Here is a 1,055,713-nt window from a genome sequence, read left to right as displayed (position 1 = left end):
CTGGCATGGGACTGGCCAAGAAACTGTTGAACATCGGCCTAACCCTTTCATTCGTTAAGACCCTTTCATATGTCTCTCATCGTCTAATCACGGTAAAGGAGCGGGGTTACTTCTCTGATTCTTTTACTTCTACAGCAGGAGTACCACAAGGTTCTGGGTTGGCTCCCATATTATACATTCTACAACAGTGACTTCCCCAACCTTCAATACACTATTAAAACTAAAGTTATAAACTAAATATTAAATAAATATGTTATGTTGTATTTTGTTTAATATTAATAGAATAAAAATCAAAATATTCGTTACGAATTTTTATTAGACCCTGTACATATGGTAATAAAATAATATGTGTTAGTTGGCATTACGAAATAGAGCCTCCGCAACCTCATTTCTACGTTGTGTGCCTCGATTTCGAATTTGTGCTTGATTCCCTTCAGGTATCTCTTCATTTGCATCTTGAACTACAATTTGAACTGGATCAAAATCATGGTACGGATCCTGCAGATGTTTAGATATGTTGTGAAGTACAAATGCACTTACAATATGTTTTGGAATGTTTTCAGTTTTTAGGCGAAAAGTATACTGTAACATTGGAAAACGCCTTTTCAACTGACCTAAATATATATACCTACATATGCAGTGCGCTGAAATAAGTCTTACCCCCCCTACTTTCCTACTTTCCCATTTAAATAATCAAAATGACTGTCACCTGAAGAAGGATTGCTTAAGTTCGAAACATTGATACTATAATATACTACGATTATTTTAAAAATCGATATCTCCGAGCGTTTTGCTTATATACTAAAAATAAATGAGTTAATATGGGGGTAACACTTATTCTAGAGCACTGTATGAATAAAACTGCACGATTCATGATAATTACCTGAATATTTTACGATAAATATCGTCATTGTATATTCTCCATGGTTTGTAGATTTTTCTACGACGAACATTCATAAATGCTGCCATTTTTTAACAAAAAACACCTACGCCGAAGTCGCTCATCCACCAACTTCATCTAAACTGAAGCAAATTCTACTAAACTAGCAAATTAATACTTCAAAAGCGTAGTACATCCTTCTATGTATCTGGTAAATAGTAGCAAATACTACGGAGGACAGCAAAATGCTTTGTAAGTGTAGCAAGTACATACTACAAAAATGTAGAATTACTTGAAGCATTAGCAGGTACTACGTTTTATGCATTCCACCCATTGTTTATATCATTTTTAGATTATGATTAAATCTTCGGAATAACTAGTCACATTTTTATAGTAGTTTTAATATTATTGAGTCCGGCCATGATCTCACCGCCATATTAGTATCACCGTTAGCCACGCCTACCTACGCCGTTTTTAATACACACGTTAATATGCTCATAGCTTCTCCATAGATTCTAACTCGATGAGTCGGCTGTAGACGTTGATGTAGACGTTTATAAAATGATGTTTAAATGTTGGTAAATTAGTTTTAATTTATAATGATAATATTATAGGATATTAAAGTTTTAAGAAGAATTCACTTCATATCATTTCGATATTTAGACCAGTTAGGGATAAAAAAAGAGTGGGAGTATTGGCCGAAGAGTGCCACGCGAAAATGGTACTTAATTGACAAGTCCGGTGTGGCCTTTTATTTTCTATAACCTCTTGCTTTCTCTCGACAGAAAAGATTATTTCATACAAAACCAACATCTCAGCTTTTCTTAGAAAGTATGCTGGGTTGTTCGACAATAGAAACTAACTTCTTTGTTAAGAGGAAGAGTTTCTATTTAACTAGCGAAAGATAATAAGAGCAAGGACAACCTACTGTGAGCTATTTGGTTGTTGTGAACAGGCATGACAAATCGCTCGTTGCTTATGGATTATTTTTAAGGCATCTAGCAACGTATATAGATATAGGTGGCGTGAAAGTAATTTTCTAAGAGGAATAATTAAGGAAATTTTAAACATGCTTCAACGTAAAACTCCCAAAAAGGCGTTGCTGGTCCTGCAACGTAGTCTCTATAATAGTCCATTCTTTCATGGTTTCTGCTCGCCGTTTTAAAGAACTGCATCCATTGACATGAAATTTGAAATGCGCTTAGGAATCATGTTAAAGAAAAAACTTATATAGTGCAGATGTGCGCTTTTTCCCCAGAGGTGAGTACTACGCCTTCTTGGGGGTGAAAATATTTAACCTTTAAAAAACCCCGAAATCAATAGAGAATTCAATTTACAGCAAAAAATGTTATACAGATTTTTCTCGATAAGTTAATATTTTCCAAGTTATTCACGCTTGAGCTTGTTGATTTCCTATCTAAAAAATGCATGTTTTTGGCTGTTTTTTTTTAATACCTCGAAGGCAGTACAGCAGGCACCCAAAGGCAAAACCATATCGTCACTATATAACTTTTTTTCTTTGGCATGTTTCCTATGCCCATTTCAAATTCCATGTCAATCGGAGCTGTTCTTAAGAATTCTGAGGTTTTATAATATTTTACCGTGAAAGAATGGACTATAATGACCTTTAAGAAGCAACAAAATTAGCAAGAAGCGATGATTTTAATTTATTTTGTCTTATTCTATCCTGTTTAATATTATTTCGATTCGATTCGATAATCGATTCTATTCGATAATAGATTCTCGATGCGATAATCAATTTGATTCAATTTGATTCGATTCGATTCCATAATCGATTTGATTCGATACTCGATTGGATTTGATAATTGATTTGATTCGATAAACGATTCAATAATCGATTAGATTCGATTCGATAATTGATTCGATTCGATTCCTTTTGATTATTTTAATTGTTTTAACTATTTTTATTGCAAAAATTGATTGATTTCCTCTCAATTATACTCCTGATATAAATTTTACCTATAAATTTTATCTCACTCACCCCAGGTGAGGTAAAAATGTTTATGGAACTGAATAGTACCTAGAATCCGAATCTAGTTGCCCACTTACTATTTAACATTGTATTGTACCTACTTGAGTCCATACTACCAAAGATAAACTCTAATAGAGGAATTTACTGGGGATTAACCATCGAGCAAGAAAACAGTCTTGTCTTTTTACTCGATAGGATTAACAGAGTGGAAGATCTAGATTACGCTGATGATATAATATTCCTCTTAGCACATACATAAGAGGACATGCACCTGCAAGTATAAAATTATTACGAGAAGAATAAAAAAGGTTGTTCTAGTAATAAGAATTTACAAAACCAAAGAAATGTGATTGGACACCAAAAACAATCCGTCTGTTGTGATTATCAACCATATATAAAGGAAATTACTATCCAAGTCATTATAATTAAGAATTTTGTAGAGTTTTTTTTGTTGTTGACACGTAATAAATGTATTTGGTAGGAGAAGGAGATCGCAGGAAAAGCTATATGACATAACGATAGATAAACTTGAAATAAATCCTATATAGCAAGAGGTAAAAGCATTTTCTGAAAGAGTTTAAATACAATAAATTAAGCCTAAATAAATTTTAAAAAACTATGATTACATACTTTAGGCATAATCACAAAATAAGAAACAACTGTTTCTTACTGTATGGCAATACTTATTTTTTAATTTTAATAAAATATTACATATTACAGGGATTAGCACTATCTATTGACTGATAAGTCAATTATGATTTTTTTCATATTTCAATTAAAAAATTTTAATTTCATCAAAATACGTTACCGAACTTTCCGAACATACTTAAAAAATCGGAACGCGATGCATAAACCGGAAGTGGTGGTAACGTCAAATTCGTCAACGAGTTAAAACGATTGATCTAGAGGAAAGAACATCCTTTTTAATGGCGGACACATCGTTCGCTTGATGTGTGTGTGAGCTACTGTAAATAATTTATAGAATAAGAAAAAATGGTAAGTCTTCAAAGCTTATTTAAAGTGTACAGTAAATTGTTATTAAGTATTTAAAAATAAAAGATACTATAAATGCAATGTGGAAAAGTGTAAGAAGTTAGTATAACATCAAGTTAGAAAGTACCACGTGTAGGTATATTTCCAATGTATGTGTAATCTAGCATATAGACGTTCATTATTCTTAATAATCAGTCATATTTGAAGTGAAAGTCAAATGCAGTTACTAGTACCGATGCATAATTATATTTGTTGCTGATTTGTTGAATTTTGACTTCCAATTTTTTAGTCGTTATCCACCGCTCGCCCATTAGTGAGCGTATACAATGAGAAGTCGGAGGAAGTAAAGGGCTCAAACATTTCACTTCCAGCAGTGTTTAAGGCCCCAATCAGACCCGATGTAGTAAACTTCGTTCACCAACAGGTTTCTATGAACCATCGTCAACCCTACAGCGTTAGTGACAAAGCTGGTAAGTTTCAGAACAAAAAGAATGTCTCGTTCAGAATTAAATTATTGGGGAAAAGTTTTTAGTAATAATTGTTTTATATGAAACATGATTATAGGATGTTACCATGTGACAATTTGTATTTTAAGCTCATTGGGGTTGATAATATCCACATGTTTGTATCAAAATGTCTTAGGTCACATTTACTCAATTTAGAGTCTCGTTTGTCTGGTGGTAGCTTGGATTATATTTAAACAATATTTTTCTCGAATGTGTATTTGATTATCATACTTAGAGTAGACCGATAATCTGACTTTAGAGAAAAATGACTGTTACTTTGCCAAAGGAACAATTATTTTGAACATATTACATGTTCAGATGTTTATTTATTTTCAATGGGCTGCTGTCCAATAAAATCAACAATGTATACAATGAAACAAAAAAAATCGAAAGATGATTACCTATTCCAGCCACTCAAACACATGTCAGACCAGAAATGAATTCAGCCTTCAGTGCAAAAAAATCTAGGGTACTAGTTTAATAAACCGGAACCGTGTTTACGGAGATGAAATTTATATCAATGAATTTTGGTTCTATGAAGAGGGACATAAGTTTGGTTTAATTGTGCTCTACTTAGAGGTACATGCAGACCAACCTGCTTAAGTAGCTGAGGACACAACACTGTAGAATTAATTATGCCATAAAGCATCTTAGCATCTTTAATTAATCATCATTTGTACAAATGAGAGAATACCAAGTTGGGTTTCAATTTGATCATAAATTACTTGACTTAATTCAAAAGGTACATATATCCTGTTTATATGCTACATAGTTCAAGAAATTGTGTTGAATTTGAATGTAACTATTCTACTGTTAGATTACCAGAAGTAGGTGACAGGTAGTGAATTATTACATCAAATCTATCAAGGATGGACAAAAGTTAACACAGGGGAACAGGCACACGAGGAAAGACATCTAATAACCCAAGACAGTTACCTTTAAGGAAAGTACAAGCTGAATCTAGCTACAACTCTCAACAATGGAACAAAATATTTCCATTTGGCAGTATTGGGATGTTTTTATAATGCATATGTTGTATGTTTCAAATATAAAGAGAGAAAGCTTTTAAAAAGTACATTTAAAATATATTATTTTATGAATTCTGCAATTTTTAATTTATATAAAACAAAATTAATTAGATTAATTGCAATCTGGCAACTGGTGCTTTGCAGGCAAATCTTAGAGTAGGCCAGGATCCACAGAGAATTATCGAGCCAAAGATGATCTCTTAAGCTTTACCTTACACAGAAGATATTCCATTATAAGTATATACCTATGGATGTGGACATGTTAGTTGGTTTCAGTGGAGAATTGTTTTTATGTGAAGATCCTGCCTATTTCCCCATGTTGTTTTCCTGATCTTTCTTTTTTGAGTTACTTTTGCTTCATTAGTATACTTATTTTTGCTTTTCAATTGAGTTATATATTGCATAGTTAATGTGCTGATCAGATAGGATGTTTCAGAACATCAGATTTTTCATGATACAGTGTTTCTGCCAGTTTTCTTCTGTCTATGGTTATAATGATTGTTGAAGTGGCTCAAAATGCTTGAGATTTCCCACCTGATTGTGATATGTATTCTTTGGTTCTTATTTTCTAAAATATTCTAAATATTTTTAAAACAACTGTTTTGGTCGAAAGGCTTTGAGTTTTATAGACAAGCTGTTTACTCCACATAAGTATAGCGTAAACCAACTAAATTTTTTTGTATTTTTTCCACACCAAACCTTTTTTATTCAAATTTATATAAATATAAGTTCAAATGTATTTTTTTATTTTTCCAAGTGGGCTGGAAATTGTTATTTACAGTTAACTTTACAAAAAAACAATTTCCTGAATCGCTTTTGAGTAAATTTTTATGGTTGTATCTCATCGAAATAAATACTTTTTCTATCTAGGTAATTTTTCGAAAAATGCTTATTTTTTGAGTTATTTGCAATTTTTTGTTGAAAAATGCCAAAGTGAGTGATTTTTGGGATTTTTTTTTTCTAAAAAACCATGAAATGAATTGATATGATCTGAAATGAATTGCAATTCTATAAAAAGTTATAATCTTTATACCTTCAATTTCAAGTAAGAATATTTTGACAAGGATAAATGGATTCTATCGTGCCCAGAACAAATATTTAAGATATAAGTGTGTGCTGTTGTGGCGATACAGGCCTACAGCACTTTGAAATCTTTGTTTGAATTTAAAACTGTTTTTAGCAAGATAGAAATTACTTTTCCTTGTTGAAATATTGTTACTTATATATGAAGGTTTAAAGATTATTAAGCTTTTTGTAGAATTGTCATTCATTTAGTAGTTTTTTAGAAAAAATATCCCAAATATCACTAAGGAATTTTTTCAATAAAAAAATACAAATAACTCAGAAAGAAAGCATTTTTCAAAAATTACCAAGAGAGAAAAAGTATTTACTTCGATGAGATTCAGGAAAGTGTGTTATTGTGTATTAAGTTATTTGTTAATAAAAATTTCCAGCCTACTTGGATAAAAAAAAATATACATTTGAACTTGAAAAATATAGGGTTGAATAAAAAATGTTTGGTGTGGTAGAAATGCAAAAAATGAGTATATATTCTGTTTTTAAGCATTTTTTTAGGGGTAAACTGCTCACCTATTAGGTACACCAATTACCATTTTTGGCATTGTAGATATTTTGGGAGTTAAATTGACTTATATTATTAAGTACTTATTTCTAGATTAACTTAGTTGAATTAAACATATTGCACATAATAATGTCCACATTCTTACATCATATACTTTGTATTGAATGTCCCATAAATGTGCTAGAGCAATTGATAATTATAGGCGTTCCTTTCTTAACTTTGTATAAGAAAAGGGCAATATTTATCATACAGTAAACCTATGAATATTAACTTGCATGCAAGTAACAGCATGTAATTATAATGTAGTAAAATTGTTTTATTCACACTTAATTTTACAAGTACATTGACATATTCAAGAATTTAGTAATTTCTCTTTAAAAGTCTTATATGTATGAATGTTCTGTTTTCTGTATGAATGTCCTGTTTTTGTGTGTTTAACTCACCTGAAACCAGAGTCCACCATATACAACCTTATCACTTATACTTGTCTGAACGTTGTACAATTTCAAACTAATAGGTCTGTGTAATCAGGTATTTCTTCTACCATGTCTTTCTTCCCCTATCATCAAATGTTTCGTTTTCTGTTCATTTATCTTCAGTATTAATCTTTTGACTTCTTTATCTAATTTTTTATTGCCTTTATAAGTTCCATCTGTTTATTTGCTTTGTTTTGCTTTGTCAGATGATGTGGAAATTGTTCCCTAGAATCTTTCAAGTTGCTGTTTTTCTTGAGGTTTACTGGTAATATTTTCATTAGTTTTGTTGTGATTCCTAACTGCTCTAGTTGTTCTATCATTCTACTGTATTAGTTGTGTTGGTGTTCTTGACACTCACTGTTATCATTTTCCTTAGTTTTGTTAGGCCAGCTGCTCAGTTTGTTTTATCATTTGACTTTATCAGAAACACTTTTGGAAACAATGACTTTTGCATGCATTTCTCAATTATCTTACTTTGTTGATGTGAGTACAATTGAATCCATCATTTCGAAAAGGACACAAGTTCATTAATTAAAACTTCTATTCTGTTTAATTAGAAAGGGGCATAAGTCCAGGCTATTTTTCAAACATACTTAAATTTTTGTTTGGCTTTGATGTTGACTTGCACATGAAGATGTACCGTTTTCACAGAAAGCATGTAAAAAGCTCCAAGAAATAAAATGGCAACAAAAAGTGACATTTAAAAAAGTGTGACTTATGCACTTTTCAAATTGACGGTTTTGGTTATCTTAGTGTTTAGAACTGACATTTTTCTCTAATTTTTTTATTCCCCTTGGATTCTTTGGTTTTAAGTTGACACTATAATTTCTGTGTGACCATATTTTATTAATTCTACTTCTGCCATCTTCTTCTTCTTCTTCTAATGGCGCTACAACCCTTTGTGAGTCTTGGCCTGCTTAACAATGTTCTTCCATTCTGCCCTGTCGGATACTTTCCTTCGCCACTGCCTGATGTTCATGGTTTTAAGATCCCTCTCTATGTCTTCTATCCATCTTTTACGGGGCCTTCCTCTTGTTCTGTTTCCTTGGGGCTTCCATCTCTAGACTACTTTTACAGCTCGATTATCTGGCATTCTTTCTAGGTGACCAAGCCAGTTTAGTCTTTGTGATTTTACAAATCTGGCAATATCTGCGCTCTGCATTAGTTCATCCAGCTCGTGGTTCATTTTAATTCTCCACGAACTATCGCTGCATTGGGTTGGTCCAAATATCTTCCTTAGTATTTGCCATCTCCCACTACCTTTTAATTTCAGAGTCTTAATCTCCTTTTGAACTTCTTCCTTTTTGTCTTTTAGCATTTTTATGTTAGATATGTTGTTATGACCAAGAATTGATTTGTATTCATGTTTGCCTGTATTTATCTTTGTAAGATCTGATTATTTTTTTGGGAATTCTTTCCTAGCCACACTTGCTCTAAGACTGATATTTATTTTAATTCTTTACTTAAAAGCTCAATTCATACTGGCAAAAGCTATTACATAAACAACTTTTATGAAATAATGTAATATATAAAATCAATATTGAGTTAATAAATTCAGGTACTACACAAAAGCATCTGTTTTGAAAATTATTTGAATTTTCTTGATATATCAATATTACTATGATGAAAACACCTAAATATAGACATTCACAGAGCATTGGGTTCTGAAAGTCCATGATTGGTAAAATAATCTGAGTAATACCTTACATCAAGAAAAAAACATTTTTAAAATCATTTTTTAATACGATTTAACCATGTATTCTTTTTTCATTGCCAGAAAGAAAGTTTTATGTCATGTATATAGTCTCAATCCCTTGACCAATGCCAAGGCTGTGCTTAAATTGAATCCATATGCTGCTGTACTCAAACGTGAAGCCATTTTGGAACTTTGAGGAATCCTCTTTCCTTATCGAGATTTGATCTATTATTGTATCTGTTATAAGGGTTCTTCCTTTGTGTCTTGTAGCATTTTTATGTTGGATATGTTGTTGGGACCAAGAAGTGATTTGCATTTATGTTTGCCTGTATTTATCTTTGTAAGATCTCCTGATTATTTTTTTTTGAATTCTTTCCAAGTTACACTGTTGATTTAATTTTTACTCCAGGTCGATGGCATTGATGCTACATACAATGTCCTCTTTTGAAATTTTTCTTGCTCTTTTATCTTATTACCTCTATTGCTGCAATGTCAATTTTATATTTTTAGCTTTCTATGACATCCATTGTTAAGTTTTAATATCCATGTCAGTATGTCTTTTTTTATTCTCTTTCCATCACTTTTTTGATTAATAATTTGTGATAATATTTTAATTTCAGTTGTACCCTACCTGTACACTTGAATGTTAGAAGGAACTATTTCAAATTTATTGTTTTGCATGTTTTCTATTGTCCATTGATCTTTGTTCATATCTTTAATAATTTCCATCATTTACTTACGATCAATTATAATTCTGCAAAATCAACTAGATCTATCTAGCTCATCATTCGCAAATCATTTATAGACAAAAACAATTGAGAAAGCTTGTAGATTGTTAAAAAGTTAAAAATGATTGAGAAAGCTTATTTTCTACTTAAATTTGAATTTTACAGTACAAATTCGCTACGGTACATAGTTTTCTCACAATATCTCAACCAACAAATATTGATTATTTTTTCAATTAGCTGCTAACTAAAAAAGCAATGACACCACATTTTTTTCATGACTCAAGATGGGACACCTCTGGTTGAGCCTAATTAAGACTTACAACAATAAAATCCACTAATTAGTAATTTTCATCTATATTTATTTTTCTTCAGGACATCAAACATCTGCCGAATCATGGGGTACCGGACGTGCTGTTGCTCGTATCCCCCGTGTAAGAGGAGGTGGTACCCACCGTTCTGGTCAGGGAGCTTTCGGTAACATGTGTCGCGGTGGACGCATGTTTGCCCCAACCAAGCCATGGCGTCGCTGGCACAGACGCGTGAACATCAATCAACGCCGTTACGCTTTGGCGTCTGCTGTAGCTGCTAGTGGCGTACCAGCCTTAGTTATGAGCAAAGGACATGTCATTGACCAAATCCCTGAATTGCCATTGGTTGTCAGTGACAAGGTACAAGAAATGAGCAAAACTAAACAGGCCGTTCAGTTCTTGAGAAGAATCAAAGCATGGGCTGACATTCAAAAGGTTTGTTGCTATTTTTGGCAATTTACTTTATTTATTTATGTTAATAATATAAAATTTTCAATATTTTAAAAGATCTTGATACAGTAATAATACATTTGAGTTACATATTTGTTTTTTGGCTTGTCTTCAATAATCTTATTTCATTAGTTTCATTTTTTATCTGATTTTTTATGTTTCTCTTATAGTTTATTTTAATGAAATTAATATACCATGATGATTTGCTTTTGGTCCGTGTTTATGAGAATTTATGATTTTTACTTTCAAAAGCGCTGATGTATACTTTCAATCAGAAATATATTAGAAATAGAAAAACTTTTGATTTTAGAGTAGTTATTTTTCTGATTAGGTTTACAAGAGTCAACGTTTCCGTGCTGGTAAGGGAAAAATGCGTAATAGGAGACGCATCCAACGTAAAGGACCATTGGTTGTTTACTACAAAGATCAAGGTATGTTATTAAAGAATGTTCATGGGGTAGTTTTTGATAAAAAATATTGCACATAAATGTCCACATCTTAGTAAAAAATAAAACGTGATTAAGGTGTTCTTAGAATGTGCTAGAGTAAATGACAGCTATAGGCGTTCCTTTCTTATTTTTATATCAGAAAAGGGCAAGGTTAGTCATACAATCTTACATGTATTTATATCCTATAGTATTCATTTCACAACTTATTTACATCTAGTTTATGTAGAAAAGTGTTAGGTTAGGGATGTGGGAGAAAATTTATTTTCAATTTTTTTATTTTATATAGTATATCTCAAAATGTTGACAAATATCTAGAAATTTGAATTCTTTCTCTCAGGCCTTCGTCGTGCTTTCCGTAACATCCCCGGCATTGACCTCATTAGCGTACAGAAGTTAAACTTGTTGAAACTTGCTCCTGGTGGTCATGTAGGTCGCTTCGTTATTTGGACCGAATCTGCTTTCCAACGGTTAGATAAATTGTTCGGCACATGGAAAACACCATCATTAGAAAAGAAGGGTTACAATCTACCCCAACCTAAAATGGCAAATACTGATCTATCTAGATTGTTGAAGGCTGATGAAATCAAAGCTGTATTACGTGCTCCTCAGTAAGTATAATATTCGATGATATAAATCAAGGTTAATATTTTTAAAACGAGGCTTTATGTGAAGAGCAGGAAGTTTTTGAAATCAGTAAAAAAAAAAATTTATTTTTACATTTTATGTTTTATTTTTGTATTATGGCGTAGGGATGTGGCGACCCCATCGCCCAGAATATAACTTTTTTGTCATACAAATAAAACAATTATATATTGTTTTATTTCATGCCAAGAAAAGTTTTAATTCTGCAATCAGCCATTCAGTAATGACTAACCCTCTTAGATAGTAGGTTACCTACATTCTAATTAGGTTATTCTTTACTGCTAACATGTATACAAACAATAAAAAAATATTACAAAATTCAGATGTGAGAATCTAGTTTGTACTGTTTACAATTGGCATTATTTTGTGTAAAGCCTATTTCTGTCTTCATGAATGTGAGTTGGAATCATCAAGGATATCTGTTTGGTAACGACATCAAACTTCCAGTGGAATAAATTCTGTTCAATACAGCAAGAGAAATTCAACATAATGGTGCCTTGATACCTTACAAATTTATTGGCCTGTTTGTTGGTAGTTTTCCGTGCAGTTATTTTTTTATTTTAATCATATTATGTTAGTAATCACGATATGGTTCAGTAAAATAATTACTGATTATGCAGACTTAAACAAAATGGTTCTGATAAATTTTGAGTTTCAAGGAATCAACAAATAATTTTTGAACATCTTCGAGTTACTTTAAAAATCTAATGATTTTGTTTAGAGTTCCGTGAGGGCTCTAGATGTTTTCATTAGTAATGATTTTTTACCAGTGTAGAAGTTATTACCAATAACCATGATGCAAATAAATGCTATTGCATGTATGTTGAAAAAAGGATTTGGCTGGACAACAAAAAAGCAGCTACTGTGATCAGGCAATGTAGGCTTTCACTGTCTAGGTTTTTGTAATATTACATTGGTTTTCAGGTGTATGGGCTGCTGTTTGAAATTATTTCTTCTGATGTTTCAACTGTGGCATAAATCAGAGATAATTTCAGACCATAGCTTATAAGCCCAGAAACAGTATACATACACCTTTGTCAGGTCCCCAGTCTGCTGGAAAAGGTTTCCCTCTCCAGCAGCAGTGGTGGCTCAGTAGGCATCTCAGATCTGAAACAGTTCTGAATAGGCTAACTGAAAAAATAGCAAGTGTGGGCCTATAAAGTGCAGGGCCTGGGCGGTGGCTCGCGGGTGCTGACCTATGTCTGGGTCTTGTGCTTTTGCCTCACTTTCATTTGATTTTGGGACCTATAGGCTGCCGTTTGAAATTATTTATTTCCATGTTTTAACAGTGGCTGCTCCATAAATCAGAAAGAAATAATTTCAGACCATGGCTAATAGCCCAGAAACAGGCCCTCGGCCTGCTGGAAAAGGTCTCTATCCCTCCAGCAGCCGTGATGACTCAGAAGGCATCTCAGATCTGAAACAGTTCTGAATAGGCTAACTGAAAAAATAGCAAGTGTGGGCCTATAAAGTGCAGGGCCTGGGCGGTGGCTCGCGGGTGCTGGCCTATGTCTGGGTCTTGTGCTTTTGCCTCACTTTCATTTGATTTTGGGACCTATAGGCTGCCGTTTGAAATTATTTATTTCCATGTTTTAACAGTGGCTGTTCCATAAATCAGAAAGAAATAATTTCAGACCATGGCTAATAGCCCAGAAACAGGCCCTCAGCCTGCTGGAAAAGGTCTCTATCCCTCCAGCAGCCGTGATGACTCAGAAGGCATCTCAGATCTGAAACAGTTCTGAATAGGCTAACTGAAAAAATAGCAAGTGTGGGCCTATAAAGTGCAGGGCCTGGGCGGTGGCTCGCGGGTGCTGGCCTATGTCTGGGTCTTGTGCTTTTGCCTCACTTTCATTTGATTTTGGGACCTATAGGCTGCCGTTTGAAATTATTTATTTCCATGTTTTAACAGTGGCTGCTCCATAAATCAGAAAGAAATAATTTCAGACCATGGCTAATAGCCCAGAAACAGGCCCTCGGCCTGCTGGAAAAGGTCTCTATCCCTCCAGCAGCCGTGATGACTCAGAAGGCATCTCAGATCTGAAACAGTTCTGAATAGGCTAAATGAAAAAATAGCAAGTGTGGGTCTATAAAGTGCAGAGCCTGGACGGTGGCTCGCGGAGGCGGGCCTATGTCTGGGTCTTGCACTTCTACCTCACTTTCATCTTAGGGGCGGTGTTTTCCTGCCTAAAATCAGTGAGTTGTCGCTGGTTCCGAATGGAACACTTTTGGGCCCCAATATGAGACTCATAGTGTACCAAAGGATCTAGTATGTAGGGGCTCGGGGTCTGGTCAGTTTTGTTGGCTTGGCTAAACCTCTATGACTGATCACCCTGACACTACAAACTACTCTTAGGGGTGGTGTTTTCATCCCTAAAATCAGTGAGTTGTCGCTGGTTCCGAATGGAACACTTTTGGGCCCCAATAGGAGGCCCATAGTGTACCAAAGGATCTAGTATGTAGGGGCTCGGGGTTTGGTCAGTTTTGTTGGCTTGGCTAAACCTCTATGACTGATCACCCCGACACTACAAACTACCACTGATAATTTCACTACAAAAATGAGAACATTGCCTAAATTTTTGGTTAATATTGTTTTTTTTGTACTAAATTACACACATTTCTTCCTACCTGGTATTGGAGTGTTAGTTATCACAGAATGCCTTAGTAGTCAGAAATTGTATTTACACTTTGGTGCATGAATAATACCAATATTAGCCAGTAGGTAGGGCATTTTCTCGTTCCATTTAATATTCATCCACACGTAAGATGTTAAAATGTGAGTATATGCTTGCAAATATTTTGCTAATCTTGTGTCACACTGTTTATATCATTTTTCATTTCGTCTTTACTGTGTTAGTCATCATGGAAGGATTAGATGAACGGTGGTGTTTTGTACAGGAAATAAGGGAGGCGAAATTTTTGCAAAGAGGTATAATTAATGGTTACCAATGGTAAAGTATAAACGGACGTTCGGCGCAGCTAGGTTCCTCAGATGTGCCAAAGACTGGCCTTTCGCTGCTGGTCATAGGCAAATTAACGAGGACTAGGCTGTGCTGCGTACCCCTATGTTCATAAGACTGGATTGTCAATATTGTCTAGTCTGCACTTCGGATTGATACATGACCTACTAAGTATCATAGCTAAATTTAAAAACCTATTTTGTGTACTATATTATCTGGGAATAAACCATAATTATAATCAAAACCATTTTATTTTTGATGTTTCGACTTCTAGCTTAGAAATCACTAAACAAATTTGTTTGAAAAAGATTTCTGAGTTGGAATTTAAAATATAAAAACAAAAATTTCTGATATAATTTCGATTTATTCCCAAAAAATATACTTCTTAAACCTTTTGTTCAAGGAAAGGATTGAAGAGTGGTTTAGCCTGCTCCTCAATCTAATCAAACAGTAAATATTATAGTATTGCTCTAAGACTGATATTTATTTTAATTCTTTACTTAAAAGCTCAATTCATACTGGCAAAAGCTATTACTTAAACAACTTTTATGAAATAATATAATATATAAATTTAATATTGAGCTGATAAATTCAGGTACTACACAAAAGCCTCTGTTTTGAAAATTATTTGAATTTTCTTGATATATCAATATTACTATGATGAAAACACCCAAATATAGACATTCACAGAGCATTGGGTTCTGAAAGACCATGATTGGTAAAATAATCTGAGTAATACCTTACATCAAGAAAAAAAATTTTAAAATCGTTTTTTAATAAGATTTAACCATGTATTCTTTTTTTCATTGCCAGAAAGAAGGTTGTACGTCGTGTACGTCGTCTCAATCCGTTGACCAACGCCAAGGCTATGCTTAAATTGAATCCATATGCTGCTGTACTCAAACGTGAAGCCATTTTGAAGAATCAAAAGAGACAGTTAAACAGAGAAGAACTTTTGGCCAAGAAACGTGGTGTAAGTACAATTTTTACCATTTCCATTAATCATTGATTTTACCATTTCAAATGGCTCATTAATACTACTAATATATAAATAATACAAGAAAAAATAATTTTATTATTTTACATTTATTTTTATTACTTTCAACCTCAATGATTGTTTTTCCAATTATTTTGAATTTATGGTTACTACTTATTTTATTATTGATCTATTTCTAACTTAGATTTCCCATAATTTAAGAGGATCTATCCATTATTTTTACACTTCAACTTCAATGTAAAAAGCCCTTTTAAATAGTTACTATTAATATTTTTTTATCTTAACTGTGACAGTAGGTTTTTCCAGCAACCAATTGTGATCTACTGGTTTCATGTACTTATTAGGATTCACAGTAAGTACTTTTTGAGACACAGGAACTTTTCCCTCTCCATTTTTTACACTTAAAAAATGACTTACTGTTCAATCACATGATCAAAATATTTTCTTTATCCTTGAAACAATAATTATCTGAAGCAATTTTTCAGCTTTTTAATGTTAACTGAAGAGAAAAGTGACCCTTCTATTTTAACGATACTTCCTCTATGTATAGTCTAAAAATAGACATGATATCCCGACCCCTCTTGGCTTAAAAACACCATAATGAAACTGTCCTCAAAAGTGGACACTAGGGGCTAATAGGTTAACATAAGTTCTTTAATTTCGTAATTTAGTTTAAGAAAAATAAGGTTTTCAAGGAATTTCGTTTAGTTGAACATTTATTCTTGGAATTGTAATTTACAAAAGGTATAACCTAAATTTATTGCTATGATGATATTTTTTGGTCCGTGTTTATGAAGTCTTATGATTTTACCATAACCACCTCTGATGTAATTATATATAATATAAATTTATCATAAAATTGACAACTGTCGATAAAAATTGGTTTTTTTATATTCTAGATTACCTTGAGTGCCGACAACGTCGTGATTAGATCCAGAAAATTGCAAGAAAGGAGAAGGGCACAAATCTTGAAGGACAAGAAATCAAAGCCTAAGAAGGTCAAGAAGGCTCCAGCCAAGGCTGCAGGAAAGAAATAAGCGGACTGCTACGGTTTTTTGCGTATTGTTAAGTTTTATGCATTTTGACTGTGGTAATCCGAGTTATATATAAAATAAAAATATAAAAATTGATATACTGTGCTAGTTTTTTTTATCTGTGTGAAAAAATAAAAATATTTTACTTTTTTATTGTGTTTGGATCGCCACTGAAGATGAGGTTTTAGCTAATCTAACAGTTTCAGATATACTGAGCCATGGATGAAATTACCCATGACTAGCTTTTCCTGATTTGTTAGGAAAGGGGTCCATTTGAAATGCGTGACTTACGGTGGATGCTGTGGATATGTAAATCGAAGCACAAATTTCTCTGGAAATCATTTTTTAAAACAACATTCTCCCTTAACATTATATTTTTTTAGTGGTTTCTTTACTACTATTTGATTTTATCAGAATTTGTGATTGTGATGGTAGATACAGATCTTTCTACACAAAGATGATTTAAGTATTGGAAAATGACTAATGCCATTCAAAATAAAAAATAACCGATATCAAATACCCGAGGACAAACGACTAAATCATTTACTTAAACAAATGGGTGAGCACTAGAGGTAATAGATTTTGACGAGCTACGAGTCGTGCCGATGCAGTACACAAATTTACCTGTTATTTACAAGGTCATAGCTCTTGTCAATATCCATTACCTATACCATTCTTATGTTGAAGAAATGCAATAAGAAAATACCCTCAAATTGCATAGATATAAACTTACTGAACACAAAATAATTGGCAATTCTGTCTGCAGGCATATTAAAATTTCCATTTCTTAAATGTTGATAAAGCGTACTTTCGGAAAATATCCTACCGTGAGATTCTTTACCATATGTACCAACTTCTATTAAAATAAATTTTGTATTGTGCATCAGCAAGTGCTTGAAGAACGATTTAATAGTACCCTTTATAATTACTTCCTGAATTAGCAGGGTATTTTACACGAATATGTTTCCCGTCTATAGCCCCCACGCAGTTAGAGAAATTCCATTTTGCATGTAAAGAGTAGATGATCCCAGAAGCAAACTAGTTGTAAGTTCCGGCATGTGGATCGGTGCTAACGTGTTCCAAATTGCTGTGCAGACTTCTGCAATACTGTAAATGAACCGTTGAGGTTTCAATTTTGAATGCATCACTGAGGGCTCCGTAGGATAATCCTGTCGACAGACACCTGAAAACAATTTATATTAAAACAAATGAACCACTCTACAATAATTATGTAAAACAACATTATTAACTTATCATTTGTTGCAGATATTATAGCAAAGAAAAACTAGAAACATTTAAGGGACAGTTTTCGGAGTGAATTAAAAGAATGCAAACCGAAATCTGGGGACACGGGACACCCAAAGCGACTCATCATGCAAAACCCAATGGAAATGGTTCCAAAACTTGGAATTTTTAAGAGGAACCCTATCTTCAAGAGGTATGGAAGGAAACTTGAAAAGTGATTGCTCGTGTTTCACTCACTGTGAAACAGAGTCTATTGGTGGAGGGGGATGAGTTGTCCACAATGGTTAATTGATGTTTTCTATAGCTTCTGCAGCTTCAACTTCTTTAAGTTCAAGTGTAGGTAGAAAACGCAAAGGGATTGCAGCAGAAGAAGGAAAAAGTTCCATATCGAAACTGATACCCCTATATCTTCTGCAGCTTCAATTTCTTTAAGTTTAAGTGTAGGTAGAAACGTAAAGGCACTGCAGCAGAAGAAGGATAAAGGTTGCATATCGAAAAACAAAGACTGGATATCATGAAATCAGTGGCAAGAGAGGAAGACGAGAAAGAAAACTTATCATTTTCTGATGATCCCTAAAGACCCCATTTACAGCCTTCATATAAATTCATAAATGTTTCTGAGATATAAAATTATGGAAATTATAATGAAGGAAATTGAAAAAAAAACAAACTCAATAATGCCAGTCTGCAAACTTTCAATTACACTGACTACGTTTCGTTGCTCACTTCTACACTGACCAGTTCAGGAGACGATTCAATTTTAATTTTAACTTTCACCGATGACAGCATATAGGTTAAATATATATGTACAATATCTAAATGAGCCTCTATTTGTAAATACCATTTAAGCCAGTTCATTTTTTCTTATTTTTGTTTACCGATTTTTATCAGTACAATTTTTCAAAACATATTAGTACGTTGTTTTTTTTTACACTCCTTTACACTTGTAGATAAAGAAAAATACAAGTTTAAAAGTAATCATCAATTTATTTACAATCTTAGTTACTTAGTTAGTCATCATCAGCCTTTCTTCAAATGGAATACCTCTTTTGTAGTTCGTGTTTCTTTTGTGGATTTGTGGACAAATGGATTCCAGTTTATAATCAAATGTAGGGGTACTCCTTCTAAAATATCTCCAAAATCTTTCTTCTTCTCTGAGTTTCTCGTATAGAGTTATGAACTGTTCACTAGTCTCGTGATCTTTATTGATATTGTAAGTCCAGGATCGCCTTCGTTCTCCGGATTCTCCCACATATTTGTCATCAAGTGAGGAACTATTTAGTAATATAATCATCAAATAAGATGACATTATTATTGTACTGTCAATGAGACTGATTTAACTTAAACTGAGAGGAAGCACCTCTCACTACAAGACTAGAAAATCAACTGATATTAAAGCTCTCTTCCATCCATTCAAAAAAGAAAAATGATCTTCATATACCTTGTACTAATTATGCATATTTGATATAACATTATAAATGAATTGTTGATATAAATGATACTTGTAAATCAACAGTTTTTTGGAGCAATGGCTAATAACATCCTTCGAAGTTGATTCTCAAGTATGGCTTAATGATAATAATATCCATGAGAGGCAGAATATAAAGAGAAAAGTTAAAAGACCAAGACATGAGTGTATTCTTCATAATGAAAGTCATTTGTGCAACTAAAATTAATATACCTTATGTAATACTAATTATTTCAATTTGTGCATTAGGAAAGTATGAAAAGATCGTATTAAAAAGTAAGTATATATTTTTTTAAATAAATATTTAACTAGCCTTTAAATAAATAAAGCCGTTTAGATTTTCTCTGGTTATAGCAACATTGTTAAGACTTGATTAACGAATTTAAAATTATTCAAATTAAACTGTTAGCTGCCAAAAAAATATTTGTGGATAAAATAATTTCCACAAACTGTTAAAAAACTTTCATAATTTGTTATTTTATTATTATAAATTTTTAACGCCCCAGTAGCATGTTACTAACATAACTGTTGCGTTAGTATGGTTGCCTATAGTAACAATTCTGTTCACCAATAAAAACTCCTAATTTGAATAGTTTCGTTATCCGATCCAGCAACCTTCGCCGGCGAAGTTTCTAAAATATTACTATTTTTTTTTATAGAGAGCCACAATTGTTTTATATATAAGTGAACTGTGTAGATAGAAATTGGTGAGTATTTTTATTTACAAAGTAATTTCTTTTGTTAAGGTAAGAAAAATTGGCAAAAGAATACGTATAAATAGATTTTGATTTATTAAAATCGGCAGGAGCGTACAACCGTGCCATCATTTGTTTTCTCTAAACTTTATAACAATTTATGTTCACACTTAGTAAACATTTAGTCCACTGCATTTTAATATTTTTTTATCTAACACATTAAAGTTTTTTAATTGTTTCTATAAATCCTGATTAACTACATACCTATTACTTTTTCATCAAAACCGGTGCATCTCTGTTACCTCCGATTCACTCTTTTGCGATAAAACTAGCAAGTGTTTGAAATCGAACAAAACATGTCTTACGAGGTGCTATTCCGGACTAATTATGTTAATGTTATGGTTAACTAATTAATTTTTTTGGAAAAAAGTGGAACTAAAGTTGAATATAAAAACACGAATTTGTTTTTGAAATGTCTTTAGGACATAACTCGTTTGTCTTGTCGATGAAGACTTTGTGCAGATACAGACTTAAATTTATATTCGAGTGTAGACAATAAGTTTTGCTAGGAAAGTATTTTCAAAATATGAAACAATCCGCTGCTTTACCAAAAAAAGCTGTTTATACAAAGGTATGGGCAGAATATAGAGCAAAACGTTAATAGATAAAAGCGTACTCTTTAAAGTGAAAGTCATGTGTGTTATTAAATAGCAATATGTATTATTAAATAGCAATTTTATTATAAATTTTCAATATCCCAGTCAGCATATCTGTGACGTTATTGCGGTTGCCTATAGTAACAATTCTTCGCACCAATCAAAATTCCTAATTTGAATAGTTTCGTTACGCGAACCCAGCAACCTTAGCCGGCTAAGTTTCTAAAATATTATAAAATTACAATTGTTTTATATCCATATTTGATGTATATAGCCACAAATTGGTGAGTATATTTATTTAAAAACTACTTTTTTAATATTAAAATGTTACAAAATTGGCAAAAGAAGAGATATAAATATATTTGAATTTATTAATATTAGCCAGCGCATACAAAACAATCATTTATTGTTTTCTCTAAACTTTTAGATCTAGAAGATTCTATTTTTATCTAAGATAAGACTGTTTTAATGTATCTTCTTCTAAAAGCTTTTTCTCGTATCAGAGGTTGGAAATCATCATAGCGATTCTTTTTTCACAACTGTTCTGGATAAATGTGTATAACTTAAATTAAACTGCTTGTTTACATTTTTAAATCAAGAAATTCGTTTAATATTAGTCGTAGAATTGTTATTCGTAATATTTTAAGGTAAAACAACTTTTTTAACATAATGTAGGCCTGATTTTTTACTTTTCTGTTTCAACGCCATACAGTAAATTTAAAAAAATTTAGCATCGTAATAGCCTTATACTTAATTCTAATGTTTTATCTCTATGCGTTACTAACTTTTTTATTTTCAAAAAGATGGCTCGTGCTATTCTTGTATCGCTTTTTATTGCTTGCTTGATCTTCGACTTTTATTAACCATGTGCCAAGGTATTTATACTGTCTTACTTTTCTATTATTGTATTAGACTTTTAATGATTTTCATAATTGTTGTTTTCTTTAAATTCATCTTTGAATCAAGATTTCTGACAGTAGGATTTTGATTGACGGGTGGAGCGGACGGTATTTTTTTATGAAAGGTCTCCAAGTCGAAGGTAACCGTGTGCCGTCATCTCTTTTATTGAGACAATTTGGCTTTTTTCAATTTCTATGACTTTTCGGATAATTCTTGGGTTATCGAAGCGAATCGGCGCCATGGCGCTGGAGTTTTCAAAATCAATTTTGTGACCTGTGTGAAGATAGTGTTAACCTAGAGCTGAAATTAAGTCGGAATTGCGAACAGAAATGGAATGTTTATAAATCCTATTTTGAATTCTACGATTTGTTTGGCCTATATAGTATCGGGGGCAGTCTGCACAAGGAATTATTATTATTAACAATATTCATAAACCCCATGTTGTTTATTTGGAATGTTGTCTTTGATTGATCGGACAAGAGATAAAAGTTTTTGTTGGGGGGTAAATATTGTCTTTATATATATATATATATATATATATATATATATATATATATATATATATATTTTAATTTTTAATTTTCTAGCAAAAATGGACGCAGGCGGAAATAAAATAAGTGGTAGTTCGGTAGTAGGCTCTGGCAGTCAAGATTCAAGAAAAACTAGTACCCCACAGCGGTTTACTTCACCAAGCCGGATTTTGAGATCCCCTAGTCTTTCGACAATATCGTCTCCTGCACTGTCGACTAGATCTAATCAAAATCGGAGCATTGAAGAAATTTTCAAGAGTTTGTCAATTGAAGAAATTCGTTCAACACCAAGTATTAGCGACCAAGGTGATATTTCGATTGATGGTAAGACTTTTTAAATATTTCGTACAATAATGTTGAAATTTTCTATACTGGATATTTCATATAGACGGTATATTAGATTTATCTTTGAAAATAACTGAATCTGGTATTCTATGCCTGATCTATAAATATAAAATATTTACAGTTCTTTATTACGTAATATTACTTATATTATAGTTTTTTGAAGCCAAACTTCTATACTGGCGTTGTATTACTTTTTCTCTATAGTAAAATGCTGAGGGGAGCGAAATATCGGTTTTCATATCGATTCCAATTCTCTCCATTCATCTCTGTTGTTGGTAAGACGTTTCCACATTGGCCCCGCAGTTCGCAGTTATTTTAATATCGTCGCTCCAGCGCATTTACGGTCTTCCTCGTGGACTTTTGGCTTCATATGCCGCCAATTTCCAATTTCTTTATTCCATCGGCCATCCTTAAGACGTTCGTTATATCTAGCACATTTCCATTTCAGTTTAGTTGCCTGTTCGACAGCATCTTTTACTTTTGTTCTAAATGTCTTCATTGGTTTTATGGTCTTTGAGTGAGATACCCAGCATCTGTCGTTCCATAGCTCTATGAGATTTTCTAATCTCCATGTTTATTTTAGTGAATGTCCAGGTTTGAGCTCCATATGTAAGTACAGGTAGGATACAGGAATTAAACACTTTGGTTCGCAGTCTTTGAGGTATATTTTTATTTTTAAGTACGTATGAGAATCTTCCGAATGCTGCCCATCCCATTTTTACACGTCTGCTTATTTCGGTCTGATTTTCTTTGCTTATCTTGACATTTTGACCCAGATATGTATATTTATCTACATGTTCTATCTCTGTCCCTTGGATATATATTATAGATGTCATCTTTGTTTGACATTATTTTAGTTTTGCTGAAATTCATTTTCAGTCCTTTGCTTAGGGATTCTGTGTGTAGCTCGTATTCAGGGCATTCCACGTGTTGGCTATTAGTACTACATCATCTGCGTATCTAAAATGGTTTTAGTATCTTCCGTTAATAGGAATTCCCTTATTTTCCCAGTCTATTGACTTAAAGATATCTTCTAGGGCAGCTGTAAATAATTTTGGAGATATTGTGTCTCCTTGTCTTACGCCTCGGTTGATTTTTACTGGTCTTGTTTCGATTCCATTACTCAATGTCACTGTCATTTCAGCTTATTATCGATTCACTACATTCACTACTATATATATATATATATATATATATATATATATATATATATATATATATATATATATATATATATATATACTTCTTTGGTAGATAACTTTCGGGAAAACGCCAGGTAAAGGATTGGCTATAGATGGTATAAGCCAGTTTGGTGAAGAACTTTATTCTAAATGTGAAATTTTCGGTGATAGGCTGTCACCTTCATCAGCACCTAAAGCGAAAATTTATTTAGTACAAGTGGTGAGAGTTAGCATGTAAAACTTACATTGAAAATGTTCAGTTAGTCCTTGTAGTGAACATTGTCATAAAATGTGTTAAAAATCATTAAAACTTTGAATAAAAACATTACAACATAAAAGGGTATTTTTACAAATACAACACAAAAACATCTAAAAAACAACAAAAATTACAACTTTAAGTCAAAGGGACCTCAAAGGGAAAAAGTAGAATAGAAGAATTCTTCCCTTTTGTTGAAAATTTGCTATGTTCTGTCAATATCTCGATGTCATATGTAACAAGGTTATATTTATATTTACACCTCATGCAATAACATGGAACCACCAGTTTCTGGTGGCCTTTCTCAGGTCCACAAATGTCAAATATATATATATATATATATATCTCTATTTTTTGCTTTTTTCTTTTCCGACAGTTGTTCCAGTGTGTTTATTATGTGGTCTATGCATGATCTTTCTGCCGTGAAGCCTGCCTGATCCTTCCCGATTTTTTCTTTTATCGCTTGCTCTATCTTTTCTCGCAGTATTTTCCCATATAATCTTCCTATTGATGATATTACGCTTATTCCTCTGTAGATTCATCATATCCATTTTATTATCCGGTATAATCTTTTTGGGCCGTATTTTATAAGCTTAGGTGAGATGCCTCCAGATCATGGTCAGTTCCACATTCTGCTCCTCTTCTGACTCTCACATCTTTTATCTTTATTGTGGTATCTTGTTTGACTATTACGTAGTCTATTATTGGTTTCAACTTTCGTGTCTCTTGCGTTCATGTATATTTATGAATATTGTTATATCTGAAGAATCCGTTGATGATTTTTAAGTTATTTAGTTCGCATAATTCAATCAGAGGTTCTCCATTATCTCTCGGGGAATCGTCTGTTGGTGCATATACTCCGAGTATCACTGTCTGTTTACCGTATATGTCTATATGCTATTGAATTATAAAAATAATAATAAATAATAAAATTACTTTATTCAGTTTTAAAAATATATAAATTTTAAAAATACAGAAAACAGTATGAAGCTTAGAGCTAATCTACAGTCCCGCCTGCTGTAGCACTTTTTTAAAACCTTATGACACGCACTCATTTTAAAAAACACTACTTAGTTAAAATAAAAAAAAGTAAAATATTTCAAAATACCGAAACCGATATCAAAGATTAAAATATTTTTAAATATATTCTTCATCTTTCAGATAAAGTACATATATAGAAAGATTTTGGCTGTTTTAATAATTTTAAAAGTTCATATTTTTATTGTAATTCTTTAATTATTGAAAATAAGGTATACTATGCCATGTCAGTTTGTTTATTTTTTAAATTCTGCTCGGAATTATGGACGTATTTTGTATCAGATATCGCGTGTAGTAGGCGATATCTGATAGAAGACAGGATGACCACATAAGAATTTTTCATTGCAGCATTTTTGAAGATAGGGAAAAGGTTTATAAACCAGTATACATATAATATATATATATATATATATATATATATATATATATATATATATATATATATATATATATATATATATATATATATATATATATATATATATATATATATATATATATCTGTATATGTGCAGCTAGGTGAGTTGGATGGTGAGGAAGCCACCTCGGAATTTTTAATTCTGTCTGATTTCTTCTTCTGTAGAAGTTTACCATCTCTTGGTAGATAATAGCTATATAAGAAAAAATATCACATTCTCTTGTATATCGCAATAAATACTTTTGTTTTTAAATAAGACCATTTATTTGTATATTCTTCTAGTTTAATAAATAATTATTAATTTTTGTTTTCTAGAATATACCGAAGAAAACTATGACCAATATTTTAACAAAATAAGGCGTCAACCAATCAATAAAAATCAATGCAAAATATATAAACCCAGTACAAAAGACACTCTGTATGCCAAAATCTTCGATGAACCATCTGATACAAAGGTAATAGCAATCTATTAGTTTTACAATTTTTTCTGACGTAGCAGTAGTGTTTTAAAAAGTTTGTTGCCATAATATTTGTATCTTAAAGAATACATATCTTTTTATGAGTGATTCTGAAATGATTTACTTGAGGCATGTTTCACACAGATATTTTTTAAATGAGATTAAAACACAAATAGCTGTAATGGAAATTACTTTCTAAACTACATTCATTTTACAAATTTCCAACTGTCAACAAACGCACGTGAAAGCCAAACAGGCTCATACTGAGGTGTATCATATGATTTTTAAAAATATTTACTTTTGAAACTATTAGTGTAAGAACTTCTTGAAATTTAATCATTGTGAGCAAAATTTAATGTTCCATTGAAAACAATGTGGTAAAATTAAATATTCATTAACTGAGAGATACATAACAAAGTGAACATTTTGAATAAAGTAGCATTGTTATAAGTTTATCAAAGCATAAAAACATACCATTTAAATTACTCTAAATTATATTGTCCAACTTCCAAATTTTTGACTCCACTTTTTGTTGAACGTGTTGCACACATTTCTGTCACGTAGTTGAACTAATATTATTTATTGCATCATAAAAAAATATTTTTCACATCTGAAAATTTAAAAGTAGTGTTTTTGGCTGCTACATACATACTTTTTACTTCTGCACAGATGAGCTCAATCGGATTGAGGTCACAATGGTATGGAGGCTGCCTTAACGCTACTTTGTTTTTGCTTTTTGTCATCTCATCAATGATATATTTATTATATTGTCCCTTATGTTCCTTAAAACAATAGCCACCAGTTGCACTTTTAACATGGAGTCCTCAAACCCTATATTTTTTGATTTCAGCCACGCTTGGATGCCAGCTTTTCTAGAAGCAGTAGTTGGAATTTTTTCCAATTTTCTGGAGTGATAAGACGCGTTGTCCAATACGATGATGGAGTTGCCTTCTAATCGGGACAGTATATTTTTGAACCAATTTTCGAAAGATTTCTCGTCCATCTCTTCATGGTAGCCCCCACTTTTTTTTTTATTCAAACACCCACAGTCCTTCTGGAACAAATCCATTTTCACTGTCAATGTGACAGATTATTAGTCTTTTCCCTTTTCCTGAAAATATTATTTTAAAATTTACTTGAAGTGAAAAAGCACATAAACATTTACCTGCAAGATAATTTAGCTATGTATATGCCAAATTTCATTTCAATCCAAGCGGTTCTTTAATATTTACAGCAAAAACTGTGAATAAATGGCCTAAAAAGGAAATAAAACTTTTCGAAACATCAATAAATTAAAATATTGGTTTCTCTTACCTTTATTAAAGTGATTGCCGCAAGCTATTTTTACTTTTAATTAACAAATACTTTGTTTTTGGATAGTAAAAGTTCATTACACACTATAAAACTTAATACTAAATACTTAAACTTAACTCTAAAAAATAACACGACCAGTAAATAACTTAACAATAACTATAACATATAACAAAATATATTAACTTAAAAACCAACACGCTAAAAATACAATTTGAATTTAAACAGAATGGCAAGTTTGGACCTGTAAAATGAGAATCCGTCTGGCTTAAGGCAATAAGTTATATTTAATAGCCTCTTGACGAATGAGAGGGCTAATATCCACACGTGCGTTTTTTTACAGTTGGGAATTTGCTGAACGAATGTACTATACTCGTCAAATAATAGCTTGGCAATTTTGCGATCTACGTAGAAAACTAAGTGAAAACGCAAGCGGAAGAAAAGAGATACATAATGCGCTATTAGGTTAATCAAGTTATTTTTTTACTCGACATGTATAAAACAACAACTTTATCAGATTATTTACAAACCTAGCGCAAAAAATAAATTAAAAGATATTAGAAATAATTTTCCAAAAGTGCTTGATGCTGCACAACACTTTGTTGAAGCAATAATTGAAATGCTTAAAACAAATTAGCGAAATACCATAAAAATGTTTAAAAAGTAGCGAAATGCCATAAAACACATGTTTAAAAAGCTTAGGAGGGGGTCTGGTGCCTTCCGTTTAGAGTTACGATGCTTTTTTTTAAGGCAGTCGGGCCCTGATGGCAGTTATTGCTTGTAGGATCCCACAATTCTGGTTTATTTCTGTATGCTTCAATAAATTTTTTAACTTCTTCATAATTCCACTTGAAACTCATGACATTAGGACAAAACACAATAATCAGTAAAAATAGTGTTTAATCACTAACACCCAACGGATAATATTCTCTCGTATTCGAACTTAACGACGCAGCGCAAGTTCTTCCCACTATAACCGCTTAAACAAACAAAACAAAACAAACAAACAGAGCAGCGCAGTTTGACTTCGGCTAATAGCAAAAAGACCAAGTCTCAAGCTATATTTGACATATTTTGAGTAATACATGTTTTATTTTGTTTCATGTTTTCATTTCTTATCCGGAAATTGAAACTGATATATGAATTTTTTATCATTTTAGGCAATAACGTTAGAATTCTTTCGTTTATATCAACAAGAACCAGATGCTGCTATCAAACAACTGATTAAATTCTGTATTGATGTGGCAGGATTCCACAAGTTCGATCCAGAACCTCATTTCTTGATTAACGAATACGACAAATCTTCAAAACAAATAATTGAAATGTTAGTTTCGGATGAGAATGTACTCAAATATTCAACAATAAGGGTAACAATTTGTTTTATGATAATTAATGTAGCTTTTTTTTTTAATTTTTCAGGAGATGCTAGGTATTCCCAGAGATAACGCAGACGAAATTGTCGAAAACCCGCAGAATATGGACTTGCATATTTCTTGCGAGGCCCCTTCCAAAACGGAGATAATAGCAGCTATCAAATCTCTGAGAAACAACAAGTCACCGGGAATCGATAACATTGCTGCTGAAATACTTAAAGCTGATCCACATCTAACTGCTGAACATCATACTGAAAAGAATAACAAACAAGGTTGAGTTTAGAGCTAATCAAGCAGGCTTTAGACCAGAATCCTCCTGCATATACCACATTAATACTGTGTGGGTAATAATGGAACAATCGATTGAATGGAACACACCCCTATACATGGTTTTTATTGATTTTGAACGTGCCTTTGATAGCTTGTCTCAATGGAAAATTTTAGAGCTAAGAAACATCCCGCAAAAAATAATTTCTATTATAAAGTCACTATATACTGATACGAAATGCAGCGTGACACACAATGGGATCAACAGTGACGAATTCGACGTACTTACTGGAGTTAGACAGGGATGCGTGCTTTCTCCGTTTCTTTTTAACATAGCTATAGACTATGTTCTCTCCAAACTAGACTCCGACATAACAGGGATACAATGGACGTTAACCACACGCCTAAGCGATCTAGAATACGCTGACGATATCTGCCTATTAGGTCAAAAGTTCCAAGATCTGGCTTACCAATTGGAAACACTTTTCACGGAAGCCAATAAAATAGGTTTGAAAATCAATATTAGTAAAACCAAGTCCATGAGAATAAATGCAAGGAACAACACGCTATTTACTATCGACAATATGCAGATTGAAAATGTGGAAAACTTTACGTATCTTGGAAGTGTCATAACAGAAAATGGAGGTACAGAAGACGATATTCGTATGAGGATACGAAAAGCCCAACAAGCTTTCAGCACGATCAACCCTGTTTGGAGATCTGGCGAGTATACTACAAGGACAAAGATCCGAATATTCCGATCAAATGTCATGTCTGTTCTACTCTACGGATGTGAAACCTGGAAAGTGACAAACACCCTCACAGACAAACTGCAGGTCTTTGTTAACAAATGTCTACGAAGAATTGTTCGTATATTCTGGCCTAACACCATTAGAAACGACGATCTGCTACATCTGACCGAACAAAACGGGGTACAAAATGAAATTAAGTCCAGAAAGTGGGGTTGGATCGGTCACACACTCCGAAAAAATAGTTGTAGTATCGCAAAGACTGCCTTAGAGTGAAATCCCCAAGGAAAAAGAAAAAGAGGTCGCCCAGTACAAACTTGGAGAAGATCCATCAAGGACGAGATAAGAGGCCAAGGAAAGTCTTGGAATGAGGTGAAGGCCTTAGCGCAAAATAGAACCCGATGGCGCGTTTTCACTGAAGCTCTATGCTCCACTTAGGAGTTCAAGAACCTTATATATAATGTAGCTTTTGAATTTTTTATGCGTTTGTATTATGTGTATTATGTGCTTCTCGATTTAGTCTCCGGTACCTACACATAGTGTGGTTATTCTAATAATTAAAAAAAACTTATCCTTTACTTTTACCCTATCCAATATACACTGCTCAACAATTCATAAGGATCATAACTATTATTTGAAATATTTTAACAGTATGTTGACGTCTTAGTATTTTTATAATAATAAAAATAAAATATTTTAACAAGAAAAACAATTTATTGAAATAAAGTAACATAAAATTGTGTTCTATAAAATCCACAATAACGAGATAATTGGCCTACAAAAATTCTAATATTTTGTTAGACATATATATATATATATATATATATATATATATATATATATATATATATATACATATATATATATATATATATATATATATATATATATATATATATATATATATATATATATATATAACATATTTATTTATATTAACCTGCACTACCTCAAAAACATATATCTTCGACAGAATCGGGATATACGTCACGTACATCACTTTCGCAAAGCAAACTTTTGTAGAAGTCATGAAAAATTTCAGAGATATAAGGTAGTAATTCTATAAAGTTTTGTTTTTTCTTATCAGAAATAGCTACCGGGCCTTCACGACAAAGGTTTGGAGTCAAAGACACTGTATTGCGGAGTCTTCGCTGAAAGTTAACTTTCTTAAAAGGTTCCAAAGGATTTAATGAAGTTTTATAATAAATAATAAGTTTATAAACTAAAAAATTAAAATAAGAATTAAAAATTAAACTAAAAGAGAAAACCCTTCATATCGTATTTTTTTTTTCATTTTAGGAAGGTAAATACCTTCTGAGGGAACGACTCACAAATTTTATCAAATACATAAAAATGGGCATTTATAATTTTATACAGAAATTAATACAACAAGCTCATTTTAATAACGTCCTTTATGACGAGATTTTTATTCAGTGTTTGATCAGTTTCTTAAAGTGTATGGCAAGAAGCAGATGTAGATGTCTAAAACATGCTGGTGTAATAATGGGTAAGTGAATTTTTGTATTGTCTTTTATATGATTAGTCTTTAGAAAGTAATACCTTGTATAAAAAACTAAATTATGCACAAAATGTTAAAGTTTTATCAAAATAGACGGTACTAAAAAAATAGTACCAAAAAAAAATTTGTTTTGCAATCTTAGTATTTATAAATATATAGAGTGTAACATCAGACACTGTTTCAAAATAAAATTGGTCATATCTCGTAAAAAACACGGTGTAAGATAGCATAACCTTACATAAAGAAAATTCTCAAGAACCATTCTATCGAAATATGTAATAATACGAGGGTGGATTGATATAAAATTAGCCTTTGATAGAAAAAACAAGTTTTTTGGAATTAAATCGATTTATTTCTCAACATAGTCCCCTTTTAGCTCGATACACTTAGTAAGACGATGTTCCAATTTTTTTATCCTATTCGAATAGTACTTTTGCTCGAGATCTTCAAAATAGGCCGAAGTTTTAGCGATGACTTCATCATTTGTTGCGAAACGGCGTCCCCTGAGCCATTTTTTTAGGTTTGGAAACAGGAAAAAATCGCTGGCGGCAAGATCTGGGGAATACGGTGGGTGTTCAACCAATTCATAGCACAATTCGTGTAATTTTGCCATGGCGACGGTGATCGGTGAGCCGGTGCATTGTCTTGGTGAAAGAGCAGTTTTTTGCGTTCCAAACCGGGGCATTTTCGACGCAATTCGGCATCAAATCGATCCAATAATGCTGCCTAGTACTCACCATTGATTGTTTTTCCTTTTTTCAAGTAGTCGATGTGAGTGATGCCCTTCGCATCCCAGAAAACAGTCGCCATCACTTTGCAGATATAATGTGCACTCTTTGCCTTCTTCGGCGGCCCTTCGCTGCGTTTGCGCCACTATTTCGACTGTTCTTTGGTCTCCGGTGTGTAATAATGCACCCAGGTTTCATCAACGGTGATAAATCGGCGAAAAAAATCCTTCGGATCGCGCCATATCATCGCCAAAAGCGTCTCCGAATTGGTCACACGTTTTTGCATTTGATCGATTGCCAGCAAACGCGGCACCCATCGCGCGGATAGCTTTTTCATGTCCGAATGATGGTGAATGATGTTGTGTACGAGTTCCTAGGAAATTTTTAGGACCTCTATTAACTCGCGGAGTATAATTCGACGATCTGTCATAATCATGTCATGGACTTTATTGATCATTTCCGGCGTGGTGACTTCATTTGGCCTCCCGGGACGCTCATCATCAAAAACACTCGTACGACCACGAACAAATTCAGCTTTCCAAAATTTTACTGTTGGTAACGAAGGTTACCGTTGGTAACTTTTTGTGGAGGAACTTAATCACCGAATGATACTCGACTTTTTCCATTTCTCCGAAAACACAAAATTTGCTTGCTTTTGACGGCTGTAAAAACCAAACTAAGTATTTTTAAAACTTTAAATTTTGACAGACGTCATGTCATGAATGGAAAAAATTTAACACCGAAACCAATTCGATATCAAGTAGCGCCATCTATCAAAGGCTAGTTTAATATCAATATATCCTCGTATATAAGGCATTATATTTAAAATAAGGAAGTTCCAGTCAACTTCCGGTATATACGGAAGTGGTCCTCTTCTTACTGCGCCGTCTACTTTCGAAGATTGGCGATCCAAATAGCAATTGTAGCTTTGAAAACTGCTGCACGAAAGATTTCTGTGAATAAGCGGCCAAACCATCTCCTTAGGTCTTTCAGCCACGAGTTCTGGCGTCTTCCAACTGATCTTTTGTCCTGCACTTTACCGTCCAATATGATTTTGAGTAATTCATATCTTTTACCCCTCAACACATGACCCAAGTATTGTATTTTTCTCTCTTTGATTATGCTGAGTAATTTTTTTGTTTACTCATGCGTTGAAGTACCTCATCATTGGTAACTTTTTGTGTCCATGGAATTCTCAGCATCCGTCTGTATATATACATTTCGAAGGCATCTATTCTTTTTTCTTTGTTTCAGAGTCCATTGCTGTGAAAGTTGGACTTTGACAGCCATACAGCAAAACAGAGAAAACGTAACATTTGATCATTGGAATTCTGAGCTCTAGACTAAGGTCTGATTTTGTAAAAAATGTTTTCATGTTCATGAGTGTTTCTCGTGTTTCCAATCCATTTCGAAATCCGAATTGAGTGTCACTCATATGAAACTCACACTTCTTGTAAATTCGTATATGAATGATTTTGAGAAAAGTTTTAAGAATATGAAACATCATGCTTAATATTCGATACATCTCAGTGTGAGGCACGGAAGTGGTAGGAGGCTCTAAATATTTTACATTAAATGGGTATATCTAAAAAGCCCATATCCTAAATTTTCAGATATTAGTTATGTCAATTTCTCTAATTGGAACTTCCAACGAACCATTCTGTATATTCCTCACCCAAAAATCTTTTTAATAACATTCATAACTTTTAATTTAGGCTGTTGCTATACAGAAAACATTAATTTGGCGTATCACGAGTTCTTGTGAGAACCTTTTAATAGTGTCAGACTTTAGGGCAGTATTGCAGGCTATTTATGGCCATCCATTATAATATTTCCAAAACTCCATTATCGATAAAAAATTATTATATATTATAAAATACACTAAGAAAACACTTTACTCTGGGTTCAAGGGCATGTAGAGTAATCGGAAATGAAATAGTGTATAAAAAGGTAAAAAGAATATTTGGGATATCAGAAATTACAACATTTTTAACATTTGCAAAGAGATATTTCCCATTATCAGGAGTATTAGCAGGGAAACATGGAGGCCAAAATATGAAGAGACCCAGAAAACATCCAGAAACCATTACTTTACTATTCATCCATGCTTACCAAAAAGTATTCCCCATTGCAACTATAATAAAGTTCATTTCTCTTTCATAACTCGCTTAAAATTTAACCATGGTCTCTTCCAGGAGCATCTTCATAGGAATGAAGTATATGAGATTTGTAACGGATAGCTCTATTAGACACCAGACTCAGTAAAATACAAATTGAATTAAAATAAAAATGTATTCAAATAAAATAACAAACAAAATAATATTTACTTCTATACAATACAGAAAACAAAAAGACAAATTCTCTTAAGTAAATCAAACGGACTGCTGTCCTCGAGCCTGATGCCTATGAACAAAATAAACGTCATCGGCGTTCGAATTATGGGTAGGATGAAGAAAGATTCTTAGTCAATACCCAAAGACAGAGGAGCGGCCGATCAATACTCGCCCAAAGTAAGTTGCAGTAGGGAAGAAATCAATCAATACTCGATCGCAGGAACGGGAAAGACCGGTAGGATCTGATCAGTAACCTGCGCGGTGTTCCATTTCCAGCGCGCATCGATGGTAGTGGTAGGTTGTTGGTGGGAGTGCGGGCACAGAGAGCTAGCTGTTGGGCATTTGGCGGCGTTATTGTTACTAACTCTCTTCTATTCGAGTAATAGTGAAAGTATTGGAGACTTAAATTATGCATTTTTTGAAATCTCTTAATCATAGACATCAGACAAGGAACCCATATCTCGAATTAATTCATCTCCAAATTAATCTAACAATTTAACAGAAACCTGTTACCTATCATATTCTATATATGATATTTTAATGATTGAGTTCATAAACTAATGTTAGATAAAAAATTGACGTTGTAAAATTCATTAAGGTAGCACGCCTCAGACGGATAGGTCATGTAATCAGACGAGAGGAAGATGCCATTGTCAGAAAAGTTTTTGATCGAAGAGGGCCGATCGGACAACGAAGAAGAGGAAGACCGAGACTTAGGTACCAAGACAACCTAGAAAATGATTTGAAGTCTATCGGAATTAGAGAATGAAGAAGAGTTGCCAGAGACAGGGGCGAATGGAGGATTATTCTGAAGAAGGCTTTGGCTCATAAAGAGCTGTAACGCCACTGATGATTATGATGATGATGAGATAAAAAATTGATAATTTTGAGTTTTTGTGGCAAAAAGATTATTTGTCTAGTCTGAGGCAGCGCTTATTACTACTCGAAAACAGGTGAAAACCATAACGCTGAACATTGGAGAACGTGAAATCACATCTCAACCATTCCCTCGAAACTTGGAGTGATTATTGATGCCCGACTCAGTTTCAGACTCAGAAGCAGGTGGAGCATGTCAGTGCTAAAACATCAATAGTAAGTTTTATCACGACTAATGCCGAATATAGGTGACCCAAAACAAAGCAGGAAGATGTGACTGTTGTTAGTAGATACGTCGGTATTAACCTGTCAATTATATAATATATTATTATATTATTATTGAACCCAACAATCACTGGGCGCCTTAAGAGTTACCAGCGCATTCCCCAGAGTATCTGAGGACGCGATATAAGTTATAGCCAGGATGCTACTTATTGGGGTACTAGCTAAAAGTAAGGAAGGACCCTTTATCGGCAAAGAGGGTCAACTACAACTACATTGTGCTTTGATGAACTGATGAAGAGACCGGCAAAACAGCATGCGTTGATGGCAAGTGCAGATTCTGCAACAACGAGCAGGTGGAGGTATTGTCTTATATCACAGGTGAATGTTTGGTTGAACCACAAAACATGGCGAGATCAACTACTATCTTAAGCAGATACTCTCAGGACATGGTTGATTTTGACCATATTTTTATCGCTTCAAACGTGACGATAGTTCTTAGTGTATCCTCGTTTTAACTTGCTACGTAATACTCAACTAAATAGAAAATTTGACCAGAGACCTTGGTAAGAGAAATGCTTTCATCTAAGGCAGCTTGTGATGCAATTAGCACATTTGCGATGGAAGTCCTCCAGGATCTTCGTCGTATTGGAAGGAGGCGAGGAGAGAAATTGAATAGCGACGGTTAATGGGAGAGAACCAATGGCTTCGAAAGCCTAAAGAAAGAGCAATAGCTGGATCCTCCACCCGTGAAGTAATGTCTTACGGCAGGCGAGGTAGGAGGGGCAGCGGCAGAAGAAGGGGAGGGGTTGTTAGTCGGTACCGTCGGAGTCCGGCATACCAGGCAGTACATCTAATCCTGATGATACGTAAAAATTTGTTTCTACCTCCATAAAACACATGTCCACACAAGAAAAACTTATGAAAACCTGAAGAGTAACGAGAAAATTTGATGACGAAATCTAGGGATTTGTACTAGAGAGAGTCGGCAAATTGTGTCAGCAAATGGATATTTTTTATAGCTTATATTATAGTAATATCTAATTCGTTTCAATATACATACTATGATTGTTCAAAAACTAATTATCACAATACATTATAACCTAACAATATCTTTTTGTTCAGAATTGTACGAAAATCATTATTTTTGATATATTAAATTAATCAGATTTCTACACTTAAATTAATTTTAGTTTCTAAAATGCTGACTGCAGTAGTCCTAGTCTTGAATGATGTGTCTCAAAATTCTACATCAGAAAATCACAATAATTCTACAGAAGAAAAAAAACCGCATCCTCATCAGTCTCATTGAGGGTCTCTATATGATATTTTACAAATACTGGTAAGTTGAATTTTAAAATCTTCCCTTTAGATTTGTTTACTTCATTAGCTGAGGGATGAGGACTATAAATTTAAACTTATTATTTATAATCATTATCATCATCATCTAGTCTCCAACGTTTACTACTGCGCATAGGCTTCTCACTTGCTTTTACAGTTCGATTTTGCCCTATCTTAATACCAAAGAATATTCGCTCAGTGCGTGACTGACGCGACACATACCACCTTCATCTGACAGTTTTGGACCTACCAATCTTCAGGTTAAACATATGACATATGTTTGACATTGTTAAATACAGGCAAAATTGACAATTATTAATAATTAACTTTTTAATTATATTTTTTCAGTTTATGTACAAAATAAATGTAGTATTAAAAACTGGGTTTCTCAAAATTCATCATAATATATCTTTGTAACCCCAAACGGAAAAGAAAGGGAAAAATCTAGTACTGGCAAATCAAGTTTTTCACGTGAAAGGGCATATAATTAAAAACAGTAATAGTAAAAGTTATGATATAAAAGCTAAAGTCATCAGGCACTCTGCAATTAGCTTGAAGCCTTATAAAATATCATTTAAGGTAAATTATTTAAATATTTCCTATTTCAATTGCATAAAAATGAGGTTATGTGATATTTACTTTTTTATATTATTAGCACGGATCCATCTTTTTCTTTTCTCTAATTTATATGTAATCTTTGGGAACCTATAAAAACTACACTTACTATTTTTGCTTTTATTAGCACAATTAAATACGCAACATGTATTTGCACACATTTTTAATAAAATGTATGCGTAAAAGATTCCAATTTTGTCATATTTCGCCGCTACGCACGCTGGCATCGTTTCAAGGTACCCCTACCATGGTCACGCACGGAGCGAACAGACGCATATAGAAGGATCTTTCACTGTCATTTTTCAGCGTTGGCCAAGGTTATACACACAACAATAGAAGTTGATCAAGATTTTAGTTCTTTATTTGTACCACTAGGGGGCGGTCATGTCAGCGCTATTACTGCTTCTAAAATAAGAAAGAGTGGGGCAACAAACGCAACTTTAGATATTTTTATATGTAGATGCCGCATGGTCGTATTAAATCGCATTAAATTTTTGTTTTTTATAAAATTTTTTGAAGAAAATAAAATTTTTTAAACTTTTAATAAATGAATCTTTTTAGAAAAAATATGATTCAAATATGCGTCTATATTCTTTGTTAATACAGTCACTTTTTATGTTATCGATCAACATTTATTTTTTATTTTAATTAGTACATCTAATATATTAGTCAAGTTTAGAAATACCTATGAAATTATCGTACTTACTTAATGTTATAGCCGAAATCGAGATGATATGATAAAGAACATGAGAGTTGAGTGTATACATGAAACAAAAATATGGATAAAATATTTTCCGAAACTGTTCATAAGTGATTTTGAAATATTTGAAATTGTTATGAAACTGATGATAGATCCCGTAAGTATTTTTAATTCTTTATGATATGTCGCATGCTCCAATAGTATATGATTCTTTATAATTTTATGCTTAAATAAAGCTATTTATCCAGAAATTAGAGGTGTCCCATGATGTACTTTTCCATTTCAAAAAATCAAAGGTATGACTCACCTGAAGAGGGATCGCGTAAAGTTCGAAATATTGATGCTATAATATACTATGATTATTTTAAAAATCGATCTGTCCGACCGTTTTGCTTATGTGCTAAAAATAAATAACTTATATAATATTCACTTATTCCAGCGCATGGTATAAAGTAGCATAAAGTTTCAAATTATTTTGCTTGATTAGTATTATTAATATTATGAAATACGAGTTGTAGTTAAGATTTCTTTCCTAGGTGGCGCTAGGAGTTATTGTCCCATACGAACTGCTTTTCCGTGTGATTACGAAACACACGAATGTTTTGAATAATTTCTGGTTTGTTCTGATACTGTTTCTGGTTTACAATTATTTGCAAGCTTTGACCTTTTAGTGTGCTGTCAACCATTAAGAAATAAAGAATATTAATAAAATTTATATAAAAAACAAAAAATTATAATCAACTAAAAATACAAGAAACAATAATTTGTTTTTATTATTTCTTTTAGTTTATTTATAGTTCTCTCTATTTATGATTTCTTCTTTTTAGTCTAAAGAAGTTAGAATGGCAGCATTGAAAGTATGCGAAGAGCTGCTGCAAATCGCTTCAGTACGAGAATCAATCAAACCTAACCAGGACTTATTGTTGACAGCAATAGCAGGAAGATTTTGTGATGTGGACATTCCATTGTCCGTCAAAGCCGTAGACATATTTACGCTGATATTAAAATTGTAATTATTATATTCCTTTTCTGAAATGATACGCGCATATTTTCAAAAAGTAAAAATAGAATTTTACTGCATGGGTGGTCGTTTGCATGAGCAAGACTGAAAATGGAAAAAATTCATTCTGCGATCTGGATTGTCTTCATTCAGTTCCTGTATCAATTAAGCTTGATTGTAATGCCATTTTTATTTATTAATATTTACGAACAACTGTTTGACTGATTTGATTTTCGGCTGCAATTATTATAGTAGCTTTATGAGGATCTTCAACCACCGACAAAAAAATGTCAGTTTCTGTTTCCTCTGTAATATTAGAGCGACCAATTTTTTTAAATTCTCGTACATGTCTACTTTCCTCAAATTTATGAATAATTTTAGATACGGTCCAACTGCTGTAGGCGTTTTTGTCTTCATACTACTTATTAGCTATTTCACATTCCTCTTCGTGATTTCGTGTTCTATAAATAGGGCCGCAGGTAAAACATATTCAAATTTAATAATTTTTTGGTATTATTACCTGTCACCGCATCCAAGTATTAAAATTTCAATTATTTGACATTCTGTACCATTGTATTTTAGTCTGATTTTTCTGGCCAGTTGGTTGTCAAAACCAGTGCCAATAAAACACACACACACACACACACACACACACACACACACACACACACACACACACACACACACACACACACACACACACACACACACACACAGTCTGATTTTTATTGCTGTTAAGCCTACTTTAAAAAACTATCACAACGTATCTACTGATAAAACATACTTAATATAATGAAATGAAACCGATATTCATACAAAAACAGAAAGGACTTTTTTAAACTTAAACAAATACCAAGTGACCCAATTTATTTTCTCTTTATGTTAATATCAACGTTTTTAATTAAAATGGTTTTACTAATTTCTGCATATTATGGTCAATATTAGCAATTTACGGCATATATGCTGCATCGACAATAAAAAACTGTAACAAGGTTGTAAAATATGTATATGGTCCTATTTAAAAATATGTAAATTACCTGTATATCTCAGAAACTGTATCGGGTGGTCCAATCAGCCGATTTCTCGGCTATATATCAGAAACTATTCATGTTATAACTTAAGGAGAAAAAATTCCTTAGTAAAAGTGGCCAGGAGAAATCGCTGGAAATAACTTTCAAGTTTCTGGGTTAACCGCTAGGAGGCGTAACCTATGAAGAAAAATTTGAAAACCAGTTTTTTGTGAAATATGCCCAATTATACCAAGTGTTAAATAAGTAAACTAGAAGGAGGATTAAATTCCACACAAAGTTGTTCAAGAACTTTTTTATTTTTTCAAATAAAGGATGGGGGAGAGTGGGAAAGTATTTGTGGATAAATACCTATAATTTTGGTTTGGATCAACCGATTTTAACGAAATTAGTGTCATTAGAAAGAGTGTGGATGATTTAATTTACATCTGCTATAAAACAATTACATTTAGTTTTAATTGTCATGGGTAGAGGGTACTTTCGAATAGAAAAAATTAAAATTTGTTTTTCTTCAAAATGTTTAATGGAAATACCTATTTATTGTAAATTATAATGGAACTGGATTAAATTCGTAACAAAATGGCGCAAACCGCATGTTGATAGCTTTGTCGAACTCGAGATATGAATAAAAACGCATAAACATAAGTAAGTATAGTATTGACTCACCCTTTATTATAACTTAAAATTAAATATGTGAAAGATCATACAAATACCTCGAACATTAAAACTTAATGTCCAATTAAATGTTCAAATTGTTTTTCATCGTTGTCCACACAAAGATGTAATCTTTCGCGCGTAGTTTACTATTTATTGCGTTTATATTGCTCTGTTTCATGTCGTCTCACGTGGTTGGTCGAGTTTGGTACACTAAGTCCTTCAATCTTCCCCACAGATAAAAGTCCAGACATGTTAAGTCTGGAGATCTAGCTGGCTATGAAAATATACTTCCCCTTCCAATCCATTTATTTGGATAACTTGCATACAAATAATCTCGAACTCGTCTGGAAAAGTGCGCAGGATACCCGTCATGTTGTAATATCATATCTCTTCTTGTTTGTAACTAAATATCTTCCAATAAAACAGGCAACTGATTTTCCAGAAAATCCAAATATGTTTCGCCATTTAAAGTTCTATCAAAGAAATATGGATCTTTCCATCAACTATACCATACCAAACATTAAGACTCCATCTACCTTGAACCTGCACCTCATGTATCCAGTGCGGATTTTCTTCAGCACAATAATGCATTTTATGCAGATTAACACCACCCGCACTATTAAACGTAGCCTCGTCTGTCCACAAAATCTTTGACATGATATGCGGTTGTTCTTCTAGCAGACCTAACATCCAATTGCAATAATCCAGCCTTGCATCAAAATCTGTCTCATGTAAAGCTTGGTGGAGAACTACATGATACAGATGCAATCTAAAAAACAGAAAAACTAATATTGGTGAAAAAGAAACCACTATATTTACTAAAACTCAAAAAATCTTGAAAAATCCACAATTGTTTCACAAGATAAATCGTGCATAAGTATTTTTAAGAAACGGATAAAAGGATAAAAGCGCCGTGTTGCCGTTTTTATCGGAATATTAAAATAACAGTTGAATCTAAAGTTTAACACCCATCCAAGTTTCTGACCTAAACGTTCACTTTATAATGATGAAAAACCAACCTGTGATGTTTTAAAATCCTTAGAACAGTAGTTTTGGGTATGTTTAATTCTATAGAAATTAACTTTATTTATTATAAAATATTCTAATACTTAGTTTATTTAAAGTCTTTATTTGTACATAGTCTTTATTTATTTACGTTTATTACAATACGCGTTACAATTCGAAACTCGGCGCGATATTATTTTTTTAGACTGCCCTCAACAATGCCCGAATTCGCTGAATGGTTTTCTTTACACCGAAATGCCCTCCTGATGGACTGTCGTGTAACTGACGAAGCACTTCGGCTATTTTGCTCTTTGGAATCACCAACTGTCTTCTCTTCTCTGAACCGTCATCATTTTCCAGTAGTCATTTGGGCAAGCTATCTTCCATGATAAATGAGTCCCACTGGGTCCAATATGTCTTAACTACTGCGCATAGGTTTGATATTTCTTGCCAATGTGGTCGACGGTTTTCCTCTTTCCATTTTCGAATTTTTTGTATAACTGTATCTCTCTCTTGTTCTTCCCTTATCTTAGTAGGCGTCCAATCGTTGTTGACCATCGTTGTTCTTAGCACTGCTGCTTCCTTGGATTCCGTTTTGTTGCAGTGGGAACACTCTGCTGGGCATGGCTTTCTGGAAAGAGAATCAGCGTTTCTGTGACTAACTCCGGCCCGGTGCTCAATCTTGAAATCTTATTCCTGGAGTCGTTCGATCCATCTGGCTATCTGACCCTCTGGATTCTTAAACTGCATCAACCACTTAAAGGCGGCATGGTCGGTTAGGATTAAAAACTTCCTTCCATAGAGGTATTGATAGAAGTGCTCTACTGATTTCACTACTGCTAGAAGTTCTCTTCTCGTGACGCAACAATTCCGCTCAGGTTTTGAAAGAACTTTACTAAAATATTCAAGGACTCGTTCCTGTCCTCCTTGAATCTGAGATAGCACTGCTCCTATTCCCACATTACCTGCATCTGTATCTAAGATGAACTCTCCTGGAGTCTGTATCCCAGCGGTAATCTCTTGCTTCCTCTGTAAGTTGCGTTAATGGCTTAGCGATATCTGCAAACTTCTTAATAAACCTCCGGTAGTAACTACATAGTCCAAGAAAACTTCTCACTTGATGTTTGTCCGTTGGTTCTGGTTATTCCTTAATGGAATCGATTTTTCCCTTATCCACGGCCACTCCTTTACTGACTATATGACCCAGATAATTGACTTTACCTTGAAATAGCTGGCACTTCTTGGGGTTTAACATCAATTGGGCAGCTTTAAGTCGATTAAAAACGTTTTCTAAATTCTTCAGATGTTCTTCAAATGTCTCCCCCAAGACGATTATGTCATCTCGATAAACCAGGCTTGTTTTCCAAGATAACCCTCTCAACACATTTTTCATAAGCCTCTCAAATGTCGCAGGAGCATTACAGAGTCCAAATGGCATAACGTTGAATTGCCACAATTCAGATCCTGTGATGAAGGCTGTCTTCTCTTTATCTACTGGGTCCATTTCTACCTGCCACTGTCCAGACTTCAAATCTAAAGTAGAAAACAATTTACTTCCAGCCAATGTGTCCAATGTGTCGTCGATTTGAGGCAGAGGATAAATATCTTTCTTGGTAACGTTTTTCAGCAAACGGTAATCCACACAGAACCTCGTCGTTCCGTCTTTCTTCTTAACCAGGACCACCGGAGAGACCCATGGGCTCGTAGAAGATTCTATCAACCCGTCTTTCTTCATTTCCTGAACAATCGTTTCAGCTTCCTCTCTTTTCGCCTGTGGTAATCGTCGAGCTGTTTGACGAATTGGCTTAGCATTACCAGTATTAATTTTATGTTTAACAGCGGTAGTTCTTCCCGTCTTTCCTCCTTTCGGTACGAAAATATCACGGTACTGCCGAATAAATTCCCTTAATTTCCTTTTCTCCATCTGATTTAGAGACTGTCCAGCAACTGCAACCATTTGGTCGAATTTGTCGTTGGAATTATCGGATGTTGTCGTCTGACTGATTATGGATGTCACATGTACAAGTTCCTACTTTTGTCTCTTTCTTAAAGGTCACTGGGTAGTCATTGACATTGATAAGTCTCACAGGTATTTCTTTAGCCGAAGTCACCAATTCCTTTCCAATTATTATAATTCCTCGGCCAACCTCGTCGTCATGGTTCCAAGGCTCCATCATAACAGGTGTCTCTTCGTCTACAATTCCCTGTAACCGCGCTACTATGATCGTTTCACTTCTCGCAGGCACAACTGTATCGTCTTTAACGGCTGCTTGCACAGTGTTCATCATGTGGATGAAGAAATACCTCCTCGTTGCCAACTTTGATTACCTTATCCTTAAAATCCAATTGGAATCTATGCATATTCATGACGTCCATTCCTAATATAACATCCTCTTCGATGTCAGCAACTATAACAGCATGGACGAACTTTTCTGCTCCAATTCCTAATTGTACCTGGATTTCTCCATGAATGTTGGCAATTTCACTTCTAGTTTTAAAACTAACAGGTACAAATAAATAAATCCATATTTTGGAATACTTTTCTTTTACCTGACAATATGTAAACAGAGAAACTTCGAAACATTTATACTTGGGCCAGGGGCGTCTTAGAAAATTTTATACTAAGAAATTTATTATGCTACAGTGCAACTCGTGTTCGACACTTTTATTCGAACAGCGCAATTTGTGGGCCGCTTAAGGGACAGTGATATAATAGGGATTCATTTTTATATAATGGACAAGAAACCTTTTAAATAAAAACTCTTATAGGCATTTAAAACATTTGCTTTTTTCAGCGATCTTAAATTTATTAACGACGAAATATGTACTAAAGTGGTAGATATAATATTCAACAAGTACGCGCCATTAGGTAAAGCGGCCTGCCGGTTTTTCTCCTTATGGTTAGATTTGGCACAGAAATGCCCTGATGAAATAATCGTTTACATCGCTAGGATTTTTACTTCCAGGGTAAGTTTTTGTTTGCAAATAAATCTGAAATTCATAAAAAATTAAATACTTACGTTACTATATTTAAAATATTGGTTATTGTAAAATATTTCTTTGCAATTTTTTTATAAAAATATCTGACAAAAATGAATAAAATATTTCCTGTCCTCATATGGACCAATTGGGAAATATGTCTCTTTCGTTTAAGTCTTTTGGCCAGCTTTCGCGTAATGATAAAAGTCTTGCGAGCAGACATCTTTGCTTCTTGAATAAACTTCCAAAATAAATAAAATAATTTGTAAATAAAATTGTAATAACATAGATTTCAAATATTTTTGAAATACAATAGTTTTTATGTTTTCCAGAATCATAAATACAGAAAGGAAATTCTAGTGGATGGATTTTTGGATTCATGCACGCATATGGACAACTGGAAACTATTCTGTAAGTTAATTGTGACAGGAGTCGAAGATAACGAACTAAAGGAGGCCTTAGCGCAGATGTTTTCAGAAGCTGTAAAACAACGAGTATCCGGAACGGTCGGCATACCTAGGCTTATGTCAAAACCAGGTAAATTCATGTGAATACTTACATAATTAGGGTTAACTGTGAAATTCCTTGTTATAAGGCTGAGTGGTACTGTAGTAACCGCCAATTTTCGAAGATTTACATTACATTAATTATGATCTGAAATTGTTAATATAAATTTGGATTATAAACTTATATTGATAACTTTTCTTGACAAAATTACATAAAAATGGTATTAAAATTGTATGGAAAATTAAATAAAATTAAGTAAAATTAACTAAAATTAAATACAATTAAATAAAATGAAATAAAATGAAATAAAATTAGATAAAATTAAATACAATTAATTAAAATAAACAAAAGTTTATTATAGAAATTTACAAATGTTAATTTAATTAATAAAAATTAATTCATATACACTCCCATTATTCATGATTCATTTTAGAATATAATGATAATCAAAATAAAATAATTAAGCATAAATACAAGATAATATTGAAAATGTATATGATAATTATATTATCGTCAACAGAAGATATAGAGATTCTATAATATCATCTAAAACTTATCCAGGAGCGGACATATCCTCCAATCACGACCCGGTTGTTTTGTCGATGAGAGTGAAACTAAAGAAAGTCAACAGCCTTAGCACCAAGAAAATCATGCAAGACGTATCAAACAAGACAACACACATGCGGAAACGAAATTTAAAATAAACGAGAACTTAAGGAAAGTCAAAGAAGATAATGCGGAAACTCTAACTATTGACCAAAAATGAGGAAAAATTCAACATACCCTTGTGTCAGTTGGAAAAGAAACCCTCAAACCACTTGGAGAAAAAACAAAACCTTCGATGACAGAAGAATTTCTTGAACTTATGGAAGAACGAAGAAAACATAAAGCAAAAGACCTAAATAAATACAAAGAAATTCAGAGAAACATCAGAAAGAAAATTCGAGAGGCAAAAGAGAGGTGGCTCTCCGACAGATGCAAGGAAATAGAAGATCTGGATAAAAAGTATGATAGCTTTAATTTACACAAAAAAATCAAAGAAATGACAGGTTATAGAAAACGTACAAGAACGAATATCCTTAAAAATTATAAAGGGGATATTATTACTGTTATGAAGGAAAGATTATGTCACTGGACCAATTACATCCAACAACTATTTAATGATGAAAGAGAAGAGCTGTCATTAGAAATCACCGAGGATACCGGACCACCAATATTAAGAGAAGAAGTCATCTATGCCATCAAAAACACAAAAGAGGGTAAAGCTACTGGACCAGATGATGTGCCAATCGAATTATTAAAACTCATCGATGAAGATGTTATTGATGTGATGGTTGAACTTTTTGATCTAATATATCAGACTGCCACAATCCCCAGACAATGGCTGCAATCGACCTTTGTAGCAATTCCCAAAAAGCCAAGTGCAACAACTTGCTCAGATCACAGAACAATAGCTTTAATGAGTCTCACACTTAAAACATTTTTGAAAATAATTTACAGCAGAATTGTTAAAACTCTTGAATATGAAATTAGTGACATACAATTTGGCTTTAGAAATGGTATGAGTACAAGAGATGCTTTGTTCGGCTTGAATGTGCTGGCTTATAGATGCATGGACATAAATCAGGACATGTACTTATGTTTTGTAGACTTTGAAAAGGCATTTGATAAGGTTCAACATAAAAATCTTGTAGATATATTAAAAAGCAAATGGAATCAAACTGCCAAGGTAAGAATTGACAACCAGTACACCCAAAATATCAAAATACAGAGAGGAGTCCGCCAGGGTTGCGTGCTGTCCCCACTACTTTTCAATGTCTACAGTGAAGCGGTATTTCAAAAAGCGCTCTCAGACTCAATAGAAGTTATATCTATCAATGGAGAAGTTTTGAATAACTTACGTTTTGCAGACGATACAGTAATAATGACGGATAACAACAATAATTTACAGAACGTAATGCAACGCCTTAATTAACGCTGTCATGAGTATGGACTGAAAATAAATTTAAAGAAAACTAAATGCATGATCATGACTAAATCTGCACATGCAAATATACAACTGACTATTGAAGATACTGCAATTGAGAGTGTTAATAACTATAAATACTTAGGAACATGGATAACATCAGATGTAGACCAAACCAAAGAAATTAGGACACGCATTGAAATAGCACGTGCATCATTCATTAAACTTAAAAAGTTTCTTTGTTGTCGGGATATAAGGTTAGAACTACGCCTGAGAATGCTTCGATGTTACGTGTTCTCTACTCTTCTTTATGGCTTAGAAGCGTGGACACTAAAACAAGTCCATCTGAATAAGTTGGCCGCCTTTGAATTTTGGTGTTACAGAAGAATCCTACTAATATCATGGATTCAAACGTGGAAGTAACTAGAAGAGTAGGAAATGAGGCGGAAATAATATTAACTATCAAAAGACGAAAACTTGAGTACTTAGGACATGTGATGAGAGGGCAAAAATACGCATTACTACAACTTATTATGCAAGGCAAAATCCGAGGAAAGCGAAATGTGGGAAGACGAAGAATATCCTGGTTTAAGAACTTAAGGGAATGGTTTAAGTGCAGTAGTGCAGAACTTTTTAGAGCGGCAGTCAACAGAGTCCGCATAGCCATGATGATTTCCAACCTTCGATAGAAGATGGAACTTAAAGAAGAAGAATATGATGAATAAATTTGTAGGTATTATATTTAACAAAATTTGAATATTACTAAAATCAATTAACAAAATTTTGAAAGAAACGAATTAAGATTTTTAAAATTTTAAAGAACTTTAATATTTAGTGTTATTATAAAAAATATTAACAATTCAGTAATAAGCAGACATAAAATTTCATTAACCTACATATAGTAATAACGTGGTATAAGAAGTATTCACTTATGTCGGCACTCCCCAAGTGCCACGCTCTTTTTTTTTTTGAAGCTGTGAGCTGACAGAAATTTGGTGGATACAAAATAAGAGGCAGTAAACGAGTAAAGAGAAATTTTCCCATTGCAAATATCTAATAGTTCCTTTAAACAAACTTTTGTCGATATATTATTTTGTAATGCCACTTGCATGTTCGTTATTAACTTGAGATTACAGTTGGATTCGGTTCGTCAAAGCGAATAGACGTGCGATACTTAAAATCTAATTAACGAAATCGGTGTTATCACCTTGTAATTAAAAAAAACTAGTGTATTCATATAAAAATTACACATATCGATTTAAAAAAAAGTAAAATTTAAGTGGTTTAAAGATCATGAGTGTTAGTAGCGGGGGTAGAAAACCCCCCGAAAAAGATGAGTTGGAAGGTGATATGGATGTGTCCCATCCGGATCTTCCACCTTCTCCAGTGGAGGAATTTAGAGGATTTCAAAATATCAACCCTATTTCACAGATAAGTACTGATCATGTTTCTGAAATTGTTTCCGGAAAAAATTTAAACGTAAACACGGTCATTAACACAATAAATCAATATTCTTCAAAAGATAATGGGCCATTTTTTGTTTATATTCAAAGTAAAACAGGTAAAATAGGCAATTTACATAAAATAGCTACGGCTAGACTAATAATTAATGCGATACCAGAAATTAAACATGATATAGTTAACATATCGGTAATAGGAGCTAATAAAATAAAGAGACAATATAACAGAACCTGTTTTCAATAAATTTAAAAATATACCAAATTATAATAATAGTTGTGATGATAATAGCACTTTAAGTAAACAGATAAAAACTCGCGAATCAATATTAAATCTTATCAAAGATGTTTTAACTTTTTCAAATATAGAAATTAAAAAATTAAAATAGTACACTTATTGAAAATATAAAAGACAGTATAACGCAAATTCTATCAGACTATGAGTAACTTAAATATACTGCAATGGAATGCTAGATCAGTTCTGTGTAATAAAGGTCATTTTGAAAAATACATTTTCGATAATAAGATTAATGTAGTGTTGCTTTCGGAAACCTGGTTAAAGGAATCTTCACATTTTTTTATTAATAATTTTAATATATTTAGACACGACCGTAATGACGGTTATGGAGGAGTTGCAATCTTATTAAAAAAATTCCTTACATTTTTTCCTAAGCCAAAATTTGCTCCAATAAAGTTCGTAGAATGTGTGTCGGTATCAGTGTCAATAAATAAAAATATCAAAATCCACCTATACTCTATATACGCCAAACCAAAACTAAACATTAGAGAAACAGATTGGGTTGCCTTTTTTGATAGCCTAGAAAAGCCATTTTTGGTAGGAGGCGATTTCAATTGTCATCATACTGCATGGGGAAATAGTTATTCAGATATATCGGGTTCAAGGCTTCTCGGTGCTATAGAGGAGTGTAACTTAAATTATTTAAATACAGGAAGCGAAACATTAATACCTAGATTTGGAAGTAATAATAAATCTGCTGTAGATATAACAATATGTTCTAGAGATATAACTTTAAATTGTGATTGGAAAACTGATATTATACCATTAGGTACTTCCAATCATTTTCCTGTTCTAATTAAAACATATTTTAATACTACTCAAGTATCCTTTAAGTGTAAAAACAAAGTTAATTTAAATAAAGCTGACTGGTCCCTTTTCTCTCAGATAGTAGATGAACAATTAGATGAAAGTAATAACGAAAGATCTTATAAAAGTTTTATAGAGTCACTAAATCATGCTACAAAACTAGCAATCCCACAGAAGAGAACAGAGATCAAATCAGAATTTAGCAAAGTTTGGTGGAATCAGAGATGTGCAAATGCCATTAAATGTCAACAAGAAGCTTTTTTGCTTTACAAAAGGCAGTCAAATTTAACTAACTATTTAAAATATAAAAATTCAGTAGCAGTCGCAAAAAAAATAATATTACAAAGCAAAAAAGATTCTTGGCAAAATTTTTGTAAACAACTTAACAGAAACACACCTATAAAAGATATATGGAAATATATAAAGAAAATAAAAAATACATTTAATCCTCCAAAAAATAGGACCCAGGAAGGGGAGTGGGTAGAAATGTTCTTCAATAAAATTGCTCCAAGTTGGGTGGAAACAAATATTCGGCCGATTAGTTTACTGAGCACGGATGATATAGATAGGGAATTCTCAAGTATGGAAATAAAACAAAGCCTCAAAACTAACAATAATACAGCACCCGGAGTTGATAACATTTATTATAAAATGCTCGCTAGTTTGTCAGAATCAAGTATAGAAATTTTTCGCAAAATAATAAATACTACATGGAATCGGGCAGAATTTCCAACAAGCTGGAAGGAATATTCAGCAATCCCAATTCTAAAGCCAAATCGAGATGCGGAAGATCCAGATTCATATAGAGCAATTTCTCTAGCTTCGTGTGTCTTAAAAACTTTAGAAAGAATGATCAAAGTCAGACTAGTTCATTGGCTTGAAAACAATAAAAAATTACCTAAATTACAGTTTGTCTTCAGAAGAGGATGTTCAACCATTGAAAATGTAGGTAACCTAGTAAGTGATATAAATATCGCTTTTACTAACAACAAATCACTTACAGCAATTTTTGTAGATATAGAATCAGCATATGATAATGTGATATTAGACATTCTCTATGAAAAAATGGAAAAAATGGGAATTTCTCAAGCTTTGACCTCACGTATCAGATTACTATATTCCGATAGAACAGTTTCAATAAATATAAATGATGAAATATTGGGCCCTAAAACGACCAATATTGGGTTACCACAAGGAAGTATACTAAGCCCTGTACTATACTTAATATACACAGCAGATCTGGAATGTAAAATTAAATCTGAGAACATTTCTATACTTCAATTTGCCGATGATATTTGTATATATTCACCATGTCAATATATTGAAGAAGGGTGCAAAAAATTAAATATAGCTTATAAGAACCTCAATAAATGGTGTAATGAAAATGGACTAAAAATTTCCAGGAAAAAAACAGAAGTTTGCATTTTCACGAGAAAAAGAAAAAACATTCCAACCGAATTAACATTGGATACAACAAAGTATAGCGTACGTGCATCAGTAAAATACCTAGGAATGCATTTAGATAAAAAAATGACATGGAAAAATCACATAGATTATCTAATCAAGAAAACAGAAAAAGGAATTAACATCTTACGGTCAGTATGTGGAACAAAATGGGGATCAGATCCAAATGTAGCAATCCTTCTGTACAAATCCTACATTAGGTCAATACTGGATTATGGTTGTTTCTTCTACGACCAAGCTTCAAAAAGTCAACTAGAAAAAATAGACCACGTAGTAAATAAGTGTCTAAGGCTATGCCTAGGGGCTTTAAAAAGTACACCAATTGATTGTTTATTTGCAGAAGTAGCGGAAACTCCACTAAAATATCGCCGAAAGATTTTAGCTTCCAATTTTATAGCTAAATTAAGCTCCAAAAAAAGCGACTTAGTCCAAAAAATTAATATACAGTTGACATCGGATCTTACCCACAGTTATTGGAAGTCGAAAAAAAGTTTAACTATTACAGAGTCATATTATGTAATACATAACGTAATAGAAGAAATACACTCTTCAGATATAGATCCATTATATAGTATAAATATTTACAACATCCATCCAATTAACTGTGTTTTTCTCCAAGATTATTCAAAATTTCACCCAAGAATTAGACAATACATATTTAAGCAAGATTTAGAAAAGTATCTTCCCAGGCGTCGCTATATATTCACCGATGCATCAAAGAGTAACAATAAAGTAGGTTGCGCTATATTTGATTCACATAATAACATTAAAAAATCTTATAAATTAAATGAAAAACTAACAATATATACGGCAGAATTAATCGCTATATTAGAAGCTCTTCTATATATAAGTAATATGAAAGTTACAGAAGAATCATTTGCAATTTGTTCAGATAGTAAAAGTGCTGTTATCAAAATAAAAAATATCCACCAGGTCAATAGTAATTATATTTTTACCAAAATAATTACTAAACTTCATGAACTACAAGCTCAAAAGGTTAATGTATCACTTGTTTGGATTAAAGGGCATTGTGGAATAAAAGAAAATGAAGAAGTAGACGAAGAAGCTAAAATAGGAAGTAGAACAGGAGAATATTTAAAGTATAAATGTCCTCACAATGAAATTGCTTGCCACGTAAAGCCCATATTACTAACAGAATGGAGAGAAATGTATAGAAGCAGTCCAAAAGGAAAATTTTATAAAAACATAGTTACCGAGCCTCCTAGCCAATCTTGGTTCTCAAGACTGTCGGGAAGTAAGCGGTTTTTCTCTGTATTGTGCAGATTAAGGTTCAACCATGTTTTAACTTCGCAGTATAAATATAAAATAAAATTAAGTGATTCTCCTAATTGTACATGCGGAGAAGAAGGTACAACAGAGCACATGATATTAGGCTGTTCTAAAATAAGTAATGAAGTAAAAGTATTAAATGAAGAAATAACCAAAATACCCAAAATCACCAAACCATATAACCTAACCCAATTATTAAGTTTAGAAGATTGTAATATTTATCAAATTTTGTATAAACATATTTTATGTATTAGATTAAGTTTATAGCCTATGTTTTTTTCCCTTTGTGCAAAGCCCTAAGTCTATCCGAGGTCCACCTGTCTCGTCTAAATGCTCTGATCGACCCCTGAGCGTCAAATTGTATCCTAGTCTAATATCCCAAATTATATAAGATAAAAAGATAGGAAAAAAAAAACAAATAAATAAATATATGTGTGTATATATATGTATATATAAAAAAAGAAAAAAAATAAAAAAAAAAAATAAAATAAAAAAAAACACAATAAAAGGAAATAATTCAAAACAAGCTGAATATGTTATAAGAGAAATAAAAATCTAAGGTATAATTGTAAAATTAGATATATAGGAAATATTTCTTTGTAAAATTAGAGCAGGACTATGATTGTATAGCAAACGAGAAGAAAGCAAGGGTCACTCCTTTATAGCTTCCGAATAAAAAATACAAAATAATCCCATAAAGGTAAGATGGCGAATGGACAGAGACTCCGAAGCCAATAATGCACAATCACACACACACACACACACAACTTGAGATTATTCACATATCCCCATAAATTTGATACCTTCAAGCAAGCATTCGTTTAATCAGCAGCTGTTGATCTTGGATTAACTGGCAGAAAAGGATCTCCAATGCTCGTTTCTGTGTCATCATCGTACACTCATCCTAAATTGCTATTTTACAATTTTGTAGCACTGTCAAAAATTTGCTGTTTTCGTTATATTAAATGCCAGTTTCTCTATACTTTGCGAATTACATGACAGTTTGGACTCAAAATGAGCAGTACGTCCGCGTTCTAACGTCTAAAATTAATGAAGTTAATAATGTTCTACCATTTTCGCCGGATTCATCGATCAAAAATATTTATCCATTACCGTCATTGGCTTTTATTATCGTATCGTAAGCTGCTTTTTACTGACAAGTTAAAAGTGGCACCTTACTGTGTATGGATTGACTCAAAGCATTTCTATCATATTACCGTTTTCATTCTACATCCCTAGTGAATGCATCGTGTATGTTTTACATTCAATTAAAAATATACAGCTGTATTGTCGATACCATTCATCATCATCATCCAGCCTTCTGTGTCCATCTTGAACATAAGCCTCCCCTAATTTTTTTCAGTACTGTCGGTATTGAGCTTCCTGCAGCCAATTCCTTGCGATTCTTTTGACTATCTATTTATTAAATATATTATACACTGTTTGCCGTAGCATATATTTCCTTGTCGATAACAGTTTGTAGATAACATGAATCATGTTTGATAGGTGTGGACTTTAAAAATTATAACAACACGTTATGTAATATATTCTAATGTGGGAGAAGCTTTATTTAACAGCCAACCCTAACTACTATTTTCTCGATGGTTCAATACTAAAAGCAATGTATCAATGGTTATAAACATTGCTTTTATTACACACTCTATTAGTACTCTTGCTTACACCTAGTGTAGATATAATCTTCAAAAAACTCGCAATATAGTACTCTCTATTCATAATCTTGATTTTTTTAGTTAAGCCAGACACCCATAAACTTCATAACGATCTAGCTAAGATGCTACCCTGTTTAGATTCAATACTGGTGGAAGAAACCAACATTAGTATTCTGAAGAACGTTATGGAAATTATTCTGAAACTGGACGTAACTGTATTAGATGAGGATTATTGCAAGGTATGTATGTAAACACAATTTTAATATTTTAAACATTTTTTCAGTTTATCATCTTTTCTTAACTGTGCCCATTATAATTTTATTTATTACATTTTTGATAAGTAAATCATTGGTGTTCAACCAATAAATTAGTTAAATCCAAAATCTTAAAATTATTCCGAAAATTAAAAAAAAAATAGTGTCGTTTAGAGAAAAAAATACCTTTCAGATGATGTGCCACTCGACCCTTGCTATAAAAAAAACGGTGTTTTTTTTTAAATTTTGAAGTAACTCTGTCTGAGTTTCTGGTGGGGGGGGGGGGGTCAAATTTTCGGATCACAGGTTTTTTGTTAGTAAATATAATCTTTTTTTTAAGGAATTTGGCGATATATCAAGCTCAGCCAGAAACTTATTTAATACTTACTACGATTTAAAACTGTTGGACTTGTCGGCACAAGTTTTGTACCATTTTACACAGGTTGATGTTTACGCCGAAAGAGGAAGCAAACATGCGAAAATTGTCTGTCAAGAGAATGTAGACACGTTTCTTCAGTTGCTGAACACACAAGTAAGCCAACATTTACTTTTTGTATTTTTTTGTATTTATGTTACGGTAATATAAACAAACCCAGAGCAAGTAATAAATAGTTATTTGTACTATACTTGAAGAAGCCCATTTCTTGTAATTGGCAACGCGCTATAACTGTTCGGTAAATTATTTTGATCTACCGACACTGCAAACTGTTATCAAAACATATTTTTTGCTTAAAATTAATTTTTGTTATATTTTTACACTTGGGAAACATTGATGTTAGATTTTTCTTCTAGTTATGTACCCTATTTAATTAATGGGGGTAAAAGGGGGCGAACCAACACCGATAACACCCTGTCCCAAATGTCAACCTCATCTGCTCGAGCGGTGACAATTGGTTACACGGTGCACCCAGCTAGTTACGAAGCTCTGACGACTGAGTATAGGCGGTATAATCTTAGTACCATAAACATGAAGGAAATGTCATGTTCCCAATCCAGAAATTTTTGAGGCCAGTCTGAGGACTTTAGCCTCGGCATCAGAATCAGGAGCGAGAGGCCAATCACATATCTGCCTTAAATTACTTTATTTTCGAAACTTTTACAGAAAATAACTGGACGGATCCTTTGATACCGACCTTTGGCTTAGGCACATGGACAAGAATCAGATATTGGGATATAAAAACTATAATGCAAGCATCACGATCGCATAAATTTGCATAAAGAATATAAAATTGATATACTAGATTTCAGTAAAGCATGGTGGAATGGAACTGGAGAACAGGTCAACATAGCGACCTGATGATATACTCTGGTAAAACAAAAGGAGGAAGACATGTAAATGCAGTAGGATTCCTGTTTAGTAAAGTCACAAAAACTCTTTCATAGAATGGAGACCAGTTTCAGAGTGGAAAATCGCTGCAAGGATTAGGACCAAATTAAGACAGGTAACACGGATTCAGTGCTCTGCACCAACAGAACAAGATACTGAACAAGAAAAAGAGACTTTTTACGAATGCCATGAAGCCATATTAGAACAAATTAAAAGGTCCGATATAAAAGTAGTGATAGGATACTTCAATGCCAAGGTTGGCACTGACAACATCAACCTAGAACACAATAACGGGAAAGCATGACACTTATCAAGGAAATAATAACGGCGAACACTTTATTGAACTGTGTGGTAAGCATGATCTAATGATTGGAAGAACTCTGTTTCCATATTTATTATGTTCCAATAGGTGACAACACACAGCCCTGTCGGAGACCTCTATTAATAAGTATTTGTTTTGACAGGTTGTTATCAGTTTTGATTTTTGTTGTATAACCCCATAATATTTAGTACATAGTTGTATAAGTTTGTTGTGGTTGACAGTATCAAAGGTCTTGACCAGATCAACAAACATAAATAAATATCTTTGTGTTGTCGGACGCGATCATATACTGACCAATCAGCGTATCGACAGCACCTCTCACAGCGGCAAAAATTGCCAATTGGCTCTCTGGCTGGAAAGCCCGAAAATCTACGTCACAATACCTGAGAACAAAGGAATCTCAGTGATAAAAGAATGCACATTTTCAGTCAGAAGCCAGTTCGAGTTTCACCGCATAATCGAAGACTCCTAGGTTCGGTGTTTATACATCCACCTGGAACCTGCCTTATATTTCTCTTGATATATATTTTTGCTATTTGATCGTTTTTGTGCATTTGATTTTGTTACATTTCTACCTCATAGATCGCACACTTAATCGGTGCGCCCATTTAATTGTGCTATTTTGAAATTATTTTTAAATTGTATTATTTCTGGCGAAATCTCTACTCCGTAGACCATACACTAGAGTAATACCCATTTTATTTTTGCTATTTTATTATTGCTTTTTTGACTTTTATCGATTCTCGTGATATTTCCAACTCGTGGATCATACACTTGAATTTAATTAATATTTTACTGCTATTTTATTATTGCATATTGTAACAAACCAACCCCTGACGCTACGCCTCTGAAGGGCGAGCCGTAATAATATTTTCAAACCCCAACATGTGGCATTTCGAGAGTCCTGTAAGATGGACCAGTGACCTGTGGGGTCTGACCGTCTTGTATACATTTTAGTTTTACAGATGTGAATAGAACACAAAAAGACAGTATTCGAATTATATTTAGTGAGTTAATTAGCTTTTGTAAAGAAACACGATTATACAGCTTTATTAAATCATCGTAATTTTCATTAAAAAATAAACTATAAAAACCCTAAGATTAATTATTATTAGTATAACATCGTATTATATGTTCGGCTATTCCACGTATTAATATGTTTAATATTATTTTTGACTTTATTCTAGCTATATTCTAGCGAAATGTCTACTCCGTAGACCATACTCTACATTTACACTGTATTTTGGACTTGTGATATTTCTCTCATCGAGATCATACGCTTGGTCCTATTTTATGTGCCCATGTAAGGTTGCACGTTAATTATTACAAATCTCGTGACGGAATCTAGAGACAGATTCCCATTTACGAGTGGAAATACCATAAAAAACCTAAAGTACCTAAATCAAAGGACAAAGAAGCATTGACACTAGATCCTTCTGACGGTCGAAATCCGAAGACCGTAAGAAGTCCGTGGGGTTCTGTGGGACCGAAGAAATCTCAGCCTCAGACCCTCGGCAACATTTGTTAAAATAAAACTATGTATTTTATTGAAAATTTATCTTACTTTAAACTACTTGTATCTACCACTATACAATTCTTGACTTAATATTATATCTATTTTAGAGCGATCACCTACCAATAGTGGCAAATAGAGTTGCAATTTTATTTCAGTACTTTGATCTGAGTGAGGAATTAAACTTCATGGATCCTGCTGGCATGAATGAAACGGTAAGTATATTTTTAGAATATTTTCTAAGTAAAAGAACTGAACTATGATCTACTTAAAAATCAGAAAGACATTTTTAAAAGATTGATAAACATCCAAAAATTTACTAAAAATCCCACTAGATTCTTCTTTGGTCCAGAACTTTTCCTGAGGCAAATATCATTGCCTCAGGCCTCCACATCCATGAGGGATCACATCTTGTTTAACGCTATTAGATACATAGAAACGTAATTGCTAAACCTATTTGATGCATTGGGCTAATCAGTCCCTATGCATTTGAAAACCAACAGACTTCTTCATTCAAAACAGTATCACGTGTCACAAACAATTTTGAAAGGCAAGGATACGTCAACCCCTTCAGTTATCGCAGCTTATTTTTGATGAAAACTGGGAACAGAAACAAGTGCTAAAACAAAAAACTTATAAGATATCTTCTGAAGTCAATATTTGATACATGGAGTTTTACAAAGCAGTAGTGTAACCATAACGACAATTTTCTCAAAAATATTGTCTTTATTACTGGTGCAGATTTGATGACATCATTATAACAACGTTTTGGTATGGGACTATTCAGATATTACCTTATTTTGTTAGTACCAGACAAGGAACTATCTCGTGGCCAATTACATCACCGGATCTGTCAATCAATGATTTTTTCTCAAATCGTCAACACGACAAATCATCCAGAAGGTCTATTAAAAAAGTGAATGCTTTCTAAAATATTAGCCCTAACATGATTGCCATTGTGTTAACATCATCATTATATCTAGCGGAACGCAAGAGATGATAGAAATATATTCACAATTCACAAACCGACCGGACTAAAAATGAATAATTAAAAGACAAAAATGCTTACACAGACAAGAGCTAGAGGAAACAGACGCACAGTTGAATCAGAATACGATATTGAAACAGTAGAAAGTTTTACATATTTTGGAGTTAAATTAAGCATGGATGGAACAAAAGAACTAGCAATTCAAGGAAAACTAGTAAAGGGAAACAAAGCTTATTTTCACTCGCCCATTTGTTCCGCTCCAAAAACTACACACTGAAGATAAAAAACCAGGGTCTATAAAATTATTATCTGACCAATGGTATGTTATGGATGCGAGATACCTATGGGTGATGTCAGAAAATAAAAAAGAAAGCTGGAAGGCTTTGAAAGAAAAATCCTAAGGAATGAAGTATGAAGATCCTGGTACAACCATGAACTCTACTACTGAAAGAGCAACCGATCTCAGAATTCGTTGAACTTGCCGAAAAGAGCCCTAGTAATAGAAGTAAAATACAGGGCCCAACGCCAAAAGGAATGGAACGGAAAACGTGAGAGAATGACTTGCAACCGACGCGCAAATTCAGTTATACATATACTTACCAGTAATAATGAAATTATTATTTTAATGGGAATAAGCCACAATTTAAGGTTAAAATAGGATTATTGACGTTTCAATCTCCACTTCGGAAATCGTTCTCAAAATACAAAACGTTTGTATTTTGAGAACGATTTCCGAAGTGGAGATTGAAATGTCATTAAAATTATTTTAACCTTCAATTGTGGCTTATTCCCATTAAAATAGGAATTACTTTAAAATGCCACAAGAAAATAGCTTCAGAACAAGAATACTAATGAAGATAATATTATTATTAATAGAAGCACATCAAAATAGAATCAGTGATACATATTCGAATAATAGTGACATCAGTAAAAGTTCGTCGACATGATAAAGTTAATACTTGGTAAACTAACGCTGTAGCATTTCTATTTCCTCTCGTACATGTGAAAACACCGAAAAATATTTTCAATCTTTTTGCATCACTGAGATTGATAATATAAACATTTTAAGTTTGTTTATATAACACAGATGGTTATTTCTTTGGTATTTCTTTGATGTTGATTCCGTTTAATATTGCGCGTTAAATAAATATCCACTTAGATTTGTGAGAAAGTTATGCGGGGAGGCGAACGATTTTTAAGAGTGATGTCACTCTGCAATAGACCACGATACGAATCAGGTCATTGTTTAGTCCGAATTTTTCTTTTTTAAATTCGTAATGGTTTTTCGTTATTCGTTTTTTGTCATCGGAAATTGGCTAGTAAGCAGTGAAGTGTAGTTAAGTGGAGGATTTTGAATTGGAAAGAGATAGCTTTCGGGTGTAGTCTTCAAAGCCGGCAAATTTTTTTAATTTGAAAGGTGAATTTGTACTCAAAATGCGATATGGCAGTTTTTGTTGAGTTAATCACCGATTTTTTTGTGCTGTGCTTTATCTGAGAGATTTTAAAGACGGCGTTTCCAACCATTTGAGCGGTTCACATGGTTTTAAGACGAAATTGTGTGGCCGAGTTTTGAAGATTGCAGTTTGTTGTCATCTAGGATAATCCGAAGCCTGAACCAGTTGTCCAACTTCCAAAGACTTGCCCATTTTGTTTGTGTTCCATGGTCGTCCCAGACCATTTAGAGTTTGTGTGGGACAGTGTTTTTGATCTAATTCTAATCCCAAAAATTTCTTAAAGGAAATACCAGCCAGAATGATATAAACTACTTTTTGTTAAAATTTTTCCAAGTAAAAATAGACATTTTTCATTAATAAAAAAAATTGCTTTCATAAAAAAATAAAAAATTGTAAATAAATGAAATTATAAGTTGTATGGATTAGCTAATTGTCATATTAGTTAAATGCAATTAATTTTAAAATTTAATTAATATTTCAAAAAGGTTTGATATTTCATTTCGATATATGACAGTCAGTATTATCCTTTTTTTTTTGACAATTGGTACATATTGTTTTGTTTAAAGGTTAACCTCCAAGTAAGCTCCGTTGAAAAATTTAGATATTTTCATTTTAATAATAATTTAAATTCCTACAAGTATCGCCCAAAGTCTGGAGCTTGTTGTAAATCGTTACAATTTTCGTTTGTTGATAAATTTTGTTAATATTATTTGTAATAACTGTTGATGTGAAATAATAATAAATATGTAATGTTTCTCTCTAAACCAGGAATTGTAGAATTATTTCCTTTAAAAAGATTTTTACCCGTTAATATTTTTTAGAAAAGGAAAGCCTTCCTTTTTATCCAGTAAGAGGATTCTTTTAAACGGCGTCCTTTTCAAATAGTTTAGAAACCTTCTTGTGTGTGTTGTCCAGATAATCTAAGTTTTTTTTACTTCTCTCTTTGTAGTTACCCCTTCCAGTCCCTCCTTTATTCACTTACTTACGACCCAGCTCTCCAACCAAAACAAGAGTGGCCGTTCGCAGACGTTTCGATTTGTTTGTTTACTCTATCTCCAGCCCAGTAATTGCTCAGTCCCCACTTTCAACCCCCTATAAGTGATACCCAATGTGGTAGGCAAATTATATTCGTTACAACGCAACATTACTAACTCGATTAAAATGTTCAAAAAACGCGATACAATATGAAAAATAAATCGGCAACAAACAACTGTAAACTTTCAACGAATAATTGTATAATAATGATACAACTTTACACAAGTAAAAAAAATTGCATATCAGCAGCCATATAATGTATATAACTTTGTACTTTATCAAGTGGGGCGGCTTTTAGCTGCAAGAAACTGCAAACACCTATTTGGGCTTGCTTCAGGAACAATATGATTAGTTGCGATTGCGGGTAGTTTATCTTCGGGTTACTGCATACCGGAAATCTAAGTATGGGCGACTATTATCGTCAATATCGCTTAATTCTTGCAGTTGGTGGTGTTTCCTTCATTCGTACCTCCTGCATTTACACGAGGATATCAGTACGACGTAGGGATAATTCCCATTTAATATTTAATTTAGTAGTTTATGAAAAGTTGTGAAACTGCAACAGGAGTTATTAGGCAAACTGAACTATCCCTTTGATTTTATACTTTGGCTAAATTGCAACCCCTTCTTCGTTATGTTATATACTAACTATTATTTTGCATGCAGATGATGGTGCCCATTTTAAAATGCTGTTCTTGGTACTTACTATGGAATTTAAGAAAACTTAAAGATCAAGCTCAGTTAAGAAGAACTGAAAATTTAAACCTGAAGATCAAAAACCTCGGTGTTGGAATCCGAGACTTTGTAACAGTTTCCATCAGCATGTTGCTAAAGGTTCAGGCTTATAGAAACAACGAAGATTTTATACAAGTAAGTTCTTTTAATTTTTATTTTATTTTATTTTACTATTTTTTCAAAAATATCGATTAAATTGTCTCGCGAGAAAACTTGATAGAATTATACACCGGGTAGGAATTTGTAGAACTGAAAATATAAGATTTAACATGACATGGATCACTACATTTTCAAAAGAGGCAGAAAGAGAGCACCTTTTCACCTTTAAATACTTATTAATTCAACTCATATTTTTCTCTTAGTCAATAAATATAACACTCTCGTGTAAAAGTGGTATTATCTAATTGTCCCCCTTTATTCTATAATAGAGGATACTATTGACTCCAAAAACGTCCCACTTTAAAAAACATTCAAAGAAAAACTAAATTTATTGTACACCAAACACTGCCTCGCATATGTGGCAGAAACAAACTCTAATTCAGAACGATTAAAAACTTTTGAGAATATTCGAGCGTAAATTACTTCGCAAAATATTTGAAGCTATAAACGACCAAGAGGTGACAGCAGCCTACAATATTCTTAAATTTTATTAGTAAAATGCTACTCAGATTAATATCATTTTCATATTTCACCCATTTCGGCTAACTAAAACAGGTTTATTAAAATAAATATCGAAGGTAATAAATTTAATTTACATACAGTGTGTAAATAATAACTTATAAACATTATAAATACAAATAACTAAATGCCAAAACTAAGGTAGATTAATTATGGATATATGTAAATACATACTTTCCTCACACTTTGAAGAAATCTTTGATTGCCTTTTGCTTATTCTTGTTTAGACAGTCTATCATTACTTGTTCTTGTATCTCCTTCTCCTAACGTCAAAATTTTTTCAAAGTCATGCTCTCTCCTCGCACCAACGCATCAAAGTGGTTGCAGCCAATATAGCACCATCAAAGTTGACGGTGAAAGTACTTCCTGGGTGACGTGTTCATCAGATTCTGTCATTTGCTTAATTATTTCTTTATCTGCTAAGTCAGTATTGAAATTGTCATCTAAAATCCACTATTGTGAAGCTTCTCTTGATTCTGATGAATTAGTCATATCGTTGCAAATTTGAAGTGCAGCATCTAGTACAACTTGCACATTGGTCATTGGATTCTTTGTTTACTTCTATTGGAAGGAGTAGGTTTTTGGGTCAAATATTCTTTCACCATTTAATCAGTGTAGTAGGCTTGACTTATTGCCAGGCAAACGCAGCATGGATAATCGCATCTTTGATGTTAAAGTCTTTCAAAATTGAAGTGATGTCAGCATTAGGTTGACTTACAATATCCACAAGAAATTGTCCCTTGTAGTGTGCCTTGAGCGTTTTAATAAGGTTTTGATTCATGGCCTTAATCAATTCAGTAGTATTTTTAGGTAAGTACATTGCCTTGATATATCCATTGGCAGTTTCGATTTTTAATTCCTCCTTATCAGGATATCCTGGAGCATTGTCTAATAAGAGAAGGGCTTTCACTCATCTTTAACTTGTGGAAAAAAGCTGTTCTTGTACCAATCTAGATAATCTTCTTTTGTTACCCAGGCACGGCTTTGCTATATGTACGTAATTGGTTGCTTCTCAATTTTAACATTTTTGAAGGCATCCAGGACTTACCCTAAATTAACAATTTCAATTTGTGGGATCCTGTAGCATTCGCGTATACCATGAGAGTGAGACGTTCTTTCTGAAGTTTTCCACCAAAAACTTTTTTTCGTCTGAAGTGACAAATGTTTTTATTGGAAGTTGCCGCCAGTTTAGACCGATTTCATCAGCATTATAAAGTTGCTCAGTAATTAGGTTTGATTCGGTGATATTTTTGGTTAAACTCTGAATACATTCATATATCTCAGATTCATCTGCTCTCAACTTCTGTCAACTTCTATTCCTTACCGTTTTTGAAGTTTTCGAACCAACCTTGAATAGCACGAAAATCAGTTTTCTTTGTTAATTCCTAATAAAAAAACTGAGCGTTATTTTTTAAAATGTCACCTGAAATAGGAGCTTGTCTGCTTCGTTGTTACTTAAACCAGATGTGCAGAGCTTCTTCAATATCTCAGGAAATTCACTCATTTTAATAGTTTTTCCTCCTTATAATAATTCTCTACAGATTTCATAAATGTTTTGATTTTGTCTTTGTTTATCGTAATGTTGTACACTGTAGCTCGTGCAATATCGTAGAATCTAGATATCGCAGTCGGAGTTTCACCACACTGGCATCTCTTAATAATATCCCATTTATCTTTTAGAGTCAGCGTTTTGTGCTTTCGTTTTGAACTTGTACTCGTCATTGAATTGAACTTTCTAAAGAAATTAAATAAGAGTTTGGCACTACGTCACAGTATATTGATTTATAAAGCAATTATTAAGCAATATACCTACTGTGACTACGTATTACTGTATCTAAAAACCCTATCGAACCGAACTGCTCACGGAAAACACACGAAATGAAGCATCCGGTAAGAATGAAACTAACCTAACCTAACCCTCTTATCTATGGAATGAAATTCATGTCGCGACAGGTTTCAGTACAATCAGACACCGCGGTGACATTGACGGGAGGTGCGTCGGACTACCGAGCGTGTCGGATTGCAAAATGTCGGAGTATCAAGGGTGTACTGTATATAGCTTCGAATTATACAAACTCGTAAATGATCCAGACGTCATAACTTTCATTAAAATACAGAGACTCAAATAAGCTGGACACATAATACAAATGCTAAAAAGCTAATCAAAACAGAATGGAAAAGAATCTTGGAACATACCAAGGTACACAAAGGATTGTCGAGCCAAAGATGATAATGATGACTCAATCCAAACCAGCTAATGAAATATTTCTTCAATAAATAATAATTTTTATTTCAAAGTAATAAATTCCTTAAATTTAATAGAATTATTTGTAAATTACTCTATGGCTTTTATTTTATCCAGAACAGCGATTAACAGTTAATATCAAAAGAAACATTAGGTAAATTAAAGGGATGTAATAATTTGTTGTTGTAATTGTAAAGTTATTACCAAAAATACGCTCATTATTCGCTCCGTGCGTGACTGACGCGACACCTACCGCCTTCATCTGACAGTTTTGGACCTACCAATTTTCAGGTTAAACATATGACATATGTTTGATATTGTTAAATACATGCGAAATTGACAATTATTAATAATTAACTTTTTAATTATATTTTTTCAGTTTATGTACAAAATAAATGTAGTATTAAAAACTGGGTTTCTCAAAATTCATCATAATATATCTTTTCAACCACAAACGGAAAAGAAAGGAAAAATCTAGTACTGGCAAATCAAGTTTTTCACGTGAAAGAGCATATATTTAAAAACAGTAATAGTAAAAGTTATGATATAAAAGCTAAAGTCATCAGGCAATTAGTTTCTAACCTTATAAAATATCATTTAAGGTAAATTATTTAAATTTTTCCTATTTCAATTGCATAAAAATGAGGTTATGTGATATTTACTTTTTCACATTAATAGCACGGATCCATCTTTTTCTTTTCTCTAATTTATATGTAATCTTTGGGAACCTATAAAAACTACACTTACTATTTTTGCTATTATTAGCACAATTAAATACGCAATATGTATTTGCACACATTTTTGATAAAATTTATGCGTAAAAAGGTAGGTCCAATTTTGTCATATTTCGCCGCTACGCACGCTGGCATCGTTTCAAAGTACCCCTACTATGGTCACGCATGGAGCGAATACTATCTTAATTAACATTAACCTCATTAGACAGCGTCGCATTGTCTTTTTGCAATGCTACGAGTAGTGATAAAGCCATTTGTGGGCATTGTGAGATCTATCGGTTATATATTCAGTTCTTGGCGTTCAAACCCTGTAAATATTTTACGAAAGCATAGTTAGGATAACAACATAATTTTCGTTGTAGATGTTTCATATCTTTTGTCAAACAAGTATAACGTTCACTCAAGAATGTGAAGTTGCAAAAAAGATTAATGTAAGCTTCAAGGAATTGAAGCTGAATGTTCAAGAACCTGCAGAACGACAATTTTTGCAGAAACTAGTCGATGCTAAAATTATTTGTAATAATGCAAGTAAGTATCAGAATATATTATACATTTTTATGTAGGTTTTTCTTGCTTTAATGTTTATATAGTGCAGGTTTTTTTTAGAATTGCCGCATCCACCCGCTAATAAAGGTTATTAGCGGGTTTTACAGATTTTACAGTTATTAAATACACAATTCTAGATTACAAAATAATATATAACTATTAAATTTTATGTAGTATTTGATACATTACAGTTTAAAATATGTTTAAGTTTATTTCGTTCTTCTGGTATGTTGTTGATGGCTCTTTCGTAGGAATAAAGGGGACATTCGATCAATATATGTTGGGCAGTTATTGGTCATTCACAGTAGGAACAATCAGGTGGTAACTCTTTTGTTATGAGATGCTGGTGAGGTGGTGAGTTAACGCTTTATGTCCAATTCTTAATCGGTTTATAATCACCTGTTGCCTTTATAATCACCTGTTGCTGTTTAGCCTTATTATATTCCACATTTTTTGCCAATTTTTTTGACAGTGCTGTTTAATATTGAGCTGAATATCAGTGAATGGAGTTGTTGTCATCAGTTCAGTTTGCTTGTCAGTAGCAGCTTTCTTTGGTAATTTATCCACGTTTTCATAACCGGCGATGCTTGTGTGCAACGGTACCCAAAGAAATTTAACGTTTGCGCATCCGTCTTGCAGGTAGTAAAGTGCAGGTTGTATTTGTTGGAAGATAGGATGTGCTGGATATATTTGCCTTGAACTCTGAAGAACAGATAAAGAGTCAGTAATGAGAAGAAAGATGGAAGAAGAAGAAAATGGAGTGTAGAGAAGACGATACAACTTCGAACTTTATAGAATATACCAGGAACCAGATATCGTAAAACATATTCAGATAAGACGTCTGATGTGGATAGAGCATGTAATGCGGATGGAACAAAATGACCCAGCTAGAAAAACGCTCCTTGATAGACCCATTGGTCAGAGAAAAAGAGGAAGAACCAGAACAAGGTTCCTTTAACATCGATTAAGACATAAGAAATATGGGAATATGTTCTTGGCGAAGGAAGGCGATGGATAGAAGAGAGAGATAGAGAAATTCTTGAGGAGGCTAGGACCCACGCAAGGTTGTAAAGCCAGAATGATGATGAATAAGAAGAAAGTTTGAGCTTGTATGACTCTTATATACAACTAATGCCTTTAAAACAGCGATTGCTTCTCCCGTAAAAATGCTGCAGAATTGAGGGATTCGAATTACATATTCAGTATTTCCGAGTATAAAGACCGCTGCTTGTCCGATTTCAGTTCTTGATGCATCAGTAAAAAATTTGTTATAGTCAGTGTATTAGAGCAGGTTATGTTAGTTTCTAATTTCTATTTAAAGACTGTGAACTGTTTCATAAAAGTAACTTTACATATTAAATATTTAATATTATAATATTTACTTAACCTAACAACATGCAAATAACTTTACGTAGTTAGGGTTATTAAAAAATTTAAAAAAGTGTAATATTTCCGTGCCTATTTGTGTATTTGCTAACTCCTGTTTCATTTAAATCACCCTTTAAATAACCAAATATCTTTTTAGTGCCACTAGATGAACGAAGACGATTGTTGGAAGCTTACGTTAGAGCCATACATCTGGGCATTCTTCCTATACAATCGTTGCACAAGGTGTACAAATATTTCCATTCAGTAAGTAGACCATTTCTATCAAAGATTTCCATTAACTTCCCTTTTACATCTTCCATAAAATGAAATTTTTCTGCTATTAAAATTACACAATTTTATTTTGAAGTGCTCTATATCTCTTACCAATACAAAGTGTAAAGTTTTAGAGCAATTTTACACAAAAGAGTGTTGTTGACTGTATATACATAAGTTCAGCTTAGAACAACACTGTTTTTCTCCTTAAGTCGTTAATATAATATACTCTATATATTCCTGCTTTTATACTCTCAGTATGAAGACCATGGTGTCTACGAGATATCTTGTTCCAACTGTCCACGTACATACATAGGATAGACAAGCCGACGAATCCCTAACCGTATCTACGAACATTCTATATCTCTAAAACATTGCGATAATTCTTCATCCCTAGACCAACATCATATTCAGACAGGCCATAAAATGGATTTCGAAAAAGCAAAACCATCGCTCCCATTCGCTCCTTAAAATCGAGAATAATCCGTGAAACCATCGAAATTGAAAAACGGGCAAACAGCTTAAACACACACGATGATAATAAAAGACTGCTGGCAACATGGCGACCGCTGCTTCAACGACTCCCGCCCCAATCCATCCCACTCAGACCGTTTCCGCGCATACTGAGAGTATAAAAACAGCTACACAAGGTAAGACCGGTCCCGGACAGTGGGAGATTGTTTTTTTGCGATTTCCTAATCTCACTACTCAACGATACCTGTCCGTCCCTGAGAAAATAGCCGCAACTATTTTCTTACCTGAGCCGGCAAGTGCTGGAACCGTCTATCGAACTCCGACGAGGCGTGACCGTTAGCGAAAGCGACCAATAACAAGAATTATAGTGCAATACACTAGTTCTGAAGTTGGTCGCAATCGCAAAAACAGCTTGCAGTAAAAATGGTTACTAGAGAACATGGTTTTTGCCTTTGCCGACTCATGACTCGCACACATCCAACACTCAAACATATTCACACAAATCACACCCACGCTAACCCAACAGTGAAAGGGGTCCTCTTTCTGGCTACCAAAGCATCCTTATCACCGGGACCCCTGACCGACTGCAGCCCCCGTTCCTTAATACGGGGCCTGTGGTCGGACGGGGAAAATCTGATTGACGGAGCCAAGTAACATCGAAATGGTAGCGTCCATCACTGTTGGGTTAAACACACATTCACACTGGGCAAAATGCGCCAAGTTAACTCTCCAAAGCTGAGCGCCTGACCGTTGGCGAGCACTCTCGGCCACAAAATTACAGTCCAATACACTGGTTTTGGGGTCAAGTATAGGTTCAAAAACGACTCAGGAACAATAGTAACTAGAGACTCGACTCTGTCGCATCTAGCTCAAAAAACACACACATTCTTTCTGGAAAGAACACCTCATCCAGACAAGGATTCGCCTCTGATTCGAATAGAGACTCCATCTCAACAGCCTCCAAGATGTTACACTAGAAGAAGATTGCCACTGCCCCAGCGGGTTTTCGGACTGTTTTGCTTTACGGGCCACCTAAACATATTCAACTCAAGCCTGAAGAGGATGAAGTGATCCTAAACGGGTACTTATGTTCATTCCTCACTACCTAACCCTATCCCACAAATAAACATTTGAAGAAGAAGTAAGACCGGTCGTCACTCGACACTGAGGAGTAGGCAGATTGAGACCTCAGTGCCGTTTGCCGGATTTATATGTATATATAGACGATTGCGTTTTCTTTTTGACTCTCTCACCATTCTTCTACACGTGTCTCAAGAACTACCTTTCCCCAGGGAAACTTGTGAAGACTAAACTAAGCATTTTTTTGTTTAAATCAAAGTACATAACACCTTTATTACCTCATGTCTTCAATCATGGCAACAATAAATCACCAATTGCTTTCGCTTTCAGTTCAACGAAGATTATGGTGAATTGATAGAAGCTTCCCTAAAAACTCTTCACACGATGGATGCTCTCGTTACACCCTATCCTATTTATCATACATTAAAAGAAGTTTTTGAGGACATTCTCGAAAGATATAATGGCGTTGTAGATATTAGGTCCGAAGAAGGAACACAACTAATGGTAAATGTCACCCTTATTCACAGAGTGCATATGTTTAATTTGAAACATTAAATTCTTTGCTTATTTTCAGAAACTTGCCAATCAATTTGCCACCTCTAAGATTTTACATGAGCCTGGTAACCTGTTCAGAATATTGATACTTCTTTTTGATTATGCCTTCAAAGATGAGCAAAAGCTTGTCTTCCTACACATTGCAAAACATTTCTTTAACGCTATCGACAACAACGATACTAAGAGAAAAACGTAAGTATAAACAATTTAAAACAAAAACGAATGGAACCCTACATATAGTATAATTAATATTACTTACCTTAAAAAACAAAAAAAAACGAGCTAAAAAATTATTAAAAGTCTGTATTGATAAGACTACCAAAGAGAATTGAAATACTATTACAGAAATAGTACCCCAATCAACCATGGGACTTATCGTCTATGCTTAGCCTAGCTCAGTTTCTCAAGTGTGAATTCGTCTTGTCTTAAACTATGAATTAAACCATGAACCCTTAGCTGATTACAGAAATAGTACCCCAATCAACCATGGGACTTATCGTCTATGCTTAGCCTAGCTCAGTTTCTCAAGTGTGAATTCGTCTTGTCTTAAACTATGAATTAAACCATGAACCCTTAGCTGATAGCAAATAAAACAATTACTTAACTAGACATATTTATTTAAAATAAAAAATAATATTTAAGTAGCAAAAAACAACCCTGCCAATGCTTTACAGGAAATAAAATTTGGACGATACTTATATGGTATTATGGCATCAATGGGCTGCTTGCTACCAATTATCTGTGGCCTCCCAATTAGGTAATTAGATCCTCCTGACAGCTGCATTTAGGTCCTCCAGAGCATGTTATTCCATATATTTTCCAGTAAATATCCCATAAAACCAATAAAGCCAATAAACTTCTAGAAATATCCCATAAAGCCAATAAAGTGGTAATACAGCCAATAAAACTTAATAATACAGCCAATAAACTAGAATATGAAACATCCTGTATTAGAGAAACATTAAAGGGGGTTTAATTTCCTTGCCATTTTACAAAATTACAATTAAACAAATAGCAGATGGCAAGGATAAAATGAAATATAATTATTATTAAACTTAGCTAAATTTTGTTACGATTCCTACTGCACAAAATTGAAAAAACGTGGCTTTACAAGAAGTGAGCTTACGAATATTGAAAATGCTGTCAAAATTATAGAATATAGATTACAATGAAAGTACTCACCTCAAGAGAATTGTGCAGACCATAAAATGAAGCTTATTACAATTTTTGCCTTCTCTTATAAATTTCAAAAACAGGCAAACAATTATATTCACACTACGTTAGAAAAGTTGATTAACAGAAAGTAGGGAGACTAAAATGAAGTTTGCACAGATGACATAGGACGTATGCCTATGACGGAATTAGCTCTTCTCTCAACATAGAACAGAATATTTAGTCTACCGGACAGAAAGAGAGAGGGCGAATATTAATTCTAGGGGACAGAAAGAGAAAGAAAAGAAAGACAGAGGGCGCCAACTACTTTTTGATGAAAAAATAGTAAAAAAGAAACTGAAGGTTAAGGAATTAATAAATTAATAAAGAAATTAAAATAAAATAATTATTTAAATATAAATTAATAAAGATGTGATATTTATAACATTACAAGTCCTCAAAGGTAAATGCATAGATAAATAAATATGTTCCGTGACTCATTACTAATCTATTGATAATTTTTAGGCAATCAGTGTTCAAGCGAAAAATTAAGCCGGAATTTGAAAAGAACGATTCTGTGTTATTTTTTGTATCCTTAATGAAGTTATTGTTGAAAGAAAGCAATACGGGACCGACTAAACAGAGAAGAAGCTCTACGATTGAAAATGTATCTCCCAATCAAAGCAAAACCCAAGATTTATCCAGACAGACTGATGTAACAACAACAGAAAATTATTCACCTAGAAAGAGATCTAGACGTGTTTAAAAGATACTTTCTCGTACTACTGACTTAATTTATGTGCAATTTTTATTTATTTATTTATTTATTTATTATTAGATTTAAGTCTTATTGATGAGAATAGAATAGATCTCTTAAGTAAATATGTATTTAATTGTTTTCTTATAAAACTTATATGTACATAAATGAAATGTATATATCAGAAGTTCCAACCTTTTTCAGTTATCTGCGCACTTAGTTTATTAGTTGTCGGCAGAAAAGTTTTTTATAGATACTCTCTCCAAACTTTGAGGATCGCTTCATTAGGCACGGTTTCCCTCTGTGACTTTTTTTAGTTCTGGGGCATTTTTCTCTTAATTTTCTCGAAACATGTCGATCTTACGACATACCGAAAGTTTATAGATACCTACTGATATTTTTTTAATTAAATAACTTAAAAATTATAAGAAAAACACGAAAATAAAATTGTCTGATTGTCTGAACATGTCGGAAAACAGACTGTGCCGAAATTCGTAGATAACGAGTTAATTTTTTCAGGCTACTTTCATAAACAGCAGCAAAAACAAATTTTCATATTGTCTGATAGAACTTGTTTTCCGATTTTGGTGTCTAACTAGTGAAAGTGATCGATTTTATGACTGTCAAAAAACGATTTTTTGTCTACATTGGTGCAGTCGGTGTGAGCCCACTTAAACCACTTTGAGCACTGAATCCATTGTTCGCCCGAGGTATCTTCAGAGAAGAGTTCAGTACAAAACATACATTCTGCTTCCTCTTCCCAAATGTCACACTCCATATCAGAATCATCATCATCTTCTTCTTCAGATGAACTAAAAGCTTCCTCTTTCTTAGCACTTTTCTTTTTAAACTTTGTTGTCATTGTCTTCTTAGCAATAGATTTTTCTTTATTTTTATTTGTTTTCTTAAAAGGCTCACATTTGCCTATTTTTAATTTCGGAATTCCCTTTGAAATACTTTTATTTCTCTTCTGTTCTGACACACTACTTTCTAAGGCATCTTTGTATGGTGTACCTGTAATCAAGGCAGCAGATCCTTTTCTGGACTTTCTTTAATACTAGACATGTAAATAAAGTGGTGGGTAAATTGCTAATATCTTGTGGCCGCACTGTTGAATCTCTATTATTAGAAATGTTCTTACATGATAAATCTTTCACATATTTGGTCGCATCACTACTTCTTGGAGGAGTTACATGCTTCGGAGGAGTTACTTGGTTTTCTTGTTCAACCTCTGGTAGATTTTTAACTGGAACTCGGTCACCTTCAGCTTGATGGTGAATGGCAAAGTCGTGTTCTCGAAAAATGTGTTTATTCAATGGGCAGATACTGCTCTTTCGAGAACCATTTATAGCGATTTCAGCTGTAGCACATCTTACATAAGCTCTTCCAAGCAAATCACAAACTTGATAGCAGGTGACTACTCTTCCAGGGTTGTTCCTTAGCCAATTTTCAATTTCCTGCTAGTAGTAGGTTTTAAGAGGCCCCATGAAAGCAAGGTCCAGCGGCTGCATTTTGTGAGTAGAATGCGGCGACAGACTAAGAATAACCACATGGTTTTGGCGCGCCAAATTTATCGAGTAAATGTTCTACGTGTGGGAGTATTAACTATCCAATATTAATACAACTGGATCAGCTTCACTTGGTTTAACGTGGCTAATAAAATGTTGTAACCAAATGGTGAAAATGTGACTCTGAATCTAGCCAGACACATGACAGGCAGCTATTGTCCCTGGTGGAGCGCCGTTGAGCAATTCTGCTTTCCTATTTTTTCGAGGAAATATGACCATAAGAGGCACAAAACCACCAGCCGCATTCATACAGGTAACCACAGTCACTAGTGGTCCTCTTTCTGCAGAAGTAACGGCCCATACCTGCTTTTTACCTTTTAAGTTGATTATTTTGGTATGCTTTGATTGTACAGACGTTATACCTGTCTCATCTACATTATAGATTCGACAGGGATTAAATTTCACCTTCTCCATCGCAGGTTCCAAAATTTCAAAAAAACTATTTTACGTTTTCTTCTGTGAATCCAATTCCATTTTTGCCAAACTTTCGGTCATAACTTTTTAACTGGAGGTGATATAAAAATTGGAACTAAATATTCGAGCTCGAATTTTTAATACGCTTCCATTAATATATCACATGTAGTATTTCGGTGACTTAAAATAGTACTTCCTGTTGCAAATCTGAAACCGAAAGTCCAAGGTCAAATTTTTCACCTTTAGATAATACCATCTTTGGGTTTACCATCTCTTATTGGACATCTTATTTGTCATTTTATCTATTTTAATAACGAAGGAGTTGTGTTTACAGGCAGACGGATGGACATACAGACGTGGATAATTCAGAGGTTTCACCACTTCACAATAAATTTTTTTTTTCAATTCTATGAAAACGATCCTGTCTCACTATCAGACAATTATTATATCATATTCTATATTTTATTTAAAAACAAAAAATGTTTGGAAAAACGGTAATTCATAAAATCGATCACTTTCCCCCACCAGACAGGAAAATCGGAAAACCACAAGTTCGGTCAGACAATACGAAAAGTATCAGACAATTTTATTTTTGTATTTTTATAATTTTTAAAAAGAATAGCAGTATCTATCAATTTTCGATACAGGAGGAAATATTGTCGCAGAGGAGAACCGTGACTCTGCCTAATGAAGAGGTACACAAAGTTTGAAGAGAGTATCTATCATAAATTTTTTACTGATAGGCACTGTTATATGTTTAAGGAGAGCTTAACAAATAACTTGCAAATATGTAACTATACTATTGACAATCAATAATACATTATTTTATAAGTTAGACAGTTATGTTCTTCAAAATGAAAAGAAAGTTATCCACTTACAGAAGCGTCTTAAACATTTATTGAAGAGGTAATAACCATTTGTTTCCTAATTGTTTAGTGATAAATTCTTCACCAATGGATAATTCACTGATTATTTTTCTATAGCTTTACTAATACTAATTTATCTGTAGTAAGTAAGTATCCATTTGATGGCAGGTGTTTTGTAATGATACATTGTTTTCTATGTTCATAGTCATTGTATGAAATTATTTGTGTAATATATTGAAGACTTATCAATGTTTATATAATTTATTTCTATTTCCCAAAAGTTCAACATACATTATTTTACAAATATTGGTTATGTCCAGTCCAATTACAAACATTGGTTATATTCCAAAGAAATAATTTCAGAAAGTCACCAATAAACCCGGAAACACTATCATTATTATAGGTTGATTCATAAAGAATTAGCAGGTGTGCAAAAAAAATTTCTTGAAAAGCTGTATAGATAATTCTCCTGTGTGAATATTACATACATGATATGGACAAAAGTCTTGGTTTCAAATAGTAAGAGAAGTGGTAAATAAGGGAAAGTGTTTACCTTTTTCCCTTTAAATTGTCCATATTAATAACCACAAAGCAGTTACTTGATTCACATAATAAGGAAAATACTTAGACTGAACAATACGCAGATGATAAAAAAAGAAAGAAACCAGGGACGCCCCAGTTGCCATACCTAAAGTTTTATAAAGGACTTTAAAATATTAAAAAACCAAATATTTTCTTCATAATTATCAACAATAACTAATTAATTTTATTAAATATTAAAATACAACAGTTTCAGTTATAAATAAAATATAAAATTCTATAAAAAGTGTAATAGAAATTAATTTACCAATGTTAAATATTTTTGATCACTTCAGTTCTACTTTTGATCTCTTCCACATTGTCACTAACTTCTTTTGAGGTTTTCTCTACATCTTCAATTAACCGCCTTAACGTTTCATAAACAGCTTCTAGATTATTAGTCCCTGTTAAAAACTCTTCCATTTTAGCAAGTTTGTTTTCTTGTGGAGGTTTTTCATCTAGGGAATAAAACAACATATTTCGTTGGTCTTCGCAGGTACATGCTGCTTCAATATCTTCTTTGATTTCTGAAGACGTTAGAGAAAATGGTCTTTTTTGTGGAGTAGTTGCAGTATTTCTTCTAAACATTTTTTATTTTCGACTTTTCCAGTTTTCTGACACTCATTAATGTTGGTATCACAAAATAAATAATATAATCTTATAACAACTACAACTATGTAATTATGTATCCACCGTCTTCTTTTTTCATTCGTTACTTCGAACTACTTGTGTTCGTAGTTCTCTATATGAGGGACCTTGGAAAGCAAAAAGAGACATAGGCAAAAATTTCGTTTAAATCTCGGTACATTAATACATCTCAGTATTCTCAGTAATATACTATTAATTATTATTATTAGTACACCTCTGGTTCTGGCGAATCGCCTCACAGCGAAGTCATAAAAAACACAACAAGGAAATTAGTACACTCTGGATGAATCTATCGTAGGTAAAATGATGTGCTTTAGTGTCTCTATAAAAAAGAAGAATCGTATAAATGTTTAGTTACACGTCAAAAGGTCACATACGTCAACATCACAGATTTAGGTTAGTTTGTTATTTAAAAACCTTTAAAATAAAATTATGGAAAATGTACGCAACAGAAAAAACAAAAATGATTCCAAATTAGCTAGAAAATATGTAGAAGTAATTAAAGACAGCTCGAATAATGAACTCGAAAAGACCTGTGATAAAGAAGATTTTAATGATGACTATTCAGGAAGAAATTCTCCAAACATAACGGAACCAACCGCAGAAAAAGTTGATGTTAAATGGAAAGAAAAGCCAAAATTGTTTAGGATCAACTGTGAAATAGATGTTCTTTCATTAGTTTTATTTTTATTTGGAATTTTGACTCGAATGTATAATTTAGAAGAACCTAAAAATATTGTGTAAGTTATTTTTTTATTTTAACATTTGTGCTAAAATTAATACTTTTATTTTGCTGAACCAGTTTTTAAATGATTTACATCAAAACAATTCAGTAGTTAATAATATGGGTAGAAAGATATGTATCCTCCCATCTATTGATTGATGCTTTTTGTACTTTTTCTGTATTTGTTTTTGTATCCTCAGATCACTGGGTTTGGGAATATTTTGAGTCTTTGTTGGAAACATATAGCACAAAAATTTTTATCTCTTACTAAAAATAGCTAGAATAAACTTACTCATACACACTTCTCTAATTGAAAAAGGTTGAATAATTGTGAATAATGAAAGTGTATTAAAAACTTTTTATTTGTAGAAACTAATCTATAAACGACTATTAAATTTCAAAAATAAACATTTAACTTTTTTAATTCACACAGTTTTACTTTTTTAATAAACTGTATATAAATCTGTTTTTACCTGTTACAATTCATATTGTATATGAGTATGTTTCTATATTGACTTGAAGTCAAATTTTGACCAACATAGCAAAAAGTTAATTACCAAATTTACTAGACAATTAGGACCATCTATTCTCCTTGCTTTACCTTGATGATCCAGCCTAAAGTCATCATCATCATCATTGGTGCTACAGCCCTATAAAAGAGCCTCAAGCTTCCCAAGTCTATTATGCCAGTCAGTTCGATCCATTGCCAACTGTTGCCAGTTTGCTGCGCCTATTTGTCTAAGCCTAAAGTTACTAGGAGCAATAAATATTAAATATCAATATTATATAAGTAATATTGAATAAGCAATAAAAAAATATAAAAAAAGTCGATCGGATAGCCAAGCGGGCTGGGCGGCTGGCTTCTCCTTCGCTTCACTGCGAGAGATGTCAGTTCGATCCCCAGCTCGGTGACAGAAAACAAAAAGGCTAACGCAGCAGTTTAAAATTCTAAAATGAATCTGCGGCTTAGTCTAGAATATGCTGGTATCTGATGGGTCTATGGTGGAGCAGTACGGCAAGAGATAAGGGCTTGCGGCTCGGTGATACTCCTCCATAGATCCCTACCGGAAGGGCGTGTGTCGCCTAAATACCGGGTATATATATATATATATATATATATATATATATATATATATATATATATATATATATATATATATATATAAAAATATCAGTTATACACCTATCCAGATATTGTGAAATTCATTAAAGTGCAGAGACTTAAATGGGCTGGACACATTGCTAGGATGTCAGATCACGAATACACGAAGAGATTAACATTTTCAAAACCAGAGGGCACAAGAAGCAGAGGACGACCACGAATGAGATGGATTGATGATGTGGAAGAAGACCTACAGATTCTAAAGGTTAGAAGATGGAGGGAAGTTGTCAGGAATCGACAGGAATGGTGACTTCTTTGTGAGCAGGCTAAGATCCACAACGGATTGTTGAGCCACTTATGATGATGAATAAAAAAAAAACAACAAAAAATTGCTGCAAGCTACAAAGCTTTAAAAAGCTACTTAGACAAGGAATAGGCATGCTACTTCACAAATTATAAACAACAAATGCATAGATTTATCTCAAGTTCATTAAAATACAAACAAAATATGAATACATAAAATATCACCAAACTATTAAAAAATATATCAATATGGGACTATCTAGTTTTTGGTCACTTGTAAAATCCAGAATTAGTTCTGTGGGTTTACCATTAGTAATTAAGTTAGAGATTTAGAGTTGAGTGCTGAGAAATTCTGCAGAAGCTATTAGAACCAGACTAAAGAGATTAAAACCTAAGAAATGTACTGGTAAATATAATCTATTCTATAGGTAATGCTCTTATATAGCTCTTGTCAAAATTCATTACCTCTACCTACATAATTCTGAAAGGGGTTAAGTTAATGCAAGTATCTTTGGTAGAAGCAAACTTATTTATGATTTTGTCGTAAAATTGTTCATTTTTAGACAAAATGGAAAGAAAATTCTTCTCAATTGAAAGTAAAGGCAAAGTCAAAAGTAGTTTTTAATTCTTTTTAAACAAGAAAATTTACGTTCAATGGAAAGTTGCGGGTATAAAGTACATTCGTTTACCAAATTCCCATCAGTAAACATGAGCACATGTTGATATTCGCCGTCTCATTCGTCAAGAGGCTATTAAATATAATTTATTACCTTAAGTCAGACAGATTCTCATGTTACAGATCCAAACTAGCCAGCATTTTAAATTCAAATTGTGTCATGTTGATTTTTAAGTTAATATATTGTGTTATATTTATGTTATAGTTATTGTTAAGTTATTTACTAGTCGTGTTATTTTTTAGAGTTTAGTTTAATTGTGATATAATGATTAAATTTCAAGAAATTCTTACTCTAACAGTTTCAAAAGTAAATATTTTTAAAAATCATATGATACATAGGTTGTACATCAGTACGACCCTGTTTGGCTTACACGTGGTTCTATTGACGATTGGGAATTTGTAAAATGAATACTGTTTAGTAGCAATTAAAACAAATAATTTGTATGCTTCAGAAAATATTTCAATTAATTAATTCTCATTAAAATATTGCAAAATTTTAATAACATTTAAAGTATAAAATTGTTCATCTTCATAAATGAATTAATTAAATTCTGATACCCTTATTTCAGCCACAGAAAATAAATTATTAAAAGAATGATCGTTACAAAGTTGTCTTATTCTTCCCAAAGCTATATCTATTTCTTTTTGACACAGATTTATATCTAAACATTTCACTTGTAAAAATTTGAACAATATGTCAGTTATATTAAATATTTTGTTATAAATCAAAGATAAAAAGCAAACTCAAAATTTTTAAAATTTTGTAAATATTCTTGAGCATCATTTATAGATTCGGCTCCCGAATTTTCGTCTTTAATAGTTTGATTGAAAACTGAAATTAACTCATTCCATTTTGAATTAATAACGCTCACAATTTTTTACTTTGAAGTTCATCTAGTTTCACAGTTTTTTGGGATATTTCAATTTAGATTTGAATCGAGAATAAACATTCTTTTCAACAAATGATTAAATAAAATCAGGAATTGATGTAACATTTGCAAAAAAATATCCTACAATTTCTAATACATTTTGAGCGGTCTTGACAAGCTAAATTTAATCAATGAGCGCAACAATGTGTAAAAAAGCTTTTGGAGCATCTACTTTATTGTTTGATTGCAATTTATTTAAAGAGCCGGCCATTACACTTGCACCATTGTAACATTGAGCAAACAATTTATTTTTGTAATCATATGGTTCAAGAACGTTTGTAATTAATAATTGAATTATATAGAGCTTCTACAGATCTATTCTCGCTAATATCAAAAAACCCCAAACTTCACAAAGATATTTAAATTTAAATATATTTCTTTTCAGATTTGATGAGCTGCATTATGGAAAATATGTTTCACTATATATGAAAAACACATTTTTCTTCGATTCCCACCCGCCTTTAGGCAAACAACTCATAGCTGTAATGGCATACCTAGCAGGATATGATGGTAAATTTAAGTTTGATAAAATAGGAAGCCCATACACTTCTACAATGCCTTTATTGGCGCTAAGATTTGTTCCTGCTTTCTTTGGCAGTCTGATAGTACCAACTGTGTATCATCTTATGTTAGAAATGGGGTTATCTCAGTGGAGTTCCCTTTTGGCAGCATTGTTGTTTTTGTTTGATAATGCATTTTTGACACAAAGTAGATTTATTCTGATGGAGTCCATGCTCATATTCTTTTCTTTGTTTGGTCTTCTAGCTTTGTTAAAGTTTAGAAAATATACAGAGAGACCATATTCAGTCTTTTGGTTTTTTTGGATAGTAATCTCTTGCTTTTCTTTAACTTGTGCCCTTAGTATTAAGTATGTTGGCTTTTACACATGTTGTCTAGGAGCTATTATTGTTTTACAAGATTTCTGGAGACTATTGTCTTCAAACAAACTATCAGATCAATCTCTTTGTCTAAGATTTTTGATTCAATCTATAACAGCTTTATTTATAGCAGGGTTAGTTTATATTAGTGTTTTCTATGTCCATCTTAACACTTTATATAAAGCTGGACCTCACGACAGTATTATGACCAGTGCATTCCAGGCTTCTTTGGAAGGTGGCTTGGCTAGTATTACCAAAGGTCAGCCGTTGTTGGTTGCTCATGGATCACAAATTACACTACGGTAAGTATTTATATTCGTTTTAAGAACAATTTATAACATGTTCAATAAGATAATGACATTATAATTAAAATATTAGTATGGAGCGATCTAGGAAATTCCTAGTTAGATTAAGTTGTGAAAATTAAATGTCTAAGTCTTAAACAGTAGCCACATCCCCATCTTCATATGGTACTTCCAGGGAAGGTTGGCAACAATCTTAGCGAAGTAATGCCTATCTTGTGCAGTTTAAAAACAGTGAATGTGAATCCAAACCAGTCTGATCTTTAGATTTTTCAACCAAGAATATTGGCGTCTTCCCAGTCCTCTCAGGCCTTCTATTTTCCATTTGATTAACTTTTTCGTATCTAACAATTTTTTCATATTTATTTCATTTATTTAACTCTGCTGACTAGGCTTTCATGATCGAATTTTTCCATGAAAAAGCTTGCCATAATCGAGCTTAACGGACTTCCCATCGCTACTTTATCGGTCTATTTGTAAAATCGGTAAAATAAAATGTTTGGTGAAAAATTTGGATCATAATCCGAGCTCTTCTTGTTTTTACAAAACACAACACGTCATTCTTGTTTTTGTTTTGTAGATTATTAAATAAAAAATCGCAATATCCCGTTCTAAACGTCACTCAGGTACCCTTTTTATAGGACTATCACAACCAAAATTTTCAAATTCTTTTATTATTTGTAATGTAAGTATGTAAACTTTGTTAACTGAATAACAAAACGTATTGAAATTGATAAGAAGGTTTTTGTCGTGGTTGCTATTACTTGGCATAACATAGCACTCGTGTCGTCAAGATAAAAAATGTACTTTACACTTCGACTTCTCTTACTTGTTACACTGTATCTAATCTTTTTCAGCCATTCTCATGGACGAACATGTTGGCTACATTCACACAACGCAGTTTACCCCATTAGATATCCAGACAAACGTGGTTCAAGCCATCAACAGCAAGTTACTTGTTATTCTTTTAAGGATGTAAACAATTGGTGGATTGTTAAGAGGCCGGAGAAGAACGATCTGATCGTAGAACAACCCGTAGATGCTATCAAACATGGAGATGTCATTCAACTAGTTCATGGTATGTAACAGCTACACATAAAGTATATATATATATATATATATATATATATATATATATATATATATATATATATATATATATATATATATATATATAATATATATTGATTATAGGTATAAGTAGTCGTGCTCTCAACAGTCACGATGTAGCGGCGCCAATGTCACCCCAATGTCAGGAAGTTTCCTGCTATATTGACTACAACATTTCCATGCCTGCCCAAAATCTTTGGAAAGTTGAAGTAGTCAATAAAGAACAAAATGGAGATGCCTGGCATACTATTCAGTCATTAGTGAGGCTGATACATGTTGATAGTAATACTGCCTTGAAATATACGGGAAGACAGTTGCCAGACTGGGGTTTTCACCAACATGAAGTTGCAGCCGATAGGGTAATCATACAAGATGACACAGTGTGGAATGTTGAAGAACATAGATATACAAAATGTGAGTTTATTTTTAACGTTTAAAGTAATAATTTTAGATATTTCAGCCACAGTGGAGGTTTGTCCATTATATCAAAGTTGTATTTGACAGAGGAATCATGTTTTATTTGCAACGCATCTTCTTGAAGTGATTCAGGCAGGGAGTCTATGTTGACATGGTGTGGGTCAATTGACATTCTGAAATTACTATCGTTGTAAAGTGTTTGGGAAGTATTTCTGGAACTCTTCAATTAGGCTCTCCAAATGGTTTGATTTGGATTTTCAAACTTGATCCTTCATAAATATCCTTGAAGCGTGTTTCTTCTGAGATTGACTCTAATTTACGGAAACTCGAATAATTGTAGGAGTTTGCTGATATTTTAAGCCTCCAAAGTTGCAATTTCTCAATATACATCCTGATCGCATCACGATGAGTAACTATATTTGAGTCTCCATCTTGCAGTTTTAGGTTAAGGCTGTTCAACGAGTCAAAGATGTCTGACAAATAAGCCAATATTACTTGGATACAATGTTTTTTGAAGGTCACGCTTAGTTCATTTTGTTTTTGCTGTTCCAAGAAGGTGATGATTACTTCATCTCGAAGGTCAAATAATCTTTCCAACATGTTTCCTTTTGAGAGCCATCGTACTTCCGCATGAAATAGTAGTGTTTTGTGATCACTCCCTAAATCTTCACAGAGTTTTAAACCGTCGAGTATTCAACGCACTGTTTTTTTTATGTAATTCGCTACTTTAATACACAACTTTAAGACAGCATTCAGTTCATTTGAAAGAGTTTTTGCTGCCAAGACTTGTCGATGTATAACACAATGTATCCCAGTCACATCAGCATTTTTCTCTCTTACTAACTGTACAAATCCTGAAAGAGAACCAAGCATTGAAGGTGTGCCATCCGTACATACACCGATCAGTTTTTGCCAAGAGAGTTCATGTTTGTCAAAAAAGTCTGACACTGCTTTCATAACATCAATAGCTTTTGTCGTGGTCTTCAACTCTGTAGAAAAGAGTAGTTCGTCTTTCTTTCTTTCGTTTTCAATATACCGAACATAAACAATTAACTGAAAACATTGTGCTATGTCTGTACTTTCGTCTAGCTGAATAACAAATAATGGCGATTGTTTTACTGCATTAACTACCTGGTTTTGTATGTCTTCGGTCATATTGTCAATGCGACGTTTCTCAGTATTGTCAGAAAAAGGTATTTGAGATTACTTTTGCTTATTCTGCGTTTCAAGAACAATATCAGCTGCCTTTAACAAACAAGGTTTAACAAGTGTCTCCAATAATATGACTCGTCTTTTCTTTAGCAATTAGAAGTGATAGCTCATATACTTGCGTTTCTTTGCTGAGGTCATCTTGACTACAATAACTTCTCTCACTCAAATCAACGAAATCAATGAAAGTCAACTACGACAATTAAAATTTCACAACACGTAAGCTTTTATAATGCAAAAAATACGTGCAGGCTAGGCAGAGGTATTCAAACACTGAGTCACAATTGATTAGCTGCGGTTAGCTGGCCAGCGTCTGGTGGAGGGAGGGAAGGAGAGAGGCAGTGCTTGGAAACGCTCGGTTGTCAAATGCGCGCTATTGTCACATTGAACGGCTCACATTCCATTCTTTCAAGCATTCGATTGCAAATCTACAATGAGTCAGATGCTACAGCGGTTTGTTTTAATTTTCTAAACATGGTTAATTTAGAATTTTAGAAAGACTACCTAAATTTAATTTAATGTTCGACTTGTCTCACGCCCCCTGGCATGTCTTCACGCCCCCAGGGGGGGGAGGGGCAGTTTGGTAACCCCTGTTCTAAGGTCTTCAGTTTTCCGTTGAATTAACATATACATATAATACAGTATTACAACGTTTTTGACGTGTATGCCATAATAATATATTAAATAAATTAATTTTTCTTAACATTTTTATTTTTCTTTAAATACATCGAAACTTTTCATAAGGTGATCAGAGAACTATTTAAAGTTAAATTTTACAGTTTAATTTTTAATTTTCACAGCCGGGGACCAAAAAGAACGTGAAAGAGAAATGGTAACAGCAGAAATGATACCTACAACACCTACGAGATTGAGTTTCTGGCAGAAGTTTTTTGAACTTCACTACAAAATGATGTTTGCTAATACTGAAAATGTTCAAAATCATATGTACAGTTCTGAACCTCACGAATGGCCTTTTTTGTCCAGAGGAATAGCCTATTGGATATCTTCTACAAGTAATGTAAGTAGAACCGCTTTAATGTTTCTTTCATATTGTTACTACGAGGATGTCTAATTAGCCTAGGCGAATTCCGCGGAACTACTTTGGACATGTAATGAGAGGTCGCAAATATAGGTTGCATCATTTACATTTTTATGATTATCTTTTATTTATGTTTAATTACTTCATTTTCATTATATTTTACTATAATGGATTAAAAAAAAACAAAAAATTTCTCCTCTGGGGAATCGATCGAGTGAAAAGTAAATAGACGTGAAGATAGCCACAATTCATAGATAAATAATATAATAGAGAGATATTGCAGACTCAATTTTGCACTTGCTGTATTACAGCACGCGTTATTTTGACAGTAGAGCATGCGCAGATGTGATATTTGGCTTACGCTGCGTTATTGAAAATACGGCCTGCCGTTATTAGGGGAGCCGTTACGCTTTGCGGTATTGGTTGCGCTATTTTCTTTCTTAGGTTATGTTTGTTGTTTGTGTCATTTAAACCAAGTTTGTTTGTAAATTTTTTTTCAAAATGATTAGGTACATCAGACAGTAGCAAACGGATCAGATTTACGTCTGATGACGATTTGTGTTTGTTAAAACAAGTTTTAGGTCAAAATCCATTGACCTATCCAGAAAATTGGAGGATAGTTCAGGAGAACATGAGGAGTACAACAGGAAAATTCTTTACTATAAGAACTCTTAAGGATCATTTGTTTCTCTTGCTCGATATTTGGAAGAAAAAAACTGAAGCAGACCAGAAAAGGTTTGTTGCGTTATTAATAAATTTTTTAACAAATAAGACTGATGACAATAAATATATGTCTGATCAGAAAAAACACATTTTGAAAGAGTAGTATACATATTGTATGATATCTAGACTATTTTGTATTCAACAAAATATAACAATTTAAGTTTTGTTTTAGATCAGGAGTAGAAGAAATGTATAGTGAAAGGGACAAATGTTTGCAGGAAATAGCAGATATGTGTGCCGATTTAACTTTGGCACCTCATCCGAAAAAGAGGAGAGCTATTTCTAAGGAAAAGCAAATTATGTATTGAATTGGGTCTTAAAATGAGGGATAATCATTCCTCAGCATATATAGAAAGTGAGACTAGAGACGCAACACAATTAGTTGAGGTTGATCATAGTTATGGTAAATATTATGCCTTTCTTCTTCATAATAATATTGTTTAACATAACTATTTTTCAGTTATTTTACCGGAACATCAAGCTGAAGAGGTAGTTGTATAAAATGTGGTGGCTGAAGAAGTAGAGTCGATGCAAAATACACCATGTTAGTATTTATTTATATTAAAACATATATCTTGTCAAACAAATGTAATGTATGAAAGATGCAAAAAAATGATATTCAGAAAATTTGCTTATTTCACAAACTTCTTTCATTATTTTAGATATTCCAAGAACTTTAGGTAAGGCAGAAGAGAATAAAAAACAAATAATGGGTATGTTTGTTATGTGTAATAAAAGAAAGATAAGTATTTACACTTTAAATTTTTAGGACCATTAAAAAGGAGGCAAAATAAAAGTGTGTTGTTGCGTACAAATGCGATTGGACTATTTAAACAGAAAGAATGAAAAAGACTTTAATATAAGAGCCAGGGAATTGGCAACAGAAGAAAATAAAAATGGATTAGAAGAACAAAGGTTAAAGTTAGAAGAGGAAAAACTCAGATTTCAGGAAAAAAATGGGAGAATGAACATAATGAGACGAAGTTACACAGGGAATTTGAAAGACAAAAGATGAAAGCAGACCTGGTCGAAAAAAAGAGTACTATAGCTCTTATTGAATCACAAACAAAAATTATAGAGTCATTATTAAAAAGATTACAGAAATATGAAGACTGATGTGTTTCCTAGTTATAGATGTGTAAATTTTATAAATAAAAAGTTAAAATATTATTACATTTTTATTATTCCCCTATATGTAGATGGTTCTCATGTTTTGGGGTTGTTTTTCTTCTCCTTTTAGTTATAATTTCTCTGTTTCCAACATAATACATAACTTTAGGTATTTATAATTAAAACACAAATTAAGAATGAACTAATTATATTATATAAGTAACAAACAACTGAAAAGAACATATTGGCCAAGCAAAAAATTTAATTCTTCATTTTGTGGAAGTAATATATGTTCACCTACAATGTTATTTAAAATGATGAATTCTATTCGCTCCGTGCGTGACTGACGCGACACCTACCGCCTTCATCTGACTGTTTTGGGCCTACCAATTTTCAGGTTAAACATATGACATATGTTTGACATTGTTAAATACAGGCGAAATTGACAATTATTAATAATTAACTTTTTAATTATATTTTTTCAGTTTATGTACAATATAAATGTAGTATTAAAAACTGGGTTTCTCAAAATTCATCATAATATATATTTTTAACCCCAAACGGAAAAGAAAGGGAAAAATCTAGTACTGGCAAAAGTTTTTCACGTGAAAGAGCGTGTAATTAAAAAAAGTAATAGTAAAAGGTATGATATAAAAGCTAAAGTCATCAGGCCCTCTGCAGTTAGCTTGAAGTCTTATAAAATATCATTTAAGGTAAATTATTTAAATATTTCCTATTTCAATTGCATAAAAATGAGGTTATGTGATATATTTTCATATTAATAGCACGGATCCATCTTTTTCTTTTTTCTAATTTATATGTAATCTTTGGGAACCTATAAAAACTACACTTACTATTTTTGCTATTATTAGCACAATTAAATACGCAACATGTATTTGTACACATTTTTGATAAAAGTTATGCGTAAAAAGATTCCATGATTCCAATTTTGTCAGATTTCGCCGCTACGCACGCTGGCATCGTTTCAAGGTACCCCTACCATGGTCACGCACGGAGCGAATATGAGCATTTGCTAAAATAAGTGCTTCTAAATCATAATCCATTTTCAATCATTTGCGAACAAATGACAAGAAAACAAACAACGTAAATAACGCAACAAAGTGTGCATAAGTTTAAGCAATATCTCTCTTTGCGATGTGTCAGCCGTATGTCAAAACTATCAAAATAGCGCGGCGTAAATAGTGCAGCGCAGGCACTTATCAACTTTGCAATAACTCTCTAATATTAGAAACAGATAGGCAACTCAATGTATAAATTTCGTTCGTTAGGACCCCTTGCGGCTGGGGTCATTACTAATAATCTTTTGGCGGCAAATTCAAATGGACACCCCTTACATACATACCCTTTAGCGCCTCTTGCGGGCTATTTCGTTACTAATTAAAATTTACTGGAAAATATCTTATTATTTTCCGATGAAATAATCTCACATATATATTATTAAAAAATAAAAGGATATATAAAAAATGCACAATTTTTCTAGATATACGTATAATTATTTGTTGTTTAAGATAAAACAATTATAAACTAATTACATAAATATTTATTACACTGATATTTTCAGAAAAAAATTAAATAAATTAAAAACAAGTTAAATATTATTGTTTGCTTCCTGACAACTTACTATTATCATCCTTTTTGTAATTTTTCCATGATTTGTACACAACGGAACAATACAATAATTCACCATGTTTAGTTTTTTTACTAGCACAACACAAAAATTCTTTGCTACAATAGTTAACTAAAACTAAACTTTAAAAACTAAGTAACCAACTTAAATTAAAATTACTAAGAATAAATGCAAACGAAAGTTAAAGATAATAAAATACAATTGAAAGCTTGTAAACGAACGGAAGATCTGTCATTACTTTTGACAGAATTCATATTTCGGAATTAAGCTTCATTTGATTATTTTATTTGTGACACCCCGAGATTGTGTTAAAATAAATGATTGGTTAAAGTCTTCGTGAGAGAGATAGGCTGTCATTTCTCTTTATTAACTCGCTGGGGTTAAAATGATGGGGGAATGATCCAAGGTCATTCATATGTTTCCGGGGCATGGCCACAGTTTTAGTAACGTCAATCCAAAGGAGTATATGTAACTGTTTGTATTTGAAAATAAAATTGTTGTTTTTACTATTCTCTTTACAATTTTATCATATTTTCTCACCTTTTAAACTTCTACAATATTTCAAAATCAAAATTAGCCAAATCGATCCAGTCATTCTCCAGTTATACAAAATTTGACAAAAAAAATAACATGACGTTTGTTAAGCCTCATTTTATTTTTACAGTAAGTGTATATGTATGTATATTACTCTATACAGCAAGGTTATTACACGCGGCTCGATATTTCGGGTCCATGCAAAAACATCATACCGAGCGAAGAATTATTCACTTCAAAAATCTTAATCTGAAAATTCATATGTGCATTTACGCCCGTTTTTTTTAGAATGTATCCAATATTATGCGCTAAAGTAATGATTTTCCAGTAAATACAACTTTTTGCTAATAAGCAAAAAAGGAATCTTTATTAGCTCCGTGCGTGACCATGGTAGGGGTACTTTGAAACGATGCCAGCGTGCGCAGCGGCGAAATATGACAAAATTGGCCCTACCTTTTTACGCATAAATTTTATCAAAAATGTGTGCAAATACATATTGCGTATTTAATTGTGCTAATAATAGCAAAAATAGTAAGTGTAGTTTTTATAGGTTCCCAAAGATTACATATAAATTAGAGAAAAGAAAAAGATAGATCCGTGCTATTAATATGAAAAAGTAAATACCACATAACTTCATTTTTATGCAATTGAAATAGAAAAAATTTAAATAATTTACCTTAAATGATATTTTATAAGGCTTCAAGCTAACTGCAGAGTGCCTGATGACTTTAGCTTTTATATTATAACTTTTACTATTACTGTTTTTAAATATATGTTCTTTCACGTGAAAAACTTGATCTGCCAGTACTAGATTTTTCCCTTTCTTTTATGTTTGTGGTTGAAAAGATATATTTTGATGAATTTTGAGAAACCCAGTTTTTAATACTACATTTATTTTGTACATAAACTAAAAAAATATAATTAAAAAGTTAATTATTAATAATTGTCAATTTCGCATGTATTTAACAATGTCAAACATATGTCATATGTTTAACCTGAAAATTGGTAGGTCCAAAACTGTCAGATGAAGGCGGTAGGTGTCGCGTCAGTCACGCACGGAGCGAATTACGCGGTTTAAGAAGAAATTACTTGTTTTATTAATGCTTTGTTTTTTTAGGCTCAAGTTCACCTTTTAGGTAATATAGCGATATGGTATTCAGCTACGTTCGGTCTATTTACATATTTTTCTCTGCTAGTAATATACCTTCTTCGGCGTAGAAGACAATGCTACGACTTACATCCACATATTTGGACACAGTTTCAGAAAACAGGAGAAATCTTCTTTACTGGCTACCTCTTCCACTACTTACCGTACTTTTTCGTAGATAGAACGTTGTTTTTACACAATTACCTACCGGCTTACGCTTTTAAAACATTACTGCTAGTTGCTACTATAGAACACGTATATGTGGTTCTTCACGACGTGTTCAGAGTTAAGTTTTTAAAGATGTTGTTCCTTGTAGTTTTAGTGATCTGGTTGGGGTGGGTTGTTTATGTTTTTAAGAAGTTTTCTGTACTCAGTTACGGAACAACTGATCTTACTACTGAAGATATTCTTAAGTTAAGGTGGAAAGATACGTGGGATTTTATTGTGCATAAGAATTAAGAGAATTTTACAGTTTTTTTATCTAAACTTGATTAATGGGTGTCTATATACTGTCCTCTTAAAAGAAAACTGCAACATTTAGAGGTGATTTTCTCTTGAATTAATGGACATATCTTTAAGGTACTAATACAGATTAAAAAGCTAAAAAAATGCATATTTTCAAATAATCATTTCTTAGCGCATTTATTAGATACGAACAGAAAATATTAGAATCGAACATGAGTTTTAAATATTTTATGAACTAAAAGAGGGCGCCTCAGTTAACCTCAAAAAAGGTGTCCGATGACGGACAGCAATTCTCAGGACTGGCACATCTTAAACAAAAAATTCCAATAGGATTACTTAAATAAAGCGCCCTTACAAGTGCATTAACCACTTAAATCGACTTTTCGAAAAAAGTCGAAAAATTACTTTTGACATGCAAAAATTGGTAAAAAAATCGATTTTTCAATTTTTTGTTCAAATGTCTACCATTTTGTTTTTGATTTTAATTTTCGATTAACAATACTTGATTATCTTGTAAGAGCGCTTTTTTTTAAGTAATCCCGTTGGAAATTTTTGTTTGAGATGTACCAATCCTGAGAAGTAGTGTCCGCCATGGGACACCTTTTTTTGAGATGTTAACTTCGGCGCCCTCTAGAAAACGAATTTTTCATGGAATCTAAAAACAATTTTTTTTTGTTTAACTCAAAGATAAAATAATATTAAAAAAATTCATGTTCATATCTAATAAAGGAGCTGAGGAGATTTTTTTCAAAATATTCATTTTTTTAGCCTTCTAATCTGTACTCGTACCTTAAAAGAGTCGGTCAGTAGATAGAAAACAAACTTCAGGGCGCAGTTAGACCCGTTTTAAAGATTAGCGAAACAAATACAGATATACAGGGTATAGTCCAAAAATTATATAGGGCATGCGGCATAACTTAGGATAGGATTTAACGACGTGATATAGCGACGTGAAATAAAGGCCTTAAACTTGTAGCGCCTAAACAGCTTAACGTATAGAATGGAATACAATTATATAGGAAAATTAAACCGCCATCAAATAAATTATACTAAATAATTAATAGCACGGTTTCACCAAAATAGAATTTCCCCGGATCTACTGAAATTGTGACGTCAGCTCCTTTCCTTGTATGCAATTGACATCACAATTTCTCTAGACTGCACGACGGATCTTGTTGTCCGTGTCCGAATGATCTAGTGGTCGATGGTTCAAATCCTGGCTTAAAACAAAAAGACTAAAGTAGTAAAATTTAAATGAATCTGCTACTTAAACTAGAATAGGCTGGTGTATCGGATCGACCTATAGATGAGCAGTACGGCAAGAGATGGGAGCTTGCATCTCGGTGTTACTCACTCTATAGAATCATACCAGAAGAGCGATTATGCTTAAAAAAACCGGAATATAGATCTTTAAAAGGATGTCTGCTATAGAATTTTTTTTAGTGTAGTTTTAGTATTTATATTAAACACTGCCGGAACGTTTACGAACATTATTCGATAACTACGTTGCTTACAACACAAATGACGAGAATTTTAAAGTTTTCGTAGCTAGATATTTCTAATACCAGATGTCGAATTTCGAGACTTATTTCGTCGTAAATTAACTACTATATAAAATGTTTTCTTAAATATAATTTGTGTTTTCTGGTCATCACTAAAGATTTCGTCTTGTCATATTAAAAACAAATCATGTTTGTATCTAAAAAAGAAGCTGACAATTTTTTTTGAAAATATGCATTTTTTTAGTCTTCTCATCTGTACTATAGTAGAAACCACAGTCAGAATGCAGTGTTGATCTTACGGCGCTCATGTCGGCACATTGGTAGGTCTGTGGTAGTTTGGCGATAGACTGTGAAATCAGGACCGTACGCGCTTCGTTTCAAAAATCTATACTCATTAATTTAAATAAGAGAATAAACAAAAAAAAAAAAACAAATTAATTCTATCAAAAATTAATACCTCGTAAATACTTATATACACATGTAGAAAAAAAAATGCAAGTAGTTTGCGACACGATAAATATGTACACATAGAATACACAAGATCATAACTGAAATGTATTTTATGTACAGTACTAAAAAATCAAATGAGCATTAAATCTGAGATATTTCTCATTAATTAATATTAATTACAATCCAAATCTAAATCGTCTTCATCCTCTGAATCATCTCATATATTAATTGTCACCGGTTCAATGTCTTCCTGCAAATTGTCCACTGCAAACATTTTTCTTCTACTTTCTTTACGTGGTTCACATAATTATGCAACTGCTGTTTAGATACGCTTTGGTAAGCTTCTTGTATCAACCGTTCTTTCTTTAAAATCGACGTTGTTTGAAGCCACGTACCTTTTCACTTGGACTCGACACCATCTCAATCGGGTTCAGCTCGCAATGGTAAGGGGGCAGTCTCAAAATCATAACGCCATATTTTTCCGCAATTGTTTCAATTTTGTAGTTGTCGTACTCGGCTCTAAATGCGGCCGCAGTATCCAGTAATTCACTTTTTTGGTAATCTTCCTCTAAGAAAATGTTCTTTTCGATTAGCCAATCCTTGGTTTGCCTTTTGTTCCACAATTTTTTCGGGAAATCAAATTTGCGGGAGTGTTAACCGTCCATTTCCTCGTGGTCATCAGCGGTTCCCTTCTTGGCCAAGAAAGTTAATTCGGCCCATGCCACAAAACCAGTTTCGCCTCCAGCATGAAGAAGAACAAACCGAGGACCTCTTTGGGTTGGAGCTTTCAGTCCAGTAGAGAGCACTTTTATGAAGGCATCTCGTAGATTCTTGATCGTTGTGTCCCTCAATTCCTTTTTGACTGAAGCACCGACGCTAGTCCAAGACTCATCGGTATAAACAAGGTTTACATCATCCTTATTCTTCAATGTTTTTATTTGTCTGAGGTACTTGTGTCTCCAGGATATATCTTTTCTTTCCATCGTCATCGAATCTCGACCTCTTTTACCATATTCAAAACCCATATCATTTAGTAGCCTATGAAAAGTTGGTTATTAAAAAGCTGGTAAGTCCTCATCATTCTTCACTCTCTTCATTATACTATCGACGGTTGGTGATATCAGCTTATAACGAGGTAATTAGTCTGCCATTTCAGTTCTGGTTATAGTGGGAGTCTACTGTAGTAGTATTTTATTGTAACGTAGAAAAAACAAGTCTATAACTGTATTTATATATTATTCGCGCACCATATAAAAGCAAATCATCGAATAACCTCAAAATTTTGTACTTTTCTTTTTTTGAAGACAGTATCTTGATATCCTGTATATTATTTTTTATACGTAATGAAGGAAATACTCTGTTTATTCATAGAAAACTTTATAAGTGTTATTTAAAATATTAGTATATTTTTAAAGTGATAAAATGAGATCTAATATTCGCTTTATTACTTTGTATCATTTGTTTAGGATGAAATTTATGAGATTCTATATATTTAAGATTTTTTAGGAACACTTATCTGTGTCAACCTAGTTTTATAATTTCTTATGGAAATACAGATCACAACAAGCCAAAAAACAATTTTAAGTGATTTTTGTATTCCATTATTCGTTGCTTCTTATTCAACTGCATGTTTTATTATATGTTTTGTATATACATAATACACACATATAATAGATAATTTTTTTATCTTCTTACTGCCCTCATTCTTGTAAAAGGTTGATCAATCTTTTGTTGCAATCTATAGTCATGCATTTATTGTTTTACATCATAAACATTAAATATAGTTTTTATTTTTATATCCTTTATAAATTTTATTGTATAATCTCCGTACTAAAGATATTGTAAAATGGTATATAAGTTTAAACGACAAAATGTGAGTTTTTTTTTGGTTTTGTTTGCTTTAAATTGGTGAATCTCTATACATCATATAACGTTTGTAAAATAATATTTTTTACAAACATTATACATATATATATATATATATATATATATATATATATATATATATATATATATATATATACATATATATATATATATATATATATATATATATATATATATATATATATATATAATATATCTTAGCCAATATAGCAAACTTAGAAATTTGATAGATCTTATTTTGACTGTTTATTGTAATTGATTGTTTTATTTATTCAACTGCAAATTATTTTAAGGTGTATAATTCGAATATTTTCTTTAAGTAATCTGCATTTTCCAAAATTATTGTTATTGTCTCTTATTTCTTGAATATTAAAAAAATTCTGTTACTCCGGGATGTAATGTTGAACTATTGGGAATTTGAACTTGGTGTGAGCTGTAAGTTTTGAGTAATTAAAAGAAAATACAGACAGGTAATGTTCAGAAAGAGATCTATATCAGTTTTTGCAATAGTGGAAATTCTGTTTTTCATACCAACTCAATGTTTCAATTTCCAATGCAAAAATAATATAATCCAACAAATACTACTGTCATATGGCGTTGCTAAGCTTAACTTTTGGGTAAAACATTTTAGTATTATATAGATTGTATGAAACTAACCTATTATAATAAAGGGCAGCTATCAAACCCAAAATAATGATCAAAATGAATGTGTTCTTTAGTTTTATAAACTGACTGATCCTATTAACTGAACATCCTAGAGTAACAAATCCATTTAGATGTAGGTGTTGTAACTGTTAAGACAAAATATTTTTTTAAATTAAAATTTACTATATTATCGAATATTGAAACCCTGTTATATTTATTTTTTATTTTTATATTAAAGTAAATACCAAAAAGAATATAATGACTTTTATTTAACTGTAATATTTAAGCAATATCCATTTACTCAGCCTCGATTGAAAATCCTTTTAGTAACTAAAATAATTATGGTGCCAAAACCTGGCAAAGACCCAAATGAGGTTTCATCATACTGATAAGTCTTCTAACAACTCTCGCAAAGCTTTTTGAAAAGACCCTTATGATTAGAATCAAACCTATTATCTTGCAAAATAACAATACCAAACTACCAATTTGGCTTTAGACAAAAACATGATACCATCGAGCAAATACATAGAGTAGTCCGAACAGATAGAGGTGCCTTTGAAAATAAGTCCTACAGTCAAGTCACAGCTACCTCATTCCATAGCCAAATTTCTTAGTCATTATAAAACAGATAGATCCTTTTTAATTATTCACAGTGAATATCACATTCACACTAAAATGAAATGGAACTACCCTATATCTATAAACTGAAAATTACTACCTACTAGGAACTATGTCAACCATCTGGGTATCAACATAAATAATCACCCAAATTAGGAAAAACATACACTATTAAATATTATTAAGAGGCGTAAACTAGAATATCTTGGACATATAATCAGAGGACCAAGATATGAGTTCCTTCGGCTAATTCTCAACAGTAAAATCGAAGGAAAGAAATGGATAGGACGGAAGAAACTCTCTTGGTTGAGGAATTTGCGGCAGTGGACAGGTTTGACAGCGGACCAATTGCTACACGTAGCGCAAGACCGAGATCAGTATTACAATATTATAAGCATGGTAGTCGCTGACGTTCCGTAGGGATATGGCACTCTAAGAAGAAGAAGGAAAAACATATATGGTCCAAACAACTACAACTAGGCATGCTTTACAAGAAAATGTACTGGTTTATAAATCAAGTCAGGTTTAACTATCCAAAACAAACCTCTCTATAAGGCAATACAAAGTCCTTCTTGATGTCTGTAATCCCTGGTATGTGCCAAGCAAGGTTATTCATCATAACCTGAATAATGAAACTGTTAAAGAATCAACTATCACTTAGTATACTTTAAGAGACTATCATCTGATCGAAATAGAAACTAGATAGAAGTTACTCATTTGTATAAAAATCAGAAATTTGGTAATATAAACTAAATATAGGTAAAAGGTGCTCACCATTTCGTGTAGCTCCAACTGTGTCATTTTTTCTCTCTTTCATACATATTGTTTACTGTTATATTGATAACAGATTGCAATAAATAAAGGAAGTTAAAACAAAATTAAAATTTACTATATTATCAAATATTTAAACCTGTTATTTTTATTTTTATATTAAAGTAAATACCAAAAAGAATACAATGACATTTATTTAACTGTAATATTTAAGCAACATCCATTTGCTCAGCCTCGATAGGAATCACTGAGACTTCTTCAACATCCACCACCTGAGTACTAAGCACTGCAGTTGTTCCTCTTTGATATCTATAAGATCCCTGTTTAACTCCCTTTTTATTGGCCTCATCATAGGTTCGTTTGTAGTCTACTGAACCCTTTCTTATTACACAGATATCTACATTGGAGCCTGAACCTAGATCATTGAATATACCAGCTGCAATAGCATCTCTTACTAATTGGACACCTTCTTCCTCTTCCATTTGGGGCTTCCAGCGGGATTCAAAGACAGATATGGCTGCTAAGGAACCAGAACCCATTGTGCCTAAAAAAGTAGATGATTCAAACAATTATTCAAAAACATTAGTAAGTACATTAAGATAGTCATTTTCAAATTCTCTATTGCTCTGTTTTTACCAACATCAGGCATTTTAAATCTTAATTTGTCACAATCCACTTGATTTTTCTTGAATTATTTATTTCTAGTTTATTTTACATAATCAGTTCATATTATTTTGGTATTGAGATACTGCAGTCAAGCTGGGATTCTATCTTTTCTAACTTTTAGCAACAGCTATGTGCCATAAATCACCTTATTCTATTCAAAATTAATGTTAAGTACATAAATGACTGATAAAGAAATATAATATTTAACTTACCATAAGGAAGATCAACACTTGATCCATGTGGATGAATCATATATAGATGTGGTCCTTCAATATCAACACCCCCAAGAATTAAAGCAGCTCCAATATATCCTTGGTAGCGGAATAAATATTGTTTTAATAATTGATTTGCTGTACACACTCTAGTAACTCGGTTTGTGTATAATCTGTGGAGTTCTAATTTAGCAGCTACCATCTGAGTGGTCATTTCTGTATCTGCTGCAGTACCAGCACCACAACAACTAAAAATCAATTAAGTGTTTTATGCAACATTCTTCAATTATAGCGTTACAAATATATAAACAACAGTATCAATATTGCAAACAATAATCCTATACTTACTACATATTGGGTGCAAGGAAGTGAATCTTTTCACAGTTCTTGTCTGCAACTGTGGTGTCTTCTGTAGCTCTAGTATCAGCTCCAAGAATAACCCCATCTTTATAGATTATTCCTACGATGGTAGTGCCTGTTTTAGTGGCTTTTGGAAGAGCAAGGCCCTTATTTTCCAGAATTGCATTTCTGAAAGAGTTGTATTTTGAGGTTAGGTGACAGTGCAATTTTTCGACTTTTAAAATTCTATAAAGAAAAATAAAATATTTACCTTTTACAATTTTCGAATGAAAAACCAGACGCTGGTATTTCTGGACACAAAACTGTAGCCATTTTCAGTTAATTTTATCTAAAACTCAAATTAAATTAACAGTTTACACAACTTGCAAAATTGTTGACAATCCAACCCGACCACAAACCGCTATCGCTATGTCACTGTCACTTTTATGTTAAAATTGACAGTTTGGTATATTCGTTCTGTCTATAGTCCATAGACCGAGCAAGCGGTAACGAATAGTGACCACAACAATTTTGCTATTGCTTGATATGTCTCTCTCTAGAGCATTGAAACTCCCCACTCGCTCTCTCCCGACCAAAAAGAGACGCTGCTATACCTACTTGATGTAAGATAGAGACACAATATCGAATCATGTCGTCACTCCTCTCTACCACAGAATAATAAACAATTGTTATTTATTCTGTGGCTCTACAGAATGCTTGTCTTGTGTTATACCACCGTTATACATCTATGGTTTTGTCACACACATCACAGAAAATAATTTAGGACGTCTTTCACAATTGGTCCCACCCACAGATCACCTAACCTCTAGTGGTCTGTGGTACCACCCATGGTTCGTAGACTTACTACGGTTGCCTCTTCCGACTGGGGTGGGGATGCTTGAGTTACGTCACCAGAGTACACAAGAATACAAAACCCATTTATTATCACAGTTTGTTCGTTGTAATTATCTTTCAGTTTATTATTTGCATTATTATTTATCGTTTCTTAAATATTTCAGTTTACTTTATATTTTTGTATTTGAAAGTTTGGTGTTGTTTTCTATAAAAACTTATTTTGAATTATCGAAGAAACGTTATTTATTGTAGTTGTACATCGTACCTATTGTCTTCGTATCTTTTTATAAGGTAGGTTAAAACTTTAAAATCTCATTGTGTATTAACGTAATAATAATATTGATGAAATTTTAGAATGCCATTAGACATTAATGATCAATCAAGGAAAGATATTAAAAAAAATGGAAAAAATAGTTATTTAATTCGGTAATTCATTCAATATTTAATCCAGTATTGATGAAAATTCAGTATACGCGACAAATTTTCAGTGTAAAATGGAGATTGAAGTCCTAGATTTACATAAAACCTGCATTAACATTGGATAAACGTTAACAACCGGTTCTGATTAATTTTAAGTACCAAACTGCCTAGATATCAACAGTTTTCCATAATTAGGTATTATAATCAACTAGACATCTTTATTTCATAATTATCTTTACTATTTTCCACACATCAAAGACATAAAAACGACGATTAACCAGAAAACTACGAACACACACTGTGTTCGTGGTTCTCTGGATTAACAATGTTACGACACAGTTTAATCACAAATCACAGTTTCTTTTTATACTATGGTTACGATTCAAATTACTGTACTCTCGTGACGTAATTTCGGGCTTAATGTTCATTGGTTAGTCGGAAGAGGCAACCGTAGTAAGTCTACGAACCGTGGGTCCCACGGTTACGAGCCCTAAATTACGTCACGAGTGTACAGTAATTTGAATCGTAACATTGTTAATCGTAAATAATTTTAATAAACTATTTTAGTGGTTCAACATTTTTTTCTGTTTTTTTGGTTCCGAACTTGACATTTTTGTATATTGTATCTGTATGTTTGCGTTTTGCGTGACATCAACAAATATTTTATTGGTCTGTCGTCTTTCTGGTTATTGGTCTGGTTCGACTGACGTTTACACATGTCACTATTGCATTGGGCATGTCAAGTGTGTCCAGGACGTACGTGTCAAGAAGTTATGAGCCGGTGAAATTTGTTGTAAAATAATAACTAAACATGAGGATTTCCACTTATTCTATCCTAGGTTAGTATTCTCAACGTTTATTTAGTAATTCCGAATATAATTTAAAAAATTTTATTTTAGTATTTTCAATAATTTTGGCATTATTCTGTGCCACAACATATGCAAGTATAGGAGGTTACATTAGCCAAGCAGATAAGAACAAATTTATTCAGATTTTGGAAAAAACACTGAAAGTTGATGGGGATGATATTATTTCTTCATACTATGGAGCAAGAGGATATCAAATTCTTACAGTTCCTCTCGATAAAAAGCAAACAGCAGACAACTGTGCTCACTTGAAGAAAAACTTTAAGCATCAAAGTATTGAAAGTACATTTTATGTATACAGTACGTGGAATATATTAGGATGTCAAGGAGCTCTTCATTCCCCAGAAATCATAAAGGTAGAGTACTGAGATATATAGGCCTCTGACATTAAGCTTTTCCAAGTTGTCTGTTATTGTATAGTTAATTTTAATCATTTAAAGCGATAATTTACCAATGTATGCATTTTTAAATAGGTCCTTTATAAATGATTCAATTCAACTATTTTTAGTAGATTTTTGTGGATTTTATAATGTAAATATGAGCCTGCCACATAGAGCTTTAGTTAGTAACACTTTTAGCTAACTATATGCCGAAAATAAAACCTGCAATAGTAGTTGTTTGTTTACTTATCAATAAAATCAAAACCAACTAACCATAAAATTTTTTTTTATCCAAATACCAAGTTTCTGTATAAAAGTCAAATGTAATCTTACAATCACCTATATAGTGGCACATCTTAGAGAAAATATTTTATACAACAGCTATAATAACCACCATGTGTGTTTTCCAGTTTTCGATCTTCTCTCTATTTTCTTTTAATTGTATAACTTCTAGTAAATAATTGTTAACTATATGTAATTTGTGTTTTGTTATTTCTAACCATCTTTTATTTTTTTAGACAATTCAAGCAGCTCTGGAAGATAATAAGTCTACTTTAGCAGATATTCGTTATGCTTTAGAAATTCTAACTCTCCTAAAACAACAAATACCTGGACCTGCTAAAGTATCCCAAGCAATTCAAGCAAAACTGAAAGAAGATGATAGCCTTCAAAATTTAGGACAAGCTGTACATGCAGCTTCTCTTTTAGGAGACAATGGAAAATTTGCATTGGACAGGGTAGAAGATATTGTTGTGCAAGCTGATGAAGTGGATGGAAAGTTATTGCAATGGGAAGGTGGGCTTACTACCACATCCTTACTTCTTACAGGTTTATTTAGATTGCCAGGTAATTCTCCTTTAACAGCAGTACAAGCTGACAAATTTGCAAATTATTTGTTGACAAGAAAAACTGTACAAGCTGCCAAAGGAGTACTGTCTTTCTTAGATGCTTCCCTAGCATTATCTAGCAGTAGTGTGTCTCCTGTCAGTATCTCAATTATAGGAACACCTCAAGTCTCAGCAGATAAACCAGATTTGAAAGTACAAGTTAGCAATCTGTTTGGAGTGCCTCATAAAACACCCCCTTCTCCTGTAGTAGCTGAAAAAATCACAAAATTGGCAGATGACAGTGTTGTATTATCTAAACAAACTTTAAAAGCTGGAGCTCCCTCGGCTGAATTCGTATTACCTTTGAAACTAGATCCTGGTCTATATAAAGTAGTAATTAATGCAGGTAGCCATTCAGCAGACTTTGTAGTAAGAGCTTTGGGTTCTCTTACTGTTAAATCTGTGGAAATTGGTCTCAGTGACTCTGACGGAGGGGCTGCTGTGAAACTAACCAAGTTGACATACAAAAATAAACTTCCTAAGGCTTTACAAGCTGATTCCAGTCAAAGTTTGTTGATTAAATTTTCATTGTCCAGAACAGTTCACCAAGCTTTCCTTAGGTTGTATTCTGGAAAGAAAGAAATAATATTTGTAGCTGAACAAGACAGCAGTAAGTTATATTTAGTTGAAGTTAACTTAGAAAAGGAACTTTCTCAGTCAGGTAACTTCGAAATGGAACTCATCTTAGGAGATGCTTTGATCACCAATCCTATTCGCTGGGGTTTGGGTACTATTGAGGTTAATTTAGGTCCAAATGCTAAAGAAGATGTTAAAGCAGCCAGAGGACCTAAACCTGAGATCCAGCATTTATTCCGCCCTGCAGAAAAAAGACCACCAGAAGCAGTATCCCTATTCTTCACTGCCCTAACTGCAGCTCCATTTTTGATCCTTCTAATTTGCTGGGGTAGAATTGGAATAAATTTAGGAAACTTTACAGTACTAGCTTTACCTTTCCACTTGGGTTTTGGATCTATATTAGCACTATTCACTCTATTCTGGTTGAAATTAGATATGTTCGTCACATGCGCCTGGTTAGTTCCCATAGGAGGTTTTACTTTCCTCTCTGGGCACAAGCTATTAAGTCATTTAGCTGCCAGTAGAAAGCAAGATAAGGCTGATAAGTAAAATAAGTACTGTTCATTATTTGCTGATGAAGCGGGTATTTTGTTCACATACAGAGAACTTTTTGTACAAAAACTTTTGCTAACATTTAAATTCCATTCATTTATTTATATTGAGATTTTTAAGGTAAGATTATGTTAAGATAATCTATATTTGAATATATGGCTATCGTTTTTTGTTTGAGTTATTATTATTTATTTTGTAAAAGTTATGGTATAAAAATTTGAGTGGGCATTTTAGTAACAGCTTGTTTTGTTATCCACTTACTATTTTATCAAGAATTAAGTTGTACATAAAGGATTTTGTATGATTACATCGTAATTGTGGTAATTGTTTTTGAATTTGTCACAGAAATTTTGTAATAAAACCCAAAGTATGAATAAAAAATAAAAAAAAAACTATTTGATGTGTTTTTATTTGTGGATTCTTTAACATAGAAACAATTATTTTTTCCTTATTCTCTTTCTGGGACAGTATCCCATATTATGTATGTGCCTCCTAGTGGCAGTATATATGCAACAATACATTGGCTTTCTAGGACAGTCCTTACAGAGGGATCATGGCCTACACAGAAAAATGAAAGTGGGTGTGAGGTAATACTGCAATTTTGTTGTATTGGTAAAATGTTCTATGAATGTTATGAGTGTGTATTGAAGGCTCCTTCAACTGGTCTAGGTGAGAACGGTAGAAAATGTGGACCAATCCAAGAGAGGATACTTTGGAACTAAAAATGAAGCTGGAGATGATATGCTGGAATTAGCAATAGCATTAGATATGGCGGTTTTTAATACATACTTTCAATAGAGAAGTTAACTTATTAAATACAAAAGTGGACAAAATCGCTTCCAAACGGATTATTTCATGATAAAAAAAGAATATATACATAAATGTGAGGACTGCAGGGTAATAGCACAGTTTAATGCTAAAAGAATATACTATTCTTTAGAAATATACTTTGGTAATAGTAATACTGAGCCAGTGGCGGACTAAGGCTAAAGTGGGCCCTAGGCAACATTATAATTCCTTGCATATTTTTCAGTCACGACATGTACTTCGCATTTGGCAGTTTGGTTTCAATCAGTGACGCACCGAGGGGTGGGGGTTAAAACCCCCCCAGGACCCTATTCTGACCCTGTTACTTACACATTTGAAGGACTCAAAATGGAGGTAAGATCATAAAAAAAATTTGGTGACCAACTAAAACCCCCCCCCCCCAAAGGCAAATTCTAGGTGCGCTACTGGTTTCAATGCATATAGTAGATTGTATGTAGGCCTTTTTGGTTACCAGATTTAAAAAAAATAATATACATGTACAAAAATTGAATAAACATAATTTATTTAAATAAACAATAATATTGAACAAATATACCCAGATTGATTGCAGTTATATTGCCTTTTTTCTCACTTTTAATTCCGCAACCTCGTCAATTAGTTGGTCATAATTAATAGAGTTACTTAATAACACATACTATATAAAGTAATGATAAACTATTTAATTTTTGTTGGACTAATGTGGATCTTAAATTTTTTATGCTGGCCATTACTGAGAATGATCTTTCACCGCTTTCATTGCTCATTGGTAGAGTTAAATAAATTCTCAGAATTGTCTTTAAATTTGGGAATATTGCAATATAATTTTCCTGAATAAATGACCACATAGATGCATGCGAAATAATATTTTCTTTCCTTATAAACGTCTTAAATTGTAATAGGTACTTCATTTTTAAATTCTGTTAGGTTTAAATCTTGTTCATAACATTTTAATTCCTCCATGAAAAGTTCCTAACATCATCATCATCATTTTGGCTTTACAACCCTGTGTGGGTCCTAGCCTCTCCAAGAATTTTTCTCCAGTCGTCCCTATCCATCGCCTTCCTCCGCCAAGCACGTATTTCCATATTTCTCATGTCTTCATCGATGTTATCTAGGAATCTTGTTCTGGGTCTTCCTCTTCTTCTTTGACCAATAGGTCTATCAAGGAGCGTTTTTCTAGCTGGGTCGGTTTGCTCCATCCGCATTACATGGCCTACCCACCTCAGACGTCCTATCTTTATGTGTTTTACGATATCTGGTTCCTGGTATATCCTATAGAGTTCGAAGTTGTATCGTCTTCTCCAGACACCGTTTTCATTTACCGCTCCATAGATGCGCCTTAGTATTTTTCTTTCGAAACATCCTAACATACTTTCATTGCTTTTTGTTAAAGTCCAGGTTTCTGAACCATATGTTAGGACTGGGCGTATTATTGTTTTGTAGAGTTTTACTTTTGTATTTCTTGATCATCTTGAAGTTCCTAACATCACTATCCCTATTTTTATATCCCTCAGATCTTTTTTTAATGATTTTTTAAAATATTCATGCACTGAATCCTGTTTCATGTTCTGGAATTTCATTTTCTGCCGTTTTTTTATAATAAAATTCTAAAATAACTTTCTCTAAGTTTTAATCAGTACCTACCTATGAGATTAATTAGGTAGAAATCTCGGAAATTAGGTAGAAATTTCGTTCACTATTGTGAGTTCTCTATATCTTTCGATATAAGAGAGACATTCATCACATAGGTCGACCTAATGTACGCGACAAATAGTGCCGGTGCCGCAGTTTGCTTATTTTTTCATGTTGTGTTCCCGCAAACATTCCAAAGGACCTATATAATTCCCATTATTTTCACTAAGAAACACTTCATTTTTATCACGAAACTAAGAAGAAGTTAATGAAGAAATAAATTTAACTGTCGCTACCACACGTCTAAGTACTTCCCTCCAATATTTTTTTCATTTATTATTTGTTGTTCCAGTTCAGTATCAATGCGTCTGGTAATTTTAGATATTGTTATAAAAATTAAAATGGAGTAAATGTGGTCATTGGAGTTTTCAGACTCTGACAATTTTTTATGTACAATTTTTAAATTATTCGTCTCTTTTGCCATTAGCGTTGTTTGCTTGAAAAATAATTTACAATGAGTTGTTAGTTTCAGTACATATAAGCCAACCAATATCTTTTAACTTTTTCCCCGCTATTACTTGTTCTAAAGAAGAAGACAACAGTTAATTCTCTTGTGATTTGTTTTTATCCTTGAATAGAAGATGTTTCCAAAAAAATCCATTTATGGATTTTGGTGAATTTTTTATATAATTCTCTCGCATGGCGTCTGTCAAGTATTCTGGCCATAGTGTACCTAATATCGTTTACAAAACTCTTAGTTTCATAATTACTTCGAGATGATTTTAAATTTATATTTTCTCCTTTTGTTTTATCTTCACAATCGGAATTGTTTGGTTTTTCTACTGGCCTTTTTGCATATATGGATATCGCCCACATGACTAATACACCGTATTGGCACGTTTGTAATATAATCCAGAACATGATTATATTACGTACTATAAAAACAAACTATTTTACAAACTATTTGAATTATCGATTCATGTCTCAGCAGTCGTTGTCGAGGTCAATTTCCACTTCAAATTATGTCGTATGATGTGTGTTTATAATAAGCATTAAGTTTTCTTTCCTATCTTTATTTCGTTTATGGCAATCAACGAATGGGTATAATTTCTATACGTTTTAGCAATAATTATGAATATTAAATACCTAAACAAAACCAGTTAACTAAAAATTAATTATAAAAATTAAAAAATTGAGAACCTCTAACAACATAAGTTGCTTGTGCTGAACATCGAAATAAAAAGCAAAACTAAGAGTAAAATCTAATAAAAGTAGAGACATACGTAATCAGCAAAATTTATACGCTATAAAAGATAAGATATGGTTGGTTATACAGAAAAATAGAGGCAACACATTCACAGGATGAAAAACGGAAGGCTACAACAAAAAAAAATTCTATTACAATCCCAAAGACAACAGAGACAGGAAGATGGTTTTATATAATAATACTGCATTGGAACAGTAGACACTTCTGAAAAATTAGACAGGCTTGAGTGACGTCACAGAATAAATAACAATCAGAATGCCAACTCTGCTTGTCAAGATAAGTACGCGCATATCATTCGCGCAGACGGAATCAGCCATGTTTTAAACGGAATCAGTACTGTTCAGTGAACAGTGAAATTTTATCTGGTGTGCATAGAAAAATTAACCCGGTTTAATTGATTTACGGCAACCATAGACATAATATGCAATATTTTATGTCGTATTTGTAGAAGAATAGATTAAATTATTTCAAATTTACTAAATTATTAATCTCTAAAAATCTAAATTATGGTTCTGTCTTAGCTTGTCACAAATTTCTCATTCGGATGCCATTGCGAATGTGTACGCTGCTATGATTGATTGAATTATATGTAACAGTAACCGTTTTATAGGTAAACTAGACACCAGAAGATGGCAAGAAACTGAACAGAATGGCGACTAATCTTAGAGCAGGCCAGGATTCACAGAGGATTGTCGAACCAAAGATGATGATGATGAGTAAAATTTCCGAGTAAGGATATTTGAATAATTAATTTGTTGAGTGAATTAGCAATAAATCAAACGTATCGTTTCAAGAACAAAATATGATTAAAACGTCAGATTTCGGTAGTTCAGATTTCTTTTCTAGATGGCGTAGTTACTCTACCGGACAAACAGTGTGACTTGTCCTAACCTTATACATATATAGATAGATAAAAAATAGTTATGTTCTGTTAGCCTGTGCTTCATTAACACTTTAAGTCCTGGGCTTATTAATCCGCATAAGTTGTGACAGCTTGGCGACTTTTTTGTTCATGTTTTTTAATAAAATGCTCTATATGTATGTGTGAATTCATATAATGACATTTTTTTTTATTTAAAAAGGGCTTTGTAGGGTGTGTTTATTTTTGATACACGCAGTTCACCTAGACGACTTTTCATAATGTCATTACCCATAGCCTATATGTATTGAAATTGATACACATTATTTATGAAACTTTATTAAGAAAAAACATAAGCAAACATCTAAATGTGTTTTAAAAAAACAAATCTCTACATTCAGTACCAGTACACCTAGTGTTGCACTGTTTGAAATTCTTAGGATTCAAAGGATTTTGTCAGTGGGCTGTAAAATACAACACATCGTCCTATTTTGTCATATTCTTCCAGCCTATGGTGTGTTTGTTGAGGTTTTGTAACATTATTGTCTTTGCAAATGGCAGTCACTAATTCTTCGCGAAATTGTGTTACATCTATTTTTTTGTTCAAAGCTTTGTGGTACAGAATTAAAGCATTCACTACGGCTGTATTTGTCAATAACTCTACTCCCTCTTTCCGATACCATTTTATAGAACGTCTGATGGGATTACTGTAGGAAGCTTTTTGATCAGAGACGTCAACGTAAGATTTAACAGAATTATAGACGGTTTTCTTTTTATTCCTGATTTTGTATGAGCGTCGACTATTTCTGGACAATATTTTGTAGTCAAAAATGTTCCTGACCTTTCTTTTGTCGAACCATTTTCCTGTAATAACTTTTGTGTTGCTCTGTAGCGCCATCATATCTCTTTTATTTAGCTTTGCTTCAAACACCGACTTAAGATTGAAAATTAGATACCACAGCCTAAAGGAATGATAATACACGTATAAATACACTACAACTGCGTTCGGACCACATACACCGTCGCTTGAATGCGTTCTACTTTCTTGTATCAAATTCATACACATATATTCAGGGAGAGTACCTGTTGTGTATTATGTATGATGCACATAGGAGTCAAAGTGTTAAATACACAACAGATGGAACAGGAAAATACTAATTTTTGTAGTGAAGGAAAAGGAGATAATCCAATTTTTTATTTTAATACGTAGTTCTTCATTGATCTCTACTTCACATCGTTGTAATTTATCTTCTTCATTGATCTCTACTTCACATCGTTGTAGTTTATCCTACAACGGTTGTCTACCTAAAAGTAAAATTGAATAAAACACTGTTGGGGACATAAGGTAAAATATTTTATTAGGAATTATCTCAGTAATTATAACAATGACAAAATTTTGGTAAGTTGTAAATTGAATATTGGGATTTCAGCTAGAGAATATAAACAGCGCTTTTTCTCGATAACTCGCGGTTTCAATTTAAATGTTATGATATGAGTCTGGAAAAAGGATTCATAAAAACTCTTTGACTTGAAACATTCCAAATTAAAGACAAAAACTTACATTCATTAATTATAATATACAGCTGAGCGTTGGTATGTTATTAGACAGTAATCTTTTTACGATTTTGCATACTCATCTTTAGTTGTACATCAATCGTTGTTAATTTTATTAAATCTACTATACTAAGAACAAAACACTTCTTATAATTTTCCTATAATTTTACCAATAGCAACTACCTATTTATTTCATTGGTACTTTTATATCTGCTCTTGAATAAAGGCCTAGACATGTTCCTTCCATTTTAAATTCCCTTTCCAAACATAAATTTTATACCTGTTTTAGTATTACCATATCAGAATTACATCGTCAATATATTGTAAATGATTTAATTATTTTAGTACTTTCTTTCTTATAGTGTTCTTAAATATATCCTCTAATAATTGATTGAACATATTTGAAGATATTGTATCTGCAAATTTAACTCCACAAGATAATTTAATTCGTTCCATTTTCCCCACACTAGTTAAAGTTCATCTATATATTGTGTGTCATATACCCCTAATTGTGGCCCTGTTCATTAGGATAGTCCAGCCAGAAGCCTCTCCGTCGTCGGATTCCGAACTTTTCCGAGGATTCGAGTACCGCCAAATCATATGTTTTTGAAACAGTTCTCATATAATCCAGCAGGGGCGGGCTCGGAGATTAGTATTGACGATTCTACGCATCAGTGTGAAATCTTGATATACATATATGATGATGAAATCTTATAAGTGATAATTATTAATTTAATTAGTTATTGTGACATTTGAAATTAAGTGCGTTTTTCATCATATTTTTAGTAATAATTGAATATTCTTTCGTATTTTATAATTCTTAATAATTACTTTTTCCTATTATTATGTGCAACGTTATTAAATAAATTACAAGGTTTATTACTTCTTCGATTTCAGCTTTATCTTTAAATTGATATAAACCAATTTTTATTTTATTTTAATTTTTATTTAATACCCTTTTATTTGGTCGTTAATATTTTTGCGAGCTACAGTTTTTCAAATCCAATCTACTACAATTTTCTTTAAATCTTCTTTTTTTACAATACCTATTTGATTTATGAGAGTTTAAGTGTACTAATAACGATTCTCAGGCATACCTATATGCTACCGTTCAGATTTGGTTCAGACGCTTTATTATTTCTTTCAACGCTTTCTTTGCTTCGATAAAAAATTGCTGGTCGAATCTCAAAAATTCATGTTTTTTACTTTAATCTGTATCTATGTTATAATAACGTTTGTTGTTAATTTTCTTGTCACATGCCAGTTGTCAAACTCGTAATTACTTATGCATCGCTGGTTTGGTGGAGCAAAATGATGAACAAAACAGAAAAATCAATATTAGAATAATTACTAAAAGTGCAGAGTCTGGTTTATGTATGTTATGTTATATTCCTAAGTATTTGCAGTTATCCACACTCTCAATTAGGTACAGTATCTTCAATAATCAATTAGATGTGTGCATCTGTTGATTTAGTCATGATTATGCATTTAGTTTTCTTCAAATTCATCTTCAGCTCGTATTCATGCTATTATCCATCATTATTACTCTATCGTCTGCAAAACGTAAGTCATTCAAAATTTCTCCACTGATAGATATTTCTCTATTAAATCTAAGAGCGCTTTTCTAAATACCGCTTCACTGTAGACATTTAAGAGTAGTGGGGACAGCACGGAACCCTGGCGGACTCCTCTCTGTATTTTGATGTTTCGGGTGTTCTGGGTGTTAACTCTTACCTTGGCAGTTTGAATCCAATATAGATTAGATTTAATTTTTATATCACGACTGTCAATATTTTAGCTTTTTAATATATCTACAAGCTTTTTATGTTGAACGTTATCAAATGCCTTTTCAAAGTCTACAAAACATAAGTACATGTCCATGCATCTGTGCGTCAGCACATTCAAGCCAAACAAAGCATCTCTTGTACCCATACCATTTCTACAGCCAAATTGTATGTCACTAATTTCATATTCAAGAGTTTTAACATTTCTGTTGTGTATTATTTTCAAAAAAATGTGTGGCTCATTAAAGCTATTGTTCTGTGATCTGAGCAGGTTTTTGTACCTGACTTTTTGGGAATTGCTACAAAAGTCGATTGCAGTCATTGTCTGGGGATTGTGACAGTCTGATATATTAGATTAAAGAGTTCAACCATTACATCAATAACATCTTCATCAATGAGTTTTATTAAATCAATAGTCATCTGGTTATTCAAGTCATCTGGTCCAGTAGATTTGTTTCTTTTGTGTTTTTGATAGCATAGACGACCTCTTCTCGTAATATTGGTGGTCCGGTATCCACTGTGGTTTCTAATGACAGTTCTTGTCTGTCGCCATTAAATAGTGTTGACTGTAATTGGTCCAGTGACGCAATCTCTCGTCCACATTAGTAATCATATCCCTTTTATCATTTTTATCTTGTTTCTTCTTACATCTGTCAGAGAGCTACCTCTCTTTTGTTTCTCGAATTTAGATAAGCAATAAGCACAGGGTAAATCATCTCAAACGTAGCGAACTGACTAGATTTTAAGAATGGAAATTACACAATATAATATATGAAGATATCTTCAGAGACGCTATGCTCAAAACAAGATTTTAGACAAGCTTATGAGTTAATACTTCTTTAGTCATTTTTTATAGTTGTGGGTTAAAAGCATCTGAAAGGGTAGGAATAGGATACAGTCGTCTTAATAATAGAAATAAATAGCCCTAGAAAATTACAGTCACTTAAACAACTGGTAAAGAATAGCACAATAACTTTGTGCACTAGAAGGAGAAATTTAAATGTATTTGGTCTTCTAGGCCCAAATGGTACAAATCTAAATCTGGCAATTAAAGTAAAGTATTTTGGAGTAATATTAAACTCAAGGCTTACTTTGAATCAGCAGATAAATTGAGTAACCAAGAGGGCGGTAGATACGTTAATCTTAGGCAGACGTACTCATGGGAAAATGTGGGATTTAAAACCAGAAGTGTTATATTGGAATTATAAGATTATGGTATCACCAGTGGTATGGTGGCCAAAGGTGCAGCTAAAAAGTGCCATTCCCAAACTAAGCAAGGTGCAAAAACTCACTTGCTTTGGAATCACAGAGGCCATGAAGGGCACACCAACAACAGGGGAATTCATGGAGTTCCTACTAGATCTTCCTTCTTCCTTCGCAGATCGTTATAAGTGGGGAGGCGAGGAGGAGAATACAGCCGGTGAGAAAATTTGAGCAATGTAATGGTTAGACTAGAACATAGTAACATCATAAATGAAATCAGGAATACCGAATGGATAATGATTTCTGACTATAAGTTACCGAGATATTGGCCTAAAGTACTCTTCTAAATGGACATTTGCCTACGCGAGCTATACCTGCAAACTGCAGAGAGATTTATACCTATCTCACAGACGGGTCTAATACTGCAGAAAGGTCGGATGCAAGAATATTATGTAGTGGTGGAAATTTTAACATATCTATTCCACTAGGAGAATATACCTGTGTATGATAGGTAGATATTTATGCAGTCTTGTACTGTGCAAGAAAAATAAACATGAGAACTTTTGGACTGAAGCGGATCGACATATAAACAGACAGACCCGCGTCCATGGGAGCTCTTAGAAGCCCTAAGGTAGACTCTAGGTTAGTATCAGCATACCAAGAGGAGCTCCTCGACAAAATGGTGAAATATAATAGTATCAAACGGGTATGGGTTTCAGGTCAGCGGCAAATACATGATAATGAAAGTGCCGATAAACTTATCAAAATAATATCAGCTACAAACTCCTCTGGCCCAAAACTGGCCGTGGGGTGCCAAAAAGCATCGTCTACTAGCGTAAAAAAGCCTGAGTTCAAACACAGCATAACTTTTTAGTGTGATAATTTACCCGGTCAAGCACATGTCAAAATGTGAATTGGATAGACATGTTCTAATAGAACTGAAGAACTATGGCAAACAAGCAAAGAATAATAACAGGCATCCTTACTGTAGCAACAGACCTGAAACAGTCAACTATATCTTGCATGGCTGTAAGGTGTTAGATCGCAGGCACCAAATACTTTTTTGAGACTATTAAGTGACTCCAACAACGTATCGTACCCATCCTATAGACCTGTATAAGCTGGTACACGGTTCCAGAACTCTATAATAGATATTATTTAAATGAATGGAAGATCCAAATAATATAATTTGGCAAAGCCAAAATGTCTCATAGTGAAGAATGTTCGAAAATAGGAAAAGGGCAACAGGATAATATTTTAGGACAAAGGCAATACAAAAAATATAATACAACCGTTTGAGCCTTACCCAAAAATACTTTTAGAGCTTTAGAAATTTAAACTCACAAGTTTTCTCAGTGAACATTACTCACTTAGATATTATCTATGTAAAATGGGCAAAACTAACAGAGCAAGTGCAAAGATTATGCGAAAATGCGGAGGAAATGGTCAAACATATTGTCTGCAGGACATTTTTTCGCCAATTGCAGGCAATTTTAAAATCTGACAAGGTAAACAATGTCTCTTTCTTAAACGCACAATAGGTTTTCTCGGACGTAGGAATTCCACAGGTCTTTCAGGTCGTAGTGTGGAAAGGTTTATGAAGTCAATCGACCCCTTTGAAATCTACAATACATTCTATTGTCTAGTATAATTTTGTGCATTTTATTCGTACGATCTATTTTTTATCAAGTACCTATTTCAATTTTATCATCAGTTTTAGATTTATTTATTTCAAATTTATTTCAATTATTTTGCTACTTCTGTCTTAGATAATTATCAATATAATCAACTAGGTGTTTATGGTACAGTAGCATAATTTCTTCAGATTTATATTAACTAACGTGTAAAATAACTTATCTTTTTGTCGTACTCGCCGTGTTACATATAAGTATTTTATCTTTTCTTTATGTTATTGTTCGTTAAGTTTAACACAAATGGTATATAATATATAACAAACGTTTTTCACACGATAAGACATATTTTCTCATTGACTTACCGAACTGCTACGACCGACGAAACAATCGGAAGCTCAGCATTCATTCAGTAGTCTATTTCGAATGGTAGTTATCGCCAAATGTTAGTATTTTCTGACAAACTTGCGCACATTACTGTTTCATTGACCTTTGTAACGTCACATGTTTGATATTTTTCTTCAAATAATTATTTTATTTATTTTTTTTTTAATTTTATTAATTTATTTCATTCAACTTTCTCTTTTGTGTTACTCTTCTCCTTCTAAAAATAGTTGGCGCTCAATTCCTCATTTCCTCAATTCATACCCCATATCTACTCCAGTCTATTCTATGCCATAGACATATATAAAATGTAAATGCCCCACTTTAAGCGACACAATCTATTTGTCAATTGGCAACTCCGTTTTATTATGTCAGTTTTCACGTCAGTTAATTACAAAGACGAAATTATTTTTATAATATATTTCATCTATTTAAGATGATGTCTTTGCCTGCAAATTCATTTATATATTTAAATCTTTTTATGGGTTTCTTTTGGCTTAATTAAAGTTTTCTTGTCGGACATACCTTATTCACATGGGTGGAATTTCCTGAAGTCTCGTGATACACTATACATGTGATGACAACTGCGGCACCGTAGCAGATATTATGCAGAACTCTATAGCTGCTTGAAACTACAACGTATTCAATCCTCGGCATCTCCATTAACTTGAAATCTACTCATTCAGCTAAAATCCTTCCAACCAGCATCTGAAGCCATCAACACGTATTCTATCAATTTCATGAAGCCAAAAGTACAAAAAAGGAAGAAAATAGAATAAAAAAGATTAAAATTAACTAAAACAAAATGAAATAAAATAGAATTCTATAAAACAAAATAAAATCAAATAAAATATATTAAAATAAAATCTTAAATTTGATTAGAAAGCGGACAAATGGGACACTGAATTTTCTTTCTTTCTTTGAAAGATATTGGTGACAATCAAAAACATTCTTGATGGAGCCATGATTCTATTGTCAGACTGTTCCTTATTTGATAATTATTCCCCAATTAACTGCTGCGTTGCAACGCATGCCTAACATCATCTTATTTGTGGCGGCACGTAAAGACGCCCCAACTGACGTCCCAAGTGTATTTGCAACAAGATCAAAGTGCAGTTGTGTTTTCAAGGCAGTTATCGAAAGAGGAGCTTATTGAACTTTGATACACTATCAGTTTTAAGGTGGAACGAAGTTCAGCAGGTCAGCTAATGTACAATAAATACGATTAGTTGCTATCCTGTTTAACTTGTCCTAGCCACACTCATTTTTCAGATTTGCAGATTAAGATAAGACGTTCTCACATCTGAGAGACTGAGCTAGACGGAAAAGAAAGTTTTATATTTTAGTTACACACTCATGTAGATAAATCTACATCCTTTTAAAATCTGCATGACTAAACTTAATTATAATTGACGTTGTATTTCTGTGATATGGATGTTTGTTTCATAATGTACTTCAACATATCGTAGTTTATTGCAACCAATGATATAGGTCGATAAATAGATAGATGCTATGTATATAGAGCATGATAAAAGAATTATTTAAAAATACAAACAAGACGTACCGTATAAAAAATCTACCATAAACAAAAGTAAGACAAAATCATACCTTATAAATGAAAATATTTTCTTAATTTGTCCCTACAGATATGAACAATATCAAAAAAACTTTTCTTTGTGACGAGATTCAACTAGATCACTGTCCAATATTTACCTATTTACAGATTAAATATATACTTTTGTATTAATATAGCAACAAATAATGTTCAACACATCTTTCAATATTTTGTATCATGTCTAAATTCTAAAAAATTTAACTTCGTGTGTAACAGAAAATATGGCGGGGAGAAAGTATTTAGAGGCGCAAAAATAGTCCAAGAAATATTAACATTGGCACAAAAACATCCTGTGGATTATATAAAATGACTAAATAGTACAAATATAGCAAGAAAATATAAATAGGAAAGATGATATGAATCAATTTGATTTTGTCTCCTTTTAATATCCAATAAGAATTAATATTTAGCCAAAGTGGAACAAAAATTTAGTAAAGATGTTAAATAAAGTATGTAAAATATTCTAAATCAGATATGAAGATAGAACATTAGCAAATAAAGGAAAACATTGATATAAATAACTAATTTAAAGCTTACTAAGCAGAAGTAGGCTGCTCAGCTGTTCGGTTTATTTGAGTTTGGGATCGACAGTGGCGATCAGCAAAATATTGACGTTGATTTTGATTGATAAGACGTATAGTGTCTCGTGTATCACATACCGATGGCGTAGAGTGAAATCCTCGTATCTCAATAAAAAAAAATATTATGTTATTCCAATGAATACCTCGTAAGTCATTAGTGGGCTAAAAATGGCTGCTCTATCTTGAGAGTGGTGACATCTAGTGACATGAATGTAAACCATGTATCCATTTTGTACAATTTAAATAAAACGAAACCTTTGTATGTAATGACTTGTTAATTGACAGTTTTAGTATTAATGCATTGTGAACTTATTTTTTTTTAAATTGATAATAAAAGTTTGTGTTGTGTAACTTAAAAAAGTATTGCCTTTAAAACTGTCCTTTTTACTGTTTAATAAAATATTTAAATTTTTCGATACTCTAAACTAAAAAACAGTTTCAACTGTTTCCTGTAAAATTTAAAATTTTTGACATACAAGGGTTTCACTCTGCGCCATAGATATTTGTACCTATATATAGCAGAAGTAAAAAAAGTCAGTAGATGGCTGCTGAATGTTCAACTGGTGGATGAAGATCCATCCAACGGTTTTGAAGATGATGTTGATTGGTCAGCCTAGTGGATGAAGACTGCAAGGAAGTTTAAAGCTGAAATAATTCCACGGCGATGAGAATACTTTACGTCAACTTGAAGAGTAAATATGAAGGACAATTGTTTTACAATTAGTTTGTGCAAATAATATTAAGTTTATTTCAAATTATCTTAAGCATCCTTATAAAAAAGTCATTTTTTAGTTAAAGTCTGTAAAAACAAAGTCTTTACTGTGTTGGTTTAGTGGAATTATTGAAGTTTATCGTTATTTGTGAAAAAAAGTTTTTTAGTGTTACAGCATTGAGAAATTTATCCCTGGTTGTGCATTACCTAGAGCAAGACGAGCATAACCTTACATGCACTGAATAAATGATTATATCGAACCCAAAAAAAAAACGAAGAAGATGAGGATAATTGCTGATAATCTCAGGTTAATCCTCAAGTAGACACATGAATAAAACAGTGTATTAACCGTTTATTTTTGTTGTCTTTAATATTTCTTGTTTGGTTGCAATACTTTTTCCCGACCACATAGAAAACATACGTTATTTCTCCCTGTTCTTCAAAATGACAAGCAATTTACAATAAGTAAAATATTTATAAAAATCGGTATTGGTCTCACTGTTTGATGATTATATTATATTTATATCTAGATAAAGATTTTTGAAGGCTTTCGTCAAGGTTTAATCATCCCAGATAAGAATGATCATTAATCGATACCAAAAGAATAAAAAAATAGTGTTGTTAATGTTATTTAAATATTTCTGCATATAATTCATTTTTATCTAACTCCCAGTTTTGCTATATAACTATAAACCGATTATTTTTAATTGCCAACTTTTAAATACTAGAAGAAGATAAAGACTTGACTAGAGGTAAGATTAAATATCAGTACATTCTTAAGCTTCATATAAATAAATGCAGTAAATATCATTTATAGTGAGATACGCGAAATGACGTATTTTTGTCTACGTCTGTTGGACTCCTTCGACCAACAAAACGATTGGAAGCATTCATTCAGTGGCATATCTGGGAGGTGTTATTGCTGCTTAGTTTTAGTTACTGTTACTGCTTAGTTTTAGTTAATATTAACTGCTATTTAGGAGCACTGGTCTCACTACTGTTACGATTTACTTAACGAATACCGCTAAAATTGTTCGTTGTAACATCCGTACGACAAAACTTCCCATAATTTCTTCGGGTTAAGAAATTTTGTTCAGAAATTGCTGGTGAATATAAAAATGTTAACAACTTGGCTTAATACATGGTAAGCAAACTTGAAGAAGAATATCTCAAATGGGGCCTTGAAATAAATTTCCCTAAAACGGAGTATTTAGTATTAGGGGGAAATAGTAGTGATTTGATAATGGAAAACCAATCATTAGTAAAAGATAGCCACAACTTTAAATATCTTGGCTCATTAATTTCTGAATGGAGAGAAGAAGGCATTAGCAATAGGATAGTACTAGGAAAATTTGCAATTAGACAGCTGTACTCGGTCTTCTTTCTTCTAAATGTGCCTATCTACTAGAGATGTTGGCGACCACATTGACCAATCTTATTCTATTCACAGCAGCTCCAAATAGATCAGTTGACGTTAGACGAGTCCATTTCCTAAGATTGGCCAGCCAGGATATACGTCTACGTCCAGGGCCTCTTTTACCCTCAATCTTGCCCTGTAGAATCAACTGTAAAGTCTGTATTTATCATTATGCATGATGTGGCCGAAGTAAGCCAATTCTCTGTTTTTTATGGTGTTAATAATTTCTTTGTCTTTTCTTAGCCTCTGGAAAATAGTTTTGTTACTTGTGTGGTGTATATATGAGATCCTCAACATATGTCGGTAGCACCACATTTCAAATGCCTCTAATCGTTTTATGGCATCTTCTGTGAGGCTCCAGCTTTCTACTCCATAGAGGAAGACACTAAAAACGTAACATATAAGAATATATTGATGCTTAAAGATAAGTTGCAGAGAACCTTCCTAAGGCTGTTAAAAGAGCTTCTGGATTTTTCAATATGAGTTTTGTACTCGATAATTATTTGAAATTAAAAGAACAAAATTGGAGTTGAAAAATGACTTTACAAGAGTATTGCAGAGAGCATTGCGATATACGGATCAGAAGGTTGGGAGATTTTAAAAAAGAAAACGAAATAATATTAACAGCACTCCTCATAAATAATTTTTGGCGTAGAATTTGGGGATTAACCAAGTTGGACAGAGTCACTAATGAAGAAGTAAGAGCGAAATCTGAGTTGATATAGATATAATAGATACCATAGAAACAAAAAGAGTAAAGAAGTACGGCCACGTAAAGAGAATGCCGGAAGATAGATTAGTCCATTGAAAAGATACATTAGCTTAAGTTTGGGTGGTCGCCACCCTTGTCCCATGGCCGCCATCTTGGAAAGAGTTTTCGCGCTTTATATCGTAAACTAGCAATCCTACAGAACATTGTATGAAACATTATTTGTAATAAATTAAATTGTCTTCAACTTTATTTTTATTACTTTTAATCGTTAAATGGAAAATAAAAAAGTTATAAACAAAAATATCTAAAAATTTTTGAACTAATTTGCTTTTGGGTCTTATAATTTTTTTTCTACTCATTTTACAATAAAAGGACATCAGAGCATTATTATAGGGGGGTTTTTATTACTAACTTGTTTAGTTTTATTAATTTTTCTGGATTTTAGAACGCTCCGAAGTTGATCGGCTTCTTGAATACTCGCCATCTTGGAATAAGAGACGCAAAGGGTTTTTGCGTTGTATCTCGTAAACCCTACAGAAAATTTTATGTCTTTTTTTGTAAAAAATTAAATCGTCTACAACTTCATCTCTACTATTTTTCATCTTAAAATGTAAAATAAAAAAGTTATTTACAAAAATCGCTAAAACATTTTTGAACAAATTTTCTTTTGGGTCTTTTAACTTTTTTTCTGGTTATTTTACAATAAAAAACATCAAAGCCATATTATAGAGAGTTTTTCAAGGTATGAGTTTCACTAAAAATTCGGTTAATTTCATTAATTTCTCTGGGTTTTACAGCATCTCGACTTTAAGCATTTAGCTTAGTTTTCTATTGTACAGTATACTCCCTCTATAACGAAGACGGTTATTACGAGGTTTCGCTTATAACGAGGTACATAAAATGGTACAGGTACCAGGTACATAGATGTCCCGTGAAATTTCTATTGAACTATAACCCTCTATAGCGAGGCAAATTTGGTTATAACGAGAGAAAATAAGATCGAAAAACGTGTTTTTTTTACGTTTTTAGCCCGGCCGCTATAAATAAATACCCTTTTTAACGAGGTAATTAGTCTGCAATTTCAATTCTCGTTATAGAGGGAGTCTACTGTATATTTTTTTATTCATATAATTTATCACTTTCTTAACATTCCTATTATTATTAGTTTATTATCGACCTTTTTCCCGACCATCTATGAAAGTCAGGAGGAGCATTTTTTAAAGTGGTATCCTCATTAGGCCTAATCCACGGACAATTTCCAGTTGAGATAATATTAAATATAATTATATATTTAAAAAGTTCATTTCCAGCTATTGTTTGCCCATTTTCTTTGATGGTCCAGACATCGGTTAAGGATCTAAATCAGTATCGAAGGTGAATGATTGCGAAAGAACGGGAGTTATATAGAATTAGCGTTATTGTGGGTAATTAATCTTAGAATTTTTTGGTGCAGCAGAATGTTACTGCGGGATTCACCAGAACAATTAAGATATACTACAGAGCATTTGAGGCCTGCTTTTCGGCAACCACACATACTTCCGCAGTTTCCCTTTCATCTGCAGAAAATTAATTTCAGAAGTTCCGGGGTGCTGGAGTTTTGAAAGCTTTGATTGGTATCCAAATTTTTCCATGCTTTTCGGCCCCAATCTTCAAGATCGCAGTGTTTTTAAATTCTTTATAAGGTGATGATAAACTCTAAGACTGTGGAAACGAGCAGCGTCTTGTGTTGGCGGAATCGATGATAAGTTAAATGTCTTGGTGAATTGTTTGTATTTCTTGCTGTCAAAGCAAAGATGACTCGGCTTTCTCACTGAGAAATAATGCTGTTCCGCTAACTAACTCAGGATGTTTCTGTAAAATTTTGATGAATTTAAGGTTGCCGATATTTTAAGCTGCTGATATTGTGTCGCAACCAAAAAAGCATGGAGAAACTACAAATTCCCAGCAATAACGTCGTTATAGATAAAACTTAAAGGACAGTATAATTGATGCAACTTATACCCTTTTCATATCAATGTCTTCACATCATAGGATTGGAATGCAGCAAGTACAGAAAGCACGATGACTGTATTTTTAATTCAGCCTAGTCGATACTAAAACCCACATAGATAGAGCTTCTGATAGAGCAGTTTTAAAAAGGTCTTTTAAGTTTGTTTTGTTCTTTTCATTACCTGGTACGGTGCTATTATTATACTTTGGTGCTTTTTCGTGAAAAATTAATAAAATTAAACAAATTTGTCGTAAAAATTATTCTTTAACAAACCCTCTATAATATTGCTCTGATGTTATTTTATTGTAAAATTACCAGATAAAAAGTTATGTCCCAAAGGAAATTTGTTCGAACATTTTTAGTTATTTTTGTTCATAACTTTTTTATTTTCCATATTACGATTAAAAGTAATAAAAATAAAGTTGTAAACAATTTAATTTGCTACAAATATTATTTAATATAGTTTTTTGCAGGGCTGCTAGTTTACGAGATACAGGGTGAAAACTCTTTGCACTCCTTTTTCCAAGATGTAACATTTTACCAAAAGTAACATTTTTTTAGTCTATAACATGGACTCGATAGGCTTTGAAAAGATGTCATCTTCTTCTTCTCATTGCGCCGTCTCCTTTCGAAGGTTAGCGATCCAAATGGCAATTGTAGTTTTGGAAACTGCTGCGCAAAAAATCTCTGCGGATGAGCGGACGAACCATTTCTTCAGGTCTTTCAGCCACGAGTTCTGGCGTCTTCCTACTGATCTTTTGCCCTGTACTTTTCCTTCCAGTATAACTTGAAGTAATTTATATCTTTCGCCTCTCAACACATGACCCAAGTATTGCATTTTCCTCTCTTTGATTATTCTTAGTAATTCTTTTTGTTTACACATGCGACGAAGTACCTCAACATTAGTAACTCTTTGTACCCATGGAATCCTCAACTTTCGTCTTTATATATACATCTCAAAGGCATCTATTCTTTTTTCTATTTCAGAGTCCATTGTCCAACTTTCACAGCCATACAGTAAGACAGAAAAAACGTAACATCTGATCATTCGGATTCTAAGCTGTAGACTAAGGTTTGATCTTGTAAAAAATGTTTTCATGCTCATGAATGTTTTCCTTGCTTGTTCGATTCTTGATAGGAGTTCAATTTCTTTTGAAGATGTCATGAGGAATGATAATTGGAGAAAACCGAAAAGGTGGAGGCTAGTAAACGAACAACATATTTCTACGCTGAAGGCATAAAAACAGTTTAAATAAGTCTGTTGAGCCACCTTCAAAATATATGTAGAATATAGTATATTGTTTTATTAGGTGTAAAAATGATACTTTTTGTGACGACTCTGTATGTTTGACGGATGAGCGTAGCGAGTCCAAAATTAAGACGACGCACAAGAAGTCATTTTTAGTCCGAATAGAACATACTATGTTTTTTCAAACGTCCCATATAATTTTTATGCTACTATGGTTACTTCTATTGATTGTCGCTTTGACAAATGAGAAAAAACACCGATTTTTGCGCTACTCGTTATTTTTTGTGAACGTTTGTGCTTATTGTCGCCCAAAATTACGAGTACTATGTCCAATTCCAAAGATCCCACGTTATCGCGTATTCCTTCAGATATTTTGTGTACTGCAAAGACTGTAACCTAATCATTGTTCAAGTCCACTGCGCTTTACGAAGATTTTGAGCTTTTGACTTTTACACTTTTTTGCCGAGTCGTAAAAGTGCTTTACTTTTATGTCTAGGCGTAAAAGTAATATTTTTATATTGTCAATCACGTCACAAAATTAATACTTTTATGACGTTTGAAAAAACCTTTTTTGGTAAAAAAGTCAAATTGTTTGAATTAATTTTTTATTGGTTACTTATAATATACTATTATTTTTTTAGTCTTTTGGTTCAATTTATTGTTGTGAGAACGTTTTAGATCTGAGATTTACATTGAAATAAGGCGGGGGTATGTTTTTTCTGACGAAAATTTTCAAAAACTTATTACAAATAATCGCCTACAAAACCTGTCCAAGCAGAAATGAAACATTATCATTTGGAATATATTTTGTGGTCTGATTCTAGAGTAAAATTCTAAAATTTACTGCTAACCTTTTTTAACAAAATCGTGTTTGAATATAATATGGCAGTTTTTAACTTCAAATACACCATTTTGGATTTTCTACCAAGGAATTCTCACATTTTCGATTATTATGATATATATGAAACTAATAAAAATCGTCTTTTGTATATGATAGAAGAAGAAGAATGCATTTATTACAAAATGATATTTATATCAGTAAGTATCTGTTTTGGAATTATTTTTTCCCATAAGCAGAGAAACAAACTTCTATATTGGTTGATTATAGTCTAGGAGCCAGGGGGAGGGGCTGAGTATTCAGTTTTGTGTCCGCTCGGTACCTTGACGTTTTTTTTTTATGTTTTTTGGTGCGTAGATTCGATTTTTCGAGGACACAAAACTGAAAACCCGTCAGATAATGCCATTCATAATTTTTTTAAAAGGAACAATTTTCATTCTGGTAAAATGAAATATCTCTAATAGTTTAAGAGACACAATCATTTAAACAATTGAATTGTTAATAAATTATCTCACATGTTTTCATCCTAGTACCCTCGAAAAATCGAATCTAGGCACCAAAAACATAAAAAAACGTCAAGGTACCAAGGGTTCATAAAAGTACATACTCAACCCGTCCTGGCTCTTAGACTATTATAAACGACATCACTTAATAAATCTTTGTCGAGGCAAGGTCTAGTTCGATGTTGAAGTTAGAGTAGAATTTAGGAATTTATTTTATTTGAGCACTGTTGATTTTACACAGTTTTTATTTTAACAATGTATACAATGTATACAAAATAACTCAGTATTAAAACTACTTTGCTATATAAAACGAGTATGTATGCTTAATACGTACCTAGCGTGGTGCGTTAACGTCGTAGACCACTATAAAGGCCCGTTTTCACACTACGTCTTATTGTACGTTTTGTGGGTCATATAAAACGTACGACAAAATGTACGTTTTGTCCAGCGTATACGCACTACGTTTTTCCTTCCGTTTTCTACCTCATTTCTAATTCAGAGTCTTGAGTTGTGTGAAGTTTGTTTAGTGTTTTTTTTTATTATGGAGGAAACATGGCTGCTTTCTTTTATTTTTTCAACTATAAAGATACTACGACTGAGGAAAAAGGGTATGAAGAGGGAAAAGACAAGATGGTCAAGAGAGTGGGCTTCTAAAAAGAAGCCAGTATTCCCATGTCTCGTTACTAAAAGAGGTGAACCAGATGACTGGCGCAATTATTTGCGAATGGACACCTCAGCCTATTGTCAATTGCTAGAGTTGGTAACACCACACATATTGAAATAAGACACCTCATGAGAAAAGCCATTACACCCCATGAAAGACTCACAGAAACTCTCAGATATCTTACAACAGGACGCAGCGTCAAGGACTTGGAGTTCACAATCATAATATCCAAACCAGCGTTAAGCCAAATAATTCCTGAAACCTGTAATGCAATCTACTTAATTTTTTGGGAAAAATGAAACGAACTGCAGTGGAACTAGTCGTCAAATAAGTCAAGATCGGACGACTTGTCTGAACATGTATTTTCACATAACGTTTTATCCTATCAGTTCTCGCAAAACTATGCTTCTTCCATTATTTCTATGATCTGACCTTGGATTTCATTTCGATTCGACAAGACGTACGTTTTGCTGTTTACATGCCACGTTTTATTGTATAGGATTTGTCCTATCCAACAAAACGTACAATAAGACGTAGCGTGAAAACCGGCCTTAAGGTCATGTCTTGTTATATACAGTTTTTATAACGAATTTCAAGCGAGGGGAGATTTTACGATTTTTTTACGACTTTCTAGTTTTTTAGAATCGAAAAACAATAAAATGTTTTACAGCTGACTGTTACAAACTTTCTTTTAGTGAGAATTTCTTTTAGTGAGAATTCGTAAAATAAAACAATTAAAAATGCAGGCTTGTAGAAAGGTTTGGTTCAAATTGTTCTTTGGTTGTGTTTTAGAATCTCTAACCTAGTTTTAGTGGCTCTCAGATATTATGTAAATAATATTTCTTAGGATATAAACAAAAGGGGCTTATTAATGAGGTAATAAAGTTTTTTTAAATATTTACCAAAACTGGATTTATTTATGATGAAATAAATATGTTACAGAACTGTAACTTATTCTTCTTCAAGTGCCATCTCCGCCACGGAGGTCGGCAATCATCATAGCTATTCGGACTTTTGAGACGGCTGCTCTGAAAAGTTCATTTGATGTACATCCGTACCACTCTCTCAGGTTGCGCAGCCATGACATTCTACGCCTCCCTATGCTTCTCTTTCCTACGCCTGCATAATCAGTTGGAGCAAGGTGTATTTCTCTCGACGTGTAATATGTCCGAGATATTCTAATTTTCTTGTTTTTATTGTATTTAAAATTTCCATTTCTTTGTTCATCCTTCCCAGAACCTTTTTGTTTGTGACGTGTTCTGTCCATGATATTTTCAGAATTCTTTTGTACACCCACAGCTCGAATGATTTCAGTTTTTTCATTGATATCGCATTCAAGGTCCAAGATTCCATTCCATAAAATAAAGTCGAAAAAACATAGCACCTCGCCAACCTAACTCTTAGTTCCAGTTTTAAATCCCTGGTACATAGCACTCTTCTCATTTTGTTGAAATTTGCTCCAGCCTTTTCTATTCTTAATTTGATCTATTGATTGTAATCATTTGTGGAGTTAATCATTGTTCCCAGGTATGCATATTTATCCACTTGTTCGACGTTGGTTACGTTTATTAGAAGATTCTCGTTATTTCTTTGAGTTTTCGATATTCTCATAAATTTCGTCTTCTTGACATTCATTGTTAGACCATACTCCTTTCCATACTCTGCTATTCTGGTCTAACTCAGCTTTCTAACTTCTGGTCAACTAATGTTGTTAATGAGAACTCCATTTACCTTTATTCCAGCTGTTTCACTCTCAAGAGCTTTTTTCAGGACCTCTTCGGAGTAGGCATTAAAAATAATTGCTGACAATACGCATCCCTGTCTCACTCCACATCTAATTTTAGTCTTTTCTGACAGCTGTTCGTTAACACGTACTTTTGCTCGCTGTTTATAGTATAAATTTGATATGATCCTGAGGTCGTTGTAGCGAGAGAACTGTAACAGGAGCTGTAAAAATAGCAAGGAATACATTCAGTTACTGCTAACATGCTTTAGGTCATTATTCCATCTAGTTGGTGGGCGTCCTCTGCTCCGTAGTGCTTCTTGTCTTGGCTTTCACTCGATCCGTTTATCGTCCATTAATGCGTTTTTTCCATTGGTTGTTTGATAATCTGGTGATGTGTTCTGCTCAATTCCATTTGAGTGACGTGATTTTTTTGGTAGCACTTGTTGTTTTTGTTATACGCCGTATTTCTTCGTTTGTCATTCGATGTTTCGATCTCTCAGAGAGATACCCAATATCTGGTGCTCCATAGCCCTCTGCGTCACGCGAATTTTTCAAGTGTAAATGTTTCCGCTTTATACATGAGTAGGTCCGATTTAAATACATAGTTTAATTTACTGAACGCTGTCCAGGCTAATCCTATGCGACATGGGAGCTCACATGTCTGGTTATCTCTGCCCAACCGAATTTCATGTCCTAAGTACTTATACGTAAGTGTAGAACCTTTGATAATAAATAAAAAAACAATAAATTAGATTAATAATAATACAACAATACCATGCTCATTCAGATCTGCCTTCTTACGAGTATATTCTAAAAACTGATAAAACTTTTTTAGATCTGCTATGTCTAATTTCTTGTGTAATAAAACAATAACTGCATTGTTCCATCGAAAAGAAGTTATTCCCTGGTAGATGCATTCAGTGAAAAGTTTGGCCAAAGCCTGGATCGCCAGGAGATTTGTGCAGTTTTGACTTCGTGTGGTGTTTTTGGCATTCATTATGATCCCTGGTTTGTGATTTTGGATAAGGGCTGATCTTCCCTTTCGTCGGTGTTCTCATAAGGATTCGACAACTTCGAGGATTTCGGTTTTATCCCTAGTAATGTTTCTATCTTTTGTTTATTACTCTGTACATATTTATGTTGCCTATGTTATTCGTATCTTGCCTCAAAATTTTAAAACTTTTGTTTTCTTGAATATTTTAGTTATTTCTCTTTATTTAATTTCTTTGTTTTGTGTAGTTGGAGCCGTATTTTTCCGTCAATTGTCTTCTTTCACCTATTAGCTCTGTCGTATTTTGGCTTGGTTTTTCTTTATGGATCACGACGTTCGGGCAGCACTCCCTTTACCGTTTTTTTTAGTACCTTCGTTATGCCATCATTTGCTTGTTCTACCTCTTCTATCTCGTCTTGTATATGTCTGGTTAGTGTATCTTCATATAGTAATAGTTAATTGTAGCTAAATATCGTATCTGTATGGAATTAGGAATTAAAGACGTTTTGATTTCCAATCCGGAAATTGTTTTCAAAGTTTTTTTATATATTAACAAATTAGGTTAATCTGTAATGTTAAGCACATAGACATATATAATATTAACATAGACCGAGAATTTTTTACAGCTAATTGACGATGCCATCTCTGTTTTCGTTGTTAGTTTTGTCTCTATCTTCGTCTACATGAAGTAAGTATACGTCTCTACATCAAGTAAGTATAGCAGCGTCTCTTTTTGGTTGAGAGAGAGAGAGAGAGAGAGAGAGAGAGAGCGAGAGGGAAGTTTTCAATGCGCTAAAGAGAAACCAATCGAATAACTAATAACTGCAAAAGATGTCGTCACTACTCGTTGCTGGCATGCTCAGTCTTTGTAATATATACGTCTATGATTAAACAATTGGTGCTATGTGGCAGCCGATTTGACAGTTGACTTACTTGGCCTCAAACTTGTAGGCAAAAAGCCATGTTTTAAGTTGAATATTTTGAGGGTTTTGTTGTACCCTCGGATTGATATCACATTCTGGTCTTTATGTGGGTGTAGTTAATGTTTTATGTTTATGTTGTAGATGGTGTGTCTCTGATCTTTTAATAATCCGTTTTTGTTGATATATCAGAATTCCATATATTATAATAATAATAATATAATTTGATATCAATGCGGAGATTCAACAAAACCATCTGAATTTTCAACTCAAAACATGGCTATTGGTCTACAAAATCGAGTCCAAGCAAGTCAACTGTTGAGAAACTTTAACAAAAAAATTTAAAAAACGGTTTCCGTTTTAGAAATTGGAACGTCAAAAACAAATGTAAAATGTAATTTTCATTAGAATCAATTGTAGTTTAATTCCATATAAATAAAATATTTAACTTAACATGCCACAAGAAAATAGTCTCAGAACTTAATTATAATTATTCATTTTTTCATTACATCAGTTCGCGAGATTTATTAAAAAAAATCAATAATCATCAAGCTCAATTAATAATTTTATAATTTACAAATAATTAATGACTAAAATAGGACGGTAAAAAATCCAAAATGGCCGTTTGAAATCTGGAAAAGTTTGGTTCTTGTATGTGTGTTGTTTTCAAAAACAACTCATATTAAAATTTGAAATTTTCGATTTAAAATTTGGCATTTTAAATAGCACCCTCTCTTTGCGTGTCTTTAAAAACGATTGTTTAGGTTTAAAATTTGGTAATGTCATCATTTTAAGGAGAAATAAAAAATAATAAAGAAAATACAGTTTGGCTCAATAATAGTCTAAATAATTGCATGTAAACATTTTGGCTATCAAATTTTTTTTTGTTGGAAGTCAACAATTTTGAAAAAGTACCAAAAAATGCAAATAATCTTCTCAAGCTTTATACCAAGGGTATATCTCTTTTTTAGGATGCTTTTTACCGTTAAATATATAATTTTTTATCGTATTCTCTATTATCTCTCATTCTCTTACATAGAACCAATCAGTAATAATTTAGATAGAGAAGAATCAATCAAAAAAACTAAATAAATAACTGATGAAGTAAAAAAGAATACTTAAACAAAAAACTAAATAAAAAACCTTTCCAGGAACCCAATATTTGATCTTGATCTTCTTCGTCTTACTGCTCCGCCTCCCTTCAAAGGTTAATGATCCAATTGCCTACAGATACCCACAGATCTGCAGATCTCGATAGATGTTTTGCGGAGCCATCGTCGCAAGGAAAATAGTTGTTAACCACAATAAAAACAGCTAAAATCGAGTACCTCAGTCACATCATGAGGAACAGCGAAAGATATGGGTTGATGCAATTAATTCTGCAAGGAAAAGTAGAAGGAAAACGAGTACCAGGAAGGAGAAGGATTTCCTGGCTGAAAAAATCTACGGACGTCGTTCAACACAACAAGCAGAAATCTTTTCAGAGCAGCAGTTTGCAAAATACAGATTGCCATGATGGTCGCCAATATCCGAAACGGATAGGCACTACACGAAGAAGAATCGTCACAATTCCTTGATCAGAGAATTTTGTGTTCTTCCTATTGACCTTTCCCTGAATTTTTCCTTCAATGATCAACCGAATTATTTCATATCTGTCTCCCCTCATTACATGCACTATGTACGTTAGTTTACGCTCTGATCATTGGCAACAGTTTCTTGTTCTTCTGCATTCTATTAAGAACTTGGCTGCTTTGTTTTTTTTGTTTAGGAAATACGTAGTATTCTAAAAGTATATATGTAGTGGTATGAAAGTTAATTTCAGCCAATCTGAAGGATTTATGCTCTATTTTCCCATTTTTGTAGATGGTGTTGAACAAATCTATCAAAAGGCTTTACCCCAAAACAGTTTTCGTGTAAGAGGAGCTTTAAAGCTTTGGCATATATATCATCAGATCCTACAGCTTTACCATATTCCTGTAATTAGACGGCAAGGTTGCACCTCTTCTTTAATGATGACAGGACTCCTTTCATTGATCTCATTGGCATGTGGAGTCGCTGTGGTTGTTCATAGTTAAACATGTTCATAACTTATTCTCTTCATCACAGTTTTTACTCAGTTTCTAGAAGGATCTAATTGTTAATATTTTTTAATAATTCGCTCCTTTTTGTGTAATTTTTCACTATTATTTCCTTGATTTTTTTATGAATGTTATGTAAGTCGTGTTTTTGCTGTAGATTAATCAGCATTTTGTTCCTTCCATTCTGTCATTAAATTTAAAATTTCATCGGTCATTCGGTTTCAATATGACAAAAGTAAAGTATAAAAACTAAAAACAGAAATTAAAAAGTTATGCATGACGATTAAAGTTGAAAAAATCTAATACGAAATTAGTAGAAACAACAGAAAATAGAAAGATATCAGATAAAACTAACATCAAAGAATTATGCAAAACAACTTTTCTCTGAGTTGTGAAAGAGCAGAATAACAACACACTAGGATATACGATTTGGGTTCCTGTTTAGAGAGTCATCCATAAAAGGTAAAAAAGGCCCTGACCCAGATGGCAATGGATCAGATATATTAGTTTTCGTAGATCTTATTGCATTAATAAACCCTGTTTTAGTATTCTTGGATCTTACGACTTCACCTATACTATTCATATAGATATTTCTTTGTCCCTGGTTTTGAAATATATCTTCTATGTATGCCTTTCATCTGCGATTCTACAATTATATTTCCCCTTTTTGTTCAGCAGTATATTTAAGTTATTTCGTTTTTATACTGCAGATAATGCTTTGACTGTTTTTTTATGCAAATTGAAGTTGTCATATTCGTTTTGCACGTTGACTATTTCGTTACATTTTTCTAAGTAGTACGATTCATTCACCTCTCTTATTTTCTTCTAATTTTTCTTTATTTTCTTCTTCCTATTTCTAAGCAATTCTACTTGTTCATTAGCCGAGTAATACCTCTATGGAAGGTTGTCACTCTATCTTTTGCGCGGTCTTCCGATACTTCTTCTTCCGATTGGTGACTTATCTCTTGTTAATTTGACGACACTTGTCTCCTCCATTCTGCTTATGTGGTTATTCTCTTCTTTGTTTTCTATTTTGTGTCCATTCATTTATACACTGTACGTTTTATTTTCTTCTAATGTCTTCCCTTCTCTTTCGATCTCTCAGGGTATTTCCTGTAATTCTTCTCAGTACTCTTATCTCTGCCGTTTCCAGTAGCCTTTACGTTGTGGCTGTGTTGGATCTTGTTTCTGAGGCATATCTCTTTATTGGTCTTACACTGATTTTACAAATTCTTGACTTCATCTTAGTGTTAATTTGTCTGTTTCGCCATATAGTGTTAATAAGGCATCCTGCTAGTCTATTTGCTTTTTGTACTTGATCTCTCACTTCTTTGTCTAGGTCTCCATATCTGGACAGTGTAATTCCCAGGTATTTTATTTTCATTCTTTGTTCATTACTGATGCCGTCAATTTCTATTTTACATCTGGTTGTTTCTTTGCTGACTACTATTGTTTTAGTTTTTTGAGATGAGATTGTCATATTAAATTCTTTTGCTCTTATATTAAATCTGTAGACGAGTCGTTGCAGACTATCTTCATTTTGGGCTATCAATATTGTGTCGTCTGCGTAACGGAGTATTTTTATTTCTTTGTTCCATATTCTGTATCTTCTTCCTTTGTTAACGATTTTAATGATTTCATTATCATCATCATCATGCAACCTCTTCTGTCCACTGCTGGACATAGGTCTCTCCCATTTTTCGCCACTCTTCACGATTCTGTGCTTCTTGTTGCCATTTCTTGGATATTCGTCCTCTGCTGCGTTTGTCTTCTCTTGGGCGCCAGTCCAAGTTTTCTGGTCCATCTGATTTCATCCATGATTAAATTGAAGAGCATGGGGCTCAATAAGTCGCCTTGTCTTATTCCGCTGCCTGTTTCTATAGGTCCTCTAAGTTGTCGATCTATTCTGACTTCCATTTTGTTGTTTTGGTAAATGTTTTCAAAAGTTTTTATAATATTCAAGAGAGCTTCTCTATTATACAGTAGATGGATTACATCTTAATAACTTTTTCTTTACAACTGATGCTATTAGATTTTGTGCTTCTTTAATCTTCTTTTTTATTTATTATCTCTAAAATTTCATCTGTCATCAAGTTTCGTTCCTTGTATTTTGTTGTAATCACTCTTTTACGTGGCTCTATAACAGCTATTTTAAAAATCTTTTACTGATTTTCTACGTTATTATCTTTCTAGGTTGTTATTGTCATTTTTTATGGCAACACTATCCAAATTCTTACCATATATGGACTCTGATCATTTTTCCCGTCACCGTTCAAATTGAATGATTTATTTTACCAACTGCTTTATCCTTATCCGTTAATGTCCGAGTCTACCTCGGACAGAAATGATGGAATTAAAAAAATATAGATATATATTTTGGAAAGCATAAATTCATTCAAACCGTCAAAAATCATAACCCAACAAAAAATCATAGGAAAGCGATTTAAGGGAAAACCAAAAATAAAATATATGGACAAAGTATGGGAAGATCTGAAAATACAAGAAACTTAAAACTGACGAGCGAAAACGACAAATAGCAGCTCTTGTATGTACGGAAAGGCATTTAAACATATTTGATTATGGTGTTATCTATAAAAATCTCTAACTTTCTTAGAAAACCTTTTTAACGTAAAATAATCAACCAAAAATTTTTTGACACCGTTTCTACATTTTATAAGTATATTAAAACTCGATCTGTTATTGAGCCACTCTGTATATTTGCACACATACAGCCGTACTAATCCATAAGCGAAACTCGCTTGATAAAAAACCAAAAGTACATTCATCAAATTCTCAATGAATAAGGACAATAGTACCATGTAAGTGTTTAGGTACGTCTAGGAGGAAATCTTCTCTATATACGGGGTATTTCATCTGCATTTGTGAATAATTTAACTTGAGAATACTTAGTCTATAAAATATAAACAAATATTACAATTATTTATAAAAAATTCAAAAGAACTTTCTTACAGTACTAAAAAGCCCTTGCAAAGGACTAAGCAGAGTATGGGTCGCTTGGGCATATGATCATTTTATATCTCAATAGCATTGCAAGCTTCTCCCACCCTGACGTCACTGTCTTGTTTTTCTGATTTATCGTTGACGAAAATTGTAACCTTATTACTCTATTTTTCGGGTGCTAAAAATTGGGACTGTATTTTTCCCAACATTAATTTCCGTGGATTCAAAATGGCGTCACCTGTCAAATGTCGTCTGTCATTTTTTAAGGAAAGATTTCAAAATTAAAATTACGATCAGATGTGACAACTGTCTACTATGCGCTTATGGTGATAATAAGAAGCCTTTGAGTATGTCAAAGTACGTAAGTACAAAGTTCTACAGAATATGATAAAAACATGTCACGGTATAAAAGTAAAGGAAAAATATTGTTTAATTTATTAAATAAAATACCATTTACTTAATAATTTGCCTCATTTTGATCAAGTTCAATCTCCAGTTAAATTATCGACAGACACTAATATATCACCCTGTATTTACATATTTTTTCTTTATGAAATGGGCAATATAATGTCTAACAAGTACAAGCTATGCTATTTATTTAAGTATAAAATTTAGAATTTTAGTTGTTAGAACTATGTTGTCCATTTCTATTGGTAAATTCTTGCAGCACAGTGTATTGTAGATTTTTAATTGTTTTTATTTATGAATAATATATTGTTATTTATAAATAAAGTGGTTTTAATGAAGTATGTCATTATGTCATTTAACAGTAAATAAAATACTTATCACTTACATTTTTAAGTGACTGCAGCATAAGTAGCGGTACTAATAAGTGCCTTGGGACACTTAAAATTAAGACAAGCTTGAAGAAAATAAACAAATATTAAAATTAATATAAAGGAGAGTACTGTTGTGGACCTTTTTGCAAGACAAACGGGAAAACTTCTCTATTTACTAGGTATTTACTAAAATGGTCAGAACTTTCCGGATGTCTATACCACATTAAACGAAATAATAAATTAAGTTTAAACCATTAGCGAAAATGAAATAATAGAATCTCTAAAACAATCAAAAATAATAAAGCTTCTGGTTCTAAAGGGTTACCTCGAAAAGCAATTTTTTAAATAAATGTTTACAACGAGCAAATGTATCGAAAAGGACTGGAAATTCCCACATCCACATTCAACCCAAGGATGCAGTTATGGTATGCAGTGAAGAGCAAATAAGGGGTCACCCAAAATTTCCGCAAGATTTGAATTGAATAGAAAACACTGTTTTTTCCTTAGATTGTATTTTTTTATTTAATCATAAAGTACATAAGATATGGTTTTGTATGGAATAGCAGCTCAGGTAAATGGCCTCCACGACCTTGCTGGCACATACGCATGCTTTTGTCGAAATTTTCCATGATTTCTTTGCAAAAATGTTGCTGAATTTCGTTGATGCAGCGTTAAATTTCCTCCTTCAATGCACAGGTGTTTGTAAGTTTATTGGAATAGACCTTTGACTTCAACGAACTTCATAAAAAGAAGTCCAATGGCGTTATATCACAGGATATAGGAGGCCAATTCTGATCGTTGAAACGAAAGAGTACATAACCAGAAAATGTTTCATACAATAATTCAAGAGTCAGACACAGGCTAAGGATTCTTTTTTTTTTTCGAAAAGTCACATATGGGTTCTTAAAACAGCAGAAATGGCAATTTGGAAGATTATCCTTATTACCATTATTCACCTTAATAAAAAAGTCATCAAAGTGAAAATGTGCTTCATCGCGTACGATGATTTTGCTCGAAAAATCAGCACCTCATTGCTGATGTTCAATAATCCATTATTCAGTTAATGTCAATTAAACTTAAGCATGGTAAGCATGGCGATGAGATCTTCAGTGGGTATACGCTGTAGAGAGGTTTTTAAAATTTGTCATTCTTGTGCATTTCGCTGACTTTCACCAACACTCTCACGCCCTGCTTTGATATTGACATTTGGGAGGTTTCTTTTTAGACGATAAGTGTGTTTAGCATCACCAATTAATTCAGTCTCTCTTCTTCTTCATGCACCATGTCCTTTCAGAACGTTGGTTTCCATCACAGCTATCTTAATTTTATTTACTGCCACCCGAAATAGCACGCTTGTATCAATACTATACCAATCTCGCAAGATTTTCAACCATGAAGTCCTTCTTCGTCCTGGATTGCGTATGCCTACTACTTTCCCTTGCATAATATTTTGTAGCTTTCTATTTTTGATGCTTTTTATAATCTCAGTAGTCTTGCTGAGATGTTTTAGTTGAGTTTAGAATCCTCTCCACCTATGAAACTTAAAATCCTTCTATATCACCATATTTTGAAAGCCTCAAGATGATTTAGATAATTTTTATTCGCAGTTCAAGACTCGACTCCATAAAGTAAGATGAGAACACAATGCCAGATCCGTAATGCCAATTTAAGGTCTGTGTTACATAATACCTTGGACATCCTTCTAAAAGCGGCTCTGGCCTGCTCAATTCTGGATCTAATTTTACGGTGAACCTTTGCGTTACAGTTTAACTGATATCCAAGGTAAACAGTTTGATCAAGTTTGGTACTATTTACATATTATAGGCGGTCTTGTATTCTGTTGTTTACTTATTACGAGTATTTTGGTTTTCCGTACGTTCAGATCTAGACCTGCTTCCTTACATCTCTAAACGATACTGTCAAGCAATGTTTGCAGATCTTCTTGAGTAGATGCTGAGAGTATTGTGTCGTCCGCATATCGCAAATTGTTGATGAATTCACCCTTCACAATTATTCCTTCGAAAATTCTTTTAGAGTAAATGTTAAAAGTAGGGGCCACAAGAGGCATCCTAGCCGTACTCCTCTTTGAATATTAAGAGCCTGTAATTCCAAACCGTCTACTAAAACTGATATTGTTTGATTCCAATACGAATTTGCAATTATGCGAACGTCACTACCATCCAAACCAATGTCTCTTAGAACTTCGATCAATATATAGTGCTTAAGACAATCAAATGCCTTTTTGAAGTCAATAAAACAACAGTAAATATCTATAAATATATCACGACATCTTTGAGCAAGTAAGTTCATCCCAAACAATGCCTCTCTCGTTCCAAACCCATTGCGGAAACCAAACGCTCTGTCAAGTCGCTCTGAATTTTTCAATTTTATTATTTTTAAAATATACCATTTTGAACCTCTTCTTTCTATTCTGTCAATGACCGTTTCTGTAGCATTCATGTTATTTCTTATAGATTCGTTAGTCTTCTTTTCCTGCCTTGATACTCTAGCACTTCTTCTCAAATAATCCATTTCAACTGTCAACAATCTTCTCTTCAGGTCTGCATTAATTGTCCATACTTCAGAGCCATAGAACACAGAACTGATTCAACCATGGTTTGCCCTATTCTTTTTTTGTTCCTTTTGGAAATGTGGTGATCCCACCATAAGGAGTTCAGACATCCTACAATTTTACGTCCCTGATTACTTTGTGTTTAATTTCGGTTTCTCCCAAGCCGTTCTTAGCAATGAGTGGATCTAAATATTTAAATTTTTTCACTTGTTTGATTTCCACGTCCTCGTCTATCAACACTTCAAACCTTGCATCTGAGCTGATAATTAAGTAAATATTCTGTTTTCTTCATGCTGACTTGTAACCCCCATTTTAAATATTCTCTCTATAGACACTTTATCATAAATTCTAGATCATAAGAATCTTGAGCTAGGATGACTTGGTCATCCGCAAAGTTTAGGGAGAACAGTACGTCATTTCCTATGGGGATTCCCATTCCCTGGCAGTGGTTTTTCCAATTTTGGAGGGCTGCCTCAATATATAAATTTAACAGTAAGGGTGACCTACTGCATCCTTGTTTTAGTCCTTTAGTTTCTTTTATTAGCTCTGATAGTCTATATCCGATTTTTAGGTAAGTAGTGTTATCCCTGTATATTTCTGTGATTATTCCTAAAAGGTATGGACTAGTGTCGAGTTGTTGTTAAGCTTGCCACAATTTAAGTCTTGGAACTGTATTATACGCCTTTTCTAGGTCGATGAAGGCTAGATGTACTTCTGTACCAACCGCTATTCTTTTTTATATTAATTGTTGGAGTATAAACAAGTTATCAGTGCAAGATAAAAGATCAAAAATTCAAACGTCAATAAACTTATTTTAACCTTCAATTGCGACTTATTCCCATTAAAATAGTAATTAGATCTTATCTCTGTCATTAGCCCGGTTGGTATTTCTCTTCTTCTTCTTTCTTTTTACTGACTGCTTGGATGTAATTGTGAATACTATTCCATCCCTCCGTATTTCCCGTCATCTTTACGATCATCTCTTACAGTCACAGGGTTCATACCTATTTCTTTATACATTCTGTTTCTCTCCACTGTATATCTATTACACTCCAGCATTGTGTGAGTAACAGTGTCGGAATATTCGCAGTATAGGCATTTATCTGCATCTGTCTTTCTGAACCTATGAAGATACGCCCTAAAACAGACAATCTACCCAGTCCCTTAGGCTCGGCATCTTTGTCCACTGAGCAACATCTTCCTTGTTATTCCACTCTTCTTGCCATTTTTCCATTGATCTTTCCCTTTCTTTTTTTATAGCTGTTGTCAAATGCTTTCTTCTTCCATAGAGATGTCTCTTTTCTTTTCTACTGCTCTAACACATGCAGAGGAACACAACCCGTGATAGTCCACAAGGCCGCCGCAGATACAGTCCTGTAGGCGCATGCTACTCGCAACAGACTCGTTCTGTCTAATTTTTTATAAGCCTAATATTAGGTATCTATATCTAAATATAATGAAAAATATTATTAATTATTGCGTATTTGTACAATAATTATTGTGTTCTACATATTTAAAGTGGTAATTTAATTATTCAATCAGCGTTTTGGATTTTTTGTATTGTGTGTGAAAGACAAGTTACATTTTTCTACTATTCTTTATATATTGTTTACTTTATATGCCCTGGGGGGGGGGTTTAACCCCCAAAACCCCCCGCTGGGTGCGCCACAGGAGAGATCATGTGGTAAGCAAACAATTACTGGTTCTATTTTTTGTTTTTTTTTTCTTTTTTATCTTTAAACAAAAGACACAAAGGACTGTACACTGGACTCCACAAAAAACACATTAGGTGGAGTCCAGTGTACAGTCCTTTGTGTTTAGTTATTTACATCATGGCTCTTGTAATAGGGCTACGAAGATGGCTGTGTAAGCCAAAAGCGCTCAGCTTGGAATTAAAATCTTTTACACACTTCAACATCTTTTGATTAGTAAATAATGAGTACAGAGAGAAATGGAAAAAACGACAAAATAGGGGAACGGCTGGATTTGGCAAAGAAGAAAGTGTTTTTCCTTTAGGTTACTGCAGCTATCCACAAGATAGCCGGTTTCATTAAAAAGATTCAATAATTCTGTACGAAGTAGTACAATTGATCCGAGCGCCCTGTTTACATATTTATCCACGCCGTCAGTAGCGTAGCGGTATCTATTCGGTGCCGTTAATTATATAAAAAGAATTATCGCACCACTGTTCACCTCTTCGGGTATAGTCAGCACACGCCACATGCGCGAGGTAGGATCTTATTATGTGGCGTTTACAATATCATATTTTCATTTTTTAAAATTCGTTTCCATTATATTATTATCTATTTCAAACTTGGCGGAATATTAATATCTATCAAACTTGGAAAATATCTCGGCGAATAACAACTTGTTTTCTCTCACTACGACGAAACGGCTGATATATCACAAAAAGAAGAACAATATCATTGAAATAAGTATCCTTAGCGAGCAAAAGACTATATTGAAAAATAAAATGTTTTTTGGTCTAAAAACATGCAATGTCTCAGTTAGGACAAGTAAATTATCCAACTCTCTTGTATAAAATCTTAAATTAAAACACTAAACATCTTTTCAAAGGGTAATTTTTTGTGTACCTAAGTGTAATATAGGTATTAAAAAAATAAAAGACATAACTAAATTTTAGTTACAAACTGTGTATACATATATTATTTAAATCTCCATTCACTGTGTGTCAAATTTACCTATTTACAAAAAACTCTTTAAAATACAAGAGAAGATTTTCGCAGGTTTACCTCGGTTATATTTATATCTATGTACAGACAGCACTTGGTTTATCCATTGTGGGATATTTCAAAGCACCAATCAATAACAAATATAAAACAAATTTCAACATATATTTTTCACTCACTGGGCAGTGTGTTTTGTTCGACACACTTTCCTAAAAAATCATTTGTCCTAAGGATAAAAATTGTTTATGGTTTATTCTATGTACAAGTACTTACACACATACTGTATATTATATATTTTTAGGCCAAATGGGTACTTCAAGGCTTCTTAGGTGAGAGTAATAATAATTATAGTATTCGGATTGTTGCTAGAGTATTATTTGCTTTCTAAATTATGCAAAAAGTTTTGAATAATAAAAAATAAAAATAAATTTATTTTCTTATCTTCATCCTGATAACAGGATTCTAATAAACGATAGCCTGGAGGATCTATTAAAAAAATAACAGAGGGGAAAAAGCAGCGAAGGATATGGACTAACCTTGAACGATTTCGTTAACAAGGTCAAGCCAGTTGTTTCATGAGATTAGAGCTTAGACATTAAAAAAGACCTTATAAATAATTTTAGGAGTTCAAATTGAGTAGCGATGCGCATCATAAGGTGTTGCTTCCAGATAGCACCTCTAGCCTCTCCTACCCAATTGCTATCCTCACCTCCAAGAAGTAAGAACATGATCACACGGGTGAACCCTGGTAACCTAACTACTGGAAATTAGGTAACCAACTCTAATGGAAGGTAGAGTCGGGGCTGATGAGAAAGGGAACTTACTGTTCAACAGATTCGGGCGGATCAGCTGGTAAGTGGAAATGCACTCTTTTGTCCTCATCTCTGACGGATGAACCTTGAATGGTCAACGGCATAAGGATGCAGAAGGCAAGAAGAAAGCACAGCACTAAAGATCTCTAAGGATATCCTAAGAAAAATCACTAATGAAAAGTCAAAACAAAACGGCTTCGAGTGCCTGGCATCTCTTAAATGAAAATAAATCTAAATCCAATAGCCTTGTCGCCAAAAAAGACGTAAAATTGCCTAACAAAGGAACTGATCACTTCTTTTCGACCACTGCTGGGTTAATGAATTATGAGAAATGCAGGTGTATGTTTTGTGAAGTTCAACATGACAGTACAAATTGTTTCAAAGGACAAAAATTTACTATGAAAGAAAAACGACGAACATTGTTAGAAAAGAAAGCCTGTTTTCGATGTCTGAAAGTAAGACATTCTTCTAAAAAATGTAGAGAACGTTTGAACTCTATTAAATGTTGTAAATTTCATGCTGTGGTGATGTGTCTTGATTTGCCTATTAATAAAATTAATACATCGACCTCAGGTATTAGCCGCTCGGAAGAAAAAAGAACTGAGGATCAGACGCTTGCTAATTTGAACACTACACAGGTATTTTTAGAACTTCTGCAAATAAACATAAGAAGTGCACATTGGTAATTAATAACTATGGGCACCAATTGACACTGGATTGGAGAGAACCAGAGAGTACAAATTAAAATTTTGTTTGGGGTTGATATTGTAGACAAATTGTATACAGGGAGGAAATATCAGTTACAGTGTGGTTTTGTAGCAGTGAAAACATTCTTGGACTCTTATGGGCAAGGCCGGTAGTTGCTTCTAATTTCAGTAAAACTATGATTTCACTTTCGTTTTGTTGATAATTTTTCTGTAGCCAATCCTGAGCGATGGAAGTATGTACCTGGTTCTCTCAACCCTCTCCATTTTTCATCAAAAAGTTGTAATAATCAGTAATTGTTCGAATCTCGATGGTGAGAGGACCCGAAATGGTTGTTCAGAAACGAAACTGGGCCTCAACAAAAAGTAGAGGTTAATGAAGAAGAATGTTGATGTATCGAGAAAAAGAAAAAAACCAGTTCATCACCATTGAATACCACGTCCGACGATTGGCATCTGCATTACTTTTCTCAGTACACAAAACTTTGAAGAATGATAGTTTTGCTAAATTTTGTTAGATTACAAAAAATTCAAACGAAAAACGTACAGGTGAATTAATCGCTGAGGAAATCAATAAAGTCAAAATGTTTGTATTGAAACTAGTGCAGAAGGAAGCGTTCGGTTAAGATACGAAACGAATTTCCTTGCTAAACACGTTTGTCGATGAATTTGGACTTACAGGTTTAAGAACTCGTTACTGAGAAGATTTTCATCTGCCTATCTTACTTCCGGGTGAACATTTTATAGTGCGTAAGTTAATTTTAAGCTTACACAACAGCTCTTGTCATGTAGGCACACAAGGACTACTTAGTTTTCTCAAAACTAAGTAGTCAAAAAAATATTGGACTTTAGAGGGTAGACGGATTATGCGATCAATTTTAAAAGAATATGGTGTGTGCAAGAGACAAGAAGCAAAATTTTGTTCGAAGAACAAACAACTTCGTTGCCGACCGATAGAGTTAGGGATGCTACAGTCTTTAAAATTTTCGGAGTGGACTTAGCTGGACCTCTTTACTTAAAATTGGACGAGAAGGCATGGGTTTCTTTGTTCACGTGTACCGTTTATCATGCATTTCATCTGGAACTCGTTACATCGTTGTCAACTAATGCATTTATTCAAGATTTTCGTCACTTTGTTGCAAGGCGAGGATGCTTGAGAACGGTTTATAGTGACAATGGAACACATTTGACGGGATTCGAGAAAGCACTTAAGAAATTGGACTAGAATACTATCCAGGAATATAGTTCTACACAACGTATTATTAAATGGCGTTTCAAGCCCTCTACAGCTGATGGTGGAGTGAATTTTGGGACCGATTAGTAGGTGTTCTTAAAGGACTTTTGCGAAAAGAAAGTTTTGGGTGGAGAGTCTCTCAATTATAAAGACTTATTAATATTGTTGTGTGACTGTTAGAGCATAGTCAACTGGCGCCCGTTGACGTATCTTTCAGATGATCCTATTGAGTTAACCACGTTAAAGCTTCCTGAAAAGCAGCCATCAACATTAATTTGTGTCACCATCACCTAACTTTTGTAGACCAAAATTTTAGGCCAACTTATGTAAGCAGTCTTTCACAGAAGGTAGTCAAAGCCTATACTATTGTATATGTAAGGTAAATAAAAGTAATTTTAGATATTAAAAATTTATACGAACTGTGGAGAAAAAATTAAATTACAAATAACACAGAAGAAATAATCGGAATGAGGAAAAAATAAGGAGGTTAAATAAAAGAAAGGAGTCTCATATAAAGTCGGGGCATAAAAAAAATAGGCAGATGAGATAGACAAGTCTATGGGAAATAAATATTTTTTAATCTAGTTATTGGCAATGTAGAACAATATGCTGGCTTCTTATAGTAAACTCGAATAATAAATTATTCAATTTTTGCACCATTTAGAACTCTAGCAAACGACCTTCCTCAATGACTCAAACAAATTTTGGTTTTCTAGGTTGATATTACAAATATCTTTATATACACCTCCGACAGGCCTTAAGGAAAATGTTAACCTTTTAAATGCCATTTCTACTTAACAATCTTGAACAAAATTTATTTTTCTGTTTGATAATAGAATCGAAGGCACTGATCTTTGAGTAGTTCCACAATTTTAATATTTAATAAAAACTTCTGATACTGCCATAGAAAAATGTGCAATATTTTTAATTTCTTTGGACTTACTATCATAAACGGAGACTTGCAGATATGGTAACCAGTTAATAAAAATTAAGGCAGCAGTCCTGTAATCAGGCACGCATCTGAAGTAAAAAAAGCTCTTCTATATTATTACCTTGAGCATTTTTGTGGTGAAGCTGCATAATATATAAATACGTGAAGGATAGTGGAATATCCAGGAAATTTGGGGGTTACTACGTAAATTATGCAATCACGTAAATTTACTGTTATAATTTATACTACTATTCATGCGGTTAAAATTTAACAAATTTTATTGTTTTCTTCATATCTAATTTTATAACACAATTAATGTCTGGCATCACTGCTACTAGATGACGTAATTTGTATGACCGGATGTTGTCAATTGATATTCAGCCATTAGATTGCAAGCTACGGACATAACGTTTTGTTGTAACCTATTTTTAAGAAGTCATTGTTCTTTTCGGTAATTATACCGCTCACAGTAATGGAATTTTATTTTTTCCAACCTATAGTCGCTACTTATTGTATTTACAGTGTAGTTAAAGTACCGGATACGATGATACGAAGAAACACGAAAATAATCTTATTCTTGTCGTGTATCTTACACCCTATAACCTACCACCTCTTATAGTTGGCGCCCAACGTGGGGCGTATCATACTAGATATTAATAATTGTATTACAATTTATATTTTATGACAACATATACCAGTGGTATAGTATCCTTTTGTAAACCTGTTAAATTTTATTTGATCATACAGTATTTGATCGTATAGTAGAGACCAGACCTCCGGCCTAACTAACCGAAGTTATTAAAATAAGACTGTTTTAGGCACGGTGAACATACTTTCGCTTACCATAAACGGCAAATTAAAGCTTACTGTCAGCAGTTGTTGTAGTTGTGAAATATTGACACTATCTGTATTTGACACAAAGATATTTTTAATTAAAAAATAAAACAATACTGAAATAAAATACATAAAGAAATAAAAACCTTCTTCTTTTTATGTATATATAAATCTGTCTGTTTTTCAATGTGCCTCCAGTAAGTTGTCGTTCTATAGTTTTCGTGGTCTTCCTACTGATCGTCTTTCTATTGGAGAACCGTCTCTTGCTATCTTTACTACTCTATTTTTGTTGTAATTTGTAAACAGAAAGTTTTAAACTCAACAAATGACTTTTTACTTTAGGCACGAATTCACAAACAAACCCCTCTTTAAAGAAATAAGAGTCCATCATAGCCGATTTCTGCGACAGGTAGTACACTGGAAGTTTTCACAGTCCAACTTTTTGAATTCTTTAGGTTTTGCTGACTGTACAACTTTTTTCCAATTTGTTCGGTCTTTCATCAACCTAGGGTCAAATGGAATGTTCATTTTCCGGAGATCTGTTTGGATGTTATCTCTCCATCGCATTCTGGGATGTCCGAGTGGTCTTTTGCCTGTGGGAATCTCCTCCCATACCAGTTTTACAAGTCTCTCGTTATGCAGTCTGTGCACGTGGCCTGTCCATCTTAGTCGCTGTGATTTAATTTCTTGGACAATATCGGCGTCATTGAAGAGTGCCTTTAATTCGATATTGGTTCTGATCTTATACTGGTTTGTGTCATGGTGAGGTCCGAAAATTTTTCTAAGTATTTTTTGTTCAAAGCGTCTGAGCTTTTCTTCGTTTGCTTTGGTTATGGTCCACGTGTCGCATCCGTATGTTATTACAGGTATGACGATGGATTTATAGATTTTGATAACAAAAAGTGGTAATTTATATGTACCTGAAGCATTGGAACAGAAAGCCACTGTGATCCTTTCCTTGTTTACCATAAAACTAGGAGGAAACTTTTATTGTTAGCAATAAAATAAACTACTAAGTTATTGTCAGAAATAATTTGCTCTAGTTTGTAGGTTCAAGTTTAAGGTTTGGAGTAGCCTTAAGTTTAGTGTGTAGGATAACCGACTTTTCTTGTAAAATTAGGCCACTAATTGGTGTTCCTCTTCAACGCAAAAACGCTTCTTGCAAAAACCAAACCCATGATGCAAAAAGCATCATTTACTAACTTATTTTTAGGTTTTTTTAAAGTGTATCAAAATGCAAGAACTTTATCCGCTTCTACCTGCTTCCAAAGTCTCTTTATGGCTTCCAAGATCTATACAACTACTTTGAATCGATTCACCTTTGTCTAGGCGCTCTAGTGCACTGTATGACAAGCTAGATGAGGACCTCTTTGGTCAGGGATATGGGATCTCAATGAAAAAGTTCCATGGGTACCCCTCATACGAAATACCACTAGACAAAAAGCTTGAGGTAACACGAGGGCTTTTTCCGTCCGTCACATGGCATGGAGTATGGAGGAACGAGGGAGCTAAAAGGGCCGTATCCATTACCATATATGAATTGGTCGATATATTGGATGCATTCAAGACACGTAGGTTCCCGGACTAGACCAGATACCGCCCGAAGCGGTGAAGGGTCCAGGACGCGCGGAATCTGTTGTGCGAGAGGATGCGAGGATGGATCGACGACACCATTGAGAGATCAGAAGGCCTATCCCCAAGACAATTCGCATTCTGCAAAGGAAAGAACACAAGTGACGCAATTTTCAGTGTAATCGAGGCATTGCACAACATTGGGGACGAACAGCGCTGGGAGGCTCTGCTGCTTTTCGATGTTAGAAATGCATTTAACACTCTGCAGTGGAAAGAGGCGATGCAGAAATTAGAAGAGAGGAGTGTCCGTACTTTCTGCTGAATGTGATGGCGGAATATCTTTCCAAGAGAAAGATCATCTTCAGTAACAGAACCCTGTTACTGTGAGAGAGATGATCTTAAGCACGACGGGAAGTAAGGAGGGATGAAACATTGTACATAATTACATTCGAACAGTAATTAAAAAGAAAGAAGAAGAAGAAAAACACCAGACGGACCAAAGATAGAGATAAGATATAGACAAGAGAAGAGAGTGCTCCGAAGTGTCGTCAGCCTTACAGCGGGCATCCCGCTTTTAGAGTACGGTACGTTCGACAGTCAACTGCGCACAAGTAAAAGAGTGCTTTAAGTCGTTCTTCCATTGTCACAAAAGTACGCTTACGTTTAGCACTCATAATGAAAGTACTGTACACACACAACACAGTAACAGCACAGTATGCAACAACTCAATATGTACAAAAACGTTTTCACTCACGTAATGGATCACAACGTACGATGTGTCTGCACTCAATCTAGCACCGAAAGCAACTACGAGTTAACGTTTCCGTGGCTAGATAAACATGTTACGACCTGTCCGTTCGCTTACAATGTAATCATACTCAGGTGTCCAACCGAACCATCCGGCGGCCAAGCCAAAACAAGCCGAACGGGAGGAAGTCTACTGTTATTCTTATTTTGAAATATGTAATTCTATATACTAGATAAAAATAAGATTGATTTTATTTGTTTTAACCACACAATATTGACGAGTTTTACCACCGAATTCGTTCATTCGAATTAGAATTAGATTCAAGATAAGTTGTATATATATATATAAAAAAAAAATACAATTACAAAAACTATTAAAATTTGTTAAAATCGAAGAATTACTCAACATTACCATACAGTCGACACTTTCCTTAACCTGCTGTTTTATTCTTTATAGAAAAATCTAGTCGATTTTAAATTTCAATTTTTATCCTTAGCTCTTTCTTCTCTATTTCTATCTAAAGGTATAGTACATAAAATTTGGCAGTCATTTAGTTGTGAACAATTTCACAAGAGGTGTGTAACGTCCATTTTTTTCAGTTCGAAAAATTTACAAATTCCAGAAATTCGTGAAATCATGGTTTACAATCGATGATTAAACAAAAAAAGCTGTTGGATTTGTATTTTTACAATAAAACAGAAATAACTATTGAGTATTTGAGTACCTTAAGAGTATTTTGACCATACTTAAAAAAATATGAACTAAAACTGATAATTAAAAGAAAGAACGAAAAAAGAAATGAACACAGTTCGGACCATCGGTGCATTTCCTAACCAAAGAATCCTCTCAACGGTATGAAGTAGTCTACGAGTACGAGATTTTTTTTATAAAACAGAAGACGAGCATGTTTAGATGAGTACGGGTTTAAAGAAGAAGAAGATAGTTAAACACTTTAGATATGTTATTGATATCTTCCTGAAAATAACCGAAAAATAAAAAACTAGTTCATACTTTTTACCATTGTTGCCTTTAACTTTTTGTTTGTATAAAATGTATGTCAAATATCACCGGGCATAAAGGAAGAAGCTACGTTGATATAAAAACTACTAATCACATAGTAATATTTTAAAAAATAATAAAACCCAAGGGCATCTAATACTGACGCGAAAGTTGGAATTTACTAATTAGCTCAAACATTTTACTAAAATAAATATATTGTAGTAAAAATACAAATCCAACTAGCCGCATAAATTTCTCACACTTATAATCATCTGGTTCTGTTTTGATAATAATCACTGCGTTCCCATTTAATAAAATATCAGTAAAAAATTGAATAGTTTTTATATATCGACTGGTAAACCATTTTACCCTCAAAACACACAATATGCACCAACTTGGGACACTCAACAATGTTTTTCTTCCAATTTAAAATTCACTAAAATCGTTTTTAAATGTTTATACAAGAGTTATTTAGCCGCCTTTACACAATGTACTGCACAAGAGCTTGCACGATTTGGTAAGGCAGCCTGTTTTGTTGTTAAATAATACTCTCTCTATTCCTTTCATTTTCTTCTTCTGCTAGACTGCTTGACGACCTAAAACAAAAATTAAATTAATAAATTAGAAGACGTAAAGTTATAATTATTATAATACAAAGTTAAAATTGGTACAAAACAGAAAAAAAAAACAGAAAATCAGAATAAGAAACTATAAAAAAATCAATAAAAAATAAACATGTAGCACAGGTGAAGAACTAACAACAAAAAAAGCTAGAATCAAATGGCTAACATAACATACAGACGAAGACAAAGAAAATTATGAAAAATTAAAAGAAAACCCGATAAGAATATTAATAGATATATTTAACCCGATAAAGTAAAGAAAATGGTAGATGTTTAGATTCAAGAAATAGAACCGGAAAAAACAAAATCAAGGATTGCATAATCAATTCTTACCTTGAACCACATATCTGCATTTCAATTTCTGCTAACCTATTCTCAAGTTCCCATTGTTGCTGATTCAACTTAATGCTCATCGCGGCGTTTTCTGACTCTACGGTTTGTAAACGCTCTCTCAAGCGTTTTATTTCAGTTTCGAGCGCTTCGTGTGATCCGAGCGCAGGACTGGTTGCACCTGAAGCTGAAACTAAATGAGTCATGCTGTCGCATTGTAGAGTTGTACCTGAAATAGACAAATCTATTAATTCAGGAAGATAGCTTGAAGTTTGATCTTAAAGAGATTAAATTAACGTTCTTTTTTTTTTAATTCTATTAGTTAAAGTCATTATAAAAGTCTGTTAGAAAAATACTCGTTAGATTGCCAGCAATGTTTGTCATTTGAAGTAGGTTATCAGCTGACTGAGAATCTTTGTCATTTTCGTTGGGACACTTTACTTTATATGAATATATGCATAAATATACTTATATATATATATATATATATATATATATATATATATATATATATATACATAAAATATAGTATACGAAAGGATATAGTCATAACATTCCACGATTTAGAAAAAGCGTTTGACACCGTAAAACATGACGCAGTGATAAAAATGCTACACAACGCTAACATTGACGAGAAAGATATAAGAGTTATCCAGAATCTCTACTGGAATCAAAAAGCACGAGTGAGACTGAACAAATCAACCAACACAGAAGAATTTGAAATTTTAAGAGGGGTGCGACAGGGCTAATCTCTATGTAGAGAACATTTTTGCAGAGGCACTGGAAGGCTCTGAGTGTGGAATAAAGGTAAACGGGTTCCCGATAAATAACATTCGTTACGCCGACGACACCGCGATAATAACAGACAACGAACATGATATACTTCTTCTTCAGGTTCTTTCTCCTATCGGAGGCTGGAAATCATCATCGCTATTTTAATTTTACATGATATACAGTTGATGTTAAATTAAATAAACACCGTAGGAAAAATATATGACTTGAAGATAAATATATGACTGCAAGTAGATAATGCTCCAATCGATCAAGTGAAAACATTTAAATCCTTGGGAATGATGATCAATGTCCAATGGGATCCTCAACAAGAAATAAAATGCCGTACCGAACAAGTAAGATAAGCTTTTATCAAATTTAAACCGCTACTATGTAACCGCAATCTTTCCTTCAATCTCCGCTACAGGATAGTTAAATGCTACATATGGTCCATATTGTTATACGGCATGGAAACATGGACGTTAAGAGTACCTTCCATTAATAAGTTGGAGGCCTTCGAAATGTGGAAGTTGCTAAGTATTTTCCGCATACCATGGACAGATAGGGTGAAAAACGAAGAAATCTTAAGAAAGGCAAATACTGAGAGAGAGAGAGCTACTCAATTTGATCAAGGATCAAATTGGATACTTCGGCCATATTCTGAGAGGAAATACGCAATCCCTCAACTAATAATCCAGGAAAAGATTGAAGGCAAGAGAGGAGCAGGTCGCAAATAAATGTCGTGGCTACGAAACATAAAGAACTAGACAGGCATAAATAACACTAGCGATCTTTTGCATGCCACAAAAGACAGATATCTGGTCTTAAGATAATTTGCCAACGCACTATAGGTGCACGGCAGTATAAGAAGAAGAAGATAATATATATACATTTCGTATATGTATGTATATAAATTGTTTTAATTGGGACCGGAAGATGTACTCAAGCTCTTCAATGTCTTGTTCTTTCTCGTGCATTTCTATAAGGTTATCTATTATTAGCTTCTGATTGTGGGAATTCAACAGTTCTTTAACGTCATCACTATCAACTTCTAAATTTATTTGCTGGGCGATATCAAGAACTTCTTTAATAACATTAATAACTTCATCATGCTCTGGCATCAATTCCATTTCAGTGCCAGTGAAGAAAAAAAGGACACATTTTTTTTTCAGACGCCATTCAACGTTTTTTGTGAAACTTCGTTCCAAGATTGTCCAATGATTGTCACTGCATCTAACACGTTGAATTGTTTCCAAAAGTCTTTAACAGAGAGATTTTCGTTTTTTCTTATAACTTCATACATATGTGCAAATGATCGTCTGGTATAATAAGCCTTGAATGCTTTAATGATTCCCTGATTCATCGGCTGAAGTAAACTGGTTGTATTAGGTAGCAAAAATTCAACTTTCACACGTGGGTCAAAACTAGTTAAAGTTGCAGGAGGATGACCTGGAGCGTTGTCGATAATTAGCATCACTTTAAATGGAATTTGTTTAGATTGACAATAACAATTGTTTAGATTGATTCGATTCAGGTAGGAAATGATGACCAAACCAATCCTCAAAAAGGGAAGCTGTCGCCCAAGCTTTACAATTAGACGTCCAAATTACAGGCAAGCTAGATTTAGATTTATTTTTTAGTGCTCTTGGATTTTCTAAGCGATAAAATAAGAGTGTTTTTAACTTGCAATCACCAGCTACATTTGACCCCACTATCACTGTCAATCGATCTTTGGCAGCCTTAAAATCTGGAAAATTTTTCTATGCACGTACGATGAAAGTTCTCTTAGGCATCTTCTTCCAAAACAGGCCAGTCTCATCTACATTGAATATGGTTTGTTTGGTGTAGCCACATTCATATATTATGGCTTTTAATTTCTGTGGATAACAATAAGCAGCCTCTTTATTAGCATTTGTCGCTTCTCCGCTTTCTGCAATGCTATGCCAATTACAGCGACTTTTGGCCACAGCCAATTACATCAACCATAATTTTAACACTGTCTTCATTTGGATAATACCATGACGTTTACATACGATGGTGGAATTTAAAGATTGTGCAGTTTTCACAGCTTCGAGAATTTTTTCCTTGCCCTTTATAATTGTTCTGATCGTTGATTCCGATAGATCAAACTTCTTCGATAGTTCACAAAATTTCATTTTTGATTCAAAATCTGTAATTACGTTAAATATACATTCCAAAGATAACGTACAAAACAAAACTGTAAATAAGAAATACCTAATACAAAATAAATGTACTGATTTCGTGCGAAAAGTCGAAACATGTACTTTGTATGAGCAATAATGTGTGGGCGGTAATTCTATCTACCTACTCGATAATCGAACGATTGTGTGGCACTCAGAGGACGAATCGACAAGATTTAAAAATCGTGTAACTCTGGATTCGCGTAAGTCGGGGTAGCGTAAGTCGAGGTATTACTGTATATATAAACGGGAAGATCACGAATATCACAAAAAATACGGCTATAATACACTTGTAAGGAAGAACCAGCAAGGCCTAATTCCCTTAGTGAAGCAGAATTTTGAAAGTGAAACTGAACTATAGTGTTCATAGATTTTAGAAATACATACATATACATTTTCCAAATCAAAACCAAACAGAGCAATTCCAATCCTGTTTGCTGAGCTACTTAACTCGGTATAGAAACAAACAGCGACCAAACGGATTGACGTTTGCATATTTTATTCCCGTGTCCCGCCGCTTACACAATTTCAAAATCCTTTTGCTGTTTTAGTGAAAAATTCAGGAAGCCCACTGCGGCGGTCAGCTCTGGCACGTTTTTCTATGAATAACAGAAAACCTTACGATTTATTTCATTTGTTATAGTGAGATTATGTGTATGTGGGTTAGAGCTTTTCGATTATTGATGAAAGTGGGAAAAGGCTCAGGATTTTTTGGGCTATCTTTTAGTATATCTCTAGTACAGTTAATTCTTGTTTTAAAAATTAACAATGTCATCTATAAATATATGATAGTAATCATCAATATCTCTCTTTGCTTTTATCCTTAGGCAGGGTCGGCATGCATAAACAGACATGTCCTACCTAAATCTCTGGCGCCAAGTTTTCTTCGGTTTTCCGCACCTACTGATTCCAGAAACTTGTAACTCCTTTTAAAGCTTTAGTGATACTTCTTTCTATTAAATATTGACAGCTGTCACCCTCATTTTGAGCATGGCCGACATTTAAATAGCGATGAGTTATAGAAGAAATTTTGAAATGGTTTATAGCGTACTGATACCTTCAAATTAGGTACTTGGTTTTTCCTGGGCTACCACAATTGTACCAAATGAGTAAAATATGAATTTTAAATAATTAGAATCGGATTTTATAGATGTTTGTTCCAAATACATCAGCAGGCACGAACCAATTTCTATGACACCTTTACTGCCTTCTCCTTCGTGCCAAACATAGCAGTGCACATTTCCCACTCTCTTTTTCTGAAGTTCATATATAGAGAAATGATATGTTGATAGCTTAGATTTATAATAGAAAGCGGAAACGTTTCCTTTTGGTGGCGCTAGAGCAGCTTGTAGGTCAAAACAAGATCTTTTTGTTTTGAAAATTCCCTTTGTCAAGTGTTTTTAGCTCCCGGCTTAAGTTTTTTTTCTTATGATGGTTAATATAGGCATCTTCTAGGGCTATTTTTTCTTCACTGCTCGAATTTTTGTATTGTTCACAATACTGACGTTGATCTTTTTTGGGAGAAAAGAATGCATATATAATTAAAAAGTTTACTATATAAACCAATTTTTACAAATTCATCATTGTCTCTTTGGCAATCAGCTTTATAATCATTATACAGATCTGTCCATGTTTTGCTTCCTTTTATATATTTTTATGAGGTACTACTACGACAATAGTGGCTCTTCATTGTCGGAATTAAAGAAAGGTGTGTACGAACCCTGTTCATAGTTTCGTTTCAAAATGTTTTATGCATGGTATGTTTACCTCTTTGATCGATGCTTATAAAGCCACTTTCCGCCTTCCCAATAAAAGTTCGAATACATATACATCTATTAGTAACTCCAACGGTGGATATAAAAAATCTTTTACACATTATTTTTTTCTGATCAGGGTTTTTTAAATAGAATACATGATTATAATGGCTTGATGTGTCACCTTTATCTGCATATCAATCATCATCATCATAACTGCCTCGATAACCCTTTTTGGGTCTTGGCCTGTTCCAGGATTCTTCTCCATTCTGATCTGTGTCGTGCTTTTTTTCTCCAGTTTTTATTTTTAAGGTTGTTATATCATTTTCTATTTGTTCTAAGTATCTCAATTTTGGTCTTCCTCTTGTTCTTTTTCCTACTGGCATCTGTTTGAATATTTTGTTTGGTATTTTGCCTTCTTCCATTCTTTCTACATGTCCTATCCAACGCAGCCGTCCTATTTTAATGAATGTTATAATATCCGGATCAGGGTATATTTTGTATATTTCAGAGTTGTATCTTCTTCGCCATATTCCGTTTTCTTTTGTGCCCTTATATATGTGTCGCAAGATTTTTCTTTCGAAGGTGGCTAACAACGTTTCTTCTCTTTTAGTGAGTGTCAAGGTTTCTGAGACATATGTGAGTACCGGTCTTATTAGGGTTTTATATATTTGGCATTTTGTTTTTCTTGCGACGTTATCTGATCTGAGTTGCCTAATTAAGCCATGGTAACATTTATTTGCAATAAATCTCACCTCTTCACTTCCTCCGTAACGTTATTATCAGACGTGACTAGGGATCCCAAGTATATAAAGTTTTTTACCCCCTCTATGTTGTATTCTCCTATTGTTATATTTTGTGGCTGCCTTATTTCTGCGTTTTTACTTACCTGTATAAATTTTGTTTTGGTCTGATTGATTTTAAGACCACTATTTTGTGCAGCTCGTTCTATTTGGTTGTATGCCTCTATCATTTCTCTTCTTGATCTTGCGATTATGTCAGCATCATCTGCAAATGCTAGTATTTGCACGCTTTTATTAATAGTTGTTCCTCGTGTATTGATTGTTGTGTCCCTCAGTATTTTCTCGAGTACGATGTTGAACAAGATGCATGATAGAGCGTCTCCCTGGCGTAGTCCCTTTTTCACATCTATTGTTTCCGTTAATTCATTTTGTATCCGGATTCTACTTTTTACTTTTGGAGATTCTTTTATCAGTTCTATTAGTTGTGTTGGTATATTAAATTCTTTCATTGCTTTTATTAAGAATTTCGGTTTATATTGTCATATGCGCTTTCAAAGTCTATGAAGAGATGATGTGTGTCTATGTTATATTCACTTGTTTTTTCGAGGATCTGTCGCAGAACAAATATCTGGTCTATTGTTGACTTCTGTCTGCATATCAATATGTTTGTTTAATTATAGACACGGATCTCAGAATATAACTTCGTTGTTCATTTATATTTCCCATTGACCAATATTTTTCAAAGATCTGTGTTCTTTCTTGTAACGTGAATGTTTCATCACATTTCAGTCTACATAGATTGCAAGATGGACCTAAACTGCGAGCCTGTACAACCGTTACCGTTAACATTGGTGTGTTTTTGGAAGGGAATTTCCAAGAAACTTTCTGACATTTCTTTTCCATTAGGCCGGCCAAGCCTTCCTTTTCCTACTTTTAGGTTTATTAATCGTCACATCTTCTGGTACTTTCACTCTCCACATTTTAATCAGAGACTTCTGTAAATATAGAAGATACATCATTATCATTCACGTAATGAGGGTCTGCATCAGAACTAAAATGGGTTTATTTTTTGTTTAAACAGGTAGATGTAATCAAAAAATCGTCCAAAGTTTTCTACTAAATCGATTATTTGGAATTACACATTAAAATAATATTGATATTATTACTTAAGTTACTCCTGCTCGAGATAGGATTAATTCACTTCTTTTCTGACAACCCTTTGAATCTGACATTTTTAAAACAATAAATTTATTTCTATTATTTAATGTGACGCAACTCCAACATTCTTACTGATACAGTTTGAAAATATCCAAAATTGTCCGCTATAGTGGCACAACTTAAAAGTGCCGGTGCTCAAAAAGGAAATTGTATTTTCTCCACAACAAATAAGTTCGATTCAAAAACAATTCAATCTGAATAACAATAACTTTTTGATTTTTAACTAAATCTTTTTGATTAATATTTTCTGATCAAAGTCTGTTACGCGGTTAGAATGAAAATTCGATCTGCTCATGTTTTCTCGAGTTCGTTGAGGCTCGCGTTCATAATCTCCCACTCGTCTCGAATTTTCATTCTGTCATACTTCAGTTTTCAGAGACGAAAACGCCACTGAACCTCTACAAATCAAAAGAACAAACATAATTTTGCTGAGAATGTCAATTTTGGCACATTTGGTACTTTTCTTGTTTAAACTATTTTTTTCTACGGAGTACAGATTTTTGGTAAATCGATGTTTTTCGTTCTTCCTCCTATGTGGTGGGTTTTAGGAGGAAGCCCGTGGGTAGGAGTGGCAAACTTTTTTGCATCTCTTTTGAGGTATCAAGATTGACATTCTCAGCAAAATTCAGCTTGCTCGTCTCTCTTTTAGAGATCAAATCTCTGATGAATGCACTAATGTACTAATATTAATATCACCTGATCTTTGATGGGATCCCGTCACGTGATGGCTCCTAGCACTTCTTCCACTACTTGTCGAAATAGCTCCTGGAGAATCCGGAGTGTGCTGCCTGGAAGGTGAGCTTATAAGGGATCTGGGATAAGCTGGGGTCAAGCTTGATAATACGGGAGGTATCCACATATCTTCTAGTGCCACTTTGCCGCGAGATTCCACCAATCCTGGCGTTGATTGACTTCTACCCATAGCAGCTAGAAAAATATTTATATTTGAACATTATTTTGAAAAAATAAAGGCAAATATTGAGCACAATTGTAATAATCAAATCTTGCCCAAGTATTTTCGCTTTCTACAGCATCATCAGGGGCATTTCGTCAAATTTGGGCTATCCAGAAAGCGCAGAATGTAATAAACATGAAATTAAACCTAAATTGTACATAACACTACACTAGAACAAGGACAAACAGTTTAAAATTATTTAAAAAGATTCTAAGCTACATTCTTGTCGGCAACAGGAGAGAGAATGGTCACCATTATTTTGGAAATGCTTTTCGTCACTTCATACTCCTTGACTGAGATTAGTCCTCCATTTAGCATTTTGTGATGTTGTAATCGGAGAGATTGTTGCATTTCAACATCCTGTAATCCACCTATGATTGCCTGTATACCAATTTGTTCCAGAAAATCTTTAGGTACCTAAGAGTACGCCAAATACAATAATCTCTTAATATTATCATTAAATTCATGCAAGCTTTTGTTACGTATTTGATATCGAACATTCAGCTGACTTCGGAAAACCTGCTTTAGATACTACTGGCTATATCTTGTATCTACAGCTTTAACGAGAGTGCTATAACCGGGTGCATCTTGGGGAAGAAATCAAAAGACGGTTGCGTCTTCGGTGCCTGTCCTCGAAGTGACACTACCAAGAAAACTGCCGTTTCTATCTAAGTCCAGACATGATAATCACGCATTATGTTGTTTAGTTGTACTTAAATCTTGTTTATTTAAGCATTGTTTGAATAAACGAAAGCAACATATTTAGCTGCTGAAAAGAGCAGACTAACTGCTTGCATTTGGTTGCATTCTTGAAAATAGCTTTCACGAATTTCGAGCTCAGGTATAAGAGTTTGTTTTGTTTTTTTACAGTTTTGGTGTTGGATGGGTATTATATAGTCGTATGCATATCTGGACCTCTTAAATTGCATGACTGGAATATCTTCAATATACAAGTCAAATAAAATCGGTGCTTTTGTTTAGGAAATCAGAGAAAAATAGATCTAGCCATGTTTATGCATATTTTCCACAGTGTATCATAAATTGTGGAAGAATGCCATCAACACTAAATATTTTTGTGTTTTAGGTCTCCGATTGCGATTTATATTACTTTATTTGTAAATGGTAACGAGTATTCCATCACTTGGTCCAGCAGGAACTGTTTTAAGAGACTACTTAATTTATTTCTTGATGAGGTGTTATTTTCTTGTTGAGGTCTTGGGGTTTCTTTGTTGATTAGACGTTTAAGTCATTTATGAAAATTTTGAGTTTATTCTGATAGTCGTCGTTTGTGTTCAGGTCTATTGGTTGATGCCTACTAGCTTGTGGAGAAGGGTCGACGCTTTTCGACGATGTTTTGAAATCCAGGGATTCAACAATATCATATCATTTTTTACAACATGCATTGTCAGTAAGTCAATTAGTTCATCAGGAATCTCCTGACTTCTCTTTTCGAGCAATTCCTGCATCACTCTTCCCAGAGTTACATTCATTTTGATACCCTCTGGCTGTATGCTTCTTGGATCTGCTTATAAAAGCTCCAATAAATCTAAGTTTTTTAAATTGCCCAGTTAGTTTTTTTGCAGGTTTCATCTTGGATGAAGAAGTGTGGATACTATTATCATAGTGGTGCCACTTTCAATAAAATTGGGGCGGTGTTGACTTCCGAGAAAGTTTGAGAGAACTTTTCGTGATGCTGACAGTTCTCTACTTTTTTTTCGTTAATGACAACTATCAATAGATCTACCTACTCATATTCTTGTTTCCAAGTAGACAACCTGAAGGAGTCCCGTTCCTTAGAATCAAATATAATATATAAGTTATGCTCATCGTACACCTAACCAGGTTAAGTACTTAGTATAGCTTTGTGTATTTTCAGTCACAATATCTAATTTATCTTGAGTTAGGGTAGTGGGACAGACGTTTCTTTTCAGCTTCTTTTTTTTATCTTTGACGTTTTTTTTTCTTCTTGTTGTTTTTCGTCAGCCTTCTTTTTTTTTGGACATTTCTCTTTAGCTCCTTTTTCTTCTCTTCGACGTTATTCTATTACGGCAATCATATCTCTATCTTAGTCTCGCTCCTTGTTTGGATCATACAAATTCTCAAAAATAATTTCTTTCACTCAATCGCACTTCTGACAGCAATTGTTACGTTTTTCTGTGGGTTCAGAGAATAAGTGAAGAAAACGTGATTTAACTAACTTTATTTTAACTCCAAAAAACTTACTTAATCAAACATAACATAAATCATAATTGCACTAATAGTTATCAAGTACAAGTAGACGAAATAGCCAGCGGAGGGAGGGCAGCAGTATCTATGCGATAATACGAAATTCCAGAAGATGACCGATAAAGAGATGAATTCGGCTTCTCAAATTACTCTACACCAGGACCACAATTAGAGATGACACAACAATATTTAAAGTCTTTGGTTACTTTTAGAACATATATAGATTTATGTGGATATAATGTAAAAAAATTCATAAAGGTTATTTAAGGTCAAAACATAATTTTCACGTCATTCCGCATGATGACTAGGTTATAACCGAGTTATAATACGATTTTTTTCTCGATGGTTCTATATAATGATTGAAGATTGAAGTCTGAGATCAATGTGCTGTAATGAAGGGCAAGGTTTAATAATGAAAATGCACCAAGAAGTATTGTTCTATAAGTAATCGTATTGTTTTATTTCAAAACGATATTTACTCTATAAACATGTAGAAAATGTACACTAGTGAGTAAAAAGCGTATTCAAACGTTTTTAAGTCATGTTATTTAATACAGTTTTAGTAGAACCTTACCTTATCTGTGCTTTTACCTTCACATACATATATTATACATTGGACATATAAAATTACCAATCTCCTTACCTTTCTCTAATGGCGCTCTCTTGTATTTCTCCAGCCTCTTCACAGCTATCGCTTCCAGACGGACCCTAGCAGCGGGATACTCTTTAAGGACGTCCCACATATCCTTTTTACTAAGGACGAAAAGGTCGCTGTATCCCACCGACCTGACACTCGCCGTCCTCCTATTACCTACAACATTAATCAGACAAAATGTATTCAGATCCCTTCGGCGGTTGTTGGTAGGTCCAAAGATCGAAAGAATCAAAAAGGGGCAGTTTGGATGCACAAGCATTTATGTTTTTGTAAGATTAAAAAGGGTTTTACTTGAAGCACTAACAAGTTTTCTACATTTTAGGGTAAACATAATATTTAAAGGCGCAGATACAGGTAGTTATAAGTGAGGCTTTTTTGTAAATTTGTTGTTATAGGGAACGTTTAACAGATATTAAGACGATAATATCAGTAGTTGTACCAAATCAGTTTATTATATTACTAATTAAAAAAAAATTCAAAATTTTATTCAACATAATTTTTATTTATTACAAATACGAGTATGATAACTCTTTAATAAGTAATTTTACGAAAAAAAGTCATTCTTCATAAAAAGTTCTGCATCGTCTATAACCTAAGATGCAATTATCAGATAGTACATTTTTTCAATATTCTAAGAGGTACGTCAAAAAACATGAATCTTGTAAACGAATAAAAAATTAATTTGGAAGGATGTCTTCGTCTTCTTCTTTTGGTGCTTATTTTTATCTTCTTTCTCTCTTTTGGTGCTTATTCGTTTCGAATATGGACGATCATTATGGCTCTAATTATTTATAACTGATGCTTTAAATAAATTAGTTGTTGTTGTCAAGAACCATTTCCTCAGGTTTTTTACCCATGATAGTCTTCTTCTCTCAATTACATCACTTCTATTTCTTTCCCCATTCTTTGTAGTACAGTCTCGTTGGTTATCTTGTCTGTCCATGATATCTTTAGGATTCTTCTATATAGCTACATCTCGAAGGCTTCAAGTTTTTTCTCCATCGCTTCATTGAGTGTCCAGGATTCAATTCCGTAGTATAATATCGAGAATATATAACATCGTAGAAGCCTTACTTTTATCTTCAGATTGAGGTTGTGGCTTTTAAAGAGTTTGGCCATGTTGTTGAATGCACTCCTAGCCTTTTCTATTCTACATTTTACTTCTTATGAGTGATCCCATTGTTCGTTTACTATTGTTCCAAGATAGGTAAACTGTTTTACTCGGTCCACTGGTGTATTCTTGATAAGCAGTTGGACGTCCCTAATTTTATTTTTGCCGATGACCATAAATTTAGTTTTTGATATGTTTACTTGTAGTCCAAATCTTTCACTTACTTCATTTACTTTATTTATTAGTTGCTGTAAACTGTTTAAAGTATCTGCAAAAATAACGGTATCATCTGCATAGGGGATGTTGTTTAGGCGTTCTCCATTTAAAAGGATTTTATGTTGGCAATTTTCCAAAGCTTCACTAAATATTTCCTGTGAATATAGGTTGAATAATATATGTGAAAGTATACATCCTTGTCTAACACCTCCCAGAATCTGGATCGCTTGCGTCGGTTTATCTTCAAAATTTGTTCTTATTGTGGCTGAATGGTTCTTTTAGTGCGTGTAGGATCTCATTAGACTTATTAGTCTATATTCTCCGCACTTTTTCGCTCCATATTTCTTTGGTAACATAATAAATTCTGATTGCCTATGTCATAAGTATTGTTGAAGATTTTACATAGTATTTTTAAAGATTCATCATCAAGAAGTTTAAGAAATTCAGACTGTACTCCGTCTGGTCCTGAAGTTCTCCCTTCTTTTAATGATATGGCTGTTCTTATTTCTGCCACTAGTATAGGTGCTTTTGTTTCCGTAGGAATTGGGCATTATCTTCTCATCAAAAAATAAATTTTATATGTAATTTACCCAGCTATAATCAATACTCTCTTTGTCTACGATTACCTCTCCGTTGTCATTAACAAGTTTACTTATATTGAAATCGTCGTGTTTACTTTGTACAATTTCAATTTCTTGGCTTTCTCCAGTTCTTTCTGTTTGGCTTCTCTTATCTTTTTTCTGTATATCTCGTTGTAATGTTTTATACATAGAGTCATTGTTCTTGTTTTCCTTCTTTCTTCCACCAGCTGCAGAATCTCTGTCGTCATCCATGTCTTATTTTTACCTTCTTAGTTCTTCATAAAATTGTCGTCTATCGTTTTATTAAGGGATTCTATCTTCTCTTCTGTGCTTTCCGTTGTGTTATCAATTTCTTTGAATTTTCTATTTGTTTCTATTGTTTTGCTAACTATTTCTTTTACTTCACTACATTTTAGCTTTCTCAAGTCTTGTTTTTTTACAGTTTTTCCGCGTGTTTCCTTCAACTTGGTTCTATACACGCCCACTAAAGGATTGTGGTCAGATTAAATATCAGGTTTTAACACTGTTGAAACTATTTCGATATCTTTTGTTAACAAGTATACAGTCTATTTGGTTTCCTATAACAACGTCTTCTCCGTTGTCTCTAGGTGATTTCCATGTATATCGGCGTCTAGGTGGTAGTTTGTAGAAGGATGTAATAGAGCTTTTTATGAAGAATACCATGTCGTAAAATTAAGAATTAAAGAGTTATCGTATTTGTAATCAATATAAATGATGTTTGTTATCGGTAATTTGAGATTTGCAAACATTTTTTTCAATTAGTAGGATGTAATTGCATATTAAAACGTAGTTTTTAATACCAAACAACTTTTAATAATGATAATTTTCGATATTGTGAAATATAAAAGTATACTTTACTCCTGAGTGAAATTTATATTTTTTGACAAACGTCGTATACGGTTTAAAAACATTAATATCTAATGGCTGTATTTTCAGTTTCAGATCATGCAGAACTTTTTATAAAGAATAACTTATTAATATATATATATATATATATATATTTATATATATATATATATATATATATTTATATATATATATATTTATATATATGTATATATATTTATATGTATGTTTATATATATATATATATATATATATATATATATATATATATATATATACAAACAACACAGTTTATTAGGGTTGCAGTCAGAAAATTGGCCGGGATGTTAATGAAACACTCTTATGACTTTTCGTCTAGCTTTCGGAATCGTTTTGTTCCTTTTTCAAGACTCTATAATAAGAAAAAAGTGTCATAAGAGTGTTTCATTAACATCCCGGCCAATTTTCTGACTGCAACCCTAATAAACTGTGTTGTTTGTTTATATTGACAGTCACTAATATCCAGTAATTCTTGTATATATATATATATATATATATATATATATATATATATATATATATAATGAAAGAGAAGGTAGATATTTCCATGATTTACCAAAAATAAAATTTTATTGTCTCGTTTTTTGATATACCATATAAAATATTTTAAATATTCATTTATAAGTAATATTTTGGTAGATTAATCAAAAACAACATCGAATCAGAAATTTCAAACCTAAAAAATAAGTGTACTCCGGAGTCAGAGTAACCAAAGAAATAAAAGAAACATAAAACAGCGCAGAGACCACGAATATGCCGCATCGTCGAAAAACATTTCTAGAATTAGGAATATGTAACCAGATAATAACAATCTCGGGAAGGGAAAAATTGCCAGAAAAGAAAAATACAGCTACACTTTACTTTGAGAGAAAAACTCGAACAACTCGGAGTTTTCGAGATACATTACAACGTGCATGGGATGATACAATAATACAAGGATTGAATATACATTATTAAATGGGGGTGTATGTGAAATAATTATTTTTTATGTGAAGCCACTATTATAGTGAATTATTTTCGCTTGATAGTCCGGCCAATATAAACATTCTAAACATTAATGAAGTAAACAAATTTGGTTTTTGATATTTTGTAAAAAAATTCTTGTAATAATTTAATTTCATTTGACTAATTAACATTGACAATTCAGACATATAATAAATATTTTAAAGTTCTGGGTCGGCTTTATTGAAAGATAGTTCATTCAATCCCGAAGTGGATACAAACTGCCTACAATGGAGAGACGTGGAAGAAGGAAGAGGAGGTCTATGTCCAAAATTGGACGGCAAGGGCTGTATAGATAGATAGATAGTTCATTCAATACTTGTTAATTATACTTGAAATTAAACTTAGTGTTCGGTTAATTTTTCGGGGAAGTTTATGTCTAGTTGGTTCCTAAAAAACCTGATACGACTGTTAAAGCGTATTTTGTAGAAAATTGAGCAGTGTATTTTGAAGGATTGTAGCATTTGTAAATTTCTTCAAATCCCCTAGTATATGTAATATATTGAAATCCCCTTATATATGTTTAAAAATCGAAGAATATTTTTAATGTTTCTCAATTCCTATCTTACAAGTTAAAATACGCAAAAAGTATTTTCAATTCCTGCTTATGTCGGCTAGAATTAATATAAACCATTTTAAAGTTGTTTATTTATTTAGCAGCTGCGCATTTTGCTCGATATTCTTTGATTTAAGCCGCCCGATGTACTACGTTTTCAAATTAATAATCTACGTCTTAATTTTCGTTGTGTTTTGTTTATTATAGCGTTTTGTTTATTCTAGCTTATGCGATCGATTTTTGGAGATAATTTCGTAACTCTCGCAGGAGCCACTGTCAAAGACAGTTGGTGTCCGTGTTAGTCCGAATTTTCTTCAGATTCGTAAATGTGTTTTTATTGTTTCTTTTATTATGGAAAATAAGTAGTTTTGTGGCAGTTTTACAGTTAAAAGGAGGTTTGAAATGTAGGCGATAATGAGCAGATGTATTTGGTTAGTCGGAGCTACGATAATTCCAGTTTTTTAAGAAGCCGAGTCAAAGGTGTGTTCCAGTACCCCAACTTTCAACCTTAGATTTGTATTCGTCCTAATTAAGAAGTCCAGTTTACAACTTAATGAGTGATTGTGACATCCAGGTAACTTTTATTGTTTGTTTAATTTTCAAGTAAAGACAGACATTTTTTTAGAACAATAATTGCTTTCGTAACAATTTAAATTTTTGTTTTTAAAAAAAAATTGTAAATTTAAGGTTTTAACTTTAGCTGTCATTTTAATTGTTATTTTAAAATAATGTTAATTTATGACAGCTCGTTTTAGTATTTTTGATATTGATTTGTTTTGTTTTTTTTTTAAAAGGTAAACCTCCATGCAATTTTGTAAGTTTATGTAGTATCTCCAACTCCTGGAGTTTGTAAACAGATAGGACACATATAAGTGTTTCTCTGTATTTTTGTAATTTGTAACTATTAATATAGTGTTTTATATTGTCTATTTTGTGTAACTGTTTGTGACAAGACACAATAAATGTTAAATTTTGTTTTCTTAACATTTTGTTTATTCTTTTTTAACTAACCCTTTTTTGAGTTTCCATTTGAAAAAGATATGTTTTGCATTTTAAATAATTATTTTGATAGTTACAACTAACTGTTGTAATGGTTATAATTAGGCACCTCGAAGTGGCGCTCTTTATAAATTACTAGAGGTGTTTCCTGTTTCTTTTTGTTTTATTTGTCCCAAGAGATTTATGACTCTTTGTTTTATTTTTCTGTAGTTACCCCAATCCAAACCCCTTGATGATATTTACTTATCCACGACCCCAGCTCTCCTAACAAACCCTGATTGCCGTTCGCACAAGTAGCGTTTATTTTGCTTACCCTATCTTTGCCCCCAGTAATTTCTATCCCCAATCTTCTACCCCTTACAATAATACCCCATGTGGTAGGCAAAATATCTACGTTACAGGATAAATACTTATTATATACATACAGTCACTGTCACTGCCAAATCTTAAAATTTGTCAGATAACTTATTCTGGTCCCTCTCAAAAAATGGCCCCACATGCTAGGAAAGAACGAAAAGCAGGAATTGTAACGAAATTTGAAGATGGTTGGTCACTATCTGCCGTAGCGAACCATTTTAACGTAAGCAGAACACTAGTTTTTAATAACAATAAAAGATAGTGAGAACAAGAAACTCTCGCAAGAAAGCAAGGTTCTGGAACACCAAAAATATCTACCGCTCATGAAGATCGTACGCCTTTGGATAGATTAGAACAGAATCCTTTTCAAAATCAAGATTTTTGGGACAGGTTAATATTCACAGATGAGAAAATTTTTCAATCTTCTAAAAAGAGCAAAATTGGGGTGTATAGACCATATAATAATATATTTTATCTTCTATATGTTGATAGATATCAAGCAGCTGGTCATTTTAGCGCCAATGTATGGAAAGGATTTCATTTAGAGGAATGGGGATAGTATAGCGTATTGATGACAGATGATGGCAGACTTATCTGAATATTCTAGAAAACATCATGTTTCCCAGTATAGAACAGTTGTATCCAGAAAATAATATTATCCTCCAACAAGATAGCTGTCGTGTTCTCACTGCAAATATAATAAACCAGTGGCTTCAGAATAACAACATCGAAACCTTACCATGGCCTAGTCCAGACCAGTCCAGATTTAAACCCAATCGAGAATGTGTGGGAGGTTATTATAAAACGGTTGTATCGGCATAATTTTATACCTCAAAACGCTGAAGAGCTGTGGCGTGGTATACAACAGGTTTGGGAAGAGCTCTCTGAAGAAGACAGTTTCATAGTTACTTTCACGGAGATGGACTGAAGACTACAAGCTGTTATTAATGCTAATGCTTTTTACATACCTAATTGTAACGAATATTTTTGCATACCACGTAGGGTATTATTATGTGGGTTGAAAATTGGGGACAGAAATTACGGGGCTAGAGATAGGGCAAGTAAAATACACGAAACTGTTGCGAACGGCGCTCAGGGTTTATTTGGAGAAACTGGGTCGTGGATAAGTGAATGAAACAATGGGATTGGATTGGGCAACTACAAAAATGAAACAAAGGGGTACTTACAAGAATCTCCTGGACAAATTGGTAAACAAAACACAAGAAGGTCCTCTGGCTATTTGAAACAGGGACGCCGCTTCGAGGAACTTCCTGCTGGATGAAAGAAAAGGTTCTTACGTCCTAAAAAACACAAGAACAAGAGTTAGAATTTTTTTAAAAATAAATAGACAAAATGGTTTAGGGAAAAAAATTAAACATTTATTGTTATCTCACCACAAACAGTTACAAATATAGATAATACAAAAATATCAAAAACAGACTTACTATGTCCTATTTCTCATATATTAATAGTTACAAAAAATAAATACAATAACAAAGAGAAACACTTTGTCCTATCTGTTTACAAACTCTAGTAGTTAAAGATACTACAAAAAAACTGGGCTATAATTTGTAGCAGAAATAAATCATTACAATTAAAAAATTATCCTTTTAAATAAAACTATGCGTAGTGGTTAACCTTTTTCTAAAAAAAAAACAAAACAAAAATCTCAAATATGATTAGATATTTACCAGATGTCAAAAATAATAAAGCTAACTGTCATAGGTCAAAACTAAATCTTAAATCGAGAACAAATAAAATTACAGCTAAGCCACGCCCTATGATCTACAATTTTAATTATTACTATGTTTTAAATTTTTATAAAAGCAAATTATTATTAAAAATGTTTATTCTTCCTTTAAAAATCAAACACAAAAGTAACCTTGACTTCACTAAAATTACTTTAAATTTTCTGGGGTTAGAAACTGGAACTCAAACTCTCTGTCACTCGAACAAATTCATCTCCATACTATGAAAAGTATTTTGAAACGGCTTCTTAATATTAGGACAAATACCTACAAATTTGAGGTTGAAATTGGCGGCACTGGATACAAACCTCAGACTCGGCTTCTTAAAAAACAGGAAAATGGAACATGTGGATATCTTAAGTTGTTGTAGGGGACACAAATCTCTTAGATACTTAAAAATATAGAAACAGTGATTACTCTTCCAAAACTGCTACATTACATAGAGTATCATCCACTATTTTTTAACAAATTTGCCGGTCTTTTCCTACTAAATTAAACAAGTCTGCTCATTATAGCCACCCTTTCAAACCTCCTCTGTAACTACACATACTGCACAATTAACTGCCACTACACACTAGATTTCCACGAAAAGAAACGAATAACGAAAAAACATTACAAATTCGACGTAATATTTGAACTAACCTGAAGCCATCGTCTTTGATAACGGCCTCAGCGAAAGTGTCGTAATTATCTTTTCCGCAAAACCTTCTCAGCGATCTAAAAAGATGTTTATTTAAAACGCAATATCGAACGGCTTTCGACCAAAGAAAATATCAAAGAAATACGCGTTTGTATATAAACAAACTGTAAAATGGTTTATATCAACTCGGCGACGCAAAGAGGAATTGAAAGAATATTTTTCGGTATTTTAACATATACGAGGGGATTTCAATATATACCAAGGAATTTTAAAATGCTACAAAATTTAGTACTGGTCTTCCAGACCCTTGCTTCCTTTCGAGATTTTCTTGTTTGCTTTATTTTTTATTAGAAAGATTGTGGTTCTGCTTATGTTAAAATGTTTTGCTGCCTCTGATAGTGCCTAGTTATCTTTTAATTTAGTTACAATTATTGCTTTAATATATTATATAAAGCCGTTTGTTTTATTCGTTAATAATAATAAAAATAATAACAACAACCTTATTTTATGTAAAAACTATCATTTATATACTCTTTATAAAATACAGGATTTCAAAATATTATCAAAATTTAGACCTTAATAATTATTACAATTTATGAAATAACATATATGTACTTAATCAATTGTGTGTTGTTTGTTTGTTTATTTTATTATTTGTCTGTCATAATAAATATAATATATTATCAGACCAATCAAATACACTGCTCAAAATGATCAAATTTTATTAACAGTCGTATCAGTTTTTTTAGAAACCAGCTGTACGTATATTAAATACTTGTATACAGTGATGAGTGTCTTACCACCCGGCTTTTTAACGTAAGAGATAGAAAGCACAGTTACCTTGTGAAATAAAAAGAGATGTAACTAGTAAAGGTAAGAAATAATCGATAGAAACCTATAATTTACATTACATTATATTACCACTATCGATAGTCTCACACCTTTAGACGTTAGATTCGAGCTAAATCACATTGGTCATAATTATTATGAGTAACGTCGAATGTGTGACGTATTTCCACGCATAAAGTAAAAACTGATTGACAACAATAAAGCAAAAATGTGAATAAAATAATTTAATTAATAGTGATTATTTAATCTAAAGTTTTAAATTATTAACCAAGAATAATTTCTACTATGATTTGAAGAGTTTCATACACTCTTGTCACGGAATAATTATAAATCCTTCGTGGATTAGTGGTAAGAATTCGACATTGCGGTACAGACATCGCAGAAGATTAGAGTTCAAAATCCACATGTGGTTTTCTTTTTTTTTTTTTAATAATTTGAAATTATGCAAAGATCGTTTTGCTTTGAATCACTAAACAAAACTAAACAAAAACTAAAGTTAAAACAAAAAATCTTATTGACAAAACAGTATCGTCGTACTTTCGAAAATAAAGTAAAAACTTTTAAAGAATGTTTAAATAAGTAAAAATTCTACAAAAATAAAAAAATATCCGTGGCCACTAATCAATCGATTAGGAAAAGTCGCACTGAGATATTCACTGACGATGCGAGAATTACGTGCAGGACAACCATCGTGTTGAAACCATATGGAATCGAAAGGTATTGGTAAATTACAAAAGGGCTGGGACAATTTCATTTTGCAGAAGTTCCAAGTATTTCCGCCCAGTCAACATACCGTCTATAAAAAATGGACCAATGACATAATTCCCTATTATGCCTCCCCAAACATTTACTTTTCGAAAACGCTGGGTACGAGCGACATAAATCTGACGAGGATTTCCTCGAGATCAATACCTAGCATTGATTGAATTGTGACTCCATTGAGTGAGTGACAAACTGTGTTTCCATTGCAGTTTGACAAAATTCTAAACGTCTATATTGATCCCCAGGGAATTGTTCGTTGGATTTATGAAGTTTATAGGGACGGTATCGATGTCTTTACAAAATTTCACCTACTCTAAATCTTGGAATTCCACATTGTTCTCCGAGACGAAGGTGTTAATTGGGTAGGATTTTGCTCAATACTTGTACAAATCAAAATGTCCCTTAGTTCCAAATCTGGATTTACCTCCCTTCGTCTGCGAACTCCTCTTGGGTCGAACACGGATCCATAAGTAAAAAAATTACGTATAATAGACTGAATTGTTGATCGTGCTGGAACCGGCCTATTTGGAAACATATTTACAAATTGTTGTCTAATCATGTTGTCTGATAATCCATTCACATGCCAGACAACAATTTGCACTTTTTCCTCGACTGTTAAAATCCTTTTCACGAATTGTTTTTTCAATAAAAAGTTTGTGTTTACCGTAAAAAACACTTCTCGATGTGTTATTATTTGATAACTTGAAGGCTTGATGATTTGGTTAGCTATAAAGCAGGTAGCTGTTTGCGCGCATCCATTCCAATGTCGTCAGTTATTTTGAAAATCATTACCTGTACAGAGGAATTGATATTAACACTGAGAATTTAGTGATGGATTTGACATTAAACAGTCTTCAATGGATTATTTTCCATTCACAACTGAAGACTGTAAAACTGGAATTGAATGTGAAATATTTTGTATTTCTATTTTATAAAATTGGAATAAGAATAAATTGTAAATAATGAGTTTTTCGAAAACTTGTTACCTAATATGTATCATATTTTCTATTATTTTTGATTGAGTAAAACAAAAATTTTACCCTTGGTGTGAATTGAATCCCAGTCTTCTTATCAATAGACAACGTCTCTAACTATTACGCCAACTCGACATACAACAATTGTTTTCGGACTGAACATACCTATTTAGTTTAGTCAAATATTTCAGTTGAGTTATTTTTATTATTAAATAAACTTAAAGATTTATAATTTAAAATCGCTACTAATTAATGTTTTTTACTATAATATATCTTAATATATTTAATCATTTATTCTAACATCAGAAATTATTAAAATAAAATATTTTCGAGGTCATCCGTATAATTATGACTGAAGTCAAATAGATACGTCTAATAACTAGCCTTATCTCGTACTATCTCACAACTTAATCTGTCTTCTATCCTTTCCGCTATTTTGCCGGGTGGTAAGACACTCATCACTGTATAGTATATAATTGGTGAAAAATATAATATATAACAGTAATGAGCTTTAGATCGTCATAACCTTTGGATATAAAATATAAAATACAATATGAATTTAAAAACGTAGTTATTTTATTTGACGAGTTATAAGAATTTTTCTTGCGGATTAACACATCCCTTAACATTTTCTAGAACGTACGTTCTCGTACGTTCTTACAACGTTTAGAGTCCGTGTTTTCATTTAATCATCGAAGCAATCTTTATTCCCTTTGCTGTTCGCCTCATTAGGCACATTATATAATGTGCCCACATTATAAATATACCAACCATACATCGATATATTATAGGCTCTCCCTTTTTCCGCGATCTTGGCACATGTTCAATACGTTTATCTTTTCTTTATTCGCCGCCAAAATTAATTTAATGAAAAATAGGTCAGTCGGTGAAATCCTGGTGCCAATAAATTTTTTATATAAAAAAATGTAATTAAACATAAATATTGTTCTTCAAGATACTCAAGATACACAAATATAAAAATATACATTACTTCTGATAAAAAATCGTTCTGATAAAAAAAGAAAAACTAGAACATAATAAATACTTCTCTAAAATTTGTCTTATAGAGAAAATCGGGTAGATCATAAATTAATGGACTTGAAACCACACTGACTCTCTCCCAAGATAGCTTTAGCAATAGAATTCCATCTTTCGCTCAATCCCCTTTCGCAAATTTTTTTTCAAATTTTCAGCGAAATTGTTCTATATTTAGCAAATCCCAAAGTATTTTCCGCATAATTTTTTTTTTGAAGCAGATAAAATGCAGTAGCCGTGTGTCTTACTATTTTTCTAGCATTTTTTATTTATTTCGGATATCTATAACTAAGTTTGTGCATTTTTTCCACTAGAATATGATCTGATTTACACATTCCTCTTGTGAGATGAATTTTTTATCAGTAATGATTGCTTTATATTCACAGTCGTAAGATAGAGATACCTTCCAAATATTATAAACACTTTTACACCATTACAGATTAGACTGTACATAGATATCAGAGATAATGGTTGTCAAAGCGTCTGGCATTTTGACCAAGTGACAAACGAGTAATCGTCTGTTTAAGAACATTTTTGGCATTGTATTCCTATTCGTCCGACCAGTTTAAACCCTTTTTCCTCTATACATTTCTTTTAAAAGTTTGCTTTCCTACCACCCTAATGTGACTTTCCACGAGTGGGACAATGAGCACATAGTACAATAGAAAGATGCATCAATAGTTATGAAAGAAACAGAGATCAAAACGAGAAAAATCAAAACATCAGCCCTCATCTTAGTTAATGAAGAAACATATATAGCAAACCCCTTTCTTTAATCCAAAGTCGCTCGATATTGCGTTTCAAATAAACATCCATTTGGATCGCTGAGAAGGTTTTGCGGGAAAGATAATTGCGACACTTTCGCTGAGGCCGTTGTCAAGGCGATGACTTCAGGTTAGTTCAAATTTTACGTCAAATTTGTAACGTTTTTTCGTAAAAAATGATCTACGTCTATAAAAAAGTTAATTACTTAAAGTATAAATTCTTTGAACATATCATCTAGTCATCAGATCTGGTTCTGTCCATCTATTTTCCAATCCCAAAATATTTCCATACAGAAAGCGATTTTTATCAAACGAAAAAGTAGTTGAAATTTTAGCTATTTTATATAACTTCCGGAGAATAACTTCAAAGGGAACATATAAATTGGGTAGTCGCTGGATAAAGTTTATTGAACTTAAGTAGAAAATTTACTAAAGAATAGTCATTTTTTTAAAAATAAATAAAATTTTTTTTTTATTCACGCTTGTCAAGTTTTTAATTAGCCCTAGTATATAATATTTGATCATTGGTTTCTATCTCTCTGAGGTACCACAAAACAATTTTTGTAGCACAACCAATATTCATAATTATGTTTTTTTTAATTAAACGATCTATAAAACAAAATATAGTCAACAATAATTATCGTAGATGGCTCTCTAGTCATTTATAATTATTCTAATTAATTATTAGTCTTAATTTCGAAAATGTATAAAATTATTATTGGGGCATGTAATATTCATTTCAATTAGACCAACATAATTTGGTTTTTGTGTTTAATTAACTAAATGTATAATTATTAGTTTCACGCTCAGTTTATATAGTAAAGGTATGAATTACATTCAAAGCTGCATATAGTGATACTGTATTATATACTAGTAGAGTACAACTATTATTGTACACTGCTTCATTTTGACTTTATATAGATCACCAGTTGGTGATATTAATTAACTAATTATAGTAAGTGATATTAGTTTTTTCGTGTCCGTTCTAAAGTTGATATTTACTTTGACATTTAAAGCGTCCTTTTTGAAGATAAGATACTCAAAATGATTATTTCTCCAGGGTTGTAACAGAACATCATCATCATAGTTATTAATATTTTGGTAGATATGTTGTGGTTCATCATTGAGCTTTAGCAGTTCGGACAGTTTGATTAATGCTGTTCAGCTATTATAAGTCAAAATCAAAATGTCTACAAGAAACTTAAAATGTAAATTTTATTACAATTATTTGAGCTTTAGTCGCATACAAATACACTATAAACTAAACAAGACAGAACCACGAACTGGATGTATAAAATAGCTTGTGAATGCGACAAGTTTTATTTGTCACAGGACCACTAAATGTTAACCACAGAATATTATTACTAAACATTATATACTTAGTTTTCTTGACATTAATCTTCATCCCGTAATAATTGCATGTTCCGTTGATATCTTCTAGTTAAAGCTAAAAATCTTTCCATGTTCTTGCCAATACAGTATCCTCTATATCAAATGTTATTTATTACTTTTCCATTGCCGATTTTGTCTTAATTTGTGATTGATGGAACTTCCTCGTAAACATATAATATAACGATAGTATATACCCCTGTCTCCCCTGCCCCCGTCTTATATTTATTTAGTCTGATATCTGACTTATTTTTATATTTACTTCCTGATTTTAATATAAATTCAGAATTGTTCATAGATCTTTATCATCAATATAATTATTCTAAAGGATGTCTTTGAGTAAATCGTGGCGTATTCTGTCTTTCTAGCAAACAGATCACCTCTAGCGCCTAATTATTTTGTGAATTCCAACTGTGTACTACCAATATCAAGTTTCAGCTTTTGGTAGACACAGTTATAAATGGTTTAAGCCATATCGCGAGCAAATGACCTATTGCCTAGTAGTCCAAGTTGTAAAAACAAAAATAAATGATTTTGAACATTAATTAGTGAATGATAAATAATGTATAAAGATAATGCATTGATATTAAAAAAAGAATAGTAAAAACAAAAGTATTTTTAGTAATCAATATATTTTTCAGAACCAGTGTCATGGCCCCGTTGTCATTTAGGACTAGCTGCCACTAGTGTCAACCTAATTCTTCTTCTCTGAAATGAGATCGAGTCCAAAAATAGGCCAAGGAAACTTTAGCATCAGGTTTTTGGGAAGGGAAAGGAAATTTGTTTCTTGATTACTAGCAAATTGGTAAAACAATAAATTTTAAATATTATTGGAACCCTTTAGATAAGCTGAAGGAAAAAAATTGTAAAAAAAGACTAGGTTTGCAGAAGAAAACTTCCTCCTTTATCAGAACATTAGCAGATTTGACTACTAGCGACTTCCGTTTGTTCAATATCTAACAAAATTTATGCGTGGAAAGCAATTTTTATCAAATGAGAAGGTCGTAACAGCTGTGGAAAAAAATTTTGCAGCTTTTCCAGATTCTCACTTCAGGAAAGAAATTGAAATCTCGTAGAAAAAAGTGTATTTATGTTCAGGGAGACTATACTGAATAAAAAAGTGTATTTTAAACCATAGAACAGTCTGATTCTTATCGAAACGCAAAACTTATTAAACAGCCTATTATACATTCATTTCAGCCTTTTAATTTGTGTTTTGGGTCTATGATTATTTGCTCATATGTCTTTAAATACATCGTTCTGATTTCTTTTCTGGATTCCTAATATATCTTTTAATTTTTTCTATGTATTAGGGCTGTCATATTTATTTTCCATAGTTTTCCATTTCTTTATATTGTTTTTTTAATCTATGCATCTTGTGTTATCCACACATTGTTTCTCTTTTTAGTTTTTGTTAGATATTTATTGTCTACTGATTTTATCGTTGTATTTATACCACTTAACTTAAATGGTAATTAGCCCGTATGAACATTCATACGTCTTCGAACTGTTGATATCCTTCGATAATATCCTTTTACATATAAAATGGAAATCTTAAACTTGTCAGCGTGGTCCTTTCAATCTACCTCTTAATATTCTTTGATGAACTGTCGTTCACGAGCGAAATGTATTTCCGATTCTCATTAACTTATACTGATATGTCATTTTAACAAGGAATACCGATTCTTTTTTAAATAATTTCGATAAAGCGTTTTTGAAAAATAATATAATTTTTGGCAAATATTCTTATTAAAAGTTACTTTAATTATAAATAAGGTTGTAGACAATATATACTCAAACTGTTTTACTAATGCAAAAACTAGTTTGACTCTGTCTTGCTATGAAAACGCACTGCAGACAGTTAAATGTTTTTAGTAATGTCCGATTTCATAGTTTCGTTTGTAGATTGACGTCCTTAAATGAGTGAGTCAGTGTCATGAAATTTGGAAGACCAATACCATTTCCTCTAGTTACGCAGCCATGAAATTCTTTTTCTTTCTATAAGTCTCGTGTCCTGGAACTTTCCTTATATAATCAATTATGTACTTCGTATCTCCAACCACGCATGACATTCCCCAGGTATTACAGCTTTCATGTTTTGATTAATTCTATTCTTTTGTTAACTTTCCTCATGACTTCGTTACTTGTTACATGCTCGGTCCATGATATCTTCAGGATCCTTCTATACATCCATTGTTCAAATGCTTCTAACTTCTTAGTAGTCACCGAGTTAAGGGTTCACGCTTCTTTCTTTCTTCCTTTGCAATTTCTTTTCTTGTGTCTTTTTATTTTAACGATATGTCTTCTAGGTTTCCTTTTTTGTCTTCGAATAGCTCTTTAAAATATTCTTTTCATCGTTTAAATTTTTTATCAGTCATTACCATGGTGTTTTCGTTTTTATCTACAAGAGTTGTGTTGTGGTTTCTTTTATGAAATTCTGCCATTTCTTTAACCATATTATATAGGTCGAATAGATCGTATTTGTTCTGAAGATCTTCTATCTTTTTACATTTTTTTCTCAAATTAACTTAGTTTTGTTTCTATTAATTTTTTATTGACTTTACTGTTAATCATTTTGTATTTATGACTGTCCTTGTTTTTGAATTGTCTTTGTTGGTCCATCATGTCCAGTATCTCGTTGGTTATACAATTATCTTTATTTCTTATCAGGTTTTTTAGTATTTCTTTGTATGGAAAGGGTAGACAGTGTTTTCCATTATAGGCGGTTGTGTCTACTTTATCAAGGTTTTGAGATAACTTCTGTTGTCTCTTTTACACCATTTTCCTTTAATTTTCAAACTTCTAATTTTGCAGTTCTTTGGAGTTTTCTGATATATTTAAGCTTAAACGTGACTTCACCGATTAGTGGGTTATGGTCTGATGTGATATATGTTACTGGTTACGTTTTCAATGATTTAAAGGTATTACCTACGATAATTTTCTTTAATTATTAATACCTTACCACTTCTACTGCTTAGCGTCACGTATATAATCATATTATGTAAAGTTTAAATACGGTCTTTGTAATTATTAGACTCTGTTCTTGACATAATTGTATTAGCCGACCTACTCTTTCTTAGCGGCCTCCTAGTCTTTGACCTTCCATTATTCTTCCAGCTGTTCTTTTGCCGGCTATTGCATTGAAGTTTTGGGTGTGCAGTGGCAAAACTCAAAAAAGGAGTGACAATTTGCCGGTTATGTCTATGCAGTATTGTAACCTTGTAATATTAATATTAATATCGAAAATGTGCGAAAATGACAAGTTCTAAATCGTCAAACGAAAGAATTTAATATATATAACTTTTTAATATTTACAAAAAATAAAGCAGAAAATGGACAATTTTGAATAGATTTAAGGAAAGTACGGGAACGTGTTACTGCATTGATAGGTATTTATGTAGAAATCACAGAATAATTCCTATTTTCTCTCTCAACTATAAAAATAATTGCAGGTAAAAGGCGTAAAGTTGATGGTGAAGAAAAAGTGTTGGCTCCTCCGCCAAAACGAATGAGGACACCAAAAATTAAAATTGCATTTGACTTAATTTCGTTAATTTCGTGGTCGTTAATTTCCACACATCGAAGACAATAGCATCAACAGTGGATCGCTTACATAAAAAAATTACTGAACAATGTGGTGATTTGGGAAGTATTGAAGAGTTAACAAAAAAAATCGTAATTTACGTTTTCGTTTAACAAAAAAAAACCAGAACCTATCATCTCATTTTAATGGAAAAGCACGATATACAAAAGTTGCGACTAGATTATACCCTGCGGTCCATATGTATGGAATAAATTCATTTTTAGCGTTATTATGTACTATGTGAAAAAAACCTGAAACAGGTCGATTTTTATTTTTAAATGGATAATTTACAGTATAAAAATATTGTCCCCCTCCAACACCCCCTTTGAATTATAAGCACCCCCTCGAAAATTTTAAATAACAAAAGGGGTCGTGCGACACCTTGTTAGAAAGGAATTTTAGTATTCTGTTCAGCAATATAAACCTTTTTGAGGTTGTGCAATCATACCTGAGAAAATTGATTTTTACAATAATTAAATTAAATGTTCAACTTGACCACCATTATTCACTTATTGACAATAACCGAGGCGATTTCTAAATTTCCTATCTGCTCTGCTAAACATTAGGGAAAAAACTTTAAAGATAATAAAATATTAGTCAAAAAGCCAAATAAACAATTGACATGAATCTAGTCGGCTACTGTCATTTAGGTATTTAAAGTTACTTAAAGTTAAGTTAAAAGACTCACAGAATAGACATTTTAATTATGATTGGTTGTAGTAATAAAAGAAGAGCTCAAAAGGAGGTTTGTGAAATGTTTAATAATAAACACACTGGTGAACAAGTTTCGATATACTGGACATGTAAAAAATATTGAAAAATCAGGTAGAAATGATAAATTTACTGATAAAAAAAAGTTAGATGTACTTCTAGAGATTGAGGAAAATCCGCGTAAGACAACTCGAGAACTTGCCGCCGTCAATGATGTAAGTAAATCGTATATTTTGAGAATTTTGCATAAAGAAAAATACCACCCTTACAAAGTTCAGTTGGTTCAGGAGTTAAATGAAGATCATCTTAATAGGAGTCCAGAATTCTGTGAAATAATGGAGGACAGAATGAACGCAGATTTGCAGTTCATTTTGCAGTTCAAAATAGTTTTTTCTGATGAAGCCATGTTTCATTTAAACGGAACGGTCAACAAACAGAGCTGTAGATATTGGAGTAGAGAAAATCCTCATTGGGTGTGTGAGACTCACACGTAATATCCTAAAAAAGTTAACGTTTGGGCTGGTAGTATTAACAATAAAATTATTGGTCCTTATTTTTTTGAGGTCACAGTTGAAGGTGAGGTTTATCTAGATTTTTTTATTATCTTTTTAGTGCCTACATTACGAAGATTTTTTCCTGATATTAATCATCCAAATGACACAGATCGATCTATTTGCTATAAAAAGACGAAGCTCCACCGCATTTTGCACATATATTTAGAAATTATGTAAACGAGGTTTTTCTCAATAGGTGGATTGGAAGACGTGGAAAGATCGAATGGTCGGCTAGATCCCCGATGTGACTTCTCTCGATATATATATATTTAGGGATTCTACAGTATTCACTGCCTTCCCTCGCTCAACCGTTTCCATCTCTCTCTGTTGTTCCATTCTCCATCGTTTAGTCCTCTCTTATTCATGGCGTCGTCTACTTCGTTCCTCCAGGATTTTCGGGGTCGTCCTCTTTTCCTCCTTCCTATGGGGCTCCATTCGGTTATTCTCTTTATCCATCTGCTGTCGCTAGTTCTTCTTACATGTCCATACCACTTTAGTCTTTTTTGTTCTATATATGTTAGTATGTCTGTTTCTATTGATGTTCTTTGCTTTATTTCGTCATTACTTCTCCTATCCATTCTTGTTACTCTGCAGCATCTTCGCAGGCATTCCATCTCTGTTGCTACTATCTTACTGCTGTTTTTCTTGTTTATGATCCAATTTTCAGCCCCATATGTCATAATACTTCGCACTAATGTTTTATAAATCTGCGTTTTTGTCTTCATATTTAGGTGTCTATCCCACCATACTGAGTTAAGTTGTCGGATTGCTGTTCTTGTTTGTCCTAATCTTTGTGTAATTTCTTCCTCTGTTGTTGCCTTTTTCGTGATTATAAACCCCAGGTATTTGAATTTATCCTTTCCTTTGATTGTTACGTTGTCATCAATCTGTAGATCTTCTATGTCTTCTTCACTTGTAGATAGGTACTCTGTGAGTGATGAATTTTAAAACGATCAATATATTATGGCATTTTAAGTTGAGATTCTAAATATCAAGTTTTGGTATTCAGCTGTTTTTGTCATTTGTTTACATTCGAGTCCCCTAATATAATATTGCAAGTCAGGTATACGGTTTTTCTAAGACGTATTAACTGAGAATATTTTTTTTTCTTTGTTTACATTAATATTCCCCTATTCTCTGTATATATTGTGAGGTAAAAGATTTCCAGTTAACCAATTTAAAAGTAAATAATCAAGAAGTTTTTTTGTCGGTTCGTTGCTAAGAACGAGGTCAAAAAAAGGTAGATTGTTTGTTTTAAGTTTGTAGGCAAAAACTAGCTTTAAGGCGCGAGGGGAATTTATTTTGCGTTGAAATTTGTAAAATATAAGGCATCGAGGAGTGAAGCAAGAGAAGTCAGAGTAGAAAGATGTTTCGGTAATTAGGAATCGCGAGTCGATTCAATTTTTTTGTGTTATGTCTTATGACCGGTTAAGGTGATAATACTCTTTGCATAATGGCAGATTAGAACAGAGTAATCACCATAAGATTTGTGCACCGGAACTGAAGAAATTTTGTAAAATGTTTATATAGGATGTCCCCGTTGTCAGCTTTCTTCCTCCACAGAACATAATTCTACATCTCTTGATTGTTCGTCCCCAAGTATGGTCAGTATGGAAATGGTTGTTTTGGCCCTGTTGGAGAATATGTCCAGATAGGTGTTCCATAGATGTTAACAATTTTTTTTTGAAAGTTAAGTGCGAAACAAGTGAAATTAAGGTAACAATTAACATTTTAAATTTTAAAGTAAAGACAGACTCTTTTTTTTGATAATTATTAATAATTGCTTTCATTAAAATTTAAAAGGATTTGTAATAAATAATAAATTGTAAATTTTATGGTTTAACTTGGCTGTCATTTTAATTGTTTTTTTAGATTTAATGTTGACATATGGCAGCTAGCTTTATTTGTTTCGATATTAATTTGTTTTGTTTGTTTTAAACAAAGGTTAATTTCTGTGCGGTAACATTTGTAAGTTTTTGTAGTATCTCCAACTCCTTTGTAAACGGAGTTTGTAAACGGACACATGTAAGTTTTTTTTTATTCTGTATTTGACAACTATTTATATAGTATATTTTTTATGCCATATATGTGTTGATAACTGTTTGTATGAAACAAAAATAAACGTTTTGATTTGTTTCTCTGATCCATTTTTCTTTTTATTTTAGAAAATCTCCTAACCTTTTTGTATGTTTACTTTTTAGGAAGGAAGAAACTTTCTATCCTCCAGCAGGAAGTTTTCTCGAAGCGGCGTCTCTTTTAAATAGCTAGAGGTATTTCGTCTTGTCCTTTTTTGCCCATTTGTCTAGGAGATTTATGCAAGTAAGCCCTTGTTTTCATATTTTGGTAGTTACCCCAATCTCAACCCCTTGTCGTTTACTTATCCACGACCCCAGTTCTCCAACAACCAACTGAGTGTCGTACGCACTACTAGCGTTTATTTTGCTTGCCTTATCTTCGCCCCCATAGTTTCTGTCCCCTATTTCTACCCCATGTTCTTACCCTGAGGTAGGCAATATATTCGTTACAACTTCTTATGGGGTTATTTAAAATCTAAAGTATATTTTAATAGACCAAACAGTATTGCTGATTTAAAAGTTAGGATAACGAAAGAAATTAACAAAATAACCCCGAGGTCATACAAAATGTTGTAGGAGAATTACAAAATCGCCTCGATTATTGTCAAGAAGTGAATGGTGGTTATTTTGAACATTTAATTTAATTGTAAAGTACATTAAAAAGTACATTATAAATATGTGGCATTATTATCTTCATTTAACTTAAAGTTTTGTGAAGTTACATCTTAAAAATCAATTTTCCCAGTTATGATTGTACCAAACTTAAAAACCTTTATATTGCTGAACAGAGGACTAAAATCTCTTTCTAAAAAGGTACCATACGACCCCCTTTAATATTTAAAATTTTCGAGAGGATACTTACAATTCAAAGGGGGTGATTTAGGGCTATAATATTTTTATACTGTAAATTGTCAATTTAAAAATAAAAATCGACCTGTTTCAGGCTTTTTTCACATAGTACATAATATCGCTAAAAATGAATTTATTCCATATATATGGACGGCATGGTATATGTAGAAATTAAAGATACCGAGCCAAAAATAGGACAATCGTGGTCACCGATAAAACCTTTTACCATTTTAGTTACACTAAAGAATAGACACATGATTCGACCTGACCTTTACGATTTGGTCAAAATTAATAAGCTCAGATTTGTAAGATATGTAATTGATTCTATCGCAAGACAGTATAGCCATGAATTATTAGAACTGCCACCTTAACATCTTGATTTCAATCCAATTGTTTTAAAATTTCCGACAAATGTTTTAAAAAATTTTTATCTGAATATTAAACGCCCTTCCTTTTCTATCATCATCGTACATCGTTCTTCACTATCTTGGACCAGTGTACAAAATAGTAAAAGTAAAGGTAAAAATAATCCCAAAAAATATTTAAGATGTATGGTGTTGTGTTTATTGCTTTATATATTTTTTTTCAATTTTGTTACATTTTAGTTATACTCGTCGGTGCTATTTAGCAGATATTTCTGGTTTAAACTTATTCCACAATGCGTTGTTTATATAACTACCTTACATAAACATTCACAGTTCAAGCCGAACGAAAGAAAGGGGAAAAGCCAACCTATAAGATATTAAAAAGAGGTGTCTTAAAACATGCTTGGCTGGCAAAAGTAATATACAGAATGGATATACATATATTACTACAGATATTAAATATACATCACTTAGAGATAAAATACGGGTTTATTTTGGGGTGGAATAGAGTTATAATGAATGTTATTACTAATGATGGTGCACCTACTCAGGATTACTTAACTAAATGTATGTATTTTTGTGCAAATTAGAGAAGTGACCAAAATTTACGTTTTTTTAAACGCTATGATTTATACTTCCGAGCTTGTACTAACTAGAGACAGTCTTTCAATGACTTAAATACTCTGAGCGGTAGACGTATGCCGACAGAGAGAGCGAATAAAATACATGCTATCTCTCTTGCAACTTGTATCCAGCGGTTTAACTTTTGTACAGGAATTTAAGACCGATTAATCAGCATATGGTGCAAGAGAGATAACGCGTAGTTGTATTTGCTTCAACACCTGCGTTAATCGTTTTGCCCTCAAAGTATGAATGCTGCCTCTAATTATTAGATGCTTGGACGATTTGTCCAAAATTATCTAAAAGTTCATAAATTTTCCCTAAATTAAGAATTTTGTCATATATAAATTACTAAATGGCGTTAGACAAGCTGACATATTCTACCGTAGTCTGTTTAATATAGTTCTGACAAAAGTAGTAAAAACTTCTGGAATTAACACCAACGGCACAATATTTAATAAGAGCATTCAGCCTCTTGCTTATAAAGATGATATAGATATTAAAAGCAGATGCAAATCTGCAGTTAAAATAGGATTTTCAAATATAGGAAGGTTAGGTTAGGTACTTCTTGGGCTATAGACAGATCAACAAGTAAATTATGCGGTAATGCAAACAGAACAAACATATTGTCTAAAAGTGCAGGGCAGATGACCACCAACACCATATGTACCTGGAATAGGCACTTGTGGATTTGGTGATCTTGTGTGCGTTGTATCTGACCTGCGTTTTAACAGGTACAGGTTTTAGAGCTTGACCAAGTGAAAAATATATCTCTTAAATGGATAGTAGGAGTCGTTCATCCTCCTGTGTTAGAGTAAATGTTTCCGCCCCATATATGAGGACCGGCCTTAGCAGTGTTTTGAATATGTTAATTTTAGTTTTTTTTTGGATATTTTTTAAATGGAATTGTTTTTAAAGTATTTATAGTATTCCCTATTTGTAAGGTTTATTCGTCTTTTAATTTCTTCGCTTGTTTTATTGGTAGTAGTCACTAGCGAGCCAATGTATGTGAAGCTGTCAACACGTTCAAAGATATGATTTCGAAATGCTGTTTTCCGTTCCTTATTTGCTATAGAATCCTTAGTAACCAACATGTATTTATTTTTGTCTTTGTTGATGACTAGACCGACCTGTTTCACTGCCGTTTCAAATTTTAGGAAATATTGCTCAACATCTCGCTTGCTACGCCCTATTTTGTCAATGTCATCCGCGTATGCTAAGATTTGTATCGATCTATTGTAAATAGTACCGCCGTCTTTAATTCGTGTGTCCCGGAGTGCATTTTCCAAGACAATGTTAAAAAGGAGACAAGCCAGCGTCTCTCCTTGTCTGAGTCCATCCTTTTCTCAAATAATCGAGAATTTTCTTCCTGTATCCTAACACTGGCATTTAGATTAGACATTGGCATTTTCGTTAATCAGATATTTACTGCTTTTTATAAGTTTCTATGATATACCAAACTCACGCATTTATTGGTATAGTACTGTTCTCTTCAATGTTAAATTCTAATATTTTCTCGAGGATCTGTCTTATTGAATAAATCTGGTTAATTTTTGATTTTTCAGGAGTAAATTCGACCTGCTTTTTTTTAACTATGCCAACTGTATACATTTGTAGTCTTTTGTAAAGAATATTTGCTAGTATATTGTAAGCAGTTGTTAACAGGGTTACATCTTTGTAGCTGTCACAATGGAGCTGATCGTCTTTTTTATGTAACGGGCATATCACGCCTTGAGACCATTCACACGGCATAGTCTCATGTTATAGGACAAGAATTAAAAGTTTATGCAGTGCTTGTAGTAGGGCGTCGCTGTCATTCTTGTAGAGCTTACTACAAACTTGATCAGTTCCTGGCGCCTTATTATTTTAAAGCCTTTTTAATGGCTTATATAACCTCTTTAGTGCTAGGTAGTCTTTCGTTTGGATTAAATGGATTTCAATCATTTTGATCTGCTACGGTGTTTTGTGCTTATCTGTGCTGTGTACGGTGTTATCTGCTTCTACGATATCTATACGATACCCAAGCCAACCGTATCCTTCTCTTTATTTCTCCGGTCTGATTTTCTTTATTTAATTTAACTAGTTGTCCCAAATATACACATTCTTTTACTTGTTCCATAGTTGTTTGTGCAATTGTAATTATTAATTCTTCTGGTAGGTTCTTCTGATTAATTCTTCGATATAATGGCCGTTAAATTTTGCGTCGAAAAATTCAAACTATCGGTTCAAGATTGAGACTGTATCCCTCTTTATGTTTCCTTCTCCATCTTTACAGCTTCCTATTCTTAGCTTAAACTCTTTACTCATTTTGTTTACATTTCTGTAGAACTTTCGAGTTTCGTTTTGATTTCTTAGCCAATCTATGTTTTCTAACTGCTTTCTTCAAATTGCCTTTTTTTTTCTTCTATATAATCTTTTTTCTAGTTAGGCACCGATATTCCTCCTTTGCTTTTCTTGTGCATCTAGCTTGATTTGTCCACCCAGTGTGGCCGGCGATCACACTGGGTAAATAAATATCTAGACGTTACCTAGAAGGCCCAGAAGCACTAAGTATAGACCATCAACTTTCATGCCATGGTCTTTTAGCTATCAGTGATAGTTATTAACTTTTCAAATAATCTTCCAAAGTAAAAAATCTTTAATTTAGGAAAAAGTATCTAACTTTCTAATAATTTTAACAAAATTAGAGCACTTGATCGTATTTTTATTTGATTTTTTGCATATTTTACGCAATTGATCTAAAAATTTTCCCAAAACTTGGGAAATTACATTACGAATTTTAGTTAGTGATCCCAAATTGATGCACCACCAATGCTGTTATTTTTAATCATTTTTTGAAAGCAGAGAATAATATTAATATTTATCTTTTTAGAAAAATATTTTAAAGAAATAAGTACGAGCGAATAATATTAAAATCGTTTTTAATGACATTTTTAACAAGAATTCACAAATTAAATATATATTAGTTTTAGATCAATAACTTATGTATAATTGTTGCTTTTAAACTGAATCAATAAACAAGAAAACACAAACTGGGATCTACACAATCTTAATATAATAAATATGAAATATTTAATACATATTACTAATGTACGCAAAAAGTACATAAAAATTAAAAAAAAAGACATCATAGAAATCCATAAACAAGAATAGCTCCTTCCCTCTCCAACGCTCCCGCGAGTTACAAAGCCGGCCGATTTGATGACCACATTTCCCCGCTTCGTGAAAGATTCCGTTAATGACAGTCTTTTTCATTTTTGATACATTAAAACTTTAGAGTTTCTTCTTTCAAATACCCCTAACTAGATCTCTTAATTGTTATAAACAAAGTTGCCGTGAATAAAAAAAAGTTTAAAACATCGACTGAAGCAAACATATAAGTGTATGTCATAGAAGTCCATACTACTCAAAACAACTGTCGATTACCTAGAGGGGCCAGTGTAACGAGAAAAAATTTATTTCCCTGGCATATAGGTTAATGCAGAACAAATAAAAATAATAACTGAAATATTTAGTGAAATATACAAGACAGGAAAAATATCAGTAGAGTGGCTCAAATCGGAGTTCGTACCATTGCCCAAAAAAACAGGAGCGAAAGTTTGTAAAGATTATATGACAATAAGCCTAATGAGCCATCAGCTGAAGCTGTAAAAGTCATCCACAAAAGTATTTATCGGAAATGCGGGGATCAAATTGCGCCCAATCAGTTTGGATTTATGAACACCGTTGGTACGAGGGAAGCTTTATTCAGCGTGCAGGTATTGTTTCAGAAATGTAGAGATGTCAGTTGTGATGCTTTTGCATGCCTGATTGACTACAATAAGGCTTTGATAGAATCAGACATGAACAAATGATGGAAGTGCTGAAGAGGACAGAGATTGACGGAAAAGACTTAAAAATAATAGCTAACCTGTATTGGAATCAATCAGCGGTACTCCGAATAGATAGAGAATATACAGATCAGGTCAAAATCTTAAGGGGAGTGAGACAGGGGTGCACAATTTCAACACTGCACATTTTTGAAGAGGCTCTAAAAGATTTAGATGAAGGGATCTCAATAAATGGAGTCAAGGTCAATAGCCTGCGGTATGCAGATAATACAATAGTGTTTTCCAATACCATAGAAGGGCTGCAAAACTTAATGAACAAAATAACGGAAACAAGTAGAAAATATGGACTGGATATAAACACCAGCAAAACAAAGCTAATAATCTTCAGCAAGGAAAACATAACTGAACCAAATGAGAATTGAACGTGTCTCACAATACAACTACTTCGGAACTATAATCAATGAGTTGTGGGACAATACCCAAAAGATTAAATGTCGCATCGGAGAGACAAAAGGGTATTCTTGACTATGAGTTCTGTGTTCAAGAGCCATGACCTTACCCTAGAAACAAAAATAAGGCTCCTTAAATGTTATGTGTACTCAGCGCTTCTGTACGGAGTAGAAACGTGGGCATTGAAGGCGGAAACTCTATCAAAACTCTATCATACAAAAGGACCCTAAAAATACCATGGACAGACAGAGTCACCAATGAGGAAGTACTGCGGAGGATGAACACAACTGCGGATTTGGTCAACATCGTGAAGAGCCGTAAGCTGCCGTACTTGGAACATATAATGAGAAATCAAGGAAGATACAAGCTACTTCAATGCATTTTGCAAGGTAAAATTGAAGGAAAAAGGGCACCAGGACGAAGAAGAATATCCCGGCTTGCTAACCTAAGAGGATGGTATAGAAAGACCTCAACACAGCTATTTCGTATAGCAACGAACAAAGTCATCATAGCCAGAATGATCGCCAATTCGGAACGGACAGATCCCTAAGAAGATAGGTTGATAGATAATAACGGGTAAATTATATCAAAACAGCAACAAAATTAGCTCAATTTATTACCGAAATGTATGTAAAGTAAACTAAAATTAATTTTCTACTAAAAAAATCACGAACTCATAGTAAAGCTCCAATTTCTTAGTTTAATGATGAACTAATAGTAATATGAGAAAATCTTTCCACAGTCAAGATAATTGCTGACGTTACAAAGAAATATAGTGAGTATAGAAAGTTTAAGAATCACTGTGAATCAACAATATCATTAAAGAAAAAACAGCTCGTAACAGTTGGAAAGTTATAAATTATCACAGAAATAAATTTCAAAATAAAAAAGTCCTAGCTCAATCATTATTTTCGACAAAATATCAAAATGTTCCTTTGATAGAATATCTAGAAAACAAAATACTTCACCGTAATCAATATGGCTTTAGAAAAAAGTGTAGCACTACACTAGCTATACAGATAATTGTGAGAGCTATAATTGATAGGCTCAAAGGAAGGTCATTTTGTGTCTTTAACCTTGTGTGACTTATCCAAAGCTTTTGACTGTGTTTCGCATGAATTACTGTTGGAAAAAATGCATAAATACGGTATCGGGGGAAACACTCTTATTTTATTTAAATCATACTTAACAAATAGAAAACATGCAGTTTTTTTAATAACAGCTATTCTGAGTTTAACACTCTCGAATATGGCGTTTCTCAAGGTTCGATATTAGGACCCACTTTGTTTCTTATTTATATAAACGATTTATTTCACTATACTTTTCCTATAAAATGTATTTGCTTCGCAGGTGATACAACTCTCATTATTACTGATATTAATCAGCATAATTTAAAAATTAAAATAGATAGTGATAGCCAGAAAGCAAAAAACTGGTTTTTACATAATGAGTTGGAGCTAAATGAAGAGAAAAATCAGAATTTGATTTTTAGTTCCGATTGGAAGTATATCTCAAAAAGTAGTTTTAAACTATTAGAAATCTTCCTAGATGATAATTTGGCTTGGAGTGCTCATCTTCTTCTTCTTTAGATGCAAATCCACTAATGGATATTAGCGATCACATTTTCCATTAATTCTCTATTTCTTGCAATATGTATCAGAGATTGTATGTCGTTAATCCCTGTCCATTGCCTTATGTTTCGGAGCCAGGACATTTTCTTGCGTCCCATTCCTCTCTTGCCTTCAATTTTACCCTCGATTATAAGTTGGAGGAACTGGTATTTTTCATTTCGCATGATGTGACCTAGATACGCCGTTTTCCTTTTCTTGATGGTTTCGAAAAGTTGGCGTTCTTGGTTTATTCTTTTAAGGACATCTATATTTGTGATTTTCGCTGTCCATGGTATTTTTAGGAGTGCTCATACAGATTATTTAAGTTCTAGACTTGCTACAAGTATATTTTTAACACGCAACTTAGTTTATATAATTCCTCAAAATACCCTTAGAATGTGCTACTTTGCACTATTTCATAGCCATTTACAGTACGGAATAACTGTTTGAGGTAATTTTTCTTACTCAGATCGAATTTTTAAGTTACAAAAAAGAGTAGTGAGGATACTTGCAAGAGCAGAGTATAGGGAACACTGTAAACCTTTATTTCTGGATTTAGGTATTATGCCACTACCTTCACTCATTATATATGAGACGCTGATTGAAATTCATGCCAACAAAGGTAAGTTTAACATAAACTCTAACGTCTATGATCACGATACAAGATCTAGAGATGCTATTAGAGCACAACGTTTTAGGTTGACAAAGAGCATAAAAAATTCGACTGATGTTAGTTTGTATAACTTTTTGCCAGATGAAGTAAAAAGTCTTCACTTGTTATCGTTTAAGCTTAAAATCAAATCATCACACTTTTTGAAACATTGTTTCCATTCAAAAATAGAGTACCTAAGTACAGCTAATAGTACTAGATTGGTCAGAGTATTTGCTTATCATAACGATATTTCATATTTTTATATTATTATTTGGTGTGTTTGTCGTTTCTTAAATTAAATTAAATATCTGTTTGTAATGTTTAAATTCGCAAAAATTTTATAGGATGTATGTACAAATTGTCTATTCCTTTGACTTATCAAAAACAAAACTATCTTTGTATATTAACTATATAAAATCTATTCTATATCATAAATAGTAATAATTAATAGTTTTCTTGTACAGTTTCTTGGCGCATATACTTCAGTTCAGCTTTTTTTAGAAGCTCGTTTTCTTAAATGACATCTGATTGACATTATAATTTTTTTAATAAATATTTAATTTGTGAATTTCTTAAAGAATTATTATTAAATCGTTATTAAAATAGCAAAAGGTTGGACAAATACAAGCCAGGCAGGATGTTTCCATAACACGTGGGTTGTAACATGCAGAGGTAAAAGAAGTGAGAAATATTAAAATATAAAATATGAATAGTAAATATATATGTAGATATTAATAACACCCAAAATCTCGTTTTGGCCTGCCTGCTGATATTTACCAAGGTGTTTACCTGCCGTGCCCATATTCAATATCGAAATTTCTCCAAAATAACTACCAGCTTTTAAAGTGGCTAATACGGTTCTGCCGTTATCGGCTACTACCTGTAATCGGCCTCTATTTACTATATACATTTCTTTGCCGACTTCACCTGAAATGAAAACAAAAACCATTAAAAGTTGCTTTAATTAGAAAATAATTAATTAAATATTTTATGGTCGCAACAAAGCAAATTAATCCAGTATTACTAACATAACATAATCTGTTTTCTGCTCGATTGGTAAGTACATTTCAAAAAACAAATCAAATTAACTATTTTACTTTTGAATAAAAACCTACTTATCCAAATTGAATTTTCAGTTTCGAAACACATAAGATATTTTTACAATCCTAACCCCACTGGGGGGTGGTAGGTGTGTGGTAGTTTGGCAACAGACTGAGAAATCAGGTCCGTACGAGCTTCGTTTCAAAAATTTTTATTCATTAATTTAACTTAAATAAGAGAATAAACAAAAAATACAAATTAGTTCCATAAAAAAATGCCTGTATACATAAAATATCTAATAGCTCGTAAATACTTATATATATATAATAAAAAAACATGCAAGTAGTTTACCCTATACGACACGATAAATATATACGGGTGGTCCTTAAGTAATTGTACAAAAAGAAACCGTAGATTCTGCACTTTAAAATATTACGATTTAAGTCAACTTGCTTTAATAAAATGTTGATATTAAGAAAGATACAAAGTGCAAATTTAAAATTTTATTTTTCGCTTTAACTTTAACGTTTGTAAATGTTTATGGATAAAAATTTACCATTGGATTGTACAGAGTAGGAGAAATTATAATTTTATACATACTTTGATCAAGCTGATAGAGGGCGCCACATATGCCACATACGTGGTATAAATTTGCGCTTAACTTTTTTGCTCATTAAGTAAGCTCTATTTGTGTTAAAAAATATTAAAGATACCTTATTTTTACATAGAAAAGGTATACTTGTTAGTAACCTCAAAATTCAACCGTTTTCGAGATAATCGCATTTTATAAGTCAGCTGCAAAGTAATTCTTAGTTGTAATATTTGTGGGGTAAAGCACTGAATACGTGTAGATAAGCATAATTCATAGTTTATTCTTATTAAAACAACTCAAAGATGATAATGTAACATCACAAAATGCTTTGTTATGGCTGCTAAATATCTTATTGAAGGGAAGCTTCTATCTTCTTCTTTAGGTGCCGCGTCCGTATGCAGAAGTTGGCTGTCATGATGTTTACAATTTCCTTTCTATTTGTTGTATTACTTTTTCTCTATTGTAAAATCCTGAGGCGAGCGTCACGGAAGAAGCGCTACGAGACGACGTCACGAGCAGCTTTACGAAATAATGGTCTTCACATCGATGTACTTAACTATAATCAAATTTTATTTTTAAACATCTTATTTATTTTATATAATAATTAAACTATCCAATGAATGATTGAATATCAAATTTATATTTTATTAATAACTTAATATTTAGTCTCACTTTCACGGGCCTGTATTTTGTTGATACGTTAGCAGGTGGCGCTACTAGCAAACACAGAATTATTTTAATATAATATAATTTGTTTAAAAATATATATAATGAAATTACTTTATTAAATGTTAATAAAAACATTTAAAAATTAAGAAAAGTTGCCTGCATTACGGAAAATTTTAACATAATAGGCTGATATCACGAATGCTTTTGATGACTAAAAATAAGTCTTGTTTCGATTAATCAGTGATTTTTGTAATATCTAGTTTATTTTGATTTATTAAAGAAAAGCAGAAAATGCCGAGGCATAATAATGTTTCTAATATGGATATGAGAAGGAATATTTAAAAAGATACCCAAACAGGCTACAACCTAATCACCGAAGCTTTAAGGCATTAAAGTTCATTTTGTCCTAAACGTGACAACTTAGGCCGACCGAAAATCATTACGCCTGATCAGGAAGATGAAGTAATGGTTCGCGTTGACGATGCGTAAGCATTTTCATCCTTCCCATTTTACACGTGTGCAAAATCTATTGTCAGCAGATTTACCTTTTACATGTAGATTTGCAAATGATATCCGAAACAGGTAAAATCTTGACCATCCCTTCGTCGATAGAATGTCTTTACGAACAAAACTACATTTGCGCACCACGGTCTTTTTAATTTAAAGAAAAATCATTTCTGAAATACTGAAGATCCTCTTGTTGAGAAAAAAATGCATTTTCAACCTGAATTTTAAATAGACGTATGGTTTGAAATAATTGGTAACAATTTTTAACAGACATGCAAATTACCTTGTAATTTGAATGGTGAGATTTATTTAAATTAAAAAAAAAATGATTTTATTGATTTATTGGAAGAATTGTCATCAAACTTAAGGAGAAATATGTAGTTTATGCAAGATGGTACACCAGCACATTATAGAGAGAGGGCAGTGAGAATATATTTAAATACCAACTTTCCTTAACGTTGGATTATTCGTGATAGTCATGTTTCTTGATCATGTGTAGAGAAGAGTACTTATTATTACACTTACAATACTTATAATAAATACTGCAGCAGTTTCTTTAGAATCAATGATGCTATTTAATATGAGACGATCTTTTATGGAATGTATTGACCAATGAATTAAAGAAAATGGTGGACATATCGAACACTTACTATCACAAATAGTTTAATATTATTTAGTTTAACTAAGTATTTCTTAATTTGGTTTGTAAATAAAATGTTTTGATTATGACTTTGATTTAATATAAAACGTAAAATGTTTGATGTAAAATCCAATTATTTTGTTATTTTGTCAAATCCTAGTGCAAATTATCCTGCTGATATATTTATTTTATTTAATATTTCCTTAACTATTAACTTTATTAAAGGTTTTTTATACCAAAATTCAGAAGTATTGATGTTTTTGTCTATTTTTCTTTCGTTGTCTGGAGTATTGCGTTAAATCAGAATTATGCAGTTGATTTGTAAAATCCGATTATCTCGAAAACTGTTGAATATATTTATTTTTTTTGTCATACATACCGGTAACTTGAGAAGCAAAAAAGTTAAGTGAAAATTGATGCAACATATGTGGCATATGTGGCGCCCTCTATCAGATACATCAAACTGTGCATCAAATTATAATTCCCCATATTCAATAGTATCCAGTTGTAAATTTTTATATATAAATGTTCACAAACATGAAAGTTATAGCGAGAAATAAAATTTTAAATTTCCACTTTAACACCCGGTATCTTTCTTAATATCAACATTTCATTAAGGCAATGTGGCTTAAATCGTAATATTTTAAAGTGTAAAATCTACGGTTTTTTTTGTACAATTACTTAAGGACCACCCTGTATACATAAAATATACAAGATCATAACTGAAATGCACAGTACTAAAAAAACTGAGCATCAAATCTTGATATTTCTCGTTAATTAGTACTAATCGCAATCCATATCTAAATCGTCCTCATCCTCTAAATTATCTCTGATGTTAATTATCACCGGTTCAATATCTTCCTGCAAATTGTCCACCGCAAACATTTTTTTCTTCTGCTTTCTTGACGTGTTTCACATAATTATGCCACTGCGTAGTTAGGCTCTTTTAGTAACCGTTCTACAGTTTTTTCTTTAAAATTGACGTTGTTTGAAGCCACATACCTTCTCACTTGACTCCACACCATCCCCACTGGGTTCAGCTTGCAATGGTAAGGCGGCAGTCTCATAATCTTACGCCATATTTTTCCCCAATTGTTTCAATTTTGTATTTGTCGTACTAGTCTCTAAATGCGACCACATTATCCAGTAATTCACTTTTTAGGTAATCTTGCTCGAATACAATGTTCTTTGCGATTAGCCAACCTTGATTTGACTTTTGTTTCACAATTTTTTCGGGAAATCAATTTGCGGAAGTGGTATGACGCGTTATCCAAAACGAGAACGTTTTCTTCGTCTTTCGGCAAGTCTTCTTAAACCATTCTTCATATATGTAGATCCTCGTCCATTTCGTCGTGGTAATCAGCGGTTCCCTTCTTGGCCAAGAAAGTCAATTTGGTCTATGCCACAAAACCAGTTTCACTTCATCCCACATCGGTATAAACAAGGTTTACATTATTATTTTTTCTCAATGTTTTTATTTGTCTGAAGAACTTGTGTCTCCAGATATAATATCTTTTCTTTTCATCATTATGGAATCTCGACCTCTTTTACCATATTCAAAACTCATGTCTTTAGTAGCCTACGAAATGTGGTTTTTAAAAAGCTGTTAGGTCCTCATTATTCCTCTGTTTATTATGCTGTCAACGGTTTTTGGTATGTTTTCAAAAAAAAAGTCATGGACAATTTTCCTTATTCGAGATTTCACTTCCTCATCGTATTCTCACGTGAATTAAACTGTAAACTATTTTTCTTCCTTTTTGTACCGATAAAATGTTAATAATACATTTTAACATCGAGGAATTACCGTCGTTTAAATTTGTGCGAAATTTTCAAATATTTTCACTATTTGACCCGATCGGTCAAATAGTTTAAAAGTTATTTAATTTATTTATCCCTGAGGCCAAATATTTAAACTATTGAACTTGCTCTGTTTATGATGCTAGACACATTTAGCAATATTGTTCTGAAGCTATTTTCTTGTGACATTTTAAATTAATTACTATTTAACTGGGAATACGCCACAATTAAAGGTTAAAATACGTTTATTGACGTTTCAATTTCCACTTCGGAAATCGTTCTCAAAATACAAACATTAGTAAATTAAACAAATTTCGTTTTTGTTACTTAGTGAAAAATTCTTCTATTAATTTAATTTTATCTGACTCATCTATATTGACAATTCAGACATACATTATACATTTTAAAGTAGACGACTTTAAAATGATATTGCCAATATTGTTGAGTTGCGTTCCTGGGACGACTTTACTTATAAGATAGTTCATTCGATTACATGAAATCAACTTTAACTTGAGAATATCCGTCAGAAAAGATCATAACATGTAATTCGTCTTTAAAAAGACAAATACATGCCATGATGACAGTAAAATGGTTTTTCCCTCATAATTTACTATGGAATCACTAACAGGAGAATTTTACTGTCATCATGGCATGTATTTGTCTTTTTAAAGACGAATTACATGTTATGATCTTTTCTGACGGATATTCTCAAGTTAAAGTTGATTTCATGTAATCGAATGAACTATCTTATAAGTGAAGTCGTCCCAGGAACGCAACTCAACAATATTGGCAATATCATTTTAAAGTCGTCTACTTTAAAATGTATAATGTATGTCTGAATTGTCAATATAGATGAGTCAGATAAAATTAAATTAATAGAAGAATTTTTCACTAAGTAACAAAAACAAAATTTGTTTAATTTACTAATGTTTGTATTTTGAGAACGATTTCCGAAGTGGAAATTGAAACGTCAATAAACGTATTTTAACCTTTAATTGTGGCGTATTCCCAGTTAAATAGTAACATTTAGCAAATTTCATAGGATTCTTTAAGACTTAAACTATCTCAGAAGTTAAATGCATATTGCGCTTTTATCGAAATTATTTACAAAATAAACGTTTGAAAAAAGTGTATGTTTTTACTTATAAACAATTGTAATAACTTCTGTTTCGAAATGTGGTGCTATCGTCGAATGCTGAAAATACGTTGGAATGAAAGAGTCACAAACTTTGAAGTAATGCAAAGGATAGGAAAATACCCAGAAATAGAAGGAAAACGGAATCCAGGCCGTAGAAGAATGTTATGGTTGCGTAATTTGAGAGAGTGGTTTGGCTGTACCACTAATAAACTCTTCAGGTCAGCTGTAAACAAGGTAGCCTTGATGATTTCCAATCTTCAATAGGAGTGGCACAAGAAGAAGAATAACTTCTATATTTTTTAAGCTACAGACTTGTACATACAACCATTGGATAGCTGGCAAAAAAACTCACATTTAAAAAAAAACTTCTATGACCAATAGGAACGAAGTTAGGGACTATTTTGACGAAATTTTGGAGCGTGACAGCTGCTACTCATCCCGCCTTTTTTACGCATAATAAGATATTATTACCGGTTTTCTATTATATATATATATATATATATATATATATATATATATATATATATATATATATATATATATATATATATATGACCTTTCTATTATTCACATGAATACATAGTATGATCCTTGGAGATATTTAGATCTAAAAACATAAATAAATGTGTTTACCGTCCTCGTACTGTACATATACCTGTACACATATATAAACATATAGATCGTCAGAGTAGATCGTCAAAGTAATAATTATAATTAATATAAGAAATAAGTATAATAATATAATGTTTAAAAAATTACCTGAAATTCAATTTATAAAGTAATAAGTATTATTACATCATCGATATAAAATAAAAAAAATATATGTTGATTTTCCGGAATTTTCCGAGATTTTCGGGGGAGGGGGGGAGAGGTGAAAATTGTGTTATTAATACTGCGACAAGACAAACTATTCCAGCCAAATTAAAAAAAAGTAAGTTTTTACGGTGAATTTTAAATGGACTCAATTTTTCCGAAGTTTCCCATATTTCCGTAGTTATTCATACTTCGACGAGCTACCCCAGTCTGTAACTTGAAAAGTAAAAAAACATACCCCTTTTTCAAACGTTTATTTTGTAAATAATTTCGATGAAAAGGCAATATGCATTTAACTTCTGAGTTAGTTTAAGTCTTAAAGAATCCTATGAAATTTAGCATCCAGCATCATTAATAGAGCAAGTTCAATAGTTTAAATATTTAGCCTCAGGGATAAATAAATTAAATAACTTTTAAACTATTTGACCGATCGGGGGAAAATTTCACACAAATTTAAAAAACGGGAAAATAAAGATATTGTTGATATAAATAATGATATAAATATTGTTTATGTAAAATATAAGGGAAAAAACTTATAGACAAAAAATCAAATTGTGACCATAAATTATTGTTTAAAAAAAATGCAAGGCAAAAATACGAGTACTTTTTCACCTATTCGTCATCTAGTAACCCCCACCTATGTCTTAAAAAATTTTGCCGTCAAATCGACGATTTTTGCATAACCAGACTGGGCTATTGGAAGCTATTCAAAATAATATATAAGTTTTTAATATATTTTACTTTTTTTATAGTATCTTTCTTCATGTTATTGTTTAGTTCGACAATGTAACTCTCTTATTTATATATCGATGATTGAATCATGCTTTAGTTGAAACAATAATGATAGTCTTTTTTACAACCGTAGGCTATTGTTGTGTTGTACACTTCCCGTCATATAAAACTGGTACACTTTTTTTTCCCAATGTAAACCTGTGTTCAGACTGGATACAATGATCCATAAATGAATTCGTTGTTGCCATCACAGATAAGGGAATTGCACAAAATCTAAATATAAATAACGTTCAAAAATGTATAAAGTTTTATTATTATTTTAAAGGTATTATTTTTATCATTAACAACAAAAAACTGTATCTAATAAATTTAATAACCAAAGATAGGGTTGAGCTAATATCTAAAATGTTTGAAGGGAACATTGGAATGCATCTACTGTAATTTTATACTTCAATTATCTACCGAACACGAACTGTATTTTGTGTCAATAAGTTTAGTAACAGGCAAAGTTTCCCGTCATATAAAACTGGTACACTTTTTTTTCCCAATGTAAACCTGTGTTCAGACTGGATACAATGATCCATAAATGAATTCGTTGTTGCCATCACAGATAAGGGAATTGCACAAAATCTAAATATAAATAACGTTCAAAAATGTATAAAGTTTTATTATTATTTTAAAGGTATTATTTTTATCATTAACAACAAAAAACTGTATCTAATAAATTTAATAACCAAAGATAGGGTTGAGCTAATATCTAAAATGTTTGAAGGGAACATTGGAATGCATCTACTGTAATTTTATACTTCAATTATCTACCGAACACGAACTGTATTTTGTGTCAATAAGTTTAGTAACAGGCAAAGTACTAAGATTAAATTATTATTTATTACAAGAACAATAAATGTGAAAAACTAACATTATACTTTATCTTACGTATTATAAACTATAAAATATCCGGGACGAAAAAACGGTTTTCAAAACGTGACAGTTACAATCCAATATCTCACTGTAATGTTTTATTATAATAATTTAAAGTTATGTTTAGATTGATTATCTATCATTATTTTTGAATTGAAATATTTTCATAAATTATAATAAAACACAAATCAATATGTGGGTACTTAATTGAGATTATGGAAAATTACAATAGTAATAGGAGAATTTTTTAGGATGCATGTTTAAATAAATGTGACTGACTGATAGAGAATGCTCGATAATGTTTTAGTTTTTAGTATACTCGAAACCGGCGGTCTGTCGCACAGCAATGCTTTCAGCTGGTTTCATATAATATTTTTGTTTAACTGGCAACGGTGCCCTAGAAATTAGAATGACACATGTGACAAGATCAACGTACACAACTTAAAAAACACGATTTTTGGTTACAAGAGTTGTACCAGTTTTTTATGACGCGAACGGTACATTGCCTATCTTACCTGCACTGCACTGTACCCGTGGCTTCTACTATAGTATATATTTTCCTTTCAGGCGAGTTTTTATAAATTATCATGTTTTACGACATAGATCGCCCTTGATTTTAGAATCGCCCTAATGATATCCAATCTCCGATAGGACAGGCACTCAAAGAAGAAGAAGAACGACATAGATTGTAAAATTTCTCCGCATAGTTCTTAACATTATTCATCTCACAGTTACATTAGAATACTGATGACAACAATTATTGGTTTCGACATAACAAATATTTCTAACAATAAAAACATACAAGAAAGTCAAATTGAAAAAACTTTTTAAGTGCCTCCTTTATATGACAAAAACTTTTTTTTGTATACACGTATGGAAGCTATATAAGGCAGAGATTTTTTCGTAACAACTTTTAAAACCTTTTGCTCCGCTCTACGGCTCTATTATTCAGGTAAGTTTATCTTGCCTTGCATAATTTGGAAGCTGAACTTGAACATATATCCGCCGAAAATCCATTACTTTTCCCGAGCCATCTAAATATTCCTGGAATACGGCTAACACAAACATAAGCTCAATCGATAGGGAAGCTCATGGAGGCAGAGAATACGAGGTGTTTTAGTATGAAAATCATTTCAAATTGAAGAGAGTAGATTTACTTTTAAACTGTCGTATTAACTTCGGCAGCTTAACGCATCGATAGTGGCGGGAATGATCTCACTTTCTACAAAACTTTCTCGACAAGGAAACAGCTTCTAAACTGTATATCATTTGTAAATAAGAAAACATGCCCTTGCATTCACGAACTCGGAAAATAATATAAAAACATAAACTCTCTGCAGCGCAAAAAATTGGCAAAAATTTTACTAGAAGTAAGTTTTAGAAATATATTATTATATTAAAAACAAATGACTATCAAAAATTCTGGTTCTTTTGACAACAGATAACAGATAATATTCCAGGAAATATTCCTGGACAAAATTTTATGCGAAGTAGCCAGTTGTTAAAAAAAAATTTAAAAATTCAAGCAACCAAATCGGTAAACTTTAAGTAAAATTAACTAAATATAGAGAACTGCAAATAGTTCCACTATCTATCTATATAAGGATTTTTACAGCTGTCGCCGCCTGCCTTCTTTCAGCCAACGTCTCCAGTCCTTCCTTTCTGTTCTGCCGTTCTCCATCTCTAAGGTCTCGTCTTTCCATGGCTTCGTCCACTTCATCCCTCTATGATCTTCGGGGTCTACCTCTTTTCCTCCTTCCTATTGGGCTCCAATCCGAAATCTTTGCTATCCACCTTGTATGATCTGTTCTTCTCACATGTGCATACCAAATTAAACGTTTTTCTGCGATGTACCTGAGTATGTCTTGTTCTAATGCCATTCTTCGTTTGGTGGCTGTGATTTTGGACCTGTTTCGTTTATTTATTACCCAATTCTCTGCTCCATAGGTCATTATACTGCGTACCAAGGTGTTATAAATTCTCTTCTTTGTATTTCTGGTAATCTGTCTATCCCACAGTACCCCGTTCATTTGTTTAATACATGTTCTTGTCTGTGCTAATCTGCTGGTAATCTCTTGCTCGGTGGTTCCATTTTTTGAAATTATAAATTATAAATATTTGAATTTGTCAGTGCCGTTAATTTCCCTATTATCGTCCATTTCCAAGTTTCTCACTGGTTCTTGCTCTGTTGTTAAATATTCGGTTTTTTCTAGATTTATTTCCAGTCCATTTTTTGTGTATTCCTTTTCTAATTTTCGGAGCATATAGCACAGACCTTCTTCATCTTGAGCCGTTACCACTTGGTCATCTGCAAAGCTTAATGTGTACAAGAAGTTTTCCCGGATTGGTATTCCCATCCCTTCACATTTCCTTTTCCATGGTTTTAATATTTGTTCGAGGAATATCTTGAACAGTGTCTCGGAGATGTAGAGCATCCCTGCAATAAGCCTTTTGTGGTCTTAAATTCGTTGGATTATTTATTGCCGGTTTTAACTCTTACCTTGTTGTTGTTGTAAAGGTTTTTTACGGCTTCTATTAACCTCTGAGTTATTCCGATTTTCTTCATCGTGTTCCATAGTTGTTTTCTGGGGATTGTGTCATATGCCTTTTTTAAATCTATGAATGCCATGTGTACTGGTCTATTTTTTGCCAATTTTTTTTTTCAATTAATTGTTAGAGTGTATATATGTGGTCTATGCAAGATCTTCCTGCCGTGAACCCCGCCTGATCTTCTCCAATTTTATTTGAGATAGATTTTTCCAGTTTTTCTTTCAGTATTTCTCCATGTAACCTGCCCATCATGCTATCACACTGATGCCTCTGTATTTTCCCGAATTTCTTCTTTTCTCCCTTTTTATGTATTGAGGTTATATATGCTTGGGACCATTCATCTGGTATTTCGTTCAGGTTTATAGCGTTACTGAACATTTCGTGTATAATTCTGTGTAGTTTGTCCGTTCTGTACTTAATTATGTCATTAACGATTCCTCCTGGTCCCCCTGATTTTTTGTTCTTTAAAGTCTTTATGGCATTCTTTACCTCGATTAATGTTATCTCAATCTGTTCCTTATTCTGATTTTGTTGTTGTTCCTGTTCTGTGTCTGTCTCTATGAAATCTGGGCGGTTTTCTGTGAGTAGTTCTTTATAGTAGTCTTCCCACTCTTTTTCTGATATGTATTGTATTTAGACCTTTTCGTTGTTATTCTTCCTTAAAGATTTCGGTATTTTCCAGGATTCCGAATTCCTTGTTCTTCCTATGTATTGTTCAATTTGTGCAGATGTTTCTTCCCATTCTTCATTCTTTTCTTTTGCCCTTCTTCGTTTTACTTCTCTGTTTTTCTCTTTGTACTTCTGTGTGTCTTCTGGGGATTGGGTGCTCATACTTTTCATATATAGAATTTTCTTCTCCTCAATACATTTTTTGGTTTCTTTGTTTATTTTTACATTGTGTTGGGTATTTATTTTCTCAAGTTTTCCCAAAGCTTCTAATGCCACCTTTTTTATGCTGTGTTTGACGTGCTCGTACGTTTCTTTGACGTTTCTGAAACCGAAATCCTGTAACTTCTGGTCCAGTCTTCTCTGGTATAGGTCCCTTATGTATTCCTCTTTAAGTAAATTTATGTTGAACTTCATTTCTTCTTCTTTCTGTTTATTTTCTACTTGATCTTCTTCGTGTTCTTCCTTCCTTCTAGTTTGGGTGTTCAACGTGTAGGGAAACCCCATTTGTGAAATTATTAATCGGTGATCAGTGTCACATTCGACTCATCTCTTTACTCGTGTATCCCTAATTTTGATAGCACTACTTTTGCTGACAATTATGTAATCGATAATAAATCTGATGTTTCTCGTTGTTTGTACTTACGTGTATTTATGTATGTCCTTATGTCTGAAAAAGCCGTTAGTAATTTTCAGATTGTTCAGTTCGCACAGGTCAATTAGTCTTTCTGCATTATCGTTAGTCACATCTTCTCCAAAACGGCCTATCGTGCTATAATTTTGTCGTTTTCCTGTTCTTCCATTTAGCTCCCCTGCTATTATTATTTCTTGTGTTGGTCTCACTTTTCCGATCTGTTCTTGTAAGGTATCCATGAACTGATCATTTTCTGCTACCAGACTGTTATCCGTAAGGCCGTATACTCCCAGTATCACGATTTGCCTGCCATAGATTTCCATGATGAGTTTTACTATTCGTTCATTTATGGGTTAATAACTGTTAATCACACCGATAAAAGTTTTTTAACGAGACGACTAGGTAAACAATCAAAATCAAAATGGATTAAAAAGCAGATGAAAGTAATAAAAGCAAATAACGAAGACAAGAAAAAACTATTCAAATCTGTTAAAAAACATTGTCAGAACAATAAAACAACACTAAAAGTAAGATCTATAATCAGTAATTATTTACATTATTTTTCTAACTTCTCCAAAATCAAACAATTTTTTTTATTTTAAATGAATATTTACAATCTACTCATAAACAGTATATTGAGTAATTAGTAAATGTGATGTCAATATTGACTTGATTTTAGTACCGTCTAGCGGTAGTTCTCCATTTTTACCTATGTAACCAGGTCTTCTGGCCAAGTCCTCTTTAGTCTTCGTTCCTCCATTGGTGGCTGATATAATTCACTGATAATTTGGCTGTGGTGCGTTGAATTAAGAATTTTGGTCTAGTTGGCATGAAGTGATATGACATCTTTTACGGTTGGTACTCCTAGGTCATTGTGGATGGTTGCATTGCTCACATACCAAGAAGCGTTAGATATCATACGCAGTATTTTTGATTGGAAGATCTGCAAAATTTTTGTGTTTAAAGGCTTGCTACAGCCAGAGAGTTCTAAGCCGTAAGTCCGTATTGGTTTTAGTATGACTTTGTAAAGCAGTCTTTTGTTCTCCAATGACAGTTGTGACTTTCTACCAAGTACTAACCCAAGTCCAAATGCAACGCAAGATATTTTACAATGTCTCTAGCAGGTACGGAAGCGTTGTTTAGACTAACTTGTGGACAAGTACGTCTTATTGTTGTAAATGTGATTTGGACTGATCTTTATTTCTATGCCTGGGTCTTTGTTTGAAACTAAACCGGCTGTATCATTGGTAAAAGTCGCCACTGTGACGTTATCTGTAATAGGTATGTTAGCAGTAAAGATTAGGTACAGACAGGCACCTAGGACACTTTCTTGAGGAACTCCCGATTGGATCGAGTGATGGGTTGAGAAATCATTATTGATTTTTACTTAGGATAAGGTACATATAGCAAACCGTTGTGCCAGACTTTACCAAAAGCAAGCTGAATATCGGGAAATACTAAGGTACACAATCATAGTCTTTTCTTCCAAACTTTTCATGATTTTGTTTACTATTAAATGAAGCTGTTGGATTGTTGAATATTTTGGACGGAAACCAAACTGATGTTCGGGTCGCACGGTGGTTCGGATATTCTCGAGTGGTACAGTTTCGCTTATTCTATTTAGCAGGAGTCTTTTAAATATCTTGGACATCAAGCTTATGAGATGATAGGAAGAAGGTTCTGTAGGTAATTTACCTAGTTTTCCAATCATTATAATACGAGCATATTTCCACTGAATTTCAAATGGCTTAACTGCAGCATTATGTTGTAGATAATAGTAAGCATGAGAAACTCAGACAATGCAGGAATATTGGGAAAGCATAGATAAGGGATGAAAGAGACGAAAAAGAAAACGCTCTTACATACAAGTAAATTATTAAGATAGTAAAAAGGTTGAAATCAGGAAAAACGGAAGGACCAGATGAAATTAACAATGAATTAATAAAAAATGGAGGAAAACAACTGATGCACGGAAGACATAAAATAATACAAAATATATAGAACTCGAAAAATATGCCTATGGATTAGGAAAGGGGTCATATAATTACGATATATCAAAAATTAGACCCAAGGAAGACCAGTAACTATAGAGAGATTATTCTACTGAATACCATATACAAAATTGGACATGCATCTTGAAAAACAGAATAGACTCTTACAAAACGGCTACCAAAAAACCCAAATCAATAGAAGCATTCAAAAACATCTAAACCAAATTACATCCGAAAAAGAAATCTTGCCGCCCGTTCAACCCAAAATTTGACAAGATAAATATAACTGTTAACTTTCTAAATGTCAAAACCATCTTCACTACTCATTCCAAGTTGTCCAATCTCGTCAGATTCGTAAAAGGACAAATACCAAATAAAGACCATGGTGTCTACGAGATACCTTGTTACAGTTGCCACCGAACTTACATAGGACAGACAAACCAAAGAATCCACAACCATATTTACGAACATTCTATATTTGTAAAACATTCCCGTCACAAAATAGATTTAGAAAAACCATCGCTATTATCCGCTCCTTAAAATCGAGAATTATTCGTGTGTCTCTTCTTTTCAATTCAGTTCAATAAAAATCACACTTCTTGAATAGCTGTTGAAATGTATTGTTTTTATTTCATCAGTGTATATATAAAATATTTGTGTAAAAGTAGATAACTGAACATAATTTCCTACATTTACTGTCGACTCCGATGAGGAAAGAGACTGAATTACTGGTAGTTGTATACAATTACCAATAAAACCAATTACCAATTATCTACTCTTACCGTAACATATATAATAACTCGTGATTTAGTGTTTTATTAATTTGTTTATTTTTCTTTTTTTACACGTTATAAAACCAGTGTTTAAGTAAAAGTAGTAATTGGTATTACTGTCAAACATGTCTTTACCAACCGCCTATTTCCGCTACATTTATTAGTTTTAACCTTCACATCTACAAAGCACTATTAGAGGTGCAAACGACATTAGCGGCTCAGTTTTCTAAAAGCCAGCCGTTTAAGTCAGTTAGCGTCATTTTACCGGTAAAACTCCGGCACTAAAGTTGAAGCTATTTCTTAAACTCAATTACGCTGTGCGCAAAGTAAAGTTTTATCTAAACTGTTTAAAAGCACACCTTAACGGCTTCGGTGGCTTCGCTGCGGTTAAAACTCCTTTTCCGTTACGAACTCTCGCACATACGCCAGGTTTTAGTTTTATTGCTTTATCCTTTAATCTGGGATCCTCCCGCATTTAGCATAGACATGACGTCTACGATGAATTTTCTGGAATTTAACGGAGATATCACACGGGACTGACACTGATATGACGAAATATCACAAAATAAGGGTCTGTATATTAAAGTAGGAACCGTGGAACTTTATTGTTATAAGCGATATAATTAATCCTGAAATATGATTCACAGTCTGACTCACCAGAAAAGTGCAAATAAAAAAATCATCAATATTTCACAAAAAAGAAGCGGTGAAAAATATTGGTGAACTTCTTTGTATGGCATGTTTGTTTCAAGTTTTGATTATCATCATGTTAACAAGCTGATAGAATGCTATACGGTTGATAGCTACATTAAACAATTTCTCGACTATTCGACTTGTTCAGTGTCTAACGTTACACATCGGGGACAGTTGTTTTCGTCCGACCCAGCGGCTGCCTTCAATTTTGCACTGAATGTTAACCGCAGTAAGCGATGTTTAGGTCCTCCCATTATTCTAGGTTGTCAATCGTCAAACGGGCCATAAGAAACTCAATGGCAAATTCTAATCTGTTAAATTACTGCTTCTCTAATTATTTTACATAAAAAATCACGAGGTTCTATTTGTAGAGGACTGAAATCTTTATTGAAAACAAATGTTAAAATTGTTCTAAGAATTAAACACATTCCAAAATTTTTCTAAAATATAATTTATTTGATAGAGTATTGTTGTAAAAGTTAGGCCACACATAGTGCAGAATAGGTATAACGGGTTGCGTACGGTCACAATGAAGTTAGATATTTACCAATGTTGTCAATATTTTCATTTTATAATTTATTGTTTAAAAAGCAATAAAGTTAATAAAATGTACTCAGCTAAGAAAAAACCAGCAATATTTTATTTAGGCCATAGTGCGAACACTGCAAAACTTTATTTAGCGTAAGATATTTGAACAGATTATCCATAATAAGGTTGAAAAATAGAGGCCTCAGTGAATCTCCCTGTCTTATCCCATTGCCAGCTTCAATAGGATCAATTAGTTCTTCTTCTACTTTTACTTTTATTGTGTTGTTTTGGTAGTTTTGGTAAGTTTTTTTTTATATATTTTACAATGACTTTTTGTTCCCAATCTTGTACATTTTAGAATCTTGACAAAGGCAAGGGTTTCTGCCAAAACGTTGATTTCAATAGACAATAAAATCTAGTTTCAAATTTAATATTACCTATTGAACCTAAACTCAAGAAATACTAATTTTATATTAGATATAGTATGGTTCAAGAAACTCCACAAAGCTATAATATATATATATATATATATATATATATATATATATATATATATATATATATATATATATAAAAATTACTGAGTTCTCGGGAAGAACCGCGTTGAGAATTTAAAACTCGACGTTTCGGCACCCATTTTGGAGCCATTATCAAGAGGGATACGATTCGGTTCGAGTTCGGGGTCTCAATCTGCCTACTCCCCTCACTCGAGACGTACCAGTATCGTGTTCTATATTGCAAGAACTGTCTCTCGGCACTGAGGTCTCAATCTGCCTACTCCCCAGTGTCGAGTGACAACCGGTCTTATCCTGTGTGGCTGCTTTTACACTCGTTGTATGCGCGAGAACGGTATGCGCTGACGTGGTCTGAACTGACGTGGCCTGAGCGGTGTGGGCGGGAGGTCGCTGAAGAAGGGGTCGCCATGTTGCCGGCAATCGTTTCGTGTCATCGCGCGTGTTCAAGCTGTGAGGCCGTTTTTCGATTTCGATAGCTTCACGAATGATTCTCGCTTTTAATGAGCGGATGGGAGCGATGGTTTTTGCTTTTTCGAAATCTATTTTGTGGCCTGTCTGAATATGATGTTGGGCTAGGGCTGAAGTGGTATCGGATTGTTTGACTGATAGAGAATGTTCGTAAATACGGTTATGGATTCGTCGGTTTGTCTCTCCTACGTATGTACGTGGGCAACTGGAACAAGGTATCTCATAGACACCATGGTCTTCATTGGGGATTTGGTCTTTTACGGATCTAACGAGATTGGACAATTTGGAGTGAGTGGTAAAGATGGTTTTGATATTAAGAGGGATAAGAGTTCTACTGATCTTGTCAGTGACACCTTTAATAAAAGGTAGAAAGATTTTGGGTTGATCCGGCGGCAAGGTTTCTTTTTTGGATGGAATGGGGTTTAGAAGTTTTTGAATGCTTCTATTGATTTGGGTTTTGTGGTAGCCGTTTTGTAGGAGTGTTTGTCTTATTGAATTGATTTCGGATGACCTGTGATTGTTGTCGCTAAGTCTTATGGAACGGGAAATAAGAGTGTTGATGACTGAATTAAGTTGGGCGGGGTGATGATGTGACTGGGCATTGAGATAGCGGTTTGTATGAGTGGGTTTCCGGTACACGGAATAGGAAAAACTGTGAGGTGGATTTTTCTGAATAAGAACATCAAGGAATGGCAAAGACGCTTCAGACTCAACTTCCATCGTGAATTGAATGCTGGGAAGTATTCCATTCAGGTGAGAGAGAAAGAGATCTAAGAGACCAAGCCGAAGTTGCCAGACAAGATGTCGCCAGAATTCTCCGTACTTCCAAACCCCCACCTTCAAATATCAGTCTTTCAGAAAGACGTGCCCTCAAAGAACTTTACAACAACCCTGACATCGTCATCCTTCCGGCCGACAATGGTAATGCCACCGTCATTCTCAACTCTTCTAACTATTTCGACAAAATGTCCGAACTTTTGAATTCCACAGAATACAAACATGTCCCAAATGATCCAACCACATATCTAGAAAAAACGACCAAATCCATTATAAATAAGTCTACTCTATCTCCAGACCTCAAAAAATCTCTTATACCCAGAGAAAAATCATCCCGAATTCCAAAGATATACGGCCTTCCAAAAATCCATAAGCCCAATGTTCCCCTAAGACCCATCGTCAGTGCATACAACTGTCCCACTCAGAAATTGGCAAAACATCTCGCTTCATCCTTACAACCATTCGCCGAAAACGCCTCGTCCTTTGTCAAAAACTCTTTTCAATTCATTGATCTTCTGAAAAACTTTTCTATTTCGCCCTCAGACATACTAGTCAGTGTTGACATTGTTTCTTTATTCACCAACATTCCCATCGATGAAACCATTTCCATCTTGGACTCTAAACATAAAATTCCCCAAGACACATTATCTCTTATAAAACACTGCATGTCTAATACATATTTCACGTTCCAAAATCGTTTCTATCGTCAAATCAAAGGTGCCCCAATGGGATCGCCCCTCTCTCCCGTAATAGCAGATATATACGTCAAATCTCAAACCCACCTGCTGGTTACGGTACGTTGATGACACCTTTGTCATTTGGCCCCATGGTAAAGACACATTAGATCTCTTCCTCTCCCACCTGAATGGAATACATCCCAGCATTCAATTCACGATGGAAGTTGAGTCTGAAGCGTCTTTGCCATTCCTTGATGTTCTTATTCAGAAAAATCCACCTCACAGTTTTTCCTATTCCGTGTACCGGAAACCCACTCATACAAACCGCTATCTCAATGCCCAGTCACATCATCACCCCGCCCAACTTAATTCAGTCATCAACACTCTTATTTCCCGTTCCATAATTCTACGAGATACCTTGTTCCAGTTGCCCACGTACATACGTAGGACAGACAAACCGACGAATCCATAACCGTATTTACGAACATTCTCTATCAGTCAAACATTCCGATACCACTTCAGCCCTAGCCCAACATCATATTCAGACAGGCCACAAAATAGATTTCGAAAAAGCAAAAACCATCGCTCCCATCCGCTCATTAAAAGCGAGAATCATTCGTGAAGCTATCGAAATCGAAAAACGGCCTCACAGCTTGAACACGCGCGATGACGCGAAACGATTGCCGGCAACATGGCGACCCCTTCTTCAGCGACCTCCCGCCCACACCGCTCAGGCCACGTCAGTTCAGACCACGTCAGCGCATACCGTTCTCGCGCATACAACGAGTATAAAAGCAGCCACACAGGGTAAGACCGGTTGTCACTCGACACTGGGGAGTAGGCAGATTGGGACCTCAGTGCCGAGAGACAGTTCTTGCAATATAGAACACGATACTGGTACGTCTCGAGTGAGGGGAGTAGGCAGATTGAGACCCCGAACTCGAACCGAACCGTATCCCTCTTGATAATGGCTCCAAAATGGGTGCCGAAACGTCGAGTTTTAAATTCTCAACGCGGTTCTTCCTGAGAACTCAGTAATTTTCATTTATCTGACCGCGGAAACTTATCCGAACATATATATATATATATATATATATATATATATATATATATATATATATATATATATATATTTCCTAACGTTACCTAACCTTCTAGGTTTTTATTCTAAGTAGGAACTTCTCTTAGCAAATCTTACAAAATCCAATTCGTTTCAACCGGTATATCTTTAATCTCAAGAATAATCCAAGTACGCTTTTAGAGTAATTGTTTTCTGACTTTATTTGCCTCAGATCGCTCAGATCGTTCATAAAGAGTCGATTCCAGAAAAAGAACGTTTTATTAAAAGGCTTGAGAAGTTCTTTGCAGGCTTTGAGCCTCCAAAAGCCGCTGATTTTTCTTAAAAGTTATCGAGATTTTTCCAGGATGGGCACTTTAAACAAGCGTCTTGACTTAATTATTCTGAAAATAAGTTTTGAAGGATATTGTGAATATAATAAGTGGGTACTTTGTTTCTAAATATATATTAGGAGTACAAAATTAGTTTAAGAAAAAGCAAAACAAAAGTGATTTTTTAAAATTTGATAGTACAAGGGATTATAACTGAAAAACAAAATTAGTTTTACTTTATGTAGCAGAATTTTAACATCATGGAACATTTTAGAAGAATCTTAATAACAGAAAATTATTTCTTTTTTGGCTTTATTTTCAATGTTATTTTTAATAGTAAGTTTTTCACTTTTTTAAGTGATTTCTTCTTCTACTCCTTTTTCACATCTGGATATGTATGTATATTGTGTCATGTTATGTTTCCTTTGTTCTTCTTTGTGCAAGGCTATCCATTCTATTGTTATTTTAGAGCCAATTCTGACCACTGGTAGGCTAAAGATAGAGATTCTGACTGAAAACCAGCAGGATATTCTACCTGAGCTTCTTCTTCTTTAGGTGCCGTCTTCTTAGCAAAGGTTGGCGATGACCTCTGCACAGTCTTCCATATTTTGGGCTTTGCTTATTAAACGTTGAAAGTCTAATTCTGTCCAATCTTTGATCTTGCGCAACCAAGTCATTTGTCTTCTATTTGGGCCGCGCCTGCCTTCTATTTTTCCTTCTATAATAAGCTAAAGGAAGTTATACCTGTCGTGTCTAAATATGTGTCCAAAATAAGACGTTACCTGAGCTTAACAAAACTAAAAACTGGAACATTTTGTACCTCCAAGAAACCTATAGAAACAAATATGTATGCAGAATAAGGACAGATATACTGTATCTAATGGTATATTCGCCACACCCTAAGAACAAGTCTAAAGTGTAAAGATGAGATCGATCAGTTTGTCGGACAAAACAACACAAAACGGCATTGAAGTTCCAACCATTATAAGCGATAATATTACAGTAATGCCAGACTAGTATAAAACAAATAATAATGGACGTATGTTGGAGGAATGAACAGAAGCCAATAACTTGCACTATTGAATGATTTAAAATTGCCCATTACCAGCAATAGCTGACAACGAGGCTACAACCCAAACAACTAATTAGTAAGCTCCAACATCCAAGACTGCTGGTTTAAAAAAGTCTATGAACCAATCCCAACTACCAAACATAAACCCAATGAAATATACCCAGTGTCTTCATGCCCTTCAAAATCTTATAAAATCGAAACAAATAACAATACCTATATAAAGGTACAACTATATATTCAGTTAAAAAGTATATTTTTGTTCAGACTTAGGCAAGTAAATTGATCCAGTATTCATTTTGTTCCGAAATATAATGACAATTAAAATATTTTATGAGATGGTACTTAATATAAGACTGGTGCCATCTCTCAGTAAATTTTCTACAAATTTGTCGGACCGTTGCTGTGCTTTTAGTAAAAAACATTCTTGTTTCTTCTTTTTTGTTTCTATGGCTTTTATGGCGTAGTCATTCGTTAGCTTAATTTGGTGGTAACCACGAAGAGTCTGGTTCTAAACCAACTCCAGGTCACTTACTTGTGCCAAATTTTGCTTTTTCCCTTCGAGAACCATACTTGTCTATAGAGAGAGGTAAGTCATGTTTCAACAACCATTCTTGTACATTGTACAATGTTATATTAACTTTATGAACATTTGTTGGATAACTGATCCTTTAACATATAAAACCAAATCGTCAGCATACTCATTAATATTTATATCTTTAGGAAGAATCCAATATGTACATATTGAATAAAATTGTGCTTAAAGGTGAACCCTGGTATATACCTTTGGTTGCTAAAGATGGGCCCAAGAGTCGCCGTTATTGGATCTAGTATATAAAAGACTGTTTTGCAAAATTTTCACAATAATATTGGTTGTAGGACAAGGGACATTTAAATTTTATAATTTATTGTAAAGTTTATATATTCACATTATTATATGCTCATTTGATATTAGACGGCAAGGACTGAAAACTCAAAGGCTTCTAGAATGAAGGTATGAAGGAAGGCAAAGTTGTTAGCAGTTCCTCTACCTCTGCTAAAACCTACATGAGTATTTTGAAAACGAGATTATGTTCTAAAAACCTATCTAATCTATTTTTTATAATTATTTCTAAAATTTTTATGATGCAAGAGGATAAAACACTTGGACCAAAACTATTCGGAAGAATAGTGCTTCAAGAGTTTAAGGATATTATGAACATTCAATTTTTCCATTCGCTAAGTAAGGATTCTCATTTAGGACATTTATTGTATATATTTAGGACAATTTTCTTGGCTCTTGGCAAGATGTTTCATCATTGAGCAATATTGAGCAATCATAAATTCCCGGGGCAGAATTTCTTCTATTGAACAACGCAGTGTCAATTTCTGTAATTAAGAAAAGTTTAGATTCTTGGTTAGCGTGAAGTAACCGAAATTCAGGATCAATTGAAACATGACATATTATATAATATTTCTCTTTTAATGTTATTTAAAGGATTTTAAAAATGTTTGCAATTATTATGGCTTTTGCTTTATTTCATAAGTACGTAATAAAAAAGGGAACACTATCATACCTTCTCAAAACAGATGGAACACATCTTCTAAGGAAAATGAAAAGAAATATGGAGAATGATCAGAGGACAAAGAAAATAAATGAACGAACTAATCAAAATGAAACACATTCAGAAGGAATCATGGGTAGACTACTTTCGATTCCTATTGGCTAAAGTTAACGATAATAAACCACCAACACCACAGGTGACGACAATCGAAGAAATAAATATTGAGGAGGAAAAGGTTAAGGACAGAATACCAACTCTTAAAGTATGGAGGGCCAGATCTGACCAAACCACTATTAAAACTAATCCAAAAAATAATAGAACAAAACAGAATTCCTCAAGAATGGAGATCAAGCATCCTAATACCTCCCTTCAAAAAGAGAGACAAATCGGACCCAGAAAATTACAGAGGAATTAATTTATTAAATACAACACTAAAATTAACAACCAAAGGTTTTAGGTCAGGAAGATCATGCACCGACGCTATATTTATAATGAGGCAAGTGCCAGAGAAATCAGTAAAATACAATAAACCGGCATTTCGGGTCAAATTAAAGGACGTTTTCCAGTTATTGTATGCAAGAGAAATACCTCTAGCAATAATCAAAACGATCGAAAATATCTACCAAAACAACACAATAAAAGTAAAAGTAGATGAAGAGCTAACTGACTCTATTGAAGCTGGTAATAGGGTAAGTCAGGGAGATTCCCTAAGTCCTCTATTGTTCAACCTAATTATGGATGAAATAATAAAAAAAAATAAGAACTAAAAAAAGATACCAAATGGAAAAAAAAACAATTTAAAATAATCTGCTATGCAGACGACGCAATATTACTTTGTCAGAGTGAAAATGATATACAACGTATGCTGCACCAATTTAATATAACCACTAGAACATTTAACCTGTTAATTTCTTCAAAAAAGACAAAATGCATGGTAATAACAGTAAATTTACTAAGATGTAAATTGGAGCTGCAAGGTCAGATAATAGAACGAGTGACCAAGTTTAAATATCTAGGCATCACATTATCTAGCTACAGAAAGCTCGAAACACAAGTGAAAGATAAAGTGAATAGATCAAACAGAGCCGCAGCTTACCTAAATGCAACAATATGTAGAAATAAAAATATTGGGAAAGAAATGAAAAGCCTAATTTACAAAACAGTCATCAGAAGAATAATGACATTCGCGGCTGAAAATCGACCTGATACAGAGAGGACAAAAAGGATGCTAGAAACAGCAAGATGAGAACATCAAGAAATGGGTAAAAAGTACAAGAGTAGAATGCAACGATCATATCAGCCGAATGACAAAAAATAGAGAGGTAAAGACAACGAAGAAACGATTCCTCAATAGGAAGACGATCAGCAGGAAGACCACGTAGACGTTGGAACGACAACTTACTAGATGCACATTGAAAAACAGACAGGCTCATGTCTACGTAAAAAGAAGAAGAAGAAGTATATATTATTGGTTTCTTTATTTGATGTTTCACAAAATTTTTTAAATTTATTTTTCTTCTTTAATCTAAGGTTCCGTTTAGTTTGTGCAATTATATGTTCAACATACAAATAATTTTCTAGTGATGTTGATGAGCCAACTATGTGTAAAGCTTCCTTAGATTTCTCTACCCATAATGTACACTCTTCATTCCACTTCAATCAGGGATTGAATGGTTTACCCCGTATCCTACAATTTTTATAAGGAATTGAAACGTCTGCTCCTTTATCGATAACTGACATAAATTGTTTGTTTATTTAGTAAAATTCAAGTTATTTTTAGAATTGACAGAAATTTTGAGAAAAAGAAGAACTGCCTGAGCTAATGTCAAAATGAGTTATTTGACACTTTAAAATTTATTGTTTTAATTTTACATAACTTTACAACACGCTTTAACCTGTACATGAATAAATTTACCTAAAATATTGAAATGAAAAACCGACAAAGTAATTTTTTATCAGCCATTTTAGACGCAGTATCTGTGAGTGCCAACGACGACTGTTCTCAAACGGAAAAAAACAAAAACCTTTGCAGACCTAGTGAGATACCAATATATACCAATCAATGTGTTTGTCGTGAACATCAGGAAGAAAGTTGTACACCAAGTCGACTCGAAAGACTAATTAAATTTGCAAGAGAAAAGACCGAAGAATTTAGCGAAGAAGCGGAGCAATACAAAAGTCATGGAATTATGCATTTAAAAAGGGGTAAAAAGCAGTTGGACTCATTTTTATACTATCTTAGGAAAGAAGAGAATGTATTGCCTAGAGTAGGTGCAATAACAATAGGAGCGGTAACTGGGTTTTTATGTGGAATAAGAGGCCGATATGTTAAAAGAACTGTATATACGGCAACTGGAGCCCTTGGTGTGGCTGCAATATGTTATCCAGAACAAGCAGCTGAATATACCAAAGTGGTAATAACACAAGCAAAACATATAATAATTACAGCATATGATCTCATTAAAAATGAGAAAAAAACTGAAGTTAAGATTGGAAATAATAACAATGAAGATAATGAAAATTCTGGTAATGATGCGCCGACTGTAGAAGATCCCTTAGCTATTATCGCTAGAACTAGAGATCTAGCTATTAACAAACAATGCCACTGTCCCATAGGTGCTTGTCTTGGGCACCAAGAAGAGTCCAATAAGACAGAATAATAAATATGTGATACGGTTGTATTAAACAAATATTTACGGAATACGTTGTTTTGATTATCTACTTGATTTATTAACCGGTGTTTCAAATGTTAACATTATTTTTATCACTTATTTGGATTTAATCTTTCTTTTTGCTTTTATTTTATATTTAGTTTGCTTTATTGTCCTTTGTTGTGTTTAATGGTTTTGTCGATAGCCGTGTAATAAAATATTTTTTTTCCTTTTTCAGCTAATATTTTTCTTTTACTTCTCTTTTCGTTAGTCTTTTTTTGTAAGGTGCATTATACTTTCCTTTTCATCCTTTCAATGAAGTTTGTAGAGCGTTGGCCTCCTGAACAATTACTTACCATCCTGGCCTTGACATCGATTTCTTTTAGTATCTGCTTCCGTATATTGTTTACTACGTTACCAAATTCTTGGTCTACCTCATAAAAGCCTTGCTTATGGTATTTTAAGATACAATTTTAAAAGCCTTATATTATTTTCATCGAGCTAGTTGACACAGTCGGCAACACACAGAACTTTAAGTTCGTTAGGTAGTTTTACATTCTATGCAATTTAATTTTGCTTCATCTCATTTTGTCTATGTTTCTCTGCCATACAATATAGGTCTTTGTATTGTGCAGTAGTTTCTGTTTTTTGTTTTTTTAACTAAATAAGCGCAAGAAAATATTGAGCAGTATAATGCGCTCTCTTACTGGCTTTAATGCATTTTAATCATCACCATTAGCCCATAGTACTCCAGTACTGAACATAGGCCACCTCTCTTTCATTCAGATTTATCTTCCTAATTCCTTGAGCCCTTGTCATGGCGTGGCGACACTTTAAATATTGTTAGCTTGCTGTCCTGTGATCTGGCTGCAATGCTGTGCCATATGGACGCCTTCATGTAGAAATTTTCTCACCAGAGTCTTCATTTGGTCTGCTCATGGTGTTGGAGATTTTCCTCTTGGTCTTCGGCCTTCTACCTTTCTTTCTACTACCAATAGTTCGGTGGTCCCACTTCTTTTAGCTATGTTGCCGAAGTAATGTAAGTATGCTCGGTTTACGTTTTTTAATAGCCTGTCTTTTATATAAAGCTCTAACAGAATTGACGGGTTGGTTCTATGTTATGTCCAGGACATGCGTAGAATTTTTCTATAGACCTACCTTTCGAAGGCTTTGACCTTACTTCTATCGACTTTTTGAGGGTCCATATTTCAAATGCGTATTCAGCAACTGGAAAAATAAGGGTACTGACAGTCTGAGTATTCCTTCTGAGTTCTGATTCCTCCCATCTGAGTATGTGTAGTATTACCATATCTTCATTATTTTCTGAATAAAAGGTTTTATTGCAAAAAAGTCTCTGGAATAAACAAATAGAATAACTTTTAAACTAATTAATGGGCAGATATGAAATTTTGAGAGTTTGTTAAGGACCGCTATACCCAAATTTAGGCGTAATAAGAAAAATCTGGTTTGATTTTTACAATAGTTATAAACAATTATTAATTTTGCCCTATTTGCAGTTTTCGAAGCAAAAAATTTTTTTCCAACTTTTAGTAGTCGCCATTTTAAAGCTTTTTATGTTTTAAAAGATAAAGTCTTGTCAAATTAAGTTTTTTAATGGTAAAAAACTCGTTTTTTACACTAAATTGTTAATAACTAAAATAAGACGCCGAAGTATCTGCAGAAAATGGATCTTCTTTATGCAGGCCTATAATGACTAAGAAAAATACAGATATCTGGATATGTCACATTTCCGAACAGGGGCTTTTTTTTTGCTTATTTCAGTGTACTATTAATAAATCTTGACGTGGAGAAAGTTTTTGTAGACACTTAATAAGAACCTCGATTTTTGGAGTATTATAATTAAAAATTATAAAAAGTATATTACATATATGATATTTAGTAACTACGATTGAAAGGAACAGTAGGACTGCTAATATTCACCTTGTCATCACAATCTTATTATGAAGGCAAGCTAAATAAGGATTTTTGTATAACGTATTATTGGCTATACAGGGTGTTTCAAAAAGATATGTCATAAATTAAATCACGCATTCCGAGGACAAAAATAAATTGATTGAATCCAACTTACCTTATTACAAAAGTGTGCACAGAAAAAGTCACTGCCCTTTGAAGTTACAAAATAAAAATTGTGTTTTTGAATTATCTCCTAAACTACTTGACATTTTGTAATAAAAATGGACACGTTACTTTCTTGTTCTAAAAGCATTTTTCATACAAAAGAAACAACAAAATCTAAGCACAGAAAATTTTTAAGAGGGGTGTGCAGCCCTAAGTCCCCCCAAACTTTTGAGTACGTTCAAATCAAATGAATTTTCTGGCATCATTAGTTTAACACATTATTTTTAAAACTTTTTTGCCTCCTATCACTTTTTTCAAAAAGCAGTTTTTATTGAGTTACGGCCCTTTTAATTAACCTTTAAAAAATTACGTGCAACTAAATAAATAGCTTAAATGAATTAACAAGTACAAAAAATGTCTATAACCTCTATAAATATATTACAATAAATGTTGAAAATGACCCTAATTTTCTTCAATACACATTCGGTATCGTTTTAATAAAAAAAAACCGAATGCGCTGAAAAATCATATTTTTCTGACGAAATTGATTTGCAGCTTCAATTATTCTAACCCTCAATTGTTGTTCGTCCTCTATTGTTACAGAATACACTTTCTCTTTCATAAACCCCCAAAAGCAAAAGTCCATGGGGTTAAGACCTGGACTTCTGGGTGGCCAAGAAATAGGTGCGCCACGACTCCTTTCAATCCACCGACCAGGATACTGCCTGCAAAGGTATTCTTGGATTTCATTACTGTAATGCTGTGGAGCGTCATCTTATATAAACCACATATTTTGCCTTATTGTAATATTCACTTCTTCCAAATACTCTTGTAAATCGTTTGCCAAGAACTGCAAATAATGATCACCATTTAAATTGTTGGGAAGAAATACTGGGTCTATTAGAATTTTATCCACAATTACTGCCCAAACATTAACTTTTGAAAGTCCTTTGGTGATGAGTCGTCTTTTGACGTGAGGATTTTCGTCGGCCCAAATGTGCTCGTTATGATGGTTTGTTATTCCATTTCTACTGAAGTTAGCCTCGTCGGTAAACAAAATATTTCTAATAAAATTAACATTTCGAGTGTTTTCCATTAACAAACAATTGCAAAATTCAATCCTTTTAGGATAATGTTTAACCAACCAACCGTTGTTAAGGGATAGGGTTTAAGCAACTGATCCTTCAAACGCCTCCAAACCCTTACGTGAAAAACATTTAGTTGAGCAGCTATTACCCTTGTACTTGTTCCAGAGACTTCTTCAATGATTTCTAAAATGTCTTCATCAGTTGCATCCATTATTGTACGACCACTATTGCTAGCAACTTACGGTTGGAATGTACCCGTTTCCCTTAAACGACGATCAATGGTCAGAAATAATCGTCTATCGGGTGTATTTTGATTGGGGTATTTTACTGCATAATGCCTTGCGGCTGCTGCACTATTCCCTTGACATTCACCTACGATATTCCCGATAGTTTATTGAAATCATAATTTAATCTCATCCAACTTACCCAAAGGTAAATGCATATCTGCCATTTCCTGAAATGTGTAGGCCGTAATATCAAAATTTTTAATATTAATCTTATTCACACAATAAATGATAGCTTCATATTATTGACTATTATTGATGAAACTGTTTGTAATTACTGTATCCGTAAAAACTAATTGTAATTTTATGGCCAACTAGAAAAAACTAGTTTTTCGAAAAAGTGATAAGAGGCAAAACAGTTTTAAAAATAATCTCTTAAACTAATGATGCCATAAAATTCATTTAATTTGAACGTACTCAAAAATTTCTAGGGATTTAGGGCTGCACACCCCCTTTAAAATTTTTCTGTGCGCTTAGATTTTGTTTGTTTTGCATGAAAAATGCTTTCACAACAAGAAAGTAACGTGTACATTTTTATTACACAATGTCAAGTAATTTAGAAGATAATAAAAAAAAAAAACAATTTTTATTTTGTAACTTCAAAGAGCTGTAAATTTTTTTGTGTACAGTTTTGTACTAGGTAAGTTGGATTCAATCAATTTATTTTTATCCCCGGAATGCGTGATTTAATTTATGACATACCTTTTTGAAACCTGTATTATAGTAAAATAAATATCCATAACAAATAAATAATAAACCAAATTATAAAGACAAATATCTTACCTTTTCTACAAATATAATCGCCAGGCGAGAACAGAACCGGCCTTAGCCTAAGCACCAATTCACACAGGAATCCAGCCTCAGTATTCTGAAAGATTTCCACCCTTTTTAGAGTATCCAAGTGAACGTTAATGGCTATCTCAGCCTTGAGCTTGTCTGGAAGACAGGAAACCGCTCTCTCTTCATCTGAACACTTTTGGGTGAGCCAAAGATAATCGAACCATTTTATTACTTTGACTTGAAGATGGTTAGGTACTCTACGCATGCGCATATACGTCTTTACACCATCCAGTTTTGCTGCAACAAAAATAATTGTAAAACATTTTTGCTTCAATATCATAACACTATATGACATTTTTTTTTATTGATTTAGCATCCATTTACAATCTGGAATATAATTACAATAAGTAAATTTCTGACAATATTTAACAATATAAAAAAATATTATTAAGGAAAAAAATGTCTTGTAGAAAATTTTCCATTGACAATTTCCTGTGTATTCTTGACACTAGAATAGTGTCACGTATGTCTTAGGGTTTGGCTGGAATATTATCCGAATGAAGCTGTTATGAATAGATAGAATGCAGTATGAAGAAATTCCCGCAATATATTAATATGTATTTATAAATACTCAGTTACAGTAAATAAAAATGGTGCATATTTGAATTTTTTAACTACCAATTTTATATATAAATTTAAAATTATTTCCAGGAAACACAAAACGGAATTAGTGCCTCGATGAAAAAGTGAATCATTTATTGGTAAATGAAATATCAGATGTATTGAGTAATTGACATTTTGGAGCTGCTGATATCTGGAAATTTTGGCTAATATTTGAGTGCATAGGGAATTTGGAACTGTTAATAGCAGTCCGTTTCATTTTTCGTCATAACTAGTGTGAAAAATTAATTTTGCAGAGTGGAACTCAGTTTGAATAATTTATTATTTATAATATTATGTTTTAATAGTGCGATTGGGAGTATATTACTTTTATTTAGTTCGCTTTTAATACTTTAAATGATGGTTTTTGTTATTATTTCCCTGACGTTCGGTAAAATTGTTAGTGATATTTTTATTCTTATATTTTTATACTTTTATTCAAATACAAAGTAATTGTATTCTAAATTAATGATAAATCTAGAAAAATGCCTCGAGAAATTTGTAAACACTGTGTCATAATTAATGGTTAGCGACAAGTCATTGTTGATTTTAAACTATAAGAATATTGATCAATTGCAGGCTTTTTATCAATAATAATATTTTTACATGCCCTTTATTGAGGCCAACTTATTAAGTAGTTTAGGTATTCCTGACTGAATAGTTTTACCTCTTTAATTTGAAACATAAAGACACCCTTATGATCAACAAACGATATTAAAATTAAATAAGATCAACTAAAACATATCCAGGAGCAGATATAGGACCAGATAATTTTTATCTTGGGTCACATCAATATTCATTGCTCTTTACCGACATGTCCTGCCTAAGCGACTTCCCTCAGGTATTCTTTGATCTTCCTCTACTACTTCTTCCAGTAACCCATAAATCAGCAATTATTCGTATTGGGCGATTAACGTATTGACCTTGACCATGACCAAGCCGTCTTAACCTATGCTCTCCCATTTTGGCATCAATTGGTGCCCCTCTAAGTTTTTCTAATATATTCATTCTTAATTTTATTCTTTTTTGTCACTACATTCATCCATCGTAGGATTCTCATTTCAACCACATGTATTCGTTATTCCTCTTTCTTTTAAACTGTCCAAAATGTAGTTCTGTACATCATAGTTAGTCTTATTGTTGTTTTATAGAATTTTTCTTTCAGCTTCATTGAAATTTTTTTGTCACACGTCACACCATTTGCTTTTTTTCACTGTATCCATCCAATCTTAATTCTACTACATATATCTCTGTCTATTTCCCCATTACTCTATAATACCAATTCTTGGTACTTAAAACCATTACTTTCCACAATTATTTCATTATCCAAAGATATAATTTTCTTTGTAGCAACTCCATCTTTATATAAACATTCCCAATACTCTTGTCTTTGTCCTACTAAGTTTTAAACCTTTTTCCTCAAGAGCTTGTCTTCATTGTTCCAGTTTTTTGTCTAAGTCGTTTCCTCTATTTCTTATCAATACTACATCATCAGCATACATTAAGCAACAGAGAGTGTTACCCTGTTTATTTCGCTGTTATCTAATCCAAAACTAATGAGAGTAATGAAAGACAAGGCACCAAGGCTTGGTGCAATCCTACTTTCACATCAAATTTATCAGCCCCTCCCACACCTGTTTTACCGTATCCCACAATTCCTCGTCAGCCAAATGCTGTGATAGAGGAGGCTCTGTTTTCTCTGTTTTCTCTGTTTGATATTCTTCTTCTTCTTCTTTTGGCATCATAACCCTGGATGGGTCTTTGCCTGTCTGGCTATGTCCTTCCATTCAGATCTCTCTTGTGCCCTTCTTCTCCACTGTCTTATATTCATTGTTTTCAGGTCGTCTTCCACGTCATCCAACCATCTCGTTCTGGGCCTTCCTTTTTTTCTCCTTCCTATGGGCTTCCATTGTAACATTTTCTTTGTTGTTTTTGCATCGTTTTGTCTCTGCACATGTCCCAGCCATGACAGTCTTTGACTTTTCACAAATCTTACAATGTCATAACCTTCATTTAACTCATTAACCTCGTCGTTTCTCCTGATTCTCCATGTGCCATCTTCCTCTTGTACCAGGCCATATATTTTCCTCAGTATTTTTCTCTAGAATATCCTGAGTTGGGCTTCATCTTTTTCGTCACTACCCAAGTTTCACATCCATAGGTTACTACGGGTCTAATCAGTGTTCTGTAGATAGTCATTTTGGTTCTTTTGTCTAATAATTTCGATGTCATCAATCTTTTATTAGCATAGTATGTACAATTCCCGCTGGAAATACGTGCATTAATTTCGCTACTTACGGAGTTCTTCCGATTGATTTCTGTGCCGAGATATGTAAAGGCATCCACTCGTTCGATAGTATAGTTGTCTATTGTGATATTATTTTCATTGTCAGTTATTCTTTTGACTGACAAATACTTCGTTTTTGCTTCGTTTATTTTGAGACCTCTTTTTCTTGCTTCAGGATCAATTTGTTTGAACACTTCTATTAGTCGTGGCTTATTCCTACTAATGATGGCTACATCTTCTGCATATGCAGTAATTGTACTGATTTGGTGTTTATATGGCCGGTTATATTGGTTTTTCTGATGACTGCCTCAAGAACTAGGTTGAATAGCATGGTTGATAAGGCATCTCCCTGTCTTACTCCCATGTTGATGTTAAACAGGGGAGACAGTTCTCCATCTACTCTGACTGCGGCTTTTGAACCCTGCAACGTCATTTTTATGAGGCTGATGTATTTCTTAGTTATTCCTAGATTACAAAGGTCTTCCAGCATTCTGTCTCTGTTCACACTATCAAAAGCTTGTTTAAAGTCTATATACATATTATATAGGTCTATTTTGTATTTATAAGCTTTTTCTTGTATCGTTCTTAGTATGTTATCTGTAGCGGCTCTATTTGGTCTGAATCCATTTTCATAATCACCAATTATATTTTCGGAGTATTCTAATAATCTATTGTAGATTATACCAGAAAGAATTTTGTATATTACATTTAGCAATGTAATTGGCCTATAATTCTGGCATTCCCTCTTATCTCCTTTTTTATATATTGGCTGTATGAGGCCAACTGTCCATTCCTCTGGCATTTGCTCCTTCGTCCATATTAATGTTATTAGGTAATGGATTCTTTCCCAGAGTTCGGATCCTCCATGCTTTAATAATTCTGCCGAAATTCCGTCAGTTCCTGGTGCTTTATTGTTTTTTAGTTTATTTATTATCTAAACTACTTCTTCATAACTCGGATTTTTGATGTGCAGATCCGCCGTATAGTATATTGTCTCGTTCTGATCATTTTCGTTGTCTGCATTTAGATTTTCTTTAAAATAATGTTTCCATCTCATTATAATTTTTTGCTTCTCTGTTAGTAGTTCTCCGTCCTTGTCTTTGCATATCGTTAGTTTTGGTCTAAATGACTGTGTGCTTTCTTTTATGCATTTATAGAATTTTCTGCTTTCGCGTCTGTTGTTATGCTTTACGATTTCTTGTACTTGTTTTTTCATAGCCTCTCTTTTCTTTCTTCTGCATATTATAGTCGCTTGTATTCTTTTTTCGTTATAAATCTCACTGCTATTTCTTGTGTTTCTTTGAAGTTGGTTAAGCCTAGCTTGCCTTTTTTCCACTACTGCAGTTCTGCATTCATCATCATACCATTTCGCATTTCTTTGCCTTTTAGCTTTTCCGACAGTTTCCTCTGCTGACTCCATTATAATTGTTTTTAATTGTCTCCATTCCTCCTCTACAGTATCTTCCTCTCTAGTTCGGTTGAGTTTTATTTGGAGAGCATTTCTGTAATCTTGTCTCTTTGTTGTGCTTTTGAATCCTTCGACATTCCATTTTTTGATTTGAATATTTTTCCCTTTTGCTACTGTCGCTATTTTCTGCCGTAATTTTGCCCTTACAAGATAGTGATCTGAGTCAGAGTTCGCCCCGCGATACGTTCTGACATTAGTTATGTTTGTTGCCCATCTTTTTGAGATGAGTATATGGGGCTCTGTTATATTACTATTTAATAAGTCTAAGATCTATGTTATCTTTTGTATCGAAAATAATTAGAGCTAGTTTGAAAATACGATTTGTTATGCCTTTGTTATTTATTTGCTCGCGTTTCTATAATCCAAATGATTCTACCTTTTTGGTCCGTATTGACATTTTTAGCGTCACATTCCATAACACATAATTTGCTTAGATCTATATTATGGCTTTGTAAGTAGTCTAATTTTCCTTTGGTAATACCTATGGCACGAAACTAGCTATGAGGTATGTGCCCAAAATATAAACTACATATATATATATATATATATATATATATATATATATTATATATATCTATCTATATATATATATATATATATATATATATATATATATATATATATATATATATATATATATATATGTAGTAAGCGCTCTTCACTGTCATGATTCGCCCCGTGTTTTTGAAAACTATGGTTTGATCTTTTCTTCCATCGAAGTATATACCTTTAATTGACTAGTTTAAATTTTTGTTCTCATTCTCTTTCCTTAACTTCTCTACGAATTTTATTTTTGTCAATGACCAGCTGTATTATCTTTGGAAATTAAGTTTAGATCTTCTAAAACGGCATTTGCAATTTTAGCAGCAGCCCTATTAGACACACTTGTCAAATTGACAGCTTTACAAGTCTGAGAAAGCTTAAGACTTTTTTTCCTGTAGACTGTATTATCTTTCTTTTGCTTAACAATATAATGCGGCAACAAAAATTCTGCGTCATTTGAGTCATCTCCTGAACTTTCGCTGCTATCACTATTTGTCTTTGTTGTTCTAATTCCCGTTGACGGTGAGTTTACAACAAGAAAAAGACCATTTGGACCAGATATAGGCTCTTCTAAGGATGTAGTTGAATTAATACATTGCCTTTGAGCCTCATCAAATTGTCTTTTATTATTTTTTTCTTAAAATATTTGTAGCTTACCTGTCAGTATTACCAATCGCCACAATCAGATTCTAGATATGGTATTTTTTAAATCTTTTCCCACTTACACAATTGTCTGTTTTCACATTACAAGAGCAAATATCGAACAACAGACTGGCTTCATTTTTAAATTTTTTCATTTTTTGTACAAAAAAGCAGTTTTTCTGCCTTCAAAAGATTTAAGGTAGATTAATATTTAGTGTTATGTTGCAGTATATTACCAACCAATCTTTTGTGCAGAACAGTAGGTAAAGAAGCTTTTTCCAAACAACTTCTATTTTTAAGGCGACAATATTTGCAAGATCTTTTGACGCTGGTTGCTTCCTAACATTACGTTTCACATCGCATCACATCTTTGTACGTTGCTAATACACTTGTTTGTTTCATGAACATGTTATGTACACCTCCAAAAATGTACATGGAAAAGTCGACACGCGTTTGCTTTGACAATGTTTATACCGATTAAATAAATTCAATCCAAAAATATCAAAATTTCATAACACAAACATTACGAACGCTCGCTTGGTATGATGACCGAACATTTACTGAGACTAGATATAGTTATTCGCTTTTGAATAGAATTCACGCTCACCAGCTAGTTTTAACTTGTTTTCCAGTTTAAGGAAATAACCACCCGCACCAGTGACACAGAATATTTAATTTTAATAAAGTGGCCCGGTCTAACTTACACATATATGGACTATTTTTTTGCAGAATAATAAGAAAGTTTACTAACAGATTTTTACTATAGAGCGTTTCACGTTAAGAAAATAACATTGCGGAGATAGGGCCATGTATTTCTTATGGACGATAGAAGCGCAGCGATGCCACGATGAACGAAGACAAGCACGATTCAGGATTGTAAATAATTTGTATTTTCGTTTTCACAGACATGAATTAAATAAATGTTTTTTAACGTAATTTACCAAAAGTGCCCATTCGAAACAAGAGATGAAAAGTAGGGAAAATGATTTTAATTAAATAAATAGTATTTACAAAAGATAATTTTATTTTATCTTATTTTAATTATAGTAACGACAGTTTATTTGTTTTTCGGTAAGAATATTATATATCATGAATCATAGAAATCAGTAGAAAATATTGCTTAGTTAAATCATCCACTTTGCCGGCTATTAAAAAAGATTTAAAAGCAAATAAACGGACCACTTGGAATGCATATATCTAATTACTAATTGCAACTTAGAATAATACGGTGTACGTATGTCAGCGATTTTATGTCGTTCTCTGAGACTACATAATGATAATAAGGCTTTGTGGTTCTTCAGTTGTTATTCTGACTTTACGGTTAAATGTTAATTGAAAATGGAAATTCGAAAAATATATCCACAATCTAGTAAACCGCATGCCTGAGAGTTTTGGCAACACTGATCTCCATAAGCCTAATGTTATTTTCTTAACGTGGAACGCTGTATAGCTCCAAATATTTCTTTCTTCTTCTTCCCTCTTATATGTAGGCTTCTGTTTCTTCTTCAATATTAGCCTACTAAATTGTTTAAATTATCGCATCATCTTTTTCTTGGTCTGCCAATACTTTTTCGTCCATTTGGTGACTTATTTCGTGCTATTCGTACTATTCTATCCTCTGCCATTCTACTAATGTGTTCGTTCCACTCTTCTTATGTTTTTGCTTCTCTTCCTATTTAACAGACTTTTCCCTGACATGCTCCGGAGTGTAATCATCTCTGTTGTTTCTAGTAGTTCGCTTGTTTTAGATGTGTCAGATTTTGTCTCCGCTGTGTATGTTAATATGGGTCTAATCGCTGCTTTATAGATTCTTGTTTTTGTGTCTTGTCTTAGGTGTTTGTTCTTCCAGATTGTGTCATTAAGAGATCCCACCTACTTGGTTTTAAGCTTTTTTGTTGTACTTCTTCTTCAACATCTCCGTAACTAGTAATATCTATTCCCAGATATCTAAACCTTGTTTCCTGCTTTATTATTTTTCCATCAATTTTGATTTTACATCGTAGTGGGTATTTAGATATTGTCGTACATTTGGTTTGTTTTGCTGATATTATCATATTGTATTTCATGGCTGTAGTATTGAAGATGTGTGTTAATTTTTGGATCGTCTTCTGTCTCGGCGATTAATGCGGCGTAATATTTGAAATTCTTTATTCCCCATTCTGTAACCATGACATTTACGTACTGCTTGTATTATTTCGTCCATTGTTATATTAAAGAGAAGTGGGCTTAACGAGTCAGCCTGTCTGACTCCGTTTTGTACTGGTATACACTGTGTTAGTTTTCCATTAATGTTTGCCTGGTGGATGGTTTGACTGGTATGTTTCTTTTATACAGTAGATGTAAAACGTCTTCGTCTTGGATGCGATCGAAACCCTTTGTAAGGTCTATAAAACATAGACATGCTAGTTTATTGTACTTTTACTAATTATTAAAAAAAAAATTTTGACCCGGCCTACTGCACAATTTAGCCAAAACACCACATTTTTTATATAATTTTTTAGCTTCCCTACTGTAAGGATTGCCCTCTAAGCCAATATATTGTTGCCCATATCCGTATACTATAGTAAAATTCCACTATTTGGAAGAGTGATTTCATCGTTTAAACGCCGAATGTCCTTAAATTTAAATGTACTCAGCGACCCCCGAAAACTACCCGTTTAATTTGCGTTTTCTCATCAGAAATCATAGAATGTATAATTAGTACATTTATTTGTGCTTTTCTACGGCAGATGTAACCATAGGATGCTGTATAGTGTAGCCGATTCTTGTTCACAAGTAGCAGTTATGGTCATACAAACCTGAATTCTTCGACGCAGCGATTATTACCGACATAAAAATAAAAAAAAAGAGTTTTTTCAATAGTAAAAATTGAGCACAAAATTGTATTGAAATAAATTTTATTTACATGTTCAGTTTTGTTACATATTTAAGTTTTTAAAATAAAAATTGATATGTTAGATTTCATTCCCATTCCCGTGATAAGATTTTATAATAAATTTTGTGGAAGTTTCGAAAACAAAGTTTTCAGTGTTTTATTGTTACATAAAATGAATTTCCATCAAGTAACGGTCGAATTCATCAATTATAGATTTTTGCTTATGGCATTCTGTATTTTTAGGGGAATGTAGGGAATAAGCCACAAAATATATTCAAATGTTTAATTTACTGACGTTTCGATCCCTATTCCAGAAACCGTTTTTAAAGTTAGAAAAAAAAAGAAAATAAATAATATAAGATTATATAAATATTATGATATAAACATATAATAATAAACAAATAAAATTAATTTAACTATCGTGTATATCTTTGAGAACGGTCTTTGGATATAGAGATCGAAACGTCAGTAAAAACCTGTAAATAAATTTATATTGTGGCCTATTTCGAACAAATAATATTTAAAAAATATAATATACTTAATTACCGTTGAAATAAAAGTGAGTGTACGCCACTGGATTTTCATACGTCTTTCCCCACTTCTCTGCCTTCAAACGATGAAATCACTCTTCCAAACAGTGGAATTATAGTATAAAGGCACGTACTTTATATGGTATAGAGACTTCACAATATCCATTTTAATTATTTTAATTTCAAATTTTTTCATGCTTGATTTTAAAGATTTTCCAATTTTGTTATGCATTTTCAATCAGTTATTCATTATAATTCGTATATCAACCAAACTAGATACAAATGACCTTTTGAAATATATTTTTCATATTTTAAAATAATATTATAATAGGATTGTTAATAAAAAACATCAATTTGTCTTTTAATCTACCTACCATAAAACAAAGAGCAATAACATTTATATTGAAATACTATTGTAACTGTGTTTTATTATGTTTTATCAAATATTTATAGATTTTAACTCGATTATCGGTGCAATAAATGGATGCTTTAGTATGGTTATAAATTAGTGTGTTCTGATTAAAACGACAAAAACTGTGGGTTAAAAATATATTTCAATCCAATGTAACAATGGCTATGGAATAATAAAATGTTTTTACAATAATTTATTCTCCGAATTGTTCGATAAAATGTATTCGTGCAGCATACAAAGTTAACAAAATTAAACGAATTGTTTAATTTTTACTTTATTATTTTGTCATGTTAAGTAAAGTATTTACAAGGTAAATAATATATATTTGTTTGTAATAATTTTTGATGCAAATTTCAAGTTATTATGAACAGATTATTTTAAAATTGTTATAAAATTTACATTTCACTTTATAATGCCAAAATTTATGGTACAATTTACATGCAGATTCATAAGAGTTATGACAGGCTAGGTTATCATCTAATAGTTTTTCACATACTTTAGCTCAGAAATAGACTTTGATTCAAAAGTGAGCGCGGTATTATAGCGTTTCCAGGAAGTCGGACTGCATTCGCGCAAAGAAAAGTACGTTTTTCGAACAAAAACCATAGAGTTTCTTGGTTTTTAAATTAGTGAAGATGGTTTACGCTCTACTAAAGACAAAACCGCGGCCATAAATAATGCACCTACGCCAACCAATAAAACTGAGTTGTAAGCTTTTCTTGGTCTTATTTAACCTGGCACTAGAAAAAATAATTCGAGTCGCAGATTACTACGAATGGTACTATCTTTAACTAATCAGTACAAATTGTCGGATACACAGATGACATAGACATCATAGGTAGGTCCACAGAATCTCTGACTGAAGCATTTCGGTCGTTAAGAGCATCTGCACACAGAATGGGACTAAATATAAATGTTCAAAAGACCAAATATATGTGTTGCACTAGGTCAAGCAACCTTCATATACTTAGGGTCGCTGCTAACCAAAGATAACAACGTCAGTGAAGAAATCAAAAGAAGAATAGTGCTCGCCAATAAGTGTTACTATGGCTCAAGAAGACAGATGGCCTCAAAAATGCCTAGAAAAATTAAACTGACTATATACAAAACACTAATAAGACCAGTGCTAACATATGGTTCAGAAACTTGGACACTAACACAGAATGACCAAGAATTGCTCAAACGTTTTGTGCGAAAAATACTAAGACGAATATATGGAGGCATAAAAGAACAAGGTTTGTGGCGCAGGTGTTACAATTTTGAGTTGTATAGAAGATTTGGAGAACCTGACGTTGTAAAATTCATTAAGGTAGCACGCCTCAGATGGATAGGTCATGTAATCAGACGAGAGAAAGATGCCATAGTCAGAAAAGTTTTTGACCGAAGAGGGTCGATCGGACAACGAAGAAGAGGAAGACCGAGACTTAGGTACCAAGACAACCTAGAAAATGATTTGAAGTCTATCGGAATTAGAGCATGGAGAAGAGTTGCCAGAGACAGGGGCGAATGGAGGATTGTTCTGAAGAAGGCTTTGGCTCATAAAGAGCTGTAACGCCACTGATGATGATTATAAAGCTTTTCTTGGACTATTAAATTTTTATCATGTTTTTCTAAAAGACAAGGCAACAATTGCAAATCCGTTGCTTGCACTGCTCCGAAAGGACGTTCTCTGGCAGTGAAGTTTCAAAGAACAAAAATATTTTGATTTATTAAAAGACATTTAAGTGAAAGAACCAGTATTACGACATTACTGTGAACAAAAAGATTTATTTTTGGTGTTTGATGCCAGCTCTTACTGGGTAGGTTGTATGCTTAGTCAACGTAATGATGAGAGACGTGAATATCCAGTGGCGTATCATACCCGTACTCTATCATCCGCTGAATAAAATTTTGCCCAAATCGACAAAGAAGCACTGGTCGTAATACCCATTAAAAAATTCCATGAATATGTATATAGCAGAAAATAAGCATAAAAATGGACCATAGGTACTGTCACCTAGAATGCTTAGATGGGCTTTATGTTATCTGCTTATGATTATGAATTATATTACGTACCAGGCTCAAAAATTCATAATGCAGATGCTGTTGGCAGATTGCCATAAAAGATATATGCGTTAGAACCACCAAACTCAGATGACGTTCTTATTAAAAGAACATCCCAGAAAAACTAATCTGTGCCAAACACATTGGTAATGAAATAAAAAAAACCCAGTATTATCCAAAGTTTTACAGTGGGCATGAAAAGGTTTGCCTTTGGTCAGATACTGAAAGTGGGGTTGGATTTTCTTTAACTACTGTACAACAGCCTATCGAAATCTATAAAATTTCCCCTTGGTGTAGTATCCACACTGGTGAACTACTAGCTATCTCAAGTACTTGCAAATATGCTCAACAATATCCGAAACAGACATAGCCATATGCACTAATTCACTTTATTCTATATGCACTAAACATCTTGTCGTTTAAGATATTTATGACATATATCAGTTCTTATAACCCAAAATACAACAGTCACTCTAATATGAATACCATCTTATTATTAGGGATTAGTTGTAACGAAAAAGCCGATTGTCTTGCCAAAAAAACCGCATTATCCATGAACATTATTATTAATGTAATCTGCAAACGATCTAAAAACTAAACTAAAGAAACTTAATATATCCACCTAGCAAATGCGCTGGAATAAAGTCATTCAAGCGCTTTATAAAATTAAACACTCAGTATTTACCTGTCCTAGTTCTTTGAGAGGAAAATTATTAGATTTTTGGGACCGTGAATGAAAATGAGCTATGGAGTCGAAGATAAAATTTTGAACTATATCAGTTATACACCGATCCAGATATTGTGAAATTCGTTAAAGTGCAGAGACTAATGTGGGCTGGACACATTACTAGGATGTCACATCACGAATATATGAAGAGATTAACATTTTTAAAACCAGAGGGCACAAGAAGTGAAGGACGACCACGAAGGAGATGGATTGAGAGAAGTTGCTGGGAATCGACAGGAGTGGCGACTTATTTGTGTGCAGACCAAGATCCATATCGATTTGTCGAGCCACTTATGATGATGATGAACCTATTTACCTGTCCTAGTTTTTATCTCGGAAAAATATGCAATCATACTGCTTGCCCGTCTAACAGATGGCTATCTGATGACATTATCTTCACAATCAAAATGTCAACACGGTAATAAGACTCTTTGAATCAAACGTATACTTATTAAATGTTTTTTATGCCAAAATACGCCAAAGCTAGATATCAGTACTAACTTCCAAGAGGCCCTAAACAGCACAGACCAAAGCCCAATGCTAAATTATTCGAGAAAAATCTGTTAGATAGAATATAAATTTAAAAGGAGATAATTCCTGGAAGTTGGCTGTATAGGCTTTTAGTTAAAAAATAATAAAATATTAAAATATAAACGTTAAATGACCACAAACTCGTACTAATGACCATAAATGTCACATGCACGTTAATTTAAATAAAAAAAAAATAAACGTGACAATATACTCGTACATATTTGTCTGACTGGCCTCATAATTTCAACTGTTTCGAATATTTCGCACCCAATGGTTAAATAACGGTTTTAACAACTGAATAATCCATATCATATGTTGTTTTAACGGCGGATATTACAAATTTGATAATAAAATAATAAAGAAAAAAAGTCTATATCAATAAGTGCCGACATACAAGAAGAAAACTTGTTACATTCATCTTCTTTCATGGTACACAGTCTGATAGTTTTCAAATAAATTTACCTTTTATTTTTGACACCTATCTTTGCCTGGAAACATTTTTCAATATTTAACTGACCCGGAAATATTTGTTTTTATAAATGTTCCAACATATTTTTCGCAATCCCTAGTTTATTTCACAACCTTACATGTGATCTCGGTCGAACAAATATATACCACAAATGTCGTGGGAAATGTTTCCAAGTAATGGAAAGTTTTCAAACAATCCGCAGCATATTCAACGGTTGAATTTATCCAAACTTTTAACTTTAATCTGTCTCTAACTGTGTTTCCAAGAATCGTAAGAGTTTTGTAAAGAGAAACATTTAAGATGATGATATTTAAAAATTTGTATGTGGTATGAGTTACTTATAGGATAGTATTTTATAACATTTAGCTATTAGGATAGTAAAAAAAAACAAAAAAAAACGGACTTGGTTTATGAAAAAAATAGAAAAAACTAGATTTGATAAATCAGTAGAGTTTGTAACATAATTAAAGACGCATATATAGTATTTTTCATATAAAAATGCATGCACGTCACAATTTATATAAAGTGACGTCCCTTATATTTAAAATTTTCAGAACATCAATCTTAGAGTTCAAATTTTCCTAACACAGCTAATAATACGAAACCCATACGGAACTGATCGATCTTTCATAGGCGTCAACATAGTATAATAATCAGAAAAATGTAATCATCATTATATTGGGAATTTTAGAATTATATTAATTAAATAACCAAAAACATTTGTTATTATTAATAATATAAATTTTATGAAATAACTCTTTAAGTCTAATATTCCACAAAATAATTTTAATTAAATATATTAGACATTTGTACGCAACAGATACGGGAATACTTAAAATTTTTTGACAGTTCAGCGTATGGCAAAATTGTTTAAAGTGTTGCCGCTTTTTTAGAGTAAGAATTTTGTTTATGTTTTGATTTCTTACCCAATTTGATCATAATATATTATACATTAGTAAACTGTATTTATAAATACATATTAAATTTAGATTAATAGCTTTAAAAACTAATTATTGTTGTGTATTGTGATTGTGTTATGCCAAAACAACTAAATAGTCTGTAGAAAGCTGATAAGCTTTCATATAAGATAGATTATTTTGAACAAGAAATAATGGCGGGACGTTTTTACTATTAATGCTCTAAAAGTGGTAAGTTTTAAATTTAGAATATATAATTTTGTATTAAAATGTTTTCTTATGTATTTTAGTGTGTTGCAGTAATCTTAAAACTAAGTGTATTTACTGTTAATGTAACAGTTTGACAAATAGTTGACATTTTAAAAATTCCTCATTTACTAACTATTCTGATATTTTGGCAACGCTGTGGGGTTCTGACGTCATAAATCTTTAATGACGTGCACGCATTTTTATATGAAAAGTACTATAGAGCAGTAGTGTTTTAGAAGCGGGCCAAAAATATTAAGAAAAAATTTGAGGGGTCATTATATTGAAGAACTTTGGTGATCCTATTGGCTAAACTAATTTTGTTGGCAATTGTATTGCAGGATGTTTCTTTTCAACCTCGTCTTCATTTTCTTGACCCTTGCCGAGCTTGCTCTTTATTATAATGTGTAGAAAGTTAGGAAGTGGAGCGGTTTAAGAGTAAAAAACGATTATCAAGGTTTACGTCAAAGCTACTGGTCCTATGATAAAAAGTTATATGGCAAACTTGTAGGAAATAAAAAAATCTACAACTTTTGTATTTACAATTTTTTTACATAATCTCAAAATGTATGCGAAAAATTAAAGTAACCGAGTTTTTGGTTTTTTATTTTATCTTCCACAAAAAAAAAATTTCACGAAATTGTAAGAATTATTGGTGCTATAAAAAAAGATGAATGACATAACCTCAAAATTTACGCGAAAAATTCAAATAACCGAGTTTTTGGTTTTTTATTTTATCTTCCATAAAAATTTTTTCACGATATTGCTGTTTTTTTTGTAACGTTTACGTGTACAGATTTTGTTTTATTTAATTTAATTCTCCATATCTTTGTCCAATTATTTATTTGGTTCATTGCTACTTGTAATTTTCTTGCTGCATCATTGTGATGTTCTCCTGCTTCTAATATGACAGTGTCGATAATAAAGGTAGCAGTTGCTTTGCATTCTGAATCAGAAATGTCGCTTGTGTATATAAGGTACAGTATCGGGCCAAGTACACTTCCTTGTGGCACTCATGATTTGATTTCTTTTAGGTTTTATTATGCTTCTTCTTGTATTAGTCTATTGAAGCAGCGCTCTAATTTTTAATCGAAAATTCTCACGTCAAAATATCTGGTTTCAATAAGAACATTGAAAATCCATGAAACAGAGAGATTATTTATTTAAATATTAAATAGTTGGAACTAAATGTTTTGGTAGCCTTGTATAGGATAACAAAACCATTGGTGGTGGGATATCACCACCAGCAGTCATCAAGTTATCCATTATCAAATCCCAGCATATCACCTACCCCTACAAATCTCCATGATAAAGAAATTACTAATACTCCTACTCATAGCAACACTTTTAATCAACCTCATTCAGCGGCAATACCGTTTTTACAAACTTCGGAAGCAATATCCTCCAATCTATCAGCTCCTTTTCCACTAGATACAACTGCAGAAAATTCTAATAAAACTAATACATCACCACAATTTTCTGAAACAACCATTTCAACCAATCTTACAAATAAAACTTCAAGCTCGACTTCTGTCACTACCAATGAGTTTGCTCCAGTACTTCAAAATGTAATAAAGCCACAGCATCTAATTGAAAACTCTAATAGCAATTGCGAAAACGCAAGTTCTTCCATAAAACGCAGTATTGGTGAGATCGACACGCCTCCTTCAGACTCAGAAATTTCATCAGAAAATCTGTTTGCAAAACCCAAACCCTCTAAACCAAAAAAACCGCGCTCAGCTAAAGTCCCATCTACATGGGAAACTCTTGAAAATTTCATTGATAATCATACCCCACCATTCGTTTTAAATTACCACCAATTGTCCTTACTGATTGATAATGTCCAAGGCTCCCCTGACACTATTAGCCTCGTTAAAGAATTTACAACTGATATGGCTGGTTTACTCCATCTTTTACAAAGCAGCTATCAATATGCAAATGATAGATCTGCAACAAGCAAGTTTACAAAATTCCAAAATAAACTACACAACCATTTAGGAAAAGAGATTTCTGACTTAGATAGTGACTCTTCTGTAGACAATTGTTCAGTATCATCAAACTGCAAATCTGTTAACAACATTCAACTCAATACTTCAATATCGTCTCCCTATGCTACAGCTTCTTTTATCTGAATATTCTTCAGATATTATTTGTCTACAGGAGACAAACTTAAAGACCAATCAGTTGTACAATTCAAAAATTTCACTTGTTTCCGCAAACGACCGCAAAGCCCTGATCATAACAGATTCCCTTAGCTCTCTAAACTCATTAAAACACATTTTTCCGAAACATCCTTTTGAAAAGTTGCTAAAGTAGCAGCTTTCCCAAGCTCATGAACATGAAAGAAGCGTCCAATTTTTATAAGTTCCCTAACACGTCGGAATAACAGGAAATGAAGAAGCTGAGAGGACTGCATGAGAGGCAATTTTAAGTAATTTGTCGGAGTCGATAGACAAGTGTATTTCTAGTGACTTAAAAGCTTATTTTAAAAATAAAATGTTGTGTTTGTGGCAAAATGAGTGGTCTCAAACTAATTCCAATCTAAATAAAATCAAAAATAATGTGTCTCAGTGGTTTCCATCGTCGCGCAATAGACGAGAACAAATTGCGGTTGCGCGTTTACGTCTAGGACATACCAAATTAATGCACTCCTACCTTTTCACAAAGAAAAATCCACCTATATGTGATCAGTGTAACGTCTGATTAACAGTCGAACACTTTTTAGCAATTTGTAGTAAATATGACCAAGAAAGACAGCGCTACAAGATCCCAAACGCTCTACCACAGGCTCTAGGTCAAAACTGTTCCTGTGACAATATAGTGAATTATCTCAGATCCTTAAACATTTTGTACACTATGTAGGTGTTTAACTTTGTTATTTATATTTTGTTCCGTCGCTAATAACCTTTTGGTCGATGCGACACATCCTTTTCTAATAAAAAAAAGTTCAGCAAATATTTGCTGAACCCTTGAATATTTGAAAAAACAGTTAAATTTTAAATACTGCTAGATATTATAAAATAATTTTATTTTTATCTGTTAGATTTAATATTTGTTAGTCTCGTTATTTTATATTTTATTGATTTGACCTTTACTTTTAAAACCCACTTTTCAATATTACATTCTCTAAAATTCTACAAAAACTTAACTCATAAACATTATGAATCAGCTCCAAAATCATTTCGTGTAATATCCCACTTTTCACACGCCATAAACTCTAGAGGTATCGCTAAAATTAAAAACTTTATCATAGCTGCTGCAACCGGAAACTCCAATTTTATGACTTTAGGTCTCAGGTGGCTAAGGTAGTCAAATAAATTGGAAGAAAATAACGATATATTGGAGATATACTTTTTTAAAACAAGTTATCGACGTTAGCTCAAAATATGTTTCTGGTGGACGATTCTAGTAACATAAAACGTTGGAAAAGAAACTGATATAAAAAAATGTATATGGTAGAAGTATGAAAAAAGTAGGTGTTATCTTTTGCAATCACTATTAAAAAGTTATATCATTAAAACTATGTTTTCAAACAAGGTGTTATATTGATTTTGTGAAAATTTTTCATTGTTATATTGACGTTTACCAACAACTCTTGAATTGTCTGTCTCTTTTTTCTTTTCCCCTCTATTGTTTAAAATGCTTTTTGTTTAAATAATCTTGACTATTTCATAAGCTCTAACTCGCTCATATTACAATTTCTTTCACCAATTTTTATTTCTATAGTACGATGAATATTATAGTAATGATTTAGGAAAGGTACAAGCCCTCAAGAAGTAACTCTCGGTCTTGAGAGATATTTGAAGGTCTAAGAGATGTCACTATTATCCATAGCACATATTAGAAGCACAAAGGATATGTTTATATTAAGTAAGGAAATTCAGAGTATATTAACGTCGAAAGGTGGTTAGGCAGGGATGTATGATGTTTCCTATTTTGTTTAACGTACATGCAGAATACATCATCAGAACATCACTACAGAATAAAGACGGTGCAAAAATTAACAAAACGATACTAAATAATATCAGTCAGGATGTTGACACCATATTCCCCACAAAGTGCATAAAACAATTTAAGAATTTGGTAAAGATATTGAATTAACCCTTTCGAGACTCCAGGTACAAGTGTGTACCACTATGTTTGCATACGAGCCTAAAATAATTTTTTGCCGTTAAATTATATTTAAAAATGCACCAGTCAGTCAGTTCTCTATTGTATCTTGTATCGTTTGAGTCACGTACACGTGTAGCCTCGTAAAATATATTAGTGAACCTCAAATTTGCGAGTTTTAGATGTGTTGGTTGGTGCAGTCAGCATAAATATATTGTTTTTTTGATAAAAATAATAGTTAAATTGAATTATATCATTTCACAGACTGTTTGTTTTTGTGTCTTTTTATAGTAAGTATATTTAGATTGTTATTTATTTATAGTAAAATAAACATTTGACTGTTTATAAAGTCTATGGTACTAATAAGTACCATTAGTCTTATTCATGTCATTTTTAGATATGGATAAGAAAAGACCACTTACACAAGAAGAACTTAAATATTATGCAGAATTGTCATTTTTCGAGTCTGGAAGTAGTGATGAGATGTATAAACCTTCTGATGATTAATCGGAATCAAACGAGGACTGCCAAGATAACTTTCACGGAACTTCTGATGAAGAACCAGAATCAGAGAGCCAGTTAGAAGTTCGAGATACACAGGAAACTTTAGAAATAACTGCCACACTTAGTAGTTCTTTTGTGTTGTGATTAACACCAAATAAAGGTTTTACTCCGAAAAAACAAACTTCAAGACAACGTAGTTGTACATTGGATGCTGGCATACAATCTAACTTGTCGCCATACCAATATTTAAAAAAGTTCTTTCCACGTTCTTTGTATACGTATATTGCTCAATGTACTAATGAAAGGATTGAAATATGTAAGAAGCAGTCAAGAAGAAACGCTCGTCTGAAACAAACTGACTTAGGCGAAATTCAAATAGTTCTTGGTTGCATGCTAGTTATGTGCTACAACCGTGTACCAAAAATCAGTAATTATTGGTCAACACATCCTTCACTTGGAAACGTCTCGATTCAAAAGGCCGTGACAGATTTAAAGTTATATCTTCAAAAATGTATTTTGCATCACCAAGGAAACCAACAGAAGCTTCAAAAACGTATTACATTGATGACGTTGTACAATGCTTGAAAGTTATCTTTCAAAAATATCGACAAGACAGCAGTTTTCAAAGTATCGACGAGTCCATGACGAAATTCAAAGGTCGATCGTCACTCAAGCAGTAGTATATGGCACTAAACCCAGTAAAAAGGGGAATCAAATGTGGCTTAGGTCAGACTCGTTTACTGGATATACCTACAACTTCAACATTTACACAGGTCGTGAAACTGAATATGTAGAAGGAACTCTTGAGGAACGTGTAGTGAACAAACATTTCCACAGCAAAAGAAAGAGATATAACCTTTTGCTTTGATCGCTTTTTTACTTCGGTTTGTCTGTTGGAAAATCTACAGTACGCAGCAATAGGTACCTGTAACGAAACTAGAAAAAAATTACCAAAAATAAAAGACAAATTGCGAAGAGGTGAATGCTTATTTCAGTGCAATGAAAATGGACTAATGTTTGTAAAATGGCAGGACACCAAGAAAGTCTTGATGCTGAGTAATTGCCATAATGACAATGTTTAATCTATCAATAAAACCATGAGAGATGACTAGAAAGTAAATGTGTCTTGCCCAGAAATAATAGCGTGCTACAGGAAATTATGGGTGGGGTTGATCTAGCGGACCAAATGGTAGGATTGTACGATTTAGATCGTAAATCAAACAAATGGTGGAAAAAAGTATTCCATCGTTTACTTATGATGTCAGTTGTAAACTTATGGATTATTTGTAATGAAAAAAAAAAGGAAAAAATTCCTCTGACACAATTTCTGGTACCTCTGGCAGAAGAAATGATTGCTGAAGGACAAAAAATTTCTGCTATACGACGTTTATCTAAGAAGGGAAGAATATCTATAAAAAGAAAACGTTTCGAGAGTGTGTCATTACATCTTCCAATTGAAGGAAACACAAGAAGACGATGTAAAAGGTGCACTGATAATAAAACACAAACACGTACAAAAACCATTTGCGAAGAATGTGACATTCCTTTATGTAAAAAGTGTTTCGCAGTATATCACCGTCAATAATATTTAATAGTTAAAGTAATAAAAATATATTAATATTTTTATGTAGGACTGTTGGTACATATACGTACCATTACACAAGACTAATGGTACGTATCTGTACCACCACCCCCACCAACACCCTAACGTTTTTATTAACATGTGTTGTTAAAAAACGGTATATTTGTGTATATAAAAATAAAAAACCACAAAAATATGTTTTTAAAACTCGTTAAAAAAACCGTCTCGAAAGGGTTAAGCTAAAAAAAACAAGGTCTAAAAGCATAACGGACCGACTATTTCACTAGACTATTTTTAACTAATAAGACGTCATAGCAACGCCACGTTTCCTACTGACAAAACTCCTTCTTGCCCCTGATTTCTCAGCGACAAAATTATGACAGATCCGCCACGAAGGTGTCTGCTAATTCTATTGTTATCAGTTTAACAAACGTCATTGAGGCGTAATCAATTTTGGACAGATATAGTGAATCCAGACGAAAAATCAAGATTTTAATGCCAGTTAGCTGAAGAAATAAAAAAATTGGTTTCGGAAAATGTCCCATTGAACACGCCGAGGTCCAAAAGCTCTATTTGGACCCAATTTTCAGAATTACTACGGGTGAGAAATTTTACGCTTGAAAGATGTACTACCATAACAAAACTAGCAAAAATTCTCGAGATTTATGCCTTTAGTTTGAAAAAAGCAATGGTGAAGACTATATGGAGTGGTCTGTAAAGTCAAGGTGGAATACTACAGCAAAAATGGTACAAGAAAAATATTTTACGAAGTACGGCATAAAAATCGACATTTTCACAGATATATCTTTCAAATGTGCAATATTGGCCAGAGATACCAAGCGGAGGCAGCTTCAAAGTGTTCAAGAAAAAAGAAAACTCAGTTCAAAAGCATTATCCACGGAAGAACTATTAAAAATCATCCAAAGCTACGACGAGGAAACCCTCGATGGAACACAAAAAAGTTTTTTCACCTATGCTTATTTGAACTTGCTTGGAGAGGCAATGAGGCCGTAAACTGCAAGATTCACTTTGTGCAGAAGGAATTTAATGTTATTTCAGAATTTACGGCCGAATTGGATACAACAGCATTTTGTACAAAACAAATCAATGTGGTTCGAAAAGTTTGGCAAGCAGCAAATGGCTGGTAAGAAATTCATCAAACGAGAATTTATGCCCAGTTCTCATACTCATGCCACAACTGAAAGGATGGATCTTGGTTCAAAAATTGTCCACTTGAAATCAACACCGTATCTAAGTGGACAAAAATTGGGTATCCAGCAAAATTGGGCGCGATATCGATGCGGTTGGATAAAAATCCGCAGAACATTCCTCCAATAGACATAATCGCAATTGTCATAAGCACTACTGCCACCGCTCTTTGACAACTTATATAACTTAGTGCAATGAAGCAGATCATAGGAACAATACTAGCACATTCAGTCGCAATTTTTCTGGCTATTGTTGTAGTTATAATCTTCTTAGCTCTGAGAGTATCCAAAGTTTTACTTAGAATCATACTAAACAACCACCTTCACAAGAACGGAAGTGTAGTCAAAAAGGCATTTTCCGATATTTTAAAACGTAACACATTTTTCATGTACATAGGAAGCTCGATGAGGACCATATACCAACCCCAATTGGAGCAACTATGAGCTACCAATATTGCCAAAAACGCTGCTGATGTTAGTACTGATTTCCATGGCATTTGATATTTGGTCTTCTTCTTCTTAACATGCCATACACCAAAGTGCGTAGGCGACTATCTCATTACTAGAATTCTGTTCTTGGTGGCGTGATACAGCTCGCCTGTATTGTGTATTCCTGTCCATTCTTTAATATTCCTTAACCAGGATAATTGTTTGCAGCCGGCTCCTCTCCTACCTTCGATCCTTCCTTGTAGGATTAACTGTGGTATTTCATATTTTGCTCCTCTCAATATGTGCCCAAGGTAACCAATCTTGCGTTTTTTAATTAATTCAAAGAGTTCTCTTTCCACGCCGGCTCTCTTAAGGACGTCATCGTTTCGAACTCTATCCACCCAAGGTATGCGCATCATTCTTCTCAATGACCACATTTCAAATACTTCAAGTTTGTTGATAGATGTTTTTTTCAAAGTCCACGTTTCCATGCCATAAAGCAAGATGGACCATATGTAGCACTTATATTTGGTCTAAAAAAATAAAACAAATAATTAAAAATTAACATTAAAAAAAAACAAATTATGTCGAATCAAAAAAATAAGATATATAAAAATATATTTAGAATAAGTTTTCCAAAAAATATGCTTCAAGGTCCTAGTTACAACTATCTACAAACAAATTGGAATTGTCACAAAAAATATAAAATAACCGACCATTCCCATCGATCTTTAGCTGTGTCAGCCATGTTCAAGCAAGGTGTTTCTGAATAAGAGCTAATTAGATTAACAGGTCACTCAAATGCAAGCTCTCTAAAACCATATCTGCAGCTGGATTTCATTCACCACCCGAAGTTGATCGAAAATCTCAGAACAACAAATGAAGCTGGACCTTCGAGTTCCCAAATGCTACAGGTAAATAATATACAAAATCATGCTTTGGTAGAAAAGAATGGACAAACTACTATAGCTTATAATAATTGTACATTTTATATTGTTAACAAATAAATAAAGATTATTTTTCGTTGATGTGGTGCATTAATTGTCTCGTGAAATAGTCTTGTCGAATATCATTCGAGAGAAAATTATTTACCGGCAAAATTTTCTTCTGGTTTTATTCAAGTTTGTTGCCTTTTGGCAATTTTCGCTTATGAAATTCTGACAAAATTACTCGACTGACGTCTCGTGATTTAATTGTCAAAATTTAATTCGTGAAAATTGCCAGGCAACAACTTTTCAGTCGAAAATATTGCCGGCAAAATTTTCTCCCTTGTGATATTATATACAAAAATATACACACATACGGAACAAATTGATCAAATGTGAGCAGCGATATACATCTGGGTCTACGAGCGTCTAGGTCACGTATTTTTTTAAGGACATATACTTAATACGAGTACTAGTCGTTCTCGATGAATCGAAGTTTACAAAAAATGGCATGTTTAACCGCCATAATAGTCACTTCGGGAGTGACGAAAATCCTCAGTTCACGTGTGAAAGTAAATTTCAAGCATTCTTTTTGTTTAATGTTTTTTGTGCTGTGAAAAATAATAAGATAGTCGCTCTCACGTTTTATGACGACAATTTAAACGGAAAGCGTTACTGCAATATTTTACGGCAAGTAATTGTACCAGAACTGCCCGCTTTACATAATAATAAGGCCACGAGGCTTGGTTTCAACCAGATGGAGCACCGGTTGGTTTTAATATTTGATGAGTCAGCACATTTCTTGATGAAATATTCAGCGATAGACGGATAGCTAATAAAGATCCGTTTCTCTGGTCACCAACATCCTGCTGTCATGGCCTCATCAATCGCTATGACTGAATACAAAATCAAATTCAAAACACTAACAAATGTCTGCGAATTGTTTCCCACTCAAATAGTAGCTTAGAAAGGTTTGATTTAGTAATCTTGTTTAGTTTTTCAAAATTAACCCTACGTATTTGCAAGCTTTTACATTAGCTAATCTCACATTTTAAAACTTTTAATACTATTCGAAAAACACATTTTATCCTTTTATTTTTCTGTGTATAACAATCTTTGATCTTCTAACTAAACGGCAATCTTCTTCAAACAAAAATTACAAGTTTTTATTTATCAGAACAAGCATAGCCCTCAAATACACCCCTGCCTGTCTATGGAAATCAAAGGGATGCGATCGGTCAAAAGGAACTGCATTAAAAAAATAACAAATTTTCCACACGAACTGACAAAGTCTCCCATTGATTGAAAAACAAATGTTCTGTTGCGAATTATGAGCGTAACACATCCTCATCCTTCTATTTCAGACTCGGAAAGGATATAAAACAAGTCCAAAAAAGTCTTTTACGAGCAGATCCAGAGCGTGCAGCCTGATTGTTTTTGTTATTTTCTAGAACGGCATAAAACTTGTGTAATCAAGTTGATAGACCGGGAGCTACATATATAGCGTGTTATCTTTTTTTTAATTTCTAAAATTAAACTTTAAATCAGCTAAAAATATGTACAATATATGTATACATCTTATGTTAACATATTAAAGTAAGTGGCGACAAATTCTTACCAAATGGAAATAGTCTAATAGTGGCAAAGTGTTATTACCAAAAGATATTTTTCCAAGATGGTTAAAAAAATATTTGTATGACTTGGAGCTTCATCGAAAAAAAAACTTTAAAATCTGATTTTAAAAGGGCCGGCATACATCCCTTTGACAAAGAAGATGTTTTGAAGCACTTGCCTTTCCAACAATGTGACAGTTAATTTGAAATTGGTGGGATAAACATCTATCCGCTATTTGAAACAGAAAAGGCAAGCTGTTGTTAAACCCCGATGGGGTTTAATGAAACAAAAAAAAAAATAGACGTTTCGGCTAGTAAAAGCATAACAGCTAACGATGTTATTTAGTATTAAGAAAATTAAATGAATAAAAAAGATCAAAAGAAGAAAAAAAAAGAAAATGGAAAACGAGAAAAAAAACAGACATAACAGAAAAAAATGAATAAACAAGACATGTAACAAAGAAGAGGAAATTAACACAATCAATGGTCTCCAAGATAAGCACACAAATATTGATCCAGTTGCATCTACTTTTTTCAGTGCCAAAAAACCCCGGAACAAAACGAAGAAGAAGAATTAAAGTCAAATCTGCAAGAAGGAAACTTCGTTGTTGTTGAAGGGAATAAGCTACAGTTCCCTGGAATAGCTGTTAATGTGTCACAAGGTGCTGTTGTTGAATCCATGGAACGTACCGACAACTTTTGGAAGTGGCCAAAAGAAAAGAATTTTTTGTTTTACAAATGAAGTGCTATTAAGAAAAAGATCCAACCTAGAAAATTGTTAAAAAGAGGACTATTTTCCGTCAGAAATTTGTAAAAAAACATAAATTGTTTGCTAAAGCTTCATTTTTGTACCTTTTCTTCATTTTTGTACCCATACTGTTAATAAATAAACCCATTCCTTGACTCTATTTATATAATACTTTAGAGTAGGTAAAATCATATTAGTAAGTAACTCTAACAGGGAAATCTCAACATGATTCTGTAGGAGGGATTGTAAGAAATCATATTAATTACATCCTAGTGAATAAAAGGTATAGGAACAGCTGTACATCTGTTAAAACATACCCAGGGGCAAACATAAATTCTGATCATGTACCAGTTGTAGGTAAAAAAGTCAGAATGAAGAAAGTAAGTCAGAATGACTTACAAGTAAGTCGATGAAGAAGTATGATGTTAAAAAACTGAAAGGTCCCAAGGTGCGACTGAAGCTGACTGAAAACCTCAATACAAATGTTCTAAAATGCAGAAATGCAGGAATTATAGAGGAAAGTCTGATCATCATACAAGAAATAGTGAAAGAAATAAAAACAACACCCGAAGAAAGATACAGAGAATTGGAAACCGTGGATGATCGATGAAATAGTTGAACTTATGGATCAGAGAAAAATAACAAAGAAAATTTTTAAGAATATAAAAGAATACATACCATCGTCAGATGAAAAATAAGAGAAGCCAAAGAGAAACAAAAAACAGAACAATGTCCAGAAACAAAGGAGTATCAGAGTTGATATGATAACTTCAATGTCCATCAAAAGGTGAAGGAAATAGCTGGAAAGTTCCGAAAACGCTACTACTACTAAGGATTTCCACAGTTTTCACTGTCTTCCTTCACTCAACCGTTTTCTCCAATTTTCCCTGTCATTCCAGTCTCCATCTCGCAGGGTTCTTTTCTCCATAGCCTCGTCGATTTCATCTCTGAATGACTTTCGGGGTCTTCCTCTCTTTCTTCTTCCAATCGGGCTCCATTCTGTGATTTTGTTTATCCAGCGTCCTCTGTCCGCTCTTCTGGCGTGCCGTACCAGGATAGTCTCTTCTCCTCTATATAGTCGATTATGTCTGATTGCACTCCCATTCTCCGCTTAATCTCTGCGTTTTCAATTCTGTCTCTTTTTGTAAGTCTACAGCTTCTCCTCAGGAACTCCATTTCTACTGCTCTTATTCTACCTCTATTTCTCTTGTTTATTGTCCAGTTTTCGGACCCATATGTCAGGATACTTCTTGTCAGGGTATTATATATTCTCTTTTTTGTCTTTATCGTAATGTTCTTATCCCACAACACTGAGTTTAGTTGTCTTATACAGTTTCTTGTTTGTCTCAGTCTGTTGTTTATATCCTCTTCTGTTGTTCCCTGGTTCAATATTATGGTTCCTAAATACTTGAATTTATCTGTTCCATTTATTTGTCTTCCCTCGTCTATCTCTAGGTTTCTCATATCCTTGTTTTCTGTTGTTAGGTATTCGGTTTTCTCTAAGTTTATTTCCATTCCGTTGTTTTTATATTCTTCTTCTAGTTTTCTGAGCATAAAGCTGAGATCTTCTTCATCTTGTGCGATGACTACTTGATCGTCGGCAAAACTTAAGATGTATAGGTATTCGTCTCTTACTGGTATGCCCATTCCTTCGCACTTTCTCCTCCATGGTTTGAGTGTCTTTTCCAAGAATATTTTAAACAGAGTAGGGGACGTAGCACAGCCTTGTAGAAGTCCTTTTGTCGTCTTAAATGGATTGTAGGCTTTATTTCCACATTTAATAGCTACTTTGTTTTCTTTGTATAGTGCTTTAACTGCTTTTATTAGTGTTTGTCGGATTCCGAGATCATTCATTGCTTCCCATAATTTGACTCTAGGTATTGAGTCATATGCTTTCTTTAGATCAACAAAGGCCAGATGGACCGGTCTACCTTTTGCCATTTTCTTCTCTATCAGTTGTTCTAATGTGTACGTATGATGTAGGCATGATTTTCCTACTGTGAACCCTGCTTGGTCTTCTCCAATTTTTCCTATTATTTCAGTGTCTAGTTTTTCCTTAATAATTTTCCCGTAAAGTCTACCTACCGACGATATTATACTAATTCCTCTATAGTTTTTACATTTTTTCCTGTTTCCTTTCTTATGTATGGATGTGATGTATGCTTGTGTTCATTCCGCAGGTATTTCTTCTCCATTTAGTCCTCTTTCGAACATTCTATGTAGCATGCGGAATAACTTTTCCGTTCCGTTTTTAATTAGTTCGTTTGGTATTCCTCCGGGTCCTTTGGCTTTTTTGTTCTTCAATGTCTTGATTGCTCTCTTAACTTCTGCCAGGCTTATTTCTATCTGGTCGTATGCCCCATTTCCTGCATGTTCTATATTCTCTTCCTGAAATTGGGGACGGTTTTCTGTAAGTAGTTCTACGTAGTATTCTTGCCAATCTGGGTTTTCTCTGTCTTATTTCGTTGAAGTGCTTTTAATATTCGCCATGATTCTGAATTTCTCGTTCCTCCGATATGTCATTCTATCTCTGTGCATGCTTGTTCCCATCGTTCGTTCTTTTCATTTGTTACTCTTTTCTTTACCTCTTTGTTTTTCGCTCTATATAGGTCTAAGTCTTCCTGTTTTTTGGTGTTTAGGTATTTTATGTGTAGTTTTTTCTTTTCTTTTATGCATTTCAATGTGTCTTCCCTTAATTTGATATTCTGATGGGTGTTCCTTTGGTCGTCTTCTCCAAGAGCTTCTAAGGCCGCTGAAATCAGGCAGGCTTTTATGTGTTCATGCATTTCATCTAACGTGTCATATCTGAATTCTTCTAGTTTTTGGTCTAGTCTTCTTTTGTATAAATCTTTTATTGATTCTTCCTGCAATAGATGTAATTTGAGCCTCTTTTCGTTTATTGCCGAAAACGCAATAGCGGAAAATAACAGATGATGAAGGCAATCTTGCCATAACCAAAGAAGATAAAAAGAAAGTATGAGAAGAATAGTTGAAGAAACTTTTCCACGACCTTAGAACAATACAAGAACTCACCATCGACGGTTTGCTTTGAAAACCCCAGTTAGGCATAATAGACAAATTGACGCTTTTATTTCCATAGTATCTAGAGGTCTGGCTTCATTCGTATTTGTATAATTGTTTCTTAGTTTAGAAATAAATATGTTTGTGTTCTGTACAATGGTTTCGAGAATATTATCATCAATAAAACATCTATAAACACTCTTAAAAAAAGGATCACTTGCTTGACAAGCATTTTGTTTTGAACCTGGTAAGTATGAAATTAAATTAGAACTTCTTGTCCGAACATTTTTTGGAGGCGCATGTTTTCTCCAGGATACCTTATCATTTGCATAAAAAAAGAGCGTCCCGTTTCCCGTATTTGTTTCAAAATATTTTGAAGTCGCAGGTTCCTTCCTTAATCATTCCTTCAATTTTTTTTCAATTCTTCCTCCCATTCTTCTTCTGTGTCTGTGTAGTGGTCACTTTCTTCACAACTGTCTGATTCTGGCTCGCATACCAAATTAATATGTTCTTCTTCTACTTCATCATAGAGCTGTTGTAATCTTTGTTCACTGTTGTTCGACATGTGAACCGAAAGGTACTGACGAACGCAGCGCACTCTGACATAAAATAAGTAGTAAGGCATAAGAAATAATTTGTCGCTGGTCTCACAGGCCCTACCCGACTACTCAAGGGTTAAAATACCTTTACATTAATTTTCCTACCTAATTTCATTGTCGATTATGTCATGAGCAGTATATATCTTCATCAATTTTAGTTGTTAGTCAGAGACTGGAAATTAAATCTTTGCTTATGCTTTCCATGGTCACTATCCTCGAAATACATTGCAGTAGTTTTTTTTTACTTTGTACACCGCAGTTTCACAGGTCGTGGATTTACAGACAATTACATTTCATAAGTATCTGGATCAAACGTATTAAGGAATTAATTTCCTGTAGCCTTGTGCCAGTAATGACTCAGCTGCTCTGTACCATGTGGAGATTGCTTACACCGACAGTTATTACAGCAGATTAATGCATGCCTGCAGGTCTTTTTCTTAACTAATAATATTTGCCGACTATTAGGTAAATAGTTCCTTAGAAATGAGTTTGAGGCAAGAAACTCATTTCAAAAATTCAAGCCTCTATTATCCAATAACTCATTAAATTTGGAAATCCGTGAAAAGTTTACAAGATGTTACGTGTGGTCTGTACTTTTGTATGGATGTGAAACTTGTACTTTAAACGCCGATATCATGAATAAAATCGAGGCGTTTGAGATGTGGTTGAGTCGAAGGATACTAAAAATTCCATGGACTAGCAGAACTAGAAACGAAGAAGTTCTTCGAAGAATGGGACATCAACGAACTCTATTAAATATTATTAAGAGGCGTAAACTAGAATATCTTGGACATATAATCAGAGGACCAAGCTATGAGTTCCTTCGGCTAATTCTCAACGGTAAAATCGAAGGAAAGAAATGGATAGGACGGAAGAAACTCTCTTGGTTGAGGAATTTGCGGCAGTGGACAGGTTTGACAGCGTACCAATTGCTACACGTAGCGCAAGACCGAGATCAGTATAAAAATATTATAAGCATGGTAGTCGCCGACGTTCCCTAGGGATATGCCACTCTAAGAAGAAGAAGGTAAATAGTTATATGAAAAATTATTAATTTTATTTATAGGTACGAGCAGAAGTTTAGACATCGAGAACGAATGTATACAAATCATTTATTGAAGGATTACTAAGTTCTCAAATCAGCACATATAAAAAATTACTAGTGCTAACTGTGTAACTAATAAAAGGCACCATGACATATTTTTGGTTAATTTGATTCTAAGATACTTCTCTTATAATTTAAGAAAAAGGCATAATTAATATTTTGCAAATGTTGCTTTTTTCATGTGAATGATTAATATACTACTCATCGATAAAACACGAAAGACCGCTGGGGTAAATCAGCTATGGAAGAATCTAAGCAAGTAGTAATAAGAGTGACCATTGGGAGAAACTCAGCTAATTCTTTTTAAATGTAACAAAAAAAAAAGAACAGCCGATGCCTTCAATTGTTAAAAATATATATTAACAATGTGTGCTATAAAATTAAAAGTGCTGTTTAAATTTGGAGAAATATCAACAAACGAGAATAGATGTTTGGAAAACGATCCGAGCTCTCAGTCTATAAGTCCCAACATCGAAGTGGACGAGGTATGCAGCAAATTCGGACAATGTAGATAATATCGACAGAATTTAGATACATTGTTCGCTATGTTCACTTTTAGAACAGTTTGTTTCAAAATGAACTAGCGCTCTTCTCCGTGGTCGTATTTAGTACTTCGAGTTTTGGAATACTATATTTTATGGGTTTCTCTTGTCTTGTACTACATTATCTGAAGCCATAAGACGGCGACGTGGATGCACGTTGTTAAAACCACAAAATTGGGCATTTGGGGAATTTATCGTCGAAATTTTGAACTAATGTGAGGGAATAGTGTGTAAAATTAAACAATTAAGGTGATTTTTCATTTTGTAACTTTAATATTAGCGATTTTAGTTGTATTTGTTGAAACAATTTCGAAGGGATAATAGACTACATAGTTTCGTTGATATAAATGTTATTATCAAAAATTATATTTAATTATTTTATACATGCATAAATAGATTGTCAAACTTGAACTAAATTTTAAATGGTCGTATACTATATAAACAGTTCTCATAATGCGGTGATGACATTAAAGTTGGCATAATTATTATCAAGAAAAAATTTGCAACAAATAATCTAAAATATTGGATAAAAAATGCACCATAGGTACAGACTTGAAAGCACAATTTAGTAGAAATAAAGGGAAAAGAGTATATAAAATTTGGGAAGCTTATTCTAAGATAAAATTCAGAAACAAAGAACCTCCAAATATGTTTTTAGCAACCTTTAGACAAGATAAAAAAATTAATAAAAAAATGGTATTACTGTCATAATAGGCAGTAGAGTGGAAGGGGTAGGGTTACTGAAAACATAACAGCTTTATATCTTAATGTAAATGATATGAGGCATGTGGACATACACAAAATGACTTTGCCAAAGAACCAGGATGTGTTAGATGCACTGGCAAGCGTTTAACCGAAAGATGTGACTATAAGGATGACAAACTTAAATGTGTATATTATGGAGGTGAAGATCCAGCAAAAGAGATACACAAGTACTTCAAAACCAAAAAAAACCTAATTCACATCGGTACCTCAAATGACATGCCAATCCACCAATAGCGTTCCACAGGTACTACAGTACTACCAAAGGGAATTATAGATAAACTAAATAAAATGGATCATAGAGTCCTTAATCTGGAAAATGTTAGTAAAGACAGAAATAAAATGTATTTAGTAGAACTTCATAGTTGGATCTAAAAATTTCGTTGAACAAGTAGCTGAGAAAACGACCGTAAGTAGAAGTAAGAAAAAACAATATGTATCTAAAAAATCACCTGTCATTGATTTCATTTCTGGTGAGATTTTAAAGTAGTTGCCGAAGAAAACTATTAATAAAGTAAAACACCTTTTAAATGTCTCATATAAACTCAAATCTCTTCCAAAAATAAGGAAAAGCGAAACAATTGTATTACCGAAACATGGAAAATCATCTCAGAAAACACCTTTTCAGTTTTTATCACACCAATTTCGATTTAGTCAAAGCTATTTCTCTTTCACCAAGTCCACAGGATCACCAACATAACAGAAATGGCACTGGAAGGCAAAAAAGTTTGCACCGGCAGTCTTAATGCGTATGGTCCAAGCTTTTAGTATGACGAGGAGAATTAATAGGTATATACATATATATATATATATATATATATATATATATATATATATATATATATATATATATATATATATATATATATATCTGTATATAAGAAGAAGAAGAAGGAGAATTAATAGGTATATACATATACATCCTATAAAAAATTCTTACATTTTTTAGGTTATAGGTTTTAGGTTTCTTATAGGTTTTATAGGGAGTGGTATGGGTGCAGTTCAATACAGTTGTTCAGAGCTGCAGCCAACACAGTGAAGATTGCTGTGATGGTAGCCAACCTCCGATAGGAGACGGTACTGCAAGAAGAAGAATAGGTTTTAAAATTACATCCTATAAAAAATTCAAATAATAGAACTTGCACAATGCAATCATTTTTTTTTTAAATTTGATAGATAATTACAATGTAAATTAAGCAGTATCATACTCAACACAGCGAAAGAAGTTCTAGGAACAAAGACACAACGGAGAGAAGAAACATGGTTCAATGAAGAATGCAAACGAGCTATACAGAAAAGAAATGAAGCACATAAGAATTACATACTCAGACGTACTAGAGAGAGAAAAACAGAACTTGAGAACAAAAGACGAAGAGCAGATAAACTGTGAAGACAGAAAAAGAGAAAGTACGAAAACCAACGGATACTAAACATAGAGAAGGAGTTTAAGGAAAACGAAACACGTAGCGGATACCAATTTATCAAACATCTAAGACAGGGATAAAAACCGAAGACTAGCCTCTGTAAAAATAAGAAGGGTGAAATCATTAGCGATATGGACGAAATTAAGAGAACCTGGATGACATATTTTAAGGAATTACTAAACAAAGGGACACAACAACAAGAACTGGGGGAAGATGGAGAAGAAAATGAATTAACTAGACCCCCAACGCTAGAGGAGGTCCAAACGGCAATCCACATACAAAAAAGCAATAAAGCACCGGGAATAGATAAAATACCGGCAGAACTACAAAAGCAAGGAGGAAGGAATTTGACACAACAGATGTACCAGTTAATACGAGAGATATGAATAGAAGAAGAAATCCCCCAACAATGGAAGAAAAGTATAATCTGCCCTATTCATAAAAAAGGAGACAAACTGTTGTGTCAGAATTATAGAGGCATCTCTCTACTTTGTTCGGGATACAAAATACTCACAAACATCATTAATCGAAGACTACAACCTCTCACGGAAAAAATCATCGAGGAATATCAAACAGGGTTTAGGCAAAATAGATCTACCATTGACCAAGTATTTACAGTTAAACAAATACTAGCCAAAGCATGGGAATATGACATGAACGTTTACAATCTCTTTGTAGATTTTAAACAAGCCTATGATTCAATAGACAGAACAATTCTACCTAATATATTGAAAGAATTTGGCATACCATCAAAATTAATACGACTAGTGCAAATGACAATGACAGAAACAGAAGCACAGGTATGTATTCAGGGATAGATCACTGATGCGTTTACGATAACGCAAGGGCTGAAACAAGGCGACGGACTAGCTCAAACGCTCTTTAATCTTGTTCTTGAATATGTAATTAGACGGTTGACGGTGAGCGGAAATAACATACTTACAAACAACTCTACCCAATAAGCAGCATACGCAGATGATATAAACATAATGAGCAGAACAGTGAATGCAGCGGAAGAAACCTACGTTGAGTTGAAAGAGAGTGCAGAAACAGTAGAGCTAGCAATAAATACAAACAAAAACAAAACTGCTCATACAAACCAGATCAAATAGACCGGCGCAACAACACTTCATTGACGATATAGAACATGTGAATAGATTCACATCCCTAGGAATGAATCTGATCGCAAGCAATGAAGAACAACCGGAAATAAATAGAAGAAATAAATATGCTGGCAAATAAAGCCTATTTCGCGATGGGCCACATATTCAAATCGCGAGACGTACATCGAAAAACAAAACTCCGGGTCTATAAAACAATAATCAGGCCCATAGTAAGTTATCGTTGTGAAACATGGGTGGTGACACAGAAATCTGCCAATGCAATAAGTGAAAACAACAACTGGCGAATTAGGTATAATAGAGAAATATACGAGCAATATAGCGAACCAACTCTAGCACAATACACTAAACTGCAGAGATTACGGTGGGCAGGGCACGTGGTCCGCATGCATGAGAATATAATCCCCAGAAAATTACTAAATGCAAGAATGCAGGGAAAAAGACCTGTTGGAAGACCTAAAAAGAGATGGGAAGACGAAGTCAATGAGGATGCCAGGAACTGGCTGGAAACGCGTTTATGGAAAAGAACAGCGGTAAATCGAGATGAGTGGATAAGTTTGTTGAAGGAGGCCAAGGCCCGATTTGGGCTGTAGTGCCATTGTATGGATGGAAGTTTGATAGACAATATTACATTATTTACATTATTATGGCTAATGTTGTTATGCTAATGCTAATGGTAAAATTATTTATTTTAGTCCAAGTAAGTCATAATACACTTTTACACTACTACAAAAAACGTTCAAAAGTGCCCCCTCTGCTCCTAAATCAAATTATTATTGTAACTGCTCTTTATCATAAACTAAAACAATTTTACTACTGGATTTAGCGTTTTATCTCTTTGAACTTTATGGAACTGGTAAATTAGAAAGTATATATTTTATTACATACCACTTTGACTGTTAAAATAATATCTAACTTTAAATATTTTCACATTAACTAACAACATCATTCTGTTTTGTTACTAATGGAAAGATTCACTTTAGTTAACAGCATAAAGTTAACAGCGCTATAAAACCTATCTTTATTCGGGTTCATTTTTCATATCAACCACTGAGAAGTCAGAACTATAACAGTAATTTAAGTTAATGCAGTTGGATTTATGCCAGTAGTCGTTGGAAATAAGATATGGTAAATTTATGTTACGCCTTGGGACTAAAAAATAAAGTGGCGGTCGGTAAAACGCTGTGGAAACAACTGATAAAAAAATCAAATATGCGAAATTTGCAGTTTTGGTTAATTTAGTTTAACTGGCTTGGAAATTACAGTGTAAACAAAGATTATCTGAACGAGAGTGGTATAGTATTTCTAAAAGTAGAAAGATCTGAGATCAACGACTTACATTTGCAATAAAAATCATTAATATTGTTTTTAGTTGCTTTTGTAAAGTCTGCAGCCAATAATTTTTCTAGTTTATCATTTATTTTTATTATTTAGTCATTAGAATTAATTAGCGTACATCGAGCAGCTGCAAATGAAATCAATTGATATATTGATCCCCATATCCCCAATCTCCGTGGAGAAATATACTTACACAAATACTTACCATGTCGGGTATTCTTCTTTCTGGTTTTTCCCCTTATAATTTACTATGGAATCACTAACAGGAGAATTTTACTGTCATCATGGCATGTGTTTGTCTTTTTAAAGACGAATTACATGCTATGATATTTTTCTGACAGATATTCTCAAGTTAAAGTTGATTTCATGTAATCTTACAATTAAAGTCGTCTCAGGAACGCAACTCAACAATATTGGCAATATGATTTTAAAGTCGTCTACTTTAAAATGTATAATACAGGGTGTTTCAAAAAAAGGTAACCTCGTCTCTAGGGTAGGTAAAAAACTGAAAAATAATTGGGGTTTGCTTAGTAAAAAAGTTTGTAACTCCATCCGTTTTCAAGATACAGGGCGTTGAAGAAAAAAAATTTTACGCATTTTTTACGATTTTGCCGAAACTACTGGCAACATTGTAATGAAATTTTATACGAATATGTTTTGGAAGCTAATACATCCCATGATTTTGTTTTTATATCTGATTCTCATAAAGGGCGCTAGTTACACGGATCGTACTAAGTATTAGTCAATATAACTTTTTTAAGAGTATAATTATTAATCAAAATTTCAAGTAAACTTAAACATCATATAATTTTACACGAAAAAGGTACTCTTGATAAAACTCGATACTGTGTACGGTGTTCGGAATATTTTGATTTAAAAATTATGAAGTAATAATTGATGCTGGTAGTAATGATAAAGTTCTAATAGGTATACCTCTATTTTCTCCAAGTGTGCCATGGAAATCTGACATTTATTGATTGTTATGACGATAAATCAACAATAATTAGAGTTTTGAAACCTTGTTATTTGTAAAATCAAATCAAAATGTACTTAAATGTTGAATACACTGACATGTTATTAACCTTAGGCGAATGTTTAGGATGTTCTAGTGCAGCTGTGACACGTTATGCAGAAAAGTTTCCTAGAAGAAACTTACCAAGTAAAAAAACATTTAGAGCCGTTGAACGACGTTGTCGAGAAACTGGGAATGTGAGACCAAATAAAATAAATTTTGGTAGACCAAGAACAACAAGAACAATTAATAAAGAAAATAATATTTTAAATTTACTGGATCAAGATCCAACAGTTAGCGTAATGAATATAGCAAAATAAACAAATACTTCTTCTTCAAGTACTTGGCAGATACTGAAAGAACAGCAATTACATCCTTATCATTACAGATAAGTCCAAGAGCTCTTGCCAGATGATCTACCGGTTAGAGTGAATTTTTGTGAAACATTGCAACAAAGGACAGCCCACAATCCAAATGGTGGCCGGACAAGGCCACCTTTACGCGACAAGGTATGTTTAACTCCCATAATGCACACTACTGGTGTGATGAGAATCCACGAGTCAAAAGGGTATCACATTACCAACACTAATTTAAAGTTAATGTTTGGGCAGCAACTTTAGGTAACAAATTAATAGGTTATCATATTCTACCTGAAAATTTAAATGGTGATATGTATCTTGATTTTTTAAACAATTCCTTATTCGAGATATTAGAAGATTTAACGCTAAACGAGCGAAGATCTGTGGTGGAGCTCCACCACACTTTGATAGGTGGAGGTGAAGGTGTCGTAATTGGTTGAGTAATCATTTTTCGAATCGATGGATTGGTGGAGGTGCAGAAGCTCCGACTCATTGGCCTCCTCGGTCAGGCGATTTTAACCCTTTGGACTACGCAGTTTGGTCCTATATTAAGCAAAAAGTCTATGATACAGAGGTAAATTCACACCAAGAATTAAAAGAAAGAATTCAACGTCAATTTAATGACATAATAGCTGATCCCCTACCGTTTAGAAGGTTAATGGAATCTTTAGAAAAAAGAATAGACTTGTGTATTCGCGAAAATGAAGGGCATTTTGAACACTTACTGTAATTGAATTTTATTTTATGTTTTTAGTCATTAATTAAATTTTCTTCTTGTGAGTTTTGTTTAATTACTAACTATTTTATACCAGCATCAATTATTACTTCATAATTTTCAAATCAAAATATTCCGAAAACGGTACACAGTATCGAGTTTTACCAGGAGTACTTTTTTCGTGTAAAATTGAATGATGTTTAAGTTAACTTAAAATTTTGATTAATAATTATACTCTTAAAAAAGTACTATTGACTAATACTTACTACGATCCGTGTAACTAGCGCCTCCTATGAGAATCAGATATAAAAACAAATTCATGGGATGTATCGGCTTCCAAAACATATTCGTATAAAATTTCATTACAATGTTGCCAGTAGTTTCGGCAAAATCGTAAAAAATGCGTAAATTTTTTTTTCTTCAACGCCCTGTATCTTGAAAACGGATGGAGTTACAAAAATTTTTTACTAAGCAAACCCCAATTATTTTTCAGTTTTTTACCTACCCTAGAGACGGGGTTACCTTTTTCTGAAACACCCTGTATATGTCTGAATTGTCAATATAAATCAGATAATCAGAAAAGTCAGATAAAATTAAATTAGAAGAATTTTTCACCAAGTAACAATGAAACAATACTTGTTTAATTTAGTAATGTTTGTATTTTGAAAACGATTTCCGAAGTGGAAATTGGAACGTTAATAAACTTACTTTAACCTTTAATTGTGGATTATTCCCATTTAAATAGTCACTATTTTATTCAATAATGCACTCTGAATTTATTTGAACCATAACTTTTCGTTATAACTAATCGAAAAACTTAACAAACTAATCAGTTGTAACAACTCTCTTCGAGTTAGAAAATCGATAAAATTATTTTTTCAATTGAACAGTTTCCAGCTAAAACATCATCGTTTTCATTAGATGACAATAATTGGCAAGTGGCTTTTCTTTTACTCGGTTATGCAGCCCTTGTCTGCTACTCTTTGTAAGGGATATAAATTTCTGAACAGACCCCTTTTAATGGCCATCAGAATCACAAGTCGGAAACCACTGCGGACTCTTATCAAAGCAAAATCAGCGAACAAAGAAAAACAACGAAAAATCAAAGACATTTAGGCCAGTTTGTGGCTATTTGCCGAAGTGATTGAATTTCAGCCGGTTTCTTTCTGTTTAAACAAGAAAACGATCGGAAGCGATAACAAAATTATGTAAAAGAGGAAAGTAAATTCAATATTTTTTTAAAAAAGTAGATACGTTCCTGCGTTCTTGGACTTTTTCACTATTTTATTTCAGCGTTTCTGCATTTTTGTATTAAAAAAATAATTAATTAGACAATTGAATGAAAAATGAAAAATCATAATCGAAAAAAGGAGTACGACCTTTAATCCAATATATATATATATATATATATATATATATATATATATATATATATATATATATATATATATGTATATATATATATATATATATATATATATATATATATATATATATTGTTATGTTTCTTCTTTCCCAACCAAAGAAAAATAAATAAAAAAATCCATCGAAATAAAATTTTAAGATATCAATATAAACAAATTGTATATAGTAATTTAAGATAAGATTTAGTGTAGATAAGAATATAAATTTTTCCGTTTCAAACAAAATTATCAAAAAAACCTTTGTTTAGAATTAGAAGACATTTTACCTGTAAGTTAATCTTTTCATTGTTTGTATAATCGAGTATTAACTGACCATATTCTAATCTTTTGAAATATGTATAATTGTGTATAAATGTGGTAAACACAATTTGAGCTTTTGATTGGACGGTCGTTTTTAAATGGGAATTTGTGAGCCGATCATGAGAACCGGAGAAGTCAGTTACAATTTGGTCATCGAAGAAAACAGTCGTTTGTCTCAAGATAGGGTGTGGTTCGTGAGTTGGATACCGGCATAGAAAAAAGAATTGAATAGTTTTGCAGAAGGAGATAGCAAGTAGATTGAAAGAGGTCCTTGTATCTACCGTTGGCATTTTGTGAAGATTTGTGAAAGTAGTTTTACGGCATCAAGTTGACAAAAGGAGGTCCTTGTGTCAATAATAAGTAGTTGAGTTTTTGGAGAAGTGCATCAGGTGTTTTTGGTTAGTGCAGCAGGTTTGCAGAGACGTTAGGAAGGAGCCTAGGTGCCAAAAAGGAGAGATCACATCATTGAGGAGACTGGATTTTTCTGGGTATGTTCCAACATACAACTCAATAAGAAAATAAGCTATAAGTGTTTTGTACAATTGAATTTTATATCTGTGAAGGATCGGTTTGACATCATGGTCATTAGCATTCAAATTTAAGAACTGAGGTTTTGTTAGGCTAATCAAAAGTTTAAAGTTTTGTTGTTTCTTGTTTCAAGTAAAGAAAAATTTAAGTAAAATTGGTTTTCACTTAATATAAATGTATGTAGATTTAAAATCTTATTATTATAAAAATTTGATTTATTTTCTTGTATGCTGATTGATAAGATAACGACAGAATTTGATAATTGTTTTATTCATTCATATAAAATAAAGAATTGTAAATTTTTGTAATATAATATTTTTTTTTATTCTTATCTTTCTTCTCTATCCCGATAAAAGACAACTAGAAAATCTTTGAATCCATCGAACACAGGTAACATAAGGAGTTTATTTTACTTTTGATAACAAATAAGTTATATTTTTTATTGGCTCAATAAACTAAGATTAAAGTCAAAATAAACAATCATAATAATATATATATATATATATATATATATATTAAGTATATATATATATATATTATATATATATATATGTATATATATATATATATATATATATATATATATATATATATATATATATATATATATATATTATAATCAATACGTTATGTTCACTTTTTTGAGCTTATTTGATTTATCCCCGGGGATTTAATACGCATTAACATTCTTTAGTTCCATAGTTTGTTGCATGATTTGGATAGTCTAAAATATTTCCTTATCCTTTCCTACCTCTTTTTATAGCTTTTTAATCTCTGAGTCTCAATGTCCCATGGCTATTTTTATTTTTGAATTTGCTGCTCTAAATAAATTAATTTATCTGCATTGATACCAATCACGTAGACTCTTCAACCAAGAACTCTGCCTTCTACCAACCAAGTTCTGAAACAGTTCTATTTCTTTACCAACCCTCTCCGCTACTTCTTTATTTAAATTCTATCAGCCGATGATATTTTTAATACTATGCGATATAGTCAGACTTAGAAAGCCTCAATTATTTTTAAATCACTTTTTTTAATGTCCAACTCTCAGCTCCATGTCTTCTTCTTCTTCTTGTGCCACTCCTATCGGAAATTGGAAATCATCAAGGCTATCCTGACCTTGTTTACAGCTGACCTAAAGAGTTCATTAGTGGTAGAGCCAAACCAATCTCTTAAATTACGCAACCATAACATTCTTCTACGGCCTAGATTCCGTTTTCCTTCTATTTTTCCTTGCAATATATTTTGAAGCTCCATGTAGTTATATTGAAAATATATAGCATCAAATGGTACGTAGTCTGATTTCCAAATTAAAATTTCTGCACGTTAGGACTGGCTTCATTCGTATAAATATTGATCATTTCTTTCGGCCTGTTTATTTCTGCAGTATGATCAATAATTGTCAATATGTGGTATATATTTTGTGGTCATTTTGTAATTATCGATTGTTGTCTATTAATTTGAACTATAACACTATGATTCCAGTATAAAGTTTCAATTATCTTACTGATTTTACTGTCAATGTGCTTATTTATAAGCACTGATATTAATTTTTTATGGCTTACTCTATCGAAAGCTTTCTCGTAGTCAACAAAGCTCAAGTGTAGGTCAACGTTCACATCCCGACATCGCTGAATCAGTATGTTCTTATGGCAAATAGTCCTTCTCGAGTACCCTTTCCATTTCGGAATCCAAACTGCGTCTTACTAATACCCTCCTGTAACTCTTCATATATTCTCTTATGCATTACTTTAAGCAGTATTTTTAAAGTATGAGTTATGAGGCTTAGTGTTCTATAGTCAAAGCACACTTTTGCTACTTGTTTTATAGAGATGGTTATAAAAAATGACTTCAGCCCATCTTAGACCATGTTGAACAAATCTGCCAATACTTCCAAGTTATCCTCTTCCACTAGTTTTAAAAGTTCTGCTGGTAATTAATCTAATCCAGATGAGTTATTATATTTAGAGCTTTTGATAGCATATTTGGTTTCATCTATCGTGATATTTTGTCTCTCTTAAGAGATTAGATTAAGATATATTAACTTTGCCATCCTCACAAATAGAAGACAAAGAGATAATCTGATTGAAACAATATAATCATTATATTATCCATGTACGCCATTTGAAAAATCATCATCATTGGTGCTACAGCCCTATAAAAGAGCCTCGACCTTCCCAAGTCTATTACGCCAGTCAGTTCTATTTATTGCTAACAGTTTGCTGCGCCTATTTGTCTACCATCCTCATCTACACCATCCCTCCATCTGAGTTTTGGTCTACCCCTACTTCTACTTCCCACAGGTTGTGACATAAAGACATCTTCTAGGAGGGTTGTTCTGCTGTGATCTTGCCAGATGTCCGTCCCATCTTAGTCTTCTTATTTTTATAAAGGATACTACGTCTTTACCACCATCATATGTTTATATCTGTGATATATCTCGTAGTTGTACCTCCTTCTCCAAACACCATTTTCACAGATGCCACGAAATATTCTTCTCAGGATCCTTCGTTCAAATATAAGCAGGAGATTTTCATCTGCCTTGGAAATGGTCCATGTCTCCGACCCATATGTCAACACTGGTTGTATAAGGGTTTTGTATATGGTTATTTTTGTTTTTTTGGCTTAAGTTTCTGCTTCTCATATGTCTACTCAGTCCAAAATAGCATTTGTTTGCTAGGATTATTCTTCGCTTGATTTCTTCCGTCATGACGTTCTCCTTGGTGATCAGGGAGCCTAAGTATGTGAATTTGTTCACCACTTCAACGCCATTTGCTAAATAAATAAATAAATTTTAATGATTGTATTTACCAACACAATTACGAATACAATACTAGAACTTTATATTTATGTCCATGGTTCAGCGCAATCAGGCTTATCAACCTTGTTATTTCGTCTTTTTTGACCTTGAGTGATTGAGTGATAATATATACCATTAATACATTTGAATATATAAATTATTATTTATTTACGGCCTGCATATTCCATGTGAAAACTGTCCAAATAAACAAAAAAGATATTATAGTAGGCGGTGCAGTAGACTAGGGCAAAGTTATATACTGTTTTCGATATTTTTAAAATTTAAAGAAGATTTTTAAAATTGAATAAAGTAATTTTATTATTTATTTATTATTTATATTTTAAATAAATTATGTTATATTCAAAGATTTTAATGAATTATTAGGTTTGCTTATAACGCCAACTGTTTAATACAAACGAAATATTTACTTAAAATATTAATTATTATCATTTGATATTAAATTTAATTATTATATAAACTAAATATTATGCTTAAAACTAATAATTATATTTATATATAATTATTTTAATACGGGAAATATGTTAAACATTTAAACAAATGATTCAATGTTGCTATCATCGAGTTAGAATCTATGGAGAGGGCATCACGTGACTAAAAACGACCTCACTTCGGCCATATTGTTTTGACACTTTTGACAGATCGTATATGTTTGTTTACGTTTGTTGATTTTCGAATATTTTTAGTTTTATAATACTTTTATAGAAACTGTAATAATATATTGTGATAGTGCATAATAATGGTTTCTTGTTCTCAACGTAGTTGCAGTGGCAGAAGCAATGTTAATAAAAAATCTTCAGGAATAACGTTCTACAGGTTAGTATACAAATATGTAAACAAAGTAATAGCCCGTACTTCAGAGTATAAATTAATAGTATTTGACTATTAATTTCTCTTTATGTATAATATATTGTGTTTTTAGTGTTTACCGCGGGATAAATAAATCATAGTTTATTAAAAATGTATTGCACTTTGTAGATTATGATTAAATCTTCTGAATGACTAGTCATATTTTTATAGTAGTTTTAATATTATTGAGTTCGGCCATGATCTTACCGCCATATTGGTATCACCTTTAGCCACGCCTACCCACGTCGTTTTTAATACACACGTTAATATGCACAGAGCTTCTCCATAGATTCTTACTCGATGGTTGCTATTAATCTGATGAGATTTAAATTTTGACAATAGATGCGAATCCAATATTTTATTGACATATGTTGAAGCAAAGCTTCTATACTGGCATTGTATTACTTTTTTCTCCACAGTAAAACGCTGAGGCATGCGTTACATATCAGCTCTCAACCTGCGGTTCTTCAGTATAGCAATGTTAAATTGGGACATAATTTTCAGTATTTCTTATATTAATATGTGCTCTAAAAGCTAAAGATCTTAAAAACTTCCACTGAAGCTCTCTCCAATCCATCAATGTAGACTTGATAAAATGGGGTCCAAACAACAGAGCAGTATTTAAGACCTGAGCGTACCAGAGAGCAATACAATAATTTGAATACAACTGGTGACAGATCATGACTGTTACGATAAATAAAACCAAGATTACGAAAACCTGTCTCCTTATTTTTTAGAAAATGGCTTCTAAATGTCAATGCATAATCCAATAATACACTCAAATCTCTAATCTCAGTAACTGAATTCAAGAGTACATCTTTAAGAACATATCTTAAACCATTTTGTTTTGACCACAAACATATATTATTGACATCATCTTGCAAGATATCTCTATCCGATTTATCTTGTATACAACGAAATAACTTAAGCTCATCAGCAAATAGCAGAAAGTGTGAGTTTTTGATAGCCTTACCAATATCGTTAATGAACAAGTTAAAAAACAAGGGGCCACAATGAGACCCTTGTGGGACACCAGAACAACAATGAAATTCTTTTGAAATATAATTGTTAATACGAACTTGCTGTGTGCGTCCCATCAGAAAACATCCAATTAACAATGAGCTCACCAAAGCCAGATGCACGAGGTTTGTGGACCAAAAGGTTATGATTAATCTGGTCAAAGGCCTTTGAGAAATCAGTGTAAATGCTGTTGACTCTCAAATGCATCCAACAAGTATTGTTGGTAATTGACAAGGTTTGTTACTGTTGACTTCCCGTTAGAAAATCCATGTTGTTCATCAATAATTATGTTTTTGCAAGCCCAGGTTAGATTTATCGATACCAATTTATCAAGAAGTTTCGAAGTTGCTAATTGAATAGTTATACCTCTATAATTGTTAACACACTCACGATTGCCAGATTTATGGATAGGTGTAAAAAACCTATTCTTCCAATACCGTAGAAATCCAGATAATGACAATGATAATGACGATGGAAAAATACAGTTCTTAATAAGTGCTGCAGGTATACCATCAGCTCCCCAAAAATATGTAGTTTTTAAACTCATAATCCCCTCGAAAACATCAGTCAGACTAAATTTCAGAATCTGGAAATCCACACTGTAGTCCAATTCAAAATTAAGTAAATTAAACTCACTATCATTATATGTACCTGAAAAATAACTGGAAAATAGATTGACTATTTCATCACCATTCTGAGCTATTACATCCCCACCTACAATTAAGTTATTAATTTAAGTAGTTCTCGTTTCTTAGGTTTTACAAAACTATTCATACTACAAGGTGAATGTACAGTCCATTTAATTTACAAACCGTTGCACGTCATTATCTACGTCAGAGATCGAAGTTGACATAGTTGCCAAAGTATAAAAAAATCCTGAATCCATTTTAAATTAAATAGGTCACATAATTATTATTATACTCTTTACAACGACTATTTAAATTCTTACGTGACATTTTTAAAATAAAACATACTAATTTTGTTCTAAAAAGAACAGATTTTATTAAATAGGTAAAAATATAAAACAAGAGGTATTCACTTTAAAATTTAAAATAATAAAGTACAAAAAGTGTCAACACCGCAACTGTCAAATAAGTGTTACTAATTTATGCCAAAATTTCACCTTCGTTCGATTACAGTTACAGTGTGTTCCGAACAAATGTTCTGCATAAAAACGCTTTATAATACATTTACACAAATTAAATGAAACATATTGTTGTCTATTTCTTTAAGTTAACATTAATAGAAATCTTTAAATATTAGTTCTACGCGTATATAATAAAATATGTCTAGTGGCTGTAATGCCAGTGTACTCGGCAAAGTAAAAAAGAACACACCTACCGCCTAAATATTTCATGTTGGTATCATGTGACGTCACTGGCTATGACGCCGATGACGTGCAACGGTTTGTAAATTAGATGGACTGTATTACGAACAGAAAGTAGCATCCTGGTTCGCTGTTAATTATCGTAATATATATACCGAAATTACTACGTGTTTGATAATAACATGAATCTCTCCATTTTATATTAATATAGAGACTTCAGACATAACTCGATATTATTATACTATATAGTTTTAACTCTATTACGAACTAGACTCATCTCTGCGTAGTAAAACAAGGAAAACAAGCATGAAGTTTCAGCTTTTGAGCATAATATCATTCAGAAGTTCAACTGAACCATTTACTATCTGCTTTCACTAACCCCTTTATGTTTGGACAGACGACAAGTCGTTTAAACTGAATAGATGATCATGTTTTAACTATATTCTAAAATATTATATGCCGTTAGTACTTATTTTAGTAGCGAACTTTTACAACTGATTAAACTTTTAGAAGCTAGATTGTACTTTAAGCTCTGTATAGTTGTTGATGAAATGGCGCGACTAAGTACCTTATAGTCTTATGGTATAGTATATTTCAGCGTTCTAGATGTAAATCCGCAGCTAGATGCAATATATTTTTATTTTTCATTTAGATTATTAATTTTTTTAAGTTAATAAAATAAATAAAATTAAAAACACGAGTATTTTAAGAACGAATTGCTAAGTAAAAATTTTTGCTTATTGCCAACAAAAATAGTAAATTGCAAAAATCAATCAGTAACTTAATTATTCTCATCTCATGAAAACTTAGTAAATACTCTATGCTAATTGAAAAACACACTACTTGTTCTTGTTGTAGATTGTAATATAATTGGTCTATATATCTCGCGGTAATTTGGCTTTCTAGGAAAATATGATTTAAATCTCTAATAGAAACATTATCACAGAAGCAAACTGGTGAATTCACTATTCCTAAATTATGTAGATGTGCCACATATTTCCCGTGTCGAGTTTAGGAAAGAAAAATTCCATTGTTTTTCCCATATTTTATTTATTTTAACTTTAATGTCATTTATTGCAGCACTCAATGAAATCTGAGTTAGGATATAAACCTTTGTTATTTCATCTTTGACCAACCAGTCCGTACTTATTATAGTGTATAAGCCCATGAGAAATTTTTAATGGGTCAGTTAACCTAGCATAAATCACTTATAAAACAATACTACAATATGTAACAATATGTACTACAATGTAACAAACTTTGGAAACTATGTCGTCTAACCTTATCGATACACAAAGCCAGAGCTTTGTGCCCTCTGCCAAGCTTTTGAACACTGTGGCAATTCTTATTTGCCTACCACGTTGGGTGTCACTTGCAACAATATATAATTGCTTATAGGGGGTTGAAAGGGGGGACTAAACAAATACTGGGCTGGAGATAGGGTAAGCAAATAATATTTGCTTACCCTATAATGGGTGATCTTCGGTTAATGTCCGAAGATCACCCATTATCAGCAATACAGGATAGTTTGAACTATGTATCACGAATCATTATCTAAAAATTTTTGTACCGGCATGTAAGTAGTATTTTGTTTATTTTTAATTCAATAGATTATCTCTTACCAATTTGTGGGTTTTCACTTTGTCCGCTAAACAAATTTTATGCATATTTATAAACACAGACATGTAATATTGGCATAATTACTATAACCTTTTTTGATCTATATTTTTATAAGACAGCACCCTAATATGGGCTTTTTACAATTTCAGCATTTAATTTACTTTGTACCGTTTGACCTGAAGATGCTTTGCAAAGTTTAGAAAGCGAAACCGGTCGTTTTGGTAGTAAAATTAAATTGATTGTGAGTAAGTCTAATTTTATTTCTTTTAACTATTTGAAATGGACTCACACAAGTAACACATTCATGATATTCTTTCACTTATGGGTTTCAATTCCATAATTTTATATCTCATTTTCCCTATCACCATAAAAGCCGTTCCTCCATATCCCTGTTTTTCTTCGCCTGCAAACCATACTCTATAATTTTCCTTTTCGATTTTTCTATGGTCGTCTCATCTGGTTTTCTGAATTCCTGCAATATCTATCTTATATCGTTTTAACTGCGTCGCTAGTTCTTCAGATATAGGCAAAAGAAAAAAGCTCTAGCAATCCACGACATTTACAGCAAATGCCACTACACAAACATTTGAAAAGCTTTCATTTTCCAAATGTGTACCTTTATAATGTTTATGTGCCGCTTCCTTACATATGAGGTCTGTAGGTATCCATGCTTCGAATTCATATATAAATATACTGAAGACATGCTATCTGAGAAAAAAGTCCTCAAAGGTAGACTGATATGACGTATACCCTTCATTTTTATAAAAGTGACTCGAGCGTGTTCTATTTAGAACCTTATTCCCATCTGGACTTCTGTTCCGTCTCAATTTTCATTAAGTGGGCAGCCCAAATATATGTACTGTTAAGCACGTTCCATAATTTAGTCTAATATTTTTCATAATTTTTTCCTAGACTTGTAAAGTGCTGCAATTAAAACATCAGCTGAAGGTATCAACAAAAATACAAAATTTGATTGTTTTATTTTTTACATCAAGACTATATCATATTAACGACAAAGATTGATGACAAAATAACTCAAATCGATATCAGAGTTACCTGACTAGAGCATAGCGCTAAAGGAGCTATTCCGAAAATCAGAAATCGCTAAGGACCTCCGAATATTGGCGTGGAACGCAAATGGACTGTTACAACATCAGATCGAGTTGCAAGAGGTAATGACATAGAGAAAATTTATCTGTGTCTCGTTTCTGAAACACATTTTACTAAACAGTGAAATCATATATAAAATTTAGGTGGTATAGAGAATATTCTACTGTACACCCAGATAATACAGTTAAAGGAGGAACCGCTATCATAATTAAAGATAACATCTTGCATCATAAGGAATTAAAATATGCAATTGAGCACATACAAGCTATAACAGTATGTGTGAAGACGAAAGCACATACCGTAAATCTAAGTTCAATATATTGTCGTCCTAGACATTCCATTAAAAGAGAATAATATAAAGAGTTTATGAATACTTACGGAAGAAGGTACATTGTCGGTGGTGACTTTAATGCAAAGAATACCCTCTGGGACTCTAGGCTAACTACAACTAAAGGAAAAGAACTATTGTTAGCTGTTAAAGAACAAAAGAGTGAAGTAATATCTACTGGTAGACCAATATACTGCCGATAGAAACACAATTCCAGACCTAATAGATTTCTTTATTTACAAAAATATCTCAACTAACTATCTGGATATCAACGACGGCTGGACCATGAACTCTGATCACTCACCTATAATTTTAACTATGAGTAATACAGTGATCAAAAAAAAGTTCAATTAAACGTAGCCAAAAAACTGACCTGGTGTGTTCAGTTAACAAACCATGAAAATAGTAGTCCTCTGAAGTAAAAATATTCATATTATCTTCTATATCAGAGTTGAAATAATGAAGCAGTGAGTGGCGCCTGCAGCTATATTACTACAGGAAGGAAAATGCAATGAATGTATTGTGGTATCTAAAAACAGCAAGCAACAGTAAGAATAATTAATTTTTAGTAAATTGACTAAATATATAAGATACCTTCGTGGTACTTTTACATTATTGGTAGGTTTTAAAAGATTTTAGTATTAATAACGTTTTATTTTTAATTTCAGTATTAAGAAATTTTTTAATCAGAGATTTTGTGCTATTGTTATATCTGCGTAAATCAATGGATATGTGATTGTTTATCTCTGGTCGTCTTTGTGGATGATTCATTTTTGCCTGATCCTGAACTTTAAAATAGTTTTTATTCTGACTCTTATAATAAATTACAAAATAAAATCATAACCACAACGGCTGTGAAGATGCTTACGTCACAAATATAATTCTGTTCAATAACATTTTTCTGTTTGACTACACAAAGCTTGGGCTTAAGAAAACTTTAGTACTGATAACTAATCGCATTTTCTCTCAAATTTTAGTCATTTACATTTCCTATCACGTTTCAGTATTTCACACCATAGGAACTTTCCCTCTCAACGCCTACAAGAAAATATATAAAGTTTAGATGTTACGATAAAGAAATTCAATGGAAAAACTTTATTTTTCTAAGCCCATAATCATAAAATAAATCATTAAACTTTTGGTTTGAAGTTTCAAACACAGATTCATTTTTTCATAAATTGATATGCATGAGTTTGTGCGGTGTTGGAAACAGTCTTGGATATGTAATTGCTTCCAAAGGGTAATGTAAAAATAATAAATTTTTCGTATTTTTAGATGATAATATAATATAAGTTTTATACTAAAATTATAGTACATTTTATAACAAGGTTAGAATGAAATTATATTTGAGTCAAAAATTCCCATTTTATATAACAAGCAAAAAATACAATATGATAATCCCATCAGAAAAAACCAAATGTCAAATAAAAATTAATAATAAAGGCAGGAAATGTAGTTTAAATATCTGGAAATAAATATAACCAGTTATGGAAATATTGAAGAAGAAGACAAGTCTTGAGAACAAATAAAGCAGCGTGATCTGTTAATGATACAATCTGGAAGGACAAATACTTAAGACAAGATACAAAAGCAATTAGACCTATAATGACCTATATAATTTACATAAAAAAATTACAAAATTTGTTTAATTTATTAATGTATGACATACAAGGCGTAGACGACAAACGACACATCCAAACCGAAACAACTGTTAAAAGTGACGGAGATGAGAATATTTCAAAGAATATCAGCGAAAAGCCTATTGAATAGAGAGTGAAGAGAAAACATAAAAACGGTATGTAATGTAAAAGATATAAATACATGGGTAATCAAATGAAAACAGGAATAAACATATTAGCAGATAAACAAAGGAACAGACGAGATATTACAATGCGGGAACCTGAATAATATTGAAGAATAAACAGACCTTAGGAACCAAGAATTATATAAACTTTACCTCTTTCAAAAGTTGTCCCAGTAGCATGTATGTCGTGCCTTCTTGGCTTTATCAATTTAAAGCTTTAAACTTTTAAGAGAGTTAGTAGCGTTTCCTAATTTTTCTTTTTCGATGTATTTCACGGATAAATGTTTTTCTTTGCTTAAAGGCAATCTTTCGACAAGAAGAAAATCTTGTGGAAGCTTTATTTTTTTTCCGGTGATTATGATCGATGGAGAATAACAGGTTGCTTTATGTTCGGTACTTGACAACATCACACAACGCTAAATGGAGCAATAATCTCAGTTCAGGAGCAGATCTCGCCCAACATTAAAATGAATAAGATTTCGAGAAAATGTGGTCACAATCCCAGATAATCATTAAACTACTTTATCCAACCAGTGTCACCAATGTAAGAATACTTTATAATCACTTTATCGCAACAGGAACAACATGACAATACTTATCGTATAACTTTACCAGAATGACAACTATTCTAAAACTACTGTTAGTTAAGCTGTTAACTTTTTGCTTTGATATAAATTTTCTGACTTTCCAGACATTACAAGACATTTCGGGATTTACAAGACATTTTAGAATTTTTTAATACTTTTTATTTTTCATCAAGGTACTTTTTCTTTACATAGCAAATCTTATGGAACTGTCGTAACAATGTTTATGGTATTTCAACAGTTACTGTAATGGAAATTTGTCAGTAATATTTTACTTAATCATTTGAAAAACAATTAATGACATTTCTTTTGTGAAATATTCTATAATTATTATTAGTCCAGCTACTGAGGCTTAAAATATGGTAATACCTCCGAATTTTTTATAACTGCATCGATTTCTTTGAAAATTTCAAATTAAGCTTATCTTACCCTCCACTTCAAAAGTTATGTACGCTCTAGGTGCACTTTTTGTTTTTAAGGGGTGAAAACTACCCCTTATTGAAGAATCTGGGAAAAACACGGATTTAATTATTTTATGCACTTCAATTTTGTTTATTCGCATAAGATAAATATTGTTATGTGTTCTTTAATATGAAAATTAATTATTTATAATTTTCAACCCTTAAAACCCTTTAAAACCCTTAAAAGCTAATACTTTTTATAAAAATAATATGAAAAAAAAGTCGTATCTGCTTGAGTCATTTCAATTATGTATTTAAATACAAATAAAAATTAATACCCTAGCTATACAATAATATTTTATTAATTGGAAATTTTCAACCCTTACAACCACCCTTATGACACAAATGAATTAAAAATGAATTAAAAAATATTTTTATGGGTTTGAAACATTTCTTGAGTGCATTTTATTTAACGCAAATAAATTTTTTGCATATAAAATAACTTTTTATTATAATTTCAGCATTTCAACCCTCACAACCAACCCCTTTTTAAAAAAAATAATTTAATATATTTTTATTGATCTGAAACATTTCTTGAGTGCATTTTATTAAACAAAAATTAATTTCTTGCTTATAAAATATCATTTTATTATAGTTTCAACATTTCAACACCACCCCCTTTGTCAAAAATGAATAAAAAATATTTTTAACGATTTGAAACATTTTTAGAGTGCATTGTTTGTAGACAAAAATTTATTTTTTTATTTATAAAATGAATTTACTTTTTTCAACCCTTACAAGCACCCCGTTTGATGAAAATAAAATCCTTAAATCCTTAACTTAGACATGGACATAAATAGAAAAAATTTAGTTTATATTATATTACAATTTTTTTATTTTTCAATATATATATATATATATATATATATATATATATATATATATATATATATATAGATAGAGAGAGAGAGATACATAAATGCATATGTATATATTAAATGTCTATTAGTTCCATCGAAATGCTCCAATGCTCCAAATTATAAAATTTTTCCAGGCTCCAAAATTTATTCTAAAAAGTACTATTGGTTTTTTTACAATAACTCGGTTAATTTTGATGCTACAATATGCATAAAAAAAACGATTTTACAGGTATTTTAACGGGCTATAAGTGTAGGAATGTTAAAACATTCTAAAGTCCTTCATGTTTAAGAGTGAAGGGTCAAAGGGTCGGAAACCAATGGTTCATGCGCTATAAAGCAAACTTCAACCAACTATATCTCCGTTATTTTTAAAGCTACAAAAAAAAGTTAAAAAATGAAAATTTTAGATAAAAAAAACTAATTTTTTTGTATTCTGTCATCTTTTACGTATCTTTTACAGTTTTGAAGTTATTATAAAAAAAAATTTTTTTTTAATATTTACAAAAAAAAAAACAAAAATGTAATCATACTTTTTTCAAAAACTGGGTATTCTTATGTGACTAAACTTTTGGATCATACAAAAAACACTAAAATAAAGTGAATTCTATAAGGACAACAATTTATTTCAATCCTAGTGAACATGACGTTAGTTTAATTGCGTTTTTTTTACAAAAATTTGAGAAACCCATCGTTTTTTTGATCGTATCTCACGTACAGTTGGTGCAAAGGACTGACCACTCATTTTAAAGGTCTTTTCAAGCTCTTTTAAAAATATTATAGGAGTTTTTGTCGATAAATGTACCCGTTTTCCGTTATTTAACGTTAAATACTCGTAATGAAAGACAAAAACAAAAACAAACCTTCTTTAAACAGCCATAACTCAGTTAATATTGAACTAAAAATATTCATTAAAAAGCCAATCTTTTTGACTTTTTATGCGCTTTAATTTTAGTTGTTACACTTTTTTTGATAAAACTTGTGGTTTCAGAGCTATTCTTAAAAAACCTGTTGAAAAACATGTTTTTTTAACGAAAAATGACACTTTTCAACAGCGAAAAACTCAAAAAATATTCATCTAGCGAAAAAAATGTTAATTGCATTTTTTGTTTGAAATTTATCATTCTATCGAAAAGCGTAGTTATTTTGAGTGAAAAAATTTCCACCCTCGAAAAGGGTGGCAAACACCCCCAGGGTGGAAGCGCACATCATCACTATATAACTTTTGTTCCTTGAGTAATTATTTACCAACACACAAAATTTCAAATGAATCAATTCAGTTATAAAGAATTCGGAGGTAAAAACCCTCAGTAACTGATCTATATAGTCAGAAACGATAAATGAAGAGAAAATAAAAAAAACTAAAAACCGTTTTGGCACTCACGATATAAGACTAACAATAAAAGGAATATTGATAATATTTGTATAACCACCATTATATTGTCTTAGAGTAATATTGACCTTCTCTATTTACTATAGAGAATACATAATCAAATACCACAAAGCAAATATTTGCCTCAAGGAGAAATAGCACGCTTCTGACGAATATCTATGTTGAAATTTGTTTCCTTTTAAAGTATCGTTTTTACTTTTCCAAATGCATATTTTCGTCAGCATCACGGCTTTTAGTATATAATATGTTTACTTTTATATTCTGCTATAAACTGAAAGCATACGGGAAAACGTAATTCAAGAGAAATTTGCAAAATCGTAGATAACTGAATTTATAAAATGTAAGTAAATATTATGTTCATGCAATTTTACAATGTATACAGATAAATTATGTTTACTAGATTATAATAAACAAGTTACCAATTATGCATTTTGTAGTCATATTAAAGCAGTTATCGCGAAATAGAAGTTTTTGTTCAAAACCTTATGATGGCAATTTCCTTCAACTGTGTTTAAAAAATTCTTTAACTCTATGAGAAGATACAAGTCAAATAGAAAATTTGATCAATTCCTTAAATTTATTTATAAATTAAAAATAAATACAATTATAATCTAAATTGAGTTTAATTAAGTGTAATTATTGCGTATCTAGTTAAATTCTAACTAAATTTATTCTGTTTTTTTATTCTGATTTTATCACTGATTTATTATTAATATTTAACAAAATATGTTTACTATTATATCTTGATAAATACAGAAGCAACAGGAATAAAATTGCTTCTTCTTTGCAATTAAATATGGCAAGGGATTACTGAATTTACAATACAACAATAAAGAAAAAAGAGAGCTTTCATAAATGCAATAATTACAGAACTATTTGCTTTATCTTATGTGTTAGCAAGATGTTACTACAAATCGTTAATAAGAGGCTGAAAACTTTTCAACTACAAATTCTGGTATTTTTTGTTTAAAATTTGGTATCCGGTATTGAAGAAAATTCAAGTCCCGAAATACTACCAGAAGAATTAAAGGCAGCCGTCAGACAAATGAAGCATGGAAAGGCACCGGGACTTGATGAAATTCCAGCAGAACTGCTGAAGCTATTAGATGTAGAACAAATAAAAATAATAGATGAAATATTTATTGAAATATACAAGGAAAAATACCAGTAGAGTGGCTCAAATCGGAGTTCGTACCATTGCCCAAAAAACCAGGAGTAAAAGTTTGTGAAGACTATAGGATCATAAGCATAATGAGACATCTGCTAAAGCTCTTTTTAAAACTCATCCACAAAAGAATTTAACAAAAAAGTGAGGAACGAATTGCGTCCAATCAGTTTGGATTTGTGAACGCCGTTGGTACGAGGAAAGCTTTATTTAGCTTACAGGTATTGTTTCAGAAATGTAGAGATGTCAGCTGTGATGTTTTTGCACGCCTGATTAACTACAAGAAGGCTTGTGATAAAGTCAGACATGAACAAATAATGGAAGTGCTGAAAAGAACAGGGATTGGCGAAAGAGACCTAAAAATAATAGCTAACCTGTATTGGAATTAATCAGCGGTGGTCCAATACATGGAGAATATAGAGATCAGGTTTAAATCTGATCGCAACTGTACGCAGAAAAGATACCTCTAGGAATCTCCAAACGATCAAAAATATCTACCAAAACAAACCAATAAAAGTAAAAGTAGAAGAAGAAATAACTGACCCTATTGAAGCTGGCAATGGGATAAGACAGGGAGATTCCCTGAGTCCTCTATTGTTCAACCTGATTATGGATGAAATAATAAAAAAAAGTAAGAACTAAAAAAAGATACCAAATGGAAGAAAAACAACTTAAAATAATCTGCTATGCAGACGACGCAATACTACTCTTTCAAAGTGAAGATGATTTACAATTGCTGCACCAATTTTATATAACCACCAGAAAATTTAACATGTTAATTTCCCCAACAAAGACAAAGTGCATGGTTACAACAGCAAATTTACTAAGATGTAAATTGGAGCTGAAAAGTCAGATAATAGAACAAGTAATAAAGTTTAAATATCTAGGCATCACATTATATAGCTACGGAAAGCTCGAAACTAAAGTGGAAGATCAAATGAATAAAGCTAACAGAGCCGCAGGCTGCCTAAATGAAACAATGTGAAGAAACAAAAATATTGGGAAAGAAACGAAAGGCTAAATTTACATAACAGTCATCAGACCAATAATGACATACGTGGCAGAAACAAAACCTGACACAGAGAGGACAAAAATGATGTTAGAAACAGCAGAGATGAAAACACATGCAAGGTGGAGAACATAAAGAACTGGGCAAGAAATAGAAGAGTAGAATGGAACGATTATATAAGCCGAATGACAACAAATAGAGTAGTAAAGACGACAAGAGACGGTTCCCCAATAGGAAGGTGATCAGTAGGAAGATCACGAAAACGACGGAACGACAACTTACTGGAGGCACATTGAAAAACAGATAAAGTCATGTCTATATAAAAAGAAGAGGAACCAGAAGATGGTTAAAATCTTAAAGGGAATGAGATAGGGGTGCATTATTTCACCACTGATATACAATCTGTTCTTGAAGCACATTTTTGGAGAGGCTCTAAAAGATATTGATGAAGGCATCTCAATAAAAGGAGTCAAGCTCAATAACCTGCGGTATGCAGAAGATACAATAGTGTTTTCCAATACCATAGAAGGGCTGCAAAACTTAATGAACAAAATAACGGAAACTCGTAGAATATATATGGAGTGGATGTAAATACCAGCAAAACCAAGCTAATGATCATTAGCAAGTAAAACATAATTGGACCAAACCTGTATGTGAACCAAATGAGAATTGAACATATCACAATACGACTACTTGGGAACTAATGAATGAGTCGTGGGAGCATACCCAATAGTTAAAATGTCGTATCGGAAAGGCAAAAAGTGCATTCTTGACTGAGCTCTGTGTTTAAGAGCCATGACCTCACCCTAGAAACAAAAATAAGACTCCTTAAATGTTACGTGTACTCAGTGATTCTGTACGGAGTAGAAATGTGGACATTTAAGGCGGAGACTTTATCAAAACTTCAGGTTTTTGAGTTAGGTTAACACAACCGCGGATTTGCTCAACATCGTGAAGGGCCGTAAACTGCAGTACTTTAGACATATCATGAGAAATCAAGGCAGATATGAGCTACTCTTATGCATTTTGCAAGGTCAAATTGAAGAAAAAAGTGCTCCAGGACGAAGAAGAATATCCTGGCTTGCTAACCTGAGAGCATGGTATAAAAAGACCTCAACACAGCTATTCCGTATAGCAACCAACAAAGTCATCATAGCCAGAATGATCGCCAACGTTCGTAACGGACAGGTACCCTAAGAAGCAAATCCGGTATTTGACAGGCCAAATTTTTCAAAGGTAAAGCTACACATCAATCTTCGCTTGTCAACTACTGCACATATATTTCCCTTATAATTTTCCATCTGTTTCGATCTTATGCCTCTTACGTCCAATTCCTATGGCAACGTTTTGGCTCAGTCCAACGTGTTGGACCAACAAGATGGATTGACCAAATTAAAGAAATATGCAGAAGACCTCTGCGTGCGTTAAAAGAAATAACCAGAGATATAGATCTTTGGAGACACCACACTCTCTTCGGAGGGTCAATACTGAAGAGAGAGATAAAGCGATTTTCTTTACGCTACTTTTCTTTTTTTAATATTATCTTCATTTCCTTAGGTAATTTTTTTGTCTTATATATTTTCCTTGCTTGTCTTGTATACTTTTGTAGCTGTATTTGTGATAACCTCCTTAAAGCTATAGCTATAGCTTATCCTCATCTGTTTATTTATATCTTTCATTTCATCTTTCATTTATAATTTCTAACATTTGCAATTTTAGTGCTGTAATATACTAAAGATAAATGCAAAGATAGTGTTCCTGATATAGTAAGATTTTTAGTGACAAATAGATCTTAAGTTTTGATTAATGCATTAACCCCTTTTGCCTACTGTACAGCCTCTTTCAGCCGTCATTAAGCACTTCGCAGAAATGGGCGATTATTTTTGTTCGAACGAGTTTCCCAATTACCTCTCTGTTAAAAGTGACAATAATTAAGTGCTTACACAAGGAAGTGCGATATAATATCCGAAGTGCGATTACCTTGCCTTATCAAGAATCTTCAATTAGAGTTTATTACCGAAGGCTTAACAATGACTTCCATCAATTTCCTCGACCCCCTGTGCTGTTAACATTGCAAATGAATTAAGAAAACGGTTGATGTTTATGGGAAAGCCATGGGCGTTCCTGTTTATAACAAAAAAAGTGGAGCAGTAGGCGATACTGTAGAATACCGCTAAGCTTCATAAAATGTTTTCTGTATTTTTAAAATTCAAATAATATATTTAAAGTAAATAAAGTATTTTACTATTTATTTATTTTTTATATTTTAAAAAAAATTAATAAATTATTATATTTGCTCCTAACGCCACCTGTTAACGTATTAACAAAGCTTACGTTGTTTAATGATGACAAACTTGTCAAATTCAGACAAAATATTAATAATAAAATATAAATAAATATCATTTGATAGTAAATTTAATTATTATATAAATGAAATAATATGTTTAAAAATAGTAATTGTATTTATATGAAATCAAAACTTTACCATCTTAATTTTAAACAAGGCATAATGTAAACTAAATTTCATTTAGTAATTTTTAAAGGGTTTTTACCCCCATATTTAGTGGCTACATTCATGTATTAACCTGTTAGTATTAACCATATTTTACATTAACCTTAGTCAAAATTTAAATTATTTCATGTTCTTTTTAATTAAGTGGTTAAATACTTTTTAGGACACTGATAATGGAATACTTATTCCGAAAACGTTTTGTCTATTTAACATAGCCCGACTGAGTTTTTATATACCTTTTTATAAAGGATTTTATTGAAAATTTTTTAGAAAATTTTTTATATGAAATTATTTTCAAACAACAACTATTATAAAAATTTAAACAATTAATTCAAGTTTGTTATTAATCCGGTAACATTTATGCCTTTTATTAAATTTTGACAATCGTTAAAAATCGAATCTTTTATTAACAGATCTCCTTTTTCTTTTATTATTACACTATAAAAGAAAAACAATACAATATAGAACTGCTCCAAGAACAGTCAATAGAAGAACTATACACACAACGTTTAGACCAAAAATTAACAGAATTTAGATCATTTACATCTAAACATCTCCTTGGGTTAGTTTTTTCGTTAACCAAAATAGTACCCAACTTCTGGGCTTCCTTTTTACCCATCCGAATTTATTGTATGTGACGTGTACGTGGAAATACTTTTCAATATTTAAACGAAACTGACATTTTTTTAACAAATGCTGTAGTTTAAGACAAAGATAAGGTTTTTTGGCGTTTTAGTTTCATGATAAGAACATTCATTATAGTTACATGAAAAATTATTTTAACAAAAGTATTATGCTAAAGGTTATTGATTTGGTTTTATACAGTGGGTCCAACTTTAAAAAAAGGAAAACTATGGATCTCGAATATATTGATAATATTTTTCGACAACTATGGCGAAATAAACATGAAACGGTCTCAGTTCTCGGTAAAAGAGACACTACTTTTCTATTACGATAACATATCTTCCACAGGCCTACGATTAAGATAGCCAAATTCATGAATAGTGTTTTAATTTAGTTAATTAATATTTTTTCCCAACCTTGATAAAATTGCTTGTCTGTAAAGGTTTTTTGTTCTATCTCCAGGTAATACCCGCTATAGATTGCAATTTTAGCAATTTGGATTTACTGATTTATCATAAAGGATTTCCTAGTTTATAATCATCATCATCATCTAGCCTTTAACGTCCACTGCTGAACATAGGCCTCTCGCATGCTTTTCCACTTAGTCCGATTTTGCGAGATCTGAATCCTATTTGTAGTCACTCTTTTTATGTCATCTGTCCATCTCGTTGGGAATCGACCTCTATTTCTGTTAGCTTGTATTCGGGGTCTCCATTCCAAAATTCTTTTTGTCCACCGGTCATTAACTGATCTTGCTACATGACCTGCCCAATTCCACTTTAGTGTTGTTATCCTTTCAATAACGTCTGCTACTCCTGATCTTTTGCGTATAGTAGCATTGGGTATTCTATCACGTAGAGAAATCCCTAACATTATTCTCTCCATTGCCCTTTCCGCAACTTGTAGTTTACTCACTGTTGTCCTTGTGAGTGTTAGAGTTTCTGCGCCGTAGGTCATCACTGGCAAAACACACTGATTATATACTTTTCTTTTCAGACACATTGGAATCTTAGACCTAAAAATATCCTTCATCTTTCCAGCTTTTCAGCTCGATTGTTTGGTTGTCTTAACTTATTCTCATGGCCCAAGTTTTTATAGGAGTTCAATATCTTTGTCTTCTACTGAGATGTTTTTGTTGTGGACTAAATTTGTCATAAATTGTGTTTTTGAAAAATTTATTTTAAGACCAACTCTTTTTGTGACAGTATGGAGTTCTTGGAGCGTTATCTGTGCCTGATCAAATCTGTCTGCAATAAGAATGATCTGCAATTATATTTTATAATACTATTAAAATATATGTGTTGAGTAAGTAGAAGAAAGCAGAATTCAATGTTTTGTCGCAAATACTTTGACTTCTCTTTGTTAAGTCACAGTTATATAAAATAGTCGTATATTATAATTTAATTAAAAATATACTTTTAAGAGTATACTTTACACTTTTATTTATAATTTTAAAAAGGAAATGAAAACATTTCCTCTTATTTACAGTCAACAATATTGAAGCAACTACTGTTCCTTTTTTTATTAGTCCTTGAAGCACTAAAAGGTTCATCAAAGCAAAAAAGGCGCAAGGGTTTGTTCGATAAATATAGACTATTAAGGAATTAAGTGGTGCCCAAGGAGGGGAACGAATACCGAGCGAGAGCGTAAAGAAAGTGTTGATGACTCCCATTGGAGAAAGGAATAGTGGAGTAGTTTGTGTTCCGAAAATATTTTCATCGGCAAAAATACCAATAATTATGTGCTTAGTGTGAAAAAACTATTAAATGTTTTAGTGATTATGTTTTAGTTTTAGTGATTATATAATATTTTGTTAATTTATACATTTTTATACAGTATGTGCCACCCACAGTTCCCCAACATATATTCTAAACCAAAAAATTAATAAATACTTAAGTATTCTAACTAGGGCTCTTTCTTATAGTTTTAATGACGTGTAAGGTGTCAATTGTACATATTTAGGTGTCATTAAAAATAGTTTAAAGAGAGTTTTCAAATGATTTATTATTTGTCATATGATCCTGTTTACATTTTTATTACACAAGTTTGATTTGCTAAAAAAGCGCCTTCAAGAGGATTAGAAATTAGTTGACCCAGTAGAAGTAAATTAGTTTCGCTGCGTAAACAATAATTAAAAGAAAACTGGGAAATTAAATGGAATGCTTTTTGTAACAAAAGTAACAATCTTTATACAAAAATTCACCCTGTTTTACCTACTGCGCCTTTTGCTGCAAGAAGTCATCCCAATAGAAAAGTATATTCAATGTTTGTTAGATAACTTGTTAATTATGCTACTGTGAAAGCTTATCTTCATAGATTTAATTTAAGTGAAACAAAACTCTGCGATTGTAACGGTAACACTGATTATATCAATCATTGAATGTTCGAGTGCATATCTAATGATGCTGCTATTGAGCATCTATTGGAAAATCTGAAAAAGAACAAATACCTCATGCTCAGAGTCAATCTTCTATTTTATATATCTCTCGTCGTAATATTAGGCTTAACCAAACTTTTTGAGGATATTTAAAAAGCACTAAAAGAAAAATTTAGGATGGAAGGTATAATGTGAATGTATAAATCTAGATTTGTTTCCTCTGTATATCCTTATGTTATATATTTATCTCCTAGCCGTTGCCTGCCTTGTGTTGTAATAAAGTCACTATGGAAGGCACCTTAGCGTGAAAAGTATCCCTATATATTATGTAATCCCTTGTTGGTACTAAATATTCGCTTTAAGTTGGTTAGGGCCCTGAATATAACGAATAAAAGTATGTATTCTTGCCAATCTACTGATTCTTGTGATACTGATGTTTACAATATATTTTAATTTACACCAATGCGAAGTACTATCTTGTTAACAAATGCAATAGGTCAATACATCATTAACAAATTGTAGTAGTCAATTACATTATCGTGACTAAATGGATCAAGTTATGCACAGCCGTTAATTAAATAAAAAAAACTAAGTTTGACAGATAAATTTCCATATAGAGATTATCATTTCTGCCAATATTAGCCTCCTAAGTTGTTTAAATTATCGCACCATTCTTTTCTTGGTCTGCCAATACCTCTTCGTCCATTTGGTGACTTATGTCGTGCTATTCGTGCTTTCCTATTCTCTGCCATTCTACTAATGTCTTAGTTCCACTCCTATTTTCGTTTTTTCACCCATCCATTTATGTCTTCTATATTGCATGCTCTTCTTATGTTTTCGCTTCTCTATCCACCAGATTTTCCCTGATATTCGTCTGAGTATTTTCATCTATGTTGTTTCTAGTAGTCGTCTTGTTTTAGATGTGTCAAGTCTTGTCTCCGCCGTGTATATTAATATAGGTCTAATTGCTGCTTTATAGATTCTTGTTTTTGTGTCTTGTGTCTTTAACTTGCTTTTAAGCTTTTTGTCATACTTCTTCTTCAACATTTCAACATATCCGTAACTAGTTATATCTATTTCCAGTTATCTATCTAAACCTTGCTTCCTGCTTTATTATTTTTCCATCAATTTCGATTTTACATCGTAGTGGGTATTTAGATGTTGTCATACATTTAGTTTTTTCTGCTGATATTATCATATTGTATTTCTTGACTGTTGTACTGAAGATGTGTGTTAATCTTTGGAGCTCGTCTTCTGTCTCGGCGATTAATGTGGTGTCGTCTGCATAACATAATATTTGAATTTCTTTGTTTCCTATTCTGTAACCACGACCTTTACGTACTGCTTGTATTCTTTCGTCCATTATTATATTAAAGAGAAGTGGTCTTAGCGAGTCACCCTGTCTGACTCCGCTTTGTACTAATATACACTGTGTTCGTTTTCCATTTACCTTTGCCTGTATTCGATTATGGAAGTAGATATTTTCGATGGTTTGTATAATATTGATTGGTATGTTTCTTTTATACAGTAGGTCTAAGACGTCTTCGACTTGGATGCGATCGAAAGCCTTTGTCAGGTCTATAAAACATAGATATGCTGATTTATTGTACTCGATGGCCTTTTCTGTGATTTGACTTAGTACAAATACGGCGTCTACGCAGAATCTTCCGGATCTGAATCCTTGTTAGTTATATGATAAAGTTGTTAGTTTATCGATTTTGTTGGTTAGGACTTTTGTGGTAAGCTTAAGTGCGGTGTTCAATAGTTTTAGACCTCTATAATTGTTGGGGTCTTCTTCATCTCATTTCTTGATCATTGGTATCGTTATGCTGTTTCTCCATGCGTCTGGTATCTTGCAATGTAATATTAGTTTTTGTATAAGTTTTGTCATCAATAGGGTATACTTTCTCCTCCGTGTTTTAGAAGCTCGTTGGTTAATCCGTCTGGTCCTGGTGACATTCTATTTTTAACTGAATTTATGGCTATCTCTACTTCCCGAAAACTGATTTCTATTTCGTGTCTAATGCATTAAGACATGGACCCTAGTTGAAATATTAAATTTTAACCTTTGGATGCCCAGAACTTGAAATAGCATCCTGTACTAAAAATAGAAATGTTCGATATATAGAATGCTACCACAGATATTGTAGATCTAAAACTTAATAATGTATCCACATCATTTGAGGTCCTTAAACCATATCTCTTTAAAATCTATTTTCACTTTGCTTGGTCATTCTTTTTGTCCATTCCGTTCTTCTTTATTTTTATCGTTAACTTTAGTACTTTTTTTGAATTCATCCTATCTAAATGTCCCAATTATCTAATTTATCGGAAAACATTTTTACACAAAGTGTTTTTCACCATAAATCGCATTTCTATTTTCTCCATTTATTTTTTGTGAATTCTTGTTTTCTTATTGTGCAGACTGGTTTTGCCTTTCTTCGTTGCTTTACATATTTAGTTTTGTCCTCTTCCTTTTTCGTTTAACGCATTTTTCTTTCCATATTTGCATAATACCTTCTTTACAAATCTTTATTCTACTGTTACCATATTTCTTATTGCTTCTCAATCAAATTTTTTACGATTAGCATGAATCTCAAAATTTACCTACACTATAAATAATAAGTTAATAGATTTTATTAATGATTTTTTGGAAAAGTTGTTTAGTGCTCTACGTAAATACCTTTATTTTTATACAAAATATGAACTTATTTAACTGATAATTTAATTTTTAATACCTTTTAATTTTTCGCGTCAAATATTGAGGACTCTTTATATTAAAAAAGCAATCAGAGACACTGAGTACCATATATAACTTAAGAGTTTACCGTAAAAACGCTTGAACCTTGAAGAAAATGATTAACTTGACAAGTATTTTTGATTTTTATTATAGCAATTTATTATTGTATCCGAATCGAAGTTTTGGTTGATTACCACGCATCTTCTCGAATTAAACATCTACCCCTAGAGCGCTATAGATGCTAGGGATGCTGACCAGTTTACGTACACAGGACAACCTACCAACAACTCCTACTAAAACGACGCCAGAGCACACCACAGCTTCCAGAATTCCTGTCATTACCTTTCACCATGATAAATTATAACAAGGTAAGTGGTTGTTTATACCTTTTTTACTGCTAATAATTTAAAGAGTTGTGCTAATTTTACTATTTACTACGATAAACTTTAATACATCAGCATATTTTATATTTCCTACACAAACAATGATCTATCAATAAATAATTAAAAATAAAAATTGCATCATAAAGAGTTGATAATATCTGTGGTAGTTGCAGACGAAATGGCAGAAAGAAACAATTTCAGACCACGGCCTATAAACCCTGAATAAAATGTACCAATATATCAAGTTTATTTTGCCGGATTCTAAGATCCTACGTCCGTGGGCTTGTTTTTGTGAGGCTACTTACAAAAAGTTTGCCTCAAAAGAGGCTTGTTGAAAATATTAACCATTTTAATTAGAAATGTCCTTAATAAATTTAGTCAGAGCACAATATTCTGTCTAGAAAGGAACGATGGATACATTAAATTTGAAATTACGTAGTAAATTATATAAGCTACGTAGGCAAGACGAATGCCATTTTTCTTATATTGAGTTTAAAGTATCTTTTTATTTTTTTTAATAAATAATACAATTTTTTTTATTTAGAAAATAACTGCATTTTAACACGATTATTTGCTAAGTTACATTTATTAAGGAATTGGAAAAGAGGTTTACTGTCGGTTTGAAGGTTAAGAATTTTTTTCATATTGTTTGAGTATCTAGATATCGATTGTTTGTAGCCTCAAATTCATCACATTCTGTTAGCACATGTTTTATTGTTATTGCTGTATTACACTTGCTGCATTTTGGTGCTTGCGTATGAGCAATAAGATGTTTTTGAGTAAGTTTGCAGTGTCTAACCGAGATAGGATAACTTCAGGTGAGATCTGTTGATTGACTGTTGGTTCCATGGGCCAGTATCTTCTTTTATCACGCTTAGTTTACTTATCTTTCGTATTCTTTTCATACATTGAGGGTCATCGATTTTAATAATTACTTTATATCTATTAAAACGAGACAACTAGTATGGTATGGTCACGTGAAGCGAATGCATGAAGATAGATGGCCAAATAAAGCTTTAAATTACATACCACAACAAAGAAGAAGAAGGGGAAGGCCTTCAGTTGCCTGGGAAGAAAACGTACGGTACATAATGAGAGATAGAGCCATCAAAGAAGACGAATGGATGGACAGAAAACGATGGCGGTCGAAATGCGAGAAGCGGTAGAGGCTGTAGGAACCTCGCTTATATATTTACTTTATATCTAAGCATGGAATTGATTGTTTTGAGAATGAGGGTAATTGCTTAGCTGTGTAAGCCCAACGATCAGCCTTTTCATTTCCCTCGATTCTAAAATGAGAGGATACCCATAGGGAAACTATTTTTAATTCTGTTTGACAAGGACTGTGTAATATTTCTTTCATTAATATGGCTATAGCGTTGTTCGTGGAGGTTTGATGTATGAGTTTCTGTGAATTGAGTGAGTCACATATTATTAAGGAGCATTTGGTTTGAGCTCTGGAAATAGATTTTCTTACACAGTGGTCTTATGCATAAAACAACCTATCTAGGATGGTGACGCCGACAATTTACATATAAGCACGTTTCAGTGACAGTTTAGAAGACCCGTTTTGATTACGTTCGCGCGACAGCTTCGCTGGAGATGTTGCTGTTTGACAGTGTAGTAGTGAAAAGCTAGGTTATATTGTGATGTTGCCTGTTTATTGTTAGAAATTGGTATTAAACAATATATGAATGTTGGATTTTTTTTACATACTTCTAGAAGGACGATTATCTTTTGCGAAAGTACTATACGGTAAACATTATTATTTTTGTGTATTGTTTTGAAAATTTCAAGTGTTACGAAATCGTCACTTTATCTCAAACTAATCATGGTTTATGCTACGTTTTATGGCAAAAAACGTCTTCCCTTTATAGAGAAGAGTAGTACAGATACTGAAGAGGGTTCTGATATTATTTTAGATGATTTGGGTACTTATTTATGTAGTTCTTTTTATAGTTTTCTAGTAATCTTTTTTATAACAGATGAATCTGACGATAACACTGAAGAAAGTGAAGCCAGTAAAGAAACAGTAGCTGCACCAGAAACATCAGGATCAAACAACCTTATAACCGATCCACTTTGGCGGCACGTATCAACTGAAGACTCTGTTACACCACTGCCTATGTGGTTAGGTCAACTAAATCTATCTGAAGTTGTAAAGCGACCTGTGTAATATTTTAAATTTTTTTTTCAGAAGATATTCTGACTCACATAGTTGAGCAGTCAAACTTTTATGCCATTCAAGAAAACCCTTAAAAATAAAAGTCTTTCAGTGTCAATTCCTAAATTGGAACTATTTTTAGGGTCGTTATTATATATATATATATATATATATATATATATATATACCGGTATTTAGGCGCCACGCCCTTCAGGTAGGGATCTATGAAGGAGTATCACCAAGCCGCAAGCCCTTATCTCTTGCCGTACTGCTCCACCATAGGCCGATCAGACACCAGCATATTCTAGTCTAAGCCGCAGATTCATCTAGAATTTTAAACTGCTGCGTTAGCCTTTTTTATTTTTCTGTACACCTAGCTGGGGTCCTTATTAGCAATGTCTAAAACTATCAATAAGGCCATTGATAAATCATTTACAGGTGAAATTTAGAGAAAATCCAAAGCCGCAATGAGTTGTGAACTGGGAATGGTAGTTTCAGAGGATTTGCAAAAGGTAATAGAATATTATATTAATTATAAATGTTTTATTTTGTTGTGATATTCTAGGTCATAATGCTTCCGAGAATGGATATGTCTAAGAAGATTATTTTTACACCTAGAATAATTGCTTTTAATGAGAGTTTTGTCGTCACTGCTAGAAACTGCAATTTTATGGCATGAAGGAATAGCCGGACGGAGTAACTCGGATATTGCCAGCACATTCTATAATTTTTTTTTGTCTCGCCGAGACGGTAAAAATATTCGTAATAATAAAAATTCTAAATGTAAATATTGCAAAACAGGGAATGACAAAACCTTCACCCAAGTCCATTCCTAGAGGCATAACGACTGAAAGAAAACAACTAATTATATCCAAACTGTGTGGACACATGCCTAAAAGCAGACAAACGTTTTGAAATAATTTACCAACTTCAATGGAACCTGGAGCTTTACATGATTAAAAAAACTAATTATGACTTTATGTTATTTTGTTTATCTTAATAAACTATAACTTTGATTAAGATACGACTTTTTACTCTACCTTATTTTTATCATTTGTTAGGATTAAATCGTATCTATCAAAAGTCTTATTTCAAATACTTAAATTTGTACTCAAAAAATATATTGCTATGTTGTAACAAGATTTTTAATGAGTCATTACAGTTGACGGCAATTAATCAAATCTAAAACATCGAATATTTCAAAATAGATTTTGTCAGTTACGACTTCTATTCTTAACAGGGCAGTATAATTATTTGTCTTAAATGTAATACTTTTCCCACCTTTTGTATAAAAAATTGTGAGAAACATTTTATATAAACATCTCATTGATGTGTAAACCAATGTTGTATTATAAATATCTCCGGTATTTGTAAATATTTAATAAATTGTGACAATTTCCTTCATTAACTTGTTTTAATTAAACCTTTTTGCAGGAATTGTTTAATACACAAACAAGTAAAAGCCCTTTATGGACTGAAAGAAAGAGCTTTTTGTGAAAACGAACAGACGAGACTACGGCGGTTAATACACTGTTTGAAAGAGAAAAAAGAATTTTTTGTGGTGACAAATGTGTTACGAAACAATCAATCAAACCAAGCGCTTCACGACCATCATTCACGACTTTCCCGTCTCTTTTCATCGTCTGGAAATGAGAACAATTGAAAGCGATGTGATACTCTCACATCAAAAGAAAAACGAACATCATTATATTACAAATCATTTGTGTTAAAATATTGGGTTATGTTTTTTTTGTACGTAATAATTGAATATCAGAATTACAGAAACGTTTATGTATGCTATATTTGAATTAAACTTTTTTATTTAGAATAGTCTACAGTTTTCGATTTAGTATTTTTTCTTCTGTATTATTGCGCAACTCCTTGTTTTGTAAAAATTTTATTAAACTTTAAATATATATTAATTTCTCACAAAATTATATTTAAATTTATCATCGTCCCGTTTCTTTCTGTACAATTTAAAAAAATCGTAAATAAGATATAAGCTCCTGATAAGCATTTTCCTAAAAGATACTATTTTAACATATTTTATTATATGAAAAATGAAAACACTGATATGCTTTTTGTGCATACTGATAACAAATAAAAGAATGGAAAAGAAAAGTATTTTAAAAGTGTAAATTGTAATTTCTAGCTGAGCGCTTTCGGCTTAAAAACCCATCCTCAGAGCTATGGTCAAGTTTTAAAAAACACCATACCCAAAAGAGATCGAATTTCGCAAAAAATGCACTATTTTTCCTTTTGTTTATATAAAAATTAAAAAGTTACAAAACTTTCTTCGAAAAAATACATAAAAGACGGAACATTGGACTGTACACACCACATTAAAAAAATTTGTTTATGGCACGGGCTTAAGAACTTGACTATTTGGTTTGAGATAAAGCGATTTTCTCTGCGGCTTTTTCCTAGTATTCCTCCAGCAGAAGCTTTTGTTCTAGTAAAAAATCACCTTTTAAAACATAATATTACTAATCCAATCGTTACATCTGAAATTTTATATTTTCTTGAAATGTGCATAAATAAGGACTACTTTGAATTTAATAATGAATTATATACAAATAACAGTGCAGGACTCTTCATGGGTAATCCTCCAAGTCCATTGCTATCAGATATTCTTATGGATCATCTAGAACCAAATATTTGTCAAAGAACAGTTGAAATAGTGGCGCAAACGCGGCGAAGGACCGCCAAAGAAGGCAAAGAGTGCACATTCGACCGGCAAAGTTATGGCGATTATTTTCTGGGATGCGAAGGGCATCATCCACATCGACTACTTGGAAAAAGGGAAAACAATCAATGATGAGTACTACGCAGCATTATTGGATCGATTCGGAGCCGAATTGCGTCGAAAACGCCCCGGTTTGGAACGCAAAAAAGTGCTCTTTCACCAAGACAATGCACCGGCTCACCGATCTTCCGTCGCCATGGCAAAATTACACGAATTGGGCTATGAATTGGTTGAACACCCACCGTATTCCCCAGATCTTGCTGCCAGCGATTTTTTCCTGTTTCCAAACCTAAAAAAATGACTCGGAGGACGCCGTTTCGCAACAAATGATGAAGTCGTCGATGGAACTTCGGCCTATTTTGAAGAGCTCGAGCAAAAGTACTATTCGGATGGAATAAAAAAAATTGAAACATCGTCTTACTAAGTGTATCGAGCTAAAAGGACTATGTTGAGAAATAAATCGATTTAATTCCAAAAAACTTGTTTTTTCTATCAAAGGCTAGTTTTATATCAATCCACCCTCGTACTATAATGACCCCTATGTGGTAGGCAAAATATTTGTTACACACCAATTCCATATAGTGACCAGAAAATTTAACATGTTAGTTTCTCCAAAAAACACACAAAGCATGGTTACAGCAGCAAATTTACTAAGATGTAAATTGGAGCTGGAAGGTCAAATCATATAACAAGTGATGGAGTTTAAACATCTAGATATCACATTAAGATCAAGTGAATAGAGAGAGCAAACGGAGCCGCGGGCTACCTAAATGAAACAATATGGAAAAATAAAAATATCAGAGATGAAAACACTTAGAAAAATTGATGATTACACACTGCAGGATAGAGCAAGAAGTACATTTATATGACGTAGATCCAAGGCGGAGAACATCAAGAACTGAGTAATAAATAGAAGACTAGAATGGAACGATCATATAAGCCTAACAAATAGAGTAGTAGAGACGGCAAGAAACGGTTTCCCGATAGGAAGACGACCAGAAGAATGACCACGAAAATAATGAAATGAAAACTTACTTGAGGCACATTGAAAAACAGACAGAGTTATATCTACATAAAAAGAAGTTTTGTACATAATCTGGTGAGTATGTAAATACAATTACATTAAAACGAAAAGATACCAGAACTGTTTAAACAACTCCTCTCGGTAGTTAATCAGAAAAATCTTTAAAAACGTTCCACAAACATTTTTCTTGTTGTCTGAGTATTCAACGGCCTAATTGGAATTTTTCATTTTCCGTCACTTTCAAAACCTATTAATATCAGCTGTGTATCGACAGTTTTTGAAAAGGGAAGTTATTTTCGGTGGTTAAACACTTGAAAGGGCTCCATCTCTTTCGGTTCTCTCCTTTTTATCTTTTCACTCTCATCCGTTCGTCAATGTTTCTAAAGTGTCGTCGATTGAAGGTATCGTCATTTGCTCCCAATTCCGACCATCCTTGGTCTTCTGTTTATAGTACAAGCGATTGTTTTTTGAAAGAAAAATCTTGCTGAATAAACTTGCTTTAATTGTTAAAGACAAAACCTATCACTACTATTTGCAATATTGTTAAATAAAAATCTCTTATGCTATATTTTTTCGTAGAACTCAGTTTTGCTTAAATATCTACGTGGAAATATCATAAACCTTGTTATTTTATGTTCGGACTTCCCCATTAGAGGTCGTTTAAAAATTTTAACTTTTTAATTAAAGAAACTATTTCATTTTGTTACCTTGGGAATAAAATTAACTAATTTGCTAAATAATTAATTTAGTCATGTCTTCCTCGCTTTTACTGAAAACTGGGACAACGATTTTCTTATTTACATTTTCGCATAATGAATGCAGCCTGTTAAAAGAACGAATCTCAGTTAAAATATATTTTGGTAAATATTTATTATTTTGATACTTTGTTCATAAGAACATTTAAAAGGCGGAGAAAAACAGTTAAGTTGAATAAAGAAAACAATAATATTGATTCTTTATTTGTAATAATATATACTTTGTTCATAAGAAAATTTAAAAGACGGAGAAAAACAGTTAAGTTGAATAAAAAAAAAACAATAATATTGATTCTTGAAATTTAACAATAACCTTACGTAAAAGGTTTCTCAGAAAAACAGAAAAGGTTAAAAAGCATTTAATGTTTAATGCAATAAAACTGACGACGTTGTGTGTTTGGTGAATTCAGCAGTTTTACAATCAACTTAGCTGGTTCCAAGCCCGGAAAAAGAGCTTGAATGAAGGAGTAACTTCTGTTCTGGTTATTTTCACCATGTTTTTTTTCATTTCAATTCATTTTCTTTAGCTCTCATGATCTTTTAGTATATATTTTTCCTCTAGGTTTTCTTGAAAAGTTTTAGTATTCATAGTTTCGCTTTATATTTGCTTTCTCCTATATTCTTAACATTTCACATTATGTCTTTTATTGTCTATGTTCAGCTTATTAAAATTTAGCGATGTTTTATGACTCGTATCACCAAAACTACCTAGCAACTGGATATGGAAAATGCATCTTTGCGATTTAAAGAGATTGTAAATAAATCTAAAGAAATCGATGATAAAAACATAATAGAGACACTAGCAATGAAAGAAGATAATGAATCAAATATATGAAAAAAAGATACAAAAATAAAAAAAAACAAGAGGAAATATAGACTAAAACTAGGAACCTTTCATATGCAAACATTATACAATAGAAAAGATATATAATCGACTTACTGCCACTACAAAAATTAAGTTGCAATGGAGAAGAAAATAGTAAAAACAAAAAATTACAAAATATTCTTCTCGGTAGTTAAGTTAAGCAAGGAAAAATGTAACAGTATTTATGGTCAACAATAAGATAAGCCAGTTTTTTTGGACGAATTGTACCATATTATAAGAGAAGTAAAAAAGAAACAGAGCCAATACTAGCATCTTGTACAGAATTTCCAATCTCCGAAAATTTTGAATAACGCTGGTCCTCATAACGGTTTCTTAATATTGTTCTGAAGCTATTTTCTTGTGGTATTTTAAAGTAATTACTATTTCAATGGGAATAAGCCACAATTAAAGGTTGAAGCAAGTTTATTGACGTTTCAATTTCCACTTCGGAAATCGTTCTCAAAATGTTTGTATTAGAAAAAACCTTCTGGACCCAATAAAAATGGAAACGGAGAAATGCAAAAAAGAATGCACCGTAAAATAAAAGACATTATGAATGAAGAAGATATATGTAGTTAAGAATTATTAAAGCACAGGGACACACAGAGAGAAGGAAATATGACCTACTGATAAAGAAGGTTACCAGATGGAAGCCAGTTATACAAAAGTGAAAATATATAGAGTTGTAATCAGACCAGTAGTTACATATGCAGCTAGGCAATGTGCCTTACAGATAAAGATTAAGAAAGATTAAAAATAATAGAAAGCAAAATCCTCAGAAAAATTATGGGCCAGATAAAACTGTCTATAAGGGATTACTGTCACCCATTATAGTACCAATATGTGCAAAAAAGGGTGAACATATGTAAAATTATTAATATAATTTCAGTGTATGAGAACTGTGTTAAAAAGGGCTGGTTCAAAATAATTAGGAGAGGTAGTAAAGAATTATATAGATAATAGCCAAATCAAGTTTACACTGCTGTTGCACACAAACCCTCGCAATATTTATAGGCATTCACTCGCGGTTGTTCCTCGTACGGTGGGAGCTGTCTTATCGGTTTCTAAGAGAGAGAGAAAGAGAGAGAGAGAGAGAGAGAGAGAGAGAGAGAGAGAGAGACCAGTCAAGAGATAGTCTTTTTCGTTTGTTATTTCACAATTGTGTGCATTTCTAAAGGAGTGGGGTCGAAGTGGGAGAAGGAAGGGTTGAAGTAGGATAATGATTTTAAAATTGAGGTAGAGTATGATAGGAATTAAAACAGCGAAAAATATGATATGGTTTTCTGCATGTGAAAAATTGAACAGACTGGGGGCGGTCAAGAAGAGTTAAGTCACTCGGATAGGGCATCAAATAGTTACTTGGAGAACGAGGATGAATCGGTATACATTAGAAATATTATTGTAAAAACCAAGATCACTAAGAACTATTTAAAATCTAGAGAAACTAAAGTCTAAAGAAATTATATATTTGGCCGAAAGCGCCACTATTAGCTAAAGGGTAACCTAGCTATTTTATTTATTGACCTAACGTATTCGCCATTAGGTGTGGATACCCTAAAAGTTCGAACAAGAGAATATTTGACTTGGGAGCAATTCGATGACCTTTGCCAGAGGCCAGAGGAGTAAGGAATCTATTTATCTTTGATTTAATTGACATGATTAAATACAAATGGATTCTATGTAAATTTAGTTGTTAAAATCCATGTTAAAACGATGAGGCTATCTCAAAATATGTGAACTTCAGATATTGTGACGTTTTTCGAAAGGACCTCAAGTACTTTTTTAGTAAGAGTGACACCTAATAAGATACCAGAAGATTCTAACCGAGGAATGGTTAGTTTAGATGTCGTGAGAGGCATCGGTGAAATAATGTAATTGCATATCCGATATAGGCAGTGGAAGTGTCAGGCATCTGAGAAATGTAATTTTAGATATTAATTGGAATGTATTCAATGATTTCCAATCCGTGATCAATAAATCATTCAGTATTTCACTGTCCCAGTCTAAGGGAAATGACCAGAGACATTGTAAGAAACGTTTAGAGTGTACTATAAAAGATGAGAGTTTTCCTAAGGAGTCATACAGCCGAGAAACATATGCCCATAGTTTTTTTTTTGTTAAGGGAGGTGCCTCTTCACAAACAGGCGGCTTAAAAGAGAAATTGTCTTAATAAGGTGACCAGTTAATACCTAGGACCTTAGAGGAGCTATTTACTAAGTTAAGATTAACTTTTGAAGTGGAGACCAGACTAAATTCATTTGAAATGACACCAGAATTTAAATTTATTTTAAAGAGTTGGAAACCGTGAGTGTTCAGAAGCAAGCATAGTTGAGAATAGAGTATGTGCAACCTTTTGAAGTTATTGGCACTGGTCAAGATTATTTAGTATTATCGATATTTGTAGAACCTTTTAGAGTAAGAGAGGCCACTTAATGGGTTGTTTGGTTAGCAAAAGTTTGAACCTGAGGGGCAGTAAACAACGGAGTAGGGTACGTTACATTGACGTTCACCATATTAGGAGACAACAAGATAGACTGAGCCTCCAGAAAAAGAATATTGTTGGACACTGCAGGGGCTGTTTTTACTTGGCACTTCACGAATGGTAGGGCCACGGTAACAAAAGAAATGGCAGGTCGACTGAATCTATGAATTAGATTGTGGTATAGTATGAGTCTTCTTCTTCTTAGCCTTCTGTCGTCCATGTTTGGACATAAGCCTCTCCCAACTCCTTCCATCGGTCTCTATCCTGAGCGACATATTTCCAATTTGTTCCGGCTATTCTTTTATTGTCATCAACCCATCTCATCTGTGGTCTTCCTCTTGGTCGTTTACTTTCGTAAGGTCTCCAATGTTGTATTGTAGTATTCCAACGTTGGTTTTTTTGTCTAGCAGTGTGGCCCGCGAAGTTCCATTTAAGTTTGGGAATTTTTGTTGCTATGTCCTCGACTTTTATTTTGGATCTTACTCAGTCGTTCCTCTTTTTATCTGACAGTCGTATACTTAACATTGCTCTTTCCATTGTTCTTTCTGTGGTAGCTAGTTTATTCATGTTTTCCTTGGTTAGGGTCCAGGTTTAACATCCATATGTCATGATACGAAGGATGCATTGGTTAAACACTTTGCTTCTCAGGTATTATGGTATTTTGCGGTTCTTAAGTATCCAACTAAGTTTTCCAAAATCCTGTCCATGCTAGTCTTGCTGTTCTAATAATTTCCGCACTTTGGTTTTCTTTGTCAAGTCTCAGGATTTGGCCTAGCTAGATATATTTCTGGATTCGTTCTATCTTACTGCCATTTATAGTTATACGTCTCGAGTCATCTGTGTTTGTCATTATTTTTGTTTTTATTATATTCATTTTTAGGCCGACGTATTGGGAGCTGGCTGCCAGTTGCCCCATTATAATTTGCAGTTCCTCGAATGTGCTCGCTATCATCACTATGTCGTCAGCGAATCTGAGGTGGTTTAACTTGTTGCCATTAACGTTAATGCCATAGGTTGACCAATTTGTAGTTTTGAAAACGTATTCTAGGGCTAGGTTGAAAAGCTTTGGCGATATTACGTCTCCTTGTCTCACTTCTCTCTTAATGGGGATGGAATTTGTATTTTAGTCTAGTTGTACTATCATAGTTGCATTATTAGTACTAACAGTTTATCTTGAGAGAATTTTGATAGCAGCCGGGTCAGTACTAGGCTGTGAGAGGAGTATTTGATTTTCTTGTATTATTGGAGGATGTATGGACTTATTCCGAAGAGGGATAATTTTTAAAAAAATCTGCAGGTATACCATCTTCTTCACAAGGTGTTGCAATTGATAATAAGTCGATAGATTTTTGTGTTGAAATTTTATTCAAATGTAATAAAGTGGGAGTGCGTATATTCTGAGCTTGAATAGAGAGTTTATTAACTTGTCGTTTATAGTTAATATAATTTCATATTTCATCAGTTGGCTTCTCCTATATTACTGATCTGTTGGACTTGTGGTTCACGAAGATTCGTCTGTTGGAGGAGTGGGTTTTTTAATCCATAAAAAATGGGTACCAAACATAATCACAATAAAAAGTATATGTACCAGAGTCATTTATCTTATTTTTAAATTAAACCCAAGATACAAACTTAAAATTATACAGGCTTACGCACCAACTACGAGTCACCCGGATGAGGAAGTTGACCAATTTTATGAAGATATCAGAGCAGCTATACAAACTTCAAAAACACATTACACATTGATAATTGGAGATTTTAACGCCAAATTGGGATTCAAACAAGATGATGCAGAATCTGCTATGGGAAACTTTGGATTTGGTGAGAGAAATGAGAGAGGTAACAGGCTTCTTGACTTCTTACATCAGGAAAATCTCTTTGTGATGAACTCATTCTTCGGAAAGAAACCCCAACGTAAGTGGACATGGAAGAGTCCGAACCAAAGAACAAAAAATGAGATTGATTTCATAATATCAAATCGGAAAGATATTGTTCAGGATGTAACAGTATTGAATAAATTTTCAACAGGGAGCGACCATAGACTAGTTAGAGCAAAAACCACTTTTAACACTGAAGTTGAAAGAACAAAAATGATCCTCAAAAAGAAAAGTGGAAGGTGGCTGTTCCCAGAAGATATAACACTTTACGAAGAAAATATTAAGACTAGTTTGGATACACACGACTTAGAGAATATCAGCATCAATGAAATGAACAATAATATTACTCAAATATTGAAAGAAGCTGAAAAGAAATACTGTCCTCGTCCTGAAAATAATAACAAAAAATTAAGCCACAACACAAAACATCTTCTAGAGGAAAGAAGAAAACTTAGGGAAAATCAGGATCATAACCAAAATGAACTAAGAATTTTGAATAAGACAATTAAAAAGGAAGTTAGAAAAGATCTGAGACGATACAATACGATGGAAATAACTAGAGTAATAGAAGAAAACAAAAGCTTGAAAGTACTCAGACAGAGCATGTCCATTGGAAGAAAAAACGTCCACAAATTAAGAAATGAACAGGGGCAAATCATTGAGGATAGAATTCAAATTATGAATACGATAGAGAGTTTTTATAGACAACTATACAAAGAACAGCAATGTAACCGGAGTGGATCATTACCAAAGATAATCAATCAGGGATCTGAAATTTTACCGGACGTAACACCCAATGAAGTTCGAAGGTCAGTGCAAGAAATGAAAAACAATAAGTCCCCCGGAGGCGATGAAATAGTGGCAGATGCCTTGAAGGTGGCTGGAAAAAGATTATGGCAGGTCCTTGCCAAACTATTCACTAGATGTTTGCAGGAAGCAATAACACCAACCCAGTGGTATAACGCAGAAATTATCATACTTCATAAAAAAGGGGATGCTACCGACCTCAGGAATTACAGGCCCATAAGTTTACTTTCACATATTTATAAACTATTTACAAAAATAATTACGAAACGCCTAGAAAATAAATTGGAATTTTATCAGCCCATAGAACAGGCGGGTTTTAGAAAAGGCTATGGAACAAACGATCACCTACTGGTAATAAAAAATCTTATAGAAAAATGCACTGAATATAATAAACCACTAGCTTTAATATTTGTCGACTATGAAAAGGCATTCGACACCGTAAATCAACAAAAAATGTTGGAAGCCTTGACAGAATGCCGAATTGACTATCGGTATATAAATATAATTAAACATATATACCAAAACGCAACAGCCAGTGTTAGAGTGGGTGATCGTCAAACCCAGAAATTCCCGATACAACGTGGAGTACGCCAGGGGGACACCATATCGCCGAAACTGTTCACTACGCTTTTGGAATATATATGTAAAAGGGCAAAACTGACCGACAAGGGCATAAACATAAACGGAGAAAAGCTTAGCCATCTAAGGTTTGCAGATGATATTGTACTAATAGCTGATAGGATAGATGAGGCCAAAGAACTTTTAAATCAGCTCTACCTTTCCTCGCTAGAAGGGGGATTGAAAATAAATATATCTAAAACCCAGATGATGACAAATCTTGTAGTCAGCGAAGATATATGCGTAGGAACAAGATCCATAGACCAGGTAATGGCCTATAAATACCTAGGTCATGAGATTCGCATAGGAAAAGATAACCAAACCGTTGAGCTTCTCCGTCGTATAAGACTGACTTGGGCAGCCTTCGGCAAGCTGAACCATATTTTCAAATCGTCTGATATACCAATATGCCTTAAAAGAAAAACGTTTAATCAGTGTGTTTTGCCAGTGTTAACTTACGGTGCCGAAACGTTGACCATGACAAGGAGAACAGTTCAAAAGATCCGTGTGTGTCAAAGGGCGATGGAGCGTGCTATGTTGGGCGTTTCACTACGAGACAAGATCCCAAATCGCCAGCTACGACAAAGAACAGGAGTGGCTGATGCAGTAGAGAGAGTAGCAATACTGAAATGGAACTGGGCAGGTCACGTGGCTCGAATGACAGATAATAGATGGACAAAGCGGATACTGGAATGGAGACCAAGAGATGATGCCTACCGAAGCAGAGGTCGTCCACCAACACGTTGGACTGACGATCTAAAACGTTGTCATAGGAATTGGATGCAAGAGGCGCAAGATCGAAATAGATGGAAAATTATGAGGGAGATCTATGTCCAGCAGTGGATAAGCGAAGATTGAATGATGATGGACTTGTGGTTAATGTTCAGTTTAATATAGAATTTTTGAAATGTGCAGATCACTTTAATTGTGACTGCCCGTCTTATTTGTCATATGTCAGATGTTACTTTAACATTTTCGTTAAATCTGAACGACTAGGAGCCATTCTGTCTCCTGCTGTTGTCCACAATGTAGCATCCAAACAACTTTTACACTGTTTGTCCTTTGTCTAGTGTTAGTTTTTTTGTATAGACGTATTTAAATGTTAACCCATTACCGACCAAGCAATGAAAAACAATAATTTTTCCGAATTTTTTATTTAAACTAGTTAAAAAAGCCTCAACTAAGATATATTTATGATTTTTTGACAAAAAAATTAACAGTAACATCTAAAAAATTAAGGGTGCATGTACGCACCCTTGCATAGGTATATAGTATGACTTTTGTATAACCTACATTCTTTCATGTATTTGTATCGTACCTTCTAATCAAATGACAAATATTGTCAAATTTTACATCGCCAGGCAAACTATCTTTGGAGGGACGTCCACAACTCGAGTGAGCAGCTACTTCTGTGTTCACTATTTCAGCACAACGTTTAAATTTCATAAGTGATACTGCTAGAGGACCCTTAAGCTAGCGGGGACAAATGAGCGGAATCCAATTTAACCTACGTAATATTTTTTATTAGGGTGGTAATAAATTAGTGAAATATGGGTGAAAAAATATGCCAAAAGAAAAAAGTTTTTTTTTTCGAATTCTGCTAGCTTGAACCTTAAGCCAGTAGAATCGCTCCCCTTAAGGTTGGTTTGGTGGTGAAAAATTATTAGTGTGGTAATAAATTAGTGAAAAAGGGTAAAAAAATATAACATCAGCAAAAGTTTATTTTCTGAATTCTGCTAGCTTGATCCTTAAGCCTGCAGAATTGCTACCATTAAGGGTGGTTTTTGGTGGTGAAAAATTATTAGGGTGGTAATGAATTAGTGAAAAATTGGAAAAAAAATATTACGAAAGTTAAAATGGATTCCGTTCATGTGTCTCCGCTAGCTTAAGGGTCCTTACTGCTAGAAGTGTTTGAAATTGTAATTGTGATATTTTACTATCATTTGCAATATTGTAAATCTTCTAGCTATTTACGACTGTGGTATTAATAAGATTCATAAATAGACGCCACCACCATTTCTTCACTCTTATTCTAATTTGGTACTTAGTAATGCCATTATCATGCAAATCCACACCACCCATAAACATATTGTATTCGGCTACTACATTATTTTTGTGTTCGGCTGCACTGCACGGCTACTGCAGTGTCGCAAAAAGAGCATAAGAAAAAAAGAAATTGTCGAAAAAGACTCGATGATCATCGGGTTTCTCAACTACAGAAAGTAACACTAAAACTACCTTCGTTCTCAAACTATTACCCAAATCAAAATTATTATGTTGTTTTCCTCAACATGGTATGAATTTGTATAAATAACCTGTATGTGAACTAAGACACCATAATTTAAATCCAAATCTTACAGGCTTTCCCCGAATGAACATCTTGCATAAATGACGTCCAAAATAGGGTACCATTTCCTCGTCTATTAAAAGGTTATATTCGAATATACCCATCGGCCATGTACAGAGAATGCCAGATAACAGGATTTCGAAACAGATTTTGACGTGGACACCACAAGGAAGAAGAAAAAGAGGAAGGCCGAGAAGAAGCTGGAGAGAGAGAGAATTGAAAAAGAACTAGAGGAAAGAGAAATCCCTCCAGGCCTATGGTTAAATAGAGAAGAATGGCGGTTAGGAGTCGGAAGGCGTCGGAGAACGTTGTAAACCGATAGTGGTAGTAGTATTCGAATATACCAAATTATAAAAATTTTATATTCATTTATGAAAGATAGAAGTAACTTTAGCAAATTTATTATCTTTGTCTAATTGAGTATTATCAGACAAATGAATATTTTATTTGATTTTGTGACGATTGTTTTGTGCTACATAAGTATTTGCAAAATGTATGATCTGGCTTGTGAATTCATGATCGAAAAATAATGAAAATATTTCGATGGGCGACTTTTCTCCACGGCTGGCTTTGATGTTCTCTAATAAACGATTGTTATTACTATCAGGGTGTTTCGAGAATGGTGGAGTGGTGTTTGTTTCCCCTTTTGGTAAAATTTTAGATTTCTTTTGATTAGGTTCTTGCATTTTATTGCAAATTTTACTGAGTGGGATATCATCTTCTTCAGAATTACTTGCTGTCGGAACGTAAATTTCATATGTTCCAACAATTTCTGCATAAATATTAATTTCTTGAATGAGGTTATCATCTAGGTCTTCGTAATCAGTAATTTCATCAACATTAGGAGAAATATATGTAACTTCTAGTTCATTTGCATTCTCTATATGTGAATCTTCTGCAAGAAATACAATTAATTCCTTAGTAGTCAAAGGTTGTGTTCGATCATACATCTCCTGTGCAGTCAAAGGTCCGAATGGTCGCTTCTGGCTCTGGCCCAACGACATTCCAGAAGTACCTACTTGGTTGACTCATATTGACTGTGATAAAAAAAACCAAATTTCAGGTTAGACAGATAATTTTCAAAACAAAAGAAACTCACCTTTAGATCAATTTGAATATTCGCTTAAGTGCAACAAACAAATATTTTTAGTTCTTATTTATATAATATAAACCAGCTCACAGTTACGAAAAGCGATTACACGTGCTTATAATTGCAGTACAGATGTAACTGACAAACTGACCGACGGTTGATGTCGCGATGGACATCAATCCTTACTGATGCCGTTATGCGCGTACGCGCACCCCCAATTATTAAATTAAAATTGGAAAATTCCAGGCTAAGTTTTATCCAAGTATGCAATTTAGAATAAAGCCTAATAGTATTTTGAAGCTTGATTATCATAACATATATCTTCGTTGGGTCAAAAAGACGATAAAAAATTATTGTCTTTATGATGTTGTCAACCAGTTAAAAAATCGTGCTAGTTTCACAGATTGTAAATTGTAAATTGTAAAGTTTTTTATCTAAAATCAAGTACATATGGTTTTAAAAATAAAACAAACATGCTAGAATATTTGTTAATACTTTTCAAATTACTAAGTATTTTGGCAGTATGTAAAAAAAATAAAAATGAAAAGGGTACGTAGATACACCTTTGGCTGTTAATGAATTAATAACATTCAATGATGTGCTGAATAGCCACAAAAATAAGTCTAAAACGTAATATACATTTTTTATCAACCATCAACTTCGAGTTTTTTTCGAAGTTTACTACTTTTCTCTCACTTGAAAAACATTTCTTGGCTTATTTTAGATACTCCCCTGAAGATGATTTGAGAGCGAAAGTACTAGGGCAAGATTTAATAAAAAATCTGTGTTCGATATCTGCCTTTTATTTGTAAAGTTCATATAAAGAACATCCCAGAGGTACTTTTCAGTGCGTCAATAATTATGACGTCATAGAATGAATTAGGTATGTCGAGAATTATTTCATATAATTATTGAAGAATCTGACAGATGCCAGGATCGTACTTAGCCACAGGTGAAAAGCTTGTGGAATTACTAGTATTTTTATTGCAAGGTCATCTGAGTAGATTTTATTATTACAAAATATGTTATAGATATATTTTTTTTGAAACGGGGGTAATCCCGTATATTAATAAAAATAAAAAGTAAACAGTATTGTTTATTAAATTTATAAATATGGAAACATTTAAAATTGACGACAAAATGATTCATTTATTGAATTTTTGTATCTTCTTCTTCTCAAGGGGCTGTCTGCGCGTCGAAAGGTGGCAATCATCACAGCGATTTTTAATTTTAAGACTGCGGCTCTAAATAAGTCGTTATTACATGAGTTACGTCGCCTTCCCATGGATCTTTTTCTCCGGATTTTCCTTGCATAATGACCTGGAGTATTAGATATTTATCTCCTCTTATCACATGATCCATATATCCCACTTTTCTCCTCTTAATTGTTAGTACTTCTCTTTCCTTATGCATACGTCACATTACCTCAACGTTTGTTATTCCATCTACCCACGAGATCTCTAGTACTCTTCGGTTCGAGTAGAAGCCTCCGTATTCTTGTAAATACGCTTCTGGCCTGTTCGATTCTGATTCGTATTTCTTGAGAGCTGTCATTGTTTTCATTAATAGTTGTATATAGTTATTTGAATTCTCTTACTATTTCAATAGGCTGATTCTGTACATATATCTCACGAATGTCCTGAGTTGTCTTTGTTATTATCATATATTTCTTGCTCTGTTGAGTGACGGTCCATATTCTTCTTCGCTTACTGCGGTCACCTAATTAAGAAGTATCTGTAGGTCTTCATGTAATTCGGCTAAAAGAACTGTATCATCAGCGTATCTCAGGATATTTATGATCATGTCATTAATCTAATGCCTACATTTCGTTAATCAATTGCCTTACTTAATATGTCTTCCAAGTATATATTAAATAATAGTGGTGAATGTATACACCCTTGTCGAAAAACTCTTTGTACTTCTATTTCTTCTGATGTTATGTCTTCTATTCTCGCTACTGCTTTTTGGCTATAGTATAAGCTACACAAAAAAGACTGTTTTCAAAAATTTATTAGGTAACTTATAAATTAATTACATAAATAAAATATAATTCTAATCGTAAAAACTATTTATTCACTAATGCGTAATAATAATAGTTTATTAAAAACACTAAAAAGTAGAATTTGAATATCATTGTAATAGAAAATTATAGAAAAATACTGCCAGTGGAAAGTTTCCTTAAAGATATATCCTTAGACGAATTCATGCTGAAATATTTCGGCCATAACCTAGCAAAACATTAATTAGAGAAGAAATTTCTAATGCATCAGCAACACGCTGAAACAAACAGTATTAAAACAAAAAGAGAAATCAAACGATTTCTACCTAGCGAAACCGAATTCAAGTCATTCAGTATTAAAACAATTTTATTTTCAGGGTAATAAAATACTTAAATACTTCACGAACAGCAGAAATTGGTAATAATGTTTGTCCAGCTTTCTTTTCCAATTGAAAATATCTAAGTAATTTTAATATTAGTACTTGTTCTTTTTCTGTCATCTTGGCCCTACACAAATACAAATAAACACCCAATACTATGTACAAATACTGACCTGAACGACAGCCGTCACTTGCTGTTCAACACTTCGAAAGAATGGCCAGCATGGAGGAAGTTTTACGTCACCTGTCAGTAATAGGCGTATTTGATTGGCTAGAGAAAGCGCGCATCTAAATATCAATGAATCAAACGTAGGTTAGGAAAGAACCGCTTATGTATGTAAGCTTATTCTAACGCTGCAATATAGTTCTGTTTAATCACGGAACTACCGCTTTTTCCGTCACACCCAACTTAATGCATTAGAAAGAAATCGAAAAACTGTGACGCACTGAAAAGTACCTCTGGGATGTTCTATATTCGAGCATTCAACCATTTATTTTTCTAATATAAACATAATATTATACGCCTATAAAAAAAATGTAAAAATAAACATACCTGTAAAATTTTATAAAGTGCCACTAACATAATGTAACGTAAACCGTGACAAAATAGTTTTTGACAGTCGTTTCTCGCTTGTACCTATTAAAAGTTTACTATTGATTGAAAATCGTTTGAAAGTATTTTCCGCACTGAGTTGTATGTATTTAAAAGGAATGCTATTAATTTGTTGATCGAAACATGCACATTTTCCGTCGGTAATTCAAGCCAAAATTTGATTCATTGTTAAATTAAATACCTGGGGAAATGTTTGTTTGCTTCCATCTCTATCAACAGTTGCATCGAAACTTATTATTTTACAAACGAAAACCGCAGCAGGAGAATCAATTTTGTGTACTATTTTAATTGAATGTCAAATCCGCATAAACGATTCATTGAATTGAATTTTCATAGTGTAAATTGAAAAAAAAAAACGATTTAAATTTATTTAGAATCCAAAATTTTAACGTGGTTAAATCACTAATATATTAGGATTATTCTAAATAAATTCAATAATTCAGTTAAATAATTCAAAAAAAAAAAATAATTCAGGCAGCAAACAGATGTATGTACAACCTTCACAATACTATTAAATCTAAAAGCCTAACACGAACATCAAAGATTAGAATATATAAAACGGTAATTAGACTGGTGCTCATGTATGGGTGGAAGACGTGGACCCTGACCAAAGAACCTGAAAGAAAACTTAGATTCCACAAGGAAACAAAGTTCCTGTATTTGGCTGTATACCATATATTAAAAAAATTTTGAATAAAATCCTTTATAAATGAAACTTAGATGTTTTGAGAGGAAAATCCTCACAAGAGTCTTTGGGCCTTATCACGACATTAATAGCAACCAATACCGAATGAGAACAAATGCTGAGGTCAAGCAGATGTGTAGAGCGTGCGATATAGTCCAAGAGATTAAATCCCAACGTCTAAGATGGGCTGGCCATGTCCATAGACTCCCTAATAACTAAAGCTCGGATTATAGGCAAAATTCCTTTTTTGCCTATTATAATTGTTTTTGCACTTTTTGCCTTTTTTCGTAAATTCCGCCTATTTGTGCCTTTTTTTTAAATTTCATGGTACTACCCATGATATTATTCTATTACTAAACCATTCTATAATAAAATTTTTGGTCAATAATAAAATATCAATGGTTTGTTTATATAACAGATTTCTAGGAAAATGTACCTGATTGAGACTTGAGGGTTAACTATTTGGAAATCCCTAAGCTTTATTAGTTTATTATCAGTTGTACAGTCGGTTACTGTATCAGAGTTTAGTCACAAATTGCTATATCCTAGTTTAGTTTTGTTGCGTATACCGAAAAGCAAAGAACACGTTTTAAAACGTTTTAGACATTTGTGTGAAAAGATGACATCTAAATTAAGGCTATGGATCGCACCTTATTCGGAACTTTCTCTAGAAGGAGATGGAGGATTTTGTAAACCATGCGGCAAATCGGTAAGTTTTATTTTTTCTCGTCCCACAACATAACTAAATTCTAAAGCGGTTTTAGAATTCTAATTATTTTTTTTAATTCTCAGATTTCAAGTAGAAAAAAGTACTTTATTGACCAGCATTGTGGAACCCCACTTCATAAACGTAATTTGAAAAAATTAAATTCCTCTAAGTTAGCCCAAATATCTCTGCGGGATAGTTTAAGCAGTTCAAAAAAAAAGGAGGAAGACGGATTTAAATTTGATTTATGCCAGATGATGATTGCATTCAACATTCCTCTATATAAAGTTAATAACCTTGGTTTTAAATGCTTTTTCGAAAAATATCTTAATAAATCCTTACCGGACGAGAGTACATTGAGAAAACATACTGTGGAAAAATGTTATGTGGAATGTATTTCAAAAATTAAGCGGGAGTTAGAGGGCAATTTTTTGTATATTATCGTGGATGAAACGACAGATGTATGCGGCAGGTATATAGCTAATTTAATGATTGGAATTTTGAACAAAAACTTTGCGAGAAAACCTTATTAAGTTGCCATTAAAGAATTGGAAAAAACAAACAATTTAACAATAAGGCGATTTATACAAGATAGTTTAACAAACCTCTTTTTACCCAACGCTATACCTGTGAATAAAATAGTTTTAATGCTTTCAGATGCTGCGGTATATATGTTAAAAGCTGCTGTTAATTCAAAGATTTTTTATCCTAATTTAATTCATTGCACTTGTGTAGCTCACGGGGTAAATAGAATTGCTGAAGAAATAGGAAATCTGTTTCCGTTGGTAAATAATTTTATAAATTTTATGAAAAAAGTTTTTGTAAAGGCTCCGTTGAGGGTGCAAATATATAAAGAAAGACTTTCCGGTGTCTCTTTGCCACCTAAACCAGTAATTACAAGGTGGGGAACCTGGCTCGAAGCAGTTTTTTTTTACTTTGAACACTGCAATGAAATAGAATTAGTTATGTCAGAATTTGATGGTGATATTTCCGAAGCCATTCGAGAAGCAAAAAAAATATAAAAAAATCCCAAATTGAAATAGGAACTCGCTTATATCAATGACAATTATAAATTAATAGTTACCACAATTACCTTATTGGAAAAACAAGAGATAAATTTATGTGAGTCAGTATAATTAATAGATAATTTAAAGACGAAAATTAAATCGGCACATGGAAGTAACGGTCCATTAATTAAAAAAAAAAAAAAATGAAATATGTTTTCGACAAGAATGAAGGTTTTTCGTTTTTATCTAATGTTGCTAAAGTTTTGAATGGGACATTTTCCGAAGAATTTCAAATTATGCAAGATTTATTATCCGCTCTGAAATATGCTCCAATTACATCTGTCGATGTCGAACGTTAGTTTTCAATGTACAAATTAATTTTAAGTGATCGAAGACATAGTTTTAAGGCCGAAAATATTGAAAAACATTTAGTTGTTTCTATTAATGATAAAATTTTAAGTGGTTACAATGTTTAATTATTAATTTACAGTTATTTAGTTACTAGTTTATTTATACTAATCTTATGATTATGATGTGTAAATATACCTGCCTTAAGTTAATATTACGTTAATTCACTCTGTACAATAAATAATAAGTTATATTCCTTTATTGCCTATATTTTGCCTAAATGTTAATATTCCTGCCTTTTTTAATAAAAATCTTTGCCCATATAGGCGCCTTTTTCTTCAATTTTTGTTGCCTATAAATCCGAGCTTTACTAATAACCGCCTTGCCAAGCTAATATGGGAGGAAGCCCCCAGAGTTGTGTGCACAGTTGTGCAGTCAGCCAAAACCCGCCACGGATTGTAGTGCTACGAGAAGAAAAAGAAGATATAAATCATAATATATCATATATACATCAAAATCACATATGTATATACAGATATATTAATACCAAATATCATTATTTTAGATGGCTAACGGCTTCATCCATCCACTTCATTGGATTATAAGTAACTCCGTCTACAAATTTATTTCTCCAAAACTTTCCACGCTTTTTCAATCCTCAGCCCTTCCCAAGCCTATTTATTATAAAACTTTAATAAAATTTACAAAAGTGGATTTCTTGGGGAGAATAATTTTATGAAAAATAACAAAAACTTTGAAAGATAACACAAGCTAATTTAAGTTATTAAAAATGGGAGCTTGCACTTGGTAATTTAATTAAAAAGAATGGTGTAAAACGAGTAATAAAAAGTAAAGTGTGGTAGCGTATATGAAATAGAATGTGCTTGTAGTTGTCAGTTGTTACTTACACGAAATTATTTGTCGAGTATAAAAGGAATTTTAACTTTTTATTAGAGAAAGTTTTAAAATATTTTGTGGTTACGTAGCGTAAGAGGGCAATTACCACAGACATGGCGGATCGCTTTATTATGTTTCGTACAAGGCGATATACTGAAACCACAGTTATTTTATTTTCTGCAATTCAAGGCAAATTATATTTACGTATTTTTTTTCTACTTAATATCTGACATTAAGCAGCCAGAGTCTGCATTGTTGTGTCTGTATTATATTATGTAAGGACGAGGAAGATTATGAGAAAAATACTGGGGCCAAAGAGGGAAAATAAAGAGGATGCAAGACAATGGATGAATCACGAAACATGAGAATGGATGGATCAAGAAAACATAGAGCAAAAAAAGCACAGAGAATTAGATGGTATGGATACATAATAAGAAGTGAACAGAGCAATCCATACTCCTCAAGTAGAAGACTTGAGGAGTATATGGAAATTAGAAATATAGGGGGACAATCAAAGAGAGATAAGAATGAAGAGGTGAAAGAGATAAGTGAAAACAGCGAAGTCACACCAGTAACTATAAAACCAAAGCCTGAATGTGATTATCCCCACAAAAAAGAATCTTAAAGTGAAAAAAGCTTTAACTTCCTCAGGAGCGTTTCATTGGGACATTTCAATTATATTTTGTGCTTAAAAGGATCTTCTTCTTCTTTGAGTACCGTGTCCAAGTTCTAGGCGTGGGTAGCTTCTATAACGATTTGCCGATATCGTTTTCGATCTTGCGCGGCATGTAATATTTCATCTGCTGATAAGCCAGTCCATTGACGAAGGTTTCGGAGCCATGAGTATTTCTTCCTACACATTCCCCTTTTTCCGTCGATCTTTCCCGTTGAGTATCAACTGCATTATCCTGTATCTGCTTCCTCTCATTATATGCTCCAGATATTCGAGTTTTCTATTTTTTATTATCTTTATTAAATCGCCTTCACCTTAACCTACTCTGTTCAAGACTTCTCTGTTTGAAATGTGTTGAAACACACCTCAAAGTTTTCTAATTTGTTTATCATATTAACCTTCATTATCCAGGTTTCACATCCATACAGTAATACAGGATACACATAACATTTTAGGAACTTAATTCTTAGCTGTAAGTTCAGCTAAAAGTTGCTTAGAATAGATCTAAGTTTCATAAATGCTCCTTTTGCAGTTTCTATACGAGTTTTAATTTTATCCAACATCCTAGGTATTTAAAATGGTTAACTTTTGTTATCGGTTCATTATTGACAATTAGCTGTATGGCACCGAGGTCTCGTTTACTAACCACAAGTAACTTTGTCTTTGTTGTATTTATGCTTAGTCCGTTATTAGAGCATTCTATAGTGACTCGATCTATAAGGAATTGAAAATCTTCGATACTATCGAAGGAAGAAGGAAGAAAGAAGAAGGAAGAAGGAAGAAGGAAGAAGGAAGAAGGAAGAAGGAAGAAGGAAGAAGGAAGAAGGAAGAAGGAAGAAGGAAGAAGGAAGAAGGAAGAAGAAGGAAGGAAGAAGGAAGAATAAGAAGAAAAAGAAGAAGAAGAAGGAAGAAGAACGGCTGTTATTGTAATTGATTTAAGTTTTTAAATTACAAACGTGGATTTTTAACCAAAAAATCAAAGACTTCTCTGGAGAAACGAAGGAGGCAGTAGCAAATGTAATTATTTTTATATGCAGCCACAAGTGGTACAAAATCAGCCTTTTAAAGATTATAAGTACAGGAGCGTGCTGCCTTAAGAGAAAGATATTATACTGTGACTTTTAGAGTCAAACTTGCAAGTTTAAAGTTCATGAGAAATAATCCATAAGTTGCTAAAATATGCTCTTTTGAATTGAATTACATGTGCAGTGTAGTTATCTCCCTTTAACTATGATTCTCTCTTTTGTTAAAATATGTCTTCTTATCAAATATCGAAAGTTAGTTGTTCATTCTCACCTACTCTGATTTCTGGCAGAGATACAGCAGTCATACTAAGTATAGCTTGTTAATAATCTACTCTCTATAAAAGAAACTACAGAAATTTGTTCCTGATATAATGGAGTTATCTCCATCATACAAAGGGTACCTGTTAAAATGGACAAAATGCGCTCACTTCCAGAATTGAATTTTTTTTACGAACTATGTGATTAAAAAATATGACTTAGGGTGATTTTAGCCCGCCATCTCTCACTTCCCGCTCTCTTCCACCAAAAACATCAGTTTTCGTTTTTACATTTTTTTGGTGGGATGCAATCAATTTAAAAATTTCAAAAAATTTACACGTATAGTTGAAGCTCTTACAAAACATGTCTATTTTTTATAGACCACGTGGGTTAGGTGTACATACATCTTAACGAGGGTACCCTTTTACCCTTTGATTTCTTTATATTCAGTTACAGACTATACAGGGTGTCAATTCACCTAGTTCGAAAATGCTTTTTAAGGGAGCTAGAGCTCTTTGAAGATGGCGCCTTGTAATTAGTTTTTTTTTAAATAACTCCAAAACGCTTCTATTTAGAAAAACAAAAACTGGTAAAGGTATTTATTCTCTAGATTAAATGGATTAAATTTCTAGTACCGATCATAGGCGTCCGTTTTGTGTAGGTCAACGGTTATTTAACCGTATAACTTTTTGTCTTTATCTTTTAAGACTTCTTGATACTAGATTATTAAATTTTTAGGTATTCTCGTACTAAAAGGTACTGTTACTCTAAGTCGATAGAATACACCGTTGTCCAGTAAAATCAATTTAAAAATGTTTCGTTTTTTAGTCCTGAAAGTTAAATTAATATTTTTTGCATAGTTGGCTTTGACCTGTCAACAGAAGTAAAACCTACGTTTTTCATTGTCAAATTGTGGTCGGTTCGCAAAGTTAATCTTTTAGTTTTTTACTTTGTGGCGTTCAAATATAACAATTTCAATTCAACAAAAATGGTTTTAACTAATGAGGAATACGCTGATTAGCTTTAGTTTATGGCAAAATGCGGTGTAACGCTCGAGCAGCACAACGTCAACACCCTGAAAAATTTCCCAATCGTGATTCCACTAATTCAATATTTACAGCTCCTTAATAGAAACAGGTTCAGTGGTCCCAAAAAATAATGAAAGAGGACGACATGATTATGAGCAGTACATGAAGATGTTGTTTTAATGAGAGTTGAGAAAAATCCAGAAATTAGCGTTCGAAGACTATCTGTCATGTATCCCAATTTTAAAATCTTCGTAGGAAATATCTTACACAAGAAAAATTATATCGTTTTCATTTTATAAAGGTACAAGTACTGCTACAAGGAGATTTTCCTGCTCGTGAAGAATTCGTTAAATGGTTACAAAATCAGAAAAATCGAAATGATAATTTTTTTCAGGTACATTTTGTTTTCGAAAAATCTACATTAACAAAAAATGGAATATTTTATGATCATAATGCACAATATAATTCGTATGTTGGTAACAATCCGCACGTTGTTCAAGAATTGAGGACACTGCAAGAAGGGGCAGCTTCATTTTTGGTCAAATTTTTGGTTTATAGATGCATATTATGTAAAAAAATTAGTTGAATCGATTGATGCAAGAAAAAAGCAGATCCATATATAAATGGTAAACCTATAACTGTTTATGTACCTGCCTCCGAAATTGTTTGCTGCAAGAAGGCTGCCCCCTTCTTTCGCCAAAACGTCGAGACGCTTCGGTCGTAACCGTTACCTTGGTTTCGAATGGAATTAACGGAAGTTTAAGTTTAGTATTTAGTCTATGACTCAGTCGATTGAAATCCATTCCTCTAACGGTCTAACGTATTCTCGTTAAGTGTTTTTTATTATTTATTTGTATCATGAGTGGTACAGAATCTGATTTTGATAATGTTAGTCTGTTTAGTAGAGGTTCGTCTGATCTGTATAATCCATCCGAATCGGATAAAAGCTCTGATTCTGACAAAGGAGAGCCTTCAGTGAAAAGAAGGCGTGTAAAAAACACAAGTTTCCAGTCAATACAGTTTAAAACGAGGTTTAGAGTGTTTCGTTTGCGAAGAATAGAAAAAGTGTTGATCCAGCTAAGTGGAAATGGATTATTAAGAAAAAGTGTATTGCAGAAGGAAAAAGTTATGTTAACTGGAAAGGTAGTAGTGTGGGACCTAGGCACAGTGAACCTAATCGTAAATGTAAGTTTAAATGTTTTGAAAAGGTAAACGAAGAACAGAGGCAAGCAGTTTTAGTAAACTTTAATGAAATAGGAGACAAACAGATTTAAACTATCTACTTGGGTGGTTTAATAACGTTGCCAAAAATCGAGCTAAAACTGCTGAGCTAGAGAGGCGTAGTTGTGCTCACAAGTACTATATTAAAAGCTAGGTATGGAAAAAATACGAGTTTGTAGGAGTGCATTCGGAGCAGTACACGGAATATCCAACAAACGAGTGGATAATATTGCTAAAACTTTTTGTAGTACATAACAACATTACACCCTCGAACAGCAAACAAGGTAAACATAAAAATAGAAAAAACCGCATTTCAAAAGATTTACTACAGAAGGTAGATAATCACATAAATAGTTTTCCACGAAGTTAGTCACACTACAACCGAGTGGAAACGTCCCGTTTTTATTTATCTCCTGATCTCAATGTTAAAAAAGTGCATGGACTTTATTTGCAAGTGAATGAACCGGAAATTGTTGTTGATAAAAACTATAAACCTAAAGTCCCCTACGATTTTTATTTTAGGTATTTTAAAGCAAATTTTAATTATAGTTTTGGGGCGCCTCCTTCAGACACCTACAAGAGATGTGACATATTACACAATAGCCTTCAAGATCCAGCTCTTGATGATACAGAAAAGGAAAATTTACGACTTCAAAAGAAAGTACATGAGGTTAAAGCAAGTCGTTTTTAACAGATTTAAAAGAAAAAACAAAACTGAGCCAACAAAATAACGACATAGAAATTTTAACGCTTGATTTTCAGCAGAATCTTCCTCTGCCGAAAATTCCGGCCGGCGAAGATTTTTACAAACGTCAACTATGGGTCTACAATTTTTGTATACATTCGGGCAAAATCGGCAAAGCTCATTTTTACATTTATGATGAAACAATCGCTAGAAAATCACCGAATGAAGTTGTTTCTTTTCTTTATCACTACATAAAAAATATCCTTGAAAAAAAAATGTGAGACAACTGTACCTCTTTTCCGATAATGCTGCAGCTCAAAATAAAAATTCAACGATACTACAGTTTCTGCATCTTCCTGCAAGAACCACGTCTTTGGAGAATATTCAACATCGTTTTCCTGAACCAGGGCACAGTTTCCTATCGTGTGACCGTTGTTTTGGTGTTGTTTGTTTGTTTGATGATATATATAAAAGCATTTGTTTATTCTGCTCTAATACAAATTCGTACACAACTCATACTAAGAATACAAGATGCTTGCAAGGAATTTAAAAATAACTTTGGAATTTTGGCAAGAATTCGGCGTTCTCTAAGCAAACGAACAAATTTATGCATAGAGACTAATGTTCATCACATCGAGCATATTTTTTAACCATCTACTTTTGATACTACTTGTTCTTTTTGTTCGTTTCGTTCCATCGAAATAAATACTTTGTTTTTAAAATTCTTTAAATCAATTTTTGTTTCAATTTGATTTTTGCTTATTTTCCCAAACTTTTTTTACGAATTTTATGCTGCATTTATTGAAACAAATGATAATTTATAAAATTAATTAAGGTACCTATTAATTTAACTTTCATGACGAAGAAACGAAAAATTTTTAAATCGATTTTTCTAGAGAATGGTGTTTCCTAACGACTTAAAGTAAAAGTACCTTTTAGTACAAGAACACATGACAATTTAGTAATCTAGTATAAATAATACTAAAAAGGTAAAGACAAAAAAGCAATAAAATGCATTAAAGTAACCGTTGACCTACCCAAAACGGACGCCTATGACCGGTATTTGAAATTCGCAATTAATGGAATCGATTCAGCTCTAGAAGATAAATAAGGGTACTAATTTTCGTTTTTCTAACTAGAAGCATTCTGGAGATACTAAAAAAACTAATTAAAGGGCGCCATCTTCAAAGAGCTCTAGCTGAAAAATCTGAGTCTTCGTTTGCTATAGTTTATTTCACGAAAAATGGTTCAGTGCTTAATGATTGCAATAAAACCCGACCGCAAGTACCCCAGCTTAGTCAACATTAGTCGAGCAGGTAAGTATTCAGGTAAAATTGAAGCTACTGTGGAGTGTCGTTATCTTGTTTGTAGAATAAATTCCTGGTAATATAAAAACGAATAAAAAATCGTATAAAATTATAAAAACGATTAGAATACATTTTATTTCATAAAGTTGTAAACATTTTAACAGTGAGTTTCACTATCAATGGTTGATCTTTTAATGACCACAATAAAATTGTTGATCGTTAAGTATTTCCTGGAATAATTATACAGGTTCCCTCTATTCTGTATAATTTGTAAAAGTATATAAAACCGATGAGAAATTTTTAAATATACATTTTGTTTCATTTAGTTGAAAGTGTTACAAGTGTTACCAGTGTTATACCTATTTATACCTATAAAACAACATTATGTGGCGTCCGTGGAAAAACATTGATGGTGCTTCTTCCAGTGTTCCAGCAAAGAAAAAGCATTTATCTGCTGACGCTAGAGAAATCATAAAAACAATATATAGTTCTTTACTTACAAGAGGACTTACTGCTAATACTGCTGCCAGTGAAATATCTGATTTAACGAAAATACCTCTAACCACAGTGAAAAGAATCACATCAAATCCCATTAAGTCAAGAAGGAAGCGTAAGGATGCCGGTTCTACCAAATGTATTGACGAAAGTGATAAGGACTTAATAAGACGAAAAATTTACACAATGTACGAAGAGCAACGGATACCTACATTAGATGCTTTAAAACAACGGCTTACTAATGATGATATATAAATAAACTGTAGCCGCATTATTCTTTGGAGGATTTTGTCTAAAATGGGCTTCAGATATCGTACAATTGACAAAAGGCAAGTGCTTATGGAGTCCCATCGTTTACAAAAGTGGCGTACTGAATATATAACTTCCATAAGAAAGTATCGTATAGAAGATCGACCAATAATTTATCTGGACGAGACATGGTTTGACACTCATGAAACACCATCCAAAGGATGGTCCGATTCTTCCAACAGGTGTCAAACAAAAGCTCCATCTAACAAAGGGAAAAGAATAGCAATTTTACATACAGGATCAGAAAATGGTTGGGTCCCAAATGCCTTATGGCTTTCTGCAAAGAACATTAAAGACTCCTGCGTGGACTACCATGAGGATACAACGGCAGAGCTTTTTGAGCAATGGTTAAGAATTGTCTTACACCTAACCTTCCTCAAAATAGTGTAATAGTAATGGACAATGCAAGTTACCACAGTCGTCAATTACATAAGTCTCCAAGTGCAAATAACACAAAAAATTGAAATTCAAAACTACCTGTTAGAAAACGATATATATTTTGAAGAAAGTTATTTAAAAAATGAACTGTTAGAAGTGTTAAAATCATTTTCTATTAAAAAAGTATATGTTTGTGACGCATTGGCCGAGGACATACAGTGTTACGGCTTCCCCCCTACTATTGTAATCCCATAGAGCATATGTGGCACCAACTAAAGTCAAATGTTAGGTCACAAAATGTTTCTCCGACTTTAAGTGGTAGTGTAGACGAATTAATAAACAAATGTGTTGATGATATCTCCCCACAAAGTTGGAAAAATTCAGTACGCCATGTAATGAACGTAGAAAATTCATATGTTACTTTGAATCACATAATTAAACCAATTGTTATTAATCTTGAAGAGGATAGCGACAGCGAAACTGAATTGGGTATTTAGGAATTCATAAATATATGTTGGTTATTTTGGGTATTTTTTTTGTAAATATTAACTTGTATATATTTTTCTATATTTTTTTTCAATTCATCTATTTTTTTGTACATTATGTATTCGTTTGTATGTATATACTGTAAATAGAACTATTATTACTGTACATTTTTAACGATATCCGATTAGAAAGAACAAAAACTTTTAAACACGCCAGTTTTTTGCTGACAGTCCTAAGCCTGTAAAAAGTGTGAAGGAAAGTACCTTTCTGAATTTAGATCCATATACTACAATTATTCACGTAGAACAAAAAAACTACTTTCTTCATGTTAAAAATTGTTCAATTATCAAGTATATTCACTTGAATAACCTGAAAATACCATATGAAATAATTTAATAAATTTTTATAATCGTGTATTACACAGCTACCAATGAAATATATTAAATAACAAACTTTCTGAAGTTCGACCCTGTGTACTTCGGTAGTTTATTGAGAGACTCTTGTATACACAATAGGATTAACTCAGGTAACCATTAAGCACTCAACCATTTTTCGTGAAACAAACTATAGTAGAGTTTCTGGACACCCTATATAGACAGCATATTCAGCAACAATTTTTCTTATCGATTCGATACTATTTATGTCATACATTTTCTTTTGACACTTATATTATCGATTTACTTATAAAACTATACATAATTATCACTGACTAACACAACATCCTGTCCTAAATTATAAAATTATGCAAAGACTTTTTGAACAAAAAGCAATACAAAACCATTTCTGTTCACCGTTTCTGCCCGATATCCTCATACACCAGCGGTTCAATAAAAATGCTAATAATTTCGAATGACTCTGCGGTTGCAGCTCATCTGCATTTTATAAAGCCTTTGTTGGATTTCTTCGACGATACTTTAAAATTATTCATGATCTTATACTATAACTTTTAATTTACTTGTAATAAATAAGCTGTATTGATTTTCTCAGTTTGTTTTGGAGGAATAAAATTAAATGGGGTGATTCTTTTTATTGAAACACTATCCAGATTCATTCTAATGGTTGGGATTTCTTGCTAATTTTTTACAAATCATGTAATCATTTACAAATCATATTTATTTAAAATCGTAAACTAATTTTCTTAACTGAAAGTTAAGTCTTTTCCTTTTTATTTCGATATACTCTGTACGAGTACTAGAAACCAATTCGCTAAGAATTTTGCTTAGTTGAGGAGATATGTTGTGGAATGCAATTTTTAGATTCCCCATGTCTCTAATAACATCTTTATCAACGTCTGTTTTGCCTTGCAATTCTTAGAAGGCACAGATTAAAGCGAAATTCTGAATTTGGTTTCGAAAATTAGTTTACGATTTTATTATCAGATGTCGCTACATTGCGTCTATATGAAGCCATGTTAGAGTTGCTTCCTAAGACAGAAAAGATTTATTTCACGTTCAGAGCGATTGCGAAAGCCATTCTGATGAGGCCTATTAGGCCGAAATACGTATAAGCGGATGCGCAAGCGCCCTGTACGTGAAATCAAATCTTTTTGATTTCTGTCTTTTCCTTTTCATATTTATTTATTTATTATTTTTCATATAAACTATGCCTTCGTCCATGGGAAGTATATAATTTTAGTTTGCTTAATTGGAAAGAGAAAATAATGAATTAACTTGGACAAAAACCAACGAGACTGGGTGGATTAGGTACTTATACGACTTATATAGTGCAAGTGATAAACGACCTTTTAAAGCAAATAAAAATGTAATCCTTCATCATCGACCTAGTGTGTTAATAATTATAATGTAATTTACTCAAATGATGTACTTTAAGAGTCATCTGACCACATTATGTGGCTAGTTTCAAGTAATTTATAGACGTTTTTCACTGACGATGATCAGATCGGATCGAACACGTTCTGAAAATTTATAAATCCATTTTGGATCATTTTTAATAATTTTTACAGGTTGACTGGCACGGCGGGCGTATACACCCGCTTCGTAATTTTCCTACGCTCGCTCGCTATACGCTCGTTATGTGCTCGACAAAATTTTAGGTCTATATTTGCCAGAGGTCGTATTTAGAATGCTTTTAGATACATTATACGACTGCTGTGGTATACAAGGCTCGCATATAACTGCGAGTTATATATTTGCTAGACAAATTTTGAAGTAAACTGCAACTTTTATTTTTTAATAAAAAATTAAAGTACTCTTTATTACGTACAACAAGAAAAAGGCTACAGTATACTATAAACAAAATAAATATAGGGAGCTCGGTCCTGATAGCGATCATATGTACCACGTTATCAGCTGTCCCGAAATATAGTCATTTTAAATGGTAAAAACAAATCATAATTTAATATTTTATACCTCTACTACAAATTTAAGTGCATTAGTTAGTGCTGAGAATATTATCTCAAATGAGTAGCACTTCTTTTCGTATTATTTTTGCAACAAGAACAAAATAACTTTTAAATATTACCTACGTAAAGAGATAACAAAAATTCCAGTTGGACCTTGACCAGTTTTTTGGACCGGCCACAGGACCGGCTCAAATTCTGATCAAGAAAATTAATCAAATGACTTTATACAACAATAATACTGCACACAACTCTACTAAACACAGTTACTCAGATGTCGTCAATTATTTTAAACATCCAACAAAACAACAACCAATAGTCATTTTCAGCATTAAAGGTACAAAAATCCATAATTACGTCGTAGCTGTTGGATTACTAGTGGGTGCAGTTAATGTACTTTTTGCTTTCAGAATTTTTAACAATAGGATATGCATATACCTCTCTTCAAAAAACACTGTTGATGCTCTTCTTCATTCTTATAAATATATCGAAATAAATGGATGTCAAGTCGAAGTAAGAAGATTAATTTCTCCAGCCCAGAGACTTATAATATCTAATGCATGTCCTACAATCTCGAACGAAATAATTGAACAAGAATTACAAAAACTTGGTATTCACATTGTATCCAAAATGACTTTTCTTCGAGTAGGTATGTCTGAAAGTGAGTATAGTCATGTTCTGAGCTTTAGAAGGCATTCATTCATTACACTCCTAGAAAATATGTCTATTCCTGACTCCTTCACCATAACTTATGATAATACTTCGTGCCGGGTATTTCTCTTCATAGGCGGATTCAGTTGCTTCAAATATAAAACCATTGGTCATCAAGAATCAGAATGCGCTCACATTTCAAACCAAACTAATTTAACTACCCTCTTAGATTTAACCCAAACCACATCATCATTATCTAAACCTCATGAACCTAATAATACCCCTTTAACTCCCCTCTCAGATTCAACTCAAACCACATCGTCATTATCTAAACCTAATGAACCTAATAATAAAATATATCAATCTACGGAAACCGACCTCATCCAAAACATATCTAAAGATAATCCAAACACTTCGTCTTCTTCTTCCAAAACAACATCACCAGCTGTAAATAGCACTGAAAATACTACGAAAATCGACCTCATCCAAAACATGTCTAAAGATAATCCAAACACTTCGTCTTCTTCTTCCAAAACAACAGCACCAGCTGTAAATAACGCTGAAAATACTACGACATCAAAAACACCAATAACTTTAAATAATGCAGTCAATTCTAAACAGCTAAAAAGACATAACATATCATCTCCTGAAATTAACGAAAACAACCCAAAAACTGACTCATCCGTTTTTAATAACCCTAAACAATATAAACCAAAAAAGAAACCCAAAACCTCTTCCGAAACCCTCCGCGAAGATGCCATTCACTACCTAGAATCCATCAAAGACAAAATCAAAAATAGATCACCCCCATTTATATTAAATTTCAATGGAATATGTGATTTTATGGAAAATGTTTTAAACTCTCATAACCCTAAATTAACTTCTAAAGATTACTCCAATAAACCAGAGGAACTAATTCAGAATCTTAATTTTGTTTATTGTTACACACAAAATTCTAGGTTAAGAAATAATATCAGCCGACTAAACTTACTTTACTTCATCGTGTCCGGACATGTCATTCATAAAATTTCGGCCCAGTATCGGGCTACGTCGGTTCCATCTTTGTTGGCGAGCCACAAATCTTCGAGGGTACATCGATGAGGACAGTTTCTGCATGTAAGAAGATGTTCCATATTCTGTGTTTCTCCACAGTCACAGTTCACATCATCTTGGTCGATTTTTCCCCATTTTGCCATGTTTGATTTTACTGGAGCGACCCCCGTTCTTATCCGATTCATAGTTTTCCACGTTTTAAAGTCTAGGGACTGGCCGGTCCATTGAACCTGGGGAAGAGGAAAATACTCAGGCGGTTCATCCTGCACTGTTCCAAGGAAGCTTTTCCTAGATTTTAGTCGCTTTCGTGGTGTTCGAGCTTTGTATAGGGCATGCCGCTCGTCCGCGATCTGTTTAATTTTCTCTATGTGCTCTGCAACGCCTCTGCGTGTTGAGGGTTCTGCAAAACCCGCTGCTTTATATAGATTTGAGAGTGGCGTCGGTTTCATGCACCCCGTTACTATCCTGCATGTCTCATTTAGCGCAGTATCAACTTGGTTGGTGTGGGCAGATCTTCCCCAAACGGGGCACGCATATTCAGCAGTTGAGAAACACAGTGCCTGTGCCGTTGTTCTTAAAACGCCAGGACGTGCGCCCCATTTACTTCCCGTTAGCTTTCTGAGTATGCTGTTCCTAGTTGTTACTTTCCCTTTCGTTTTTATGCAATGTTGAGCCGACTAAAGAAAAAAATAAACCCTAACCCTTCTTCAGCTGACGAAACTGACGAATCATCACTAGTTGAAGGATAATCGAGAGATGACTAATTCTCCCTAAACTATATAGGAAAAATATCAGCACAGAAACAACATCCAGTATTCTCCCAAATTTGCCATCCCAGTATTGGTTCTACAAAACTAACTAAAAATAGTACTCTCCTTATAGAACGAATAAAATCTTCTAACTATGACATGGATAAGCTAAATCGATCTCCACAAATCAGTGTAAATTTTCCTCCATGGACAATCCAACTACATACCATTGACTTAACCCTCATAAAATACCCCAAATCAACTACAAATCCGATTTTCATTAAACACTTCGACGTGATATCTCATTATCCTAATTATCTCCAAATTTTTCAGTGATGTTTCTTAAGTTCATGACGGACACGCTGCTGCATACTACTGTAAATACACTACTCACACTATATCCATACCTACACACTTCTGCATCCTCACAGACGAGACCACAGCCATTTTGGAAGCCTTAATTTTCTTCAAAACGCGTAGTGAGAATAAATTTGTCATCATCACTGACTCATTAAATGCTCTATTAGGTGTAAAACAAATAATATACCCTACAAGTCCAATATTTCGGGCTATAAAAACTGAGATAAAAATAATTCAATCAACTGGAAAACAAGTAGCATTTATCTGGGTACCGTTGAATGTAGGAATAGCTGGAAATGAGAAAGTGGACAACCTAGAAAACACAAGTCGAATAAACTCACAATACACAACCAAATCAAGAAATTACCCATACTCCGATCTGAAAAACCTAATTAAAGACCACTGTATGAACATATGGCAAGACTACTGGAAAGATTCAGGAACCAAACTATATGAGATTTAATTACTATTTAACTGGGAATAAGCCACAATTAAAGGTTAAAATACGTTTATTGACGTTTCAATTTCCACTTCGGAAATCGTTCTCAAAATACAAACATTAGTAATACTAATGTTTGTATTTTGAGAACGATTTCCGAAGTGGAAATTGAAACGTCAATAAACGTATTTTAACCTTTAATTGTGGCTTATTCCCAGTTAAATAGTAATTAATTTAAAATGCCACAAGAAAATAGCTTCAGAACAATATATATGAGATTTATCCCCTTGTGAAGACCATCTTGAATAATCCATCCAATAGAAGGGACCAAGTAATAACTAACCGACTAATAATTGGACACACTGCACTGACCCATAAATTCTTAATCAACAAAGAATCGTCTCCAACCTGCAGAAACTGTTCTCTTCCATTGACGGTGAAGCATATTCTGATTGACTGCCAGTACCACGAAGAAACAAGAAGAAAATGTGGAATCTCAGATGACATCAAAACCACTTTAACCATAAACACTAATCATGTAATAAATTATTTAAAGGATTTACGTTTATATACATCTATCTATTGTAAATAAAATGAACTCTTGTGTACGTTCACAAAAAGGTCACAACTTTTTTTAGATGATTTTTGAATATTTCTCCACGAATTTTTTTTGCATAACAGCCTTTACAATATTTTCTGCCTTTATTAAAAGGCCCTTCTTTTTTAAGCGAGTTATGAATTTGTGCTAATTTCTTTGATGTCGTTTGTGTTGTTTCACTTTTATCATTTTTCTTATCATAAGTTAGCAGGGATCTCACTAATTCTTCCCGAAACGCTGTAATTTTTACTTTTTTGTCAGCAAGCTGGTTGTATACTATGTGAGACTTTACAACCGCTGTCCCCAGAATGAATTCTATCGCTAGTTTTCGATACCACTTTAGTGATTTTCGTAACGATGAATTATAAGAGGACATCTGATCAGATTTGTAGCATTTTTAAATTCTTTGAAATATATCCAGTAAAACCTCCGTTAACCGAAATAATTGGGGGGGAGGCCGTTTCGGATAACAAGAATTTCGGTTAAAAATAACATTGTTTTTTATAATATTCTTGATCAAAGTATTGGTATTAAAAAATACTATGAGTTGATTTCGTAATGTTTTCTAATAAGTAAATCCAAAATAAAGTAATAAAATTAAGGAAAATGAACAAGTTTAACATGCTTTTTTAAAGAAATCTGCTATTTTTTTTGCGTTTTCGTTTGACAACGATGTTTCTCTCTCCCTCCATCGTTAATTTGCAAAACGTCATGAGTTTGCCTCATTCGATTGTTTGACGAAACGTAAAGCAATCTGAAAAGGACAAAACTTTATGTAATGACAACAAAATTAAGAATCTAGTCGTGTCCCTAACTAATTAGGCCTACTGTATAAAATTCTTTCCTCTAAAGCATTGAAAATCTCGTCGACGGTCTTGTGCTGCCTGTTGCCTCTTGGGTCGTCATCTTCGTCATCTGATATGCTCAGGTTGTCTTGATAAAGAACCATATCAATGATGTCCTGGTCGATGAATTCACATTCTGAGTCATCAGCTGCTAATCAGTCACGTATCTCTTCTTACTTAATTTCGTCATGTCCTGGCAAATTTTTAATGAAAGGTTTAATTTCTTCTGTCGTTTTCTTACCATTTTCTTTTTCAGGATCGTCAATCAAAATCTTATCAAAAAGTTTGTTCCAGCATTTTTCCAAAGTTGAAGATTTGATCTGGGCCCACGACTCAGCTCACCAATAAAAATGTTTTATTGTTAAAGATTTGAGAATTTCGGGAACACTTTTGGATTAATTCGTTTCCTGTAATAACAGATGTCTTAAGAATGCTTCTCTATTATGTCTCTTGAATGTCTCTGACTCCCTGGTCTAACGGCTGGATTAAGCTTGTGACATTCGGTGGCAAAAATCTGACAATTGTCACCATTTTGTAGATTTTGAGGGTGAGGGCGCATTGTCAACAAGCAACAATGCTTTGATGAGAAGGTTTTTTGATTTTAAAAAGGATTTTACACTTGAGACGAATTCATTTTCAAACCATTCTAAAAATAAAGTGGTCGACATTCATGAACTTTTTTGGCTTCTATACCTTAAAATGCCTTTTCGGAAATATCTTTTAGAGCTCTTGGTTTTTGTGATTTCCCAACACACATAGACATCAATTGGTGAGTGAAATTAAAGGAATTGTTTACGTTTTGCATCAAACATTTACTTTTTATTGACGAAATTATTGAAAATGTCAGCCGTTTCGGTTAACCGATGTTTCGGTTAAAAAGGTTTCGGTTAAGCGAGGTTTTACTGTATTGAAATATATTAAAATCCTCTCGTACGTATTAAAAGACGAAGTAATTTTTTTAATTCCTCTTAGCGTCGCCGAGTAAAATAAACCATTTTTAGAGTTGTTTATATATTTTGTCGGTATTCTTTGATCATAAAACGGGTCGATATATGAGTTTCAAATAAACATCCATTTAGATCGCTGAGAAGTTTTTGCCGGAAAGATAATTGTTTACTCTCGCTTAGGTCGCTGTTAAAGACCTACAGTGTGGGTCAAGATTGGGTCTTAGGACCTCTTTTGTTTATTATTTATGTCAACGATTTGCCTAAATTCATATCTCCGTACAAATACGTACAATTCGAAGATGATACGACATACGTTATATCAGGAAAAAGTAATGATGATTTTAAAATACCTTATGGCGAAGTTTCTACTAAATTTAGCACATGGTTTGCTACAAACAAACTAAAACTTAACTTTGATAAAACGTAAAATTTGGTTATATCTGCAAGTAATTAACATAATGATCCAAATAACAAAGATACTGCTAAACTATTGGGAATAATCATAAATAATCGACTGAACTGGTCGGCTGGACCAGTTCAGCCGTTTCTCACAACTAGAGAAAAAGCTATAAAGTTCATTGTTTGTTGTTCGCCGACTAGAAGGATTGTCAACTTTGCACCAATAAAAACGACATATTTTTTTTTATTCCACTCTCACCTAAACTATAAACTAATCATATGGGGCAATCCAACAAATATACTTCAAATTTTTAGAACGAAAAAGAAAGCTATCAGGACTATACAGAAAAGCTATACTTACGAACAAATCGCTGTAGATTATGTCTTTTAGATAAAAATTGCTTTAATTATAACTATAATAATATGAGGAGGTGTCAATCAAAATCAATCATGTCCACCTTAAGAAGTTTTAGGGAAATCGCAAAAAACGTATTAGTAAATAACCTTACATGAAAAATCGGATAAATTAGCATATATCATTTTATTTATTGAAATTAACTGACTCTTAGTAAATATTTCAAATCTGAAGGTATAAATAAACCTGTAAATACATTTTAAAAAAAGGACATGTTCTTATTTGATTGGACTTCATGGACGTTGATAGAAGGGGTTGATAAAAAAACTCTTAGACTACTTAAAATATCTATTGTATTGTTACAAAAAATATCTTGAAAAATGGCTAACATTTACCAACGACACTTTCCACAAAATATAAATGTTTAAATGTGTAGTCCAATGTCAGGTTCTAGACAATCACAGGATTCGTCCACTTCGTCAGCATCAATTTCGTCGTCCTGGACTTCCACTATTATGGTCTTATACCAAGATAAAAAGTCATGTTTCTGCCAGTCATCACCATACATTTTCACAAATAACGTCTCCACGTCCTTCTTCTTTGCTGCTTTCACTATATTGCTCAGTGGAAGTGACTCTACAGGAGTTGAGAACGACCTTGCAGAATGCCAGCCTTTTTTTTTGAGGCTTGTTGTAGGTTTCAAAATCACTTTCAAACCTAAAATTCTGTGCCGATTTCACTTTGATAACAGTAAGTTCTTGTCCATTGCGGTTGACAGCTTTCTCTTTCCTCACAAAAATCCTCTTCTTTTCAGATATCATTTCAATGTTTTTAAATCGTGTAGCCAAACTTTTAGCATCAATCAATCCCCAATCCTCTCCAAGTTTCCGTACTTCTCCAACAGAACTATATACATTGTAGTACTCTTCCTTTGTTGCAATGGTAGGCTGCTTCCTGAGTAACTTTTCAACCCTTCCGAACACCCGATCAGCGGGGAGGAAGCTATGCCCGCGAACAAGGTATGTTAGAACAATCTCCTCTAAAGCATTTTGCACTGATCCTAAGTAATACACTAATGTGTGAACAACGGCATTGTTTTTGTTTTGACCGGCACACCCATCACAGAACAGATTCAGTCTTGTTACATTTGAAAAATTAGCGGAGTTCAAGAAATTTATAAGTGCAGATGAAACTTCGGTCGCACCCCTTCCTGCAAGTTCTTCAGTCCATACGTAAAATATGGGGTTTTGTGCGTTTGATGCTACAGCAAAAAGAGTAAAAACTTAATTGTCTTTTGTAGAACGCGTCTTGAATAGGAGTTTTGGGAAGTGCTTGAATTTGCTGGAGATCAAAACAGAAAGTAACCTCATTTTCTTTGTTTTCCTTTAAGAGCCCATAAAAAGCATTAGCTCTTAATCTGTGTATTCTTTTCTCCATCATAAATTGGTTGACCACTACCAAGTCTTTCACAGCTTTAGCCTTCTCAATTTTCAGCTGAAGATCTATTTTATTGCATGTACTGCAAACGTCAGAAGCTGGTGATGAAAATCCGATATTTAATTCATTGAAAACTCTCCTAAACATAAATTTCTTAACTTTAAGATTATCAAGTACAGAATCATTGTATATTAGCCACAACTTCTTAATGTTTAAGTCTGCATCAAGATAAATCCTTTTCGATTTTTTTCGATTATAGTGGCTTTCTTTTCCTCTTAAATTTCTCAAAAAAAGGCTGACTGATTCCTTGTTCGCAGCAGATTTGTGACTCTTCCTATCGCCACCCCTCTGATCCTTAACAGCCTTTCCCTCTTTCACCTTTTTAGAAATATTAGTCAATCTTGTTCCCTTCACCATGGTAATATGCATGAAAAGTTTCCTACACACAGGTATAACTTTACCGGTTGATGAAAGTATAGAATATTGTACACTTAAACTTTTAGCCTTTGATTTTTCGAGGTAGGCCTAGGCCTTCGCCGCTTTATGTTACGTTGATTTATCCAACTGGCAATGGTGTTATCTTGCGTGTTTTTGTCAGGTATTTTGTAAAGGATATTTCGAACAAAAATAGCATATATGGGCCTAACTAATGCACATTTCATACCTTTGTTCATGTGTTTACATGGAACAAATACACGACATCCCACTGGAGTACTGTATCGCTTAAGCTTGGCTCTAGTTTTTTTATCCACAGTCTTTTTATTTTTACGAGATCTTTCATTGGCATCGCCCACTCTCACTAAGTTTTCTTCATCCATGGAAAATTTCAATTTTATTTAATAAAAACTACTATAACAATATTAAAATTAAACCACAGTGCAATACAAACTCAATACTCGCTATCGACATAACCTAGAGGGAAAACACAGACAATGTGTTGACATGGTCAAATCACGTGACCAAATCGGGGCACTCCTATTAGCTGAATGGACATGTGGTGGTATGATTGAAACCAACTGTGGATATGATTTCATTTGATTTGGGAACCTAATATTGTGTATTCATTTTAAATAGGACATGATTTTTTTTAACCGAAACCGAAAACACCATAGAATAGGATTCACTCTTTATATTATGAAACAGCTGCTAACTCATTTTTTGATTTTTATGGACATGATTGATTTTGATTGACACCTCCTCATATGTTATTAAAAAGTATAGCTAAGCTGTAATAGTTTCGAACAAGTTATAAAAAAATATCTTCTGAAACATTGCTTTTACTGCTCAGAAGAATACATGACTCATTGCAGAACATCCACTGAACTGTATACTTACTGTATATCTTGATACACTGATATAAATTATTACACATTTTTAAACTAACAGTGGTGCCATTCTATTTATTACTATTTTATAAGTTGTGACAATCTGCGGTACGGTACATACATATATTTTAATGCTCAATTACAAACCCTTTTTTTAACAAAATATTCTAATAATCTTTGTGTCGTAATATATCATACACACTTTATTCTTTATATAGTTTTTTGCTTAGTATCCAATAATTTATACTTTTTGTTTGTTCCCTTTTAAGAAAAAACTTCATTCAAATATAAAACATTGTTCTTCACCCAAATGAGTAATATGTTTTTCCATTAACCTTTACACGGAGTCCCGAGAGTAGTGACTTGACATCTGAACCCCTTTTTTCGTTTCCCCTACGTTGCGGCACTGCTCCAGAGGGAGTCCTAGAGTCAATGTCATCGGGTAACCCACTTTCCGGGGATATGCGGGAGCGTATGTGGGACACGACGGTCTAAAAATAGCCCGGACGGTGCCATCGATCGCAGGGGGAGGGGAGTTGCAGCTATTTCAGTAACGTCCCTACTTTTGCCCCTGCCCTCTCGCGGCCCTGCTCTTGGAGGTCTCGTGACATGGCGCGGTTGGTAGGATGAAATCTGTAGTGGCGAGGAAGGTGCAATCCGCAAGTATTCGCATTTTGCGACACGTGCTTGATCTTGGGATGAAGCACAGAAGTGTGTTGTGGTTACAGCTGTTTAATTTTCAATTATCTACAAGATATTATACTTAGATCTTTACTGATATTGGTAGTTATAGTCGGAGACTCTAAATAGACAATATCAATTATTTAAGACATATTGTAGGAATTAAACCATAACATTTATTTATGAGTTCCAATAATTACATTACTCTTTATTTTTCTAACAAGAAATATATACCGTTTTTGTTTTAAAATATGAATTTTTTTGCTTTTTCTTTTGATTGATTGAACTCAAATTGGATTGTTCAATTAGATTCGTAATAGTCTTGGTGTATGGTAGGTTAAGTTTAGTTCGATGTTAATTGTAAGAAATGTGGCTGGATAAATGGGCACAGCTCCCAAAGGCCAAAAAAAGTTTATTTAAAAAATTATTTCTTCTCCATTATCATCAGTTTCCTGTATTCTATTCTTACCTTGATTTCTTGGGTAATGTTTTCTTTTTTATCTCTATTATATATACGATAACATGGATTTGATTTAATATTTATTTTTATTTCTATGTAGATATAAATTTATATAAAGTGATTTTCTTTCTGCATTAAAATAAAGCCTATGTCACCTTTACCTGAGAGCTCCCTTTGTTTTAATATTTGGTAACCAAAACTATCATAGTATCCTTTGCTGGATATAGATCTCCATCAGCTCTTTCCATTTGTCTCTGCCTTATGCAGCTTGCATCCAGTTACTTCTAAAACGCTTCAGGTCATCAGTCCATCTTATTGGTGGATGTCGCCTGCTCCGTAGTGTTTTTTGTCTTGGTTTCCACTCGACACTACGTTTTGTCCATCGGTTGTCTGATATAATGGCGGAGTTTCCTGCCTAGTTCCATTTTAGCAACGCGATTTTTTCGATGGCCTCTGTTGTTTTTTTCTCCGACCTATTTCCTTGTTTGGGATCCATAGCCCTCCATAACACATATTGGTCAAAGATTTTTCTTTTGGGCAAAAAAAGCAAAAACCAAGAGCTAGGGAGCAAAATTAGTGCTAAGGAACCACTTACCAAATAAAAACTGGTAAAAAGCTTTAGAGATCTTCTTATTAAACTGGAACGAGCTAATGAAGTGTTTCTAACATGAGTATCGGGACACAAAAGAGTCTAAGTGAATGAACTACCATACTCGCTGGTAAGCAACGCTGTAGAGAAATCTTTGACGGCAACAGAACCAAACACATGAAGCTAGGAAGCAAATTAGTGGCAAAGAACCACTTAAATCAAATAAAAACTGGTAAAAACCTTTAGGGATCTTCTTATTAAACTGGTACAAGCTAACGAATTGTCTTTAACATGAGTATCGAGGCAAGAAAAAGTCCAAGTTAACAAACTATCATACTTGCTGGTAATCAGGGTTCTAGACAAATCTTTGAAGGTAAGAAAACCAAAAACCAAGAGATAGAAAGCAAAATTAGTGGCAAAGAGCCATTTACCAAATATAAACTGATAAAAATCTTTAGAGATCTTTTTATTAAACTGGAACGAGCTAATGAGGTGTTTCTAACATGAGTTATCTAGAGAAATCTTTGAAGGCAACAAAACCAAAAACAAAAAGATAGGAAGAAAAATTAGTAGTGAGGAACCAATTAAATCAATTAAAAACTGGTAAAAACCTTCAGGAATCTTTTTATTAAACTGGTACGAGCTTATAAAGTGTTTCTAATCTGAGTATCGAAGCATGCAAAAGTCCAAGTTAACAAATTACCATACTTGCTGGTAAGCAAGGCTGTAGAGAAATCTTTGAAAGCAACAAAACCAAAAACCAAAACCTAGGAAGCAAAATTAGTGGTAAAGAACCACTGACCAAATAAAAACTGGTAAAATTTTTTAAGGATCTTCTTAATAAACTGCTACAAGCTAATGAAGTGTTTCTAACATGAGTATCGCGGCACGAAAGAGTCTAAGTGAACGAATTAACATACTTTCTGGGAAGCAAGGCTTTAGATAAATCTTTGAAGGCAACAAAATCAAAAACCAAAAGGTAGAAAGCAAACTTATTTTTTAAGAACCACTTACCAAATAAAAACTAGTAAAAATATTTAAGGATCTTCTTAATAAACTGGTACGAGCTAATTAAGTGTTTCTAACATGAGTATTGGGACACGAAAGAGTCCAAGTGAATCATCTTCCATACTCGCTGGTAAGCAAGGCTCTAGAGAAATCTTTGAACGCCCAGAAATATTGAAGCATTTTCCAAAAGACGCCGTCAAAAACCAAATTCCAAAGGGGTTGGATAAAGAGTCATAATCATAAAAAGAAATAAAAAATCCTAGGGGAAAACCCATATAAAAAAATTATAAAACATTTCTTGGACGTAAACCAACGCCTTTAATAAATTGCAACCTAAGTCATTTATGCAATTACTTAGAAATAAAAACATTGATATAATTCACATCTGAATAATAAATATTCTTTATTGTCAGCAAGAAGTTACAGGGCAAATACATAGCTCTGTATCAGATAAAATCAATATAATCTATCATATGATAGGCATAAATAACACTCGTCATGCTGCAAAGGAGGGACGTCTGGCTTTAAGATAATTCGTTAACGCAATATAGATGTACGTTACTATAACTGTACTATAAGAAGAACACAGGACAAAATAATAACGAGTCAAATGAATATACCTGAGAAATAAGAATAAGAATAATAAAACTCCACAGCACGTTTAACAACATAAAACAAATATTGTCTAGTTAAAAACTAAGCCTAAAATTCAAAGAAGTTATCCTTAAATATTATGTTTTCTCAGTCTTACTGTATACTGTAAAAGCATGGACACAAAATACGCAATACATGAGTAAGCTAGAGGTATTTGAGATGTGAGCATATCAAAGTATGTTGAAAGTCTCCTGGAAGAACAAAATATTTAACAAAGTAGTACTTGGGACATGTTACATACAAAGATAAATATCAATTGATATAAGTGATTATGCAGGGCAAGATTGGAGGTAGACGCAGCATAGAAAGAAGAAGAATATCTTGATTGGGAAACCTCAGGAAATGGTTCGTTTGCAGTTCTATTTAACTATTCCGAACAGCAACATCTAGGTTTAGAATTCATCGTGATAGTCAACATTCGTAGCGGAGATGGCAACGAAGAATATTAAAAATTGGGTGCAGAAAACAGAGTAAGAACCTGTGACATAATTATATCGTTCGTAAAACAGAAGAAATCCTGAACTACCCACAAGAAAGTTGCTATCTATTAGGAAGACTAGAAAACTTAATGTAATTTAATAAAAGTCAGGTTTTGGTAGATGGGTTCTAGGAATGACGGTTATAACAGTGCCTCATATCATTTATGAAGCAAAAAAGAAGAAAATTAATGAATTTCTATTTTTTTTTCCAACGAAAAATTGAGTTAAAGGTGTGAACGAAACATATGTCATGAAAATATATTTTAATATAGTTCAACACTATTTTTCTAGTAATTCCGCCTTCTGTATTTGTATAGTAACAAAATTCGAACGATTCCTTAGAACAGTTAAAGTGCCGCCACTGAGTTGCATGTGTCTGAGTACTTAAAGAATTTCTAGTGGAAAAAGTTCCGCTTCAATGAGTGAGTCATTGAAGCTATTCAGCAGTGAGTCTGACTACAGCAACAAGAACTTTTTGTCTGAAATATCTAGAAAGCTACTAACAGGCGGGCATGAAATTGGAGGCAAGCTATATAGAAAGAAAATAGTGAATGTTGTAAAGGGTGTTTTTTTAGAGGTATAGAAATGTAAGTTGGCAACTCTTTTGTAACTGGCGGCTATTTTGACAGCTGTCAAGTAATTAACGTTTGTCATTTCAGCATGAATAGACCGACTTCTGCACAACGCTTCCAAATTTATTTTCAAAATCATGGTTATGTTCGAAATACATATTGCGCACTACGTCCATTTTATGGTCACCGTCTATTTTTACGGATAATTGTTTATTAGAGCAATTAATTTGATTAACCATGGAACATTTTCGCACCACGTTTACTCTAAATGATAATACGCATCCACAGAGTACAGTGCCTATAGAAGAAACTGTTGCTGATGTAGAGCGTAGCATAAAGGAAGACCTGAATAAGTCTATCGTGCATAGCAGTTGGATATGTGTCCATTTACTTAATAGAAGATTTTGCAAAATAATCTTGATTTGTGTGCTTACAAAATCCAACTCATGCAAGAATTAAAGCTAAAGGATCACCTAGCAAGGCGATGTTTTTGTAAATGGGCTCAAAACGAGATTGACGTTGATCCTAATTTTCATAAGCGAATTTTATTTAGCGATGAAGCTCACTTTTGGTTAAATCACTATGTCAACAGTAAATATAATCCTTAAGTGTATGCTGAGACACCATTATATCCAGAAAAACTGACTGTTTGGTGTGCTTTGTGGGCTGGTGGAATCATTGGTCCGTACTTCTTCAAAAACGATGCTGGTCAGAACGTTACAGTCAATGGTGACCGCTGTTGAGCCATGCTTACTGACTTTTTTATTCCTCATTTGAACAACCATGATATGAAGGAGCTGTTTCAACAATACGGCGCAATATATCACACGGCTCGTGCCACAGTTATTTTATTAAAAGAATCGTTTGGTAACCGCAAAGTTTTAGGTTTCGGACCCGTGGATTGTGCCGATAAGCCTGAAACTATTGACCACTGGCCACTTGGAGAATCACATTCGCCGCGTTATTGCCGATATTATCATCAGCCGTTTTGAGTCCACTGCTGGACATAGGCCTCCCGTAAATATTTCCAATGCATTCTATCTTGAGCACCCTAAAACCAGTTGTGCTGAATGCGCTTGATGTCATCTGACCAACATGCCCCGCGCAGTTCCATTTTAATGCTGTAATCCTTTGAACTGCGTCAGTAACACCAGTTTGCCGATATACGGTCACAAATGTTGGAAAAAGTCATCGAAATTTGGACCTTTACATTAGACTACGTCAGAGCTAGACGTGACGGTCATATGCCAGAAATCATATTTAAATTTTAAATAAAAAATGGTTTTTATTTTATTCCAATTCAGTGTTTTATACCTCTAAAAAAACACCCATTATTTTATGAGAAATAATACACAGGGTTCGGTTAAGATATAGACAAAATGTAATGGCTGCTACAAAAATCTGAACAACCACTCATTAGTTGATAGTTTGAATGATGCTATAGAAATCATGAATTTAATTAAAAAATGATGATAATTTTAAATCACCCCAGGACAATGGCGAAAGAATAATTCGAAACCAGATTGATTTTGTACTGATAAACGAACGATACAAAAACTCCTTAAAATCCGTTAAAGCTTACCCAGGCGCAGATGTCTTTTCAGACCATAACCCTCTAATAGCGCAAATGAGTATTAAACTGAAAAGATTGGAGCAGAAAAGAAGAGCAAATCAGATAGACGTCAGTCATTTATGTAACCTGGAGGTAAAGAAAAACTGCAAAAATGTATTAATAATAATTTGAAAATACTTTATGAAAAAGAAACATCTCAGCCAACGAACAACATAGATAAAAAATGGCAAAACGTAAAAATGGCGATAACAGATCCTGCGAAGAAAATTCTGACTAAAGAAAAACCAAAAATAAAGCAAAGGTGGATGACTGATAAGATCCTTTAATGTACATAAAAAAGTGAAAGAACTTGCAGGTACACAAAAACGTAAGCAGCCAAATACCCTGTATAATGTCAACGGAAACATAATAACAGAACTAGAAGAACAGTTGAAGACAAGGAAAAACTATATTGAAGAACTCTTTGCAGACGATAGACAACAATCTGAGCTAAGTAACATACCAGGAGACGAAGGTCCAGAAATAACGGAAGAAGAAGTAATGTACGCACTAAAAAGAATGAAAAATGGTAAAGCCCCAGGTCCAGATGAAATACCAACGGAAATCCTTAAACTAATAGAAAAAGACTCGATTCACATTTTAGTTGAACTTTTCAATAACATTTATACGGCAAAATACCACAAGAATGGCTTTTACCCACCTTTGTTATTATATCAAAAAAGATAAATGCCAAACAATGTAGTGATTACCGTACAATCAGTCTGATGATCCATGGACTGAAAATATTCCTGAAAATTATACACTCTAGAGTACACAGAAAACTGGAAATGGACATCAATAATACCCATGAGCCATGGACTGAAAATATTCCTGAAAATTATACACTCTAGAGTACACAGAAAACTGGAAATGGACATCAATAATACCCAGTTTGGATTCCGAAATGGACTTGGAACAAGAGAGGTGTTGTTTGCACTGAACGTTATGTCTCAAAGATGTCTTGACATAAATCAAGATGTATTAATGTGTTTTATAGATTACAACAAGGCCTTTGATAAAGTGCGGCATGATCACCTAATCAGACTCCTGACAGAAAAGAATTTAGATAAACGAGACATCCGACTAATAGCAAATATGTACTAGAATCAGAAAGCAGTAGTGAGAGTAGAAAATAATACCACTGAAGAAATTTAAATAAAGCGAGGTGTGAGACAAGGGTGTATACTGTCACCAACCCTGTTTAATCTCTATTCCAAAGACGTAATGAATAGAACACTCTCTGAGCAATCCGTAGGTATTAAAATAAATGGTGTTAGATTAAACAATCTGAGATTTGCCGACGACACCGTACTGATCGCAGAAACACTTGAAGAGCTACAGACATTGGTGAATAAGATAGCAGACTGCAGCGAAGAATATGGACTATCTTTGAACATAAAGAAAACTAAATTTATGGTAATATCGAAATCAACACAAAATGTCCAAAATTTATATTTACACAATGAAATTATCGATCGAGTTAGCAAATACAAATATTTAGGTACTTTTATAAATGAAGACAACGATAGCTCAGCAGAAATCAAAATAAGAATAGAAAATGCCAGATCCATATTCACTAAAATGAAGAGAGTGTTCTGCGGAAGAGATTTGAGACTTGAAATGAAACTTCGCCTGATTAGATGTTACATACTTTCTGTGCTGTTCTACGGAATGGAGTCATGGACGTTGAAAAAGATTGATACCAAAAAATTAGAGGCATTTGAACTGTGGATGTATCGCAGAATCCTGAGAATATCATGGACCGAGAGAGTCACAAATGTTGAGGTCTTGAGAAGAATGAATAAAGAAAAGGAAGTCATATTTACGATCAAAAAACGAAAACTGCAATACTTGGGACACATTACAAGAGGCGAAAAATATGAACTGCTTCGAATAATTATGCAAGCGAAAATAGCAGGAAAAAGGTCCATAGGAAGAAGACGAAACTCCTGGCTAAAGAATCTACGGGAATGGTATAGCTGTAGCAGCAACGAATTGTTTCGGTCAGCAGTTTCGAAAATACGTATAGCCCTGATGATCGCCAACCTTCGGAACGAAGATGGCACTTGAAGAAGAAGATAATATTAATCTAAAAGAAATGATACAGTAGACCAGCGCGAAGCTTCATAACAGACAAGCAAAAGTAGAGGCAAAAAATAAAGGAGACCAAAGCTCATTTTAGGCTGTAGAAGAAGAAGAAGAAGTTTTATTATTTATTTATATTTTAAACAAATTATATTACTTGTGTAATAAAATAATTCAATAAATTATTATGTTTGCTCCTAACGCCACCTGCAAACATATTAACAAAGCATCTGTTGTTAACTTTTGACAGACCTGTCAAATTCAGACTAAATATTAAATTAATAATTAAATATAAATCAATATTATTTGAATGCAAATTTAATTATTATATAAATTTATTAGATATTTAAAAATAATAATTGTAGTTATATGAAATTATTTTTAAACGAGAAATTTCATAAAAATTTAAACAGATTATTAATATTGTTATTAACTTAGTAGGCTTAGTTTTTTAATGTATATTTTTTTATTTATATAATTTATTATTTTGTTACCATTCCTATGTTATTCTTAGTTTATTATTGACTTTTTTTCCCGCTCACCTACAAGGTAGAGACTGGAGTCTCTACCTTGTAGGTGAGCGGGAAAAAAGTAGAGACTGGCACGTTTTTTTTAAGTGGTATCCCCATTAAGTACAAAACAAAATTAAGATATGTACATCTTTTACAATTTAATTGTCTCTGTAATTTCTATCACTTCTTACTAGAAGCAAAATTGCATAGCCTAGAAGATGCCAAGCCTCTTTCTGGGTGTTAGAATTTTTTATCAGTATTCTAATCTTCTGCAGATACATTTAAGAAGAGTTTAATATCCGAATTCAACACTAAAGTTGGATAAAAATATTGTTTATGATCATTTTAAATGATTCAACTTGTAATTGTTTATTTTAAAAATTTCATTTTTAACAACGCCTCCTACTCTGAAAGTCCCAAGGTCAATATAATAAAAAGTTTACATTAAAATTGATGTTTCTTTCACTTTTCGAAACCATGTTGTAATGATAAAATTGAAAAATAAAACGAACTAAAAAACTTCCCAATTTTCCCGATGTTCTTCCAGAAGAGTTAATCCCCATATGTCTGCTAGTTCAATACTTTCAGCAACCTTTTTTAACCTCTGCGAAATCGACACGGCTATCATCGTAGTCGTCCTCGAATTGATAGACGCTTTAAGGGCCACTTGAATTGTTGCATCTCAACCCTTTGATCATCCGGTGGCAGACCCTTATTATTTCCATAGGAGTTTATTTCCTTTTCGACAATATTTATGGAACAGACTGTGTCAACAGGCCAGAGACGCAGAGTAAATTGTTTTTATAAGTGTATTGTGAATATATTAAGGATTTCAGATTTATTTATTTTAAGATGGGCATTTAAGATAGTTTTCAAATAATTATCAATATATTTACCAAGGATAGAGATACAAAAAGTTTGTTTCACCCTTTTTGGCTGATATGATATTTAAAATCACTAAAGTAAGATGAGACTTTCAATCAACTTAAAAACTTCTAGAGAAATATATTTTCTATTAAAATTGATCAATTATAAGATTTATATTGATATTGATATTGATATTGACAGTTTTATTGAAGATTTCACTGCAGGATCACTACGGTCATAACATAGTTAATCAAATTCATATTTTTACATACTTACACTTAAAATTAGGAGAATACACTGATAATAGGTTGCCAGTCAACAAGAGGCTACAATCTTTTAAATAAAATACGCAGCTCATGACGTATATGGATGTTTTTTATATCAAATTAAAGTAAAATTTTTTAAATATGATAATATAACGTTGCCTGAGAAAAAATGCTCGCAAATTAGTGTTGCCAGCTGTTAAAAACGCAAGGTTTCGAAGATAAAGTAAAAGAAAGCTAGCGCGCAAAGACACTGGCTTGACATTGCTAGTGTCAGTCGTGTGAGTTTTTAAATGATGCGTCGATAAATGGTGTAATAATGTACATATTATCACTTGTCAAATCAGTGTCGTTGCATGCTAACTTTATTTTACTTTACCTTTGATAACTTGCGTTTTTAACAGCTGGCAACCATAATTTACCATTTTTCTCAGGCATCTCTCAGGCAACCTTATATCATCATATTAAAAATAGTTTTAATTTGATGTAAAAACATGAGCTGCGTATTTTATTTAAAAAATAAATAAACAAAATAAAATTTTGGTTCAAAAATTAATCACTATTAATTGAATAAAAAATATTTGAGGCCACTTTTTGACTGGCAACCTCTTATCAATGTATTCTCCTAATTTTAAATGTAAATCCTAAATGTTTTAAATGTATGAACATAACCCTCTTTTAATTTATTCCAGTTCTGTAAGTATTAAGCTTCCTGCAGCCACTTCTCAGCGATTCTTTTGAAGTCGTCTGTTAATCGTGTGGTCTACCTCTGGTTTTTCTGTCTGCTCGTTGTTTTAACAGGCTGTGATGTCTGTCCTTCTTCTTATTTTCTTGTTGCGAAACCTGTCTCAGAGATTCAGTCCAAGTAGCGAGCGGTCCATTCTTCTTTGGACTACTCTGACTTTGGTTGCTGTGGCCTGTCTTAAGGAAAGTGTTTTGGCGTCGTAAATCATGACTGTTAGTACACATTGGTCAAATGTCTTCTTTTTCAAATAATTCGGAATGTTGCTTGCTCTTAAAGATGTCTGATAGAGCTTCATATGTGGCCCATGCTAAAGTTATTCTTCTTTATAGTTCAGCGGTTTGGTTGTCTCTAACAAGTTGAATTTCATGATTTAAGTATTTGTATTTTGGAACTAATGCTATTTCGTTTGTCATGTAGTGTGCCTTTCCAAAATTTATGTTTAAACCAACTTTTTTCTAGACAGCATCTAACATAGTTCCAATATATTTTAAGTTATCTGGTATTAGCAGTATGTCGTCCGCAAATCGTAGGTAAAAAGGCATTTTACCGTTAACATTGATTCCAATGGCTTTCCACTCCAATTGTTTAAAGGTATGTTCGAGAACTTTCCGCTTCCTCTTTTTCTTTTTATACAATTTATACCTTTGTGTAATCTTACGGTCATTGTTGCATTATTATATATGTTTCCGATTAGTTTGGAGTACCGATAATCCATACGATATTCCTTTAACATCCTTTCCTGACAAGTACCTGTTTTCTTCATTCACTCCAATCTCTTTTAAATCGCTCTCCATGTCGTTGAGATAATCTGAGATTAAATCATCCCCTCCTGCTCTTTTCAATCGGTTTGTTTAGCATAGAAATTTTAATATCATTCGGTTTATTTTAATGGTTTTAACAATATCTGTATCACCAAAAAGTCTGAGGAGTTCAAGATTTTATCTCCATCTCCATAGATCTCATTTGTTAATTGCGATATTATGGTCCTCAGTACTTTTCCTTCAAGTATTTGCAGCAAGTGCCATTTCGCGTCTTCATTACCCATGTTTCCGATTTTTTTATAATTACCGCAGTTAATTATTTTCCTGTGCATTTCGGATATTGAAGATGATTTTTATTATCTTTTTTTAACCTATTCTTCTTCTTCTTCTTCTTGTTTCTCTTCTTCTTCGTCTTCTTAATTTCCAGCTCTCGTTTCCTCGTTTTGAAGGTCTCCCTGATGGTCTCGGTGTATTGGATTTTTTAAACCTTGAAATTTTTGCGATTCTCTCCACTCTCTGGATTTCTGTCTAGCCTATCTTACAATATTCTGGGTGCCGCATTGCTCTCTTATAAACTCATTCCTTCCTCGGCCCGTACCAGTGAATCTAGAAATGGACCTCAGCGTTCATATTTTCAGTTGTCCCTAGCAGCTTCTTGATTTTAGCTGTTTTTGCTCTGGTCTCGATCGTTCAGGTCCCTACCGGTCATATTCAGGTCTTATATATTCTTACTTTACTTTTTATGCTCGTTTGTTTGTTCCTCCAGATAACGTTACGTAGGAATCCAGAATAGATGCTCTGTTAGTTTTTGCTTTGACTTCCTTCTAGAGGTTTCTCTTACTGGTGATTCCTCTTAGAGGTTGACTCCTAGATATTTAAAATGCATAACTTGGTCAAAACTTTGGTTGTTTGTTACTTGTTTATACCTTGATTGGATTATCTAGTAGAATTTGTTTACATTTTTACGAATTACGTTTAAAAAAGTTGTATTATAAAATCACTACTTTGGTTCATATTAGGATGTATATTCAATGAAGCAATATACTCTTAACAAACCGAATGACACCCTTTAAAAAACTCCCGCTGGTTAGACACATCTCGCTGTTTTCATTAATACAGCGATAATAAAGAAATCGAACTTAACGAACTTTTTATAGTAATTGAGTATAAGTAATTACCTAAATCTAGAAAATATACTGATAGCAAAAAAAAATGCAACACATAAGGACATAATATATTTTTTTCAATATTTATTTACGAAAGTAAACTTTACGGTGTAAGTAAAAGTTTATGGTCGGTATAGTAAAATTTAACAGGATATCTAACACAGATATAAAATCATATTTTTAGCGAATATACAGAGATAACCATCATATTTCCCCTTGGTCTTCCCCCCACATTCCTCATGCACGCCTATTAGTGAACGCCAGACCATTATTTCCGATCAAGCTTATACGTAAGAAACAGCGGCAGGGTTGCCTTATTACATACTTCAATTAAAACATTAAATTGATTTAAAAAATTGGCGATAAGGGGCGCAGTTATATTGCCATTCAAAACTGGATGATGATATGAAAATTAAACACTAATTGACACAAATACTGGTACACAATTTCTTAAATCCGTGAGAAATTTACAGATTCGCATTTTTATTTGACGAAATTGTAACGTAATTTCCAATAAAACAAGATAATTTTGGCAACATCGCCATTCGTCCGTTCTTTTTTTGAAAAATATTTTGTTTACAGATGCGTGCTCCTTTACAATTCACAAGAAACATAATCCATCCATTGTGCGTTATTAGCCTCAGTAGAATAAGCATTTGAGTGTGTCTGTGCGTACGCAGTATCCACAAAAGTTGAATGTTTGGGCTGGAATTTTGGGAGACCATATTATTGATTCTTTTTTCATTGAAGGCAATTTCTTCTTCTTAACATGCCATACACCAAGGTGCGTAGGCGACTATCTCATTACTAGAATTCTGTTCTTGGCGGCGTGACACAGCTCGCCTGTATTGTGTATTCCTGTCCATTCTTTAATATTTCTTAACCAGGATAATTGTTTGCGGCCGGCTCCTCTCCTACCTTCGATCTTCCCTTGTAGGATTAACTGAGGTATTTCATATTTTGAAGGCAATTTTGAAGGCAATTTAAACACAGTCAAATATCTGCAATTACTGCAAAATCAAATTATTCCTGCACTTCAACGCCTTTAAATTAACTTTAACGAAATTTGGTTTCAACAAGACGGCTGTCCTGCACATAAAGCAAAAAATCATCTCCTCGGTCACTTGACTTAGCTCGTCTAGATTTTTATTTTTGGGGGATGTTAAAAACGAAATTGTACAGGCATGACTTCGAGCGAGCCACCAACTTGGAGGAACTGAAGGTAAAGATAATCCAACTTAGCCAAAACATATCGGCAGATGAACTCAACGCCATGAGAAATGCGTTGTATAATAGATTTGGTAACTGTTCGTTACAATTTGGTGGTCTGTTTAAACATTTAATTACCAAAGAATTTGGTTTAGAATTTTTAATTGTTTGGAATTTTTTTTAATTTTAACAGTTGTGTTGGATTTATTTTTTAATTGATTTCATTTTTATAGAACAAATTTTATACTTTTATACTTTTTATACTTTTTTTCGTCCAGTTTAAATTTAATATAATACATCTACTCCTTACTAATGCTTTACTAGTACTGTATTTATTTATGGTTTATGAAAGACCCACCCACTAACCCATGCAATAAGTATTAGTACCGATTATTGTATGAACTCCATGGTTTCACTGGCAATGTGATGTCTTGCGTTATCCTGTTGAAAGATTGCAGTTGGAATGGTTTGTAGGTAGGGATGTAATATTGGTTGCAGTACTCTACCAATATAATGATGAGCTATCAGAGTACCGTTAATAAGAACTAGAGGTGATCTGCTTGCCAAACATATAGCACATCATACCATATTGGATGGTGATTGCTAAAGCTGTATGACGTTCAGCAGCCAAGTCTCCCACCTTGAAAAGGTCTTATCTTTATACAGACAAAATCTTCATCACTGAAGCAGACAAAATTTTGTCGGCCATTCCAGTTTTGCCGAGCTCTACGCCATTCTAAGCGCCGAATCTTATGCTGTGGTGTCAAAGATAACACCAAAAGCAGACGGTAAGCTCTTAGTCCCATTCCAAGTAATCTTTGATTAACTGTTCTTCTTGAGACTACCCTTCCTGTAGCTGCGAGTAAATTATCTCTTACTTGAGCCTTAATCACGGCCTTGCAATATTTTAGGATGTTCAAATCCTCCGCGACGGCATTCTCATCATTGGACGCCCTTTTCCAAACTCTTAACACCGTTGATGGATTAGATTTAACTCTTCTTTTCTCTCTGAAAAAACTACAGTTAACGAAAAGATGGCAATGTAAAAACTTTATCACATATATATTTTTAGATGGGACTTACAAAAAATACTTTTATAACTAAATGACCGTATACAAAGTGTTGAATTTATTTATGCATCAGTATATTTGTTCGATTTACTCGAGCGAAGTAAGTATTTTGCTGATCTAACATCTATCTTTCTATCGTCATTATTACGTTGTTGATAGTTTTTGATGTGTATGGTATTATTTGCATACACCATCAGGTAAAATATACCATCGGACATTCCATCATCCCTTCTAATCGCAACTCAATTATAGAGCACTCGCTCTTGTATATTGGATCTTACTGATGTTTATCGCTCGCTTCGCTCAAGTGGCTACCCCTTCTAATTAGTAATAGTGATTTGACACTGTAATTGCATTTTCGATGCATTTCGTGAGATTAATTTTAGCAGTTTAGAAGTTTAGATTAACCTAATTATTATGCTGTTTGAATGGCAAGTGTTTGAAGAAGAGCAATTCGCATTTCAGTCGGCATTAACAAAGAACATTGGGAAATTAATACATTTGATACCGTACTATTATATTAATTGGGACCATGTAGTTAAATTAATGAGCAATATTCTGAAGCATATCAACTAAATAAAGAAGGATACGATTATTAGAATTTTCCAGTGGAGCGACGACTGCGATCGCTCCAAATATACACCATTAAATACGTCGGTTCTATATATGTGGTGCAATGCCATCGATCAGTATGGGTATATAGCGCGAAAAACTATTACAAGTAAAGGAACTGTAAATAATAGTACTATAAAAACCCATAATAGTGCCTATTAATAAGCCATTCAAAATTGCATTGAGAAAAAACAACCATATAACAGCCTTACATTGTACAAAAACATCTGCATCGTATGAGAAGCAAAGGAAAATTAAAAATGAGCTCCTATTACTGATGAAAAATATAAACTATTAGTAGTAGGAAACCTAAAAAACCAGGGAAAATAACTATTAGCTCCTTCAAAAATAAATATGGCGAAGAGTCCGATCACAGCGGAAAGAAATTAACCAATTAATTGGGATTAATTAAATATTCGGACTTGGCAACTTCGTGCTGATACGTGTAAATACATGTGTGAATTTACAAGTAGATATTTGACTAAATTAACTGGATGTATATAAAAAGTCACAGAACTCTAACTAAAAATAAAATATCTTAACGCCATCCAGAAATTTTCGGAATATTAAAATGTATATAAATATTTAGAAGCGTATGCTAACCTAAAATACCATAAAATTTGACACCATAAACAGTATCATATATCATATATATCATATATAATACAAGTATATCTTGTATTATATATAATACAAGTATGTATAATATATAATACAAGATAAACTGACTGCTACAATACAGCCACTGAGAAAACATGCATCTCTGTCTAGTAGGCCGGATTTATCGACCACGTGACTTTCTCATTGGTCCTTTAGGTCACGTGGTCGATGAACCTGGCCAATTAGAAAGAGATGCAGGGACTTTTGTGCGTCAGTTTTCTCAGTGACTGTATTGAAGCAGTCAGTCTATCTTGTCGAAAAATATTAGATATTATAGAGTCAGACTTAAGAAAAGTACCCACAGTTAATGAACAGTTGAAGATGGAAAACAGGTCAATGAAAGAAAAAATTAATGTCCAAATGAAAAGAAAAAAAATGATAAAAAAAAACATTAGAAGGAAGAATTGAGTAATACACATGATAGAGAAAGAACAAGGAAAAGATTATAGAGAACTTAAAAGAAAAATCCAAAGACTAATGTCAAAACTAAAAATTTAGATATACCCGAAACAAAAAATAGATGATGTAAAAAGAATAACTAAGCAAGATCTCCAAAAATGAAAGAGTCCAAATATTTTAAAGAAACAAAAATATCTTTTTCTTCTTCTTCTTCTTCTTCTTCTTTTTATATAGACATGACTCTGTCTGTTTTTCAATGTGCCTCCAGTAAGTTGTTCTATCGTTGTCGTGGTCTTCCTACTGATCGTCTTCCTATTGGGAAACCGGCTCTTGCTGTCTTTACTACTCTATTTATTGTTATTCGGCTTATATGATCGTTTCATTCTACTCTTCTCTTTCTTACCCTGTTCTTGATGTTCTCCACCTTGCATCTATGTCGTATATCTGTCTTCTAGCTTTTTTGTCCTCTTTGTGCCAGGTCGTGTTTTTGCAGCGTATGTCATTATTGGTCTGATGACTGTAAATTCTGCCTTTGGTTTCTTTACCGATATTTTTATTTCACCATATTGTTTCATTTAGGCAGCCTGAGGCTCTGTTTGCTCTGTTTACTTGATCTTCCACTTCAGTTTCGAGCTTTTCGTAGCTAGATAATGTGATGCCTAGATATTTAAACTCCATTACTTGTTCTATTATCTGACCTTCCAGCTCCAATTCATATCTTAGTAAATTTGCTGTTGTAACCATGCATTTTGTCTTTTTTGGGGAAATTAACATGTTAAATTTTCTGGCGGTTATATTAAATTGGTACAGCTACGTTGTAAATCATCTTTACTTTGAGAGAGTAGTATAGCGTCGTCTGCATAGCAGATTATTTTAAGTTATTTTTCTCCCATTTGGTATCCTTTTTTAGAACAATAGAGGACTTAGGGAATCTCCATGTCTTATCCCATTGCCAGCTTCAATAGGGTCGGTTAATTCTTCTTCTACTTTTACTTTTCAACAAAAATATAAGTGAAGACTTCCTAAAGCAACTAATCGACAACTCGTCGAACAATGAAAATAGCAAGAAAAAAAGGTCACATGGCACGATTAAGTTACAATACACTGTGGATAAATGAAGAAAGGTATTCGCTTGACCAACTACACAGCTACGATATAAATGAATCGTCAAAAAATGTGCCCAATGAGAAAAACAATTAAAGAATACAGTAAATCACAGGAAAATAAAGATAAAACTAGAGGAGTCAGTCAAACATCTCTCATGGAAAGTTCAAATACAGAGGATAAACTAGCGAAAATATTAAAGATAACCACCAATAATTTAAAAAACTGAGAAAGAATACAGCAACTGCATAGTAGCAACTGCTTAGAGCAAGATATCGCAGACTGCATAGGCTGACGAAATAGCATTAATTAGCAGAAACCTAAATAGTTTAAAGTAATAATTTGTACAAGAAAGCAACAAAAGGTGCATTCAAGATAAAACAAAATACCTAATATGCTCAAGAAGAAATACAGTGAATGTGACAAGGGGACATATTGGTGAATATGAGTTTGAAACGGTGGAACACTTAAAAACGGTGGAACACGGTGGAAATAATGATGAAGCAAACTAATTAATGAAAGAATTCTGGCATAAACTTAACATATTGGAAATTACAGAATTACAGAGTAGCAATTGGACCAGTTATCACATATCGTGGTAAAGTAATGTGCCTAACAGAGAAAAATCAAGAAATACTGAGGATTCTAGAGGCCCACTAAACTTAGATAGAAGATTAAGACCACTTAAGGAGAAATCAAGAAGCAATTATTAATTAAATCACCAAATGGGGACTAGTATCAGGCAGACCACGAGAAAGACCGAAAACAAGATGGGAGAATCAGATAATTGCGGACACTAAGAATATGAAAGCTAGAGAATGGAAAATTATAAGCAAAAAGATAAGAATGGAGAAATATTATTGAGAACGCCAACTCACACAAGCAATTGTGAAACTAAAATGTTAAGGCGGACTAATTTCCTGAGACAAATGAATCGGAAGAGCCCAAAGAAGGCGGAAATCACACCGGTATGAGTGATATATATCATAATGATAAATTCAATATTCAAGGAGAACTATATCAAATACTTCTTCTTCTACTTACTATATAGTAAGTAGAAAAAGAATATTTGACGTTTCGACTTCTACTCTGAAAATCGTTTTTTTTTTAAATTATTTTAAAATAATATGCTATTGTTAGAACAAAGTTGTTTGGTGGTTGTTGTTTTCTAAATTGTGGGTTGACTTACTTCACCTCGATCTTGTTAACATATAGCCATGCTTTTTATTGATAATTCTGAGAGTGATGTTTGTATCCTTAGGATGAGATCAAATTTTGATTGTTTTGTGAGCTCATGTATAATGTACATAGTATATATGTATTATATGTTTGTGTATTGCGTGTTGTATTTGTATTATATATAATAGGACACGATGTATGTATTATGTATAATTGTAAATAATGTGTCTCTGCTTTCTATTAATCCACTAATGTTGGTACATTCTTGTTGCTGACATCTTCTTTTGATATTGACAACCAGAGCTAGCTACATTCTGCTAATGGATTTGATCACATTTTTCTTCATTAAGTAAATGAGAGCTGCTTCTGTGATTTTTCTTCTCTTTTTCCTGTCTGTTTCTTTCCTAACTATAAATGCATCTTTCCATTGTACTCTGTGCTCATTATCCCAGGTATGTTTCATCATCATCCAGCCTCAAGAGTCCACTGCTGAAAATAGGCCTCTTCCTAGGTATGTTTGCATATATGTGATTTGTCTAAATCTCTGTCCTTGATGTATATTTCACGCTCGTTAATCCTGACACTTAGTGATTTTACGGTTTCTCCCACATAAAAATTTTTGCATTCACAGAATATTTTATAGATGCAGTTTTGACGTGACAACGTCTTAAATTAGGTTGTGGATCGGAGTCATTCATAAAAAAGTGTAACGCCCGCTCACGTCTGTTACGATGAGTCACCGAACGAGAGAGAGGCCCGCCGGACCGGCGAATGCCTTGCGTCTCTCTCCCACTCAAACATGATCGGTCCGCTGCGCGCGCAGCACTAGAGAATTAGGCGCGTTGAATCGATGCGTGCTTGTGTCTCTGTCTTTCTCGAGCGTTCTTGGCGTTCAAGACACATTACAGCAGAAACACTTCCTTTCATTTCATATTTCTCCTATCATCGTCCTATCCTCAACAAAATCACTCAAATAGAAATTAGTTAAGTTTAAGTTTACATGTACAATGTTTTAGTAAACAAAATATATTTCTATAGTTAAAATTTGTGCAATTCTTATTTTCATTCAATTCCTTGTTCCTATTGTGCAATTTAATAATATTCATATCAATAAATATTCTACCGAGAAAAAGACGTTGTCACGTAAAATCTTCGCCCGTAAAACCGACTTTACAGGCAACCGATTTTTTTTTGGATTTGTCTTGTGTGTTATAATTATACATAATAAAATATAATTTTCATTACAATCAATTGTGGCTTAATCCCATATAAACATAAAATAAAAATGTGGATCTAAAATTTCCAACGTAAAACAAGGTCTACAGAGGTTAAACAACAGGAAAAATCAATATCTATCATCTATCAATTTCTATCAACTGGCTCAGTTGATAGAAAGGGAGGTACCAGACGAAGATACAATAATTAATCACTGACTTGTTAAAGTTTCTTCTGTCTCTTATAGCAATTCCGTTTAAATGATTCAATAAATCATCCCCAAAGCAGTAGTGTGTCTTTTGTTTTATGGAATTTTTCTTCTTCTGGACATCTTAACTCACTTATTTGGAAGTTTACTGAAATTTTGACATTTATAAATTAAGAAATAAAACCGAGGCCAAAGCACAATAAATATCATAGGTAACTGTTTTTAAATAAATATTTTTCATGTCAAGGTTTATTCAGTAAAATACTTTTCATACGTTTCTGACTTAGGAATGATTACTCTCCTGTATATCATTATATTATAGTCGTATAAATTCTTAGTTTCTCGTTAATTCTTAAGTTTCAGTTTATGTTTATCTTATGATTTTTTAGTTCGTTATTGATTTATTGTTTCTTTCAAAAAACACTAAATAATATATTGTTGTGTATTCTTATATTTATTTTATTGATTAAAACAATTCAATAGAGTATTCAATTCAAAATTTGCGCTATTTTTGTGCTAAGCCGCGTAGTTGTCGAAAAATTCTTGTAGAGAGAACTTTTCAGGTATCACTTTTCATCACAGATTTCGTCGCTACAACTACAAATATACTTTCCAGTTTTAAGAGTACAGCAACTTGTGCGACTTTGGATAAAAAGTCATCTTCTTAGGTGTATGTAACGTTTTCATGATTCCCGGATAAACTTTCAAGAAAACTTTTAGTTCCGTCTATGCAGATAACATTCTTGGAATTTACAATTTTACGACTTCTCTGGAAATCGCCTTAAAGCTGCCATTGAAGTTTGGAAAAGTTTACTTGAATTTATTTGATTAATTTTTTCTTTTTTCCGATTACCTTTTTATTGATCGGTAAAAAAGAAACATGTACCAATAAAATGCAAGATAAGAAATAAGGATAAGGTTTTAAGCTTGTGGTTTAAATAAAGTAAGATTTGTGCTGCTCAAAGTGTAGTTTTGCAGGAAAAATTATGTTCACAATTTTTGTACGTGTGTCATTTATTGCTAATGTAAAATAATTTAATGGAGCTGGTTTTGATTCGTGAAAATTTTGATTGGAAAGAACGTTGGAACGACATGGTGTTTTTGATATCATTTCTCAAAAGAAACCTGGTAACACTGACGATGACAAAGACTTTGATAAGACTGCAAAGGATATTATTGTACAGTTAGTTGGGGATAATGCTTTGGACATAATTAAAACCCAAGAAACTTCGATAAGAGTCAAGGAAGCTCTTAAAGCTGTTAACGAAAATATAGAACCTTAGTAACAGGTAGAAATCCAGAAAAAGTTGCGCAACTTAGTACTTAAAAAAGACTCCGACGATGAAAACGAAATTGATCACATAAGTAATCATTCTGATGGTGAACAAAATAAACAAATTAAGGAACTAGAAGTATTGGAATCTAAAAAGAAGCGAAAAGAAATTAAAAATTATCCTTATTATTTAGGTAGGGATTCCAAAACAAAATGGAGAACACATCATAGTAATAAAGCATTTAGAACGGGGACAGAGAACATAATTTCGAATTAACCAGAATCCAAACCATATGCTAAAAACGCTAAGACTCTTTTAGATTGCTGGCTTCTTTTTTTTATGAAGAAATGCTTGAAGGTATCACGGTCTGTACCAATGTATTGATAGATAAAAAAGCGTTAGCCTACAAAGATATAGCATATTGTAGCAGGACCAATATTGTTGAAACAAAGGCATTATTTGGCCTCCTCTGCGTGGCGGGTGGGTGTATGTAGAAATGGTCATCGTAATCTAAAAGACCTTTGGCGAACACATGGAATAGTAATCGATATATTTCCTTCAGTGATGGCACTCAGTAGATTTACATTTTTATTGCAGTGCTTACGTTTCGATAATGTAGATAATCGACAAGAAAGGCAACAGTCTGATAAGTTGGCTTCTGTTAAGGCCTTTTTGAAAAATTTGTGGCAACTTGTCAACAAGCTTACTCACCAGGACAGTACTTGACTATTGACGAGAAGTTGTGGTCTTTTCGTGGGCGTTGCTCATTCCGGCAGTATATTCCGAACAAGCCGGAGACATACAGAATAAAAATTCAGACCCTAGTAGATTCCCGCACTTTTTATGTTTTTAATATGGAAAATTATGCAGGGACCCAGCCAGATGGGCCGTACCAAATAAGCAATAAACCTATTGATATTGTCCAAAGAATGATAGCACCAATTTCTGGTAAAAATCAAAATACCACTTTCGATAATTGGTATACCTCTTACGAACTTGTGAAAATTTTACATAAACGACATAGTTTAACTTCAGTAGGAACTTTGAGGAAAAAGAAGCGAGAGATTCCCCCAGAATTTATACAGGTTAAAAACAAACAACCACAGTCCTCAGTATTTGGATTTCAGGAACATATAACTATGGTATCATTTGTACCAAAAAAAGGGAAAAACGTGATTTTATTATCATCATTTCATCACGATGATAAAATAGATAAATCTAACAGCGAGAAACTTTTATCAGAAATAATAAGTTTCCATAACTTTACAAAAGGAGGGGTTGATATGGTGGATGAGTTGACAGGAAGTTACAGTGTAGCTCGTAATTGTAGAAAGTGGCCACTAAGAATATTTTTTTCATTAATGGACACAGCTGGAATCAATAGCCAGGTAATTTACAGAACAAACACTAGTGACTATTCAAAGAAACGTCGTATATTTCTGGAAGATTTGGGATTAGCATTAGTTACGCCAATTATGGAAGAACGAAAAAGTAATCCGCGACTTAGAAAACATTTATATATTTATTCAGGGATTCTACAGTATTCACTGCCTTCCCCCGCTCAACCGTTTCCATCTCTCTCTGTTATCCCATTCTTTATCGTTTAGGCCTCTCTAATTCATGGCGTCGTCTACTTCGTTCCTCCAGGATTTTTGGGGTCGTCCTCTTTTCCTCCTTCCTATAAGGCTTCATTCGGTTATTCTCTTTATCCATCTGCTGTCGGGAGTTCTTCTTACATGTCCATACCACTTTAGTCTTTTTTGTTCTTTATATGTTAGTATGTCTGTTTCTATTGATGTTGCTGCAGCATCTTCGCAGGCATTCCATCTCTGTTGCTACTATCTTACTGCTGTTTTTCTTGATTATACTCCAATTTTCAGCCCCATATGTTATAATACTTCGCACTAATGTTTTATAAATCTGTGTTTTTGTCTTCATATTTAGGTGTATATCCCACTATACTGAGTTAAGTTGTCGGATTGCTGTTCTTGTTTGTCCTAATATTTGCTTAATTTTTTCCTCTGTTGTTGCCTTTTTCGCGATTAGAAACCCCAAGTATTTAAATTTGTCCTTTTCTTTGATTGTTACGTTATCATCAATCTGTAGATCTTCTATGTCTTCTTCACTTGTAGATAGGTAGTCTGTTTGCGTGAGGTTAATATCTAGGCCAGCCTTGGTATATTCTTTTTGTAGTTTCTTCATTATGTAGCTGAGGTCGTCTTGGTCTTGTGCAATCACTACTTGATCGTCTACAAAGCTTAGCGTATACAGATTGAACGAATTTAAAACGGAACATACGAAATCAATGTATTTCGGCTCAACTCCGCTCTAGGTGGTTGGCCAACAAAAGGTTTTCAAATAATTATATTATAAAAATCCAATACTTCAGCGGGCTACTGGATTCGGAACTCATTCAAGAACAAGTCAAAACTCCACCCAAATAGGTTGCCTAGAATCACTGAAAAAACTAACTAAACAAGCAGTTATTATGCTGTCAAACCACTTATCGCTTCCTTATAGTCCAAGAGATAGAGCCGAATTTATAATGTTAACTATTAAATATTTTTGGTATAACAAATAGTAATTTTACTTATTTTTTATTACAATAAAAAGGTTTTTAAATTTATATTGCATAAATAATGATTGTTCAGATATAAGAAAAATTTGATTTATTATTACATTAATAATCAAATACAAAATATATTATTTCTATTTATCAATAGGTAAAATTCAATTTGTAGAATTCCTTTAACATTTTACAAATAATTATTAATAAAAATCAATTTAATAGTGGAATTATCAATTTTTTAAGTTTTGAAATTTAATTTGTGATATTTTCAATATTTTTTTTAAGTTTCAAATTGATTGAATTTTTTTTCATTAGTTAATTATAATTTTACAAATGCTGTTTGGACATTAATTTTGCATCATTATTATTTTAAAATATTAAAATAATAATGATGCGCGTTCATTTAGATCAGTAATTCTAGACGCATGCGCTAAATGTAATAAGTATCAAGATGCTTTTATTCAACTTGGTGAAACTGACTTCGATTGTAATGAAGTTTTTGAAACCTTAGTCACTTATATGGAACAGGACTGACGAGAACAATTCCAAAAAGAAAAGTAAACGATGTCAGATTTTTACTATTTAACCGGCAGTATAAGTTGCATGATGTGAACGAGCCTTAAAAAAAAAACTAAAAAATTTCGATGCTTCAAGCTTACCACCATGTCAAGATGAATTACACCAACATCTACTGCGAGCTCATTATATTTCAAATATTTGGACAAATGCTCATAAAAAAGTACCAACAGAATTGACTGTTGAAGAACATGGTTGGGAGTTTGAAGATGAAACATATAAATTCAAATGGTTTAGTGGACCTCAGATGCCAGAATCAGTTCGAGAAGTAGTGATTGAAAATAAAGCAGATAATGAATGTGATATTATTGAAAGTGAAAGTGACGAAGATGATGAATGTGATAACATCAATGAGAGTGAGAAAAATGACGAAGTTTTTCTAAATTTTTTTTTCTTATCGGAAAAATTGTTTGAAAATTTTTGGAAAAAAATCATGGTATAACTTACAGAAAATTGAAAGGATTCTACAAATTAGATTTTACCTCAAAAAATTACGAAAATTTTCATTTACGGAAATTTTTTTGGAAAATTTTGAGGAAAACTCTACTTGACGCTTTTCAGAATAGTAACAGAAGTGAGCATACAAATTTTCAAATCAATCGGTATAAAAATATCATAATAAAATCAGTTTGAAAATTGTTACCGAGACCTAAAATGCGCAGGCAAGTGGTACATTTGACCCCGTTTTGTGGCTCTCTGTACCAATCCAGCTGTCCGCCCTTTTGGATTTAGAGTTTTTAGGGGCTAAATAATAAGCCATGAAAATGGCGGACATATTACTTATCGTTAATTTTTCCCCAAAAAATTGCAACTTCACCCCTGTCCGCCACCCCTTATGTATCCACTCTCGCGACCGCCCTTTGGGATTTCGTCTAGTTATACCAAGATCTTACTCTGGGCAAATTTTCAGCCATATTATCGATCGTTAATTTTTCCGAAAAAAATTTCAACTGAATCCCTGTATAGCCACCCCCTGTACCACGAGGGACGTCCGCCTGTAAGGCAAAGTCTTAACCCAGTTACAATGAATATATTCCAATAGAGAAATGTCATATTACTGATCAGTTCAAAATTTCGGCTCTATCTCTCCGACTATTAGGCAAGCTCCTCTTCCTTTAAAGGAGACAGATAGTTGAACGATATTTTATACAATGTCTATCACCGGGTATGTATTTATTTTTGTCCAAGTTTTATATTGGTCCACTATTTCAAATGCAGTTCAAACAGACATATATTAAATTGTATGTTCCGTTTTAAATTGGTTCAATCTGTATAGGTATTCGTTCCGTAGCGGTACTCCCATGCCTTCGCATTTTCTTTTCCATGTAGTCAAGGCTTTCTCTAAGTATATTTTAAATAGGGTTGGAGATGTGGAACAACCCTGCAGAAGTCCTTTTGTTGTGGTGAAGTCTTCTATGATTCTTGTACCCATTTTAATGGACACTTAATTTTCTTTATACAGAGCTTTTGTAGCTTCTATGAGTTCCGTCTGTATTTGTAATTTGTATATTGCTTCCCATAGTTCTGACCTTGATACAGAGTCATACGGTACTCTCAGGTACACAAATGCCAAATGTATATCTCAATTTTTTGCTTTTTTCTTTTCCAACAGTTGTTCCAGTGCATATATGTGGTTTATGCATGATATTCCTGCCGTGAAGCCTGTTTGATCCTTCCCGATTTTGCCTTTTATCACTTGCTTTATCTTTTGTCGCAGTATCTTCCCATATAATCTTCCTATTGATGATATTACGCTTATTCCTCTGTAGTTTTCGCATCGTTTTCTATCTCCTTTCTTAAATATAGATGTCATATATGCCTCCGTTCATTTCTTTGGGAGCTGTTCTCCATTTATGGCTTTCTGAAATATCCATTGTATCATCCGGTGTAATTTAATTGCAAAAAGCAACATACGGGACGTGGACGGTGTCAAAAGTGTTCCAGAAAATCTGACCGGAAAACTAAACAAACGTGCGATCAACGCCAAAATTTTTATTGTTTAGATCACCTTCATCGCATTTGAGACGAATGTATCCAGTTCCGGGACTCACTAACTTTTTTCAAGCTTGGATATCCAATGTCCTGTTTTTTTATATTTTTATTTGAACCTTTTAAAAAAACTTTTTTGAAAAATCTCTAGTTTTGAATCATTATCTTTTGTTTTTGAATTTTTTATGTATCTAGTGTTTTTTATTTGTAGAAATTTTATTATTTTGTAAATTTTACCTAATAGGCGGTAAAATTTAATCTAGTGGTAAAAACTGCTGTTATTTATAAAAACTTAGATAGTCATCTAAGATATTTAAAAAAATAAATTCGTGTTCGAAATGTTTGTTGAGTTTTTCCAGTCAATTTTAAATGGGGTAATAATACCCCACTTGGGTTATTATACACACATTTTTCACCTGGGTGACACCGGGTTAAACACGTGAAGGTGGGGGACTGGAAAGATAAAGGACAAAGCAGAAGTTAATGTAGAAATATTGTTTATTAAATCCTTGAGAGTAGTTTGTATATAGTTTGAGTTTTGTTTAAAATAATTTTAGTTGGTTATTCTCATGATAGTATTTTATAAAAATGCTCTAGGTATTGTGCGTATCAATAAAATAAATAGACAGGACACTTGATTAGAAGTTATTTATTCTAACACAGCTTATTAAAATTTACGGGCCGTTGAGTAGACAAAACCATTTGACGTTGAAAAACAACACTTTAATGTTTGCTAAACCGGAAAAAACTTTCGCAAAACGAACATTAAAAAGTGTCTGTTTTCGAGTGAGCGTAACATAAAATTGAAAAATCGTTGTTACAGCCTTGTTTTTATCCATCTATAAAAACTCCAGCCAACCGATATCAAACGTAATTGTTTTCAAAAACAGGCGTGAAATGTAATACGCAGAAAAAGCTATAAATAACGCTGTGCCGTAACGGCAGCTCGCTGGCATAATCTGCATTTATAGCTTATCAATCAATCGCCTACTAATCTTCTTCACGATGTACCTTTCGGAAAAATGAGATCTATTGTAGGGAAAGTGTATCATAAATTAGCGTATCAGTAATGCAGCCAATACGTCGAAGAGAGATTGACCCAAAAAGGTTCGCCATAAAAATGGTGTAAGCTAGGCACACATGCTTTTGATTGTATACCTAATCTTAGATGTCAATAAGTCATAAAATATGTTCCAATATTCAGTAATACACAAAGGCCCACTGATTAGACGTATGCTATATAACATATTTCACCGTTCTTGACGTATATCCTTAAAACCTCACAAACTACTTTTAGATTAGGTACCGCCTCACTTGAACCTAGGAATATTTTACACACTTGTATTCGAACGATGAATGTCACAACGGCCTAATGCAGAATCCAGAGGCTGTTAATGATTAGGAAAGCTGTATTAACTCGATGGGTGAAATATTTTAATTAGATTAGTTAATTAGTTAGATACTTAATATAGAGAAGGAAGAAAAAAGCAAGAAAAAATCAAAGCATAATATCAATAAATTGCAAAATCTACAGGAGTTGCGAAATGAGCAACGAAAATGTCAAGACACCGGTCGATGGCGTTTTGAGAATTTAACATTCCTAATACCAAGTCAATTTTAAAACACCTAGTACCAGGTGGTACTAGGTGTTTTAGGTCGAATTATCACCCTAGTGTTTTTGTTTGAACATTTATACAAAGTTATTGTTGAAATGATATAAAAGCGTTAATATTTTACGATGTTATAATATTGAAGACCTTTTTACCAATACGTATTACTAGAAACAATTTAAACATTGGTAAATATAATTTTACTTAAAAATTTTTAAATTAACAAATCAACTTTCACATTTCTCTTCCTCACGAATTTTTCTCCAGTCACCCCTATCTATCGCCTTCCCCCGCCAAGCACGTATTCCCATATTTGTCATGTCTTAATCGATGTTATCAAGCAACCTTGTTCTGAGTCTTCCTCTTCTTCTCGGGCGATTTCTAGCTGGGTCATTTTGTTCCATCCACATTACATGTCCTATTTACCTCAGACGTTCTATTTTATGTCTTACCATATCTGGTTCCTGGTATATTCTATACAGTCGAAGTTTTATCGTCTTCTCCAAACTCCCTTGTCATTCACTGCTCCATAGATTTGCCTTAATACTTTTCTTTCGAAACGTCTTAACATGTTTTGATTACTTTTTGTTAGCGTCCAGCTCTCTGAATCATATGTTAGGCGTATTATTGTTTTATAGAGTTTTATTTGTGCATTTCTCGATATAATTGTGAATTTAAGGAGATTAAACCCAAAATAGCATTTGTTGACCATACAAACACTGCTTCAATGACGTCGTTTTCTATAACAAGTGATCGTGGGATTTGTGGTTGCGTGCTTGTTTTCATATACTTCGTTTTGTTGGTGTTTATTAATAAACCTATTTTTGCAGCTGATTCTTTTAATGCTACATACACCTCTCGTTCAACGTTTTTCGTTCTCCCAACAATATTGATATCATCAGCATAGGCAAGGATTTGAACAGATTTATTATATATTGAACCAATGGTTGTGATTTGTGACATACGTATAACTTTTTTAGAGCCGGATTGAACAGTATACAGGAGAGAGGGTCTCCCTGGCGCAGCCCGATTATCTTAAAAGTTTCAGACAGTTACCCCTGAATTCGTACTCTACGTTCAACTTTTTGAAGAGTCAGTTTTGTTAAATTTACAAACTTATTTGGTATTCCTAGCTCTTTCATTGCTTTAAACATTTCTCTTCCATTTACAAAGTCCTAGGCTGTTTTGTAGTTTATAAATACGATGAGTATCAATGCCATATTCCAGTGTTTTTTCTTAAATTTTTTTTTAGGGTTGCTATCTGATGAATAGTCGATTTACCACTTCTGAAACCAGCCTGGTATTTTCCTACTATCCGTCCTGCATATGGCTCCATACGGTGACATAGTACTATGGAAAATGTTTTGTACGCTGTATTTAGAAGCGTAATTCATCTGTGGTCAGAGCATTCAAATATATCTTCTTTTTTTGTGTATGGTGGAAAATATTCCAATCATTGGGAAGGGATTTCTGTGTCCATATTTTTTTTATAAGTTTCTGTTATTCCATTATGGTATCGTGGTCACCTTCTTTATATACACTACTCAACAATTGAAGTGGATAATTTTAAAATTTCTAAAATTAACATATAAAACTATTTTTAAAATAATTTCCTGAACTATACTCTATATGCTATCTTTATTGCCAATATTTTTTGCATGTGGTTTTTTTTCTCCCTATTCTTATCGGCCTTTATCTCGTAGAAATAGAGACACGTTGTTCCAAACATGAATATATCATTCGTATAAAAGTGCTTGTATTGGCTTTACCAGTTGTCAATAAGTCAAGAAATCTATTTATCAAAAAAACATTATGTCGCAAAGACGTTTAGAACTAGTGCAACTCCAGCAATTACTTCGTTGGATCCAACAGGACATAACTCAACAAGAGGTTGCTATGAGGCTAAATGTGTCGCAAAGTGTGATAAGTCGTGCATAGAATCGGTATGTAGCAACTGGATCTGCAACATACAGGCATGGAGAAGGAAGAGAACGATCTACAACTCGTCGGCAAGACCGTTTTGTAGTTCTGACGGCAAGAAGAAACCCAACATTCACGGCTTCCAGAATTAACAGTATCTTCAGGCATGCTACTGGACGAGCGATTTCCAGTCAAACTGTCAGAAGACCGTTACATGCATCCAATTTAAGGGCTATACGGCGCGCTACCCATCCAAGACTAACTAGGGAGCAGCGTGCATGCAGATATCGCTGGGCTATGGAACACTGTCAGTGGAATTTTGAAAATTGGAGGAATTGTCTCTTTACTGACGAGTCCAGATTTCGTTTGTATACGAATGATGGCCAAATATTGGTGTGGAGAGAAAGAGGACAGCGTTACAATGAAAATCTGAGAGTCCCAACCACTCTTTTTGGAGGTGGATCCGTTTGCGTGTGGGGAGGCATATGTTTTGACGGTCGCACGGACTTAGTCGTCTTAATTAATGAGACAATGACTGCTACACGATATCGAGACAGAGTCATAGTATCAATAGTTGTTCCATTTTTTGGTGCAATAGGCGAACAATTTGTTCTGATTGATGATAATGCTCTCCCTCACTGTGCGAGAATTGTCAACGAGTGTCTAGAAGCTCATGGCAGTACAAGAATGGAGTGGCCACCGTGTTCACCTGATATGAATTGCATTGAACATGTTTGGGCCGAAATGTCTAGGCAACAAAACAGGCTCCTTCAACCGCCCCAAACCTTAGATCAGTTGGCCAATACATTACGCGCGATTTGGGAACGTATACCGCAGCAGTTCATGAATAATTTAATAAGAGGTCTTCCAAATAGAGTTAGAGTACTAAGGCGACACAGAGGTGGACCCACACACTATTAATTTTTCTTTTCGGGATATTAGAAATTGAACAGGAATAGAAATTTTAGGTTGTTAATTTTACAATCTTTGTTTATTTTCTATTTTTTTTTTCTTAAAGAATTTCTTTCTTTCGGTTCATCTGTATAAAAATACGAAGTAAAAATAAATCTTTATTTATATCACTCCATTTTTTTATTTGGCCTTATGAACAAAAAATAAAATACACATTTTCATAATATCCACTTCAATTGTTGAGAAGTGTAGTTCGGCTGGGAAGTTATTAGTTTTTTAACTGCATCTTTAACTTCAAGAATCGTTGGTTGTTACTCTTCCCTGTTCCTCTTACCTTATCTTTTTCGTGTTCCAGGTTTTCTTCTTTTTCCTCTATATGAAGTGCCTGGTTAAGGTATTCCTCCCATCTCTTCAATACATCTTTCCTTGTTGTTAATAGGTCGCCATTCTGACTTCTGTATTGTTTTGTGGTTGACTTGAATTCTTTTCTGTTGATGTTATCTTTCTTATATAATGCTCTAAATTCTTTCTCATTGTTGAGGTTTTCCATATATTTAAGTACCTTATTTAAGTGGTTTCAATTTTTTCTTTTGTGTATCTTCTTCTCTTCTCTTCTTTTTGTCTGGTAAATCTCTATAGTTGTTCTAGTTCTTCGGGTAAGCATATATCTACAGGCCTCTTTTTTTTGCATCTATCGTCAAACCAATGATTTTTACGTGCACTAATTTCTGTTCCTATTTTATCTTTCGCTATTGCTTTAATGTCTTCCTTTATTCTGGTCCAGTAGGAGTTTGTATCTGCCTGGTCTTCTTCTTTTACATTTTGATTCCTTAGTCTGTTGGTGATATTTTCCGAGTACCGCTCTGCAATTGTCGCAGCTCTTAGATTTCGCACATTCCATTTTTTTTTCTATTCATTTTATTTTCTTTACTAGTTTTAGTGTTTGAAATTATAACCCTCAATGTTGAGATCACTAGGCAATGATCTGAGTTTGCGATGTTTGCGCATCTATAAATTCTAATATTTTCTGTTTATGTACTGAAATAGACTTCAATTGGCACTGTATCGAGCTTATTAAGATGGTACGCCATGAATACCTTAGGGTTACACTATATACAGTGGGAAAACAGAGCACTGAAAATATAAATATAAATGCAAATTTAACAATCAACAATTCTTTTTTTCCTTCTTTTTCTTAAAATTTATTTACACAATTATTTTCTTTGAAACAGTGCTACCGTGGTCTGTCTGTTCAATGAAAGTTTTTGTCATCGCTAACTTTTGAATTCAGGATTGAATTGTGTGTAAAAAATGAAAGAAAGGATGGATGGATTTCCTAGTGATTGCTTTTTAATATAATTATGCATATAAGTATATACGCACCAATTAATTAAATAAAAACTTTCAGTCGTGTTAGAAATAGAGAGCAAACATTTTTAAAAGGCATCTATTTCGTCTAGACCTAAGTCTAATATTAAACCCGCAGGACATCTATCTTTTTTGTAATTGTTTTGACATAAAACAATCGATTTGTTTGCTTACAAGTTCAATTTGATAAAGAAAGCCACAAACTTTCTTTTTTAAAAAAGCTAACATCATCGAGATCTACTAAAATTTTTTTATATTCAGTCAAGTTTAATTTTCAACTTATTAGCCCCTTATTTTTTCCGCCAAAAAAACAGCGCTTTCTAACAGGCTTCAATTCTGTCTTAATATTATCATAGGGATTTCGTCTCTAGGTTATTTAAAATAACTCTACGGTTATAACTCAGTATACATATGTTGAACAATCCTGTACTTTGCCCTAACTGACGATTATTTAATTTATTTCAGTTCATTATTTATATATACTCATTGATATCTAGTCGATGATAAAACATTTTTCTATACTTAAAAACAAATCTAACACAAAAAGCTCCATTAATCTTATCCTTCAAAATCTGTAAAGACTTATTCGACCATTAAGAAACAACCCATTGCAGTCAGATTTCCTTGACAGTAACAAAAGAAGGATCATTGTTTTCGCGGCCACCTTTATTCCTTCGGCCTAGGCAATTATTCAAGTCAGAGAATCATTTGTCTTCGGGGGCGGGAAGCCACGGAATGCGGAAGCTTCAAAAAATTTGTTAATCCTGTCCGCTATGGTAGTAATTTCATTTAAAAAGGAAAAAAGGGTTAAAAGGACACTTAGTTAGATCCGCCTCGTGCACCTTATTTAATTTTTTGTCATTTGGTTATAGTCCAGGAAAATTGGAAAATCCTAATTTTTTTTAACAGTTTATGATAGGAAACTTGTTTTTTGGACTTTTTTATGTTTATGTAAATACGCAAACTAAAACTAAAAAGCATATTATAGATACTATACACTGTCTGATATATAAAAACATATTTTAGTTCATTTGATTACTTTTTAAATTGAATTGCATTATCAATCAATATTTTTCCTTTCTCTGATTGATTTGTTTACCATTCATATTACTTGGACCTAATATTTTAAAAAGTATTCTATGTGCTATTTCTTTTGTTCTAATAACAACATACCAACCCGTGGTATACCAATGTATTTATTGTGGTATACCCCTATCTGAATGTTATTATGATATATCTCGTAAATCTTCTATCTGCAAAAATAAGTTTATAACATTTAAATCTTTATGCTAATTATATCAGGAAAAAAGTAAAAAAAAAATGGAAAAGATCTTGAAAAACTTTTTCAACTTCTACCTTCTGTCAGTGGTGAAGGAGATTAAGCTATTTAGGAAAGTCTAGCCTCACTAACATACCTCTTATAGTCATATTAGTCTCTTAACGGTAATTGCTAAACTATTTGAGAGGCTAATTGCGACAAGACTTAACTAAGATAATAACTAATAATAATCTTTTTCCTGATCATCATTTTGGTTTCATACAGAAGTATTCAATAATGTAACAAGTAAACAGAGTCGTTGATACGTAGGCAGTCCGATAAGTATTTAGCTTCACCGCCCAATCGCCCACTATCTCAAGAGAAATCTACGCAGCGAAATGAGTATAAGGGCGTTTAGGTGTTGTGTACGGTGACTCTTTACTTTGATGGCAGCCCTCAAAAACTGGTTTATTGAGTTTAAACGTGGTCGCACGTCAGTTTTTGATAGGCCACACCTAGGTGCCCCGAACTCATCTACCATGGAGAATAACGTGACAAAAGTCCACGATCTCATATTGGCAGACCGTCGACTTAAGTAACGACAGATAACTGAGACAGTAGGTATCTCAAAAGACCAAGTACGTCATATCTTGCTTGAAATTTGGGGCATGAAAAGCTGTCGACGCGATGATTGCCGCGTTTGCTCATTCTGGACAACAAGCTTAACCATGGGACCACTTCAAAGTGTTTGATGCTATTTAACACATTCAAGTCCGCCACCGCCTCTCAGGCGTTCATCGGACTTCAGCAAAAACGCAGCGACCGCCCGAGATTTGTGTATGCACCTAATATAATCGTCTATTAATTTGTGCGGCTAGTTTGGATCGGTTAGTGATTTGAGGAGGACATTTGATAATAGTCCGTTTGCCACGTAATGGGTTTGATTTTTGATTGTTTATAGTTTGTACTTATTTAAGCTGCTTTTTGTTTGATTGGTAAGTCTGGGTGTATCTCATACCTCCGCGGTCGCCATGACGAAATTAGTTCAATTGGGCTACTAACTCTTGCGCCATCCACCATATTCTCTAGATTTGGCTACGTGTGACTTCTTTTTGTTTCCAAATTCGAAAAAAGGAGTCGCTGAGTAGAAGTTTAAGTGGAAACAGGAGGTCATTGCCGTCACGAAAGCCCGCTTTGCAAACCTTAAAAAACATATTTTTCCACTTTTCCAAAGTTTTCGTTTTTCTTTTGTAAGCTAAGTATTTATCGAACCGTCCTAGTATAGTAAATAAAGCTTTAGATAAAAAAAATACTGCTTTTCACTCTTTCTTGACGCCAGTCGGGCTTTTGATAAAGTCTGACATAAAGGGTTGCTCTTCAAAATAAAAATGAACGTTCCAGATGTTTACTTTACTAAAATCATATTTAGAAAGGGAAGACTCTACCATATTAAGTATACATGAGAAACATCAAAAATATATCCTATACGATCTGGAGTTCCTCAAAGTAGTGTTATGGGTCCTGTATTATATTTGATATGTACGTACGACACACCAACAAACTAAAATGTAGCGACTACAACATTCGCAGACGATACTGCTATGTTATTCACAGGTAATCATCACGCAACAGCTACCGAATCTCTTCAAAGGCATATTAGGGACATATAGGGATGCAAAATATCACGACATAGAAATAAATAAGAATGCAATTCCACAAGCTAAAGGCATTCAATAACTTGGAATTCAGTTGGACAAAACTTTGACATGGAGAACCCATATATGGAAAAAGCGCCAATAATTGAACTTAAAATTTCGTGAACATTATTTAATACTGGTCAGAACATCGAAGTTCTTCGTCCTTTTGAGTAGCTTTACTGGAGCGAGCCTTTGCCACATACACTATAGCCTTTCATCTTCTATGATATTGCGCTTTCATTTCTCATTGGTATATATTAATTCTAGATAAATCAGCTTTAACATCATTCTTCCATCTTTTTCTGGGACTACCTACTGATATTCTACTATCTGGTTCTTCAAAAAACACTGTCTTCCGCACTCTGTCTTCTTCTGATCCAACCACATGACCTGCCCATCTTATCTGGTTAGCTTTTATATGCCTGACGATGTTTTTAGTATCATACAAAGTCACCAATTCAGTATTGCGGCGTCTTCTCCACTTTCCTGTCAATTCATCTCTTTGACGTCCAAATATCACTAAAAACCTTCCTTTCAGGCTACAAAGCAGCCTACGACTCTGTAAATAGAAGAGAAATCCTCAAAGCAATAAAACAGCTAGAAATACCAAATCAGTTGACAAATTTCACAAAACTAACTCTTAAAAGAGTTGAATGTAGAGTACGAATTCAGAGGGAAATGTCTGACCCTTTTAAAACAAATACCGGGCTGAGCCAGTGAGACCCCCTTTCCTGTATACTGTTCAATCTGGCTCTGAAAAGTAATACGTATGTCACAAATCACAACCGTTGGTTCAATATATAATAAATCAGTGCAAATCCTTGCCCATGCTGATGATATCAATATTGTTGGAAGAACAGGAAACGGTGTACTAGAGGCGTATGTAGCATTAAAAGAATCAGTTACAAAAATGGGTTTAATAATAAACACAAACACAACGAAGTATATGAAAATAAGCACGCAACCTCAAATCTTACAGTCACTTGTTATAGAAAACGACGTCATCGAAGCAGTGAACGAATTTGTATATCTGGGAGTGCTCCTTAACACTGAAAATAATACTACCACAGAGATAAACTGCAAAATTTGCATGATTAACAGATGCTATTTTGGGCTTAATCTCCTCCTTAAATCCACAGTTATATCAAGAAATACAAAAATCAAACTACAAGACAATAATATGTCCAGTCCTACATATGGTTCTGGTCCTGGAATCTAACAAAAAGTAATAAAAACATGGTAGGATGTTTCGAAGAAAAGTACTAAGGTGAATCTATGGAACAATGAATGACAATGGAGTGTGGAGAAGACGATACAACTTCGAACTTTATAGAATATACCAGGAACCAGATATTGTAAAATATATTAAGATAGGACGTCTGACGTCTAATGCGGATGGAACAAAATGACCCAGCTAGAAAAACGCTCATTTATAGACCCAATTGTCAGAGAAGAAGATGAAGACCCATAACAAGGTTCCTTGATAACATCGATGAAGACATGAGAAATATGAGAATACGTGCTTGGCGGAGGAAGGCGATGGATAGGGACGACTGGAGAAACATTTTTGAGGAGGCTCGGAACCACGCATGTTTGTAAAGCCAGAATGATGATGGTGAATCTTCCTTTCAAATACCAGCAGCTTATTTATTTTCCGATAATATAGAGTCCATGTTTCACATCCATAATATAACAACTGGGCGAATAATTGACTTGGACAGTGTTATTGTATTGTAGATTCTTTTAAGCAGCACAATCTAATAATGATGAATATCGAAGTTGTTTATTCGTAACAAACTATACAATACAATACTCAAACCAGTCTGGAACTATGGAATCCAGCTATGGGGTAGAGTAGCAAAATTCGACTTATCCATAATGGAAAGATTTCAATCCAAAGTGTTACGCTCTATAACAGGCGCTCCATCGTTCGTGTCAAACAAAGACATTTATTGTAATCTAGAAGTATCTACGATCAGTGAAGTGATAGTTTAGTGCAGTGCTCGGTACTTAAAATGTCTTCGAAACCATCCAAATACCCTAGCAATAAACTTGCTCTTAGATTATATATTGCTATATATTTTGGATATACTATGTATTGCTTGTAGATGTGAAGTGTATGTATATAGCATATTATTGGAATGTCATGTTTGTTCATGTTATTGTCATGATGTTGTTGTTGTTGTTATAAGAAAAGTCCAATACTTCGGTTATATAATTAAAGGACCTAAATATCGCTTATTCCGGTTGATTATTTAGGGCAAAATCGAAGAAAAACGCTGGGTCGGAAGAAAACACCTGTCCTGGCTGTGTAACAGTAGACTATGGATAGGTCGAACTGTCGAGGAATTGTTTCATCTAGCTACCGACCGAGAAATATTTCATCGGCTTATTAATACGACGAGAATAAACGCTTGAAAAAAAGCACGGTACACAAAGAAGAAGAAGATGTTTGTTCCATACCAGAGGTTAAGTCATTGGACTGATCTCTCATAAGTCAAATTTTATTTCGAACCTTAGCGAAAAGACTCTTATTATTAGAATGTTTATAACTAATACTCGTAGATAACTGAATGTACGTTATAAAAAAAATTATATATAGACTGTTTAGTGTTAATCATTTATAGAGCTGAATATTAACAAGGTTAAAGATTATTTAAGTAATAAAAACTGTTACTGTTGCTTTGGAGCAACGTTCTCATTATACGACTAAAGGACAATGTTACTTAAGGGCAATATTTTCAAACCCACTTTTTATACAAAAATTGCATATACCAATCCCACTGATACGTTCATAGTCGGTTAAAAACACATAAATTTTTAGAACTTTATTTCAATGAATTTAATGTGTGAACATAGAACTTACGTCAGAAGAAATAGGTCCATATATTACAAAAGAAGAAATATTACACACATTAAAAACAATGAAGAGTGGGAAAAGCCCTGGATCTGATATGCTTCCTATAGAAATCCTAAAAATTCTAGATGAGAAAAAAAAATCCTAAAAATTGATGTTTTAGTGATACTCTTGAACCAAATTTATAGTTCAGGCGTATTACCCAAAAAGTGGTTAACATCTATTTTTATTTGTCTCCCTAAAAAGAAAAACGCAAGAGAATGCAGCGATTACCGCACCATTAGTTTAATGTCTCATATGCTAAAGTTACTACTTAAAGTCATCCATAACCGAATATATCACAAACTGCAAGCATTCGATAAAGTACGACATAAACAATTAATTAACGTCCTGAAATCAAAGAAGATTGACTACAACGACATCAGGATCATATCAAATTTATACTATAAAAAGCGAGCGAAAGTACGTGTTAACGAACAGCTGTCAGAAAAAATTGAAATTAGATGTGGAGTGAGACAGGGATGCGTATTGTCGCCAATTCTTTTTAATGCCTACTCCGAAGAGGTCCTGAGAAAAGCTCTTGAGGGTGAAACAGCTGGAATAAAGGTCAATGGAGTTCCCATTAACAACATTATTTATACGGACGACACTGTGATCTTAGTAGAAAACATTGAGGATCTTCAGAGACTGGTGACCAGAATAGCAGAGTATGGAAAAGAGTATGGTCTAACAATGAATGCCAAGAAGAGGAAATTTATGAGAATATCGAAAACTCAAAGAAATAACGAGAATCTTCTAATAAACGAAACCAACGTCGAACAAGTAGACAAATATGCATACCTGGGAACAATGATAGGTATGCATGGATGAACGGTAGAAGGAGAATATCATGGCTGCGGAATTTAAGAACATGGTTTAAGAAAACCTCAACGGAGCTGTTTCGAGCCGCAGCGAGCAAGGTCATGATTGCCAATATGATTTCCAACATCCGAAACGGATAGGAACCAGAAGAAGAAGGGAACAATGATTAACTCCACAAATGATTACAATCAGGAGATCAAAATAAGAATAGAAAAGGCTAGAGCAAATTTCAACAAAATGAGAAGAGTGCTATGAACCAGGGATTTAAAACTAGAACTAGGAGTTAGGTTGGCGAGGTACTATCTTTTTTCGACTTTATTTTATGGAAGGGAATCTTAAACCTTGAATGCGATATTGATGAAAAAACTGAAATCATTCGAGCTGTGGGTGTACAGAAGAATTCTGAAAATATCATGGATAGAACACGTCACTAACAAAGATGTTCTGGGAAGGATGAACAAAGAAATGGAAATTTTAAATACAATAAAAACAAGAAAATTAGAATATCTCGGACATATTACACGTGGAGAGAAATACACCTTGATCCAACTGATTATGCAGGGAAAGATCCAAAGAAAGAGAAGCATAGGGAGGCGTAGAATGTCATGGCTGCGCAACCTGAGAGAGTGGTACGGATGTACATCAAATGAACTTTTCAGAGCAGCCGTCTCAAAAGTCCGAATAGCTGTGATGAAGAAGAAGAATGTGTGAAGGTTACAGCGTTAAACGACATCATTAAAAATCAACACCATGTCACCTGCACTACAATTTTAGACCTAGAGTTAATTTATTACTTATTGTATTTGTTTATCATTTTTACACAATATATTTTTTACTAAATATACAAAAGGCTACATATAAAGTATTTGTATTCAAATAACAGTTGCAATTGCATTCATCGAGAAACAAATGGATAACGAGAGCACAAGATTAATACTACTTACTAGTTAGCCAATTTTTCATCGGAATTAGTCTGTCCAGTTTTACCCGAGTTTATGCAATCCTGTTTTATTCCAGATTATAAAGCAATTAAACTCTTGGCCGAATTACTATCACCGATTATCGGGAGCAATAAATTGAAAAGGGGGTTGGGAAATTGCGAAAGATAAATTCTGCATACTGACTTAATCGAAGTTTGATGTGATGTGATGAAAAATGTTTGATCTTTAATAAAAGTTTAAAAAATAAAAAAAAAGCATGATTTACTGTGTTAAATGAGACGTTAACCAAATTCAAGAAATCATATTTTGGAACCCATGCTTATTTTGTGGATTTTCCAATCATCTTCCATATTTTTTTCTTATTTTTGTTGTAGATAGACATGATAAATTTTTATAATACTAATACTATATAATATATCATCATTATCTAGTTTTCTGTGTTTAAAGTTAAATATAGACCTCCCCTAATTTCTTTCAGTTCTGTCAGTCTTCAGCTTCCTGCAGCTCATTTCTCAGCTATTCTTTTAACTTCGTCTGTACATCGTGTAGGTGGTCCACCTCAACTACTTCTCTCTGCTCGTGGTCTGCATACTGTAATTTTTTGGCCCGTCATTTTTCTTACTTTCTCGTTTCCAACCCTGTTTCTGAGAGTCAGTCTAAGTAACGATCGTTCCATTCTTTTTGGGGCCACCCTGAGTTCGGTTGCTGTGGCTTGGGTTAAGGAAAGTGTTCCGACTCCGTAAGTCAATACTGGAAACACATAGCGATCACATGTCTTTTTTTAAACAATTTGGTATGTTGCTCTTGCTGGCATGTCTGATAGAGCTCTATATGCTCATATGATACCTCCATCATCGAATTATGCTTTTCAACATAAGATGGCAGCTATTCAATGTGATGCCCATAAACTTCTTAACATCCCTATGTCTCAAGAAAACCATGATAAAAAATCACAATTTTTAAACAAATAGCAAATAATAACAGTGTTCCCCTACTGTAGATAAGGTCAATAAAAGGCCAATACCCAAACAGAAAATAAACCAAGCTTTAAATGTGGAAAACAAACCCAACACTACATTAATTTTTAAATCCCTATCTTATTTAGGACCGATTTCAGAAAGAATATCAAGAAAACTTTATAGTAAAATGAGTAAGTTAAACATCTCTTATAAAACCAAACACAACATTAAGACCATTTTTAAAAAAACTGAGGACAAAATTGATAAACAAAACAAAAGTATTTATAAATTGTCTTTGGCTTGTATTTGTCTGTAAATAAAAGAACATCTGAATAACACAGATTAATTAAACTTTGGATATCACATTAAATTTAACAATCATTCCTTTTTTCCTAACAAAACATTTTGCTACACAACATGGTAAAATTTTACATAATATCCCAAATAATAAAAACGACTTATGAACCTTTTAGAAGACCTAGATATATATTAAAATAAAGGATGTAGAATGCAAGGAAAAAGAGTTGTTGGAAGAACAAAAAAAAGATGGGAGAACGAAGTAGATTAGAATGTGAAAAAAATTCCAAGAACACGATCATAGCAAAGAACAGCAGTAGATCGAAATATTTGGAGGAACTTACCAAAGAAGGTCAAGGCCCGTACCGGGCTGTTGCGCGATTCGATAGATGGCTTTTTGTTCTTCTTCTACAAGTCTTTTTTATTCCGGTCCATCGTTTTATAACCTCACGTTGCCCTGTAATAAATAAAATTTTCCATTTATAATATTACATTGTTGGATATTGAAGTTAGTTGGTTCTTGGGACAAATATTCTTCTTCTTTTTCTTTTTATGTAGACATGACTCTGTCTGTTTTTCAATGTGTCTCCAGTAACTTGTCGTTCCATCGTTTTTGCGATCTTCCTACTGATCGTCTTCCTATTGGGGAACCGTCTCTTGTCTTTACTACTCTATTTGTTGTCATATGGCTTATATGATCGTTCTATTCTACTCTTTCTTTCATTTATTTTTTACCCAGTTCTTGATGTTCTCCACCTTGCATTTACGGCGTATATGTATACTTCTATCTCTGTCCCATAATGTTTTGCCATCAATTTCTTAAGTGTTTTCAGCTGTTTGAATTATTGGTTTGATGACTGTTTTGTAAATTCTGCCTTTCATTTCTTTTCCGATATCTTTATTTCTCCATATTGTTTCATTCAAGCAGCCTGCGGCTCTGTTTGCTCTTTTTACTTGATCTTCTACTTAAGTTTCAAGCTTTCGGTAGCTAAATAATGTGATACCCTAGATATTTTAACTCTATCACTTGTTCTATTCTCTGACCTTCCAGCTCGAATGTACATCTTAGTAAATTTGCTGTTGTAACCATTCATTTTGTCTTTTTTGAAAAAATTAACATGTTAAATTTTCTTGCAGATCTATTACATTGGTGCAGCATACGTTGTAAATCGTCTTCACTCTGAAAGAGTAGTATTGCGTAGTCTGTATAGCAGATTATTTTAAGTTGTTTGCCTCTCATTTGGTATCCTTTTTTAGTTCTTACTTTTTTTATTATTTCATCCATAATCAGGTTGAACAATAGAGGACTCAGGGTATCTCTATCTTATCTCATTGCCAATTTCAATAGCGTCGATTAGTTCTTTGTCTACTTTTACTTTTATTGTGTTGTTTTGGTAGATATTTTCGATCGTTTTAATTACTCCTAGAGGTATCTCTCTTGCGTACAATAAGTGAATGATGTCCTTTTATTCTACATAATCAAATGACCTCTTCCTCTCCTTTTCCTTTATTCTTTATCCTTCGTAAGGATGTGGTGACGTTATGGTATTTGACGAATGGTTGCTACCCATTCTTCTCTCTCCTGGGCGCGGTGGGCTGCCTCAGAGAGAAAGAGAGAAAGTAACCAGTAGCGCACTTTTTTTGGTCTGACCATCGGAGTGACGATCTTCCTCGGATTCTTTTACCATCTACCTTGGTTTCAACCACCAACCTCTCCATGCTTTCCATTCGTCTGGTAATGTTGCCAAAGTACCTCAATATATTTTGGTTGATGATTGTGGTAAGCCTAGTATTGATCTCGTTGATGTCGGTAAATGAACATCGAAATTTTTGATTCGTAACAAACTATTGATATACAATACTCAAACCAGTCTGGAACTATGGGATCCAGCTATGAGGTACAGCAGCAAAATTTCAATCCAAAGTGTCTCGCTCTATAACAGACGCTCCATCGTTCATGTCAAACAAAGATATTTCTTGTGATCTAGAAGTATCTACGATCAGTGAAGTGATAGTTTAGTGCAGTGCTCTAATAAACGTCTAGGAAACCATCCAAATACCCTAGCAATAAACTTGCTTAGATTATATATATTGCTATATATTTTGGATATACTATGTATTGCTTGTAGATGTGATGTACATTTAGATGTGATGTATATGTATGTACATAGCATATTATCGAAATGTCATGTTTGTTCATGTTATTGTCATGATATTGTTGTTGTTGTTGTTATAAGAAAAGTCCAATACTTCGGTTATATAATGAAAGGACCTAAATATCGCATTTGGTATCCTTTTTTTAGTTCTTACTTTTTTTATTATTTCATCCATAATCAGGTTGAACAACAGAGGACTCAGGGAATCTCTCTGTCTTATTTCATTGCCAGTTTCAATAGCGTCGGTTAGTTCTTCTTCTACTTTAACTTTTATTGTGTTGTTTTGGTAGATATTTTCGATTGTTTTAATTATTTTTATAGGTACCTCTCTTGCGTACAATAAGTGGATAATGTCCTTTAATTTTACACAATCAAATGACTTCTTTCTCTTCTTCTCCTCTATCCTTTATTCTTCGTAAGGATGTGGTGACGTTATGGTAAGTATGGCGTTCTTTCAAGAATAGTTCTCCTGTTTAGAGGAACACAGGTTTGAAGATAATAATCTATTTGCCTAAAATTAAAACGAAAAAAGAAGAGGATGAACTATGTATTATTTTAACAGTCTGAAAAATTATTAAATTTGTTTGAACTTTGTATATTTGTTAGGTTCGTCGATAAGGGTGAATGTTCGACAATAGAGTTACCACATAGCGTCTAGACTTGATAAAACCGTCCCTATATTCCGGATAATTTAAAGAGGTAAAAAATAAAATAAAACTTGTAAACTACAAAAATCCGTTCTGATTACATCTTTGCCAAACTATAATCACATTTTCTCCGAGAAAACGAATAACTTAGTCCGTAGATTGCATCCCCAAGTAGTTGCCTCATTATTTCGAAAATATTCCGGTATCGAGAGGTTTTCCCAAGGAAATAAGAACAAAAATGGCGGCGGTGGAACGTTGAATAGTCTGATCTGTTCTTTGTGGGACGCAGACTTGAGAACATACTCCGAGAACAAATTGTTAAACTTCGAAGTAATGGGTAGGTTCCTTAACTAGAAAATAGTTTTGAACTTGTGATTCAAGAATTTAGAACAAAGAGAAATGGGACTGATGATTTCAAAATAATTTATACACTCTAAAAAAACTACTTAACGTTTTTATCATAACATCTCACATTTAATAATCTTTCAGTACTACAATTAAAAGAACACAATTATTAGAAAGGAATGTAATCCAATATTAACCAACAAATTAACAGACTGGGAAAGTTTTAAATCAACCCTTAAAGAAAAAATTGAATTATCTATACAATTAAAAACACTGAATAGCTAGATGAGGAAATAGAGTTGTTTGTTCAAAATATACAAAAATCAGCATGGGAAAACACTCATTCAAAACACACATTCAAGTATCAGAAGTAAAAGAAAACAACTCTTCGAAGGAAACTAAAAAGCTAATTAAAGAGAAAAGAAAACCAAGAAGGAGGTGGCAACAAACCAGAGCTCCTCAAGATAAAACGAATCTGTACAATGCAACTTAAAAGCTTAAAAGAGAGATTCAAAATATAAAAAATGAATCAATGAGTTCTTTCCTGAGAGAATTGACGGATGATAGCAGCACTGAATACTCTCTATGGAAAGCAACGAAAAGGCTAAAAATACCAGCAATACCGGCAATAAGCAAAAAGCAGAGAAATTTGCCACATATTTAAAAAAATACATTTAAACCACATGAAGACCAAATTAATGATCAATTATGGATAGAGCCTAATCAGATAGAAGTGACAATCAGACCAACATCCCCCAAAGAAGTAGCTGATGAAATTTAAGAAAACATAAATCTGAAGAAAGCCCCAAGATACGACCTAATTACAGGAGAATTACTAAGAAACCTGCCTCGTAAAGTCATAGTAAAATTGACCAACCAAATTAATGCTGCTTTTAGATTAAGATATATTGTGAATTTCTGGAAAATAGCTGAGGTAATATTGATACCAAAACCAGGAAAATCACTAACAGAAGTCTCTTCTTACAGACCAATATCACTCTTACCAGTGATGTCAAAGCTGTTCGAGAAACTCTTGCTAAAAAGAATAAAACCGAAAATAAAAGAGAAAAAAACTGATTCCAAACCACCAATTTGGCTTCAGAAATACTCTACTATTAATCAAGTACATAGAATTACTAACATAATTGAGAAATCGTTAGAGGAAAAGAAAGTCTGATCTACAATATTTTTAGACGTAGCTAAGGCATTCGATAAAGTATGGCATCAAGGTTTACTGTTTAAACTGAAATCCTTTATGTCTAGACAATATTGAGAAAGTCCCTCAAGAAAGTGTATTAGGTCTGGTTCTCTACCTGTTATACACATGCGACATACCTGAACTAGAAAATGATGCTATAGCGACCTTTGCAGATGATACTGTCATTCTAGCAGTAGGTGATACCAGTAAAGAAGCAGCAGAAAAATTACAGTTGTCAATAGATAAAATCCATAATTGGACAAAAAAATGAAAAATCAAACTAAACGAGTCTAAATCAATTCATGTTGCATTCAATTGCAAACAAAAAAATTCAAAACATTCCAATTAGAATAAATGATGCCCAAATACCGCACGCATCTACTGCAAAATACTTGGGTATTACACTTGATGCAAAGCTTCGCTGGAAAGCCCATATAAAAAAAAAGAGGAACTAGGTATCCGTTACAAGAAAATGTATTGGGTGATGGGAAGAAATTCAGTTTTGTCCACACATAATAAACAACTGATATACAAGCAAATACTGAGACCAGTATGGATGTATGGTTGCCAACTCTGGGGCTGTGCTAATAAAACTAATATCCAGATCATCCAGAGATTCCAGAATAAAGTACTAAGGAACATCGTTGATGCTCCTTGGTACATCAGAAATGTCGACCTACACAAGGACCTTGAGATGGAAGATGTAAATAAAATTATCAAGAAGATGGCAGGTAGTCACGAACAACGGCTCCATAAACACGTAAACATCGAGGCCATCCAGCTCCTCGATAATACTGGGTTAGAAAGAAGACCCAAACGAACAAAACCATTTGAGGTAGTGTAAAGTATAATTATTGTAAAAGCAGAGCATAGTGCTGTGTTGTGAATTTGCTTGTTAGGTATTAGTGCATAGCTGTTTGATAAAATAAGAGGACGCCATAGGGTAAGCTCTTAGAATGCATCCTTTAGTAAATTAAGACAGATAAAAATTGATAATTGGTCAGCTTTGACCAGATTCCAATGGTATAAACACAGTAGGTGTTTAATATAAAAAAACAATAAAAAGTATTTGTTGCTTAATATTTTTGTTAATATGTGTCTTTTTGTGATAGACAATTCTATTTGTTCGCGTCCTTTATTATTATCCTATTTTTTGTGATTTTTGTGGTCTATTCATTGTTTTTTTATTTATTTTTTATTAAAACAACTTAATCAACTATAGCAAAATATTGACTACATATCCTATCTTTATCTGTCGGCAAAGAATATGAATTACGGCTGATGTAAACTATACAGAAATATAAATATCATAATATTATTCAAATGCAGTTAAACGGAACAAAACGAATGAAAACAAATCAAAGACTTTCCAATAGCTTTCCCCTTAGAAGATGTAATGGAATACTTTCGAAGAGTAACATATGCCTCTTGTTTTGAAAACCATATCAAAGAATCGTTTTGAGATGATAGCAAAACATATAAACGTTAACCATTAAATTCCCAAAAAACAATAAAGATGATGCACTCAAACTTTGGTGGATAATAGATTCTCTAAGTAAGGAGTTCATTTATTACAAACTATTAGGGTACAATAAAACTTGGTATAAATGAAACTATGATCGTTTTAAAAGGACGCAGCTTGAAACAATATAATCTGAATCTTAAATAAAGACTAAAACTAGAAAACACATTAGAATGTGGTAAAATTCGTAAGAACAGAAAGTTTTGCCTCGAAATGTGAAAGTAAATGAATTACAACGTAAAGATATTGATTATAAGTATTCTAATACTAACATTGGTTATTTTGTGTGGATAGATAACAGAACAGTTTACATTGCAACTAAATTTCATGAATAAAAAATGTAGTAGATATATATTATAATAGACATGCTAGTATAAAAAGAAGAATATGGACTTTGACATCTAATGTCAGTGGTCAGTCAAGGCTAACAGTGTAGATTGGAATCGAACTGTTTTGGTTTCTTTTAGTAATGTTCTAATAGTTAAAAAACAATTTTTCTAAATATATATATTATTATTTTTATTCCTTCATATCACATTAAAGTTAAAAAAGTTAAAAAAAAGTTAAAAAAAACGTATTTTCCGAAAACAAAAATATGGTTCGACTATAAACTTACCTTGTCCTAGCATCGTGGAAGACTACAACAAAAAAAAAGTGGGCAGCGTTGACCTTGCAGACCAACTACGTAGTTCTTATTGTATTATATATATATATATGTATATATATATATTTATATGTTACACTCGAAATTTCTGCGGGAGTTATATGTGCTTTCTGTAGTTCTGTAGTTTTCCGGGTTTGACACCGCGTTGAATAATTTTGGTTTTGATAAAAACCATTATTTTGACGACGTTTCGGCAATGTCGCACTTGCCATTGTTAAGTCAGGTAGTAGCGCTTCTCGCTGATGCTTGGAGTTAACTGTTAGCAAGTATCGGCATAGCTCGCAACAAAGGAAAAAAATTAAATAAAATATGTGTATAAGATGAAAGACAACCGTATTTATGACTATTGCTCGTCTTTAGTCCGGTGGAGCCACGTTAGAAAAGGAGCATGTTAACTTGGCAAAGGATCACTACAGGTGTAATGCGACCAATTGGTGGCAATAATGTTAGAAGACTCTGAGGATTCCAGAGCAACAACTAACCCATCCACGGAGGAAGCTAAGCTACCTGAGGAAAGGAATGCGTTAAGAACGTTTCAAACAACAAGAAAAGGTTAATGTGAGATAATAGCAAATTAAAGTTCGTAGGTATGCCGATATATTATATGCCGGTATGTTCTGAAATCACTCCAGTGTTATATATTGCACTAAAATTTTATACATCTGCCATACTTTATTCATTATTTGCCACTAGCTGGAGTATATAATAATTTTTTTTTAATTTCTATAAAGCTAAACATGGTAGGTATGTAGCCAAAAACGAAGAATGTACCTGCAAGTGGTACAGTCGACCCTCCTATATGGAATCCCCATTTGGGCAGACGTACTAAATAAGAAAAAGTACAGAGACATGATAACTTGATCCCAGCGAAAGCCTCTATTAAAAGTTACAAGTGCGTACAGGACTACTTCAACGATGGCCCTACAGGTAATAGCGGGCACACTCCCTATTCACCTCCTAGCGAAAGAACGGCAGACGCTCTATAACTCTTGAGACGGCCAAATAACTCAGGTCAATGGCAAGCAGAATGGGAGGCACAGATAGACAAGGCACAATGGACCAAAAAACTAATACCCAATGTGATAGAGTGGTACAAATGTAAGTTCAAACGAGTAAATTTTTATTTTATGCAGTTCCTGACCGGACATGGATCTTTCAGGTCTTATACGTATCGTATACGAAAAACCAGCGATGATAATTGTGTCATATGTAACGTAGAAGACGATGCGGAGCATTGTATCTTTAGGTGCAAGGTGTTTGCGTCGGAATAACATATAATGCGAACAAAGCTAGGAGAGATATCCTCTGACAACTTGATACGTGTCGCTATGGAAAGCAGAGAGAACTTTGAATTTCTTATAGACCAAGTAACAAAAATTATGAAGAGAAAGTCCATGATAGAGAAAGAAACTGAGACAGGATGAGAGTGATCTGGGGCAATTCACCTCCATCTAAAACTAGTTATCATTGTATATTATGTATGAATATGTATGTGTGTGTACGTAGGTGTGTATGTGTATGTACATATGTATGTAATACACTTATTTATTATACTTACTTATTGTAACCTAGTATTACCTAATGCCTAGTATTCTTATACCTTATTGTTACCTTGTATACCTATACATTCCATATACTCTCCCCCTGGTTCCTTACCGCTCTTAGGTAATACCATGGGCAAGGCCATGTCACTATTTTACATACATTTTTCTTCTGGTTCCTTACCGTTCCCAGCTAAGAACCAGCAACAAATCTTCGTTACCAATTCAGGCAGCGCAAGGCATCTCTAAGTTTCGTTCGCTAACTGAACACGTACGGGGGTGTCTTGACGAATAATGGGTGGTTTTAGTTGGTAGGCAGGGCAACAGAAAGGCATCCGTTTGTAGGACCTCCTCTACACAGGGGGAAATGGGCTGAGATGTTTTCCTCTGCCCTGAATTCACCACACGCTGAGCAATGGTATGGTGTTTAGAACATTTCCACCCTCATCAAAAAAAAGGTATGTACAAACTCACACCAAAAGAAGGGTTGTAACATTTTACACCTTTTATTGTATAGCTAGATGTTAAAGATATTAAATTATTTAAAAATGATACTACACTAAAAATAGTTTGCTAGGCTATTTACATTTTTATTACCTTGAAAACCTAATCCACAGCACTTTAAATATTGTCATTTTTCTAAATAAAAGGTTAATACTTCGAAAATTATTAACTATAGACCTAAAGAAGTTTTACAAACACTTCGTATTTTTAAAAAATATTCAAAAATGCTTTAGGGCATGCTGTTAAAGAAAACAAAGCTTTGGTTCATTGCTTTGTTCCGACTGACCCTGTATAATCGAAAATAACTTTAATTTTTAGACATCTTTGATATACATCAGTTTTGTTATAAACAGTTTTTTATATACTTCGTTGTTTAGTTGTAACAAAAGAAGACCAAAGGTTTGGCGCACCCTGTATGGGTACGAACAATTTTCAAAGTTAAGTATAATGTCATAATAAAGCGAAGAACACGACTAAGCAACCACGATCGCGTTCGCGTCTACGATGACCATGATGATCTAGGTTTCTGTATTCGAACCGATAGCGACATGCGATTTTAAATATAGTTAAAAATATAGTTTATAAAATGTACGACTGACAAGAAAAAGAAGCATTGCAAAAATTTAATAAAAGATATCTGTAGGCATTCTATTTTTTCCGTTTACAAATTCAGATATCTATGCAGTTTATTTTGTAAAAAAAGAAGAGATTTTTGGGTACGTAACATTAACCTGAGGAACAAGCAACAAGGAGAATTTTATAAATTGTACCCAGAACTTCTGAGAGATAAGAATCGTTTCGATATATATTTTAGAACGAATTTTGAAAGATTTTTATTAGACAAAAAATCACTAAACAACAAACAAATTTTAGGGAACCAGTTGATGCTACAAAACGATTTCATTTTTAATACGTATGTTCTTGTAATCTGTGTGAATAAGTTTTTCGATATCCATTTTTATTTGCAACTGCTGCGTTCTGAATGCTAAACTAATTATATCGCCGCGATTGCCCTCAGAACGCTGCACAAATTTCTTTGATCGCTAGCAGGTCGCGACCAGTAGGTATGTGCTGCTGGTTCACTTGTTTGTTTCAGACGAGTCGAATTGCGGTCTCCATCGTGAACGCCATCGCGTCGTGATCGCTTAGGTGTGTTTTCCGCTTAATGGCTTACGTGAATCGCACTGTATATTATTTAATTTACTTAGTAGATAAACCTATAAATATAAATTTACTTTTAACTTGCTAGCTTTATTACACATCTACTAGTACATTTTAACTTTTCATACAATCTATGTATACCCTTTATACTTAAGAAAAAATCATGCTTATTAATAAACTGGATGAATAATCAAAAGAATAAGCAGGGATTGGGGATTAAAGCGATATTCAGGCAATAAATACTTTTATACTTGTAAATGTTGTATATTTATTTCAAAAAATAGTGAACAAAGTGGTACCCAAGATAAAATAACTTTGTGTAACTTTGCAATACATGCATTTGGTTAAATTGTGATATATTTTCTCAACTATCTTGTTTCTATAGTACAACTAATTATTTAGAATAACGTAATATGTCAGAATCAAATAATTTGGAAACCGTATTGATAAAATACTTTATTGGCTGGAATTAGTCCAGTCGTCAGAGATTTGACCCTTAAAAATTATAAGAACAAGCTGAATTTTGCTGAGAATATAAATTTTGGGACCCCAAAAAATATGCAAAAAGTTTACCACTTTTACTCCCGGGCTTCCTCCAAAACCCCCCTCGTAGGGGGGTTAAAAACCAAAATAAATTGATTTACTAAGAATTGGTACGCCGTAGAAAAAATTATTTCAAATAAAAAGTGTAGGTAAGATTATTTTGAATTAAAATGTTTCTTAGCACTTTTTATGTAGAATAAACCGTTTCCTTAGAAACAACGGTTGAAGCAACCGGCAGTTTTGAATTTCAGTTGCGCGCGTGAAATCAATGTTAAAAAACGCGCGTGAAATCAATAAAATTTGTATCAAGTCGAAGGTAAAAATTTGATATTTTTTGATCAGATCTTCCTATGAACAAAAATCAAAATGTGTTTTAAAGGTAAAGAGTGAAGCTTTCGTATACAATTTTTGTATTTTGCCGCAAAGGAAGTTAGTTCAATAAATAAACGTTGCGCGATTTTTGCCATTTTTAACGATTCTCGTGAGATTAATAAAATGTATCACTTGTATTGACCGGCCGTAGTTAAATTTTCATTTTTAAAGACCAATCTTCAAAACCTTTAACATAAAATTTAAAATTTGAGTTATGGCAGCAAAACTGTGAAATTTGAAATATGACTAAAAAACGCAGAATTTAAACTTTTACATTACAAATGATCGCACATAACAGGAAATGCCTCCAAGAACACGGTTTTGGGAGAATTTGTAGCAAAAGTTAGATACTTTCGAAAAACGTACTAGTGTAATTAAAAAATAGCAGTTTTAAACGTTTTATATTGTTTGTAATGTGAAAGTTTAAATTCAGCGTTTTTTAAGTATATTTTACATTCCTCACATTTGTTGCCAAACTCAAAACTAAAATTCCATGCTATTGGTTATGAAGATTAAGCTCTAGTAATTGAAACTTGGTAGTAGTTGTTCAATTAAAGCAATATAATTGTATTAATCTCATGGCAATCATAAAAAAGATATCGCCACGTAATTTATTTAACACATTTTTAAACACTAAGTTATTTGCAGCAAATTACAAAAAATGCATACGAAAGCTAGTCTTTACCTTTGAAACGCATCTTGATTTTTGTCGATAAGACACTTGAATAAAAAGATATCGAATTTTTATCGTCGAGCTGAAACAAATTTTATTGAACATTGATTTCGCGCTCGTAACACATTCAAAATCGCCGTTTTCTTCAAGCGTTATTTGTGAGAGAATGGTTCATTCTACACTTCTTCTTCTTGTAGTTCCTTCTCTTATCGGAGGTTGGCTACCATCACAGCTATCCGTACCCTACTAGCGGCTGCTCTGAAAAGATCTACTGATCTGCAACTATACCACTCTCTTAGGTTTCTCAGCCAGGAAATTCTTCGTCTTCCTATGGATCTTTTACCCTTGATTACACCTTGCATTATGAGCCCTATCTCATATTTCGCACCTTTGGTAATGTGGCCTAAATATTTCAGCTTTCTTGTTTTGATGTGCTTTGACCTCGCAATTTTCTAGTAGCCTTCTTAACACTTCTGCATTTGTAACTCGTTGGGTCCATGGTATTTTCAAAATCCTTCTGTAGCACCACATCTCAAATGATTCCAACTTCTTTATATTATCCACTTTTAGTGTCCAGCTTTCCATTTTATACAACAAAGTCGAGAACACGTAGCATCTTAAGGCTCTTATCCTCAGCTCCAGCGGAAGGTCTCGATTAACAAACATTGTTTTCATTATTATAAATGATTGTCTTGCAATTTCAATGCGTGTGCTTATTTCTCTACTTTGGTCATTGTTTTCATTTACCCAGGTTCTCAGATATTTGTAGTTATTCACTTTTTCTACTTGTTTTCCTTCGATATCTAGCTGTATGTTGCTTGTAAATAATCATGCACTTGGTTTTCTTAACGTTCATTTGTAGTCCATATTTTATACTGATTTGATGTACTCTATTTACTAAGCGGTGCAGTCTGCAAAAACAGCGGTGTCATCTGAGAATCTTATATCGTCCAAGATTTTTTCCGTTTATTGATATACCCTGTTGTTCCTCTGATATTGCTTCCTTAAAAATAGCTTCGCTGTACAGATTGAATAACAATGGAGACAGCATACAACCCTGTCTAAGACCTCTTTTGATTTCTATAGTTTCTGTATCTACTAATCTATTTTCGATTTTAACTTTTGTTTTTTGATTACAGTACAGATTGACAATAACCCGTATATCTTGACCACCCACATTCTTGTCTTTTAACAGTTTTGCGAATTTCTGATGTTGTACTCTATCAAAAGCTTTGATGTCTGCAATGAGTTTACCATTATCATCTTTGAGTATCCCATAGTGTGCTTGCTTTTAAGAATTTGGTCTTTTATTTTTTATGCATATTAAAGCTGTCGTATTTTTTGTCATACTATTCTATTTCTCTGCAGTGACCTGTTAACCACTTTTCCTTGGCCTTTTTTATCTCTACTTTAATTCTACTTTGTAGTTCTTGATTTTTTCTCTCATTTCTCCCTTTGCTTGTTTTCTTATTTTCAATTAGTGCTAGAATTTCTAAAGTCATCCACTTCTGTTTTTTATTTGTCTTTTCAGGGTGTAAATTTTCTTCTACCTTCTTTAGTAATGCCTTCTGAATATTGCTCCACTTTTCATTGAATATTCTGATGTTAAGGTCTCTTCTCCTACTTCTGTTAGGTTTTAGTTGACTTGTTGAATCACTTCTTGATGTATTTTTTCTTAATTTTGTATAATTAAACGTTGGTTTGTTTTTAGGTATTACAATCTTTTTGAATTTCACGTGCATTCTAGCTATCAGCGGGCTATGGTGTGAGTTAATATCTAGTCAGGGGTATGCTTTTACTGCTTTAATTGAGTTTTTTTTATATATTTTTGACTAATAAAGTCTATTTGCTTTCTGACTATGTGGTCCTTGTTGTTTTCAAGTGTATAATCTTCTGTCGGGTAGTTGGAACATTGTGTTCATTATTGTAAAATGTTCATTTTGACAAAAATCCACAATTCTATCTCCTCTTTCGTTTCTGTCACCTAGTCCAAATTCCCCAACATATTTGTCAACTCTTCCTTCCCCGACTTTAGCATTAAAATCCCCATTACTATTGTAATGTCTTCTTCTTTAATAGATCTTAAAATTGTGTCTAACTCCATGTAAAAATATTATATGTCCTCTTCATCCTTATTCGCTGTTGGTGCGTATACTTGAATTAACTTTGTTGTATATAGAACTTGTTGTATGTTTGTCTTTAGCTGAACCATTATCACTCTCTCTGAGTAAGGAGTGAAGCTTATAACTGATTTAGTAGTTTCTGTATCTAACAAGATTGCGACTCCATAGCGATGAGTCAAATCGTTGTTTCCAGCATAATATATCATGCCGTTTTTGTTTATAAGTTTGCCGGTGTCTGGCCACCATTGTACGTCACTTATGCCCAGTATATTTATTTCCATTCTGGTCATTTCTTGTATTAAATTGTCTAATTTTCCTGGCTGGTACAAGCTTCTTATATTTCATCTTGCGAGTCTTATTGGTCAACATTTGTGTATTCTTAGACGTGGAACTTTACTATCTAAACGAGGTTTTTTTGCTTGCTGGAAGGCCTTGTCTTTTACATGATCTTTTCTTCCCTGCCGGATCTTGGTTTCCGGATTTCATGATCAGTAACGGTTTGACTTTTTTGCGTATTTGCCATGATGAATGACTAGGGATGTTCTGTTGATCCTTTAATGCAGTGGTTTTCCCTTGTCTTCGGCATTCTTTTGCCGTTGACCAATTTATTGGTCAACGGTCATCCTCCACAAAAAATGTTAATAAACATTTATGTTTAAAATTACCTTAGTTACGAGGGGGGTTTTATGGGAAAGCCCGGAAGTAAAAGTGGTTAACTTTTTTGCATCTTTTTTGGTGTCCTACAATTGACATTTTTGGCAAAATTCAGCTTGTTTGTATGATTTTTAGAGATTCAGTGGATTTTCGTCTCTTACGACTGGAGTAAATTAAGAATAAATAAACAGGATGTAATGAATACACCAAATATATCTATTTTTATAGCGATTATTTCCTTCGTAATATCCTTAATCATATTGTATTATTTAAATAAAAAAGTGCTATTGTTAAAGTTTTGTTGATACTGTAATTTAACTGGCTTTAATCGGTTAACTTGTAAAGGATCCTTGATTGGTTTTCTTCATGATTTATATGGAATTTTTTAGGTGTTTATGCTATTGGCATTACAAATACGTTATGTAATAGAATCGTGTATTACTTTGAATAGTAGATTTATCAAATATTACTTTTAACCGTATTTTACGGATTTTACGGAAAAATAATGTTTTTTTAACTAAATCCTGTATTAAACAAACAATTTTGGAAATACTAGAAAATTTTCTGTTTTTGAATACAGCTTCTCTATTAGACAGCTTTTATTTAACTAAATGCGAAATATTCCCAAATTTGTAAACAGTTTTGTATAAATAATGACGAAATCTCCTAAAATCTGGGAAACGCAGAAGATTGTAAAAAAATGTGCTTTTGTTTTTACATCCAATAACCTTGCACACAACTTTATATATAAATAACTAAAAACCCCCATTAATCAAAGCACAACAGGTTATCTGTTATTAATGCCCAAGCGATACATCAACTTTTTACCTAACCTATGTGTTTAATACAGAAAATGGTGAGTTACACAACACGTAATTTTTTTCTTTTTGTTTGTACCACCTCGTTCACTTTAGTTCGTCGAAAACGAAAAGTAATCCAAATGAAAAAAGCACCATCCACTAGCTACTGAGTTATGTACATTACGAAAAAGAGAAAAATCGTTCGGTTCCTGGGGATAAGCGGTAAGTTGAGTTTCGTGATCTTGTACAGATTTTGTTTAATTTAAAGGTGGCGCAATCAGTTAATATTGAGGTTAAGTTCAGAAAACTAGATCCCATCTTATTTTGAGTTTTGTGTTTTGTTGGTTGTTTATTAATTGGTTAAATTTAATATTTATTTATCTGTTACATATTTATAACAGCAGATCTAGTTGAGTTGAACAGCCCCGAGTAGGTCAGATATCGATGAGACTGTAAAAATCTCTAATAAAGTAATCTTCCTATTTGGCATTTAACCCTGCGACATTTTAACTAAGTAACCTTATGCCTTAAGAGGGCATTTGACCGGGTCAAATTAAAGGACGTTATCCACTTGTACGCAAGAGAAATACCTCTACTAATAATAAAAACGATCGAAGATATCTATCAAAACAACACAATAAAAGTAAAAGTAGAAAACGAACTAACCGAACCTATTAAAGCTGGCAATGGAATAAGACAGGGAGGTTCTCTGAGTCCTCTATTGTTCAACCTAATTATGGATGAAATAATAAAAAAGTAAGAACTAACACAGGATACCAAATGGGAGAAAATCAACTTAAAATAATCTGCTATGCAGATGACGCAATACTACTCTCTCAAAGTGAAGACGATTTACAACGTATGCTGTACCAATTTAATATAACCGCCAGAAAATTTAACATGGTAATTTCCCCAAAAGTATTTTCCCCAAAAGTTTCCGGAGTATTTTATATGGTTGCCTGAGTGCATATTCAGAGGAGCTTCTTACTAGAAAATACTGGATACTACAAAATACTGAAAAAAACCAATGAATTGAATATCGACACATACCATCTAGATGTAGATTTTAAATCGGCCTATGATAGTGTCCTAAGAAATAAATTGTATGAAGCCATGGATGAGGTTCACATCCCCAATAAACTAATAAGATTGGTTAAGGCTAGAATGCGTAAAGTTGTTTGCAAAGTCGAAATACAGGACGAACAATCACAGACATTTGAAAAGTTTTAAAAGTGACACTTTTTATTATATCTCTGGAAAAAGCGGTCAGGGATGCCCAAATAAACAATAGAGGAAATATTTTAAATAAATCATCCCAAATTTGGCATATGCAGATGATGTTGACCTAGTTGACCGCACAACAAGCAAACTAGAAGAAATGTATACCACTTTGTTAAATGCCTCAAAAAATATGGGCCTGCAAGTAAATGAGGAGAAAACTAAGATAATGGCATCAACACCCAACAATAGAGCCAGAAACATCGGCCACCAATTTACGGTTGATAACTCTACCTTTGAAGTGGTTAACAAACTCACATACTTAGGCTCCCTGATCACCAAGGAGAACGTCATGATGAAAGAAATCAAGCGAAGAATAATCCTAGCAAAGAAATGCTATTTTGGACTAAGTAGACATATGAGAAGCAGAAACTTAAACCAAAAAAACAAAAATAACCATATACAAAACCCTTATACAACCAGTGTTGACATATGGATCAGAGACATGGACCATTTCCAAGGCAGATGAAAACCTCTTGCTTATGTTTGAACGAAGGATCCTTAGAAGAATATTCGGTGGCATCTGTGAAAATGGTGTTTGGAAAAAGAGGTACAACTACAAGATATATCAATGATATAAACATATATTTGGTAGTAAAGACGTAGTATCTCTTATAAAAATAGAAAGACTAAGATGGGCAGGCGCACCAAACTGGCAACAGTTGGCAATGGATAGAACTGACTGGATAGAACTTGGGAAAGTCAAGGCTCTTTTATAGGGCTGTAGCACCAAAGATGATGATAAAGATGGGCAGGACATCTGGCAAGATCACAGCAGAACAATGCTCCTAGAAGAATCCTAATGACACAACCTGTGGGAAGTAGAAGTAGGGGTAGGCCAAAACTCAGATGGAGGGATGGCGTAGATGAGGATGGTAGAAAATTAGGCGCGGCAAACTAGCAAAATGGATAGAACTGACTGGCATAATAGACTTGGGAAGGTCGAGGATCTTTTATAGGGCTGTAGCACCAATGATGATGATGATAAATTTCCCCAAAAATTCCCAAAAAAAGACAAAATATATGGTTATAGCAGTAAATTTACTAAGATGTAAATTGGAGCTGAAAGGTCAGATAAAAGTGATGGTGTTTAAATATCTAGGCATCACATTATCTAGTTACGGAAAGGTCGAAACTGAAGTATAAGATCATGTCAATAGAACAAATAATAAGCTTTAAAGACAAACATGCTTGGAGAAGAAGATGAAGCGAAGCGGTAGGAGAAGAAGACGAAAAGAGGAGCATATAGAAGGCAAATAATATGCCAGGAAGCAGGGCGAAAAGATACCAAAATAAAATCTTAAGAGTATATCAAAATAAAAATCATCGAAAGTTGGAAATAGTACCAGACGTAATGCAACCTAAATACAATTTCGAAAAGCAGTTTTCCTCGTCTTTTCAGGAAGTGACGAATATGAGCCAAACAAAGTTATTCTCATAATAGTAGATTAATTAGGGATGTTTATAACCCCTAAATTTAAAGTTCATTCTTAATCTACGGCCAGCGCCTATTGCATTATATATCTATCTATGCTATTAAAATTCTCATGAATTAACATGACCAAGTCAAATGCCAAGATGATCAACTGCTACCTAAGGTAATTGTGGACCTTTCATAAAAATATCCTGGCCTAGTTATTATCTATCTGTCATTTACTTTTTTTTTATTTGCATCCAAATACGTATTAACGTTATATATTTCTAATATATTTCTAAAGATTATTACAGATTGGAGATCCTGGAGATACAAACTTAAACGAGGAAGACCACAGATGAGGTGAGACCTCGCACATACTTCTAGATACAGAAAGATAAAGGAGCGAAGAGGAGGCCTATGTCCACTATTGGATGTCTCAAGGCTAATAGATAGATAGATAGATCTATTTATGACTAGATTATTTCAGTGGTAAACACGTGCAGCAGATATAGCTAATTTTATATCATTTGTTGATCATTTTAAATACAGAAACATAATAAAACAAAGTGATAGATTGAGTTCAATTAGAGCAAAAGTTTATACTTTAATAATTCAGAAAAAACTTAACTAAAATCCTCGTCTACAACTAATTTTGTTATCACAGTATTAAATGTAGAATTAAAATTCCAGAATTATTAAATTAAATTATTTATTCCAGTCGTCAGAGAGTTGACTCCTTAAAATCATACGAACAAGCTAAGTTTTGTCGAGAATATTGATTTTGGGATCCCAAAAAAGATGCAAAAATTTTACCCTCGTGCTTCCTCGTAAAACTCCCCTCGTAGGGGATAAAAACGCAAAAAAATCGATTTATCAATAATCTGTAAGCTGTATAATAAAATATTTCAAATAAAAAATTTATCTGAGATAATTTTAAAGAAAAATGTTTATTAGCACTTTTTCTATAGTATGAACAGTTCTCTCAGAAACAATGCTTGAAGCGACCGTCGATTTTAAATATCATTTACGCGCGCAAAATCAATGATCAATAAAAATTTTATCAGCTAGACCGTAAAAATTCGATATCTTTTGATCCAACTGTCCTATAGACAAAAATTAAGAAGCGTTTTAAAGGTAAACATTGCAGCTTTCGTTTGCATTTTTGTATTTTGCCAAGAATAAACTTAGTTTTTATAAAGACGTTAAATAAATAAATGGGGCGCTATTTTTGCAATTTTTTACGATTCCCGTGAAATCAATAGAACTTAATCAGTTTCATTGACCAATCGTAATAAAATTTCCATTTCTAGAGATCAATCTCTAAAAGCTATGACATGAAATTTTAATTTTGATTTATGGCGACATATATGAGGCATTTGAAATATGAATAAAAAACGCGGAATTGAATATTTTACATTACAAACGATCGTACGTCACGGGAAATGTATCCAAGAATACGGTTTTGGGTGTAGTTTACAGCAAAAGTATGGTTTGTTTGAAAAACGTACTAGTGTAATTGAAAAAAAAAAGTTATCAACGTTTTAGATCATTTGTTATGTGAAAGTTTAAATTCAGCGTTTTTTAAGCATAATTCGGATGCCTCACATTTGTTGCCAAAACTCAAAACTATAATTTCATGCTATAGGTTTTGAAGGTTGGGTATAATAGTAATTGAAACTTATAGTGGTCAGTTAACCCATTAAGGGCCGAGACAATAAACAAAGAGAAATTTGACAATTGATTTATTAGATTGGATTAAAAACACATAAATTAAGACTAATTTACAACCAAAAAGAATTTTTTTTTCTCATGAAAGGAAAAACAGGTGGGTGCGTATACGCACCTTTGGCCGAATACGCATACAATTTTTAAAAAAGGAACATATTGTATCTTAACTGTAAATTAAATTTTAAGATGAAAATTTTCGAAACATTCGGGGTGTAGATGCACTGTACACTTTTTACATAAATAAATAGTATTACTTTTGCACATCCGACATTTTCTTCTTGCACTATTATCGTCTCTTTTTATAATGTGGCCAATATTGTCGAATCTAGTTTCATCTGGTAAAGCAAATTTAGATGGACGTCCATATACTGAGTTTGACAATGATGTAGCGGATTCTTCACTATTCTCTGCATGTCCACTATATTTTAGTAAGTTAAGAACCAATCTCGAACGAAACTCCAGTTGGGAAATTTTAGAATCATTCGCAATTTTAAAAATTTTCCAACTATTGACCACCATACTGTCAATCATGTTAGTAAACAACGGCACCACCACTTTTTTCCTCTTATTTTAATACGGTAATTGGCAATGCCATTATCATGCAGATCCACTCCATCCATGTATTGGTTATATTGGTGAATTACATTAGGCTGAGGGATAAGAATTTCTTTGTGTTCTTTACGGTTATAACGTTTAGTTTGCATAAGAAGTAAAACGTCACATGTATTTGTCATTACAGTCACTACTGAATTATCGTTCCATCTTGTCATCAAAACTTCTAAATTGGGATCGAATGCACATGTATATGAACCTCTTTCCTTTTTTTTTCATAATTTTGTTTTCTTCTAGAGGACACATAGCAGTGCAATTTTCCCTTACTCTGCCTGTTGCAAAGAATCCTTTTTCTTTCAATAGTTCAAAAAGAGCATATGACGTAAAGAAGTTGTCGAAAAAAACCTTATGTTGCTGTGGGTTTTTAACTATCGAAAGTAAATTCAAAACAACTGCCGTTCCTAAGCTAAAACTATTATGTTTTCTCAGTTTTTCCGCCATATGGATTAAATTTGAATAAATAACCAGTATCAGAACATAAACACCATAGTTTAAAACCAAATTTAACGCAATGAAGTGTATTGACTATTGACGAGATCGTAATTTTAGATTGTTTAGTCTACAAAAAAAATATAATATGGTTTCGGCCAAAGGTGCGTATACGAATCCATCGTATAAACATGCAATTATAGACCTTATTTTTAAAGTATGAATGAATAAGTTTTTAGAATAATAAAAATTTCAACATATTTTTATAATTATAGAATACAAAATATGAATTAAGGTTATAATTAGTATCGGAAAAATTTTTTGTATGAAGATGTGCATAAATCATTAAATTATGCAAAATTATAATAATCTTAAAATATTTAAAAAGTAATATTTTTGTCAAAAGAAAAATGATACTATATACCTCAATCTATTGAGATGTTACTTCAATAAAAAGAAAACATTAAAAAAATTATTTTCGGGCCAAAAAAAAATTAACAATAAAGGTTGCGTTTACGCACCTTTGGCCGTAAATGGGTTTGCAAGGGATAGATTGTATAGATCTTATGAGAATTATAAAAAATGACAAAATCGCGCTTGAATTAAAATATATCGAATTTTTACCGTTGAGCTGACACAAATTTTATTGAACATTGATTTGACATTTAAAATCGACGGTCGCTCTAAGCGTTGTTTGTGAGAGAACGGTTAATTCTATCCTCTCCTTACAAGGAGAGTTTTAGAAGGAAGCCTGGGGGTAGGAGTGGTAAACTTTTTTGCTTTTTTTTTAGGGTCTAAAATTAATATTCTCCTCAAAATTCAGCTTGTTCGTATGATTTTTAGAGGTTCAGTGGCATTTTCGTCTCTGACGACAGGAGTAATTGGTGTGATAAGGAATCAGTTTACGTGAAAACAAAGTCGTAATTTCAACAAACCTATTCAGAGTGACTTGAATTAGCTAGAATGTATTAATTTAGGAAAGAATCTTCATTGATTGTAATACCTGTTCAATTCAACGATCGACATTTTTGCTGTGGTTTACACATTAAGATTTATCTTTTTAGATTTTTTACTCTATCTTCTAATATTAATAATAATATCTCTTTCGATAGATTCATAACAAATTAATTTATTTTCAAGCTATTTTCTCCAGTATGGAGCTAACAGTTGACGTGAAAGAATTCTTTTTATTTTAACTATTTTAGCCATTCATATGTTATCATAGCTGTTTTGTGTTCAGATTCAGAAATTTGGATTATTTTTTATTTGACAGTTAATTTCAGATAGTCTTAAATTTGCATTTCAAGTATATTTACCGACTTTTGTAATATATCTAGTTGTCTATATCAAAAAAGCTTAGTAGTTAACGAGAAACAGACAAAATACGACAAAACACTTAATATCCTATTTAACGAAACGCTTAATGCTGCATTTAAAAACTCATTTTTGATTATCTAACTGTATATACCGCATTAACGACTTATTATTATTTAAAATTTGACATTTCTTGATAAAGTTGAGTATCAATAAATCATTTTTTTTTTGTAGAATGTAATAAAATGCTACTTTCCTACTATTTAGAGTTTCTTTTGTGTTTCGGGCAACCCTCCAAATAACGCCGAACTGTACTAGATCACAAAACTCTCCAAGCGTGGTAGTTTGGTCAAGAAGGGCGCGGCGGGGTAAAGAGAAGAATATCGAAAATGGACATTGTATGGAAATCGGGAAAATCGTATCGGGGAAAAACAAAAGCCTACTCACATATTGCCGGATTGTTGGCTGCGAACATTACAGAAAATGATGGTGAAATTATCTTTACGTATTTTTATGGATGTGTGTGTTGTTTGGGGTAATTAAAATTAGTTGGGGGATGTAGAGTGATCTAAAAATCATTCTGTACAATGAAACAGTGTGTTCTTTGTTTGAGGTTTTTGTGTAAGAAATAAGTATTCATTTTTATTGCAACAACAATAGATATGTTAAGAATATTTTATAATTGTCATAATATAATTTCTCATTTTAACATGTTACATGAATTAAAAATTATTTTTTCTATAAATAGTTAATAAATTTAACAAGGCTTTTTCCTTGTCTGTTTAACGCCAAATTTAGTCTAGGGGCGAAGGGTGGTTTCGTGACCCATTGAGGTCCATGAGAATTTACAACTTATTTTTATATATTTTACCCCCGCTGAATCCGAATCTTCAACATCATAATTTAAACTTTCGGCCAGGAGTTTGTTATTAACAATTGAATTGTTCAAATTCTTATAACTAATAGATATATACCATGTGTCAAAGCACGTTTTGTATCTATAAAAAAAAAACAAATAAACCTTTTATTAACAAACACTATAGTTAATTAATATTTAAATGGGAATAAGCCACAATTAAAGGTTAAAATACATTTATTGACGTTTCAATTTCCACTTCGGAAATCGTTCTCAAAATACAAACATTAGTAAATTAAACAAATTTTGTTTTTGTTACTTAGTGAAAAATTCTTCTAATAATTTAATTTTATCTGACTCATCTATATTGACAATTCAGACATACATTATACATTTTAAAGTAGACGACTTTAAAATGATATTGCCAATATTGTTGAGTTGCGTTCCTGGGACGACTTTACTTATAAGATAGTTCATTCGATTACATGAAACCAACTTTAACGTGAGAATATCCGTCAGAAAAAATCATAACATGTAATTCGTCTTTAAAAAGACAAATACATGCCATGATGACAGTAAAATTCTCCCGTTAGTGATTCCATAGTAAATTATGAGGGAAAAACCAGGAAAAAACCTCATAATACTATCCCGACATGGTAAGTATTTGATCTTGCATTTAGTTTACCTTCAATAAATACCAAATTCCGATTTTATATGTTTGTTATTTAAAAAATATAAATGATGTATTCTCTATATGTTACTGACTTACCAATACTGGTATTTTCCTTTTTAATAACTTCCTCTTTCAATATGGGTAACCAGATCCTACTACATTCTGCCGAGGAATTCGCGACGCAATTGGTCTCATTTAGCATAATTAGAGCCGCTTCTTTGATTTTTCTCTTTTTACCATCAGTTTCTTTTAGGACTATATTTGAATCATTCCATTGAACCCTATGTTCATTATCCCATACATGTTTACATATTTGAGATCTATCAAATTCTCTATTTTTAATATAGGATTGATGTTCACTTATTCTAACATTTAATGGCCTTGATGTTTCACCTAAATAAAACTGATCGCATTCACAAGGTATTTTATAAATGCAATTCTTTGTCCTTTCTTGTTCATTGTTAGGTTTGGTTTTGGACAAAATAGATCTCAACGTGTTTGATTTTTTGAATGTTGTTGAAATGTTGAATTTATTTCCTATCCTTTTAAGCTTTTCCGATAATCCTTTTATGTATGGTATTGTTATTTTCCTCGTATTATTCCTTGTATATGCTGTAGGATCTCGTTCTAAGTTGTTTTGTTCTATTCGATCGATTGTTGAAAATTCCTTATTTATAAACGATAAAGGATAATCATTTTTTAATAAAACAGTTGTTAACAAATGTTTCTCCTCCAAGAACGAATTTTATATATAGATGAGTCAGATAAAATTAAATTATTAGAAGAATTTTTCACTAAGTAACAAAAACAAAATTTGTTTAATTTACTGTTTGTATTTTGAGAACGATTTCCGAAGTGGAAATTGAAACGTCAATAAATGTATTTTAACCTTTAATTGTGGCTTATTCCCATTTAAATATTAATTAATTTAAAATGCCACAAGAAAATAGCTTCAGAACAATATTAAGAAACACTATAGTAGTGCAGTGAGTAGTAAACTGTATACTGTCTAGCGGCTCAGGAAATTGATACCCAGAAAACCCTGAATAAGACATCAGAGAGGATGTCGAAAGCTCGGCACAGAGACAATAGACGCGGTTCAACCCGTAAGCCTGGTGATTTTAATATTTATTTCAGGAATACTATTAATCTCTTAGTTTAAGGTTATATATATATATATATATATATATATATATATATATATATATATATATATATATATATTGTTATGGATCAGTTTATCAATCAGAAATAGAATAAAGAGTTTTTTTATTATTTTTATATACCGCGGGCATATAAGTTAAAATACAACCCTGTACTTATTTGTAATAGTTAAAATAAGAGAAAACTGAGTGAATAGTGAAAGGACAATGACACCTCGTATAATTATAGATTTAAGAATAAACTTGTAATTGTATTTTGCGGTGGGCATTTTTCGAAAGTAAATAAGAATTAGATTTAGATATGAGATAACAAGAATTTGGAATTTTATTTCTGTTGAAAAAGGCAAAATTGTTAATGGTTTCTGAAAAGTAATTTGAGTGAAAGTAGTTTATTTGTTTTAAATATTATGTTGGAAATTTTCTAAATCGAAAATTAGTGGGAAAGATGAATGCTTATGATTGGTTAAAAAGGAATGATGGGGAATGAGAGAGTGGAGAAGGTTGTCTGGGGAGATTGAAAAGATTATTATGTTACCGGCAGACCAGAAGAGAAGATGTGTTTGCGTGTAGTCAATCTGAGTACCAGTGTTTTCGTTTGTTAGTGAAAAAGGTGGAAGCTGAGAGCAGATCAAAATCGAGAAGATTAATACCTCTTTTGAGTCTGCATAGTCCACGAGATATAATTGAGAAAGAAAGGAGAATTTGTGAATAAAGAGTACCGGTCAAAAGAGGCTTGGGCTTGTGTTTTCGGAGGAGTAGTTTGCTGGTATGCGGTTTGGATCGATGCTGAGAACGGGAAAGATTTGATGGTAGCCGGACATAATCAATCAAGGAAGGAACTGTGGTTTAATCGAGAGGAGACATCATTGGTGTAAAAAATAAAGGCCAGTCAAATAATTTGAATGAAAGAAAACTTTAAGATATTCTAAAGATAAAATCAAATATAAGCATACGAACTAAGATTCCAAGTTTCAAAGAGTTATTTTTTTGTGAATAAATTATATTTTATATGGTAAATTTTTTAGTAGATATTATTATAAAACAGATCAATAGATAGTTTGTAATTAAAATTAAATTTAGAGTATAGGAGTTTGTTGGGAAAGATAATTGCCCACAAAAGTTATTTATTAATATTCATCGTATTGCTTATTGAAAATAAATAATAATTTGTGTGCATATTTATGTTGTTTTAATGTTAGTTCCGTTTCCTGTTCTATCCCGATTATGAGCAACTAGGAGATACTGAACCCACTAGAAGAGATATATAAAGTAAACTGATTAAAGTAAAATTAAAAAGGCACCCTGAGAAGTTTTTAATAGTAATTGATTTGTATGACTCTGCATAAATTAGTGAATTAATTAATTAAATAATTGGATTAATTAAATTAGTGTTAATTAATAATAAAACATCATAAAGCAGATCACAACAATATATATATATATATATATATATATATATATATATATATATATATATATATATATACACTACTGTCAAAAAAAATTAACGTACCACTTTAAATGTATCATAAGTTTGAAACTATTTTTCTTCTGAACGAATGATTGGATTTTGATCTTGTTTTTTTCATAATATAGGTCTATTTCCAGTAAATCAACATATTAATGTTGTCTAAAGAATATTAACGTTTCATCCGTATACAGGATTTAAAATAAAGTTGTGTTTTTTCATCGTTTTTTACAACACCCTGTGGAATTTATTAGAAATCTCTTAACGCTACATCTCATTAATATTTTTAAGATGGATTTATTCTTTCTCAAGATTTTTGTAGAAAAAATTATATCGATATCTTTATTATCAAAGATTATACAGAACTTTACATGCAACAAGTTTTTATTAACATTTAGTAAAGAAAACATTACTTACATAAACTGTATTCACATTTAATACAAAAAAACCTAAGAAAATATAACCTAAATAATCTTTAACAATTTCGCTTTCCCAAAAACACGTAATAGTTCACTCAGATTTATTGAAATACGCTCCATGTCAACTAACTAACATGCGCAAAATAGTAAAACAATTTTTTGAAATGTAAACAATATTGACAGTCTAAAACTGTCCTGTCAATTTGTTTGATTTTTCATAGCCAACTAACTGCTTCCAATAATGAGTATTACAATTAGATCAAATCACGTTATGCTTTGGACGTACTTTTCTTTTTTGATAATAAAGATATCAATGAGGGTATCATACTGAGGGTATAAAAGCAGATACACAGATTAAAGGCGCAGTTACTACTACAAGAGATAATGTGGTATGACGCTTTCCATAGATGGAAGCACAAAAGAACCAAACAACAAATCGTAGACCAAAACAATAATACCAGAGAGAAAATTTAACCAGAGAAAAAACAAAACACTAGAGAGAATATACTTTAAAAATAACAACAATGCACAAAAAAGGCAGTTTGTAGCTCAAAAACACTCATGGATTATCGCCAGATACAAAGCGATCCATATTATCCAAACTCCATATTGTCATATTGTTCTATATTTTATATATTTTTCAGTATTATAGTGTAGATTTTACACTAATTCTGATTTTTTGTTTCAGGGCCACCTACAAAAAAATTATAAAAAACACAAAAACGGCCTCGGTCACCAAAAAAATTATGAAAATACTAACAAAAACCGGCGCAAGCCAACAAAAAAATTAACAAAAACCCCAAAACCCGGGCACGTAAGGACCGACCCCTTGAGCACCAAGTCGCTGAACTGAGCCTGGCTCAGAGCGGAGACTTGAGGCCCAAGTAAGCAATTTTAGTTCGCGGATAAGCCACTTTAAGATAACAGGATTATAGCGACAATACGCTGTCCTGAGTTTTGCATTCAGTTAGGAAACCATGTTGGGGTTCTATTACCCAGGACCTCCACATGAAGAGCATTTGGCTGATAGTTGTGCCCCTATCGCGCATCAGAATGCTATAGGGGGGAAAGGTATGGTCTAAAGCAGTGCGCACACAGCTTAGTGCGGTGGGGTGACTCCTGTTTTTACTCGAGTTAACACATCTCGCTCCAATTAATTGTTATACCCGAACGTAACTCTTAGGGGTGAACATTTCTCACAGGCTGGGTTTAATCAAATTGCTTGCTTGCTTGAGGCGCAGTTACACAGCGCGTTGTTCGGCGAAACTGGCTTAACGAACCACGATCCACGTGACGTCTGACAAAGGCGGTTTGCTATTGGCTCGCGGTTCGCGGTTCGCGAGGTTCGTAGGATCCGTCAGCAGTCGGTAAATCTGCACAGATCAAAAACATTTGGTTCGCCAGTTCGTACAAGGTTCGTAAAGGTTCGTGTAGGTTTGTTGTAATACGAACATCTAGCTAACAGGGTGAATTTATTCATCAGTCGATCAGTCGTGTATTTGAAACGGTACGTTACACAGTTTTGTTTTAATAAAATTACACTAAAATGGCATGGGCCGCAGAAAAATCACTAGAATTAATTGAAGCGTTGCAATTGAAAGAAGTAATATGGAATCCAAAACACGAGGGCCATAAGGACAAACAGATTGTGTACGAGGCATGGACAAGATTACAAAATACATTTGCAGCACCAATGAAAGAACTAAAAAAGAAACAAGATGGATTATTCGCTATATAAAGAAAATATGCAAAAAAAAATGGCACAATGCAAAAAAAGTGGGAGTGGATCAGATGACATTTACACGCCGACTTGGACTTTCTATGAACCGATTGACAGATTTTTGCATTCAATTCATATTCCAGGGAGGACAATAAAATCAGCGGTAAGTTTTTATTTTTTAATAATTTATTTCGAAAAATGTAGTAAGTTTATTATGTATAAAATTCAACGCTTTTTACTGATCTTCTTTCCACGGTACTTTTCCATCGTTGGACTGGAAATATTCTGAAAATTTATCCCCACCTTGTTTTGCGTTCAAAGATGCTTTTCGAGGTTGCTTTTGTAGGGGTAAAAAGGAGTTTATTTAACCTTGACCCTTACGCCATAATCCTGGAATAAGTCCTCCATTTTCATCAGAATCGAAAGAACCTGGAGGCGAATATGTCCCTGGATACTTTACTTTTTCTCAGGTAATTATGATGTAGGACGCAGGTCATAGTAATTAATGAGGCCTTTTCTGGTTCAAGCAGAATAGGTTTTTAGAAAACTCTAAATACCGACGACATAATGTCAAAGACATTTTCCACTATGCGTCTGGCTCTTGATAACCTGTAGTTGAGTATTCTCTTAGCACTGCCCCTTACTTGAACACCATAATATTAGCACTGAGAGCAAATGCATCATCGGCCACTATAACATATGGCATATATTCTATTAAAGGCATTAGGGGTTTTGCAATAGGTAAATGCAGTTGGTTTATATTCAATTTCTTAAATAGGACTGTATTGCGAAAAACTCTACCATTACTAATTTGTCCCTGGCATCCAACGTCCGCAAATGTGAATAAATAATTGGAGGTTATAATAAAGAGCGGTCGTCACTCGAAACTAAGGAGTAGGTAGATTGAGAGCTCAGTGCCGTTTGGTGGTTGTCATATTTCTGGAACAAGATACTAGTACGTTCCGAGTGAGGAGAGTAGGCAAATTGAGACCCCGAGCAAAACCATGTCCCTCTTGATAATTGCTCCAAAATGGGTGCCGAAACGTCGAGTTCTAAATTTTTAACGCGGTTCTTTCCGAAAAATTAGTAATTTTCATATATGTATATATATATATATATATATATATATATCATCATCATCATGTGCAGCTTTATCAACCGTTTCCAATTACGGTGCAGCATATATATATATATATATATATATATATATATATATATATATATATATATATATAAAGAAAGTCCAAAGACAGTAACGGGTTACTGGTAAACACAGACGGTTGAAGATAACCGGGAACGACCCAATACTAAGGAAGCAATAAAAAAACGGGTGTTTCTAAGTGAGTGTCTTTTATTAAAAGTCAAGCTTTCGCGACATAATTTTGGGCTTCATCAGAACTTGTTGTAATGGAAAAACATTCTTTACAATATCATAATTAAAGATGTTATTTTAATCTTACCTTAATGTCCACACTATCTCTTAGTGTATAATAAAATTGACATGAACATACACATATTTTTAAAAACAAACCCAACCAGAGGAAAAGTGGCAAACAAGGCCTTTATTAAATATTTAAAGTTATTTTATTATAACCATGTGGCCGGCATTTTTGACAAGAAATTGTTAATTAAGTCATGTGTTGTTTCAACTGTCACCTATCGAAACAGCACCTGTCTTAATCACTTCTTCTTTTTGTTGGCATAGAACAATAATATTATTCAGTCAGCAAAACTAGACTTTTTTAATTGTCACACAAAATTAAATTAAAAATTAAATAAATATAGGTCAATCCTCTGTATAAACATATCATGTTTAATAAATTATTTGGTTTGTAATTAGTCTTGGGTATAGTAGTCAACACCACGGTGAGATGTATGTATTATATACCTTTTGTCGAAGACACAAGTGTATCAATGATGTTAATAGATATAAAATAAATTAAAAGTTCATCTTGTTCTCACACAAGGGGAATAACACACCCGTTTAGTTGTTAGTATATCACAATTATATTATTGTTGTCTTTTTACATTATTGATGTTAGTGGTATAAACATAATATGTCCAAGAAGGGTTAGACATTTACACTTTTTCTTTCTCAAAATTCAAATTTTGACAAAATAGTCTGATTGAAAAATATAGAATTATAAAAGATATACATATAATGAAAAAACATGGTTTGTACATTAGTTAAGTTTTAAAATGTTTTATTTAAAATTATTAACAATTGTCTTTTGGGTTAAATTGAATTTAATATACAGTACTCATGTTTCGATAGGTGACAGTTGAAACAACACATGACTTAATTAACAATTTCTTGTCAAAAATGCCGACCACATGGTTATAATAAAATAAGTTTAAATATTTAATAAAGGCCTTGTTTGCCACTTTTCCTCTCGCTGGGTTTGTTTTTAAAAATATATGTATGTCCATGTCAATTTTATTATACACTAAGAGATAGTGTCGACATTAAGGTAAGATTAAAATAACATCTTTAATTATGTTATTGTAAACAATGTTTTTCCATTACAGCAAGTTCCGATGAAGCCCAAAATTATGTGGCGAAAGCTTGACTTTTAATAAAAGACACTCACTTAGAAGCACCCGTTTTTTTATTGCTTTCTTAGTATTGGGTCATTCCCGGTTATATATATATATATATATATATATATATATATATATATATATATATATATATATATATATATATATAAATATATATATATATATATATATATATTATATATATATATATATATATATATATATATATATATATATTATATATATATATATATATATATATATATATATATATATATATATATATATATATATATATATACAGTCGGTCCGCCGGATCTTTGCACAAGTATGACATTATTCACGAATTATTTTTTATGTTACGTCTCTTTCCTACTCACAGAAACTAAAACTATTAACTTAAACCGCCTGTCCATACACAACACCATGCATTGAACAAAGACAGCCATAGAACAATGATCTCTGATTGATTCGTCTACTTACAATTGACATGACAATTGGAAATTTTGTTTTGACAGAGTGTAATATTTTTATAAATTATTTTCGTTTGATTTAAATAATCAATCCTTTTTCATACTTTAAATACACATATTTTTAACAAACAGTTGTTATAACGACTAACCCTTACCTTCGTGTTCAATTTATTAAGGTAAGAATTCATGTATTAGCTAATAACGAATAATAAATTTTTTTAACCTCTAAATTGACATTAATTATTTAAATATAGCTAAAACTACGTCAACGGACAATATGAAATATTTTTAAAGGTTTTTATTTTTAGAGTATGCCTGGCAAGCCTTTAACTTCTCAAGCTTAGCAACTTGTGTTGAATGTGTTGGAGTATTTCGAATTAGAAAAAGTAAATGGAGGGCCTTTGGAGCCATTTTCGTCTGTTCAACAGGTAACATATTGAAATGTATGTTCGTTTATGAAAATCATTAAACAATTCTTTATTTAAGAGAGTAGCTGCTGCATTAAAAATATAACGACGAACAGTATGTACAATTATTAAAAGGAAAGAAAATAATCACATTGTTTCAAAGCCAGGCAAAAGTAGACCTCATCCGAAAAACAAAACAACTGATCTGTCTGAGGGATCAAAAATGGCAGTGCGTAATACAGTATACGACATGTACCAACAAAGTAAGTAGTTAAAAATTTCTTCAATCTGAATTTGATATACCATAAGATAATGGTATCATGTACCATGATAACCAGAAGGTACTTTTTAATCAATACTTTATATAAATGTATGTTGTAAAAAAGATTGTTGAGAGTAGTTTAAGAAAATTTCTGCTGAATACATTAATGGATATTAAGTCAATTTTCTTGTGAGTTTTTTAATTTGAAATAATTTATAGTTTTATAAAATCAAAGTATTACTTCTTTTTCATTGAACTAGTTATAACAGTGTGGTTTATTCTGTACTTATCTGTTCTTTTTTTTTTAGAGAAACATGTTACTCTGCAAAGTATAAGTAATGAATTAAGGGATAAAGAAGTTGCATTTATTGGCAAAACATCTGTTAGCATGAACTACTAAAAGAACACGGCCATGAAGTGTTGAGACTACCTCCTTATCACTGTGAATTCAACGCTGTTGAATTAATTTGGGCAAACTGCAAGTCATATTACAATAAGAATCTTGGTAGAGATGGACATTCTGATAATGCTGTTATAAATATGTGGAAAGAGGCACTAAACCAATGTAACACAGAAATTTGGGAAAAATGTGTGAAACATACTCATGAAATTATTACAAAGTGGTATATCCGAGAAAAAAATATGGTTGACACTAACATTAAACCAATCATAATAGACACTGGTAATATGAGTGGCTCAGATTCTGACAGTGAAGAATTCTTAAATTTATGATTGGCTACATGGCTGTATAGTGTATGAGGCTTCAATAAATATTTAAATTATATTATTGTTATAATAAATTCTTTTTTACCCAGCTCAAGTTTTCTATTTTTTAATTTATTATGCATAGATTTCTTTATTTGAAATTCGTTGTGTTAATTTTTGTATGACCATTTTTTAAAACAAAGTGATTACTTAAGTCTGAAAACCATATTTAACACTGAATAAACAAAATTATCAAGATGATGGAGCACTAGAGTAGATTTATATTCAGTTTTTTAGATCTTCTTGTAGTGTCTACCCGTTTCGGATATTGGCGACTATCATGACAATTTGTACTTTGCACACTGCTGGTCTGAAAATATTTGTTGTGTTGAACCACATACATAGATTCTTCAGCCAGGAAATCCTTCGCCTTCCTGAGCCTCGTTTTCCATCTACTTTTTCCTGTAAAATTAGTTGCAGCAATTCATATATTTCGTTGTTGCTAATGATGTGACCAAGGTATTCTATTTTGGCTGTTTTTATTGTGGTTATCAGCTGATATTCTTTTTCCATTCTTAATAAAACGTCCTGATTAGTAACGTGACCGGTATAAGATATCTTCAGGATTCGACGATAAAGCCACATTTCGAAAGCCTCAATGTTCCTGCAGGTAGTGTCTGTGAAAGTCCACGACTCAACTCCGTACAATAGTATACGAAAGATATAACATGGTAGTAACCTGATTTTTATGGGTGTGAATAAATCATGACATTTGAATAGCTTAGCCATTTTTGAAATGTAGATTTGGCTTTCTCTATCCTACATTTAATTTCTAAGGAATGGTCCCAATTTTTACTCTTTCTGTTCATTAACCTGAATGCTTTATGGTAATCAATGAAGCATGCATATGTATTGCAGTTCACATCTCTACATCGTTGAAATAGCCTTTTTATGCTAAAGAGAGCCTCTCTCGTACCCACTGCATTCCGAAAACTAAACTTTGTACTACGGCTGAATTTTTCTTCGCACAGTCTATATATTCTTTGATGTATGATTTTTAGAAATAACTTTAAAAGATGGTTCATTAAGCTGATGGTCGGCAAATCACTGCAGGATACGGATTTTGTTTTCTTTGGTACAGCAATAAACGTCGGCGTGACTTCAGCCATGTTCTTGGTTCATTAAATATTTTTATTAGGAGTTGAGTACCGTTGGTGTTAAATAGTTTTATGATCAGCATGTGCATTGTCAGGTCCAGGAGCTTTGCCATCTTTTGGTTGTAATATTGCCTTTTCCACTTCATTTGATGTGATTTGTAAGTGGTCATTACATATGTGGGATGGAGGTTGTTGGGATCTACTATCATCAGAGTTCTTTGATAAACTTGGTCCATATGCAAATTTCTTGATTTTTATCTGTGATGATGTTTCTCTGTTGATCTCGCAGTTTGTTAGCTGTATTTAATTTCTAAAGACCAGCTGCTTGTTTATGCATTTTAAACGTATCGTGTTTTTCTTTCAATAAATATATTTCTTCACACTGTGATTTTAACCAATTTTCTTGGGCCTTTCGTATTTGTGTTCTTATTTGTCTGTGAATATTGTTGTACATTCTTGTGTTGTTCTTTGATTTTTTTTCATGAGTTGCAGTATCTTGTCATTCATCTGACTGTTCTTTTTCTCTTTTTTCTATTAGATGTTCTTATCTAATCTTTAAAAACGTCTCTTTTGTTTACTCACATTTTAGTCTTCTCATATCACATTTTTGTTACTATTCTTTTTCGTAACCTTCTTAAATCTAAACCGATATTTACCAGCAACAGGAACATCATCTGACATCTGACGATATGTCAGTACCATATATTTGCTTATATTCAATAAAAATACTTTAATTTCTTATTACTATGGTTTAAATATTTATTTACTGTAGATGTTATTGGACAACCTATAGGTTTCCAAAAATTGAAAAATCACGTTCATAAATGTATACGTATCCAGTTTTCTAAATGCAATAAATGAAATAAAAGAGAAGTATAAAAACGTCAATTGTAATATTAGCCATTTTCTAATTTTTATAATAATTCTTATAGCCGACATACGTTTGACTCACATGTTTTGATTTATTTCCTATAATAAGAATGATGACGATGTGCAAAGATCCGGCGGATCGACTTTATATATATATATATATATATATATATATATATATATATATATATATATATATATATATATATATATATATATATATATGTCCATATCCTGATTAACTGGACTAACTACCAATAATTTGAGGATACTAGAAATACACTAATGAGGATGAATGTAAATAATTGATTGTCAACATTATATAAAGTTATATCCAAATTGCCTAATAAAACGTTACCAAATTTTCAATAATATTTGAAATTATTGTTGAAATCGACCGTGCGACAATAATTTAAATGGAATGGTATTGAAATATATTCGTTAATAATTTTATAATATATTTTAATAATCATTAATTTGGCAATAATAAATTTGTTAACAAAAATTGGTATATAAATACATTATATAGAATAACTACCACTAAATAATATTAAAATGTCAACATCCGTAGTTTTTCTATTATAATTGACCTTTTTTCTTTTAAAATATATCTTTAAGTATTACAGAAATTTGAACAACTGTTAACATTTTAGCTTTTAAACTCTTCTATACGTAAAAGTAATTACTTATTTAAATTAACTAGTCGATAGAAGTTTATTTTATCTAACAATAAAACACTGAAAACTTTTATTTTCTACACTTCCACAATATATTTGCTTAAGATGAAGCCAAGGTAAAAAGCACTTACACAGTAGTGTGTACAAACTTACATATAGTGACTGCCAAACAAGTTACATTGGTCAATCTGGTAGCACTTTAACAAACGTATGGCAGAACACAAAAGGGTTTTGAATAATCAAAAACAGGTTCTACGTATGTACTTTCATTTCTAGATTATAATCATTCTTTTAATGACCAATTTCAAATCCTTCATATTCAAAATAAAGGCCTTAAGCTACCTTTATTAGAATCTATGGAAACTGATATATTAAAAAATGCAGAGAAAATTCTGAATGACCAACTTGAGACAAACAGCTCTCCTCCCCTCCTCAACTTATTCAGATAAAGTGTTCAGATTCAGCATTCAGATAAAGTGTAGACTAATAGTAAAAATACATTACTTAAGAAAGGCATTCTGCCGAAACAACTGTGATAATAAATTCTAATACATTTTGTGGAAGCATAGAAAACAAAAGTTTTTAATGTTATATTCTTGAATACATTAATTAAATGGTAATTTCTAATTAAATAGTTTCTGAACCGGTCAAATAAAATAAATTTTTTTAATTACAAAAAAAAATACAGAAAAATAAAAGCTACTATCAAGAGCAAAAACTTTACAGTTTTAGGTTTAAAACTAAAAATGTCAATATATAAAAATTTATATTTAAGCAGTGTCTCACCCTAACGATAAATATAGAACATCCTATGGGTATATAAGACTATATGATAGCTATAACCAAATAAATACCTGTGAATTAACTGAGAACATGACACAGATAATTAACTTATATGACATGCTTACACATATATACATGTAAAAACATAAAATATACATAAACATCTTCAATGCCCAATGGAAAAATCATCCGACCGCCGCACCACAACTGACTTATGAGCAAATCAAAGTCCTTGTTATTTACAAAGAAACGCAATCCAATTAAACCACAGCTAAAATTATATAACCAAATCTTAAATTACGCTAATGACATTAGGTTTTTAGGAATGATCTTCAATACGAAACTAACCTGGAATAAACATATACTGCAAATTTAAAAAAACGTACCAACATGGAATCAATATAACGTAAACTCTTTCTAGTAAAAACTATGGAGCGGAATATAATTGATTAATCCATGTTTATAAAACCCTAATAAGATCTAAAATAGATTACGGTTTCATAGTATATGCATCTGCCAAAGAATCTGTATTACATCACCTAGACGTTATTCAAACTACGGCATTAAGAATGGCCACATAGCATTCCGGACCAGCCCAACAGAAAGCTTCAGAGCCGAAACTGGAGAGGCAAAACTTAAATATAGAAGTATGCATTTAGCTCTCATATATGCATTTGCCGCTAATTCTAATCCGAACAATCCAAGTAGATACAACATATTCACTGATCGTTTTAAAAACTTATATACTGAAAATAGGAATGTGGAACCACCATTAAATGAAAGACTTAGCTAAACTCTTATGACTTTACAAATTCCGATACCAAATACCTATTCCAAATTTATAGGAATTCCTTCTTCTTGGAAAATAATCATTCCTTAATCCAACACATCCTTAAATACCTTTAGAAAGAACGATACTCTCTACTTCTTAATAAAAAACATCTTCATCAAAAACAAAATTTTCTAATTTCTATCACGTATACACAGATGCCTCTAAATGTTAGACTTTAGTGTTTTAGAGTCTAAAACATCTACCGAAGTTCCGGAAGCTGTCGTTACTTCAAATATTTCACTTGAATATAAACTACCATCCTTAAGCTGCGTACATACCGGCGAGCTATATACCATCTACCAAGCTCTCACACAAATTAACTCCGGTAATATGTCCAAAGCTCTTATAATTACCGATTGTCTCAGTTCCATTAATATCATTAACCAGCTTTACAAAACACATTCAAATGCTATTCTAATTAAAAAAAAACTAGCTACCATACAAAACAGCAACCATACTGTACAATTTCTATGGGTTCCTTCACACATTGGATTTGAAGGGAACGAAGAAGCGGGCCGTATTGCCCAACATTGAAATATAACAGTAAACAATATAACAGTGAAACCGCGAGTGAAGTGAAGAATGTAGTGCTAAATGAGTTAAAAGCATTCGTTAAAGTAAAGGTTGAAAATTTGTATCAAAACCAGTGGGACGGTTCAACTTCAAAACTTTGCGAAGTGAAAATATATATAAAACCGTGGAAATGTCAAATTTCCAACAGGATTCATCAAGTCGGTCCTACTCGATATCAATCCTACTTTATGTGATAATAATTGTAATGTTCCACTCAGTGTTAAGCATATCCTTGTAGAGTGTTCAAGATACCAGTGGCAAAGACAGACCAACCACATCATCGGATCAACAAGTGAAATCTTAGGAGAAAAATGTAAAATTGAACAATTGGCGCAATTTCTTAAAGACATTAATATACTTGACAAAATTTAATATTTATAAGCTCATGTATACATATGTTTATATGTCGGTAATAACCTCAGAGGTTAATACGACAATATTTGTAAATAAAAAAAAAAACAACTGACTTATCATACGGTGAGAATTTTTCTGCGAATGCTAACACCATCGTGCCTAGATGATCATGGTACCAGGTTAAAAGTGTTTACTAGATGCCATAAGAGCTGATAAACTCTGATTCAGTATAGCATTGACACAGTAAGGGTGTAATGCCGTGTCTGAGTAGCATTTTTTGCGCAAGGTAAAGATCACTTTCAAAGCCTGAATGCAACATTTCGACACTATCTTAATCGACGGATAATTTTTTATTAAACATTAATGTTCTATGTACATCTATTGGCATTTCTCTGCTTCTATTACATGTGATGCATCAGTACGCTTTCTCCGATATAAAATATATTTTTTGTTTTTTCCACTTTTAAGTGGACATTTAAGTCCACTTAAAAAGACATATATTTATTTCTTCGATTTTCGACAGTGTATGACATGCAGGTACAGCTGGTTCCTAAAAAAACTGAAACGACTCTTTAAGCGATTTTGTAGAAAATTGAGCAGTGTATTTTGAAGGATAAATATATATATATATATATATATATATATATATATATATTCAGGGATTCTACAGTATTCACTGCTTTCCCTCGCTCAACCGTTTCCATCTCTCTCTGTTGTCCCATTCTCCATCGTTTAGACCTCTCTTACTTATGGCGTCGTCTACTTCGTTCCTTCAGGATTTTCGGAGTCGACCTCTTTTCCTCCTTTCTATGGGGCTCCATTCGGTTATTCTTTTTATCCATCTGCTGTCACTAGTTCTTCTTACATGTCCATATCACTTTAGTCTTTTTTGATCTATGTATGTTAGTATGTCTGTTTCTGATGTTCTTTGCTTTATTTTGTCATTTCGTCATTTAGGAACCAGGGTATTCATCGAAGGATAAATACCTATTATTTACATACTGTCACTGTTACTGCCAAATCTAAAAATTAGTCATATAATTTCTCTTCAACCTTAAAAAACATGCTAGCAAATAACTAAAAACAAGAATTGTAACGAAATTAGAAAATGGTTGGTCACTGTCTGCCGTAGCAAACCATTTTAATGTAAGCAGAACAACAATTTTTAATATTAATAAAATATGGAGAGAACAAGAAACTCTCGATAGAAAGCAAGGTTGTGGAAGACCAAAAATATCTACCACTCATGAAGATCGTACGCTTTTGGAGAGATTAAAAGAGAATCCTTTTGAAGATGCGAAAACTGCAAAAATTATGTCACAGTTTCCGTAAAGAAAGACAATAACTTGGCGCAGAATTAAAGCATCGCGTATTAGGTATTGAACTGCAGCAAAAAACAACCTCTTACACCACAACAGAAAAATTTTTGAGACAGGGTAATATTTACAGATCAGAAAATTTTTCAATCTTCTAAAAAGCTCAAAATTGGGATGTATAGACTAGATAAAAATTAGATTTAATCCTCTATATGTTGATAGATATCGAGTAGCTGGTCGTTTTAGCTCCAATGTATGGGAATGGATTTCATCTAAAGGAATGGAAATGTTATGGCGTATTGATGACAGGTTTGTTGGGAAGACTTATCTGAATATTCTAGAAAACATTATGTTGCCCAGTGTACAACAGTTGTATCCAGAAAGTAATTTTATCCTTCAACAAGATAATTGTCCTGTTCACACTGCAAATATAATAAACCAGTGGCTCCAGAATAACAAGATCGAAACCTTACCATGGCCCAGCTACAGTCCAGATTTAAACCCAATCGAGAATGTGTGGGGATTATTATAAAACGGTTGTATCGGCGTAATTTTATACCTTAAAATGTTGAAGAGCTGTGGCACAGTATGCGATAGGTTTCGGAAGAGCTCTCTAAAGAAGACAACTTCATAGTTCCTTTCACGCCAATGGACCGAAGACTACAAGCTGCTATCAATGCTGATGAAGATATTACAATGTAGTAATTTCATTTTTACATACCTAAATTTAGTATAGTTTTGGTCTTTCAGACCCTCGCTTTCTTTCGAGAGTTTCTTGTTCCCTCCATTCTTTATTAATAGAAAATATGCAGTTCTGTTTACGTTAAAATGTTTTACTGCCTCTGATAGTGACCAGTTATCTTTTAATTTGGTTACAATTCTTGCTTTAATATATTGTTGAGGTAAGTCCTTAAATCCTTAATAAAAATAAAAATAATAATAACAACTCTATTTTATGTGAAAACTATCATTTATATACACTTTATAAAATGCAAGAATTCAAAATAATATCAAAATTAGACCTTACCTAATTAGACCATTTTTACAATTTATGAAGTAACATATGTAATCAATTATTTGTAGTTTGTTTGTTTGTTTAGTTTATTATTTGTCTGTTATATTAAATATAATATAATGTCAGACCAATCAAATACACTGCTTAAAATGATCAAATCTTACTAAGAGTCGTATCAGTTTTTTTAGGAACTAGCTGTACATTATTATGTAATGAGCATAATACAGAAGACCGTAAAATGAATACTGATATAGCAAAGGAAGGATAAATACCACTAATAAACATACCCCAACTATATCTTTTAATTATATTAGCCAATCGTTATTTATTTGTCTATCAATATATGTCACCCGCCAATTTCGTAAATATTGTGATCGATATCCATGTTAATTACCTTGAGAAACCTGTTCTTTGAATGGAAAAGCTATTTTTGAGTGTCGTTTTAGAATTTAATACAGGCTTTTTGGCTTCATCTTCCTTCCGATTGAATTTTTATGATTGATTTATGCATTGAAACGTGACAACTAAAGTTAAATTCAAGCTTGATATGGCTCACCTTCATGGATCTTAGATAATTGCATATAAATCTGGGGTCTCTCGTTTTTTACAGTCTATAACTTTTTTTTTATTTTTACCTTTTTTTACATACATGGTTTTTTTTCCTTAAGAAAAGCGAACTTTTTATATATTTTAAATTATTTTATTTAAGTTACTGCATTTATAACTTTCAATTATATTAAATTCTCCATATCCGTATCTAATAAATTTGAATTATTTCTGTTAAAAATTCATAGTTTTTGGATAAATTTATCGCTGAAGGAATTTCATTAAGATTGTACTTATTGTATTACGCTTCTTTAATACTGGCAAAAAACAGCAGATGAGTACAAACGTGATTAAGCAAAATTAAACAAGGCAGAAAACACAGGATCCAAAATAAAATCTTCTCTGTATATTTTGCTTTTCAGTGCTGTCACTGGTTTTCATATTTATATATCTAATACCACCGATGCACTTTTTTTTTTAAATGCAAACCTATTTATGTCGTAAAATGCAAAGGGGTAGTTATCTTCTGCCAAAAATGACAGTCTTTCTTATTTTCAGAGATAGGCAAAATAGCGCAGTGAGAAATTTTATAAACAGATCCGCACAATATCCGTCAGAGCTATACGTGATGTGGAATTTTATACGTTGGCGAAGAATATATGGAAAGTTCTCGGATGCAGAATTTTTTTCAGTAGCGGCTCATTGAGACCACAAATAGGAAAATAAAAGGAATAAATAAAATAAGGACTTTAAGTTAAAATCAAATATAGAACTCTTTCTGGATCAGCTTGTAACGATATATTTTGCCTACCATAGGGGTATTACTATTAGGGGTAGAAAATTAGGGGAAGAGAAAATATGGGGGTGGAGAAGGGTAAGCAAAATAATCGCTACTTGTGCGAACGGGCACTCAGGTTTTGGCAGGAGAGCTGGGGTCGTGGATAAGTAAAAGACAAGAGGGTTTGGATTGGGGCAACTACAAAAAAATGAAATAAAGGGTCATAAATCTCTTGGGACAAACAAAAACAAAACGAAACCGGAAACACCTCAAGAAATTTAATATAGGACGCCACTTGAGGTGCCTAATTATACCTATTACAACCAGCTAGTTGTAACTGGAGATATAATTATCAGAGATGCAAAACATTCAAAATCTTTTTCAAATTAAACTCAAAAAGGGTTAGTTAAAAAAATAAACAAATGTTAAGAAACAAAATTTAACATTTATTTTTGTGTCACCACAAACAGTTACAAAACATAGAGAACATAAAAACACTATATTAATAGTCACAATTAAAAAAAAAACAGAAAAAACTTACAATTGTTAATGGGCGACAATTTGTAGCAGAAATAAATTATTACAAATAAAAAAAATATCTTTTTAAGTAAAACTATGCATAGTGGTTAACCTTCTTTAAAAAACAAAAACAAAATCTCAAATATGATTAGGTATTTACCAAATGTCAAAAATAGTGCTAACTGTCATATGTTAATACTAAATTTAAAACAAAACTGAACAAATAAAATGACAGCTAAAAGTCAAACCATAAAATTTACAACTTTAAATTATACAAATTTTTTTTGTATGAAAGCAATTATTACGTTTATTTAAAAAAATGTCTGCTTTACTTTTAAAATCTGATCACAAAAAAAAGTTACCTGAGTTTCACTGTATAACTTTCAATAACTGGAACAAAAAACTACATCTTCAAACTGTAAAAGAAATATCCCTAAACGGCTGCTTAGGACATTGAGGTTTGAGGTGGAAACTGGCTCATTGGACACACCATGTAAACGCTTCTTAAAAACTGGACAATGGAAATGTTGATATATTTATAAACACATTACTTGAGTAAAATACCACTTCTCTAACATATTTGTCGGTTTTCTTTTTGACCGACCTCTAAAACATCTTCATTCTTCCGTTATCTCTGTCAACCTCATCAACTGCACTTAAAACTCAACACTGCTACTATACTGCACATTTTTGAATGACAAAAGACGAAAAAAACAAAAAAACATTACGAATTAAAAGAAAAATTCGGACTAACACCGAAACCACTGCCTCTAACAGCGGCTCCACTGAGAGTCACGAAATTATCTAAAAAAATTGCTCACAAAACTTAGAACAAACAAAGCACTTATGGTATAAACTAAACACAACGGAAATTAAGACGTAGATTAATTTGAAAACGCAATATCGGGCGGTTTGAACAAAGAAACATCGAAGAATTTGCGCCTGTGACATAAATAAACAATAAAATGATTCATTATCGGCGGCGGCGACCTAAAGAAAGAACGAAAGATTATATGGGTTTTAAATTGAAGGATACGAACTAAGAAACATTGAAAAAATTCTTTGTTATTCTAATGCATATATAAGGGGATTTCAATTAACACATATACAAGGGGACTTCAAAATAAAATGCTACAAGCTCATGTATTTTTAGAACAAGGCTTATGACATATTCTATACAGTACCGGCAAATAAATATTTACATTGTCAAATAAATCACCAAATTCGAAGAAAAATTGCATGCGTTATACCTGCGCTTGTTTAGCATTTGAGGGAAGAGGGAATAACGGTCTGGAGCTCCTAAGAAACATCATCTAGGACTGACACCGTTATTAGGCGTGCAGTGATAATGAACCCTTTCATAACTGTAACAGAACTTAAAAATAAACATCCTGATCTCCTTAAGAACGTTTTAACAAGAACGATTCGTCACCATTCGGCTTCAGAAAGATCTAGCCTTACCAAGTCGACGTGCTATAAAAAAGTCTTTGATTATAAAAGCAATGAAGAAAAAAGATAAGATTTTTGTAAAAGATATCAGCATTGGACACCTGAACAATGGAGAAAAGTCATGACGAAAGAACGTTCAGGTTAGTAAGAAAAAGCTTCAAATTTATTCGTCGTCCACAAACCGCGTCAAGATAGGATCCAACGTTCACAGTTAAAACCATCAAACATCCTAAAAGTGTAATGATGTGGGGTGCGTTTAGTGAAAATAAAGAAAGAGCAGGGTTGTATTTCTTACGGTTGCAAGTAAATCAGCAACAAAAATATGTACAAAATAGAAAACAACGATGAAAAACATTACTACTGATAGAACCAAAATACTTGAGGTTGTCGAATTATTTTATCGCTAAATATATGAGAACACCGACGAAAGGTAAGATCAGCCCCTGCTCAAAATCACAAACCAGGAATCAAAATTAAGGCCAGAAATAGCTATGTACAAAATCAAAACGGCACTTTTAGAAATGAACAATTAAAAATCCTCTGGCGATGACGGAGTAGTGATCGAAGCGATCAAACTAGATGGAAATAAAAGTATCCATGCTTTGGTCAAGATTTTCACCGAATGCATCTACCGAGGAAAACTGGTTCTCAATGGAAAAATGCAGTCATTATTTTATTATACAAGCAAGGAGACATAACAGCTCTAAAAAACTACCGTCCTATCAGATTGCTTTTACACAAATATAAACCTTTCGCAAAAATTATCAATATTTATATGGATGCAAGCCGCACAAGACAGAGACAGGTTGATAATGATGATAATGATGTCGGAGAAATAGCTTGCATACATATGTACCACTTTTTGCATATATTAAATAGCAAGAAAACCAGCAGAATAGCTACCGAAGTTACGATTTCGAAGTTTAAGTTATAAGTTTTGAGAGAGTTTGTGTGATCAGATCGCCATATGATCTTTTGTAAGGATCGTTTTTCCTCCTTTACGAGTATTTGTCGATACATATTTTCTATGTCTAGTACAAACCTTAAATATATTGTATCGTATGCATATATATATCATCAGTCAGAAACTTATGAAGAATTGCTTTAAGAAAGAACAATTTGCTTTAAGCTTGTACGAATATTCAATTAGAAAATTATGGAGTTATCTCATTTTATTTGTAAAAATTTTTGGAAGATAGTTGAATAGTGAGTCTAGGCACTCTTATGGGTACTTGTAGATATGTATTTGACTTAAGGGAACCATGTAGTATCATATCCCGGTGCTTATTATTTAAAAACCAATGGGGTTTTTCGGCTTTCAGTTCCAGTGTGATCTTTTTGTTCTTCTAGTACCATCTCCACTAATGAAGGTTGGCTATAACCATTGCAAATTCGTCTCTATCTTCTGCTTTTTTTAAGAGCGTCTGTGTGTTTAACTCGGTCCAGTCGCGAATGTTTTTCAGTCAGGATATTTGTCGTTTACCAGGACTCTTTGATTTTACCTTTCATAATCAGCTGCAACAACTCGTACTTATCATTTCTAAGTATGTGCCCCAAATATGCTGTCTTTGGTCTTTTAATGGTGATCAAAAGTTCTTTGTCTCTTCCCATTCTGTGCAATACCATTTCGTTCGTAATATGATCGGTCCATGGTATCTTCAAAATTCTCCTAAAAAGCCACATCTCAAAAGCTTCTAGTTTTCTTAAGTCAACAATAACAGTCCAGGCTTCGACACCATAAAGAAGAATAGAGTGGATATAACATTTTACCATCTCATATGGGATTTGCAGATTGAGTCTTTGGTTAATCAGAAATTTCCTCTTTTTCAAAAAGGCTGCTCTTGATTGCTCTATTCTTGAGCGAATTTCTGATTTCGAACTCAGATCTTCCGTAATCCAGACTCCTTAGTATTTCATTTTTGAGTCCCCCTTACTGATTGATAACCACGGTTTCTGTTTTCTTTATGTTTATTGTTAAACCAAACTGTTCCCCAGTATTACGACACATTGTGTTTAGTAACGTCTGCAGGTCTGTCTCACTTTCAGCGATAATGACTGTATCGTCAGCATAACGGATGTTATTTTCACCATTTATCCTGATCCCTTTTGTACAGTTTTCAAGTGCTTGCGTAAATAACTCTTCAGAATATATATTAAATAGAAATGGCGAAAGTACACAGCCCTGTCTCACTCCTCTACTTATCTGTTGCACATCCGTGCTATTTGCATATAATGTTACGACAGCCTGTTGGTTTTAATAGAGATTTCTCACTATGTTAATTACATTTTTGTTAAGTCCTTTTCTCTTAAGATATTCCATGAGAATGTTATGTTTAACTTTATCGAAAGCTTTCTCATAGTCTATAAACGCAACGAATAGATCTTTTTGTTGATCTCGACATTTTTGGGTAAGAGTTGTAAAACTATACAGAGCTTTCACTGTTCCGAAGCCGTTACGAAAGGCAAACTGTCTATTATTCATATCCACTTTCTGAATATTCTTGCATGTATAATCTTTAAAAATGTTTTTAATAAGTGTGCCATTAAGCTGATTGATCCATAGTCACTACAGTGTTTGGGGTTTTTAGTTTTTGGTAGCGGAACAAAGGTTTATAGCAGCCATTCTGTAGGTATCTCACCAGATTTGTATATATTGTTAAAGAGTATAGTTACTTAAATTGTCTTCGTCTATAAGTTTAATCTGCTCGATATGAACTTCATCTGGTCCAGAGGCTCTGTCAGATTTTGAGTTGTTTATAGCGTATTGGACTTCAGATTTTAATATAATTGGAGCTTCCTCGTTATCAATTTGTGTTGGTTCCATTCTTGTGTCCATGAAAAGATCTTCAATATATTTAGTCCATAACTGTTTGATTTCAATTCGGTTATTAATAGATTTATTGTTATTGTTAATTAATCGGTTAGGTGTATTTGTTCGTGATTTTCCAGATAATTCTTTCACTTTTTTATGTAAATTATAATAATCATGCTTTTTCTGCAATTCTTCCACTTCGATGCATGTTTTGATCATCAACTTTTCCTTAGCGTCTTATATTTTGTTCCTTTTTAAGTTATGTTTTTCTCTGTACTTATTTGGGTTTTTGTTTTTATATTTTCTTCTTTGTTCCACGATTTCTAATATTTCTTGAGTCATTCAAGGTTTTTGGCTTTCTGTTTCCTTTTGTAGAGTTTCTTTCTGTGTATTTATAACAGAAGCTTTGATTTTGCTCCACATAGTGTTCACATTTTCAGTGTTTTTTATTTCTTATGTTAATTTCTTCATTTTTTTAATTACTATAAGTTGAAGCCTCAGCACAGATTTTATTTATCTTGAGTAACTGAGTATTCACCTTAAGAACTTTTGGATTTTATTATCTTTTTACCCTCAGTTTCATTTTTGAGACAAGGAGGTTATGGTCTAAGGGGAGGACGTCTGCTCCAGGAAAAGTCTTAACACCTACAAGGGAATTTCTAAATCTTAGATTGGTTAGAATAAAGTCGATCTGATTTCTAATGCAATTTTGTTCATTATCCTGTGGTGACCTCCAGATATACAGTCTCCAGTGTGATATTTAGGAATTTTCAAAATTTGAACAATTTAGGCTTTGCCAAGGTTGTTCACGTTGTAATGATGGCATCAAGTTATGAAAGCCTTAGCGTTAATTTATAATTAATGTCTTCTAAGCCTTTTGTCTCAAAAAAAGTCGTGTAAAAATTCATTAATAGAAGTTCATTCATAAAGATATAATGTCAAATACTAAATATATTTCCACGATATTACAAAAAAAGCTCCACATACTTGCGGAAAATTTCCTTAACTAGTCAAACTACCCGTAATAGGTTCATAAAATTATAAGAGACCGTTCTCTCGTATTTTCTAAATAATTCGAATAAACTCCCAAATTCCTATACACCAAAATACTTTTATTTGCAGTGATTTCGTTCCGCCTATGATATTTACTATGATGGCGATGTACTCGGTGATTTTCTCCTTTTCTTATCCATATTACTCTTTTGTGACAGCAAATACGAAGTCGGCGCGCCAACTAGACTGCCGCAAAAAGGACAACACGAACCGCCATTTTGGCTATTTTTTGCCCCTTCGCAAGTTTTCGACATAAAGAGCACCTTAAGTCCCTTTGACAAGATTGACACAGATGTTAAATTGTGCTGGTATGGCAAGTTTTACATGGCGGTATTAGTTGAATTTATAAATAGTTATTAATATTTTCTAAAAATATTTTATATTGTTTTAAATCGATTAAAAAAATGTTTTTTATAAGTTTAAAAGCCTTTGTTGACACTGAGGTTAAAGTGTGATGGTATTGCAAGTTTTATACAAGCGTATTAGTTAACTTTATAAAAAGTTAATATTGTCTAAAAATATTTGTAATATTACCTCTTGGTACGTATATAATGTATATTAAGGTGTAGAAGGAAGGTAAAAGGGCCAGTGCTACCTTATTATTATCCTTAATTATTTCCCAATATATTTATTTTATTCAAGCTGGTCAACCTGGGCTGTGAAGATATTTAAAAATATCTAGATGTTTTTACTGGCTCTGGGGATCAATTCCCGACCTTTTGCGTGAAAGTCAGATACTCTATCGCCTGAGCTTTCGGGCTCTCAAATTTTTTTAAATTTTTTAAAATATATTAGATAAGATTTTGTTCTTCTTATCGTGCCCCATCCCTAAGGACATTGGCGATCATCACGGCTCACTTGACTCTATCTGCAGTCGTTCTGAAAAGTCGGAGCGTTAGAAAAAATCTAACTACGCGAGTGTTGGCGTGTGTTGATTTTTAGAGAGATCACTTAAGAAAAGTTATAATATTATCATAAAAGGTAAGATTTTTAGTGAAATACCTATAGATTGTTGAACATCCGTTATTATAAGCGCTATTTTGGTATGTTGCAGGTAAATATGGACAATAAAATGGAAAACAAAATTGGTATGAAGAGATATATAGCTATATGGAACCACTAGACTCTGATAAGCACTTAAGTAATGTTCGTTCTTAACACAGTATCCACAATACAGATTCTGAGCAGTCCACACAAGATCTATCCAGTGATCCTGAAGACGCCATGCCAAGAAAGCGGCCAAGATGATGGTTATCCAAGCTTTTATGGCAAAGATAAAACACTATGGTTGAAACACTTCCAAAGGTAAGACCAAAGCGTATAATATTGTTACGAACTTACCTGGAGTAAAAGCAAAAGCAAAAGGCACCAAAACCATATAAGAATGCTGGGAATTGATTGTCTCGGATGATGAACTCTGGAAATTAGATGGCACAGCTCCAGATATTTTTGAAGCTACCATGTTCAAGAAAAGATTTCACCAAATAGCTCAAGCTGTAAGATTTGACGACGCCACTAAGAGGCTAGAAAATTTCGCAGTTGATTATCTTGCACCCATTCGAGAAATATATAAAATGTTTGTCACTAACTGTTTATCTGCATACACTCCTTTATTCTATGTGACCATAGATGAAATGTTGGAAGCGTTCCGTGGTCGATGCAAATTTAGGCAGTATATAGTCAATAAGCCAGCAAAATACGGAATCAAGATTTATGCCTTGGTAAACGCTAGAACATTTTTCACACAAAATCTTGAAATTTACCCCGGCAAAACAACCTGAAGGACCATATCAACTACCTAACGATGCATCTAGTGTAGTAAAAAGACTTATACGACCCATAAGTGGAACCGATCGAAATAATTAACTTTACTTTTCCTCTGTAACCTTAGTCAACTCTTTATTGAACGATCAGTGCTTGACAACTATAGGTACTTTGTGTAAAAACAAACAACAAATTCCCCCATGAAAGGTCAAGGCTGTCATTGAAACTAAAAGAGGTCGCAAGAAATATTAAAAAAAAATGTTATTTAAGGTCAAAGAAAAAATGGTTTTTAAAAATTTTGTAAACGAATATTTTCTTGATCTATTTTTATATTATACTCACATCATTAGATAATTATATGCAGTTTTATTCTTTATTAAACACCAAAATACAAAGTTTTTTGCAGTGGTTATAATAATTTAATCACCCGCTATAATAATGATGGTAATTCTCCCTCTAGTGACGACAAAATAAGGAAAAATTACTGTAAGCTCATAATAAGTATAACAGCTACTTTCTAGAACAACCTTGTATAGAAAATAATCATCTCAATTGGTAAAATTATAGCGCCTAGATGAAACGAAATGAAGATGCCGGTGTCGTCGGGTCGTCGCGCGAATGTCGCTACGTTTCAGCACCAGCCGCCATTCCTTTCTCTTTCTAGGCTAAGTTGATTAAGTGATCTCAATTAGGCTGTCAACATTTCTAAAATGTCATTGGAATAATTGAGTGATTAGAATTTAGGTTAGAATTTCATCTGGCGTTAGTAATAGGAAATACACAAGAGAGAGAGGGAGAGAAAGTCATCAGTTGGTTTCTATTTCGGTAATAATTTCGGGATTAATCCTTTAATGTAAATATATGTGCAAACATAGTTTTTAATTATTGACCTCAGCATATTTCACTTGTTCTAAATATGGAAATTTAAAATTATAACGTATACTAATTAGGCAATAAGACTTCTTAATTTTTAATAGTAAAGGGTCTTTCAATTCAAATCCTTCCTATTTTTAAATTTAAATAACATAAAGTATGTATAAGATATTATTTAACTTTTTTATTTATCTGAAAGGCCTCTACATGCTGTCATGTATGGAATCTAATGTCATTTAAATTGATGTTTGCTGCGGATACGAAATTTCCAATTTTTCATTACTCTGACGATTCAAACGGGCTGCATTTGATCGACTGCATGAGTTATGTTGGCTTTTAGGACTAACTCGCATAGACTCTGGTTTGTGAGACTTCAAAAAACCTACAAGAAAAAGTCAAGTGGAGTAAAATCGCACGATCTCGGTGGTCAATTCACATTAACTCCACGTAAGATGACCATGCCCTTAAACCGTTCCTGCCAAATCTCTGTGAACGTTCTCGGTCACTTCGCTCTTCTCTTTTTGTAACGATTTAAAAAAAAAACTTCACGTATTTAAAATTTTACTTATTTCAAAAAGCAGTAGCTTTTATGTGACTGTATATTTTAATAATCTATAAAGTTTTTAATAAGCACACAACCTATTGCTTTTTAAAATTTAAAACGATAAAAAACAAACTTTGAGTGTCTCTTGAAATATAATTAACATTTTTTGTTTGTTTTACTGCGTTTATCGAGGTTTTGAATTAAGTTCGGCATGAGAAGCGCTCGCTAAGGAGTAGAAATTGCGATGATGTGTGAAAAATATAATCACAGAAAGTAACGATTATACTGCAGAAATAAGAGTCAAAATTAAAAAAGCACGTGTCAACTTCGTGAAAATGAAAAAGATTTTATGCATCAAAGATCTGATATTGGCCCTCAGAATAAGGCTAATTAAATGCTATGCACACAGTGTACTCTACTATAAAGCTGAATCATGGACATTAAACCGGAATACAATAAATCAACTTAATGCGTTTGAAACGTGGACATTTAAAAGATTGTTAAGGATTCCATGGGTATATAGAGTCACGAGTGCAGAAGTGTTAGGGAGAATAGGCAGAGAGTGGGCAATGGAAAATACAATAAAAGAAAGGAAATTGCAATATCTCGGACATGTGATAAAAGACCAAAAATACAAAATCTTGAGACTCATAATTCAAGGAAAAGTAGAGGGTAGTAGAAGCGTAGAAAGAAGACAGATTTCCTGGTTGAAGAACCTGAGAGAGTGGTTTGGTTGCAGCTCAAGGCAATTGTTCAGAGCAGCTGCCTCGAAGATCAGAATAGCCATGATGATTGCCAACTTTCGTCGCAAACATGGCACTTAAAGAAGAAGTGAGAAATATTATTCACCACCTGTCCACCTTCTGAACCAGCCTGTAATCAGGCATTCTTCCCTCAGTACTTAGAGCTTTGAGTATTAACAATTTTCAGTTCAGTCGTTTAAAAATTAAGTAATAATTTCTGTCTTCGTTTACTTGCCAGAGATGGGAGTGGAAACATTAGTTTTTTTTTAATTGTTGATTACTGAGAAACCTACCATTGTTTAGATAATATTAAGAAACAATATTTATTCTATTACAAGAACCCACAAGCCTACAGTAAAATCAACTATATTGAAACAAAGAAATTCACGGCAAGTTTTTACCTTTTTTACACTGCTTCAGCAGATAATTATTAAGTTTAATAGTTCCTTTTAATGGCCAATACGAGAAAGAAAACATATCTTATTATTTTAATTTTTCTGCTACATGTACGTAGTGTAGTGCAGTGTTAGTGATTGTTAACGGTGTGCATCCAGTAATTTTTTTATTGTTTAATCACTATAATTTTTTGTGAATACAACAATAAATTTGTAAGAGCTGAAGAACTACGTATTATAATATAATAATGACCCAGAGTCACAGGTCTATTTAAAATCAACGAATTCACTATCAACATCATTATTATGTCCCCAAAATTTTTCTAAAATTTGTTTTACAGTAAAGAGGTGATCTACTGTCAAACTTCCCTTCCGAAAACTTGACAGTTGAAGCTGGTTAGTGAGGATTGATGTACAGATTCTGGTGTTGTTTGATATCTACCTGTATGCTTATTCGACCTCTAGAAGAGTCGTGGTTCTTACTTAGTCATCCCCTTCCCCGTTTTACCATTAATCAAGAGAATAGCTATTCTCTTATGTCCCTAGCAGAGTTTGTAAATGAGTTTCCAAACCGATTTCACTTAGTGGTTTGCAAGCTATCTCTTTTTCTTGGTTCCTACACAAACTTGGTCGCTTTGTTTCGTTTTCGTATGTTTCAAAGGTTTTTGTATGTTTCTATGTTCCATTTCTCGTCATGTTTTATTTCGTCGTGCATCCTCAAAAGTTGTTTTTATTTTTCTATTTATCCTTATCACATATTTCTTATGTGCCACTTGTATGGTTTATTTACATTCTTCATTGCACCATTCGGCACTTCTCTTTTTGTTTTCTGTGGCCCTTGTTACTGGGTTTAATATTTTTATCAATAAATATTTTCACTGTTTTATTCAAGTAATATGTAAAGAAACATATATTTGACAAGAATTGATCCTGGCTAATCCCGATTACCCTAACGAACGCACTTGGCAGCCCTTGCCAGGATAATGTAGAACTGTCCTTGGGTTTCCACCCTGATCCCTTCGTCCATTCTGTTTTTTTGTAAATTTACCAGGCCATTTTATTTAAAGAGAGGCTGCTATTTACGCAAATATCCTCTTGGTAAAAGATTATGCTGTTATTTATTCAATAGTAAAAAAACAAGCTTATTATATTATCCTGAAAATGTTTATTACTACTCAGCAATAAACATTTTGCCTATAAACAGTTGGTTGCCTTTCGTTATTCTGTGCAAAAAATTCTGAGAAAATATTGTGATGTTGTTTAGCCACCCAGATAGACCTTATCTCTTGGTAGACCGCTAGCTATGGCAGAAATGCGTCGGTAGATCGCATAGTTTGGTGGCACCCACTTTTTTAAAACAAAAAATAAGAGCACAATATTGTTTTCACAAGAGAAATTTTCATCGACCTATTTTAGCATAAAAAAAATTGTAATATTCCTTAACGGAATATATATTGCTGTCATTTCTACCTACTAACTATCCATTAGACCAAGTAAGGAAGACAGATGTCTTAATAAACAAAGCGATATCGGAAGTACGATCGGCTTTACAAAGCCTAAAGAAATGTTAGTCGGTAGAAAAAACATTGTTTTCTACACTAAAATAGTTTGTTAAATGTTAATGTGTCCATTTAACGATATTTTGTAGCAATTCAAAATCAGTGTGGTGTTTTTATGATTTAGTATTGAACATGAAATTATATCACGTAACCGCCAATCCCATATATATTAAAAAAAGAACAAATATTGAAAGTTCATAACAACAGTCTCAGTATGTTAATATATTTCGTTTTTTTATGTTATATCACTTGACTACATCATCTTCAATGTGTTTATATATGCCAAAATCTTGAATTTTTTATCAATATAAATATCGAAAAAAAAATACAGGAGATTTGAATCCGAATGAGATTTTTTCGTGAAGGCAGGAATAGGAATAGGAAATTAAAAATAGAAACCGTGAATGTATTTCGTTTCATACATGGTTGAATGCTAAAAGAAATAAAAACCTTCACATGACACCTTTAAACGGGTAGAGAGAGAGAGAGGAAGAAAAAACATTTTATTAGGGAAACGTGTATTCAAAATGAGCAGAATGAGGTTTGGATCTTTTTAGAGTGAAAGGATTTGCTACAATTGATACAAAGTGGGGAGATTTACTGAAGCGAGATTATGGGAGTATTAGGAGATTTTCTTATTTCTGTTTAAATTGAGTGAAACAGATTGTTCCGTTAAATGTAGCTTGTTATATTTGGATACTAGAACTATTAATGTATTATATATATATATATATATATATATATATATATATATATATATATATATATATATATATATATATATATATATATATATATATATATATTGTATGATTCTCGATTTATAATTTAGAAAAATCTTTTAAAAATTATGTATGCAGGCATCTGCTTTAGTATTAATATATAAATAAGAATAGTTTTGTATTCCAGTGAAAAGTGCGTCATAGTATTTAAAGTGATTTCAAAAACTGTAAATCTTCAATAGATTTAAAAGGACAAATCTAGGCATGAGAGTGTTACGAAACAATGGACATTGAAAATTACGGTTTCGGGTTTTTCCTAATATTAAAATTTATTTGTAAGCGATTGTACCTAGGGATAAGTAATAAAGATCAGGATTTTAAGGAGTAATTTACATAATTTGTTTAGGAAAAATAAAGGACAATTTTTTTGTAAGACATCTGACAACAAGAGAGTTTAACTTTGGGGTATTTCAAATGATTGTATGACGTAGAGTTTGTTGTCAAGCCAGAAATGGAAAGTATTAGTTTTTTATTGGAGTGTGTTGATTGGTCAAGGTAAAGATTTGAGGAATGGGTTGAGGAAGAGTTCTGAGAAAGAAAGAGAATCAAGTAGGCTTTTTGAAAAAAAAACACAGGAGTTCGATTCGAGATTTGAAGAAGAAAGGTTGTTTTGAAAGGTGAAGAGTGAGAAAAGTTGTGAAGCTCTTGTAGTAGCAGCCAAGCAGTGCAAAGCAGATATTTTCAGTTAGTTTATTTTATTTAAATACAACAAATTATCTGACGTGAAGCTGTCAATGTATTTTTGAGAGGCCATCATATTTGGAAAGTTGTAAGCAGCGTTTGATTGTCAATATTTTATTTCGATCAGAGATAATTTTTTCGAGCAAAGATCCACACAGGAAGAGAGTACATTGAACTAAGAGAAGCATAATTTTAAGAAGAGGAAGCCCTGTTAATTTGCAGATTAAATTTTGAAATAAAAGAACTTCAGTCAAATCTAAATCTAGTCATTTTCCTGCCGATAAAGGAAATGCCACCGTCATCATAAAAACTCCTTTTTAAATTTAAAAATTCTCAAATGTCATTAATACTGCAGAATTCAGACCAATTTCCAAGAATCCGACAACCTATGTAGAAAAAACAACAGAAGCCATTACCAATAAAACCTATCTTCCTCTTGACATAAAACAATCTGTAATTCCTCGTGAAAAGTCTTCCAGAACACCTCGAATATGTGGCCCATGGTTACACTTAAAATTTCCTCGGGAGCTACATGTGCTTTCTGTGTTTTCTGGGTTTCACTTCGCGTTAAATAATTTTGTATTTTTGACAACGTTTCGGCAAGGTCGCACTTGCCATTGTCAAGTCAGGTAGTTACACTTCTTGCTGGTGCTTGAAGTAAAACTGCTTGAAGTTTTATTTTCAATTAAAAAACAGAACCTTATTACGTACATAAAATCTCGCATGTTTACTGCATAAGTTTATATCGATTATGTACCAACTTTATAACAATTGTCTAAAGATTGTTCTTTAGTGAAAGTTTACCAATTTACCGATTTATTTATCTTTTTGTACCGATTCTTTACCGGATGTCAGACTGAAAGATATTCATATTTTTAAATTCATATATCTTCAATTATTTACTAATACATCTGTTATGTATTTCTTATTGTTGTTGTCCCCCAATTGAAAATTGGTTTAATATTAGAGAGAACATGGAGTGAAAATTGGAGTAACTTTAACGTGGTTAACCTCCGTATCCCAGTATTGGCCTACTTTATCAATATACAATCGGAATTTGAGAGGGTTGAAATTTCGGTAATTACGGCTCTCGCGTAGGGAAAGTGGAAATTGAAAATGTGTACAACCTACAGTTCCAAGTCTTCGCTTAATAAGTGAGGTTTATTGTCTAGATATTGGGTAACTTTTAGATTTTGGCTCAATGTATTAGTGTTTTGGGAATGTGAGAAAATTTGTGTTTAATATATTAAATACAACTATTTTAATAATGGCAAATTTCGTCTTTAATCATATACAATAATTATGCACAAGGTGATTTATACTAAATGTCAATTATTTTGTAAAAATGTTTTATATAGAGCCATACAAAAAATGCATATTGGAGTTGGCTCCAATTGAAAATTCCTAATTTACTAGTAGTTTTTGATAACTTAATTCTTAAAATTACAGAATACACAGAACAGGAATACAAAAATAAACAAATAATAGAGCATGCACTGGTTGACCTGAAATAAGCCTACGATAAAGTGAATCACAGAATCTATGATTTTCTCACATATTACAACCTTACGACCTAATAAAAATTATCAATTCTTCTCTTTTTATATGTCGACGTCTAGGCCATCATATAAAGAAACCTATCTACCTACACCTCTGAAGGAGTGCACAATCGTCGACGTGACGGCCAGGGACTCCCAGGGATCTGTCTTGGGCCCAACGCTATGGAAGCTGGCATATGACGGAGTTATGAACTGTGAATGCGGAGAGGGTACAATCCTCTTCACATTCGCTGTTGACCTCACGAAGCTGGCAGTGGCGCGGGATGAGACAGATCTCAAATACCGGGTTTGGAACGCAGGCGGTATCGTAAAGAAATGGATGGCGCAGCACGGACTAAAACTCGTGGCAGAGAAATCCGAAGATATAATTTTGAAGAGGAAAAGAAACACGTACAGTGTGGAAGTACTATGTGCGGGGGCGTGTTTAACACACAAGAAACACGTGAAGTACCCGGGAATGATGTTGCAGCAGAATGGAAAATGGGGAGAGCACATGATAGCGGAGGTGGCCTGAACGGCTGCGTTGTGGTGGGTGATGCCGAATATTGAGAGACCCAAATCCAAAAGTAGGAGGGCCTTACATGTTGTTGTGCAGTTGATCGTCCTCCACATGGCGCCAGTCTGGAGTGGGGCGGTAGAGATAACGACCCGAAAAATAGATAGGTTTAAATTTTATTACATTGAGAGAAATAATTGAGAGAATGATTAGAAATAAAGCAGTTTGGACTGGAGTACGCAACTATATCCGTGCTGTGATAAAGAAAAAAGAAGTAAAAGAAAGACAGCTGGACCAATGGCAAAGGGAAAAATGCTGTAAGTCGAAGATAGAAAAGTGAGTTAGACTGTATAAGGTAGACTGTGTAAGTTAAACTGTGTTAGTCAGGCTATAGGGAAGGAGAAAATGCCCAGCTGGGAGTGATGCTGTACAAGGAGCGATGAGGGTCTTGCACGTGCTACCTGAAATGTTCCTAAAAAAAAAACAGTTTTTGGTACCAAAAAAGGGGACACAGGGAAAAGATACAGGAAGCCTCCTTGCTGACAGCCTGTGGATAAATGAAGATAGTGCTCGGGAAGATGATGCCGGGCGTAAAGCGGCCATCCCCTTTCGGATCGGTGGATGACACATGAGGGTCTGGTTTAGCAGTTAGGAGTTCAGCGTAGATTCAGCGAATTCGGCGAGAGGGCTTTTTAAATTAGCTTGGAAACAATTGCGTGAGTACGAAGAACGAATCCTGCATAAAAGTCAGTCAGGCGGCGTCCTAGACTAAGGTGTCTTTTGAAGATTCCAGACACCCTCTCTACAAAGATGAAAAAAAATCTACGTACTTCAGGCAGATACCACTTTATAAAAATAATTTAAAAGATGCTAACCATAAACTACATTATTATAAAACTTACCAATAGAAAATGAAGGAAGAGAAAAATGTCTTGGACGCTCTACAATTATACGGCAGCTTATGCATACCCCAATAGATTAACCAACAACAAAAAAGTTAATAAACTTTAACTCTAATAGAAAAACTCTGTAAAGTCCCCGATTTAGCTTATTGCATATGCCTCGGAAAAGCTCATAATTGCATGTAATACAGCAAGCAGAGGATTAAGGGACACCATCCTCTCTTTGGAGACGAATACACAAAAAATTCTATTTATATAACATTCTGTAGTTGTGGCACTCTTTTACCCTAGTGCTTTAATTGTGTAATAAATATCACTTTTACCATTTACTGGTAAAAAGGAGTATTCCCGGAGGACAAATGTACTGTGTATTAGTGAAGGTGAACTGTATTATATTTTTAAATCACGCCGTGATCAGTGACCGTGATTTTTGAATAACGCTGATTTTAAACGGTGACCGCGATCACCGTTCTTTTATGTACAGTAACAGGTAGTCACAGTGAGCGTAAACTAAAGAACACGATCGCTATTTCTTTGTATTAGGTAGTACTATAAAAACATATTGTTGATAGTGAATATGTTTAACTAACGCAAATAGATGATTTGATTTTATTAATAAATTTATATTACTAACAATATAAATGTATAAATAATCACTATAAAACTTTCCCTTTAAATAAAACTAAAAATTAACTCAAAAAACTCTACGAATTTCACTTAGTTTCCGTTTATAAAATTGCGGCAGCGCAAACTTGACCTTAAATTTTGAGGTAATGTTCGGCATTACAAAAAATGAATATTCTCCAAATTTTAGCACAAAATATTGACACATAACCTCAAAATTCCATAAAACGTCAAAAATCGTTTTTTGGCCATAACTCGCCATAACTCTATTTACCAAAATAGATTTGTTTTATTTTAAGTTAAATGTCTTTTTGTGCTGTATAGAACTATTTGAACGAAAATGAAAGTTAGCAGGAAACTCAAATTGATTTGAGCGTTTGAAAACTTTAAACGCCTAAAGATAAAATTATTAAAAATAAAAAATATACGGATAGCTTGAAAAAATACGTATGATCATCAATACTATGTTACAGAATTTTTTTTTTAGAATTTTTAAAGTGATACAAGGCAGTTAAAAATCGAAAAAACCGATTTTTTGACGTTTTTGCGCCGTGTATTGAGTTACATTTACAGTTAGAAATGCCCTTTTTTTAAATTTATTTAAGTAAATAGCTGACATCAAGGCCTTTTATTTGGACCCTAAATAAACCATTTCCTATTGGTGTTTTCACCGTTTTTTCGCGTAGTTTGACTTATATCTTTAGTAATAGGGACGCCGCTTTTTTGAAAACTATTTGAGCCAACACTTCACGTCAATACCTCCAATTTGGACTCGGAATAAACCATTTTAAACAGAAGTTATAATGATTTAAAAGACGAAAATCTGGTCAGAATCTTTGGTTTTTCGCAATTTTTTCGCATGTTTGTGTTATATTTCTAGTTAACTTATTATTTAACTAATTTTTTTTTAAGTGATTAAGTTAAATCCTAGATTTGGCCGTGGGAACCACTTAAGCTAAGCAATATAAACGCCAAAAGAACGGTGAAAACGCCGGACAATGGACGCGACGGTTCTAATCAGATTTTCGTCTTTTAAATCACCGTAACTCTGGTTCTAAGAGTCCAAAATGTTTCATCTGTAGTTTAAATTAAACGTAATAATGTCAGCTATTTACTTCAAAAGAGTAGCTCATCTCGAACTAAAAATGTAACTCAATCAACGGCGAAAAAATGTCAAAAAACCGGTTTTTTTGATTTTTAACTCCCTTGTAACACTTTAAAACATTTGAAAAAATTCTAGAATATAGATTTAATGATCATCGTATATCATATATAGCTTTTTTGAGCTATCCATATTTATTGTTATTTTTTATCAGCGTTTAAAATGTTGAGGCGCTCAAGTCAATTTTAATTTCCAGCCAACTCTCATTTTTGTTCAAATATTTTTATACAGCACAAAAAAATCATCAATTTAAAAAAGAAAAAATCTATTTCGGTCAAAAATTAAGCGAGTTATGGCCAAAAAAACGATTTTCGGCGTTTTATTAAATTTTAAGGTTGTGTGTCAATATTTTGTGCTTAAATTTAATGAATCCTCATCTTTTAAAATGCCAAACAATACTCTAAAATTTATGGACAAGTTCCCCCTAGGACAATTTTTACATTCTTATCCGGCTATGCAATGTGTAGATCAAGCCTAGGACAATATTATTTTTCTTTGATTTTCCAATCTCATTGTATAAAGATACCCCTTGTGGCAATATCCATAGATATCTAAAGAAGCAAGGAAAGATAATGGCATGCGTGTATATAAATCATGTGTTGGGAGATCCAAAGTTTAGGATCTTGCCATAAAATGTTCACTGTTTTACGATTGCATTTACGATAGGTAAAAAAAAGGAGCAACTATTGTGATTGTGCTTCGTTATTAATTTTAGAAAAACATAAATATTTATAAAATAATTTGATATTACAAAAAATAGTTGAATATTAATTAAAAGTGTTTAAATATTTATTGGGGTTATAAATGACATGTCTAATATTAGTTAATTAAATTTAGTGGTTAGAACAAAATATTTTCAAAGAACTTAGTAGTGAATCAAACTTACCCTGAAATTCTTTTCTGGCCGCCGATACAGATGTCACAATATTAGCTACGTGTCCTAGTACAGTGGCGAACAGCAACAATCCAAACAGCAGCTGAAATATCACAAAAAGATATTCCCCTTTGTTCCTAGGTCTCGGCAAATCCCCGATGGTTGTCAACGCCAACGTACACCAATAGTAACTCTGCAAATAAGCTTTCACATAGTCTGTACTTTCAGAATCACTGTACACCCAGTTTTTAGAACCAAAACCGTCATTTTTTAGTATTATATGGAACAGACAACCGTTCCAGTGGAAGATCACCAGGAGGTAGTGGATGAGACTGCTGGATCTGAAGAGGTTGGGGTAGTTGGTGTGTCGTTCCGTGCGGTCCATGAACGCCCAAAATCGATAAATTTTTACCTTTGAGACAGAGAAAAAGAAAGCATTAATAGAACTGTTAGTACCACAAATTACTATTACTAAGAATATTTTATGTATTTAGGAGTGATAAAGTGACAATTACAGTACTTAAAACTATTTAAGTTTTTAAATATTTCATATTTCAGTAGTTTTAGTACATATTTTTTTACTTATACATAATTTAAAAACAATTTTTTAGACCATTCTAAACAAAATATATCTATTGAATTCATTGAATTTACCAAGGACCTAAAGTCAAGTTTAAACCTTGTTTTATCATTTTCCGATAAGTCCTTTGGGCTTATTTAATGATAAAATATTGTTCTTTAATCGCTAATGATTTTATTTTTTAATACATGTACAAATGAGCATAAATAATCAGAATGGAAGGACTAATTACGGTATCCACTTATACATTATATCCAATTATACAAGTAAAGTGGATTCCGTAATTAGTCCTTCGATTCTGAATCTTTTGATGCTCATTTGTACATGAATTCAAAAATAATTGGCGGATAAAAATTGGCTCCCAAAATTATGCCATCCCAGTTGCTCAAAAACGTTAAGAGTTTGGCTAGAAGGAAGTCACAAATCTATGCCGTTTGTAATGCCAATGATTTGGAGTAAACTTCAGAATCATGAAAGTGGTTGTTACTTTTGCATGACATAAACGCGAGGATTGTCGAGAAAAAATAAAAATAAAATTGTATATCCGAACATCGCATCCGAAAAAAGATCAGTTCCTTGGGACAAAGGTATTCCACTTTCAGTACTTTCAAAAATAACGAGAAGATGGACGAGACAAGTTATTTCTGGTCCACAGACTTAATCGAGTTTCTTACTAAACGTACTTGCTCATTTTCGTACACTTTATTTGGATCTAAAAGTCCATCAAAATAACCTTACTTTCTAAAGCAATTCGATATGAATGTTCGAGATTTAGGGCTATCAAACTCTAAGGCTCAATTACTTACGATCAAGAATAAAACAGTGGACTTTGGTAAAGAATAATATTCGAATCTAATATTTTCGCGCAAGGCAATAAAATTTTTTCATGTCAATTTTCCAAAGAGGATGATTTACTGTATTGTAATGATGCTGCAGGGTTTCTTCAAGAAATAAATTTCATGGAAGTATTTAAATAATGGATACTTTTTATTAATGCTTCTATTTGATATATATATATTTAGGGATTCTACAGTATTCACTGCCTTCCCTCGCTCAACCGTTTCCATCTCTCTCTGTTGTCCCATTCTTCATCGTTTAGGCCTTTCTTACTCATGGCGTCGTCTACTTCGTTCCTCCAGGATTTTTGGGGTCGTCCCCTTTTCCTCCTTCCTATGGGGCTCCATTCGGTTATTCTCTTTATCCATCTACTGTCGCTAGTTCTTCTTACATGTCCATACCACTTTAGTTTTTTTTGTTCTATATATGTTAGTGTGTCTGTTTCTATTGATGTTCTTTGCTTTATTTCGTCATTACTTCTAATATCAATTCTTGTTACTCTGCAGCATCTTTGCAGGCATTCCATCTCTGTTGCTACTATCTTACTGCTGTTATTCTTGTTTATGATCCAATTTTCAGCCCCATATGTCATAATACTTCGCACTAATATTTTATAAATCTGTGTTTTTGTCTTCATATTTAGGTGTCTATCCCACCATACTGAGTTAAGCTTAAGCTTCTATTTGAATGGTAATAAATATTCTTAATACCTATGGAGTTTATGTGCCAATATGAAAGTCATACCTATACTTACTGGATTGCAGAAGGAATATATTAAGTTTTGATGCTTTTTATGTAAGTGGTACAGTCGTTTAAGAAATAAATATTATTTAGTTAAAAATTGGCGTCAAAGAAACAGTTTAACACCTGAAATTATGCTGAAAAATTTTAGTACCTTAAACCTAAATTTTCCCGAATCAGTGATGCGAAGTTGATAGAAGGAATTTTATTGTTCCGCAAAAACGAAAGCCTATGTTAGCAATAAGAGCAATAAAATTTACTGGACAATATAAGAGAAATCGTTTTCAAGAATTCTTTCTTGTTATGAATCTCTAGGATGCAATGTCACTCAAAATTAATTTTTTATATTCGCACTTAAATTTCAAATTTTTTCCCTGAAATTTTTGGTACGGTATCAAATGAGCAGGGTGAAAGGTTTCACCAAGATATATTGCACATTTAAAGAGGCTAGAATAAGAAATGGTTAGCAGCCATGCTGTTGATCGATTTTCTGTTGTCTGTTGGTCTATATACCAGGAAACTCCAATTGAACATTGATAAGGATCGAAACTACAAAATAACTTGGATTTTATTATCATAATGAGATAGATTTAGTGAAATTTTCATGACTTGTACCTAAAGAAGTATTATTGTTTAATTTAAAACTTAAACATAGATATTTATAACTATTTTATACGATATATATTTTATTTATTATATGAAAAGTATAAGTACTGTATTTATTCCCATGGTAAATGTTGTGTTTAGAGTAGCAAAAATAACGTTATCATGCATTAAAAACATCAAGGCTGGAAAAAACTCAAAAATAACATAATTAATGCAGCAATAAAAGTACTTGGAGAGACGAAAGTAACGAATACTACTATGTCAAAAGAAGAAAACTATCCTCATTGCTATTGATATCAACAAGTCCTCGTAGACACTTTGTCTCAGGACCAGCAACCTCCAGTGGAGTCTTATGTTGCCATGTTATCTATCTTGTTGTAACTTAACCATCCTAGTCATCATCATCATCATCATCATTCAATCTTCGGTTATCCACTGCTGGACATAGATCTCCCTCATAATTTTCCATCTATTTCGATCTTGTGCCTCTTGCATCCAATTCCTATGACAACGTTTTAGATCGTCAGTCCAACGTGTTGGTGGACGACCTCTGCTTCGGTAGGCATCATCTCTTGGTCTCCATTCCAGTATCCGTTTTGTCCATCTATTATCTGTCATTCGAGCCACGTGACCTGCCCAGTTCCATTTCAGTGTTGCTACTCTCTCTACTGCATCAGCCACTCCTGTTCTTTGTCGTAGCTGGCGATTTGGGATCTTTTCTCTTAGTGAAACGCCTAACATAGCACGCTCCATCGCCCTTTGACACACACGGATCTTTTGAACTGTTCTCCTTGTCATGGTCAACGTTTCCGCACCGTTAGTTAACACTGGCAAAACACACTGATTAAACGTTTTTCTTTTAAGGCATATTGGTATATCAGACGATTTGAAAATATGGTTCAGCTTGCCGTAAGCTGCCCAAGTCAGTCTTATACGACGGAGAAGCTCAATGGTTTGGTTATCTTTTCCTATGCGAATCTCATGACCTAGGTATTTATAGGCCGTTACCTGGTCTATGGATCTTGTTCCTAAGCATATATCTTCGCTGACTACAAGATTTGTCATCATCTGGGTTTTAGATATATTTATTTTCAATCCCCCTTCTAACGAGGAAAGGTAGAGCTGATTTAAAAGTTCTTTGGCCTCATCTATCCTATCAGCTATTAGTACAATATCATCTGCAAACCTTAGATTTCTAAGCTTTTTTCCATTTATGTTTATGCCCTTGTCGGTCAGTTTTGCCCTTTTACATATATATTCCAACCAAACATCCTAGTATATAGAATCAAATAGTGTAACTCAAATTTATTTTAACAACATTTAAAGTGTTTTTACTTATATATTTAGTGGCTCAAAACATAGCACTGATGATGGAATATTAATTCCGAAACCGTTCTGTGATGTAGATAGGATGTTTTAAACTATATCTTTTATAAGGGAATCTTTAAATAAATTTTTATGACAATAATTGTTGTTTGGAATTATTCCAAAACTTTTGTTACTAAGACAGATATGCACTCACCAGACGAAACGACCTCAAGATCGAGTTGAATCCAACGGAGAGATACAGAAAGTCGAGCGGTAGGAGGCACAGGCAGTCAATGTAAAATGTGGTGGAGTTCATGTAGTGATGTCGCAGTTTAGTGGAGTCCGTTTGGAGGACGCCGTCTTCCAAATATCCCGTTCGGAAGTGAAACATTATGTCGACTAGATATAGAAAATCGGCAATGTAGTCCAAACAGAACCACACTAATATTGTGTTCCCTGGAAAAATAAATTACATATCAAATTTTAAATTCTAAGAGTCTTATAGGACTTATGTCAAATTATGTTGTATTATATGTTTGAATTTTTGTATTTTACAATTATATATTATAAAGTTTTTCATGTTAACATGGCTTGCGAACTATTTCAATTTCAAGATTTATTGTCTTAATAAAGAAACTGAAGAGTTTCGAAAGCTCAACTTTTTATAAAAGAGTCAACATAATATATGTTAGTGTTTTAATCACTAGGACTTTTGACCGCAACCTCACGCATCTTGTATATATTTTGTAGAAAATTAAGCAGTGTATTTTGAAGGATAAATACTTATTATTTACGTACGGTCACTTTCATTGCCAAATCTTGAAATTTGTCAGATAACTTATTCTGATCAGTTTAAAAAAATGGTTTCACATGCTAGCAAATAATTAAAAGCAAGAATTGTGACGAAATTAGAAGATGGCTGATTAGAAGAAGATTAGCTGCCACAGCGAACCATTTTAACATAAGCAGAATAACAGTTTTTTATATTAATAAAATATGGAGAGAATAAGAGACTCTCGAAAGAAAGCAAGGTTCTGAAAGACCAAAAATATCTAATGCTCATGAAGATCGTTATTTTTTTTGGAGAGATTAAAACATAATCCTTTTGAAGATGCAAAAACTGCAAGAATTATTTTACAGTTTCCGGGAAGAAAAACAACAACTTGGCGCAGAATTAATGCATCGCGTCTTAGGCACGAACTGCAGCAAAAAAACAAGCTCTTACACCACAACAAAAGCAATTACTACTTATATTTGCTTTAAACCATCAGCTACAAATAATTTCTATTTGAATGGGAATAAGCCACAATTAAAAGTTAAAGTACGTTTATTTAAATATTTCCCATTTAAATAGTAATCACTTTAACATGCCACAAGAAAATAGCTTTAGAACAATATTAGCTACAAAATTAAGATTTTTGATATAGGGTAATATTTACAGATAAGAAAATTCTTCAATCTTCTAAAAGGGCAAAATTTGGGTGTATAGACCAGATAATAATACATTTAATCCTCTATATGTTGATAGATATTGAGCAGCTGGTCATTTTACCGCCAATGTATGGGGTTGGATTTCATCTAGAGGAATATTATAGCGTATTGATGGCAGGTTTGTTGGGCAGACTTATCTGAATATTCTAGAAAACATTATGTTTCCCAGTGTAGAACAGATCTATCCAGAAAATAATTTTATCCTCCAACAAGATAATTGTCCTGTTCACACTACAAATATAATAAACCAGTAGCTCCAGAATAACAACATCAAAACCTTACCATGGCCCAGCTACAATCCAGATTTAAACCCAATCGAGAATGTGTGGGGGGTTATTATAAAACGGTTGTATCGCCGTAATTTTATATCTCAAAATGCTAAAGAGTTGTGGCACGCTATACAACAGGTTTGGGAAGAGCTATCTGAAGAAGACAATTTTATAGTTCCTTTCACGCAGATGGACCGAAGACTACAAGCTGTTATCAATGCTGATGAAGATATTACAAAATATTTATTTTATTTTTACATACCTAAATTTAGTATAGTTTTGGTCTTCCAGATCCTCGCTTTCTTTCGAGAGTTTCTTGTTCCCTCCATTTTTTTTTAATAGAAAAACTGTGGTTCTGTTCAGTGGCGGATCCAGAAGTTTTTGTCAGGGGGGGTCATGGGTCTTGAGGGTGATTTTGATGCAGGATTTAAATTTTTGCACCTTTCAATAGCTGATCCCCAGATATATTTTCTCGGGGGGGGGGAGGGGCGGTGGGTTATGGGTCTTGAGGGTGATTTTGATATAGAATTTAGATTTTTGCACCTTTACGATTGATATGATTTGTGCTCATGTAAGGGAACCATTTTCTCAATTTATTATAAGCCATATATTAAACAATTGAGAAGTTATTAAAACCCAAATACCCTACGGATGCAAAGAAGGGTACAAAATTAAGGGATCTTAAACTTAAACAAAAAAAAAATAATTTAAACCCACATACTCTATGACAGTAAAATCACGTGTATAAGACTATTAAACCAAAGGAAAGTTATTAAAATATAAATACTGAAAAATTAAGGAGTGTCAATTTAAACTAGTTATTTTAAAGACAATTAATTTAAACCCACCTATCCTATAGCCACAAAATCAAGAACAAACCAAGGATAAATAAGTATAAACCAAAGTTAACTAATTTAAATGCAATAACTCAATGTAAGTGTAAACATTAATGAATGTATTAAACATTCCTAATAAACTCTATCTTATCGTTGGATATCCGATATTAATTTGTAAAGATATTCATTTATTGGAATAAACTCTCGGAATTACAAGTATATGGCGTCTACAAGCCTTTGAAATGTGCGTTTTTCGAAGAATGCTGAAGATTTCGTGGACAGAGCACGTGACCAATAACGAGGTGCTGAGAAGAATGAGGACTGAGAGAGAACTCCTAAATATTGTAAACAACAGAGAAACGAGTTATCTAGGACATATTTACAGAGAAGAAAAGTATAACTTTCTACGATTCATAATGGAAGGGAAAGTAGAAGGAAAAAGAGGTCCAGGAAAAAAATGCTTTTGTCTGAAGAATGTAAGAGACTGGGCAGGCATGGATACACATTCGATACTAAGAACAGCTCAAGATAGAGAGCAATTTGCTGTAGTTATAGCCACCCTTCCGTAATGAAGAAGAAACCTTAAGAATAAGTGTAAATAGCATTTTATTTAAATTGATTTATTCAACAAAAAACATAATATAATTAAGGAATAGTTATTTCTACAATTAGGCATATTAGGCTATAAGTGAGTGAAATATTGTTTTACTCGGTATTGAAATTTTTCTCTCGAATTGTGAGCAACAGCCGGCAACGAGTGGTAAATAAAATTTCAGTAATTAAAAATTCTATAAGAATAAGATAAGTAAATATTATATAACTTTATAAAAATGTATTCTTTTCGCCTATCCGATTTAGCAAATCGCTCTATGATTGCATCAACATCTAGAGAAATTTCAGGATGCACATTGATGAGTGCTAAACCAGTTAACCTTTCCGCAGAATTTCTATTTCTAAGCCAAGTCTTTAGACGCTTAAGCGTAGAATGCTCTGTTGTTGCTGCACTGACTGGCAGTGTAATTAATATTTGCAGAAATATTCTGGTATTTGGATACATATGAATATCGCAGTTTTTTAATACTTCTAAAATACAATCAGGAAGTTTTCCATTATTTTGCACGACTCTTTTCCACTTTTGAATCCACAGTGAAAACTCTTGTTCTACTGTGGAATATGTAGTAAGTAGTAAGTTGGTCCAATAATATCCTGGAAGGTGTCAACAATTTGTTTTAATGCAACTTTATCTTCTGGTGTGTTTTCAGTTTAAGGTAAAACAACTCGAAGATTAAATAGATTCATAACTTTTGGTGAAAGTCGTTCTTCTAAATCAGTTAAGATATTGTCTAAAAGGGGTAAATGAATAGATCTTCAAAAATATTCTTATATAGAAACTATACGAGACATCTTCAATTCAATGTCTAGTTATTCAGCTATTTGTTTAAATCATAGTAAAGTTTGCTAAAAACAGATTCAGCATTTGATCTTTTATTTTGAAGAATGCATTTAGTGTCCTCTATGGCCTCAGTAGCCTACTTAAAATCAAATTTTAATTTTGGTGACTGAAGAAGACGACTACAGTTGTACCTAAAACATCACTAAGACAAACTACTGTTTCACAGTTTCGCAAATACCTTGGACAGCAGCCCCCAGTTCCTTTATTTGTATTCACTAACGTATCAGACAGATCTAATGCAACAACAATATTCACTTTGATATTTATTATAGATAAATTATAAAATGTAGCACACAATCTCAACAATTATAATACATATTCAAATTAAAAACAACCAATTCGTAGACAAAACTGAAGATAAGAAATACCTAATAGAAAATAAAAATGTGCGGATTTCGTGCGAAAAGTCCTGTTATATACATTGAATGAGCAATAATGTGTGGACGGTAATTCTATCTCATCGATAATCGAACGATTCTTTGGCACTCAAATGACGAATTGACAAAATTTGAAAATCGCGTAACTCTGAATTCGTGGAAGTCTTAGTCGAGGTATTTATTACTGCATTTAGAATTGTTGATTTTTTAAAAGAGCAATTTAAAAAGGCTTCCGTAGAATTCTACACTTACCCCTAGAATAAATGAGTTTGAATCATTTCAACTCTTGACATCCTGCTTATAGGGTTGATGGGTTTTAAATTATTTTTTTTAGGATTATTTGAGTGATAGTTAATTTTGTTTTTGGGGTGGTCATGACCCCCGTGACCACCCCCTTGGATCCGCCACTGGTTCTGTTTATGTTAAAATGTTTTGCTGCGTCTGATAGTGCCCAGTTACCTTTTAATTTGGTTACAATTCTTTCTTTAATATATTGTTAAGTCGTTTGTTTTATTCCTTAATAATATTAAAAATAATAACAATAATAACATTCATATACTCATACATTCATATAAAATGCAGCAATTCAAAATAATATCAAAATTTAGACTTTAATAATTATTACAATTTATAGATTAACATATGTAATCAATTGTTTGTTGTTTGTTTGTTTATGTTGTTATTTGTCTGCCATCATATTAAATATAATATAATGTCAGACCAATCAAATACACTGCTCAAAATGATCAAATCTCACTAAGAATCATATCAGTATTTTTAGGAGCCAGCTATATATATATATATATATATATATATATATATATATATATATATATATATATATATATATATATATATATATATATATATATATACATATATATATATATATATTTATGTATATCTCGAAGTCAACATTAAGAAAACTGAAACCATCTGTATTGGAGGGACAATGCAGTCCATTATATTAGACGATGGGGTAGAAATTAGACACTGTGATGAATACAAGTACCTGGGTATGAAGATAACTCAAGATGGAACACTCGATGCTGCTATAAAAGACAGAAACATACAGGGTAGAAAAGCCATATCCATGATGAACGGCATTCTGTGGGACCAAACAATATCTAAAGCTAACAAACAACTCATATACAACACCATACTTAAAAGTGTAATCACATATGGCAGTGAAGTTTGGCCAATGAAACAAAGAACAGAGAAACTGTTACTAGCAACAGAAATGGACTTCTGGAAAAGAGCAGCAGGCAAATCAAGAAGAGATCGGATACCAAATGAGATCCGCCAATAAACAAACAGAATTGCTTATAAAGAGGAAGAAGAAGAAAAAGAAGAAGAAGTTATAGTAATTCCTAATTTCTTGAACTCATGAACTTCGTTGAACAAATAATATTTTCTGCCCCCATTGTTTGTATCTGCATTTAAGTGTGTATCCTGTCCCCTGTCCAATTTTCATATGCTTTTTTTCCTCTCGTCTTTATTAACAATTATAGTACTGGCCCTTCTTGTCAATTAACTTGAATATCCTCAGTATTTCTCTTTTTATTTAACTATAACTATAATTTTATTTAACTATATTTAACTATAATAATATCTGGATTTAAGTGTTTAGTCATTTTTAAATTTTTAATTTTAATACACCAATAGGTCGAACATGTTAAATCTATAAATACTAAAAAGCAAACTCATATTTCTAATAACTTGCAATGACTTATAGCGGAAAATATTTAAACCATATTCCCAAACTAAGTTATACTCAAAAAGGCTAATTTTTGTAAAGTTTGGAGATTGGTCCTTATACAAATTTAGCACCATTTTACCGTAGTATTAAATGGAGATTCGATTTAAGTAAACAGAACTTGAAAAGTTATTTGTGTCAATTTTCAGACGTGTTGCATATCTTAAACAGTATTCGCAAACAACGAAAACTCTCATAGTTTTATCAACCCTGTATAACAGAAAATATCAGGTTTAGTTATAAGACTAATTAATTTTTGAATTAAATTAAATTTGAAAAAGAGAGAACGCCATAACCATCATTCTCCTGTATTCATTTCGTTTCGTGCTCAATTTAATATTCGTCATTCTCTTTATTGTACGATATATAAAACTATATTAATAACATTTACAGTTCTAGTAAAATAAACAAAGAATTTGTTACTTACCGTCTATTTCACGAAAGGCAAATCGGTAAATTATGACCCAAAAATTGTAAAGGAAGGCTAATGAGACAACCATGGACCAATAATAACACAGCCGTCCTGCTGGATCGAACACAAAGGACCAATTCTGGGATCCGGCTCTTAATCTCGAACTGTAGGAGTCTACTCTACGAAATCCATAACGACTGAAACAGAAAAAATGAAATAATTAGTTGATATTCTTTATTTAGTAGTTCTGTGTTAATAAAGATATAAAAATTGCCGAGAAAATCTTTTGATTATAACATATCGTTACATTTATTTGTGTACAAAATATATTTTTTAAAAGCTTCTTAAAAATTAGTAATGTTGTTAAACAGCGGCATGTAAAAAAATGTGAAACAATTCATTATCGTGAAATAAATTAACATTGATGCATTCGTTGTATGGTAAAAATCTAAGGATTAAAAATCTCGTAAAAAATGGAAAAACATCTATATCGGTTCATATATGCGCCTAATAATACAATAAATACATAAAAAGATAAGAGACATGGGGAATCTAAAATTGCATTCCTCAACATATCTCCTCAACTAAGCAAAAATCAGAGCGACTAGGTAGAAGCCCTGAACGTTTTCTTTTCTGACTTTTTCGTCATAAGTAGTTGTAATAAAATAACTTCATACATACGCTACGGCGCCATCTGAGAATAAAAACAAGAAGTAGAAAACCGAAGAAACCAAAATTCAGATTATTGCCTTAATCTGTGCCTTCTACAATTTTCAATTTTAGTCTTTTCTAAGATATAGTCCCTTAATTTTAAAATTTGTACTATTTCTTTCGTTATTTTAAAACTGTTGATGTATTTTTCCGTTCGACTTTATGCTCGTATTCGTAAGCTTAACATATTTGCTAGATTTCTTGTTACGTTTGTTAATATTCTTGTTATGTTTGGTAATATGCTTTGTATCAAATATATTGAATTGCACCCAATAATGTAACTATTTATTATTAAAATCGGTAAGATAGTTTCGAAACAAATTCAGATTTCTGCTTTAATCTGAACCTTCTAAAAATGCAAGGTATAACAGACGTTGATAAAGATGTTAATAGAGTATGAGAATGTACGTGAAATCAAATCTTTGCTGTCTTTTTCATTCTATTTATTATTAATTTTATGATTATAACTATCATTTATAATTATCAAGCACATCCTAGTTGATTTGTATCCAAAGTCGAGGCAGTTGGATCGTGGCAGACAGATGACACAAAAAACGAAGAGATCAGGAGAAGAACACAGGTGACTGACATAATCGAAAGGATCGCCAGACTAGAATGAGAGATGAGCGATGGACAAAAAGCTTATTGGAATGGAGACCAAGGGAAGACAAGAAAAGCGTCGGTCGACCACATCCACGATGGAATGATGGTTTAAGAAGGCTAAATAAGGACTAGATGATAGCTGCGTAAGATAGAGGGAGTTGGAAATACGAGGAAGAGGAATATTTCAGCAGTACTCTCTTGAGGCTGGACGATGATGATGATGATGACGATGATGATAGACAGATGCTGAGTTGGATTATCATCAAGGAAAATAAAATCTTGACCAATAAAAATGTTAAAAATTGTATTGTAATATCTTTGTTGGTGACTTTCTCTCAACCAATACAAAGAATTGTTAAGTTATTAGAAGAAATAAGAGAGAAAACTAAGAAAGACCTGGTAGGTATTTCTAAGACAAGGTATGTTTTATGGTTTCTATGGTGTTTTGGAAAGTACTATATATAAGATGTATTATAAAGAAAATTAAAGGATTTAAAGGTTTATTACGCAGGATTAATTTACTTCTAATATTCTAATTATTGTATAATGAAAGGTTGCTATGTTAGACAACAAACCTAAAATATTTAAAGTCTACAAAGCGAAAGCCACCAAAGACAGCTTTATCCGAAATTCTCCTGAACCTTGTTGAAAGTTATATATTTTTGATGTTGATTCGAAAGCAGAGACTTCGGGCTAATAACTTAAATAAACCCTACGACAACAACTTTAACTTATTTATTAAAGATAAAACGTATTCTCCACAGGAAAGGGAAGTATTTGAAATCCCGGACTCCAGCAGCTTTATTTGACGTTCGATATTAAGCCGTAATGAGGCTGAAAGTTTTGTTTTAGTTTTGTTTGTTCTAAATAATGAGATGTTTTAGGTAATAAAGAAAAAACTATTTAATTTATTGTGGGGATTATATTTTTAAATTTATTAAATGTTAAAATAAGTAAAATAGGATACTCAAAACTATTATTTAGTTTTATTAAGTGGAAAATATGAAAATAATTAATATACAGGGTGTAACAAAAAGGTAGGTCATAAATTAAATCGCGTATTGTGGGACCAACAATAGTTCGATTGAACCTAACTTATCTTAGTACAAATGTGCACATAAAAAAAGTTACAGCCCTTCGAAGTTACAAAATTAAAATAAATTTTTTCCAATATATCGAAAACTGTTTTTGTATTGAAAATGGATATATGGCTTCCTTCTGGCAGGAATATTTAAAAAAAATAACAGACAAATGTGTACATTTCATAACAGTTTTATGGTGGTTTTGTTCCCTTAGACCACGCCAAATGTTTGTTGACTAAATTATTATTGTGGTACTATCAGTTAAACACAATGTTTTTAAAACTTTTTTGCCTCTTAGTAATTTTCCGAGTTTCCGCAAGTTTTTATCGAGATGCGGCTTTTATTTTCATATGTTTTAAAATTTCAGAGTACCTCTAAATTTTCATATAAATACCAGATCTCTATAATTTTGCTTAACCATTTACAAATATGTGGTGGATTTGATAACCTTCCGTCGGTCGCAACTTGTAACAGCAATACTTTTTGGATCAAGCGTAGTTGTAGATTACATCTAATAATTTATTATGTTCCTCCTTTTGTTTGTGTAAATACATTGTGATAACAAAAAAACTATTTGTGTATGTAAATCCGAAGACGTGACTTACGGGTAAAAAGCTATTGACAGCAACGGTCGCAATGTATCTGTTTGATACACGATTATAAAATTTACTACAAATTTTGTAACACGTAGTTAGATATATGTGGTGTTTTAGTTGTGTTTTTTATTATTTTCATAATTTATTACATAGAAATATAACCTAAGTACTGGTATAAAATCATTTTATTTCTTACATTATAAATTGGTAAAAATAAAATGTTGCCATCCCAAATGACGCACACATAAAATATGTTATTTTCTTATAAACATTTCAAACCAAAAAAACTTTATTTCAGTTAATTGCAGTGGCGATCTGTCACTTATGTGTCACTTGAATCTTCTTGTTCTTATAACCTTGAGTGACAAGATATGCACACTGGGGTTATGCTAGCCACAAATATATCGTTGACAATTCTTGCAAATTGTTTTGGTAAATCTGGTCCTTCGTGATGTGTTGACGCTTTGTTTGAGCTACATCTTCTGCAGCCACTAGTCTAGCTTCTTCATTGGGCTCTTCCGTTGGTATAAATCTGCTAAGCGTTTCAGAAAGAGAACGTGGTATACCTTGTGACATAAGACTTCTTTTTTGTAGTTGTTTCTAGCAACGTTGTTGGAAGCGCAAATCTTATTGACAACGTCGACACCTAACTTTGTTTTATTATAATATGTGATCATGTCTGATTTTGTAGCTTGTCCTGACGTCTGATCTATGAAATCATTGTAATGTTGAGAAGATATAACAAGACCAGAACATTTCAATTATTTTTTGGTACGTAGGAAACAATAGTGGAGTGTTATCCAAAACCAAACAGAGTTGACTGTGGTGGTCGCACTTTTACATTTAGCAGATCTACTGTCAGTTTACTTTTGTTTTTTTTATTGTGCCAACATACGACAATATATTACTTTTTATACTGTAAATTAATTATCTGTCATTATATCGCGCCCCGTTCCATACATAGGTTGTGCCGATCTTCTAACGACATCAAATAGTTTACTACTTTGTTCATAAGGTCCCTGGGGTTGCTTTCCAGCATATATTTCCAGGTTATAACTATAAAAAGTAACTGCATCACATTAAGCATAAAGTTTTACTCCGTATTTAGATGGTTGTGAAGGGATATATTGTTTGAACCTGCAACGTCCCCTAAAGACCTCCAGTTTTTCGTCAATAGTTACACACTGTCCTAGTGAATACCTATGTTTACAATTATGAACAAAATCGTCGAAGAGTTCACGAATCTGCGCAATGTTGTCAACAGCTTTCCTTTCAGGTCTCGTGATGCGGTCATCGAAACGCAGGCATCTCATAAGAAACTTGAACCTTTTCAACTGAAATTTCATCGCCGTGTCCATCTGTACCCCAGAGATCCTTTAACATCATTTTATTGGCGTGCAAAGTTCCTGGTAGATATAAAAGGCCTATAAATGCATTGAGTTCTGTCATGTTCGTGTCAGTTGCATGACGTTGTCGGTCAAATCCATCCCTTACCTCAAGATGAATGTACTGGTTTGTGAACTTGACTATTGTTTTTAGCATTTTATCAAAAAATATCTGACTTGAACATTCGATATGTAACTTAGCTAGTCGTGCTTCATGTATTACTCCTAGGAGATGTGTAACCAGGTTATGTGGCTTAGTACGTCGCTTCTTCGCGCGCGGTGTTTTCATCATCTGATTTCCACTTCGGAAATCGTTCTCAAAATACAAACATTATTTGTATTTTGAGAACGATTTCGGAAGTGGAAATTGAAACGTCAATAAACGTACTTTAACCTTTAATTGTGGCTTATTCCCATTTAAATAGTAATTACTTTAAAATGCCACAAGAAAATAGCTTCAGAACAATATTTCTATAATAGGTTATAATTTTAAGTTACAGTAATTAAGAGTTCACAGTAAATTATTTCAATACTTTATTCTCCATTAAGAATTTAAACTTAACATGTACCACATTATTAAATAAGATTACAAGTGACAGTTGACGACTAGAATCACTATTAACATTGTGAATGAGTGTTATCAAGTATAAAATTCCAATATTTTTGCTCCTTATTTGAAATATGCTCCTTTTAATATCTCCAAATGCCTCCAGACCTTATAATTCTTCAGCATCAAAATTCACCTCTCCCTCTTGTACAAACAAATCACATATATACAAGACAGACATGGATATTAACTCTATAATCCTTGAAGATCTTAATCGGCAACGAATACCGGGTGCACACATAATTGAGTTGATCATCACGATTTCTCTCAGCTCTAGTTAAAGGAATTTATATGCTCCAGTAAGAGAAGAGCTAGAGCTACGCTTCTTGTAATATATCCCGACCCCAGGTGTACGTAATCTTTCAAGTGTACAAGAACTTAGTCCCGACAGAGCCAAAGGAGGCCTAAGCAGGGAACAATGTACCTTACTGTGGCGCCCGGCATCGAAATTACAAGCATTGGCGTACACGCTGATCATAATTATCACAAATAAAGTAATGAATTAATCTAAGGAGCTCTTGTTTAAAACTATAAAACCATAGAAAAAATGTAATTAGGGAAGACTGTATAAATATCGTGTGCTTAAATTATAGTTAGTTCAACATAACAATATATACCATAAATAGACATATCCTAACTTCTTAAGTATAGCTTTCTGATTTCTTTAAATCAAATTACATTTACTATGGGTAATGGAAATGAGAGAGGAGAGAGATTATTCGAAATCTTTGAAATCTTCTGGTGGTGAAGCTAATAATAATATAGTTAGATATTAAATATACTTTATTATGGTCATAAAGCCAATAAAAAAGTACCTAGTAGCTGATATCTCGTCGTACCATACTCCATTAGTATTTAAAATTAGCATTAGGTTACAAAAAATCAAAACCCAGAAAAATTACGAAAATTTTGATAATATTCACGAATTAAAATATAAAACTGTATAAAACTGTATGTAGAAAAACTAGTCGGTCAGATAACCAAGCGGGCTGGGCGGCCGGTTCTCATTCGCTTCACTGCGAGTGGATGTGAGTTCGATACCCAGCTCGGTGTACAGAAAACAAAAAGGCTAACGCAGCAGTTTCAAATTTTAAATGAATCTGCGGCTTAGACTAAAATATGCTGGTGTCTGATCGGCCTATGGTGGAGCAGTACTGCAAGAGATATGGGCTTGCGGCTCAGTGATACTCTTCCACAGATCCCGACCAGTAGGGCGAGGCGCCTAAATACCGGTATATATATATATATATATATATATATATACGTATATATATATATATATATATATATATATATATATATATGTACGTATATATATATTTTAACAGGTTATTTTATCTGCGGGTATGAAAAGTTTAAAACCGACTGAAAGAAACTAAAGCGGGTCGTGAGTAGACACTTTTCTGCGATACCGGCAGAAAATAGGTCTACTTCAGGGAGAGAAATCATGTACTATTCCTTTTTCCTTTTAAAATCTAGTTACCTATTTCCTATCCCTTTCTTGTAAAGGGCAGCAGCGATCATCAGTACCAGCTCAAAGCGCAGAGAAAATGATTCTGGACCGACAGGAAACTGGGTTACCACAAGCATGACTGGAGCAGTTTGAATAGTTGTGGTACTGCGATAGGGAAAGCAATGGGAAAACCACCCCATTATATTTTTCATAAATGTAAATGACAGAAGAAAACAGGTAAACGGCCTTTAGTCCGGGGCTCCCGTTAAATGGGGAGAGGGTTCGAAAAATCACCTTGTCAACTACTCAAGTACTGAGTACTCTCAATAACTGAGATACAAGTAAGTGGACAGAGAGTCCCAATATATGACAGGCTAATACGCATTGCCACCTGTAACATACGTAGCTTATTTTTGTCCCTGAAACCCTAAAGCCGAGATAGAAAATAGACATCTTGGGGATGAGTGAGGTAATATGGCCTGGTTTAATACTGGATGTTTAATACTGGATCACTCGCCCCTAAAAAGTTATGCATGCGAGCAGTCGCGTGTGAGAGTTTCTCTCACACTAGGATCCCTTCAAAGTTTTGTTCAGTGCAATAGTTTTTCTTTTTTTAGTAAATATAAAACTAAAGCACTAATAATATTAAAGGATTTATTGTATAATACAAGTTAAAAAAGGTTTATTTAAGGATATTATAAACAACATATAAACAACAATAATTAATACCCTATATATTTTACTTTAAATATATCTTTAGATAAAAGTTATAATCAAATAAGATAAAAAAACACAGTATGAATGGAAAACTAGAGAGTTATCAAGTGAGAGAGTAGAGAGATATCGCAAGTGCATTTTTATCGCACGCTAATAGCGGAATTCGCAAATTTGACATGTACGCAAGCGCTTAGTGATTGTTACGTTAATACCGTATAAGGGTCCCGCTATTTGGGTTGAAATAAGGGATGGTAAATAACGTTAAACGATAATTTGACATTTGGGATGAAACATAAAAATAATTCATAGAATACAAATTTTAGAAACGAAAAACTTGACTGTGAATTTCAATGATGTGAATCATCTTGTTTGTCGAGAACCATGAACCATATTTTTTGTCTGTTGGGAAACACGTGCGTTCTTATTTTGTCTTTTCATACTTTTTGTGTCTAAAATATTGGTTATCCAAATATTTTATATTACTTTCTAACGTGTTTCTTTTTTAAATATCTGTTACTTTATTCCTATTGGCAGTTCATATTTCATTTGGAATTTTTAACAAATTGACTAAAAATCTAATATCATGGGAGCTAAACCAAAGAAATCTTTGCATTGATTTTTGGTTAAATCATTAAAATTAAAATACACTTTCAACCTGCTCAATATCTTTTTCTAGCAAATTAACAAGAATTAAATCTTCAATTTCATTGTCATCAGCACGAGCTATATTTGCTGTATCAATTTCCAAATCCATTTTTCAAAAAACATAAAAAAACAGTTACAGTATTCCTATTCCTCAACATTAATTTCTAGGTTACATTTAATGCCAAACGTCGGTTGTCATAATAACGTTAAGTCTTATCGTATAACGAACATTTGCGATAACTCTCTTGATGCGTGTGTTTAAATAGACCATTATCGGCTATTTACGTCTTGATACGGTATTAACGTTTGACTTTGCAATATCTCTCCAGTGAGAATAACGTTATTTTAGCAATGGCGCATGCCCAGTATGAAAATTAAATAACGTAAATGATTTTTCCGTCGACCGTCCTTTTATGATAAATTTTATCATAAAAGATGACCCCTATTAATGAATGATTTTCTATTAATGAACGATTTTATTATAGGCAACACAACATACATTGCTTGCATAAATTAAACGCTTTGCGATTGGCAGTGACCTGTGGTGTAGGTAACCAAATATATACCTATTTATATTCCCACTAAAAAATTAAAAATTAAAATGAAGTAGTCGCTGTTAGTACTATCTGTCATTGTATGTTATTATTTTATTTATTGTTTAAAATTCTTTGTATTTGAAAAATAAAAGGATGGATATTGAAGAAGAGTTTAATTTAACTTCACCAGAATTTAACTTCTTCTATCACAGAATTTACAGAGGTCCAAGAAGACTTAAATATAAATTTGTCGAAATGCTATACAGCAGATAATCATTTATCAATATCTTCCTTTAATTTCAGTAATTGTACCATTTCGAATACTAATGTTTACTATAATAAAACTACCACTAAGGAAACTTTGAATAAAGTCAATGAAAGCTAAAAAAATTGTTGTTTATCGTTAAGTAAATAAATATTTAAACTAAGATATATTTATTTCTGAAAAGTACGGTCGACAGAAAAGTTTTGTAACGAACTCGTGAATTAAAATGGCGATTCACAATCTCAAACATTAACGCGCTCGCTTCGCTCACGCGTTAAAATATCTCAATTGTTAGTCGCCTTTATTAATACACTTGTTAGTTAAATAACCATTAACGTTTACGGGCTCCGTTACCGTACGTCGGATAGCAGGTTTGATATACAGTAACGTTAGCAGCGAATCGCACCAATTCTTCAAGACTCGGGACTGGGACATTGAAGTTTCTGTTCTGTAATTTTATTTCTATGCATTAGTTAACAAGCGTTTTGTGTTTTCTTGGTTAAGCCACTTTATATTGCTTAATACACTGTGGTTAAGCATCTGCGGGACAAATAAAACATTTTATTATATTTCACTATATTTATCAATTATGAACACGGAAATAGTGAAGAAGACAAAAAGGCAAGTTTGGTTTTTAAATCACTATCATTAAGTCTATTATGGTATACTAGACTAGACGACGCAATAAAATGGACAGTCTGTCGAGTCCTACAATATGCAATATGTTAGTTATTTAAAGTTGTAATTCCTTTCGATTGTATCTGGTATCCCTAATAATTGTGCAAGCCTTGGAATGTCCTGTTTTTCAAACCGAAAATACTGTTTGACTCAGGCTATAAGCTATCAAAATTTAACACAGTATGTACATTTCATATGTTATCATTTAAAACATGATTTAGTATTAAATCTTCTATAACTTCGTCATTTGCTTCAACTAATATTGCTTGTTATAAGCAATATGTCTTGTGCAATATGTGAAAGAAAACAAAACAAAAAAAAAATAATTATTTTGCTGTCACATACGACATTTGACTGACAGCTGTCAACTATTAACGTGAAGCACCAATTCGGTAATTTAATAACTTTAAAATTATGTATATATCCGTTAAAACTTACTGTAAAAAATAGCGTTTACTTGTCAAAATAACGGAAGGATAAAATTTTACTTGATAACTCTCTACTTAATCGCTTAAAGTAACGCTATTTTCGTTTACGCCAGAACACGTTGAGCATGGGAAGGTGGTATGCTCTTTGAAAATAGCAACATTGCAGCTAACACATCGTTTTTTGACTTTCTGTTTTTTCTTCTTAGACAAAGCACACAAAATTTTGGAGGCGTTGCTCTGTTTTATTTAATCTTGGGCATATTTAAATTATGCCTAAACACATTTCGCATATTAAGTATACAGTGATGAGTGTCTTAACACCCGGATTTTGAACGTAAGAGATAAAAAACACAGTTACCTTGTGAAATAAAAAGAGATAAAACTCGTAGAGGTGGGAAATAATCGGTAGAAACCTATAATTTACATTACATTACATTACCACCATCGATAGTCTCACACCTTTAGACGTTAGCTTCGAGCTAAATCACCTCGGTCATAATTATTATGTGTAACGTATGTGTGACGTATTTCCATTTTTAATTTGGCATAAAGTAAAAACTGATTGACCACAATAAAGCAAAAATGTGAATAAAATAATTTAATTAATAGTGATTATTTAATCTAAAGTTTTAAATTATTAACCAAGAATAATTTCTACTATGATTTGAGGAGTTTTATACACTCTTGTCTCAGAATAATTATGAATCCTTCGTGGCTTAGTGGTAAGAATTCGGCACTGCGACACAGACGTCGCAGACGATTAGAGTTCAAAACCCACATTGTGGCTTTCTTTTTTTTTTTAATAATTTGAAATTATGCAGAGATCGTTTTGCTTTGAATCACTAAACATTTATGTCACTCGTTACTAGTATTAGAAGTGTTTAAAGTTAAACATAAATATATTGAAAAAACAGTATCGTTGTACTTCGAAAATAAAGTAAAAAATCTTCAAAATTAAAAGAACGTTTAAAGAATGTTTAAATAAGTAAAAATTCTACAAAAATAAACTGTACAGAGGACAGAGAACTGTAAATCTACCTGTACAGAGGAATTAATATTAACACTGAGATTCACCGGATTATTTTGCATTCACAACTGAAGACTGTAAAACTGGAATTGAATTTGAATTATTTTGTATTTTTATTTTATAACATTGGAATAAGAATAAATTGTAAATAATGAATTTTTCAAAAACTTGTTACCTAATATGTATCATATTTTCTATTATTTTTTGATTGAGTAAAACAAAAATTTTATCCTTCCTTGATGTGAATTAAACCCCAATATTCTTGTCAATAGACCACATCTCTTGCTATTACACCAATTCTACATACAATAATTGTTTTCTGACAGAACATACTTACCTTTAGTTTAGTCAAATATTTCAGTTGAGTTATTTTTATTATTAAATAAACTTTAATTAAATAAACTACTAATTAATGTTTTTTACTTTAATATATCTTAATTTATTCAATCATTTATTCTAACATAAAAAATTATTAAAATAAAATATTTTCGAGGTCATCCGTATAATAATGACTGAAGTAAAATAGCCACGTCTAAAAATTAGCTTTATCTCGTACTACCTCACAACTTAATCTGTCTTCTATCCTTTCCGCTATTTTGCCGGGTGGTAAGACACTCATCACTGTATATTCTTATATACCTACTTTATATAACTTCTATATTATACTTTTTTTGATTTTTCTCCTTTTTTTACTTACCTAGTTAGCCCAAAATCTCACTGCAGGATTACATATATTTAAAATTAGGAAAATATATTGATAATAGGCTGCCAGTTAAAAAGTGGCCGCAAATATTTTCAATTCAATTAATAGTAATTATTGGTTTATGACAAATATTTTATTTCGTTCAATTATTTTTTAAATAAAATACGCTGGTCATATACTACCAGTATCTCTTATGATTGGTCAAATGTTAATGTCAACCATTTTTTTTTTCTACGTTACATTGGTTTAGTGCCTGTTTCGACTTATTTATAACAGCACTATCAGCACGTACAAAGTAAGTAAAAATTTACCTGTGGTTTAACCCCATTAAAAAAAAATTAGTCAGTTTTGTTTATGATATATTTCTTTATTCTATAAAAGACTGCACACTTACCTCTAATTTTTATACCTGTAATTTTTCTTTAATAAATAAAACAAAGAAAACGGATAAGTTATCCGCCACTGGATTTGCCGGAATATCGGCATGGAACTAACAACCTATTGTAAGAGAATCGAACTCAGCCACCACGCCAAGATCAAAGAGATCTGTATCTCTGAACATTATTGTGTAATAGATAAGTTGCGTGATACAGTCTAGATGTTTCTGAAAGTGATACCAACAATGGATGATAGAATTAGAGGGATCATTAGGACTCTAGCTAACATTGTAAACATCTTTGGGTATTTATCCCAATGAATTTCGTGTATCGATAGAATAGTCTAGTTTAGAAAATTTGGCAGATTTAGTATATGAGTATATTAGTATCGTACAGTTTAGTATATTAGTATCAATTTAGAAGATTTAGTATATGAATATAAATAGAATTCATCTTCAATACTATGAGATATAACGAAATATGATTTAAATTTAAAGATTTTTTCGACGAAAAATCTCTGAAAAATATGTTTATATTTAAATTTCAAATATCACAGGGGAATGATTTTGTTTGATGGTATATCTAGATTATTTTACGTATATTTAAAATTATAAAAGTTATGTTTGCGAATGGTTGTACAATAAAACTTTCAAATATTGGCCATCAACATTTGCTCAAAAAAGTCATGGATAACTAAAAAATACATATTATTTTTCCCTAGTACAGCGTTTATCAACCTTTAACCATTTGCGATCCAATTTTCCATAATTATTTTCACCGCCCCTCCTCCCATACAATAACAATATATCTATGCAATAATAATGTACCTTGAGTATTTTAAGAAAAAACTTACAGTAAAATCTTACTCTAATTACCATATTACTGAGAATAAATAAATTTATTGATATGTGGCAACACTGATTCGGAACCGAACGCCTTTCTTCGCGAGAAGTTCCGATATTTTGAATATTCTCGATCGTCTGTGTGCCTGCATCTGCTCTCCTCACTCCTCAGTTCTTCCCGTGTCCAGTCTTAGTCGAGTCAGTTTAGTCAGTCCTTCTGTACCTGTTAAATTTATTGTGAACGTGTATGTTCTAGTTTGCGTGTTAATTGCAGTTGACGGTACCACAATAAGATATCCCAAGCAGTAGGTAAATTTAAATTTATACAAAATCATTGATAAATTTTTAACTGGGCGAGCATTAGATACCAGTGAAGCATCAACCAGTGCGCAGGCGAGAGTGGTTCTGAAAATAAAATCAAGAAAATATTCTCAAGAATACTTAAATTTTGGTTTTACTTTTACTGAAGTAAATGAAGAAGAAAGGCCTCTATGTATTATTTGCTCAAAAATTTTAGCAGCTGACAGCATGAAACTTAATAAACTTAAAAGGTATTTGCAAAAGCAGAATAGCTGCAGAAAGCAAAAATCGTTAAAAAAAAACTTTGACTGTGAATGAAAAAAGCTTGACTTGCCAGTTGTAATTCAAATTGTAGAAACTATGTTTGGAGATAAGTTTGCCAAAAATTGGAGTCTATACCTCTATCAAATGATACTGTTGCTCGTCGAATTGGTGATACAGCTGAAGATATACAGGATCAGTTGCGCGACAAGCTGTTTTCGATTCAGCTTGATGAGACAACAGAGAGCAGTAACGATTGTGTGATGGCACATCAGTGGTAGAAGAACTACTTTTCTAAAAACAATAGAATTATATCGCTCGCATTATTTGCTATCTTAAATGATTATATAAACGAAGCAAAAATAGAGTGGAGGAATTGCGTCGGAATATGCACCAATGGTGCTTGTGCAATGTCCGGAAAATTTCAAAGTTTACAAGCGCTTGTGAAACAAAAGTCTCCAATGTGTATATGGACACATTGTATGATCCACAGCGAAGCTGGCTACCAAAAAAATGTCTCCCAACCTGAATATTGTACTAATTACGGTTGTAACAGTAGTTAGTTACATATAAATGAGACCTTTAAAAACTAGAATCGTTTCTGCAATTTGTAAAGACATGGGTGCAGTACATTCAAAATTATTATTTTATTGTGAGGCAAGATGGTTATCACGTGGGAAATTTTTACAACGTGTTTTTAAATTAAGACATAAAATCGCCATTTTTTTAGAAAAAGAAAATAAAACAGAAGCCTAGATGTTTGGCGATGGTTTATTTTTGATGAAATTGAGCTACTTGATTGACATATTAGAGAAACTAAATATTTTAAACCTTGAGCTTCAAGTAGCCAATACATATATTGGATACAAGTGATAATGCTTTTTGTAGAAGTTAATGCTTTTTGTAGAAAATTGGAATTTTGAAGCAAAAATTTAAAGCAAAAATACCAGAATGCAGAAATGTTTGCAAATGTGGATAAATATATAAAAACTTACAAGTTTGAAGAACAACACGTGAAAGTTTTTTTTGGTAACCATTGAAAATCATGTAGCGATGCTAATAAAAATTTTAAAAGGGCTCTCTACTGTCAAAGGAGAAACCTCCATAGACTTCACGGCACATGCCGAAATCAACAGACAGTTTAATAATAAATCCCTCTTTAAATTTTGTTTAGGGGTAAATGATGAGTTTTCTGCGCTGAAAACCAGAGCGTTTCGTATACTTGCAGCATGCAGAAAATTCCTTAAACTATTTAATATTTAAGGTATAAAAATTTTCTAGTACGTCCTTGGACCGAGTATAAATATTTCCCCAATTCTCTGTTTACATTGGATCTAAAGGAAAAAATTCCAAATTCCAGTTTGTAACCGCGACTTTAAATATGGTTTTATTTATTTGTACGCTTAGTTCTACAATATAAAAAGTTGTTTGTTTTAAGGTCATTTTGCGATATAGGTCGAAGTGGTTTAACAAGAATTTTGCTTTGTTTCGATGCGAGAACGGGGTAGGAGGGGTGGGACGCAAGACTGGAAGCCGGCCGGTATTAGATCGAGGTTGAAGAGTCAGGTTTGGAAGATGGTCCATCGAAAGCAGACGTCGTTTAGTTTAGTCAGAAAAAAAACCAGCAAATTTGTGAAACAAAGTGATTTTTACTCAAAGTAATGTGTCAATTCTAAATGAGTAATCACTAGGTTTTGTTGTATACCGTATCTCATATGAGAAATTTGTAAAGCGGCGTTTTGCAACAAATTAGAAAAGTAACCACATGTTCCAGTTTTTTAAGGAGACGAGTTTTTCAAGAGTTGTGTTCCAGTGCTAGCTTCCATCCTCATTTTGTTATCTCTGTCGTCGTCCCAGACTATAGATGCAATTTTTTGCGTGGCAGTGAATCTCCAGTTCCAACCTCAGAAATGTTAAGTAAAGAAATTTTAATCAAATTTAGGTAACTCTTTTGTGTTGATTTGTAAAAGAAAAAGAAACATTGTTATTAATAATTGCTTTCATAAGAGTTTGTAAAGAAATTGTAATATTGTAAATCTTAGAGTGTGGCTAGCTGTCATTTTAATTGTTCTCCATTTTAAAATTCAGTATTGACATATAACAGCTAGCTTTATTATTTTCACATCTGGTACACATCTAATCATAGTTGAGATTTTGTTTTGTTTTTAGAAAAAGGTTAACTATATGAATAGTCTCATTTAAAAGATATTTCTTTATTTGTAATAATTTATTTCTGCCACAGATTATAGCCCAGTAATAATTTATTGGTACTGGGACAGTTTAAACCATGAGAGTGTAAAGCTACTGTATAAAAAACGATTAGACCAAAAATTAGAAATGATTAGTTTTGAAAATACCGAAGAACACTACGAACACATCAAAAGGTCGATTCATTTAGCAGCAGAAGAAGCACTGAGGAAATGTGACGAAAACCATAAAGGAATAAAACTGTACTGGTGGGATGAAGAAATAGAGAAGAAAATTAGAGATAAACGTCAGAAATACCAAACATTATTAACAACAGAAACAGAAAAAATAAAACAATTTACAAAGAAGCACAAGCCAAAGTAAGAAAAAAGATAACTCAAAAAAAGAACAAGCAGTTCTTTTCATGGGAACAGAACTGCCAAAAGATCAACACATACATAGGAGGTAGAAAAAGCACAGAGAGTTGGTGATTGATTAAAAGTATGAGAAATAATAAGAAAAAAGACGTTATATTACCAATAACGCCAGAAAAATGGAAAGAATATTTCAAAAATTACTAACAGACCAAAGACCAGAATTTACTAACATGGAAGACAACACGATAGGTATACGTATAAATTCATCACCATTACAAATAAGTAAATCAGAGATGGAAGAAATAACCAAATCCCTGAAAAATGAAAAATCCCCTGGTCCTGGTGACATCCATAGCAAGTTATCGAGTTTTACCGGAAGGTAAATATTTTCGGAATTAATGTAGATTATAAATTCTATTTCAGTTATATACAGGAAAATTGCAAAGTTAAGATTTATATAAGATTACAAATTAAGGGTTTAATTTGTGATTGAACAAATCGTAGAGGCTCAACTTTTCATTGTGTTAATTTTTTTTTTTAATTTATTTCTATTTTTATTTACGCATTATATATTCCTTGTATTCCTTGAATTTTTCACTATAATATTATAATTTTTCAATATCAACCCGTTTTATTTGTTGAAACTTCTCCTGGGGTGAATATTAATTAATATTCTTGGTTTTAAATTCGTAGTTGATAATTTTTCATACCTAACCTCAATAAGCCCCTATCATTATCTTCTACTTCTATATTATTTATTTGATCAAATAGTTGTCGAAAACTATGAACTCTCTTTTAAAGCACAAAAATAAAATACCAGCTAAAATACAAAATAATTACTTTGTTTGTTGCCATTTTTTATTTTGTTTTATCTATGGGGTATAAATATGTCGTTTCCCTTTAGCATTTTGTTTTGTCTATATGGTATAAATGTTCTTACTTGTTTATTTATATAACGAGTCTTCAACCTAGCGTAAAAGTTTGCCTTGAAACTCTCTGGAATTACTCGTGTTCTCGGAAATTCATATAATTGATAATTAAGCTGGATGGATGTGCCTACAGGTATTCCTGCTGCTTGTACAATTCTAATTATTATGCTTGTTTGGCTGGAGGAAACTGCAAAACTTTCTAATCAAGGTCTTGAAATAAGTGCATTACGTATTATTTATTTCAGGATAAATCAAGAATCTGACAAGAAAATAATTATTTGTATCTAATAATATTTAATAATGTATTTGAACTTTACAAATCTATTATCATTACTAGACTTCGGCAAATATGCAAATAAAAATGTAGAAAATATGCGCATAAATATGCACGTGTTTACCCGAAAATATGCAAATATTTTACAAAATATGCATACAAATAAATAAAAAAATCGTAAAATAGTAACAATTTTATTTAAAAAAAAAAAGTGTACATAACTAAATATTTCCTACTATTCATTAAGATTTACATTTATTTTAAGTAACTACATCATTTTTAAGTATGAATAAACTTATTTAGAATTATGGTAACAATAAATGACCAAGTGGTGTTCAAAATTTTCTAACAAAAACTTGTGGCTTCTGTCTGAGTACATATATTTATATATGGAAAAACTTCGTTCAACATCAACTGATGTATCGGGAGCATTTTTCAAACTAACCAAAACATTTGGTTCTAAATTAATTGTTTCCGAAATATTTCCAGCTCGAACACTGACTACTTCAGAAAGAATATGGTAACCTTTATTTTTTTCCATAGTAGCTTCAAATTTTTTTAAAATATCTTTTCCAATATTACCTCTAACGTTCCGACAACATGACGCAAATTCTTTTATTAATGCTGTACTTTCGAACAATGACAGTTTTGGTGATTCTAACTGAGTAATTGTTTTTTGAACAAAACTAAAATTTGATTTTATAAATGAAAGTTCTTGTTGAAGCAAGTTACTCTGAAAAGTTTGTTTAGAATCCAAAAGAGATTGGGAACTTTCATCTGTTAACGTATCAATTATGTTCTTTATTTTAACAAAATGATCTGCATAATAATTAGCTGCTTCTAACCATGTTCCCCATCGCGTTAAAATAGGTTGTGGTGGAAGAGGAATGTTAGGTAGCATTTCTTTATAAAGTTGAATTCTTATAGGAGATTTAAGAAATACTTTTTTGACACTGGATATCATGGTATTTACAAGAGGAAACTTTTTTCGTATTTCCTCTGCAACTCTGTTTAATCCATGCGCTACACAAGTAACATGTATTAAATCTGGGAAAAATATTTTTAAATTTTGTCCTGCTTTCACCATATAAGGAGCTGCATCCGATAAAATAAGCAAAAATTTATTAGAAGGAATAGTTGTCGGAAGAAAAAAAGTTGCTAATGTTTCTTGTATAAAACGCGAAATTGTTAAAGCATTTGTTTTCTCAAGTTGCTGGCATGAAATAAGATGAGATTTTGGTAAGGTATCTTCTTTAAAAACACCAATCAATAAATGAGCAATATACTTTCCTGAGGAATCAGTGGTTTCGTCTAAATTATTTCTTCTTAGAGACCGATCACTTGGAACATTAAGTTTGCAATATTTTTTTAGAAACGAACTAAAATTTACATTTGCTAATTTTGAAAGCGGTATGTTTGCAGACACTAATGCGCGACACAAGTCTTCATTAAAAGTTTCTTGCTCATCTAATTTTTTTGAAGTAGATTGGAAACATTTAGCCATTGAAGTTTGATGTTTTCCTCCTATTTTTCCTTTTTTTGCAATGTGTGAAGCAGTTCTCACATGTTGGTCTATCTGAAATTTCTTCTCACATGCTTCTATAAATAAAAATAAAAACCTTTATTTTAACCCAACCTTTAAAATATAAAAATATACAAGGTGTTTTTGGTTAATCAAATAACTGGTTTGGAAAAAAAACACTCGCTAAGTGTTTTAAATGCAGTATTAATCCACAAATTAGTTTTTGTTACTAACCATTAGTACATCATATAACTTATTTTAAAATTCAACAAAAGTTTTTTTTTTGTTAATTCAATTACAATAAAAATAATTGTGTTTTAGAATAGCTGACTTCATAAAAAAAAGTAAAGGTGAAAAATTTTTCTAAATACATACACACCATTGTATTGTACCATGGACAATTTTTTCTCACTAAAGGAAGCTATTTTTCATTTAAAAACAACCTACGAGTACTAAATTTCAAGTAAATACGTTTATTGGTTTTAAAGTTATTGTTGTTATTAACTAAAAGAATTTAATTTTTTTTAATTTTAACACCCTGTATCTCGAAAAGTAAATAAGTTTGACCCCTCATTAACTATATCGTTTTGTTCAATTTTTCGAGAAGTATCTACAGTCAAACGTTGTAAGTGTCATTTGGAAACACCCTGTATGTATGAAATATTAGATATTTAATAGAAAATATTAGATACTTACAATTTTGCCACAGACTGAACAGTAGATTTTTCCCATATCCATAGACAGCTCTTTATAAGGTTTAATCCAAGTTGAAGCACTGGTTGTTTTAGGCATTATAAAATCACAATCTTCCTTTTTGTTACGCACAACGAGTGTTTACGCTTTGAATATCAAAACAAAAATGATTTACAAATCTGAGCATCAAATTAGAAATGTTTAGGCACCTAATTCAATAAACTGGGAGATTTTGGAAAATCCCTAAATTAGGAACAAAACTATTAGCCGTTTACCTGCTGTTAAGATACAATAAATTGTAGATGTATTTGGGGATTAGATCATAAAATGCAAATGAGCGAACCCTTAGCGATTATCCAATAACTGAATGCCTCAGTGACCGAGACTTTCTAAGAATATTGAGGGCTACTTAAATTGATCTTCTTTGAAATTGTAAATGTTTTGTACCTGTAGAGATTACGTACTTAGATCATTTCTTAATTAAAATGACTACAAAATTTTATACAAGAATTGAAATAAATTGGTATGTATAAAACTTTTATGCACTTTATGCAAACTTTTATACAAATATGCCAAAATATGAAATATTTGCATAAAATATGCACAATATGCAAAATATGCAATATGCATATTTGCCGAAGTCTAATCATTACCATTTAGTATAGTCACTGAAGGTTTTTACTACGATTTCGTTGAACCTCTATCGATTTTCATGAAAATGGCTGAGTAGTTAGAGGATACCTTAAGAAACAAAAGTGACATGGTGTCAACTTTACCTTTTAAACTGGGGGTGGATGACACCCCTTCTCGGGGGTGGAAAATATTTTATTAAAAATAACTCCATAAATCGATAGAAGGACTCATCTTTTATAGTTATAAAAATAAATCAATACTTTTTGAGTTATTGTAGATCAAAGATTATGATTTTTCGTGAAAAAAATGCATGTTTTAACGCGGTTTTTCATGAATAACTCAAAAACTATAAGTTTTTTTTAAAAAGTTGTCATTACCAAAATTGAAGCTAATAAAAAATTAAATAAATTCCTTGCTTAAAAAACCTTTTAATATTAACTCAAAATGAGATATAGGTAATCAAATGTATTTTTTTTTTCGGCGAGTATTCAAATCTGAACATTCAAGCTCAATAACGGGAAAACAATGCATTTTATAAAATATACTTATTAAACAACTTTCAAAGTACCCAGAAATATCTATAAAATGAGCTCTAGAAGAAAGAAGTTAATAGGATCAAAATTAAGCAAGTTATGGAAAATAAGAGGACCCTTTCGAATTTTTTTGGAAAAAGTGAAAAATAAAACATTTTTTAAACTTAAAAAATTTAAACATTTAAAACGCCATTTCCACAAAAATTAAAATTAATAGTAATCCCTATAAGACTTTCTTTATTTTAGCAAAGTAATGACCTTAAACATTTTGACCGGTTTAGAATGCATATTTTTGAAAAAATCAGAATTTTTCAATTTTTCATAAATTTCATTTTCTTTTGAGAATAACTCCATTTATACTCAATATACTTAAAAAAATATAGAAAGCAAAATTTGAGTTTTTTTTAACAAAGATTTTCCTTTTTTTATATTTTTGTAGGATAAAAAATAACTGAGATAAAAAACGTTTAAAAATTAAATTTTACTACGAGAACCATGTAACCGGAGCCGTTTAACCATTTATCTTTTAAAAAATAAGGGATTTAAAAGATTAAATTTATTACGACTTTATAGCCTTTGAAATTACCTTTGAAATAATTTTTGAATGAACCTGATATCATAAAAATTAACGGAGTTATTGTAAAAAAATCAATAACATGTTTTTAAAAGATTTTTGGAGTAGAGATTTTGTATGTTTATATAGGAAAAAAGGTAGGTAATAAGAAGTAGACGTATCGATAGGTATGTGCTCACGAAATATACATGTGTGGATGTGTGTATGTATATTTTGAAGATAGAAGAAGCTAGCGAAAGGAATTCTATATACTATCTGCTCATAAACATAGTGGGACTTTCTAGTATGCTGTGTGTCTATTGAATATTTCAGTATAACTCAACAAATATAGCTGCAACGTTCAAGGTCACTTCATCGATAAAGGGAGAAGCCAAAACTCAGTTATATGCTGTCACCTCGGGGGAACAAATAAGGGTCTAACCACCGAATATACTGTCGAGAGCTCCTCTTCATTTCTCCATCTTCATCTAAGTCCATTTTCGGGTTATGGACTTGAAAAATATTTATCTTCGGTGTCTTGCCTTGAAAAAGGCAAGATATTTCTTACATGACAATTTATTCGTCGAAATAAAAACACCAAGTTAAGTTGAAACAATTCTCAGCCACAGTATGGAAAATAAATGCAGGAAGCAGAGCCCCGAGAGCACTAAGCTCTCGGAGAGCCCGTGAGGGACTGACTTGGCTGACCTGAAAATCGCCAATATTTATATGCGCTGTTCGAGCGATAAATAGGGATTTCCAGGTCAAGAGCCAATGGGAAAATTCGAGGCGGGGCGATGCGCATCGAAATGCGTACTAGTCCACAGACTATCGCATTCGATGACAATGCAAGGGACCGAAGCGTAAACATCCATATATTTAGCATTGAACATAAATTCTACTGCGTTTGCTACGTTGTCGGATATCTTCGATAACATCGGATTCTAAGTGCACAAGATCGTGAACTTATATGCTTGGTTTTAATATGACTAATAACTAAGCTAAAATTATCGATCTTCTAGACAAAAGACCTGATTTGAGAGAGAAGATCGATATATTTTATAGTAAAGCCACTGATATCGATGCCATTTTAGAAGCTGGCAGGTACTGCATAATATTATTATACGGAAGTGTATACTGCATAAACTACAACGCATCGAAGACCTATAAGCTTATCTGGAACAGAGTCCTTTATTAAGGCTACCACTAAAAATAGTGCAGTAAAGTTTTCATCTCTAGTCCTAACGGTTGCTGCATTGGATGAACACATCAAAAGAGTTTATTTACAAACCTAGATATGGCTTGGAAACAAAGACATTCGTCCAGTTGACTGGGGATGGTGCAAAAATTGAAGAGTCTTTGTTTCCAACTATAAATCCCAATCCATCTGCTCCAGAAGAATTGTTAAAAATGATTTTTTGCAACTGCAAAAAAGGGTGCGGCGTTTCTTGCGGGTGTCGAAGAGTAGGGTTATTTTGCAATGCAGTCTGCGGATCATGCAGTAGGGACAATTGCCAAAAAAGCCATCTAATTAATGAAAAAGAAGAAATTGGTGTGAAGAGAGTTCTGATGAAGAGTGAAAAATTAACAATTAAAGTACTATTAATATTTGATTCATTTATGAAACATTACTTAAATGAAAAATGAATAAACTTTTCATATATTTTAATATTTATTTTAATACGTTTTTCTCTTAACTAACAAATTAAAATTTTATAAGCCACATAAGCACAGAAAAAATTGTTCAGGAAATGTGGAAAGAATATTATTAATAAAGTTTGGAATATATTAATAAAGTTTATCATAACCAATAAAAAAGTTTCTAAATAATTAAAGCTATTAAGGCTAATAAAAAAACATTTTCCATTATTTTTATAACCAGGGGTAGTTTTTAAGTGTGCAAAATTACGCAATAAATAAATAAATACTTTATTACTTAGTAAATGAGATTTCAGTTCAGTAATGTATTATTCAAATATTTAAAGTTTCTTGAAATTATTTTTTTTTCAATGATTCTGCTGGGGTGGTTTTAAGGGTTGAAATTTCACAGTCAATGAAAAATTATTTTCATTGACTGAAATTTGAAATAATAATAAAATAAACTTTTGGCACACTTTTAGTTGTAGACCATTGATATTAATCACATAAGACCACACATTGACACGAGGTTTCTTTTGGTGTGTCTTGACATTTGTGTTGTCAGATTTTTTCATGCAACTAGCCAAATGATCTTGAAGTGATTTAGATTGACCATAAAAAGTATCGTAAAGTTGTAACTGACAGTCTGCATCGATATTACTACAGGAACTGTCCAAGCAACAGCTACTTACAATACAAAACTCCTTTGCCATAACCTCAATCTGAGAAAGATTGACGTATGATTCTCCGTTACACTTTCTCTTCTTTCACTCACGTTTCACATTTTCATGAGAATAAATTTTACGTTTCTTTTTAATAATACCAACACCTTTCATGACAGAAATAAATACTCATATTAGTTTACCTAAAGTAAAACGTAATCTTGAACTCAATTACAAAGCAAAGACCGTCAACAGTTTGTTGTCAACAAACACCACTTGATATTGATATTGCCCAAAACAGGTGTACCAACTTGCATTCAAAAATCTCCCACACAATATAGAACAAAGATACAGGAATGAAACTTTGTAGAGTTACTCTTTAAAACATGGCCGTTCATTTAAAACGATTACCGGGAAAAGGGCACATACGCCTATGTGCCCCTTGTCCGGAAACCTCCTCAATTGTAATGTATCAATCAGAAAACTGAAACTCAAATAAAGCTGTAAATAAAAGATTGATTAACATTTGAAAATATGTTTTTTTTGTAATTTGGCAACAATGTCAACTTAGATCTCTGACGTAGATAATGATGTGCATTGAGATTTATACTGTACCAACTATATTGAAGGAGTAATAATAGAAATAGTGAATAGAGATTATTCATCGGTAATAGCATATTAGCTCAGTCTGGTTAAAAAAAAGGTGGAAAAATGTTTCGCAGATATCTGAAGCTTTTAAGACATAGGTGGGGGATACTAGATGATGAATAGATGAAAAGATACTCCTAGTTTTACCTTGCGTTTTTTTTAAGCAATAATTTATGGTCACAATTTGATTTTTTATCTATAAATTTTTTCCCTTATATTTTAAATAAACAATATTTATGTCATTTTTTTATGTCAAGAATATCTTTATTTTCCGGTTTTTTTAATTAAAATTGATAAATAATTTACAGAGATATTTGCACAAAAGCAGATTTTTTGCACTAATTTATAAATTTAATTAATTTTTTTATTAACAAAATAAAATGGTATTAATACATTTAAACATCCAGGAATTACCATCTTTTAGATTTGAGCGAAATTTCCCCCCGATCAGTCCAATATTTTATAAGTTATTTAATTTGTTTATCCCTGAGGCTAATTATTTATACTAGGTATTGAGCTTGCCCTATGCATGATGCTAGACACATTCAGCAAATTTCATAGGATTCTTTAAGACTTAGACTATCTCAGAAGTTAAATGCATATTAAGTTTTCATCTAAATTATTTACAAAATAAACGTTTGAAAAGGGGTATGTTTTTTACTTATAAACAATTGTAATAACTTCTATATTTATTAAGCTACAGACTTGTACGTACATCCATTGGATAGCTGGTAAAAAAGCTCACATTAAAAAATAAAAAACCTTCTATGATCAATAGGAACGAAGTTAGTAACTATTTTTAAAAAAAATCATATCTCCATTGTTTATAAACATTAAGAAATAAAATTTGGACAAATTTTGAATGAAAATCTAAACTTTATATTGAAAGTTATAGCTATAAAATTTATTTAATTTTTCGAAACGACGGTACTTTCGAAAGATCGACATAGGAAAGTGGAGAGGATATCTGTTTCAGCTCCGTTTTTTTTTTCGGCATCGGAACTTCAAATTGCAAAACGTAGGAAAAATTTACATTATCTCGGCTTCCTTTGCAGCTGTAAGCCTCTTTTTTTTATTCTGGGGTAGCTCGTCGAAATATGAATAACTACATAGTTTTCACTGGCCGGAAAATATGGGAAAACTCGGAAAAATTAAGTACATTTGAAATTCACCCTAAATACTTACTTTTTTTTAATTTGCTCGAATAGTCTGTCGCAGTATTAATAATGATGACATAATTTTCATCCCCCATAAATCTCGGAAAATCCCGGAAAATCAACATATGTTTTTTCATTTTATATCAATGATGTAATAATACTTATATATTTTATAAATTAAATTTCAGGTAATTTTTTACACATTATATTATTATATTCCTTATATTAATTATAATTGTTTGTATTTTTATAATTAACAATATTGATTTTTATTCCATTTTTCTTACAAATATGATATACAATATTAATCTAATCTGCCTTACTGCTTTGATAAAATAAGTCGATTTTTTCATCACTTGCCTTATTAAATTTTGCAATGTTTATTGATTTTTACTTTTTTTATTTTCTTTACATACATTGGTTTAAAAGTTAAAATTTGGTTCATTTATTCGACTTCACTGTCAGGTCTGAACCTTTTTGTTGCAGGTTGTTTGTCTTCACTTATTAAGTCAGTCTTTCTTTCCATACATTAACATATTAATGGGCGATCTTAATGCCAAGGTGGGTCAAGGTAAGGTAGGAGAACAAGTAGGAAAATATGGGCTTGGACACAGAAATGACAGAGGAGATCGATTGATTTAATTTTGCCAAAGTGAAGACTTCGTAATAACAAATACATCTCCACAACATACCAAAGAAAAAATAGTGAGAAATCAAATAGACTACATTATGATAGCAAGGAGGTATCATAATGCTGTTAAATGTACTACTATGTAACCATAATATTAAATTTTGCAGCGAGGAGCTAAAACAGTTTCTCCTCCACTTTCCTATGTCGATCTTTCGAAAGTAACTTCGTTTCGAAAGGATTTAAGTTTCGAACAATTGGATGAATTTTATAGCTATAAACATCAATATAAAGTTTAGATTTTCATTCAAAATTTGTGCAAATTTTACTTCTTAATGTTTATAAACAATGGAGATATAATTAACAAAAAAATTGTTGCTAACTTTGTTCCTATTGTTCATAGAAGGTTTATTTTTTTTGTTAAATGTAAGTTTTTTACCAGCTATCTAATGGTTGTACGTACAAGTCTGTAGCTTAAAAAATATAGAAGTTATTTCAATTGTTTATATGTAAAAAACATACCCCTTTTTCAAACGTTTATTTTGTAAATAATTTCGATGAAAACTCAATATTCATTTAACTTCTGAGATAAAATAAATCTTAAAGAATCCTATGAAATTTGTTAAATGTGTCTAGCATCATTCATAGGGCAAGTTCAATGGTTTAAATAATTAGTCCCAGGGATAAACAAATTGAATAACTTTTAAACTATTTCACCGATCGGAGGTAAATTTCGCACAAATTTAAAGGACGGTAATTCCTCAATGTTGAAATGTATTAATAATATTTTCTTTTGTTAATAAAAAATTTAATTAAATTTATAAATTAGTGCAAAAAAACTGCTTTTTTGCAAATATCTTCGTAAATTATTTATCAATTTTAATTGAAAAAACGGGAAAATAAAGATATTCTTAATGTAAAAAAATTGTATAAATATTGTTTATTTAAATTATAAGGGAAAAAACTTATAGATAAAAAATCAAATTCTGACCATAAATTATTGTTTAAAAAGAACGCAAGGTAAAAATAGGAGTATCTTTTTATCTTTTCGTCATTTAGTAACCCCCACCTATGTCTTAAAAGCTTCAGATATCTGCGAAACATTTTGCCTAAAATCGATGATTTTTGTATAACCAGACTGGGCTATATCGTTAATACTGTTTTAACTATTAATAAATGTATAAATTTTAAATAAAACCACACAATCTTGACTAAATAGTATATTTATTTTAAAGGTTTTCAGCCACAATATTTTATTAAACACTCACCATTGGCTAGTCGTAAAACAAATATTAATAGCAGGTTTCCCGTGCTAACTTGATCCTGCGGGACCGCTTAATTTTCTTGTTAATTGCCGGTGTTTCATCCATAAATAATTGGAGGCCTTATCTATCCTAACAAGACAATGCTGAGAATGCGTAACTTGTCTTAAAGACGTACTAACTTATACCTCAAAGACAATTATTATAGAGTTTGTAGTAGGTGGGGTGTATTCAGATTTTGCTTATCAAACAAATATTCCACTTAACGAGTGTGTCTTAATCGTCTGGGGAAGTAGAAAGACAAAATTCTTGGGGATGTAAGGTACCTAACCAAAAATATAAGTTGTACAAATTATGAAATAATTTATAAGAGTTACATATAGGGCTTGAATAAAGTATGGAACCAAGAAAATATCTTTAAAACGAAAAAGATCATATTCATGAAACTTTGTATACAGGTACAATGACATCTGATGACATATATTTTGTCACTACTCTACTTCTGGCTTCACCTAACATATGCTTAACTTATAGAATTTACGTAAAATAGTTAAGATTAGGGAGATAAAAGGGTAGAATGCGAAAACATGGAGTTGATTTCAGCATACTACAATTAGCCTCTTCCACACAAATCCGACTTTCATCTTAGGCTGGTATTCCCTGTAAATCGAGCAACCCGACTGGAGATCTGGTATCCAACCCGGGTGGAAAGTTGGGTCGAGAACTGACGAGAGCGGGTAAAATGGTCCTCCGAAAAGTGGGTTTGGAGTTGGGTTAAATACCCAACCTTGTAAAAAACCTTTTGTTATAAGAACTGCAAAGAAAGAAACCGGACTGATTAACCTACGACGAACTCGCAAACGAAATAAGGATAATGATTGAAAACTTTGCACGTGGAATGTAAGAAGCTTTTATCAGCCTTGAACTACGGCTCTGCTCATACAAGAAATAAATAAAGTCAACGCAAATAACATTGCTTTACAGGAAATGAGGTGGACTAGCTCAGGTGTCCTGAAAACAAATAACTGCAATATTTACTGCAGTGGACATCCTACCCGACACTAATTTGGTACCGGATTTATTGTAAGCAGATTTATCGTTCAGATTGAGGTACTACCAGTTTGTTTCTCTTGGTTCTTTGATGGAGGTATCGGGCCACCGTGGGGATCTGTTTGGTTGGTCAACTACAAAAATCGCGGAAATTGTCAAATGTCACTCCCATACGCAAACCGTAAAAAGATGGGAAGAATGGCAAGGATGTAAACTTGCCAGGGTAACACTAAGTAACCTTGAAGAGTCAGAATCAAAGAAGTACTTGCGAACGACCAGGAAAAACCTACACTTGACAGTTGGTTTTTTAACTGATCATTGTCAACTAAGCAAACACTTCCACACACTGGGGCTAGCAGACACACCTCTATGTAGGAAGTGTAAATGAGAAGACGAAACTATAGAGCATGTCCTATATGTCCTAAATGCCCGGAGTTATCTTTAACACGAGAGTACGCGTTCGGCGAGTCCTGGCCCATACTTGCCCACATAAGAGAGATATCTCCTGGTGACTTGTCCACCTTCCTAGAAATGGCAGGATAAACAATCAGCTAAGGGCAACAGCTCCCTGGGAGGATGCACAATGGGTTAATCGTGGCCTAAGCGCTGTGAAACTTAACTCGCCCTCCCTACTCTACAGATACAGATGGGGCCACCGTTTTTGGAATCTCTTGATCCGGTGGTGTTTTAGATGGTTTCTCCTGACTTTGTTCTGGAGTGGTAGGTCTATGAGGTCATCGAAATTTTGGCTAATTGGTAACTGAAATGCAACGCCTAGTTTTATTAAGTATTGTTGCTTCCTTTGCACATAGGACAGTTGAGACAAAGCACAGTATAAAAAAGTAAAGCTTTAGCCTGTAAGAACAACATTAAGAGCCTGTAATCAAAAGTGTAAAATATCCACTGCTTGCCGACCCCTCCAAAGTAATATTGCCACCATTATATATCAAATTTAAGTTGGTAAATAATTTTATTAAGATGTGGACAAAATTGGAGAAGGACTTTAATATCTTAAAGACACATTCTTAAATTGAAGTTAGGCATAAATCAAGGAAAGATTTTATGTATGTTTTCAGATTTGTAAGTGTTTTAGAGAACTGTTTATACACTTTATTTTTTACCTGTTTTTGGTGTATGTATGTAAAATTGGATTATGTAAATGTCTTAGGAAGTTACCGGGTTGCCAACTATAGAGGGTTAATGAAAGACTTGTTAGACTCAAACAAATTAATGGGATATAACATGTCTCTTAAAATTAATTTTCTTCATTTTCCTTTGGATTTTTTACCTGCAAATTTAAGAGAGGTCAATAATCAAACAATAAAAATTCATAAGGGTATACGAATTAGAACGACTACCACTGGCAACTGCTTAAAGATATTGTGAAAGTTACTGTTTATGCATTTAACTTTATATACGAGTTTAATAATTACTTTACTTCGGTAGCGGGAAATATATTGAACTCGTTGGATGAGACACATGAAAATGATGCCATGAATTTTTTGGAGGGAATATACTCCCCTTGCCACTCGTTGTTTTTAACACCTGTTAGTGATACTGAAGTTAGGAATACATTATACAGCTTGAAAAACTCAAAATGCACTGATTTTTACATCTTAAATAAACAATTAGTGATAGAAACTCTGGATATTATTATTGATAAACTGGTCATACTTTATAATCTTTGCCTTATCGAAGGAATTTTTCCCGATGTATTAAAAGTAACAAAAGTGTTACCGCTACTCAAAAAAGGATCTCCAGAAGAAATTGAAAATTATCGCCCTATTTCTATTATTCCCATTCTTGGTAAAATTTTTGAAAGTATTTTGAATAACCGCTTAATAGAGTACATAGATAAGTACAAAATACTTCATTGTAATCAATATGGTTTCAGAAAAAAATGCAGCACTACTCAAGCAATTCAGGAAATTGTAAGGGAAGTAGTTGATGGCCTAGAGAGAGGTCACTTCGTGTCTTTAACATTGTGTGACTTATCTAAGGCTTTTGATTGTGTCTCACACACTTTACTTTTAGACAAAATGCACAAATATGGCATAAGGGGAAATGCTCTTAATTTATTTCGATCGTATTTAATAAACAGAAAACAGGCCGTTTTTTTAAATAATAACTACTCCAATTTTCACAATGTTGAACATGGAGTTCCCCAAGGGTCTATATTAGGACCTACATCTTTTCTTCTATATCTCAACGATATATTTCATTATACCCACCCCTTAAGGTGTATATGTTTTGCAGATGATACAACCGTTATTAGTACCGACCAGAATCAATATAATTTAAATATCAAAATAGGAAACGATGTGCTTAAAATTAAAAACTGGTTTACACATAATAAACTAAAACTAAACGAGGATAAAAATCAAAATGTAGTTTTCAGTTCAGATCGAAGACACATTTTTGGATATAGCATCAAATTGTTAGGGATTTTTATGGATGACAACTTAGATTGGGGCATCCATATAGACAACTTAAGTTCTAAACTCGCCAGTACAATATTTGTAATGCGTAACCTGGTTTATTTGGTACCTAAAAGTACCCTTAAAATGTGTTACTTTTCATTGTTTCATAGTCATATGCAATATGGAATAGCTGTTTGGGGCAACTCTGGTCATGCCGACAGAATATTTAAACTACAAAAGAAGGTGGTGAGGATACTTGCTGGAGCGGATTTAAGGGATCATTGTAAACCATTATTTTTGAACATGGGTATTATGCCTCTACCTTCGCTTTATATGTATGCAACACTGTTGGAAATTCACGATAATAAAAATAAGTTTACTATAAACTCCCAATTACATGATTATCTAACAAGATCGAGGGACTTAATTAGGTCACAACGATTCAGACTATCAAAGAGCACAAAGAATTCAATTGATATTCACTTGTATAACTATCTGCCTAACGAAATAAAAATTCTGTCTCCACCACTGTTTAAAAATAGGATCAGAAAGCATTTTTTAACATATTGTTTTTACTCAAAGACAGAATACCTCAATACACCTTTATAACGTGTACCCAGTTTGGTCAGAATACTGTCGATTTACTATCTACATATCACATTGTATTATTGCTATTAAAATGTACTAAGTTTTATGTATTAGTTTATTTAGTCATCGATTCGGGAATATTCTTAATTATTTGCACATTTTTGTTACTTCCATATTTCAAAGATTTTTTATGTGACAGTTTAGGTTTGTTTTTTTTTTTTTTGGTCAGAGATTTTTTTTATCTTAAATTTTTAATTCTAATTCTTCTGCTAATACTTACATATGTATATTACTTTAGCCAATATGGTTAAGTTAATTTTAAGTTTACATTATTATATCTTTTATTGTATTTTTTATACGGACTTCAAACTTTATGTAAAGTGGTCAATAAACGTTCTATCTATCTATCTATCTATCTATCTATCTATCTATCTATCTATCTATCTATCTATCTATCTATATTTTTTATAAATTTCTTAGCTTTAAAATGTTGCAATAAAACTGTTATTTGATAGAGCATACTCTACATATTTAAAAATACGATTTTTTATTTCGATTGCGATTACGAAGTGCAAACGATTCTTATATATACCAATATTTAAAAAAGTATATAAGTTTTCTTGGTTAAGTCATACAGTTATTGTAAAATTATCATAAATTATCCTATTAATGCGGTATGATCCTCATAAAAGATAATAAAATTATCAGATGTGTTTAATAACCACATATGCTACCACATAACCCCCCAATTTTAATAATCCCAGCTAATATAACAATCCAATTTCTAATCTTAATTTTCCCAAATGAATATCATTCTGGTGTAAATGTTGTAAAAACCCCGAGCTGTAGTTAATGGCGACGACATTTAAAGGGTGCGGACACAAAAGGTAAATTACCTCCAGACCGCTCTCAGGCGCCAGGGAACAGTCACAGAATTTTCTGAGCTGTAATCATAGATTCCAACTCCTGAATATAAACGAGAAGTTTTATTGAGAAGCTTACGTGTCGACTTAAACCGGGAAATGCACAACGGATGTGACGATATAACCATACGTTTTAGAAATGAATCACTTATTTGAGAAACCCCATAAGTCCCAAAACTAAAACTTTCGGAAAAACAGAAAAAACTGTGTGAGGAAAACACGAAGATTTCTACATGTTAAATACTGACCTAATTCCATTTATATACTGCTTGCTGACGTTTTCTATCCAATATTTTTTGAAAAAAAGATTGAGAATAAGCTTTATTTAAGCTCAAAGTTGGTTGACTTATGGGATTTCTCAAATAAATTGTTCAGCGTTACCTGAAACTAAACTTTATAAGGAATTAAAATAAAAAAAAAAATACACATAGCACTGTAGTTTATATTAAAAAGTACAAAAATATTATTACAATTAAAAAAAAAACGAAATGTGTGATCATTCATCTTCTTCTTCACATATATTATTGGTCGTTGTGGGCCAGTTGAACAATTCATTATAATAATCCTGGATATTTTCTACATCCGGTATATAACTTTGTAGTTTTTTTATATCAACAATCTTATAATTGATCGGAATCTTTCCACTGGGATATGCCAATGCTTCAGGCAATATTAGTGCATTTTTTTTATTACTGTTAAGCCTGAACGTGTGATTGATTAATCCGTTAATAAAAGGGTGTGCTACAACCAAGTTTGTGTTCTCGTAGGAGTGGTGAAAATGCATGAATTGGCTTATTTTTAGTTGAACCTTCTGATTCCTTGGAATATTTTTGCCACTGAATTTCGCAGATAACATGATTTTTTTGTAGTACTCTTTCCACCAACTATTGTAATCAATTACGTCTTCAGCATTGACCAATACCACATTAAAGCGGTTATTTTTACATGAAGTTTTTATCAGTTGTCCATATTCTTCGATGGTGTATATACGGTCTACTTTTCTAATTTTTCTTTTAATCACCGCAAAATCCCTATCACAGGGTAGGAAGGAATGACCCCTAATAGGAAAATAATGGTCAATACTCTTAAATTTTTCGAGCGAAATTAAAGCGGAAAAAAACCTTAACACATTGTGGTTTTTATTTTGCGCCCCACACCCGTCAGAGAAAACATGAAGATATTTCACTAACGGCATGTTTCCTTTAAAATATCTCATGAGAAATGAGCAAACTTCATTCGGCCCCTTCGTAGCGTTACCCTCATGATACAAGAAAAACGTCGCTTTTTCTGTTTTATTATTGTGAATACAAAAAATGTTCACTGTTACCTGGCGAAGATAGAAAACTTCTTGCACCAGAATTTGTGCATCATCCGTATCGACGACATGCGCGGTGCATAGGAGAAACGCCTTTAGTCATGGACTTATGGTGTTTCTCTAATACATCGCCAAATCACACCGCTGTAAATAGGTTACGAATACACTGACTGAAGGCGTTTCTTTACAAAAATGTGTATTTACAGTTTAAAAGTTCTTTTTAGTGAAAAAACGATTTTGCTAAAATTATGACTTATGGGGTTTCTCAAATAAGTGATTCAAATAGAAAATATGAATACCCAAATATTTTCGTCAATGCGATCGTCATAAAACACGATATTTACTTTTTTAAATAATTTTATTGCAGATTTTTAATATATCTGATACCCTACCTCTTTCTAAAAATCTAATTTTTCATATAATTATGTGGGAGCGGCTTCTCTAAGCATATTTTCCATGAATATTTATATTGTGTCTTCTTCTTCTTCTTAGCCTTCTATCGCCCATTTTTGGACATAGACCTCTGTCTACACAGAATAACAAAAAAAAAAACAAACTTAATGACTCCGGAAATAGTCAAACTAATTATTGAAAAAATTAAATATAGAAATAAATGGGTGTTTTCTGTTCCTTGTCAGAACCGGATTACTTCAATTACCTATTTCAAATCACGATACACATTTCACGATTTCACGTTCAAAGCGTCTATGTATCTGTTAATACGTATTTCGACTTAATAAGTCTCATCAGAACAGTTATTCATAGCCGTTTTTTTTTCACGTTAAGAACGGCTATGAATAACTGTTCTGATGAGACTTATTAAGTCGAAATACGTATCAACAGATACATAGACGCTTTAAATGTGAAATCAAATCTTTGCTGTCTTTTTCATTTTATTCGGATCTACTCTGTATGAGTACAAGAAACAAATTCGTTATGGATTTCTAACAAGTCAATCGTTAGTGTTCTAATAGAAACTTTGCCTTGCACGTGACGTCACACAGTGCGAGAGAGATAGAGCTATCGTGCGCAATAGCATACCGGTATTTGTGTATCGTGATTTCAAATATTAACTTATGCCCGGTTTGTCCGGTGTATACTTTTAGATAATGATCTGAGTAAATATTATCTACCGTGATTGTTAGTAAAATCACTGTATGTTTGTGAAATTTGCAATGTTTTATCAAAATTATAATGAAATTATTCCAATATCAAACAGATTTACTATAATTTCCTCTTTTACTCCAGCAATTACGGATAAAGGCTTTGATTGCAGGTATAATTATCTTTGTTCTCGATCCCTTTTTGCCGTTACGCTGATGTACAATGAAAACAACCGTGTGCATGTGGTGCATACTAAATGGTTTTAGGCGCTTGTTACAGCGGTGAGTTAAATCCACAGGTGAGCGATGCGAAATAAGAATCACTTCGTAGGTTAATAGAAACTTTGTCTAACACGGAAACTTTGTATTACATTTGATTGAGGCGAGGTTTAGAGGATCATCGGTTTTCCTGTTGTTTTCGTTCTAATTTTGTTGTGAAGAAAATAAATATCTTATATAAAATGACCTTTCTAGTTCCATTGTGGAAATGGTTATTACGAAAACTTTCATAAATATAACAATTATATGTAACCTGCTTTAATCTTAGCGCCATCATTCGTATATTATAATTCTATATTAAAACTATCTAAAACAGGGTTTCCAAATTCTTAATTTTGAAATTAAGAAAAGGTGTAAGCAAGTTGCATTTTTGGGATTTGCTGCTGTCTTTACCTCCTAATTTAAGCTTAGAAAATTTTTCCTGATTTTAAGAAAAAGTTAAAACGATAGAACATAAATTTTAACACTACAAAAATGATTACCGACACTTACATCGAATATGTACTATCTACTGTGTTCATAAACTTCTTGACTTTTGAAGGAATCATGAGCTAACCTAGGTGGACCTTTTTTAATACATTCATAATAATATCAGGTTTGTCATACAGGCGGTAAAGTTCGAAATTATAGCGTCTACGCCATAATCCGTCCTCCTGTACTCCTCCATAGATATGCCGGAGGATTTTACGCTCAAAGCATCTTAAACGTTCTTCATCGCTCTTTGTCATTGTCCATGTTTCCGACGCGTAGGTGAGGATGGGCTTGATAAGAGTTCTGTATATCACTAGTTTCGTTCTTTTTGTAACTAGGCTTGTTGCTAAAATTTTTTTTTAATTCATAATAGGCTCTATTTGCTAGATATATCAGTCTGGTTATTTCTGCACTTACTGCATTATTCTGATTAATTTGTGAGCCTAGGTATATAAACTCTCTTACTCCTTCGAAAGTATATGTTCCGATCGTTAGATCTTTGGGTTGTGCTGCTTGTATATAATTTGATCCTTTCATATACTTCGTCTTACTAGTGTTAATCTCTAGTCCCATTCTTTTTGTTGCTGCTTAAAGCTCCTTGACTGATTCGACCTCGTCCGCCTTTCTTCTTGCAATAATGTCGATGTCATCGGCGTACGCTGCGATTAATAATAGTTCTTCTGGTTGTTATTACAGATTCTCTTATTGCTTTCTCTAGTGTAATATTTATTAGAAGGCATGATAGGCTGTCTCCTTGTCTAAGTTCTATTTACGTTAACAAGTAAAACAGGAATTTATTAAAATTAAAACTATTCTTTTGTGGCCCAATGAATGACCACATAGTCGAATTTTGGATCTCTAAGACTGGTGGGGTCGGCGGAGATGGAAAAGGGCTAACTCAAGGAGGCACTTAATTTTGACAGTTATAACTAACTGAAGACTCATCACTAGTACCAGCTTCGTCAATACAGTCTGGATCATCTTCAGCATCAGACTCTTTAAAAGTTAAAGAAGTTGTTAATCAGACAATGGATTTCTGTGTGCCAAGCTTGATCACGCTGTGCAATTTTCTATGGTTCCCCACCACTACAATAGCCTGGTAATTGATCCATGAGAACTGCAAATAAATAACTACTTTATACTAAAACAAATCATCGTCAGGAGCCAATGAACGCACCTGGTGCGTTCACAGTACCTTTTTTCTAATTTACCTAACATTTTTCTATGAGGTCACAGCTGGAAGAAAGCATTTCTTTTCTTTTTGCGACATTCAGAGTTTATGGCGTCTTTTCTTATATATAAATTAGTCTAATAGTACTATTGAAAGTATGTGTTTTGTTTCTTTGTCATATCCTCCTTTATTTGTAATACCGGATTAGAGGTAGGTACTCTACTTACTATACTCTACTAAGCACATAATAAAAAAAATTAGCAATGAAAACTATCAAAAACTAACATGACAGGTGTATACAAAATAGACTGTATCCGATTGTCATAAATGAATAAAATATTAAAAACATTGGTTAATAGAAAATAGGAATTAGATCAAACAACCCTATTGTAGAGGTTTAAAATAAATTATGGGTCAATTGCATATGCATCAGCGTCAATAACAACACTTAAAAATCTTGTCACTGTACATAATCTTGCCATTAGAATTGCTCTTGTAGCATTCTGGACAACTCTCTTCGAAAGCTTACTGATAGAAGCCGGTGAGCCATCTCTACTTTACCGAATAATGTTTTTAACACTATCCTACTCAACTTCTATTGCCTCAGATACAAGTAAACCTTTATATGACAACACCTTTATTGATAAGTACATGGATTGCTTTAATAATAGGTCTTACACACCAAAACCTTACTATAAAAGAATTAAAATATACTGTTCTGCATTAAATATTCCATTTCAAAAAGTTTTCCCAGTAAATTCTGATAACTGGCCACCATTGACTATCGGTGAAACTAAAATTAATGTATCATTAAGCTTAAATAATAAGGATCAAAAAAATTCTGCAATTTTAAATGCAGAACTCAACCTTGTCTTAAACCAGCAGTACAAATACTGGTTTAAAATAATTAGCGATACAGCTAAAACCGAACAGGGAGTGGGTGCAGTTGTTATTACATCATACGGGTCCTTAAAATCTGACCTTCTTACTTATTCTACCATATACTAATCAGACAATCGTCTGAGGGCAGAATTGCCAATAAAAAGAGGAGTTCGTCAGGGCTGTGTACTTTCTCCACTGTTATTCAATATATATTCCGAAAAGATCTTTCAAAATGCCCTCGAAAATAATGAAAAAGGAATAAAAATCAACGGAGAATACGTAATCAACTTAAGATCCGCAGACGACACCGTCATTATTGCGGACAGTGCTGAGGCTTTACAACGACTTTTGAATGTCATAACCAGAGAGAGAGATAGCTTGGGACTAAATATAAACACAAATAAAACTCAAGTAATGGCTGTTACACGTGCACCAAATGTCGACATTATTATTTTTATCTATAACAAACATATAGAACCAGTACAAAGATTCCAGTATCTTGGTTGCTGGATAACAAAAGATCTTGACCACGAGGTCGAAATACGTGCTCGTATAGAATATGCTAGGTCCGCATTTATCGATGAATATCCGATACCAATTTGTAAAAACGTTTATTTATTCCATATTGCTATACGAAGTGGAAACATTGACTCTCGAAATTACAAGTATAAGGCGTATAGAAGCCTTTGAGATGTGGGTTTTTCAAAGTATGCTGAAGATCTCTTCGACAGAGCACGTGACCAACAACGAGGTGCTAAGAAGAATGGGTACTGAGAGAGAACTCTTAAATATTGTAAAAAACAGAAAAACGAGTTATCTAGGACATATTTACAAAGGAGAAAAAAACAACTTCCTACGACTTATAATGGAAGAGGAAAAGGAAAAATGGAAGAAAAAAGAGGTCCAGGAAGAAGAATATGCTTCTAGTTGAAGAATGTAAGAGACTGGACAGGAATGGACCCACATTTGATACTAAGGACAGCTCAAGATAGAGAGCAATTTGCTGTAGTTATAGCCAACCTTCAGTAATGGAGAAGGCATCTTAAGAAGATACTAATCAGAACTTTTGCATTGTTTAAAGCTCTACAATATATACATACCAATCATATTTGATATATTTTCATTCGTTCCGACTGTCTCAGTGCAGTTAAAGCCATACGAAATCTCTACCCAAAACATCACATAGACAATATGACAAAACCAGAACTTCAGAAACACCAAGAAAACCTCAGATCCTTAGAACGCAATGAATTAGCAGATGTAAGTGCTCGCGATGTTATTGGTAAAGAAAGTTCAAACACCCCTGACCATGGAGCTGCGCGAAGGCGGAGTCAAATTCACGTAAAGGCAGAAAGGTTCTATTTTAAGTAGAATTATACAGTGCATAGTACACTTCCCGTCATATAAAACTGGTACACTTTTTTTCCCAATGTAAACCTGTGTTCAGACTGGATACAATGGTTCGTGAATCAATTCGTTGTTGCCATCACAGATAACGGAATTGCACAAAATCTAAATATAAAAAATAACGTTCAGAAATGTATAAAGTTTTTAGATAGGCATTATTTTTATCATTAACAACAGAAAACTGTATCTAATAAATTTAATAACCAAAGATAGGGTTGAGCTTATATCCAAAATGTTTGAAGGGAACATTGGAATGCATCTACTGTAATTTTATACTTCAATTACCTACTGAACACGAACTGTATTTTGTGTCACTAAGTTTAGCAACAGGCAATATAGCAAGATTAAATTATTATTTATTACAAGAACAATAAATGTGAAAAACTAACATTATACTTTATCCTACGTATTATAAACTATAAAATAACCGGGACGAAAAAACGCTTTTCAAATCGTGACAGTTACAATCCAATATCTCACTGTAATGTTTTATTATAATAATTTAAAGTTATGTTTAGATTGATTATCTATCATTATTTTTGAATTGAAATATTTTCATAAATTATAATAAAACACATATCAATGTGTGGGTACTTAATTGAGATTATGGAAAATTACAATAGTAATAGGAGAATTTTTTAGGATGCATGTTTAAATAAATGTGACTGACTGATAGAGAATGGTCGATAACGTTTTAGTTTTTAGTATATTCAAAACTGGCGGTCTGTCGCACAGCCCTGCTTTTAGCTGGTTTCATATAATATTTTCGTTGAACTGGCAACAGTGCCCTGGAAATTAGAATGACACATGTGACAAGCTCAACGTACACAACTTAAAAAACACGGTTTTTGGTTATAAGAGTTGTACCAGTTTTTTATGACGCGAACGGTACAATACGTTTCGCATGGAAGTGGGGACTAAACCAAATTTCGTTTACTGCGCCGTAGTCAGGAGTGCTTGCACTATCTCTAACGACGAATTAGAGGTTGAATATCGAAGTGTGGTAAGTGATTTAAAAGCCTTTTTCATAAATAAAAAATTAAGTTCGTGGAACCGGGAGCGGCAAAATTCGGTATCGAAACTAAAACAGATTAAAAATAGAATTTATCCATGGGACTAAGTAGATAATCCCAAGTTCACGTCTCAGACTGTGCCGTAGTAAGTATACAGACGTACACCTAGTCTCAAACAGCGAAGTACCAAAGTGTTTAATTTTCCAATTGACTGTCCCAAATATACTATTAAAAGCTTGCAAACGGTACCTTTTATAGACTAATTAAAATAATTTTAAGTACAGAAAACTAATAGGGTATCTTTCTTGTATAAATATGTTGTATACAATTTAATCATGTAGGTACTGTTAAGAGCATTTAAATATACTGTAATCATTATGTCGCTGATATCCTTTGGGAGGATGCGGATTTTTTGCTTTAAATAAAAAAAAACGAGTGTGGCAGTCCAGTGGGACTGCCGGTAGAAGTTATACTTCTATACACGCGTTCGCCGTTAAAAATTTATATAGGAGTCAATCTGCACAATCATTACATATGTAATGCTATAGGTAAGAGCAAGCAGAAAGAGAAAAAGAATTAGTTATCTAGGTATATGGTGCATCGTTTGCTGTATATAAACATTTGACCTGTAATAGGAGTATAGTAAATGAAGGATTGTATCAATATTTTAATGAAAATATATATTTTTATTTTTATATATGTATAAAAGGAGTTGAATGCAAAAAAAAAAATTTTTACACATACTCTGCAGTCAAATTCATTGTTTATTTTGTTATTAATATAAAAATTACAATACAATAAATACACTGCAACATAATTCAATATAATAGTACAATATAAATTAAAATGTTATATTCATAAGTATTTAAAACCTGCCAATATACATACTTTACGAAGATAAAAATAAAAAACCAACAACTCGGATTCTGTTGTAAATTTTCATTTTATTTTAAAATTTATGTTTTTTGCGTATATTACATATATTTAATAAGATTAACGTGAGGTTTTTAAATATTTCAAAAATAAAAAAGGAAATTCATAATTAAGATTCGAACTCACAACCACCAGCGTATGAACCAAACACGTAATGGATTTGCCAATTAGACATGACACTAACGGATTTCAAAATTGATAGTTCTCGGTAAAACAGTGATTATTTTGAAATACAAAAGCCTAAAATAATTATAAACGTTTAATTTTAAATAATACAAAACATATCACATAAATTATAATATTAATACATATTATATTATATATAATATTATATATATTATAATATTATATACAATATTATATATATATATATATATATATATATATATATATATATATATATATATATATATATATATATATAATATTAAATATATACAAAAGAAACATTTTTATTCTCGAGAGAGGAAGAGAGAGAAAATATATCTTCTGTCTCTCTCTTACTCATTATCTTACATATGTAATGGTGTCACAGATTCACTCTCATGCAAATTTCCAACGCCGACCGTGCGTATAGAAGTATAACTTCAAAAAAAAAATATTTATAAAATTCTGCGGAACTGTGTTGTTTTTTGTTTAATTTATAACTCATATCATATTTCCTTCACGTTCGAAATCATTGAATTAATTTATTGATACAAAGGAATATATTTTTGCAAAGTTTTTAAAAGCTTGAGCGGTGGAAGAATTCCTGGCTTTTCCGACACCCTGTAGATATATCCAAAGTTTATTAGGTTGATAAAATACTATAAATCCCAATCTTGTTACATGTGTTAGCGGGCTATAAGTCGGATGAAATATTAGACCATTTATCATACACATATTCGACACGTAGGAAACGTTATACACACGTTTCGGTGTACCACGGTCCAACTCAAAAGAATACTTTAATTAATACTCTGGATTATGATGCTTTTTATTTCGGCTCCTACTGTATATTGAAAACAACTATGAGTATTAGGGACAATATGTGGGAATGAAAAAAATCATGAAGTATCTATCGATAGTTATTTATATAAATGTACATTCTAAAAAAAATAAAACGTCATTCTATTATGAACTTAAATCCTGATAATACTTACACCACACTTTAACTGAAGATTTCTTAGGTTCGGTGTCTTAGCTACTACCCAGTAGGAATATTCATCAACAAATATAACACTATAATTACTTTTAAAATCACTACTGTTACTAGTACATCTACTTTTTAAAAAAATAAGGAGAAATAAAAAACTAAAATAAGATTTCATTTGACTATTTCACTAGACTATTTTAAACTGATAAAACTTTATAGTAACGCCACGTTTTCTACTGACAAAACTCCTTCCTGCCGTCAGCAACGTCATTCAGAAAATGTACCATTGAACACGCAAAGGTCGAGAAGTTCTATGGAAGAAGTTCTTGGACCCAATTTTCGAAACCATAACGAAACTAGCAAAAATCTCGAGGATTATGTCTTTAACATGAAAAAAAGGCAATGGCGAAGACTATAAAGAATCGTCTGTAAAGTTAATGTGGAATACTACAGCAAAAATGGTACAAGACAAATATTTTACGGAGTACGGCATAAAAATCGACCATTTCACATATATATCTTTTAAATGTGCAAGATTGGCCAGAGATACCAAGCGAAGGCAGCAAAGCATCCAAAGCTACGACGAGGAAACCCCCGATAAAGCACAAAAAAAGTTTATTCACTTTTAAATAATTAATGGATTCGACAAAGTTTTCAGGCACTATGGCCGTACACTGCAAGGTTCACTTTTTCCAGAAGGAATTTAATATCATGGGAAAATTTACGGTCCGAATTGAGTTCAACAGCATTTTTTCCAAAACAAATCAAGGCGGTTCGAAAAGTTTGGCAAGCAACAAATGGCTGGTTAGAAATTCATCAAACAAAAATTTATGCTCAGTTAGATTATTTTTCAAATTAATGGAAAAAAGGGGACCAAAGATTTGTCTAATGTCCGCAAACTTCCTTACTGAAGTAAATCAAAAATTTTTAGTATTAGGACATAGCTTTTTACCATGTGATAGGGATTTTGCCCTAATCGAAAAGATAAAAAAAGCAGTCAGCTATATTCCACTTAAGATGTACTTGAGCTAATAAAATCGGCAAGATCAAGAAAACCTTTTCAAGTAGTTGAAATAAAACAGGAAGATTTTGTTAACTTGACCTTACTTGAGAGTCAAATTAAGAAAGGCAACATTAAAACAACAGAAGCACGTTGGATACAGGTCACAGCAAACGAACCGACTGTTCTGCGGATAAGGAAAACGTATAATATCCTGCAGCCATGGCAGACATTACCTTTACTCAAGAGAGCAAGAGGACAAGCTGCAGTCCAAAATATAGTTTACAAACTTATTGAACCAAAAGCCATACCTCCACTGTACAGAGAACCTTTAACTATCTCTGATAAGAAGAAAGCAGGCTTGCTGAAAATTACTGAATGTGTAGAAGAACAGTATATATCATTTTATTGTCAATTGCCTGTACATGCAACTTAATCTGATTTTATTTATCTACTATGTAAGTTTTAATGAGAATATTTTTTTTTTATTTTTCAGTTTTTGTATTTTTAATGAATTGTAATTTTGTGATCCTTAAATATGGCTTGTATTTTCCTAGGTTAAAAATGTTGCAAGGAATATTGTGTATAAGTACAATCTATTAGCCAAAAAAACGTTGCATTTTTGTTAACACTACGTACACATGCAACGTTTTTATTCTGCAAAAAATTAGGTCTTCTGCGCTCATTCGACTTTTGTTTTGTGTTATTTATATTCAACATTGTTACTTTACTAATAGTACATACAAATATCATTTAAATTCACAGAATTTAGTAAATAATATTGTCAAAATAGTTTTTTGCTATTATCTAACAAATTTCATTTTGTTGATAGCAACGTTTTTCCGGGCAGGTCTTTAATTACAAAAAAGAACTTTTTATACTTCTGTATACTCTGTTTTGTAATATTTTAATATAATTTTTGAGGATCTTAATAGTAAGTGTTTTGCCACTATTCCTTAAAAAAATATATTTTTCATCTTTCTCTTTATTCCTCCAGTACAAAAGTATGTTCCAAAAGATGTACTTTTGGAACAGTAATGTAAGCAGTGAAAAAATACTATTTTTTCGTCTTTATGGAAAAAGGGTCTGAAATCTCCAAAACACATCTCAGTTCAGGACACCTGACTAAGCTTAGTATGGGATTCGTTCTTCCTACTCCCGGTGATAGTTCAAGAAGTACTTTAAAACTCCTTCTCGTCGCCGATTTTACGCCGAACGCCTACTTGCTAAACCAGACCGTCTTCTGTCATCCAGCGATCCAGAAGCGGAATGGCCGCGGTAAGGCTGGCATTACTTCAGAAGTACTATCTTCATTTATCCACAGACCGTCAGCAAGAAGTCTCTTTTTCCTGAGTCCGGTTTTTTTGCTTCCAAACTTTGGTTATAAAATTCATTTAGCTATTATCTGTATAATTACCTCTCTTTAATTACCTCCCCTAATTATTTTGAACCACAATTATTAATAAAGTCTTAAGGTCTGTTAGCTTCAAAAACTTAGTTAACTTTAGAAATAGAAGAAGAACTGTCACACTTTAACCTACATTACCTTGTCAAATTTACCTCTTAAAAATACTAGTAGACAACAAAAAAAATCCAATTCCTCTCCTAGCAAGTTTGTTTTGTCCTGTTAATTGTGTCCTGTTTATCCATAATTGTGTTTTAATTTATTATTTTAACATTTGACATCACAATTCTCTTCCTAGCAGAAATTAAATGCATTCAATCAAAAGGTTATAATTACAAGTCAAAGAAATTGCACACCCACAAAACAGTACAAGTACTTTCATTCATCGTCATATAACTGTCCTCTTTCTTCTATAAAAAAATTTCAATAATTTAACAAACATTTCAAAATATATCTCTTCAATAAATATAAATAACTATAATAATTTAAATAATATAAAACATCACATTTTCTTTCAACAAACAATAACATATACTTTACTCCTATATCATCTGCTAACACCCATCCCCTCAAGAAACTTTCTCCTAAGTTGTTAGACAGTTACAACATTGACCGAAGATCACTCATTATCAGTAATAAGGGATAGTTTGAACTATGAATCACCAATCACTATATAGTAACTCTTGTGCCGGAATGTAAGTAGTATTTTGTTTATTTCTAATTTATTACAATTCAACAGACTTTTTCTCTTGCCAATTTGTGGGTTGTTTCTCTGTCTGCTAATGCAATTTATGCATATTAATTAACACAGATATGTAATATTGGCATAATTACTAAAACTTTTTTTATCTATAACTTTTTGATCTATATCCTTACAAAATAGCACCCTAATATGGGCTTTTTATAATTTTAGCATTTAATTTACTTTGTACCACCGACCTGATGATGCTTTGCAAATTTTAGAAAGCGAAACCGGTCGTCTTAGTTAGTAAAATTAAATTGATTGTGAGTAAGTCTAATTATTTCTTTTTACCTTTTTTAAAATGGACTCACATAAGCAACACATTCATGATTTAAGTGTAGTGTCTTTTTCATTTTTGTTTAGGTAATTCATTATTTTGGTACTCTTTGCCAACCGTGGATATCATGACCGATGTTGCTGATATATCTATCTATAAGATAATTTTCTCTAGTTTAAAAAATTTCGTAAACAAAAAAAAAACATATCGCTTTTTAATATTGTCATTGCTAGTTTCAAAGTATCATCTACATAAATATTTCTCATTCCAAAGCATAATCCTTTATACATAGTTTCATATCATCTTTTTAAATAAATCACATGTGCATTAAAATCACCTTACACTATTACTGTCTTGTACTGAACTATCTCTAACTGTCGTAGTTGACTATAAAAAGGTTTTCATTAATTATTAGCCACTCCTATTTAAAGATTGTACATCCAAACATACACATTTACCAATATTACCCTAGCAACCATTCTTACAACTTCCATTTCATTCTTTTTTTGTTTCCGTTTAGATAAATTTATACCAACTCCAATCATAGTGACACACATTTCAAAGTTTGTACCCTTCACTTAATTATTTCACCTCTTTACTTCGTCTTTTAAGTACATTTATGAATAAGTATATAAATTGCAACTGTTACAGATATTCCGAGAATAAATAAGTAAACAAATATAAATTTTTAATAAAATCGTGTCAAACACTTCACTTGGTTTTTTTCTATTTTACCCGCTATAATTCTACTCCACGAATTTTTATTTATTTTGCATTCCTCTATAATACCGATCCATTTACCTGACTATGTATGTAGTTTTCAATTGTTCGATATCTATTACAAAAACACATGGAAATTAAATAAGTAAAGGATCATAACAATTTCAAATCAATCCGTTTGTGTGCGCCAACATAGACAAAGAAAAAACTGGTTGTTAGTAGTTTTCGCTTATATATACAAAGACGAGGTGCAGATGCATTGAAAACAAGTTTGTTCATTGTAATGTAAATAAAACAAAGCAAGGTGGAATTACCTCTAACAACACACTTACACAAAGGACCAATTGTATAAAAATGTTCTGTATTATTTCTCTTTATACTGGCAAATTCTTTTAATCAAACAATTTTTGCATTTTTCCAGTACACTAGATATCCATTATTTTATGCATGGTCGAATGCATGCAAACTAAAGTGGTAAGTAAATTACTGGTTTTAGGCTGCAGTTACAAAACCTATAAAAATGTTTATCGAAGTGCGAATCGGTTTTTAAACGGACAACAAAATGAAGTAGAGAAATTCATTAGTTTTCCATCACGATTGGGGATTTCCATTTCAATTAGAAAGGAATTATTTTCGTCCACTATACAAGCAAACAAAATCCACACCTAAGCCTAGGTAAAGCTCCATAGTGGGAGGGTAACAGACACATTTAAATTAAGTCTTATGTGGGTAAATGGCCAACAGTTTGTTTGTATGAGTATTAATAATCAGATTGTATAAAAGTAGTCAGTAAAATAATAGGTATATAAAGAAGTTCTGATTGTAAAGTAAAACACAATTGACAGAAACAAAACCACAATTTAAAATAAAGTATAAAGATATTTTTTTAGATCAAGCAAATGAAGTAATAGCAAGGATTAGTGAGTGAGATAAGAGAAACCCCATAGAAAATGAAAAGTGGAAAGTAGAATTAGTACAAAAATGGACTAAAAATACTACTAGAACTTTTGTCTTTAATAAAACTTTAATAGATCTTCCATTAACCTGAGGTCGGTAGCATCGACCTCAGAAATTACAGGCCCATAAGTCTACTTTCACATATTTATAAACTATTTACAAAAATAATTACGAGGCGACTAGAAAATAAATTGGAATTTTATCAGCCCATAGAACAGGCGGGTTTTAGAAAAGGCTATGGAACAAATGATCACCTATTGGTAATAAAAAATCTTATAGAAAAATGCACTGAATATAATAAACCACTAGCTTTAATATTTGTCGACTATGAAAAGGCATTCGACACCGTAAATCAACAAAAAATGTTGGAAGCCTTGACAGAATGCCGAATTGACTATCGGTATATAAATAAAATTAAACACATATACCAAAACGCAACAGCCAGTGTTAGAGTGGGTGATCATCAAACCCAGAAATTCCCGATACAATGTGGAGTACGCCAGGGGGACACCATATCGCCGAAACTGTTCACTACGCTTTTGGAATATTATGTAAAAGGGCAAAACTGACCGACAAGGGCATAAACATAAACGGAGAAAAGCTTAGCCATCTAAGGTTTGCAGATGATATTGTACTAATAGCTGATAGGATAGATGAGGCCAAAGAACTTTTGAATCAGCTCTACCTTTCCTCGTTAGAAGGGGGATTGAAAATAAATATATCTAAAACCCAGATGATGACAAATCTTGTAGTCAGCGAAGATATATGCGTAGGAACAAGATCCATAGACCAGGTAATGGCCTTTAAATACCTAGGTCATGAGATTCGCATAGGAAAAGATAACCAAACCATTGACCTTCTCCGTCGTATAAGATTGACTAGGGCAGCCTTCGGCAAGCTGAACCATATTTTCAAATCGTCTAATATCCCAATATGCCTTAAAAGAAAAACGTTTAATCAGTGTGTTTTGCCAGTGTTAACTTACGGTGCGGAAACGTTGACCATTGACCGTTGACCGTTGAACACTAAAATGGAACTGGGCAGGTCACGTGGCTCGAATGACAGATAATAGATGGACAAAGCAGATACTGGAATGGAGACCAAGAGATGATGCCTACCGAAGCAGAGGTCGTCCACCAACACGTTGGACTGACGATCTAAAACGTTGTCATAGGAATTGGATGCAAGAGGCACAGGATCGAGATAGATGGAGAATTATGAGGGAGATCTATGTCCAGCAGTGGATAAGCGAAGATTGAATGATGATGATGATGAAATCCATTAATAAGCTTAAAGCTTTTGTTTTTGTTGTGAACTAATAGTAGAAAGAAGGGTAGTTCTTTCTACTATTTACCAAAGCTGGTAAAAATAGAAAAATTTAATCCTTACAGCACCCATACGCACGAAATGTGCAGCACCTTAAAAAGAAGAATATTTCCTAGTGTTTTATTTACTGTTGTTTATTTGAGTTTTTATGATTATGAACAATAAATTCCTTCGCCAATTTTTCAATGTTTACTTTATTGTTTGTTATAAAATCTTATCCTAAATCTTATACTTGTATTGTTTGGAAAACTATTTAGCACTTATTTAAATATTTTGTTAAATTATTTCCAATATTTTCAACAAATATGACTTTATTAAATTTCCCACATTAAAATTAGCTGTATTTTTGTTTATCAATTCTGAGAAATATTGACACGATTAAGAGATCAGGAGGCCTATCCCCGAGACAATTCGAATTTTATAGAAATTTAAGAGCAAAGTTGATGCAATTTTAAGTATAATCGAGGCATTGCACAACATTGGGGATGAACAGCGCTGGACGGACGGCTCTACTGCTCTTCGTTGTTGCAAGAGAAATGCATTCAACACTCTGCAGTGGAAAGGGGTGATGCGAGCATTAGAAGAAAGGGAGTATCCTAACTGTCTGATGAATGTGATGGCGAAATGTCTTTCGGAGAGAAAGATCATACTTGAGAAGGGCAAGCTCGTTGACATAACGGCTGGAGTCCCACAGGGATCGGTCTTGTGTCCGACGCTATGGAATCTGGCATATGACGGGGTCATGAACTCCGAATATGGAGAAGGTATAACCTCTTTCGCTTTTGCGGATGATCTCGCTATGCTGATAGTAGCGCGGGACAAGCCGGATCTTCGATTTCGGGTAAGACATACGGGCAACGTGGTGAAGGACATCATTCTAAGGGTTAAACAAAAAAGACAAGGAATGGAACTCCTATGTGCAGCTGCGATGAAAAGGGTGATGCCTAACATTGGAGGACCCAAATCAGAAAGGAGGAAGGCCTTACATGGTGTTGTGCAGTGAATCATCCTTTATGCGGCACCAGTCTAGAGTGCGGCGATAGCGATACCTGCCTACAGAGGGCTCATGATACGAGTATACAGAACAAGTCTGTTGCGACTTGTTCTATCAGGGGTTGTATTCCTCCGCATGTGTTAGCGATAGAAAGGAGACATCTCTAGAATAGAAGAGAAAAGAGAATATCTGACAGCAGCCATAAAAAAAGAAGAAAGAGAAAGATCAATAGAAAGATGTCAAGAAGAGTAGAACAACACGAAAGATGTTGCTCAGTGGACCAAGATGCTAATCCCAAGCCTTAGGGACTGGTCGGACTGTGCTCACAGGACATGGGTGTTTTAGGACATGTTTTCATAGATTCAGAAAGATAAATACAGATAAATACCTATACATACTGAAAGTGCTCTTACACTGTTACTAACACAATTCTGGAGTGTAATAGATGCACAGTTAATAGAAACAGAAGTACAGAGAATTAGGTATGAACTCTATTACTGGGAGAAAGATAATTGTGAAAATGACGGGAAGTAGGAAGGGGTGGAATATTGTACATAATTATGTTCGAACAATAATTAAAAAGAAAGAAGAAGCAGAGAAACACCAGGTAAACCAACAAAAGAGATAAGATATAGATAAGAGAAGGTATTGTTTCGAAAGTGTCGTCAGCCTTACAGCAGCCATCTCACTTTCAGAGTACGGTAAGTACGACAGTCAACTCAGCACAAGTAGGAGAGGGTGGTTTTAATTGATAGGCAGGATAATAGAAAGGCACTTGTTTGCAGGACCTCCTTCTTCTAAGGGGAAATGGAATCGGATGTATTCCTCTACCCTGAATCTAACACACGCCAGCCATCTCCAGGGATGGGTTAACCTGGTACAGTTTTTAGAAATTTCCACCCTCAGAGAAAAAAGGCTCTGTACTTAATTTGATAGCTACTTTGCTATGGAGTGTCTGAGTTTCTTAACTTTTTTCATTCTATATTTATTTAATTTATTTGATGTTATTTTTTTATTCATATTTTTGTTTTATTTATATAACCAATAGTTACGAGCTTTAGACTTAATAATATTAAAATAAAAATTGAAAATTCTTGAATATTGCCGATGATATTTCCATTTTACGTAAAGTAAAGAGCAATATACATACGTCAGAAAGTATTTGTGAATTTGCTTTGATGTCAAAACGTGTTTGATGGCTTACCTGTGATATTATTGTTTTATATAAATCGACCTTGTTTCATGTTATCTGACGTTTTCTTTGAAATAATATTTTGACGTTTATGTATTAAAGTTTTATTTAAATACAATAAATATGGCTCTCGCTGCAATTCTACGGAGCTCTTCGAGAAATGCAGGTAAAAAATTCTTCTGAATAATATTTTAATTTTTTGACAAAATATTTCTTTAAAATAAGCTAAATTATTTTATAATATAAAACTTTCTAGCAGTTTTTATATTATTTTAACCACTCATTTATAAAGTTTTTAGCAACCTACTTAAAACAGCGTCAATCAAAACGGAACCACAAAAATATTTCGTACAATTTGCCAAAAGTAACCAGCCTACACACTTATTTCAAGCATCTTGTATGAAGCCCTCTTTTTACGATTTTTCCAAAAGATACATGAGTGGCCACCATGCCAAAATTTGGCCTTTTGAAAAACTAGTAACTTTATCCTTGGTAGGATTAGTTCCAGCTACGTTTATAATGGCAAATCCTATTTTAGATGACATCTTTGCTGGAGTCATGTGTCTGCATATGCATTGGTGAGTTTTAAACTTTTTAAAATTAGAAAGTGACTAATTTTTGGCATTTAAGAATTTTAAAATATGTGATAAATAATAGAACACAAACAATATAAAATATTTTTTATTATGATTTAAAAGAATTCGTTTTAAATAGAATAAATAAATTAAAAATTATGACTATCTATTTTCGGTCGTACAGTTTTTGCCACAGAACATGAGGGCATAATGAGTATTTTCTTTAAGCTGATTAACTTAAAATAATATGTCCTCACAGCTACAGAGTTAAAGAAATAAAAACGGAACTTAAAAATGGTGTAACATAATGATCGCATAGTCCTCGCCTCGTCAATAATTTTCCTACAGTCGTTCATATTCATCGCTCTTTCCTACACCAAGCTCGTATTCCAATAATTCTCAAGTCTTTATCGATGTTATCAGGTTCCTGGTATATTCTATTAATTTCAAAGTTGTATCGTCTTTTTTACACTCCATTATTATTCACTGCTCCATAGATTCGCCTTGGTATTTTTCTTTTGAAACATCCTAACATGTTTACATTACTTTTTGTTAGAGTCCAAGTCTCTGAACCATATGTTAGGACTGGGTGTAATATTGTTTTATAGAGTTTTAACTTTATATTTCTCAATAAAATTAAGTATTTAAGAAGGTGACTGAGCCCAAAATAGCATGTGTTGGCCGTAAAAATATATATACATCGGTTTAGAACGTCTTTCGACGTTGTCCGATACCTAAACACCATCTCTTCCTATCTTCGCAGCCGTTTGTTGTTAAATTTCTTTTGCTCATGGACTTGTTTACGCCGTGTTGCCATTCTAATCTAGGTCTTTCTCTTTTCCGTCGCCCTATCGGTTGCCATTCTACTACTTTTTTGGGGACTCTTGTTGCTGGCATCCGTTGAACATGCCCATACCACCTTAATTGTTTCTTCTCTATATCTTGAGTTATATTTCCTTCTATTGCCATACGTTGTTTTATTACATCATTTCTGATTCGGTCTCGTCTGGAAATACCTAAAGATCTTCTCATTGCATCCATCTCTACTGCTTCTATTCGCTTTTTGTTCTTTTCTCTAATTCTCCATGTTTCAGCGCCACAAAGAAGAGTAGTTTTAATCACGGTCTCATATATATTAAATGTTCTTCCTTTCGTTATCTCTTTTCGATTCGTTTTTCTATTTCCCGTGTATCAGTTCCTGTATTGTCAAAGGCAACACCCAAGTAGTCATAGCTCTGACAGCAGGAAATATGTTGTCCGTTTTCGAGGTCTATGTTATCTGACTTGTTTCCAATACAAAGATATTTGGTTTTCGTTGTATTGACATTTATTCCCCAGTCGTTATATTCTTCTATTAGTTTTTTAAGCATGTACTGCATGTCTTCCCTGTCGGTCGCTAGCACTACCTGGTCATTAGCAAACTGGAGTGTATATATACATTTATTGCTAAGCTCTATACCCATTCTATGCACCTTTCGTTTCCATCTTTCCAATGCCGCTGCAAAATATATCTTAAATAAGATTGGTGAGATACAGCATCCCTGTCGCAAGCCTTTTGTAACCAGGAATTCTTCTGTTAGATATTTTCCTGTTTTTATCTGTGCCTTTGAGTCTCTATATAGTTCTTGTACGGCATTTATCAATGTTAGGTTGATGTTAGATCTTTTTAACGTTGTCCACAGTTTTGTTAAGGGGATGTTGTCATATGCTTTTTGCAAGTCTACAAAAGTAATATGAGTTTCTAGATTCTTAGCCGATCTTTTTTCTATTATTTGTTAAAGACAAAATGAAAATTCAGTGGCTTATCTCTCCGGTATTATTTTTAGTGTTAACGAGCGCTTCTAGGTATACAAATTCATTCACTGCTTCGATGACGTCATTTTCTATAACAAGTAGTCATAGGATTTGTGATTGCATGCTTATTTTCATATACTTCGTTTTAGTGGTATTTATTATGGAACCCATTTATGTAGCCAATTCTTTTAGTACTACATGTGCCTCTCGTACGACGTTTTCCGTTCTCCCAACAATATTGATATCATCAGCATAGGTAAGGATTTGCAATGATTTGTTATACAGTGTGTCCGTAAAGTATGGAATAAATTCGATATTTCCTGAATGAAAAGCCTTTTTAAAAAATCTACAGTAATGACGTAATCGACTCTTTTTTTAAATGTAATACCCTGTATTATAGGACATTATTAGACCTATAAAAATGAGCTGATTATAAAAAAGTATAATACTCAGCAGTATTTCACAGAGTATATCACAAGCAAAATACATAAAACACAGAACAGTTACTTTTTTGGTGGTCACAATAAAAAAAAATGGAAGCAATATCAAAAACGATATGGATTATGTTTTATCGTGTCAAACCAGAGTAATTGTTCTGAGGCAACTTAGGAGAAGTTAGCACTGGGTATAAATATAGGCCTATCAAGAAGACAAGGGAACGCCTAGATCTAAAAATAGAATAAAATAAAGCAGGATATACTGATATAAACTGCGAGAGGCATAAGTTAGGGATTAAATAAACAATATTACAGTTGTACAACTGTAAAAATTAATTAAGTTACTTATCCACATCAACAAACAACACTAGTTTTTGGTTTTTTTTATTTAAAGAAATAAATAATTAAATTAAATTAAATTTATCTGTTGTTTCTAGATTATTAGCCCATGAAACGAAACCCAACACTCACTAAAAAAATCTAAAAATGACTGGGGAGAGTCAATAAAAATGCGTATTATCTCGTGGTTGTCGAAACTTTTACTGCGTCTTTACATTTAAGCAAAAGAAAAGCGACTTTTTTTATTTATTTCAATATTTACAAAAAAACCACGCATTCTAGATATAAATGATCAACGGACGACTTTCTTGAAAATACTTGCTTTTTAAAATAAGATTTTCTAAATTAAAAAAAGTTTATAAACATAAAAGTTATTGGAAATTAAACCCGAAAGTAAGCATATTCTTCAATTGTTAATAATTAATAAAATAAACAATAAAAACATTTAAAACACATTTCATAATGTGAGTTTTTATGTAGTTATTATTTTAGCGAAAGTTGTGCACAATCGGTCAGGTACTTTTTAAGCAATTATATTTGTTTATCCCATTTTGAGAAAACTTAGTATAGTCGGTTCGCTATTCCCAGTCCGAACTGTCTAGTGAATTAAGTAATTTTTTTTGCGTAGTTAGTTACTTTTTGTTTTGTTTTGTTAATAACAAAACAGTTAATATGGTACGGCCATGTACAGAGAATGCCAGATGACAGGATTCCAAAATAGATTTTGACGTGGACACCACAAGGGAGAAGGAAAAGAGGAAGGCCGAGAAAAAGCTGGAGAGAGGGAATTGAAAAAGAACTAGAGGAAAGAAAAATCCCTCCAGGCCTATGGCTGAATAGAGAAGAATGGCGGTTAGGAGTCGGAAGGCGTCGGAGAACGCTGTAAACCGATAGTAGTAGTAGTAGTAGTAGTTACTTTTTGACAGACTAACAGTGGCTGGAAATTACTATAAAACCAAGCACACGTACTCATTGCCAATATTAATAGTAAACAAACTAAATAGTAAATAAATTAGAACTTTACGAATTACCAACAATTAATATATATTTATCTTCCCATATAAGAAATAGTTAGGTTAAATTATAACAACTGAAATACATTTTTTAAATATATACCCAAAATTTTATGGGTTTAGTATACACTTCCACTATTTATACTAATTCTTCTTTTTTTAATGAAAAAAGTCTGTAATAAAAGTTTATTTAAGCTGTTAATACTGTGATCTAGGAACTTTTGTGTGGTAGGTTTCCAGCCATGAATCTGTCAAAATATGCCCGAGTTGAGCGAATGGACCTTATGTTTAAGAGAATAGAACGTTTTTTTTTTGGCGTAATTCTTTTAATAAGGTTTAAAATTTTTAAATGTCATAAATAAAATTTTTTAAAAACTATAATAATTTTTAATTATTTACTTACAAACAATTGATGCAGAATGTCTAATATTTTTGTTTTTAGTAATCTAAATACTGTCTAATTATGCTATATTTAGTATATAATTCATACTTTTTCTAGGGGTTTAGAAGGATGCTTAACCGATTATGTTCGACCCATTATATTAGGTCCCATAATTCCAAAACTGGCCCTGCTGCTACTCTACATCGTAACTTTATCTACACTAGCAAGTTTACTTAACTATAATCACAATGATATAGGTATTGGAGCCACTTTTCAAAAATTTTGGCAAATGGAGATAACTGAATAAAAAGTTGTAAAGTTATTCGTATATTTTATTAAATTCATTTTCAAATTCATTTCATTTTTTCTTTAAAAATATAGTCTTCTTCGAATCTCGTAAGGCGAGGTAGTAAAACTTTTTTGCGAAACAATAATTATTGTTATCACATTGTCCTTAAAACCCAATTATTGCTTAATGAATATTTCAAGTAATGAATATTTTTAAGTTGTTAGGAAAGTGCTTAAAAAGTTATATAATGCCGATGTGTACTTCCGCCCCAGGGGTGGTTGCCACCACTTCTCGGGGGTGGAAATTTGTTTGCTAAAAATAGTTACGGGAATCAATAGTAGATTAAATTCATTTGTTCCATAGAGTTTTTTAGAAAGTCTACTATTTGAGCTATTTATGGTTGAAAACAGCGAATTTTCATTGTAAAAGTCACGTTTTTTACCGGTGTCTCATAAATACCTGAAAAATATGTATTTGATTAAAAAAGTATGTAAAACAAAAGTAAAGCTTTCAATAATGATATTAAAGTTTTTTATAGTACATAAAAAAACTTTAAAATGAGGCAGTGTAATTAACTTAATATTCACCAGAATTAAATGCCATATAGTAAAGTAGAAACAACGTAACGATGTAGCATTCTTATGCGAATCTCCAGATTAAGGTTACGGTTGCAAAGTAAGTTCTTTAATTTTATGAACGTATTTCTTGCCATTTCTATTCTAGATCTGATTTCTTGTGTTTAATCTCTATCTTCGGTTAGCCACGTTCCTAAATATTTATATATTGTTACTCTTTCGATCGTTGTATTATTGATGATAAGGTTATCTACATTTTGTGGTTTTTTTGAGAATATCACGCATAAACACTACTCTGTTATTAAAACAAATAGAATGGCAAATGGGATGTTGATTGAAAGCTTATAACCCAACTATGCTATTGAAGGTAACAAATTAGACTTAAAACTTTCGGTTCCAGAGTTGCAACAGCAAGCACTGTTTTAAGGTCGCCAAAATAGTACAAGCGATATATTATTTAACGCGCCTGAGCAAGACGAGAAAAAATATATACTTCCAGTTTTTATGTTAATTTAGATTTATAAGTTGTAACTGGAAGTGCCATATTATGAATGGAAATTTGGAAGAAATTACTCAAAATTAGTGAAATCATATATCAATTGACGCAAAGTTACACAAAGAGCTGAACTTCTGGTTCTACTTTCGGTTACGTTGGATGATGAACCATGACGTTGATGATGAACCTAGGACGTTGATGATGAACCTAGGACGGCTTGTTTTTTCGGTATTTCTAATTCATTTTTGTTGTATTCTAATATATGACAAACGAAATTTTGCATCTCATGGAGGAAAGGCGAAGAAATAAAACCAACAAGACAAAATACAAAGAAGTGAACCGTGAAATTAAGAGAAAAATTAGAGAAGCCAAAGAGTACTGGGTTCTGGACAACTGCAAGGAAATAGAAGAATATGATAGAAAGTACGATAGCTTTAACATACATAAAAAGATCAAGGAAATAACAGGTAAAAAAGTGAAACAAGCATCCATAGTAAAGGACAAAAAAGGTAAAATAATTACAGATTTATATGAAAAACTGGCAATATGGACAGAATACATTGAAAAACTTTTTGCAGACGAAAGACCAGAAATAGCAGTAGCGCAGAACCTACAGACGACACAACAGGGCCTGAAATCCTAAAAAGCGAGGTAGAATATGCTATAAGGAATACAAAAGGGGGTAAAGCTGCAGGATCAGATGAAATTAATGTAGAATTGTTGAAACTAATAGACGACGACGCACTTGAAATAATGGTGAACCTCTTAAACACAATTTATAGAACAGGCATCATACCAAAGAAATGGCTCTCCTCTACTTTTGTCACAATCCCGAAGACAAATAACGCCAGAGAGTATTTAGACCACAGAACTATAGCATTGATGAGCCACACACTAAAAGTATTTTTAAAAATAATTCACAAAAGAATATTTAATAAATTAGAAGAGCACATAAGCGCCACACAGTTTGGATTCAGAGGTGGAATGGGAACACGGGAAGCTTTGTTTGGTCTAAGTGTTTTAATGCAAAGATGTTTGGATGTAAACCAAGACCTCTACGTAGGTTTCATAGATTTTGAGAAGACTTTCAATAAAGTCAGACACCAATATAGCTGTATGAAATCCTAAGAAGCAAAAACATCGACAGTCGCGACATTAACATCATATCCAGGTTGTACTTGGGACAAACAGCAAAAATCAAAGTTGATAATGAGTTAACCGAAGAAATTGAGATTCGTCGAGGTGTGCGTCAGGGTTGTGTGCTTTCTCCACTATTATTCAATATATATAGCGAAACAATATGTCTGGAAGGGCTCCTAGAGCAAAACATTGGTATGAACATTAACGGAGAGTTAATTAACAATATACGATACGCTGATGATACGCTAATAGTAACAGATAACCTAGCAAATTTACAGTTTTTGATGGAAAACATAAACACCCATACCAAAAATCATGTTCTAAAACTGAACATCAAAAAGACTAAATTCATGATTGTAACAAAGAAGCTATACACCAATGTGAATTTAACCATAAATAATCAGCCAGTTGAAAGAGTTACGTCCTACAAATATTTAGGGGTTTGCTTCACTGATACTAATGACCAGACAAGAGAAATCAAGAGGCGAATAGAGATAGCGAGACAATCGTTTGTCAAAATGAAAAAGTTCCTATGCAGCCGGGACATAAATATAAACTTAAGAACGAGAATGTTAAGGTGCTATGTTTTCTCCGTTCTGCTGTATGGTATGGAAGCCTGGACACTTAAAAATATAAACATCAAAAACATTAAGGCATTCGAGATGTGGTGTTACAGGAGAATGTAGAAAATACCATGGACAGAAAGAGTAACAAATCAAGATGTTCTGCTGAAGATAGGGAAGGAATACGAAGTCATAAAAACCATACAAACGAAAAAACTGGAATATCTGGGCCACATAATGAGAGGAGAAAAATAGTCTCTGCTTAGACTCACAATCCAAGGAAAAAGCTCGGGAACGAGAAATGTGGGACGAAGGAGGATTTCCTGGTTGCGAAATTTAAGGCAGTGGTATGGGTGCAGTTCAATACAGTTGTTCAGAGCTGAAGCCAACAAAGTAAAGATTGCTGTGATGGTAGCCAACCTCTGATAGGAGACGGTACCTCGAGAAGAATTCTAATGACGTCTTTTCCTCTAGTTTTTTCTTGGTTAGTTTTAATATTTACGCTTGCGCTTTATAAAGTCATTCCCGTATATTATTTGTTTTATTCTAGTATAATTTTATTTTACAGTGACGTCCATCTTTTTTATTTTTGTGTAAAAATAAGCCTTAAATTTTGCCAATTAAAATAATTACCTTAAATTTTAGTATAGATTGTTGAGAAACTGCAAATTTAAATCGCTTTAAGTGTATTAAAATGTCTGTTTGATTGATTTAAAACAGTTTTAAGGAGTTTACAATAATATCTTGCGATTAAACTAATGTAGAAATCATACGAACAGATTAAGATTGCTGTATTTTTAATAATATTTTTGGTTTAAATACATTTTTTTGTGAGGGATGTAGTCTTGTTTTGCTTTTGAAATAAAAATATATCTGATCATTCGATCCCAATTACTCTTATTTTACAATAAATGTGTTTATCGAGCAATTAAATCTCTTGTACAACACTGTACCATATGCTTTAAAGTAGATCCTACTGTCTCACTCTGGTCGCCAATAACCTCCATTTTCGATAACTTTAAAATTGGTTCACTAAATTATTGATTTTATATTAAAACACGTCACAAAGATTATTCATACCGTCATGTCTTAAAATAGAATAGACATAAAAGTACCCTATAAACGCGGCTTTAAATGTCATTTTTAAGATTTAAAACACCCACGTCCAAATAAAATTTATATTTTGCAAATAAAATTGCTTTATTCGTATTAAATCTCATCTCTGTAAGAAAATTTGTGACCCAGAAAGAAATCTTTCTCTGGATTGTGCCTCTGCGTTATTTCCCGCTTAATATTAATTAACGTTTTATGTCCCCTTTTCGGTGCCTTATAATTTATTAATTGTTCATATAATGAAAAAGAATGGCTTAAATATAACACGGTATTTGTTTTTAAAAATTTCTTTTGTTCTTAAATAAATCTTACAGACACTAAGTATAAAAATGATAAAAATTATGTTATTTATGCGCGTCTAATTTTTAGTAGTGAATCGACGCGCGCATCTACTTTGTAGATACAATACTTTTAGTACTAAATTCAGTACCTAATTTAGCATAATGACAAGCAGAACTGAGATAGACATTTAAAATAAGTGTATGTATGCTACAAAATTTATTCGAGGTCAAAAGTCAAAATTTGAGGTTTTTTGGATTTTTCTCGAAAACGGTAGGTTTTACCAAAAAATATTTTAAAACCAAAGTTGTAGATCTTAAATTTCTCTACAAAAATGATTTAAATAATCTTTTTTCCAAGAGTTAGGGACAAGAATAGCTAGATGTTGTTCAAGGCCACATTTGTAGAGGTAATTTAGTTAAGGACTGACTATCTTTTGAATAAATGCTTTTAGAATAGTTTAATATATGTATATAAAAGAGACACAAATAGGTATTTATATTTGTCATAATATGTCCTGATATGTATATATACGTGACTTATATGTGCATATCATGTATAATGTGCGATATTTCAGGATTGGTAACTCTTAGGAAAAAAATCATAAAGACTATTTTTGTAGAGAATTATAAGATCTACAACTTTTATTTGAGGTTTTTGTAATAAAACTTACCGTTTTTGAGAAAAATCCAAAAAATCTCAAATTTTGACCCTTTTGACCCCGTATAACTTTTGTAGCACACTTACGATCGATGGGGATGTTTAAAACTTTATTTGTAATAGTAAACCCCAGCTTTCCGCCAATATTTGGCTTTTCGGGAATGTTTGTTATTTGACCACTATCTTTATATCTAAATTTACCGAATTATAAAGCTTAAGTAAATCAGAATCTCTTAGCTAGAAACATATACGACTTGGAAAAAAATAATTATCAAGATCGGCAGACATAAATATGAAAAACATACGTTACCAAAAGAAGTTACATGCCCAAAAGACCCAAAAAATTTACTAAAGAAATATTGCAAATGATTACAAGAAAACACTTTTTAAGAAAACAGACTTAGTTATGTAAAAAATAGAGGATTAATAGGTAAGACATTTGTATTTTTGTTGATGTTTTTTATAAAGAAAGCCCTATACTAGAACAAGATAAATGTTAACAGCACAGTGGAGGAAGTATGTAAAATATTACGGTTATAATAAATATAACTATAGTTAGCCGCTTCAATAACCAGAAGAATATCTACCCTTGGGTAAATGGTATTTACTCACCTCTCGGTTCCATTACAACTGCTATTACTATTAAGATGATTGGACGAAGGCGGATTAGTACCAGCTGTGGAACCAGGTGCTGTTCGCCATGCTCCCAGCAATGGTCCCTCTCCCGAACTAGCGAGAGCAACACTCGACGGCAACTTCAGCCTGTTGCGCAGATCCTTTCGCCGGGCTTTACGCGATAAGTCGAGTTCGCTTGCCGCCGAACTCACGTTTGCCGCACGGTTAATGTACGCGATACTGTCACGTGACGACGAATAATAGCCCACTTCGTGCTGTTGGTACTGGTGGATCTGACGCGGTGATGGCTGATGGGCACGCGGTTGCTTAGACATGCCCAGTTTGCATCCTACTAGATCTGGAACAAAAACGGGGTTATTAGTCTGAGTAGTATGGGCACACGGGATAGGAAAAATATTCTCATTTTATATGCCCAGTCTTACTTAAAATAGTCAACTTATAACAAAAGTGTATGTTGCTAAGAGAAAGTGATGGTTAATAATTGTTTAAACAATTTTTTTAAACAAACTGTAATTTATGTGTAAAATTATGGTAAAAATAGGTTTTTAATAGGTTTAATAACTGTAGTGTCATTTTCCTGATTCACAGCAGCAGTGTTAATTAAGAAATGATTTTGTGTAGTGTTGTATGTTTCAGACGGTATGCTTAACAAAACTTTTTTAAAAAGAGCTGGTGGATAGTTATTTTCTAGGAACAATTGGTATATGATTTTAAGGTTTTTTGTTATAGTGATATATTTGAAATTTTTATGATCCTGCAAGGACACATAATTTAAATACCTCCCTAAAGGCATAGATTTTCTGTATATATCTACCAATATTTTGTTGCTCCTCTGTTTTATCGTTAGAGATGACAAGTATTAGGTTGGACTGGACTGCCTCACCCGTTTTTTTATAAAACTTAGCCAAAAAGGTAAGACTGGGATAACAATGTCTAACAGATTGTTTATATTTAGCTAAGATAGCCATGGCTATCTAATCTTGGCTCCCATAGGAGTACCCCAATTTTGTTTTTTATATTTTTTTTTTCAAAAGTAAAATAATTATTATTAAATAGGAAAGACTACACCATAGCACAGTATTATGTAAAATAAGAAACATCCTAAAATACTTTTCATTCAAGAGAGCAGCGCCAATACAAACAAAAATCAAACTAAATACGAAATCCACGGAATACTTATACAGAAAGAGAATATCAGAGAAGATCGCTGAAAATAAAATATTAGTAAAAATTGCATCAAAGACAGCTGGGAAAAAACATAAAGATAACATAATTAACGCTGCAATAGAATCACTTGAAGAGAGAAAAGTAAGGAACACTAACATATCGAAAAAGAAAGCACCATGGTTCAGAAAGGACGTGAAGACAAAATGTGAAGAAAAGAAGAAAGTTTTTTTAGAATACAGAACAACAAACACAACAGATATATAACCACTACAATCGAATTAGCAATGAAACGAATACTTTAGTTGGAGAAATAAAAAGAGAACACTAGTAGAGATTCTCAAAACAGACGGAACAGAACTTCTACAGAACACAAAAAGAAATATAAAGAATGATAAGAGGACAAAGAAAAGAGATAAACGTACTAATACGAGTAAAATACACTCAGAAGGAAACATGGGTAGACTATTTCTAATCCCTATTTGCCAAAGGTGAAGATAATGAACCACCAACACCAAAGGTGATGACAAACGAAAAAATAAATATTGAGGAAGAAGAGGTCAAGGAAGCGTTTAGGAAATTAAAAAATAGAGAATCACCAGGAGAAGGACAGAATACCAACCGAACTCCTAAAGTACGGAGGACCAGATCTTACCAAACAGCTATTAGTTAACTAATGTTTGTATTTTGAGAATGATTTCCGAAGTGGAAATTGAAACGACAATAAACTTACTTTAACCTTTAATTGTGGCTTATTCCCATTTAAATAGTAATTACTTTAACATGCCACAAGCAAATAGTTTCAGAACAACATATAAAAAGTTAGAACAAGACATTAGACAAACATAGTTCGGATTTAGAAATGATCAAGGAACCAGAGAAGCATTATATGCAGTAAACGTGCTAATACAGAGATGTCTAGATATAAACCAGGATATCTACGTCTGCTTCCTAGATTATAACAAGGCGTTCGATACAGTGTTAGAGGTGTTAGACAGGGCTGTGTCTTGTCGCCATCACTGTTTAATACATATTCAGAGAAAATATTCAAAAAAGCATTAGAAGATGAAGTAGCAGACATAAAAATAAATGGCCTACCCATACGTGAAATTAGATGCTGATGATACACTACTAATAGCAGAAAATATTACATATCTACAAAGAATTTTAGATAAGTATGTTGCAGCGAGTGAAGAATTTGGTCTGTCACTAAACATCACTGTCACTGTCAAAATTCATGGTTATATCAAAGAAAAATATTAGATAAATTAATCTACACGTAAATAATAAGACGATAGAACGAGTTTAGAATTACAACTATTTAGGGACAAACATTAATGAAACAAACGAATATACCAAAAACATTAGAGTTAAAATAGAAAAGGCTAGAAGTGCATTCAATAATATGAAACAAATATTATGTTGTAGAGACCTCAGCCTAAATCTTAGAAAACGAGTACCAAAGTGTGGTGACATATAATTTAAATTTTACAATGGCTCAATAAATTGGAAGCATTTGTAGACATATCGAAGAATGCTGAGAATCTCCTGGACAGACAGAATAACCCATTAAAAAGTACTAAGAAGAATAGAGAACAACAGCAAGATACTGGATTCCATCAAAATAAGAAAACTAAAATATCTGGGTCATATTACACGTGGTGACAAACATGAATTTCTAAAACTAATATTGCAGGGAAAGATTCAAGGAAAGCGTAGCATAGGTAGAAGAAGAATGTCCTGGCTGAGAACCCTCGGAGAATGGTTTGGATGCAGCTTAACCGAAATCTTTCGGGCTGTAGTGTCAAAAGTTAGAATAGCAGTGATGATTGCCAACCTTCGTCGCGGAGATGGCACGTAAAGAAGAAGAAAATAAGCATCTACAGACACGTCGTACAGTGCGTACAGAAAAAGTTGTTGCTGCTGTAGAGCGTAGCATACAGGAAGACCCAAATTAGTCTATATGCCATGGTGCACAGCGGTTGGATACGTGTCCATCGGCTTTATGGAAGATTTTTCAAAAAGATCTTGCTTTGCGTGCTTACAAAATCTAACTCATGCAAGAATTAAAGGAACATTATCACCTAGCAGGATGTAGATTCGTAGATTCGGTGAGTGGGTCCATAACAAGATTGCTGTTGATTCCGATTTTTATAAGCAAATTTTGTTTAGCGATGAAGCTCACTTTTGGTTAAATAGCTACGTCAACAAACAAAACTGCCCTATTTAGAGTTAAGATAATTTTCAAATGTGTCTTCAGAAACCATTAGATTCAGAAAAACTGATTGTTTGGTGAGCTTTATGGTTTGGTGGAATCATTGGACCGTAATCCTTTAAAAACGATGCTGGCCAAAACTTTACTGTCAATGGTAACCGCTATAGAGCCCTAATGCCCTACTGTCTTTTTTAATTCCCAATTGAACAACTATGATGTGCAGGAGCTGTCGTTTCGATAAAACGGCGCAATATGGTACAAAGCTCGTGCCACAATTGATTTATTAAAGGAAACGTTTGGTAATTGCATAGTTTAACGTTTCGGACTGTGAACTGGCCTTCAAGATCGTACGATTTAACACTGCTAGACCATTTTATGTGGAGATATAACATATGGAGATATGTGAAGGTGCTAGTCCATGCCGATAAGCATGAATCAATTGACTACTTGAAGGACATTCGCCAGGTTATTGCCGATATTATACGGCGACAAATATTGGAAAAATTGATCGAAAATTGTACCTCCAGATTAGGCTACGTTAGAATCAGCTATGACGGTTATACACCAAAAATCATATTTTAATTATATTGCCAGAAGATTATCTTTCAAATAAAGTCAATTTCATGCCAATTGATAAAAATATTTTTTGTTTTATTCCATTTCAAACTTGTATACTTAAAAAAACACCCTTTACTTTATAAACGTTAGTTGTTACTTTAATAATAACTCTGAATATGTGAAAAGAATATGTGCTGTATTTATTCCCACCGTAAAGTCCACATTTAAAGTACCAAAAATAACAATCTATGAAAACAAAAAGAAGAAGAAAAAAAAATTTTGTACAGATCAGTATTATCATCATAAAATGTTTTATTTTAAGATAGTAGAAGGACACAGAAGATCAATGCCCCATCTGTATAGGATACCGTGTAAGTAAAAAATTTGCCTTAACATTTTAAATAAATTTGAATTTAAGCTAAATTACCAAAATTTCAATTTCATAAGTAAATATTTATTATTGTGTGTGTGTGAAAGATAGATGGCATTAGACAAAAAATCTTTTTGCCACAGAAAACTGTTATAAGGATGTTTAAATTTTTATTTTAGAATAGTTTATAAACTTGATTAGAATATTCTAATTCTATTCAATATAGATTTGTCAGAATAAGATAACAGATTGCTGATGTTAACTGGTAGGCTAATATTGAGATCAATTAAACCTAAATATAGGCTTCGAGTCTGTTCCCTATGATTAGGACAATCGAAAAATAAGTGGTTCAAATCTCCGACAGATTTACCATCACAAGGACAGAAAGGAGTTTTATAGATTCCAATCCTATGCGGATGCTCTGAAAAGAGGCCATGGTTAAGTTTTAGCCGGGTTATTAACGAAGAATATACTTTATTATAATTAAAATTAAAATGGGGAATATTTTTTGGTAAGCATGGATGAATAGAAAATTAATGGTTTTTTGGAGTTTTCTGAACCTCTTTATATTTTGACATCCATCTTTCCCTGCCATTACTCCTGATAATAGAAAAAAGATCTTTAAAGTAGTAAAAGTTTTTAATTTCGGATCTCTCAGATGTATTTTTTGCCATACTATCCACTAATTCATTTCCAATTACTCCATTGTGTCCTTTAACCCAGAGTGAAGTAACTGTTTTTTTTTGTGAATTTTAGATCATGTAATAATTTTTTGATATCAAGTATAATGGAGTTTTGAAAACTATCCAATGGATGGCTACGAATAACTTGTAATACTGCCTGAGAATCTGATACTATTATGATGTTGTCACAATGATTAGTGACACACCAACTTAGTGCTTTCTGTATAGCAGCAGCCTCGGCTGTCAAAATAAAACAACATTCAGGAATTCGATATTTCTCAACATAATTGCTGTTTGAAACAAAAAAAGTGAGTACTTTTAACAGTTTTTGATCCATTTGTATAAATTATTGTTAAATCTTTCCCTAATTTGCTTAGTATGGATTTGAATATCAGATTAGTTAAAGTTGGCAAGTCTAATAAGAGGTCCAACCATTATAATGGTTGGTTTGTCTATCAGAGCTTCAAAGTCTTGTACGTAAAAAGGAAATATTTATTATTATTTGTTTTTATTTACTTAATTTATTAACAATAAATAATAACAAAACCTTTTTGCGTATGGTTATTGTTAAAAATAAAACATCTATGTACCTTAATTTGTTAATATTTTTAAGCTCAGAATATACGTTTGACTCTAGAGGATTATTTTATTATACGACTATAAAATGCAGCTGTAAAATGCGATGCAATCTCGCAGCAATTTAAAGTTTTTCGCGAAAATTACATTAGTCATAAAAATTAGTTTTTAGGTGAATATTCAACAATTTTCATAGAATTTAATGGTTCAAATGTTTTTGTCTCCATCATTTTGTTTCATACAGGCTTATAATTTATAAATAGGTTACAATGCATCAAAATATTTATATAATTGCAAAAAATGTTAATTTGCGTTTTATATAATTTTTATTAAAGTATAGTTACATATTTATTTTTACTAAAAAAAACAATTTTTAGCAATATGCAAATATTCATTGGTTTCTGCCTTTTTATTTACTTCCAAATAATTCTTTCTACAACTAACTAATTAATTACTGCACAATTATTTCTTTTTTAAATATTTTCTGTCTTTTCTAAATAAAAGCTATTCATTTAATGTCTTAGAACTAGTATTTTAGAGAAGGAAGCCCTTCTCCTGTCAGATACACCTGTGCAACGGCCTCTAATCTACGTAGACGGATTATCGAATATTGAAATTTCTGTTATTAGACTGAAGGAAAAGGAAAGAAAGCATTATGAGTTTTATTCTCCGACTAGAAAAGAAATTTAACCGTTCGGAAAAATGAGAAAATGCAGATATTGTAAGTGGTCTCTTTGAAGAAACTTTTCTATTATAGCGAAAGCGTTTAGTTAAAATGGGTCTCCGCCATTTTATAGAAAATATCGTCCACCAATTTATAGAATTCATTAAAAGATGATGACATTTGAAAGCGTCAAAGGTTTTATACAAACAATTTAAACTACTCAAAGAATGGAAAAGGAAAGTACTTGAAAAGGGTGTAAATATTTATTTCCTAGTTGAGCCCATTTAGCTTACAAAGCCATCTTTATAGCTATGCTACAATAGAACAATAATTATAAATAGCTAATTGGCAGTTTACAATGTTTCAGTTACGTCAAGTATTTAAAGTATCCTTACTAGGAGAGGTCTCATTTGCTTTTGAGTTGGTTTTATTACAAATTTTCTAATTTTCTATTGAAAAAACGCAAGAAAAACTGTACACTGGACTCCAGAAAAAAACACATTAAAAAATTGAATTTTTTATTTTGTTTGTAAGCTCTGAAAATATCTTTGTAAGCTGAAAGTGCTCAGTTTCAACCATTTCAAATTCCCCACCCCAACCATTTCAACTTATAAAAAATTTCCCAGGGTATAAGTACAAAGAAAAAAGATGGATTACTATCTCTATGTCACAAAAATTTAATTAAAAAGAATTACAAATCACTCCCAGTTTCCACCAGTGCAAGTAATGACTCAGATGTTAAATAACTCATGAAGCAAATGCTTAGGTTATAAATGAAATACAAGTTGTACTTGTATATTCATAATCTTATGTTAATGCTATTATTTAATAAATGATGTTTTGTTCGGAAAATAATGATTATGAGTTTTTTTTTTATTTACAAACTCGCATCAACCTGTAAGGCTATTAGCGAAAAAAGAAAAAGTATTAACAATCATTGAAGAGTGTAACAAATAAATTTTGTATAAATAGTTTATTGCTTTAAGATATTGCATAATCACTTTGGCACCGCACTTTTAGAATAGTTCTCTCTAATTCTCCGGGATTCGGAATTTACATCTTTCCGCACTGTGTAACGGGCACTCCACTAGACGGTGTTTTATTGTTAGCGGGGTCTCGCAAGCATAACACTCTGGTTGTGGATCCCTTGTCATCAGATGTCCATGCGTAAGGCGACTATACCCAAGCCGCAGTCGTGTGATGATAACCTGAGAAAAACGATTGGTGGAACTTTTAGACCATGGTTGAAATATTGGTTTTATCTTAAGTAATTTTGCCTGTTGTTTACACCATCTGCTATTCCATATGTTGACTATTTTGCTGTGGAAATATGGTTTGAGATCTGTCGCTGAAGTTTTTGGATATAATTCAATAGTTGTGTCCTCTAAGGCTTCTCGTGCATATTTATCCGCCAGATCGCTTCCCGTGATTCCAACATGAGATGGCACCCAAAGGAAAGCAATGTTTCTGTGGTTTAGGTTATGCAATTCTTGTCTAATGAGTTTGGCCACAGGATGGAAAGAATAGATTTTTGAAATGATTTCTAGAGAAATTAGTGAGTCAGTAATTATTAAGAAGTTAGTTTCAGGGCATTTTGTAACATGACATATGGCTTTATATTATATTGCAAAGAGTTCTCCTGTTAAAATAGTAATAGTCTCGGCTAGTTTATATTTCTTTATTTCATTTTTTGTTACAAAGGCAGATGCTACACAACGATCTGTTTTAGATCCATTTGTGAATAACTGTTTGAAGGAAGAAAATTGAGAAATTTAGGTTTGATATTTAGAATTAATTAGATGACGATTGCTTTCTTTCTTATTTTCTGGTAATAGATCCAAATTTATGTGAGGAGAAGAAATTAGCCAAGGAGGGGAAGTTGGCATCTTGCTAGGATAGATTTCGGGGACTTTAATGTTTAATTCATTTATGATTCGTCTGCATCTTTCGTAAAAGGGAATATGGGTTTTTGCTAGATATTCGAGCAGCGAATGGTTTGGTAATATTATAAAGAGTACCGCTTCGATGCATATGAGAGCATTAACTCCTGTGTTCTTAAATCTAATGGTAGTTCACCGAGTTCGGCCTGAAGACTTCAGATAGGGGTTGTTCTAAATGCACCGCTTATTATTCTAAGAGCGTTATTTTGAATGGAGTCTAAAACTTTTAGAGTTGTTGTTGAAGCAGACAAGTAAGAGCGGATCAAACTTTTATATAGTATGAGTAGAGTTCTACCGTCTGCTCCCCAGTTCGTACCTGAAAGACATTTCAAGAGGTTTAGTATTGTTTGACATATAGCTGATATATATTTGATGTGGTCCTTCCAGGTTAGAGCTTGATCAAATATTAGACCTAGATATTTAATTGTATTTACATATTCAAGTGTGTGACCCCCAAGTTTTAAAGTAGGTATTTCTTTTATCTGTTTTGGTCTCTTTGAGAATATGATGCAGCGAGTTTTAGATGAAACAAATTGAATACCACTTCTTTTAGACCATGTGAACAAATTCCCTTCGTTGGCTCAGTGAAGATGTTCGTTCTGTTGTAATGGAAACACCAAATAATAGTAGCAGAGTTTATTGTTGAGACGTACACTATGGGTGTAGACCCGGGATTACTTTGAGTAGAGACTGATGAAGTTGATCGTTGAAGACTATATGTTCGTTGAGTGAATATTGATTGAATGCTTCTCTAGTCAAGAGATATTAGTTTTATATAAATTCTATTTAGGTCAATATTTTTCGCGTACCTAGCGTGATATGTGTATTTAATTTATGTAAATTGTTTAACTTTGTCAGTACTTTTGACTGATGTCCAAATTATTATTTATAATTGACCAAATGTGTATGTAACCTAATTAACTACGTGTGTGTATTTAATAACAAATAGATTCATTCGGTCTACTGGGTGATAAAATTATACTGTCCAATTTCGGATATGAATTATGAAGATTTGATATTGGACATACTGCGGAATCGGGCAATCTGGCCCAAGTGTCAATACTCAAAGTTTACATATAAGTATTACATAACATAGTAAAATTCAAACATGATAAATTATAAATAGTTTAAGAATAATCAAAATCTTCGCTGTAGGAATGTTTGTGTCGATTTGTACGTCGGTATCTCTCTACTGTCTCCAATGTGGTTTTCGTACAGCCTCCTAGTTTCATTGTCCCATTTCGTTATGATAATTCGGGCTATCAATGGGCTCCACGCTTCCGTGTCTGTTCCTAACCCTCCTATGGCTTCCAGACTTTCGTGGAAGGTGTCATGTAGTGATTTCAATGCTCTAGCAGAAGATTCCTTTACTTCCTGCGCTAGTAGCATCCTGTCTATTAATTTAAACAATATCATCCTTGGGTTCTCATACCTATCTTTTAGCATGTTCCAGGCCACTTCGTAGTTGGCCTCGGATATGTTTAAGTGTTGTATCATTCTGTTGGCTTCCCCTCTTACTTGAGTTTTTAGGTACTGCATTTTTTCTGCGTTTGATAACTGGTCGTTTTCATGTATTACTTTAGTAAACAGATCGTGGAAAGTTCTCCACGTTTCATATCTGCCTTCATACACAGGGATTTTTACCTGCGGCAATGTCACACCGTCCCTCCTCTGTGTGCTTTCTGGCCGTTGCATTCCTGGCCTTATTTTCTTTAAAACTTCCCTGACTTTCCTCTTTAGATGATTTATTCTCTCTACTTCTCCAATATCTGTAGCGTCCAGTTCCTCATTTACTGCTGCTTCAATCATTAGTGTATTCACCTTTTCCATGTATTCTCTTAACTCTGACTGCAATTCTTCATCCTCCTGCAAGTCTTGTTCTGTCTCTCCATGATTATTTTAAAAATTTTTACATTCAGCGGTAAATATATTAGACAATACTAAATGTACGTTATGTATTAAATAAGTATACCTGTAATATAACACTTTCTTTTCTATCGGAATGTGCAATTTAGCGAAATATGAGTTTGACCTTGCCTGCTGTGCTATTCTTTGCATTGAGGTAGGTCAAGATGTAATCCACACACTCTTATAATGATATATATACATATATATATATATATATATATATATATTGTTATCAAAATAAATGAAATTATTTGCTACGTAATTATTTTAATTTTTCGAAATAAAATATTTAATTGTAATTAAAAGCAAGCTATATGTATGAACGTTTCTTTTTTCAAATTGTCATACAAAATTACTGTTTAGTTAATTATAGTTGTGAATGACGTTTATTTTTGTTTTATCAATTCTCTGTATTATTTAAATGGTATGCGTTCTAAAGTACATTATTATACGATTGATAGAGTGGAGATTGTTGTTCTAAATTGTTAAATTGTAATAAAAAAAAACTTGTTAAATTGTAAGATTGTAAAAGTTGGAAGATTTTGTAATTATTCAAAAACTTACGGTTTTTTGTGTTCTTAGACGTTGAGGATCCCTCGCTTCTGGTGGGTTCTGCAATCGGTCCTGTCCTTTGGCTGCTCTGCGGCTCTAGTATGGCTCTCGGCTTTGGTACTGCTCTCGGCTCTAATATGGCTCTCGGCTTTGGTACTGCTCTCGGCTCTAGTATGGCTCTCGGCTTTGGTACTGCTCTCGGCTCTGGTACCGCTCTCGGCTCTAGTATGGCTCTCGGCTTTGGTACCGCTCTCGGCTCTAGTATGGCTCTCAGCTTTGGTACTGCTCTCGGCTCTAGTATGGCTCTCGGCTTTGGTACTGCTCTCGGCTCTAGTATGGCTCTCGGCTTTGGTACTGCTCTCGGCTCTAGTATGGCTCTCGGCTTTGGTACCGCTCTCGTTCTCCCGGGTCTAGTGGTCTCTCTCTGCTACTGAGGGTGTTGCTGGCGTGGACTGTATAGGCTCTCTCAAACTTCCTTGAAGTATTCTGTTTCTCGATAGGACCATGAACAAATTCCCTTCGTTGGCTCAGTGAAGATGTTCGTTCTGTTGTAATGGAAACACCAAATAATAGTAGCAGAGTTTATTGTTGAGACGTACACTATGGATGTAGACCCGGGATTACTTTGAGTAGAGACTGATGAAGTTGATCGTTGAAGACTATATGTTCGTTGAGTGAATATTGATTGAATGCTTCTCTAGTCAAGAGATATTAGTTTTATATAAATTCTATTTGGGTCAATATTTTTCGCGTACCTAGCGTGATATGTGTATTTAATTTATGTAAATTGTTTAACTTTGTCAGTACTTTTGACTGATGTCCAAATTATTATTTATAATTGACCAAATGTGTATGTAACCTAATTAACTACGTGTGTGTATTTAATAACAAATAGATTCATTCGGTCTACTGGGTGATAAAATTATACTGTCCAATTTCGGATATGAATTATGAAGATTTGATATTGGACACATGCTATAAATTTATCGAGTTGATCTTGTAATAATCGGGCCATACTGTGTATATTGTTTCTATTTAAGAATATTATAAGATCATCCGCATACAATCTCGCTTGAATTGGTTTGTTCAATGATTTGATTATATCATTGATAGCTATAAGGAAAAGCGTCGGGCCGATTACCGAGCCTTGGGGTGTACCGTTTGTTTGATATTTCACATTAGATAGAAGTCTGTTTACTTTTACCTTGGAATTTCTATTTAGGAGAAAATTTTTAATAAAAGCAAGTATATTTCCTTGATAGCCCCATGATTCCAGTGTTGAAATTATCTTGTGATGCCAAGCCATATCAAGTGCTTTGTGCAAATCAAAATAAATTGCAATACATTTTTGGTTGTTGTAGAATCCGTTATTAATATGTGATTCTATATCTACTAAATTATCGGTAGTCGATCTTAAAGGAAGAAATCTAGATTGTTCATTAATCAGTTGGTTATTTTCTTTCAGACACCACAATAAACGTTTATTTATAATTTTTTCTAAAAGCTTACACATTACACAAGCTAGAGACACTGGACAATAAGAATCTGCTTTGTTTTGTGACTTATTAGATTTTAAGATGGGAATAGTTATGGCCGTTTTCCATAAATTGGGAAATTCATGTTTGGTCCATATACGATTATATATTTTTAATAATATTTCTACTGCTTCGTCAGGTAGGTATTTCAAAAAAGAAGCTGGGATGTCATCGGGTCCAGGGGATGTGTCCTTTAAAGAATCTACCATCTTAGTTCTCTGATTGTGATAATTGCATTTATAGGTTCATTATTGTTTACTACGTTAATAGGGATAGTTTCTTTTTGTTTGTTTCTTTGTTGTTAAGATATCTTTATCATAGTTAGAATTTGTGGATGTTAACTTATGTTTCCGCTATTTTTTCTACAATTTCTGCATGGTTTGTTATTGACGATTTATTTTCTACTTCTAATGAATCGATTCCTTGATATGAGCTACTGCCTGTTATATGATATTTTTTATTTTCCTCTATATGTTTGTTACGGAGATTATGAGTTTTATTATCATTAAAGTAGGATCATATATGCCAATATACGTATTATTACTCCAGTACAAGATTACCTTAACTTCAAATATATAATTATCAGTGTATTATATTATTATTTTAAGAACATTAACTGAAACGAGTCAATCTAAACGTGTTGTTTTAATTTACAGTATAATTCTATCATTAATAGAGTTGATGTAAAAAAAAGATAAAAATTTGAGCCAAACTAAAACATTCATTATCTTTACTTTACCTTTTTTTGAGTTGCGATAGTATTGCACTCATAGTGCGACATATTTAAATGCCCGCTTGCACGCGAATCTAGAAATATTTTCTGTAAAAAAACCTATAAACTTGATATACCAAGAAAATATACAGTTTTTTTAGACATCAAATCTGACAAATAACATCATAACATGATAAGGAAGACAATAAAGTTAAAGGTTAGACGTGAACTATCAGCTTAAAAAATTGAGGCTATTATTTATTTCTTTACGTGCTTGCTTTTACGGCAAATTGGAATACACGCTATGGCGCGATATAAAAATAAAATGATTATATCACACAAAAAGCAAATATAAAATATTGCGGTAGTATTTAATATCCAAAACAAATAAAATGATATAGACAAACTTATGTTTTTATTGGTAAATCTTATTTAAGCCAAGGTCCCAAATCGTCAATAATATGATTAAATTTGTTATTTGATTTGATCTATATCGTTTGACCATTCATTTTCTTCATTCAGTTGTATAGCAAGACAAATCATTCAGGCAACAAAGATTCATGAAGGGTTGTGAACTTACAGATAGAGACATTGAGTTTGTTGAACGTTCCCTATGTGAACATGCCTTTTATCTTACCCCTATTCTAGAATTGTATTACTCTACCCAATATCCAGTCGTGTAAATAGGACACTCTAATAATTAAGATATAATTTTGTCTATTTTTTAATTATAAACGGCGTGGCTACTGTCTTAAAAATGCATTTTATTCCGATACAATCAAATATCACTTCCAGTATCGTTTGAATTTAATAAATAATAGTAAAAATAGTGGCTTACATCTATCAGTCTACTTAATTGTCTTGGATCAATTTTATTGTTCTAATATGTATTAACCCAATCGCTAACATTTTTTGAGCTCCTTGATAATTGTGCCTCTGATAACCAACCACCAGTAGAAGGAACTGTTAGGGCTAACGAGACAGTAAAAAACGGTCCTCCAAAAAAAAAAGGGATTTTGTTAAGGAACGGCAATCGATACGTATTGATACATAGACAACGAAACAGATTATTAATGCTTCGAAATAATAAAAATTATCTAATTAAACGACGAAAGTCATGAGCAATGGATACGCTATTGTAATTATATAAGGTATTAAGTTTGTACCAAACTAAAATAGCCACAACGTCGATATATCTGGAAAAACTGAGATACAACGTAGTAGCGATTTAGGAAATAAGATGCACGGGGTCCACAATAGTACAAATTAAAGTCATTAGTGTTGTGTTTTGGATACGAAATGTAACATAAAAAGGAAGTGGCTTTATAATAAATGGAGGACTCCAGTCATAGCTGTTACATTTTAAAAGAATTAATGAAAAAATCCATTTTATTTTCTGTAACTGGATGTGATTCGACCGCCACTTGTGGCACAAAGCGAAGGTTCTTCGTCTCCATTCTTGACCTCGTGGTTGCCTGTGTGTATTTGTATCACACTCCACGCGAAGTTTACCGGTGGCTCTGTAGTCCCCGAAGGCCCACCAATAATTCAGAATACCTTAACAGTTCGATGATTCTTACTTGACAGTAGATTTCTCTTATATGTAATAATTATGGGTATTCTTATTGCGGTGTACGTCATGGATTTTGTCCTTTACGTTTCGACACGTGGTCGAGCACACACTCAACGAGATATATAGGAGTGGTGACTTCGTATTGGTGCTACGCTTTACACGTTACCTCCCGCGGAAATAGCCTTATGTCTTGTAAAGACGTTGATTGTTTCCGTCGAAAAGGTTTCTAACGGCGAAGCGCGACTTCAGCTCGGCCACCGAGTAAGAAGTAATTCTAAGTCCACCTGGGACTTTTATTCACTCCTAACCATCGGTGGTCCAGTGGAACACTGTGCCAGTTCGGCATGATCCAAAATAGATACAAGACACACGGTCTTTCTTATCTCAAGAATAGATGCCTACCTGGGCAGGGAATGTTTACTTCGAGCTGATATTCTCTTTCGTGAGGTAATAAGTTTACTATTAAACTTTTCTTCACCTCGACAAAAAAATGACCAACAATCGTTACTCAAGTTCCTATACCTTCCTGCAAATACTTCGTAGCCGATAAACCTTTGTACGTAGTTACTACGAAGAGAATTTTTTTAGATAATTTACGGCTTCGTCTTCATCAGCAATAGGGTGGATTGATTTAAAAGATAACAGATTACCTGATAACATGGTAAGAACTCTTGAATCTGGAAGTTAATTTCGTTAACATTAACATTTTTCGCCTCCAAAATTAATTACAATTACAATTACAATTACAATTAATTCCTGTTTGGTGTCAAAAAAAGTGCAGAAATTATCTAGAAGTTTGGTACATTGTGTATTTGATTTTATAATTATGATTTTAAAACATGTTTATTTTTATATGTAAGCAAAATAATGTTTAACAAATATAACTGTCTAATACTAAAAATATATGCTTGCTGATAAAGAAGTTCTGAAGAATACAAGCGAGATTTTTTTAGCATTATTTTCAAAAACCTCCTTTGTAATATTTCAAGTTTATTTAAATGAGAAGCATATGTTCCACCCCATGCTAAAATGGCATATCTAAGACGAGACTCTATCAAAGAATAGTATATTATCTTTAAGTAAGACAAATTAAGAATATTACTGAGATATCTAAATTTGTATAATAACATTCTTAGAGTTTTACATACCATATCAATATGCACATTCCACTTCAAGTGACAATCAATATAAACTCCTAAATATTTTATGTATTTTTTCCTATTTATTTTAATGAACGCGTTGTTATAGCTTAGATTTAATTCCAAGAAGTCGGGTAAATTGTTTTTATATATTGAAAATGGTATGAAATAAGTTTTATCAGTATTAACTGGCAGTCATTTCCTATTTAGCCATTCCAGAACCTTTATAAATTCTGTTTCTGCTTAAGTTTTAAGTTTTTCCCAAGAATCACTAGTGTAAAATATGACAGTATCGTCAGCAAAACAAATATTCTTTTCATTTATTTTCATTAATGCTAGATCATTTATATATATTAAAAACAGTAAAGGACCTAAAACAGTACCTTGCGGCACACCATACTCAATGAATTTTTCAGCACTTACTTTGATATTAATGTTGCTAATTTGCGATCTATTTTTTAAATAACTTTTAAATAGTAAGTACGGTATGCCCCTTATTCCCAGATCATCCAAAGCACTTAACAACTTCTAATGACTAACAGTGTCAAATGCCTTAGCTAGATCCAAAAATATTGCTAAAGTAGGAGAGCCATTTTCCAGCATCTTATATAAATAATCAGTAGCGGACGTTATAGCATCTGAAGTGGAATATTCCTTCTTAAAGCCAAATTGGTTTGAAGACAGCAGGTTAAACTTTGTAAAATATTCATTTACTCGTTCTGCTAAGGCCTTTTCAAAAATTTTTGCAAGGCTGGTAATAAGTGAGATAGGATGATAATTTTGCACCAATTTTGTATCACCGTTTTTAAATATAGGTATAATTACAGCTTTTTTAAAAAGGTCAGGACATATTCCATGTTCAAATATTTTATTTATTAAATCAGTTATCGTATCAACAACATAATAATCAATAATGAATCAACAAATACACTTTCACAAAATTTTATTGCAATCGGTTTAGTGGTTTTAAATATAAGCTTGAACAAACATCATGACACCAGATTTTTACATATAAAGATCTTTTCTCGCAGAAGTGAAATATATTTTGTATCATATAAATTACATACATACTTCTTGTTGTGAGGATTAATTTTATTCTGAAATTAAATAATTTTTGGCCACCCCGTATAAATAACTATATTCTCGTTTAAATCACTTAATAGAGAATTGACTCACCTTCCAAATGAGCTTACGACTCGTATTCTCATTAAGAAAAAACCATAGATTACGTCATCACACCCAAATAGATAACGTCACTAATATGACATATTATATGCCAAAAACTCACAAATAAAATTTTATAACAAAAACTGTATTTTAAAATAAATAACATTTATGTTTTTGTTAAAAATATATAACTCTGTGACGTCGTAATATAAATTTCTTTTTTCAAGACTTTTTCGTCTTATTTCAAAACATATTTGGGGTCAACAACTCGTCTATTTCCTGATAATACATCTATTCACATAACTTTATCTTACGGCGAGGACATTTTTCAATGTTGAGGTTTTAGTCTCCCTCGATTTGGTCGCCCTCCCGCATATTTCACTTGTTTCTGTTTCTTTTTGACACTGTCATAAAATAAATTACGGTAAAGTATGTTGGCGATGTTCGGGAATATGGCGTGTGCTTTTGCCTAAAATGAATATTGTTATTATATAATAAAATTTGCGGTGTAAATATATTAAGAACGAGTAAATTTCGTCCCAAGGTTTTTTTTAGTTTTCGGGAAAATTGGGTTAGAGCTTTTAGGTTACGATATTTTGTAGTAAAAAGTTTACCAGATATTTTTAGATTTTAACGACAGTTAAGGCAAAGACAATCTAGGAAGAGTAAACATATTAACTTTTACAAAAGGTTTTGGGTCGAAACTAGTATCGTATTTTCGACAAAACCTTTTACTCGTGGTTTTAAAATTTTAATCACCGGAAGTAAATTCTGTCAAATTTTCTTAATATAAACTAAGCTTACCTCTTATAAACTGGCTTTCATTAAACATCGGTTCTATTTAAAATTTTTAATTGTAATTGTTTGGGAAAGTAGTATTTAGTATTTATTTACATATTTTGCTTTTATTACTTTTATCTTTTAATTAAAATATAACCTTATTTAGTTACATATCTTTTAATTACTTTATTATATATCTAAATTATCTTCTTCAAATTCCGACGGTAAAATTGGCTCATATTATTTTTCGTGAGAACGCCACTTGACTAAATCACCACACGTGTTCGGGAAACCAACATTTTTTAGCTTTTGTCCTTTCTGCTAAAATCCTGCCATTTTAGTTCATCTAAATATTTTTACGTTAAATGAATTGTTTAAAATATGAGATAATAATATATAATTTCTTATAATATACAGGGTGCGGCACATAAACGCCTAATTAGAAATATCTCGAGAACTAAAGTTCACTGAATCATGTACATAGCAAGTGTTGTAAGTTCCAAAATAACCATTTTCAGGCTATGTTTGATTCGTATGTGATTTAAAGAGCTCTTGTTAATGAAACACTGTCGCAATATCCAGCTCTCATTATTTAAATGTTATTTAGCCAACAACAGTTATTTTAGTTCAGAAAGATGCCCAGCCTCTGAATAGAAGATTGTTGTAGGTTACATACCACAGATTCATTTAAGGAAATACCCGTAGTATGCAACTTACTACAGTATTTACTTAAATACTTCTAGAGGAATCGAATGTGGCATGTAACATTTTTAGTTTAGATAGTTGTTCTTGGTCTGTGTTTAATAGTTAACAGCGGTCTGGTATTAAAATTATTTACATTGAGTTATATTAATTATTTACAATGACACGACACGACCCAGTAAAGGACCTAAGGAGTCAGATCAACAAGGCATCCGCATTGTAGGGATGTCTGCGCGAAGATATCAACAAAACAAAACAGATGCCGAGATAAAAACCCTAAGAACAATAGTGGGCAAAACAAGAAGAGGCACTGTGAGAAATACAAACGTTAGAGAGCAGTGCAAAATTCAAGATATTGTAAGATGGAGAAGGCAGCGTAAAAGTATGTGGTACAGTCATGTAAGACGAATGGATGAGAATAGACTCCCAAAAACTGCCCTAGAAAACAATCCGCCCGGTTCAAGACCTCCCGGAAGACCACCTAAAACATGGAGGGATAGCTGGCAATCTACCAGATGCAGCTTCAGAATTAAACAGACCGAAAGATCTCCAAGAAGTAGAAGAAGAAGAAAAAGAAGAGTTATAATAGTTGTGGAAAAGATTTCATCAATCGTAGTAAACTGATGTTGCATTTATCACAAATGATTTGTGAATCAAGTAACTTAATTCAAGAAAAAGATGATAATCTTCTGTGTGTGAAGCACAGTTGCTCTAAGGATAAAACGGAAAGTTATTAATTTATAAAATTAGAATACATTTTGTTCCCGTAATTGTATCCTGTCCGTTATTTGATACATTAAATATTTTTATTACTGTTGTTCATTGGAAATAGAACCGTAATAGATAGCACGAATTTTATTTATCAATTTCCTGAAAATTTTAAGACTGTTTATGGCAACTGTGTTTTTAATTTTACAGAAGACATTACTTGGAGCAGATGATAATCTACCTACTGTAAAGTTTGATAACGACAGCAGTATTTTCACTGAAAAAATCATTACAGAGGTGAGAAGTTTTAAAAATTATTTTTTCCAAATCCAAAGTTTTGACAATAAATATACACCTGTCTTGGAGGCTACGGTAGAAGACAAAGGCAACTTGGTATTTATTAATTTTGACAATAATTAAAATTCTTTTTCTTGTGGTATCATTCCTGAAGACGTAAGTGAAAATTTACATAGTAGCAGATGCAAATGTTGAAAATATAAAAGTTAGTCCCATTCAGAATGGTTACATAGCCAAAACTGAAGAAGATAGTGGCGAAAAATCAGATGAAGATGAAAGTAAGATGGCTTTTGAATATTCATTTATATTTGTTACTGTTTTCAGTAAATTGACTTAATAAAGAAAGTTTTTTTCAATTGCAGTTCATACAGTTAGATAAAGGAAAAGAAATGAGGAGAGTCAATACTAGAAAAAAGAATCGCAATTCAGGTAAAGCTTATATCACACGAAAAAAATTATTGTTGAACAGCGTCAAGTGAAACCTACATGCCAGAACTCTGTAGACTGAATAGCAAATAGATTAGCTGCAATAATTATAAGTATGAGCTGCCGATAAATGATAATAATGTAGAAGTGTGCAAAACCTTTTTTCTTAATACGTTTGGGATCAGTGAAAGGTATGTCTATACCGCATGGAATAAAGTTGATGAATCTGGCATTACTTGTGATGATAAACGTGGATAACATAACAGCAATGACACTTTACCTCTAGATGCTATAGAGTATGTCAGACAGCATATTGATTTCTTTTCAGTAGTGGAGTCGCACTATCTTCGTGCTCAAACGCGAAGGAAGTACATCGATGGATGGTTAACACTTGCTGAAATGTATCATCTGTATCTGAAGAAATGTCAGAATGACCATAAAGATACTATTTTGAAAGAGAGTAAAAATAAACACATATTTAACACCCAGTTAAATATTGGATTTTTCGAGATATGCAAGGACCAGTGTGCAACCTGCCATCAGTAAAACTCGGATTTATAGGTCAAAAAAAATTGAAGAAAAAGGCGCCTATATAGGCAAAGATTTTTATTAAAAAATGCAGGAGTATTAACATTTAGGCAAAATATAGGCATTAAAGGAATATAACTTATTATTTATTGTACAAAGTGAATTAACGTAATATTAACTTAAGTCAGGTATATTTACACATCATAATCATAACATTAGTATAAATAAACTAGTAACTAAATAACTGTAAATTTATAATTAAGCATTGTAACCACTTAAAATTTTATCATTAATAGAAACAACTAAATGTTTTTCAATATTTTCGGTCCTAAAACGATGTCTTCGATGACTTAAAATTAATTTGTACATTGAAAACGAACGTTCGACATCGACAGATGTAATTGGAGCACATTTCAGAGCAGATAATAAATCTGGCATAATTTGAAATTCCTCGGAAAATGTCCCATTCAAAACTTTAGCAACATTAGATAAAAACGAAAAATCTTCATTCTTGTCGAAATCTTGTAATTTTTTTTAAATATCACTTATTTAAATACTCACATAAATTTATCTCTTGTTTTTCTAATAAGGTAATTGTGGTAACTATTAATTTATAATTGTCATTGACATAAGCGAGTTCCTGTTTCAATTTTGGATTTTTTAATATTTTTTTTTTGCTTCTCGAATGGCTTCGGAAATATCATCATCAAATTCTGACATAACCAAGTGTTCAAAGTAAAAAAACTGCTTCGAGCCAGGTTCCCCACCTTGTAATTACTGGTTTAGGTGGCAAAGGGACACCGGGAAGTCTTTCTTTATATATTTTCACCCTCAACGGAGCCTTTACAAAAACTTTTTTCATAAAATTTATAAAAATTTTTACCAACGGAAACATATTTCTTATTTCTTCGGCAATTCTATTTACCCCGTGGGCTACACAAGTGCAATGAATTAAATTAGGATAAAAAATCTTTAAATTAACAGCAGCTTTTAACACGCCGCAGCATCTGAAAGCATTAAACTTGTTAAACTATCTTGTATAAATCGACTTATTGTTAAATTGTTTGTTTTTTTCCAATTCTTTAACGGCAACTAAATAAGGTTTTCTCGCAAAGTTTTCGTTCAAAATTCCAATCATTAAATTAGCTATACACCTGCCGCATACATCTGTCGTTTTATCCACGATAATATACAATAACTCCCGCTTAATTTTTGAAATACATTCCACATAACATTTTTCCACAGTATGTTTTCTCAATGTACTCTCGTCCGGTAAGGATTTATTAAGATATTTTTCGAAAAAGCATTTAAAACTAGGGTTATTAACTTTATATAGAGAAATGTTGGATGCAATCATCATCTGGAATAAATCAAATTTAAATGCGTCTTCCTCCTTTTTTTTTGAACTGCTTAAACTATCCCGCAGAGATATTTGGGCTAACTTGGAAAAATTTAATTTTTCCAAATTACGTTTATGAAGTGGGGTTTCACAATGCTGGTCAATAAAGTACTTTTTTCTACTTGAAATCTGAGAATTAAAAAAAAATAATTAGAATTTTAAAACCGCTTTAGAATTTAGTTATGTTGTGGGACGAGAAAAAAAGAGAAAAATAAAATGCTCCATCTCCTTCTAGAGAAAGTTCCGAATAAGGTGCGATCCATAGCCTTAATTTAGATGTCATCTTTTCACACAAATGTCTAAAACGTTTTAAAACGTGTTCTTTGCTTTTCGGTATACGCAACAAAACTAAACTAGGATATAGCAATTTGTGACTAAACTCTGATACAGTAACCGACTGTACAACTGATAATAAACTAATAAAGCTTAGGGATTTCCAAATAGTTAACCCTCAAGTCTCGATCAGGTACATTTTCCTAGAAATCTGTTATATAAACAAACCATTGATATTTTATTATTGACCCAAAATTTTATTATAGAATCCATAATAAATTCCATTACCATCAGGTGACGTGTGGAGCTTTTTCTACAAATGCTGTTTAAATACCTACAACTTTACAATTTTTAAGAATGTTTCAAAAGCAGTATTCTGTTAGATATGGGATGAGAATCGTGGAAAAAAAGGAGCCATAGAGATATCAAGTTGCGTTTATAGTTATATCCAGGAGCATGTTGATAAAAAGGTAAAACACTTAACATTTTTTTCGGATAACATCTCAGCTCAAAATAAAAATAAATTTCTTGCCACAATGTGCAATTATGTTCTACAAAACAGTAAATCTCTGGAGACCATAACTCACAAATATCTGACAGTTAGTCACACACAGAATACAGGTGATTCCATGCATTCCTGCATTGAACGTCAGTGTCAACAGTTCAACAAAAGAGAAGTCTCAACAGTTCACCTGTTTACATACCTTCATAATTTGCTGGTATTGGCAGTGCAGCCTAAAAAACTGAAGATCCTTATGTTGTGAAGGAATTACACTTACAATACACTGATTTCTGTAATTTTACCAAATTACCTGGAGAATTTAACTTTTGTCTTAACACAGAGAAGATAAAAGTGTACCAAGTAAAGTGGTTAAAAATAAATGTGGTAATGATGGAAAAAAGCCAACAAAATGTAATATTTTACAAAATATCATGGAAATAAAAGGAATTTTTGAAAATACAGATGAAGACAAATACTATCCGAGGAAGAAAAAGAGTGAGTACTTCAACATTAGATCCAATTTACGCAACTCCACCTGGAATTTCAATTGAAAAAAAAATGATTTAATGTGGTTGTTTAAACAAAATCATATACCTAAGTAACATGCACAATTCCATGAATCATTGGTAAGTAATCATAAGCAGAATAATTTTGTTATTGAACAAAATAATAATATTATATATATATATATATATATATATATATATATATATATATATATATATATATATATATATATATATATATATATATATATATATATATATATATATATATATATATCAACATATATCAATATATATCATATCAATATGTTTGCGTGGGTGTTAAACCTGTAAATTCATTTACCTGCGAGATTCAGTACGCCCTAGACTGGTAACTTCATTTTTATCTTTATTACTATATTAATCTTAAATAATTCAATAATGTTACCTAAAGTTAAAATTAAAATCTAATTGATTATAAATAAATTGTTAGAAGTGCATTCTCATGATCTTTCTAGTTCTTTACACTATAAAATAAACCTTTATGTTTTTTACTTAAGTTTTTATAATAACTTTTTTATATACATGTATGTTTATCACATGTTCTTTTGCTGTGCTAATTTTGTTAAATTGCAAACTATACCTAGTTTCAATTAATTGTTTTATACAACTTTAACTCTGAATGTCCAGTTTCGTAAGCTTTTTGATATTTTTAACATCATTGACTGCTACATGTTTTTGTAAAGTAACACACTTTTTTTTAACTTCTCTATGGATGGTTGGTTTCATATTGTTCTTTTTAGATGAACTGATGATGCTTTCTGAGCAGAAAGCGAAACGTCTTCAATGAATAGATGAAGTAGCCACCTTCTTTGTCTTTTATTTCTCCACTTTGACCGAAAAACCCACCACTCTTCGAGTGTACCTTAGTGTACCTTATATATATATATATATATATATATATATATATATATATATATATATATATATATATATATATATATATATATATATATATATATATATATATATATATATATATATATAATAAGAAGAAAAAGAGGAAGTTTTGTTCAATCAAGTATAAATATTATTTAATACGTTGTGTTTTTGTCATTCATTTAAAAATTATTATAATTTTTGTTCAATTTTTGATAATTATTAAATAATTTTATACTGTGGTGCATTCATTTTCTAATATTAAACTGTTATTAAAATGTTTAATTATTTACAGCTAAAGAAATAATTAATTTATTTGGAAGGATTGTTTTTGAGGTACAAAATTGTTACAATAAGTATTTGAAAAATGTATGGTAATCTTATACACAATACAAAAATTAATCAATTATCTCGAAACTTGGTTTTGGAAGATATTTGTGACGACATTTGTCATCTCAGGATGTGATATTTTCATCAAATATTTTTCATCATTTTCGATTACACCGGAAGTTACTTATAACCTCGTTTTTGTCAATGGGACACACTGTATATTTTTTAATTTTAGAAATATTCACGTTATTCTGAACATTTTTGTTAATACTTCCCTATACCTATTGTGAACCGTTTTTGAGTTATAATAATTTTTATATGAAAATTACACTTTTCTACCATGTATATTAAGTTCAATATCCTCTAATGTAATTCGACAGAATAATACAGAATTTGTTTAATATTTAATGTGATAAAGCGTCCCAAGTGTTTAGTGATCTGTTTTGTACAAGAAAGTTCAATAATTATGGCGAGTGTGTATAAAAAAACATAAGTCAGTTATTTAGACTTACCTAAAAGGCTCTGTTTGGAAACACTTTTTAGTACCCTGTGAACGCTCTCTGTACTAGTTTTGTGCGAACCAGAATGTGGTGCAGAACACTGGACCGGTGAAGTTATATTCAGGCGAGATCCACTGCTGCTCAACCGTTCTCCCACCATACATCCCACCGATGTAATGACACCTGAAATAAAAATAATCACTTAAAAACAATGGTTTATCTCTAAATGCCTCTAAAAGTTAAAGTAAAATACCAGTTATCTAAAGAGGTCAGAATTAGCCGAGATTTAGATTTAGGTAAAAAGTAGAGATAAAGCCTCTTTTTGGCAGCAAAATTTATTAAAAATGCTGATGAGCTCATCCTTGCTTCTTCCAAACATGCCCTCATGCCACAAGGCAGCAAAGGCTTTTGTTCTCACAGCTCTATCTTTGTTTTTTTCCACTTTTTTCACATTTCACACGATTCATCTGTTTTTCATGTCACAACTTAACTATAGAAACATTCATTCTCTTTGCAACGACTCGATACTTTTTGTATGAACATAATATCTCCATACTTAAGTATAAAATCATTATACATGGAAACAAATGATAAATTACTTGCTAGATACAACCTATTAGGAGCATGTTCTCATTTATAATGAGAAGTGGTAGGTTGAAAAGAATCAATATGAGTTTTAATAGGCTTATCATCTATTTTATTATGAGGTTTCTTCAGACACCTTTTGTCTTTAGCTGGGACCACTGAGTTCTTAGTACGTTTTAAAACATTTCTTAAAACCTTCTCATTATTATTTTCATACCCAAGAGTGGTTAGAAAGAAGAACTTACAAACCGTTTGAGCTGTACCGTCATTGCCTTTTAGTGAGTACTTAAATGAGTGATTTAAAGCCATTATTATTTTGTACAGTTCTTTGTTTAATGAGTATCTCGGAAACGTGATGAAGTATAAAAGATTGTCTCTCAGATTTGTAAATTCTTCAAAATTGTTCATTTATAAAGGTTCTTACATTATCCGATATTGTAGTTGTACATTTCAAAGCACAAGACTCTCCACAACCAGCTTTAACACCATGTTTTTTGGTTAAAGCATCAATTTTTTTTCTTGCGCTGACAGACAAGTCGAACCTTTGTCTTTTTCTAATTGAACGCTTTTTTGTAAAATCAAAGGTATTTTGGGGATCTTTAATTTCATTTCCTACATTGGGCGTTACAACACTATCAGATAATATTTTTACTGGATTATTTGGACTTTCAAAATCTCCTTAATTTAAAACATCATGAGGTAATATCTCTGGATTGTCTTCATTTGAAATATCTTCTTGAAGAGGCTGAAGTTCAAACATTACTTTTTCTTCGTTGTTTTCATTTAAATGGATATTTTCACTGACCAGTACCTCCCCAACATCTAAAGTACTTTCTAGTAAATATTCGTCATTTAAATAAGGTAATATTTCTGGATTTTGTTCATTTGGAATATCTAATTGAAGAGGCTGAAGTTTACACATTACGTTTTCTTAGTTGTTTTCAACTAAATGGTTATTTTCACTGAACAGTATCTCTCCATCATCTGAAGTACTTTCTACATAACTGGGAATATAATCTGGGTCTTTATTAGTTTTGTTTTTAGTTCTTGGCGTTATATTCAAAGTCGCCATTATCATTTGCCGGGTTTGGGAACTGTACATGGTTGGGTAGATACATGAAATATATTTTTTAAATAATTTCAGCTAAAAATTATTATTGTGAAATTTTTACATAGATAGCACTACGATTTTATTTGTATTTTGTACGAATGTTTATAAAAATATTTTAAATTATATAATAGTCGATTTAAACACATTTTCCCAAAAAGTATGTTATGTATTTTTAACAGGAGTTAAACATGACACTTTGTTTGAAACATAAAAAATACGAACTTGTGTAACAGTACCTAATTTAATATAATCTTTTGCCAATAATACTTTACTAATTGTTATTACATAACTATCAAGATATCCTAAGGTTTTAGTCGGCTATTTGCACAATAATACAAAATACAGATAATTAGGCAGCATTCAAATAATTATTATAGAAAACTACATGGAGCTTAAGCAGCCGTCCAGTACCATAGGTAATAAGCAGAGTACCTAAATCATTATTGGATTGGCTATCTTAAATATATAGTAATATAATGTATAAGAATCAAAGTATCAACATATATTTACGTTGAAGAAACTTATTAAAAACAAAATGAATTGCTAACACTATAATTTTCATCCCCACTCTAAAATCCATTTTGTAGGTTATGTTTAGTATCAACACAATCAATTTGTTACACTATTTAAGTTATTTAATAAGTGAATAATATTTACCTAAAGAGTGTTTGAAGTAGTAATAACAAATCAGAGGCCAAGCAACTCATTCTTAAACTCTGCACTTAATTATTATACCTAGGTCTATAAACAAATTTTAAATCAAAAATTAAACACGTGCACATTCACTCACTCCGTAGGTATCTATACACTATACACCTGATTTACTTAGCGGCTTGGACTAATATGTTTAGATATGTCTATTTTCCTTATCGCAACTGACCATTCAGTTTGTGCATCAGGTAGCGAGATGGCCGCATCTCAAAGTTACGACCTTTATGTTAAGTAAATGAGATTCGGTAAATTTGCTTAGGATTTCATGACTTTTTATTTGAGTTTTTTTTAATAAGTGATTTTGAAGTAGTTTTACTTGAGATATAGCCTTTTTACTTAGTATTTAGATAAGACAACATGGTATAGACCATAACACTGTAGCACTTATTAAAAAACTATATTGGGATCAAATGGCGTCGATCAAAATAGACAATAGTCTGACAGCAGAATTGCCAATAAAAAGAGGAGTTCGTTAGGGCTGTGTACTTTCTTTACTGTTATTCAATATATATTCCGCAAAGATCTTTCAAAATGCCCTCGAAAATATTGAAGAACGAATAAAAATCAACGGAGAAAACGTAAACAACTTAAGATACGCAGACGACACCGTCATTATTGCGGACAGTTCTGAGGGTTTACAACGACTTTTGAATGTCATAGTCAGAGAGGAAGAACACAAATAAAACAAAAGTAATTAATATTTGTATCTATAACAAACATCTAGAACCAGTACAAAGATTCCAGTATCTTGGTTGCTGGATAACAAACGATCTTGACCACGAGATCGAAATACGTGCTCGTATAGCATATGCTATATTTCTATTGTGTTTATTATTTCGCATTCTTTGCCAATTTCTCGCAATATTTCAGTGTTAGTTTTCTTCTGTGTCTATGCTATTTTAAGCATCCTCCTGTAACACCACATTTCAAAGGACTGTAACTTAGTTATGTGTTCTTGCTTTAATGTCCAGCTTTTTAATACTACCTACACCATAATACCAATATTAAAGAAAAATATTAAATCTCTCATAAATGTGATTTTCAGGAAGAAAAAAAAATAGTTTACAAAATTGTTTACAAGAAAAAAATTAAGAATGATAGGAATTAAATACAATATCACAACAATATTTAAAACAACCAATACTCTAAGATCAATTCTGTCCAAAACTAAACCAAACAACACACAGGACATATCAAAGAACTAGATCTATACAATACTTTGTTAATGCAACAATTTTTATATGGGTGAAACCGCAAGATCACCAAGTGTCAGAGATACATCAGAAACATACACTTCGACATAACCTACATTAGCATGCATACCTGGGATAATAAGCACAGATTACAATGGAAATGCATCAATAGTCATAAAAGAAATACAATAAGAAAAAAAATCAAAAAAAGCAGCCGCATTTTAATTGATGAAGAAAAGTTTGTAACAATTGCGCTGGTTACCAATACTTAAAGAAAAAATCAGTAATAAGAACGTACCAATATTAATGGATAAATAGAATTTCAGAGACACATTGTCTACAATTATAAATAAGAGATAATATATATGTAAACACATAATACATAAACACATCAAATATCAAAATTTGTTATCAAACCGAGGGTACAACATCAACTCCGAATATTCGGCTCAAAGCATGGCTATTTACCTAAATGATCGAGGACAATAAGTCACCTGTCAAATTTTTAAAACAAAGTGCCAATTAATAAACATCTACTGGTTAATATAACTCTTTATTTTTAAAATATTCTCTTCTGAAAACGATTTCTTATTCATTCAGAATACAAAATGGGAAACAAAGAAATCAAAATACTCTGTTACGCAGACGACGCAATATTGGATAGATGCAATAGTCTGCAAAGACTGGTCCACAGACTTAACATAAGAACAAAAAAATTTAATATGACAATCCCATCCCAGAAAACTTAAACAATAGTAATCCGTAAAGAACCAACCAGACGTTAAATAGAAATTAATGGCATCACTATTGAACAAGTAATGAAAATAAAATACCTGGGAATTACACTGTCTAGCTATGGAGACCTAGACAAAGAAGTGGAAGATCAAGTACAAAAAGCAATTAGACTGGCAGGATGCCTTAATAACACTATATAGCGAAACAGACACATTGACACTGAGATGAAGTCAAGAATTTAAAAAGCCAGTGTAAGACCAATAATGACATACCCCTCAGAAACAAGACCCGACACAGCCACAACACAACGCAAAGGCTACTGAAAACGGCAGAGATGAGAGTTCTAAGAAGAATTACAGGAAATACGCTGAGAGATCGAAAGAGAAGTAAAGACATTAAAAGAAAATGTAACTTACAGTGTATAAATGAATGGACAAAATAGGAAAAAGAATAGAATAACCACATAAGCAGAATGGAGGAGACCCGTGTCGTCATAATAGCAAGAGATAATTCACCAATCGGCAGAAGAAGTATCGGACCACCGCTCAAAAGATTGCGTGATAACCTTCCATAGAGGTATTAATTCGCCAATGAACAAGCAGAATTGTTTATAAAGAGGAAGAAGAATAACAATTAATTGTAGTTTAATCTCATATAAATACAATATTTAATTTAGACATGCTACAAAACAATAGTTTTAAAGTGTTACATGTTCAGTAATGTGAATAAAGAGTTATTTTGGATTTCCTTGGTGAAAATATAACTCATAGCTTTTAGATGGATTTCTCTAGAAGAACTGTAGCTGTACAAGAAAGAAAAAGTTTTTTAATTATGTCGTCTAATTATTCATTAAAAGCTGTAAAATGATTTTACGAAATATAATTGATACTTTCAATGAACTAATTGTTACATGTACCTTGTACCAAATTCTTGGCAAGATATTCCTTTGTATTATTAAGCCCATTTCTTGCTTATGAAAGTCATAACAAGAAATTTAATTTATTTGCATTAAAGGAGTTCTTAATATTTCTTTATACATTTACGTAATTAATTTGTGAAATTAAGGCATGTGGCTCTACCTCTTTCCTTAATTTATATTTATAAAATGAAAATTTATAATAAAACGACGAGAAATTGAATTATTTACGGAAATATATTTTCAAATTGGATAACAAAGTTAATAGCTTCTTACAAATAAAGTAAAACATTTTAATTAAAGGTTAAAATATGTTTATTGACGTTTCAATTTCCACTAAAATACAAACATTAGTAAATTAAACAAATTTTTTTTTTTGTTACTTAGTGAAAAATTCTTCTAGTAATTTAATTTTATCTTACTCATCTATATTGACAATTCAGACATACATTATACATTTTAAAGTAGACGACTTTAAAATGATATTGCCAATATTGTTGAGTTGCGTTCCTGGGACGACTTTACTTATAAGATAGTTCATTTGATTACATGAAATCAACTTTAACTTGAGAATATCCGTCAGAAAAGATCATAATATGTAATTCTTCATAATAATTTTTCACTAAGTAACAAAAAACAAAATTTGTTTAATTTACTAATGTTTGTATTTTGAGAACGATTTCCGAAGTGGAAATTGAAACGTCAATAAACTTATTTTAACCTTAAAAAAAAATTAATTAAAATTGTTAATTTACAAGGTTAAAAAAATTGGTTGAGGTTAGAAGTATTAAGAAGGTTTATTTTTATAATACTTGGTTTAGATTAGTTTTTTACTTACTAAGGGAGAATATTTGTCAAGATGTTTGAATTAAAGCAATAATTATACATAACATAAATTACGCATATTAATTTAACGTCCACAATTGAAATTAAAGTGTCTACTGTTAAACTAAATAATTTTTTTTTATATTTGACAAATTGATAAATTGAAGTAAGGTTAGACATTTACTTAATGTACAATTTGGTTTTATATAAATATCTAGTTAGTAAAATTATTGAATAAGATTTCTTATCCACATGCACTGATTAAAAAAATCTAATTTAACAACACGTCTATTGATCCATTAAAAATTAAAAAAAAAATACAATAACATAAATCAACACTACATCCAAAGGACAGCAAAAATTTGCTTTATTACCGTATATCACAAAAATCACTACAGCTTTAATCAGAATATTTAAAAATATTACAAATGTAGAAATTTCAAATAAAACAGTTCTAACCATAAGTAAAGTGGTCACAAAATTGATGGATAGACATCCTAAAGAATTAACAACAAATATAATCTACAGTATCCCTTCTACAGATTGTAAAAAATAATATAGAGGGCAAAGTTCAAGACCCATAAAAGATCGGATTACCTCCCACACAAGTGACTGTACATTACACCCAAAAAGATGCACTCTTGTTACACAGGTACATGATAATATCCATACGATGAATTATAGTTAATTTAAAATACTAGGTGTTGAAAATAACTAAAGTAATAAAATCTTTCTGGAAATGTCTTTCATAGCAGAGTGAGGTAATGGTAAATGGTATCAACAAAAAATCAGATAATAATCATTTGAGTGAAATATACTGCTATTTACTAGTCTTGGAAAAGATAGAAGAACCGAAGTTAAGAGGTTTGTCTAAAATCTGTCGCTTAATTTATTATTATTGATAATTGCTCATAAACTACTTAAACTGTTTAACTTAACCCATTAGGTTTTAGGGTGCCATATATGATACACTAAACTATGATCTTTTTATCGTGCCTTGCGGTGCTTAAAGCATGACCTTCAAAAACCTTAGTAGACGTTTTTAGGTCTGTTAGTATTGTTTTAGTTTAGTTGCAGGCGAAAGCAAAAAACATTTGAAAATTGTTTGTTGTTGTGATTGTATGTTAAGGGTTCGTATTTGTTTTGACTACGCATCGAAATGTGTTCTAATAATAGGTAGGATATTATTTTACCAGCACATATTAACAATTTCATATCTGGGTAAAAATTTAAATCATGTGATAAGTTGACAACATTTATCCATGTAAAAAAGGAGCATTACATATACCCAGTGTTTATAGTAGGAATCGGATATAATGAAGAAATCGTAATCATTGAAGAGGTTGTAAATAATATTCGATACGCAGACAACACAGTACTAGTTGCAAGAACAGTAGAAGAATTACAACTTACTTACAAATATAAATATTGCCTGCAACAATTATGGCAAGTATCAATATAAAAAAAACCATGTATATGGTCTTCAGTAAAAACATGACACAACCAGCACATATTAGTATAAACGACATTTAAATTGAAAAAATATCAAGTTACAAATACTTGGGGACTTCAATAAATGAAACTGGAGACCAAAACAATGAAATAAAAGGACGTATCGAAATTGCTAGGGCCACCTTCATAAAGATAAAGAATTTCTTCTGCAACCGAGATATAAGCATCCCTCTACGATTAAGAATGCTAAAGGGCTACGTATTTACCACAGTAGTATACGGTGTAGAGTCCTGGACTCTAAAACAGAACAACATAAAAAATATTGAAAGTTTCGAGATGTGGTGCTACCGTCGAATGCTAAAGATAAGTTGGGTTGAAAGAGTCACAAACTTTGAAGTAATGTGAAGCATAGGAAAAGACCCAGAAATTTTGTCGAGAAAAGAAAAATTTTGTCATAAAAGATAATGGTTATGAAGCAACAGGGACAGTTAGAGAAAATAGACTAACAAAGAATTCACAAGGAATCTACGTTCCTATATTTGGCTGTATACCTAATCCAACGGTAACTTTAACATCCTAATTATTTAAAAGATATAATGTCAAACAAATGTAACTAATTATTTGTTAACGGGTTTTTACCCATATATTTAGTGGCTACATTCATGTACTCCTAGACACCGATGATGGAATGATGAATTCCGAAAACGTTCTGTCTAACACAGCCCGTTTGGGTTTTTAAATATATACCTTTTACAAAGGATTTTAATTAATTTTTTAACAAAGAATTGTTCACACTGGACAGTAAAAGAGTAAAAAAAGAAACCCAAAGGTACTTATGGCTATGCCGTAAACACAGATCAACAAGTAATGGTTACACGCTGGATGGATAATTCTATAGTTACTGTAGCATCTACTGTTCATGGAGAGTCTCCACTATCGAATGCAAACCGCTACTCATCGACCGAAAAAAAGCAAATAGAGATTCCTAGACCTAATTGTATTGGAAAATACAATGCATTTATGAAAAGTGCCAATTAAATGGAAGCGAATACAAATGTTTATAGAGTTGGAATCAGAGGCCAGAATTGGTGGTGGCCCATCTATACTTAGCTTCTAGATACATCTATCCAAAATTCGTGGATAATATATAGAAAACATTACCCAGGTGCACCTCAATTGAATTTTCGAAGAGATATAGCACAAGTGTATTTAAAGATTTCAAAACCTACCTAGAGCTGCTGGACAACCATCCACATATTCACCTAAAAGCAGGATTACTGTGGATATGCAAAGCAATGTAGGGTTGTGTATTCAGTGCTTTAGTGACTTTTACAAACAAAATTGAAGCTTTGTAAACAATTTTCATATTTTCATAATTTTTGTAAAATTAAAAATAAAAATACATCTGTTCAAATATTTGTTTACTTTAGTAGTATAGGGGACTACTGTCTCATATATGGTACTGGTATTGTTATTACCAAAAGGATATTAAAAATATTAGTTATGTGCAATATTTGCACAATTAACAAACATTATACTTGACAACCCTGCCACCCATTTTGACGTAGGATGCTGTCAACGGCTGTCAAATCGACATCCGCCATTATTATTGTCTCTTCAGCAATCAAAGTGTGTGTATATCCATATTGGACTGGATAATGTAGTTTTTTTAATATTGTAGTCTATTGTTCTATTTTTATATGTCTTTATGTGGTTTTCTCCTGTTATCTTTAGTGTTTTGTCTAGGACGCCGTCTGGCAACTGTCAATATTTCAATAAGGGACTGAAGATAAATGTTTTAAGCATTTTTGTTTTCTAATTTATAAAATTTTGTAAAAATCTCTTCTCTACATTCACGAGAAATCACAAGAAACATTTTTTCTTACATCTACAATGTAATAAGTCTAGTAAGAATTGAATATTTAACAAAATTTGAGGTTATGACAACATACCTACATGGTTCTCCAATCGTACGACTTTTATAATCAGTATACTGTTGTCCAGATTGGCTTGCTTTGCTATTGATAACAGCCTTCCAACACTCTAGATTTCGCCTTTTTTTAATTTTTATTTCAAGATTATCATCTTGTACACCTTCCATAATGACGAATGACAAATGTATATTGGGAAGAATGGACATGCGTTGTAGCTTGTGGAGAAAAAGCGGACATGTCCAGCACTTATCCGGATTTTCCACAATACCATAATTTCTAATAAGTATACATTAAAGCATTATTAGTAGAAGGTTTCTATACAAATCGGCGCGTCTTCATACTTATAATGGATTTCTGTTAAAATGTCAAAAATGCCTATTTATAGACATATCCGCTTTCTGTTCTTACCGATTCAACTGAAATTTTAGTTAATTCTTATTAAAGAAACTAAATATTCTAATAAAATGCCACAATAAAATATCTTTATGTCAACCATATCCCTTTTTGTGATTTTACAAATTATTGTTTAACAATTCACCATAAACTAAAATTCAATACATTAGAAATAATTATCCGGTTTTACAAATGTTCTTAAATACAATTTCAAGTTTTTTATTTTGTCTGAAACAACCTACATATTATATTATTATCTGGCCATAACCAACAGCGATTTATTAGGTATAAATTTATTTATCCCATTCGAACCATACGGCCACGTTCATATGTTACTGTACAAACAAGTATTTGTAAACTAAAACTGTGTATAACCCCCACACATCACACCTATCACCTCTTTAACCCGTTCGGCGTGTACACACATCGCCTGATCACAGATTGGTCGGTAAACAGCGGAAATTTTGATGATTGCTACGCTAGATCCCGGTCTGGACTGGACCCTACAGAGTCGGTTTCAATCCGAAACAATTGAGATGCCACATTTCGACGTGTTTTAAATAATTGATTGAGTTAAGGTGCGACTAGGGATTTTAACCAATTTTAGGGGATAGTTTAAGGTTAACAAAAAGAAGTTGAATTGACTTGAACGACAATTAATCCTGAGTTGATCTTAAAAAAAACTGTAAAAGGCTGTAAAGTTAGGAAAATTAGGTTATACCTTTCTTTTTATCTTTTACTAGGATATAACTCATATATCTTTTTGACTCTTTGTAAGTCTACTATAAGACGACTCTTCGTTAATTAGGTGATATGATACAGAAGATGAAATATTTTTTCGACAAAAACTGTTTTATTTTTCAATATATTCTTCGGCATATTGAATTTATTTATTTCAAAGATATTTTAAATAAACAAAAGCTTGAATAAAAGATGAAATTAAACACTTATCTCTCTTTCGGAACTTTCTTTAGGATGAATTATTCAAAATTTCAATAATAAATTTTAACCAAAGAAATTTGGATTGCTAAAAAACTAAAGAATTATGTATAGATGCGTTAGATTGATAAAAGAGCATTTAATTTTTCATCAAATTAGCATATTGTCTTTGCTATAAGTCCACTGAGGTCGCTAATGATGCAAGAAATAACCAAAATACCTGCCATTTACTCCTTTTCTATTTTCTTGTTGACGATAAGGACGTAATATTAAAAACATACTGGTCTTCCAAATGAGTTGGCTTGTAAGTTTGGCTTCACCCAGACGTGATCTTCATTTAGAGTAAGGGCGATTTTGAAGTTGAGTTGAGTTTTCATTTTGAACGAATCTTTAATCATCAGTAGTACTATGTCTCTTTATTTTAAATGAATTTAACATCATAAACGTAAATTAAAGGTTTTTATACAGTTTCTGAAGTATATTTTTGCAGATGCTTCAAGTAAGTAGTTATACCACATTTTTTTTTATTAACAGCCCTTTTTTTGATTATATTTAAGTAGAATTACTTACTTTTAGGTAACAATATTAAGACTAAAAACGTTTTGAACAATTTTGTAATCTTTTTGGACATTTTCATAATTTTATAAATTACATTAGAAGTTTCACCCTCCATTGTAAGTTTTTATAAAACTGTGGTATACAGCCAAGCACTGAAAATTGTGTCTTTAAAGGTTTAAATAATCTTTTACACATAAATAAATAAATAAATAAATTACACATAAATATAAGAATTAAAACTAAACATAGGTCACCCAATCCATTATTTCTACTCACAGCTTTAAATCGGTAGGTGTCAGCGCTACCTAGACTTCAGTACTTTCCAAGCAGTGTGTGAGTGAATGTATAACGTGGTTGTGCGGTAACACATGCTTAGTTGCCAAGTATTTTCATAAGTCTTTTAGTGGTTGACGACTGTCCTCCACGCCACTTACCGTGTTCTTAAGTTTTTCGTTTACATAACATAATAAAATGCCATTTACCAGGACCAAAAAGTATTGCTCGAGAAAAAAGACTGAAATTGACGAAGTCTCTTTTTTGATGAGATAGTGATAAACACAATAGTTAATTTGACTAATATTTATATAGATCAAATCCGTAAGAATCCAACGAGATCGAAATGCACAACATACAAGTTCAACGGAAATTCAAGCATTTATTGGTTTATTGTTCTTCATAGTTTCTTTTCGACCATCCAGAAAAAAACTCACTTACACAGTTTCTGGAAAAATTCAAAGGGAAAGGGTCTGGAATTTTGCTACTTACCTATAAGTGAATCCAGATTTCGCTTCTAGATTCGATGCTTACTGTTCCACAATGTTCCACAATAGAGATAAGCCAAAAATCCATTTAGAAATATTGGCACCGATAAGAGATTTGCTTGACTTACTTTTGAACAATTTTCAAGCTTACTTTTTTACCAAATGAGTACCTCACAGTCGACAAAAAGGATCTAGCATTTAGAGGTAGATGTAGCTTTAAGCAGTACATACCAAGTATACCGGATAAATACGACCTGAAAATATTTGCTGTAACTGACACTAAGACAGCTTACACGTTGAATTTGGAAGTATGTAGGTAGGCAGTTAGAAGGTCCTCAAGTTAGCAACTCAGGAGAAGAAGTTGTAATTATAGTTTATTCGTTTTCCGGGTTTGGACCGTGTCATTTGTGAGTGACCCAAAAGTGGGTTCATCTCCTGGGTCACTCACAAATGACACGATCCAAACCCGGAAGACGAATAAACAATAATTCTGACTCTGGCTGTGGAAGCCTACGATTTCAGAAGAAGTTGTGTTACTTTTAGTTAAACCAGTATCTGGATCTAATCAAAACATCACAGGCAATAACTGATTTACCAGTATTTCTTTGGTCAAAAGTTTTTTTACAGAAAAAAAAAACTAACTTACATAGTTACGATGAGAAAAACTAAACGGGAAATACCAAAGGAATTCCTTCCAATAAAAAATAGAGGGGAGCACTCCTCCGTATTCGACGTTGTTGTACTAGTTTTATATACATTCCATTCCACCGTTGATATACGTATATGTGTTCACTGGAGATAAAAATAAACCAGAGGTCGTGATTTTTTATAATATGACAAAAGTTGGCGTCAACCTAGTTGACTATCTTTGTCAACGCAATAATGATGCGCACAACACTGGACGTTGGCCAATGGTACTCTTCTACAATCTGGTAAACATTTCTGCAGTAAATATGCTCTTTGGATTTACAAATATCACTTTCATATGAACTAGAAGATATCACGTGTTCGGTTCTTGCAAAACCTGCGTTGGGAGTTGATCAAACCTCAAATAGAACAAAGGTCTCAAAATTCAAACATTTTAAGATTGCTACGACAACGCGCAAAACTGCTGCTTGGTATTGAGATAAGCAGCCAGCCGAAGCTAGAATCGGATCACGAGGAAGATGCTTTTTATGTGGAAGAGTTCGGAATAAAAAAAACACAAAATTCTGTTCCAAATGTGGAAATGGGGTTTGTGGTGACCATTTGTGAACAAATTCCCCTTCGTTGGCTCAGTGAAGATGTTCGTTCAGTTGTAATGGAAACACCAAATAATAGTAGCAGAGTTTATTGTTGAGACGTACACTATGGGTGTTGACCCGGGATTACTTTGAGTAGAGACTGATGAAGTTGATCGTTGAAGACTATCAAGTTTGTTGAGTGAATATTGATTGAATGCTTCTCTAGGCAAGAGAGCAAGAGAATTGGGTCAATATATTCGCGGGCCTCGCGTGATATGTGTATTTAATTTATGTAAATTGTTTAACTTTGTCAGCACTTTTGACTGATGTCCAAATTATATTATTGATAATTGACCAAATGTGTATGTAACCTAATTAACTACGTGTGTGTATTTAATAACAAATAGATTTATTCGGTCTACTGGGTGATAAAATTATACTGTCCAATTTCGGATATGAATTCTGAAGATTTGATATTGTACCATTTGAAAGAAATCTGTATAAATTGCCATAAAAATGAGGTTATGTGAATATATAAACTTTTAATGTAATAATTTTTGGGTTTAAAAAAAATCCAACAAAAAAGCAAATAAAAATGGATGAAATTTGTCTCCCACGCCACTAAATATGCCATTCTTAGTCACGCCACTAACGGAGGGTTATATAATTATTTTTGTTTCTAGTAGATGATAAAAAATAGACCCTGTATATGGCACTAGACTGTTGAAATTCAAAATGCGTATGAATAAACCGCCTCTGTATTTTATATACGTCATCCTACCCGAGTCCCCATGATTCGCGTTTCAAGGGATGTCCGCATTATACCGCTATGTTTACGATCGGCGTACTCGACATATCAGAAACAGGCGTTTTTTTGCGAGAGACACTTTTATGGCGTCGAGCAGAGTGATCGGGATCAAATAATTAAAGTCCTAACCTTAAAACATGTGTTGGAGCGGACGTGACTGTCCGGCTGACGATAATTTCTTAATGGATTAGCCACTTTGAGATGTCAAGCATTTATTTATCACTAGTTCAGCTTCATTCTAGCAAAAAGCAGCTCTTCTAATCTAATTTCTTTATACGAAGTAGTTTGAAGTACATTTTCGTTTTAAAAGTGATTTTAAAAAAACCTGTTATTTAGTAAAATAGCTAATGTTTTAAATGAGTTTTCCGAAGTGTTTTATGTTTATTAAATATCTGATCCAGAAATGCACTATTTTTCTAAGAAATGTTGTTCTATAATTAGATGGTCTGACATAGATATTATGCGATGTCAGAGAAACCGTTTTAACTGTTTCGTGTAATAATCATCATTTAGTCAAATTTTACAATAAAATTCAGCACTGTTTTATACACAGCTTACGTTACTTTACTTTATCGTGTCCGGACATGTCATTCATAAAATTTCGGCCCAATATCGGGCTACGTCGGTTTCATCTTTGTTGGCGAGCCACAAATCTTCGAGGGTACATCGATGAGGTGATGAGGCCAGTTTCTGCACGTAAGATATTCCATATTCTGTGTTTCTCTACAGTCACAGTTCACATCATCTTGGTCTATTTTACCATGTTTGATTTTACTGGAGCGACCCCCGTTCTTACTATTCATAGTTTTTCACGTTTTAAAGTCTAGGGACTGGCCGGTCCATTGAACCCGGGGAAGAGGAAAATGCTCAGGTGGTTCATCCTGCACTGTTCCAAGGAAGCTGTTCCTGGATTTCAGTCGCTTTCGTGGTGTTCGAGCTTTGTGTAGGGTATGCCGCTCGTTTGCGATCTGTTTAATTTTCTCTATGTGTTCTGTAACGCCTCTGCTTGTTAAGGGTTCTACAAAACCCGCTGCTTTATATAGATTTGAGAGTTTCGTTGGTTTCATGCACCCCGTTACTATAGTGCATGTCTCAATAAGCGCAGTATCAACTTGTTTGGTGTGGACAGATCTGCCCTAAACGGGGCACGCATATTCAGCAGTTGAGAAACACAGTGGCTGTACCGTTGTTCTTAACACGCCAGAACGTGCACCCCATTTACTTCCCGTTAGCTTTCTGAGTATGCTCTTCCTAGTTGTTACTTTCCCTCTGGGGATTACTTGTCTATAGGTGACGGACCGTTAATCCAATATATATATATATATATATATATATATATATATATATATATAGGTTGGTTTGTGTGTTCTAATGTATTGCTTGGCTTTCTTTGACCGAAGGTGGAAAGCGCAGACTTGGAGTTTAGAGAGATTGGGTCTCAGGAAATTCTGCAGGTAGTACGCTGTCATTGTTTTTAAGGCAGTTTTGAGTTTCTCCTCCACTTCTTCAAAACTATTTCCTTGAGCACATTTTGCAAGTTCGTCAGCATAGAAGAAGTGCTTAGTTTCGGTCAGCGTAGGTTGGCCGTTTGTGTATATATTAAAGAGCATTGGTGCTAAAACACTTCCCTGTGGGAGGCCGTTTTTCTGAACTCTCCACCTACTTACTTTACCCTCCAGCATAACGAAAAAACGTCTGTTTTGCAGTAAGGAATATACGACCTTACCCAGATAGTGGTCATTGAGAGTGTGGTATAATTTGCGGAGCAATGTTTTGTGCTTTACTGTGTCATAGGCTGCTGTTAAATCTACGAAAGCAGCCCCTGTTATAAGTTTTTCTTCAAAGCCCTCTTCAATGTGTTTTGTTAGTGCGAGGACTTGACAGTGGTAGTGCTGGTTTCTCAAAATCATTCCGGTAGCTTAAAAAAAGGCGCCCCTTTTGTCACATATCTTCACAATATTCCATAAGTAAACATCTTACTTCATCAATCACCTTAAATTCTTTGACTTTATAGTTGGTGATTTTTAATGTTTGGAAAAAATATACCAAACCTTTTATATTTTTTTGACGATAATACGTAAATCTTCGCATCAAGCATGTTTTCCAGTATTTTAACATTATTTGAATGAAAACACAGTGTGCGGTGAAGATTAATATAGAGACGACGAAGGTAATGGTGGTTAGCAGAACACGAAATATGCAATTAAATATAAGAGTAAACAATAAGGACATCCAAAAGGTCCCCAAGTTCAGATATCTCGGTTGGATAACTGAAGATCTAGATCCAGACATAGAGATACGTAGCAGGATTGAGCAAGCCAGAATTTCTTCTTCATGTGCCTTGTCCGTTCCGAACGTTGGTAATCAACATGGCTATTCTGACTTTGTTTACGGCAGATCTGAATAGTTCAGCAGATGACAATCTGAACCATTGCCGCAAGTTTTGGAGCCACGAGTGTCTTCTCCTCCCTGGACCCCTTCTGCTGTCTATTTTCCCTTGAATGATCAGTTGTAGTACTCTATATTTATTATGTCTCATAACGTGACCCAAGTATTCCAACTTTCTTTTCTTTATACTTATTCCTACCTCTCTCTCTTTACCTATCCGGCGTAGTACCTCTTCGTTGGTCACGTGCTCAGTCCAGGATATACGTAATATACGTCGGTAAGCCCACATTTCGAAGGCCTCTACTTTTTCCATCAATGTTGCGGTCATTGTCCACGCCTCCATTCCATATAACAAAACCGGGAATACATAACATTTCAGAAGTCGAATTTTGAGAGGTAGGGTGAGGCTTTTAGAGGTGAAAATTTGCTTCATGCTAGTGAACGATGCTCTTGCCTTTTCTACTCTTATACGTATTTCCTTAGCTTGATCCCAATTTGAGTTAACTGTTGTTCCCAAGTAGATGTACGAATCCACGTGTTGAATTCTTTCATTGTCTAATATCAGTTGCTGTGGTGGTTGTTGGGTTTTGCTTACTAACATCCATTTGGTTTTTGTGATATTTAGTCTGAGTCCGTATTGTGCACTTGCTGTTTGTATCTTACTCATTAGGCAACTCAGTTCGTCCATGCTACTTGCTAGAATCACAGTGTCATCAGCATACCTTATGTTATTAATTATTTCTCCATTTATCTTTATGCCTTCTGTGCTTTCCTCCAGCGCTGTCTTAAATACTTCTTCTGAGTATATATTAAAGACAATAGGAGACAAGATACAGCCCTGTCGTACCCCTTTCTTGATCTCAATTTTATTGGTCAATGTAGATCCTACTTTCACTTTAGCTGTTTGGCCCCAATAGAGACTCGCTATTGTTCGAATGTCTCTGTAGTCGACTCCGATCTTATGGAGAACTTCAATTATCTTTTCGTGCTTTACGTTATCAAATGCTTTTGCGTAGTCTATAAAGCATATGTACACGTCTTTGTACATATCTCTGTTCAAGCCAGAACAGCATTTACTAATATGAGAACCTTGCTAAGCAACAGCAGCCTTAACTTAACGCTTCGATATTGCTTTGTAAAATGTTACATTTACTCCATACTGCTATATGGTGTAGAAAACTGGACCATAAAGGCCAATGTAATGAACCGATTGGAAGCCTTTGAAATGTGGGTATTTAGAAGACTACTTAAAATTCCCTGGACAGATTGTTTAAAATTGTTTCAAAATAGTTTTATTGTATTGTTTCAAAATATGTTTATTCTATCTACCTATATGTAAATTTTTAGCCCTAAGTTTTAATTTGCCTAGACGACAACCCTGTCAGCCCTGGGCAAAGTTGTTACAATTTTATAAGATGAGTATGTTTCCATATGTTGCCATAAGAGCACACAATAAATAACGTGTAAAGAGATTTCGTTTTACAAGTTCTTTCTTCACCCTATCGATCAACTATTTACCACCACGATTAACCAGCGACCAGTCAATTTAAATCAACAATTTAAACATACACAGATGACACAACAACCGTCGAAGTATTACATCGAATGGGCAGAGAACGAGAATTGCTGCCAATAATAAAAAGAAGAAAAACTGCTTATCTGGGTCATATATTTTGAAATTCCAAGTACCAGTTATTAAAGCTTATTATGGAAGGGAAGATAGAAGGCAAACGGGACATCGGAAGAAAAAAATACTCATGGCTTAAAAACATAAGGGATTGGAAAAACCTCGATGCTCATGCACTCTTTAGAGACACACAAGACCGAGAGGAGTATGCCAGAATTGTCGCCAACATCCACTAATTGGATAGGGCACCACAGGAAGAAGAACAAGCTTGACAAAAACAGCTTTGTTTAGCCAGGAGTCTGTCAGACTCATGGTCACCATTTATGTATTTAAAAAAGGGTCACCAGTTAAGGGTTAAGTAAGGTTAGGTTGTATTGATGCTGTAATAAGTAGTAAGTGCGATCTGCTAAGATTTATTGGCGGAAAGTGTAGTAGATTCCGTTAAAACCCCATAGTATTTAACATTTGCCGCAAAATGGCATATTTTAACTGAAAAGTGTAGATACCACTAATAAAATTGTAGTTTTATTTAAAATACAATGCATTTATAACTCGACTTTCGACAACGACTTTCTCATTTTCGATAAAAAAAGCAGTTACCGCCTTTGGGCCTAGTACGGCAGTATATATATTTTGTATTAGTGTATTAAAGTAGTTTTAGTAGTATTCCGTTTATGAACAGAATTAAATTTGCTTTAATTAATGAAATAAACAAAATGTTAAATATATTTTATGTATTTTTGGACTGCAAAACCTCTGGACTTAAGCCATCTTTATATACCGACCAATATTTCTTTGTTTACAGGTTTTATTGTAATTTACAAAAGAAGATTTTAATTTTACTATGAGCGGAAACGTTACAGATACCTACAATATTTGCTCGATAACAAATGTCAATTTTTACTATTGAGGATTTTTGAGGGGTAAGATTTTAAAGCAATGAGTAAGATTACCAACAAAAATGATATTCAACGTATTAAAAAGCAATCTGTCAGCTTGTATAACTTCTTAATATAACAATGCGAAATATAACTACTGATAAAATAGCTGACAGTGATTTCACGTAAATTTTAATGGACCTATAAGTTACTCCTTCGCAGTATAGATGTGTTTGTAGCTCGTTCGTATGCTCTAACAATAAAATCGCTCTATATTTTTACGGCCCTGAAAGTATAATTTAAAAAGCTCTCTCTATAAAAGCTCCAGGAAATTGTCAAGCTCATAATACGCGCTATAAAGTATGACATCAATGCATTTATCTATTTCATCATACGAAAAGGTAACTAACGATCAAATGTTCCGATGTTCTAACGTTTTTTTTGGTTCGTCGCATTCTATCTGCAATATTCATCACACTAGCGATATTAACCAGCAGCTCGAAACGGCCTGAACAAATGCTGGTGCATACGGCAGCGACATCTGCCGTTCCGCTATAGCGATATATAAAACTTTAATGAACTGAAATCGTGGAATACGACCCTTTGACGCGAAAGAAGGCGATTATATTTAACCGTACTCTTTATACCACATAATCGAGTATGCTCGGGCATTAAAGGTGACGCTATGGGTAAATAGGGGATTAAGAGACATTTTACTATTCAGTTTATTGGCATTTTTTTAGTAAAAGGAACATCTGTAGGAAAACATACTCAATAAAAAATGAAAAAGAGCATTCAGTCTGTAAGTTGTGTTGTATTTTATTATTATTTTTATTATATTTTTCCCAATTTTTTAAGTAATTTTGATCGTTACTCACGACAAGATAACAATTATTTTAAATTAGAATTTTAAATCTTAATTTTATTATTGTTTATTGGATGTTGGTTGGGGGTGTCATTTGGGAATACTTTGTCGCTATTGCCATAGCGACAAATTAATAGATTACATAAGTTTATTAAATTTGGTGGTACTTATTAATGTCTTTCAAGAAATTTAAAATATAGTTGAAATTACAGTGTGCACCAAGAGCTTCTAGAAGTGTTACTGGTATCTTGTTGTTACATCGGTGATTAATATAGAGGGGACATTCACATAGCATGTGTTTTATTGTTAGTGTGGTATTACAAGTTTTAAACCGCAGCGATTTGACTTGTTAATTAAGACGTAATTAACAGTGGCGCACCCAGCATTTGTCTGAGGGGGGGGGTTTTAAATTTTTTTATGCTCCCTCCATTTTGAGTCTCTAAAATTTGGGTTTCTGTTTAGTTTAAAAAGCTGAAGATCAAAGATTCAGGTATCTATTATCCTGCTTACCAACTAAAACCACCCCCTCTTACTTGTGCGCAGTTGACTGTGGCACGTACCGTACTCCGAAAGTGGGGTGGCCGCTGTAATGCCACGGCATTTTAGAACACTCTGTTCTCTTATCTAGATCTTATCTTTTGTTCTGAATCTATTTTTTTGTGGCATTTTAAAGTAATTACCTACTATTTTTATGGTAATAAGCCACAATTGAAGGTTAAAATAAGTTTATTGACGTTTGACATTAATCCAACCTTGTAAATACAAACGTATTTCCGTTCTCCTCCGTCAATCCTCCCGATCCAAGGCATGCTCCTCCTCCAAACCTCTCGATTCCATCGCTCTTCGAATTCCTTCATTCCATGAACGTCGAGGTCTTCCTCTTTTTCTTCTTCCAGAGGGCTTCCATTTGTGAAGTTTTTGAGGCCAGCGTTCCTCAGGCATTCTCAATAGATGTCCAAACCATTTTAAACCTCTTCTTTCTATTTTGTCAATGATCGTTTCTGTAGCATTCATGTTATTTCTTATAGATTCGTTGGTCTTCCTTTCCTGCCGTAATGTTCTAGTACGTCTTCTCAAATATTCCACTTCAACTGCCAACAATCTTCTCTCCAGGTCTACATTAATTGTCCATACTTCACAGCCATAACAAAGAACTGATTCAACCGTTTGCCCTATTCCATTTTTGTTCCTTTTGGAAATGTTGCGATCCCACCATAAGGAGTTCAGACATCCTACAATTTTACGTCCCTGATTAATTCGGTGTTTAATTTCAGTTTCTCCCAAGCCGTTGTTAGCAATAAGTGAAATGATTATTTAAATTTTTCCACTTGTTTGATTTCCATGTCCTCGTCTATCAACACTTCAAACCTAGCATCTAAATTGATAACTAAATATTCTGTTTTCTTCATGCTGACTTGTAACCCCCATTTTACATATTCTCTGTATAGACGCTTTATCATAAATTCTAGATCACAAGAATCTTGAGCTAACACGACTTGGTCATCCGCAAAATTCAGGGAGAACAGTACGTCATTTCCTATGAGGGTTTCCATTCCCTGGCAGTGGTTTTCCTAATTTTGGAGGGCTGCTTCATTTTATAAATTAAACAGTAAGGGTGTGAAATACTTACTAAGTAGTGTTTACCCTGTATACTTCTGTGATTATTCCTAAAAGGTATGGACTAATGTCGAGTTGTTGTAAAGCTTCCACAATTTAAGTCTTGGAACCGTATCATACGCCGTTTCTAGGTCGATGAAGGCTAGACGTACTTCGGTACCAACCGAACCAACCGTGCGATATTTTTTCTATTAATTGTTGAAGTATAAACAAGTTATCAGTGCAAGATTAAAAATCAAAAATTCAAACGTCAATAAACTTATTTTAACCTTCAATTGCGGCTTATTCCCATCAAAATATTAATTAGATCTTATCTTTTACATAGACCTGGTTGGTGTTTCACTTCTTTTTCTATCTTTTTAATAACTGCTCGGATGTAATTGTGAACATTATTTTATCCCTCAGTACTTCCCGTCATCTTCACGATCATCTCTCTTACAGTCACAGTTACACTCCAGCATTATGTTACAACAGTATAGACATTTATCTGTATCTGTCTTTCTGAACCTTTGAAGATATGCCCTAAAACAGACAATCTACCCAGTCCCTTAGGCTCGAGATCAGCATCTTGGTCCACTGAGCAACATTTTCCTGGTTGTTCCACTTTTCTTGCCATCTTTCCATTGATCTTTCCCTTTTTTCTTTTTTTTTATAGCTGTTGTCAGATGCTCTCTTCTCTCATAGAGATGTCTCTTTTCTACAGCTAATACATGTAGAGGAACACAAATCGTGATAGTCCACAAGGCCATCGCAGATACAGTCCTGTAGGAGCATGCTACTCGCAACAGATTCGTTCTGTCTACTTTTGCTATAAGCCTAATATTAGGTATCTATATCTAAATATAATACTATTCTTTATATATTTTTTTACTTTATATGCCCTGGGGAGGGGGGTTAACCAAAACCCCCCTGGGTGCGCCACAGGATGAAGTAATTATGGCTTCACCTAATATGACCGAGTCTGAAACGCGGTATTATTATTTTTGATGCCTTGAGGTAGCTAAATCATTCCACGTCCCTGTGCGGGGTTTCACTTATTTTAACTTTGAATTTGACACACTCCATTTATTTTTCCACACACCTAATATTGATTTTTTTATACAAGCTTTTATGTAAGTTGATACTGATTTGTTTAAAATTTTAAAAACATCACTTACTATCGTATCTTTAGCACAATGGTCAGCAATTTCGTTGCCTTTTATTCCTATATGAGATGGAATCCGGATGAAAATTATCTTGTTATGATTGATATGAGCCTGATAAAGGACAGTTTTATTTTTTTTTAATCAGGTTTTTTGGAAAATATTGTCGAATGCCTTATATGGCACTAAGTGAGTCTGTTAAGATAATATATTTGTAGTTTATTGTCAGATTGCTCAATTCTATGGCGCGATCAAGAGCATAAGTTTCGGCAGTATAGATAGAACTAACATTAGGTAGTTTGAATTAAGAACCTTACATAATATGCTCCCACACCTTCAGTGATTTTTGAACTAACAGTGTTTTTTCTGGGTATGATTTTAATAGCGACTAAGGATTTTTGTCAAGTGGGAAATAATTAAATTACGATTAGTAGAGTTTTTGTCAAATGATTGGTCAAAAATTCAAAGTCATATGATGGTATGTGTTGAATCCAACGTGTATTATGATCATCTGTGTAAGAAAGGCAAACCGATTTAAATGGTCTTTTATTGTTTCATATAAAGATTTAGCTGAACGAGGATTTGCTGTAAGGTTTGAAAATTTATCAGTAAAAGTATTTCTATAGACATGATTTCTTGAATTATCCTTAATTTTTGTTGCATACGTTTGACTATTTGACTCTTCTATCATTTAACGAGAATTCATTAGCTTTGCAAAGTAAACTTCTAACCCATATTGTACAAAAGGCTTCCAAACATATTCTGAGTGCTATTTTATAAATATGGTCGAGTTTTTAAGTACTGATTTCGATACTGAGTTATAAGCTTTATCCGCGTAGTCTAGCTGTGATCTTATAGTAGTTCTGTATATTATTAGCAATGTTTTCCTTGACCCCAATTTTTGTGTGCTAAACTTTTTAGTAAATTTAATCTTGTATAACATTTACAAGTTTAATTATTGATATATTCTATCCAATTCAACTATCTGTCAAAAGTGACTCCCAGCAATTTCAGGGAATCTTGTTGTAGTGTTTGTTTGTATAAATTTAATAAAATTGGTGTACTAATTTAATTTTTGGAGTTGCACGCAAATGCAAAAAAGATAAACAAAATCTTGATCGTGACAGATTCTATGTCATCATTACAAATAATCAGGAAAATATACACGCAGCATCCATTAGCTTTACTAATAAACGAAGAACTTAATAAATTACATACTAAAGATACAAGCATCAAGTTTCTCTGTCTATCAAGTCACAACTCATTATCTGTAATAACTGTTATCGTTCCGCTAATAACCTTATTAGGTTGAAGCGGGTTTTTTGTTAATAAAAAAAAGTAATTAAGTTGCTATAAGGATGGAAGATTTAAATGCGTAAGTTTCAAATAAATATATAGACAATACAGTTGGTATATACGGCCTAGGTGAAAGCAACAATAGAGACTTCAGATCAAAACAGTTCTGCCAGAAAGAAAGCACATGATTTAGAAGAATAAAGAATTCATTCATCTTACTTTCTTTCTTTCTTTTTTTAGAAGATTTTAGCTACATGTTGAAAAAATAGTATGAAGAGTAAGAATAAAGTAGAATAAATACTTTTGAGAAAGGCTCCAATAATAGTCGCAGCAGTCTGCGTGGTGATGGTAATGTTTTTGTTTATTTGGTTGAAATGTTTGTTCTTAATTCTAAATTGTGCAAATAATTTGCACATCTTTTAATACATTGCTTTAATCTAAGACAAAACTAGACACAATTGACTACTAAAATGCAGTCTACTTTAGTATTTATTCCGGCGGTACCCTTTATAGTGCCAAAACTACAGGAATGAGTTGTCCGGGTCGGCGTTGGAATGGAAATATTTCAAACAGATTTTGTATTGTTTGTTCTCTAATTAGAACTTTACGATTTACAGCAGTTGCTTTATTTAATTATTTTTTTGTAGCTTCTGTCACAGTATATTTAACTTAATTATTTGAAAGCCGTCTTGATGTAAAACCGTTACAAAGAAACAACGAGCTTTAAATTTGTTTTTCGTTTCATTTATCTTTCTGTGGATGCGGAGACGATAATGGTTGATGTTCGTGATAAACATGATACGGTTCTTGTTTCTTATCAAACTGTTTGTTACAGCTATAGGCTACTGAAATATTTTATGGTTTTTTGTAGAGTATAAGTTGTCATATAAAATATTTTTTAGGAAGACTTTATATCTTTGGTCTAATGAGATATGTTTGGGAAAGTATATACTATTTGTTTTCATATTTTTACATTTAATATTTTTCTTTTAACGTGTACTATAATGTAATCTAATTCAATCCTGTATTCTAACGACTTTGTTAAAATATATTGTTTCCTGTTATTTGGTAAAATTGGCTGTCTCATCTATTATGTTTTAAGTACGGAGAATTTGACTTCCTTTGTTATTTTTGTCTTGTGTCGCCAATGCACACAAGTGTATGGTCACAATTAACTTAAGTTATCGCCACTCAAAATCGCAATACAATAGAGTGATTTATGGGTTTGCCCTCTTGCTACTGACCACCTCGAAGCGTGGTCAGAGGGTGGTTTCTGAAGATTTCAAGACGACACTTTATCCCCAGAAAGCGAACAAAATGGACCTAGTGTGTTATAGGTTCTCGCCATCGAGTGTCGGCCGGCGCCCCGACGCAATATCAACGAGATTTTTCTGGCTAAGAACACATCAATATTTCAAGGGGTAAGTCTATATTCTTTGTACAAACATCAATAATGAGTAAGACCAGTTAATTTCTTAATTTACTGACAGTTGTGTTTGCTATTTATCGCTAATTTATTCACAAACAAAATATTACCTTTTTTACTTTATAATTATTTATCTAATATCATTTAACCAGCGACCTCTTAAGTTTTATACAAAACAAGATATATTGAAAATATTTTGACAAAAAACGGCAACGAAGGACCAAACTTAAATCCTAAACAAGCTCAGCGTTTATTAAGCATCGCTTGAATTTAATCACAATAACAAATTGAATCAAAGTTGAATCAACATGACGAACATAAATGAAACAGTTTCATGTGAACTAAGTCGAATTTAGCATTAAATACGAAAGTCATGTAAACTTTAGTTTAAAACTTTGATTTAGAGAATAAAGCTAGTTCATCTCTGACTTGTGGGGTATAAAGCTAGTTCGTGTCCCAAGTAGAATACTACACGCGCACTCTGAGTTACCTTAATGAACTATCACAAGAGATGCTAAAAATCTTTCACAAGATCTCCTGACAGAAAAAAATCAAAGATTTCTAAGGTATTAAAGATGACAATGTCAACAGATGGACCTTTTAAAAACCAATTACCAAAAGAATTCTTACCCAGTTAACGAGTTTGCGAATTTAATGTATATGACATAAGCAGAGCTAAATTCTGTACATATACATTTTATTATTAAAAGAAAGCCATATTGACCTTTTCTTAATACAAGAAGTAAATACAGAAAACAAAGTCCAATTGAGCTCCAGAGAAAAAATTCCAGGCTATGATCTACTGGGTACTACCTACGATGGAGCCTACGGTGTATTAACATTTGTACACCTCACAAACATGAAAATAAAGTATTAATTTTCACTTTTACCAAGTAAAATATTCACGAAGTTGTAGAGAAAATGCTGAGAAAAGTTAATATTAAAAAGCTTTTCGTTAACAATACTTAACAAAGACCACGTTGCTTAAGTCATGAAGCTTTATTGGGGGTGAACAGGGATATAAATAGCAGTTTGACAAAGAAACACAAGAGACACGAAACGCAGCTAAACTGTAAACTGTAAAACAAAATGGGCGCCGCTACGTTTTAACCGGAAACTTCTAAAGGAACTTAGGATTAAATCAACCAAACAAACATTTCTCTCAAAACCATCAGGAAAACACGTCAGAAAGCATATCAGCAAATTATAATTAAAAATCATATTAATCGACATATTTAACCATAATCTGTAAAAAAAGGTTATATATTTAATAAAATACTTTAAAAGAAATATTGTATTATCTTTTACAACAAAATTTAAACAATTTATATAATAAACAATACAGAAATTACTTATCATCATATAATATCAAAACTTTAATATCTCACAACAAAAAATTCAAAATCAAGTGAATATTTGACTACAATCTGAACGAATATCATTTGGCTATTGTTCCTTTTTGTTCTAAAATTAACTTTACAAAATTATAATATTACAATTAGTAACATAGTCAAAAAAAAAATAAAAATAAACTCTTAACAAAAAATGATAAAAGATACTGTCCCTAACAGCAAACAACATTATCATTATAAAATATTTTACTCACAATAGTTTGTTGACCTATAAAGATAAAGTTATAGGCCTGGAAAAAAACAGGTGGCCCTCAAGATGTAAAAATACGATATCTTTCCTCTTCGTCAAAAATACTACTACTATGAATACTAGCGACATCAAATAAACGAGAAAAAAAAGGATCTCTTAAGGAACGAACAGTGAACGACTTACAACAAAACTGTAAGTTTCTCGATAATAAGTAAACTACAAAGTTTATGCACGTCTAAATGCATATTGATACAAATAATAACAAATAATTTTGGTGTTCTTTAGAAGAATCTTACGAATATCATGGACTCAAAGAATGTCAAACGCAGAAGTTAGTAGAAGAATCAGAAATAAAGCTGAAATAATATTGACTATCAAAAGAAGAAAACTTGAGTACTTTTGCCATGTTATGAGAGGGCAAAAATACTCATTATTGCAGCTTATTATGCAAGACAAAATTCAAGGAAAGCAAAATGTGGGAAGACCAACAATATCGTGGCTAAAGAACTTAAGGGAACGGTTTGAATGCAGTAGTGCTGAACTATTTAGAGCGGCAGTCAACAGGGAGCAGCTATGATGATTTTTAACATTCAATAGAAGATGGAACTTAAAGGAGAAACTGAGAACTAAAATCGAATAGTGGCTTTTTATAAATTAGGTCTAAGCTAATTCATTTTTGGAAATGAGATGTGTAGTTTGATTCGAAATATTTGTTCTCATGAGAAAATAATACTCTTTAGATCGTTTTTAACTAAAAACCAATTTTAAAAAGGGATTAAGCGTGATTAATACTTGAATGAAGTGGTTTAAAGGAAAACGTATTCGTTTATCAAATACTATAAGCCCCAAACATAATTTATTACTTAAATGGTCTTTTGAGTTTAAGGGTATTTTAAACACTCGTACGTATTCCAAGCTATAAAAATTAATAATCCTAAGACATATTTAAATAAAAATAGAGGCGCGTAATAAAGAAATTCAACCTGTTACAAAGTAACTGTAAAAATCGGCAATATTACAATAGCAACTATTTACAAGCCTCCTGCTATCACCTGGCCTACACATATCCTGAATCCCTACGAACACCCAGCCATATACCTAGGGGATTTTAATAGTCACCGTGAGATAAGAAAGTACTCTGATAATGAAAAAAATAGCTCGTCCTTTTTGAAGTGGCCAGAAAAACATAGTATTCATCTGCTATTCGACTCACTTTCAGATCTGCAGCTTAGAAGAGACAGTATAACTTTGATCTTTGTTTCTTACGACTCATAATACATAGCAATATCTACCAGCATCAAAAAAGGTAATGTTTAATTTCTCTCATAGCCAGCTCCGCTTTATTCTGATCAAAATTGGCATTAGCATTTCAGTTATAAGATCGATTCCACGCCCCAAAAGCAACTCCAGGAAAGCTAACTGGCCTGCTTTCTCTTGTAATCTGGGCAAATACCTAGGTTGAATCCCACCAAAAAGCGTATACTATAAGAGATTGATGAAAGTAATAATAAAATCAGCAAAAGCAGTAATTCCTAGAGAGTACCGCAAAGAGTATATTCCTGATAGCAAGAAATGGACTGAGACAGTTAAAAATCGAAATTTCAAAAACTCGAATAGACAGGCATGACCACTGCTGAGAAAACTAGAAAGCAGTAGCCACAAAGTAATATCCCACATAATGTCTACCTCAAGAGCACCTCAAAACCGTTTATACACAATTTAAGTTAAAAAAGACATCAAAACTTCAAAATCCAATTGCCTACTTAAAACAGAGTATTCAAACTAAAACAATTGTTTAATAATTATTAGAATTAACAATTATTGTTCAAATATTTGTTTGCAGGTGCTTTTTTTTTTTTTTTTTGGTGGTAAATCTTCCAAAGACCGTACCAGGCCGTGTCCCCGTTAAGGATGACCTGGCGTGAGTTGGATTCAGGGTGGAAGGATCCATCCGCACGCAGTCCCCCCAGAGGAGTCGTGCTCACAGATACACCCATAGCTCCCTGCCTGCCAACTAAAGTCCACCCCCTTTTATACAGGCTACTCATGCGGTAGGTCCTCTTCAGACCGGTGCATCGCATGAATAGCCCATCCCCTCTCTCTCTCTCTCTCTTTCGCCCTCTCTCTCACTCTCTTACCTACCTTTGCTGTAGATTCCTCTCCAATATCTCCTTCTTTCTGACAATTTGAGTTACTGCCTCCAACATTGACTTGTACTCAGTCTCTCCTCTCATTGCTACCTGCATTATGGTATTTGTACTTACCCTACCTAGCTTTCTGTACAATTCGTTTCTGTCCTCATCAAATCTTCTGCACTCGAATACACAGTGCTCGGCCGTGTCAGCCACTCCACAGTCTGTGCAATTTCCATCCGCAACCTTCCCTATCCTTTCTAGATAGGCCCTGAAGGAGCCGTGCCCTGTTAGGAACTGGGTGAAAAAGTAATTGGTGTCTCTGTCCCCGCACTTCATCCAGTCTGCGATATTTGGAATTAATACCCTCGTCCAGGCCGCTCTATGCTCATTTGTCCATTCTTCCTGCCATTCCGTTATGCTCCTATTCCTGGCTATTATTTTCTCCTGCTCATCCTTCCCGTAGGTTTCTGCCCTTTCTTTCACCATCAAGTGGATGGGTAACACACCCGCGATCACTTGTATGGCCACCGTTGATGTTGTTCTGTATGCACGTGCTACCCTTAGTAGTGCTTTCCTTTGGGCGTTCTCTAGCATTCGTCTATATTTCTTGATGTTAAGCACTTGTTGCCATACCGGTGCCGCGTAAAGTATAGCAGAGTGGACCACTTCCATTAGAATTCTCCTTTTGGCGGTCCCCGGACCCCCCACATTGGGCATAATCCTTGTCAGCGCCGCAGTCCTCACCTCTGCCTTGCTAACGACATATTTCACGTGCTCGCCAAAAGTTCGCCTCGTATCTAGGACTACTCCCAAGTACTTCACTTTTTTGGCAGGTACGATCCTTTCTCCCTCCAGGACAAAAACTATATGGTCTCTGGCCCTCGGACCCTTGAGAATCATAGCTTCAGTTTTCTCGGCCGCTAACATGAGATCTCTGCTTCCCATCCACGTCTTCACTTTGTTGAGGGCTCGATTCCCTCTCTGCATGATTGACCAGTTTTCATCGTGTTCCACCAGCACCACCAGATCATCCGCATATGCTATTGCCTGTACGCCGGTGCCCAGGTCGGTCTCCAAAATCTCGTTGTAAAGAACATTCCAAAGCAATGGCCCCAGTACGGAGCCTTGCGGCACTCCTGTCGTGGTTCTCATAGAGTTACCTCTCGCAATGTTGATGCATCTTGATGTTGATGTTTGTTGATGTTTGCAGGTGCTGGTATTATTTTTTATGTCCAAAAAGGTTAAATACAAAATTATCAACTAATTCTAATATTGTATGTGTGTGTAAATCGTTAAAAAAATCTTATACCAGTGCATTGGGTTAGTTGGATTTCTGCGTTGGTTTGACATCGTCTATTTACACTTTGGTGGTTGATTTTACACAAAACTGGAGTGTAATGAGGGAAGATAACTACAGGACCGTATTAGTTTACGCACGTAAAACATACACACACGTTAATTAATGGATTAAAATATAAAATTAAAGTAATAAAAGGATACCTAACACAACAAATTAAAATATTTGTAGACAAACGTAATCCCAACACCTGTGAAGAAATTACGGACGCTCTTAATGAAATAAAAACGGAAAAAGTCACTGGCTTTGATGGCATCCATGCTGAGTTTCTAAAGCACAGTGGCAAAGTACTAGGCAAATAGCTTTCAAAGTTCTTCTCGGAGATTCTTTATAATAGAACAGAAATTAAGGCATACCTCAAACCAAATGGACAGATTACATCAAGAGAATGGCTGGTTATGAATAGATGCAAAAAACAACGAACAGAAGTGAATTAGCATACCTAAGGAAGGCTTACATCTAACGACGGATGGAATAGCTGTTGATTATGATGATTGTTGTTGGGCCATTCTTTCTGCAAAAAAGTTTAAACAGAGAGAAAACTAGAATTATTAGATGACACATTATCCCTAGACTTAACTTCGCTGGACTATCTGTGAAAGTTTATTTAAAAAGCAAGATTTATAATACTATTTCTGCTTCATTGGAAGAAGTAAGGCGATGACTAGTGCATGAGTGTAATCTAGTAACCCCTGAAATGCTTCAAAATGTTCGTTGTAATTTCGAACAATGACTTTACAATTTTATGGACGTTGGTAGATATCAGTTTGAATATTGAAATTATTTAATTGTACTTACGTTACATTAAATAAAGTTACCTAGTAATGTTGCAAATTTTGTTTTAACTTAATTTTTGACGGGACGGGAAAAATTAAAAATTGAAACTAGAAAAACATCTGCATTACATTTGGTTTGACCAGAAGAGCTGTAAGACTTCGAATAAACCCATACTTTTTTACAAAAATAAAGTTAATATGGAACAAAAATCATAGAAGCCTGATAGATAAATTTCTGTAAGAAATTTATTCAAGTGTTGTTACGTCTCTGGTAGTAAAATAATTTTTATCTTCAAAAGATGATTTTACCCACCGAAAACTTGTACCCTGGAAATCCCGGGTAGCAAACATTCAAAAGGTGATTTTACCTAACCAATAGAAATTTTGTAGTTGTCCCCCACCAACCCCAATTTGAATGTTATGAGTAAGAAGTTAGAATCCACTCAGGGTGGACAATGCGTTTATTAGTTAGTATCAACTTAGCAACACACTTTGAAAACTTAAATTCAGCGAGGTCTGAATGCTGTCTAAAATTAGTTTAGAGCAAAAACTTTCGCGTATTTTATCTAGTTATTGTGTGTCTCTCTTATAGTATAAAAGCTACATATTTCGAAAACGCTTATTATTATTTAAGTTTATTAAAACTAAAGAAAACATCCCTAGTTTCTGTCCCAGTTAGTAACCCTAAAATTATAACAGTGCTATAGTGTTTCATGCTTCCCGGACTTGTGTGAATCGGACAATAAATCGGCAGTTTAAATATAACAACTCTACGAAAAAATGATCAGATCTTAATTTAGTTATAGTAACAAAATTAGTTAAAATAATAATAATAAATAATTAATCTGGTTCGGACATGTTCGGACATGTGGAAGAAAGAGAGGACGACCACGGAGAAGTTGGCGCAACGTTATTGATGAAGCAATGGCGGCAAGAGACTTGATGGAAATTGGGGGCGGAGAAGCGGCGACAGTCGTAATAAATCCGTTATTATATATATATATATATATATATATATATATATATATATATATATATATATATATATATATATATATATATATATATATATATATAACAAAATTAGTCATTTAATTACATATTTGTTAATGCTTGTATTCTTGTATTCCTCGTTAGTGGGTGGTCCTTCGAATTACATTGCTTTTACACTTTAAATGGTAGTAAGACCGCCATTCTAATTTATAATTTATTTTTCTACATATTTGATGGTCGCTTTTAAGCCAAATTTTGAACCAATCTTCTCCCACCTGAATTTTACAACAATGTGCCACATATGGTATATTTAATATTTAAAATAAAAGGTTTGTTGTACCGAAAGGAACGAGGTTGACAAATTATAGATATCTACATCAATAAAAGATATCCCCTTTGGAACAAAAATCGATCTATTTTAACATTTTCACAAAATCCAGTAAAACTGGTCACCCAGTAGAGGTATTTGCCGATTCCACTACCATAATTTTCTGGTTAGGTTAACTCTTTATTGCAGACCAATTTTTCAAAGTCAATCCAAAATTAAGCTTGACCCCCACTTGAGATTTTTAGCTTTTGCTGGGTAATCCGTCACTATTAGACGATCTTTTCATTAGAAATCAATCAATTTCGGTAAGCTCTAAACTTCTATCAAAATTCGTTTCAATTGCAACTCCATTTATTTAAGTCCGCCTGCGAGGATTCGAGGTCGCCGGCTCGGAAGTTCATTTATAATAAAATAAAGTTACAGAACTGTCGTTTACTAGTCGAACGATAATAGATGGCAGAAATAAATAGCTAGGACATGTACTGTTTCAATAAAGGGTGCTTAGTGAGGCAGAAGTATGGTTTACCGAGACGGTTTGTTAGTATTACATCTCCCATGAAAAAAAAAATTTTGGAAATAAAATCACTGTCAAGAATTTTTAATTAATGAAAATTTCAAAGAAAGGTAAGAATATTTAACTGCACTTTATATTTAACAGTACGTATACCAAACGATCAGATAAGTTTCTTTAACCCCAGCAACGATACATTTTTGTAGTAAATGGTAAAATAACAAAACTACTCCATCTTACTGTGATTCGACATTAAATAGAAATTATTTCTACATTATACCGACAACCCCATGTAACTGCGGATAGAACTAATTAAATTAACATAGCTATCACTCGTTTCAAGGGTTAAACGATATCAGCGATAACCTCAGCGCCCCACCCGTATGTCCGAAATGCAGCCGCTTCGGAACAGAAGGTACTGGCTTCCTCGGGCTTTCTCCTAACAGAATTTTGTACCTGATTTGCTGTGAGATAGTCGGATCCTACCTGCGGGCTAGCCCAGCTACCGCCACCACCATCCACATGGTAAAGTACAAACTATATAAACTAATTACATTGTTTGGTGTCCTATAGCAAGTACCGTTTACTTGTATAATTTTTACGTACATTGTTGTGAAGTTACTTTTCTGTTGAACAATTTCATATTGCATCGCCCTTTGAACTTTTTAACTGAACTTTACTCAGATCATTTTACTTTCGTTTCGAAATTATTATTGTCTATATGTATAGCAGGGTTTAGCAAAAAGATTTAGAGGGATAGAACAGAGTAGCACATTGTCATTATGTACATTTATGGATTCAGGATTTAAAGTGCAGGGATTTTCTGATAAAAATGCAGATAAAAAACAAAAGAAAGAGTTAAGAAGTTGGTTATTTCTATAAAAAAAAGAAGATTGTACTATTGAAAATTAGCCAGTACAAAAAGAAAGAAACCGATAAAAATGACTTAAGCCCATGGTGTAATTAATTTTGGACATGACTTATCTAAACGTACACCTGTATCGAGAGTCCATTACAATAGTGGAAAAACCATCGCCATGTACATCCTAACTTAACCACTATATTTATAAAGTATTGTAAATGTGAACACATGTTCAAAATCTGGTTTAATTTTAAATAAAAGAAGAACACGGTTAACAAGAAGTAAAGTAGAAAAACTTATGTTTTTAAATATCAATTTAGACGATTCCCGATTTAATAATTACGTGTAATGTAAATGTAAGTACGATTTACTATTTGTATTGTTTAGTTTATTTTTGGGTTGCCGAGATGAAAACCCTAAGAAAAATAATGCCGTAGGCGCAAAATTTCAGGTCAATGTTTTTTAAATGCATTCATTTTTTTTTAATCCTGAGAAAACTAACAAATATTTTTGAAACATTTAAACGCACAATGAAAGATTACATTATTACCGAAGGCCGAACGTCCCTTAGAATAAACAAGAAGTTTTTTTGAATGAGATATTTGAAATTCAAAATCACACTAAATTTTCTCTTTTTTTCACCCCTGTAACTTATTAAAATAAACATTATAGAAGTTTTCAGTGACTTTCGGCCCTCGGTAATAATGTATTCTTTCATTCTGCGTTTAAATTTTTCAAAAATATTTATTAGTTTTCTCAGGATTCGAAACAAAAAGAATGCATTTAAAAAGAATTGGCCCGAAATTTTGCGCCTACGCTCTTAACAATAAAAACGTCAACTACCCACCTCTACTCGTTCTCGTTACCTGTGTCCCTACTTTGATTCGGAGCTTTTAGCACGCGACACGAGATGTTGCCAAATATTTTGGATGAAGTTTGTGGCATTATATGCAGTTTATTATTTTTATTGGAAATAAGGCACAATCTGACTTTAAAATAAGCTTATTTTGATGTTTAGATTTTTAATTCGGAAATCGTACTTAAAATACGAATCATTATTAAATTTTATTTATATAAAACGATTTCCGAAATGAAAATCAAAATGTTATATTACACTTATTGTAAAGTAAAATTGTGGCATATTCCCAATAAAAAACAGTAAGCTGCTATTTAAATCCATTTCGCCCAAATTTGATTATCTTAGAACGTTGTTCAAATGCTAAAAAGACAACAGGTCAAATAAAACCAATAAGTTTGGCAACGTTGAATTTCCCCTTTTTTATTATTTCAACTCATGTATTTTCGGCGATATTTAAAGGGCGGACCTAATATACCTCTCTCTTTTTAAACAGGTGTTTCTCACTCCATCTCACGTAAGGTCCATACCGACCATAAACCTATACTGTATAGACTTATAGTCTATTTGTATGTTTATTACTTCCTGTATTAATAGATTTATTTTTACCGATTCTAATTTTTCCGTCTGATTATATGTGGTGTGCCTTAATTACCCACAACTAATTAGTTGTGATATTCTATGTATGGATATTTTGTTTTATTAATTATTTTTCTGTTTCTTCTTTTAATGTAAACATGACTGTCTATTTATCAATGCGTCTCCAGTATAGTGTCATTCCATCGTTTTCGTGGTCTTCCTATTGATCGTCTTCATATTGAGCAACCGTATCTTGCCGTCTTTACTACTCTTGCCGTCTTGTCAATATCTTGGGCTGGGGTAATACTCTTTTAAAATATTTCAAGATTACTTTTTCATCAGTAAATAGTGTGTTTATTGTCTTATTTTAAATTTTCTGTAGAGTATTTCACTTTAAAATATTCTTCATTAACAACTACAAAAGAGCCAAAACTATTATTCTTGATAGTTTTATCAACAGACACAGAAATCACATAAATCTCCTAACAAGAATATTATCTATCATAATATTCCGTAGATCAAACTTAACTCTTTGGCTTATATTATCATAGTGTATAGTATTTCCTGTTTATTAATTACAAAATTAACTACATTGCCAATACAAACTCGTACTAAACAAAGAAAGCTCTTCCATAATTTGATTAAATTTAAAATGATTTAATCCGTGGGTTTCCAGTCATTTCAGTCAAATATTGAACAAAATTTTCGTCCATTGCTCTAACGCAATTTCCTCGTTCCAGAATGTATAATTAAATGATATTTATATTCTGTTTACACTGGTTATTGTTAATTCAATATGCACATCACGTTTATTAAATACTGGTTCGATAAACAGACTGTTGAAATGGAATATGGATATGGACTCTTCCTATCTATTGGTTGAATTCTTAGTTTTTACATGTAAATATGTAAAAAAGAGATTGCTAATAATTTAAAATTTCAAGACAGTTAAAATAAAAAAATAAAAATCTAAGAGCACGGTAAAATAACTACGTAGTTCAGGTAGATAGTGCTACTTACGACTCCAAAAATCGTACGAACAAGCTGAATTTTGCTGGCAATGTTAATTTTGGTCCCCCAAAAAGTATGCAATAAAGTTTACTATTTATACCTCCCGGCTTTTTCCTAAAACACATCTTCCAAAATGGATTTAACAAGAATTTGTACGCCGTAGAAAAACATGTTTTAAATAAAAAATATAGCTAAAATAATTTGAACAAACAAGTTTATTTGTACTTTTTGTATAGAACGAATCGTTCTCTCAGAAATAACACTTGAAGCGACAGGCGATTTTGAATTTGCGATACATATAACAGCTCTTCAGGCCTGGAGGACCATGACTTTTATTTTCTTCACTAAGTTTTTTTCCACTTATCTGTGTTTTTTATCATTTTCTGCCAGTCTGGTATTCTTAGTTTTCTTATATCGGTTTTAACCTCTTCTAACCACTTCTTTTTTTTCTTCCTCGTCTGAGCTTTCCACCCGTTCCTCCTGTTAATACTTTTTTGTATGACTGTTTGTGGACATTCTGCAAGCATGTCCCATCCAACCTGCTCTTGGTGCTTTTACTTTTTTTATTGAGCTTGGTTGGATATATAACTCCATTACTTTCTTATTTGTTTTTCTTCTCCATACGCCGTCATTGTCCTTAATCCCTGCATATATCTTGCGTAATATTTTGTTGTCTCTTGTAGTATATTATATCGTCTGTCTCTACACCACATTGTCGTAGAATAGTTTCTAGGATATGGTTAAATTAAGATGTGGACAGTGGATCTTCGTGTATTCCTCCTTTCTTACCGTAAAAAAGTCTGATAACCTTCCTTCCAGAATCATTAATCATCATCATTAATTTTTTAACAGATCCACCGGTTCTTATAGTTTTTCTATATCGATCAACTCGTATGCCCGCTCAAAGTCTGTAAACAGAATGTGCAAACCTAGATTTTTTCGTAGCTGTTGTGCAATATTGTTTTTATTGTAAAAATCTGATCAATTGTAGATATGCCTTTTTTAAACTCTTCTTGATATTCACCTATTATTATAGATTTATATTTTGTTAGACTATTTTTTATTAATAAAGCCAATATCTTATATGCCACATCTAATAAAGCAATTGTTCTATAATTTTGGCATGACTTTTATCCCATCACTATTAAACAAGATTGCTTTATTAACTTCTGAAATTTCGGTTGTCTTAAGTTTTGTTTCTTGGAGAGCAAGAAAATTCAGTTCGTATTGATTCAAGATGCCGATTAGGTTTTTTACTCCTTCCTCTTCATATATACTTCTAACATTCCACGTGGCTATTCTTAGTTTGTTTTCCCCTATTTTATATCCTTTTATCTTTGCTTCTCTTTATCATTATTTTTTTGCTTTCATTTTTCCTTTTGGTTTCTATAGTTGTGTTCTTATTCTTTGCCTTTTCCGCATTTATTTGTTCACATTGTGGTGATATTTTTGGGCCACTTCTATTAGATGCGTAGATTACCTGAGCTGTTTTTTATCACAGTGTTAGTAGATACCGTAATTTCCAATTCGCTGAACAAACTAACCAGGAAAGGCAAAATTAACACGACTAAATTCTCGGCCTAAAAATTAACACGACTAAAACTAAGATCATCTCCATAGACCAAAATTTTAACTTGTAGACAAACATAAGCTAATATAAAACAAAGACTAATCAATAGATCTAATGACAAAATTAAATACTTTGGCTGCTAGATAACAGACAAACTAGATCTAGAGCTAAAATTAATAGTAAAAAGAAATTGCAAGAGTAATCTCGATATCAAGGATATGAGCTCCCACAACTAATCATAAAGGAAAATTGCCTACGGCCTACGGAATAGGACTCAAATCACATACAGTTCCTGTTCAATTGAATAGAGTCAGCATATTCTAGTTTTCTGTGTTTTATAATCAATTATAATTAATAATCAATTATAATTATTAATCAATTATATTAAATAAAAAACAATTATTACTATATTTTACTATAACAATAATATTTTGTTAAGCCACCCTTGGCTTTAAGCAATGCAAACAGCCATTCACCGAGACATGCTGTTTATGCATTTTCCTGCGATTTCTTTTAAATTTTTGGTGTAAATCCAATAAAAAATACTTCTTTCTATCAAATAAACCTTGTTGGAAATTATTTCCTTGGCTAACTCTCTTTTTAGGTACTCCTAGACATTTCCAATGGGGTTCATGTCTGGTGAGTTGCCGGGCCATGGTAAGAGTGGCATTTCTTACAATAACAAAAAATTTTTAATACTTTTAGCTGCATGGCAAGGTGCTTCATCCTGCATATATATCTTATGGCTGTTACCAAACCATTTGTTCCCTTGTAGAACCAATCTTCTCTGCAAAACCCTTTTATATTGGTCTTGTCGCATGGTTCCTTCTACGACATAAAAACGTTTCATACGTTTGTGACTAATCACCGACCATGTCATTACTGAGGTGGAATGTTTAATTGTATTAATTACACACCCCTTTTCATATTTTTCTCTTGGACGTCTTCGGACAAACTGGGCCTTGTCATCCATAATTTGAAATGTGGCTTCATCGCTGAAGCAAGCCTGTGAATGTGAATAACAATTATAAAGTGCGAAAATAAAATAATTTGTAATAATTTACCTTACGTTAATCATCAATAGACCAGTGTTTATGGATCTTGGCTCAAGCTAAGTGTTTTTTGAGCACTAGTGGTGTTAGTTTTGGCTTCCTAATAGGCCTGCTACATTTGAAGCCCATGCCATACAAATTTCGGCGTGACCACCGATTCTGTAATGTAAACATAGCAAGGAAATAAAGAAGGAAAAATTAAGGGATAATTAGCCTAGTAAAGAGTAATAATTATTTAAGTAATTATTACATATTCCAAATTGATTAAAGAACAAATAAATTCATAGCTAGTAGGTAACATATGAATGTAAACATTTTACATTAAACAAAGATTGAAAACTCGACCCAGTTTAAATGTATTACACGAGTCTCAAATATCAGGCCACCACGGTTGTTTAAATCACGTTTCAAAAACATAGACCTCCGCTGAAAAATAACACGGGGACCCAGTCAGCAAAAAAAACAATAACGCGACCTTGGTACTACGACTGAAAATTGAGAATACGGGCTGATAAAAAAAGCGAACAAGCGGGCCAGCGGGGACTAGTGGGAAGTTGGAACTCTAGAGCGCCCCACGCAAGAAGTGCGGAGATCGGACGATACGCAGCCAGTGAGCGGGCTATTTAACTCGACGGGATAGTGTGACGTATAAGTGCCGGTATCTGGAGATTCGAAGGTTCGCGACAGCGCGCCGTTTTGACTTCTCAAAAAAAACTGACGGATCTCGAATCCCTGTAGGACTGGAGGCGTATTCACTAGCTAGAGCCTAAATACGCGAAGGTAACTAAGATCTATATACTAACCCAAGGTATATCTAATGATACGGAATTGTCCGCCCTTTAATTCCTTGCTTTGTCTCTTCTCGTCTCCCTTCGCGCCTGATCGAACATTATTGGTCATAACTGATACTTTGTAGTGTATTTAATACATTGCAAACTCGAAATTTGTTTTTTTTTGTTATTCCCGGCCGTTACAGGTAGAGACTAGAAGAGATACACATTTCCGCTTATGCAGTGCTCCGGCTTCTAACGTAAGCCCATAGCCTCTCACTCTTTGCAGGACCTGAGACCGAGAAGTCCTTAATCCCCTTCCTTCCAAAAATCTCCCTACCCTCTTGTAAATCCGCGAGGGCGGAACCAATCAGTCCAGACTAGTGGAACCAGTAAGCCTTGCCCCGCTCGCAGGGATAAGTATCCCCTAAGAATTGTAGATGCATTGATAAGGATATCGAGACAGACGTCTTCTACAATGGTGACAGCCTTTATTAGAGTGGTGACAATTTATAAGAGGGGTTTATTAGATTTATATTTACAGCATCAATCCTAAATTATTACAGTACCCACCCTAAATTATTACAATACTAAGCATTCTGATTTTTCCAACTTATTTTTTAAATCTCTATGGATGTCCCTTTTATGTGTTACAGCTAATTTTGTTAAAATTCGTTGCGCCCTATGGGTGACTGAAGGTTTTTTGCCACACCGGACCTTCCGAACTGACGCCACAGGTCGCTTCTTTGAGTTTGACGCACAGATCTTTGAGTTTCTGACTTAATCTTCTCACTGACGACTGGGATACACCTATCTTTCTCTGACTGTGCTGTAATCTCTAATAGAGCAGTAATGGATAAGATTTTCTCAACAAGATCTTTAGATTTACCCATTAAAAATTCCAATCCAAGATTAATCGTTTTGTTTTATAATTAAAAATTAATCAATATAAAAGATAACCCTATTATGTAATAATGTCGATAATTACTAGTGCAAATTTTAAATAAACTGGCCACAAATCTATTTTAAGTAAAAAAACTTAAAATTTGAAACAATTAGTTACTCCACACTTTGAGCACATTCTACTGTCACCTGTAAAGTTTTGATAATTCTAAGAAAAATGTATATTATTTTCTACGTAACTATGTACCCAATAGTTATGCAACCCATTCAACACCTTAGTATCTATACCTACTTTCATTAAGCGATGCAGGTTGTATAAACAAAGATAAATTTAACAGATGATTGTTAAAGATGTTCCAAATGAGTCTACTCGTTCCGATAAGTAACAGTATAATTATGACACTTTATTAATTTTTTTATTTTCTCAACTATTATTGTTTATTGCATAGTATATAAATTATTTTTATTACTGAATACATAGTAAGCAAAAAAATAATCCGATTCATAAAATTAATGAATATTTTATGCATACATGCAAGTAACAGTTCTTCAAGAATATTTAAAAACTAACCGAAATGTCCATCTTTATTTCGTTAATGCCGACGTCGTCGGAACTCATACAGGTTCGGACACGATTTAAGTAGGTATTATATTTCAGTATTGAAATTTTGTAATTTGAATCGATTTGTGAGTATATTTTTAGTCATCTTGATGGTCAAAGGACAATCAATTATTTTTATGCTGTTAATGTTGAATTAGCAATTATTTGTTGTGCGATTTAAAACTATTTAAGTATATAGTTTTATTTGTATAACGACCCTATCTATACGTGATTGTGATTACTGTAACAATAACCACGTATTTCAATAACTGATATTGAAACCAAAAATGTCATCCACTGATTCTGCTGATGAATTGGTTGAAAATACATGGAGTCCTCCTCGAAAACGAAGTAAAAGAAGCCCTCTTAGCGTTGAAGTTAAAGAAATCATTTTAAATGTTTTTAAATGTGAAAGACAAGAAAATCCTGGGTTAGTGGTTGAAGATATTATAAAAAAAGTGGCTAATAAAGTTGGAGTTTGTGATAGAAGTGTGTTTACAGTGATAAAGGAATACAAAACGAATCATCAATTCGCTGGACCAAAAGTATATCTGACCCGGAAACAGAAGTTTGACAAAATTGATGATTTTGACAAAAATGCCAAAATTAGAAGACCGGTTCATAATTTTTTTATGAGCAACGAAATACCCACCGTTGATAAGGTTTTAAAGAAGGTGAACTATGACCCTGATTTGCCAAATTTTTCGAAAACCACATTTTACCGAATATTGAAAAACTTAATTTTCAATACAAACGTAGGAGAAGAAACGCTCTTTTACTAGATAGAGACGACATTGTGATGTGGCGAAGAGAATATCTTCAAAAGATGAGAGCTTATAGACTTTACGTTTTGTTCTGATTACATATTTATAGTACCTACATATGCATTCCCCAAAATTTTCAGATTTAGATAATTTAACAGCGACGAGTCACGACATATTAATAATTATATAATTATATATAATTATATATATATATATATATATATATATATATATATATATATGTATATATTACTTCAGCATAATTGAGTAATGAGTATTTTTTTTGTTATAATTATTATGAAACATTTTAGAATTGTACAAACAACTAAGTATAGTAAAAATTAGAAATAAAACTTATATTTTTTGCAGGCACTCTGTACATAAAATTGTTGACAAAAAAAAAATCCTTGGGTTTTTCGCCCTGTATAAATGGTTCCTATTATCGGATATCAACTAAAACAGTCAGGTTCTTTGTCGAGCACTTTTGCAAAATTAAAATATAAATTTCGTAGTTTATAAGATAATATATATTCTGACTAAACAAAAAGATAATCCCAAATGCGGCCCTGTTGCAGGCCTACACGTGGTAATGTTTACATCTTCCTGTATCGGTTAATGAATTTTACTATAAGTGAACATACTTTCAGTGAGATTGAAATCACAAAAACTGAAATTTTTATGGTGAGTAATAAATTGAGCAGGGACTGTACACTTTTAAGTGAATAAGAAAGGTATTAAACCACACAGTTTTCCAACGCTATTTGAAGAATAAGATTACCAAATATCAGGTTGGACTGTTTTCATTACTCCACTGTATACTTACAGCATATTTTAGAAACTTTAGTGTTCATATAACATTTTTCAACCAACCTGTTTTTAAATTTTTTTTAACTAAAACATTTTCTAAATAAAAAATTTTTATGACATTTTTATCAAATCCTTCAAAGCTTTAAAATTAACTCTTAAGTTAGAGGCGTCAAGAAGTTTTAAAATATAAATTTTAGGCCCCCCACATCAATCATAATTTCCTTTTGGTGGCATCGGGAACTTTCTTGTTGGGCATTTATTTTGGTAATGAAATTTGTCGATGCTCGTTATAAGCGAAAAATATTCTTAGCTGTATTTTAAAGGAAATTCATTTGGATTTTCACATTGATTATTTATGAATTTTATGATATAAAGATTTAAAAAGTACTCTTCCGGACTATGATTGAAATTTGCTACACTGTAAAGTTTCAGAATAAATATACAGGATAATTTCATTATTTCTTAAATATTATTAAATTTTTTACCCACGATTTTTACCAATGAATGTGAGCTTGCATATAAATACTTGTATAAGTTCTGGTTTGTAGGGCTTTAGAGACAAGGTCGGCAAGGTTTTTTTTGTCTCCTCGGATAGGTATACCCTCTAATAAAAAGGTTTTAATCATCATGCCACTATAATTGAATGAACTGAATCGAACCTGATAAAAAAAATTCTAACAGCGCAACCCGTGGGAATCAGAAGACGGGGTAGACCAAAGCTGAGGTGGATGGACGGGGTAACACAAGATGCCGAGAAGATCGGAGTCGGCAACTGGAAAATGTAAGCAAGTGACAGAACAGAATGGGGTAGAAACCTTGAGAAGGTCGAGGAGGTCATCATAGGAGATTTTTTGTTTGTTTTATAAATTTAGAATTTAAACTATAAATTAACTCTAGTCTACGTTGTTAGGAAGTAGCAAAATGGGTTAGAACGTCATCGTAAAATTTATTAGAGTTTTGGAGAGATTTTAAAAGTTTTTTTTTCAATTGAAATTTGAGACAAGCTTGACATTCTCTCTTGTTTCATGGTGTTTCGACGATACGTTTCGATTCTTTTAAGATAAGAGAAATCCCGTTTCTTTGAGGCAGAAGTTGGTGGTAATGAGAGTTGGCAGTAACAGTTTGTTGTAATAAATTGCAGTATATAAAATTATACATTATCATGTAACTCATCCTATTTTCCGAAAATATTTGGATCAGCATATAAAACTTTTAATTTATTTTCTAATTTTATTTTATTAAAGAGTGATGGATAATTTTTAATTAACTTGTCTAATAGATATCTTGGAAATTCTTTGGCGTAACTTTTAAATTTTTAATTGTCAAATAAGTCAAACATTTGCAAATCTTGAAATTCTAAAATCGAGTATCTATTTGTATGATAGTAGTATCCAAAATTTCAAAATATACTCGTTTTTTGAGATCTGCGTCTGTCTCATGCCATTGACTTTTTTGGGAAAAAATATTGACTCCGGAAATATCAGGCGAATCCAAAACATCACTGCATATTAATTTACTATCATTACGAAAATCTCTGAGATTTTCAGAGACCACCAGTTTTATTATTCTATTTTTGGAATAAATAATGTTAGTTAACTGATTTTGAACAACATTGAATATAAAATCGGTTTGGGTAAACACTTTTTTAAAAATATTTAAAAGAATATTAAAATAGTAATCATTTAATAAAGTTTTTAAATCGATTGCTCCACGGATCAAGATATCATCACTTTCAAAATTGTCGCCTTCAATAATAAAATCAAAAACTTCCAAAAGCCATAATGAAAACAAACCGAGGTTTAAAATTCCTTTGTGTCTGACAAACTGTTCTAAATTATTAGTCCATTTAGGCGAGCTTGAGAAAAATGAAGCAAATCCGCTTACACTGGCAAAATTAACGACATTCTTTAATTTTTTTTACACGTATCCTGCAAAAAAAATAAAGCTTGCGGTGCAATAGCTTTAAGTTTTGCCTGGAGACCATTCAATTCACCAGACATCATTGCAGAGCCGTCATAAGTTTGCCCTACCAATTTATTTTTAATATTAAAAACATTTTATTCTGCCTTTTAAAACACCAAAAATATATTTCGCCTCATGGCTTGTTCTCACGTCTGTAAAACCTAAAAACCTCTCATAAAGATTACCACTTAATGGGTATCGCACAACAATTGATAATTGTGAATAAAATGATACATCGTTAGTTTCGTTTACTTCTAGTGAAAAGTAAACAGTTTGCTAAATCTCAAATTCAATAACGTGATTCAAAATGTAACTAATTAATTTTATTAATTCATTCTGGATTGCTTTAGATACGCTGATAAATGTCTTCGAATCAGAAAGTAAATTAGAAAACTCTAAATCGTATTTCTTAAACATTTTTATTAGTTCTCTATAAAGTTATGCAAGTCCAACAAAAAAGTTCTGTTTTTTATTTTATTTCCGGTAAGCCATGAGTACTTGCTGTACCAATTACTTGAAAATAATCTATTACTACCCTTATTCCCGCACTAATAAAGCCGGGACATTTTAGGCAAAGGACACCTATTATTTTTAATATCAATTTGTTCTTCGTATGTAATAGATAAAAACTCATTTTGAAAATTATAATTTACAATATCAGATTTATTAGTACTTACAGTTTCTCCCATAGCTTGCATTTTTTGGGATAATTTACCTAAATTTGTCTATAATTTAATTAAAAAAAACTTCAAATATATCAAAAACCCTTATAAATCAGTACAAAATAAATCGATCGATATGATAGCAGAAAAGTCAGTCAGTGCACTCACTATTCAACTCGAACTAACATTTTATCCCGCGTTCGAAAGGTACGAAAGGTACGAAAAACTTTACGGCCAATCCAAACGAGGCATCAGCAGATTCAAATTTGCCGTACTTATCATTTAAATAAGTACGGAGAGACATGTGTATTTGGTTGCTTATTGACTAATATTTCGATGATTTTTACATGTAAAATCAAGCTTGAGATCGGCTAGCCGAAACGTGTCTTTATAAGAATTCTCACAGTTGGATGGATGACTCAGATTTCGGATCATTAATTTGAAAAGTGTCTTCATGCGCAGGGATCTATAAAATATTAATATATATATATATATATATATATATATATATATATATATATATATATATATATATATATATATATATATATTGTGACAATTAGGGTTTATAGAAAATAATTTATAAGTTATATACTACATAATATTAGATATTTGGTTGTTTTAAATAAGTTATATACTAGAGAATTTAATAAAAATATATTTATGTGAGGGCATTTTTAATAAATTAGCATATAATAATTGTAAAAAGTTGTATTTAGTAATTTTAATGTTGTAAATAGATTTAAGTGAGCCATGTGCCTAGGCAACCAACTATACATACTCCAAGTGTCAAATTAAGAATCATAATTACGAATAAAAGTGGGGTTATATAATATATTGTTTGAAATGTGTATTTTATTAAATTAGAGTGTTAGTTACTAATTTAATTATATATTCTGATCTGAAAAGCCTAAATGTAAACAAAATTATTAATAGAAAAGAATGGAATTCTCTGGATCTCCGGAGATGGCCATGTTTGCGAAATGGTTTGTTCCAGAAAATTCAGACATGTATTAAATAGAACTGAATAGAACATGATATCTTACGAGATGGTTCTAGAAATCCAAAAACATATAAATACCCGTGATTTGGATTCAAGATGGCAGTTTTGGAAATTTTTAAGTTTTTTAGTCAGAAGTCAAGCAGTTTATTATGAAAGTTAGTTAGAGTCAGTGAATCAAGTACAAATAGTCCAATAGTTTAATATAGTGAGTTAAATGAAGATTAAAAATTATGCATATAATTTAATGCACATTTATAATTATACACAAATAATTATTGAAGATAAAAAAAGGTATATTGGAAGAAATTAAATTATATTATGGTTGGAGATTAGTATAAATCAACTTATAATAATTGGATATTGGTATATTGAAAAGAAGAATAAATATAAATGCTGTTTGCTGGTTTGGTTGGTGGTGTATAGATGCTGGTGAAGAAAAATATATCTTAAATTGGTAGAAGCTGATAATTGAAAAAAGTAATTTCACAAAAAACAAGGATAACTGAAGTACGAAGACATTCAGTGGTGATTAGAATCTATATACTTAGTGGAAAATAGTTCATTTAGGCATTCAGTGAAAGAAAGGTACAAAATTTTGTTAATATAATTTAGTTAGTGTCATAACAATTTCAATTTTGAAGATAGTTTTGTTTAAATTTTAGATTGTCTATAGAATTTAATTAGTTTTATAAGAATATCAATTTAAAGATAGTTTATTTTAAATTTACATTGACTAGGTTAGATATATATGTGTGTTTCATAATAGTTATAATAAAGATAATTTAAAAAAAGTACTTACAAGCTAATTCTTTGAGAACCGCGATAAAAACCCTATATATTATATTATTAAAAATACTCATTGCTCATCATTCAAACAAAAAACACATCATAACAATTTGGCGCCCAACGCGGTGGCTCTCTATTTAAAAGAATTAGTTTGGGAAGATAAGTGCTCTCATATAATTAAATTAATTATCAGTAGAAAGAAAAAATTATAGATTTTATTTTTAATTATATTTGAACAAGTAAAGTCTCAAAATGTCTCAAGGAAAGAAAGGTACAAGAAGCAAAAAGAATGAAGAAGATGTGGAAGTAGAAACACAACCTATACAAGAGGAGAATTTAGTTCAAGTTCCACAAGATACTGCAGAAATGAATCCAGAAAGAGAGGAAAATGTCAATATGGCAGCTTTGATGTCATTAATGATGCAGATGAAAAAGACAATGGAAGAGAATTCAAAAGAAATCAAAGAAGACATAAAAAAATTGGAAGAGAATTCAAAAGAAGTCAAAGAAGACATGAAAAAAATGGAACAAAAATTGGAAGAGAATTATAGAAAATTAGAAAAGAAAATAGAAGATAATAATAATAAAATTGTAAAACAAATGGAAAAACAAATGGATAAAAAACTTGAAGCTGCAGAGAAAAAAGTAGCAAATGAAATAAAAAGTATACGGAATGACTACAAGAAAAGGATAGACAATGAGAGGACAGAAGTAAAGAGGATTATTCAAGATAATAAGATAGATATAGAACAGAAAATAGAGTTACAGAAATGTAACTTAGAAGTAAAAATTAACGAAGACAGGAGAAACACAGAAGAAAAATTAGACGATATACAACAAAATATCCAAATAAATTGTAATCAAATAAGAAATGTGGAACAGAGAATAGATGATATTTCACAAATGAGAGACATAGGGAGACCTTACTTAAATTTAACAAATGAGACTGGGATTAAATTCTCTGGTAATATAAAAAATTTGCATCCTAGAGTATACATAAATAGTTTAAAACATAAATTAAGATTTGTGAATAATATTAATGATATTAAAGATTATATTAGAGTGACATTAAATGACAATGCAGCAACTTGGTTTGCTAGTATTGAAAATGATTTAGATAACTTTCAAACATTTGAAAATAAATTTTTAAATTATTATTGGGGTGAAGTAGAGCAAGCAAAGTTTAGAGAAATTCTATATTTTGGAAAGTATAATCAAAATTTAAAATCAAATATGGTAGATTATGCATTGAAATTGATAACAGTTGCAAAATATTTAGAACCACCACTTAGAGAGGATGAAACAGTCTTAAATGTATCTAGACATTTTGATGCTGATGTTGTGCAAACCGTAACTGTACAAAATATTCAAACAATAGATAGTTTTATTAATTTTATTCAAAGAATACAAAGAGGCAATATGACAAGTAATAATAACAACAGAAAAAACAATAACTTTCAATATAATAAAAATGAGAATCAACAATATAGACAATCATATAACAATAACACTAGGTATGGTGATAATTTACAAAATTTCAATAATAATAACAGTAATCAAAATAGACAGAATTTTAATAACAATACTAGTTATAATAGACAAAATTTTAATAATAATACTAATTATAATAGACAACATTTTAATAACAGTACTAATAATAATAGACAAGATTTTAACAATAGAAAAAATACAGAGCGACCTAACTATAACAGACAGGTAAATTGTGTTCGAAGGAATAGAAGCTGCGAAGACAGGGAACGAAATAGTACAAGGCAAGAAAATGTGAGTAGAAGTCATAGTAGGGAAAGACATAGTACATCAGATCCAAGTGGTCAGATACAATCTGACAATTCTAATAATCAAAATTTTGTGCAGTAAACTTTCTGAATTACAAGTTAGGCCATTGCTATTATGAAAAACCTTCTGAATTTATTTCTTAGATGAAGATAAAATTAGTGAATCTATTAATTTAATTTATATAAATGCTTTGGCCAAAAATAAAATGATTAAGATTATGATAGATACTGGTTCAGAAAGTACTTTAGTCTCGGAGAATTTTATTTTTAATACATTAAAACTATCAGATATAATAAAGATTCCAAAAATTAAAATTATTGGTGCAAATAATAAGAAGTTGGGTGAAATTGATAAACTAGCCAATTTTAAAATTAATATTCTTAATAAAGAAATTAATATGCAAGGATTTATTGTCAAGGATTTATGTGTTGATATATTAATGGGAAATGATGAATTGGAAAAGAAGAAAGTAAAGATAGATTTTGAAGAAAAAATGGTAACTTTGGAAGGGCAAATAATTAAATTTATGCAGAAAGATGAGGTGGAAGAAGGAATAAGAGTTGATAGGATATTATTAAAAGAAAATAATGATGTTTATGAAGAAGAAATGTATTTTGATGATAGGGAAATGTCCCAAAAGAATGTAAAGAATAATTATTGTAGTGAATATTTAAGGAATGGAAATTTTAAGCAGATGGATGCCTACGAGGCGGAGTGCGTAAAATTGGAAACAAGGAATAATGAGTACATAATGAAGAATAATTTTATTTGTAAAGAAGAAGATGTGATAAAAGTTTTAAATTGCCCTGCAGAATATAAATCAATAGTCATTTCCATATTGCAGCAACACAAGGGACTTGTCAATAAAGAAAATAGAATTGCACAAAATTATATCCATAGTATAAAAGTTAAAGAAGAAAAAGATTTTAAAACAAAATCATACCCAATACCATATAAATACAGAGAAGAAGTAAACAAAACAATTAATAATATGTTAGAAGATGGGATCATTGAGAAGGCAGACACACGTTTTATTAACCCCATAGTAGTAGTACGAAAAAGATCAGGTGAAATCAGGTTATGTTTGGATGCAAGGAATATTAACAAGATCACTGAAAAGCAATTTGAAGCACCAATGAGTATAGATGGAATACTAGGAAGAATTACAGGAATGTCATTTTTCACTAAAATTGATTTACAGCATAGCTTTTGGTTAATACCTCTAGAAAGAAAAAGTAGACAGTATACAGGATTTCAGATAGATAGATTAGTATATCAATTCAAAGTAGTACCAGTTGGACTTCAATCATCTTGCAGTGTTCTATGTAGATGTCTTCATGATATTTTGGATCAATATGAACATTTTGTAATTCACTACATTGGTGATATATTAATTGTTTCTAAAACGGCTGAAGATCATGAGAAACACCTAAAAATTATAATAAACAGATTAGATAAAGTTGGACTTAAAATAAATCAAGAAAAATGTACAATTTTTCAAAAAGAAGTAATATATTATAAACTTAACACTAATTATAACAATACTAACAGCTTACTGATATATCCATTTTATTCAATAGACTTGATTTGTTAAATAGATGGTAGATTTCATTGTTGTGAATAAATTTGACATCATACTTGTTGAATTTTGTACATGTGGAAATTGTTGTACCCTAAAAATCATAATTTGGGGTTAGACACAAAATTGATACTATAATTGCTATAAAAATGTCTTTCTAATATAATAAAGTGGAAAAACTTACCAATTTATATTGATGAAGTTATTTTGAATGGAAATAATTCCTAGATTTTGTCTATAAACAAACAGAACACCATATCGATTATATTGTAATTAAGGTTATATTTTATTCTCTCCATTTGACATGACAGTTTGACCATAGAATAGCCGAACTGTGATCCGTTGTTCTCTGTTTTGACATAGACAGCGAACAGGGATGTATTTAACACATTTTAAATAAAAAAAAATTTTGATTTATTAAATTTAATAAGGTATGAGAAAATTAATATTTAAAGAAATAATAAGTAAATTATTTATTTTAAATATTATTTTTGGGGTATTGTGACAATTAGGGTTTATAGAAAATAATTTATAAGTTATATACTACATAATATTAGATATTTGGTTGTTTTAAATAAGTTATATACTAGAGAATTTAATAAAAATATATTTATGTGAGGGCATTTTTAATAAATTAGCATATAATAATTGTAAAAAGTTGTATTTAGTAATTTTAATGTTGTAAATAGATTTAAGTGAGCCATGTGCCTAGGCAACCAACTATACATACTCCAAGTGTCAAATTAAGAATCATAATTACGAATAAAAGTGGGGTTATATAATATATTGTTTGAAATGTGTATTTTATTAAATTAGAGTGTTAGTTACTAATTTAATTATATATTCTGATCTGAAAAGCCTAAATGTAAACAAAATTATTAATAGAAAAGAATGGAATTCTCTGGATCTCCGGAGATGGCCATGTTTGCGAAATGGTTTGTTCCAGAAAATTCAGACATGTATTAAATAGAACTGAATAGAACATGATATCTTACGAGATGGTTCTAGAAATCCAAAAACATATAAATACCCGTGATTTGGATTCAAGATGGCAGTTTTGGAAATTTTTAAGTTTTTTAGTCAGAAGTCAAGCAGTTTATTATGAAAGTTAGTTAGAGTCAGTGAATCAAGTACAAATAGTCCAATAGTTTAATATAGTGAGTTAAATGAAGATTAAAAATTATGCATATAATTTAATGCACATTTATAATTATACACAAATAATTATTGAAGATAAAAAAAGGTATATTGGAAGAAATTAAATTATATTATGGTTGGAGATTAGTATAAATCAACTTATAATAATTGGATATTGGTATATTGAAAAGAAGAATAAATATAAATGCTGTTTGCTGGTTTGGTTGGTGGTGTATAGATGCTGGTGAAGAAAAATATATCTTAAATTGGTAGAAGCTGATAATTGAAAAAAGTAATTTCACAAAAAACAAGGATAACTGAAGTACGAAGACATTCAGTGGTGATTAGAATCTATATACTTAGTGGAAAATAGTTCATTTAGGCATTCAGTGAAAGAAAGGTACAAAATTTTGTTAATATAATTTAGTTAGTGTCATAACAATTTCAATTTTGAAGATAGTTTTGTTTAAATTTTAGATTGTCTATAGAATTTAATTAGTTTTATAAGAATATCAATTTAAAGATAGTTTATTTTAAATTTACATTGACTAGGTTAGATATATATGTGTGTTTCATAATAGTTATAATAAAGATAATTTAAAAAAAGTACTTACAAGCTAATTCTTTGAGAACCGCGATAAAAACCCTATATATTATATTATTAAAAATACTCATTGCTCATCATTCAAACAAACAACACATCATAACAATATATATATATATATATATAAATATATATATATATATATATATATATATATATATATATATATATATATATATACATATATCTATAAATGTGTAAGTCGGCACTGCCGACCCTGCCGGGGCTGACCGGCTGCCACTGGTTGTAGTATAAATATTTGGTGACGATTGTAAAACTTTTTTTTTATTTTTTTTTCTCTATTAGTTTTAAGCAGAGTAAATTTTCTAAACAGGTGGCCTTCAGCGCCGTCAGCTCTAATTTTTTCGATTTATATTTAGTACAGTCGGAGTTTTAGATCTCGAGAGGAACGAGATAAACGAAAGCAATAAGGACGATTTATTAATGGTACTATAAATGCGTACTTTAATCTTATCTTGATTATCTCTTTGTCTTATTTTTTTAATTTTTACCCTCAATCTAGATATTTCAGGTAATAACTCCCACTAACTAAAGTATTGATAAATTAAGAAATAGCCATTTTAAAATTACCTGTAAAAGAGAACGATGTTGAAAAAGAAAGTCAATTTAAAAAATACCGAACTAAGACCTTTGAAATAAGCTCGTTGAAGTGTGTTTTATTATTGCCAAGCGGGCGTGTTAACTGAAGTGTGTTTTTCAATTTATAAATAGACATTTAGATGCAGCCAACCGAACGACTGATAGAACACAATAAATAAGAATTTGCTATAAAAGCTCAATATCGGCAAACATTGGTTTAAATAGCCGTTTTTAATTTAATATTTCAATTTTATATTTAAATTTTTTATTAGAAAGGTGGGCTGAGATTAAAAAGGTAAAATAAATTTGCAGTACATAAAAAGCAAAGCGAAATGCAGAAAAGACGCATTTATAAGTTTAGTGTATCTACGATATCAAACGTGTATTTTTGTAAATTATTTTTCTTTTGAACGCAAGTTTGGAACACTATTTCTGCCTTTATACCTTAAAGGAACTATACGAGGATAGATTGATATTAAATTAGCCTTTGATAGATGGCGCTACTTGATACCGAATTGGTTTCAGTGTTGACATTTGCCGTTCATGACATGACGTCTGTCAACATTTTAAGTTTTAAAAACAATTAGCTTGATTTTTACAGCCGCCAAAAGCAAGCAAATTTTGTGTTTTCAGAGAAATGTAAAAAGTCGAGTATCGTTCGGTGATTAAGTTCCTCCACAAAAACGGTTAAACGAATGTGCAAATCAAAGCGGACCTGGACGAAGTTTATGGTGAGGTTGCGCTTTCATTAGCAACAGTAAAATTTTGGAAAGCTGAATTTGTTCGTGGTTGTAAGAGTGATTTTGATGATGAGCGTCCCGGCAGGCGAAATGAAGTCACCACGCCGGAAATGATCAACAAAGTCCATGACGTGATTATGGCAGATCGACATGAAAAAGTTATCCGCTATTCGCCGCAAATGCGGCGAAGGGCCGCCGAAGAAGGCAAAGAGTGCACATTCGGCCGGCAAAGTGATGGCAATTGTTTTCTGGGATGCAAAGAGCATCATCCACATCGACTTCTTGGAAAAAGGAAAAACAATCAATGGTGAGTACTACACAGCATTATTGGATCGATTCGATGCCGAATTGCGTCGAAAACGCCCCGGTTTGGAACGCAAAAAAGTGCTCTTTCACCAAGACAATGCACCGGCTCACCGATCGGCCGTCGTCATGGCAAAATTACACAAATTGGGCTTTGAATTGGTATTCACCGTATTCCCCAGATCTTGCCGTCAGCGATTTTTTCCTGTTTCCAAACCTAAAAAAATGGCTCGGAGGACACCGTTTCGCAACAAATGATGAAGTAGTCGCTGAAACTTCGGCCTATTTGGAGAGCTGGAGCAAAAGTACTATTCGGAGGGAATAAAAAAATTGGAACATCGTCTTACTAAGTGTATCGAGCTAAAAGGGGACTATGTTGAGAAATAAATCGATTTAATTCCAAAAAACTTGTTTTTTTCTATCAAAGGCTAGTTTTATATCAATCCACCCTCATATACTAATTTATCTATAACTTGATTTTAATCTAATCTTTATATATAAAAATTTCGTGTCATGGTGTTTGTCTAAGCTAATATTTAACAACCACTGAACTGATTGCAATAAAATTGTGTGAAAGTGTATTTGTTGGTCAAAATTAGGAGATAGGATATTTTTTATTTTGATGAGTAACTCTTTATTTTTTTTAATTGTAAATTCAAAATGTTTTATACGACTTCACCTCTACAGTCTCAGTTCATTTGATCCGTTTGTTAAACGTTATTTTATGTTTTTATACCTTTTTTTATAATAAATCGAGAACGACTGAATCGATTTGGCTTATTTTGGTTTTGAAATATTTATTTGAAGTCCTAGAAAGGTCTAATAGGTGAGAAAATATTATGAAATTATAAAGAGAACAGTAGAAACAACGGTTTTATTTTCCCATGGTTATGCAGTGCTAGTCAAAAGTCCGCTGCCCCCCACCCCTCCGTCGTATCTTTTGAACGGTTATTGTTATAATAGTGAAATTTGGAAGAATGGAATAAACAGACGTAGGCTTCTCAACTAGTCATAACAGGAGACGTAATAGTGACAGATGACGTTAATTTTTAAATGTAACCTTATGGCAAGTGGTACCTAGTTTAAAAGGTATTGAAAATACCTATTCAATCATAATAATTTTGTTTGAGTTTAAGCTCATTTTGATGAATAAATTCAATAAATACCAAAAATTGTAACTTCTCATTTAATTAATAAATATTTGACAACCAGCTCTTATGGGAAGTGTTGAAAATGTGCTCCATCTACTTCCTGACAGTAATGCATCCTACTTCTAAACTTTTGCTGTACTTGTTCAAATGTGTTTGGGGAAATTGCCCTAGATTATTCAACAATTCGTTGTTTCAGAATGTCAATATTGTCGGGTGCTGTAGTGTAAACTTTAGATTTCAAGTATCCCCACAGAAAAAAATCTAATGGTGTGAGGTTCGGTGACCGAGCTGGCCATTCTATCGTACCTCGTCGTCCATTCCATCTACCACGATATTCCTTATCTAGGTAACGTCTTACTGCACCATAATTTTGTGTAGGAGCACCATCTTGTTGAAACGTTATTTCCAAGTTGTTAAATTCATCTGGATTATCCTCCAGAATTTTAAGTATTAACGGTTCAATTGCATTTTGTAACATCTTCAGATACACTTCACCAGTTAAATTAGTATTGAGAAAAACAGGCCCAACTTATGGTTTCCGAAAATTCCTGCCCAAACATTTTTTTTTGTTGAAAATTGAGTACGTGTTTCACGAGAGACGTGAGGATTTGTGTCAATAAAATACCTCACATTTTGTATGTTAACATTTCCATTGAGAGAAAAAGTACTTTCGTCACTAAAACAAATTGTTTTTTTTTATGTAATCGGATGTTGGTTAATTTTATTGGACATATTTTCACAGAATTTTAGTCTTCGGTCGGGGTCACCATCTGAAAGTTGGTGCACAATTTTTAGTTTGTATGGATGAAATTTGTTTTCAGCCAACACTCAGTGTACTGTCTTTTAACTGATTTTATAGATAGATGCAACTTGGACTGTAGAAGAAGTAGGGTTCAACTACGATTTCTGAAATTATGTCAATTTTTTTGTCATCAATAATTGTTGGTCGATCAGATCATTACATCTTGAATACTACCTGTTTGTTTAAACTTCCGAAGAAGCTTCATCAAAAATAAGCTCTCGATGTAGGGCGATCGGGGTACCTCTCATTAAAAAGACGTTCCGCTGCATGGATATTATTTCCACATTCACCAATTATTAACACAGCTGCTACTTTTTCGGTTACATTACGTACCATTCTACCTTTTTAAAAATGTAAACGTCTCGTTGAACAATAACTAAACTAAATATTAACTAAAAACAACTAACTAAAAACAACTTCAAAAACAAAAACTAAATATTCAGGTAAAAACGCGTTTGCAAACTAAAAATAACTAGAGAATTGACTAAAGTAAACAGAAACAGAAACTAAATATTGAGCTACAAACGTTTTTGCAAACTAAAAACAACTAGAGAATTGACCAACGTCAACTTTTTTGACAAATAACCAAAGGCGGACGTTAGAATTTTTAATATTATTGTAGTTTCGAATTTAAACTCCATTCGCTTAGCTCGGGCATATTTTGACAGATTCATTGTCGGAAACCTACAACACAACAATTCCTACTTCTCAGTATTAATAGCTCAAGTATCCTGCTATTACAGACTTCTTTCTTTAAAAAAAGAAGAATTATTCTAAGTAGTCGAAGTGTATACTAAACCCATCAAATTTTGGGTAGTATATATTTAAAAAATATATATTTAGTTGTTATAATTTAACATAACTATTTATTATATGGTGCAGATAAATAAATATTGATTGTCGGTAATTCGCAAAGTTCTATTTTATTTACTATTTAGTTTGTTTACTATTAATATTGGCTATGAGTACGGGTGCTTGGTTGTATAGTAATTTCCAGCCACTTTTTGTGTGTCAAAAAGTAACTAACTTCGCAAAAAAATAATTACTAAATTCACTAGACAGTTCGGACTGGGATTAGCGAACCGAGTTTAATTAATAAATTTTCTAACGTTCGCCTCTGGTTAATTGTCAAAAAAGATGACATTAACGTAAAAATAATTAAAGAATTGAAAAACGTCTATTTTTTGACAAGTAATCAGAGGCGAAGGTTTTAATATTCATTAATTAAATGCGAAACAACAATTTTAGTATTTAGTTAATTAATTCATCAAAATAAGCTTAAACTCAAATAAAATTAGTATGGTTAAATAGATATTTTCAATACCTTTCAAACGAAGTATCACTTGCCATAAGGTCCTATTTAAAATTATCTGTCAGAGTGGCGCTTAACGTCATCTGTCACTATTGCGTCACATGTTATGACTAGTTAAGAAGCCTACGTCTGTTTATTACCTCCCTCCAAATTTCACTATTATAAGTATAGCCGTTCAAAAGATACGAGGAAAGAACGGACTTTTGACTAGCACTGTATATACTGATCTATACCATATACCATAAGATATCAACTTTTATTACTTGTATATAAAGTGTTTTAAAAAATGTGATTTTTACTCGAGAGTAAAATGTGCTAGGTTGCATGACGGAGTTATAAGCCGACAATAAATAGAGGGTATTCGCATTTGCGGATGACCTCGTTATGCTTGTAGTAATGCGGGACAAAAAGGACCTTATCTTTTGTACGCAGCGTAGTTGCAAAAAAGTCAAGAAATTTATGAAAATGCATTAACTAGGTCTGGCTTTCGGGAAATCAAGGGTCACACGGGAAAGCGACAAAATAACATTGGACTTTGCAGCAACTAGAGTTTTTCCAAAAAGTAATAAAAGTGTTAAACAAGATATTTAGGTATAATCCAAAATGTAAGGTAAGCGAAACAAACACAAGGCGATGACTTGCTTTGCTGCGCTGAGATGAGCCACTGGGAGGGATCAGACCTAACATTGAAGGGTTCAAATTTGATAGAAGGAGAGCCCTTCATTCGGTTGTGCAATCTATCATCTTTTACGCGGCATCTGCCTAGGATACGGCAGTTTTAACAAAGTCGTAGAGAAGGCACCTCACTCACAGAAAGAATCGTTGGCACCGAACGGTGCTGGTGTTTGCCGAAGTGATGTGAGTGATCAACAGGTCTTTTTCGATGCACGTACTAGTGAAAGAAAGAGAAAGTGTATACGAGAGAAAAATAAAGAAATAGTAATGGAACAATTAAAAAGAGAAAAAAGAGAGAGGTCCTTGTATTTAGAGATCATCATATAAGGTGCATAAGATGCGAATATTTCTTTATGATTATTTTGATATTTTGGTCTTAAATTGTCTAAGAAGATATCCATTACCAATTGATTCCATGTCCCAAAGGTAAAAAAAAGGCTGCAATGATTTGATCAATCATTGTAGTCTCTTGAAGGACTGTGTTACAGATGACTGAAAAAAGAGAGATTTAAATTAAAAAGGCACGAAGGGCAGAAAAGAGTGAAAAAAAAAAATAAGAAACAGCGAACCGTAAAAAGAGAGAAGCTAAGGAAGAAGAAGAAGAACACAATTTTTAGCATTAGAATCTTCTAGTATAAATAAAATAATGATAAGCAAGTATCATCATACAATCCGGCTTTTAACGGAAAAAATCAGCTTGTGCTTATTTAATCTGACATTTTTAATTTAACTTACTATAATGCGGTTAAATATATGGTGTACTTTTAAATGTTTTTCTCAACTTTGATCGTGTTTCCAGATTACGATATTTTTCTAACCCCCCATGTTAGCAAATGCCTTAACGTCGACATCAATTTATGGGGTTGGTTTTTCAATATCATGCTTAACTCTCAACATAAAGGATCATGAGTTTCGTTTGCAGTATTGCCTAGGTTGCCGCTTCGAAATCCTACTAAACCTACTTAATATCTATTATCTAAAGGACAATCTTTAGTTAATACCTGAAGGTCGTTACAAGCTGAGGTGTGAGACGGAAGTGGTCGATTAATACTCGTTCCCAACGGGAAAAGGCCGTAGGTTCTGATCAGAAGACAGAGACCAGGGTAGAAGTTTTTGCGGAATCAATGATACTTAGTTCTCGTGGCGCGCCACGGTAGTTTGTATGCTCTACTAGTGTTCCATTTCCAGCGCTCATCGATGGTAGTAATAGGTTGTCAGTGCAAGTGCGAGTACACAGAGAGTAAGCTATTAAAAAGCGATGACAGAGTTGCGTTAGACGGCGTTTTCGTTACAATTGGGAATTATATTACAGCCTTTTATATTGCAATTTTGAAGATATATTAAATAAATTAAAACTCAACAATGATACACCCGAACGATTTTAAATATCCCAAACTCTTAAATCAAGAAAATTTAATTTAGGCGAATAAGGGTTCATGTATGCAGAAATCTCCGTCCTCTCCAATAATCTAGAAAACCATGAGATAAAATTATCTACAAAAGTTTACTACAGTTTACTACATATGAAGTGTCCAGTCTAAAAAGTGTACAATATTTTTCAGTCTTTTCGGTTTTTGTGTAGTACTGAATACGATAGTATCTACTATATACAGTGATGAGTGTCTTACCACCCGGCTTTTTAACGTAAGAGATAGAAAACACAGTTACCTTGTGAAATAAAAAGAGATGAAACTCGTAGAGGTGAGAAATAATCGGAAAAACCTATAATTTATATTACATTACATTACCACTATCGATCGTCTCACACCTTTAGACGTTAGATTCGAGCTAAATCACCTCGGTCATAATTATTATGAGTAACGTCGAATGTGTGACGTATTTCCATTTTTTAATTTCGCATAAAGTAAAAACTGATTGACCACAATAAAGCAAAAATGTGAATAAAATAATTTAATTAATAGTGATTATTTAATCTAAAGTTTTAAATTATTAACCAAGAATAATTTCTACTATGATTTTTGGAGTTTCATACACTCTTGTCACGGAATAATTATAAATCCTTCGTGGATTAGTAGTAAGAATTCGACATTGCCTTACAGACATCGCAGACGATTAGAGTTCAAAACCCACATGTGGTTTTCTTTTTTCTTTTTTAATAATTTGAAATTATGCAAAGATCGTTTTGCTTTGAATCACTAAACAAAACTATACAAAAACTAAAGTTAAAACAAAAAAACTTATTGACAAAACAGTATCGTCGTACTTTCGAAAATAAAGTAAAACCTTTTAAAGAATGTTTAAATAAGTAAAAATTCTACAAAAATCAAAAAATATTCACTGACGATGCGAGAATTATGTGCAGGACAACCATCGTGTTGAAACCATATGGAATCGAAAGGTATTGGTAAATTACAAAGGGCTGGGACAATTTCATTTTGCAGAAGTTCCAAGTATTTCCGCCCAGTCAACATACCGTCTATAAAAAATAGACCAATGACATGATTCCCTATTATGCCTCCCCAAACATTTACTTTTCGAAGACGCTGGGTACGAGCGACATAAATCTGACGAGGATTTCCTCGAGATCAATACCTAGCATTGATTGAATTGTGACGGCCATGCAATGAAAACGTACATTCATCGGTGAACAAAACGTTCTCTAAAAAATGTTCATCTTAATGTGACATTTCCATTGCAGTTTGACAAAATTCCAAACGTCTATATTGATCCCCAGGGAATTGTTCGTTAGTTTTATTTATGAAGTTATTAGGGACGGTATCGATGTCTTTACAAAATTTCACCTACTCTAAATCTTGGAATTCCACATTGTTCTCCGAGACGAGATGTTGATTGGGTAGGATTGTGCTCAATACTTGCACAAATCAAAGTGTCCCTTAGTTCCAAATCTGGATTTACCTCCCTTCGTCTGCGAACTCCTCTTGGATCGAACACGGATTTATAAGTAAAAAAATTACGTATAATAGACTGAATTGTTGATCGTGCTGGAGCCGGCTTATTTGGAAACATATTTACAAACTGTTGTCTAATCATGTTGTCTGATAATCCATTCACATGCCAGACAACAATTTGCACTTTTTCCTCGACCGTTAAAATCCTTTTCACGAATTGTTTTTTCAATAAAAAGTTTCTGTTTACCGTAAAAAACACTTCTCGATGTGTTATTATTTGATAACTTGAAGGCTTGATGATTTGGTTAGCTATAAAGCAGGTAGCTGTTCGCGCACACCCATTCCAATGTCGTCAATTGTTTTGAAAATCATTACCTGTACAGAGGAATTAATATTAACACTGAGAATTTAGTGATGGATTTGACATTAAACAGTCTTCAATGGATTATTTTCCATTCACAACTGAAGACTGTAAAACTGGAATTGAATTTGAAATATTTTGTACAGTCGGTCCGCCGGATCTTTGCACAAGTATGACATTATTCACGAATTATTTTTTATGTTACGTCTCTTTCCTACTCACAGAAACTAAAACTATTAACTTAAACTGCCTGTCCATACACAACACCATGCATTGAACAAAGACAGCCATAGAACAATGATCGCTGATTGATTCGTCTACTGACAATTGACATGACAATTGGAAATTTTGTTTTGACAGAGTGTAATATTTTTATAAATTATTTTCGTTTGATTTAAATAATCAATCCTTTTTCATACTTTAAATATACATATTTTTAACAAACAGTTGTTATAACGGCTAACCCTTACCTTCGTGTTCAATTTATTAAGGTAAGAATTCATGTATTAGCTAATAACGAATAATAAATTTTTTTAACCTCTAAATTGACATTAATTATTTAAATATAGCTAAAACTACGTCAACGGACAATATGAAATATTTTTAAAGGTTTTTATTTTTAGAGTATGCCTGGCAAGCCTTTAACTTCTCAAGCTTAGCAACTTGTGTTGAATGTGTTGGAGTATTTCGAATTAGAAAAAGTAAATGGAGGGCCTTTGGAGCCATTTTCGTCTGTTCAACAGGTAACATATTGAAATGTATGTTCGTTTATGAAAATCATTAAACAATTCTTTATTTAAGAGAGTAGCTGCTGCATTAAAAATATAACGACGAACAGTATGTACAATTATTAAAAGGAAAGAAAATAATCACATTCTTTCAAAGCCAGGCAAAAGTAGACCTCGTCCGAAAAACAAAACAACTGATCTGTCTGAGGGATCAAAAATGGCAGTGCCTAAAACAGTATACGACATGTACCAACAAAGTAAGTAGTTAAAAATTTCTTCAATCTGAATTTGATATACCATAAGATAATGGTATCATGTACCATGATAACCAGAAGGTACTTTTTAATCAATACTTTATATAAATGTATGTTGTAAAAAAGATTGTTGAGAGTAGTTTAAGAAAATTTCTGCTGAATACATTAATGGATATTAAGTCAATTTTCTTGTGAGTTTTTTAATTTAAAATAATTTATAGTTTTATAAAATCAAAGTATTACTTCTTTTTCATTGAACTAGTTATAACAGTGTGGTTTATTCTGTACTTATCTGTTCTTTTTTTTTTTAGAGAAACATGTTACTCTGCAAAGTATAAGTAATGAATTAAGGGATAAAGAAGTTGCATTTATTGGCAAAACATCTGTTAGCATGAACTACTAAAAGAACACGGCCATGAAGTGTTGAGACTACCTCCTTATCACTGTGAATTCAACGCTATTGAATTAATTTGGGCAAACTGCAAGTCATATTACAATAAGAATCTTGGTAGAGATGGACATTCTGATAATGCTGTTATAAATATGTGGAAAGAGGCACTAAACCAATGTAACACAGAAATTTGGGAAAAATGTGTGAAACATACTCATGAAATTATTACAAAGTGGTATATCCGAGAAAAAAATATGGTTGACACTAACATTAAACCAATCATAATAGACACTGGTAATATGAGTGGCTCAGATTCTGACAGTGAAGAATTCTTAAATTTATGATTGGCTACATGGCTGTATAGTGTATGAGGCTTCAATAAATATTTAAATTATATTATTGTTATAATAAATTCTTTTTTACCCAGCTCAAGTTTTCTATTTTTTAATTTATTATGCATAGATTTCTTTATTTGAAGTTCGTTGTGTTAATTTTTGTATGACCATTTTTTAAAACAAAGTGATTACTTAAGTCTGAAAACCATATTTAACACTGAATAAACAAAATTATCAAGATGATGGAGCACTGGAGTAGATTTATATTCAGTTTTTTAGATCTTCTTGTAGTGTCTACCCGTTTCGGATATTGGCGACTATCATGACAATTTGTACTTTGCACACTGCTGGTCTGAAAATATTTGTTGTGTTGAACCACATACATAGATTCTTCAGCCAGGAAATCCTTCGCCTTCCTGAGCCTCGTTTTCCATCTACTTTTTCCTGTAAAATTAGTTGCAGCAATTCATATATTTCGTTGTTGCTAATGATGTGACCAAGGTATTCTATTTTGGCTGTTTTTATTGTGGTTATCAGCTGTTTTTCTTTTTCCATTCTTAATAAAACGTCCTGATTAGTAACGTGACCGGTATAAGATATCTTCAGGATTCGACGATAAAGCCACATTTCGAAAGCCTCAATGTTCCTGCAGGTAGTGTCTGTGAAAGTCCACGACTCAACTCCGTACAATAGTATACGAAAGATATAACATGGTAGTAACCTGATTTTTATGGGTGTGAATAAATCATGACATTTGAATAGCTTAGCCATTTTTGAAATGTAGATTTGGCTTTCTCTATCCTACATTTAATTTCTAAGGAATGGTCCCAATTTTTACTCTTTCTGTTCATTAACCTGAATGCTTTATGGTAATCAATGAAGCATGCATATGTATTGCAGTTCACATCTCTACATCGTTGAAATAGCCTTTTTATGCTAAAGAGAGCCTCTCTCGTACCCACTGCATTCCGAAAACTAAACTTTGTACTACGGCTGAATTTTTCTTCGCACAGTCTATATATTCTTTGATGTATGATTTTTAGAAATAACTTTAAAAGATGGTTCATTAAGCTGATGGTCGGCAAATCACTGCAGGATACGGATTTTGTTTTCTTTGGTACAGCAATAAACGTCGGCGTGACTTCAGCCATGTTCTTGGTTCATTAAATATTTTTATTAGGAGTTGAGTACCGTTGGTGTTAAATAGTTTTATGATCAGCATGTGCATTGTCAGGTCCAGGAGCTTTGCCATCTTTTGGTTGTAATATTGCCTTTTCCACTTCATTTGATGTGATTTGTAAGTGGTCATTACATATGTGGGATGGAGGTTGTTGGGATCTACTATCATCAGAGTTCTTTGATAAACTTGGTCCATATGCAAATTTCTTGATTTTTATCTGTGATGATGTTTCTCTGTTGATCTCGCAGTTTGTTAGTTGTATTTAATTTCTAAAGACCAGCTGCTTGTTTATGCATTTTAAACGTATCGTGTTTTTCTTTCAATAAATATTTCTTCACACTGTGATTTTAACCAATTTTCTTGGGCCTTTCGTATTTGTGTTCTTATTTGTCTGTGAATATTGTTGCACATTCTTGTGTTGTTCTTTGATTTTTTTCTTTTTTCCATGAGTTGCAGTATCTTGTCATTCATCTGACTGTTCTTTTTCTCTTTTTTCTATTAGATGTTCTTATCTAATCTTTAAAAACGTCTCTTTTGTTTACTCACATTTTAGTCTTCTCATATCACATTTTTGTTACTATTCTTTTTTGTAACCTTCTTAAATCTAAACCGATATTTACCAACAACAGGAACATCATCTGACGATATGTTAGTACCATATATTTGCTTATATTCAATAAAAATACTTTAATTTCTTATTACTATGGTTTAAATATTTATTTACTGTAGATGTTATTGGACAACCTATAGGTTTCCAAAAATTGAAAAATCACGTTCATAAATGTATACTTATCCAGTTTTCTAAATGCAATAAATGAAATAAAAGAGAAGTATAAAAACGTCAATTGTAATATTAGCCATTTTCTAATTTTTATAATAATTCTTATAGCCGACATACGTTTGACTCACATGTTTTGATTTATTTCCTATAATAAGAATGATGACGATGTGCAAAGATCCGGCGGATCGACTGTATTTCTATTTTATAACATTGGAATAAGAATAAATTGTAAATAATGAGTTTTTCGAAAACTTGTTACCTAATATGTATCATATTTTCTATTATTTTTGATTGAGTAAAACAAAAATTTTACCCTTGGTGTGAATTGAACCCCAGTCTTCTTATCAATAGACAATGTCTCTAACTATTACGCCAACTCCACATACAACAATTGTTTTCGGACTGAACATACCTATTTAGTTTAGTCAAATATTTCAGTTGAGTTATTTTTATTATTTAATAAACTTAAAGATTTATAATTTAAAATCGCTACTAATTAATGTTTTTTACTATAATATATCTTAATATATTTAATCATTTATTCTAACATCAGAAATTATTAAAATAAAATATTTTCGAGGTCATCCGTATAATTATGACTGAAGTCAAATAGACACGTCTAATAACTAGCCTTATCTCATACTATCTCACAACTTAATCTGTCTTCTATCCTTTCCGCTATTTTGCCGGGTGGTAAGACACTCATCACTGTATATTATAAGCCATCTTACGTTAGCTTGTAGTGATTAAGGAGATGAACTTAACATTAGTTTTGCACTCACCATACACGTTTTTGAAGTCTATCCGGAGTTTCTCAGTTTAAAAACGCCTTCAGTTATTATAAATATCTTACTTCAGGTAGTGTAAGTTAATTGTTAATCCTTCTATGTAAGGCGAAATTCTTCGATGTAGAAAGTTTTGAAAAATTTAATATTATCATAACTTATCTAGATCATCTGTGAAATAATATACTCAGCTTTTTCCAAAAATATTACAATATTTTAAAGATCTCTAGAAGAAAATTTTAAACTCTACAACCAACATAGTTCTATTTTCTGTCGCTTGATTTTCACCGTACGCCGCAACCGGAGACTCCAAACACAATGGTATAATAGACTGCACTGAATTTTCTTGTTAATTAAGTTTGGAATCCCTGTTGGGCAAGCTAGAACTAAATTATTGTTTGCTGACAGCTCACCACATCTTGAAGGATTTTACCGGATTTACTGGTCTTTTGACGAGAAATGGGAAATCCTAACTCCTGACGATGTTCCATCAACAACAGTTTTCCTTTGATTTATCGTAGACCAGAAATTATTTTTCGTCGGAAAGTATACACTTGATAACTTTGGGGAGAAATTGAATTACGAAGCTCAAAATATATATATATATATATATATATATATATATATATATATATATATATATATATATATATATATATATATATATATATATATATATATATATATATATATATATATATATATATACTTATTCATGCAGATATGAAAGTACACTGCAAGTAGGTAGATTCAGTTTTATGATACAATATATATATATATATATATATATATATATATATATATATATCTTATTCATGCAGATATGAAAGTACACTGCAATTAGGTAGATTCAGTTTTATGATACATTGCTGATTATTATATTGTACTAATTATATTTAAGACATACGCCTTTTACTCCCATTAAGGGAAAAATTCATTTAGTGCAGATATCAAAAGGAACATGCTCTGATGGGACTCTCTGCGTGCTATCGAACCCTAGGTAACTTGGTATGCTAGAGTATATCGCAAAAATGAACATCAAGAATGTACAGTTTTCTTCATGGTTTTATAAAGATAATCATTCAGATCCATTTTTTACGTTTTCTATGAGATTTTTCGGAATATTAATATTATATTAATATTAAGCAAATCATAAGTTAGTGTTTGGATACAACAGTTTTTATAATAATTTGCCAAAATTTCGGATTTTAAAAAATTGATTTAGGCTGCCACCTAAACTTACAGCTGAAAATTATTAGTAATATCCAGATTTAATTCTCTCACTTCTAAGAGGAAAATTTTTTTTCGATACCTACAGCATCGACGAGACTAAACTTTAGGAATAAATTTTTCGTATTATCTATTCATAGAGGTCTGGTATGATAAAAGTATTTTTCACAAAGTTTTTGACAGTCTGAAGGACTAGGGAAATACCGGGTTTTCCATGGTCTTATCTGATAATAATAGTCGCTATTTGCGTCAATACGAAGCCATGTTAGAGTTGCTTCCCAAAACAGGAAAGATTTATTTTCACGTTCAGAGCGTCTGTTAATAGCCGTCTCTGATGATCCCTATTAGAGTGAAATACGTATAAGCGGATATACAGACGCACTATACGTGAAATAAAATCTTAACTGTCTTTTTCCTTTTATTTCGGTATACTCTTTATGAGTACTAGAAACCAATTCGCTAAAGATTTTTGCTTAGTTGAGGAGATATGTTGTGGAATGCAATTTTCGATTCCCCATGTCTGTAATAACATCTTTATCAACGTCTGTTTTGCCTTGCAATTCTTAGAAGGCACATATTAAAGCATAAATCTGAATTTGGTTTCGAAAAGTTAGTTTACGGATTTATTATCAGATGTCGCTATTTGCGTCCATACGAAGCCATGTTAGAGTTGCTTCCCAAGACAGGAAAGATTTATTTTCACGTTCAGAGCGTCTGTGAATATCCGTCTCTGATGATCACTATTAGGGTGAAATACGTATAAGCGGATATACAGATGATGATTGATAAAGACGGTGATTTTCTGTTTCAAGCAAGTAGTATAAAGTAATGTCATTGACAATTTAACAGGTTTTGAGTTGCTTCGAAATGTGCCGCCTTTTGTTGCATAAATGTAGTACATAACGTTATAAATTATTGCCTTTGCTTGGCTATTTAATCCCAGCCCTTTTGTTCCTATCTTTTTAGAAGCCATATTGTTAAATAACTATTATTAATAACTAAACTTAACACACTATAAATACACTAAATGACTTATTAATTCACTAATTACTACTACCAACATACTAAGCTCAAATCTAAAATAAAATAATAAAAAATCCAACACGATCAAATCAGTCTAGAATATTTGGGAATGGATTATCATTTTTGTAGGATTCTTAGATTTATTTAGATCCAAATAAACTTTAACTTTTAGATAGTAAATTATTTATATCGTGTAATAAGCATTGATGAAGAGTAATTATTGTAGGTAAATTATATGTTATGACATTGGCAAAAAATAAGAACTTTTGCAAAAATATTTTTCAAACTGTCCAGTTATTCATATTGTCGTATTGTATTGTAAGTTCAGATTCGAACAAAATTGTTAGGAATAGGAACGTTTAGTTTAGGAATAGGTGTTTGGGTTAAAAGCTAATTAGTATTTTTATAACTGTTATGTAATTGATTCTGTACTCAATCAGTTTTGTAAATGCAATTAAACAGATCATACTATCCTCTGTTCAAATAGAGACTGTCAAACAATTTATGTTTTTAATGGTTCACTCAATAATAAAAAAAGTAGTGTCATTTAGAATGAATAAAATATGGAATATAGTGGAAACTTAAGAGTGACTTTTTACCATTTTCTACCAATTAAACAGAATGTTTAAGTAAACGCGTATGATATCTTGAGTATCCTTAGATATAAGGCCTTTCAGTAGGTTATGGTTATGGTTATGGTAGTTCGGGGTAGGGCCCAATTGTGAGCCCTTCAGATAGTAAGACTTTCTTTTATGGTATAATTTCACTATTTGAGAGAGTGATTCATCGTTTAAATGCGCAGAAATGCGGAAAGACGTATGAAAATCCAGTGACGAACACTTACTTTTATTTTAACGTTAATTATATTTTATTTTTCAAATATTAATGTTCGAAATAGGCCACAATATATTTATTTACAAGTTTTTACTGGCGTTTCGATATCTATATCCAAAGACCGCTTTCAAAGATATAAATGATAGTTATATTTATTTTATTTGTTTATTATTATATATTTTTATAATCTTATATTGTTTATTTTCTTTTTTTTTATCTTTAAAAACGGAATAGAGATCGAAACGTCAGTGTATTAAACATGTAAATAGATTTATTCTGGCTTATTTCCAACCTTCTCCCTAAAAATACAGAATGCCACAAACAAGAAGCTATAGAAAAATAAGTATATCTGTCATTTGTATGTTTGAAAACGGTCTCTTTATAGAGATCAAAACGTCCGTAAATTAAACATTTGAATAAATATATTGTATCTTATTCTCAACATTTTATTTCTAAAAATACAGAACGACAAGCGAAAAGCCATAGAAAATAAATATTACTATCATTTGTATAATTAAAAACGGTCTCTGGATATAGAGATCGAAACGTCAATAAATAAACATATGAATAAATATTTTGTGGCTCATTCCCTACATTCCCCTAAAAATACAGAATGCCATAAACAAAAAGCTATAAAAAACAAGTAATTTTGCAGAAAGTTTACTGATACCAACTGGCTGTCTCAGAAGTTACGCTAAAACGTCTTTTGACGTGACCCGTCCTTAAAGAGTTACACAATGAAATTTTTTTAAAACAAAATTTAAGACAGTTTCCACACCACCCAAGAGGTATGTCTTGTGACGCGTTACTTTTTTTAAATGGGTGTTCGCCAAGAGCCATATTGTCTTATTAAATAAAATGAACAAAACACTTAAACAGTATAAAACAAAACAAAATAAAATCCTATAAAACAAAATAAAATTCTATAAAAACAGAATAAAAATAATGTTTGATGTAACAAAACATTGTATTTCACAAACACTATACACACTTACTATGTTCTTCTCGTTTTTTTTGTGTTTGGTTTTTTCATGCTAATGTTCTTATTAAACTATTAGAAAATATTATTCGCTGTCTAAATCTGAAGATGCAGTGCTGCTATCGCTGTCATTATCTTCACCACCTGGTGTAATTATAATTGGCTCTAGTAAAACTTCGACATGAGTGTCAAGTTCCCACATACGATGTCCTTTTTCAATTATGTGGCCTATACATTTAGCCCATTTCTCTGGAGTTACATGAAGGATTGCTTGAATAAAAAGTTTCTTAATTTCGTTTAATTTGAACGTTTTGTTATTGCGTGCTACTTCTGCTTTCACTTGCGTCCAGATAAGTTCAATGGGATTAAGTTCGCAATGATAAGGTGGTAGACGCAGAACTTTGACTCCATAATCATTTGCAGTTTTGTCTACAGCATATTTAAGATATTCACTTTTCCTTAACCGTGCAATGTCAAGTAGCTAAATTTTGAGCATTGATTCTTCGTATGCAATCGCCGTTTCTGTAAGCCATTCTTGAATCCTCCCTTTCAATTTCTTTCATAATCACCTGTTTTTTTGACTCAAATTGAAAAAAAACCATCATTAAGAAACCCTGTATCACTTCCTATATGGGTGATGATTAAACGCCGTCCCTTTCCTGATGGAGCTTTTGATCCTGTAGATGAGACTCCTAGAAATGCTTCGCGTTTACTTTTGACATTTAAATTTTGCCAAACTTTTCCAACTGTATGACCTTCGTTAATCCAGGTTTCATCCAAATAACATATTTTGCGTCCACTGCTGAGAATTTTGCGTATTTCTTTTAAATATTTTCTTCTCCACACAATAATTTTATTTTTTTCTGATAGCATACTGTTTCTGTTGAGTTTTACATATCGAAAGTTCATTTCGCGCATGGTCCTGATTAATACTTTACGAGATATCTTGGGTAAGGAGTCATCGTTTTCGAGCTCTTGATAAATATTTTTCAGTGTTGGAATTTCACTCCGAAAATAAAATGAATAAATTTTTCGACGTATAATATTCCTTGTCTCCTCATCCAAAACAATGCTTTTCCTACCTCTAGTTTAACCTTTTTCTTGCTTTTTAAATTCGGAATTCAAACAGAGTTCCGTGGCTAATTCCAAAGTTCCCAAACGATTGAAAAATATTGTTTTAAAATATCGATTCTTATTTTATAAATTTAAATATGTAACGGAACATATAAATAAAATTTATTTAATTACAATTTTCTGCTTAATTTTTACTATTGAAAAAATCATGTTTTTTGGTATTTTTATGACGATAATAATCGCTGCGTGGAAGAATACAGGTTTTGTATGACCATAATTAATACTTGTGAACAAGAATTGGCTACACTGTACGACAACTCCTGGTCGGTTTTTCTATAGAGACGCACAAATAAATATACTACTTATATATTGTGTAATTTCTTATGAGAAAAGGCAAATTGCAATTGAGAAAACGGGTAGTTTTCGAGGACTGCTGTGTACATTTTAATTTGAGGATATTCAGCGGTTAAACGATGTATCACTCTCCCAAATAGTGAAATTCTACTTTTAGTATGTTTCATTTCGACAATAATTGTGGTAGTGTCCCTGTTCAGGACAAATACGTGATCTTTTTAACGTGCTGTCTTTTTGTTATACTCTGTATTTCGCCTCTTCTCGTGAAATAGATTTCAGGTGAGATGAGTATTTGTAGAATAATGTAGACCAACTCATTTCGCGCCACTTATTTAAGATGTTTGTTAAGAGTTATAAGATGTAACAACACAGTAACGAGCTGCAATAGTCTTAGGTAGCTATTTGTATATTACAAAATGGTGCTAGGTTTATAATGTATCTATTATAAAATAAATGCACAATAATTAAATAAATATTACCATTTCTTTATATTTATTGGGATTAAATAGTTTTTAAAATATTTAAAATAAAAACTTAATGATGCCAAAACTGTTTTCTAAATAAAAGTTTAAATGTATTCGATCAACAAAGCCTCCACTAAAACATCGATTAAGGCTTTAAATATGCGAACAATTTAGTTGGTTACTCTACTATATTATTTCTAACTCAACTTTTCCATCAGTCACTCCATAAGACAAGCGTTTTCATTGGGAAATCACTCACTTTCGCATAAACAATGGTCCCTCTGACGTTTCCAGCATTTCACTTATTCCCTGATCGAAACTTGACCCAGATCCAGAGTATATCCAGATTTCAAATCAGCGATCTTAAAAGTCGCCGTGTTCCAGGCGAAGATGTCATCGAGTATTCAAATTTTGCCTGGAGTTACCGGTTTTTCAAGTTAGGCCTTAAAAAATTTAATGCGTTTGTTCCATAAGTGTTCTGAGAAATTAAAGATTTATGTTATTTATTTAAAACTGCATCGATCTACTTAAAATTTTATCAGGAATTGTAAAATAACTTAAATAACACAAGGTATATAATGCCGATAATGTGCTTTTACCTTCCTTCTTCTCGCAAGATTCACAATATTAATTATTACAATTTAAATTGTTATGAAAGCAAATTATTATAACAAATGTCTATTTTTACTTTGAAAAAAGTTACCTGAGTTTCACTAAGAGTTTCACTAAAATGCACTTGAGTTGTAAACTGGACTTACTAAAATTTCTGGGGGTAGGAACTGGACTGGAAATCTCTGACACACGATCAAAAAAACTGCATCTATAGTCTGGAACGACGACCGGGGACAAACAAAAATAAGGTTAAAGTGGTACTAAACACTTGGCTTCGAAAATAAACTGGAACACGTGGGTATTTTCCAAATTTGTTGTAATCGCCGTGTTACAAAAATCTCATACGAGAGACAGCATACAATAACAACCAGTGATTACCCTTATTTAAGTAGACACATTCCTTTGAGTAAAAATCACTTTTCTAACAAATTTTGCCGGCTTCTTCAAACTACATACCGTCTGCTTGAATTGACCTTGAATCACTTTCAGTTTTTAAAATTGTGGAACTAAGCGTACAAATAAATAAAACCATATTTTCGTCGTAGTTATGACTGGAATTTGTAATTATTTTCTTTACATCACAATACAAACAGAGAAACAGGGCAATATTTATACTCGGGCCAGGGGCGGACTAGAAAATTTTTATACTTGAATAATAGATAATTTTTAAGGAATTTTCTGCATGTTACAAAACAATACATTTTTACCCTTCCCTCATCAAATTCTATTTTTTAATAGCCGTATTAGTGTCATAAAGTTAGTTGCCATACTTTGAAACGGCTTGACTGTTTTTTATAAAATTTTATATGTATATTTGGTTGAATATACTACTCGGAATTTTCTTCCAGGAAAGTTGTTTTCTCCAGAGTTTTTGAATTCATTGGAATTGTTTGAATTCCCTTCTAACAATTTAATATTCAAAGTAGGATCAGTTGTCATTATGCTGAGTAATTTTACATAACCTCAACTGTGCAATGGAATGAGACAGAGTTGTGAAAAGGTTAACGAATAATATCATTACGGCAACGATCATCAAGAAAAAATACAAAGAAAAGGATGTCTTGATCCCACATATACCGATGATTCCAACGAACGTAACATTTAATTTTAAACGTTTACATCCCGTGGGTTTGGCTTGTGTATTGCCAATAAACCAATCACAAAGCAAACAGTGTCGGAAAATCATGGGATTGCAAAAAAATTAAAATATTTTTATTAGAAAGCAAACCAAACACAAAACCAAACTTATTCTGTATATAGTCAAGACAATACTACGACCGGTATGGACGTACGGGATTCAAATCTGGGGAACTGCCAGTAATCCATACCTACAATAACTACAAGGTTGAAACTGCTAAAGAAGCACCCGTCACTCAGTGTAAAAACTACTTTGTAGTTAATCATCTCATCCAAATTCACTTGCGAACAATCTCATGGCGACACCACTGCTGAGAAAACTTAGAAGGCTGGATCTTCTAAATCTCTTTACTGCTGGGAACTAGACAGAAGTTTGTTTTTTGTTTTTTCAGCTCATCTCGATCTTAATCTACAAGGTCTTTTTACAACATTTGTAGTGTTGTAGATCTTGTCCTTTTTTGTTACTCCTATCATTGAACGTTTCATCCTTCTTTGTTATATTCTTAGTTTTAGGGCATTATTTTTTGCTAGGGACAGAGTTTCTGTACTGTAGATTATTACTGTCGGAACACATTAATCAAATACGTTTTTAAGAATTCTGTATTTTTCACTAATACCCCTGCTGTTTTGTCTTGTTGCCTTGTTAAAGTTTAGTATTAGTCCACTTTACTCCATTGCATCTAGTTCATGATCCGGGGGTCCCAGTAAGTCTTGTACAATATCTGTAATTAGTATAGTGTTATCGATATATTTAATATTATTAATTGGTCTGCCGTTGACTCTTATTCCAATTCTTATTCCATCAGGTGAATTTTGAATTTTTTACAAACATAAATTAAACAATAATTAGTAAAGTATGTAACCTTGTAACCTTTAAATCTCTTTTTATGTGTATTTTCTCAGCAAGCTGTTTTTCCACTAAGATATTGGTAGTTTAAATTAATTAAAGATACATTTTTTTTCTATATCATATATTATTCCCTCTCAAGTCGACTTCGAGTAATTCTACAATGTTACCCTTCCATCTGTTTAGTTTACCTTTCAATTCGAGTATTATCTTTCCGCTTGTACCAACCAAGGTATCAATATTGTTTAATTGTTTTATGCCTGCAAGGTCTTAAATTTTTTTGAGCGTTTAGCGTTGTATCTTTTATCTTTAGCTGCTCGTATCTTTGTTCTGATTGCTTTTTGTGTGGCTTTTTGGTATTTGTTCACATTTTTATCTTTGTGTAATTTTCCTTTATCCTTTATTTCCATTATCTCGTCTCTTATCCATGGAGTTTCAGTTTCGTCGGTTTTATCTTAACTTTAACTATTCAATTGGAATAATTATTGTATTTGAAGTGCCTTCTATTTTGCATTAGGATCTTCTATTTTTCATTTGTGATGGAAAACTCCTCACTAATAACTGACATTACCAATACTGACAATTCGTTGTGTAATACCTTTGTATATATATATATATATATATATATATATATATATATATATTATATATTTATGTATGTATGTATATGTTCAAAATTTGTAAATATAATGATTAAAAATTAAGAAGGGGTTCCGCAGAAGAGTGGACTGTTATAGTGATTTAGTTTCTAAGAACAATAATTTATGTAAAAAAATTTCGGGTTATTTAGAAAGTTACTAAATAAACCAATCACTTGATTGGCCTTTATAAAGATCCACATTTACCCTTCGACTACCCTTCAATAAACATATGAATGCCAGGAATTTTCAGCATGGCGTATTTTATTGACTCTCCATAAAAATTCGTTTGAAAGCTTTATATTTTTCACATTTTACGGACAGCTTAAGTACTCCATTGCGATTTGAATAAAAACAACTCAAAGAAAATATTCAGACTACATTCTGAGGAGCTGCCACACAAATTGCTGTTTATTTAGCATATATACGGGAGTTTATCAAAGTGAAAATACCTTATAATGTTTTTGTTTTTTCGATTATTCAGTAGGTAATTGATTTTAACATCACTTGGGCCCTGATTCTAATTGAGATTTCGACTCAAAACATGTCGAAATTAATATGGTGACGTCGAAATGCGACTTTGCGAGCCTTGTGGATTTCTGCTGAACTAACCAAATGACGTCACTAATTTTCGATTTATCGAAATTAATTTCAACTTCAAGAAAGTGGTTGAAATTTTATTTCAAGTCAAAATTAATCTGACTTGACTGGCTGGACTGGGAGAAGTGAACTTAGGTTCAGTTTAGGCAGTGTTGTGTTTTGATTCTTGCAAGGAAAACTGAGGCAAAAAGTATTAATATGGCTGCGTTTTACGGACATTTGTTGGTTTTGGATTAATTAGAGAGGATAGATATCCGACGCTCCAACGGAGGATAAGAAGAATGTTACGGGATACTCAAAATCCTTTTTCACTAAGTGATGCTCAATTTAGGCAGCAATTCCGGCTTAATAAATAAGCTGCAAATTATTTGATAACGCCATTAGAACCATATTTGGAGAAGTGTTTATGCCTCTAGGATACCCAAAATGTTTAGGGTAAATATTACTAAGCTGCAGTAAATTTAAAGATATATTAGAATATAACCACTAAGTCAAATCTTAGTGGTTATAACTTAAGGATCTCCCACATCGCATTTTTTCTTTCCTTGTCATCACGGCCAAGGAGTTTGCCCTTAGCAAAATCAGCATGGTCCTCCAAAAAAGCCACCATGATTTCCTTTTGCTCCACTGGCAATTTAGTGCCACAATCACCGACAGCCTCTCCATCCATTTTCTTTTAATTCAAAATATAATTGAGAATGGCCACTATATGATTTAACAACTCAAACAAGAAACAAAGACGTTCACGTAACGTAAACAAAACAAACATTCAACAAGCGTAGTGCAGCGTGCAGCCAATAAACAAGAGGGCCAACCCAAATTTTCAGCAGTGTCAAAATCATAAAGTAAATATCCCCAGTTTTAACTAAAATCGAAATGAATGAGAATCACTAGCGATTGCGACTGTCATGGCGTAGTCGCTTTTAAATTTCGACATTAAAATGAAATAGAATCAGGGCCCAGAATGATGTATTTTGGTAGATCGTATACGATGAATAAAGCTTGATTCATATGGCTTTAACCTATAAATTTCTGGACAAAGTCGAGTATTAATCATCTAGTCTTTATCTTGTATATCCACTATTCTTTATCTCTTTCAACATATTTTTTAATATCATCACTCAATTTAATCTGTTTCACATTTTATTGTTTGTCTGGACTGTTTTTCAACTAAAAACTTGCTGGCAGTTGCCAGCTGAAGTCCGTTTGAAGAGGTTTACTCTCCGGACACTGGAACTCACTTAAGCATGGGTGTATGTTACCTGAAGTAAAATCTAATTAAAATATTAAACATCATATAATATTATCAACATCATGTACACTCTTTGGTAACACATTACATTTTAAAGGGTTTTTACCCAAATATTTTGGTGGCTCAGGCATGGTAACCTGTATTTTAACCTGATGATGGAACGGTTGTTCCGAAAACGTTCGTGTTTTTAATGTTGCCCTTTTAAGGGTTTTTATAAAATAAAATATACCCACATACAAAGACTAACCTCTTTTTTTTTTTTCTTTTTTTTTCTTTTTTTTTTTTTTAAATAATTTTTATAATAGCGTTAAAAATATATAGGATAAGCCTGTTGGTCATCTCAGGTAAATTTTTTAGTATTAGACCCGTGATAAGATCATAACTAGGTGCTTATTTTTGTTTAATTTTGCAATTCCTTCTGTAATTTCACAAATTTTTATTTTTTGATAAGTGGACTCCTGTGACATGGAATATGTCTAAAATGGTTTTTTCGGCATCTGCATGAGCTTCTTTCTGACCAGGTTGAAATACAGACATAAGATGTTCGACAAAAGTGCTTGGTTTTTTTTTATCACTACTAGCTCAGCTACCATCTTCTTTTCTTTTGGTAGTTTTATATTTTTGTTGGGATTTCGGTTTCCTTGTCAGTTTTCGTAGTGAGTAGTCTTTATTTTCATTTACGGAAAGGTTTTCCAAAAAATGTTTCATATCAGCAATCCTGTAGCCGTTTAATGCTTTCTGGATTGACGCAGTTAAGTGTTGTATTGTATCGTCAACATCCTTTGTGGATTGTTATCCATCTCCTAATCCTTCTCTTATCTAGATCTTATCTATTGTGCTGAAGCTATTTTCTTGTACCATTTTAAAATAATTACTATTTTAATGGGAATAAGCCGCAATTTAAGTTTAGTGACGTTTGACATTAATCCAACTTGTAAATACAATACATTTTGGAGACGGCTATTGGCGATTCCCATTCTCCTCCGCGAATCCTCCCGGTCCAAGGCATTCACCTCCTCCAAACCTCTCGATTCCATCGATCTTCTAATTCCTTACTTCCGTGAGCGTCGAGGTCTACCTCTTTTTCTTCTTGCAGGGGCCTTCCATTTTGAACCTCTTCTTTCTATTCTGTCAATGGCCGTTTCTGTAGCATTATTGTTATTTCTTATAGATTCGTTGGTTTTCCTTTCCTGCCTTGATGTTATAGCACTTCTTCTCAAATAATCCATTTTAGCTGTCAACAATCTTCTCTTCAAGTCTGCATTAATTGTCTATACTTTAGAGCCATAACAAAGAACTAATTCAACTATGGTTTGCCCTATCCCTTTTTGTTCCTTTTGGAAATGTTTCGATCCCACCATAAGGAGTTCAGACATCCTACAATTTTACGTCAATGATTAATTCGGTGTTTAATTTCGGTTTCTCCCAAGCCATTCTTAGCCATGAGTGTACCTAAATATTTAAATTTTTTTACTTATTTGATTTCCACGTCCTTGTCTATCAACACTTCAAACCTTGCATCTGAATTGATAACTAAATATTCTGTTTTTTGATGCTGACTTGTAACCCCCATTTTACATATTATCTATATAGACGCTTTATTATAAATTCTAGATCATAAGAATCTTAAGCTAGGTCAACTAGTTCATCCGCAAAGTTCAGGGAGAACAGTACGTCATTTCCTATGGGAATTTCCATTCTCAGGCAGTGGTTTTTCGAATTTTGGAGGGCTGCCTCAATATATAAATTAAACAGTAGGGGTGACATACGGCATCCTTGTTTTAGTCCTTTAGTTACTTTTATTGGCTCTGATAGTCTATTTCCGATTTGTAGGTAAGTAGTGTTACCCTTGTATACTTCTGTGATTATTCCTAAAAGGTATGGAATAATGTCGAGTTGTTGTAAAGCTTGCCACAATATAAGTCTTGAAACTGTATTATACGCCTTTTCTAGGTCGATGAAGGCTAGATGTACTTCGGTACTAACCGCTATTCTTTTTTCTATTAATTGTTGGAGTATAAACAAGTTATCAGTGCAAGATCAGAGATCAAAGATTCAAACGTCAATAAACTTATTTTAACCTTCAATTGCGGCTTATTCCCAATAAAATAGTAATTAGATCTTATCTCTGTAGTTGGCCCGGTTGGTGTTTCTTTTCTTCTAATTTCTTTTTAATGACTGCTTGGATGCAATTGTGGACACTATTCCATCCCTCCGTACTTCCCGTCATCTTCACGATCATCTCTCTTACAGTCACAGGGTTCATACCTATTTCTTTATACATTCTGCTTCTCTCCACTGTACATCTATTACATTCCAGCATTGTGTGAGTAACAATGTCGGAATATTCGCAGTATAGGCATTTATCTGTATCTGTCTGAACCTATGAAGATACGCCCTAAAACAGAAAATCTACCCAGTCCCTTAGGCTCGGGATCAACATCTTGGTCCACTGGGCAACATCTTCCTTGTTGCACACTTTTTGCCATCTTTCCATTGATCTTTCCCTTTCTTCTTTTGTTTATTGGTGTGGTCAAATGCTCTCTTCTCTCATAGAGATGTCTCTTTTCTACTGCTGAGGAACACATGCAGAGAAACACAACCCATGATAGTCCACAAGGCCGCCACAGATACAGTCCTGTAGGCGCATGCTACTCGCAACAGACTCGTTCTGTCTACTTTTGTCATAAGCATAATATTAGGTATCTATATCTGTATATAATGAAAAATATTATTAATTATTGTGTATTTATACAATAATCATTGTGGTCTACATATTTAAAGTGGTCATTTAATTATTCAATTAGCGTTTTGGATTTTTTGTATTGTGTGTGAAAGACAAGTTATATTTTCCTACTATTCTTTATATGTTTTTTACTTTATATGCCCTGAGGGGGGGTTCTAACCCCCAAAACCCTCATTGGGTGCGCCACAGGATTATGTTATTAATAATAACAGTTTTATTGTAACTCGTTTCTTTATACTTTGGTATAAGCTATATTTAAATGTGCCCAGAAATTGGAAAGATATTTTTAAATACTATTTTTACCCTAACAACAAAATAAGCTTTAAATATCCAAATTTTGTATCAACTCTTGAAAACGAACGCCACTTGCAGCCCTCTTTAAAAAACTCCAAAACAAAATATGGCTATTTATAAGTTGTATAAAAATAAATAATAAACTTTGGTCCGTAACGGTCAGTAGAGAACCGACGAACTCGTAAACAGTAATAAAAACGGCAAAAACTACGCAAATAACTTTCAGTTGAACATTATAACGAAAAGTTTGGAGTAGAGAACTTTCCAAATTGGTATTCCAATCGGTATGTTCTTTAACATTTTACTTATTTAAGAGTATTTAGAAGTATATTCAGAAGCATGCTTGATTACAAGCCTTTCTGACTTGGAGAAATATTTTTAGAGAGTTTGCCTCCGGGTTTTAATTTGTAAAATTACCAGGTGCTTTACAAAATATAAATAGCAAGAAAACTTGTTTGTATGAAAAGTGAGAACGAGGGAGTTGAAAAAGTTTTGGAAACTTGATGTAAACTCTTTCTTGGTTATCGATAATATCAAAGAAACATACATTGAATCTTTAAGCTACAGGAAATGTATATGGTTGAGTATTACAAATAAAAAGTTAAGTTATTGATGCTTTTCTACCGGTTACTTGTATGAAGCGATAGAAGATCTGATGGCATCTTTTTGCGCTACAAATTGAATGGGAAAATATGTAAGGACGTATTATTGGTCTTTGGTTTTGAGTTTTTATACATCTAATGGCCATAGTATTCTGGTGTTTACTAATTTAAATTTAAAAAGCAACAAATTCTACTGCTAGGATATATATATATATATATATATATATATATATATATATATATATATATATATATATATATATATATATATATATATATAGTATATATAATTTTTGTAAGTAGAAATTATTGTAGAAAAAAGTACTGAGTATTGAGTGATAATATAAAACAATATTATTGTTATTCAATAAGTAACTTCTAAAAAATATAAACCATAACAATACGCAATGAATGTATTAATAAATATGATGTAATGATAAGACTACCAAAGAGAATTGAAATACTATTATAAAAATAATACCTCAATCAACCATGGGAGTTTATCGTCTATGCTTCGCCTAGCTCAGTCTTTCAAGTGTAAATTCGATTTGTCTTAAACTAGTGAATTCGTCTTGTCTTAAACTAGTGAATTCGTCTTGTCTTAAACTATGAATTAAACAATGAACCCTTAGCTGGTACCAAATAAAACAATGATTTAACTAATCATATTTATTTAACACATAAAAAATAATATTTAAATAGTAAAAACAACCCTGTCTAATACTTTAAGTTAAATAAATTTGCATGATACTTGTGGCATCGATGGGCTGCTTGCATATGTGGCTTCCAGATTATGAGGTTAGGTCCTCCAGAGCATGTGGGTAGGCCCTACTCACAGCTGCAGTTATTCCATATTATTCCCATAAACATATTCCATAAAATATTCAGTAAAATCTTCACTAAATTCTCCAATAATTAAAGAAACATCAAAGGGGGTTTAATTTCCTTGTCAATTATTGTACAAAATTTTAATTAAACAAATAGCAAATGGCAAGGATAAAATGAAATAGAATTAATATTAAACTTAGCTAAATTCTTTTAGAATCCTACATGCACAAAATTGAAAACGTGGGTTATAAATATTGAAAATGCTTTCAGAATTATATAATATAGATTACAACGAAAGTACTCACCCCAAGAGAATTCTGCAGACCATAAAATGAAGCTTATAATAATTCCTACCTTCTTTTATAAATTTCAATTACTGACAAAAAAGAATAATTCCACTACGAAAGGTGATTTGACAGGAAATAAGCACAGATGTCATAGGTAGGATGTATGCCTATAATGGAATTAGTTTTTCTGTCAACATAGAACAGAATATTTACTAGCGGACAGAAAGAGAGAGGGCGAATATTTATTCAACCGAAAAGAAAGAGATGGGAAACAAAGAGAGAGGGCGAATATTTATTCTATGGGACAGAAAGAGAGAGAAAAGAAAGATAGAGGGCGCCAACTACTTTTTGAAGAAAAAATTGTAAAAACGAAACTGAAAGTAAAGGAATTAGGTAATAAATTAATAAAGAAATTAAAATTAAATAATTATTTAAATATAAATTAATAAAGATGTGACATTTATAACGTTACAGTAATATTATACGAGATTCCTAAAATTCCCAAAAGATAATATGTTTTGACATGTATAATAATAGAACAAGATTATTTTTATTTAATAAATAACGCGCAAAAAACAGAAAGCAAAACAATATACAATTGACAATTTTTATATTGTTATATCAACAGTATTCTAAGCCAGTAATTTTAAATAAAACATTCCTAACTGCGTATTGAGACGCAGTACAATATATTGTTTACCATACCATAGAAGAAGAATGTATAGAGAATATCTATTCGCCCGAAAAGCTCGAAAGCAGATGGGAGTTACTATAACGAAATAAAAAAAGTGTATTTATGCTTCGTTCCTAACGTAGGATACCCAAGAACAAATAGAGATTGCCTCTCTCATATTTTTTAAGCTTGTAGCTTAAAACTTCCACACTGTATGAGGTTTTAATTTGCACCTTACAAATATTCGAAAAATACACACTTAAGAATTGCGTCTCAAAACCTACGAAGGAAAACAATTAGGTGTCTCTTTGAGTAGAGTAAAGATAATCTAATTGTTTATTTACATTGATAGACGCCGCTAAGTGAGCCGACGCAACTTGAGATCCAAGGTTAGGAGAATTAACATCCCAGCGATGAATTGTTTCATTTTAGTCCCATATACCTGTCAGGGAGTGAAGTAGAGGTCTTGACCTGCAAGTAAAATAGTTTTGGGATTATCCCAATACTATAGTTTCCCAGTTAGCCCGTCTGAGAGTCAAGTAAATATTTTGGTCTTCGTTCGCCCACCAGAAATAGAAGTGTATAAACAAATGGACACTCGATGAAAAAAAAAATGGAATAATTATATAATCAGACCCACGTCGTCAAAATAGCAAGTGAAAAGTCACCAATCGAGAGAAGTATCGGACGAACGTGCAAAAGATGGAGTGAAAACCTTTCATAGGGGTATAAGTCCGCTAATGAACAAGCAGAATCGATTATATATAGGAAGAAGAAGAAGAAGAAGCTCATTTTTCAGATTTGCATTTGAGATAATTCGTTCTCGTACTTGAGAGACTGTACGACGAGAGCTGGACGAAGCCTTTACAATTGGCTCCCAAAGAAGGTTGAAGTTTTATTGTTACACATTGGCTTCCAACTTTCTGAGGGTACTTTTATTGTTATAATTGAGACTGTTTTTGTATTCGGTGTATTAATTTTATGGGCATAAATGGTTTTTGGGTACATAAATGCGTAAAAATAGTTTACAATCTAAAAATACAAAAAAACGTGTTTCAACAAAATAATAGACCACAGTCCCATAAAACAAAAGAAAAAGAATATTTTTTTCAATCAAAGGTATAAATTTGAACACAGTATACATAATGAAGCTCTTAAATAATAGAATTTCATTATAACTCCATGTATTTTTTTATATAATGGCATAATTTAAGCTTCAAAAATATTTACTTTGACCTAAAAAGCCTCCCAGCGCAAATATTTATTTTAGTTCTATTACCTGGTATTTTGTGTTTTCGTCAGATAATTTCTGATTGGCACAATGATCGTCATTGCTCGTAGAAATAACGAGTAATGACGTCAAAGCATGTGTAAAATTGTTATACGTAATGATGTACCGTAAGTCGAATCGGGATTAGAGATGGACTAGTTACGATATCTATATTTGTTACTCCAACGGGAGCACTATATCTTAAATTTTTGATATTTTTTATGTTTTTTTCCTCTCTCGTCATCTCCCTCTTAATTCCATCTGCAGTTTTGGTTTTAGCTTATGTTAAAACACTTTTAATAAAACACTTCATTCCTCTTACTTAATTCTTATGCTCCATAATACGTTCTTCATCCTTCATAGACCGATCTTTACTATCGCCACTGATGGGTTCTCATTCTCGTAGTGAACATCCTGTAGGTTTACATTCACATTTAGTTTATTTACAATAAAGTGGGTAACATTTTAATTTCTTTATAATACGTAATAAGACAGGTGTTAATGGACGTACACTATTGGGAGTATCACTAATCTGCACATAGTCTACCAAAATTGTAGCAAACCTGATGGAGACGGCACTAGAAGAAAAGGTATCTCTTAAGTATTGATTACACAATAACGAGTATTGTGAAGAGACAGGGTTCTCGGCCGAGTGCTCGTTAGGTATAAACATACTACCGAGTACTCGGCAGAGCACTCGACCTAGTCAGATGACTAGACAGTAACTCGGAACTTGTAGTCTTTACCAGGCCAAGTCTTTGTCCCCCCCCCTTTTATACTCGCCAGTCCACTCAGTATCTGTAAAGAACACTCGTTGTTCACTGTGCACATATCAGAGGGTATATACTTTACGCTTGCCCTTTGAGGGTATACGGAGAATGCTTTGCTAGCCCAGGCCAAACTTCAGAGCGTTCTGGCCTAAATTGGGATACACGACTATCGGACAAGGACCGGATCCCCTTTATTTATTCCAAATTTTAGTAGTCCGGTACCATCCCCTTCAGATTCAAACAACACTACTACAAATTTTGATGAACATAGATCTAGTTCCAATTCAGAAATCACATCACTCGGGACCGACACTACAATATTATAATATTAGCTCTAAACAACGCTTACAACTTTTAATATGACAATGGAGTGAATTTATATAAAAATTTAGAAATGTATGATTTTCCTCTATTAAAGGCTCAATTATAAAGATCTGTTGTTATAGAAAGTTAATAGAAAAAGCTATTCACCTTAAAAAATTTCTCCAAATAGGTAGATATTGCATTTATTACTTCTGGTATAAGTAGTGATATTGAAGTACGAAAAATCCAATAAAAGGCTTGTAGATAACGATAGCTCAGCCCAGTTGCCAAATACGTTAATGCTACTTGCAGTTTAATCCTTGCAGGTATGGCTTCCCTCATTACAGTATCTTGTCTCATTGTATCATTGAAGTTATCTTTCAACAACATATTGAAACGTTCTACATCCATCCTAAGAAGTGCTTTAAATTCATGGGGAACTTCAAAATTAAGTTCTTTGTTCACAATGGAGTTCGTTATATATCAGTCAATTCTTGTATAAGAAGTGATAAAAGCCGCTTGATATATTTTTTAATGTTAGCTTTACGATCCATAATAAGTACACTTTTTTCTTGTTTTTGTGAATCGAAACTAAAGTGACTCGCTTCCAAATTCTAAAAGTGCCCAATACGTATAAACCATCTCTCGCCCTCACCACTGTCTCGGCCTAGTAACAGTTTACTCTCTCGCCATTGTAGTCGTTACGTGTAATCAAGAAATTACACGAGTAGATTTACTTGTGTACAATTGTTACATTATTATACAATTATTTCTCGCAAGTTTACAGTTGTCTGTGCATAATTATTTTTTATATTGTGTCGCGGTTTACAAAAGTATTAACTTAAATCGTGTCTACACAATTTCACAAATTCTATTTTGATTTGCTTTTCATTTTCATTTTCTGGATATTTGCAGTAATCTGTTTAGAAATATAATGCCACAGGGTAAGTAGTTCCACAATCAAATCACAGATGGCAGTACAAGAACCGTATCATTATATTGCACGGTGGTGTTTCTGTGAAATATTTTATGCAGATAGTGACAAGCCACTTTCTAATATGGCCGCCGCCTACTCGCCCTTGACAATCTGTGACGATAAAAACGGTGTTTTTGGTGGAAATATAGAGCAACTAGATAGCACAAATAGCAATAATAATGGAAATAGTGATCCACAATTAGATGATAGTGATCAGGATCCAAATTATGATCCAGAGTCAATGGTAAGCGTATTTTTTTTTTTGAAGTATGGCTTATCATATTCTACCTTTTAAATATTTTAATAACTATTTCACGACAACATTTTCTGTTTTTATTGTGCGAATTTGTAAAAATAATAAGAATGGTAACAACCATTATTATAATAATTTATTATTATGATTTTTAATTATGTTTGTAGTAAATTTTTCTCTGTTAACCTTATCGTGTCGAATTTAGTGTGGCTTGTCATTATTTAGCATATTGAAAATAATCTTTTTTTTTCAGAATGATTCGGAAAATGTTTCGAGTGAGACCATTTCCAACGGCAATAATCTAGAAAACGTAATAGGCGAAGTTGCAAAAAAATCATCCCGTTGGAGAAAACGAAAATCATCTGAAAACAAAAGAATCCCAAGAAAAGTAAAACGTAATAAGGGACAGGAATATTATAGTGAAAGTACTAAAGGTACATCTGGAAGAAAATACAGTGTGGAATACTATGTCACTGTCAATGCAGAAACAATCAAAATATGTAAATCCGAATTTTTGTCCGTTCATGGTCTTCACCGATCTAGAGGTAGAATAAGTAATAGTGTATCGCAATTAGCTTCAGGTACTCCTGTGCCCAAAATGGATGGTCCAAAGCTATTCAGTAAGACCATGTTAACCTTATTCCTAAGTATCAGAGTCACTATAGTCGATCTGATAATCTGGTAAAGACTTATTTATATACGACAAATTTAAATGTTCACAAAGCACGGGCAAAAGCAGTGCAGGACTTGCTAAAAACGGAAACTGCTGATGCAAAAACCAATGATAAAAAATTAGTAGTAACATTTGATTTACAACAGGCCCTGCCAGTACCGAAACTGACTACAGGAGTAGCTTTTTACTGCAGAAAAGTATGGCTATATAATGTTGGTATATACGACTGTGGTTCAGGAAAGGGGCACATGTTTGTATGGACGGAAGACATAGCTAAAAGAGGTAGTGATTAAATTGGAAGTGCTGTTTTAAAGTTTTTATCTAATAAATCTGTGCATTGATGAACTGGTGTTGTTCACTGATAACTGTCCGGGACAAACTTGAGATTTGAACTGACGACGGTAACAAACTTGATTTTTCAGGAGTGTTTTTATTTATGTTCAACATTAATACTCCCCATGCTTGTTTTATTAAGTACGCTGTTAATGGTGCATACCTGGAATTTAATTTATTAAAAAAAGGCAGACCGGCATTGCTAACTCTCGATTCGTTAACTCTTAAATACAAAGAGCCTGTCAAAATTTCGAAAAAAAAAAGATAGACAACATAAAAACTTTATTGCCATATATACCGTCCCTATATCACCATTATTATGAATCCCGTCAGCCTGGCCAAAATAAAGAAGATGAGGAACCAGAATTGCTGGAATAACATATTCTAGTTGGTTCATAATATAATATACAGGAAAGGGAAAGGTCAGTTGAAAGATGGCAAGAAGAATGGAATAACACGGAAAATGTGGCACAGTGGACGAAAATGCTGATCCCGAACATAAGAGATTGGGTGGACTGTGGCCACAGGCGACTGGATTATTTCCTGACGCAGGTGCTCACAGGACACGGGTGTTTTAGGGTCTATCTCTATAGGATCGGAAAGGCTGATAGAGATGAATGCCTATACTGTGGATACTCTTACACTGTGACACATACGATGTTAGGTTGTAGCAGATGGATAGTGGAAAGGAACAGAATGGAGAGAGAGACAGGTGTGAATTTTGTTACAGTGAGAGAAATGATTGAAGAATGACTGAAAATAAAATAGGTGGGACTAACATACACAGCTATATCCGTGCAGTGATCAAGAAAAAGGAAGAGGAAGAAAGACAGCTGGACCAACGCTAAAGGTAAGAATGAATGATGCTGAAAGGTGAAGCTAGAAAAGTGGGTCACACTGTATGAGTTAGAATGCGTGAGTCAGACTGTGCGGAAGGAGGAAATGCCCATCTGGGAATGATGCCGAACTAAGAGCGATGAGTGTCTTCTACGCGCTACCTGGAACGAGACAGGAAGCCTCCTTGCTGATGAATAGAGTGTGGGTGTGTATGAATGGAGAATGAATGAATAAAGGTAGTGCTTCGGAAGTGATGCCGGCCTTACAGCGGCCATTCCGCTTCCGGATCGCTGGATGACAGAGGATGGTCTGGTTTAGCAGGTAGGCGTTTGGCGTAGACTCGGCGACGAGAGGGCATTTTAAAGTACCTCGGGAACTATGGCCGGTAGTACGAAGAACGAATCCTGCACTAAAGTTAGCCAGGCGGCGTCCTGGACTGAGATGTCTTTTGAAGATTCCAGACACCCCCTCTATAAAAACGACAAAAAAAAAAAAAGTTGGTTCATAATATATCAAAAATTGTTTGTTTTTTTTTTGTCATAGCATGACAAGCCATATAAAAAATGTTAATTATGTGTTTTTGAGCATACCAATTTTATGTTTTTTTTGTAGTTTGTATTATAGATGATTACATACTTGTTTCAATTAAACCAGTCAAATGTAAAATAAATTTGTTTCTGATTTTATAATTTTTACTTAAACTTTAACACTGATTTACTGCTGATCAACATTTTGTGGCTTATCATTATTTCACAATAAGCCCTTCAATTATTATATTCGTTTCATTACCATTCGTATATTAATTTCATTCTTAATTGAGCTTCTTTTGATAATTTACTTTATTGTTATATGTATTCAGATATTTTAACCTTTGTATTACGTCTTCTTCTTCTTAAAGTGCCCTCTCCTCAATGGAGGTTGGCTACTACAATTTTAAAATCTTCTCTATCTTCAGCTGTTCTTATTAGCTGTTCAAAATTTAGCCCTGTCCATTGTCGGATGTTTCTGAGCCACGATAGTCTTTTCCTTCCTAGGCCTCTCTTTCCCTCGATTTTTCCTTTCACTATAAGTTGGGCATATTGGTACTTATTATTTCTCAGTATGTGGCCTAGGTATGATGTTTTTCTAACTTTTACTGTGTTAAAAAGTTCTCTTTCCTTGCCTATTCTATGCAGCACTTCTTCGTTTGAGGTATGCGATGTCCATGAAATTTTAAGCATTCTCCGGTAGATCCACATTTCAAAGGCCTCCAATTTATTTACGGTTGATGTTTTTAGAGTCCACGTTTCAACTGCATATAGAAGAGTCGACCAGACGTAGCATTTTGATAAACGTAGTCGAATTTCGAGTTTTATTCGAGAATCACAAAGCAGTTTTTTTATTTTTTCGAAAGATTTTCTGGCCTGTTCTATTCTCGATCTTATTTCTAGATCAGGATTTAGGCTGCTATCGATCCAACATCCCAGGTACTTAAATCTATTGACCTGTTCTAAAATGTGCCCATTTATTGTGCAAGGTTGAGGTACGTTTTGATTTTTTCGGATTGACATCACTTTGGTTTTTTTAATGTTTATTTTCATACCAAATTGCTCACAGGTCGAGTTGGTCTTGTCGATGAGTCGTTGTAGACCTACGTCGGAATCCGCAATTAACACTGTATCATCGGCGTATCTGATACTGTTGATATTTACGCCATTCACCTTGACTCCATCCTTGGAATCCTCCAATGCTTCTTTAAATAGAAACTCGGAGTAAAGATTAAACAGCAGAGGCGACAGAACACATCATTGTCTAACTCCCCTCCTAATTTCTACTTCTGCGGATGTGGAACCTTCGATCCTAACTCTGGCGTTTTGGTTCCAGTACAAGTTTTTTAAGATATTGATGTCTTTTCCATCTAAACCGACTTCTTGCAAACGTTCTAATAGTAGGTCGTGTCTTACTCTATCAAATGCTTTTTCGAAGTCTATAAAGCATATAAATATATCTTTCTGTTGGTCGTAGCATTTTTGGGCGAGAACTAGTAAACTGAACAGGGCTTCTCTCGTTCCCATGCCGGCTCTGAATCCAAACTGATCGTCTCCGATGATTGTTTCGCACTTTCTATAGATACGATTATGTACGATTTTTAGTAGGACTTTTACTGCATGACTCATAAGGCTTATCAGACGGAACTCATCGCAGTGTTGTGGGTTTGGCTTTTTTGGTAGTGGGATGAATATTGACTCCAGCCAATCTTGGGGTATTTTACCTGTATCATAAATGCGATTGAATAAAAGGACAAATATTTCGATATTTTCTTCGCTGATTAATTTTAACGTTTCTGGGTATATTCCGTCTGGACCTGGGCTTTTATTTGTTTTAAGATGATTAATTGCATTTATGATTTCAGATTTCAGAATTGTTGGCCCTTCGTTGTTATTTTCCAATCTTGGTTCTTCTCGTATGTCGTGAAAAAGAATTTTAATATAGTTTTCCCATTCTTTCAGTGTGTCTTCCGTTGATTCTAGCAGTTTGCCATCCGTGTTCAGCATGGTGTGAAAAGTCGTTCTCTTGGTAGTCGATGTAAACTCTTTTACCCTTTTATGTAAATTAAAAAAAATCGTGCCTTTGTTGTAGTTCTTCTATTTCCACGCATTTTGTTTCCAGCCATTTCTCTTTTGCTTCGGTTATTTTTTTTCGAATTATTCTATTTAGTCTTTTGTATTCTCCGTCCTTGTCATTTTTTCCTTTGGATTCTCTTCGTTTGTTCATTAATTGTAAAATCTCTTCTGTCATCCATTCCTGTTTGTTATTTCTAGGTGTTACTTTTAGATGTTTTTCCGTTACATTGTTCATTTGTTCTTTAATAGTTTTCCACAGAACGTTTATGTCATCGTACTCGCTAATTCTATTGTGGTCGATATTTCCTAAATTTTTGTTTAATTCTTTATTTACTGTCTGATATATGGTGTCGTTTTTCAATAATTGGATGTCTAATAGTTGGTGTTGAGGTTTTTGCTTCTTTATTAGTTTCCATCTTGCGCGAACTTTTGCAACAACAGGATTATGATCGGAATTGATGTCAGTTCCAGGATATGTTTTTGCACTGATGATTGCATTGTGATATCTTTTGTTGACCAATATGTAATCTATTTGGTTACGGATGATTCTGTTTTCATTGTGTTGTGGTTAAGTCCAAGTGTACAATCTGCGAGGGTGTAATTTAAACCATGTATTTGTCGCTACCATGTTGTGTTGTTGGCAGAATTCTGTCATTCTCTCTCCCCTGTCGTTCCTTGTTCCAAGTCCGAAGTCTCCAATCAATCCAGAAACTTTTCCTCTACCTAACTTAGCATTGAAGTCACCTAGGATAAATGTTAGGTCTTGTTTTTTGGTCATCTTTATAAGTTTTTCCACGTCAGCATACCACGCTTCTAGCTCTTCTATGGGTTTATCGGCCGTAGGGGCATAAGTTTGAATGATGTTAATATTTACTGGCTTTCCGGATAGTTGAATAAGAAGACATCGGTCCGAAAATGGCACAAAGTTTGTGACGGCATTGTTATATTTGTCTTCTAAAATTATTCCAACCCCGTTACGATGAACCGGATCATTATTACCCGAGTAATAGAAAGTTTTGTTCATGGTTTTAACTTTACCTGAACCTGGCCATCTAACTTCACTCAAACCCAATATCTGCAACCCTAAACGTTTCATTTCGTGGCATGCATTTGCTAGTTTTCCTGATTCGAACAGACTTCTAACGTTCCATGTTGCAATCTTAAAGTTTGTATTTAAAATATTTAGGCTATTCCTCCCGGGGATTCTTCGCACCCCTTGATCATCTAAGATCTGCCGGGGACTAGGGGCCATTTCTGTTTGTGCTTTCATTGTAGTTTTCTTGGGAAATATATACCAGAGTGGTTTCCCGTTGCCTTCTCTGGTTTGTATTTTAGCCGATCCTCTGGACACAGACGCTATTATGTATTACGTCTATTATATTAATTTCATATCGATTTATGATATTTTTGAGATGTGGCTTTTTAGAAGAATTTTGAAAATACCATGAACCGATCATATTACGAGCTAAATAGTGTTTACAGAATGGGAAGAGACAGAGAACTTGTGACCACCATTAAAAGAAGAAATACATTATATTTGGAACACATATTTAAAAATGAGAAGTACGAGTTATTACTGCTAGTTAAAAAGGGTAACATTGACGAAAAAGGGGTCCTGAAAAAATTTGCAATGATTATAGCCAACCTTTATTACCACTATAAGAAGAAAAAACTCAATTTACGCAGTTACTTTATATATAATAATCGATAATAAAGCGTATTCTTAATTCTTTTTGTATTTGATATGTTTTTAAAGCCTTTATTTTGAACGTACTAAGAAACATTTCACATCATTAACAGTTTTCGTTCAGTGTCCATAAATAATCAGATAAATTGAAACATAAAACTTCGCACATAAAACATCAAAACATACTTTTTAAAACGTTTTTTTTTATTTTAGTAGAGGATTGTATCAGGCTAAAACAGTCTGCGATTAGAAATGAGTATAACAGCTACAAAGTAGCACTATGCACCTCTAGCCGACACACCAAACTTTGTAACTGAATTTATACAATTAGTTTCGAAAGCAATCGGAGTGAAATGTACAAAAACAAATACTTCACCGGTCCGTTTTCAACGACTACAAGCCAACTTTTTAATTAAAGAACGGGTCAGTGAAATAATTTAGATATACATGAAAGTGTAACATAACCGTATAGTTTGCTTGATGAACTTTTACAAACTTTTTCCGTTCGTAGTTTTCTCCAGTTTTTTGCACACCTGTTCTTGGTGTTTTATTAAAACCAATTTTAAAGCATTAATTTTATTTTAAACCCACTTTAGTATAAGCAGTTGTTATACTAGGTACTAGGATTACAACCCAATAATTTTACTAATTATGAATCGTACAAACCAAAATTCGGTAAGCAGAAAACTCAGATAGGCTAAGGGTTCTCACAGGTCACCAATATTTAAAAGCGCTGTGACAAAATTTAACTAGAAATTAAAAATCAGTACATGGAATGCGAGAACTTTATAAAAAGCGGGAAAGATTAATAAAATAAGAAATTATCAGACAAAATTTCAATAAGCGATGCAGGGAATATAAACATTAGCACGTGTAGGCCTCCAATACGACCGCATTCACGATTTTTTTTTGTTTGGCCAGAAGCATGATACAATGAATACACAAGGTATGATACATAATGTTCCAAAATCGGTTCGCGTTCGCGCATGACGTAGTCAAGATCGCTTATTCCCGCAACATTGGAATGTAGTTGTATAGGAAAGACTTTTAATTTTAAGTTTTTTTTATATAATTTGGCTAATTTAATTATAGTAATTATAAAGAGATGATAAAATTATGTTATTATAATATTTATCCTTTATAAAACATAGATATCCTTTATAAGACAAGTTTTAATGATCTTTTATTACACGTAGGTACAGGTTAATTAACTTATACTCCAGAGTTCGATATTTCAGATGTTTAAAAAGATACAGAAAAGTGGTAATGGAGGTACACAAAATTTGTACGTATATATACCTACTGAACTAAACACATAATCAAAATAAATAATGACAAGGTCAACTTTATTTATATCGAATGAGCTAGCTGGCCATCGAATATGAGTGTAGTGAGGGCACACAATATTGCACAACATTTAAAATGACATTTTTGTAATATTCACACATAAAATTATCTTGGTATTGTTTATAATAATAACATTGTATATTTTAATAATGATAACATGATTTAACAAAGAAAAATATGTTATTTTGGAAGATGCTAAATTGATTTCCTCCGAAACAGTTCTTATTGCAAATTGCATAGCTGGCTGAGGCTAATTTCTTACTTAACAAATCGATATGAAAAAACCATTAAGGTTTCATGACTAATAATTAATAAAAATAAAGATTTAGACTTACGTCGTTGACCTAGAAATAGTAAGAAGCTGCTCAACATACTTTTTGGACTCTCTGTGTTCGCCTCCTTGTACGCGTTTCTTTTGGTTGGTTAAAAGGGTAGCCGATGTTGATTTAGGCAAATAAAGACTAGGTACTGCCTCAGGTTTGAGTTTTAGACCCTTTTTAGAAACGTAATTTAAAAGTTCCTGTTGTAGATTTCTTTGGTAATCTTCAGTTTTAAAATGTGTATAACAAATTCTTGCAGTATTACAATTAAAATTATCCTATCTACAACAAGATATAATCCACAGTTTTCTGGTCACGCTATCTTTAGGAAATGTATGAAACCTAAAGATATTATCTTCATTGTCACTATTGCAACAACGTACAAAAGGTACAAAACCAGATATACAATGGCAAATAACTACTATATACTATATACTATACAGTATAAATAAATAGTAACTAAACACCATTTGTATAAAGACACATATATAAGCATATATCTAAATTATTTTTCTATTATAAAATGGATGACTCAGTTAGTATTAAGATACTTTAAAATATATTTATTATCTCATAACTTGCAATTTGCAATAGTCACCATTGATAACCGATATTATTGTTTTGTTTTGTATTAAACTTTTGTTTTTATACAAGCTTTCTGTCTTGCCGGTGTAAAGTCGTCTGAAGTCGATATTTATTGTGTTTTGCGTTTGAACTAATTTGTGTCTTATTTTCATATTATTATATTGTTTGATAAGTAAATTTTGCATATAATAATCGGTAGGTTATAGTAATGTGTATATTTTTTATTTTACTAAATTTTATTATAACTCATCTAAAATACCATATTGAATTGTAAAACAGATTTTTCTCTATTGTACTCTATTTTGTTTTTATTTCAGTAAAACTGCTTGGAAGTGAATGACAGTGAATCAGAATAAGCAAATCTACTACTATTTACCTATTCACAGTATTTCCTCTGCAGAAAATTTTTAAATTTCAAGGGATTTGCATACAAAAAGAGTACTTATATTATTAGTATATGTATGAAAACAAAAATAAATATTTTGCCTGAATCTCTAAGAGAAGTAAAGGTTTTACGCTACTGAAAATATATTTTTTATTCAATTATAACCAAAACAAAACATTTAAAAAAAAATTAGATCACTTTTTAACCATAATTTCAAAATTAATGTGTACGTTAAGCTATAATAATGGGTTCGAGGTGGTTCAGGCGATCTTAACTACGTCACACTCCTGGGCCAGCTGTCAAATGTCATGCGCAATATCATACCTTGTGTATTCATTGTACCATGGACCAGAAGTATTATCTTGTAAAATACGAAACTTATATTTTAAGTAGTTTTTTAGTATTTTAGTAAGGCAAGATTGAGTGATTACGAACTTCACACAACGAGATTAAATCCTAAAAAAAAAAACAAAAATATAACCACGTCGCTAAAATTGTATATTATCCCAACAGTTGGCAGCTTTAAAATCGGTTTATTTTCTTGTCAAAGTATACAAAGTACAATGAATAATTGTAAAATTAACGCACTATTCTTATTTGATATACATATTTAACAGGATGATTTAATAGTTTTAACGGTATAATTTTAGAATGTAAGAATATAGAAATAAAGGTCAAAAGGAAAACTCATTATGTACTAATTCAAAGCAAAATGAAAAATATTAATACATTAATAGAGACATTAAAAAATAATAGCTAAAAAACTAATACGGAAAAATTTATATAAAAAGACACTCAACAAAAGTTATGTGATCATATTTGGACAGTAAAAATCAAAGTTAGATTTAGGAAAAATGGATTTAATAAATAAAGGATGTGGAAAATAAAAGAGAACACTGAAAAAAAGTAAACAAATAACGAACATGGACAAAAAAAAGAAAAAAGAGTCAGAACCCCTGACAGTAATATGACAAGTAATAAGTGAAAAGTTTCGAACGTAGATTTGAGGTTCGAATCAGTTTGTAAATGCCCCTTTGTCCGCTTCTTGTCGATCGACGATGATAGGTATAATAAAAGGTTAAAGTTGTAAAGTAAAAGTGTTGATTTATTGACAGCTACTGGTAATTATACAATATGATGTTCGTTAGGTAACTACTTATGATTGACTGTAGTAGACTGCGCTCACATGAGCTCAAATCCCCAATTTATAATCTCACAAATATTTCATACCTAAGCACAGAGGTTATTGCTTCCTATTATACCATACCAACTTTGCACTATTAGCTTACATTACAATTTAATCTAGGCCATCATTGCAACACTTAGGAAGTTCAATTAGAAACAATATATTATTCGACAATTCATTAACAGGTGAATGGACTTTAATTATTAAAGTATTACTCGATATCATTTTCACAATGTCACTTATATACGGTGAAACTATAATAGATTAAGAAGTTAAGAATAATTTGAGATTACAAACTAAGGGGTTAATTTGTGATTGAACAATAAGGATATAACAAGAATAAGAAAAAATACAAATACGAAGCTGTTGTAAAATTAAAAATACAAAAAGTTTCGTCTGTCAGAATATGTAAAAAACACCATACTACATTTTCGTTTTTGTTTAACTATAAATATCTATTTAGCTTTCTAAAATCTAATTACTTGAGGATAAATCGTCATCCCAGAAGTTCAACATTTATTAAAAACAAAGAGAACTATAAACCAGTACACATAATAGTGTGCACAGAATGGATTGGACCGTCGAAGTTCTGATAGGGTATATCCAGCTCTGCTAAATTTGAAATTCAAACTCTAATTTAAATTTTAAACCGTCCAATTTCACCAAAACAATTAAATAGGTCGAAATCAATAATATTTTTAGAACTACTAGATAGGGAATATTTCCTTTTAAATTTTCCCCAATTAAGAAGGCTGAGTAATTATTTTTAAAATATTTCATTAAAACAGGAATGAAAAGCCGCATATATTATTGTATTCCTTAAAATATGCGAACATAAAATAAGCACGAGATACTTAAAAGAAAAAGTTGTCCTGACTTTTGTATTCTAGTCAAATTTCAGTTCTTTTAGTCAAGAAATTTATTTTCTATCTGTAGATCTCTTAGTCGTCTATTTTTCTTTTTGAAACAGTTTTTAACTTTCTTGTTACTTTCCTGTTTTTTTATCTCGGTATATCGTAGCTAACTCAGCTAATACCAAGCCTCCATGGAGGTCTTGCTTGATTCCTAATTTGTTGTATTTTTCCGCATATGCCTTCCCAATTGTTCTGATTTTCTTTTGTCTTATTTCTATGTTCGTTTTTTGTGATTTCTTTTTATCTTTGTGTGTTCAATAGCTGCTATATATACATATTATTATATACATTTTTTATATTTTTCTATATTGCTTCTACATTTTTTGTATGTTTAAACTGTTTATTCAGTATTTTATTCATCTCTTCTATATATTTAATTCCTCTGTCTGTCATATATAGCTTTTTTACATGCCATTTGTCTTTTGTTGACATGTTTTTAGCTTGCTTGTGACTTGTTTTCTTAACTTTGCAGTAACCACGAAATGGTCTAACTACATTAATACTAGCTGCTAAGTTACGTAGTCTTTGATTATTAATATTTATTTTTTATGCTGTGTGTGTCTACCTGCTACTTGGATAATGTACTCTTACTTTCCTACATAGGCGTTAAAATCTCTCATTACCAGTATTTTGTCCTCTTTGGATACGTAGATGTTCAATTTCTTAAGTTTCTCCTACTTTTTCCTCTTCAACAGCCCTTTCAGTTAAATCATGTAGAATTACTGCTTTATGTATTGGTGTTACAATACTGTTTATATATTGGTGTAAATTGTATAATTTTATTTTTTATTTAAAACATAGTTATAAAAGCAAATAAAGAGTAATTTTTCTTATTTATTTATCTTTGTTCTACCCATCTAATCTCTTAAATTACTTCAACATCAATTTGGTGTCTTTTGAACGGTGTCCACGTTGAATTATCCAATTTTTATTGTCGAATTTTTTCATTGTTTTAATATGATTTTTCTATTTTATGTTTTGATATTTTTTCATCTCTATTCATGTTACTTTTTACTGCAATTTTCGTCTTAGTTTTTTGTTTTTATTTCTACATGTCCCTATCAATGATTAATTTTTGATAGTGTTTGACAATTACCTTTAAATTTTTCTGTTGTATCTTTATTTCTTACTCCGTTATAAAATCAAACATTGATATACAATATCATCCTAAGCCAGTCTAAATTTTGGGTATCAAACTATGGGGAAATAGATTAAGGTATACTGTTAATATTCCTTCAGATAACAAATGCCTCCTCCAAAAGCCACAATTATCTAGATCTATGACTTCTTCATCCACAATATATCATCAATAACAATTTCAAGAATTCAATTAATATAACTATAGTAGTTGTCCTTAAGAAAAATATCATAAAGAATTTCACCAACCACAGCTAAAGACATATTTCTCTCCAGTACCCCTCCATCCTTCCTTGTGGAGTATTTTTTATTTTGCGCCCTGCTCGATTATCGTGCATTGCTATTGAATTCGCCATACTAATTTTGTTGACGGCAACTCGGAAAAAGGATGCAGAGAACCATTCTCTCAAGTTTCTAAGTCATGACATTCTTTTTCGACCTCGCCCTCTTCTTTCATATATCTTGCCTTGTATTATTTAATGAAGAATATTATATTTCTCTAGGTGACTCATAACATGGCCAGTATAGTCTAGTTTGCGATTTTTGACTATACTGACCACTTCCATAACGTTTCCCATCCGCTGGAAAACAACCTCGTTACGAACTCTATCTACCCAGCTTATTTGCAGAACTCTCAGATTATACCTAGATTTCAGAGGCTTTAAGTTTTTGTAAAAGTGTATCTGTTAAAGTCCAACCTTCGACAACACATGAAAAAATAGAGGACACATATAACATGTTACCAATATAATTTTTAGTCTTAAAGTAATATTGTTTCTACATAAGATTTTCTTAGACTTAAAAATGCAGCTCAGACCTCCTCTATACGTATTCTAATTTGTTTGCCCATGTCCCAGTTCTCATTTAGATTACAACCAAAATAAGTGATACTTTTGGTTCTCTCCAGTTGTTCTGCAGCCCCGTCTTACTCCTCTTCATATTCAAAACTCTTCACAATTAGTCAGGCCAATCCTGGTGTTTGCACACTGATTTCAGTAAAGATTTCTAATGAGACGCAGGTCTTTATCATCAATACCTACCTGGTGAAGAATGGCTATCATTTCAGTATATTTTACACAGGCCTTCTCAAAGTCAAGAAAGCAAATATAAACTGGATGGTTTTTATACATCCTCGAGTGCAAAATTTGAAGAAATATTGTTAATACATGGCTCATCAAGCTCATGGTTCGGTAGTCACTACATCTCTTCGCATTTGCTTTTTTAGGTCGATAGCAACCAAACCTTTGGTATGTAGCCAGTTTCATAAATTTTATTAAAAAGATAAAGAAGAGATCTTTTACCTAAACTTTTGAAGAGCTTTATTATTTTCGTCGGTATTTCAACCGGCCCCGTCGCTTTTCTGGTCTTCGCTAGTAGTATTTCTGGTTTAATTTTGTCCATAGTGATGTCAAGTCCTGTTATTACTTCTTTAATTTCAATATCAGACCTCTCTTATTATTTAATAGTTTCTCAATGCATTCTTTTCATCTGTCTATTTTATCCAAAACAGTTTCCTGTCTCTATCAACAATGTTATTTGTTTGTTTTTTGTACTGACCCGGTACTTCTTTTATTTTTTTATACATATTAAATACATCATATTTTCTCTGTAACTCTTCCATTTCCAAACATTTATTTTCGTATAAGTATGTTTCTATTGCAGCTCCTATCTGAGTCCTTATTAATTTGTTTATATATATTTCGATTTTTTTTTTGATTTTTAAATTTGTGTCTTTTTTCCATTAGATTCAAAATCTCATCGTTCATTTACTGTTGCTTTTTTCGATGTTCGATGGTTATCTTTAAAGTCTGTAGTTAAGATGTTTATAATCGTTTTGATTTGGTTCCAATACCCCCTCCTTAGAGATTTTACTATATTTATGTAGCGCTAACTAATAATTATGTAGTTAATTTATTTTCTTACGATATTTAGGGGATATTTGCTGGAGATTTTTACGGATATAATCTCCGTTTAGGTAGTTTAAAAAAGGTATTCATTATACATAGATTATATTTTTTGTAAAAATCTGCAAAATCGTTTCCTCTTTCATTTCTATCGCCCAGTCCAAACTCTCCAATAATGTTACTTTCTCTGCCTTTTCTTATCTTAACATTAATGTCACCCATCAGGTGAGATCTCTAGTCTTGAGTTGGTCAGTGACAGTTTACATCTGCGTAGAACTTTTTAAGTTCCTCTAGTTCACTTTCTACTCTTGGTGCACACTTGTATTAAATTTGGAAATATATGCTAAACATGAAATAACACCAGTTAATAAAGATAATATGCGATGCTGATGACGCGTTTCCAATAACAGCATATGAGATGAAAATATGAAGAAGAAAAACCCTATAGAAGATGAAGAAGGGTCACAAGAGCTAGAAGTGAATATTAAAAAAAAATACAAGGAAAGAAATTGAAAATCCACTAAAAATTTTAAAGAATGGAAAAGCTGCAGGAATTAACAATATCGAAAAATTTAGAAAAATAAGTTTTATCGTCTTTAAAAAGGCCTTTGACCGCGTTAATAACGTACAAATGTGGAAAATCCTAAGATAATATGGGATACCACTGAAAATCATCAGGCATCAGATGGAATCTATTTAAACAGCTAAGAGATCTTGAATTTGCGGATGACATTTGCCTACCAACTGAACACCGAAGTCATATGCAAACAAAAATTTACAAGTGGACACAATTAAACTTCGAATAAACACTAAAAACTAAAATCTAAAAAAAAAATATAACACCCAAGTAATAAAATAATGATAAATGGTAAGGAAGAAGAAGAGGTAGACAAGTTCACATATTTGGGATCAGTTATGGAAAGGAACTTAGACACAGAACAAAAAGGATACACATCATCATCATCATTTTGGCTTTACAACCCTGTGTGGGTCCTAGCCTCCCCAAGAATTTTTCTCCAGTCGTCCCTATCCATCGCCTTCCTCCGCCAAGCACGTATTTCCATATTTCTCATGTCTTCATCGATGTTATCTAGGAATCTTGTTCTGGGTCTTCCTCTTCTTCTTTGACCAATAGGTCTATCAAGGAGCGTTTTTCTAGCTGGGTCGGTTTGCTCCATCCGCATAACATGGCCTACCCACCTTAGACGTAAAGGATACACATACGAGAATATAAAGGCTCAACGTGCATTCAACGGTTTAAATAAAAATTTTCAAAGAAACGAAATTAAAAAAAAAAACGAAAATTAAAATTTTTAATAGTTGCATCAAAAGTATACTACTTTACCGAGCAGAAACATGGAAACTTTTAAGAAAAATCCTGAAATATACTGGCCTAACAGAATAACTAATACAAAGCTATGGGAAATAACAAAGTAAAGTAACATATCTACAACAGTCAAAAAAAATGGAAATGGATTGGCCAAAGTTTGAGGAAAGATAAATGCAATATAACCAGACAAGCACTTGAAAAACAACCAGAGAAGAAAAGAAAGACAGCTAAAGATATTGACACATGTTAAAATGTCGACAAGGTGGATTTCAAAAGGACTTAAGTCATTTTTTTTTCACATTTCGAGGTTTTAGTTGGACATGATTCGAGAGTATAATTTCTAACATTAGAAAAACAATTTATGCCATTACAGCTTAAGTCAAGTATACTATCATCATCATCATCAGTAGCTCGACAACCCTTTCTGGGTCCTGGCTTGTTCTAGGATTTTCCGCCATTCTGTTCTGATCCTTGCTTTGTTTTTCCAGTTGGTAATCTTAAGTGTTTTCAGATCTTGTTCCACTTGTTCCATGTATCTAAGTTTGGGTCTTTCCTTTGACCTTCTTCCTACTGGTGTTTGTCTCATAATATGTTTTATTGTTTCAGTCTCCAACATTCGTTCAACATGGCCCATCCAGCGCAGACGTCCGATCTTTATGGATGTTATGATCTCGGGTTCGTTGTATGCTGTGTACAGTTCAAAGTTATATCTTCTGCGCCATATGTCATTTTCCTTTACCCCCTTATATATGTGTCTAAGGATTTTTCGTTCAAATGTGCCTAATAGGTTTTCATCGCTTTTCGATAGTGTCCATGTCTCTGATCCATATACAAGGACCGGTTTTATCAGGGTTTTGTATATTTTGCATTTGGTGTTTCTTGTGATGTTGTTAGATATTAGATGTTTAATTAGTCCATTATATGTTTTATTAGCGATATGTATTCTTCTCTTAACTTCTTCACTGACATTGTTATCTGCGGTAACTAGTGAACCTAGGTATGTAAAATTTTTCACGCTTTCGATGTTATAGTCTCCTATTGTCAGATTCTGTAGGTTTCTTTGGCCTGTCGATTTACTGACCTTCATGTATTTGGTTTTTATTTCATTAATGTTTAGGCCACTGTTTTGTGCCGCTCTTTCTATCGCATTAAATGCTTCTATCATCTCTCTTTCGCTTCTGGCTATGATATCAACATCATCTGTAAATGCCAATATTTGTACACTTTTTGTTATTATTGTTCCTCTGGTGTTGACTTTTGACTTTATACTCAATAATAATACTATTTTCCTGTATACTATACAGATTACAAATCAAATCAGTAGTGTTTTTCCAAAAGTGCTTTAGTCATGCATTGTTCTTTTCCAAACAGGCATAAGTCAGCTGTTGAATGTTTGCGCATGCGCGATTCCAGCTGTCGGCATCTGTTTGCTATGAGTTTTTGGTTATGTTATTTTAGTTCGCGGATAAGCCACATTAAGATAACAGGAATATAGCGACAATGCGCTGTCCTGAGTTTTGAATTCGGTTAGGAAACCATGTTGGGGTTCTATTACCCAGGATCTCCACATGAAGAGCATTTGGCTGATAGTTGTGCCCCTATCGCGCATCAGAGTGCTATAGGGGAGAAAGGGATGGTCTGGAGCATTCGAGCGCGGTGGAGTGACTCCTGTTTTTACTCGAGTTAATACACCTCGCTCCAATGAATTGTTACACCCGAACGTAATTCTTAGGGGTGAACATTTCTCACAGGCTGGGTTTAATTAAATTGCTTGCTTGCTTGCTTGCTTTGGTTATGTTGACTATTTGAGGTGAAACAAGCGAGTAATCGAAAACGTGTGTTATAGGTATAAAATGAGTTTAGATTTTCTAACAAGTGATTTTTCGGTATCTGTAAACGACATTAATAGTGCCAAGAAGAGGAAGCGAGAGAAAAATGAAAACCTGTTGAACAAAAATTGCAAGAAAACGCAAAAAATAGTAAAGAAGCTTATCCAGATCCTCGCATTGTTTGGGCTCATAAAGGTGATACTTGTAAGTAGCTTTTATGATAAAATCTGCTCACATAACACTGCTGCTGAACAACTTCGTATTCAAATACCTTCTGAATCAAGAGTCTAAGCAACATACGCCTAGAAATAAAACAAATCCACGATTTCGAACAGTTACAAAATACTTCATATGAGACAAATGGTGTTTTATTAAGTGTGTGTAATTCTACATTCCTGTCCATCACACAGTTTTCACCAAAAAGATTGAATCGATTAGCTAAAGCTTTAAAAGAGTCAGTAGAATATCGGGAAGAGCGAGGTGGAGCTAGGATAAAACCCAAAGATTCAAGTACAGCTCTATCAATGATTGATTTCAAAAAATTAGTAAAGTGCTGTGAAAGTCATTATAGTCGGGTTAAGAGCGTTCGCGGTTACCTTAACCCTGAGTTATCTATTAAACAATTGTGGCGTGTTTGGAAACAGACTCAAAAAGAACAGAATAAGTCACTTGCATCTTACTCAAAGTTCTTCAAAATCCTCTAGATGAAATTCAATCTAACGTTTGGCAGTCCAAAGACAGACGTTTGTTTATTTTGTGATCTAACATAAAAAGAACAGAAAAAGTCATTTGCATTTTACTTAAAGTTCTTAAAGATCTTCCAGACGAAATTCAATCTAAAGTTTTGCAGTCCAAAGACAGACAGTTTGTTCATTTTGTGATCTAACAAAAAGTGAAATAAATTTATGCAAAGACCTTGAAGAAAAAGATTTTCTTATTACTAAGTACAGATTGCACTAGTTAGGAGCTAAGAAATTTTATAAACTGCTTAAAAAAATATAAAGCTAATGTAGTTAAGGTATCTTTTGACAAAACCAGCCTCTTCCAAAACTAATAGTTGGTGAGGTATTTTATTTTAGACAAATTTGAGTTTATAACCTTACTTTTGTATTGATGGAAAATACACTACTAGAAGATTCTACTAATACTTTTGTGTACACATGGATTGAAAGCCAGAGTGGGCGAGGCTCCAATGAAGTAGTTTCAGCGATGTATAACGTTTTAGGCATTTTGAAAGACAAGTATAAAAATGTTTCAGCGAAATCATTTAACTGTTTTCTGATGCTTGCAGTGGACAAAATAAAAATCAAAATGTTTTGGGTTTCCTATTTAGTTATGTGCAGACTTCCAAAGCGTTTAGTGATATTCAGCATTGCTTTCCACTCGGGAGATAGCTATATGCCTCCTGATAGAGTATTTGGACGTTTAAAAAAAAAATTTAAAGAAAAGAAACAAAAGTTGAACCAGAGGCGTACTACAAAGTGTTTGTATCTTCAGGTACAGTTAAAGTTTTAGGAAAAGACTGGGAACTTTTTGTTTTCATGGATGCTGCAGAAGCTGCTAAAGTTTTATTGAAGAAGCTTTTTTTTAATGCGTGAATAACGAGGTTTTTCATTTTCAAATAAAAGTAATAAAGACATTAAAGCTAAAAATACCTACTGTGGTGATTATAGTACCTTTTAAGTTATAAAAAAAGATTGCAATTTGCTGGGAGTGCACAGTACAGTGAAGTATATGCCATTAGGGAATCATGTAAATGAAAAGAAGAAAAAAGTTGTGGAAAACCTCAAATTTATTTTATTATCTGAAAGTTCAAAAGACTTTTATAATGCTGCATTTACCAATGTGCAAAATGGTTCTAAATATAATAATATTGTAGTGTATGATGAACTATAGCCTTTTATTTGAAAGATTTTTTAACTTTACTTTTCAAATTTTGACAAAAATGTGAATAATTGATTTTGATGATTAAAAATTAATTTTTAATTATGTACTTAGATAGTTATTAAACCTTTGCTGACATCTTAAAGACAAGCTCTGATTATCAATAAATTTACAAATGAATAATAATATGAAGTTGTCTCCCACATGAATTTTACAAAAGTACTTAGGTAAGTCATGTAGTACATGACTGATTCTATTCCAAACTAACATTTAATTATATTCTCAAACATAGAAATAATTCGTTCCTGGAAAATTTACTTCTTTAACTTAAGACGTTTTGGTCTTCTAGTCCGGTGAAAATTTGGAACCCAATTTTTATTAAAAATGGATTTTTTTAAATTTATTTACTTTATTCTTATTATTGTAATATTTTTGGGTGATGAATAGGATAATTTTAATTTAAACTTCTGATGACATTCATGTTTACCGAAACGCATTGCAATACAATACATAAATACACTGCAAATTGAAAACAGTGTTTGTTTTACGACCACATACTTAATCAAGACTCATCAATACATTTTTACTGTTGTGTTATTTTTCCTGGCGATTTAATTTTTCATTTCACATCCACTCACTTTTTATCTTTATCTTTGTTTGTGTTTGATTGAATAAGCTAAAACAGGTTCGTTTCACAGTCGCGGTTCATTCTTCTAGAATTCTGTCGCTCGTGATAATATTTTTGCTTTGGTGAGCACAAAGCGGTGAGGCTTTGATGAGATTATGTTTGATTGCTTTAGTATCCCAAGGAAAATAAATTGAATGCAGCTATGCTTTAGGATTTGCTTTCTTTTAAAACGTCATTTTAACAGCTTTTTTACTGCCGTCGTAAAACCATAAATATTTGAGCAGAACAATTTTATATGCTATAAAAATTGCAGAAGCTTTTATAATAATAATAGTGTGTTCATGTCTGCCTAACTTTATTTTCAGAAACTTCTATACTTTTATTCATATACTGCTCTACTAAGCGAAAAGGGGGTATCTGCAATCTATATTTTTGAGTTAAGAAGGTGTTTCATTTACTGCCAATAATATTTTGGTACAATATTTGAAGAGGTAAAATGCAAGCAAGCTTAAGTCACGAATAAGTAATTTTTCAGTAAGGGCGAAAAACTTTGTTCTAAAAAAGGATAATGAGTTCTAATCAATGTTATGCAATAGTATTGGTTTCAAGCATGCGATTAAAATACTCATTTCAGTTAGGGTAGCTAAAAATAGTTTAAAAAATTGATTTTGTTCTCACAATAAAACGTTTTGCACGAACTCAGTGGAAATAAGTTGTTTTGCATGTAAAATGTTGTGTACATAAGCTAATTTACATGTAAATAAAGTAATAAAGCAATGTTAAATGTTTAAATAGTTTTCTGAATAAACTTTTACTTTTATAAAATAATAATATAGGCCTTACCTGTGACAAACATTGTCATAATAGGAAGTTATTGCAACAAACAGATTTTTAAACATGCTAGTCACAGCGCTCATCGTCGAGGCAGTCACACATTTTTCCTGCTCTACACCAGCAGCTGCTGTAGTGGGTTTATCAAAAATCAAACTCTTGTACCAACCGTGGATCAGAAGTAGATCAGTCCTCTTCAAACATTTTTTTCAAAAGTTTGTCAACGTCTTTGGTCTTTTCTTTGGTTAACACATGATGAAGTGGTAGTTCTTCTAGTTTCACTTGTCTAAGGTTCTTTTTTCTTTCTTTCTCAAAGATATAAAATACTCTTCTCCTTACTCCTTTCTCTTCTGTCCGCGTACAGGGAAATACAATAAAATATTTTGGATTGATGTTTTGTGTGTTTCCAAAGTCTTCTCAGAACAATATTGTTTTTATTTTGTGAAATACAACCATCGCTAAACAATCTTAGTACAGAACAGCCTTGAAAATCACCTTCTGTCAAATAGTTAAAGAGGGCCGATAATATTTCCATACTGCCTTTTTCTGCCTGCTCCTTTGTCCATGTATAGAACATGAGGTTTTAAGTTTTTGGATCAGTAATACAAAAGTTATAAAACTTAATTTGTCTTTGTCAAATTGTAATAAGTAAGATCACGCATTTGTTGAAAATCAAAGCAAAGTCTAACAGAATGAGGAACATCCATTTTTATGTACTCATAAAATGCCTTTGCTCTTCTCAAATGAATCCGCTTTTTAATCATTAGCTGCGTTTTTTCAGCAGACCGTGATGGTGCACTTTTAATTTGTTCTTTGAGAAGACAGCACGTACTGCAAATGTCGGAGATAGGTAATTTAAAACCTATGTTAAACTCATTTATAAAAATCCTTCTAAACATGCTGCATTTTACTTTTAACTTTTCTTCACACTGATCATAATACATTATACTTATTTTACTGATACTTAACTCACTACTTATATACAATCTTTTGGATTTCTTTCTGTTGTAATGTGATTCAGTTCCTCTTAGCTTATTTATGTACTCTTTAACACTTTCCTTCTTTAGACAGTTCTTATTTTTGCTAGTGTCACCTGCTCTTTCCTCTTTAACAGAAAACTCAAAATGCACTTTTTTGGGTATATTTTTCCAACACCAATAACAGTGCGAAAAATTTTACACATACAGAAGTTTTAACACCAGAGACAATTGGAAAGAAGTATTGTTTTAAATACTTTAGCTCAGGTCCGGGTTTTTTCTTTTTGTTTTTGTTTGCCGGCCTAGGTCTATGTTTTTTGATATGTGTTGTATGAATCACACTGCAATCAGTCTGGTCTTTTTTTGTCTGGAACTTTATAAAACTCTTCTTTGAAAGCTTTGTTATGTAATTAGACCATACGCTTTAAAACGTTCATCGTTGTTTTTACACGGTACAAAAACTAGGGTTTTTTAGGAGCTGCATACCTGGTTGTTCAATTTTCCCTTTTCCTCCTATAACACTTCACTTTTTAGTCTCTTTAATTCGTTTGCCAATACTTACACTTCCATCTACACCATCCATTCTACTTTAAAAAATAACGAAATTACTAATTGATTCTAAATACGTTGACAATCTTAATAGTAGTCGCAAAAAGTTTTAATACAAAACCCTTACATAACCTCAAATTTGCAAGACTCACTGGGTCAGATGAGTGGCAGTTGCAGCGCTTTTATTGGTTGGTTGGAAATAAATTTGTTTGCATAGACCAGTAATAGGGGAAATAAATTGTTCTGCATGCAAAGATGGTTTTTAACATGCTATTACGATTGGAAATAATGTTTTTCAATCAGATAGAATAAACCACTTTGGCTATAACAAAACAATGCATTGACACATCTAACTCAATTTTGATCTTTGTGTGCCTTAACGCTATTTTAATGTAACCTCCTCATTTATAGTCCATTGAAAATGCATTTTCCAGAGGGCATAATTTAACTTTTGTGTTTTAATTTAAAATAAGTTAATAAATACTGTAATGGAAAATCTTTTGAATTTTATATAATAAAGAAAATCTCACTAAACCCCTTAAAAAAAGTTTTTGGATTTAATAAATGGCGCATGATACGGAAAAATCTGAAAAAACTCAGAGCAGTTTTATAAAGGGTTTTTCAACGAATAATTTCCACAAAAAAGTGTATCGTCCATTAATATTGCAAATTGCCTAATGCCCTTACTCCCAGAATTTAATTTTTTAATTTTTTTACGTTAAATGAGATTAAAAAATTAGGCTCAGCGCAATTTTAGCTCCAAAGCACTGGGCACAACAATGTTCTGTGCATTAGAAAAACTGGATATAAAATAAAATTAATTAAAATATTTATCTCCCATGAATATGGGTTAAAACAAAGACCAAACCAAAGCGAAACGCCGTCTACAGTACTCTTTAATCTAAATATGAAAACCTTGAGGAATTTAGCATCACGTATATTGAAATATGTAACATTAAATTTTTTCTTTCGGCGCATATTTTAAATAAAACCGTTTTGTAAACGAACTAGAGTTTTCATTCGCTTTTGTGTAGCATAAAACGAATTGTAAAATAATTGCATTTTTTTGCATAACTCCGCTAAAGGGTAAGTTCGAATTTGTTTGCTTACAAAAAGAAAATAATACGTTAAATTGTCTTTGTATGGAGACAATTTTACGTCAATCTCCGCTACAACGAAAAGAGTAATATAAAATATAATATGTACTAAAACAAAAAATAGTAAAAAATGTCGTGAAAGTAGTAACAGATAACAAACAAAGGAACTGGTAACGGTAATGATAACAAATAACCTTTAAACTAATAGCACTGACCAAAAACTATTGAAAATTTAACTGTAATTCCGTAACCGTAATGCTATATATATATATATATATATATATATATATATATATATATATATATATATATATATATATATATATGTATATATTAATAATCAACCTATATTCATCCATATCGACAAAAAAGTAAAAATATTTATTACCTGACAAATCCATCAATTAAGGAACCGGCGAATGATTCAGTCGACAAAAAATGGCAGATTTAATGATGAACGAGGTGCGAAGAATTCTAAGAGAAAATATAACAAGATATTACAGGGAAAACAGGGTCGTATAATAGGACTGACGAAGACGAATGGTCTTTGTCCATTTGCGGGAAGTTTATGAAGGGAAATTGATATAAAAATCAGATGAACAATTTAAAATTAAAGGGAGTGTTAGAAAATGAGTGAGTACATTCAATTTACTTCATTTAACAACAGGTTATTATGTTAAAGGAATTATTTTAATTGTAAATGACATATTTAACTACAAAGAAAAGTTTCATTCATTCAAAAGGCTTCTTAGTTAGTAGCTCTAATGAGTCCTGCAAGGACGAAATAAGTATACGCGAATTGTAATGGCACTATACGTAAAATCAAATTCAAACTGTTTTTTCCATATTGGTCCAAACAATTTGTTACTATCCTTGTGGGAACCAATTAGATTATACTAAGATTGAGCATTGAGATTGAGTAAAGGTGAACGATATAGAAACAAATAATATACCGATTGCGAGAGGGGTTAGGCAAGGATGCGTCTTGTCTTCGACGCTTTTCAACGTGTACTCACAGGTCATATTCAGAAAAGACTTACGGGAAAGAAAAGAGGGAATAAGAATTGGTGGAGAAATCATGTAGATTTGTAGATGACACGGTAATTATGGCTGAGGGTATATAAGAACTACAAACTTTACTAGATGCAAAAAATAGTGAATGCATTCAAATGGGACTTGACATCAACACAGATAAGACCAAATTTATGATAATATCAAGAAGTGCAATAAATAATGAACAACTAACTCTTGGTGGACAGCAAATAGATAGAGTGACAAAATATAAATATCTGGGAGCTTACATCAACACAGAATTAGATCCAGACCAAGAGATTAGGGTACGAATAGAAATGGCAAGGGCAGCGTTCTTAAAATTCAAGCAATTGTTCTGTGACAAAAATCTGAATACTGCGCTGAGACTGAGGTTTGTTGAATGTTACTTCTGGCCGCAACTATTGTACGGGGTAGAAACATGGACATTAAAAGCGCTAATAGTTAAGAAGCTTGAAGCCTTTGAACTTTGGATATACCGGAGAATGTTGAGAATTCCATGGACTGCCAGGGTCACAAATGAGGAAGTGCTGAGAAGGATGGGTCAAGACAAAAAATTGTTGAGAACAATAAAAGTACGCAAGACTGCATACCTTGGACACATACTGAGAAATGATAAAAATATAGTCTTCTGCAGGTCATCATGCAGGGTAGAGTCGATGGCAAAAAGGGAATAGGTAGAAAGAGGAAGTCATGGCTGCGAAATATTCGAGACTGGACAAACATGACTGTAGACGAATTCTCCACGTTGCAAAAGACAGAGAAGCTTTTAAAAATGTGGTCGCCAACCTCCGTTAATGGGGACGGCATAAGAAGAAGAAGAAGATTGAACCTCATTAGAACATTGTCAAAAAAAAAATTTAAATAAACTTTTTCCAAATTATCAACGTTTAATTCGCCACAAATAAAAATTACGTCAATATACCAATCATCAAGTTCAATATATAAATGTCTAAATTTTCTTTATGAACGCCATCTTTTATGCCACATTATTATAACTATTTATTGCTTTTCCTACACCGGTGCATTTGATAAAGCTCATAAAATTCAAATAGATGGCTTGGTCAAACTCATATCCAGAGCTTTACAGCTATATTTCTTAAAGTACATATTATTTCGTATAAGAAAACCAGACTACGTACGTACATACGAAATATAACTTTTGAAAGGTTGAAATTACTTTCATTTCTACTTTTCTACGTGTATTCGCCGAGAACAGGCCATTTATTTTTGATTCTTAAGGTCGAATTACTAGAATAGGCCGTCATTTTCCATCTGCTTCTATAATATAAAACCCGATAGCAATCTAAAGAGGTATTTTTCGCGTGGCGGGAAATGTATTTCTTATTTAGATTCCATTTTCACTGTCGGTGAAGCAGCAACAACAATAGCGTGGAGGTATGCTATAAGCTTTTGGTCGTATTTTGTTTTTAAGAACCTTCTTTGCCATTACTACGATTTAATAAAAATGATTACAAGCAAAACATATTTTATTGAAAATGTAATGAAATAAAAATTTGTATTAAAAAGCCAGAAGCTCTTTTAATGGTCTTAGTAAGATTATCTGCAACTTATCTCTAAGTACCAATATACGCATAAGAATTCTTATATGTTACGTCTTTGGTTTCCTCCTTTATGGGGCAAAAAGCTGGAGTCTTACAGAAGATGTCATAAAACAATTAGAGGCATATGAAATGTGGTGCCACTGATGTATGTTATATGTATGTTATATACCATAGAACTAACATAACTATTCTCCAAGGTTGATTCTACAAGGCAAGGTTGTGGGTAAGGGAGGCCCTGGACGTAGAAGTTTATCTTTGCTGGCCAATCTAGGCAACAGGGCTAACGTCAACTGATCTATTTTGAGATGCTGTGAATAGAATAATATGGGTTAATGTGGTCGTCAACATCATAGAAGATAATCACCTTTAGAAGAAGAATAAGAAGACAAGGATTTTTGACATTTTATAACTAAGTGGTATTTTTACTAACATCATATCCTGCACGATTTGGCCAACCCTCAACCAAAGATTCCTACCGGAAGGCCTGCCCTATAAACCAATGTATTTATTTTTGCCCATCTTCTTCAAGTGGCATCTCCGCGGCGGAGGTCAGCAATCATCATGAGACGGCATCATTTGATGTACATCCGTACCACTCTCTCAGGTTGCGCAGCCATGACATTCTACGCCTCCCTATGCTTCTCTTTCCTTGGATCTTTCCCTGCATAATCAGTTGGTGCAAGGTGTATTTCTCTCCACGTGTAATATATCCGAGATATTCCAATTTTCTTGTTTTAATTATATTTAAAACTTCTATTTCCTTATTCATCCTTCTCAGAACCTCTTTGTTTGTGATGTATTTTGTCCACGATATTTTCAGAATTCGTCTATACACCCACAGCTCGAAAGATTCCAGTTTTTTCATTGATGTCGCATTCAAGGTCCAAGATTCCATTCCATAAAATAAAGTCAAAAAAACATAGCACCTCGCCAACCTAACTCTTAGTTCCAATTTTAAATCTCTTGTACATAACACTCTTCTCATTTTGTTGAAATTTGCTCTAGTCTTTTCTATTCTGATTTTGATCTTCTGAGTATAATCATATGTGGAATTAATCATTGTTCCCAGATATGCATATTTGTCCACTTGTTCGACGTTAGTTCCGTTTATTAAAAGATTCTCGTTATTTCTTTGAGTTTTCGATATTCTCATAAATTTCGTCTTCTTGACATTCATTGTTAGACCATACTCTTTTCCATAGTCCGCTATTCTGGTCACCAGTCTCTGAAGATCTTCAATATTTTCGGCTAAGATAACAGTGTCGTCCGCATATCTATATATATATAAGCGGGGATCCTACAGCTTCTGCCGCTTCCCGCATTTCGATCGCCATCTTTTTCTATCTCTCCAGGTGTCTTCATCAATGGCTCTATCTTTCATGGTTTCCATAACACCTTGTATCCAAGACTTAGCTGGTCTTCCTCGTTTCCTTCTATTACTTGGATTGTATTCCATAGCTCTTTTTGGCCATCTGTTGTCGTCCATCCTCTGTACGTGTCCATACCATATCATCCATCTCTGTACGTCCGCATATCTAATGTTGTTAATGGGAACTCCATTTACCTTTATTCCAGCTGTTTCACCCTCAAGAGCGTTTTTCAGGATCTCTTTGGAGTAGGCATTAAAAAGAATTGGCGACAAAACGCATCCCTGTCTCACTCCACATCTTATTTCAATTTCCCACATCTTATTTCAATTTCTTCTGACAGCTGTTCGTTAACACGTACTTTTGCTCGCTGTTTGTAGTATACATTTGATATGATCCTGAGGTCGTTGTAGTCAAACTTCTTTGATTTCAGGACATTCATTAATTGTTTATGTCGTACTTTATCGAATGCCTTATTATAGTCAATAAAACATACGTATATATCTTGATTGGCGTCCAGGCATCTTTGTATCAGTATATTAAGTAAAAAAAATAGCTTCACGCACATACCTGCCAATAAAAGCGACGTACTTTATTCGGAATACTAAAATATTTATCAATGTTGTTAGAAAATATTTTGTTTGGTCCTTCGCTAATGTGTTACGTAATACTCTCCAAACTTTGTTTTATTTTTGTCGATTTTTTCTCCCCTCATATTTATCTTTTTCTTACAAACATCAACAAATAAACTGAGTTAAACTTTATAAGACAAGAGGTTACTATTTATCTAATCAATAATTTCATATAGAGCAATTATATAGTGGATTTATTGATAAAATAAACAAGCCATTTATTCGCTTTAGAAGGTACGGACGTAATTTACTTAATGAGTAAAGTAAACGATCCTAACAAAATAGTAAACAATGAAAAAAAGACCAAGTGTGCGTAAAACTTTTTTATTTACCAAATTTATGAGTATTTTTTTTTTCTAAATGAAGTGTGTGAAAACATATAGTCCAAGCTGTAAAGACAAAAATGAATGATTTTGAGCATTATTTAATGAATTTTTGAAACCAGCACAGCGTTATAAAAGGCAATGCCTGGAGTAACCTTTAAGTGTTTTCAACTCCAAACTGTTGGATGTAATTTTTTTATGGTATTTTAAAGTTTTTAATTCTTGAAACACCTTTTATAAAAATTTTTTTTATGCACAAAGCATGATATAGTAGCTCTTCTAATTACAAATCGAATGAGACTTCCTATTCCCAATCGGTTAATTACTTTTTGAGATACTAAGTGATTGTTATATTAAGATTGATTGAGATATTAATTGTTTATAACAATTCTTAAATTTTACAGAACTTTTTTTCTAAAAAAAAATTAAGATTTAATTTTAAACGGATCTTTTCTTAGTTAGTTATATTTTTATGTAAAAGTAAAAGTAATTGCTCAAAAAGTTTTTCAACCCCTAATTTATGGCTTTGAAGTAGGAGCGACTTTTGCGTTATAAAATAATCAAGCTAAAGAGTTTTCTATACAGTACACATATTGTTTTGTTAGTAACGTAATGTTGACAGTTTTTTTGAGTAGCTGAATCAGCCTGGTTTGGGCTGGTTCTCCTGTCGTTCGGACTGGCTCACTTCAAATTCGCGGATCTTGGAACAGCTATCTAACAGTATATTGGACAAATACCCAATACTTTCTACATACACAAAGTACCTATTCCTCGTTGTTAGAAATACTCGTTTCTTTTGGTACAGATAACCAATAAAATAAACTAAACGAAATACCCAGATGGCGTCAACACAAAACAAATTCTTTGTCAATTGGCATGTCAGTTATCAGCACTTCAAAAGATAAACCGTGGTGGCACCGGACGCGGTGTAATGTAAAAGACCAAGGATGCAGTAGGTATATTTTATTGTATCATGGGTAAAGACTAAAGACACCTGCCGAAATATGGCAGTCCCTGGCTGATGTGTGACAGCGACCTAAAGCTGTTTACTTCTAAATATTTTTGTCGAGTCGTCTAAAAAATATATTAACGGCGTAATTGTCGAATTTGACCTTTCCTTAACTGCGTTTTAATTTTAAATAGGTTCCCACAAAAATTTGAAGACCCAGCCTTTAAGGTTTAATTTCGAATCCAAGGCATTGTAGACGAAAGATCCGATTTGCTTCGACTAAAATCGAGTAGGTAAAAGGATGTACGACGTTTTAACACAAGGAGTATGTGGCGGTCTAAAGAGAGAAGTAATGGCAGCGACTGAGGAAGAAAGTTCGTTTTCGTAGAAAACCGGCAAAATTTTCGCTTGATTTCATGAGTTTTGATAAGAAGAAGATGATTTGAGCTCATGTCATGTGGCAATCTTTGTAAAGTAAAAATCTTTGTTTTGTTGTAAGCTGTATTCTGTGATAAGAGATTTAATAAAAACGTCTGAGGATTAAGTAAGCCGACTTGGTTTTAATTGGAAAATAAGCAGCTGAGTTTGAAGAATCACATATTGTTTCTTCAGGATAACCTGAAGTCCAGTTTTGGTATTAGTTCTCCAGCCCCCCCCCCCCAGTCCCCGAGTAGCCGTTCGCAAACGTTTCAGTTTTTTTGATTATCCTATCTCCAAGCCCAGTAATTGTAGTAAAAGTCCCCCTTTTAGCTCCCTAGAAGCAAAATATTATTGTTACAATTTTACATTGTTTGTATATTGTTTATAAGTAAAAAATGAAGTTTAATCTTTTGCATATTTTATTTTTTATATATTCTTATCACCACTGTCATTGATAAAAGCAATTATTAGGTACCTGTTTCAAAGAGTGTCACAAAAAAGGGTTTTTATTTGCTAATTTGTCTGGTCTAATAATATAGTGATATAAAAAAAGTTTTTTAATTGTTATTTTAAACTTTCATTCAATATTTATCTAATGAACTTATCTTTCAATAAATTGTAAACAAGTAAACAAGATAATAACTTTTTTCGTCCTATTCAAATGAATACATACATTTAATTTTAGTTTAAATTTCTAGCCGGAGTTAACACGCAAAAAGACTGTAGTAAACCTGTCTTAAACAGTAGATCTGGATGAAACTTTTACACTAACATAACTTTAGTAAGTCTAATGTACCGAAGTTCGGTAGAGAGTACAAAATTTATAACTTAAAGGCACTCTTTATTACCTGAAAAGTTAAACGATGAAAGCAAATGATGATGACTGGTCTTAAAAAGTTCGAAACGCGCACAACACGAGGTCGTCCCACGATAGGACCTGAAATTTTAGGAAAATTAGAAAGTGGGGTTCAGCAGGAAACTTTTTGTAAAGTCAAATAAAAAAGATAAACTTTTTGTTCTTTCGAAATTTTAAGAAAACTAACAAAACTAAGTTTGTGTAACTTAACAAATTCGATTATTTTATACTGTTTCGCAGTGTTTCGCAAACAGACTTAAATATTTTTTGGAAGAAATATTACAGTATTTATTTGATAAACCTTTTTACAAAATATAATGTTTACGTGACGAAAGATTAAAATATAAAATATAAAGTTTTCACAATAAATATACAAAAGAAATAAACGCATTATACAATAATATGCATTAATCTAATAGATTTACAAAAGTACCAGTGTAAAGTGTTATAAAATTCCATTATTTTATCAGACCATATCTACTAATTGATAGAATTAAACTTTATTTTCATTATTTTTAACCCGGCGACTGTGGTGAAATTTTCTGAGAGGAGCTGTGTGTTGGGATAATTATCACCCCATATTTTTTTATTTGTAAAATTGAGAAAATATTTTATTTTTACACGCAACCTTAAGATTTTCAATCATGGTTATATTGTTATATAATATTTTCCAAAGTTAAATCATTTAAACAATTTCCGTTAAAAATTCAACGATTTAAAAAATATACTAAAATTTAGTTTATATTTAAACCACTGCCACAATTTTTGTTACCAAAATTTTTATTAGAGATATAGAATAAAAAAAATACAATTTTTATAAAAAGTAACTATGAACTTTTGTTTAAATAGCATAATTAACAATTATTTGCACATTTAGAACACATTTTTTTTGGCACTTCCTGTCCTTTCCACGGGAACACACTCCACATCTGGATGTTGCTCGTTGTTTCTTGTGTGGAGCCCCTTAAGAGTCCTCTCCGCTATCATTTCTTTTTAGTTTCCCTCTTATCTCTGATGGTATTCTTTGACCGTTACCTCTTTTTTCAACATAGGGTTTAATTAGCGCCAAACCAAATTCTTTTAAAAAAATCTGCGTTTTAGTTTTTCAGTTGACTTGTTATGTTGATAAATAAGAGCTATTTATTCCTGCATTATTAAGCAGTGAAAAAAATTGTTAAGATGCCATCGCTTGCAATTACCAGACATATTATATAACGCAAAAATTTCGTCAACCATATCTACGCCACCTTGTGTGTGATTATAAAAGTCTATAATCTCAAGTTTATAGTCTATTTAGGAATAGTTCCAACAGATGTTAACCGATGTTCATTAAGCAAATGTTCCATTAGCGGTATGCTGGTAAACCAGTTGTCGAATGTAATGTTGTGGTTAGTACCACGGATTGGATTTACAAGCCTGTTTACTACATCAAATGGTCTATTACTAAATTGAGAAGATCCTTGAGGCTGTGAGCCAACATATACTTATAAATTTAAAATGTAGAATGTTTTGGCATACACTAAGGCAAATATTTTAATGCCATATTTGGACAGCTTATTGGGGATATATTGCCGAAAGAAACAACGTCCCCGAAAAGATTCTAATTTTTCATCGATCGTCAAGTATCGACTAGGAATAAAATATTGTTGACAATTGGATACAAATCGATCAAAAACAGCTCGTATAGCTGTCAGTTTATCTACTCTTTTTCGTTATTCTCTATTTTCGATACTATCGAATCGTAGGTACCTTAAAAGTAATATAAATCTTTGCAGGGACATTGTTAGCCTGACAATGTCAATTCCTGTTCCATCTGTAGCCCACAGATCCTCCAGATTTAACCTAATGGCTTTATAAACGCCTAATAGATATAATAATCTGAAAACTGCACGAATTTCTTTTGCGTCCGTAGACTTGGTGATATATTTATGTTGGTCATTATAATTCTGAACGACTAAACTGATTTTTTTATTAGTGCATTGGACAATATCTTCTACAATAATATTATCCATGAATAATTCCCAGTAAGAAATGGGCGACTTGCAATGTTTTGCATTATTTCGAATACCGGGAAGTAAAGTTATTAAATTTTCTTGTCGTGTTGTAACCGATTTATTAGGACAGTTCTTTGCCCATTTTGTTTTCGAATCCCGTCCGATAAAAAACTTAGATTGTCTTTCTTTATTATCTTCAATCTTATTATTGTCTTGAGAAGAATCTTCCGACGAAGATTGATTTTCCTGATTAGAACTTCAAGGCCGACAATTTTCCACTAACTGAAGTTGGTTTTCTAAAACGTCCTCACTGGGATGAAGGCTAACCTGCTGACTTTCATTTTCAGATTCGCTTTTTGATGCTAACTCTATCCAGTTAATTCATCCTGCCAAAGCTTTAGGAGAGCTTCTTGTTCTTTCTCCTAACTACACATATTTCTATATATCTGATATTAAGAATATCTAATCAATTTTTAGTATTTCTACCAATTAAATTATGTTTCTGTTAAAAAAATAAAGATAAATTGTGCTAGTAGAAGAACTTACCTGTTAATAATTAACCGGTATTGTGGGGTTAAAATTACACAAAAACTAAATAATATTACTGCACTTCAACTGTGTGGTGGGGTTAAAATCACCCAAAAGTATAAAGAACGCGAGACCACTCGTTCAAATCTTATTTATATACTGAAATTTATGATGCAATACAAGATCTGTTATATTATGGGAAAGTACTCGTGGCGCCAGATGAATCTGGCGATGTTGCCACTATTTTAACAAGCGCTAATGAACGACGTGGGTGATTTTCACCCCACAACACAGTTGCCGGGTTAATGGAACCTGAATATTGTTATGGTACAGAACAAGAACTTAAAACGCTACACAGAATTTCATAAAGACATACAGGAAAAATTAATCTTAATACCAAAAGTGAATAAAAAGTTATGAATGATAAACCAAATTTTAGATATATGGTGAAGAAAAGGTGAAGATCAGGATATACTATCATATAGAATGATAGACAAAGATATCATAAAAGCCATAAGACTGTTTAACAAAACAATGCTCGGAAATAAAGCTATTGCAAAATACGCACGATAAAGATGCTGCAGAATACAAGCCTAAAAGCATCAGGTATTTGACTATCAGCCATGATAAACCAATATTAGGCACAGAAGAAAGCTAGACACTTGAAAGATATAACTTTTGCAGATGAACGATATATCAATGTAAACTGTACGGAATACCCAACAGGGCTCAAAATTACGATCTAAGAAGTTAGATATGTTGAAGGAAAGATCAAAGATAATAAATCATCATCATTATTCTGGCTTTCCTATATGGCTGTCCCTATTTATCGTATTTCTTCGCCAAGCAAGTATTCCCATATTTCTCATGTCTTTATCGATGTTATCAAGGAACCTTGTTCTGGATCTTCCCCTTCTTCTCTGACCAATGGGTCCGTCAATGAGCATTTTTCTAGCTGGATCAGTTTGTTTCATCCGCGTTACATGCTGCCTTACATGTTTTCATTATTTTTTGTTAGAGTCCAGGTCTCTGAACCATATGTTAGGACTGGACGTATTATTGTTTTGTAGAGTTTTATTTAGGTATTTCTCAATATCATTGTAGATTTAGCATCTGTTGACCGTGCAAATTCTGCGTTTTATCTCTGCGGTAGTATTATTTTCAGTATTAAGGAGCGCTCCCAGGTATACAAATTTGTTCACTTATTTTCATATACTTCATTTTGTTGGTGCTTATCATTAAAGGTATTTTTTTAGCTGATTCTTTTAATGCCACGTACGCCTCTCGTACAGCGTTTTCCGTTCTCCCAACAATATTAATATCATCGGCATAGGCCTGGATTTGCACTGATTTATTATATATTGAACCAGTGGTTGTGATTTGTAACATACGTTTTTCTTTTTCCAGAGGCAGATTGAACAGTATACAGGAGAGAGAGTCTTCCTGGCGCAGCCCGTTATTTGTTTTAGAAGGTTCACTCAGATCCCCCTGAATTCGTACTCTACATTCAACATTTTCAAGAGTTAGTTTTGTTAAATTTACCAACTGATCTGTTATTCCATTGCTTTTTTCCATGGCTTTTTCATTGCTTTGAACATTTCTCTTCTATTCACAGAGTAGTAGGCTGCTTTGTAGTCTATAAATATGTAATGAGTATCAATGCCATATGCCAGTGTTTTTTTCCAAATTTGTTTCAGGGTTGCAATCTGTAAGATAATAAATCTGTAGGTGTAAAAGTATTGTGTAGAATTCCTAATACTCATGGATGCATCATGAATAAAATGATTAACAACTACATTAAAAAAAAATCTATATAACAAAATTCAACAAAGATGCTCATAGATATAGTAAAAACCAAATGTAAATTATGCAAAGATTAAATAATAATTACCTGATAAGTCATTTAGTTTAGAGCGTTTTTAAACTGACACACAGCAGGATATACATGAATTGTAAAGAACAAGTGTCATGTAGAGAGTTTGGATTTGGATCTTACGATGCCTTTAAGATACACGCTGTACAAGTTATAATTCACGGATGCAGAGATATCAACTGAGACATACGTCTTTGTTTTGTTGACTACGAGAGAACACGATTCGTAGTCGTCCATCGGGTAGCTGGATATATTTTATCATCTTGTGAACAAGAAATAAATCAGAAGTTAAGAAAATTATAATAGATTTCTCAAAAAAAAAAAATTACAACAACTTCTAAGAGACAAAAACCCAGTACTATATCACTGGCTACTGCCAGATCAAGACTAGACTTGTTCCTGATAGTATAAATCGAACTTAATAATACTGGGACCATATCTCATGACTAATTGACTGGCGAAATGTCAGACCAAGACTTTGACTTTGACTTCACTCATTGATAGTATAAATGGGACTTCTATGAAGAAATATGTCGCTGAGATGTTAATTTATCTAACTTTAAATTTTAAGTTGGGTAGGCTTGCTTAGAGACTTCTTACAATGTCAATAAATACCTGGATTATGTTTATTCTCATTCGAAAACTTTGAGACGCAAATTAAAAGTGTTTGGCAGAAACACGTTTGAGATTTATTTTTAATGCAGGGCTCTTGCCATCTGCTATACGTATTTAAACCATACTATAATTATAATAAATCTCTCCCTTCATTAAAAAATAGGTATAAAAATAATTATATAAAGACGTTACAGTGCCATCTAATAACAATCATAGTAGAAACCCGAAGAAAATACAAAGTAGACAAATTAGTGAATAGCCGATAAGGGAAATCTACAATTTGCATTTCACGACCTAACGATCCATCATGGCAAAAATCCTTCGCGAATTAGTTTCTAATACTCACGAACATAAATAAATAAATAAAGCAAAAAGACGTTTGAGATTTAATGTTTATACATGTCTCCTGCCATCCTCCTTATTTGGTCTCCTGCTTTATATGGATGGCAGAAGCTCTGCATTAAAATTTAATCTGAAACGCCTTTTTGGTTTATTTATTTACTCATGTTCGTGAGTATTAAAAACTAATTTGCAAAGGATTTTTGCCATGATGGATCGAATTCAAATTGTAGATTCCCCTTTGTCTGCTAATTCATGAATATGTAGCTTTTTATAGTGTAAAAAGCACAGTAGGCAAGTATCTGAATTTTAGTTTAGTCAAGTAAGAAATTTCTGAATTTCTACTTTGGTTGTAAAAAGTGTTTAACAGAAACTTATAAAATATTAAGAAAAAACATATTTAAAAGAAAGACAGCGAATGCTGCGTAAATAAACATGTATAGTATGCTTTCTCGTTTAAAATTCAAGTGTTTCTTTCGAAGATACATATAAATAAGAAGCAAATTTACGCTTTATACAGAGTAGAAGAAAAATTCTACAAGAATCCTAAAATAAGCGGGCTCAGAGGATAAAGAATTAAGAATCATTTACAATATCTATAATCAAACTGCCAACAATAAAGTGAATTACCGGTTGACAGAGGTCCTCGTGTATACTTAATATATCGCACCCTCAGTGCAAGACTGCAGTAAGTCAGAATAAGTAAGTTTCGAGATAAAGACGATTTTGTTTCTTTTCGTGCTAATGTCGGTGAAATATGACACAAGTTTTAAGAAAAATTAACATTTAATTATGATTTTGTATGCTTTTCAGCCTATGTTACATTAACCAAAAATAGAAATTTAAATAAAATAATATTAATGCAAAAAAAATTAGGAATTTCAAAGTTACAACACTTTTGCACGGAAAATTTGTAAAAAGTGTAGACACATTCTGTTAGTTGTTGTCCTCTTCATGTATATCATCTTCGGCCAAAATATTTTTATAAAAACTATGGTGAGCTTCTGGTATCATACCCGAATGGCATAAGTATACCAAATCTTTCTTTTTGGTTATTTGAATTTTTCAATATTTTTATTTAAATTCAAAACAAAAGGACTATAATAAAAATATGCAAATCAGGCTACCTTGAGTACAGTGATTAACAAAGGGAATGCAATTCACTACCTTAGTAAAAGTTGGGAATTACGGGGGGACCATATGATAAGAAAATCGCCCCGGAAGGTTACAAGAAGATTTACTTAATACAATTTGGGATTAAGTTTTTATAAAACAAGTTTTCTGAGAATAGATATTTTTAATCTGTCAGTATTGTTAATACACAAGTTTTAAGATAACTGTATTTCCTTTCATAAGAAAAAATACTTTTTGGCTGTAAATAATTAGTCCTAATTTATGTGTTTTTAATCCAATCTAATAAATAAATGGTCGAACGACATCGCACACATTTTATGAAAAATATAATGGCACACAAAGGACATAAAACTTACATGAATATATTGGTCTCGTAAATCTTTGTTTATTGTCTCGGCCGTTAATGGATTATGTAAACACGCTGTATATTAAAATTAAACACCACAGATATAGATATTAAAATAACAAATATCTTACTTTTTTCGTGCCTTTCATTGCTTGTCATCGAAACCATTGCAATGTTCCGTGCAAAACTGTTGTAACTCTGTTACATTAGAATTACAACAGTTTTGCACGGAACTTATGTACAAAAACGCAAAATAGTTAAACTGTTGTTGTTGTAATATTTGGCCGGTTAAGCATTTGAAAGTTACTAAAGTTTTACAGGGGATAGATATGCATGTTTACAATCGAATTCCATGATTACTTCATTTTCATAAAATTTTGAGTTACTGCAGTCTTGCACTGAGGGTGCGATATAATCTAAACATATTTTCGCACAAGCGCTGCAGGAAAAAGAGGAAAATGTATTAGTCAATGGAGTTCATCTAAATAACATTATATATGCTGAAGAGGTAGAAATTCTTGCATAGACTTGGAAAGTTTACAGACAATACTGCTGCGCATATCAGATATCACTAAAAAGTATTAACCTAATATTACTATAAAAAAGGTAGTCAATAAGCTAAAAATATTAATGGATCGCTCATAGGTAGGCCTTCTTCTTCTTATGGTGCCCTATCCAAGTAGTGGATGTTGGCGACAATTCTGGCATACTCCTCTCGGTTTGGGTGGCTCTAAAGAGTGCATGGGCATCAAGGTTTGTCCAATCCCTTATGTTTTTAAGCTATGAGTATTTCTTTCTTCCGATGCCCTGTTTTCCTTCTATCTTCCCTTCCATAATAAGCTTTAAGAACTGGTACTTGGAATTTCGAAATATATGACCCAGATAAGCAGTTCTTCTTCTTTTTTATTATTGGCAGCAATTTTTGTTCTCTGCCCATTCGATTTAATACTTCGACATTTGTTGTGTGATCTGTTGTGTAGGTGGACCAGATGACTAATATTGATCTTTTACGTAGAATGGAAAATAATGCGAGATCATTCATGCAATCAAAGATGGCCAATTAGAATATAATGGACTCTATTATAAGAAATGACCAATAATTTGGCATGCTGCAACTCGTTATTCAGATTAAGGTGTATGGAAGAAAAGGAATAAGGAAAAGTTCTTGGCTTTGAACCATGAGAAAATAGTTTAACACGTCTGCGACCGAACTAGTCTGAATAGAAGCCAGAAAAGTAAGGAAAACTATGTTGATTGATCGCCAGCATTCGAATTGGATAGATACATTGTTTAAAAACATTGCTTATTATATTTTATCTTTTATTACTATTGTTCGGGAATCCTTATTTCTTTATTTTATATTGAATATTATTATAATACTTAATTTATTTCGAGTAGAATTAAAGTTTTAGATTTTAATAATTATATTGCCTTGAAATGATGCAGAATAACCTTATGTGCTTATTGGTCGCATTTCATTCAAAGCGCGGTATAATATGATTTTACTTCGACGCACACAAATCGCTCATATATCCAAATGGGCATCCCCCAATGAGTAGATTTTAACCGAGAAGGTACGACTTCGCTTCCAGCCTTCAACGAAAAAGGTTAAGAATTCGGAACGTGACATATCAGGCGGTACCGTCTCGCGTCCAACAAGAATTTCATTAAAGGAATCCATTGACAGTGATGAATTGAATAGTTAACCAAATCCTAAAGAACACCAATTTAAGGTGAGCGATTTTGTGCATAACTTGTGAACCATATTATTTGAAATAAGAAATTTACCAATTCGTTTTCATATTTCCTACAATTTCTATTCAACTATTAATAAGAACTGACAATCAAAATATTGATTAAGAACATTTTTAAAAGCACACCCAATGTGTTAATACTAAAACTAAGTTTTTTAAGTAAGCAAAGGCCGTATCTGGTAATATATTGTAATTTAATTGTTTTATAGTAATTACTGGATTATTTCCCATGACAATTTCATACTGTCGTGAGACTAAGGTAATAGGTCAAATAAAAAACTTTCCCTTTCGCAAATCCAAACAGACAAACCTAATAAAACCCAAAAACGCTTATTCGCAGCTCTTTTGGCCTTGTCGAACTTTTTGTTGGCATTGAGAAAGAAAATTCCCACCGCACAATTTTTTTTGACAAGAAGAGTACGGCTCCGGTTCCCCTGAGAAATGTACACCATTAATAACTGGGGTAAAATTATGATTGCCGTACGCTTAAAAACAGAATGAATGGATGGATATTTGAGACTGGAATATAAATGATCTTCAGTGAAACAGTTTATCTTCATGAAAACCCATTTTAATGCCGAGGCAGTAGTTTATCACTTCGAGAATTTGCCATAATACGATAATTAAATATTTTAACCTGTTAAATGAATATTTATATACTTGAACTACTACGGTTATTCAATAGAATCACGTCTAGAAGATAGAGGTTATCATTTACTAAATATGAAAAGTGACTTCAGTATCATTAAAACATACATTGCATTCTTTAATAAATGTGAAAATATCCTAGTGACATATGTTTTTTCTGTTCGCGGATACATGCGGATGTCATATAGAGACTTATAATGGATTACATGCATTTTAATTACACAATGATAAGTCAGAACTATCAGTCGAATATTTTACCATCACTTTATCAGCTCCTTGTGGCCTTGTTATATACTATATTTTTGGTTATGTTGCCAGGCGCAATAATGAACAACAAAGTGGATAGTTCACCTACACGTACACATATTACTTACAACTTACAATTGAGCATGAGAAAAAAGAATATTTTCTATATTTAGTCCATAAAGATGTAAACTGTATACCCAACTTAATCAAGCTTGGGAAAAGAGTTTACTTTAATTGCTATCGACATTTCACTTCATCTTACCTCGTTAGAGGTCGCTAAAAGCATACTCTGGTAATTATTTTTCCTATAATTTCCTATAATATCCCGTTTTGATTTGGTCTGGGTCTTCTTACAAGTCTCTCTGATGACGGGTAGACCCAGAAACACGTGTAAGAGAATGGTAAGAGACTCAAAAAAAATCCAAATGTAATCGTCTACATATATTTATTTTATTTAAGTAAATGTTTTGTTAAAATATTAACTGAGTTAAATTAACTTAATTATATTAAGAATAATTTAAGTTTAGTTCAAAAATGAGCTAATTAATGAGGCAATAAAGTAAACATTAGCTGAATGGGTTCCACTCGTGTTGATTAATTTCAGTGAAAGAGTCTGTAATATCCTATATTTTGAACAAAGTTGAAAAATGAACAACAAAGTGGGTGGTCTATCTACGCGTCAACACACTACGTACAATTTACCATAAGAAAAACCATTAGTTTCTATATTTAGTCCACAAACATTCAAAGGTTGCTCTTATCATTTGTTTATTGTCATGGCGAATGCAAAACGAATCTGATTATCTGATAATAAATTCGTGTAAGGGACTATTACCGTCTAAACTGCTACACATTTTTTATAATTTTTTTGTATCTTATCTTTTATAGTACAGGGTGATTGATTAGTGTGATATGTTCAGTAGATTCTTTATAATGAAAGGTAGAAATAAAAGTTAACAAAAATGGGTGTAACTTTGAGTTGCACATTACAAAAATTAAAGTTATACGGGGTGTTCGATGACATAGTGGCAGAACAAACTTGTGTTTTCTTAATACGTGGAATACCGTGTATTTTATTTCATATTCGAACTTGTCTTTACTTTTTTGTCACAACGATTTAAGTTTTTTTTTTGCTATGTTGTACAGGGTATTTACAAGTTATAAACAATTTTCGATGAAAATCGTAACAATTTCAACTCCCTTTATAATTAAAAACAAGCACAATAACAATGGTCTACTGCTGCTATATTATTTTAAAAATTTTCAAAAATAATTACTATTGATAATTTTCTTTATATTGTTTACAGGGTAAGTCAAAACGCAAATACATTATTTTCTCAGTAATTTTAATAACCCCCTGTATTTTATGTCACTATCGAAAAGTTCTATTACCATACTTCAAGTTTTATTTTATATCACTAAGTATAAATATTTTAGTTTTTTACAAATTTTAAGTAAGCCATGACTGAATTGTCTAAAACTGACAGCTCACCATCATTTTTTGTGTATAAACTCACCATAAGATTTAGAATATAAAATGTAGTTGATTTCTGGATGGGCAAATCTGAAATATAAAATTCGGGAAAGGTGTTAAAAAGAAGTACCCTACTATTAGTCTAGGAAATAAAGCATTACACTTCTAACTTTTTAAACTAAGACGGATCGTTATTAGACCTTTTTCATCCGTTTATATATCAGCAACTTATATACAGTGCACGCCGTATGTTTTTTTATAAACATAATCAAGGGAAATTGTTGGAAAACCCCTTTAAACATAAATAACTTGTTCGTCGTATAAAAAATACAGTATGCAGTTTGTTACGGTTTCCACATGTGTGACAGTTTCAAATCGTTAAACAGCAAAATATGTCTGTCATGCTTGTATCACATCTCCCGCATCGGTCGACGAGACTTGGTTGTCGACAGGACTTTGTTCCCATTGGTCGGTAGCTTCGTTCTGACATTAGCTACTGAAAAGAAGAAGAATTGACAGTTGACAGACGAAGAATAATTGACGGACCAAAAAGAAGCAGAATTGACAGTTGACAAATAGTTCCGGTCTTGGCTAAGGTTCAGGCTCGGCCAGTAATGCAGATTCAACGCTATCGACAGTGATGTCAGAATGGACTTTGACCGTGTGTCTCAAGTGTCCCATACTCTGCTTTACTTTAATACCCCTTCTGAATTATTGTATTCACAGTATATTATTTATAACTATCATAGTATATATTTAAATAACTGCCTTTTTTAACAAGTATAAGCACACAAAATTGATTTTTCCACAACTCTTACCTTCACAGCAATTATCCACAATACTACTTGAATTGTTTTTAATAAAAAAAGAATTAAAAATAAAGGTTGAGAACGTGTATACTATGCTTGAACGTATCCATAAACTACTACCGTTACATGAATTTGTGAAGGTAAAAATCGGGGGCAGATTGAGCTGCGCTGAAGAATTTCTTTATTAAAATATTCAATGCTGCCAACTTAATTCAGAGCACGAAATTCGAAATTTTTTTATTATAAAGATGTCAGAACTTCAAGTATATGATTAAAACTCTCAGTAACCTTAGAAATAACAAGTTTTCAACACTTTTCATAACAAATTTCCATAAAACTCTAAGTGACGACGTAGATACCGGGCACCAGGTACATCTTTGCCAACTCAAGATTCCTGTTCAGCCACCTCAAAAACCCCACGAGTATAAAAATTGTTGAAAATGAATATTTTTTGAGTTATGAATGTTTATATTTTGAACACTTTGAATTACACTTTGGAAAATGCATTTTCGGCCTACAACAATACAATATCCATTTGTCCCTCATGCCATATTGTGTTCAAGAATTTTTCTGAAGCTCTACCGAATCGAATTCAAAAGGTATCATAATGATTTGTCTTACTTTAAAAAATTTAGAGGTTTACCCGATTTAGTACTTTATTTCCTCGACTAGGAAATTTATCAATAAACCTGAAAATGCTTTGGAAGCATAGTTTCGTAGACCAATGTTATTCTAAATATTAATAAATAGTAGTTCAACTTGTTAGTTTATAATGTGTGGCTATCGCGCACACAAGAAACTCAATCTCCACGAACGTTGCGAGAAACTTTCCAACTTCCTCAACAAGGAATTCGATTATGGCGTTTCGAGTTTTTTATACTCTATAAAAAGGAAGTGGAGAAGTTAGTTAGTAAATAATATTCATAATAGGTTTATGTTTGGATATTCAAAGAGTCATTAATTATGTGAAATTATTAGACAGTCAGACAAGAGTTGTTCATTAAGTTATATTTGTTTATATGAATATTTGGTGCGTTTATTAGTTTACAACAAGGTCTACTAATAAAACACTAAGCATGACTTTTTTCGAATTTTCATAGATGTTAAATTATCACAATAGCCAATTTGATTGCTCTGTCTTGACAATTATCTACAGTAGAATTTATTTTAACCTTCGTCTTCCCACGTCGGTAAAATTACGTGGAGTCCCATGTGGGTTCCATTTGTACCCCAGAGAAAAAAATGCGTATATTTAATTTTTATTATAAGAAAATGAAATAAAATCTTAAATTAACACATTTTTATTACATTAAAGAGTATATCGAACAAAAAATAATTTTGGTTCATGTATAAAGCATATGGTAAATTTGCTTTATTGACCTGAAGAAGGCCTCTGACTATATATAAATACAGAGTATAGTAAAAAACATGATTTCAGGTCAGAAGTGCACTAGATTATGCATTATATTTACTTGGTTTATATGCAAAAAGTTTATTGTTTTAAAAATTTAATAACTGACTAATAATTGATTGCATCCCTCGTCGTATGCTACGTGCAAAGCCACTAGTTCTAAATATTGCTGAATAGATGAAACTCGGTGAAAGAAACACAAATTACTTTTTCACCTAGTTTCTAATAGCGCACAGCTTCTTCTGGGCCTACCTGGAGAGGATAGGTAAGTTTAAGGATGAAAAATGTACTGAATTTGAAGTAGCTGACACAACCGGGCACTGTGTATTCGAGTGCAAGATGCACGAAGAGGATATAAAGGAATTACACAGGAAGGTAGGTAGGAAAAAAGGCCCAGGCGGAATACATCCAGAGTTGATTAGGTATGGATCATCAAAACTGTTTGAAATGATCCGAAAATTATTCGAAAGATGCTTAAACGGAGAAGAAGTTCCAGAAGAATGGAGACAATCGTATATCTCACCAATATACAAGAAAGGCATAAAGATGGATCCTAAAAACTATAGAGGTATCGCAGTGATTGCTACTATAGGCCGACTATACTCAAAACTACTACGAAACTTGATAGAAAATGATATTAAAGACAAACAACCCGAAGAACAAGCGGAATTTAGGGCCGGACGCTCCACTATGGATAATATTTTCACAATAAAAATTGCAATGAAAAAACGAGTGCAGAGAAATAAAGAAACCCATATAGCTTTAATATATTTGGAAAAAGCATATGACAGTGTACCGATCTCCCAACTATGGATAGAAATGAGTAACTTGAAAATAAACCCAATTCTTATTAACGCCACTCAAAAATACTACGAACAAAACTTTGCAAGAATTAAAATGGGACAAGAAATCACCTCTCTTTTTCAAACAACAAAGGGACTAAGACAAGGTTGCTGTCTGTCACCCACCTTATTTTAAATATATTTGGACAGATCCTTAGTGAAATGTAGTAAAAAATGTAGAATATGGGAATAACGGTGGGAGAAAACACGCTATATACACTTTTCTTTGCGGATGACCAGGTAGTAATTGCCGAAGACAGCTACGATCTTAGCTATGTGGTAAGAAAACTGCAAGAAGAATATGAGGTGGCAGGTCTAAATATGAATATGACAAAATGTGATTATCTCTCAGTGAAAACAGATGAAATATGTGACTTAGTATTGAAAGACGACAAAATCAAAGGCGTGCAATCCTGCAAATATTTGGGGGTCATTTTCAACAAGAACGGAAATAGCGCAGATGAAATCAGGAAAAAAATAAACAAGGGCAGAGCAGCGACTTGTGCTTTAAACTGTCTTCTCTGGCAAAAAACAATTCGACGAGAAACCAAAAAACACATTTACGGTAGTATAGTCCAAAGTATTACATTTTGCGGTTCGAAAGTATGGGACGTCACCAAAGCTAATAGAAACAAACTTATGACGACAGAAATGGATTATCTGAGACGAAGCTGCGGTAGATCGAAAGATCGGAGAGAGTTAGAAACGAACGATTATGAAACGAAATGAAAATAGAGCGAAATATCAATGATGGCATAGAAAGAAAATAATTAATCTGGTTAGGACATGTTAAAAGAATGCCAGAGTATAGATGGCCTAGAAGAGTATTGCAATGGATCCCTCCTGAAAGAAGAAAGAGAGGACGACCACGGAGAAGTTGGCGTAACGATATTGATGAAGCAATGGCAGCAAGAGACTTAGAAGAGGCAACTGCATATGACAGACAAAGATGGAAATTGGTTGCGGAGAAGCGACGACAGCCGTAATCAATCCGTTATTGTATATATGTTATAAAAAAATAATTTTAAATCCCTATTAGGGAGATTATTATTAAAATTATATTATAAACAATATTAAAAAAATATATTGAAACAAATATTTATTTCTTTAAACTGAGATGTTATTTCTAAATAAAAACCATTTATTTTGGCTCGAGAATCTCGGGAAACATTTTGGTACACATATTGTATAGCTCAGAAATTTTACCCGAATACATTATAACATTGCTCTTTAAATTACTTATTCTCCTTCACCATCCTCCACTTTAAGTACATATACTAGGAAGATTACATTTTCCACAAAACATAGTGTCTCACTATCAGCCGAAATGTACTTGTTCTCGAAATATTAACGTAATCTATTGTTTGCAAAGCACACATGTGGTAATGTGCAAGGTGTATGCGTTTGACATATATAGGATAAGTTAATTTAGCGAACGTTCAATCTTGTTAGCTTTGATAACAATAGAATTATACAGATAAGATAAAATAAGATTATTAAAAAAAAATGGAGTAAAAGCTTCTTTTTGTAAAATGGTATAAATTTTTTTTTATTAGATCATCATCATCATAAGTGACTCGACAATAATCCGTTGTGGATCTTGGCCTGCTCACAAAGAAGTCGCCACTCCTGTCAATTCCTGGCAACTTCCCTCCATCTTCCAACCCCTAGAATCTGTAGGTCTTCTTCCACATCATCAATCCATCTCATTCGTGGTCGTCCTCTGCTTCTTGTGCTCTCTGGTTTTTTATTAGATAATCAGTGAAAAACCTACAAAAAGGTATTCTATCTAATTAGCCTTCTTCAATCCATCTTTGGACATAGGTCTCCCCAATCCTTTTCCATTCTTTTCTGCCTGTCGCTACAGTCATCCACCTAGAGACCACGTGCTTCTTGATATCATCTGCTCATCTCATTTGGGGCCTACCTCTGCTTCATTTATATTCCTACGGTCTCCAACTTATAAGAATTTTGTTCCATCGGTCTTCTTTTTGTTTTATATTGTGTTCGGCAAATCTCCATTTCAATTTTGCATTTTCTTGTCTAACATCCATCACTTTTGTTTTTTCTCTTATCCACTCGTTTCTTTTTTTAACCATTAGTCCTATGTGCAACATTTGTTTTTCCATTGCTCTTTGAGTTTTTATGATTTTGTTCATGTTTGCTTTTGTAAATGTCCACGTTTGGAAACCATAAGTGAGAACAGGGAGTACGCATTGATTGTATACTTTGGTCTTAAGGGTCTGTTTTTAAGAAGGTAGCTTAGTTTGCCAAATGCCACCCATACCAGTCTAACTCGTCTTTTTATCTCTGCTGTTTGGTTTATTTGTTAAGTTTTATATTTTGGCCCAGATGAGTTATAGTTCAACAAATAAGTATAATCACTTAAAAATTAAAACAAAAGTGGTAAATATTTTGACGGTTAAATTGAAAATGTGGTTAATACTTTAATACTTCTCAAGAAGAAGAACTGTCACACTTTAACCTACATTTGTCAAATTTACCTCTAAAATCTAATAAATAACATAAAAAACTCATTGCCTCCAAGTAAGAGATGTAGTGCTTTCAAATCCTACCCCTTTTTAAATTTAATGTTTCGTCCCCCCCCTTTTTTAAGTATGTTCTGTGTGTTTTCTGTGTGTCTGAAAGTGTCCTCAATTTTAATTTTTAATTTTTAATTTTTTAACTTTAATTATTGGACTTTACAACCATTTCCCACATATTACAACAGAACTTCATCAAAGAAATTTGATAATTACAAGTTAATAGAATTGCACACCCACACAATTTGTACATCTAATCTCATTCATTGGGGGCTATGATGTATCATTTACGTAAATAATTACATACTAGTGTAAAATTCAGAAAACGTACATCATATTACAGTTCTCAAAACATAATGTGTAAAAACGGTATGATGTATCATGCCCTGCGTTGCTATGCGTAAAATGACCAAGCCACAGCAGAAAATTACATAAAACGTTATTTTCGTTTCTGTCATATCCTGAAGATCTGTCAGATAATTCAAATTAACCTAACTTTTGGCTTCTTGTTTGTTTTTGAAAAAATTGATTTTGCAAATTTGTTATTACTCAATGAATTGAATGATGTGGCAGAAAGAAATTATGTAAATGTAGAGCAATTTCAGTTACGGGACACCAGTAACCCATTTGAAATAGATAACCAGCTCTAACTAAATTGCAATAGAATTAAAGGTTCTCTCCCTACTTAATTTTGTAGGAAATGAAAGTTACTAAAAATGTACTGGTAACAACCTGTTTTTTCAATGAAACAAAGTACATTTAGTAAAGTATTAACAGAAATAGCTGCAGGGATAGTGGAACACTTTGTGCCAAAATGGTGAAAAAGATGAAGTACAGCCTGTAGTTCTCATAGAAATGATTCCAAAGGAGGCAAATCAAAACAATGGTTGGGTGTTGGACGCACAGAGAATAAGAAGTGTTATTGCTGCAAACTTTGTGTAGTGAAACAAAAACTTATTAATATTTTCATAATTTATTTATTTCACAATGATAAATAGTGATATAGTTTTATAATCAAATATAGTTTAGTAATATAATTTTACAATTTAGTGATATTTCATCATTTTATAATATATATGATAGAGTTTTATAATCTAGTATAGTTTAGTGATATAAATGTTAATATTTCAATTAATTACATAAAGCTCAAAACAAACAATCTAAAACATATTACTAAGTGGCTTAAAATTTTTTTAAACTGTTTAGATAATACGAAGATATATATTGCTGCACACTGTATTATAACATATTAAATTAAAAATGTTTATATATTGTTAAAAACCAAAACATAAATCATGTATGTTACAATTAATTACAAAAATGATACAACACTAACAAAATAAAAATATATTACAACCTGGCTCAAAAGTTTTGAAAACCCTTAGAGAATATAAAGAAGTGTTATCGCTGCAAATGTTATGTTATAAAATATTTAAATATAAATGTTTATCCTCAGTTTATTTTATAATTATATGATTTATATTTATACAAACTCTGTGTTATAAAATTGTTAAATAAAAATGTTTAAAAACATAAAACCCGTATGTTACAATTAATTGCAAAAAGTTCAAAATACACAAATTTAAAATATATTAAAAAGTAGTCCAAAATTTGTTAAAATCCTTGGAAAATTAAAACATACAAGTAAAGAATACAATTTCAAAAATTAACGCAAACCTAAAATATACCGCAAAGTAAACCTACAAATACACCTAAAATATACTACTACAAAGAACAAGGTTTGTAGCACAAGCATTACAACTTTGGGTTGTATAGAACCTGACATAAAATTCATTAAGGTAGCATACCTTACATGGATAGAGCAGAGCATTTCATCAGGCAAGAGGTAGGTGCAACAGTCGGAAAGGTTTTTGACAGAAGAGGGCTGATGGGACAATAAACCAGAAGAAAACCAAGACTTAGGTATAAGACAATTTAGAAGATGATTTAACATCTATTGGAGTTAGAATGTACAGAAAAGTTGGTAGACACAGGGGTGAATAGAGAATTGTCCTAAAGAATTATTTGCACAAGCACAGAGTTTTACATTATAGCCTTGTTAAAGCTGGAAACATATATTCCTGTGTTGCATTGATGTTGAATAATGATAATGGTAAAACAAACTAAAATATATTACAAAATGGTCCAAATGTGCTCATAACCCTTAGAGAATATGAAGAAGTATTATTGCTGCAAACTTCGGTGTTGTAAAATAAAAAAAAACAAGTTGTTAAATAAAAGTGTTTATAATTAGTATATTTCATAATGGTAGGTAGGTATTTATGTTACAATTAGTTACAAAATCAAAAAGAATAACACAAAGATCAAGACAAAACAAAAAATCTGAAACATATTACAAAGTGGCTAAAAAATTTTGAGTTATAAAATTGTTAAACAAAAATGTTTATATTCAGTTTATTCCATAATTGAGATATAATTTTATAAAGGATATGTTTACAGAATTTTAAATAAAACTATTGCATTTTTAATTTTTACAGGTTGACTTCCTTTTCCTTCTGAAAAATATTATACACCATAATAAACATGATATATCAATAATTAATCTTTACTTTTAAACTTCAATGTATTTATAATCTGGGGCTCCCCAAGATGAATCTTTGAAATGAGTTGCAAAATCTTCCACTCATTGAACACCTAAAAATTTAGCATTTATTAAATTTGATAGTAACAGAAATTAATCTTCTTACATGTCTTCATTGTTCTCCTGTTTTTTAGGGCCACCATCTACTGTATTTACCATGATAGCAAATTCCTCTAACAATTGGGCTACTTTCTTAGCCTTCCTTGACTATTTTGCCAGTAAGCACTATTTATTTTTATGAAGTCTAACATCACTTACAATTGTTTCCTGGTTGTTTTCTTTTTAATTGAAGCCATTAGTTTATTTTATTATACTTATAAAAAAATAGTAACTTGTTTCCACAAATTACATACAATAACATAACCTAACTAAGAGCGAAAACGGCACCTAATTTTAGACAGCTTAAAAATTACATTTACATATAGATAAATTACATATCAAGGTAGGCAACCCGTTATACGTAGTTCTTACATCATACCGATTTGAAAATTTTTACATAAATGTGTTAAAATCGGAGTTTACAGCATGTAATTATTTCACATAAACGATACATCATAGCCCTCATTGTCTCACAACAGTCACCTTCAAAAATAAAATCTCAATAAATAACACATATTTCATAAACATATCTCTAGAATAAATAAAAATACCTTTTAAATAACTCAATGGTATAGAACATTACTTTCATCAAACAAACAATTACATTACACCTACCTCTACTTCATTGGATAAAATCTGTCTTCTCAAGAACTTCCCCGTTTGCTGTCAAACAATTACAATAATATACTTGAGTTCTCCAATCAACAATACAGGATAGTTTGAACCATGTTCTTTCAACCATCAATTAATAGAGTACCGGCATGTAAGTAATGTTTTATTTATTTGTTCATTTATTAATTCATTACAGTTTAATAGACTATTTTACCAATTTGTGGGTCTTACCTTGTCTGCTTAAACATTTTATTCATTTGAAAAACCACAGACATGTAATATTGGCATAATGACTGTAATTTATATAATTTATATCATCTATCTTTCTTTATCTTTATTAGACAACACCCTAATATGGGTTTATTATTTCAGCATTTATTTAACTTTGTATCGAGACCTGAAGATGCTTTGCATATTGTAGAAAGCGAAACCGGTCGTCTGGATAGTTAAATTAAATTGCTTGTGAGTAAGTCTAATTTATTATTTCTTTTGCCTTATATATATATATATATATATATATATATATATATATATATATATATATATATATATATATATATATATATATATATATTATAAACCGATTTGAAAGATTTATAAATCTCTGCCGTTTTCTAACAGATTTGCAGTTAAACATGCATAAAAACAAGCCAAATACAAATTCTAAAACAATTCTGGGTCCAAATTTAAACAAACTTTGCGGCAAAAAACTAATTCTAAGCACATTAGGACCCCGCAAAGTAAGAGCATGCCCTTTTTGTAAATTTAAAGGCTTTACCCTCGTCAGCGAAGGGTCCTCTCAGCAGAAAATTCTTTATCAGTTTTGTTTAAAATGATTTTCACTGTTGCGCGCTTTCTTCTGTTTTTATGAGATAAAGATGATGTATTATGATCTTCGTGGTCGAAGGATTAGTTGGTATTTATTCTGTTTTTTTACGGGAACTGAAATGCGCAAATGCTTTTATAGAAATGGTATTTGATGTATAGATCATAAGAAATACTGATGAATAGAGTTAAATAATAAATTGTGACTAAACCAAATTAGAATGGAAGTTTTAACTACCTTAGTACATAATATTAAACTATAAAAAATCGATTAAACCATATACACTCAGAAACATTCTTAATTTTTTGTAATTTTTGGATAAAAATACAAATTTTCGTTAATCCAACTATTTAGTCACATATATGTTATATCATAATTTTTGTTTAAGCGAAATGTTAAAAAGGATTGGCACATCCCACTATCTCATTCTTTTCTTAATGTTGATTTTTTAGTGTAGCTATTTTTATTTTAAATACAGATTTAATATTTAAAACTCAAAGCACATAGTACATCGATATATAAAAATTAAGATAAAAAGAAATACGAAAACTACAGGAACATGGATCAATACGAAAAATCTATCTTAAATTAAATCGGAGATGATGAGACAGGATTTACTACAGGAAGGTCCTGCATAGACTACATATATACACTCCAACAATTAATTGAGAAGAGAGTGGCAAAAAATAGACCGGTACAGCCGGCATTAATGGATTTAAAAAAGGCGTATGAAACAATTCTTAGAAAAGAACTATGGAAAACGATCAAGGAAATCAAAACAACGCAGAGGTTGATAGTAGCCTAAAAAACCTATACAACAACAACATGGTAAGAGCTAAAACCAGCAGTAGATACTCGAATGATTCTAAGATCACAAAACGCTTACTGCAGGGAAGTACTACATTTTAAAAGGTTTAAGATATTCCTATAGCAAATATAAAAGCCATGATAAAGTAAATGTATAAGAATACCAATCTGGGACGACTTTTTGTGCACACTAAGTTTCGCAGAGGATCAAGCGGTAACGACTCCAGATGAAAAAGATCTATCCTATATGTTTCAAAAAATAGAAAAGAAATACATAAATGGACTGGAAATAAAACTAGAAAATACCGCATACTTAATAACAGAACAATAACTAGAGGGAAACTTGGAAATGGACATAGTTAAGGTAATTACCGGCACAGAAAAATTCAAACACTTCAAATGAGAACACTGGGCAAGAGATAACCAGCAGATTAGCACAGACAAAACTGTGTATTAAACAAATTAACCTGCTAATATAGACGGATTACTAGAAATACAATGTATTTAGTGTAATGACTTACGTAGTAGAGAATTGAGTAATAAACAAATCTTGAGAAGAAGCTGTAGAGTAACAAGACTGAATTGTATTAGAAATAAGGAGATAAAATAAATGGCACTAAAAGAAGATACTATACGAAGCTGCTTTGAAAAAAAAAAGTTTACTTTGGTATAGATGCGTAAGAAAAGCAAGTCATACAAGGTGGATTTCCAGGATTCCGAATTGGAGCCCAAAATGAAAGAGAAAAAGATGCACACCTCGAGGATCGTAAAAAGATAAAGTGACGAAGCCATAGAAAGACAAGACCTTATACACTCGCGATCATAAAATCCAGGTCACCTTGAAGATCACCAATATTTCATTTTTAACGAGCTTTATCGTAAATAATAATAACACAAATACAAACTAATGCATGTTTCTGGGAATTGTTGTCGGCTTAGCGGTTTCCTTTGTAACAAAGAATTTCAATAGTGCCGATTTCGCGGGAAAGCGCACACTTCCCAAAATGAACGGTACCTGTAACTGCCACTTGTTTTAAATGTCTCATTTGTGCTTCGACTTTCTGTTCAAACGCAACGAACAAACGTTTATTATTGCCACCATTAGTGTTTATTAGTGCCATTATTAGTGTTTATTATTGTTTATTTTTTGCCAAACATACCCTTGACTGTTGTTGAAACGGCACAAATTGTTGCGCTTGTGAAAGACGGTCACACTCAACGGCAAGTCGCAAGAACTGTTGGCGTAAGCCTTTCTACGGTTCAACGAGTGCTTCAGCGCTTTCAGGGGAAGGGTTTGCTTTCCAGACGACCTGGCTCTGGACGAAAAAGAATGACAACGGTACGAGATGACCGTTTTCTTGTGTTTCGGGCTTTACGAAACCGGACCTCAACTGCGATTATGCATCGAAATCGTCTACAGGATGTACGAAATCGCAATGTTAGCGTTGCAACAGTCAGGAGAAGATTTCGTTCTTTTGGACTATCTTCTCGGGTAATGGCTACAGGACCGCCACTTCGCCTGGCGCATTGAGTTGCACAATCCCGTGTATGCCTAACTGGACCCGATGGACGTGTAAGAGTTTGGAGGAGAACCTTTGAATGATTTTCACAAGCTTGCATTTCTCCAAGAATGCCATTTGGTGGAGGCTCGATCATGGCTTGGGGAGGTGTATCTTCCGACTTCCGCACAGAATTATCCTTCATCGAAAATGGGTCCTTAACTTCACGAAGGGACATTACGGAGATTCTGGAAGAATATGTTATGCATACCATGGCAAGGCTTGGAGAAAACGTCGTTTTTATGCAGAACAACGCGCGAACTCACGTTGCCACGATCAGTATGCAATACTTGGACGAGGTTGGAATTACGGGATTACCCTGGCCAGCTAGGTCTCCGGACCTGAATCCCATCGAACATATCTGGGACGATTTGAAAAAACGTATTCAACCCCTAACATCTCCTCCTAACAACGGACAGGAGCTTAAGGATCTGTTAGTGAGAGAGTAGAATAACATACCACAACATGTAATCCGGAGAAAAATTGAGATTGAGATTGAAAAATTCTCCGTCGTCTGCAAAAGGTCATTAGAGCAAATGGAGGCAATACACGATATTAGTCATTGAAATTTTACTGACATTTTACCACGTTCTGTATTTTCCATCTTTTTGGTATGCCTGTTTTATCAACAATTTGGTTTGTTTTCTGCTTTTTCAATAAAAACAATAAAAAACCGTTTTTTTTCTTTCAAAACAAACATTGATGACAAATAAAAATACGTTAGCCTAAAAAAAGGTTATTACTGCACCAGAGGCAAAAATATTCCAGAAACTTGAAATTTTCAAGATGACCCGGATTTTATGATCGCGAGTGTATATCTAGAATGCTAGGATAAAAAGGACTGTAGACTTTGGCTGAAAGAAGAAAGGCAGCGACAACCGTAGAATCTCTTCATGTGGTGTTTTGAAATGATCAATTGAATGAACGGTGTCAACATCAAATGTCCTATTTTTTCTATGTTTTTGTACAAAGATCTGATCTACGTGGAGATAAGACTGTATTTTATAATTCAACCACAATTTCCTCATAACAGGACATGTAAAAGTTATGTCAGGAAGTATCTGATAGATTATGTTCAAGAATAGTATAAATCCCTCAGAATTATTACACTCTAGCTGGTAAATTTTCTTGTACACTAAATATAACGGACCAATTCTCCATTCTTTAGAAATTGTTTCTTCTATCTTTACGTTTGCTATGATGTTATAGATTTGATTGGCTTAAAAATAAGTTCCTGGTGTTTTATTGTTTCTTTTGAATTGTGATATTTTTCTGCTTATCTCTTTTAAGTTTTTAGACTCGTATTTATTCTTAATATAATTTATCCACTCTTTCTACTTGCTTGCTCTCGATATCTAGCCTACCTACTGTATGTTGCTTAAAAATATTCATGCACTTGGTTGTCTTAACTAGTGAATCAGAATCTGACAAAAGTAGTCCAGGAAGTGATGGTGAATTCTAGTGTCCTTTAGAACATTTACAATCACAGTTGTTTACACTAGCTGAGTTAGATGACTTAGTAAGAGATGATTTGGGTTTAACAAAGGAAAAATAACAATTGCTTGACTCAAGATTAAAAGAAAAGAATTTGTGGTCGCCTGGTACATCTATTTACAAGTACAGGTATAGGGATCACCAGTTTGCTTAGTTTTTTTAAGCAGAAAAGTCTTATTTGGTCTACTGTCATGATATTGGTGGTCTAATGAATGATTTTGTTATTAGGTATTATAGGGATCATTGGAGGCTTTTTATAGACTCAAAAAATAGTTTGTAAAAGCTGTACTCTTATACAATGGGAACACTTATGCTTCACTTACTTTTGCTGATTCAGTCCAAATAAAAGAGACATATGAAAACCTTGACACAATTCTACTGAAAATTAACTATTTAGCTCACAATTTTATGATCTGTGGAGATTTAAAAATTGTTTGCTTGCTACTTGATCAAAAGGGATTAACAAAGTTTCCATGTCTTATTTGTGAATGGGACAGTAGATCAAGAGATAAACAATAGTCCACAAAGCAATGGTTCATAAGAAATGTTTTAACACCTGCCTAGAAGAACATTGTGTACAAAACTTTGGTAGATCCAAAAAAGATCCTGCTTTCACCTCTACACATCAAGTTAGGCTTAATAAAACAGTTTGTCAAGGCCCTGCCTAAAGATGGAGTATGTTTCAAATATTTGAGTGGAAAGTTTCCCTATCTATCAGAAGCCAAATTGAAAGAAGCTGTTTTTGTTGGACCAGATATTCGTAAAATGATGTTCAACTCCACCTTTAAAACCAAGATGACTGGTAAGGAAAAAGAAGTTTGAAAGAAGATTGAATATACTATATTATTCATAATTTTTTATACTTTTTTCAATTAAAGAAATCTATAATACATTTATTTCAGCTTTTACTAAGGTGTTGCTTTATCTTTAAATAACATAAAAAAAATTTATTATTATGTGTCAAATATCAACTAATAAATGTTTTATTTTAAAAAAAGTAATCCAAATCATTTGACATTTTTAAACTTTAACCAGTCAACTATCAAGCACTTTTCATGTATGTTAAACTTTCTTAATGAGCGGAAAGGTAATCAGTTTTAGTCAACTAACTTTAATGATCGATGGATAAAAATGCCATCTTGAAGATTTATTACCTCCAATTGTTAAAATTTAATAGTAAATCAGTTCAATTTATAGAAAGTCTTTGAAAAATAGTAAGTATCTTCCAAATCTTTAATAACAGAAAAATTAATTTGCCAATGTTTTGAAAAAGTCAAAAATTTTTCTCTTAATACTTGGCTGTGTGTAAAAAATCATAACAAAGTTAATTGTGTTGAAAAAACTAGCTAGTTTTTGGGGCGAGCACACAAGAATTATTAAATAAAAAAAATATTAACGTCTCTTTTAAAATTATTAGTTAATACTAAGAGTTTTTGAAAGGTTTATTAAAACCACAACTTCGGACAAAATTTATCGTGCCATCCAGAGTTATAGACGGGGCCTATTGTGGTAGGGGAGTAATAAGGTAATAGATATATGCATGCGTCGTGGGCACAGGGTAATTATTGCGGCTTATGCCCCATCCTGTCGGCATATCTCTAATACGTGCAATGTGCTCGGTCAAAAGGACGGTATATCACCCACAGGTATATTACTAGGAGAGTTAATCGGACTGCTTTTATATATATAGACCCGTTTGGTAGGAAAATATTTGAAAGTATCGTCTTACTGTTTTAATAATTAATTGAAATTACATTTTTAAGAAGTTTTTCTCACGTCATTTGACTTATTGTTGATCTTTCTTTGCTTTTGAGTGCTAGAAAAAATTGTCGAAATGAATGATTAGTTGATGTAATAATACACTTAACAAACCAATTTTAATTATAAAAAAGTGGCTTAGAGGAAAGAGCAGAATATAAGCATAATTAACAGTTGGATACCTCAGATCAAAAAATTATAATTTTCTCTTCTGCAGATTATCACAGTGAAATGATTAGTATCATATTTAGTATCATGTCATTGATCGTCACGAACAACGCACCCTACAATAGTATGATCATGAATAAACAACCATTCGGTAAATGGTTAAAATCAGACATTATAGATTGGTTAAAAAAACACAATGTTAATTTTGATAAAACTCACTTAAAACCAGATTTATTACAATTGGCCAATCAACAAAAAAATATATATAAGTATTGTAGATGCATTGATACGTGAATATGTACACAAAATGCTTAGATTGCCACCGTATTACCCAGATTTTAATGCCATCAAATTAGTATGGGTAGATTGCAAGACTTACATTCATACATATTATATTGGCAGAGATGGATACCGATATAAAGAGATATATACGGATAGAAACATGGTTTAAATAAGTGGAAGGAAGCAATTCAAAAGTGTAAGTAACGATGTCGCCTTGGCAAAATGTGTAGAACGTAATAAAAAATTAATTAAACCATAGTTTACTATAGAAGAAAATATGTGTAATATTAGTATTGAAGCTGTAATAAATAACATTGGAGATAGCAGTTTAGGTTCCGAAGGTGATGAAAATGATATATGAGAAACGAAAAACACACGTAAAAAATCTTGTAACAATATTATTTGAGCTAAAAAATGTTTCATTCTTTAAATAATTTTATGCAACCTATTACAACACACTGTAAACACTATTGTACAATGAATTATATTTTTTTTATAAATTATTGATTTATTTATTAATCACTAATGATATTAAAAGAATTTATTAAGCTACTTCAATCTAGCTGTAAAACTGCACCAACATTTTTAAGCAAAGCTGACATTTTACATTCTATTTATTTGTTCACGTCAAATTTTATAATTTAGTCCGTGATCGAAGCAGTAACCACTTTCCGTCTACTTTTTTACTTAACTATTTTAAAAGTTTTTTTTGAACAAATAAAAATATTTTTTAAATAATTTTTTGAGTGGAAGAACTAATTAGCGCAGAATGCCACATGTCCCTCCCAATTAAAAGTTTTACTCCTATAGAAGTCTAGAAAGAAATAAACAAACTCAACTCACGAAATGCCACAGGTAATGATTTAATCTTCAATTACTAAAACAATTTCCTCGCAAGACCACTACTTTGCTAACAGTTATATTTAACCGCATACTAAGCTTATCATATTTTCCAAAAATATGGAAATTTGCTGAAATGAATATCATCCTTAAGCCAGGAAAAAAGCCAAATGAAGTAACATATTATCGACCCATCAGCCTACCCACAACCATATGCAAAATTTTTGAAAGATTGCTGCTACTAAGGATATTACGCACATCATGAATTCCTAACATTACTACCAAAATATCAGTTTGGTTTTCGCGAAAATCACTCCACTACCTCACAAGTCCATCAAATAATAAATAAAATATCAAACAGTATTAAAGAAAAGAAACACTGCAACTCTATATTTCTAGACATCTCACAAACGTTTGACAAAGTCTGGCACAGAGGTCTGCTTTACAGAGTAAAAATAGCACTATCCAGTAACTATTATCTCCTACTCAAATCCTACATGTCAAATAGATATTTCTCTCTAAAATTCAAAGACCAACAATCCATCCTCTATCCTATCAACTCCGGAGTTCCGCAGGGTAGTGTTCTAGGGCCGCAGCTTTTCTCACTCTACACAGCTGATACACCAGAGGATAATAATACTACAATCGCTTCTTTTGCCGATGACGTAGCAATACAAGCTGTAAATCAAGATCCCATAAAAGCCTCACAAAACCTGCAACATTATCTAAACTTACTCAGTGATTGGTGTACGAAATGGAGAACAAAAGTAAATAAAACAAAATCAACTCAAATAAAATGTACCAAACCGTCACAACATAATATGCCCACCTGTAAGAATGGAAAATATAAGAATACCAACAGTAACAGACGCTAAATACATTGGCCTCCTCTATCTTGACCAACGTCTTACTTGGAAGAAACATATCCAGAACAAAAGAAGACAGCGAGACTTAAAATTCGAAGTAAATCAAAACTTAATATCCATAATAAAATTATTTTATACAAAGCCATACTCAAACCTATCTGGTTCTACGAACTACACCTATTGGTCTGTGCAAAGCCAACGTCGCTGAATATCATCTAAAGATTCCACTCTAAAGTGCTAAGATCGATAGTGAATGCACCATGGTACGTAAGTAATCAAACACTTTACTACAACTTAAAGATTCCTTTCATCAGAGAAGAAATCCATCGAGCCATTTGAAGTCATTTGAAGTCACAAATGAACGTACCAATTAACATGAAAATGGGCTAGTAAAGGAAATTATTCAACCATGGTCCAGCCACTAGACATAACCTAACTTTCAACTCTTAGATATTCAAACATAATACCATTTTTGATCTATTTTATAAAAAAGGAAACCTTATAAACATTGTATTTGACATTTCTTTACATCTGTATCTTATTTCACAATCATTAGAACTGATGATGTACATAAATACAGCACGAAACGTTCTCTATTAAAAGATTGAAATAGTATTTTTATTTTTGACGTGACAACGTCTTAAATTAGGTTGTGGCTCGGAGTCATTTAAGAAAAAGTGTAACGCCCGCTCACGTCTGTTACAGTGAGTCGCCGAACGAGAGAGAGGCCCGCCGGACCGGCGAATGCCTTGCGTCTCTCTCCCACTCAAACATGATCGGTCCGCTGCGCGCGGCACTAGAGAATTAGGCGCGTTGAATCGCTAAAGTTGAAAATCGTTGAAAGTATCGTCAGCTGTGTCTGTAGTGAAAATGTGGAGTGCTTAGATTCGTCATTTACAACAACTACAACAATAAAGGTAAATAATTGTACACTAATATTTCATTATCGTAAACTATGATTGATTGATTAATTGTTAGATTGACACAAAAGTTGAGAAACTGAGTTTATAGGTTATGTCATACTATTGACAAATGTTGATAGTGTTAAGTAAATTATTAGTTTAAATCACTCTGCAATCAATCGTAATTCAGTCGATTGAGAAGAAGCAGCGCGTATTGCTAGTCAAACATTTAAAATAACAAATTATAACTTCTAACCTGTCAAAACAGGGCGACCAAACAAACGAACTAAACCGACCAATCACCACGCGCGGAGTTAGAATTTTGTTATGTTATGTGAACCTACCTTAATATTTGTAAACCTACCTTAACATGAGTGACAGGTGAAGGATATGGACAGCGGACAGGAATCGAAAAAGATGGCTCGTTAGATATAATCATGTATTAAGTTTAGTTGGTATTTAATAAAAGATATTAAAAAGAAACTGGTCGTCAATATTATTAAAAGCCCACAGAGACAACGTAACATGGTGTCAGAAGAAATTCAGGTCAGATTATAGCAACGAGTATTATAATAGTCATACAAAAGTCGAAACATGGTTTAACAGCAGGTGGTGGTCTGGTTGGTTTTAAAAGAAATTGAATTAAAAACGGTCAAAAGATAAAGTTCAACCATGTCGGAACAAGATTCTATAGAGCAGAATCAACCTGTCGTTGTAAAAATAAAAAGTAACGTAATAGGAAATGAAATCCAACCATTGTCAATGCAAGGAAATTTGGCACACAACTGGGGAGAGTGGAGCATAAATTTCAAAATATTTTTGAGGGCCACAGGTTTAGAGGAAGAAAACGATGCGAGAAAAGTAGCTTTATTATTGCACTATATTGGTACAGATGCAAGAAATATTTACAAGTCATTTGAGGTTAACATGGATACTGTAACATTTCAAGAAGTTGTAGGGAAATTTGAAAAATACTGTAACCCGAAGAAAAATTTAACAGTAGAAAGACATTATTTTCTTACTAGAGTACAGAAAGATGGTGAAACCATTGAAGATTTCATGACTAGTCTAAAGAATTTGAGTTTAACATGTGAATTAGGAATTTTAAAAGAAAGTTTGGTGTGTGACATGTTCATTATTGGTTTAAATCCTAAATACCATTCAATTAAGCAAAAACTATTGCAAGAAGTAGATCTGAAGACAGAAAAGGTATTACAAATTGCTCAAAATATAATTACAACTCAAATGCAAGCACAACAGTTAAATAAAAATTCAGAAGCAGTGGTATACAAAGTAGAGAAGAATAAAGATGGTCCAGGTCCGAATTTTTACCAAAATAGTAGTTACAAGAGTCACAATTCAAATCATTCAAGGTATAGAAATGTAGTCCCAGGTCCAAGTTGGAGAAATGATGATAGTCAAAGGTACAACATAGATGGTACGAACACAAACAGTCAAAGTCAGGTAACGAGTCAGAATTTTAAATCAAGATATAATGGATGTGCAAATCAGAGTAAGAATAGTGAAAATAATCAAGTGGTAAGAAAAGTTTGTCAAAGATGTGGTGAAAACCATAGAAATAAATGTCCAGCATTAGTAGCTATTTGTCATTATTGTAAAAAACAAGGTCATTATGCAAAATGTTGTCAAACTAAAAGAGTAAATAAAATAAATTTAAGAGAACGTACAGTACAATCATCTAATAATGGAAGTGATCCATGTTTTGTTATTAAAACTATTAGTCAGAATAGTATTAATCAGAATTGGTCAATTGTAGTCAGAATCAATAAAATAAATGTAGTATGTTATTTAGATACAGGTGCACAAGCTAATGTGATGTCAATAAAAATTTTTAATGAGGTTAATGTAGAAAAGTTAGAACTGGTACCTACATGTATAAATTTAAAGTCTTTTTCAAATGATGTCATACCTATAGTAGGAAAAGTAAATTTGTTATGTGAAATTGAGAATAGGTTAGAAAGTATTGAGTTCATTATTGTGAATTTGGAGTGTCAAACAATTTTGGGTCTAGATACTTGTCATAAATTAAAATTAATTAAAAGAGTTGGTCTAGTAAGTCATGAGTCTATAATAGAGAAAAATAAATAAGTTTTTACTGGTCTAGGTTGTCTACCTAATGTATGTCACTTAGAAATTGATAAAAATATTAAACCTATAATAGAACCGCCAAGAAGAATATACCTTTTTCTTTACATGATAAATTAAAAGAAGAATTAAACAGAATGTTGTCTACGGGAGTAATAGAAAAAGTCAATGAAGCAAGTGAATGGGTAAATTCAATAGTCTTAGTCGAAAAAAGTAATAAAAGTTTGAGAGTTTGTCTGGATCCCCGTAATTTAAACAAAGCTATAAAAAGATGTCATTATCCTATACCAACATTTAATGAGATTAGGTCAAAATTAGCAAAAGCAAAATATTTTTCAACACTAGATGCACAGTCAGGGTTTTGGATGATACCATTAGATTTAGAGAGTTCTAAGCTATGCACATTTAATACACCCTTTGGAAGGTTTAGATTTACAAGATTACCTTACGGTATAAGCTGCGCTCCTGAAATTTTTCATAAAGTAATGAATGAAATAGTTGGAGACATAGAAGGAGTTTGTTTATATATAGATGATATTTTAATTTATAGTGAAACTTTGGAAGGTCACAATAAAATACTAGAACTATTACTAGAAAGGGCAAAACAATTCAATTTAAAATTCAATATGGACAAATGCAAATTTCTATTATCAGATATAAAATATTTGGGTCATATTTTTAGTGCAGAAGGCATATGTCCAGATTCTAGTAAAATAAGTGCAATTTGTCAAATGTCTATTCCTAACAGTGTAGCTGATATTAGAAGATTTTTGGGAATGATTAATTATTTAGGTGAGTACATAGATAATTTAGCAGAGCGTACAAAAAATTTAAGGTTGTTATTGAAAAAAAATATTAGTTTTCATTGGACAGAAGAGCATGGAAGAGAATTTGAGTCGCTTAAAGAAATGATTAGTCAAACGCCAGTACTAGCATATTTTGATAACAATTTACCTTTAACATTATCAGTTGATAGTTCACAATTTGCAGTTGGTGCAGTGATTTTACAAAACAAAAAACCTATAGCATATGCATCTAAATCTTTGTCACAGGCTCAGTCAAATTATGCACAAATAGAGAAAGAGTTATATGCAATCCAGTTCGGATGTACTAGATTTAAACAATACATTTATGGTAGAAAAGTTCAAGTTGAAACAGATCATAAACCATTAGTCAGTCTTTTTAAAAAACCATTATCTGAGGTTCCAGCACGTTTGCAAAGGATGATGCTAAACTTACAGCTTTATGATTTAGAAGTTAGCTATACTCCAGGAAAATTTCTTTTCATCGCAGATACATTAAGTAGGGCACCAGTAGAAGGTCCAGATAATACTGATAGTGGAGATGAAGAGTTACGTATACATGGAAGTTTATTAGTTAACAATTTAGCTGTGTCTTCAAAGAAATTAATGGAAATACAGGCAGCAACCAAAACTGATAGAGTTTTACAGTCAATAATAAGATATTATAATGAAGGTTGGCCAAGTTCAAAAAATAAATTGGAAACGGAGGTTAAACCGTATTACAATTTCAATCATGAAATACATGTTGTGGATGGATTAGTCTTTAGAGGAAATCAAATAATAATTCCTGAATCATTGCGTCAAGTTATATTAGAAATAATTCATGAAGGACATTTAGGATATGAAAAATGTATTCGACAAGCACGTACAGTAGTTTTTTGGCCAGGCATGACAGTAGATATAAAGAATAAAGTTGAACAGTGTCCAGCATGTATTAAATATCATAGATCAAATAGTCCAGAACAACTATTACCACATGAAATACCAACTTTGCCATGGCAGAAAATTGGTGTTGATTTTTTTTATTATAGTAAAGTCACATATATATTATTAGTAGATTATTATTCTAAATACTTTGAAATAGCGCCTTTAAATAATACTTCAGCAAAAGAGGTCATTAGTACAATGAAGTCTATATTTGCGAGACATGGAATACCATTGATCTTAATGTCTGATAATGGTCCCCCATTCTCATCAAAAGAGTTTCAGTCATTTTTAGTAGATTGGGACATTACTTATCAAAGTTCTAGTCCTTATTATCCAAAAAGTAATGGTTTGGTAGAGAGGACAGTTCAAACTGTAAAGAATATTTTTAATAAGTGTATAGAGTCAGGCTCTGATCCATATCAGGGAATGTTGCAATACAGAAATACAACGTTAGAATGTGGTTATTCTCCAGCACAGTTATTAATGTCACGTAATTTAAGAATGAAATTACCTGTTAGTGAAAAAATACTCATACCAAAAACAATTGATAGGGACGAATATAACAAATTTATTAAGGAAAAAGAAAGGAAAGTAAAAGAATATCATGATAGGTCAGCTAGAAACTTACCGAATCTGTTTGTTGGAGAAAATGTATTTTATAAAAAGGTTCCATCGTCACCGTGGTTACCAGCTACTGTGATAGAAATAGGTCCTTTTCCAAGATCATATGTCGTCAGAACACCTGAAGGTGTACATTATCGTAGGAACAGACAACACATATTAAAGCCTGCCAGTACAATTAGTAGACAAAATAGTGAGGTGATAGTTAAGCATGAAAATAGTACAGCAGCTAGTTCCAATTTGTATGAGGCTCCAAATATGAACAACGATACATCAATTTCAAATCAAAGTTATGACAATTTAAATGTTAGCTTAAATAGGTCACATAGACCAAATGTAAGTAATCAATTTTGTACCAGGAGTGGTCGAATTGTAAATAGACCAAAAAGGTTTTCATTTTCAGAAGAGTAATGCGGCAGTGTAGTGTTGCGGGTAGATTTAGGTTGTTGGGATAGTTTAGTTTTTTTTGTAAAAAAAAGGGGCATGTTATGTTATGTGAACCTACCTTAATATTTGTAAACCTACCTTAACATGAGTGACAGGTGAAGGAGATGGACAGCGGACAGGAATCGAAAAAGATGGCTCGTTAGATATAATCATGTATTAAGTTTAGTTGGTATTTAATAAAAGATATTAAAAAGAAACTGGTCGTCAATATTATTAAAAGCCCACAGAGACAACGTAACAAATTTAACTGTGTTTAGCAAGAATTTCAAATTCCAATTATAGTAAATGTTTTAATTTTCAACTTTACCTTTACATTTACAAATTTTAATTAATTTCAAATTTATTTAGCAAAAATTTGAACCTTCGATCTGAATAAGTGTTTTGATTTTCAAATTGATTCTTTAAAATTAAAAATATTAAAATATATATAATCAGAAGTGAACGTCACATAACATTATCTGTACTTATTATTATTTAATATGTAGGCAAATACATGTGACCATACTTGGTAGACACAATTGGAAATAGTAATTTTTTATAACTGAAAAAAATAAATATATAAAATACTGGTAGCAAACAATAACTTCAATGATCGATATCTCCGCAACTAATTGATATATCGAAAAAATTTTCAAATAAATTTTGTAGAAAATAATAAGATCAATAATATAATATAAAATAAATAATATATAAAATAATATATAAAAATATAATATATAAAATATAAATAATATATAAAATACCTAATAAATCGGTAATGCAATTCTTATTTTCATTCAATTCCTTGTTCCTATTGTGCAATTTAATAATATTCATATCAATAAATATTCTACCGAGAAAAAGACGTTGTCACGTAAAATCTTCGCCCGTAAAACCGACTTTACAGGCAACCGATTTTTTTCTTTGTTTTTAACCTATAAACTTAATTACAGCGACATTTTAATCTCACTATTTTGTGTTTCCATGGATTAAATTGCCATTTTTTACGCAGCCATACTTTTATGCATACTAATATCATATTATTATACAACAAAAAGTATTTATTTTCTCCTTTCGTCAATATTGGCGACAGTCTCCTTCTTTTGATTAAAATGTTGACCAAATAAAGCAATTCCTTTTTTCTTTTGTTGTTTGCAGGAAACATAATTTCGAAAACTTTTCAGTTTTTTAAAATGGCAACCAACAAACTCGGCTTGAAAACTCCCTCGCGATTTTTTTGTTACTTTCAATATTTGTCCTTTCCTTTTTCCCTTTGAAATTATATTATCCGTGGTTCATCCTGGGGGACTTAGGTAGCTTACAATTGCTAAATCCTGATCATCTTGTCTCTGAACTCTTTGAGATGCTCATCCGTTTATCTCCTTTGCTCTGGAGAGTTGTGTATTATTGTTTGCACCAAATGAAACTGTTGGGAGTGCTGGAAAAGGTAAGTTTAATCGAGAAAATGTACCAGGTGAACAATTTTAATAAGATGTTTATACACTTAGCTTAACAGATCTTGAAGTACTATAGCTTAGAGTTAAAATTTATAACATACTGTGAAATTATTTTAAATTCTTAATATAAAATAATCAAGCGAAAACAACCAGTTATTCTGAAACATTTACTATATTAATTCATATCTGCTTACTTTTTATTTTATTTCGGAACTGGTGTGCTTTTGTGCTTTCTTACGTTAATTTTTGAATTCAAAATTATATCTTAAACCCTTTTGTGAAAATGAGACACCAGTTTATTACGCAGTTTGTTTATGTATATTTGCAGTGTAATTTTATTCGACAGTAGATGACAACTTTTATTCAAAAACACTTAATTGACCATTCAAAACGTTTCTCAAATTATTACTTTAATTAAAGATAGTAGCAGTCAACATTTTTCCTTTGATAATGAAAATACATTGATCAAAAAATGCTCAGGATTTATTAAAATAATCTATATTTAGAGAGTAATCAATTTCAGAGAGGAATAAAATCTGAATCGAACAACAACTAATGTTGATAATTTTTTTGCTGTTAATACCCATAGAGATCACCATTTAACGACCGTTCAACTGAAGTATAAGAAATTGGAATATCTGAAAGGATAGTAAGAAGGAGACTTGCTTAAATTGATTTAATCAATCATGGAAGAGCTCGTCAGCTTATTGCACAACTGGGTGAAGATTGGACTTATCAATGGAGTAAAGTGCTTTTACTTGGTAGAACTGCGTTAATAATTAGAAGTAATATAAAACATCATGAAAGAAATAAGGTTTGTAAAATCTACATTCAAGCAACCTCGTTATCTGCAGAGCTCAGGAAGGGATACATAACGGTGTCAGTAGCGTATTGCCCCCTTGGTAAATTAATTAAAGAAGAACATATTTCTCTTGATATTTCAATGGACTTGGTCATCACTCTATTGCAGCAGGTGATTTTAATACAAAACATACAAGATGGGGTTCAAGATTGATAACAAGACGCAGAGGATAACTTATTGAAAGTTTAAATGATTTGACTCCAATTTCTACTGGACTACAGATAGAAATAAAATATTCGATCTAATCGATTTTGCTAACATAAAAGTAATGAGTAACTTTTTAGATATTAAATCTTCCTTTGACCTTTCTTCGGAACATTCTCCCATATTTATTGATGTGATGAAACATGTACATAATTTAAAGAATACTCACGTTTTCAAATTATAAAACAGATTGAAGTGTGTTAAGATTAAATATTCAAAATGCAATTAAGTTAAATCCTCCTCTTAAAACAAGAAAATATCGAGGAAGCATTCTATAAGCTTAGAGAGCAACTCCACATCTAAATCAGAGTAAACTGTGCACCATATCCACATTAAATAAAAATCTTAATCAACGAAAAGAGAAAACTAAGAAAACAGTGGCAAACTTGTAGATCTCCTGAGGACAAAACTTAACTGAGTGGCTACTCGTTTGCTTAAAAGAGAACTACACAAATACAAAGATCAAAGCATAAATGAATTTTATGAAAGTCTCACTGCGACGGATGACACAAATTACACTATTTGGAAACTCTCTAAGAAACTTAAACGTCAGGTTAAGCATGATGGTCCCATTAGAACGGAAGATGGTGATTGGGCTAAGGCTGATAAAGATAAAGCACAAGCATATGCTGATCATCTCAGCCAAGTTTTTCAACCTCACTCCAGAACTATCTCAATGGAAGAATTCACCCACAAGAAGTTAGATGCACCCTACCAGATGTCACCTACTATAGAAAATATCAAAATATATGAAACTAAAGATTTAGTTAAACATCTTAATATTAAAAAAGCTCCAGGGTATGATTTAATGTCGGAAAGATTCTGAAAAATTTACCTGAAAAAGGATTTCGGATAGTTATGTACAAATCTAACACAATTTTAAAGTAAGGCTATTTTTCATTTCTATAGAAAAGTGCACAAATTATTCTCATACCAAAACCAAATAAAGATCCACACGAACTATCATCCTATCATCCAATCAGTTTTCTTACCATTATCTCTAAGATACTTGAAAGGATACTTCTTCAAAGAATGAATTCTATGATCGACAGACAAAAGTTAATACCGCATTATCAGTTTGGATTTAGGCAACAACGTAAAACAAGCAGGTACATGAGGTTGCCAAAGTAGCCAAAGATAAAATTGAAAAAAAAGAATATTACACTTCAGCCTTTTTGAATGTCTCACAAGCATTTGATTAAGTATGGCATGAGTAGCTGCTGCTACTAATATCTTCTATCCTATCCTATCTTACCAACTGATATTTCTAGGTTAGATACAATGAAGCAGTATTAAAGATACCTCCAATTCTATCAGAAGTACCTCAGGGTAGTATATTGGGACCAACTTTATACTTACTCCCACAGATACGGCAGAAAGTCTCACAAGAGTAATCAGCACAATTGCTATCTACGCGGACGATATTGTAATAATGGCTTTTAGCGCGGTTTCTGTTACAGCCTGTCAAAATCTACAAATTTATTTAAATGATCTAGACAGAGAAATAGTTAAAACTGCGGCGAGTTAAAGTAAATGGCAGCAAATCAGCGCATATAACATTTTCTTTACGCAGAGAGAGTTTACCATCTGTGCGTATAAACAATACCATAAAATCTAAAAGAAATGATGTTAAATACTTGGCAGTCCATTTTGACTGCCGACTAAATTAAGAAAAGCACATCTGGACAAAGCGATGGCAACTAGGATTAATATACAGGAAAATGTATTGGATCATGAACCAAAAATCCAAATTAAGTCTTCTTCTTCTTCTTCTAATGGCGCTACAACCCTTTGTGAGTCTTAGCCTGCTTAACAATGTTCTTCCATTCTGCCCTGTCGGATACTTTCCTTCGCCACTGCTGATTTTCATGGTTTTAAGATCCCTCTCTACGTCGTCTATCCATCTTTTACTGGGCCTTCCTCTTGTTCTGTTTCCTTGGGGCTGCCATCTCTGGACTACTTTTACAGCTCGCCAAATTAAGTCTTCAAAATAAATTATTACTCTATAAATATATTCTAAAGCCAGTTTGGACTTACAGTATACAGATATGGGGTACAGCATCTAATTCTCACTCACTGAAACTTCAGCGTTTAAAATCTCAAGTTTGGTGACATACTACCAATGCACCGTGGTATGCGCCCAATTATGTTATACGTCGAGACCTTCAGATTCAAAACATTAAAGACACCGGTGTCTCACTCAGTGGCACTTACAAAAATAGACTCCTGAACTATCCAAACACGCTTGCTCAAGACCTACTTAAGCGGCCAAGGAGAGGAAGACTAAAACGCAATCCCTTAAATCTTTCTATACCTGTAAATACATAAACGTATACTCTATCACTATACACTCAACTGTATACAAGCGGCCCAGTGTAGAGAACACTGGAAAGAACTGAGGGAGGTCTATGTCCAGCAGTGGACGCGATTGGCTGAGTGATGATGATGATGATGATGTGTGCGTATTATAACTATTGTTATTTTTTAATATGTGGTATATGTCTTTGTAAAGTGTTATTTATATTTCAAATATGTGTATGCATTAGAAATTTATCTTAAAGGATTTTTGTCACTGGACGGATCTCCCATGTGTTAATTACTGATTGATGTTTTTTTTATGTGTTGAAACAGATTACAATAAATAAAGTAATGTTTGTGTTTACATGTTTTTAGTATTAAATATTGTGAATTTCACCAAAATATAGTTTCAGTTTCTGACAAAAAACTTCAGATTTATAGCCAGTAGCCAAAGTGTTAATATCCACAAGAAAAAATTTTTTATTTACAAAATTCATTTATAAAAGATATATTAATATAAAAACATTATCGGGTTACATTACAGATCGTTTTCGGAATAACTATTCCATCCTCAGTGCTATCCTAAAATAAATATTACCACTTTAATTAAAGCAAGCATGAAAGTTAAAATTTCTAACTTTTACGTTTGCATATAACTATTAACATGAATAAGTAATACTTATTTTAAGATAGCATTGATAATGGAATAGTTATTCTAAAAACTTTGTGTGATGTAGCTCGATAGGGTTTTTATATTATTATACTTTTTAAATAAAAAATTGTTAATCTCTTAATATTGTCCGTCATTCATGTCTAAACCAAGTTTATGCCTTATCATCCCTCTAACCCAGCCAAGACAATACGACTAATGTGCTTGGTAATAATAGATAGATAGATAGAGGAACATTTAAAGAAGACGTATTTTCTGGTTTAATAAGTTCGGGAAGTGGTATAAATGTAGCTTTGTTGATCTATTCAGAGCAGCACAAAAAATGGAATTAATTACCCATGATAAATACTAACCTCTTAAAAGAAGACAGTAGTTAACCAAAAATATTTTTTGATGATTCGATAATACTGTATTAGTCTGTTGGTAGTGGAGTTAAAAAAACTTACTTTAGAGTTCTGTTTTTTAATCTATTGCTGAGATAATTATATTCTGATATTAGTGAAGTTATATAATTTTATGTATACCTATAATTATCATTTCTTAAAAACGTTGTGGCCATAAATCCTTTATTGATTAAATTTTTTATGAGCTACATGTTTGTTCTATGGCTTTTTGCTGTAGTCATAAAGTGAATTAAAAAGTACTACAAGAGTTTAAATTCGTATAAATATCAAACAGAAAAGACAAAAAATATTAGCGTATCTCTTTTAATCTTTAATGACTTATCCTATTAGCTAAAATTATATAGTCAACTAAATCCAGTCGTGTTTAGTAATTAGACGATCAATAACATTAGTATCAAATAAGATTTAATTAATCGAGTGGAATAAACGGCATAATTAATCTAATGCTGAAACAAGATTATTTCCAATAGTAATGTTGGTTTTGAGGTTAATTAATTAGTAAACAATTAAATGGTAATCCACTTAAACAACAATATGGAATAGTTAAATACCTGCGCTTCCTCATGGACCAGTGTTACCTATAGAAAGGATTTTATTTGTTAAGAGTAAACTTTACTAGAACACGACATAATCAATAATTAAAACAAGGATTTTTGCGCGTTTCTCGAATATTGAAACTTCCAGAGAACTTTAGCACCAAATTCGATAATATTTTCTAAATGCAACAAAGCAATGAGGAACATTGAAGAAAGATAATCGAGAATCACTACCAAACTTAAGTTCAAATACCGGACCATCGATCTTAAAAGCTGAATTGGAAAAAGCCATAAGCCAAACCAAAAACAATAAAGCCAGTGGATCAAATCATATATACTGTTTGGGATGTTTCCCATGGATTTTTAAACACAAAATATTTTTATCGCGTTTATTCAACTATAATACAACTGCTGTTGCTTTCGATGGCGTTCTCGCACAGGAATTATTTGTCTGGATTCAACTTTCTCCTCTCTTTACCATGTCATGCGTTTAAATGACCATGAAATGAACTGTATACTGTATCAACAACAAGATACAAATAGCTTTATTTTATACAAAAGTGATTAACAAACCAAATACAATATACAACATGAAAATTATTAATTTGTCAAAATTGACATTAGTTACATTTGCATACTTATTTAATTACATTTTTCTTTTATTGTTTTTAAGGTCGGTTCCCAATACTCGACATTACCGCCTGCCTTGAAATCACTCCTTTTCAATATCATAAATATAAAATGAATACAGTTAGGACGGAGTCTTAACATATACAGTGACTGGATGAAATTACTCTCAAATGACAATATAAATAAATCCATAGAAGATGGACTTGGAAGAGCCCCGATGTTAGGACAAAAAATGAGATCGACTCAATCATCACTGACAAAAAACATATAGTCAAAGATGTTACAGTCTTAAATCAATTTTCGGTTGCAAGCGATCATAGAATGGTCCGAGCAACTGTAGAAATCAATATTAAGCAAGAAAGACTGAAGATGATAAAAAGTAAAAAATTCAAACCTTGGATGCGCCCAACGAATGAACTTGACTTTGAAAAATATATCACCAGTAACTTACTCAGAAATACAACAAGAGAAGACGTAAATAACCTAAACGAAGAAATAGTAGATACATTAACACAAGCTCAGGAAAAATTTGGCCCTAAACATGGAAAAGAACAAAAAATTAGTAAAGAAACGAAACAAAAAATGGAAGATCGTAGAATGCTGAGAAGTCAAGGAAATGTTGACTCACAAGATATAAACAGCATCAATAAAGAAATCTCTAAAGCCATCAGACGGGATATTAGAAAACACAACAACGAGAAAATTATAAAAACTATAGAAGACAACAAAAGCATGAAAGCATTGAGAAGAAAAATGGAAAATGGCAAAAAAGAAATCTTCCAACTTAAAGACAAAAATGGAAATATTATCTCAGATAGACCAGGCATATTACATATAGTGGAAAGTTTCTATGAAACATTATATAAAAGTCAAGTTATTCCAGAGCTCATCGAACAACCAATACAAAAGGTACATAATGTAGGATCGGAGGATATACCAGATATATCACGAGAGGAAATTCAACATGCCCTCAAAAATATGAAAAATATTAGAGCTCCGGGGGAAGATGGTGTAGTCATTGAGACAATTAAACTAGGAGGTCCACTTTTGATGTCCCGAATCCAAACACTTTTTAATCTATGTCTGCATAGTGAAAACCTTCCAAGTAAATGGAAGAATTCGGTTACAATCCTCCTTCACAAAAAAGGGGATAAATCAGATCTCGAAAACTATAGGCCAATTAGTTTGCTTTACCACCCATACAAGCTCTTTACTCGAATACTGACGAACAGATTAGAAGCAAAACTCGATTTCTATCAATCAGAAGAACAGGCAGGATTTAGAGCGGGACACGGAACAAACGACCATTTGCAATGCCTTAAAACTCTAGTTGAAAAGTCTATCTAATATAACAGACCCCTTGCTCTTATCTTTGTCGACTTCCACAAAGCATTTGACACAGTCGAAACAGTTGCTATCTTAAAAGCACTATCAGAATGCAGAATAGATTACAGATATGCAAATATTATTCGAAATATATACGAAAATGCGACAACAACCGTTAACCTCCATTGCATGACTGAGAAGATAAAACTTGTCGCCAAAACTATTTATAACAGTTATGGAGTACGCATTTAAACGGCTAGAGTGGGAATCAAAGGGTATAAGCATCGATGGAAAGATATTCAATCATCTCAGATATGCCGATGATATTGTTCTCATAACAGACAACTTAGGAGAAGCCAGAGTTATGCTACAACAACTACAGCAAGTAACCCAGAAAGTCGGTTTAAAAATAAACTATGGAAAAACAAAAATGATGACCAATCTCGTCCCCAATGAGCTAATAGAAATCGAAAAGTCGCCAATAGAACTTGTGGAAAAATATGTGTATTTGGGTCACGAAATAAGGTTAACGCTAGATAACCAAACATGCGAGCTACTCAGAAGAATAAGTCTGGGTTGGGCTGCATTCGGAAAAATAAGAGACGTATTTAAAACAAATATACCGATCCATTTAAAAAGAAAAGCTTTTAACCAGTGCGTTCTACCAGTCCTCACATACGGAGCAGAAACCTTAACTCTCACAAAAACATCAGCCGAAAAATTGAGAAGGACACAACGAAAGATGGAGAGATCAATGCTTGGAATGAGCTTAAGAAATAGAATAAGAAACGAGGAAGTTCGTAGACGAACCGAAGTGGAAGACATTATCGAACATATTACAAGGCAAAAATGAAGATGGCAGGACATGTTGCAAGAATGAAAGACGACAGTTGGACAAAAAAATTGCTTGAGTGGAGATCACGGGCTGACAAGCGAAGCCGAGGAAGACCTCCAACGCGATGGACCGACGACGTCAAAAGAATCGTGACCAATTGGATAGCAGAGGCGCAGAAAACAAGCAGATGGAAAAGTCTAGAGGAGGCCTATGTTCAACAATGGACAACTCAGGGCTGATTGATAATGATGATGATGACAATATAAAAATATTGATTGTACTGTTCAATCAAATATATGATACTGGTAAAATTAATCTTTATTCCTGTCTCTAAAACACCAAATGTTTAGAAATGTAGCGATTGTAGAGTAATGTATTTGTTGAGTCATGGCGTTAAAATACTCTTGCATATCCTTCTAAACAGAATTAACAATAAATGTTAGAAAGTAATTGGCTTACACAAGTTTGGATTCAGAAGTTGCCTTGGAACGAGAGAAGCAATTCTTCTATAGAAACACTCCTTCAACGTTGTTGAAGTAGGTACGTATACATGTGCTTCATTAATTTTTAAAAGAAATTTAATCGCATACAGCAAACCAATTTAATTACTGCCTTGCAGAACATCCAACTAGATGACAAAGATACTAAACTTTTTGCCAAACTTTACTAGGGCCAAACAGCCATTATTTGTACATACAACAGACAATATAAACTAGTCAGTATTGAACGAGGCATAAAATAAGATTGTATACTAACGCGTTTTAACGTGGACTCCAAGAATGTACAGGGTGGTCCTTAAGTACTTTAAAATATTACGATTTAAGCCAAATTGCTGTATTAAAATGTTGATATTAAGAAAGATACAGAGTGTGAAAGTGGAAATTTAAAATTTTATTTTTTGCTATAACTTTCATGTTTGTGAACATTATATATAAAAATTAACAACTAGGTACTATAAAATATGAAGAATTATAATTTGACAAATACTTTGATGTAGCTGATAGAGGGCGCCACATATGCCACATATGTGGCATAAATGTGCACCAACCTTTTTTGGTCTTCAAGTTACCAGTATTTGTGACACGAAATATTAAAGATACATTATTTTAACAAAAAAAGGTTACGTGTTCATATATTCAAAACTCAACAGTTTTCGAGATAATCGCATTTTACAAATCAATTGCATCATTCTGATTTACCTTTTATTGCTAAAAACATCAATATTTCAGAATTTTGGTATAAAATATCTTTAATAAAGTTAATAGTTAATAAAATATTAAATAAAATAAATATATCAACAGGATAATTAATAATAGGATTTGACAAAATAACAGAATAATAGGATTTTACATCAAACATTTTACGTTTTATATTAAATTAAAGTCATAATCAAAACATTTTAATAAAAAAATAAATTAAAAAATAGGTAAATTTGATAACATTAAACTTTTTGTCAAAGTAAGTGTTCGATATGTCCACCATTTTTTTTTTTGAGAAATCTAAAACAATATAATCAATTTTGATAGATGTTGTTTTAGTAATTCTTATAGGAGAATTAACGTGCATTGTGAAACCATACGATTCGATTCGAACATATTGACCAAGGATAATTGGGTAGCACAAGCAACAGCGTAATGTAATGCTCAACGGCGTAAATCTTTCTGCATAAAATTGGGCTGGTCGTCTAACAAATTTAACAAGTTCTAAAAAAATAGTTCTGTGGAAGAATCAGGTGATCTATAACTGCAAAGAATGTACAGATTAAGATTCTTATTATAAACCAATGAAAACTCAAAAAAAGATTCATTCAACAGAAAGTCATATTTTGTTATAGGAGAGAAATCATTATTTGTAGAAAGAATTAGGGTGCCACCATGAGCTGAACTTGGACGATCATACCTAGCAATTATGGTATATTTGTTTACAAAAGAAGGCTCGTTGACTTCAAGACAGCGCTCGGTAACAGCAACTGTCGGGAAAAATACTAATTCCTCTAGAAACAAAAATAATTTATCTGATTTATTGCTTATAGAACAAATATTAATCAGAACCATACTAAAGGTGTCTAAGTATTGGTATTAGTATAAAAGATAAAATGAAATAGTGATCTTCTTCTTCAAGTGTCATCTCCCCGGATGTCGGCAATCATCATAGCTATTCGAACTTTTGAGACGGCTGCTCTGAAAAGTTCATTTGATGTACATCCGTACCACTCTCTCAGGTTGCGCAGCCATGACATTCTACGCCTCTCTATGCTTCTCTTTCCTTGGATCTTTCCCTGCATGATCAGTTGGAGCAAGGTGTATTTCTCTCCACGTGTAATATGTCCGAGATATTCTAATTTTCTTGTTTTTATTGTATTTAAAATTTCCATTTCTTTCACAGTGAAATAGTGATAGAATACAGCAAAAATAATAAAAACAGAATCAGAAGTAATGTAAAAATATACTTGATGTATGGTTGCTAATTAATTTGTGAATATCCATAGTATAAACAGAGATAAAGTTACAGAAAACCTGTAAAGATAAACTAGATTATAATTGTAATTTAGAAACTGATTAAACAATGCTTTATGTTATACACCTATGAAAGCGCCTAAGGGCTATTATATGTGTAATCCCACGCTGTTTAGTTCCTCACAGAGTGGCCTATAAAACCACTCTACTAGTTATTATTCTAACCGTACAGGATATTCTCCGGTAAACGGATTATTAACTCCACCAGCAAATAATGACTGCGTCGATTTGTTTTGAACGCAAGCGATCTACGTCGACTAATAGAAAACGCAGGATATAATTCTTTGTTAACGAGATGAGCGGTTCGATAATGTTTCGAATTGAAGAAACGACGAAAATATGCAAATTTAAATTTTTTATTAATGTTTGAAGTGGGAAAGTTCCCAGGGATTGTCTGTATACCATAGTAGTTAAAAAACTTTACATTGAACTAAAACTAATAGTGTAATTGGTATATGTTTAATAATGCATAAAAAATGCAAATCCAAATGGATTAAAATTGTTCAAACTGATCAGAACGAACGTTTTCGGTCTCATCAGACCGTTTTTAGTAAACTTTGAAGTACCTGCTTAATAACCTCATCACTAAGCAGTGGATGTGTTTATATTATCTATTAAATGCTTAAAATTAAAAATTTAAATGACATATTGTCAGTAATTAAGGAAATAAATTTCCGGGAATGCTATGACCCTACTCGAAACTACACCCGCATCTAGTTTGGTTAGAAGACACTGTAACAAAAATGTGGTGGTAAGCACCCGTCCAACAATATTATCGAAGAAATGGTAACATGAAGCAAGAGTGTGGTTATAAACAAAAATTTGTAAGACTTAACGCAGGTTGGCTAGCAGGCTATGTCGAAAAATGGCAAATAGACACTCAAGGAAGGGTTCGAAAAATTTGCATGACCTTCAAAAATAGTAAAAAGGAAATCAATAATTAAAAGATATAGAAAACCGATAAATTGATGTGATTGAGCGTAATGAAATTGGGAAATAGCTCTAAAGAATGTTTGGGAGCCAGGCAAGTATCAACATATAATTTCCAAGATGTTATGTATTGACGTCAAAGTTTTACGTACTTTGAAAAAGGAAGAAAATATGTACTAATAAAACATGTACATATTATATGTAACCCACTTCCCTAATCCCTAACCAGTTGCTAATGTATTTACAAGGACAACTCAAATTTAATTCTAACAGTTTGTGTATACAGTGATTAGTGTCTTACCACTTGGCTTTTTAACGTAAGAGATAGAAAACACAGTTACCTTGTGAAATAAAAAGAGATGAAACTCGTAGAGGTGAGAAATAATCGGAAAAACCTATAATTTATATTACATTACATTACCACTAACGATAGTCTCACACCTTTAGACGTTAGATTCGAGATAAATCACCTCGGTCATAATTATTATGAGTAACGTCGAATGTGTGACGTATTTTAATTTTTTAATTTCGCATAAAGTAAAAACTGATTGACAAAATAAAGCAAAAATGTGTAGTGATTATTTAATCTAAAGTTTTAAATTATTAACCAAGAATAATTTCTACTATGATTTGAGGAGTTTCATACACTCTTGTCACGGAATAATTATAAATCCTTCGTGGATTAGTGGTAAGAATTCGACATTGCGATACAGACATCGCAGACGATTAGAGTTCAAACCCCACATGTGGTTTTCTTTTTTTTTTTAATAATTTGAAATTATGCAAAGATCGTTTTGCTTTGAATCACTAAACAAAACTAAACAAAAACTAAAGTTAAAACAAAACATCTTATTGACAAAATAGTATCGTCGTACTTTCGAAAATAAAGTAAAAACTTTTAAAGAATGTTTATATAAGTAAAAATTTTACAAAAATAAAAAAATATCCGTGGCCACTAATCAATCGATTAGGAAAAGTCGCACTGAGATATTCACTGACGATGCGAGAATTATGTGCAGGACAACCATCGTGTTGAAATCATATGGAATCGAAAGGTATTGGTAAATTACAAAGGGCTGGGACAATTTCATTTTGCAGAAGTTCCAAGTATTTCCGCCCAGTCAACATACCGTCTATAAAAAAATGGACCATTGACATGATTCCCTATTATGCCTCCCCAAACATTTACTTTTCGAAGACGCTGGGTACGAGCGACATAAATCTGACGAGGATTTCCTCGAGATCAATACCTAGCATTGATTGAATTGTGACTGCCATGCAATGAAAACGTACATTCATCGGTGAACAAAACGTTCTCTAAAAAATGTTCATCTTGATGTGACATTTCCATTGCAGTTTGACAAAATTTTAAACGTCTATATTGATCCCCAGGGAATTGTTCGTTGGATTTATGAAGTTTATAGGGACGGTATCGATGTCTTTACAAAACTTCACCTACTCTAAATCTTGGAATTCTACATTGTTCTCCGAGACGAGGTGTTGATTGGGTAGGATTTTGCTCAATACTTGCACAAATCAAAGTGTCCCTTAGTTCCAAATCTGGATTTACCTCCCTTCGTCTACGAACTCCTCTTGGATCGAACACGGATCCATAAGTAAAAAAATTACGTATAATAGACTGAATTGTTGATCGTGCTGGAGCCGGCCTATTTGGAAACATATTTACAAATTGTTGTCTAATCATATTGTCTGATAATCCATTCACATGCCAGACAACAATTTGCACTTTTTCCTCGACCGTTAAAATCCTTTTCACGAATTGTTTTTTCAATAAAAAGTTTTTATTTACCGTAAAAAACACTTCTCGATGTGTTATTATTTGATAACTTGGCTTATTTGAAGGCTTGATGATTTGGTTAGCTATAAAGCAGGTAGCTGTTCGCGCGCATCCATTCCAATGTCGTCAATTGTTTTGAAAATCATTACCTGTACAGAGCAATTGATATTAACACTGAGAATTTAGTGATGTATTTGACATTAAACAGTCTTCAATGGATTATTTTCCATTCACAACTGAAGACTGTAAAACTGAAATGGAATTTGAAATATTTTGTATTTCTATTTTATAACATTGAAATAAGAATAAATTGTAAATAATGAGTTTTTCGAAAACTTGTTACCTAATATGAATCATATTTTCTTTTACTTATGATTGAATAAAACAAAAATGTTACCCTTGGTGTGAATTGAACCCCAGTCTTCTTATCGATAGACAACGTCTCTAACTATCACACCAATCTTAGATACAATAATTGTTTTCGGACTGATCACACCTATTTAGTTTAGTCAAATATTTCAGTTGAGTTATTTTTATTATTAAATAAACTTAAAGATTTATAATTTAAAATTGCTAATAATTAATGTTTTTTACTATAATATATCTTAATATATTTAATCATTTATTCTAACATCAGAAATTATTAAAATAAAATATTTTCGAGGTCATCCGTATAATTATGACTGATGTCAAATAGACACGTCTAATAACTAGCCTTATCTCGTACTATCTCACAACTTAATCTGTCTTCTATCCTTTCCGCTATTTTGCCGGGTGGTAAGACACTCATCACTGTATATAATAATAATATCCCTTAAAATAAAAGCTGATCCCTAAAAGCTATCCCTCAAACTCAGAAATAAAAACCTGATAACAACAATTGATCTACCTGTTTACAAAAATATAAAATTCGTAAGTTCAGCGTCGATCAAGTAGTAATTACAAATGAAATGGAAATATACTCTAGTATCAATAAGTTTAGATAAAAAAATATAAGACTCCCGGTTAAAAGTGTACACAATTATCTTACACACGAGTGTTAATAGGGATATTGTAGAAGTTTTGTTTCACCATATAATATATCGTAAAAACTGAAAAAGATTCTAATTCTTTTTCAATTTCCAAGATTGATAATCTACATTTATTTTAAAGTATGTTTATAATAAACATATTGCTCTTTTGTTTGATATCAGTTCCACCTAGATAATTACCCACGAAATAAATAAGAATATTTTTCAGTTAGGCTGGTGGGAAAGTGTATACTCGCGGGAGATTGAATTTTGTCATCAGGGACTTCGATTTTAGTAGCCGTCATGTATGGAGGGTACGATGGAGTATTCAGTTGAAAGTCTACAGCATTTTTATGTAAGTTAAAATATATTTTAAGATTTGTCCGAATGTTGGAGATAAAATCGCTGAATGTCTTCTTTCTGGTCAACTAAAGAAATACTCATGTTGACCACATATACAGTGTGACCCATTTAGATTGAAAACACCTCTATAAAATTTGAAGTTGTTAACCGATTTTAACCAAATTTTTTTTTAATGTCATGTAATAAAAGGTCTATTGCGGGACAAAATATGAAATATTTAGTTAAATTTTCGACGAAGAAAAAGTATCTACGATACTTTTTCTTCGTCGAAAATGGAGAATTTGTATTAGCAATTTTTGTATTAAAAAATTTTCTACGCCACTGGATTTAGAGTGGCTTTAAATAGCTATGACAAAAATTTCAGTAGGATGTAATTATTAATAACAAACTTATGACAACTTAAAATTTTAAAACTCACTAAGAAATAGACCCTCTGTATAAATGTTAAAAAAACACTCTGTATTAACAGAAACATGAAAACATAATTTTAGTTTAAATCCTAGTTTCCTCTACCAATCCACCATCTAATTGGATACATTTGTCGCAGCGTTTATGAATATTTCTAATTACATTTCTTAGTTGTTGGTGAGTAATTTCTGCACATGCCTGTCGAATTCTTGCACGAAGTTCGTTTACGTCTCTTGCACGGGTTTGGTAAACTTTTTGTTTGATAACTCCCCAGAGAAAGAAGTCTAAAATTGTGAGATCTGGAGATCTGGGTGGCCAATCTATCAACGGACTACCCCGGCCTATCCAACGGTTCGGAAAATTTTCATTTAGCCATTGCTTCACGGTTTCGGCGTAATGAACAGAACACCCATCTAACTGGATATACAAATTTAATCGTTCATTAATTGGGAGCTCATGAATAGCATCCCACAAGTCGGTGTTTAAAAATTCTAAAAAGTTCTGTGAGTTCAAGTTTTCTTCAAAAAAGAAAGGACCAATAACTCACTCGTTCAGTATACCACACCAGACATTGATTTTTTGAGAATACTGGCTTTTACAGTTTATTACCCAATGGGGATTATCTGCTGTCCAATAGCGACAATTCTGTGATGATACTACTCCATTTGTAGTGAAAGTTGCTTCGTGAGTAAACAACATGTTTTTTAGAAAATTTATATTGTTTAAATATTTCCCTTGGGCTCATAAACAATATTCTAAACGTTTTGCTTCGTCGCCTTCTTGTAATGAGTGTAAGAATTTTGGTTTAAAAGGTTTAATATTATTTACCTTAAGACATCGCCGAATACTCTCTCCGAGCACTCAAAAATAAACTGGCATTCCTTAAACTGGCATTATTGTTATTTCCGAAATGATCTAAAATGATTTGATCATTTCCTCTTTTTCTTTGTAACGGGTTATTTTTTAAAATCAGTTTTGATACTGCACCATATTCATTAAATATTCTATTTATTTTGTTTACTGTACCGCAACTAATATTAGGACGATCCACGAACTGAGATTTAAGTTGTAGCATGTAAAGTTAATAATAATGTAAGTGCCTTACTTGCATTAAATTGGTATGCTATTTTAAACATTTTTTTGTCTAGTAGTGGTTTATTATTAAAATTATTTGAAACATAATTAGTTTTATGGTTATCTGTTGATACAGGGTGTTCTTTTCTGACTCGTAGCTTAGTGAGTTTTAAAATTTTAAGTTGTCATAACTTCTTTTTGTCATAGCTATTTGAAGCCACTCTAAATCCAGTGGCGTAGAAATTTTTTTAATAAAAAAATCTTTAATACATATTCTCCATTTTCGACGAAGAAAAAGTATCGTAGACTGCCCTGAAAATTTAACTAAATATTTAATTTTTTGTCCCGCAATAGACCTTTTATTACATGACATTAAAAAAAATGGTTAAAATCCGTTAACAACTTCAAATTTTATAGAGGTGTTTCCAATCTAAATGGGTCAATGTATAATATAATATAAAATAAAGTGTATAATGCAGCGCAGTGCAAAATTTGCAAAAATGCAGTTTTTTATAGGATATTCGTAATAATTTTAATTAATTCTGGGCTACTAACCTTCGCTACTAACGCTACTTCCGACGTAACTCTATTCGAGTTTGATGTATTGTATGTATTGTTTGATGTTCAAGTATATTTGAAATTCAATTTGCTTCAAGATAATTTGTTTTAAAATATAATCTGTTACATACAAACAAGTAACAATAAGCCAAATTAATACAAAGTGTGTTTAAAAATAATGCAGCCGCATCTCTTCAAGTGATATTTTTGAGAGAACAGTTTATTTTATACAAAAAAAACATTTTTGTTTAAAATTGTCTCAGCTTTTTTATTTAAAATATTTTTTCTACAACGCCCAGATTCTTGGCAAATCGATTTTTTTCGTTTTTCTCTTTTACGAGGGATGGTAGATTTAGGGGGAAGCCGATGAGTAGAAATAGAAAACTTTTTGTATATTTTAAGATTCCAAAATTAACATTTTAAGAAAAATTTATCTTGTTCGTATGATTTTAACAGGTTCAGATGCATTTTCGTCTCTGAAGATGAAGTATAAATAAATTAATTTATTTTTAACAAAAACAAAGCATTTGTTGCATTTGGTAATGTGTTTGTTAAATGACTCTTTTTAAGTTACATTAGATTATAAAAATTGAAGAAAATTGCTTTATTGGAAGCCGAGAAAATACATTTTTTTGCGTATACCGGTTTTGATATTTGGAATTCAATTTGTTTTAACCTAATTTGTTTGGTATTTTTCATGCGCAATACCGATGGTTTTTGTTAATATAATATAAGTTATAAATATCTTGAAGATATAAACATTTTTGTCGAGAAAGAGCTCTCAAAGAAAAATTTAATGTTTTAAAGATTATCATCCTATTGTTTATACCTTCGTCGAAAATGTCGGTCAAATTTTTCACCACTCTTATGAAGAGAAATAATAATGGTTGTCTTTAGGCACTCTGGAAATATACCTTTTTTTAAAGGAATCATTAATTAGTGAGACCAGGAATTCCAACACATTTTTTGGGATATTTAGGAGAATTTTTATGGATAGTCCATCAGTACTACAGAAAGATTTGCTTTTGATACTACTGATTGTTTTGATCAGTTCAAATTTATCAACTAATTTTATATAGAATGAATTCGAGACCTTTTTTGAATTAAAGAGATAGGAAATAGGATCTTGTTGTCGCAAAATAGTTAATGTTATATTTTTACTTACATTAACGAAGTATTGATTTAGATTTTCAGGGTTTTGAAGAGAAAATTTTAGTTTTGTTTCGAAGATCGTTTTTTATAGACCAAGTTTCTTTTGCAACATTTTTAGAGCTTCCTAGACGATTTTGATTATCACCTAAGTATTTCTGCTAAAATACGTCTCTCACATCCCCCTTAAAATAGATCCACCTGGTCTATAGTTGGGAATAACCTTAAACAAATTTTAAAAGTTAAAACAGTACTATTTTATATAAAATAAAATATATAAGTAAAAAAATTTGTTTCAAATCTGAATTACAATAATAAAAATGTTTTTTAAATTGTTTATAACAAATTAATTTGCCTTGGAAAAGGCAATCAGACAATTAAATTCTAAGAATGAATGGAACTATTTTTAATAGATCGACGCTAATTCTGGCATTGGCTGACGATATAGTTATAGTGGGTAAAAGTATGGGAGACATGGTGCAGTGTTTTACAAGGCTTGCGGACGCAGCAAGTGAATTAGAACTTGTGGTAAACGAGGAAAAAAACAAATATATGTTGGTTTCTAAAAACCCTCGAACAAAGAATTCAAATTAACAACCATACCTTTGAGCAAGTCAAAGAATTTACATATCTTGGATAGCTAGTAAACGCAACAAACACGACAAGCGACGAAATAAAAAGACGCATAGCAATAGCAAACAGAACTGTTCACGGCCTCCAGAGACATTTAAAAAATAAAAATATAAAACGTGCACTAAAGCTTAATATATACAGGACCTTAATAAAACCAGTTTTGATATATGGGGCTGAAACGTGGATCTTATCTCAAAATGATAAAAGACTTCTTGGTATTTTTGAGAGAAAAATTCTTAGAAAGATTTTTGGGGTCGTAAATGAAAATGGGCTATGGCGTCGAAGATACAACTTTGAACTATATCAGTTATACACCGATCCAGATATTGTGAAATTCGTTAAAGTGCAGAGACTTAGATGGGCTGGACACATTGCTAGGATGTCAGATCACGAATACACGAAGAGACTAACATTTTTAAAACCAGAGGGCACAAGAAGCAGAGGACGACCACGAATGAGATGGATTGATGATGTGGAAGAAGACCTACAGATTCTAGGGGTTAGAAGATGGAGGGAAGTTGCCAGGAATCGACAGGAGTGGCGACTTCTTTGTGAGCAGGCCAAGACCCACAACGGATTGTCGAGCCACTTATGATGATGATGATAACAAATTAATGAATATTTATTACAAAAATGGTCATGCAGATGTTAATATTTTTATATGTTACCTTATATTAAAAAAACAATAAAATTGGTACAATATTAATAGAGATATTGCAATTTTATCGAACGGCCCAGATTTGAAGTCGCGTTAAAGTTTTGAACGCTTGGATCTCCCTCCCTTAGCACTTTTTAAACAAAAAGTTTTCATTTAAATGTCGCTTCGAAAATAATAATTATTTTTCGAAGTAGTCCACAATTTTTACTGTATAAATCGCATTGTTAAATTTAGGGTTAATAGATGTACCCCCGCAGTTTTAAATGTTAGTATTGATAAATAAACAAATTATTAATTTATAAAATTGGAAAAGCTATTTCGGCAAAAAACAAAAAACCTAAAAAAACTTTTATTTTAAAATGTGTGAAAATTTGTGAGGAATACGAATAATAATGCGGCATTTCAACATTTTTTATCCGCGCGAGGTTATTAAAAAACACGATGTAATCAAATTAGAAAATTAAAAACAATTTTCAAACGCCATTATAAAGGGAAGTTTAATTAAAATTTTGATTTTTTAATGCATTTGTCGAAAATATACATAAAAAAAATGAGAGCTTATAAAAGTATGCAACAATAACCTTTTTTTGTAATTGAAAAAATAATAACATTTTATAAACAAATGAAGTATCTCATAAACTATTGAATATTTTTCAACCAAATTTCACTTGCTGTATATCGGTAACATATCGCAACTTTCGCTGCAAAAAAATATTTATACTGTTTATTTAGAATGCAAATAATATTTTTTTACAAATTCGTTTTGAAAGTTTTGTTTGTAATTATTTAAATAATTACAGGGTCAAATTTATTTAAGCAAGTCTTGATAAAAACGTAAATTACCTCAACAGTTAAAAAAGTAAATTGATTTTGCAAAAATAACCCATTTTTAATTATTTAAAGAATGATCCCGTTATATAAATCCTATACTTTTTTAAAAACATCTTTTGTTTTCACCTAAACTTCAACCTTCGTACCGTTGTGACCGTCTTCATAGAGAAAAGGTGTTCACTTTTTTCTAGTTAAGTCCAGAACTGACAATAACTATTCTTTTAATGGGCGTAGGAAATTTCGACACTAAGCAGGTAGCGACTAAAATTTAATGGCAATTTTCGACACCAGCCCCAATTCCCCTTTTTATCTTACAGGTATAAACGACACCAAATAAATATAGCTGCGACATAAATAAAATACCATAATTAATTAATTTATTTATTTTAATAAAAGTAATGTGCATTTTATTTCTTTATAACTGTAATAACATCTAAATATAATACAACTAGTACCTAATTTTTGTACATTTTACCGTTAATATACTTGTATACAATGATTTATTTGCTATTATAGGAATGATAAGATACAGCTTTTATAAAATCTAACCTACGTATTTGTTGGGATCGTAGTTTATCCATCATTTTCTCCAAAAATGCCAATTTAGCCTTAACAGTAGTATCTTTGATTTTTGCTGGTATATGTAAACTATTTATTTTGACATAAGTGTCTACTTGAAATTCTTTTAACTTTTCAATAAAAATAAAAATAGAAGGATGTGTTGAATAAAAAGAAGAATTAAATCTCGAATGAAAGGATTCACAGGCATTTGTGGTCCTCGCAATAGACGGATTCTGATTAGACCATATGTGTGGTGGAAATAGAGCGCTATCGAAAATGTAATTTTCCAGTAAATAATCTGCATATATATCAAGTGTTGCGTTTATAGGTTTATATGACATTAAATCATAAAGAAAGCATTTTTCATCTTCTGCTGGATTTAAATAAGTTAAACCAAACGTATGCCTTAACCATTTTCCAATTTCTGAATTTGTATCCTTATATTCTTGTACCAAACCCAAAGATTGAATTTTTTTAAACCAGTTTTGGTGTAAGTGAAAACGGCATCCACTAATTTTTGCATTGGGCCACATATACAATAAAGCACAGTGAATTGCTTTTTCAAAGTCCACAAATATTTCAGTTGGCTCTAATGATAATTGAAATGTTTCAAAAATCTTAGACCTTAATAAAGAAAATAAATTTTTGTATGTCATTGACAATTTGTCCTTTAACAAACATTATGCTAAAGGAACATAATGTCCATTTTCCAAGCCATGTATAGTAAATAATTGTAGAAAATATTTGGTACTGTATGAAAATGTACCATCCATATACAAAGTTTTTAATTTACACAACAAACGAATATTTGTCTCGCATGAAAATACAATTACATTTAATTCAGGCTGATTTAACAACAAAAAACTTTCATTGCAACAGGTTTTAGGAGAATAATTATTACTAACCGCGTTATGGACTTCTGATATGCTTCTTGCTAACGGACCTGGTAACAGTTTACGACGACAGTTGTAAATGTTCTTTCTTATGCTAGCTATGTCAGGAACCGTTAGCAAATTGGCATCACACTCAGCAACAGCAGTTCTTGTAATTTTGGCAGGCTTTTCCGATACGTCCTATTGGGCTTTTCTTTTACATGCATTGGTTACCATCTTTACTTCAAGCTTTTTTGGATCGGCTTCATGATTATGTACCAAATCACTTCTTGTGATGGTGAGGTCCTCACAGCCTATTGTAAACACTTTTGCGGAACACTTAGTGTTTCTTTGAATGCAGCGCCAAAATATCTCGCCGCTTTTTAACACTTTCTGTTTCGAGAACGAACGATGCTCCACCACTAATAAATCTCGACCACGGGAACTTTTTATCAAACTCATTTTTTAAATATCCGTATACGTGCACAAGTCAACGTCAAACAAGAAATAAATGACAACTGAAATAATTTAGTCACAAGTACACAAGTGCCACGCCCCCCGCCGTGACAATAAATATTGGGAAAACCCGCTTGTCCTGCTTGGGTGCAAATGTCCATCGCCGCTAATTACCTACCTACCTGCTTTACGCCGCGGTGTCGAAATTTCCTATAATAAAATTTGACCCTTCGATTACCCCAGGTACAAAGACAATTTGGTGTCGAAAGTTCGCCCGCCGCTTTAAATGATATTTTGTGTTTTTAATTGTCCTTCCTGGTATACACTGATAAGCTTCTGAACAGTCCTCGCTGTCTCGTTTAGCAGGTACAAGCAGTTGTTTGTATCTTTTTTTGGAATGTATTTTTGGTTTTAAAAAAATTAATAAGCTACTATAATTTTTAGCGTTATAATTGATGATTGTCTACAGACGGTCCTAACGGTATGTCAAGTTTTTCTTGTAACGTATTTTGTTTTTGCAGATAAATATCACCCGACTTATTTTACGGAAAATATGGATCCCCGTCGTAAAGTATATGATCTTTCTAAAATGACTGATCAAGAATTATTTCAAATATTAAATTCAATAGAATATGATTCTTCATCTGACAATGATGGTGATTTTAATAGTGATGATAGTATCGGAGATCTCGAAATTCGTCCTGAACGAAATGCGTCTCATTACCTGAAGGAAATGGATGCTGCAAATTCCACGGATGACTTTATAAATGCTAATTTACCACTGAATTTTAGCAGTATTGATTAAGCAGACAGTATTAATAAAGAAACTATTCCATCAACATCATCTCCTTTTATGACTGGTGCAGCCATTCCATCAATAATTATTCCAACACAATTGCCGTTAAAACTAGTAAAAAAACGGCCTTATTCATCATTACCAGAAGCAGAACAGCTGCTGCTATAGGTTTGTATTGCAATATGGTTCTGAAGCTACTCCTTAAAGGATCTTATGAAATTTATTGTTTTATTTGGGAAATATTTAATAAAAGAGATTTCCGAAGTGGAAGTCGAAACGTCAATAAATTTAATTTCCAACTTAAATTGTGGCTTATTTACCAAGTAAAATAGTAAATGCTATTGCAATAAACATAATATTTTGTGCATTGATTATTGTTTTTCAGAATTAGAGGACATTGACATGAAGTCCCCCGAATTCAAAAACATGGCGAAAAAATGGAATTCAACTGCATATAACTGAAATACTTTTACGTGATGACAGCTCTTTGCCTAAAATATTGCAAGATCTGAATACACCAACGCAATGTTTAATTTTTTGTTTACAAAAAAAAAGAAAGAAAGATTGTTGAAGAAACGAATATAGATGCGCTTGAAGCGATTATCAACACCACCTTTTCTGTGACTGAAGTACAAATTCTACAATATATTGGCATACTGTTATACTGTTATGTCTTTGTACAGGCATCCACGTTTAGAAAACTATTGGAACACAAACGCATTTGAACAGATTGACAGTAACATGACCTGTAGGCAATTTAAGAATATCAAAAAGTATTGTTTTGCTGACGCACAACAACGTGTAAAAAAAAGGCGAACCAGGATATGATCTTTTGTTTCGTATCAGGACAATTTCACAGAAAATAAAAGAACGTTTTGATTCCTTGCCAAAGATATCGCGGCTTTGCGTGGATGGGCAAATGTGTTCAAGAAAAATGCAACAATATTTACGTCAATACATACCCTACTACTACTACTAAGGATTTCCACAGTTTTCACTGTCTTCCTTCACTCAACCGTTTTCTCCAATTTTCCTTGTCATTCCAGTCTCCATCTCGCAGGGTTCTTTTCTCCATAGCCTCGTCGATTTCATCTCTGAATGACCTTCGGGGTCTTCCTCTCTTTCTTCTTCCAATCGGGCTCCATTCTGTGATTTTGTTTATCCAGCGTCCTCTATCCGCTCTTCTGACGTGGCCGTACCAGGATAGTCTCTTCTCCTCTATATAGTCGATTATGTCTGATTGCTCTCCCATTCTCCGCTTAATCTCTGCGTTTTCAATTCTGTCTCTTTTTGTAAGTCTACAGTTTCTCCTCAGGAACTCCATTTCTACTGCTCTTATTCTACCTCTATTTCTCTTGTTTATTGTCCAGTTTTCGGACCCATATGTCAGGATACTTCTTGTCAGGGTGTTATATATTCTCTTTTTTGTCTTTATCGTAATGTTCTTATCCCACAACACTGAGTTTAGTTGTCTTATACAGTTTCTTGTTTGTCTCAGTCTGTTGTCTATATCTTCTTCTGTTGTTCCCTGGTTCGATATTATGGTTCCTAAATACTTGAATTTATCTGTTCCATTTATTTGTCTTCCCTCGTCTATCTCTAGGTTTCTCATATCCTTGTTTTCTGTTGTTAGGTATTCGGTTTTCTCTAAGTTTATTTCCATTCCGTTGTTTTTATATTCTTCTTCTAGTTTTCTGAGCATAAAGCTGAGATCTTCATCATCTTGTGCGATGACTACTTGATCGTCGGCAAAACTTAAGGTGTATAGGTATTCGTCTCTTACTGGTATGCCCATTCCTTCGCACTTTCTCCTCCATGGTTTGAGTGTCTTTTCCAAGAATATTTTAAACAGAGTAGGGGACGTAGCACAGCCTTGTAGAAGTCCTTTTGTCGTCTTAAATGGATTGTAGGCTTTATTTCCACATTTAATAGCTACTTTGTTTTCTTTGTATAGTGCTTTAACTGCTTTTATTAGTGTTTGTCGGATTCCGAGATCATTCATTGCTTCCCATAATTTGACTCTAGGTATTGAGTCATATGCTTTCTTTAGATCAACAAAGGCCAGATGGACCGGTCTACCTTTTGCCATTTTCTTCTCTGTTAGTTGTTCTAATGTGTACGTATGATCTATTCATTATTTTCCTACTGTGAACCCTGCTTGGTCTTCTCCAATTTTTCCTATTATTTCAGTTTCTAGTTTTTCTTTAATAATTTTCCCGTAAAGTTTACCTACCGACGATATTATACTAATTCCTCTATAGTTTTCACATTTTTCCTGTTTCCTTTCTTATGTATGGATGTGATGTATGCTTGTGTCCATTCCGCAGGTATTTCTTCTCCATTTAGTCCTCTTTCAAACATTCTATGTAGCATGCGGAATAACTTTTCCGTTCCGTTTTTAATTAGTTCGTTTGGTATTCCTCCGGGTCCTTTGGCTTTTTTGTTCTTCAATGTCTTGATTGCTCTCTTAACTTTTGCTAGGCTTATTTCTATCTGGTCATATGCCCCATTTCCTGCATGTTCTGTTCTCTTCCTGAAATTGGGGACGGTTTTCTGTAAGTAGTTCTACGTAGTATTCTTGCCACTCGTTTTCACTAATTTTGCCGATCTGGGTTTTCTCTGTCTTATTTCGTTGAAGTGCTTTTAATATTCGCCATAATTCTGAATTTCTCGTTCCTCCAATATGTCGTTCTATCTCTGTGCATGCTTGTTCCCATCGTTCGTTCTTTTCATTTGTTACTCTTTTCTTTACCTCTCTGTTTTTCGCTCTATATAGGTCTAAGTCTTCCTGTTTTTTGGTGTTTAGGTATTTTAGGTTTTAGGTTTAAAAAAAAACATACCCATGGGGAATAACATTATTTGTCTATGCGATTGTCTCAGACTTGTCTTAACGACCCGAGATGAAGAGTTACTGCGAGTCTTTGAAAGAAAAATATTGAGGACCATATATGGCGGAGTAAGCGAACAGGGTCTGTGGAGAAGGCGATATAACTTTGAACTCTATAGACTTTTTGGTGATGCAGATATTGTGAAGACCATCAAAATAAACCGCCTAAGGTGGGTGGGCCACATTATGCGGATGGATGAGAGTGATCCCACTAAAATAACTATGCTAAACAGGCCGATCGGAAGAAGAAGAAGGGGGCGACCTAAACTCAGATATCTGGACGATGTACAGGAAGATCTGAGGGAGATTGGAGTGAGGGGCTGGAGAAGACAGACACTCGATAGGGAAGGATGGAAGAATGTTTTGAAGCAAGCCAAGGCTCACGAAGGGCTGTAACGCCAACTAATGATGATTGTCTCAGACTATCCCTGACTTCAAAAATTACATTCTCTACTTCGATAAATTTTACACTTCGTTGCCACTGCTAGTGTATCTTCGTGCACGTGCATATTTATTAATTGGGAACTGTTCGAGCCAATCGAATTAGTAACTGTAAATTGCCAGCCGATAAAGATAAGCAACTGACCAAAGAAGAAAAGGGATATACTGTGGAATATACAGGGATGGCATATGATATTGATCTAAGTACTGTGCTTTGGATAGATACAAAAAGTGTACGTCTAACTTTTACTTATGTAAGACAGCAGCCATTTAAACGAGCACTTGATCAACAACAACCAAACAAAGCAGTTCGGTTTAATAGAAAAAAAGCGGTATATTGACGTGGACTGTCTACAGATCATCAAAGAATACAACAGTCATATGGGTGGTATTGATCTTCTTCTTCTTCTTCAAGTGCCATCTCCGCTGCGGAGGTCGGCAATCATCATAGCTATTCGGACTTTTGAGACGGCTGCTCTGAAAAGTTCATTTGATGTACATCCGTACCACTCTCTCAGGTTGCGCAGCCATGACATTCTACGCCTCCCTATGCTTCTCTTTCCTTGGATTTTTCCCTGCATAATGAGTTGAAGCAAGGTGTATTTCTCTCCACGTGTAATATGTCCGAGATATTCTAATTTTCTTGTTTTTATTGTATTTAAAATTTCCATTTCTTTGTTCATCCTTCCCAGAACCTCTTTGTTTGTGACGTGTTCTGTCCATGATATTTTTAGAATTCTCCTGTACACCCAAAGCTCAAATGATTCCAGTTTTTTCATTGATGTCTCATTCAAGGTCCAAGATTCCATTCCATAAAATAAAGTCGAAAAAACATAGCACCTCGCCAACCTAACTCTTAGTTCCAGTTTTAAATCCCTGGTACATAGCACTCTTCTCATTTTGTTGAAATTTGCTCTAGCCTTTTCTATTCTTATTTTGATCTCCTGATTGTAATCATTTGGGGAGTTAAGCATTGTTCCCAGGTATGCATATTTGTCCACTTGTTCGACGTTGGTTCCGTTTATTAGAAGATTCTCGTATCTTATGGACGGTCTAATCAGTAGATACCACATTCGACTAAAGACTCAAAATCCAATGTTACGAATATTTTATCACCTGATTGACATGACAGTGGCCAATGCATATCCAAATGCCTATCCAAATTAGAAATCATGAGATATTTTGAACCATTTTAAAAAATAAACGGTTAGAGGGTTAATATAAAATTTGTTCTAATCTGTATCGACTTATATTTTGATTTTATTTTATTTAATCAAGCTAAAGTAGATGCAGTAGACATATTTCATAAACATTGTATGATTATCATAATGACTTTTAATCAAGTGAAAATTTCCTCAGTTGTACACCTAAATAATTATTTAAAAATTATATTATTTATTACTTTCCTCTTCCCTACAATGATACATTCTCTAAAATATATTATGGACAAATATACCTAAAGAGTGATGAATGTGTTTATACAAACTGCAGCAGCATGAGCATCAACAGCACCTTTATTTCACGCTCCTGATCCGGGTGAAGGTAATCTATCAACTGTGTGTGAGTGTTATAACCCTCACGTTAGCAAGTAATACGAAACGAGCTAACTTTATGCTGTGGAGCTTTAAAATTTAATGTTGTTACGGTGAGATAGATATTGCCTTTGGTTAATTTATTAGCTCTGTTGTTAGAAAATTTTCTAATGACCCACGTAGATATGCTATTGGCTGATTCATCACTTCATTTTTCTTAGCTAAAACCATAGACTCTTTTTGTTATAAGCTCTTGGCTGAGTTGAGTTGGATAAGTAATTACATGAATAGAAAAGAAACTAAACTAAAATAAAATTATTAATAGGCATTATTAGGTACAATATTTATTATATAAATCTATAAAACGCATTATTTTTAATTTATTGACCGATACAGTTTTATAATGTTAAAATCATGAATGTGTTGCTTGTGTGAGTCCATTTCAAAAGGTAAAAGAAATAATAAGTTATTGATTGTGAGTAAGTCTAACTTATTATTTCTTTTACCTTTTTTTATAATGTTGTTCAGAAAATTAATTACGCATTACTAATAGATTTCTAACAATAAAAAGATATCCATAAAGCCTAAAACCACAACGTTTTAACAGAATCTTTCATATCGGCATATACGAAACTCTATGTAGAGTTATTTTTTTTATTTAAATTAACGTGCATGTGACATCTATGGTCATTAGCACGAGTTACGATTTACATGGTAATATATAAATTACAAAATAATGTAGTTAACATTTAACATAAAGTAAAAATAATAAAAACTTGTAATATAACATTTATATTTTGTTGAGCAGTTGACTTTTCTCGAGGAATTTGATAACCTTGTTGATTTGGTCTGTGCTGTTTAGGACCTCTTTGAAGTTAGTACTGATATCGAGCTGTTGACATATTTTGGCATAAAAAGGGCATTCGATAAGTATATGCCTGATTCGGAGAGTCGTATTGGAGTGCTGACATTTTGGTTGTGGAAATGGTGTCATCGGGTAGCCATGAGTTAGACGGGTATGTCCTATACGCAATCTCCGTATGATTACCATATTTTTTCGAGATAAGCTGGGATAGGTAAGAAGGTTTAATGAGGGTTTAATTTCATGCAGCGCTGAAGTTACATTATTCCAGTGAATCTGCCAGGTCGATAGATTAAGCTTCTTTAGTCTAGGTTTGAGATCGTTGCAAATTTGTAAGGCAAACAGCTTTTTCGTTACCACTAATACCAACATGGGATGGTACCCATATCAGCGTGATAGTTGTATTTTGGTTTATAAGAAGCTGATATTTGTCATGAATATCTTGGACGATAGGATGGTTGGTGGATATAACATTAATGGAGTGTATAGAAGAAAATGAATCATAGCATATGGCATGTGTGTATTTGGATATTGTTGGGCATATTTGAAAACATGTGAGATAGCTAGTAGTTCACCAGTGTGGACACTACACAAAGGAGACATTTTAGAGAGTTCGATAGGCTGTTGTACGGTGGTTACAGAATATCCAACACCACTTTCAGTCTTTGGCGCGTCAGTGTAAAGAACTATGTTGTATTTATTTTTGTATATAAATTCTAAAAAGAGAATTCTTAATGTACTAATACTGGTATCTTCCTTGTTAAATTTGGTGAGGGAAATATCATGATGTGGGAGTAATTTGGTCCAATAGGGATTATTGGAGAATGGTAGAGTTCTGATTTCAGACAAATTTATATCTTTTAGTAACGGTTGTAGAAGACTAGGAATAGGATATAATAATTAAGTTACATGGAGGGTTATTATGGGGATAGTGTGATGATCTAATTAAATGATATACTGGATTGGACGGATTATAGAAATTGCAGCAGCATAGAAGAGAAGAAGGTTTTATTGCCTAAGCCATAGAGGAGGTTCATTAGTTTCATAGTAGATAGAAGGAGATATAATAGAAGGAGGATCAATTGGGATTTGGCTAGAAGTTGTATTTGGAGAGGAATTGCTAGATATTTCTTGAGGGTTAGGGCAGGAGTCTGCAGTGTATCCAGATTGCTTACATAAAAAGCATTCAAGTTTGTCCGAAGTAATAAAGATCCTATAATTTGTATTTTCATATTAGATTACAATTAAAGTATTTAACATAAAGTATTCTTTATCTGGTATCACAAAGACTGAGCGTCGAAAACTGAAGATGTAAGCATATTCGTCTTCCGGTGAACTGCAACTGATAAGAGAGATAGGGGAAGCAAGTTGTAATCCAATTTCATTTTTAAGTGCTTGCTCTATGAGTGCATTTCGGGATCTAAGGACACACGTTCGAAAGTAGTAGCCTCTTTGAAGGTGTGATAAGTCTGCGAATAGATATTATTTGATTTCTAACAGAAATAGTCGGATTATTTTTTAGAAGATTATCTACTATGGTTACGGAAGAAAGATATATGCATATACGCTGGTTAGAAATACGTGAACCAAAGGTCATTTTTTTAGGGGTAACAATTTCGCCGATAGCCTTTATGTAATTAAATAGCACTACGTCTGAGATAGCGTTGATAACAATGGCTTGAGTTCTACTGGGACATGATGTTCCAGTTATAGATTTTTTCTGTGTGATTTTGGTTACTGCAACGAAGCTAGGTTGAGCTATTTGTGATGATGATGTCATAATTTGATTTTAATATTTTGGATACCAAAATATTAAGTATGGTCAGAAACGACTGGCCTAATTTTATTTGTCGAAAGTATTTAAGTGATATCGACTTACCAATATTTACTTGATAAACAATCACATCAAACTAACAAGTTTTTATTAAAAATACTATTAGTAGAAGCCTGATGTTCACTCGTTGGCTTCTGAAATTGTAAATGAGAGTTATTTAAAAGTCATGAAATCAATAAAAATAAAATAAAACAAATTATTTATTTAAACTAAATTTTCTCTCGTAGTCAGAGTTCTTTTTATTTTTAAAAACTTAGAAATGTGGTTTTTATTCACAAACCCTGTGTACACTTTTGTCTCTGTTTCTTTCTCTTAGGGGTAGCTGATGGATATCGGGCGTCTAGCTTAAGTAGTTCCGTTGATTTAGAGATATTCTTACCAATTTTCTATCTTAGCTGTTTTCTTCATTTTTTATGTAGCATTCATGCGACAAAAAATTGATCTTCTTTTTTATTCTCCCAGTCTTAGCTGTGTTACCTCTACTCTTGCCAGCCTGAATAATTCATATACATTATTTTCTCCTTATTTTGATTGTTCCCTGTTTTGTCCTTCTTTTTTTTCTTGACGGGTCAGATGATTCCTATTCTTTATAGACAGGTAATTAAACTACTAAAAGAAAGACGAAACAGAACAGATCGAACTTCGGACAGCTTCAAAAGTTTAAACAAAAACGTGAAGAAAGAAATTAGGAACGATCATAGAAACTATACTCACAATCTAATAAAAAATATAATACAAGATAACTGCAATATAAAAGTACTCAAAGCAAAAAACTCAAACGGCACAAGAAAAATCATCTTCTTCTTCCTATGCCGTCCCCATTAACGGAGGTTGGCGACTACATTTTTAAAAGCTTCTCTGTCTTTTGCAACGTGGAATAATTCGTCTACAGTCATGTTTGTCCAGTCTCGAATATTTCGCAGCCATGACTTCCTCTTTCTACCTATTCCCTTTTTGCCATCGACTCTACCTTGCATGATGACCTAGGTCATCATGCAGGGTAAGAAAAATCATAGAAATAAAAAATGAGAAAAACGTCACCGTCCGAGACAGAAAGGAAATAAGAGAGGCCATTGAAAAATTCTACACTAAATTATACTCGGCAAATACACAACCACAACAACGACATACTGAACAAATAATAATTAACAGTGGCTCAGAAGAAATACCGGACATAACCGACTATGAAATAAGAATGGTCCTAAATCAACTAAAAACGAATAAATGTCCGGAGGAGGATAAAATTACAGTCGAAATGTTGAAAATTGGTCAAAAAAAAATAGAACAAGTATTAAATATTTTATTAAATAAAGTAATTGATAAAGGAAAGATTCCTCAAGAATGGTACAACTCCAAAGTCATTTTACTATTCAAGAAAGGAGACAAAGGAAACATCGAGAATTACCGACCAATATCCTTGCTCACAAATCTGTATAAATTACTAACTAAAATCATAACCAACCGCCTAACACATAAGCTCGATTTCTATCTATCGAGCAGGCTGGATTCAGAAAACATTTTAGTACCATAGACCACTTGCACACCGTAAAAACACTGATAGAAAAATGGGCCGAGTATAATGATCCAATTCATATGGCGTTCGTGGATTTCCATAAAGCATTCGATTCCATCGAATTATGGGCAGTGCTTGAATCTCTAGAAAATGCACGTATAGATTCAAGATACAAAAACATAAATAAAACATATATGAAAATGCCATCATGCAGATAAAGCTGGACGAAAGCACAAAAAGTAATCCCATAAGACTACAACTGGGAGTAAGACAAGGAGACACCATCTCTCCCAAACTATTTACCCTTGCTCTAGAAGACATTTTTAAGAAACTAGAATGGAACAATAAGGGTATCAACGTCGACAGATCATACTTAAACCACTGGCGATTCGCAGATGACATAGTTTTTATAGCCAATAATATCCAAGAACTAAATGATATGTTACAACAATTAAATGCAGTTTCAGGAGCGGTAGGCTTAAAAATGAACTACAGCAAAACAAAAATACTAAACCGAGACCAGGCAAATATAACAATACAAAATCATACCATAGAAAATGTTGAACATTATGTATATCTAGGTCATGTTATCAAACTAGGAAAGCCAAATCAAGATGCTGAAATTAAAAGAAGAACACAACTGGCATGGGGTGTTTTCGGCAAATTAGCATATATCTTGAAAAACACCTCCATTCCTGTAAACTTAAAGAAAAAACTTATAACACATGCATACTACCAGTTTGTACTTACGGCTTGGAGACAGTTAGTAGCCCTTACCAAAAAATCTGCTAAAAAATCAGAAACAACGCAAAGAGCAATGGAACGAATCATGCTTGGAATATCACTAAGAGACAAGATTAGAAACACCGAGATAAGACGTAGAACGAAGGTTGGGGATATTATGGAAGAAATTACAAAAATGAAATGGCGCTGGGCAGGTCACGTAGCCCGATATAATGACAACAGGTGGACACGGAGAATTCTAGAATGGAGACCAAGGACGACAACAAGAAGCATGGGAAGACCTCAAAAAAGATGAGTAGATGACATAAGAACTGTGGCAGGGAAACAGTGGATAAGATTGACGCAAGATAGAGAAAGATGGAAGCAATTGGGAGAGACCTACATTCAGAAGTGGATAAAAAATGGTTGACAAAGAAGAAGATAGGCAGGATCGCCATGGGGGTGTCAGGCTCCAGCTGCATTAGATCAAATAATTTTCCATGTTCACTTGTTGACACAAATTTTATCCAGCCCGTGTTGCTTAGTACAGTACAAAACTTTGTCAGCGATACTAACTAATTAATTTCTGTGTATTTTACTTTTCGCTTTAAATATGCGATTGTAATATTAATTCTATTATCACGTTTAAGGTTTTTTCGTAATATCACGTTTTGTCACCGACCTAAATTCAAATTAAACACTTGTAAAAACAAATTTAAATTTGAGTCTCTAAATCTCTATGTGTCCTTATAACACACTATGTTTGGTTTAGCATATCGTTTTAATGAAAGCAGAAAACAGAAAAATATGCCATTCATGATTTAAGCACTTGAGACAGTGGACGAAAAAAACTCCATTAGAATTATTAAGAAAAGCCGTGAATAGGATTTTGTGGACTAAACTGATTGCCAACGTCCAATCAGGATACGTATTTATTATTCTTACTTAACCCATATCACTTTTAGTGTAGTTCTTTCAGTACACAACTTGCCAGAATATTGTATGAAAGGTTTTTTTGCCAATATTATCTGCGATGTCTAGTCAATTAATTATACTCGTAGGCCTATTAAATATGTTACGTAGACAAACAAAATAGTAGTTTTCTCTGTATGTCAACTATATCAGTCAGTGGGAAATATTTCCTTGTCTTTACTTCTGTCTTTCTCATGCCCCCTCTTTCTAATTTTAAAGCAGAATCAGCCCTAGGAAGTATTTAACGCGTTTACCCTTTTTCACTTCCTTCTAACGACTGAGACCCGTTGACGATTCAAAACCTGGAAAATTCACTTTCACTGCATAATCTTTCGCAAAACAACGCGAATCCTCTCTCTGTCCCTCCCGTATGGAAATTGCTCTATTTGTCTTTCTTGGCGAAGCAATTATAGGGTAGATTCGCCTCACCGGCACAAGTGAAATTTAAGTTATTTCAAAATTCAATTCTGAACTGGTATTCACAGATCCGGAATTCCAATTTTTTATTTAAATATATAAAGTAAAATAAATGTTTGTGACAATATTTATAAGTTAAATAACTTTTGTAACAGCAAATTTTTGTTTGTTTTGTACTTTTTTTTGTATATCTCCTAGAGTAAAGAAGAAAACAGCGGGAATCTGGATCATAACAAGAATGCAAGAATGAACTAATAATCTTGAATAGGAACATTAAAAATGGGGTTAGAAAGAATCTGAGATGACACAATGCGATGGAAATAACTAGAGTAATAGAAAAAAAAAAACAAAGCTTGAAAGTACTTAGATAGAATTTGTCGATTGGAAGAAAAAACATTCACAAATTAAGAAATGAACAGAGGCAAATCATTGAGGATCGAGATCAAATTATCAACACTATAAAGAGTTTTTATAGCCAACTATACAAAGAATAGTAATGTATCCGGATTGGTTCATTACAAAGATAATTAATGAGGGATCTGAAATTTTACCGGACATAACTGCCAATGAAGTCTGAAAGTCAGTGCAAGAAATGAAAAACAATCTATCAAATCTATCAAAACAAGACTATCAAATAGTGGCAGATGCTTTGAAATTGACTGAAAAAGAATTATAACAGGTCCTTGCTAAACTATTTACTAGATGTCTGAAGCAAGCAGTAGTACCAACTCAGAAATTATCCTACTTTATAAAAAAAGGCGATGCTACCGATCTCAGAAACTATGGGTCCATAAGTCTACTTTTCCATATTTATAAAGTATTTACAACAATAATCACGAACCAATTAGAAAATAAATTGGAATTTTATTAATCCATAGAACAGGCAGGTTTTAGAATAGACTATGGAACAAACGATCACCTATTGGTACTAAAAATGTTGGAAGCCTTGACAGAATGCCGAATTTAATATTGGTATATAAATATAATATGCCAAAACGCAAGAGCTAGTGTTAGAGTGGGTGATCGTCAAACTCAGAAATTCCCAATACAAGGTGGAGTAGGTAGGTCAGGGGGATACCATATCACCGGAACTGCTCACTGCGCTTATGGAATATATATTTATGTAAAAGAACAAAACTGATCGACAAGGCCATAAACATACATGGAGAAAATCTAAGCCACCTAAGGTTTGCAGAGAATATTGTGCTGATAGCTGATAGGATAGATGAGACCAAAAAACTTTTAAATCAGCTCTACCTTTCTTCGCTAGAAGAAGGATTGAAAATAAATATATCTAAAACTCAGATGATGACAAATCTTGTAGTCATTGAAGATATGTGCGTATGAACAAGATCCATAGACCAGGTAATGGCCTATAAATATCTAGGTCGCGAGATTCGCATCTTCTTCTTAGAGTGCCATATCCCTAAGGAACGTCGGCGACTACCATGCTTATAATATTGTTTTACTGATCTCGGTCTTGCGCTACGTGTAGCAATTGGTCCGCTGTCAAATCTGTCCACTGCCGCAAATTCCTCAACCAAGAGAGTTTCTTCCGTCCTATCCATTTCTTTCCTTCGATTTTACCGTTGAGAATTAGCCGAAGGAACTCATATCTTGGTCCTCTGATTATATGTCCAAGATATTCTAGTTTAGGCCTCTTAATAATATTTAATAGAGTTCGTTGATGTCCCATTCTTCGAAGAACTTCGAAGAGATTCGCATAGAAAAAGATAAATAAACCGTTAAGCTTTTCCGTCGTATAAGACTGACTATAAGGCAGTCTTCAGCAAGTTGAATCATATTTTCAAATCTTCCGATATACCAATAAGTCTTAAGTCTTAAAAGAAAAATCTTTAATTAGTGTGTTTTGTCTCAAAGTGCTTGTGGCTCAAAGGGCGATGGAGCGTACTATATTGGGCGTTTCAATACAAGACAAGATCCCAAACCGCTAGCTACGACTAAAATCAGGAGTAAATATTGCTGTAAAGAGAATAACAACATTGAAGGAGAATTGGGCAGGTCACGTGGCTCTGAAGTGACGATCTAGAACGCTGCCATAGGAATGAGATGCAATAGGCACAAGATCGAAATAGATGAAAATTATGAGGGAGATGCAGTGGACAAGCAAATGTTGAACGATGATGTACTTATTTTATATTTATGTTTTCCTATTAAAGGATATCCAATTCAAATTGTATTTGTATACAACAAAACTGCATGTACAATGTTAATGTGTACGATAATTTTTAATTTTAATGACAAAAACACAAGTTTTCTTCCCATATAAAGAAATAGCAATAAATAATATATATTATTACTAAAGAGCATCAACTAAAATAAAATATGAAAATATAAGAAATAATAATTACCAAGAGAAATTAAATGACCTATTTAAAAAATATAGAGGATATTGGACGAGAAATAAAAATCTTTTAAATATATGGCATATAACTCCTCACTAGAAGTATGTGACTTGATAAAACATGAGAATAAATAGAAAAAAAACCAAAAGGTGAATCAAAAATATTCAGAAAAAAGTGAAAATAGAAATATTTGGAAAAAATAGCCAACACGAACCGCTAACAGTATACAGAACAAAACATAGGAAAAATCCGAAATATTGTAAAAAATAAAACTAGCAATTTTGATCGTAACTGTTTAACCGGAAGAGGTATAAAAACCGAAGGTATATATTTGTCCTCGTTTTACTAAGGTGTGTTGAATAATACAGCGCTTGTATTATCAGTACTTTTACAGTACAGTTGTAACTCTCATATTCGAAAGTCAGAGGTCAATTTTCTGACATCTGATTTGTCATTATATCTGTTTTAATAACAAAGTAGTTATGTTTATGGACAGACAGTTTGACGGAGAGACAGAGATGGATAATTGAAGGTTGTCACCGTTTTTTTAATGTTGTAAAATGGGCGAAAACAAAAAACGTAAAAAAGGAGATCGGAAGCCTTTACAAATAAAATAAACGAATAATTTACAAGGAGTAATAGAGAAAGATATAAACAAAAATATGATAAATAGAAATGATGTAAAAACAAAAACAGATTATTGACAAAAATATGCTTTAAATTTTGCTTGATTTTTATGGTTTGTTATTTTTCTGTGCTACAATTTTCCTAAAAGCTATATTTTCCATCATTGAGATAAGTCGATTCCTAAGTGCCTACTATACATACTGGATCTTTTCCAAAAATGCCGTTCCTGTAAAACAAAGTCCAAAGGAGATCGATATGTACGAGCAAAGAGGTTAACACGTTCGGGGTAGCGGGAGATGAGATGATTGCTCCAGAAAATCCCACGTGGTTCCTTCCATTTCGTTTACGTGTATTTTAAATTCAAGTCATTGGGTTATGACCATCGCGATTTTCGAATATTTCAAATTTTTTAATAAAGAAAGAAAAGATAAAAATATATTTTAAGATGGTTTTTGAATAAAACTATATATTTCCTTTATGGTTATAAATATTTTTAAAAATAATCATTCAGTTAGAAGTATAAAACTTGACACAAAAAATTATAAATCAAGTTAGTGAGGATGTAAAAAACAGTTTACTAACTTACATATTTTACCTATATTTAACTGTTTTTAATGAACCTAAAAACTTAACAATATACAGGGTGTTTCAAAAAAAGGTAACCCCGTTTCTAAGGTAGGTAAAAAACTGAAAAATAATTGGGGTTTGCTTAGTAAAAAATTTTTGTAACGCCATCCGTTTTCAAGATACAGGGCGTTGAAGAAAAAAAAATTACGCATTTTTTAAGATTTTGCCGAAACTACTGGCAACATTGTAATGAAATTTTATACGAATATGTTTTGGAAGCTGATACATCCCATGAATTTGTTTTTATATCTGATTCTCATAGAGGGCGCTAGTTACACGGATCGTACTAAGTATTAGTCAATATAACTTTTTTAAGAGTATAATTATTAATCAAAATTTTAAGTAAACTTAAACATCATTCAATTTTACACGAAAAAGGTACTCTTGGTAAAACTCGATACTGTGTACCGTTTTCGGAATATTTTGATTTGAAAACTATGAAGTAATAATTGATGCTGGTAGTAATGATAAAGTTCTAATAGGTATACCTCTATTTTTTCCAAGTGTGCTATGGAAATCTGACATTTATTGATTGTTATAACGATAAATCAACAAGAATTAGAGTTTTGAAACCTTGTTATTTGTAAAATCAAATCAAAATGTACTCAAATGTTGAATACGCTGACATGTTATTAACCTTAGGCGAATGTTTAGGATGTTCTAGTACAGATGTGACACATTATGCAGAAAAGTTTCCTAGAAGAAACTTACCAAGTAAAAAAACATTTAGAGCCGTTGAACGACGTTGTCGAGAAACTTGGAATGTGAGACCAAATAAAATAAATTCTGGTAGACCAAGAACAACAAGAACAATTAATAAAGAAAATAATATTTTAAATTTAGTTGATCAAGATCCAACAGTTAGCGTAAGGAATATAGCAAGACAAACAAATACTTCTTCTTCAAGTACTTGGCGGATACTGAAAGAACAGCAATTACATCCTTATCATTACAGACAAGTCCAACAGCTCTTGCCAGATAATCTACCGGTTAGAGTGAATTTTTGTGAAACATTGCAACAAAGGACAGCCCACAATCCAATTTTTTTAAAATGCATTCTTTTTACGGACGAGGCCGCCTTTACGCGACAAGGTATGTTTAACTCCCATAATGCACACTACTGATTTAATGAGAATCCACGAGTCAAAAGGGTATCACATTACCAACACTCATTTAAAGTTAATGTTTGGGCAGCAACTTTAGGTAACAAATTAATAGGTTATCATATTCTACATGGAAATTTAAATGGTGATATGTATCTTGATTTTTTAAACAATTCCTTATTCGAGATATTAGAAGATTTAACGCTAAACGAGCGAAGATCTTTATTTTTTATGCACGATGGAGCTCCACCACACTTTGATAGAAGGTGTCGTAATTGGTTGAGTAATCATTTTCCTAATCGATGGATTGGTAGAGGTAGGTAGAGCAGAAGCTCCGATTCATTGGCCTCCTAGGTCATGCGATTTTAACCCTTTGGACTACACAGTTTGGTCGTATATTAAGGAAAAAGTCTATGCTATAGAGGTAAATTCACGCTAAGAATTGGAAGAAAGAATTCAACGTCAATTTAATGACATCATAGCTGATCCCCTACCGTTTAGAAGGTTAATGGAATCTTTAGAAAAAAGAATAGACTTGTGTATTCGCGAAAACGGAGTGCATTTTGAACACTTACTGTAATTGAATTATATTTTATGTTCTTAGTCATTAATTTAATTTTCTTCTTGTAAGTTTTGTTTAATTACTAACTATTTTATACCAGCATCAATTATTACTTCATAATTTTCAAATCAAAATATTTCGAAAACATTACACAGTATCGAGTTTTACCAAGAGTACCTTTTTCGTTTAAAATTGAATGATGTTTAAGTTTACTTGAAATTTTGATTAATAATTATACTCTCAAAAAAGTTATATTGACTAATACTTAGTACGATTCGTGTAACTAGCGCCCTCTATGAGAATCAGATATAAAAACAAATTCATAGGATGTATCAGCTTCTAAAACATATTCGTATAAAATTTCATTACAATGTTGCCAGTAGTTTCGGCAAAATCGTAAAAAATGCATACATTTTTTTTTCTTCAACGCCCTGTATCTTGAAAACGGATGGCGTTACAAAAATTTTTTACTAAGCAAACCCCAATTATTTTTCAGTTTTTTACCTACACTAGAGACGGGGTTGCCTTTTTTTGAAACACCTTGATTTGGGTGAGGTGTTTGAAATCGGAAAGTTGTTATTAGCCACTGTTACATGACACACCCTGCATGAAAAGTTTTTTTCGAAAAATGTATATAGTATATTCAGGGATTCTACAGTATTCACTACCTTCCCTCGCTAAACCGTTTCCATGTCTCTCTGTTGTCCCATTCTCCATCGTTTAGGCCTCTCTTACTCATGGCGTCGTCTACTTCGTTCCTCCACGATCTTCGGGGTCGTCCTCTTTTCCTCCTTCCTATGGAGCTTCATTCAGTTATTCTCTTTATCCATCGGCTGTCGCTTGTTCTTTTTACATACAACTTTAGTCTTTTTGTTCTATATATGGGATTATCTTTGTTTCTATTAATGTTCTTTGCTTTATTTTGTCATTACTTCTCCTATCCATTCTTGTTACTCTGCAGCATCTTCGCAGGCATTCCATCTCTGTTGCTACTATCTTAATGCCGTTTTTCTTGTTTATAATCCAATTTTCAGCCACATATGTCATTATACTTTGCACTAATGTTTTATAAATCTGTGATTTTGTCTTCATATTTAGGTGCCTATCCCACCATACTGTTAATAAGTTAAGTTTTCGGATTGCTGTTCTTGTTTGTTCCCATCTTTGCTTAATTTCTTCCTCTGTTGTTGCCTTTTTCGTGATTATAAACCCCAAGTACTTAAATTTATCCTCTCCTTTGATAGTTACATTGTTGTCAATCTGTAGATCTTCTATGTCTTCTTCACTTTTAGATAGTTGTATGTTTTATTTTTAGTTGTGCAAAAAATGCCGAACTAAAAATACTACTCGGTGTATCCTAACGTTTTTTGAATATATCTGCATTAATTTATTATGCAATTTATTTAATTTGGCTGTTCCACTCTGTATAATAAACAGTAAATGTCTTCTTGTAAGCTCCTACCCCCATACCTGATTTGCTTAAGATATATACAAATCCATAATTCATAACTTCCGTTGCCTAATATCGCTAAGTTTGATCAAAATATTAAAATCGGGCGATTCTGGTAAAGTTTAGAAGCCAATTTAGTATAATAACAATCTCAAATATCAATTTTGAAAGTATGGAAAGATTAGCAATTTTATAAGCCACGATAACCGAAGTTAAACATTGTCTCGCCCTGTGTAACGGGCGCTTCAATTCCGAAAAAGATTAGAATTTAATTATTTTCAAAGTACAAGCCTCGAAACTTCAACTTCTTAAGTAACTAGCAACTCGGTGAAACCAAAATCCGAGATCTTTGCCGATAAAAGTTTCTGATGTAGGCCGGTTGTGGATTTTAAATGAGGTAATTAATTTAGAGATAAGTTTAACCCACTTTCATGATCATTATTACCTGAGAAGCTACTAATAATCAAGAAACTACTGCCGCTGATTTCTAAAGGTACTTTTTTATTAATATTACGTTTATCCGTTATGAATTCGAATATTAAAAAATCAATAACCAGATTTTCTGTGTAAATTAAAGGTTTCTTTTCCTGCTCTCTCGTTTATTCTCTTTTTGTATTTTACAATAAGGTAAAAATTAATTTCTGTATTCAAGAATTTCAGAAGGTTTATAACTAATAATAATGTACCATTAACAACGTTTTTAACGCCAGAAAAACCGGATCTGTCATATTGTCCGTTTTCTCAAATTATTATTAAATATAAATTGTACAAATACCTTAAATATTTTTTAAATCTAAGTACAGACCCTGATGAAGAAGTCGAAGAACTAATAAGCGCAGCATGTCAAATGTCCCTTCCCATTAAAAGTTTTACTCCTATAGACGTCAGGCAAGAAATAAACAAACTCAACTCACGAAAGGCCCCAGGTTATGATTTAATCTCGGCACAAGTACTAAAACAACTTCCTCGCAAGACCATTACTTTGCTAACAGTTATATTTAACCGCATGCGAAGCTTATCATACTTTCCAAAAATATGGAAATTTGCTGAAGTCATTATGATCCTCAAGCCAGGAAAAGAGCCTAATGAAGTAACATCTTATCAACATATCACCCTACTCCCAGCCGTAAGCAAAGTTTTTGAAAGATTGCTGCTACAAAGGATATACGCAGATCATGAATTCCTAACATTACTTTCAAAACATCATTTTGGTTTTCGGGAAAATCACTCCACTACCCAACAAGTTCATCGAATGATAAATGAAATATCAAAAAGTCTTGAAGAAAAGAAATACTGCAGCGCTGTATTGTCTGCTTTACAAAGTAAAAATAGCAGTCTCCAGTAACTATTTCCTTCTACTTAAATCCTACATACCAAATATATATTTCTCTGTATAATTCAAAGACAACAATCCAACCTCTGCTCTATCAACTCCGGAGTCCCGCAGGGTACTGTTCTAGGGCCGCTGCTTTTCTCACTCTACACAGCCGATATACCAGAGACTAATAATACTACAATCGCTTTCTTTGCTGACGACGTAGCAATACTAGTTGTAAATGAAGATCCTATACAAGCCTCACAAAACCTGCAATATCATCTGAACATACTCAGTGATTAGTATACGAAATGGAAAACAAAAGTAAATAAAACAAAATCAACTCAAATAACATTTACCAACCGTCACAACATATGCCCACCTGTAAGGATGGAAAATATAAGAATACCAACAGTAACATACGCTAGATACCTTGGCCTCTTGACCAACGTCTCACTTGGAAGAAACATATCCAGACCAAAAGAAGGCAGCTCGACTTAAAATTCTGGCAAATGTATTGGCTTCTTGGACGTAAATCAAAACTTAACATCCAAAACAAAATTCTTCTATACAAAGCCATACCCAAACCTGGTTCTACGGACTACACCTAGGAGGCTGTGCAAAGCCAACATGTAAGATCGTGGATGCCCATGGTACATAAGTAATCAGACACTTCACTACGACTTTAAGATTACTTTCATCAAAGAAGAAATCCATCGAGCCACGGAGTCATAAAATGAACGTTACCGTTCACCATGAAAATGAGCTAGTAAGGGAACTATTTAATAATGGTCCAGCCACAAGAAGACTAGATAGAACTTGGCCCCAAGACCTGCTTCAAAACTAGACCAAAATAGAATAAGGTGAGACATCATTGGAGGTCTCTCCTTCCCACGCAAAACCTGTAGATTGTAAATAAACACATATATGTATATATATATATATATATATATATATATATATATATATATATATATATATATATATATATAAAATCTAAGAAGTTTGGGCTCAGTTCACTACCTAGCAAGAATAATAATGTCACTAAAATTTTTTACACAAATGAAATATGATTTTGTGTGTTTGTGTGTGTGTGTGTGTGTGTGTGTGTGTGTGTGTGTGTGTGTGTGTGTGTGTGTGTGTGTGTGTGTGTGTGTGTGTAGGTGTGTGTATGTGTGTGTGTGTGTGTGTGTGTGTGTGTGTGTGTGTGTGTGTGTGTGTGTGTGTGTGTGTGTGTAAATAGTAAATGACAATGAAATAAGATTATTTTAAATCATTTGTTGGGAAATAAAAATTCAGAGTTCAGAATTGGAGTAAAAGTGGAATTCAGCCCGTAAAACTTAATTTCGAGTAAGCAAAATATCATTAATTTTTAATTGAGAGGCTAACACAATTAAAAATACAATAAAATCCTTTAAAGCCAATGCACAACTTCTCAATTAGCAAAGTTTAAAACAAAACCCGAAAAATGATTTGAAATAAAAATATATAAATTAGAACAGAGCGGTTTCTCCTTTTGTACAGTGAACATTTAATAAAATTTCATTAAAATACAGTTTTTTTAAATTTTTAAAAGTTTTAAAATCTCATAAATATTATTGTATCATTAAAATATATTTTTTAAATTCTCATAAATATCATGGTATCAATAAAATTAAATTTTATTTATTATTCCTATTTATTCGCATTACGCTTCTGGATGGACGTGCCAAGTACGGAATTCGAATTTAATTACTGACAGTAGACAGTAACACTGTAGTTAGAAAAAGAGATCTTAAAATCTGCGAGACCAGCGATTCGCCCATTTAAAACAGTGCAGATTTATACATTACACAAAGAGATCGGATCGTTTCGATTTAGTTTGGTATTTTTTGTTGTGGGATTTAGTTTTTCTTTCTTCTTCCTTCTTGTATGTAGACTTTAAAGAGTTTTTCTTCTTCAATATTAGCCTCCTAAATTGTTTAAATTATCGCACCATATTTTTCTTGGTCTGTCAATACTTCTTCGTCCATTTGGTGACTTGATGTGTTCGTTCTACTCCTGTTTCCGTTTTGTCACCCCTCCATTTATGTCTTCATTACATGCTCTTTTTATGTTTTCGCTTCTCTCCGTATCCAACAGACCTTTCCCTGATATTCGTCGGAGTATTTTCATCTCGGTTGTTTCTAGTAGTTGTCTCGTTTTAGATGTGTCAGGTCTTGTCTCCGCCGTGTATGTTAATATAGGTCTAATTGCTGCTTTATATATTCTTGTTTTTGTGTCTTGTCTTAGGTGTTTGTTCTTCCAGATTGTGTCATTAAGAGATCCCGCCGCTTTACTTGCTTTTAAGCTTTGTTGTCGTACTTCTTCTTCAACATCTTCGTAACTAGTTTTATCCATTTTCAGATATCCAAACCTTGCTTCCTGCTTTATTATTTTTCCATCAATTTTGATTTTACATCGTAGTGGGTATGTAGATGTTGAAATTTTAGAAATAAAATATTAGTAGGTTTAGGACGGAGCCTTATTCAATGGAGTTGTTAAAATAAAACGCAGATAGTTTTGAAGAAATACTTCTTATAAAAAAGAATGGACCACCTCGGTAGAAATAAACTTGGTATAAGAATGTAACATAAAAAATAAAAAATTTAAATGTTGTTTTAAAGTTTAACAATATAAAAAAATCTTCGTGGTTGTGTGGGTGTGATAAACTACATTCTCTGTTTTATTTTCAAGTATTTTAAAGTGTTTTTAAAGAATAAAACTATTTTTTCTACTACTAAATTACTAGCGAATAGTAGTGAAACTATGACAGTCGTGATGTACATTACATTCAACCAACTTACATCTGTAAGTGATTAATGGAATTTGCAGAAAACCTCTCATTGTAGTAAAAGGCACAGTAAACTGCACTGTAGTTCTCCATAATCTTTTTAATTACTTACTTATATACTTACTAAATATTATTAAGAATATTTGTGTCTGTATTATCAGTCCGAGTAGGGATGGCGATTTTTGGCAAAACACCGGTTTTCGGTTATACCGGTTTTTTTTGCTTACGGTTTAACCTGGCGGTTATAACCGGCCAAAAAAACCGGTTTTTCCAAAAACCGGTTTTCGGTTTTTTTAATCCAATAGGTTACAAGTTTGCACTTTCAGTTTGTATTTATAAAATAAAATAAAATTTGAATTATGGTTTTGTTTGGAATAATTACTTGGGAATAATAATTATGATTGGGATCCAAAACAATACCTAACCTAATCCTAATTACCGTAAAAACCTAATAACCGGTTTTTACTTTAAAAATAAAAAACCGGTTATAACCGGGACAAAAAAATAACCGATAAAACCGGTTATTGCGAAGTAAAAAAAACCGGTTTTCGGTTAAAACCGGTAGGTTTTTCTCATACCTAAGTCCGAGTTAATTTGTATAAAATGAGGAGCAAAAATTGAAATGGAATTTTAAATATTATTGTTTATTTGGCTAATAATGAATGTATAAATATAATGGTTAACCTGCTGTACAATTATTTTATAAATAACATTATAATAGTGTACTTACTAATTATTAAAATTTATAAATCATTATGTAAATATATAATCACTGGATTAATTTCAGTTATTTTATTTTCCCTGATCCACCACTCTTTTATTAATTTTTCACATTTATTTACAGTTTTTCCCATATTTGTGTATCCATTGCATCTAACGTGATTATCATAATACGTTTTACATATACCCCAGATGTGTTCGATGGGATTAAACTGGCAGTGATACGGCGGTAACCGTAGTATTTGATAACTTGATACAGTTTGGTCAACTATACAAACTGTTGGTTTTTGATTACGTTTCAAAATTTCCATTAACTCCGATTTGAAGGCGTATTCCGGAGGACAATTGATATTATTATTTTTAGGTTCGGTACGTTCCACGACTGTTTTGGTTGTTTCTCCAAAATCTCCCAATAGTAAGGTGCATTACCTAAAACTATACCTGTTGGTTCACTCAGACTAGGTAACAGTTTTTCCTAAAGCCATTTAATAAACATATCTGCATTCATGTTTTCATGGTAATCAGCAGATTTTGATTTTGAAGAAAAAATCAAATCAAATATAAAGTGTGTTTTGCCTACGCAATCTGTGTGTTTTATTGATTTTATGCTGTCGTCTTGCCAAATTCTTTTAATTTCATCATTTGGAAATATCCATGTCTCATCTAAGTACACGAATGTTGAATTTACAAATTTAAGTCTAGTATATTCTCTCAAAAATTTAATTCTTTTGTGAACCACACTACTCCTTTCGCATAAAAGAAATCTATTATTTTCTTTTTTGAATTTAAATCCTAAATCTGTCATAATTTTCAAAGACTAGTCTTCTTAATTTCAGAAACTTGTCTTACTCTTATTTTGGCCAGTAAAGTATCTAAACTGACATGTTGATTGTTTTCACACATTCGATACAAAATATTGCGAATTTCAAATTTTTCTCCATCAGGTAAGTCAATGCTCCTAGAATGTTTACAAGTTGTTTTCTGGTCTTCACAGTCACAGTGAGATATTCTTGAGATCCCTGACAGTCTTTATTACAGTTTTTAACTTACTTTCACTTATCCCGAGTGCATCACAAACGCATTGATTTATAGATAATAATGTCTTTAGAGGTCCATCATTGTCTCTTTTCATGGTAAAGTATTTATGCACATTTGCAATTAATTCATCAATATCCAACTTACGTCAAGGCACGATGGTTACTTGAAACTACACGTTTGAATTACAATAAACTGAGTTTAGATCAATATGACAGATACTTTTTAACTGTTGTACTTGAGAGGTAAAATATAATATAGCCGCTTACTAAGATCCTTAACACATTAAGAAAATAAGCCTAATGATCATTAGGAACGCTGATTGTAATTTAATTATGTTTGGAATGAAAGAAATGATTGGAAACTGTGCATAAACAAATTAAAATGTTTCCCACAATTATTTTATTTTTAGTACAAGTATTTTCATTTGAAAATAAAAGTTAAATATATTTACCAAAAGCCTAACTTTAACCCGTAATCGCAGACGTCTCAAAAACGGTACACTCTAACAGACATATTGTCAATTTAACCATAACTATTTAAATTGCCAAATTGTTCTAGTTTACTCTGAACTAACTTAACTCTTTTGTTAAAAAAGTATTTTTTAACAAAAATTAAAAGTGATATTTTAGTACTTTGAATATCTACTTTGAATATAAATTATCCTTAGCACCTAGCATCCTAAAAAATTATTAAACAAGTATGTGAAAGAAATTTACGTTAAATAACATTATGCAGGAATATGTAAGGAAAGGTTTTCTGCCAATTCCTTTAATCGTTTAAAGGTGTAAGTTAGTTGAATGTACTGTAGATTCCTTAGACGTTATTTATATATCGTTCTCACTTTTACATAAGTTTCTCTCTCTAACATATTTCCCTATACCTATAGTGACACAAACGCTGCTTATCTAGTCGCCGGTCAAAATAACCGTCTATTTCTAAATCAATTAAACTAACATTTTATCTATGTTTGGTTCATGCATTTATAAATTCATCTTTAAAGGAGTTTTGGATAATTTTAATATTTTCCACATTTTTAAGTTTAAAGTAAAACTTTCAAATTCATTGGCCAACTCTACGTCGCATCGTTTGTAGTGATGATAAAATGAGACTAACGCAAAAAGACAATATAAAAACAATATTATGTTATCACAAACTAGATTCTTACTATTATTGGTAGTTGTAGTATACAGCAAGTTCATGAAAAGTTCAGTGATTTAGTACCCCACAGAGGGCGCTGAAATGTTTTGGCACGAAGTTATGAACGAAAGTCAGATAATTTTGGAACATATGCATATAAATATCGGTTTAGTACAAAATTATTTGTTTCTGGAATCACAATAGTTACCTAAAAATAAATTTTTTGTCAAATATTTTAGTTGCTTTGCTAGGAGTTGCTTAAATACTTTAATAATAATTAAATAAATACCTTAATTTCTGTATATCACCACTTCTTTATAAGGAAATATGTGTCTTTAATTAGAAGAATTACCTGAAACAATAAAAAAATTATTACTTATTTTAAAAAGATCTTATACAAGTTTGATTCGTAGGTTTAAAAAATGTGTTCTGTAGGATTATTTATTTCAGTGCGATATGTATTAACTAACGGCTGTAGTAGATGATAAAAACAACCGGAATACCGAGGGATTACTAGAAACTGTAAAAGTCTCTTAAACAACATGATAATAATTAAAACTAACAATAAATCGTCGGTGATACTGCAATTTGTCGTATGTCACAAATACGGCCATTTTCCGTTTATGTATCCATTGTAACCAAATTGCAGTCCTCTACGCCCCTGCAAAATATCGCGGGTGAAAGTTTAACAGTTACCATGATTTTTTATACGTGCAAATATGTCGTAAGTTTTTCTTGACTAAAATGGATACTTCAGTATGGCGTATGTCATAATCATTCTCTCCATATGTGGCAACGCCGCACAATTGGATATTTCGATACGGCGTATGTCACTTAAATTGCTCATTATTTAGTCAACTGTAAACTTAAAAACAGCCGTTAGAAGTGATAAAAGTGAATTTATGTAGGTACATACATACAAAATACATAATATATATGGTAAGTTCTTTGTTCTTTTTTGAATTTAAAATACTAAAACTTTATATATAGTCCAATTTTTAGTTGAGAAACACAATAATAATTAAAAAAATAAATAGTATAACCTCAATTTTTTTCCATAAATAAATTATTTTAATATTTAGGTTCTTATAATGAGATTTACGTTTTTTACACTAATTAGTTGAATAATACTATGTGACATACGACACATTGCATTCAAAATTTAGCTTATTTAGTGTTATTCCTCTTCAAGTTAGGTATTGACATACAACATATTGCATGTTTTAATGTTTTCTTTTCAGAGAAGCAATAATGTCGAACAGAGCACGGCTGTTGGTGGAATTAGCTTTAAATTCAGCTTCAAGAGCAGACGCCTCTCACCAAGTACCTGAAGACGATAATATCAACATTTTGACATATCAATTGGACGATAAATCAAGTTCTCAAAGAACAGAAAGCACGGTTCCAGAGCCTGTGGAAGATCTATTAGAAAATGCAGAATTGGAAGAGAATACAGTTTTAACACCCCTGGAAGTGGCAGAAATTCCAAAAGAAACATCGCATTCCAAAACCGATATAGCTCCAAAATCATATTATTTGGAACAGAACACAGTCAATGATATACCAATAATTGACTATCAGGAAGAAATGACAATAGAAGAAAAAAATATCGATCCATTTCATGAAAGTGACAGTGGCAGCGAGTATCTGCCAACAGAAACTGATACTGACTCAGAAAATTTAGTTGAATACCGGACGCAAGAGCAAAAAAACGCAATAGTAAAGGGCAAAGAGATCCATCACAGTGGAAACGAGCAAAAAATTCACAAGCCAGACTTAAAGGACATGCGTACATGGGATTTCAGAAAAATAGTGAAGCAACGTATCAGCAGACAGACTATAAAGGTAGGCGTCAACTAAAGCCATCATGTGAGGGGCACAAAAATGAATCTAAGGGGCCGCAACAAAAATTTGAATGTTCGCAAATTACGAATGAAATGCGTAATCAAATATTTCACTATTTCTGGGAAATTAATTCTTGGGAAGGTAAACAAATTTATGTAAGCAGTCTTGTACTGCACTCTCAGCCCAAACACAGAAGAAGAAAACAGGTTTTAAATATTATTTAATAGCTAGAGATAATAAGGAGTCTTCAAAAAAATATCATGTATGCAAAAAAATGTTTTTAGCCACTTTAGGTGTTGGCGAAAGATCTGTAAGCGAATGGGTTTCAAAGAAATGTTTACCAAATAAAGTGCAAGCTATTAGACCAGTTTTAGTAGAGTCACCGAAGGATTCTGAATGCACAAAAAATGTTAATACATTCTTATACAGCCTGCCTAAAGTTGAATCGCACTACTGTCAAGCATCCAGTAGAAAACTTTATTTGGAACCCACTTGGAACAGTTACAGACATTTGCATCGTGAGTTTATTAACTACTGTGAACGTCAAAACATAAGATCTTGTTCTTGGAGACTTTTGTTTCAAACTTTTAAGACAAAAAATCTTGAAATTTACACTCCTCGTAAGGACCAGTGCAACACATGTGTGATGTGAATTCCATTGAGCATTTAATGCTCAATGGAATTCAAAAACACAAAAGATTTACTACGAGAGTGTCTAGGATCTCGGACTCTGTTAAGCAGCACAATGCGGTACACACGAATTGTATCGTCAACTGTTACATGACACGTAGAAAAAGTTTTACTAAACCCTAATCCGGGCAACACATTTTACTTACGTAAGTTGTGATGTCGTTGTAAGAAACAAGCTTCGCTTTTCATTTTTTGCTTTCGTTCCATTTTGGATGTTAATTAGTCCAAGTAATAAATGAGGCTACCCCAGCCATGTCTAAAATATTCATAAAAAATGCAAAAAGCCAACGGTTAGTTCGTCTTTTGCACATATATTTATGTAACATTTGGTCTAGCATATCGAAACCACAATTTGTACTACTATACCGAACAACTTTTAGCAAATTTTTGAATCGTTTTAACCCCATGGTAGCTTTAAATATAGTAGGTCCATAAAACTTACTCTTAAGTATATCTACATTATGGATGTTAGCACTCAGGTGCCCTGCAATTAGTAGTAGCCCAATTAAGCATATAGCTTTGTAGAGTAGCAATATTTCCAGTTATCTATCTCCAGGACTTTTTCGGCTTCTCTATTTGTATTGTTCTGAAGATATTTTCTTGTAGCATTTTAAAGTAATTACTATTTAAATAGGAATAAGCCACAATTAAAGGTTAGAGTAAGTTTATTGACGTTTCAATTTCCACTTCGGAAATCGTTCTTTTGGCTAGGATCACTCTTGCGCTAAGCTCTGTGGTTCTTTTGTGATGTTGACTCCCAAATAGATAAAAGTATATTCTTTTTTTAAGTTTTCAACTGTCAGGTTGGCAGTGAATATAATTAAGATTGCCATGATGGTAATCAACGTCCTCAAAGGACATAGTACATGAAGAAAAAGACGTTATGTTTGATATCTTCCGCTACCTTCTCGGTAAGCCAGTACGCTCGGTCTCAGTCTTCTCGCATGTGTTGTTTTTTTTTTCGATATAATTAACTTAGATATTAAAAATACAATGAAATGCAGAATATTGTAATAAAGTAGATCTCATTTAATTAAACGTCCCTAAATAATTTCATCCAAGAAATGCATATCAGAAAAATTAAAACACTGTAAAGTAAAAAATACTTAAAAATAAATAATAATGCTAAGTTGTTTAATTTTCTTCTCAGCTTATAAAATAAGATGGCCTTCATATACACTTATTATAATTGTTAGTTTGGTTTTCAATTTTTACCCGTTTAAAAGCAGAATGATCATGTTTCAAGATAAATTTTTTATTATCTTATACAAAAGCTTGTTTGCTGCATTGAATTGAGAACACTGTCTTATTATAAGACCATTTAAATTGTTCAAAATAGGTGGAAATCGAATTTCTCAGTATGATCGAGAATTATTAGTGGCCCTAAAATAATATGTTTTGTCCAATCAACGAATTGCACGGCTCTCTACTAATATAACACGAACTTCTGTCGGTAAGGTGCATAATTTACATTTCCAGTATAATGAAGCTTAGCGTGAAGACCAGTTTCTGGTCGACCTACAATAAATCAACGAGGGAATATGAATATATGATAATATATATCAAAAGTGTCCTCCGGAGTTATCTTTTGGGGGACATAACTAATCGTTTCGGTAAGAACTGCAAAAATAATATTTCATTACTAGAATCTAACGGCTAGAAGGACCATAATAGTTTTAAGACCTTTATAGTAACCTATTATTTTAGATGCTTTAGTGCTGGTTAGTGATGTTTTTGGAAGATATAATGTGTGATAAAAAGCATGTATCCAACGTAATTAAAAAACCTTAAAAGAAACTACAGCAGCATAATTATATCTATGAATTACTGAGCTCATTCCTATCAATAATAGATACAGCTGCCGTAATTCTGTCAAGTCAGCTGTGTATTTAGATTCTCCTAGAAATTGTGGTAATATGGTTTATTTTTCTATTCTGTATTATTTGGAAACTAATTTAAATTGATTCTTTATTTTAAATTTTCGTAATAAGATCATTTAAGAATATTCACTACAGTTTGAAAATTTATTCGTTATTTTTTAAATAAATATTTCCGAGTAATAAGGCTTATGCCGATGTATATATTATTCCCTGAAATTATAATAATTTTAACTTAATCCCCAACGTCTATAACCAAATGGAAGGCAATTTCTTGCTTTATTTCGCAATAAAAAAAAACCTTCTTGGGCTTTAATCATGAAAACAAATACTTTGATTGTCTTCTCTGCAACCATCTTCTTTAAATTACGTTTTTTTACAATAAAATACATTTGAATTTTTGATGAAAACGCTCTGAGGGGATTTGGATAAAGTTTAATGACGTTGCAGATTTTTGTTTGAGTATACCAGAGAGGAATTAGGTTTACGTATTTCGTTTTTTAAAAAGTTATTTAAAAAAAATGCACATACTTATTTATTTATAACATATTATAATATTTCTGCCAAGATAATAATATGATTGTAACACGTTTTTTGAATTGCCTAATAGAAGTTTGTACACATGGAAATCGAAAAAAGATTATGAACGTCAGATAATGAAAAATCAATTATAATGATCAAAGAAAGATATCGAAATAGTTTTACTGCAGTCAAAACACAACCTGGAGCAGATATAACATCTAACCATAATCTCTTAGTAGCACATATAAGAATTAAAATAAACTGAATAGAGAAGACAGCAAAACAAGAAAGAACTGATATAAATGCACTAAGAGTTCCAGAAATTAGAGAAAATATCAAAGAAAAAATAAATTAACGTCTAAAAACCATACAGATTGAAGGGAAATGCAATGAAGAAAACGTCAAACAAAAACTGGGAAAAAATAAAGGCTGACTTAATAGACCAGTCAAAAAAGTATCTACGCAAAACCAAAGAAAAGAAAAAAGATTGGATGGCAGACGAAATACTAAACTTGATGAACAAAAGAAGAGTATATGAGGACAAAAATAAATCATTGTACCAGCAAACACAAAACGAAATGCGGCGACAATTTCGAATAACGAAAGAAAATTGGTTAAAAGAAAAATGTGATGAAATAGAAATGGTACAAAATAAACATCACAGCTTTAATTTACACATGAAAATAACAAAATTTACTAGAAGACCAGAATACAAACAAAACATACTAGGTGAGACAGACAAACTTTTTTGAGTTTCATTTAAAAAGATATATTTTGCATTTTTAATAATTATTTCAATAGTTACAACTAGTTGTAATCGTTACAATTTGTTACTTCGAAGCGGCGTCCTTATTTAAATAGCTAGAGGTCCTTCCTGTTGTTTTGTGTGTCGATTTGTTCCAGGAGATTCATGTAAGCACCCCTATTTTTTATTGTGTTTTGTAGTTGCCCCAATCCAACCCCCTTGCCATTAACTCTGTGGTGTTAAGGAAAAAGGGGATGAGTCAAAAAAATTCAAAAATGAGTTATTTGCAAAAATATATTCAGTGCCTGAATATCTAAATAAGGTAAAAAGGAGTTGAGTCAATAACTAGTTTAGCATTATAATAATAGATTGAAACCAAATGAGATATGTCAAAACATTTTAAATTATGATAATACAAAACGAGATGAGTTGTTGACTTATCTCACTATTCGTTTGAAGACTAGTGAAATCGATAACATGGTAAAAGGAGTTAAGTCGCGTGATTTCAATATGCGCGGTAGCGTTTAGAGTTCTTATTCAGTAAGTGTAAACAGTGTGTGAATATTTGACAAATAAATTGATCTCAACATCCTCAGCTTCCGAAGGTGCATTAGAAGCGACACATACTATTATTGATGAATCACGGGATTTGCTGCCAGAAAATATTGAGCATTCGGAAACAAACATTAATAAAAGGAAGCGAAGGGGATATAACCTTCCAAAAACTATACAACACAAACGAAATAAGGGTTTAGAATATACAACAAAGACAGGTAAAACTATAACTGCGAGAAAAGTAATTGCATTAACAGGTAGCTGTCGTAAAAAATGTTTAGATCGGATTTGGAAAATCAACAAACACTTTTTGATGAAGTATGGGCGATTATACCAAAAGCAGTCCTTATTTATCTTTCCTTATCTTAGACGTTCCAAAAAAATCTCAACAAATTCGCATAAAAACTGGAGATCCAAAAAAAAGGAGTATGAATCATAAGTACCACTTTAAAATCGACGGCCAGTTAGTTGAAAAGTGCAAAGGTTGTTTTATTAAAACTTTTGGAGTATAAAATAAATGTATTGAAGTTATCATTAAAAAGCAATTAAAATGTGTATCAGGTATCTTAAGTCCAGATAAAAGAGGAAGTAATCTTCCGCCCAATAGAATTGAAGACCATACAGTTCAGCTTATTAAAGATCATAATAAATTCTGACCCATTATACGAGTCACATTATAACAGAAGACATACCACCAAAAAGTATCTATGTCAGTTATCTATGAAATGTCACCGCAAAATATTGAAAATCCTGTATCATACTCTTTTTTTGGAAATGTATTCCGTACAATGGGTTTATCATTTAAGAAGCTTTCTTTGGATACATGTAATACATGTGATTCATACAAAATGAAAATAAAACTTGCTTCTGTAGAAGAAGTAGAAAGACTTCAAAATGAATATGATGCTCATTTATCAGAAGCCGATGCAGCTTATGCTATGAAAAATGATGATAAAAAAAATGCACCGAGTCGAAAAGAGTATATTGCTTTGATCTTCAGCAATGCCTTCCTACTCCGTATCTAAAGACGAATATTGTGTTTTATAAGCGGGTGCTGTGGACATTTAACCTAACAGTGTATGACTGCTACAGTAAAAAAGTTATATGCTATATGTGGCACGAAGTAGAAGGAGGGCGTGGAGCAAATCAAATAGCTTCTTGCCTTTATCATCTTTTAGTGTCATTGCCATCCCATGTCACAGAGGTGACTTTTTATTCAGACACATGTGGTGGCCAAAACAAAAATAGCCACATAGCTGCAATGTTTCTTTGTATCACCAAAATTCGACGTGACTTACAAATTAATAAAAAATTTCTAATTCCGGGACAGACACACACACACACATGGAATGCGATTCAATTCATGCCCAAATTGAACGGAAAAAGAAGAGAACAAACATGTCCATTCACTTGCCGAGCGATTGGTATAATCTTGTCAGATCCACAAGTCCAACTATCACTGTTTTTGTTATGAAGAACGATATGTTTCTGGATTTTGCAGATTTGTATAAAGGTTCACTCCAATTACGAAAAGTAAATATAGCTGGTGCTAAATTTAATTGGCACGATGTCAAATGGTTTCATTTTAGCGGACATGATTCAGGTGTACTGAAGTATAAAACAAAATTAGATAAGGGAGAAACGTTCCAATCAATTTCATTCTCCGGCAGGGGAAAGTCTGATGATCTTTTACTACCAAAAAAATGCTATAGAACTAGACTTGCTATCAGCCAAAAAAAAAACGAGATCTCATTAGCATACTTCATCTCATTGAAACAGATAGCCATGACTTTTTTAAAACTTTGCCTTCCAATGAAAATACAAAGAATGAGGATCATGACTTAAAGGAGTACGAAGATACTTAAATTATAAATAATTGGAATACAAATCTTCTGATATTTGATTTTAACTTTCAAATTATTTTGTGCAAAATGTTTAGTTTTTTAAGAATTAAAGATTTCAAATACTAAATTTATGCATTACTTATTTTGTTTGTACCTAGATTGCCTATATTGTAATTATTTGCTCAAAATAAACATATAAAAATAGTGAGTTAAGTTTAATATAACGATATCCACCAATTTTTTGATAAGGTAAAAGGGGATAATAATATGTCAAATATTTTTCAAAATAAAAACAAAAATATCATATTTTACATATATAAACAGTCTCTATTTCTATATAAATATAATCGTTTAAATGAATATACTTTATTTTAAAATTTTAAGTAAATAATATTTAATATTTTAAATATTTTTTTTAAATTCACTTTTTGTCATACGGCCCGATGGGATAATAGATTTTATGCTCTACTGAAAAGTTGTTATTTCAGACTCGTCCCCTTTTTCCTTAACACCACAGAACTTATCCACGAGCCAACTATTATAAATAAACCCTGAGTGTCGTTTGCACAAATTTCGATTTATTTTGCTTGCCCTATCTCTGCTCCAATAATTTTTGTCCCCAATTTTCTACCCCCTATAGTAATACCCTATGTGGTAGGCAAAATATTTCGTTACATCTTGTGTTGTAATAATGTCGCTATGAAAGGCACATTAGCGTGAAAAGTATCCCCATATTGTGCAATTCCTTGTTGGTACTAAATATCCACTTTAAGTTGGTTAGAGCCTTGAATGCAACGATAAAAGTCTGATTTCGTGTCAATCTACTGATTCTTGTGATACTGATGTTTACAATATATTTTAATTTACATCGATGCGAAGTACTATTTTGTTAACAAATGCAATAGGTCAATACATTATTAACAAATTCAAGTACTCAAACACACTATTGTGGCTGAATGGATCAAGTTATCCAAAGCCATTGATGAAGTAAAAAAAAAACAACAATAGTCAAAAATATATTATAGAATATTTGTTTTTATTTTAAAATAAATTTTGAATACTGGTTTAACTTTTTCTGCTTAGTTTTGTAACAAAGATTGTTTTCTCTTGTAATCAGAAAATATTTCTGCAATTCTATTATATTTCTTTTTTATTTGCTCTTCGCTCAATCCGTTCCTGTCCTACGCACTTTCAAACGCAAATTTTTCGTTGTGTGTGTCTTAAGGGTTGTTATCTAAGGTACATTTATTTCCCTCGTCGAATTTATTAAGCCAAAAAAATGTTAAACATTCTTTTGGGGACAAATTATGATAATGATTAGAAATAAATGATGCGAAATATATATTTTAGCTGCGCCATATTCAATGAGTGCGAGGGTGGTTTTATCTTAATTGGACTGCTATAATTTCTACACGTCAGCAAGGTTTTTAATTAAGTGAGATTACTGGAAAAGATATAAGATTACGTAACCGTTGTAGCTGTTTATTAATTTATCTTTTTCATATTAGTCAATTCTGAGTTATTTTACAATTTTTCATATTTTTCAGTATTAGTTTCTTATCTTTTTATTTTTTTCTGTTTTTATCTCTTTTAGATCTTGTTGCATTTATATTAATTACTAGACTTCGGCAAATATGCAAATAAAAATGTAGAAAATATGCGCATAAATATGCACGTGTTTACCCGAAAATATGCAAATATTTTACAAAATATGCATACAAATAAATAAAAAAATCGTAAAATAGTAACAATTTTATTTAAAAAAAAAAGTGTACATAACTAAATATTTCCTACTATTCATTAAGATTTACATTTATTTTAAGTAACTACATCATTTTTAAGTATGAATAAACTTATTTAGAATTATGGTAACAATAAATGACCAAGTGGTGTTCAAAATTTTCTAACAAAAACTTGTGGCTTCTGTCTGAGTACATATATTTATATATGGAAAAACTTCGTTCAACATCAACTGATGTAACGGGAGCATTTTTCAAACTAACCAAAACATTTGGTTCTAAATTAATTGTTTCCGAAATATTTCCAGCTAGAACACTGACTACTTCAGAAAGAATATGGTAACCTTTATTTTTTTCCATAGTAGCTTCAAATTTTTTTAAAATATCTTTTCCAATATTACCTCTAACGTTCCGACAACATGACGCAAATTCTTTTATTAATGCTGTACTTTCGAACAATGACAGTTTTGGTGATTCTAACTGAGTAATTGTTTTTTGAACAAAACTAAAATTTAATTTTATAAATGAAAGTTCTTGTTGAAGCAAGTTACTCTGAAAAGTTTGTTTAGAATCCAAAAGAGATTGGGAACTTTCATCTGTTAACGTATCAATTATGTTCTTTTTTTTAACAAAATGATCTGCATAAAAATTAGCTGCTTCTAACCATGTTCGCCATCGCGTTAAAATAGGTTGTGGTGGAAGAGGACTGTTAGGTAGCATTTCTTTATAAAGTTGACTTCTTATAGGAGATTTAAGAAATACTTTTTTGACACTGGATATCATGGTATTTACAAGAGGAAACTTTTTTCGTATTTCCTCTGCAACTCTGTTTAATCCATGCGCTACACAAGTAACATGTATTAAATCTGGGAAAAATATTTTTAAATTTTGTCCTGATTTCACCATATAAGGAGCAGCATCCGATAAAATAAGCAGTAATTTATTAGAAGGAATAGTTGTCCGAAGAAAAAAAGTTGCTAATGTTTCTTGTATAAAACGCGAAATTGTTAAAGCATTTGTTTTCTCAAGTTGCTGGCATGAAATAAGATGAGATTTTGGTAAGGTATCTTCTTTAAGAACACCAATCAATAAATGAGCAATATACTTTCCTGAGGAATCAGTGGTTTCGTCTACAGATATGTAAAAATAATTATCTGCAATTTCTTCCTTAATATTAATTAACACCGACGAGTATAGCCCGTTCACATTATTTCTTCTTAGAGACCGATCACTTGGAACATTAAGTTTGCAATATTTTTTTAGAAACGAACTAAAATTTACATTTGCTAATTTTCAAAACGGTATGTTTGCAGACACTAATGCGCGACACAAGTCTTCATTAAAAGTTTCTTGCTCATCTAATTTTTTTGAAGTAGATTGGAAACATTTAGCCATTGAAGTTTGATGTTTTCCTCCTATTTCTCCTTTTTTTGCAATGTGTGAAGCAGTTCTCACATGTTGGTCTATCTGAAATTTCTTCTCACATGCTATCTATAAATAAAAATAAAAACCTTTATTTTAACCCAACCTTTAAAATATAAAAATATACAAGGTGTTTTTGGTTAATCAAATAACTGGTTTGGAAAAAAAAAACACTCGCTAAGTGTTTTAAATGCAGTATTAATCCACAAATTAGTTTTTGTTACTAACCATTAGTACATCATATAACTTATTTTAAAATTCAACAAAAGTTTTTTTTTTGTTAATTCAATTACAATAAAAATAATTGTGTTTTAGAATAGCTGACTTCAAAAAAAAAGTAAAGGTGAAAAATTTTTCTAAATACACACCATTGTATTGTACAATGGACAATTTTTTCTCACTAAAGGAAGCTATTTTTCATTTAAAAACAACCTACGAGTACTAAATTTCAAGTAAATACGTTTATTGGTTTTAAAGTTATTGTTGTTATTAACTAAAAGAATTTAATTTTTTTTAATTTTAACACCCTGTATCTCGAAAAGTAAATAAGTTTGACCCCTCATTAACTATATCGTTTTGTTCAATTTTTCGAGAAGTATCTACAGTCAAACGTTGTAAGTGTCATTTGGAAACACCCTGTATGTATGAAATATTAGATATTTAATAGAAAATATTAGATACTTACAATTTTGCCACAGACTGAACAGTAGATTTTTCCCATATCCATAGACAGCTCTTTATAAGGTTTAATCCAAGTTGAAGCACTGGTTGTTTTAGGCATTATAAAATCACAATCTTCCTTTTTGTTACGCACAACGAGTGTTTACGCTTTGAATATCAAAAAAAAATTATTTACAAATCTGAGCATCAAATTAGAAATGTTTAGGTACCTAATTCAATAAACTGGGAGATTTTGGAAAATCCCTAAATTAGGAACAAAACTATTAGCCGTTTACCTGCTGTTAAGATACAATAAATTGTAGATAGATTTGGGGACTAGATCATAAAATGCAAATGAGCGAACCCTTAGCGATTATCCAATAACTGAATGCCTCAGTGACCGAGACTTTCTAAGAATGTTGACGGCTACTTAAATTGATCTTCTTTGAAATTGTAAATTTTTTGTACCTGTAGAGATTACGTACTTAGATCATTTCTTGATTAAAATGACTACAAAATTTTATACAAGAATTGAAATAAATTGGTATGTTTAAAAATTTTCAAATACAGTATAAAAATCTGAACTTTTATGCACTTTATGCAAACTTTTATACAAATATGCCAAAATATGAAATATTTGCATAAAATATGCACAATATGCAAAATATGCAATATGCATATTTGCCGAAGTCTATTAATTACCTACATTGCTATTGCTATAAAAAGCAATATGGAGAATCAGAGGACAAAGAAAAAAAATGAACGAACTAATAAAAACGAAACACATTCAGAGGGAAACATGGGTAGACCACTTTCGATCCCTATTTACTAAAGGTAACGACAATGAACCACCAACACCAGAGGTGACGACAAACGAAAAAACCATTGAGGAGGAAGAAGTAAAGGAACCATCAAGGAAATTAAAAAATAAAAAATTACCAGGAGAGGACAGAATACCTAACGAACTACTAAAGTACGGGGACCAGACCTGACCAAACAACTATTAATACTAATCCAAAAATAATATATGACGCGTGACTCCGATCTGCTTCATGCGCACCTTGTTAAAAATTCCTTGCTCAATGCTCAGCGACGCCGATCCGAGTCACATATATTTTAGCATCTTTCAAGAGAAATACAGATGCTAAGTGCTAAGTATGGGATATACCTACCTGTCCGCTGTTAGATAAAGACATAAAAAGCAACAACATGAACAAAATATTTTTATTATAAAAACAAATACAATATCACTTTGCAACGTTTCCTCTTGGTTCTTTCGCCGTCACATTTCGAAGAAATTTTTGTCAGTACGTGCCTTTTCCGTTTTCTTGGTGGACCTGCTTTTGGTTCTTCTTTCATCAGAAGACTACCCAAAATTGATAGTCTAAAATCGTATAGAGACATTGTTCGACCAGAGTATTGGTGAAACAATAAATAGGAATTAAGGAGCATTAGCTACACATAATGGATTCCCAATTTTTGTACCACCTTAAAGTTTTGCGTTGACTAGGATAATAAGCATTTAACTGATCCTGACGATCAATACCACTCATATGCTTGTTATATTGAAAAATTGCAGTCAACTTTATTCTTTCTAGCCCCCTATTGTCAACATACTCTTCCATTTCTGCGTTATGTTCGTTTGTAATGAATAATATATCCCGTTTATCACGTCATTTTCCAATTGTTACCAATTTTCCAATTGTTTTCCAATTTTTATAATGTGACAGGGTAAACTCTCCTTTTTTTAATTTTTTTTTTCAGAACATTTACTGGATTATGCCTTCTTTTGACATTCAGGGTACCGCTACAGTGCGTTCGACGAAACGTTAGATGCCAAGCCAACTCGAATAAATTTTAAAAATTATCCATATAAATGGAATGGCCTGAGTCAAGAAAATTTTTTTATAATTCTAAAACAACTTTGGTCGTATGACCTTTTCCTCCCAGATCATCTAATGCCCCTGTATAAACCAACGATTTCAAAACAAGCCCGTTAGGTTCCGTCGACATACAGTTTTTTAACGTGTCTGTGCCGTTTGTTCTTTATATATTGACGGAAAACCAACTGTCCACGAAATAAAACCATTGTTTCATCCAGAGATAGTTCCTTTCCTGGATAATAAATGGATTCTATAATATTTATAAAAAAATTCACCATTGGCCTAATTTTCATTAGTCTATCTTTTGCCTTTTCTACGTGGGATGGGTTTTTCGAAAAATGCAAGCATCTCATTATCACTAAAAAACGATCTCTTTCCGAAGATCGATCCCATAAATGCCGAAAAACAAGTCTAATTGAACAAAGAGTGCTTCTTCCAATAGTCTTGTATTCTGTTGAGTCTAATAGTGCTTATATGCAGTACTAGACCTACAAAGGTTAATAACTCATCTTTGTCAAGTGCTTTCCATCTGGTAATTCTCGAGTTTACTGTAGTCCCTTCCATGCAAAATATTTCTTCGGCATACGGGTTTGTTTCAGTTACGATCAAAGTTATTAATTCGTCGTTCAATAGTAGTCGAAAATAATCAATAGGTGTATTACTTTCAGAAGTAGGTACCAGCAGTTGCTTTCTTTTAGTAAATTGAAACTTATTCATTTCGTCAGGACCGTCGGTCCACTGTTGTTCCGAAACCTCCTCTTGTGCAGCCTCTGCAACATCTTCTTGTGCCGCCTCTGGAACATCTTCTTGTGCCGTCCCAATCCCTTGATCAAATATACCTGCAAGAAGTTTATAATAAAGAATACAAATGTTGTAAGTATATCTACAATTTATTTTACCTGTGTCATCTAAATAGACGTCCTGCTTAGAATCGGTTTCTTCTATTTCAAAAGTCTATTTGGATTTCTATACTTTAATTTAGTTTTTTTACGGTTCGATGGACCTGCCACACTTATATCCATTTCAGTCTAGTAATAAATAGTTGAGTCGAACTGCACAAAAATTTTACAATGTCTAACCTTTAGTATCACACTGCAAAATACACGTACGTTTTATTCCAGTCCTAACGTCATAGTGATCTGTTTCATTAAGATACATCAGTAACTCCGTTTGGCGTTATGCGCACCATGCATTCAACCACTCTGACGCCGATATGCGTTACTAAACTTATTAAATACATTAATCTTTTCTATTGAAAGAAAAAAAGAAACTTGTTGTGGGCTTACAAAAAAAAAGGTTGGGAATATTATACACAGCGCATCGCATCAACATTTTAATTATAAAGCAACTAAAGGTCAACCCAAGACTCAATAAGACAATTCAGTCCTTTATCAGATACTTCGGACACATGGCGAGAAGAACAAAAAGCGTAGAAAAAATTATGGTTAAGGGTAAAACTAATGGTAAACAATCCAGAGAAAAGTCGTCCACATGCTGTGTGGATTAAGTCAGAGAGAGGATTATAGGCCATGATATACACCAAGCTTCTCTAGCATTCCAAGATAGAAAATAATGGAATAACACGATCAATCGTATCCCGTTATTAAGGTCTTCCGAAAGACAACAAAAAAAAAATGGATCCTAATACATGGTTAAAAATAGAGCACAAACAATTGTTTTTGGATCTACAACATTTTAGGGATTATAGTGATTTCGATCTTTTCTTCACCATCCACTCTGTAGTAGCATTTCGTGGGTGTCAAAACTCCATATAATCCATTGATTTTTCATTTATTTTTAATGCGTGTGGGGGCACATTACAATAAAAAGCGAAGTATGGTTTTCCCCACTTTTGTTATGATTCGCATTCACATTCCCTGCGGCGACCACAACTTCATTATCGATATTAACTAAAACGTACATTTTGCGAACTGACTTTTTTTTAATTCACATCCCAGATAAAAGCAATTCCAGTATGCAATTTCCAATAAGTGGAATTATTTTGCCGATGTAGATTAACTTATTATCAATGGAGTAATTTCTGTTTTATCGAAAAATCAATCTGCTGGGCTCGTTTAAAAAGCGTCAGTTTTTATATTAAATTATGGAGAACACTTTAGTGGAAAACGCCAAAAAAATTAGCACAATTAGTGGTGTTAGTCCAGAAACTTCTATGATATCAATTACTGATTAATTATTAGGTGTTATAACTTTTGGTTTAATATGGTTCTGAAACTGAAACAATTGGTTGTAATGATATTACATTTTTTAACTGTATGTTTCAATTTTCACTCCGGAATTCATTCTAAAAAATGATTATTTAAGAATTGTGTTAAATATGGTGTATAACCGCCAAAGTTGTTAAAGAGGTTATGTTTTTCAAATTTAAAAATTGATTGACGATATGAGGGAGGAATTGTTGCCCTATGGAACTTTAAGTTTCTATTATTCTGTCTGTCCTGCATTATTTGTATATTTTTTAAGCATTTTAATGTATATATTTTGTTTGTGTGTTGTGTGTTGCATATGTATTATGTATGATTAAGGAAGATGTGTCTCAGAGATTCTTAATCCGCTGTTGATAGTATATCCTTGTTGTTGACTTCTTTTAGTATTACCAACTAAAACTGCTACATTTTGCTATGGGTTTGCTACACATTCTTATTCATTGACTGCCCATATACCTTGAAATTACACTGTTCGGCTATGAAAACCTGGAAAAAGAAGTAAAAGATCAAGTACAAACAGCAAATAGACTGGCACAATGCCTTAATAACATTATATGGCAAAACAGATACGTTAACACTGAGATGAAGTCAACAATTTAAGCCAATCCAAGACCAATAATGACGTATGCCTCAGAAACAAGACTCGACACAGTCTCTCGACACATGTTGTGGACACAAAGGTTACTAGAACCGGCAGAGATAAGTGTACTGAAAAGAATTACAGGAAATACGGTAAGAGATCGAAAGAAAAGTGAAGACATTAGAAGAAAATGTAACGTGCAGTGCATAATTAAATGGACACTAAATAGAATCACCACACCAAAGTCACCAATCGGCAGAAGAAGTATCGAACGACCGCGTAAAAGATGGAGTGACAACCTTCTTTGTCTGTCTGTTTCTTTCATGATTATAGATGCATCTTTCCATTGTACTCAGTGTTCATTGTCCCAGGGATGTTTGCATATCTAGGATGTTCCGAAGTCCCTGCTTTTGATGTATGTTTCATGATTGTTGATCCTGATACTTAGTGGTCTGACAGTTGTGGCTTAATCCCCTCTAAACATAAGCGAGAGCGCCCACCAAACAGGCGTGACATGTAACATGGTAGTGACATAGCACGAGCGTGGCACTGGCGCGTGGCAGGTAGAGTACACTAAAGTAGCATTACACTAATAAGTCTAGTTGTTTTAAAATTCATAATTTTGTACTCTGAGGATGAAGTTATGCTAACGCTTTTAAACGTAAACAATAGAACAAAACTTGTCCGCAAGTCAGTCAGTCTGGGTACACTAGTATTGGAAAGAGATTCAAGGGTATAGTGGATTTATTGTATTTAAAGAATTAAATATGTATCTGGCTAAATTTGGACAGTACTCCAGCCAAGAGATCTGACCAAACCACCAAAGGGAATTATGGCTTAAAACAGCAAGTAGATACTGGGAACTTTGAAATTTGCTTAATTGCTGTGGCTTTATTGATGGAAAGCATATCAGGATTAAAGCCTCCTGAAATCTGGGTCAGCATGCTTTAAGTGCAGGGGATATTTTTTTATTGTATTGTTAGCTAACGCAGACGGGCTATTTTTGTCGGTTGATATTGGGGAATATGGACAAAATAGTGATGACAGAGCACTCAAAGAAAGTGCATTTGGAAAAGCAGTAGTTAGCGACCAACTTGATCTTCCCGAACCTAAACCGTGGCCACGATAAAATGATAGTGCAAGTTTTCCTTATTATTTTATAGCAGACAAAGCTTTTCCCCTCTCAGATCCTGTCGATGAAACGATATCCCAGAAGACAATTAACAAATGAAAAACGAATAATTAATTACAGACTTTCTAGAGGGCAATCCTTGTATCGGCATTTAAGTAATATTTATTTAATTTCAATTTTAATAAATCATTTTTCACTTAATTTTTATTTAATCAATTTAAATTCATATTTAATAATTACACACGTATAATATTAGCATAATTGCTGTATATTCTGTAGCAGACAGCGACCTAATACGGGTTATTATATTTTCAGCATTTAGTTTACCATGTACCGTTGACCTGAATAGCAAATTATAGTATACAAATAGTATGTCAAAGGTCAAATTGTGACGAAGCTTACTATTTTCTTACTCGTAGATCAAGAAATTGGCCACAGGATACAGATTCTAATGATCAGATGTTACGTTTTCTCTGTTTTGCTGTATGGCTGTGAAAGTTGGACAATGGACTCTAAAAAAGAAAAAAGAATGGATACCTACCTTTGAAATGTATATATACATTTCAAAGAGAATCAAAGAGAGAAAAATACAATACTTGGGTCATGTGTTGAGCGGTGAAAGAGATAAATTACTCCAAATCATATTGGAATGTAAAGTGCAGGGCAGAAGATCAGTTGGAAGCCGCCAGAACTCGTGTCTAAAAGACCTGAGGAGATGGTTTGACTGCTCATCCACAGAAATCTTTCATGCATCAGTTTGCAAAGCTACAATTGCTATTTGGATCGCCAACCTTCGACAAGAGACGCAATAAGAAGAATGGTTGATTAAGCTGAAAGCAAATAAGCAAAGTACTCGGAGAAAGCCTGAAAGGAAAGATATACAAGTATATCTACGGTACGGAGGTGAAGTCTGAACTGTAAAGAGGGTTCAAAACAAGAAGATGAAAGTAGCTGAAATAAAAATTTTACTGTGAATATTGGGTAAGACTAGAAGGGATCAGGAATGACGTGATTGAAGAAAGAGCAGGGATGACTATAGTCTAAGAAAAGGTTCAAGAGCAAAGACTGCAATGGTGCTATGAAGAATATAGTTATTAGAAGTTGAGGGAAATAATGGTAGAGAAAAACCGAGAAGAAGAAGAAAAAGACTGAGTGGCAGAGGAAAGAAACCAGTAGAATGATAACTTGACAATGACAAATGATAGCTTAAAACTATAAATGAGAGCATATTGACAATTGACCACAAAAAACTATACTGGCTGATATTATTAAACCAACTGCGACAAACGATCCAAATAAAAGAATATCACGTACTAGATCATGTCTTCTTCTTCTTTCTTCTTCGTCTAGCCATTCACGTCCACATCTGAACATAAGCCTCTTCAAGTATTCCTTTCCATTGTTTTTTATTGTACGCTACTTGTAGCCAATTTTTCCCGGCAGTCCTTTTCAGATCATCTGTCCATCTCATAGGAGGTCTGCCTCTGGCTCTTTTGTATTATTATGGTCTCCAGGTTAAAATTGATCTGTGCAATTTGTTTAGATCGCTCCTAGCTACACGTCCAGCGTATTCCCATTTCAACTTTAATGATTTTTGCACCACATCGGTGACTTTGGTTTTCTGTCTTATCCATGTGTTTGTTTTCTTGTCCTTAAGTGATATACCTAGCATTGCTCTTTCCATCGCGTGTTGAGTGACTCTAAGTATATTTATATTCTTTTTTGTGATTGTCCATGTTCGTGCCGCATAGGTTAATATCGGAATAATGCATGCATCAAAAACTTTAGATCTAAGATGTAATTGAATTTGTTGATTTCTGAGTATATAGTTCAGTTTACCGAATGCTGCCCAAGCTAAATTTCTTCTTTTTTTTATTTCTTCAGTTTGAATTTCCCTATATAGTATTATTTACTAGATCATGTACAACACAACAAATCAAAGTCCTAGTTTAAGAATAAAATGAAGTAATGCTAAGAATATGTTTCTAAAATAGAAATTGAATAAATATATGAACAAAAAAGGATTAAAAGCTAGTAATCGTCGTAATATAGGCGTCGTGGAAATGATAGAATAAACTGTGTAAAAATTAACTGTGTAAGAATAAAATGGTAGAATAAATTGCAAATAAATAACAATGCCTCTAGATGTTAGGGTATACTTGTATAATTGTTTAAGTCGGAAAGGAGGAAAATAACGCAAAGGATATATTAGGTCACACACAGAATATTGAGTCAAGGAAAAATGTCAAAAGAGTGGAAAAACAGTATACCACCTGTACCCCAGTATGTCCGACGGTTCAATGCAATAATACAGGAGAAAATACCGTAACGAGTTGAGAGTTTTATTGAGGGGGGGCAAGGGCTTAAGTAGGGCCATGGAATGGATTAATGGATTCCGGCAAATGTATTACAGAAACTTAAAGAGGTGACATCTTAAGAAGCAGAATTGTATCTTATTTAATTATAACATAGTCAGTTATTAATTTTACGTTGATGATTTTTTCATTATTGTTGTATCTTCTTTTTCTTCAGGTGCCATCTCCGCGACGGAGGTTGGCAATCATCATGGCTATTCTGATCTTAGATGCTGCTGCTCTGAATAGTTCAATTGATGTGCATCCGTACCATTCCCTCAAGTTACGCAACTATATTGTTGTATAGTTGATTATATTCTATTTTATCTTTGTATTACATGTCGCTCTTTTATATTACAATAGCAAGTCTCGCATTGGAACTCTCAGATATCTTCCAGGATAAAATGTATTTATCCATATAATCGTTTTTGCCATTTTATCTGTGCCCAAAAAATTAAATATACTCATATCTATGTAAAAAAGAAAAGTATCTATGTATAACGCAGGTTAACCATTGCCAAAACTGGAAATACCGTACTATAACTTAAGTAATGGCATCGATGTGATTAATTTTGTATAAAAATATAAAATCACAAATGTGCTTTTATAGAGATATGACAAGATCTCGGTCGTATAAAGTATAGGTTAAGGGTCAAACACTCGTAAATTAAAAAGAGTTTGAATGCGACATAAATTCCAAGAGCGATATCTATATTATAAATAAATTTTACGAGGGTATATATAAAGCAAACGCCAAATTTACGATTAGGGGGATATAAAATTGCAACGATGTGGTTAGCTTGCCTTTAGACTCCGTAGCAATATGTTACGAAAAAATGAAGGGGGGCAAAAGCAAGGGTATGCGATTTTATTGTCCTGTATACCTTCGTTCTCGACTACGTATCAAAAAACTGAAATATTGCCAAGAAGAAGGTCCTGTATATTGGTCGTAAATTTCTTTTCCGCACTTTATAAATATAAAAAAGTTCTGTGGATCTGGAACTTCTATACAACATGGTTTTATACAACCCATACTAAGTGAAGACTTTTTATATACAGTAAAGGAAAATATAATTCCAGCCAAGGCAATGTAAACAATAAAGAGTTACATATGTTATCTATTTTTGCCATTGTAGGACAAATCAAACAAAACCTTTAAACTTGTAAAACAAAATTTACATTTAATTATTTGACTTGAATGGGAATTAGAATTAACATTCGGCATTGTCAATACCAAAATGTGATATTGGTAAAACAGGTATTTAATGCCACTTGATCGTGACAATAAAGAACAAACGTTAAGAATATAAATAAGAAGAAAACAAAATGAAAAATAGTAACTTGAAATGGAAACAAAAAATTAGGCTAAAGTGGCCATCCCCGTACTAGATTAGTTCTTGTATGGAATCGATTGTTTATATGGATCCATCAGTGGATATTGGTTATATGGAACCGATTGGATTCCAAGGGAAAGTGGAAGCAAAAAGTGGACCGGGTAGATGACGCACGACCTGGTTGAAAAATTTAAAACAGAGGATTGAAAAAACAATAATATAACTGACAGAATGACGGTTTTTGATTTAGTTTTAACACAGGGTATCTGCCATCTGCTTATATGTATTTTCACCTTATTAGGTATTATTGGAGCGTCATATAATCATAGAATGATACCTGATAGGGTTGAAATACGTATAAGCGGGTGGCAGATGCTCTGCATTGAAAATAAATCTAAAACCGTCTTTCTGTTTTAGATTTTTACTCAGCTTCGAGTACTAGAAACTAATTCACCAAGAATTTTTGCCGTGATGAACGACATGTGGAATGCAAATTGTAGATTCCCTTGTCGCCTAATTTATCAATCTGTCTACTCTCTAACTCTTCAGATCTTGCAAATTTCTCCAATATTTAAGAGTTTGCTATTTAACGTATCTGCAAACATTAAATTTCTTTTCTATATATATATATATATATATATATATATATATATATATATATATATATATATATATATATATATATATATATATATATATATACAGATTGAACGAATTTAAAACGGAACATACGAAATCAATGTATTTCGGCTCAACTCCGCTCTAGGTGGTTGGCCAACAAAAGGTTGTCAAATAATTATATTATAAAAATCCAATACTTCAGCGGGCTGCTGGATTCGGAACTCGTTCAAGAACAAGTCAAAACTCCACCCAAATAGGTTGCCTAGAATCACTGAAAAAACTAGACTAAACAAGCAGTTATTATGCTGTCAAACCACTTATCGCTTGATTATAGTCCAAGAGATAGAGCCGAAATTTTGAACTGATCAGTAATATGACATTTCTCTATTGGAATATATTCATTGTAACTGCGTTAAGACTTTGCCTTACAGGCGGACGCCCCTCGTGGTACAGGGGGTGGCTATACAGGGATAAAGTTGTAATTTTTTTCGGAAAAATTAACGATCGATAATATGGCTGAAAATTTGCCCAGAGTAAGATCTTGGTATAACTAGACGAAATCCCAAAGGGCGGACGCGAGAGTAGATACATAAGGTGTGGTGGACAGGGGTGAAATTGCAATTTTTTGGGGAAAAATTAACGATAAGTAATATGTCCGCCATTTTCATGGCTCATTATTTAGCCCCTAAAAACTTTAAATCCAAAAGGGCGGACAGCTGGGTTGGTACAGAGAGCCAAAAAACGGGGTCAAATGTACCACTTGCCTGCGCATTTTAGGTCTCGGTAACAATTTTCAAACTGATTTTATTATGATATTTTTATACCGATTGATTTGAAAATTTATATGCTCACTTCTGTTACTATTCTGAGAAGCGTCAAGTAGAGTTTTCCTCAAAATTTTCCAAAAAAAATTTCCGTAAATGAAAATTTTCGTAATTTTTTGAGGTAAAATCTAATTTGTAAAATCCTTTCGATTTTCTGTAAGTTATACCATGATTTTTTCCCAAAAATTTTCAAACGATTTTTCCGATAGGAAAAAAAAATTTAGAAAAACTTTTCTAAAACATTTGATAAAACTCTACGTCATCGTCTGAATCTTTTATAGAATATTTTGTAGTATTAAAATTATATTATGATAATGTTTTTTTTCCAAACTAAAGTCATATTTACTTTACAAATCACATTTTTTTCTTAAATATAAATATTTTACAAATTAATTTTTAATTGAATAAATGTTTGATATTTGATATTTTATTAAATTAAAGTAATTTTATAATGTTAATTATTAAACTGTCTTCCATTGTAATGAAGTTTTTGAAACCTTAGAAACTTTCGTATGTCACTTATATGGAACAGGACTAACGAGAACAATTCCAAAAAGAAAAGTAAACGATGTCAGATTTTCACTATTTAACCGGCAGTATAAGTTGCATGATGGGAACGAACCTTAAAAAAAAACTAAAAAATTTCGATGCTTCAAGCTTACCACGATGTAAAGATGAATTACACCAACATCTACTGCGAGCTCATTATATTTCAAATATTTGGACAAATGCTCATAAAAAAGTACCAACAGAATTGATTGTTGAAGAACATGGTTGGGAGTTTGAAGATGAAACATATAAATTCAAATGGTTTAGTGGACCTCAGATGCCAGAATCAGTTCGAGAAGTAGTGATTGAAAATGAAGCAGATAATGAATGTGATATTATTGAAAGTGAAAGTGACGAAGATGATGAATGTAATGACATCAATGAGAGTGAGAAAAATGACGAAATTTTTAAAGTTTTTCTAAATTTTTTTTTCTTATCGGAAAAATCGTTTGAAAATTTTTGGAAAAAAATCATGGTATAACTGACAGAAAATCGAAAGAATTCTACAAATTAGATTTTACCTCAAAAAATTACGAAAATTTTCATTTACGGAAATTTTTTTGGAAAATTTTGAGGAAAACTCTACTTGATGCTTTTCAGTATAGTAACAGAAGTGAACATACAAATTTTCAAATCAATCGGTATAAAAATATCATAATAAAATCAGTTTGAAAATTGTTGCCGAGACCTAAAATGCGCAGGCAAGTAGTACATTTGACCCCGTTTTATGGCTCTCTGTACCAACCTAGCTGTCCGCCCTTTTGGATTTATAGTTTTTAGGGGCTAAATAATGAGCCATGAAAATGGCGGACATACTACTTATCCCTGGGCAAATTTTTAGCCATATTATCGATTGTTAATTTTTCCGAAAAAAATTACAACTTCATCCCTGTATAGCCACCCCCTGTACCACGAGGGGCGTCCGCCTGTAAGGCAAAGTCTTAACCCAGTTACAATGAATATATTCCAATAGAGAAATGTCATATTACTGATCAGTTCAAAATTTCGGCTCTATCTCTCCGACTATTAGGCAAGCTCCTCTTTCCTTTAAAGGAGACTGATAGTTGAACGATATTTTATACAATGTCTATCACCGGGTATGGATTTATTTTTGTCCAAGTTTTATATTGGTCCACTATTTCAAATGCAGTTCAAACAGATATATATTAAATTGTATGTTCCGTTTTAAATTGGTTCAATCTGTATATATATATACATATATATATATATATATATATATATATATATATATATATATATATATATATATATAATTTTAAATTCAGCTTAAAAGTCAGAACCTGTTTATTAAAATAAATCTATCTATCTATCTATACAGCCCTTGCTGTCCACTTTTGGACATAGGCCTCCTCTTCTTTCTTCCACGTCTCTCTATTGTAGGCAGTTTGTATCCACTTCGGGCGTGTTTCTTTAAGTCATCTGATCATCTCATTTGTGGCTTTCCTCTTTTTTGTTTGTAACCATATGGCCTCCAGTGTATAATCATATTATTCCATCTGTCGTCTTTGTGTCTTATGGTATGTCCAGCGAATTTTCACTTAAATTTTGCTATCTGCGTTAATACATCGGTCACTTTTGTTTTGTTGCGGATCCAATTATTTCTTTTCTTGTCTGATAGCCTAATAGCCTGCCTGATTAAAATAAAATAGAATAAAAAGGAGTAAAATAAAACAAAATAAAATAAAACTAAAATAAAATAAAATAGAATAAAATAGAATAAAATAGAAATAAATAGAATACACTATTTAATAAAATTAAATCTTAAAATTGACGAATATAAACAGACCCGTAGTATGCTAATTCAATTGTTTGGTTTTGTCTTTTATTTTTTTTTTTTATTTTAGTTTATTCTCAAGACATAGTTTTTTATGTAGCTTAATTAATCTTTTAAAGGAAATTTATGACGCACCATTAATATTTGACAGTAAATAAGTAAATGCTATTCATTTCCTTTGAGACTTTATAAAAAAGAACAACAGTTACAAAGAGCAACAGTTCAACACTAAAGAAGTTATCGAAATAGTTCATACACATTTTCTACAGTTGAAACAAAAACAAAGAATTGCGTATGGTAATGTGATAGAAGCTGTAAATATTGGATCTGGATCAGATCGCAGTAGCCCTAGCGTTGGCTTCATCTGGAATATGTACAACTTTATTAGAAGGCGAATGAATTGTAAATTTTGATTTGAAATTACTAAAAAACCAAATGACAACATCTAAATACCCACTACGATGTAAAATCGAAATTGATGGGAAAATAATAAAGCAGGAAGCAAGGTTTAGATATATGAGAATAGATATAACTAGTTACGGAGATGTTGAAGAAGAAGTACGACAACAAAGCTTAAAATCAAGTAAAGCGGCGGGATCTCTTAATGACACAATCTGGAAAAATAAACACCTTAGACAAGACACAAAAAGAAGAATCTATAAAGCAGCAATTGGACCTATATTTACATACACGGCGGGGACAAGACCTGACACATCTAAAACAAGACGACTACTAGAAACAACAGAGATGAAAATACTCCAACGAATGTCAGGGGAAAAGTCTGTTGGATAGGGAGAGAAGTGAAAACATAAGAAGAGCATGCAATATAGAAGACATAAATGGATGGGTGTCAAAACCGAAACAGAAGTGGAACGAACACATAAGCAAAATGGCAGAGGAGACGATAGTACGAATACCACGAGGTACGTCACCAAATGGACGAAGAAGTATTGGCAGACCAAGAAAAAGATGGTGCGACATTTTAAACAATTTAGGAGGCTAATATTAAAGAAGAAACAGGCTTTAAAGCCTATATACAAGATCAAAGGAGAAGATTTAAAATTACCATTACACATACAAATTAATGAAACACTAGATTGCAACATCACCAAAAATAGAGCAATGGCGAAGATTTTAAAGGCATGCAAAATTTTCGTTTGGGATAAATGAACATTGGCCAACAAGATGTCAATACAGTGACTGTACAGAACTTTGAAAGATATTTGTGACAATTAAAAACATTTTTGTTGCAGTCATGATTCTATTTTCAGACTGTTTCTTATTTGATAATTATTCACCAGTTAACTGCTACGGACGAACTAAACGTATGCCTAACATCATAAAATTTGTGGCGGCATGTAAAAGCGCTCCAATTGACAAATAACATGCTATGGCAGAGTGTTTTTGCAACAAGAGCAAAGTGCAGTTGTATTTTGCGATGAGTTGTTTGATACTGGAAATGGTAAAGTTGCTATTGACACCTCGACCGGATTCATTTCATTACCCAGAGATTTCTGTTACTTAACAGACTCGAAAGAGGAGTCATAAAATAACTTTTGATTATTATTACTAAGATTAAATATAACTTATATAATATCAGAAATATTTTACACAACGTCGTTAATGCGCTTATTTGAAAGCAAAGATTTTTATTCTAAAATTTTTCTTTTTAAAAAAACGTGATATCATGTAAGTAAAAAAAGAAGAAGAGTCACATATCTGATATTTACATTTCCACTGAAGACTCTTTTTAATGTTTGTCTCCGTAATACCTAAACGAGTGAAAGTTATTCGAAAAATAATAAAATGTTGAAGGCTTGTATACGATATCATCTGATTGATTGATTTCTCTCGACTCTCGACTATTTTCATTTCGCTCGCAGAAAAACAAATGCAACGAAGCGCGTGACAGGAGCTCGAGTCCCGGCCCCAGCCAACGCTGTCGATGTCTTCGAGTGTGAAATTCCTAAAAGTACAGATGAAACGCGTTTTCCAGATACTTCCTAGATTTGATATCCCCCAGATATTATGGAGTAAGGGATGCTCAATCGAAATGTCACATTAAAGTATGTTCACTTCGCAGGCAACAAAGTTTACGCGTTGGTGATCCAAATCCACCAGGGGCAATTCATTTTTCAACAGAAAAAATTAAAATTTAGGTATTGCGTGCAGGTTTTTAACTATATTTTTCTGGTGCTGTTAATTAATTAAGATGTATGATTTTTTTTAAATCACTTTTTCAAAACCTAATTTTCAATTTTTTTCTCAATAATGGTCTTTCGAAATATTACATTTTGACTGCATTTTTGATTTTTGTTATCTTCTAACCATCAATCAAAGCTAACAGTCGTCAGAGAGTTGACGCTTAAAAATCATACGAACAAGCTGAATTTTGCCGAGAATATTAACTTTGGGACGCCAAAAAAGATGCAAAAATGTTTACCACTTTTACCCCAGGATTTCTCCCTAAAAGCCCTCTCGTAGAGCAGTAAAAATGCAAATAAATTTGTTTTATTAAGAATCTGTACGTCCCAGAAAAAATGTTTCAAATAAAAAATTAAGCTGAGTTAATTTTAAACAAAAATGTTTACTAGCACCTTTTGTGTGAAATGAACCGTTCTCTCAGAAACAACGCTTGAAGTGACAGTCGATTTTAAATGTCAGTTACACGTTCGAAATTATATATATATACCCGGTATTTAGGCGGCACACGCCCTTCCGGTAGGGATCTATGGAGGAGTATCACCGAGCCGCAAGCCCTTATCTCTTGCCGTACTGCTCCACCATAGGCCGATCAGTTACCAGCATATTCTAGACTAAGCCGCAGATCCATTTTAGAATTTTAAACTGCTGCGTTAGCCTTTTTGTTTTCTGTCACCGAGCTGGGGATCGAACTGACATCTCTCGCAGTGAAGCGAAGGAGAAGCCAGCCGCCCAGCCCGCTTGGCTATCCGATCGTTCGAAATTAATGTTTTAAAAATTGTACCAGCTCGACGGTAAACATTCGATATATTTTGATGCAAGTGTCCTATGGAGAAAAATCAAGATGCGTTTTAAAGATAAAGAATTCGGCTTTCGTATGCAGTTTCCGTATTTTGCCGAATAAACTCAGTTTTTATATAGATGTTAAATAAATAAATGTGGTGCTACTTTTGCCATTTTTTATGATTCTCCTGAGATCAATAAAATTAATCACTTTCATTGACCAGTCGTAGTAAAATTTTCATTTTAGAGATCAATCTTTAAAATCTATGACATGAAATGAAATTTCAGTTTTGAGGGTTAAATTGTCTTAAAGTTATCTGAGGAATCCTTAGTCTTCGTTTGTCAGGAGAGTTTCTGGATACCCTGTGTACGATGTAACGAGTCCATCACTTTAATATTTACTACTACCTCAGCACCATAATAAATAAAGAATGAACCAACAACCAGGAGATTAGAGCAAGCATCGGAAAAGCTAGATCCACCTTCAATCGGATGGGGGCGTTCTTTAAGAAACACAACCTCTCTCTTGATACAAAAGTAAGAATGCTGCTATGCTACGTCTTCTCTGTCCTTTTTTATGGTGTTGAATCGTGGACTTTAAACGAAGATATGTGCAGAAAACTGTCACAAATGAGAATGTCCTCAGAAGAATGAATATGAATCGAGAAGTACTGACCACCATCAAATCTCGAAAGTTACAGTTCTTCGGACATATTATCCGAAATGAATCCAGATATGTTCTCCTTCAAGTTATCCTGCAAGGAAAAATATTTGGAAAACGAGGTCCAGGAAGAAGAAGAACATCTTGGTTAAAGAACCTCAGAATCTGGTTCAATACAGCATCTGTGCAGCTTTTCCGCGCTGCTGTAGATGAGACAAAGATTGCCATAATGATCGCCAACATTCGTAACCGTTAGGCACATCAAGAAGAAGAATATATATATATATATATATATATATATATATATATATATATATATATATATATATATATATATATATATATGTATATGTATATTGTTTATTACTTTGTCTTATTCTACGGTCTCTGTAGGGCATGTAAATTGGCCGAATCCTCTTTTGAGTGTCAAGTAGTCACTCTTCGGCACCTTCCTCCAAATACTTGTGTTACATTACACATACACATTTTTATTACATTGGCGTCCTAAACCTCGCAGTCCTACATTTTTTGTTACAACGAGTACTTTATAGTTTAGTCGTAATCAAAGAAAGCCAGAGGATTGGCGCATATATATATATATATATATATATATATATATATATATATATATATATATATATATATTGTTATGGATCAGTTTATCAATCAGAAATAGAATAAAGAGTTTTTTTATTATTTTAATATACCGCGGGCATATAAGTTAAAATACAACCCTGTACTTATTTGTAATAGTTAGAATAAGAGAAGACATTGTTCCGTGACGGAACAGTTTTTCCTTGAAAGACTGAGTGAATAGTGAAAGGACAATGGAACCCGTATAATTTTATAGATTTAAGAATAAACTTGTAATTGTATTTTGCGGTGGGCATTTTTCGAAAGTAAATAAGAATTAGATTTAGATATGAGATAACAAGAATTTGGAAACTTATTTCTGTTGAAAAAGGCAAAATTGTTAATGGTTTCTGAAAAGTAATTTGAGTGAAAGTAGTTTATTTGTTTTAAATATTAGGTTGGAAATTTTCTAAATCGAAAATTAGTGGGAAAGATGAATGCTTATGATTGGTTAAAAAGGAATGATGGGAAATGAGAGAGTTGAGAAGGTTGTCTGGGGAGATTGAAAAGATTTATTATGTTACCGGCAGACCAGAAGAGAAGAGGTGTTTTAGTGTAGTCAATCTGAGTACCAGTGTTTTCGTTTGTTAGTGAAAAAGGTGGAAGCTGAGAGCAGATCAAAATCGAGAAGATTAATACCTCTTTTGAGTCTGCATAGTTCACGAGACATAATTGAGAAAGAAAAGAGAATTTGTGAATAAAGAGTACCGGTCAAAAGAGGCTTGGGCTTGTGTTTTCGGAGGAGTAGTTTGCTGGTATGCGGTTTGGATCGATGCTGAGAACGGGAAAGATTTGATGGTAGCCGGACATAATCAATCAAGGAAGGAACTGTGGTTTGATCGAGAGGAGACATCATTGATGTAAAAAATAAAGGTCAGTCAAATACTCTGAATGAAAAAAAACTTTAAGATATTCGAAAGATAAAATCAAATATAAGCATACGAACTAAGATTCCAAGTTTCAAAGAGTTATTTTTTGTGAATAAATTATATTTTATATGGTCAAATTTTAGTAGATATTTTTGGAAAACAGATCAATAGATAGTTTGTAATTAAAATTAAATTTAGAGTATAGGAGTTTGTTGGGAAAGATAATTGCCCACAAAAGTTATTTATTAATATTCATCGTATTGCTTATTGAAAATAAATAATAATTTGTGTGCATATTTATGTTGTTTTAATGTTAGTTCCGTTTCCTGTTTTATCCCGATTATGAGCAACTAGGAGATACTGAACCCATTAGAAGAGATATATAAAGTAAACTGATTAAAGTAAAATTAAGAAGGCACCCTGAGAATTTTTAATAGTAATTGATTTGTATGACTCTGCATAAATTAGTGAATTAATTAATTAAATAATTGGATTAATTAAATTAGTGTTAATTAATAATAAAGCATTATAAAGCAGATCACAACAATATATATATATATATATATATATATATATATATATATATATATATATATATATATATATATATATATATATATATATATTCACCCAATTTCAAAACAATTTAAGTACTTCATTCAATAATAACTTCTGTTCTCAAAATCACTCCCAGAATTGATCAAACTCCAGGAAACGGCAATTTTAGTTTCTCACACATTTAACGTTTCAAAGTAATATACTTGCAGTAGTCAGTGAGTGTAGAGAACCGTTGAAAACTAATCAAAAGTTTTCGACGGAAAGTGGGAGAATTTATTAAACGCATTAAGCAGCCAGCCGAGAAATAATATTAAAAAATTAGCAAGATAAATTTCAAAATTACGAAAGGGCCAAAATATGAAAATAAATAGCACAGAAAAAAGATGATTCTAGGAAGAAGTATGCAACTACATTTGGCGATCTAAAACTTCGAAACGTCGTTTAGAATAGTAAGACCCAAAAGGAAGGGTTAATATTATAGAATAGAATAGAAACATGCTTTATTATCACTGAAAATTGCACAATTTTTTGGACAAAGCTTAAAAAAAGTGAGAAAATAACAATAACAAATATTTTAATTTACTGACATTAGTTTAATTGTCAATATCACAAACTAAAAGATAATAAAATAAACAAACCATTGCAAAATTGAAATAAATTGCAAATTGCATAATAAAAGCTTATGAACCAATAAGTTTACGTTGCTTTTTTTGCCGAATATAATATAGATTTTTTTACTAACTAAGTAGATGAGATCGTTAAATACACATCAAAGGTTGAATTTCTGGTGAACTGGTCATGATTAGGTCTTCTAATCTAGCAAACAGTTTCTAAAAAGGGAAGCGCTAAAATCCAGTTATCTTCGAAGTAGCTTCTTCAATGTATTATTCTACTGAGGCCAAAAAGATACCTTATTGCCCTTTTTTAAAATTTAAAATATCATCAGATTGTACTAGAATACTATATGGAAGACCATATCAAAGATGAGACTCGAGCAAAGAAAAATATGTTATTTGGGAAGATGCTAAATTGATTTCCTTCGAAATAGATCTTATCACATAACAGGCTAAGGCTAGTTTCTTACTTAACAAATCGATATGAAGGAGCCATTTAAGGTGGTTAATTTTACGGAATCAATGATACTGATCTGGCTGTTAATAAGAAGCAAGAGTTGAAGAGCTTCTTTATAGGATAATGCTACTGTCTTATCCACGTTAAATCATCATAAGTGGCTCCACAATCCGTTGTGGATCTTGGCCTGCTCACACATAAGTCGCCACTCCTGTCGATTCCTGGCAACTTCCCTCCATCTTCTAACCCTTAGAATCTGTAGGTCTCCTTTTACATCATCAATCCATCTCATTCGTGGTCGTCCTCTGCTTTTTGTGCCCTCTGGTTTTGAAAATGTTCTCTCTTCGTGTATTCGTGATCTGACATTCTAGCAATGTGTCCAGCCCATCTAAGTATCTGCACTTTAACGAATTTTACAATATCTGGATCGGTGTATAACTGATATAGGTCTTATCAACGTTAAAAGAGAGTAAATTAGAGTCGGGCCAGGTTTTAATTTTAAGTAGATCAGAAATTATAGTTGCACGAAGAGTTGCAATATTAGAGTTTCTCCAGGTGATACTGGTATCATCATCAAAAAGAAAAATGTTTTCATCGATTTTTAAGTTAGTGCTGTCATTTATAAAGATAAGGAAAATTAGAGGACCTAATACTGAACCTTGTGGTACTCCTTATACAATGCTTTTGTGACTAGAGTTAGTATTATTTGCTCTATCTAGTTGTGTTTTCTATTTTCCAAGTCAGATTGCAACCAATTAAAGGGAATACCTAGAATTCCGTAGAAATTTAGTTTTTTTATCAAAATCGCGTGATTTACCCAATCAAAAGCTTTGATACAGTCACAAAAACAGTGACAATTTAAAGATTATTTTTCAGTGCTTGGTAGATCTCATGTATTACAGAGAACGTAGCATCACTAGTACATTTACTAGATAAAAAGCCGAACTGACTTTGTAATAAAATGTTGTTTTCAACGAAAAAGGCCATAAGTCAGGCTTTTATAAGTCTCTCAATAATTTTGGATAGCACTGGTAGTAAGGTAATAGGTCCACAGTTGCAGACTATCGATTTTTCACCACGTTTATAAAGAGGCAAATGAATTGCTGTCTTGAGGCACTCTGGATATATATATATATATATATATATATATATATATATATATATATATATATATATATATATATACCCGGTATTTAGGCGTTCCACGCCCTTCCGGTAGGGATCTATGGAGGAGTATCACCTAGCCGCAAGCCCTTATCTCTTGCCGTACTGCTCCACCATAGGCCGATCAGATACCAGCATATTCTAGACTAAGTCTATCCATCGACTCTGGAAATATACCTTTTTCAAAAGAATTATTAATAAGTGAGACTAGGACTTCCAATAAATTGAGCGATTTAAAAAAAAATTTATGGATTGGCCATGAGTACTACAGGAAGTTTTGCTTTTAATACTATTGATTAGATTAGTTCAGATGTATCAACTGGTCTTATAAAGAATGAATTCGAGACCTTTTTTGAATTGGGGTGATAGGAAATGAAATCCTGTTATGGCACAATAGTTGATGTTATATTTTTATTCACATTAACGAAGTACTCATTGAGATTTTCAGGGTTTGGAAAAGAAAATGTTTGAGCTGTGTTAGTTTTATTTCAAAGATAGTTTATTATGGACCAAGTTTCTTTTGCATCATTTATAGAGCTTCCCAGACGATTTTAATAGTACATTTTTTTAACTGTTTTTATAAGTTTAAGATAGGTTTCTCTGTACTTGCTGATATATTCAGTGACAAAGACGTTGGTAGTAAATTTCTTGATGTACAGAAGTGAACGCATATTCTTGGCAAATATGCAAATACCTTTGGTAGTCCAAGCTTTGTGATGTTTTTACTTAATTGTACTTAAAGAAAAAGCCTTACTAAAAATACAGACAAGCCTATCTAAAAATCACTGAAATTATAGTCCACATCCACAGAAGGAGAATGCCACCGCAAAGTCAAGGATAAATTTTGGAATTTACAAAGTTCTAAGCAGAAAAAATCCTACCTTAACATCTGGTTTTCGAGGAGGGCTTGTTAAGAGTGTTAAACCTGGTATATACTGCTTCATGATCAGATAGTCCTGCATTAATAATTGTAGAGCGTACATCAAGGGGTGAGAAATCTGAGACAATATAATCGATTAGGGTGGATGTTGTTTAAATAATTCTTGTAGGAAAATTAACGTGCATTGTGAAACCATATGCTTGGAATATTATTGAGAAAGGATAGTTGGGTTGCACAAGCAACAGCGTAATTACTATTTAAATCACCGCATAGAATTTTTCTGCTTTTATTAGGCAGGTCATCTAACAAATTTAGCAGGTTTTGAAAAAATTGTTTCATGGAAGAATCAGGTGAACTATAAATACAAAGAATGTAGACATTGAGATTCTTGTTATAAACTAATGAAAACTCAAGAAAGGCTTCATTCAACAAAAAGTCATATTTTTTTACCGGAGGGAAATCACTATTTGTAGAAAGAATTAGGGTGCTTCCATAAACTGAACTTGGACGATGATACCTAGCAATTGTGTTATATTTTTCTACAGAAAAAGGCTCGTTGAATTCAAGCCAGTGCTCTGGAACTGCAACTATAGGGGAAAGTCCTAATTCCTCCAAAAACAAAAATAATTTATCTTTTTAAATCGTATAAAACGAATATTAATCCAAACCGTGCTATAGTTGTAATTACTAAAATAATTTGAGGTTTTTAGTTCCGCAGAACCCGTAGTAGTGTTTCAAAATTTTGTTTTGGATAGGCAACGGAATGGTAATTTTGGTGACTTTCCCTTGATTTTTGCAGTTTAATAATTATTTCCGAAATGAGTAAGGACCTAAAAGCAGTAAGATTAGCTTCCACCTTAGTTAGACGAATTTTATAGGCATCGTTAAATTCTAGGAAGCTTTTTCGTAGATCTTCAGCCTTAGTGGGAAGTTCGGAAGGCAAAAAGAGTTTAACGCTTGTGTTGGTAAATCCCTCGTAACATACTGAAGCAGTATGGTTCCAAAGTATCCTTCTTTATGAAGTTAATATAAGAATGAAAAGTATTCTTAGATTTTCAAATTTTGGTGGTGTGCTTGTCTGTGTTCAGATTGAGGCGTTGGTTTGGAATATGAAGATTCTATAGACCATTTAATATTTATACCAGATAGCCAAATTTCCTTATTAAATAACAGGTCAATGGAGGATTTCGATTTTATGCCTATTTTGACTGAGGACTTACTCGCTATGTCGGCTTCTTGAAGGAGGGTACAACATCTAATGTATTTCTTGATACCTAGCTTCTCTTCACTAAAGTGAACAACTTATATAGGGGTGAAGAATATTGGGGTTAAGTTGGTAATAACTACATAATGGCATTAATATTCTGTAATTTTTGGGCTTTTATCTGCACTTGATTTGACATGTTGAGGGACTTCAGTTTGGGTACCTGAAGTGGCATAAAATGTAATTGTCTTTTATACTTTTTTTTCGTTGGTATAGTTTCGTTGGTTTTTTGTTAATACAAGATTAACGCAAGCCCTTAAGCTACATACTTTGAGAATTTTTTTCATTCTTTATGGTTCTTAGTTTTCGTTCTTCAATTTTAAACACCTTTTTTTTTAGATATTATTTGCAATTCATCGTCTTTTTCTTGGACAACTCTTTTTATCCATCTGAGTATTTATCAGTATCTTTGGAATCCTTTCCTTATTTGTCCTTTCTAAATATCGCAAACAACTTAATTGTGCAGATTTAGCTATTTCAGTTATCGTTAGTTCAGTTGCTTTTTCTGTGACCACATAATTTTTGAATAAACCTCGTATATTCTTATACAATCTACGAGTAATCTGGTTTATTTCTAAAATATTAAAATGCAAATAACTTTGCAATATTAATAATTAGTTTCATATATTTTTATTTTTAAGATTTATCTGTGCTTAGTGGTTTATTTTTTTTATCGTTTTTTATTTTTGGACTACTTCAAATTTTTTTCTTCACAATAATCATCCTTCTATATGCGGATTTCGTTTATAAAAGAAGCAAAAGTTTTAGATGTAAAAGTAAATATAAACATCTACTTGTATATTTTATCTTTAAAATTTAATGATTCAGTATATTTAATCTATTTGCTTTCAGAGCCAATGTCTGTCTTATGCTACTGCTATACAAGTAGGTATATACTTAGTTCATTAATCATTCAGAGCAGAGCCCTTTGTAAATTTCAAATCAAGCAATAGCTGTTTCCAGGTTAGTATGCGAATTTACTGGGTTTAAATATAAAATATTTATGCTTAAGTGGTTCCCTAAGTACAAATACCTGTAGTGTCTTTCATATAGCAGTGCGTATAGATCGGACTAATTATTATATTGTAAGCGAAACAAAAAATCGAAACAGAGTATAAATATATTAGCTACAAATTGTAGAAAGAGTAAATAATGTCAAGAAATTTGATAATATTTATTCAAAAAGGGGCTTATAAAAAAAGAAAAAAAAATAAGAAGTAAGAGAACATTAAAACGAGCGCAAAATTTAGTAATTAAGAAAAAACGGACATATCACAAGTACTTAAAGGCGTCAGTGCAAAAAGTAGTAAAAAGTTTCTACAATCAAAGTCAGATTTTTAATAAAAAGTGTCCTACTGGTAAAATCCCATATATTGAAATTTTAATCACAATCATTTCAGTGCAAGAAGTTGTCAAAAAGTGTCCAAGTCTATGGACTTGACAACTTATTACTACTGGCACGGGAATTCCTAACCTATAAGTTTTTTGATGAAAATAAATTCAGTCGCGAGTTCGATTCCAATGAGAGAATATATTTTTTTAATTATTATGTTCTGATTTTTGTCACTTTGGTTTTAAAAATCAAAGAATGGAGAAATCATGATATGTTTTTTAATATTGTTTCGCTAATTTTATACATTATTTAATTTTCCAGCTATTTTATATATCATCGAATATTTAGTACATATAGTAGTCATGGGCGTAGAGATGAAAGGGACAAATATAATGATTGTTATTTTAAATTTCTTTCATGTATATATGTTTATATGCATGACATAAACTTCAAAAAAGGTCGATTTTATTATTAAATTATGATTTTCGGGATATATATGATACTAGTGACATTATCCATCTGGGAAGAAAGAGTTATTCTTTCACCGAGAGTTAATTTAATAAGATTTTCACAATTTAGTGGGGATTTTGAAACGGTGCCATAAAGAATCAAAAAATCCAGGGACCTAATGATTTACACAAGTGCTTTCAAATAATATATTAATTTCTCCATGGTCCCATTTAAAAGTATCTTACAAAATGGCGCCAAGACGCTATTAATAAAACTGAGGCTTAGTGCAGTTACCTAAAAATTTAGAAATTCAAGTTTTAAGGTTCAGAAAAGAGTTGTGTGAGTGGGACTTATTTCGTTTTTAAAGTTATACTTCTATACGCGCGTTCGACGTTAGAAATTTGTATGGGAGTGAATCGGCAAAAATATTTCATATGTAAGATATAGGTAAGAGAGAGACAGAAGATATATTTTCTCTCTCTTTCTCTCTCGAGAATAAAAATATTCTTTTTTAAAATATATTTAATATTTATTAATATTATTATCATGGTAAATTAAATATATGCGTAAGTAAGTTATGCACATTGTCATTTTTAAATACTTATGAATGTTGCATTTTAATTTGTATTGTATTATTATATTGAATTATGTTGCAGTGTATTGTATTGTATTTTTATATAAATAACAAAATAAACAATGGATTTTACTGCAGAGTATGTGTAAAAAAATTTTTTGCATTCAACTCCTTTCATACATATATGAAAATAAAAATATACATTTTCATCAAAATATTGATTCAATCCTTCATTTACTATACTCCTATTACAGGTCAAATGTTGTTTATATACAGCAAACGATACACCATATACCTATATACCTAATTCTGTTTCTCTTTCTGCTGTCTCTTACCTATAGCATTACATATGTAAGGATTGTGCAGATTGACTTCCATATAAATTTGTAACGGCGAACGCGTGTATAGAAGTATAATTTCTACAGGGCAGTCCCACTGGACTGCCACACCCGTTTTTTTTATTTTAGAATCAAGTAGTTATAGTGAAGATGTAACATCGGCAAGTATGATCCTCACGAAGGCATTTATCGCAAACTCAGTTCCTGTTGGAGGTGACTCTGAGAATTTTAATTCTGTTTCAAAAGGAAAAAAACAATTTTAATATTTTAACAAATATGAATAATGTATAGATATTTTATAGCATTTTCCGTATTTAACACGATTGTTATAGTAGAAAATAGTGGCATTCAAAGTTTTATTTTGCAAAAATTTTTGTACTCACGTAATTCCATAATTTAAGCCAAACATCATTTTTCTCGAATAAAAAAGTTTTAAAACTGCCATATGTGCGCATTAAGAAACCGTTCCGGATTCCTTTGGTCTGGACGGTAGGGACGGCCAGCCATTTCATCCGCAAGTTGGTAACAATAAAAGGAGATCATGAAACATCTTTACTTGGATTTTCTTTTATTATGGATGCTGGAGTCGTCGGTTTAGTAAAGAAAAAGCACAATTTCTACTGTTTTATTGACAATTACGCAAAGGCCAACAAAATAAAAAGACAAAATTACATTTTGGTCGTAAAGTCAATTTTGTGGAAATAAAAGTTGGGAGAGCAGCTTAATTTTGTTAAAAACACGTTTACTATATACAGATATATATATATATATATATATATATATATATATATATATATATATATATATATATATATATATATCGTAAGTCATAATTTTTTGCCATTAAGAAAGTCAATATTACAACTGCACCAGGAGGGCCTGTGGGGTTGGGGGCAAAAAGTAGAACCCTTGGAATCACAACATACATTTTTTGAAAGAAATCGAAGAAACTAAACGTCAGCTTAATCGATAGCAGAATACGTAACTCCAGTAGTTCCCTTGTTGTTGCAAACACTGCACATGTGCTCCTAAATTTTAAGAGTAAATAGTCTAGTAATTTAAGTAATTATATGCGTGAACACTGGTATTTGGTAAGTAATATTTTAAGTTATAATATAGATTAATTTTACTGTTATATTTATTGCCAAATATTGCGTAAATTTGTCGTATTTAGAGTAATTGAAGATAAGCAACTTTCATAAAATATAGTTTAGTGATAAAAATTCAGAATACAGGAGATAAGCATTTTTAGCGGGGCGTTAGAATTACCTAAATTTATAAGTATAAGTGGTGAAACATCTTTTATTTAAAAACATTTTTTATGCCCAAAAAATGTTGAGCAGTTGAGAAATTGCCGTTGTGTCAGTGGACGAGTCGAGCGCAAGACTAAAATATTTACTTTTCTGTAGTTCATCGGTAAGATTAAAAGCAATATTTGCTGCTAAGTTCTGGGGCCGTCTCATGCACGTTGAATCAGACAGCTGAAGTTTTAAAACTTCATCTAATATTTGTTCATTATTAGAAAATTGAACACCATCAGAAACGACGATCTGCTACACCTGACCGAACAAAAGAGGGTACAAAATGAAATTAAGTCCAGAAAGTGGGGTTGGATCGGTCACACACTCCGAAAAAATAGTTGCAGTATCGCAAAGACTGCCCTAGAGTGGAATCCCCAAGGGAAAAGAAAAAGAGGTCGCCCAGTACAAACTTGGAGAAGATCCATCATGGACGAGATAAGAGGCCAAGAAAAGTCTTGGAATGAGGTGAAGGCCTTAGCGCAAAATAGAACCCGATGGCGCGTTTTCACTGAAGCTCTATGCTCCACTTAGGAGTTCAAGAACCTTATATATATTAGCAAATTGTGAGAACAAAGTTTTGCAAACTGTGACAACACATTCTATTACAATTTCTGCATTAGAAAACGGCTTCACCTTTTTTGCTAAAATTTCCGGCCAGTACCACTGTGGTAGGGGTAAAGATGACTAATGCGAAATGCGGTACAATGCATGGCGCTGCTCTACACTACTATAATCTGATTAAATGCATAAATAGAAACATAATTATAACTCGCAAATTTTGTTTTATTGCCTAGCAGTCTGAGGGCCGCGAAAAATCGCTCCGAGGGCCGCGTAGTGAGTATGGTTGGTGTAGATGCTACGATTATAAAAGACGCAGAAATAATATTTGTAGACCATAATGGTAGGTTTTATATTACAATCGACCTTACCCAATGTGCGGGCCTAAAAAATAGTCAATGAATCAAGGAGAAAAACAAGAATATTTTTTTTTGTTTTTTACTTGTAAATAAAGTCTAAAAGTAAATAACAATTACGTGTCAGTGTTTTTTATTTTAATTTATACAAAAAGTAACTTGGGACTATTTTTTAGACTAGCTCGTCAATAGTGCAATTAACTAATAGTTTAGTGTTGTTTTGATATGAAATTGAAAATTCTGTATAATCTATCATACTTTTTTCAAGGGCGAATGGATGATGACCTGATAGGAAAAATATCTCAAACCTTAGTGGATCCTACTTTTGCTATAATTAATAATACTGTTGAACACCCTACAGAACTTCTTGACGGCTATGCAGAAACAAATAATGCAAACGTAGAGATAAGTCATGGCCAGAATGAAATTTTTCATGTAAACAATGCAGAAATAATCGATGAAAATATCGAAAGAATCGAAGATATCAAAAATATACTGGCTGGTAGTCCTGCAGACAATATGGAAGGTGGCGATGAGAACAACGACCCTGATTTTGTAACGAATTCAGAAGAGTCTAACAGTTCTGAATCGTCCGAAAGTATTTCAGATTTGCAGCATGGTGAAATAAATGAAGATGACATCCGAGACGAAAGCTCGAGAAGAAAACTGTCTACAAAGTATGAAATAAACAAAAATGGACGAAAAAAAACCAAAATAGTTTAAATAGAGAAAAGGGAAAGTCTAACCAAGAAAAGAACAAAGGAAATGGAAAATGGAGGTATGACTTATTAAAAGAACCAAAATCCACGAGAGAAAGTTGCAATTGTAAGTTAAGTAAAAATAAAAAATCCGTCCTAATGTGCACCAAAATAAATAAACCTGAGGGAAGAAGAATTTTCTGGCAATATACTTGGGTCGAAAAGTAGATGTTTGTAAGAAACTATGTATGTGTAAAAAGTACCTATAGAAAACGAGGCCTGAATGAAGTTTCGAGAAGAACATATTTAAACGAATTCTTCTTAGGTTCCTCTAGGCTAAGAATTTGTAAAACATTTTTTTTAAAAACGTTTGGTGTGAAGGATTGGATCATTAAGAAATGAGCCATGATCGCACTAGAGGCAAATGTGACTGGGCAAACTCATCAAAATTCTGGTAATAATAATAATGGTGTGAAAGCTTCAAATATTCTTTGATTCTCTACCAAAACTTGAATCGCACTATTGTAGAGCTACTTCGTCAAAACTTTATCTGAAACCTATGTGAACTAGTTAAAGCTAACTGTACAAGTTCTAAAAATCCGATTTTTGCATAAATCAAAATGATAAAGCGGTACCAATAGCTACTTTTCACAAAGTATTTGAAAAAAATACACTTCTTTATATAGACCAAAAAAGATCTGTGCGATACCTGTGTGTCCTTTCAAACAGGAAATATTTCAAAAGATCTCTACAATGAGCATGACAAATATAAATAAGAAGCAAGACTTGAGAAAGATTATGATAAAAAGTCCCATAATGAAGTGTTGACTATGGATCTTCAATCAGTTTTGCTTTGTCCTAAATCACATGTATCCAGCCTCTATTACAAAATCAAACTAATTGTGCATAACTTCACAATTTATGATATTAAAAGCTAAAACAGCTTCTCCTACTTGGGAAACGAATCGGAAGGAGGGCTCACAAGTAATCAGTTTACAAGTATTATTGTTCATTTCCTAAACCAGCAGGTACAAAAAAAAGGAATGGGGACAATGAAATCATATTATGGAGTGATGCTTGCGGGTACCAAAACCGTAACTCAACGTTATCAAACGGTTTATTAAACTTAGATACTGGGTTAACGGTAACTCAAAAGTTACCTCGTCATTGAGAGGCAAATTTGAAATAACAAAATTAACATTCTAGCAGATTATGTATTTATCTGTAAAACTGCTTGCCATAAAAGTCCTTATAATGTCGAATATCTAACGCACGATTTCTTCAAAAATATGATCACCTCTAGTTCGTTAAATCAATACGAGCTGCTGTCGGTGAACCCACTGTAAACGATATTAAATCTTTAAAATACTCCAAGGATGGTATTTTTTTTAAGCTTCGTCACACCGAAGATTGGCAAACCTTACCGGTACGGCTAAACATAAAAAATGTTGTGCCTATTAGTTCTATGACCCTTCCCCAACTACATACAAATAGACTTAAAATTAAAAACGAAAAGTTTCAGCACACCCAGCAATTAAAATTATCAATGAAACGTGATTATCACGATTTTTATAACAAGCTACCCCACGAAACTTTTCTACTCACTTTTTGTATTTAAATAAACCTGTTTCTGTAAAAGTAATTATTAGTTTTATTGCTTTAAAAAAAGACGTATCTCCAAATTATAGACAAATTTTAGTAAGAAAAATACCTAACTCCTTTATTTTGTTTTTAATGACTTAATATAATTAAAATTCAAAGTGCATTCTCCAGCTCTATATTATTTATGGTAAAAACTTTATATTACATTCATTTATTCTTTAATATTTGTTTTGTAATTAAAAGAAAACAGTTTTTAGCGTTTCCTGAAAAGTTTTACCGATAGAAGTTACGCAGTTTGCGAATTAGGCCAATGCTAAGTCTTTTACTGCTTGAAAATATAACATTCCTTCAGTGACAGTGTTTACAGAAGGGCAAATTAAAATGTTGTTAAACGAAGATAAAAAAATAAATGTTTTCAGACTTATGATGTTATCACTGGTCTGTTCTTCTCTACGGAGTCGAAACATGGACTTTAAAAATAAAGAGCCTGAATAGAATCGAGGCATTTGAAATGTGGGTGTACCTACCGTAGAATTTTAAAAATTCCTTGGACAGCACGAAAAACAAATGAAGAAGTACTAGCGAGACTCAATTTAGAAAAAGAACTATTGAGAACAGTCAAAAGAAGAAAAACCAGTTATTTAGGGCATTTGTTGCGCAACGAGAAATACTACATCCCTCAGTTGATAATAAAAGGCAAAATAGAAGGAAAGCGAGGAATTGGAAGAAAAAAATTGTCCTGGTTACGTAATATCAGAAACTGGACAGGACTTGGATTTGAGGAACTCTTAAGAACAGCTGAAGATAGACAAACGTTTGCCACCATAACCGCTAACCTCCATTGATGGAGACGGCACTTGAAGAAGAAGAAAATGTTATCACTAGTTATGGTGCGCAAACTGATTTCAAATTGAAAACCATCGGTGTACTATAAAGTTGATCAACCAATATCTAAAGACATTGTTTAGCCTCAGCATTTTAGTATAGAGAAAAAATTAATAAAACGCCAATATGGAAGCTTCGCTTTAAAAACAGTCAACTGAATATATTACCGAAATCAATGACATGCAATAATAGAACCTCCTGAAACAGACAGCAAAAAGGACAAAATGCAGCATATATTTATGAACCGCAAACATTATCACATTTAATGTAGTAGTGCCACATTAGCGTTGGCCCTGTTGCCAAATATGTAAATCGTATGTTAATTTTAGTGGAATACCGGTTGTTTACGTCATGTAATGCGTACATTGTCAGCGACCAATATAGTTGATAGCCATTATCTTTGAGCTTAACCTCACACTAAACTGTTGAATTAAACATATGCATTAAGAGACCATCACAGTTCTTAAAAAGTGTTTAAAACCTGCACAAAATGCGGTACGAAAATTCAGCATAAATATGTACAATTTTTTATTATTTAAATTGAATTTATATTTGTCTTGTCCCTTCGAATTATGATATATCTTGTATTTATGTAATAATTGTAATAAAATTGTATTACATAAGTGATGTATTCGGCCGTTACTTGATGAAAATTTATTTTATCTCACAATAAAACACTGAAACTTTTGTTTTCAAAACTTCCACAAAATTTATTATAATTTTTATTTTTTTTATCACTACAGCTGTTTCGGCAGGGAGCCTTTCTCAAGTGATTAATTTTAGTATGCCGTTACACTTTATAGTCTTTAACTGAATAAGTTGAGAAGAAGAGAAATGTTTGTCTTAACCGTTATGTCAATACCCAAGTACCTGATACGGGAGTCTATACCCGTGCTACCTAAGTACCCGGCATTGTTTCGGTAAACTTCGTTTGTACATTCCGAAAATAACAGACAATTGGGATTTTTCTTTGTTTGCTATCAGTGTTTATTTAACTGTGCTTACAAGTTGTTAATATTTTTGTGACTATATGCGTGTTTTATGTTGTAATTACTTAATAATGGCAAGAAGAGAAGTGGGTGCTAGCGAATTTAGAAGGTAAGTTATTACTGTTTATTTTTACAATGTTTTATACATAGATCATTCAATTTTAGAATGACGTATGAAAAGCAACAGAAGTACTTGCAACAATTTATAGACGATATAGATGAGGAAGTAGACAAAAATATCGAAAACCAGGAATCAGATGAGGACTATGTTTCGCAAAGCAAACCGGATGGAGATGAAGCTTCTGACGTAGAGAACGTTTTTACTGATATCAATAATAAGATTTAAATCGATACCGACGGTGACGATAGTAGTGATGAAGATTTTGACGATTTTCAAGAAAATTCTTCCCAAAGTGATGTTCTGGTTGCAAAAGATAAAACGATTTGGCAACGAAAACCGTTTACTGCAAGTCGAACACTGAAACGTAACCTTTTGAGTAAAAAAAGGGCCCAGTACGTTCTACTAAAACTCTTTCGAGTAGAGATACATTTAAATGTGTTTTCAGTGACGTAATGTGTGACATAATTATACGCGAAACCGATCGAAAAGCTAATAGCGTTTGTGAAAAGTATAATGTTGAAAACCCCGACAAACCTCGAAATGTTTGGAAGTCACTCACAACAGAAGAATTTGATGCATACGTAGGTATTATTATTACAGCAGGAGTACGGCATTCAAATTCAGAGTACTCGAAAGATTTATGGAATACAGACTCTCATCCTTTGTACCTAGCAAGTATGGGCATAAATCGCTTTTGGAGCATCAGCAGATTCTTACGGTTTGACAATGACAAAACACGTGCAGAACGTTTGCAAAATGATAAAGCTGCAGCTATTACAGATATATTCCATCTTCTCAATGATAATTTACGTCGTAACTATGTACCGTCGGATTCTCTTACTGTGGATGAACAGTTATTTCCTTTTAGAGGTAGGACACGTTTCACGCAATATATGCCAGCAAAACCTGCCAAGTATGGCATCAAGGTTTGGTGAGTTTGTGACGCCAATAATTCGTATCCACTTACTGGACAAATTTATACTGGAAAAAATTTGACTGGACGTGAAACTAATCAAGGTGAACGCGTAGTAAAATATTTGTGTTACCGATACAAAAATTCTGGACGAAACATAACAATGGATAATTTTTTCACAACTCTTCCACTAGCCCGTCTCCTGTTGTCTTGGAATTTATCATTAGTTGGTACTTTGAAAAGAAACAAACCATATATTCCACAAGAAATGCTGCCTTCGCCAGAGCGTGAGCCTGAATAGTCATTACACGGATTCAGTGCAGATCGTGTTACTATTTGTTCATATGTACCAAAAAAGAAAAAAGCGTTATCTTGCTGTCAACAATGCATGACAACGATAATGTAAGTGGCCCAAAAAATAAACCTGAAATAATTCAGTTCTATAATAAAACTAAAGGAGGCGTAGACAACATGGACAAAATGGTTTCTCATTATTTCACTATACGCAGAACTTTGCGTTGGCCAGTATCCTTCTTTTACAATATCCTAGACGTAGCTTGCCTAGCAACCTATATAATTTATACAGAGAATAATCCACAGAGTTCTACTGAAACCAGTAAGCGTAGAATTTTTCTACAATACTTAGGGAAACAACTAGTGATGCCTGCAATTTCTGCTAGATCTAAAGTACCAAATGTATACCGAAATTTTTCAGCAAGGTCAGGAATTGAGTGTATGTTAGGAAAACCTCTACCTACAGATTCAAGTAATACTGCAGAGTCATTACCACTTCGAGATTCCACTGGACGCCTCAAAATTGTTGGAAACTGCTACATTTGTATGTCTTTAGCGAAAAAGCGGCTAAGAAAGACACGAAAATCATGTAATGTTTGTAATCGTCCACTATGTAACGAACACTCAGTAAATATAAGTAAGTGTGGTTAATGTGTTTAAAATGTATATTTTATTTACGTTTCCATATCACTTTTATTATAAAAAAAAACTAGACAGAGCTTCATAATTTACTAAACATTAGTGTTACCTGGGTGTGGACGTAATGGTGTAAAAACTTTGACAGGTAATTTTAATATATTATATGCATTTTTTTCTTTGGTTTTTATTATAAATCTCTTCGTTCTAAATAATTTTAGGAATAACTAGAAGCTCGAATAAATATATTTATACTATCGTCAATGATTCAGATAAAACAATTACCAAGGATACCCAGGTACCTGGGTATAGACACAAATGTTAAGATGGTCATTCAGAAATGTCTGTATTTTTTAATTTGCAGTTAATTTTTATAGATTCTAGTAAAGATAACTTAAGGCCTTTATTTCAAATGTAAAGAATTGGAAATTCGTCAATAAAAGACTATTTTGAAACAGTGCCACAATGAATCAAAGACCTCCTGGGACCTGGAATGATTTATACAAGTGCTTTCAAATAATATATTAATTTCTCCATGGTCCCATTAAAAAGTATCTTACAAAATGGCGCCAAGACGCTCTTAATAAAACTGAGGCTTAGTTCAGTTACCTAAAATTTAGCAATTCAAGTTTTAAGGTTCAGAAAAGAATTGTTTGGGGGGACTTATTTCGTTTTTTTTTTACGTTAACATATTGAATAAATTTATTCATTTTCGCTAGAATATATGTTGAATATGTTGTAATTATCTCCACAATTTATGAGAACAAACTATATACTAAAATTTTTTACCCTTTTAATATTTATTATTAAGGACTCAATATTTATTGTCTGCCTGTTTTTCTGCCTTTATGCTATAACTATAAAAGAAAAATCCTAAAAACTTGATACTTGATACATAGCTTGGTTTAAGGTCGAACCCTATTGAAATTCTTATTTTTATTCTTATTCTTTATAAGCAATTCTGCTTGTTCATTGGTGAATTAATACATCTATGGAAGGTTATCAATCCTTCTTTTGCCCGGCTGTCCTATACTTCTGGTGACTTACCTCTTGTTATTTTCTGCTTATGGGGTTATTCAATTTTAATTTTTTCTATTTATAGTCTATTCGCTTATACACTGTACGGTACATTTTCTCCTAATGTCTTAGCTTCTTTTACGATCTCTCAGTGTATTTCCTGTAACTCTTTTCAGTACTCCAACTCTCAGCTTTGCCGTTTCCAGTAGCCTTTGTATTGTGGCTGTGTCGGGTCTTGTTTCTGAGGCATATGTCATTATTGGTTTTACATTGACTTTATAAATTCTTGACTTCATCTCAGTATTAATGGGTCTGTTTCGCCATATAGTGTTATTAATTCATCCTGTCAGTCTATTTGCTTTTTGTACTTGATTGCTCACTTCTTTGTCCAAGACTCCATAGCTGCACAATGTAGGTGCACATTAGTAATAATGGTATTTTATTTCCATTTCTTGTTCAATAGTTTTCTAAAACGAGATTGTCATATTTTTTTTGCTCTTATGTTAAATCTGTGGACCAGTCTTTTCAGACTATCTTTATCTTAGGCTATTCATATTGCGTCGTCTGCGTAACAGAGTATTTTTACTTCTTCGTTTTCCATTCTGCATCTTCTTTCCATATTCCGCTGCCTATTTCTATAGGTTCTGAACTTGTCCATGTATTCTGACTTCCATTTTGTTGTTTTGGTAGATGTTTTGAATAGTTTTTATGATATTTGTGAAAACTTCTTTATTATACAGAAAATGGATTACATTTTTGAGACTTACTCTATCAAATTCTTTCTTTAAATCACTCAGACACAGAAATGCTAGTCTATTATGCTCTAGTGATTTCTCAGTAATTTGCTTTATGAGGAATATTGCATCTGTACACGATCTTCCAGTACGAAATTCCTGTATACCTCTGTAGTCTTCTGTCTGTTCTTTATCACTTTTTTTAAATAGTGGAGTTCGCTCGTTGGCAATTCTTCCGGTATTTTATTGTGTTTTATAATTTTATTGATTAATGCTGTTAATTTTCTGTCATTGCTGCTCTACAATATTTCAGTAATTTGTTTGGTATTCCGTCTTTACCTACTGCTTTTCTGTTCTTCGTCTTTTCAAGTTTTTTACGAACTCCCTGTATATTTATATTAAGTTCTTCAATTGTGGTAATTTTTGATATTTTCTGTTCTAGCGTAGTTTCTTATTCCTCTGCATATAGCTTTTTTAGGTAGCCAATGCATGTACTCTTTTCTTGTGTTTTGGTTCTATTAGTTCCATTACCTTCGTTCTTTGACCTCTTATAAAGCGCCATATTTCCTTTTGCAGACCATAAAAATCATCTTCAACTTATATCGAAAAGCGTTCCTAGTGATCATTTTTTATTTTTCTTATAAGTGCATTTGTTTCGTTTCTTATTATTTTGTAATTATTGTATGCCTCTTGTGTTTTGGTTGACATGTATTTCAGGTAAACTTTTTGAAGTTATACTTCTATACGCGCGTTCGACCTTGAAAATTTGTAAGGGAGTGAATCGGCAAAATCATTACATATGTAAGATATAGGCAAGAGAGAGACAGAAGATATATTTTATCTCTTTCTCTCTCGAGAATAAAAATGTCTTTTGTAAATATATTTAATATTTAATAATATTATTATCATTTTTTTATTAATATTATTATCATGATAAATTAAACATAAGTAATGCGTAAGTAAGTTATGTATATTGCCATTTTTAAATACTTATGGATATTGCATTTTAATTTGTATTGTATTATTATATTGAATTATGTTGCAGTGTATTGTATTATATTTTTATATTAATAACAAAATAAACAATGAATTTTACTGCAGAGTATGTGTAAAAATTTTTTTTGCATTCAACTCCTTTTATACCTATATGAAAATCAAAATATAGATTATCATCAAAATATTGATTCAATCCTTCATTTACTATACTCCTATTACAGGTCAAACGTTGTTTACATACAGCAAATGTTGCACCATATACCTATATACTTAATTCGATTTCTCTTTCTACTCTCTCTTACCTATACCATTACATATGTAATGATTGTGCAGATTAACTCCCATATAAATTTTTAACGGCGAACGCGTGTATAGAATTATACTTTCTACCGGCAGTCCCACTGGACTGCCACACCCGTTTTTATTTTATTTTAAGAAGCTACATAGTGGGTGACAGCAGGAGAGAGCTATTTCGTTATTTTAGTTTAAAAACTGTCACTGATTTTTGTCGAATGCAGTCACTTAATATATTTTGAAAGCATATTTGTTCTTATGTCTTAATCCAGCTTATTAAATACAAAGATAGATTATTAAAATCAAAAAAATAATAAATTAAAAAAAACTGCAATTCTTTTCCACAGATACTTATTTTATCCTTTAACAATTACCCATAAAAACAATGAACGACATTTTTGCTTCTTGGAAATTTTCAGATTATTTGATAAAGTCATTCAAGTAAGTAATAGAAATGTAGCAATCTTTTCCAATTTTCAAGCATGAGTTGGAGAAAGAAATACGACCAAAGGAAGTGTAGCCAACCATAGACAGAATGAAAATATTACATTTTTGCATTCCGTAAATAAAATTTGGAAATATGTTTCGAACTCGGAAATAAATTGTATGACTTTTCGTTCAAAGTTGCTTTACGGTGTAAAAGATCACAAACAAATCTACAAATATTTTTGTCATTTAGTAAAAAGTTCGCATTGACCTAAGGATTATTAACAACTGATCCAGTTTACGCATACATGGTGAGTTGTAACTATCATATATACAGTATCATACACATATCATATTATTCAAGATCAAAACCAGGAGAAACTCGTCTTTTACAATGCTCTTTGCCTCATCCCAGTCCAGATCGCTCCTATTAGTTTGTTCTATAATGTATTTTTATGTATGAGAGAGTAATAAAACAATAAATTATGTATGCAAATCCCTAAACTGTTGATACGGGTGACTCAATGAAAAACAGATATTTGTCAACAAGTTTACAGAAGTATATAGGAAAACAATTTTAAATTGAGTATGACCACCAGGTATAAAGGTTGGAGCAGAATAAAATACAATAGTTGTGAGGTTTACTAATCCCTAAATATGGTTGCCAGTGTCGGAGTGATGGAGGTTAACAGGTACTAATGAATTTGCAAGAAATGTAAGATGTTTATTTTATTGGTTATATATAACCAATAAAAGTTTAATAAGTACCTACCTATTTGCAAAATAAAGTTTAATTCTTTAGATAAAATAAAACGTTTTATTTTATCTATTTGCAAAATAAAGTTTAATTCTTTGCCTATTTGCAAAATAAAGTTTAATTCTTTAGATAAAATAAAACGTTTTATTTTATCTGAAATGAGTGCATTCCACGAAGTAAGGGTTTCAACAATCAAACATTTAATTCTTTAATTCCAGGAATCTACGACAGTAATTGACTAGATAATTACTTATTACTTATTACTTATTAATTAATTTTGTATATAGGAAGGTCCAAGTGGCGTATTCAAAATTCTTAACAGTTCACTAAAAGTAGGTACTTCAGTTGCAAGGTGCAGTTTATTGTGTATACTAGTGTTATGGAAAATTTGGAAGTGCCGTGTAAACGCCGAAAAATTGGTCCTCTAACAGTTAATGAAAAAACATTAATATTTAATTGTTTTAAATCATTTACAGACAAACGTTTATGTGAAAGTGTTGATGAGACCGTTGAGTTAGTTAGCAGTACACTTGGTGTTGGGAAATCTACGATTTACAGAGTTATTAAAGAAGAGAAATGTGGTAGTTTTCAAATGCCACGTAATGCTCCAGGGAAACCAAAATTTCAAATAGAATATAATTTTAAAGAAGGACTTCGACGGAAAGTGCATGAATTCTTCTTTAGACAAGAATTTCCAACATTGGATAAAGTTCTTGTCTCAGTTCGAGATGATAAGGATTACCCAGAAATGAGTCGAAGTACGTTATGGAAACTTTTAAAAGAAATAGGCTTCCGCTGGAAAAAGAATCACAGAAAGTCTATTTTATTAGAAAGAAGCGATATTGTCATATGGAGAAGACATTTTCTAAGAACCATAAAGGAAATGAGAAACCAAAAAAGAAAAATATTTTATCTTGATTAAACATGGATCAACGAGGGTTATACACCAAATAAATTTTGGCAGGATGAAACTGTTACAAGTCAAAGGCACGCTTTTGTAAATAACTTATCTACTGGTTTAAACCCACCATCAGGAAAGGGACGCAGGTTGATAATAGTACACATTGGCAGTTCAGACGGTTTTGTTGAAGGTGGTTTATTAACTTTTGAATCAACTCGTACCGGTGACTACCATGAAGACATGAACGCTGATGTCTTTCAAGAATGGTTTGAACAAATGATAGATCTTCTTCCTAAGAACTGTGTAATAGTAATGGATAATGCAAGTTATCACTCCAGGCTTATAGAAGGACTGCCCACAACCAAGTGGTTAAAAAAAGACTTGCAGAATTGGCTGAGTTCAAAAAATATTACATACCATCCCGGATCTATAAGAAAGAAACTTTATTCGTTGTGTGCCCTTCATAAAGAAAAATTTTAAAAATACGAAATTGATGAAATTGCCAAAAATCGTGGAATGACAGTACTTAGATCCCCACCATATCATTGTGAATTAAACCCGATTGAACTGGTATGGGCACAGATAAAGAGTGAAGTTTCAAGAAAAAATACCACTTTTAAAATTCATGATGTTAAACAGTTGTTTTTGGAGGCCGTAAATAATGTAAAACCTGAAAACTGGGAAAAGGCAGTAAATCACACTATTAAAGAAGAGGAAAAAATGTGGAAGCTGGACAATATTACTGATAAAATGATCGAGCCAGTTATTATAAATCTTGGTTCTGAAAGTTCATCTTCTGAATCTGATTTGGATTTGTAACAAGTAGCTGTAAGTTTTATATTAATATTTTTATTCATCTATTTAACATACCTTAGACGGTTTTAAAAACTCTTTTTCTCTTTTGTAATTTTTAAAAATTAAAAAAAATGTGAATTTTTTAAAACCCTTTTTAATGTAGGCCAGTCAGTTCTAATATAGTGTGTGATAAAAGAGGTCACTTTTGTTTACATACACATAACACTTTATAACACTGAAATAATTCATTTATTTTTTACAATTATTCAAAGTAATTTTTCAATTAATCTTGAGCACGCCCATGGAGTGGTCGGAGCTACCAGTTAAAATTATGCTAATTACTCTCTCGTTCATAAAAATAAACTATAACATATTTATCCAAATATTCCTTTTTATTCCCAATCTGTGTTTTATTCTTCTTCCAACTACATCCTTAGTTTTTTCAATCTCTCCTTCATTTACAATTAATTTTTATCATTTCTTGGATGAGAGATTTTGGCAGCCTAATATGTTAACAATAATTAATCCATTAACTCGAGTTGAAAGTATGTATTGGTGACCTAGACAGTGACTTCGTTTCATTGAACATCTAAGCTAACATTGAAATGACACAGGTGGTTAAATATTTATAGGTATAAATACGGTACATATGGGATAGTGGATATATTAGAATATTGTTTTACAACAGTTAATGACGGTCGATGTATTGTTTAAAAATTTCGGCTAATAACGTAAACAAAGTCGTTTATCTATTTGTACGTAGATAAATATCGTCAATAAATATTGTGTTAAATGGAATAGTAACAAATAGTTAATAAACCGTCTCACGTCCCTTAAATACCCACTTAGACTTTATTACAATAAACAACGGAATAACAACTAGTATTAAGACAGGTAGGTGAGAAGGATAAATTTAATGTGTCAGGGCTCAATGCCCTCAATAAAAATCATGTTGGATAAGATAACACGAAAACTACAGGGTAAAATTACTTGGCAGTTACTGTGTGCTGATGATGTAGATGTAAAATATGCTAAAAAAACTTTAATATAAATACTGAAGCACTAAACAAAAAGATTTAAAACTTAGTAGGACGAAAGTAGAGTATCTAAATTGTTTATTTAAAGATACAGTTACTATGATGGAAATGATAAAAGATGATAACTTTGGTTAGTGAAATAATAGTAAAAAATAAGAGTGCTAAGGATCGATATTATCCAGTACTGGAAAAATAGATGGAGATAGATGGGAAAATAGATGCAGTAAAGTTAGTGCGAGAGAGACAACATGAAAAGGGGCTAGTACTGTGTTGTGTGACGGAAAGACTCCAATATAACTAAAAGAAAAGCATTGTAAAACTCCTGTAAGACTAGCTATAATGTACGAAATTGAATGATGGGCAGCTAAAAATAAAGGGAAAAAATAAATGCATTTTACTGAAAAAAGAACACATAGATGAATAAATGAAATGATAAAAAAAATACTTGTAAGAATGGAAGGTCTAAGTTTGTCACCAATTAATGCCAAAATGAGAAACCATAGGTTAAGATAGTTAAGACATATTTAACGATGAGATGCTTATTACCCAGTACGAAGGTTTGCTGAGTTTAAAGTTCCTGGAAAAAGTATGAGATTAAGAGGTTCCAAAGAGGGTGTGATGGGAGACCCTTAGGAAAGATATGCATGTAAAGAGAATAGGTATTGAAATGACCAAAACTAAAACTTAATGGGGAAATTTAATTAGAGAAGCCGATACTTCCTAAGTGTCAAAAGTCAGATACGTGACATCTTGTTCAAATTTTCGTTATTTTATTAAATTTTAATTCGCTCTGTCTATCATTTTAAAAGAATTGATCTTTATTCACAAAAGAATTGCTAACAAAATTGTGTCAATAAACCAAATCTCAACAAGAGTGGTCTACTTAAACATCGAAATAAACGCCAGATATATCCTAAAGTTCATTCAAGTGTACGCCCCTACTACAGGACATCCAGACGAAGAAGTCCAAATATTCTACGACCAAATATCCTGTGCAATCAAGGACAATCCTGGCCACTTCTTAATAATAGGTGGTGATTTCAACGCCAAAATAGGCACTAAGGAAGACCCCTCTGAAATAATATTGGGAAATTTTGGAAGCGAAGGCAGAAATGATAGAGGCAAACAACTACTGACTTTCCTTTTGGAAAACAATCTCTATCAAATGAACAGCTTCTTTAAAAAGAAAAAACACAAAAGATGGACATGGGAAGGTCCTGATTGAAAAACAAGGAACGAAATTGACTATTTCTTAACAAACAAAAAAGAATTATTTAAAGACGTAAATGTGCTAAACCAGTTCAGTACAAGCAGTGATCATAGGTTAGTAAGAGCTAAAATAACGATATCAACCGAAAAAGAAAGACTCAAAATGATAAACAAGAAACAACCAAAGAAATGGACAAAACCAACTAACATTCAGGAGTTCGAAAAATATATTGGTAATTCATTGAAAGATACAACAACAGCAGACATCAATATATTAAACAAACAAATAGTCAACACAATGCAACAGGCTCAAACTAAATATTGTCCGACAAGCAAAAAATGTGAAAAACTGAGTCAACCCACGAAAACCCTTATAGAACTAAGGTGACAAATGAAAGGAGATGACACTACAAGCAAAGAAGCGATAAATCAAATAAATAAGACGATCACAAAGGCAATAAGAAAAGACATAAGAAACTATAATGTAGAAAAAACAAAACAGGCAATAGAGAAAAATAAGAACATGAAAGTTTTGAAGAGAAGCGTACAAAAGGGGAAAATAGACATTAACAAACTGAGAAACAGCACTGGAGAAGAAACAACGAACAGAGATGAAATATTAAGAATAGTCGAAGAGTTCTACACAGAGTTATATAGATCAAGAAAAAAAGATAACAATACGGAACCTCCAATTACACTAAAAACTGGGGTATTAAACCAAGGGTCAGATTTAATGCCCGATATAACAAAATCAGAAATCAAAGAAGCCCTGAAGAAAATGAAAAATAATCGAACCCTGGGTGAAGATGGAATAGTATCAGAAGCACTAAAAATTGGAGGGGATGTATTACTTGAAAAAATTAAACAACTTTTCAATATCTGCCTTCACAGCGCCAATATTCCAACAGACTGGAACAACGCTACTATGATTCTATTACACAAAGCAGGAGACAAAGCAAATTTAGAGAATTACAGACCGATTAGCCTCCTCAGCCATATATATAAGTTGTTTACGCGAATACTAGTTAAGAGAATGGAAAGAAAATTAGAGACTTATCAACCAAGGGAACAGGCAGGATTCCGAAAAAGTTACGGAACAAATGACCATCTACAAAGTATAAAAACCCTAATAGAGAAAGGCAGTGGAATACAATAAACCTCTAGTTCTAATATTTATCACATATCAGATTTTCACAAAGCCTTTGACACAGTTGAGCTAAGCAAAATATTACAGGCGCTTAAAGAATGCAGGCTAGATTATAGATATACTAAATTATTATACAAAATATACCTGCAGGCAACAACCACTGTCAGATTACATACTAACAGTAATCGCATAAAAATAGAATGGGGGGTTAGACAAGGAGACCCAATGTCACCTAAACTTTTTAATACGGTGCTAGAACATGCTTTTAAGAATTTGGATTGGATGACAAAGGGAATAAAAATAGATGGAGAATATCTAAACAACTTACGTTTCGCCGATGATATACTTATAATAGCTGAAGATCTAGGTATGGCAAGAGAAATGGTACAGGAACTCGTTGTGGCTACAGAAAGTGTAGGTTTAAATATAAATATCTCGAAAACAAAAATCATGACCAATTTGGTACCCAACCAGAACATCAGTATTGGTGGAAAAGAAATAGAACTCGTAGATAGATATAAATACCTGGGACATGAAATTATGATTGGCAGGGATAACCAGACTCATGAACTGAAGAGAAGAATCGGCCTTGGGTGGGCAGCATTTGGAAAACTGAGAGAAACTTTTAAAAGTGAGCTGCCCACATGCCTAAAGAGAAAGGTATTTGATCAGTGCGTCCTCCCAGTCTTGACGTACGGAGCAGAAACACTTACCTTAACAAAAGCAGCAGCTACCAAACTGAGAGTCACGCAGAGAAGAATGGAGCGGTCCATGTTAGGAATAACTCTGCGAGACAGAATAACCAACGAAGACATCAGGAGAAGAACCGGAGTGACTGACATCATCGAGAAGATAGCCAGACTAAAATGGAGATGGGCAGGACACATAGCCAGAATGACAGATGGGCGATGGACAAAGAGGTTATTGGAATGGAGGCCAAGGGAAGACAAGAGAAGCGTCGGTCGACCACCTACAAGATGGACTGACAATTTAAGAAGACTCGATAAAAACTGGATGAGAGCGGCGCAAGATAGACGGGGTTGGAAACATGAGGAAGAGGCCATGTTCAGCAGTGGACTCTTGAGGCTGGATGATGATGATGATGATGATCATTTTAAAGTTTAGTAAACATTTTCTCAAGAGACAAATTTGTAAGACTACCCACTCATTTATTTTGACCAACCGCTAGGTTTCCTTTTGAAAATTTACCACCGAAATACTCGAAGTACCAAACGGTACATTTGAATCTTTATTGCCGTTTGTGCTTTTGTTTTTCTAAACGTTGTTCTAGTCCGGAAACTTTTTTGTTTGCAAATATAGAATATGATTTGTCAAAAAATTCCGCCGGTCTGTTTAAATCTTTTATTGTCTCTTAGAAGGCCCAACCAAAATATGTACCATTAGATGAAGTTAATTTTTTCACCACCCTTACAGTTCCCTCTAACTTTGACTACACACAAAGTAACTGTACTCACCTAATTTTGTTTTATAAAAAGGAATATTTTACGATATAAATTCATTTTCCACTGAGCAGTTGAAGTATGTAGTTAAAGTTTGACTTGTGTCTCCAAACCCCTAATATGGGGTAAGCTATTTTTTGATACCTTTCGTAATTCTTTGTCCTTTTAATATTTCGTCTATTTGACATTGTTATTTTATCATTTAATTTAGTCCTAGGTTCAAAGCCGGTCTTCGGTATTTTTCTAAATATGGTCCAAAGCTAATCTAACGTTCAGTCCGCCGTACTCTTCGGTTTATTCCAAATATGGTCAAATTTAGATTCAAAGTTGATTGCAATGTGAGTGTTAAGTGTATTCGTAAGTGTAATCTTAAGAATATTTCAATGTTGTTCCACCTTTAGTTATTTCCGAATTAATCAAGTTTCTTCCCAGCTGAGTATGGAATCCCTCGTGCATTTAGGAGTTGGAGTTGGGATTCGTTTTATAGCTTAATCTGGGGTAATGTGAGTACATTTTCCTTTTTTTCATCTTTATTATTAAATTTTGTTTAACTGGTGCAGTTAATCTATTGCAAAGAAGACATTACTCTACTTCTTATGTTTCATTTCATAAAAAATTATGAATATGTGATATAATTGAACATTTCATCTAAATATTTTAATTAATATTTTCTTGTTATGATACTTGATGCAGTACGTTAACTTTATAAAGCACTAAAATCGACAACATTTTCTCATACGAGGTAATTGTAATTCTTCGATCCCCCCGACACCTAGACAGAAAACGAAAACATCATTTAGAAAACACGTAACAAAGCATGTGATGTGTATCTCTGTCCGTCAATTTTCGTTTTTATTGCGGGTACCCGGTTCATTCCTTATAACATCAACTCGATAAAAATACATTGACCTTTATAAAGCGGTGCATTTGTATTGGTTTTTAATACTGTGAACAATTTTTTCTGATTAAATTAAAAATAAAAGCGCATTTCCTTGAGGATACAGCCAAATATATAAATGATGAAACTAACAGGTGTGCTATGCAAAAAAATGATAAAAAATGGAAACATCTTTATTTAGATGAGTTCTTTACCTTTCTTGGATTGACTATGCTTATGTCCAGAAACAAAAAGCTTTAAGTAAAAAAGAATTGGTCAAAAGATCCTCTTTTGTATTCCGCATTTTAGCAAAAAAATGTCAAGAGACAGAAACATACAAATTATGAAATATTTGCATTTCTCTAACAATGAACATGCAGAAGCTGGGGATCGCATGTAAAATATTATATATATATATATATATATATATATATATATATATATATATATATATATATATATATATATATATATTATATATTATTTAAACTTTTTTAAACAATACATAAAAACCAAACGCCACCGTTTTGGTATAAAACTTTATATTATATGTGACTGCGAGACTGGTTTTGTTCTGGATTTTATTGTTCATGTTGGGAAGAATACCTATTTTACCGAAGAAACTATCAAAGGCTTGGGTGCCACTAGAAATGTTGTGGCTCAGCTTATGAAACCATATCTAAACAAAGGCCACTCACTGTTTACTGACAATTTTTATAGCAGTATAATCTTGTTACATTATTTGTATGAACATAAAATAAACTCTTGTGATCCTGTTAGATCTAAAAGGTTTCACATGCCTTCTTTGCAAGAAGAATTGAAAAAAAGGTGAAGTAGATTGGAGAAAGTCTGACATTTGCTTGGTATTTAAATGGAAAGACAGAAGAGATGTTATATTGATAACAACAATGCTTGAAAATAAAATGATTGTTCTTGACAAAATTGATCCTACTACTAAAGAACCAATAAGGAAACCAGATTGTGTTATTGAGTACAATAAAGAAATGGGGTCGGTCGACCGCTATGACATGATGATAAGTACCATTGATTGCATGAGGAAGACCACAAAATGGTACAAAAAATTATTTTTTCACACAGTAGATATCTGTGTACTAAATGTTCACGCTATGGTCTTGACAAATCAGACTATGCCAATGCCGCTTGCCAAATTTCTTATACATCAGATTTTTAGAAGGTAAGTTTTTGTTTTTCAGTCGTTATTTACATAAATTATAGCTTTTTTTCTATTTCAGATATGACTATCAAGTGAAAAATGCCAGATCCATGTCAGCGAATATATCCAGATTAAAAGAAAAGCATTTTCCTTCATTTGTTCCAGCAACCGAAAGGACAAAAACTGCCTCCATAAGATGTGTTGTGTGTTCGGATACAAAAAAAACGGACAAAAAACGCAAGGTATCGAGATACATATGTAAAGAATGTGAAGTACGTTTGTGTGTAGTTCCATGCTTCGAGACATACCATACTACAAAAACTTTTTAAAAAGACGCAATTTTCTACCAAAAAAATTAACAAAAAAATGTTTTCTTAACTTTTTTCAATAAAAGCTATCACTAAAACATTCCTTACATTGAAAAATACGTATATCTTTACTTAATAAACAGTTAATAAACATAACGTGTTAATTTTTTTATTCTGACCGATATATGTGCCATCCGTCCACAAGACACGCTAAAAACTGCCGTCTGTGTGGCGTTGCAAGGGCAAATAGGTGCCGTCCTGAAAGGGTTAAACATTTTTAGCGGCGCTTGATTTATTTTGAGTAGATGTTTTCTTTTGGTTGTTTTATATATTGTATTATTGACCTCTAAGGCCAATCCCGCCTATAATCTACCAGTACTCAGCAACGGATCCTTCGAGACTATTATGTACCGGTGTCCTAAGATTAAGTCTTCATCTAGATCACTAGGTGTGGTACTGTCATCGAATGCCATAGTCTGTGGACTAGTACGCATTTTGATGCGCATCGCCCTGCCTCGAATTTTTCCATTGGCTCTTGACCTGGAAATCCCTATTTATCGCTCGAACAGCGCATATAAATATTGGCGATTTTCAGGTCAGCAGTCAGTCCCTCACGGGCTCTCCGAGAGCTTATTGCTCTCGGGGCTCTGCTTCCTGCATTTATTTTCCATACTCTGTGGCTGAGAATTGTTTCAACTTAACTTGGTGTTTTTATTTCGACGAAGAAATTGTCATGTAAGAAATATCTTGCCTTTTTCAAGGCAAGACACCGAAGATAAATATTTTCCAAGTCCATAACCCGAAAATGGACTTACGTAGAAGAGCTCTCGACGTTTACTCCGAAGCCCTCTACAGAGCACCCGGGGATATCAGAAGGTGGTTAGACCCTTATTTGTTCCCCCGAGGTGACAGTACACACTGTATAGGTATTAAGGCAAAAAGAATGACGATGATTCAATTTTCATAAAAATTCTAAAAATATCGCTGTTTAGCTCTTAATTTCAAGAGCTCTATGTTTTAAAATTATTCAAAACCATTTACTCATTGTAATTTAAATTACTGAGTACTAAACAGTCTCTGCAGCGTACTTGTTACCATCTTTAGAAAACCCGACATATCTAGATTAAAAAGATCCTTTTTCAACCCGAGTTTCTTTATTCTTACTTCGATAGGACGTAGTTTTTCATCCATTCGCCGCTTATTTCCATCTTTTATTAAAATGTCGCTGATTCCTTAACATACTTTTCAGCAATTGGGCCAGTTGAACGGGCTCTCGGCCCTTGCTAAAAGGATTACGTGCTGAATAATTTACCGATAGTCGGAAGATACGATGCAGGACTTTGCCTTTCTTGGCTTCCTTTAACTTCTTGTTTTTTATGTCTATACGCAATTTCTACGATTATCTGCTTGTTATTGTCGCTAAAAAGTTTTGATTTGAAAGTTTCGTACTAGAGGTCGGCGAAACTTTTGTTTGAAATATATTGAATATATCGCTTCTTATTGGAAAAAACAACGTCGTTAAAACTTTTATGTTAAATACCATTATAAGAATGTCAGTCTGATCGCTAATAGAGCTTTTATTTTTTTAAATTATATTTTTTTAATTAAAAAATACCTAAACAACACCTTGGTTATCTACAACTAGTCATAAAAGATTAGACTAACGAGCAAATTTTTTCTATTTTAAAACTGTTTGTTAAGTTCTCCCCAATGGTATGTCCCATATTTTTTTTATTGGTTTAAACATATCAGTGATCCGTTAAGAACTATAATGGAAGGATACAACCAGAAAAAAAAATAGGCAGACATAAACTGAGATGGAGACAACAAGTGGAAGAATGCTTAAGGACAATCAAAGAGAACGAGAAGAATAGAGAAAAGTAGTGGAAACAGCGAAGTTACACCAGAAACTGTAAAACAAAAGCAAAATATGTGTATAAATATATTGAAATGATATTATTTAAAAAATTAATTTATAAGTAACACACTAGATAATATTAGATATAAAAAAGTATTTGATTATTTTAAATAAGTTATATACTAGAGAATTTTATAAAAATATATTTATGTGAGGGCATTTTAAGAAATTAGCATATAATAATTGTAAAAAGTTGTATTTTAGTAGTTATGATTTTGTAAATATATTTAAGTGAGCCATGTGCATAGGCAACCAACTATACAGTAGGTGACTGACAGAAATTAAGAATTTTTAGGAATATAAAGTGGGGTTATAATAATAATGTTAGTTTAAAATGTTTAATTTATATATATTTGATGATTTAAATGTTTATTCTGATCTGAAAAGCCTAAATGTTAACAAAATTATCAATAGAACATTAACGAATTCTCCAGAATGCAGAATTTGACCATTGTTGACGGTCGAACATTCTGGAAATAATGGTGATGTCTGTGGATCCAACATATATTTTTTTCGAGAACATCCATATAGAAGAAATAGAACTAAATCGAACATGACTTCTTACCAGATGGTTCTGGAAGATTGAAAAGATATAAATACCCGTGATTTGGATTCAAGATGGCAGTTTTTAGTCAGAAGTCAGGCCAGTTTATTATGAAAGTTAGTAGACACATTTAGTTAGTGAAGTAAATTGTTCAGAATTTTCAAGAAGTCAGTCAGAAAAGTTTAGTAAGAAATATGAAAGTTAGTTGGAGTTAGTGAATCAGTTACAAATAGTCCAATTGTTTTTTATAGTGAGTTAAATGAAGATTAAAAATTATGCATATATTTTAATGCACATTTATAATTATACACAAATAATTATTGAAGATTAAAAAAGGTATATTGGAAGAAATTAAAATTATATTATGATTGGAGATTAGTATAAATCAACTTACAATAATTGGATATTGGTATATTGAAAAGAAGAATAAATATAAATGCTGTTTTGCTGGTTTGCTTGGTGGTTTATAAATGCTGGTGAAGAAAAATATATCTTAAATTGGTAGAAGCTGATAATTGGAAAAAGTAATTTCACAAAAGCAAGGATAACCGAAGTACGAAGACATTCAGTGGTGATTAGAATCTATATAGTGGAAAACAGTTCATTTAGGCATTCAGTGAAAGAAAGGTACAAAATTTTGTTAATATAATTTAGGTAATGTCATAACAATTTCAATTTTGAAGATAGTTTGTTTAAATTTTACATTGTCTATAGAATTTAATTAGTTTTATAAGAGTATCAATTTAAAGATAGTTTATTTTTAATTTACATTGGCTAGGTTAGATATATATGTGTGTTTCATAAAAGTTATAATAAAGATAATTTAAAAAAGTACTTACAAACTAATTCTTTGAGAACCGCGATAAAAACCCTATATTATTAAAAATACTCATTGCTCATCATTCAAACAAACAATACATCATAACAATATATATATATATATATATATATATATATATATATATATATATATATATATATATATATATGTATATATATAAACATAGCAGTTAACATGCACAGTAATTTAGATATAAACTATTTGCACTAACTCGAAAGTTTTAGTTCTTTTAAGTCTTCTCACTTTTCCATCCTGATCCAGTAGTTTATTGGCCTCTACGTTTACATGATTAAGCAATCTGTTTTCATGCCTATTTGCAAGTATATTAAATCACATCCATGACCATTTCTACACCTAGGTCTCTGTGTATGTCGCTACTTCTTATATACCAGGGATCATGAACAATGTCCCTTAGTACTTTATTCTAAAAACTTTAAATCATTTTATTCTTACTCGCACTTACTTAGTTATCGTGTCCGGACATGTGATTCATAAAATTTCGGCCCAGTATCGGGCTACGTCGGTTCCATCTTTGTTGGCGAGCCACAAATCTTCGAGGGTACATCGATGAGGACAGTTTCTGCATGTAAGAAGATGTTCCATATTCTGTGTTTCTCCACAGTCACAGTTCACATCATCTTGGTCGATTGTTCCCCATTTTGCCATGTTTGATTTTACTGGAGCGACCCCCGTTGTTATCCTATTCATAGTTTTCCACGTTTTAAAGTCTAGGGACTGACCGGTCCATTGAACCTGGGGAAGAGGAAAATACTAAGGCGGTTCATCCTGTATTGTTCCAAGAAAGTTTTTCCTAGACTTTAGTCGCTTTCCTGGTGTTCGTGCTTTGTATAGGGCATGCCTAACTTTTATTAAATTATTTAAATCTATTTCTGTTGGTTTTTACTCACAATTCATTTCCATAAATTATTATTATTATAAATGATAACGGAGAAAGACTTATCAATATCTGTGAAAGTAATAGACTCAAAATAACTAACGGATATTACTGTCACAAAAACATACACAAATATACATGGTTTTAACCAACAAGGAATCTTAAGTCTATAATAGACTACGTGATAGTTAAACAAAATTCACAAATACTCATTAGAGATATTAGAGCTATGAGAGGAGCAGTATGCGGATCAGATCACCACATGGTCAGGGCAAAAATTGTTTACCCATATAGATTAAAGGACAGTGTCTCATCAAGCCAAGACGAACAACTTTTAGAAAGAATTGATCTTCCTCAATATAATCTGTCCAGTTTAATTCGTGAGAGCACCCGCACACTATATAAGACTCGAATGGACTCCAAACTTGACAAAACACTAACAAATACCAAATACATATATGAGAACATAATATCAAGTATTCATCAAACAGCACAGGAGGTCTTAGGAATCAAACAAAATAAAATTAGTAACAAGCTTTGGTGGAATGAAGACGTCGAAAATGCGGTAACAGAAAAGAAAAGATTATACCATAAGTGGTTGAATACAAAAGATGACGTAGACAAAGACCGATACAATGAAATGAAGAAGAAAACTAGAAAGATAATTATAACCTCCAAAAATGAGATATGGGATAGAAGGTGCAGAGAGATAGAATCTTATATTGGAGGACGACAATGCACTGAGGCGTGGAAGTTTATAAACTCTGTTAAAAAGCCGACTAACGAGTAGTGATTATAAATCCCATAAATCCCGAAGATTGGACACATTATTACAAACATCTATTAAATGAGAACAGAGGCGAATTTAAAGAAGATATGAATTCATGAAGAATTCAAATTCTGGGAGAGCACATTACCATAGACATCAACATAGTTCAAAAAGCTATAGCAGGGATGAAGAATGGGAAAGCAAGTGGATCAGAGGGAGTAACTACGGAATTAATAAAGAATGGCTCAGAGAAATTACACAGAATGATCACGGTGATATTTAACGAATATATTAATGGACATCCAACACCAGATGAATGGAAAACAGCATATATGACCCCAATATATAAAAAAGGTGACAGGAGAAATTGTAAAAACTATAGAGGGATATTGGTCACAAGTTCAATGAGTCGACTATACGGTCGAATACTACGGGACCTGATAGAGGAAGATTATCAATCGTCTGAAGACGAAAAACAAGGAGGATTTAGAGCAGGTCGTTCATGTACAGATAACATCTTCTGTCTTAAACAAATTATAGAAAAGAAAATTGTGACAAATAGAGAGTTACATATGACTTTTGTAGATCTTGAGAAGGCATATGACACAGTCCCGCTAAATAAACTATGGGAAGTCCTGGGCACATCAAACATACATCAAACATTGGTTAGTGCTCTCAAAGATCTATATTATGGTTCAAACTCCCAAATGAAATTCGGAAACCTCTTAGCTGAAAAATTCGCAGTTACTAAGGGTCTCAGACAAAGATGTTGTATCTCTCCGACTCTATTTAAGATTTATATCTCTGCAGCTCTGAAACAATGGAAAAGGAAAGTCAAAGGAATGGGTATACAATTGAAAGATCAGGATTACATATATACTTTACAGTTTGCAGATGATCAGGTGGTGATCTCAAATGACAAAGATGACATGGAATACATGCTTAGAAAACTAATTGAAGAATACCAGAAATGGGGATTAAATATCAATTTAGAAAAGACAAAATACCTCTCAATTGGAGCTGAAGCAGAACAACTCGATATCGATGACAATCAAAAAATAAATCCATGCAACGAATATAAATACCTGGGCGTCATTTCGACCGTAGTGGAAAAGACGAACGAAAAATAAAACATCGAATTGTACAAGCACGAAGAGCTATAGCATGTTTGAACGGAATTCTATGGAGTAAAGAAATATCAAAGAAAAGAAAATGGAACATCTATGAGACAATGATTAAAACTAGCCTACTTTATGGAGCTGAGACATGGAGAATAACCGAAAAATATAAGAAAAAGGTCGAAGCCACGGAAATGGATGCCATCAGAAGATCGATGAGAATATCAAGAGCCGACAGAATACGGAATGAAGTGATAAAACAACAAATGGGTATAGAGGGCACTATAGTTGAGGATATTGAGAGAAAACAGCTCATATGGTATGGGCATGTGAGCCGAATGGGGGACGAAAGATTGCCTAAAAAAACGATGATGTGGCAACCCCCAGAGAAGAGGAAACGAGGAAGACCACCACAGAGCTGGAACCTGGGAGTTAGGAAAGCGATTAGCGCTCGAAATCTGGACGAAAACCTAACTCAAGACAGAATACAGTGGCGTTTGGGAGTCGGACAACGTCGTAAGACGTTATAAAAAAAAAAAAAAAAAAAAAAAAAAAAAAAAAAAAAAAAAAAAAAAAAAAACGAATATATATATATATATATATATATATATATATTATAAAATCTTTGGGAGTTATCATTTTTACCTTTATTTATAATTTCAAGACAAAAGTAGTTACCAGAATAAAATACTTACATAATAATTTCAGATAAATATACTCAGAGTTTAGAAGTTTCCTTACCTAAAACAAAAATAATCTATTAATATATTTTGTTTCACTTTATTATCTTTAATGTTATAAGTTAGAAGTTTAAAAATATCCTAACTTGAATTTTTTTTTTGCAGAAAGACAAAAGTCTTTCTATATTTTTTACCATGTTTTCTATATTTTTAAAATTTAAAATTAATTATGCCTCGGTTTTAACTGGCATTTGATCTGCTCAAAACCACATTATAAATACAATTCTGAAGGGTACACGCAGTTGTTCAAAAAATGTGCAGATGTAGACGGGATACATGTTCTTACATTTACTGCACCAGAAACCATTGTTTAATTTGGTCGGTTTTTGCCTGATTGCACATACACGTAAACAATTTCAAATTTTATATCTTAAATGTTATTTAATTAATCCAAAATTTTGCAAATATTAGATTAATTCCGTATCGTTTGTATAATATTCGTTAGATCAATTATAAAAAACACTACCATTTTGACAGAATAAAAGCAAAATATAAAACTAAACTTGTCTTAAATTGTTAGTCCACATTGCGAAAAATCTTTACATTACATCATTTAAAAGGTTTGACACTTACTACACTATTTCATTATAATACAGTATTCCAATAAAAATTATGAAATATTTTACACTAATATGATATAAATATATATATACATATATATATATATATATATATATATATATATATATATATATATATAACATAAACAAAAGTTTTATTTATAATTAACTTCAATTTTTACATGTTGTAATTTTTTGTGTAGTGACGATCTAAATTTGACAAGACAGAAAAATTAATAGAACGCTGTGTATAAAAACTTCGCTACAAAAGTGGCATAACAAAAATTCTGAATGTTTGGTATGCCATTTTTAACAACTTTTAGGTCCTTAATCAAACTAAACAAATCAAACTGTTTATTTAATTCTCAGAAACACAGGAGGCCACGACAACCTATACCACAGCAGGAGTTAAAGGAGATTGCTGAACACTTTTTTTATTATTATTACTGACAAGAAGGAAAAAATATTAAAAAATAGCTCCTGAATCAAGCCGTAACCGTGCATCAGATATAATATCACATCTACCAGGGCTTTTTGGGCCAGCAAGAATCTGGCTTTTGCTGGCAAAAGAAATCATTAGAATGCAACGAACCGGCATATCTATGTTTCGTGGACCTTAAGAAGGCATTTGACCGGGTCAAATTAAATAACATAATATACTTATTGTACGCAAGAGAGATACCCATAGGAATAATCAAAACGATCGAAAATGTTTACCAAAACAACACAATAAAAATAAAAGAGGAATCAGCACTAACCGACCCTATTAACGCTGGCAATGATATAAGACAGGGAGAGTCTCTGAGTCCTTTATTGTTCAACTTGATTAAGGATGAAATAATAAAAAAGTAAGAACTAAAAAAGGATACCAAATGGGAGAAAAACAACTTAAAATAATCTGCTATGCAGACGACGCAATACTACTCTCTCAAATTAAAGATGATTTACAAGTTATGCTGCACCAATTTAATATAACCGCCAGAAAATTTACAAAACAGTCATCAGACTAATAGTGACATACGCGGCAGAAACACGACCTGACACAAATAGGACAAAAAGGTTGTTAGAAACAGCAGAGATGAAAACAATTAGAAAAATTGATGGCAAGACTATGAGACAGAGCTAGAAGTACAGATATACGACGTAGATGTAAGCTAAAGAACATCAAGAACTGAGTAAGAAATAGAACAGTAGAACGAAAAAATCATACAAGCCGTATGACAACAAATAGAGTAGTAAAGACGGCAAGAGATGGTTCCCCAATAGGAAGACGATCAGTAAGAAGACCAGAAAAATAATGGAACGACAACTTACTGGAAGCAACAAACAGAGTCATGCCTACATAAAAAGAAGAAGAAGAAAAAGAAATAAATTGGAAAATTAAATTTTTTATTATTATAGAGAAAAATGGTCATTTATTTTATTAGACGAAAACATTTGTTCAACTCAAAATATATTATTTCTTGCAAAATTTAAAGAGCTGCAACATTTAACAAAATCATTAATTAGAAAATGTAAGATAGGTTATATATGGAGTAGAAAGCTTATCAAGATAATAACTTGAACATTGAAATTTTTACCTTAATGTTAACAGGCAATGTTTAGAAAATTTCCCAAAGACTGTTACCAAGTTTTCAGTAAAACAAACTCTATATTTCAACTAAACATTGGCTGTACGGTAATACACAGCTCATTTACATACAACTTAAAATGTATTATATTGAGGTTAAAATGCTTTAGAAATATACAAATGCCTCCATTAATTAAGTATAATTAGGTGAAACGTACTATGCAAATTAGTGCAACAATTAGATGGGGGCATTATAGTATAGCGGTTAGATGTAGTAGTCAAATTTAACAAAGACGCCCATTATAATCTCATAAAGACCATGATTATAAAGGGTTTATACTGAGTGAAATACACATGTGTATAATATGAACGTTATAGTTTAGTAGTGATGCAAATATAAACTCTTGTTTTGAGGCAACAAATTAGAAAGTTTAATATCAGCTTAGAAAATCAGAAAAGGACCGCGAGGTAGTATTGCCGGAGGAAAATACATTATTTGAGAGCAAGTGTTGGTTCTTTTTAACATCAAGTAATGAAGGGAGAATAACGATACATCTTCACTTGACGAAGACTACCTTTATAACGATTTGTTATTCGAAATGTCAAGGGGTTTATCTAAATCACACCATTACTTACTTAGCAGAGCGTAAGCTCAATATTAGTAACGCTTTACATTTAGAAATATAAACAATACAAAGAATATAAACAATCAGTAAATATTTCTATAATATACAATGTTAACCCAAAGTATTAAATAATATTTTAATTTTAAATTATTTATAAAATATATTTAATTTTCCTATGAACACTACACATTCCTTTTAATAGATTCATTTTTTTATTATTGAATTTACAAACGAAAAAAGACTCCTTCATCATCATCATAAGTAGCTCGACAATCCTGTCGATTCCTCGCAACTTCCCTCCATCTTCTCACCATTAGAATCTTTAGGTCTTCTTCCAGATCATCAATCCATCTCCTTCGTGGTCGCTCCTTGCTTCTTGTTCCTCTGGTTTTGAAAACGTTAATCTCTTCGTGTATTCGTGTTCTGACATCCTAGCAATGTGTAAAGCCCATCTAAGTTTCTGCCTTTAACGAATTTCACAATATCTGGAACGGTGTATAACTGATATAGTTCAAAGTTGTATCTTCGACGCCATAGCCCATTTTCATTTACGGCCCCAAAAATCTTTCTAAGAATTTTTCTCTCAAAAATACCAAGTCTTTCATCATTTTGAGATAAGGTCCGCGTTATAGCCCCATATATCAAAATCGGTCTTATTACGGTCTTGTATATATTATTGAGCTTTACTGCACGTTTTTTATTTTTATTTTTTGTTTCTTTGCAAATGTTTCTGGAGAGCGTGAACAGTTCTGTTTGCTTTGCTATGCGTCTATGTATGTATTTCGTCCCTTGTCGTATTTGTTGCGTTTACTAGCGATCCAAGATATGTGAATTCTTTGACTTGCTCAAAGATATGTTTGTTAATTGAAATTTTCTGTTGTATATTTCGGGGGTTTTTATAAACCAACGTATATTTGGTTTTTTTCTCGTTTACCACAAGTTCTAATTCACTTGCTGCGTCCGCAAGCCTTGTAGGATATTGCAACATGTATCTCGTACTCATGCTCACTATAACTAAATCGTCAGCAAATGCGAGAATTAGCGTCCATCTATTAAAAATAGTTCCATTTATTGTAATATATACTCGATACGATTATATTTTCAGACTGTCTTCAAAATAAAAAGGTTCTCTATATATATACAACAGCCGCTATTCCAGAGCTCCGTAGGATTTCGGCCGGCGACCCTTGAACTCTCTAGAACCGGATTTTGACCTTCCTGAATGTTCTCGATTGCCATCGACCCAGACAGGTTTTTATCGTAGGGGAACCCGCTAGAAAAACAAATGTGAAAAACAATGTTTACAGCACAGGTCATGAGTCATATTTATCGTAACATTGCCCCACTCTTAAAAGATGCTTCCTCCTAGAACCTTGTCGGGACTGGAACTGGAACGACATGCTGGTATCGGAAAGTGGACCCTTTTTTACAACTTCCCGTTGTCTAAAAATGACAAGGGGCGGTTTTCTCTTCGCACCAGTAACTATGCGGATTGCAACAGATTAACACCTAGACTTCGGTGTCTTGCTTTACCGGTACCTCCATAGGCCTCCATAAATTCCTCAAACGTGAGGTCAGACGCATCTTGGACTTGGTTTACTTCTACTTCTTCATCTACGTCGTGGTCACCTTCAAAGGACGCCAGCCAGTTATGGTGTACTATCATCGGCTTTCCACTCGGAATCTTGCTTATTCTGTAAATAACATCGTTGATCTTCTCTATAATGAGGTATGGACCTTCCCAAAACTGCTACAACTTGAGAGATCAACCTTTTTGCTTGTTGAGATTATGGAGCCAGACTTTGTCGTTCTTCTTAAAGCACCCCTTTTCGGCTTGCGTATCGTACCGTTTCCTTATTCAGTCGCTAGCAATCTGAAGATGGGAACGGATCAACTCGTGTACATTGTTTATTCTTCTTCGTAATTTGATCAGATAATCTTCACCTGTTACATCTTCTCCAGGTCAACAACCAAACTCCGAATAGGATTCTGGCCTGTTGATTCGTTAACAGCAGATCTGCAGGTCATTGTAAAGAACGGAAGATATTGGTCCCAGTCTCGCTGATGATTGGATACCATCTTTGTCAAATACTTGCCAACTGTCCTATTCATACGTTCTACCATACCATCCGATTGCGGATGATATGCTGTAGTTCTTGTTTTCTTCATGCTTAGTCTATCACATATTCCTTGGAATAGATCGCTTTCGAAGTTTCTTTCTTGGTCACTATGGATCTCCAAAGGTACTTTAAATCGGCCGATATATTCTTGGATCAACTTATCTGCAATGGTGCCTTCTGGTCTGGAAGTGAAATCTCGACCCACTTAGTAAAGTAATTCATTACTACCAACATGTATTTGCCTCCATTTTCACTTTCTGGAAATGGCGCAGTAATATCAAAAGCTATTCTTTCAAACGGGCTTTCAACATTATATTGTCTCATAGGGGAGTCTAATATTTTCGGCAAGGCCCGTTACTCGTAGTACAACTTGATACTTTTTCAATGTGAATACCATTTATACTAATTTGTGCTGGTTGTGTCATGTTCTTACTGAAGACCATATATATAGATCTTGTTAAGTTTCATTAAAATCTGGTAGGTCTTCTTCTTCTGATTGCTCAGATTTAGAGTAATGATCATTGTTCTTCAAAACGTCATCTTGGTCTTCAGGAGGTCCATCTATCTCATTGTCGCTCTCAATGTCAACACATATGGCTAAATTAAGCTTTATTTTATTTCTTTCTCGTATGAACACATAACCTGCAAATAAAAAAATACTATTACTAATCACCATACATGTGAATATATTTTCCATTTAAATACCAGACTTAACAAATATTATAAAAAGAACCACACACAGGCTTCACTTACGGTATTATTAACTGTAAAAAGCACACCAATATCTAAAACTGTGAAACTGCAACACAAATATCTTTGATACTAATGTACACATTAGTTTGATTCAAAAGTACCTACTACAAAAATACTGGCTTAATATAACTCTCGAAGGCCCAATAAAAACTGAAATAATTTAACGCAAGTCGGAAAAAGGAAAACCGCTTGGAGCATTCCAGGAAAGTCAGTACCACCACCACTATATAAACAGCGTCATTTTTAAATTTATCACGGCTCGGTACTTTCGACCGACACGCGTGTAGTCCCGGTTTACATGGAAAAAATATGACAAACAAAATTAAATTTGTCAAATGACAAAAAGAATTAAATGAATTTGGCAAAAGAAAATAAATTTTGTAATATAATAAAAAAGTCGAGAAAAAGTTATTGAAATTATACCTTTTTTGCACACCAAAAGTGTACCAGTACCTTAATTATTTTTTTGTTAGCTTCCATGTTTCGCATAACCACAATTACTTAAGTTTCCCTCTTTCGGAATTGGAATATATATATACGACTAATTCAAATTTCTCCGCATTGGTTTTTTCGTATTTAACATGTGATACAAAAACCATTTTAGCTGACTTTAATTACCTTCATCGATTTTACCACACGCCTCTGACTCTTCGACTGTACATCCAATCGTGGCTTAGCCGCGGTAGAAAATTTTCCAGCTATTTACTCTCCAATTTCTGTTCAAATTTACACTGAATTTGCAATACAAGGGACGGAACGTATATACATATAGGGAGAAGGTGTATTCGCCAAGTTAATTGGAACTAAGTTTTGCACAAAAACGATGAAAGGGACTGAGATAGAATACGTACTGGCAAAGTTTTTTTGCTAATGGATAAGATAGATAATTATGAAAGAATAAAGTAATTTGCATCATCGGATAGCTCCATTATTGTACTATAAAATTTATTCATTATAAGAAAAAACTAATATAGAACTTCTGAAGTAAAAATTTAATAAAAAATGTTTCTGACGCTTATGTGGAAATTGAAAAAAAGATTTATAATAAAGTAAGGTAACTTGGTGGGACTGATGAATTCCATTAGTTGTAGTGATGAAGTGAACAAAGTTCCAAAAAAGAAAATTTTCGTTATATGATCGAGATACGTAATCTTTGATTGTAATAAAGTGTTAAGAATAAGTGTAAAGGGTATGGTTATTAACAAATTAAATAAAATATTTGGAAGAATGTGGATATATACATACAGGATCTGTATAAAAGTTTGAGCTAAAAAATATAATCAAGCAATAAACTACTGAAAACTTTTGTTTTTAACACTTCCACAAATTTTATTATAAATTTATCATCACTACAACTGTTTTAACAGAGTTCTTTTCTCAAGATAGCTATGTTTGTTATGCGTCTAAGACTATAGTTTTCAACTGAATAAGTTGAGAAAAGGAGAACTGTTTGTCTCAAATTGGTCATTTAGAATTATATCTGTATTTTTGTATTTCTTAATTTGTTAATTTTCATAGACTCTAATGAGTATAGCTTATAAGACCTTAATTTTAAATGTGAAAAATTTTAAATTTGTTATTAAAAGAATGATTAGGCTCTAGAGAAAGCGGAGTAAGTTTGTAGAATAAATTTTTCTATTATTGAAAACTCTTTTGTGTTGTGCCATCCGTTTGTTAAAGGCACTACCCGTTTAACAGATGTAATTTTTTGGGCAGTGGAATCCTTAATAACCGCTATAATGGCGGACATAGAAGGAAAAATAGTGCAGACTGTATTTTTCGCAAACGTAAAGAAGAACCCATTATACAGCGTGAAACAATATGCAGCGAGTGGAGATTTTCCCTTTGCGAGATATAAAATATTTAGCCAAACGTATTTTCGATGCCCAGGGTCGACAAGTGCCTTTTTTCAAAAATAATTTACCTGGACCTGACTGGGCATTTTCATTACTGAGACCGGATAAAGGAGAAATTACCCAAAAAGTCGCTACCAATATTAAACGAACTAGAGCTAACATTCCAAAAGAAACTTTAGTTGCCTACTTTGAGAATCTGCGTAGAGAATTAGAAAATATTCCACCTAATAACATATTCAATTAAGACGGGACCAATGTACAAGGCAACCCCGAAAATAAGAAAATTATATTTCAACGCAGCACCAAATATCTCGAACAGGTTTTTAATTTTACTAAAGCAGCAACGACTATATTGATAGGTGCTTCGGCTTCAGGATTGCTGTTACCACCATATAATTTATAAAGCAAAAAAAAATGTGGTTACAATTAACTGAAAATGGTCCAAAATGATCACCTTGCTGTACCTACTAACAGATGCTGGTTTGTAGGTTCTCGATATAATCGCACATATCATGGACGGATATATTCAAAGACATTTACTAATTGGTTTACTTTGACTTTATTAATACATGCAAAACATCTTGAAGGGCGAAAAATCACCATAGGAGATAACCTTTCCTCACATTTTACCGATGAAGTGATATCTTTAGGCGAACAAAACACTGTGGGTTTCATATGTTTGGTCAAAAACTCAACGCATTTGACCCAACCATTTGATGTCGGTTTTTTTCGTCCCTTTCAGATGGCTTGGAGGGAAACTCTTAGTGATTGGAAAACTGTCACCCCACAATATTCACAATAGATAAGAAAGATTTTTCCAAGCTTGTTAAACACTACCCTTCAGCACATGGACAAAAAAAAAACAACAATAGCGGACGAAAACAGTACTATAAGACGAATTATTATTTCCTCCTTTGCAGTCACGGGAATTTACCCTTTCTTCTCCGAGAGTTTTAAATAAGTAACCTAGAGAAGATGAAGAAATAGAGGGCCAAATCGACAACCTTTTGGTACATTATCTAAAGGAGAAAAGATATTCAACTGCACCATTCAGACGAAATATTAAGAGCACCAAACTAAATGTCGAGCCAGGGAAAAGTATTGTAGCTCGGCAACCCAATGAAAATGAAAGCAACAGAGAAGGAGAACCACCAAGTGATAACAGAAATTGAAATGTCTAACTTAAATGTGTCTGACAATAATAATGGGGTTGAATACTTTGTCTATAACAAGGATGACATCAAAGAATCAGTTTTTCTGTTAGTCAAAGTATTAGGAGGAAAAAGGAAGAAGCAATACTGTGGCTATGTCAATTAAATTCAAAAAACCAATAAAAAGGAGCTAGACGTTGTAGGATATTAATCTACGAATGACGTAAAGAATACCTTCAAACTGAATACCTCAAAACATTTTACACTATCCTGAATTCCTTAATTTAACAGAAACAGCTTGTATGTTTAAAAAACGGGTTGATGTAATGGACATGTAGAATATCACTTTAAACTTAATATAAAAATGTTCAAAGATGTTTAAAATTTTCTTTTTTGGTGTTTTACATTAACCTTCCAGTAAAGGACCTAAGGAGTCAGATAAACAAAGCATCCGCATTGTCGAGATGTCTGCGGGAGATAGTCTGGTCAAATCCGTATATGCGCACAGATAGTAAAATTAGAATCTGCAAGATTTGCATACGACCGATCATGACATATGGCATAGAAGTGCGCGAAGATACCAACAAAACGAAACAGATGGTAAGGGTTGCCTAGATGAAAACCCTAAGAACAATAGTGGGCAAAACAAGAAGAGACACGGTGAGAAATACAAACGTCAGAGAGCAGTGCAAAATTCAAGATATTGTAAGATGGGAAAGGCAGCGTAAGAGGATGTGGTACAATCATGTAAGACAAATGGATGAGAACAGACTTCCAAAAATTGCCCTAGAAAACAATCCGCCCGATTTAAGACCTCCCGGAAGACCACCTAAAAGATGGAGGGATAATTGGCAATCTACCTCCCAGAAAATTGACCAGAGGCAGCTTCAGAATTAAACAGATCAAAAGATCTCCAGGAAGAACCAGAAGAAGAAGAAGGTGTTCTACATTGCAGCACTAGCCCAACTTTGTCATCCTTTAGTTTAAGCATATTAAGTTCGCTTTTTATGACCTGTTTCATGCGATTACAATTGTAAAAAAATATTTTCTTGAAAAATATTTTCTTGAGTTTTTATTGAATATGGCTCTTTGGTTCAGTTTTTTTTAATTGATAATTTTTGTTTGTGAAACTTTATTTAGGGCGTCTTAGCGTATTTTTGTTTTTTGTCTGAATAAAATAAATCTCTAGAAAAGAAAATTGTTGTTTAAATTGCAATGATCAATTTCGCCCCAGTATACATTTTTCAGAATGGTTACATTTTTTTAAAAATTTTAATAACGTGGGGTGAACATGATCGGCCGCCATTACATATTATGAAATTTTCATTCACCCCATGATCACCCAAAGGCGTGATCAATTTTATCCCGTTTAGGGTATAGTTTAGGGTTTAGTCAAAATCTTAGTCAAAAAAAAATATTTTTTATGGAGAAATAATTAATATAGATTTTGTTGAATCATATTAATAAATTATATTTTTGAATGAATAATTTTAGAGAGATCAATTTTACCCCATTTACAGTATTCCTCTATACTTTATCCTTCATAGGAATGTAATAACATTATGGTATTAGACGTATAATTGCTATTCATTCTTCTTTCTCGTATGCGGGGAGTGCTGTTTCAGAAAAAGATATAGAGAGAGTGCTCTTAATTTGGAACGACCATCAAAATTCTTTTACCATCTACTTTTATTTCAACTACCAATATCTCTTTACCTTCCTTTCGTTTAACTATGTGTTCATAATACCTTAATATATTTTAGCCTACCCCAATTAGGATTTTTTTTCGCTGCCTCTATACCTAATACATTGCAAAATATTCTAAAAGTATTGTGCTTGTATGATGAAGGCAATGGTTAGCCATATTATATCTGTATATTTTTTATTTTAGCGAAACTTGCAAATCTGCCAAAAGTGTTAAAAGTTTTTGTTCTGAATACAATTCTAGAAATCATTTTAAAAATCACGAGAATCATAAATTGACGAGGTCGACTTAATTTCCCATCTAAAGTATGCATTATTCAAGACCCACTCCTAGGATGTCTTTAACATACCGGAAAAGAGTTTAGAACAAAAATACACAACTTTCCACAAGTTTGCAACTTGTCCGTTCACGAGCTTTGCGGCTCTGTACGTGTTTAGACCCAGATATCAATTTATTCATGGACGTTCGTCGAAGAAAGTCGAACATAATTTACATAAGGTTATTATTTGATTTATAGAAATCTACATTCTACAAGAATGCAAAAAAATAAATATAAAGGCATGGTATGATACAAACAAAAAGGTATAGCAATAATATAGCTATTTTTATTTGAATATAGTCGAACGATGGAAAGTGGGCGAAAGGGGATAAGGACATATTTATAAGGATATTTCTCAAAATTAGTGTGTTGGGTTTTTGATCTACTGTCATGTGTTTTATCAATTATACGAAAATTACAAAAAAATTTCGACAATAAATTAAAATTACCGAGTTACTACAAATAAAATGACAACTTATGAAGGTGAAAGGATGTAAGATAATGAGTAAAAATAATAGCTTTAAGAGATACAGAGTAATGAGGAAATAGATGGAGGTGCATGTAGTAGAATTAGGGTGAAATAGATGAAGTGGAGAGAAGCAAGTGATGTGTTGTGTAAGAAAAAGATTCCAATGCAATCAAAAGGTCTATCTCTGGCAGAACACATTGAGAACAGACTTAAAAAAAAACATAACAGACCTAGCCATCGCCATCGACCTGAGGGCTAAAATACCACGTCGACACAACTCTTAAGGACTACTAACTTGACAAAGTAGAGCAATCGCTATTGCAAAATAGATGACTCTATGTGGGTGTTGAGGGAAGAAATAATCTTTGACAAACCCAAAATAAACGGCTTGGCGCAGTGTAGCGTACTAGCATTTATACTTTTTAACCTGTACATCAATGATCAACCAATGCAATTTTTTAATATCTTCAGATTCCAAAAAATCTGAAGGAGAGGGTACTGGCACTTTAGGTCCATGAAAGGAAGGGTAAATGTTTGATTGAACGTTAGGGTAAAAAATATTCCATTTGTTTCTCACATTGAATCTTCGTACGTTATAAAAACAAAAAATAGCAGCCATTACTATGATTTGGGCTTACTTAAAACCATTGGTATTCCAAAACGTAAGGACTGCTTTTTACTTTAAAACCATTCCCTCAGTTCCTCAACACTCACTGAACAAACTTTTTGTGGGGTCCAAAGCTTATCTTAATCGCCTAACTTTATACCAAAAAAAAATATACTTTTTCAAAGAAATCGGAAACGTTTCTTTATTACTTTTTGACGTTATAGTTACCGCAAATGAAACAGAAGCAATCTGGCGAGTTTGTACATCCTCTGGTAGCCACTGTCCAATGTCTATACAACACAATAACTACACAACACAAGAAAACAGTAATTACTTTAAAGCACTAGTAACAAAAACACGTGAACTGCACCGAGTAAAGAGATGCTGTAAACTGTAGGAGAGTATCAGAGACTCACTGCTTGTTAATCGTGGGGAAATGGGCAGCGCTACAGATCGGCACTGACATAAAAGAAGGCTCAGTGAGCCAGCAATTGGATGGGAAGGGGGTACGGTAAGTATAAGTGCTGACATGAAAATCCTGCTGATTTCTCCTAATTACTCTTTACTACATCATTTTGTAAAATACCTGTACGTGATGGAATTTTTTCAGAATTTTTGTGAACATTAAGAAGACATTTAATCGGGTCAGATTCAAGGACGTTATCAACTACTTGTCCGCAAGGTAGGTCGGTAAAATATCTACAAAAACAACAGAATAAAAGTAGAAGTAGAAGAAGAGCTAACTAACCCTATTGAAGCTGACAATGGGATAAAACAGGGAGATTTCCTGAGTCCGCTTTTTTTAATCTAATTATGGATGAAATAGTAAGAACAAAAAAAGAAGAATGGAAGAAAAACAGCTTAAAATAATCTGCTACGCAGACGATGCAATACTACTGTAAAGATAATTTAAAAAGTGCGTTAAGTAAGTTAAGTTCACCAAAAAATGCAGAATACAAGGTTATAACACCAAATTTACTAAAATGTAAATTGGGGCAGGAAGGTCAGATAATAGAACAAGTGATGAAGTTTAAATATATAGGCATCACATTATCTAGCTACGAAAAGCTCAAAACAGATGTGGAAGATCAAGTAAATAGAGCAAACAGAGTCGCAGGTTACCTGAATAAAACAATATGAAGAAATAAAAATATCGGGAAAGAAATGAAAGGCAGAATTTACAAAAAAGTCATCAGACCAATAATGATATAGTAATAATGAGTAGTAAAGACGGTTCCCCAATAGGAAAACAGTCGGTAGAAAGACCGTAGGAAATGATGGAACGACAAAATACTGGAGGCACATTGAAAAACACATGTTTATATGAAAAGAAGAAGAATAAGAAGAAAGTATTAGGTTTGATGTCAAGAACAAGATGGTGGGAGTAATGTTCAAAGCTGCTTTGCTGACTTTGTGCCTCCGTTGCGTATAGCATTTTTTTTGCTATAAGACATGTCCATACGCTTAAGAGTTTATATCCATATCTTCTATCTAGCTTAGCTTAGTGCTATTATAGCAGCTTTATCATAGTCTGTTTCCTTGCTGAATATATCTTTAATTAATAAATATAAGGTTGAATGCTCGGATAAATGAATGAACTTTGATCAAATAAAAGGCATATATCGAGCACAGTTTAATTTAATCTTGCCCAAGTACTTTCGATCCCTAGATCATCTACAGGGGCATTTCGTCAATTCCGGCCTATCCGACAAGAATAAAATGTCATAAACATATAATTGTACAACACACTACACTACACAAGGACAAACAAACACTTTAAAATTATTGAAGAATAGTTACATTGCGTACAGAAGCCGGAGACAGACTGAAATATATCTTTGTTGAATAGTACTTTTATTCTTGTTTAAGGTAATTTTGGAGACATTTAAAAGGCCTGGTATACATTTTCGGCAGCCTTTTAATATGTGCTACTTAGATATCCTTTACAGAATTTTAACAGGTATTAGATAGTTTTCTTATGTTAGATCTAGAGCCTTGGGTTCGCTATCTAGGTTATGAGATTACTCAGTCCAATTGGTTTTTTTGAGATTAAAACATCTTGGTGGGTATCTTGGTTGTTTTGAGGGTTACATAAATATGAACATCTATTGGTCCATGTTGGGATTTTGTAATTGCACCGTAGACATTTTTTTGTACAGAAATGTTGGATTTTCGCGCTAACAAAGTAATTATCGGAGTCGTAGCCACATTTACAGATCTTTATGTGAAACAATTATGACAGCTTTGTGTCGTATGTGACGTAGAATCGGTTGATCTCTGACCATTCTTCTAGCAGATGACTGTTTGCATAGGTTTGATTATAATTAACAAATTAAAGTTTGTTTCCTATTTAATATATTATATTTGCTGATGAATTAGTTGCTTTTATTTAAACTTATACTTGGTGTTATTTATTTGCGTAAATATTGTTTTAGAATTGGAGAAATATTTTATAAAATTTTTTGGATTAGAAGCAATATAAAAAAGATACAAATTGTCAATATTGAAAAGAAAAAATGCTTTACTTTTAAAACGAAAATTATTTGACGAGAAAGTTCAAATAGCACATGCATTATAAGCTTAAACTTGTATTTAGGTTATACTGGACAAAACTCGAATGGTTTAATACCTTAAGGCGCACTTCCATAGAACCTTTGAAACTCCATAAATGTTGATATTTTCCAGAATAAACACAAATATTCACTCGGGATATTTATAGTTACGTCCATGGAGTTGGTTAGGGACGTCAGCGCGCCTGGTAACCTTCGGTTTCTACGTGAATAGGGGCCCGCAGGGCTACAAAATAATAGGACGTGATGTTTCGTTGCTTTCACACAGAATAGCATAAAAATATAGCAGAAAAACTGAAAAATGCCTACAGGATTCAAAACGAGAAAGTTGGACAATGCGGTTTCATTCTGATATGGTATACTTGTTTATTTTTTTAAGAAAGCTCTTGTATTACAAAGATGTACAACAAAACTTTCTTTATTATGAAATTGAACTACTTTGTACTTCTTGGCAATAATTAGCTCTAATATTTAAATTGAAATTGTTGCTACTTCAACAAAAATATGCCCATAACTTCGTTAGATAGTTCCATTAAGTCTTATTTAATATATTGCGCTCATATACTATTATAGGTCTGTGATTATAATCGAACTATAAAAAAAATTTAATTAGAACAAGTAATTAACACTGCCTTAGTGGCGTAAATAAGATTGACATATTTAGTGGCGTGGGGGACAAATGTCACCCATTTTTTATTTGCCATTTTTTTTGGCTTTTATTTTATTTTCAATGCAAATATAATCAGTATAGTGTATTTATCAAGATAAAACCAAAAAATTATTACAACAAAACTTTATTTTCAAGTAAACGATAATTCATTTTGATAGCAGTTTAAACAGATTTCTTTCAAATGGTCACGACAAACCCATTTTTCACATTTGGAACAGAATTTTCTGGTGGTTTTATCCCGAATCGATTAAGCAGCTGATTAAAAGCGAATAAGCAGCTGAAATCGATGGTATAATAGTGAAACTGCTTAAATACGCTGGCAATAAAACCTGGCAAATGAACTATGGTGTTTATCACTATCTTAATGAAAAAGAGACTCCAGATGTTAGTTTCAGTCTTTTTTTCTCAAGCAATACCTTTTGGTCATGATAAATGGCATTTTATTATGTTATGTGAACGAGTTCGTACGTTTATCACAGGGCCTCTATTTCTTCATTTTGTTTCATCTTTTCCCGTGCTTTTCCAACTTTTTCGCTCGATTGTCAATTTCTTCACTTTCACTTTCACTAGTATTACTTCTGTCCATGTTATCTGCTTCTTGTTTGAAAGCTGTATTATGTTCACTTTTAGTCACTTGGTCTTCTTCTTCAAAATAACTTTTCTCGCAGTTTTAGGTCCAGCCTCGTTATCAATCAACTACTTGAACAATTTCAACCAAACGTCAGGATCGTTACTTCTTTCAACTTGAAGCTTCTTCGAATTCTCCATTTTGTTCTAAAAAAAGTTAGATCCGGTAAAAATCACGAATGAATATCATTATGAATCAGGATTTGTAAGTATTATCAATATCTGCCAAAAAATTAGAATAGTTAGTAGAGAAAAATCGAAAACTTACTTTTACAAACTTAAGAACACGGTTACTGCCATGAGGAATAATGGTTAACCACTAAAAGACTGATGGAAATGCTTGTCAACTAAGCGCGTGTTACTGTGCACAACCACGTTAGACATTCAGTCACTGATTGCTTAGAATACACTAAAGCCTAGGTAGCTCTGACAACTACCGATTTAAATATGTGAGTAGAAATAATGGAGTGGGTGACGTATGTCACCCACACCACTAACGGAGGGTTAAGTACCGTTCGCGTCATAAAAAACTGGTACAACTCTTATTACCGAAAATCATGTTTTTCAAGTTGTGTAAGTTGATCTTGTCACATGTGTCATTCTAATTTCTAGGGCACTGTTGCCAGTTCAACGAAAATATTATATGAAATCAGCTAAAAATTATGTGTGATAGACCGCGTTTGGAGTATTCTAAAAACTAAAACATCGAGCATTCTCGATCAGTCAGTCACATTAAATTTGTTTAAACATGCATCCTAAAAAATTCTCATATTAATTTTGTAATTTTTTATTATCTCAATTAAGTACTCATACCTTGATTTGTGTTTTATTATAATTTATGAAAATATTTCAATTCAAATATAGTGATAGATAAAATCAATCTACACATAACTTTAAATTATTATAATAAAACATTACAGTGAGGTATTGGATTGTAACTGTCACTTTATAATCTACGTAGGATAAAGTATAATGTTAGTTTTTGTTAATGTTATCGTTCATATAATAAATAATAAATAAATCTTGGTAGTTGGCCTGTGACTAAACTTATTGATATAAAATACAGTTCGTGTTCGGTAGGTAATTGAAGAAAAAAATTAGGTACAGTAGCTGCATTCCAATGTTCCCTGTGCCAATAATCTAGGTTTAAAGATCCTTAAAATATTTTGGATATTAGCTGAACCCTATCTCTGGTTATTAAATTTATTAAATACGGTTTTTTGTTGTTAATGATAAAAATAATACCTATCTAATAATAACTTTATTTTTTTAATTAGATTTAGTGCAATTCCGTTATCTGTGATGGCAACAGCGAATTAATTCACGAACCACTGTATCCAGTCTGAACCCAGGTTTACATTGGGAAAAAAAAGTGTACCAGTTTTATATGACGGGAAGTGTACATACTAAAATTAGGATATAATAAAGAAAAACGAGGATTTCAGTGAGTTTCATTGGTTTGTCATGAAGAACTACCTTAGAAAATGGTCTTAAATGTCTTCTAATACAGCTTGGATCCAATCCTAAATAAAAAATTTTGTAAAAAAGCTTCTCAAAAATACAATAAATAAATTTTCTACGGAAGCAATTACAAGCGATTTGATATATCGATATTAATATACCGTACCTTTGTCTTCCCTTTGTCATCCAATCCAAACTCTTGGGAACAAAGGGATGACAAAGGGAATAAAAATAGATGGAGAATATCTAAACAACTTACGTTTCGCCGCTGATATACTTATAGTAGCTGAAGATCTAGGTATGGCAAGAGAGATGGTACAAGAACTCGTTGTGGCTACAGAAAGTGTAGGTTTAAATATAAATATCTCGAAAACAAAAATCATGACCAATTTGGTACCCAACCAGAACATCAGTATTGTTGGGAAAGAAATAGAACTCGTAGATAGATATAAATACCTGGGACATGAAATTATGATTGACAGGGATAACCAGACTCATGAACTAAAGAGAAGAATCGGCCTTGGGTGGGCAGTATTTGGAAAACTGAGAGAAACTTTTAAAAGTGAGCTGTCCACATGTCTAAAGAGAAAGGTATTTGATCAGTGCGTCCTCCCAGTCTTGACGTACGGAGCAAAAACACTTACCTTAACAAAAGCAGCAGCTACCAAACTGAGAGTCACACAGAGAAGAATGGAGCGGTCCATGTTAGGAATAACTCTGCGAGACAGAATAACCCACGAAGAGAAGAACCGGAGTGACTGACATCATCGAGAAGATAGCCAGACTAAAATGGAGATGGGCAGGACACATAGCCAGAATGACAGATGGGCGATGAACAAAGAGGTTATTGGAATGGAGGCCAAGGGAAGACAAGAGAAGCGTCGGTCGACCACCTACAAGATGGACTGACGATTTAAGAAGACTCATTAAAAACTGGATGAGAGCGGCGCAAGATAGACGGGGTTGGAAACATGAGGAAGAACATAACGGATGATAGATTCGATAACAAAATTTAGATGACTGTTATAGTGACTTTTGTCTAAAATAATGAAAAAGCAACGTTAAAAAATGCATTTTTCTTCTATATCGCTATTAATATTTTAAAACTAAAAAGATCATATTGGCCAAATATGAGTATAAATACTACTTAATAGTTTAGTTGGTATTTTTTTTTTGAAAGTCGCATTTTGGGACATTTTTCAGCTGAATTATTATGCATAACAAAGGACGTCGTTTCCGACTCTTAGGTCCATATCCACATATCCTTAAATGACGGCTCATTGATTTTCTTTCAGCATTCAGCCTTTTTTAATTTCTGCTCGTTTGTAAAGGGCATCATTTACGGACTACGATCGGCGAACGAAGCATGGGCACAGGCAGAGAAGAAAAAATAGAAAAGGAAAAAGACAGACATTAGAGCTTTTCTAATTGCTTGGAACTTTTAATGAAACTGAAATACATGCTTTGAGTGTTAGAATCTACGTCCGCAATGAATACGCCACTTTTGCTTTTGGAGCTTTTTCCTATTAGGGAAACGGTTGCGGAAAAATGTTTGTTAATTTATACATAGGGGCAGAAAAAAAGGGACCCGAGAATACTGCCAGGAAGATACAGCATCCAAAAGCTTGAAAAGTTGGATAATTTCCGTCATTAGCTTTTCAAGGACTATTGTGTATTTCTTTATGCGTTAAGGAATGTTCAAATGTGTCATATTTAATCATATCTACTAAAAAAAATATATAAAATATGCAAAAATATGTTTTTGTGCAACGATACTTGGTGAAAAATTCTTGTAATACTTTAATTTTATCTAACTTATTCATATTGACGATTCACACATATATTATACATTTTAAAGTAGACGACTTTTAAATGATATTGCCAATATTGCTGAGTTGCGTTCCTGGGACGACTTTATTGTAAGATAGTTCATTCGATTTTAAAGAAGAATCACATGCTATGATTTTTTCTGACGGATGTTCTCAAGTTAAAGTTGATTTCATGTAATCGAATGAACTATATTACAATGAAGTCGTTCCAGGAACGCAACTCGACAATATTGACAATATTCCTACTTTAAAATGTATAATATATGTCTAAATTGTTATATAAATAAGTCAGATAAAATTAAATTATTAGAAGAATTTTTCACCAAATAACAAGAAATACCGAGTATGAGACCGAGATGCTCGGGAACTGAAAGAAATCACGAATGAAAATAAGGAATATAGAGAAGAATTGATAGCGCTAAAATAGAAAATGTAAAGATAAAGCAAGAATTAGAAGAAACAAAAAACAAATTAACCCAGGTTGAAAACAAAGTAGAACTAATTGAAAAACAGATAAAAAGAAATAACATAGTAATTATGGGTCTACCAATAGTTGCAACAGATGAAACACTCTTAAAAAATAACGTAACAGATTTTATACAAAAGCACCCAAAAAATGTCGAATAGAAACTGCAATTAAGCTAAAAAACAATATATGTCTAGTACAAATAAAGGATTATGGCGAAAAAATAAGCTTATGAAAGAAAAAAGCAAACTCAGATTTCTTACTGGAGAAAAAATCTTCATCAACTATGACTTGACCGAAAAAGAAAGACACATGAGGCAGGAAATTGTAAATAAAGGCAAGGAATTTGAGCTGAAGGTAAAAACGTAAAGAACGGGTACAAAAACTAACTGTAAATTACATTAAATGGGAATGGGCCGGAATTGGTACTTTCAAACGAAAAAATTCTAGAAATATGGACCCAAGAAACAGCATAGCATAGTTGAAAAAGAAAAGACGACCCATTATGCCGACGAACCGTAGCGATGAACAGGAAAATGAGTTTGAACATAAATAGCAAAACAAAAAATAAGAATAAGTACCTAAATGTTGCGACATGGAATGTACGAGGAGTATACGAAGATGGAGCATTAATTAACCCAATAGAAGAACTTAAAAAATATAAAATACACATCATAGCAATACAAGAAACACATTTGACTGGAAACAACATTGAAAAGATTAGTCCATACATGATTTATACAAGTGGAGGCGATAATAGGAATTTTGGAGTGGGTTTTCTGGTACAAGAAGACGTGCAGCAGGTAAAACGATTCGTAGCAAAATCTGACAGAATGTGAGCAATAAGAAATTAAGGAGAAGAGAACATGATATCGCTGATAAATATACATGCTCAAAGAGAAGAGAAAGGAGAAAATGTAAAAGATGAATTTTATGAAGAATTAGGGCCATTGTGTGAATAAATGCCCAGACAAGATATTAAAATTATTATAGGAGACGCCAATGCAGAGGTCGAAAGCGAAAATATATATAAAAACATAACAGGGCGCAATAGTAAACATATGAATACAGATTGATAATGACCAAAGATTGATTACATTCGCAACTGAAAGCAGGTTGAAAATAATGAGTACGCATTTCAGAAGAAAAAATATATTTTAAGGGAACGTGAAAAATTACAGAATTAAATGAAAATAATTCAATGCACCACATCTTAATACAAGAGAAATTCGAAAAATTTAATAAGAAATGTGAAAACGTGCAGAGGGGCTGACGTAGAGTCTAATTATTTTTTGATTAGAATTAATATGAGGGATGCAATAATTAAAAAGCATAAACGGAAAAAAAGTGCAACGTAAATTTAATTTTGAAAAACTGCGAAAATTTACAAGATATACAAGAAATCTACTCCAAACAAGATAGTGCTACTGTGAGTAACATATAACAAAAGTTCTTGAAAACGACAATCACCATAAAGGAAGCAAGGTCGAAGAACATACGAAGATCAAAAAGATTTAGAAAAACCACTGGTTTAATAATGAATGTAGAACAGGGTAAATAAAAGGTCAGATTTAAGATTAAAAAGTTTACGATCGAAAAAACAAGACGACCTAAAAAGGTATATAAACAACGAAAGAAAATCCTAAGGGCGCAGAAAAGAAAGTATATGAATAATAAAGTAAATCGTATTGAAGAAAATTACAAAAAAATAAAATAAAAATTTTTTACAAAGAGGTAAAATACATTAAAACTGGGTATCAAGAAAGAACGATGAATTTAAAGGTGAGCAAGGAAAACTGATAGTGAAGAAAGACCAAATATGTGAAAGGTGGAAAGAATATTTCAAAGAGATACTAAATGACTGAGTGACAACTGAAAAAAAATGTTATTAAACCTCAAATAGTAATAGAAGAAATACCAAAGCCCATAAGAGAAGAAATTGAAGAACTAATAAAAGATATAAAAAATCAAAAGTCCCCGGGGAGAGCAGCATTGTGGCAGAGAACTTAAAATATGGATGAGAGGCATTAATAAACCAACTTAGTGAGCTAATACTAGAAGTATGGGATGCCGAAGAAATATCTCAAGAATGGAACAAGTCCATTATAATTCCTATACACAAAAGGGGAGATAGAACTGAATGCGCAAACTATAGAGGAATATTAGTCCGGTAAAATAAGGATGCAACCTCGGAATGAAAGATAATAAGCTGAAAATTTGCATACGTCTTTATTTTGATGGTATAAAACTTACCTCAAAAGTCTCATATAATCACGTGTCCGCGACTTAAGATATTTAAGGTCAAAGGTCACGAAAATGAGTTTTCTGCAAATATCTCGTTTCCCTTACACTTTATGACATTTAAGGTGGTAAGAAAAATTCAACCCTTCTTAAGATAGAGCGCATAGAGTGGGGGACCGCTTACCTGTGTATACGGTAACGCGAAGTCAGCCAATAGGATTCAATAAATAATAAGTTATATAGTTAATTATTCTCTTAAAATACTATTATTATCATTAAATTTTTATTATTTATTATTTAATATACTATATTTATAGATATTAATTATAAAATATATATTTTTTATATAATATTTATTTTATTTTTAACAAACATACAATATTAAATAAAATATTTTTAACAGCAGAACTTTAATAATATTTTTAACAGCTGTATATACGATAAATTAAGATCAAGTGCAGAATTCAACAATAATCATTTTTATATTTAATTAAATACTGAAAAAATCATATTTATTATTTTTTTAAATTATATATTTATTTATTAATCCAATAATCGATTTATTAAAGTTACAAATATAATATATATTCTTTTATTATGTATGGTTAATATTTTTGTATTAATTTTCTATAATAATAATAATTTATTTTCAATAAATTCTTCATTGAAATCATCTGAAGTTGATGAAGTGTTTAGACATGATTGTCCATTACACTGCCCACAAATTAAAGTACATTGCAATCCTGATTTCCTGCATCCGCAATTAGAACCACAACCTTTCTTGCAATTGCAAAATATTGTATTCAGCAGTTCTTCTGGTGCTGGCGGTAATAATGTTGTTATTGGTTCCAGAAATTCATTTTGCATTACCCAGCCGAATTACTTGACCACAAAACAAGCAAGATATTTTAAAATCAAATACTTCTTCTCGGTTCTTACGAGGTGGACTTGCTGCAGTTGAAGTTTCATCCTCTTCTGCACGTCGCTTCGATGCAGCAATTGAATGTTTACTTATATACACTTTTCGACACTCAACATGCACCGTAACAGAAGTCAAAGTATTTAAATAATTTATATGACCGTCATTTCTTTCAATACTTGCAGTTTTGAATGTTTGTAAGCCACGCACAACACTCACTGAGACATCTTCTGATATTAACTTGTTACAAATAAAACATCAGCCATTGCAATTAAAAATATTCACTCAAAATTATACGTCTGTCGATGCTAAGATGTCGTTTTCAACTGAACGATAAAATAAATTTTTTTCGGTAAAGAAATACTAACGCAGAGAAATAGCTCTACCCTACCATTTCCATCATCAAGTGAAATATCCCTCCACCGCTATTGTGCGTATATACTAAGTCCCAAACTCATTCGCCACGGTGTGTAGAAAGTCATATTAAAAAGAAAAGGTTAGGTCATATATAACAAAAGAGCATCTGCTACAGCTTCGCAGAAACAGCAACCGCCGTACAAGAGATTTGTATTTCGAGATATAATATTCGTAGTAATATGGACGAAAAGTATTTTATTTAATATTGTATGTTTGTTAAAATTAAAATAAATATTATATAAAAAATATATATTTTATAATTAATATCTATAAATATAGTTTATTAAATAATAAATAATAAAAATTGAATGATAATAATATTATTTTAAGTGAATAATTAACTATATAACTTATTATTTATTAAATCCTACTGGCTGACTTCACGTTACCGTATAAACAGGTAAGCGGTCCCCCATTCTTTGCGCTCTATCTTAAGAAGGGTTAAAGGTACATAAAAGTACTTAAGACAAAAATTGAAGGAGAATTTTCCATTCTACAATTTTTCTTACCACCTTAAATGTCATAAAGCGTAAGGGAAACGAGATATTTGCAGAAAACTCATTTTCGTGACCTTTGACCTTTAATATCTTAAGTCGCGGACACGTGATTATATGAGACTTTTAAGGTAAGTTTTATATCATCAAAATAAAGACGTATGCAAATTTTCAGCTTATTATCTTTCATTCCGAGGTTTGCCCCCTTTTTTGTCTTATTTTACTGGATTATATATTGTTAGAGATAATATGTAAACTGGTCGCCATACTAATTAAAAAACGATTAGAAATACATGTAGAAAAAAATCTAGAAGAATATTAGGGACGATTTCGCAAGGGAAGATCAACAACCGATCAAATTTTTATGCCAAAACAAATCCTGATCACTTGTGAATACAATATTTCAGTACACGTACTTTTCATTGAATTCAAAGCCGCCTACGATACAATAGACAGAAACAACTTAATAGAAACGCCAAAAGAATTTCAAGTGCCAGAAAAAAATAGTAAGATTGGTTAAAATGACAATTAGACATTTGTGCTGTGAAATGCAACGGTACAGTCTCAGAAGAATTCGAAGTAAAAGAAGGTTTCGCCAAGGAGACCCATTGTCTACAATGCTATTTAATATAGTTCTAGAAAAAATTGTAAGGATAAGGATAAATCGGTCAGGCACTATTTTATACAAAGTGCGCCAATGCTTAGCATAGGCTAATGATGTGGTTCTCATTGCAAGAAATTGAAAAGGACTGACAAGTATAGCAAAAAAACTGATTCAGGAAAGCTTTCAAATGGGACTGAAAATTAATATTAATAAATCCATAAATCCAAGTCCATGGAAATCTCGAGCAAAAAAGAAATAAACACCAGGAGCTTCTTTAATTTGGAAATGGAGGATGGATCAGTTGTAGAATTCGAGAATGTGGATGAATATAAGTATTGATCAGATATGTAAGGAAGAAACTGAAATCAACCTAAGACTGGCCAAGAGCAACAGGTGTGCTGAAGCCATGAGCAAAATAATTAAGTCCAAAGATGTATCTCATAATACAAAACTATAGACCCACAATGCTATACGCTGCCGAGACATGGACTTTTAACAAAACCATACAGAACAGATTGCAAGCATTGAAGAAAGATAATTCGCAGAATTTTTGATGAAAAAGTAGTACAGGGAGAATGGAAAAGACGAACTAATGCAGTGTACCAATTGTATGCTAACTCTACAATAACAAAAGTGGTGCAAACGTAGACTGGAATGCCTCGGATATCTAGAAAGAAAGCAACGCATTAGACTAGTCAAGAATATTGTTTGAAGGGTACCTAAGGGTAAAAAAAGAGAGAAAGACCAAGAAAGAAATTAAGAGATGTAGTGATGGAAGATGTCAGAGAGATGGGAATCGAAGATTGGAAGCTGATAGCTAAGAACAGAAAACGATGGAAATTATCCATCCAGCAATGGTCCTAAAAGGCCTGTTAACGCTATACATACATACAATAAGTTTTTGTTTAATTTATCAATGTTTTGTATTTTGAGAACGATTTCCAAAGTGGAAATTGAAACGTCAAAAATAAATTTAAAAACTAAAATGTCACAAGAAAATAGCTTCACAATAATATCTGCATCTTCTTTTTCACGTGCCATATCAGAGTTATCCGAAGTTGGTGATTACCATTATGAAGGCTTCTTGATCTTCTATCATATGAAATAATTGTCCTGCAGTTAATATTTTAGTCCATTTATGGGATATTATATATATATATATATATATATATATATATATATATATATATATATATATATATATATATATATATATATATATATATATATATATATATATGTTGTTGTGATCTGCTTTATAATATTTTATTATTAATTAACACTAATTTAATTAATCCAATTATTTAATTAATTAATTCACTAATTTATGCAGAGTCATACAATTCAATTACTATTAAAAATTCTCAGGGTGCCTTTTTAATTTTACTTTAATCAGTTTACTTTATATATCTCTTCTAGTGGGTTCAGTATCTCCTAGTTGCTCATAATCGGGATAGAACAGGAAACGGAACTAACATTAAAACAACATAAATATGCACACAAATTATTATTTATTTTCAATAAGCAAAACGATGAATATTAATAAATAACTTTTGTGGGCAATTATCTTTCCCAACAAACTCCTATACTCTAAATTTAATTTTAATTACAAACTATCTATTGATCTGTTTTATAATAATATCTACTAAAAAAAATGAGCATATAAAAATATAATTTATTCACAAAAAAAATAACTCTTTGAAACTTGGAATCTTAGTTCGTATGCTTATATTTGATTTTATCTTTAGAATATCTTAAAATTTTCTTTCGTTCAAATTATTTGACTGACCTTTATTTTTACACCAATGATGTCTCCTCTCGATCAAACCACAGTTCCTTCCTTGATTGATTATGTCCGGCTACCATCAAATCTTTTCCGTTCTCAGCATCGATCCAAACCGCATACCAGCAAACTACTCCTCCGAAAACACACGCCCAAGCCTCTTTTGACAGTCTTTATTCACAAATTCTCCTTTCTTTCTCAATTATATCTCGTGGACTATGCAGACTCAAAAGAGGTATTAATCTTCTCGATTTTGATCTACTCTCAGTTTCCACCTTTTTCACTAACAAACGAAAACACTGGTACTCAGATTGACTACACGAAAACACGTCTTCTCTTCTGGCCTGCCGGTAACATAATAATTCTTTCAATCTCTCCCAAACAACCTTCTCCACTCTCTCATTCCCACCATTCCTTTTTAACCAATCATAAGCATTCATCCTTCCCACTTATTTTCGATTTAGAAAATTTTCAACATGATATTTAAAACAAATAAACTACTTTCACTCAAATTACTTTTCAGAAACCATTAACAATTTTGCCTTTTTCAACAGAAATAAGTTTCCAAATTCTCAAAATCTCATATCTAAATCTAATTCGTATTTACTTTCGAAAAATGCCCACCGCAAAATACAATTACAAGTTTCCTAAATCTATAATTATACGGGTTTCATTGTCCTTTCACTATTCACTCAGTCTTTCACGGAAAAACTCGTCAGAGTCCCGTCACGGAACAATGTTTCTCTTATTCTAACTATTACAAATAAGTACAGGGTTGTATTTTAACTTATATGCCCGCGGTATAGTAAAATAATAAAAAAAAACTCTTTATTCTATTTCTGATCGATAAACTGATCCATAACAATATATATATATATATATATATATATATATATATATATATATATATATATCACCACATATGCCCCAGACATTTTTTGATGTTCAACAGTCTTTAGCAATTTTATACCTTTCTGGCCCTCCGTAGTGCTTCCTTATTAATTTTTTTTGTTGTCCAAGGTATTTTCAGCATTCGTCTATGAATTCACACTTTCAATGCATTAATTATGTTTATACCTGATATTGTTAGTGTCCACACTTCTACTCGATACAAAAGTACAGACCAATTATAGCACTTAACCATTCTTTGTCTTAGTTCTAAACTAAGATAATAATTGCGAAGAAATGTCTTCATTTTCATTAAATTAGTTTTAGTAATTGGTATTCTTGTCTGAATCTAGTTGATCCGTTATGATATCCGTATATCAACAACTGAATAAGAAATAAAAAGATTGCCAAGGAACTCACGAAAACCGATTCCATAACCATACAAACATGGAAGTGTTAGAAATCTTGGAAGAAATACAGCGTGAAATAAATCACTGTCAAAAACACAAATATTTAGGCATGCAAATAACCAACGATGGCAAATTAGACGAAGAAATTAAACATAGAAATAACCAGGGAAAACAAGCCATTAGGCAATTAAACAGTGTACTGTAGGACAAAATAATCCCCAAAGAAAACAAACACAAAATCTATAACAGTGAAGTGAGGTATGGCATCTGAAAGGAAAAAACTTAAAAGCATTAGAAGCAACAGAAATGGACTTCTGGAGAAGAGCGGCTGGAAAATCAAGATTATACAGAGTTAGAAACGAAAGAATACGATAAATTTTGGGTGTTAGGTACAATATAACATAGGACATCCGAATAAATCAACTAAGACAGTATGGACACGCCAAAAGAATGGATAAACACAGATAATAAATAAAAATTCTGTCTTAAACTAATTCTTCTAAAATCATTTTTTATATAAATTATTTTACATGAATTCAAAAATTACGAATGTCTGACATACGTATTTATCATATAGGATTTTAAGAATAGAAGAATCAACAAAACTGAAAGGAAAAATTAACTTTTTAAAAAATTGAAAATCTATGCGATAAAAGTAGAGCACTATTTTTAGTGTGCGTATATTTTACATTATATTTAAACGGTTCCAGATCGATGTCCGCTCTAATCATATTTGTCTGTTTAAAATTTTTAACTATGCAAATAACCTTTTTAGGCGAGCCTGTTTGCACATCACACTCGATGATTCAAAATCTGGCACATTAACAAAATCCCTTTGGAAATCGCCCTAATTAGTTCTGTACCGTCGCCGAACGTGGCGCTTTGCTGAAAAGGGTGTTACAGCAGAAAATGCCGTCCGTTTAAATTATTCTGGACCTGGACCCATTCAACCGGAGATTACGCTAGGAATTTAAATTATTCATTAAAAAGTGAAACACTAGCCACTAACACTCGGCTATTAACGGGGCTACTCCTTTTTGGAACAAAAATGTAACGTACGGTATCACTGCATCGAGATCTAAGTCCTTCAAATGTCCCAAGTGGAGAGGTTGCGCAGAATTTTAGTAAATACACAAAAATTCTTTCTATGTGTTACATCTACTTACGATTTTTGTGGCGTCTTTGTTTATTTTGTTTTTATGTTGCCTTATATTTAGAATTTGGAAAACGTGTATCCCTTTATGGATAAGTCAACAACGTCTCTAATACTTTTGTATAGTGTATTTTTATGTATGAGAGAGTAATAAAACAATAAATTATGTATGCAAATCCCTAAACTGTTGATACGGGTGACTCAATGAAAAACAGATATTTGTCAACAAGTTTACAGAAGTATATAGGAAAACAATTTTAAATTGAGTATGACCACCAGGTATAAAGGTTGGAGCAGAATAGAATACAATAGTTGTGACGGTTACTAATCCCTAAATAAGGTTGCCAGTGTCGAAGTGATGGAGGTTAACAGGTACTAATGAATTTGCAAGAAATGTAAGATGTTTATTTTATTGGTTATATATAACCAATAAAAGTTTAATAAGTACCTACAATTCTTTAGATAAAATAAAACGTTTTATTTTATCTATTTGCAAAATAAAGTTTAATTCTTTGCCTATTTGCAAAATAAAGTTTAATTCTTTAGATAAAATAAAACGTTTTATTTTATCTATTTGCAAAATAAAGTTTAATTCTTTGCCTATTTGCAAAATAAAGTTTAATTCTTTAGATAAAATAAAACGTTTTATTTTATCTGAAATGAGTGCATTCCACGAAGTAAGGGTTTCAACAATCAAACATTTAATTCTTTAATTCCAGGAATCTACGACAGTAATTGACTAGATAATTACCTTCTAAACTTATTCCACAGAAAATGTGATAGTGGGTTTTTCCATTTTGTATATAGGAAGGTCCAAGTGGCGTATTCAAAATTCTTAACAGTTCACTAAAAGTAGGTACTTCAGTTGCAAGGTGCAGTTTATTGTGTATACTAGTGTTATGGAAAATTTGGAAGTGCCGTGTAAACGCCGAAAAATTGGTCCTCTAACAGTTAATGAAAAAACATTAATATTTAATTGTTTTAAATCATTTACAGACAAACGTTTATGTGAAAGTGTTGATAAGACCGTTGAGTTAGTTAGCAGTACACTTGGTGTTGGGAAATCTACGATTTACAGAGTTATTAAAGAAGAGAAATGTGGTAGTTTTCAAATGCCACGTAATGCTCCAGGGAAACCAAAATTTCAAATAGAATATCATTTTAAAGAAGGACTTCGACGGAAAGTGCATGAATTCTTCTTTAGACAAGAATTTCCAACATTGGATAAAGTTCTTGTCTCAGTTCGAGATGATAAGGATTACCCAGAAATGAGTCGAAGTACGTTATGGAAACTTTTAAAAGAAATAGGCTTCCGCTGGAAAAAGAATCCTAGAAAGTTTATTTTATTAGAAAGAAGCGATATTGTCATATGGAGAAGACATTTTCTAAGAACCATAAAGGAAATGAGAAACCAAAAAAGAAAAATATTTTATCTTGATGAAACATGGATCAACGAGGGTCATACACCAAATAAATTTTGGCAGGATGAAACTGTTACAAGTCAAAGGCACGCTTTTGTAAATAACTTATCTACTGGTTTAAACCCACCATCAGGAAAGGGACGCAGGCTGATAATAGTACACATTGGCAGTTCAGACGGTTTTGTTGAAGGTGGTTTATTAACTTTTGAATCAACTCGTACCGGTGACTACCATAAAGACATGAACGCTGATGTCTTTCAAGAATGGTTCGAACAAATGATAGATCTTCTTCCTAAGAACTGTGTAATAGTAATGGATAATGCAAGTTATCACTCCAGACTTATAGAACAACCCACAACCAAGTGGTTAAAAAAAGACTTGCAGAATTGGCTGAGTTCAAAAAATATTACGTACCATCCCGGATCTATAAGAAAGGAACTTTATTCGTTGTGTGCCCTTCATAAAGAAAAATTTAAAAAATACGAAATTGATGAAATTGCCAAAAATCGTGGAATGACAGTACTTAGATCCCCACCATATCATTGTGAATTAAACCCGATTGAACTGGTATGGGCACAGATAAAGAGTGAAATTTCAAGAAAAAAAACCACTTTTAAAATTCATGATGTTAAACAGTTGTTTTTGGAGGCCGTAAATAATGTAAAACCTGAAAACTGGGAAAAGGCAGTAAATCACACTATTAAAGAAGAGGAAAAAATGTGGAAGCTGGACAATATTACTGATAAAATGATCGAGCCAGTTATTATAAATCTTGGTTCTGAAAGTTCATCTTCTGAATCTGATTTAATTAGGATAATAATTGAGAAAAAATGTCTTTGGACATAAAAGTAAGTGATAAAGTGGTAAAGTATGTGGAAAGGGATGAAAGTACCAAGTTCCTTAAAAAGAATTAACAATATTAAAGCTTGATGAGTATTTTTTTTTCAACTTTTTATTGTCGGAAGGTAAGGGAACATGGAGCTGTTGTAATTTTTAGCGATAATAAATTCTCTACACGACCAGTTTACTTAAATGATATATCACTGAGTATGAGGGTGAATTTTGTGCATTAGAAATTATAGATATTTAAACTATTTTAGTAACAGTGTATAGAACCGAAAATAGGAATTTTAAAGTTTTTCTAGTTTTCCTATTTAAAAAGTTATTGGTGTTTTGCTCTGCTACTCTTTTAGAAATAATAATAATTGGAGATTTCAAAACATATTTCAATGTTATGTTTTTTAAGATAACAACTTAACAAACATAAGCAGTGAGATAGTTGGTTGTGAAATTGTGGACCCATGTATTTCTGATCATCTTGCTCAATTTCTCTACTTAAAAACAAACTAGAAAAAATTCATAGTGCTTCTACATACAGAAGACATATAACAAGTAATGACATCGTGATGTTAAAACAGTCGTTAAGTAACGTTGACTGGGCTTTAGTTGTTTCTGTCAAAACAGCAACAGAATTAGCTCAATGTATTATCGAAATGTATGTAAAGTTAACTGAAATTAATTTTCCAATAAAAAAGTCCAATTTCTTGGTTTGATGATGAACTAATAGTAATGCGAGAAATTCTTTCTACAGTCAAGATAATTGCCGATGTTACAAAGGAATATAGTGAGTATAAAAAGTATAAGAAGAACTATAAATCAACAATGGTATTAAAAAAAAATTGGCTTATGAGAATTTATTTTCCAATTCAGAAAATATGTCTCGTGACAGTTGGAAAGTTATAAATTATCACAGAAATAAATTTCCAAATAAAAAAGTCTGTGAAAGCTCGATTACATCAAACGATTTCAATAATTACTTCTAAAACATCTTAGAAGTTCCTTTAATTCTACATGAAAATGTAGCCATAGATTTTTTGAAAGATGTACACTTTTCTTGCGACTCTTTATTTTTATTACATGTTAAGACGTGTCCACACTGGAGCAACATTTTCCAACATAATACAACAAAAACTTGTTACAACATAAAATGTTTATATTTGTTGGAATATGTTGTGTTGCGTTGCATAAAGTTGGTGTTGCGATTCAACACAAGTTGTAGTATGTTGTATAAATCCGTTTCTAGCGGTAAAGATCAAAGGATAATATGAAACAAAGTGAAACATTTGTCAACATTGCTTCGATGTGGACGGATTGTTGCGAGTTGAGACCTGTTGCAAATTGAGTGACTAGACAGTAGACAGACCGCCGCGTCTATATTTAGTGATGGCGTTTAAGTGGACTTCGGAGAATTGTTTAAATTTAATTGACAATTATAGACAACATCCATGTATTTGGAATCCTAAAAATGTTAAATATAAATGCAGAGAATCAAAAAATGATGCATGGAATGCAGTTTGTTCAGCCGTAGGGTGCTCATCTCAGGAAGAGGCAAAAAGAAAAATCCGTAGTTTGGTGGCTCAGTTTTATAGAGAGCAAAAAAAATATCGCAGCATGAAAAAATCTGGAGCAGGCGCGGTAGCAGTTAATAAGTCTTCCTCCATCATGTCACAAAACTACAGCAGTATGGACAGAATGTTGTACTCAACTGAATTTGTGATTCAACAAGTTCAAACATTCATTAACATTGTTGCACTAGTGAGGACAGTTTGTTTTATGTCAAAAGTTTAATAAATTAAACATTTAGCAACTTGTTGCAACATAAAATTGCTACAAGTTGCCAAATGTTGCTCCAGTGTGGACGCGCCTTTATTGATACTGAAATCGTGAATGGTTTGCATAGATTGAAAAATTCACGCTACACGGATTTTTATTGAACAAAAAAATAATTGTGACAACAATCGATATAATTATTGACCAATTAATCATAATTATGTTACTGAACGGATTTCTCCAGATGTATTAAAAGTAACAAAAGTGCTGCCAGTGTTCAAAAAAGGAGGTTTAGATGAAATTGGAAATTATCGTCCCATCTAAATCATTCCCATTTTCGGCAAAATTTTTGAGAGTATTCTAAACGTTCGTTTGATAAAATATCTAGAAAACACAAAATACTTCACTGTAATCAATATGGCTTTAGAAAACGTGTAGCACTACACTGGCTATACAGAAAATTGTGAGAGATATAGCTGATGGCTTAGAGGAAGGTCATTTTATGTCTTTGACATTGTGTGACTTATCCAAAGCTTTTGGTTGTGTTTCTGTGAAACACTCTTAATCTATTTAGATCATACTTAACAAATAGAAAACATGTAGTTTTTCTTAAAAACAGCTATTCTGAGTTTACCACGTACAATTTTACAGCTCGAAAAAGAGACCTTACGTCCTAAGAGATAATAACAAACTATTGACAGATTACGATTGTAAATAAATAAGACATTAGCTTGGAAAGTTTCTCTTGAAATCTGTCAAAGTTTTTGAAAAAAATGAATTATTCAAAAAATATGAAAATTTGACAATATGATGCCTTGTATAAATGTTATCTAGAATCTTATGGAGACTCTAAATAGCAATAATATAAAGGGTATTGTATTTAAAATAACAAAATTGCTGTTCACTTTTATAAACGCAAGTAGCCAAAATATGCCAAAATATTTTTTGTCATTTGTAATCCCCATAAACCAATTTTTAGAAATATCGTGTGTGTAAGTAGTTTTCGATATATAGATAGTGTAAGTTCGTCATGACACACCCTGTATACGTCTTTGGTTATACCAGTATATTTTCCCCGAATTTTAAAACTAATCCTTTTTGAGAACGATTTCTGGAGTGGAAATGTAATATTCATTACAATCTATAATTCTGCCTTACTTCCATATAAATATAATATTTAAATTATACATGCCACAAGAAAATAGTTTTAGAACTTATAAATAAACTTTTTAACGAGATTAACGTAAAGTGAGGATAGTATGTCCTCACAATAATACTTTTTCCCCAGAACTTCTGACAAACAGGGCATTTTACAACAACTAACAACAGCGCTTTTAATAAGAGCCAATGTGTTAGAGTGTGGGAGAAATTTAATTTTTTCCTAGATCTGGGGAAATTTTAAAAAATTTTAAGGTTCATTCTTCGCATTTTTGGCTCTTTTTGTGGTGGGGGTAGAACAGTTTGTTAGATCGCGACATGTGATACATTATTGGAAAGGAGAGGAAATAGCGAATGTTTTAAGATATAAAAATCAAATACGGCGGCATTGTCAAAAAGGTATTACATCATGTTGTTTTCGTTGTTATTCGGAGCGATTGGAGCGTCTGATACGTTAAAAAGCGCATTAGATTATATCTCTGTTAATATTGGTCCCATTGGAGCAACTAATATGTTAAATGAAAGAGGATTAGGCACCAATGAATTTGTAAGAGAAAAAACAAACACGGTGGCATTGCCAAAAGGGAAATACATCATATCTTTGTTGTTAGTAAAGGAGTTAACAGTATAACCTCATAATAATACTTGTTTTCCAGATGTCTGACAAGCGGGTTATTTTGCAAAAACTGGCAACAACGTTTTCCATAAGAGTCAATGTGTTAAATTGTGAGAGAAATTCAATTTTTCCATTAATCTGGAGAAATTTAAATTTCCTTTATTGATTATCATATTTTGGTATCTGTAGCTGATCCAATGAATACTACACATTAAACAATAATGCGATTAGATTTTCCCAAACGATAGTAGTTGACATGTATTTCAACGCAGTATACCGATTTGCCACCGGCCATAACTCATTCTGTGTACAGTAAAAACTTTTTGATCCTTTTTACTAGGTTGTTTTTATTTTTTGTTGCATTTAACGTGTGAAACATTTTTGTTTCTGAAAATTTTATCCGGCCTTTGCGAAACCCTCGTGGTCATTTTTTTCTTTAAAATTCAGAATCCAACTACTGTGCCACGTAAGCATTAAGCCCGGAAAACGACGATTATTATGTTTATGAGTTACTGCCAACATTTTTCTGGGGTTATGTACGTGAGAGCACTTTTTCGTGAAAATTGTGGGCGTCCCTTGAGTTCTGGATTGCGGCAGTAAATGATTAACTGCCTTATAGAGAACTTAATTAAGCTTAAGAAAATATTAACCTAAAGATTATGCTTTTTGACAGATATTTTGATTATAATGCAAAAGTTTAAAGTTTGGAATCGTCGCATTCAAAAAAACTCTACGAGTGTTAAATTTTAGAACTGAGTTAGCAACCTGTCTATTTATATTAGGTATGCACAACAAAACAAGCAAACCAGGAAGGCCATCCACGAGTTCCACAGAACTGGAAATACAGTCGAAGAAAAATCAAAGGACCAAGAAGCATATCCCTCCAAAAGATGTTCGTATAGATGCTCTAGAACATTGACTATTATACACAAGCGATCTAAGTACACGCAAAGAACAAACTGTAAAAAAATTTACCTATATTAAATGACGTGGCGTCAATTATCATTCTTCTCACCGTCACCAGATATTGGTCTAAAATTTGTTTGTTGTAATGTCTATTATTTTCTTTCTACTTTTCGTTATGAAAGTCGTTTTTCTTTTGTCTACCGACTGTAAGTTTAACTTCAATCAATTAAAACTCTTATCTGCTACACTGTAAAACGCTAAGTTAGGTTTTTCATTCATTTTTGTTGTACTGAGATTGCTTATTTCTATTCTGAGATATCTATTTTTAGTAGTGTCCACAATAAACTTTATTTATTAAACAATATATACATCAAGGCTCAAATACGTTTTCTAAACTCGCTCTGGAAAGTAGTATAAGTTAGAAAACTTTTAATGTGATTTATAATTGGATTTCTTTGTTTCTTTTTAAGTCAGTTTCCTTGCCACCTCTCTCGAAATAAAACTATATCTCTTATCTCCCAACCGGGTATAGCTAAGTGTAACGATAAAATTTAAGAAGAAATATTAATACAAATAAACCATTTTCATTTAGTATCTACTGTTGCTTTATTATTTTACAATGTGTGTCATATAAAATGTTTCTAATAAATATATAGCTAAAATTATCTAAAAAATTTGATTGATGTTCTAAAAATTTTTGAATGTTCTATCTATTGTTTTAAAGTTATAATAAATATTTTAATTTCATACATATACCTACATAAATCTATAAGAATACTGGATTAAGTATTCAATAAGAACAACAACAATTCCAATTTATTGGGCCATATCAAATCCACACACACCCAGAGGTTACAGCCAGCATTTCAGACCGGCCATTTCCGAGGAGTCAAAAATCATTGTGGCCAAATACGTAAGACTGTACCGGCAAAACTCTTTTAACGAAGAAAGAAATTCATGTGGAACAGCGCTGACAGAAATACTCAGAGAAGCAAGGCAAATAAAGTGAATGGACAGTTTGGACATAATTGATATGACACACAGTAGTAAGGAGGTCTCTAACGTTAATTAAAAGCTCAGCTGTGACCTTACCGAGACCAAACAACCATATAAAGTAACGTCACACCAAGTAGCTCACTTGGTGCTATTAAACGGAAAACTCAGCTTAACAACTCAGAAATCAAAAATAACTAGAACCGAAAGAAATTGCTTAGAAATACCTTTTCTTATTATAATTTTTTTTAAATATTCGCCATAATTTTTAAAATATTGTTTCTTTTGGGTTCTGCAACCAGGAATACTCCTATGAAGACTTGTGTAAAACTATGTTAAATAGTGTTGGGAGTGTCGTCAGAGTGGACGAATCATAGCAAAGATTGTCACTCCGGCCATACAATAACAAAGGGTGTTATTAACTGCATTTTTATTGGCCTTCCGACGGAAGATCGCTGCAAAGATGCAATCAAGAAACGCATAAAAATAAAAATAAATCTTTGTAAGTATTTGAATAAATACGAAGCCTCACGGCTGCGACATTAATCGAATCATAGAATCGGCGTTTGGTGACTGACTATCTTTTGTCGAGGTTAAGAAAAGTCCGACAACGGACTTGTAATTACCTCGCAAAAGCCACCAAGCAGCTTAAAGAGAACGCTTACTGGTCAGAAAGATATCAATCTGCAAAGTAGAGAAAAGACAGATTGCCTTAGAAGTATTTATCATCGTGTTAAACTGCCACAGCGTTCCAATAGACCACCGACGGTTAGGAGTAAATAAAAGCCCGGGTGGACTCAGAATTACTCCTTAATCGGTGGCGAGCTGAAGCAGCACTTTGTCTCCAAACCATTCGTGAAAAATAAATAAAGGTACTTACGGGACTTGGAATTATTTCACGAGAGCTGGCAGGGTGGAGTGAGCCCTTCGATATCGTGCGTGATTGCAAGAGTAAATAAAAGACCCGAAGGGACTTACAATGGATTACTCCGCAATCAAGGGCCAGTCAAAGAGTCAACACTCTGCCGGCGGTCCTATACCTCAAGGAGTGTGAACTTGGTTACACACTAAAGCTAAAAGGGCCGACATCTCTGACAGATTCAAGGCTTCTACCGTGCATAGAGTACTAACCAATATTTCTTCGGTGAGCTTCTTGCTGAGTGTAAGTCAACGACACAACTTCACGAGCGAGAAGATGGAATCGAACCTTAGTTCGTCCTTCTTAGGGACAGTCGGAAATTCTGTACGACCTTACGACATGACGCCCAACGTGGGGCGCCAAATCACCAAAAAGACAGGAAGGGCCTAGGATATTTCTTACATCGGTGATGAAATAAAAACACATTTTTAAAAGTGAAAAGATTCCAGCCACGAGTCTACGTTTGTAGAATGGGAACAGAGCCCCGGCAAAGGGCTCCCTGGATATAGGAGACCCTATACGGCAGCCAGAGCAAGACTAGCGTGTGACTTGAAAATGTCCCTTATTTATAGATTTTCTTTTGTCTGGATATGGACATTTTCAGGTCAGTTGGCAATAGTGAAATTGTAGAGGTTTCGAGGCGGTGCTTTGCGCATCAGAGTGCGTATTAGTCCACGATTAAGGCATGCGATGACAGGAGTACCTATTATCTTATACCGACAGGATGTTGTTAGTTCAAATGTAATACGCAAGCGATCGTGTTCGTTGGAGCATTAGAAAAAATCTAACTACGCGAGTGTCGTGTGTTGAGTTTTTGAGAGATTACTTAAAAAAAGTTAATAATATTGTCATAAAAACTTAGATTTTTAGTGAAATGTAGATTGTTGAACATGCGTTATTATAAGCGCTGGTTTATTGCAGGTAAATATGGACAAGAAAATGGAGAACCAGTTACTAAAATGGTACGAAGAGATATACAGATCTGTATCCACAATACAAATTTTGAGTAGTTTACACAAGATCTACTCCGTGATCTGCTTGCCAGATTGATCCACGCCAGGTAAGTTGACATCATCCTAAATGAAACATGCGGACTAGAAACAGACCACCATATGAATCCAATGGGCCAAGCAAATAATGGATGAACGCCACCCTCTCTATGGATCCAATTTAAAAGGCAAAAGATTAAAATCTTGTATTAGATTCCAGGATATGACTACGGAATGCTCACCTGCAAATTAAACACTCATCGACGAAATACTCCAAGTGTCCAATCTGGTGAACACTGAACTTAATAAGATGGGGTGGCAATAATTAAATGAAATGGGGCCTTAGGTAAGAAACGTATTATAAATAGGAATGTTATTAAATACAAAACATGAAACACGTACTGACCTGCCCAAACTGCCCTAGTACCCGCGACCTCAATGACTTATGGCTTGCCAAGCAGGAAGCGTTGAACATAGCCCAATACTGTGACGAAAAACTTAAAATTCCGGACATGAATTTCGTAAAGCATTGTCATACATCAAACATTTTTAGAATTGTGTAGTGATTATGAAGAAAGATATAATGAAATAAATTTTCACTGGGTATGGTAACACTTTAATTCTCTGGTGTTCTACTTCCATTGCTGGGATAAATATTGAATTAATTATTTTTCTTTTTGTTAAAGATAACTCGTGATTTTTAGATATATCTAAATTATATTGTGGTAAATAGTGTTACTTTTGGGTATCTATTTTTTCTTTAGATTAATGTGTCTCCACAGCGTAGGTCATTGGCATAAATACAATTACATTACATTACATTACGAGAATATACAGTTACATTACAATCGATTAAGAGAAACTACATTAAATAGTGTATTTCCTTAATAATTATTATAGTCCAGTCGGGATGTCATGTGACCTTGCACGACGAACTACACCTAATTTTTTTGTTCTAACCTTCAGGTGTGTTTAATAGTACCGTAAATTTAAAATATCGACTGAATCCAATCTCTCCTCAATTTTCAACTTTTGAAGAAAAATGGTGAAAACTGAAATTGTTGCAAATGCAATTTTCTATAAATTCTTTTTTTCAATTTTTTTCGTGCGGTCGATATTTTTAATAGTGGAAGAAGGGGGGAAAATATTTAATTATCTGGTTTATCATTAACTTTGCAACATGAATGTACCTAAACAAAAAGAAAGAGAATTTTATTTTATACAATTTTGATCTCTTTCGTTTTTTTACTTAAATAAATATTTAAGGGCGTAGGTCCGTTGCTCTTTATGCCTTGCTGCTAATGATTTCAGGGTCTAGGGTTTATTAATCGCTTGCAGATAGTTGGACTTGTCATAGGCTTAGGACCTTAAATGTTGATTGTAGCACAAAAAATCAAAGAAATTAAAATTGTATAAAATATAATGCTCTCCATTTTTGGTATTGTACATTTATGTCGTAAAGTCCACGTCTAGTAAACGAGATAATTTAATAATTATACTTAGTCGCTATATTTTGCCGCAATTCGAAGCAAAATATCAAACGCAAGAAAAAATTTGCAAAGAAGAAATTCTAGGAAATTGCAATTGCAGCAGTTTAAGTCTTTCAAAACAATTCAAAAACAATTCCTATATAACAAATTCAAAACCAATTCCTATATAACCAGTTTCCGTAAGGTCCTACGGTCGCGTCTTTACCGCATACGTAGGTCCTCAAAAATTGATTTTATTTTAATTAAGGAGACTAAATAGGCTAAGTCTAGAAAGAGTATTTTAAATAAAGATAAAGGGAATGTTTAGAGTAACTTGATCGAATGTTTTGGTATCGGATAATCTGGAGTTTAAATTAAAATAAATAGATATTTTGTCCGTTGAAGAAATGTGTATTTATTTTATTCTTAAAAAAATGTTTATCAAATATATGCACAATTTGTTGACTTTCATTAACTGTGCGGTTTTGAGTAACTATAGAGTACCTATTATAAAACTACCTTAGGGACTAATATCCATTATATAATAAAACCAGTTTTGTTACAGAAAAGTAGACCATTTTGTACTTCAAATATTGAAGTATTGTAACAGTTGGAGACATCAATCGTTTTCAATATATAAAAACAGAATCTGAATAGTAGCGAAAACATAGTTTTAATAGTTCATAAAAATCTTTGTGTTTATATTAATTTTGTTCATATGCTGGGATAACGAACACAGCTAAAATGGTAAAATACACTTTAATACTTTTTATATACATAAATAATAGGTAAAAACAGTCCAATTCAGTATCCAAATTCCAATCTGGCGTTTTTAAAAATCGAAATGATTTTATGACGGGCATACCGTATTGATAAGAATAAGAGATAAAAGACAAAAGATACAAAGGCAAAAAAGCTCTTTACTTTGCTAAGGAGATAATAAAATGAATATTTAAAAAGCCACATCCGAAGCTTCTATCGCCTTTCCTAAAGGTTGCAAATCCCGACGGGATCAACATAACATTTTTATAATCTTAGAAGGATCGTTAAGACATTCTTTTACTATGGCCGTTCGGAATTTTTTATTTCGAGTTTGAATTATATTTTAATTATTCATGAAATTATCTCTTTTTTTGTGCGAGACCAAAATATTATGAGATTTTTTAATATTTTTAAGGCATTACCATCAGCACGTCTTTTAAAGTAAAAAGATTATCCTAGATTCGGTAAGAGTTAATTACTGTGATACTTCAATAATTTTCTTTAAAAATGTAAAATGCATCTCAACTGTTTTCTTTTAGTTAGCTGAATGCTATTTCTAATATTCGCATTAACAGCAATATATACAATGAAGTGCTATACTGAACTCTAGTTGGACTGCTTGAAAGATAGAATTATCACATAAACGGTACAGACTAATCAAGTGTTAACTCACTGTTACAAGTTCGATTTACTTTACTCAAGAAAATAGATACAATCCTCACTGGGGATTCGTTCAAATCCATATTATATGGATGAGATTATAAAAATTCAATTATACTCAAACAATTTGTAATTGAAGGTGATTATTTGGCAACATCGCACTTAAAGCTAAGAAACCATATTCCACTTATCAACTTTGGGGTGTATACTAGTTCCCTCCCGCGGTTAGATTTTAATGCCCCACAGAAGAGGGGCATAGGTAAATTCGCTCCGGCCATATATTTCTTAGAAAAGATATTTGAATAATGTATTCTCAAACTTTGTATTTACCTATTAATACAACACTACCATCATTGTTTAAAAAAGAATGAGTCTTTTTTAAACAATGCTACTATATAACACTACTTCTTACTTAAAAAATATTAAAATTATAACGATAATATCACTAAACTATTATGATGTTAGAGCTCATATTCCCTTGTTCAATATTTGATTGGTTTTTTCCGTATCAGAAGTTGCAATTGATATACTTCTTTGAAAACATTGGTAGGCAATTAGTTGTCTACCTGAAATTTGATGATGTGGTGCGAAAACATTATTACTTTAGTTCCAGTTTGAATGTCGTTATAACTAGTTCATGATGGAGAAATCTGAAGTAAGTGAAATGTTAAGTGAAAAGGGCAAGTCAATGTTAGTTATTGACAATTACAAGTATAAGATTCATAAAATGCTTGCTATAGTCGGTTCACAATTTGTCGATAGCTCACTACAAGTTTAACCCTAATTAGAAAACTGAAATACAGAGAGGATAGGTAATACGATATAATAGTAAAAACCAACCTGAAACTGACGGTTTAAGATGTTTTCGACTAACCCACCTTGTATCTGAAGGAATACAATACCTTATAATCCTATTACGAGGGTATTTGAATAGGTTTATATATATTTAGAATATATTTTGAATGGTTATAGATGACCGACCAGTGTCGTAGAGTATATGATTGAAACATTTATTTGAACTAAATAAATATATTTTTTAAATCGTACTTATGTAAATTGTATTTTTTAATAAAACTTATTTATTTTATTCAAAAATAAATAGTTTCTTGCCATTTGTAAAAGATACATTTATTTAACTAAGAGGAAAGGCGCCAAATGTCGCCTGGCAAAATTTCCAACGTGTTTTAAATGTATCCATTATTTTCGAATCCAGAGAAAACTAATAAATATTTTTGAAAAATTTAAACGCAGAATGAAAGATTACATTATTACTGAGAGCAGAAAGTCCCTGAAAACTTCTACAATGTTTATTTTAATATGTTATGTAACAGGGGTGAAAATAAAAGAGAAAATATAGTATAATTTTTAATTGAAAATATTGCATGCAAAAGAAATTTTTATTTAATCTAATAAATATTTCATTCTGCCTTTAAATGTTTCAAAAATGCTTTTTAGTTTTCTCAGGATTTGAAAAAAAAATGGATACATTTAAAACACATTGAACATTTTGACAGGCGACATTTTGCGCCTTTCCCCTTTAATACCTTACGATTACAACTACTATTACTTACCTTATATAATTACGATTAGAAAACTATTCAAATTCAAAATAAATAGGATCAACTTCGGAATCCGAGTCGTCTTGAGGGTTAATAATTAGCGGTTGTGTCTCTACGGTCGCATCAATTATGTTATCAAGATCCCACATTTTTTGTTCTTCTATTATATGTCTTACAGCATCTTTCCAGTTTTGTTCTGTAATATGTTGTAAAGACTCGTATAACAATTCACGTACAGCTTGTATTTTATATGACGTATTTTTTCTAGCCACATAACTTTTCATTTGTGTCCAAATGAGTTCAATTGGATTTATTTCGCAGTGGTAGGGTGGAAGTCTAAGGACTGTGATGTTTCGCCTTTCCGCCATTTTGTCAACTACGTATTTCTTGAACTTAGATTTGTGTTGCTGGGCAATTTTTAAAAGTTCTGCTTTTACCATTCCATCTTTGTAAGGCAGATACTTATTCCGCAGCCAGTCAAGAATATCCTGTTTCTTCCACGCAGTCGTTGGAAGTCTTTCTACTAGTCGTGAATGATAAGGTGCATTATCTAATACTATAATTGAATTTGAATCAGAATCCTGAAGATATCATGGACCGAGCATGTAACAAACAACGAAGTCATAAGAAGAATCAACAAAAGAATGGAAATATTGAAAACCATCAAGACACGAAAGCTGCAATACCTGGGGCATATTATGCGTAATGAAAGATACAACCTACTTCAATTGATTATACAAGGGAAAATCCAGGGCAAGAGCCCGGGAGCAAGTGTAGGAAGAAGAAGAATCTCATGGTTGCGTAACTTGAGGGAATGGTACGGATGCACACCAATGGAACTATTCAGAGCAGCAGCATCTAAGATCAGAATAGTCATGATGATTGCCAACCTCCGTCGCGGAGATGGCACGTGAAGAAGAAGATAATTGAATTTGGTGGTATGTGTTCAATCATCTGCTCAAAATACTCTTCGAAAACATTAGCTGTCCTCTCCTCGTGATAGTCTTTTGTGCTTTTGGACTGAAATTCCAACAAACCATGCTTAACAAATCCTTTTTCACTGCCAATGTGAGAAATTATTAATCTACTGCCTTTACCAGAAGGTGGGGAGATACCAGTAGACCAACATTCCATAAAGGCTTGCCTGGAGCTTAATATATTTTTATCTGACCAAATTTTTTAGAGTATGACCTGAGTTTACCCACGTTTCATCCTGGTAATGGCAATTTTGTTTAGGTTTGGTATTTCTTTTTTGAAAAAAAAATCCATGAATTTTCCTTCGAATAACATTTTTGGCTAATTCATCAATTTCAATAGGCTTTTTCCCTCTCTTTAAGTATTCGTTTGTGTTTGGATTAGCTATACCGTGTTTTTTTCTTTCTGATAGGAACCTGTATATAGTTGACTCTCCTACGCCAGTCATGTTGGCACAACTTTCGACTATGTTGCGAACAGTGTTTGTGGGATTCTGAGAAACCAGAGCATCGTGAACATTCAGGACAATAGTCTTCTCTCTTGGTGAATAGACAGACTTACTGACTCTACGCAACAGTACCGGTGTAAAACTTGATGATGTCGATGATGAAGCCATCACAAAAAATCCAACAAAACGAGCACGAGCGAAAGGTACGTATATGTTCGTAGGTATATGGAATAAAAAATCACTCACGCACTGCATATAATTCGCAAAAGAAATATTCGAGACGCTAATTACTGCCGTAGACGCGAAAACACCCACGAGCCGTAAATTACATGCGATCAAAAACGTACTAAACAAAAAAATTGTTTTCGTTCGTAATAACTTCGCCCTTTCAAGTTAAGTTTCGAATATAAACTGAATAGACGAGGCACGTGGCCAAAGCCGCCATCCTAATTATTTTGCAACGAATAGTACCTTCGGATATGAATTCCAGGTTCTCTAGTAAAGTGATTAAAAGCGAAGATTAGTATTGAAATATCCAAAGAGATAAGGTATTCTTATTTACAAAATTGTTAAATTCTTATTTTTATTAATATAATATAATAACCAACATTAGCCGTGAAAGTTTTAATTGTTTTTTTGCTAAATATATTAGTATTAAAATATTATTAATATTATATATAACAGTATTAAAATATTATATTATTATTTAATGAATAAACACCTTAGGAACGCCTATGATTAACGACCGTTTTATGAGTTTGAGGCACATTTCGCGCTCTCAACAATTTGTGAACGGAGAATAATAATATCAAACGTTGGCAGTGTGTAGAAAGAAGTTGCAAAGCATTTGTTAAATTTAAATATTTGTAACAGTGTAGTCGAATGTAGTCATACCATACCCATGAAAGTTTATCAAAAACAGTGTTAAACCGGCAAAAATTAAGTTATAGTATTAAGTGGAAAGCAATGGATGATGTGTGTGAAAAACCATTAAAGTTGATACACAGCGAAATTAAACAAACAGGCACTAAAAGTCTTACTGTGGAAGATGTACATTTGATTAGAAAAAATATTTATAATGGCAGAAAACAAGTTATTCCCAAAATTCCGAAGTGCGCGCAGGAAGTACATGACCCGTTAAACTCCGTGGAAGTGACAACCAACCAAAAAGAACAATTTTTATTGAAAAATGATCCGGTAAAAAAATGTGTTGCTTTTTCTTGTGTATTCAACTATTTACAGTTCACAGACTCAAAAATGGACACTATATGCCGTTGGCATTCTTTTTGCTTTCAAATAAGTTAACAAACTCATATGTGACTGCCTTAAATTGTTTAAAGACGGAGTGTCAAAAATTGAACTTAAATTTTAGTCCCAAGGTTGTGTATGCCGATGTCGAAAAAGCAAGCGATCCATGTAGTTGTAAATGAAGTGTTTCCATCTGCGAAAATAAAAGGATGTAGGTTTCATCTTGGACAATAATCATGGTGGAGAAAATTTCAAAAAGTTGGTCTGGCTACCGAGTATTCAAACGACAATGAAGTCAGACAATACCTTAGATATATGTTTGGTCTACCTTTCGTAGATGCATTAGAAGTAGGTGAGTGTTTTGCTTTAGACTTTAGTGAAATATTTACAACACCAAGCCGTACAACAATGACTACTTGGTAGACAACTATATTTGTGAAGAGGCAGACTTCCCTCCTGAGATGTGGGCGGTAAACAGTTCATCACTTGAGCGTACAACCAACGCCTGTGAAAGTTTCCATTCTAAATTTAATTCGTTATTTTACAATCTGCACGCTAATATATTTAAATTTTTAAAAGTTTTAAAAGATATTCAAATTGACACTTATATAAAAATACGAAGTTCTGTGAGTAAGTACAAAATAGGGAATTAAAGCTAAATAAAATTAGTAGATTTGATTTTGTCAAATGTATTTCATTTAGATTTCTAGCGAAATAAATGCCTCGTTTTAATTTATATTTGTTTAATTTTGTAATGGTAGAGAATATCCCATATTATGTTAGTTTTTACACTTGTATTGCTTTCTTATTATACCTATATTTTAGAATAGGCACAAAAATTATAACACAACTGGGAAGGATGATAAAGACATGAAGAGAACAACAACACAATCCAGAAAAACAATAGGTTGTCTAAACAGCGTACTGTGGAGTCATGAAATAGGAAAAAGAAGAAAACACAATCTCTACGAATCTCTTATTAAAAGCAGTCTCTTGTACGGAGCGGAAACTTGGCGAATAACCGAAAACAACAGAAGAAAACTGGAGGCAGTAGAAATGGACGCTTTTAGAAGATCAGTAGGAGTGTCACGCGGAGAGAGAATACGTAATGATGAGATAAGACAGAGAATGGGGGTTGACGGCTCTCTAACAACAGACATAAAAAAGAAAACAGCTGATATGGTACGGGCACGTCCAGAGGATGGATAACTTATGACTCCCAAAAATAATTATGCAATGGATACCACCAAACCGCAGAAAAAGAGGAAGACCCAAGAAATCTTGGAGAGAGGGAGTAACGAAGGCGATGAGCGCAAGAGATCTTAGAGACGGCCAATGGGATGATAGAGTGTCATGGAAATTAGGCATCGGACAACGTCACAAGACGTTTTAAAACCGATTGATATATATACAAAAATTATTTCAGTAATTTCTAAAAACAATTCAAAACTTCTAATATAATTTCTAAATCAATCACTAACATTTTTCAAAATACATAACAGTAATGAGAGCGGTAATAACCTGCAAAATAACGCAAAAGATGGAAAACATATTAAGTTGTGAGATAAATAGAAATGAAACTAGTGGAGATGGGAAATTTAGCGATAGACCCTATAAATTTACATTTCATTTATTGTTTCCCACCTTTAGACGTAAGAGTTTGGAAACTACCGCTGTGACAATGACAGTTTTAGTTGACATCCTCCTCTGATACGTCTAAAGGTGGGAAACAGTGAATAGAATGTAAATTTATAGGTTTCTATCGCTAAATTTCTCATCTCTACTAGTTTCATCTCTTTTATCTTACAACTTCATATGTTTTCCATCGTTTGCGTTATTTTGCCGGTTATTAGCGCGCTTATCACTGTATTTATATAAATATGTAACTACCAATATTTGATATAATTTCTACTATGAAATACAAAAGCTGCAGTACCTATTTTCCTAGTGTTAAGTTTCCTAGAACTTAATAGATAAATACTTAATCCGCTTGACCACGGGAGCGAACTAGGTTATGGTTTTCGGAGCGAACTAGTATGTAATTAAGAGGATTTTTTGACCTTGGGAGCGAACTAGTGTGTTCCGCAACTTTGCAGAGGCGTACAAAAATAATATTTTAATTATTTATTTAAACATATAAATAATTACGTAAAAGATTAAATCTAAGACTGATATAATTATCAAATTAATATGTTTTGACAAGTAGTTGTATAACAAAATAAAGTAAAATTTTATTAATGTAGAGTGCCTAATACAGTACTTCAAAAACAGAAAACTTTGGTTTTCGTACTTCGTAATTTCTTAAACAAAAGCCGATGCCTACACTCCACCTATTTCAACACATAATAACACATAACTAACAATTCATTCTATCTATCTATAAATATTGAAAATTAACATATTATTTGTCAATTGATTTTATTGATAAACACGTCTTTGCATTAACCCTTAACTGGTCCGGTACTGTAGCAGTAGCGTAACTGGTCTGGCGTAGTCTGCGAAACTACTGTTTTCAAGAAAGCAAAACAAGACTCAAAAATAATTTTTTTATTAAGAAAAAATGTTACAAACATGCCCTGATATATTAGATTTGGGCATTATTTGGGTTAAGAAAAAATATTAAAATAAAACTGACATCCATACAAATATTTGTGAAAAAGTACAGAGTTTTGTAAAGTAATTAATAAAAATATAAAAAACGCTATGAAAAAAAAAATGTATTCCTAGGATAAATGTTCAAATTAGACACTAAACAAAAAACTAGGTAAAATAAAAATCGATCAAAAATGTTTGTTTCCAGCATCAGTCAAATTTTACCAATTTTATATGCAATTTTTACATAGTGGTTGTGTACATCCCAAACAAACAGGCTTTTTGCAACGCAAGCACAGGTATTTTGTCATCCTGAGATTTCTACTAAGAAACAAACTGAAAATCTTGCGTTTTTCTAAAATATCAACATCCGTCTGATTGTCCTCTTGTTCTTCTTGAACTCCAAGTATCTGGCTAATTGTAAAACGTAATTGACGTGGAATGTTTGTCATTGTCATTCGTCTTTTCATGTGATCTTGCACTAACTTCATAGCCAACTCCAAACCAAAAACACTTTTTTTTTATTACTGGATTGTTTTTGTAACACTGATGTAGAATATATGAATTTGCTATAGAAATGTCCAATATGCGGAAAAAATTGTTAAGGACCATCTTCGGGTTCAAAGGCTTGAGCTGCTTTTGGAGCATTCTCATCTAGGGAATTTATATTCCCTTATTCTCATTATAATAAGAAATAATTTCTGGTTTTTCACTAGAGGGATCACTATAACGTCTACTATACATTAAAGATATAAGTACTCTAGCCTTTTCCAATTTTCCTACATGAGAAATTAAGGTACATTCTTCCCTAAATTCATAAATTGTTGACCCTTCAGGTCTGTTTCTGTTGAGCAGAAGATGGAGGTGTTTCAGCCTTATTTATTTTTAGTGTGCCCACATAAGTCAAGTTTTTAGTTCGTAAAATATCCACTAATTGAATAGAAGAGTACCAATTATCAGCTGTAATATTTCGGTTGCTACCAAAGAGCGGTTCAGCTAAGCGCAACACAGCTTGTGTAGGCTTTAGGAATTTTTTGTACTCGTCACTCAAATCCATCTCAGTCTTTTCCGCTATAGATATAAGCACTAAACAAATAACCATCCGTAAAATACTGTATTTTGAGTCAGTATTTAGCCGGTTTGTTAGGCATGTACATTTTAAACCGGCATTTACCTCGAAAACTTACAAAAATTTCATCAATTGTGACAGATTGACCAAGTCCGTATACACTTTGACGATTTTCTATGAAAGTATTGAATATAAATGAAATAGCTGCAGTTGGATCATCCCTTTTGCGTTCCTCCCTGTCTTCGGGATTGTCGAATCGGATAGCAAGTAAAAGAAGAGCAACTCTTTTTTTTGCTCACGACTGCTTTGAAAATGTCTCTTTCAGTTCCATCTATTGCAAAAAATTCGTGACTGGAGTTGAAAATGGCAGTGTAAACAAGGAGTCCCAAAAATGCTCTTAACTCAGTAACATCCATGGATAGAATGGATAGAACTTCTTTAAGATGATGGATAGAATAGCAGAATATTTCTCACGCATTGATCGTAATTTTGTGTTTGTATTATGCTTAATATGTTGTAGAATGTTATAACTAAACAACATATTCCAAACAGACAAGGGTATCGCAGCCTCGCCGAGCATTTTTGCCTTTGTTTAGAATTGGCACTTTTATGACAATATTGTGTTTACGTGTTCTAGATGAGGGGATAAATTCTAACGTACACCACCTGTGTCGATTTTTACCATAAACATAGGTTTTGTCACTATCACTTACTGCTAATTCATCACAATCTGCAGGCTCGTCAGAATCAGAAAATTCCGAACATGTATCGTGTTCAGATTCAATGTTATGGTCTTCCGAAATATCGTCTACATCACTGTCACTATCACATTCCTCATTGTACAACTTTAAAAGAGTTGTCTCATAATCGTCATCGCCGAAATGCACTCGTTTTGATGGCCCGGCTATAATTTCTAAAAATGCACGACACACAAAAAAGTCACACCAACAGTCCGGCGTCGTCTGAGGAACTACTCTCGACCTAATTGTTGCAATAACTTTTTAGGAATTGAGAGAAACTTCTCGCAAATACAGTTAATTGTCAAGCTCCAATAGTTTAAGGTTTAAGGTAAATAGTTTAATAGTTTAAGGATTAGATTAAAGGACTTGCCTGTGGGAGGTGCCAATTTTCAATAAAATATAATTAAAAATATGGAATCGTCTGTCAGACGACGCCGGACCAGTTAAGGGTTAAACTAAATTCAAGTTATTCCCAATAGAACGTTTTAATAATTAAATTTAACATGAATATTAAAAAATCTGTGTGCGGATTTACACATCTACACTTTACTCTCTAGTCAAAGTAGTTAAATAGATTCATGAATCAGGCCAAAAGGCCAGCCAAAATTGTTTTAACTCCAGCATTATACTTTAAACTAAAATTTGCGAGTGAATCGAGTCAGCCAAATGACGAATAGTACCATGAGAAATAGCGACCCACCGATGGCTGACGCTTATTTATTGATTCCCATGGGAAGATATTAACATCCTGAAAAATTGATATACGTAGACGTACTTATGCTCGAACATATATAATAATGTATTACTTTTCATTTCAAACATAAAAATAAGGATTTTTAATACATACATTGTCTAGATTCTATACAATCCTTTACTCTGGTCATTAACATTTCCTAGCTCTCATACTCAGACGAACTGTTATAAAATCTTTAAATCCATAAATTTTCTTTTTAAACCGAAGACTAAAATCCTGGAAGTTGTATGTGCGAGCAGGTAATCCTTCCAATAAAGGAAGATTACTTAAAAGCAAATCGTGCCATACGTCATACTTATTGCGGCTCGAGCACCTTGCAGGGAAATTGGTTTTACAAGGGTTGATCAAAAAGTTCTTGATACTGGACCATGCGTGGTTTGGACAATTAAAATAAAAACCACAATGTTAAAGGCCTATTTGTTAACAGTCTATGGGTACAACTTAGGTACTAGGTTGTAAGAAGTATTATTGCAGATAAAGTTTTGATATTTTACTAGTTTTGATTAGTCTTTGGTTGGGTAATATAGGGTACCAAAAAGATCGGTGTTACCAACTGGAAAATCAAAGCAAGGGACAGAGCAGAATGGCGTAGAGGTCGAGGCTCTTTAAGTACTGTAGCACCATGATGATGATGATGGTTGGTTTTTAATTTTGCATGATTACAAAAAACTTGACAATGAAGTACCGATTTTAATGTCGTTTAAGCTGAATATTAACCTTTTTTAAAAGTAAGTTCCTAAAGGTAAAAGAAGCACAGTAGAAGACGATCACGGTTTTGCAAGCCATCAAACAAAAATCACAGTATTACGTTTAAAATAATTGGGAGCTAATCAGATCTTAAATCATCTACACTCTCGCGACAATCTCTTTATTTTTGGACGTAGTAACAATCTGATCCATCCATTAGTTTCAGCTTCAAAAAATTTTATACTATAATGGCATTTCAAAATAGTTTTATGATTTTTAGAACGTAAAGAAATATTTGCAAAGAAAATTTTTCGCTATTATAACAATCCCCTCTTTATTTTTTATACTGGTTCTTTTAACGTTGTGTTTGTGAGGTCTTTAATATCTTTATATAAAAAAAATTGAGTTTCAATTTCTTCATTCCAATTCTTGGAATGAAGAAATATTTTTTAAATTTTTTCATCTACCTATCTTCCTCTATTTAGTCTTATTTTCTTAGCATTATTAATTAGTTGTTCATAGCTTTTTCCGTCTTCATCTTTATCCGTTTTCAGCAAATCTTACTTGCACCTTTTTTGCTATTACTTCTTTACATTCTTGGTTATATCATTTGTTTCTTGTTTTCTCCTGGTATTTGCTTACCTGCTTGTTTGTTATATACATTGTGTCCCGAAAAGGCACCATTTAAAACAAAAAAGTCTTAGAATATTTTTAGTTTTTAAAGTCAAAAGTTTTTGAAATAAAAATATTATTTTAAATCAATTGTATTATTGTCCACAGAAAAGCAAATATAGCCACCAACCTTGCGTTCCTTGTTATACTTCGTTAATGACTGTAAATCAGCTATTATAAATCATCAATCGTTGTGAATAATATCATGTATTAATACTGATAACAGTGTTACAGAGAAAGCATATTTGTTCTTATTAAATATTTAATAATTAAGGTTTGTAATCTGTTTTAACTTACATGAAAAATTATTATTACAATAAATGTTTGAAGTGACCACCATCTGCACTAATACATGCATTTATTTGAAGAAACCAATTATTCTTAATATTAAGAGTGTGTAAATTTTGTTGCAATATTTCAGCAGCATCAAAAATTCGTTGTTGCAATTGAACGGTTTCCCTTTCATCCTGGTTATCGTATACTAATAATTTTAGATGTCTCCAAAAATAAGCACATATAGCATTGCATTCCGGCGTTTTGGGTGGCCACAATTTTAACTAATTCAACGACGAGGATAGTTAGTGATATCGAGGAAATTTTTAATATTTCTGGTAAAATGTGCTGCGGCCCCGTCATGAAGAAACCACATTTCACAGCATATTTGTAAAGGTACGTCTTCAAAAAGTATCGATAAAACATGTTCCAAAAAATTAAAGTAGGTTTCTCCATTCAATCTTCTAGTCTAGGAAGTTCCTATAGTCCAATCAGATGATTACCAATAATCCCAGCCTATAAATTTATACTAACTTCTTTTTTAAAAATGGTCCTAATGGATTTTCGTTATTCCACACGTGGCAATTATGAAAGTTTCTCGTAAAACAAGCTTCATCTGCACAAAACACTTTACACAGAAATTTGGGTTCTCTGGCAACAGAGGGGTAATGGTAATGGTGTAACAGATGTTTCGTAAATGTCTTGTGAATAGTGTCTTTAGAAATGCCAACCATTCTAGCCACAGATCGGGTACTTACTCTTGGATTATTAGTAAATATATCCAAAATCGCAAAATCGCAAGACTTTTTTGTTCTAAATGGTGCACAATGCCCATACTTTTAAGAAACGCAGATACTTTTTATAGCCTGTATAAAAATCACCTCGTTTATCTATTCATTTTCCAAGGGCAAAGTTCTTATATATTTTTAGTATAAGATTTAAACAAATGCATTAAAAAATAAAACTGCATTGAAAGCAAGGTCAGATGTTTCAGAAAATATAAATAATTTTGTTACTTTATACCAGAAACTTGCAAAACACTCCTCGTATTATTCGCTTCTTGAAGTAGCGACAAATTGCACGGTGGATGCGGTAGAACGGCACACTTACTTTGATAAACGAACTCATAGTAAAGATAATACTGTCGCTGACACAAAGTAGCAACGTCTTGTCAGCTATAATGTAAAGGATTTGTTGTAGACACTCACACTAAAGTGTACCTAAATAATAAATGACATTAAAGGTACAAATTTACATCAAATTGGCGAATCTCTGTCCTAAAGTTGAGTAAAAATTTAAACAATATTTTAAGCTACCTTTTGCTTTGTCATGGCATCAAATTTTCATCTAGACATTAACACATCGTTTGTTCGCTTTTCTGACAATTGTTATCTTTAAAAATAGTTTGAGCTGAGATCAAAAAATTTTTTGTTACTATTCATCTCTGTAGTTTGGCCTCACTTAAACTTTGTGTGTTTAATATAACGTAACATAATTGCAATCAAAAATTACTTTGCTAACAAAGTAGTTAGGTTCCTAACAAAATTATCATTCTACCAGTGCCGGATTTAATTAATGGACCGCCGCGCCGGGGGCTAAGTCATACTATACCGCCACTCTCTAGTAGATATAGATGCGTCTTAGATTAACAATTCATTAAAACTATTTTAATATTATTAGGTAATTTAATACTAATATACAAAAAAGCCACAAAGACACAAACTCACAACTTATAAAGTAATTTAACATAATTAGTCACAAACAAATTTTCCTGGACTTCCTACTTGCAAACAGGTCGATGATTTTATTAAAATCTAGAACGAATTTAATGTTTCCTCCGTCATGGTATTTCTCAAATAATTTTTGACCCGTTTTAAAGTGGCCCGTTTAAAGTCCATATTTGCGCTTTGTAAAGATTTACTCGCTAGGTCAGTTCTTTCCAGTACTTCAAACCAAAAGGCAACATAAATACCAAATTCTAACGTAGCCATCTTTTCGTGTAAATTATTTGCTTGACAGCGAACTGGCATCTTCTCGTCGTCGTTAGAGAATAACTCTAAAAGTGCTTGCTTTATATCTTGATAGCATACATTAAGAGCTTTTAATGCATTAAATCGTCCTGACCATCGAGTCACATTAAGTCTTTTTGGAACAAATGTTGTATGACCACAATTTTTCAATAGATCAGTGAGTCGTTTCCATCTGCTGTTGAAGTTGAAGCTGAGAAAAAAACATAAATTTCTTCAGTAACTAAAAAAAAAAGAAGTACTTTCCATAGTGCATTCTGCTGCATGTTGCACCATCAAATTTAGGGAATGTGCGCACATGGTACGTATTTTGCCGAACTATTCATAGATTTTATTCGGCTTGGAGACGGCTATAAACGCCAGGCATGTCATTCGCATTGTCATACGATTGTCCCCGGCAGTCATCGATATTTATATTCAGGTTGGACAAAATTTTTAGAGTGCTGGCTTCCGTATCTTCGGCTTTGTGGCCAGTGTTATCTAAAAACTGTGTGAACCTCTCAACAGATGTTCCGGTGTCCTAGCAATACCTAATAATGAATGTCAGTTGATGTACGTGTTATATCAGGCGTAGATTCAACACTGAATAAATAATATTTGCCACAATGAATGTGTTTTACAATTTCTTTTAATATGTGGTCCGAAAGCACTTGCAAAAATTCAAAACAAATCGTTTTTAAAAAATAAGATAATGAACCAGAGCCTTTTGAAGCATATTTTTCTTTATGTTCTTTTAAAAGAGGATCATACTCCGCCAACAACTCTAGTAATCCAAGGTAGTTGCTATTGCTAGTAAAACCAAATAAATTTTTCGTCGGTTCCTCAAGGTAGTCCCCTACTAGCTAAGAATTTTATTATACTAACGACTCTTTGTAATATGTCTCGCTAATACGTGGTCTCATGTTCATTCTGTTGCCGCAGAGAATCATCGATCTTTCTCATACCAATAAATTTCTTGAAATAAAGTTTGTTAAGATGTTCTAAATCAACGACTGAACTTTCATGACTGTTACATTTTTCTTTAGCCTTTTTCCAGTCGTCAAATCCAGTAAAAAAGGAAAAAGTGCAATTTTCGCTTGAATAGAGTCGACAATATAAGCAAAATAAGGAGCCCGTGCTTTTGGAATAAACTAACCAGTCACGCCGAATTTGTTCACCATTCTTTAAAATTTTATTGAATAGTGATTTAGTGCAGTACCTGTTTGGTTTTCCTATTTTTTTTTGAAGATTCAAAGTGTAAAGAATTAAGATCCTGTGTTTTGAATTCTGTCAATACTTTATCTACACAATTTCTTGGCCAGAATTTTGGATCTTGTAAATCAACTCGATTAACACCACTTTAGACTAGAATTTGACGTTTAGGAGAACTCTTTTCAGGATGTAACTCGAAATCAGAAAGTGGATCTGAATTTTCTGTGGATAAATCATCTCGACGTGATGAAGATCCTGCTGCAAATTTTATTTTATTAAAAAAGTAACTAAAACAGTCAAATAAATCTACCTTCTAAAACACCTGAAACTGTTGCAGTTGGATGTTCTTGAAACGAAGTGCTCGTTGGTATACTATCTCTCCTAGATTTGGTAAAAAAGGTGAATCTTGTGGTTTTTTTTAATACTGCATTTAATTTTTGTTGTTTTTCTAACTTTTGTAGTTTCCAAAACACACCTCCTTCCTTCCCGCTCATTTTTTAGAAACGTCACGAAAATACTTCACTAATAAATTGTAGCATTTGCGTTTTCCTTGATATATATTTTGAAATCCCCTCGTATATGTATTAAATTGAAATTTTCTCATATATGTATTAAAATAACGAAAAATGTTTTCCATGTTTCTCTGTTCCTATCGTACGAGTTAAAACCCAAATAGTATTTCGTTCTTTTTACGTCGCCAAAGTTAATGTAAACCATTTTAAAGTTTATTTATATCACGGACGCAAATTCTTTGATATTTTTCTTTGATCGAAACCGCTAAATATTCTGCGTTTCGAATAAACATTCATTGAGATCGCTGAGAAGTTTTTGCCAGCAAGATAATTGCGACACTCTCGCTAAGGCGGCTGTCGGTAAGAATCGCTTATAGTGGTAGTCAAAAATGTTTCTTCGAATTTGTATTGTTTCCTCGTCCTTCGTCCTTTTTTTATGGAAAAATGTTTAGCAGTGTTCACTTTCGCTGAGGCGCGGTCAAGAGCGGTGGGCCTCAGCGTTATGTAAAAAATTCTACGTCGAATTTGAAAGTTTTCTGTTTTGTTCCTTTTCATGGAAAATGTGTAGCAGTTTAATTAGTTTAATGGTTCAGTTTTTGAACAACAACATTTGAACAACATTTTTGTTCTTTTATTTTAGAAAAGTCTCCTAACCATTTTTGTATTTCTAATAATTATTTCAATAATTACAACTAGTTGTTGTAATCGTTATAATTTGGCACCTCGAAGCGACGTTATTTTTAAATTGCTAGAGGTCTTTCTTGTTGTTTTTTGTTTTGTTTGCCCATTTGTCCACGAGATTTATGTCACTACCCCTTTGTTTCATTTTTGGAGTTCATCAATCCAACCCCATTGGCATTCAATTTATCCACGACCCAGCTCTCCAAACAAACCCTGAGTGCCATTCGCACAGTATCGTTTATTTTGCTTGCCCTATCTCCACCCCAGTAACCTCTGTCCCAAGATTTCAACCCCCATAATAATACCCTATGTGGTAGGCAAAATATTACGTTACAAAATAAGTAAGATACTAGTCTCGAAAACTGCGCTAACACAACTGATGACTGACATGGCGTGTTGGAGCCGGACACGCTGCCGCCAGGCGCAGTGGTGCTGGCCGATTTCCCGGAAACATGAAACGTGTTTTTGTGCGACCTGCTACCGCAGGCACGGATCTTATTGGTGACGAGACCAAGATTTATTACCATGCTATTTCAGAAAATCAACCCAATAAATTTGAAATATCCACATATAGAATTAAAACGTGATGGGAGCGATGTACCGCCTCTCAAAAATTACCGCAGGGGGCTAATAGTCCTAATGCCTTTTGGGATGTGGTGACACCATCAGGCCTTTACAGTTTTTTCACGATTTCTCTCCATCCTTCTCTGTCCTGGGCTAGTTGTTCGGCTTCATGTAACCATTGGTTAATCAGTATTTTTGTTTGATCTACCCAGCTGCTTGGAGATCTTCCCCTAGGTCTCTTTCCTTCAACTCTACCCTCGACTATCAGTTTTTCCATCGTACCTGTTCTTCTAGCAATGTGTCCAAAATACTGCAAATATCTCTGTTGTATTTGTTTAAGCAATCTATCCTTTACTTTAAGTTGTTCTAATATCGATACGTTAGTGCGATGATCAATCCAGGATATTCTCAACATCCGGCGGTATACCCACATTTCAAAAGCGTCCAGTTTATTTTTATCCGCTTTCTTTAAGGTCCACGTTTCGGATGCATATGTCGCTATGGGAAAAATGAGCGCCCTTACCAGCCTAAGTTTTGTGTGTATTGTTATGCTAGAATTTTACCAAATTGCTGGCAGTTTCATCATAGCTGTTCCAGCAATAGTCAGCCTTCTACGTATCTCTCTGTCACACCCTCCGTCATTTGTTATTAGGGACCCCAGGTTAGGGACTCCCAATAGTCTCATAGCCCCCCTTTAATTATAGCCCCCTCAAATTTATAATTGTTTAATAGATAAAATATAAATAATAACCCTTTGGCTGCCATGCTAAATAAAATAAATACTTCTTATTGCGAGACATATGAAATGATGTAAGACAACAACTCTGGAGAGAAACTTTTTTAATTAAGTATACCACTTTCAACAGAAGTTTTTTACTTCGATGTTTAAGTTTTTTAACTAATATGGTATACAGCCAACTCCTGGGAATTGTCCCATTTTAAGTTTAAGATAACTCCTTAAATTTTAATGCGAAATTAAAATATTGATAGTATATTATATTTTACCACTATAATCTATATTTATTTTTCAAACGTTTGTATTAAACGTAAAATTTTAGCCTTCCAATAGAGAATTATAAAATATATCCATAGTTACATAATCATAGAACCCTTTTAACCTCCAACCTTACAATAATACGGCGAAAGTTCTAAATGGAAATTTCCGATTATTTAAAATGTTTTGAAGAAAACGAGACTGGACTGGAATACATTTCCATTTTCCTTTTATAATAGCAAGTCGGCGCTGAAAACATAGATGAAAATCATGGAAAACGCTCTGGTAAATTCAGGTAAATGCATGTTTACAGGAAAACAAAAATGCTTACTACAAATATGTAAATATTTTGTGTTGTTTCCAATACACAAAAGAACACAAGTTCTCTGATTATCCAAACTGTTTACAGAACTGTTGAATTAATATAGCAAGAAAAAAATAGTATAAAGACAAATACTAAAAAAAATAACCAAAAAAATACATGTTTGCAATAAATTACAATAAAAATATAAAATTACAGTAACATTTGTTTTAATTTGTATTTTAACTGATTGAATATAATTTTTTGAAGATTTTTGAAGAAAATTTTGGACTGTTTTTTTGTCTGATTTGGTCATTATCAGTTGTGGGTATGTTTGAAATTATTTACTGAACTAATATATCATATCATATATTTAAAGTTATGGGAAAACTATAGAGGATTCATTAAGCTTGGAAAAATTAGGACTAAATCCTCATACTAAAACAAAGATTTCTCCGACTCATTATGAAACCCAGACGTTATTTTTAATTTAAGACCAAAGAATAATCAGAGATAATGAAAATCATTCATCAAGGGGTGTACACTTGTATTATAGAGGCAGCAAGTTTTAAAGATTGTGGTAGAACGATCACATCTAGCATCATAGGTGGAAGATGATCGTTGATAACTGGTCCTCATAAGATACCTAACCTTCACATAGATCCACGTGTCACAGCCCGGTCAACTGCATTGATCTGTGGCTAAACTGAGTGAGAGTAGCCACATATGGTAAAAAATGCATCGAGTATTTACCGGTACAAGCAATCCCTCACATACTAGCCATCGATTCCGGGAGGATTAGCTAATTGAATAGGCGTCTTTTTGTCCTGAGGTTGGTAAATCTAGCTTTAAGACAGTAAAAACTATTAGCAATGGCATACACATGCAGAAGGCAACGGAAAACCACTGATGATTGAAATAAAAACTCGGAGAGTAGCCCTAGAACAATTAGTGTGACTACGACAAATGAAAGAAAAGTTCTTACTGGTCATGGAACTCGGATACCAAGATCTGGCAGAGGATACATCTAACAGGATCACAAAACGGCAAGGCCTTCTCAGTTGCCAACAGAATAAAACCTTGCTAATTGATTATGAATAAAAACCTCACGGTTTACACATGGAATGTTGTATGAGGTAGTTATGATTTATAATGCAATCAAAGAGGGTACACTATCAATATACATAATGGGAATAAGCTAAATGAGATGGAAAAACTCTAGATAATGTGAACTTTGTAATCATCATATATTATTCAGATAACTCCATCGAAAAATATGAAAATTAAGTACTAACAGCATGGAAACTGCCAGACATATTAAAAACTTTGTACTCATATCGCAAAGAATGCTCCTCCTTCAACTCAATATCTACTTAAGTCCAACTAACATTATACAGATATATGCTCCTACAGCTGACAAATAAGAAGACAATTATCCAACGCTTTTAAAATCTTTGCCAAAACGGATCTATATTTTAGATTTTAGATATAGATGATCTAAACGCCATGATTGGTAAGAGACAATCGGCAGAATTCATAGGACAGTTTAAACTTGGTGAAAGAAATCGGCGAGAAGACCGAATTGGTAAATTTGTAGCAGAAGAATTATTAGTGATTGGTTGATTACATTATACACGTGGAAATCATCTTAAGATACTCGTAATACCGTATCATCAGTCAAGACATATCCAGTAGCCGATATTAAGTCAGACCATAATGAACCGATTGGTAAAATTAGGCTCAAGCAGGAAGAGGACCAGAAAGAATATCTTGGCTTTAAAACCTGAGATAGTAGTTCAATACATCTACAACCCGACTATTCCGACTAGCTGCAAGCAAAATTATAATAGATATTGCTAATTGACAACATTCGGAACAGGTCGGCACCGTAAGAAGACAAATGAAAATTATCTACTAGAACAAGTAAGAATATTTTAATTAGGGTTTGTTTGATACAAGATATGTTGGATACAAGTTTATAATGTAGTGGTTCTATATATGCGAAACAAATCACAAAACATCAAAGAATAAAGACAAGAAATGTTACAATTACAAAACTTCATAAGACAATGGCGACATCTAGTTTGTTACATGGATACTAAAGCCGAGTAATTATAGCTAAAGGAATGACATATTTCAGAACAGCAAAATGGATTACAAAATTTAGTACACATATAAATTAAGTTTGAAGACAAAAACTAAATATTGTAAAAAAGTTATTAGACTTTCGATACCCCCTCTCCTGTATGTTCGGTTTTCGGTTTGGGAAATATATTGCAGCATTTTTTATCCACTCTGTATGTTAGTGTTTTCTGTTTCTGTACTGTGCAATTTAACATCTATGCAATTTGTTACCATACTGAATTTTTAATCTAGCAATAAAAATAGCTACAGTAAAACCTTCCCATAGCGGTCACCGTTGAGGAATGCAAAGCTGTTCGCTAACAAAAAGTGATAGATTAAAAGAGAACGAAAATTAGAACAACTGATCTGTAGTTTAAGTTGTTTATATACAACAGAAACATAAATGTACACACGCATAAATTTAAGAATAGGCTGCTTACTTTTTTTAATCGGAGCTTGGAACTGACAATTTACTCGACAAGGGAAGTCTGGTAATATAGCATGTAAACATTTCATTTAACTATAAAACGAAACTATGTATTTCTACTAACCATTTATTTATATCATATTGTAGCATTTAAAAATTCTTTGGATATGTATTGAAATCCCCTCGTATTTGCTAAAGAAATCAAAGAACATTTTTGTGTATTTCATTTCCCATTCATACGTATTAAAACACCGAATTCTTCCAATTCATTTTTACGTTGCCGAAGTTAATGTAAACCATTTTATAGTTTGTTTATATTTTACAGATGTGTACTTTCTCGGCATTTTTTTTAATGTTTTATTCGAAGTCGCCTTACAATTTTTGTGTGAATACAAATTATGTGAATAAATTTTACCCGCTGGTGTCGGGTGACTTTGTCTCAAGCATTAATTCTCTGTGATTATTAGTGTTTGGGCTTAAGTCACCCTACAAGATGAATAATAAATAAACATTTTATTAGTTAAAAAAATATTTATTTAAATTTCAAACAAAAAAAAACTAAAACTAAAATGAAACTCTACATATAACCCTAGGTTTACAAAGAACATCATTTTTAAACAAAAAAAGAACAATAATACAATTTACAAGCTTATTTTTAAATCTGGAAAAAAATATCGGTTATGTCCAAGTTCCAATGGCTCTGTGAAATCAATATTACCTAGGTGGTAGGATTTTCTTACGGGGACTTCGGGCCATTGCCACAAACTTCTTTCACCAAGTACCATTACTTGCACCCAACCGTAACAGTTATTACTGCCTCTTACAAATCCATCGAATTTTCCTGGAAAGCTGTCGACGTAGTAGGATACAATTACGAAGTCTCCAACTCCAATGGAAAGCTTTTCTAGATCAGCATTATTCCTGTAGCTCTTATTAGATGCAGAATTAGACGTAGTATATGCAATGTGTCCAAAATCTTGTATTTTATTTAAACGTTGTGTTTTTTTTACCGTCTTATATTTAGTTACTTTACTACAGCCAGCTGCAGCAGTGGTCGCTTGTCCACACATATCTTGATCTAGGCTACTGTCAAGTACAACTTCGTTATTAACGTCTCCGAGGACCTCATTTTGTTGTAGATTTTCTGTCTCTGTTTCGCAAATCTGATTATTGGCTTGATTATTCGCCTGTTCAGTTTTCTTTCCAATCTTACTTTTTGCTGTCATTCTAGTTTTTGTTTTTTATTTTCTTTTAGTGCCATTTTCTTTTACTGGCTTCTTTTTAGCAGCTTTTATTGCAACTGCAGCCTCTTGTTGGCTTTTAACATCTTCAGCACTTATACTTTTTCCTGCAGCAATTTCTATTTTTCTTTTTCCTTTAACAACTCCATCAGCTGTGGACTGTACTCCCCTTTTTTCTGCAAGAAAATTTAAAACAGCGTCACTTACTCTCGAAGGTACTTGCGTAGCATCAGTTTTATAATTTGGAATTCTAGTTAGTACTTCTTCTGCGTTTAGGGGAAAAATGCCACACTTTCTAAATCCACTTTCCAAATTTTTTCCGCCATTTACACTAATTATGTCAACCAGTTTTTTTAATAGGGTGGGAAAGGTACTTTTTGGGATTAGGTTGGTGTTAACATTCAGTGTTTTGTATTCTACCAAAATATTTCGCCAGGCTATTTTCATCGGTCGAAAGTAGGCGACATCTAATGGCTATGTTAGGTGCGTAGAATTGGCAGGAAGGCACACGAATTTAATATTTTCTGTTGCACAAAGCTGTAAAACTTTTATTGATATATGGGACGATAAATTGTCACCAATTAACACTTTAATGCCAGGAATGGGTTTCAATGTTGGCAATAAAAGAAAAGCGAAACAGTCTTCGAAACAAGCTGTGTCGAACCATCCGCTTTTCGATCTGTTGTACCGTGCTCCATTTGGACAATTTTCTACCCAAGTCAACCACAGTTTATTTGATTTATAAACGACATATGGAGGTAGCATTTTTTCAGCCGCATTTCCACAAAACATTATTGATGTTGCCGATTTACTAAAATTCATCATTCTCTCAGGATATTTAGTTCCACGTTTTGTTAAAATTTTCTTTTTGCTGGGGTCGTCACTTAAATTTGTTTCATCATAGTTCCAAATGTTGTTAGCTGGGACATCGGCGAGTTCATTCTGCAATTGGTTAAAGTAGTCTTTTATAGTGATTTCACTGATTTCTGCTCGCGATCGTTTGATGTTGCTTGCAAAACGTTGCGTTAACAACGAATATTTCGTTTAAGAAAAAAACATTTAACCAGTCTTTTCCTGGCAAGTTATCTTTAAATTGCCTAATAGTTCGACCATCACGATCTAAATAATTTTTCACTAAATTTCGTAAATCTGTCTGATCCAATGGAAATCCGTATAAAGATAAGCTACAAATATGAGAGGTGAAGGCGTCCTCTTCAGCTTTTGTAAAAATTGTTTGACCACCATATTGTTTTGTATGACTATTTTTTAATCTATTTTTTAAAGTACTTACTGGCACTCCGAATTCTATTGCAGCTTTTCTTTGAGATAGGACTTCATTTCTGAAAGCTTCTGGAGCTCTTTCTACTGTGTTTGCCGTGTAATTTCCATAATTTCTACTACCAGCAACACGTTTGTAATTTAAGGGCATCTAAAAAAAAGTCGTAAGTTCTATACAGTTAACAAACTCTGCAGTTGTTACAAAGCTAAATTCAAATTAAAAATCAGCATTTACTTACTTTAATTTAAATATAGAACCAACGAATGACCAAAATCCAACATTCAACAAACTGGGCCAAAGTCACCCGAAAACCGTTAAATTCTGTACCACTTTGCAAAAATAACAACCGACCTTATTAGCATTTACGTTTAGACTGAAATACTGACGCCAGACGGGTAAGAATTCACAGATATTCAATGTGCAACTATGCAATTAATCTTACTCTTGGAAGTATTATTGGTTGTCAACCAATTTTTATAGTCATGATATCTTACGTAAAATGGCTATATTTTAAATATTCATTTTTTTTATTATAACCAGTATTACCGTGATTTATTAAAATTTTCCTAAAGTTAATATGGTACTGATGGTACGGTATAATGAAATTTACATGATAATATATTGTACATATGCACTAGTTACTCAAATATCTTTTTCCCAAAATGAGCCAAAGTCACCCTGGCGGGCCAAAGTCACCCGAAATTACGGTACCTATTATCTTAATAAAACTATTATATCTCTACAAAATTTCACATGTTATTTAACAAAAATACTTCAAACATTCTCCTGGTATATGTGTAATACAGAAAAACTAGTAACACAAGCAATTTAATGTAAGTACCAAACCTACAAATTACTCACATCACGATTATTGGTGATTAGTCAGTGTTATCGGTTCTACTGTTAACAACAACGAATAAAAAGATTTGTAGGTAGTGCTAGAAAAGATATTACTCAAATAAAACCTCCTTCTTTGCAGGTAGCCAATTAAAACTTTAGTACAGAAAAGTGAGGATCAATTAAACGAATTTACGATGTCTTAAATTATCGAGTAGGTGTGCGAATTTGATTATAAAGTTTTAAGATGTTGTTAAGATGTTTTATGACGTTCTAAATTATAATTAAAAAACGCAAAATAAAAACATTCAAAATTCTCTTCCCATAATAAATTAATAAACGAAATATAACCAAGGCTTTTATCAGTGAGTGTTTGTTACTTACTTTTTTCAGTAAATATTAGTCGAATCAATGAAAATCCAGGTATTAACTGTATTAGCGGTAATTTAAAATAGTATTAACTGTTTTTTTGTAAACAATAGTTTTTTTTAGTAGTATGGACCTTTGTAACAAGGGCTTATTATGTTTTCTGCAGTAACCAATGAAGGTAAAAAAACAGTAAATTTTCGCTTTTTTCATCTATTAGCAAAAAGTAAAGTATTTGAAACAAATTTAAGAGTAATAGACTAAAGTCATATAAAAACCTTTAAAATAGTGTTCCTTAAATGTTTTTATCCTTATTTGTTGCTTATAAAGTTGCAAAATTAGTCAGTCGGTTTGGATTAAATGTTAATAGCTTTTTTAACAATGAACTTAGAACCTTCATTTGGGACTTGTAGTGCTCAAGTTAAAATTTCAAAGCGATTAGACAAATAGTTTATACTTAAGTTATTTTATTTGTTTATTACAAATAATTTTTTTTCCAAGAATTTAAGTCAGAAAATAATGAATTTAGAGTAATTCTACGGATAGCACATAAAAGAAGAAGATTTATTCTGTCAATAATAATAAAAAAATGAAGAGAAAAAAATTTTAAATATTGCAAAATCATTTTACAAAAACATGTCGATATTTTGCTTAAAAAACAATTAGAAAACCATTTTAACCGTTACTTGCAGGAAAATTATTTTTCATGTTTGGAACGATTGCATTTTTTTACAGTTTTAAAAAAAAAAGTTCCCTAGGACAATTTGAGACAAAGTTGGTCCTTTTTAATTCATAGAAGATCTAATTAGCGACAGTTGAAAGAATATACTTTAAAATTTTAATATTCCAAATTAGAAAAAAATTATTTTTCAAAGGAATCGTTCACATACCTTCAAAATGGGGTCTTCAAAATCGGCTGGCTTTGAAACTCGTGGGAGCGATGAGGGTTAACTGTATCTCTGGTTCATGTTTATGGATTTCGACATTTTTTTTTGTATGTACTTTTTGCATTAATTACGAATAAGAATTATCTAACAAATAAATTGCTAAATAAACTATATAATTTGTTTAAATAATATTTTTTCAATTTTTTTTATTAATATTTGAGATAATTTTAATTGTAAAATATAAATACTTATAATTAATATATACTTCTTTAATCAATCTCGTAAATAATTTTTGGTATAATAGATTTTATAAAAAAAACAAATCATATTCAATTGTTTCTAAAAATAATATTGGTTTCTATATTGCTTTGGAAATAAAAAATTTCAAATAAACTAGGTTTTATTCCTTACCAAACATGGTAATATGAATGAAAAACTGCAGTTACAAAACCGATTGTAGAAATTGCAGATTGGCTACAAAAAGTTAACGTTTGGGTGTAAGAAACTTGATTTGCACTTGATATACAATGTACGCAAAAGACGTGTGAGAACTGAAATGAGATTGATGATTTGGAAGGTACACCGATAAAATATATATGTGTAAAAATAATATTGATGAATGAATGATAGAACTTTTTGCAACAAATTTTGTTTGATACAAAGTTAAAATTTAAAAGAAATAAAAACATTTAACAATTTAAAAAAAATAAAATTGGAATGGTTTTGGAAAGTTAGACTTTGTTTCATTATCATTTTTTTTTAATTATAATGAATGTACAAAAAATCAAACTCATGAATATTATACTGCTATTACCGTTACCTTCAATAATAGCCAAGACAACTAATTGCATAATATTTACATTATATTTGATAATTTAAACTATTTTTGGACTAGGCAGGAAAATGTAATGGATTTATCGGAGGAGCTGAATTGGTTTTTTCATCCAAAACAAAGAATACTGACTACAATGGAGAAATGAATTGCTTTAACTTTTTGCAGTAGTTTGAATATCAGCTGTTAAATAATTTATAGGAACCATCAATTATTATATTAGATAATGCTCCTTATCATACCACAATAATTTTATTATAATAAAGTTGTTACATCTATTACAAAAAACTGAATTAAAAGAATGGCTGGACAATATCAATATTGCACACAAACAAACAATGTTAAAACCTCAATTGCTTGAACTGGTCCAGTGGTATGTTTTTAATATAATTTGTGCAACTGGATATGCTTTTATTATTTCATTGCCTATAGTAATAAACCAGAACCAATATATGTGGTAGATAGAATGACTCGACAATATGGACATAGAATTCTTCGACTTCCTCCTTACCACTGTATTTTTAATGCAATTAAGCATGTATGGGGAATAAGTAAACAGTATTACTTTAATCATGTTGGTACAAATGGCAGCTCTACTGCAAAGTCTTTGGTAGCGTGGAAGGAGTCGCTGGTCCAAATTACACCAGAGATATGGTCAAAAACAATGAATAATACAGAATCTGAGATACAGTATTGGTGGGATAGATAAATTGTTTTTGATGGGTAATACATTAGCCCTTTATTTATTGATTTAGCAGAAGATGATGATGATGACGATTTATGCATTGATAGAGGTGAGGAAGTCTGTAGTTTTTTTAAACGTAAATTAATATGAATAGCTTTAAATGCTATTCTAAAATTCAAACATATGTTTCTTCATCTACAAATAATTTCCAATTATTTATTGAACGCTGCAATAGTATTGTATTACATGAATTACTAACATGAAACCAGACTCCCTGCAGTGACAAATCTGATTATAAACTGCTGTTTGTTGTACATTGTTTACTCCATGATCAAAGTTCTTTTAAATAATTGTATTAAAGGTCCTAACAATGATTGTAACCTAAGGTCATTTTCATGTTGAACATTAATTTTTGGGCAATTTCTAGCTATATTGTTACAATCCATCTTTGGGTTTTCAACAACACATAAATTTTTTAATACATAATTAACATGCTAGGTTGAAATTGCTAAAATTTAAAATATTGGTTGGTAAAACAACCATGGTTGGTAAAAAACTACTTTAATTTAAATAAAAATAACAATATTAATATTTAATTTATACACGGATGGATCAGAAAATAACACAGGAGTAGGCTGCTCTGTTACAACCTCTCATTCACTAATTAAGTCATCACTTATACCAGCCGTCAGCAGCGTTCATACCGGCGAATTATTTAGTATATTGCAAGCTTTTAACCATATATCTCCACCTAATAAGCAGGTTGCCATATGCACAGACTCTTTAGCATCAATCCATTCTATTTAAAATATATTTACCCATTATCCAATCGTCCAAAAGATCATAGACTCTTACCAAATTATCTTGTTCCAAAACATAACAGTTACCATAATTTGGCTACCATCTCATATTGGTATAGAAGGCAATGAAACTGCAGATCACTATGCTAAACTTGCTACAGCATCACCTGAAATCACCGATAAAATTCAAATTTGTAAGGACCTAAAATCATATACTAAAAGAAGAACCAGACTCCTTTGGCAGCAGCATTGGAACTCTAACCGTTCGATCTTACACGAAATACAACCGTCAATAACCAGTCAGCCTACATTTGACTATTCAGCCCTCTCAAGACGAAATCTCATTGTGATAAGATGACTTCGGATAGGACATTCAAAACTCACACGGCTACCTAATGTCCTCTAGCATCCGTGCCTCCTGTCAAAGCTGCCAATCATATTTGACAATCAAACATATTCTCACTGAATGCCATCAACATTTGGCCAGAAGATTACAATACAAACTCAAAAGTGAAGTACGGGATATCCTAAACAACCCTGACCAAATAAAAGCTGTGCTACAATTCCTTAGAGATGAACACTTATATCAAAAAATATAATTAGATTTTAATTTAGACATTGTATAACATATTATTATCATTCCGTATTATTGTAACATATTCTTAATGTAACACTTAATGTTTGTGTAATGAAAATTCATGTTATAGTATTATTACCTGTGTAATTACCTGTGTAGTATTATTACCTGTGTAAGTGGCCATAGTAGCCGAGCACGTTAAAGTTGAAATAACAAAAAAAATATTTAATTTATAGAAATAATCAAATGTTAAATAATTTTTTAATTTATCGCAGCATTTGCTGCATATTTACTGTCTATTATTTAGAATCTGTTATTCGAGTCCCAATGCAATTTGAAACAAGCTAACCAAATTAATATTGCAGGTAAAATCTTTTAACAAAATATCTGCTAGTTTCAATTACAAAACCTACTTTTACATAAAAAATATTATTCGAACCGGAAAACCTCGCCGACTCTCTTTGTTAATTGTTAATGAAATTTTAATAGCCTCGTCGAACACAATATGTAAATGGAAAAGTAATCGAAATTGAGTTACACGTCGTGTTGATACTTCGGAACAGGAAAATACTGGAGGGTATGTATATCCCTAATGCATATTCATAAGTTATTCTTTGTATTTGCCATCGTTCTGACCCTCGCCTCGGAAAATATCTGCACTGACTTCGAAAATAACCAGCCACGAATGGAAGTTATACTTGGTAGGTCAAGCAGCACTGGTTAGGAGTTTGGAGTATTATATAAAATTAACTCCGTGGTAAATTGCTCTGTTTTATTATATTATTTGCATAATTTTATTTGAGAACCTTACAACAAAAGATAGTTTTTTCATGTTCTTAATAGGTTATATTAAGAAACCCTGGTTCTTATTTAAAACATATACTTTTAAACAGAATATCTACGATTTTGTTTGGTTTAGTTTGTATTTATTTTCTGGTGTTAACTTTTTTCTCCAACCACTCTGATTTCATTACTTTAACCTTTTTGACCCTCTTGGGACAATACGTCCCATCAAAAATTAAAAAAATTCTATTGGGTAAATGAAGAACAATTTTACATTGAAATCAAACATAGTGGTATTTTATAATCGTACCTAATTCATAGGCAACCCACCATTCGTTAACCTATATTTCTCATTGATGAAACGAAGGCGCATCTGTTTACTCTAAAATATTTGTGCGATTTCAGACAAAATTGCGGCAAAAGGTGAGTTGATGTTGATTTGTATTTATAAGTAAACCTCTGTAGAATAACTGAAATTCATCATATTGTGAAAAACAAATCGAAGTGGTTCAAAAAAATAACAATTTTAGTGTTCGGGATATATAATCCCAATAGTTGTTTTTGGTGGGACTGATTATGGTGGTGATAATTTTGAAGATCCAAACTATACAGATAGTGAAGTTTCTATTAAACGCTATCCTTCTAGCAGCGATTCTGTACAATCAGATTTCAAAATCATTGAATCTGAAGATGAGATAAATAATCAAGAAACTTTAGAACGTAAAGTTAAAGGTAAGGAAAACAATGAAGAAATTAATGATAGATTTTCTTTCCATTCGCCGTCTCCTTTCGAAGGTTGGCGATCCAAATGGCAATTGTAGTTTTGGAAACTGCTGCGCGAAAGATCTCTGCGGACGAGCGGTCGAACCATCTCCTCAGTTTTTTCAACCACGAGTTCTGGCGTCTTCATACTGATCTTTTGCCCTGTACTTTTCCTTCCAGTATAACTTGAAGTTATTCATATCTTTCGCCTCTCAACACATGACCCAAGTATTGCATTTTCCTCTCTTTGATTATTCTTAGTAATTCTTTTTGTTTACACATGCGACGAAGTACCTCAATATTAGTAACTCTTTGTACCCATGGAATCCTCAAATTCATTCATTCATTTACTCATCAAAATCATTAGTTTGTATATATACATCTCAAAGGCATCTATCCTTTTTTCTATTTCAGAGTCCATTGTCCAACTTTCACAGCCGTACAGTAATACAGAAAAAACGTAACATCTGATCATTCGGATTCTAAGCTGTAGGCTAAGGTCTGATCTTGTAAAAAATGTTTTCATGCTCACGAATGTTTTCCCTGCTTATTCGATTCTTGATAGGATTTGTTTTTTTGGATTACACTGACTATTGATATTTGTTCTCAAATATTTTATGGAATTTACCTGTTCTATTATTTGACTCTTGGCATATAATATATGGCACCTATACGTTTATTGGTGTCTTTGAAAATACTAAAGTTTTAGTTTTGGAAACGTTTGGATGTAAACTGAACATTTCGCTGTGGTGAACTACCGCATTTATTATATTTTGTAGTTCTTGTGCGTTGCTTGCTATTAAGACGGTATCATCAACATATCTGATATTTTCTATGCTGATTCCGTTAATCTTAATTCCGCCTTGGACCTCGTCTAATGCTTCTCTGAATATAGACTTCGAATACAAATTAAAGAGTAGCGGTGATAAGACGCAACCCTGTCTCACTCCTCGTCGGATTTGTATGTCTTCGGATGTTGTGTGCTCTATTTCAATTGTTGCCGTTTGGTGCCAGTATAGTTCTGAGATAATTCGCAAATCTTGTTCGTCAACTCCAGTTGTTCTCAGAATTTCGATCATCTTTTGATGGTTAACGCAGTCAAATGCTTTTCTATAGTCAATAAAACATGCATATACATCTACATTCATGTCTCTGCATCGTTGCGTTGACACATTTAAAGCAAAAAGAGCCTCTCGTGTTCCGAATCCGTTTCGAAATCCGAATTGAGTGTCACTCATCTGGAACTCGCACTTCTTGTAAATTCGTGTATGGATAATTCTGAGAAATAATAATAGATACAGTGATTAAAAATATTGTGGATTGTACCAACGAGAGAACTGATCTCTACAGAAGAGAGAAGACAACACCAAGAGGAACACAATACACAGATGTTTTAGAATTTATTATCATAATCGGAATAACATTTGTTATGTTAATTATATACCTTTTATAAAGGATTTTAACAAATTTTTTGTGATACATGGTATACAGCCAGCTACAGGAACTTAGTTTCCTTGTGGATTTGTTATGTGTATTAGTCTTTCTTGTCTTTCTGATTACTGGTCTCAAGGCCTTTTATGGGTACCAATTTATAAAACAAAGCATTTGAAGGAATAGATGTTTAGTGCTTCTAGCTAAAATGCTTGAAGTACACTTTTCAGAAATACAGGTTCTGACCTCGCTAGCTCTCGTTAAAGTATTGATGAGACCATGACGAAGTTAAAGGGCCGAAACACATTAAAACAATATATTCCTAACAAACCTATAAAAAGAGAAATAAAGACGTGGGTTAAATCCTACTCTGATACAGGTTACACATATGTTATAAATATTTACAGAGGAAAAGAGATCCAAAAATTTGAAGGTAGCTTAGCGGAAAGAGTTGTATACTCTTAAGTACGATAAAAGATGATAATGTCGTTTTAGCTTTCGATAGATTTTTTACTACTGTAAAAGTACTTCACTAACTCAAGTTTTGGGTCTGCCATAAGGACCAGAAAAAATATGCCTCTCCTCAATAATAAGTTAGTCAGAGGAGAGTCACAGTTCGTTTGCACCGATGCAGGAATAATTGGAACGAAACGGCAATATATTAAGGAAGTATTGTTATTGAGTAATTGCCACACAGATACCTTAACCACTGTAAAACGTAAAGGACTTAATGGTACAAAGCAGAAGTCTCTTGCCCAGAAGCCATAGCTTTTTACAACTGCTGTATGGGTGGAGTTGACTTGGGTGACCAAATGTCTGGATTGTAGGATTTAGATAGAAAATCGCTTAAATGGCGGAAAAAAGTCTTTTTTAGACTCACAATGGTAAAACTACAACTACAAGAGTACTACAACTGATCGTCCAAGGGAAAATAGACAGCAGAAGGGGTCCAGGGAGGAGAAGACACTCGTGGCTCCAAAACTTGCGGCAATGGTTCGGATTGTCATCTGCTGAACTATTCAGATCTGCCGCAAACAAAGTCAGAATAGCCATGTTGATTGCCAACGTTCGGAACGGACAAGGCACATGAAGAAGAAGAAATGGTAAAACACAAATGATATGTCAACTGTGTCAGGTACCATTATGTAAAGAATACTTTACTCCTTACCACTTATCAAAATGTTTTGTTACTAATACTGTGAATTATTATTGGTTAAATTCAAAAGAAAATTATTTTTAAGGATTTTATTTCATATAATAAAAGTTTGAAACATATTGAAAAATGTTATTTTGATACCATTGGGACATATTGTCTCACTAAAAATAACCATTGGGAGAATATTATCCCAGGAGAAAAGGACTCTAAACTTAATTAAAAAAAATATTAATATGATCAAACACATCCGCAGAACCACGTTATATGACCAAATGATAAATATTAGTTTATGACGAGAAGAAAATAGTGAGGTCGAGTGGGTTAAACAAACTTATATCTGCAACTTTGTACTCCTTCATATATCTAGCACTAAATTTCTTAAATTATCCTTGTACCTACATTTAAAAATATGAGAAAATCGCAATTCTCTTTCGTAATTTACCCTGTGTACGAATATTTGTCAATAATTTCTCTTAAACTTAATTTGAAATTTTGAACATACTTTTACCTTATTATGTAAAATACATATTTATTTATTTATTCTTTTTTATATACAATATGTTGATTTCATAGTAATTTCCAAATAAAATAGTCGTAACTCGTTAAATACCCTGTATAGTACTGCCAAACTCATCTTATAAGAATAAGGGTTCTGAGAGATATCTATATATGAAAAAATATGCAGAATGTCCTATTTAAAAAGTTGTATGCTTGCTTTACCATGTACTAAGTTATTAATCACCCTGTAGAAAATGGCATATTTTCCAAGCCTATAAAAGAACTGTGTCTGAAAAATTTCTAAAATTGTCAATAACTTTTGAGAAGTACTGGTAACAAACCTTTCCCTTAGTTTAAGAAGTCTGAAGAACTCGTCGTGATCAAAAGTTGAAACTCTTTTGTGGCCTTGACCTGGTTCTTGAGTTTCTCCCTGTAACAGCAAAACGTGTTAAAACTCTTGAGCTGATGACTGTGTGACATTAAACCATTTGACGAGTTTAACTTGAGTGTATCTTTCTTCGCGAAGAGTAACGATTCTAATTCAGTCAAATTTCTGACAAATTTCGATTTTCTTGCTGCTGGTAGTTCATTTTAAGGAAACACGTTAAATAATCTTGAAAAACACCTTTTAAGACTTAGCAAAACGTATTCAAACCAAAATAAATTGGAACTAAAATGAAGAACGGCTATCATGTTTTCGTTTCACTTGCAAAAAAATGATAAACTCCTTTTTGCAGTTCTAACGACAAATCTTTACAATACACTGGTATATTTCGATATATAGTAAAGATTTATCGGCTAAAATAATAATCTTAAAATTATACGTGAATTTTGGTGCACAGTGTATATATCAAAAACATTTAATGATTATTCCTGATAAATTTTTCTAATTATATGAAAAAGCATCACGTCTTCGTAAACGTTCTAGTTAAATAAAATACCCAAAACGTGGAAAGGTAATCCGGAAAGTAAATTTTTCCCGTTCTTTTCGTTCTCTGTTTGTTAAACTGGAAATAGAACTGTCAACACTTCTACTTCTCCACGCACGGTTGGAATTTTAGGACGGGTCCTCGGAATCCAACTTGCAATGCAATAATTGCTGAAACGCGTTAAACCGTGCGTGTTTGCGAGCAACGCTTGTTTATGTCGGCACCTTCGAGTGGTTTTGACATATTATGGTGGTAAATATAAATATATATATATATATATATATCCATGTCTTTTTCAAAAAATATTATTTACTAAAAAACACTTTATCAAAAGACATAGTGAGATTTAAAAAGAACCTTTTTGACTTACGAGGCATGCACAAGTTGTTTACGAACAAGTATACAATTAATCCCGTACTATCGCTTAATTAGTTTTAGAGTACCTCTAGTTCTAAATAAAATAGATTTTTATACTACTTTTGCCTATCGTTATACAGATAATTGATTGAGTGGAATACTCAATCAAAATCAAATCAAAGGAAGCAGTGGAAATACGATGTGGACTGGGACAGGGATGTGTTTTATCGCCTCTACTTTCTAATATCTACTCCAAATTTATTTTCAAATTAGCTTTAGATAAAGCTGAAGGCATTAAACTACCTGACAGTTGGTTGTTACCTCTCAGAGCGTAAGGTTCCCCTTTCTTAAGCTGGGAAATTGTACGTTTTAATTTATAAAAAATATATAATTCTTTACAATCCCTCTAGTGTCTTAATAATTATAATGTTCGTTACTCAAATTATGTAATTTTAGGATCATCCAACCTAATTATGTGGCTAGTTCCCAGTACTTTATAGACGTTTTTCACTGACTATTTCACTAGACTATTTTTAACTGATAAAAGGTCATAGCAACGCCATGTATCCTACTGAAAAAACTCCTTAATGTCCGTGATTTCTCAGCGACAAACTTATGACATATTCGTCACGAAGGTATCCGTAATTTTATTATCAGTTTAACAAACGCCATTAAGGAATAAAAATTTTGGACAAATATAATGTATCCAGACGAAAAATCAAGATTTGGACGTCAGTCAGGTGAAGAAATCAAAAAATTGGTTTAGGAAAATGTCCCATTGGACATGCAGAGGTCCAGAAGCTCTATTTCGATCCAATTTTTGGAGTTCCTACGGGTGAGAAATTTTACGCTTGAAAGATGTACTAACATAACGTAACTAACAAAAATTCTCGAGGAGTTTGAATTAGAGACCACCTGTTGGAATGAACGCATCGTAGTGGAGGATTTAAAGTTAAGAGTTCTTATCATGAATGTGTTGCCTGTGTGAGTCCATTTTAAATAGGTAAAAAGAAATAAAATAAGACTTACTCACAGTCAATTTAATTTTACCACCAAAATGACCGGAAATCGAAACCGGTGGTTTTGGTGGTAAAATTATATTGACTGTGAGTAAGTCTTATTTTATTTCTTTTTACCTATTATGAGTTCTTCTTTGGGAGAGCATGACACAGTCGTTAATGCTAGTATTACTGTTTTGGTTGTCATTGAACTTCCTGTTTCCAATAGCTGGGAAGTCACCTGCATACATAACAAATTTATCTTTTTCTACGTATGTTTTTGGAATAGCCTCATTTGCATCGTAAAAAGTCATGTTTTCGAAAGCCATTAACTCTTTGATATTTTTTTGCCTAAGGAATTCTGGGCAATTCTTGTCTGTAGCTTTATGTGGACCCTTACAGAAGAAGCATTTGACTTCACATACTTCGGAATGTGCAAGTTCACCGCACTTAATGCAGCGATTTTTACTTTTACAATTTGTTTTCGTATGACCGAACCTCAAACTGTTAAAACACTGTGTAACTGGTGCAATATAAACATTAACTAATTTAGACATGCCGTAAAAGTTTACTGTTTTAGGCATTATCACACCTTTAAAAGTAAAAAGCGCTGTGCTTGTTGGTTCTTAAGTAACTGTGTCATTTTTGTACACTTTTCTATTAGGACTTTTAACATTTAACATATCAATATCAGTACCCGTACTACAACATTCTAATAATTCCTTATCACCAATCTCTATGTCTATTTGTCGGACTATGCCTTTACAAGTTACAAAATTATTAAAAGAAATTTAAATCTTATATGCCTTGTCTAGTAGAGTTTTATTATTTAAAAATTCGTCTGCTGATGTGAAATTAATAAATTCAATCGCAATAATATTTAAGCCTTTACTACATATTTTTTTTAATGTCTTTTAAATTTAAGTTAAAGATATTACGAGTAATTTTAATACCATTAAAAGAACCTACTTTGGTACTTATCAGGTATATTTGTCGATTCTAGGTATATAAAAAAAAGAGCCATTGTCTTTTTCAGAGTACACATTGATAATTTTTTTGTTCCTGTGTGTTGTCATTCTGAGAAGAACAGTGGACGTTAGATATATTAATATTTATATTTAATGCGGAATCTAAAATTATGTTATAAGATGGCTTATGAGGGGACGTACCCACCTGTTCGTTTTTCATCATCCGAAAAGCGAGTCAGAGCCAAATTTTATCATAAACAATATGTAAAAAGGAAAATTAAAAAATTATCAAAATAAGCCTATAAAAAATGAAAGAAAAATTTATTCAATAAATTAAGCTGATGCTCAACTTACCCAGACAAGACAATTTGGGTATGTTAGTAGAAAAAACCTCGTAGTCGAGGTTTTTTCGCATTGCATCGACCGATGCAATGTCGAATTTAATCACAGCGTTGTCGTCGGCATGAAGCTACATAAGTTGGCGCAAGAATGGAATAAGTGATTTTGACTTATCTCCTTTTTGCACAAAGAACAAAGGGGGTATGAGTTAACCGTGACTATGGTTTCATTATTATATGCTTGATTTATGTCATTTTTGCACCAAACAATACCTAGGTATAATTGAAGACAAATGCTTTACATAACACGATTTGGATAAAATGATGATTCATCTCCTTTTTGCACCAAAGTCCTAAATTTTAATCCATTTGGATTTTTAATCTAATGGTTCCTTAAATATATACCAATTACAATAGAAGTCTTTACTTTATTGTAGTAGTTTTTAACTTTGTAAAAGCTTTATAGAAATGATCAGTCCATAATAATCAACTAATATTGTCAGGTTTCCCTCTGTTTTAATCAATTGAAAATATTTGAATAGATCATTACGTATATTGATTAAATTCTCCCAATTTCAATCAAATTGAAAACTAGATCAGAATATATAACAGGTTAACTGAGCTTACCAAATGATAAACCTCATTAAAATTTAATGGGGCCGTTTAATTGTTAATTCTAATTCCTATTATTGATCTAAATAATTTATCTTTATGCATATACCTTGTATCTATATCAATATTTATTTACCAAAATACAATACTGCTTATTTCATTTACCTTCTATCGATTTATTGCCTAAATGTTAATAAAACTACTTTTTGAGCAACAATTAGTAAATATGCTCTAAAAAATTATTAAAATATACATTTAATATGGATTTAAAAATAGACTCAATAATATATACGAATATTGTGCAAATATGCCTTTATAATTTCGATATATATATATATATATATATATATATATATATATATATATATATGTATATATATATATATATATATATATATATATATATATATATATATGTATATATATATTTATAAAAATAATTTCCACTTCACGGTAAAAAGAAAGCAATAATTATTGACACTTTTAAAGTGGAGTTGGTAGTTTAGGATTCTTATATTTCTTGAATTGTATACAATGTATTAATAAGCGAGCGACGAACTCTCAACAAGTTTTCGATAAACCCATAGCTTGTGGGCAACCGGGCAAATGATACTCCCCACTACGATAGGCAAAGTGCCCTCACGTATTTATTTTATTTGTATTTATTTTTTTTACGTTAATGTTATTAATAAATAAGACTCTTCTCAATTTTAGGCCGACACTTTCTTCCCCTTACCCCTACCGCCAAAAATATATTCATGATTTTTTAAAGGTTTTTCAAATCAAGGATTTTTACTAAATATAAATAATTTAAGGCAATTGAGTTCTTTAGAATATTCAAAAATTTGGTAAAACACCTTTAATTTGTCAAAACAACATGTTTTTAAAGGTTGTTTATAAAGTAAAGTAATTGATATTCAAAAAACATATGAAAAATTTTCAGGTATTAAAGAAGCAAATAAAATCATGCTTTATGCAAATAACTAGGCTTTTAAGGGTTATTCGAAGATTTTTACTGGATTTACCCAACTTTTTTTTACTTTATTACATCATTAAACAGCATTTTTTCAAAAATTGTTAAATAACATGTGGATAAATTTCTGTAAGAAATGTATCCAAGTGTTGCTACGCCACTGGTAGCAATTAACTTACAATTCTTAACTTCTAGCTATGTAAATTCTCATGAAAGTCGAAAATGTATTTAAAAGATATGTTTACCCGTAGATTAACTTTCTTCGACCAATTCCAAAAATTTCTCTGTTAGACAAGAATTCAACAGGTCGGTTTTTACCTACCTCTGTATAGAAATATCGAAGTTGTCCCCAGCCGCTCGAAAATCCCTTGCAATAGTCAGGTATTGAAAATCGGAATTTTAAGTCAGTATAATATTTTACCCCAGCTTAGCTGGTCGCTCACATATTAGTTAGTTTTTAGTTTCGAATTCGATATAATGCGACGCATTTTTGGTTTAGATCATCGCGTAATCAGTATCAAATTGTATCCCAGCTGAGCTGGTCGCTTCTTGTTTTTAGAGTTTTATCTCGCGCATTGTAGTTATCGTTACATAGCTGAGAGTTCATATAGTCTAGAAGCTGAACGCTCATTAGTTATCAAGTTTATTCCTATATAAAAAAACGTCCTTAGTTGAAGTGATAGTTAGTACTAATATTTAATCTGTATCAGTGCTTGTGTTTGTAGTGTGTCGTGGACCAGTGTATAGACAGTGATTGGGGCTATTTCAATAAAGAACTTGCGCTAAATCTTTGGCTAGATATTAACTTAGTTGTAGTAACATTCAATTATTAAATTACGTATTGTTTGAACTGCTTGTGTTCTTATTTCCTACGCCAGTGGGTAATCCTTCGGATTGGAAGTAATTACAAGACTTAGTACGCTCTGAATGGTAGCAATATCGCCATCCTAATTTGTTGAACAAATGTCCGTTTAATTCTACCAACATGAGGCAATGTATTTCTCATATTTATAGAAGCTACAGCTTGAAACATGTAAAACACAATTTTCAAGTGTTTTTTGAGTTTTTACAACCTTTAAACACTATTAAGCAGCGCGTTTCAAAGAATGAGACTACAATACATGACGAATTTTTTCAGAATAATTAGACGTGTATAGATGCCACCATCAAAATGTGCCTTTTTCGCAACGATTTAGTTAATTATTGCATGATAGGTATTTGAGTTTTTCCCATTTCTAAAATAAAATGTTCAGGTTATAAAAAATATGTAGCATACTAGTCGAGCTTTCGACATCCTCTCTGATGTCTTCTTCAGGGCTTACAAAGTCTCAGTCTCCCGAGCCTCCAGACACGATTACACTGATCAATATGCAGTAGTGAAGTGAACGTATGCTCTAATGCGCCAAAAGATCAGAAAGTGCTTTTGTTGTTAGACTGCATGCTTTCCACGTTAATCCTGGATATGCAGTGACGTAATTTTAGATTGCAAGTTTATTTGGTCAAGCCTTTATAAGGGCGGCTAGCATGGCAACTGCCATAAATTTGTTCAGAGCAAATGTTATCTCGCCTATGGATCGAAACACTTTTACAGACGCTGATTTCGGCTCCAGCTGAAACGACTGATTATCAGCCGGATTTGTCAGTATCTGCACAGCCCTCTAACCTCCAACCGGAAGAAGTACAAACACGAGAAAAAAAAAACGCCTGAAAAAAAAAATTTCTAAAAGATGATAGGTATGATTGTTCCTTAATGGGTAACAGCGAAGCATAATTTTCTTTGCTCGTAACATCTCCGAACGATATCATACTCATAAGAAAAAAAAAACTTGAGTTACAAGACGTCTTACCAAAAGAAAATAAAAAACCGGTGTAATCACTGAATCACCAGACAAGAATAAACTTTTCACAACAAAACACAGAAAACCCCGCAAAGAAAAGGAAGGTCACCAAAAAACTCGTGATTCTCACTAAACAAATCAAACTAATTGTAAAAACATACAAAATAACAAAGAAAGGAAGAGAGAGGAACAAAAAGAAAAATCTAAGGAGGAGGATGCTCAGTGCATCTATTGTGGTTACTTTTGGTCGCAGTCCGATGAAGGATGGATAATGTGCCGAAAATGCTGTGGTTGGACACACTGCTCCTGTGCCGGAGTAGAAGGCGAGGATAAAAACAACACACCTTTTTACTAGGTGTATAACTTAGGTTTAGTTCAAAATAAAATGACAATTTATTATTTAACAATAAAAATATATTTTAAAGTCGTATAGTTTAAAATTCTTATAATAAACTGCACTAAATTTTAATTAGTTATATTGCGTCCCCACTTTGCCCCATTCAGTATCCCAGTTTGCGCTATTATAAGGGGAAAACCGAGACATAATAGTTTTATGAATATTTCGTCTACAAGATGTAGTTGTCAAAGATAATTAGGATCTAATTTTTTGCGTAAATTTTTTATTGTCTCTAAACTTTATTAAACTCTAAGTTATTAAACTCTTAAAAAAAATTATTTTAAACTTAAAAAAAATATTTTTTAGGGACTCTATGCCTACTCACCCCTAAGTATTTATTCATACTTAATGAGAAAATAATGGACATACAGCCATCTCCAAAGAAAAGTTATACGATTTTTTCGAAAAAAAAATGCATGTTTAGGCAGGGGGTAGTGGTTGTAGGTTAAAATTACGAGTTATTTTTTAATCACAAAAAACTTACTAAAAATTAAAAACATTGAATTCTGGGAGTGAAAACATTTTGCTTATCGGGGGGTAACCTTTAGTACTAAATTGTTCGTAAAGTACATTCATTTAGCAAATTCCCATCTGTAAATATGAGTACGTGTTGATATTCGTCGTCTCATTCGTCAGGAGGTTATTAAATATAATTTATTACCTTAAGCCAGACAGATTCTCATGTTACAGATCCAAACTTACCAGGATTTTAAATTCAAAGTGTATCGTGTTGATTTTTAAGTTAATATATTGTGTTATATTTATGTTATAGTTATTGTTAAGTTATTTACTGGTCGTGTTATTTTTTAGAGTTTAGTTTAATTGTGATATAATGATTAAATCTCAAGAAATTCTTACACTAACAGTTTCAAAAGTAAATATTTTTAAAAATCATGTGATACACATTAGTACGACCCTGTTTGGCTTTCACGTGCTTCTATTGACAATTGGGAATTTGTAAAATGAGTACGGTTTAGTAAAAATCTGCACAACTTGTCTAAATACAAATCAATTTAATTTTGGCTACTACTACTTAATCAAGTTTAATCCACACGGAATCTAGTTTCTTGCCTTCTCCTTCTACATCAATTTTTTTTGTAATTAATTCTTTAATATTCTTGTGATAATTATGCTTCTTTGTCTTAAATGAAATATAAAAAAGATAAAGAAATTAAAAAATTGTTTTATTATACTACTACTACTATCGGTTTACAGCGTTCTCCGACGCCTTCCGACTCCTAACCGCCATTCTTCTCTATTCAGCCATAGGCCTGGAGGGATTTCTCATTCCTCTGTTTTATTATATATAGTTTATTTAAAAAAATCTTGCATAAAATAAGAAAGAGAATTACCAAGAATTAAAATAATAATTATTGAAGGATTACGTTTGTTTCAAAATATTTTTTCAGTGTACTGCTTCATTCCTTTGTACATTAAGAAATTTTCAAGACACCGCTTCTCGCTTTTCTGTATAAAGAGGCGGTATCCTCCATTTTCACTAGAAATGGAAATTATCCATTAATTATTTGAACGGATGTGCCTGCCAGATATTCTTGCCATTTTGTTCCATTTCCGTTGAACTCCACGGTTTGATGTTTGTGTGTTTATTTGTGATGTTTCCCTAATTTTACAACCATTTATTAGAGGCAATTTCTAGGGAAAATTAGAAACTTACATTGTGGCGAAAATGGAGCCGTGACAACAGATCGATTAAGGTTAACTTGTATATAGGAAGCACATTTGGGAAAGGAAAGAGACCATAACTTTAAACTTAAATGTTACTCCTATATTTATTTAGGTACTTAACTATTTCGCGGAGAATTGACAAAGGCAAGAAAGAGAAAATTTCAATATGTTACTTACTAAACATAAAAAACAGTTTTTATTAAATTTTTTCTTAGAAAACACGTTCAAATTATTAGCAAGTCGTACCTTGTTTAATAAATAAATTAACCCTTTTCTACACGAATTAAATTTCTTTAAGCTAAATTTAAAATCTGAAATTTGCAACCTAGCGAGAATGATTATTTTGCTAATTTTTAAAACTAGTTTTACATTTTCAAAATGCATAGATTGGGTACTACAAGACATCGTGAGCCAATGGAGTAAAGATATTGGATAAGTTTTTTTAAATACTAACAAAATACAAACACAAGTATTTTATTTAGTAAGTAATGTATGGTATCTTACAGAACAATTTATTTCTTTACTTATACAAAGTGGGTAGCGGGTGAATATTTCTCTGCGATCCCGGCAGGGGATAGATCTACTTCAGGAATAGCACACCTGCCCAAGTGAGCTCGTGATTTTCCCCAGCCTTCCATCCCCGGGGAAACCATGTCCAAACCCAAAGCACTCCCATCTCCACCCATTCCTCCCCTCACTTCCAAACCATCTCGCCAAGGCGCACTAGCCAGGCGCGGAGTTGTAATGGCTTAAAATCCCAAAATTTATTTTTCACGAACGACGAAACTACCTAACGGCCCTCAGTCTCCGGCAGCTCCAATGCCCCCAACCAAGGTAGCGGTTGAAACAGGTTTGAAGCAGAAGGTGCTAAGAATCCCCGGAAAAAATCAGGCAGACAAAGAGCGACAAATGCATATTATTTCATACAATGTTAGAACTCTTATATCACAAGATGATGGAACTGGAAGAAGAACTGAAAAACAAAATGGGACATCATCGGACTCAGTGAAATAAAACCTAAATGCAAGATATAACCTTAAGGTAATCCAAACATAAATATGCTTAAACAAGTAAATGAAACTACTAAATCCATACTCTGATGAAGAAATTGAAAAATTTTATGAGGACCTAGAAACAGCGTTACATGCCACACAATTATGGGCGACTTTAATGCAAAAATTGGGTTTAAACAAGATCATGTACAAGTAGCAATGGGTAAGTATGGCTATGACGAAAGAAATGTACGAGGACAAAGATTGCTGAACTTCTTACACCAGGAACATTTATTCATGATGAACTAATTTTTCGATAAAAAGCCTTAGCGTAAATGGACATGGATCAGCCCAGATGACAGTAAAGGGGCAGTACGGGTGCTGGCTCAAAATCGGTAATTTTCCCATGTAAATCTTCATAAGAAAATCTAAGGTCAATTCTGCTCATTTTTGGCTCATTTCGTTGTGGAAGCGCGGCGGCTTATCGGATCGTGACGTGTGAGGTATAATCGGAAATGGGAAGAAGTAACGAATACGTTAACACAAAAAAACAAAGATAGTGGCATTGCCAAAAGGAAACTAAGCTTGTAACGTCAAAATGGCTCAACGTACAACAACGTGCAGGGTATAGATGGAAAGGGGAGGAGGTAGCGAATGTTACAAGCTTAGTGTCCATTTGGCAATGCCGCGATCTTTGTTTTTTATGTTAACGTATTCGCGTGACTCAGACGGTTATGGAGCGCTAGATGTTGGGTGTCTTTATGAGAGACCGAATCCTAAACGAAGAAATACGTCATAGAATAAAAATAATAGAGGCCATCAGCCACAGTATGAAATCATGTAAATAAACACTTGTTGTATAAAATTTTTAGATTTCTTGAAAGATTGGTTCTGTAAAGGTATTTCTAATTTACTGCTTCTTCATTCGTTTAACATTTCTCCCCCTCAACAACCAACTTATTCCTGTCTCTCAGAACTTAGTTCATACGTCCACAAGGATATTTTGTAATTCAACTGATATTTTTTTCTTAACTTTTTAAAGTACTTGAGTCATTTTCTTGTTTATTGTTTTGTGTTTTAGTGCTGTTATTAATTTCTTTAATTAAACTGTTTTTTGTCAAATTTTTTGTTTAATAAACTTACTATGTTTTCATCGTGTGTTCGTGAACTATTTTTTTATTAATTAAATAAAATAGACAGTTGAGATTTGATTTCGTTAAAGGCTACCACTATTCGCGGATATGCATATTTTTGCTTCTTGATATTCTCAGAGCGAACTAATGATAAGCTCTAACGAAATAAATCCGTTTATATCAATGAAAGTTAATATTTAAATTATATACAATAGTAAATATTTAAAATATTTACCGACAGGCGCTAGAGCGGCATCTACTAACGAGAATATAAATAAAAATCGAATTCAGGATTCTGCTCAAATCTGTGTTTTCAACACGTTGCAAAATAAACAGACGACGAATGCACCGAAATGCACTGTTATGGGTATTTATAATTTTTATCTACATCATGTCATTTCGTCTATGTACGTCGAATCTTGTCTTTGAGAGAAAATATGTTGAAAAAATTTTTGGAACCGAAAATGACAAATTTTCGTAATTTTTTTTACGAAATTTAAACTTAATTTAATTTAATTTTTATTATAATAGTATAATTTCGATGAATCACTATCTATTATCAGCCCAAAATAATATGTTTTTCAAAACCAATTACCTCCCTACATTATAAAATTTCCGTTTCAATTTACCTAAATTTCTAAATTGATTAATGCCCCAGCAAGTAAAAACCCAAGTGCCTCCCTTGTACTGCGTCACAGCCAGTTCATTTTTCAGTAGAGAATAATTTTAGATCGTTAAGATTTATAATTGCAAAGTTGGGTTGATTCAGTCCGAGATGTAGCTCGAAAAAAACAAAATTTATCTAATTTTAAAGTGGAAATTTATTTCACGTATTTCCTGGAATGATTTATAGATTGGAAATTGGCTGAAATTCAATTCTTTCCGGCAAAAGCGTTGCTCTGCTTAAAATTAAAAATTTATTTTGTGTAGGAGAAAGTTCAAATGGAAGTTTGAGTCGAGATAAATTTGATTTATGTCAAAATATTATGAGTTAATACTTCGTAACTTAACATTTCTAATTTTAAAATTACCACATAATTAAAAGAAATATTTAGAGAAGTTTGAAAAGCTTACTTGATCACCCGTTTTTATTTACAAAAGAGTAGTCTGTAGTAGTTTTCATCAGTAGATTCTATCTATCTAATAATAGTTTTATGCTATATCGACATTCACGCTTAAAGTCCGTATTCTACACATTGACAGAATATATGGTTGGACTAGGATCGATGGAATTATCATCTGCTTAACTTTGTTATTTGGACTCATTAAATCTTGAAAATAAACAAAAATTCGTCTATTTTATGACGGATGTGGATAGCAAAATAAAAACGCCTATGTTATCCATGACTTCTACTATTAGCTGAAGAAAAAAGCGCCTGAAAACTTAACTGAAGTTCATCTTACACTAAAGTCACTGCTTCTTACCAGCTGACAGAGTATTTTGGCCCATTGAAAATGTGCTTCTTTAAAGACAAAAGAATAATGTGAAGAAATTTACCGTACTTATGGAGCTGTAAACGGTCTTTCATTTGATTGGATTCTGTATAATGTTAAACAATTGCAATAATAAAAAAATATATTAATAATTATATTATAATATTATTATATATATTATAATAAATTATAATATTATATATATATATATATATATATATATATATATATATATATATATATATATATATATATATATATAATATAATTCTTTGGTAGGTAACTTTCGGGAAAGCGTCAAGTCAAAAATCGGCTAGAGATGGTATTAGCTAGTTTGGTGTAGAACTTTATTCTAAATGTGAAATTTTCGGTGATAGGCTGTCCCTTTATCAGCACCTAAATGGAAAACTTATTTAGTACAAATGGTGGAAGTTAAAATTTAAAAACCTACATTGAAAATATTCAGTTGGTCCTAGTGGTGAAGAACACTGTCATAAATATGTTAAAAATGTTAAAAAATACATTTAAAATTTTCAATAAAAACATTACAACACAAAAGGCTATTTTTCAAATACAACACAAAAACTGCACCTCGTGCAATAAAATGGAACTTGAAAATAATATTTTAAAGAACCAAAATAGCAGGGAAATGAAGTCTGCTCTCAAGTGCAGGCAGGTCATCTGTGTATGTTATGGTAAGTTACCTTCATTTTTCAACTTTTTACATCTTGTCAAGTCCTGCTGAAGCAAAAAAGAATAAATACAACTTAAGTTTCCAACATCTTTCTTACAGTTCATAGGAGAGCTGCAGTTATGGATGTAGCACATTTCTATGAAATTTTTCTTAAATTGGTTGTTAACTCTTTTTAGTAATTCCACATTTTCATAGTTAGCAATGTGTCCAGTATTCTTAATATGTTGGCTAAAAGCTGTACTAGTAGGCGTCCTCACAACATTACTCTTGTGTAAAGCTATTCTTTTTGAGAGTTTCTGGCTGGTTTGACTGACATACACCTCTGAACAGGAACCACATGAAATAGAATACACTACATTGAAGTTATCCAGTTTTTTAACTCTTTCTGTCAGGTGAGTAAAGTATGTCCCTAATCTTTTGTACACTGAATTTGCTATCACTATGTTGAACTGTCTGAAAAGATTTGTGATCTATGGTGATAAACCCCTGATGTAAGCGAATCTCCCATAGAAAAGTTGTACTGGTTCTGCTTCTAATGTTTGTCTTTGGTGTGTTCTTGTCGTTGGCATATCTTGGAAGAGCAGTTTGTTGAGCAGCATCTTAATATAGTAATTTTTTCTAAGATGCTGCTCAACAAACTGCTCTTCCACTAAAAAAAATCGTTAAAACATTTACTGGTACAAGAATTTGGAAGTACGTGCGAGGAAGAAGACCTTAAATGGTATTAGGACATTCTAGAAAACCAAGAAAATGACACCGCTAATGGAGGTAATGAAATGGAAAAGGAATGTGATTGTCTAGAAGATGACACAGGCCTAGAGAAGCTTTGTTTTATAAATAAATAATATATTATATATTTTCGTATACTGGTGTTTTATTTTCGATATTTAGTTATTTACTTATTTAGCAAAATGACATAAATCCAACCAACGGTTAAGCAAAACGACCTAAATCTATTTATATGAAGCAAACTGCTATAAATTCACACAATTTAAGCAAACTGAGAGAATTCCAACAAAATGAAAGCTTTAAAAATTGGAAACTTCAAAATTGAACACAAAACTCCAACTTTCTGTCAAAGATAATGTTGAAGTTCCATAGTTAACCAAATATTTACTTTTCTTTTTCTTCTTCTTCTTAGCCTTCTGTCGTCCATGTTTGGGCATAGGCCTCTCCCATCTCCTTTCATCGGTCTCTATCCTGAGCAACATATTTCCAATTTGTTCCGGCTATTCTTTTAATATCATCAATCCATCTCATCTCTGGTCTTCTTCTTGGCCATTTACTTTCGTAAGGTCTCCAATGTTATATTGTAGTATTCCAACGTTGGTCTTTTTGTCTAGCAGTGTGGCCCAAGAAGCTCCATTTAAGTTTGGCAATTTTTGTTGCTATGTCCTCGACTTTTGTTTTGGATCTTACTCAGTCATTTCTCTTTTTATCTGACAGTCGTATACCTAACATTGCACTTTCCATTGTTCTTTCTGTTGTGGCTAGTTTATTCATGTCTTTGGTTAGGGTCCAGGTTTGACATCCATATGTCATGATAGGAAGGATGCATTGGTTGAACACTTTGCTCCTCAAGTATTGGGGTATTTTGCGGTTCTTAAGTATCCAACTAAGTTTTCCAAATTCTGCCCATGCTAGTCTTGCTCTTCTAGTAATTTCCGCACTTTGGTTCTCTTTGTCAAGTCTCAGGATTTGGCCTAGGTAGATATATTCCTGGATTTGTTTTATCTCACTGCCATTTATACGTCTGCGGTCATCTGTGTTTGTCATTATTTTTGTTTTTTTCATATTCATTTTTAGACCGACGTATTGGGAGCTGGCTGCTAGTTCCCCCATCATAAATTGCAGTTCCTCAAATGTGCTCGCTATAATCACTACGTCGTCAGCGAATCTGAGGTGGTTTAACTTGTTGCCATTAACTTTAATGCCATAGGTTGACCAATTTGTAGTTTTGAAGACGTCTTCTAGGGCTAGGTTAAAAAGCTTTGGCGATATTACGTCTCCTTGTCTCACTCTTCTCTTAATGGGGATGGGATTTGTATTTTCGTCTAGTTGTACGATTATAGTTGCATTTTCATATATATTATGTATTAGTTGCCTATATCTCGAATCTATTCTACAATTATTAATAGCTTGTTCTATGGCCCACATCTCGATACTATCAAACGCCTTTTCATAGTCGACGAAGGCAAGAAATACGGGTAGTTGGTATTCATTTGCCTTCTCTATCAATGTTCTCATTGTCAGCAGATGGTCTGATGTACTACTTTTACTTTGTTTTACTTTTAACTAGGTTTAATTCAATTAGTTTTTGGATATCATATATTTTGGATTTAATACGTTTTGCTCGGTTGCTCCTCAATATATTCTGAAATGATAATAATTTTTAAACATGATAAACTACCCACGGAAGTAACTTCGTACTATTCCATTAGTCTCCTAGTTTTGTTTTTAATAAATATTTATGTAACAAGGGGATTAAGTAGATGTTTATGCTCGAGGTCTTACAAACACGAGGTCTTCTGGGCCGAGGAGAAACTGGTACCAAATAGCAAACAAACAAAGAAGAGTGGAGAACTCATGGGGAGGCCTTTGTCTAGGAGTGGATGTAAACCAGAATATTAAGCCAATATTTGTACCTTATCTATGTAATAAATGTTCTAAGAGTCAGAGATGCAGATCTGGCTATTATTACTAAGAACACCGTAATAAAAATATAAGACGAAAACCCTCTAGAATCAGTTAAAAACTTAGGAAACAGACTGAGTTCAGATGTGAAAAATTATGAGAAGCACAGATAATATTTAAACCAGACACTTATTGGACAAGTTGTAAGAAATTATCTGCTTATTCAATGAGTGCTATTCCAAAAAATATGAGAATTTCTACTTTTTTTTTAATAAAAATTTCCATCTCAGGTTTAATTGGAACTCACGATTCCTGAGCTTTAATCTAAGTAAATTAAAGCCCTTACCAGTGCGTGATCGAGGCATTAGTTTTTTTATTTATTATTGCAATATGCTGTATAACAACAGGGTCCTGTACAACCAGGCGTATGTATTTGAGGTATAAAATAGGTAATATCGATGGCCCCGAGAGGTTGAGTAAAAGCTATATTATAAGTTTGTCCCCAAAGTTTGATCATAAACGTAACAATGTTCTCTATCGGATCCCTTTTCTTTAAAAGTTTTACCCTATTGACCTTCAGTTTCTAGAAATATGACGTCCAGAACCGGGTTTCACGATAATAAGTCGATATACAATTGAAATTTTGTTTTCAAAATATCATACATTTAAAATTTTTACTTGATAAAAATAGTTTTCTATATAAATAATCATACTAATAATTAACAATTATATTAATAATAAAAAGCCCTTTTTAAATAAACTATTTTATTTATTTGTTAACATGCATTGTTATATATCAAAGAAACAATGTTTTTGAGTAAATATTGTATCTTTATAATATAAAATCCTTGTGTCATGATATTCAATAACGCTAGTTTTCGAAACCACTGGACCGATTCCAATTAAATTTCGTGAACTTGTATAGTTTGGTACAATTTAAACAATTGAATATTTTTATCTTGATAAAGAACACTTATTTTTTTTTATTTTATATTCATGATTTTTATAAGACTCTACCTCTAGTAGTAGTAGGAGTTCTAGGTTTTAGAATTTAATCTATACATAAAAATAAAATGACGTTTAACCATTTTACTTTCCCATACAAATAGTTATAATATACTCCTTGGTATTGATGTCACTAGAACTGTTGTTATATTCACATCTATATACTTATGCCAATCAATTTATTTCGTCTTCGAGACGAGGGACCCGAAATAACAAAGTCAGAAGTTGTGCATGCAGTAAAGTCCATAAAAGATAATAAAGCTGCTGGTCCAGATGATACACCAAGTGAATTGCTAAAACTGTCAATGAAAAAAACATAAATCTTTTAGTCCAACTACTGAACACAATCCATTCCACAGGAATCATTTCACGAGATATGCTGACATCAACATTTATTTGTCTCCAAAGAATGTAGTGATTATCAAACAATCAGTCTAATGTCACAAACCTAAAAACGCTGCTAAAAATCATCCATAATAGAATACGCGCTAAGCTGGAGATGAATATTAGTGATTCCCAATTTGGATTTCGGAATGGAGTGGGCACAAGAGAGGCACTATTTTCTTTTAACGTGCTAACCCAAAGATGTTTGGATGTTAATCGAGATCTTTATGTGTGCTTTATAGACTACAACAAGGCATTCAATAAGGTAAAACATGACCGACTTATAGAAGTACTCAAAAACAAGAATCTGGATGTGAGGGATGTAATATTGATATCAAACTTATACTTCAGCCAACGATCAAATGTGAAAATTGGAAAAGAAGTGTCAGAAGAAGTGGAGATAAGGAAAGGGGTCAGGCAAGGTTGCATACTGTCGCCGTTATTGTTTAATACTTATTCTGAAGAAATCAGAAGCTTTGGTAAATGAGATAGTAGGCATAAAAGTGAACGAAAGTTTAATTAACAACATTAGGTACGCCGACGATACAGTCATAATAGCCGACAACTTGAAAGACTTAGAAAGAATAATAAACAAGATATAGTGGAGAATACAGACTCTCTCTTAACATGAAAAAAATCAAATTCATGAAAATTAGCAAGAACAATAAAACAAACGAAATATTAACGATAGGCGGCCAGCAGATTAAGAGAGTAAAAAGATATACTTATTTGGTAACAATAATCACAGAAAATAACGATTATACTGCAGAAATAAGAGTCAGAATTGAAAAAGCACGTGTAAACTTGGTGAAAATGAAAAAGATTTTATGCAGCAAAGATCTGACATTGGCTCTCAGAATTAGGTTAATTAAATGCTATGTACACAGTGTACTGTACTATGGAGCTGAAGACGCGTTTCCTGGTTTAAGAACCTGATAGAGTAGTTTGGTTGCAGCTCAAGGCAATTGTTCAGAGCAGCTGCCTCGAAGGTCAGAATAGTTATGATGATTGCCAACCTTCGTCGCGGAGATGGCACTTAACGAAGAATTTTATTCAGAATCGCATCTTTTATTTATTTGTTTAATATCATAATTAATTAAGCAGGTAAATTCAATACATCCTACATTAAACATATACTGATATTTTTTTTATTGCGCCATTTTCTTTCGAAAGTTGGCGATCCAAATGGCAACTGTAGCTTTGGAAACTGCTGCACGAAATATTTCTGTGGATGAGCGGTCAAAGCATCTCCTCAGGTCTTTCAGCTACGAGTTCTGGCGTCTTCCAACTGATTTTTTGCCCTGCACTTTACCTTCCAATATGATTTGGAGTAAGTTATATCTTTCACATCTTAACATATAACCCACGAACACGAATTGTATTTTTTTCCCTTTAATTATGCTGAATAATATAATATACTAATCGACTGTGCTTATTATGAATGTTACTAATAAACTAGATCATTGTAGTTTGTGCAATGGTTTGCAAACCCTGAAAAGGGAAAGTTTAGGAGGAAGAGAAAGAATTAAATGTTTTGTGAATGTAAATTAATAGCATGTTGAACAGCTTGAATATTAGCTATACGTTTAAATGAATTGCTTCTTCCAACTTTTCCACCAACGGTTTCTCTGCTTAACTGCACAGCACAGTTGATAATTGACAAAATACTTATACCAATTATTGATGTAAATGTAAATCACATAATCTATTCTAACTAAGATTTTGTTATAAATCCATAGAATTTTTTGACAAAAATCTATTTGATAAGAACTCACTATTGCTAATGCCACTCTGGCAAGGGCATTGAGACGGCCCATTTAGTTCTCTAAACTCCCCAACCTATAATTTGCTAACATCTTGCCTTTAATAATAACTAGAGTTGCGGGCCCATCTGGGTGAAATTGTCGTTTCCGCCATCATCGCGATATGGAGAACCCACTAGGTACCTTAAATGTCTCCGTTGACGGTCCCGGGGGGCGGCGTCTACTTCCAGTTAACATTTCAACAGGCTGGTAATTGAATGGCCGGCGTACGGTTTCTCGGCGGGCTCACTTTCAATTCTTTAAACGAAATTTTCTAGCAAATACTATTGACAAGCTAGAACTTAGAAATAAAGTAACTTAAAGGATCTTTGTTAAAATTGTATATTGAAATATACCAAAACTAAGAAAGAAATCAATAAAATTTCACAAGAGAAGCATATCAATATTTCTGGTGATTACGGGCAATTTGTTTTATTTATTTAACTACTTAATAAATACAAGTATTGTTGATATAATTCAAGAACACAGATTAGCAGAAAATGATTTATGACAAAGCAAGTTTAAGCAGTTCAGATCTTCTGAAATAAGTAAATATTCTTCTGAGCAGTAAAAGCAATGTTTCAGAAGATATTTTTTATAACTTTTTTGAAACTATTACAGCTTATCTGTTTATTATTTGTTGGTAATTTATTGTAAGAATTATAGTTAAGGCAATTTATATCTAAATGACGCAATCTGCAGCGATTTGTTTGAAAGTAGTAACAGTTTCGCGTATTGTGAACGAAAACATCAGACAGCTTTATTAAATGAGCCCGTTTTCTGTGAATTTCAGTCAGAACGAAATATTAACAGACGGTATAATTTTGAATTTGATAAAGAAAGGTCAGTGTTCTGGATAACTAACCCCTGCTAAAATCCTGATCGCTTTTACACTCTAATAATTTAAAGTGCATTTGCTGAATTGCTCCATATAATTAATCCATAGTTTAGTCGTGAGTAAAATAAAGAAAAATATGTCATTTTTAATATTTCAAAGGTGACAACCCTTGCTAATTGGTAAATAACAAATCTTTAGTTGTGAGATATGAGGCGACCAGTTCAGTCGATTATCTACGGTTATTCCCAATAGTTTAACAGTCTCTTTGTTATCTGCAGAGCGCGGAATATATGCAACATTTTTTTAAAAAATATGCGCATATATAATATATTTATTATACATCTTGTTTCAAGAAAATATGCACAAGTATTGACTTTTATTACAAAATTTGCAATCCAATATGTAACAAAATTTAATGATGTAATGGAAAAAAATAGGGTGCAAAAAATACTATGTTCAAAAATTGGTTTTTATTTGGAAAAATACACATAGTGAGTAAGAAAAACATAGTCAGATACAATTATTTACTATTTTAAAATAGTACAAAAAATATTACAATATTATACAATTTCTCGTTTCAAAATACTACACACATGTCCAAAAGTTTGGAATATGTACAAATAATATATCTACGCCTATGGTGGTTTTAAACCTGTTGTTGATATTCATTCTAGAGCGTTTTTAAATGAAAATGATAAAAAATTTGAATCGTTTTTGTATGATTTTGGTCACATTCAACTGATTAGCGTATTTACACATTATTTCCGTCTTTGTTTAAATTTTAATTGAGCCGTTTAAAAATGTCTAGAAACGTGATATCTCATTTTGATAGATCCAGAGTAATTGCTTTGTTACAACAGGACTTTAGTCAAAGTCATATCGTGAATATTGCTGATGCTACTCAGAGTGCTGTATTGAAAATAAAAAAAAAATTCCAAGATAAAAATGAAGTCAAGGATCGTCTCAGAACTGGTAGAAATCGATGTACAACAGCAGCAGAAGACTGGCAAATAACATTTATAGCTCTTAGAAATCGTCTGGAATCTACAAGTGGTATATCCAGAGAAATTTCTAGGCTTCAAGGACTGAATATTTTACGGCAAACAATAACACGCAGACTAAATGCGGTAAATTTGTATCGTAGAAGACCACTATGTGTTCCTAAACTAACCTACCAACACAAAATAGGAAGGTTGCAATGGGCTAGAGAAATGGCGCATCATGATCCTAACTGGAATAACGTGATGTTCTCTGATGAGTCAAAAATTGACTTGGTATCTGATTCGCGAAGAACACTGGTTTGGAGGGCCCCAGGATGACAAGCTTCACTAGAAACAGCTAAACTGCGTGTCCCATTTGAAGGTGGCAGTATTATGGTTTGGGGTGGTATTATGAGTGGTACACGGACGTCACTGCTGGTTCTGGAGAGAAGAGTCACTGGTGCTGTATACATCAAGGAAGTTTTAAATACTGTCGTACGTCTATTCCCAGGGGCAGTAGGTGATGAATTTGTGTTTATGCATGACAACGCACCTCCTCATCGAACATCAGCAGTACAAAATTTTCTTGAAGAAGAAGGAATATCTACATTACAGTGGCTTTCGAATTCCCCCGACATGAACATTATTGAACATGCTTGGGACATTCTCAAAACATGCATCAAGAAGCGAAACAATTCCCCTATTACACTTTGAGAACTTAAAGATGCTGCTCGTGAAGAATGGAAGAGAATTCCGCAAGCCCAGCTCAACCAGTTAATCGGCAGCATGCCAAATCGCCTACAGGCTTGCTTGCATACAGGCCAATGGAGGAAATACTTATTATTAGTTTTATTAAAAATTATTTTTTTCTATACTAATTTATTTTTAAATGTAAGTTGTACATTGTAAGTTTTTCACTCCAAGAAAATAAATATTTTTTTTGCATATCGTTTATCTGGTTTTGAGATTTATTCAGTATTATTGATAATTGAAACAAAATGATGTTTAACTATTCAGATGATTTTATATATAAAAATCAATAAAAAGATGAAATATTCCAATATTCCAAACTTTTGGACATATGTGTATACAAGGCATTAACAACAAGATACTTTAGAGGTTTTCCAGTAAAAATGATCGTCTTCTATCAGTAAAAATATATTTACACTATAATTCCACTATTTGGAAGAGTGATTTCATCGTTTGATGGCAGAGAGGTGGGGAAAGAAAGACGTAGGAAAATCCAGTGGCGTACACTCACTTTTATTTCAACGTTAATTATATTATATTTTTTTAAATATTAATTGTTCGAAACAGGCCACAATATAAATTTATTTATAGGTTTTTACTGACGTTTCGATTTCTATATCCAAAGAGAGTTTTCAAAGATATACACGATAGTTACATTTATTTTATATGTTTATTATTATATATTTGTAACATTATTTATATAATCTTATATTATTTATTTTCTTTTTTTGTTTCTAAATTTTTTCTAACTATAAAAACGGTCTCTGGAATACAGATTGAAACGTCAGTAAATTAACCATGTAAATAGATATATTGTGGCTTAACAGAATGCCATCAGCAAAAAGCTATAATTGATGGATTCGACCGTTACTTGATGAAAATTCATTTTATGTAACAATAAAACACTGAAAACTTTGTTTTCGAAACTTCTACAAAATTTATTATAAAATCTTATCACTACAGCTGTTTCGGCAGAGTACCTTTTTCAAGTGATCTATTTTTGGTATGCATTTACACTTTATACTCTTTAACGAAACTACTTTATAGTCTTTAACCAATTTGAGACAAACAGTTCTCCCCTCCTCAACATATTTCGTTAAAGACTATAATGTGTAAATGCACCCCAAAAATAGTTCACTTGAGAAAGGTACTCTGCCGAAACAGCTGTTTCGAAAACAAAATTTTCAGTGTTTTATTGTTACAAAAAGCTATATAAAAAAACAAATAAATTTGCAGAAAGCTTATTGATGCTACCCGGCTGTCGCGGAAGTTACGCTAAAACGTCTATTGACGTGACCTAACCAGGTTCTAATTTTGTTAAGATTCTCTTAAACCAGCGTCCAAATACTTCGGAAGTCATTTCTTCATGATAATCTCCTGTTTTTTTGACTCATATTGAAGCAAACCATCATCAAGGAACCCTGTATCACTTCCTATACAAATAATGATTAAACGTCGTCCCTTTCCTGATGGAGCTTTTAATCCTGTAAAGCAGCCTTCTATAAATGCTTCGCGTTTACCTTTGACATTTAAATCTTGCCAATCTTTTCCGACTGTATGACCTTCGTTACTCCGGGTTTCATCCAAATATTATGTTTTCCGTTCAATGCTGCGAAGTGTGCGTATTTCTTTAAAATATTTTCTTCTCCACACAATAATTTCTTTTTTTTTTCTAATAACACACTTTTTCTGTTTTTACATATCGTCATTTCGCGGATAGTTCTGATTAATACTCTATGAGATATCTTGGATAAAAAGTTATTGTTTTCGAGCCCTTGAGAAATTTTTCAGTGTTGGAATTTTTCTCCGAAAATAAAATGTCTTGTCTCGTCATCCAAAACAATGTTTTTCTACCTCTAGTTTTACGTTTTACTTGATTTTTATGTTCTGATGTATTTTTAGGCATATGATAAATATAGCTAATGGATACTTTTGTTAAACTGATACAAATATCGACCGCTTGGCTAATATTTGATGCCATTTTTCTGCACCATGCAATTCAATTCCTTCATATCGTATCACTACCTTCTCTTTTGACGTTAACATTTTGCTATCTTTTCTTGGAGCAACTCTGTTGTTCGTCCATTATATTTTAATAATCACAAAATAAAATTAAAAATTTACTATAAAACGACAAACTCTAATAACACTAGGATTATCACCACAAACTCCAACCGCAAAAAATATCACAAAAGGCAACAGAAGCACTCTCGCCAGCACCGCCTATGTAAATGAACGTTTCTTGCTTCGGCAGGTGCGGTGGTATTACCGCTACTATATATATATATATATATATATATATATATATATATATATATATATATATATATATATATATATATATATATATATATATATATATATATATATATATATATATATATATATATATATATATATAAAGTAGTTAGGTATTATTGACTGACACGTTATGTAAAATAAAGTTTTATTTTGAGGTTGCAGTCATTAATAGGGCAGGAAAGTAAAACTCTTTGTTCTTTATTCAAGCTTTCGCAAAATTTATTTGCTTCTTCAGGATATGCTAAAATATGGTAACAGTAAATACAACGAAATTAGAACTAAATAGCATTGTATAAAACTAGTAAAAAAAAAACTTACAACATGAGGTTAATCCATTAAATTTTCAAATTTGCAAAACATTAAAACTTAACTTATTTTAAAATTTATACAGTTATGTAAGTACAATATTCCAATTTAATTTAATTTTGTAAAAATTCATTTTGACATTGATTGTTTGATTTATGTCAGAAAGACACTCGTTTCTGTTTATTATATTTTTTGTTGTTGATAACTAGCTCTTGATTGTTATTATGGTTATGTACAAAGTGGCGTCAAATATGAATATTTAAATTTTTTGAAATTCTAATATTTATAGTCAGAAAATCTAATATTGGAAAATTATAGTATTAATTTTCGTAAGACAGAATGTAATTATAGATATTGCTTAGTTTATCAATATCAGTTTTTTTATTAACGCATTGATATTTATTTATGCATACCATTTCTAAGAATTCTCTTTTATTTAATTGGTTTTCGCGTCTTAATATATTAGTTTCATTGAAATTAAATGAATGATTTTTATTAATTGCATGATCTATTAATGCACACGTATTTTTATTATTTCTAAGGTCACTTTTATGTGATGTTAGTCTGCCTATTAGATATTATTAATTATCGGTTTCAAAACGTCTTGCGTCGTTGTCCGATGCCTAATTTCCACGAATTTCTATCATTCCATTGTTCTTCGGTCAACACTCGGGAGCTCATTGCCTTTGTTATTCCTTACTTCCATGTTCTTTTTGGTCTTCCTCGTTTCTTACGATTTGGTGGTATCCATTTCATGGCGATTTTTGGTAGTCTTGTTTCTGGCATTCTTTGAACATGGCTATACCATATAAGTTGTTTCCTTTCTATGTCTGTTGCCAGTGATCCATCTAGCCCCATCCGATTCCTTATTTCATCGTTTCTAATTCTGTCTGCTCTAGATATTCAAAGTGATCGTCTAAATACATCCATTTCTGTTGCTTCGAGTTTTCTTTTATTGCTTTCTGTTAGTCTCCATGTCTCTGTACCATAAGTTAAGCTGGTTTTTATGAGAGATTCATATATATTGTATTTTCGTCTTTTACCAATTTCTGAGCTCCAAAGAACTCCGTTAAGGCATCCAATTGTTCTACGGGCCTGGGTTATTCGTTTTCTAATTTCCCTATTGTCTGTGCCTGTGGTGTCGAAATCAATTCCTAGGTAGGTATATTCAGTGCAGAATGCAATTTCGGTTGTGTCCATCTAAATGTTGGATAGTTCTGCGCCTATTGGGAGATATTTTGTTTTTTGTGTATTGAGTTCTAAATCCCACTTCTTGTATTCTTCCTGTAGTTTTCTGGCCATATATGTCAGGTCTTCTTTATCGTTGGCTATAAGGACTTGATCGTCTGCAAACTGTAGGGTATATAGGCAAGTTTCTCCCAGGTCAATGCCCATTCTTATATCTGTATCACTTTCGCACTGATACAGTACTTTCGCCACGTAGATTTTAAACAATGTGGGGATATGCAACACTCCTGCCGGAGTCCCTTGTTTACAGGAAATTTTTTTTAAAGTCTATTTCCAATTTTTATTCCCGACGTTGATCCTTCATAAAGTTGTTTAAGGGCGTTAATTACTGTGTGGTTAATGTTTGTTTCCTGCAAAACTTTCCATAGCTTTTTAGCGGGTACAGTATCATAGGCCTTCTGAAGGTCTATAAACATAAGGTGGGCTTCTTGGTTGGTACTTGATCTTTTTTCTATTATTTGTTTTAAAGCAAACACATTATCGGTGCAGCTCCTTCCCACTCTAAAACCAGATTGTTCCTCTTCTTCTTGTTCCTTATAGCCTATTTGAAGAATACCGAAAATGGTAGTTTGACGTACCTCATTACTATATGACGTCATTTCATTAATATCGTAAAAGAACTATAGTTACCTATATGTAATGGTGAAGAAAAATATAAATTATAACTTTTACGTGAAATTTTACACCGTCATAACTGTGTGTTGACACAAAAAAAGTTTTGTGCATTTAACGCATGCGTACTTATTTTGTAGTAGCCTTAGTCCGAATATTTAATGGACACACCCAATTTATGTATTTTTTATACAGTCGTTTATTACCCGACAAGATTTTATATTTCTACAAATAGACAAATCCTCTTATTATTTCGATCCTATTAAGATCCTTGTTAATTTGCACGTTTATCCAAAGAAGACAGAAACGGGTAATAATATTTTCTTAACGATCTTGTTGTATAATTGAGTGAATACACTAATCCTAAATACACAGTCCATTACACAGACTAGAGAATCCTTCTAATTCTGACAGCAGATTGGCAGTATGCTGCAGTTGAGATGTGCTGCATGCATAAAGTGGGCCAGCTTCGATTAAAATCATTGTCCTGTTACAAGGTAATATATTTATGGAACGAATGTGACGTTGGGTTTATCTAATTTAGATATCAAACAGCAAAATTTTATGACAAATCTAAAGTAATGTAATTTCGTAATTCTGTATCAACACTTAATATTGAGAAATAAGAAAAAAAATATATAAAAATAAGACGAATTGTAGAAAAATAAGTTTAAATTTATGCAGTTTAGATCAACAGTAGACAAATTTTCATTCGATGACAGGTGATGAAAAAATAAAGAACTAAAGAAATAAAAATTACAGAATTCTTCTTCTTCTTTGAGTGCCTCTCCTATCGGAGATTTGATATCATTAGGGCGATTCTAATTTTATTTACTGCTGTTTTAAATAATTCGTTAGTGTAACAGCCAAACCACTCTCTTAAATTTCTCATCCAGGACATTCTTCTACGGCCTGGATTTCTGCGTCCTTGGATTTTTCTTGGAATTATATTTTGTAGGAATGTGTACATTTGTCCTCTCATCAGGTGGCCTAAGTATTCAAGTTTTCTAATAATGTAATTCTTACATTACCAGAAAACCAGTTTCAGTTACAGAATTACATTACCAGTTACTGATAATGTAATTCTGTAAGAATTACATTACCAGAAACCAAATATATATATATATATATATATATATATATATATATATATATATATATATATATATAAATATAGATTTATATATTATATCAGGTGATGAATCGTCAAACGGGCTATAGCAAACTCTAAATTGTTGAATTCCTGCTTCCCTAATTATTTTACATCAAAAGTCATAAGAAACTATTTGTAGAGGACTGAAATCTGTATTAAAAACAAATGTTACAATTGATCTATGAATTAAACGTACTCCAAAATTTTGCAAAAATATAATGCATTTTTCAGAAAAATCAGGCCACATGTAGTGCAAAAATGTATATTACGTGTTGCGTTTGATTATATTGATGTAAAATGTTTGACAATACATATTTGAATTGTCAATGTTTTTATTTTATAATTAAATTATATACAATAAATTTTACTAAATACTACTACTACTGAACAATAAATATTACTTTATAAACAATAAATTATATTGTTTACAAAGCAATGAAGTTAATGAAATGTACTCATTTAAACAAAAATTGCAATATTGTTGCATTTAGGTAAAAATGCGAGCACTTCCAGATCTTTATATAACGTAAGATATTCCAATACACTCCAATTCAATTTTACTGTGATCCTTATTCCTAAAAATAATTTATGATAATTTCTAAACATAAAACCATATCAAATGTTATATAAATAAAGAACTGACACTTCGCGCGCTATTGTCTGAATAAAAAAATTTTAATATTGTTACTTTCTCCTCAACAGAGTACAGTTTTTAATCAACTTTATTGTTTTTGAAACAATAAATCACAAAATAAAAATTTTGGCAATTCAAATATTGTCAAATATCAGGAACAACAATATAACCAAATGTAACACGTCATACACATTCTTGCACTGCGTGTGGTCTGACTTTTATCGGTGGCCTGAAAGATGGATTATGTTTTTGTAAAACTTTGGAATACGTTTAAGTCGTAGAATAATTTTAACATTATTTGTTTTCGATACAGATTTCAGTGCTCTACAAATAGTTTTTCAAGACTTTTGGTGCAAAATGGTTAGAGAGGCAGGAATTCAATAATTATCAGTCAAAATATTATTATTAGTTTGACATTATATACTATTTTATTATTATTATATCCTGGTTTTCTCGAGCTGATTCGGATTCAACCCAAAAAGTCCAACTAATGTCTCCAAGATCTTCCCACTTTCAGTAGTCCGAGACCAGAGGTGTCATCCACTTTGATAACGAGGTACGAGAACAATTTAGTAAAATAGTTCTCTGTTCTTCTAGGCTATCGAAATGGCAAACGATTGGAACTTTCAGCAAAACTTAGCAGAGGACAAAAAAGAATTTATTTATTTGTTTAGTTCTTCGCCATCAAAGCAGGTGGCATCTCTGTACTCGAATCACTCAGAGTGTTAAGATTTTGGAGATATTAGTTGGACTTTAAATGATTTGAATCAAAATCATTGAGTAATTTGTGCTCCAATGCAAATGCCATAATATATATATATATATATATATATATATATATATATATATATATATATATATATATATATATATATTATATATATATATATATAGATATATATATATATATATATATATATATATATATATATATATATATATATATATATATATAGCTTTCATTTCGTCACTGCAGAAGCAACAGAATTGGCTGTTTTACTTGAAGTTCCTACTTCTAATTTGGTGTATATTGAAGCTGGAAGGGGAGATTCTTGATACCTCTTAATTAAAGTGGTAGATTCTTGATTTATAAAATCCAGAATTAATATTGCTGGGCGTAAATTCTCGAGAGTAGGCCGTTCCAAGAGCTTTAGCAACTGTGTATATATCGAATGTGTTTCTTGCATTTTTGATCAACCACTCTTTAGCCGCTTGGATGTAGTAGGTTTTAAAAGGTGGATAGACTGAAAGGTCCAGCGGGTAAAGATTATGGTTGCTGTAAGGAGTAAACGTATCCATCACTACTCCTGCATCAAAGGCTTTGTCTAAGGCTTCGGGAGAAAGATGTGATGATTTTTAAGAACAAGTAAGCATCTTTTTTCCTTAGAGCAACTGGCATAGGTCAAAAGTGATAAAGAAATTTTAAAAAAGTTTCCTCTGTTGATCATCCAGTTACAGATGCAGCAACAATACATTAGCAAGGCCCTCCAAAAATCATTCTGTCTTTGGAATGCACCCCAGTAAAAACCAATAACGGTCTAACTGGCAATCCCTATTACATTAACTGCTGCTAGCATCGTTACTAGCTGCCCTCTTTTAGCAGACGTTACAATACCGGTTTCTTTCATTCCCTTAGTTTCAACTATTTTCGATTGGTTTTGAACAGTGCTAATTCCTGTTTCGTCAGTATTTTAAATCCGTTCCGGTGAAATTGGCCCAAAATGTTTATGTTCTGAAAAAAATGTACACGTTGTGGTGATTAAAGCTCTTGGCATGGCTATGGACTTGTGGCTTTTGGCTTTCGAATCGAAATTTTGTCATAATGTCTTTTTAAAAATGCTCGCTTCCATTCTCCTCCAGTCATTTCTTCCTCAAGACATGTTTCTGGATATTTTTTTGATTAGCTTTATTGAAATTAAAAGTCAAAATTCTATTTTTTTTTATCAGACCGTATTGCATTTTAGTGGCATTTTGGATATACGTAACAAAGCTTTGCTCTCCAGTATCGCTAAATACTTGTTACACCGCATAGTTTACAGAAAATTTAAATTTAACGGCCCAAATTTCCTTGTATTTCTTTAAGTGCCTAGGTATTGTAAACCTGATTACTTTATATACTTTTTATATTTATATAGCTTGAAGTATGTTTTAAATTTTCTTAATTTTTCCTCTTAGAAAATTACTTTCAAGCCACCTATGCTCTATATATTTGCTAGCTGTCTTAAAAATAACCCATAAGCAACGAGCGATTTGTCATGCCTGTTTACAACAACGAAAATGAACTCGATTTTCGATATTTAGACCAGCTAGGGATAAAAAAAGAGTGGGAGTATTGGCCGAAGAGGGCCACTTGAAAATGGTACTTAATTGACAAGTCCGGTGTGGCCTTATTTTCTATAACTTCTACTTTCTCTCGACAGGAAAGATTATTTCATAGAAGACCAACATCTCAGCTTTTCTTAGAAAGTAAGCTGGGTTGTTCAACAATAGAAACTACATCATCATCATCATCATATAACGGGGGTCCTACGGCGATTGCCGCTTCCCGCATTTCAGCCTGCATCTTTTCCTATCTCTCCAATCTCCCTCTTCTAAGCCTCTAGATTGCATTGTTTTTGTAATTTCTCTTCTCCAGGAATTTGGTGGTCTTCCCCTTTTCCTTCTTTCTGGCGGAACATACATTAAGGCTTTCTTTGGCCACCGCTCCTCCTCTATTCTCATCACGTGACCATACCATTGTAATTGCCTTCCTTGTATTCTATCTAAAAGAGTATCTCTAATTCCTGTACGGTTTCGTATTTCCTCATTCCTGATTCTTTCCATTCTTGATACTCGACATGACCTTCTAAGATAATCCATTTCCACAACGTCTACTTTATCTCGTTCATTCTTTGTCATCGTCCAACATTCGGCACCATATGTGGTAATTGGTTCTACAATTGCTCTGTATACGCGAAGTTTGGTATGCATCTTTATTTTATTAGACCACAGTAATGAATTCAGTATTCGGATGCATTTTTTCCCTTGGGTTATTCGGTTTTGTACATCTATCTTAACTCTGCCATCTGCTGATATGATGCTTCCTAAATATTTATACTGGTTGCAGCCTTTTATGACTGCGTTTTCAAGCCTCAGATCTGTGGTATTTCCTCCAATTTTTAAATATTCTATTTTGCTTATGTTTACAGTAAGCCCCCATTTGGCATATTCCTCAAATAATTTTCGATTCATATAATTTATATCTTCCTCATCGGTTGCAACCACCACCTGATCATCTGCAAACAACAATGTATACAGAGTTTCTTGTCCCACTTCGATGCCCATAAATCTACATGTATTTCTCCAATTTCAACTTCAACAATAGAAACTATCTTCTTTATTAAGGCTGTTTTAGCAGTCCAAGCACACTGCGATTTGAAATGGGCGTATCACTTACTTTTCTACACTGCTTACGCGAGACCATCTTTACTCAGTGCCGCCGGCCGACGGGTAGTTTAATGACAACAAATACATTATTCTCCATTCAAATTAGTTTTAACACGAACTAACTGACCGTACGTTCATGAGATTTGACGTCACGAAGGCGATAACGATGAAACTAAGCGCCAATGATGAGTAACACGTTTCACTATTAGATTTCAGTATTTTTTAGCAATTTTCTTTAAAGTTGAAACACGCTTTTCTCGATTATTACTGGACACAGAAAGGTGAAACAAAAATCAACGATTACAGAAAAAAAAACTCTTTCGAGTGATGGGCGTAAAAAGTTTGATTATAATAGAACGTTAAACAGTATATTCCAATTTTTCAACAGAAGTTTAAAAAAATAAAAAAAGTAAAACCATCAGTTTAAAGGCAACATAATTTCGAATAACGTGACCAAATTTCGAGACATTTTGTCGGTAAATAACAGAGAAAACCCTGTCCCCAGGTTTTGGTGCACCGATAAAACAGCCTTAAGAGGAATGGTTTCTATTTAACTAACGAAGGATAATATGGGCAAGGAACATATTGTGAACATATGTGAACATATTTCGTTGTTGTTAACAGGCATGACTTAGTATGTTGTTAACAGGCATGAAAGTATATACCATAGGTGGCGTGATAGTAATTTTCGAAGAGGAATAATTAAGGAAATTTTAAACATGATTCAAGGTTCGATTGCATTTTGCAATGCATTAATATTTATTGGTTCCCTTTTGATACTTGTTTTGCTTTGTGGCATGATGAAGTTCAATCTGTAGCAAACAAAAATGCACTGCATCCTATTATAGCAGTCATACTAAATTTATTATTATATTATATATTATTATTTAGTGATTTATAATCACTTATGGCATTTAGTGATTTATAATCACTAAATGCCATAAGCGGGCCCAATATTCAAGATGCAACTTGGCTTCAAGGTACAAAAGTATGCAATAATAATCAAAAATGGCTACATACATCAAACCTTTCAATAAATGATGAAGATATTGGGCTCTTTTCACTTACCAAGAGACAGATTGCTGCTCATTTTGACACTGATGCTGTTACTATTTTGCACAATCCACTCAGATTTAACTATACATAAAAATCTTTACTTTTGCTCACAAAAACAATAAAATTATCACCACTTCCGACAAAGACGGCGAATAGCCAAATAACTATGGTAAAACGCAGTACGAACATAGCATGGCTACCTTAGTATGACGAATACTCGGTCCGTAGCGGTACTAGTCGGATATTGACTGTGGCGCAAGATATACCACGGTCAAGCTACAACGGTCTCCCCTACTATTGATTTGTTAACATAAAAATTATAAAAAATTTCAAACTTTCTAGATGTTTGCATTTTGTTTGTTATACACTTAATTAAAACATTTTTCAAATCCTAGTGGTAAATAAAAATATTTGTTTTTCCAGTTGCTGCTTATCTTTACTTCCATGTTCACAATGCCTATATAGACTTCTTTGTATCTCCCAACTTTTACCAACAAAAATAAAGTTTCAAAAAAATACTTTTCAGAAAGTAATTAGTACAAAACTTATAGAAGCTTTCTTTGTCAGGCACAAAGGAAAGAATAAAAGTTTGTTCTCAAACAGGAGGAGCAACTTTAACGGTAAATCGTGATATAGCAGTGGCGTGCTTCACTAAGGTAGCCATTTTTTAATTTGCAGGATGGGATGGCACTTTTTTCTTTTTTCTACAGTAATTTTCTCAAATCTATTATTTATGTGTGCTAAATATGTACCGAATGGAAAGAGTCCTTTTGTGATATAAAGGAATGAGTATCGTTTTTGGGGTTCAATAGTGAGAATAATACATTAGATTACAAATAACGTCTGAAGCATTTCTAGTTTCATATAAAATTTATCAGTCCTACCACGTTTTCTCCTTCTCAGTCCTAATCCCTTTTGGGACGTGGTGTTATTATCAGGCCTTTACAGTTTTTTTACGATTTCCTTCCATCCTTCCTTGTCCTGGGCTAGTTGTTCGGTTTCATGTAACCCTTGGTTAATCAATATTTTTATTTGATCTACGCAACGGCTTGGATATCTTCTCTTCCCCTAGGTCTCTTTCCTTGAACTCTACCCTCGACTATCGTATGTTTTTCCATCGTACCTATTATTCTAGAAATGTGTCCAAAATACTGCAAATATCTCTGTTGTATTTGTTCAAGCAATCTATCCTTTACTTTAAGTTGTTCTAATATCAATACGTAAGTGCGATGATCAATCCAGGATATTCTGAACATGCGGCGGTATACCCACATTTCAAAAGCGTCCAGTTTATTTTTATCCGCTTTCTTTAAGGTCCACGTTTCGGAAGCATATGTCGCTATGGGAAAAATAAGTGCCCTTACCAGCCGTAGTTTTGTGTGTATTGTTATGCTAGAATTTTTCCAAATTGTTAACAGTTTGGTAACACCGCCAGACTATTTTCTATGAGAATATATTAAGTCGCTAGTCTACGCTGATAACCCTAAAACGATTAACCATTTAAAAGTTCCATACATCTAAAAAAACCACCAACAAATTAGTTTCTCGGAGGAAATCTAGTACATTCTAATTGAATAAGTAAATGGTAAGTTCTAATTTACTAAGGATTATATTCGTAAAACCTTGTAGAGAGTGTTTTTTTGGTTCTTGCTCGTACTCGATACACTGTTAAACAAAAAATATGTTACTGTACTTTTCACGGATAGGTGATTTTTTAAAGCCATAAGGTGCTCATATGCCAGTCGTGTGTGACCAATTCTTAGCCTGCAAATGAATAATTTGTCTCTTTTACTTAAGTCAGGTAGCTGAAAGGTTTTGACGGTAGGGTGTATTTATGTAGTATGAAAGTTCTCTCTCTTTGGTTTTGCCAAAACCTTGTTTTTGATTTGGGAGCTGAAAAGTGGTTTTAGATCTGATGCTAGTTGAACGGATTTGAGGTCTGATTTGGTTGTAATTGCGTCCTTTGCAGCAGTATTAGTAGTCTCATTACCCAAAATGCCAACGTGTGAAGAAATCCAGATTAATGTTATGTTTGTTTTAGAAAAAATGAGCTGGTCTGTTGCTTCATGTAGGTATATCATAAGCTAATGTATGTTCGAAATATATATAAAAAATCGGGGGAAACAATAAAAAACTGATTATACAAAAAAAGTTGTATATGTAAGAAAGATAACATAATAATGGGTAAAAACTTACCGTTTGCAGTATTTCTGTTATATTATTCAGATTTATATTAGGCTTCAATATTTTCATGCAAAAAATATATCTATCTGATACAGAGCATTTAGAAATCCATTAAAATATAATATTCAATACTGGCTTGGTTATTTGCTTTCTATTTGTAAATACAATGTGTTTGTTGTTAGTTCAGATAGGATATGTAATTGCTTTTTTATTAAATGCTGACATCGTTTTTGTACATAACTTTTCTGAATAAATAGTTTTTATTTATTGTAAAAATACTATTTTAAGCTTTGCAATGCTGTTTTTGTTTTTATATTATATTTATTGTTGATTTTCATTAGCTTTCTAGTGCATAGTATATTTATTTTATTTCGATCATTCACTTTTTTTTATCAGTAATTATCTGCGTTAAACATGAAAGATTATTAGCGAAATTTATATTTTATGGTGTGTCTATTTGTGTTTGTGGTTTGTGTGTAGGTAAGTATATGCTTTGTTACTAAGTAAAGACAGTTTCATGATGTGATTACAACACTTCGCGCGAGTACGGGTCATAAGAGGATAAGAATTTTTAGTTTTTTTTTTTAATTAAAATTTATGGTATAATTACGCGTAATAAGTGGACTCTCTTAAGCTGGGCATTCACGTTCCGACTTGCAGTCCCATTTAGTAAGACTACTAGTTGGATATTCGTCTCCACTCACGCTCCGACTTGCTTTCCAACTAGCGCTCCAACTTCAGTGATAGTTTGTTTTCACGACGGTGTACATCGCTTAATCAAAAAATGTATTGAGTAAACACTACGCAAAATATAATTAGGAGGAGAAAAATGGCAGCATTGTGCTTGTTATCCTTATCATCTAAAAAAAAGAAGAAAAAATGTTGGATGAAGAAATTATTTGTTGATCGTGTGAACTATTGTGACAAGAAATTGCTCAATGTCATTGATTCGGATGATTACAAAAACTACCTCAGAATGGAAAACTTCACTTTTTCGCTGTTGCTGGAAAAAGTTGGTCTACTCATTTTCAAAAAATATACCGTCATGTGTGAATGTATCAGTACTGAAAAACGCCTTGTAGCAACTTTACGCTTTCTGGCCACTGGAAGGTCATTTGAGGATCTGAAGGTCAGCTGTAAAATATCTCCACAATTATTGGGAAAGGTAATACCAGAAACTTGCAGGGCTATAATAATTTTTCGTGCAATTGAAAGTTATTTTCTATTATTTATTTGCGAACTAGGAATCTTTCCTCAGCGATGTGAAACAAACAGCACCAATTGAGATTTTTTGGAGCTGATGTTGTAAGCAAATTGTATGCAGAAGTAAAATATCAGTTATAAAGTGATCTTGTAGATAATTTACTATTTTAATTGAAAATAAGCCTAATATCAGTTAAAAATTAAATGTATTTGACGTTTGAACTTCCACTTTAGAAATCGTAAATAGTCGGACTAGAAATCGTAACGTGAATGGCCTGTTTTAACTGCACTATTACATTATTTATACAATTTTTATTACTAAGTTTCTTATCAATAAGTTTTTGTGAGTACTTAATTACCTAATTATTTTCTTTAAAATCCTATTTTAGTACTTTAACCCTTTAATGCATACTGTTGCAGAAGTGTAACCTAGCGAATAGCACCTCCTATTATTCTTTGCGTTTACGATAACAAGCTTTAAAGCATGGTGAGATATTCGTACAATATAGCTCATTCACTGCTAAACAATGTTGACATGCGCATTTTACAAATATATGAACTGAGTTGACATTTAGCAGTTATATCTAATCTCAAAAAAATCATTACTATTAAGTTGCCATTTCAATTGTTTATTATGCTATTTGAAGTTTAAAGTAAGTATAAAAGAATGGTATAAGGTAAGTAGATAAGGTTATTACGTAGAAATACAGAATTTTATTATATAACAAATATAATGCACTAAAATATGTATGTTGCAGAAATAGATCACTATGCAGTTAGCGATTATTTTTTCTCACATACTGTTTTCTTACATCTATTATCTAAGCAGTACTTACATATTTTTTTTTTGATTTCAGTCAAGTAAATAGTATTTAATTCAAAAAAAATTGGAGATTGTCTACAAGTGAAGTGATACTAGTGACGATTGACTAGTGACAGTGATATCAACTGCAAACAGTGTATACCAAGAGGTTACCGCAAAGAGCTGGAATAATAAATGTGAAGAACTCTACAATATAGAGAATGGTGACCCAGATGTAGCTAATGATCTATTGCTAACACGAAATGAAGCCCGGAGAGATAAATGGATAAAAACAACAGAGAAAATGGACTTTAAAAGATCGAGCAGACAATCTTGGAACCTACTTAGAAAGATAGGGGGAAGTGCCCCGCCCGTTTGAAAACCCCACTTTTTGTCCCCTGACCAAATAGCTAGCAGAATAGTGACCCTATCTAGGGCTCCACGTGACAAAGAACATACAAAATATATAAAAAAGGAACTCAACAACTTACGTCAAACAGCTGGACATAACCCAAGGTCCTCCCACGAATTCACCAACGAAGAATAGCATCAGCCCTCCGAGACATAAAAAATGGAAATGCGCCTGGTTTTGATGGAATACATCCCGAGTTCCTACTACAATGCGGTCAAAGGACAAAAAAATGGTTGGTTGCGTTCTATTCACTGATCCTTAGAACTGGAAACATACCAAAAGCTTTTAAAAAGAGCAAAATAATTGCTGTATTAAAACCCAATAAATCCCACGATAAAGTTGAAAGCTACCGTCCTATAGCACTTCTCAGTTGCTGCTATAAACTGCTAGAACGATTTATCCTAAACCGAATAGGCCCACAAATTCTTGAAAATATCCCACTCGAACAAGCTGGTTTCATACCTAATCGAAGCTGCGCAGATCAGGTCCTAAGTCTAACTAGGAGGGACTCCTCTATAAACTAACCAAACTAATCTCATGCCAAAGAATATTGCAACTAATAAACAACATGCTCTCTGATCGATACTTCAAGGTAATCCACGGTAATGACATAAGCAAACAGAGGAAATTAAATAATGGACTACCCCAAGGATCAGTCCTTGCTCCGATGCTTTTCAACTTATATATATCGGACCTACCTAACACTGATGAAAGAAAGTTTAGCTACGCTGACTACCTAGCAATAGCAGTACAACACGAGTTTGAAATTACTTAAAACGTGCTGACAAACGACCTCAACAAACTATATGAATATTTCACAAAATGGCTCCTGATACCTAACTTAAATAAAACTGAGGTAAGCTGTTTTCACCTTAATAACAAACAGGCAAACCAAAAATTAGAGGTCAAAATGAGAAATGTAGCACTACCCTACCAACCCTACCCAAAATATCTAGGGGTTACCTTGGACAGGACTATCTCGTTTAAAAAACATATACAAATAACTGCACAAAAAAATAAGTAGTAGAAATAACCTTATCCAGAGTCTTTGTGGTACCAACTGGGGCGCATCTGCGGACATACTACGAACATCTGTGCTAAATTTAGTTTATTCTGTGGCAGAGTACTGTACACCGGTCTGGCTAAATAGTCATGTGAAAATAGTTGATACGCAGCTTAATATAGCAATGAAAATTAGCGGCTGCATCAAGACTACTCCACTATATTGGCTTCCGATCAACTAATCAAAATAGCAACTTGCAACTACCAATCCATGAAGACATCCCGAGTTTAGCAGCAAACCGACTCCCATCCAGAAAACCACCCATAAGAACAGCCCAACAGCTAACAGCAGATAATTTCAATGTTACCTCCAGATGGCGGACGCTGTGGACTGAGGAAGCCCCACCTGAAGTATCCAACCTTATTGACCCAGTCCAAAAGCCTGATGGCTTCGACCAGCCACGATACATATGGAAGAGCCTAAACCGAATTAGAACGGGACATGCAGTATGCGCACACAACCTACATAAATGGGGAAAACAGCCTACCTCCAGCTGCGACTGTGGAGCTCCAGATCAAACCATCCAACACATAGTGGAGACATGTAAATTGAGGGCATAACGAGGGGACCCAAAAGACTTTTTCAAAACTACGCCTGCAAGCCTTGAATGGATAGCTCAACTTGACTTAAAGATATAAACTTATCTGTTTGTATTATCTTGTATTTTATCTATATTTTGTCTGTGTTTGTTTTTATATAATCTTATGTTTGTATTCTTGAATTATGTACTTACGTTTTTTACAATTATTACTGTATTTACTCCATGTATTGAGCCATATGCTAAATAAATAAGTGACGATGTTGGAAGTTGAAGGAAAGTGCCATTTATCTACCCCTGGCAAGAAAAAAATGGTAATTCGCTTATAAAGTCTTCCTACTCAGAGACATTATCTTTAGTAGAAACGCTGTCACAATACGCATTTCATACATTTTAACTGTACTATTAGGCAAAGGAAAGCGATGGATAGGGGCGACTAGAGAGAAATTCTTGAGGAGACTAGGACCCAGGTAAGGTTGTAAAGCCAGAATGATGATGATTAGGCAGTAATTATCAATATGAAAATGGCTGCCCACGCAGGAATTTATTCATAGGGATACCTTTCTAAGAAAACTTAACAATGCCAGCGAATCTAGCTGAGTACGTACAAAAAAGATACTTTTACAAATTACAACATTTGTAATAGTCTCATCTGTCAGAACATATGTAACTACTAAATGATTTAATTGCTTGAGCTAGTAGTTTAGGCACTTAATTAATACTTGAATATAATGATTTCTTTGCACAGCAGCTGTATCATGTAGTCTCATCCCTTGCAGCTTTTCTTCGACTTAATAGATTTATTTTACAGTAAATGTATTTCGAGTATTTTTGGAAATTTTTGACTTGACCAATTTTTTAATGTAGGTACCTTTTGTTTTATTATTATTATATTTCTAACTTAAAAATTGACGCTAATTACTTATGCATACATCTAAAAAAAATTTAATTGCATCCTGTATTTCCATTTTAGTTTTATGTAATTAATATTTAAAGGTTATTTTAAACAAATAACTCATTTTAATTTAAAATTGATGTCAATTACATATTTTGAACTTAAAATAATTCTATTAGTAGTAGCTCATTGAAATGTTTGGTTAGTCCTAAATAAGATCTTTGGTAAATAAATAAGTTATACCCTCTCAGGGAATAAAGTTAGAAATTGAACTCATCAGGGAATGTGCTGTTAGCCCCTGGAGATAGTATTCAAAATTAGACGGAAACAGTTTAAATTTACCTCTAATACATAACATTAAGTATTCAGATATAATATTTGGGTCAAGTAACTTTGATATAACAAAATGTCGTAATACAAATTTATACGAAAGTCATGTTAGATTTAATGAAGAAGGGAATGGATAAAATATATGACTGATGATGGTTTTACAATATCAATGAAGACTTTTAAATGGATAAAAAATTGTGGTATAGTAATCACATAAGCTAAAGACATAAGTAACGTTTATAGCTCGTCCAGATACTGAAATATGTATATAAAAGGAAACCTATGAGTACGTGAAAATTGTAAAAGATTTGTGTAAGAAATAAGTATAATATAGATAATTACAAATTTCAGTGAGAGTTGAATTGCATTAGGGCTTACCGCGCCAGTATATTTTACAAGAGATTATGACGTGATACTGATCTAGCCTGAGGTCGGCACAAAATTGTTCCTTATTCATGCAACAAACTTCCATGTACCTTTTTTTTGATACATCGTAAATGGATGGATTTTCAAATATGCGTCTGTGATACCTACCAGATACACACATGTCCAAAAGTTTGGAATACGTACAAATAATATATCTACGCCTATGGTGGTTTTTAACTTGTTGTTGATATTCATTCTAGAGCGTTTTTAAATGAAAATAATAAAAAATTTGAATTGTTTTTGTATGATTTTGGTCACATTCAGCTGATTAGTTTATTTACACATTATTTCAGTCTTTGTTTAAATTTGAATTGAGCCGTTTAAAAATGCCTAGAAACGTGATATCTCATTTTGACAGATCTAGAGTAATTGCTTTGTTACAACAGGGCTTTAGTCAAAGTTATATCGCGAATATTGTTGATGTTACTTAGAGTGCTGTATCAAAAATTTTAAAAAATTCCAAGATACAAATGACGTCAAGGATCGACCCAGAAGTGGTAGAAGTCGATGTACAACAGCAGCACAAGACCGGCAAATAACATTCATAGCTCGAAGAAATCGTCTGGAATCTACAAGTTGTATATCCAGAGAAATTTCTAGGCTTCAAGGACTGAATATTTCACGGCAAACAATAACACAAAATAGTAAGGTTGCAATGGTCTAGAGAAATGGTGCATCATGGTCCTAACTGGAACAACGTGATGTTCTCTGATAAGTCAAAAATTGGCTTGGTATCTGATTCGCGAAGAACACTGGTTTGGAGGGCCCCAGGACGACAAGCCTGACTAGAAACAGCCCAACCGCGTGTCCCATTTGAAGGTGGCAGTATTATGGTTTGGGGTGGTATTATGAGTGGTACACGGACGCCACTGCTGGTTCTGGAGAGAAGAGTCACTGGTGCTGTGTACATCGAGGAAGTTTTAAATCCTGTCGTACGTCTATTCCGAGGAGCAGTAGGTGATGAATTTGTGTTTATGCATGACAACGCACCTCATTATCGAACAGCAGCAGTACAAAATTTTCTGGAAGAAGAAGGAATATCTACATTACAGTGGCCTTCGAATTCCCCCGACATGAACGATATTGAACATGCTTGGGACATTCTCAAAACACGCATTAAGAAGCGAAACAATCCCCCTATTACACTTCTAGAACTAATAGATGCTGCTCGTGAAGAATGGGAGAGAATTCCGCAAGCCCAGCTCGACCAGTTAATGGGCAGCATGCCAAATCGCCTACAGGCATACATACAGGCCAATGGAGGAAATACTAGTTATTAGTTTTACTAAAAATTATTTTTTTCTATACTAATTTATTTTTAAATGTAAGTTGTACATTGTAAGTTTTTCACTCCAATAGAATAAATAATTTTTTTGCATATCGTTTATCTGGTTTTGAGATTTATTTAGTATTGTTGAGAATTAAAACAAAATGTTTTTACTATTCATTAATCAATTAACTATTCAGAAGATTTTATATATAAAAATCAATAAAAAGCTGAAACATTCCAATATTCCAAACTTTTGGACATATGTGTATATTAAGAGTTACTATAATTTACAAAAATTTATTATAAAATTACTTCTTCAACAATCAATAAAAAAAAATGTCCTCGAAAATATCCTTAAGTTTTAAAAACATCTTAAGCATAAGCGTTTGGCACAATAATTCGCAACTTTAAATAACCAATATTCAATACTTTAAATAAAGTATTAAATGATGTGTAAATAATATACGACAAGAAATATTCACTATAAAATTGATCAATCTTTCGATGAGAGTATTTTTGTAATACAGTGGTATCTCGACATACGAGTGTATCGTTGCAAATTGCTCGTATGTCAAAGCAATTTTCCCCATTGAAAATAACTGAAGTGTCATTAATCCGTTTCAGTCCCCAAAAAAACAGGTTAGTTGTTTTTGTGTTTTTAAATAAGAAAAATGTATTTAAAAGAAGAAACATTTATTTATAAGTAACAAAAAATACATACATATTCTGTAAAAACATTAGAAAAAGTGAAGTGCTTACGGAAGCGCTTAATTTTCGTTAGTGATTTTCGCCTTTTTCGTAACACTTTGCTCATTTTCATATGCAGATCGTTTAAAAAAACTATCCAAGGAGGTTGGTTTCTTCCTTCCTTTCAGAATATTGCGGAAATGTTTTAGGCAAGTTTCGTTGAACAACACCGATGCACGACATGCATTTTTTTCGGGTTGATTTTTATCCACGAACTCTGCAACTTTTTCCCACATTCTCAGGATGTTCTTTATATCTCTTGTAGAGACAACGTCTTCCAATTCTGGCTTCTTTTCTAAACCAATTTTTCGTTGATTGAACAACCGTATGCTACTGCGAATGTAGTTCGTCTAACTCCTTGGTTGTCAGCAACTGAGACTGTTCCTCAACAAATTCATCACATCTCTTTTATCCACCTCCAGACCCATGGATTTTTCAAGAGAAACAATCTCATATACCACTGGCACTTCGGGTTTCAGTCCTTCGCAGGCCCTTTCATCTACACCCTCAGGCCACAGCTTTTTTCATGCAGAGGTTAAGGTCCTTGTTGTGCCTTTGGATTTGCCTTCACATAACTGGCAGTTTTTCTTTTAAAATCCTATGTGACTTAAAGGCTCTGGGATTTTCTGAATGGTACACTAGAAGAGGTTTGATTTTACAGTCGCCACTCATACTGGCGCAAAGTAGTAGAGGTAATCTATCTTTCATAGGTTTTTGACCTGCATCGTCTTCTCCTCTGCCGTTATATAAGTCCTACTCGGCACCTTTTTCCAGAAAAGCCCTGTCTCTTCACAGTTGAAGACTTGCTCGGGGATGTATTCTTTGGCTTCTATCAGTTCGGAAAACGTTTTTTCTGATAGTCCTTTTTGACAAACAAGTTGACAAACCAGCCCCGACTGGCTTTAAACAAGTCTTCCGATTCATCGTTTGTGTAAGTGCGTGTGATCTGCTTTAGCAAATCTTCGTAAATCGCTCGTGCCGTCTCACATATGATGCTTTGTGTTAAGGTTCCTCCTTGAAGCCGCTTCTCTGTCACCCACACCATTAGTAGTTTCTACATCTTTTCATGAAGAGAAGTCCGGAGCTTAGAAATTATTATAAGGTGGCACACCATTTATCACCTCCTTTCATTTAAGTACAGTACATATCAATCACTCATGTGGTACGCCCGTCTATTCTCGCCAAGTTAGTTACTCGTACACCTTGCTCATGTTTTTCAATGATTTAACGTTTTAGTTAAATAGAAATCATCTTCTTCGAACCCATGGTTGTAAAACTAAATGTAATATTGTAATGTACAAAAAGCACAAAGCGCAAACCCAACTTATAAACAATACTTCGAAAATGAGGGAAACAAGCAAAGCAGACAGACTGAGGTCTATAGTAAAAATTTACACATTGTTATTTACACCGACATCGAGAGTGCAATATGGTTAGTATTAATATAAATAACCATTTAATGTCACGTAATAGTCAAGTAATAGTCACGTACAGACCCGTAAAACGATCTTTATAAAATTGCCGTAAAGATCTATTACCAGTGAAACTACCATTTATTTACAAAGCAAATTGAAAGTAGTCAAATAAGAGGTATGAATTTGAATAAAAACCGATTACTCGTATCTCAAATCGTGCTCTCATCTCAAAATAAAATATCGCTAGCTCCGCGGCTAGTATCTCAGTATCTCTTAATTGGTCTATTATTTAAAAATATTGTTACACCGGGAAAATAAACACGTATTCAATTTTTATTTGATTTTTGTAACCTATCCCTTTGTGTTTTGAGTAACCCAATGCCGTTGAAGTACATTTGGAAATTTTACAGGCATAACGCAGTGGGTAAAAAGCGTAAATAGGTTTAACATAGTACTGTGAACAATTATAGTTATAATTGAACATAGGAAAAACTTTTCAGAATTATTTCACTTTGTATGCACATCTATATAAATTTTTTAAGTATTAGTTTTAAAAAAATTAGAAACAGAACTTTCATATTTCTACTTTTTATATATTATTACATATACTAGTCAGTATATATATTTCTTTGCCACCTAAGATATTTCGCACAGTAAAACCTTTTATAGAATGGTGGGAGTCACCAAGAAGGGGAAATATATAGAAGTACATTTCGTTTTTAGCAGCTTACAGTAAATCTCATAACAAAATAAAGCAAAATAAGTCACCCTCTGCTTTTCCCTGCTCTGATTCCTGCTGGGATGGAAAAAGCGCCAAAAGAAAAATCATAACTGGCAACAAAAATCTTATACATTTAAAATATAAAGGAATAAAATGACAAAAGCGGTTTGAGTTTTAACCAAGAAAACTTTTTATGGCGTTAAGTAATTTTTTAAATTGTGTAGAATTTTATTTTCCAGCAACCACTTAATCACGGAAGTTTTTGCATTTGCACAGATAAAATTTGAGAGACTTACGGCGTCAATTGATATACATGATTGGAAAATATTGTTAAACTTGAACCGGATTTCTAAAATGGAAAACTACAGCCAACTAAAACAAAGTTCTTGAAATAGCTTTAGGTCACACTATTCCAATTCATGGACAGATAACAACTTCAACATTATTTGAATTTATCAAATAATATATAATAATCAACACATTTAATATCATTTAAATGGTTTTAACCCACATATTTAGTGGCTTTTCACATGTACACCTGGAAACCTATATACGTATATACCTACACTCTGCCAAAAAGTAGGGCATCATCTATGAAACTGCAAATTTTGTATTAAAAATAATTTAAAACATGGATTTTTTACTGTTTTTTTTTTTGTTTTTTAACCCTTTACCGCATCATGTGCCAAAAATGACACAAACCAAAAAAAAATGTTTAATGTTTAAACTCAATTTTTTTCGTAGCTGCATGCCCATGTCTGATACGTACTAATAGTATACGCGAGATATGCAGCATAGTTCTGACGGGGACATAGGCAGCCGTGCGCAGCTTCAAGTTCATTCTTGTTGAAATTCTGAATCACGTGAAACAGTGCTCGAAGTTAGAGGTTATTTTTCATAGTAAAAACGTTTTTTACGGCGTGACAAAATTGAAATTTATTGTATTGGGATATTAGATATCTGCTTAGTTAAGTACTAAAAATTAAGAATGTTGAAAGTCTCTCGAAAACACCAAAAAGAGTTTGTGCTATATATGGCACACTATGAAGCTATGGACTCATTGATTGTTTTTGTAGATATGGATCCGAAACTCTTTAATGGTACACTGAATGCAGTTATAATTCCAAATAGTACTAATAGTGAAGAATCAGATCTCCCCGATGAAGACGGCACAAATGAGATGATATTGTGTCAAGATAATGACAATGAGAAGCGTGAAAATTTACCAAGCAATGTCAAGGAAACTGTCATTTTCATCCCCACATCCTCAGATTCCTCAGATGATTATAACCCTTTGTCTGAAAGACTACAATATAAAAGGAAGAAATCTCATAATTGGGTGAAAGGAAATCTGAGAAGATCAAAAAATAATACAAAATTTACTGGTTCTAAAAATTTACCTTGTTCGATTTTACAATTAGAAACTCCGGTCCAATTTTTTAAGTTTCTCTTTCCTGTTAGTCTTATAGAGCATATCACAGATCAATCTCTCATACTCAGTGCAACCACTTCCAGATAAACCAGCTAATATAAAAAAATATCAAATAGAACAATTTATAGTAATTACTATTTGCATGTCAATAATTCAACTTCCATCAACAAGATACTATTGGAATGCTAATATTGGCCACCGAGCAGTTAGCGATGTAATGAGCTGTAACAGATTCGATGAAATAATACGTTTCTTGCATTTCAATAACAATGATGACGACATGATTGAAAATGATCAGCCTGGACATGAAAGATTATTCAAAATTAGACCTGTTCTGAGCCAAATCAAAGAACGACTACTCATGGTTCCGAAAGAATAATTTTTAGCTGTAGACGAACAGATTATACCAACAAAAGTGCGAAGCCAGCTAAAGCAGTATAACCCCAAAAAAACCACTTAAGTGGGGCTTCAAAAACTTTGTGCTGAGTGGTATTTCGGGATTCAGCTATGACTTTAATTTGTTGGCTGGCTCCCAGATTAATATTTTACCTCTAGGAGCACCAAATCTTAGTATGAGGAGCAACGTGGTTATCAAATTAGCAGATTGGATACCAAAACATCAACATTACAAATTGTTTTTCGACAATTGGTTCACCAGCATACCTCTTATGATATATCTGACCAAAGAGGGCATTTTACCTTTGGGAACAGTAAGACTTAATCGTGTTCCTGGACTTGTGATGCCAGCTGAGAAAGAAATAAAGAAGCGCGCCAGAGGTCAAATGGTAGAGAAAATAGCCAATATAGACAAAGTCGATGTCAGTGTAGTGTCCTGGTTTGATAATAAAATCGTTACTACAATGTCAACATATGCTAGAAGTGAACCAAAGGGAGAAAAAAAGAGATTTTTCAAACAAAAAAGTATACATAAAATGATACCTTGTCCTAACAGTATCCTAATCTACAACAACTACATGGGAGGTGTAGATCTCCTTGATTCCATATTAGGATTATATCGTATAAAAATTTGGTCGAAGAAATATTAATTACGAACAATTTTTCATTTCATTATCATGACAGCCGTGAAGTGTTGGTTACTAGCCAAAAAAGCGAAGAAATTTGATTTACCCTTTTTGGATACCAAACTAGCAATAGCCGATGCTCTATGCAAAGCTGGAAAACCAATTAAACAGAACAGAATAGGAAGACCGTCAAGTAGTAGCATTCAGCAGGTGTACGAGAACAAATAAAAAAAGGGATCCACTAAAGAAATACCTCAAGAAGACATCCGTAAAGATGGGCTTGATCATTTTCCCTATTGGGATGAGAGCATTAGGTCAAGATGCAAATTTCCAGGCTGTACAGGGAAAACATATATAGTGTACACAAAATGTACAATACCATTGTGTACTAATAAAGAAAGAAACTGTTATTTGCAGTTTCATAGTGTATAGTGTATACTGTAGCTTCAAAATAGTTTGACTTTAATATTAGATTGTTGCATGATGTTCCATATTTGGCACCAAAAATTTTTTTTGTCAATAAAGTTTTCCCCGTGGCTAGATTTTTTTTTAATATTTTTACGTAAAAACAGAATTAAAATTCTTATCTGCGAATTTATTTTTGATAAAAAAAGGGTTAAGTACGTAGCAAGTATTAAAAGAAAAATGCAGAATGTACGAAAAACAAAGGTTTTATTTAATTTATTTCATAAATTAGAAGTAAGCGCACAAACAGCATTGAATAAAAAAAAATCAAAAGTAATGATAATTTAGTAAGACGTATCTAGCTTTTATAACATATAGACAACATTGTGGCATACTTCCAAATAATCTTCTTAGATAATATTGATCAATATTATCCCATTCTACGGTTAACAACCGTTGCAGGTCCTGACGATTAGCTGGCGTCACATTACCAGATCTCACCCTTCTGTAAAGATGGTCCCAAATATGTTCTATTGGATTTAAGTCCGGGATGTGCGCTGGCCAATTTAAAACTTGTAAATTAACCTCTTGAAGGTACTCGGTAACGATTTTTGCGACGTGTGGGCGGGCATTGTCATGCATTAAAACAAAGGGTTTTACCAATAAATGAGACGTAAGGAACAACATACACCTCCAAAATTTCTCTAATGTACCTATCAGCAGTTAAGCATCCTCCATCTAGCTGTACCAATTCGGTTTGACCCCTAAGAGATATTCCGCCAAAGAGCATAATATATCCTCCTCCAAAGTTTGTTACCGGTCTTAGGTTGCATTGAAAATGATGGTTGCCATCTCGTCTATAAACTGGTATTCTTCGATTTGAAGTGTATAAACAAAATCTTGACTCATCCGTAAAGAGTATATTACCCCAGTCATCGATATTCCAGTTTACGTGCTCTCTTGCAAATGTTAGACGTTCTATACGGTGTTCCCTTGTAAGTCTCAGGGCAGCGGCAGCTACTCTGGCCCTAATTCCAGACTGTCTTAAGATGTGCCTAACAGTTTCTGAAAACACACGTATATTTCGACGTTACAGCTCGTCTTTCATAAAGACCAGTCTCTCGGTACCTTACTACCACTCGTGATACTGTCAACTGATTTATACCCACTAAATTTGCCACATATCACTGACTCCTTCCGTCTTCAATAAGGGAAATTATTCTAACCACTTGATTTCTCGTTAAATTTAAATTCATATTCAATATTTAATACAAAATTTTAAATGAAACGCAAACTGTATACTTTTTACAAAACTAAAATAAAGACGGATAATATAACCAGACAAAATAGCAATTAACATTTTTTTAAATATTTGTAATTTTATAAGCGATGCGATACTTTTTTGGCGGAGTATATATTTATATACCTTTTACAAAGAATTTATACAGCCAACTAGAGGAATTTTATTTTTCTTGTCATCATCTTAAATGTCAATATCCTTCGATATTCATATTTAAGCGAGTTGTTTTTGTCACACATGTACATACACTGTTTGTAGACAAACAGTGTATTTAACTTCAAAAATTGAATCACTTATTGTATAGAGTATAAGTCTACAATACTTACAATACAATACAATATAGGGTATAAGTTTTAAGAAAAACGAAAAAACTATCTAGTTTAGAAACTTGATGACCTATTAAATTTTGTTCTACATATGAAATGTAGAAGGAAACTAGTAGAGTTACATGTGATAGCAAATTTGGCTTTGAAAACTATTAGGGCCAAAATAACGTTTTTAATGGGTGGGATTTATTTCTTTTATAAAATAAATGACTAAAAGACGAAATAATGTGCTGCTACGGGTAATAATATTATTAATTAATCTATAAAAATAGATTTATTTTTACAAACAAGACCTAAAGTACATCTTAAGACTTAGAACTTAAAAAACTAATTACATTCTTCATTGGTCGTCGGCAAGTCCTTAAATTGTTCAAAAAATTCTTTGGGGTCTCACTTGAGTAAGTTAACTTTATATTTTGATATGGTAAAATTTTCTTTAATTTTATTTGTACCCATGACGAGTCCCTTTTTATAAGTCCAAAATCTCTGTAACACGGTAGAAATAAATGCCCACGAACCGGAAAATATTGATGAATTATTTTAAATCTTCCATTCATGGTAAGATTTAAGAAAAATCAAACAAGGGTATGATTTCTATTTTGGTCCCCACAAGCATTACTAAATACGTGTAATTCAGTGATAGTTTCTGGGATTTATTCTTAAATAATCCTGCGGGAAGCTAGCTACCTCATCCGCTCCGCGTTTGGCAGTGCCCTCATAGTACGTATACAATATTGCAGCATTCCTTTTTATGTAATGTAACCCAAAAACATATTGCCATACTTTTCGTAGGTAAAACATAACATTCACTGGCATAAATGGTACTGACAAATTTTGCATAAAATCAAGAACGATGGATGCTACATCTCTTTTACATATTTAATTTTTTTGTAAAACTTAGCAGCCCTCCTCTTATGCACAAATAATTTGTAGCTGCTACTCTTTTTGCGGTATCATTTAGTACCGATGATTTTAATTTGACTCCTAATTCAAAATTTTTATTGAAATGGTTCAAGTAGTACTCATATTTAACAAGTTTCGTCAAATCTTTATTTTCTGAGCAAAACATTTCGTACATCTTTTTTATGGTTAAAAAGGAATCAAGGTAAGTAACAGGCTTGCCATAATGAGTTTCTTTTTTTTGGAAAAATTCTAATGTGTTCATTTATGTTTAAAATAACAGAATCTGGTAAAGCATTACCACGTTCAGGATGTCGACCTCGTCTATCATTGGGTTTATCACCATTAATTAGGAGCGAAGTTAAACGAAAAACTGCTTTTGCTGACAATGCATACAAAACTGAGAAATGCTTTTTTGCATGTCTGAACACGTTATTGTCCAATTAATACACGAAACACAAAATTGCTTTGGCGTTCTTTATTTAGGTTCTTAATTTCTTGATTTTATCATCAAAACTACTAATGGAGACACGTGTTAGAGCTAATCTAAATAATAAAATAAACGACTCTGTAGACAAAATGACAAAAAAGATGGTGACGCCACAAGAATTATTTTATAAAGGTAACCAGTCCCGGACTAGTTTCCTTTATACGCTCAACAATAATTTTATCGTGCGATATTTCGCGTATGGTAAGAGATACAAATTTCCCTTATAGACTCATTGATCCGTCGACATTGGTTTAACAAAATGTATATCTCACTTTAAATTCGTACTGATGTGGACTTATTCCCTTTATACAATAAGCGATTAAATTGATCTGGTCTCCCAGAGTTTTTTATTTACTTTTTTCACTGTTGACGTAAATAAATATTCTGACCATATTTTATACGAAATTTCTTAACTATGACCGTCAAACTTTTTATTAAAGCTTTAAGTTTGTTTTTTGTTTGTTTTACGGTTAATTTTTAAATCTATTTTCACTCAAGTACTTTACTTTAAACTTTATTTAAGTTCTTTGTTTCTGTGTTTTAAAATTTAATTATAATTAAAACTCTCGGCCATGATTTTCTTCGCTTTTTTCTTTTCTTGTTATTTCATGCTGAAATGCCAAAAATCTTGGCACTAAAACTAGTTTTGAGTCAGAGTGTGCGTATTTGATATACAACTTAATAGGAAAAAAAAAATAAATCAACTTTATCCCCACGTATATCCTTTCATTCGCCTGTGTTGCACTGCCATGGATAAACAGAATTCCAAAATCGAAACTCAATCTCCAAACGGGCGGATATCCTTAGGATTATAACCCTATTTCGAGGGTATTTTCATCGTCTTACTCAACAGGTAATTGATACACCTAAAACGAAAATCCACTCATAAACAATGCATCAGGGAAGTTGTCACCCCATCACAAAAGCTTTGGTATCCTCCCTATATCAATCCGATATAAAGCGCGAGAAAATAGAAGGAGGTAGGAAGGAGACTACACATTATCAACGGGCGTCATTGATAATACCATATTATTAAAAAGCTTTTAGTAGGTGAATAAATATGATAGAAGACAGGTATATTAAAAAGATCTAAGTTATAAATTTTAACATTGCAAAACACGGAGCAGAATGAAAATTACAAGCCATTATCTTAAAGAAAATAAGATCAAAGCGTGGAAAAGCTAGTGCTCAAAAATAAATACCCACATGTATGAAAATAAAAATTTAAATAGTTTAAAAAATTTAAAAACATACGATCAATATGAGCAGCAAACAGATAATATCATCAGTAAAACCATAAGAATAAAAACAATATTTTAAAATATTTATGGATGAAAAAACACCAGCATTTCGAAGAAAATAAATATCATACCATACTGTACATCAGAGTATGAAGACATTTCTTGTATGAATGTATAACAAGACAGAGTTGTTACTTTACTTTTTCGTGTCTGAATCCGACTACAGTTTTTCTGCCCAATATCGGCCTACGTCTACACCCTTTGTATTTGCGAGCCATAAATCATCGAGGATGCACTGTGATGGGCAAAGTCTGCATAGTCTCAGGTGCTCCACGTTCTGTATTTCCCCACATTCACAAAGTGCGTCGTTGTCTGTCTTGATGCCCCATTTAATGAGGTTCTGTTTTACAGGGGCAACACCTGTGCGTATGCAATTGAGTGTCCGCCAGGTTTTTCAGTCCAGGTTTATTCCATTAGGTCGTTCTGGATGTAGGGGGAACAGTTCGGGTGGTTCGATGCTGACATTTCTCATAAACCTTTTTCTTGATTTAAGTCGGCTGATTCCTGGCGGTTCGTCGAACCCGTATAATTGGTGCCTTTCATTGAAAGTTTGCCTGAACTTCTCCACATATTGTGAGGCGCATCTACGGTCTTCTGGTGATGCGAATCCAGCTACCCGGTACAGTAGGGTTAGAGGGGTAGGCTTCATACAACCGGTAATTATGCTACATATTTCATTTAACGCCGTGGTAACTTGTTGGGCGTGTCTAGATCTACCCCAGACGGCAGAAGCATATTCCCCTGTTGAGAAACATAAGGCCTCAGCTGTTGTCTTCAAGACCTGGGGGTTTGCACCCCACTTGCTCCCTACAAGTTTCCGGAGAAGGTTGTTTCTCGTAGAAACCTTTTGTCTTGTGCTCTGACAGTGGAATTTATACGTTAGTGACCGATCTAGTACTACTTTAAGATATTTGGGCCTATCAGTATGTTTCAAGCGTTGTCCCTCCCAAGAAACATTCAGTTTTACATGCGCCAGTTGATTGTTGAGATGAAATGCACATACTTGGGTTTTAGTAGGGTTTGGCTTTAAAGAGTTTTGTTTGTAGTAAGTTTACATCATGTTTAAAGCCTCTTCAATTGTCGACTCTACTTGTGTGAGTGTTTTCCCGTTTACTGCTATACCAAAGTCATCAGCGTAGACAAAACTCTCAGTCTGAGGGTGCATTGGTTGGTCGTTGGTGTAGATGTTAAATAAGGACGGCGCCAGAACGCTTCCTTGAGGTAGGCCATTTTTTTGGGTTCTCCATCTGCTCTTCTTTCCACTTAGCAAAACGTAGAAACGTCTACTACACAACAGTGATCTAATGATATTTACTAGATCATAGTCAGGCACAGTGTTATAGATCTTAGTTAGCAAGGTTCTGTGGTTTATCGTATCATAGGCTGCTGTGAGGTCTATCAAGGCTACTCCCACTATCTCTTTCTTCTCAAATCCCTCCTCTATGTATTCTGTTAGGTTCAGCACTTGACCTGTGCATGATTTACCTGGTCTAAAGCCTGCTTGTTGTAGGATTAGTTTTGCGTCTAATTTTTCCTGGGTGCGCTTTAAAATAAGGCGTTGATACAATTTATACAAATGGCATAGCAGGGAAATCGGACGGTACCTACTCGGTAGTTCAGGGTCTCTCCCAGGTTTCAAAAGGGATACTACTTTTGATTTACACCACAGTTTTGGAATCTGGTAGGTAGAGCGACAGATGTTAAATAGATCGAGCACCATTGTCTCGCTTTTTGCCCGAGGTGTTTTATCTGCTCTGTTAGGATTTCGTCCACCCCAGGTGATTTGCCATTTTTACAGGTACAGTCAATACCACTTTTGAGCTCTTCGATGGTAAATGGGTTTCGCAAGAGAGTTGTTTCCTGGTCTTGAGTTCTTATGATCTTTGGCGTTTTGCAACGATTGTTTGTTTTGCCATTCAGGAGCAGTTGGTGGGCTATCTGATTTGGCGTTATTGCACATAGCTCTTTCATCTCTGTGGGATCACCATTAAAATTTTTGATCATATTCTAAGCCTGCTTACTACTGTGCGTCATATGCATTTTACTTAAAGTCTCGCTCCACCGTTGTTGTCTGGAGGCACTTAGTGTTTGCTGCAGTATCTCCCCTATCTCTGCCGTAACTTCGCTAAATGGGTCTTTACTATATTCTTCGGTGTACTTTGTCATAGTGTCTTTTGCTTCATCGTTTAGACCAGATATATAATGTTGTTGACATCATAAAAACGAAAAATATGAGAAAAATTAGATTTTTGTTACTATTATATCACAAGTTCATCTCTAATGGTAGAACTTATATATTTAATATGAGTGTAACAAATTTAAAAATAATATAAACAATAATATAATTAATGCTAAACCTTAAATGTAAAAGCATATTCTCTAAAATAAAAATCGGGCACAAGTGATGTATAAAGGAGGGCGCGCATTAGATCGGCTCGGAACGGTACGATCAGATCGCTAAAGTGTACCAAGCACTGACTCGGGCTCCTCAGCACCGGCAGTTTCGTATCGGCAATCGTTGGATACAGACTTAAATTATTTTAAAAATGAATTCTAGTTTATCATGGTCTGAAAAAGATGTTATGATTGCGTTAGCGTGCAATGAAATACAAAATAGAGATATTAGATTCATAACATTAATTTAAAATGAGAAAATTATGTGAAGTTTTATCATTTGTTTCCCGACCTACTTAAAGATGACGAAAAGTTTTGCAAGTATTTTCGAATGTCTAGTGTTAAATTTTATGAACTGGTCGAGCTATTACCGCTTAGAAAGCAGGATAAAAACTTTCGAAAATCAATATCTCCTGAAGAAAGGCTAGCGGTTACTCTAAAGTATGTGTCCTAATTTGCACTTGAAATAAATAGGTAGCTAATACATAATTTACAGAAAAAACAATTTATTTTTTTTTTATTAAATTATAATATTGATAAATATCGGAGTTTTCATTTTCTCATATTGGATTAAGCTTGCCACTGCCTTGTATTATTGTTTCCATTGATTGGGCTTAAAAGAGGTGAACAGGATACAGAAGATGATGTTCTATTTGATTCTACTAAAGGTACGTGAAGATGTACTGGATGATTATTTGTAATTTCATACATCATTAATTGTTTTAGTTCATACTCGCTGACTAAATTCGATATTTTTGATTTAATTTCAATTTAAAGATGAGGTGAAAAAGTTCTTACAGTTTCCTGCATAGCTTCAAAAAAATTTTGTAAATGATCTGCTTTTCTAGCGACTTTTGATTCAGCTTTTCCTTCAAAATAATTTTTCAACACTTGCGCCATTTGATTCGGTATTTGTCTTAGAGGTTTAGCTGTAAAAGAGCCCTGAATTCTGAAGTTACTGGTGACATAACATTGTTGTCATGAGGGGGATGTTACGAAAAATTCGTAGAATTCTCAGATTAATAATTTATGGCTGTTTCATCGTCGGAATTATTTGAACAATGTTCTTCTGGCTGGCTTTCTGACAGATTTGGCTTCTGTTCTCTTTCTGAGTAAAAGAGGACTATGAAAGACATGATATTTTCATATTTCCACTGTTTTATTGTGGTATTCCCTTGACCAATGACTATTTTTATGTTTTTAATTGTTTTGCGGAAAGCATCTTTAAGCGCTGTCCACCTTTTTTTGCAAGCTGGAACTGTAAAAAGTCTGCATTAATTAATTTTATATCTATAATATATACCTACATTGTTATTCTTTTATAGGGGCATTTCCGTATCATCGGAATACTCTGTAATTATTCTTTATTACCTTTTTATTCTTAAGGTGCCGTGCATTTCTGCGTAGGCGTCCACCGTACATCGTCTTGTCAGGTGAGATGTTAAATAGTCAGGATTAAATAATTCTGTTCTTAGCAGCATTGAGAAGCATTTCATAGCTGTGGATTCCTGTCCATTGTCGAATATTGCGCAGCCATGACACTTTTTTACGTCCCAGACCTCTCCTACCCTCTATCTTCCCTTCGAGTATCAGTTGCTAAAAAGTATATCTTTCTCCTCGTAATATGTGTCCCAAGTATGCAGTCTTCTTACTTTTTACATAACTAAAAAGTTCCCTATCCTGTAAGTCCGCTCTTCTGATCTCATTTCTGACCCTGTCCGTCCATGATATTCTAAGCATTCGACGCAGGCACCACATTTCAAACACTTCAAGTTTGTTAATGGAGCTGGCCTTTAACGTCCATGCTTCCATTCCGTACAAGAGAACAGGCCACACGTAACACTTAAGCATCTTGTATCTGAGGTTGAAGTCCAATTTGCGATCAGTCAGAAACTTACGAAGCCTCAAAAAAGCATTTCTGGCTTGTTCAACTCCGCCCTTTATTTCATTTTCGAGGTCCCAACCCTCGTTCAGCAAACAACCCAAGTATTTAAATTGCCTGACCTGTTCGATTTCTTCTCCAGAGACATATATCTTTGCGTTGGGGTTATCATTTCTACTTATAATCATTGTTTTTGTCTTCTTGATATTTATTTTTAAACCCCGCTCTTCACTTGCAAGAGTTAGATCATTTAAAAGGCATTGAAGATCTTCGATGTTATCTGCCACTATGGCTGTATCAACGGCATACCTGATGTTATTAATAAGTATGTCGTTAACTTTAATACCCTTATTAGAGTCTGTCACTGTTTCTGCGAAGGCTTCTTCTATTTACTAGATTTATTATCAATTAATATATCTTCCTATTTGTAGGTTTTGGGTTATGGCGATTCAATTTCTACAATTAGTTTTAGTTATAGATAAGGAGAAACAACAGTAAGAGCAATAATCTATGATACATGTCAAAAAATATGGACTACTCTTGTACCGTTAGTTATGCCTACCCCGACTTTAGAACAGTGGCGAAAAATAGAAGAAGGATTTCGTACAAAATGGAACTATCCTAACTGTTGGGGCAATAGATGGCAAACATGTGGTATTTGAGAAACCCCCGAATTCAGGTTCTCTTCTCCACAATTATAAATATATAGCATCGTTTTACTAGCCTTAGTAGGCCTTGGATCCAGAATACAGATGTATCTCTGTAAACGTTTTGTTATTGGTCCAAAATAGTGATGAAGGGATATTCCGTTCATCACATCTTGAGAAAAAACTGCTAATAAATGAATTAAATTTACCTACAAATAAAGCGTTGCCTCATACAGATATTATTTTACCCCATGTACTTGTCGGAGATAAAGCATTCCCCTTATGTAAAGTAATGATACCGTATCCAGGAAGCCAAGTAAGCAATAATAAAGCAAACAGAATATGTAATTATCGCCACTGCAGGGCTAGAGCGAAGTGTAAGTGAAAACGCATTTGGAATTACGACGAAAAAATTCCGAATTTTTTTTTAAAAGTTTAATATTTCGCCCGACCACCTAGATACACTTATTTTATCTTTACTGCATTGCACAACTCTTTAAGGAACGATTCTTGTGCTTGGCAACCTGGAGAACTTGAGGATGAGGAGGTGCCTAAAGGGCTTAATAATATGGTTTATATCGGTGGTAATTTGCAGCGAGAAACTTAATAACAGGGAAAAATTTACCTAAACAATATTTTGCATCCAGTCAAGGGAGTGTGGCATGGCAACGTGAAAAATATATGCTGGAAGATAATGTATTAATCGAATTGGATAAACATGTGGTGAAGTAAATAAATATTACTTACTGGAGCTTTCTGTTGTTTTCGCTATCTCATTCCAAGCATTTTCTCTTTGATTGCTGTCATGATAGTACCTATTTTGGGGATCATTTAGTATTACATGTCATATTCTCGCACATTTTCTATTAGAAGTTCGTCGGCCATAATAGAGCGTTTATTAAAATCCATACGTCTACCTTTCTATGCATAAAATATCTACTAATAAAAATAGACAATGGTATCGGACCATTCGGCAGATTTTGCCCCTCCTAGCATTCTCTACCGATGCCGATACGATCGTACCGGTCCGAGTCAAACGTTCTTAAGCGGTGCGCGTTGGCTCATAAATTTTCATGTATAGCAAAATCTGCCGATTTCTGAGCCGATCTAATGCGCGCCCTCCTTAATGGTAACGTCATATAAAATTACAGTTTATTAAGGTTGCCAGGGATGTTATATTGGAAAAACCGTACACTGTCGTACAGTGGCTGAAACAGCGGATCACACAATGCAAACATGACCTCAACAAGAGAAATAACACATGCGCTGTTGTCGAACACTTTATAAAAACAGTCCACCAGTTTGTTTATGATAACGTGAAAATATTGCTATCATTGAGCAATTACAAAAATAGATCGTTTCTCGAGATATTAACCAAAATAAGAATGCCATTAATAATAAAAAAGACACTAGTAATCTTAGTAATATAATATTGTTACATTTTAAACACTTTATAGTAACGTCAAAAATCCTCTTATTATAAAAAACCTCTTTATATAATTCTATTTGTGCTTTAACATCTAAGTAAAAAAGTTAATGTATTTTGAAAATCGTATTAATATGTAATTATTTAAGTGTAATTTTTAAAGACCTGTGATGTGCTGGTTTGCGTTTTATTGATTTCACTCTGTGATTTTAATTTTTTTCTATTATATACATATCAACTACTTATATCTTTTATACATTTTATTAACACTTTTGTCCAATATTCATTACGCCATTGCACTTAACTTTTTTTTTTCCTTTAAAAATTGTCTACGAATTCCAAGCAATCCGGAACCTTTACTACAAAATTGATAGATTTTCACAGCTAGCTATTTTCTATATAAATCTTTCCTTGGAAAAATATTAATACCGAAAACAAAAGTCTCTGACAAATTTCCTACCTTATCCAAGTCGACGGGATTAACCTTGCAGTTCAATTTCGACTCCTTTGTTACGGGAGCTTTGTTGTTTCAGTTTCAGGATACGTTTTAGGACTAGTGGGCACAATAGAGCTACAAGGCTATGAAGGAGAGAGAATCATTATGGGAAAGAAAACTAAGGTGACAATAATGACACGAGAATTTTCTAGTTTCCCAAATATATTTTTCTTTAAATTAGTTTACGATAAAGAACTTTTTTATTTTTTTAATTTAAAGAAAAGCAGTCATCCACCAAATGATTCATTATTAACGACGAATCTATACAAAATATAGTTTCTACAATTATATATTATATATATATATATATATATATATATATATATATATATATATATATATATGTATGTATATATATTATTATATATTTTCCGCGGGAGTTATATGTGGTTTTTGTAGTTTTCCGGTTTTGACTCCGCGTTGAATAATTTTTGGTTTTGATAAAAACCATAAGTTTGACGACGTTTCGGCAAGGTCGCACTTGCCATTGTCAAGTCAGGTAGTAGCGCTCCTCGCTGATGCTTGAAGTTAACTGACTCTCTTGGTCGCTGCGTTTACTTTTTATAGCCGCAAGGCTTCCTGTGATTGGTCGTGTCCGTGTGTACTAGGCGAGATCCTATTAGTCGGTCTTGTGGTCTAATGTATTTTAGACTTTTTCTTTAATACCGTTTTCATGTTGTTATAAGCCTTTGAGCATCATCTCTTTGGTTTAGAATGTTGGGATTTTTTTCTATTTCTATTGAATCTCTGATTTCGCGTTTTCTTTTAATTTCAATGTTAGCTAACATCGTAGTTTGCTTCAGGTTTATTGTATGTCCTGTATTTGAGCCATGTTGGGCAACGGACGACGTTTTTTCTCTCCTCCAAAAACGATGTTTTTGTTTTGGCGGATGGTAAAATGGTTAAGATTTTTCTATCGGTATTGAATATCGTTTCTATTTAATACAGACATATATATATAAATATATATATATATATATATATATATATATATATATATATATATATATATATATATATATATATATATACTGTGGCAATATGTTGATAAAATACATTCCAAAAGACACAAAATAAAAACCCTAAGAAAAACAGTTGTCAATAAAAGACGACAAATAATATTTGATGAAAACTAAGTGGTGCATTTTCTTCCTTCACTATGCAGACAGATCGATTTTTCACGGTATTGCACTTGTGCCTTTTATTTTTACCTGTTGAATAAGCTCTCATATTCAACTTCTCTCAGAGGCAATCAATCATAGCACTACTCGCTTTTTTGGTTAGTTGTGATTCAGCAATTTGATAAAACTTTTTGCAAAAATTTCGATAAGTTTGTAATAGGGTAGCCGAACCGGAGCGTGGCTTACGTAAAGTGCTTCAATGCGGATGATATATGAAAAATATCAAATTTAAAATAGATGTAGAGAAGTTACGTACGGTATGTCGTTCACTATAATTGGCCAGGTGGGTCATGTATATGGTAGAGAGATAAATGATATAACTCCTAAAATTGTTTTTAAAGAATAGTTTACAAATTTAATGTATGTAATATGATGAGTATTACTATATGATGAATCAAGACCTTTATTAATATTATTTAAGGTCTTAAGGTGCTGTGTATTTCTACGTCCACCGTAACTTTTATTGTCACGTCAGGTATTATACAGGGTGTTTCAAAAAAAGGTAACCTTGTCTCTAGGGTAGGTAAAAAACTGAAAAATAATTGGGGTTTGCTTACTAAAAAATTTTTGTAACGCCACCCGTTTTCAAGATACAGGGCGTTGCAGAAAAAAAATTTACGCATTTTTTACGATTTTGCCGAAACTACTGGCAACATTGTAATGAAATTTTATACGAATATGTTTTGGAAGTTGATACATCTCACGAATTTGTTTTTATATCTGATTCTCATAGAGGGCGCTAGTTACACGGATCGTACTAAGTATTAGTCAATATAACTTTTTTAAGAGTATAATTATTAATCAAAATTTCAAGTAAACTTCAACATCATTCAATTTTACACGAAAAATGTACTCTTGGTAAAACTCGACACTGTATATCGTTTTCTGAATATTTTGATTTAAAAATTATGAAATAATAATTGATGCTGATAGTAATGATAAAGTTCTAATAGGTATACCTCTATTTTCTTCAAGTGTGCCATGGAAATCTGACATTTATTGATTGTTATGACCATAAATCAACAATAATTAGAGTTTTGAAACCTTGTTATTTGTAAAATCAAATTAAAATGTACTCAAATGTTGAATACACTGACACGTTATTAACCTTAGGCGAATGTTTAGGATGTTCTAGTGCAGCTGTGACACGTTATGCATAAAAGTACATATCCCTCACAAAATATCCACCCGTTTTCCAAAATATTTTTCGGAAACTCATTACCTTCTTTCTCAAATTCCCACATGCTCGATCAAACCATACTTGTCTACCTTTTCTATTCTGACTTGTCTGCTGTAGAGGTGTAGGGGCTTATTTAATATTTATATTAACTTTTTCAAACAACTGAATAAGTGTGACTCTTTTGGAGACGGGAACAAAGTTCTTCACGGAGACGCGCAAACTTTCGCCTAACAGGACTCCAATTTCATATCTATGGTTAGGATCTGTACTATCACCCCATGAGTAGTAAAGAGTTTTTCCACTAGTACTGCTTATTGCTTCCCATCGCAATTCGCTTATGAAGAGAATATCGATGTAAATTCTGTTCAATTCCTGAATAAGACTTTGCAAATAAATAAAAATCTGACATTCCACGTAGAATTTTTGTGTACCTTATCAAGTTAAAGATACCCTATCATTTATTTAAGATAGAAACTTTTATTTTTAGTGCAATAAGTCCTTAATAAAAAAAGTGGAAAATAGTGATTTTTTTTGGGTTACAACTGCTTCGACTTTTAACTTACTTGTCGACATCCACGTCTTTTATTTGGATAAAACTCCAAAACGAAACGACAATATCGAATGTACAACAAACCCCCCAGGAGTGACTTCAGGGGGTCAGAGAGACCTTAATTAAGAGCTCTGGTAGCTCCGAACTAAGTTAATGAGAACAAAAGCGGACACTTTGAACTTTCTTTACTTACGTTTCTCTTTTTATTTCTATTTAAATAAATCAGATTGAAAGAGATTCACTGCCTGCCTGCTTTCTTTCGCAGTCTTAAAGGTATTTTCTTTTTGTTAAATCGTTATTTAGTCCGGTTATTAGACGGTGGAATTAAAAATATGAATAAAAACATTTTTGAGGGAAAGTGCGGTGTTAATAAGGGAAAAAAAGTGATTCTGATAAGTAATATAACCTTTTTTTGTTTTAATAATAAGAAATACTTTCGCGCATTTGTATCAGTATAATCTACAAACTCCGAAAAACTCTAACCCTAACTTAGCTACACCGTACTGAAGACGACCAATAGTCAGAAATACGTATTTATTGTTGGCTTCCATCTTATAAACATATTTTATCATATTTTTTCTTTTATTGCAAGCTACCTACTAACTTTATATATCTGTACCTCGGAAGGATACAACACTATGTCCATTTTTATAACTTTACAATAGAGCAGTTTTAAACAATTCTCACCAAGAAGTGTTATTGCTGCAGCTATTTATAGAGATATTGAAACAATATTTTAATAAAACATTCTATCTATTTTTATTTACGTAATGCATTTGTTTTAATTAAAAAACAAATGTTTTTCTGTGTTTTTTAACCGTTTTAATGACTATGGTGTTGTATCCCTCTAATAAAGTTATTCTAGTGTATGACTTAGGTTGCGGTATTTAATAACAACTACAATACTACATGACTTACAAAATATATTTAACCATACAATTTACCTTTGAGAATACAAATATTACATCTATGTATTTAACCAAAATGGTATTTTACGTACAAACCATTCAGTCATCCTAAAGTAAGTCTGCTTCTGGATAGTCACTATTAGTATTACTAGTATGCTTTAAGTTTTTGAAAAAATCATGGCAAAATTGAGGAACAGATGGCAGTAATAGCTATAGATCATTATACTTTTATTGTGATATAAAGTAGATTCGTTTAGCAAATTCCCATCTGTAAACATCAGCACGTGTTGATATTCGCCGTCTCACTCGTCACGAGGCTATTAAATATAATTTATTAACTTAAGCCAGACAGATTCTCATGTTACAGATCCAAACTTGCCAGCATTTTAAATTAAAATTGTATCGTGTTGATTTTTAAGTTAATATATTGTGTTATATTTATGTTATAGTTATTGTTAAGTTATTTACTGGTCGTGTTATTTTTTAGAGTTTAGTTTAATTGTGATATAATGATAAAATTTCAAGAAATTCTTACACTAACAGTTTCAAAAGTAAATATTTTTAAAAATCATATGATACACATCAGTACGACCCTGTTTGGCTTTCACGTGCTTCTATTGACAATTGGGAATTTGTAAAATAAATACGGTTTAGGTATTGAACTTTGTGGTACCAGTTGCAAATATTTTGGCAAGGTAAGGTGTCGCCTTCGGAACCTAACAAAGTCAAACTCCTGGTTTTCATCATGAAAATTACTTTTTATAAACAGAGTTCTCATGCTGTTTTGTTTTACTTGCAGTTAAACACAGTTTGACAAAAGAACTTGTTGTTTGTTAATGTCTCTTTTTATATTAATCAAAGACGGATTTTAGGATGTTTTAACATCACACAAAGACCTAAAATTTTTAAAATCTTCTAGTTCCATATTATGTACAGTATATTTCATTAAGGTTTGTCTGACTGACTGCTGCTAGTCCCAGGGTGTTAAAATAGAAATTATAATTTCTATTTCAATTCTAATTTTATGTTTTTTCTCTTTCGCTCTATCAGCGCATGGACAGTGTCTGCCTCCATGTGGGTGTGATCCTTTAGTAGAAACTTCTGAGTGATGATGATACATTAAATGATCCACCTATTTCATTTAAATAAGTCAATTTATAGCAGATAATTGATTATTTACTTGACCAATTACTTCCTGATATCGTCTGTAATGCTTTCTATATGTTTTGTTGTCAACTAATTAAATCCAAGCATGTGATTCATTGCAAGTATTTGGTTCAAAGAATATTTTAAAGGTTGGACGTCTAAAATTACTGCTTCTGTGATTAGTCTTTAAAATGTATAAACTAGGTAAAAAAGGAAAATAAAAACAGTGATTTATGATTTGTATATTAATTAAAATACAACGTTGTATTTTTTAATATACTGTGAGTTTCGTTAATAGGAATTTCCATTCTGTTGTGTATATTTTGTTTTTAATAATTCCGTTACAGATATTTACCTTACTTTGGTAGTTATACATAGAAGTTTTTAGTTTGTTTTTCTTAGATATTTCATATCCTTACAGCTGTGTTTATTTAATTAAAAAAGTTGTTTATGTTAGTAAAGTATAACCATATCAAACATTAATAACATTGGATTTTAAGTACTTGTGTGTACTTTGCTATTATAGTTACATTGCAACTCTATTTTATTGGATATTTTTATCATAGATTTTGGTTACTGATTTTCATTTATTGAAACAACAAATCCTGAAAATATTGTTGAAAATCGAACTGATATTGTACCGAGGCTCATACAAGGATTGAATAAACTTTTAAGTGATGATTTTTACTTGAGGATACTTATTGAGATCAAAAGGAAGCACATAAAAATGCGAACATTTTTATTCTGGCCGTACCGAGAATAGTATGATTTCTTTTATCGCACTGCCAGGAATGACGGTATCTGCCCATTTCAGTAATGCAGATCTAATTTCATTTCCACCACGAATATTTTATCATAACTTTTGTCTATATGAGACTCATTTTGTTCATCAAAACTCAAGGCATCTTTAATAATATTCTCTTCATTTAAAACATCATTGCTTAGTATATTGTTTGATTCTAAAATAAAACTAGCCTTATAATATTAGTTGTAGAATATTTATTATTATTGCTAGTCTAAGGTTGGTATCAAATTACTACATTAACTTTTTGAGGTTATGTTTTTTAATAATGTAATGCAGTAGAAGAATTCGCAGAACTTTTCAGTAGTTCAAGAATCTTTCTTCCACGGGAATTATGGTACATTATTCTTATTATTATTAACAAACAACTGTAAACACACCATAAATGGCAAAAGTACTATTATTAGATCAATAACAGTCTACATGTCATCATACAGATGTGCAACACTATGTGCGGCGGTAATTCACATGCATGGAGGAATAAAACATTAAGTCCACATGGTACTCTATCCCTCTAAGTGAAAATTGGCTTGGTGTTCTTTTAAAGGTCACTATCTCAACTAGCAAATGGTTTAGGACCTACTGCTCTATTCCTTTAAAGAAAATTGTGTGTTTAAAAATGCTAAAATTTGATTTGTTGAGAAAGAAAGAGTGGAAATGAAATTGCTAGGAGAAGCTTATTTTAAAGATGAGAGTTATGATATCTGTTACTGTGGTGTAAAACGAACAACATCAACAACAAGTCGAGACAACAAGTTATGTACTGAAAGGTTTTCACCGTTTATTTTTTAGTTGTTTACTATGTGTTGAGAAAAAAAATAATCTTATTTTTAAAAGTGTTTAATTTAGAAGAAAAATGGAATCAGTTTTGGTTTATTGTACGCTGACTGAGACAAGGATAGCAGGATTGATAGCAACATTATTTGTAAGTAGAACCAAATTTATTGAAACAACTCAGTATCCAGAGGGTAGAGGAGTTTGTTTCGGTACGAGAGATCTATGTATGTTAGGTTTTGGTAGCAGATCTAAAACAGGTGGTTAGCGAACGAGTTCTCACGAAAATCCAGTGCGTAATTTTAAACAATCTCACACAGGGAAATTTTAAAACAGAATCACTACTACAATTTTTTAAAGTTTGTGTAATTGTTTATAAGCTCAAAAAGTTAGTATAGAAAAATAATGCAGGGGTCTTAAATTTGAACTTCGCAGTTTTGTTTTTACACAAGGCTCAACACGATGAAATTGTTGTGACTAACTGCGGTTCATGTTTACATTAGTGATATCCATTTTGAAACTCTGCAGGAGTGAGTGCGGTCCTGACCCCGGCCATGAAGTAGTTATTAGCTGTTATTGTTATGGGCTTAATTGAAAATTTAATGTTATGATAATTTTATATTAAAAATAATATTTTTTTCGATAAATTTAGTGAGAAACGGTATATTGTTAGGGATTACTGGTTTTATTAATTGTGTATGTAGTTTTCACAACAGAAATATTTCCTTAAGCTTTTCGCTCACTTAGGCGCGAAGCTTTTGCTTTTCTTCAGAATATTAAATCTGTGACACAGGAGAAGAAGACTTTCAGCAATATTGTTGCAATGCTGGCAAGTTGTTGGTACTGATAGTAGGCCTGGGTGAATGTGTCTTTTAAATATGTTCGAGAATCAGAAGATTTAGATAATCAGGTATGTGTGAGACATATAGCGATATTTATTCAAGTTGATAACGTTTATTCAGTACGAGATAATTCGAAAGTAGTCGATGACAAACGAAATTCAGAAAAAATTTAGCATGACTTCCGCAGACCTCCGCTCACTAGCGCAGGGGTTCCCAACTAAACTTTTCCAAGTACCCCTTCATCTAGGTACTACAATGACGATGACCCCCACTATTTTCTAAAGACCTAAAGTTATCTGAAAAGAGCCAAAATATGTGAAAACATAAATCAAACTAATGCTATTTAGAATTTATTTGTGAAAATACAGAGTACCTACACAAGTACATTATTAGTTTTAATTTTCACTCCTCAATTAATGAGATACGTTGAATTTAACATTAGAATCCATTATTTCTGTAATGTTAGGTTACAAACTTGAAACTTTCACTCTGAAATCCGATCGCATGTCAAGCCGATTCCTATATTTGTTTTTTATGAAGCACATGGAAGAAAATGCTTGCTCGCACCGATAGGTTGTTGCAAACGGAAGGATTTTTTTCATGGCCTTGTCTCCAAGTTCTTTGATATCCTTGCGTGCTGTTGCCCAGAAGACTGCTATTTTCTCGCCATTAAAAATGTTCTTCATCGTACCTTAACTCGACAAATCCACAAGCTTATCTTGTTCTTCTTCTGTGAGGCCTTGGATTTGTTCAATTGTTTGGCAGCTGAAAGGATTTCGAATCCAACCATCGTCAGGGTCAGGTTCAGGGAAGTATATCCTAAAAGTCGTGGCTAGGCTGCGTAGGCGCTCGGTTGCGTTGATCTTTATCGGGTCAGGTAAACTCTGCTCTGCATACTCCAAGAACTGTTTCAAATTAGGAAAGTTAGTGAACGACTCGTTTTCAATCCTTGCCGCCCACAGCTGGCACTTTTTTACCATAGCACTTATCTTATCTTCAACTTTGAACATGTCTAAATTTTCCCTTGCAAACTTAAGTTTAATACATTCAAGTGTTCAAATACGTCAGCTAAGTAGGCAGTTGAGCAAAGCCAAGAAAAGTCAGTGAGAACATCTGCGTACTTGGTGTCAAGAAGGAAAACACGAACTTCATCTCTAAGTTCAAAAAATCTTATCAATATGCTCCCTCGAGAGAGCCACCTTACTTCCATATGAATAAGGTTTTCATACTCACTGCCAATCTCTTTGCACAACAAAGAAAATAATCTGGATTGCAGAGGTCGAGTTTTAATGTAGTTAACGATTTGAACTTCTTCGTTAAGTATCTTCTGCAAAGGTTCAGGCAATGTTTTGGCTACCAAGGCTTCACGATGAATACAACTTTGAATACAGCTTTGACATGAGCTTGAAGTCCTGCTTTGTGGCCACTAATTGATTTTGCTCCATCCGTAGACAAGCCCACACATTTTGTCCATGTGACGTCGTGTTTATCGAAAAAATCAATCAATACAGTAAAAATTGCTGCTGTGTGAAGTAGTTCGCATGAAAAAAGAAAATCTTCCAATATCTGCCCCCCCCCCCACAAAAATAAAAAAAAAAACACAACATTATTGCTTTTTTTGATATGTCGGTGCAAAAATGTCTGATAGGCAATTCTTAATAACGAATAACAAACTTAAATAATATAATTGTGCTTTTTCAATTTTAAAATATATTTATAATATGTAGATAAGGACAAAAAATCACCAGATATTAAGCTTTTTAAAAAAGTTTTCACCATATCACCAAATGGGTTACAAAATCACCAAATCTGGTGAATTTTCACCAGACCTGGCAACCTTGAGACAGCGACGCATTTTAACGTCATAAAGCCAAAGTAGGGTCCTACCATCTAGTTCCAGTGCCAGTGGTGGTGAAGAGGGGAGGCCGAATCTATCTTACACGAAAACCTTTTTTTAAGGTATATAAACAAAATTATAGTTAAAAATCTCAAATTTGATATAACTTTAAGTTTGCGCGATATATGTTATTAATTTTAAAGATTTAGAGAGAAAAATTTTGTTTTCGCTCTCCTAAATAAATTTGCAAACTGGACTTATATCGTTTTTCTCCCTGGCTCTTCATATATTTATTTTTATATCTTGCGGACCCCTCAGCCACACCTCGCGGACCACCAGGGGTCCGCAGACCACCAGTTGGGAACCACTGCCCTAGTGTAATAGAAAGCGCGCCGAATAGAATTTCTTGGATTCTACGGTTGTGATCTGTGTCTATTCTCTTAGCTACGCCGCGCGTTGCATCGCACAGATACGCGCGAATATATTTAACTACATGAAGAAAATTCGTAAAAACCTTTTTCTCCGCGTTTAGCTTCGCGGTGCAGAGCATAAGCGCTTTGCAGTTTTAAACAAAAAGTACGACCGTCACTTACAATATGTTTACCGGTACTCTGCCAGAACTGGCTTGCCCTCAAACAAGATCGTATACGTCTTAATTTAGAATTCTATTTGCATTATCCTACTAATTAATTATGGCTGCTATTGACTAATATAATATTATTTAGGAGAACCAATCAAAATCATTATTTCCTTACCTTGAAGTAAACTTCATTCCCTATTACTTTAAAAGCCATTTTATAGGAAACAGTATTTTACTTACTATCACTATAACGATATCACCGAGAAAACAATGTTTACCTAGAAAATGAATTCAATAAAGCGACGGTCCTCCGGGAAAATCTCGCCGGGTAGAAGGAAAAGCGACAGCCCTAAGGAACAATCTAGCTGAATTTAAGACGAGGCTACAAGATGTCTATCAAATTTATTTAATATTGATAAAATCGATACGTCCGTAATAATTTTCTGTTAAAATATTTAAGATGGGTTGAAGCGGATAATAGACTTAATTTTGTCTTAAAGAAGAAAATATCATATCTTTTATTTCTAAAAACAGAAAAATTGTATTTAATATTCTTTCAAAAAGTATTTTTTTCTTATAATTTTTGGCATTGTGTAATATAATAATATTAGTTCATTCTCTGACATGAAAATTCAATATATTAATAAAATTTAAATTAGAAATTTGTATGAATATGCAATATACTATTATTATATTATAATTTATTTAAATTTAAATTATTATTTAAAATCCTAAAAATAAAGATATTCCTTTACAATCGAGACTGTCTGCAGTAAAGCTCTACACAGTGAAAAACTTTTTATAGGAACATTTTCCTATGACTCAAATTTTTTAAATGGAATTACATTTGAAATACTTTGCAACAGTACCGTAAACATGGCCTACTTTACCCAGTGGGTTTAACTTTGCCCACTGTAAAGGTTATAATATTTGTAAAAAAAAATACTTGGCAACATAGCAAAGTAACACAGATGTATACGCGCGCACTAAAGCTGCGTTTACACGATGACAATCGTCATCACGTGGTTGCGGATTGTCGGAGACAAGTCCAGTTGAATGAGAAGACGTTTATACGGGGCCAACTATTATCATGGCAGTAGACAGCTAAAACATGGCCGACTGCGCGTCATCTGTTGTGTCCGGTGAGGGAACAGGCAAAAAACAAGACATCACTACTGACCTACACCGTTCATACGGCACCAATTGTCGCGACAATTGAGATTTCGAATGGTGGGGGGGCTCACTGGGCGCAGCTCATTGTCCTCAGTCTACTCACGGAGACAACTGAAGTTTGGGTCAATTGTGAGGGCAGTTGGCAAGGCAATTGGCAAGGCAATTGGCCTGAAGTGTTTAGACGAAGACAATAATTTCATGTCAGTCAGTTGTCTTCTGACAACTGTCTCGCCAATTGTCATCGTGTAAACGTGGCTTAAGAAACATGCAGAAATCAAGACCAGTGTGATCTATCCTGCCTGACTGCAGCGTAAAGCTAAGGTAAGAAATTTAAACACGTTTTTTTAGGGTAAAAGCTAAGTACTGCTGGGTATACAATAGTATGAATATTAACTAAATTTTTGTTTGTACGTTTAAATTTAACATTATCTTGACTGAATTTGCGATGGAACATTTATCAGGAATCACATGTTTTATTCTTTATAAAACAAAAACAAAGTGTTCAATGTTGTTCTGTCATTTGTCTCAAATTTTTGTTTTTTTATTTTTATAAAAAATATTTTTTAGGAGCATTTAAAAAAATTAAAGTGTGCTTTGGAGTTTTTAACGCCCTAAAGTATTAATTTTTACGTAAAACAGCATGTCAGTATTTACCTAATTATTTCATTTTTCAAGGACCAATCAAAATGCCAAAAAAGCAGAAAAAAATTGGGAGCAAGGCAGTATGGAAACTACTCTGAATCCATGCTTCAATAAGCTGTGGAAGAAGTTAGAGCAGGTTTAAGTTCCTGTTAGACACAGGAATGTTTTAAGGAGCCACGCCGAATAATTCTAAACAAAATTTAACAAACACATTTTCTCTCCATTGGACATCCCCTTACACTCACTAAAATAGAAGAACGTCATTGAGTAGAAGTTGTTATAGCAAGTGCAGAATATGGTGCTCCTTTAACAATCCTCAAGATTAGAATACTTGTCAAACACGAATTGTTTATTTCTCTCACAACTACCTTTTAGTTGTGACTGGATCAAGGTTTTTTGTCACGACATAAGCACATTTTAACTCTAACTAAGGCATTGCCAAAACGATAAATGATCCAGGGCAGCCAACACTAAAGAAATCATAGAAAGATATTTTAATAATTTAAAAATAACACTTGAAAACATCGAACCTCAAAATATCCTAAATTATGATGAATCAAATCTATCAGATGATCCTGGTACCTAAAAATGTGTATTTCGACGTGGGACAAAATACCCGGAAAAATACATGAATAACACTAAAAGCACAGTGTCTCTAATGTTCGCAGTTACCGCAACAGGAGAACGCCTACCACTGTATGTCGTTTATAAAGCTGAAAGATTATTTATATGAGAGATGGATAACGGGTGGCCATCCTCGTACATTCTATATTGGAACAACAATCTGGGTGGTTTGATGCATCAACTTTCCAAGACTGATTTTTTAAAGTTGTTTTACCGTGGTCAAAACGAGATAACAGCACCAAGGTTTTGACTGGGGACAACTTGTCCTCACATCTAAATATTGAGATAATAAAGGCTTGTCAAAGGGCAAATATAAGCTTTGTATTTCTCACACCTAATTCTACAAGGCTTACACAACCACTTGACTTGATGTTGGATTTTTTCAACCAATTTATAAGAGGTTTTGGGTGAAAAGTTTTTCAGTTTTTTACCAAAATAATTTTTTAACCAAAGTTTGCAGATGTTTCTAGTAGTTTTTACAGATCCATAGAATTCTCTTACGTTTCCCTAGCCCTAGAGATATCTAGATTTATTAGAGTTTTTATTCTCTAATCTTTTCCCAAAAATTTTCTAAAGTTGTCTAAAGTCTACAGCTTACCTGGTACAAGTCTGGGCCCATTGATTGTAGACAAAGTAGTCCCACTTCCATATTTGATGTGCCCCTGTTCAGCATTTGACACGACAGCTATTTCATCCAGTTCATGGCAATCGTTGATTGGGCCGACACGATGCCCCACCAATCGCCCTGACGAGCTATCGTGAGACTGTTTTCTACCTATAAATAAAAGTAGTTGTACAATTTCAGATAATACAAAGGTTAAGTTATGTATTAAATATAAAAAGTAAATGTTAAATGTATGATTAATTCGTGGTATTTTCTTAAGAAATAAAATTATCAGCATCATTATTATCACTATCATTTAATACCTTCGTATTATGGCTTATGCTTTCTCGTATGAGTCCTTATATTTCATTATATGTCTGCATTTCATCCTGTTTTTCTGTGCATTTCTTTTTTCCACCATCCTATTCTTCAAGGCAGACCCTTGGCTTCTTCACTCAAACTCACTATTTATTTATTTCGGGTATATGTGATTAAAAATAAGGCTCAGCGCAATTTTAGCACTCCACCTACTGCACCTAACCCCTATTCACAAAAACGTCAATTTTTCGTTTTTATTTTTTTTTTAGGTTGGAAGCAATCAATTCAGTAATAAGTTCAAAGCGTTCACATGCATATTTACGGCTTTTACAATACTTATCTATTTTTTATAAACCCGCAGGTTGAGTGTATAGATGGTTCCTAAAAAAAACTGATACGAGTGTTAAAGCGTATTTTGTAGATAATTGACTAGTGAATTTTAAAGGATAAATCCTTATTATTTACATACTGTCACTCCCAAAAAATCTTAAAATTTGTTAAATTACTTATCCTTTTCAACCTCAAAAAAGGCTCCACATGCTAGCAAAGAACTAAAAGCAAAAATTGTAACCAAATTAGAAGATGGTTGGCTAGTATCTGCCGTAGCGAACCATTTTAACGTAAGCAGCACTACAGTTTTTAATATTATTAAAGCATGGAGGGAACAAGAAACTCTCGAAAGAAAGCAAGGTTCTGGAAGACCAAAAATATCTACCGCTGATGAAGATCGTATGCTTTTGGAGAGATTAAAACAGAATCCTTTTGAAGATGCGAAAACTTCGAGAATTATGTCACAGTTTCCGGGAAGAAAGACAACAACTTTGAGCAAAAATTAAAGCATCGCGTCTTAGGTACTGAACTGCAGCAAAAAAAAAACAAGCTCTTACACCACAACAAAAGCAATCAAGACATATCTGCTTTACACCATTAGCTACAAAACCAAGATTTTTGGGACAGGGTAATATTTACAGATGAGAAAATGTTTCAATCTTCTAGAAAGAGAAAAATGGGGGTGTATAGAGCAGATAATAATAGATTTAATCATCTATATGTGGATAGATATCGAGAAGCTGATCATTTTAGCGCTAATGGATGGGGATGGATTTTGTCAAGTGGAATGGGAACGGTATGGCGTATTGATGGCAGGTTTGTTGGGCAGACTTATCTGAATATTCTAGAAAACATCATGTTTCCGAGTGTAGAATAGCTTTATCCAAAAAATAATTTTATCCTCCAACAAGACAATTGTCCTGTTCATACTGCAAATATTATAAACCAGTGACTCCAGAATAACAACATCGAAACCTTATGATGGCCCAGCTACAGTCCAGATTTAAACCCAATCAAATATGTGTGGGGAGTTATTATAAAACGGTTGTATCAATTTTATACCTCAAAATGCTGAAGAGCTGAAGAGCTGCACGTTATATAACAGGTTTGGGAAGAGCTCTCTGAAGAAAACTATTTCATTGTAGTTCCTTCACGCAGATGGACCGAAGACTACGAGCTGTTATCAATGCTGATAGAGATATTACAAAATATTAATTTTAGTTTTACATTACATTATATTACATTATTACCTAAATTTAGTATAGTTTGGTCTTCCAGACTCTTGCTTTCTTTCGAGAGTTTCTTGTTGCCTCCATTTTTTATTAATAAAAAACTGTGGTTCTGCTTATGTTAAAATTTTTTGCTGCCTCTTATAGTACCCAATTATCTTTTAATTTGGTTACAATTCTTGCTTTAATATATTGTTGAGTTAAATCGTTTGTTTTATTCCTTAGTAATAATAAAAATAATAACAACAACTCTATTTTATGTAAAAACTAACATTTATATACTCTTTATAAAATGCAGGAATCCAAAATAATATTAAAATTTAGACCTTAACAATTATTACAATTTATGAATTAACATATATATTCAATTGTTTGTTGTTTGTTTGTTTATTTTATTATTTGTCTGTCATAATAAACATAATCATATTTTTTGACAAATCTGCCAAAAATAGTTTGCACCTTTGCACTTTTCGAAGAATTTTAAAAAAACCGGAATATATCTTTGAATCAAATATACAAAATAAAAAAACTAGACTTGCAGCCATCTCCAAAAAAAGATAAAAGCTTTAAAAAAAAAATGCACTTTTAGGCTATGTATACTCATTTTTTGTAAAAGCTACAACTATGCGTGTGAATTTTTTGAAATTTTCAAATTGATTGTAACCTACCAAAAAAAAAATAATAAATGACGTTTTTGGCGAAGAGGGGGTGACCTGCTAAAATTGCGCTGTATTATTGTTAAATTACATAAAACGTAAAAGAATAAAAAATTAATTTAGGTTGCATCGATCTCAAAAACATGATTAACCCCGCAATAACCCTTAAAAACCTTCTAAGAAACATGGTTTTTTGAAGGTTTAAAGGTATTTCACCAAATTTTTAAATGCCCTAAAGGAACTATTTAATTTAAAATATATATATAATCTATAAAAAATAGACGTTTTTTAAGTCTCAATTATTCGTTTAAATTTTTAAAATTTTCAAAATTGATTGCATCCCACCTTAAAAAACAAAAACGAAATTGACGTTTTTGGAGGTATTGGCTGGGAGAAGAGGGTGGTGGGCTAATATTGAACTGAGCCTTTTTTTAATTACATAAAGAAGTACATAGTACATAATAACGTAAAAAAATAAAAAAAAATTGAATTCTGGGAGGGATGGCATTTTGCCTTACTTAAAAGGGGTTTTGATGGTGTGTCCTATCCATTCCAATCATTGTATTTTTGAAGTTATACTTCTATACGCGCGCTCCACGTTGGAAATTTGTATGGGAGTGAATCTGTGAAACCATTACATATGTAAGATAATGAGTAAGAGAGAGACAGAAGATATATTTTCTCTCTCTTCCTCTCTCGAATATCAAAATGTTCCTTTTGTATATATAATTTAATATTATACATATTATATAAAGATATATATACATATAATAATATACATATAATAAAATATTTATTAATATTATTATTTATGTGATGTTTTGTATTATTTATTAAATGTTCATAATTATATTATTCTTTTGTATTTCAAAATGATAATCTCAATAAATCACTGTATGATCCAGAACTGTAAATTTTGAAATACATTTGTGTTATGCCCTCGGTAGTGTAGTAGTCAGTATCCCTACCTGTCACTCGGGAGACCGGGGTTCGATTCCCAGTCGGGGAGGACTTTTTAATGTTATTACATTATTGTCATTTTTAAATACTTATGGATATTGCATTTTAATTTGTATTGTATTATTATATATGGAATTATGTTGCACTGTATTGTAGTGTATTTTTTTTATGTATATTATTGTTATTTTTAAAAACTTATGAATATTGCAGTTTAATTTGTATTGTATTATTATATTAATAACAAAATAAACAATAAATTTTACTGCAGAGTATGTGTAAAAAAATGTTGCATTCAACTCCTTTCATACATATATGAAAATAAAAATATACATTTTCATCAAAATATTGATTCAATCCTTCATTGTTAGTAAGTTGATATTAATTCTGTTTCTCTTTCTGCTATGTCTTACCTATAAAATTACATATGTAATGATTGTGCAGATTGACTCCCAAATAAATTTGTAACGGCGAATGCATGTATAGAAGTGTAACTTCCACCGGCAGTCCCACTGGACTGCCACACCTGTTTTTTTTTTATTTTACCTACATTTTTGTTTTATAACTATTTTTGTATGAACCTTTGTATGTTTTCATTTTCTTGTTGTCTTTTCATTTTCTTGTTATTTTTGTTCTCTTATTTTTCGTGTTATCATTGTTGTTTCCATCGCATATAAATACGATAACTGGCCTTATGAGTGATTTGTATATCTTTATTTTTGTCGGTTTGCTTATTTTTTTGATAGTTTTCTTCTCTCCTTCAATTTCGTTTAGCCCAGTCAGGCACAAAATCCAAATTTTCTTTCTCCAAATAATGTACTTTTTTAAATTCAGCTTCAATCTTTAGATGTACTTTCATAAATTTTATCATTACTTCTTTTACTTCCTCTTGTTCATCTGTGCTCATTTCTAGACCAGTCATGAAAGGACATTTTTCATTCTTTGCTTATAAAGTATTTTTAGATTTTATTAAATCTCCTTTATTTCTTTCTTAAATACTGTGTTTCTTTTTACTCCGTATAGTTTGTTTTTAAATTTTGCTTTTTGTTGTATTAGTTGCATCTTTTCCCTAAATAAAAAAAATCAATAACATACTAAACTTATTTGTTAAAATAATTATTGCCAAATATAAATATGTAGATATTAACGAATTTATACATACCCCCCCGCCAGCTCAAGACGAGCCGTTTCGCAGTGGACATCACGCCATGTCCTACAGCAATGAAGACCACAGGCACGAAGAGAAAGCAGAGGAATATTTGGAAATCCACAGTTGCCAGTTCGAGCTAACGTCGTCAAAGACGTTTCGATTCAGTGGTATTGAGGATGTGGAGGTAGAGGGGATAGGCATGGTGAAAAGCTGGTAAAGAAAACTGGCATGAGAGGTGGCAGCTGGCAGGAGGATGACAAACGGACGAGTTTTACTCGTACCTGAAATAAAAAATAAATTAATTACAAACTTGCATATATTAACAATGTGTTTAAATTATTTTAAGTTTTCGATAAAACCTTTCTTTTTATAAAAGTCACATATTAATCTCTTCAAACTATGGAGAATTTTTTATAATACTATATTTTGAGTTCTGCTTGTCTCATAATAATATTCAAGATTCAAAAAAAAAATAATTAAAAATGATGCGATTTCAATATTCCAAAATTAAGAATCTTGCCAAAACACAAACGTTTATATGACACATGACAAAAAGTATTACATTAAAAGAGCAATTGCATAAATTTACGACCATAATCATTGTTACTCTCTAGGTTTCCTATGTTCCCTAGATTCTTTAGGTTTCCTTATTACATTTCTATCCCAGCCTATACTAATATCAACAATTACGGCAGTGATCTACTTCATAGCTTGCCAATTTATCCATCCCACTCTAAGTCTCCTGCCGTTACCTCCATCTATTTTTAAAAACATTAAGACTATCACAATAAGAAAAAACTAGAAGACTAATTGTATTGACTAATTGTATAATAATTGCCATTCCCTAGCTTCCCTAACTACATTTGTGTCTTAGCTTATATTAATATCAACCATTACGTCAGTGGTGCCGTACATCATAGCTGATCTTGTGACAATTTTATAGAATTTTCCTGCCAGTTGTGTTGAAACTTTTCTGCCACACACCACTTCGTTCTCCCGCTTCCATTTTCTTCATTCCAATCTAACTCTCCTGTCTTTACCTCCCTCTAGTTCCCAATTACTTTGCAGTAACGATACTAGATACTTAAAACTATTACTTTTTACGATCATTACACCAAAATTAGTTTATGTGTATACTTGACTTCATTTTTAAATAAACTCTTACGATGCTTTGCTTTCGTAAGAAACCTCTCGAAGAAGACTATCATATGCATTATAAAGCTCAATTAATATTATATCAACGTTTATTTCTTTATTTCTAGTTTCTCTCATTCATTCATTTAGGGTGGAAATCATCGAAAAGGTCACTTTGAAGATAGAGTAGTTAGTGCTGGTTTCAGTACGGAAAGGGTACATATGCATTTCCCCCAAGGAGAACTTATCGCCAACATAGAAAGACATATACATATCTTATATATGTAGAGATTTGCCGTATTGATTTGGAAATAAAAACTGAAAGATTTCATGTAACGTGATCAATATTGACACAGTTCGGAGGAGAAACAAGATATATATATATATATATATATATATATATATATATATATATATATATATATATATATATATAATGAGATCGAAATAGGAAGAAGAAAGAAGAAAGTGGATTATTATTAAAGAGGGTAAGACAAATAACGCCAAAAATGAACTGAATCATAATTCCCTGTTCTCTTCTGTTGTTGCTCTACGTGGCATTTCTATTCGTTTAATTATCTGAGAGATAACCTGTACTATTTCATTATACATCTTACTGTTTATAGAGGATCTTTGAATGAGTTTTCAGCTGTCATCTCTCCTAGTAGTTTCTTTAAATTTTTCATTAGCTGCTATAATAAAAATTGGATTAATATTGTTGATCTGCTTTGCATAGACCCAAACTAAATTTCAGATATTTCTTTTTCTCTTAACCTACCTATGACTAAGTACCTTTATGCCCATGTGGTTTGTATTGTTGAACATCTACTTTAGCGGTTCCCAACCTTTTTAAGCTTCTTCTTCTTCTTCCTATGCCGTCCCCATTAACGGAGGTTGGCGACCACATTTTTAAAAGCTTCTCTGTCTTTTGCAACGTGGAATAATTCGTCTACAGTCATGTTTGTCCAGTCTCGAATATTTCGCAGCCATGACTTCCTCTTTCTACCTATTCCCTTTTTGCCATCGACTCTACCCTGCATGATGACTTGCAGAAGACTATATTTATTATTTCTCAGTATGTGTCCAAGGTATGCAGTCTTGCGTAGTTTTATTGTTCTCAACAATTTTTTGTCTCGACCCATCCTTCTCAGCACTTCTTCATTGGTGACCCTGGCAGTCCATGGAATTCTCAACATTCTCCGGTATATCCAAAGTTCAAAGGCTTCAATCTTCTTAACTATTTGCGCTTTTAGTGTCCATGTTTCTACCCCGTACACTAGTTGTGACCCGACGTAACATTCAACAAACCTCAGTCTCAGCGCAGTATTCAGATTTTTGTCACAGAACAATTGCTTAAATTTTAAGAACATTGCTTTTGCCATTTCTATTCGTCCGGATCTCTTGGTCTGGATCTAATTCTGTGTTGATGTAAGCTCCCAGATATTTATATTTTGTCACTCTCTCTATTTGCTGTCCAACAAGAGTTAGTTGTTCATTATTTATTGGACTTCTTGATACTATCATAAATTTGGTCTTATCTGTGTTGATGTCAAGTCCCATTTGAATGCATTCACTATTTATTGCATCTAGTAAAGTTTGTAGTTTTTCTATACTCTCAGCCGTAATTACCGTGTCATCTGCAAATATCATGGTGTTTATGATTTCTCCACCAATTCTTATTCCCTCTTTTCTTTCCCATAAGGCTTTTCTGAATATGACCTGTGAGTACACGTTGAAAAGCGTCGGAGACAAAACACATCCTTACCTAACCCCTCTCGCAATCGGTATATTATTTGTTTCTATATCGTTCACCTTTACTACTGCTTTCTGGTTCCAGTATATAGCCTTAATAAACTCAATGTCTTTTTTGTCTAAATTGATGTTTTTTAATTCATCTATTAACTTCATATGCTGCACTCGGTCAAAAGCCTTACTAAAGTCTATGAAGCATACATATGCACTCTTGTTATATTCCCGACATTTCTGCAAGAGTACCGTCAACGCAAATAATGCCTCTCTTGTACCCATGCCTCCTCTGAAGCCAAACTGAGTTTCATCTATCTGCTCCTCACATTTCTTATAAATTCGGTTTTGAACAATTTTCTTTAAATCTTTAAAGATTTAAAGAGAAGAAGGAGAGAATCTTTAAAGGGTGGCATATTAGGCTTATCAATCTATAGTCATTACATGATTTGGGATTGTTGTTTTTTGGTAGAGGTAAAAATATCGATTTAAGCCATTCTTCCGGATGTTGCCCTCTACATATATGTGGTTGAGAATTCGGGTGAGTCTCTTTATATTACCGTCATCTAATGCTATTAACAGTTCAACTGGAATTTGATCAGGACCCAGTGCTTTTCCTTGTGTTGCATTCTGTAGGGCATTCTTTACTTCTGAGGGTAAAATTTGTAGGTATTGTTCTTCTTCACCTATATCTTGTTCATTTTCTCTCTCGTCATGGAACAGATTTATTATATATTGTTCCCATACTCCTTTTATTTTGCTCTCTTCAGTAAGTATTTTTCCATTATTATCTCTTGTTATGAGTGTTCTTCTTTGTCTGGTGTTGCCTGTAAGTTCTTTCATTTTTTTATTTAAGTTTGAGGTGTCATGTTTGTTGCTTTCTTCCAATTCCTGGCATTCTTTGTTCATCCATTCCTCCTTTGCCTTTCTGATTTCATATTTGATTTTATTCTTGATGGTTTTATATTTATTTCCATTTTTATTTTTGTATTTTCTTTTTTCAGTTAGTAGCTCAACTATTTCCGGTGTCATCCAGTCTTTTTAGTGGTTTTCTCTTCTTCGCCTAAGACCTCCTTTCCCGCTTTTAGTATGGCTTTTTTCATATCTGCCCATTCAACGCTTCCTTCAGTTAATTTATTTATCTCTGCGTTTAGTTGCTGTTGGCAGTTGTCGTCTTTTAGGTTTTTGATGTTTATTTTGGTAGTTTTAACCTTTTTCTTCGGTTTTCTGGTTTTTTAGCTTAAGGCACACAAAATTAAAAACTTTTTCAGCCACGTCACACTTGGATGATTAATTTCTATAATGAGTATAATGATAATTTATTGTTATGTGATTTTTTTACTATGTTTAAAACATAATTTATTGACTTAATGCTGTGCTTATTATGGAAATTAATTAGGAAAATTAAGAAAACAAAATTTTAATGCTCTTACAAACATATATTTTGTGTTAAAAGAGACGAGTTGATATTAAAAAATAATGGAGTATGAAACAGAATGTCCGTCTAATAAAAACTAGTGACTTTAGAGTATATCTAATGCGATTTGTGCTTGATGACCATTCATTATTAAATCCTTTCTAGGACGTACTGTAGACAAACACACCGTCAAGTCGTCCTCTAAAGATTTTAGCTGTGAACGATTTTTGTTTTTGATGGCGTTCATCGACGAGAAAGCAGATTCACTGATATAAGAAGATGAAAACAGTATTATTGCATTCATAGCTTCCTTTGTGACCAGTGGATATTCATTGAAGATGGAAATCCAAAATGATGCAACATCTACAATACCTTTGATTTTCTTTAGTTTTGACTGAGCCTCTGCTTCTTCAACTAGTTTACTGTACTTAAGTTTAAGTCGATTTTTATATCTATCAATTCATCCTCTTCATCAGTAGTAAACAAGGCCGTGTCATAAGCCGACGCGAAGTATGGATTTCGCACCCAGTCCATTGATGAGGTATCGAAAAAGGGAAAATACTTTTTGATATTGTCACTCAGCTTACTAAGACTTTTTAAAAAAAGATCTGACACATTTGGTTCTACATTGCAATTGTTTGTTAACTGAAACATGTCCCAGGTGCCTTGATTTTTAACTTTCTATATCCACAGTAAAAGCTTTTGCTGGAAGGAACTGATTTTATCAGTAGAGGTGAGAATGTTTCCTTGCATGCCCTTATTTGAAACATACAATTTTCCAAAAATATCTGCCACAACCGCAACTTTGGTGCACTAGATGTTATTACTAAGGAAATTGGCATATTCAGACTGTTCACAAGTAAAAAATACCAACAGGTCTTCTTTAAGTTTATAGAATCTATGATGGATACGTCCGCGAGATAACAATCTTACTTCTGTATGCAACAATAGCTGCGTATACCTGCGTATAGCTGCCTACTTTTGATGTAGTTCACCATTTTCACAAGAGTTTGTAAGACGTCATTCAGTTTAGGCATCAATGACTTAGCAACAAGTGCTTCTCTGTGTAAAAATCAATGTGTGAAAATAATATCTGGATTTTCCTTTTGGACTAAAGCCAGAAACCCTGTTAAGTGTCCTACCATCACAGGGAAACGTTTGTGCAAACACTCAAACAAGACAGCAAAGACAAACCAGTAGTGATAAAATAACTGTATACTAATTGAAAAATGTCTAGTCCTGTTGTATTTTCAGGGAGGTCTTGCCTACAAAATAAAAACTGTTCAATTACGTTAGATTCACAGATAAATCTAACGAAAGCAATATCCTAGGGCTTCCCAGTTATATCTGTGGAGTAGATTCTACTTTGTTTTTGTTAACTAGTACTAATATTTTTCATTCGTCTGGCATTTCTATCATTTCCATAATTCTGTCAAACAAACCTGTTAGCTAAGTTGTTCCTATATTTCCTAATGTTTTCAGAGATTATTAAGGATACAATCTGGTCTAACTCCTTCAGCTTCCTTTATTTCTTGACGTAATTGAAAAAGTTCCTGGTTTACTATTTTGGAGGCTATTGATGCTACTTTTTTCATTAGTTCAACTAGCTTTTTTGTCAAATTCTTTAGTTAATAAACAGTCAAAGTATTTTTTCTTTTGCCTTTTGACATTCTTTTTGTGACATTTTAATGTTTTTGATGTTTATTTTGTGAATAAAAATTTTCTCAGATACATTTCATCTCATTAAAATCTTTGTTCTATGATTGACTGTTGTACATATCTTCATTTTGAAGCGAAGCTTCTATACTGGCATTGAATTAATTTTTCTCTACAGTAAAAGGTTTCGCATCGACTCATTACTCTCCATCATTTTGTTTCTAGTCATAATATATAATAGTCATAATCAGGGTGAGTCATGAGGAACTTTACATACTTCTACCATATGTAGAGTCCCTCAGGGAGCATATCATGTGGCCACTAAAAAATGTCAACTCCTCTTCTTTATTAATTAACAGGGTGTTTTGTGTAATTGACCATTTATTTCATTTTACTGTAGTGTTTATACGGCTTATTTGATTTTTTTAATTTTTGCATGATACAGTACACTACTATCAAGCATTCGACTGGTATTAGCTAAACTAAAAAATTCCAGGACTGGCTTTGGAAAAATTAATTTAGGGATTCGTATTAAATATTACATTCTGTATAAATTTTTTTTAAAATGCAATAAGTGATTTTCAAACTACATAAATAGCCAATGAAAACGACATATGCGACAATGTTGTCGCAGTTTTATTAAATTTTTAGTGAACGATCAAATCTTACCAAAAATAGAACAACCATAATGAAGTATCAAATTATAAGGTATTAATTTAAACAAATGTTATAAATTTCAAACATTTTAATTAAAATGAGTTCCTACAACATAATCTAATACGTAGAAAATCAACATCTTTACTGTCACTTTGTATTATCTCTACGATAGAATCGTATACGAATTGTTTTTCAATTTTAAATTTTTACTCATAGATCGTATTGGGGCATTATTTTCGATAAATAATAAATTAAATTGATTAAAAAGTCAAACCTCTTGTATGTGTTAGTTTTTGTTGATTGTAAATGATTAAAATTTTATGTCAAATAATAATACATTGCATCAACTGTACTAAATAAAAATAAATCTAAAAAAGTTTAAAATGAAGGTTGGCGTTGACCGTTTGACGTTTCTTGATATTTTATACCCATTGTCATTATTGTCATTATCAATTGTTATTTATGTGTACAAGAATACATATTTCTTCTGTCATATCTACGTTAAGTACATTGTGTTAGTTTTGGTAGAGCTTTTGTTACTTTTGTTCAAAATGCCACATCAGTTTTCGACCACAGAATATGCAGACATAATATTTGTTTATGGATTCTGTAATGGGAATGGTAGGGCTGCTAGTAGAGAATATCGCAGGAGATTTCCTAATCGTCGAACTCCCAGTCATCCAACATTTGGGTCAGTTTTTAATTATTTGCGAGAAAATGGCACTTTTCCTAGTGGAACAACAGAGCGACATGTAGATGAAGCGCAGGAAGATGACATTATGGACGCCGTTACTATAAACCCTACAATAAGCACTAGACAAGTAAGTCGAGAACTCAATGTTACTTAATCAAAAGTAAGTAGAGTCTTACAAAAAAATAATTTATACCCATATCACATTCAAATGGTTCAGCGACTACATGCTGGAGATGAGATCGATAGGTTGGAATTTTGTAGATGGATTAACAATAATCGACCAACGCTATACAGGACACTATTTACAGATGAAGCCCAATTTACTAGAGACGGGAAAATAATTCACGAAATTCACATGTGTGGGCAGAAGAAAATCCCCATGCTATTCGAGAACGTCGTTCTCAGTTAAGGTTTTCGGTTAACGTGTGAATTGATGTCATAAATAACCAATTAGTAGGTCCTCACTTTTTTGATGGTCCTTTAACAGGGCAGGTCTATTTGAACTTTCTACAAAATATTTTGCCGAATTTTCTTGCCAACGCGAACGTTGCTATCCGAGGGAGGTATTTTCAGCATGATGGGGTGAGATCCCACACTTTTTACTGGCAGTGAGACAACATCTCAATAATGTTTATGGCAACAGGTGGATAGGACGTGCAGGTCCTATTTCGTGGCCTTTAAGATCCCCTGATTTTAATCCCGTTGATTACCATATTTGGGGACGATTGAAGCAACTAGTTTACGCAGTGAATATTAATAACCGACAACAATTAATTGATAGAATTATACATTGTTGCAATACTATTAGAAACGATCCCCAGAGTATCCTTAATTCTATCTATTTTGAATTATTTTTATTTTGTTACCATTATTGTATCTTTTCCAGTTCTAATTTATGGGTTTATCATAACTATCTACATATTTTTAGTTTTTTTTTTTAAATTGTTCTTCGTTATTGTTAGTAGTTACTGTTTTATGTTGTGCATTGACTCAGTTTATCATTTCAATTAAAATGTTTGAAATTTATAACATTTGTTTAAATTAATTACCTTATAATTTGATACTTCATTATGGTTGTTCTATTTTTGGTAAGATTTGATCGTTCACTAAAAATTTAATAAAAGTGCGACAACATTGTCGCATATGTCGTTTTCATTGGCTATTTATGTAGTTTGAAAATCACTTATTGCATTTTAAAAAATATATATACAGGGTGTAATATTTAATACGAATCCCTAAATTAATTTTTCCAAAGCCAGTCCTGGAATTTTTTAGTTTAGCTAATACCAGTCGAATGCTTGATAGTAGTGTACTGTATCATGCAAAAATTTAAAAAAATCAAATGAGCCGTATAAACACTACAGTAAAATGAAATAAATGGTCAATTACACAAATCACCCTGTTAATTAATAAAGAAGAGGAGTTGACATTTTTTAGTGGCCACATGATACGCTTCCTGAGGGACTCTACATATGGTAAAAGTATGTAAAGTTCCTCATGACTCACCCTGTATATATTTATTGATACATATACAGTCAATACAGACATTCAATAAAAAGTATAAGATTAAAAAGTATCTGTCAATAAAATATGTAGTAAATCAAACAGAAAAATTAAAAATTCGATTCGCATCAATCTCTAACGGTCAAATAAAAGCCATCATAAATATCATCCAATTGATAACAATATTGAATTGTCCGTTTAAACTTAAATTCTAGATAATTCTCGTTTAAAAATAAATATATATAAATGCAATATCAGATTTTTACAATTATCAGTTCAACTATTGTATTTAAGTGGGAAAAAAAAGAGGTATTAGTAAAGCATTTTAAGTTGAATTTTCATTTAGAAGAGGTTTCTAAATCAGCACATATTAAATATAGTTTTTTACGAAATATCAGTCACAGAAAACAGTTGGAAGAGTTCATTTACGTGACGAAGCGAGTCCGTTACACAACATGTAAACTTTAATTGACAGTTATATATTTTTTTAGTAAAATCAATAAAATATCTAAAAAAATTATAAATAAATAAATTATTTAATTTTAAAATTGGATAAATAGGAGAAATATGGAATAAATGTATTTATTAAATTTTAAAAATATTATTTAAAATTTAAAATTGTTCTGAAGCTATTTTCTTGCGGCATTTTAAATTAATTACTCTTTAAACGGGAATAAGCCACAATTAAAGGTTAAAATACGTTTATGGACGTTTCAATTTCCACTTCGGAAATCGTTCTCTAAATACAAACATTAGTAAATTAAACAAATTTTGTTTTTTGTTAGACGACTTTAAAATGATATTGCCAATATTGTTGAGTTGCGTTTCTGGGACGACTTTACTTATAACATAGTTCATTCGATTACATGAAATCGACTTTAACTTTAGAATATCCGTTAGAAAAGATCATAACATGTAATTCGTCTTTAAAAAGACAAAAACATGCCATGATGACAGTAAAATTCTCCTGTTAGTGATTCCATAGTAAATTATGAGGGAAAAACCAGGAAAAAACCTCATAATACTATCCCGACATGGTAAGTATTCGATCGTGATTTAGTTTACCTTCAATAAACACCAAATTCCGATTTTATATGTTTGTTATTTAAAAAACATAAATGATGTATTCTCTATATGTTACTGACTTACCAATACTGGTATGTTCCTTTTAATAACTTCCTCTTTCAATATGGGTAACCAGATCCTACTACATTCTGCCGAGGAATTAGCGACACAATTGGTCTCATTTAGCATAATTAGAGAAGCTTCTTTGATTTTTCTCTTTTTACCATCCGTTTCTTTTAGGACTATATTTGAATCATTCCATTAAACCCTATGTTCATTATCCCATGCGTGTTTACATATTTGAGATCTATCATATTCTCTATTTTTAATATAGGATTGACGTTCACTTATTCTAACATTTAATGGCCTTGATGTTTCACCTAAATAAAACTGATCGCATTCACAAGGTATTTTATAAATGCAATGAATGTTGTTGAAATGTTGAATTTATTTCCTATCCTTTTAAGCTTTTCCGATAATCCTTTTATGTATGGTATTGTTATTTTCCTCGTATTATTCCTTGTATATGCTGTAGGATCTCCTTCTAAGTTGTTTTGTTCTATTCGATCGATTGTTGAAAATTCCTTATTTATAAACGATAAAGGATAATCATTTTTTAATAAAGCAGATGTTTTTCCTCCAAGAACGAATTTTCGTTAGAACATTAAAAATTACTTTAAATTTATTATTTAAAGACATACATTCTACTTTAAAATGTATAATGTATATCTGAATTGTCAATATAGATGAGTCAGATAAAATTAAATTATTAGAAGAATTTTTCACTAAGTAACAAAAAACAAAATTTGTTTAATTTACTAATGTTTGTATTTTGAGAACGATTTCCGAAGTGTAAATTGAAACGCCAATAAACGTATTTTAACCTTTAATTGTGGCTTATTCCCATTTAAATAGTAATTAATTTAAAATTTAAAAGTACAGAAAACATATTTTGAACCTTGGCGCTAGTCCACAGTACAGTCTACTGTTCCACTTTTTTCTACCTGGTATTAAATTCAGTATATAGATTTTTACAAGCTGTTATTATGCATACTTTTAGTTATATATGTATATCTTTTTTTTATGTAATAGTCTATTTAGGAATAATTTTATTCACTTTTATATGCAACAATTTCACTTTCTCTCTTTCCATATAATCGTTGATTGAATTATTCAGATTAGACAGTTGACTGAAACTTGCGAAGAACATAAGAAGCTGGACAAGTTAGCACCCATACGGAAAATATTTGATGTCTTCGTTACCACCTGCAAAATTGCTTACAGTCCTTTTTATTTGGTAACAGTGGATGAGACACTGGAAGCGTTTCGAGTGCGTTGCTCATTTAGGCAATGTATTCCAAATAAACCCAATAAATATGGAATTAAAAATTTCGCCCTAGTTGATGCCAAGTGTTACTTTACTTTAAATCTTGAAGTCTATGTAGGCAGCAACCTGGTGACCCTTATCCTATGAGCAACTCTCCCAATGTGAGATTATGTGAACTTATATATGGATCAGGAAAGAATATTACTACCGATGTAGTTCACAATTATGAATCTGTTAAAGTCGTTGTACGCGAAAAAGCTGACGTTACTTGGTACAATTCATAAAAACAAAACATAATTACCATCTGAGTTTGTCAACCTTCCAAAGTTACTGTTAGTTAACAATAATTTAATTATAGTTTATTCGTCTTCCGGGTTTGGACCGTGTCATTTGTGAGTGACCCAAAAGTGGGTTCATCTCGACGTTTCGCTACAATTGTATGTAGCTTCTTCAGGAGAACAAAAAAGAAAAAGAAAAACAAGAGACAGGAAGATGGGTAGTTAGCAACGGTAACTCAGTTACTCAACGCAACCAGAGGCGAATACTAACTACCAAGATGGGCATTTGGTCACAGTAACTCAACTACTCAACGCAGTAACTCAACTACTCAACGCAGCAACGCAGCTGCGTTGAGTAGTTGAGTTACTGTGACCAAATGCCCATCTTGGTAGTTAGTATTCGCCTCTGGTTGCGTTGAGTAACTGAGTTACCGTTGCTAACTACCCATCTTCCTGTCTCTTGTTTTTCTTTTTCTTTTTTGTTCTCCTGAAGAAGCTACATACAATTGTAGCGAAACGTCGAGATGAACCCACTTTTGGGTCACTCACAAATGACACGGTCCAAACCCGGAAGACGAATAAACTATAATTCTGACTCTGGCCGTGGAAGCCTACGATTTCAATAATTTAATTGGCTTTATACATAATGCCACTCTTGAGTCCTATAAACCCAAGCAAAATAAAAACGTCCTACTGTTATCCAGTCTTCATTGTGATAATAAAATAGATGAAGTAACAGGTAAGGCCGAAATCACATTGGAATATAACAATACTAAAGGGGGTGTTGATACAGTGGACAAGCTGTGTGCTGCCTATAACACTGCAAGAAATACCAGAAGATAGCGAATCGTAGTTTTCTATTCGATGCTATATTGCGGGTATTAATGCAAATGTCATTTTTCGTTGCAACAATCCCGGTAATGTAACCACCAGAAGATTTTTTTCACAAAGTTTAGCTAGACAATTGGTTGATAATCACCATCGTGCTCGTGCTTATCTTTCTTGTTTGCCATTATCAATGAAATTAAAAATTACAGAAATGTTTGAATATAAAGATCCACTACCGCCTCCAGCTGGTAATATTGGCCAACGAAGGGAACGTTGCAGTTGCTACAGAAAAAAGAACCGTCCGACCAAGCATTCATGTGTTAAATGTGGAAAATATATGTGGTTACAACATAACACAAGTATTTGGCATGCGTGTTTGTAATAGTAGTTAATGTTGTTTTATCAGAAGAATTTTTTAGTCCGTCTCATACTTGTTATTTCAATATGTGGACTCACAGTCCGCTGCGTTTCTTGATGCAACTTTTTGAGGCGCATGTACTGAAAGTTAATACAAATGCCAATACTAAATCTGGAGGTGCCATACGAGCACTTATGTATATAAAATCTATGTGAGTTCCAAGGTTAATTGTTGAAGTATTGTATAATTTAAGTTCAATAATTCAGTATTCACATTAGGTTCTCATATTGTAAAATTGCACGAACCTTATAAAAACTTCCGTGATAATCCCTGGTATATTTTCAGTTCTGTAAGCCGTCAGTTTGAAATAGACTTTTTACAGTTTCTAACCCCATATCACATTAATATTGTTCTGAAGCTATTTTCTTGTGGCATTTTAAATTAATTACTATTTAACTGGGAATAAGCCACAATTAAAGGTTAAAATACGTTTATTGACGTTTCAATTTCCACTTCGGAAATCGTTCTCAAAATACAAACATTAGTAAATTAAACAAATTTTGTTTTTGTTACTTAGTGAAAAATTCTTCTAATAATTTAATTTTATCTGACTCATCTATATTGACAATTCAGACATACAGTATACATTTTAAAGTAGACGACTTTAAAATGATATTGCCAATATTGTTGAGTTGCGTTCCTGGGACGACTTTACTTATAAGATAGTTCATTCGATTACATGAAATCAACTTTAACTTGAGAATATCCGTCAGAAAAGATCATAACATGTAATTCGTCTTTAAAAAGACAAATACATGCCATGATGACAGTAAAATTCTCCTGTTAGTGATTCCATAGTAAATTATGAGGGAAAAACCAGGAAAAAAACCTCATAATACTATCCCGACATGGTAAGTATTTGATCTTGCATTTAGTTTACCTTCAATAAATACCAAATTCCGATTTTATATGTTTGTTATTTAAAAAATATATAAATGATGTATTCTCTATATGTTATTGACTTACCAATATTGTATTGTATTGGTAAGTCAATAACATATAGAGAATACATCATTTATATATTTTTTAAATAACAAACATATAAAATCGGAATTTGGTATTTATTGAAGGTAAACTAAATGCAAGATCAAATACTTACCATGTCGGGATAGTATTATGAGGTTTTTTTCCTGGTTTTTCCCTCATAATTTACTATGGAATCACTAACAGGAGAATTTTACTGTCATCATGGCATGTATTTGTCTTTTTAAAGACGAATTACATGTTATGATCTTTTCTGACGGATATTCTCAAGTTAAAGTTGATTTCATGTAATCGAATGAACTATCTTATAAGTAAAGTCGTCCCAGGAACGCAACTCAACAATATTGGCAATATCATTTTAAAGTCGTCTACTTTAAAATGTATACTGTATGTCTGAATTGTCAATATAGATGAGTCAGATAAAATTAAATTATTAGAAGAATTTTTCACTAAGTAACAAAAACAAAATTTGTTTAATTTACTAATGTTTGTATTTTGAGAACGATTTCCGAAGTGGAAATTGAAACGTCAATAAACGTATTTTAACCTTTAATTGTGGCTTATTCCCAGTTAAATAGTAATTAACCCATATCACATTAATCCATGTTGAAACTGCTAATTGTAATATGCTTGGTAATTAATAGGGTATTTTTATGACGAAACAATACGCCGGTAACAATGCACTTCCACAATGCATCGCACTGTTTCTCTACTACAGAGCAGAATACATTTTGGATAAATATTAAAGGAAACATAACAGGGATTATGTTTTGTAGCCTTTTTCAATTTGCTAAAATGTATAGCGAAGCTTTTAACGAAATGACAGAATGAATTTTACGTTATAAATCAGTGTGAAAATGGCAACAAAGATGCGCTGATTTCATAGTACTTGCGGATATTAAACAGTGTATTTTGTTATTAAACAGAACTAGAGAAAGAACAAGGTGTTGATAATAATAAAGAACATTTTAACGATCGTTTTAATCGTATCTCCCTGAAAAAGTTTTTTAAAAAAGAAATATATTAGATGAAGAGGTTTAAATTCAAAATTTAACAATCAAACCTGCAAATAATTTATAAATTCAACAATTTATAAATTTTTTAAAGAGAGGTAAAAGAAAAGTGAGAAAAGTGCGAAAAGTAGTACGTGCGTAGTTTAAATGAGCTTCCGGAAAACTTTCGCTACTGTTTATTTTTCTTTATCTATTTTCATCGGTGTTTTAAGTGCAACATTTTAAGGTACTTAAGAGGTTTTATATTATGCATACTTACTTGTCAGCTAATGTGTATTTACCTATTTTGCTGTTTTTTTTTGATAAATTACTTAATCGGTATACATAGCTTAACTTTTATAATAAAACAAAATAATTTTAAATCTTGGGACACTTATATTTTTATTTCAGGTACAAGTTATTATATTGTTTCTTCTTTTTCTTCAGTGCCTTATCCGGTCCGGATGTTGGCGATCATCAAGGCTATCATGGTTTTGTTGACTGCTCTGCGAAACAGCTCCGCTGGAGGTCATCCCAAACCATTTACGGAGGTTTTTTAACCACGATATACGACGGCGTCCCAGTCCTCTCCTGCCAAATACTTTACCCTGCATAACGAGTTGAAGAATTCAATATTTTTTTTTCGATGCGCATCACGTGCCGAGGTACTCAAGCTTACGTTATTTCACAAAATTAAGCACTTCGTTTTCTTTTCTCACCTCACTATCCGCATCTTGGTTCCCTAACTGAGATCACTGAAGCAAAGCAAGGATCTTAACTTGATAAATGTACGTAGATCGTGCCATATCAATTCTGGATCTAATCTCTTGAGCGTAGTCCCATTATGAGTTGAAAGTAGTTCCGAGGTAAGTGAATCTGTCGACTCTCTGGATCTCTTCGCTACCTGCCATTAGTGACCTGGGATCAAACTGTGCACGGCTGACAACCATGAATTTGATTTTCTTAATATTAAGGTCTTGTCCGTATGTTACGCTCACAGTTCTACTCGGTGTAGTAGGGCTTGTAAATCATTTAGATCATTTAGCGGATATTATTGATGTATTCACCGTTCTTTTGGATTCCCATCTCTAGGTTTGTGAATGCTTCAGTAAAAATTTTTTCAGAGTATATATTAAAAAGAATCGGTGAGAGCACACAGTCTTGTCTTACTCCTCGCATGATCTTCACTTGGTCGGTCAGCTGGTCTTCGACCTTGACTTGAGCACGCTGATTCCAGTATAAATTCATGATGCACCGAATGTCCTTCTCATCCAATCCTACTCTTTGTAGGGCGGTGAACATTTTCTGGTGCTGACAACGGTCACATGCCATCGCGTAGTCAATCAAACAAAGACATCACAACTAACATCGCAGCATCTCTGAAGTAGGACTTGAAAGGTGAAAGTGCTTCACGTGTACCCATGGAATTGCGGAATCCAAATTGCATTTCACCGACATTTTCTTCGCACTTATTGTAAATTCTGGCATGTATGATTTTAAGAAAAATCTTAAGTGCATGACTCATAAGGCTGATAGATCGGAAACCTTTGCACGTTTTCGCAGATCGTTTTTTTGATAGTATTACAAATGTTGACAATAACCATTTCTCTGGGATATTACCTGAATCGTATATGGCGTTAAACAGTTGAGTTAACTCCTTTGTGCTCACTTCACTCGTCACCTTAATAATTTCAACGGGTATTTCTTCCGGATCTATGGCCTTACATTCTTAGACTATTTTAAAGCTGCTTTCACCTCACTTTCTAGTATTGATGGCCCTGTCATGCAATTTTTTTCTGGAAGGTTGCCTCGGTAGTCCCATAAAAGTTCTTTAATGTACATTTTTCACGTCACCAACTTCTCCTTAACTGTCGTCGCCAGGTTCCCTTTTTTGTTTATGAGGAGGTGTGTGTGTTTCTCCTCTTGTATTGACCAGTGGCTTTTGGAATCTTTTGGTGGATAGTTATATGATCGTGTCTTACTTGAAGCTCTTCAGTTAGTTTACATTTTTCTTGCATCCATGTCTCCTTGACTCTTCGTAGTCCTTTTTTAATTGTTTGGTTGATTTCTTGATATTTCTTTGCGTCCCGGTTTTCTATTAATCTTCTTTGGTCCATCATCTGCAGCATGTTATCAGTCATCCATTCTTTATTTTTTACTCTTGTTTTCTTTTCCAGACGTTCTTGTCCCGCATTTAGCATGACGTCTTTGATATAACTCTTTTTTTATTTTACACTCTGTTCTTGTTGTTTAGCGGTTTCTAGTTTTTCTCTCATTACATCTTTCACGTTCTGAAGAAAATCTCTATAATTTATATCGTCATTATATCGTTTAAAAGTTCAATTTAGTGTGACTATTATTGTTTTAGATGCCACGAAGTAAGACAAAGTCACAAGATTTAAACCTAATGCAGATAACGTTAAAGAAGCTATAAAGAAGGTTATAAAAGAACGATGGCCAATTCGAAAGACAGCTGAAGAATTTAATGTTTCAAAATCTTTGATATGCCGATATATCAAAAAAAACAAGGAAAACGAGAATGAAACAGTCATGTATATATTCCATTAATGCCGTGAAAAGGGTTTGTTCTGATGAAGAAAAAGACCAGTTAGTTCAATATTTTCTGAATGAATCCAAATTTCACTATGTAGTTATTTTAAACAAAGCCTACCTAAGTTCTTTCTTGAAAAACAAACAAAGCTGCTGGGAACGTTTTATGACTGTTTAATCAAACGACACCAAAATTTAAACCTGCAAAATCCAGAAAACACAAGCTTGGCTCATGCTACAACTTTTAACCAGACTAACGATTCTTTACGTTTTTTTTTAAATACGGGGACTTGCTTCTCAAACCTAATTTTACTTCTGAAAACATTTAATTAAGTACAATGAAGACGATTCTGGGCTCTCTACTAGACATACGCCCATGAACGTTTTAAGCTGGATTTATAGTTTGACGCACTGTAAACGTAGACGCACTGGAAAAAGATCAATATAGAATTTTGTGTACTCTTATTTATAAATGAACGTAAACGCATGACGGAACGTAAGTGAAACGCACTGCAACGGAAGAGTTGGCCAACTTTCATCTTTTACAGTGCGTTACTTGCGTTTTGCCAATCAAAAGGAAGAATTTTGTGCTGTCAACCAAAGTGAACTGTCTGGCACGCCCATCATTTTGTAAAGTTGTTTATCAACATATTCGAATTTTGATTTTGTTGATTATTTGTTACAATGAACGTTAAGAATTTATAAAATAATAATAATAAACATTAAAAGGGTATTATAGTATCATGTTTACCAACTCAAGCCACTGTTTCTACTCATGCGAAAAAATTCCACTCCGTCGATTTATAAATTGAAATAATATTTACAGTCCGTTTGTTACGTCTGCAGTGCGTCTACGTCTACAGTCCGTCAAACTTAACTATAAATCCAGCTTTAGCGCTAAAAGGGACAAAACAAATGGATAACGTGATATTTCCACGAATGCATTTTAAGTCTGACATGATTAATGACGCACTCCCAGAAACATTGAATTTGCTACACCCAATGGGTGGCCAATGCTGAAAAGTTTGAAATTTTTTTAACCCATTTCACAAAACATGTCCGATACAATTTAGTAAACAAGGTGCTCCTAATCATGGACAATCATGGGAGTCACTTGTCAATTAAAATTATAAATTTGGCTAAAAAAGCGGCGCACTCATGTTTACATTCCCTTCTCATACAAGCCATAAGCTGCAGCCCTTAGGCCGCTTCGTTTTTGGCTCGCTGAAGAAATACTACAGAAAAGCTTGCAACGGTTGGCTTTTGCATTATCCAGGAAAGCTACGATTTATAACGTCGGGAAATGTCTTGAAACTGCTTTTTTTATGGTGTCTACACCTCCTAACATACAAAATGGTTTTAAAGTGGCAGTGGACAGATTCGATGTAAATATCAGGATCGAATTGTTTCATAGTACCACTTTGTCCAATTCTTCTCGATCGACGATGGTATTACAATAAAATGTTGAAGTCGTGGAGTAAAAATTATGGTTTTATTGAGAGCTACTGATAATTACACTCTAGTTGTTGGTTAGGTAACTTTCTACAATAGACTGCGCTCAAATGAGCTCAAATCGCCAATTTATATTTTCACAAATAGTGTATACCTCCGCACAGAGGTTAATGTTTCTATCATACTAACAAACTTTGAACTATGAGCTTACAATACAATTTAATCTAGGCCGTTATTGCAACACTTAGGAAGTTCAATTAGAAAATATAATATTCGACAATTAATTAAGTGCAGGTTTCATACACGATGAAACTATAAAAGGTTAAGAAGATAAGAATAACGTGATATTACAAATTAAGGGATAGATTCATTTGTGATTGAACAGGCGGTAATATGGCCGTTTATTGATAATATTTTTAGTAAAGATGTGTTTATGTCTCTTTTGTCACCGATAGTGCTTTACTGGATAAAGAAACTATTTCAAATGCATCAGACGTGGGGTCAAACACAACTGATTCTCAAGAAAATTTAGCTTTATCTGGCCCGTCAAATTGGCCTAATGTTCAACAACAAGTAGAAGGTAATCCAGTTATCACAGAATCTCCAGTAAAACCTTCACGGAAACCGAAGTAATTAAAAAGGGAAGTATTGTAAAAAAGCGATTTTGCAGAAAAAAAAAATACGAGACCAGTTCTGAGAAAGATATTAATCTAACGTTAAAGCGTGATGACGATGTATGTACCGATATACAAGAAGAATATGATTTTGTAAAATGCGGAGAAAATTATTTCACTACAATAAGGAGAGAAGACTGGATTTAATGTGGTAAAGTCCAAAAATGACTGAAACTAAAGATGTGTTCCAAAGATTACTAAATGTTAACTCTAAAATTTGTCCCATTGGTCCACCACTATCCAGAACTTTATGATGAAGATCCTTTCAGTGAAATATTTATCAAGTTGATTGTTACTCCACTGTCTTCTAGACCTAATGGTACTTAGCTTGTTTCGAGAAAGATAGCGAACGCAGACGGTAAGTCGCATTTCAAAAACTGGTCAAACAGCCGTCATGGAAAGAAGACCAAAATTATGACCCAGTATCTTAGACATATGAAGCAGGTTGAACAAAACTTAAATACCTTAAAAATCACCTACTGGAAGCGTAAAACCCATAATAGATCGGAATGGTGGAAGATTTTAGGACAGGTGAAGACCCAAAGAGGGTTGTAATGTTATTGATAATAATAATGAAGAATAAAAGAATAGGAACCCTCTCTTGCCAACACTATTGAACCTGGTGCTTGAATAACTACTAAGGAAAATAAATAATATACTTATACAAGAAGCAAATATTTCTTAATAATAGTCATATAAATAAATGCATATAACGATGATTCAGTAGTCATTAGAAAAACAAAAACTGAGTTACGCCACTGGATTCCACAGAATCTGCACATTATAGGAGAATAGAAACGACGCAATACAATATTATAAATAGAGAGACTTTTCAATTAATATAACTTTTGTCTGGTAAACTTTTGCTTCATATATTTTGCTAGTAAACTTTTGCTACTTAACTTTTGCTTCATAGTTTTTGTTTCATAACTTTTGTTTGTTAATTTTTGTAAATTTGTAAATAAAATAATTTTTAAAAACTCCGTTTCAAAACACAAAGTTATAATTGGCGCAGTCAGTAGGATACGTGCGGATCGGAAAAGAACATTTTACACATCAAGTGATAGAACTTTTTCGGTTTTTGGTGTTTCAACATCGTAGTGCGTATCCAAATCGAACCTCTACCCTACAGTGGTATCAACGAGAAGAAGCAGAGTTCCAGAGGAAGCAAAAGTTCGGAGAAGAGAAGCAGGTGCTCCAGATAACTGTAAGTGCCTTTCCTTTTCGCCTTTCCTTTCATACATTTGTGAGGATAGATAGATTAATTTTTGAATTTTTGAATACGAATTTGAATTTTTTGAATAAGAATACTGATATTTTTTTATCCATTTTAATCCATATTTATGTTATTGAAAATATTTATTTTTATTGAATAATTTTTGAAATATTTGAAAATATTTATATTGCGTATATATTTTGTTATAATACATAATTCTATACAATTTTATGAAATATTTTGACAAATAATTTTATTTGAAAATATGGCTACTGCAACTCAAACTCAAACTCCCCTTAACTGGGACTTTCTCAAATCAAAATTAAAAAATATTAAACCCTACGATGGAGATTCCAATACTCTCAACAAATTTATCTTTAGATGCAACGAACTAATACAAACATATTCTACATATAATGATCCAGATTTAAATAAACACATTTTGGAATGCATACAAGATAAATTAGTTGGAAAAGCAGAAGCACTAGTAGGAAATCGTATGGAACTAACGACATGGAGTAGTATAAAGAGAGCATTAGAACAATGCTTCGCAGATAGACGTGATTTAGACTGCTTAATGCAAGAACTAACACGAACTAAACCATTTAAAAATGAAACACTCCACAATTTTGGAACAAGAATACAATTATTAAAAAGCAATGTAGCCCAAAGAATAAGTAGCGATACTAGTATAGAGCATGCAGATAAACTATGCCAAATTAACCATTGTGATAAAATCGCACTGAACACTTTTATTGCAGGATGTACAGGTGTTCTTAAAAATAATATGCACCTTAAGAAACCCAGTTCTCTTGAAGATGCCATTGCATATGTCGACGAGTTTCATAATTTTGAAAATTTATATGGACATTCTAGTAATAATTTTCCAAAAAACAATCATAATTTTAAGTCACACAATTCCTTTAATCCATCTTACAGGCCAAATCAGCCTAGCAACCATTATCGTCCCCAAAATTCTAATCCCACACATCAATATCAAACAAATCCAAATTTTACTTATCAAAATCAAAACCCTTTTAATTCTAACTTTTTATATCGAAATCAAGGTTATCAAAACCAAAATTCTTTAGCACCCCAACATTCTCAGAATCATTTCACATCTCAGAATCGTTCCACAAACTTCCGACCAGAAAGTAATGTATTCAGGCCCAACCGAATTCCTAATGATCGGTTACCTAAGCCACAACCTATGTCAATAGCATCCAGAAATACATTAAATTCAAACGCTAGATCAAATCCCAATAAATACAATAATTATCGGAGAAATTATTTCCCTAGACGAATTCCTGATACTATAGCTGAGGAGCTATACACAAATAATTATCAAAACGAAAATAATAATCCAAGAGAACCACAACATGAACAAGTAAATAGCTATTTTAGAAATTCTGAGTACGATTTACCACAAAACGGTCAAGGTGACCAAAATTTTCAAATAGATGCCTCGGAAAGGAAACAGTCAATATAGAAATAAATTCGAATAATCCCCTACCATATATTGAAGTAGGAAATTCAAAAATAAAATTGCTAATTGATACCGGTAGTGCTAGGTCTTTGCTACGACCAAGTATCGCCGAAAAATATTTTCCTAATTGCATATACCAGTCAAATGTAGATATTATAACTGCTCTTTATAATAAGACTATTAAATATCAAGCTGAAATACCAGCATTTCCAGAATTCAGAAGTAACTTTTATATTCATTATATCTTATATGATTTTCACGAATATTTTGATGGAATCTTAGGATTAGAAGATATGATGAGAATGAACTTAGTTATAGATTTTACTAATAAACAACTGTATAATAACAATGTAACGATACCGATAAAATTTAGAGGACCAATGGATATTAAATTTGAATTTACTATAGGTGCACAGGAAAGAATGCTTTATCCTCTTCCTGTCAGTATACCTAATGGAGAAATAATGATTGAAGAAACATATTTAGAAGAAGTTTATATACCTGAAACATTAACATTAGCAAACAATGGCTATGCTATAATGGAAATAATAAACACAACAGACAAACCTTTGAAGATAACTTTACTAAGACCAATAGACGTATACCCCTTTGAAAACGCAAATTATGAATTATACAACTTCAATTATTTTAACAAAAAACCTAATGAGAAATGTAATAAGAGAAACAAAATAGACTTAGGAAACCTTATAAGGACAGACCACATGAATTCAGAAGAAAGAGAAAATATAATTAAGCTATGTAGAGAATTTTCAGATATATTCCTAAAAGCAGGAGATCCCTTGACATTTACTTCCAATGTCAGACACATCATAAAAACTACAGACGAAGTTCCTATACATTGTAGATCTTATAGATATCCTTACTGCCACAAAGAAGAAGTTCGAAGGCAAATTCAAGAAATGTTAGATAAAGGAATCATAAGGTCATCATGTTCACCTTGGAGTTCACCCATATGGATAGTGAATAAGAAATTAGATGCATCAGGCAAGAAAAAATACCGTCTAGTCATAGATTATCGAAAGCTTAACGAAAAAACAATTTCTGATAGATATCCAATTCCACATATTACAGAAATTTTGGATAAATTAGGAAGAGCACAATATTTTAGCACATTAGATTTGGCCAGCGGATTTCACCAAATCGAAATGGATCCAAAATCTGTAGAGAAAACAGCATTCAGCGTAGACAACGGTCATTATGAATTTCTAAGAATGCCTTTTGGTCTCAAAAATTCGCCGTCAACATTCCAACGGGTAATGGACGAAGTACTAAAAGATTTGCAAAACAAAATATGCATGGTCTACATGGATGATATAATTATATTTAGTACTAGCTTACAGGAACATATTCAAAATTTAAAACTAGTATTTCATAAACTACGAGAAGCACGTTTAAAAATTCAATTGGATAAATGCGAGTTTCTACAGAAAGAAGTTGAATTTCTTGGTCACGTTGTTACACCAGAAGGAATTAAACCCAATAAAAACAAAATATTAGCTATACAGAATTTTCCAATTCCAAGAACACAAAAACAAATTAAATCTTTTCTAGGTCTTTTAGGATATTATCGCAAATTTATAAAGAACTTCGCTAAAATAACAAAACCGTTAACAGTTTGCCTGAAGAAAGACCATAAAATAGAACACACAAAAGAATTTATCGATTGCTTTAATACTTGCAAAAATTTGTTAATATCAGAACCAATTCTAGCCTACCCAGATTTTAACAAAAAATTTGAAATAATGACAGACGCATCCTAATATGCCATTGGGGCAGTATTATCACAGGATGGACATCCTATTTCATATGCGTCAAGGACCCTAAATTCAGCAGAGATAAACTATTCTACTATAGAGAAAGAATTATTAGCTATAGTATGGAGTTGCAAATACTTTAGACCATACTTATTTGGAAGAGAATTTATAATTTTTACAGATCATAAACCACTACAATGGTTGTTTTCATTGAAAGAACCTAATTCACGACTAGTGAGATGGCGGTTACAACTCGAAGAATTTGATTATAAAATTAAATACCAAAAAGGAACCCTTAATAAAGTTGCGGATTGTCTTTCACGAATAGACACCGACAATGAAATAAATGTACTAGAATCTGAATCTTTGTGTGTAAATCTTGATGACATAGATGATGTAATACAAAACAAAAAAGGAAAACTTATCAGTTCCAAATCAAGAAATTACAGATCAATTGTTTGATCCAAATGACTTTTATCTTCCTGAGTTAAGCAATGAAGAAATTTCTGAAACGTTAGATGACAAGAAAAAAGAATAAACATAATATCAGATATACAAATCAGACCCCCAAATGTTAATCCAAGTGGAAATGAAGATACTGATGGAAATACAGTACATACTTCAGTTGAAAATCCAATTCTTAGTATACCAATCACAGACCGAGCCTTGAATTTATACAAAAATCAAATATTATTAACTTGTGGAGAAATCAATGAAATAAAAACTAAAACACAAAAGATATTTGAGAACACAAGACTATTTGTTATTTTACCTCAAAGAGATATGCAAAAAGGAATCATAAATTTTGTTAAAAATTATATAGACCCAAGAAAATTATATGCCTTGTATTTTAGACCACCACTATCACCTGAAACATTTGTAGTTGCATTGCAAAATTACTTCAAAAATTCTGCATTCAAATTTGTGCACTGTACAAAAATATTAGACGATATTGAGACTACCGATGAACAAAAAGAAAAACTTAACTATTATCATGTTTACAAAAAAGGACATCGTGGTATAAATGAGCTAAAAATGTCAATGAGTTCACGATACTACTGGCCCAATATGTCAGAAGATATAGAACAGTATGTCAACAATTGTCAAGTTTGTTTAAAAAATAAATATGATAGAGACCCACCAGTCATTAAATTTAATCTTACACCAACGGCTTCTAAGCCATTTGATCATATTCATATGGATGTATTTAGAATATCCAATACACAATTTCTTACAATAATTGATGCATTTTCTCGATACGGACAAGCATATCAAATTCCTAGTATTAGTGGAATTGCAATAGTCGATGGTTTGTTAAACTATATCACACATCATGGATTACCCTATAAAATAACAACTGACTCCGGTACTGAATTCAAAAACTATGACTTAGAAGATTTTTGTAAATTACATAAAATAGAATTACATTTTACTACTCCTAAGAACAGCAATTCGAATTCTCCGGTAGAACGTTTTCATTCTTCTTTGATAGAACATTTTAGATGCCTTAGAGAAACGAATAAAGATATGTCAGTAGAACAATTAATGAAACATTGCATATTATCATATAATAATTCAATTCATTCTGTTACTAAATTTACGCCATTTGAAATCATTAAAGGACATATAAATAATCCAGACCCATTCGACAATAATGATCATTTAATTTTATCACAATATGTGCAGAATCATAAAGAATCTTGTAAAATATTATACGATAAAATACATGAACGAAATGCAAACGTAAAATACCAACAGATAGAAAAACGCAATTTAACAAGGTCAGACCCACACGATTACACAAATGAAAACAAAGCATACATTAAAAGTGGGAGTCGCAACAAAGCACTTCCTAAGTTTAAAGAAACAACTATTGTCAACGATCGTGGCTTGTTGTTGGAAACAGATAAAGGATTGTATCATAAAAGCACAATTCGCAAACCTAGATCTAATAAAAGAAACTTTTTGCAGGTTCAACAAAATGAAGAAAATAATCGTCTTGATTCTGATACAGATGATATACCAGACGTCCCACCAGGTTAGAGTTGACATCGACATTAATATAACACCTCTTGAAAACCTTTTACTCCCAATTAAATTAGGTACATGTAGATTAATTTATAGTAAACATACATTTATCCATTATATAAACTTAAAAGAAATAGTTAGACAAGTAGAATCTCTTAAAGTTAATTTTCAAATAATAAAAACTAATGTAGTGAAAGTTAATGCCTCAAATCCTATTTCATATCATGGATTGGCAGAAAACATGTTAGAAAGAACAGAAGTTTTAATCAATACATTAGAGAAAAAATTAGAAAACATCTATCCCCATATTCGATCAAAAAGAGGCCTAATTGATGGCCTAGGTAAAGTTAATAAATACTTATTTGGAAATTTAGATTCAGAAGACGGAGATAGATATGATAAAGCAATAGAATTACTGGAAAATAATCAGAAACAAATTATTCATGAAACGAACTTACAAATATCTTTATATAAAAAACTAATTGATCATTATAACAAATCTCTAGAAATACTTTGGCAAAACCAAGAAAAACTGCAACATAACTTACAGAAGTTCCAATTAGAAATTCAAAGTACTATAAACAGTTTGGGAAATTATATTACTTTTCAAGGTACCATAAGTCAGATAAATTTAGATTGTCAGAATATGATAGATTTTATTGAAAATATAGCAAATGGAATTATGTTTTCAAAATTAAACACATTACATAGTTCAATTATTTCGAGTCAGGAAATTCAGGATATGATTAAATATTTGCACAGTATTTACCAACCTTCTCAAATTCCAAAATTTATAAATATTTTAACGTATTACATGCTATTAGGGACACAAGTAACTTTTTCAAGTTCAAAATTGATCTTTGCTACTCACATTCCTATCCTAAAACCAACTGTCCTTGATTTTTACCATATTTACCCAATAATTCAAAAGAACAAGATGTTCACTCCCACATACCCTTATTTGGCACGAACCTCTGACGAGACGCACCTACAGAAAGAAGAATGTCCCATTTTAGAAGAAACATACTATTGCAAAGAAGATACCATACTACAAGACAATTGCACCTTGCGTTTCCTCAATGGTCAAAGTTCAACCCAATGCTTTACCACAGAAGTCACTCTCCAAGAATTCATTATCGAACAAGTAACTAATAATGAAGTATTGATAATGCCATCGTCATCAGAACGAGTCCAATCAAAGTGCAAGAGAGACCAAATTTTCGAAGTACACAGTCCATCTCTCATCAGTATACCAGAAGATTGTGAAGTGATAATCAACCAACTGAAATTTAATAATAATATCAAAATTCATAGAGGGAAAGCTCTTATTTTACCAAAAATAAAATATTTTTCTACAGAAAATATACAAAAATTCCAGAGCCATAATATTACCAAAATTGACTTTGAAAATCTTTACGCAATAAATAATATGGCCAAACAATTAGTACCAATTAGAGGAACAAATATTCCTTCGCATACGACTCCATTGGTGACCACCTCAGTCATAGCAGTTATTCTAATCTTGATCATTCTGTATATTATTAAACAACGAAGATCAAAGCAACGGAACGAGCATGATATAGAATTACAAGAAGATTCCGGCATTGAAGAAGATTCCACAAACCAGCATCCCAAAAACAACTCCGTTATTTTTCGGACTCAGTGAGGGAGGAGTTACGCCACTGGATTCCACAGAATCTGCACATTATAGGAGAATAGAAACGACGCAATACAATATTATAAATAGAGAGACTTTTCAATTAATATAACTTTTGTCTGGTAAACTTTTGCTTCATATATTTTGCTAGTAAACTTTTGCTACTTAACTTTTGCTTCATAGTTTTTGTTTCATAACTTTTGTTTGTTAATTTTTGTAAATTTGTAAATAAAATAATTTTTAAAAACTCCGTTTCAAAACACAAAGTTATAATTACTGTGAAAATAATGAGAATAATCCCAGCACTTGACATCACTCCATACAAGAAACAGAAGATATAGAAAAAGAACTAAGAAACGAAAATTAAGTAAAAGTAATTAAATCACAACGTTTTGAATGGATAAAACGTATTATAAAAAAAAGCAACAAACGAGAGAATAAAAAAAGTTAGGAGATGGACAAAAATTTAATGAAGAAGCCGGGATACAAAATAAATTATACCCAAAATAGAGAGAAAAAGAAGTAATCCACCCCAGAAAATCTACTGATGGTCCAAACAAATTATAATATCAATGTGCTTGGAATGCGTCCCTTTCCGATTTTTCATTATTATTTACGGGAATATGAGAATGTTAGCAATAAGATTTTAACTTGTCATTCTGTATTATTACTTCGCATAAAATGCCTTCCATAATAAAAAAATCAAATTTACTTGATCTTTTTCAGCACTTGATCTTAAATAATACTTAAATAATAAAATTGTTTGGGATTCTTTTTCATAAACACAGCTAGAAGTTACACCTCTTAAAGGCACGTTCCTTTTTTATTGGTTAACCGTTTTATCAAATAATATTTCAGCTTTACTCACACACCTTAAAAAACAATACATTCAACAGCTATTCGTTAGTAATGTCACCAGTAACACACAGTTTTACCCTAAATTATTGATTTACCAATAAAAATGTAAGAACTTAAAACTAGTTTTACTAATAAGACGAGTAAAAAACCGTCCCAAATTATAAGACACACACACAATTTGACTAATAGCAAGTGTTGGGTGTTGTCGTTTTATAACTGGTTTTAAATGGGACAAATCATATTGGAACTACTTGTTTTGGAATAATTTTATTTTTAATAGGTTGTACTCATAATTTTTGATTTACCAATGAAAATGTAAGAACTCAAAACTAGTTTTATTAATACGAGGAGTAAAAAACCTTCCCAAATTAATTTGACTAATAGGAAGTTTTGAGTGTTATCGATTTATAACTGGTTTTAAATGAGACAAATCACATTAGCAGCTACTTGTTTTGGAATAATTTCATTTTTAATAGGAAATCAGATGTTTTTGTTAATTTAGAGGGTATTTTATTAAGGACATATTATATTAGAATAAAATGAAACAATAAAAAGATTGTTAAAGTAGATACTTTTTGATAAATGCATCACTGGTAACTAAATAAATAAATATCATTATGATCCGTGCTTATTATGGGCCTTATGATACTCCTCTTAAATCGTATGTGTACTGTTTAGTTGTCAGTTGTGGATCGCCATTCTAATAGATTTATCCACTTTCCATTATTTATAGGGTAAGTCCGGGAGAGTCGGACCACATTTCTTTGGACGCTCACTAAAATCATATTTGTTAACTTATTAACATTATTATTTAAGCGTTTGGTAAAGAATTTAGTTTTATATGCAATTTTCATTATAAGGTTGTCAAAAAATACAAGAATAATGAAACAAACGCGCATATGGTATTCATTGATTTTAAGAAAGCATATAAAAGAGTTCTTCTAGAGATTCTGTGGTGGGCATTCAATAAAAGAGGAGTTACCTCCGTATATAAATTATAATTGTTATTATTATTATATAAATATATTAAATAGTAACAGCTGGTGTTAGAACAGGTGTGGGAGAAACTGACAAATTTCATGTGAAAGTAGGATTACTCCAAAGCTCGGTGCTTAGTCCGAGTAGTAATCCTTAGTATGTATTCTCATTAGTTTTAGATCAAATAACAGTGAACCTACAGGGTAAACTTCCGTGGTGCTTAATGTATGTTAATGATGGTGTTAGTAGGAAACAGTGGAAGCGACTTAGAAAAAAAACTGCAACAGTGGAGGCAAGCTCTTGAGAAAAAAGGTTTAAAACTTCTTTAAAACTTGTAAAAAGTAATAGTTTTAATTGCTTAGGATTGGTGTGACACAGTAATGAAAAAAAAAGTAGAAGGAAGTGAGTGGTGTGTTGTGTGGCAGAAAAATTCCAATAAAACTGAAAGGAAAATTCTATAAAACAGTCATAAGATCAGCTACGATGTACGGAACTGGATGTTGGTCACTAAAAAGAAAGTGAAAAAGCGAATACATGTGGCATAAATGAGAATGCTTAAGGTAGATTAGTGAAATGGTGAAAAAGGATAAAATAAGAATGAGTATATTAGGGGAAGTCTGGGGGTGCCACTATTTGTTGCTAAAGTGAAGGAGCATAGGTTAATATGGTTTGGTCATATTCTGAGAATTGCTGATCTGCGGGTTCCTAACAGAAGTAGGAAGGGAAGACCAAAAAAGATTTGGGGCGAGGCGGGGAAGCCGATCTCGGATAGGGATAAAGGAAAAGGGAATTATGATAATGCAGTCAAAACGGTTTTTAATATTTTCTAACCATTCCTTGCTTAATGATTGTGATAACAAAAATAGGTGGCGCGCATTCATCATTCATTTTAATTATTGTCTTTAATAAAATATTTGCAATGTCAAAATTTAACATTACATTTTTCACCTAAGATAAGATAAGATTTCAGAAAGCGTGAGTTAATATAACAAAAACTTACTCGTGTGCAGTAATGAGCTGTATATATATATATATATATATATATATATATATATATATATATATATATATATATATATATATATATATATATATATATAATGGCTATACACCCCAGTGTGGGGTTAAACCGCGAATGCTTTCTAGATCCTATTTCTTAAGTGGATCAGTCTTTTTTGTTTGTCATATCTTCTTGACAATATCTCTCCATTTTTTCCTGTCTCTAGTTCTTTCTCTCCATTCTCTGACTCCTGCTCTTTGGAGGTCTTCTTCAACTTCATGCAGCCACTTTGATCTAGGTCTTCCCCTTCTCTTTCTTCCTCCTGGATTCCATTCTATCATTGCGTATGTCACTGCCTCATCGCTTGCTTGCCAAATGTGACCTAACCATCTAACTCTGCATTGCTTTATTTTAGTTACGATATCTTCCTTAAGTTCTTCCTTAATTTCTGTATTTGTTCTGCTTCTATATTCATTTTGCTCTGTTTTCATTGTTCCTAGTATGGTTCTCATAATCTTTCTCTCTGTCATTCTTAAGTCTTCTTCATCTTTTTTAACCATCGTCATTGTTTCTTCGGGTCTCATCGGATTTACTTATTGTAACTCCTGGGTATTTAAAGTATTGTACTTCTTCAAACTCAGAACTTCCTATTTTGATTTTTTCTTTCATTGGTTTTTTCCCTAATCTTAATATTTTTCTCTTTTCTTGATTTAATCTTAGCCCCATTACCTCACCTTTCTCTCTTATTTCGTCTAGCATTTCTTTTATTATTTTTTTGTTCTTTGCAATAATAGCAATATCGTCTGCATATGCAATTATTTGACCACCTCTTGTTCTGAGATTTCTTTTATTTATATTTCGTAGTACATATTCTAATGCCAGATTAAATAGCGTTGTTGATAAGGCATCTCCTTGTTTCATCCCTTTATTTATACTGAATTCCTCTGACTCTTCTCTTTGTGTCTTTATGCTTATTTTTGTAGTTCTCATTGTCATTTCTATTAATTTTCTGAGTTTATGTGGAATTTTTAATTTTTTAAGTGCTATCATTAATCCGTTCCTTTTAATTGAATCAAATGCCTGTTTGAAGTCTATGAATAACATTTTGCAATTCTAATTTATACTCGTTTGCTTTTTCCATTATTTGTTTTATTGTGTGTATTGCATCTATTGTAGATCTTGCTTCTGTGAATCCACATTGGTACTGTCCTACTGTCTTCTTTGTGATCTTTGATAACCTCCTTTGATAACCCCCTTTGATAACCCCCTTCAATATTTTATATGTTGTATTTAGTAACGTTATTCCTCTATAATTTTCACAGATTTGTTGGTCTCCCTTTTTATGTACTCTTATGATCTGCCCTACCTCCCAGTCCCCTGGCATTTTCTCTTCTTTCCATATATTTTTCAATAGTGCCAGAATTTTTTCTCTTAGTTTCCTTCCCCCGTATTTTATTAGTTCCATATTAATTCCATCTTTACCAGGCCTTTTCCATTTTTGCTTCTCTGTATTACTTCATCCAATTCCTCTAATGTTGGTTCTTTTGAAATTTCGATGTCTACTTCATCTACTTCATCTGCTTCTTCTTCGTGCACCGTTTGCTTCTCGTTATGAATTTCTTCTTCTGTTGTTTCCTCCGTCAAGAGCTCTCTGTAGTAATCTCTCCATACTTGCTTGTATTCTTGGTCCTCCATTATCACTATTCCCTCTCTATTTTTTATTCAGTTTGTTTTGCCCTTGTATTTTTTGTTCTGTTCTTTAATCTTTTTGTCAAAATTTTTCGTATTTCTGTTTGTTCTTTCCTGCTCTATTTCCTGCATTTTTTTGTCTACCCATTCTCTTTTATTTTGCCTTATCACTTTCTTAGCATTCCTTCTTAATTTTATATATTCTTCTCTGTCTTCCTCTTTATCTGTTCTTTGCCATTTATTTCTGGCTTGCACTTTTTTTCCTGTTATTTCTCTACATTCTTGGTTATACCATCCGTTTTTTGTTTTAGCCTGACTTTTACCTATATGCATATTTGCACCTTCTTCTATTGATTTTTTGATCGTCTCTAATTCTGTGTTTATATCTTCTGCTTTATATTTCTCTTTTATTTGAACTATTACTGCCTCTTCATATTTTTTTCTTACTTATACCATATTTGAATATTTTATAGTAAACGAAAATTGCCGAAACAAAAATATGCTGTATTATTCATAATATTACGTTTTGTAGCAAAACTACCTGTTTCCACCTTACAAAAATTTCTTATTGATCAAACAAACGAAAGAGAAACCGGGACTAAAAATAAAATATTTTCTTTAAAATACGATTAAACAGATACCTTTCCACTAATATTATATTTAATAAAATCAACAACTAAATGTTTGTAAAATCAGTGATGTAACATTCTAGATTCATTTCCCTTCAAAAAGCTGTGTGGTCTATGAGAAATTGTAGCTTGTTTTATTTTAAAATTGTTTTTAAAAGTAATTTGAGAAAATTCTCAGGTTTTCAAGGGTTCTGATCTATTATTATTTTTTCTACTGCTTTATCCATTTTTTTCTTTATATTTCTAGGCAATTACAGTTAATCATCTAGTTTATGCCATTATTTCCATAATTGTGGTAGTTCATCTTTCATCAATGTAGTTTTAGTTCCGTCGGTCTTTAATTGGAAACATTATTGTAACAAACTCATCCAACATACCATACACAAACCAAACACATACACCACACAAGTGAGCACCACACACACTCCTTAAGAGTCGAATAAAATTAACAAGGACAGGGGGAGATTGGTTTTCTGTGGTTTCCCAATCTCATTGCACAATGATACCTGATTCTAGGTGAGGACACAGCCACAGCTATCCTCCACGCGATTTTCCAAACAAACCAATAAAGGCCAAACAATCTGAAACGAACCGTTTTTCCATGGAACTTGTACTTGGTGGCGGGCTTGGTTCCTACGGCTCCCAGCTGCTTCTTCTCGTCGGTCGCGGATACAATTCTCCTGAGACTTCCCAACCAAGCTATAAGCACCAATTAATAAATATATAAAAAACCATTCTTGAAGAAGCACAAAGCTTAAAACAAGGTTAAAACGCGTCAGTCAGTCAGTTCTTAAAGACTTTTTATATTTTTATAAGAATCTTTGTTTGTAATATGAGTACGTTTTATTAAACATTCATCAATTTTTAGCGTTGTACCACATAGGCCAAGCAATTAATACAATAAGAAACAACTGCTCATTTAACAGCACTGCGACCATATAATATTTGAATATTAAAAATTTAAGAATTAATAGGCAATTGACATTTTTAGTTCATATTTTCGCTGCAGGTAAAGAAACTTATTTTATTAACAAAAAATAAAATGCTTTATACTTGAAAATAATATGTAATTACCAAAAAGAAATTATTTTTCAATCAAAATGTTTCGTATTCATCGCACTTTTTTAATTTCACCCCTCGCTTTACCCAAAAGCTTAAGAAACATTCTGGCATTTTTGTGTCCAGATTTGCCCCTAAATTCAGATCACCTTCATTCTGTTTCACAAAAAATTTTAATTACTCCCTTAAATAGAGTTCAAACTGCTGTCAGTTGGGGAGAAGGGAATCTGTAATAAACGATAATCGAGAAGTATATAAAACAAATCTTCGATCAGCGGTGATCCACTCGCTGATCTACATTTACCCTTCTGTTTTATCGTGCTCCCCCCTTCACGGTTTTCAGTACCGCTGTCATCACTGTCAATTCCAGAGTCGAACTTAAAGGGGCCGATTAATATAGTAGAATAGAATGGTTTTTATATTAGCTTATAATAAATGTTTTATGTGATGATATTATAATCTTTACAAAGATTTAAGTTTGTTTTGAATTTAAATTTAATGAAATGTTTTAAAGAAGACCTTTTTGTTTGTTATTTCTGACTAAAGACTGTTTAGAATGGCTCCTTATTTTTTTATTCTTCTTCTTCTTTCTTTTAATTTAGAACTAAATTCTTTTTACTCTTTCAGATGGTCTTGATGGTCTTTCAAGTGGTCTCGATGTATTGGATTTTTCAGACCTTGCAATTTTTGCGACTTCTTATCGTCCATTCTTCTGATGTCTCCCCACTCCCTGCATCGTTCTCTAGCCCTAAAAATGATATATGTCCATACGAATAAAGACTATATTAATAAGGCTGATAGTTCGGCAGTATATATTAAATTTTTATTGGGCAATCGACATGATTCTTTGTAATTAGAATTCCAGTGATATATTTTTAGCACAACCCGTTTGATTTTGGACACGTTAGTAAAAATATATTGAAATATAGGCCATTAATCTTTAATTATTTTATTGATAATACGTCCTGGAAGATTTAAATCCATGTAATGTTAAAAAAGAGAATCTCAGGAGGTCTAGTGTAAATTGATGGTATTTTATTGGTCATTATATCTTGTAACTCAATTTCATTCAATTTCCTGTAACTTTTAACCTATATGGGAGTGTAATTAAAAAAATAACAAAGTTGGATAAACTATTTCGAACGCCACAGTTCAATCAGCGACGTCTGGAAGAAAGTTTTTTGCTACATAAACCGAAACCAGTCCAATAAACTTTTGATAAACTCCGAAGCTGCATGGAGAAGATTTCGACTTTAAAATTTCAGTCAAATAAATGAAGCAACAGTCACCGTTTTCAGATGATACTTCAATCTAGAAAAACCATTTGAATTATAGGAATTAAATCATGGACTCAAGCAAAATAATAATTTATTTCCAGGGATACACTACTCTATGCCAGGGATGTATATAACACTCTATGCTATATATTCTGCTTACAGAATACAAATCTATCTAAAAAATACTAATATAGTATTTTTTTGTGCCATCTGTATATTTGTAACTGATTGTGGTGACACAACAATAGATGTTTAATTTATTTCTCTGAACCATTTTTCTTTTTATTTTAGAAAAGTCTCCCAACCATTTTTGTATTTCTAATAATTATTTCAATAGTTACAACTAGATGTTGTAATCGTTATAATTTGGCACCTCGAAGCGGCGTCCATTTTAAATTGCTAGAGGTCCTTCCTGTTGTTTTGTTTATGCATTTGTCCCAGGAGATTTAAAGTACCCATTTGTTTCATTTTTTGTAGTTGCCCCAATCCAACCTCATTGCCATTCAACTTATCCACGACCCAGCTCTCCAAACCAACCCTGAGTGCCGTTCGCACAGTTTCGTTGATTTTACTTGCCCTATCTCCACCCCAGTAGTTTCTGTCCCCAGTTTTCAAATCCCCTATAATTATACCCTATGTGGTAGGCCAAATATTTCGTTACACTCTATGTCCTGAACTCTTATCATAGAAAATCAATCTTTCTAATTCTTTTAATTCTTGCAAGTCATATGCCGAAACAGTAAGGAATTTGCTGCAGGCTGTATACAATGCTGTTTTGGTGTGTGTGAGCAATTAAAAGTACAGAGTATTTGGATCATTCTCTACACCATCTTCTCCAACACCACATATCAAATGCATTGATATTCTGACGCATTTGTGACCAAAGAATCCAAGTTTCGCCACAAAATATGGGTAAAACCAAAACAATAATAGTAGATAAAATTTTAAAAACTCAATGGAAAGAAAATGTAGCATTCAATAAAAAGAATTTAAAAAAATTCGTGCAATGAAAACAAAACAAATACAAAAGCGGACAGAGTAATCAAGAGGGCGGGCATGTTTTCGACGCTGAAGTACCTGAGGGTCTTAAAAGTACCCTTGTTTTGGACGCTGCCGGAAGGATTATCGCAGGTACCAGATATTAGATATAATTAGGGTTTAATGATGGTCATTGAAATTTACTTAGTTACTAGTTATTAGTTTGTCAGAGAATAGTGAAAAGTGAACATGGAAATTTCAACGTTAGTAAGTAATCGTGGTAAAATTTTGCTCAAAGTGAACAGTTTTACTTTTTCTCAAGATAAAGTACTAAAATCGGGAGAAACGTATTGGAGGTGCGTAAAACGGTCGTGTAAAGCGAAGATATTCACGAAAGGGCCAGAAAAGTTAGTGATCCGAAGTAATCTAGAACATAATCACGAGTGTGATATCAAGACGCTTAATAGACAGATTGTGCGTAGCAGTGCCAAAAGAAAGGCTAAGGATAATTTGACCGAAAGGCCGTCCAAAATCATACATAGTGCGTTGAAAGAAAATGTAGATTGCTTGAGCCACATGTCTGTAAAAGACGTTAATTTAATACGAAATCAAATATACAGTGAACGGCGAATGGCTCAACCGAAACTGCCCAAAAGTAAAGAAGAAACTATTGCTGCGGTAAATATTTTGAATATCAAAACACTTAAAGCCGAGAATTTTATATTTGCGGTTGAACTTAGTTCTAACATTATCATCTTCTCGTGTAACACTAACATGCGTTTTCTGTGTGGCAGTGAAACGATTTATATGGACGGTACATTTAGTTACTGTGCTCAATATTTCAAGCAATTTTTTACCATACATGTATTTATCAATGGACATTATATACCATTGTGTTATTGTTTACTTCCCCACAAATCGGAACAAACCTATATAAAACTATTTAATGTTTTGAAACGCAAATGTGAAGTAATTGGTCTAAAATTCAATCCAAAAATCATTTTCTCCGATTTTGAAATTGCTATCCACAATGCTGCGCGTTTTGAATTTCCAAATGTGCACATTAAAGGGTGCCGTTTTCATCTTATGTATGCTTGGTATCGTAATATCGGTGGTTGTGGCTTAATTCGGGAATATAAATTGGCAGACAGTGAAATATCTAAATGGCTGAAATATATTTTTGGGCTGCCATTTTTACCTCCCTCAGAAGTCGAAGAATCTTTCATATATGATTTTATGGCTATTCAACCAAAGGATTCAAAAATTGAAAAGTTTTCCGACTACTTATTGGACAACTAACTACATTGGCGACCACGCAACATTTCCGTCGGAGATGTGGGCTGCGATGAGTGAGAGTTTACAATTAACAACTAATGCTTGTGAATCGTTCCACTCGCGTTTTAATGATAATTTTTACCATGCTCATCCAAATATTTTCCATTTTATTGATGTTTTAAAAAATTTTCAAACTGAAACTTACATTAAAATTAATAGTGTCTGTAATAGTGAAAGTAATAGACTTAAAGATCCAAAGAGTAGAAAAAAAATTATGTTCGTTATAAATAGGATACATGAGTATCAAACTATAATAACTGTATCGATCGATTCCATTTCGTAAAATGTATGTCGTATTTATTTCAAAGTGACAAATAAACCTTATCAAGCTTAATCTCTAGAATTTTATTACCTGACTTTCCATTTACATTTCAATTACACCCAGCGTCCAAATCATGTATGCGGAAACAGGTAATTTTATTTTTCAGTGTCGAATTTTAAATTTAGCGTCCAAATCATGCACGCCCAATCAAGAGTAATGAAGAAACTTAAATTAATGAAAAACGATAGAAAAAACTCAAAGCGTCGCTCCAATCCTCAACTTAAATAAAAATAATATAAGGATAAAGGAGAAGAAGAAAGATATATAATAAATTCCTTAAATAATAATAAAAGAAAAATATACCTTATCTTACAATTTTAATGAGTTATGTAAGTTATACCCATATACTACACAATTTAAACAATTAAGTTAAAACATGAATTGAAAAAAAATTACTTTGCATGTTGTACCATATATTCAAAGGTCAGACTCGTTAAAGAAATATTAAAATATCTTGTCATCGCTTTGGCCGGAACCCCTGCAAACCTAAAAAGGGTTTTAATTTTATTATAAGGGAATATATGTAAATATACGAAATTCCAAATTTAAATTAGGGACACAGTTCGAAACATTATTTAAGTATAAATGCGAAACAGAACACAGAATATGTAAAATAGCAATGAAAAGGCGTCCATTGTTCACATTTATTATTCTAAAAATATACAATATTACGAGCCTCGGCTACACTCAAACAGGGTGCTGTTCGTGTCCTCACTTATTTTACTGCCCACATTTGATTAAGGTAATACATAAAATAACATCAGACAAATAGGTCATAATATGATAATTAATTGCTCAATTCAACCAAAAATCTTTTAAGGATTTACTAAAATCCGTTGAAAATGGTGTTTTGTTAGTATGTATAATATAGATATTATTACACTAAAAACAGTGTTGACAATGGTGTTTTGCTAGCATAATATGTTACACTTCTATGAAATTGCTGTTTACAAAACAGCAAAACAATATTGATTTAACTGAATGACGTTTTGAGTATACGTTTTCTGACGTTGAGGACTAATGGCATTTGTCAAGAAAGGTCGATTTCATATTCACAAGCTAAAGTTTGTTTTAATCGATAAATTATGATGCCAATATGCTATGTTTAAAAGTTTACGAAAATTTTTTAAGGCAACTTATTTATTTATAACATTTTTTAAACAAATTATACAAAATTATTTTTTCTTTAAACACTCAATGTATTGATTGTTGCGATTATTAAGAATTTAGATGGATTCGGATAAACAGATGGGAAGAATACATAAAAGAGTTATTCGAAGACGACGAGAAAATTGAGATCATTGAACCAAGAAAAAGAAATAGGCCACCAATCACCAAAGACGAAATTGAGAAAGCGCTAAAACATGTAAAAAATGAGAAGAGAGATTCCGAAAGAACGGTTAATATCAATATTTATTCCAATGCCCAAAAAATCTAATGCAATGAAGTGTGAAGAGCACAGGATTAGCTTGATGAACCATATTCTAAAAGTGTTCTTACGAGTAATACACAAACGTATCTATAAAAAAAACGGGTGTGGAAGTCCAGTGGGACTGCCGGTAGAAGTTATACTTCTATACACGCGTTCGTCGTTACAAATTTATATGGGAGTCAATCTGCACAATCATTACATATGTAATGCTATAGGTAAGAGAGAGCAGAAAGAGAAAAATAATTAGGTATACAGGTATATGGTGCATCGTTTGCTGTATATAAACATTTGACCTGTAATAGGAGTATAGTAAGTAAATAAAGGATTGAATCAAAATTTACACGTACTCTGCAGTAAAATTCATTGTTTATTTTGTTTTAATATAAAAATACAATACAATACACTGCAACATAATTCAATATAATAATACAATACAAATTAAAATGCAATATTCATAAGTATTTAAAAATGACAATATGCATAACATACTTACGCATATGTTTAATTTACCATAATAACAATATTAATAAAAAAAATATTGTTTGGTGATACAACTGTCAATTTATCTGACATTGACAAATACAATATTTAATTGTTGTTTGTTGTGTATATAAGTACACATTGGGACTTTCTTCAGATATTTACAAGTTTTAATTTATAATTTAACATGCTTAACGAGGCTTGTTACTCCCGTGCAAATTTCCGATTCACTCCCGTGCAAATTTTCAAAGTCGAACGCGCTTATATAAGTATAATTTCAAAAACCAACAACTCGGATTACGTTGTAAATTTTCATTTTATTTTAAAATTTAGCATTTTTGCGTATATTACATATATTTAATAAAATTAAGGTAGGGTTTTTAAATATTTCAAAAATAAAAAATTAAATTCTAATTGGGATTCGAACTAACATACACCAGCGTATGAGCCAAACACGTAAAACATTTGCCAATTAGACATGACACAAACGTATATCAAAATTGACAGTTCTCGGTCTTACAGTGATTTAGAGCGCGCGTATAGAAGTATAACTTCAAAACTCTCATTTTAAAGGATTTACTATGTTTATAATTAAAAAATATAATCTTTTGCATATTTTGTTTATTATATATTTTTATCACCAAATTTAACAAAAACAATTGTAAGATACCTGTATCAAAGAGTGTCTTGGGAATATCGTTATTTCCCTGGTATATTATAAAATTGAAGAACACTACTACTAGTCATTTACTTTAACATATGTAAGAAAGTAACAGTAACATAAGTTTTGCTTTTAGTACTTTACTGAAGACTATTTTCAAAGCCAATTCTATTAAATACCAGTTTTACAAATTTTAATTTAAAATTATTCCAATTATAATTGGAATATATTAAAATATTGACGTACAAAACCATAATATCGATGCTCTTGCACTCAATTATGCAAAATACCTTCTCCAAGACGTTTTCTAGTTTGCTCCAAATCTGTAAGGCGTACGTTTACGTTCCTGGTAAACAAAACAGTGCAAACACGTTCCCCAACGAAGGGGTTGTTCGGGCGAATGATTATGCTACTACCATATTTGTACGCTACATATTAATGGGTGAAAATTTTGCAGCCTCAGCGTTATATGTACGTACAATGTCGGTGTTGTTGTTGTGGCTTATAGGGTGAGACGAATATCCAATAAAATATTAATATAAATATTAGCTTTTGTAATTCAAGTTGTTATATTAAAATCAACTGAATTTATAAAATATATTATTTAAATTAAATTAAAATAAAATGTGAAATAAACTTCATGGGACAAAACTACTTCGAACATTCTATAACAGTCACAAAGGCTCTCAAAAGTGAAAAAAATTAATAAATCAATATATTTAATATGTGGTATTTTAATTTTCTTAAATTTAAAACCTTAAATCTCCTTTAAGAGGAGTGCAATATTTAACACAAATTTTAACGCAATCCTAAGACCTGGTTACTATTCCTTTTTGTGAAAAGTTGCACAGATCATTTTAATACCCAAACCAGGCAAACCTGTAGAAGAAGTTAAGTCCTATAGACCTATCAGTCTACTTTCAGTGATGTCAAAGGTTTTTGAAAAACTACTACTCAACAGATTACAGCCAAGCTAATCCTCGTACAACAGCAGCTAATACCCAACCACCAGTTTGAATTTAGACAACAGCATGCTACCATTGAGCAAATTCACCGAATCTGCAATTCCATAAACAAAGCTTTAGAAGACAAGAAATACTGTTCTGCAGCCTTTTTGGATATCTCGCAGGCTTTTGATAAAGTCTGGCACACTGGCCTGCTTTACAAAATAAGACAAGTCCTTCCTCTCAACTACTTTCTAATCCTTAAGTCCTATCTTTCCGACCGGCATTTCCTTGTAAAAGTAAAGGATCAGTGCACTAACTTATATCCAATTCAAGCTGGAGTACCCCCAGGTAGTATCCTTGGACCAGTTCTCTACCTACTTTACACAGCAGATCTTCCTACAAGTCAGAACATCGTCACAGCCACATACGCAGACGACACAGCAATCCTCGCAGCTCACTCAAACCCGTATATCGCCTCACAACTGCTCCAGATCAATCTCGACAAAATAAAGATTTGGTTGCAAACATGGCGAATTAAAGTTAACGAAAGCAAGTCAGTACATATAACGTCCACTAATCGAAAAGGTACATGACCAACTGTCTCATTAAATAACCAAATACTACAACAAAAGGATGATGTAAAATACTTAGGTATGCACCTGGACCACAGATTAACGTGAAAGAAACACATATTCACGAAAAGAAAACAGTTGGGTCTAAAACTCAGTAAAATGTACTGGCTGATAGTAAAAAGATCGCAACTGAATTTGTACAATAAAATCCTAGTATACAAGTCAGTGGTAAAGCCCATATGGAGCTATGAAATCCAACTGTGGGGATTTGCGTCAAGATCCAATATCGACATACTGAAGAGATTCCAATCGAAGACACAAATGCACCGTGGTACATGTCCAATGAATTCATCAATCGCGATCTTCAGATGTAAACTGTCAAAGAAGAAATTGCCAGTTACTCCCAAAAATATGCCAGACGAATGCAAAACCACCCCAACAGGCTAGCGAAGAACCTTATGAGGCCCCAGGCAAACAGAAGGCTAAAACGTCTTACTCCAAGCGATTTACCAACAAGATTTTAAAATTTTAAATTAAAAAAAAACAATTTATTTATTATAAACATTATATTAGAGTCACAAATAATTTTGTTAATAGGTTATTGTCACTGGACAGTCTCCTGCAAGTGTCTTGTAATCTAATTAAACAATTTACTTATTGTATATTAGAGATTGCAAATAAATAGGATGTTCAAAAAAAAATTTAAAACCTTTGACGGTGTTTTATTTTACATAACCCTGTGTCTAGAAATTTTTTTTATCGCTCGTTGAATACGTTCTTTATAGTATGCGTATTTAAAACTTCCCCTCTCATACTAAATTAGTTCTGGGTTAGGGTATTCATGAACAATTTCGTATTTTCTTCTTAAAATAAACACTTGAGATCGGTTATACATAATATCTCTTTTGGTGTAATTAAGATACAAATTTGGATTTTCTTCTAAGAACAAACCACCACTTTGAATAAAAACTGTAAACTTCTAAAAGAAATGGTACGACCCTATTTCGTTTAGTTCTTAGTTTTCATCGAAATATCTTTAGATGTCGATTAAATATACAGTTTTGTGGTAAAACCTGCATTTTATGCAATAAGATTGGTCATTTTATTGTTAATTTTTTACACAAAAGAAATATTTTTCTATAGGATCTCACTGGCAATCTCTTTTTCAATAGCGCCCTCTTCATTCAATGCCAGGTTACTGCTTTACCTTTGTTGTTTATCACTTTATTTTGCCGAAGTCAACGCACTTCAATTCAACATATTTTGACCGATTAGAAAAAGGTCTGACCGAGATGAACCTGTTCCTCTCCGGCTTTCTAAGAAAAGCGCTAATTCATTAAAAAAATAATAAAAATAGTAAGTGGTAACTAGTATACTTAGTTGTTTATATGAAAGGATATTAACGGACTTTATAAATAAATTTTGCAAATAGAAAAATTAACAGCAAAACATCAAGAAGTACAACGCTGGTATAAATTAAAATCACAAGATTTTTACTAATATTATTACATATGCGGCAAAAACATTTATAGAAAACACTAAAATATTAAGGAAAATACTGACCTCTACTATGATGGGACACGTAATGCCAAGAAGCAATTAATTAGTATGAAGCATCTTTCAACAAACTGAAAAACATCGTTGAATACAAAAAACGGATAGCATATGCTAGGTATATAAAGAAAGATTGCCCTAAAAACTAACTGGAGGTAATTTGTCTCACATATAAAGTACCTTTTATTACTCACCATAATAATAATTAACAAACCCAATGAAATAGCTAATGCTTCTGCTACATTTGGAAAATGACGACAGCTCCCTTCTGAAGATTAAAGTCCTTTCGATAAACTTTTAACCTTAAATGAACTTAAAGCTTAATACTATAAAAAAAACTCTGCTTCTAGACCTGATAATCTACCTTTATTATTCTTGAAAAATATTCCAGTCAATGCTAAATGTGTTTTTCTAAAAATTGTCATTCGACTATGGTTAAATAATGTCTTTCCAACCTGCTGGAACAACTCAACAATTATACATATTCTCTAAGAATCCACGAACTAAACTTTCCTCATAGAGGCCCATCTCACTCACTCGTGTAATAAGAAAAGTCATGGAAAAAATAATAAATAAAAGATTGCTATGTATATGTATATGAATATGGATATGAATATTAGAATATTAGAAGAAAATCAACTCCTCGTTAACGAGCAGAGTGGATTTCGACAAAACCAAATTATTACTGATAATCTCATTGATTTAGAATCTGAAATTCTTTAATCTTTTGGGAACAAATAGACAACTATTGCAGTATTTATAGATATTACCAAAGCAGTTGATACAGCATGCCGTTACGATATTATAAAATCACTAAACATATAGAAGATTAGCAGTAATATAATTAATTCTATTTTAAATTCTCTTTAACAACGCAATTTTCAAGTAAGAGTCAACCACTGCAAATATTTAATGTGATATCAAGCAAATGGCACCACTTAAGGATCAGTTATAAGTGCACCGCCATTTTTAATTGCTATGAATTAAATTACACCATCAAAATCTAGCTTAGTTTGTGGTAGGTTATATGCACATTACATGCAATAATCGGGTATCAGTCTCTTTAGGGAAAAAAATCTCAGTTCAGCGTCACTTATAAACCGCACTAAAAAACATGCCAAAATGGAATCACTCTTATGAAAACTCTCTCTAGTAAAAATTATGGAGCAGACTATAACTGCCTAATTTATGTGCATAAAACCCTTATTAAATCCAAAATAGATTATGGCCTGCTGAAGAATCACCTTGAAGTTATTTAAATTATGGCATTTAGAATGACACAGAAGCATTTAGGATCAGCTCAATAAAAAATTTGAGAGTAGAAACTAAAGAGAAACCAGTTAGATATAAAAGGATGCACCTAAGTCTCACATATGCATTTGCTGCTAATTCTAATAAATAAAAAATATTGCTAAATAAAAAGAAATAAAAAAAAACAAAAACTTCTACGACGCATATACAGGCGCCTTTAAAATAATGACTGGAGTTAAACTACCATCCATAAGCTTTAATTATGATTGGTTGTAGTAATAAAACAAGAACTCAAAAGGAGGTTTGTGAAATGTTTAATAATAAATATCCTGGTCAACAAGTTTCGCAGTCTACAGTTAGCAAAATTGAAAAAAAGTTTCGTTATACTGGACAAAATATTGAAAAACCAAGTAAAAATGTTAAATTTACTGATGAAAAAAAGTTAGATGTACTTTTAGATATTGAGGAAAATCCGCATAAGATAAGATAACTTGCCGCCGTCAATGATGTAAGTAAATCATCTATTTTGAGAATTTTGCGTAGAGAAAGATACCACCCTTACAAAGTTCAGTTGGTTATGGAGTTAAATGAAGATGATCCTGATAAAAGGCAAGAATTCTGTGAAATGATGATGGACAGAATGAACGCAGATTTTCAGTTCATAAACAAAATAGTTTTTTCTGATGAAACGACGTTTTATTTAAACGGAACGGTTAACAAACAGAACTGTAGATATTGGAGCAGAGAAAATCTTCACTGGGTGTGTGAGACTCACAAGCAATATCCTAAAAAAGTTAACGTTTGGGCTGGTATCATTAACAATAAAATTATTGGTCCTTATTTTTTTGAGGTCACAGTTGATGGTGAGGTTTATCTAGATTTTTGAATTAACTTTTTAGTGCTTACATTACGAATATTTTTTTCTGATGTTAATCATCCAAGTAAGATAGATAGATCTATTTACTATCAACAAGAAGGAGCTCCACCGCATTTTGCACGTATAGTTAGAAATTATTTAAACGAGGTTCTTCCCAATAGGTTGATTGGAAGACGTGGAACGATCGAATGGCCGGCTAGATTACTTGTTATGGGGTTATTTAAAACCTAAAGTATATTTTAATAGACCAAACAGTATTGCTGATTTAAGTTAGGATAACGGAAGAAATTAACAAAATAACCCCCGAGGTCGGTCAAAATGTTGTACGAGACTTCCAAAATCGCCTCGGTTATTGTCAAGAAATGAATGGTGATCATTTTGAACATTTTATTTAATTGTAAAAAACATTGAAAAATACATTCTAAATATTATGTGATATTATTATCTTCATTCAACCTAAAGTTTTGTGATAGAGACATTATCAAAATTTTACATCTTAAAAATCAATTTTCTCAGTTATGATTGCACCAAACTTTATGTTGCTGAACAGAAGACTAAAATCCCTTTCTAACAAGATGCCATATGACCCCCTTTGTTATTTAAAATTTTCGAGTGGGTGCTTATAATTCAAAGAGGGTGCTGGAGGGGTAAAATATTTTCATACTGTAAATTGTCAATTTAAGAATAAAAATCAACCTGTTTCAGGATTTTTGCACATAGTACATAATAACGCTAAAAACAAATTTATTCCATACATGGACTGCATGATACATGTATGTATATATGTTGCTAATAATATCAGAGATTGATGCAACTATGCTTGTAAAATAAAAAAAAAATCATTTATTCAGTAAATCTTCAGAGTGTATTTATATTTTTGAATTACAACTTACGTTGATTTTTTCATAAATTTTGGTTTACCCTTGATTGAAAGTTAACAAAGCATAGATTTTGGAGATTATACCTCTGGTAATCAGATAGTTTCCACTGTCCACTCTGTACTTTTGCCTGCCCCGTTGAGTAAAGGTGTCCGTGAGTTTTCCCACAAAGCAAATTTGCTTCATAGATGCGACTACGACTACAGCATTTAATTGACTTTGGCAAACAAAACTTGGATTTTCAGAGTAAATAAAGCACCTCGGTATATAGCGAAGAGAAGGAAAAGAAAATAAAAGAGGGTAATAGGTTACAGCCTGTATATTGCGGACAAAAAATTCGAATAAATAACCGCAGGTTTTTGTAAAAGGATTCTGTACTAAGCAAAGGACAACATTTGTCTTTAATTATATAAGTAGATGGAAAGCAACCAATTAAACCGACATTTGCTTTTAAAATATACAACGTCAATGTGTTTAACTACGAGTACAATTAATCGAATTAATTTAATTTGACATTAGCTTAATGTTTACCTTCGAGATAGTTTAAAATCGAATTGTTGTAATATATTGCAATGCGCTGGTAAATTTTAATAACATTTGTTTCTATGCCAGTAAAAATCAATCTCTCGCTAAATGATACAATGCAAAGATATCAGGTACAACCTAACTTGTACGATATCTGATTAAGAATTCTGATTTCGAACTTTTCTTCTTCTTCAGGTACCATTTTCGCTACGGAGATTGGCAATCATCATAGCTATTTTAATTTTTTTTTGAGGCAGTAGCTCTAAAAAGTTGTTTTAAGCTGCATCCAAACCATTCTCAGGTTCTTGAACCATGAAATTCGTCTTCTTCCGATGCTTCTTCTGCTATCTATCTTTCCTTGTATTATGAGTCGCCATACTTCTCGTTTCGCATCACATGTCCGAGATACTGTAGCTTTCTTTCTTTAATTCTTAGTTCAACTTCCCTCTCTTTACCTATTCTTCCCAGTACTTCATTGTTCGTAACTCTATCTACCCAGGAAACCCTCATAATTCTTCTATAGGTCCACATTTCAAAGGCGTTAAGTCGTCTCATTGTGTCTAGATTTAACGTCCATGATTTCACTCCATAGTATAGTACACTGTATACGTAACATTTTGTTAGGCGTACTTTAAGAGCTAATGTTAAATTCTTGCCACATAGGACCTTTTTCATTTTCATAAAATTAGAACGAGCTTTTTCGATTCTGACTTTGATTTCTGCAGTGTAGTCATTATTTTCTGTTATAAGTGTTCCTAGGTAAGTGTACTTTTTTACTCTTTCGATATGTTGGCCTTCTACTGTCAAGATTTCGTTAGTATTATGGTTGTTTTTACAAATTTTCATAAACTTCGTCTTTTTGATATTGAACGAGAGTCCGGACTCCCTACTACACATTACTATTTTACTTATGAGTATTTCCAGGTCTTGTAAACTATCGGCTATTATTACTGTATCATCTGCATATCTGATGTTGTTAACTAAGACTCCATTTACTCTTATGCCGACTGTTTCATCTTCCAGAGTTTCTCGAATTACCTCTTCAGAATAAGCGTTAAATAATAGAGGTGATAGTGTGCAGCCTTGCCTGACTCCTCTCTTTATTTCCATTTCTTCAGATGTCTCTTTTTCAATTCGTACTATTGCTCGCTGATTGTAATAAAGGTTTGTTATTAGCCATAAATCTCTTTCATCTAGGTTTTTATTTTTTAGAATTTCCATAAGTCGGTCAAGTTTAACTTTATCAAACGCTTTATTGTAGTCTATAAAACAGACGTAAAGAGGACGGTTAACATCCAAACATCTCTGCGTCAGCACGTTGAAGGAGAAAAGTGCCTCTCTGGTACTCATACCATTGCGGAACCCATATTGTGTGTCACTAATATCCAGCTCCAGTTTAGTGTGAATTCTGGCGTGGATAATTTTCAACAGAATTTTCAAGGTATGTTACATTAAGCTTATGGTTCGATAGTCACTGCACTCTTTGGCATTCACTTTCTTTGGCAAACACACAAATGCTGATGTCAACATTTCTCTAGGGATGATTCCCGTAGTATAGATAGCGTTGAACAGTTCTACTATTATGTCTAGGTTTTTCTCGTTGACCAACTTTAATAGCTCGCTTGGTAATTCATCTGGACCAGCAGATTTATTGGTTTTCATTGAGTTTAATGCCTGACCAACCTCTGATTTGGTTATCTCTGGGCCTACATCTCCCGTTTGGCTATCTACAGATGTACTAGCTTCTCTCTGGTCATGAAATAATTCCTTGATGTACTCTTTCCATCGTCGTAGTTTCTGTTCTGTCTCCAATATAATCTTTCCATTTTTGTCGAGCAATATATTCGAAGTTCTTCTACTTCCTCCTCCCGCTAGTTCTTTGACTTTTTTATGTAGATTAAAGTTGTCATATCTGTTTTGCAGTTCTTCTATTTCTTTACATTTTTCAGAGAAGTAGGTTTCTTTAGCCTCCCTAATTTTTGTTCTTATTTGGTTTTGAAGCTGTTTATAGCGGATCGTATTGATGGTTTTGTTTGTTCTCCTTTCATTCATCAACTCTAGAATTTCCTCGGTCATCCATTCTTTTTCCTTACATTTGGTTGTTGTAAGTACTTTCTTACTTGGCTAAAATATAGAGGTTTTGAAGAATTGCCACTGCTATTCTACGTTAAAATTATTTCTTGGGTTTCTATCTAGATTTGTGTTGATTTCGTGTTTCAGATTTTTTTTTGTTTCTTCTGACTTTAGTTTCTGTATGTTAAGTTTATTGTTGTTGCGGCTCTTTTGCGTCTATTTTAGTTGAAGTTGAAACCTAGCAATAAGAAGGCTGTGATTAGAGGATACGTCTGCTCCTGGATATGCCTTTACTGCCTGAATTGAGTTTCGATATCTGTGTTTTATTAGGATGTAATCAATTTGATTTCTGACGATTTTGTTGTCTTTGTCAGCTGGCGATTTCCATGTATTAAGGCGTCGCTTGGGTAATTTAAAAAATGTATTTGCGGCTATAACATTATGCTCCTGGCAAAATTCTATTAGGCGATCTTCGAACTTTTAAATTTGTCTTAATAGGAGATATTGAAAAAATGTTTAGGCAAATTCAAGTGAATCAAAATCAAACAATTTTGCTAATAAACTTAATGGAGAGATAACGTTAATGAACAATAATTATCGTGTATAGAGATGCAAAAATTAACATTTGGCACGAATTGCGCGCCGTTCTTGGCTATAAGTACTAACAGATTTCCCAAATAAAGAACTAGCGAATTATCCTTTTGTTTCTCTCATTTTGACCGAACATACGTATATGGATAACCTTTTGGCGGGTTGTGATTCTATTAGTGAATTGAATAAACTAAATAATGACTTGAAAACAGTGATGAATGGATCTGGATTTACGTTACACAAGATTGTTTTAAATTTTACTGAGTTGTCACAAACAAATCAGAATGTTTCAAAGCATTTCGAATTACATAACATAGATCTGTCAAAGGAACACTCTAATAAGGTACTTGGTTTAAGATATAATCCAGCTACTGACGTTTTGAGCTTTGTTGTACTGGAAATTACGCTAAGTATACCGATTACTGAGAGACAGATTTTGTCGTTGGTTGCTCAATGTTTTGATCCATTAGGTTTATTGATACCATTTATCGTTAAAGTAAAAATTTTAATTCAAAAGCTTTGGATCTTAAAAATAGGTTGAGATTCGGAAAACACAGAACCGCATTTGCTAAAGATTTGGGAAGAGTATTGCTCGGATTTTATTCAGTTGAAAACAATAATTATTTCTCGTTACGTGTTGGCAAATTCAGGCATTAGTAAAATAGAATTGTACGTGTTTTGCGACGCAAGCGAAGCGGCATATGCTGCAGTTGTATATATAAGAACGATTTATAGTAACCAATCCGTCTCCTCGGTATTAATTACCTCAAAATCACGAGTCGTACCTTTGTCAAAAACAACAATATCCAGGTTAGAATTATGTGCAATAAGTTTGGGTACACAGTTGGCTAGTTCTCTTTTAGATATTTTTAAAGATTGGGTTAGGATTGATGAATGTCATGTATGGTCGGATTCAGATTCAGAGATAGCTTTATATTGGGTTAATTCAAGTTCGTGAAGATGGAATGGTTTTGTGGCAAATCAGGTAGCAGCTATGGTACCATGCGAGATATAATTAAAATCCAGCAGACTTGCCTAGTAGAGGTGTAGTAGTGAAAAAGCTGTTTATTCCTTCACATATGTGGTGGCATGGGCCTTCATTTTTATCGTCATTAAATATAAATTACGATCAATTTAGAATTTTAGTCTAGAGAATATTTCCTAAGAAAAGAAGGTCGTCTTGTCAAATATTTGAGTATAAAATAGATTTTGATTATTAGTTACGGAAAGATATTCATCGTTTAAAAATATTTAACGTATTTTTGCACACATTTTACGATATATAAAAAATTGTAGGCTATCAAAGACTGATCTAAATCGACTAACGGGGGTTTTAACTCCCAGAGAATTAGATAGTGCAAGAAATCTCTTAGTACTTAAGCTTCAACAAAAATATTTTAGTAAAGAAATTTCTGACTTAAAAGCAAATAGAGTTTGTTCAAATAAAAACTTAGTTGCATTGACGCCCATGTATACTCTTGACTACTGGTTCTTACGTGTGGGTGAACGACTGGAAATTGCTGACCTTCCATACGATCAGATACATGTTAGATATGTTAAAAGAAATGCATGTAAACTTGGTACATGCAGGTGTGCAAACCACTTTATCAAATTTTTGCCTAAAGTTCTGGCCTAAATTTCTGTTATATTTTAGTATTATAAATTTAAAAAGGGGATTATCAGAACGTGAACTCCTTGCTGCTTTAGAAGAAGATTGGTCTGATATTGATCTCTACTCTGATGATAATAATGACATTTATATACCATCCCCATCTACTTGTTTAAGGTAAGTCCGATGGAGACGTTATTGATGGTAGAATTGGGCAATTACTTGATAAAGCCGATGAAGCTGTTCCTTCTACATCCGTTGGTGTACATTCCACAACTGAAGCAACATCTGAAAATGACCCACAAGAAAATCAAAGTGTTTTGGTAGAACATAGTTCAGTTGTTACGCTAACTAATTTTACTGGACATTTGAATAAAAGCCAACCAATATTTTATTTTGAGAATTTCTTATCTTATGATCTAATAGAACAAATTGTTGTATAAACGAATTTATATGTTGTACAAAAAGACAGCCAAAATCACAAGAACACTAGCCAAGAATAAGTAAGGGAATTGCTAGGTGTTTTTATTTTAATAAGACTACACCCTTTACCAGACAAACATTTATATTAGTCACGTGATTCTTTTTATAATAATACTGTTATCTCCAAAGCTTGTACAATAACCAGATTCAAAAAATTAATAGAAAATATCTATCTAAATAACAATTTAGCAGCTTTAGAGAGAGGTTCACCTAGCTATGACATACTGTATAAGATAAGACCATTTATAGATAGACTAAATGAAATTTTCAAAGAACAAGCCAATCCTGGAAGTCGAAGAGACCGAAGACCCTCAAAATAAATATGATCTGTTTAACCTACACAAGAAAGTTAAAGAACTGGCAGGACTAAGAAAACAAAATCCCACTCGTGCAATTCTGGATAGACACGGGACTACTATAACACATACGGACGAGAAAGTATAAAGACCGGCAGAATATATCGACGAATTGTTCGATGATGAAATAGGAGATCTGGAATACATAGAACTTACGTCAGAAGAAATAGGTCCATATATTACAAAAGAAAAATATTACACGCATTAAAAATAATGAAAAGTGGGAAAAACCCTGGACCTGACATGCTTCCTATAGAAATCCTAAAAATTCTAGATGAGAAGCACATTGATGTTTTAGTGACACTTTTAGTGTCAAAGAGTGGTTAACGTCGATTTTTATTTATCTTCCCAAAAAGAAAAACGCAAGAGACTGCAGCGATTACCGCACCATTAGCTTGATGTCTCATGTGCTAAAGCTACTACTAAAAGTCATCCATAACCGAATATATCACAAACTGGACATAGACGTTAATTATACACAATTTGGTTTTCGCAAATGCCTAGGAACGCGTGAAGCTCTTTTTTCACTTAATATACTGATACAAAGATGTGTGGACCTCAATTAAGATACATATGCATGTTTTATTGACTATAATAAAGCATTCGATAAAGTACGACATAAATAATTAATGAATGTCCTGAAATCAAAGAAGATTAACTACAGCGACTTCAGGATCATATCAAATTTATATTATAAACAGCGAGCAAAAGTACACGTTAACGAACAGCTGTCAGAAGAAATTGAAATTAGATGCAGAGTGAGACAGGGATGCGTATTGTCGCCAATTCTTTTTAATGCCTACTCCGAAGAGATCCTGAAAAACGCTCTTGACGGTGAAACAGTTCGAATAAAGATAAATAGAGTTCCCATTAACAACAATAGATATGCGGACGACACTGTGATCTTAGCCGAAAATATTGAAAATCTTCAGAGACTGGTGACCAGCATAGCGGAGTATGGAAAAGAGTCTGGTCTAACAATGAATGTCAAGAAGACCAAATTTATGAGAATACCGAAAACTCAAAGAAATAGCGAGAATCTTCTAATAAACGGAACCAACGTCGAACAAGTGGACAAATATGCATATCTAGGAGCAATTATTAACTCTACAAATGATTACATTCAGATCAAAATCAGAATAGAAAAAGCTAGAGCAAATTTCAACAAAGTGAGAAGAGTGCTATATACAATGGATTTAAAATTGGAACTAAGATTTAGGTTGGCAAGGTGCTAAGTTTTTTCGACTTTATTTTATGGAATGGAATCTTGGACCTTGAATACGACATCAATGAAAAAACTGGAATCATTCGAGCTGTGGGTGTATAGAAAAATTCTGAAAATATCGTGGACAGAACACCTCACAAACAAAGAGGTTCTAAGAAGGATAAATAAAGACATAGAAACTTTAAATACAATTAAAACAAGAAAATTGGAATATCTCGGACATATTACACGTGGAGAGAAATACACCTTGCTCCAACTGATTATACAGGGAAAGATCCAAGAAAAGATAAGTGAAGCGTAGAATGTCATGGCTGCGCAACCTGAGAGAGTGGTACGGATGCACATGAAATGAACTTTTCAAAGCATCCGTCTCAAAAGTCCGAATAGCTATGATGATTGCCGACGTCCGCCGTAGAGATGGCACTTAAAGAAGATTAAGAGCTATTGTTTTGTATCTTAAGAACGATTTCCGAATTGGAAATCGAAACGTCAAATAAACTTACTTTAAAGTAAAATTGTGACTTTTCCCAACAAAAATAATAAATTGGAAACTGATTTTATTAATTAAATAAGAATTCATTAGAAGCCATCCCTTTCTGTCACAACTGCAAGATCTAAATCACTGTGAAACATATTCTTTTAGAATGCAAAACATACCTGAAAGAAAGAAGAAAAAATAACCTCTCTACCAACATGAAGGACCTACTAAGCTGCCAGTTCAACCAAGTGCTGAAATATTTGAAAGACATTAAATTTTACAGTGTTTAATAGAATATATTTAAGTTATATATCTTTATTATATTATATATCTTATATATCTTATCTTTCGCGCAGCAGTTTCCAAAACTACAATTGCCATTTGGATCGCCAACCTTCGAAAGGAGACGGCGCAATGAGAAGAAGTTATATATACATTGTAAGAAATTAAATATTTATAATTTGTGTTTGTACTCTCTGCTAATAACTCTTAGTAGTTGATGCAGGGTCATTTTTGTTTAAATAAAAAAAAAGAATTCACTAAATAATGAAATATTCCTAGAGAAATATTTAATAAAAACATTTTAAAAATCAGTATTCTTTATATATAAAATAATAAGTTAAAAACATAGTTTTATTTGTGTATATACTCTTAACTTGGAAAATAACTTCATAGTGATGATGTAACTGCAGTCCATCACCGCCTAGACCATCACGTTCTCTGTCAACCGACGTGTTTGAAAAGGTCCTTCACGATCTCAACTCGAATCCTAATTACGCGTCAAGTTGTCTGCAATCTGGAGAAGTTTTCTTGCCCTTCCGCCTTTCCATCTCCATTCCTACGTTGTGACACACAAAATCGAGAAGAAAAACCCTTTGAAGAAGTCCCTTGCGCTTCCTGTGGTGGTTTTTAAAAGAACGACGACCGATGAAGTTAGCAGAATCGGGTCTGGCAAGGGAAAATTGGGCTATTGGAATAAATTTTACTTTTAAGGGACGTATACTGTAAAAGAACATTTATATATTCGCAGACAAAAATATTTAATATTTTATTTTCGGTCTTTACTTTTTTGGGTTTTATAATAGTAAGTGATATAAAGAAAAAAACTTGGCAAAATATTCTTTAATTAAACAAATAATGAATTATTTTTACTTGGCTTAATGCTCCTAAACTATCAACATTCAACTTCAGTGTTTCCAATGTCGTGGATAAAGGAGGTACTTGATTCATGTGGCATGAAGATTAAGGCAAAAAGGGACGCTAATGAGGTTTCCACGTGTTTAAGGAAATTTATTTTAAAACATAAGGACCTAGGCACAAATGAATTTAGATTTTGGTCGGACAATTATGTGGGCCAAAACCGCAATGGCATAATTTATGCCATGTATTTGTATGCTGAATCCACTTTAAAAGTATTTATTCGTCATTGCTTTTTAGAAAATCTGCACACTCAGAATGAGGTGAATGAAAAAGTGATAGTGTTTACGCTTTAACGGTAAACCCTATATAGTGGAAGAAATGCAACACACTAACTTCGTAAATTTTAAATTGTACAAAGGTACAACATAAAAGAAGTTTTTGTGAAACCTGAATATTCCAATAAATTGTACTATAAATATGATATGACTAGTAATGGTTATTATGTTGTTTTGGTAACAAAAAGAACGAGGCGGCAACGTTCAACAGATTCTTCTACATCAGTTGAACCATTGTAACAAAGTAATCTTCATTTTCCTAGAGCCAAAAAAGACAATTTATTGAATATGTGTAAGTCTCAAATTATCCCTAGTAGCTATCACGGATTCTTAACAAATTTTCTTTCGGTGAATGTAAGCGACAATGATTTCAATTCTGATTTTGATCCCGCTTAGTTTAGAAAATAATTAGTTGATTTACAGAAAAGTATTATTAAAATTATTTTTATCTTATTTTTTATTTTACAGGGCAATTGTATATAAATAGTATTATTTTTTAAGCATCTGATAAAAAGAAATATACACTAACTCCAAAATACAATACAGAAGTTACAACAGCAATCAGAACATCAACAACTATCCACTATCTAAGCCCTTCTCGCACTAACATAAACATAAACTTATGAAGGTGAATACACGTATGAAATACGGTAAGCAAATCCTCTCGGTTTTTAGTCGATTCAGCTCAATCAATCGGTTACTTGTTATTTCTTTTAAAGTAAAAGAAAACTACGAAAAGTATTAAAACAAACGAACGATTGAAATGATTCGATCGTTTTCGGAGTCGGTCACTGATTCATTCGGTCCTCGTAAAATGATTGATTGTCACAAGACTATTTCATACTCCCAACCTAAAACTTGTAATCGATAGATTCTGATGTCAATATACTGTTTCTAAGTTTATTACAAATTTGTCAAGGCAACCTATTTATTTATACTAATTTTGAAAAAAATAATAAAAAATTATTCAGTTTAATTCAAAACGAAAGTTACTCTTGTCATTTTTTTTGTAAAATGCTAATTTTAAGCGTAAATAAACAATTAATATGCCAAGAAGAGCCAATTTTAGCGTTTGTCGAAGTCATTTTTTAATAGGTTGAACATCGAATATTTAAAAAAAATATGAGAAAAATCCAAGACAATTCCATTTTTTTATCCAAACTTTTTACTTTAATATTGTAGCATAATACTCTTTCTATTAAAACACTAATCAGCTTGTGGGTAAGAAATAAACAATATGTTTCGAACGTTAAAGGTCAGACGTTCGTCAAGTCTTCTTGTTCTTTAAGTTCAGTTTCTATCGGAGATTGGAAATCATTCTGGAAATTATAATTTTGTTGATTACGTGCCTGAATAGTTCAATTGAAGTTCTTCTGCCTTTAATTTTACCCTGCATTATATTCCTCATAGTTCATATTTTTTACCCTTCATAATGTGCCTCAAGTATTTCAACTTCCTGATTTTTATGGAATTTGAAACATAGCATTCTTTTCCTAGTTGTTCGAGAACTTGTGGTTTTGTTTTGTAATCCGTCCATATTTTCAAAATACGTTGGTATTACCACATTTTAAATACTTCCAGGTTTTTAATGTTGGATTGTTTCAGTATCCAGGCCTCAACCCCGTATAAAAGAGTGGATAAAATATAACATCAAAGCATTCTTATATGGAGCGTTATATTAATATGGCGATTACAGAAAAATTTTCTCATCCTATTAAAAGTTGACCGTGCATTTTTAACGCAGCATCTTATTTCTTTTGTCTGATCAGTATCTTCTGTGATCCATGCTCCAAGGTATTCGTGTGAAGTTATTTGCTAAATTTCTGTGTAATCTAGTAGTAGCTTAACTTTTATATTTAGTGCTTTTGTAAATAAAATTTTATTTTTCATACATAATCGTTGCAATATATATTTAGTTTTCTCTAACTCTATTTTAAGCTGTTCTTGGTATCAAATATGTGTCCATGCCTGTCCAGTCTCTTACATTTTTCAGTCAGGAGCATTTTCTTCTTCCAGGACCTCTTCTTACTTCCACTTTCCCTTTCATTATCAGTTGTAGGAAGTTGTATTTTTCTCCCATGTAAATGTGTCCTAGATAACTCGTTTTTCTCGTTTTTACAATATTTAGCAGTTCTCTCTCAGTCTCCATTCTTCTCAGCACCTCGTTGTTGGTCACGTGCTCTATCCAAGCGATCTTCAGCATCCTTCGAAAAACCCACATCTCAAATTCTTCTACACGTCTCATACTTGTGATTCCGAGAGTCCAGGTTTTCACTCCATATAGCAATATGGATACATATACATACAATGTATATAATATAATAAAATTCATATACATACGATGTATATGTTATTATACGTTACATTACAATATATTAATATAGTTATTATACGTTATTTCTTGAACTTTTTGCCGACGAAGTAAAATTTTTTCCGTATTTTCGTTAAAATCGTCATTTTTTGAGGTCTTGGAGTACTTAGATGACATACGTGGTATTGATACAAAAATGAGGAAATCTATTCAAACTGACAAAAAAAATGGTAATGGTAGTGGCTTACAATGTTGGCTATGTTGCTCAGCTTTTTTTAACTCTAAATAAAAACTATGTTTATATTTGCATGTAAAAATGTAGTTTACTAAAAAAACAACTGAAACATGAGTGAATAATATAACAATAGTCAATCCGCTAAAGGGCAAATCTCAGGTGACCTAAAAGAGGTGTCGCTAGAATTCTTCTTCTTCTTCTTCTAATGGCGCTACAACCCTTTGTGAGTTGCTTAACAATATTCTTCCATTCTGCCCCGTCGAAAACTTTCCTTCGCCACTGCCTGATGTTCATGGTTTTAAGATCCCTCTCTACGTCGTCTATCCATTTTTTACGCGGCCTTCCTCTTGTTCTGTTTTCTTCGGGCTTTCATCTCTGCACTACTTTTACAGCTCGATTATCTGGCATTCTTTCTAGGTGACCATGCCAGTTTAGTCTTTGTGATTTTACAAATCTAACAATATCTGCGCTCTGCATTAGTTCATCCAGCTCGTAGTTCATTTTAATTCTCCACGAACCATCGCTGCATTGGGTTAGTCCAAATATCTTCCTTAGTATTTTGCGCTCCAATATTCTCTGTTCATTTTCATCAGTGGTTGAGAGGGTCAACTTTTCACATCCATATGTGACCACTGGTCTAATTACTGTTTTGTAGATTCTAAGCTTAGACTCACGATTCAGTAATTTACTTTTCATTAAGTCTTTGTATGCAGAAAAGCACTTATTACCGCTAAGAATCCGTCCTTGTATTTCTTGACTGATGTTGTTGTCATTTATTATTGAGCCTAGGTGGGGAAAAGTGAAGGCATATTTATAGGTATGGTTGTCTACCTTCAGATTCTCATGTTGATTCGATTTTGTGCAATCCATATATTTTGTTTTGCTTTCATTTATATATACACGTAGCTAGATAATTTTACGTAGCTATGTGTTGGTCCTCGAGATTAAATAAATATTTCCCAAATATTTCTTAAGGACCACTACTGCCCTGTTAAAAACAAAGAAAGCGTGCCAGTTTTGCTCTTTCACCTCATACACACGAAGAACGTGATTGAAAAAGTTGGAGCTTGTTGAGAAGACGGATGTCTAACAATTGTAGCGATTTTCTCCTTTTTTATTTTATTTTGGTATATTTCATTTAGGAACCGCGTCTCTATATTAGTTTATTATATTATAAAGGGTGTATGAATGCTAGGATGCTCGCTAATATTATGGTTGCTAATAGGTTAATAAAGTTTATTCCTGATATGTAGAATTGAGTGTGGATAATAAAAATATAATAAATAACAAGATTTTAATAAGCACCTGTTCGAATTTTAATAAATACCTCAATAATGTGAAATATACTGATGAGTAAAGCTCGGATTATACGCGAAATGTATTTTTTGTCTATGTTGCCAACAAATATGGAGCGATAAACTTAAAAAACGTAACCTGAAAATTTACGAAAGTAAAACCAAAGTTTGTTGTTATCTGTATTTGTATCTATAACAAATATAGATAAAGACATCACAATGAGGATCGGACAAGATGAAATAGAACAAGTTCAGGATTATATATATATATATATATATATATATATATATATATATAAATATATATATATATATATATATATATATATATATATCTATATATCTGGGTCAAACAAAGAAAACCAAACAATCAATGTGTACTCCCTGTTCTCACTTATGGTTCCCAAACGTGGACATTTACAAAAGCAAACATGGACGAAATCATGAAAACCCAAAGAGCAATGGAAAGACAAATGTTGCACATAAGACTAATGGATAAAAAGAGAACCGAGTGGATAAGAAAGAAAACAAAAGTGAGGGATGTTAGACAAGAAGTTTGCAAAACTGAAATGGAGATTTGCCGGACACAATATAAGACAAAAAGAAGACCGATGGAACAAAATTCTTAGACCGTAGAAGTTGGAGACCGTGAGAATATAAACGAAGCAGAGGAAGGCCCCAAATGAGATGGGCAGATAATATCAAGAAGCAAGTGGGCTTTAGGTGGATGACTGTAGCGATACACAGAGAAGAATGGAAAAGGATTGGGGAGGCCTATGTCCAAAGATGGACCGAAGAAGGCTAATTAAATAGAATTAGATAAATAGAAAACCAAGGTTACCCTAATACAAAAATTAAAATCAACAACGACACTCTAGAACAAGTCAAAACCTTCAAATACTTGGGAGTTCAACTAGAGAGTAAGGGTACACAAGAAACTGAGATAAACATTAGAATAGCAAACGCAGCCTGCATTTGCGCATTCCTATCAAAGAAAAAACTATCTCAAAAAGCCAAAATAATCATTATTAACACAGTATTTATAAATTACTATCAAAACACATGGATGTTAAAGCTAGACGATCACTACCAGACAACAGAAAAAAACTGCAAAGCATTGCAATTAAGTATCTCCAAGAAGATTACTAGGTATAACCAGAATGAACAGAATACGGAATTAGGTAATAAGAGAACATCTTAAAGTTCAACCAAAGAGAAGAAAATCAAAGAAGCCCAGCTGAGACGGTACGGCCACACTATCAAGATGGATAAAGAAAGACCAGGAAAAGCAAGTTTGGGAAGCGAAAAGAAATCTGAATGGACCGGGGAGCATGTCCATAAAGACCTGGGACGATGAAATTTCCGCCATCCTAGACAAGAGAAGACTCACCAAAGAGCAAGTGAAGAACATGGCAAAAAACAAGAAGAATTGGAGGAAGTTTGTAGACGAAGCTTAAAAAGAGACTATGCACCCAACACCTTAGTGTAGAAATGTTATTGATTATATATATATATATATATATATATATATATATATATATATATATATATATGTATATATATATATATATATATATATATGTATATATATATATATATATATATATATATATATATAATTGGAATCCCCTCGTATATGTATTAAATTGAAATTTAGAAGATAATTGCTCATTCTTACTTGAGTCGCCGCAAAAGACAGTCGGCTTAGGTCTGGATCCAAATTTATTCGTCGAATTTGTAAAGTTTTTTGTTTTTGCCCCTTTTTATAGAAATTGTAGCGGTGTAAAGTAAAGTGTGAAGTATGTGTAGTTACAGAGGAGGTTAAAAAAGTATTTAAAATATTTGTGTCGTCTGCAGCAATTCTGATGTTCCAGTTTTCTGTTTTTTTTTTAAGAAGTCCAGTCTAAAGTTGCAGAAGTGCTTCTTCAATCTCGCTGTTCCTGTTTTGTTTCTGAGGCAGTTTGTTTAGTTCCAGTAATAGTTCCAGAATTTTAGTGTAAAACCCCAGTGCAGTCCAGGTAACTTTTTTGTGTTTAAATTTAAAGTAAAGACAGACATTTTTTTTAAACATATTGCTTTCATTAAAATTTAAAAAAATTTAATATTCAAAATTGTAAATTATAGGATTTGATTTTAGCTGTCATTTTAATTTTTCTGTTTTAAATTTAATGTTAATATAAGACAGCTCGCTTTATTATTTCTTTTACAAGTATCGAGTACACAAGTATCGATTATTTTGCTTGCCCTATCTCCACCCCCATAATTTCTATCCCCAATTTTCAACCCCATAATCTTACCCTATGGTAGGCAAAATATTTTCGTTACAACCGGAAAAAAATATTAAAGCGAAACTGGATCGGTCACTGCTCGTTCGCTGAGTATTTCACAAAACTGTAAACGGCAGTCATAATCATCCTCATTAAATTCGTGCACTAGTGTATTTTATATGGATGGAATTTGTTTTCCTTCGAAATGGGTCGGACGCTAGTTCGGTTGATTCTAAATGCAACTGCTACTTGCCTTGTACTTAATATGGAATCTAGGTGAACATAATTACATTAGTACTGCAACTTCGCTAGGTTCATTAACTACAGGACCTTTAGTCTCGTTTTTTTATTGATATAAGGTTGAATGCTCGAATAAATGAACTTTGATCAAATAAAAGGCAGATATCGAGCACAGTTTATTAATTAAATATCGCCCAAGTATTTTCGCTTTCTAGAGCATATTCAGGGGCATTTCGTCAATTTAGGCCTATCCAACAATCATAGAATGTCATAAACATAAAATTGTACATTACACTACACTACACAAGGATTACGAAGAAAATATTAAGACCAGTTTGGATACACACGACTTAGAGAATATTAGCATCAATGAAATGAACAATAATATTACTCAAATATTGAAAGAAGCTGAAAGGAAATACTGTCCTCATCCTGAAAACAATAACAAAAAATTAAGCCACAACACTTAACATCTTCTAGAGGAAAGAAGAAAACTTAGGTAAAATCAGGATCATAACCAAAATGAACTAAGAATTTTGAATAAGAAAATTAAAAAGAAAGTTAGAAAAGATCTGAGACGATACAATACGATGAAAATAACTAGAGTAATAGAAAAAAACAAAAGCTTGAAAGTACTCAGACAGAGCATGTCCATTGGAAGAAAAAACGTCCACAAATTAAGAAATGAACAGGGGTAAATCATTGAGGATAGAGTCTAAATTATGAACACGATAGAGAGTTTTTATAGACAACTATACAAAGAACAGCAATGTTACCGGAGTGGATCATTACCAAAGATAATCAATCAGGGATCTGAAATTTTACCGGACGTAACACCAAATGAAGTTCGAAGGTGAGTGCAAGAAATGAAAAACAATAAGTCCCCCGGAGGCGATGAAATAGTGGCAGATGCCTTGAAAGTGGCTGGAAAAAGATTATGGCAGGTCCTTGCCAAACTATTCACTAGGTGTTTGCAGGAAGCAATAACACCAACCCAGTGGTATAACGCAGAAATTATCATACTTTATAAAAAAAGGGATGCTACCGACCTCAGGACTTACAGGCCCATAAGTCTACTTTCACATATTTATAAACTATTTACAAAAATAATTACGAAACGACTAGTAAATAAATTGGAATTTTATCAGCCCATAGAACAGGCGGGTTTTAGAAAAGGCTATGGAACAAACGATCACCTACTGGTAATAAAAAATCTAATATAGAAAAATGCACTGAATATAATAAACCACTAGCTTTAATATTTGTCGACTATGAAAACGCATTCGACACCGTAAATCAACAAAAAATGTTGGAAGCCTTGACAGAATGCCGAATTGACTATCGGTATATAAATATAATTAAACACATATACCAAAACGCAACAGCCAGTGTTAGAGTGGCTGATCGTCAAACCCAGAAATTCCCGATACAACGTGGAGTACGCCAGGGGGACACCATATCGCCGAAACTGTTCACTACGCTTTTGGAATATATATGTAAAAGGGCAAAACTGATATTGTACTAATAGCTGATAGGATAGATGAGGCCAAAGAACTTTTAAATCAGCTCTACCTTTCCTCGCTAGAAGGGGGATTAAAAATAAATATATCTAAAAACCCAGATGATGACAAATCTTGTAGTCAGCGAAGATATATGCGTAGGAATAAGATCCATAGACCAGGTAATGGCCTATAAATACCTAGGTCATGAGATTCGCATAGGAAAAGATAACCAAACCGTTGAGCTTCTCCGTCGTATAAGACTGACTTGGGTAGCCTTCGGCAAGCTGAACCATATTTTCAAATCGTCTGATATACCAATATGCCTTAAAAGAAAAACGTTTAATCAGTGTGTTTTGCCAGTGTTAACTTACGGTGCGGAAACGTTGACCATGATAAGGAGAACAGTTCAAAAGATCCGTGCGTGTCAAAGGGAGATGGAGCATGCTATGTTGGGCGTTTCACTACGAGACAAAATCCCAAATCGCCAGCTACGACAAAGAACAGGAGTAGCTGATGCAGTAGAGAGAGTAGCAACACTGAAATGGAACTGGGCAGGTCACGTGGCTCGAATGACAGATAATAGATGAACAAAGCGGATACTGGAATGGAGACCAAGAGATGATGCCTACCGAAGCAGAGGTCGTCCACCAACACGTTGGACTGACGATCTAATACGTTGTCATAGGAATTGGATGCAAGAGGCACAAGATCGAAATAGATGGAAAATTATGAGGGAAATCTATGTCCAGCAGTGGATAAGCAAAGATTGAATGATGATGACAGCAGGACAAACAGTTTAAAATTTTTAAAAATAGGCGAAGCTGCATTATGGTTGGCATCAGGAGAGAGAATGGCTTCTGGTCTTAACGGAAAATTGTTTTTTATTACCTACAGTCCCAGCTTCCTGAAATTTTTTTAATCACTCCAAAAATTCTTAGCTAAACTTCTTAGCTATCATATTGGCACATTTATTATTTAAAAAATACAACAAACCGTTATCTACTCTTTTCGGAATAGAGTAAACCGTGGAAATAAATTTTCAAGACTACAAATAAATGCTAACAACGTATATGTACAAGTGTATCATCTTAGTTCATATACTTTATGTGCTTACATCATATTATTCACCTAGTGTGACAAATGTGAAAAAAAAAGAGTCATGTAAAGACAGAAATTAAAACCTAAACCTTCTTCTTCTTCAGCATTAAGTAATCCAACTTTGGACATAGGCCTCCCCCAAATCAATCCAGTGTCTTCTATTTTGCGCCACTTGATTCCAGTTGTGTCCTCCGATCTTCTTCATATCATCAGCCCATCTCATTTGTGGTCTTCCTCTGCTTCTCTTTCCTAACCATGGCCTCCACTGTTGTATTTCGTGGTTCCATCTCTTATCCTTTAGTCGGGCATTGTGTTTTGCGAAGCTCCATTTTAATTTGGCAGCATGTTCTCCTGCGTCTTTTACTTTCGTTTTGCTTCTAATCCATTTGTTTGTTTTTTTGTCTATAAGTCTCACCCCGAGCATTGATCTTTCCATCGCTCTTTGTGCTTTTACTATTTTATCCATATTGGACTTGGTGAGTGTCCACGTCTGTGAACCATACGTGAGTATAGGGAGGATACACTGATCGTAAATTCTAGTTTTCAAATACTGTTCTATTTTAGTGCTTTTCAAGATCCAACTCAGTTTTCCAAATCCTGCCCACGCAAACCTTATTCTTCTGGTAATTTCGGCAGTTTGATTTTCTTTGTTAATTTTCATTATCTGTCCCAGGTAGATGTATTCGCTTACTGTTTCTAAATTTATGTCGTTTAATGTTGTGTGTGTGTGTGTGTGTGTAGATAGTGGATGGCATTAGAACTTGTCTATTTGCCACAGAATATTTGTATTTTTTTTTTATTATTATTATTAAGGATAGGATAGGGATAAAAACATGGCCACTCGTTTCTTGTCTAGGGACCCATCAAGACATTTTTATTAAGACAAACTAGACTAGGTCACGGGCAGGAGGTATTAACAAATGGGGTAAAACAGAGGTTTGGATTCTAATTACATAATGTTTTTGTAAACACATATTTATATACACACATATACATATACACATATTATCGTTTAATGTTATTTCTGGAATGTTCGGTGTATTTGTCATTATTTTTGTTTTTTCCAAGTTCATCTTAGGACCTACTTTTTCCGAAGCTTGAAATAGTTGCGTCATCATGGTCTGTAGTTCTTCGAAACTTGTAGCGAATATTACAATGTCATCAGCGTATCTTAAATGACTCAGTTTTCTTCCATTAACATTTATTCCTTAACCTAAAAACATAAAACCTAAACCATCGGCATTAAATCAACTAATTAAGTAGATACAATGTATTCCCATTTAATCAAAAATTGAAATGTCTCTGGGTTTTTCAAAACGATTGTTGTAGTTCCTGAATGCACCTGTTTCGTTTTTGTCCGGCCATCCTGTATACTACTTATTTAGGCGAGTAATAGTTATCAACGCATTTTTTGTCTGCTGTGAATGCAAGAACATTCTTTTCAAATTTTTGTATACCTTTTTTGATAAATGTACAAACTTCTGGTAAAAAATTGTTTTTATTGAAATATTAATATATTTAATTCTTTAAAACCTGGCGAATATTCTATTATTCTAACCGTAAGTATGCGGCCTGGTAGTCCGAGCAAGCCATAGTAGAGAATTAATAGCGCCCACTGAAAGGTTAACTATTTCACCATCTTTTCCTAGCGCTGTAGACGCTGCCTTACCCCTTACTGTGACGCAAAAACCCATTTTATCCTTATGAAGTGCAGAGTCACTGAACACCGCAAATTAGCGTGGCCATTCTTTTACATTCGCTCCTAAAAACATCATTAAGCTTGCATTCATCCGAAGAGCTATGGCGTCGAGTAGAGAAAAAATGTAGCTCGATATCCTGTGTCTACCATCTGTGAAAAATCTGCCGTCCATCAAGCGAAGGGGAAATTTCTCTTTTAATGAGCTCATTTTAAAAATAAATTGCTGGATTTTATATACAGGAGACTTTTAAGAGTTTAATAGTTCATAATATATACATTTAAATTACATGGAAACAGCATAGGACACCGGATGGAGTTGACCTAAATGATGTTGAAAGTCTTAAGAGAAAGACGAAAGGCACTCGTTCGAGTCTTTAATACCAACGTTAAGTCTGTTATGTTGTACCTAAATGTGAGAATTGGAAAGGAGATAAAAAATAACATTACATCACAGTTTCGGGTATTTATCAATCGTAGTCTCGGGCAAAAAATCAGAAATACTGCATGCTATAAAGTTAGCAAAGAACAAGGCTCTGATAACATGCCGACAGAGATATTAAAGCTTATAAATGAGGAAAACATTGGAATACTGGTCAAGCTTTTCAATGATGTTTATTTGACTGGTGATATCCCTGAAGATTGGTTAAAGTCCGAATTCATAACACTACCAAAAAAACAACGTCCGAAAAACTGTAGCGATTATAGAATGATAAGCCTTATGAGCCACACTTTGAAAATATTTCTACGCATCATCCACAGTAGAATCAGAAATAAATGTGAAGAAGACCAGGATGAAACACAATTTGGCTTCAGAAATGGACTGGTAACTCGGGACGCCCTCTTTGCACTAAATGTATTACTGCAGAAATGTCGAGATCAAAGGAAAGACGTCTTTGCTGTATTTATTGACTATGAAAAGGCCTTTGATCGAGTACAGCATCACAAATTAATTACAATTTTAAAAGAGAAAGGAGTTTATATTCAAGACATACGATTCATAGAAAAGTTATACTGGCGTCAAACAGCGACAGCTCGCATAAACAGAAAATCAACAGAAGTATGTAAAATACAAAGAGGTGTCAGACAGGGTTGTATACTATCCCCACTGTTATTTAATTTATATTCAGATAGAATATTTAAAGAAGCGCTGCATAATTTTGAATGTAGATCTCAGATCAAGAGATAAAACGTAGAATCGGGATAGCCCGCACGACATTTTTAAAAATGAAGTCATTCTTCTGTAATGATAACTTGCAACTTCAACTTCGAAAGCGCATGGTTAAATGCTACATTTGGTCAGTCCTCTTATATGGTGTCGAAGCATGGACATTAAAAATATCCACCATTAATCGTCTGGAGGCCTTTGAAATGTGGCTGCACAGATGTATACTAAAAATTCCATGGACGGCTATGCTGACAAATGTGGCAGTCCTTGAGAGAGCAAATGCTGCTCGCGAGCTGCTTGATAACATCAAATGTAGAAAGATGGCCTATTTTGGACACGTAGTAAGGGGAGACCGATATAATATTCTTCAACTTATTATGATGGGTAAAATCGAAGGACGTAGAGGAATTGGTAGAAAGCAGGCCTCGTGGTTGAAGAATATCAGGGAGTGGACAGGAATGAGGAAAGCTACCAACTGTTTAGAATAGCTCAAGACAGAGACAGTTTCGCCATGTTAATTGCCGACGTCAAGGGGACTTGATAGGGCACGTTAAGAAGAAGTCTCGGGCAAATCATAGGTATTTGGAACACCAAGACGATTTTAAACGAAGAATTCTGTAAGAAAGTTAACATCAACAAAAAAGAGTTACTTAACAGGTACTTAATATAGAAGAAGAAGGAAAACGAAAAAGATGAGGTAAGCGGAAGGATATTTGCTCTTTTTTATCTTTAAGTCCAGACCGGATAGTTTTCTTACTTTTTAATGTATGTTATACCATACATTAAATTTTGAAGCTCCTTTATACTGTCCGCAAACACGACCATGTCCTCTGCATATCTAATGTCAAGTATTTCTTAATTCACTAGAATATCTTCGTGGACGTCTCCTACAGCATTTTTAAAAATTTGTTGTGAGTATATATTATTAAAAAGAGGGGATAATATACATCTTTGTTGCACTCAGCGATGAATTGATACAAGATCTGTCTTCTTGTTCTTTCCTCCAGTAAAATATTATTTTATTGTTTTATAGGATACATATAATCTCTTTTTTGTATCCTTTCTACTTCTTATCCTTTAATTTTCTTTCTTTAATAATTTTCATAGTTTTTTTATTTAAAAATTATAAGCAAGTTATTATAAACCCACCAAATGATCACAACACCCTTCAGCCATCCTAAAGATTCTTGAAAATGTAGGACTTTAAAAGATTCTTGAATATAATACTGCTACCTTAAAGAACATAAACTTTCTAAAGGTAATTCACGTAAAGTGACCCTTACGAAAATTGCTCCAATCGATAGAGTGTAAGAAGTAACCATGAGCGTCGTTTTATATGAGAATTGGGGAATGAAAGATATAATTTTAAATAGGTAAAAAGGAATAAGGTAAGACTTACTCACAATCAATTTAATTTTACTACCAAAACGACCGGTTTTGCTCCCTACACTTTGCAAAGCATCTTCAGGTCAAACGGTACAAAGTAAATTAAATGCTAAAATTATAAAAAGCCCATATTAGGGTGCTGTCTTATAAAGATAAAGATAAAAATTACAGTTATTATGCCAATATTATATGTCTGTGTTTATTAATATGAAAAAATTGATTAAGCAAACAAACTAAAAACCCACAAATTGGTATTAGATAATCTATTGAATTGTAATAAATTAGTAAAAAAAACAAAATACTACTTATATGCCGGTACAGGAATTATTAGTTAATGATTCGAGAAGCATAGTTAAAACTATCCTGTATTGCTGATGCTGGGTGATCTTCGGTTTTTTTTGTAACTGTTTGATAATTAGCGGAGAAGTTTCTAGAGGGGAGAGATGTTAACTAATGAAATAGGAAACAGGTATTATGTGATTTTTTGTTATGTGAAAGTGATGTTTTATATTATTTAAATTATAAAAGTTATTTATATTTATTCAAAAAATATATTTTAGAGATGTGTGTTAATTTATTGAAATTTTTTTTAAAGGACAGTTGTTTGACAATGAATGAAATTAGATGTACAATTTTGTGGGTGTGCAATTTCTTTAACTTGTAATTATCAAATTTTTTGATAAAGTGAATTTAATTTTTGTTTTGGTAGAAATTGTGATGTCAGATATGATAAAATTATTAAAACTACAACAATTAAGGACACTTAGGTACAAACAGAACACAATTAAAAGGACAAAACAGACATTAAATTTAAAAAGGGGGCATTTATTTGCACTATATCACTTTGTAGGAGAGGAACTGATAAAAAAATTGAGTTTTTTTTGTTGTCTACTAGACTTTTAAGAGGTAAATTTGACAAGCTAATGTAGGTTAAAGTGTAACAGTTCTTCTTCTATTTCTTAGTATTGTAACTAAAGTTAACTAGTTTTTAAAGCAAATAGATATTACTGAAATAGTAATTAAACATTTAAATGGAAAATTGTCAGCTAATATCAATTATTAAAAACTGTCAAATGTCTCATTAACACCAACATGGAGCACATGTCCTGCGTTGACTGTCAATAAATGTCATGTCATGCGTCGAATGTCACGTCCTATCACCTTCTACATCTTTTCCTCTTCTTGTTCTTCTTTTTTTTTATATAGACATGACTCTGTCTGTTTTTCAATGTCCTCCAGTAAGTTGTCGTTGCATCGTTTTCGTGGTCTTCCTACTGATCGTCTTTCTATTGGGGAACCGTCTCTTGCCGTCTTTACTACTCTATTTGTTGTCATTCGGCTTATATGATCGTTTCATTCTACTCTTCCATTTCTTACCCAGTTCTTGATGTTCTCCACCTTGCATCTACGTCGTATATATGTACTTCTAGCTCTGTCCCATAGTATCTCTGTATGGTACCTCTGTACCATCAATTTTTCTAAGTGTTTTCATCTCTGCTGTTTCTAACATCCTTTTTGTTCTGTCTGTGTCAGGTCTTGTTTCTGCCGCGTATTTCATTATTGGCCTAATGACTGTTTTGTAAATTCTGCCTTTCGTTTCTTTCCGGATATTTTTATTTCTCCATATTGTTTCGTTTAGGCAGCCTGCGTCTCTGTTGCTCTATTCAGTTGACCTTCCTCTTCGGTTTCGAGCTTTCCGTAGCTAGATAATGTGATGCCTAGATATTTAAACTTCATCACTTGTTCTATTATTTGACCTTCCAGCTCCAATTTACATCTTAGTAACTTTGCTGCTGTAATCATGCATTTTGTCTTTTTTGGGGAAATTAAAATGTTAAATTTTCTGGCGGTTATAATAAATTGGTGCAGCATACATTGTAAATCATCTTCACTTTGAGAGAGTAGTATTGCGTCGTCTGCATAGCGGATTATTTTAAGTTGTTTTTCTCCCATTTGGTATCCTTTTTGAGTTCTTACTTTTTTTGTTATTTCGTCTATAATCAGGTTGAACAATAGAGGACTCAGGGAATCTCCCTGTCTTATCCCATTGCCAGCTTTAATAGGGTCGGTTATTTCTTAACAGTAAGTGGATAACGTCTTTTAATTTGACCCGGTCAAATGCCTTTGTAAGATTGTAAGAATTTCTCTTGTACTTGCCTCATTATAAATATAGCGTCGGTGCATGATCTTCCCGACCTAAAACTTTGTTGTTCTTCTGCTTGTGTCATAATTTTATTCAATTTATTTGTTATCACTTTGGTTGTTAATTTTAGTAATGTGTTTAATAAATAAATTCCTCTGTAATTTTCCGGGTTTGATTTATCTCCCTTTTTGAAGAGAGGTATTAGAATGCTTGATCTCCATTCTTGAGGAATTCTGTTTTGTTCTATTATTTTTGCTATTTTTTTATTTTTTATTTTTTTTTATTTTTTTTTTCTTATTTTTTATTTTTTTATCAACACTGCCTGGGGTTATTGCGGGTGGATTGAGTAGCTCTGCGGTTACCACTGAAGGTCCCAAGCACAGATAAAATGTGGAGGGTGATTGGCAAGGTTAGCAACCTACCAACCGTAAAAAATACTGCTCAAAGAAACAATGTACAGCCTCGGAACTGGATTGATACTATGAAGATGACTACGGCAAGAAATAAGGGTAAGCAAAAAACATCCAAAACCCAGATGAAAATTACTACTTGGAATATCAGATCACTCAACTCATGAGACCAAGAAATAACCCAAGTGCTGAAAGAGAAAGAAATAGACATTTGTGCTCTATAGGAGACAAAAAAGAAAGGAAAAGGTCAATCAAAATTAGGTGAATACATACTAATCTACAGTGGAGTAGCAAAAGAAAACAGGGCCAAAGAAGGTGTATCCTTATTAATACACCAAAGGTACCAAAATCACATCAAAGAGTGAAAATATATATATATATATATATATATATATATATATATATATATATATATATATATATCAAAAAGAATAGTAACAGCAATAATAAGAACGGAGAAGGTTCTACATCTCCTGTCACATAAATGTCACGTCATACGTCGAATGTCACGTTCTATCAGGTTCTACATCTCCTGTTATATAAATGTCATGTCATACGTCGAATGTCATGTACTGTTAGGCACTATACGGAAAAGAAGAAGAAGAATTGATAGTTAGAATTGTTACTGTGCCACCATGGTGTGATTTGACATCTCACACGTCAAAATCGGAACAATAGCAACAAAGATACGATATAGAGCCGGATAGTTAAATTTTTTTAATACATATATACCTTTTACATCAGAGATTTTTACTTCATTGTAAGTTTTTAGCTATGGTATACAGCCAACTACTAAATTGGAACGGAATTTTTTCCTTTAATTTGTAAATAATAAAATAGATATAAATTTAGTGTTTTACAAATAATTTAAAAACTGAGAAAACCATTTCCATTTATCTACGCCTATGTTGTATGTTATAAGCCAGGCACGTATGTTTCAATAAAAAAACTAGAACAAAGCAGCATAGCCTTTGTTATCGTCTCCAATCAGCGTACTCAAGAGAGCTGTATAAAAATTAAATTTGAGTCAAATATAGCGAATCAGAATCAATGAACAGAAGCCAATATTGCGTGATTAAATATGTTCAGAGATAAAATTCTAATTTTTATATATACCAGAGGAAATGAAACTTGGTATATTTTTAATCAATTAATTATTTTATTTGTTTTTTTGTGTTTAAATTATAATCTTTGAATGAGAACTAAATAAATAAAGAACTAATTAATCGACAGGAAATCAAGGGTACGTCACCATTAGCAAAGAGATTGGAACGTATAATACCGAGGCATTAAAATATGAAGCAAAGAAAGAAAATTCTACATTTAGCACACCATTGTACAATAGTACAATTAACAATTGCAATAGTCATGTGGTCCAAATAAAATCAATTATTTCAGTTTTTCCACATATCCATCTTATTTTTTATTTAGATTATATCATTAACCAAATGGCCATTAGTGACAAATTAATAGATTACATAAGTTTTGACACCGTTACGATACTTTCTGGGGTTTTTATGATCCATTTTTCCACTACTAATTTGATGATATCTGTGTCTGCGGTTTGAATTCCCTCACTAGATATCTGACTTTTGAGAAAAGTTCTCTATTTTTTTTGGGTCAGCATAATCTTCTAGTTGTGTACATATGTTTTTATTGTAATTATTTTTGTCATCTTTGCTTAACAGGTTTATAGTTATATTTATGGAATCTTTATCTATTTTTTTGTAACGAATTTGATGTCCTGCTTCGGCTGTTTTCGACTTTTTTCTAGAAGGTTAAGAGTCTCATTTAATGTTTTTTCTTTGTGGTTTGTATTGTTCATGTATTTATTGAGCCATGGATTTTTTAATTATTTCTACTTTTTCTCAGAGTCTTCGGTAGTCACTGATAGGCCAGCTTTTGCTAATGTTTCTCTAAAATTCTCTGAGTGTTTTAGAACCAATTTTTGTCTTCTATTTGTAATTTTCCTACTGTGTCGCTTAATGCATGATTCTGCTTGTAGTCGGAACCACAGTCTGCAGCTGATTTTGTCTTAACATTGATTACTAAGCTTCTCCATCATTTAGTGACAAAATATAATCTATTTGGTTTTAGTGTCGTCCTTCAGATGAAATCAATGTTGATAATCTTTGCGAATGATGTTTACACATTATGTTTATTATAATAATATTCTTATCGATGGCAAACTAACGGAGATATTCACCACTGTCGTTTTACTCGTCCAATCCTATCGTTTTTCTATTTTTCATCCAATCTATTTGCATCTGCAATTATAATCAAATATTATTATTATAGATTTAACTTTACGGCTCTCACTACCTCAAAAGTAAAAATTCACTTATCTCAGATACCTACGGTATCAAAAGTATTGAGCTCTGCTGAGACTCTTTCCGTGTTATCGAGCCATAGGGTGACTTGGTATGCTAGTATCTTCCAAATATTTTTGTACACATCTGGACGTTGAGAGTACAGAACAGTACAGCTTTCTGCATGGTCTTGTAGATATGTTCATTCTTCTTTCTTTGAGTACCGCGCTCAGTTTTAGGCGTGAATAGCTTCCATAAAGATTTTGTCCGATATCGTTCCCGATCTTGCGCGGCATGTAATAATTCATCTGCCAATAAGCCAATTTATTGAGGAAGTTTTCGGAGCCATGAGAATTTCTTCCTACCAATTCCTCTTTTTCCGTCGATCTTTCCGTTGAGTATCAACTGCATTATCATGTATCTGCTTCCTCTTATTATACGCCCCAGATATTTGAAATGTTTATTTAGACCTAGCTTTTTTATGTTTTCTAGAAGGTTCTTTGGAATGACTCTAGTAGTAGAAAGAATAATAGGTTTGTCTGGGAACTTTCCATTCTCCACTGTCTTCGTATTTGAAGTTCCAGATCACTGTGCTTGACGATATTTTCGTTCTGTTTAAGACGAAGATTATTGTTGTTGGGTATCGCCACATCAATAAGTGTTGTTTGTCTCTTTAGCTTATTAACTAGTATGATATCTGGTCTATTATGTGACACTATTTGGTCTGTGAGCACAGTACGGTCCCAGTATAACTTGTAGTTGTCATTCTCAAGTATAGTCTCAGGAACGTATTGATAATATGGGAGATAATTTGTTTGGAGAAGTCCCAGTTTGAGGAGTATCTCTTGATGAAGGATCTTTCCTACTGAGCTATGTCGTTCCTTGTATTCAGTTGCAGAAAATGTCTGGCAGCCCCCGGTAAGATGTTGGATGTTTTCTTGAGCTTGACATGCATATTGGTGTTTGTCATTTTGGACCTGAGGGTCTTGGATGATATATTTCAGGTAATTTTTGATTGGTATAATGTGATCCTGTCGCCTGATGTCGCCTGTGTAGAGATTTACCCATCCTGGTGCGCATTTTTTTGTCCTTAGTAAGAAAGTTTATGCGCATTTCTGGTTCCCTCAGTTTGATCGGTGTTGTATCATCCACTGCACAAATCGCGCGATGTAAAGTAGATGTCTAAGTAATGTTGAAGATAGTTGCATGTATCTGGGTAAATGATTCTTCTATTATATCTTCTACCGCTTTGTATATTGGCATATATATCCGTATAATGTGCAATGTGCATGTTGGCTGATTCTACCGGTTTTATAATAAATTTCCCTTTTATTAACCTTTTAAATTATTTTACCATCGTGTTTGGATATCCTTTTCGTATACTAGTATTTTATTATTTTCATTCGGTGATTTCGTACAGTAATAAATAGACACAAATACTTCAGACAAAAGACGTCAAAAGAATAGCTGTTGTCCAATTCTTGTAATATTATATTTTTGAAAACGTCTGGTCCTGTACTATGCAGGTAAAGTTATTCGAAATGTTTCAAACTGCGTAATATATAGATTTTAAAGGGACACTACAGAGCGTTTGAGAGGTACATGATCGAAATATTTGAGATTGTTTCCTGACAGATATTTTACAAGCGTGCATTCTGCCGGAACAAATTTCGAATACCTTTAAAGTTCTCTGTAGCGGCCAGAAATTCGCTTGACACATTAAAAGGACAAAATGAAAAACGTGGATTATAATTTGTAAGTTAAGATTCAGTATATTTTGTTCTAATAAATCATAAAGATTGTTAGTCGAATACTGTTAGAACATTTTTTTTTTTAAAAGAAAAATGAACAAAAAAGTGTACCAGTAAGTGTTCGTTAATAGTAATATATGTGCAGCTCCTTAGTGTTTAACAGTTGAGGGATGTTCCTTTTTATTTTATTGATAACAGCATCCATCACTTTCGGTTATTATCTGTACTATAATTAATACATAGATACTTAAATCTAAACAGTATTTTTGATTAATTATTAGATTCACAATTATCAAACAATGTCATATTTTACATATTTTACAATTTAAAAATAGGGTCGATATTAAGCCAAAATGGTAGATTCAGCTATTCGCAATAAATCCGAATTACATTTGAATTTAGCTTCCAAATTCGTTACCTCTCAATAAAATAATATTCAGTTTCTTGGTATTAGCAGGCGAGATTTAGAGAAGTTGTAGATGTTATCGTGAACTGAGATATTAATAGAAATATTTGAGAGAAAAACTGAGAAATATTTTGAAATAGTAATGAACACAATAAAGTAATTGAATTAAGACACGAAATAGAAATCAGTTTTCAGGAAATAGAGATAGCCATAAATTCACACAAAAATAGAAATTCACCAGGACCAGACGGAATAACCAACGAGCTGTTAAAACACGGAGAAGAAAGTATAACCCTAGAAAAGACAAAACTTATACAAAAACTAATATTGCACTGTAAGGTACCAGACGCATGGAGAAACAGCATAATGATACCAATGTTCAAGAAAGGAGATAAAGAAGACCCCAACAATTATAGAGGTGTAAATCTACTAAACACCTCAAAAGTTCTTACCAAAAAAATTAATAAACTAACAACTTTATTAGATGAACAACAAGGATTCAGATCTAGAAGATCCTGCGTAGACGCCGTATTTGTACTAAGTTCGAGGTCTCAATCTGCCTACTAGTCTCACTCTTGACATACCAGTATCTTGTTCTCTTGTTCTCCAAAACCTGTGTAGCTGCAAGACCGGTCGTCACTCGACACTGAGGAGTAGGCACATTAAGACCTCAGTGCCGTTTGACGGTTCTCGTATTTCTGTAGACCTCGTAGTCTCGTAGTTGGTAGTACTGTCTTAAGCCTCGGGAGACTGAGACCTCAGAAGACCTGAAGAACACAACAAAGAGGATGTCGAAAGCTCGGCGGTTCAACCCGGAAGTCTGGTGAGTTTTATATTAGTTCTTGTAAGAGTATTAATCTTGGGTCTAGGTTTAATATATATATATATATATATATATATATATATATATATATATATATATATATATATATATATATATATATATATTATGTCATCCTCCATTTGTGTTTCCATGTTTTTGCATTGTCTTCCATTTTTGGAGAGATTGATCCAAATATACCCCTGTGGTAGATCTTTGTAGTATTGAATTACTTCTTCTTAACATGCCATACACCAAAGTGCGTAGGCGACTATCTCATTACTAGAATTCTGTTCTTGGCGGCGTGACACAGCTCGCCTGTATTGTGTATTCCTGTCCATTCTTTAATATTCCTTAACCAGGATAATTGTTTGCGGCCGGCTCCTCTCCTACCTTCGATCTTCCCTTGTAGGATTAACTGTGGTATTTCATATTTTGCTCCTCTCAATATGTGCCCAAGGTAACCAATCTTGCGTTTTTTAATTAATTCAAAGAGTTCTCTTTCCACGCCGGCTCTCTTAAGGACGTCATCGTTTCGAACTCTATCCACCCAAGGTATGCGCATCATTCTTCTCAATGACCACATTTCAAATGCTTCAAGTTTGTTGATAGATGTTTTTTTCAAAGTCCACGTTTCCATGCCATAAAGCAAGATGGACCATATGTAGCACTTGACCATTCTGTAGCGTATTTCGAAATTTAGGTTTTGATTGCATAGGAGCGGTCTGAATTTCACAAAAGCTTGTCTTGCCATTTGTATTCGGGTTTTTATCTCTTGTTGTGGATCCGATTGGTCATTGATTGTGGTGCCAAGGTATTTAAAAGTTTTCACGCGTTTTATGCGATCGTCACCTATGCATATTATCGGGTTTTCTGGAGGGTTTCTGCTAATGACCATATATTTCGTTTTCAAAATGTTGAATTACTGCTATATTTTATTGAAATTATATTGGGCTTCTATGACTTCAGGACTGACTATAGGAGTAAATTGGCACAGACATCATCAAATTAGCTAAGCGGTGTCATTCTTCTGCATAAAAATTCTTCAACGTATAAAAACATGTGTCTGGTTGATTAAAACAACCACAAAAAGGGTTTCAGTTAAATTCAGACATAGAGATAAAGATTAACGGTAAGGAATGATTTTGCTAATAGCCTCAAAATATTTTATCAGTAGATTATTTATAGCTTGATTATACAATATCTTACGTTTTAGGAGGATTTCTTACAAGGACGATTTCTTTTGAATTGGTTGGATAAAAAGTGTTTTCATTAAATAACCGTACTGTTTATATAAAAATCCAATAAAAAAAACCCATTTATAAATTTACCATAATCGCCGTTTAGAATATTCCTCGTATTTATTATTGTCTGTCTTTAAGCTTCTGTTATTTCAATTGATATATTTTCCCAAAGGATAAGGAAATACGCTGAAATAAGCTATATGTTCAGGCAAATCCTTTTGAAACAAATGGATACAGAGGTTTTAGGGAGAATGAAATATGTCCATATTTCCATTAGTTGTTTAAAGTTGATTAGTATTTCGACCATTATATGATTATATATCGAAGGAAATTCATTTATTCATTCAAAATCAATGGAAACAGCAAGCTAATAATATGTAGGGTGTCACGCCTATTATAGTTTCTTGAAAACATTCACCAACGACTAATTTGACAGTTTTGAAATTTTTTTTTTTTATTTAACTGATTTTATTTTTTTTATTAAATAAAAAAACGTTTATATTTCTTTTAAATATAAGTATATTTAAAAAGCGGCAACAAAAATATACAAAACATTTTCTTTATGAAAGTAGCCATATTATTTTAGTCTTCATGCAAAAAACGCTGTAGAAGAGACACGAGTATTATCGTCCTTATGCCCTTTTGGAGTGTTCTAAAGAAGCACTGTCTTGAAGTCAGCACGTACGAGATTTTGAAATAATATCGCAACTGAAAATTTGATGGAATCACGTCGTCCCGTATTACAACGGTCAGTGGCGTGGAAACAGTTATTTAAAAGAATTTAATTGTATTTTACTCGTATTGCATAGAAAGATTTATACAGCTAAAGAAATATGACTTGTTTATAAAGGATTTTTTTTTCGAATATTAAGAACTGTCTTCTTGTCCCCTGTTATTAAAGTAACGATTCTCATGAAGGGAACATGTTGTACCTAGGGACAATTTTTACAATTTGATTTTTATAAATTAGACAAATAAAGATATAAAAAAATCATTTGATCACTTTTTTTGTATGTATGTACGTGTCCCTAGGAACAACCGGTCTGTTGTACCTACAGACATGAAGAGTTGTACCTAGGGACTCGAGTTGAAGTACCTGTACAACCAGAATTTAATGTGTAAAACAAAAATACTTCCTAATATTCGTGAAAATTTTATTGAAAATATAAACTGCTAATAATACACAGACTACCCTAAATTAATTTTATCAAAAGATATTGGAAAGACAAATCTGTTTGATTGTCGAGAGGATGAACCTGCTGGACGTGGTTGAGGAAGTTTTTGTATAATATCGCTGATGTTAGTTGTATATTCCTTTTCATCTTCAACCGTAAATGTATAGCCATGTACAATATTTTTTTTGGGTATTCTGTACCATACCGGAATTATCGACCAATGTCGCACAAAAAACTCACCCTGTATATATCAAGAAGTGTTGGTGACAGACTACTACCTTGTTTTGGCAAGGAATGAGTTTGCTTTAAATATTTTATTTGGAACTTTGTTTCGTCCACCTTTCCTGATATTGCGGCTACAAAATATCCTGAATGCTTTTTCCCTTTTAAGTGCACCAAAATGAAATCACCTTTCTAAATATCATCTGGAGTAAATTGAATGAAATCAATTTCTAAATCTGACAAAGAATTATCATTACAATTACTGCTGTCACTTCTAATCTCAAAATCAATTTGATCTTCCTCTGACGACGTTTCTTCAATATTTAACTTACGTTTTACTTTTCTTGTTTTTTGGAGTTCCTTTTTGCGCTTCTTTTCCATACTGTCTTTTTTACTTTCTTTTATTTCATTAAATTCTGGGGTGTCTGTAAGAATGCGAGACCTTCCTTTTTTGCGCCCCTCAGAAACGTTCCCTTTGCGCGGCAAAGCTTTTGGAATGGGACGAACCTCATATGGTGAAATAAAACTTGACATAACAGTAATTGGTTCTTGAAAATCCAACTTAGCTTCTGTCGGTTATGTTAAATGGCAGAAAGTTTTGTTCAGTAAAAATATCACTGTTTAAGGGGTATAGACCTGATACTTGAAAGCTCTTGGTTATATTGTTTGGGCTAAATGCCTTCAAGTATGCCGTATTTGCCAACTCTGCTACGTCGTAAATGGTAACTGGTTTCCCTGCGTTACCAGGAGAACTCATCCAATTGGTCATTGCATTATTGTAGAAAGACTTAAAGGGTCTAAAAACAAAAAAGGGTCTATAAATCGAGAGTTTGCAATCGGTGTGATGTATGGGGATGAAAAGTAACTAAAATGACTCCCGAACGTTTTGCCAAGTTAATAGTGGGTATAGAAACATGGCTTTCATGGTTATCTAACAATAAAATAACCTTATTCTAAAAAGTAGGTTTAATATGTGATATGAAATGTTCTAGGAATTTAAAAAATACATCTTCATTGGTCCATCCACTCGGATTTATTACTCCTATTGCTCCAGGTGGTGCCCCTTTCAATACGTGACTTTTAAAATTCACTCTCGGAAACACAAATAAAGGTGGCACAGTATTTTTAGCAGCATTAATACAACATATCACAGTAACTAGAACGCCTCTTTCTTTAGATGTCATTCCCCTTCTATTTGCCTTTGTCCTTTTGGTGCTAAAATTTTAGGAGGTTGCCGCACAGTAGTAATACCCGTCTCATCGACGTTAAAAATTTTTGATGGTTCAAAGTTTTCTTTACTCAACGCATTTTTATATGATTGAAAGAAAATAGCAACTGTTTCTTTATTGAAAGCAGTTGCTCTGGCCAAACTTGTAACATCGGGTTTTCTAAGTGACAGAGATGCAGTATGTCTATTTCGGAAACCTCTAAGCCAATTATTTCCTGCTTCTTTTGTATCGTCCCAGCAAGTAGAATATATTTTTTATGCATTGTGCATTCTATCAGCTGTTTTTAAATAGTTTATCAGCTCATTTGCTTGAGTTTATAATTCGGACTGTATATAAAATTGTTTTGACCTGATGTTTTAAAATATTTAATGTGTCTTGCTAATGCAGACTTTACAATTCCAAATTTCCTCGCTGCGACACGAATTGAAAGACTTGAATTTAAAACTTCACGAACAGCATTCTCTACATTGACTTTTAAAGGTCCCGGTCTTCTCTTCTTTTCTTTACTTCTTGGCATAATGAGCTCCTGAAACAAAACATTGATTGGTACTAATACTTTTAATAATTTACCTAGGGACGACCCCAGGTACAACAAAATGCATTTCCCTAGGTACAACAGGGGGACTCCATGTATAACAGCAGTCGAATAAGTTGTTAGCCACAACAAATACAACGGTTTGATTAGTAGGATTAGGTAGTCTAAATTACGATTAATATCATCCTAACATGATTATTTACTACAGTCAAATTGATAATTTGCAATAAGACGAAACAGCCGGTAAAAATACTTACTTTGGACGTCAAAAATTACAAAATGGCCACAGCTTGTATTAACACTTCACGAACGTGTGCACAACTGAATACCATAGAGAGGGACACTGTTGCCGATATGTTTTGTAAATCTAAGGTTTGTCTGATATTTTGTTTGGCGTTAATTTAGCCTGTCCCTAGGTACAACCGTCCCTATGTACAGCATGTTAACCAATATAAAGCAGTAACTAGGAGCACAGAAGTTTAGGAAATTATAAAAGACGATAAAATATACATTTATGAAAGACAGATAAAAACAATTTATGAGCATTAGTATTATTGTTATTTTTAATAACATAAAACGTAAACAAATCAAAAAAATTAATGCTGGGAGTAAGATAATTTTGAACATTTTGGGCGGTACCCATTAGCAAAAGCCCTAAAATTTGGAATGCGTAAAAAAAATAAAAATTATGTTTATCAATCAAACTAACGTTTTGAACAAATCTAGCAAATCTGTCGGCCAAAGTTTTAAATTTAAAAATTACACAAGTTCACTCTTTAAACATTTGTACACTAATAAAAGATTTTTGAAAAACAGAACAGCCATATTTCCAGAAAAACAACGTACAAACAACACATAGAACGTAAACAAATAAAAAAGAGGAATTCTGGAAGTCAGGGTATTTTGCCTATTTTCACGGAGGGTATGCTTTAGCAAAAGCCCTAAAATTTGAAATGCAAGGAAAAAATACAAATGATTTTCAAAATCACAGTAAAAATCCGAGGATTTCCTACTTGGCGAAATAAAAATTTATATAATTGTCCCACAACGGGAATCTACAATTTACATTCCACGATTGGATACCAAATTATCAGTTTGGATTTCGACGAGAACACTCAACTATCCAGCAATGCCACCGAATAACCCATAAAATCAATTCCGCATTAGAAGAAAAGGAATATTGCCCAATGGTATCACTAGATGTACGTCAAGCTTTTGATAAGGTTCGGCATAAAGGACTTCTTTATAAAATTAAACAAATATTACCACCATTCTTTCGAATACTTACATCATACTTGGAAAACCGACAGTTTAGAACAAAAGTAAATGGAGAAATATCCAAAACGCATCCCATTAAGGCGGGAATTCCACAGGGAAGCGTCCTGGGACCTTTATTATATATATATTATATACGTCTGATCTACCAACATCACATAACGTAACAATTGGCACATTTGCAGATGACACAGTAGCACTTACAAGTCACAAACACATTAACATAGCTACACAACTCCAAGACTATTTGTATGAGCTTGAAAACTGGCTAAAACAATGGAAAATAAAAATAAATGAAAACAAGTCAACCCACGTAACTTTTACTTTACGACGAGAAACACCACCACCAATATATATCAACAATGAGGAAATACCCAGGACTAAAAAAACCAAATACTTAGGGCTACACCTGGACCAAACCTTGTGTTGGAAAGAACACATCACCAAAAAAAGAAAACAAATACAACTAAGACAAAAAGAAATCAATTGGTTAATTGGAAAAAACTCCAAGCTGTCAATAAATAATAAAATTCTAATTTATAAAACAGTTATCAAACCAATATGGACATATGGCATAGAGCTGTGGGGCTATAGAAGTAAATCGAATATTGCTATTATGGAAAGATGCCAATCAAAAATCTTAAGAGCAATTGTTGATGCACCCTGGTACGTAACCAACCAAAGAATCTATGAGGATCTCAATATCTCAACAGTGAAAGAAGTGTACCAGCAAAAGAAATTACAATACATTTAAAAAGTGAACACACACCCCAATCCATTAATTTCCGCAATACCTCAACATCGAGTTATCAGAAGACTAAAGCGACGTTGGCCAACAGACCAGTAACATGGACCCGTGATTCTCTCACTGGAGAGGACCACATCACGCCAGAACCAAGGGACAGGACCTAAACTCATCACATTAACTTATAGAATACATTGTTTTATTCTGATTGTTAATTTATTAGTTATAATAAAAAAAAAAAACATTCCACGACCTGTCGATTTCTGTTATTAGATAGTGTTGTAACCTCACGTTATAACGATAATTATTCTATTATGACGGAAGAGATTTATTTTCAATCTAGAGCTTCTGCATAAATCGCTCTGATGAAACCTAATAAGGTCGAAATACTTATAAGCAATGAGTCCTGCCTTAAAATTAAATTGCAAACGTCTTTCAGCTTTATTTTCAAAATTGTACAAATAGATGTTCAAAAAAGTCATATCAAGCTTACTTAATAAATAATAATTTTAATAATCCAAATCTGATGTATTTTCGATAATATTCGCAAGACTAAGAGCTATGACTGTCAACAAACTTCACTGGAAAAAGTACTTTTAAACCATGAACAAACAGTTATGGAAATAATTATTATAAATTATTATAATACACATCCTAGTACATCAAATTATAAACCTTAGCAAAATATATTAGTCGAAGAACTGTATAATAGTTAAAAGGTAAAACTTATCCGCAATACCTGAATCTTCTTCTTCGCGTGCCATATCAGAATTATCCGACGTTGGCGATCACCATTGCGAAGGCTTCTCGATCTTCTGCAATATGGAATAATTATCCTGCATTTAATATCTGTGTCCATTCACGAATGTTTTTTAAACAAGAAACTTGTTTCCTTCCTACCCCTCTACGGCCCTCTATTTTGCCTTTAAGGATCAGTTGTAATATTTTATATCGACTTCCCCTTACTATATATCCTAGATAAGACATTTTTTGATGTTTAACAGTCTTTAGCAGTTCTCTACCTTTGTTGACGCTCCTTAGTACTTCTTCATTAGTTTTCCTTGCTGTCCAAGGTATCTTTAGCATTCGTCTATAAACCCACATTTCCAATGCTTCAATTTTGGTCATGATGGATACTTTTAGCGTCTACACTTCTGCACTATACAAAAGTACGGACCAAACATAGCACTTAACTATTCTTTGTCATAGATCTAAACTGAGATGATTATTGCAAAGAAATGACTTCATTTTCATAAAAGTAGTTTTAGTCATTGCTATTCTACGTTTTATTTCTATGTCTGGATCTAGCTGATCCATTATCACAGTTCCCAAATATGTCATTTTGTGAACTTTCTCAACTTTGACTTCATTTAATTGAAGCTTTGCATCGGGATGTGGGTCAAGACTAAACACTAAAAATTTGGTTTTGTTTAAGTTTATTTTAATGCCCATTTCCTCTCCTACCTCGTGAATACGATCAAGCAGAATTTGGAGACCATCAATATTATCTGACAGAATTACTGTATCGTCCAAATATAGAATAATATTAAGTAGTTCCCCGTTGATTTTTATTCCATATGGTTGTCTCTCAAGTGCCTTTTTAAATAACTGGTCCGAGTAAACATTGAACAATGTTAGCGACAAAATGCAACCTTATCTGACTCCTCGTTGTATGGAGATTTCAACGGTGTAGTTATCTCCAATTTTTACGATAGCAGTTTGATTCCAGTACAAATTTTTAATTACACGAATATCCTTGTCATTTATTCCGATATTTTTCAGTATTTGCAATAATTTTACATGCAGTACTTTATCGAATACCTTTTCGAAGTCCACGAAAGATGCAAATACATCTTTTCTTTGGTCACGACATTTTTGTAATAGGATGTTAAGCGCAAAAAGTGCCTCCCTGTTTCCCATAGCATTTATAAAACCAAATTGGGTATCTTCGAGATCTTCTTCGCATTTACGTCTAATTTTGTTGTGAAGTATTCTTAGAAAAATTTTAAGAGTGTGGCTCATTAGGCTAATTAATCGATATTCTGAGCATTTTCTCGCATTGTGTTTTTTAGGTATTGCGACAAAGATGGATTTGAGCCAATCTGTGGGAATCACTCCAATACCTGAATACTAAACAAAATTTATAAACTGATCAAACCAAAGAAACATTCAAACATGTCATAGGGAGGTTTGGGTCTTCACAAAGAAACAACTCTATATCAGCTCCCTAGGTATTCTACAGAGGACTTCAACCAGTCAATTCGAAGTTTTTTCTGCATTTCTATCCCAATTTGGTGGGTTAGGTACTCTCTTACAAATAAAACTAAATTTGCTGGTGAAAAGGTCCTAACAAAAAAGTCTAACGGCAAGTAGGGAGCAGAGCCCCGTGAAGGGGGCTCCCAAGGTGTAGGAGACCCTACATGGGGGCCGGAATAAGGTTAGACTTGACTTCAAATGGTTCGGAAAATGCACTGTTTTTATACACTTTATTTTGTATCGATATGTGCATTTCGAAGTTTCAATAAAGACAAAACGGTTCGTAGTGTTAAAGAGTATAGATTTTCAGAAATAAAAGACAATCATCAATGCACTCTGGTGGACAATACGTCGATCTTTAAACAACTGCAGATAGAAATCAGAATATAGAAATATTTTTAAATTACCGTTTTAGGAATAATTAAATTATTTAGTACATTTGTATTCTATTTAGTTATCTTAAAAACTAATTTAGTTAATTATTGATGTTCTTATTACGAAAATATAAAATTTTATTTGGCCTCCGTCTCTGGTCTCTTCGCTATTACTGAAAATCAGTATCTACAATGGATCGATTACAACGTTCTCTGGTTAAGTATCGAATAGTATCATCATCTAAATTTACCTTTTGAAAGTGCTCACCGACTCGTTGGCAATCGTCACACAGAAAACGGTAGAACGAGATTCTCGAAGAGCGATTCCCATCAACGTTTTATGTCCCAATAACTTTTTAATACTCCGAAAAGGGGGATCTAGAGCAGTCGTCGAGGAGATTTGTGAACCGCACTACAAAAATTCTCGGAGACCTGTTTGTGCGAAGTAAATTTATAGTAATGGGAATAGCAAACAACATAGTTTTCCGATACTATTGGAGAATGTTTTACATAGAAATTGCAGGACAAATAATTCGAAACTTATTATGAAGAGAATTGATTTAACCGGAAAAGATTGGTGGCTTGTATAGGAAACAATGGCAAATTTTTTTTCCATCTAAACATTTTTACAAAAATATTCAACTTTCGTCATTTTAGAGAATAAATTAGCAAATTAAAAAGGCCCGTTTTCACACTTATTGTACGTTTTGTGGGTCATATAAAACGTACGACAAAATGTACGTTTTGTCCAGTGTATACACACTACGTTTTTCCTTCCGTTTTCTACCTCATTTCTAATTCAGAGTCTTGAGTTGTGTGAAGTTTGTTTAGTGATTTTTTTTATTATGGATGAAATACGGCTGCTTTCTTTTATTTTTTCAACCATACCGATACTATGACTGAGGAAAAATGGGATGAGGAGGGAAAAGACAAGATGGTCAGGAGAGTGGGCTTCTAAAAAGAAGCCAGTATTCCCACGTCTCGTTACTAAAAGAACTGAAAGGCGAACCAGATGACTGACGCAATTATTTGCGAATGGACACCTCAGCCTATTGTCAATTGCTAGAGTTGGTAACACCATACATATTGAAATAAGACACCTCATAAGAAAAGCCATTACACCCCATGAAAAACTCACAGCAACTCTCAGATATCTTACAACAGGACGCAGCGTCAAGGACTTGGAGTTATAACCATAATATCCAAACCAGCGTTAAGCCAAATAATTCCTGAAACCTGTAATGCAATCTACTTGGTTTTAAAACAGAACTACTTAAAAACTTTTATACAATTTAATAAATTCCCCGAGAAAATCGTGGATGCATTGCCGCAAATCTGACATTATTAGGCTTTTTTGGGAAAAATGAAACGAACTGCAGTGGAACTAGTCGTCAAATAAGTCAAGACCGGACGATTTGTCTGAACATGTATTTTCACGTAACGTTTTATCCTATCAGTTCTCGCAAAACTATGCTTCTCCCATCATTTCTACGATCTGACCTTGGATTTTATTTCGATTCGACAAGACGTACGTTTTGCTGTTTACATGCCACGTTTTATTGTATAGGATTTGTCCTATCCAACAAAACGTACAATAAGACGTAGCGTGAAAACCGGCCTTAACTTGAGAAAGGATCACTACAGCAGCAATGCGACCAATTAATGGCAATAAGTTAGCAGACTCAGGTTCCTAACATTATTGCCACAAATTGGTCGCATTGCTCCTGTAGTGATCCTTTCCCAAGAGTTAATTTGCTCCTTTTCTAACTTGGCTGTACCGTGCTGAAGACGACCAATAGTCAGAAATACGTTTCTATCTTATATACATATTTTATTATATTTTTTTTCCTTTGTTGCGAGCTATGCCGATACCTTTTACCTTTATTTTACTATTAACTCGCATTAACCTTTTTTTTGTTTTATATATTCTTCTTCTTCTGGTTCCTATCCGTTTCGGATGTTGGAAATCATATTGGCAATCATGATCTTGCTCGCTGTGGCTCGAAACAGCTCCGTTGAGGTTTTCTTAAACCATGTTCTTAAATTCCGCAGCCATGATATTCTCCTTCTACCGGGTCCTCGCTTACCTTTGACTTTACCTTGCAATATAGACTGCAGCAGGGAGTAACGGTGCTGATTTCTCATAACGTGTCCCAGATATTGCAATTTTATGCGTTTGATCGTAAACACAATCTCTGGTTCCTTCTTCATTTTTTCTAGAACTTCGTTGTTCGTGATCCTTGCTGTCCATGATATTCTCAGCATTCTTCTATAAAGCCATATCTCAAATGCTTCAAGTTTTTTAATAGTGGTGTCTGTAAGCGTCCATGCCTCTGCCCCGTACAACAACACAGAGAAAACATAGCATCTCAAATGTCTCATTTTTGTATCCAGGGATATGTTGTGACTTTTGAAGATGGCGCTCATTTTGTTAAAGACCGTTCTTGCCTTTCCTATGCGGCACTTTATTTCCTGTACATTGCTCCACTGTTCGTTTATAATAGTTCCCAGGTAGCAATACTGTTTTACTCCCTCTTTATATATATATATATATATATATATATATATATATATATATATATATATATTACTCGCTCTTTATACATATATATATATATATATATATATATATATATATATATATATATATATATATATATATATATATATACATATATATGTTCCCAAAGGTTTCCGGGGTTATACAATTAAATATAGAGCTAAGATTAATACTATTACAGGAATTAATATTATACTCAACAGTCTTCTAAGTTAAACTGCGTCTATTATCATTGCGCCGAGCTTTCGACATCAATTTCGGTGTCTTTTTCGGGGCTTCCGAGGTCTCTCGAGGTCACAGACACTACTGTACTGATTACTTATCGCCAGTAACGCATTGAACATTTTCTTGTAACTTATATAAAGATTTGACAGTTAATTCTATTTTTTTTCTAATTTCTTGGTGCTATCTTTGTGTCAGTATTAAATAACTAATACTGTTAACATAAAGAAATTTGAGGATTTAAATACAAAAAATTAGTAAGTAATATAAAATTTTTATTACTATTTTTAGATTTGCAACAAACAATTATGAAAGTATTTTGTTGCCTCCCTATACAATCTATAACTTGGTTTTATGTCTATAAATAATTATTGTTTATTTATATTAACGAAAATGTATTATAAAGCGGAAATACATTGAAATCTATTTATATGCTCGTCACTGAAGGTCAGAACTAATTACTTTTGAAGTGTCTTGGTGACGTAGTTCATTTTCAGAAGCCATGTCGCGGTGAAAAATGATATAGTAGTCTAACAAGTAATTTTCTAGATTATACAAAGTAGCAGAAGTTTTCTTATAGTTTTCAAACACAAACTAAACTTTTGATTAAGCAAAGAACGTCAACGTAAAAATAAAGTAACTGGAAAATATCTTCGTTTAAATACTTGGGAAAATGAAACCAAGCCAACCAAAATAGACTCACCGTCACTTGTAATTTACGACACAAATGCTCTAATTTTGTAATATACTTTCCATTTTTTTTTTTTGTTTAATTCTGCTATTAATAAACAGGACTTCAATATAATCATGATAATAATAATAAATATCGTGGGAGTTTTTATTATTTCTTTTATCGTGCCATATGCCAATGAGAGATGCTCTCTGGGTGTTCTTATCACCGATACCCAGATAGTAGGTGAGATATCTGTCATGGAACAAAAACTGACATCTGGCAGTTGAATGTGTTGAATAATTTATGTTTAAGCTCGTTGTTTGTGGATTGCCAGGGCACGCTGAACCTGAAAATATGCAGGACGTCGGAGGCAGTGTGTTAAGAAGACAGGCTGCTGTCATACAATTAGCTACAGCCCAACAACAACATCCACAATGGAGCCAAACAAGAGCTTCACTAGAAGGTGCTACGCTGGAAAACCGAACAATCAAGCGGGAAAACCGAAGCAGCTTATGAAATGGACTGTGTGTATAAATGAAAACTTCAGTCAAGAATTGATCGGCTGTTACAATACGATATACTAGGCTAAGTCTAGCTGTTACAGTACGATATACAAAACAGAAACGTTCTGTTCATTTTTCATGTTACTGCAATTATCTCTCCTAGCATGTATTTAGCTTCTTTTAAGTCATCTATATTAAAATGTATTTACTTATTTATTCAATTTATTTTGATAGTTTTGTTTGATTAAGTTAGAATAAATTATCAAGTTAATATGATCAACTCTTTCTTCAATTCAGTCCAAAATTTAAATTACAATTAAAAGTCGAATAAATACCGACTTTAATTCAAACAGTCAAAACTCGAAAGTCTTTGAAAACCTGAAATCGTGAAGAAAAATATTTCCCCAACTTTGTGTAACTTTTAAAATGCTGTCGCGCGGTTTTCAGCCGATTCGCATCCTCAGAAAAACCTCATTAGTGTCGCTCTCAACCGACTTCATTAAAAGTAAATTATGACTAAGAGAAATAAATAATAGGACCCATCAAAATATTCATTAAGTGCCTCTACAACATGGAAGGCGAAGTCCTCAGCAGCTAATGATGCATTATTTTTGTTAAGCCATAAAATAAAAGTGTTAGTCGATAAAAATATCGGATGCTCTTTAAAAAAAAATTAATTTCTGATTGACATAATCTTTAGATATATATTTTATATAAAATAAGTCAGTAAATAGGACATTGCATGGTATGAGTTACAATGAAATATTCAAAGATCCAATTTAGCTGTCCGTTTCAAAGCTGGAATGCATGGTATAGAAAAAGACCTTTATATTTTTCTGATATACTTTTTAACTATGTGGTCATTTATATAAATTATATATCTTATATACTATATATATATATATATATATATATATATATATATATATATATATAAAATAATATTTGTCTGCATGTCCTTTATAGAATCGTAAACTATGCATTTGAGCATGTGATAATATTTAGCAAAATTGTTGTGCATGAGCTCACGAAGGTTTCTAAGTTGGTATAACCAATTTTTGACAGATGGTGTGACTGTCATTCCAATGGTATATTGCCGTGATACTTCATGCTGATTTAAATTAAAACGAAAACAGCGAAAGAATGATGTTTCGAGTATTGGGTGACATGAGCATTTATGTAAATTGTGAAATTCATGTCCAGCTCACATTTAACAAAAAATATTGTGAGTATTTTTATATTTGAGAGCATTTTTCGAATAGTTTTGTACATTTTATTGTGAGTTATATCTTCTTCTGAATTATATCTCTTCTTTTTTCTTCATGTATGTAGGCTTTACAGCATGTTTCTTCTTCAATATTAGCCTCTTAAATTGTTTAAATTATAGCACCATCTTTTTCTTGGTCTGTCAATACTTCTTCGTCCATTTGGTGACTTATTTCGTGCTATTCGTATCTCTCCTCTGCCATTCTAATAATGTGTTCGTTCCACTCCTGTTTCCGTTTTGTCACCAATCCAGTTATGTGTTCTATATGGCATGCTCTTCTTATGTTTTCGCTTTTCTCCCTATCCAACAGACCTTTCTCTGACATTTGTCGGAGTATTTTCATCTCTGTTGTTTCTAGTAGTCGTCTCATTTTAGATGTGCCTTGTCTCCGCTTGGTATGTTAATATAGGTCTAATTGGTGCTTTATAGATTCTATTTTTGTTTCTTGTGTTAGGTGTTATTTTTTATATTGTGTCATTAGGAGATCCCGCCGCTTTACTGGCTTCTAAGCTTTGTTGTCGTACTTCTTATTCAACATCTCCGTAACTAGTTTTAATCTTTTCATAGATATCTGACCTTGCTTCCTGCTTTATTATTTTCCCATCAATTTCGATTTTACATCGTAGTGGGTATTTAGATGTTGTATTGAAGATATGTGTTAATCTTTGGAGCTCGTCTTCTGTCTCGGCGATTAATGCGGCGAGCATAACATAATATTTGGATTTCTTTGTTCTCCATTCTGTAACCATGACCTTTATGTACTGCTTGTATTATTTCGTCCATTATTATAGTAAGGAGAAGTAGGCTTAACGAGTCACCCTGTCTTTTCTGTGATTTGTCTTAGTACAAATACGGCGTCTACGCAGGATCTTCTGGATCTGAATCTTTGTTGTTCATCTGATAAAGTTGTTAGTTTATTGATTGGTAAGCTTAAGTATGGTGTTCAGTAGATTTATTCCTCTATAATTGTTGGGATCTTCTTTATCCCCTTTCTTGAATATTGGTATCATTAAGCTGTTTCTCCATGCGCCATAACCTGGTCCTGGTCTACAGTTGGCGCGGGAGATAGAAAGTAACACTTAACCCTAATAAAACACAATTGATTCTATTTCGACAACCCAATCTCAGCAGATACACTACACACAAGTTAGCCGCAAGAATCGACCTCAGACTTTAAGGCGATCGACTCCAGCTCCATAACCAGATTGAGTACCTTAAATACGGTGTGGTGTTCATAGAAACACTAAACTGGTGAGCCGATCTAGCTGCTACCTGTAACAGGGTAAGGAGACTGTTTACTTAATGGCCTCTGTGGTAAATTCGAATGAACACACCCACATACACTTATACATACGTATAAAGCATTTATCAGGCCTGTGATTGAATATAGAGCAAATCTTATGTACAATAACCGCCTTACACAACAACTGCTGGGATTAGAACGGGGAATCCTGAGTACAGTAAACAACAAATGGCACGACTACTCCTCCGCCCTTATACATCAACTGTCGAATATCCAGCCCATCAATGAGAGGTTCTCCTCTCTGAGCAGGAGTTACACAATCAAAACCATCCGAGGCCAAAACTTTAGAGCCCAAAATATCAATAAAATTACCTTCTTAGTCTTTGGCAATGTATTCAGCAGACACCCCAAACGCAAACTCCTATTCGGACTTACTAAATTGCTGACCCTTCATAGCTCAATTCGTGCTTTGCTACGGACAGGGAGGGATCGGTTTTCTGTGGTTTGCCATTTATTAATTAAATTAATTCACAATTCATAACTATGTAATGTTTTACTAATAAATTTCTAAAAAAGACCGTATTAGCTCAAAATCCCTTCACCTCAGACGACCCTAGACACCATCTACTCCGCAGGACTACAGCCACCGACTCGTACCAGTGAGCATAATGTAGCGACAGATGTCGATACCAAACAAAAACAAACCATGTCCTAAAGAGATGTCCCACCTAAAACAGGACAACAAAATCAACCACAAAGAGAAACAACCAACAGAAAAAGAACAACCAGACAAGGATAGGATGAAATTAAAGAACTTCTATTAGCTGGACAATCATCTTCGGACCGCCATGACATTACCGCACGCGTATTTAAACAAAAACTGAAATCTTTGTTAAATTTTATTATCAAGCATTGCGTTTTTAGAGAGACACGCTGCTGAATGTATTCCATTGAATAGTAGAAAAGAGGATTGCCCCATGTACATATTTTGGTTTGGTTAATCAACAAAATTACGCCAGATCAAATTGACCCAATAATCTCAGCAGAAATTTTTCGAAATGAACAAAATGAGTTAAATGTTTTTGTAATGTCTTTCCTTTAAATTTATTGTAGTTGGTGGCGTATCCACGCACACGAGGTACAGCTAGTTCTTCAATAAAATCCTTCAATAAATTTCTACGTATTTGCTAATATTTTAAAAAAATTTATATTCCATACATTTGCCCCATATTGTATGTTGAAGCTATAAATATGGTGTGTAACGTCAATTTCAGTTATACTAAAAATAGAAATAAAGTGTTTATCGTGGAAACGCTTAAGTTTTCATCAGATTTTACCGGAGTCAATATATATCCAATAAAAACTGTCGAAAACTTCGACGTAAAACGCCGGCGAAAACTTATCCATAAGTGTCTAGGATAAGTAAGAAAGTCGGGGAAACAAATCGCCTTGATAACGATTTTCAACTTTAATCTAAGGCCATTTCTTTGTTCTATAGATAGAACGGAAAACTTTTATCCGGAACAATTTTAGAGGCCCTATGGTATAAATACTCATTAGCTCGATAAAAAAATACAAGTTTTCGGGGAAACTTATGACTTCTATTTAATTGTTTTATTTAATTATCAGTGACAAAAATAAGGGCGTAGGAAATTTCGACACTAAGCAGGTAGCGACTAAAATTTAATGGCAATTTTCGACACCAGCCCCAATTCCCGTTTTTATCTTACAGGTATATTCGACACCAAATAAATATAGCTGCGACATAAATAAAATACCATAATTAATTAATTTATTTATTTTAATAAAAGTAATGTGCATTTTATTTCTTTATAACTGTAATAATATCTAAATATAATACAACTAGTACCTACCTAATTTTTGTACATTTTACCGTTAATATACTTGTATACAATGATTTATTTGCTATTATAGGAATGATAAGATACAGCTTTTATAAAATCTAACCTACGTATTTGTTGGGATCGTAGTTTATCCATCATTTTCTCCAAAAATGCTAATTTAGCCTTAACAGTAGTATCTTTGATTTTTGCTGGTATATGTAAACTATTTATTTTGACATAAGTGTCTACTTGAAATTCTTTTAACTTTTCAATAAAAATAAAAATAGAAGGATGTGTTGAATAAAAAGAAGAATTAAATCTCGAATGAAAGGATTCACAGGCATTTGTGGTCCTCGCAATAGACGGATTCTGATTAGACCATAGGTGTGGTGGAAATAGAGCGCTATCGAAAATGTAATTTTCCAGTAAATAATCTGCATATATATCAAGTGTTACGTTTATAGGTTTATATGACATTAAATCATAAAGAAAGCATTCTTTAACTTCTGCTGGATTTAAATAAGTTAAACCAAACGTATGCCTTAACCATTTTCCAATTTCTGAATTTGTATCCTTATATTCTTGTACCAAACCCAAAGATTGAATTTTTTTCCAAACAGTTTTGGTGTAAGTGAAAACGGCATCCACTAATTTTTGCATTGGGCCACATATACAATAAGGCAGGTTTTCCGATATGTCCTCTTGGGCTTTTCTTTTACATGCATTGGTTACCATCTTTACTTCAAGCTTTTTTGGATCGGCTTCACGATTATATACCAAATCACTTCTTGTGATGGTGAGGTCCTCACAGCCTATTGTAAACACTTTTGCGAAACACTTAGTGTTTCTTTGGATGCAGCGCCAAAATATCTCGCCGCTTTTTAACACTTTCTGTTTCGAGAACGAATGATGCTCCACCACTAATAAATCTCGACCACGGGAACTTTTTATCAAACTCATTTTTTAAATATCCGTATACGTGCACAAGTCAACGTCAAACAAGAAATAAATTACAACTGAAATAATTTAGTCACAAGTACACAAGTGCCACGCCCCCCGCCGTGACAATAAATATTGGGAAAACCCGCTTGTCCTGCTTGGATGCAAATGTCCATCGCCGCTAATTACCTACCTACCTGCTTTACGCCGCGGTGTCGAAATTTCCTATAATAAAATTTGACCCTTCGATTACCCCAGGTACAAAGACAATTTGGTGTCGAAAGTTCGCCCGCCGAAAAATAAAATAAACTTTGTTGACAAATAACCAAAGGCGGACGTTAGAATATTTATTAATAAAATGCGAAACTATTTTAGTACTTATGTAATTTATTCATCAAAATCAGCTTAAACTCAAACCAAATTAGGATGATTGAATAGGTAGGGTAGTTGAGGGTAAAACACGCACGGGACAAGTTAAGGGACCTCATTTAAATTGGCCGCTAATGTCCACCGCTGCTTTTTAATTTTCTCTTTTGTTTTTATCTTTTTTATTAAGATTTTATTCTTTTATTTTTTTACTTTATTTTGTGTGTCGTCTTAGAGCGGTATTTGCAGTGATTGTTTTCTAGTTCGAGAAATGTTATATCTTCTAGGCGCAATATACTAGAAAAGACTGATTGCTGTATATTCAGAATAAGTTAAGGAAAAGTTTCTGTTAAATTTCTGTTATAATTTTTTTATAAATTGCAGACATCTGTTATTTTTATTTATGAAGTATTCTTTTCACCATTGTATAATAATCAATAAATGGTCAATAAATGATTTTGGCCGAGCCGTGAGATCCCTCGTCTAACTGTATCATTCATTTATAGATTGACTCAATTAACTTTTTCCAATTTAAATTTCCAATTTAAAGCTGCAGAATCACTTTAAATTTTACACTACTGCGATAAAAAATTTCTCTGGCTGACATATTGCTCAAACCAAATATTGACTAGATTTTTTTATAAATAGGAGCGCCGGTCAGCCTATTGAGATATCTATACTATCATCAGTAATTGGAAAATTTTTGAACCGATTTGAGTTACAAACGTTTGGCAAAAGTGTGCTATATGTGTTGTTCCAAGTTTAACGCTGATTCAAGGCGTTGTTTACAAACTATCAGGTAAATATTATTTTGTACTATTACACTGTAATATTGAAAATTAATTTGTGATAAAATAAAATTGGCATTTTTCGTCGAATGGAGAAAAATGCGCCAGAGTTATGGGGCAAAACTACGAATGCGTATTTTTCTCCTTTATCATAAATTAATTTTGTTTCTACTAATTTCGGAATTAAATATTAAATTAATCTTAATCTTGGTTTCTGTTTTCCAGAAACTACAAAAGAAAATCAGAGCGCAAGCCTTTGACAGAAGTTATTTTGTGTGAAGCTCGTGAACTTATTAATAATGACGTCTCTATACGTCAGACAGCAAAAGCAGTGGAATTTCATAAAGCGACACTACGGCAAAGGTTGAAAAAAGGAAATATTGTCCAGTCTTTAGGCAGATTTAAGGCAGTTCTTACTTAAGGTATTTAGGCAGGTTACCAACGAAATAGTTTAGCATTGCAAAGAACTCGACAAACGATTTTATGAAATGACGCTAAAGTCATTGCGTTTTTTAATTTACTCTTATTGTGGAAGAAACCGTATTCAGCATCCATTTTCATTTGTAAATCAGTTGGATGGTCGGGACTTCATTAGATCTTTCATGAAAAGGAACCGACTATTTTTACGAGTTCCACGAAAAACAAGTATTGCTAAAACCATGGGCTTCAATAGATTGCAACTAAAAACGGGCATTAGAACAGTCCCAAACATGTTGGGACATGTTGCTCCAGTTGGAAAGAGAAACGTAGCAAAAGCTGTAGCTGCCGAGATAGGACAAACAATTACGGTTGTTTGCTGTATGAGTGCAACTGGTCACCATACCCCGTCATTTTTCTTATTTGTTCGAAAACGGATGAATCTTCTTTTAATCAAAGACGGTCCCACTGCCTTTGACATGGCTGTTACTGATTGTGGTTACATGAACACTCCCACTTTATCAAGTACCTGGAGCATTTTTAAAAACATACAAGTCCAACAGATGAGAATTTCGTTCTTTTGATTCTAGATAATCATATATCATGTAACATTTGCAAAAGATAATTTCATCCATTTATTAAGTCTGCCACCACATAGCAGCCATAAGTTCCAGGCACTCGATCGGGCATTTATCAAACCATTAAAAGCTTATTATGAGAGCTGGACAAGTTTGCATCCAAGACAGGTTCTCTTCATTTACCATATAGCTGGTCTCTTCTCCACAGCATTTGCAAAAACTGCTACTGTAGATATAGCAAGAGAGGGCTTTCGGTCCACAGGAATCTACCCACTAGATAAAAATATTTTTTCGGGCGTAGATTTTATGCCAGCGGAATTAACAGAGCCAGATTTAGGTGAAGATTCAAACGATGAAGGTCATGTTTTTATCCAGTTTCAGCAAGAAGAAGAAGAACATGTTACTGTTAACCCTACTAACATCGACATCTAATAAAGAGCGACTTTTAGAAGAACAAAAAGAGAAAATGAAGCAGAAAAAGAGAAGGAGAGGAAGCATTACTAAAGAATCAAAAGATCAAATCTCAAAGTGCTAAAGTTCGTTTTGCCAAAAGGAAAGTTTTCGACGAATCATCATCTCATGAATCAGTAGCACTCTCCTATCAAGAAAGTATTGATTCTGGTGACATTCATTTTTCCCATAGCGATGAAGAGCAAGACATTGATGTTGTACCAAATATTTTACCTGATGACTTTGTCGTAGTGAAGATTTTTGGAAAAAAATCATACAGATTACTTGTCGCCAAAGTTTGCTAAGTAAATTATGATGGTTATGAAGGCTTATTTTTTAAGAGACCGCCACAACATTTGCTTTTCGTGAGACAATAAAAGATGCCTTTTTTCGAAAGGACGATATTGTTTTAAAGCTTTTAAAACCAATAGAAACCAGCTCTTTTAGATTTTCAAATTCAGTAGGATTCTATGACGACCTCGCCACATACAGTTCTCTTTTAGATTAACGTTTTGTATTTTACGTTTGGTTTTTTTAATAAAGGTTGATTTCTTTTAAACACCTTCCATCTCTTCTATTTGGGATTTCATACATTTTAGTTTTGGGGTAAAAATACAAACTTATGTACCCCATTTGTAAAGGCAAGAATACGCAAACAAAGATTTTTTAAAAACTGTTTTTTCATTTATTAGTGAACTAATAGAACTATTGTCGATACTTATAATGGAAAAACAGTATATAAGCTCTCCCGTAATAACATTGGAATAGTTCTAAACAGCTATAATTTTCTGAAGACGACAGGAGATAACGAAACTGCGTGTTTTTGCCCCCAACTACCCTATGTTCAATACCTTTCAAACGATATATTACTTGCCATAAGGTACCATTTAAAATTATAGATCAGAGTGACTCTGTAAGGTCATCTATGACACGTGTTAGGACTAGTTAAGAAGCTGATGTTTATTTCCTCTTTCAAAATTTCCCTATTCACTAAGTTCCTAAGTATCTATAATCGTTCAAAAGATACGAGTTGAGGGGACTATTGGCTAGCACTGTATACCTTTTTTTGAATTAAATTTAATTCTTATTAATTAGGGTATTATTATCTTAGTTAAATTAAACTCACAACACAAATTACTTTCGTAGTCATACACCTTCCCATTTATTACGTACAATTTAAGATAACCTATTGTCAAATCCTCCTACATAATTGATAACCGAGGTCCGCTCCTGCCAGCAGCGAGAAAGCAGACTTTTTAATTCAGTCTAAAGTTTCTCTAACTGTCGGAGTCATCACTGCTGAAAATTATGTCAAATTTGTTATCCCTTATTCCCTCACTAGGGCCACAGCCTGCTAATTGTTTTGGGGAACAGTTAATTCGGGGTTTAGGAAAGAGCCGGGGCCAAGTTTATGTAAAGTTAAAGATGGAACATTAATTGTTATAATTAAGGCCGAAATTACATAAGTTGCTGGATAAGAGACCCGGAGAATATTATTTAATCTCAAGATAGGTGATAAATCAGTCGGAGGACATACCTACAGGCCTGCAGCTGGCTGTTAATTTCGGAATTAACAGCAATAGAGGCCATATTAGATCGGACACGCCTGATAAATTACGACAATAAAACTGACTAATATTCAGGTATATACGGTAATTCCCCGAGAATTATCGAAATTTAGACCTATAAATTATAAAATAAGTTTATAAGCATCAATGCTAATATTTACCGTTACTCAATATGAAGCAGATGTTTGGGTTCTTGGAATAGTAATTTTTATATTATAATCGATTATAATCGTGGCTCGAAGTAAGTAAATTTGTTTTGTTAATATTATATCAATTATAATTTCAATAATCTTACTTGAATATCAATCAGTTTATTACATGGGGGTGAGTGATTTATGGGGTTAGTTTTTAAGGGTAACAAATTAAAACTGTTAAGAAAAAAAGCGAAAAGTGATAGGTAATAAAAACATCTACGACCTTGTATTTAAACTTTTTCCACATAAACTCAAAATTTAGGCTGAGTTAATATTGATAAATGACTTACGTGCAATGTCCACTCTGGTATATATATATATATATATATATATATATATATATATATATATATATATATATATATATATATATATATATATATATATATATTACGCTCTACTTAAGGGCTTTAGGTATAATATATGAAATGCCCCTAAGCATTTATCCAATTTACTTCTGGATGTGTGGTGTTTTGTTTATACTTTTAGAAAGCAAAGAAGACTATCTACAGAGTCATACATTGCGAAAGCAGGGAGCAGAGCCCCGATCGGCGACCCCTAGAGCATACGATGCTCTAATTGAGGACGTGGTCAAGAGACTGATCCTCATTCAAAGATTGTGCGCTTATTTATACACAATCTCCGAAGTGAGCTAGGCGGGGCGATGGGCATCAAGTGTGTGCTATTGGTCGACATACTGTGGCACTTGATGACATCCACATCCCCTTTGAAAAGTTACAATTAATAAACCATTTGCAAAGATAAAGAGTTACAATTAATAAACAATTAGAAAAAGAATAAACATGAAACGGTATAAAAAGTCTTCAAAATATAAATGTTCGCAAACACAAGTACTATTAATACAACACTGTTACCTTGATTCCACGGGGAGGTGGTGGTGACAGCATCTCCATCCTAGGCAGGTTCCATTCTTCTTCGATGCAACAAACTACTTCGACGGGTTCGTCTCCCTCTCAGCTCCCCGGTTCCCTTCTGCATTTTCCACGGTGTTACGCAGGCAAATTTGCCCAAGGCGTCCGTAGTGATGCGGACGACATACTGGTAGGGCAGACAGGGACTGTAGCTACTCCGTCACTTCCGTAGCTTCCGGGACTTCAAGAAAACTGCCTCGTCTTAGGCGTCTGGTACACAGAAGGCGTCAGGTCTGCTTAGGACCTCGATGGCGGAATGTTAGGATTTTGACGTCCTAACATCCGGTAACTCTCCCCCCTCTATCCTCTTGGATCCAGCATGGATTCATAGGTTTGTGTGTACCACGGCTTCTCATCGGTGGGCGCAGTCGAAAAGCGAGTTGGGCGCTATGTCGTCGCAGCAAGAGTGGACCTATGAAATTATCCACTCTGCCGTACGCTCTACTTAAGGGCTTCAGGTATAATATATGAAATGCCCCCAAGCATTTATCCAATTTACTTCTGGATGTGTGGTGTTTTGTTTATAAGTCTTGACAAAGACTGTATAATATGGGTGATATCGCATGATATCGTAGACCATTGCTTGTAGGTTGAAATAAAACATCTTGTAGAAAGCAAAGAAGACTATCTACAGAGTCTTGTGGTAGGGAAAAATAATCGTTACAGTGTAAGATACAAAATAAGTTTTATTCTGTAATTTGTACTAATATTGTTTATTGTAGCACCCTGATGATGCAAATAAAGATTTGCGAACGCTTGGTAAACTAAAAAGAGTACTTCTTTGTACTGTCTTCCGCTGCATACGTAAATAGTTGTGTTTGTAGTATATAACCGCGTCGATTATCACTGCGCCGAGCTTTCGACATCATCTTTATCTTCTTTAGGGCTTCTGAGGTCTCAGTCTCTTGAGCTTCCAGACACTAGTACACTGATCACTAACTAATGCATTGGTAAATGCTACTGGGAACAGCGGACGGGTCATCTATACCGTCGATGGACCCGCTGAGCTCTCTAGTTTAAAGTAGGTCCTCATCCAAAACGGTTACAGTGAAAATCACATCAATAGGAGCATCCGCAGACATCAATCTCCAACTCAATCTCAACCCAAAGTCTCTGACTCTTATTATACAAAAGCTATTCTTTTTTACATTAAAGGTGTCACTGACAAAATCTACAAAATTCTTATATCAAGAGGAATAAAGACAATATTTACTCCCCAACAAAAACATTCCATTCCAATACAACATTCCAAATGAACAACTCGGAATGGTCACAAAATCATTCATTGAATCGAATCTAATATCTGGAAGTAAATTTCTATTTATGGTGATACATCCAGGAATCTTAGCGGGCATTTTTTAAATATACGAGTACTTGTATTAATTCTCTTCTAAAATTTAATAATGACATTATGATATATTATGTTTACTGTAAAGGTACCAGGCACTTTGATTTGCTGTATCGATAAGCCATCTAAAAATTGGCCAGCATCACTTTTTGCCGTGAATTCTAGTATAGTAAGTAGCTATACTCTGATCCATTAGTTCAGTAACTCCTTCGTTTTGGTAAGCAGTCAAGCAATTTGGACGAGACCATCATATGTTTTTTTTTGGCAGTATCTTTTGACCGTCCCTTCTAGTTGAACTCTTGGTTTGAAACAGGTTGATGCTAAGTAACGACTGAATTATTCATCCAATGAACCAAAAGGACGCCGTCGTTTCTTTTAATAATTTGTTCATAGTTTTTATGTACTTTTTTTTTAAATCTTGTTTGCTAGTCAGAGGACACGACTTCAGGATTCGGTTTTCCCTGATTGTACCAATGGCCCCATAACCCAAATGTCAAAGGTATGCCAACAAGTTTATCCAAGTAAATAAATTATATATGTATAAAAATTGTACCAATAATTGTGCCACTGGTAATTCTTTGCTGGATCGGTGCCCTGATACAGATCAAAATTGACTAGATAACCATCCCTTATATTTAACGACCACATCTTGTACCAAAAGCGCATTAGCTTGCCACGGTTAAATTGTTTACATCCGTGGCGCCCCTAATATTTGATTATAGATTTATCGCATGATAAATTCTGGACAAGCCAGAAATTGGCCAAACACTTTTCCTTTAAGTCAAAAATTTTGTCATGAAAAAATAAATTAAAAAATTCAACATATCTTTATACAGTAGAACCTCGATAAGTTAAAGTTCAAGGGAAAAACCAAATATTTTAAGTTATAGAGGTTTTAAGTTATCCAGGGTCAACAGCCTGGACAGGTTCTCTCCATTTACCATGTGGCTAGTCTCTTTTCTACAGAACCTGCTACTGTAGATATAGTAAAAGAGGGCTTTACAGGAATCTACCCACTAGATATAAATATTTTTTCGAACGTAGATTTTCTGCCAGCGGAAGTAACAAAGTAATATTTAGGTCAAGATTCAGATGATGACGATGATGTTTTTATCCAGTTTCAGCAGGAAGAAGAAGAACTTGTTACTGATGTGATAGAGCCCCAGTCGTTATCAAAATTGAAAGTCAGAATTTCTGTACCTGGTCCTTCAAATATTGAAACAGAAACTTTTACTGACACAAAAGAGCCTTAGCCGTCATTAAAATCAGAACAGTTCAGTAATTTTACCCTCCGACATGATTCCCTTAACAAAAATTAAGATAAAAAGGAAACGAACCAGGAACAGTTTGAAGTCAACCATAGTAACATCCACACCTAATACAGAGAGACTTTTAGAAGAACAAGAAGAAAAGAAGGAATTAGAAAAAGAGAAGGAGGGGAAAGCATTACTGAAGAATGAAAAGATTAATTCTCAAAGTGCTAAAGTTCGTGCTGCCAAAAAGAAAGTTTTCAACGAATCATCATCATGATGAATCAGTAGCACTCTCCTATCAAGAAAGTATTGATTCTTGTGACATTCATTTTTCCGATAACGATGAAGAGCAAGACATTGATGTTGTTCCAAATATTTAACCTGACGACTTTGTCGTAGTGAAGGTTTTTGGAAAAACATCATACAGATTATTTGTCGCCAAAATCTGCCAAGTAAATGATGATGGTTATGAAGGCATATTTTTTAAGAGACTGCCCACAACCATTCGGTTTCGTGAGACAACGGAAGATCCTTTTTTTTTTTTCGAAAGGACGATATTGTTTAAAAGCTTTCTAAGCCAATAAAAACCAGATCTTTCAGATTTTCGAATTCAGCAGGATTCTCTGACGACATCGCCAAATACAGTTCTCTTTTAGATTAACGTTTTGTATTTTATGTTTGGTTTTGTTCGGTAAAGATTCGTTTTTTTTAAACGCCTACCATCTCTTTTATTTGGGGTTTTATACATTTTAGTTTTGGAGTAGAAATACGCACTTGCGTACTACTGCCCTATTTGTAGGGGCAAGAGTACGCAAATGAAGATTTTTTAAAAACCTTTTTTTTCATTTATTAGTAAACTTATGGAACTATTGTCGATAGTTGGAACGAAATATTTTGCCTACCGCATGGGGTATTATTATAAGGGGTAGACAATTGTGGACAGAAACTATTGGGGCGGAGATAAGCAAGCAAAATAATCGAAACGTATGCGGACGGCACTCAGGGTTTGTTAGGAGAGCTGGGGTCGTGGATAAGTAAATGACAATGACTCTTAGGATAAATAAAACAAAACACAGAAAGGAAACAGGAAACACCTCTAGTAATTTAAGAAGGACGCCACTTCGAGGTGCCTAATTATAACTATTACAACAACTAGTTGTCACTAGGGAAATAATTATTAGAAATACAGAACATATTTTTTTCAAATGAAACTCAAAAAAGGGTTAGTTAAAAAAATAAACAAAATGTTAAGAAAAAAAAAATCGGTAAGATAGTTTCGAAACAAATTCAGATTTCTGCTTTAATCTGAACCTTCTATAAATGCAAGGTATAAGAGACGTTGATAAAGATGTTAATAGAGACATGGGGAATCTAAAATTTGCATTCCACGACATATCTATCAACTAAGCAGAAATCCATAACGAATTTGTTTCTTGTACTCATACAGAGTAGATCCGAATAAAATGAAAAAGACAGCAAAGATTTGATTTCACGTTCAAAGCGTCTATGTATCTGTTGATACGTATTTCGACTTAATAAGTCTCATCAGAACAGTTATTCATAGCCGTTCTATGAATATAGAATATAGATCTATGATATATATATACATATATATATATATATATATATATATATATATATATATATATATATTTATATTTATATATGTATATATATATATATATATATATATATATATATATATATATATATATATATATCAAGGAATTTAAATATCAAAGAATTTGTAAATGCTACATACTTAAAATGAAAAAACAATATGTAAGCTCTTCCGTAATAACATTGGAAAAGTTCCAAACTCATAATTTCTGAAGACAACAGGAGATAAAGAAACTGTGTTTTTACCCCCAACTACCCTAACCATCGTATTCTTGGTCCCCATAGTAAAGTTTAGTTAAAGGTATATGCAATATAAAACTAAACGATGCAAAAATTCGTAAATTATTGAATTAAATATTCTGTACATCAGCACAAAACAGTTTCTTTAATAAAAAAATAAAATTTCAATTCAAGTTCTCCCTAAAAAATAATAGTCTTACTGTTTAACGGACGCTCAAAATTAAATTGTTCTATTTACACCATAACGTATATTCGTGCTAATTCCACCCCTGCATGTTGATCCCCAGACCTTAATTCATTAGAGGTACCTTGAGCAGTAAAGTTTTTAGAGGCCCTACCCACGAATTTTAGGCTGTCACAGTGTGAAATAAATACAAAGTTTTATTTGCTTACGCTAAAAGTTTTTAAAGAGGGAAGTAACAGTTAGAGATAATAAAAAGTTTATTCGGCATTGTTGCCTTTTTAACTTCTTACAATAAACAGTGAACGGCTTGGCCTAATACTTGATGTTAAAGTACAAAATTTGAGTTTGTTACAGGCGCAATATTTCTTAGTTCACTGAGGAATTTTCAACTTTTGAACCAAGAAGAAAGAGAATAAAGAAAAATTATTTTTTTAAGACTGTTTCCAAATAACAGTATGTAGCAAGGTTCTAAAACCCCTTTTTTGTGGAATGTCTAATTTAAACATTATATTTATATGGGATTAAGCCACAATTCTTGGTTGTAATGAAAATCACATTTTTAATTAACAAATGTTTGAAGTTTCGATCTCCACTCTGGAAATCGTCCTCAAAAAATAAAAGAATTAAAATAAAGGATACAAAATAAATCGAAGACAAATAAAAAAATTAATAAATAATCAAATAAACCTTCTACACTCAATGCAAATGCCGGCAAAGGCTTTAAAATATTTAACAAGTACGACTTCTATATTAGTTTGATTTCTTTGACAAAAATGGATGTTCTTGGCTAACTAGATAAAAAATAGGGATATTGTTTGACGACATTGTAAATTTGATAGAGAATTTTAAGACTCCTAGTTGAAGGGCGACATTTTAGATTCCAACTATATTATTACTTGTGAAATATCATGTACTGGAAAAACCGCAGTTATACAGGCATTGTGCCTTCAAACGAACAATTTGAGAGGAGTACCCCACCAAATAGAAGTGAAAATTGAAGTAATTGATAATATTAAAAATGTGGTTTGGAGGGGATTATAAAAACTACATATTCTTCAGGGCCTGATGGTATTCCTGCAGCACTTATTAAGAACTGTATTTTTTCCTTTGTAAACCTTTACAACAAATTTTCAATTTATCATTGTCATCATCTGTATTTCCACAATATTGGAAAAATAGTCCATTCTATCACCAAGTAAATTCTTACACCTATCTATAAATCTGGCAATCGCGAGTGTGTTAACAATTATAGAGGTATAACTATTCAATCAGCAATTCCGAAACTTCTTGATTAATTGGTATCGATAAATCTCACCTGGGCTTGCAGAAACATAATTATAAATGAAAAACATGGATGTTCTAACGGGAAGTCAACAGTAACAAACCTTGAGAATAAAATTCAGGTCGACAGCGTTTACACTGATTTCTCAAAGGCCTTTGATCAGGTTAATGCCAAACTTCATGCATGTGCCTTTGGTGACCCCATTGTTAATTGGATTAAAAGTTTTCTGATGGGACGTACACAGCAAGTTCGTATTAACAATTATATTTCAAAAGAATTTCATTGTTATTCTGGTGTACCACAAGGGTCTCATTGTGGTCCCTTGTTTTTTAACTTGTTCATTAATGATATTGGTAAGGCTATCAAAAACTCACACTTCCTGCTATTTGCTGATGATCTTAAGTTGTTTCGTTGTATACACAATAAATCGGATAGAGATCTTCTGCAAGATGATGTAAATAATATATGTTTATGGTTAAAACAAAATGGTTTAAGCTTAAATCCAACTAAATGTTTTTGTATTTGATTTGGTCGTATAAATAATCTTATAGCTAATAGATATGTTCTTAATGATGTACTCTTGGATTCAGTTACGTAGATAAGAGATTTGGGTGTATTAATGGATTATACATTGACATTTAGAAGCCATTTTCTTAAAATTAAGGAAACAGGATTTCGTATCTTGGTTTTCTTTATCGTAATAGTCATGATTTCTCACCTATTGTATTTAAATTATTGTATTGCTCTCTGGTACGCTCAGGTCTTGAATACTGCTCTGTTCTTTGGTCCCCATTTCACCAAGTATACATTGATGGATTGGAGAGCGTTCAGAGGAAGTTTCTAAGATCTTTAGCTTTTAAAGCACATATTAATATAAAAAATACTAATAATTATTTCATAGATTATTCTATAATAATGTCTCAATTTAACATTGCTACATTGAAGAACCGCAGGTTGAGAGCTGATATGTTATTTTTGTTTAAAATTCTAAATAACGTTATTAATTGTCCCTCGTTTTTAGCCAATGTACACTTAAACACAATACATAGAACTCGACACTCTTTTATATTCCTTCTCATAGGACTCATTATGCTCGTCATTTTCCCTTGTCGAGAAGGCTCAGCTCTTGCAATGACGTCCTATTGGATCCTTTCTGCCCAAACATTATTGCTTTCAAAAGGCAACTTAAGAATCTAATGATTAATCTAGATATGTGATATTTTTTTATATATATATATATTTTTTTTAACTTTTGTGATTTGATATACTCTTATAATGTACAAATTTTAACTATTTACCTGTTTCTTTGTTATGGTTTTGATTTTATTGTACATGATCTTTACTTTTTACTATTTGTTGTATTTTATTGTAAATGGTTTTAACGTTAAAATAAATAAATAAATTAATAAATAAATGTAAGGCTGGAAACTCAGGCAAATGCAAACATATAATTGGCACATTACTATATATTTTTCGGTAAGTGATTACATAGTGAGGTGATAAAAGTAAAAGAACTATTTTACTATAACTTCATGTTTGTAATTCCTTTTTATTTCTTACAGGCATACGATGCAAAAATTAGAAAAATTAAGCACCAGATATATCAAGCCACAGTGGAGTATAGTGCCAATTAACTAGGTTTGACACATGAAAAAAAAACACTGCAAGAAGAGAATTAGATACGCGCCTAGCAAAACCATCAGATATTGAAGATATTATTCTCCGAAGCAGAAGATTCAGAATTAAGTCTGACTTTAAAAAGTGTGGTTCCTATACATCAAGACACAAAGTTCTATGAGGTAGAAATGCTTCAGATATCTCTCTGTCACAGTATTATGGCAACAATAAAGTTCTATCAGTGTTTGCTAATACATGGACTACTGACATGAATATGATTTAGCTATGATTTATACAAATAATGTTGAAATAAGCTTCAGTAATTCTGTTGAAATGTGTTTAGCTGCACTAAACCAAACTGGAGAAGCATGGAAAAACCTTAGGCGACTGAGAGTAACTGTAACCACTTGTTATCATTTATTTACATATAGTAAAAATAAAAATCCAAATTGGCCACTTAAAGTCAACCAATTGTATAATTAAGCATCTTGCATTGATAATCGTTTTCTACTTCCCAAAAATGGTCCTTATTAATTAGATTTTCTTTTCAATGCATTCATTTTCTATCAAAAAACCTTTATCTAACATTATAGCACCTTTATTTGGTTTTAATTTGTCCAATAATCTTGATTGAATAAAATTTATTGTTTCTAAGATACGGCTACTATAAACAAGACTTACAAATGTAATTAAACCAGATGGTAATATTCCAATCATACCGTTTAATGTGTGGTCCCCTTTGTAGTGAGAATAAGTCATTATACGACCATTCAGATGTTGCTTTTTTGGAAAAGTAATTCTGTGCAGTGCAAAATAGTTCTTGTTTTAGGAAATTTCTTAAAACTATAATAGGTATCCTATTTTGAACCTCTTCTCTTCCTGGCCAGTAGATTGCAGGTTTTAATACTTTAGAAAGAACTTCCACCGTTATCTGAAAATAATTTCTACGTGCGTTTGCCGAGACACTGAATATACAGAAAGGCAAAGAAAAGTACAATAAGAACAATACGTTGTTTTAGCTGAAGTAAGTAGTGATAGTTTCGAATTTTTGTTTTCTAACAAATTAGCAGCTTCACAAATTTTTTCGAACAAATTTAGAGTGGGTATTCCAGTGAATGCATTTAAATTTGTTTTTATCAAATCATACAAACTAACTTTTTTGCCTTCACTTAATACAGATGGGGTCACTTAGATAGCTTCTGTGCTGATTTTTAGCTCTGGACTATTTCGGATCGCTTCTAAAGATACACTAATCGCTGTTCCTGTATTAATTTCGATTTTATCTTCTGTAAAAATTCACATTGTTGGATCTGAGTCAATCATTACATCTTTTGAAATAGATACTGTACTAGATAGATATTAATACCTTTGTTTTGCTTGTTTTAATCTTTCTTCTCGAGATGATCTTTGTGAAGAGGACCACACTTTGTACAAAGATCAAATAGGTAAATTCTCAGATGGAATGGAACGATTTTTTAAAAATCCTTAACCAGTCTTCACATCTAAAAAATAAGTAAAACGTTATTTCAGTGATTAAGAAAGAACCAGTCTGAGATAATATTATCTAAATAAGTGTGTCACAGGTTTCGCAATACGAAGAGCTACTTGCCATTTTTTTCGTACTTTCTCGTCCTTTAGAAAGTAGTGGTGATGTATATCTTTCGTACATCAAACAGATCATTGTGGCACTAAACAGTATTTATTACTTTTCTTCTTATCGCTTATTTTTTTTTTAAATTTGATGAAGTTTATACCAGTTTTAAACTCTAATTTATTCAAACTTTTGACATTTATCCCTATTTCATTAGGTACCCTAGGCAGTACTGAATGTCGTCTTTCAATAATTGTCATAAAATATATTAACTGTCATGAACGTTAGTGTACAGTGATGCGTGTCTTACCACCCGGCAAAATAGCGGAAAGGATAGAAGACAGATTAAGTTGTGAGATAGTACGAGATAAAGCTAGTTCTTGACGTGGCTATTTCACTTCAGTCATAATTATACGGATGACCTCGAAAATATTTTATTTTATTAATTTCTGATGTTAGAATAAATGATTAAATAAATTAAGATATATTATAGTAAAAAACACTAATTATTAGCGATTTTAAATTATAAATCTTTAAGTTTATTTAATAATAAAAATAACTTAACTGAAATATTTGATTAAACTAAAGGTAGGTATGTTCGATCCGAAAACAATTATTGTATGTGGAATTAGTGTAATAGTTAGAGACGTGGTCTAGTGACAAAAGATTGAGGTTCAATTCACACCAAGGATAAAATTTTTGTTTTACTCAATCAAAAAATAATAGAAAATATGATACATATTAGGTAAAAAGTTTTCGAAAAACTCATTATTTACAATTTATTCTTATTCCAATGTTAAAAAATAGAAATACAAAATAATTCAAATTCAATTTCAGTTTTACGGTCTTCAGTTGTGATTGCAAAATAATCCGGTTAAGACTGTTTAATGCCAAATCCATCACTAAATTCTCAGTGTTAATATCAATTCCTCTGTACAGGTAATGATTTTCAAAACAATTAACAACATTGTAATGGATGCGCGCGAACAGCTGCCTGCTTTACAACTAACCAAATCATTAAGCCATCAAATAATAACATACCGAGAAGTGTTTTTGCACGGTAATCAGAAACTTTTTATTGAAAAAACAATTCGTGAAAATGGTTTTAACGGTCGAGGAAAAAGTGCAAATTGTTGTTTGTCATGTGAATGGATTATCAAACAACATGATTAGACAACAAGTTGTAAATATGTTTCCAAATAGGCCGGCTCCAGCACGATCAACAATTCAGTCTATTATACGTAATTTTTTTACTTATGGATCCGTGTTCGCTCCAAGAGGAGTTCGTAGACGAAGGGAGGTAAATCCAGATTTGAAACTAAGGGACACTTTGATTTGTGCAAGTATGTATTGAGCAAAATCCTACCCAATCAACATCTCGACTCGGAGAACAATATGGAATTTCAAGATTTAGAGTAGGTAAAATTTTGAAAAGGTCGTCCCTATAAACTTCATAAATCCAACGAACAATTCCCTGGGGATCAATATAGACGTTTAGAATTTTGTCAAACTGCAATGGAAATGTCACATCAAGATGAACATTTTTTAGAGAACGTTTTGTTCACCGATAAATGTACGTTTTCATTGCAGGGCCGTCACAATTCAATGAATGCTCGGTATTGGTCTCGAGGAAATCCTCGTCAGATTTATGTCGCTCGTACCCAGCGTCCTCGAAAAGTAAATGTTTGGGGAGGCATAATGGGGAATCATGTCATTGGTCCATTTTTTATAGACGGTATGTTGACTGGGCGGAAATACTTGGAACTTCTGCAAAATTAAATTGTCCCAGCCCTTCGTAATTTACCAATACCTTTCGATTCCATATGATTTCAACACGATGGTTGTCCCGCACATAATTCTCGCATCGTCAGTGAATATCTCAGTGCGACTTTTCCTAATCGATTGATTAGTGGCCACGGAGATATTTTTTGGCCTGCAAGATCTTGCACCTTGTGATTTTTTTATGTGGGGATATATCAAGTCCAAGCTATATGGAATTGAAGACGATAGGCCTAATTCTCTCTAAGAATTAAGAGAAAAGATCTCTGATTCAATGAGAGGTATTAGTCCAGAAACATTAACTAATATTAGACGAAACTTTTGTAATAGATTGGGTTATTGTTCTGCTGCTAATGGAGGCTTATTCGAACATTTATTGTAAATACATTTCATTAGAATATTTTTTTTTTATTTTTATAGAATTTCTGTTTATTTAAATATTTTTGGAAGTACATTTATTTAGAACGTTCTTTTATGTTTGAAGAATTTTTACTTTGTTTTCGAAAGTACGACATTGTTTTTCAATAAGATTTTCATGTTTTACTAAAAACACTTCTAATAAAGACTGAAATAAATGTTTAGTGATTTAAAGCAAAACAATATATCTGCATAATTTCAAATTTTTAAAAAAGTAAAACCTTCATATGGGATTTGAACCCTGAGCGCCTGCATGAGAACATCGTGCCTTGAACTCTGATCCATCAAACTTTTATATTTCTTTAGTGACAGTTTGGGTTATTGTTCTGCTGCTAATGAGGGCTTATTTGAACATATTGTAAATACATTTATTTACAATATTTTTTTTATTATTGTAGAATTTTTACTTATTTAAACATTCTTTAAACGTTCTTTTAATTTTGAAGAATTTTTACTTTATTTTCGAAAGTACGACGATACTTTTTTTTCAATAAGATATTTATGTTTAACTTTAAACACTTCTAATACTAGTAACTACTGACATAAATGTTTAGCGATTCAAAGCAAAACGATATCTGCATAATTTCAAATTATTAAAAAAAAAAAAGAAAACCACATGTGGGTTTTGAACTCTAATCGTCTGCGACGTCTGTGTCGAAATGTCGAATTCTTACCACTAATCCACGAATGATTGTGATTATTTCGTGACAAGAGTGTATGAAACTCCTCAAATCATAATAGAAATTATTCTTGGTTAATAATTTAAAACTTTAGATTAAATAATTACTATTAATTAAAGTATTTTATTCACATTTTTGCTTTATTGTGGTCAATCAGTTTTTACTTTATGCGAAATTAAAAAATGGAAATACGTCACACATACGTTACACATAATAATTATGACCGAGGTGATTTAGCTCGAAGCTAACGTCTAAAGGTGTGAGACTATCGATAGTGGTAATGTAAATTATAGGTTTCTACCGATTATTTCCCACCTCTACGAGTTTCATCCCTTTTTATTTCACAAGGTAACTGTGTTTTCTATCTCTCACGTTAAAAAGCCGGGTGGTAAGACACTCATCACTGTATAGCAGAAAAGATTTTCGCTTATGTTTTACTTTCCTATGACTATTATTTTCATATTTATGCAAAATTTGTTATCACAACTTATCCTTTGAATTTGCATATATTGTTTTATTGCTAGTAGTTTCGTATAAGGAGAGAGAAAGAAAAATACGAACATAAATGAAAATAGAGCTTACGTTCATTTCTATACGTGCTTTCGTGTTGTGTGCCTTTAATAAATAGTTTTAATTAGTTCTGTTGGCTTTAATTAAACTTCGGGTCGCTTTTGTATAATTAAGAGTAATAATGAACAAATATTTGATTATCTAAATGTATGTAGAAGAAATGTGATATTTTAACAATATGTGCTTGTAAATGTTTTAAAAATATAGTATGTGTCAATGGAAATGAAATACTAGGAGAAGTATTCTGATATTACCACTTTCATATACCTATTCAAAAATAAATAAAATTCAAAAAAATATATCATTTATATCGACACTCCCATCGAACAAGGTTATAATAACTCAAGTTAGATCTATTAGATTTCAGCACATGCGAGTTCAGTAAAAAATTGTGCACATGTCAATATAAACGGCATAGTTTCATTCGTAATAGTTTCGCTAATACTACTTTGAAAAAAGTTGATACTTTAACTTAAGTATGTCATTTTAGCGTAACGTTAATGTTAAGTACGTCATTTTGTTTTGGTTTTTTAAAGAAGGATAACCTCTATGCGTAGTTTCACTTAAAGATAATTTTTCATTTGTAATAAATTATTTCTGCTACAAATTGTCGCCCATTAACAATTGTAAGTTTTTATAGTATCTCCAACTTCAAGAGTTTGTAGACTGATAGGACATAGTAAGAGTTTTGTCTTTTTTCTTTTGGTATTTATCTCTGTAACTATTTATATAGTATTTTTCTTGTATTCCCATTTATATTTGTAACTGTTTGTGGTGAGACGGTAATAAATGTTTAATTTTTTTCCCTAAACAATTTTGTCTATTTATTTTAAAAAAGATTCTAACCGTTTTTCTTGTGTTTTTTAGGAAGGAGGAGCCTTTTTCTTTCATCCAGCAGGAAGTTTCCTCAAAGCAGCGTCCCATTTTAAATAGCTAGAGGACCTTCTTGTGTTTTGTTTGGCCATTTGTCCAGGAGATTCATGTAAGTAACCTCTTTTTGTTTAATTTTTGTAGTTGCCCCAATCCAACCCTCTTTCCATTCACTTTCTGTGTTTCTCCAAACTGGGTGACCCAGTTTCTCCAAATAAACCCTGAGCGCCGTTTGCATAAGTTTCGTTTATTTTGCTTGCCCTATCTTTAGCCCCGTAATTTCTGTCCCCAATTTTCAACCCCCCATAATAATACCCTATGTGGTAGGCAAAAATGTTCATGATCATCACGGCCAATTTTGTTCTGTCTGCAGCTGTTCTGAAACGTTCTATTGTTGTTTTTCCACTTCACTGCTTTAAATGTTTTCAATCAGGACGTGCGTCGTTTTTCCGCTCCTCTTTTTCCTTCCACCTTTCCTTGTGTAACCAAACGCATCAACTAATATTTTTAATTTCTTAGTATGGGACCAAAGTAGCTCATTTTTCTTTCCTTTATAGTGTAGATTATTTCTTTTATTATTATTTTTTTCATCTTTCTTAAGATTTCCGTATTTGTTACGTGTTGTGTCCGCGATATTTTCCACATTCTTCAATAACACAACATTTCAAAGCTAACAAGTCTGTAACAATCTGTTTTAATCGACCTATTGATCGTTACACCAAGCTCTGCTTGCTATTTTTGGCTCCGCACTATTTTATTCCAAAGAGTCAGACTAATATCAAGCACTTTTTAGTGGCCGATTCGGTGATAAACTCATGCAAATCCGTATAGCAGTATTTTTCTATCTATCAAAGCAAAGTAAATTTGTTATATTGGTGATATGGCCGTTATCTGCTTTAAGTTTATCATCTGGTTAAGACTTTAAACTTTCTTTGTTTCATTTGTATAGCAAATGTCTTCTTTTTAAACAAAAAAAGCTTAAAATATTTTATTCTTAAGATATTTTCTTGTTGTATCTTAATACAATTTATTTATTATTACATTCTTTATCATTTTTAAATAATAATGTTTGTAATAATAAAAATTTAAATTAAAATTAATTACATTTGTATACTTTTGGTTTGTATATTGCTTAAGTAAAATTAATGTTTCTGTTCGTCACATTTACATTTATTAATAAATTTTTCATTGATTGATCAAATATTGCATAGCTTTAACATCCCCCAAGAATAAATCCCACTAGTAAAAGCAACAATGGACTCTTCAGCAGCAAGTAACAGAGTACAAAATGAGCTCACTGAAAACTTTTTAGTAGTCAAAGAATTAAAGCAAGGAAACAGGCTGGCACCGACACTATTCCAGGACTGAAGACTGGTTTGAATGATATTTAAAGTATACCATGTTTTTCGTGGAAGACACCCTGGTGACTTTTGGATAATACAGGGCATGTTGTTATTTTGACAAGCAGTTCATTCTTGGGACTATACGTTTGTTGTTTTGAAATTTTTGTTAATTATTCTTATCGTTTTTATTGATCGTTTTCTTGAATAGAGTCAGCTAGTTCCAGCTTCCTCAGTATCTTTGTGAATCGGCAAATTTTCATTTTCTGTTTTCCATACTCGCGTACAAGTGCGTCAACGTGTCGTACATGTGAAGGCAGATGTGACTTAACATTGTGAGCCAGAGAATGTTACGCCCAGGTACTTCGGTGTTTTTTTGTAGGTAAGAGTGACATTTTTGATCCGCGTATTGAGTTTCTTTCCTGCAAATTTATTGTTCAGGTGGACGCAACCAACCTTTGTTTTGGAAGCCTTCGATTGTTGTCTCCACTTGAGGAAATATTTGCTCAGTATATCTAGATCTGCCGTAAGGATGTCTTCAGATTTCACTAGTGTTCTTGATTGTATTTCCAACATATCTGCTAAGTATAAACTAAAGTAGTGAAGAGAGTGATCTTTGTGGTATGCCATTCTTAAGTTTCTTTGGTGAGGTGCTATGAGTATCCATCAATACTTGAAAGACTCGGTCTTGCAATTTGTTTATAGAGGATCTTACAGAGAATTTTATATATAATGTATTTCTCTGCATCTCTTACACCTTAGTGTAAGTCACCGTGAGATCAACAAATGGTGCTAAAGTTTTAAAAATTCTTTGAAGCACCGCTTCTCTATGAAAGGGGTGAGTGTTACCTGGTAAGCTCAAATTTGTTTTGGTCGAAAACCTACTTGTTCGACTGGGATCATCTTGAATGATTCTATTGTATACAAACTTCTCTTTCTAGGTAACAGACAGACAGTAACAGACAGAAGACGCAATAAGTCTGCACGGTTGCCGGGCTTTAGTATGGCTATTATTTTAGAGCGTTTAGTCCTTTGGGGATTATCACAACTCATTGCTTTTACTGGCTTAACGTCTTTAAGAGCTTCTGGTATGTTTTCCCTAAGAAGATGTTAAAATATTTCGTATTTGTGACTTAATGTATTTTAAGTTTTCTCTTTATGAAGATTGTGTGTGCTTTCTATTTTGGATTCTAGACATTTTTACTATGTATGCCACTACAAGATCTGGCATTACTGCTACCTTTTGGCGGTTTGTAGAACCACCACTCTCCACTTTTCTTAATAATGACATTGCTTGATGTCTGTAAGGTAAGCCTTTCCTCTGTTTCGGTCCACTTTTAGCTTTTAACGGCAAGAGATTGTAAGAGTATTACTTCTTCTAGGTAATTCACTACTATTAAAAATTTGGATCAATCGACCTTTATAAATTAAGTAAATAAGTATGTCAAGCGTTCCTAATACAACCTGAAAATTAAAATAATTTGTATAAAAGTAAAGCGATTTCTTTGTAAAAGTACGTAGTTGCCGAATAACCCTTGTATAGTCTAATTTAAAATGGTTCACTTATGACGGAAATTTTAAATAACATAATTTTTATTATTTTTAACTTAAAATATTTCATACATACATTTTAAAATAAAAAAAATTTAAACTAAAAGTAAATAATTTCAGCTATATCAACAATATTTGTTCACAGTTCCAGTAGAGTATATTTAAACAGTCGTATTGCGGGGATTTATTCGAAATCCGATTTGTTTATTTATAATTATTGTGATGGTAAAGGCGTGCTTGCCAGGGCAATGTGTACCAAAATGATTAGGACAATGCCAGTAGTAACCTAACAATGAACTCATCGACAAATAACATTTCTATTTGCTATATCGGTAAAAAATATTAGATATGTTATTTTAGAGTCTACTAACTTTTTTTACTGAAAGTTACCTTTTGTCAGTTGAAAGCCTTCATTTGGATTTTTCTTCGCGTTAATTTTTTCTTTTATTATACCGATCAATAAAAAAAATGGCTTGGAGATTAGTGCAGACACTTTAAAACTTAAATTTTACATTTAAATGTGTAATAGTATTTAAAACTTTTATTATCAAAAAAATAGATTGAAAAAATGCATTCAAAACCAAAAATTAAGAAACAATATAAGGTAATAAGAGAAGATATTTTGTCTCAGTAAATAGCTGGTACTTAGTATTAATTAAGTACTCAGCAAAAACAATTTAACTTTGCAACATAGTTAGGGTTTTCTTGGTGGCTATTTCCTAATCGTTAAGTAATGTAGCAGAAAAGAAACATAAAAGATTTATGATTTATTCATATTACTGGCTCATGTTGTACTAATGTTCCAAATACAAGTACTCTAGAAGATATTTTCATCAGAAACCAACTAAGTGGTTGTTACCTTGTTACCATTTGTTGGGCCACGTCCATTTTTAGAACGGGTATCTGAACGATCCCTTAAAAAATAAATCTTTAATATCACCGTAAACTGGGGTGACTTTGATCCACTTTTAGGAGTTATTAAAGGAATTGCGAGTAAAAGTGTATAAAATTTCTACTATAATTGGTTTCAAATGAGTGTAGAGTAATAAATCATGAAGTGTCATAAAATTTGCCTGAATTTCGGTGTCGTCATGGGCGTAGGCAAATGGACGGATGTCAACTTCGTCGTCAAAAATTGATGTACCTCAAAATATCATATTTTGGATATTTTGTGATAACCAATTTTATTTAATTTTTCGATTAACTTATTCTTCAAACTCGTATTCCATTATATGGTCATTAAAGCTAATTACATTTTTATTTATAAAAACAAATTCACTTCCTTACTGAACGAATAAAAGCATTAGAAGAAACTGATAAGGGTATGACGCACCTCCTAATATTACTAAGAACTAAAATAAATCAACATGAAGACTAATAACGCGTAATGAGGTTTTACTTACACTTTCATTATAATCCCTCTTTTATTTTATTATTATCATTCGACATTCGACATTCGAGTTAGTAATTGTTGCTACACCAATTAAACGTACAGTAATATTGTGATATAGAAATAGTGAAAAAGTTATAAAATGGCGACATTTACTCCAAAGAAAAGAGGTGTAAAAAATTCTCCGCTATCTGTTAGTGAAAAAGTTATAATTTTAAATGTATATGATTGCATAAAACACGATCACCCTAGTTTGTCTGTGCAAGAAAGTGTTGAGCGATGTGCCCGAATGACTGGAATTGGACAGTCCACGATTTTTAAATTATTGCGAGAAAGAAAGATATCAGGCCAGTTAAGTCCATGCAAGAGAAAATCAGGAAGACCAATAAAAATCTTAGGTGAAGACACCAAACGTGACATTCAAAGAAAAGTTCATTCGTTTTATTTTAAAAAGGAAATACCCACCCTTGACAAAATACTAATGGAGATAAGCCAAGATAACGATATTCCTTTGATATCCAGAAAACTTTTATGGAAAACTTTAAAAAGTATGAATTTTTCCTGGGAAAAGCACAATCGAAAGGCACTATTACTGGAAAGTGATGAAATCATTTGCTGGAGACGAAAATATTTGAGAACTATAAAACAGTACCGCAGAGAGCACAAGAAAATTTTTTATCTTGATGAGACGTGAATAAACGAAGGTTATATAGTCCAAAAAATGTGGCAAGATAAAAATGTAACAAGTGCTCGCCAAGCTTTCATAGAAGGCCTTTCGACGGGTATTAAAGTGCCTTCGGGAAAAGGGAAGAGGCTTATAATTGCTCACATTGGAAGCGAAGAAGGATTTTTAAAAGAAGGTTTGTTAAGCTTTGAGTCGTGTCGGACGGGAGATTATCATGAGGACATGAATTCGGATGTCTTCGAAGACTACTTCGGGGAAATGTTAAAATTTCTTCCAGCTGATTCGGTCGTGGTTATGGATAATGCAAGCTACCATTCAAGGCGCATAGAGAAGGTACCAACTTCAGCTTGGAGAAAGCAAGAAATTATTAACTGGCTGTCAAATAAAGGTATTCAGTTTGAGACGAATTCAATAAAGAAGGAACTACTAGCCGTAGTAAAACAACATAAATCTCGCTTCATAAAATATGCCGTAGAAGATGTAGCAGAAAAGTATAAAGTAACTGTGCTACGCCTACCGCCATATCATTGCGAATTAAATCCCATAGAACTTATATGGGCACAAGTTAAAGGATATGTTGCAAGGCACAATACCACATTTAAAATGAAAGATGTCAAGGTATTGTTTGATCAAGCCATTATGGAAATCACATCAGAAAACTGGCAAAAAGCAATCCAGCATGTTTTAAAAGAGGAAGATAAAATGTGGGAACTGGACAACTTGGTCGATCAGGTGGTTGACCCTATAATTATAACACCAGGGGATGATGACAGTTCTTCGGATGAAGACTATAGTGATGTAGAATTGTAATAACGTATCCAGTAAAGTTTTTGTAGTTTTTGTGAATAAATTGATTTAAACTCCCCACAAGTGTTTCAATATGTAAAGTTCATTCGTGTGTGTTTGTGAGTATTTCCCGATTTCGGTTCGTATATATTTTATTGTTACATTTTATATTTTTTTAATAACACTGTTCTGCTGTATTACATTTTTATTTCCTTTAATATGATTTTTAAGAATGCATATTCTTTTGTCAATTAACCCACTAGCGCGCCTCTGGCTCAGTGTTTATCTGTCGATAACAATGGACTAATCCCTTAAAACAGGGTGATACCTACCTGCTCTTTATGAAACGACAGAATTTTGCAATGCGGACGGAATTTATTGACGGATTATTGACGGATTACCCTGTAGCGCTTTTGAATACTTCATGAGATTTTATTACTCTACACTCATTAGAAATAGATTATAGTGCTATGTTTTTTTAATAACTGATGAAGAAGGTATACAATGTAATTATTGTATGGTATTTTTTATTCTAAATATAATTAATTACATATTTTTTTTTAATAAAAAGTAGAGCAAAGTTGCCTATAGTGTGGGGTAACTTTGCTTCACCTCATAAAAGCATGAAATTTTGTATAGTTATATAAAGTTGGAGCAAAGCTAATGGGTTGCTTATATTAACCTTGCTCCAAAAATATTATTTGTGCAAAAAAAACTAAAAAAGAAGGCAGTGTTATTTATTTGAAAATAATAAACAATAATAAGTGTTAATTATAACGTGAACTTAATTCAGGAATTGTAAAAGTTCCCCTTTTAGGAACTTGTTTAGGGGTATTAATACAGCCTAGTACATCAGTCCATAGGTAAGTCGGTTCATCATTTTTTGAAGGCCACGTCCACAGTTTGAGAGACATTTCCATTGCGCTAATGGTTACCGTTTTATCATCAATAGCCATAATGCGCCCGGGGTATAGGTGGCTTTCGTAAGAAAACACTACAAAACGTCCCACTTCTCGAACAACACTTTCAAAATTATTATGTTTGTTTTCTTTGTCTTCTAAAAAATTTACAAATTCATTCTCAACTTCTTTCTCCCTGGCAAGCTCTTCAAAGTCTACATCGTCCGATGAATTATCATCAAATACCATCTCTTTAGCTCTAAAGCTAACAATATTTGATTCCTCATCAGAAGATTCGTCAGGAGTTATTCGTTGCTTATTGGTATTCATGCCAGAGGTTGTAGGTTCTCCCATATCTGCATCGTTGACTGCACAAACCCTTTTTCCAGCTGGAACATTAATTTTATTTTTTGCGGTGGTTAACAGTTTTTGTCAAATCGGATCTTTTTGCTTCGAGGGCTTTTAAAAACTCCGATTGCACAACAGATGGGTTGTATTTTCGTGGTATTCGGCTGAGTACTTCCTTAACATTCAGGGAAAATATTCCGCATTTTCGAAACCCTGCCTCTAAATTAGATTAGATTTGTGGACCAAGCAAGTCCATTACCTTTGACAACAATGTAGGAAAGTGTTGCTTTTGTATATTAGTGTTGCGGATGCTATCTTTAGTACTTTTCCAATCTGACAAAATTTTATCCAGGCTATTTTTAGGGGCCGAAAGAAAGCCACATCTAGAGGTTGCGTCAAATGTGTACTGTTTGGAGGCAGACAAATTAAATGAATGTCGTTTTCACAACAGAGTTGAAGTGCATGTACTGTAATATGTGAAGAGGGGTTGTCGCATAGTAATACCTTTTTATCATTCAGCTTCCTAAACCTAGGTACCAACTGGAATTCAAGCCAATCTGCAAAAATATTTGCATCGAACTATCCAGAACTGCTAGCGTTGTAACGGCATCCTTTTGGCCCATTCTCAGCCCAAGTAGTCCACATTTTAGCAGCCCGGTAAACAACATAGGGCGGTAAAAGTTCACCTTCGCCGTTTCCACAGAACATAATGGACACAGAGGTATTTGAAGCGTTTCTAATTAGTTCTGGATACTTGCGACCTCTCTTGACAATGACTTTCTTTTTGCCGGGATCATCAGTC

General features: G+C 32.7%; 8 protein-coding genes, 2 long non-coding RNA genes and 1 other non-coding gene across 12 annotated transcripts; 9 read left to right on the top strand and 2 right to left on the bottom strand.

Moving 5' to 3' along the window:
- Positions 1-3,743: 3,743 nt before the first annotated feature.
- RpL4 (ribosomal protein L4) lies at positions 3,744-16,815 on the top strand. Its single transcript, XM_072520745.1, has 7 exons — positions 3,744-3,869; positions 4,156-4,336; positions 10,255-10,625; positions 10,972-11,071; positions 11,427-11,697; positions 15,502-15,661; positions 16,585-16,815. The coding sequence occupies exons 1-7, from the start codon at positions 3,867-3,869 to the stop codon at positions 16,720-16,722; spliced, it is 1,224 nt and encodes a 407-aa protein (XP_072376846.1). The 5' UTR covers positions 3,744-3,866; the 3' UTR covers positions 16,723-16,815.
- Positions 16,446-16,515, top strand: LOC140432963 (small nucleolar RNA SNORD18). The gene has a single exon (XR_011949866.1). It is a non-coding gene; the product is annotated as a small nucleolar RNA SNORD18 (small nucleolar RNA).
- Positions 16,816-22,275: 5,460 nt separating the features above from the next.
- Positions 22,276-38,096, top strand: LOC140432687 (uncharacterized). Its single transcript, XM_072520744.1, has 6 exons — positions 22,276-22,537; positions 25,767-25,906; positions 28,381-28,587; positions 30,909-31,116; positions 36,481-36,629; positions 37,962-38,096. Exons 1-5 carry the CDS (start codon positions 22,276-22,278, stop codon positions 36,597-36,599), a joined length of 936 nt encoding a protein of 311 aa, XP_072376845.1. The 3' UTR covers positions 36,600-36,629; positions 37,962-38,096.
- LOC140432686 (cohesin subunit SA-1-like) lies at positions 37,968-75,256 on the top strand. Its single transcript, XM_072520743.1, has 13 exons — positions 37,968-38,100; positions 38,771-38,952; positions 44,429-44,600; positions 44,945-45,149; positions 54,153-54,310; positions 54,666-54,857; positions 57,598-57,702; positions 61,631-61,834; positions 65,719-65,884; positions 67,428-67,534; positions 69,428-69,601; positions 69,672-69,844; positions 71,330-75,256. The coding sequence occupies exons 1-13, from the start codon at positions 37,978-37,980 to the stop codon at positions 71,568-71,570; spliced, it is 2,202 nt and encodes a 733-aa protein (XP_072376844.1). The 5' UTR covers positions 37,968-37,977; the 3' UTR covers positions 71,571-75,256.
- Positions 75,257-76,010: 754 nt separating this feature from the next.
- On the top strand, positions 76,011-91,330 carry rt (Protein O-mannosyltransferase rt). The gene is made up of 6 exons (XM_072520742.1): positions 76,011-76,376; positions 79,756-80,550; positions 81,408-81,628; positions 81,745-82,074; positions 84,087-84,304; positions 89,458-91,330. The coding sequence occupies exons 1-6, from the start codon at positions 76,069-76,071 to the stop codon at positions 89,944-89,946; spliced, it is 2,361 nt and encodes a 786-aa protein (XP_072376843.1). The 5' UTR covers positions 76,011-76,068; the 3' UTR covers positions 89,947-91,330.
- Positions 91,331-95,938: 4,608 nt separating this feature from the next.
- On the bottom strand, positions 95,939-97,476 carry Prosbeta2 (Proteasome beta2 subunit). The gene is made up of 4 exons (XM_072532385.1): positions 97,314-97,476; positions 97,052-97,231; positions 96,704-96,951; positions 95,939-96,369 (listed from the first exon to the last, which is right to left on the bottom strand). The coding sequence occupies exons 1-4, from the start codon at positions 97,373-97,375 to the stop codon at positions 96,035-96,037; spliced, it is 825 nt and encodes a 274-aa protein (XP_072388486.1). The 5' UTR covers positions 97,376-97,476; the 3' UTR covers positions 95,939-96,034.
- A 1,523-nt stretch (positions 97,477-98,999) lies between these two features.
- OstDelta (oligosaccharide transferase delta subunit) lies at positions 99,000-101,968 on the top strand. The gene is made up of 3 exons (XM_072520740.1): positions 99,000-99,156; positions 99,217-99,539; positions 100,082-101,968. The coding sequence occupies exons 1-3, from the start codon at positions 99,129-99,131 to the stop codon at positions 101,573-101,575; spliced, it is 1,845 nt and encodes a 614-aa protein (XP_072376841.1). The 5' UTR covers positions 99,000-99,128; the 3' UTR covers positions 101,576-101,968.
- Positions 101,969-145,381: 43,413 nt separating this feature from the next.
- LOC140441555 (uncharacterized) lies at positions 145,382-934,751 on the bottom strand. Its single transcript, XM_072532358.1, has 14 exons — positions 934,712-934,751; positions 930,054-930,230; positions 520,763-520,933; positions 496,102-496,462; positions 435,635-435,816; positions 429,240-429,481; positions 424,966-425,365; positions 325,695-325,709; positions 216,206-216,499; positions 186,974-187,123; positions 156,996-157,163; positions 153,868-154,098; positions 146,488-146,713; positions 145,382-146,127 (listed from the first exon to the last, which is right to left on the bottom strand). The coding sequence occupies exons 1-14, from the start codon at positions 934,749-934,751 to the stop codon at positions 146,070-146,072; spliced, it is 2,715 nt and encodes a 904-aa protein (XP_072388459.1). The 3' UTR covers positions 145,382-146,069.
- Positions 395,717-397,340, top strand: LOC140432683 (uncharacterized). Of its 2 annotated transcripts, XR_011949831.1 has the most exons (3): positions 395,717-396,315; positions 396,374-396,557; positions 396,865-397,340. It is a non-coding gene; the product is annotated as an uncharacterized lncRNA (long non-coding RNA). The 2 variants fall into 2 exon arrangements; XR_011949830.1 differs by having other exon boundaries at positions 395,717-396,557.
- LOC140441562 (succinate dehydrogenase [ubiquinone] cytochrome b small subunit 2-like) lies at positions 485,846-490,728 on the top strand. Its single transcript, XM_072532373.1, has 3 exons — positions 485,846-486,000; positions 486,127-486,412; positions 490,492-490,728. The coding sequence occupies exons 1-3, from the start codon at positions 485,958-485,960 to the stop codon at positions 490,679-490,681; spliced, it is 519 nt and encodes a 172-aa protein (XP_072388474.1). The 5' UTR covers positions 485,846-485,957; the 3' UTR covers positions 490,682-490,728.
- On the top strand, positions 582,910-583,723 carry LOC140432682 (uncharacterized). Its single transcript, XR_011949829.1, has 2 exons — positions 582,910-582,939; positions 583,248-583,723. It is a non-coding gene; the product is annotated as an uncharacterized lncRNA (long non-coding RNA).
- Positions 934,752-1,055,713: the final 120,962 nt, after the last annotated feature.

Source organism: Diabrotica undecimpunctata, chromosome 1 (assembly GCF_040954645.1).
Source record: "Diabrotica undecimpunctata isolate CICGRU chromosome 1, icDiaUnde3, whole genome shotgun sequence".
Taxonomy (NCBI): domain Eukaryota; kingdom Metazoa; phylum Arthropoda; class Insecta; order Coleoptera; family Chrysomelidae; genus Diabrotica; species Diabrotica undecimpunctata.
The sequence above is the reverse complement of the archived record's forward strand: the minus strand, read 5'-3'. Positions and strand labels throughout refer to the sequence as shown.

What these genes read in the sequence shown, in the direction of transcription:
- RpL4 (XM_072520745.1), top strand. An exon ending in GCTGTATTACGTGCTCCTCA is followed by an intron (nt 11,698 to 15,501) that starts GTAAGTATAATA and finishes TTTCATTGCCAG; the next exon opens with AAAGAAGGTTGTACGTCGTG. An exon ending in TTTTGGCCAAGAAACGTGGT is followed by an intron (nt 15,662 to 16,584) that starts GTAAGTACAATT and finishes TTTATATTCTAG; the next exon opens with ATTACCTTGAGTGCCGACAA.
- LOC140432687 (XM_072520744.1), top strand. Translation starts at nt 22,276, where the DNA reads ATGGACGCAGGCGGAAATAAAATAAGTGGTAGTTCGGTAGTAGGCTCT. An exon ending in AGGTGATATTTCGATTGATG is followed by an intron (nt 22,538 to 25,766) that starts GTAAGACTTTTT and finishes TTTGTTTTCTAG; the next exon opens with AATATACCGAAGAAAACTAT. An exon ending in ATGAACCATCTGATACAAAG is followed by an intron (nt 25,907 to 28,380) that starts GTAATAGCAATC and finishes TTATCATTTTAG; the next exon opens with GCAATAACGTTAGAATTCTT.
- LOC140432686 (XM_072520743.1), top strand. Translation starts at nt 37,978, where the DNA reads ATGATAAAGAACATGAGAGTTGAGTGTATACATGAAACAAAAATATGG. An exon ending in TTTACGCTGATATTAAAATT is followed by an intron (nt 38,953 to 44,428) that starts GTAATTATTATA and finishes TGCTTTTTTCAG; the next exon opens with CGATCTTAAATTTATTAACG. An exon ending in AACGATACTAAGAGAAAAAC is followed by an intron (nt 69,845 to 71,329) that starts GTAAGTATAAAC and finishes GATAATTTTTAG; the next exon opens with GCAATCAGTGTTCAAGCGAA.
- rt (XM_072520742.1), top strand. Translation starts at nt 76,069, where the DNA reads ATGGAAAATGTACGCAACAGAAAAAACAAAAATGATTCCAAATTAGCT. An exon ending in GAAGAACCTAAAAATATTGT is followed by an intron (nt 76,377 to 79,755) that starts GTAAGTTATTTT and finishes ATTTCTTTTCAG; the next exon opens with ATTTGATGAGCTGCATTATG. An exon ending in TGTCATTCAACTAGTTCATG is followed by an intron (nt 81,629 to 81,744) that starts GTATGTAACAGC and finishes TATTGATTATAG; the next exon opens with GTATAAGTAGTCGTGCTCTC.
- Prosbeta2 (XM_072532385.1), bottom strand. Translation starts at nt 97,375, where the DNA reads ATGGCTACAGTTTTGTGTCCAGAAATACCAGCGTCTGGTTTTTCATTC. An exon ending in TCATTCGAAAATTGTAAAAG is followed by an intron (nt 97,232 to 97,313) that starts GTAAATATTTTA and finishes CAACTCTTTCAG; the next exon opens with AAATGCAATTCTGGAAAATA. An exon ending in AAGTGTTGATCTTCCTTATG is followed by an intron (nt 96,370 to 96,703) that starts GTAAGTTAAATA and finishes CTACTTTTTTAG; the next exon opens with GCACAATGGGTTCTGGTTCC.
- OstDelta (XM_072520740.1), top strand. Translation starts at nt 99,129, where the DNA reads ATGAGGATTTCCACTTATTCTATCCTAG. An exon ending in TTCCACTTATTCTATCCTAG is followed by an intron (nt 99,157 to 99,216) that starts GTTAGTATTCTC and finishes ATTTTATTTTAG; the next exon opens with TATTTTCAATAATTTTGGCA. An exon ending in ATTCCCCAGAAATCATAAAG is followed by an intron (nt 99,540 to 100,081) that starts GTAGAGTACTGA and finishes TTATTTTTTTAG; the next exon opens with ACAATTCAAGCAGCTCTGGA.
- LOC140441562 (XM_072532373.1), top strand. Translation starts at nt 485,958, where the DNA reads ATGGCTCTCGCTGCAATTCTACGGAGCTCTTCGAGAAATGCAG. An exon ending in GAGCTCTTCGAGAAATGCAG is followed by an intron (nt 486,001 to 486,126) that starts GTAAAAAATTCT and finishes TCATTTATAAAG; the next exon opens with TTTTTAGCAACCTACTTAAA. An exon ending in ATGTGTCTGCATATGCATTG is followed by an intron (nt 486,413 to 490,491) that starts GTGAGTTTTAAA and finishes TACTTTTTCTAG; the next exon opens with GGGTTTAGAAGGATGCTTAA.
- LOC140441555 (XM_072532358.1), bottom strand. Translation starts at nt 934,751, where the DNA reads ATGTCCACTGCGAAACGGCTCGTCTTGAGCTGGCGGGGGG. An exon ending in TGCCTTTCGTGAAATAGACG is followed by an intron (nt 429,482 to 435,634) that starts GTAAGTAACAAA and finishes TTATTTTTCCAG; the next exon opens with GGAACACAATATTAGTGTGG. An exon ending in GGGATCCCATCAAAGATCAG is followed by an intron (nt 146,714 to 153,867) that starts GTGATATTAATA and finishes TGTCTATTTCAG; the next exon opens with GTACAACTCTACAATGCGAC.